A 1,142,988-nucleotide genomic window follows, 5' to 3' on the forward strand; every position below is an offset into this window, starting at 1 on the left:
TGTAAACTTTCATATCCTTTGAATGCTCCAGAAATCAGAGCTCAGGACTTCAAAAAGTTCCAGCTCTTTGTTTGATTTTTATCCCCACTCACAACAAAGTGACAACAAACTGAAGTATTATTCCAATAATCTTCTTGTTTATTGCTGTTCAGAGAAGGGCTTCTGGCTAAATGTTCATTACCCTTTTTTTCACATCCCAGCCAATACAGATCATGACTTTATGGGTGCATTTAATAAAATTACCTATTTGAAAATTTTGAAGGCTATTCAAAAAGTCCTCACAGTTGTTGGATAATTGTATAAACTCTGTATGCAGAAATACAAATCTCCTCTTTTTTTTTTTTTTCATTTGAAGGAGAATGGCAAAGTGACGAGTTGTGACTAATGCCATTTCCCTGTGCTGCCATCTGTTTGTAGTGGAAAAGGCTGCACTGAAAGGCTGCATTGGCCACATCTTTCCTCTTTTCTCATGGCTCAGTTCTGCTGTTTGCATCCACATCAGCCCCTTAACCAAGCCCGTTGATAACTGCAGCAGCGCAAGGCAGAGATTTATCACAGGAGTGTAATGACGGCTGTTCCAGTGCAGCCAAGTCTGACTCTGCCCTGCCCCAGTGGGACCATTTATGCCCACGTGGGGAATTTGCTTCCCTCAGCAGCACTTCCAGGCACAGGCAAGCCTGGTTCTCGGGGATGGGGTTAGATGGGCAGCATTCCAGCCTGAGGGGTGGGATGTTTGTTTTGTTTGTGCCAGGTTTTAAAAAAGCATTTTTAATATCTGTCTCTTGTTTAATACACTGTGGAATTCTAACTGAAAGATGCTTAGAACTGTGCCTGACCAAAACAAAAATGTATGTATGGCTCTGGCCAGGTTGCTGGTGTGCACCTGTGGTGTGGGTTCTGCGAGGTGGAGCCGACAGGGCTTTGCTGCTCCTGCCTCTCGCAGTTTCCATTGCAGGGTGTGTCCTGTGGGGCCCGCTGGCACGGAGGCTGGGGCCGGGCTCAGGGCTGTGCATGGGGAGGGAGAGGAAGGTGCCTTCCTCCCAGTCCCATTTACTGAGAGCAGTGGCTCTCACCTCCAGGTTGTGCACACAGCTGGTGCTTCACATTTGTGATGTTCACCTTTCTCCTCTCCTCTGCTGTATGAGGGCTGCTCAAACAGGACTTTGGCTTATTTGGATCCTCTACCAGTTACCGAGGTGCAAGTACCATTAGCCAGTAAATTTTGGGTTATTTTAAAGGAATTCAGCAATGTCCTTCAGTATTTCAGCTAATGGCATTGTGTGCCTGGATTCCTCAGTGTCCTCTCAGAATCTTTCCCCTGCAGCCTAAATGCTGAGTACTGTACATGAAATTGTCTCTAATTAAAACCCATCATTGTGGGTAACTGCTGTTCTGGGAGAGGAAAACTTTGCCTGTAGAAAAGCAAGTACCCAGTTCTCCAAAGAGAATGCAGTTCCTCAAACCTTGCAACATCAGAGCACAAGCTTTAGTGAATGTGGTGAAATCGTGCTTGCAGGTATTAATTCCAAAGAAATCAACATGGAAACAATTTATTTTTGATGATTCCGTTTATTAGCACATGCTTCTCTGTGCAGCCAAGCCTAAAATGAAGCTGTTTTGGAGCTTTTATCCATCACTTAGTGAGGGTTCTTTGAACTGCCATTCAGCTCAGCAATGTTCCCAAAATGCCTCAGTTCCAATTTCACTTTGAATTTCCATTCACAAGGCTTCACTGTCCCTCCCCTGCCGTGTACTCTCTGGAGATCCTAAACAATCTACAGAAGTTCCATTTTATTGCCCAGGTAATGGTGTTATTTGAGGATTCAGATTGTTTAGGGGCATCCCAAGTAAGACACTTAGTAAGTGCTGGAGCTCTGAAATTGTAGGGAGATGAAAGGCAGGGCCCTTGCTGCTTCTGTCCCAAACTAAAGCTGAAATTCTGATGGCTTTTGACTTTCCTGGCACTTCCCTGGGTTTAGATTGGTACGAGCAGCCCCAAGTTAAACCCAGTTCCAGGTGAGAGAGACCTGCAGGATCTCTGCTGCTGCAGCTCAAATAAAGGATGTGGTTAAACTCTGTTCACAGGTACCTGTGTGGGAAATGCAGCAAAACACTTTCATTTGGTGGCCTTTTAGGACAATTATGGCACCAAGTAGAAAACCTGGGTATTGATGTGCCAGCTGGGCTGGGCTTTTTTAATCAGCTGGGACAACTCAGAAATGTCTTAGTGACAGGATTTTCTTTTTGTCTATTTGTGTGTGTGTGTTTCAAACCAACTCATGAGCAATGTTTGTGTTACCAACACTTAACTCCCACTTGTTTGTCTTTAAGGGTTTCTGGTTTTAAGATTTCTGGGCAGAAAAACTCACTGGGAATCCTGAGTTCCTGCTGATGGTCAGGATTTTGTAATGCCAATTTGAAATGTGTTTGTCGGTACCACATATAAGGAACTGGGAATGGTAATGCTGTTTTAATTCATTATTGAGCTCCTTTTGCAGTGACCCTCCTACAGTTATTTGTGAATAATTTGAGACAGTTTAATTTCTGAGCTGTGTTTGCTCACTGTTTAAGCAAGATAAATGCCATCCCACCAAAACCTGCTTGGATCAAGAAATCAAATCAAGATAGAGGATTTGATTCCTGGGAAAGCACAAAGTAACTGGGGCTGCACTCAGTAACATTACTTCTGCTGCCTGAAGGGAATGACAGGAAAATTCCACATGAAATTATACCAGTGTTAGAGCATTTTAGAAAGTATGTTTATTGTGAAAGGAAATAAGTATGTAAATAAGTTGAAGTTTCTAAAGTTTAGGTAAGTTATTTTTCAGGTACTTAAATGTTGGAAGTGACTGGCAGGAGGTGTTTTTCAATTCAGAAAAGTGTAGTAAACCAAAATCAAAGGGTAATGTGTCTTAAAAATACCTGGCAGTGAACTGTTCTCAGGTAGTCCATGATAAATAATCCAGGATAAATTGTGATTTTATACCCCGAGGACTTACTTGCTCCTCAGTTATCATTTCACACCTGAGATTAAACTCTGCTTGCGCTATGAATAACAAGTGGTCTGACATTAGGACACTGTGGGCCATTAGGAGCAACTTAGAAATCAAGTTGTAATAATCTTTTTTTTGAATTGGTATCAGCAAGGCTGGCTCAGCTGAAGGGGTTGGTTGTAAACAGCAGTCCATTGCTCTTTTTAACCTGTACCACTGGCATGAGTAACTTTGGTTCATTCTGCCTCCCACCAGTAGAATGAAAAAGTGACAGACGAGATGTTGGCTTGGAGCTGACACCCATTTCCTCCATCCCTGGCTCCTGCATGGGCTCCTGTCCCCCTCAGTGCCCGGGCCCAGGACACTGCCCCAGAGCTCTGGCTCTTCCCTCCTGCTGCAGTGGGAGCTCCACACCCACTTTGCTTCCCTCTGGGGTTTCCTAAGGGTGGCAGAGAGATCCCGCAAACACACGAAGGGAGTATCCATTTCCTCATCTCCTAGGTTCAGAGATCACATCTTTGCACTGTCAAGTCTCTTGGCTGCTGGGAACTGGGGGGCACAGAAAAGCAATCTGGCCCTGGGCTTGCTCCATGTCCCTTACACCTGGCTGTTGCCTGTTTCCAGAGGCAGTGTCCTGGGCAGATTTGTGCTGTGATCTAGGATAGCCTTTCCTCAGCTCACAGGAGCAAGGGCTGAGCTTCTTTGGTGTCCATTGGCTTGGACACCAAAGTGTAGATTTGACACCTCTCAAATCTACAGCAGTGATCCCAAAAGAAACACAAGGAATGTAAGGGGCTGGAAAAAGCTTCAGTGAAAAATGAGTAAATGTGAGGGGTTCTGAGAAAATAGAGCCTGCCATTTCCTGATTTTTAATTATTTGTGCAGGAGGACATCACTGCTGTCAGGGAAGGCCTGACTCAGAGATGTGTCTCAGTTACATTCCTATGAGTTGGACATAATAAATATATTTAGGATTTGAGAAGATTTGTGACCTCTTTAGGAGGTCATAGGAGGGAGGGTCATAGGAGGAGGTAGATCCAGAGTGTGACACATTTGTGCTGACTCCTTGTGTCACATCTCAGCCCAGCCTGAGGGAGGTGATGGCTTTTGCTCCTTTCAGGTCCCCACCAGCAGCCCTGCCTGGGTCAGGGCTGGTGTGGAGCAGCCAGCACTTGCTGAAATCAGTGATCCACGCATTGCACAGCTGGTTTTCCGTGGGGAAAACCCCTTTGTGTTTACCTGAGGTCCTGGCTCCCTTTCCCCATGGCTGGCAGGGGTATTACAGTGCTGTTCAGTAAATGTTAACTACCACAAGTAATTCGTATCAGGCACCCTGGAGAGCACCTGGGGGAAAGTGAGCTCTGAAATGGAATGGAATGATTCTGTAATGTGATAGGGAATGACCTCCCCTGGCTGATGAGCAGGAGAAGAGCAATTCCTGCTGCAGTGTCATTCTTCCCTTTAGAAAAGAGAAGATTCCCATGTCTTTGAGGTAATTTGAGTGGCCTCTGTGTTTCCAGGAAAGCTCACTGTTTAGTGGGTCTTTTGTCTGCAGAAAAGATAACCTGGCATATTCAAGTGGAGCAACCTAATTTTAAACATTTTACATAATAATCTAGTATTAGGAGTACTCATAGGAAGTGCTGACAAAGGTAGAGCAATAGTTGGGTAGTCTATAAAGTAAAATTAATTAGCATTAGGTGTGTAACTATTCAGTTCAGAGGCCAGAGGTGTGTTCCAAAGCTGTGTTTACTGTGCTGGGACAATCAGGCAGGAGAAAGGTATTCCCAGTGTAGAGGGGCTGTTCTTCCCAGTTGGGCCAAGGAAATGGCCCCTTTTTCTGAGCAGGATTTCTGTGGCTAACACTGGGAGGGGCCGAGGCTGTGAACAGCTCAGGGAACTGGAGCTGGATCTGGAGCAGGCAAGAGTCCCTCTGTCCAGGCAAGCTCCAAACAGAACTCTGGCACTGGCTCCTTTCCTCCTCCTTTCCTGGCCTGTCCAGAGTGGCAGAGGGGCTCAAGGCCTGGCTGAACACAGCACCTGCAGCCTCAGGCCACTTCTGCAGGCACAGGGGACAATGGATAGAAGGGGACAATGGAAGGAAGCTGTAACTGCTGTAGGGAAACAGAATTCCTGGTGTAGGATGTGACTGGGACACTTGGCAGGGACCAGGGCAGCTTTATCTTCACGTCCCCACTCAGTAAAGGAGGTCCTGGCAGTCTGGGCTCCACTCGATGGAGCTGTGATCCATTGACACTGTGGGAAGGAGCTGCAGGGACTCCTGAGCCCAGGAGAGATCCCAGAATTTATTTAATAGAAGTCTCGTGTGCCCCATAAATGCACAAATATCTGGGCACAGACACTGGCTTGGTTCTGGAGAGCTTTTAGTGCGTTCAGATGAAAAGAGAGTGAGAGGTCAGGGCACGCTGAGACTGCTCCATCTTGCACAGCACTGGCCATTTGTTCTGCAGTTTTGGGGTGATTTGGGGCTTACAGCAAACCCAGGGGTGCCTTTGTAGCACGTGGCCTGTGTTCCTGCAGGTTGTGGTTCTCAGGATTAGCTCTGTGAAGGGCTTAGTCCAAGAAATAGCAGCTAGGAGAGTTCTGGACTAGAAATTTGGGTTCCTTCTGGGGGCACCAAACCTGGGTCTTATTCTTTCAGCCATGCAGCAGCGATGCCCCTTTACATGGGAGCCCTTAACAGGGAGGGGCTTGGGCCATCCTCTCCATCCCAAAGCAGCAGAGGTACAGCCAGTGTCACAAGGGGCCTCAGCAGAGAGAGCAGCTTTCTGCTCACTGTTTCCAGTTCTCCAAAATCCTTGGCAGTTCTGCAGCGAGGGATCACTTCTGTAGCAAAAGAGAGTGTGGCTGGTCCTTGGGGGTGTTGGAAATCACAAAGCCTTGGCATTTCTGTTTCCAACAAGCCCGTTATCCTGAGGGGTCCTGAAGGGTGAAAGATGGGAAAGATGCAAAATGGTGCAGATAGGGTTTCTTTTGAGATTGGTTTAACATGAAAATTAAGAATTTTTCCTTTTAAGAATGCCAGTGTGTTCACCCTAAGGGAAAATCAGTGTTCCCAAGGAACAGTTATTTCTCCTTTCATCCCACACGTGCAGCACTGATGGACATAGCTGGACATCCACCTGCAGCAGCAGTGCTGGGAAGTTCCAGTGGAATCACCAAACACACAGAGGGGCCACTGACCTCTCTTCTCTCAGAGCTTGGGAAAAACAAACGGGCACAGTTAATCCATGGACAGCTGTTAAGGAAGCTTGACACTGATACTGTGGGGATGGGCTCTTGCTTAGTCTGAATCTTTGCTCCTACAAATGTTGGGATATTTGCAGTAGGTGTGTTTCCATACGGGGTAAATGCTATGAATCCCTTTTTTGGTTAAAATTGGGAATATGTAGGCTTGAATACAGCCAATCATGCTCTGAAATGACATGTGCTGGAAGGTTTTACTGGAGTATTTATTTTTGCTGTAAATATTTCATTGGGATGAAGCAGCCAGGCCCAAGGAAGCCCATGGTGTGTGCTGTGACCAGCAGTGGATTTGCTCCCTGCTGGCTTTGCTCTCTGGCTCCCCGAGGCAGCTGAAAGCGGGGTCTGAAAGCAGCTGGGACCGCTGCCTTCACTTGGCAGCTCCAGCAGCTGCAGCAATGGCAGAGCCTGACTCCATCCCACGTGGGGGTTTGGCAAGAGGCAGCAGGACAGCAAGCAGGGAGCCGGTGGCAGAGGGAAGGAGCAGCTGGTGGCATTTGGGTAGGTGGGGCTCTTGGATTTCTCTTCAAAGCTGCGGGCAGGTGTGGAGCTTGGGAAAGGGAGGAAAGCTAACCAGAGCTCCTGTTGGTGCATCCCCACTGGAGTCAGTCCCCCACTCCCAGTCTCAGCTTGTGACCAGAAAAACCCCCTGGCTGCTGAATATCTCTGGAGCAACAGTGACACCTCGCGGGTCAATTTTAATTGTGTTCCACGTGGAAATGTTCCCACCCCCTCCACCTCTGCCTGTGTGGAAACCAGCAGCTGGCATTCAGGCAGCATCCTCGGCCATCTGCTGGGCACATCCCTAGAGCTGAGAGCACAAGAGCTGCTGGATGGCAGAGCTGCTCACAGACCAGGGTGCCAAGGCTGCGTGGAAATTCAGTTAGCAGGATCATATTATTGGGAAATAGTGTTTTAATTGGCAATGATTGGTAATTGGATATTGCACATATTTCATTAGGAAGACACAGAGAAAGCTTGGTTGTGCATGGACAACAGAAGGCTGAGGCACTTGCTTCCATGCAGGAGTTTAGGGATGGCAGTGTCCTTGTTTTAATCTGGGAGAATGCAATTAATTAATGTGTTTCAGGTCTCCATTCCCACTGTGGTAACCCCTCCCCCCCTTTTTATTTTGGTTTCCATCTCTGAGCATAACTTTTGCTGCTGTGTTTGCCAGTCTGCTTGGCAGACTTTATTCGATTCAGACCTATTTTTTTTTTTCCTTGCATATTGAATTTGTTGCTCCAGAGGATTTTTCATTCCAGCTGGGCTTCTCAGAATGTGAGTTATTCTCACATTCCCCCAGGCTCCATTCTGAGTCCTACTGTGATTTGCATTTGTAGCCTTTCAATGAGTGAACATCAGAGCTCCTCCAGCTCTGTGCTGGCACATCCTCTCAGTGGCACTCAGCTCCTGCTGATCTTGGGAAAAAGCTGAATGCTTTGCATAATATTTTGTATGGCATTCAGTTATGGAGATCTTCACATTGGAAAAAACATGGAACTGGGAGAAGAGTGATCTAGTATTAATTAGCTGTCTGATGCCCTGGACTCATGTTGATAATAATGGTTCCCCTTGGCTATGGTTTAGTAATCCATAGGAAAAGATGCCATTAGAGATACTAAAAATTCATTTCTGAAGAGTACTGGCAGTTTGAAAAGTGGCATTCAGTCTTTTAATTTACTATTTTAACAGAGCAGTTTTAAATAGCAAACTCCAGATTTGAAGTACTTAATTCCAGCAAACTTGAAGAGAACATCTTTGTGTCAGCACGTTTTGCACACAAGCACTGCAATGTCTGCTTAGAAGAACTTTGAGATCTCTGTCACTGAACATACTGGATCAAATGATGGCCGCGGGTGAGGTTTCTAAAGATGAGCACCCAGGCTGATGGTTTAGGTCCTTTCCACCTATTTCCTCCTAATGCCCGAAGCCATGCCCAGACATTTCTGCACATCCAGGCAAACTTCTTCAGTGGGTTTTTGGAAATGAATGTCAGTGGCCCGCATCTGTTCATCCCCTCTCCTTCCTTGTCTCCCTGCACCATTCTCATGTTAAAATCCAGCCCCTGCCTTGCCATAAATGCAGTGCATTGGTCTGGATTAAGGACTGTCCTGCATGCTCTGCCTGGCATTGATTCTCCCAAGGTTTCCCTGCAGGCTGCCAAAATACTCCTGGTTTGCCTATGCCTAGAAAGAGATGACCATGATTTTCAGTATCACCCCACATCACCTTTCTTGTAAAATCAGCAACATCTGCAAGGATTTTCTTCTTGGAATCATAGCTTTAGAAGTGAAGAAGTAGGAAATAGAGCCCACAACCTAATAATCTCCTTATCTTGGGACGTGGTAATTCATCCCAGTGCCATTATTCAGAAACATTATCAATCAAATGCCTTCCCTCTACCTGTAAGGGTGTCCACAGAAGATTCGTGGGGTTTAATTTATTGAAAATAAATAAAGGGAGATAACAATCCAGCAATCTATCAGTTCCAAAGCTACATTCTGTTGGGCATTAAACATTAATTAATAAAATTATGCAGGTGCAGTTTGTAATACATTTTTTAGTGCAATCAGTGTTTCAGTTTTGTAAATTTTTAAGGATTGTGAGTTCTGTTTTTTTGCCATAGGTGCACATTATCAGGGCAAGGGGATGCCTGTCAGTGCAAGATGTATTGCTGCATTATCCCTTAGAATTTAATCTGCTGTCCTTGAAGGAACATTATTTTTACCCACAATGCAACTATTGGGTTTTTCACCAGGTTCTTCTGGCCTTATTAGTTTGTATTCATCAATTTTCCTTCCTGCACTTTTGCATGTTTAATAAATCCCGAGTGTTTTTTCAGTGTAGGAGCACCCTTAACCTGTGAGATGTTGTCCCTGGGAAGGGAGTTACAGATCTGCAGCAAAAGACACTTGCATTCATTGATGCTCATCTGTACTCCTTTTGTGTGAGCTGTACAGGCAGCAGCAGGCTCTGAAGGTTTTTTCCCAAGGCTGTTTAGGTCTCGTACTTTCTTTCCTCAGGTGGTTTAAATAAGTAACTGAGGAGAACTTTCTTCCAGGAGAGCCCAAAAGCAGCTCCTTCCTACAGGAGCGCTGCTGGCACAGCCGTCGCCGTGTCCACAGCCCTGTGCACAGCAGGTCTTCAGCAGGCCTTGCTCTGGCGTGAAGGATCCAGCCTCTGAAAGGTGCCTTCCTTTCAGCTGTGCTCCAAGAGATGTCTTTAGTTAAAATCCCTCAAAGTGATGAGGAGAGGTAGTGCCCAAGTGCTCGCAGTGTGTCCTGAGGGTCTGTCCAGCTGGCAGACTTTCCATAGGTTTGGAACTCTTAGAGCATCAAACTGCATTTTTTTTAATTTTTATTTTTAATGACTTGAAAGCTAACTGGAAAATTCAGATGTAAGTTTTTCTAAACATGACAGTTTCCAGTTACACTGCAGGGATTGAGTGTCTATATTTTTTTCAATAAGCCTCACACTCTCACCTTCCCATATCCTAAACTTTACTATATGTGGTGCTGAGGCACTTTTCACACAATTTGCCCTGCACTTCAGGGAAGTTTGGTATTTTGCTTGGTGTAGCTGAGAAGAAAACTGCCACCTACATGGAAAATGCAGTGAATTAGAACAGCTCCTGATATTTAAAAGAAAAAAAGAGACTGACAGGTACGTCCTGAAGACCTTGTTAAGGCTACCTAATAATTTGCCTGGTTTTCAGAAAATGCCAAGTGCTTGACAGGCGGTGAGGAATGGCATTTACCAAAGTGATGGGAAGTGGTGGAGAACCTGGGAGCTCTGAAACACAAATGGTGATTGCTTCTGACTGCATCCTTTCCTCATGTCATCTTCTTAAATATGTCATCAACTGAAAATTTTAGATACAAAACTGAGTGACAGAAGCTTCTTATTACAAACTTCAAGCCACTTGATGTCATTTTGATGAAAGGCAATCCTGACCTGGTTTTGTTGCCAAATGGCAGCTCTGCCAGGGGGGCAGCAGCAGGGACGTTTCCAGTCTCAGCAAGGTGGCTGGGAAGGTGAGGAGGCCTCGTGCACGGGGTACAGGGATGGGCTAAGAACGGGAGAGTAGCTTCTCCTTCCCAAAGAAATTCTGGTGGACATAAAAGCTGGAAAGTTAAAAAGTATCTTCCAACAGTAGTAGCCGTGAACTTCTCAGAGGAAGGCGCACATGGTTTGGTGTGTTTGGAGGAGGCCTGGATGTGACATTCTGGGGGAAGAGGCTGTTGGTTTTTCCTCTTTAAATAAAGATGTGGCATTTGAGGAATGGCAGGTGGGAGGCATTGCTGTGTCCTTGCCGTGGGTGCCAGCTGGTGTCTGCTCCGGGAGCAGAGTGGGAAAGGCGTTTCCTCGGTCTGGCGCTGCAGGCAGCGCTGGGAGCTGGGAGCGGTCGGGGCTGGCTCCGGCCGGGAGGGGAAGCGGAGGGGGACTGTGCCTGGGAAGGGCGGCGGCCCCTCCGCAGCGCCAGCGAGGGCAGCGTTTCACAGCTGCCTCATCCTCTGCAAGCGCTTCCCTGCGAAAGGCAGAGTGCAAAGCAGCCCGGGCTGACGCGTCTGTGGCATTTGCAAGAGAGAATATTTTCGTCCTTGTGAATTCTTCCTCTGCAGCTTGGCCGTGCAGACAGAAATGGCAGGTTGTGTCTTGAGTGCCACCAGAGACGCTGTCAGTCCCCTTTGGGTGGTGGGACCACAGCAGTTGAACGGGATACTGGCCAGAGGGGCTAGAAAAGAATCACAGCTTGGAAGGTCTGCAAGGAATTCTGCAGGCATTGGTGGCATGGTGCAGGATGGAGCAGAAATTCAGAAAGGCTTTGAAGCGATGTGACAGTCAATGTTTATTCTGAAATAGCTGCTACTCGTTTTTTCATGTTTTCTGGAAGAGGGTTTGAATCCAGGCTGCATAAGCTGGAAAATGAGGGGGAGAAATTGTGGATAAAAGTGAGAAATTGAGGGTTTTGTCAGAAAGACAAAGACTGTGGCATGTTTCAGTTTTTTGGTTTGTTTTGTTTATGAGGAAGGGCTGATTGGCTTTTGGACAGAAACTGTGAAGCACAGCCAGGGTGTGCTTTATGGCCTGCGAGCGGAATACACAGAAAAATTAACAGCACCCTGCATCACCCTCTGGATTTGTCAGATATGTGACATTTTGGACACTGTGTTCCTGGTCTGAAGGGACAGAAGAAGCTAGGAGAGGTATGGAGACAGCTGGTCCTTGCTCACCTGCAGTCAGTGACCCAGAGATGGAAAACGCTGCTGGAATGTGTGCACATCCTTCATCGAGAAGTTATGAAAATCTAGCAAGATTTTCGATGCTTGCAGTAACTTGTAGGAGTTGCCCAGATTTTTCCTTGTTCTTTGTACGTCATGATTCCAGCGTGTTTCATGTATGTGGCACTAAATGTGGTGTAGTAATTGATTTCCCCCTCAGCACTCCATGTGGGCGTTTCAGGGGCAGGAACACATATTTCATCAGGCAATTTGAATTTTTATGAGAATTTGAAGTGTACAGATAATCCAGAAGTCACTCCTTGTAGTAAACCTTGTGTTAAGAAGACTTTCTGTGTTTTAAAAAGCTATTGAAGCTGAAGGATTACGCTAAAGTTGGCATTACAGCAAGAGCTGTAGTAGGAACTAAAATGTTAACAACTGAAATATTTATAGCTAAATTCACATCTAATACATTTCCCTTTGTAGGGAGGTGAGGGAAATGATATTTGTGAAGCCAGTGATTTCGTGTGCCGTATTTTTCTGTAAGTCAACATAAAATCAAAATAGTTGGTCTGGACACACCAAATCCACCTCTCTGGGTGCAGATGCTGTTGACAGGTGTGCTGGTTTTGGCTGGGAAAGAGTTCACTTTGCTCACAGCAGCTGGCACAGGGCTGTGGTTTAGATCTGTGCTGAAACAGAGTTGATAATTGAGTGAGTTTGTTACTGCTGAGCAGCACACTCACTTTCACTTTCCTAATTCTTTCCCCCATGGCACTGAGGGGGATTGAAGGAGGGGCTGTGCGAGGCTTATTGCTGGCTGGGCTTAAACCATGATGTGTTTAAGGTCTGTCTCTTTCGGTACTTGCAAGAGATTTGTTTGTTTATTTGTTACGATGTTACCATTTCTGGAGACCTCTCTGGCCTTTCCTTGCCTGACCCCAACTGCAGCAGTACCTCAATGCCCTGTGCATCCCACACAGGTCTCTAACAAAGTCCTTTTTCCTTCTCTGTTCAAAGTCCAGTCATTTCCAAGTCCCTCCTGAGCCTCCAGGCTCCTTCAGCAGAAGGAAGCTCCAGGGCTGCCTCCTTCCTTCCCAGCCTCTTGGTGGGTCCTGTGGAACCTTGAGCATGGGACAGAGAGCAAAGCCGTGCCATGGAAATCCTGGTGGAGATTCCACGTGCAGTTTGGAGGCACTCATCAGCATGATGGTCAATGAAAAATAATAATGCCGATCTCTGTAGCACAGAGCCACAAGGAGCAAAGATGCCCAGTGTTTTCCTCAGCCTCATTTCTGATTCCTTTTGGGAGCTGCAGGTGCCACTCCCTGGCACCTGGCCAGGGATCGTCACCAATCGGGCTCCATTCACTCATCTCACATCACGATGACCGTGGGTGACGGCTGCAGAGTTCAAAGCTGCCTCTGCTGGCTGTGATTTGTCTGCAGCGGTACTGAGGGATGTGTTTGCAGAGACTGAGCTGGGCTGGCAGGGTCACTGAGTGGTGTCAAGCTGCGTTTAGCAACAGGGAAAATGACTTTTTTTTTTTGGAAATACTGTGGAGCTGGTCAGCACACAGAAGCACACAGGCTTCTGGTGGGAGGGATCCTTTCTGTGCTGTCTGTGGTTTGCAAACCTCTCCCTCAGATCAGCAGCTTGACTCAGGTAATTAATGTCCCCAGACAGAATTTGGTGTTGGCCTAAAGCAGTTGTTGCCCTCTAGCTGCTTGCTGGTTAAATGTGTAATTTTTCGGTTCCACTCAGTTCTTTCCTTCCTGCTGGTATCAGCCTGGCAGCCACTGCAGCGATTTCCCCTCCGTTTGCTCAGTGAGCTCCAGTCCCAGGAAGTCGGGCGGGGCTGCGTCAGGCACTGAATTCAGATCCCGTCACTTCTCCTGAGAAGGGCCAGAAGCAGTGCAGGAGCTGTGGGCTCCACACTGGAGCAGCACCTTCCATCCTCCCCTCTGCTCTGCTCCCTGCCGAGCCACAGCAGCACCGGTGCCAGTGCTGGAGGCACAGGGGCAGGGCTGCCATGGTCGGTGATGGGCAAGGAAATGCTGCTTTTCCCCTTCCAGGAGAGAGAACATTTCCCAGACAGAAACAGGAATTCTCCCCTGCTCCCAGGGGGCTGTTGAGGGCTGGAGATGCAGAGGCCACGTGCTGTGGCTGCAGGAATATTCACTACTCTGGGCAGGATTATTGTTCAGCAGGGCTCAGTGAGTGGGGGTGTTTTAAAAGGGGTCCATGGAACACCAGCACCACTAACTGGGCTGCCTCAGCCTGCACACATTCCACCTGCACACTGGAGAGCACACTCCAGGGAATGCCTGCAGCAGCACTGGCATCAACAGTGCTGGACTGGGGCACAGACAGAAATATTACTGGGATGGGGCATCAGCGAGTGGGGTTTGTTCCTCTTGGAGCACCAGGCTTTGCTTTTCCTCCCTTCACATTCGCTTTTCTTAATCATCTCCCCATTTTTGGGTTTGTGTTGGACAGTGCCAGCCTGTTTGTGCAGCACCTGGACCTCATCCTCCTCTGGACTCCTGCTCTCTGTCACCCCAACATCTGCACTGCTGCCCAGCTGTGCCACCCCAACATCTGCGCTGCTGCCCAGCTTCCAGCCCACTGGGTGCCCTGGGCCCGGGGAGGGCAGTGGGTTCTGGGATCCCCCGGGATCCCAAAGGAGCTCCTGTGCAATGGCTGCTCCCAGCAGCGCAGGGCCCCACATCCCAGCGTGCTCCGAGTGCCCCGGCAGGGCGCTTTGCCTGGAGGAGCTGCCAGGCAGGGTTTGCTGGGTTTTTCACAGCTCTCACTTCTCCATCCCCCAGAGTGGCCTTGCTAAGAGGAAGCATTGATTGCTGCCAGCCAGCACACACACGTGGGAATGGGATTCATCCCAGCCCAGTTCTCAGAATGACTTCTGTGAGCTGTTATCCCTGCTAAAATGAACCTTTTCACAGCTCTGTATTTCCACCTAGCACGCACACAGTAAAGTTACCAGAGGGGAAAGAAACTTCCCTTGGCTTGGGAAGAAATTTTCTGTTGTTGTAGGGGACTCTTTCTGAAAAAATGACAGATATCTTTATACTACATTAATTTGTATGTAAACCCAGCACCGTATTTATTTGGTGTCAATATAGGGTCAACAGAAACCAGCACAGGTAGCTGGAAATGAAGGTCCTCTTGTCCCATTACACAATATTAGTGTTAAAAATATCAATTAAAGGCCAGATTCCACCCAGTAATCTGGTTGAGAGAATAAGGGCTTATTCAGTAGTAAAATGCTACACTCAAAGTGTTTCTTTGCACTAGGATTTTCCCAAGTATCTAATTTAGCTTTTGTTAATAGATTAAAGAAAGGGCATTGCATTTTGGTAACCTTTTTGAAGTGTACATATTTTCCCTGTTAAGTGGGTGAACAGGAGTGCAAACCCCTATGGACGAGTGCTGCTGGAGAAATCCTATAAAATTGATTATATCCTAGAGAGTCATCATTTTCTCCTGTTTGCAACGTCTCTTATTCTTTCAGTTCAGTTAAACCTGCAAACAATTCAACCTTTAGAGCTTTAATATTTTTTAAGAGACATTCATGTCCAGAAGGTGTCTCAAGGTGTTTGTTCCGTCAGGCTGGGTTTGATATCCCTATTAAAAATATATATGGCTCACTTGATGAGCAAATCTTCTTCAGAGAGAGGGATTTTTCTTCAGCTAAAATCTGAAATATAAAATTGAGTATAATAAAGTGAAGAGGCAAGTCATGGTGCAAGGGATAGAAAAGAAAAATGGCTGTGAACATGTTCTACCGAAACTGTTTGGATTTATTGGGAAAAGTACAGCCAAATCCTCTGTTAGTAAGCCAATTAGAATAATTTATTGTGTTGAGGGAGTTTGTGCCAGACCTGAGGAAATAACTCGAAGAAGGAGACTTATTTGAAAACTGCAATCGTAAGTGTTCTTTCTTTGCCTGAGTAACGAAGAGGTGAGCAGAGAGGCTGCGATGACTTTGGGCCTCGCGTTGTTCCCGGGGGCAGAACGTGCTCTGGCACAGAAGGGAGGAGCCGGAGCTCTCAGGGTTTGCTTTGTGCCTGGGCACGGTCGGACCGATGGGCTTTGCTGTGGGCAGGCCCCGGTGGCACCGACCCGGAGGGCAGTGGGCAAACCCAGCGTGGGGAGAGGGAGCCCCGGGCAGGGGCAGGAGGAGCCCAGGAGCGGTGCCAGCCGTAGCTGCGGGCAGGGCCGGGGCCGGGCCGAGGGCCGCCCGAACGGGATCGCCCCGGGGCCGCTCTCTGCCCTGTGCCGGGGGAAGCGCCGCAAATCCCGGCCCGTGCGGCAGCCGGGAGCTCCAGCTGGGAGCCGGGCGTCGGCAGTGCCGCCCGCCGATCCTTTCTGCACCTCTGGGACCAGGGGTGTGTTCCATAACAGGGCATCGGCGAGGGCACACGTGGAAAGGATGAACCTTTGAGATGTTTGTCTTTAAAAAATCTTGGTGCTCGTTTTCCTCCCTGTTGTCACAACTTTACCCTTAACTCCAGTGGCTGCTGGGTCAGTGTTTTTGTTTGGTGCCTCTGCTTCCTACAGAAGAAATATCTTGTAGATGCAGGTTTGGAAAGAGTCAGTAAATCTGTGTTCTGATTTATTTTTGAAAAAGCTGCAGTTAGAAAAGATTCAAAAAGCACAGGCCTAGGACCCTGCTGTTGCAGAGGTTCCTGGGAGGAATCCAGGTAGACGGGACATGGGCAGGTTGCTCTTCCAGCTGTTGGTGCCAGGTTTGGAGCAAGTAGGGGTGGGAGTGGTGCTGTGACCGAAGCAGTCTGAGCAGGCAGAGGTGACCTGTCTGTGAGTGAGTGCCTCAGTGCTGCAGTGCTGATCTCCATCTCACCTCTCTGACACACTGAGGATGCAGGGACATCCTCTGGCTGATGGGCCTTTTCTGCTCAGAAAACTCCATCCTGCATCTTGTGTGCTTGGCCCAGAGTCAGAGCAGGGGCAGCAGGCAGAGAAAGGGGGGTGGTGGTGGTGCAGGGTTGGGATACAGTGTTCACTAAGAAGCAAAGTTGGTGCCAGAAGCTGAAACTCTTTGTCAGGAGCTCAGGCCTTCCCAAGAGCTATGGATTTGGGTGTCGGTAAAATCAGTCCCTGTGGTTTTGCGTTCCATTACAGGAATTCACAGCTAGCCCTGGGCTGAGGCCTGACCCTCTCCAGGACTGGGGCTCCTGTTTTATTCCTGGGTAGAGGACTGTCTTGGGGGCATGGTTTGGTTGGATGAGGAGGTCTGTGATTGGTGTCTGTGGGACACCTATTCAGTTTTCAGATCTGACATTGAATTTCTCTGTGATTCTGAACCAGTGCTGTATGAGCTTTATCAATAAAACGCTTGATCATCCAAAGTAGGAAACAGTAAATGATCATTCAGCCCATTTGGAAGATGGGTGCAATTAGTCAGACACAGCCAGGACTTTCATCATTCTATTTGATCATGATGGGTGATGATATGAAATAAAACCTCCCCACTGGTATTTCAGTCTCTCATAGATTCTTTTCTAGAAATCTCTGTAAGGGAATTCTCAAACCTGTGCCCTTCCCAAGCACCACATAATGGGGCAATGGCGAGAGCTGCTTCCTGTATAAAACGAGAGGCTCAGTCTTTCAGTCCCGGGAGAAACAGACTCTGTCCACAGGAACCTGAGGGTGTGTGGAACTCGGAGATAGCTGAGCAAGCAGAGCTTTTCTGTGCCAGTTCCTGTAACTCACCTTAAAAACTGCGTGAGGCACACAGCAATCCTCAGTGCCAAGGCTGGAATCTTCCAGGGCTGAGGTGCCAGAGCTGCACAAGGTCAGGTCCCTTTGTCAGGGGAGAGAGCTTTGTCTACACCACTCATTGTTTTATTGTCACGTCTCCTTGCAAGCACAGTCAAGTTCACCAAATACATTGGAGTAAAGAACAAAATGCAATTTGTTTTGCCATTATCTGTGCGATAACAACGTGTGCATGCAAATGTCACGAGCAGAGATGGCAGCAGGCTTTGGTCTGAGAAGCAGAACAGGTTGGATTTAGGGCATCCTAATGAGATTAGAGTGAGACAAAATCCAAGGTAATAGGAGCAGAGGAGCACGTGGATCCATCCAGGGATTTCTGTAATGGGAAGCTAAATATGCAAAGATCTGGCATCAGGTTTAATTGATGACTGTCACCTTTCTGCTTTTGGAACCTAGTCAGTGGCGTGGCATTGGCCAGACTTTTTAAAAGAGAATGGCATCAGGTTTTATTAATCTTACCTACGTGTAATTGCATAAAAGGAGGAAAGGAAAGCAATGTTGTTTATTTTGGTTTTGAAGCCTGCAGACATTGTGGCTGTTTTGCATAATGCCCTTTGGTATCGGCTGATGTGTGATAGTCTATAAAATGAATATTAAAGCCTCTGGCCATCCCTTAATCCCGCTCAAGGAACACAGAGCAAGTTCTCCCCTCAGGACCAGCCCTGTCGGCTGCCAGAGCCAGGTTCCAGCCGGGCAGTCCCGTCCGTCTCCTCCTCCCGGCAGAGGAGAGCAGAGACCCCGCGTCACCGAGTCCCTGTGCGGGAAGTGAGTCCCGGGCTCGGGCACGTCCCTCTGCTCCTGCTCAGTGCCGGGGGCTCGCCGGCTGCTGCCGAGCCCCGGCTGCTGGGGCTCCGGCTCCTCTTGCAAAGCACACGCCGTCCCTGAGAGAGGCAGGGCAGCTGCCAAGGCGTGGGAGCGCGGTCATCCTTGCGGAGCTGCTCCTTCCTGGCAGCGGCAGGTGGGAGCTCCCTCACCCTGAGCTCTGGCCCTGGGGAGGAACGCCCGGATCGTCACCTGCTGCTGCCCGCTCCGCCTGGAGCGACGAGCGGCATCGCTCGGTGAGCGGGAGGCGGCACAACAAACCCGACGTGGGGATAACGGGATATCGCATTGCTGGGATAGCAGGGTATTGCAGATAGGCTACATTTTATGGCTTCGTTTCAGCGGACACTTCCTACCTTCTTCTGCCACGTGTGGTATTTTGCTAGTCTGAAGCAGTTCTCAACAACAGAATCAAAGGTGTGAGAGGTCCATTCCCTGTCACCATCTGTGGGGATGCCCACAGTCAATTCCACGACCCTATGAAGTGAGACTAATAAATTGGACATTTTTCTGGTCTCAGAATCGGAGTCTTAAGTCCTGCGGGGTTTTTTTGGTGGTGGTGAAGGTGAGGAGGGCTCAGGGACAAAGTCCTCCCCGCCCTTGGCATTCGGACCCAGTCCCATCTGGCCAGGCTGGGGCTGTGAAACAGGGACTGCAGCGCTGTGGTTTGGGAGTGCAGAAGGAGGCTCCCCCCTGCCTCGAGCGCAGAGCCCAAGTGCTGCATTTTGGGGCTCAGGGACCGGGCCCAAACCCCGTGTGCGAGTGCTCGGAGCACGGAGCCCTGGCCCGGCGCTGTCCGGGCCCGGCCCCGGGCTCACGGGGGCGGGTTAGGGCTGAGAGCAGCGCTCAGGCGCTCCCTCGTGGGGCACCGCAGCCGAGCCGGTGCTCCGGCCGAGGCTCTTCTGGGGCTGGGACACTCGTGGGGCCTCTCCCCGGTGCCGACGGGGCGGTGGGTGACGAGCCGGGAGCGCGGCGTTGCGGGGCTCGTGCGGCCGGCGTTCGGGGGCTCGGACCCGGCCCCCGCCGCGGTCCCAGGTGCTGGAGGCGCCAGGGCCGTTCCCGGGGCGGGCAGGGAGGTGCTGGGGGCAGGAGGCGGTGCGGGAACCGCGGTGTCCGTTCCCTGGCCGGGCGGGTCCTGGCCGCTGCTCGGGGACTTCGGTGCGGGCACCAAGGGTCCGGGCACACGGTGCGGGGGCGGCTCCGGCCGGGGCTTTCCAGCCCGTTCGGCGACCCCGGGCCCGGCGGAGCGGGATGCGAACGCGGGGCCGGGGAGGGTGACACCGGGACATGGAGAGTGACAGCGGGACGGGGCCCTGCGGGCTCAGGAGAGGCCGGGACGGGGCATGACAGAGACCCGGGACCCGCGGGGAGAAGCGGCACCGGCCGCGCCCCCGAGGCGGTGCCGGGCCGGGAGCGGTCCCGCCTCAGGGGCGGGCGGGGCCGGCTCAGGGCGGGGCCGGCTCAGGTGCGCGGGATGGGGCGGGGCGGGGCCGGGCAGGTGCGCGGGGCGGGGCCGGGCAGGTGCGCGGGGCCCCAGGGCGGCTGCGCGGGGCGGGTCCGAGGCGATTTAAACCCCGGAAGCGGCGCCCGGCGCCATTTGCTCCCCGGCGAGCGGCGGTGCCGGCAGCGGCCGGGCCGGGCTCCCCGGCGGGGCGCAGGTGAGGCGCGGGAGCCTCGGCTTCCCACCCCTGCTTCTCTGTACCCCTTGTTTTCTCCCTTCCTTTCTCCGCCTTACCTCTGTCGCCTCTCTGCCGCCCGCAAAGCCCCCATTTCTCTCTCCCCCCCTTGTTCTCCTCTTCCTCCCCCGCACCTGGTCTTCCGCTGTCCCTCCCCTCCCTGCACACCTCGACCCTCCGCTCTATCTCTCCTTTCTCCGCCTTACCGCACTCCCTTTTTCCTCCTGAACCCCCCCGTTCCCTCTTCTCCCTGTCACGTCCACCCCGACCTCTCCCAGCCCCCCTTCCTCCCCTCTCCTTCCCCCGGGCACCCAGCCCGACCGCCCCCCATTCCCCCTCTGCCTTTGCTACTTGCACCTCCCTCCCCGCTTCCCTACAAACGCCGACCCCGCTTCTGTTCCTTTTTCTCATTCTCCTTCCACCTTCTCTGCCCCTCCTGACCCGGCCTCCTCACCTCCGCTGTTGCTGCCATCTGCCCTCTCTGTTACCCCCATTTCCTCTGTGTCCCCTCCTGCCCTCTCCTCTCGCTGCCCTCTGCCTCCCTGTACTCTCTGTGTCCCTGTGTCCCCTTTTCCCCTCGCTGTGTCCCCGCAGCCGCGGGGTTCGGGGCGCCGCATAATAAAGCCCCGAGGGCCGGAGCCGGCGCCCCTGGCTTGGTTCAAAAGGGCCGGGATCCGCTCTGCGGTCCCCCCTTGCAGACGCCAACACTGCCCCACAGTGCCGGTCTCCGGCTGTCCCTGCATCACACGGGGGTCAGGGCGGGCCCTCCTCAGGAGGGGTCCTGGGCTGGGCTGGGTTAGCGAGGGCTGGGGGAGTGGGGCTTGGGGATGGGCCCCCTCCTGGGGAGGGGGTCCGGGGGGGTTGGGGTTGGGGTTGGGGGGTGGGTGGGAGGGCGGGGGGCGGGTGGGAGGGAGGGAGGGCCCCCTCCGGAGGAGGGGGTCCTGGGGAGGGGGTTGGGGCGGGCCCCCTCCGGAGGAGGGGGTCCGGGGTGGGAGGGGTTGGGGGGGGTCCGCCCCCCTTAACCCCTCCCACCCCGGACCCTCCCCTCCGGACGGGGTCTGCCCCGGCCCCCTCCTCGGGACCCCCTCCTCCGGACAGGGGCCCGCGGGGGGGAGGGAGGGGCGGGTGGGGGGGTGTCAGGAAGGAGGGAGACTGCTGTTGTGCGACACAAATGTGCAATTACGGCCCAGAGTGACGTGACCCCCTCTGATCCCCCTCCCACCCACCCCCCCCCCCCCCGCGGGCCCCTGTCCGGAGGAGGGGGTCCCGAGGAGGGGGCCGGGGCAGACCCCGTCCGGAGGGGAGGGTCCGGGGTGGGAGGGGTTAAGGGGGGCGGACCCCCCCAACCCCTCCCACCCCGGACCCCCTCCTCCGGAGGGGGCCCGCCCCAACCCCCTCCCCAGGACCCCCTCCTCCGGAGGGGGCCCTCCCTCCCTCCCACCCGCCCCCGCCCTCCCACCCACCCCCCCAACCCCAACCCCAACCCCCCCGGACCCCCTCCCCAGGAGGGGGCCCATCCCCAAGCCCCACTCCCCCAGCCCTCGCTAACCCAGCCCAGCCCAGGACCCCTCCTGAGGAGGGCCCGCCCTGACCCCCGTGTGATGCAGGGACAGCCGGAGACCGGCACTGTGGGGCAGTGTTGGCGTCTGCAAGGGGGGACCGCAGAGCGGATCCCGGCCCTTTTGAACCAAGCCAGGGGCGCCGGCTCCGGCCCTCGGGGCTTTATTATGCGGCGCCCCGAACCCCGCGGCTGCGGGGACACAGCGAGGGGAAAAGGGGACACAGGGACACAGAGAGTACAGGGAGGCAGAGGGCAGCGAGAGGAGAGGGCAGGAGAGGACACAGAGGAAATGGGGTAACAGAGAGGGCAGCAAGAGCGGAGGTCAGGAGGGGACACAGGGATAGAGACGGAATAGAGGAATAGACAGGGCAGAGGGAGGAGAGGTCAGGAGACACACAGGGACACAGAGGGAATGGGGGAATAGAAGGGCAGCGCGTCAGGAAGGGAGAGGGAGCGGGGTAAGGAGGAGGAAGAAGGAGGGGTACAGTGGAGGGTCGGGGTGTGCAGGGAGAGGACGGAAGGGAGCAGCTGAAGGGAGGGAAGGAGAGATTCAGGACGGGAGAGGGAGCCAGGTAAGGCGTAGGAGGGGGAGGAAGAAGGGGCAGAGTGGGGGGTCAGGGTGTGTGGGGGGGCAAGGACAGGACGGAAGGGGTGTTCTGGAGGCGTGAGGGAGCGGCGTGAGGGCTAGAAGGGAGAGAAAAGAGGGATAAGAGGGGGGGAACCTCACCTGGGCCCCACCGGGGAGCCCGGCCCGGCCGCTGCCAGCACCGCCGCTCGCCGGGGAGCAAATGGCGCCGGGCGCCGCTTCCGGGGTTTAAATCGCCTCGGACCCGCCCCGCGCAGCCGCCCTGGGGCCCCGCGCACCTGCCCGGCCCCGCCCCGCGCACCTGCCCGGCCCCGCCCCGCCCCATCCCGAGCACCTGCGCCGGCCCCGCCCGTGTCCGATTCCCGCCCCGCCCTTGTGCCATCCCGCCCCGCCCCGGTCCCACCCTTGCCGCGCCCTTGTCCCTCCCTTGTGCCATCTGCCCCGCCCCGGTTCCGGGGCCATCACTCGGGACCGTCGCTCTGCGCTGTGCGGGCCCCGGCCCGCAGGGGACGCTCTCGGCGGGGAGCGCTCCGAGCCCGGGGCGCTGCGGCGTGGCCGGGCCGGGAGCGGGCGATTCGCGCCCGGCTCCTGCCGGTGTCGGCCGGGGTCCAGAGCGGTGCCGCCTTTCCCCGGCGGGCGGGGCGCGGGTCCGGGACCGGAGGACCGCGACCAGATTGGGGTTGGGATCGGCAGCGGCACCGCCCCGTGCAGGAGCAGCTGCTCCGGGCGGGCGCCGGAGCCGAGTCCGGCGCTGCCGCTGCCGCTCCGGCCGCGGGGAGCCGGGGCTCTGCCGGAGCCGGGGCAGCCCCCGGGATCCCGTGCCGAGCCCGACGCGCGGGGCTGGGCTCTGCCCGTGGCTCCAAACGCGGGGTTCGGGCTCGGCTCCGAGCCCTGGAACCGTCCCGGGCCGAGCCCCCAGACGCGGCACCGGGGCTCCGCCGCCAGCCGCAGAGGCGGCTCCGAGTCGCTGCCGCTGAGCTCTGCACGGGGCCGGCTGAGCCCGGCACTGGGCCGTGCCCAAGGCAGCCCCGGAGCCGAGCGGCTGCGACTGACGCTGGGCCGGATGAGCCCGGTTTGCACACCGAAGCACGGCCTCGGGGCTTGACTTAAGCCCTCCGAAGGCAGCCCTCAGCCTCTCTTGGTGCCGCCCAAGAACCGATCGAGTGAGGCTGGTTCCGAGCTCCCAAAATACAGCCCCGCGTCTCTGTGAGCCTAAAGCTGCAGGGCTCGGTCTCAGTTCCGAGCCCCCGAAGGCAGCGCTGGCTCTCTCTGTGAGCCCCGGAGCCGAGCCGGGGTGGCTGAACCCCAGCCGGCAGCTGCATGCCAGCAGCAGGACCGGGAGGGGCATGGGAGCAGATTTCCTGGCTCCTGAGGCAAAGCGTACCAAGGAGGAGGATCTGAAAACCAATCAAACCTTGCTTTTACATCAGCTTCAGTCGGGACTTCTCATTTCTGCCAATTTCAACTTGGTTACTTCATCACAAGTGACTTAGGAACAGCTTCTCTCGGTGCTGCGTGGCTCTGGAGCTGTCCACGGCACAGGGAAACCCATGCTGCTGCTTCCTGGGGAAGCTGGCCTTGGCCCATTCCATAAAACACCACCCTCAGACTTAGGAATGGCACACAACCTTTATTCCATAAAACGTGACACCAGAGAGCCCCAAGCCCCAAAGTTAGGAACCAGCACAGCCCGCAGAGCAGTCAGCTCCCCGGCCCCGGCACCAGCCAGGAGCGGCTCTCCAGCCCCAGCCAGAGCAGCCCCAGCTGTGCAGCTGCCCCTGGTGCTTCTGGTCAGGAGAGGAAAAAGATAGGCAAGAAAGAACAACTAAAAAAATCCAAGAAAGCAGTGAGGGTGAGAGAAGGGAAAAAAACCCCACAGCAGAAGAGAAATATTTTTAAAAAGGGAAAGAAAGGGGAGAACAACCAGTAAAAAGGGAAAGAGAAAAGAGGGAAAAAGTAAAAGCAAGAAATAAAGTCAATGAGCTGCTGCCACGGAACGGCTCCCGTTGCTCCCGGGCGCTGGCAAGCACGCGCCTCCGTGCCAGCTCTGCCCTCTGCTCCCAGCTCTCCTTTCCTCTGCAGACACGTGCAGCACCCGGACCAGGCCTCCACCGCTGTCAGTTCAGACTCATTCTGGGGGGAAAAGAGGGGGAAAGGGTCTCTGCCGAGGCTGCAGAGCGGCAGGAAAGCCGAGCCTTCGGCCCGGGGATCTGCTCTGAGGGGAGCAGCTGCTCCCCAGGGGAGCGCAGGGAGCTGGGCACATCTGGGGCACGGGGCTCAGCGCGGTGCTTGGATTTCCATCCATCGCTCCAGATCCGCTCACCAGGACTCCCCAGGCACACTGCTGCGCTCCTCAAAGCAACTTAGGTGCCTAAATAATTGGCAATGCTAACAGAGCTGACACATAATCCCCTGGAAGGGACAGCCCCCAGTCTGGGCCCTGCTCCGGTTCTTTTCCGGCTGTTTTCCAAGGAATATGCACACTCCAGGATGAAAGGATGCACACTCCAAGGATGACAGCAGGACTCCTGAGGGAGATGGATCACCCTGGCGCTCCAGGTCTGGGTGCACAGCACCCAAGTTGGCACTCGTGAAAAAGATCCCGCTTTCCATTTGTCAAGCACTTGGTAATTTTTCTGCAGACATCTGTGGTTGTCTCTCCTCAAATATATTCCCAATAACTGCTCTGTTCTGGGGCTTCTTTAACTGTGTTCAACTGAGTTACCAACACACCTGCCCACCTGTCCTCCTGCCTCTTCTCTTCCTTTGGAATAATCTCAAGCATGTGATTTTTCCGTCTCAGTATCATGGAGAGATCAGGATCTGCCTTGGCTGTTTTGTTTAATGTGTTGGGAATGACCTTCCCCCTCCATCCAATTACTCGGGATCTGCTTTCTCAGCAGGGCCATTTGTGATCATTTGTCTTGGATTTTCTGAACTGCTTTCCATTGTCCATCTCAGAAATTTTCATGCTTGCACTGAATAAAAAGTGACAGCAAGCGATGGGATGTGTTGTTAGCACCACTTTGGGAGATGCCCGATTCCAGAAATGTTACCCTGTGAGTCGCAGGCCATCCTGTGGGGGACACTTACGTGGGAGGAGGGGACAGTGCCCACTGTGTGGCATCTTTAGTTCTTCTTGTCAGCACGTGGAAGGAGCCCCAAGGCTTTGCATAAGCAAGGAACTCAGTGAGGCTCAGGGCAGAGCCGGCTGCCCTGGCCCCTGTACCTGACAGGAGGCTGTAGCTGGGGTTAGGATTGCTCTCTGCCCAAGGAACGAGCTTGGATGGTTCCAGGATGAAGGAAGCCTTGGCTTCCTTCTCTCTCCCTTGCTCTGCAGCAGGACCATGCAGGGCAACACCAAACCTCAGTCCAAGGTAAAAGGACTAAAGAAGGGCAGAGTCACCTTTTCTGCTCCAGGGCAGCATTTGCTACAAACTGAACCAGTAAGGGTTTTCATAATTTCGGGAGCTGTTGGCTGCAGGGTGTGTGACAGCTCTGGTTTCTGTGTTCATTCCATTGCCTTCAGAGTTCAGAAAGACTGAGGGAACGACTGCCTCAAGATCACTGGGTCTGTCTCATTTCTGGAAAAGACTACTAAGGTTGTGGGGTTTTTTTAGCTCTTAATTTTGTTTATGACAAGGCAGCAGAAAACATCTTTCTCCTGCAGGTTTTTCAGTTTTTTAAGCAATTGAATCTGACATTTCATCTTGTTCTTCTTTGCCCCTTCCACAAACAGGAGGCAGAACAGACAATTCCTTTCTTTAGGAACACCCTAACCCATGAGTACAACCAGCAGAGATAAATCCAAAGGTAAGTCTGGGGCTCACCTACTTTTTCAAGGATCAATGACAAATGCACAGGTGCCATTTGTTCCCTGCTCTGCTGTCATAAGCTTTCTTTTATTATTTTTATGTCCTGTGCCAGCAAAATTGAGTCTGTCCAGAAAATAAACGCAGTGCAGCACAACAAAAACTCCAAAGGTGGGGAAGTGAAACAGAATGTGGAATACTGGTGGTTCAGTTCTACAGAACTGACATTAACAGGAACAGCAGTTTACCTGAGTGCTCTTTGTGCAACATTAGCCTTTCCTAGGGAAGCAAAAGGGGCTGGAAGTGCAAGTGGCTCGTGTGTAAATCTGGGCACATTCCCCGGCAAGCACCACTAAGGTCAGCTCTTTTATTTCTGCTGGGGTAGACATGCAGTCAGTGTTTGTTTTGTGTCTGAAGCAGCTCCTCACAGTTACTAGGAAATGCCTCTTCTTACCTAAAGCCAAATTGTTCTCACCTGGCCTCTGTAAGTTTGCACCCAGCACAGAAATGCAAGGAAATTCAGGTGTAAGCAAAGTCCAAGCCCCGTGTAGGAAATGTCTGAGCCAGCTTTAGGATTGCACAAGAAAAGGGAGAGGGTATTTGCATCTCAGGTGGAGGAGATCCTCAGGTGGCTCTTTGATTGCTGCTGTCATCCCAGCAAAGAGAACTGATCTGAGCAGGTTTAATGCTGGCAGTACCTCTGACCAGCCACTGCAAGAACACGCTAAACTGTTCTCCCTTTAGGGCCATCTGGCCCTTGACCAACCTTCCAGTGGCCATGAAGACAATTTGCAATGCAAATTGTGCTAAAAAAAGTCAAAGGGTGAGAGTAAAACTCCTGTCTGCAGAGTTCTTGATTTGTGCTTGTGGCCATCAGGTGTTGCTGTCCCTGGCAGCAGTGACCTTCCTCTGCTGCCTCTGTCGGGGTTTCATTCCCTTACCTCTTTGGCTGCCACGCTGGCATTGAAATGCCGCCTTCTGGCTTTTAGCTCCTTTTCCTTTTTTTCTCTTTATTTCTCTCTGTACGGAGGTGTGCTGGAACAGAAATTTCCATCACAGCAGCGTATCTGCTCCTGGAGACATAACACACACACCGATCTCTCAGTGTGGGCAAGCACCCTCAGCTCCAGGGAGCTGTGGAGATGGAGCGTTGGTCCCTTAGGGAGCACGGAGTGCTCAGCCCCAGTGACAGCAAAACACAGACAAATGCCAGGGTCAGCCCTGAGCAGGAGGATTCAGAGCCAGTGCCTAGAACCTGCCATAATTATCTCTATAATTGCAATGTAATTATGGTGTGACAGTGCAAGGCTGCAGTTCAGAGAGTGCAGCCATTCCACCGAGGCTGGGGACGTTACTTAGGGGGGTTTTGTGTCAGCCTTATGTGTCTGAGCAGCATCAAGAACTAAAAGGAAAACTTTACAGAAATGTTTTCAGAGGGATTGCTCCAAAACCTGCTGCTGCTTCTAGGGGGACAAAAGATTGCAAAATATTTCTGTTGAGTTCCTCTCAGAAAGTATAGACCCACTGGTTCAGCTGTGGAAGGGATGGATATGATGTACCACAGAAAGAGACAGAAGCAGAAAGGTAAAAAGGTCTATCTCCCATCCTTCCCCGAACACACTCCAAAGAAAAGGTTTCAGACAATGAAATAACAAAGAACTGGTTCCTACCTTTGGAGTCCAGTCCTACATTTTGTCAGAGTGCTAAGTGAGATGACTGCTGCTGCTGTGCAGTCCTCATCAGAGGAGACTCGCCCTAAAAAGCTGCCACACATCAGGTGGCACCAGCCACCACACCTGCAGAAGCAAGGTCCAGCACAGAGCTGGTCTGGAAGAGGAATCACCTCTGAGCACAGGAGACAGGAGCTGCCTTACCAGTCCTGCCGTGGGCGCTTCTGCCCCTGTGGGTACATTCATGGCCTCACGCTGCAGAGCACTGTGCATCTCATTGTCATGGGTGACGTTGCAGACACTGGCTTAAATGGTGTCATGTGCTTATCAATGTGTGGTACCGCATCTACACCCCTGGAATAAAAGCATTGGCATAGATATTCTACTTTATAGGAGGATAACTATAGCCCGAAGTCATACAAACATGTAAAAATTACACTGTTCACCAAAAAAAAAAAAAAGGAAGCACTGCCATTACTGTCAATAATATCGGACATGAGGGTATGCACCTCACCTGTCAACATCTAAAGGTCAGCACATTTCCATCCTGTAAGTGCTTCCCAGATGGATTCTCTGAGGATTTATAAAAGCATGCTGGAGCAAAATACAAGCTAAACATATTTGGGGTGAAAGGACCAAAGAAGGAACTAATACAATTATTCAAGTTGAGCCTTGTCTAGTGTCAGTTCTAGGTCTTGGACAGATCTGGTGAAGCCCCATTTCTGCTGCAATTCTCTTTCTGCACGGCCTGACATGGTGCTCTGTAGCTGGCTGGAAACTCTGCTCCTTCCGGGCTTTGGAAACACTGCACAGTGTGCAAGGCAGCAGAGACTCATCCCGAGGCTTGTGAGTTATTCCTGTTCTGCTGGAAGCTGACATTCCACTGACACCCAGCTCCTACCTGCTCTGTATTCGCAGCTTTTCAGTTTCTCCTCTGAGGGACACAGACCAGAGCAATGCTCTTTTTTTCCCTGGCTTGTGTTCTTTGTTGATTTGTGAAAACATCTCCCAGGGTAGTTGATAACTTCTGGCTTTGTGTTGCAGTTTTTGTGCACAGTCTTTCTCCTGGTATCGGCTCCTTCAAAGCCTGAAAGATGAACTTCTTTCCCCTCACTTGCTAAGTTAATGGAGGTCGCCTTCCTGCTGCTCATTTCGATTGCATTTCTGCCATGCTGGATGGCAGAATAAACAGGAAGACAGGATGACAAGAATAAAAAGGAAAGAAAGCAGAAAGAGCCCCCAGAACTGCCACTATTTCCCATTTTTGGCACTTCACGTTGCAAAGAAATCAATTCCCATAACTCCTATCGTGGGAACACCTAAACTCTGAGGTTCATCTAAGCTCCACTGAATAAGAATTAGAAACAGGGAGTTTAATACAATTTTAGGATTGAGACATAGGCTGAACTTAGATGAATCTCATTGTTTTGAAGTTCCCTGATGCATGAGCCTTGACTTTTCATGTGACACGAAAAGTTGTCATTGATCTTTACTTCTTTATTTTGCCCTTCAGCCAGTTAGGTACTACGAGCTCCAAATTCCAGAACTGCAGCTTTTTGCCTTAATTTCAGGTCATCAGAATGATGCTGCAGCCTCTGACTGTTTAGTAGAGGTTACTACACGAAATGAACACACAAGTGCATGGGCAGAGTGAGAAAAAGGCAAATCAAAGCATTTCAGCTACACCTTTTCCCCTTTTACAAATTACCTTGGAAGAATGCCAGTCACCCTGCACTGCACTTCACTTGTCTCTCAGTTTCTGCCCCATTAAGCAGTGTTGTGTCCCTTGAAGTCTCTTCCACTTTCTTACACTTTTCATTCTTCCTTCCTTCCGCCTCTGTCTGTTAGAACTCCGCTCTTCTTGCTCCCTCATTCTCCCTGACAGACTCCTGCCTGCAGCTTTGGCAGAACAGTATTCTTTGTGGTAGCTCCTGTGATGATCTGTTTTGGTGCCCAGAGTGCCAGCTTGTTTCTGAAAAGACAGATCTGATGAAAGTGAAGATCTCTGCTCACTGAATTCCTCATGTAAATGACTCAGACTCTGCCTGTGGAGGGACTGGGAGCCAGATCTTCCTCTGCTTTCTTCCTTCACTGTGCATGAAGGAATGTGGGTGCCTGACTCCCAGAGATGAGGAGACAGGGACAGGTTTGAAAAGAAAAGGAAGATGGGAGGAGGAGGAGACTCCTCCTGTCCGACTGTGGCTGGACCCTGTAGAGTGCACTCGCTGTCAAAGCATTTCTCTCTCTGACGAGTCTGAAAATATACAACACAGAAAAGTGGCTGTGATTTACCTCTAAATGTGGCAAAATATTTTAAATAAAGGGCAAAAGCCTGTCTGCTCTTTTTATTGCATAGAAAAAAGCAGCGTGAACAGATAAAATGCTCAGGCACCAGATGAGAGCAGACAGAGCCAATAAAATGAGAAATAAAGAAGGTGTTTTATTGTGCTCTGTGGATGGGTGGATGGTGTGTCTCTGAAATCTCTCTCCCCTCCTCCCTGTGCATGGGCTGGATGCCAAGTAGCCCTTTCTGTAATTGCTGCCTCGTGCTTGCTGAGCAGTTTGCAACAGAGCAAGAGGGTAATGGCCTCTGTAAAACTCCTCCAGTGACCTCTGTAAAACCTTCCAGTGGCCTCTGTAAACACACCCCAGTAGCCTCTGTAAAACCCCTCCTGTGGCCGTGTGAAGCCCAGGACTGAGGTCTGTAGCAGGGCTTTAACAACTGCAGAAAGAATCACAGCACATTCGGGCTGATCCCAGGACATGCAGCACGCTGTCCATAAAACCAGCCACGTGCCAGCCTCTTCCCACTGCAGATAGATGAGTGTCCCAGGAAAAGGTCACAGGGATGATGCAGAGTAAGAGATTCTGTGGGATCATCAGATGGCTTAGACTCAGCCCCTGTACAACACATGGTCGGTAAGCCCAGCGTGTGGCCCTGGAGTCCATCCAGGCACCTCGTGTCAGATGGATGCAGCAAGGCACCGAGCCCTGCTCTGGAGTCCCTCAGAAATGGGCAATCAGACACTGCCTTTAGAGTGGTGTTCCGCAGATAAAATGTGCATTGTTACCTCATGCTGAATCAATTCAGAAAGTTTTGAAGATCCCTTTGTCTATCTGAGACAGTAAAACACTGCAGGGAACACGCAGGAATGACTTGTGTGTTCAGGCCTTATTGAAAAGGAAGAGCCCTGGGAGCCAGGAATGCTGATTGTTGAAAGGAGTGCCAGGACTCACTTCAGAATTGATTTGTCCTTCCTGACATCAGTCAGGTGACACATCATCCTCAGGAGGATATCCTGCCCAAAGAGAGGGAAAAGGAAAAGGGATTTTTCTGAATGCCTACTCTAAGTTTTAAGAAAAGCATGATCATATAAAAGGAGTAATACCAAGAGGGTAGGGAATGTTCTGGGGGGAAAAAAGAAGAGATTTGTGCATTCCAGGCCAGACACTGTCAGAATGGACTTGGCCACCAAGTTCAGCTGCAACTGCAGCAGTTGAATGTGCTGGATAAAATCCACTGTGCAGTCTCACACAGACTTCTGACAGAGTTTGTGTTTTGCTAAGGAAAAACCCCCAAACCCTGCCGTATGAGCTGCACACATGTTATACACGTATTTTGTAAACATATTTCAGACCAACATGGAGGAGCAACAGTTTTGGAACCTGAAGTATCAAAAGAGAGCAATTTGTACAGCCAGCCTGCTCCTCTGTGAGACTGCACAGCCGGGGGATGCCCCAGCTGCAAATGCCCCGATGCTGCTGAATTTCAGTGTGTGCTCAAGCTCAACCCAACAGTCAGGACTTGCCTTTTTAACTCCTCCTCTCAGGAATGCATCCACTCACCACTTCTAGGCTGTGGCTCTGGATTTTCATATTAGGGAAGCACTTGCTTCCTAACAGGGGTTATGTTAAAAAGATGAATTTGGGGTACTTTTAAAATACTTATATTTTCACAAAATAATTTATTATCCTGCACATTCATTACTGATGTCAAAAGACAGAGAAGAGATTGGTGAAGAATTAGATTGGTCCAGCAGAATCCAGTGGCTGTATTTCCAAGTCCCACTTGAAGGTCATGGCTGTTGACATTTAACCCACTTGATCTGATCTGGCATGGAATTTTGGCCTCTGCAGCAGCAAAGCCCTTTGCCAGGTACAGGTTTTACCCTGTTCTGCAGCAGCACCTCAGGTGAGATGAGAGGTTGTTGTGACATGAGGTTGTGTTTGCTGCTGCCTGTGAGAGCACAGCCCGCATCCCCGAGGCTCCAAGGCCACACGGGGAGCAGGATTTGCTTGGGCAGTTCTTCTGGAACAGCGCTGTGCAAAAGGTGGGGGCTTGCCAGAGCTCTGGAATGTGCTTCCATGAGCCAGCAGAAAGGAAGGAGGCCCTCGCAGACAAAGTGCCTAAAAGGGCTCCTTACTGTCGGGAGCTAACATGCAGTAACTGCGCTGAAGCTTCAGAGGATGTGTTTGTCCCCAGCCCAGGGCTGAGCGCTCGTTCATCCTTTGGGCTCCTGCCGTAGGTCGTTCCCGTTCCAAGAGCCAAGGCAGCAGATGGTGCATCAGTGACCCTTCTGTGACTGCTGGCTGGGCAAGGGTGCAGCAGCCCTGAGAGGAGCTGACCCACTGACACTGGGCCAGGGCTCCACCAAACCCCAAACGCTGCCTCAAACAGAGCCCTCCCCCAGGACAGGTCAGGAGCTGTGACAGGAGCCACCTCCTACCTCAGGCACCGTGTAACAGTGCTGGGAAAAACAGCAATTAATGCAATTAATTACTGATCACCCGGGAAGAGTTTGTACAGACAGATGCTAACCTAACTCGTATTTCACTGCTGTTCTCCTCTTTCGCAAGGAGTGAGGCAAATCTACATCTGGTGTAGCTGCCCGATGTGAAGAGAAGCTCCGAAATGCTGGGTTTGTTCAGGAGTTTGCTCACAGACTGCAGGCTGTGCACCGGCTCTGAGCTCAGTTCAGGCTTCTGCTCACTGATTCCCCACAAACATCCCAGCTTCTCAAAGTGCCACTGGAGCAGTCAGAATGTCTCAGTCAATCAGTAAATCCAAGCTGAGAAACAGATTTCTATACTCACGATTGCAGAAGGGGCTTGGGGCATTTTCTGATTGTCTGAGGAATGTAGAAACTCTTGCTAAATCTCCCATTCCTGGCAGGGATCTCAGAAATGAGGAATCGCTTTTCACAAGTTACTGACAGGTGCAAGGCTTTCCTTTGGCAGGTCTCTGAAGTAAAGCAGAAGTCAGGTTTGGAGGGAAGCAGTTATTGTGATTTATAAAGCAACATTTAATATTAAAGCAGAACATGAAACTCCTTGTGTTTGTTGAGCTGTCAGATGGAAAAACTCTGAGCTCTACTGAAAGAGAAGGCTTTGACCATTTTGTAACACCTTTGATGCTTCTAAAGGAGAACAGATCTTGAAATGACAACTTACATGTTCTACATCTAATATTCAGAAACATTTTATATAAAAACATCTAAAAATCAAAGATTCCTTAGTAACTACTGAAAGGATTTGGCATTTGTCATTAATTCTCCAATTAAAAAAAAAAAAACTCAACTCAACTCAAACAGTCCTGAATACTATCCAGAAGGAATGTTTTTTTAGTGTCTGTAAATAGCACTTTAGTGCACAACAGTGCTGAAGACAGTTTCCAGCAGTCTTGAAACATGGTAATCTTTTTTCCTCATATATTAAAATAACTACATACTGAAGTATTTATATGTATATATGTGTGTGTGTGTTTATGCTGCTGTGCCAGATTTCACAGGCATTTAGCAGCCAGACACAGCACATTTTGTGACCTCACACCTCCACTTAAAGCAGGAAATCTCATCTGACCTCACTCCTGTCTAACACAGTTACATCCTAATGGTGTCAAAACGGGAAGGGAAACTTGGACAAGTAGGAGAGGAAAACAAATGCCAACATTCTTTGAAACACTCCTATAGGGTAAGGGCAGCAGTTCAGCTACTTGACAGTTACCTTGCCGTGGGAGACACCGCGGGTGAGGCATTGATCTGGGCTGTGTCTTACTTGGAGCTCCGTGACTGACCCGTAACTTAGAACAAAACCTCCCAGCCTGGGAAGGTAATTCCAGTGACCCGTGCTGGTGAGAGTGTGGTTTAACATCAACGTCCAATTCCGTGCCACAAACCAGGATGCCGCATCACACCAATCCCAAAACTGAAAATCTCCACTGGCAGGAAAAGGTGCTCTGTGCTACAAAAAATTCCCTGCCAAATGGCTCCTGCTGAAAGGATGCCAGGAAAATTCAACACAGTGTAAACAGAGCATGAACTGGGAGTCCCTCACTGCAGGTTTGATTTACTTGGATGGGTTCCAGGGAAAAATAACAGTACACAACAGGATGTATAGATACATCAGCCTGCTGCACTTAGCACATCTTGCATGGAGTAATTAAAAACTAACCCCTTGTAAATTGTGCAGCAGGAGTTTTGTACTGAAGGAATTAAAGTGCGATTTCACAGACTTCTATAATCCTTGCTTTCCCAGTAGCTACAATCTAGCAGCACTAAGTCAAGTGAAGATGAGGAGAATTTGAGTCCTTGTTGTGTTTCCAAGGTGGGCCTTCTGCGTACAGAGCTGTTGGAGCTGGGCTGCTAGTGCTTGGCAGGGAACTGATGTTACCAGGGCAAACAAAAAATACGTACCAAAAATAACTTTTCGTGTCTGTTTTTAGCACCTGCCCCCCGGGGATGCTAAACCTTGGTGGCTCCTTGTGGCCACACCTAGAAAGCGCCTCCTCCCCCCCTCCCCTCTCTGCCACATCAGTGTAGGTGCCCTGACTTTGTTATTTCTGAGCTGTGCAGAGAGGAGTGAGAGCAGAGCCATTCCTCAGGAGTACAGTTCCAGGTCAGGTGTGAGCTCGTGCACAGCCACTTACCCACAGGAGTTACGTGAGAGTCACGGATACTCCGGGTGTAAATCCAGGTGGAACCCTGCCACCCATCTGTGAATGTGCTGCACTCCTGAGAGGAGGAAATCAAACCTAAAGACCTGGCAGCCTTAGAAAAGCATTCCCATCGTGACATCATCTTCTAGAAAAAAATAAATCATAGCCTATCTTTTTGCAAATTGACCTGTAAGTGCCTGGCAGCAAATCAATAGGATACAAATGAAAAATAACAACGCAGCAACAACGCTGTGTATTATCCTGGGCCCCAGATGAAAGCCTGGGGAACAATCAATATGATAAAGATTCAGCACTGCCACTCTCCTACAGAGGAATGGCAAAGCAACAGACTGATTTCAGAAGGCAGCTGTAAAACACACCAAACCCATCTGCCACGAGATGGAAAGAAAATCCCAAATATAAAACACTTCCTTGTTTGTTTGTCTGTTTCTTCTCCCCCAGACTTCCATTAATTTGAACTGGAATTCAAGGGAGCAATTTTTTTTGTTGCTGTTCGGAGGAGGAGCAAGGAAGGGAGAGAATTATCCATTCATCCTTAGCCCAGGAAGCTCAAAGACAGAAACTCACTTGCACACCACAGGAACGTGAAAAGGGGATGTTTTCCCCCAGCACCTGCCTGCACTTTGTTTATCTTTGATTTTAGTATCAGTTTTAATTGGCAGGGGGCACACAGCACACGAGAGACAGGCATGCTTAGGAGGGTGGCTCACGTGTGACACCTCACTGCAGGCTCACAGATAATCATTTCTAATGCCAGCTGCGGGGCTGCCTTGTGCACGAGCCAGCAGAGTCAGCCCCAAGGCCAAGAACTACGAGGTAACTGATCAAGCAATGAATACCTGGTGGTGTTTATTTCTCCCTGTCAGTTTGCAACCTGCTCTTTGGACAGGCAGCAACGCAGAGACTTCCCAAGTCAGACAGTTCAAGGAGAGGGGATGAAGGCAGAACTGAGGGAGAAGAGGCAAACCCACTAGGGACAACAGCTCTGCAAACAACCCTGCCCATCCAGCCTGTGCTCCTGCCAGAACAAGCTGAGCAGCTGCCTCAGGCATTGGTCTCAGTGCCTACCCACAGCCACCTCACTGGGCAAGATTTTATAAATGAGAGCACGAAAAGGTGATGGCACCTTGTGCCAGAATTCCCAGAACTGTGTGAAATAACTTCCACAATCAGTGCAACATGGCCCATGGCAGTTACCCTTCCATCTCACTTAGATTTTCATTCTGGATTACCAAGCACAGGGTGAAAATAAAATGCCTTTCCTGAAAGGCAGCCAAAAGCCAAGGTTTTCAAATTCCAGTTTATGTTCAGAGCTTTATCACAATTTCATACGAATAACAATATCGTACAAATAAGTTCCTAGCGCAGAAATTTCCACAACTGCTTCAAGGTGCATTTAAAGTCATTTATCTCCATATGGGGGCATTGCTCTCAGAACTTTAAGACTTACCTCAATATTACTCCACAGGTTATGGTTACAAGGACAGAACAGAGATCCTCACGTAGCTTCAGCCCCAAGACAGGCCACCAGCTATGACAGGGGTGACTGGTGACAGTTCCTTCCTGATCCCATAAAACCAGGAGCACTGCAGTTACTGTGACCTTCCAAGTAAAGGGTGGAAGTCTCACTGGATGTGATGACTTCCAGTTCCTGTGGCACATCGGCCAAGGGAGATGTTGGAAAGCGCTGCTGGAAGGCTCTCTCTGTCAGGCTACGGTCCCATCCTAATTCTGGAGATTTTTAGCAAACTCTTCTTGCATGGAGTTTTTTACCTTTTACAGTGTCTGTCTCTCTCTGTCTTTTAAACAGCATTTGTTGCAAATCAGCACCAACTGAAAACTGACAAATCTCACTGTGGGGATTATCTAAAAAATCCAATCAAAATTCTTTATAGAAATAAGATGAAAATTTTCAGACAGCTGCAGTTCCCACCTGTTTGCAGCATTTAGGGAAAGAAACTCAGAGGTGTTTTTCCCAGATGTGCCAAAGTGATTTTTGCATTACTCAGCCCTTCTGTTCTCCCTGAGCACGCTGTCACTATCAAACCTGAGGGGATAAGTCTAAGGGGACGCTCCTCCTGAGCCCACAGAACAGCCCCTTTTCCATGCAGGCTGCAAACCGAGCCCATGGCACCGTCAGGAATACCCCGTGACACCCCAGGGAGCAGCAGCAGCTTGTTGCCATGTCCTGCTGGGCAGCAGTGCACCCATAAAAGTGCCAGCAGCAGCCTCTGCTGAGGCCTGTGCCATCCCCTGCCATGCCTCAGTGCCCTCTTCCCACAGGGAAATCTGCCCCCGGTGCCTCTGGAAGAAGCCTTGGTCTGGAGGAATCCCTTGCACCTGCTTTGGGCAGGAATCCGTGGCTGGAGCTCGGCCTGTGGAAGGAAAGGGATCGGTGCCTGAGGCACCACAGCGTAAGGCTCGAGCTGCAGATGTGGGAAGGGAACAGGGATTGGTGTCCCTTTCCCTTCCTCCCGCTCCCAGCCCCTTCTGGCACAGACACAGGTGCAGCACTGCTGGTTCCTGCCCCTCAGCGTGAAATAGTGAAGGAAGAAAGGCTGCAGGCTAGATAAGGAAAGGTCTTCCAGTGGTAGCAACTCGGTTTCCATTTTAAAAAGGCAGGAAAAGATATCCTACAAATACTCTTTTCTACAGTCAGGGCTGCCTATTACCTTGTATGCTAATGAGAGCTATATGTATTTTCAAAGATCAAAAACCAACTCTCTTCCCTCTGCTATAAAGCTGAACAGAATTCTGCTTGCTGTTTCCAAGCAGGCTGGTAAATCACACAAAGTATGTTTTTACTGTTTTTTAGCTGCTGTCCCTTTTTTCACATGACTCATGGGCCCTAAGAGCCACCTCAGCTCAATGAAACAGGCAGGCAAACACTACACAGCCCTCACTGAGAGGAAACACAATTAATTTTGATATTTCCTATAGGATTTGTAATGATCAGAACCTGATTTCTACAGCTGAGGTGTCCCAGACCTCAGGTATCCCACTTCAGGATCCATGATGCTTTAATTCAAGCAGAACAGATTCTTAATCTTGATTTTTTGTGCTCAGATGTTTGTATTAAAAGCCTACGTAGTCATAATGTGAAGCAAAACAGGGATAATTCAAATCAAACATCTAAACCCAAGGAAAGTCAGAGGGGAGGAAAAAAAAGACGCGTCAAAGCCAACAGGGTGAAATATTTGGAATCAGTCCTCAGCCTTGCTGATTTTAGGAGAGGACATAAAAACCAAGGGTAAAAATACACCACATATAAACAAACAGCTGCTTGCTCTAGTTAAACACTGCAGAAGGAAACATTTCCTTGCTTCACGTGTGCCCTCCTTTCCACTGATAAAAGTCTGGAGCTCTGGAAAGACCACATGGTGATCTGCTGGTCCAAGGGGCCTTAAAGGTAGAACCTGCACTACCGTCCTAAAAATAAATACAGCTTCTTCTTGCCAGTATCCATTCAACCTTTTGTGTAAAAAAAATGGGAATATGTTGGTTGGATCTTCAGACCGCTACCCTTAGAAATGAACGTTCATACCTTGAACACAGAACTGACAATTCACCTGTGGAATATCTGCCCGAGGTAGGAGGGGACCATCCTGGGCTGCAGCCGTCAGACACCGAGTGCTGCCCGAATCAGGAGCCTCAGCACAGAGGAAGTGATGATCTCTGGAAAGCTGGGAGCCCCAAGGTGAGCCACAAAGCAGCCAGCTGCATGTGGAATGTCACTCGTCAGCCTCACCATTCTGAGGGAGCTGGAAAAAAAAAAAAAGTTCACGTTTAGACTAAGAAAATGGAAAAGGGAAGGGCAAGGGAAGGTATTTTCTGAAACCATTTTATATTTTGTCCCCAAACATAGGTGAAACAAAAGTGCTGTGTAAAAATCACAGTGTGAAACGAAGCCCCAGAAAAAGAGCTAAAGGCTGTGCCTCCCTTCCTTTAATTTATTTCCAGAGTTATTCAGAATGCAGACACTTAATCCCCAATGTAAACCTGTAGGCAGCATTATTTATCCTGAGGAAGACCCGAAGGCTAATGTAATTCAAACTGTGATTTTTGCCTTCTCCTTGTGTGGGGTGGGAAGGAAAGATGGATTAAATTGCTTTCTGCAGATATCAATACAGAGTTTAAGGAGGTGGAGGGGCTGTGACTCCTTGGAATGACTCAAGTACACATTTGCTGTCTTCAATGAAAGGAGGCTTAGAGTTTACAATGGAAAATGTCAGAAATAGGATCCCATCATGTTGGGTCTGTAGCATTTGGACTTGTTTATGTGAGGCACCTAAAGGAGGCATTTCTTTACAGCAGGATATGAAGCAACAGCTGAAAGAACCAGGTGTGTGTGTGCAGCAGTAGAGGGCTTTCCTACCTAAGGGTGATTTTAAATGAATGTCCATGGCCGTAATGAAAATGACTCTGCATTCCTTCATAGTTATCACATTGAATAGTTTTCATCCTTCTTATTAAAAAACCGATTAATAAGAATGAAACTGGCCTCTAAAGCATTTCATCACTGCTTTCAGGAAAATGGATCAAGGGGTGGTTCTCATTATTTTTCCAAACTGAGAAGAATACATTTTAATGAGGCTCTTTTAAGCTTCATTCCCTGTCCTTCTTCTGTCTGGCTTCTGCCATTCCATCTCAGGGCATTTCCGTGCTGAGGTCACAGTTGCCTTAGCAATAGTAAAATATGTGATGCAGATAGGCCTGAAACACGTGATCCCAGCTCCAATCAATTTGCTTCTGATCACGAAGCCGACACCGTGAGATGGGTGCTGGCACCTCGAGCTCCCCAGGGCGAGCAGCCTCCAAAGCCACGAGCCCCTGGCCTCTGCCAGCCTTCATCCACATCCCGCAGAGACACAGGGCCGGCGCCGGGCGGACGGGACCCTGGGATGGCGGCTGAGCGCGAGCACAAGGACACTGCAGCCCGCAGCGCCCTCAGCCCGAGGCACTGCTCCTCCAGCTCCCTCTAAGGCTGCACGTGAATTCTCCTTGTCAGAGTCCTGAAGGACAGCCTCTCCTCGAGGTAAGGAGAGGAAAGGACCAGGCTCAGGCTCACACCCTGCACTTGCAGTGCCTGCTGCACCCAGGCCTTGATATAAATGATCCTTCCCTCTGCTCATTGCGAAGTGTCTTGCCAGCACCATTTTCCACACCACTCACTTCTCTTTTCCCTTTGCCAGCTCCAGCTTCTCTACTGCCTTTGGTGAAAGTTATTTATCCTCACTTTAAAGGTTCCTTGGCATTCACTCATTACCTCTCACAGAGGATCCAGGGAAGGACCTGTGCACCCCTGCAGCACCCTGGGACAGCAGCCCACCATTCATGTCCTGTACTTTGGCTCTCCTCCGTGCCTTTGGCACAGGGGAATGGACAGATGGCCCTGCAGCCAGTGCTGAGGCAGTAAACCCCTTGGAGGGGACACAATCTCCTGTCACAGGCCTGAGAAGTGATCTGCACAAAGGACCTGCAGCCCTTCCGAGCTAAACAACAGAAGGGAATAAATAACAGGGAAATGAAGGAGAAGAGTGGACAAGCAATATGAAATATTTCCTGATTTCTGAGGAAAATGCTACCCCAGTGGCACTGTGCACTGATGAATGAGAGAAGTAGGGCAGACCAGGAGGTTTTCTCCAAACCTTTGGCAGCCATCAGCTGTCCAGAGCTTGGAATGACACCCTTGGAGCAGCTCCTGAGGCTGTGGCTTTCTGAGCCACCCACACAAAAGAGGAATCCTCAAACACCAGGCAGAGGGGACAAGGAAAGGAGCCCAGCACAGCGTGCCTAAGATACAAATGGATCCATCTGTCAGCAGTGACTTTGCAAGTGAATTGCTCCCAGTTATGCTAGGAACAGCTTTACTGAAACATGGATTTAAAGTACTGCAGAGGAGGAAAACGTGCAAAGGAAATTCCTGATATAATGAAAATTGAAAAGAGCAATGGATTCTGCTGTTACAATTGCAAAGGGAATTGAGGGTTTGGATAGAGATGACAGTGGAACAGCTTTTGGGGTGTAATTTGGCTGGGACAGCAATCTTCTCATCATATGCCCAGCCTGTCCCCAGAGGTCATTTCCAAGGTGCATGTTCAGATGAGAAATAGCAGTGCTATGTGACAAGTTTCTGATGGCTGCAAAGCAACGTTCATTACGTTGCCTTCTTGCCACAGAAGGGACCAGCCATGTGTCAGATGGTGGGGAGGGTGTCGGTGAAAAACTGGAGTTTAGGTACTCTGAACTGAAATCCTTCACACAGCCCTCACTCAGCCCTTTCTCTTATGACAGGAAGTCAATGAACCCATAGCAAGGGCCAGGCAAATATTCCCCCCCCCCCCAATTTCTTCTGGGTTTTGGTGAGAGAGAGGTGTGGATTGCACAGGTGGCCCCAGAGCTGCTGAATCCAGACCTGAGGGAGTGTGACACATTTCTTAGGGCAATCTCTTGGAGCTCTCCCCACAGCCTGGCTGCTGGAACACACCACGTTTGTTGGGCAGGCACCAGTGCTGTAGCCTCAGAGAGGGGGTTTAATAATACTGAATTTCAAGTTATTAGAAATAGCATGGCTTTCACAAGTACACAAATACTGAATTACTGCATCTCTTTGAGATGGACTGAATTACAAGTAGTGCTTCACTGATTTATACTGGAAATGTACATTTACAGATTGTATTCAGCAATAAACTCAGCTTAGGTGTGACACAGAAGTTACTGCTGTTACTTGGGAAATGTTTTCTGCTTTGGCTTTTGTTCCTGGGCACACTGCATACCAAACGATGAACTTCCCACAGCAAACAGCTTCCCTGAAACATCTGCTGCCAGAAAGTTTGTCTGGAACTTGCCATGATGGATGAATATCTGACAGGTAATTGCAATTCAGATCAGATGCAGACAGATTTAGTACCGGGAAGCTCCCAGTTTATTAAGATCACCATTGATTTATTCAAGCACCCCCCTGTCTTTTCACCACCATTCAGAAATTAATCACTTGGGTTTGGTGCTTAGGGCTCATCCAGCTGCTCATAACATGAAATGCATCAGCTCAGCCCAACTTTATCTGTCTCTCAGCACTTCTGAAGGACCCATCACCACAGCACCCAGTCACCACCAAACCTGCAAGTAGTGTACACCAAAGAAATCCTGCAATTTGGATTAGTTACACGCTTTAAACTCCTCAGGCTTACTAAAGCAAATTGTCAGCACTATTCATCACACCTATGAAAACTGTGCTTCTCTTACATAGAAATATAATCCAGTACAGCTGTTCTGGGCTGTGCCAGTCCTCAGTGAAGTAAGCAAAGATTCACTGTAGATACTGCACTCAGCTCTGGCTGTTCCCAGACAGATTTCCATCAAACCTTTTGGAAAGCCAGACATCCACTTTTTTTGCACCTCACATCTGTTCCCACAAAGAATTAGTTATGCATGGATGGCAGCCATATGACCTCCAGCTCATTTTCTTACACCTTTCCCAGACTAAACAGAGCTAGGGAAGTGTGGGACATGCTTGGAAAAGAGCCACAGAAAGTTGAGGTGAAATGAGCACAGCAAATGCAGACACTGAAAGCACCTCTACCTGATTTAACCCAGAACTGGCATTGCAGTTCTTTCAGAATGGCCACTGAAGTGACTCAAGGAGAAGAATGGCAGAAGGTAACAGATGATATCATGCCTGCCACACCTGCTCTGAGATCCCAGCATTCTCTCCTGCTGGGGACACAAGCAGGCATCCAAAGCCAAGTGGGACAGAGCAATGGTGCTCCTCTGAGTCTTGTTGCACCTGCCAGTTACTTCCAGCCCAGAGGGATTTCTCAGCCAGATGTACATCTGTGCATTTACTGTCAGAGGTTAAGTACCATTAGGCTCACGTGGATACAAGTGTCTGCTCCAATTTGTTTGTCATTTAAAGTCCATTTGGGACGCTGCTCTTGCCCTAAGCCATGGAGTGTTTATTCTATTATTCCATATGCCAGTAAGTGGAATAACTTAAAGCAGGAACCTGAAGGCATGTCCACTTTGGAGCAGGCAGCATGGCCTCTTGATGAAAACAACAATCAGACTGGTTTTAGCAGTGACTCTCAAACTGGTTTAGCTCTTTGCTGGAGGGAGTGGTGGCCACACCAGCGCTCTTTGTGTCCGTGCACTGGTGAATTACAGAAACATTAATGCCCCCAGAAAATCCATGTCATTCCTGCCACCACAGAGCTTTGGGCGCTGCCTTTGCCATCCTGCCCCCCTCCCTCTGGCTGTCCCACACCCTGGACTGAAGTGGCTGGGATTACTCCATCCCAGCAGCCATTCCTGGGCTGGCTGTGACTCTTGCAGGCTCTGTGTCCCAGGACCTGGTGTGACTGTTTGAGCCCCGTGGCTCTGATTCCTTTTAGCTGACCCACCTGTCTGTGCCAGCCCAGCCAGGGGAGTGCAGCTGTGCAAACTGTGATCACTCCTCACCCCTCCTACACTGAGCAGCAGAGGAGAGCAAGGAGTCATGTTTTTACCAGTGGTCATCCTCTCTTTAATTACATGGGCTGCTGCAAAGAAATCATTCTTCTGCCAGAACTCCCCAGGTATGAATGCTCCTCTGTCCTTTAATGATTTTAGACAGAAGATGTGGATTCTCTCTCTCTCGCTTATAAACAGTGGTTGAAATCTTTGGTAAGCCAGGATTTTAAGGAAAGAGGGCCCACAGTGTCTCTGACAAAGCTGATTATAGAACATCAGAATGAGGATACAACTCCATTAAAAACGGTTTTATAGGGAGTGAAGATTCATAGTGGTGTTCTGCTGATTCATGAGGAGTAGATATGGAAATGCATTCCTGGCAGCCACTCAGGGATGAAATATGTAGCACATAATGCATTTGTCTGTAGGACAAATACGTGTGTTGGCTGATTAAAAAAGATATACGAACGTCTGAAAATAAAGAAGAGGAAATTATTCTCAGGAACAAACCAGCTAATTGTAAAACCAACAGGAAACAAAATGTGTCTGTTCAGTAACCACAATTTCTGCTAAACAGGAAACTTTCAGTATTAATTTCTAATGTACTTCATATGCAGCTGACCAGTATAAACCCTGAATATTTGAAAGGCACCCCTCTGCTGGTTCTAGGCCCCTGTCAGTGTCTGTGTGGCACAGGAGGCACAGACATGTGGGTCAGGGCTTTTTGATGACTTTTTTAAAAGTTATTGTCAGAATACATCAATCTAAGAAATAATTTTTTCATAAAGAGCAGTTCAGCTTCAAGCATTCAACAAGTGATAAATGAAGCTTTTCAAAACCAGAAGTGTCTACATGTGTTGATAATATGTGAATGCTGATGGATAAATGTCATCTGCCTGGGAATGCCAGATTTCAGCTTGTCTCACATGTAAATTATTTGCATTTGTACGGATGTGCTGATGTTACATGCCTTTTGGAGAAGAAAATAGAAATGCTAAAAAACAGCTTCTCCCTATTTATGTTTAAAAATAAATGACTCAGTTGCTCTGTCAGGTTCAAAAACTTGAAGCAATTGATGCTGTCTGAGAAAAAATATCAGGATATGAATCATCAAGCTTATAATCTAAAATTTCTGAAGTCTTTTTGCAAAAATAAGACCAAACTGTGTCATGGGTTCAGGAACAAACTCCTGAGAGATGAGGGCTTTGAAATCTGTAGATTTCCCTGAGACTTAGTGGTTCCAAACATATTTTCCCAAGTTTCAGCTCTGCTAAAAGGAGAGATAGCAGATCCAGATACATCTTTTAACTCCAAAAAGGAAGATGGGATGATACCTCAGAACTGACAATATTTTGGATTTTTTCCTTGGTTCTGCTGGGTTTAATGGAATGCACAGTGTTCAGAGAATGTTCTGCTTTTCATATCTCTTTTCTGCATTTTCTCTTCTATCCCTTAAGAAAAAGGAAGGAGAAGATAAATGGCAAGAGGGAGAGGGAGCGTTTGTTGCTTTGTGGCGCACAAAAGAGGGGAAAAAAGAAGCGTAACAAGGAGCACACTGAAAAGAGTTGTTACAAATTTCTGTGAAGTAGAAGCAACTAATTTTAACAACTGCCACATAAAACCCTCTATGTTGTTCTCTTTGCTCATCCATCTCTCTTTTATCTTGTTAGGATGGAATATAAAACCATGTGGTGCTAACCAAAACTACAGAGCAGCAGAGCTGCTGCATTACATTTCATTCACTTTCCAGTGAAGAATTCTGAGGTAACTGCAGCCTTCCAGGACAATTCCCAGTGGCAGAGCTGGTAGCAGAGCCTGTCCTCTGGTGTTGGGGGATCAGTAGATACTGACCACAAGGAGGTACAAGGTGGGACTGTTTGCTGTTCCTCGCCTCTTAGACTGCAGGGGACAATACTCAGCTTGGAGCCAGCCTGGGAAGCCGTGTGAGGACAACCCTGCAGTGAGGCAGAGCAGTCCCAGTTCTCCCAAGACCTGCACCAAATCCATGCTCTGAATATCCATGGTCATGGGACCACGCACTGTTCTTTCAGCACAGGCAGCCATGAACTGAAGTTATGCATTATTTTGACCTTTCTCATCTTCTGACATCACATTCTTTCCTCTCCACTTACTCATGAAGCTCTTGCCTGACCCCCCTCAGCCATGGGCCAGGGTCACTCTTTGAGCTGCACTGCCCTTTTCAGCTTCCCCTTAATTTGATCCCCTGTGTCCATTTTGGAAACGTCACATCCAACAGTCCTGTTTTCTCCTAAAGTCATGGCAGAGTCCTCCTGCACAGTTGTTCACCCATGACTCCATTCAAGCCTGGGACTTGCCTCTCCCTGGCTCTTAGGCATGAAGGATCCTTAGGACCAAATCCACTTGGGCAGTGACAGCTACTCCAGGGAGGAGGACAGGGAGGAGGACAGGGCAGGACAGGGGAGGACAGAGCAGGACCAAACCCCTTCAGCGCGTGATGGTTCCTACACCTGATAAGAGAGGTCACAGGAGTAGGGTGCAAATACACAAACCCAAGGATTTCTCTCATATGGAGAATTTGCTGTTCACCTGGTTATTCTTCCTCAGCTTCTTAGTAGTGGGGATTAGAGGCTGGGACTTCTTAACTGCACAAAACTCTCTTTGTTATACAAAATATTTTAGGTCCTTCATTTAATAAAGTTTTACTCTCTTGGTTCATCTACTCTGAGAACACTGCATCTGTTGCATATCCTTGGTTGGCACCCTCTGGATAATATGAAAATCCAGCAGCAGCAATTCCTTGTGTCACACTTACGGTCTCCTTTCAATAAAAACATTAAAGCTGTGCCAAAATCCTACGGAAGTCTGGAATAAGATTTCAGTGGCATACTTCATTTCTTGCTACCGTGGGCCCTTGAATCCTGCCATGCTCCTGGAACCATCCACAAACAGTGCCCAGGATGGACAGCCTTGCTCAGTAACTGCATCCTCTTTTCTTCTTCTTTAGCCTTGCAGTGACTGGATGGAATTATCCAGTCTAATTATTATCCCGCAGGACATCCTACAGGAATCCCATCAGATAAAGAAATTGTTTTAACACCATAAAACATTAACCATAAAAATATCTGAGCCCAGGGCAGGGGTACAAAGCCACCTGTGCCTGCACAGACTCAGAGTGCTTTGGTTACTCTGCCCTGCTAAAGAATAAACTTATTTTCAGTTGCATGAACTGAAATAGGGAACTGAGGGAAGGAGTTGTTGATGCCAGAGCCAACATGGATCACAGTTGAACTCACCATTTGTATGATTCTCCTTACACATACAATAAGAACAACTAAAAGAATGAAATACCATGCTGTGAGGCATTGAGAGAGGGTGGTGTATGGAGGTTTCTGTGTAATTCCAAATATTCCTTGTAATCAGAGTATAGTAAATAGTTGACTGAAAACAACAGCTAAAACCACCCAAACTTTTTGTTATTTATACCAGAACGAAGCCTAAGGGATCTGGTGTGCAGGTGAAAGATCAGCTCTAAACCTGTTCTACTTTTCTTCCAGAGCCAGCAATGTACAGAACACAGCTCTGCAAATTAATGGGACTGATCCTACTGCAGGGTTCTCTCATTAAACTGCACATTAATATAATAAAAAGATGCTGCACCTTTGATAAAACACAGCATGCTTTTTATGTGACCATTTTTATGTGTAATGCCAGAATTATTTGGAGAACAATAAAAATTATTTCAAAGCTGTAGGCTGAGAACAAATCCATCTGATGTCACTCTTTCAGAAGGTGTCCTTCTGTCAGTTTGGTTAATGCTGGAATTTTGAGCAGAACAGTTCACAGTGCTCTGATGGCTACCCAAAAAGGACTAGAAAACAGAGGTTCAGTGAAGTATCTGACCAGGCAGAACAAAAATAGCCAAAAGTATGAAACGTAACACCTCCACCCCCAATGAGAAATCCAGTGACCTAAACTGTAAAATCACAGGAAATGCAAAGGAATTCACAGACTTAATCACAGGCAGCTAAAGCCCATCAGCCTCAGAGACAGAACCAGACCCAGTAACGTGCCTTTACCACCACACCAGTGGACTTAGCCATCAAGTCCTAAATGGGAAAGATTTAAGAATTGGTTTAAGTTGAACAATTTGTACCACAAGGAAGAAAAGCTAACCAAGGTTAGCAAATAACATTTTTATATCCATAACTCTGTTTTAAATATCACTCCCCTTACAAGTCTTACTTTACTGCAAAGTGCATTTTTTCCAAGTGAAAATAAATAATTAAACAGAACTGTTCTTACTGAGAAGATGGTTTGATATCTGTTGAGAAATCTGGGCTGTAATTTACAGAAAATAGGTTACCTAATAAAAACTCATTACAAAAGTAACAGGATTGGAAAGGAGGAGAACAGGTCATTTCTCAAAAGGAAGCGATCCATTACTGATTCTAATGATGTTAAAAATCAATAGTTTTCTTATTTTTGCCTTTCCTAGGCTGACAGATTGATAACACTTTTTTCTTCCACCTGTGCTTCCAGTCCCCAGCTGATGCTGAGGCAGTTTCCCTGTTTCCCCTGGAATTTGTTCCCCTTTTGGTGCCACCAGGCAGCGGGTGTGGCTGCAGGGACAACCCGTGCCTGCCCCAGCTGTACCCCACAGTCTGCATCCAGTGCCCACCCAGAGCCATGGAGACAGCTCAGTGCTCTCAGCTTTGCCTTTTCCCCAGGCTCGGTCTCATTTTACACATGGCAGGAACAAACACCTGCCCCGTTACCCATGACCCACATCCTGCCAGCGTTCCTCAGTGCCATAGCCAAAAGGCCTTTCCAAACTTACATTAGAAGGTGTCAGCAGCTGCGGTAAAACCAAAGGACTCTGCTGCAGATGATGCTCATTTCCTCCAGCACTTTAAGCCACGGTAGGGATGGAGGAGCTTTAGGGTACTGCCTGTGTTTCACACGCTGCCAGCTGTGGGAGGGAGTAAAACAGGTGACCATGAGATGGTGTTTGCAGCAGGGACAGACGGAACTGAAGAAGTGAATAGGGTTTTACGTGGAATCTAATAAATAGCCTCAAAGCACAACAAAGCGCAGGTAAATTTACTGCCATTGGAAAGGTTAGAAATATTAGAAGAATTATCTAAAAGGCTAATAGAATCTAATGATGTCATTTGAGGTGCCTCTCACAGCTTGTCCTTTACAAGTCAGCAGCATCACAGATGTGGAAGGTCAGGAGGAAGAAAAAAGGCCACGTGTGAACCATCTCCTGTTTGTTTCCCATCTCACTGCTCCCTGGTTTCTCTGCAGTGACCTGCTGAGAGACATCAGCCTGCAAAATGAACTCAAACTTGAGAGTCAGGATTGCACTGGGATGGAATCCCAGCTTGGGTTCTCAGTTTGCAGTGACACCCAAGAATGAAGCTTTACAATCATGGGAGATAAGAAGGAAAAGAGCACAAGGTCATGACTAGAAAATGAGCACTTCTTGCTCACTACAAACTTGTTCATCAGGCAAGTATTTCTGCTCTAGCAAAAATTAATACCTGCTAAATCTGCAGGGAGTGCAGTTACACATCATCTATTACAAATACTGCCCCACCCCTACTCAATAATGTCACTGAAACCAAACTACAACATTTTACACGAATGCAACTTCAATAAGCAATCAGCAGCATATGGTAATATTAAATCAAGACGAGTCACCATAAAAAAGATGATTTTTTTTCCACACAGAGGAAAGATTAAGCACATCTTTAGCAGCAGAATCATGAGAATGCCTTGACCACCTAGTTTAAATGCAGCCCAAACACATTTGAGATGCACAGCTGAGCAGGCCAAGGCCGGTGGGTGAAGAACTGCCTGCAAAGGGCCTGGGTCACCCCTGCACACAGGTGAGGGTGTGAGGGGCTGCACAGCCTCATGTCTGCGGGGGAACACTGTGGGTTACAGGCTCAGAAATGTTCCTGGCACTGCCCAAATACTAATCAGTGTGACAAAGCATCAGTGGAGGTCTGCAGCAGTCCCCTACCTAAGCACTGTGTTGTGGTGGGATCAAGAGGGGACTTTTCTCCCCTGTGCTCCTTTCACTTAGACGAGATGTGCTGCAGCTGCCAAAATGATGAAGGGAAAAAGATCCTAATGGGCAAGATGCCCAGAGCTCGTGAATGACAAAGAACTACATTGGCTTTTGAAGTAGTTAGAGAATGATAGAAGGAGAAAGATCTTCCTACTGAGGGAGTTTAAAACAGAAAAAAAACCCTGTTCATCATCATTAGTAACTACTCTCACAGCAGTTTTTGGGGGGCAGGAGAGGGGAGGGAAGCAGAGGGCCCCAGCAGAGGCTGAATGAAGGGTAAGAACTATCAGCTCCTGGACTACTGAAAGATTTGAGGTGAAGCAAGCATGAATTGCTTCCCTTTCTTAGGCCATTCCACCACTGCTCCAGCTGTTCCTTGTTTTCTCTTCTGTCCTGTCTGTAACCACAATGTGATAATACAAAGAGCACTTTGTGCACAAGTATGGTACAGCCCTTATTTCTTCAGATTTTGTGGTATTTATGTTTTGAAAATCAGTCACACGTTGCTTCCATGTATTTTCTTTTATTCCGACAGCTCCTGATTAAAGACAATTCCAACTTCTCCAGGTTGCTCCACAAGGTGTTCTCCCTCATGATCTCACATGGAATCTGCTGTGGAGTAACAGTGTAAATATGGCACCTCATTTAAGAAGAGTCTCCAGCCTGTTTATTCTTCATCTTTTTCTCCTCAATTTTTAAACAAAGCGCTCACTAGAACATCAAACCATTTGACAAATGACCAGATACTAAAAAATGCCAAGTCTTGATCCAGTTATAATCACTATAATCCCACAGAAATATTCCCAAAGCTTTTATAACAATGCCTGAGTTCAAGGTGGAAAGACTTAAACAAAATCCTCTGTCTTCAGATGCTAAAACCTACACTATTTGATAAACAGGGATTTAGTTCCAATTAAACAGATGATTAAAGAAGAAAAAGCTCAGGGAATAATCAGCACTAATTATATGACTGCTGCTAGTGTAATTAATCAGTTTTGCGACCTGCAAAATTGAGATAAGGAGCTACAAGATATAGAGATGAAAACTTGCTGTGTGGAAACAGGATCATCATTACCCAAAATAACACATTAACACTAATTGCTCCTGGGGATGGGTTGTGTTTGGCCCCCTTTCTCCTGCCTGCTCTGCTCTCCCACGCTCCCTGGCCTGTGGAGCTGAGGGCACTTCAAATACCTGCAGTGACCTAAAGGGACAAAGAACATTAACCTAATACTGGCATTCACAGCCCTGTCTGTGCCTCAGAGAGCTCCTGTCACAGCCTGTTGTTGTTTATGAAGCTATTTTTCAAGAGCATATAAAGTTCTCTCACGCCACGCGCTGGTAAATGATAAAAATAATTTTACAGTGACATGAAAGCTATAAATCACAAAGACAGAAATTCGTGGATGCACCTTTATCTAAAGTGCTGCCCTTGAGCCCTCCCAGTGAGCATTTCATATAATAATACAGCACATGATCTCCAATAATCTCTGATTTTACATGTTAGCTGTAAAGGGATGGAATAATGGATCAGTAAATACTGTTCATCTCAGTTGTGTTTCACCATCAGTTTTAAGTTGTCCTGGCCCCGTGGATTTAGAAAGTATCCTTAGCACTACTTCAAAGTAGTTTTGGTGATTTAATTTCATATTTATGCCTTTACTCAGCTGCAAGAGATGTTTCCAATAAATAAAGAGAGCAGCTATGAATCTTCCATCCCAGCTGTAAATTCTTGCAGCAGATACATTTTCAGTGATGCCAAGGCTGGTGCTCGTGGGCTCCTTCTCAATAAATACATCAATGTCCCTCTGAAGCCCCTGGTAGAAATATGGCTTCCATTTTTTTCTTAAAAACATGGATCAGTCATTGTTGCCCTTGCTGATTCTTTTCTGTCAAACACTTCAAATGTGCAGCAGTGTCTGTAAAAAGTTTGAGAAGCACTTTGGGTACGTGCCTTATGATCCTATGGTGTGACATTTACCTTGGGTGCAGCTCTTGCTGTCTTTGAGCTGCACAAGGAGCTGGCTCCCACTTGGAGATCAGTGTGAGTGCTGGCAATCCAACAAGTTCAGCAGATTCCATCGAGCAGCGGAAGGGCTTTTCCTGCCTGCAGAGCACCCTGAGACCAGGATCTAAGAGCCCCCTGTGCCCTCGGGCTCTAGGTTACATATTCTGTGTCCAGGGAAGAAAGCACAGAGTGTCCTACCAGTAGACACAGAGCAGAGGACGTTTTCACAATTAAATCAGCTTTCCAATTTGGCAACATTTAGAATTTTCAATTAAGTGAATAAATTGGAATTAAATAATTGCCAATCTACTTCAGTCAAATTTACAAAGTAAAATTTCCTGGCTTACTGCACTGGCTACAAATGTTTGGGCAGTTTCTTCTTTTTTTTTGTTAGGCAAGTCACCCTTACAAAAAAAAGCAAAAGCAATTCCAGACCAAGGAGATTACTGGAAAGCCAGTAAGAATTAAACACTTCATTGTTTAACACAGTATTTGGGTCTTGCTCCCTTAGCAATGCAGGAGAGCCAACATTTCTTCTGATGTCCAAGTCTCTCATCAGAGCTATATCAGCCCTAGCAGCTGGATTAAAATGTAACTCCTTTGAAACTCCAGAAGTTTGTGACTCACTGGAAGGAAATTTAAAGAATAGATGGCTGGGAGGAGTGAGCTTCCCCTCCTGTAAAGTTTGCTACTTGAGCTTTGCCAGTGCCACATTCACATCCACCTGAAATGTAACATGAGCAAGTGGCTTTGATCCTTTCTCCCTAATGATCTGCTCAGTCAGAACCCTGTCATGAAAATGTAACACTACCATCTTGTTAATGCTCACCCTCTGGAAGAGCTGTTCTTGGAATGGAAGTATCAAAGATCCTCCCTAATCTACTTTATGGGAAAGTCTCTATTTTATGGCCATATGCAGTAAAAAGTACCAAACCCCACAGTATTTCAAGTGCCAGCCAAGTATAACCCCTCAGTGACTGCTTGGACATCCTCAAAGATCACAAAACCTGACAAAAACTGTTTGCAAAGCATTGCAATCAATATTGCCTTTTCCTCAAGAAAAAACCCAGACTGATTTTTTAATGGAACTCATTAAAAAGCCAACCCCAACACCATGAGCACGAACCAAGAGCCAAGTGTAACCACAAGGTGCCCAAAAAAGGCTTGTGTGCACTCCAGTGAAGCACCTTCAGGAGGAGACGCCCTCCCTGAGGCAAGAACCACATCCCAGGGAGCCTGAGGGAACCCCTGCCTGCCTGGCACGGAGAAACAGCTCTGGGAAGAGACCCACGTGCCCACCTGTACCAGGATCTGGAGAGCTGATGGCCTCACATACTGCTGGCAGGGCTGCAGCACACGTCAGTCCAAGGGAGCAGGGCCTGGCTCCAGAATTCAGCAGGAGAGGCCAGGAGCTTGCCTCTGCAGGAGGGCTGTTACCCCATCACACCCTGCAAAACCACCATTTATTCCCAAGGCACAGGCTCCAGACACCTTCAAGGATCTCCACTTAGCAACAGGAAAGCAATGGTGACTTCTCTTGGGCAATGCTGCACAGCAGCTCAGTCACTCACCTTCCCTGTGGGAAGGAGAGAGCCCCTTCTGTGTCCTTGCCCCACAGCAACACGAGTGTTCCAGGCACCCTCCTCACTCCTCCTGAAACAAAATGGCGGTGTCACTCACGGCCTGACACAAAGGAGCAGAGTGACCGCAGAGCCTGACACAAAATGGTGGAGTAATCCCATGGCCTCACACAAAATGGTGGTGTAATCTCATGCCTTGATACAAAATGGTGGAATGCCCCCCCCCAATGCCCTGGCACAAAATGGCAGAGTGACCCCACAGCCTGACACAAAATGGCAGAGTGACTGCACAGCCTGGCACAAAATGGCGGAGTGCCCCACAGCCTGGCACAAAATGGCGGAGTGACTGCACAGACTCGCACAAAATGGCGGAGTGACCCACAGCCTGACACAAAATGGCGGAGTGACCCCACAGACTAACACAAAATGTCGGAGCGCCCCACAGCCTGACACAAAATGGCAGAGTGACTGCACAGCCTGACACAAAATGGCAAAGTGACTGCACAGCCTGACACAAAATGGCGGAGTGCCCCACAGCCTGACACAAAATGGCAGAGTGCCCCACAGACTGACACAAAATGTCGGAGCGCCCCACAGCCTGACACAAAATGGCAGAGTGTCACACAGCCTGCCACACAATGGCGGAGTGCCCCACAGCCTGACACAAAATGGCAGAGTGCCCCACAGCCTGACACAAAATGGCAGAGTGTCACACAGCCTGACACAAAATGGCAGAGTGTCCCACAGCCTGACACAAAATGGCGGAGTGACCCCACAGCCTGGCACAAAATGGCGGAGTGACCCCACAGCCTGGCACAAAATGGCGCTGTGACCCCACAGCCTGACACAAAATGGCGGCATTACCTGACTCACAGTGGGGGAGAGACCCATGGCCGCTCCAAAGCGGGGCCCATTTTGGCCACTGGGTAAAGGAAGGCAGGGGTTTCTGCCAGGAGCTGCCCTCGTGCCTCCCGCCGCTCCCTGGCAGCTGCTCCGGGCCGATGGCGCCGGTGTCCGGGGAGCAGGGACACCGATGAGCAGCCCCAGCTGCGGCAGCTGCAGCGTTCCCCAGGCAGCAGCTGCCCTAAACACCGGCTGGGAACGCACGGCCAGGGAGGCCAGGGCACGGTGGAAACGCACACAGCTGTGTCTTCTCCTGAGCAAGGGAGAAACCAAACACTGGCAACCAAACCTGGAAATCGGGTAAATGTTCAGCTTTCTCTGCACTTTTGATTCCAATAATACAAAAAATGGAAGATAATGTTCTTTTTCGGTCCATGGCCTATGTGGTTATTTCAGACAGGTGCTTCTTCTCACACAAAGCCTCAAGTCACTCCCCAGCCCATTTCCAAGGACTGATGCCCAGGCTCCAGGACAGCAGGACTACAAGTCAGCCTGAGAGCCCGCTGGATTTGGAAATAAAGCTAATTTGGGGTGGGGAGCTAAGGGAAGGGAGCACGTGAACATCTGCCTGCAGATGTTCTTAGTGCCTGATGCAGATGTGCCAGAGGCTCGTGACTTGTTCTACCTAACACCCAGAACGTACCCAATAACAAACAGGCACCTCCCACCAAAACCTCATTTCTCACCAGACACAATCTGCCTGCATCTTAGGAGCTGTTCAGTGATAACACACACACAGAGAAAAACCTTAATTAAAAGAAAGATGCTGCGAAGAACCTAACTACTGCTTTACTAAAACTGCAAGAAATGAAAATAGAGATGCCAGTTGATGTGGTGCTTGTTGACTTAAAATCTGTCCTCAGTTAGACCTGGAAGGAGCACAGCTGCTCTAGGGAAGCAATGAGGCCAGACTTTGGATCACATAAATTTAAATTTTTTTTCCTCTTAGCAACTTAATGCTCATGAAATTATATAACAAATCTGTAAACCAATTACCAAATGTCAGAAGGTGCCCTGGTTAAAACACACACATCCCCTGGAACGTGCCATAATTAGCCACGTGTTATTTATAGCTCCTCAAGGCACAATAATGAAGAAAGCGGTAATGAAATCTGAAAGCCTGAATATCTCCCGTATGTCAGAAAGCGAATCCCACGAGACCCATCTGCAGCCCAAACTGGGGGAAAGAAAACATCCTTTCTAAAGCAAACAAAACCCCTACAAACAACCTCCCCCCGCCCTCTGCAGTTCTGTTTCATGTTTGTTTCATTTTTTAAATTAAGCTGCAAATTAAAACCTTACCATACTACTTCCATTCATTTAATCATAATGATACCTGGAAATTCTTTATTTTTATTCTCCAGCACCACAAGGTGCATCCCAAATGCTTCAAAGAGACAGAGTCCTCTTTATTCCCCCTGTTTCTGTCCATGGAAGGCTGAACTCACGTGCACACCAACTCCTGCCCAGGTACCATGGTGAGATTGAGTTTCAACTCAAAACTCTGATTGCTCCACATCCAAAACCTGCATATTTACACCTACCCTTGTGTATTTCTTCACTGGCTCAGTTTTCAACATCCACATACCAGTGTCTGTAAGGCCTTTGCTCGGTGGTCTCTGCCTCTCTAAAGTGTCAGAAATGACTTTTTACTGAATTTTCTTGTCCCACATTTTCTCTGTGCATTATTGATCAGAACTGTTACTCTGCTTCCCATGTGTGTTTTCCCTCCTTAAAAATAATGTATTAAAGTTATTTTTTTCATCTTTACTTGTGGTCATCTGTACGTCCTATCCTATGCAGAAAAACCTCTTTGAACAAAGCTGTGCCAATTACTGCACTGAAATATTTGACACTCAGCCAATTTGGTGCAGCCAAGCTGTAGCGCTGTAAGACACAATGAATTCATCACGTTGGAACGTGAGTTCCAAGCAGCACAGAACAAGGATAAATGAAGGACACTGCCTTTTCTTCTGGCACGTGGAGCAGTTATGGGGAACGAGTGGGGCTTTTTCATGACAGATGCAAACACCACAGGACTGCCAAAAACATTTGAAGGTCCATCAGAGTATCTGCATGGCTCCATGTCCATACTGATACAATAATCACTACCACTGCCTTTCCACCCCCAGCTCAGTAGATTCCTGGGCTTTCCACCAGAGCATGCATCCATCCATCCACCCATCTTCCAATAACAAAACTATTGGCTTTTTCCCTAATTTTTTCATCTGCCTCTCTGGCCCCCTGCATTTGTTGCCCATCTTCTCATATTGTTAAAAACTTCTGGGCAGTCAAAAAATTCTTGGAAGCATCTGAAGAGGCAAAAAAAATCAGAGCAGAACAGGAGTTGCACCTTTCTGTTACTTGTGCAGACCTGACTCTCAGCCAGGGGGTGAGCAGATGGGCCTGGCTTGTCAGAACACGCTCTGAATTTAAACAAAATTACCCTGGCTCTTGCTGGCTGCTGCAGCAGCACAGGGACCTCTGGAGCCATCCCCACCTCTGCCCCGTGCTCAAAGGTGAACTGTGGTAAGGTTTCATTTGCTTGATTTAAAACTTGGGTCTATGTAAGATATGTGGATCCTAAAAACAAGTCTAAAAACAAATATATTAATTTTTTTTCTCATCTTCCCTAACCCTCCTTTTCTGCAATCCTATTTTTATTATTTGGACTTTGAAGAGCTCAGAGATACAGATTTAAAAAATATTTCTAATGAACACAACCCTCTGACCTTTGCTTTTGAAGACAAACGTGTAGCTGTAAATGATAAAAAACCACAAAGCACCCCTCCAAAAGAAATACTTTGTCTCAGCTGGTTTCAGCCTCAGGTACAGGCAGGAGATTTCCACGGGAAGAAGTCTCCAGAATACAGTTCCTGTGGAGGTGCAAGAGTTGAACACAAAACCTTTGGGGTTTGATTTTAGAGATCTGTGGATATTTCAGGCCGAAGGCAGACTTCATCCACCACTCCACTTTGGCCTGAGTAGCCTTGGGAGGGCTTTGGGCCCGTGCCTTTTGTCCCCTAAGGATGGGAAGTGTCTCACAAACGCAGCTGCTGCAGGATCCCAGGCTCCCTACAGGGGAGTCTTCCCAGGAAATCCCTTCCTGCCATCCCACACGCAGCCCATATCCTGCTGGCTCACTGTGCCACTGGCATCCTTCAGCATGGGATGCTGGCAGAGACAGGAAGCCTCTCTTTTGGTGGAGAGGTCACAGCTCAAGTGTCTTGACTTCAAGTTTCAAATGACCATTGTAAACCCATACTTTCCCTACTTTGGTCATTCCAGTCTTTTCAGACTGAATGGAGACACCGGGTGCTGAAGATTGCCTTTGTTAGCAGAAGCAGACTCTATAAACTTTTGTGCTGTCAATTTTTTTTCAGTTCTATTGGCTTCCTTAATGCCATTCAGCTATTTCCTTTCTTTATGGGCACCTTACTGTGCTTGATTCTGTTTCACTTTGAACCTCCACTGATGCTGAGGATTTCACACATTTGTTATCACACTGTGCAAAATGCTGCTGGAATCTTTGTGCAGACTCTCTGGTGACAGGAGAAGGTTATTATTACCATGCCCCTTGTATTGTGTCTCCAGAACTCTATGCCCGTGCTTTGTAGCCACCCATTTTGCACTGGAACCTGAAGAAATGATGTTGCTGTACTCACTAGAACAGCACTTCCTCCAAGAGGTGTCTTTCTACTTGTCCCTTTTTAGAGCTGGTGCATGCACAATGCAGTGCTTTCAGGAGGGTTTGCAGTGATTTGCTCCAATTTCTGTGCCTCACACTGGCACAGAGGTGAAACCATCCAGCTGAAGGGAAAAGGCTCTGCTAGGTTGGAATGCAGAGAGCAAAGAATTTCATTCGCCGAGGGCAGTGACCAAAGGGCTGCATGCACACTCTGTTCCAGTCACCCATTTCTCTGTTCCTGCCACTCTCAAGGCCCTTCGACCCACATGGAGCTGCTGTGAGCCCAAGCCTCCACCTAGAGAGGCTGAGAAGAGAGAGTGAGCTCGCTTTCCTCCCCTCTGAAGAGTTTCCATACTTCCATCAATTCCATCTGCTGTCTCTCTGCTATCCCACCTTCTCAACCGTCTGTGCCAAGGATCAGCAGCTGCCCAAATTCAGTGGCCACTGACTGCTATTACTCAGAAACAGCTCTGGGTAAGCAGCAGGTTCACCCAGGGTACTCCAGGCAGCCATGCCCCACTGGCACACAAAGAGCAGCTGCGTATTAGGACATACTTGTGACATCCATATACTGCCCATGCTCACTTGGGAGAAGCTGGGGAGACTGGTGCCTTGGGAACAGGGTTAAATGGAAATAATTACACAAACCAGAAAAATTTTAAAAAGCCATCTAGTGAGTCTATGGCTTACTGTGCCCTATATTCCTAAAAATTCACTTTGCAGTCAGAAGGACACAAGGGGTTTGAATCATTTTCTGCCTTTACACTTCCCCTGCCACCAGAAGTAACAGGGGGATGTTCTTCAACACACCAATCTGCTCTTTTCTCTCACAGTTTGTGTACACTCCGAGTGCAATGGTGACATCAGATTTTTCACCAGGGAAATGAAAAAACCCAACAAAACCAACAGGCCACATTGCTGAAAAGCCAAGAAGCTGAGCTGGCCAGGTCTCTGAAATATGGTACGAGCGAAAAGAGAAATGCAGTCAAAATCCCCATCCAGCACAAAGTGGGAAGTGATGGAAGGAGGGCTTTCCCACTGAGACTGTCTCCAGTTACCATCCTTCTGAGCATGGCATTATCCATTTTGCACTGAGGAGGCTCTCAGGCCAAAATTTAAAAGGTGACTGACAAACACAGGAGGCCAAAATGAAGCAAAAGAATCACAAAGAGAGCCTATGGAAGAAGCCTTCTGTAAAGCATGAGGGACCCCTGAGCCACATGAGGTTATTTTTCTCTTTTTCCTCTGAAATTCTCTTGTGGTAGACAATATTTCCTCTCCCCCTTCTTCTGAACCTCTACAACGTGCAAGCTCCGTGTTTGGATGCAGGCAGGCTGACAAGTGTAACTGTGCATTAGACCTGCTGAAGGGGGGAGGCACATTTTCAGTGAGTAAAAGCCACACTTCCATAAATGACACACAAAACCTACATTCCCAAATCTCACAGCTCGCGAAACACGTCCCTGGATCAGTCCCTTCACCAGCCCTGCCCACTCCTGAGCAGGGCTGCTTGGAAGTAGAGCTCTGGGAGCACAGCTGGGACACAAATGACACTGCTGCCATGTTCTCACAAAGGCCCGGGGATGCAGTCTCGTGTATTTGTCACATTCTGCACAAGCCTGGGCAAAAACCTCGAGTCCCTTACCTTCACTCTTCCAGATGCTGTTAGTGCCTCCTTCCACCTGCAGCCTGCAGGAACAGCCAAATCTCTTTGGGAGAACAATCCCAACTGCACAGGCACCTCCTGCCTCTTCATTCTGTGTCTCCTTCCTTCCTGCAGTGAGACACCTGTAAGGGACACAAGCAGCAATTACCTCTTCTGCAGGAAAAGCCCATCCTGCCCCTCCTCACGTATGGGACGCTCTCATGGTTTCACTACTGGTACTATTTCCATTAAAGATTACCAGTGTTTCCAGTAAAGACGGGCTGGAGACAAGCCAGGCTCTAATTATTAATTATATTTGGACCTGCATGCCCAGATGGGTAGGAAAAAATGTTCACTCGAGAGGAATTTTTCCTTAACTCCGGCAGACCCTGGATTTTTCCACGTAATGTTTTCTTTTTCAGCTGCAGTCACCAGAAATAACAGTAATGACTTTCAGTGCAGGGCAAGAATAATTAGAGGCAGAGCAATTGTCCAGCTCACGTGCTTATGCTAAGAAAAGACTGAGAAAAATCTTGCAAAGCTTGATAACCTGAGGGGGGGAAAAAAGCAAACAAGCACAGGGGTGAGGTCTAAATCAAATATGAAGCAATCTACATTTTCCATTAAAGCCATCGTGGAACTGGGCATTTTGCAAAGGCCTTCACTGAAAACCATGGCAAAGTTAATGGGCTTGACTCAAATGATCCTCAGCACTCCAATAAGGAACAAGGAGCAAGGGAGGCCCACGGAAGCAGAACTTGAAAAGATACATTAGTGCAAAACCATACAACAAAAAAGAAACCATTTCAATTGCTCTAGGAAAGGAGTATCAACTGCCTTGTTCTCAAAACTAAAGGGAAATTCAACAGTGCAGAATCTCATTAGAATTTCAGCACTGTATTTTCTTTATAAACGGCATAGCAGTAAGATTTACCAATATTGTCTCGATATACTGAAAGCTTTATTATGCATTCTTTGACAAGTGGCACTTTTCTAATTCTTTTACTAAAAAACAGTAGAGATGTGTATTGAATTGAAACCTAATTAGCACATTCACATCTGTCAAAAATTCAATAACTTCTGTACTCATATTTTTGGGTACTTTTGTGGTCAGTTTAATTAAATTTGTTGATGAAATAAAGGAGGATATAAAACATTTAATAGTTTAGGCTAGGTTTTCAAAGGCAATTAGTATTTAGAGCCCATTAAACTAAGGAGGTAATCAGACCAGTAATTTCTAGGGCTTTTTTAATGTTACCCTTGAAATTTTAGTATAATCAGGAAAGAACAAGGAGCAGTCATGATCCAGAAGAGTTCCCTGGGATCCAGGGACAAAAGATATTGCTGAGGTGCTGAGAAAGAGGAGTTCAGAGCTGCAGAGGCTGCTGACAGCCTCTTACAGTGGGTGCTCTGTTCAGAAGCTGTGATGTCAAGAGGAAGCAAAGTGGGTCATAAATGCTACTGGTAGCTGAAAATTAGGAGATGAAAACCACTTGAGAACATTGAAGTGTGGCAGGTCTGATGACAGCAATCAAAATGCTATCCTACTTCACTACAGTTTACCTTGAACAGCAAGGTAAAGGGAAAAAAGCCCAAAAACGCCATATGATCCTAAACTGTGCAGTGTGCATGAATGTCACAGCCCTGACAGGGACTGCGCAGGCAGCTGACCCAAAGGTAACGTGGTATTTATCTTGTTCTGTGCTGTCAGCCAAAGCCACTCCTGCTGCTTCACCAGGCCTTCCACTCCTACCCTGGTCTGGACCCTTGGTATCGAGGACTGACTGTTTCCCACGAAATACCTGCAAAGCCAGTTCCAGCCTCACCATCGCCCTGAGGTGCCTGCGTGCGTGCCCTGGCCTGGCATGCCTGGGAACACGGCTGGTGGAACAGCAAAGGGACATTTGTCCCAAGGCCTCCGTTCGGTCTCATGACCACGAGCAAGCAGTGGGTGCTCAGAGCACCTGGGCACGTCCTCCTGTGGGAAAACCTTCTCCTGCCTGAAGACACCACATCTCCAGGGATCACTGCACAAACCTCTGCACCTGCCCCACAAAGTGCAAACCAGACCCTAAATACACAGTGACACTAACAACAAAAGCTCCCATCCAACCAGCCCCACTGGGTCTCCTGGAGCAGCAGAGGACAGGGGAACAAACAACAGGTGGCAAATGCTGGGTCATGCCCACCTTAAGCCAAAGTGACTTTGTGCTGCTGCCAGACACGAGTCCTCTCTTCCTTCTGCCAGCTGACTCAGCAAGCTCATCCCAGTTCATCTGGGAGCTGTGCTGTGCTGATCAACTGTGGAGGGCTTCAACAATACATCAAGTGGGATGTTTTGAAGGCACCAGAAAAGAAACAAACAAACCCACAAAGAAAATAAACAAACAAACCTGAGTACCAACAGCAGTACCCAGTGCAGATTAAAAATACAAATAAATGAAATAACTTCATGTGGATTCAATCCTAATCCTCAGGGATGAGTTGAGCACCAATGTGCACATGCCTTGTTTATTATCCGGTGAGATATTATTTCCTGAGAATTGAAATAAAGCCTTACAGCAAATAATTAAGACCAGATTTAGCGATATGGAGTGTTCATTGCCAGCCTTTTTAAAACTGATCTACCTGCCCCTGTTGCTGAGGAGGTTTGTCCAATACACAGGTTCCACAGCTCTTTCTTCACCAGAGGAAGCCACTGCTGTTCCACCCCAGCTTTTTATGACACTCTTCCATTTCTTTAAGCAGTGTAACATAAAGCCTATTTTCAAAAGTGAAAGAAATAATGGGATTGAGATAAACTCTGTGCAAAGGGAGGTACTGGGCAGTGCTTCTGAGTGCCAGAGTCTGGGGGAATCCACGGGAGACGTTTCCATTCACATACCAGAAAGCACAGAGTAGTGCATTAGCAGTGCTGTAATCGGCTCCCCCACAATAACCATCACTGCTGTCCTCTGTGTTCTCCTCTGCTCACACTGCCTCCCTTCCCTTCCTCGCTGGAAATGTTCCATCACACAGCTCCCTTAGGAGCACACCAAGCAGTGATGTTTTCCATTTTATACTTTAGGAATTTCTGCAGGTTTGACAGTTTTAAAACAGACATTAAGGTGCCCTTACTTGTGTTTTTTCTTCAGCTGTGAAAAAGTATTTAAATCTCCCAATGTGCACCATCTGACCCACTGAGCTCAGCCATTCAGTGGCATAAGCCCTTAAATATAAAGTCAACAGATATTTTAGATGAGGTGTCAACAGCTGTCATAAATACCGAGGAATTTTACTTTTAAAGAACCGTAATTCCTTCTTTACTCCAGAGGATCTCTTGAACCTTTTTCACAGCTTTATATGGCCCTTTAAGCTACATCAGCAGGATGTTGTAGATAGAGGAATTAAGATACAAGCAAATGTACGTAAAAACATGGTGTAAGAACATTTCAAAAAATACACTTTTCAGAAAATCAATACATTTTCACTGAGGTACATCACCCAGCATCATCATCAAATGTATTGTAGTAAACGAGCTGTAGCAAAAGGAATCAAACCCAACCACCACCAAGGGAAAGCAATTCTATTCATGATGAACCCACAGGGCTGTTTCAAACAGCACAGCTTTTCACAAACAGCTTCCACACTCCTTGGAGTCCCATTTGGATCTCAGCTCTGTCACTCCGCACTTCCATCTCTGTATACTCAAAATAATAAGAAGGAAATTCTAATTCCTGGGGGGAAAAGGGATTTTTGTTTTACCCAGGCTGTGAGTAGCATTATCCCAACCTGAGGTGAAAATACCAATGAATCAACATTTCCCTAACTCACTTCATTCTAATCCTGGTATTACACTGACCCCTGAGGAAGGGAACCTTCTTTCACTGCCTTCAGCAGCAGCAGAAAGGGAGCACCTGTTGGTGTCTCTCATGAAGTGAGAGACTTCCTGCAGGTTTTCAAGCACAGAACTGAGGTCTCCCTTTGAGAGCAGGTATTACAGATGAGTATTTCTTTCTGAGGCACACAGCATTTTACAGTGGAACCCAATGAAGTAGCTCTAAGGTGTTTCCTGCAATATATTTCAATAAAAGAAAATACAAGCCACTAAAGTGTCTCACGTAAGCATTGAGGATGTAAGGAATTACTTAAACAATGAATGCGTGGAGCTATTAACCTTCCTGGAGAATTAGAATGTGCCCCTATGTGACAAACCAAAAGCAGCAAGTCATTTCCAGTCTGCAGGACTGATTTTATACATGTGACAGAAATATAATTGCAGAAACATCAAACTGTGTTGTAGCTACAAAAACTACACCAGACTTCTAGACCATGAGCACACTTTTGCAACAGCTTTTATTTGGCCCATTTGTTACCTCCTGGCAGTGGTTCAGAGCCAGGAAGGTTATAATGTGGTAGTTACCCTCAAGTAAAGGCACAGTCTAGTGAAATTTGCCACTTTTTAGTTTTATTTCATTGCAATATTCTGCTGTCCTAGAAATATCAAGAGGATCAGCGTGACTAAATACAATTTTGCTCATGCACAGCTTACTTCATAAAAGCAGTAGCAACCAAAGAGCCCTGATACCAGACTCAAGTGGGTACAGGTTATCTCTGTGTGTCAGGTATTTAACAGGGAAAGTTATAATAGGAAAGGCTTAGAAAATTTAAAATACTTTCTCTCTGAAACAGGTCACAGCAATGTTCTCTGTTTAAAGCAGCTGCAACACTGATACTGTGAGATTAAATAAAACACAAAAGAGATAAAAGAATTACCATATATTTTAAAAACACACAAAACCAAAACGCAAAGTGCAGAAATGAGACGAATGAGAGGCATTTTTTCCACTCACTGAAGTGCCCTACTACTTAAGGAAGCTCTTCCTGGTGTCCTTTTGCATGTCCCTGGTTTCGTGTGTCCCCATCACTTCACCTTCCATTGGCATCATCATTATCTTACTAGCACCAAGATGTCACTGTCAATTAGCAACTGAGACCTTTGGGAACTCTGAAAGCAGTCACTTGGCCATCAGGTAATATCAAAACACCATTGCCATAATATTTATCAGTTTGGTTTTTGGTTGGTTCTTTGTTTTTCTTTTTTTAGTTTTTACCAATCTATTCAGCTTCTGAGACACGTTCATTTTCCTGCTGATGGTATCACACAGTGCCTGTGCACTCTCTACGCAATTAATACCATTTTGTATCTGCATGGAGAGGCCCAAGAGCTCCTATCATGTTTAATGATAATTAAACACCACGGTAAGGAGATGTGCAGCTGCTCAGGGCTGAATGCAAACAACAGTTCACTGGCAGCCTCCAGGAGATGAAACACAACAAGCTGAATTTTAAAGTAAACTGAGATGTAGTTTGCCTCTTGATGGAAGATCTTTCCGAATGACCAATTTGAGTATTTTTCAATCCCTTGTACTGAACACAAGACAGATGTACCTGGGCAACCTCTGGAGTTCAAGAAGTACCTCTGTGTCCCTAATGCCCGTGAAAGCTCTGTAGGGATGGAGACAAACTGTCATTTGGAACCAGCCCCGAGGTGTGTCCTGCCTCTCAGAGCACTGACAGCAGCAGCTTTAGACCTAATCCATAACTGACTACACCAAAGGCACATTGCTTGAGCCATGTGACAACAGCACCCATCAAGCTACTGATGCACATCAGCACCCACGGACACAGGACAGAGCTGTGACCTTGTGTGAGGCCTGGGAAACTTTCCCCTGGGGAAAGGAGTGCAGGGGCTGGACCTTCAGTATGACACAGGCAGAGCCTCTCACACCACCTGATTTCTCATGGATTCTACTGCCAGGTCTCATCCACACCTGATCTCAGAGATTACACAGCTCGCTCCCAACAAGCAGACTGCACCAGGAGACGATCAGGACTGGGACATCAGGATACAGCTCAAAGTTCTGTGTTTCTGTCCAGAGAGGCCAAGCTTTAGGGCTGTGAATGTGCATCCAAGAAGCACAATGTGCAAAGCGAGGCAGCTGCTATAGTAAAGGTTTCAAACATTTCTATTTGTGTTAGCACAGCCTTATATCCATTTTTATTAATTCTGGATTTAACAAATCTGCCTAGCTCAAGCGGAAACATTTTGAACTAAATCTACCTCTGAGCCCCTTCCTCTCTCTATCAGATGGAAAGAGGAACAACCACAATTACAAATACAAAGTTGCAATAATATCAACACCAATCTGTTGGTGAGATTTTAGTGTTGGCCTGAACATCAGGACATGGGGTGTGACTGCAACAGCTCGGGGATAGCCACAGTGAACAGCAGAGTAAAGGGTGACTTAAACTTCTCCACTAAAAATTTGTCTGGCACCAGAGTGAACAAGGGCTGGTGAAACAAATACTTAACTCAGCATGTGAGGAAAATCCACGTCCTGTAGTGAACAGGACTGGGTTCTGCCTAGGAGTCAGCAAAGAATAAAAGGCACCCCAGAATGGGAGCCAGGCATTAGGCCTGAGAAGAGAAATTTTTCATGACAAAGGAAAAATAAGGATGGAAAGTAAGTACAGAAAGACAACCTTTTCTTAGCATAGAACATTTCAGTATTAATGTATATTTTCTAAGCACACAGCAGCATTTGTTTCTAAACTTTCACTGTAACTAACAGTTGTCCACAGTTAGCTACACCTATAAACAAATCCCGTGAGGAGGAAACAGTGTAAGAAGACAGCTAACTTAACGTTTGCCCCTGAAATCACACACCTTCAGTTGGAAGGGAAGATTTCAGCACACCCACATACTGCTAACAGCAAGCCCTTTTTCTGCCTGGTAACACATCCCCAAAGCCGACCCCTCTGCCTTGGAGGGCAGGAATGGGAGCAGGAAGCTACCTGGCAGTCACACGCTGTGATCACCTGGCATGCAGCAGCTCTTTTCACACCCTGTAAATGAGGGCTCCTGGCTGTGTGACACAAAGCTTCCCCCAGCCCTCTTCTACACTGAGCACTAAGTGCATTGTAATTCCAGCATTCCTCTTCCCTGGGAACAGAATGTCATTCCTTGTACATGTCAGGGGTTTGGGCCAACACATACTTGGAGCTTTAGCCTGCAGTAACAGGTAGTACACAAGCCCAGCTCTTGGCCAAATCTTCCACACTGAGCAAATCTGACAGGGGAATCACTGGTGCAGAATGAATGCAAATCAGGATGCCAGTTTATTTTCCAGTCAGTTCTGCACATAACTAGAATCTAATCCAGTTATGGTAAACAGTGAAAATCTTCATGTAAGGGTGAAACATATGGAATTTGCCATTGTGATTTCTTAAACTAAACAGGAATCCAGCAAACGCATCTCGCTTCATTATTCTCTGCAGCAGAAAATTCAGTTGCCAAGAGAAAATTAAAAATAATAATACCAGGAACACACATTCCTCCAGTGCATTCTGCATCTTAAAAAATAAGGTCCCTGGATGCTCTAGAAGCCAATACATTATTACACAGGCAAAGTATCTCAGCACAAAGCAAATTATCTGCTCTCACACAGAGAAATGAAACGGTGCCACTTCAAATCTGAGCGCAGCACTGCCCTGCATGCCCTGCACTGCTAAGGAGGTTTTAGCAGCACTCATTGATGACTCTGCACAAGTCACGTCTGCTGCCAGAGCTGGCACTTCACATCAAGGCCCAGTGGGGAAAGGCACAGGAACGCCTGGAGCGCCTGGGTGGCGGAAGCAGCAGAGGCAGAACGCCGGGCGCTCTGCCGTGCTGCCCCCAGCCCCCTCTGCCCGGGCTGCTCCAAGCCAAGTCGGTGGGAGCCACACGGTGCCGGGCCACAGCTGCGCTGGGCTCTGAGGCTGCTTCCAAGGGCACGGTGCCCAGAGCTCCCTTCTCCTCCTTACGCGCCCTCGCACACCGGCACCGCCTGTGCCTTCACATGGAAACAGCACGTGCACTAAACGGAAACTTGGGAAGGTTTCACCAGACCATGGCTGGTTTTCTGCACTATTTACTCCAACCGGTTTGAAACCAAAATATTATGCAGCTAAGTAAGACCAAACCCAGAAGATTGCTCTCAAAGTACTCCACAGAAACTGCACAGAGTGTTCTATGCTGACATAAGTTAGGAGCCATTTGGTTCCAGAAAAAAAGCCAAGGCTGTTTAACCACAAGACACAAATTTAAATTCCTCTCAAAGGTCGGTTGTTTTGGTTTTGTTTTTTAAATTTCACAGCACTTTTTCAGCAACTCAGTGTTTTGTTTTGTTAGAGAAAATGAGATGATGCCTAGAAATACAAAGGGATTCCAAAAGCATAGCGAGGACAATAAAGTGTAGCTCCTGGGCCTCTTCTTGCAGAACAGAAACTTGTTTTTCTATTGTAACCCTGTTACACAGAAAACAAAAACAGATTTGTGAAACCCTCGCTAATGTGTGCACCTACCGAGACACTGCCTTTGTCTGATGTATTTTTCTGTATTGCCCTCATTTCACACTTCCTCGGTTCTTTGCCCAAAACCTGCAGAAGCCAAAACACAGATTCTCAACAGTTCCACCTGTGCCCGCTCAGGCTCCTCCTGTCATTATCTGATTTAGGATCCTACACTGTACACTGTTATACAAAGCAAATTATGAACATCTGAGTTCAAACTTAAGAAACTGAGAAATGACTCTGACCTTGACAATGGACATGTAGAACAAATGACAACACTCACCTTCTGTGGCTGTGGGTTCAGCAGCAGCAGGATACACATTCACGAGAAGTGCCCCCCCTGCCCCAGCACAATATTTGTGGCCATCGCCTTGTGGACTGCAGGTGAGCGTCCTTGTTCATGCAGCAACCCTCACTGGCTTCCAACAGCCATAAACTGAAAGGTTACAGGGCTTAAAGCATTTCCCAGTTACGACAGGTCTGTCAGGCAGCACCAGCTGGGCAATAACTCTTAGCCATAAATGCTCCTGAGAGCGGGAAGTTCACGGCCAAAGCCACAAGCACGTGACATCAACTGATGTCCAAAATGCAATCTGGGCACGGTGCTCCCTCTAACACCCAGCAGTATCTGACACTGCAAGGTGCTCACTAGCAGCCTCCAGGTTAAATAACACCTGTGAGGTCAGCTGGGATGGCTCCCAAAGGCTCCCTCCAGTCAAGCAGAGATTTGTGGCCTCCTCTGAGCCTCCAGCACTCCCTGATTCCATCCCCGTTCCATGGAACACTCTCAATATCACTTTAGACTTGATACTGAAATCACTTAGCAGCAATAAAAAAGAAAAGTGCCATAGAATTGAATCCCATTTTGCTCAGCACACATCTCTAAACTATTACCAGTGTGAAATGAAATCTAATGTCTCCCTTAGCAATCCCATCTTCTCTGTCCTTTTGTTTTTCTAGGAGCGGTATGATACACTAAATCCATTTGGACACACAAGAGCACATGGCTCAGAGCACAGGTTTCAAGAAGAGTTTTCCAGATGTCCGTAGCCAGTGCTGCAGGTTGCTTTTCAGCCATCACTCTCTCACATAAAAGTCCATTAATGAAAGCAGAAGGAGACAGTGCAAACACCTCAGTGTGCTGCTTTGGGCTGGGGCAGCTCGCCCGTCTTCCCCACCAGCTGCTATAGGGCTGTGTTTTGGATTTGTGCTGGAAACAGTGCTGAGAATTTGGGGATGTTTTCATTGTTGCTGGGCAGTGCTCACACAGAGCCATGGCCTTGTCTGCTCTCCTGTAACTCAGCTCCTTTTTCTTAGGGTGATTCTCGTGCTGGTACAAACCAGAAAATGGGATTGAATCGCTGCAGTTTCATCTGATGCCCCCTTCAGGGACGGGAACTCTGCAGTGGCACAGACACTGCACAGAAAATGGGACCTGCTGGGATCCAAATGCCCTGACTTTCACGGGAAGAGCAGGGCAGCTGCTGTGGGCCAGTGCTACCAGAGGATGCCAAATGCTCCCTGAGACTCAGCCTTCCTTTCCTGCCGTTGGTGATGCCACCTCTTTCTCCCAGACCACACCTCCTCTTCTCCAGCACTGGAAGTTTTGCTGGAACAGTGCATACATGGCAGGTGACTGATGTGCAGAGCCAACTAAGTGATGGATGTGCAGGGCAAGTGAGGACACAGCGTGCCCCAAGGAGGAGTTCTAGGGGAGGATTTCTGCTCTGTCAGTTACTGAGAACAGATGTAGCTTACAGAGCTTGGGCGGAAAGCTCATCTGATTGCTCTTGGCCAAGCTTAGATGATGGCCAGTCAACAAAATGCAATGCCCAAGAGACTGTGAAACTAAACCCTCCGGAAACATGTCCAAAGAATAAACCAAGTGTAAGGCAACACTGCACTAAAAAATCAGCTGAGACCCTCAACAGTAACAGAATCAGATTTGCGAATAACGAGGCTGTTTGAACCGTCTGAGTGGCTTGTCAAAGCTGTTCTATCACAATAATACACATAATTACTTGCACTAGACAAAGTACAGTCAGCTGCTAGTTTTTCTCAAGTTTCATAAAGGCCATTACTTCCTGCAGTCTCTCTAGGTAGCTGCCTGGTCCAGTGTCTTGTTGGATTGCATTTTTAACTCCTCACTGTTATTTCTGGAGTTCCAAAAATGTCACAAAGACAGGATCTGGCATCGGGAGCCTTTTACGCAGCTCATCAGAATTACAGACTGACTGGTTACAAACTAAAAACTCCTGAACAAAAATAAAACACTGTTGGAAGGGAAACTTGCTAAATATCTGCACTGCTGATCTTGCTCAGTCAGTAAGAATGGTGTATGAAACATGGAAGTATAAAAATGTAGCAAAATAAAAGCTAAAGGCAAATGCGACTTAAAATATACCCCTGTTCTACAGACAACAACAGGGAATATATTATTGATTACAAGGCAGTTAACTATTTCATGTAAGGATATGTACACAGGTTTTCTCCGCCTGACTTTCAGACAGAGCATGTCAATCAGTGCTGGACCAGAACACGAAGCTTTTGCTGGCATTAAACAGCATCTCATGGTCTTATTTGGCAACAATAACATTATCACAATCTGTGCTCTCATTCATGTTCAAAGTTCAGCAGGATCCTGCAGGAAATTGTACTTCCACCATTTTGTTTTCCATCTGTAACAAACTGCTGCTTGAACGAAGGCACTGAACCCCGCTGCCCAAAACCACTTTGGATGAGGAAATGGATAACTGCAAAACTGTGTACTGAGTTTCTTCCACTTTTACAATCAACTGGCAAAAGGCATGAGTCAAGCAAAGAGAATTCCCACCCTAATGCAGGAAATGGAACAGACTGGCCAGTTTGGCACTGAACATCCAGAAGCACAAGCGGTCGGGGTGAAGCTCTGCCCACAAGGGGAACTCCCAGCTCCAGACCTGAGAAAGCAACAGCCCACACCACACTCACACCCTGCAGAGGCTCCATCTCGGGCAGGGGAGCTCCCTCTGCCCATTTCTCACCCTGGACTTCACCTTTCATTCTCCGTATCCCAGGTGACAAGAGGGCTTTTCTTTTTCCTGAGATGGATTTCCTTTTTCCATTATTTTCTTTAAACAAACAACAAAATCAAGAAAATGAAAATCAATACCAAAAAGAGAAAGAGAGTTCTTGTTTTCTAGCCCAAACACAGACTGGAGGATGCAGAGTAAACATCTGCTCCTAATTTTCCCTGATTAGACTTGAGATACTAGTATTAATAACCACTGCAATTTGCACTTAGTTCCCTGGAAGGAAATTTCGCACAAAGTCATTCATCTTTCTCTAGTTTTTCTGCTTCCATAGGCACTGAAAACAGCAAAAGAAGGACTCCTGGGGTGAGGAACAGATGGGTGGAAGGACAGGTAGAGGGTGCCTTTCTGCAGTGCAGGTGTGCAGTTCTCTTCTGCACAGGTTCTCTCCCTTTCCTGGGCCACATTTCCAGGAGACAGATGTTCCAGCTTCATGTATGGATTTCTGCACATGTATAATCTGGGTGAAAATCTCTTGTCACCATTTATATATTAATAATATCCCTACTGCAAACAAAGGTGAGAAGCTCTTAGATGGAAAAATATTGTTCCTCTTGGGTACAAAAAGCTAGCCCAGCACTAAAAGTCCTGGTTTTTGATGCGTCCCCCACTCAAGGCTGTGTTTGTGTCTCTCAGTTAAGGTGTATGCCAGACAACCATTCCATGTCATCTACATGCTGTGTATGTTATAACAGCATCCTCATGTCAAAATTAAATTTATTCTGTGAGACACTGCCTCTTAAAGTGCCTTTTACACAAAAAGGTGAAGGGAGACTATTAGCATGGCTGTTAGGCCATAATAAAGGATGTTCATGACTTGTCTCTTAATTATGCTTTTTCACTCTCATCCTGTGGCAGTACAATTCCCTTTTCAACCACAAACCATGCTCATGACATACATATAATGCAGTAAAACTGATGCACATAAGAGGAATGGATCACATTAATCTGTGCAATTGAAACAGAGGACAATGCAATTGCAGAGAATTTGTAATTCAGGGAGCCTCAGAAGATTTTGAAAGATCCTGTTGCTGCAGATAACTCTGGCTGTTTGGTTTATAATTTACAGCAGACACATTTTCTATAAAATTTGCAAACATTAGATAAATATAGTTGTTGGGTTCGATTTTTCCCCTAAGTAACTCCTTAACCTTATCATTAGAAAGTCTGTTCTCTCACCAGTTTTTACCATATCATATTGACATACAGCTGTTGAAATGGGGACAAAAATCAAGATCTTGTTTGTGTTGGCCGTGTTTTGTACTTCCATGACAAGCATTCATCTGCTTAGGTAAGACAGAACCGGTGACTGAATTCAGTAACATTAATGATTTTTCTTACAAAAGAAATCAGTCTTCCAGACCAGAGAATACTCTGTTAAAGCTGGAAACGTTGGGGGAAAATGAGAATGACAATGCATTCCCTGCTGTTGGAATTTGCCTTGTCCCACACTTATAATTGCAATGCAGTATTTTGTTCCGTACACAAATGTTGACAACTTTGTTTTTCTCTAATCTGAATAATTTCACATCGATCTGAAGCAGTAATATCCTCATGGGAATTGGCTTAAAGCAATGAAGAGAGCTTTTACCAAATGTTCTCCAAGAAAAGCTGATGTTTTGAATAGAACTGGGAGACAGGCACAGCACTGAACCAGATATTCCAGGTTCCACGTGGTGCAGTCCACAGAGACAAACCAGATGTTTAGCACTACTGCTGATACCCTTGTGTCCATGGGGAATTTTGCCATTTATTTGGAAAACATTTTATTAAAAAAGTCAAAAACCCCAGCACATCAGCAGCATGTGGTTTGTTATAGCAAATATACAATCCAAAGTGCTGGAGAATATCAGATTTCTCTTTTAAAAAGAAGGGCTTAAAAAGCATTCAAAGAGTTCAGCTTCAAAAAGCATAGTCTTTGTTATCTAAAATAGACTGGGCCGCTGCAGCCCAGCTATTTCTGAATAAAAGCAGGTCATTATTAAAAAGAGGAGATTTGTAACAGCAGCCACATTGCAAAAGAGACTGTCAGATACAAGCAGCCATGGGAATAATGTGTGGGGTCTTGCATGATCAAGAATAGCTCCCACAGGATAAGATGAGGAATACGGGGTTGGACTTTTTATGCTTTTATGCTTTTTGTTCTGTGCGAAAACAATAGCTCTGAATTTTGAAAGAATAAACTTATTTTCAGGAGGCTAAAGATACCTACAGTTTTAAAAAGTCACTGGAACTGGGTGTTCTTGAGTCTTCAGCCATCTTTTAAACAGACCAAAGCAAATCCCTGGCACTGCAAATGGGTCTCCAGTGCCACCAGAAGATAAGGATAAAAGCAGTGGCTCTGGCACTGGCTGGCCACCACGCAGCAGTGACACTGGCTCCAGTGCCACCAGCCAAAGCCAAGTTCTGTACTCACCTCCCACCTGCTGCCTTTCTCTCCTTGGTCTGCAAGCTCACTACTGTTTGCTATAATCCCTTAGCCCAGCCCACTCCATGGAGCACCAGGCTGGGAGGGAAGCTCAGAGAATTACCCCTGTGGAAGAGAGGAGGAGCAAGGACTTTGCTGCTGTTCATTGTTGTGCTGTTCTGAGTACAAACTTACCTACCCTGGGTACCTGTGGTGCCTCTCAGCCCCCTGGCAGCCTTAACAGCTCTGGGTGTTGTGGCTGGCACACGTCTCTGCACGGGCTGGACACCACACCACTGCTTTAACCATGATACGCTGGAAAACGGAGCAGGGATCTCCAATGGCCTTTAGCTGTTAACCTCAGGAAGCAGCTTTAAAAATATTACTATTGTAGCTGTTAATAGTTTCCAAAAGGATGGCTCCCAGGGCTGCAAGAGCTCATTGACTTCACACAGGCACATCCTTCTCCGAGGTTAAATGGGAATGGTTTGTGACCACACAGCTGAGAGCGGAATTACCTAATGAAGTGCACTTGCCTGAGCACAGCCAGCTCACACGGAGCTTTCTTGCAAAGGTAAAAAGGTGCTCTTAATGTGAAAACCTGCTTTTGCTCCCAGCTTGGGAATGTTGATAGGAAATTGTGCTTCTAGGCTCTGGGACACGTGTATGCATAAATGCACAGAGCTCTGCTAGCATTTGCATCGTTGTGGTCTCAAAGGGGAAGAGGTCTGAAAAACAAACCTGGTTTTACAAAGGGACAGAAATGAAATTATCCAAGTTTGAGCACATTAGTAACAGTGGCAGCCAAACGGACTTACCAAGTTAAATCCACTCTGTTGAGAGGCTCCCCATGAAACAAGGCACAAAAGCCAAAAGGAGCCATCTCCAAGGCAATACTGCAGAGCTGGGCACTGAACCTCTCCACCCTAGTGATGAGAAGAGAGGGCATTAGGAACAGCATTTCAGGGGGGAACTGGAGGGAAAAGGTGATGATGAAGCCATGGACAGCGTAATGTCTGTGGTAGCTAACGTGATGATAAATTAATTTATTCTCACGCCATAATTTCACATCATATGAAGACATTAAATAAGAAATCCTGTGAAAATCTCAAATGAAATTCCAGGTGTGACTCTTTTGACTTAGCCAGCAATTTTTCAAACCAGCTCTAAGAGCAAGGCAGACAATATTTTTATACTTTCATTAGATCTATGGAGTATCTTTTTGTGCATAGTGCAAGCTCCCTTTACTCTCTTCCCTTCTCTTCTTCTCACAGGTGATACTTCACTGGAATATCAGTCATGGACAGAAGTTAATTTCCTTCCTAAGAACCACTGTTGGCTCAGTGTGCTCACCTCTTACACAAAAGAGCTCTCAAGTGTATACAAGAGAAAACTGAAGAGAGACAACCTCAACCGCCCTGGAGAAGAAGATTCATGGTCTGCAACAGATATTTCACATGATGATCAATTGCACATTATGAGAAGAAAGAATAAAAAAAGGCAAATATTTCTGTGCTTCTCACCCTCTGGGAGCCTGACTCCCAGTCTGACTGACAGATGCCCAAAAATGCATCTCAAGAGCTTAGTGAACCCCTAAGACCTGCTCTCCTGCCTTCCTGCATAACACGAGCCATGGAATTTCACCCAGGCATTGCTGTCTCCATACAGAACGTGGTCTGACTACCAAAATCCAACATTTCTGACTGGATAACTGCCAACCCCCACCTTGACAGTGTAATCAGAGTGGATTGCCTACCAACATCCAGAATATTAACTAGGAAAGATCCTGCTAAGCAATGCTTACCATTTTACATTTGTATTTCTGGAGTTTTTGCATCTCTTCTTGAGCTCTTGAGAACACAACGCTTAAGATACAAGCATTATCTTCTGCATCTTTTCCCACTATTCAACAAGAAAAAAACTGTATTAGCAACACTCTAATGAACTGGTACAACACAGAAAATTCATACAAGATTGTCTATGCTCAAAACATGAGGCAGTGAAATACAAAGACAAAAGAGACATCAAGTCAGTATTATCACTGGATTTAAAAAAAAAGCAAGCAAACCCATCAAACCTGTTTGTTAAGCAATGCAGTTTGGGAATACTCTCCTTGCTGTTCTAATTGCTTCCCCATTGGGAGGAAGGTGGAATGCACGTGTTGATCAGACTAAAATTTCCTTCTAGAAGGGCTGTTTGGCTTCTAAGTAACACTGAAACACAAATAACCTCGCTTGACTTGCATACAAACTACTCTGATGAGCAAACTCCTTCCCCTGGCAATAGCTGAGGCAAGGCAGGCTGTGACTGAAGCTCCTCAGCTGTCCTGCTCCTTCCCCTGCTCAGACACTTCACATTCTGCAGGGAATGTGGGAATGGCTACTCACCATCAGGTTGGGCAGAAAATTCAGTAGCTTTTAAGTCTTTAAATGTCCAGTCTCAGCTTCTTAACACTTTGCTTCAGCAAAGTACTTCAGTGTTGATGACAGTGAGGGGAACTGGCAGTTTGTTATCTGCCTTCTTTTAGTTATTCTGTGAAGTTAAAAAAGGAAAAATGTTTATTGGTGCACAGTCAGTTTCCATCTAAAAGCTGAATCTGATTGCATTTTGGTTTTACTTGGGATAGATCTCTGACAGAAAATGCATCTTTGTTTTTAATTAATCCATTCAGGGACCCTAACTCTGCACAGAAGCTCACACTTTTTATGTAATTACTTCTAAAGGCTTTTTTCAGCACAGCATGGCTGTCTCTTCAGATTACTTATTATGTTTCTTTTCCTTTCTTAGTCTTTGTTGGTGGAACGTCACCTTGAAGTAGTGAATTCCGCAGGCAAGGCTGCCTGTTCCCTGGGAACCCCCTCTGCAGAGGGAACTCAACAGCTTCCCTCTCTCCTCAGAGTGGATCTGTCCAACCCAGAAAGGGACCAGCTCGGTGCATGGGCACAGAGCCTCTCCATCCTTCCCCATGTTGCTGAGAGCTCTGTGTTTGCAGGCACGAGAGGCAAAGCTGTGCCAAGAGCATTCTCTCAACACCGCAAGTGTAAAAAGAACCAGCACAACTCTCTGGTGCATCAGCTGCAACACTCACTCAGGAACCATTCTGTTCAATATTTAATCCTAAGGTTCCTTTAGCAGCTTGCTCAATTATGGAATGAAAGAAAGAAAGAGAAAAAAATGGAAGGGAAAAAAAGGAGATACAATTAGCCCAGAGTTCCCATCACCACCACCATTCATCACCAGCCTTGAGAAATCAAAGCTCTTTATTCTCTCCCACTCATTCCTCTCATGTTTAGCACTCCTATGTCAAATACAGCAGATTCAAAAGGAGTGACTGAGAAATACTTTTCCTTGAGTAGCCCAACAATTCGAGTGCTGTTGTGAATGGAAGGAGCTCTCTTTGCCTTAGCTAAGCTACACACAAGTACTACAGCAACACACTCAGCGAGGCAGGAAAAAAGCCTCCCTCATTCTCTGCAGACAAAAAAATAGTGACAAAAAAGGTACAGGGAAAGGGCTCAGCTCCGCACTCCAGGAAAGGCTGTTGATGCCACGAAGGGGGAGGGGACACGTTTGTGCTGCTCTCAGGGAGACAGTGACACTCGCAGCCCTTCCCTTTCTGCAGCGAAGGCTCTTGAACACGTGAGTTAATCAGGTGTTAGGTGAGCGTGGTGCCACCGAGCTGTTTGGCACCCACAGGCTGGATCACCCCTGGAGCTGGAAATGATGCACCTGGGAAGGAACACACGGGTACCGCTCCCTCTGCAGCGCCGTGCAAAGGAGCAGCTCCATTGCTCAGTGCCCATCACTCGCTGGAACAGACACAAGGGAAGCACTGCCAGGATGAATCCCTCTCCTGCCTGCTGAACATGCACAGGGAGCTGCTCCTTGAGCAGCTTTTGCCACTTACCTCCATCTTTTGCCACAGAAGCCATGGCTGTCAGAGTGAATGGGCTCTGGTTAATGCAGATCACATCCCACAACCTTTCCCAGCTCCTTCTGTGCCAGCACGCCCCATTAGTCTCCAAATGTCACAGAAAGGGATTTAAATCAACACTGAGGAGAGCAGGGATGAACAGGCAGGGAAGCACACGGCTACCAGAGCAGCCACTGCCATCACGGCACACACCACACACTGTGTGTCTCCACTGGCCCTCCCCTAACAGTGGCTGGGAGCGTGCATGGACTCCATCCCATTTGGGATGGGAGCTGGAGATGCCAATTGAACCTGCCCTGCCCACTGTGGACAGCTTTGGAGCCATTGACACCACAGGACCTTGAGGCCTCAGCTCCAAAGCCACCAACGCAGTCTCTGCACCACCAGGCCCAGGATGGAATTGCACATGCTGGGACAAACCAGCCTCAAAGCTCCTCCCATTCCCTGGTTCCCTTTATACCTCTGCCATGTCCTCCTTGGCCCTGGATGCCCTCTCAGGGATATCTGTACCTTCTGCCTGATCCTGCTGGGCCTTCCTCAACTCGCTGGCTCGACAGCAAAGCACCACAGCAACAGAAAACTCTGCACCTCACTGCCCTGCTTGCCCACCTCTCCTCCCTCAGAAACCCAGCAGCACTCCCCCAGCTTGCCCTCCAAAGCTGAGCCCTGTGTGGCTCTGGGCTCTCTCCCCTCCATGGGTGGCAGCCCTGGAGTCTGCACAGGGCAGCTGCTGATTCCAGGTTGTTCCTGGTGGATCAGGACTGCAGTGTGGTTCCCTGCTTGTGCTTTCACTTCTGCTGTCACAGAGCTCTGCTGCTCTCCCTCGTTCCTCCACAAATCCCCACTGCTGGCTACATCATCACCTTAGCCCAATGCTTTCTTCCAGCTTTTCAATATTTAAAAAAAGCTTTTCCAGAGAACACAAAAATGTAAAGCAATGTTACAAAAGCAGGCTTGTAGCAATATTTACAGATGTATAGAGTTACAGGCTGTCGTGCCTCTGGGTTAAAATCCAGGGGAGCACTTACTGTTTGGGCTCCTGCGTTCCCACTGACCCATCCAAACCCTGCCAGCAGGGATAGAAGGGAACAGTCCAAGGGGTGGTAAAAGCTCATTGGAGTGGGTGAAGTGAGCAGCTGCTGGGCCCCCCAAGTGCCATCACCTCCCACCACCAATCCTGCCCCAGCCCACAGCAGGAGCACTCCCATTTATTTGATTTCCAGGCATCAGGCTTGCAGTTGTTAACTACTGTCACTAACTGATTAGACACTGAGCAGTTCCAAAAGTACCAGTCTGGGGGTGACAATTTTCTGTCCATGTGAAACCTGACATCTTAGGGAATAAATGGTGCCTGGACACATGCAGGCATTTCATAGCTTTTGGATATTAGCACCAACAATTATTTCTGCTTCACTTCTTACACTTTTTGTGGGTTTTAAATATTTAGAGTTCAGCTTGTTCAAAGATTTATTTTACTTGATTTTTGATATTGGCTTTTTAACTGTCCACACCTTCTTTGTCACTGCTTCAACATTCTGAGAACTCACATTTCTAACTCACTGAGAACGTATCAAGGGGTTTGGTGCTGGTTCTGATACACAGATTCACTCACCCCACAGTCATTTTCTCACCTTCAAGTACCATTGACATGCCCTGGTTACAGTGCTCTCCTCAACAACTGCTCAGGTAGCCTGACTCTGGTTTTCTAGAGTAAAACCCCAAACAACCCAAACCTAAAACCTAATTGTTTTTGCACATTTTTTTCACACCAAAGGGACTTTGGGTGTACAGAATTGGTGACACAAGGTTCCAGAGCTCCCTTTCCATTTTAGGCATGCTGCATTTCTGCTTATTTCCTAGCAAACCATGCACTAGTAGCTGATTTCCTGGCTGTAAGCCAACAATCGCACTGATCTGCGGTATACTGCAGTCTGAGAGAAGGTCAGCATTTCCGCCCCACCCTCTTCCACCCTCCTGGGTACTGAGATCTGGAGGGGTGAGGCTGCTCTCGCGGGCCGGCTGCTCTCCTGCAGGTGCATAAATCAGCTGCCAGCACTGATTGTCAGTCATGGACTGCAGGCATGGCCCAGGTGCAGGGCGAGGCTGAGAGCAGAGGAAGCTGTCCGCACACACACAGCAGTGTTGCACAATGAAGCTGCTTCAGCAAAGAGGGCCTTGGCCACTCAAGCACTGTGCAGCCCAGCTTTTAGTTAGGTGTCAGAGCACTGATTAGGAGGTGCTCACTTTGGCAAAAAGGTGCTGTCTTTGTTGTAGGCTCCTTGGCTACCACCATCATCCAGACAACTCGCTGCCCTTCACGCACCTACCCAAATTGCTGCTGGGCTCTAAAGCAACAAAGGGCAGAGGCTCTCACAAACAGCTTTTGATTAAAATAGCAAATAACATCAACTTACATGAAAATATATTTCAGTGCTTGCTTGATATTTTGTTTTTACTCTAATAAAAAGGGAATCATAATCTCTCACAGATTGTTGCTCCCCCCAAAAAAGCAAATCACAATATGCACTGACTGCAAATGCCAGATTTAAATATTCAACACAGCTGTACTTGTGGAGAGCTGAGAGAAAATTCCCCTGCTCTCTCTTCCTCCTCATTCAGCAAATCAGGCAGAGGATTTGGAACATAAATTCAGAAAGTATTTTCATAAACAGAATATTTCAGCAGTTAAGACTGAGGTTTTAAGCAGTTCTGTCTCTCCATACATTCTCTTCCTATGCCTTGGTGGAAATAAATCAAAATCTTAAGCTGCTGCAATAATCTCTAAGAGACAAAACAGATGGAAAAAATGATAGGATAAAGTACCTTATGAGAAAGATTTTGGCAACACAAACCCAATGCTTTGGTTCTTTACCTAAATGTTTAGACTTGCAGCAGGCAAAACCAAAGTAAAATTGTTTTTGTTTTAAATATGTGGTACATTTTATATAGAGCACACTTTTCATATTAAAAAAAATTCCACAGGGAAAAGCGACTCTAATAAAAGAAAATACTTCAATATTATTCACTAGGTTTTGCCAAGAACCCCCAGAAAGAAAGCAAGCCTTACATACACGAGCAGACATTGCAGTGCCTCAAGGCCTGCAGCCACAGAGCCCCAGCCTCACACAGGTCCTGAAGGGCTCCTGGGGGTGGGCAGTCCCCAGGGGCTGCCACCATGGCCAATGCTGAGCTGCTCAAAAAGAGCCTGGAGCAGCACCAGTTTTTATTCTTTTTACTACCTTGTCTCCCCATTACACAGCTTACCTGTGTGGCCCTGGTTTTGCCATCCTGATTCCCCCTTTTCGGTATTCATTGGACATTTTCTCCATCATCTGCCACAGCAGCTGTCTGAGTCCTCATTATTTTATTTACAGGATTTCTCCACTTCTCACACTGTTACTTTGTTATTGCAGCCACAAGTGAGGGTTAGCCTGGACAGCTTGGACATGACTTGCTCTTTGATTTCTGGATGGTTCCTGCAGTTTCCTGTGTTTCCATTGTGTTTGTGCCACTTTGTGGCCACGTGCCTGGGCACTGTTTGGGTCTCAGCAGCCTCTCTCGCTGCGGTCTCCAAGCTCACATCAGGGCAGGTTGGGTGTGTAACCCTAACAGGTATCATGAACTTGCAGTGAGATGGATCCACTTGCTGAAGGAAATAAGACTAAAAAAATAGAAAAGTACCTACCCAAGGATCCCTGTGTGACCTCAGACCTACAGACTGAAATTCCTGCAGGATGTTTAAAAAGATGCAGCTAATACCTTGAAAAAAAAGCATTTTAGGGAACCTGTTTTGACTAAGAAGTGGAAAGAAAGAAATTAGAATTAGGGCCATGAAAGTCCATATGGATATATAAGTAGAAATGTGTGCATGTTTGCATGTAAAATCATGCAGCTTAAAAGCACACACAACTTTGGGGGTTTTTGGTTACTTGGTTTTAATCTGTTCCAAGTCATGATCCTCAAATTGGGTTTTCCATAATTGGTTTTAGCTGAGCTATAATGCATTGAATTTAGAAACCTTAAATCTTTATCATCTTATGTTGTTTTTTTGGAGATGAATATTATAATACATTTCATTTCATACTGGTAACAAGTGCAAGAGCTGAATATTTATTCTTAGAAAAATGTAATGCTTTTCTTTTTGAAGCAGAGCAGCTACAACATCTGTACACGTTTGTCCTTTCTATTTCAGTATTAATAGTCATGTTTTTATGACCTCATTCAAGAAACCCACAAGAAGTTGGCTGTTCTTTTTCTATCGTGTTTGTGCCCTTTACATCATTTCCTACCTCTAATAACTAATGATGATAGGTAATTACTTAACAGATGGTAAAAGCTCTTGAACTGCTTTTAAGGACTACTGAGCTCTGCTGCATTTTGGGAGCATTAACTTCTGTCACTTTCCATCTTCGGGTCATTCCAAGTTTGTTCAGCCATCATTAAGTAGAGTCAAGGGCCTGAGAGTTTTGTGTTTTTTTAAATTTCAGAACTGGCGGTTAGTAACGTGCTACTTCACACCACTGTTATTTCAAATACTTCTCTTTGCGAGGCCACTCTTAACACTGAGAAACCACGAGCCCTCTCTTCTCCCCGTGTGATGAGCACAGCAGCCCAGGCAGCCCAGGGCACCTGACCTTTAGTTACCACAGATGCAGATTCTCTCTCTCTCCTGTAGCAACACACTGTCACATCATTAACAGGAGGCTGGGGGGGAAAAAGCCAAACCTTAAAACTTAGAGGGGTTGGTCTCATTCATGTCCTTAGGCTGCATTTACATTTTGTCCCGAGTCACACAGGCAGGAGAAATTCCACATCAGAGAGGGCAGAAGTGAGGGATGAAATTCACAGCTGAACACACACAAGAGTTAGTGACCCCCTCCATACTTCCCTTGCACTTTGATTAAGTTGCACTTTAACTACAGTAAGTGCTGGCCTAATTACTCAAGCTCCACTGTACAACACCAGCAACTCTGCTGCTGCTTTTCCAGTTCTGACAGCTGTTTGTCTGGCTCTGGGTGGAAATGCCTATGAGGAGCTGTGGCTAAAGACACAAAATTGACTAAAAAATATTTATTGCAGCACAAATTAGCAAACACTATGTCTAGAAACAAATAATTCATTTTTATGATTGCTGCTAAAATCAACTCTTGCATTTTGCATGAGACTGTTAAGTTGGAAATAATACACAAATAAAATCAGTGTGATTTCTTCAGCTTTAGGATCAAACAGCCCTCCTCATATACAGCTGTAGGTACAAGTGATTAGATTAGGTTGTCCATTTCTCATCTGATGCAAAGAGCTGCACACAGATCACTGGACACACCACAGATGAGCTCTGGTTAAGTGTGCCCAGAAGTGTGATTCACTGCTAAAAATAAATGTTCGTAACTGATTTGTTACTTAAATGAAATGGGTAGGTAATATAACAAATGGATTCTAAAGCAGAGGTCGTGAAACCTCTGTTTGAAGTGAATATTGTAAATACCCCTCTCTATTTCTCACCCTCCTGTGTCAGTGTGTGCTCATACTGCTGCGCTGTCCATCCCTGAGTGGCACTCAGTGGCACTGCCACCTCCTGGGCGTTTGGTCAGTGATTCACTATTGAACAAACAGCTCCTGAGGTCAAGTAACACACTTGTTCCCACAGCTCAGAGAAGCACATTATGTCTTGCTGATTTTCCTTGGCACAGCTCTGCATTGCTCCGAGCACAGGTATCAACCTCCCACTGGTGTGCGCCGAACCCCAGTGCCTCCTGCAACTCTGCAGTTTTAGTTGGGATTGAGAAGAAAATGATCCTGATTTGCCCAGTGAGAACCCAAATGTGACCTCAACTTGTACTTGGTTCAATAATCTCCAGCACATTAGTAAACTGCAGTTTGGAGGGGATTATGTTCACACACAGAGCGATACTTATAATCATCACCATACAAAAATGGACCCCCTAGGTATTAATTTTTGATGTACTAAGCACTTCCTTTGCAATTCCACTGTCATCTGGCATCACTGTTCCACAAATTTAGAGTGTTGCTGCATTGTTTTGTACCATGACTCCTTATGATTTAGCAAGTCTAAGCAGATACAGCTGATTGTATGAGCCCATTTGCATTTTCTGCTCTTTTACAGGGTAACAGATACTATCCAAAAACTTTTAAAACAGCACTATCTTTGCACAGCTTAATAAATTGTTATGAATAAGCAAAATGCTTGGTTATGTTACACTCCAAATTAGCCTGGGCTTTACAAGAGTTTGTAACAGATAAGGGAAAAAAATGAACAAAACTGACCACAAACCAAATACAAGTCTGGGAAGGTTCCATGTGAGAGGAAGCTCCAGAAGTGTCTATGCCTGAAATGCAAGGGAGAGAACCTGTGCCCCAAAAATTCTTCCAAGACACATTTTTTTTTTAATTAGTCTCAGAAATAATTATTTTTATATTTTAAATATGCTGGCAAATCAGGCAAAATCATATCATGAAACTGCATAAGCAGTAGTTAGACGTAATGCACATTATTTACTCTTGCAGCCTGAGAACAGAAATGTAGTCCCTCTTACATATCAGACTTTAAAAGCACAAACAGGAGACAGATCCTTTCCCTGCCTGAAAAAATGTACAAGGGGTGTTGTGTGAAAACAGAGTTCTCCTCATGCTCTTTGAGCCCTCCAAAATGCACTAAAAGCAAGCACTTTGCAGGAGGCTCCCTGAAGCCGAGAGGACTAAACCCAGGGGTGGTCAATCACCTTAGTTCCAGTCCACGATTCCCAGTCCCAGCAGGAGCACTGAGCTCATTCCCAGCAAACCACGGGCTTGCCATCAGCCCCAGAGTGCCAGGTCACAGCCCTTCCTGAGACACAGCACAACCCTGAAGCATTCCAGCCTTGCCATCCTGGAGAAAGCCAAACATAGGGAGGAGGGGGAAACAAAGAAGCACCTCTGGTTTAATTAAGGGCTTAATTAAGGGGTTAATTAAGAAGCCACAGGTTTCTTCTGATACTTGAACTAATCACAACGTAAAATTATCATTTGGTAGAATTTTTAGATTTGCTGCAGTGTCATGGCTCTAGCAGAAATCATGTCCAGGAATCTGTTCTCAAGGTTCTTGGCTAATGGGTTTCTGCATGTCTTTACCATATTTAGATGGATTGAACAATAACATTAGAACTGCTTCCACAGCCTCTGGGAACTCCAGCACACAACCTGCACTACAGCAAAACTCTCTCACTACTGCAACAGAACCTCTGGCAATTTGTAGTTATAAAAAAGTGTATTTTCAGAAGGCAAAATAAGCATGTTGATGTTACCAAACATGACAGCAGGTCAGTCTGGGGACAGTCTGAGGCAAACACTGAGCTGGAGAAAACATTAGTAAACAATTCATATTCCCATCACCTGTCCTGCTAAAATTGGTTAAAGCACTGCTGGAAGTCATCTCTGAGCCAGTGGTCTAATTTATTCTACAGAAGATAAGGGAGACATCAACACTTGACTGGCAGAGCCCCTACCACATGTTCCAGGACCCTCTTCCCACACCAGGCTTGAAGCAGACTTGGATTTGCTGTCTCCTTTCCAAGGACTTCTGGGAAGAGAGAGCAAAGGAGATCTCACCTTACCAAGAGATGATTGCACTCGAGATCTCCAGACTCAGGGGCCCTCTGGAGTTTACTGGTGCAGAAGCACCCAGGGAGAGTAGGGACAGGTCCTGGGGACCATTTCATCCTGAGAAGGGAGATGGAGATAAAGTCAGTATTCAGGTGGTTTAACAGAAACGAGAGTACAAGGATGGCTATTTTTCATCCTTCGGTTGGAACCAAATAATGCACCAAGTGGATCAGGCCAAACCCAATAGATCCTGTTAAGATTTTTGTCCTAATGACCACTGGCGAGTGAGTGTAAGGAAATACTTAAATAATGCTGCTGTGAAAAGGCATCGGAGAAAAATATCAAGCACTGCTGGCAAAGTACAGTGAAAGTTTGCAAATCCAAATGAGTTTGATAGAAGACTGCAAGACTGTGAAATAAACTTTACAGCATTTATTCTTCATCCCAATAATCCTCACCAAACAGAGGCTGTGAATCTTCTGCAGACTGAGAGGTTAAGGAGAAGAATAAAATGTTGGTTGTAATATCTGTTTCTTCCACATCTATATACTCTTATTTATTTTTTTTTTTAAACTTGACTCCACTCTAGTGGAAGGAAAAATAATTAGGAAGAGGAAAAAATCAGCTTAGGTAAAATGAAGACTTGATGGTTAGGCAGCAGCTGGGATTCTGATGGTCTGGTGCACAAACCTACACGGTGCCTGCAGGAGCTCCACAGTGCAACCACCATCTGTAGCTGTGGAACTCAAGGAATACCAGGATGGGAAATGAATGATAGGAAGCAAAGAGAACTCATGATATGATGAGTTTGCCCCCTTTCCTTTCTTTGTTTAATTTTCTAGGGGTGAAGTGACCAAAGGAAAGATAGGAACAGATTGTCATTTATTCTGGCTGGGATTTTTCACAGCTAAAACGAAATGTTTATAAAAGGTACAACATTATTGTTGCTGTGTCTGCACCAGCCCCACAGTCATCTCACTGAACCGCAAACAAGTGCATTTACATTTAAAGAAGCCATCTTTCTTATCCTGCTGGTGTGAAATAACAAGCATTTTTGAATGAAATGGCAGGTTTTTTTATTTCTGAGCACCTGCATGTAACATTACATCCCTAACTCTTAGTCTGTACAGTTAATACTGTCCATCTGATGAAAAGGAAACTCTGGTTTTAGTGGCAATAACCAAGAAATTTAGACCAGGATAGTACAATATGCATCTTTGAGAAAGGTCCCAACCACAGATGAGGATTTCTTACTATAGGAAAAGGTTTCTAAAACCTCGTTACTGAAAAGAACAGTTATCTTGGAAAAATGGATCAGACAATTTTCTTTAAAGCTCAGCCATTATGAAGTGTGTTTGGAGTTTTCTTAATCCTTGGAAATCCACTGTCTCCTCTAGCAGCTTGGAGCTTTTTTCCCTTTATATTAAGTAAGGACAGATTTTCTTACTTATATAAAAAGCCTGTGGAAAGAAAAATCCTGTTTAATTCTTCACAGCAGATCTTTGAGCACAGACTTCTGAGCAACTCTGCATTGCTCTGAAAAATGGGAATGGAGTTCTGGGTGCAGCTTACAGACTTGGGCTCTGCTCTAGAGAGATACCTCAAGCAGATAAAGATAAATTTAATTAAGCTAAATCCTTTGACTTCTGCCCTTGGACTTTGGAACAGGTTGAATGTGATTTCAGGAAAGATCATATCCGAGCTTTGGACTTTCAAAGAACTGAGAAAAACACACGTATCCACTTCAAACCTCTCTTTTTATCTGGGAATACAAACCGTGGCCTGTGCCACCTTGTGAGCAGAGGGAGGGGCACAGGGACACACCTCTGGAAACAGCTGGACAAATTTCAGACTTCTGTGCTGCTGAAAATAGCAATACTATTTGCCCAGTGGGTACTTAATTTTCCTTGTGCAATGCTGTTGTTCTTTAGCTGTCTCTAGCATCTGATTCAGGAAAATGAACTGCTGTGTGGCTGACAGGTGTTTGAGGGAAATAATGGATTGTGATTTGGGGAAAATGATGGATAACATTCTTCACCCATCTACTTAAGGTGCTTTTTTCCTCATTAAAAATCTATCTCAGGCAAACTGAGTGCACCGTGTAAACTTGCAGCTATGCTAGTAAAATTCACTTTTGGATTAAAACCACATCTCTAAGTTGCATGCAGAGGCATGAAGCCATCTACATTGCTAGCTTTATCTTGGGAAAGACAGAGGGACCAGAATGAGGAGTGCAGAATCACTGTATAGAGAGGCTTTCCTGGAGACTGGGGGGAAAAGAACCCAGGCTCCTGAACCTCCTTCCTGCAGGGAAGTGCTATCTGTGCTGCCTCCTATAGATCTTACCAGTAAACCCAGGCAAAGTCTCTTGCATTGCAAGGATTCTGTTGGGTAACACCAACCAGACCCATCAGCAGAGATCAGTTCCTCACCTTCTTGCCCCTGTCCCTTGGTGGTGCCTTTCCTAGACTTGCATTACACTGGGATTTTGGGAAGCTGCAGTTATCCTGTAGCTCTGGGTGGGGGCAGGCTGCAACCCAGTGGGGTCTGGCAATGCTTCCTACTTCCAGAGCCTGAATGAGTAATACCAACATGTTATTAACTGACCACTGGAGGAGGATACAGCAACAAGTCAGCCATTCCACAATAGCACACAGAAATAATGACCCTAACATATTCCGAGCCCGGGAAAAGTGCACTTGAAATCTCATGGGAAAATGGGTTCTCTGGGGCTGCAACACCCTTCTGCTAATTCAAGGCTCACAGGACTTAGATCATACTGAGTGAGAGCTTCCAGCATTTTGCCATCCTCTGAACTCAACCAGAGGAGTGACAATAGTGGCTTGCCCATTAGCAGGCAGGGCATTTCCCCTCACTGCTCACAGATCAGGTGTCACAAAAATAGATCAGTTCTGAGTGTTTCTCACTGGAGCATCATGTAAACACTTGCAGAAAGGGAGAAGCAGGAAAACTTTGAATTATAAAGAAAAGAATTTGAATAATCACAATCAAGATTTTAAAAACTGTACTTGCAAATAAGCACAAAGTATTTCCATAGACCCAGGAATTCAGATGATAAAGTGCTCAGAAATGTTCTGCCAGAGGGCTCTGTTTTCCCCTTCAAGAAGTTTTGATATATCAGCAGCCACATGCCTTAATTTACTGGTGTATGCTAATTTCAGTGACATTTTGCTTCTGATGAGAAAAGTCTAAGCGATCTAAAAATCTATGTGATGTTTCAAAATGAGTTTTCACTTCAAATGTATAATACATAGACGTAAACAGATTTTGGTTTTGTCAAAACTTTTCTGGCAATACAATAACAACAGGAAAATAAGAAGGAGCCATGAAAGGAGACGAATAAATTGCCACTAAAGGAGACTGGGGCTTGGGGCCATGGGAAACCTTCCCTGTTATTAGACACTCATCTTCTCCACTGGCCAGGCGACATCATTGCTTTTGGTCAGCATGTAGGGATCAGATGTGCACATTCTTGATCCTGCCTCACTGAAAGGGAACTGAAGGATTAAATGATCCCTTGAAATAACTTCCAATTACAAATTTCTTTAGTTTAAAATTTTTTATAGGAAATAACCAAATCTTGAGTTACTGATTTCACAGACCAGCTCTTTGGACCTACTCCATTCAAACAATGGTGATTACAGAGTATTCTGAAATTCTGTTTCCATATGAGCTGGAGATATTAAAATAGACATGATCAAATTAAATTAGGTTGTATTTACAAGACTGCAGTAAAATATTTGCACTGGCATTAGGAAAACTTTTGGGGAAACCCCCAGGCCAAGCAGGGATGCAGGACTCCCTGACTCTAAATTATAGTGCAAGTTTTGATTGTCTGTCTGTAGGTGAGTATCATGGCCAGGTCATCAGGAGCAAGTCTCCAACCAGGTTCCAATGAAAGATTCACAGACTTGAAGTGATCCTTGCTTCTGATCCCAGTTTTGAACCCGTGGAATCTTTCGATGCATGGCTTGAAGCAAACTTGGTGCTGCTCTAAGCAACTTTTGATATCAATACTTTTGAGAATGAAAAAGGGAAATTGTCCTTTGACCCTGATTTATGAAATAACTTGCACTCTTTTTAATCCATAAAGAGAGCATTCATTTTTGTCTTTTGGAAAAAGCCAATTATGACATTTTTCCAGGGATGCTCTTTCCAAGGAGATTCAGCTACTGCCATCTATTGATTTATACTGTGAAGGGTCACTGTCAAAGTGCACATCTTCCCTGTACCTTTTCTAAGAGGACTGTAGAATAACAGGGGTGAGAAAAGGACACGGAAAGAATGCTTCTCCTTCCCAGCAGGGAAAAGCAGGGATTTGGAACAGGAAGAAAATACCAGGAGGAGTTTGAGGGTGGGGTAAAGGCACACACAGATTTTGTTTTACAGGTAAAGTCTCCAACAAGAAGGGTAATATCCACATGTATGGGGTGATCTGTCACTACTGACTTCTCTGAAAACCAGTCTGAGATGTGCAGCTGTGTTTTCCTCATTAACTCATATTCAGATGAGTTGGTCAACGTTCAGCTCTTTAACATCAGCCCAACCTCACTGGGATGATGCAAATCATCCCAGCCTTTGGACAAGAACCTATTTCCAACCATCTGTGGAAGGAAGGCACTGACCTGAACTAATTAAATGAAATCTAGCCAGTAGTTTTTTTAAGGGATGAGACCAAAGCTGGAGATGCACTGACTCGGAATAAGAAGTGAGCTATGACCTCCAGCAAAGCCCTGCCTACGTGCCAGGGAGCAAACTGTGAGTTGAGAAAGCAGCTTGGGCAGAGGGAGTCCATGGGAGTGGAGGATAAAACAGGGAAGCAGCCAAGGTGGAATTTAGTCATCTCCTGTTGTTGTGTATCCCAGCAAAAGACTGCCATCCCTCAATCCTTCTTTTGCTTTTCCTTGTGCTGAGCAGCAAACAGCCTTTATCTCCTCCAGTCTGAGAACCAGGGTCTGAGCTGCATAACAGACCCAAGGGTCTTTTTCAATGTTACGGCTTTCCCCTTCTCAAATAAACAGCTTCCATGAACATTTCTTCTCTCACTGCCTCTTTTACCTTTGATCTTGCAAAAATAAGAATTCTCCCTTCTGAAAATGAACTTACCTTGCCTAAACAGAAATCTGCTTTATTAATTTGTTTTCAGCTGAAATACAAAATATCCACTGCACACTTCCTGCACTATGTCAGCATCTTGCTAATTACTTAAACAACACAGGTTTTTTTTGTTTTGTTATTTTTTTTTTTTTAATGAGACATAGTGGGGAGAGGCAGAGTCTGTCTTCAGTTACTCATTTTGTTTATTCAAATTACGAATAATTTCTAACCCAATACTACAAAAAAAAGTGTTCCAGGGTAAATTTGGAAGTCTGTTGTGTTAGGATCCCCTAAACAAAATGCAATTAGAGCCATGCCATGAATGACTAACACTTGAGAAGCAATTATTTCTCAACGAGGTGAATTTCCACCTCACAACAACTGTTTCTCAGGTTTTTGTGTGCTGGTGCTAAGAAGATTAGAGAGATTAAATAAGCACTTATAATCATGGAGGGAAACCAGAGCGATCTTACTCCTGTCCAAGGCAGCTGGGCTGGGGATGTCGGGGCCGGAAGGTGACGGAGGCCTGAGGGCTCCCTGTGTCCCCTGGAGCAGGCTCTTCAGAGCTTCTTGATCCCCTTGGCCATGGTCAGGCTCTTGTGGATGAGAAGACCACTGCAGTGCAGTGTGGCACAGCCATGATGGACACTGAAAAATGAAGGGAATTAGCATTAACAAGCCAGTTTGCTGCTCTGTTAGAGAGTGCAAGAGGCATGGACATCCCATCTGATGTCAAGACTGTTCCTCAGGCAAGTACAACCACCTACTGCTTAACAGGAATACACAAGTCATAGGCACTGTTACCCAGCTTTTTACCCTGGTTTTTATTTATACTATTGCAGCACTTTGACCATGAGTCAACAGCTGAGTCACAGCTCCCTGTAAAATAAAGCTCCTGGGTTTCCTTGTGTGAAATACATAAATAAAAAGAAATAGTTGTCTGTTGCTGGTTGCATCTTCACTAAAATGCTATGCAAGAACAATAGGTCTTTTCCACTTGAAACCAGAGCTCCACACTTCTGGGGTGCCATTCCCATTCCATGGACTGCAGGCTCAACACAGGCCCCTTCCTCCTCTCATTCCTACCCCATTTCCCTTTCCAAACAGCAGTTACACTAGTTACTATTGTAACAGCCTGCACACAATCTGCTGAGAATAAATACCCATGTAATGAGCTGAAATGATATGGTAATTTATTAATTCAAAATAATTACATGGCTATTTGGGCCCTCCAAAGTAAGGTATTACTTATTCAGCCCAAACAAATTGCTGTTTGCCCAGGTTTTGAACTCTGGTAAACAGCAGTGCAGCAGTCATCTGCATACTGAATCCTGAGACTATTTTGTATTAGATGTTTACATACACAGAACTGGAAACAAATATTTGTCAAGGCAACAAGCAGCTTTTAGCACAACCAAGGGGGAAAAAACCAAACCAGAAAGCCCTTGGAAACAGGAGTGAAAACATGGCCAAGTCAGAATGCTACAAGGGCACCAGCTGGCTCCAAGTCACCAAATGCCCTCTACAACATCTCACAAGCTTGAAAACATTAGATAAGAGGATGGGAATTGTTAAGTTTATTTTGGCTTGGCATTTGTGTCCGAGTTGAGTGCCTATCTCCCTGTGTCACCTGGAAATACAGATGGGAAAGCCACCACAGAAATGAAGATGGAAGGAAGAGTGAGGGCAGACAGACTTTCAAGCCCTTGATTTCAGCCAACTCTCCTTGAGTCAATAGAACATCTTCCACTGGCTTTGGTGAGGGCTGAGCAGGCACAGGCCTAGATTTCAGAGCATTAATCAAAGATTTAAAAACCATCTCGTGGGCACTAGCAGAAGGATCTCCATGAATGTGAATAATGCAAGCTGGAGTCATGACTCTTGGCTTTTCAGAGGTAATTGCGTGCTCTCTGAAACTGCCAAAAGCACTGTTAACCAAGGATTTGGAATAACCAAGGACATTGGACTGGTGCTGCTTGGTGGAGGAAGGCAGAGCCCTTCAACAGCCAGAGTGGGGATCAAGTACCTCACAGACACCACTGAGTGAAGCACACCAATGGACTGCATTGAGTGAGCTCCTTTTCTTCTGAGATGATGAAATATTTGGGCCTGAAATGAAAATTAAATCCACACTTGACTTTCTACTCCTCTATTACACAGCTACACTTCAAACACACGACATTGAGTTTCATATCTTATTTCTATTTTTGGGGTTGCTGATTTAAAGAAGTGGACATAGATTAAAGATCTGCACGCCATTTCCTACTTCCAGGGAAAAAAAATAATGAAATCAACTGAAATCTGGTCTGTCCTGGTTAAGTACAACTTGGGCGAGAAATAAAACTGAGTTGCCAGTGTCGCCACTTAAAAAAAACAGGCAGACTAGAAAAGCAAGATGTTCAGAGGCTCTCAGATTACAACAAAATAGTATCTACCCTGTTTTAACAAGGATTTGCAACTTACAACAGGGTGGTCCAAAGGGTTGTAACATAACCACTGTTTGGCTTCCAGAAGCACTTCACATCTGCTGAGTCATCTGATGTTCTAAACCTTCAAGAAAGCAGAAAACACATAATTTTCTAACATATATGCAAAAATACTAAAACTTCACATGACTTCAGTGGTAGCGTTCCTTTTTATGCATACTTTGAAATTTTTGTTTCAGCATTAAGTATCTCTTAATCTATTTATATATATTTATAGCTATATATTTATAGCTGGACTATTCCAGTACTGTCACTTAGCATTCCTGCTGCTGAAGAATCAGCATCATACTCTCTGCTTCATTTGCTGATGCTGTTCAAGGTGTAATTTGGAACACTTAACCTTACCAGAAAAATGGCAGCTTTCTATGGCATCAGTAGAGTTGTCATTAAAATCCCCCAACACTGTTTTGCATTGTTTGGAAACAAGCTGCATGTAGGAGTAGCACACAACACTATGTGCTCTGCTATTTACGCAGTTGTTTTCCCAGAAAGCACATTTTTTCACTCATTATTTGTATTTCCCATGGCTCAGGAAGCAGACTGGGTGCAAGGTTGCCTTCCTGGAAGCAGCTTTCTGCTTGCTCGCTCTGGGGTTGTGTCAGGAGGCTGCAGTGTCCTACAGTCCCTTCCCACAACCGAGTGCCTCCAGGCTGCTTTCTGCTCTTTGTGCCAGGCCAGTTCCATTCAGCCTTGCTCTTTGCTGCAGCTGCCTTGCCATTCTGACACCAGCACTGTTTGAGGTGCTCTTGCCACTTCATCAGTTGCACATTTTCATGAGAACATTGTGAAGCTCTCCACAGTTCTCTATATAGATTCTTTCAAGCACCACAAGAGGAGAAAAACCCCAGCACAGGGTCCAACATCCAGAATCCTGGTACAAGCAGCAGTGCACGCAGGTGCTGCTGTCCATTTCCAGTGATGATGTCCAGATTATTTTAAACACATCAGCTAAAACGTTGGCTTTTATTCTAATGTGCCATTAGATCCACTTGGATAAATTAATTTATCCATCTCAATGCTATTGCTTGTTTCAGCTTGCTTGGATTTAATTCAGGCCTGAGCTCTCTGCAATCATTTGTTCAAGTTTATGACATTACACATTGTTGACTAATAGCTTCATTTTGCTGAGCTTCCATTTATTACTGTCACTATTACAGCAGAATTTAAATTTTTGTAACTTGCCTATCCTAGCACGAATGTGACTTCACTGACATTTAACACTGATCCTGAAGGCTCCTCTTTGACTGTTTGTCACGTAAAGACAGAAATACTTCTGCTGCTGACTTTTAAAATCAATTATAATCTTGCAGGATTTGGCTCAGAGGATAACCCACAGTGAAAGGCAGGGAGTCTTAGGAGAGAGACAGTTTCCCAGTGCATTACATGAGATTGATTTTTCATGTGCAGAAAAAAAGAGGTCTGCTGAAGGGAAAAAAAACAAAACAAATCCAACTCCCCAAACCAAACAAAAAATCTTCAACTCAGAGTCAAGTCTTTTTTATGATACTTGAAAAATATGCATAAATCTGTTTTTCAGTCACTGAAATTTTAGAATCTGGTGTAAAAAAATTAAATACTCATCAATAAATTCCTTTATTTAATACTGTGAAAACATATAAAATACTTAAACTACAATTTATCATTTTAAAAGCAATATTCCTCTCTCTGCTTTCCAATATTCATAGTTTCATCAACTGTATCTGAACTGAATCTCCAAGTTCAATACAAACATTGAGGCAAAATTAAGTGCTGTGCTGGGTGATTTTCCATCAATAGATAACCAGATAAAAGCCTTCACTTTCAGAGTCATTCCCTGTCTGTATAAATGACAAATACAGCTTAATGGAATCCTCAGAAAAAGAACAATACAGTATCTTAATGGAATGAGCAAATGTTTCCCTGAAAATTTCACACTATGAACCATAATTGTTCTTTAAATTCCCAGCAAGAGCATCCATTGGCCCCACACTCTGAATTAGGCAGAAAAACATTTTAAGGCACTGGATTTGAAAACTGTTGGGGAAATTATTGACATATGGGTAAGCAGGAGGGCCTCTCAAAGCAGATTAGAAGAAAATCTATTTTGAAGGCAGATTTTAACAGCGTCCTGAATGATCCCACAAAACAGCCATGCAATGCAGGATCTGGGGCAGGGATCCTCGTGAGCGCGGCTGTCTGACCCATCCTTGGGAGATCTGGGCAAAGGCAGGGCAGGAGCAGAACCTGAGGGGCCCTGATGCTGGGGAAGGTGGAGCAGCTGCACACACACAGGACTTGCCCAGGTGAGGCGAGGCCAGCTGGGCTGGCAGAGAGGCCCAGGTAACAGAACTGCTTACCTGGGAGCAAGGTGTGGGAGCCAGGATCCAGGATTGCCCTTTCCTTGCCTTTCCCAGCTGCACAGTGCTCCGGGTGTCCTCTCCTCAGCCCTTCTGCTTCTCAGCCTCTCCTGCCCACGATGAGAGCCCCCCTGCTCATGAGAAAAGAGCCATTACAGGAGCAAGCCAGCCTTCCTGGGGGACACAGGGTCACCCTGCCAGGCACAGGCACTGACAGGGAATTCAACTTCTGCACTATTAACACAAGGTTTACCTAAAAATGACATCTCAAAGTATTTTCCTAATGCCAAAGTTTTCTTCAGAAAACTCAGTATTGGGGTCTGCTTTAACCACACTGGAACAATTTATTATACTAAACAGGATAATCTATTTTGTTTTATAAACAATGATTGTCAACTGCATTTTCTTAGAATATTTCCATCTGGGAATTCAGATGATTTTAGCACAACAACTTCAACTTGCTGCAGAGCTGTGCATGCCATTACCTAGTTACACACATCCCAATTCTTCCACCTGGGAGAGGTGTTTCCCAGCCCCACAGAGAAAATTGGAGGCCAGGCAATACTGGTGATAGGAAGGCTCATGACTGGAAGAGAAGGAACCAGTTCCCTTGCAGGAGTGCAGTGCTTAAGTGCAATCAAAATGTCATAATAAAATATGTCAAAATACGGTTCCAAATCAATGTTCTTGGAAATCTCCATTTGCCGAAGACAGATGCTAAAATTTTTGTCCTTCTGGCAATAAAAACAAGCACTGAAATATCCAAGGGGAGGAAAATGTGCAATCTTCTCTCATCTGCTTGTGTCTACTCCCCATTTTAGGACGCAGCCGAAGTAATGGAGGCCCTTAGCAGTGAGGCTAAGGGTAAAATGGTTAAAAACTCATAATCTGAGCCCCACAGGAAAAGTTAGTGTGACAGACATCAATCTGGAGAACCCTATCAGTGCAGTGCAAGTTTTACCTGGGGTAGGACCTTGGTGATTGAACTCTAAATACAGATAAACAGATGTATAATGTAACTGTTCATGCACATACAAGACACTAAAAGCCAAAGCACAAAGATGCTCTGTCGTCAGAGCTCAGCATTCATTTACTGTCCAATTCCAGCCAATTTGTTATCACAAATGCTCTCGATTAAATGTTTTATTTGATACAGGGGGAATTAAAACAATCTTTTTATTCTGATGATAGAGATGCACTTAGCAGAATATAAAACAGTAATTTAATGGCTACTTAATGGTCTGAAGCTTTAAATGAACAAACCATAAATTAAGGTTTTTGTAGCCTTTTATGCTTTCCCATTTGGATCCTAAAAACACCATTTGCATTCATTATGTAGGTCTGATATAGAACACCTTGCTCCCCAGTGACATTCAGCTGCATTCCAGTATTTGTCACAGGGGTGAGATTGACACTGCTGCCTTTGGAAGAGCTTCTGGTTTAAGGTGTGGGGCACAGCCTCTCCTTGGACAGAACGATTTCACAGTTCTTCAGGTGACTCTGAGTCTGTCTCAACACCCAGACTGAATCACACTAAACCCATTTCTGTGTCTGCAGTTCACTGCATCATTTCAGACCAGGCAGGAGGGATGGCTCTTTGAAATCCCCTATGAAAACTGAGCACAAAACCTGGGTAAGTAAATGGTAAGTTTGCTGTGAGACTGTATGAAAGAAATTCCTTCCCAAAAGTGTTGGCAAACACTGCTACTTGAATCAGATCCATGAGTCAGTCTCCCTTTCTTCTGAGTCACTGTTGATTACAACACATCAGTAATTTAGCAGCTAGGGAAAAACCCATTAAAAATAGCACACACTCACACATATATTAATGTATTTAAAGACTCATCTTGGGTTAAAAACATAATTTTTGGATTGAAGTATTTTGAGTGGAAAAAAATTCTGAAAAAGAAATAGTCAAAGCTAAGAAAAGAGAAAATCCCTACGTTTCCTCTCTGGATATAGTCTGAACTTCTAAAACAGAATTTCTTGTATTTTTCTTTCAAAATACCTAATCCAGTGCGTTCTACAAGTTTAAAAATACTGTTACCAAAAGGCAAAATGACTGTTCTAACAATTTGATTCCATTCCCTGGGGCTTTTTTCCCCCTTCTGGGCATTCTGTGCCAGTCCCTTTCCCTTTAGGTACCTGCCAGGAGGGCTGTTCAGCTGGCCTCAGCGGGCCCCCAGCGGGCACTGTCTGCGTGCTGATCCCATCCCTCACGTGGGGTTTGCCTTGCCCCTGTGCTGCATGGCCAGTGCTCACCCTGCTCTCACAGGCTCTGTCACCTCTGGGGCATTTCAGTCAGCTCTGCCTCCCGTGCAGTTTCCTCCCATTAAGGAGCTGGCTTTGCAATCATTGTCCCCTGACCAATTACTTTTGGGAGCACCGTTCTGCCTTTCCTCTTGTTCCTGCTCTCAGATCCATTTTCAGCTTCTTCCAAGTCTAAAGCCTACCAGGATTACATAGTGGCAATGTTAGTATCTCAAATGGCACCTGAGAGCTTACATCCTCCTATTTCAAAACCCCATTATATTTTTAAAAAATAATAAATAACCCCATTGTAATGTCACAGAAATTTATGTGTGAATCCTCTGTCACAAAAACCTGGTCCAGCTGCCTCTGGGACTGTCAGCACAGTAAATTGATGGTATCAACAAAACAAGCTCAACCATACAACACAATTCTCCACTTTTCAGGGAAAAAAAAAAATGCTGCAGCAGCGGCATCCCCTGCAGTCTGATTTTTTTATTAAAGAAACAAAACAAACCAGTGAAAAACAACAAAACTTATTATTAGGCCTTCAGAAATCCATCCGCTTACACTCTTCACATCTCTGTCACCTGTTAGGGACTCTGATACTTTTGATCTATGGTAGCCCACAAAAAAAGAAATTTGCATAAAAATCAAGTGCTATTAAATGCTCTGACTAGCATTCACTCACTTTTGCTGAATTCACAGATCACAAATTGTGGAACAGACTAAATTAGAGCTGTGACAGCTGAACTCCTGTTGGGGTGTTAATGCTCACCAGTCCTGTGAATGAGTTTTGTGGAGAGGTTAAAGCTTATCTAAGTTTTTACACCCAGAAAGGCTAAGTGCACATTTTGTGACTTCCAGATCACCTCCATGTGCTGTGCTTCTTTAGGCATGCAGTCCTTGCTTCTCCCAGTGAGCTAGCCAAGCAAATGCTGTATCCAGACACTGAATGTATCCTCAAATAGCTACTCAATTTACTACTGAGTAAAAGCAAGTACAAGTATTTCTAAATTAAAGTAATGGCACCCTAGCACACAAGATTTCTTCCAGTCAGGAGGAAATTTCATATAATGATATACTGTAGACATGATACAATATAGACTGTATAATAAATGTTCCATGAGAATTCAAAATTACAGGGCTCCTCACCATTAAGGATCTTAGGAGCATTGTGTTCTCAAAACACAGAGAATTAACCCTAAAAGACCCCAAGTTCTCTCCATCAAGTTGTGCTTTAACAGGGAGTTTCTCCCAGAGCTTCTGCTTTCTGTGTGACTTTCTTCTTCTCATTTCCATCTACCTACTCTGCCCCAATCCCTTCTACCTTCACCACTCCTCCTTCCTCTGGCTTATCTCAGAATCCACGTTCTACAGAGACTTTTGAAGCACTGGGACATGTCAGAGGCGTTCAGATATTCTCACATGTGGGTTTTATGCATGGAAGTACTGCAATGGCCACAGGACCTGATCCCTCAAGGGACAGGGTCCATGGTGACTGAGGAGAGCCAAAGTGCAGTCCTGCAAACAGTTCCTTTACTGATTTACCCCAAAGTGACTGGGATTCTTCCTGCACACTAAATGTCACTGTGCTTTGCATAGTTTAAAAGGACCATGGCTGCCTCCCAGGTTGCTCATGAGCCAATAGAAAACACCACTGGAGCAGGACCTACCTTAGCTTCACACCAGGCTCTTCCTGGTTGTGCATCCCAGTTTCAGGGGAACCTGACTTCTCCACCTTGATGTTGTTCCAGCACAGAGTCAGACCATGCCTGGGAACTCCTCCCTGCCTCCACAGGGTAAACACAAGCTGCAAAATCCTGGCCCCAGCAGCAGCTTGGCAGGAAATTCTAGAAATCAAGAGAGCTTTGTAAAAGCAAGCTTTTCCACCTCAATTTTCAATATTACTATTTAATTTGCAAGTTCTCTGCCAAACACTCTTTCGTGCAAGTCCATTTGCATTTTTCTGCTAAAGACTGACTCAACAGAGGAATAAGAATATTCTAAGAAGTCACCAGACACAAGAATGGTAGAAAGCCAGTGAATATTTTCAGAACTGCCAAAGAGTGATATAAACATAAGGAAGAAACAACAAAGTGCTCCAGTGACAAGTTCTGACCAAGAACTCTTTCAACCACGACGTGGATTTGCAAGGAGATGTTGAACAGCCAGGAATACTAAAAACATTTCAGCTTCTATCCAGCTGCACAGAAAGTGTTTACTCACTTTTTAATCCTTCATCTTTTCAATATTTTCTATTTCTGAAATATGTTTGTAACAGAGAGCACCAAGATGTTATTTTGATAAGGGAACATCAAGTCTCCACTAATCAGTGCAAAAATGAACCATCAGTGATAAAGATACTCATTCCTTGAGGTACTGAGGGCAATCACTGAGAACAGATTACAGCATCAGGGTGAATAATTTTACTAGCACGCATTTCTACAATACCAGGCAAATTTATGAACAAGATAATTTTTACTCGTATTTAGGCTGTATTTAGCATTTACTTCGCCAGTGATATTGTACAATGTAAAGCATTGTAAAGCAAAAACTAAATGTAAAGCAAAAACAGTGGGCACAGACATATGTGAGTACAAATATAGATGCACCTAAATCCTTATCAATGTTTTAGAGTTTTATATTGTCAATTTTACGACTTTTATATTATCTATGTTTTACAATAACTGCTGTTACTGTAAAACATAGATAATATAAGGGAGAACTATTCTAGCAGCTCTACACCAGAAGCTTTAAATTTCGTTAAAACCATTCTGGTTTAGCTTGTGTTTTACAATTAATATTAACATTACTGTTTTCCAAGGGCTAACATCTGGGCAAACAGTCAGTAGTTCACAAAAAGTATATCAAAGTCACCAGTTTTCACAAATGTCAGCATATAAATTACCAGCCACTTAAAGCAAAAAAGCTACTGATACAATAAAAGAAATCATAGCACTATCTAAAATATTCTGTGAGCAGTTGCAAATGATTACTGCCAAAAAAGGGATCAGTGCAAATATTCTTCACACACACACAAAAGACAATACATAAAATTACCCTTCAGAGTCCTGTATGTGTTTCAGCTGGTGAAACACATACAACACTGAAAGTTTTGCTAAAAATCTTCTTTTAAAAAAACAGAAACTGACATACATACTGGAAATTTTTATGAAGGATGCAGGATTTTGGTTGACACAGTTTTTGACACTGATTTTAAGATTAATATCAATATTAATGACAACTTCTGTCAAGGAAGTTACTCTGAATTGAGTACATAGAAGTGGAAGCATCTTTAAAAACATATTATATGGTCCATCATAATCCATTACTTAATTGGAGGGTGTTAGGCTGCTTTATTGCACAAGCCACTAAATAAGTTTTATTTCAGGGCTTACTACTTTTCCTGTTGTGAAAAGAAAGCAAGGTTTCAAAAGTTACTGATGAACATTCAAACGTGGAAACATTACAATTATTTTAAGTTACATTACCCTGCTCCTGTCCCTTTGTAAGGAGCAGCTGAATTTAGAGAGAGCGACAAACCCAGGGAAGTGCAATCAGACATTCAAATATAAAACTCCCACAAAGTTTTGATGCTGCTACTGTTGCTGCACTGCCAGAAAGCAAACTGCTCTCCTACAGGTCTCAAATCCGCACTCAGAGCAAGGGAAAGAATGTGCTGAGCAACCAGCAAGAGATGCCCTGATCCGTGGTGCTCCAGGAGCAGCACCTGCTCCAAGCAGGCTGCGCAGCGAGCGCTGTCCCTGGTGCCTCCTGAGCTCTGGAATGGCACCTGAGCAGCACCAGGCTCCATTTCCCATCAGTACTTTGCTGGCTTCTCTCCTCAGTGACTGCTTCCCCTGAGCCTTGAGTGCATGAACAAGAACAGACTGGCAGCTAAGTCATGCCTGAAATTCCTCTTGAGCTTCCATAAAACAGGGGCTCAGCAGTGGCAAGAGATGTTTAATAGCCCCTGTGGGAGTGTTTCTTTATTCACAGGTGCTCGTCCTTCACCAGGCACGGCTGAAGCTCTGCCATTCTGGACTCTTTACCAACAGCTCAGCACTTGCCAGGTCTCTAACCCACTGACCTGCATGTTCACCTAAAGGAAAAAAGCCCTAAATATTGGTTTGGTTTTTTTCCTTCTTCTTATATTAGCCTAAAAATAAATTGCCATTCTTATCTTTGAAGACAGATGCAAAACTCCATGTAAAAAAACTAGTTCCAGAAAAATCTTTGCTTATATTACCTTAACTGGTATGCCAATTTTGAGATTGCTCAAGTTGAATAACTCAGGACATGACAGAAAAAGCTGAAGTTGTAGATAATAGGAAATAATATTTCACAAACATGTCCATATCCCTCTTGAGAAATTTTAAGTAAACAGGGCATTATCCACTTTTAAAAATTATTGTTATTTGCTTTAGAGAGTTCTGAGTTAATATCAAGTACTTAGGTCAAAAGTTTAAACATTAGTTAGAAAAAATGGGTGCTTTTTATCAAATATAAATGTTTGCAAGAATTTTGTAAGGCAAATAGATGGGTTTCTGTCCCTGAATTCCTTTAAGTACTGATTCTAATCCACCTCCACGAAGCCCTGCATTAACTCAAGACATAACATACTTATCACAAACATTGTTTTTAGACTTCAGAAATACATATTTTCAAATTGATCTTCCATGATCAAATAACAACCTAAAAAAAGCTACAGCTTTCCAAATTGATTTCTGCTGTTCTAACCTTTTGCAAATCACTTGTTTGGTACCTTTTCCTGTTTCACCTCAAAATATCTGCCAGGCTTGGAGAGACAGTGCACAACTGCATCATCAGGATACAGCTGGTCACTTTGAGGCCTCAATCCTCAGCCATTAACACCAGTGAAAGGTTTTTATTGATAGCAGTGGATGGCAGAACAAGCTGTACCCAGGATATGTTGCAAATTGCATTTGATGTGCTCTGGCTTTTTCCCTTCAGATACCTGTGTGATCATAGTGAAAGACAGCTCAGCTTAATTTCAAACTGATTTTTAGAAGAGGGGCTTTTTTTCCCAAACAATTGCCCAAACTGAGTGTATTCTGAAAGGCAATTGGTTCTAAGAACGAACATTTTCTCTAATTCTGTTTCTTTTTCAGTTCACCAGCTCTCTCTCTCGGGGCCTTGCACAATGATGCTCAGCAGAACCTTGAGAGACTCTGAAGATCCTGCCCTGCTGAGGGGTGAAGGTGAGGTCAGTGAGGGAATGCACTCATGACCTTTCTTGTTCCAAGTTCCCAAGCAATAAGCTTCTTGCAGAAAATGATTTTTCAGCTTTCCCACTGAATCAGTTAATTGCCTTCCCACGTTAACAATTAATGGGATAGGTGTGAGGGAGTGGCGGCCCCTGCTGCTGCCTGTGGTGCCATCCGTGGTGGACACAGCTAACGGCACGTTTTACACCGTGCTGCCAAGGCTTTGCAGGGACAGCGATTCCACATTCCTGCCCACTTTGCAGCTGAGCCAATGCCACTTCCAGAGCTATTAAACAGGCATCTGTGCCCAGAGGGAGTCCTGCCTGCTTTGGATATGCCAGATGAGAGCCAGAGTCTTTATTGCTTTCCTCCCCAGGACACTGAGATCCTGAGGAGGGGCTTTTCTCGCTCATGCCTCACCAGAAGGTGTTCTCAGGTTCAACTCAGTGAGGCCTTATTGGCCTGAAAATACTCTCACTAAAGATGCCAGAATGAATTCTCACGTCCAGATTCTCAAAGACATAAAAGGTGAGAGGCACACATGAACACACACAGACAACACACTTCTTGGGTTAGTCTACAGAGGACTGGCTAGCAATTTTCCACACTTTCATTCAAATGAAAAGAAGAGCTTATGACTGGTATAATGTTGCTTTCCTTTCTCTTCACCTGGAAGCTTTGGGAAGGGATGAACAAGCTTACTTTGTAAACTTTCCTCTGGATTTCCCAGTCCTATTCTTCTCTTGTCTGAATTTTCCTGTACTGGGTTTAAATTTCAGGATATGATGCCTGAAAGGTCTCCTCCTGCAGTACTGAACACTCTTGCAGGGACAGGGTCATGCCCAGACATTTTGGGCCAAAGCCAGAAATCAACAGCATGTCCTCATGGGGGTCATGTCCCCTCCTCCCATTTCCACTTCTGGGTTTTTGCTGATTTTTCTGATTTGCTCACCCAAGCATTTTCTCCACCTTAAGTGGAGCTGCTCTGCAACTTTATTGTGGTTTCTATTTACAGCTATCATTATAACACTATTTGCTAATTCAGGACTAATTCCTCAATCCTCGCTGTTTTGAAAAACTTTCCAACGCAGGGGTAAAAACTGGAATGCTGTGGCTGCTGCTTGTCATTCTGCTCTGTGATGCCAAACCCACCAGAAACCTGAGCTGCAGCTCTCAGCCTGCATGTCCACCTTCTCACAGCCTGCATGTCCATCCTTCTCCCACCTGACTCTCAAGTGTCTCCCCTCAGACCTGGGCTATTCTCAGGCACCAAACCGGAGCACTTTTGCTTCTTCTGCCCAACTTTAATATCCACTGAACACACACCAGTGACCTGAAGTTCACAGCTCAAGAGCAACAGCAACAGCAGCTGGTTCCTGCAAAACTTTGGGAAGTTTGCCACTTCATTTATTAAACTATTTTGTTTGGTAGAACACTTCAGTCAGACCAAAACCAGTAACATGCTAGATTGTAAAAGAATTTTAGTGAAGGTTTGTCTTTTAATTTAGTGAAACAAAAAATGAAGAAAACCAGGAAAAAAGTACTAAGCCTTATCTTTTCCTTCAGTGTAACAGAAAATAATAACTAAAACTCTCTTGTCAGTCATCCTCAATTAAAATGCTTTAAAGTTTTGAATTCAGCAGCCGAAGAGATAAAACACTTCTGAGAAGCACTGAACAGCAGCAAAAGAAATGTTATGTTACCCTTAATTCTCCAATGTCACGTTACCCTTAATCCTCCAATAACAACCATCCTGATTATTTTCTTTTTGTATTTGCTTTAAAATTCAAGTAGAGAAATTTTGCTTTAAAAAACAAACATTGTGTATATATTTTTTTTTTTTTTAAATCATACCTTGAGTTTTAAGAACACACAGATAAAGAGCAAATTTTGAGAAACAGAGTATTTTGGCATGTATGTTCATTCCATCTTTTACATTTTGCCTAACATAAACATCATTTCTGTTTCTTCCCTGGGTAAAACCTGTAGGCATATGTGACTGCAAACACAGAGAGCTGGGATTTTGTGTTTTCAAGGTCTATACAAAACAGATAGAGGCATTTGCCAAAGGTTAAATATTTCTTATCTGCTTCAGCCTCTCCTATTGATCTGGAGATTTATGGCTAAAACTGAGTAGATGATGTGACCTTTCACTAGAACTAGAGGTCCTTGGATTTAAAATGTAACTTGACTCAGTCCTATTTTATATTTTTTTTCATTAGACACATGTTTTGACTTCTTACCACGTAACTTGTGTTTTGAGGGAGAGGGTAAAAGGGACACGTTGGGATTAAAGCTGATAACTCACAGCACTTTGTGTCACCCAGGCAGAGGTGGGCCACAGACATTCTGGCCTGATTTTTCTTTTAATGCTTTCACAATCCCACAGAGATCCCTGCATACACTGAAGGTATTCAAAGGCTCTTACACAATGCAGTGGAAGTCTGACAATTCTGCTGACGTGTTTATTCCTTAAAGTGGTGAGCCACTCTAAGAAATCTCAATGGCCCATGGCTGCATTTTTAAGGAGATGCATTGTTCTGACTGAAGATGGTTCAGGTTTCAGAACAACAACAGCTACAAAATGCTGCGGTGCCATGCAAGTCCCTTTGCACCCACCCAAGTGTGCAAGAGGCACAGCTGTGTGTGAGGGGAGGGACCAGGAAATATCAGGTTTGCTTACACTGACCTGGAGCCACGGCTCTACCCAGCTGCGGCAGCGACGGCTTCAGCACAGCTGGGACCAGGTGGAAAGGACCAGGTGGAAAGGACCAGGTGGAAAGCTCTGCTTGGCCCCTTGAGCCACCCAACCGTCCAGCCCAGGGCTCCTCTGGAACAAGGAAACATGCCATTAAAACTCCTGTGCAAATGGAACGTGTCTGCCTGAAAAACTAAATATGTATGATGCTGCACTCTCCACGAGAGTTGGAATTAAAGTGCTGCAATAATGAAATATTAATATTTAAAGTGGAGAAGTACAACCTCAGAACACAATAGGTCACAATACAGTTAAGTCACCAGCAATAACTGTTCTGCACTTGTGGACTAAATGTGCTGGTATAAAAAAGGGAAACAGGTAAGGACTCTATTTTTACTTCCACATATCTAAAATAAAATTAATTTTAATTGAAGTTTGATTTGTCTGTGACAATGGCTATTGTTTTAATGGTTACTGCTCACCTTGAGTGCAAAATTTGCTTATTGTTTAAACCAAGCTCAGTCATACTCAGAGAAACTCTCAAAATAAAGTAAAGAAAGGACGGAAGGAGGCCTGGATGCTTCAGGAAGATATTCAGGTGCTGTTGTATTTATTGTAGCATCCCTGGGATTTCAAGAGATACCCTGTCAGTGCACCCATCACCTCTTAGCTCAGGATGCCCTGGTTTACATGGCACAGCCCCAGCAGCAGTGGCAGGCCCAGAGCTCTAGTTCCAGCACTGCAGCTGGAGGCGTTTCCCTGGCTCTGCTTGCACAGGCTGCTGCCTCTGCTCCTGCAGGGAGAGGAAATGAACCCAGCACATGCTCAGCAGCAGCATCAAGGCTTGCTTTGCACACAAGGAAGGATTATTATTATTATTATTATTATTGTCAATTTAAACAATTTTCTGTGTTAGCCTTATCTCAGCAGCGTGACTCCTCACAAGTTGCCACCTCCCAGCACCAGGGAATGAGGAGATAAGCCAAGGGCAACTGTTGTGGCCACCCAAAAAATGGGTGACTAAAACCAGCAGAGAGTTAAATCCAAGAGGGGGATGGCAAGTGGGGTAACTGAGGGAAGGAGAGCTTCTGGCTCCAACTTCTTGCCTAACATGAACTGAATGAGTAAGAAGAAACAGCCTCCTGCCACCTTTGTAGTTCAGCCACCAGATTTGACAACAATTACACAGAAACTTCCCAGCAAGCTGAGATAAGAGCAACTGGAGCCTGGTGCAGCTCTCAGTAACAGCTCAGGATCAGGCACATCCAACACCGCTGCAGGTTTAGCCGTTTTCCTCTGGGCTTCCAGGGATTTTGTGTGTCACACAAGTTGTAAAATCCTAGCACTGAGGGAGCCACACCTACAGAGAAGGGGCAGAAGTGATAAGGCTAAGGCAGGACAGCAACAGCATCAGACAAAAGAGACCAGGATTAACTCTGGAGTGAGAGGCAGATACAGCTGGACTCAGCATAATGGTGATAAAATCATCACCATCATCATAGAAGAAGGTCTGGATTTAAGAAACACACAATCAAGAAAGGTCAGCAACAGGCGCTCTAAAAAACAGAGAAAATCAGGAAGGGGAACATGGAGAACACTCTGAATGCAGCCTTTTGGAAGGCAATAGCTGTTGTTAGAGCTGTCAGCTATAAACCACTCACAAGACAGATGCACTTGAAATATCTTGTCCAATAAAGATCCCAACTGTCGCTCAAAATGATCAGACTATTTATTACAGACTGCAATGGGAACATGAAAGAAGGCATGGGATGACAGAACAGAGACAGATGGACTCTTTGCTACATGTCATTTAATATCAATCAGTGACAAGAATTTATTAACACAGTTGCTGCTTTAATGCATTGAACAAGCTTAAAAACATTCAAGGCACTGGATGGTAAGTGATCATTAAAATGCACGTCACAAGGCTTCAAAAGCTCTAATCGTCTGCTGAAAATATCCAGTATCACTTATTTATCAAAGAACCACAAAACCTTAAGAACAGACCTCACTTGGTTTTTGAAGAATTAAGGCTGCTTCTCTAGCAGTAGTCCCTGGAAGATGAACTGAACATCTACATTATATTGATGATGGTTTCTGCTTCGCCTTCACCTAACTCTGCTTGTTCCCTTTTAAGCTTGATCCTTGCAAGGACCTAACGGAAGCAGGACAGAATGACTGCCAAGAGAACAAGCCGAGCAGAGCTCTTAGGGAGGCAGCACCAAGCTGCTGATATCCCAAACATCACGTGCTTTCCCAAGCACAAACACCTTTCCACGCGTGTACCCTTATTTCTCAAAGCAGCTCTTGCCCATCAGCACTGTGCATTATCCCATATTGCTTCTAGGAGAAATTCACCAAACAACAAACACTTCTGATACTGAAAAAGACTCCAGACTTTTTCTCATTCCCTCCACTGACAGAGTTCTTTCACCAGTTTAGAGCTGCCAGGTCTGGTGAGCTCTTCTTTCTGGCATTTCCAAACAGTTAGCTGTAAGCCAAGCTGTTTCTGTAAAACTGTTTTCAAGGGGAAAAAACACACGAAAAACATTCAAAAAAAAAGAACGCAAGGACCTCACTGTATACATTTAATTTCTAAACTGTTCTAAAATACAGGAATCTAAACAGCAATTTCCATTTTTACCATAAATGATGAATACAAGTATATTAATAAATGACATGTTTTTGTAATGGTTTAAATTATTTTATATAATTATGAAAATCCTAAATTTCTCTGAAACAATAATCTTTTTGTGGAAGTCAGGTAGCAGAAATTCCAACTATTCAGTAGTGATCCCAAATATACTTGGGTGTCAAGAGAAAGAATATTTCCAGAAAAAAAGAAACCAGAAAAAGAGGAAAAGAGCCCTTTTTCCACCCAGCTTTTTCTCCCAGTATTCACACCCTTCTAATGAAGCCTTTCAGCAATGTTCATACACTAAGACACTTAAAAATGAAAAAGCAAAAATCTCAAACACTTATTCCAGTGGGATACTTGAGATGGAAAATTTAAAACCCTTGCAATTCCCACGAGGAGATATTTGTGTTATCATACTGGCACTGACAGAAGAGTTAATGTTTGCCATCTCTGTAAAATCCTTTAATCAGCTGAATTCTCTGTACACAACACCAAATCTGCCTGAGGACACCACCCTGACCCACAGCTATGAAGAATGGGGAGAGATCTTGTATTCAAACATACGCCCAGAAATACAGGATCTGAGGCTCTGCCCTTTTTGTCCAAGCCCAGTTGCTTGGCAACTCACAGAAGCTTTTTAAAGAACATTTTTTGAAAACAAGGCCCTGTTGTTTAACAACAGAGTTCTGAGGTTTGAAATTGTGGAGTTTTTAGTAGCTGAGAGTCAGTAACATAATTCTTAAGGAGAAAATCACTCTCCTACTGACAACTTTTCCCTCATTTCAGAAGGCAGGAGTTCCTGGTTGCTGCCTTTCCTGTTCCTTTTTATTTTAAAGCCAATACCGATCGTGATTTGGCATTTCCCTGCTCCTCCCCTGAGCAAGGAAGGTGCCGGCCGCGTTCACGGGCTCCGGCTGCGCCTGCTCTCCGCAGGATCCTCGCAGGAGCGCTGGTGAGGAGCGACAAACGGCGTCCGTGATCCGCCGTGTGTCACCGGAGCCCTGATCGGATCAGGCTCGCTGCCTCTGCAGCCACAAGGGGCTCTCCATGTTTCATGTCCCAGCACAATTCCAGTCAAGCTGGCTCGCCAGAGCATGGCTCCCGGCCCCATGAAAGGATCTGACAGCTCTAACAAGCGCCTGGGGAGCGGGCGGGTGCGGCACAGCGCGGGCACGGCAGCTCCAAGGAAAACACACACCCGGCGTTTGCCTGGCTAAAAACTGGAGCTCCATTGGCAAGCCAGACAACCACCGAGAGCCCTCAATTAGAGGTGACTTGGAGAAGACATTCTGCACGTGTACTGGGTTAATTCTGCGGACAGGAGTTCAGCGATGTGTTAACTCTGTGTGTTTATTCAGACAGCACAGTGTGCCTTGCCTCCAGCCTTAAGGGCTGGGGTTTATTTCCTCCTGAGAGGAATGAGAAAGGCAAAACGCGACCAAAGTTTGTTGTGCCAAATGAAAAGGCTCGTGCTCAAGTGCTTACAAAATTGCAATTCAAAAGCCAGGAAAGAAAGCAGTCTGAGATATAAATCATTTGCTGCTTGATTAAAACACTTACAGAAGTCTTGAACCGTTAAGAATAATAAGTAGTTCTCAGTGCATGATTTCTAATCCAATTATTTTTAAGAACTGCTAAAAATATAGCTAAGCATTATCACCTTTGCCCCAAAATCATGGAAGCAACACAGCAAATGAATAATTCAGGCAAACAGTATTAAGAATTAGTTTATAACTATTCCATGAGACTCTAATATAATGTATCACATAATAAACAAAAATAAAAAGCCAAGTTTCACAACTGTTTCACCAGGCTGACACTTCGGGATGCAGTTCTACATGGAAGGGCAAATATGCTAATACAGGACTGGAATATTTGAAACTTGTTGGAGAGAAAATTTATTATGGCTTCTAAACAATATTTGTGTTGTGCTTCTGAAAGAACATTTTATAAATTTCAGTGTCTCTGTAAACATTAAAAATTTTTAGCCTCCATCTGTTAGATTTCACTCCTGATGCCTAATGAGTCTTGTTTTTCACCTTTATGATTCCTGTTTTAGAGCAGGGCCAGGTTGGATCTGATACAAACCATCCCAGCAGATCCTTCACCCACATATTTGGGCTAAATTTAGGTACCTTTAGCTCAAGGAAATACTTTGGTTTAAATTATGTGACATTTCTCAATATTCTGTATTGAATGACATACCTCAATTTGGCTACAAATTTTCACCAAAAGAATAGAGAAAAGGAAGGAAAAGCAGAGTTCAATGTTCTGAGCAAAACTAATATTCTCAGAGCTGTATGAGTTTTAATCATTTGCATCCAGTGGAATATGGAACAGTTAAGCAACACCAAGATCATCTGTGCCCAAAGGCCACGCCAGTGAAGAGAGTCACAGCACCAATTTAAAATTCTACCTGTGCTGGCAGTGCCAGGGCCCTCCAGAGTCCTTCTTTTGCTTGCCTTCTGCACAAAGAGCAGTGCCCTGCAAAGGCAGCTCCAGACACAGCAGCGGCACCGGCAGGGCCAGGCAGACGCTCGGCCATTGCCAGATCCTGCCTGGAAGCAGCAGGGGGGGTCACACAGGTGTGAGGAGACAAGGACGCAGCCCTTGGAGCAGGAACAGCACCTGTGCTTCAGTTAGAGACCAAAAGGGAGAGGAAAATGTCATGAGAAATCCCATGGCGCTGCCACCACAGCACTTGGCTTTGAAACCAACTTCTTACTCAAGTCATGCCTGCTGCAAAACTCCCACAATCCCTACTTTTTCTATTCACAGACTTGCTGACAAACAATAAAAATGTAGAAGAGGTCAAAGCAAGGCTCTCTGTATTCCTCCAAACTGACCTGAAAAACCTACAAGAACTGGACAGAAAATGGCTGAGCAAATGTCAGTAATGAAATGTTAGCTGTTGTTTGCACTGTTATTACTAAAATGTAATGTTCAGTGATAACTTAGGAGCAAAAGGATCGGATCAGAGCAAGGACATCAGAGATTAAAAATGCAAAGTAATCTTCAACAGAATTAAAAATTGTAATTAAATGAAGTTGCTCAGTAGTGTAAATGCTGCCCCTCAGTGATCTTTTGGAAATGTGCTGAGTTATGGTTCCATTTTTCATTCAGAAACATTGTCAGACACTCACTCAGCTGGCACCAGTTAAAAGCTAAATGCAGTGAGTTACAGCATCCAGTGGCTGTGGTTCCAAACCCCTGGCTGCTTCCAGAATTCTGCTAGAAACTTGTGTGATAGTGTACAGTTTCTGAAGCACAGAAATTAGGGGATGACTGTGTCCAGCTGGCACTGAAGCCATCCTTTAGACATCACTCATTCCACATGTTACTCATGTCTCAGCCTTATTCTCTGTCCTGCAAACTTTTAGAAACCAATCGTGCAAAAAAAAGCTTCATTTACTTCTTACCAAAAGGTTAGAGACCCACCCTGGAGGGAAATAAAATCCCTCAATGACACTTCCACATTTTGGCAATTCCATCTACCCAGGGTTAGCAGTTGGACCTCCAGAAATCATACTGGAGGTCCAAACAATTGTGAGGAAAAGCTGCATCATCCTCCCTGTTTTAGGCACAGATCAACTGAGAGGCAATAGCAGCACAACAAAAACACAGAAATATTTACAAGTTGCTAATAATTTTCCCATTTTAAACCATAATTTCTTGAGAAAATGGCCTATGTCACACAGATGAAGCCTACATGGATGCTTTAAATCCACTTAACCCTGATGATGTTTAACAAGTGAAAACTGGAATGCCAAACAACCTGAATAAATGCTGTTTGCATTAGCTCTTTCAGATATTTTATACGAGTACACAGACAAAATTTACACATGACCCAAATTTTTTCAGGTAGCTCAAGAATGGAGAAAATTTGAAATAAATCCATAGTAATCTAACAAGGCAGAAAAAACAATCAAACAATATTAATATTGCATATAAGCCACGGCTTATGAACAATCAATAAGCAGTTATTAAAGTGAACCCATTTAAGAAGCAAATAAAAATATCAACTCCAAAAAAATTAAAAATACTTCAAAGCCAAGTCTTATTTTACATGTAAAAAAGATTACCCGTTCTCTGTAGAGGAAAAAACAGCTGTACCCTGAAATTGTTTCATAAACCAGTGCATCTCCCATTTAGCTATTTTATTCACTTCTCAATTCCCAATTATTTATGTCAACATTTAGCTTTGAAACCCTGAACTTGTGCTGGCTGATCATAAGCAATCTCAAATATCTGATTGCAGGCAAGGATTAATTCTATAATCACGGCAGGTCTTTCAATACCAATTCATGTCTAGACTTTTCTTTAGGGATCAAATCTAGAATCAAATTAATGGCTGTTTAAACTTACTCATTCTGTTCCCTGGCTCCATTTTCTTATTAAAGATGTCAACTACTATTTCAGCACTTGTCTGAGCAATGGCAATCTCTTGGGAAAATCTATGGAAGTCTCTGTGTGTCTCAGGCTGCCGAGGCACCAGCAAGGCGAAAAGTTGTAGAAAGACTTCACCATTCCCAGACTTCTGATTCTTCCTCAAAAAAGTAAAAAAGGTTAAATATCAACATAATTCAAAAGGATCAGAAAACACCTACAACTTAAAAAGGAAGAAAAGATTTTACAGTCTTCTCCTGAGATGTCAAGAATGGAAGCTCTATTTCCAGTGCTGCTGCTGGAGCTCTTCAGATGACATTATGCCCACACTCCCATGTGCTCACCAAAAATCAAATCAATATGCTTTGGCACATGGGAAACACCTAATGCAAAAATATGCTGAACAGTTTTTAAATTTGCAACAAACTATATTCCTAACTATAAGAGTTTAAAGCATGCTCTAAAGAAAATCGATGTTTATTTGGTTGGGGTTTGTTTATTTTTTTTTAATTTCCCTTGAAATCTGTATACAGATCAATGGTTCACAGAACAATTTCCTGAGCAAGGTCAGTTCTCAACATCAGCAGATTTATGTCAGAGGCTGCCAACAGATGAAGTCATGGAAGGAACAAATTTATATTTATCAGAAAATGAAACAATCTTGCAAACCTCTTTCCATTTAATCGCACAAGTCCTGCTCTCCTGCCTATGATCCAAGCACCCATGGGGATTAAGAGCATTACAAGAAGAAACATTTTGCCCAAACAAATTATTCCCTTACAAACACAGAAAAGAAAGAACACCAGATGTTCAAAAAGAATTGGGTGTAGGTTTAAGAATCAAAAAGGATGATGAATATGGACCATGAAATAGAGCATTAAGCAATGTGATAAGCATCTGTTGAGTAATAAACCCAGTCTCTGTGCAGGTCTTTCTTCAAAGTGAATTTAATGGGAAAGTTTTTCAGTCAGAAAACATTGGTCCTTTAAAGAATGCTATTTTATGTGTTAATAATCACCTATCACCATATAAAACACTATTTATCTATGAAATAGAAACCTTACACTTTTATCAATTGATAAATAAATAGTTGCTTTTAAGGATATAAAATTCAGATGGGAAGCCAGAAGTGACCCACCTCATGAGAAAACACAAGCAGAGACAGAACCCTTGGAAAACACATGCACAGTGCATTTTCATCCGAGGTTTTTCCACTAAGGATGCACAGCTTGGAATGGGCATCCTGGCATCACTGCAGGGGCCTTGGCCCAGAAACCTCTGTGAATAACCAATGTGACATCCTCAGCATCTTCAAAATCATTTATTTCAGTACATTTACCTTGCACTGAAGTCTTTAATAGCGAAGAATTAAAATTAATCTGATAACCTCATCTTAAAAAAAATCAGCAAACTCTGGGCTTCCTCCTCCGTTCATCACATAATTTCTTGTAAGGAAAGTAGAACCATATGGCACATGCTATTTTAATTGTTTTGCATATTAAACTAGAATAGTTTAATAATTGAACTAGAATAGTTAATACTTCCTCTTTGTCCCTGTAGGAGACCAGAGGGATGACTGAGACGCTCCAAACAATGAGGTGGGAAGCGTGGGAGAAACAGGGCGAGACTTGAATAGGCGGGATGTCACTGCTGCACCTCCACCGCCTGAGCCACAGTCAGCCTCCATCCACACACACAAATGGGGGCAGCTGAATGCATGGCCTGACACAAAATGGCAGAGTGACTGCACAGAGTCACACAAAATGCCAGAGTGACTGCACAGACTCACACAAAATGGCAGAGTGACTGCACAGACTCACACAAAATGGCAGAGTGACTGCACAGACCCACACAAAATGGCAGAGTGTCCCACAGCCTGACACAAAATGGCAGAGTGACCCCACAGCCTGACACAAAATGGCAGAGTGACTGCACAGACTCACACAAAATGGCAGAGTGTCCCACAGCCTGACACAAAATGGCAGAGTGACCCCACAGCCTGACACAAAATGGCAGAGTGACTGCACAGCCTGACACAAAATGGCGGAGTGACCCACAGCCGGACACAAAACGTATAAAGAATGACTTAACAGACTCACACAAAATGGGGGAGAGTCCCACAGCCCAACACAAAATGGAAGAGCAACCCACAGCCTGACAACAAATGGTGCTCTGACCCCACAGACTCACACAAAATGGTGGTGGATCCCCACAGCCTCACACAAAATGGTGGAGTGTCCCACAGCCTGACACAAAATGGTGGTCTAACCCCACAGACTCACACAAATAGGCAGACTAACCTGACAGACTGACACAAAATGGCAGAGTGACTGCACAGCCCGACACAAAATGGTGGTGGTCCCACAGCCCGACACAAAATGGCGCTGTGCCCCCACAGCCTCACACAAAATGGCGCTGTGCCCCCACAGCCTGACACAAAATGGCGCTGTGACCCCACAGCCTCACACAAAATGGCGCTGTGCCCCCACAGCCTCACACAAAATGGCCGAGTGACCCCACAGCCTGACACAAAATGGCGCTGTGCCCCCACAGCCTGACACAAAATGGCGCTGCGACCCCACAGCCTCACACAAAATGGTGCTCTGACCCCACAGACTCACACAAATAAGCAGAATGACCCCACAGCCTCACACAAAATGGCGCTCTGACCCCACAGCCTCACACAAATAAGCAGAATGACCCCACAGCCTCACACAAAATGGCGCTGTGCCCCCACAGCCTCACACAAAATGGCGCTGTGCCCCCACAGCCTCACACAAAATGGCCGAGTGACCCCACAGCCTGACACAAAATGGCGCTCTGCCCCCACAGCCTCACACAAAATGGCGCTGCGACCCCACAGCCTCACACAAAATGGCGCTGTGCCCCCACAACAGACCATTTCCCTGGCTTGCCCTCACCCAGCATGGCAGACCGACACCCCCACTGTCCCCTGCCCTTGCCCAAGGTGTCGGCCTGTCCCCTCAGCCAGAACGGCCCCACGGGCCCGGCGAGGCGCAGCCGTGCCCGGGAGCCCCGGGGGAGCGGAGCAGAGCCGAGGGCACGCCCGAGCTCTGAGGGCTGCCCTGCCGTGGGCTCAAAGGCCGCTCGGGGCTCACCGGATCCGTGTTTCAGAGACAGAGGCGCTCAGTCTGCACTGCCGGAGAGCTCCTGGCTCAGGACAGCCCCTGGTGGGGGATGACAGCGCGGGACAGGACACCGTGGCTCCAGCAGGGAGAACAGCAATTGCCCCCGCTCACCCTCTGGGCCCTTCACAGGCTGGTTCAGAGCAGGAGAATTCACCAGAGACCGAGATATAAAACTCCCAGGGGACAAGCAACACAAGTCAGATTCACTACCAATGCCTTTGAAAATAATGATGATTTTCCTGGTGTGTGTTTTATCAGCACCCCGGGCTCTGGTTTGAAGTGGGAGCTCATTTCACTAATTGCTCTGGGTTTCTGGGGAAGCTGGTTGCTCTGGAAAACTTCAGGTGAACAGCAGAATCCCTGCTTTTGTATCTGGCTACGAGCATTTGTGCTCTGTTCCATCCTTGCTGGCCTAAATATGCACAGCTCCTTTCTAAAGGCTGAATTCACAGCCTGCATTTCCATGCTGCTACTTTAGAACAGCTTTTACCTGCAAACAGCTGTGCTCTGAAGGGAGTCTGCAAGCAAAACACCCAGGACGTGCAGGGATTCCGTTCCTCTATCAGTTTTTGAAGTCACTACTCAAATTCTACTAACCCTTTGCTCTGAGCAAACCTTTCATCTTTACCCTTTATTTTAATGAGTAATTAGAATTTCTAACTTAACTTCTAACACCAGAATGTGTTGCTGCTCATCTTTCACCTTCTCACCTTTTGATGTTCATGCATTATTTAGTTTCCCACTTTCTTTCTATTTTTTATCTGTGTTCTCAGGTGACTAGACCAGCTTTGTTCATCTCTCACTGAACTGCAGATCAGCAGCTGCTGCACTGCTGTAACACATCGGTAAAATAATTTTTCCTTATTTCTCAGCTTTTGGAAAAAACCCACCTCACGTGAGCGCCTCGGTGTCTGGACATAAAACTCATCATCTCCACAAACACAGAATTAAGCTGCAGTATTGTTCCAGGTCAGGCCTCCCATTTTTTTGTATTAATCAGCAACACGAACCCATGTGCCTGCTACACCCACAGCACAAGGGTTCTGTCTTCCAGCCTGTCCAGGGGGAAGATCCAGCCCGCCCTGGGCAGCAGCAGGAGAGGAGATGTGTCCCAATCCCTGCAGGTGCAACAGCATTTAAAAATCACCCACTGCAACCCACCCTCATCAGGCTTGGGGGAATTCTGCACAGGGCCCGAAAGAGGGACCTGAGCAATGAAAACCACACTCGGCTACAAACATTCTCTGCCATGACCATGTAACAGGACCCACCATTTTGAAAACAGAGGTAGGACCGATTTCCACTCCTCTATTATGTCAGAAATCCAAACTCAGACTCTCCCTTTCTCCATCTTTCCTTCACAAGCTGCATCCAGCTCAGTCACGGTAACAAGAGCAGAAGTGTGTTTCTGGCAGACACAACATTTAAACCTACATCCTTCTAGAAGTGTTAGAGCTCAGTTACAGGCCTGCTGGCACCAATTACCAACTTGCCACGTCTCAGAGAATTCTCACACGTAAACAGGGTACTGCAAAAAAATGGCACTGCCTCCTCCAATAATCAATTGTTTAAATGAAGCAGATCAACATACATCTTACTCTGAAAATATCCTATTATTCTATATCTAGTCACAATATTATACAGCATTTCTGGGGAGGGGGGGTTGGAATTAAATCCATAACAAAGCACAGAATCATCCAAGATACTGCTGCACAGTGAGGAGGACGTGTACCTTATTGAGCTTGAAGCAATGATCTCCAAAGGCTCAGGAACAGTTTTTCAGTGCTGTGACAGTCACACTACCCCAGTGACAATTTCCTGCCTTTATTCCTACTCCAGAGTTACTGAGGGAGTGATTGCAAAGCCTTTGGTATCAATTTGCTGTGATACAATTAGCAAAGAGAGCAAGTGAATTCCCTTTGCTCATCCACTGCTGCAACAATGAAGTCTAAAGAACAGAAATTGGTCTAAAGCGTGACTTACCTGAATGATTGCAGAAAATAAAAATACTCAGCCCAACACCCTGAAATGCAACAGCACATGGAAACAGGTGGAGATCCAGCAGAATCACACTTATCTGTAGAACTCTTGTACAACTAAGCCCAACAAAGTGGATCCCTCTTGAAGGAAAATGTGCAGTTTTGGACTAAAAGCTGTTCTTTGGGAATTGCACAGAGAACATAAAACTGCAGTGAACATTTAGATTTGAGTGCAAACTCACTCAGCTATCTTTTCCCTTTCCTTATGAGAACCATTTCAGATCCAGCTTCAGATATCTTCATGCCTTTTAAGGGCACTTGGAAGCAAAATAACTGATTTTAATTTTTTTACAAAGTACTTTACAAGTGAGGGGAGGAAAATGCTGGTCAATGAATACTTGATCTCTCCACATTTCCAGGAAACACTGAATTAAGTCTCAAAAAGCTCATGAAATCGTGCTTGAGGGATTTGCCCTTTATGAGGGTCACATGAATGCCCCATCTCTTTCTGGTATTTATGAAGTGATTTGAACAGAATTAATTAATTAAAAAAAAACAAGACTGCACAAGCACTACATTGTTTGCTTTTGTATTTCCTGTAATTCTTGCTAGATGCCAAGGTGTAAATCTCACACAGAAATGGCAAATTGTTTGTGTGGGCAGAGGCTGGGTCCAGCTTCAGCGTCCAGCCCCCCATGGGAGCTGAGGCTGTCTCAGATTTAAGAATTCTGTGTGTCAGAAGGGAGCTCCTGGAGAGAGACAGATTCAATTATTCAATTATTTGCTCCTGTTAATGCAGCATACATGGAAAGATAAAGGTTGGTTCATTCTGTCCTTTAAAGGAAAAGGCTTTTTACATGATTTTGATAGTGACATTGGATTCTGTTCACACAGGAACCTAAAAGCTGTGCGTCTATTTATGTATCTTAGCATAATTACACCATTTCAAATGTCAGGTGCTGTAAATGTTAATTCTCGTATCACACATGCAGACGCACAGGGGAGTTCTCCAAGTGCAGCTCAGGGCAGGCATGGCCCACACCCATTAATGCTTTTCTCCCTTAAACAGGAGTTCCACCACAATTCTGTTGTTGAGATTTTGTATAAATTAAATGCAGGAAAGCAAGAGTCTTTGTTGACAAGAACACAGCTACAGAAATAACTGCTGGTAACTTTCAGGGCTGGAGCTCTGAATGTTCATTTATAGTATTCATGAACCAAAGAATAATTTTATTAAATATTAATATTCATAAGAATGGGGCTAAACATCAAATTCTTCCTACTGACTACTGCCTTCATCTAGAAGATTAATTAAATTAGGTTCTATAAGGGCGGTGATTTTTGTTTCAGAAGCCATTTGTAAGGGAATGGTCTCATTATCCCAATGTTATCTTTGGGCAATAAATTCAGCAGCGTCACTGCAGGCGACACTGCTCACATGAAATTAATGGATTGGAGAGCCTGATACGTCCTAACGAGCCTAATGCACAGGGAAATGATTAACCCAAGAGTTTTGTTTAATACTGAAATATGCTGATTTCTCCTGCAAAAAGAAAATGGTACACTCTGTGAGTCAGAAAAAAAATGTAGATTCCCTGTACTATGTTCCACAATGAGAAAAAGGCTGAACAGCAGTGTTTCACAGAAAAATACAAATTTTTTAAATGAGATACTTCATCATGATTTGAGCAAGTTCCTGGGCAGGACTCAAATGCCCTCAGGCTGATGGAGGAATTGAGCCCAAGTTTCCTATTTCTTAAACAAGCTGGCCGTAATGATAACAGTGCAGTGGCACTGCCATCCTATGTGAGTTTGTTAAGCAACAACTTAGCTTATCTGATGTAAAGAATGAGTAGTTTTAACCATGCAGCAAATATTTTGGAACTTTTTTTTTTTTTTTTACTTCATTTGTGCATTTACTTTATTTTACTTCACTTTCATCCAAAACATGTTTAAAACACTTTCGCAAATTCCTCTTTTCCATAGTTTTTCTTTAGTTGAAATGTGACTTTCTGCATTTTCCTCCTAAATGCTGATCCAGTCCTTGCTCCCCTCCTCTCCTCTAGTTACTTGTTCATCCCTGCTCATCAGGACAGGGCAACTGTCAGGGTCCAGGAACCAAACTTAGGTCAACCCAGTGCCCAAATTATCAGGAGATAAACTTCAGAAAAGCTTCATTTCATCCTCAGACATATTGAGAAACTTTTAATGCCTCCAAAAATAAATATTACCTGGGAAAAGAATTCCTTGTCCTCTTTTCTATACGTGCAGAGATGAAATCTTCCTGTAAAGTAAGGAAATTACCTACACATGTGTAATTTACATGTTGTTTTTCTGTCACCTTGAATTCCTGCAGCTCCACTTTTATTCCTCCTCGCTGCAAAGACCAAACAAGTCGATGTGCCTGGGCCTTAGCAGAGACTCACGCAGCATTTAATCCCTGTGTTAGTACACAAGGAAGCACAACCCAGAACATGCTCCACTCCAAGATTAAACAGTTTGCCAAGTCTTTAAGCAACCCAGACACACAAGTCTGGACCCAGTAACTGCCTCCAACCCACGGTCCTATTCCAGTGCACACCCAAGGAACATGGAATGGTTTTTTCTCACACCACAACTCCATCTCAGCATGAAACTAGGCCAGCAGGCAAAGGGCTGAATGTAAAAGGACTCTCTTTTAATACAAAAAACATTCCCAAGTCCAGCTATGACTGTTCTCAGTGGTTACTCTTCTAAAATTTTCCTAATGTTAATTCCATCTGGAATTTTTATGGTGTGCAATGAGATAAAAATCCCCAAATTAAAAATAGTGCTAAAACCTATACATAGATGTATCAGCAATTATTTCTCTTTAAAAAGAAAAATAATTCCACTATTTATCATTCTCCCAGGCAGAACTGATTTTTCAGCACTGTGTACAAATCAACCTTTCTTAATGCCTTCCTTAATCATGCTGGTATCAAAGATTACAAATATGAAACTACTTTCTTTGAGGCATTACATTTTCATTTTGGTTAGTGGGGAAAGAGATGGAGAGCTAAAGCTGAAATCCTACTTAATTCTTGGAAATGTCAGCATTTGTGTTCATTTCTCTGACATGATGATGTACCATTTGTAGTTGAAATAAATTCTTTTTTCAAATTGTTATCTCTGTGCTCACAGAACAGCCTATTGAAAATATACATTGGTCGTATTTTGTTTCCTAATGTATCCCAACATATGCCTACCTAATTAAAATAAAGCTTTATGTATCTAGCCATGAAAATATTGGAAACCTTTATAAATTCTCAAAATCTGCCTATACAGGGAAAAGATATTCCACTTTTGTTTAATATTCTTCCATTCTCCTGGTGTGACTTCAATGCTCAAACTTTGGGTGAACTGAATTCCAGGCTTAAGTGTCCCTTTAAAGTCAAATTGACACAGCTAAATTAATTGATATAAATATATCATATTTTTCCTGTGAGAATTTCTGTCAGACTAATGCTGTGTGCTATTATGGATAATTAAAGTGGCTCTAAAATATCATGTATATTAAGGGAAAAGTTAATTTGCTGTGAATTTTTAACTAAGGGTTGCTCTCAATATTACTTTGCTATGGCCTAAAAAAACCATGCTAATGGCCTAAAAACTAATTTCTGTTTAAAAAAAATTAGGAAAACATATCTTCATCTCATTAGAATTCAAAGTCTAATTAAAAAGCTACAAACCCAAGACAATAAGCCAAGATTCCTTGTGGAACTGCGAAATTTGACAGCTGGACTGTTTTGATGTGTTGGCTTTTAAACACGGCTTTTACTTTTGTTTTTGAGATTTCCGTTTCAGGGTTTCTAATCTTTCCCAGCATTAGCAAAGTCCAGGTGCTGACTGTGCAGGAGCAGCCTCAGCAGACCGCACAATGGCATTTAGCAGTAGCCTGCCCAGATTTAAACACCGTGGCTTCCCAAGGAAGCTGTGGCATTCCCCGGGGGTTTTCTAGGCAGTTCCTGTGGAGGCAGATGAACAGTGGAGAGCCCCTGCCTGAGCTCTCTGCGGTCTGGGAGCAGCACGGAGCCCAGCAGGGCTGCAGCAGGCTCAGGGCGAGCTGGAGCTGGCAACCGCTGCCAGCACGCCCCGAGTGCCACTCCTGCCACTGCCCTGCCTTGCGGGGATCGCTGTGGCCCCCTGCACATGGAACAGGAACAACCTCTTTTCTACCCACCTCAGCACCCAGCAGGGAGACACTGGCTCTCTGGATGGCTCCTGACTGCTTCCTCCTGCAGCCTGGCGAGGCCTGACAAACTTCCATTAAAACAGACCTTATGCTAAAAATCACCTCATTTTCTTCCACTGCTTGGCCATGTTCTCGTCAGCATGGCATTTATTTGTATTCTGCAGGAGCAATTACCAAGCAAAGGTTAATTAGCAATGCAAAATGAAAACAAAACATGAGGTAAAAATGACTGACTGTCCCATTTTCCTCTCTCACTGCTGAGGGAAGCAACTGCACCCCATTGCCCTGGCCTGAGGGGCTTTGGTGTTTCTCTGCACACTGCAAGACCCTGCTTCTCTTTTGTAGAGGAAAATTAGAACCCAGAACTAAAGCTTCTTAATTGTTTGGAAAACATGCAATTCCATGAGGAGAATTTGGTCATGATTTCAAATATAATCCATAGAAGGCAGTGATTTCATACAATCACACCCTGAAAACGTGACCAATTTGATTTATGGAGTGCATTATGGCTCCGTTCTGGACATATTCATGGAAGGACACAGGATACCCGGCTCCTAAATAAGGAAATAAGAATAGCACTTCCAACTAAGTTCACTGTTGCTGCCAGTGGTAGGCAGGGCAGGGATATCTCAACAGGAGGGATGGGACAGAGCTGGGATGTGGGAGTCAGCCAGAATTTTTATTTACTGAAATTAAGAAGTGGTACCATTGTCTTTAACAGTACCAATCCTGAATGAAGCAGATGCAGTAATTATCAGGTTAATTCAGTTCAGAAAATTGCAAATTCCAGAGGAGAACTAAACCCTGGAAGAAGCACCTGAAGCCTCCCTTATCACACAGACATTCTCCTTTGCGAGCAATGAGAGGCTCGAGGATGATTTCCAGGAGTTTAACAGCTTTCCAGAGAAAGTCATGTGGATGTGACAGATCTGCCGTGGCTCCTCTGTTCATCCATCTTAGTGAAAAGGGAGAGAGGTTCCTCAAGTGATGGATGCTAAATTAGGGTGTTCTGCATTTTTCTGAATCTTTTAACTTGGGATTTGATGCTGAGGTTGAGTCATTTTAAAGCCCAGATGGAATCACTCAAATTTACACCTGCCACAAACCTTGACACCTGAACTGTTTTTCCTAACAAGCAAATATTTGTGAGCCAGGACAACCTCATCTTTCTTCTGAAGCTAATGAAAATAGAACGGCAGAAAAACACTTAAAAAAGGTTTTGCTCAACTGCTTTCTGTTGGCTCGGGAAAGCATAAAACAGAATTATCACACGGGTAAAAGTTCAGTGCAAGACACAGGAAATCAGCTCCATTCCTGTCTGCTGCCCTGGGCTTGTTTAACAGCACAGGGGCAAAGACAGAAATGGACTGGCTGCGTTCAGGAAGAGGCTTTAGAGTTCTCTTACAAACACACAGATACTGTCACAGCCCCTTCCAAGAGAGAATTCTATGTTTCTTCATACTATATGTGCATGTATTTCTCCAGTCCTGACTAAAATCATGTTGTATTTTCCAGAGTCCATGTGGTAATACATATTAGGGAGTTTTTGCATAGTTGAAATGAATAGAAGATGTGAAGGCAAGTTAATGTCACATCTCACCAAAACAATGAAAAACAAAACTCTGAAGTGAGCAGCAGGAACTCTGCTGTAAATGGGTAATGATAAATCACACTAAAAACAAGTGTAAATTGCTGAGATAACATTTTCAACATTTCCTCAGGATCTCAGTAGACAAAACCAGAACTGAAAAAGAAATTCATTTTCCTGTCACCTTCACCAGTGTCCTTAGGTGTCTCTAACCCTTCCCTAATTGCTGGTTTCTGATCCCATCCCCTGCAGTGGCAGTACAACAGAGAGAGGCTGATGCCTGTGGTGAACAGTGATAAATGTGATAGATTTGAGTGAATCTCTCAGGGTGACAGGTCAGACAAAATGACAGAGTGCCAAATGCACTGAACACTTCTTTCCAGATCAAGGAAAAAGAGAGAGAAGCCCATAGTTGCAGCCTCAGCAGTACCATTAGCCTTTCCATCTTGATGCCACAAGTGCACTAAGAATTATTCAGGATGAGCAAAAATGGTAAAAATGAAAAGGTTTTTATGCACATGCTGCTTTGCAGGAGAAAAAAAAATCAATTTTAATTAATTCTTCAACAGGAAATATTCATTTAAATTCAGATTTTGGTTTAAATAAATTATTTCTTCTGCAAAAAAAACTAAAAAAGTACTCATTCTATTTGGACCTTCCAAATGTCTTGGCTTTTAGAAGGACAAAAGCCTAAAATTTAAAACTTCAAATCTTAGAAAATGTCCTAAGTAAATAATAACATCAAGTAAATAGAAAATGCTGGATGTACGTGGCTCTGTCCAAGCAAAAACTGAACATTTAGGAAATGCTCAAACATATGCAAAAGAGCAAAATTTGGAGTTCTAATTTTGGCAATTAAGTAAAATATTCCATTTTTTGGCTTCTTTTCATTTTGCTTTAAAGACTGATGGATCTTCAGGGCATCTGCAGGATTTATTAAATAATTAAATCGAATACATACATTTATACACTTTTTAAACCAGTGGCTTCATTTCTGAGCTGTTTCTGGTTCCTCAGTGAGATCCTGTTCCTGATGTTCTGACTTCTCTTTCCCTCTGTGTTGCACACACACGAATTCATGGACTGGTAAAAGAGACACTGCACTTCAATGAGTTGGGAAGAGCTGAAGTCTGCCTCTGACAGACAGCAGAGCTTATGGAAAACCTGGCAAACAAACTGGAGCTCAGCAGTGCAGGAGAAATAGTTCACATAGAAACTGCCACTAACCAGCAGGAATTTTGTCTGTTTTGGCAGAAAGAGGAAAAAAAGACAGTCTGGATATAAGCTGAAGGTGTTTGGTTTGACTGTTTTCCTTATTTACATTCAAACTGATTAGAAAAAGACACTGAAAACAATTCTGCTGCTGCTGCACATATTCTGTTATTAATGGAAGGGTTTAATGTATGGGGATCTGACTGTCATGGCAAGATTTTGTTTCAGAGGCAGTGAAGAAAAAGAAGGAAAAACAAAAAGCAGAGGAGGTGATTACAGGTCACTCACAAGCATCTGAAGGTGTGCCCTGCCCAGATGATCCCTGATGTGAGTCCTGCAGCCCGGGCTGCTGCCAGTGCAATGCTCAGTCTGCTCCTTTGTGCTCCTTTGCCCCTGCTCTGGGACAGATCTCACACTCACCTGAGCAGGCAGCGAAGCCACTGGCTGCACAGAGTCCCTCTGAAAGGCCTTCCTTGTGCAATTACATTAATTATAAACAGCTCTCGTGCAATTACAGTCCTTACTTAGGGGTCCTTGTACCTCAGGGACATCTGTAAACATTTGTCACTCCTAACTGTCACAGGAGCAGGGCTAATCACTGCAGCAGGAATGGCTGCAGCACATCCATGTTCCCTCCATTCAGTTACTGCCATGGCAGGTGTGCAGAAGGGTGGAGTGGGGGGTCTGGGTTCTGGTCACCTTCAGCCCGGGTGAGAGAGCAGTCATGAGCCACCCTCCTGGTCATGGCTCAGGATTACCTTCACAGACCAGCACTTCTGGAGCACTGCTGCTGCTGGGGCAGGGATAATTGTCAGGCTACAACTCGTTAGCAGAACACACCTGACTTGGAACATGACCCTGCCACAGAAATATGCTGTGGAAACTGGGGACAATTAAAACACAGTTGCTGTCAGTGTAAGATATGTCTCCTCAGACAATATCATGCCTCTCTTATCAGTATTTCCCACTCCAGTTTGGGGAGGTGCTGCAGCATTTCCATAACTGGAAGCACTTCAGCAATGCTGTGGAAGCCAATGATAGCCCTGTATTTAAAATGAAGCTTGTGCTGAAGTACCTTGATGATGGGCCTGAAAGACACCCAGAAACGCCACAAGTACCACGTTAAAAGGATGTGGCATATTTAACTTTTCCCAGCAGACCAGACGTGCCAACTTCCCAAGAGATTAAATATGCCTGGAGCTGGGCTTTCTCCTCATGACATAAAACTGCAGTTGTCCTTATTTCTCCCTACACTTGGCTTTGTGGCAGCCAGAATGGTTATTTGCATGGAAAGGTGACTCCTGCCCCGTTTCTGCATTTGAAGGATACTAAAACCACTACAGCATGGTGTTTTGTGGCAAACAGCAGGACTGTGCACATGCAAGAGGAGTTTTATCTCCAGACACAGTGCCCTAGCCCAGATTAAATTATAATGTCTCTCAAACCCCATGGCCACAGGCACTGGCTGTGGTTATTGTGCATTTCTGCAGGTCCAGAAATGTTCCCTCTGCTCCAGGGCCCTTGCAGACATTGCTGCCTGAAAAAGGTCCCCAGGCTAAAGGAGCCATCAGCATCAGAGACAGGACACATTTCCCCCATGCCACCCCAGCTTCCTTCCCCTTCCTGGGGAACACTGGGCTTGAACTCCTGCTGGGCTGAGGACACAACAGCAGCTGGCCTGCTGGGTTTTAATGGAATTGTAATGGTTGCACTCACGTCTGTGAAAACTGGTAGGGAGAAGGGAAAGCAATGCATGACTTTTTTTGGGTGTTTGCTTGATTTCTTTTCTTAATTTCAGTGTATTGAATCACAGCAGCAATCTCTCATACCAAACAAGGACTCCAGCACCACACTGCAGGTCTGGCTTTTGTAGGCTTCCTAAACCTCACAAGCCCAGGGACTTCTGGCAGTCCAGCTGCACCAAGACCCAACATTTCGAAAGTCTCAGACTCAGCCTGGGGTGGGTTAAAGCTGGCTGAATTCCAGGCTCGCTCTCCAGCAAGGAGGTTGGAATTGCTGGGAGAATCTGAACCTTTGGAAACACAAGGATGTCATGTTTTGACCCTGTAATCTAAGGCATCGTTTCAGTTCCATTGTGACTTTTCTGATTGGAGGACATAATCAATTGTTTTGGCAACATATTTATTTTTTAAAAAATAATTAAAATAATTATGATTTTGAGGAAACACAGGAAAATGGTGCCTTGTAGCCTGGCCAGAGCCAACACAAATGTTGGTTTTGTGGGAAATGTACTTAAAGCCGAGATCTTTCAGCTCTGGAGTCCTGGGAAATAACTTATATGCTAGATGCCCCAAAGATTTTCCACCTGATCCTTACAAAAGGCCTTTTCATCTTAAGAAAATTGAATGCCTAATCTTTTAGGTTATTCGGAGTCAGTTCTAACCCTAGAGAATAACGAAGAACAAAAAACCCCAAACCACAACCACACAAAAACACTCAAACATTCACTTGCATAAAATTACAACGCTTACAGTAATTTGGAAGGATCTTGCTTAATGGCTGCAGCATCTCGGAGCGTGTGAAAATGGTGAGTTACCTTTTCCACGCAGCTGGCAGCTCTCAGAGGCACAGCTCCCTTGCTGTCTGTCAGGAAGACAACGAGGACTGCCAGGAGCAGCTGCTTGGGGCAGCCTGTCTCTCCTCAGCCCTAGGTGAAAGGAGCCAGCAGAACCCAGCATCACCACATGGACACTGGAGAGGAATAACATGAACAGGCAATCACATTTTCTCCCCTGCTCCTGTCAAAGCTGCTTCATCTCTAACATCTTTCTGGAGTTTGACCTCCACAACCCTCCCCTCACTTAACAAGACACAAAAGTCACCTTTCTGTGTCACATTACAGACACTGTTAACTGCAGCCTTGTTCTCTTCACTCCTCTCTTTTTCTTCCTTGAGCATCACACCAAGAGGAAGCGCAGCACAGAAGATGGTGATGTTGAGAACGAAGTGTCAACACCAAGAAATTCTCCTGCTATTTTCAGGAAGACAAATTTTTTCCCAAATACCTTGGCAACGTTTTCTCCCTTGTTTCTTTATTCTGCCACATCAGTTCATCTAAGCACAAGTGGTGGAGTTCAGCACAGCGTGAAGCTGGGGCTGCAGAGCCTCACTATTTTCTGATCAGGTGAAAAGGTTGACAGCCCCTTGCAAAACCTAATTAGCACAGCCATTTATTGCCAGGCAAATTTGCACTGGCACCAGTGAATGTTTTATGGGGCTCTGGCTGCAGGCCACCCCGAGGTTTTACATCAGTGGAGGCATTTCACACACTTTATTCCTTAATAAGCTTGTGCAGTTCTTTAGAATGAGTGCCTAGCCAGGATGCTCCACTTGATTTATTCTCCAGCTGCCACCTCGGCAGAGGAGAATGAAGTTTACCCTCTTGCTGCTCCTTCATTTCTCCTCCAAAAATGTCACAGGACATGGCTGCCTCACCTGGGAGCACCAGAGCTGCCCAAGGCAGTGCTGTGTCATCTCCCTGTGTCCCGATCCTGCCAGCTCTGAGGGAAGTGTTACTTCCCTGGCAGCCCTCTGCTCACTGCCAGCTTTCAGTGACTGCAGGAATTTCCATCCTCAATTTCCTCCTCAGCAGGCCTTGCTCCTGGTGTGCTGTTGCAGATGTTTGAGGAGATTCATCACAGTCCTGTGCCAGAAGCCAAACTTGAGCATTTTCTAGCTGGCCCCAATAGCAAGTCATGAGAGCCCTTCTTTAAAGCTCCTGAGAATCAAGAGAGCCCAAACCAAGTTTAATTAAACTGTAAAGCTTCTCTTCACATCGCTGCCTGCAACTGCAGGATAATGCTCCTGGGGTTGCTGCTTTTTTCCCCCTCCATATTTTTCTTTTTATAAACACAGTGCCACGGGGTTGTTGTTTTATTTACAGATGCACTGATGTGAAGCAAGGGCTTAGTCTGATCAGAAATTGCTTCTAGTTATGCAGAGCTCAGTGGCACACACTCTATTGCTTGTCTCCTTCCCCTGGCTGATGACTCCCCTATGATAAGTGGAGGAATGGCTGTGGTTATGTCACTGCTTTGTTGTTGTTTATCTCTGTCTATCTCTTGTCACCATTATGTAATTGATGATAAAAGAGGACATCAACAAAAGAAGCCCCTGAAACCCTGAAAACTCAGGAACAAACACACACACACACTAGTGCCTGGTGTTTGACAAGTCAGAAAAACTTGGTACGGTGGCTTTTTTTTAGAAAATATTTCAAGCAATCAATTCCTCAAATGAATTCCTTGTGAGGTCTCAAAAAAAGTTCTGGACATGCCAAAATAACAGCAAACTACAGCAGCTTCTATAACTCATGTTTAAGGAAGACATTTCCTCCACAAAAAGGATTTGCTCCAGAATTGAGAGCTTGAGTTGTAAATGCAGCTTATCTTCCTGCTGGAGACACAGCAGGAAATGCTATGGGAAGCCCCCTACCCTCAGGCAGCCATCACCAAAGTCACTGATATAAAGCATTTATAAAACTTGTAACAGCCCAGACCCTGCAAGGAGGTGTGAAATCCAGCTGTACAATAAACTCACTCCATACCCAAAAACCTGCTCCAGCCAAGCTTCACGCTTGTTCAAACCTGGAGGAAGACTTTGATTCTTTCAGGATGAGATGGATTATTTCTGCTTCTTCCTTGATTTGTCACTCTGCTACCAGCAGGCAGCATTTTGACTTGGCACAAGACAGCCAGCACTGTCAATGCACTGTTAAAAGGACAATAAACAACGAAGTAATTACAGCAGAGATCCTCTGCCTCCAGGAATTAATTCCAATTTCCCCTTCAATCTCTGATCTCACAGGTCAGTGTCAAGAAATCCTTTCCAAAGAGTTTCCCAATCATCAGCCTAGCAGAAGGGTAGATCTGGGCCATTTTGTGGCTCCTCAGAGCCAGAACTAAATGTATTTTCCTCCCCAGTCCCTGCAAACACCCACACAGAATTTCACAGCTCGCCAGTGTCTCAGTGCCACCAGGCAAGTGACAGGAGGCTCAAAGCAGAGTTTCTGCCTCTGGCACCACGTCCCCAGCAAAGGCAAGGCCCAGGCCCCTGCTCCAGAGCAGGAGCCAGCCTGAAGGCTCAGAAAGCCTTTAAGGAACGCTGCAGCTCCAGCAGCGAGGCTGAGCTGCCAGGACTTCATCCTGAGCTCCAGCCCTGTTCCTCGTGCTCCAGGGTTATTGCACTGACGTTAAACCTGGCAAATCCTTCTCTCTCACCCTGACAGGCACAGTTCAGTGAAATAGGAGTGGTTTGTGCTTCTGCAAACCTGAAGGGATAGCACACACGTGCAAATTCTCTCGTGTATTATTAAAAAAGTTTTACTCCAGGAAGAATTCAGGTCTGCGACCTTTAAACTTTCTTCTCTGACGTGAAAATTCAGTAATACACAGCATGGGGATATTTGGCATGTAAGGAAAACGGCCACAGATTTAATTAAAATGTAAGTTATTATTAGCAAGAAAGGTCATGCTATGAAAATGTAATTTCAGGAGTATATTAGCAACAACACTCCACTGCTATTTGCATGTGAAATACAGATTTTGTACTTGACATTTAGAAAGGAGATTGGAACTCTTTCTAATGGATGCTTGAACACTTTTGTGTTCTTGTGCTGCTTTTGTTCACATTTTTGTGTAATTGGCTGGATCTTACATACAACAGGAGTTACATTTTATTCTCTATGCCTGAATGCCTAACTGATCTGGGAATTAGTTCACAAAAGCTGATATAAATTGGAATAGAAAGGAAACTGCAGCATGAGAATCCTTACATGGCTACAGCTTCAGAGGAGCTCAGACCTTCACAAGAATTCCTCATTTTGGGGCAGTTCATCTTGCACCTTCCAGGAGCATTTGGGGTTTTTTAACATCCCTCAGCAGAGTGGCTTCAGTGGTGACCAGGAGCCCATTTTGTTTACAGGGCACTGAAGGGCCTGTGGAGAAGAGGCAGAGCTTTTCCTGGGAGAGGGTGCTTCTTTTATGATCTGCTAAAGACAGTAACAGTGACATGTGTCACACAAATCAGTCTGACTCTGGGGAAAGTGGGAGGTGAAGGCAGAATGCACTGGCTTAACTGAAAGCATTTGTTTAAAATCCACCACTACAGTGGGCTGGAACTTGAAAGAGCACCCTAAATACAGCCACGCTCTGCTGCTGACTACAAAGAGGTGTCTGCTCACTCACAAGAGGTTTTTGCCGATTTCTGCACCCCTAGTCCTGCAGAAGCAACATCAGAGTGAATGAATCTGTACAAATGCACCTTGTGCTTTATCCACACCCTCCAGTGCACTACAGATGTGCCCAGGTGCTGCTGAGAACACAGGAAGCACTGCAAGCACTTGCTGAGATGCCATTTTGGCCTCCAGAACACACAGAGCTGGGAGAGGGCCTCAAAAAGCTTCATCAAGCCCAGCACTGAACACCTGGCTGGAAATGGCTTACCTTGCTTTGGGGGCATTTTCAGCTTCAGCTCTAGACAACAGAAATGTCTTCATTCCAGGGAGCTAAAACTTTAGGAACTGTAGGATGGAACCCAAACTACCTGAGGAAGAATCTGCATTGTTAGAAAGGCTGATGAGAGTAAAAATAATGCTGCACATTAGCTTTTATCCTTTCTACCACCACAAAACAGAGGGACAGGACACTGTGGGAAGCACAGACACATCACTGTCCTCAATACCTTGTAAGGAATAAAAAGCAGCCCGTGGTTTGAAGCAAGCCCTCCAGTGCCCAATGGAAAGGGCCAAACAGGAAAATGGATACAGAGACTCCCAGGACCAGCTGATGCCCGTGTTACAGAGAGATTTGCCCTCCAGGCTCAGATTTAACACCTTGGAAGGCAGCTGTGGCAATCTCTGCAGCCTGTTCCCAGATCCCTGCCTCTGCAGGAGAGGCTGAGCCTCAGGCAGCACAGGCAGGCTGTGAGCAGTGCCTCACTGCAGCTGCTGCCTCTGGATTAGGGTGACTTTTGTGTTCAGAGCCTCAGAACACGACAGCAAATGCTCTGCATGAGAGCATCAGAGGGGGCTGGACCATCTGCTGGATGAGAGCAGCTCCACATACTGCTAGCACTCAGTCTTGCACAGGGCTTTTTCTGCATAGTCCTCTGCATGCCTGTCAGCAGGACAGCTTTTATTTCAAATACTGCAAGGAGCTCGCCCAGTGCCAGCCAAGTAGTTTTGTACAAAGAGGAGCAATGTGTGCGATGGAAACACAAAAGAACGGTGTTGGTTTCCTCAACATAGGAGGATTAATAAATGAAGGTATGAGCTTTAAATCTGATGGAAATAAACCACAACATTCCCAAGAGCAGGGCTGAACAGCACCTTTCCCTGCACACTGTGCAGTAGAGTGCAGCTGTGAAGTCAGAAGAACAAGCAAAGGAGCAGGGTTAACAGATGCAAAAGGTCAGGATTATGTGTTTTCTGACTGTGCCGTTCAAAACAAAGTTTCAGAACTGCCCATCTGTCCGTGGTCTGATACAACCATTAGCACACAGGCAAAATAATAAATCAGAGTATTTTGCAACTGCACTTGTAGAGATCAATCTTCTGTGCATTACTGCGTTCTTAGTAGATATGTGAATTAAGCCTAACAACTCAGTCTTTGAAGAGAAAGGAGCTCTCAAAAGCAATAGAAGCAAAGGTGTCACCCAGTCAGGCACCTTCCAAGGCAGTCACAAACACAATTAACTCTGCCAGGACATCCTGGACAGACCTCTTCCAAACTGCAGAAAATTCCCCACTGTTAATGAAATGCCCCTGTAATTAGTGACGGGGATCTTTCAGACTTGGCTTTGATCAACTCCATGTGTAACTTGGCTCCATGCTATTTGAGAGGATGCAGGGTGATACCAGTTCAAAGACCCAACAGACATCTGAGCACATTGCCACAGTTACCAGCTGCATTCCTGATGCACACAAACATCCAGTTCCTTGGACAACCTGCAAGTTTTGTTCTTTACACTGAATTTAATTTCACTGGTCACTTCTCTCACAGGCACAGTGGAAGCATGGTGGGTTTTTCCCAAGTAACTTCTTGTGGGCTACCATAAATAACCCCCTTTCCTAAAGGCATTTAATCTTGGGCAAAAGGGGTGAAAGAAAAGGCTGGGATGTCCTAATACAGCTGGGCTTCAATGTCACATCAAGCCTGCTTTCAGGGCATCCAGGAATATTACACAGCTAAGAAGAAAAGATAAATACAGGGTAAAACTACCTATTTCTGGAGATCATGAGGGGAAAAAGTTACTTTCAATATACACTTTTATAAAGCAGCAAAGTGTGCAAATATCACAATAATAATTATAAAAAGTAAAGTTATTATCAACAGCAAAATCACCCTTAATAAAATATTCTAACCCTTAGGGAAAAAAAAGCAATACACACTGAACATTCACTGTGAGGTGAGTGCATCCAGAAACAGCCAATGTTCTTAGGACCAAATAATACTGGCTGTGCATAACAGGGAATCTGGGGAAATGGCACAGCCATAGCTCGTTCATTACTAGTAAATCAGCAGTGAAAGACAAGATTGTGTAGGAAGGGGAAGCGAGACCTTTGAGTGCTGCCCTAAAAGCACATTGCTAAAAGGGGGGATTGCTGCCAGCCAAGCCCAGAGTCTGGCACAGATTGACACCTGGCCAAAGGCAGAGGGGAGTGGCAATCCTGCAGCCCCTGAACATGGACAGTATTCCTGCTTTGCTGTACACATACAAATACAGCATTTTAACCTCATTTAAAGGAAAAAAAAAAAAGGCTCAGCAGACCCACTGTAGTCTATTTATGCTCCTTCCTAAAGAGGTTTGTGCTGCAGGTGCAGGATTGCCTAAAGGCATCACTTCCAAACTAAAGCAGGCACTTGTACTGTTTGCTTCCTTTCTTCCTTTACCTCAGCAGAAACCCTGCATTTACTGTTTCCCAAAGGGAGGGAAAACTGCTGGCAGCAACTCCCATGGGACTGAGCGGATTAACTGATCAGCATCCTAAAGGAGAAGGTTAGACAGGGAATTTTCTATTATGGAGCCATTGCCATTGGAAAGTAATCTTGTTTATTAACTGCCTTTTTATCTTCTCTGGAGGCTTCCCTCACACGAGATAATGGAATTTGCTCACTCTTTAGTGTTTAAAACTATAATCATATCCAGAAAAGCAAGCATTTACTGTGTCATTAAACCAAGGTAGAGAGGACTGACTTGAAGAGTTCTTGATGCCTTACAAAGCTTTTTATCATTTCAATTAACATTGCCAAATGTTCTGGCTTATATTGCAGGCATAAATGAAGTTTTACAGGCTTTCTAGGTGTGTTTATGTCCCAATTAATTTTAGCTACTGAGATTAGTTGCAAGAGTGAGACTGCACACAGAAAACCCAGGAATAGCTGATAAAGGGCAGGGCCATGAAAAGCAATTTAGTTGCCTCTACCCAGGGAAAGGTGCCCAAAGGCACCTGCAGTACAGTGCCTGCACAACTTGTTTGCCTGCTAACTTCATCATTTCTAAATGCCAGTTTAAAGGTTCTGCTGCCCCTTCTCCCTGTGCTCTGACAAAGGAAAAATGACCCTCCCAAAACCCTGCTTCTGTTTCCTTGTTCCCTGTGACAGCTGAATGGTGCTGAAGCAAAGATGCCTCTCCCCAGGGCCGAGTCCATCCATTTTTCCCGTGGAGCAGAAGCCCCGTGAGCAGGATTGAGGGTGTCGGCTCCTTTGTTCATCATCCTGCCTGTGCAGGGGCAGCTTTAGCAGCAGGCTGAACCAAGCAGAGCCACCCAAAGCAGCTGCAATGCCCTCAGCAGGAGCACGACGGCTCCCTGGGCACTGCTGGCCTCTGCTCCAGGCTCTCTCTCTCTCTCCTCTGCCTTTGCCCACTGCTGAGGAGCTGCAGGGAAGTTCATGCTGCCCTGCGCTCCAGGGAGGATGGATGGACCGATCTGCACAGCCCCGCTCCCGGGCTGGGAACCACAGTGACACTGCTCAGCTTGTGCATCATTGCTCGCATTTGTTCTTATTGAGTCACTGCCAACAGCAAGGTCCTGCCTTTTGAAACAAGGCAGCTGCAGTGGTCTGCTTTTAAAAAGTTTATAACAGTGAGTATCTCACAGCAAAGGCCCTAGGTGATGGGGCACTGCTGGGTGCTAAAAGCTCTGCTCACAGGGACCTCCTAGAACGGAACACTAACTTATCCTTTCAAATCAAATACTCTTTGTTTTTCTGCAAATTATTTTCTACTCTGGACCACTAACTGTTCACACAAAAAGAGTTAATTTTTGTTTCTATTGGAGAAAACGTTTTATAGATATTGCTCCCCTTCAATGCATAACAGCACAAAAGAAAAATTTTAAAAAGAAAAAGAGCAAAATTTAAAACTTAAGTGGGAGCTAAAATTCCAAAATCATTCCCGTTAAGAAATAAAAGTCCTTTCATCCATTAAAGGCTAAACTTGTTTCTTACAATTACAACCTCAACAACAGAGAGTTAGGCTTCAAACATCTTTGGAAAAATTCTGAACATTCTGAAAATTTTAAAATACCCATTTTAACTGTATTGAGAAGCTAATATCAAATTTTCTTCCACATATAAACGTGGGTTAACAGTTTGCCAGGAGCCCTGGCAGCATCCTGAGCCCACAGACCTTGCAGCAGCAGGCACACTGCCATTCCAGAGCTGCTGCTTCCTGCCCCTGCCTCCAGCTGGGAAACCACTCCTGTGGCCTGGCTGTGCACAGCACTCGGGCAGGAGTGATGCACACTGGGCTTTTCTCTGGCTGGAATAGCAAATGGCAAGTTTGAATTACAAGGCAGCAGCTTGGGTGCTCTGTCACCAAAGACTAGGTTTTGGATGGATCTAGTTTTCCAGAAGAGTTCATTTCATATTTACTCTGTTTTGTGGGTAATCAAGAGCACATTTACAAAGAAATGCCCCTAAAAATCCCTTCAGTAAGAGATCCAGGTCAGCCCTTACCAAGAGGGTTGTTTTGCTGTATTGAGAGAGGTTTTTTCTCTACATCTTTCCAATATGTACACCAGCAATAAATATCATCACCACTGATTAACCAGACAGAGAATATCTGAAATGTGAATACAGCATGTGGCTGTACAACAGAATAATACAAGAGTTAGTACAGGTAATAAAAGAGTGATTCTTTCCTATTTCTTGTGGAGACATGAAAGAACATAAAGATCTGTCAAGAAATAATCAGAATAAGCTACTCTGCATGAGAGAACCAATTGTTGCTCATTTACAAGCTTCTCTAAGTTACTGGTTTTGTAGGGACTTCAGATACTACATGTCAGAATTAGATTTATCAAGACAACATGTCTAAGCTCCTTTCCAGGGAATTCAATCAAGAAATTTGAGTATAAATCAACACAGAAAATGTTATCTTAATTATTAAAGCCACCTTGCATATAAATCTTCTTTTTCTGACAAGTTATTTGTCATCTCCTTCAACTCTGGAAAAGGATAAATGGGCTGAGAAGCAGCTGCAGGCTGGGGAAGGGGCTCCCTCTTTCTGGCAGGATTTCTTTGGGGCAAGAAAAGCAAGGTGTTGGCACTGGGCCTGAATTATGAATGAACTACAGCACAGAAGATGCTGATATTTATTATCTAACCTTTTGGGGAGCTTTCTTTTAAGGACACATAAATATCCTGAGGTGTCTCAGACAGATCCTGTAACACATCAAAGCAAATGTGGAGGTTGGCTGTTGCCTCACTGTTCGGGGCATTGACCATCCCACAAAGGTTTTTTCTCTTAACGCTTAAACAAACTTTGGGAAAGCAGCGAGAGCCGAAAGTGAGTTGGGACTTTTACCCCTTTAACAAGGCTGGGAGAGGAGAGATTCATTGTGATTTATGAATAAAACAAACATGATTTACAAGTAGCCACAGGCTGGCTCTGACGACTTCACAGGAGCTATGCAGACACCTGAATGTGTGTGTTTAGCTCTGCCATGGCAGGCAAGGAAAAAAACATATTATTTACCCATATCTTTAAACATTTGGGCTTTAATCAGGGCAAATTAGTTCTAAGGAGAGATTTCCTTTTGCTAAGTGAACTGAGTATCTGGTAAATGATGGAGGACCTTCATGGGGAGGCAAGATATAATCAACACTTTTTTTTTGAAACCAGATTCGGAAAAAAGTTCAGACACCCAAAAAATAATCCTTACTATGGAAAAAAAAAAAAAAGGCAAGAAAATTAACGTGAAAGAAAATTAATAGTGAAAATAATAGAAATAGAAAAGAATAGAAAATTAATTTAAAAATTAGAATGACAACACTGAACTCAACCATGATGCAGTTATTGTTTCACACTCCAAATGCCTTTGGAAAAATTTCACTTGGATGTCTCCTTCTTTTATACACCTTTTTACTCTGAAAACCTACTGACCTCTCCATAGTTCCCTGAATTTTGTTTTTGCCTGCTAAGCTACAGGTACTTCATTTCACTTTGCAAATTCAACCCTGTCTCCCCCTGAATAAAATGAAGCACAAGACAATGCTTCTCACAGTTCTAAAACATTTGCAGGAGCTGTGTGATTTAACATTTTAATGTACAGTGAATGGTGGATATGTCAATATTCATTCTGCCTTTCTCCCATATATTCTGCAGTTGCACAATTAACCCTCGTGTATCAAACACATATGGAGGGAATGTTTTCTTTCTCTGCTTGTACAAGAACCAACAGTTAAGCTACCTGTGGCTTTTTCCAGGTTGGAGCATTTCACTGTACTTTCCCTCAGTATGTACTTTGGGGTTTTTGGTTGGTTGTTTTTTTTAAATGGTAATGTAATGACACTTGATTAAAAACAAACAAAACTGATCAGCCAAAAGCTCCTCTGAAATCCCAAATGCAATTCTCACCAGTTTGCTTTGCTGATAGCAAGACTGGCCCTTGGTATCTGCCATCTGCTTTCAGAAAAACCTGCCCTCCTGATTTCCCCGTGCCTGGCATTGTTATTGGCTGTGCTTTCCTCATGAGGCAAAGCTGGGATATTTGAAAGTTTCTAATTGGATTAGAAATTTGCTCTTTAGAGCTACCAGGTTTCTTGCTGCCTACCCAGTTTAGACACTGAAGTTTTAAGGACTGCAGGGGATTACCAGGACAGCCACTCTGCACAACAGCACAAACCAACAGGCAGTGTTGAATTCTGCCACTCAAAGCCAGCCAGGCTGTATTGCCATGAACTCCAGAAGTGTCCTAAAGGTCAGCATCCCTCTCTGTGTAGTGGGCTCCTCTGTTGTGTTACAGTGGCTCCAGCTGCTGAGGGAACAATTCCCCTCTCTCCAGTCCAGCAGAGCAGGTGAATTCCAAAGTATGACCTGTCCACGGAAAGCAGAGCACTGCAGGATGGTGCTGCTCCCCTTCCCACGGGGCAGGCTCTGCTGCTCACTGACAGTGGGATGGGGCCCTGCCAGCTGCCCGGTGCTTGGAGGAAGGTGCCCAGGATCCACACAAAGCCCCCACTGAAACTGAGGCTCCACAGTGGCTTCATGTCACCAGCAGATTGTTTCTATTTCCCTCTCTTCCCCCTCGTGCAAACAGAACAGTTCCATTCACTGCAGAGAGAGGCCACAAATTACCTGATCTTTCCCAAGAGTCCATTTCTGTCGAGAGCAAGCTGCCAGCCCAGGCCTGGCAGCCAGTGCAGGGAGGCACAGTCAGTGCTGTGCCACTGCTGTGCTCCCTAAGGACAGTGGGAATGCCATGGGAGCCTGGGAAAGAGGCAGCAAAACCAGCCGAGTGACACCTCTGACATGAGGAGAACAAAGAAATGGCTCCTTTACCTCAAAGCCAAAACTTTCCAGGGCAACTCAGGCTCAGAGAGAGAAAAGTGAAGGGCAAAAGCCCGGGTGGAAATTGCCAGCTGTGCCTCTCTTCTACCAACCTGGACTGAATGTCTTACTCAAGGAGTTACACTACAAGTCCTGTTGGAAGTCAATTCTTCCAGTTATTACTGTGACAACTTAGCCTACCCAACTAAACAGTGGGTGTGCAGCACCTAGGAATAAATATTTAAGCAAAGTGCACACCACACACCAAAGTGAATTTCTGAATCAAATACTGAGGACAGAAGTCCTACTAAGCGGAAAGCCATTATGTGTTGACATTTGTCTTGATGAACTGCCTTCAAACCCATGGAATCCTATGGCCAGGATTTTCATTTCTTGGGGAAATGTTTGACTCCTGTACCCGTGACCCAGAGTACAAAATCAGATCAGTTTTCCTCTCATTTGCTACAGTTTGCACTGTGACAGTTGGAACTGCCACATACGCATTCATTACAGATCTCATTGTCAAAAGACAACTTCTCCCTTATTTCCCTTTTCCCTTCCTCTCATGTGCCTGATGAAGCAAAATGAGAAATCCAAGCCAAAACAGCAGTCAAAAATTTAAGGAAGAAAACATCCAGTTCAAATGCCTGTTTGGCAATCACAGAAACTTGTCCACTTTTCTTCACAAACATTAAATCAAGAGCTCTTTAATCTTGCCACTTCCTACATAGATACTCCTCATGCAGTGACTGCCAGCTTTGCTCCTAAGTAAACTGGGAAGATTTATGAAGGCAGGCTCAGGAAAATACATTTCCACATGCTTATTAACTTCTTTAATCTAAAATCAAATGTCCCTCGTTTTTGTACCTGAAATACACCTCTACCATCACAAAGCTGCTTTAGGAGCTTTTTTCCAGCCACCACGATCTGGCATCCAATGATCTCTGCAAGTTGCACATTTAATTAGTCTGAAAATCTCGTTAAGGTACCAGGAATATTAAGATGACAGCATTGTTCTAAGCAGCCCAGTGCACAGTCTAACAGGGCAGATGGCACAGGCTGCTGACACCTGGGCTGCTTTGCCATCTTGCTGACAGACACAAACAGTCAGCAGCACAACTGTAAGATACAGAATCATAAAAAAGGGCCTCAGAATAAAACACCCATCAGATCTTCTGCTTCCTGGATGCCTGGTGGTTCATCAAGAGGCATTTTGTATTCAGTCACTGGGTTTGAAACAGGAGATGCCCAGGCTGAGGCTCTGTTGCTGTTTCTTTAAATGCCACTCAGGATTTTGTGCCCCCTCCAGCGAGGAGCCGAGCGCCCTTGGCTCCTGAACTTTATTCCTCCTCCCCTCATTGCTCAGGTGCCACATTCACTTTGGCTCCTCACCAGCCCACACTCAGAGAGCACTCCCAGCACCCTGGGGATCTGACTGGAAACGGACAACCTTTAGGATGCTGCAGCCTGCGACTGCTTTTACCTGCACTGCCAACACTGCTGTGCTGGGAGCTCCTTCTCCCCAGCAAACTGCAGGGTGTTTTAGGGTTTGGAGAGATGTGCATGGCCCTGACAACCCAAAGTTAATCAACAGATCTTCAGGCACAGGGTGTGCCCAAAATCACACCCAGCGTGGAGGAAAATGGCACTGAAGGTGTTTGTGGGAAATGGAGTTTTGTTTGCACGCCTGGGTAGCAATGGTAGCCACCAGCACAGTGTCAATTGCCAGGAGAGGGAGAGCAGAATGTGTGCATTTGTGTCACAACAAGCTGCTAAACAGAATCTCTGCCATCAAACATCTCTCCAATACCTAAATCCTTAACAGCCAAAATTAAAAACATTTCCCCATCAAATCTCCTCAGAATTTCTAAGAGACCCCAGATCCTTTTGATTTGCTGTCAGGTAAAGTAACAGAAAAATAATTCAGGGCTGCTTCAGCTGCCAGGCCCAGGTCAGACCCCACACCCTGGTTTGGTGCAGAACCTGATGAAGTGCCTTTCCCAAGTGGGAGGAAAGAGGGAGGAAAAACTGGTCTCGGATTCCTGGGATATATTTCCTATCATCTAAGTTGCTACTGCAGAGATGAAATGGAGCACTATTCTCACAGAATATTCTCACAGTGCAGTAAAATGTTTCTCCCCTGCACCACTACTGTTATCTAGTGAAATGATGATTTGTAGTTGAACTTTTAAAACCCATTCACATAATTCCACATGAAATTGTTCCAGAAGCTGGGATTGCTGCAGGCAGTGTTGTCAGAAAGTGAACTGCAAGCTTTAGTGCTGCACTGCTTGGGGTTGTTTTTCATTATTGAAATCAGCTTGGACGCCTTCCACTGATCAATGCAGGAAATTAATTTCTTGTATTTCCTGCCATAAATATGTCTCATCAGCACTGAGTCTTTGTAGCACAGCCCCAGAAGGGCAAAGCATGCCAGCCCATGCATGGTGACAGATTTGCAGGGACTGGCAGGCAATGGAAACCTGTTTGAGGAAGCTGCATTTTCACAAAACTTTCAGTGTACATGTATGTGTGTGTGTGTGCAGATACAGTTATTTATTTATTTCTCTGTGCTGGCATCACCTCTCTTGCTGTTAATGCCCCATCTTCCACTTCCTCAGCTGCACCTTTCACCCTCAGGTCAGAGTTTGGGCTCCCCAGACCCCAACTTCTCTGTTCCAAAGTTCCTTCCCACCAACCACACTTTCCCTGCCCTCTGTGCCAGACACTGTCCTGCAGGGAGGAAATCCCTTACACAGGACATTGATGGCACTTGGGAGAAAAATAACGTTGTGGTTTTCTTCCCTGAGAAGAAATTGAACAGCTCACAGCACAGCACAACAGTTTCTAAGCTTAACAAAACAAAGTGCTTTAAAAAATCCCATGGCTCTCGTTTTTAACCTCCTGTTACTGCAGTACCTATTTATTAAGAGCTCACAGAGCTGGCCCACTCAGTTAATTTAATGACATACAGGCAATGCTAACCTGGTGTGACAGTCTGTCAGTCAAGCAGGAGTATCCACACCCCATGGGAAGATGTTTTAAGCATATAAGAATTAAGTAGATTTTTTAATACCCACATACACAATTAGCATAGAGCCTAACGTGTTTTGTCAGTTCCAAGCAGATCTTTGGAAATATAATGAAAAAATTGAGCTGGAGGCTTAGAGTAAATCCCTTAATCAAGCCAAAGAAGTCAACTGGCCAGATGCTTGAAACCTGTCCCCTCTCTCCTATCCCATTTCTGAGGCTGCCCCACAGCCCCTCCCAGGACCAGGCTCACTGCCCTTTGGCTGGACAAGCATCCTTCTGAACTCCTCCCACCAAAAAGCATTGTTTATTTTGATCAGATGTGCAAAGGCAAAGAGAGAGAGGGCAGCTGCCAAGAAACTGCATGCAAGCAGGAAAACCTGAGCTCTCCCCAGATACAGGTTCCTATTCATCTTTCTGCCCAGGAGGAAAGGAGAGAGCCTGAAGGGCTGCAGAAGAGCAAAGTGTACGAAGAAAAGGAACAGTCTGTTTCCTCTCCAGAACCCAAATAAAGGAATTCACAATTACCAATGCTCTTTTGAGCACAGTTTCAATGCATATGCTCCAGTCAGGTTACTGGTGCTGCTTTCCTTGGTACAACCAAACACAGCTGAGATCTGTTCCCTGCGAGGGTGGATTTGCCAGCTGTAATGCAAACACAGACCTCCTCAGAAAGCCACGTCCCTCCCATGTGGCACGGTGGAAAACACAGACTGGGGAGGAGAAGTGGGCTTGAGAAAGGTTCTTCTAAAACAAACCTGGCTCTAAAGCAACTGCCTGGATCAGAGTTTCTGATCTGTGTGTAGACACACACATTGGAGAAAAATCAGTGGTGAACAAAGAGACTTGAAGGAAAGCATAGAAAAACCTGCCCTGCAAGAAGCAAAAAGATGGTTTCAGTTTTGATAAAGATCAAAAGAAAATAAAGCCATGAAAGACCAGATGATTCACCCTAGCCATACATCCCCCATCCATAAGACATGCAGCCATCTCCCTTTTCACATATACATTCCATCCTGAATCAGGACTATTCTGTAAGGCTTCAATTTAAAAGCTGCATATCCTTTTAAGAGGAATCTCAAGGAGGAGAATTTCCAACTCAAAATGACTTTATTTTGGGGCACCATTTGCCCTGTAAAGGGCAATTGTTAAAAATAATAAATTCTAAGTGGGTACCATACTAATGTGGAATTCTGCTTGTGAGAGCTGCTGTAATTACAGCCATGCTTCCAAGAGAGCTGATTGCAGAGATGATGTTGGACACATGCCTGAGGTGAGGGCAAACCCCAGCAGGATGCCATCAGCTCCCTCCTCTGCCACATGACTTCCACGTATACATTTCCATGTAAAACTGCATTTTTATTCCAGGTTGGCGCAGTGGACAATCAGTCCCCAGGCATTTGGAAAGGATCTCAATTTGACAGCAGGACCCACGCTGATATCAGCTTTCAGAGTGGGAATGCTCTCTGGATAGCCAATTCCACTGTCAGCACTTCAGCAGGAGACTTAGGGAAAGAAGATTATATTTGAGCTGAGCCTAGCAGGAAGCTTCCAGCACTCTAGTTTGGACTTTTCTCCTGGTCCTCCCAGTCTCTTGCCACCTGGTATGGTGACATGACTCTGCTGATGACTGGAATCTGTTGGTGGCAGTTAGGAGTGTTACCAATTCTGCACCTTAAGAACAGAAAACTCTGGCAAACATGATTTCTGCCTCCAGGGAAATTATGGGTTTGGGGGCATACTGTCTTTTTCAGCCCCTGCTTTTAAAACTACCAGAGCCTGAAGTAGAACTTTTCATATATTACACCTTCAAGGTTACCACCAGCAGTGCTCCAGGCATCATCAATGTTCATCACTTGGTACTTTGATTTTCAGATTAGGGAAGCATTGACAGGGCAATAAGACAGCTAAATACCAGGGAAATCATTAATCAGGGATCCCAAGTATTGTCAGGTCTGGCTTCTGTCTTACATCATTACATTCATGCCCTGCTCCTCTCCCAGTCTGCTGCCTCAGAAAAAGGCATTTCCCACCACTGCTGGAACCACACACCCCATGCAGCTGAGCAGGGCTTCTCTCTTTTGAGGCAACACATCTGAGCCACGGTAAATCACACACTTCATTTACCATTTATTTACTTGTTAAGTGACTCAGTGCAATCCTTTCACCTTTTCATTTCCATCAGTGATGCAGTGTCTGGCTATCCTGTACCTTCAGAGAGTTTTTCTGCTGAGTCCCAGAACTCAGTGCTGAGCACCTGATCCAGTTTTCCTGTGTGATTCACCCCCCCATCCTGACCCATGCCCAGACCCGGGTTGTCACCCAATTACCACGTGCTTACAAAATGATGAGATTACTGCCAGGAGGCAAGCGGGAGAGAAGTCTGGAAACAGCCCCACTTTAAAGTGCTCCGAGTACAAACTCATTTCCTGGGTGACTTCAAGTCAGCCAAAACCAGAGTTTGTCTGTGTGAAACGTGCTGTGCTGTTACTGACTGAAGGCATCACTAATTCCTTTCCCAGTTTGCTCAGATTTAAGGACTTCGTTGTTACATCAACCCTTTTTTTTTTTTCTGCTTTATTCTTAGATGCAGAACAGTAGTAGCTCATCAACAAGCTGTAAACATCCACTGTGACAAAACAGAAGCAATTTATACATGGCTAGAGCATACAGTGGGCTGTGGCCAGATTTTGGGGAGGTGTGGGAAGGTGGGCGAGAGCTTTTCCCAACCTGAAAAGAACATATGAGTCTGTGCTGGATGTGAAGTCCAACTGCAAATCTTAGTGAGGCTTATTATTAGCAAAAGGACTGGATTTATTTTTTGACAAATCACAGTGGGGAGGAAAAGCAAGAGAACTCAGGGGATACAGCCTGAGATCCAGACACTGTATTTTATTAAAGAACTGTCTGGATGTGAAAGCCAAACTCAGAATCCTTCCAGGGCAAGCACTCCAATCTTTCATGGCCAGCCAGAGACACACGTGTTAGAGCCCAAAACCAGGAGAGCTTCTCACAGCTCCCTCAGCCAGCTTTCCACCCAAAAAATGCCTTCAAAGTCTGGGCCTGTCTCTGATGCACCACAGAAACACATTCAAACTGCCAAAAAGGATTCAGACTTGAATGATGTGGAAGAGAACAGAGTGGGGAGTAGAGCAGCACTGGTTAGAGACAAAACAGAGCCCACCCTGCAATTACACCTCATTTCTAAGAGGCTGTTGAGGCAATGGCAGTCATGAGCCAAGGGGGAAGATTACTCCTATTTCATTATTACTTTTGACAAGCAGCTTAAAACTCTGCCCTGTATAATTTCTTTATTGTGCAGTGTTGCCCTTTCCCTGTTAACATAAGAAGGTAAAAAACAAAGACAAAAAGCCTGCTTGTTAAGGTTTACTTGCCACGGCTGAGGATGCCTCCAGAAGTGAAATAAGACCTAAGTAAATGCAGCAATAATAGCAAAAACTCTGTTACTACTCACATCTTTCACTGGTTCCTGAGAGAAAAGATCTTAAGCTTCTAAACCTGATGTGCTGGGAGAGGCTGGAAGGGAACAATCCCTGCTGGCTGTGTACAAATGCTCACAAGTTCAGCAGTGTTCAAAGCCTGCAGTTCCCTGCCCTGGTGAACTTCTCTTGAGCCTCTCTGAACACTCAAATAAAAAGGAAACTGTAAAATGCACAGCCTCAGATTTGGAAAGCAGCCTGTTATCTGGCAGCACGTGCCTGATTTGACTGGGCTAACAACTGATGAACAAGGTGGTGCTTCTCAGAGAACAGCTCATCTCCACAAGAAACCCTCCAGCCCCAATGAAATCCCCAAAAATAAAAAAGGGAAACCTTTTCTTCACGTGTCAGGGAGCCCTTGCTGTGGAAAAGGACACAGAGAAACTAAAGGTGGCATTGGAGAGCAGACAGCCTGGTGATTTAAGTACCCTTGGAGATACGGGAGAGGGATCTCAGCTGCCTCTTTCTCCTGAGCCACAACAGGGCACCCTGGCAAGGACCTGAACCAGCAGCACCCTTCTCTGTCTCCCTTTCACTTATTTTACACAGCCTTGGCAGAAGGTTAGAAGGACATAGTTTCACCACTGCAACTTCTGCCTGCTTTTGCAAACCACTACTGCAGCATCTTTCTCTGAAGCTTCAGATTTATAAACCCTGTTGATTTCCTTTTTAATTTATTGAGTAACATTTCCTTCCCTGCTACAATTCACAGCTCTTAAGAAAAGTCAGGATACATGTGTGGAAGGACCATTTTGTGTTGTCTTTGCTAGCAAACTCTTTTACAACTGCCTATTCTGGTTCAACCAAAAACTCTCTACTGTTTTTTTTTTTTTTTTAAGGATGCTTATTCTTAAGTAGAAATCAATTATTTATGTATGAACCCTTAGAAGAACAGCACTAAGTCAATTCACATTACTTAACCCCATCACGTGCAGTTTGAACACTTCAATATTCACACTGGCTATTAAAAACTCTCAGTATTTCTTCACTTCACACTGCCACAGCAGCCAAGATGCTTTAACACTCTGTTTTGTCTGGTAATCTTCTGGCTTCAGAATCAGAGTGAGAACTACATCCCCAGTAAAATGTGTAAAAAGACACATTGATGTTTTAGTTTTTATTGAGGCCTGTTTCCCATGAAGCTGAATATTCTAGTTTTCCACCGGGATCACGTTTCACAGCTATCCAAAAAAACATTTGTTGTGAGCACTGTGGTGCAGGAGCTGCCATAATATCCCTGCTTGTTCCCCTGTTCACACCTCAGCCTTTTCCTGTACTTAGTCACACCATGATTTGCAGATTGCAGGATGCTCCATGGCACACACCAGTTTTCCATGTCCCAGCTCCTGACTTTTTCCTGCTCTGACTGTTCCCTCAGCATTCTCAGGGACAGGGAGAGTCTGTTCTGATTGGGCTGCATCACACACACCCACCCACCAAAGTCCTGTTAACAGCAAGCAGGGAACCAACACAAACACTACTTGAATTTCAACTAAAAACCCTGCATAAATGGCATTTAGTCCCAAAAGGTTATTTCTCCCTCCTGCAATAAAGCCAACAGGGTTGATGACTGATTTTTCCCTATTTACTGCTCAGCAGCTGGGAACTCCTTGTTTGTTTCTGCACAAATCTAAACAACACAGGACACCTTCATCTGTATTTGGGTACCTTGTGCTTGTGCACAGCTGGCAGCCCTTTCAGCTTTTTCAGGAGTTCAGTCCTTTCCTGCCTAACAGCATTTGCCACATTTAAACTACACATAGCAGGGGGTGGAGGGAAAAAAACCAAACACCACAAACTACAGGAGGGCAGCAAAGTTCACAGCTGTGAATCAGAAGCCTCCTCCCCACTGCTCTGGCCCACAGGAGCAGCACGTTCCTGGCTCTGAGCAGTGCAGCTGTGCAGGGGGGCACAGGCAGCTGCTGGGGGCTGGAGGGCAGCGGGGCACGTCCCGCAGAGGCTGCCTGCAGCTCCTGCCCCTCGGACACTGCCCTGGCCTTGCCCCTCCTGTTCTGGGTGGGGACCGTCCCCTCCTGGCGTGGGGGAGGCACTGGGTGCTCCCTGGCTCCGTGCAGCCTTCAGTGCTGCCCCTCCTGTCTCGGCATCAGCTCCTGGATGACAGCTCAGGGCAGCCCCTGTGCTCAGGCAGCACAGAGGGGCTTTGGTGCCAGGAGTCATGGCAGGAGGACAGCTACAGCCCCAAATAGCCAGCAAAGCACATTTCATCAGGGGTGAAAGATCTCCGAGTTCACGAGATTTAGCAGAACTCAAACCAAGTCCATGGGATAGATAAGGAAGCTGCTAGGAGACATGAAATAAATTTAGATAATTTCGTTTCACCTACCAGGGGGAAGAAAACTATAAAAAGAAAATACTGCATAGCTCTAAAAGGTATTGTTAGGGTATATAATGGGTGACCATCAGCCACTCTCACATCTTATCCTCCACAAAGAACACAATCTTTTTTCACAGTTGCTGGCCCTTGATAACCACACTCCTGAGTATCCATTGCAGTGTCTGCAGACCCCATCTCCCTTGTGCTGCACTCAAAGCACATTTGAGCACACTCAGAACTATTTGCTCACTCACATCCAGAGAGTCCAAACACCTTCACCTTCCAGGTGGTCTGCTCAGCATAAATTACTGAAAATATACTATCCACTTCTAGTCTGCACTGTTTAGCTGCTCACTGTTAAACCACATGGAGGGCCCCAAACACCAAAGTTGGTCTCCAGCCTTGTCAGGTTTCCCAAACCAGGATTTTATCTGCACCCACAAATTTCCCCTGTTACAGGTTCAGAGGACAATGCCTGCAGCAACACCACACTTGTATCACCACACAGCAACCCTCTCTCAGCAACTGCAGTTTCCCACAAACCACCTACATGTAAATCACATCTGGGCACTCAGAATTCTTCTGCCACAGAGGCCACATGTTCCACAGGCTGGGTTCTCAAAGACAGAGGTCAAACTGCACACCCAGCCCACCAGCCTTGCTCAGTTTCTGCACAGGAACAAAGAGGGTTTTTCCCTAACCTTACTATGAAGGGTGGGGTCATAAAAGCTGTGATTGCCTTGCTGTGAAAATGCACCCTGGGCCTGGGACACTGATCCACTCTGAGTATTGGCTCAGGCTTCCCTTCTGCAATTGCTCATTTGTACTTTAACTCTGCTCCCAGAGCAGGGCCCACCACCAGTTGTTAACTGCTCCTGTTTAGGATTTCTTCCTTGGTGGCACTTGAATCTCTCTTGCTGCCGTCATGGCAGCAGAGAGAAAATGTCCATTACCTTCCTTTACAGGGAAACATCCCTCCTGTGAGACTGGAAACCACTGACATGTGAGCCCAGTAAACAGCCCCGACTGAGAAAAAAGAAACAGTAACACAAGTGCTCTATTATACAGGTGCCAATAGCTGAAGCTTATTTTGGTAGAAAATTTAGGGAGAAGCAGGCAAGGAATACAGAAAAGTTTTTTTGGGTACCTAAACCACAGGACAACAAAGTGACTTCTACATTTTCCTTACCGCTGTAGGTAAAACAATACAGATTAAAGCTCCTCTCCAGAGGAAGGGATTTAAAAAACCCTGGGCTAAAACCACAAATGAATATTCAGAGATGGCCTGGATGGAACTATGAGGGTGATAGAAAACAAGTTAGAAATCAAAATTAACATAAAGGAGTAACAAACAAAATGTCCTGGTAAAGTCAAAATCCAGAAGATTTGTTTCCAGGGAATAAACACCTCCTTGAAACAGCTCAGGGAAAAGAAAAGAATCAGTTCTAGAAAGGACAGATCAGGGGCCAGAGCAGCATTAGGCAGCCTCCAAGAGTTTGATCCTTACAGAGAGAGGCCAAGGAGCAGCAAGGTAGCTTATACAGGAACTGTAAACCAGATGTTATAAGCACCGTGATAGTCATCCTGCACTAGCTGGAGATAACTGAGTAATCAGGAGCATCCCTGAGAAGCCATGCACTCAAATATTACAGGGAAACCCAGACATGCCTGAGCTTAAAGGGAGGTGCTTTAAAAGCACTTTGAAGAACCAAAATTAATAGTCAAACCCCAAAATTAATAGTCAAAATGCTGCATGAGTTTTAAATGTTGAGGGTTGTGAACAGGCTCATAATTTCCTATCAGAGCCACTGATAGGTAGATTTTCCCCCCACATGCTCTTGTCAACCTCTCAACTCCAGAAAGACATCATCTGGTTTAGAAGGAGTCAAACAAGACAAAAACCAAACACCACTTTGGAGCTGATGACTCCCACAGAGGACTGATAAAGGCCATAAAGAGCAAGAATGATGCTGCTGCTCAGGTCGATTGGAACCACAGAAAGAGAAGAACAAGACCAAGTGCCAAGGGAAACAAGGGCTGTATGCCACAGCAATGGCCTGACAGCAGGCTAAAGAAAAATGTAAGCACAAGATCAGGAAAAACTGCATAGAAGAGTTTCACAGAGGAAAATGTGAAGGTTTTGTCACTTTCCAATGGCCTGAAGACAGCACATCCAGCTGGAAGAACACCAGTGGCACAGATGGACACAGAGCACGTGACTGATGGAGCCCTGGCCATGCAGGGTCATCAGGCAACACAAAAACCAGCATAGCAGAGAAATGGGAATTGCCCAGCCTGGACTTTCTTTTTTTGGTCAAGTTTGAGGTGCTCCTTAGCAGAATAATAGGGGGAAAAGAAGAGTAAAGCTCAGCTCAGCAATGATAGAGCTCCTGCAGCTTTAGATAAAATTAAACATAAATATAGAAATCTTCCTCATAAACTTTTAAATGAAATCTCAAATTTGGGATTAAGACATACTAAGCTCTTCCCCAATTTTCTGCTCAAGGAGATCTTTTCAAGTTCAGGCATGTCAAAATGGAGCTATCTGCCTGCATCACAAACTAATTTGAGCCAGCATTTTCAGCTCTGTCTAGCACAGAGATTAGATAGCCCAGGCAATTTTTTATAGCAGGTCCCAAGCTGGAGTGGTCCAATTGCTCCTGGGGAGATTTATGGAAAGCCATTTCTGATTGGTATTACTGATTGACACTGATTAGTACTCCTACAAAGATAAGTCTTATTTACACTACATGGTCCCAGAATATCAATTACAGGCAGGGAATGGGTGGGTTTACACATTTTCTTTCTCATTTCTAGATGAAGGAGTGAAGCCATCATTCACCACCAGCATCCTGAAAAGCTGAAAGGAACCATTTGCGGAACTTCATTGCTTCCACCAAATAGCTGCATTTGACTTTTCCTCTTTGTCAGTCCCACACATCTTCACAGGCATGTGAAGTTGTTAGAGGAGTTAAATGCACCAGGCTGTAACTTCTGTCCTGATTATAGCTATTATTACAGCTATTATAAGTACCCTGTGGACTCAGGCAGGCTGCACACCTGTCAAACAGGGAATTGCACATCGTGGTGTAGGAAACAATCCTGGCTGCAGGCACTGGCTGGCTCAGCTGGCCAGCTCCAGCATTTCCTCACTCTGCAATAATGCCACTAGAGCTTTAATGCCATTTCTTCACTGCCTCCTTGCTGCTGGTTCCTGAGCACAACTCCACGTGCTCCATGTGACACCTGCAGGGCTGGCATGTGCCACAAGAGCGGCCCATGGAGCAGCTAAACGTGAACCACGGGGTTTTGGGTCTCAGTGCAGTTAAAGAAGCTACTTCAAATCAAAATAGTCCTGAGCAGCCCCCATGAGCATAGCTACTTATCTACAGGCTTAATTAGCAAAACCCCCAAGTGTTTAAGCGCATTAAGCAGGTCTGAGATACCAGCAACAACTCTTCTGAGAAGTTCTGAATTTTTAATGTGTGCATCACTTATATCCTTCGTGTAACAAAACATGTTCTTTAAAACAAACTGAATGAACACTTGCAACTAAATTATTTACTTGTTGTTTTGGACAGGAAAACAAGCAAACTAAATGTGGTTCAGTAACAAGTCAGTCACATTCTGCTTCCAAAAGGCAGAGCAGCACCTCTGTATGCAAAGAAGAAAGGGTGAACTCTGCTCTTCCTTGGAATAGAACAAAAACTTACTGCCTCATCCATGAGCTTCCCAAAATGTGGATCTAAACCTTTCTTCTAGACATTTAACTTGCCAAAATGCTCTTCCAAGCACTGACAGAATGAATACAATCTATTTACATGAGGGGAGGTAAAATGTGACTTTGCAAGATAAAATGAATTGCAAATTCCTTATTTATTCATCCTCTCAGGGCAAAACCAATAAGCCCGTAGCTCACACACTGTGCTTCACCTTGCACATCTATGGGAGTTTAAAAAGTGCAATGTTGGCAAAAAAAATCTCATCAGTGCTTGTTCTGCATTGATTTTCTTTTCTCTAAGGTCAGATGCCACGTTTTGTGAGCACAATTCTCGTCATGTCGTGCAGATACACTCTGTTCTTGGCCTCCAAGAGAACTGCAGTGCAAGAACACCACGAGGACAGCTGGGACTCCTTGCTGCCTTCCACAAAGGAGGTTTTTTATTCCAAAGAGATCTTTACTCAAACACATCCACATTATCCACAGTCACACGTTTGCCCATTTCTAATAACTTGCTCTGAATCACACAATTTGCCTTTCCAACTGCACGTGCCTTCATGAGCACTTTGCACTTCCTTAGCAGGAGTTGTTTATCCCTTTCTCTTCACTGTGGAGCCAGAATCCACCCCCACATCACTGCATCTGACACACAACAGAAGCAGACAGATGGTCAGGTTCCACTGCAAGAAAAACTGCAGGTGGAAGCCCCTAAAAAGAACAAGCCTATGGCAATGAACATGTGTTTTTCTGCATTTAAAGCCATGCATGTGGAGACAGGTGCCAGCATCTAATACACCGATATCAACTGCAGCTCTGGAAAACTTGAGCACTTTCTCCAGTGCCAGACCAGCAATGCACATTCCTGCCCCTGAGCTGAGGAATTCAAAGATTTCCTTCTTGTGTGCTCATCATTTTCTGCCATGAACATGTTGTTAGGATCTTTACACTGCTGGGCATTGAATATGGTCCCTTTTGAAGGGCCACTTGAAACACCCCAGGCTTAGCTTGGGTTCGCAGTCTGTGCTTCACTAAACCCATGTGAGAGAGAGAAAATCCTGGACAACTCAGGTAGGTTTGGTTTTGATGGAAACTTTTGCTGCTTGCCCTTGCACCCCTCAGCATTACGTAGCTGCACCTTTACTGCAGAGTCTTGGCTGGGATTTAGCTCTCCTCACTAATGCTACCTGGAAAATGCCATATTCCCAGCAAAACCCTCCCTCACTGTGACAGCAGAGAAGCTGCAGCCTCCAACGGGCTCCCAAGCTGCTCATGCAATTGAATTCATGCCTGTCCCTCAGGGCAGAGTGCCTGAGCTCCAGCGAGTGGGAGCCAAACTCCCGGTGCTGTGGGATGGCAGCGAGTGCCAGAGCCCTCCAGAGGAGCTCTCAGGCACCCCCATGCTGCTCCTGGGGCCAAAGGCTGCTCCAGCAGCATCCCAAATCCTGCCTGCCAGCTCCTGTGCTGGAAAAGGCTTTCTCATCCCCAGGACTCAAATTAATGGGAAGGAAGGCAAGCTTTAGGAGCAAGCTTGCTTTGTAAAAGATGTGGGTTTTAAGCTATATTGAAATATTGCAGCCTGAGCCAGAATTTCCAAATCCTCTTTGTCATAATTATCTCCATCATTTGTCACCCTAATGCACAGTGTGATCACAGACACAGAGTAAAACCCCACAGATTGCCTGCAGCTGATCTGAATATTAGATCTATTCACCCCCACAACACAGAATTCCTGAGAGCAGTCCCTTACAAAATTCCACCATAAATCCTGACTAGAATTCCACTGCAGTCTCAAGAGATCAAAATAATTTGGTGTGCCTGTGAAAAGACAAGAGCCTTTGTGTTAAGGTCTCACCCCTGGACTCCTAAAAGGTTCTAAAGGCCCAGTATTTTTTTTAATTTATTTTCAGAGTATAGAAAGAACTGTTTCCCTCCTTCTCCCAGGTCGTGGGAGAAAGCTGAGGTTACCACCAACAGATTCTAGCACTGACTGCTGAAATGAGAACTCATAGCTCCTGTATCCCCCTTCCTTACGGATGGAAAACACCAACACACATCCATCAGGGAGGTTCAAAAAACTGAATCACGTCTGCTAAATGCCTTTCAACGTGCAAAAAGATGTCTGCATCTGCTTAATACTTTCCACCAACAAATATCACCATTTCTGAAGTAAAATGTGACAGATAATAGATTTTGTGACTTGCCTGGCTGTGACACGCAGGTACTCAGCACAGCTGCTTCCTCCTCTGTTAGAAAAATGATACTTTGATCTGATGAAATTCAGCCCACCGAAATAAAAACCTAACCTGTAATAAATTTAGATCACTTCTTTATTATTATTCCTAGCTGATTCCATACTGGGGATGAGTCAGTGAAGCTCTTTGCAAACAACTTCCAGACTGCAAGCATATGGGATGTCTTGGAGGAAATGGTGCCAGCTACAGCCATATGTTGTGCTACAACAGCAAATCCATCCTGTGCTCAGAGAACCCGTGCTGGAGGACTGGGACATGATGGGGTTTGCATTCCAGCAGCACAGCTGGGAGCACTTCTGGCTCTGCCTTTGTAAGTGGTGCTTCAGCCAACCTAGAACAGCTCCATCCCTGAGGCACTGACTCTGCAGGGCACTGTGCACCACGTGCCCTCTGTGCTTTTCATGAGATCTCCCCCAGGACTAATGGCATTTTAGAAACAAAACAGCTCATTTTCTCATGGCCATTCCTTCACTGTTTCATCTTCAAACAGTCTGCAGATGTCTGCATGCCACAACCAGCACATGAAACCACTGAGCAATCTGCTCTGGTTCCAGCATTTTGGATTCTCACCGCACACATCTTCGTGCCCAGAGCTGATGTCACCCTTGTCACCACACCATCCCTGACTGATCAGATGGTTCCATCTCCATAATGCTCTGTCAAGTGGGGCAGTGAAACCTCTGTTTCCTGGCTGGATCCGTGCATCCCCAGTGCCATTAAGGGCTTTACCCAGGGCTATGGGAGACATGCAACTGAGCAGCAAACAGATCTCCTGTCTCCCACTGCGGTGCGAGCTTCTATTGGAATCAGATTTTGCCTTCCCAGACGGGCTCAGCTCTGTTTCCCTATCCAGGAGTAGGACATTGATTTAAAGGATAACCCACTCTCTCAGGCTCTCATCACTTCCACAGACCAAAGGCACAGGCTCCTGCAATCTGCTGACATTGCCAGGTCCTGCCAAGTCATCGACACCCTCATTCCCACCAGGCCCTGGCTGCTCTTTGCCATCACCTTCTGGGCAGTCCTTGGCTCCCTCAGCTCTACTGGCACTGCCATGCTCTGAACTAGGCCTGCTCCTTTCCAGCTCCTTTCCATGGGGACAGTGACAAAAGGCCTTTGAAGTGTGCACACAAACACTCTGGAGGCTAGAAATCGCTCAGAGCCCCAGATCAGCAACAAGAGAACCAGATGGGAGTTTCTACTTATATTTACTTCTGGATGACTGTTCCTGTAAACCTGAGTGAGTGATGCTCTAGGTAACAATGAAGTAATTGTTTTCTCTTGACACGCACAGCCATTCAAAATAAAAATTGAACTGTAAATACCTTCCTAGCAGGAACATTAGGCATTAAACAATAATTCCTCTTGATTATTCATTAAACTTGCAGGCTAGGAACCTGCACCCCAAAGCTAAGTTAAATCTAATTCTCAAAAACCCATGGATCTTAGACAACTGCCTTCTAGACACTGCAGGCAATCCTTTACTTCATTTCATTGATGTTTCAGTTATGCTGCAACAGCCAAACAAAATTTGAAATCATCCTAAGGAAAACACTCCACAGTACCTGTAAATAAACCATCCCAGCCCACAGACTGCAATTCACAGGGCTCTCTGTGAGCAGCACTAATTACTATCCGATAATTCAGTAATTTATTATTCCTTTAGCAACTGTACTGATGTGGACCTGAAGACTGAGTGCACACATAAGCAGGAAGATACCTTTTATGCTGGCTTGCTGACCTGAAATATTTTAGGAAGGATAAAAGTAGTAAGTCCTTGCCTTTCAAAGCAATAGAGCAAAAAAGAAAAAGCACACAGTGGAAATTAAAAAGAGAATGTTTCTAAAACAGTCAGTTCTGTGTTTAAATTGCACTATATTTCTTCTTTTATTTTTTACTATCCAGTGGTGAAAGTTTCCCTTAGGAGTTGATCAGACAAACCTTGTTCACCCCAAGCAGATTCAGGAAATCAGTGGGGATGTTTTGGAAAGTGGAATTGCTTGTGCAAATACCACCTTCCTGATTATGCTTATTGAAATATTTAAGCAAATTTTTAGCTGCTTTCTTCCAAACACATTAATGCAGCACCCTGGCAAGGCCTCTATTGGTGTGTGTTTACTCACAGCCCTTTGTACACTTCACACAACTTGGAGCCGCTCTAGGTAAAACAGATTTTGCTTTTCCCCATTGTTTTCATTAGCACAAATGTTAATGTAAGCAGTATAACAGTTTCTCTTTAAAAATACAAAACCAGTTATGTGGGGGACAAAGCTACTTAGTACTTTCCATCTTAAAGGAGGACAAAAAACAGGCCTATAGAGACACCAATTCATAAATTGTTCCTGTGGGGTGCAGAGCTCTATGACACAGCTCTGTTTACACCAATGTATTCCCACACTGAATACTAAAATATTAAAATCCACCAAGTTTAAATGTATGCCTGCTGCATTTTTCAGTGTGATAGTTAAGATGGAGCCTTTACTTTCTAAAATTACCTTAAGCTCTTCTACAAACTAGAAATTTTATAAGCTAATACCATTATCACCACCATTACAAAATTGCTTAAATTTCAGAGTATGAAATGCTACCAATTGTAACAAATTGCATATTTCTTTTAATGAACACATTTCATATAGTGAGCAGAATATTTTCAGTAGAATATACCTACCTGGTTCAAATAAGCCAACTACATGGAATTTCCTGCCTGAAGTGCTTCATAATTAGCAGCAGTGATAAAAATGGAGATCAAGTGAATCAAGGGAATCGATTTCCCTGCTATGGATTTGTTGGTATTTGCTGGCATCGCATCCTAAGATCTGAAGGTGTGTTCAAAGGAATGACCAATTTTAGGACAGACAGCCCAGGATTCATGACCGTGAAGGAAAGAGACAACCCCTGTGTCTGAACTGCTGCCTGCTCCCAGCCTTTGAGGTGTTTCCTGAGCACTGCACTCACAGGGAGGGAGCAGTCAGCAGTTCCATGACCCCAGTAATTAACAGGAGTTAATGAAGAGGAACAAACCCCATTTGGTGACAGCAACGATGTCTTTGGATACAACCACGAGTAGGTTAAAACAGCAGACAGACACATGTGGCCAGGTATTAGTGGCAGCCACTGCCAGTGACCTCATACACAGCATAATTCAATTTGGAAGATATTAATGGTTAAACTAATTCACCATAAGTGCAGTCTGGAAATCATTTGCACTTCTAACATTAAGTCACATCTGTTTTTTCAACAACAACCATTAATCATCAAGATAATGCAAGAAGAGATCCTGTTTCATTAAGCGACATATAAACACAGTTGAAATAGAAAGATTAATTCAGGAATCATGATGTAGGAACAAGATAAATCCTGTTTTTCCTATTTGTCACACAACGGGTGACAAAGGACAAAGAAAAACAGAGACATGACATCAGAAGGTTTACTTGTTCAGCCAGACAAGGTCACTCCCAAGAGATCCCAACCACACTGCAAGTGTTCCACAAGACAAAAGCACTCGGAGAACTTCTGGCTACATGTGACGAAACCACGCTCCTCTGCAAAGCATCGGAAGCTGAATTTTGGGAAGCAGGAGCCAAAGAACTTTGGAATCACCTCCTAACCATCCTTCTTGTTGTTGAGAGGTCCTGAGGAAAAGTGGAGAAACCATTTGCTTCCATGCCAGAGAATCCCTTTGCGTAGTGCCCTAATACATCAATGCACCCTGTCCTTCTCCCAGGGCTCTCTAAAACCCCAGTGCAGAGTCTGCACCTCCTCACAGCCCTCCCCTTGCCCATCTGAGAGGGTCAGATACAAGGAACAGCTGCCACTGACTCATTTCATGTGCCCTGTAAGACTCATCTTTGACCCAGCACTGGATGGTTCCAACATCACAATATCAGAACATTTAATTTCCACTCCTAGTGACAAACTCAGTTACTGAACCACTTGACCACCAAAACATCCATTTATGCTTCTACACTTGAGCCAACCCCTTGGCTATAAAGGAGTAAGGTGGGATGGCAGATACACACCTGAAATTTACACTCCATTTTTCTTTCCTCAAAAAGCTTGCTCTGCACAGGTATTTGCTGAAGTTCATATTTAAAGCCCTGCTGGTAAGAACTGATGCCTTCAGAGATCCCTGCTCCTCGATCCTCTGGCCTGGCACAGGTGTGAATTATGAAAACTCTAATGCCTGAAAAGAATCACCCTAATACCAGCAGGGAGTCAAATCCTGACTCAAAGTCTGGCCTAATCCTGGGTAGTTTTTTCTGTGGGTATAAATTAATGCAGGTTTCAGTGACAGTTCCTCACATTCCATCGGCCTTTGAGCCCTCCTGCTGTCTCCCTTAACTCAAAATGTGTGTTGCACCTTTGGAGGGAGTTCAAGGTTCCCTGTCCAACTAAAGCAGGTGCAGAAATTGCAACCTGGTGCTTCAGACAGTGATGGAGAGGGTAACCAAGGCAGGGTGAGGGCCCATCTGTTCTCTGGGAAGGAGCCGGGGCTGGCGCTCGGTGCCGCGCTTGCGTTTGCCCAGCAGAGCTTGGAGTGCCCAACCCAGCTGGGCCAGCCAAGCCTTCCATCCCCACTCCTGCCAAGGGCATGGATCATCCCCACCAAGGGTGTCTGCTGTCTGGCACCTTCCCATTCCATTGTTCATCACAAAATACAGGGCAGGAGAAGAGAATTCCTGCCTACGCAAAAGCTGCAGCTAAAGCAACAAACACCACCCTACCCAAGGCAATGGCAGCTTGCTGATTACTTCAGTGGATGCAGATTTCACCTCAGAACATTTTGTTTGTGTCTGGAAAGATTAAAAAAAAACCAACCCAATAATAAAAACCCCAAATAAACCCACAAGAAATACCCCTCAAACCTACTGAGGAACAAACCAGCTATTGGAATGGGCAGGATTGTTACATTGGTGTTTAGGGATCAAACAGACAAACTGCTGAAATAAAAAAGGAGTCTCTGCCTTATGCACTTACATGCAATATACAGAAAAGCTATAAAAAGGCACTGGAAAAGCCCAGACAATAAGAGTATCTGGTATAATTTTATTACTGCCACTTGGTTTTGGTTGCAGCTCCAAGAGGACCCTTTCCTGTCTATAAGGTAACAAAGCCTGTGGGGTTAATTTGATTTTGGCAATCACTTACTGAGTTGGGACCTGATCCCCTCCTTCACCTCGGAGCTGCTGTGCCTGGGAACGCTGCGGGCACAGTCAGGCACACAAGCCTTGGCATCCCCCTTCCCCCCAGCCTGTGCCCAGCAAGGAGCCAGCACCAGAAGGTGGCAGCAAGGACTCGGCTGAGAGCCACGGAGCGAGGCCAAGATCAGCGAGGATCCTCATCTGCACACGTTTATTTACTTGGAGTAAATAAAAACACAACTGTGACCCCTGCTCATCCACTCCTAAAGTGCTCCCTAAAAGCCTGGGTGGCTCTGACTGTGGAAATCAAAATCTGACCATCTAAAACTGTATTTATGGTTACACTAAAGCTGTCTCGTGTAAAATGGTTCAAGTGAGGTTAACAAGGGAGATGAAAACGAAAGCATTCCAAGTTTAAAAAGTAATCAGTTAAAACTACTGGAAATCAGGAGTTTTTGCTCAACAAGAATATACAAGACTCATGCAGCTGTTTTGTGTGGTAGATTTCTGTGCAATAATTTCTAAGTACTTAAGGAAAGAATTGAAATAACTAAAGGCTGTTAAGGAATAGAAACCCAGTCCTGAAATATGTTACATTTACAATTCCTAGAATCTAATTCAGTATCAGCAAACACACTTTAATAATTTCAGGTTTACAGAGGGGTCTGGCAGATAGAAGGCAGCAGACAGGAAGACATCTCCCTTTTTCCCTCCCAAACCCAGTAAAAATGAAACCTGACTAGATCACATTGCTTTTTAAATATTGTCTCGAGAACCACTGAACCTTTTTACTTAGGGTATAAACCTCAAAGATGACGGCTCCATTAAAGCCTCTGAGAAATTAATCCAATTTATCAAGTCCTCTGAAAAAGAGAACAGGCAGTGGCTTACAGAAAAGCAGATGACATTCTGTGGTAGTGCAGAACCACTAATTCCATTTCAGGCACCAGAGAATTCCTACAATATTCACCACCATCAGTACCCACAGTAATACACAAATAGGCTGCTGCTAGTCACAAACAGCTGTAGGAATAATGGTACTGAAGATCCCACACACACTGACTTCACTTGGAATTTTCCTCACATTTATTGCTGTTTGTGCTGTAGTAAATCTTAACTAAATGGAATTTGTTGCTTTCAGTGTTCCTGAACACCAGCCTTAGCAAATTTGGCTTTCACCCACCTGGGTGGCAATTCTGTTTGCAGCTGTCATCTACACCAAACTTTGATGCTGACCACAACTATCATGAAAAAGACTAATAAGATACATGGGCTATTTTTTTCCTTTCTATTACTAAAAAGAATGCTTCTTGTAGTCCTTCAAATATTTTAGCAAATTATTTTGAAGTTACAACAGCAGAAAAAAAGAACATTGCCATCAAAAGCCAGTTCAGAAAGCCATTAAAAACCCAGGAAGAAATTACAAATCTTAATTCAAAGATGCTTCTGGTTTTCCAGATAATTATAGCTGCCAATTTTAATTTCTTCTAGCTCAAAAGCATTCAGAGACAAAAAAATTCCCAAAACAACTCTGGAAAAAATGGATGCTTTGCTAAAATTTGCATATTTTGGTTCAATTAAAAATTAATTCCATTTTCAACTGATTTTTCACACAACTTCTTTCATATAGTGCCTTTCTTTGTAGACATTTGTTCTCCCTTGCAAGGAAAAAAAAAAAATCTAAAATGAACTGACTGATTGACTTCTACTGCAAAATCCATCAATCAAGATGCCCTCTCCTGTCAGGGAACCCAGTTCAGTCTTTTATCACTGTAATATAAAGAACTGTCCTGCTGAGGAAGAACTAACAAAAACAGCATTCACAAAGGTACTCAAGACACCCTCACCACAAGATTCCCCACAACATGATGTGAAGTTTTATAGAAAACTGGAGAGGTCACAAGTGAGAACAGATTTTCAGTGTCTGAGCCGTGCCAGAGCAGTGACTACAAAGAGGCCACAACCCAAATCTGGATGTGAACCAGGCTGAAATGAAAGGCTGTTGAAAGTTGGAGCTGTTCAAGTGTGGGTGTGCAGAGCTTTCTCTCCAGCTTCCCCCCACTACATCCCCCAAAATTCCAGCAGCTGCAGTAGACCTGTGCTCCCAACATAATACCAAATTTTATCAACAGTCATGTCAGATCAATGATAAATTTATGAATTGTGAAAGCCTTTGTCTATTTTGACTAACTGTAATCATCAAGGCACAAAGTTGAACTGGAAAGTTGTGCAAGACTGATTCCCAAGGGCTTTGTCATATTGAATATCATGCAATACAAAATAAATGGACTCATTGTGCTCTGGCCATTATTATCATCCAATTTGTTGCATTTTCTCTGTCTACTTGCACTGAGAACAAGAAGTTGGCCCTTTGATGTCCTCAGCAGCAGAGTCCCTTACAATGTGTTGTCACTTCCAGCAGCAGCATTTCCTGCATCCTCTCTGCTGCAGTCAGGAATCACAGCCCTGTTCACTTGTGGCCAGAAGTGACAGTGAAGGCTGAGAGAGCAGAACTGCAGCGTCACTCAAATGCAGCTGTCCAAAGCGCTCAGTGTCCCCTCCCTTGTGCACATTTTGGCAGCCTTGGAAGGCAGCAGGGCCCAGCAGTGAGGGGCCCTGGCTCCAAATCTGAAAGAACTGGGTCACAAGCCCTGGCTGTCACTGCTGTGCTCCTGTTCTGTGCCCATCAGCTCATCCTCTTCCTCTGCAACCCCTGTCCTTTCAGATCCCAAGTGCTTTGCATCACTGTCTCTCACTATTGACAGACACTTTCCATGTAATTCCATGGAATTTAGAATCTTACATGGACTCCAGCAGAGTCACATCTTTCACACTGTGCTGATGCAGTGCTGAGCACCCAAACAATCCTCACCTCACCTGGGGTTACCAGCAAACACGGCTGCTGCAGGAAAAACGACTGCATTTGAGAAGAAATGTCTTACAGGGAGTCTGCAGATAACAGCTAAGAGCACTCAGGCTGTTAATTCAGCTAAAGCACCCCTGCCTCAGTACAGATTGGTGACTGCACCGAGGAAATAAAGCTGCCAGGGTTTGGCCAGCTCCTGAAACATTCCAAGTTAGGAGTTCCCCATGATGCTGTGGCCAGAACTGTTTTTCTGGATGTGAAAGTGCATCTCCACAGTTTTAGCAAAACAGACTTTTTCTTTGAGGGCGGATACCAGGGAGCTGCATGGTGGGAATGATGGCAAACTACACCCAGTGGCCAAAAGGTGAATCGTGTCAGTTGTGACTTGGGACATGTGCAAGATCAGCATCTTGAAATCAGCCTCCATCCTTGGTTCTGACAGTGGAGCTCATGGTTAAGGTCAGTTCCTTTCAATGCATTAACACCTGAATCAGCCAGGACAATTTGTTATAGGTTAAAGCTTTCTGATGCTGGAATAAATCCCAAATTTACTATAAGCCAACACTCCAGTACATGGCATGCATGGAAAGAAAAGGCTCATCTGAACCCTGCAGAATTGGACTCTCATTTCAAGAGATGCTGAAAAAACTTGACTCTGAAGTTATTCCTAACCAAAAAAATCTATCAGTCCTCTGAATTGCTGAATTAAACTAGCTTGAATAGAAGCAATATATTCACATGGGGATTTTTTCATTTCAAAGTGGATATTTCTGAGAGAAAATATCTTCATTAAATGTTCCAGTTTTGATAACATTTGCATTTCCCAAAAGAAAACGCCTGTCAAAATTTTCCAATCCCCTCTATTTCAGAATTTTGGGTAAATTCTATGTATAGATCGGCAATTTCTTTTCACTGAAAACCTCTTTCCTTGATTAGAGAGGCAGAATCAAAATACAACAACATTGTCAGAAATTAGTATAATGCAATCAGCTGAGCACCAAGCTGATCCCTGTGGCACGTGCTCTGTAATGAGATCTCTGTACAGAGAGACGAGGCCAGTGCAGAGAGGAGGAGGAGGTTCTGTAAAATTCAGGTTATTGCTGTTAATCCAGAACATCTAGAGGGGCTTGATGCTGATCTGTGTGAAGGTCAGACTGTAAAGTGGCACCCAAAGGAGCAAACAATGAAAAGAAAACAACCACAACAGAAACAAGGCTTCTGGAGGCATCTGTTCCTGATGCAGGGAATTTGCCTTCTTTTTGTGGTCCTTTGAAAAATATTTGCTGAAGACCCACACCAGACAGACAGCTAAATAGATAAGCAAATGCATTTTAAAATTAAGAAAAAAAAACGAAGCTTTGGTTCTGTCCATTCCACTCCACACTTTATGATTTTGTTCTATGAAATACCCAAACCACAACTTTCATGCTCAACTGTCAGAAAAAGAAGGGGGAAAGTTCATTTGCTATATAAAACTACTTAAATACCTTTTCATCCCTGTTTTCCAACATCCTGTACCAATGACACCCAACAACTCAGAACAGTTACACCAGCCTGACTCTGAATTCATCTTTTCCCTGATGTTAGCACCATGTCATATCAAAAACTGACACACATCCACTGTAAGATTCCCCATTTCGTCTCTTGCCTGGTGTTTTGCCTGTTCCTTGACAGCCTGCACTTGCTCTTTTTCTCAGGTAATCCTGCCCTGAGCCCTTGGTCCCCTCTCCTGGGGGGATGTGCAGCTGCCCTGTTCCCTGCACTGCTTTTTCTCTGCAGCAGCACCACCAATACAAAGGGCCCTGCAGGGACAGGAGAAGATCTCTGAACCTGACTGCAAAAATGAACAATATCACTCAGTAGTTCAAACTGGCCCAGTTCTCCTTTTTCTTTCAGGATGAAGCCAGAGGGGAAGAATCAAAGCCTTTCAATACAAAAAGTATTAAACATATGGTGGGAACAAGTTATTTACATAGGAAAAATGTCTCGAGATCAACCAGATACTGAAAAAAAGTCTGTAAATGCTCACAAGTTTTATGAGAAAATCACCAAAACAAAATCTTTATTTTCAGAATACAAATTCTGCACTGAAATGGCACTTTGTTATCTGAAATACTCTTAAAGAAAGCTATTCAACAATACAGAATTTGTTATGACCAAAAGCAGGGAGATGAAAATATATGGTTCCCTTCTAGCAGTAATTTCAGAATGAAACTTCAATTTGTATTTTCAAATTCTAATGGCAGAAGCTTTTTTCAACTGTAGAAGTCCTGTTTCCAAATTTCAAATTTTGCTTGTTTAAAAAACCATTCTTCTATACATGGTTCTCTAGAGTTTAGTTGGGCTTTTCTCCTATCCTTGGAAAACTTCACTAGTCAAGGATCCATAGTGAGGGGAGTTTGCTTGATTTTTTTTTTAAGAGTACAGAGCACACTCAAGACAGTAATACAGTCTAATAACTGGAATAGTTTAATCCCATTTGAGCTATAGTTTCTATGTTAGACAAATTATTCCTGCTCTTGCACCTGACTCTGCTTCAATTTGCAGCAAATGAAAACTGTGTTCCTATGTCCAGTGCAAAACAAATGAGAAAGGAAAAGAAGTTCAGACCAAGCAGAATTTACTTAGAAAGGCTGGCAGAGCCATTGGCAGCAGTGGGTTCAAAATCTGAGCTCAGACTCGCATCCAATTGAATGTGACTCTGGAGGAGTGAAATTGCTGTCTGATCCTTCCCATAAGGGTACAAGGAAAGACCAGAATATGTTCCCAGACTTGGTGATTTTCTAAGCAGAAGTGAACCTGGCACACACTCACCTCCTGCAGAGTGAAACATCCTCACCCTGTCAGACAATGAGGAAGAGCCTGTGCTGAGAATATCTGACTTCCTTAGCAGTGGCCATTTGTAAAAGGTGTGTACAAGATTTACTGAGATTGATGTTTCTTGGCCCTTGGTTTAGCCTGAGGAAGAGACTTAGACACGATAAGAAATGTACATAGCACCTTGAGCCCAGCCATTTGGCACTAATTTAAGGCACAGGCATCACAGGAGTTTGATTAAAGCCTCTCCTGCCTCACTTGCCAATCAATGAGCTGCAGCACACAGGGGCAAAGACACAAGCATTCAAGGGCTCCTGCAATGCCCATAGGAGTGGGAATTCTGGTCACTATGTGAAGTTACAGATCCTTTCTCCATGTCTTGGCCAAACTAACACATGGTTAGTACTTCCCTTCTCCTTGCCTCTGGTCCTTGCCTCCTAAAGAAAAAGAGGACCAGAGGAGGCAGAGGTGGCTTCCTAGAATCTGCCTCAATACTTGTTCTGTGCAAGAGAAATGCAATGCAAGCGGCTCCCTGTGAAAATGGGATGAACAGGACTGAGAAGAACTGAAGCTGGACATGGCTCAGCTCAGTGTTAACCCCTTGGCTTTGATCCCACACATCAGAGAAGCCCAGGAGTGCAGCAGTTACGAGATGAGGCACTGATACTCTGACCCATTCCACCTGTGAAACTCAGAGAGGCTGTGCCTCAGACTGGGGAGCAGCAGGACCACGAACTGCTGAACTGCACATGTGGTGGCTGAGGAGGGTTAAATATTTACTGTGCCTTGGCTGCAGATGCCATTAACATATTAGGCCATTTTTTTTTTATTATTTCTTCATTACTTAAGTATCAACACTCTGCTCTCATTACAATAAATTTCTACTTCGTTTGGTTTTTCTCAGTTTACTCTCAATAATGTGTTGGCATGGAGAATTTTTTTTTAAAATCAATCCGTTTGATAATGGAGTATTAAAACATCACTGGGCCATAATTTTATGGTTATGTTATATGCACAGTTTAAGGCTTGTCACCAAAAGCTCAGAATTGCAAACCATTATAATTGCAAAGCAAGCACAGAATTGCAAATGAGCAGAGTTTCAAAATAGAATGGTTGAAATTATAATGATGTTGATCCACTCAGTGTCATTCAAATAAATTCTTTAGAAAATTCTGTTCAGTTTCCAAAAGGAAAACTTTTTCCTTCCACATGCACTATTTCGCCTTTTCACTAAGCTGAACCATCAGGATTTTCTTAGAAAGCCAAAGTATTTCCAAGCTTGCATGATATTTGTGACATGACAAACATTTTGGCTTGAGATTTAGGCAGAAGCCTGGAGTTAGGAGACAATGTAAGACTTGTGACCCTGTGCTGCGGCTGGTTTTTGTGAAAGGATGGCTCAGCTGTTTGGCTGGGAATCAGCAGCACTGAGCTGTGCTGAACAGATCCAAGTGCAGCAGCATGGACAGAATCCCTGGGCATTACATCAGGGCATTCCCTGGGCTTTGCTGGGAATTAGGGAAGCTCTGAGGCAGGGAAGGGTGAGGATGGCTGAGGAAAAGTCTGAACCAGGCACTCAGCTCCTGTGGATTTCCAGCAAACCTAACTAGAAATGTCTAAAGACCTGGCACACAAAGACTCAGAAATAAACACAATTGTTTCCTTTTGGACAAAAATCATGCCTTGATCCAAGCAAGCAGTAGGTGCTGTGCTCAGCCTTCTGGCAGAAGAGTACTGCTTATTCTTCATTTATTTAACATAAGCTTTAGTTATTTTGTTCTGTGCTTTTTTTTAGTGAAATGCCATCTGATCCTGAAGGTACCTTCATGAAATTTAATTCTATTATTTCATGCAGGTAACTTTATTAAGCAAGTACAGAATCATGTCAGAGATTTCCTGTTATTGATTACGCTGCTATCTCCTAAGGTCTTTTTATATGCAGCTCCTCATGAGGCTTTTTACTCTTCTGTTGAGAATAAATGCAGCATAAGCAGTCTATAAGTAGCTGGTTTTGTTCTACTTACTCCCTTATTTCTGGAGTTTCTTTTATTTTGTTACAACTCCCATTAAAATTTAATGGCAGCTGATGGAGACTTCCCTCAGCTTCTTAGAAATCCGAGATGAATTGCATTAAATCTAAAAATGTGAAACACAGCTCCTTTGGGGTGGGAAGTTCGGCAGCACGTTGATGAAATGCAAGTACATGCTGCTACTTTTTGAATGCATTTGCACACAACCCTTGGGATGCCTCTGTCTTGCCTTTTTTATTGACCTTTTTCCTCTCCCTACAGCGGGCCTAGCTGGGTTGGCAAAGACAGCCCTTTCTGACACCACTGTGCTGGCAGCCACAGGACAGTAGTGAGTGCACTGGTGTCACACCAGAATTGTCCATCTTCCTCCCCAGGTCCTGCTCCTGGCGCTCTCACTGCCAAACACTGGCTGGGGGGGCTGTTCTTTGGGACAGGTGTGACTTTCTCTGACTCAGTACATTTTGGGAAGATCCAAGCTGTTATTATACTCTCAGTTTCACTGGGTCAGAACATTTCAGAGTTAAGAACTTGAATTAGAAATAGAAAACTTACTGTGTGCCCATCCTTAAAATAATTTTCCGTCATAAATGTTCTGAAAACAAGAAGCTGAGAACATCCAACCCCCTGAGAAGCAGCAGCCATGCACTGCAGCCTTGCTTTAGAGCATTGCCAATGGCTAACTGTGCATTCAGCACCCCTAAAATATGATCATTCTGGAGCCAAGCAATATGGTGCCATTAAAATCCTTTATTCATTGGTTTGAAGTTGTTTCCCTGACTCATTCCACTGCCATCTGAGCCACTCCAATATCAATGGCAGTGTCTCCCAGTCCTGATGTCAGGGTAATTGCAGCCCCAGAGGTTTCCATTTTTTAATGCTAATTTTGGTTGCTTCCCACAGCCCCTCTGCTGATGTGACCTGCACTGGCTCAGACAGTTTGACTCACACAGCACCATTCCAGGGATACATAAATACCTGCAGGTTATTGGCAGTACCTGGACACAGGCCTGCCATTTACATCAAAATTATTTCAAGATCATGTTAGGTGTATGAAGAAAAAATTCATTATATTGATAGTAATTCCATTCTAAAGCATTTGGATTACAAGTCTATGGTAAATGAGGAAAGGAAAATCACAGTCCAGATCTTCAGCTACAGCACATTTACAAAAACAAACAAACAAACAGCTATATTTTCTAGAGTTCTCTAAGTTTTGTCAAACATGTCATTAGAAAGATGCCCTTAGGATTTCAACTACCTAGATGAAATACTCTTATCATATTTCCTGCCTTTTTACTGTATGAAAAACCTGAACATTCTTCTGCTTTTCGAAGCATTTAAAATAAAGTTTAGGCCAAGGAGCCCAGCAGACCTGCAGAGGTGGTGGAAGCTGCCAGGCTCTGCTGCCCTGCAGCAGGGAGCAGCAGTCCCAGGGGCTGAGTCCTGGGCAGGGACAGTGAACAGGAAGGGCTCATGTCTGAGAGATCCCCACGTGCTGAGCACACAGCAGGGCCCCTGCACTGCCTCCCTCCCTGCCCTGGAACCTCCCCTCACCTTCTCCTCCTGCATCCCACACACCTCCGGGAGGGAAGCAGCCACGTGTGCACCACAGAGAGGAGAAAATCCTGCTTTCACTCCAGAGCTCCAGAACCTTCACACACCAAAAACCAGATCCTGCTTTCAGAACCACACCCAAAACCATCCACCTGTGCCATCAGTGACCACTCAGGAGCAGAGGGGGAAAAAAACATAATTCTGGGGAATGAGGGAAGTACAGAACAAGAACTCTGTAACTGCCCTGTCTCCAACTCTTGGTGCTCTTTCCCACCCCAGCCATCAATATTTACAAAAGACAGATCAATAAAAATGAGGGTCAAATGTTCATTATGGCAATAATCATCAGTAATCACATTATTGACCTGGAAATACAATTTAAAAAATTAAATGCACGAAACTCATAGTGAATCACTCTTTTCCATTAAAGTGCTTACTGCTATGCTCCTCCAATACCATCTATCTGAATTGTCAGCTATTTTTACAGAATTGCAGAAAAAAATATGACCCACTTGTAGGTTTATCTGGAGTTTAAAGACATCATTTCTGTCGGTAGCAAAGAAATAACTAAAGTTAAAAAACCAAAAGAGCCCTAATATCCAAATAGATTGTTTTATAAAGTTTCTGAAAGTTTACAATCAACTTTTTTTGCCTTGTCCTCGGTAAGTGGAGAAAACTCTAATAAAGAAAAGATTAGACACGAAATAAAGGAAATTATTTGCAACAAACTATGATGGCTATCTTTGCATGAAAGGTACCTACTTATGACTTTTTTCCTCTTCTATTCTAGCTTTATTTGCTGATTTTCTGCTAAATCCACCAGTTTAAATGTGCTTTATCACATGTCTCCAAGTAAGAATAAAGCACATTAGGAGCACTGTGCCAGTTTTCACGGGCTTGACTTCATGCAGTATTTTACTCCACTGGAGAAGACTGATGGCAGCACATCCCACATCCCAGCCATGGAGCAGTGCAGAGTTACCAAAAGGTGCCAGAAAGAACCAGGTGAGAGGCACAAAGTGACAGAGTGAGAGCTATGAAGTGCAGCAGCCAAACAGCTCAGCTGTGCAAGAGGCCCAAAGCAGCCACAGGCTATGCAGGACATAAAAGATGGAAGATGCTCACAATTATCTAAATGAGAAATTGTTTTCATAAGAAACCCAGCCCAGAGAGAGCTCCTGAATGACAGCATGGCCGGGTTACTACTACATGGCCTTATATACTCAGTGCACTGGCAGTTATTCCAATTAATGACTTCATTGTTTTCATGCTTCTGTCTTTGAATGCAGACACCCAAGGTCTTTTTAAGGAATATGGGAGAAAAATCTGTTTCAAGAGTGAAAACTGGCCTGTCCTGCAGACAGCCATACATTTCTCTTTTTCCTATTACCATGTCCTTTTCCAGCAAGGACAGGAAAATTGCATCCTCCAGGTTTTCAGGCTGCAGCACTCTCTGGAGGATGTCTGGAAATGGATACCTATTTCCATCACACTCCTGACACAGGATTTTACCCACCTTGCTGCTTTTATGCCCTCATCATTCACTCACCCCACGAGCAGGACGGGGGTCCCAGCACTGCAGACCAAGCTCCTGGAAACCAGGGAGCTCTGCCTGAGCACAAAGTGCTCTGGGAGAGCTGCATTGCCACTTTTACCTGCACACAGCCCTGCTCCTCTGCTCCCTTTGAGGGTGGATGCCTGGCATTCAGCAGCTTCCCTCCCTAAATTGGTTGCCTGTTCTCAGGGGCAATAGTCCTCTCCCTGCACCAGCCTAAAATGAGTTTTCTTTAATATTCTGAGTACTTGCAGAGGCTGAACCAATTTGTCCCTGTCTAAATTTGGCTAATAGAGCAGTTTAGGAGTTCAGCAAGTTCAGCATATACTTACACCAATCTGAATAGGAACAAGTTCAGACTTTTCCCTTGCTCTCTTGGCAATCACAAAGTTATTTATCCCTTTCTGACTAGACAACTAAGAATTTTTCCTCCCCACTAATACAGCTACTTTCTGGCAGTTCCCTGAAATGAAGGGCTTCTGATCAATTTCTGTTAATTTGATAAATAAAATCAAATAAATCAAGTATTAAAAAAGAAAAAAAGAAGACAAAATGCCTCACTCTAAATGCAGGGCCTTAAAAGCTCATTTGGTCTGGGCACTGTGCCCACCACTGAGCTGCTAGAAGGGGAATCAATTCCATGCACCTTAGGGATGGTCTTGTCTCTAAAAAAAGCCCTTTCTGTGAGATCAGATGTCATGAAATACTTGCAGCTCCGTTCCAAATGATGAAATTAGGCGTTATATTTTCAAGTGCTGGTAGGTCTGCATTATCTGTGTTTTCAGCTCACTCTTAACCCAAAACACTAATACAGATTCCCAGTGCTGAACATTATTATCACAGAAGTCTCCAAGGTATTCCAGCCAGAGTCAGGATGGAAAGGCCAGATGATTAATTGGAAACACCAAGGGTAGATAACGGGATAGCAGTTCAGATTTCCTAATTAGATTTATTGCCAGTATCTTTAGGAGAAAAGAGATGGGAACTGACCATCTCAGCCATGCTGTCCACCCAGAGGCTTGGTGGTTTTAGGATCCTTGTGCTTGACCTCACAAGCTGTTAATGAGCTCCCATTTCTTGGTGCAGATCAGACCTTCACAAACACAGAAGGGGAATCCCCACCAGCCCAGTGGAGGAAACCCTGCTCCTGAAGAAGGCAGATCCACCACAAACAGGAATTCTGCTCCTTCCTATGGGAGAACTCCTGGGAGGAGGTGAGCTGTGGAAGGGCTGGGCTCTGGTGTCCCTGCTGGCACATGGCTGCAAGCTCCAGCCACAGCAGCCCCTCCAGTCTAACCTTTGTGGGAGCTGATTAAGTGAGATTGTTCTTCCAGCTCTCCTTGTGTCCTCTAGAAAATACCTGTAACGATGTGGCTCTTGTGGAAGCAGTAAGCAAATACCTTCATTGCCATCACAATGCAGCTGGAGCTGGGAGCAATTCCCATGTGAATCCAGGGCACTGAGGGCACCTGAACTATAAATCAGGGCTGAACCAGAAATCAGGGGCTGCCATGGTACACCCTGGGCTCAGGGCCCCAGCAGGAGCCAAAGGAACAGCAGGGAGTCCCTCTGGAGCTTGGGGATTATGTGGGGAGGTGACACCTGAGGGCTCAGCAGGGAAAGGAACAACAAGCAGCCATCAGGAAGGCACTGGAATCCCACCCAAGAACCACTGGGGATTCCCCAGGAGTTTGTTATATTAGTTCATGCCTTAAACCCAAAATTCTTGTTCCTTTCATGACTTTGAGCACAAGCTGCCACATAACATGAGACACTCCCAGTTCCCACGCAAGGGCACAACAAGCTGAGAGCTCTGTGGTCAGGACAGGGCACAACTCCAGTTCTAACCTGAATAAACAGCAAAGACAAGGGGGCTGTTAAAATGTCACCAACAGGGAATGTACGAATGTTTGCTCTACTGCTATTGACTCTAAGTTGAGTTATCCAGGGTAGGGATATTTCATCCAAAAACATAAAAGGGAAGTACCACAGGAAAAGCTGTGAGAAACAGGTAAGAAAATGCTTATATGTAATCCACTCAAATCTCAACAACAACCTCTTCTGAAAATACTTCACAGTTTGAATTTCAGTATAAAACAGAACCATCTCCTACATGAAACCCAGGAAAGACTTGAACATCTTTGGCTAGCCAAAATTATTCACCAGGAATGAAGTAACCAATATTCTGTGGGAAAACCTGATCTCAGGCTATAAAGACACAACCTGGAAGAGGCACAAAGCTTTGATACAAAATTGTTTGTGGCAGAAGTGAACAAGAGATGTCTTTGTTCTCCTTTTTTGCTGTCTAGTGTATCAATATGCTTCTAAGTGTTAAAAAATTCAAATAGCACTACATTAGTACCAGAGTACCCCTAGGCATCAATGAATTTTGGAGCTGCTGTAATTATCTTCAGCTGATCTGAAGGACACTTGGTTTTTGAAATGAAATCATATGCTTTAAGCATATGATACAGCTGAACAATCTGAATATGAGAAATAACATCCACGGTTAAGAAAGGATCAGCAAAATGGAATGCTTAGCAGTGCCACCTCCTGCCTAGGTTCACTCAAGATTTTGTCCTTCCTTGAGAGGATCAATAATAGACATTAAAAGAGCAGCAGATGGGGAAAACCTCCACAGGCCCTGTTTAACAAAACTGCTTTGGTTGGTCCCAAGGCAACAGAGGAAAGGAAACCAACACAAACATAAATGAAACACAAATGCAAACTCTCCTCTGTCAGAGCTGTGCCATCAATTCAGTCAGAGCAGCCCTGGGGAAATCAGCTTTCTGTCAGTCCATGCTGGACAGTTTGGGAACTCCATTTGATCATGGAGAAGCTGAAATCATCACCTGCCTTTCCCAGTGCCAGGGAGGCTCAGTTACCCACTGGTGAGTGCTCCCAAGGGCCCAGGCCTTCAGCAGCACCTACTCAAGAGCTGCATGTAATAAATAAACAGGAGATCAGCTGGATGGAGGGCACTGCAGAGAGAACCAGATTCATGCCTGGCTTTGCAGGTCCTGCACAGCAAGAAAAAACTTGAAGAAAATTGGAAGAGAAGCCTTCCAAGCAATGTCCTGCTGGTTTGGATTTCCAGATGCTTACTTTGAGACTCCTTATGGGAACAGCATTCCTTCACCTCCTCCCAGAGTGACAAACTGGGCTTCCTCAGCTAAGCCTCCCATAGCAATAACAGCCTGAACAAGCAGGTGCCAGCAATTCCTTATTTCACCTCTCCCAAGGTTTCAAACAGCTGCACCTGCTGATCAAACTGTATTACAGACATTGTTCTGCTTCTTTTACAGAAAAATATAAAGTATGCATGCAGCTTCTTTGCAGTTCTCCCCCTAGGCTTTCACATCAAGTGTATTTCTCATCTATTTAGAAATATTCAAAATTACCAAACCCACAATCTCTTTCCCAGCCTCACTATGTGTGGCAAACATTTGCTGAAGGCCTGAGCAGTACCACTGATTCCGAGCTCAGCCTGCAGAGATTGCAGGACCTTAGGACAATTCTCCATTCCCAACCTCTCCTATGCAAAACAAGGACAGAGGAAAATTTTAAGAGTGCATTTGGGAAGATAAGTCTCAGCTACATTAATTCAAAGTTTGCTCAATTTTAATTACAACATTTGAAATGAGATAACACAAGACCATAGAGAGGAACTCCAGCAATGTGCCAAATGTTTTTATAATTCACCACAATATCCTTACATCCTGCTGTTCAGCTTAGTGACTTCTCCTTTGCCAGCCAGTAATACCACTCTAATCACCTGCTATACTTGCATTTCCCCCCTAAGAACTATCTCTTTGATATTATTAGCATCCTGTACAGAACTGTAATGATAGCCCCATTTCCTTAATTTAATTTTGTAGCTAGGAAAAAGGTACTTGAATGTGCAAAACCTTGCAATAAATTCTGAGTATTGGGAGTTCAGAATGAAAACCCCCACCACAGAGAATTATTTGCTCAGCCAATGAATTATTTGCACATTTCTGTGGGGCCTGACAGCCAGCAGGGCACCTGCTGGGATCTATCAGGGTAATCTACACCACCATGAGACAAAGGGTAAGAGAAAAACATGTACAAAAAGGAGAAAAAAAAGCAAAAATAAAGCAAAAGAAAGGTGTGTTCCCTCTGAGTTTCCCAATTGCTCAGAGGAGAGTTAGGAATCAGGACCTTGGAGAGACTTCTGCCCAAATTCTGTCCGGGTTTCCAAGTCAGCACAACTTCCCAGTATCACTGATCATTTCCAGCCTGAGCTGTGCCTGTTGAATTTATAGAGCCTTGAGGAATGATGGGGCTCATCTTTTCACAAGTATTGCCATGATGAGGAGGCACAAAAGTTGTGCTTGATCTGCAAAAATGTCACAACTGTTTTACTGATTTGGGATTTTTTGAAATGCTGCATTGTAAAAAGGCTGTACTCACAAATCAAGTAAAAGAACACATTTGTATAGTTCTTGGTCAAAAATAATGCTTGACAAATTTAATGAGATCTAAATCTGGACAATAAATATGAATGTATAGTATTTTTGTCTTTGTAATGGTATGGCCCTAGTATTGCCCACTTGATATTACAGTCTACTTTGAAGTCCTGCAGCACAAACCCAGATTTTATGACTTTACCACTTGCAATTCAAGCTGCTGAATTCACTTCCAGCTAAAAGCTCTTTGGGCTGCTTTATCAGTTACAGTGACTGCTTGGAAATGTTATGTCATCTATGAGGCACTGCACATTTTTTCTGAAATAGGAGCCACCTCTGAGGTTCCTTGCAAGATTTTCTCTTTTTCTTAGTAGCTGAAGCAGTTTGCCTGGGATTTCTGAGATTCCTGCCTCAGCCCTGAAACAGAAAATACTGGTCTTTGTTCCTAAACTGGCAGTGTTTCTCTAACCTTCTAAACCCAGTGTCAAGACTCAGCTTAAAGGGATGTTGTGTTAATTCCTGACACTGACTGAGCTCATTATGCTGATATATAAAGTAGTGAAAGGCTTAGACCTTGCTTCTTCTGGTTTTTCCATTATTAATTTTCCTTGTTTATTACACCGGTTTCCATGCAGTCTGAAGTAAGCTAGGACAGACACTCTCTATCTGGTTAAGCTTTTCTTATCACCTTCAGCCTTAAGTCACCTCGACTGATGTCAGTGAAAGACTCACTTTACTTCAAGCACTGGATTTGTTCCCTAATTGTCAAAGGCCTTCAGTTCAGTTCCATCAATTTACTTCAAAGGCTCTGTTCACTTTACATGTGCTGCCAAATCCAGCTGGCCCCAGCTCTTCAAAACAGAGGTTATTTGTCTGAAATGCACCTTCTCCAATTTTTACTACTCAAGGTGCTTGAGAACAGGTTAAATATTTACTTTTAATAACAAGACTTCTTAGTCCTATTAAAATACTCTTGAGAAGTTATTCAAAGAGTCATTTCACCTAAAAAGAAAAATTTAAAATGTGTTTCTGCCATAATATAGCAAGGACACATTTTCAGATTATCAGTACCAAAGGTACATTTAGCTACAACACCTGAAATACATTAGGACACGCACTGAACAATATTTTCAGCCTGAACAAATAACTTCTTGCATATGCTGAGATTTTTAAAATACTTGAGCAGCCTTATGCTACGCTGACACAGCTCTCAGCTAGCTGTCCTCCTCAGGATGAAATGTAAATGTATTTCTCATTACACTAATGAAGGCAGTGCTTCAGTGCATTTGAAGGGTTGCCAAAGTGCCAGTGCAGGCCGTGAAACAAAATCATTTGTCAATAGCCCGAGACAAGGGCACGGCTGATATTAGCAGTGATAAATGGGCACAAAGCCCTTTAGCTCTGTCCAAATCCTGATCCAGACTTACTCCACAAACACCTCATGCTCCTCTCCTCAAGTCCTACCGGAGTTCTGGTGTTTGATTCATAACTTGGGGTTTAGGAAAAGAAACTTTTGGGCAGAGTCAACTGAGAAGCACAACCTAATACTTCTACCTAAAATTTCATTGGGATTATTTGGCAACCTAAAATTACTGTCTGGAAACGTTCCAATGATTACTCCAAGCAGAGGCCAACAGTGAACAGGAGTTAGGACAATTTGCTGCTGCCAGATTTGATTTTCTACATGCAAAACAGCAAATAATTCCTAAACTCAGAACTGCAGTGAAGCATTGGGGGGGTTCTTTAAATTGCCAACCATTCCATACTTGTGGGTTTGAAAAGGAGTGCTTTTAGGATCTTCAAGCGAGAAAAACCCCACAATACCTTAGGGTAAATATGGAATTTATTACTAATGATAATAAAAATGGGTACCACCAAATACCATTTATTACCATAAAATGCAGAACTCCATTTCATTTCCTGCTAGCACTGAATAAGGCAGCCCTCACCCTTTTTTTTGTACACTGGGTGCAACTTCAGCCCTGACCAAGTCTGAAGTGTTCCATTTGCCACTTACACAATAAATATTCCCTATGGCAGATCAGCAGAGGATTGCTGGAAATAGTTTTTTATTTTTCCCTTTTCTGCAACAGTAGATAAAATATAGAAGGAGGAAGAGGAGGAGGAGGAAGAAGAGTTACCTAAAAGGGATTTGTCAACTACAGTAATTATGAGAGTGCTCAGGCACATCATTTGAGCCCCAAACACATTTACAAGGAAAATGAAAAATGATACACAAAATTTTGTGTATCTATAATACCTGTGCTCATTATTTAATTCATGTATCTTGTAATAAATCAAAACATTGAGATATCACTTACAAAGCTTACTTCAAAACAACAGCTCCTGTTTGAATTGAGTTATATCAGTTCCAGCTCCCCTTGGATATATTTCACCCAGGCTTAAAAGAAATTGAATAGAGTTTAAAAGGGATCTATCTTGGAGAAGTAATTTAATAACAAATACCTGTGGCACAGTAAAATTTCTGCTACTCTAATCACGAGTGGCCTCCCAGCTTTTGTACAAAGACATGGTATCACAAGGGAAACAAAACCCTTATCTGAAATAATTTAAATGCCAATTCATTTGTAAACTGAAAGTCCCGAGCTGGAGAGAGACAGACACTGGCCTCCAGAACAATCCAAGGTAATAATGGAAATACACAGATTTACACAAGCATTACAAAACCATTCACCTGCTCTATAAAACACCCTCAGTACAAACATCTCTTGTTTGGTAGGAGGCTGTTATTAAACTGATTGGTATTGACAGCTCTCTCTGTGGAGAGTCATTACAGGTGAATTATAGTGACAGTTTTTGCTGGGATTGACTGTCATTATAAAGTGTCTTTATTGGGTTGATTAAAACTCCCTGAATCTCCCATTTCATCACATTTTTCCCTATTCTTCTCGGTCTCAGCTTAAATATTTTGAAATAATTTAAGCAACTATCCAACTATCCCAATTATCCCCAACAGGAAAAATTTATATTTTCTAATTTTTTTTTAAAAGGAGTCAGTACAAGAGTGAAGTTCTGGGTTGATTTCAACTTGTTTTTCAAAAGAGAGACATGGACATGACACCTCCTTCCCCAGGATTCTCTGCCACTGAATTCCCATTTGTAAGGGCCTGCAGAGACACAGAGAACTGTGTCATACAGAAAATGACAGAGGTGGCAACAAACTGGAAAAGTCCTTATCAGCCATATTTGCAAGTCCTACCAGCCTCCCCCAAAATTTGCATTAACACCTTGTCAGAAATGTAGCATTGAAAGATCTTTTTACAGGTCCAACTTTCCTGCAGAAAACACCCTGTCTTCTTGCATTATTTACAGACATTAAAAGACACTATTAGAGAAGAACATATCAAAGAGTGGCAATTGCATTCATTTTTAAATTTGTTTACTATTATTTTTTCACTTCCTCCCAACCTCCCTGCAACTGGATCTAGGATTCAGTGCAACCCCATAAAAATTCTGCAATTTCACATGGAGGAGCTAGGCTTGTACAAAACTGTGCAGCTAGAATTGCCTTAAAATCTGCAGCCCAGAAGATGTGAATGAAGGACAAGTATCAGATATTATTCGTGTTACAGGACAGGTACCATACAGCCAGCAGTTCCTCACCTGGGCCCAACTCCGGCTCTCATAAAGGTCTAAAAAGCAGCATTCCTCTACTTATGAAGAGAGTTTATTACTAAAGTGTTCCTCATGTAGAAGCATATTATGAAACGGCAAAATTAGAAGTTTTTAACTGAATTATTTCAAGGTGCTTTGCTAGAATAAGGAATAATTTCCCCACCCAAGACCTGCCCTGGCATCTTTCAGCAGACACTTCCTGAGGACTGCAGATGATGGAACTCAGAGCAGTGCTCCCCTGTTCCTCTGGCAAACAACCTGCAGCTTCATCTCCCCTGGCTGCAGGCAGGAAAACAGAAAACTTGGAATTAAATCACAAGTACCCAGCACCCAGACCGTTTGCATTTGCCTTTGCTCCTTTTCAGCTCTCCCAGGAAAGGCTTCCCACTGAGCTGCAGAGCTGAGTTCTCCACAGGTCACCCCTGAGCCAAGAGTGCTGCACATTCCCAGTAATGGAAATTCAGATCACTCAGTGGGATTTCAGTGCCCAGGTAGAAATCTGCCCATTGTCCCGAAGCTGTTTCTGCAAATCCCTGGCTGTTCACACAAGTGGTACCCTCAGGTCCAGGCTGCTTTTTCAGGACAAAGGGAGCAGATCCAGCCTCTTCAGGCACATTTCGTTCAGTGGAGGGGAGCCCACAATTCTCTCCCTGCTGCACAGATCCTCTGCAGATCAGCACAACAAACAATGGCCTTTTGGGGGGCTGCAGACCTTTTGATCGGTGATAAAAGTAGGCTGTACCACCCCAAGAACTCGAGTTCACAATCATCTTCCATAAGGGAGATTCTGCAATGCATATTGTTTGCAGAGTGATGGATCTGGACACTGGTGTCCTGAAAATGGCTCATTTTAAAAACTCAATTGTTAAAAAAAGGCAAAAAAAGCCTAACATCAACAAACCCTGTATGCTCATGCCATCAATAAAATGAAGCATTCAGAGGTTAATTATTAAGAGCAGATACATCACTGAACTTCAGTAAAAACTGGCAATGGCTTCACATCAGGACTTTTGGTAACATCCTGTGATATTCATTTGCCTCTAAGGTATGTTTAAAGTGATGACCTGTCTCACCTCATGTTGTCTTTCTCCCATCTCCTCTCATGGAACAGTGGGAAATCTGTATTTTCCTTGGCAAGTTCATGAACAGTCTAGTCACAGGCACCAGATAAACAGCAAGATGAGGCGAGGCTATCACTAATTACTTTCCCACCAGCAGGTACCTGTACCTCCTGACTACTCAGAAGTAAGTTACTTTCAATAAACCACATACCAAGCATTTACTGAGGATTCTGATATGCATGAATACTCTTGGCAATTCAACTCTGCTGTCTCACAAACACTCTGCCTGAGGAAGAGGTTATAGGTGTAATATATAAATCTATTACTATATATATATTAGATTGTTTATGTTATGTAGAGCCTGTCCAGGTCCATGCCCCTCCCTATCCAAACATCTCCACAAACAGCAACTGAAAGGAACAAATGAGAGCCTGCAGCACACATTGTTAGCAGCTGATGGATGTCCACAGGCCTCAGTGCAATGGATTGGTGGGCTCAGAACATTTCCAGCTGGCCAGAACCCAAGCTGTAAAAAGCCACGACGACAACACACACTAAGTAGCTTTTGCCAACAGGCAAAGGCTAAGGAGGCTGTGACAGGTCGCAGGCAATCAGGAGAATATGCTCCTTTGCTGCTAAATGCACCATTTAATTATTCTAATAAACCCAGGAGGTTTTATTTTTATGGTTCCAAACTTGATTTCCCCTTCTGTTTTCAGAGCTGCACGTTGCAGGTGCTTCCCTTGCCATAAAGCTCACGCTGGATTTTCAGGATTCCTTAGCAAAGCAGCCCTGAGAGAGCTGGTTTCTAAAACTGGTGAGGCCACAATGAACATCAGAGAAACCCCCTGAGGAGCTCAGTGCTCAGGAACAGGGACATCATGAGAGGGAAGTGAGGATAAGAGGGCAGATGTAAGCCCGAGCTGGAATCAGAGCTGGAATGGTTTCACACACAGTGTCACAGAGCCCCTCTGAGCCCAGGTGCCAGGAGCAGGAGGCTGGTTCAACTACACAGAGAAGAATAGAACAAAAAGCAGAAAAAGGCAAATGAAATGCCTGACTACTGTGCAGGAGATGACTTGATGGACCTAGAGCTGCTGTAGCTGTTGTACAGGGGGTTTTGGAAACAGAGAAGTGAGACAGATGTTTTGCTAAGTACAACAGAAAGGTTTGCAGTCTGATACAGAACAGGTATTAATTCTAACCACTGCAGGTGCAGAGAGAACATTGCAGGTACCTATCCTGATTACTTAGCAGTTAAGACATGTTCATTTGAATGCTTAATACATGTTTCCTTAATAAAAAAACCACTAAGGTTACTCTTAATAGCCCTGGTCCTTCCCATGATCAAAAGGCAGTTTGGTCCCAAGGCCGTTTTTGTCATTTAATTAGCACTTCATTACTAAAATGAACAAACAATTCTAGTTTGCAAACACAACTGTCTTGAACAGCACATATTCCTAGATATTAGATAGAGTGAAAATAAGATGCAACTGATGCATTATTTGTCACTAAGTATTCTTTGCTATGATGGTACTCAACGCTCCTGCTGTGGTGATGAGAAGAAGTTTCTTCCATTCCCTTCTAATGACAGGGCATCCACAGCATCACAACAAAGAAACAGAGAGAAGAAAAGATCAAAAAAACAAGAAAAAATATGCTTGGTCTTGGTCACTCTGTCCCAAATGGAAAGCTCAATTAAGCTGCAGACTGATTATTTGAGCAGTTCACACAGGAAAAACAAAAACCAAACACACCCAGGTTGTGTTCTTTCCCCCTTTTCCAGGCAGGCTGCACTTCAGCCAGGACAGCACCACGGACAGTGACAATCCAGAAGGAAGTGCCCGGGTGGGGTGGCCAAGGCAGCCTTTGAAGGGCCCCCCTGGCGTTGGGAGGGGCCCTGGAGCAGCCCCGGGGGCAGCCAAGGGCTGAGAGCACGGCCTGCTCAGGAGCCGAGTGGCAAGGATGCCAATTTTGGGAAGTGTTCTTTAACCATGACCTCCTTGGACAAACCCAGAGGTATTTTCCAGCCCACACATGGCAGCACACCTTATTCTCTCCCCCCAAACACAAGCAGCTGCATTTGTTTTGCAGTGACAGCTGCCACTGAAACAGAGGCTTGAGAATGGATCCATAAGCTTTTCCACCCAGGAAAGGAGATGGACAGCTACAGCAAATGGGGTCAGCAAATGTGTCAGAACACAACATACATACATAACATACCATATATATATATTTTTTTATATATATATATATTTTTTTTTAACATTACTTATGAAATTGTAACCTGCTATTTTATCACCTCTACCAGCTGGCTGAGTCTGTCACAGCCATTCTCTGTGTTGGACCAAATGAAAAGAAAGGTGCTGGAATTCTTTATATTAATTGTGACCTCAGCAGCCTGACTGCTGCTGATGTATTAAAGGAGAGAAGGGAGCTGGAGCAGCAATCAGAGGAAAACAAGAAGAAAATTAAAATCTCTAAGATGTGAACACTGATGAAAAAGCTTTCAATGTACATTTCTGAAAGTGATTGGTATCAAAATCTGCACAAAGATAATCCTATCTGCTGATATTCACCCATGCATATCTGCAATATTCACCCATGTCCCTGAAGCACATCTCTATCTGGATACCCCACACAGCAGACTGGAAGCAGTTTCAGTGCTATTTCTCAATATATTCCACAGCTTTTTTAAAATTACTTAAATACCTCCAAGTTGTTTGAGTTTATAATATATTAATATTCTGATTTTGAAGATATAGAAATTCTGGTTCCCATGCTTAGTCCCCATATGATAAGAGCACCCACCCAGGTACATTTTTTAAAAAGCACTAACTCTCCAGCTCCAAGTAAATTTGAAGAGTTTTGCTTCAGGCAACTCAGGGATTCTCAGACTTCAGGCACACAAGCCCAGGTTCCAATTCATTAGCATTTATGCTATATTCCAAACTGACTTGTATGGAGTCACTTGACAGGTAGCCCTGCTATAACAACTTCCTAATAGTCTACTAGTCAGCACTTTTTATCTGTCACCAAAAGGGAAGCATTCCTGCAGCACAACACCCTCAGCAAGGGCCAGCAGCAGAGCTCAGCAGCTGGCCCTGAACTTCAAGTGGCATTTCTGGAGCTCCCAATCAGTGGCACAGATGGGGGGATCCAATCACGGGCAATTCCTGTCAGTGCTCCAGGACAGATGTCTCCAAGTGGCCAGCTGCCAATGGCACAGCACAGCTGAGGATCCTCTGCTCCCACTTATACCATGGGACAATCAGCATCCCCTTGTGAGGAGGTGAAGCATGGATGGAGGGGGCAGGGCTGCCACAGACACCTGGGAGCCTCCCAGAATCACTTCTGGGATCTCAGGGTGTGTTTTCCTGCCAGAGAGGACAGATGTTGTCTTGGATAAAGTGATTTACCCCCCATCACCACCAAGATCTCCATGGAAGAAAGGCTGATGGAAGTTCTAAGTGCATGTGGAAATTATCCGTTAAGGCTGGGGAATCTCGGTACAGAAAGGCAGCAGGATGCAAAGCTCTGACAGGCACAGTCCCTTCCCTCCCTTGTCCCTTTGCTGGGGAACTGCAAAATGTTCCTGTTAGGGTGAGATGACCTTGCCAAAGTGATATATTTATTACCAAAGGGCTCATCCATAAGGAGAGTACACAGATGAGGCCCCATGATCAGTGGCAGCAAAGAAAGAATGATTGGTTTCTATTTTTCTACAAGCTGTGGTGGCAGGTAGAGCTGTTGCACGGCTCAAACCTCTCACCAGCCTACATACACCTACTTCAAAAGAACACCATTTTTTTTTTTTTTTTTTAAGAGAGTAGGCAAATTATTAGAATATTTAGCAGAAAATGTTGCTGTCTCGTTTACATGGAAGCAGAGAGGGAAAAGGGAGAGCTTTGGAGAAGACATAACAAGTATGGAGAGATAAAAGCATAAGGGAGGGAAAGAAGGCTGGACTATAAACCATCTCCTGTACATTGGAGGAGAGGAAAAAATCCCTTCATTTGGTGTTTGGCTGTCAGTGAAATCATAAAAACTCAGAGAGCTATATAATCTGAAATAAGGTGGTTCATCTTTTCTTTTATGGCTTTGCTGACAGGTATAGCAGATTCAAATCTTTCCTTACAACAAACTGGGAATAATTTTACAGCCATACCCTTTCTTCCTCCCTTTACCCTGACACCCTTCATTCAGTTAGTGCTGCTGCTGACACTGAAAATGACTCCCTTGTCTGCCCAGCATCTCTTCAGCCATGGAAGAGGAGGGGCCAGAATCCCTCTCCCTTTGCAACTCCAGCCCTCCCACATCACCCCCCAGCCTCCCCTCTGCCAAGAGACCCCAGGCTTGAACTTCCCATCACCTTTTGTTACTGCCTAGCAATGCACATCTCTAACACAGAAAACATTTCCTCCATGCTTTTCTGGCACGTCAAAATAACATCAAATAGTCACAACCAGAAATAACAGGCTGCTGACCTGTTTTTTTATTTAATACCTCTATTCACATCCCTCCCAGCAGTCACTCAGCAACCTGTCAGAAAGCAGGGTGCAGTGAGTGCCTGGATGCCAAAGGCTGCCCTGTGCAGGCTGAAGTTGCTTTGTCCCCCTCTTTCAGGAGCAAGGCAGCCAGAACAAGGCCAGACACATTCTGGACTGAACTGATCAAGGACCTGACTCCAGGCCACTCTTTAGGATTTCATGCTTTGTTATGATGCTGATAAGAGAATTGCTTTGCACTTCCCAAGGAGGGCTGCACTGCAGGGAGTGCAAGAAGAGGAGCAGCCACACCAGGACACACTTTTATCAGACTTGGTACCTTCAGCAGGACAGGGCAAAGGAGAGCTTTTAGGGAAGAAGACTACAGGGAATCTGACACTGGAGCAAGGAAAGATGGCATTTACTGATAAAACTTCTTACCACTGCTAAACACGTACCTCACAAACACACAGAGCCAGGAAAACATTTCATTAAGTGCTTTGGAAAACAGGGATTTAGGCTGTATCCCATGGCCACAGCTGACCAGCAGAAGAGACAAACTGTCTCAAGTATTTCAATATTGTTAAACCAAAGTGAGAACCATATTACAAACCACATACACAGAGCATGATGTTTTCAAAATATTTAGCACAATGTTCATTATATTTTGGTGCAAATCGCTGCACAAGTGGAAGTTAAGTAGAGGGCAGTTTAACCACTAAAGAGAAAGGTAGAATTTCATTTGTTACTTTCTAAACTCTCTCTCTTACTGCAATCTGTCAGAAATCCAAGGAATGGAGTAGAAAGATTTTTTTATATCATGATTTTCATAAAATCCATTCTACACTGCTATTTCCTATGTTAGAGAGTGGCATGTATTTTATTATGGCTGACACATACAGAGAATACACATTTGTTCCTGACAAATAACAACTCGTGATGTAAATTAGGGTGTAGTTAGTGAAAGCAGCTGGGAATGGTGACAGGGAAAGGGAGAGAAAGAAGAGGGTGGTGGAACACTTCCATCCAAATGCTATTCAGATCAACATTAACAGGATTTAACAAGGTGTGTACAGGGCTGCCTAGGTGACCAACATCATGCCTTTGCTTTCCAAGCGAGTCAGGAGAGGTGATGTAAAAAAAGAGAACTAGAAAAGCCTGGAAACAGTTAATCTATGAAAGTGCTTCAGGCAGGAGCAACACCACTGAAGAGAGCTGGAAAGGTACAGATGGGACAAGGAGCCAGAGTGAGCAGAAAAAAATGCTGGAGTTTCAAGAGGAAACAGACATTACATGTTGCTACAGGTGAAAACTCTCTCAATATTTTTATGTGGCAACCTTACATTAACTATCTTAGAAAACAATATCTAACACATAGAGCTGAAAGATTCCCACTCAACTTGATCTTTACTACATCAGTCATTATTCACTTTTTGATATTGTTTTAGTCAAGCAAAGCTGTTGTCAATAAAATCTAAACTGGTAAAAGTGTCAGTTACTTAAAAAAGAACTATCTGTAACTGTATATGTAAAAATTAATAACTACAAACACAAGACACACAAGATGGAGCATTAAAATGGGATCATTGACAAAATAAAAGATTTCTCCACTCCTGCAGCAATAGTTTTTCTATTTGTTAGGTGGCATTGTGCCCTTCACACAGGTGTAAACTAGGTAGTACCTAATTACCACCTGTGCTCACTTCTGTTAGAACACAGACTGTGGAGAGCACTACTTGCAAAATTATTGTCACACCTCCAGAGCCCAGCCTGAAGAAAGCTCTAATTATTCTCACCATCACTTGAAGAACAAGTGCAAGGGTTGCAGGACAGCCATGAAGGCATCAAAGAAAGCTACAGAAAACTCAAAGTATAACCTCTCCCTACGGAAGAGATTTAAGGCAGAAGGCAGGCTGAATACACCTTTTCCTCTCCTTTTTATTTCTGGGAGTAAATAGTTTCTCCCTAGAGACACACATGGTAACACTTGGGAAGAGCAGATAAATCCTCTGTCTTTAGGGAAGTTGACAGGATGGGGATTAGATTTCTGTGGGACTCTGCTGTTTTGGGCTCTTTATCTACAATGGCAATTCCTAGGTTAAAGACAAATTCCTTCCTCACAACTGAAAGATGTTCTGCAAGTAACAAACTTCCAGGTATGTGTGGCAGCACATATCACAGTTGAGACAGCCACAACACACAGAGCATCCCCACACAATTTCAGAAGGCTTTAAGCACTCACCCAAGTAAGTACCACACCTCATCAGAAAGCTTCAGACATCTGCCCATACAGAGCAACATCATGCCACCGCAGGAGGCTGCAAGCATCTGTTCCTCCTGTTCCTCAGCCCAACCCTTTACAGCCTCCTGTTCATGCACTGCACCTGGGTGCCCTCTGCTCCCTTTGGTGATTGGTCAGTGCACACCTGGGCACTCCCTGCCTCGTTACCTTCAATGCTGCTCACCTGCTTGGCACAGCTGTAGCCCATTGGGGATGAGGCTCCAGCCCCACTCCCAATTACCACAGACTGTGCACCTACGCAGCTATGGATGTGTTAATAAGGAAACTAAAGGAATACTTTTAGAAACATTTGAGACAATACTCAGCAAATGCACAAACTGACATGACCACACTCAGTGTAAGAGGGAAACAGTAATTGGAAGCAAAGAGCTCAGTCCAAGTGACTGACTCAGAAATACCCAGCAGAGAAGTGACCCAAGGAGCTGCACATGGGCACAGCTTCCCCGTCACCCAGAACACGGTGCTAGAAAGTGCAAAACTATTGCTGAGTGCAGCCTGGGCTCCATGAGCTAGCAATCCCAGTGGCAAAGTGACTTCTGACTTCAGCCAAGGGTTCTTCAGATATGACCACAATTAGCAATTGAAAACTTGTTTTAACACCCCTAAATCAGACACAGGCCACTGCACGAGCAGTGCATTGCTATGACTGACACATGTCAAATGTAGACATTTACCAGCACGACAGGTCAGGGCCATCACAGCTTTTTATGATGTGTGTTTGTTATCAGAGAAGCCCAATCACCCAAACATGACTTTAACTCTTGTGTAAAATACAAGCAATGCTTCTGCCTGACAAGGACACATCATAAATAAAATATTAGCCCGCTCTAAGTGGCACGCTTAGGAGCAAAGGCCTCATTGCAGCAAAGACCAAGCCCTTCCCCCAGACAGCTGAAACAACAGAGGATGCCCTGAGGAAAGCTGATGGCACACAGGGCTGGTGGAGCTGGCGAGTGAAGCACGCTGTACCACAGCAGCACCTCTGCCTGCCTGCAGAGGCAGCCGGAGCACAGAGCCGCCAGACACAGCCCCAGCCAGGACGGGCGCTCACAGCACTGCCAGAGGGGCCTCTTCACCCGACCTCCTCTCACCAGAACACCCAGGGACGGGAACAACCTGCCAACAACCAGTGCTCGTGGCAATGGAAGGCTTGCTACATTTATTCTGAACTGCCTGCACTATTAACAGACACTCCGTGCCATTATTCAGCTCTAAACCAGACTCCATCACTACTGTGACATTTGATGAGAGCGCTTCCCTTCTGCGAGGTTTTTATGGTGGTGCGATAGAAATCACTCATCCAAGCACGGAATTCCTGTTCTGTTATTCAAATGTTATGTTGTTACAAGTTGTTACAATGCTAGTTCACCTAGCAATAATAACTATGGAAAAAAATCAGCAATGCAATTGAATTAAATCAATCACTGGAGGATTGCTTGGGGATTTTTTATTGGTTTGAAAGAAGATGGGGGGGAAAAAAGCCCAGATGCTAAACAAAATATCTCAGAGAAAGAAATTATAAAGGCCATTACACAGTGATGCAGACTGTGAATCTGCCTTTAAGTTGTTAGAAGACTTATTCAATTATCCAAGTGTTCAAAGTGAAGCTAAGAATAGCTGTAGAAAGATAATTACATTCTCATGGTTTAGTGCTGCCATTTGATTATTTGAAATGTCCTTTACACTTTCAAAACTGATGCAATATAAGAACAAAACCACTTATCTTGTGCTCAAGTCAAAAGTGCTTTTCAAATATTACATGCTGTATAGTTTAGCATTTATTTAACAGTTAAAGATCTTATTGAGTTGGAAAATAAAGAGACTTTTCCAATTTGTTCTTCAGTTATTTTCCAGTTGAGCAACATAATCCTACTTTAAAACTTCTAGTCAGTAAAAAGCAGTTGACTGTTCACAAGTTTTCAGCAGGACAAATTGGGCTCTTCTATTTGATAAAATGTGGGCCTCTGAAAGAAAGTTGTTTTGACAATTTTTAAAATGTAAATTATTAACTTCATGCATTTTATTGTAGTATTTTGCTGTATCTACCTTTTATGTCACAAACCAGTATGTTTATATATTTACATGTGTTTGTGTACTAGTAAACATGGTATTGTTTTAAGTGGAGAAAGAGATAGCATGCACACAAAAATAAAAAAAGTCCACATGTTAAAACAATTCTACACATAAAGGAAATTTGTGACTTAATTTTCATTTACTTAATTGTAAATAAGCACAAAGCCTACACTGTGTATCGCTGATGTAGTCAGCACCACCTGTGGTAAAAGGATTAATATATCATACTTAGTTTTAAACTTGATCCATTGTATTCATTATGCATAAACAGACACAGCAAAACACATCTCCAGGCAGTGCAAGATCCACCTTTGCTGAAAGGTTTTGTTTCAAAAGCAGAACCCTCAGAAATGCATCAGTTTTGACAAAGCTTCCAACGTGAAGCTGTCCAAGGTGAACAATCCCTGGTTACTCCTCACTGAGAGACTCAAATTGAAAACTTGACCTTTCAGACTGCTAACAGACATTTCAACAGTTCCATTTCACAAAAATATATCAATTCTTTTATTTCATTCTCACCAAGAATGCTCGCCAAGGACAGCTGATGCTCTCTAAACGTCAACAGCAAGTCATTTTAACAAGGATCATGTCATATTCTTTACTTTTAACTTTCCAAAAAAGCTAACAAATGCTAAGATGATGTTATTTGGGCTTGGAGCTTTTTTGCGGGGGGAGGGAGGTTTTGAGTGTGAAGTTTTTCTGCTTGTTTGTTTAAAAAAAAAACCCTGTAAAATTCTACACTGTAATTTTATCAGGTTCATTTTAAATAACTACTGTCCTATACACTGTGGAGACATGCAGTCCTATAACCAGAAGAAACATCATCTCTCACCAGCTATCTAGGCAATTAAAAAGGTGAAAAAACATAAATAAAATTTAAAATATGAGCTGTTCTTCTCATTTTCAGTAGGAGTTTAACCTAACCACATCACCTTCACAGAGACCCAAATGCAGATTGCTACAGTGTGAGAACTCGTGGCACATTGGCACTAGGAAAACACCATTTCAAGTATTCTGGGCTTTGACTGCCCACCCAGTTCCTCAGCTGAAATGTGCATTGTATGTGAGGTTAATGCAATACATTTTGGTGTCCATTCCTGGGCCCATTCACACCCGGTCAGATCGATGTGATCGGGGGTGCTGCACTCCTCCACAGGCAGGGAGCAGCTGGCAGATATTCTCCATGGCATTTCCATCACTGCAGCCAAAAAGGGCAAACCCTCACACCCACAACCAAAGCACAGCACAAGCCAGCCTTTCACGTCAGAAAAATAAAAACCTCTTCCCAACACCAGCAAGAAGTTTCTGGAACAGTAAGGGCCTGTTAAGTAACCCACACCTGAGCTGTGTAGCTTCCCATGAACTCTCCCACCTCGGTCAATTCCCAAGTCCTTGGCCCTGTCAACAGCTGTAACTACTCACCATAGAGTCAGTCCTCCTGGGGGGAAAAACAGACTCCCAAATAGACTTCTGTGCCTCAGCTTCCCCTGTGGAACTTCCCCTGGCTTCTCCTTTCCCTGTCCCCTCACTGGACTGGTATCCCTGGTGGCCACCCCCTTCCCCTAAGTAACCCAGACCTGAGCTGTGCTGTGAAGCTTCCATGGAATAGCTACTCAAGAAAAACGAACCTGAACTTTGAAGCTGACAAAGCCTTCACCAGTTTTCAAAGGAGCTTCCAGGAAGAAGAAAACATTAATACACTTTTTAAAATCTAGAAAGATGAGGCATATATGGTATAACATCATAAGCAATCTAGACAGTCTCGTACAGCTTGTTTTCTTCAGCAGAAAGGAAAATGTAAAGTCCCTAGGCAAAATCTCAGGACAGGATTCAGGCAAGAAAGATGTGCAAATATTCATGAAGAAGAAGAGCAGGCTGCCAGTAGAGATGAACCAAACGTTTACACAGAATGGCTAAAAGAGTTTGCAATTGCTGTCATTGCATTGCTTTTTTTGTCATGGGCCTCCATTGTCTCCTTTTAGGCCAATCAAATTTCAGTAGGTGTCTGTTACCACAGACACTTTCAATTTGTTAGATACATCCTTGCACAAGTGTAAGGTGAGACAGTTTTGAAAGAAGATATTTTATTGCAAATGGGATCCAAGCCACAGATCTCCGACTAGCTATGACACAAATATATAGATACATGTGGATATTTATATATTACATATGCACAAATGCACATATATGTATGCATATATGCATAACATATTTTAAAATATTATTACACATAGACACATGCATCTCTATTATGAAGTTCTAAGCAGAAAGATTTCACTGGATCAATAGCTGTAATAAATTATTTTCACAAGAGTTGAGAAGACAGAGCGGGACATGAGAAAACAGCACTAGCAGCCACTTCCTGAGTAATTCCCACAATTCAAGGGATATTCTTTGAAAGCAAACTCGGAGTGCCCTGCACCGAATTCACCTGAAAGGAACACAAACCCCTTCAGACCATCCCAAGGCAAAGTCTGAGGAGAGAGGCCACAGCTGATCAGGAGCCCACCCCCAGGCTCTGCTGCTGTTGCTTTCATGTCACCGTGTGACTGAGCCCAGGCTCACCAACAAGCCTGTTTTCCACCTCTATGAAACAATTAAATATGATCCTATTAGCAGCATCAATTAAGGCAGATAAAGTAATAGTCCAGTGGAATGCTGCGGGAGGCCAATGGCTTTGCTTTCACTGGATAATGGATTGCACTCCCTGCTCGTGTGCTACAAAGCCAGACTTGGGATCAATACTTCCCTCTACTTAGAAAGCCTGCTTGCCTGGGGCAAAATAGATATCTAATTTAAGATCTTTTGCTCAGGCTTTCTTCTCTTAATCAAGGAATAATATATCATTTCTCAAAAAGTACTTTTTTTTTAGAGGTGTAATTTCCCCATCATTGCATTTTAAGAAAGTTTTAAGTAACTTTCTCAGCTTTAATTCCATGGAAGCAAAAGGTCCATTTATCTTAGGACACATTCCACTGCTCCCCTGGTAAAGCAGACTCTCCTGACCAGCTCAGCTGCAGGAATGTGTCCCTGTCTGCAGCCTCACTCTCCCAGAAGGGCCCTTGAGGGACTGCAGAATGCAGAGTTCGCATGTTTACAATTAAATAAATCGTGGGGGAAAATCCATTTGGATCATGTCATTGTTTTTCTTGTTCAAGGAAGCATATGGGTTTTTTCTTCCTTCACTTTTCTAAAGTGAACAAATTTTGTAGCATTCCAACCCTGAATCAACACAAAGAACCCTCAGTACCAAAATGTATCAGGAGACTGAATGCATCCCAGAAAAATGCAGCTACATCAATATAATTTAGAGATCATATTTTCAAGGACAATAAATACATATTTGCTACTGATTGCTGGAGAAGTTTGTCATGAGCAACATAGGAAAACCTTTCAGGTTATTGTAGGTGTGGGACTTCTCAAAGAAATGAGTCGTGAAGGAAGAAATAGTGACCTTTGCTACATTTAACTGAAAAGATACTTGTATTAACAGAGAGTAGCCAAACAGACTAAATGGCTGGAAATGAGGTTTCAAAACACTAAACCAATAATGACATAATAAGATCTGCATTTAGCACTGAGATCAGTGAGTAGCTTTAGCAAAGAACAGTTTTTTAAGCTGCTGATTCTGCATTTACCACAAAAATCAGAGCAACCACACTCACAGGAGCCAAGATGTGAAATTTGTTAAGGAGAAGACAAATCCAAGGGATTTTAGGACTCTGTCCATTCCTCAGAGTGACAATATCGTGGGTCTCTGGTGCCAGGGCCTGGTGGTACCCAGCAGGGGATGGATCACACTCAGTGAGAGCTGGAAGCAGAAGGAGGAGCAGGAAAGAGCTGCTGCTGTTGCCAGGTGGGAGGCTCCACGATGTGCTACGGAGGGCTCTCAGAGAAGCACTGGATGGAACAGGAATCCCAGAGCACATCCCCCTGAGCAGAGACAAGCACCACCTGCAAGGAACCACTGCCCAGGAGAGGGAGGCTGAGCAGTCTGGGGGACTGAAAGCAGTCACTGACTTCAGACAGTGGTTATAGATATCCTAAATGGGGTTACATAATGTCATTTGGCCACTGTTACCATGGCAAAGTGGGACTGGAAAATGCCTTTGAGAGTGACTTCACATGATCCAGAGACAGCTGGAACCAGCACTGAATGAAGCAGATCCGATACCTGGTCCCAGAGTGATTCCTAAAGACTCTTCAACCCTGTGCCTTTTACAGGTGTACAATGCAATAAGCGTTTCAAATATCTGTTATTTAAAGCAGCCCTTCCAATGACTCCCTCTGCTACTCTGAACTGACAAGTCTGCATTATCAGTCATTCTCCTGAGGAATTCCCAAGCCCCTTCCACCACTGATTTGGGTCTGAAGAAGCTCCACCTCAGTGCTATCTGTAGTACATCAAGAGATTTAGCTCACAACTTGAATTACAGGAAATGCATATAAATAACTTCTAACACAGTAAGAAGTAAATTAATCCAGAAACTTCACTGTGGAGGCTTTCCCATATATAAAAATTCTGCTTTTATTGCATTACCTAGACAAATTTCTGAGGAATGGTTAGGAAAAATGTTTTAAGTGTCAATACAGAGCAGGTTGACAACACTTTCTGAAATATAAAATAGTATTTATATATATTCCTAATACAAACATAGTAATCCCAGGAAATGCACACTGCTTCTACTGTTACTTTTTATTCATGGACAACCCAAGAATTCCTTCAAAAGTCCTCTTAAACTGGAAAACAAGGCGCCTGTTACTGGAAGGCAAATGCAGACAAAGAAGCCAGATATAAAACCTGGCCTGGCGAGCTCAGATATCACATTTCTGGTCTGCACATGCTGAGAATGGACACTTGCAATGCTGTATTCCACTTCGAAGAATGCTACAAATGCTCTCATGTCAGTGCAGAGAACTCTCTGGAATTAGAATGAGAGACAAGAGGTAAAAGCAGAACTATTTTATTGCCATTTAGCTCTTCCCAGAGGTGCCCAAGTTCAAAAATTAGACCTTCAAGGCTTGTCTCCCCCCAGCCAGTTTCTTGAAGTTCCTCAGCACATCAGGGTTTTTCAGTGAGCTCCCAAGGTTTACTGAGACCTCTCTGGTTTCTGCAGTCGTGCTCTAAATCCAGGATTATTTTGCTTTCACACTCCCTCTCTGCCCCCATGGCCCCCAGATACATTTTTTAAGCCATTATAAATCAAAAGTGAGGGAGGTTTTGTTTTTTCTTTGCCACCATTCCCCATTCCTCTCTGCACCCAGTCCAACAGCACACGGGAAAACCATCCATCCTATCCAAGTGTACCTTTGTACTGCTCCTCCTTGAGGGAATTTCAGCTCCTGCTCACTCTCTGCACACACAGCACAAAAGGAGGCTGGGCTTGCTTCTGCACTCGGCTGCCCTTTCAAACTGGAACCAGTTCCTATGGACTGTCAGATAGCACAGCAAGGCACTCAGGACTGCCCAGGTGAGAAGGGAGGATGCTCCGTGGGAAGGAGGTAGAGACAAATTCCTCATGTGCCCGAGTGAGGTGTCCAAGTGACAGATTGAGGTAAAATGAGAACCAACACCACTATCAGTGCTTACTCCATGAATGTTTCTTCATAAAGACATACTGCAGAAAGCCTGGCTAAACACATCCTTTGCCTACTTTGAGCTTAGCATTCTCAAGACACCAGCTGCATGTCATCTAAGAAGCATCTTGTAATTCTAAAATTTCATTTGATAATCATTTCTGTCTCCTCTATTAACTCTAATGAAGCAGGCTCGTCAATTTTCCAACAGGTACTGCTTATTTCATCAAGCTGATCTGTCAAAGCACAGCAGTGTGAGCAGGGTATTCCCTCCTTCTCCAGGTCTAAAGAAATCTGCTCTGAAAGGCAACGTGCACACACTGGATTCAGTCCAGGGTCACACTTGGTAAAGCCTTGCAGAGTTATCACTGCTGAACTGGAGACAACAGCACTCCTGTGATACCTGCAAGGACACAAAGGCAGTGCTGTTATCCCACTTACCCCTGACAGATGCAGGAGCACTCCACAGAAAAAATGAAGTCACTTCTGATGCCTTAGCACAAGACATATTTAAATGCTTAGGAGAAGACACCAGCTAGCTCTTTATCTCTTGGCAGTTAAAAACACACACATAAATTCTGTCCTTTCATCTCAGCTAATAAAACTGCACTAGTCACCCAAATCACAGCAATGGGGAACAGTGGCAAAAAGCTGAGGGGCACCAAAATTTCAACTACTGGCAACACCACTGACAGGAGAGGCTGAATTTCCAGCACAGAGCAAACAATGGACCGTGGCTGCATGCTGAAACAGCAGACGTCTGTAAAGCCCTGTAAACCAGAGGCTGCCAACAGCTTCAGAGGTTAGCAAGAAAAGCCCCATGCTAACTGGAGTTTCAAGCATATGAAATGGAGACTCAGAGAGCAGCATTCTGGAATTGGAAAGGCAAAAAAATCATCATGTTTCCTATAACTAGTTATGATTTCTCATTATACAAATGTGCCTTGAAGAGTGACATTACTGCAGGGTTATTACACCCAGTCACTGCTGACCCCTAGGTCACAAATTAAAATCAACCAGATCTACAGCTCTATTTAAATTATAATAAACCTCTCATCTCATGGAGGAATCTCATCATGAAGATCATAATTGCAAACTGCCCACCAGACACATTAGGCAGAAGTTGGATTTATTTTAAATTAAAAAGTAGCATTTCTTATACCCCACCAGCATACTGTAAGGGTCATTAAAGCATGGAAAGCTCCAGTTTTAGTTTGCCTTCAACTTTTCCGCAGTACAAAAATAAGTTACTTATTTGAGTTTACATTCTTGATACATAATGTTAACTCTTTTCTGGCTTATCTTTTCCCAGGTTACCAGAAACAGTTAAATTTACCCTTCTACCACAGAATACTGGAAGAATTTTGGACCTGACTATTAAACACGGATTTCAAAAAGCATATTTTGACCAGGTTAGGCTTCATTAAAGTTCATGCTGCAAGGAAAGGAACATCTGCATCCAAACAGGCCATAAAAAAGATATTAATGGCACTGACCAAATGTAAACTGTTTGCTAATCTGAAACGTGTCAAAACAGGTACAACTTGTCCATAAGACTTGGTAATAATACAAAATATTTCAGAGAAGAAAATATTTCAGTTGGAAGGGACCCACAACAATCATCTAGTCCAACTGAAATATGTATCACCTGCAATTTTTATCCCAAAAGAGCTTAGAATGTTTGTCTGACTTCATGCATAAGAATCACTTAATCCTCTGAAATACAGCAGCTAAATTAATTAGGGCTAGAATTGAAGAACAGGGATAAAAATTTGAGAGAACGTTGTCATTGTTTAGAGTCTATAACATTTGTTAAAGGACACAAAATCCAACTGTGGAAGAGCACTTAAATAAACAAACAGGAAAATAGGCACTAAAAATTAAATATGAAACTGAAGCAATGTACTCTGGAATTCAGTTTCAAAGCATTGGAAGTGAATCAGTGCTTAACATCTTCTGTGGAATATATGTTTAATTTTTAGCAATCCACTGAGACATTTTTCTAAGAATGCCCATCAAACGAGCAGAGCAAAAACTTATTTTTTAACATTTAAATTTCCAGGAAATCTTTTCCATCTCTGTTTGGCCAAAATGGAAAAACATCTCTGTGACCCAGTGATTTGACCCCTCAGAGTGTGCAGGGTGTGATCAATTTGTCTAATGCCATAGTAACAATTTTTCTTTTACATTAGTGCTAGAAGTGTCAAGGAAATATCAAATCCTTGTCTAAGCTCTCATGGTGTAAAATGAGATGAGGTACAAAAAATAGAACATAAATAATAAATACTGAAACACCAGCCAAGTTCAACTACACAGAAAAAATCCTGTTCTCAAAGCACCAAATAATTCCAAACAAATGCTAATGGGAAATGAACCGCCACAAGCTGTTAGCTCAGTGCCGTCCTGGACAGGGACTTTTTTGTGAATTGCCCCTGTGCTGCCTTGGACCAAGGTAGAGAACAGATTTGTCACTTTGAGCAGTCAGCCTTTAACGTGAAGGGCTCCCAGCAGGAACAGACACCAAACCCCTTCCCACACAGCGAGCAGCATCGCCCAGAACGCCACTGCAGCAGCCCTTGGCCAGCCAAGCACAGGTTACAGACTCGCTGCACAACAGCCAGCAGGGAAAAGCAGAACCAGACAGAGCTGATTACCAGGGACAAGCTGGAGTGGCACTGGAAATAAAGAGGGACACGGATCATCACGAAGGACAGCTGACACATACACAGGACAGTCACTGTCAGGATTAGTACAGTTTAAAAAAAGGTGATGAAAGGATGAAGTAAGTACAGATGTTTCTAGAAACTTTGTCACATGTAATGTGGGGACAAAATGCTGAAAATGCACACAGAGGTGTATCTGAGGAAAACAGACCCAGGCGGAATCCAGCTTCTGGGTGAATGACAGTGCAAAAAGGGGAAAGGGAAGCAAGGTCCTCTGAAGGTCAGGTTAAAATGTTTGATGCTAAAGAAAAGTGGGAGCCTGCAGAAGAATAAAAAGCCAATTTAAAAATTATCAAAACCACCAGCAGTACACAATCTTTTGGCAGTATTCTCCACCCATACATGAATTTATTACAAAAACTGGGACATTAAGCTTTGAAAGTCTGTTCAGGGAGCAATAGAGCAAAGCAACATCTTAAAGATGCTTCGGAGAAGGAATCTGTAATGGTTAGAGGCTCCTGAAAGGTCTGAGGTAAAGCAACCCAAGAACACCTGATCATGGAATCACAGAGCACCAGAGAAGGAAACCTGTGCCAGTGCCTCTCAGAGGAAAGGGCAGATACACAGCAACCTGTCCTACTCATCCTGAGCTGGATCTAATGGCAGAGGGATTAAAAGGCAGTGGGGTAGACAGGTCGAGATGTGAGCTCAGAGAGAACACAAGTCTGAAAAAAGAGCGCTGTATCCAAGGGGTGCTCACATGAAGGAAATGATGTGCACATGCTCACAGCAAGGTTTTCCCACAGCTGTGATTCCAACTCCACTCATAGGCAGCAGCACCTGCCTACCAAAGATCTCACTTTGAGACACTGAAATGATCTGAGTTCTGCATTTGCTTTTCAGATGGCTCATCCACCTCTCTGCTACAACAGCACCAAGCAAGGAAGGACATAGACACCCAACTCCTAGGCCCTCTGCATAACATACTCTCCCCAGAGCTACAGCTCACAATGGCACCAGGTCTTTTTCTTGTTCAAATTCGGTGCATACCAAGCACTCTGCAGGGCGCAGCAGTTTCACCTGAAAGATGAAATCTTGCACAAGTTTTGCAAGGTTTCTGTTGACCTCAGAAGCTGTGTTTTCACATGGATGCCAAACCAGCACAAATGCCCTTCACTCACCAAGTTCAAGAGTCTCAAGGATGTCTTTTCAAGAGCTCAAACCATTCTGATAACCACAGAGTTGATTATGGTGATCTGTTTTGTTCTTTAATTTCCTGTACTCTGAAACCATTGTACAAACCTCACCTGTAAATCTGCTTTCCTGGGTTTTAACCTTGAAGATTTGTGATGATTTTAGGCAAAGCTTGAAGCCAAGAGAATGTTCTGCTCAAGCCTATTTCCAAATACCTAAAAGACACTTAGATCAGTGCTTTACAGAAGCACCAGAAACCCACACACCCTCCTTCTACCGAGGCACGACACCACACAGGCACAAACTACCCAAGTCACAGGAATAATATTCCCTTTGAGTATTTCCCAGTGTCAAAGTTTAAAAAACCCACAAAGCACATCACAATATTTAGCCTGTTTTGTCCCTAAGAACATCCATAAATTCTTTCTCACCAGATTTTGTTCCCATCTCAGCTGGAAGCATCCTTTTCCCTTTTTATTTCCTCCAGTTTTATCACTGGATGACAACAGGATTACAGAAGGCTCTGATCTCTGCTCAAGCACCAGGCAGACAAGTACTCAAAGTCTGTAGGTAAAATATAATTCCTACAGTGCTTGGGCTTGGGTTGATGGTTGTTTTTTTCCCTTTCAGGGGCTGCTGGGTTTTGGTGCGGTTTTTAAAATTGTTTCATTTTTGCTTTTCTTTTTAAATCCAGTTCTTCACATTGACATGTCTGAGGCAGTGATTTTTAGGCAATTTCAGTGAGTTGTCTGTATTTTTCCAAAGTGAGTTAGTAAGGTAAGTGAGCACTCAAATGCAGGTTTCAGCAAGGTAAATGCTTTAGCTGAACACACAGACAAGATTTCCTAAACATGCTTCCTGTGCAAATACTCAGCACAAGGAAGCCCACACAGACTGAGTTGGTTTCTCTGCCAGGTTTATCCACGTGGAATGACTGAACTGCGGATAACTGAGGTGGACCTTCAGGAGCACAAGAAAATAGCCAGAATTATTCTCTTTTGCTGCGTATTTGCTTTTCATAATTTCCACTGTTGAACCAGCTAGGCTGCTAACCTAGAGACATTCCTTGTTTGGCTGGATACACCCAAATATTTGGGTTTCTGTTTTTATGCAGCAATGGTTTCCAGTTTACAGCCAACACAGCAGGCAGGGAACTGGAGAGGCTCAATTAGTACAAATGTTCTGGCCAAAGATTTTCAATAAAGCCAATGCTGCAGAGTTCTGCAGGCTTCTTTAGTCTGTATCAATATTCACTGTGCAACACAAAGTTCACACCAAGAACAAGTAAGAAAACTTGGATATTAGGTATTTGGCTATTTATAACCTAGTCTAATGATTTAAATGAAACTTTAACTGTTTTCATGATGAAATGTCTTGTCGGTAACAACCAGGACATCAAATTCAGTTTTATCTTCTCTAGAGGAGTGGCAGTGAGCTGTTTCAATTACAGTGAAATTGTTTTGTCAGCACACTGTTTAAAAGAGCAATAGGGCTGTGCTGTACAAAAATACAGATGCTGCTTACTGTGACTTACTAAAAAAGAGAAATTGCATAACCCACTCATCTCTTCAGAGCGCTCAGTACTAGAAATATGTCAAAACTCCTGAAATCTCCATATTCAAGTATTTGAGAAGGGAGAATGTGAGTAGAAGACGTTCACTTGGATCAAATTACTATGAAGAGCCTTTGGAGCTACTTTTTACAATGTTATGCAATGAAAAGCTAGTAGAGATTTTTATCTTTCCTTGATTACTAGATCATTACATTTAAAAAATGTAATGGTGTTTAACCCTATTGCAAATGAAATGTACTCTTCCAATGGCCTGAGTCATGTTTTGCTTCAGCCTCCTCTTCAAAACACCATTTGCTTTGGACTGACCATTGAGTTGTGATTTCATCTATAAATAATTAAGGAAAAAAGCTCTGTTCCCAGTCAAAAAACAAGCAAGTTTTTACACTGAAAAAACCACAAACCTGTCCTGTAATGCTCCCTAATCTATAAATAATTAGCTCTCAAGTGCTTTCTAAAGGTCAGTGATATTATCTTTTCCCTCCTGAGAGGCAAACCAAGGATGTAGCAGAGCAATGTGGCTTCTCCAGAGCCACCCAGTCAGTGGCAGACAAAAACAAAATCAGGTCTCCAGAGGTCCAATGGGCTGCTCCACTTGCAATCTTTTCCATACACCAGATGCATCTCAGGTATGTCTGTGGCTTTAGAGATTAAAGGAGCTAGCTCTGACTCATGTAACTTTCAGATTAAATGGAGCATGTGAATTAAATGGAATACCTAAAACATTTTCAACATGCAATATGAAGCAGTGATTTTAACCTCCTAGAGGTGGAAAAATGGCAGGTGAATTCTTCTGCTCACAGTTAGGCACAGACTCAGCTGAAGAAATTAAGTCTGTAATTCAACAAGGCACAATGATGCACACACTTAAACATCTCTTGAAAACATTTGATTTCATTTAAATCAACACTCTTTATTCCTCCAGTTTTCTGCTTGTTTTGATTATTCAGAAGCACACCACCTTTCCAGTTCCCTTACCCTACCAAGGTGCTTACCTTGACCCTCTCAAATGTGACTGGAAATTTCACTTCAGGCATAGGCAGGCCAAGTCCTCAGAGCATGCAGTTTTCACTGCTGGTTGAATTTAACACCAGCTTTCTCATTTGCAAATTTTTTATTAGATTAGCACTTTTTTTCCTTTGGACACAGAACTCTTAATGAATTAGCCTGGCTACAGCCTCCTCTATCAATTTAATAACTGCATCAGGGTGGCTGGAACTGGATGATCTTTAGGGTCCCAATACTCATCAAGTCCATTTCCCATCATGTTGCACTTTCTCTCCCCCAGTTGCCACTTCAAGTGACACAAGGGGGTCTAAAACAGATTTACCTATGGCTCAGAGATCTCTGAACTCCTGAGACAGTTTAAAAGAAGCCCCAGAGCAAATATGGATCATCTAAGGAAAATAAGGTCTGAAATACACTATCAAACAATATGACAGAATTCCAGCAGAAATCTGTGTATTTCAAATATTTCATAAAGTTGCAAAAAAAAAAAAATTCCCAGCAGGTCATCTGCAGAAAATATTGTTATATTTTCTGAATACCAGAATACCAGAATGTGCTGATTGAAACTAATTCTTCTTTTTAAAAAACAGGAAAACTGAAAATGCAGAACTCAGACTGTTTTTATCTCATCTTAAGCTTTCCTTTTTCTCATTTGAAATTCCCTTGTTCCATTTATCTTTAATCCTCCTGTATGCATTGATATGAATTATTCAATTCCAGTGAAAAAGAATGTTTTCCAAAGTTCATTTGATTATTTCAGCCTTTCCTTGAAATATTTTGAGACTTTGATTTTTTGCTATATTTAGAGTGAAACCACTAAATTGCTTGAAAATTTCCCTGTTATTTTTCCAGCTCATGAAATAAGAAAATTATCATGGGGAAAAAGCAAGAATATTCCCTCAACCTGCTAAAATCAAAGAAACAGTGTAGAAACAATTTCAAACTAAAACCTACACGTTTTCTAGCACGATGAAAGCACCAGACTAGGAAGCTACAGCCCTCCTATGAGGTCATGGTACCTGAAGTTAAAATAAAAGCCAATAACATTTTGTGTTCCTGTGATCTTCAGTACCTAATGGCCCCTCATGTTGTGTCGGGTTAGGAGGATCACCCAAAAAGCATTGCTTGATAAAATCCTGTGAGGAACTCTGCCACAGGGCAGAGTTGACCTCACACAGCTTAGGGGCAGGTGCCACTGAAGCACTGTCACCGCCTGAGGTGAAATTTCACCTCATTTCCTTAACAAACCAACCTGATTTACATCCTTTTTTTTTTTTTTTCCTGGAGCTGTGTAAGAATGTCAGGACCTGACCTACTCTGAACCTGTTCCCTGAGGGACTGAGTGCCATTCTTTCTTACTGCAACTTTCATCTCTGAGATGAGCCAACAACCACCAGGGATGTCAGTTTTATGGTGTGTCCTGGAATGATTTGAGACAGGAAGCTCCTTTTCTGAGATGAAAAGGCAGTTTTCTACTGAGTGTCCGAGGCCAGCTACAGGAAAAGGGTTATTAGCACAATAAAAATCACCAATGGCTCACAACCATATTCCAAAGCCAGAAACAGCATCTGGATTTATGAGCTGTAAATGTTCTTGGAGTCAAAGGAAACCCAGCATCCTGTGGCTCTGTCCCTATCACTCTATCACATTTTCTTCTGGGAAAATTTGTAATAAAAATAAAATGCATAAATGGGTATGGGAGGGCTGGAGCTGCCCTTTCTTTTCATGTAGGGTTTGCAGCTGGGTATCATAGACAAGTGTCCTCTTTAATTATTATTATAAGCCAGTACAATATTCTGCCACCACATTCTGGCAATTCCTCATGCCCCAAAGTCTACCCGTTCACCCTGAGGAAAGTTCTTGACAGAAACATCAGCTCTTGCTAAGAAAACTGGCACATGCAGGCTCCCTTCCCTGCAAGTTCAGCTCAAGCTGATTTAGGGCCACCTGGATATCCTGTCAGACCCCTGGCTGATGAGAATTGCCAAATGAAGCTCTTCCCCTCAATTGTCACAAGTGCCTTATTTCATCTGCAGCCTTGATTGCCCCTTCAAGTGCGCCAGGGAAGCACTTCTGTGCACATCAAGCAGGAAGATGGAAGAGTGCAAAACACAGATCTAGGGTGATTATCCAAAAATCAGACTGCTGAGGAATGCAGCATAGCATCAGTTCAAGTGTCATTAAAACAGAGTTGTGAGTATAGTCAGGTAAAACACTTGATAATTGCTTATAATTTTCAGTGTTTGGAAAACAATTTCCTGGCCAGATGTTGTCACATTGTATCAGACATTTCCCTCCCTGTCAAGTGTTGTGCATTTTCCCCAGTTTATGATTCAAGGTGTTAATCATATCCAGTCTTTCAAGATGATTACCTGGTAGCATTAACATAGAAATGCACAGTGATTATCTCTGCTTTTCAGAATTCTTTGCATTTTGCACAAGGAAAACAAATAATAAAAGAAATAAATCAGTCTCCTTCAACTTGCATGAAGCCTATTACAAAATGAAATTACTATGAATTCACAGTCTATGAAAATTAGGTATTAATCAACTTCAAAGTACAGAAAACTTTCACCTGAGCTTGAAAGTAGCAACACAGAGTTAGAGTCTTGCAATAGGCTGGAGCTGACAGACATCACTGTCTCATAAAACAAACACATTCCTTACCTCCAGGAATCATCCAGTGCTTTCATATCCTACTGATCAGACTTACCAAGTGCTGAGTATCTGCAGCCATTTCTGAGGAATAAACACCAATTTACAGTACACAATCATACAAAATTATGACAGTATTTTAGAGTGAGAGGAAAATAGTATCAAATCTCCAAGCTTCTATCATGAAAGAAAAAACAATGTAGTTAAATTGGATCATGTTCAACATCACCTGAATCTTAAAAAAAAAAGAGGTTATTTACAAAGGAATTTGATAAAGGCAGTATGATGGGAATACATCTCCAGTTTCCACTCATTTCACATGAAGTATCTAAGTTTGTTCCTAGTGCATTAATACAGTCATTTTTCTATGTCTGAATTCATTATGTGTTGCTGCTTAAAGCAAACAGGGACCATCACAGCAACAGTTCTGTGTGGAGTCATTGCTAGAGACGTTTATGCAAGATTTGCATTTTGAACCCTTGTCCTGTTAGATCTCCGAATGAGTTCATAAAATAAACTTTCACGTCCATAACATAGTGTCCTGTAACTATGAGATATCCAAATGGCTCATGACAGGTGTTCAGAGGGACAGAGCACAAGTCTCCTCCACTCCCAGCAGCTGTCAGTGGTGAATCCAAGGGACCACAGCCTCGGCAGGAGCACCAAATCCAGATTTACACAGACCCCCCTCTAACGTGGCCCAGTGCCTTGGCTAATTCCTGGTGCTGTGCTCTGCACATTGCTCTTGCTTCTGTTTTTCTGTTGGGCCTTTCATGTTACAGCATCAGGGCTGAGTGGTTTAAAATGAAATAAATCCGATTACTCTTTCAATCACTGCGGTTCATTTTTATTTCTTTATCCTTTGCTCTCATGGCTGATACTCTCCCAGTCCTTTTGACCCCTCCACAGTTCACAGCTCTGGTACTGAAAGATATTACTTTCAAAGAAAATGGGAGAAAAAGCCAGAGGGAAACATCAATGCATCCACCCTTCCCTTTGTTTTTCCTCACTAAACTCCTACATATTGGTACTGCAGACTTACAAACAGCTTCTCTTATCAGGCAGGAGCCAGGATCACCTATTCCAGAGTTTCTCACTATTATCTAAACACCTGGGCTCAAAAACAGAACTGATAAATCATCAAAAGCAGCAAATGAAGGGAAATGTTTCTCTAGGTTCATAAGAAAAAACACAAATGGCAAAGTTTGTAACAAGTCAATCACAAATGAGTTGCAGCAGTTTGCCAATGATTTATTAGTCCTGATTCCACTATGATGACAGCGCATCTGCTCCTGCTCATGTCTAGTGCTGTTACACAGTTTGCTTCTTCACACTGAGTGGTCTCTTTCCTTGCAAGCAATGCCAACTTGGCTGCCAAGCCAGACTTTAAGCTCCAGTGGCACTGAAGACCCCAGGATTTTTGGGGTGAGGTGCCACCAAGTGTCATCCACAAGTCCCAGAAAACCAAACTTGTGCCTAAACCACTCTCCTGTTCTCATGTTCCAGGCTGGTTCTCAGAAGTTAAGGTAAATTCCTGGTACTTTTGGCCCTTTGCTAGTAATTTGCATGAAAACAGGATGTCACTTTAAATTTTGCACCTCAGAGCCTCATTAAACATAGAATATGCTGCTAAAGAAATGCCATAAAGACAGTAAGAGCCAAATGAATGAATCTTGCCTTTTATTCAAGCCACAGGCAAAAGAATTACAAACTCCATGATGTGAAATGATGTCTGCACAGAGGAGCAACGACAATTAAGTGCTGGGCAAGGGATTCATATCCAACAGGCACAGTGATGACTGTCTAATGTGTTCAAGCCTACATTCTTAATACATCTCTGCATTTAATATTAATTTTACTTTTCTCTGTATCAATTCCAAAATTTATCTATACACATCTGCTTTTCTTTTTCTTCAAATTTTAAAGTCTAGCTAAAAAATAAAGCCTATGCAGAAACTGCACCAAGCTTTGCCCCCAGTGACTCACCAAAATCCCTGAACCATTTAGGAAAACCTGCTCAAAGCTTATCAGCCCACAGCATGTTCTCTCCTTCACATGTGGGCTTTTAAACTTCTTCTGGTGCACACCAGTGTGGTCTGCTGAGTTATTACCTTAAAGGCTGTATCTCCAGTGAAGGAGACTAACTTTGGCTTGGCTATAAGGCTTGCTGATTGACAAGGGGAAAAAAAACCCACAGTTCTTTAAGAGCACAAGCCCCCATCACTACCTTTCCTAAACCTTGTTTACTCTTCCTGTGAGAGCTGCTAGAGGTAAATCAGCATCCAAGGAAAAGACTGAAAGGATTTTTTATAAAGGTACCTCAAAAGAGGAACACTGGCCCAAGCAGGGATTCCTCATTCTCCACCTCATGTTCTGAATTATGCATCTTTTATTCCATATGACTTTGCTTTAGTTCTAAGAGCAGTATCATGTAATAAAATTGGAGGCAAAGAACCTTTAATGAGCTCTATTTTAAAGGAATAATTGTTTCAGCACAGAATCCGACTTAGAATTTCAAGCACATTAATCTATACTGACATATGCTGTTACTCGAGATATTTTTCTGTTAAAACTTTATTGATTATTTAGAAACAAGGAAGCAAAGTGAGTGTTATTTCTGGAAAATTAGCCATCTTTCAAGGCCAGCTAAGAGAAAGTTCCAACAAATGTAACTGTTTGAGGAGTAATTATTGCACTTGATGTCTATTTTTATTGCAGGACTACATGATTAATGAACTGTCAGGTTCTTAAGGCATTCCCTGGCATGTTCCTGTGAGCTGGTTCAGATAATGAGCCTTAAGAGATGAATGAAGCATGTCCTGCCAGATCTGCTGGGATGATTTCCTTGTACCATAACCGGGGGACATGAACTGTCCCAGTTATTCCTAAAACAAATCTGTCTGCTCATTAATCACATCCTGTCTCACACTGTGTGAGAGCCACGACAAAGAAGAGAAGCACATGACAATAATGCACACACAGCCTCAAACAACCCAGACTCTTCAGCTGTGTGGGCTTCCCCAGCTGAAGGAAAGGTGCACACAAGATGTTGTCAGCCCTGAGAGCTCTGCTGAGTGTGCAACAACGACCATCACACCACAGATCACCTCAGAGAAAGCCAGCAAAACTTACCTGAACCTGATCAACCATTTTCCAGGACCTTGGGAGCAGGACTCCAGTCTGGACACAACACAGCCCTCCAGCCATTGTTCTTTCCTGTGGGCTTACCTCAGAAAGACTAGGTGCACACAGGACATGGTGGCATCACTGCTCAAGGAGTAAGTTCTGCTCTGGAAAGCAGCATCAGGGTGGTCAGCTGGGTACTCTTGGCAGGTTTTCCTGCAGAGACTAAGTCAAGAGGTCATTAGAAAATATTTTTAAAATAGAGGAATTCTACATCAAATAGGGTGTACTTTTAAAGCCTCATTGTCTAATTTGTGAGTGGTGGTATAGTGTTTTGGCTGCTTCTTTTGTTTGTCTTTCTTCAAAACATAATCTGAACTGTGACTTCCCTGACTCAGATATTGCACCTAAAGCCACGTGGACAGAAGGCACTGGCCAATAGCCTTTGCTGTCTTATTTGTCTATTTGGCAAACTGCTGAAATGCACCTGCTGATACCAGGAAATTATTTGGATGCCTTTAAACAAGTGTGGGGCCGACACAGTGAGAGCTAAAACTTGTACCCTGATGGTCCCTCTGTACCTACTGACTGAAGGAGAAAGAGTGCAGCAGAAAAGCCACCCCCAGCATCTACAATAGCAGCTCTGGGCTATTCATCACTAACACCAACAACAAATGCAAAATCACCAATTACAAGTGAAGCCCTATCACCTCCTGGGTTTCTTTCCCATGCTGTCACGAGCAGAGCTTTAGACTGTCTGAACAAAAAGGACAGCTTGTGATACAAGCTGTAAAATTTCACATCACTGTCACATCCAATGAATTTAGAGAGAAGCATCCCTGGACTGCAGTGTACTGCGAGAAAGTTGCCAGGAAACAAAGGATTCCTCCTTTTTTCTCTTCTGTTTCTCTAACCTGGTTTTCCTTTCCCTGTTGCTATTCATCAGATGCAATGGCTTGTCCCTCTTATTTTGTACCATAATATTTTGACAGGCAACAGGTTTTTGAGAGTCACATGGTAACTAGGTTTACTAGTTTTCAATTGCAAAAGAAAATAAATCCCAGACAAAAACAAAGCATAAAACAAAGACCAAAACTAGATTAAGATAATTTTCACAGTTTGTTCCAGCAGAGCAGCAGCAATTTATGATGCTTTCTCTCAGTTCCTAAATACCCAGAAGACAAGATTTGGTTCTTGTGATTTGTTGTTGCTGTTTAGTTTTTTGTTGTTATTTTTTTTAACAATAATTAAAATCTGAAGGATTCATTTGAACAGAGGTTTCCAAAACATAAACAGTTATTGTAAGGTTAGCTCCAGAGAATCCTGATAAAGATCAGGGAAACTGGATGCAATGATTACAGCTCATCTCTTTACTGAAGTCTAGGTCAGAAACAAAAAACTGGAATCTTCTAATTAGACTGCTACTTTTGCAACAAAACCATCCTATGTTGGTGCTTATTAAACAGCCAAGTCTGTCCACACCAAGTGAATTAAATAAATTTCTAATACCTGAGGAAATAAGCAGAAGACAGGGGAAATTTCTTCCTGTTCATTTCTCAGCTAATTGGGGGGATAAGCTTTGCTACAAACATTTGTGCAGTAACAGGTGTGGCTTAGTACATGATTTATTATGATGCAAGGGAATGCACATCTAAGTTTACACCAAGAATTAAGTCCAATATTATTGGATAATTAATGTGACATTGACAGAGCAGCCCGCTGTATGCATACATTACTTAGCAAGCCTGAAATACATTTGTCCTTTTCTGATAAGCAGCTGTGCAATAAATCATAGAAGCATTTTTGTATAATTGTGCAAAGTACAACTTAAAGACTGACAGCATTAAATCAGGTAACTCCTAGCTCCCAGGATCCAGGCAGTTTTCCTGATCTGGGCATGGCCCCTATTGGAATTTAACCATGGCAGGCACCTAGGCTTAAACACAGCAAATCATGGCACCATACAGGCTGCCACAAGGAAAATTCCCTCTGTCCAGCCCAAATCAGCACAACCCCACACACACATGGTGGCAACACCTCTCAAACAAGGTTGTTCCAGCTCTGAATAGCTGAGACCTCCCACAACAAGAGAGACAGGCTCAAGGAAACCAACCTCTCCTGTACTCAAATGACAGACTTTGGGGGATTTTTTTTTTTTTTTTTTTTTTTTGTGGGGAGAAATAATGCTCTGCAGTCTGAAAAAGAAAACATGACAACAAATACATGGAAACATTGCTTCCTTTTTGGAATTTACAGATGACTTCTCAGTAGGCTGCCCTTCAGCATCAAATTCTTAGACTGAAAAAGTAGTAGTGAGGTGCTGGAGTCCTAGCAAGGTTTTCAAAGAATAAAACCAACAAAACAAACCAAAACATTAGCTAGAAAATAAATCAAGCTGCATCAGTTCTAGAGGGTAAAATAAGACACATCTGTCTGGGGTGGACACTGTGAGAACCCTGTTTCTGTCACTCCTTAGAGCAGGGATAATCAGGACTTGTCACCAGAATCACTTCTCAGTCAGTACTAATGTGCCACGTGCAACACAGGCCATTAGGAGGAGAAGAAACAAACGCTGGAGAACAGCAGAGAGCTGCTGTGTCAAGCTGCCTGGAAGGGTCACGTCTTGTTTTGCTTTGAGCAAGATCACAAAGTCTGCTCCTAAGCAAGCAGAAGTTTGTGTGTGCTTGAGGTCGCTGTGCTCCGCTCGGGTTCAGCTCTGCCCTACACAAACACACACAGTGCAGAAGGTAACACTGAGCTTATCACACGTTGTACCTCCCTGAACTACCCCAGAAAAGCACTGCCACCACGGGTTTTGTTTCTGGCGCCGTGTGCCCGGGCACAGGAAGCCCAGGGCTGGGGCTGAGCGGGAAGCAGGGCCGTGCAGCAGGCTCGGAGCCCCGCAGAGCCCCCGCCGAGCCGCAGGAATTCGGGAGCCGGCAGGAACTGGGAACAGCCCCGCTGCTCCCGCTGTAAGCACCCGGCACTGCCGCCCGACGTGTTCTAGCTGCTGACAGGTGAAGAATAATTTGTCTTTTATTCAACTCCAGCGCTGAGTTACTGCGAGCTGGAGCTGTCTGTGGCCTAGAGGGAGACATTGTGCCCGAGTTTCATTTGCTGTTATCGAAGGCAAGAGGTTTATAAAAGTTAATGAAATAAAGCCAGCAAAGAGCCTGCAGAGGGTCTCCATCTCAGCAGCAGCAGCACACCGATGCCTCTGGCTGTTACACAGGGCAGCAAAAAGGCTCCAGCCTTTCCAGGCTGTGATGCCATAGAAAATACTGGAACTGCTGTTTTTTTATCATTTGACTAACTGCTAGATCTGTTAATTTTCCTGTCATTTTTTAATATTTTAAGTCATGCACAGCAAGCTTATAGAACAGACACTGAAATGAAGGCAAAAGCCCAATGCAATTAAATATTTTCATGCCTTAAGAGACTGTCTCAAGCAGTCCATGGCTACAGTTGGCACACTTCAAAATCTGCAGTTAAAGATGTGTCCTGCATCAGCCTGTTGTTAGGGAGATGGTCTTTACCTAATGAACAAGTCACATGTGGACTCTGACTACAAAAAGTGCAAATCATTTCTAAAATACTTTCTACAGCTAAAACTTTAATCCTATATGAGGTACAGAAAGTCATATAATCCTAGTGTAAGATGAAAAGCTATTTGACAGAAAAAAAATTAACATTACTTTAGAGTAATCACCAAAGGACTTAACACCTGTTTACAAGGCTTGATTGTGTGGGTTTAAAATAAATCTCAGTAATACTTTGAGGAAAACCATGATGCTATTCGCTTTCTGGGATATAAAAAGAGATTAAAGTGTCAGAAAAAGCATCAAGTTTTCTAAGATGCGCTACTAACTGATAATGGCTAAATAACTTTCTCTCATTACAAAGGAAAACGATTCTGTAGCAAAATATCCACGGATATCCAGTGTGAGGAGCTCTGTCTTTAAAGCAGCAATGCTTTTCCACTAGTATAACTTGAGGAGAAGAATTGCTCAAGCTTTTCTCTTTTTTTAAATGAAACAAAGGCAAAAAGGTTGACCTTGAATGTCACTTTGATTACAGCAGCTCCTTCAGCTTTGCCATAAATCCCCAAGGTCACCAGGGCTCTGGAAGCCAATTCCACTGCACATCAGCACCAGCGCTGCTCTGGCTGCTGAACATTGCCTGAGCTGGGCAGGAACATCAGGAGGGCTCCAAAAGAGTTTCCCAGTGCTTTGCCTATCAAAACTCCAAGCCTGTCTCCTGTGATATCAGAGCTGCTGCCTGCACAACTGAGCAGTGTCCCAGGGAAGATCCTGCCCTAAACTGCACAGCACCGAACCCCTTTTTCTTCACCTGAACTGTCTCATAAATCTTCACACTCTGCCCCTCCTACAAGTTCCACAGCAGAGCTCCTGCTGGAGCACCACCTAAGCCCCCTTCCATCCCCTGCAGCTGATTTTATGGGGAAGCTGAATGTTGCAGTAATTCCTGTTCTGCTTTTGATCATCTCAGTCAGAGAGGCAAATGAACAAACAGAAAAAAACAGTGAAAATACAGGGGCAGGTGTATAGGAGGCCAAAGGGGAGAAGAGAAGAACAACTGCTCCTAAGAACCAAGAGAGGTGAGAGGAAGGGAGGGGAAGGAAGTGGCTGAGCAGCACCTCAGGTAAAGCTCTCCTGATGCTTCTGATTTCTGCTACAAGCAAAGCTTCTCTCCAGTTAAAAATGAGCTTTTTCAAAGTGCTGCTGAATAAAGCAGTACACAGTTCACATAACCCCCTGAACTTCTCATTCCTCCCTGGGTGAGCTTTAATTCCACTGCAGCCAAGCACTGCTGTACAGCACCCTCCAGTCAGAGCCCCTTATTCATACATAAAAACATACAAACATAAATATATATGTGTATATGTATATACTTATGTATATAAAAATATATACATATAAAAACATACAATCAGTCCCACACTTTAACATTTACTTATGGCTCCCTTCAGTTTTCCTTCAGCATTAAAAGCAGTGAGATATCAAAGCACTGTGGGTTTTACCTTGAAGGCTTCTGCATGTCTGAGTAGGCACACTCTTACCTGTGAAAAATTGGAGGCTGCTCCTCACCTGATAACATCAGGCCTTAAGCCAGGATGAAAACTTCCTTTGCAAAGAAATTCCAAGGCAAACAAGCTTTATTTACTCACAAGACTTGCAGAAAGTTAACAGTGCATTCAGAGCAGAGAAAAGTGAATTTTTTTCTACTGGAAACTGATGTAAGAACAAATAAAACTTGAACAATAACTTTGATTTCCTATGAAGTATTCTCTTTCACTATTATGTTGTGTTGCAGATTCATCTAGTACACACCAGCTACTCTTTGCTCTGTGGAAATGTAATCCTATTCCCTCCAAGTAAAACAGATTTTTTCCCAAGAATAAGCAGGATTGCACCCTTGCAATTGCATCCCCAAGAGATACCAATGTACATTAAGAACTCTTCTCAGAAGTAGTTTTATCAGTCTGTCATTTCATAAAAGACTAAATGCTGTATAAATCCCTGGAAATGATTGTGTTAAACATTTGAATACCCTCTATACTCCATTTTCACTGCACTGAAGAATGCTGTGTGCATATTTGCCCACAGTGTTCTGCCTGAAGATGCTCACTAGTTCTGCACTGGTGGAGAAACAGGCTCAGGTTTCTGAAAAAAAGGTTTCTCCTTAAAGCATTTTCTTCTTCATTCTTGTTCATTCTTTGATACATCATTTCTATAAAATACCTGCTTTTATGCTGCTCTCTAATCTTATTCAAGCACTTGAACAAGTTGATGTTGGGGGAAGTTTCGTTGTTTTTTTTTTTGTTTTGTTTTGTTTTGTTTTTTTTTTTTTAGTTTTGTTTTGGTTTTTTTTGGTTTGGTTTGGTTTTTTTGTTAGAAAATTTGTCTAGTTGATTTGGGGGGGTTTTGGTGTGGGTTTTTTTGTTTATTTGATTTTCTTTCTACTATCCCAGATTTAGATTATTTATTCTAAATTATCTAGGTTCTCTTTTCTCACATTTTCCCCTATTTTCCATCCATGAAACCAGACTGTCTTCACATTTTACAAATGCCACAATAGAAGCTCTGAAATAATAGGAGACTCCCGTGGAAGCTTTTGTACCATTGTGCAGAATTGTGTTTGCCCTGAAGAATACTTGGTTAAAAATTCTGAAGGTTAGAATGTGCTCAAAGCTGATGTGATGTTCATTTTTTTTTTTCTGCTAAGCCAAGCACAAAAACATTGAAATGCTTTTCAGATTATTGAGAAAATTGATAGTCTTCAACAAGCAAGACTTACCTTTCAGAACTTCACCATGAAAAAAAGCTCCACAGGATTCCCACCTGTTTAACTTTGTTTCAGAAGCAGGAAAACCAAGGTTCTATAGCAGGAACACAGCTTTTCTGTCCTTCTAAAAATGACACAGGAAAACATGATATGCACACTAATTTGAATACATGTCATCAACCAGACACTATACACTGAACCAGCTGTGCACAAGGGATAAAGTTAATCCTATATTCCTCATTTAATCTCATTCCAAACACTATGCTGGTGTGTAACTGTGGACATCAATAGGAAAACCAGAATAAACCTCACAGCAAAGACAGCAAAATAGGTAATAAAAAACCCAATAATAAAAAAAGGTTTTTTTTAATGACCCCAGCCTTTAAGGACTGCCAGGCAGTGTGTCCATTCCCACCCTGCCCTGTGCCTGAAGGAGCTGTTTCAGGGCAACGTTTGGTGTGCCATCCCTGTACAGCAGGATGGAGTGCAGGGTTTCAGCTGCAGCACTCACTGCTCCCCTGGCCAGTGCTGACTGACGCTGCTCAGCGCTCGCTGCTGTGACACTTCTGCAAGAGCCAAACGGGTTGGAGTGTAACAGCCCATGCTCGACAAGCGCCTTGGGCCAGGACTGCAGCTGGAAGTTCCTGCTACAGCAGCCTGTCATTTTCAAGAAACATTCTGTTTTTCACCATCTTTGCCTTCTCCCCACCCTGGAAGACTTTGTTTCATCCATGTATTTTTATTGAGCTGTCGTCAGATTTGCATACCCATGCTCAAGGCACTGGCGTTTGATGGTGCATGCTAAAGGTCATCCAGCTGCACATTCAACTCGTTTTTATGTCTATAAGCATCCACCTCTGTACAGAAAAGCCAAGTGATTTTTTTGTTTGATTAGAACTTTTAAGTCTACTGTCACTGATTTCCCAAAGCACTAAGCTTTTTTTAAAAAATTCCCATGCACTGAACATACAACAACTTGAGGTTAATCAACATTATTTGCACTTGAATCTCCCAGGAAATGAGGGAAGGTCTTATAGAAAAAACTTCTGCATGATCAACAGAATCAAGCAGAGCTGCACTTACATTGCACAGGTAACACATTAGTTCATAGCTCCCACCTAGATCTGTCAGTGCTTCAGTTAAACACCTGTGTCACTCAGTGAGTCCTGGAAAAACAGCTCTGGCTGCAGCCCGTGTAATGCTGCAGAGCAGTGGGTGCTCACAGCTCTGTTTCTCTTTTCTCTCATTTCTTTCTCCTCTCTCCCTTTGCCTGCCCTCACACCCCTGCTCATTTCACCCTCCCACACTGTGTCCAAGTCCAGGAACAGACATACCTGATCTTTCTGCACTAGGAACGTGGTGACTCCACACAGCCTTAGTGTCTCTCTGCCCATTTTTGCAAGATGGAAGAACTTCAAGATCCCTGAAGGTGAAGAGGTTGAGAGCTAAGTCAGAAAGCAAACAGCCAGCAACACTGTTTTCCTGTAGGATTGCTGTTCAGCCTGTGTAGAAGTTCCCTCACTGCACTGGGTTTTTGATTCTTCCACACCCACTGTCTCAAGCAGACACTGGCCTTGTGAAAGAAGGCTTTTCTGCAGTTCACACATGCATTAATTATGAGAAAGGTTTCAGGTTTTTATTATGTTTTCTCAGAGAAAATGAAAAGCACCTGAGGAATTTCATTAAAACCTTGCCACAAGCGAAAAAGACAAACTGACACTTCATATTCCACCAAAAAATGTGCTGGATTTCTCCTTTGTGGCATGCAAAGAGAAATCACAGAAAGGTTTGGTTTGGAAGGGACCTTAAAGACCATCTAGTCCATCCCTCTGCCAGGGGCAGGGACACCTTCCACTAGCCCAGGCTGCTCCAAGCTCCATCCCGCCTGGCCTCAAACACATCCAGGGATGAGGCAGCCACAGCTCCTCGGAGCAACAAACTGGGCAACACCAATAGAACTGGAGAGTAGTCCACAGACATTTGCAGAAAAGTCATGAAGAAAACTCTCCCCCTTTAGACTTCCCATTAAGTGCTACACCTGGTTTAACTGAAAGCCAGTCTTCCACACTATAATGGACATTAAATGTTCAGCTCCTGCAGCTTTGAGACTCCTTGTCACAGGAGGGAACTCTCATGACAGTCATTCTGTGTGGCTTTATGGGCATTTATTTCTTACATCCAGGCACTGACGAACACCAGTGTAGGAGTTTCTGAAGTGGATGTCCCTGCACATCAGAAAGCATGGTCATTTGGGCAATTAAGAAAAGCCTTTAGCTTCAGCCTTGTTTATCATGGGAAACACTCAGAATTACATGACATACCTTTCTGTTATGGGCACTGTTCAGGGAGCATGGTCAAAGACCTGCCAGTTCCCACCAGGAGTATTTCTGCTGCACTCTGCTTGGACCATCTCCTTTCACCAGGAGAGAGAAAGGAAAGGGCCAGAAGCACACACAAGTTTCTTCTAACAGCTTTCCCTGGCAGGGATTTGGAGCATTTTGTCACCGCCCATGACTGGCTGGGTTCAGTCAATACTTTGTGCTCTGGCTCTCTAAACTGTCCCCAAAAGGGAGAAATGTGCTCTCTTTAGATAAAGATTCATTTGCTGTGTCAGACCCAAGGCCTTGTCCCCGCTGTGCACAGATCTGAGACTCTGCACAGAGTGGGGTTTGTGCCAGATCTGACCACGGGGAAGCCAGGCTGCTTTCACAGGGACCCTCAGATCTGGGAGGCTGTGAGCCCGAGCAGCCAAACTCCTAAAGGCTCCTCCCCAGCATCTTCTGAACTGCTTTACAAGTCTGATGTGCAAAGTCCCCAGCACACATCTACAAAGCCAGTAATAAGCCTTTATGGGATGTGAAATGGTGTCACAAAACCCAGGGCCCAAACATTTCAAGGCCCCGAGACAGAGGCTGGCTGGAATAAAAGAAAATTTCTTGTAGAAAAAGCTTTAAAGGCTTTCAAAGGTTGCAGTAAATTTCTGCATTCATTCCTTTCCCCCCCTTACACACTCCAGTGACTCAGCCCCCTGTAGTTACCCTGTATTTTAACTACTGTATCAACAGCTTGTTTCAGAAAGAAACACAGTTTCACGGCCATCACAGAAAACACCGTGTCTTCTGCTGCCAACACCAAAGTTTTGTCTGTGCTTACACCTTCCGTTTCCTTTTCTCCCCATGCCTTGTAGTTACAGCGCCGGACCTAATCCTTATCCCAGGCAACACTAAAGTTGAGGTATTTCTAAGCAGACGTTTGCCAGATTACAGAAAACACAGAACCTCCCGAAGAATTTACAAGTAATTGCTCCCATTAGAGATAGGTCTGTACCTTAGAGTAAGGACCAAAGGCAAAAATGTAACCCAGTTAAGATACATGCAATTCGGTAAGTTTGTGCTGAAAAACCAAGCATGGATTTTATACAGAGTAACCTTGAAGTCAGCTGAAAAAACAACAGCTCAAAGCTGCTTCAGAATTACCTAAAAGAGCGGTAAGAGCTCAAAAGTCATCATTTATTTTACATTGTAAGCCTCTCTCAAGAACATTTTAGTTTTTACTTTAGGAACTGAAGGCTCTCTAGGAGAAGATGTCAATACGACGGTGCAAGTTTACCTGATAAGAACCCAGACAATGGTAATAAAGAAGCCAGGAAAAAGGAATTCCTAATTATCCCTGTGCCCTTACAGCTGGAATGGCAGCCTGGGTGAATGCATGGGCCTGCTTTTATCTTAGGTTCGCCTGAAACACCTGGTTGGCACTCGAAGGCATTTCATCTCTTGCCTTCACGGCAGCCCAAGCATTTCAGTATTGAAGCTGAAGATGCCCAACTTGGACATATATAGCAGAACTTACATAGTACTGCAAACTTCCACAAACAATGCTTTCTGACGCTGTTTTCAAATATACTTAACACATACATTGACACATACCACATATACTTCAGGGAGCACAGATATTTTGGAATAGGAGACGTCAGGCTGCCCCATGGGTGCAAGACACACCAGTGCCTGTGTTAGCTGGGAACTGGAAGGAGAACCAACCAAGCTGTTCAAATATGTGAATTAATGGCATCTTCTCAATACATTTTACATCTCATATGCACATAGCCGCATTTCTGACATGGCTATTCTGCCGTTAAGACACGTTAAAGTGGGAAAGAGGGAACCAAAATTTCAGTGAGAAGCCAAAAAGCTCACTTTAGCCCCGAGGGAAGGAGATAGAAACCACATCAGCCCAGAGAGCCGCAAGAGGCCCTGAGGTCCTGTCCCCACCACCGTGGCAGCCCTGAGGGCCCCTGCCCTGCGGTACCACAAGGCTGTGCCCACCGGAGCGGCTCCCGAGCCCTCACGGCCTCCCACCGCAACCTCCTTCCCTCAACACCGACAGACCTCGCCCACCGGGCTAATCAAACACACGTACCGCCAGCACTGCAAAAAATCCCGTCCCTGCTTGTCTCTCCTCTGATCAGCTCCCCTTCCCCGGCCCGGGAGGGCCCCGTCCCTCGACGGTGCCCGCACCGAGGGGCTCCGCCTCAGCGCTCGGCCCCGCCGCCTTCGCACCTCGGCCCGCCCTCAGCGTCCCTCACGCCGCCCGGCTGAAAGGCCGGAGTCGGCCGAGACCTGGCGGAGCTCACTGGGGCGCTTTAATACTTGCGTGCCCCATGCCCCAAGCCGCCTTGTGTCCATGTCGTACCTCGGAGGTTCTTACAAGTCAGTAATTCCAATTGACACCGCTCCTCCCGCTCGCCCCCCGCCCCAGCCCTCAGGCGCCCTCGCGCGCCCGCCGCCATTTCCCGCCCTCGGGGCCCGCGCGCGCCACCCGCCATTTTCCGCCCTCAGGGGCGCGGGCCGGGGCTCCCCCTCAGCCGCTCCCCCTCAGCCGCTCCCCCTCAGCCGCTCCCGGCCCGGCCGGCCCGGCTCTCCTCTCCTCCCCTCACGTGCAAAGCAGGCGGATCGCTGAGAGGAGCTGTGCGAAGGAGACCGATTAAAGACCGGAGGCAGCAGCGGCGGCCGGAGATGGAGGCGCGGGAGCCGGTCCCTGAGCCCGTGCTGTGGGCTGTAGCCGAGCTGTTCCTGCGCAGGCTGTAGCTGGTGAGGAGCTGCGCAGCCCCGGCCAGTGCTGGTTCAGGTTGTTTTCCAAGAGTGCTGTCCCTGGGATTTACCGGCTTTGGTGGGCAGGCTGCCACTAGGTCTTGGAGATCCCAATTGTAGATCGCAGGCAGTATCACCAAACTGCTTTCAAATCCCAGCTAGATATTTTAAATCATATTTCCTAGACTGTTATACCATGGTGCAATTAGTAATAACAGTAACCTGAATCTTAGTACCTGTAACCTCACCCATATAACCTGGAAGTGTGAGCAATCTTTAATTATAGTCTGCTATGTGGCAGCTGATTGCAAAAGAATTGATAACCCACAAAAATCCAAAAAGTCTCATGCAGCAAAAGGGCTCATAGCTTTAGCAGAGAAAGTCTGGGGAATGTAGAAGGGTTTTTGCACCAGTGCTAAACCTGGTACATTTTGTACTCTGTATTTTGCAGTGCATTGCACATTGAAGAAGAGCAAAATTATTACCAGTTTCCAAAACTTCCATCTTGGAAATGAGTGGTGGAAAAGCTAAACAGGATTACGTAGGCCAAAATAAACCTGAGAGAAATGTGTTATGTGAAGATTAGAAAAATTAGGCCCAGTTTTGAAGGAAAGCTTTACCAAACCCTCAATGGATGCTTTTCATGGCAATTACCAGCACAGTTTTTGTGAGCATCTTGAAGATCAGCTTCCCTCAAAAGGCCCATCCCATTTCTTTGGCGATAAAGCTGATGGGATTAAGAATAAACCCATTACTGTGAATAATGCATCATATGATGGGTTATACTGGCTGAGTCTGAGTACCCTCTCTGTCAGAGGTAAATTTAGCGCAGGGAACGCTGCCTACCCACTCTGCAGAACCCAGCTCAGTCACACTGAGCTTAACGTGTTACAGCAGAAGACATCAGGCGTGGCTTTTCCAGCAAAGCACCGTGCAGGAGGCTGCAGGCCATGAATGTTTCACACAAGCCCAGTTAATTGCAGCACTGAGAATCAGCTGGTTGTTGGTACGAGCTACCACAGTCAGACGCAGCCTGCGCTGCCCTGGCTGTTGAGACGTGCAAGGAAACACTCCATTAGTCAGCTCCCAGGAGGCCTCTGCCTTATCCCTGTGTTAAACAATTTCTAGCAGCCTCTTTCTAAGCGCAGCTTTCTCCCAGCCTGCAGAGCAGTCCAAATTTGCAAGCAAAGCAGGAGTTTAGGGGTTAACAGTAACTGGAGGAAAAGGTTCACCCATTGTAGTTGTTAAACGTGGATTTGTTTCACTTTAATCACCCACTAGTGTTGAAACATTACTTGTGTGCCTCTATATAATTTATAATCTATAGCTCTGTACTTAATGCCTATATTTAGAAGTGTATAAAGTATATGCATTTATAATTCATACTATATAATGATATAATCAAGTTTTAGCTTCTGAAACGAACAGTTGCTTTGCATTTTTACCGGGTACCTACCTGAAATTTGGGGATGCTTTAGAGTAGCCTGATCCACTGTGACTCAGCTTATTTATGGAATGAGTAGAAGGCAGCCTGTACCCCCTGTGATGTGGAGTGCAAGGAAGGATCTAGCACACCTCAAAGTGATTTTGTTTAATTCATGCAAGTCCATGGGTCTCGGGAATTGGTTTAAGGCTTTCTTCATCCAATTTTGTGTAGCTTCTTCCCCCTGCATTGTGTTACTGTGCTCAAGGGGCCACAGCTCAGGGAAAAGTGGTTCTGTTCTGCTCCTGGCATTTCAGGCTTAAGGCCAAATGGAGCTGCACAGGTGTAAATAAAGAGCAGATTTGGTTCCCAATGTCCCTCGTGCAGGACTTGAAGCCTAACTCGTAAGAGAAAGGAAAAAGTGGACTGAGTTCCTGCCTTATTTAATTCCCCTAATAACTGCTCCATTCTTTAATTACATTTACGTAATTGCACAACCCAGGAAAAGACTTACATTTAGTGCCTGTGACTGGAGTTTTTGCTTTTAAATTTGGATCGCTGGCTCGTTAAAGACATCCTGCAGTTGTATGGCCAGGAACTGACTTGGTGTCCGTGTGTTTGACATTATAATTACTCCTGTCACTGAGTTTCCAGCTTCTCCTTTGAGCAGGGCCCTTGAGAAGGGTCCCTGCTCAGAGACCTTCCTGCCAGGCAGGGCTGTAGCTCAGCAGGTCCGCAGCACTGCCGGTGCAGGAACCAGCAGTGGAGGGCTGCTGACACAGGTACTGCAAGCCACTGACTGCCCTTCAGCAGCACAAGCACACCAAGGTGTAAGTGTGTGCTGACCACACCTGATGATCCTTGCTCGTGGATGGGCAGAGTAGCAAATGCCCGTTTATTTTTATCAAATGGAAAAAGGATCTCGGGAGAAACAGGCTTTTTCAGGTTTTGCCTCCCAACTACGTTTGACTTTTCAGTTTCAGAGAACTGATCCTGTTTTTACTGAGGAAAGGAAGCTTAAGAGCAATCATTCTACGCCTCCGTGCAACTTTCCTTGTGCCAGGTTTTGGTTCCACTAAAGAAGGAAAATATCCTTGTATTTTAGAATTTGCTCATTAACCAGAATTATGAGATAGCAGACTCTGAACTTGAGCTGTAGAGGAAGCAGAAATGGCTTTGACAACACCCACTGCAGCAATTTTGCTCTGTGGGTATTAATTAGACAAGGTGAAAAAAAAATGCTGAAAAGTTCAGGGCTGAACTTCTCTTGCCCAAAGAAGGAATTTAACTGTGAGTGCAATTCCTCACATTTCCAAAACCGGCTCCTGGTCGGTACAGGAGTGGAAAAACACCATCCCTGTGTTCTCTAGCCAAAAGGATGTGGTCTGATTTTCGCAATGTAAACTCCCCCAGTCCCTATGGAGCAGGTACCTGGACTGCCTGGCACGAGAGCAGTGAACTGGTTGTCATGCAAGGCATCTTCATTGTCATGTAAACTGCTCATATTTCATTTAGGCGTGCCCTGTGAGCAAATGCATGAGTGCATTAATTCCTCTGCAGTCTCCTGATGCACACAGCAGCTCTGTGATTTGATTTGAATTGATTTTGCTGCTAACGCTGGTGACCTGCAATAAGAAATTGTTGCATTCGCCACAAAGTGATTTATGATGGCAGAACTCTCTATTATATAAATACTTTCAAATGCATTAGTCAGAAATCCACTATCTTACTTCATTAAACCAACAAATACAATCAATTCTTATCTGATGTACCATTTTTATGCATGGAAAAATGATTTTACCTTTATGCCAAATGGTGTTGAAATGTAGATCACACAATAAGAAATGTCTCTGCCTCGGTGTGTAAGTGCCACTAATCAAGATCAGAGCCCGCAGTTCAGGACTGAAGCTCTGATCACTCCCTGGCTGGCACATTACAGGAATGAAATGCATATGCATGTTTTGATACACAGTGCTGAGCATTAGCACCCTGCCTTTTTGGAGCTAAACACTCACCTCGTTTTAATCACAATGGGAAATGAAAGGCATGGCTGGAATACCTGTAGGGAACAAATGACATTAGGAGACAAAAGTGTTTACCAACAATACATTGGTTACTGCCTCTCCTTTCAAGCATCCCCCTGCACTTTAATAGCTGTTCTGTGCATGCTGATGTGTGTCTCTTAAAAATATCTTGCACAGGAATCACTTCAGTCTGACCTGAAATGCAGAGCCAGGACTTGCTTGCTGTATGTGTGTAAGCAGAATAACATATTTTCAGAAGTAATGCATCTTCTAATTTAAAAGGATGGATGTACTGCTTAATCTATGGCTCCTTCTTACAACACAGAGTCCATAAAAAGAGCTCTCACCCAACTGCTCTGCAGTCCATCAGTAATTCTGCCAGAAACACTAAACAATACATTGCCCATAGGGTCCCTCTGTCCCAGTTATTTGCATCGTAATTCTGAAGTAAAACTAGCTGGGGCAAGGCATTGGGTCATTTTTCCCCCACTGACCCTAGCCCCTTGTGCTTAGAGTGTGGGGAACAGGGAAGGTTTCAAAAACCTAAAGCAGAAAATGAAAATAATTGCACACTCTCTGTGCATGAGTGATTTAGTTCCTGAGCTATGGCAGAGCTGAGTGGCAGAGGCAGAGTTCTGTGACGTGTCCCCTTCCTTTGGCAGATGTGCTTTGCCAAGAGCTGGGTGAAGCCACCTCAGCCCTCTGGAGACGACCTCCAGGCTCAGCCAAGGGAAGGTGGCACTTTCCTGAGGAGGAAAGAGGCTCTGCCAAGAGGAATGATTAACAGCAAACCCAAGTCATGCTCGAGGTCCTGCTGATGCACAGCCCTCCCCTCTCTCCCGTACTGAGGGAGCAAAGGGCCCTGCCCTTGGCTGCTGCTGCGAGGGCTCTGCATTTCTGTAACAGCAGCTGCACCTCTGCCAGGACACACTGCAGCTGCCTAAAGGAACAGCTCACACACCAGTGCATTGCCAGCACTCCTGTTCTTTGTGGGCACAGGTCAGACACCAGTGGGGGACTGCTATCAGCACACTCAGCATTACGTCATTCGCTAGACAAGTTCCTTTAGAGCTTTTAGGACCCAACACTTGCAGTTCCACAGTAGGCTTTTTTCTGTAAGGAATGGCAGGACCCCATACAGACACCTGGAATGTCATGAGACACACACAGAGGAGTGAATCTGTCTCTTTTTGAGCCCCTCAAGCTAGAGCAGTAACTCTGCTAGGTGTCAGGAAATCACAGCCCCCTCTCTCTCTCTGAAGCAAAACATCTGATCTTGAACATAAAGTCTGTGCCCTACACCATTAATAGAAAAAAAAAATAAAAATCCTGGAAACAATTGATAGCTGGAAAGGAACAGAACCACAACCCTTTGTGGCATCTAAGAATAGTTTCTGTTCTCTCTATGATGCAAGAACAAGAGGGAAAGGATAAAAACCACTGGTATCCAAGGATTTTTCTTGTCAGAAAGGGTGCATTATTGTCCTTACTAAAGGAATTCAAAGTGGATTTGACATCTAGACAGTTCAGTAATATCTATACCTGTCATACCTATGGACTTTTTCCAGCTAATACATTTTTAATCGAATGTTGTTAAAATGTTGGTATGCCTTCCAGGACTTCCTAAACACTTAACTGCTGTTTCTGGAATCAGAGATCCTTTTATATGTGATACAAGAGGTTGGATTTCCTCTAGTTCTAAGAAAACTGCACAGTTATACTGCAATATACTATGAAACCATCTTCACAAAGATGGAATTAGCAAAGATATCAGATGAATACATAGACTGACTTCCAGAACCAAAGTCCATTTAAGAAGATATTTCTCCTAGGCAAGATTTCTCAGCCTGATGCACTGTCACAGCATTGTCCTGTAAGATTTTTATGTTAACTTGATGCACAATTGAGTGCATAATTCATAGGTCAGAACTGTTTGTTTCATATTTTCTTACCTGCTCCTTTTTCCCTCTGTCCCCTGTTACACCATGGCACTGCAGATTCTGCATGTGCAATGTCACACGGGGTGTGCTGGGCTGGGACAGAGACCAGTGACACCCTCCTGATTACAAGGTACCTGAGGAGTGGGCCAGGTGTGAGTGCAGCTTTTTAAGGGCTGACATTTGGAGAAAGGTCAAAACAGAAACTTAATTCTGATTTGGCATCTCCACTTATGCAACTGAGTCCTCCTGCTGAATGGTAAGAATGAAAAGCAGAGACATAAACGGCCCCCAAGGCTCTTTAGGCTGAGGCTGACCAGCTGCTGCAAACACAGCTGCTCACAGGCCGAGGGTAATGAAGAAAAGGAGTTGTATAAGTGCCACAAAAAAGCCTTGCTGCTTGTTCACCTGGCTTTACTTCTCACTGGTGGAAATCTGTGCTTGGGAGTAACAAGCACTGCCTGACACCTGGCTGTGCAATGGCACTGGTGGAGGGGAATTACCTCAGTAATAAATTCGTAAACCCCACCTGGACAGAGTGCTTTTCTGGCTGTGCACGTGCTCCAGAGAGGAACTTGGAATAAATAAATGTTTGGAAGATCTTCTTGATTATGAAAAAAATTAGTTTTCACTAAGAGGAAGGGTTATTTCCTGCCCATCTCCCCACTGAGAGCCCAGTTGTAGGTGGGGATGTCTGCCCCTGCCTAATCTTTCCAGAGTGGGAAAGCCACTCAGCTTGTATACTTAAAACACCATAGCAAAATATTGCAAAAAAATACGAGGTATGAAATAAGTTTGATGTGAGTTGCAAAACACCAAGTATTCATTCTGTGACCGGGTGAGAAGCTTTCATTAGCAGGTGCAGTGCTCTTACAGAGAAAAATGGCATTTTGAAATTACAGCCCACATGCTTTCTTCAAAGCAAACAGCCAAGGGCACAAAGAAAACTCCTCAGTGAATAATGAACTCCTGTTAGTGCAGTGTGCCTTGTGTTTAGAGGTTTGGCTAAAAGGGTGAAAACAATCACCTCCTTTGGCGGAGCTGTCTTAGCACAGTGCCAGGAAAGTCAGACAGAAGAAACTTCTTGGTGGCCTAATAGCAGGCAAGCCTTGGTTAAATGATATTTTTGCCATGTGAAATGTGTGGTTTTAGCTATTACCTGTAGATATTCCATTCAAAGGTGTTTTCTCTAGAAAGGATTTTGCCCTCAGAATGATGTGAGACCATTTACCCATGAGTTTCAGGCCTATCACATGAAATTAAGCACCAGAATGCACAGTAATTAGAGACTCACCCTGGAAAATGGATAATGACAGAGTCCTTGAAATCAATGAAGGTTAAAGCAGCCTGTTTGTAACAACACCTCTATAAACCCAAGATAAGATGTTGATTAGGATATTTTATCAGCCACATAACAATTATGCTTAATGCTGTAAGGAGAGTTTATTTTGAGCACTGCATGACCTCACAGATTGATACAGCAAATAAACCCCCTACTTTGCAAAGACACAAATATTGTGCTTTGTTCAAACTTGTCCCATGTCCATACACTCCTCACTTCATTTAGGGAATCATTTAGGGACATAGAGTACACGTGAGGGGTTCCTGAAAAGAAATGTCTGCAGAAAATCAATAAGCCAAATGTTATTTTTTCCCAGTAGGATTGTGTAAATGAGCCATATGTCAGCCAAAGCTCAGGCAAAGGTTCCCAATAAAATAGCTACAAGTTGTACTTAGGTCAGTTTGGGACCTACTGATGGTTAAAACAAGTAGCTGTGCTCTCCTGAGAGGCTGCCTGGCAGGTGGCTGATGTGCCACCCTGGAAACATTCCAGGCCAGGCAGGGTTCTGAGCACCCTGATCCAGCTGAAGATGTCCCTGCTCAGTGCAGGGAGCTGCTCTAGGTGCTCTTTAATGGTCCCTTCCAACCCAAACCATTCTGTGATTCTGTGACCTTCCCAAGGGACTTACATGGGTAAACAGAAACTATTGCTTGACCTTTTTCTCATGAATTCCCATTATTAATTAATTAAAGCTTTTGGAAATATCTTGGTTTAAGTTATGCTTTTAACAGAAGTTTTATAAATATTTTATGATTTTGCTTTCATACCAGAATTTTAATATCACAGGCAATAAGGTTCTCCAAAATTATCTGTACAACCTCATAGTTACCCCTGAGCAAGAATTCTCACTCAGGCAGTGCCTAATGCAAGGTAAGCCCACACTCTTAATTTCTCTGTTTGTGTTCCTGCAGTTAAACCTTGAATGTGCCCGTAAAATGTTAGGAAAGATCAGACTTCCTGGGAAGTTGATGCACGCTGTTCGTAATGAGTTAAAGATTTCAGGGGAGGTGGAGTTGTTTTAGTACTCCTCAGGACTTACAGGCATTTGGGTATTTGCAACAAGATGTGTTTTGTTTTCCTGGTCAAGAGCTGAAAAATAAGATTATGAGGGAGGAGAAAAGAATATCTGACCTTCTCTAAACACTGCAATTTTTGTCACCTGAAATCAGATCTACCTTCCATTACATCCACACAGCACTGTCAGCATGTACATGACTGGAAAGATGAGCTCTAAATCCTTCTGAAAAGTTAAAGTCCACAGGTTTGCAATAGATCTTCCTTTGCGCTCTTTTGTCTTTAAATTTGCTCTCACAAAGGATCCATGAACTATAGAATTGGATTTATTATTTCTCACTCCTGGCTGCATTCAGCTTTTGGAGTCCAGGCCCTGATCTAATTTTATTGGTTGTGAATCGTTTCTTTGACTGGAAAGAAAATCACCAGAGAATTTTATTGTATTGCCCAATCTCCTGATGAACAAAGACAGTGCTGCTCTAGAAAGTTCCAGATTTCAAAGGACAAGGTTTTAATAGTCCTTATTGGCCAGCCAGAGACTTCTTTCTGGCAGTGTCAAAAACCTTAAATGCTGCAGATCTCTAAACTATGGAACCTGTTAGCTGAGAACTTGCTGTACAATAACTGTGATGAAAAGTGCTAGGTGATAACACTTTCCAGCTCAGCCTAACTCTGTTTTTATGCCTTGTTTATGATTTTTAAGGCAAGGCTCACCTGGGATTCTAAAGTGAATGAAACTCAACACTTGCAGCTAGACAAGAGACTGTCTACACTGTGCCTTGTTGCTATGCCAGAGCCTAAATAGCCAAGGATTTCTTTCTCAAACATCCATGTGGAAGGTTATGTTGTTTAAATAACAGCTTTAGACCAGACAGATAAAATAAGACACATCTGTTATTTTTTCCTCTTAGCTTGGTATCTGGGTAATAATAAGATTCATTCCTTCAACTGAATCAAAGCAGCAGGCTTGTTTCTTGTGATTTTTCTGCTTTTGCTGGAAGGTAAGTTAGCAGCATCAATTGTATTAGTGTTTCTGTCAACACCCACATTAAATATGTTTCTGTATAGGAGACATCACATTGCAGCCTACTCTGGACATCTAAATTTATCAATCTTTCATCACATCCATATTGAAATTCAGCTACCACCTGGATTCCTGTAGGGTTTACTTAGTGAAATGCTCTGAATATTTCTGTTCCAAATATCAAATTAAAAATTAACTGAAGTTTATATTTAGGCAGGACAGCCAGTAAACCACAGACACTTTCACTTCTATCTGTCTGCTTTTTTTGTAGTGTCAGAGCAAATTCCCATAATCCCAATCAGAATTTGGTGCATGCTGCTGTGCTTTTTTGGTATTCCTTTAAGCTGCATTTATTTTCCCTCATTTTACAAGTTTAGAATGCCTTAGTGGCACTGCCACTAAGCCCTTTGCACTCTTTTCCATGTCCTGTGAAATTTAGAAATGGATATGTGAATTTCAGCAGGGTTTTCTGGGATTTTCCTGTTGTATTGACTGGAGAGCTTAGGACAACAATTTCAGCTGACAGCTCAATTCCCTGATGTCCATGCAGTCTCTGCTCTGCCTTACAGCCTTATTTAAGGAAAAATACACTGGGTTTATGAGCTTCTAGGTAAGACTGAACTGAATACCCACAGAAACGCAGATTTTTTTTCTCTCCAAGTTATTCACATGGTTCAGAGTGATTCTTGATTCTAATTTTACTCAGAAGGTCTCACAGGTTGCATTTTTCTCATCTTCCATTATTACAACTAGAACACAAACATCACAGCTCTTATTTCAAGGGGCATTTTCATATGGGCAGGGCACTTTCTTCTGGCAAACAGTCCCAGTTTGTACTGAAACAACCTCATCTCATCACTGACAAATACTCTGTGCCTTCCTTTGGAGTACAGCCTTGTTTATGGATCTACAGGCAACAGGAACCTTTATAACAAAATTGCATTAACCCCTGCAAAATGTGTTCATTTGGCACTGAGATCAATAGCTTCAGTCAAGTGCCCCTTGGCAAAAATAATCAGAGACATGAACCAGTGAGGGAGTTGATCATTCTCCAAGTGAGAAAATAAAGAGATATATATCTAACTTGGAGTCTTAAAAGTGTATTTGCGTTTCAGTTTTGTGAGCTCCAGATTTTAGCCATAGTTCTTGCTTTGGCTTTGCGTCCTTTTTTGAAGAACACTGTGGGATCAGATTTCTTCTTTTCCTACAGGTACCCAGTTATGTTCAGACCCTGCTGTGTGGACTTTAGGGAGCAAATATGTACCACACACCCCCTACAGCCTTCTGGGGTCTGTCCTTGCATTTCACCAGAGGCTGTCACTGCTTTTGATCTATTTCATGGCAGCTGCCATTTACTCTTCTACTGGAACCACGTTCTCTCACTCATCTGATACAGCCACAATTGTTAACCACAATTATGTACAGACTCCAAAACCAGCTCCAAAGGGAAATATGGCTGCATATAGTTCTGTTTGCTGATTCCTTCAAGTTTTTGTAAGACAAGACACTCTGATTCAGGCCAGGGAAAGCCATGACAGGCTGGAAATGAAGGTGGAAATTCTCTAAGCCTATTAAAGTCCTAGCTGAATGCAAAATTTAGCACATGCTTAGCTGTAAACATTTAAGTAGACTTGTTTTGCTGAACTGAGGTCTAAAGCTCCCTACTTATAATGGACAACATAATTTAACTTTAAACTCAGGATCACTGTGAATGAGCTAATGCAGAAATCAATGGTAAAACCTAATGGAAAGTGAGAAGATTTGAAGTTTCACTTTTTCTTTCCTTTGAAAAGAACTATGCCATTTCAGTGCTGTTTTTCCCTCAGTCCTCCCCACCTACCGTGGCATACCTATAAATGCACATTTAAGAATGCTAATTAAGAACATATTCAAAGCAAGAGCAGCAGAAGGGTGGACACAGAACAAGGGTTCAAGCACCAAAGAGCAAATTAATACCCATAAAGAAGAAACAAAGACAGGAGAGAGAAAATGAAAAGGAGAGAAAAGAAGAGAGTTTGCTCTGTGCCAGTAAATAAGCTGAAAATTACATTCCCAGATGGATACCAATAGCCTTTTCTGTCAGCAGAACACCAGGATTACTGCGACATGATTGAACATTACATATATTTCTGGAAGTTTACAGGACTTTATGTAAGCATCCAGCAAAATAATTAAGGAGCCACTCCGAGCCTCCCCCATAAAAGTGCTGTGGTGTCTGGATTTGCAGAATAATAGGGTATTAAAGCATCCATGGAAATACCCATTTACCTGCTAAATGGATGTGTGCAGCCCTAAGTGTGGATACAAATTCTCCAGGAGCAGCTTTGCAGCTGTCATTTCGGGTGATGTTTGATAACAGCACACTGTGGCTGGGCAGAAGCACAATTGCCTTGAGAAGGCTGAACAGATGTGGGACACTGACTACAATTTTCCTTTTGTTAAGGTCAAGGACCAAAACTTCTGGTGTAAAAAAAGTTATTGCAGGTAGCCAAAATATCTCAGTCGTTGTAAACAACACAGCCACTGCTCAGAAATTCTGAGGAAAACAAGTATTCTTTCAATTATCTTTGAACACTCGCTCTGAAGTTTTGTTCATGCACACAGGTGTTTGTATTCAGGTATGTTGATTTGCTACCGTGGGATGAGACTGCTGGATCATGTGGTTATCAGCATTTGGATAATGGAAATAGAAAAATGTGGTGGGAAGAAAGCACAACCCCATCTGATCCTGTTTGATGTCAATCCTTTTTTGAACAAGCCTGTCCAAAAGCAGGACGTGCTATATCTTAGCCACCCGTGTAATCCAAGGGATTTCATCTCAGTCTTTGTTTCACATGAGATGTGGAGGTGGGAAGTGGCATTTTGTTATGAGTGCCTGGCAAAACACCTACAAGCAAAGGATAATAAACAGTGTAGGAAGAGAGACTCTTTGTTCTTGCTCACCACAGCCAGTAAGGGGCGCTTTATAAACATTATTGGTACCTGAAATGCCTTTGCAGTCTCCAAAACCATTTCATAGTGACCATCAAAAATTTATGAGCTAGAACAAGAGGAAACGGAAGGTTAAAAATGAGTAGATGACCTGTTACAGATAATGAATATGACCAAGGTAATTTTTATGCACTTTTTGGGACCTGTTCAGAAGAGGCTAATTATGAGAAGCACTGCCACCAGAAAACACATGAGCAGAAGAACAGGATGCTGTAACAGGTTTAAAATGTGTCCAAGAAAACACTGAAGGTTTGGATTAGCATTTGCCTAATTTCTGGAGCTGTGAGCTGTCAGGAGCCCCTCCCACCTAGCTCTCTGTGCCTCAAATTGTTTAAAATACTGGTCCAGCCAAAATAACAGCATTGGCTGAGTTGAAGCTGTGTCCTCAGCTGGAATTAAAGCTGGAGCTCCTCCTACACCATAGGAATTTTACTTTAGTCCCTGCTTCTCTGGGAAAAATGGATGAGTAAATTGCCTTTAGGGCAACGACACCTCCTACAGGCTGAGCAGATCAACAGACCTGCATCCTATTGCAGCTAACTGACCCAGGAACAAGCTTCCTAATGAATGCCAAGCCAAACCAGAGAGACCCTGCCAATGAAAGTACAGCCCTCCTTACTGACACTGGGCATGTCCCCACTGCTGTGACGTGTTCTAGCTCATTTCACAGGAGCTGACACTGCCTGCAGCAAGGGATGGCGTTGAGTCCCACAAGTATGGATGCTGTGGAAGCCTTTCCCAAGTGCTGAGTGTTCATTCCTTGAAAACCAGCTACTTGGAAAATGCTCCAAGTTGAGGAGCCAAAACCACACCTGTTTTAAAACATCAGGTTTGTCATGGTGAATGCCAAACACAAAGCTTTTCCGGTCTTTACAAGGATATTTTCCCCCTGTTATATTGTATACCGAGCCTGGCTTTGGAGAGCCTGTAGAACATAGAAACTAGCTAAAAACCAAACCCTGCTTTACTCCATGTGTAAGCTGTGCTAGGTCACACTCTGAGAAAACACAGCACCTCTAGTATTTCCAGGCTCTTTGCAGAGATACTAAGCAACTCAGTTTCAAGTTAGATTTAATATTCTGCCTTATTGACTGGATAAAACTTTTAATTTCTTGGCTTCATTATTCATGAGCAACCATCATTTGACATGCAGAACATTTTGATGGAACATTTGGTGCTCTCAATATAGGTTGCTTCTTGATTGTATGCAAGTCCTTAGAAAATGAGAGCCATGATGCTTGCATTCACGACTCCAAATTTAATTGCTGTAACTGCTCTGCAATTGTTGCTTTAAAGGCTCTGGTTTGACTAATGCTCATAATCCCACAAGATGAACTAACACGGTTCCAATACAAAAGAACTTGGTGATGGAGGATGAGGGACAAAGAGCTCTCTCCATCAATTTCCATGTCAGGTTTCTACAATCAAAATCCAAGGGTCATATGCACCAGGGCTGGCACAGGAAATCCCATCCCACAGCTCCAAGGACAGGCTCATCTCACCTGCAGTGCACTCCCTGCACTTTCCCCTAACTCTGTGTTCCAATTGTGAGCACCTTTTGCTCAGACAGGGAAGGTACCTAACTCATCTGTCCTGCACTGGAAGCTGCTCTGTCTCATGGCTGGGACAGCAGCAGCTTCTCTGCTTGACAGTTTTTAAACCCTGTTTCCACCATTTTTCCATCTACCTTTGCTCCATTTTGAGAATTACACTACAAACAGGACTCCTGTTAGCTACCAGAAAAGTGAAATATCATTAAATTATTTTGCTGTATGGCAATCAACCACACTTCTCCCACCTGTCACTCTTCAAACATGCAAGTAAAGCAGAATAATTTGGAACAGAGATCCTTAGTTTTTATTTTCTTCCCTCCCCCCCCTTCATTGTGCTTTATTGATAGGTGAAAGGCTAATTTAGTCTCAAGAATGTTCTGTGTCCACCCCAACTATTTCACTTCAATAAATAACCTTGCTGTGAATACATTTTAATTAGTGATTTCATAGTTGGAATTGTGCAATTGTAATACAGTAGGCGTGAGGACCTATTGAAGTAGTATAAAAGACATAATTATTTTCAAAAGCTCTGCTGGAATAACGCAGGTAAAAAAATCCCCTGCTGTCTCCTGTTTTCTGTGTCCAATCTATCATTAGCACTTCACATTCTCTCTGTATTTATCAAAGGGCAGACTACAGGTTGTGCAGGATGCTCCCACAGTGCTGGAGATTTTTCCTTCTTTGTCTGCTGTTCCTTGCTGAGGTCATTATAATGGAGACAAGATTTTTACTTCATTTGACAATTTTCTTCTAATTGACTGAAAGATATCACAAAGAAAAATGGGAACAAAACCTGGAGATGCAGAAGGATTTTCCTGATTCTCTGGGCCTGGCCTGAGATTCTTTCACACAACGTGGAATAAGTGAAGTAGGGCCTAAGAATAAAAAATCAAACCCTTGTCATACATGTTACTGCTGAAGGCAGGCTGGCAAGGGCTTTGAGGAGGGAGCAGAAGAAATGTCTTGAAAGAAGCATCAGCTCATTTCAGATCTGAATTCAAACTTGCAAGCAAGATGCTGGGCTAGAGGAACTTGGTATGAAATGAAGGGTCGTGACAATGTCTGGGATGGATTAAATCAGGCACTGGTTACCTTTACTGGGATGCAGCTCACTTAATTTGGCCGTTGCTCTCAGGACACGACCTGTGGCACAGAAGAACAAGAGTGATAAAGGCCAGCTGGATTTTTCAAACAGGCTGCATTTGATTTACATGCTCCCTTGAAGGCCCTTTTTGTCTTTTATGCAAAATTATCATGTTTAAGAAAACTGCCAGAACTTCACTGGCATGTCAGTGAAAACAAGAAAGTTGTCCTTAAAATGAAGGCAATTTACACCTACTTAGAGTGACTACAGTTAAGGAACACGTAGGTATGAGCTGTCATATCTGCTCCCTTCAACTCCCTCGTGGTGTGGCTGGGGACATTCTGGCAAGACTGCTGCCCTGCACAGTCTGAGGGAGTGGGCTGCCTTCAGCTGCCTCGTGTGCTGCCATCTGAGCCAGCCCTGCCAGCCCTGGCCAGAGCAGCCCTGCAGCAGGGGCTCAGCAGCACTCAGTGCCTCTGCAAAGAGGGGAGCCACGGGGTGTGCCCAGGCTGCTCCTCATTCCTGGGACAGCTACCATGCTGGGTATTCCCACCCTACCTCTGTGTTCCCATCTCCCTTTGGCTTTGGACTGTAAATCTCAGGATTAAGAGAGGAAGCAGCTGCAAAGCTTGGATACAGTCCCTGTCCAAGCTCAGGCCTGTCTCTGACACAGCATCGCAGGCTCAGGGGGCTCCTGGGCACGATGGCATTCCCAAGAGGGAAATGTGCTGCCCGTGCAGCCACGTGTGCCTCTGCAGAGGGAGCGTGGCAGTCCTGAGCTCTGCTCTCCCTTGGGCCTGGAGGTGGCAGCTGCCACTCAATGGAGTGTGGCAGCACCGTGCACAATGCAGCTGACTCTGCTCATGGTTCAGCCGGTGGCGTGGCTGCTTTGTCAGAGGCTTTGTGTTCACAGCTCTGCTCAAGTACCTGACCACAGTTAACAGGGAGAGAAAAGCTGATGGTCTCAGAACCAAATTCATAGGAAAAGCAGTGAAATGGGTTGATAGTCCATTTGAAACTTTACTAATTCAGAAAACAAGACTTTCAAAATCTTGTGAAATTAACAGATTACAAAAGCAATTCAGTGAACCTGCCATGCCTTTGAATGTGTATCTCACTGCAAAGGCTGACAGTGTCTCTGCTTCTCCTCTTGCAATGCAGACCTGGCCTCTGCCTTATTCATCCCTCATTTGTGTTCAGTTGTTTCACCATTTCTCCTGACTAGCTCTTAAATTTCTCAAATCTTAAACATCAGCTGAGAGGAGCAGGACTGACAGAGAAGGAGCTTGCTGGTGAGTGACCTCCTCAGCACAGCACAGCAGCATCCCTCCCTGGCAGCAGACTGCTGCTAATTAATTACCTGTGCATGGCTCTGTCATCAAGAGCACCAAACATACAGGAGTCCTGTTTCCAGAGAAACCTCAGGGTAAATTATGTATGGGTGTCATGGGATCCCCTGCCTGAGTCCATCAATACTAAGGGCCTTGGAAAAGGAGGAGAAGGTTGAAAGATGGGGAATGGGAGTTCAGAAAGCACTCAGGTCACTTGAAATACAGCAGCCCTAAAACCTGGGGTGAAAAACAGGAGAAAAAGACAAAAATTAAAAAATAGTCCCAAATATGAATATTTAGTCAGTGATGCAAGAAATTAAGACTGAGGTGTATTTGCCTGTGCTTTTCTATAGAAGGCTTGGGAAGAAGTCTGAGCAACCTGCATAGACTTGAAAGGAACAGGTAGTAAAGCAACTCATCAGTAGAGAGTTTAAAAAGTAGAGAGGGGTGGATGAAGAGTTAAGATATAAAGGTCATTGTGCAAGGACCTTCCAAATTCTGTATTGTGTGCTTTCTTGACCATCTGAGTTCTAAAAGGGAAGAGAAGCACACTGAAGTTGCCAAGTGGCATAGACTCTGGTCTGTTTTGTACAGATAAAGCCCCCAAAATGTTGAGCATCACTGAGGAAATCAAAACACAAAGTTCTTCTGGGAAAAATAAAGACTGAAATCAAGAAATAAACAGAAAAAAATTATCCCCACCTGCTGCTTTGCAGTTGGTGGAAACTGAACATCTTGGATGCATCTGTCTGCACTGGACAAATAATTGCTGTTTACCATCCTAGGGGAAAGCCAGGAAAGCAGGGGAGATCATAATCCTCAGAGCATACCCCTCCTTTCCATGAAGTGTACTCAACAAAGCTGTGATCACTTAGAACACCTGATGAGATGCCTCCCCTGGTGACCAAAGCTCAGCTTTTCCCAGATATGGCAATCTTAAGAAGAGGAGAGCCAGGAAATTGTCCACTCCATTTCTATTGCTGAAGTCTGAGTGAGAACAGGAACTTCCAGCTGTTCAGGAAAAGGCAGAGGGATGCACCGCGTGTTCTCCACCTCCCTCTCTGCTGCATTGGGCTCTCTGTGCACATCAGTAAGAGAAGAGGCTGAGTTCTATTCCTTCCTGATGTTCCAGAGTTCCAGAGAGGAGCAAGTACCCAGGACTGCACACCAGCCTCACAGGGAGTGCACTCTGGTCCTATAGAACAACCCCCCCTTCTCCTTGTACTTTATGAATGGAAGAATGAGCTATTGGTGCTGGGTGGCTGAACAGAGGGAAAACAGAACTGCTGAGACACTCAATATTAGCACTACACTTTTTGGGTCCCCAAATTAGGATGCAAAAGAAGAATGCGGTCCCTGCCTCAGCCAATGCAGAGGGAACATTTTTGCATATTTTTGATATGTGATCTTATCAGCAGACAGCTTTTTCTTTTCAGTAAAATAAATCCTTGTAATTCCACAGTACAGAAATCTGACAGTACAGAAAGGAATCTTTATGATGGCTGAAAGTCTTTGCACAGCCCATACTGCAGCTTAGGATAATTATTTATTACTGGTGTTACCATAGCTGAGCCTTTAATGCACTTGTGGCCAGTGGGCAGAAAATGAGCAATCCCCAGTGACAACAGCAAAAATGCACTTCTCCCACGGCAAGTAACTTCTTAAAGTTCCTGTCAGGCTGTAATATTTTTCCCCTCCATGCAAGGGTATTAAAATGAAAACTCTGGATATATAAATCAGAGTAGGGTGCGTTCACTCCTGTGCCAAGAGGGTGCTGAATGAATCCTGGGGATGTTAAAGCTGAGAGGGGCCTCCTAGATCATCCTGTTGTGCCTCCCTTCCCCTGGCCATGAACAGCTGCTGCTGTCACTGGAGCAGAATCCTAAACAGCACAAGGATGGGGAAGGAATGCTGAGCTCTCCCCTCCAGCTGCTCAATTAGTGCATTACCATTTTCTACAAGCTATTTACTACAACAAACTACTTACTATTTACTTTTCTATACCTCTCTATTTTCTCATGTACCTTATCAACTACTCACATCTTCACCTCTGCAGTCACGGTGAACTTTACCTAAGTTTTTGTCAGATTGACCTTCCCTCAAGAAGGCCTTTTTCTCCCAAAGCATAAAAAGAACGTGCTTTGTTCTGGTTTCCATCCATTACATCTTTCAAATACTCAATAACTCCTTAGCATCTTTACAGTCACTACAATTAAGGTATTTATAGACAAGCACACCCCTCCCTTTCTGCTCCAGTATGGAGGCACAGGAGTGACAGCCGTGTGACAAACAGCCGAGCTGAGGAACCACGCGGGAGCCTTTCGGAGCCACAATGAGGAATTCTCAATCCCCAGTGCAAGCATGTGTGTACACACACAGGTGTGCCAAGGCAGAAGCAAAGAGAGAGGGATTTGCTGCATGGCTAATATTCCTCCTCCAGGAATGGTTCTCCTAAGGTGCTTTCAGAGCAGTCAGATGGATCTCTTGGTATGCAATTTTATCTAATTCCACTTGATAGAAACAATCACTCTGGAGGTGAAATAAGTCACATGAGGTGATCCCATCCATCCCTTTGCCATTAGGCCCTGCAGGATAATGCCTAATGCTTTCTGCATTTGGCTGCCCAAGCCTTAAACAACAGGCTCTCCTTGCTTGCCTGCATTAGCACCTGAGGTTTAGCCATGCCATGCTTCCTTACTGGCTGGACCAGGACCTGCCAGTGCTCAGCAGGAGCTGCAGCCCCTTCGCTCTAGGTCTTCTCCAGCTGCAGCACCCAAGTTATCCGCCACCATTCCCCTTAGGTGGAATTCATCATCCACACGTGGCCCTCCTTCCTCCTGGTGTAATGGTACCCGTGTTTTCCCTAAAAGGGCTTTGCAGATGTGATCTTGAAAGAAATCTATCACAGCATTTTACACCCACACCTGACTGCATTTCCTGCTTTTCCAAATGGAAAACTCTGCCATTTTCTTCTCTCACCAATTTGCTTATTACATTTTTGAATATCTTTGGACCATTTACCTGGTATTACCTTTCTGCCTCCTCAACACCGGAGTGCTCGCCTAGCATCTTGTGATGGATCACCTGGATGCAGGCTACTTTTTCCCACTGTGCAAATATATTTTTAACTGAGAGTTTGATCCATTTCCATGTACATTAAAGAGTATAACAGCTATTGCTGTTATCAGTAGCTGCAACTTACACATATCCTGAAACAACCAGTGTTAATGCTGGTAGTATAAGCTTAGTAAAAGATAAAACTTAGTAAAAACTGCTAGAAAAACAAAGCAAGTCCAGTAGGCTCAGAAGAAAAGGCTAGCTGAATCCTCAGAGTAACCAACTTAAATATTGCTAAATATAAAGTTTTATCCACTATAAAAACTTTACAGGAAGGTCTCACGTTGGATTTCAGCTTAGTTCAGGTCTGTCATTTTCAAAGACTTCTTTTGCTATAGTTCAAAGCTGCATAAAATAGGTGCAGAGATGGTAGCATAGCAACCACCACAAAATGAGTTTAAACACTGAGAAAATGAGCTTTTAGCTTTCTAATAGCAGAACACTCATATTCCTATCTTCTTGCTGGGTTTGAAACACCTGTTTCTATTTCAGCTGACTTTGCTTCATTCTATCAGTACAGGAAGCTGCATGGCAGTACTGAACTGCAGTTAAATGAACCTGGTTTCTGTGAATATTCTTTGGTCATGGACAAACAGAAAACTGAATTGTGAATGGTGAGGAATCCATTTAGTTTTTAAATTAAATTAGCATTTCCTTGAAACAGAAGGGTTCTTTCTGTATGAAGCAGAATTGGTTCCCAGAGTGGGCACAAGAATAAACCTACTTCTTCCTGCTGACTCAGGAAAATCAAATAAATCCAAACATTCACCGCTGTGATTTTAAAAATCAGTTTTGAGCTTATATATGTGTCCTGTCTGCACAATAACATGAACTCTGTCAGAGCAGCTGAGGGACCAAGAGTTCAGTGTTTTGGCACCTTGGTGACTTTCCCTGCTCCCCTGAACTGAGTTTAAAACTGGGACTGGTCTTGGATTTGCATCTTTGTTTGAAAAGATCTTGGTGCCCGGAGAAGTGGATGTGACATGCTGATTTAAACAGCATCTCCAGCTGGTAACATCTGCATGCCCATGCAGGCACAGAGCCAGAAAAGCGGTGGATCATAATCAATGAACGCTTAAAGTCTCATTTCGCATCTTTGTTAGGCTTGAAGCCTTTTGCCTTCTCCCTTATTTTTTTAAATGAGGGTGATTTTTCCTGCTGATGTATGAACTGCAAGGGACACAGAAGATCTCATGGGAGGTATCTCACACCAGGCACACCCTCCAGCTTGGATTTATCCAGGAATGAAATGATTTCTACCCCGCTGGAATCTCACCGTCCCCACACTGCAGTTAATGACAGGGAATCTTTGGTCAGTGCATTTTCACCTGCTCTCCCTCCTGGGCAGCCAGCCTCACAGACACACACAGGAGGACTCTAAACCTCCAACAGCCAAAATTAGTTCCAAACGCGCCACTGCAGATTCCGCAGCCGGGTGCGATCCTCGTTAACGAGGAACGCCAGAGGCGGCAGGGACGTGTCCAGGGAACCTGGATCCCTGTCAGTCCCCGTGCGGTGCCTGGGAAGGCAGGGGCTGGATGGAAGGGCAGGAGAAGGCTGAGCAGAGCCGGCTGTTCACACGCTGGAGTGCCTGAGCGCCCTGCAGGGCTGCCGGCCCCGGCGCTGTGTGAGAGAGGGCGGCTGCGGGGCCGGCAGCTCGCTGCCCTGGCCCCGGCACTCCCCCACCGCCTGCGGGGCGCAGCTCACACGCCACAGCCCCTGTGCCAGCGGGGCCCCAGCACTCGTGGCTTCCTTGTGGCAGGGCCACGAGGCCGGATGGAGAGCTTCTGGAGTGCCCTCCAAGGAGCTTCCACCTCCAGGCTTGTGCACAATGACCATCACTCCCTCCTCTTACACCCTGCACGCAAACCTTAACTTCCTCTCCCGCTTGTTCTCTACCCAGTTTTCCACAAAAAGTCAAAATGAGAAGTCCTTGAAGAGACCCCCCCCACTGAGAAGTACCAAGCTGCTACCACTTAGACATAAAACCCCAAAACATAATTATAACTCCACTCAATCTTTTGCATGACTAAACTTCTAGGACACACCTTACTATGGAGTTTTCCTTTTCTAACCCAAACGTTAAGTTTTCCTCTTCCAACAATAATTGTGTTGGCAGCATTTCAATAGTTCTAGAAGTGGTGTTATAATTCTCCTCACCAACGCGTGCAAAGCCTCTCAAATTACAGAGGCTTACAAGGAACCCAAATTCTTACATCCGGGTTACAGCGAATTACCCAAAGCCCCGAGGTTATGCAAACTGGCTGTAGTCATGCAGAGCAGAGCTCTGAAGGACATACTGATGTCCTCACTCCACACCTCATTCCTGTTGGATGGAAAAGACAGATCCACTGCCACAATCAGCACTCCCATTTATGACTGACATCAGCTTTCAATATATGCTGCTGACTCATCTTCATTTTCCATAAGCGTTCTGCATTGCAATGTCATTGCCAAGGCCTTATTAGCAGCAAAATAACAGCAACCCAAAGAACACTTGTGTTGGATAGTTATTGATTATTGAAAAATGTTATTAAAGATGTCAAGTGTTCATGTCATTCTAGAAAGCCCCAAATAAATTTATCAGAGCTCCTTTCTAACTGTTCTTTTGGGTCTAATGTATGTACCCTTATATTTACCAATACAGGGGTGTGCTGGGAAGTGTTTATTTTCCCTGCTGTGTTTATAGAAGCTGGAAATGTTTCATTATTTAACCACTGTTAAACAATATGTCTGTTGGGAACATAGGAATACTGAAATCCAAGAAATGGTTGTGGAGAAACACTCCACTGAGTGCTCCATGTTAAACCAGAATCGTACAGATTGATGGCTACAAATGCAATGAGGTGTCATTAACTCACTTTTAAATAACCCCTGAATGTGCAAATTAATGAAATGTAAACTCCACAGAAGTGCAGAGAAACCCACTCTGCCAAATATCACCTGAGTTAAGAGCCGAAAATTGTCACTTCCAGAGCACAGACCCCTCCATTAACTGGGAGTTTTCTGTAATTCTTCTCTTTCATTGAATCTACCTATTTTGGGACCCTGGCTAGTACAGCCAGCCACAACCTGCTCTTTCCCACTCTTTCCAGATTCCTGAAGTGGCAGAGAGCAGAAAATGAGACACATGGCTCCAGAGAGGAGGCCCTGGCTGCCAGCACAGACTGCCACATCAGCAAAGGGAGAGCCCCTAGGGATGCATCTGGACTCCCAGGAGGAGACCTGGCTTCAGGTACAAAACCTGGATGGAAAATCTAATTTACAGTGAGAAAAAAACCAAACTCACTCATACATTCAACTATTTGATAGCCCATATTCATGTCCTGGACACAGGGTTTTTTTTCCTACTCCTTTTTGGATCTCTGTTCATGTTGGTTACTTTTCTTTCCTATTCTGTGAAGAATTCCAAGATGCCAGCAGCAAGAAGCTGCTGTGAGGCTCCCTGGATCACTTCTGTTGGGAAACAGTCAGTGAAACAAGGAGTGCCACGGATTTCAGCCTTGCTGACTGAGCTCCAGGGCTGAGTACAACATTTACAGTGGGGCTGGTCCTTAGTGTCACTACTGGAATAGAGATGTAATAAAAATATTTTAACCATCTCTGTACTTCCACAGCTTAGGCAGGATAACGTAGGAGAGATTTCAGGCAGTAAATAAGTATAGGAAAGAAATTTAGGATATGAACTTGTTTTAAAGGGGCACGGATCTTTCAGTGCTCCAACTACCCAGGGGGTTGAGACAGATGGAAGTCAGAGCCTTGTGCTGACAGCACAACAAAACCAGAGAAGCACAAAAGTAAAGGAAAGCGTGATGATAACTGTGCCCATGTGTCCCCCAGGAAAGACACACAGGATACAATCAGAAATGCAGGGGATTTAATGCACCCCAGACATCTCTCTACAAGCCCTGCGTCCAGCACAGACACCACAAACCTGGGTCCTTTTTCTTACGGGTTTGTCCAAGCCCCTCTGTTAAAGGAGAGCTCACACTTGCTGTGACCTGGTTACTGAACAGAACTGTGTGAGCTAAAAAGAGACTTTCCCCCTACAACCTACAATTAGGTAATCTTCAAAATTAATTTCCTTCTCATCTGACGAGGCTCTGTTATGTGGTTTGGCGTGCATCATTGTGTGTATTAGTCACAGCCTGACTGAAGGGAAATGCACCATCAAATTTACTGTAAGAGCAATTTTCCTTAAGGTACATCAGCACAGAGAAATTGGCAGACCCCGAATACACGGCTTAGAACCATCAGTTATACAACATTGCCATCTATGGGAGCCCAGGGTGTAACAGATTTACGACAGAAACACGCACGCTGCTGCTCTTTGGCCCTATCATTTTTTTTAGCACAGCATCTGCTTTCCTAAAACACTTCTCTTGAACATAAAAGCTTTATGCCACCAGGAGAAACCAACCTACTGTCCTCTCATAATTTAATTTATTTCTTTCAAGCCTACCCTTCAAATTGTAACAAATATCTCCATTACTGGTATTTAGCTTTTATGTGATAATTTCAGTTCACAGTAGCCCTGCTCCAAATGTGTCAGCATTTCTGTCACACTTAGAAACAACAAATAAACACAACTTAAACTCAAGTGCACACAAGGCAGCAGCCACATCACTGGGTATGAATAGGCAAACAGCATTTGGAATATTATTTCTAAAGTGCCCCAAAGTCTTCAGAGAGCAAAGATGCATCTCCAAGATATCATTACAGATATTTTCAAATGCAGCCTGCTGACCATTAGTGCCACAAGTCAAGTAGGAATGAGCATGACAAAGAAGTACAATGGTTAAGTATCAAGTTGTTATTCACTTGGAGTGCTCATGGATTATTCCATCCATGTTTTTCTTTGCTCATTTTAATTCAGTCACCTTTGTTTTCTTTCCATTAGAAAAATCTATTTTAAAAAGAAACCTCAGTCAAAAGATGGTTGGAGAGCAATGATCACAGGGCATTGTTGACACTGAACTGTATTGCATATTCAAAACAAAAAACCCAACCATTCCTTCTGCCACCATCCTGATATTTTAGGGTTAGTGATCAAAGTCCATAAGCAATTCCTACCTCAAGCAAAGGGAATCAATAGCAGTGAGACATCACAAGCATTTCTTTAGCTTGTTAACTCTGTTCTAGCAGATGTTGCAGAAAGAATTCACATCTCTAGAGAAGGCCAGTTCAAAGTAAATATAACATCATGATCTTGATTTCCCTTGTTAGACTAGAGCATTTTCAAGTCTTTAGCCTCCATTTTGCTGAACCCAGGTCTGTGTGGGGTTTTTTTCATTTTACTTTGAAGCGCAGCCTAGTCACATCAGTCTAAAAATAGACCTTAGGGCATACTTCCATTTCCCATTTCAGGATTTCCCACCCTACTGGAGCATTAGCACGAGGCCTCCTCCTATAGCACCAGATAAAGGAGAAGACAAATTATAACAGGATGACCTAACATTTTTTTAAAAATTGCTAGGAAGTGAAACAAAACACTGCACAACAGGCTAAAGCTCTGCTTGTGTGAGCTAACCTGGCAAAAAGTCATCTTTAGAATGCAATGGAAGCTTTATATCTAGATGGCAAGGACAGAGAGCAAAAAGAGAAAGATAAATGTTCTTTGTAGTTCCTCCTTTGAAACTACCATTCCTGGTTTCACCTTTAATTCAGAGGTGCATTAGAGTATGAAAAGAGTCTCTGTAGACATATTAAAGGGGACTCCCACTGGAGCTCTGGTCTAATTAAGCTACTCTATGAATCATTCCAGTTTGACTAACTCAAAATTTCTTTTAAAAAATAATCACTTATTACATCAAACTGAGAGTTCAAGCCTCTTTGGTTTTAATAACCAAAGACAAAATGCTTGGGTTTGAGATTTGTAAGCAATCGCTTCATTTTACAGATTGTACTCTTTATGATGATTGCTTTGCCAGCAGCTGGCCTGCATTGCTCTCCATGAGCAGCCCCTTTCCCCTGCCCACCTTAGCAGCCCTGCTACAGCTCAGACAGGGCAGCACAATGCTGGTGTCGCACAGAGATAATTGTCCCAGCCCATGGAAATCATCAGTCACCATTTTGGTGCTGGCTCGGCTGCAGATCAGCAGGAGCTGGTGAATGGCTCCGGTGGCTTGGCTGGGGATCAGCAGGAGCTGGAATGGCTCTGCTGAAGTTTCTGCAGGGAACAGCAGAGCCCTGCCCAGCCCTGTCAGGAGCCCCTTGCAGGTGCTGTGAGCAGTGCTGTACAAAACGTGTTACCACCCAAACCAGCCCCTGGCCCAGCCTGAACTGGGGCTGGGAGAGATGGACAACGGGCTGACCCCACTTCTGTCTGCAGCACTGGGCACCAGAGAAACCCTGTGGTGGTCTCTGGTGAAGCACAACCTTTCTGAGTCACACAGCAAATGATTCCCTGGGCTTTCACAGAAAGCGGAAATGGGGGCACTACCAAAGTTCCTAGATCTGGTTTTCTGCCAGTTCGCAATGCAGGGGGGCAGCAGCCAGCTTTTCTGGGTGAGGCAGTCGGGTGAATGGGACCTGCACCTGATCTTAGTCTTGGTTTTCAAGGATTTACAAAACTAGACTGACTTGCTTACCAGCAGGGAGGTCACAAGAAGAGTCATCATGAAAACAGAGCAAAGGGGACACAGCTCTTACAGTGTCACGTGTTACAGGCACAAACAACAAACCCAAAGGGGCTGAGCAGAGCTTAAGCTTTCTCGCTGCTTTAGTCTCTCCTGCTACGTTGAGGTGTGGCCTGGGAAAAAGCTCTTCTCCCTCTAAGCTCCAGTCCTGCCCCCTTGTACTTCCCAGGAGCTGTCTGCTGCTTCAGGCCAAAGCAGAACCTGGGAAGGATTCTGTTAGGAAACTGTGGGGCAGAGCCCAGAAGGCTTCATGGATACACAAAGACATCCATCTCTCTCACACACCATGAACCCTTGGCTCAGTGTCACATGGGAAGTGCTGACAAAGATCAGGCTGTGGATTAAGCACAAACTCACTTCTTGCTTTGATGGTATCTCAATAAGAGAACTTATAACACTGCAGTTTATATCCTCATAGCTGAGTAAGCACCTAAGACATAAAACAGTAATGTAATTAGAGATATCTGGAGCAGCTCTAATGCTAGATGTAAATGAATGTAAGTTAGTTTAACAGATATTTCCACATTAGTTTCTACCAGCACACTCTCTGAAACAGATACATCCAAAGCCATACAGGAACAAAGCCACACTAGGATATCAAAGTTATCTTACAGAGGAATAAAAGCATAAGATAAAGGTCATTACAGAACTGGTATGCACTGATTTGCCTTTATCATCTGTACAAGTGTGTCCAGACATAAAGAGGGGATAATAGAAGCTGGAAAAGAGACGGTATAGCTGGAGAAAGCCAGCAGTCAGGGAATACAGCTATTTTTTACATTTTTTCATTTTCATTCATTTTTCATTTTACTGAGCAGCATTTTTGCTGTTCATGTTGTTGCAAATCAGCACTTCAGGCTTAAGTGGACCACGACCAACCTGTTCTCCTCTGACATCTGGGAAACAAGAATAACCCAGGACAAGGCAGGCACTGCCACTACAAGACATGAAAGCCTTAACTGAGGTCTAATGCATCAAACTCAGCTCCAAGTGTATCCATATTTCATCCCTACATTTCTGATTCTGTAAAACCTCTAACACATTTTGAGCCAGAGCCAAACCCTAACAATTTACTGAGACATCAAGACAACAAAATAGACTTTTCTTAATGAAATATATGAATACTCAAAGAAAAACAAACCACATTCTGGTATGCCTTTATGTTTCTTGCACTTTTGATGTGAGTGTAATTAAGTTCTGCAAATCTCAAACTGCTGCTGGAGAATTAAGACTAATCTATAACTCTTATAAGTTGTCACAGTTCCTCTGAAATCAAGGGAGGTTTTGACAATTTACACCATCTGAGGAAGTGCTCTGTGTGTCTAATAAGACACACTGCTGTTTCATTACAGGCAGGTTCAGAAGCAATCTCCACAGCTCAGGAAAAAGCTGGTTCTGCCAGGAGGAGTCTTTTTTTTTCTTCTCTTAAACTCATTATGAACTTCAGTGTCAAAAGCCATCTTTCTTTTGGTAGAGGCATAAATGTGTCTTCAGCTGAAAGAAAAGGTTCTGTGTACTGCAGTCAGCTTTGAAGCGTGGCCTTGGTGCTGCGAGGGGCTTTTTGAGAGGAGAAGTTGGGAGTGCCTATTCCAGTGTCCTCAGAGCACTGGAATAACAGGTGGGGAGACTGGGAGCAGCCAGACCACAGAAACTCAACACAGGAGCAGCACAACATCAATCCAGATATTCCTGTGGAAGTTTTCAGACAGTCTGGAAGAGTGAACCAGGGAGATACCATATGTTCACACACTGATTTCTGAGAGGATTTGCTTGCTCTGCATCATACTTAGGAACATGATTTAGTGGTAGGCTTGGCAGTGCTGGGTTACTAGTTGGACTCCATAACCTTGAAGGTCTATTCCAACTTAAATGGTTCTAGCATTCTATATTTCTAACCACAGAACTGCAGGAATTGTGTGTCCCACATCTGCTGGTGTGAAGGTGAATACTTTAAAAATGTGTACAGACATTGCAGTGATAGGTGTGTAAGCTGCAAGAAGATTTGGGCAGAACACAGCAACACTGACTTTCACCTGTCCAACAAAGCACAGCAACAAACAACCACCTAAAACAACCCCACCAAAACCCCAAAAAAACCAACTGCTGTCAAACCCACAGTTCAGAAACCAGAAAGTCACGTTTTTTAGAAAGTTTTGGGCAAAGCAATGGTAGGTTCCAGCTCTAGGTTCTGTTCTACCAAAATAATAATAAGCTGTTGTGATTGCCTGCCTGTGCAGGGAGGAAATAAACCACATGAGGATAACAGGTACAGAATAACGTACAGCACCCAGTGCCAAATCCGTGCTGCAGGTTAAGAGCCAGGAAAACTTATCTCCTGGGCCAAGGATCTCAGCATAAGTGTGCTGCCTCATTCATAGAGTGCTTTATTACTAGGATTTGTCTTATTTTCTTGTTTCTCTCCATCCACACTTCATTTCTGTTTCTTGCTGTCCTGTTTTCTTTCTTATCTATTTTTCCCCTCAAGCAGAGCTGGAGGATTATGTCATGACCACAAGGACATTCCAGGTAACTCAAATGCATTTGTGACCGAGCTGGAAGAGTTCAATTCTCTCCACTACCCAAAGGAGAGGGAAGTGAAAATTCCAACAGTATTCTTGTCTCCCAAGGGTTGGTGTGCTCTTTCTGCTACAGAGAGATGGAGCAATTCTGCCAACAGATTCCCACATGTTTCTCATGAGGGCAGACCCTGGCACAGTCATTCTCCTGATCCTGCACTTAAAATGAACCACCAGCAGAGCAAACAGCTCTGGGGGCAGCGTGAATCCACAGCCCTGCCTCTTCATGTTGAATTCACCCAGCTCAGCAGGGCTTAAGCCAAGGATTTCAGTTCAAAGAGTGACTTGAGCATCTGAATTAAAACACACTCTCAACATTTGTGCAACCGCTTGGCCGCTGGCCCACCCGGGAACATCCGCGGCCGTGGCTTCCAGGGGGCAGAGCGCTGCTCCTGCCACATCTGGAGCAGCACAGCTGTCCCTCAGCCAAACCCTCCCTCTCCAAGTGCAGCCAGGAGCCAAGGATAGCAGCACCGAGAGCAACAAACAGCTGGTCTGTTTCTTTTCACAACATCAGATCAGCAATGGAAGCTCTGGCAGGCTTTGGACAAACTGTACCAGAAGATTTCCTGGTGTTGGGAAGAGACTCTTCCCAACTTGTAACTCAATTTGGCTCTTTTAGTTTACAGCCTGACTGAAGCTCTGACCTTCATACAGGATGCAAGGAAGCACCTGCTCACCACCCAGCTGCAGGGGGATCCCCAAGGCCAGCATTCACAACAGTCTTTGGAAAACAAATCCCAAATCCACAGCCAGGCCATAGGTGCAAGGCATTTTTAAAAGATCTCCCAGCAAGTGCTTTGTAATTAGAAATTGCAGGAAATTACTCAGATGTGGTTTGAATTTTAATTTTCCCTCTGTTTCTAATTTAGCCAGAAGGAATCAATTAGTCTCCAGTCTGGAATCTCTACCATCTTTGAAACTTGGATATTCTCAGAGAGCAAACAGCTCTTCATGTAGAAGGTCCCAGCTGAAGGATGTAAATGGGGAACTGCAGGGAACACCATTTATTTACATTGCTTTGGAAACATGAAAGGTTGAGCTGACCCTCCTATGATTCAAATCTGAGTTTACAGCGTCATTCATCATCTCAGAACGGGTTTGTTCCAGTCTCCTTGAACAAAACTATTTTCTCCTCACATTTGCTGCACACAATTGGCTGAATTTCAATTCCAAGGTGTATTGTACAAAGAACAGTTTTGGAGTGAAAGATGTCAGGCTGGCAAAAATTGAAAATTAGATTGGAATAAAATCTAATTCTTTTAATATAGCAAGTGTTTAGTTATGCCTTTGTAATACAATTTGAAGTCACGTAGCAATCATGTTTCTTGGCTGTGGAGGTAGGTTTTGTCTCCAGCTGGACGAAATAAAGGATTTTAATAAGAAATTATGCAACAAATAGGTGGAACTTGTGTCACATACAGCAAGAAAATACTTTTCACCTCCGAGCACCGAATATTTGCTGGTGCCAGGGAGATCGTCTGTAACAAACTTGCTGGGTGACCCCTGCTTGATTTTGGTCATGCGCTAAAACCCACCTTTCATTGTACCAGGTGATCTTATCCGTGACCTAACAAGAATAGGAACCCAAAGCCTTCCAGTGCTGGGATTTTGTTAAGCTTCTTTTTTTAGCATCTGGAGACGGTGAGGGGTGATGGGGGGCGCTGGGGGCACGAGCGTCCTCCTGTCAGAAAAATGATTCTGTCAACTTCTCCTTTCTCCGGGGCTTTCCGCTGCAGGCTCAGGTGTAAACCCGGGCGCTGGAAGAGGCACTTCCCTCCCGCATTTCGGGCGGGCGGGAGGGGAGGTGTTCCAGCCGCACGATGACAGGCTGTGCAAATCCTCGCGGAGCACGGAATCGATCGGGGCGGTGGGAGAGGAACGCGGCTCATCTCCGAACCAGCCTCGCCAGCATCCCCCCCTCGGCCGGAATGACATCAGAGCGGCTCCGAGCCCGCGCGAGTCCGCGGGCTGGTTAGCGGCAGGAGCCGGGCGCTGCTGCCAATCACAGCCCGGCGAAGCCGCCTCGCTGCTCCCGCAGATCCGCGGGAGGCGGAGGCTGACTCCGGCGCTCGGGAGCGCGGCGCCGGCGGCAGGACCGCGAGCGGCGGCTCCCGGGCTCATTCCAGAGTTCTCGCAGCCTTCCTGCCGGAGCCTGGCGGCTCCCCGCCGTAATCCCCGGGTCCAAGAAGGAAGCTGCATTTGGAGCGGCGTGCCGAGCAGAGGTTTGACTCGTTCCAGCTGGCTGCTCGCTCTGAAAGGACAGGCTGGGTACAAATGAGATGTGACTGCGCCGGTGGAGTTCAGTGACTGGGGCCGGAGCAAGAGGAGCCTTCCTGGGATGCCGCTGACAGCTGCTGGCAACTGCAGACTCTGCCTGGTTTACCTGGAGCCCCGTGAAGAGCTTTGAATAGCAGGTGTCTCTTTGCTGCACGCTAGGAAGAGAAATTCTTCTCTAGGTAAGCTATCGCTCAGCTTCTCAACCTCTGGGCATCCATTCATACCAGCACATAGACAGTGCCTATACTCAGAGCAGGTACAAATACCCAGAGTGTGCCCAATGGTCTGCCTGGAACCTAAGTGCTTCCGAAAGCTGCCTGGAGCCTGGCATTCCAAGGATTATTTGGAAGTTTGAGACAGTCTTGGCCACATTTGCATGCAAGTGCCCCTGATGCAAAGGGATGTTGTTTCCGAGGGAAACAGCTGTCTGCCAAATATACGAAAGACCATGGAAGGGAGAGCACGGGAAGTTATGTGAGGGGGAAAAGAGGATACAGTTGCTTCTTTAGTCTTCTCCACATCCTTTGCTTTTATTTGCTCCCATCTAGCAAAGTTCAGCAGAACTACTGTACTAGAAGGACATGGTAGAAGCTTTCCATGGAGATACATTAAATATGTGCCAAAACAAGAGTAATTGTACTGTGAGGAAGCCAAAACCTACAGATCTGCTGTCTTCCACCAGTTTGATAGCAAACTATATGTCAGCAACGTTTTGTTTTGTTTTTTTTTTAAACAGCATGATCATTTATAGAGTGGAAGCAAGGACTGTTAGAGGTAGTGAGAGGTAAACTGAGGAAATCAGTTTGGGCTCTTCAGATGCTCCAGAGCCCAGTCCAGCAGCAGCCCAGGGTTTTTATCCCACAGCTGGCACAGGGGCTCCAAGTCACTGCTGCTGGGAATGAACACCCACAGGAAAATGCTTAGAGGTGAACGAATCTCTTCCCTCAAGCACTGCACTGTTGTAACCACACATACAACAAAACCCCACACTCATGCAGCTCTCTTTTCCCCAGGGAATTTACCAGGTTGTTTTTTACTAACTCCTGCTGCTCTCATTCACATTGCTTGAAGCCTCCCTCCTTCCCTCTGTGTAATAAATTCTGCAGAATCAGGCCTACCCCCCTGTAGCAGGTTACTCCACCTGTCCTAGCTTGGAATGCTCACAGAGATAAAAAATAAAAAGAGAGGTAACTCATTTTCACCCATTCCTTCAGCAGTTTGAATCATGGTCCTCCTGCCATAAATGTTCAGCCTGTGGAAGGGGAGCAGGATCTCCTTGTTCATCAAGTTTCAATAGTTGGCAACGTTTCCAGGCGCTCCCTGTCTCGCCCTATCCTGTCTGTGCACTCTGCCCATGCACCTTTTCCCCTCCACCAAGCTGCACTGCCTGCCTTGCTTTTGGAAATGCTGCTCTAAAGGAGGGGCTGGGGGTGGGCTGTGAACTGCCAAGTCTCGTTTAACTAAGGAAATTCTTGGCTTTGAGTTCTCTTCCGAATCTTATCAATCAGATCCAGTGATCTGCTCAGTTGGGTTAGATGTTCCTCATGCCAGTGCTCAGTGCACAGGTTTACGACTGTCTGTTAGGTTTTGTGCCATTTTTTTTTTTGTTTCATAATAGATGCCTAATGTCTGAAAGCCTCAGAATTGAAAGCAGGAGTATCTTGGTGTCTTGTTGACACCACTCTCTTCTGCAAGGCTGGGGAAATGCTCCTCTCAGTTGCCTTTCATCAGAGTAAATCAAATTCAAAGGGTTACATTTCAGCAGAGAGCAGAATGCTTCAGTGACTGACCACTTTTGCACACACCCCCACATATAAATCCTGTTCAGACTGAGCACCCTATTCACTCACACTATCAAGTGCTGGAAGTCCTATTAAAACTTTATGGGTGTTTAGAGGCTGTGATATCTGCTGCATCACTCTCTGTAATGGCCATGATCAGACTTAGCACCGTGCAGGAATCATGAGCTGTTCTAGAGTTCAACTACCATATTCACTATGAGCAGGATAAAAATATGCTAACAGTAAGGACAGGTTTTTTTAGGGTTGCAGTACAGGAATTATCCCAGCAGTATAATGAGATACTTTAAGGAAAATGTGGCCATATATTGCAAACCCACAGCAATACTGAGCACAGAAAACGCTGATGAGTTACTATTAGTTCTGATATGAGTTTTCAGTTAGATAAACAAAAAATGGCATTTAACTCTGTATCCCCAGAAAAAGGTTTATCATTTCTCTACAAGCAGTAAAGGAAGTATATAATGAACTTCTACAAAAAAAAAAAAAAGTATAATTTCTCTTCCAAATCATTTTGATTTGCCCACAAACAATTCTGCTTTGATTGCCTCTATGACCACAGGGCTGGCTGAGCTTCAGCTGCATGAATACTCTGCTGTTTGCTTCCATCAAGTGTTTGCCTTGCAAAGCTTCCATAATCACAGAATCTAAGAATGGTTTGGGTTGGGAGGGACCTTAAAGAGTATCTAATGCCAACCCTCTTCTGCAGCTCCATAGGTGCATCCAAGAAACTGCTTTCCATACCCACAAAACTGGCTTTTCTGAACAAAGCAACCCCTGGGCTGAGAGCAGCAAGGCATTGCAAGCTGGGGCCTGGATGGCTGAAGGAAAGGTTACCTCGGAATTGTGCAGAAAGCTGCACTTGGCCCAGCCTGGGGAGTCATTTCAGGAGCAGGACATTGAGCTTGGGTGAGCCAAGGGCTCTCCACACTTTCCAAGGGGAGGGCAGCCTGGGTTGAAGCCATCTGCAAGTGTTAAAGAGTGCAGTGTAAGGCGGCAGTTTATCAGATCCCGTGTTCTCAGGCCTGGGATGCAGCTGAGGACCATTAGAGCAGGTGGAAGGGCTGGACTCTTAGAGAGAAGGAGGGTCTCTGCTAGAAATCAGATGGAATGCCAAAGAGTCCTGTCTCCCATTTTGAGACAGGCTGAAGAAGGCACAGCTCACAGCAACAAGTCTCTCTCTCCTATTGAGATGTTAAAGCAATGCCCCTCACCAAGGTAAGCCACCCAGAAGAGTGCCAGGTGGAAATCCAGAATAAATTCTCCATCTATCTCAACATTCAGATTAGAAAAATGGAGCCATTAAAAGCATTGGCTGCTGGAAGAAAATGAAAATCATGCATATCAATCCCAAAAATTTATTACAATTACTGTCAGGAATAATTACAATGGAATAGGAATTCTTACTGAAACTAACAGTTGCTATAGAAAAACAATAATATTTTACCTAAACAGCAATGCCACCAGAATTACATGGCAACAGCACACCAGTGTAGAAACCATGTCAGTATTTGATGAGGAAAACACACTGGCACTGGAAGTGCCATCATGGATGGCCATTTGACCTCAATTCTGAAAGGAACAGAGACGTATTTAAACCTGTTTCCTTCCCTCTGGCTACAGAAGGGGTCACAACTGCTCTCCCTAAATGGAGGAAGAGTGAGCAAATTCATCCTCCCTCCTCTGCTGCAAGGATGGGTTTTACAGAGCCAGAGCAAACACAGAAGGAGAAGCCAGGACAGGGTGGGCTTCCTTCATGAGGAAGGAGGCACAAAGGAAGGAATTCCCTCTTCTTCCTTGGATGCCGGTGGCATAGAACTGTCCTTGGCTTACTAAACCTGGCCAAGGGAGATCAGGCTGATGCCCCCACAGCTACAGACTCTTACTCACGGCTGGGTTTTCATCTTCCACATGTAAATATCAGTACCAGGCACAAACAGCAGAGAGAATCATGTGGACAGGCTCTCCACTGAGCAGAGCTCTGCACGAAACCTCCCCTCCTGAAGGACTATCCACAGCTACTTATTCCAGCCCACACTCTGCCAGGCTCCACTGAAAGGATTGCATTTAGCTTTTAGTGTATAAATAAGTGTTCTGATAAATAATTAATTGTAGCTGCTGGCTGTAAAAGAGGTGGCTGTTTGGAAAGTTAAAACAGTCTGTCATGAAATATGCACCCACCTCCTCTGTGTTCTACTTCCAGGGGCTGTTTTAGCCAACAACTTGTCCCTTTCCATGGGACCATATTATGCGAGGAGGAGGCCAGAGCTCAAGTTCCAGACCCTCAGGGTATTCTTGAATTTAATCTCTCTCACCAGGGTATAGATCATCTCCTAAACCACCAGAAGCGAGGGCAGCTGGTCAGTGATTCACAGAGAAATGTTTGGAAATGAGAGGAAAGTGCACTCTTCTAGGCTTCTAGGTAAGATACAGAAATTAGACTTATTGATCACATTTGATTTTAAAGCCCTCATAGCATCTCAGGGTTTTTTAATTTAAACCAAAAAAAGCAGAGGTCTCTGCCTTGATATTTTTTCCAGACTACCTTCACTCTACCCCTCTAAATAGCTGGTATAACTATAGGGCATTTTTATTCATTACTACTCTGTAAATCATATTTGGGGTGCAATTTTAAATGGCTTCACTACTCTACCCCCTCAGAGTCCTGCTCTTTAGAGTGGAACTGTGCATCAGAATCCTGGTGAATTCATCACCTGCAGAAGGGCATGGTACCATTATTTGTACCTCGAAAATCAAGATAAAGAGAATTCTGTGATATGCAGTGTCCACACAGCAAGAAAAGCGAGCCATGCATGCCTCGAAACAGCAGACAGGCTCCCATCAGACTAACTCTCCATCAGCCTTGGTGCAAGCTCCATCTGCCTGCATCAACCACAGGCAATCATTCTGCACACTCAGATTTTTAGCTGAAGGACCTCCTAAAGGGCTTTCTCCCCCATGGAAAAAAAAATATTTGTGTTTAGGCAGAAAATAAAGTCTCTATGTTTATGTTACCTAAAACTGAGCTTTATGGATTACAAGATATTATGTCAATTGATGAGACATAATTTTGTCAGCCCCTTCCATAACCCAGAAGGCCAGGCTGGAGTTCCTTGTCCATGATACATCCTGGAGATTGTTATTGAAAACCAAGTGGAGTTATGCACTCAGCCCCCAGGAGAGGACAGGAATGTAAAGACAATCCCAGCCTGATTCAGGGGCAGTATGTTCAGAAAGACTGACAACCATTTGGAGTTTTTTTATTATTCCACACTCTCCCCCTTCAACAATCAGTTAATGCCTCAGTAGTTCAATAAACAGAGATTTTTCACAAAAGCAAGAGGTTAATCAAAGCCTCTCTACTCCATCACAGAGCTGTAATGGTATTAGTTCTAGTTCCAGTCTCTGAGCTCAGCGTGACTCAACAAAAAAATCCCTTGAATTCCCAAGCAGGACCTTTATCCTACTAGTGGCATTTCCAAATTAAACTTTATCTAGACAAAACAAAGAATAGATATTTCAAAAAGAAACATTTGTTTATATTTTGAATCAAGAGCAAAACAGTATCTATAGGTCACAGATGACACACCAGAAATCTCTGAAGAGATCTTTCATTTGGCTGACAAAGTGGCTTCTCTCGGAGAAACCCCATAAAGCAGTGGCAGGAATAAACACAAAGGAATTTAACCAGGGTACAACAAAAAAGAAGAAATAGGAAGCAAGGACAGCAAACACATTTGCCTGCACATGAAAGTATGAATTTTGTACTGGCTTTCCCAAAAGCACACTTTGCAATATCCATGCTATAAACATCTGAACCAAACATGAATCATCTTAGAGCATTTTACAGCTAATGCCCATGTAAAGGTAGAAAAGACCAGTACTCCCTCAGCAAAGACAGGGAAAGTGAAATACTGAAAAAAATCAGTGGCCTTCAGAGGGCAAAACACAATAGTGGCACAGACAGAAATCAAAGGTTCTACTCCCTACCTTTTCACCATAAAGCATTTTTCCTCTTGACAGGCAAACGGTACCCCTCCAGTTGTTTCAAGGTAAGAATTTGAATTTGTGCTAATCACCTTGCATAAAACTTCCTCTGTCTTGTCTGCAACACTTAAGTACATTAAAAGCAAAGTCTCTTGGATATTGTAGTATTTTTGTTACATGACCAAATTTCTCTGTCTAGATGAGTTTTACTGACAACAGTCATATGTGCAGCCTTAAGTGGTTGCCACAAAAAGCTCATCTTGCCTGTAAAAAACTGGTACTAAGACTCAAAATTTTCTTGGAGGACTACCTAGAACCAAGACTAGGAAGAAGCAGGAGATATATTATAAACTTCACTTGCTGCTCCCCAGCTGCCATGCAATAAAAGCAGTGATAAATGCAAGTATTTATGAGCAAGATGGAAAGGACTGAATTTTCCCCTTTAGAAGCTGTTTGCAAGCCCAAGAAGCACACACACACAAAAAAAGAGGATGCACACATGGAAGGCCACTCTGGCTTCATTTACTCTCCTTGCTTCATTTTGCTTGAAAGCCACTACTTGCCAAGCCCTGCCAGGTTGTCACCAGGACTGGTGGCTTGGATGATGCTCCAGCCCTCACATCTGCTGTGATCAGAGACTGGTGGGACCAAACTCTGTGTCTTCTTCCTCTTTTTCTACCAAATCCTCTCAACGATAACAACACCCTTCAGCCAGTGAGGACAAAGATAGAGATAGGGGACTCCAGCAGAAATTACTCAAAGAATAAATAAAGGGAAACTGTTACATTGAGAATTAATGTATACAGAGCTTGAAAACTGTGTCTGACTGGCTGGAACCAGGCTTGAGCCAACTCAGAGTAAAGCTCTGTTTAAATTTCATGTGGCAAACGTGCTGTATGAAAGATTTAAGTACAAAGTCTTTGTTATCTGGGTTTAAATAGACTTCCTCTGCAGTAGCAATAGATCACTACTATGTGACAGCAGTAGTCCCTCTGAAATAAGTTAGTGGCCTCCTTTTAATTCCTAGCACAGATGTGACCACGTCTGACTTGCTCACAAATAGTCCCTATGACAGGATACAGACACCACAAAGCATGTTATTCAGTGAAATATATTGACATTGGTATAAGAGTGGACACATTTTAATTATCTCACATGGTGGCAAACATTTTTAGCTCCCAGAAAAGCAATAGGACAACAGAAAGTGTGGGAAACAATTAACTACTAAAAAAAAAAATCATAAAGACCAAATAGTTTAGCTTCTAAGAGGCTGTTCCAGAGCCTGGGATTTTTTTTTTTTTTTTTTTTTTTTTTTTTTTTTTTTGTGTGTAAGAAACCTCCAAAAAGTAAAGTTTTAGTACTCACCCACAAACCTGAAATCCTTGGTAAATTTTCAAAATCAATATAGAAGATGTGCAGTTACTTGGTTTGTAATAGAACTATAAAAAAAGTTTTTAGCAATTTTTTTTAGCGGCTTAACTTGTGTAGCCGATCAAACAACACACGCAGAGTTTGGCTACTGCACTGATTGACTTTTAGGAGTCCTAGTTAGGCAGCCATTCTACTGCACAAATGTTGTGTCTCAGCTGAGTTCACAGCACAAATCACTCTGTTGGAACTGGATCGCTAATTGACAGCCTTATGAAAGTGGAAAACAGTACCAGAATAGATGGACTGTAATAAAACATCTGATACAGCATCTCACAAAAGTTTTATTTGAAGAGTTAAATGAATTCAAATTGGCTTCCATTGGAGCATTAAACTATGAATTGAAAAGTGATGAAGAGCCATTAACCAAGTGAGAGGAGGAGATTTGTTGCATCAAGTCGGGGGAATGTTTTGTGGGCTGCCTCAGAACACCGTGCAAAGCCTGCTTTTATTCCCACCTCCATTCCCCTGGGCTGGGGCACTGACAGCATGGTGATTCCACCTGCCCTTTCCAGTAATCCCACCAGGAAAGCAAAGCAAGGACCCAGTCCTGCAGAGCACACACATCTGTGCTCACAGGCCCAACTCCCTGCCCTGACATTTTGGCTCTGTCATCGTGCCTTTGGCAGTAAGCTGTTGACCTTCAGGTCATCTCTCAACACCACCTTCTCAGCCTTTCGCTTTCCTACGTACATCATGAGGGCTGGAAGCAGCTGCTGAAGGGCATTATGCAAGGGCAAGGGGCTGCTGCTTCCAGCTCAGTCACAGGTGTCTGAGGGACCTTGGAAAAGTCAGGCTTGTGCCCTTTAATGCTGTTTAGCTTTTTCAATTTTTGGTGAGTTACTGGTGTGAAGTGGTAGATCTTAATACCATCATTCATGCTAGAGAGACACATTTATTAGAAACTGCATTGAGAAGGTACATTTAAAGTCATTTAAATTATTTTAAGTCTAGCCTCAGAGTTAAGATGTTTTGCCTGTGACATCAAAATATTATGTGCATTGTGATAATTTTGGTACCGCCACACAACATCTGGAGCTGCTCAGGGGGTGAGCGTGGTCACTAACACTTATCTGTTGTGATGATCACTAGAGCCACTCTGTCAAGAAACAAGAAATACATACATAGGTTCTCTCCATGCATGGCTCTCCTCAGACTATACCTACATTACTGATTTCTAGGAGCTTCCACTCCTGACACTCCAGAGAAAGCACAAGTCATAAATTTTGCAACTACTCTTTATGTTCAGAAGTACCGACGCGTTAGAGACCCATAAATTGTGCCATTTGGAGGAAGCCTCACTGAAAGATCCCAGATGGGATACTTATGGGGTTTTCTGGGTGGTCCAAATGACCGTGGGACTGTTGGAAGTTAATGGGTCAGAAGAAGGAAGCAGTGAGGCTGAACATCAGGCAACACTCACCAGAAGGGTGGTCTGGCTAAGTTTTAAAACGCATTTCTGCAAGGAGCTAAGCCACATGAAACGTCACGTTTGGGCTGGGGAACCAAAGGATGTGCACGTGCATAGGCGTGTACACGTGTGAGAAGATCCCTATGGGCAAAACTCATTTCCAAGTCACCCTCCAGCCACTGCTCCACCAGGGAGCCTTTTCACTACTCTCTGCAATCATCTGGAAAAGCTTAAAGCCAAAGAGAAATAGAAGTCAGAAGGGTCAAACAGCTCCCTTCCAATTGTTTCACGCTAAAATCACACCAGCTTTCATCAAGTGCACAAGTTGAAGTATTTCAAACTCTTTGCTTTATATTCATTGATTATTGACTTCACCCTCTGGCATCATTTAGCTTTCTGAAATCACAGAATATTACATGTACAATATAGACTTGATCAAACGGCTGAAAATAGTGAAAAATTGAGGGTTGAACGTACACATGATTATGCATTGAAAAGAAACAAAAGAGGTAAAAGTACTGAGCAGCCTCTCCACTCAGAAATGATAAAATACAAGTCAGAAGGTCTGCAACAGCCCTTATCAGCTGAGAGGCTGGCCTTATCCTAGGCAAAAGGAGCTTTCTAATACCTTGTGATGAGTTATGAGAAGCTGGTACCAACACCCCTCTCAAGCAAAGCCACATTTACAAACACAAAATACCTCATAGCTTTGTTAAATTAAAAAAAAAAAAAAAACAACAACAAAAAAAACCCAACCAAAAACTACTTTCAAAGAGGATCTAAGTTTTGTGAGCTCAGCGAAAAAATCTCCTGGAAACTTTTCTGAGAGAAAGAAAAGAAAAATTCTCATTTTTCCTTCCGCAGTGAACAGAAGTCCTGAATTTTTTGCAAATGGCCACCAGGAGTCATTTATCACTCAAATCAGGTTGCTTGTTTCTGTAATGAATGAGGAGCCCCATGCAAGGAGCAGCAAGGCAGCTATCATGATTCATTGGGCTGCTAGTAAATGACAGGAGTCATACAAGCTTAGAAAGGAAAGAAAAGAGGAAAGGCTTTACATTAGGTTTTTAGCCTAAAGGGAAGTTTTACATATAGACAATAAAGACATTCTGACTTCTGATTTATGCCGGAATAAGGAAGGGAAAGCTCTGGCCTGCCTCCAGGTGAATTGCTCCCTGCGGTGCACTCTGGTGCAGACAGGAGGTCGGGAATGGCCACACTGCTGTGGAACAACGAGGGTCCTGCTCCTCTGCTGGGCACTGTCAGCACTGACGCGCTCTGAACCCGCTGCAGATGTCAAGTCCATTAGCTCCGTCCTCAGGGTGAGCCAACACAACTGATGGCTTCATATCAATATTTCTACTTCCCACAAGCTCAGGTGGCTCAGGGATCCTCTGCCCACCCATGATCAGAGGTAAGAGGAGCTCCCCCAGCCCACACACCAAGTCTGCTGGCTCAGGCACCAAGCCCTGGGGGAAGCTGTTCCCCGTGGGAGCTGGCCCACGAGGAGTCAGCTTTAATTCCTGCTGCACAGTTAACACATGGCATTAACAAGGGGCTGTTTCTCCTCGCTGTCGTGCTATCAGTTTTAAATAGTCAAGTCCTAATCTCCCAATCAATCATCTTCAAAATCAGCACACTTTAGTCATCCATCAAACGCGCTTTTGCGGGCAAGCAGGAAGTGTTATTTAGCAAGGAGGCAGCAATTTTTAAACCTCCATTTTTCTTCAGCTGCCTGAATTAAAGAAAAATTAGACTCCCCGCAGATGTCTCTGACATCACAACAGAGTCGTACTGCAGCGCTCTGCTCTTGCTGGGCAAAGGCCCCACATTGAGGAAATCAGCTGAATGGACAAGATCTACTGAAGGACCAACTCTGGATCAATGCAGCCTTGATTCCTCGACCACGTGTGCCCCGCTTTGGGCTTCACCTCCCTGAAGAGGAGGTTTGATGAATGCTCATCAGTGACCACAGGAGCACAGGACCTCAAATACCAGTTACCAAAATGAAACTCCATTAGTAACACTAATTATGAAATATGGCCTATTTTCATGTTTTTCAAATTAATCTAGCACAGGAACTCTCCAAAGATAGTTGAATTCTGGAGTGAATGTAAAGCTGTTGAACTTTAAGGGGGAGAGTTTCAAAGGCACAAATGGCACTTAACTTCCAATTATGCCTTGGAGAAAGTTCCACTAATGGCTAATTTAGCTGATTTATTTTCATAACCTTTAATTACTTCACACCATCCTTTTTTTACTGAACAGTATAATCAGTTCAACAGAGCAGCTGAAAAACAATGTGCAGACTAAAAAAGGTATGCTCCAATGCCAGGTTTCCTTATGCAAGTTTAAATTCTTTATCAATTTTATGTAATTATACATCTCAATAAGTGGGAATACTTGCACTTAGTTCTAACATACAAGACATAGTAGCTAACATGAAATCTGATTATTAGTATTTTATCTCAATGAGATTTTACCAGTGTCATTGGGAGGAAACAGGGATGAAGACTACAGTTTTGATTGAACTAGTATAAAGTCAGGGGCTTCTCCAAATTTAACAACACAAGCTATAATATTCGTGAGGTTTATTGTTTTGACAGCTTGCAATACCAGTAGCTAGGAGATCCAGCAGAGCCAGGCACAGAGGGAAAACAGTGCCATTTTAGGTCTTCCCACAAGCTATTCCCTTGTGCCACAGGTGGAGGCTGAACCATTGGCAAAGCATCCAGGGTGATCCAGCCGCACATTTCTTAGAGCAGAACTCCTGGCTTTTATTTCATTTTAAACATCGGAGTCTTAATTAAGGTGTTCGGGGTGCCCTGGGGATTTCCGAAGCCTTCTGGGGGGAGCGTGGCCGCGGGCAGGGCCGTGTGCCGGGGAGCGAGGGGAGAGCAGGCGCTGCCTCGCAAAAGCAAGAAGCGATTGCCCTCTAGTGCCCAAAGCAAGCCCAGGATGCACAGCCCGAGGAGGGGGGAGTTCGGGACGCTTTTCCTGTCTGGCGCTGACCGAACAGGCTTTTTGCAGTCAGCTCTTTGCGGGGGGACACACCACCCAGCCCTGGAGGCTGCCCCGCCCACGGAGAGCAGGAGTCCTGGTCTGAAAAAGCCTCGGAGCCGGGCTGAGTGAGTCCTCAATGTCACCCAAACCCCAACGCCGTCTTGCAGAGGATGCTTCACTTGATCCAGTGTTATCTTTTGAAGAAATCTTAATTGGAGGTTTTATAAGAAGTGAAATCCCAGCAAGCAGACAATTGCAGAACAAGGGAAGCACCAAAGCAGGGCAAATACCCTTAAGATTATCAGGGCGACTTCAATTTCCTAATGGTAGCTGTGATTTCTCTTACATTTGTTCTCTCACAGAAAAGAAAGGAGTAAATGCAGAAGAGGTTTCTTATTTCTGTCCCTACCTCACTCCCCTCTTGGCCAGTTGTGTGACACAACAGAGTCACTGCTGGAATAGCCCACAATCCAGGGGCATCAATATCTCCTTGCAAGAGTCCAACTGAGGAAGGTAAATCAGATAAGAGCTTGAACCTGCCAGAGTCACAAATGGTCTCAGAAAACAACTCCTCCTCTCTAAATGCTTCTTACAAGCATTTTCCACTTTTAGGTGCAAACCTTAAGATGAATGAATAGTTTTCAGAACACAAGTCAAAAGTGTAATCCGAGTTAATGGAGGAGAACTCATCAACTGGGAAGTATCTGCCTGGAAAAAGCATTTCTTCCCTGCAGTTCCAAAATCATTCATTGTTTACTGTCTCACATTGTTCCACTAGACAAACAATATAAATAATTCACAAGGATGTTAATTCCTACTTAAATCCATAGAGCAGCACGGGCTATTTATTTAGTTAGCTTTAACTGCCTCTGAATCATAGGGTTTACTGTTACCAATGGCAATTTTTCATGAACTTCGGCAGAACTGCCAGGAATTGCACAAGGGCTTCAGAGCAATGAGGTTTAAGCACCTCGTACTTCATCCATACAGGGGCAGACCAGAGGCCGAGGGCTTCAGCCAGAGGTGTCATGGACCAGCACACACATCACCCACTTGCCCACCTAGCACTACAACAGCCCCCTTGAGGTACTTCTGCTACACAGCACCTCCCATTGATCCCTGGTGGAGGCAGAGCCAGGCACAGCTGCACCCTGTAGTAGTAGCAGCCTGTCCATTGACTTGGAAAATCCCCACAGAATCTTTATCATTCCCAAACCAGGCCGTGAACTCGGATCGCTCCAAGTGCAGAATGGAAACTGGAGAGAAAGCCCTACAAATCTCTCCTCAAAGTCCTACCAGGTCTTTCACTTGGGTCACATTAGTTTTCCAATCCAGCACAGAATTTATCCCTTATGCAATTTGAATTTGACATAGAACATGGTCCCAGATTTAACAAAAATTCACTTTGACCTAATTTTGCCCCCATAATCTTTCACTGTTCCCATCTGCAATAGCAACGACGCATTTTAGATAAGAAAAGCTGATAAGTAGTTGCACATCCTCAACAAGTTATGTTCAGAGTTCATTTCTGTATCCTAACAACACAGGGGAGCTGTTTAATGCAGCTTATCTTAATGCACCAAGAAAGCAAGTGACACTGAGTGCTCCTTGAACTACTCAGAAACTTCCCTCTTTACTCACATTACCAGTATCAATCACCGGCCTTATTAATGTGTGTTTTTAATTGCTCTATGGATTTTGTTTTACTTACTCTTCTTTTACTTCTTGTTGCAGATAATGTTAAGAGCCCTCTTCATTGATTATTGGCAGCTGCTGCGTTCTGAGAAAACCTCTTCCAATTTGTCTTTGCGGATCCTTTGACTTCCCGCTCCGACAGCCTTACAGCCCCCCCGAACGCTTCATAAATGCACTGCAATGGTCACATGAACGTCTTGCAAGGGGAACCTCCGCAACTCCTCGTTCCCATGGCACTTTAGGAAGAGCACCCGGCAAAGCGGCAAGTCCAGCAGGAGCTGGAAGCCCTGTGAAAGATGAATCCCATCGGGAAGCTCCGCAGAAGCTTCCGAACGCTGGTCATTCTCCTGGCCACCTTCTGCTTGGCCAGTATTGTCATCTCTGCCTATTTCCTCTACACTGGCTACAAGCAGGAAATGGCCCTCGTGGAAACCACTGGGCAAGCAGAGTGCGAGGACCTCAAACTTCTGCCCTACAGGTCTGCGGAGCTGAGAACACCTAAGCCAATTGATCCCTCTAGGACTGATCCCACCGTGCTCCTGTTCGTGGAAAGCCAGTACTCCCAGCTGGGGCAAGACATCATAGCCATCCTCGAGTCCAGCAAGTTTCAGTACCACATGGTCATCGCACCAGCCAAGGGCGACGTTCCCCCTCTCACAGACAACGGTAGAGGGAGGTACACGATTGTTATATATGAGAATATTTTAAAGTACGTGTCCATGGACTCGTGGAATAGAGAGCTTCTGGAAAAATACTGTGTGGAATACAGTGTTAGCATAATTGGTTTTCATAAAGCCAACGAGAACAGCTCCCCGAGCACCAGACTGAAAGGGCTGCCACTACAGCTGTACAACAACGTGGCCCTCAGAGACTGCGTGGTGAACCCTCGGTCGCCCCTGCTGCGCATCACCAAAGCGCCCAGGGTGGAGCAGGGCCCCCTGCCCGGCGAGGACTGGACAGTGTTCCAGTTCAACCATTCCACCTACCAGCCCGTGCTCCTGAGCGAGCTGCAGCCCGCCAGGCCCACCCCCGCCACGCTGCCCAGGGCTGCTCTCTATGCAACCGTCATCCAGGACCTGGGCCTGCACGACGGCATCCAGAGGGTCCTCTTTGGGAACAACCTGACCTTCTGGCTCCACAAGCTCATCTTCATCGACGCCATCTCCTTCCTGTCGGGAAAGAAGCTCACGCTCTCCTTGGAGAGGTACATTCTGGTTGACATCGACGACATCTTTGTCGGGAAGGAGGGGACGAGGATGAACATCGACGACGTGAAGGTAAGGCAAGAACTGGGGGATACCATCCCAGACACGTGTGTGTGCTAGTGGGCGTTTAAAAGGAGACAAAGCTTGGAAAATCTGAGAAGCTCTTTTTCCTGGTAAGGGCTCAAAGTGCACAGGTGCAGCCAGCAGATACATAAACCACAACCTGAGATTAAAGGCTATTTTCCCCACATGCGTACAGAGATGCACTTATGGTTGTGTATATGTAGGGGCATATACATGTGTGTTGCATATATATATCTTCTAGGACCCTCTTCTGTATTATTTCTCTCACTATTGCTGCAAAGTAGCCAGAACAATACAAGATGCTTGTCTTTTTGAACCTCACCATCACTGAATTTAAAAAGAACAAAAAGAGCAAATGGAAAAACAAGAGCCTCAAGGAGTTACAGCCCCAGCATGACTTCTAAGAGTTAGCAGGATAATTTTCATTACCAGACTAGCAGGTAAGCATTTAAAGTTACCAGTTACAGGGTGGAAGCACAGCATGCACTTGAGCAAATGACATAAGCATCTGATAGAGTGAAAGGCCCACAGACTACTCACTGGGGGCTCTTCTACACTTATTTTCCTGATCTGTAGTATCCAGGGACACCATTAAATTTGTTCAGAGTAGTTTTCAAAGATGTGTGCAACTTGGAAAGAATAGACAGAGCTCAACAGCATGACAGTTATTTCTTGTCATTTTCCACATGTGGGAATCATAGAGATTAATTGAATCCCTAAGCATGCAATATCACGTTCTCCAGACTTTATTCTCGAGGGTTTTTCCTGTAAATACCCAATGCTTTCAGGAACAATAAGCAAGCCTTTTGTTTTTAAAAGCAGATTTCTATTTAATTTCTAAATCCTTATTTCCGTTTCTACAATTTCTATATTCACCTACCTGCCTCCTCTCCGGACCGTTGGGGTATCCAAGTACCCAGCAAGAGCAGTAGTCTCGCATACAATTGAAACAATTTTGCACATCAGAACACTTGGGGTAATGCTATTAGCCAAACCAGGCGTATGAATGCTCATCAGGGCTGATTCTGAGCACCAAGCACTTGGAGTGCCTGGTGCCTTTGAGAGCTGAGCACTGCACACAAGCCCAGCCATCAAGTGCTCTCTCTCTGGAAATACATGGGGAAATGCTCTGAGCAAGGGCTCGCACACAAGAGGAAATTCACTCCAAAGGCAATTGTGAAACAAGTTTTTCAGCAATAGCTTCCCGCCTGTGCCTTTTTGAGAGGGTCTTTCTGACGTGGTTTGCTGCACTAAGGAAGCCTGTTACTGTTCCACAGCGGTTCAAGAGCCCCACTGCCAGCAGAGCAGTGCCCACACAGAGACACTTGGAGATTCAGAGCCGAGTTCTCACTGGAATCATCTCCTTATGCAGGGAAAAACCCAAGTCACCCCCCATTACTATCCAGCAGTCTACAACATCGCTAGGCAAACCTCTCCAGTTGTGCTTGGCACAGCAGCCGTGCTTCCATGCTCATTATAGGGGACACAGCAGAAAACTCCACGTCCAGGGGCTGCAGTAAGAGCTGGATGCTGTTAAAAGCATTCTGAATTCTATTTATGTGCTGCATGCCTTTATCCATCTGAAAACCAACCAGTGCACACTGCTGAATATCTAGACAATAACAAGGAAAACATCTGCTAGGATTCAGACCTTTTAACATTTGTTTTTCAAGCAATGCATGGCGAGCCTTCTTTCATTCATTATGCTTGAGTCAGGGTACAAAGGGAAGCTTTCATTCTTCCCATATTTCTCCAGTGCCAAATTAGCAGCCACTTTCCTCACAAAAACACCAGAAGTGCCACTCATGGGATAAATCCCCTCCTCACCTCACACAAGTAATCATGGCACAATCACTCACCGCAGGGAGAAATCTGCAGAGAGAGGCTCAGAACCAGCCTTCCCCTCAAGCTCTCTTTCTGGGACAATAAAAAGTTCATCTCCCCTCTTTAGGTGAATGTTTCGCACATAAATCCACCCTGCAACTTGAGCACCCATAGATACTTTGTCCTCAACATTAGGGATTTTGTTTTGAATCAGTTACCTGGCACAGATTTGTTCCTCACGGTACCTCACAAACACTTTCTGCACACATCAGTCTGTTCCCACAGACTGGACATTCCCAGCACACATTAACCCACAGAACAGAATCCTGTTCATGAACATAACACGGAAAGCAGAGTGCACTTTGGTTAGTTTACAGAAAAGGGTAATTACAGCCAGTTAGACAACAATCTCCCAAGTCACTGGGGAAGGAGGCAATTAAGAACCAGCAGACCTGCCTTCACCCCATAAGGCACAACAGCTTTGCTTGAGAGGCAAAAATAACCACTACTTAGGAGGCTGATATTTCAGTGATGGCAAAGCCTTGCCCTGCCTTCGGGAGGAGTGGCTGTGGCTGCTCACAGACAGCAGAGATTTAGGGACTCTGCTAGCCTCTCCAAAGGTGCCATGCCCACCCAAATCCCTCAGGAATGCTTTAATACACAGCCAATCTCCTGATGACAATATTGGCATGTAACAGTAATCAAACCAGTCAACCCGTGCCTGTGTAATTACCTCCTACAACCCAAATATTCTTATTCCCTCACAAAGCCATTTCTCAATTAGGTGCCTCAGGGACATATGTATATATACACACACGCTTTTATAAAATTCTGTAGCATCAGCTACAGAAACAGAGATTAGAGAACAGGGTTATTATGGGCTCTCCTTACCACAGAAAATCTCCTAGTCCCTGGTATTGAACAAGTTTTGCAAGGTCATGTCTGGCTAAGTAATTAACAGGAACTCAGCAGAGCCACAGAAAGCTGTTTTTCCAAGCTTTGTGGAGTTCTATCTTGAGCCTAGCGAGCCTCTGCAAATGAATTTCTCCCTTTCTTGCCTGCCAATGTATCATCTCAGTGCTGGATTTTCAAAGGCAAAAGAATTCTTCACTTAATTTGCAGAAACATTGAATTTGTGTACTTGTAAATGATACTGGTTCCCAGCCACATGAGTCCAGTATCACTGCCATCAGTGATTTGGCAAAAAAACTCCTGGAAATGTCTTTTTATGCTGTCTCTGGGAGAGCCACACAGAATAAATACAAAGCTTTCACTTTTAAAGTTTCCTTTTAACTGAGCACAAACAAGGAGTAAGAACTTGCTGAAGTATTTCTATATTTTCTGTTGCCATAGTATGAGCTAGTACAGTCTTTACTCACCCAGGAAGAGCTCAATGCAGCCACCAGGACTTTTCCAAGACCTTTCACAAATACACATCCTATTGTTAACTCAATTCCCTGCAAGAGCACAGTGCAAGCTAAGGCATTTTCCCTTTAATAAATAAAACAAATAAAAAAACCTCCAAATGAACAAAAAAGCTTTAGCTTTTCACTTTGTACCCCCCTCTCAGCTCTACAATTTAGACTGCACCACACCTTCTTCTGGGTGGACTCAGGAACCACCTGTTCCCCTCTCTTCTCCCACTCTCCCAGCTGGAGCTGATAAGATTATCAAGGAGAAATTGCCTGTCCCAGCACCACCATATCCCAGAGCCCCCTTCTCTAAGACCTCAACTTGCCCTTTCTGTAATCCCTCTCACTGTCACTATTGGGATGGGATCCTTGGACTTTCTGAGCTATGGTAAAATGATGGAGCCATGCCTGGGAATGTCCATTGTGCTAGTGCTGACTGCAGGCCTCCCTTCTCCTTGCAGCCTGTCTGTCTTCTCCTGCTGCCTCCCCCTCTGAGCTCCAGTCCACTTCCTTCAGTGGAAATCAGAATTTGTCTCTGACACCCCCTCACTGCCACAGTCTGCGCTTGGTCTTTGACCTTCACCATCATTAAAATGCTTGGAACACTTAAAGCCTGTGATTTCTGGCTCATTTTAGTGTTTTAAAGACAAGAATTCATGTTGGACTTGCATCTTTCCTGGCAATTCCAAATTAGAAAGTACTGGCACAACAAGGAGCTGAGCCCAACCACTCAATCTCTCCAGCATATGATTATCCCTGATTTTTGTGCAAGGACAGCTGCTTTCAGGTGGCAGAATGCTCAGTCCTAAGATAAAACAGTCACCCTGATATCCTTTTAATCACAATAGGCCCCTTCCAGTAAAGTAAGCATAGCCATGGCCAGCCCAGGGACAAGCTGAGCCCAGGAGATGTGTGAGCACAGGAACCCAGAGCACACAGCCAAGCATCAGTCACTGCAGGCTGGGTGGCACTTCTGTCACCTTTTGAAGCACTTGAGAGTGACAGTGAAGAACACAACCAAGTGGAGTTCGGCAGCTCCCACTTTTGGATGGGCTTAAAGTCTTTAAAAATGAATTTAAAAAGCAACTGAGAGGCATTACACAAAAACTTTAATAATCTTTTTTAAAAATGGGAGTGCCTGCTCCGTTCTGCTTCATCATAAATGACAGTTAATTCAATATTTTCCTTGTTCAGGTCTCTTGAATCCCCCAATTCTTTCTGTAATAATTTGAGTGTTGAATACTTCTCAAGTGCCTTGACAAGACACATCAGACAGAATATTTCATACTTCTTTTGTTTCACCAGGGCCTGTTCTTTCATTCAGAACTTCAGTAGCAATGTAGTTAAAAACCACAATTCCCTTGCCACCAGCAGAACCTCTATTCTTCTCCTTGGCAGCCTGATGGATTGACTGTCTATCCAAGCACCCTCCCTGAATTCTAATAGATTTGGGGTTCTCTCATCTGCCAGGCTCCCACTCCAGATTAGGTGGTCTTGACAGTGTTTTATAGAGTCTCGCCAGAAAATAGATCCTGGTGGCTCAAATCTTCTACCTCTCGAATTTATTGAACAATTATCTCCCCAGCAAGATTTTCCTGAATGTTTGAAAACTGCCTCGGTATTCTTCTGTCCCAGGGAAGACACGGGTTTTTGGTCTGTAGGGTTACAAGACTCCAAGGAGTTCAATTTGGTATTGTTTGTACAAGCAATTAAGATCAGATGTTAATCTCAGAATAATCTCTGTTCATCACAGAATTAATCTCAGATGTTTGGGTTTTTTTTTTCCCCAAGGAAAAAAGTATACTATTCCACAAAACAACAAATTAATTATTAAAAAAAAGTCATCCTTCATTCTGGCTATAAGAACTAAACTTATAAACTTAATTTTGAAAAAGATTTTGAAATTTGATGGTTTAAAAAATGTCATAATCCATTTTAAAATATAGAAATTGAAGTTCTTCCAGATCAAATTCAGAGATTTCTAGTGCTCATGTCCTGTGCCAAGCTGATTTGTGTCACTGACTTGTGGCACATTCCTCTTCTACACTTGCACTGATTTCCCGGATTTGTACTGATTTCTTGAATCCTTTCCCCAAATTAATTCTGAAGTCATAGGTTCTATCAAACTGGATATATTTCCAGCATACACGTGGTACTCTATTTAATTTAGCCTCACTTAGGGAATCCATAGGAGCCAAAAGCCACATCTGCTTAATAGCAACCCTCAAGAGACCTGCATTAACCTGAGCTTTAAAACAACACATATTAGTTAAAAAGGAGCCCTAACAGTTGCTTCCTGCACAGAAAACAGCACTCTGAAATGATGGAATAGCCTTGTAGAAGGGCCAGGCAGTGCAGACTGCAAGAGCAGTCATAATTATTTCCTTAAAAGCACTTGAAGCAGCAATAAACACATTACCAGGAGCCCATCTATAACGCAGCTCCTTCAGGAGCAGTGTTACTTAAGTGACTTTAAATATGCTTTTGTCATCCAAATGGGAGCAGGAGGAACACTTAGAGCAAAAGCTGCATTTAGCACTCTTGGCATTATTCAAATGATGTGCAAGTGGCAGTGCCCAGGAAAAGGGTGGGTACAGGGAGAGATGGACAAACAGGTGAGGAACAGAGAAAATCTCCAAGAGAAAAGGAGAAATTTGAGACTTCAATTACTTAGCAATAATTAACCAGGCATTTTTTGTCAACCTCTGTGTCACAATGAAGTATCAAGCCAAATATTTGACTAAGTCTGGCTTCAAATCCTTAGACATATCCATCTATCCATCCACCCCTCTAGCTTTATATACACATCCTCACAGAAATTACATCTTATGGTCTTTGTCTTTTCTATGAATATGGCCAAAGATCCCTTCAATTACTGCTTTTACTTCCAGTGTTCTACACCTCCAAGTATCTTCTTTCCATCCAGGCAGGAAAAAAATCCAACAAAGTACTAAAGAGTTTTTCACCTCATGGGAAATTCTAACATAAGACTATTTAGCAATTTAGTTTTGTCATTTTGTGTCAACAAAATTTCTAATGTTAAATATAGTAGCTTATAACTTAAACAGTCACACCCATTTTATAGATAATGTCTTAAGATATTAAGTTAGTTCAGAATTTCTCTCCAGAAATGTCAGGGAGAAAACAAAACAAATTTTATTGAATTCCATTAAGAATTTAGTTTTCCAAATTTACCAGAAAATTAAAGGATAAGCTAGTAAGAATTTCCTGCAAACCAGTGTATTATTCAAAACACTTCATGGCCTTCTTTAGGAAATAAAGCCATGGATCAAGTATTTTTTTCCCCTTCAGAAGCACAAATTAGAAATGTCCTTTACTAAGCCATGAAAAAGTCTCTAAATGTTTGTAAGCCTTACTCTTTTCTGTGATCCTGCTCTTTCTGCTAATTACCTGCACTCTCATAGTCTGCTGTTCACATTTTTCATCCAGACAGCACCCGAACACAAGTGGGATCTGTGGTGTGGGACACACTCAGCTCCTCTAGCACATCACATCCCTGCTATTTTTAACACTTCTGATTGGAAAATGCTCAATCCCTTACCTCAGAGTTTAGCTTTTTAATTGATGTCATCATTTAATTGGCATCTTAGCATTTAGTTTAAAAAAACCCACAAACTAAATCTATTAAAACTAATACCACCTTCCAATACTTTGTGACCAAGGTATGGAAAAATTCAAAGAGTTAGAGGTTAGGATTTTCATTTGCCTTTCATCCTACTCATTCAGCCATTTATCCTTATACTAAATGGGTGGAAAATCCTTCCAAAATGGCAAAGTGACAAGGCAGAGGAAAATTAAGTTTATATTCCTGTTACTTGATCAACCTGGATTGCTCCAGTGAAACAGCTTCCTGTGGCAAAAGGTTGATTTATGAAAGGCAGAATGTTTCACTGGAATATGAGTCAAACAAAATTGTGTTCTGCCAGCTCATCTGCTCTGGCAGACTAAAGGAAAAGGGGGCAGTTCGTAGAAAATTAAAAAAAATAAATTCCAAAGATGATAATTAAATGTACCTTTGGAATTGCTGATCTTCCAGAAATTAAAAAATGCAAGTAATTCACACTTTGCTGAGACATTTCTTTAATACAAGAATTTCCCAAGAAATGGATATTTCAGGTTTTTGCTGCCTCTTCATTTCATGTAAAAGCCAGAATTATTAATGTAGCTTTGACATTACATATTAAATCTAAAATACCAACACTGAGGCAATTCCTAAAAGTTGTCTCAATATTCCACTTGAACTGCTTGGATTGAATCAGACTCAAGTAAAGCCATGGGCTTCAGGACCTGTGTGGTTTTTTTACCCCAAAACATCAGCCCTTCAAGTAAAAAATGGTATAAAAAATGATGGCATTCACATTTTTGACAGGAGACTGTATTTGCCTGCCTGGCCCAAACCTCATGAAATATTGGCTCTTAAAGCTGTCAGTGATTCTTGATAGCACAAGTGCTTTTTTGGTGGAGACCCAATTGTTTTAAGAGGGCAAATCATGTGGGCAGCAGGTTGTACCTGGGGAAAAGCAGCCTGCTAAGGGAGGGAGGCCCAGGGGATGAGGATCAAAGTGCTTTGTCCATTTTCTGGTAATATTCAATCCCTGAGGGCTACAAGACTGAACACCTCCTTTGTAATAATATTTACTGTAGGTTTTTCACCAAATTAGCACATATGTTTGGGAATTAACTGAATATACATGCATAAATAAGCATTAATCTATATGAATCTATAACTAATAGAGATTAAATACTCTATAATTGTATTAATTTAGGAGTTCCAGGGACAATGAGAACTTCTGAGGCTATGCTCTGCATAGTTAATAGTAACAATAACAATAATAATAATAATAATAATAATAGTAATAACGCATTGCACTTAAAAAATAGGTTCAGCTGCAGAATGTGAATTCTTTAATAAAAAAGCTCTGCATGTCTCTTCCTAGTAACATATCCCAAGATTTATGTACATCATAAACAAATACGTCTGTGCTACTATAAAGTGTAATTCCACTGTATTTGTTATTAGGAAAGGGAATACAGTTTCCCATATGCTTTCCCTCTTATTTCTGCTGTAACTGGGCACAGGCTGCCAGTACATTATCAGGAAACAAAACCCACCCATGCCTGCTGTAAATCTTGCAAGGTGAGTGTTAAAAGACCAGAGGGAATTTTGGGCAGGAAACCTGTGCCTGGAAAGAGCCTGCTGTAGGACGGTTAAAACCACCCTTCTGCTCTTCAACTGCTCCAAGCCAGCTGAGATTCCACCTACAGGAATATCCTGGATTATTCATTTCACTGGTGACCTAACACGCGGGGTGTGCTGAACCCCAGCAGAGGAGAGAGGGGAAAAACAAGGGGGAATGCAAGCTCAAAGGAGAGCCTGAGGAATAAAGAACATTTTCCACAATGGAAAATAGCACCCAGTTTTTAGCTCTTTATCATCTTACAGCTGCAAATTATTTACAGGATTTGGATATACACCTTAACAAACAGTCCTGTTTGGCTAGCAGAGATTAGCCAAGCAAAGCCTGTCACAGCAATTCAGTATTTGTGATTTTTAAACAGCTATTCCCATATAAAATAAAATTATGGCATTACCCTTCAGCTGTGAGAGTAATAGAATCTCTCACTTCTGAAATGAGTGGAAATTTAGTGTAACAACTATAATTAAAAGCTTGATAGTTTGCTGAACATATTTTTCAGTTTAATGGTCCTGTGTTACATGAATTCATACTTGACACTGCAAGTAGCTACAGTTTTCAATGGGAATATTTAGAGGGAAAAGTGCTGCCTTTAATGATTAAGATCAAAAGCAACTAGATTTCAAAGTTAACTGCCTCAGTAATGCCACTTTCTGGCTGCCACCAAAATGCATATGAATGGCTCTGAAATAGGAATCTGTTTTAGGCAAAAACCAACCCTTTCCGTCCCAACCTTTCTGTGTTGATTTTGTTTTTTAAGACAATGCTATGCAAGCATTCCATGTGCTGGTGAGGTCAGCTCTCTTGCCTGGTCCCAAGTGCTGGAGACCTATTCACCACAAGGGTTCACAACCAGTGTGCTCCTGTATGTGAGAAAGAGAAAAGCCAGGAGCTTCAGTTGTTATGAGACTCAGGAAAGGATGACAAACACTGATTTTTCACTGGATTGTTATTGCCATCAGCCATTATTACTCTTGGAAGACATGCTGCTCCTCTAGGGTCTGCTCAGGGAGCTTGGGACCGGCTGGCTTGCTGTGGGCACTTACACAAGGCTAAGCTGGAAAAGCCATGTAGAAGGGCTTCCTGTTAGCAGAAGTTTTCTTCCTGGGAAGTTGCTGGAAGGACTGAAAGATTTCATCACTTTTCTACAATTACATTGGACCCCTTCAATTTCTCAAGGGTGCAGGTTTGAGTTTTTTGCCAGTCTGTATTCCAGAGTGATCTGAGGAAGAGCAGTACTTCAGTTTTGCTCTGAGTGTAATATTCCCACTTAAGGGAAAGGGTGTGGTGATACTTTTGAACCTGAAACATTTCCTTTGACTGTTAAAGAGATTTGTTCTCAATTTTACCTGAAATTACCTAGTTTTATGAAGAAGTAGCCTACTGGAACTTCTGAAATTGTTCATTTCAAATGTGCCAGCCTCAGCTGGTGATCTGAATTGATTTTGTTGGACAACATACTGGCCTTCCATGTTTCTATTCAAGAGAACGGAGTAGAATTCTAAGAAGGGCATTGCCATTTTAATTTGGATCTTCCAGCCTCCTCCTCTGGACAGCTCACTATGCTGTCTTCATGCTGGGAAGGATAATGAAGCAGTGGCAAGCAAGGAGGATTTTCCAGGATGGAGGGATTTTAAACCTGTCCTGGAGGACAATAAAGGTTTTAGCTCCCTCCGCTGTGAACCTGAAGGAGCAGGGGGTGGCAGAAGCACTCTGATCTCTGGTGAAAGAGATGCAGTGTAAAGCAAGAACATTTGCCTTGAAATTCCCTTTTCATTCCACAGAAACATCCAATTCTAGTTATCAGAACACTGAAGCCAGCTCCCTGGATAATGGAAGACAGCATCACAAAGAAGGAAGAAAGGTCAGAGGAGTTAAGCTCTGCCAGACAAGTATCAAGCATCTCAAAAACATTAAAAAGCAACACTCAATCCTAGTGGTTTTTAAAGCACACCCTTACTCATCAAGATTCCGCAAACTGAAGGTTTCAGAATAACCAAGGAAAAAACAGTTCTCCAGACCTCCCTGGTTTCTGATTTTTATGGAGAGGCTGGGCAATGGGCAGACTCACATAGGGAAAAGACCCCAAAGATATGGAGGCACTCTCTTAAAGCCACAAGACAGATCCTTCATTGTGCCAACACACCCACTCTGAACCCTGAAGGACACACCTCAGTTCGGGGTATATCACCTGCTCCAATCTCTCCTTTATGATTGAATATGTGCTAGGAAAAAAAAAAACAACACCTTAATTCCCCACCACAAAGCATATACAGCAGTTAGTTTTTAAGCAGTAAATTTAAGGCAGGAATTTGACACTGCTGGTAGGTGCTCAGAATTTTGAGATAAATGTACATGATGAGAACTTGAAGGAAGTTTTATTTTTGTGACATGTTATCTGAGTGAATGATTTCCAAGGGCAGTGAAGGAACAGAAAACCACTCTGATTAAACCTTAGTAGATCCAAGTCCATAAATTAAAGAAGATAAATAAGGTAGCTTCCATTAGTCTAGCCTTTAAATAATTTATAGCAACTGAATACCCACCTGTAACATGTTGTAGAGTTTTTTTGTAGTTTTTTTTTTTTGCTAAAGAAAGCAAGTCTGAAGCAACGAGACATAAGAAAAAAAATATACAATACAACTCAACCAAAATGCAGTTGTTGGCGTAACCTGTCTTTTACCCTATATCTGTATTGTGCCAAAGAGAAAGAGACACTTTGATCCTTTTTTTTGGCATGGCCTAAACATGACCTGAGCTCATGTTCATGTCCAGTCTGGGTTTTATGTTGGTGACATACAGCACAGTGACTGACACCAGCACAGTTTCCTCCAACAGGACCACTATGGCTCAACATGCATTTTTTTTTATTAATGGACTACTTTAGACCTTGATGTTGTCCCTGTAAAGCCTTGACATTGTTTTGCTGTTGAATACTTGTTTTAGGGACTAATTTTGTGATTGCTTAGGGCTGACCTGAGGGTTCTGTCCCTGCCTTTTGGGCCTCTTTCTTGGTAGCTCTACAGTGGAATTAGAGAGAGAGAAACCCTGTGTGACAAACCCTAGATGTGGATATGGGGAAATAGAGCACCTCTTCTTTTTTTTCATGGGGCTGTTATGCTGGCCAGGCCGAACTGCAGCCGTAAGGGGCAGAGCCATTGAAATTAAAACAAGCATTCCTGATCAGGTTGTTTCAAAAACTGGACCAATAATCCTTGATCTCCCACGGGCAGACTGCCTTCCCCTGATTCCCCTGCCTGAAGAGCCTTTCTTCAAGAGATTTCTTTGGCTGAAAATGCTTAAGCTTCTGAAAAGTCAGAACTGATAAGCAATAATCTCTAAGCCCCTTCACTGCTCGGCTCCAAGTGCCACCAGCTCCTGTCCCTGCTGCATGAACCTGCAGGGAGGGATCCTGCTCAGCCCAGGCTTGTGCCAGCAGACTTCCCACAGCCCAGGGAATTGCCACCTGCTCTCAGCTTGGGCACAGGCTGCCTTTTCCCCTCCCAGGACTTGTCAGCACATTTGGTTAGTATTCCTAGAAAATCCTTCAGAATCAGCAGTGACTGATACTGGAGACCCTCAGTGCTCTCCCAAACAGGCTGTAAATCTTCTCAGCAGGTAGGGCCAACACAGAGCAGCAATCACTGCTGGTGGGAAAGCACTGCAGCCGCTCCCTGCTCCTGCAGCTCCAGCTCCTGTGCATGCTCCCAGCCAGGCCTAACGCCTTGGATCCTGCCCAGAATGGGGGCCAATTGCCTTAACTCACCTGTGTGGCCCTGGTTAAAATAAACCCTGCTTTTTATTCATGCTCTTTATCTTCAGTTCATACTTTCTGCCCTGCTAGACTGTCCCCTTGCTCCTCATTTGAGCTTTTTGCTGCTAGATGCTCTACCAAAGCCAGGAATTCCTTTTTCCAAGAAGAGACACTGGATAATTGCCATGGATATTTTTATGTATCTGTGCACCCACACTTGTGCAGTTGGTCACGGTGCTCTCACTGCTGGGGTATCTGTGTCACACTCAGCATCATCTCTCTTCTAATCCTAAATCAAAAGCCACCTCCTGAGTTCTCAGGGATGCTATTCACCACTTAGTCATGAGTGAGTAGTAAATTTGGTGCAGTATCACCCCATTCATCTCCTTCAGCTGAAACTGGCTGAAACTTCTACTGGGACAGATGCACTCCTCTGGGTCAAATTAATGCAGGTAGCCTCCTGACAGTTTTCTGACTTTAGGACAGAGTTACAACACAGCAGCAGCAATAGATCTGATAAACTGAGTGCTCCATTCAAGAAGGAAAAATAATTTTTTTTCTGTTTCCAATAAACATACTACAGAAATATGTGCAGAGCATCACCTTTGTCTTGCTTCAAAGAAACCCACCTGAGCTGTCAGACCTCACACAAAGGCAGCCAGCTCCAGGGAAATGCTGAACAGGCTCAAGTAATAGCTCTACAGTAAAAAATAGATCCGCAGCCAGAGCTGGCTGTGTCCAGCCCCAGCTGAGAGCTCCCTGTTAATTATTTATATGGCACTACGGATTAGCAGGGTGCTTCACAGGAATAAAAGCACAAGGAAATGCAGTCCCATCCCTCAGGAAGGCAGGGCCAAAGCCCTGGCTGTGCCCAGCGCTCTGCAGCCAGCACTGGGAGTGGCACAATTTGTAGCAAAACTGGGTGAGAAGTGTCTCCAGGTCTTTGAGATTTGGCAGTTTCCCTCTCATCCGGGCCCTGCTATTCCAGTCAGGTTTGGCATAGGGTATAGGGCGAGTGATTTCCAAATCCCGTGACAGATTTTACTAAATCCAACCCCTAAACTGCCTTCAGACTCTAGCCACTAAGTCAGTAATGTGGATTCTTCCTAATTCCTACACTCTGGTATTATCTGCTACAAGCATAGGAAGTGGGCTTCAATCCTCACCACACAGAAATCATCAACTCAGCTTCCCTGGGCTTATAAATTCCTCACCAAGGTGAGTTTTAACAAGCGCAGATACAGCTGAGTTGATTGTCCCCCTTATGACAGAAATTTATGCTGCAGTCTGAAAGCTGAAAATAAGGAACTTGGAATCCCAGTCTTGCAGTGACCCCATCAGTAATGTCAGGCTAGACATGACTTTTTTACTGACAGCTTTCCTGTCAGAAAATAGCAGTGGCTAGTTATTTCACACCTTCCTTACAGTCATCACTATGATTTTAACTGCTTTGTGGTATTCCTATCAATTCCAGCTCTGCCAGCTTTGAAAATTGCCAAGACCACAGCAGGTTTAGTCAGATTTTTTTATCCTAGCATAGATTTCAGGGAGGGAGCAAGAGCTGGAAGAGGCAATCAAAAAATCACATCCTGACAGCAGCTGCTTGCAGTGCAAAGAAACATTGCTGAAGTACTCTTTGTTTTTTCTTTTTTCCTTCCAAAAAATTTGAGCTGGAAACTTAGAGTAAAAACTATTATTTTGTAGTCCTCCAACTTTGCACAGACCACCAGCAAATTGCTGCACAGAACAGCTTGGGAATGAACCTCAGGGCTATGGGGCTGCACAAGCATTAAGGACAGATGTTAGGGACAAAAATGAATAACTGCATTAAAAGACTTCTTGGTATTAATAACAAATATGTGCCATAGAAGAGAAAACTGTCTAGAAGTGAAAAACAATTTTGGTTGGAAGGAATTTCTGGAGGTGATCTAATCTAAGCCCCAGCTCAAAGCAGAGGTAATGTTAAAGTTATATATGTGCAAATATTTCCATGTATTTTCTGTCCACAGTAGATATAAATAAAAAGTATTGTGTTTATCGTGAGCATATCCATATTTTATACACACACACACACACACAAAAGAGCAGAAACCTGCAATCACTATCCAGCACTAGGATCTGCTCCCAAATGAATAATGACTTTGAGTAATGGCAAGCGAGCCCATTTTTGACAAGATTCTCAGTCATATCCCTCCAAAGGTGATGGGACAGTGTCACCTTGGCCAGGCACCCCTGGGAAGCTGGGCACTGGCACATCCTCCCGTGCCAGAAACACTTCCTCAACCAGTCTGTGCAAGTAAAATAACTCAAGATGACAGTGAATTACAGATACGCTGCAAAGCTGGGATATCTAACTTCCCCTCCTTCCCTTATCTCCTTCCAGACCGTGTGAAGACCTTCCTCACCTGCCATACCCACTGTGCGTCCTCACCAACAGGCTCTGTGGTAAATTGGGATGGTGTTTCCTTGGGCAGCTCTCCCTTGTGGAATGGCCCAGAGCACCACGACCACACAGATCCTGCCACAGGCACGGGGACCTCCAAGATCTGCAGGTTTTGCTGCTTCCCAAAATTCACATTCACAGCGTTGCCTCTGGAAGGGCACGTGTATGAGTAGGAGCCCTAAATGCCAGGCTGTCTGCTCCACACCGGGGAAATGTCAAGTCCTGCAAAGCTTGTGTCCTTCCTGTGCTTTCCCTGATGCTCTCAGTTTCTGAGAACGGCCCTGAGACACCTCTGAGTGTCCGGAGTTTAGTTCTGTTTTGCAGAAATAATGTTTAGAGGTGTCATAAAGATATTCTGACAGCTGCAGTTTTCAAGCTAAACAATGTCTACGTCTCAGAGACTTCTAGGATTTTTCCTTCAAAACTAGACTAAGTTTTCACCAGCTGATGTCACAGACACTGATCCTTTCTTTCCCAAGAGCCCTTCTTGCCTCTAATGCTGTTACCTGCGCGGGGAACAGAATGAAAGGCACATGAAACAATACTGGTTAAGAGAACGCTAGAAAAAGGACAAGGATCTGGGCAGCAATTCCCATAATGAATCCTTTTTTGGTTCAACTGAAGTTTCAGGGATCACTTGCACACACACAAGCCCACATCTGCACATCCATCTCTCTCCCTACAAACAGCCCCAGTACTGACCCTCAGTGTGAGATATGAGATTCCATTGCGTTGGCTCAATCCATGTGGCATCTGCCCTCCTCACCCCAAACACCACTGCCTGTGCCAGGACTGGCTCATGCTTTAGCAGCTCCATTGATCCACACAGACCTCTGGGGTGGGAGGAAAGCCTCTTTAATTACTTGGGCTGGCTTTCAGGTTCCGTTTTGCCCTAACAATGTCTTCAGAAATCCAGTACTGCGTTTTAGCATTGTTCTCATTTAACTTAGATTTGGAGTTTTGCTCCCCGGAGAGGCACCTTCTACCTCAGCCTGGCCAGCCCATGCCTGGCATCAAAATCAGGCAAAGTCATTCATTTGCCTTCTCTCAGGATTTGAAAACCTCTACACTTCCCTCAGCCAGAGGTGTTTTGACCTTTAATTAAAAGGAAAATTTGTTGTCTTTCACTTTCAGAAGGCAGCAAATAATGAACTCATTAAAATGAGGTTACTGTTCAGGCCTTAGAGCAATAAGAGCCAAAGTCTCATTAGCAGCTAACAATCCAGAACATAGCACATAAATAAACCTAATATGGCAGAGCAAAATGCCTTGGTGCATTAAATTTCAGCAGAATCAAATGTTTACAGTCAATGATGTCTGGGGCATGAAGTTTTAATGTACTTAATGAAGGAAAGCAAATTGCTTCCTATTAGGCATGAAATGTTCCTGCAGAAATCGCCCCAAAAAGTTTATTATGTAAATGAAGGATAGAGTTATAATTAACAAGGACATAGCAGGGAAATATCAACTTCTTCCTAATAGATGCATCAATTATGAAGAATAAAGACACGGCAACTTCAAATCTACAAAAGGTAATTATATGGATTAATGTAAAAAGCTACTGAATGCAATATAATGAAGAAACTGTATCATGTGAGTGTCAGACAGAAGCTTCACTGACAAAGCAAAGAATCAATTAATAAAATTAAATCCGTGAGTTTTGAGAGATTCCGGGCAATTAAGGGCTCGTATTTGAAAGAACAGCTTAGATTACCTTAAAAAAAGCCCCTGTATTGCTTAGTCAGGCACGGAGACATGCCTGTTTGTCCAGGCACAGTGTGCTCCGTGGCTCTTTCCTTGGCAAGGATAGTTATTAAGCATGATCTATTCAACTGTCCAAAAATAACCACCTGTGGGTTCAACAGGGACCGCTGCTTGTACTTCCACAGGCATGCAATGGAGACAGGGATGGGATGGGGACCACTGAGCCCCCAGGGAAGGGGGCATACCTGTGAGGTCAGGGACAGCAGGCAGGGTGGGAATAGCTGTGTGGCACCTGGCCTTGGAAAGGGAACAGCTTTGCAGCTGTTAAAATTCAACAGCCCTTCTCCACCCTGCAGAACCTTCAGAATCAAATGAAATAAATACCTTCTGCCTCCCATGGAGCCTGTGCAAATCCCTGGAAGGTTTCTGGCCCTGGCTGCCAGGGATATGCAGCCTCTCCACTCTTTCATTAAAGATGGGCAAGGCAGACCCTAATAACTTAAAAAGTTTTTCCATATTAAGGGTGGGAAAGACATTAGTGCCTTTCCTCCAAACAGACAAGCAGTGACAAAATAAGTTTGGACTCTCTTAGCTGACAATATCTTCTTAGCATTAAAAAGAGGTGAGGTCACGACAAAAAAATTTGAGCTGCATATTATATAAATTAATATGCATATATGGAAATTGAAATGGCAAAAAAGAAGTCTTTAGGACCAAGCCAAATCCATTTTGAGTGACAGATTTGCCCTTTAGACAGAGGAAAAGGCTTGACACACTGCAGGTTCCAGGATTTACATCTTAATCCTCGCTTTGTGTTTTTAATGAGGCCTCACTGGGCTGGAAGGCTCCCACCTATCCTGCAGCTCTGTCATCTTACTGAGATGTGAGGCGAGCAGGAGAGGAGCCCAGGTGATGAAATGATGTTTGTTCCGTGCCCCTTCTCCTACTATATGTTAAGTGATGATAATTTCTCAAGACGTTTTTCCCTCAAAGGAAAATTAAATTGATTTTGCTCAGCCCATCAGTCTTTCTCAACATATCTAAAACGCTCTAGATGGCTTGGAAAATTATGTTCTAAAATATAACGACTCAGATTCTATGCTTCTGACTTTAATGGTGTCAATTTAGTGGCAGTTTTTACCAGCTGGGGATTTTCCTCAATGGCTCAGCTAACAGTGGTGTTCATCTCTGAGATTTTGCATTTTAGTGAATATTTACTTGTTATATATTATGTAAATATAGTCCCACATGTGAAATTGTCACAGGATTGAAATAATCAACTTACTAAATGTCTGGCAAGATAGGCTGGAAACCATACAACTACCTTAATATTTAATGCTAAAGCACAAGATTTACTGTCATAAGATTACTTTATTTCCTCCAGCAAGGAGAGGAATTTGCTTGGTGACTGTTGCAGCTGATAAACACTATCTCAATTTTACATCTTCCTTGCCACCGTAAATATGTTTCTATTAAAAAAAAATCCAGGCAGATGCACACTGCCTGGAAGTCTCTTGCATTACACTCACACACCTCAGCTGCTTAAACCCTGGTTTCATTGTTTATCCTGCACTGGAGATACTTTTGGTTTCTGGTCCCAAGCAGGGGTGCTAGTCCTTGCTTAAATTAGACCAAAAAACTATTTTCCTACAAAGTTCAGGGAAATTATGACCATATAGAATGCAATCTTTTCAAATGAAGGACATTAGCTGGGCTAGGGGTGTGTGTAAACCACTGCAATCATTTTATCTTTGAACTCTGCAAGAACATGAAGATCCAATCCATAGAGTGTTATTAATAGATAATAGGTAAAGTTCTCAAGGGCCACATAATGGAGACACAGAAAATTGATGAAAAACGGAGTTTATAACCTATTCAGCATTGGCAAGGCCAATAGGGAGAGAAATGCACTCCCCATCTCACATGCAGCACACCCAAATTCCAGGGGCTGGGGATCCAGAGCAGATCTGTGCACAGGGGCCAGCTGCAGGAGCAGTGCAGAGCTAACAACCAGCAGTAAATACCAAGTAAAGCTCACACAGGCTTATCCATCTTCTCTCTTTCCCTAGTAGCTGGAAATGTGTCCAAAACAAAAAGTGGACAAGTGGCCAAGACTACCTGTTTCTTCTATAAGCAACACCCTTTCCTTCCATTTCATTTACAGTAGGCTTCTCTTAGCTTGGAGGAGAGAATAAAAATAAACATTAATTACATTAAAAATTCATTTATGACACGGACACAGCTTCTACCAGAGGTCAAACCTGAAGCTTTGCTCATTCACACTTAAGGCTGAATTTGCTATTCAGACACAGCCCAAAATGGTCCTGCAGGTAAGTAAATCTCAATGCCTTCATGCCTAGATGGCGAGTAGTAATTTTATTTTGGGGTTTTAGCACATTTTATCAAGCCTCACTAATAACCCAGAGCATGGGTGACCCAGTATATTGCTGCCTTTGAGTGGCTGGATTTGAGTCCTGCCCCAGATCACTGCCCCAGTGCATAATATCCTGGGTCAAGCCACAGAACCATCACCTCCTTGGATACTCAGGCACTCTACCTTTTCCAGCCCACCAAACTCTCATGGAACAAATTAAGCTCTCTGTAATAGTCCTAAAAAAAAATATGAGCCCAAAATAATATTAATTTTTCTAAATCCATGTTAATTTCTTATTTATTTCAGGCTTTACTAGAGACTCAAAATTTACTGCGCACTCAGGTTGCAAATTTTACCTTCAACCTTGGATTTTCAGGAAAATTTTACCACACAGGTAAGAAGGAACTTCATGCAGTTAAATAGGTGACAGAATTTTAAATCTAGCTTTAAACATTCCCTTTCTAAAAAATCAGTGACTCACTGGGAAATATATGTTCCATCATTTCAGTGTCCAAAGGGGTAAAGACACACTGTGGATGAGCTGCTCAGGTACACAACGATGCCCTTGGTGTTTTCCTGAAAGATGTGTGGTGGTAAATCATAGTGTTATAAAGGAGGCAAAGTAGTTGCAGAGATCTCTCTAATTCCTCAGGAGACAGGCCAGCACAGAAGACAGAGTAAGGTTTTCCAGGTGTGATAGGTATAATGAATTATAAAAGACTGGGAAAATCATGTCTCAGAACCTCTGAGGAGGCAGAAGCGTTTCAATGAGATGCACCAGATTTTGTTATGCCTGTGAAGGAAATCTGTCTCAGTGATCTGCAAATCAGGAGGGAAAATAAAGGAAAACATGATGAAAAGGAATTTGTATTGAAACCTGTGCTTCTGTGGAAGATGAGGCACTTCCACACCTCCTCGTCCTTGCGACTCCTTTTTGCTCCATTTCTTCACAGCACAATACCCCCTTTTAAAAAATGTTGTTTCTTTTCCTCTTCTTTTGCCTTCCCCTTTGCTGCACCTGCACTCTGGCTTCCCTGTGGTGCCATGGAGCTGTGCTGCTCCCTAGTACTGCTGAGGCAAGAAGAGACTCCCTGCAAGGGAGAACCTCCTGGCCTTCTTTCCAAGCCCCATAACCCTTGCCACCTCTGGAGACCAGCTCCAAAAGCCTCAGCTGTCAGCCCATTCAGCCACACTCACGGAGTGATGCCAGGGAAAGTTATCTGGAGCTTGGGAGAAGGCAGCAAGAGGATGGGAGGGTGAGTTTAAAACCTAGGAATGAGGCAGTCCCTGCTTTCCTAGACCGTGAGGCAGCTGGATGAGTAGAGGGAAGGCAAAATGATGTGTTTGTATCACTGTCACTAAGTCCAGGCTGTTTTCCCCTTGTGCAAGCACTTAATGCTGAGCATCTGCTGCCCAGGAAACCTCATGGACTAAAGATACAGGCTGGAGAGCCTGGGGACGACGAGAGGCAGACAGAGATGGAATTACTTGCCTGGAGTCATATAACAAGGCAGTGGCAGACCTGTGGTCAGAGAGCAGCTCTGGGGACAGAGCTACACACGCAGCACTTCACACTGACCTGCCTGTGCAGCTGCTCCTGCTGGAGATGAACTGGACACACGTGCAAGCCTGCAAAACAAACAAAAGCAGCCTGAGGCTCTGAGCTGCTCTAAAGCAGGAAGCTGCTCCGTTGTGGCCATCTCCAGAGCACAGCTAGCATCAGTCATTTGTGCCCACTGTGGAGAAAGGTGATCCGTGGAGGGGAGGAGATGGAGGAAGAGATGGTGTTACTGTTAGTATTATGACACAGTGGGCAGTGGCTGGCAGAGAATATGTAGCCTTTGTGAAAACCCCACTCCCTGACCTGCCACTATTTTTCCTTCTTTCCTTCATCCCAGCACCCTCGATGCTGTCACAGGTTTTCTGGTACAATGCTGACCAATTGCAGAGCTGCTACTGCTGTAGAGAGAGAAAGAAGGAGGATATGCATGTGTGCCCATCCTCCTAAAGCTTCCCAGAATAGCACAGAGCTACTTCCCAAGCTGAAGCATGGCCTTGGCTCCATGAAGAGGCCTGGAAGCGGCTGGGTTTTTAACAGAGCACTTCATTTACAGGGTGGGGACAGCCCTTTGTCATCTCAGCTTACTGGAAAGCTTGCAGCATATTCTCCATGCAATATGCTCTTTATTGACTCATTATAAAGAAAGCATGGAAAGGTGTTCTTTAATTACTGTACACGTGGTTTGCTGACCCACAGAGGCTTTACTAGCAAGTACTCAACTTCCTTAGTGTGACATTGTGCTGTCCTTTACAAAACTTGGATCATTTTAAAACTATGGGAGGGAGATGAGTGTGGGGATGTGTTGGCAGACTAAACTGTTACACATTTTCATGGAAAGATGCTGCTGACAACTCAGATATTGCAATACATCAGGCCACATCAGCCGGTAAACTAGGCACTGCATTAACAACATTAACAAAAAGAATGAGCAGACCCTGTTAGTTCTGCAGCTTTAACAAACACTTTCCACTTGTTCATGCTGCAGCAGCTGAAATTAACACATTCTCAGAATTTGCATTGTAGATGTACAAGATTATTGGTAGCAGCTTCCAACTGTATAACTATGATTATAGTTTTAAAATATGGGGTTAAATATTATGCACCAACAAACTTTGAATTATTACCTGTGTAAAGTGCACTCAAAGCAGACACATGCTCACCCTGTTCATAGGTTTCATGCGTTTTTCAGATTTCACATTTAAATGAAGACAGTTACAGAAAGGATGTTGATTGTACAAGAAATTAAAACCTCAAGATCCCTTGTTTAGCCTCCAATACTCCGCATAAGGGGTTGGGCAGAAATATTTAAACAATATAAGCATCAAATTCTCCATTCAAACTTTGCATGAGATTTTTTGGAACTAATACTACCTAAGAATTCATAAAATCAAACAACATTCTTTTCTAAGGTTTGCAAGAAAATTTAACCTCATAAGCAATGCCACTACCTAAGGTTAAACTTCCAACCTTTCTGCCTCACCTCTGGCATTACAGGATGGGGTTATTCTTCTTTAAAATGGAAAGCATTATGCTCCGTCATTTGTTTTTTGTTATAGTAAAAGAAGTGCAAAGTTTTATTAGGTGTTTATCTAAATTTACAAAGAAATTAATGGGCAAAAGTAGGATTTTTATTTCAAGAACCACACTCTACTTCAAAAGTTATTAAGGCACTAAATTACACTTTGACCTAAATCTACAATCTCGGATTGTAGTTCTTAATGCATTTCCAAGACCCACTTGTTTCCTCCTCATCCCTAACTTTGGCTTATCAAAGTTGCCTCACAAACTCCATTTTCTCCCTGCTCTGCCCCATTTTGAAAGCCTGTGTTAAGTTTCTTCCCTTGCCCATGCCTGAGTGACTGCAAGTGAAGCACATACCCCAAAACCAGACAGCAGTCACTCCCAAAATGCAGAGCACAGAGGGAGCAGCCACCAGGCCTTTCTTTTCAGTATGGAATTCTCTAGTAAACATGGTTGTTTTCTTTTTCCAGCAGCACTCCCATCGGTAGGAGAGCAGCTGCCTTAGAACTTGCAGAGTGCTGCAAAGAGGGGAGCAAAGGGATTCAGTGACTCTGGGAGAAAGTTTCAAAGTACTGCTCTCCTTGTGTAGTGGCATTCTTCAAAAACCACCGCAGAAATGGAAAATAAAAGCCAAGAGCTGAAGTGCAGGCACTGAACAGGCAACTCTGAATGTTCCTGCCAAGTAAACAGTGACATCCGTGGAGCATTTGCTTCCAATGAGTTCTGCAAAACATTAAAGGGCCTGTAAGAAGACAGGATTTCTATGTTTCCATCAGGAGACTGATTTTGGCAATTATTTCTTAGACTGAAGCAAAATAAATGCATTCAAATGGCAAAGAACACAAAGGAAATGTGCTATAAACCAAATATTGTTGGGTGGCTTGAAGGTGAAATGACTGGAATGTCACTTTGCCTTTCCAGGCTGTAAAGGCAGGGCAGACGTGTCTGCAGATGGTGGGAGCAGCATTGTGTCCTTTCCCAAATGGAAGATTTTCTTTGTTACAGCCACATGTCCTCACTTCTGCCTGAAGCAGATACCCTTCACTAACACAGGAGGTTTTATTGGGTTTACTTCAAGATTAAATCTGAGCAAAATTGAATACTGAACCCTAAGAAATATTTGGAAGCCTTTTGCCATTACAGCTTTGTGCTTTCCACCTAATTGTATTTTAAAACTTGCTTCACACTTTACCAGAAATTATCAGATTTTAATTAACCAAGGCTAATAAACTGGTAGTTACAAGGAGAAGAGAGGAGAAGCTTTGATAAGATTTCATTTTTATCCATATGTTGCCTTTATGGAGAGTATTTTGTATTTAACAGTGACATTATTATCAGGACAAAATGGAGAATAACTGATACCTTTTCTTTAATACTGAACATCCTCATTTGTCCAGCTTTCAAAAGACCTGGAAAACAGCATTAATATTCCTGACACTGTTTTGTCATGTTAAATCCAAGCTGCCAGGTTATGGGGATGAAAAGATAGTCTGGCATTAAAATAAAGCAAATAGAGAAAATGGGGAGGGGGTGGCTTTTAAGATCATATATGTTTAAAAAAAAGTCCTACTCTTTATATTCAATATTCCCATAGTTCATAAACATAACAGGAGCACAGTGAGACAAGCCAAGGACACCAGGGTTTTTGGCAGATTCTTCTGTCCTTAAAAAGAAACTGTGGGCCTTTCTTGCTTTCCAGTATCTTTTTTTGTCCCTTTCTTCCCTCTGCAGGCACTGAGGAGGAGGATGAGGGCGATGACCTGCTGCTGAGATCTGTGGATGAGTTCTGGTGGTTTCCCCACATGTGGAGTCACATGCAACCACACCTCTTCCACAATGAGTCCTCGCTGGTGGAGCAGATGATCCTCAACAAAGAGTTTGCAATGGTGAGTAAGAGTTCCCGAGAGATTTACTGGGATGCCTTCACTACCATGGCCATGCCTTCCCCACTGGTTTCATGCCTGTCTCATACAATATCTATATATTTACTCAGGCATGCAAACAGAGGCAGTGAGATTAGAGACTCATCCCAAACCCAGCCTGTTTGTGACTCAAACTGAATTCTGTCTTGGCCTTTCCCACTGACACAGGCTCTCTGCAGAGGGAGCAGCCCCACCCCAAGGATCCTGGCAGGACCATAGGGACCAGAACCAGTGAAAACACAGCAGACAGCAGCTGGCCTTCTAAGCTTCAGGCAGCTGTTTGTACACAGGTTGTCAGCTTGGTAAACTCTGCTGCATCCTCAGTAAGGCAGGGAGGAAGTTGCAGTGAACCCTAAAGCCTGGTGTATGGTTTGGGAGAAATCTTGATGCTGACAGAGCCAAACAAGTGAAGCTGCTGGATTTCCCTGTGCCTTTTTAAATGACCTGCTTGAAAAATGCTCTTTATATAGCTAACCTCTCGCTAATATTGACAGATAGTGGTGCTTCCCTTTTCCTCATTTGTACTCAACGAGCCACCTTCCCCCTTTGCCCAGACCTCACGGTGCTTGTAGTATTTACAGCCTTTTCAGGATAATTCTGCTGGCTTATTGCACACAACAAAGAGAACCAGAAATCTGTAAAAGCTGGCTTTGGGAAAGACACTGTGTGGTCTTTGGTGAGGCACAGAAATACCAAGCAACCAGAGCTGCTCACAGGAGCTGAGGGACACAGTGGGGCTTTCTCAGCTGCTTTGGGAACAGCAATTCCCCAGCCCTTCTCAGCTCCAAAATGCCAAGCCCCTTCCTCCCATCCCTCACATGAGCCAAGGCACATCAGGAAAAAGGCAGAGGCAAATGCCTGAACAAGCAGTTGGAAGCAATTTATTCCCTTGTTTATGGAAATATTTCCCTACCAACCTTTAAAGAAAATTAATTAAAAATGGCTTAACTGTTTACTCGTTATGCCAGACTTCCCCCCTTCCCATCTCCTGCTTGGCAGGATGACTTCCTTTCCTTTCTACAGTTCTGCTTCCCTGTCAGCCTCATTCCTGGCACGGCCTGTTCATGCCTTTTGTGTAGCCTGGCCCAGAGACCCAAACAAAGCTGAGATTTTAAATGCAACAGTAATTTTTTCAACAACCCATATCTCAAAAAGACACAGTCCCTTCATCTTTAAACCTATGGGGAAATTCTCCTAGTATTTTCAGGAAGCATGAAGTCGTCCAGGTCGAGCCACCTTTGGGAGTAAAATCTACAGCACAGCCTGAAAACAGAGCTGGTAATGGAATCTGCTTGTAACTTCAACTGCAGAAAGATAAAGCCCGTGTCCTGAAGGGTAGAGACTCCTTAGGGTGCCTATAAATAAGGAGCTGATGTCAGTGAAAAGCTGCTGTTATTACACTTTTATTTCCTGCTAACATTTCAACAGGGGTTGTATCAACCCCTTGACCTTGAATCTATATGAGCTGTACGATTTACTTATGAGAACATTCCTTTTCAAAAGGCTTCCTCTGAAATTCTCTCTTGTGGGAGAAATCCATCTTCCCGATATGACAGCCTCCCTGATAGCTATCAGAGAGGTCCCAGCCTTGACTTCAGAGCGGGTTTCATTCCTCCCTGGCTTTCTCATCCTCACCATCATGTCTTATTTGAGAAACAAACTCCCTGCAGCTGCACTTCTCTAAGCCCTCCAAGTTAAAGCAAACCTCTTTCCATTCTTTTTTGATGTCACAAGGTGGATCCAAATTTAAATTAGAATAGATAGAAAAATTGCTTGATGTTACACGTGTTTTGTTTGTTGTCCTCCATCTTTGTTTAATATTCTACTCAGGAGAGCACAGCTTGATGCTGGTGCCATTTTCTCTTGCATTTCTCATTTATTGACCATAGCTCCCTACCTCCTGTTTTGGCTCCACATAGAGGTGACACTTTGTGTCAGCTTCTGCAAGGAAAGCTGCAGTAATTATTTGGAAGTGTGATCACATTAATTCTTCACCTAATGTGCTATTTCTTTGTTCACTTTTTTTAAACATGGCTAAGGAGATAACAGGGTTTTCAGGAAGGGAAAGCACACCATTATATCCAAGAACAATATACTCAAGGTTGCTGAAGATTCTAAATAACACACAAAAGTTGTGTTTATTAAGATCTTTTGGCTCCTCTGGCTGGTAGATAAAAGCCTTGGCTCTGTTTCACAGGGCTTTATCCACACCTCCTAACAAGGTTCTGTAAAATGGGAGCTTACAATTGCAGCCTGCCTCAAACAGCTCTGTCACAGCACGCAGATAGAAATCAGGTATCTAACCAGTTCTGTACACACAGAACTAATTGCTAATTAGGTATCTAATTGCCTTGATTTCAGTGCAGATAGGGACACCTCTGTGCATCTGCCTTCAAGGATTCCCATCCACCTACACTGCTTGTGAGCCAGGAGACTGCCCTCACCCAGAGCCCTTCCAAATTGCTCCATCCATCCCTGAGAGATTTATCATTTCCACTGCCTAAATGGAGAGAGGAAGAAACTTCCTCACATCCTGCAATAAATGTCATTGTCCCATTGCTCTGGATCTGGCAGGCAAGCAGGGGAAGCTTTGCCTGGCAAAATCCTTATCCCTGTGCACCTGAGTGATGGGCCCCACAGCTGCACCATCCGTAGCCCCATTCCCAAAGTCCTCACTGCCAAATCTCTCATCAAGCACAAGATCCTCAGCCCCAGAGGGACAAGAGACAGAGATTTTGACTGTGGTAAGCTAAGTCACAGGCTACCCAAAGCTCTGCTATCCCAATGTCATCCTATTTATGGAAATATGGATGGTGTGTTCCAGAGCCTGCCTAAGGAAATGGGAAATCATAATTATTTTGATTATCAGTTGGGTTTGAGTTGATCGTTTTTTGTGGTTTGGGTTTTTTCTCTATCAGAGAATCCCAAAACCCTTCAAAGATGCTAATGAACAAAATCTCAGATTAAATTTTACAAACTGATAATTCCTCAAGTATTGTTCTCCTTGTTTATAGGCAATGCAATGGTACACAGAGAGGCAAAAAAATTGCTCAAGGGGAAGTCTCTGATAGCATATTTTCCAAAAATAAAGCAAACCCAGCTTTCCCTGCCATCAACAACAAGATATTCCTTCTCCCCCTTTGTACATCCTTATCTGACAAAAACAAGTAGAATGTATCTAATCCAAAGCCTGTAGCTCTTTATTCCATCCTTTGGATTGCTTGCTCAGTGATTATCTTCTGTGCTCATTTGTGAGTACAGAGCCCAAAGCACAGCAGAGACGGGGCAAAAACTGTCACTGGCTGTACAAGGCAGCTGTGAGCTGACAGGAAGAAGAAACAAAGATGTAAAACTAAACAAATCAATTGAGAACCTGTCCAGCAGCACTCCTTGGCTCCCACCTCCTGCTTACAACCAACTGCAGATGCACATTAGCACATCCTCCGCCTGCACCTCTTGAGCTGCTCAAGCCACAAGTACACCAGGAGCTTTTAATACTCCAATTAAACCCCAACGATGTGAGGGCCCAGTGACCGCACAGCCAAGGCAAAGCATCTACGTGTGATGAAAAGAGCCTAATTTGTCCCATTATTAATAGCTGTACTTAACGTGGGGAAGGAGAGATGCCCACTGGAGATTGCCTCTAAAAATGGGCTGTGAATATAGGATAACATCATCCTGTGCAGCAGGATGAGATTTATTCTGCCTCACCTTATTTTCTTCTGAAATACTTATTTGCTGCGTCACCTGCTATCAGACAAAGGCAAAAGGTTGGGCAAACTTAGCTGAGGTTGTATTTAGTTTTTTCATCTAATAAAAGCCTTCACACCTGCACCTTGACTGACTTCATGGAAAGACCTACAGTAGACATAGAATTTAATAAATTTAAAGTTTGCATTCTTATTTTCTCTGACAATGGCAAATCATACCTACATTCCGAAGTAAACCAACAAGTACAAGTTTTGAAATGAAAAAAAAAAAAAACCCAATGTACATCGTGAATGTAAAAATCAGGAAATTGTTCCTTAGAATACACAGGAAAAAATGCTCAGTACGGGTATTTCTCGTATCTTGACACAGCGGTATACTCCTCCTTTATCACATGAGTTTTCACTCCCAAAGTAAGTTTAATAATAAAATGAGAGGAAAAGGAGAAAAGTGCAACAGAAAATCACTAAAAGGGGACACACAGCATTTTTTCCTCCCAGGTAAACTGCAGACAGAACTGCCCAAAGAAAATACAATTATTTAATAGTTGTTTCTTCTTAATTACATATTGGCTATCTGGGTACCTGATGTATTTCTGTGATGAACTATGTAGTGAGCAGGTTTTATTCAGAGGCTAACTTGTGTTTTATGTTGAGAACTCCTGAAAAACTGCCTGACTTTATTTGTGAATGGCACATCACCGTTTCAGCATTCTGTTGCTATGGCAATCCCAGCATCAAACAGTAAGGAGATAAACAGGATCTTACACATGTTCATCCAGATCCCTGCTTTGGGATATGTCATCCAGAGCAGTGTTCATTGTCAACCCCAGGACACATCTGCCTTACATCTATGTCTCTGTGTACTCCCTACCCCACATTTGGTGAAGGTTTGTACATAAAAGCTGAGACAGGATATTCAGGTTAACTGTTTGACAGTCTGAGCATCACAGACCTCTCAGGCATGGCAATAAATGGCCAGATTTAAAGAAATCTTTTGATACAGCTTTTTCCTTTTTACATGTCCATGGCAAAAAAAAAAAAAAAAAATAGAGAACAGGGTGATTTACTGTCTGTCATTATAGAGCTATTCCCCATTCCACCCTTAAACTGACTCATGCCTCTCAAGTAGGTAACAGCATTAAGTAAACTGAAATTACATTTTGTTCTCAGTAAATTACAAAATAGAGAGTTCGGGTTTCTCTTTTAAAGGATCAATCAGTAACTTTTGAGGTCTTTACTATAAGGAGTGGATCATTTAAAGTGGTTGCATTGTGCGATGTAGGAATGAGTGTTCCCTACAGACTTAACTTAATTTTTGCCAATGAATCAAAACCCTTTCTTTGTTAAGTACTTGAGGATGCCCAGCAGAACCTGCTGTTCCTGGAATTAAAGTAATCAATGGATAATATGAGCAAGAGGAAGGACAAAAAACCCCATAAAATAATCATCTCATATTTTAGCCATTTCCCTCTGCACATCAGTTTTAAAAGAGTAGAAAAGAGCTGACGTTGTCCGGTAGTACTGGGAGCAAGATGAATTTGTGTCTTTGGAAGAGATTTGCAAGATAACCTATAGATTATATGATGAACATGCACATATTTCCATATAGAAATGGAGCTAAATGTAAATATTTATAAAATGTTAAAGTAGTCCAAGCTATTTTTTGCTACTCTCTTACTACCATGGAAAAAAATAAGGAGGTTTAGGAGATATGCAGGATATTTATTTATTAAACTAGGAAGGAATCTTTCTCCTATGCCAGAACTAGGAAACAAAATCCCATGTATGTCACTGCAACATTTTTTTCCATCTGTTTACTAGCTTAGTAAATGAGCAGCAGTGGTTCACTAGATCACCTTTAAAAGGAACCAGGCAGGTAGGATGCATATCAAAATACGTGCAATACGCAACAGAACAGGAGGCAGGCCTATTCCATGCAACAGCAATGGGCCATAGTCCAGGAGGATTACTCCTCAAACTGCAGTTCCCTCCGCCTGCCCTCCCTTCCAGCTCGTGCTACAGTAGGTACAGCTCTGCCTAGGGACAGCAGCTCTGCAGTGCCACTGCGCGCGGCTTTGAATAAGGACACGGGGGTTTTCAGTGTGTCCCTAACTGTGTCCCTCCCTGTGGCGCCCCGCAGGAGCACGGCATCCCCACGGGCATGGGCTACGCGGTGGCTCCGCACCACTCCGGGGTGTACCCGGTGCACGTGCAGCTCTACGAGGCCTGGAAGAAGGTGTGGCACATCCGCGTCACCAGCACGGAAGAGTACCCGCACCTGAAGCCTGCACGGTACAGACGGGGCTTCATCCACAATGGCATCATGGTACACTGCATTTCCATGTTCATAGCCGTAGTGCAGGGACCCCAGAGGGGCTGCTTTTACTGGAGGCCTCACGTTTGCCGGCACCCTTAAAATTCCCTGGGATCCAGCGGCTTTAAGGCTGCCAAAAGAGTGCATTTGTTAGGCAGTTTAAGAGAGGGGGAAAAGCAAGTCACGCAGACTCGGGCAACTGCAGAAGTATTCCTCAGAAACAAAATGTGCTCGTGGCCCCAGCCACTACCGACCGAGTCATGGCTGCACCCTGTGAAATCATTAAACTGCCTAAGACCTCTGTTCCCAGCTCTGCTGCTTCTTTATGCATGAAAGGATTAGAAATCCATCACCTGGGAAGGTGAACAGGTGGAAGTAATCTCCTCCAGCACTTCTGCAAGGCTGAAGTTTCAGCTCTGCTCCTGAAATTCCCAGAGGCAGGACTGGGACACCGGCCCGTCTCTTACACCCTGTGCATGTGTGCCAGGGGAGAGAAGGCTCCTCCCATGTACTTAAAAGTACACAGAGGACAGGAAACCTTAGCAAGCCCTTTGGCCTGCCCTACCAGCCAGCCGCAAACCCCTAGGCTGGGTGTGCTGAAGTGAACTGACAAATATTGCAAGGGATGGTTTAAAGTCCCAAAAGCTAATCTGAGTATTGCCTGTGCATACCAAGTCCAAATTGCGATCCCCTAAACAAGGCAGAGGGAGTGTCTCAAAACCAAATTCCTGCAGAGTCCAATGACTGCTGGAACAGACTCAAAATCAGCAGTGTTTTTACACATGTACTCTAATGCTCTACTAAATGCAGGTTTTGGTTGTTGTTTTAACTGGGTAACAAAATATAAAATATTGAATTGAATCAAGGGAAACAAAAGTCCTTCCCCGGGTCTGTTATGGCACTGCAATACCTGTAAGCTGCTGTTCCTCTGTTCCCAGGTGCTCCCTCGACAGACCTGTGGCCTTTTCACCCACACTATTTTTTACAAGGAATATCCTGGTGGTCCTCAGGAGCTGGACAAAAGTATCCGAGGAGGTGAACTGTTCCTCACCATTCTCCTGAACCCCGTAGGTACCTTCTTTTGCTGTTTTTTGGATGTGCTGACTAACAGGGAGGGAGGAGGGAAGGAGATCAGGTTGGGAAATCAAAACCAGGACCCCTTGCTCTGAGGTAACAAGCAGTTCAAGAAGAAAGGAGAAAAATATCTTCTGCCAATTTCCAGCTAAAACTGTATGTGCAACAAGTTCCTGGGAATTGCATTAATTCCAGCTCCTTATTGTTTCCCAGCCTGAAGCCAGGTCCCCCTGAGAGACATGTCTGAAGCTGAAACTAACCCATGAGGGTAGAAAAAACTCATCTTGTTCATTTTTATTTTTCCTTTTTCCATGAGCTTGGCTCCTCAGGCACTCTTCATACAGCTCAATGGAAACCCCAGGGCTCAGACCTGATATCATTCCTTCACCACCAGCTCCTAAAAAAAAAAAAAAAAAAAAGGTTTTGAGCTAAAAAAACTGCCTGGTACCATTTAAGACAGAGACCTAGAGGTGCAAGGATCAAGGGAAAGAGCCAAAACCCCCCCATATATCAATTATTATTTTCTTGACATTGTCCTCCCTCCTTCCCATTGCACCCAAACAAGCTGCACTAGGCACAAGAAGAATGTCCCTTGTCTTGCCAGGTGGCCTCATTTTCAGTGAGTTTAAACTGCAGTATTCATTGACTCCTCTGCAGAGCTAAAGAAACTTCAGGTGGAGCTGACTCCCAAATCCAGGTCACTTTTATTTAGAGACCTAAATATAGATTTTTGGTGTTATACAGTTAGAGGCTTGTGAGTGAACATTTTGGCTGGGTAAGTAAGTTGGTGTCCGAGTCCGATACAGTAGTCTTAAAGAAATGGAACATTTCTATCAGGAATTTTTCTACACCATACACATGACACCTCATTTGAGAATAAAACAAATCCCTCTTCTTGATCCTGTCTCCCCATTAGTTGCAGTTCTCTCAAGCTGGCTTTTCTTCCCATACTGTCCTGAAGTGTAGCTTGGAATTCACACTGAGCTTTATCATACTTGGACGAATACCTGTGCACTTCTCACTCATGTGAAGATTTCCTGAGATTTGGGCAGTGCAGCAGCCTGCAGCAGAGCATGTAGAGCTCCTAACCCCACAAGCAATGCTTAGAACAGTCCAAATTCCTCAGCCAATCTGTGTCCCAATAACTTGAGAGTGCCCTAGATATTGGTGGTGGTATTTGAAAAAACTGCAATGATCAACTTCTGATTAAACAGTTTTTCAAGAGGTTTATATAAACTCTGTCCCTTCCTCAGGTCATGGTAGCAATTTCAGCAAATGTATTACAAACACATATTAAGTTCAAATACCAAAAATGTTTGTGCTTCCATGAAGCAATACCACACAGATGGTTAAATTAGAAAGTGCCCAAGGGACACTGCATTGGAATAAAGTTTGCACAGAGATTGTCAAGAGGATCTACTGATGGATTTTTTAAAATGGTTTCTACTGAATACTCCGTGGCTCAGAGAGATATTTTCACTGTCTAATTTATGAATCTTAAAGATGAGTCATGTCTGGCAGAGATGATTTAGTAGTAGGCAGAGGAGGGATAAATTCCACCAAGACAGACAGAAATCAAACCAACTTCCTTGGAGTTTTAATGAGGGTTACAAGAATCCCAGGCAGACCTTTCCAGAATCCAGCTAAGGCAGCAGGCTGCTCAAGTCTGCAGATTGGGGTACTTACTCTTTGCATAAACACTTCAAAGCAAAGCTCATTAAAGTTAGTGGGGAAGGCTCAGCAAACAGACTGGGCTTGAAATAAACCCAAATAGTCAAACTCTTTCAAAGGCATCAATCCGGTTCCCCTCTGAAGGGTTTCCTTCATTTGGAGGCTTAGAGCAATAACAAGGAGATGCAGATGTATGTACAAATAAGAAATACAAATACAGTTTGGGGCAGAAAATTAAATATTATCTTATTGGACTTTTGCTTTACTATTTAATACAACTCAGAAAAATTTCAGTTAAAAGTTTCTTATCTCCTATGCCAGACCAAAGCTGGATGTTCAGAATTAAGTTATAATCATCTTTGATGTTATTTCCTATGTGGTTTGACAAACATCAAAACCCAGTTAGTCACTAAATCTTAATTAGGACAGACCTCCCAAAAGCTGTAGCATCAGCACTTGCACAGCAGCAGTGAAAAGAGAGCAGCAAAACCACCACACCCACTGGAAAGAAGAGGGGAAAAAAAAAAAAAGACATCTAAAACTTCAACCAATCAAAATGTAAAAACCTTTACAAAACTGGTTTTGTGCCCAGTCTAATTTTGATAGCAAAATAAAACTTGTCCCAACACATGAATCTTGGGACAGCATAAGTATTAAGTGTGGTTAGATCTTAAGCCAAGAAAACACGTTAATACTCAAAGAAATACATTGCTACTCATGGTGTATCTTCAAAGACAGGAGTGGAATACGAAAGAGCATCAGACAACAAAATCACCATGTCCTTAATAGGTATGTAGCACTACCCAGCTATGTAAATATGTTAGAAAATTCTCTGGTTCTGATCAGCATTGTGAAAAAATATTTAGGTTTTCTGCAGGTGTGCAGCATTCCACGGCTCCAGCAGCAGAAGCAAAGTCAGCCTGAAACTTGTAAAAATTTATTTCCTGTTTAAAACCATTTTGAACAGCATCATGTCATTTTTTTCTTTTCCTAAACCTTCCCAATTCTTTACAACTTCTTGCAGTGCTTTGAGGTGCTTTCAAAGATATTTTTTTAACATTTGCTTCATTGGGTTATATAAGATGAAAAGAAAACCTATGGCATTTCAAAGGAATTCAACATTTCAGTTATTTTCAGCCTTTTAAAAATTCTACCGCTCATTATTTGCTTAGCTTAATTGTGCTTTAGAATCACTTTTTCTTCTCACAGAGTATGTTCTTAAAATCTCCCTTCCTCATTGCTTATTTCACCAGTGCTGTGCCACATTGGTTTCCTTTTAAACCTCTTCCCATCAACTCTCCAGGCACTTCTGGTTTTGCCACACTCCACAGAGAAAGACAAGGTAACCAGCAGTAAAAGCAGCCTGCTTTAAGGTGCCGCTTTTTTTTTTTTTCTTTTTTTTTGGAAAGGGAGTTTGGTGTGGAAGCTTTGGTATTTTCCAAGGCTCCCATCGTCTGCTAGCATGACCAAACACGGAGCAAAGAGAGCAAATGGGATGAACAGAGCAAATCCCTGCTTTGCTTCCAAATGCAACCCATCAAAGTTCAGAATTAAAGGCAAATTGTAACAAAGTCCCCAAAATTGAAATGCTTTCAGCAGCACAAAAAAAAAAGGAGCAGGTTTCTCATAGGAAAAGGTAGAGAACCCCATTGGTGTTGAAGTTTTCAGGGGGATTTTCCACATCCAAATGTCAGGCTCAAAACCCAGCGGATTCTCTGACCACTGCCCTTCATTCAGTCTCCTGGGAAGAGCCTGACATGTTTAATGCTTTTACAAACTGTTCTATTTATCACCTCTTGAGCATCCACAAGGTCTCCCACTATCTGTTTGATAGCTCCTCTCCTTTCCTCCCCTGCTCCATGGGCCATAAACAACAGCCATAAACATTTAACAGCCAAGATAAGCTAATAAATACAGCCCTAAATATTATTGCCTCCACAAACAACAGTGAGAGAGTCATTTCTCCTAAAAAAAAACCACCTCTTTAAACCAGAGAGCTTTTTATTAAGCCAGCAAGTGACAGCACAAAAGGCACCTCAGTCAAGCACTACAGCAAAAATCAGCGCACGGGGCTTTGAGGAGAAGCAGCAACAGCCACGGGCCTGGTTGAGCAGTCAGTGAATTGGATATTTAATTTATTTGCCAATGTGATACAGCTTTTTCCATTACCTGTTAACCTTGAAAAGCTTTTGGATAACCCAGAATCCTGGCAGCCCTTTCCCGCAGCACCCTTCCTACTCTCCCTTTCTCTCCTTGTTACACAGGAATTCACCCGGGCTGACTCTTCCCTTCCCCTTCCTCTCGCAGGGTGTTTTTACTCCATCTCCCACTGACTCCTTTCCATAGCTCCACCATAAAAATGGGCACAAGTCATTTTTTTCCGTATTTTTATATATATAACCCTCCCTACTCTAGGTTTACACCTGCCTCACCCACATGGGATCTAGGCATACCCTGCACAACATTTGTCCCACAAACCCACCAAAGTATCATGTATTTGCAACTGACAGATCAGGTTAAAAATGGAAAAGCAGCAGAAAAAGGGACAAGTTAAACACTTCTTCAGGCTTCTCTTCCCACTTCAATCAAACACCCCTAAGAAGCTTTAACCAGAGGTGAAACGTGGCAGATGAATTTCAGGAAGATTAGCTCTTTTTTTGCAGGAATTTGGTTGTCAAGAGCGAAACCAGACCTGTGATTGAAAGGTAACTTTGAACTCCCCTCAGCAGAAGCTACAGGCAGCCCATAATAATGTACATTATTATTCTAACTCCCTGGGAAGTGGCATGGGACGCTTTTAATTCTGAGGGCCACTTAAAGGCATTTCCATTTTTAAACTCTCACCGTGACTAAAGGGCTCTTGCTCATTTCCAGCCTGTTAGATCTGCATTCTCCACGTCCTGCATGTGCCACACTTGGAAGATCTTGTTCTTGTTCCCTGCTCTCTCTCATCACAGAGACAGAGGAGAATCACACGCTATTGCTTCAGAATATTAAAAGTAAATGCAGAGAGGGGTTAATTTATACCTTCCACAAGAGATTTGGGAATGTTATTACGGAACATCTTGAGCGTTGGTAATGTTTTTCTTTTTATTTGCTTTGTTTCTCTGAGCGTAGTTAGAGAAAGAATAAAAAATAACCTTGGGCATTGTAGGAAATGTGCTGCAATCCAAAAGTAATTCACAGTGCAGTTCTGCTGAGGGCCCTGTGAGCTGAGCATCTCAGCACATTTCGGGGACAGGAAAAAGCAGGCAGGCAACCTCCCAATAAAAAATGTCAATATTTGTGGAGCTGCAATTACCAGGGGGCAGCCCACAGGGACAGACGTGTCCCTCGCCAACCTGGCAAGAGGAAAGGTTCATTCCACCAAATTAAAAGGGAGTTTTGTTAACAAGTTACATCAGAATTTATCTTAATGGTCACAAAAACACCAAGCCAATCCTGACCTTCCTCATGTTTCTGAATCTTTTTCCCCCTTGGTAAATCATTTTTCCCCCTCATCTCACATGGCTGCACAGAGCTACTACAGGGAAAAATTATCCCTTGGAAACCCAAGCCTTCAGCAGCATATTTAGAAACTAATTAGCTTGAAACCCAGAGCACGAGGAAAACATTTCAAGGATAGCACATCTCCTTTCCTTCTTTCATGACATTTTCCTGCTTTATGAAAGCTGCTGCTCCACTCCACACGTTTTGATATTTTACCATCATTCCTTCCCAGCAACTTGGGTGATGGCAGAAATAGCAGTAAATGACTGTGTGTCAACAAGGGGATACTGGGGAAGAGGGAAAGAATTTGTTACCTTCATGCATACGCCATGCAATAATTTATTCAAGTGTCAGGAGCAAGCCTTTCAGGTGAAAACAAGCTGACTCAGAACTCCCTGATTATTGAAAATGAATCCTTAATAGAAGTAAATGGCCGAGAACTAAATTTCCTCACTGCCTTCGCCATTCAAAATTAATTGGAAAGTGGCTGATTTGAGAATATTATATCCTCTAGTGAACTGAAAATGCTGCCTATTTTTTTTTCTCTGAAACCAAGAGTGGAGAATTAAATTAACTCTGAGGTTTGTTTGCTCAGAGTAGGCCACCAAACTGGATTAATTAATCATCATTTATGAGCACTCTATAACCCAGAGCAGTCAGAAAACTGCCAAGATAGCAACATGACAGTAGAACTGTTATAAAAACAATGATAAATTTCCTGCATCTCCAACCTATAGCAACTTGCCAGGCATTTCTTCACAGTTAGAAAGAAAATATCCTGGAGAGAGAAAACTCTTTCTTAGTGTTCACAGGAGAGCTCAGAATAAACAGAATGATTTAGACTTGTTCTATAACTTGGCGTGCTGTGCAGCAGGGTCCTGGGCAGTTGTTTCCATAGGGAATGCCAGGACTGTGTTTCCTGCCTCCACCTGGAGATTACAGAGTGCCATGTCGGGGATAAATGACATAATTCCTCCCATCATTCCAAGCACAGCTAGAAGCAGATTTTAATTTACCACATCTCTAAGGAGAAATGGCAGAGAAACTGTCATTTATGGGCACTTATCCAAACTCATCATCATTTGGGCTTCTTTTTGCCTGCATGCCCCTTGACCTCCACAGCTCTGCTTCATGTTCAGCTTGACCTAAACCAACAGTACCCAACACCACCGCGATCTGCTTGATTTCCTTAATTTGAACTTGGGTTTGTTCTTAAGTCTGAACTGAGTAGATTTATTTCTTTTTTTTAAGAGAGAGCTTATAGTCTAAGGAAATCTTTTCAATGAGAAAACACAGATGGCAAGAAAACAAATTCCTGTATCATGAATTTCACTAGAAAATGGAAATAACCAGAGAATTGAATTGCTGTAGACTTCTGCAAAGGCTTCCCGGGGCCCACAGATGTGAGTGGCAGCAGCACATTTGGGCAGAATTCATTCAGCATTGGCCACAATTAGCTGTGCTGCTGATCACTTACACAAGTGTGACAAATGGACAGCCATAAAACACCCATTCAGATTTTCTACCCTCATGCAGCTACGCACCAATTGCACAAATTCATCAGAAGCAGCAGTTATCTTTTTCACAGCCTCTGAACACGTGTGCTGAGAGAAAAAAGAAACCCTAAAAAAAACCCAATATTTTCTACTGGTAGGCTTTGAAAAAAAAAAAAAAAGATATATTTAACTAATATATATAACTAATGGATTAGAACCTCCCAACCAGTTTTCTTCATCTGGGACCCCATGCACATTGGGGTGTCAAAAACGTGTATGACCTGGGGAGCAGGGGCAGTGTTGGAATGTGCTCAGGATTTAGCCTTTATTTTAGAAGCAAAACTTGGAGAAATAACAGGAAAAAAAATAAAATATCAAACCTAGCAACTGTATTCTCAGAAGGAAAGGAACAAGGCGCGGGATTGTTCTGTCAATACTAAGGAATTCATTTAATCCTGCCATCTAAACAATGGAAAAGTAGAAAGCGTTCCCGGGTAAATGAGAAACAATTTTGCTCTTCCAGTAGGGAATTTTAAAATAACATGGAGGCTCTACAGCATTTGTACAGCTGTCCCAGGGCCACTTCCCACCACTGATGGACAGCAGCTTCCACTCCCATCCTGGGAGCACTCGAGGTGGAGAGCAGACACAGTAATGAATATGGGCATAGGAAAAAAATGCCATTCAATGGTTTTGTTTCCCCTTCAATCAGAGACAAAAATGTTTCTGTCCAAGCACTGACTTTGTTGCTTTCTTTAGAGATATTATATTTGGAAAATATTTGATTATCCTGTCAAGAACATTAAAGTGTAAACAGATGTGCAGAGTGGAAAGAGGGAAAAAAAACCCCCGCGATTTTCAGGCATAGAAATGATTTTGCTTCAGCAGCAGAAGGGTCATGAATATGAATAGTGCTGAATTCTAGAGAAGCCATTTGTCATTATTAAAATTAGTGCTTTGTCAACACAAAAATCTCCCTCCCAGCTTCCCCCTAGCCGCACAAACAGCTGCGTTACGGGATTCAATATCCGGGAGCGGGGCTCTGGCTCCGGAGGGACAAGGCTGTAAATCCAGAACGGGAGGCTGCTGCGCCGGGACAGGGATGAGCCACCCCAGACCGAGAGAGGCAGTGCCCGGCCAGCCTGGCACCAAGCTGCCGGGGATGAGCACAGGAAGACCTGGCAGGCCTGGGCTCCTCAGCCCTGCCGTCCCATTGACACGGGCAGAAATCCAAGGGCTTGCCCCCCACATCCCCTTCCGGGACGCGGCATTTTGCCAGCGCGATGGAAAAGCGCGGAGGAGCTGAACTCGTTTCGGTGGGAGAGGAGCCGGGCAGTAAATGCACTTCCACAGTAAATGCACTTCCACATCCCTGCAGGAGCACCATGGATAGCCCGGCTCTGCTACGCACAAGGCCGAGCTACACCCCTTGCATTAATTCCTCCCTTCTGGCAACTCTTACTTTAAAAAGCCGCTACAGACAGTAGCCGTCCATTTCCTCTCAGAACAGCGGAATTCCCACACGACACCCGGCTCCGGCTCCTGGGCTTTCCAGCAACGGGCCAAGCAGCAGGAGGAAAGGACCTACAAGGGAACATTGATCCTATTTAATTATGGAATGGCTGAGAGGATGAGGTGGAACGCATCTGTACCTAAGTTTGCTAATGGATTTTTTCATTGCAAGTGCTTGATTGATGGATAAGGCAGAGTTTCAGATATCAACAGCATGGAATTGCCATCCTTGAGATTGTGTGGCGCTTCAGCTGTGCCCTCCAGAGCCAGGTGGCTAATCTTTGTCCAAAACCAAGTGCTTTTAGCTAAAGCTGTGCTAAGTTTGGCAGTTACAGAAGGAAAAAAGCTCTCGACTCTGCATTAATAGGGCTGTGCAGCCAGAGCAAGCACACAAACTGAGTACAGAATGCAGTTTCAAGGCACTGGTTTATAGCCAAATCATTCTTCTAAAAAGCCCTTTGTTTCTCTCTACTAGCTACCGTAGCTTTCACTTTCTATATACCAAAAGCCTGCATATAGAAATATTCCATATAGAGAAAACACTCTGTATCTAAATTCTACATGTAAGCGATGTGAAATAGCCCTAGAAACAAAACCACACAGTGAAATGGTGCGATGGTCCTGCCATTAGTTTGCAAACAATCTGGTATCATCCATGCTCTAAACACAAACAGTTAAAACCCATCACCTTTCATCCCCAGTGATGTGGAGGTAGATGGGAAAGAATTAAATCCCATTTTACTCCATGAATAATGCATCGTGTCTGGGGCTTTTTCACTTCCAAAAGGACCAACAGAGCAAAAGAAGTCAAAAGAGATGTCCAAGATCTTTTGACTCCATGAAAAGTGATTAACTGGATCTTTTAAATTGGTTTGCAGCATAATGAAACTCCTGGAATAAGCTAATACTCATCTCCTACAAGCACATTTTAACATTAAAAACAATCTCATCCATTTTCAAGCGTAAACAAAGCACAAAGAGCATGCAGACTTACTTGCAGACTTCACTTGGTGCACTGACATTAAATGTCATTGGCAGACCCTTTAGCACTCATCAAATGAACGCTCCAGAGACAAGGTGATATTCTCCAGCAACATTTCCTACTAGTGATTTTCTTTTCATCACTTCAAAAGAGTTTGCTGGAAGAACTTTTCAGATTTGCAGGAGTTGAACTAGCAAGGATCTGTTTGTGTTGGCTAGGGTTTATTTTGTGAGGAGAGGATGATTTATTACCTTCCTTGCCGTTTCTGGGGTAGTACTTAGAGACATGCACCAAGTTCAGGGTAATTTTAAGATTCACTCTGTTTACGTCAAATACTTGGGGTCATAAAACACACAGGCACTGGAATCCACCAAATCAATCCACAGAAAAAAACAACTCATACAGTTTCCAGTCTCTGCTTAGCCAAGGCCCAGAGCAGAAGAGAAGGGAAGAATAAATTACCTTTTGTGGCATAAAGCGTGCAGAATGCAAGCCCACTGCAGAAGGGCCATGAGGGACACGTTCTCCCAAGCTCCATCTGTCTCCCCCTTGGAGGAGTACTAAAAGCCTTGTTAATAATTTAACTAACTAATGGACACATTTTCCAGCACTGGGGGCTGCCACCTTGGCACAGCAGGAGGGTGAGAGTGGGAAGCTGGCAGCTTCTCATCCCTGATGTGCTAGGAACAAGTCTGGGACAACAGAGCAGGGACCGACCGGAGGGAAAGCTTTCTCGTCAGGTGGATCACTGCTAAAAAACCTTCCTGAGACACGCACAGAGGTATTTTAGAGCATATCTCCAGCATACCTGACCCACACCCCAGGCCCCAAAAAGTGCTGCGTAAACACTGGCCCCCACGCCTGGGCTGTGCGAGGCGTCACTGAAACCACGTCCGGCAGCCCTCCAGCACACCAATCCAATTCACTTTGAATTAAAAACCTCAACACTCAGTGACCTGAACAGGACTCCTGCAGCAGCTTTCGAAGGAGGAAGGTGCAGATGCTCTCCTACAACCTCTTCCCTGTGCTCTTGCGCGTGACTTTATAAACGCCTCCCATTCCTAATCAGCCGAATCGAGGCTCACCTGAACACAATTATCTCTCTGCAAAGCAAACCTTTTACCTGGGAATCAGGTGTGCTCACTGTTGATAGCTAATTTCTTCAGAATGAGGTGCTTCAGTCCCCCCAAATCTGCCTGCAGCTGTAATCAAATTTCACTGTCAGTCCATCCCGTCTCAGGCCACTGCACTGACTAAAACAGCCAAGTGTCAACGTTCAGTTTGGTGCCATTTCCATAAAAGTAAATAATGACAATCTACAGGTAAAACAGCCACAAAACTGAGTTTAATCACCTCGTGGAAAGAAAATGCTGGGTAGAACATTTGTCACATTGTTCTTATAAACTCTCTTTATCCCTCTGAAATAAATCATGACATCTACAAGGCAGTGGCCACGTAAAGGCTGATAAAAAGACAGAAGTTATATCAGCTTTAAGGAGAAAATAAAGACAGAGATACTTAGCTGAGATACCATCCTTCACAAAGCCTGGGAGTGTTTCTGTGTCAGAATTTATTCCCCTACTTACAGCCATGCTATTCCAGGCGCCGGGGGGGGGGGGGGAAGCATATTGGATTTTTGGTGTGCCATGCCTGAAAGGCTCCTCTTGCCCCCAGATCAGCATTTTCATGACCCACCTGTCCAACTACGGGAACGACCGCCTGGGCCTGTACACCTTTGCCAACCTCGCCAGCTTTGTCAAGAGCTCCACAAACCTCAGGCTGCAGACGCTGCCCCCCGTGCAGCTGGCTCAGAAGTACTTCGAGCTCTTCCCCGAGCAGACAGACCCCCTCTGGCAGGTAAAGTCACCTCTTGTTCCTCCTCCAGCTGCAATCTGCTCGCTGGAGCAAGCATCTTTTCCTCTAAAAAGCCTTTTTCAAGCATGGGAATGTGAGCTCAGCAGTGTAATTTAATGGTTACACGTACCTGCCTCCTCTCTTCACCAGAATACTGTGAGCCACACTGAGCTTTTGGCTATGCAGGCATAAATCCAGGGGGGCACCAAGGAAACCTGTGCAGTTACTTAGGGCTTACACTGGCAAAAAGGTGCTGAAAATTTGCCCTATTATTTTTGGCCCAGCTACAAAGGCAGTATAAATCTATAATATTTCCACTGGGCTGCAGCAATTCCCTTCAGCTGATGATTTTCTCAGTCATATTTTGTTACTTTAATTCACCAGCAAAGTGTATCCTCTGTTACCTATGCAAAAGCAGCATCTGTATGATAACTGCTTTGAAGAGCAGCCAGTCCCAACCTCTTCTGTGGGGCCTTTTGTTCACAGGCTTTTATTTTGCATTCATAGGTAGTAGAAAGATAAGGAGATGAATAATATCCCACATTTCTATTTTGTCCTTCCCTTTTGCATTCTCACGTAAATTAAAATTGGCACTAAGCCCCATGCATCCGGAACCATTCTGACAGCTCAAAAAGTAATGCCTCAAAGCTATTCAGAGGTTTGCATTTGAACCTCAAATGGAAACGTGATTAAATCAATGTTCCAATCTTTTTTTCCCCCGCTTTTTCTTTTCTGCTAATGACTGAACCTTGCCCTCAGTCTTTCAAAACCATTGTACACACACTGTGGGATTTTGCTACTCAGTGTAGGGCTCTGGCATTAGTGCATGACATCGAGACCCTGCCAAGATTTGGGATCCCCCAGTGTGATGGCCACAACCACCTTTTGTCCTTCAGAACCCGTGTGACGATAAGCGACACAGGGATATTTGGTCCAGAGACAAAACTTGCGACCACCTGCCCAAATTCCTGGTGATAGGACCCCAGAAAACAGGTAAGAAGCACAAGGAGAGCTTTTAAAAACTTTCTACAAAGTCAAAGGTGCTTTTTCTATTTTTTAATATTTCCTAATGGCATCTCTTTTTGTCGTCATAGGAACAACAGCCCTTTATTTATTCCTTCTGATGCATCCTTCCATTATCAGCAATCTCCCCAGTCCAAAAACTTTTGAGGAAGTTCAATTCTTCAATGGCAACAACTACCACAAGGGAATTGACTGGTAAGAAGAATGACAAAAACGAGGTGTTCATTCTTAATACATGGAAAATCACAGTGGAACAATTCCAGGAGTGGGTGTGACATTGCCTTAATCACTGGATGAACTCGTTATGCTTGGAATTATCAGATAGAAAGAGAATCTAATTGGTAATGATGGGACATTTAATCAAGCCCCTAATTTTGTTTAGATATTACGGTAAGATTTTTGTGAGTTTTCACACAAATGCATGCAAGAGGCAGTTCTGTCATGAGTTCTGTCTTCACGCTGAATGACATCTCTGTCTTGTCATAGCTGTAGCTGCACTGACTGACACTCTGTTCCTTCCAAAGTGGCTTTTCATGAAGTAAGGCTCCATTTATCTCTTCACGAGAATCCATCCAATCAATTTTAAATGGAAAAGACCATTCAAAGCCAAAATTCAAATCTTGCATTCTGAAAGCGTCCAAAAGCAAAGATGTCAGTTCCAAAATGAAGTACTTCAACAATGTTAAAATTAAACAGTTTGACATTTAAATGTTGACATTAAATGTTGACATTTTGAAGCTTTCCCATGTTTTTTTCTGCAGCTAAAACTGAACTCACTCCAAACTGGTGAAAGATATCCCTTTGACACTGCAGTTATTAGCAAAAATCCCATCCATCACAGGAAAAACCTAATTACCAGACTTCATGAGGGCTTTAGCTATTACCGGCACCACCTAAGAGCCAAGATGCATTCCCATTACTCCAGTCTGGGCTGAGCTGAAAAATTCAATTTTCCTTCTTGAGAATTATGTCTGAAAATTCACCTTCTCACCCACCATGAAATGGGAAGCACGGGGCCATGACCCTTTTGTGCTGCTGCTAATTCTGACAAGTCTCTTCCCCTCCAAGGTACATGGAATTCTTCCCCGCTCCTTCCAACGCCACCACCGACCTCCTGTTTGAGAAAAGTGCCAACTATTTCCACTCTGAGGAAGCTCCCAGGAGAGCTGCTTCCCTCATCCCCAAGGCCAAGATCATCACCATCCTCATCGACCCGTCGGACCGCGCGTACTCCTGGTACCAGGTAGGGAACCCTTTGCCCCGAGGAATGCGCAGTGGAGCCGGTGGCAGGGGATGGGGGCTGGGAATCCATGTCCTTGAGCAAGGAATGGGAGTTATGGCACAGCCTTGGCACCCCGCGGGAGCAGGAGGGTGCTGGATGCCAGCTGGATGACACCGGTGTCAGGAATGATGAAACTTCCCAGCACAGAGGTGCCACCAGCTGCAAACAAACAGTTTCATCTCAACTACAGCTGGCAGGGCACAGAGGGGGAGCAGTGCCCCGAGCCCAGGGAGATGCACAGGGCAGAGGAGCGTGGCCCAGCCAGGGCACCAGAGCTCTTGGTGCTGAGGGTCTGGCCCCCATCCCTTCCCCCAGCGTGTAAGCTCAGCAATGTGTGCGGTGCACAGATGGACCCAGTGTCTCCTGAAGTTTCCAAGGAGTTAAAAAGAGCTGTGACTGGAGACACTGGCTTTGTTTTTCTCCTCGGAAACAAAAGCAAGCCTGTTGTTTTCCCCAGAAAACTCCAGGATGCTCTTCCTTGCCTTTCATTGAGCCCACATCCTTCCATAACAAAATCTGCACTATTTAAAAATTCTGTTTTTAGAGAAATGTATAATGAAACGAGAATGCATGCTTGTGAAAAATGGCGTAGGCAAGCACATAAAGGAAACAATAAATGCAGCGTTAAAAGAGACTCGGATTAATCATGCTGGAACAGCAAGAAATACATCATTTCTGATCCTGCCAGGCAGTTCTGCAAGGAACAAAGCGTGGCCAGGGGCTGCATTTGCACCCGGGTAATATCTCATTGGCACCTTCCCAGCTGCCGAGGCAAAGCGGTACAGCGGTGACTCCCCGCTGCCCGGGGGCGCCTTGGCTGCACGGTGTCCCCACGCTGCTCCCCCGGCCCCATCCCTCTCCTGCCCGGCAGAGGTGGCACCGAGGGGGAGCTCCCGCAGGCTCTCGGGCTCAACCCCCAGCATCCCGGTGCCACGTATTTCCGTGTCTGCCCCAGCACCAGCGCTCCCACGAGGACCCCGCTGCGCTGCGGTTCAACTTTTACCAAGTCATCACCTGCGGCCCCTGGGCGCCGCCGGAGCTCCGGGCGCTGCAGAGGCGCTGCCTGACGCCCGGCTGGTACGCGCTGCACATCCAGAGGTGGCTCTCGCACTTCCCGGCCTCCCAGGTAAGGCCCGCCCCACTCACCGAGCCCCGGCACGGCCCAAGGCGGTCTTTATCCAAGGACATGGTCCTATGGCAGTCCATGTCTGCACCTACTGTAAGACAAGGCTGCAAAAGGCTGTTTCATGAGAGAGCAAACCAGCAAGGATCCCCAGAGACTGCTCTGGCGGGACAGAATTCTGCTGAAAGGAGGCAGAGCTGAGCGTTGCCTACTTTGTCAGGGACCTGGGGGGAAAAAAACAACAAAAACAACTAGAAGCTCTGCCTTCTTGCAGAGATTTCTCCTTTTATACAGCCCCAGCTGTACTACAGAGAGGAGAAGCAGGTCAATCCCATTTCAAGGAGAAGGGAGAAAATCTCAGTCACTCATTTACTTCCTTCTTCCCTCTCTGGCCTTCCTGCTCTTTTGTAAATGGGGAGGGAGTCCTGCCCAGAGATGCTGAGGTGGCAGCAAGGGCAGTATTGCCCTGGGAGCGAACAGGCCACATCTCCTCCTCGCCCACCTCATCCCAGCTTACCCCTCCAAAGGAGAGGGGGATGTCCTGGCAAACTCTGAGCATGCAGAGGGTGCTGAGCTTCCCATGCCCTGTTCCCTGGGCTCCTCCTCTGCCCTCACCTGGAGCTGCTGCCTTCTCTCCTCGAGATTTCCCACAGACACATCATAAACCTCAACAATATTTTATGTCCTTTCCTTATCTCTTCTTCTCAGAATTGTCTGAGTGTCAGGTTTGGCTTGGGAGGTTTAACTCCTGCATTTGAATAAGGTGCACACACAGAGTTACAAGGTGCCCACCTATGCAAATCCAACTCAATAAAGTAAAAAGCAAACCTAAAAAGGAGCTCATCCACATGAATGTTTTTAGCACTGTACAAAGTCACGTGCTAATTTAAATCCAGGTTTTCACAGAAGTGAAATAATGCAATTTTTTTATTAACCTTAGTCCTGTTTCCAAATCAGTGCCATATTTACCCCTGCAGTTGCTCATTATTGATGGACAGCAGCTGAGAAGTGACCCTGCTACTGTCATGGATGAAGTGCAGAAGTTTCTGGGAGTCTCTCCTCACTACAATTACTCCGAAGCCCTAACGTGAGTGTATTCCTTTTCTCATCTGCCCTGTCGATCCCAGGGTACATCCCCTCCCACCAGGATCCCTTCATTATTAATTACAAACAGACAACACATCAGGATAACAATAATTTGAGAAGCTTGGGGCTCTCTTCCATCAGTCTCCAGGAGCTGAAGCCTGGAGTGTCAGGTGTGGAAAGTTTGGCTTTACCATTCCAAAGGAGCCTGATGGCAGAGGCTGGGTGAGAAGCGCTCGTTCCCTAATCCCATTTTCCTCTCTGGATTTCCACGAACCGCTGAGACTCCTGCAGGGGTGGGAGTGGGCTGAATTCCCCTCTCCCCTCTTAGTCCAGCAGAAAACTGTAAGAAGGTTTTGCCCTGGGCCTCCCTGTGTGAGGATCACCATCTCCTTGCAGCCCCACCCTGGGATATCCGTGAGCTGGGAAGCCTGGCCCTGCTTTTCCAAGCCCCTGAGCCAGCACATGGAGTGGGAAGCAGCAAAGCCTCTGCTTCACCTTCCCTGCAGGCTGCTCCTGAGGGAAACACAACCATGGACTTTGCAGCTGCCCCACACTGCTCCTCTCTGCTTGCAATTACCATTTAATGTTCCTCTCCTGGCAGGGTTCAGCTTCTTTATACAAAGGTTCAAAGTAAGACTTCAGTGCTTAAGGAAGTTGCTCTGCCAAAACCTTTTTCTAGAGGAAGAATTTTGGATTTCAGAACACAATTTTTTAAGTCACTGCTTTCCAAAGAGGATGGAGGGAAGGAGGAGTCTGATCACTGAGCTGAGCTATTGATGTTTGAACAACTCACAACTGCACATCTGCAGTGCCTTCTGCTGGGTTTTTAAAATCCACACCCACAGACATACATCTTCCTTGCTGGAACTAAATTAAAGTCAGTGGAGTCGCACGGCAGGAAGAAATTTGGCCTCTCATACTGGTTTGGACAGGAAAAATGGATTGTAAACAGATCCATAAAATTATGCACTCCCTGTTTAGAGGCATCAAGAATGCAAATGTGCTGTGGAAGCACACACTTCTGCACGGATTTAGGATGGAAGGGGAAAATGCATTAAAGTGTGTAGCTGCTTTCTGGCAGGGCTTGTCAAAGGGGAAAAGATGGCATAGGATTGTTCCTAGTCATTACTGCCTAACAACTGCCCACCACACATTTTTAAAGGTGTCAGGAAGCAGCCTAAGGACCCAGACCTGTGAACAGCACTGAGCAACCAGTCCATCACCCTGAGTGAAATTACATGAAAGTCTTGCAGGAGAGTAAAATCAACCCAGGCAGAACCCTCCCCATGGGAGGGGAGCAAAGAGCACACAGAGGCAAGGCCCGAGGAAAACACAAGATGAGAGGAGTGTGCTTAGGAAAACGTTCTCCCGTGGAGGGCTGCTACATTCTGTCAGAGAACGAGAGAAAGATCCTCATGGTGACATTGCTTGGCTCTGCCCTCGCAGGCATTCCCTGCCTCTGGCATCAGGTACTGCCTCCCCAAAACCCTGCCTCTCCCCCAGGCTTACTCTGCAGGGAAGGGAAGATAACCAGGCCTCCAAAGATTTCTGCTGACAGCTCTAAAACGCTCCCCTGTAGCTTTAGCCTTAGGGCTATCACTATTTCTAAATAAATACTTCCACTGTGCCCAATTACGTTTACAGAAGCCCTGAGAGTTCTGTGATTTCTGAACGCAGAGGGTTGAGTTCAGCCTGATCTGTCTCACCCTCTATTCCCCTTCCCAAATTTGCAGATCCTTTTCATAATGTTCAATAATCTCCTTCTGAGGCAGAGAGATTGGGGCATAGTTTTGCAGTTTCCCTTTTACTCAGCACAGATACCGCTGCTCCTCTTGGGAAATTAATGCAGGGCAGCTAAAGCACTTCACCATGCAAGGAGCAGATGGGAAAGGCCAAAGCAGAAATGAATCTATCATCAATATACCCATTTAATCAATGATTTATTTGTTTTTAATTGACACAGCTACAGAGACAATTTAGGAAACAAAGGTCAGGCTGCATTAATAGGCTGGGCAAGGAAAAGCCCATGAAGAAGGTTCACCCTTCTCCTGAAATTCGCCCACTTCTGTGCAGCAGCAAATTGCAGGTGCATCCATGTCGCAGGGACAGAGCAGGGGCAGAAAGGTGGTGTGTAACTAATTAACTCTCTGTTCCAGCCAATTATCCTTCATCCTTCTCAAACATCTGCTGAGCAGCAGGAATGTGCAGCGTTTGGATGTTTTATGCCTGCTGCAAGTCCCACAGCAGTAAATTCCAAACCCAACGCCACGTGCCCTTGGTTCCTCAGCGACTGCGTGTTTCCAAGCCTAAATCCAAACCTCTTCTATCTCTGCATTTCGGACATCACAATCAAACTGCATGTTTCAGATAAGGCTGCTAAGACAGTGTTTATGCTACAATGCCATCCTAGGAACGAAAATGGTCTTTAGATGCAGTGATAGGGAGCAGCCCGCTCCTTCTTCAGGCGGGTTAAATCATCAGCACCCAGCCAGCGCTTCCTTAGGAGGCCTGCACATCACCCTGTGTGCTGGACAAGGACAACAGAAATGAGCCAGTGCAGGTAGAGCACAGTGGGGGAACATTCCTGCCTTTAGGCACTTCCAAGGCAGATTTGTGGGGAAAAATGAATCCCCAGATTTTACACAGGAGAGGAAAGCTGTTTCCCACTCTGGCCTCAGAATTCCAGTCATCTAGAGGAATGTGTGCAGCACTAATTGTGGGCTGACACTGATGTCTCAGGAGCCAGGAGATGTTTCTGTAGCAAGGTCTTTTAAAAGATATGATCCTCTACAGGTTCGACCCTCAGAAAGGCTTCTGGTGCCAGTTATTGGAAGGAGGGAAAACAAAGTGCCTGGGGAAAAGCAAAGGTCGGAAATACCCACCAATGGACCAAGAGGTAAGGGCTTTTCAGAGATTTATGGGAGCAGTTTTAATATTGGCCCGAAATAAACACACGGATTTTTTTTTTTTTTTCTTTGCTGCATTTTCATTGGATTGATGTTTTTAAAATTCAGAACCTCGAGCTTTGAAAGAGAGGGCATAGAGTTCTCCCGGTGAGAGCCCTCTGCGGCAGGAGAGCACATTTGCCTGTGGGATGGGTTTCCTTTAACCTGATCTTGGTTTGTTTCCCCCCCCGCCCCGCTCAGTCCCGAGCGTTTCTGTCGAGCTACTACCGAGAGCACAACGTGGAGCTGTCCAAGCTGCTGCACAGGCTGGGCCAGCCGCTGCCCTCCTGGCTGCGGCAGGAGCTGCAGAAGGTCAGGTAGCACCGGGGGGACCCGGCCAGGCGCATTCCTGCCCGCTCAGACCCCCCCCGCTCCTCCGGCTCACTCGGCATCGTCAGGACAGGACCTCACGGACCCCGCTCTTCCCAGCGAAACCAGACAAACGGCAAGAGAATAAGTCAAAAAGCCCCAGACCCAAGGCCGGCGCCTGTCGGCGCGCTCGTGCTGCCCGCGGAGCGGCATCGAGCCCTTGCGGAGCTCCCGGCTGGCGCCAGCGGCACCCCCGGGCTCCGGGGCGGGAGCCGCGCGGAGCCTCGTCCCTCCCTTCGCCGGGAAGTGCCGGGAGCCCCGCGGAGCACCGACGGAGCCCGGACCACTGACGGATTGCAGTCTGGCAGGACACGGGCGAAGGATGGGAACATCTCTCGCTGGACTGGGAGGTTGGTCACGCGCTGGGCTTTTCCCACTTTTGTTTTCAAACCCTTTCAAATGCCAAGCAGGCCACGCAGCAGCGCGCCGCCGATAGCCTAATTCTGACAGCTCGGTTTCTGTCTGCAAAGCAGCGCTGTGGCTCTGAAGCCTTCAGACACTGGGTGAGCATTTAGGGTCTCAGTCTGCAAGCCGGTGCAGAAAAATAACTTTAATTACCTTTTGAAATGTTCTGGACACAGGACAGTCTGCTGAAGCACAAACTCTTCCTGTAGACTTTCATGGAGGTGAAAGGACAAAGACAGTTATTGTATATCACATATACGTGTATGACATACCTATCTTCATTCCTGAATATCCACCCAGTGTATCTCTAGATCAGACACACTCAGTTTTAAATGTCTCCTTTTTGTGCCCACAGGGAAATGAAAGGGTGGTTTACCAAAAATATGACATGAACTGTGCTTGGTTCTCAGAGCTGTGGGGGCAAAGTCAGCAAGGCTGGGCAGAAACTCCTTACTTGTCCTGTACGGAGGCCATTCCTCAGATCTGGAAGTGGTGAACACACGTATTTGTGTTTGTAACATGCAAACTCACACTCCCTTATCTTAGAGCACTGGCAACACCACAGATGACTGGAGTAATGAGAGCTTTGGATAAGTCAGGCTTGGTCAGAGAAGAGTATCTAAATGGAGCATTTGATAGAATTATAGCTGTTAAAATGCATTAAAATTGGCTCAGCTTTAATTAAAAGAGGACTGCCTAACTCTTGATTAAAAGCTGAATAAACATGACATTGGTTTCAGGAGCCTTTCAAGGAGATGAGACAAACACTAGAGAATCCAGAAAATTATTTCTTGTTCTTAGCTTTTTATTTAGAAAGAGGTCTGTGTCTCCAACTCTCAGCTCTGTAATGGCACCATGTCCTGAAAATCCACTGGATATTTTTATACCTCACTGTTATTTTTTAAGTCTGAATGGGCCTCACATTTCCGAGAGATCTCGTGTTCCATTGAGAACTGACATTTGAATTGACTTCTTTATGTGTCACAAAGATGAAATAACAGTATTCCCAAGTTTCATTCCCTCCACTTGTAACAGGAGCCATCAGCACAGAATTTCTCTGGACCACCGTGTGACACAGGAGCCTTTGTGAACTGTCTGGAAATGATCTCCTTTGCTTTTTATGCCTTTTTCTGTCACTGACCACGTCATTGTTGGGATCATTGCAGACCAGCAAAACAAAGGCCACAAAAATGAAACAATTATTGATGGCAAGAGGGCTGTGGCTGGGAAAGATCGTGCTGGTCCTTCTTTCCTGCTTGTAAGCCACGGGATTCCCATCCTGCAGGGGGCTGCAGCTGCAGTTTGCTCCCATTCCCCTGGAAAGGAGGATTCCAGGATGTGACCCTGTGGGTCAGGCAGGGGAGTCAGGGCCTGGCAGCAGAGCTGATGATGAAAGCAGGGCTTTGGCCCTCGGAAAGCTGGGCTCGTATAATTGAGGTTGTCTTTGAGAGAGGCAAGCAGAACAGAATCCAAACCCCTCTAAATTATGCATTGACCTCTCAAGGTCTAAAACAAAGTTGCAGGATTAACTGCTCTGAGATGTTGTCTAATAAACCAAATTTCCTCTCTGATAGGGGAGCAGGCTGCCGAGAGTCCCCCAAACAAATTAAAATGGCAGAATTAGAAATTCTTGGGGGAGGAAATGGTTGTGTAATGAAAGCACTGATGGGTCCAGGCTCTCTGATGTGATAATAAGGCAGTGGGGATGTGCCCTGAATGCAGAATCAAGAGCTGAGTGTTTTCTCCTCTTCCTTCCCCCCTCTCCCCATTTTGTGCCAGGGAGATGGGGGATCTTTCCTCCCCTGAACGATTGGGGTGTGGGGTGCTCATTTCCTCTCTGCTGGGCCCCCAAAAGGGAGACATCAACCACTCACTTAGTTCCCATCAGTAACGAATTATGTTTATCACGGGCTTAAAATCAATGTTTCTAACAGGAATATGAGTGTGTGACATCTGTGTCAAACAGGTACAGCACAGGGACATAAATCAGCAGTGACCACATGGCTGATTTTATTGTACTTAAATAAGGCTAAGTTTGGGGTTTCTTTTACGTAACTCTGTGTTCATGGGACAGGAATTTCCCCATCAGACAACATTTCTTACACTGTCTTTATTTCTCTTTTTGTGCTTTCAGTTCATCCTTTTAGTGTGACTGCAAAGGTGTGGACCTGCCCATGGACTCGATTCCTCCATCACTCTCCTGTCTAGAAAAGCTGCCAAAAAGAAATAAGTATTTGCAAGCAACACAAATTCTGAATTGTTCAGTGCTCCAGTGACTGGATAACTTTTATAAGACTTACTATGATTTCTGTAGTATTTCAGAACAAAGGACATCCTGTTGATAGAGCTGAGGAAAAACTTCACTGTCTTGCCCAAGCTCTTTTTTTTCTTAATTTTTCTTTCCCCTCCTACGTGACGACAGCACATCCAGTTGAACAAACACTTGGTGTTGAAGCAGAAGGAATTAAAATAAATTTTGATCACTCAAAGTATTTTTGTTGGGGGGGTGGGGGTGATGAGGGAGGTCAAGGGCTGTATTTGCTGGAATTGTTTTAAATAATTGATGTGCACACACCTGATTATCGGTTCTTCTCACTGCCGCAGAATAAACACTTCTGATGGTGTATTACAGGGAGAGCTTTGCTTCTTTCCTTAAACCCTCTTTTCCATTTCCTGAGCCAAAACCTGCTCTCCAACGGCCTCTGCCATGGATTTCAAACCGTGCACCTTCCCAACTCCTCCTGCCCCGGCATCTCCCCGGGGCTTCCACCCGCCCTCAGCACAGCAGCCCCAAAAACGTGGGATTTCCTGGCACTGCCACTGACCTCCTCCTCCTCCTCCTCCTCCTCCTCCTCCTCTTCCTCCCAGGCGGGGCACGTGGACCCAGGCACGTCTGACCCTTCAGTATTTGTTACACACAATTCCTGGGCCTGCCCTCCCAAAGTTTGGCCTCCCTGCACCCCACAGGAGAGGGACATGCAGCCCCAAGCAAGCTCTTGCCCTAATTAAAAATAATTTCCTTCTGCTCTGTTTGAGGAATCTTAACAGGCCCTGGTTCCAGCTATTGCAAAGTTCTCAAACTGTGCACTCAGAAGTATGAGACAGCTGTTTTCCCTCCCTAGAATCTCATAATGCTTCTGTTTTTTATTATAAAATATTCGTTTGTTTTACTGATCTGTGTCAGAATGAGGTTAAATCTTATCAGAGTCGAGGATTCTTTCTACGAACTCCCAGAATAGCAAATTCCACCTCCTGAGAGTTTCTATCATTGAGCAAAGTAGAAATGACATTTCAGATATCTCACCACAAGTTTTATCTTTTTTTCCAGGTCTGCCTGGTGCTTGTAGACAAATTTTCAAAGGTAGCTAAATTTTCCAAGTATTTTAGGAGTCTAAATCTGTTTTAGAAGAACCAAAAAAGCCCAAACTTTTAGGCCCCTATACTTGTAGGCCCTAAAAATCTGCTGGCTTTCCATCAGGCTTTCCAGGCCTCGGCAAATTTCCTGTCTCAATCTTATTCAATAAAACAATAGCAGAATTCTTCCAAAAGTTTACTACTGCCACAAAATTCATTAATCAGACTATTCCCTCCTGGAACCTGGAAACCTGAAAGCACCAAACAAACTTGTGAAGTGATCTGTTCGTGTAAAGAGCTTTTCCTGTGTGCAGTGGAGTGGAGAGGAGAGGAGAGGAGAGGAGAGGAGAGGAGAGGAGAGGAGAGGAGAGGAGAGGAGAGGAGAGGAGCTCTTTGTCAGGCCTGTAAATATCCAAATCTCAGTCAGCAACTGATTTATAGAACGGCAGAAATGAATCCTGCATATAATTTATACTCCTATTTCCGCTCATGAGGAATTAGAGACTTCCCAGGAAACCAGATTGATATTTGCATTTCAGTCAGCTGCAGCTGCTGGGTGGGGAGAAAAACATTTAAAACATCTCAATAAACCCTTATGTGCCACTTTGGGTTTGCAGAGCTGTTTGTCCTGCTGCAGCTCCCTCTAACCAGGCCTGGGCCAGTTTTATAGTGCTCCTATTTCTTTGGGAATGGGAATGTGACACGTTAATACACAAATCTGTCTCCATTGCAGAAGGTCAGGGGGGTTTATGGGCTGGTAGTTGGAGTCATCCTGGGGTTTTCTCAGAGGTTATTTTCAGCCAGGGGAAGGTCAGCAGCAGGTAGAGTGGGATTTCTCAATCTAAGCTGCAATTCCATAAAATACTGTGGGGGCTGAAAAGCGTGGTTTATAATTTGGGAGATAATTGCATGTCATTCAATTGACTTTGTACTTGCCACTTCTTAGAGTCTGGTGGATGTTCTTCTGTCTTGCAGAACTTATCTGTAACACACATCCCCTGTTGGGTAATTTAGCTTCTCTTCAGAGGAGGAGCTGAGCTACGAGGAAGAGCTGGATGTTCGAGGGGATGAGTTTTTACAGAACTTGCCCTGAGGCAGATATTTATTTACAGTTTTTCTTTAACTCTGTGTGTGTGTGTGTTTCTCTGTGTTTGCCTTGGCTGGGGAATCATCTCCGTATTAAATCTGCACGCCCTCCAAAGGCACACAATTCCCATCAGCATCGGTGACAATTAAATATTCTGGTGAAGGAGAGAATAAACCCACCAGCAGAAAACGTTATTTAATGACATTGTAGCTGCAGCACATCTTCCTGCAGAGCTTTGTGTAATCACACCAAGTAAGCAAAGAGAAATTGTTCTGCAACGTGAAGCGTTTAAAATTTCATAAGCAATCTGATCTTAAAAAAAAAAAAAAAAAAGGCACAAAATCACCTTTTGAGTACCTTTTTTATTTTAGGAGAAAGTTTTGTGTCTCAGATTTTGGGTTTTCTGTCTTCCTACAAGGAAGTACTGTAGCCTGCTTCCCCTTTGTGCTTTCCTACTCACCCACACTCCTTGGGGCTGCTTCTCATCATCAACATCTATTCATCCACCTGCAAATTTCAATCCCAGCTGAATTTCTTCCTTGACTAACTTCTGCTCCCTGCTTCCAGAGAGGAAAACTGCAGATCTCCCAGGGAAGCATCACCTTTCATTTCCTAGACTATACAGGCTTCAGTTACTTTTAAGTTATCCCAGTCAATTAAGACGTGTTCTAGCAGTGTGCTGAGGATCTCCTTGATGTAGTTTTCCTGCATCATTCCCACAGTTTTCCCACTGTTCCAATGCAGGGAAGCTCCTTGGTCGTAAAGCACAGCAGAGCTGGATGGCACCGTGTGTAAATTTGCCATCATTAGCCTGGGAGCTGCAGTTAAATTATAAATTGTCATCCTAAGTAGGAAGAACATTTTTATGGATCCTGGCTCACCCTCTGCAGACTTCAGCTATTTCCAGTAACTGCCACACAGAACACACTACAATTTGTCAGCTGCTTGGAAAAGGAGAGTTGAGCCTGGAGACTTAATTCCTTTCAATCTTCTTACAAGATATGATCTGATACCTCAGGATGAAAGCTTAGGAAGGTACAGGGAGGCAATCCAAAGCAGCCAGGACAATCAGAATGGACAAGAACCTCAGCACAACACTAAAACTCATTTCTCCAAAGGTCAGATGTGCACTCAGGAAGTCTCTTTTATTTCCCTCCACGTTAGAGAAGTGGCAGAATAAGAAACGTTTGGAGGCTTGCCTGGATTGCTGTGGGAAGGTGTCGTGTCAGGGCTTTAACACAGACCACGTTGTCACATACTTTCTAAAGCCCATCTCATGACAAGCAATTTTTTTCCCCCCTCCCACATGGGACAAGCTGAGACAAAATTTTGACAGACATGTTTTATATTGGTGACATCCTGTGACAGTGTTTTGGCTCTGGTGTGCAAAACAGCTGGAGAACAGAGAATTTTTATTACCACAGGAGCCTGCTCAGCAGCTGAGGGTTTTAGTGTGGATCCTAAATCACCATTCCTGTGCTGCTGCAGATCCTTTTTTCCAAAATAGCTCCATATTTTCATAAACCCCAAGTGCTTTTCCTTAAGGCTTGGCATGCTCACGGAACAGATCCAACCACTAATCAGGCAACGAGGTGAATTGTGCAGGGTGAGCCCATGAACAGAGGCAGGAATCGGGAAAATACTGTAAATTAGGATGCTTATTTATAGGGAAATCCCTAAGGAAGAGAACTGTGAGTCCTCTTGGAAATCTCAGCTGCGTTTAGAAATTTACACAAAGACTTCACTGCTTTTACAGCTCTGACAGTCTGACAACTCCAGCTCTCAGAAACTGTCAGGAAAGCACAGGCTGGGCAATTGCTCACCCTTCCCTCCACAGGCAGGTGCTGACACACCTGCACGTGGACCTGTCCAGGCTGTTTCCATCCTTTGGAAATGAGAAACTCTTTTTTGCTCCCCTTCACAAAGACCACCCTGGGGAATTGAGCTCTGAGGAGAGGGAAGTGAAGCACTTACCAGCAGCCCACTCAGTGTGGGTTTTTTTTCATAAAACATGATTTGACAAAATACTGAGTGCTAAAGTAGAAATATCCCTCGCAGACTTGACTTTGCCATGGACCTATTTAATACTGGCACATTAAACACATTTTTATTTTACACATTGAAGAATATTAATTCTGGAAACTTAACAGTGACACAATGAAGACATTATAAAATTTGGTAATGTGCAATAAAACTGCTTTCATAAGTACCCAACCATAAGTACATCCATTTTCTGGTTTCCTTCCAGTGGTAAGTTTTGCACTCTTGCACCTTCAATTACAGAGCTTAGTGCCCATTTAAAATTACTCTATTTTGCCTACAGATAATTCTCTTTCATTTTGGCTGCCTTTTCCATTTGCCACCTGTTGATTAATGGCCTCAATAATTTATTCCTTTGCAGCTTTGTTGTTTTTCTAATGGAAGAGCTGAATTGTGGGGCAGGCACCCACCCTCCTGTGTAATAAAGGGGCAGAGGAAAACTCTGCAGTTCCTTGTGTCGGGATTACAGAGGGCTTTCCCATAAAGCAGGGGCTGGGCACTGCAGGGAAGTGCCTGCTGGCACCTGAGGGGAAAGCTTGGAGATCCAGCTTGCTGCACTGCTGAGAACCATCACTGCACTCAGAGATGTGTGGATGGAGTGGAGATTGTAGAGCCAGGGAGAAATCATTCAAAGCAGGGAATAGGAAACGAGTAACACATCCCTGAAGGAGAAAGCACTTGTTTGGAGGCAGAATTTTGCCTATGGAAAAGAAAGTCAGGGTTCCTAGCAAGCCACCTCAGGAAAAACAAACCCATGAGATGCTTTTTAGGGTCCCTTCCAAGCCAAACCCATCTGTGATCCTATGAGTCGCCATGCAGAATCCAGCTGACCAACCTGTGGCATTTCCCAAATTAAGAAGCTCTTCCAGTCTCTCCTCACAGCACACAGATTTCATTAACTCTGTCAGAGGGTTAAGCTTGTGTCTAATTTAAGAGGTGACTGCAATGTATTATTTTAGCAAGTGAGAGTAGGAGAAAATTGGCAGCAGTGCAAACAGAGAGTCCTCATCCAAGGGAATTCAGTGGCACAGGGATTGGACATCCTACCTCAAGAGGTGCTTCTGCAGGGCCTGGAGCACAGGAGCAATTACCAGGTTTAAATACTCAGTGTTACTAAATGCTGGAGGAGTGCTGGAGGTGCCTTCAGACACAAGCCAGCTGCTGGAAGCCAAACCTGCCTGGCATGCCTTCATCAGGAATTCCCACCACTGTGGGAGCTCCTGGGGTCCACCACAGCATCACCCATGGACAGGGACAAGCCTGGAGGTGCTGACCCACCTGACAGCCCACAGAGGGGATCTTTTTTTGGCTCCAGACTCCCTGGGAAAGCCAACGCTCTCCCCTTCCAGGCGTGGGGCCTACGCCGTGTGCGCCTCACCACAATTAGCGCGGCGAATCGCACCGTCGCTCCCCAGCTTCCCAAAATAATCAAAAGCCGTGGGAATCCAAATCTGATCTCAAAATGCTGCTCTGGAGCTGGAATCATTGAGGGCTTAAAAGCATAATCCTATTATGGTGACAGAGTTTAAACACTTTCCCTTATCCGCCGGAGCAAAGATGACAAGCCTGCACCATGACCGGATCTCCAGACCGGGCTGGCAATGCTCAGGAGGAGCCTCTGGAAAACCTGGGAGGAGCCTCTGGAAAATCAAGCCCCATGGCTGTAGGTGCAGCCAGGGCAGAGGAGGTTCATGGCCACATCTGCACTTCTAGCACCACAGGAAGGAGAAAACAGGGATTGAAGGAGAAAAGGGGGATCAAAGGAAAAAGCCGCGGTAATCTCAAAAATCCCAAATCGCCGCTTCAGGAATAAGAAATATAATGCCCTAAAATCCTTTGGCTGATCCCAAGAAACCAGGATGACTCAAGGGTCCTGAGTCATGGCCCACGCAGTAAAACCTGCTCTGCTGAATGGAGCTGCACGGAGCAGAGCTGAAGTAAGGCCATTAGGGCTGGAAATAAGAGCAGGTGCTTGGAAAATTCCAACAAATTTTCTCAGCTGCTGGAGCTGAAAGCTACCAGAAAAGTTAGAGATGAATAACACAGACCTCAAAGTCAGGCATTGTGCCTCAAAGCAGCTGCCAACTCAAAATTTAATAATCATATCTATATATATATATAGTGCCAAAAGCACATTTGCTTTGCTTTGTCTCCTCGCCGCATTTCCTGTCGGTGGTAAAAATCCCAAACTCATTGCTATCATAAAATCATGGAATCAGAGAATCCTTAAGGTTGGAAGAGATCTTAAAATCATCAAGCCCAAACACTGCTATTAAAAGAAAAAGGGGAGGTGGGGAAAGCTCTGCCAAGAAATTAGCTAAGGTTTAGCCAAATTTAGCTAGAAATTAGCACGGTATTCGACTTCTCCTTTCCTCGCACCTCTGAATATCTTGCAAATGTTTAACAGCGAATTCACAAAGTAACCTTTCATTTTCTTGGACTTGAGATGAGTATTTCTTTAGGCAAGGGGAGAATGAAGAGTGGGATAAATATCTGTCTCTAGGTGCAGAATATGACAGGTTAAAAATAAGATCCCTCCAGTGCAAAGTTCCCCCACGTGTCAGCCTTCATTTCCCTACCAGCCCAGCAGTGAAGGAGGCACTTTTAATTAAGTGCAAGACAAGTATGGAAAACTGAGTTGGAGAAACAAGGAGGAATAGGATTATTCTAATCCAATGTGACATAATTAAATGCAGGAATCAAAGGCTCTTAGTGGCACAGAACTTGTTAGAGCCTTGAAGTGGGTATTTGCACTTCATTCTGACATGCTGCAGCCTCTTCACAAAAACAAAGCTTTTTCAGAAAGGATGAAAGGGTGACAGAGACGCTTCGTAAATCACTCAGAAAAAAGAAAATAAGAAAAAAAACCCTTAAAAAAACATTACAGCAAAAGGCTGCTCCTCAGAAACAGCCAGCAAAACAAAAGCAAAACAAAAAACCCTGGCAGCACTGATGAGGACATCATTTTGAGATCTTTTTTCCCAATTGTGCCTTAATAATAATAATAATCTTCCAAGCCACCAGTATCAGCTACCAGAAGGAAATTTGTCCTCTGCAAAGATGATTCCAGGGAATGCCTGGGGAACAGAGAATTTAAGGCAGAAATGAACTCAAGAACCAGCAGGTGTATTTTGTGTCTGAGCTCCAGTTTTTGTCTGGTTAGTTTTGGTGGGTTTGGAAGAGGAGGGTGTGGAATGATCTTACATCATCCTGCAGTGACTGGTGTGGTTCGCTGCAGCTCAGGGATCTGCACTTCCCAGGGGATGATGCCCTGGAGCTCCCTAACTTCTCACAGGCAGTTATTTATTTCCAGCACCACACCTCCCCACGCTGGCCACAACTACACACAACCACAGCTACATTTAATTCCAGGTATCAAGCTGGAATATTCCACTTGTTTCACTCACATCCTTGCCTTCTCACGGAGCTTCCCCAAACCACGAGAGGTGCCTGCTGATGGAGACAATTCCAGCTTCTGCAGGAACTCAGGAGATAAACAGAGATGGGTGTCCTTGAGGGGCAGCCTTCCTGCCCAGAAGGAATTCTTCTAATTCCAGAATATGCTGAGCACACCTGGAATTTTGAGTGGGAAAAGTTGTGCCAAGGCAAGGTCTCGAGTGTTTGCAGGAATAAGGTTAAATCCCCTCCGTGGAACACAGCTCCCACTTCCCATACCAATGAAAAGTAATCCAATTCATTTTTCCAGTAATTCAATACTAAACCAAATTCTGATTAGATTAATAGAAGGATGTCAGGAATTGTCTTTCCAGGGTTGGGGTTTTTTTTCCTGTTTTGGCATTCTTTCCCTTTTAGCTGTCATCCTTGTTTTCTCTGCTCCCAAGATGGGAAAAAAGGACAAAAGGTCAAAAAAGAAATATATTAGATTTCCCCACTGTCTAAAAAAAATAAAAGAAGACTCATCATCCCCAAGCTCTTGCCATGTTGTTTTGGGGTTTTTTTCAGCTTCTCAGAAGAGAGAAATAGAGAAGAGAACCAGGCCATTTCTTTCCTTTTAACAGGCTGGGAGATGGAGTGGGAACACACAAAAATTTATCCTCATCCCTTTCTGGGTAATCAATACACCTGAAGAAGTGTTTCCTATTGATCTCCCAGCTCCTGTATCCTTGTGCTGGCGTCAACACCACATCCCAGGATCCTGGGTGGTGCATAAACAGCAAATAAAAGACAACATGTCTGTTGTGATATATTGATTACCTGGCTGTAAAACTATTGGGAAGAGTTATCCGTGGGTGCCTGTCTTTTATTGCTGTCAGAGGCACCGTGCTTTGGTTGGAAGCCTCTTTGATACTCTCAGGGATCCGATATTTAGGGCAGACAGAGCTCTGGGAATAAATACTGTGGTTCGTTTTAGCTGCCTGAGTATCAAACAGATTTTTTCCTGGCAGGCTTTGTTTGGAGCGTGAGGAATCGTCTGTCTCCTGCTGTGGAAAACCTCCTCTCCCCACAGAGGAACAGTGACAGGATCGCTGAGGCACTTGGCTGATCTATGACTATGGATGGGCACAGTCTGACAATCCCTCAGCCCTGGGCAGGAAGCCCCTCTCCCGCTGCATCCCCACTACAATAAACGTGGAAGTGACTCTGAGGCAGCCTGGACGCGTGGATGTGGGCAAAGGAGGGACCACACCTGAATTCAGGTACTTAAAACTGCCCTCCCTCCTCTGAGCTGGCCCCAGACATGGGAAACCAGCAGGAATGTACCCACGACTATTAGAAAAAAAGAGGGCAAAAATATTCTCAAAAGAGGACTTTTCCTCCCCTGCCCTCTTGTGGGCTCCTCTCCCGGTAAAGCCAGTTCAGCTCCCTCGGAGGCTGATGCAAAAGGGCCATAACTCTTGTCTCCCACCTTGCAGAGCTTAAGTGCTCTCAGTAGCCAGGAACTGTGTCTTCTCCCCTAACTGAATTTACTCAGCTTCAAATGCATTTCCTTCTATTTTTTTTTTTTTTTTAAATGAACTGAGTCTTTTAACTCCATCTCATGTAAGATGAGAGAGGCAGCAGCAAGCAAAGCAGAGAAGCAGAGCCAAAGAGCCCCGTGCACCTTCTCCCCTCCCTGGCACCATCAGGCTCCCAGGGTGAGCAGCCCCACAGTGCCACCTTGCTCATTTATTCGGCAGCAGCTCCAGGCAGGGCAGAGCTGGATCATTTCCCTCCCTCCCCACAACGTGTAAATGCATTTTAAAAACCCCAAAACAAGAACACAAACCCACCCCACTCCCCCCAAAAGGCACTTCTCCACCGTCCGGCCCTGGTGCAGACAAACTTCCCCATCCCAGCCGAGGGAACTGGCTTCCTGGGCAGCGTTCCCAGGACTCTAAAGCTCCCCGGTGCTGCCATCCACCAGCTTCCCCCCTGCTGCCCTGTGAGAGGAGAGGGCTAAAAGTACCCAGGGGACTCTCAGAGAGTTCCTGGGAGCAGCATTTCTACGCTCCTAAAACAAATGAATGTTCCAGGGCAGCAGGGCAGAGCTGCCACGGGCAGTTTATGCCCTAAAATCTTACCGGGAGCAGGCTCTGTGCCTTCTCCAGGTGTGAAATGCGCCGCTTTACGGACTTGCAGCTCCCTCCAGCTTGGAAACCTCCTGCCACCCTGCCCAAAAAGCCACCAGCACGCAGCTACAGGGGGCACCCCTGGGGACAAACCTCGCAGGACTCCCTGAAACGCTGCTCACGCAGATGTTGGCAGCCAGGCCCAGGCTGAGGTTACCTGCAACAACCCGTTCCTGCTCCAGGACCCTGCAGATGCACTCAGCAAAACCAACCTGAAGGGCACAAAAAACGTGCCCAAATGTTTCCTGCTGAAAGATTGCTCCTGGTGGGAAGGCTCCTGGTTCTCCAGGGCAGTGCTAGAGAAGAGAGAGAACTTTTTAATGCCCTTTAAAAAAAATTCCACGAGCAGGAAAGCCGTAAAATCCTGAAACTTGCTTAACAAAAGGCTGTTCCTGGATGATACAGCATTAAACTGGTGAACTTTAGGATGGTTAAAGAATATTAATATACAACCTGAGGACCACAAATATATCTATGCACTCCTTACCTGCCCTCAAATAAAGCAGCAAAGCTTGGGGAAAAAAAAATCTGGAAGAAATCCAGAGAAATATTGTGGCTATGAGCTGCAATCCAAAGAAGATTCTTGGATAATGAATTAATTAGAATTAAATTACTGAATTTAGGTTTATAATTTTTTTTTTTTTTTAATTCCTTAAGCTCAAAGCTGTCATAAAGCCTATGACACCGCAACGCCTGGAATACTTACAAGCTGCAAGGAGAGAACCTGCCTTTATTTTTTATGGATTAATTACGTGGTGCCGGGTAGGAGGCTTTGCTCTTGTAGGGCCACCTGCTAATCTCATTATAAAATGTCTTGTGCCGAGTCAGAAACTGTGATAAACCACCCAGTGATGCTGCACAGGTACAGAGAGTGTTTGCAGAGCTGGTGTCAGACGTGGTGAACCTCGCTCTGCTCGCTTTCCTCACCTCCTGACAGGCGGTGATGGGCACTTGCTCAGTGTGAGGAAAGCAGGGCCCCCACAGAGCCTCCTGAAAGCCTGTTCACACCCACAAATACCCACAGAACTGCATTTTTTACTGGGACCCTGCAGAGCCTTGTGACATCGGCGCTGGGGTGAGCTGGGGTGGGGCCGGGATCGCTTCTGCCCTGCCCTGGAGGGAGGTTTGCCCGAACCTCATCAATCCCAGGAGCCTGGAGCAGCACTGCTGGAACTGACCGAGCCTCTGAGCCACCCTCGGCTCCTGGCTCCTGCAGGCTGAGCAGACCCAGAACCTGCTATGAAATCTGCCCTTTCGTCCTCCAGCAGTTAGCCAGAACCAAAACCAGCATTTACCACACTCCTCCTCTGCCCGCACTGGCCCAGCGAGAACCGCCTCGGGTTCTGTTTGCTCTCTGAGCCAGCAGAAACTGAAGAGGGGCTCTGAAAACAAAGCCACCTTTGTGGCAGCTGTCAGCAGAGTTTTATTATTGTTTCCATCCTGATGGCTGTCGAGATAAAAGGAGGAGCTCTTTCACATCACACAATGGACGCAATTTAATAAGTGACCAACGCAGTGGTGGTGAGCAAAGAGCTGGTACTGTTCCTTCTCCTCCCTTCCCTCTGCCTCAAGCCATTTGTCTCTCATCCCTCACAATTCCCACTGTTAATTCTGGCCTGGCCAGGGAGCAAACAGGAGGTGCTGGGCAGAGCCACGTCGCCCACTGCAGCCACAGTGCGTGGTTTAATGCCTACCTGAACCAGGAGCTCTTCTGGAAAACAAAGATGATTTTCTGGAAAAAAGAACTGAGGTTTGCACACTTGTTTTCCTTCTAATTAGTTATTATATCCCCTCCTTTATATATCTCTGCAATAAGAAACTGCCTCCCCCTGTGAGGAGGATGTCATGACCTGGATTTTTAGCATCATCTGGGAGCCTTCACCCTCAGAAAGGAAACAATAAACCCCATTTTAGCCTCCTTATGGAAGGAAGCCAAGTGCTGACAGTTCAGCTGTGCCTGTGAATTATAGGAGCAATCGGATGGAGACAAGCAGCAGATTTACAGCTGGAACAGCAGCATCCAGGGCTCCCATTCTCCATCCCATCCAAACACCATCTGCCTTTGCCAGAGCCTGGGAGAGCAGGGTGGGATCAGACGTGTTCCTCCGTATCCTGCCACCTCCTCATAAAACATGCCTGAAAAGTAGCTCCCTGAATTTCCCACCGAGTTTCCTCGTTTTAGGGGTTTCACAACCCAGATTTACCTTATCCAAAGGTGCTTTTGTCCCCAAGGCCTCCATTAACAGATCCAGCAGCAAGAAAGCGCTGCCAACATTCACTTGAGCAGTGGGGAAGTTACCAAGGTCCAAACATGACTGAACCATTCCCCAGCAAACCAGGGATTGCACCAAAAAGCTGAACTCCTGAGGAGCTGCAAAGGTACCCGGGACAGCCACCATTCCAAAGAGGGAAGAGCCTCCCACGCCTGCAGGACAGCTGCTAGATGTGCCAATATTGTGAGAGACGGGTCAAGTGTTCCCTGGATAAAACCAGCTACCTTGGCTCCTGGGGAGGTCCCCTCGCACCCCACAGCCGCTGGCTGAGACCAGCCGCGCTTTCAGTGGAAGCTGCTGCCAAGTCACAGTCCTGGAATGGTTTGGGTTGGAAGGCACCTTAAACATCCAGCCCCAAGCCCCTGCCACGGGCAGGGACACCACCCACTACTGCAGGATGCTCCAAGCCCTGTCCAACCTGGGACACTTCCAGAGATCCAGGGGCAGCCACAGCTTCTCCGGGCACCCTGTGCCAGGGCCGGCCCACCCTCACGGGGCAGAAGGAAACGCTGCAGCTCAGGACAGGGTTGGATCTCTGACTGTGCTTCTTTTCCCTCCTGCAGGGCCAGGCACATCCAGGCTTCCCACACGCTGTCCCGTGGCTCTGCCGGCTCCTCGGTGATGCCCTCGTGCCGCAGACGATTCCCATTCGCGGCCATTCGCGGCGGGGCCAACTTTGGAATCATTTTGGGCACTGTAACACTTTGTTCTGTAAATGTTTGCCCGGCACACATCAGCCTGCTCACTCCCAGCACACCGGGAGAGCAATCTGCATGGGAATGAAAGGGAAATGGAGACAGGCTCTGCTGTACAGATGCTCACAGAATTGCCAGAGCTTTGGATCCAGACACTCGGAAGACATCGCATCGTTCCCCTGATTTATCTCGTGTTGTTCCAGCCAGAGAAAATAAAACCTTAAATAATCCCATCATTTTTGATGTCCGGCCTTTTATGAATTCCAAGGGACATTTGTGGGAACGCTTCCCACTCAGCTTCTAATTTGATGGAGGTTATTTGAAACATGCTGAATATTTTTTTTCTCCCTTTACAGATAAAACAGCCCCTCCAGAAGGATTTGGAAATAAATAGCAAGTGAGGGAGATGAACGGGAACCCTTCACTCACAAGGTAAAGACAGGATTTTTTGCACACTATCCTTTTTTTTTCCCTATGGAATGCAGGTCTAAGTGCATGAGGAATACTCCTTGTTTGAATCCCTCTGCTCATTGAAGTCTCAGAGTCAAAAGCTGGCAGATTTAACCTGCCAGGAACCTCATGGAACCTCACAGGGAGAATCTAAATACTGCATATATCCATGGGATTGGTAATTAAGCTGCTTCAGACAATGCACCAACGAGGTTACTCATCCTTTCCACCAAAGCTCAACAATTTGGTCAAAATGTCTGTTTTCAGGCACATTTTCTGTAGCACAGCCCTCAGCATACTCAGTAGGACACTTCCTTGGGATTGAATTCAAATGTAAAGATTGATTCTGGTTTAATCTTCAGGGCACACAGGAAAAGGGAAAAACCAGTAACCTATGTTAAGCCCTCATTATCCCTAGATTTGACTAAGTTATTAACATATTTAGAGAGCAATGGAGAAACATTTTAACAGAATTTTTTCCATCTGCTCTACTGGGAAGCAACAGCAATTAATTTTGAAAATATTTATAAATTTTGCTTTCCAATTACTCTGAGTTTTGGAATTATTTGTAAGCTATTAATTTCTGTAAATATTTATTCTTAAAGATGGTGATTTGGCTATCCATTAGGAAAAAGTAATTACTTTTCCTCATTTGTGCAGCCACTTTTAAAAAGAAAATCTCTTCAGAGAGGGAATCCCAGGATGGTTTGTGTTGGAAGGTACCTTCAAGACCATCCACTTTCCAGCCCCTGCCATGGGCAGGGACACCTTCCACTATCCCAGATTGCTCCGAGCTCCATTCAGCCTGGCCTTGGACACTTCCAGGGATGGGGCATAGAGGGAATAACAGAGGCAGCTGCTTCCCAGTTTTTGCCCTGGGTCTCACCCCTGGGGCTGGTCAAGCCCTGTCCTGTTTGCTGAGCTCAGGACCCCCAATTCACAGGTTCACCACACTGCTCCCAGTGCCCTCAGAGACAGGGAAGGAGGGAAAAGCCTAACTCAGAACTATTTGTCCTGTTCTGGTACCTCCAGAAAAGACATACAGAATTCTGACAGTGATCTGATGGAGAGTACCCTTGCTGAGTTCAGATGGAAGAGCCCTGATTAACCAGGATAACACACTGGGAAGCAGAGGGGTTTCTGTTTACCCTAAGTCAACACCACGGCTTCACCCCAGGGTATGCAGCCCTGTGGGTGCTGAGCGTTCCTGAATCCGCTCTGGGCACTGCTGGAAGTATGCAGCAGGCTTTTGCCACGGGCACTGATGCTTGCCATCAGGGCAGTCCTGCTCCCATCCCATTTATTCCAGAGGGATGCTCAGCCAGGGTTCCACGGCCCCCCGAGAAGCAAACGGGCTCTGAAGGGAGAGCAGCGGGAAGCATCCTGCAGCCCGGGCCGCTGGCTCTCTGCAGCTCCCGTTCCAGGCACGCTCAGCCCCTGGCAGTAAGGCAGACTGTCATCTTCCTGTCACTGCTCTCTCTGTCAGCTGCCCCCGGGGAATGGGAATCAGATGGAAAGCGCAGCTCTCACCAGCCGGCACCGCCCTCCTCCTGCCTGACGGCAAATCCCCAGCTCTTCCACGCCGCTTGATTATCCCTAGCAGAGGCGTCTCTGTCGTGCAGGCAGCGATCCGGGGAGCAGGAGGGATGTGGTGACACTCCAGAGGATGGTGGCAGGCTGGAGAACGAGCTGTGGGTCAGTGCACGGGGCACGTTTGTCCTCGCTTGTACACAAGCTTTGACTTGGGTTTTGGCCACTTAATTTCTCTGCAAATAAAGGCACCGACTGAGGGCGCTCTCCAGGTGTCAATCCCGACTGTCCAACAGCTACTCCACAGCAACAATCCCAGCAGTGACCAGTGCTTTGGGCTTCAAGGCCAGGCTGGATGAGGCTTGAAGCAACCTGGTCTAGTGGAAAGTGTCCTTGACGATGGCAGGGGTTGGAACAAGATGAGCTTTAAAACCCCTTCTAACCCAGACCATTCCAGGATTTTAGGATCTTACCTAAAGAAAAGCTTTAGACGCTGTTCCAGCAAGAACTGCAAATATGAGTTCAGGGATGTAAATATTCCCCACAAAGGCACACACCTCCTGATGTTTTCACCCATCCTCCCCAAAACCATCAGGTACTTTGCCCCAAACTGTGAGGTCACCAGACCCCCCTTGGAGCACATGGAGTAGCTGTGGAACGTGCTAAAGCAGCAGGAAAATAGCCGCAATATCTGAAATTCTGGCCATCTTGGGAGACCTGCCAAAGCACTCTGGCTTGGAGCTCCTGCCTCATCCATCGTGGAGCCTTGTCTACAAGGCAGCACCTGTGGCAGAGAAAAATCCCTGTTGGTGTTTTCCTTCCCAGAGCGCCATCCATCCTGAGCAAATGAACCTTGTTCCTACAATCCATCCACTCCGGCTCCAGGGCGTGGCAGAACACTTTGTAAATGGGGACGTGACCAAAGCCATCTCCCACAGCCAAACTCCCCCGTTCCCTCAGCCACCAACACCCCCAGGCTCCCCTTCCTGGAGCAGCACGAGATCGGTGTTTGGATTTATTCATGTGCCACCTGCCCTTCCGGGTACACCTTGTGCGGGAGGAAGGGAGATTGGAATGACTGCTGTAATTGAGGAGCACGGTCCGTTCTACTTCTTTGCTATAAGTCATTTCTCCCCAAGCTTCTGACTGGTAAAATGATTTAAGACATCAGGATTTCAGTCAAGCAGGGTAAGAAAGGCTTTTTTTCCCCAGCCCAGAGCAATGGCCAGCACAGCCCCTCTGCATCGCTGTTTATTACACCTCATTTACTCTGATCTACAGCTAACACTGAACCCAAGTTCAAAATCTGTGAAAGTCACATTTCCCTACACAGGCAGGGCAAATTCAGCTTGGCAGAAGCACGTCCTTCATCCCTATCCAGCATCATTCCATCAGGGGTATCCTTGCCTCCCTTCCCTTAAAACTTTGGGTCTTATACTATCTCTTCTCCAGCCTACACACCAAAAGACTTGGAGCAGGGTATTTCATGTATTTATCCTTCCTGAAGATGAAAAGTGGCACCATTCCCTGTGCCACTTGGGTAACACCTGGGTTTCTCCAAGGCTCTTCTCCAGCCACACCAGCTCCCGCACTCTTCAGCCTCCTCCCTGTAACTTTTCCAAGATATTTGTCTGTGCCACAGGGGATTTCTTACCTCTTCATGCACCTTCATAAGCTGGATGTGTCTGCAGCAGTGGAACTCCAGGATACACGAGGCAGAATGACAAGGCTGCTTAATTTCACAGTCCAGTTCCCCGACATGGAAGACAGCCCCATCTCCTTCGTGCATCCTCCAGCCTCGCAGGCCTACGGTGCTCAGCAATTTGTATTCATCAACCACCTGACACACATTTTTTATGGATTACACTTCCAGCCTGGAGCCTATTAAAACATCAACAGACAATGCAGAAGTTATTAAAAGCCCCAAACCCCGCCTCTGTCACTGCAGGCAACCAACATCCTCTAGCAGTGGTTTAATACACACGCGGAGTACCCGCACCCGAAACACTTGGGATTCGCTTCAGAAGGGTGAGGATTTGGGGAATACCTCCACTGGAAGCAGCTGCAGCAGGAGAATCTGGTCCCCTGTGTTTCCTTACATTTTCTATCCTCTCCCAGATGCCACCACAGACCTGCAGCTTTGCAGCTCCTGCCGTTGCAGGGCAGTTTTTCCAACAAGCTAAATGCTGCTGTGAGTGGAAGCCAGCTGCTGGAGCTTCAGGCTACCCCCAGGATATGTTTTCATCTCCTTTGCAATAATTGTTCATATATATACATATATATAAACAGTCAAATAGCACAGGTAAATACAGGCAAATATCCCACTGTATTAAGGAAGCCTGAAGGAAAAAGCATTGCTGGAACAAAGCCACATATTTACAAACACAATGAGGAGGAAATGGGTCCTGGGGGAATCACGGGAATCACCCCACAGTACACTGCACTGATATGGCACCATGGATTGTACATGGCTTACATGGAAATAGAAGTAGGAATTCAGCTCCTTCACTTCTCTGAGGGGCTGATTCATCTCTGCTGATGAAAAAAGACCTGAGGTGCTCAAACTATAAAACCTGGAGTGCCTTTCCCCAGATTTGTGGATTGAAATGCATCTGAGATCTCAGAAGAATCATTCCCACGAGCAGCAAGGTCAAGCCAAGCAGAATTCCTTGTCAACCTTTCAAGCACTAACTTACTTTTTAATTTCTTTTTTAAGCTACTGCAGAATCCATTTGGGTTGAAGATGGATGTCAGAGCAAAGCCATTAAACAATGCCAAGGATGCTCCGAACAACCTCCAAAGTCTCCTTGAGGAGGTCAGGGTGGTAATTCATCAGGAGCAACATTATTTGTGATAACCCCTGATTTCCACTCTGTGACTCATTCCCACCTTTCCTGAGTTAGAGATGCACTGAGCAAAGGAATACACTGCAATCTTACACTAGTAACTATTCTTCTGTACTTAGTAACTGATTATGAAATTTACTCCATACAATCTATACGAATCTTGAAATGGAAAATGTGTGGAGAAAATGTGCTCATTTCCCACCCAGGATGGTGAGAATTCCCTCTGTTAAAAAAAATCAGGGGTTTAAAAACATTGCCAATTCTCAAATTCATCCTTGAGAGGGAGGATGCAGCAGAATCAAGGTGTAAGACATGACCTTGCAGACCCTTAAAATTATCCCTGCCTAAGGTCACCCTTCTTTGGCAAGGCTGAGATGAGACAACCCGGTGCCTTGGGGTTATGCGTGCATGCATGGATGTTATTCCCACATCCAAAATAAATCCCTGCCTGCCCATTCTGGCTATAATTTTATCTCACATTTCCTTGCCATCACTGACTCCTTTGACAGCTGCACTTACATCCAGATTTTCTTTCCCTCAGATTTAAACCTGTGGAGCAGCAGCCGATTAGGGAAACAAGGCCCGTCCTCGGCACAGTGCAGGAGCTGCAATTTCATCCCAGGATGGGGCTGCTCCACTTGAATCCTGCCTTTGTGCTGGGGGCACCAAGGGGAGCCTCTCCCCAATCCCTGAATCACCCCCTTGTATTCACTCACAGACTGCACTCGGCACTACCCAGCCCCTTGCAAATCCTCATGTCTCTCCAAAGGCACTGGGAAGGAGAGCCAGGGCAGGGCTGGAGCAGGATCTTCCCAGAGCTGCAGGCAGTGTGACTGAGTCCACCAACTTCCACTTGGGCACTGGTGGCACCCTTCAAGCCTGCAATTAGTATTTGTCAGGGAGATTCTCTGTAAAATAGAGTGATTTCCCATTCTCCTAAGCAAAAATAAACATTACCCTTCTCTTTCCCCAGCCTTCAATCCCAGCATATTCATGGCCATGACTTTTGCTCCCGATGCCTGGTTCTGTCCTCAGAGCATTGCACAACCCAAGAGATGTAAATTTGGGAAATTAGTGGGAAAACAAATCTCCTAAACCACAGGGATCCTTTGGGACAAGGCTAACACGTGGAAGAGTCCACTTGACTTATTACAGAGATCAAGGCACAGAGATAAGGAAAAGGATACTGCAGAAGGGCTCAAATCCCAACAGCATTATCTAACAAAAACTTATAATAAAAACCACACAACATCCAATAAAAGCCCTTCCCAGTGAGGCAGCTGCGGCTCTCTCGGAGATGACAAAAATGCCGCTGTGCTTCCCTTCTTTTGTTGTTTTATTTTTTGGGGGGATATTTGTTTGTTGATGAGGGTTTTGTGAAGGTCGCACAGCCCCAAGAGGCAGCAGAAAACCACTTTTCCCAAGAAGCAGGATGCACCTTCCCGGCTTGCCGGGATCGTGACGCCAGGTGGCAGCACAGCCCCACCTATGGACGGCGCCGGGAAGAAGCGGGGGGGATTGGAAAACGGGAGGGGAAAAAGATGAGAAGGGAAAAAAGCAGTGGATGTCGAACAGGCAGTCTGCAGGGAAAGCAGCTCTGCTGAGGGAATACCTCCAATGGGATGCTCCAGCTTCCAGCCCTAGGAAAAAGCAGCCCAAGATGCCAGAGGGCTGGCACAGAGGACAGGGATACATGGACACAGATGTAGGATGCTGACACATGCACAGGGATGCAGACATTTGCTATTCCTCCTCAACCCCTCAAAAAACAAACACAATCTTATTTTTAACCAGAAGCACACAATATTGTAAATTTCAAATAATGCCACGAACTGGGATTTGGGAGCTCAAGTTAAAACATCAGCCAGGATGAGTAGCAGATTTTTGTTTGGTTTAGGCCTTTTAAAAGCAAAATAGCACACTTGCTGAGGAAAGCCATCTTTTGAAAGAGATAGTGAGAAGCCAAGGTGATGCTGGAAAACACAGACATATTTCCCAGCCCAGAAATGCCCAGAAGTGAAGTGGAAAGGGTTTTCCAGTTCACACATGAGCCACGAGGGGCTGGCTGCAAGTTGATCAAGCTCCAGGGTGAAACTAAGAAGCACTTTCTTCTGTGATACAATCAGAAAGCCACCAGCCTAAATCACAGAATGAATCATGGAATTACTGAATGGTTTGGGTGGGAAGAGACCACAAAGCCCATCTGAATCCAACCCTGACACAGACAGGGACACTTTCCACTACATCAAGCTGCCCCAAGCTCCACCCAGCCTGGCCTTGGACACCTCCAACTTTCCCTTTACCTTTCTGGTTTTGCCTCACAGAAGAGTTACTTGGCTAAACTCCCTTCCCAGGCTCTTTTCCCTGCTCCTTGCCGTGTAACCTCAGCTCCTCTCAGCCTTTGTCTGTCGGAGGGACTGAACGAGCTGGGAATTGGCTTTTCCTTCCTGAAATCTGGTGCCAACAAACCCAGGGGTTCAGGGATGCTGAGAGCAAAGAGCAGCACTCCAACGAATGAGTGCTGGAGCAGCCTGTGCGGAGAAGGGCTGGGGAGACTCCTTCCCCAGAGATATTCAAAACCATCTGGACATGTTGCCCTGGGGAGGGCAATTCCTGTCAAGCAGGGGTTTTTCTGGGAGGTGGTTGTGTCTTCATATTTCTCACAGAGTGAGGCAAAGCATTAGGAGAAAAATGCAAATAAAGGCAGTGAGGAGAGTGAAGGGGCAGCAAGGCTTCAGCAGTTATGGGAATATTGGTGTTCAGCTCAACTGAACTTCCCCAAAAATGTCAATAAGAACTGTTCTGGCTCGCATGACTGGTCCCTTGCCATGGATAACAATCTCTCACACCACATCTGACATACCTTTCCACGGCCCTGCACTGGGCAGGGACTGCTCAGGGCTCTCACCCAGCTCCAGCCCTGAGAATCAATTGTTCTCTGCCGGGAAGTTTCTGAACTGTGCGCACTCGGGAGGCTGAAGGAACTCTCCCATGGCACCCAGACTGTCCCTGGACACTGAAGGGGGGGGCTACAACCTGGCCTCCATTTTACACAGATCATGGTGGCCCAGGTAATTCAGCCTCAAATACAGTTCAAACTGAGTTTGTGGGCTAAAGGCTTGAGAAATCAGCCTTTAAAGAGTGACCAGAATTATACATTGCTTAAATCCCTCCAGACTGAACACTGATATTTTTAACTTGGCCTGAACAGCTGCCCTCTGGTTGCCACCCACACAGCTCCTTTATTCCCCACTCCCATAACTGGGATGTAGACCATGTTCCCAGTCGTGGTGTGAGAAAAGGGATCTCTCATCCCAGCATCCCCACCTTGAGGGCTCCTGCTTGGCCCAGGGCACCTGCCTTCTCCTGCATCCCAGCCAGGAGCACAGAGGGCAGGACATGAGGAGCCCCTACACAGGACACCACCCAAGATCGACCAGCAGGTGAATAGTCCTTCCTGTCCTGGAGCAGAATGGGGAAAACTCAGAGCACTGAAGACAACCATTAAATAGCCTGGCCAGAGGAAAGGCCACAGTGGAAGCATGAGGCAGAACAGACACCCAGCACCACGGGGGGACAGCCCCAACAAGATCTCCTGAGGCATTCCACAAACAAAGTCCTCATGCCATAGGATGGATAAAGGATGGATAAAGGAGAAGGTCACACTCCTGCCCTTCCTCCCTCACCCATCACAAACTCCCTCTGTGTTTTCTCTCTGCCAACACACCGAGGTGTGCCCTCACCAGGGAAGCCACCCAGGTGGACATGTGGTGACTCCTATGACACAAGGAAGAGTGTCCAGCTTTCCCAACCTTTCCTCCCACACCCAGGAACAGCAGGACTGCCCAGAAACCGTCCATAACAACACATCTGGTGAAATGGTTAAATGGTTTGGGCCTGTGGGACATTTCCTGAAGATGAAGAAATGATCTAAGAAAGTAGTAGCAAGAAAGCTGGTCACAGATCTGGGAATGATGACCTGCCCTAAAGTCGCTCTTACGTTATTTGATCAGTGACGGCAATTTGTTATTTCTAAAAAGTTGTTTTACCTATGATGTCACTTTAACCCCCTTAACTAAAAGTTTTTTCTACACCACCCTCTCTTAATTTGATACAGCAATCCCATCAGGCTCCCATGGATAGACTGCAATGTTTCCTGTTGTTACCTTGAGATGCTCTTCTCTTCACATCCACTAAATGCACACTTAAAACACAAAAAACAAAGAAACATAAAATTAAAGAAGCTGATGAATCTTTCAGGAATCCCAAGTGTCACGCACAGGTGTGGATTTGTTTGCCTTTTTCAAGTCACACAGTCCTGCCCCTCATTATATGTCATTTGGTTTCTTCACTGCTCCGTCTGCTGTCATGAGGCTGCTCTGAAAGAGACAAACAAACAGGGTTTATTCCCATGGGGTTATTTTTAACCTGGATCTTCTCACCGGGTTCGTTTGTGGTGCAGCTCCACACAAAGGAGATGTGTGTGCAAAAACGAGGAGCCACTTGCAGTCCACAGCAGGAGGGGTGGCCAGTGGGAACACGTCCCTAAAAAGGAATGGATGAAACTCTTGTACCTGAGTAACAAGAGCAATGGGATCCGGGGAATAAACCTGTACGCAACAATCAATCACACTCCACCAAGTTCTTATCATTTCATCTAAAAAACCAATCCCTAGCATTTCTTTTCCAGTAAAAGTAATGCAGATTTTAATTCATGTGTCTCCTTGTCACGCTTTTCTCAGCGCCACCAGAAGACCCAGCACTGCACCTTTTCCCAGACCAGAGACTGCAGAGCCAAAAACAACAAAAAGAAAAAGCTAAATAAACATTTCTTTCATCAAGAAGCTCATGGGTGAGGCCTGAAGCATTGAAAGGTCTTATCTGCAGTGAAATCCAATGTCCAAACTTAAATCTTGGCTTGGAAACGTTCCCTGGGGCGAGGCTGCCTCCACCCAAAAGCCAACAAAGCCCAGGGAGGACATACAGGATACACAGGAGCTTTCCAGACCAGCAGAACTGGGATGGAGCTACTGCAACAGCCTCTGGCAGAGTTATGGTGTCCCCAGGTGAGTTATCCTGGAAAGCAGGAGGGCAGGAAATGCCAAGGGGGCTTTGGGAAATGCCAAGGGGGCTTTGGGAAAGTGGCAAGTCAACACCTGGCAGCTCAGAAACTAACACACAGTAAAAATGCTGCTGAGAAAGGCTGATGTACCAAAAAGGGAAGATGTAGAAACATTCAGAAAAATATGTAGGAAAGCATAAAAAAGCAGGGCATAAAAAAAGAGGAGAACCTCTTACAAATACAGGCAAATGTGTTAATTCCTTACAGAACTCTATTTTCTCGACATGCATATTTGCTGTCTCTACTAAGTTTCCCTCAGTGGGCATCTCCTGGAGCTGAAAACTCTTATCCTTGCTGTAAATCTCACAGGAGCAGAAAATGGGAATTTATTCAAGGCCTCTATCTGAGATTATCACGTATCTGCTGTTTCATTTCAAGAAGCAAAGAGCTGTTTGTGTTTAGAATGAGAACAATTTCTCCCCATCAGGCTGTCACAGGAGCTCAGTGCATCTTTTTGCAGTGAGCTTGGACAATTATCAGGTGAGCTTTGAGGAGCACAAATAACACAGAGACATTGCAGAGGGTGCTGAACATCTCTCTGCCCACTGCAGCTCATCTCCAACCAGCCCCTTGAGTCCAAGCATCCCCCTGACCTTTGCCCCTTCTAGTTTTGAACAACTGCTCTAATTCTGCATTTTCTCGTAGCACCAGCACAGACAAACACACAAAATGCTGCTTGTATCTCTCCCAAGTTAATTATTACACTGCACAGCCCAGCCGGTGCAACACCGTGTCAGGAGGAGAGGGACAAGGAATTCTTCCTGACATGGAAAGGATCACCTCATGGTCACCTACAGCCCTCTGGGATTTCCCAACCCCGGCTTCACCCACGTGTTTTCCAAAATCCAAGATTCTCTATAAAAGAGAACACTGTCCATATTTATGCCTGTGTGTACTCAGCTACACTCTTTAAAAGTAACTGCCCCATTTTATGAGATCTGGAAAGGATTTTTTCCCTAACAAATTAAACTCGTATATACCAAATTAAAATTTTGACTGTTAGCTTGTTCTAAGCAATCCTTAAGTACGTAGGAATGTAGTAAAACAATGATAGTAATATAAAGCTCTGGTAAAATCTGATTCCCTGCACAACAAAATCACGAGGGAAACAAGATGAACAGATGCACGTAAAGTAACTCTGTGTCCATTGCTATCAGTACAGAAATGTTCAAATTGAGATTATTTCAGTCTCTTAATCCGGAATAAAAGTGTCTGTAGGTGTTCCCCGCATTAAGAGTATTTGGCTGACAAAAATCTTGGTAGTCACCTGCAAAAGTCAGTCTAGATTGTTTCTTCCCTTAGTAACTATTCCCCACCAGTTCTTACTCCCAGAGACACCGTTATTTCATTAGAATATAGTTATACTGACTTTTAACAATTAATGCTCCATGCAGTGCAATTCTGCTAAGTCAGTGCTTCTGTTTTCCACAGACCAGCATTCCTAAACCTATGGAAGGCTGGTGTTAGTGCCTCAAAAACCCACCTGACACACTTGAATCCTTCAATCTTAGCCCACGCTGTTCTTTTAAGGAGCAAATCCTGAATTGGCTCAGCAAAAACCCAAGGCAGGTTTGGAATTCCTGATCTGTTTATTTCCTCAACTACTGCTTAATAGCTAAGTAATGTAAGCCTTGTGTACCTAAACAATTGGATGATTCTGTCCCCTACTCCAATAGTAAATTCCAGAATAGGAATTTCCAAGACTTCCCTAAATACTGTTCAACCTTCCATCCCCTCAATGCATGAGGAACTGAGTCTTTTCTATCCAACTTTCGTTTCATTACAGGGTAACCAGGACTGCCCAACAGTGTGTGCTTCTTCATTTCACAGTGAAATGAGATTCAGCATTTGCTGGCTTCTCTTTGAGAAAAAACACACACACCCGTAAATAAATCAGGTTTATAACTTCCAGAAGGTGTGATTTTCATTAGGCTAAGTAAGGCCCAACTGTGGTATTTTCCAATCAGTGGCAGAGCACTGTCTTGGAAGATGAATTCAGTTTCTTTTAAGTGTTTTGTCTGTTCAATGCCTAATAACTAATATTGATCAGAGGCGTGACTAAAGCCTCAGTCCTGATACCGTGATGCAGTCTGGAGACACACAAGTATTTTTAAACCCTTTCTTTAACATTCCTTCAGCCATCTGGCTGATTTCAACACTGGCTGGGCACCAACAGCAATCACTGCTCGATTCTGTGTCTGAAACACAGGAACAATTGGCTTGCTGTGGCAAAGAGGGGATTGAAATAACCACAGTAACAGCTCGTGCTTGAACTTAGAAGGAAGCTGAAATACAACAGGTATTTCTAGACATGAGGTGGATCCACCTCATCAGGTATTTGGCAATAGCATGAATGCAGCAACTGCCTCTTCTTGCAAAAGAATTGCAGCATGTTTGTACCTACAGAGACTACTCAAGAAATCAATCCATCATCTCAACTAACATCACTGTGAAAAACCTTTCAGCCCTGCTTTTCAAGTGAAGAGTTTACCACATACAGGGAAACAACAAAACAGAAACCACTGTGCCAGGTATGTCCACCAATCTCAAAAAATCTGAATTGCTTTTAAGAAACGTAATTAACCATTTTCTCTTTCAATTCAAAGCTCCAACAGGAAATGGACCTACAAAAAACAGCAATATTTTTGATTTCAAATACATATCACGCAGCACAGTAAACACTGAGAAGAAAAGTTGTATGTACCCCAGTAAGCATCCACATTTAAGTACACACATACGGTGGGTACTTGGAGACAACCAGCATTCAGCTGAACAAAAAAGTATACTTCCAACAACAGAATTTCTCTATTAAATCCATGTTTATTGCTTAAGTTTTATCACAGTGGAGATTAAATTATGCTTAATCATCCGGTCAGTGCTTTTGTACCTTCTTTAACGCCAAAAAACCCCCACATTTTAAACCAAGTCATTCATACACTCGAAGTCTTCTCACCATCCCACCATTCATCGCCTCTGTGTGCTCCTGTAGTTGCCACGGGCTGCGAGATTGTAAAAAGGTATAGCTAAGAGGCTTACATTTATAATACCATTTTTTTGTTCAAGTATTCAGAGAGCAGCACGAGTAGCTGCCCTGCGTATTAGAAACATATCTGCACTGTTATTTATTGCTGTAGGACCGAGGCTCCTGATGGAATGGTGATGAAATTTTGCATCACTGTGTATGAAGATGAGCTCAGCATCCCGTCATCATCCCAACTCCTCCCATGTTAGTGAGCGACACAGGGCAAAACGGGCTTCCCTCCTTTCTCTTTCAGCCACGGGACCTCGAACTACAAATAAATAAAGCATACACTCACAACGTGTGTAGTGCAAATTCCAAGTAAACAGAATGACACGGAAATAAAACTCATAGTTGCCAACTTTGGTTCAGCGGGGCAGCAACGATTCCACGCCCGGCATTCCCGCCCTGGGAGCACGCGCCACCGCCAGCGTCCCGTGTCGGCGACAATGATTGAAGGAGGCTGCTGGAGGCAGGGGGACACGGGGCCACCTCCACACGCCGGGTGGCCAGGCCTCGCCCCACACATGCCACCAGCCCCGGGCAGGACAGCTGGACACCGCCCGCGGCGCAGAATTCCTATTGGCAACTACGTGGAACATGGATTGCGTGGCCCAGACTAATAGAAGGTAATATTTCTGTTTCTCCAGATACAACCATTGAAAGAGAACATCTACAACATTGCGATTCAGAAAGAACTTAATGAGAATTAACAGGAAAGACATTCAACTCTGGGGGAGCGCTGTGTGGGGGTCGTTCCCTTTAAACAAACCCCAAGGAGTGGTTCGAGTCTGCACAGCTCTGGGCCACCACAAAACCTTCTGCACTAAGCACAGAGCTAGATTTTTATAAGTTTTTTTTTTTTTTTTTTTTCTTTTTGTTGCTGTTGTTTCACTTATTTTTCTTAATTATGCAAATCTACTTCCCACACAGCCGTATTTGGAACTGAAATAAGACTCCCTAATATTTTTGTGGCATAAATTCTGTATGCAGAGAAAGGCGACAAAAATTTGTCTCAGTTAAAGTTAGGACACACTGTAGACTTACTCAGGACCCTTTTCTCCAAAGTACTGGTAGCGAGCAGAAGAGTCATGCAGCTTTATCAGTAAAACAAGTACATATTTTTGCCATTTTTCTTCAGTGCTCATTAAGATTATTCCTTTTTTTTTTTTAAACGTTTGTTTTCTCAGTCCACAACTTGCTTTTCTCACATAAAGACTGGGGGAAATAATTTTTGTTTTAAACAGCATTCTTACACAACAGGTTGAACCTTCCACAAAGGAAACACAGAGCTATCGCTAGAGAGTTCTCTCAGCTAAAAGGATGGAGATATTAAAATAATAAAAAAAATAAAGGGAGAACACCTCTGCAACTAAAAAGAAACCTCTCCTCATTTGGGACACACACACTGAGCTTTTAAAAGCTGAAAATTCATAAATACGGTCATTGTATAGAACTTTAGAGATTTAAGGCTTCTAAAAACTTCAGTGCCAAAATAACCTCTCTGCATATCAGTATTAAGAATAAAATATTTTCCATTTTAGGTTGTGCTTGCCTTTTTTTTTTTTTTTTTAAAGACTTCTCTTAGTTCCATAGAATTTTGTCACATAATATTACATACTGAAGGGGAGTGTTAGAACTGCTTATTGAGGTTTTAAGTAGTTGTTAGACTAAGTTACAGCGATAAAATTCGATTACTGATCTGATTCATTACTACTTTACATGGGGCTGTTGGCTCATTTCACCTTTTTTTCATGCTTAATGTGGCCGTTTCTTCTATACTTGCCATTGGGGATCCCGTTCTGGTAGTGTCCATTAACAGCGCTATGTTTGTCATTGGACCAGAGATGCTTGCTCTGCTTGCAGATTAATTTTGCCATCCTGGCCAGAACATAGTAAAGTAAGGCAGCACCCACTAGTAGGACCAAGGCAATATCCAGTAAGAAATACTGAAACAGGGAGATGCTGTAAACAGCAGCACGTAGATGCTGGGCTCCGTTGTGGCGCAGGATGTAATTGATCCAGTACACAGTCCGGTTCACGGGGTGTCCAGGCTGGTCCTTGTGGATCTCCGACAGCCTCCGCGCCCGCTGCCGGTAGCTGGGAGGAGGAAAGCAAACAAGGAAGAAAGGAGAAGCTGTCATCTCGTGTCACTGTGCAACTGAATCACCAGAGACACGCACAACAGTGGGAAACCTGGGGTTGGTTTTGCAATAAACATTTCCGCCCCGGTCCGGAGTTTCACCCAAAACTCTTGGTTTTTCACCCCGGCAGCTGATCCTGCCAATTTCTTCCTCTCCTGTCTGCAGCTTATTTATACAGGACTTGCCTTTACACCAAGGATAATTGCACAAGGGGAAGGTGATGCAACTGATGTTATCAAGGTCGCCATCAACATTCCCCCTCTCTGCCGCTGCCCTGCTGCTTGCTCCTGACAGCAATCTCCTTTCCCAGAAAGACTCAGCTGCCATGAAAGCAAGAAGCATCAATAGCACCACGCTCCAAAATTAGGGTTAGCCCAATACAATATACTGCCAGATAATCCCTCACTAACTTTAATCTGGATATGAGTGATATTACGAGCCAGAACAGGAAAATAACACTTGAAGTACAACTTTTTTTGTAATAAAATCACAGAACTTAAGAGTCACACTTCCTGAATACCTCCCCATTCCAGCTACAACCCAAACCGTGTACATATCTCTTGCTAGAGGCCCTGCAGGCAGCACCACAGCCAGACTGCTCGTGTGGAGTAATCAAGACAGACACAAAGGGACCTTGGTCTGCAACACGGAATAAGTTGGGACAGGTTTGTTTCCATAACCTCTGTGCCCTCCACATGGCAACTGCTACAAAGAGCAAGCGAGACAATTGAGTTTTGGTGCTGAGCAACAAGCCCAGCACCCACACAGAAACCTCAGCTGTTAGGTAATCTTGGGAAATAGGACAAACACCCAGACTTGCCTCGACTGTACACACAAATAATAAAATGCAGTTTTTTTCCACTGCACAAAGGTTTCCTGTCCATTCACACACAAACAATCGCTCGTTCCATACCTGGGGTCATTTATAACTTTTACTAGGGCTTCGTACAGCTCACTCTCAGTCATGGTCTTCCAGTTGAGCAGTATTCCCATCCCTTTGGCCTGCACACGGGTCATGGTGTCGTAATGGTCTCCAAAGAGGGGAATGCCCACCACTGGGACACCGTGGTACATGGTTTCAAAAATGCTGTTCAAACCTCCGTGACTGAGGAAAGCTTTAATGTTAGAGTGACCTGGAACCACAAGAGGCATGAAGGTTACAAAATGCACTTCCATCTCCTTTATATATAAAGTTGTTGAAGCACCTGGGTGCGACAAATTTATCACCATGTTTCTATAACTGCAACTCAGGCAGGTTAAAATTACTGCAGCTTGTTCTGAAGTTCTACCTAAACCCACTCTGCTGAAATTCCTCATGCATTAAATCATTTCCTTATACACAGAGAGAGAACGGCCAAAGTAAAGAAAGAAAATTCTCATGTGTATGAGTGGTGTAAAATGATTAATGGAGTAATTAATATGCATTGCCTACTCCTGAGTAGCTGCAGGTGCTGATTCCAGCAGGTTCAGCAGTACACGTGAGCAAGGGGGAACACACTTCTGTAGGGAATATAATTTTTTTTCATGGCAGGACAACTGATGTCACACTCTCCCTAAAGCTTCACATGCCTTATTTGAGGCTAGCAAGACGTAACAATCAGGGCAACAGCCTCATGTGATGGAAAAAGCAGCCTGCCTCAGAGCAACCCTGTAACCAAAACAAATCTACCTGCTCTAGGAGTCATCTGCCTACTCACTACGTTCTCCAGCTCACACACACACTGATGCTTAATGCTACTTAAGCTCCCATCAGAGCTGTTTTGGGAACACACAAACATCCAGAAGCAGTCAAATATTCTGTGGCCTCTCAGATCTGCAAGGGGCTTAAGTACCCTTTGACAGGGAAGACAATGAAAAATAAAATATCAAGTTTCATTTCCCCCTGAGAACTTGAAGCACCTCAGTTCATCAGAAAGGTTATCGGCTTGCATCACGTACCCAAGTTCTGGTAGAGCTTGCTTGTCTTTATAAAACAGTATTTACAGACCCCTAAAACTTACTCTGATGCTCAGTTCTATGACTCCTCCTTGAACAGTGTTTGAACTCCGGGAAAACATGAAATTCATATCAGGGAAAGACAATTAACAGAGAGGTGTTCAATTCCCTCTTCAGATCCTAATTTAATATTCTTGCTCCATGACTGGCATGACAGAAATTATCCTGGCTTTATAATAACTGCTAATTCAGTGGAGTATTTTTGAAAGAACAAACTGAACTCAAGAGAGAATATGCAATAAATAATGGAAACAGATACTCACCAAGGAGGTCATTTTGTGGTAACCATTCGATCAGCTTGGTATTGTTGCCTAAATTCCTTGGTTTGTTTCCTGAAAACCTAAACCAGTAACATGAAATGGAAACAGTTATCAAACCCTCCAAAGTAACTACTAAAGGATAGGTCTGTTTTGTTCATGTTTAGTGAGGACTGGAACTGCAACTTCAGAAAGAACCAGCTACACACTGCAATTAAGCAAGACATACATCTTTACAACCGGCTTGTACTTCTGTATGTCTAAAAAAAGCCTAAATTATTTATGCAAAGTTATATAAAAGCAATTAATTATGTTACTGGCTTGCCCTCCCTAGCCAGAAGGGCATAGAATCTACAAAAATCCCTTGATTTAGCATCACGACATTGAGACTGCCAAGCAGTACTCACCACTTTTCTGTCCAACATACAAGTCCGTGATCTGAGGAACAAAACCAAACCCCAAATCCCAAAAAAACTCCAAATCACATTTGACTGATGTATAAATAGCTCAATTTTAATAGAAGGCTTGAAATGAAATTGTTGGGTTGGCATTAAAAAAGGCTGTACTCAAGAAAAATCCTCCAGATTTATTTACTACAAAACAGGGATGCTTCCCAAAGAGACATATTCCAGGGAAAACTTAGTAAAAGGAGAGAAGAAAAGCAGTAAGATAAAGTGGAATTATTAATTAGAAGCCAAGCAGTGTTGTGGGATTCATAAGGAACCAGTGGCTCTACTCCAAACTAAAACTGATGTCACCTTTACTACCACAGATTCTGTGCCACAGCCTAAAAAATTCACATTTTTCCTATTCATTAGTGGGATTTGATCCTTGAACTACACACAGCAGCAAGGACATCCCCTAAAATATTGTGAGGAACAGGCCACCAAAGCTATTAATACAGCTCCAAGACTGTGGCAGGGGTGTGAGATACCTACATGAGGTGTAAGATACTGAATATCTGAAAAAAAAAAATGGTTCACATGAGCTCCACCAAATTATATCAGTGATGCTTGATGCGAAGCAGAGCTGACTAAATGGTTTTTGGATTTTTACAGGGAATTGTGAGCACCACTCAAGATGTTTTTAGAACTAAGAGAACTTCTTACTGATTCTGACTCCTGAAAATTTCCCAGAGAGAACAAGCAAATGGAAAAATGAATAATGAAAGCCTGTGTTTACACATAAAAAAGGAAAATAAGCCTAAAAAAGTGAGGGAAAGGGGGAAGAAGAAAAAAAAAAATGGAGGTTTTTAATCATCAGGATTCATTCTTGAGCCCTGGGGTAGTTCCTTCATCAAAAATACGGACAGCATGTCCTAAATGTTATAATCTTTGCTTGTTTTCACTGTCCCCAATCCTTCCAAGGGTATAAACTCAGCCTAGGAGTGTAAGCACGCCTTATTCTGCCACGACAATAACTACTTCTCCTCGTTACCAGGGTATTGCAGTATTTTCATGCCAAGTGTTTTCCAGGAGGGTCACATCATCTCTGCCACCCAGGCAGTCTCAACTCCAGCGGGAAACAAGCACGCTCCAAACCACCCCAAGTTCCTGCAACACTGCCTTTACCTCCAGATGACCCTCTGGGGCAGCCTCGCCAGGGCGCGTGCCAGCTTATTGGCGATGTCTTCCGACAGGTACTTGACTCCAGCGCCGAAGGAGACGAGGACAAAGCCGCTCTCGTGAGCGCCGTTCACCCACGCCTGCAGCTCCTGCGGAAAACAGAGGTCGCGCTGAGCACCGCAGAGGCAAAGCACAGGAACAGTAAGCAAACGTGGCTGAGAAAGAGCAGTTGTTGGCGCCTTTGTTGCTTCAGAAGCCAAGGTTCACAAATCCCAAACACTCTAGAAGCCACCGAGAACAATGGCTCACGATTCAGAATCCAGGGCAGAGGCCACCAACAGCAAAATGCTTCCGTGTTTGTTTTAGCTTCACTATTAATCATCAGCAGCTTCAGACAATTTGTCCCTCCCTAACTGAGCAGTTGACACACATTCACAAGTTAACAGGCTGCATTTCACCTCAGCAAAGCATAAGTAGATCCATCTCATAGTATCAGCCTGGAAGCCCTGCACTGGAGAAGTGTGAATGAATGAAGCCCGGGACTCAGCTGTGTCATTTCCAGCCTTTAGCAAAGTGAGAGTGCTTCAAAAGCCTTGCTTTGCTTTCATTTATATAAAAAGAATAAACACAACTTGAAAGAAGCCAGAGCTTCTTCAAAGACACTGTCAGTTTCTACTGCTCAAGGAGTAAAGAAAACGTACCCTTTACTTTTTAAAGCATAGACTTAAATTCTGGGTTTTTCCTAACACAACTGTTAGCAGTGGAAACAAACAAAAAAAAAAATGCTACAACTGGCCTATCAGTCAGATGAAGAGTATCTCAGGATATGGTTTAATTCTGGTCTCATCAAGTTTAAGCACAAGCCTGCTCAACACCAGTGCAGCAATAGGAAATGAGCAGAGAGAAAATGAAGAGCCGTGCTCACAATGTGCCTCTTGTCCGGGTAATAAATAGGAGGGCAGACAGGAATGGAGTAACGCCGTGCTATCGTATCCGAGCACAAAATCCAGCACACTGCACCAGGGGCTGTGCACTGCTCTCTGCTGTAAAGCAGAAAACATTTCCATTTTCTTTAAAATACACAGCTCGTCCTTCTCAGTGCACTCTTTTCCGTTTTTTTATTCATGTGGAGGGAGAGGGAGAAGGCAAAGGAGGGGAAGTGGCTCTGACCTGCCTCGAAGCTGAATCATTTATTAGGGGCTGAACTTCTGACACCAAAGTTTCCAAGTGGTTTTGTGATTTATTTAAAGCTCGTCCTTGAATCCCACTCCAGGACCTAAGGCACACTGCAAATGTCATTATATTGCAGTCACTGTCGTGCTTCAGCTAGTTACATCTTGAAATCTTTCCCATCAGCTGTGTAAAGCTAAAGAGAAGAACTTTTTGTGGGCTCTAGGACAAACCATTCTGAAAAGCCCAATATTCACAGGCCCTGGTCTTCACAGGGCACTCACCCATGCAGAGGGGCAGATTCCCGGAGGTTTCCAGAGTGCCTTCCTGATGACATCTCCCTGATAGAGGAGCTCAGGAAGCCACAAACAAGGTACTGGTGCTGGCTCTCAAACCTACAGACATGGCAGACCTTGGGACGCAAAGGTCTGGGCAGCCTTGCCTGCAGTGACTGTGAGATGGAGCTCAGGATACCGAGGCAACGTGGCAGGCAACAGCAGCGTCTCCTGGGCTGCAAGAAAGCCAATTCCAGCCTGGAACAATCCCATGAGACACAGACCTAGAAAGACAGGCTTGGGAGAGCATGTTCCAGCACCATTTCCTCCGAGCTCAAGCATGGTCCATGCTGATGATAAGCAGGAGGCCAGCAAAGGTGGCAGGAAGATAAACAAAGATGTAAAAAGAGAAAAAAAAAAAAAAAAAAAAAAAAGAATAAAAACATTTGAGTCAGAAACAGGGACAGGTGGAATATCCAGGCACTGCTTGAGCAGGCAGGGATGGGGTTTAGAAAGCCAAAGCTGAATGGGACAAGGGACCTGGTGTCAAAAAGTTCCAAGTGCTTCCTGCTTTCTTCGTTTTAGCCTTTATTGGTTTGGCCTTTGGCAATGCCAGAGCAGAGGGAAAGTCTAAATAAACTGGACATAGACTGCTTACACAGGGCCTGATAGGATGAACCCAGAAATGCCAGGTGTCGGGAAACTGGTGTGGAATGGGGGGGAAACAGGATAAACAGCAAATGTCACTTGTGTTTTTAAAGAGGAAAATCCACAGAGCAGTCTACTCTGCCTCAATTTGATCCCTGAAAGTGATGGAAAATAATCCTGGACCATCCTGGCATCAGAAGGTCCTACCTGTGACTACCTCTGCTGGGCCAGCCACTTGATTCCTGCTGTTGGAGATGAGCCTCTTCTAGCTGAGAACTGTCTCCCAGTGCCACTGCTCCTCTGTGCTTTATGAGAAATTCTGGGAGGCTTCACAGATCCCATGTGTTCACAAAGTAGCGATTACATTTCATTATAGGACCATAGAGGAGGTATAAAGATTTCCCTGTAATGGAATTCCTAAAATAGCATTGAAAAAATCCCCATGCATAATAAAAAATCGCTGCTAAATACTTATAATTTTGTGTAGAAGAATGATGATTTTTAAAAAAGGAACTTTCCTATGTCACCTGCAGACTTTTGCATTTTGTTGTGTGACAGCAAAGTGACATGCTCTGTGTTATGGTGGTTTCATAGCCAAGCTTCTGTAATCCTTCCCTTTGAAGGTAATCCCACTGCTTCAGTGGAAAATAACATGGACAAAGGTGAATTTAAAATCTTGACAGGCAAGACAAGATCTGACCACCAGGCTGAGAGCATGTTCATAGTATTCAACAGGATTACATTAAAAAAAATAACTGGAATACAAAATAACAATCTATATCAACAGAACCTCCATATCCAGACCAGAGCTGGATGATGCCTGGCCAAAGCTGAAGAACCTGATGCTGTCCTTGGAGTTTCTTTTGGAATGTTAAATTAGGAAGAAAGTAATGAATTCCTCGGGGTCAAAACTGCCCAGTGCCAACCTCAAGAAGACCCAGAGAGTTTAATCTCAGCTTGCTGTGTTTCGACATCCACGGAAAGGTTCTTTCCTAGCCCAGATTTTGTCTATGCTTTACGTGGTAGTGTTAGCAAGAGGAATTGCTTACCTGCCCTCTGACCTGCAGCGCCTTTCCAATCTGCTTGCCCAGAGGGGTGCTGGACATCGCTGCTGCGCATGGACTGTGGAAAATCAACCACAGACTTGGCAGGACGAGGGTCCTTCCTGCAAACATCTGTGTCATTCCTGGCATAACACAGCCTCCATTCAAGGGGATCGCTACAAATGTAGGGAGCTGGGTAAAAATTAGGCAATGGAAAACAGGGAACTGACACTGCATCCTCTTAGAACTCCCTGAGTTCCTGATCTGGATGAGTCCATTCTTTCCAGGTTCCTTAAACTTACTGTAATTATTTCTGTGACAGCTTTTTAGCACAGAATTTCTAAGCAGAGGATCAAGTGAAACTGAATCCAAGTGAGTGGCATTGCCAGGCCTTGGGTTTGAAGACACATCTGAACGTGCTGGTACAACTAGCCAGGCCATGGCACAAAACCTCAGTATCTTCCTGTATTTTGCCTGTTCTTTGTGCCGTATACAAGGTGTAGCTGTGATACCCACAGCAGATAAAGAGCACGCTGTGCTCTTGGCACATCTCTGAAAGGGACTGAATACTTCAGCAGCACTGTGACTATGGCTATGAATGTTACTTCATTTTTGCATGCACACTCCTAATGCTGACCAAAGAGAAGCTGGGAGCAATGCTCACAGAACCTGAGCACTGGGAAAGCACGCACTGATGCCACGGAACAATTCTGTCTGCCTACAATTTCAGCAGCCTTCAGTCACCTTCCTACCTTTCCACTCTCTAGGACCATATTAGCCCTAACATCCCCCACAGCAGCCTCGATGAACCCACAAAAAAGCCCTCAGAGACAGCCAAGTTCATCCCCCATGAACTCACCCCCTTCTTCCCCTGAAATCCACTTACACTTTTGACCTCCAGCACATTCTGCCCCGGCGATCTAATTACTCTCCGTATGAAAAGGCACTGAGTCAGGATGAGTCATTAGAGCCGCCCTCATTAAAATCAGCATTCCCTGATCGGGCAGCGCTTCACGACTCCTGCCTTGCAGCACAGCCACCTCCTTTTGCCCACTTTAAAGGATTTTCAGGTTTCCTGTAAACTCAGGACGGTTTTCTTTTAACACAAGGAAAGGAAACTACCATTTTGGAGGTCTAACCTACAGGAAAAAAACCGGGGGAGGGAGCTCGTTACAGGATGAGCTGGTTTGAGCCTTCCTCAAACTCTGGTTCAAACTTCAACTGAGCACATAAATGAGAAGTTAATTCAAACTTAAGATAGACATCATCAGGACATGCATTTCTTTAAAAGGCTCTTTCTTTCAGTGACTGGGAGAGAACACCTAACCCTCTCCCTCACCCCAAAATATGTGTCATTTTCAGGTTTTCTTTAAACTGAGGCAAGGGCTTTTCCTTCTAAGTCTTAGCACAGCCAAGAGGCACAAATGCCCCTCATTGAGGCTACACTGCCAGCTTGACAAACCTAGCAGTGACTTAGGCATCTGGCTTTCCCCTTCCAAACCAGCAATCACACCTTAAGGAATTAAAACCCCCAAACCTCGATGAACTTGACAGCGAAACTGCCAACAGAAATTCTGATGAAAAATAGAACAGACAATAAAGAGCTTGTGTACATCACGTCCATTGAAAGTGTAGGCCTGGCAAGCCTAATACAGCACATTCACATTCTGAACTGAACTGTGAACTGTGTTTTCCAGCTCAGTTTTGTTTTTCATCCACTTACAGCTTTATCCACGTTCATAATAAAGGACTACCTAATGCACCTATTATAACCAATTCAAATTTTCACTTAAATGGTTTAAAAAATAATAAATAATGCAACTATCACCCAATACCTATATTAATTACCATTTTCACTAAAGTTATTTTAAAAAATAATAAAAAATGCCTACTAATGTATAAAAAACTTAAAGGGCCTCTACTCAGAACACTGTGCCCAACCCTGCCAGGTCTCTGCTTGTTTCCATCTAAGTTCTGTGCAAATCCATGTCCTTTGGGAGAAATAGTACAGGACTCTGTGCTTGCATAGGGACAAGAAGCACTTATTGATCCGTGCTGTACTAAAGGAGCGAGGGGGGAGGAATAAAGAAATAAAATCCATCTTTGGACCGATGTGAGACAGGAATGCTATTGTGCCAGCCCCACTGTGTGGGTTTTGTTCTGCCTGGTTGTCTAATTAGCCATTCTCTGCAGGCCCCGGTGCTGAACACACAGCTGTGAGCAGGGAGTGAGGGCCCAGCTGGCAGTAACCAGTGGTGCCTAATACTGAGCTTTGTTTCAGATAAACAAAGTGCACAAATACAAACATAACCGGGTGTAATATCCGAAGCTTCCCCTGTTCAGCTGCTCCATTCAAATGTGCAATAGCACAAGCGCCTGTTCTTCGAATACGGTTGCAAACCACCCTTTCCCCAAGGCAGAGCACAGGCATCCTATGCAACTTCTCCTACAAAATGCTGCTTAGAGCAGACAAAAACAGATCTATCTTAAAATAAGAAGCCACATTAAGCCATCTTTAGAAAGGACATACTCACTGATAAATTAACAGAAAGGTACGAAGAACATTTTTTTGTCTGTCCAAATTTTTCTGCTGTCATCTGAATAGTACTTCTCTCGTGTGACATAGTTAAATTCTGTATTAATACTTTTTTATTTCAGATTTTACTAACACAACATATCAGAACAGGTGGTCTAAGGTCATATAGGTGCCCTTATACAACCTTTAGTATCACAAAATGAACAGGATCATCTAATATAACCTGAAAGTAATAAAACCCCATAAATCCACAGCAAACTCAGGGAGACTATCACTCCAGGCCAAGTAAGCTGTTTGTATTTACTTGCCATGAATTTTTAAGTCAGTCTAGAACCAAAAATAGGAGTTTCTATTTGCTCGGAGCAGCAAAGGACACAGAACAGGCCAGTGCACACCGAGGGCACGAGGCAGAGGATGGAGTCAGCCTCCCTGACTCCGCACATCCAGCTGCTTCTGCTGGCTCCGCACTGCCCGGCGCCTTGCTCACGCTCCCAAGGTTATTTTCCACTGACTGAATTCCTGCCTTTTAAAAACTGTGGCCACCAGGCCTTGCTCCCTTCCATATCACCCATCTTAATTAAGTTCTTAGTTCAATTGAGAGCAGACACGCAGCTCCCAAAGAGGACAGGATCCTCCCGAGCCTCCATTTACCTCTGCATTAATAACAATTTAATTCTTCTCCTCCCTGGGCTTTATTAATGAGCTCTACCATACAAAAAGCACATGCAGTTAATATGCACACATTTTTTTCATATCTTATAATTCATACTGGCACAGAGTAAGGTAACTCCAAAAACAATACCTTGTGCCCATTAAAGAAGTGTACTCAGATTGTGGCATTAGACTAAATCTCTGTTTTCTTGCTGGCTAAATAGAAAGAAACTTGCTACCAGTTGGGAAACAAACTCTAAAGATCTGAACTGTTTCCTATCAGAACCTCAAACAGTACTAAGTACACTCACCACATATTAATCTGACAGTGCTGTTCACTTTTTCAACATTAGACACAGATTCAGCCCTGCTGAAATACAGACAACTTTTTCCTTTCAGATTTTTCACTAATTATTTGCTGTTTATATATATATATATATACAGTCTGCATCTGCCTTCTCCAAAATACAAGGAGTATAAAACAAAAACAAGACAAGTCTTTAAAATCTTACAAAGCTTTCCAGTGCCTAAAATGTTTTATTTTCTTATCCCAGACCTTTCCTGCCTTTTCCCATTGGGCATCCAAGAGGGACAGCAAGCTTAAGTCCATTTAACTTCAGAGAGGAATGTAATTCACAGTCCAAACCAGTCAGGAAATGCAGCCCCCGAGCCTGTGCTCCCGTAGCTGAGCCCCCTCTGGAGTTGCAGGCGTATCCAGTGCAGCCCCGGGAACAGGCTCTACCCAGAGCTAGAGGTCAACCGGGAAAGTGCCGCGCAAGGACTTCCCTGGTGCAAAAATCCATTACTCACCAGACCTCTGGCAAGCACCCTGGGAAAGCAACCTTGCCTTTCACATGAATGGGAGGAGTGGAAAACAAGGAGCTTGCCCTTCAGGAGAGGTTATTAAAATCACTGCAGAGAGCGGCGGGTGCAGCAGAGGGATCCTCAAACCCAGGGCTCCAACTGGAAACCTTGCTGGCATTACCCCACAGGCAGCATTCTGTTACAAAACAGCCCCAAAACCCACCTTCCTAAGCAGGAACGGAAAAGGTGACGATTATCAAATGCAAATGCAAACCAAGGTTTTACCAACCCTCTCAGTTGCTCCAGATGGAGCAAAAAACTCTACAGGAATTAAGAAAAAACAGTATTAAGTACCGAGATTGTTTTTACTTACTCTGTCTACAGAACATAAAGTCAAATTAAATTGCTGATAATACAGTTAAGAAGAAAATTGAGAAGCAGCTAAATTATAAATACAGCCCTCTGTATTACAGATACTGACAAATTCACATGATAATCTCATTTAACTGGGAATTTTTGTCTGTCATTGTTCTAGTATGACACCTGTGCTCTGTGGATGGTAGGAGATAAGAATTCTAACCGGGAGCTTTAAATCCTTTAATCTAATTATATCAATTTCTTCATTTTCCTCTTTAGATAAAACAGCTTTTCTTTCTTCCTGGGGTTTATCTCCGCCCTTCTTTTCTTTTTTACAGCTTTATAAATACATGTAAAGTACACAATACCCACATATATTTTAATATTATATTTACATAAACAAGCCACCAGTCACCAGTATTTCTTTGAAAAGCCTACGATCAGCTGGCTTCCGAGCTTGTGCAAGACCCACATCCTCCACCCAGACTCCCCTTGCTCAGGGCGAGCAGCAGAACACGCTGCCTGCAGAATTCCCCCCGTGAACAGCCTGGGAAGGCTCAGGAAGATGTCTCCTCACAAAGCTGGACACACCTCATCTCCCAAAACAAGGTATTAGCCATGAACAAATTATCCACTTCACCTTTAAGCAACTAGGACATCTGAAAAGCAGCCTTGATTAATGATTTTTTTTTCAAGTCAGTAATATTAATAATTAGGTTTGCTACTTGTAAATGTCAAGTTTTGAGTATATCCCAACTTCCCAAATTACAGGAATATGGTACCCAAACTCAAGGATATTACTAATACCCCAGAAAAAAAGAACACCCTTTGAAATAAACTCCAATCTTCTGCTTTATGTTATAAATGGGAGAAATATGGGAAAAACACTGGCTCATTATTTGTCCTCCATGGAGGTCATTCCTCAAAATTTTAAAGAGACACTTAGCTAAACCACTGCAGGTTCCCAAAATGAATATATCTTGTTAGTTTGTGCGTTCCAATATGAATATGACCAATTAGAATATTTAAAACCACAAAGCCTGTTTACAGTAATAGCTTATTAAAGTGTTGCGTTGCTAGGGTTTTGGTTTTTTTTTTTTTTGGTATGAGTGAAAAAACCAATCACTTCTCTTGCTTTTAGCTTTCATCATCTGACCTATCCAACATCTAAGGTCTGGAACTTCTGTTTTCCATTCCCAATACAAACAACTGCTTGAACTCAAGAAATAACCACCCTGAAGTGTAATCCATGAATCAAGAAAACTTGCTTTTTGATGGACAGCACAGGCTTGCTGAAGGTTTGGTGCTCCTTGGTCAGCTCATGGGATGCCAGCTTTATGCCTGGCACATGCACCTGGAGGACCTGCCTTCCTCACAGGTTTAACTGGAGACACTTAACCAAGCTCCAAAATCAGCCCTGTGTCCTTTTCCCTGTGTCTTGCACTAAACAGACAGATGCTGAGTCACATTTCTTCCCAAATTTAAAATGCAGCAGTACAGCAGACCAGACACGGTTCACCAACCCAGTCCTGCTGTAGCAGCTGAGACTGGACACTACAGTTTTAGGACTGTAGGTACCTGGAGAGCTCACACTGAGCTTTCTTGTGGATCAAAACGTCAAATTCAGGGGGGGGAAGAAGCTTTATCTAAAATAATTTCAGAGCCAAAATACATGATCATACAGCTCACTACAGAATTTACACAGTGCTGCATCGTCTCCATCATCCTCAAAAGACTTTTTGCTTCCCCAGCTGATGACCGCGTGCATTTTTAGAACAGCTCTGGAATTGCTTCACATCACCAGAAATTTACTGTCCAAACAGGTCTGTAAGAACCATTGCCCGGACTTTAAAAATAATACTGAAATGATGTTGCTACGCCATGCACAACAATCTACTGCTACAGTCTGCAAGGGCTTACAGATGTGTCCTTGAATCTGAATGAAGGAGAAAAGCCAGGTTTAAGGAATAAAACATCTCTTGATTCTTCCACCTCTTTTTCAAGATACATATCAGTATCAGCTAACACACCTAGTAAACATAAACTGTCAGCAAGGCTCAGGGAGGGAAAAAAAACAAGAAAACAAACCAGAAAAACCAAAATACTTTTTAGTGAAGGTATTTCAAAGGCACCAATTTGCTGCATAGACTTTGATCTGTATAATAACGAGCTCAGATAAGAGATGCCCACGGAGGAGTGAGGAAGTTCCTGTAATTATCTGTTGACAGCTGCGACTGTAAGGACAGCTTATCACTCCAAAATGAGAGCACCCTCCTCTGCAGCATAAATTCAGTTTCCTCACGGACTGAATACTTCCCAAGGCAGCTGCATGGAACACTCCTCGGCTTCCTGCGCTGATTCAGGGACTTACCAGGCTGATTAATGCCTAGTTTGCATCAACCTGGTCACAAGGTATAAATGCCAGAGCAGAGGTTTCCCTGCTGTTGCTTAAAAGGGTGTCCCTTTAAAAATCCAGCTTCATTCAGGTCCCTCTGGAGAAGTGTAGTGAGGAAGAGGCAGAAGAGCCTGTGATTTTCCTAATGGCCAATGACAGTTATCTGAAAAATACTGCCAGGGAACACTATACTCTCAATCGTTTAAGTCACTGATGACCTCAAGGACTTGATAGCCAGTCTGTCTCAAGCTTTTCATCTTGACTAATTCTGTTCGCACTGTGCTCCAAATAACTCAGCATATGGTTTTATGAGATATGTACACAAATCCTGGACTCTGCACCCATCACCTATAAGCAAATAAAATTTCACATGCATGTGGAATAAGTCACCTTAAACCAACTCCTTGTCTTTTACTGAGCAGCACAGGACGCTGTGCAAGAAGCACCATCCAAACCCAGTGAAAATGTCGCACTGGCTCTCACAGAGCACAACTGAGTCGCCTATGCAGAGCTTTGCAAAGCCACCATCAGCGCTCCCAGCACGGCAGAGCAGAGTGACAGGGTGTGCTCGGCTCCATCCATCTGCGGCAGGGATCCGAAGGGGCAATGTGCCATCCCCAGGCACTTCAGCCGCTGCCTGCCCAGGTGAGGCTGCCCCTGCCCTGCCAAGGAGGGAGCCGCAAGGCACCGCAGGGAGCCGGGCAGAGCGGTGACCTCCAAAGGAGCCGCTGCTCTCGCCGCCGGCTCCCCCTCCTTGGCACGCCGATCACTGCGACTTCCCGAGGGACACTGCGCCAAGCGCAGCCCGACACCGGGGCACTGCCCGGGAGGGAGAGCAGGGAGGAGGAGCGGAGCCTTCCCGAGGCATCTGGGCAAGCTGCGACCCAAAGACACGCTCGCAGTTTGTGTGCCACAGCCGGGGGCTGCAGCGTAATTGCTACAGAGCTCGGCAGCAGCTAAAAATCATGCTGGACACAAGCTAACTGCAGGAGCAGCAGGGAGGATGGGCCCCAGGACTGAAATATTAACGTAGATGGGACAGCAAAGCTGGGTCAGGTTATGGATTTTTATATACACACATAAATACACATACAAAATATAATATTAACTCAGATGACCAGCAAAGCTGGATCAGGTTAGCTTCCCCTCACAGTGTTACACGACATGAATATTCAGCACCCACTGCTACGTGCTACTTTTAAAGCTGTGCTTTTCCAACTTTTCTTTCAAGAAGTTCAGGGAGCAGGTGCAGAATCTGAGCAGCCACAAAAGAGAGCTACCCCATGCCCTGGAATGAAAGAATGGCCACCTTAAAAGATCTTGACCTTTATCTCCTCATTGAATGCTTGTTACTATCTGCCTCTTATTTTTAAGATACTGCCTATGAACAGAAAGCTAGAACTTTTATGTGTAGGGATTTTATTACAGTTAAACAAACTACTTGGTTATCTTTGGTGAGGGGAGGAAAAGGAAAAAAACTGTTGACAACACAGGGGTGCCACTACTGAGGTGTCCAGGTAGTCTGAGCAGATATTTTGGACTTAAAAGAACACCCCTGACTTTTTTCCCAATACTTCTCTAGCAGACAAAGTTAGGCTACTTAAATGCAGTTTTGGTGAATTCAAGACACTGGAAAGACTTGTAATAACAGCTTTAGTGGGCAAATTTTAGCTGCTGTGTCCTGCTACGTGCTCCCCTTTTCTAATCATCACCCACGGACAAGAAAATTACTTGAGAGAGCTGCTGAAGCATCACCAATTCCAGCCCAGCACAGAAACATGAACTAGCTCTGCTTCTGGCTCACCTTAATGCACCAAACTGGAAGCTGCAGAAAATAAATTAGCCAAGGCTGCTGCCTTGGAGATGCAGCAAGAGCAGAGAACAGCCGCAGCACGCGCTATCCGCGCTCGCAGTTCTCATCTGCCGGGACAGGGGGACACTTAGCAATTCCATCCAATTGCTCAGCAAACACAAACTGATTGCCCAGTAATTTACCTACAATACACACCACAGGGGTATGAATAACAGCTAAGGCATGGACAAGTGACAGGATCAAAGAGGACCGTGCTCACTTGGTCCCTCTCTCACTTTCAGTGAAAACTCACGCTTCGAACACTAAGAATGAATTGCCTGATAAAACTGAAAAGGTAAATCATGCCTCAGCTCACAAATAATTATAGGTAGTTTCTTTCCCCCTCTGTAACAAATATTTGCCACCACTTACTTGACCTACAGGTCTGTTTCAAGGTCACTGTCACTCCTGTTACACGGAACATCAAAAGCCACAAAACAGACAGCGTTAACCTCATTGCCCAAACTGATTATGCAAATACCTTTTTTCTCTTACAGAAAAAGGAAATATCAGTCTGGAAAATGAAGGAAAAACTCAATTCAGCCAGCAAAGTTTTCCTAGAGGGAAAATAGGGATGATCTTTTAGACAGAACAAGGGGACCTTCCGTCTGCTCTCTCAGGCTGACCCTTCCTTAACACAAACACATTGATGCACATGTGGAAAGAGCCGGCTAGAAGCAGCACTGCTATGGTCATCTCTGATGACACCCTGGAGAGCAGACAATAGCACTTTTCATACAAAAAGCAAAGGCTGAAACGGCCATTTTAAGAAGCAAATTGTTGAGCACTGCAGGTCTACCTGGCCCTTTGTATCATCCAGCCAAAAGCATCCTTTAAAAATCCCCTCAAATTCAAGATCTATTTGATTATGTACACATAAACAGAAGTGCAAATGAGATTGTTTTCTGTGAGATTGTTCTGCCTGTCACTCACCACTGTATTGCTCAACAGAGGCATTATTAGGTATAACATATCAAAGACCACTGAAGTAACCAAACTTAATAATTTGTGCAGCCAGGATTTCTGGAGTCAGTCCAGTCACTATCACTGTTTCAGTCTGAAGTTCTGAGCCTGATGTTGTGCACGTGCACGGTAAAAACTGAGTGCAGCCTTGGTGCTACTTATGCCAACTCTTATCTCCATTTCTCACTCGGTACAGTCTTTTCATGCTTATGTACTCGTAGTCTTATAGTCACTACCAAACCTAAGGGAGGCACAAAAACAAATATCATAAAAACACCCATACCATGAAGTTACCTAGTATAACCAACCAGCAGGCTTCTTTAAGCATAAACAGTATTCATCTATTCTCCCTCATGTCCATTTTAAACCATGTTTGGTTAAAAGCTACTGATGTGATTTCCAAGACAGAGTGCACTGTTTTCACCTCTAGTGCAGCATTAAACACCTCACTCAAAAGCAGAATACTTCCTGCATCCAAAAATGATTAATTTTCTTGAATTTGTGACCAACAGCTCCCCTCGCCACCACATGAAGTGACTTCCAAGGAATACTTCACCAAGCAACAACAGAACAGGTCCCACCTGAAAAATCAGTGCTTAAAAACTGCCACTCATCACATGAGGTCAAGCAGAAAGCACAGCGATTACTGTAAAACTCAGCAAACCTTACTTCTGGCAGAGGGCTGGCCGGCTTCGTTAGGATTCCTCCCACATAAACAACGTTGGGTAGCGTAGGTCTCGGAAACTCCAGTGCTACATCAGTACAAAGCATCCACAGGCTGGATCCATGGACCAAGTCGTACATGGACCGCTCTGGAAGAACCTTGTGTTTCTGCATTATCCTTTCATATTTTGGCAGAACCAAAAAGCTGACTCCAAATCTTGAAATAAGATAAACAACAGTATTTTTAATCCTCTCGAATAGGTTCATGTGATCCGTGAGCAGCGAGTTAAATTCTGGAACGTAGGCCAGGGGAGCTGGAGCACCCACTTCTGCTGGATACCAGAGGCCAGTGGAAAACACGGCGTACTTAACCCCTAAAAGATGGGCTATAACAAATCCACACATCTCATTGGGATCTACCAGGAGCAGGTCGAACTTCTCCTGTTTGAGGGCACGCATGAGGTTGCGGTTGCCAACGATCATGTCGCAGTTCTTGGAGTAGTGGTCCAGGATATCGAACAGTTCGAGTGCAGTCAGCCTCCCCGAGAAGATACTCCTCATCTTGGACTGGAGGAAATCATCCGAGGTGCTGCTGTTAAAGATCCCTGGGTAGCGCTGAAGTCTGTAGTGATTAGATGGAGGAATCTCTCTGCCCTCAGAGAGGAGAAACACTGTCTGGTGACCTTGGTCATGCAAGGCTGAGGCCAGAGTCTTGAAAATATAAAGATGGCTTTCAAACATAATTGGCGGCACGACAACAATTTTGGCAGCCCTCGCTATCCCAACAGCACTCCACAGGAGAATGAAGGCTGGAGCGTACAGCTTCATAGCTGGAAGGAGAAATAAGAGCATTACATCACAGACAACAGGACTACATTTTGCAGTTTAAGCACACCACCCTTGCGTTTGCATGGTTATGAGCACTTCCACTGCGAGGTCTTGTCTGATAGTTACCCACAGGCTTCGAGCTGTCCTCCTTCAAGGTGCAACTCGACTCTGATTTTAGCATAACATTTTCTGGGGTTTAGTTTTCACACAAACTAACAGGATGGAGAAGATAGAGGACTTTTTTTCCCTCCTAAAAGGGCATGCAAATTCATGCTATGTTTTTCTTTAGTATCAATGATGATCATCAAGCAAAAAATCAGGCAGGAAGATGCTACCATTGACTAAGAACCAACTTTGAGCTTCCAAAAAGGACATTCTGCTTACAAGAACAAGTGTAATAACAGGAATTAGTGCTGCCCACATGAACACCACAACTTCCACTGAAGCACTTGAACAGGTACTTGATTCTCAACCTGCTTAAATCAGCACTTAAACACCTACTTGAACACCAGCCCTACCTATGCTGAAGAACCCCACTGCCATTCTAAATGCACAGATCCTGACAGCAGCACACTGCTGGGGAAAGGGAAAATGCTTTTCACACGTGGTTGGGTGATTTAAAATGCTGTATGCCACAGAGGAAAGCAAAGTGCCTTAGAAGCACGACAAGGACATGTCACAAACTCCTCAGTCACCATCACCCTCCTAGGTCAGAGAAATGAGTACAAGCCAAACCAAACAATCTGCTCTTTCCTCGTGCCAAACCAATCCAGGTGGAAGCCTGAGTCTGTTGCAGTGTCCTTTATAAATAAGAACAGATAATACTGCTACTCAGTCCTTGTTATCTCCCTATGGTGTAGCCATATAACCCTCCTACCACCCTCCTCGCTCCTGAGATTGCTCAGGACTTTTTCTTAGTTCATGTTACATGGGTAACCAGCTAACAAATAAAGCATCTCATGTTATATAGCTATTTATAAATTACTGTATCACTACACACTTATTATGTAAAAAGTTTAAGGGTTTTTTTGAGTTATATTACCCTGAAGGATGTCCCTTTCAGGTAGTTGTAGACAGCAGTTAGGTCTCCCCTGAGCTTCCTTTTCCCCCAGTTACTCCTCACAGGACTTATTCTCCAGATCCTTCACCAGCTTCCCTGCCCTTGTCGGGATGTGCTCCAGCACCTCCGTATTGTTCATGAGGTGAGAGGCCCAGAACTGGACACAGCACTCAAGGTGTGGCCTCAAAGGGCCAAGTACAGAGGGAGAATCACTGCCCTGGCCCATGCTCAGTTTTCCTGAACAAGATCCTGCTGGAGGCTAACGCTCCTTAGCTAAGAGAGTGTTAGAAAAAGAAAGTAAACATGGCTCGCCAATGAAACATACAAAAAAAATTATTAATCAAACTCAGAAAAATCCCATTATTGATTCCATCTCCCCGTGCTAGAAGCATTCCCACGGTATTGAGTTACTGCTCCTGTCAACAAGAGCGACATTACAAAACCATGAATGGAGGTGCGGGACTGGGAAACTCAGTTATGCTTCTATCGGCAGCAGAAATCAAAGGTTACAGGAGCCTAAGGGCTCGTGAGGATCCAACACATTGCCGCAGGCCGGCCCTACTTCCAACTCCTGATCCGAGGCACCGAGCACAGCACAGAAGAGACAATCCTTAGCCCCAAGGCATAGTTTACGTGGCTGGGGTGGCACACGTGCCACCAAAAGCCAAGGGAACTACAGCTATCCTTCCCTAGGATACTGACAGTGTTTCTCCCTGCTGCTTCTTGTCCCCACACTTACCTGGCAGCCAAGTTTTAAACAGGAATCACATTGCACATTCTACTCCTTGTGAAGCTATTATAAATACTAACATGAAAACCTGGCAATGTAACTAAAATCATTTACCAAACATTATTCTTTATCCTCTTGCAGTGTATCAGTGTGTCAAGAGATGACAACACATTCCCCTGGCAGTCTGTACCTAGTGATAGCTTCACAACTGGTAAAACAATCACTTCTCAAAAACCTATTATGCAACTCCCCTTTTCAACATAAGCACCTTCCACAGGAGCTGGAAAATATATGAACAGGACCTGCCAAGCCATAGCAATATTAAACACATGATGCTATTAGAGCAATGCCGATTAAGTGACATTTTTACTGGGAAAAATGGCATTGACCTTCTACTGAACTTCTGGCAGGAACCTGCAGCCTCATCATTTCATATCCTGGCCAGACAGAAGCAGGGAGCTCAGGTTTGAATTCTGCAGGAACAAGGGCAATAGGTAACAGCATTCTGTAAGCCAATTAATCATGAGCCTAATTCCCGTTTGGCAGACCGGGACTGGGGAATAGGGTGGGTGCCTGGTGCCATCAGCACAGCATCAGCACACAACCACCCAAGCTCAGCTCCAGGCTCTCTCCCAGACACTCCCCCACTCCAACTGCCCTCAGTAGTGAGCTCCCCCAGCACAGCAGGTATTCCCCCCGGGACACTTGCCTATTCCAGTGGGAATTTTTGATTCAGCTCATCTCCCAAAGTAGCAAGCAGTGGCCAGGCACAGAAGTCTTGAGAAGTGTCAGGACAACACCAAGGTGGTGCTCAGCTGAAGCCAGCTAATCACAACTAGAGCTCAGGGATTCTTCTGAAGTTCTACTAACTCCCAGCTACAATCCAGCTGTCAACCCCCAGAACAAGTCACTGGCCAAAATAAATAAAAAGGATCAATGTCCAATGCGACTGCCTTCCATTTCTGCACACCAGAAAAATGAAAAAGAATCGTCAGGTGTCCTGACAGAAAAGAGGAAAGAAAAGCCCAGAGACACAGAATGATGCATTTCTCCAGGATAGTTAACAACATAAAACCATTTTGTACCTCTGTCTTAAGTTCTTCTTCTTAGGATTTGCCTCCATTAAACAAGACTGTTTCGGTGTGTGAGCTGGCATGCAACATCCTTTTATCACAGATGGTAAAAAGGAAAATCCAAATTTGCAAACATTAAACAAAACCCCTAAAACATACCATACTGCGCAACCAAGCAACACCCCTAAAATTATCCCTGAATTGAAGCCATTCCTTTCAGCCAAAAAGCCCTAAAAACAAGGATATGGAGAAGAACCAGATGCAGAGCAGCATTGCAGTAGTGAAACCAACTGCTCATTGTCAAGGGTTCTCCTATTGGAGCACAAGAAGAACAAGTTAATGTTTAACTTCTTGGTGTGCCTTTAACTTCATGAGTAGCTGCTATTGGAGTAGGTTTAATGACCTCTGTGTGGGGGTTTTCAAATAAAAGAGGAAGTGTGAGTTTTAAAGGGTTACAGAAAATCAAGCACACTCCTGGACATACTGTTGGAGCAGTTTTCAGCTGACCAAAGCACTTCTAAACCTTCTAAATGATTTTTTTGTTTTAAGGAAGTATTTTTCCATTCACCCAGAAGGACTAAACAGAACCTATAACAAGAAGTGTGACTACACAGAAAATAATGACCTTCAGAAGCAAAAAACAGGAGGGAGGATCTTCCTTCTTCACAAAGCTCTGATACTTGAAGGTTGGACAATGTGGAAAAGAACTGAATGACATTGAAATAAGTGTAGTGCTAGCTGACTTTCAGAATAATAGTTTAAACATTAAGGCTTAATGTCCTTTATATAAACATCAATCTTAAATTATTTTAGATAAATTCCAAGCAATAATTGGTGTAACAGTCAATTACAGTCCTAGAACACGTACCCAAGATTACATTTAGATTTGTTGCCAATCCTTAATAATCTGCTAATCACTGCTAATAGAACTTTTTGGCATGTTTGAGGGTTTTCTCCTGCTTTACACTCCTGGCTGCCTACCTGCTATTTCTGAAACTCGGAAATAGCTATTGTCAAGCCAGCAATACCATTATCCACGTTTTCCTCCATCACAGAGAGAACCAGAGGCAGAAGAGCCTCTCACTCACCTCCATCTGGCACAGCCTGAATGCAAACTGCTCCCACGTTATCACTACTCAAAAGATTAAACAGTTCTTAGGCACTTACACATAAGGATATAGAGTCCTTCTTATTCACTAAGAACAACACTCCTGACTTCACAAGCAGTAAAGGAAGTTTGACAGATCTTGAGTTCAGTAATGCAATTTGCTTTTTTAAGTTCCTCCCTTCCATTCAGTCTTTCTTTAGATTTGCTAAGGTTTGCTGAGTTTACCTGGGCAGTTTGAGCAGGACCTCTGCCGGGAAAGGTGCCCTTCATCCCAAACAGCAGCGCTCCTCTGACAGCAAAGGAGCAACCTCTGAGCTGCTGATCACTCACCTTACCCAAAGGGCTCAAATTACTCATTACCATTCCACAGAGACAGCACAGGTTAAAGGAACAGGCTGCCACCTCTGCAAGCCCAAATCTGGGAGCTAATTAGCAATGAAATGACTATGCCCAAATGGAAAGCTGTTGTGTGCATCCCAGGAATATTATTAATTTTTTAAAAAGGGGAAATGTGAGATTTTCATGTAATTCAGCAAACTGTGCATACTACAAATTGCCAGAGTTGTGGTGCTAACAAGCAGATTTATTCCTTCATCTTGCTGACAGTATTGTCCCCCTCCCTTTACTACACCTCATTACACAAAACTCTTTACTTTAGAAGGAAGAACACAGACTCTGCTCTTGGAGCTGCAAACTCTATAAAACTTCATGTTAGCATCTGAGCCAATTGGAACAAAAAGGGCAGAAACACCATTTTTTAATTTTATATTTTTTTCCAAAAGAAAGATGTATTTAATCAGCAACTAAACTTACATTAAAAGCTGCAGAACTGATGCAGTTCCCACACAGGTAGAGGGACCTTGACCAGTTTTCAGTTACATAGAGCAACCACCTATGCCAGGCTCCAGAGCCAGTTGCTTTTCTCCCACTAAGGCATATTTGACCTCAGTTATCCCACCTGAGGTCATAAAACTGGAACCATGAGCAGGGCAGTATCACCTCAGGAGCCAATCCCACCCTACCATGCCCAACTGCAGCCTTCACCACAGATTAAACATAAACAGGGTGTTGATTCCTCTCAAGATCAGATGTACTGTAGCTGTAGGAAGAGACACGTGGTTGAAAGCATAGCAAGAGAAATGCTGAGGGAAGCTGCAGAAGAACTGGTCATGGAGAGCACTACAAACTGCCTCTGGGAGAAAACCAAAAAGCCAACATAAGCGGTTTACTACTGCTCTCAATAGAAAGGAAGCATTAAAACAGGGAAAGAATGACCACTGATCTCAGAATTACCCAATTCACTGCTGCTCCAGCCCTGCCTACTCCAAACCCCATTGACATGAACTTACTTCGTGTGCAGTTCTGTTTGCTTTAGCTGCTATTAAAAACAGTTTGACAGGTAAAACATGATACCCATCCTCCAGAGGCTTGTGAACACCTCAGCTATACAAACACAGAGCCAAGCCCTAAAACCCAGGTTGCACGACCAAAGGCCCTGTAAGCAAAGCCTTTTATCAAACCCCAGATAGCCAGGAATGACTAACAGAAGGCACTTGCACTTAGATATCATGTTGAAAGACAAATAAAATATTTCAAGACAAAGAGAAGGTTTCACTAATACTGAGTACAGGATGATTGTATGCTAAATATGCATGTACTCAACCCAAATCTTAGCTGTGCCAGCCAAACACGTGCAGTTGATAATAACAACAAAATAGAAATACACTTACACACAAATATGCATTGATTCCAAACCAAAGGAGTGACCAAAGAAAAACTCCTTCCTTTTACACATCCTTCAACATGTCTAATTTTTCACATTCCCCCCAAATATTTTAAGATTTAATAGCAGTCCACCTCAGCATTTTTTGCCAAGCACCCAGAAATGCTACCTGCATGAGGAAATACACTGACCAAATTATGTCTGACAGCAAATCTCAGAAAATAATTTTATCATGGAGACAGGAAGATTTTAATCAGTGGCATAACAGATGACAGTAAGGACGACCATGATCTTCAAGCTAAAACTTGCCTCCTCACCATTCCTTTAAGCTGGAAAATGTAAAACATGTTCTTAGCCCATAGTACTGATTGCTGTGCTGTACATATTCCACAGGCAATCCAAAATACTACTCCCTAATCCTTTAGGAGCATGACAGGCCCACAAGCTGACTCGAGGCTGCAAACAGCAGTTTAAGATCAGGAAGCCCTTGGAACTAAGTGACCCCATGATGAAAAGCAGCAAAAAAGCACCGGAAACATAGAAACGCGCTGAGTCTCGGAGCAAAGAATCGGGAAATCATCTGGGAAGAGACTCTGGTACCAGGTACTGTACAGCCTTTGGGTTTATGTCCTGAAATTTTCTCTATCACACATCCTGTTACTAATTGCTGAGGCACAGTGTAAGCTGTGATTGCTATTCTGTGTTGCAATGTTTTAGATGAGTGGTGTGATTTGGCTTTCAACCACAGGCTCCTTTTTTCCAACTAAATGAATAAATTAAGAAATTAGTAAGACACGTGTAGCAACAAGAGCAGGCTTTTGCATTTGCTTTGTACAGTCTCCCAAACACCTTCTTCTATCCAATGACTGAAGCATTTCAATGAGTACAAGAACATCTCATCCACAGGCAAAAGAGGAAGATTTATAGGCATTACAATCCTCTGTCAGACTCACTGTGTCAGCTATGCAAACAGCAAAGGAGCTATTAAGAGGGAGTCAAAAGGATACGCAATTGATGAAACCACTTTTAGCAACCACTTACTGTATGTGCAACAGGTTTTATCAAACATTGAAGGGTTTTACCGAAGCTTTTGTACTCAGCCATGGTAGAAAAAGGATTTTGGAAATCCTCACTTCACAGATAGCATGGCAGAAGAGGCACTTCTTCAAAAGAAAGGTTCTACATTTTATACACAAAATATTTTCAAAAAGCATGCTAGTGGATGGATCTTTCAGAAGTTACATGGGAATACAACTCTTATGCAAGGCATTCTGTCCTATTAAAACAACTTTAGAGCAAGTGGCCAAAGTATAACACTCCTGGTAACACTTCACCACTGGCTTTTGGAAAGAAGTGCTCTGTGATTCTTCATGGTTACAGCAAACTGCCCCAAACTTCTGAAAAGACTGATCATATCTAAAAAGATTAAATACTCACAAATATTATCTTTATGAAGTGGTTATGTTCTAAATCTACTCAGGATTTCCAAATCTATTAATAGCAATAATTTGATCTTTTAATCAAGTCCCTTATAAACATGCATGCTTTGGGGTCATAATGCTGCAGTAGTGACTGTACCAGCCAAAATCTGATTTCCCTGAGAGTAAAGGATTCAAGTCTAATTAAATATTTTCATAAGGTGAACTAAGTTCCAACAGGGCCGAGGCAGCTTCCACTCCACATGATCTACATTCCTTAACACTCCACGCACTAAAACTGAGCAAACAATACACAGTAAAAATTATGAAATTTATTCAAGGTCAGTATTGTACAAGCATCCATTTTCCAAGTTCAGCCCAACTAACTGCATGGAATTGAGTTTAATCAAGATTTTAAAACCTGTGAAACATTAACCTCTGTAGACCTACCAGGTAGGGTAATCAAAACAAATCAAAAGACATTCTTGAGTCATTTTAATAACCCAAATAAAAGCAAAGAGAGCAAGAACAGCCAGTCCTTTTTGTCCTGTTTTGCACTGGGCATCTCAAACAGGGCATTTCAAGATCCCTGTAACTTGTAACACTTTACATAGTGAAGACTAGCAAAGCCAAGCACTCACACACTGCTCCAAACCCTGTGAGCCTTCCACCGAGGACAACCTGACTCGGTGTGCCAGCGGCTCGGATTGCTCCGCATTGGCGCTCTGCATTAGGCAGATCTGCTCCTTGCTGCCCGTGGTTATCCCGCCCCTGGCACCTCGGAAAGACAACTGCTGCGTGCACACAGCCAAGAGCCATCTGTTCGCAAGTGAGACACGCACACTCCTGGTGGAGAGATTTGTCTGCTTGGTCCAACACGGCGTGAGAACCTTTCCTGACAAATTACAACCTCTTCCTTCGCAGCTACCGGGAACTGACTCACGACACGGTGTTTTGGCAACAACACTCAAGTCCCTTGACAAAGTCCCCTCAGCTCCTGGAGACCTTCCCTCCCAGTACCCAGACCTGAAACCCTAAGTTTCTCCACCTGCTGCAGCCACTTCGCACCAGAAAGAACCAGAAATATGGCTGTGACATCAGGGCTGGGGGTATCAACAGAGAGAAGCCAACAGGTTTTTCCACATTTCCAGGGGACACCCGTGCTGGTGAAGATGTTTTTTACTGGCCCTGCTCCTGCTGTGCGACCACCGTGCCCTGAAGAGCCCAGGAACAGAATAACTCACCACAGGACTAAGTGCTGAAAATAAAAGGAAACTTTCTACCTGTGGAGAGGATGAGGCATAAGTGCCGCAGGAGCAGATGGAGACAAAGATGCCTCCACTGAAGGGTCAAAGCTGCCCATGAAGCCTTTGGTCTCACACTGGCATCAAAAGACAGGCTGAAATAGCAGCTGAATGAAGTGCTAAAAAGATGGAAAAATGAAAATAAGAAAAAAACCTGACTCTGATTTTCAACACTGGAATTAATGACTGGATGTCCTTTGCTATAATGGCCCTCTGAAGAAAGGGCTGGAAGAAATTGCAGTGCACTTTGCTGTGAGCCTAATTTGTTGGTGCCTGTAGTTATATGCTACCATCACCCAAGCATGAATTTTGCCTCATGAACAAGCCTCAGGTGCTGAGACAACATTAGTTTTAAACTGAAACCCATTTTACTGGGATTTTCACTTTAACTTCAATAATTATTGGGGGGATGCTTTGCTTTTCACTCCAGCTGGCTTCAGCTTGGTACAAGCTCTCCCTGGTCACGCCATCACATGACACCCAGAAGCACTCAATGAATTTCTTTGTTCCGTTTCTGACTTCATCCTATAGCAAATAAGCACATTTTAACAGGGCACACAAACAAAAATCACAAAGGAAACTATCACAGGTTTGTTTCAGCAGTGGGAAATACAACCTGGAATAAAGTAAAAACACTTGGTTTCATCATGGTTTGCTCTTATTCAGCCCCATTAAAATAATTGCAGCAACACCACATGCCAAAAACATTTAGCTTATTCAGTCTGTTAATTAATAGCTTCTGTTTTGAAATTTACAGGTTGGTTTTCTTCAAATTCAGTTGTTTGTTGCTTTCAGATTTGTATTTTGAGTGCCTGCTTTGAAGTATTTTCTAGTAGAATCTGGGCCTAGAGTAAGGGTAAAAGTAGCATAACGGCTTTCCTGTACGGTTTAATCCCGAGATTCTGATTTTAAGAGCAAGACCACATCACTTACCAGAGCTACAGGGGACAGAAATCAACTTGGGAATCTTCTAAAAGGTGCAAAATACACTCTAGTAAGGGGTGGGGTTTTTTTTAAATTTTTTTTTTAGTAGCTGTACAAAAATTTTTAAACACACATAAGCTTCCTGCGAATTTCTAGCAACAGTAGTTGAGTAAGTCTAGAGTATAATTCAAAATCTAAAGACAGGGTTTGTAGATTTTCAAAGACAGTCTAAGACTTAGGTACAATCTGTTAATTCACAAATACTAGGGAAAGGAGAAAATAAATCCAAAGGTTACAATGGGTCAAGACAAAGACTGTTCCCATCTCCAAGACTACAATTCCCAGAACAATCTGGGTGTAAAACCAAAACAAATGAACAGTAACCCATCCAGGCACACTCCAAGTGGTTCTACACAGGCACATGTCTGTTCCTACCCACCAAAATGGCACTTCCCAGGTATTCCTCTACTTCTGGAAAGCAACTAAAACTTTCTCAACATGAACACTACATAGCAATAAATACCTGATGGGGGTTTAAAATAGAAATAACTTTATAGCCCATATCTGTAGTTATTTCATTAATAAGCAGTTTAAGGCAAGACTGATTCTCTAATAAAAGTATAGTCTGAGATAAAATGATTTGGAATACTCCAGTCCTCAAGTGTACTTCCGTGAAAATAAAGCTAATTGATAAACCAGCAAAATAATTTCCAAAGCGTCACAAAGCACAGTAATTAATGATTTATCATTAGGAGTGGTTAAAGAACTATGACAGCTTTACTCCCATATTTTACACACTCAGATCTGTTTTTCAGGATTCTCAACTTGAAAAAAAAAAACTCAGATAATCATCAACCGTCCTTGGGCAAGTTTCCACACAAGTCCTCACAAGACTGACACCAGCAGCTCCCATTTACTTTTAGCCCCACGAGTCATGGATGCCCCAAGCACTAGAGTGGCCTATCCAGACATGTTACTGAAACACACGACACGTGGAATTTTCCACTCTGCACTGCTGGGAAGCAGAGAGTGTGCGGACAAAACTTCACACGAGCATTTTAAGCTTGATTACTTATGGTAAAGTTCGGTGCCCAGGGACCAAACACCACACACATCACCACACACCCCTCAAAGCTCAGTTTAAGGCAATAAAGTTTTTCTAAGGACCAGCAAGGCTTCATCGGGGGTGTATTTCTCCAGCAAAGCTTTGCTGGCATTTACAGTGCATGGATGTACGGGTTTTAACTGAGCTATGGTGACTTTGGACCATGCCAAACCCAGCTCCCCAGCGGCAGCAAGCTTCTAGCCAAGAACACTCCTGAGCAGGATACTGCTGCAAGGTCCACCGCAGCACACCATACTACCAAAAAGAAGTACTTCTCAGCCGATGTTTGCATTATGATCAATTGCCACAAGTGGCTTCCCAAGCAAACCCACCAAAAAAAAAACCATTGAGGTCCTAGCAAACAGCATTACACTCTAACAACTCTCTCATTTTAAAATCCCTAGCACTTACAAATGTGAAGCAGATACTACATGAAGTGCTAGCACAGCTGCTGGGGTTGGCTGTGGCGGCAGGCTCTGCTGCCACACTTCCCACCTCACCTCACAAGCTGTGCTTCTCGTGTTGACAGCAGTACCCTGGGCATACCTCCTGCTCCTCACCCAGATGCCATTCAGAGAGAGATGCTCCTTCCATCTCACTTGCAATGTCAGCCAGAAAACCTCACTTTGCAGTGTCAAGCAGACCTCACTTTGCCTCAAATTTGAGTATTTCTCAGTTGAAACATTAAATTGGGTAGACAACTACGATGTCCTGGAAATAAAGCTAAGAGCAAGTTAGAACACGTGAGTACTGGCCATGTGTTTTCTTGAGGCCTCTTTGTTTTTCTTTTTGTTTGCTTTGTGCTAGGTTTTTGTGATTTTTTTTTTTTTTAAAGCTAGCACTTAATTTTTGTTGAAACTTTTAGCAATACTTTTAAAAATGTGTATTTCATGAATTGGTACTCCTGGCATTAAAGCACCTTATTCATTTGACTTAACTCAAAATAACTTTCAAATGGGATGGGGGCTGCAGAAAAACCCAAAACAACACAAATACAGAATATGCAACTGAATTTTAATCTAAAATCCTGGATGTCTAAATTTCATGTTTGACGTTTTGGCTATACTTATGCACTCCATCTGCAGGTATAAGAAATAAATAACTTTTTCTAGACTGGTGGCGAAAATAACTTCTCTAATGGAATATAGTCTTGGACTAAGAAACTTGGAAGTTTTAGTCCAGCTTCTACATTCACACTGTTACCTCCCTCTAAATACACTGAGACACAGCCTTAATATTTGAATTTATTTCTTTTTTAAACATGCTGTTTCTGCAGGGCATTAAGGCTCACTTCCAGAAGCTGACTCAAGACTTCCCATTAACTCTCCCCTTAGTTACTGAGTAAGAAGGGAAAATACTCTTAAGTTGCTTATTTTTTGTGAAGCTGAACCATCCATTCATAGGAGGAGAGAACAGCACAGAGCAAAGAAGAAAGCTATGCTTGTTTCCCTACACAAATAAAATTATGGGCATGACAAACCAGTTCATAGGCACAGTTTGGGCTACAAGCCACTTAAATGCCTATTTCTTACACGGAATATCAGGACCTCACACCCTGAGCATTTTAACATACATACACCCAAGTGTCATGAAAGATCAAAAGTAATTCATCAAAAGGTTCAGGAAACCTTATGTCACAAGTCTTGGAAATTACCTCCCAGCAAAGCTGTCCTGGGGGAAGGACAGAGAAATGTATTAAATGCTTCCAGTGTATTTTACTTCCTGGAAAACAGGGAGAAGAGCCCTCTACAATATCTATTCACAAACACTTGGAGCTGTATCAGAAAGTCAGTTTTCAGCCCAAAGATACTTTCTAAAACAACAATAAGAACTCAATCCATGCTAAAATTTTTCTGAGGACTAGAAATACCAACAAAGGAGGTGAATGATGTCAAATGCTTCTCATGTGTCAGCACTTCTCAAACACAGTTCTGTTCTCTTCACAAATATGACTTTGTAATAATCAAACAGAAATAAAAATATTTGTTGAAAGTCTAGAGCTGGAGGAAAAAAGTTATTTCATTTGCTAATCATCCCACGAATTTGATCTCACCACAAACAGCCCAATAGGCTATAATACTGCAGTGGGATTTCTCTTGTGCGTCAAAGACAAGATATTTGACCAATAAGGAATAAACCAAGGTAAATTCTTCTACTGTTCTGAAGGGAGCAACCTGGCTAAAACAGCAATGTGGACAAAAAGCACTTTAAAGAGCCCAAAGTGGGTAACAGCAGGCAAGGGCAATAAACACTCTGCAGTTTAAATCAAAACTAATGTAATGTATCTCATGCTCAAGAGCATCAATTAGAAAATAACCAAGTCAGAACAGACATTGTTACACTTTTAATTATCGCAGAACACTTTTCAAGTAGTAGGAAGAGTATTCCGGCAAACCACGTCCTCTGTGCATGTCTCAACAGGTAGAGAGAAGGCCACACACAAAGCCGTGCCAGCGGGGCACAGTAGCCACACACCCGGCTGCAATTGCCACCGATTCCATCCACCAAAACCTTCTTTAAAAATGAAATTTAAAAATAAAAAATGAAAACTGCTTCATTAGCACTTACTCAGCAAGTCACTTGCCTCCCATCCACTCACACGGGCAAGGAGAGGACTCAGAGCTCAGGTGACATCACCCTGCACAGAAAAAAGATGCAGGACCATTTCAGACGTCCTCACCTCCAGCCCTGGTTAATCCCATGGGTTTCTCCACCCAAATCCTGCTTTAGAACAACCCAACTGTTTTAAAGGCACCCTAAGAAAAGAAAAACTCCTGTTTACAACACCCTGACATGATCCTCACCTCTGAGTCTCAATATTTAACAGACACATCACAAAACAAACATTTTCTTTTCTCGGGTTCCATAAAGAGCTTCTGTTAACAGAAAACACGCCAAAAAAAAAAGGAAAAATAAATCACAAGCATTTTGTGCTAAATACTCATTTCCCTGTATTTCAACTGAAATATTTTTACAACAGCATGAAAGCTGTCTCAGAGCAGAAGACTCCAGCACAAACTGGTTGGTCTTTTGGAAAAGAAAAGCCACTGCAGTATCCAGTGTTCGGTCTGGATCAATGACTGCAACAAAGGAACAAAAACAAGGAAACGTAAGGAAGCAAAGGTTAATTGCACACTACGAAGTGTCGGTGCTTTAAAACTAGCTCAGCTAAAAATCTAAGTGACCTTGTGTGATAATTGCTTGGAAAAGCAGGCAGCTTCAGACTGGAAACGTTAACCGAGAAAACGCTGGCAATAAAAGTCTGGAAATAAGTAATATCACGTGAATTATTCCCAAAATTAAGTAATTTGGTCGTAATACAAAAAAGAAATCAAAATATATTCATTTCAAGGTGTTTGCTTTGGGGGGGAAGACCTTCAAGGATGCCTACTACTAGAGTTGCTCCCCGCTGTCCATCCCCAGGGAACTCTGACGAGCACGCAAAACGGGCTGCGCACTGCCCAAAAATTCCCTGTTGTTCCACGGCCAGGGCTCAAACGAGTAGGTTATTTAGGCAGTAAGAGACAAAATGCCACTCGATACCCGCTTAAATACCGCAACTTCAGCGATGTGTCGCCCGAAAAGTTCACGCTTCACCGTTTTCCTCCTTTTTGAGCCCAACCGGGAGGCGCAGCAGCAATTACGCAACGCCGTTCCTTCAGAGGCGGCCGGGCTGGAAACTGAGGGAATATCCAGGGAAGGCACTGCATCCCAGGCGCTCTGGGAGCCATCCCAGGTCCACGATGTCCCTCACACCGCGTCCCCAAGCCTGCAACCGGGTGGCAACCCAACAGGGGGGGGCTCTGCTCCCACACGCCGCGGTGCTACCCCCGCTGACACCACCGCGGGGCGGCTGTCGGCGACGGCCCCTCACGGCGACACCAAGCAGTAAACGGGGACCGGCCGAGACCGGCCAGAATTCCGTGTCCGAAAAGCGGCGCCTTCCCGCGTCCCCCCCCCCCCCCCGCGCCCCCGCTCCCGCCCTCAGCGCCCCGCGCGCGCCGAGCACCGCGCGCGCGCCTCCCCTCAGGGCTGCGGAGCCGCCGCTGAGGGACCCCGCGGGCGGGCGCCCCCTCAGCCTCCCTGCTCCCTCTTCCCTCACGGCGCCCCAAGTCCCTCAGGGAGCGGCGCCAGCACCTGCCGGGCTTCCCCGCACTCGCCGCCGGACGACGACCACGCCAGAGCCCGCCTGATGAGTGCCCGCCTGCCGCGCCTCACAGGTACCTGCGCGCCTCCCCCGGGGCCCTCTCGTGTCCCCGCCCGAGCGCCCCTCACGAAAAGGGCGGGAAGGGATGTGTCCTTCTGGCGCCCCTCAGGACATGGCGCTCCCCCACACCCCTCAGCTCCCTCCTCAGGTCACACCGTCCCCTCGCTCAGAGACACCGCATCGACGCGGCTCCCCTGCGGCTCCTTCTCTTGGCTCTCGCCTCACGGCACGGCTCTTCCCCTCAGCTCCCCAGTACTCACCCGACTTCCATGGCTCTTCCCCTCAGCCCCTCGACTCTCACCCCTCCCATCCCTTTGAATGGCTCTCTCTCCTCCCGCTACACCAGACCCTCTGCCGCGAGCACCCTTCCCCTTGCGGGAAGGGAAGAGAGGGAAGGTAGACTGGGACAAGCAGCGAGGTGGAACGACATCCCCTCTCCCCCTCCCCACTCGGACCCTCCGCTCCGCGCCGCAGCCGGGACCCCGGTACCGCCGAGGCCCCTCACCGCTCTCCCTTCAGGGCCGCTCCTCCGCGTCGCTGCCTCTGGTAAGGAGACGAAGACCGCAGCTCCGCTCGGGGCTCTTGTCCTTCAGCCGGGTCCGCCCGGCCCGGGCTGCGGCGCTGCTGCGGCGCCGAGAGCGCCGGGCCCGCCGGTGCCTCCGCCCGGGCTCCGCTGCACCTGCTGCGGGGCTGGGCTGCCCTGCGAGCAGAGGAGGCTCCCTCGCTCCGTCCTGCCTCAACTTCGCATCACTCCGGGCTGCCCCCGCTCCGCCCCACTGCATGCACCGGCGCTGCCACTCGCCCCTGCGTCCGGGGAAAGGCTCGGCTGCCCTCCCGCCCCATGCACTGCCCCGCTGCCGGGACGGCGGGCAGCTCCCGGCACAGGGCAGGTCCCCTGTGCCCGCCTCTGGCGGGCGGGACCGGGGCCGCCTGCGCCAATCAGCCCCGGTGCGGCTGCTTCTCGTTTCCAGCCCCCTGCCCTGGGCAGAGATAACTTCTCCTAGACCAGGTTGCTCCAAGCCGCGTCCCACTGCTTGGCTAGTTAAGCAACAACTAAACGACGCAGTTATCACGACCCTTCTCACCCGACAGGCTTTAAATACGAACGCTCATTATCCAGCTGGGTGTGTGGGTGTGGGTGTGGATTTGGGTTTTTTTTTCCCTGTGTAATTTGCTTGTTATCTAATAGTGATAAATCAAAATATAATAAAACTGTAATCTCATAGCTGACAGACAGTAAAAAACAACAAGATTTGCCCCTCACCTCTCACACATTCTAAAATCCACACTTTCCCCGTTTCTTTTAACTTACATGTTCACTGGAGTTTTTGCAATGAGCTTTAAAGGACAAGAAGTGTCATATTGTCTTCCTGATTTGACAGATCAAGTTACTCCTTTAATAAAAGCGAATGTTTAAGTTTCGTCAGACAAAAAAAAAGCTAATGAAATTAGAATGATAAGTTAATGAAATAGCATGATAAGAAAAATGAACATAAGCTTTAAATTGATATCCATTTTAGTCAAGACGGCTTGCAAAAGAAAATGAAACTTAACTTTCATTCAAATTAATCCAATTTATTTGGGGCATACAGTTTTTCTTTGTATTCATTATAGAGCTTTTTAAGAGCTCTTCTGTTTCTTACATATAGAACAAATCATTAAAGTTTCTCAAACCTCTAAAAGTGGCAGTCAGTGCAGGTACCTGGGGAATTCTATTACAATTATTTACCAGACCTTGGTAAAAAATTAAAGGTTTCTTCATGGAATGTTGTACTGAAGATGTCTCACAGTGGTGGTAGCACTTTGAACTTAATTACTGTGTGTTATTTAATACTAGCTCAGGAGTGATTATTTATAAAAGCTTTTGTGTTATTCCCCACCCACTCTCCTGTCAGCACGTCAGACTTGCTTGATTTTGTCATTGTTCTGCCTTCCCAATTTCCTATCTTGGGCAGATGAGAACAGGTCAGACACAACATTTTATTGAAAATTACTGTGTTCAAGAGTTAATGATTTTCTCATAACATCCTACATTTATTGTAATGGCATCTTCCCTTGCTTTGTAATGGCAACTTGCCTTGAGTTTCCATCAACTCTAGGTGTATGTACATCATAGTGTCCTGTCTTTGCCTATTATGGTTCCATGCTATTGCCAAATTGATTTTATTTCAAACCCCAGATACGTGTATAATTTTGTATTTAACAATTTTGTATTTCTTTTGAAGTAAATATGAGGCATTCATTATTAGCTAAACTATGATTATAAGGTGTATAAGGTATACAGCAAAATACCGAAACAGGGTTTTTTTGTTTTCTAGTATGTTCCAGACCCTAACAAAGAAATTCCATGTTGCAAAAATTTTGGAGTCTTGGAATCCAAAATGGTGATAAGGAGATCAGATTCAAATTAAAAAATAAAAATTCACAAAATGCTATAAATATGAAGCATTCTTAATTTTTGTACAGAGTTAATAAACACTTCAAAGCACTTTTGAAGAACCTTAAATTATTTTCCAAAGGGCCACCCTCATATTATTTTTCATGGGAGAAATTTAATTGATTTGCTTTTAATTTGGACAGTGATGTCATTTGGACAGTGATGTCAAAAAGGTTTTTTTTTACTGGCTGAGGAGCAAGAAATGCCTCTTGATGTGACATATTTCTGTGAGGTTGTGGAGTGCCTTCATCCAACAGAATGAGGTTAGAACTTCATTGTGTTGGAGGAAGACAATGTTCCCTGTTGCATTTTCATCCTGGTGGAGTTTTTATCATGCTCATAAAAATCAAGAAATACTACACTGTTATTTCCAGATTTGTGATTCTGCAAATCCAGTTAATTGAGCTGCACAATATGTGCGAGTTGTATTGAAGATTATGTCCCTTGTGCATTTCTACTGATTTGCACAGGTCTGGCCAAAGTGGAAGGAATTTCTCCAGCACGTTTCTGGATCATGATGATTCACATTGAGTTATTTAAGTGTTTTTCCTCAGCCTCGATTGTTTTGGCTATAGATGCACACACCTCAAGAGTTTTTACAGAGCAAAGTACAACTATCACCTTCCTTAACTGATACCAAGACAGTGTTAGCTGCTTTTGCTTCCTAATTGATATGCCGTCATAAGCAGCCAAACACGTTTATTTAAGTAGGGTTTGTAGTTCTTTAGCCTTTCCAACACTAATCATCTGAAATGTACAGTGCCCAGTTTAACTGCAGGGTCACCAGACAACCAGCACTTCTGGATCTGCCTGCCACGTCTTTGGAACCTGTTCGCAGATCCCCACAAAAGCAAGGAAAACGTAGAAATGAGTCTGCCTTTGCCGTAGGCAACTGTTGGCCTTACTGTCTCCCACAAGTGACGCTAACACACCAGTTAATTCTACCTGAATGGGTGAGCCCCTTGACTGTGTGTTACAGCTGTAAGTGGTGGCTCCCAACAGAGAACTAAAGTGATCACCCCATGCTTTGTGGCTCGTGGAGGTGTGAAATGGTAATTTCTAGTTAGCTGATGTAATTTGGGTAACAGCAGACAGTTTTTCTCCTAGGTGGGAAATCTGTGATGCGCCTGCAGTTGCTCTTTCAGTGCAGCCTGTGTAATTACAAAACACAACGTTCTATTTCCTGGGGAAGAAGGAATCCTTTATGGACAAATTTAGGTGAGACCTCATGTCTTATTTCTTCCTTGCTTGGCAGTAAGTTTCTGAGGGGGTCTGTTGACCATGGGGCCAGGACACTTTAATGTAGATAAATCCCACTTTGCTGTGCCTTGTTGTAAGGGACATTCTGTGCTTAGAGAAGGCACAGGGAGGAGCACTTAAAGCATTCGAGCAGATCAAGCAGCTCTCCTATGAGGAAAGACTGAAGAAGGTTGAACTCTTCTGTGTGGAAAGGGAATAGCTGAGAGAGGATTTGGTCGAGATCCGCAAAACCATGAAGGGGGTAGAGATGACAGCTACACAGCTGCTTTTCACTATAAGCTGTGATTCCAGAACAGGTGAGAGTAACTGCAGCCAGCACCAAAGCAGGTTAAAGAGATGAGAGGAAGCTTTTAATGACAAGCAGCTGACCTTGATTTCCTTTATTACTCCGGAGAAGTTAAAAAGGCAGGCTGGTTGAGTGAATTGGTTATGGAGTGGGCAGTTTTGTGAGTGTGGGTGCTGTGGTTCAGCTCTGCAGGTTGGCTTTGGCCCTGTCACTGTGCAGATGCAGTAACTAAGTGTTGTGAGTGACTAATAAAAGGAGTTATGTTGTCTCTCAAGGGTATTTTCTTCTCACACTGTTAGAAACTGAATAGTGGCCTAGAAGAACTTTGTTAACTCTCGGAGTATTTTTTTGTGTTGAGAACTCTAGTCTAGGGAGCAGAGACACTCATTAAGTTATTTTTTCTCTTTTTTTTTTTTACTGCTTTAAGCAGAGTTCTGAATGTGAAAATGTAGTCAGAAGATTGAAAGACTCTTTGGGTGGTTTTCTAGTTAGTAGGTGAAGAGACTACATTTTTGTGAAAGCTGCTTCTGGAAGCTTAGGCTGTGTTTATCCCAGAACATTTTCAGGTTCTAGAGTAATGCTGAAACACAAGTAGGCAGGAAGTGTTAGATATGGTGTAGGTGCTTCTTAGATGAATGGAGTTGTTTGTCATCTGTTCTGGTGACTTTTTGTTCAATTTTTTTTTTATATGCTTAATGGTGATTTAGTGAAGGAGGTTCAAAACCTGTGACACTCCTTGTTTCAGTTCTGTGTTTCGATATTGTTTCTCTCTGATTGCATAGTCACTTCTTGAGTTGTGTGGTACCACGTTCCTCAGTGTACTTTTAAAAAGGAATACAGAATAGATTAAAGTTTCTGTTAGCACTTTTGTGAAAGTTGTTTTAAATTCAATTTCATAAGATTAGTCATTAAGTGTGTAAAAACCCTGCATATGAAAACGGTGTCCTCTTAGTTGCAGTTAAAAGCGTTTGCACACGTAGTTAGCTATTTTCTAGGTTTTTATCTTAGCAAATAGCCAACATGTACAGCTCTCCTCATCCCCCTTCAAAGAGTGGCACTAGGGCTTCATCTCTTTAAATCTGAGGAGAAAAAAAACCACGAAATAGGTAATGGTGGTAGTCTTTTTTTCAGCTTAAAATACCAAAAGTTGTTCCAAGTCTATTACCTGGTGGGGGTTGCTTGTTCTAATTTGTGCTTTAGACAGGAAGAAGTAATTGAGAAAGGCTACAAAAAACTAGAGTAGTTTCAAAAGGAGGCAAAAAAGTTTGGAAAATACCCTAGCTTAGAGCTAGTACTAATTTTATACCTAGCTTTTGCAAGAGGCTTTTTCAGACCCCACTGACATTATGTACGTCTTTTAACAAGTACTGTATTCAAAAACCGGGTGCAGAGCGAATGAGCCAATCCAACTAGATGCTTGATTGATGTGTTCTGTTTTTACACTTCCTTGTGAGTAACTTCAGGAAGCACCACTTAGTTTTGCATCTGTGGTTCTAACTTAAATTATCCATGATAATAAGCTGGGGTTTGTGTATCTTTCCTGTGTAAGCAGAAAAGGTTAGTTTGTATGTAATCAGTAAAATAATTAATAGTTCTTGGATACTCTACTGGAAGGTGTTGCTGTTTGACTGAAAGGACAAAAAAGAGCAGTAAAACAAACAAATGTATTGCTCCAGCAGTAGCGTATTGTGTTTGGTTCTTGAACCATTTCTCATTGAAAAAAGAGCTCTTGCCACAGCTATTAAGAAAACACCAAATGCCAAAGCTCTGTGTGTCTTGTTTGTTCTCCTTAGCCGATCTGGGCAGTAAGGAACAGAGTGGGAGGGCAGCACCTCAAAAGGGCTTCAAGGAAATAGGTAAGTGAACTGAGATCTGCTTGGTAACTCTGCACTGACACAGGTGATAGGGGTGTGGTATGGTGTGTGCATGTTTGGTTTTCTGTTTCATAAATTATTATAAGACAGTTTTCATAGCCTTGGCTGTAGCGTGGTGAAAGCTTGACAAAAGATGACTTATTAAACTCTTTAAATTAAGTTCCGCATTTCCTTTGTGTCTCACGCAACTGGCTCCTTTTCTCTTTTTCCTTCTGTTTTCTTTTTCCTCCTCCTGTTGTCAAGCCCTACTGGGCTTGGCGTTTTGGAGTCTTTTTAGTCAAAGATGACAGTAAGCAGCAGTCTGAAAATAGTTGTTAAACAATATGAGGAGTCTGCCGAAAAGACAGAGTGTCCTTCCTTCATTGGAAGCTTTCTGTCTCCTCAGGTAGTGCTAAGCTCTACTTGGTAAACTAATTACAACTCTAACCCCTTGTGCCAGTTCCTTTGTCAGAAAGCTTCTCTGATTTTAAGATTAATTTGATGGCTCTGTAAAAGCCATTGTAGGATTGGGTTCTATATGAGTTAATCGTCCCCGCCCAGGAGGTCTCTTTCAATCCTGAATTGCTGATCAGATATTTATGAGAAGTGAGAGATCAGGAAACAGAACAGGGCTCTCCAGCCTTCTTTTTGGGATGTTTTGGAGGAGGGCAGAGATCCTGAGTTGAAGCTCCTGTGCCAGGTGACTGATAGACATACACTTTATATACAAAGCTGGGAGGGGTCGGGGACAGTGACTTCCAGCAATGGGTAAGAAGCAAAACAACCCAAGTCTGGTGAATCCAATCTGCTATGGGAATCAAGCACGGCCACTGATGTGAGTCCAGAGAGGGGAGAGAATATGGCATTCCAGTTGCCACTAGCATATCTCAGCTCTGCAGGGCTTTGGGAAGCCAGGGACTTCTGATACTGAATCTATGGTGCAGCTGTGGGCCCTCACCAGGAGCGCTAGTTCATCTTGTTGTAGCTCTGTTGTTGGGGGTGATGGGGAAGCATGCCAAACTCACTCTGTGTACCTACCACACACCAAGAAGTTGTTTCCCAATGTTTGGGCAGCCACCACCACATCCTCATGCCACATCTTCCAAACAAGTACCTCACTTGTATGTCTGTTTCATTTTGCAAGCATTATGATGGGACTGCCATGTTGAAATAACTGCTTCCAATATCAGAGGAACTCTGTTCTTCAGTTGGAGAAGCAAGCTTCCCAGGAACTTGTTCTGTTTTTCTCTTCAATCTTCACAGTAGTAGACTTTCATCTTTACTCATTCCTGTCTGCTTTACTATTTTTCCTCTTCTGTGCTTTTAAGTAGCCCTAGTAATAAACGCCTTCTGTCAAGTTGTTTTCTGAATGCTGCAGAAGCCTTTTTTACTTAGGTTCCCTTCTGCTCAGATCAAAGAAATGTATCCCTACTGTGCAATTCCACCATCAGAGTTTAAGAGACCACAATCTTTTGCAGCTGAAGTTGTCTTGTTTTTATAGCTACATCTCTTAGAGTACCTGCTGGGTCATTTTACATTGTCCCTTTTGCAGCCTTACCATTTCTTACTGGTTTATCTGTTTTTAAAGAGTGTGTCCAGTACCATTTCCTACAATGTCAAGTTTCTCCTTGTTGTTGGTTTCAATTATTTCATGCTGTCCTTGTGCTTAAGGCAACCAGAAAGCTTGGAGGCCTGAAGTGCAGAATGAATCATTTAGGGCAGGCGATCGGCTTTGGAAGAGAGAACAAATTGAAAGTCATTTTCTCTCCAAACTGCTCTTGTTAATTTAGTTCCCAGTGTAGCCTTTCTTCTTCCCTTTTATTTAGAAGATGAACTAAATACCAAAAGAAGGATGGAAAAGAGACTTCTAAGAATGTCAGGAACCCAATTCCATTCCTACCAAAACTAGGGAAAAGAATACCCATAAAAATTAGAGCTCCAACAAGCTAAAAAGAAATTGTTAATTATATATGTAGTTATTAGAAATCTATTGGTGTGCCATCTCATACCCCTGATGACATACTTGTTTCTTTCAAGTCAAAGGTCTCAAATGAATCATTATATGTATATTTGTCCAAGTTCTTCATGAGTTTATGTACTAACTTTTGAACTTCTAGTGCGTTTAACAATTTTGATGTAATTCTGAATAATGTAATGTTAAAGGATGTATTCCAATTACAGTATTAAATAGGACAAGGGAAATACCTTTAAGCAAGTAGCAAGTTTGTACAGAATATCAGCTACGTGATTTATATAAACTCTAGGAAGTCAGTTTTAAATAATTGCCAAAAAAAGAAACTAATATTTTGTATTATTGAAAATCTGTTCTCTCTTTTTCAAATAAGTATTTTGTCTGCTTTAGTTCTCTAGGAATCTTTTCTTCTTTTTTCTTTGTGGAGGGGAAATTTGCCTTGCATTAATCCTGTTTATTTTCTTTTCTTTGTTTTTTCATTTCTCAAATAGTTGTGTGGAAATGGAGCTAACTAGCTTGTGTCTTGTATCTGTGGGTATCTATGCAACCCAGTCTGTGGCTATGATGCACCAGGTACACCAAAACTGGCTAGGAACAGCCTAATTGCAGAGAGATGTGTTGACCCCAACCTGTGACGTGGGGCAGAGCAGATGCTGTTTCCCAGTACCGAACTCTTCCATCTCTCCGCAGCCCAGGGCTGATATCATCACATAATGATGTGCTTCCTGTGTTTGTCTCCTTGTATCAGTGATCTTCCTCGGCAGGACCTTTACTCAACCCTCAGTGATTTAATTGAAGCTATTGTCTCTAGCTGAGTACATCCGTGTTAAAGCCCTCCTAAGAACGTTGAATAATGCATTGGATGATTTGCTAAGGGAACCTGGATCTTATTTCATATCAAGAGTGTGTTAAACATATGCAAGAGCATGAAAATGTTGCACTTCCCTTTGTCCCATTATCCTGTTACTCTAGCTGTAGCAACTGAACTGCAGCTGATCAAAGTGTATGTTTAGGGAAGTAAAAATCTGCCATTTTGTGATTAATCTCTCTCTTATAGTAGTAGTATAAAACTGCTGTAGTTTTACCAGTAGTTTTGAAGATTGGTTCTTTTATTGATAAGGCATTGTAAAGCTTGAGCAGTTTGCAGTTAATGTAATTTTTTCCTTTTGTTGTGGTTGGGGGGGGTTATATGTATTTTTGTATATTTTTATATATTTCTATATATTTTATATATTTTTCTATATTAACTGAGACTTAAGTTTTTGATTTTTGTGTGCTGTGAATGGAGCAATGTAGTAAAATCCATTATGGAGCTGTTGTGTAAATTTGAATATCTGGGAGCCTTAATCCCTCTTCCTTCTGTAGAAGTCTACTGCTTCATGTTGCCCTTGTAGAAGTTATGGAACAGCTTTGGAGATGGCTACTGGCTACAGTTACCCCAGATACAGGCATCCTTGAGCATGGGAATCCTAAAATAATCCAGGTTGAAAGCTATGTCTGGAGGTCTGAACCCACTCCAGACAGGAATTGATCATATTAGTTTTGGGTGCTTAGGGCCTGGCTACTTCAGTCTGGAACATGTGAGTATCAGCGTTCCACAGCCTATCTGGGCAACCTTTCTCAAACCTGTGTTTGACAACAGTGTTGGTATTTTCAAGTATCTAGACAGCTCTTGTTGGCCTTTGTGTCCACTGTGCTCAGTCATGCTATCAGTGGGCACTTCCCAAAAAGCCTTGATGTTCCTTTACCCAATCCCACTGCTCAGCTGAAGACAGTAATGAGTTCTCTTCCCCTCAGCTCTCTCTTGAGGTATTGGACACCAGAGAATCTATTCACCTGCATTCCTTCAATCTTGGCAGAATGTGGATTTTCAGTAAGAGTATGGAGATATCCCTCCAGACCTACCGAAATCTTGGCTTGTTTTGTAACTTTGGTGCTGTGGGGTTTGTGTGCATGAGAAACAGTGATTCCCAGAAAGAAAGTGTTTTTTATTTGGATTAGATCTGCTAGGGCTGGAGGGAAGACAGAATTGGTTCCTCCCTTTGATTTTGTATCTGTGAAATGGTTGAGAACACTCTTGGGAAGGAACTCATTGCAGCAGAGGCAACTTGACAGATGGAGTAAAGCCAAAAAAGAGAAATAGGATAAATGAAAATGAAGGCATTGGTAGTAGCAAAACCAGGAGTTAAGTACAGGTGGTGCAGATGCAAAGAACAAGTCGGAATTACTGTGTGGTGGGCAGGGGATGTAGACATTACTGGCCTAATTGCCTCAGGCTTTATCTTTTTAATATCACAGTAATGTGTTTGTGGACAAGTTAAGAGTGAAAAAATTAATATAATTATTGCAAGAGAGGCATCATGGATACCATGGAGTTTGGTTTTTCTAGAGTGGAGAGGGGAAGATTATTGGTTGAAGGGGGAGGAGTTGTTCTGCTTTTTCAGCCACTGCTTTGAATAATGAAATATTTATTCCCTTGGAGAAGAACAGCTGAAACAATAGAGCTGTGTTTATAGAAAAATGGTCACTTGTCCAGACTCTGATTTCTGGTTCATCAATACCTCTTTGTGAGAGGTACTTCCCTCAAATATGCCTTTGTTTCCAATGGAATGTAACCAGGGGCGTATAGTGCAAGGAGTCTCAGTTGGGCTGGCTTAAACAAACAATAAAACAGTGCAAAGACTGAAATTAAAATGTATATATTTGTTCTGTGCCATGTTCTATTCATTACCTGACTAAAGCATGAGGCAAAACAAAACATCTTGAAGCTTCCAGCTGGCTGAGCTGTGTATCTGTACAGCAATGTTACATGTTTTTTAAAACGTGATTAACAAGGCAGTTGCCAAGCTTTTCCTATGGTTGTTTAATGAGCTTCTGAATGGTGGAAATAACCAGAAAAGTTCTCAATTCATGCCTATTCATAAGGACAGACACCAACTTTTTTCCTTTTTTCCCAGACCACTGAGCCCAGTGATCCAGTCGTACGCTTGGAGGGACTGTGACAGGTGGTAAGTGAGATGGCTTCAGGTCACTTTGAGTGTAATTCATCTTTTTTCTGAAAATGACATCTGCCTGCCCAGAGGGTGCTCGAGTCTATTTTCTTCTCTCTGTGCCCCGGTATCCTTTGCTGGAAGCAGCTGAGAGCTCGGAATATTTATTAGCACGTCGTTGTTCGTCATGTCCCTGTTGTCATGACAGGGTGTGTTAAGGCTCCCTTTCTCTGCCAGGGAATCACAGCATGGCCTAGAATGCAAGTTTAATAACGTAACGCAATGTTTTTAGTTTGATTTGTTGTGCTTTTTTTCCTCTCTGTTCTGGTGTGTTGACCTTGCCTGCTGCTTTGACTTGACTTATTCAGTTCTCTTGCAAGCACCATCTAGTGGTACAAGCTCATTAAGGAATAGGTTCTGTTGCTTCTTTCTGGGGTAAATCTGTCTCTTGTTTTGTCTTTGCTAAAAATAAGGCTCAAGAGAATTTCTCCAGATTCCCTTCCAGCCTAGTTCACATTTGGAAAAATTTGGCTGCATCCTCCCTACCTCTGTCGTGCCTTTTAAAAATTTTTTTTGACAGGAGCTTAAGTCAAATGGGTTGATCTCCAAGAAGTGATCAATGATAAGTATAAAAGATGATTGCTTTATTAGGGCAAGAGGTGGTACTGCACAGTGGTTTGTTCTAGAGGCAGAGATGAGTCTGCAGGAGGGGTAGGTGGAGGAGAGCTGCTGTTTTGACAATGTTCAAGGTTTTTTCTCAAGGGCTTTATGCACATTTTTGATACAGCCAAGTAGTAAGATGTAAGGATATTGCCCTCTCTGTGGCAAGAAGGGTGGCATTCAAGGAACAATGAATGCACACTTCGGTAGGATGTGAAACAAGGAAGCTGCAGAGAGACAGAGACAGCTTCTGCCACCTATTGCAGGGCAAGCAAACACCATGGATACAGGGAAGGAAGTGACCAGGAGACAGAAATTAAGGAACTGAAGCAATGATAAATCATGGAGAATATGAATGTGAAGTCAGTGAATCAAAAGCAGCTGAATACAGCAGTGCTGATGTGTGAAGAGTCCATTGAGAAGTCAGGACAAGTTATCAAAGAATTTGTGGAATTACTTGCACATGTTGGTCACAGGGCTGGCAGTAGTTGTGTTGTGTCCATATGACAGCCTGGGTTTAACAGGATGGACATCATTGTGCCAATAACTTATTTGTTCTGGTCACTGAACAAAACACAAATACATGCAGCACTGTAAAATGAGTAATATTGCATTCTAGAAAACAGAAGCAATGTTCATGAACAACTAAATTTCATTGGCATTGACAGTAACCACAGTGACGGGCAGATGGTGTCACACCTTGCCGCCTTGCCTGGATCAAGCACTTTGTGTGACCAATAATGGGAAAATCTCTCTTGGAAAATTTCTCTCTCCCTCCCAGATTAACATTACCCTTTTTAGTGTCCCAGTATTATAGCGCAGCAGAGGCATCTTTGAATTTCCTTAAAAATATTAAGGGAAAAGTGTTTACTGATGCCCAGTAAATATGTGAATACATACGGGTGGCATCTTGACAGATCCATCATAAAAGATTTGTCCTATAGGGTGATACAACCTGCTTGTTTGAGCATTTGGAGAGCAAAATCTGCGTCTGAGAATCTTTAAATAGAAAGAGGTTTGAAATCCTGTGGTTTTTGCCCCATGAAAATGACACATAACTACCCAGATGAAAATAATGCCTTTAATTTTTTTGATTCTAGAAATATTTTCAACCTAACTTCGTTCAGTTTTCAACCAACTGATATGAGGTTTGTGGTAAAGTCAACCATCAGAAATGACAAAAAAAAAAGCTGCTTGTCAGTGTTATGCTTCCCCATGAAGCTCTTGGTTACAACAGAGCTGAGATGGTTTTCAGAAGCTTAGCTTCAAAGATACACTTAATGAGCAAGAGGGACCAACTGTTTTGACTATAGAGGGAATGACTATAGACTGATAATGAAGGTGAAACACATTTTTTGTGTGTCTGCAGTACATAGCAGTACCACCAATTAATGCATGGCATTAGCAATATAAATTGCATCCCATTTTATTCCATATTGTGACAGTATACGCCCAGAAGGAAACACAGAAGGAGAAAATCTACAGACAAACAGGGAGGACAGTGGGCAAATTGTGGAAATGCTTCACACCTAGAACATCGCTGAGGTAAGTGAAATTTAAGCATGTGGACCTTGCCAAAATACAAGTTCCCAGCTCCTATTCCAAAATTGCAACATCCTGGTAGGTGAAGCATTTTGTAAATAGTGACACAGCTAGAAAGAAATGAATGCTGAAAGTTGGGAGGTATGATGGGATTCAATTTGCATTAAGGAAAGGGTCATGTAGTGATGCAATATCAAATTATGTGTGAGAAAAGGAATTGATTTAGATACCAATTGTATGAGATGGGAAGCTACAGTTCATGCCTGGAACTTCCTGTTGTAGACAGGTTATATTTACCTGGTCAAGTCTGAGAACATTTGGGGCCTGGAGCAGTGCAGGTAAGCCCTGAAGACCAAGGATCTCTGCCGGTATTGTGCTGGTGTTCTGCTCTTGGTATACCACATACACACACAAAAACTCCAAACCAAAAAAAAAACCAAACCCAAATATTAAAAACAGAAAGAAAAAGACAGCCCACAAACCAACAAACCCAAACACCACCAAAAAAAGAAAACAAAAACAATCAACCAAACAAAAAAAAACACACCAGAAAAATCCACTACCAATTAAACAAAAAATGCCAAGACAAACAAAGAAAAAAACACCAACCTAAAGATACCAGAAAAAACAACTTGCTTTGTAAGGTGCAATTATTTGTTCTAGCTAACACTTGATATACTTTCTGATTCTGACGAGGTTAAAGGCTAAAGAAAAATTACTCATTTATTCAAGGCCTTTTATGCCAGTAAGGTGAAGTAATCGCTGGTTCTGTCTTTGGTTGTATCACTTTGCAAGTCAATCAATTAATTTTTTTGGATTTTGTGTTTAGTCTGAGTTGAATTTCATCTGTGTGGTAGAATTTGTAGCATCTCACTGGCACCTGTGCCATGGGATTGTAGTTGATGGATGAGTGTATTTCCCAATTATACTAATTGTATTAGTGTTTTGAGTTTTTTTCTTGCCCTTTCTTAGACTCTTCTGTGTAATGGCTGTTAAATTATTTTCTTTACTTTCCATGATGCTGCTAACCTCCTTTTGGAAGGGAAGATGTGACACATGCCCCTGATTTCTGTTCCACTACAATGCAGCTGGGCTAACAGAAGTACTGAGTGTCCACTGTGTTGACTGTGTGAGCTGATAGCTTTTAAAACAGCGGGTTTACTGGCAAATGGCTTCCCAAATGTGGTTTTAGTGGTGGTTGTGTTCAGACTGACATGAAAAGTGTGTATATTGATATTTCAAAGCACAGTCATGCAATATATCTATACATTTCTATTCAAAAATGGTTGGATTTCCAGAAATAGCTTGGACCTCCCTGCCATGTAATGCACTGAAAACATATGGGAGCAGCAAGAAAGCAGCGTTGGTGCCATGAGAAGTTAATTGGTAAGTAAAGTGTCATTTCTGAGTTGTGGGCTCCTGAAGCAGTTTCAGGTTTTGTACCCAAAAGACTCATCAGGTAGATGATATCTTGCATGTGTGTCATAGTATGCAAAGGGCTTTGTTTTCCAGCTTCCAGAACATCTACATATTGTAGTCTGTAGTTTTATTGTAATGCTGATGGGACATGAGTACTCCTTTTTACATACAGGGCGGAGCTCACATGTGGCCCCATTTTTAAGTTTCACATTAGGCAAGAAATTTTGCATGCTCAGTCATTTTATTCTGGGGTTTTTCAGTCTGTGTGAGTTCACAACGGTGACCTTTCACTGAGTCTCTGTGACTGTGTGCCCAGGGCTTTGCCTAATAAGACTACCTGTCCCCTACTAGCCTGACCTCTCTTAGCTGTCTGAGGCACTGCCTTCCAAGCTCATGGCAATTAAGAAGAGCACAAAAGTTAACTTGGAAATTTTATTAGGTTCAACCAAAGGATTTGGGGCAGGATAAGCTGGTTTGGTTTTTGGGGAATGCCCTTTGCTCCATACAGTAATTTCAGGAACAGAACTTTAAAATTAATTTAATAGTGCAAGAGTTTCCAGCGTGTAATTGTCCAGGTAAGCGGTAGGTCCCTGGTCATTTTCTTTAGTATGTGATGCTGTCACATGTTTTTAGATGGACTAAAGAAAAAACAAGCTTTTCTTTACAAGCAAAAACTTTACGAGTTTTGTGGTTTTCCTTCTTTTTTCTCAGAATCTCTCCAGTCTGAGTTGTTGATAATATCTTGGTGTAAATGAGAAAAATATCTTCATCTGTTCTTGTTCTCCTTAAGGGGAATGCTGTGAAATATGTGAAGCATTGTCCATGGGGTTTCTCCATTCCTATGCAATTTCTCTTTTTATTATACTCTGTGATAATAAAGATATCCCTTTATTATAAGATAAGATATCTCTGTGCCACTTCCTTTTTACTGGAGCTATTTATTAATCTTCTTCCAGCTCAACCCATCTTGGAATTGCTTCCATTTTAACTTGTTTATAATTTCCCTGTCAGTTACCAATTATAAATATATGTGTAAGAATCAGTAGATGTATATATTTAAAAAGATAATCTGGATGCAAGTGTTCAATCTTTTTCTCCCTTCATTCTGAAACCTCGTGGTGAGTGAAATTAGGATGAGAATTTAAACACAGTATCCTAAAATTGATGGTGACTTTTTTTGCGAGATCCTGCAAGGACTTCAGTGAGGATTAAATGTGGGCTTAACTCTGGTTTGGCAAACTTCCTGCCATAATCCATTGTTTTAAATATCTCTCAGACGCTGCAGAGGGAGGCAAGGGTTGATATGTGACACTGTAAGGAATACTACAGTAACAAGCTCCTGTGAGCCATGCTGAGCGTTCAGATTGCCTGTGCAATCCATGTTCCAGGACATCAGGCACTGGGTACCACAAACACTGCTCTGCCTTTTCAAGAACAGTTACCTAGTCTGCCAGGCAAACTCACTGTGAACCACAAGGAAGTTCTGGATAAATATTTCAGTTTCCTTTATTTATGGTGTGGGAACAGAAGCGTGCTAAACACAGTTCTCTTCATCTTCATGCTTGACGTGCCTCCTCTTAGGCAAAACTACTGGATTGTGTCATAGGCTGGCAATTGCCTTGGCAATGAGTGCCAGCGTGACCACGGTGGCTGGGCTGGCTTCTGCCCCAGACGGGTGTGGGGATGTCAGCGCACCGATAGGCATCTCTGCTGGTTTCATGTCCCAGCTCAAGCAGCGGCAGGGGAAGGGTCATGAATGCGTGCCTGTGTCTGGACTACTGGATTCACAGGTACACTCTGGAAGCTCTTGGTGTGCCAAAGCATCGTGAGGATTTACAGCAGAAGCCTGACATGCTGCTGCAGTACAATCATAGCTTAGGAAAGCATTAATATACTTCTGGTAGAAGCTACCTTACCATGCATGATTCAAGTTGCTGACTCCATGTACTTTTGTGGATGTTGCCTTTGGTATACAAATGGTAAAATCATCAAGCTTGTAGCTTAAGTTCAAAAGGCTCCAGGTCATAACTCAGGAAAGAAAGTTCTAATTCCTTTCTTTGACAAATTTTTGTGACTCATTCAAATTACTTGATCTTTTACTGTCTCAATTTACTGCCTTGGAGATCACCATAAACCCACCTATTTCTTCCCTAAACGTTTTCCAGCCATTGTTGAGGCATAAAAGATAATGACTAATTTTGGATGTTCTCCTCAGTAGGATTGGGAAGGAATGCTATTAACTTTGAGATGTTATTCAGAAAAGTTACTGAGGAGACAAATGCCAAAAGCAGCGATTGTATCATCCTCTGTGTATTGCATAGTTGTTCTTCTCAGTGTGTGACAGGAAGAGATCCCCAGAAATCAAAGGCTATGTAAACCTTATGGAATAGACCTTTTGGAGGTCTGCTTGCAACATTAGGAGATTATTCTAGACATGTAGTAACGTCATATTTTTCAGAGCTAAATGGCCTTTATTTGTTTAAAATATAAGGTGGCCAAAACCAAGAATCTTGGGTGTTTTCAAAACTTTTATTGGAAAGCAACTTGATATTAAAATATCATGTCTTGGATGTTCTCTGTTGAACTATAATGTTAAGGACAGTTTTTTTATAAATTTAAAATCTGGGTCAGGAATGTGGTTGAAAATGTTAAAGCTAAGTCAGACAATGGTAATTTTTGGTATCGGGAAACCTTCTGTGTGCTGGCATGCTTTAAGAAAAGTTGAAAAGAAGAAAAAAAAAAGTCTACTTCCTGTGCAGTGCTGTTCCTGACCTTGTAGCAGTTTATTCCAAGGTGTTAAGTACTGGTGGGACCACATGTTGGATACTGTGAGCTCCTCAGCCTAGGAGAGACATGGAGCTACTGGAGAGTGTGCAGCCAAGGGCCAGGAAGGCGCTCGAGGCAAAGCACCATCCTGTCTGCAGGGAATGGCTGGGAGCACTGGGGGCTCCAGGGCATCTCATCAGTGGATAAATAGCTGTAGGACGGGTACAGAGGAGAAAGAACTTGGCCACCTTTGCTGCCTGGTGCCAGAACCAGAGCCACTGGGCACAAAATGAAACAGGGGAGTTTTCCTCTGAACATCAGGAAACATGTTTTTGCAGTGAGGGTGACTGAGCGGCAGCGGAGGTTGGCCAGAGAGGCGTGGCCTCCACTAAGTCACAGCCAGGTCTGAGGGCAAGTCTGGGACAGCACCAAGAACCTTCCGAAGGCATCAGAGCGTAACTTCCGGAGTTCCCTTCCAACCTTAGCCTGTGATGATGTTAATGACTCACGAACAGGGGCATCACAGGACCAAATCAGTTCTGCTTTGGAGGTTTGAGCTCTGACTCTGCACCATAGCTCTACTAAATAGATGCATTCGTGTAGGAAAGTGTGACCTAGCCACTACCCATACTAAAATGGTACTAGGGCTGGGAATGTCTGGTTAAGTTGGCTCACTTCTGTCAATCTGTCAGCCAGTTACGTTGTATATTTATGGAAAAACACTTCTAGTGCTCCTTATCAGAAAAAAAATGAAATTCTTTGGGTGGAGAGGGCTGATGTCAGGGGAATCCAAGGAACTTCTGTCTGGAGGTCTGCAAGCTTTTCATTAACTTGTGGGAATTCTTACTTGTTCTTCTTGCTGCTATAAATTGTATGCAGTCTTTAGGCCTATAAAGAATAATTGTAAGAGTTGAATAATCCAATGTGCAATCAAAATCTAAAATCCCACCGGTGTTATATTTTATATTTTTGTACTCAATGGGATCTTTTTTAAGTTCAGTTTGAAAGGCTTTTGTTGTATCTGTCTGGTCTCTGACTTCACTATGTTGTTGAACACTGCATTCCTTAGTAGATACAAGGCAATAGCACTGCTCAAGGTTTTCCAAACAATAGATGTATTTTAATGTCACTCATTAACCAGTTGTACGAGCCATTAAAAGCCTACTTGCTGTTTTCCCAGCATTGCTTTTCCTAAGCAGGACTCTGAGAAACCTTGAATTTACCTTAGCTATGGCTCTACAGAGCAGTCTGTGGTGTTTGTGCCTGGTAGGGGACAGGTTGTAAAGACTACAACCTTAAGTATGCTTGTGAACATAGGAAATAATACATATTAATTATGCAAAATAATAGGAAATAATAGATATTATTGTTGTTCTGATCAGAACCCCCCCAGAATGAGCTATTTAGTCAGGCTGTTTGTAGATAATGAAGACTACAGTGTAGTTTATACAGTTGAGGTTTTTTTTTGTCTGAGGAGTAGTGTGGGAGTGCTGCCTTAGGTACCCAGCTTCATGATTTCTTTCTTATATTGCTTCTAATGTAGTAGATTTCTCTGTTGCATGTTAGAAATTTGGGAAGTCCAAGAACTTTATCTGCACATTGTTTACAGGGAGTGCTTCGTACTTGCACAGATCCCAACCTGGTAGTGATTTAATCTCTTCTGCAAAGGAGAGACTATATAGTACTATGTCATCTAGATATCATGGAAAAAAAGGGGGCTTCTTTCCTGGTTTTTTTTTTTTTTTTACCTTAGGAAATGATTAGTGGGAAGTAATTCAGCTGATAAAGTTTTTCTGTGTAATAGCTGTGAAGTAGCAGCCCTGAAGATTCCCAAATGAATGTAAATACAGATGAGATATTTAGCAGCTTCCTCAAAATTTGTTCAGTTGGAAAGGCACTCTTCCCACACTTAGTGGGAAGATGAGCAATTAAAACAGAGATTAAGTACTTGAAGTTCTTAGTTTCTCCTTGTTTCTGAGCTTGCCAGGAGGATTCCAGTGCAAATTGAAGTGAATGATGACCGTGAGAGTCAAGCAACTTAAACTGCTTGCTGCTTTGGTAGTGATGACTTGTTAGCTATGCTGTGGGGAAATCATGTTTACAAAGAGTTTATGGCAGCAAAACTGGGATCCTGATGTTCTAAGTCCTTTTTTATCTATTTTCCTTATTACAATAAATTCCCCTTCTTTCAGGATGTTTAGGAGCAGCCTACCTGCTTTGAGTTTGCTGGTGTTCAGCACATACAAGACCACAAGCACATTTGGTCTAGACACAGTTGAAGTGCTGGTTTTAGCAGCAACTCATCAGAGGGAAAGGTGTTAAATCATCTTGAAGATTTTGGGTTCTTTAGGCCTAAGCGTGTGATTTTCACAGCTCTGTGTCTCTGGCATTGCATTAACTATTGTTGCTCATTTTGTGGTATGGAGAACCATCTAAGAATGTTGATATTAAGATTTTCTCTCCCTCTCTAGATATAGATTTCAGTATTGTAGTCTCAAATACTCTGGATCTACTAAAGGAAAGTCAGTGAAATCACTTGTGTAACAGAATGGCTGTTAAATTTCAAAATATTTGTCAGGTGAGTTTAAAACAAAATAAGAAACATCTATTTCTCCCCAGCAAATTGATTTAGTATGTGAGGTCTTTATGATCAGGTCTCCTTGTAATGAAAGTATTACAGATGTTCAGGGAAAAGTTTTGTAACATGGCCAGATACCTCTCAAAAGAGTGACAGGCCTGGGGGATTGTAAGTTGGAAGTAAAAATACCAACCTGGGAATATATCTAGATGTGGTGAGGAGTTGTCCCAATGGTTAAGAAAATCTTATTTAAAAATTACTAAAAATATGGCTTAGGATAAAAAGGTACTAAATTTTCTCACCTGCTCAGAGAATTTGACTGTTTAAGGACTTAAACAGTCCTTAATATTCACACATTCTGCCATCCGATGATCATCGTGACTCTTGGGAAAGCTCAATTTCTCCTTCCAAAAAGAAAAAAAAAAAAAGAGAAGCCATATCTGTTCACCTCAGCAAGGCTTCTAAAGCTCCCTTTGTAAGTATTGGTGTTTTGGGGACCCCACTGGTGTTAATGCTGACCTCTGACTAGCTCAGCCTTCCCTGCCCAGGATTTAGGGCTGTTGGAGGGAAGCACATCAAACTGTGGTTTCCAAGGTATGACCTGAACGTCACTGTTCATAAACTGGACTTTCATGGGTGTTGCCCACTACACAGCAGTCTAAGTCCCTAGGGGACGTTCTCTTACCTCTTGCATTTCATTCTTAAACTGTACTTTCCTTTTCAGGTCTAGTTCTGGGAGTGATCTGAAATAGTGCCATCTCAATATCTGCTTTAAAGATGGGAATGTAGATATTGGTAATAAAAGGGTGATGTTAGATCCACACACATTACAAGTTTTAGTATTGCCCCAAGTAAGTGGCACAGATCCTTCCTGTGTTCCTGCTTTGCTATGAAGTAAATGAATGAAATACAGATTGTCTTAGATATTAATGTTGTTAAGCAGAAAAGTTTAATATGCTCTTGGCTTGAACTGTTTTGCTGTTAGACCTGTAACTACAAATAATATTTTTAACTTGTTCTTTGATGTTGTCCTGTAAAGATTTTTAAAAAGTGTTGCTCTGACGAGCGGGGCAGTCGCATCTATTAGAAGAAGTTCCACTTAAACATGGGATTCTTCTGAATAATGTACCTCCACTTTGCATCTTTTCCCCATGCAAACAGAAAGTACTGTTTATAGAACTGCAATAGAAGTAATATCCTTGTCTGCTATTGCTGTTGGGAAGTATGAATATGTCCCCTCTAGGCAAGTCCCACAGTGGCCAAGGAGTTGCTAATGGCTTGCTGGGAGTCCCAACCTGTAGGCAAATACCCCTTTTAGGTATCGTTTTGTGAGGGAAGAGAGATGCAGAATTAAATAAGAAAGCAGAGATGACAATCAGCTCCTACCTTTCCCTGTCCATGGAGAGCTATCAGATTTGGGTTTATCTTCTGTGAATAGGGTCTGTTGTCAAAACAGTGGTGACCCCTCCTGGGGTCCCTCCTGGGACCACAAGCTGCTTTTAAAACTGTTAAGTATTAGAATATTGTGGCATGAAGCTTGGCTTTCCCTGAGTGCTATCTTGCACTTGCTGTCAGAGACAAAGCAAGGCTGATTCCAAAGGTACAACAGTGCAGCAGGTGAGACTGAGAAAAACAACCAGCTTCATTTCTTATGCGTGACCAAAGGGGGCTTGTAATACACTCTCCCGTCTGTATGGAGCAGCAAATGTTACCGGGGCCCCAGGGCACGGAAACTGCAGCCCGGGGAGTTCCTGCATCCGCCTGAGCTGCCGGCGCCAGCTAAAGGCACTCTGCTAGCCCCGGGCAAGCGGTGTGCCGAGGGCCTCTGAGCTGCCCAGCGAGCTCCACATCCCGGGAGAAACGGGCATGAGACTCTAGACACGTTTGCAGGCACCGCTGCTGCAGCCCCTTCCTAAAAGGGAGTTTTATTCCACAAGGGAAGCCATATATTTAGCTTAATTGCAGCCAAATTTTATGATCATAGGGCGAAAAAATCAAGGTTATAACCGCAGGGCACCAAGTGATGGGTTGTAGTGATGCAGTGCTTCAGGCGGGTGGGCTGTACAGCTGTAGAAAGGCATTTTATCTGTTTGATGAACTGCATAGGTTTAGTTGTGAACTTTTTCCTTGTGCTTTGGGGAATTGGATGGGGTGGTTTTGGGAGGTGATATGTAAGGGTAAGAAAAAGGGCAAAATAACCCTAAAGGTGGACAAAACTATACTGTTTCTACTTTGTTTAATAGTAGTTAATAGTTAATGTTGGATTATAGTTTAATGTTGGACTTTCTTTTTTTCTGGTGCTTGCTGAGTTTGGGATATTTGCATTCCCAGTCATGTTAGTGCTTAGAAATTGAGTAGAGATGTTATTACATCTGAGATGTAAGATCTCATTTTAATGGGTAATTTATTGTACACTTTGCAGTTATTAGAAGAGATGAATCTATCAGTTAGAAGTCAAAATACAGCTCCTGGTTTTCTCTGTGGCAGCACTGACTCTCTGATGTGATGCCAGACTTGTAATTTTATTGATCAGCTTAATTATTTCTCTGTATTCATTCAAAACAGGTTTCTGAATGGCAATATAGTTGTACAGAAGTGTTATATTCTTTTTCTACAGTCACAGGTGTCTAGTATGTTCAGTTTTGGGGAACCTCAGTCTCCAACCAGAATTCAGGTCACAGTGACAGAGGTATATATATACACAAATATTACTTGTGTTGGTACGAGGGGAGGCAGGTGTTAACTCTTGTTTGGAAGAGTAGTCTGAGGAACGTGACAGATCTAGGTGATTGCATCACAGAATGTACACCTTGTGTGTGGTGTACTGTATTTTATTACTGGTTAGTTTGGGGAAATAGAGAGAAGAGCTTTCTGTGGAATATATTAAATATAATATGTGAGTAATTGCTGTCTGATCCCAGATAGAAATACTAAAAAATGCCTTTTTTTCCCTCTGTTGTGAGCTGGCCAACTTCTGAGCTGTGGTCCTTAATTTATGGTCCAGAATTTTTTCTTACTCTTGCAGGGTTACTGTAAAACCAGTGTACATCAAGTTACTAGGAAATGATAGGTACAGCTGCACTCTGGTTCCAAGCACCAGCGGCACTGTGCAGGATAGTGAAAAAAGGATGCGTTTTGGATTTGGACGTCCTGGTTGTTTCCAAAGGGTCCACACTGAAACAACAAATACATCCCTTCTGAAAGCTCAGCCAGGCATGTGCTGGGAACTGCTGTCACAGCAAGAAGAGCCTAATTTGAACAGCCTGAGTAGCACAATTGCTCACAGCATTGCAGCAGCCTCGAGGTCACTCCTCAAGGTCTCACAGCACCATTTGGTGTAGTTGGGCTTTTTCTTCCAAGGAGTTATGATGTGTATGCAGGCTTTTCTGTATTGTCTGTATTAATAGCAATTGGGAAACGTACTTGTTTTCAGAAAAACTGTTTGCACAGAAAATGGAATTCCTCCTTCTTCCTCAGGGAGTATGTATTAGTGCTTCCAGGGCAGAGAGAGGCTGGCTGTGGGAATGGGGAGGAGGAACAATAGTTTTAAACTTATAAGAGGATAGTCTAAGGTGGGATATGAGGATGAACTTTTTTATTAAGCTGGTGAGACAGGTTGCCTAGCGAAGCTGTCAATGCCCCATCCCTGGAAGTGTTCAAGGCCACGTTGAATGGGGCTTGGGGCAGCCTGATCTAGTGCAAGATGTCCCTGCACATGACAGGGAGCTGGAATGAGATGATCTTTAAAGATCCCTTCCAACCCAAACCATTCTGTGATTCCAAGGACCTCAAGCTGTTCTATCCAGCCTCTGGGCTGCCTTTCTGCAATTGGATTGTCTCTCCTCTAATTACAAACTTTGCCGTGGTGTCCAGTGTGAGGTACTTGGGATAGGTCAAGATCGTGATTAATGCATAATTTATATCTATCAGCAACAATCACTGACATAATTGCATTTAATTATTTCTGCAATTATGTGGCATTAAGGGTAATGTCGGAAGGTAACAATTAAATTGAAGTTGTTTTTCTTGTAATTAAATAGCCAGTATTACACTATTAAGTAGAATTTGAACCCTAAAATAGAAGCATTTCTTCTCAACTGTGTTTTTGTATCATAACAAAGCAGTATCTGGGTTCTGGGAGTCTCTGAAAAAGCAAATGAGAGCAATAACTAATTTGTTTTACTAAATAACCAATCAGTTTTAGAAAAGCAAAGATATGATGTTTGTCTTCATTTCATTTTCAGCAAAAGATGTTATTTGAAGAATAAGCATACTTAGTTCACATTAAGAAGACTTAAAGACTTGAGGCAATATGATCAAGTGGTTAGTATACAAAGTACTTGATCAATGTAAGCGTTTAAAAAATTATTTTTACTGTTTGGTTTATTTTTTTTCTCCAGCATATATGATAGGCTTGCATCTTACTGGTGTTATCATTGCAGTAATAGCAGATACAGTTCTTATTTCCTAAAAATATGTGGTCATTGCAGAGCTAATACTGCTGTGTGCTCCCATGCAAATTTTGTTTCCATAGCTCTCGATCCTTATGGGGATGTCCAACTGAAAGTTATATGGCTGTGAAACTGAGAAAAAGTGGCATCTTCTCAGGTTTTCTTGCTGTTAAACACAATGTCTGACCTGCTGATACCAAGTGATGCTCTGTATTGTGTACGTTCTATTCTGGCAGTGGAAGAAGCAAGTAAAGGGGGCCCAAAGAACTTGGTGCACTGTTAGTGCTCCACAGGAAACATGTGTTAGCTATGTTTTTAAGATCCAATCTGTTCCAGCCTAACTCAGATGGATTAGAGGCTGCTGAGGAATAGGACTTAGCATTGTAGTTAAAAATAACAGCTTGTCATTTTTACTGCTTTTGCCTCTTGGATAGGAAAATTACTGTCATTCCAAAGGGGCTGTGTTGGTAATATCCTATGCACAAGTACATCTCTGTGTACACAAAATATTAGCAATAACAGTACATAGTATAGAGCATGGTATGTAGCTTCTAAAAGGAAAGTAAGATGGGAATGAAGATGGAAAGCTTCTATTTCTGTAAGGACAAGCATAATCTGCTGAGCATCACACATTTAAAAACAGACAACGGCAGATAAAATTATGCAATATTTATTGCTTAAATTGATAAGTTACTTGAGCTGTGATGAAAGCCCACTTGTGTTCTTCTGACTCATATTTAATCCAGGCTAATTCATGATCTCTAACTGTGTAGAGGCCATAGCAACAGTTGAAATTGTGCAAGTGTCCTCTGGCAACAATGCCATTATACCATAAGCATGTACTGAACCCAGCTCAGCTGTGCTCAGCATCAGCCCAGAATTCCTAGCCAGAGTCCAGGCCTGTTGCTGACAGATGCCCCTGTGTGTAATGGGGAGTTAAATGTTCTCAGCTGTAACCACAGTTCATGATGATTTGCCACTGCTGTTTTTAACTGTGCACTTAAAGATGGTCAGTGGCCAGGACCCAAGAATTGCTCTTCAGGGTTCATGGTCAGTCAAGAGGAAATCTGGGTCCTAAGATGAAACCTGTGTAGTGAATGGCCCTGGAAAAGAAAACCTGCAGATACAAGTGGGAAAGGAAAGCTGCATGATTGTCCCTATAGAAATTGGGGATTAGATTTGCTGTTACTTATAGGGGGTACCTGAGGTAGGCTTTCTGGTGTGTGGCTTTTCTGGCACACGTGCTGTTGGTCATTCTACTCAGATCTGACAAACGGATCAATCATATCTCAGTAGATTGTCCTTTTCTGCCTTTTATTCCTGTTGTAACTTTGACCAGCAGAGTCCAAAAATAGCTTATTAGCTGAAGAACTGTTATGTATAGAATGATGTACTTAGTCCCTGGAACTTGCAGAATCTATTTTTTACAGCATTGCTTATGAATACATTTCAAATTACTGATACAAAATCAGTCGGTCTTTTTTCCCTGTTGTATTTATCACAACCATGTAATTATGGAAGAAGAGTTTCATGAAGCGTGGCATGTCAGCAGTACTACTTAGGAGTAAAAATGTGTTAAGCTCTGAATAATATGAATTAAATAGGAGATGAATTCTGCAAGAAGCTGGTCCATCCTGATATTCCCTGATGCAGTTCTCTCGGACTAATCATTTGAGTGATGTTTGTGATTCAAGTGCTAAATATAGGCTGGGATTTTGGTTTGTGCTCCTTAGATGATGATGGGAACATCTGAGTAACAGGAGGTGCTGGTAGAACAGGATGATATTTTGTCATTCCTCCCCCCTGCCACCCCCTAACTATGCCTCCCCCAAAAGGACTCCTCAAAATCCATGTCAAGCATGGAGGCAGAGGGTGAGGCCATGGAAACAGTCCTATTGACTAACCCTGGAGTATGTTCCTGCACATCCTGCTGAGTGTCCTTGGGGTGGGCCTTCTGGTGTCCTTTGGGAGTACATCCTCACTGGAAGTCAGTGTTGCCCCATGAATCACAGCTGGTTTGTAGCCATGGGACCTGATACAGGAAAAGCTAAGCACTCCTTGTTCCACTACTTTGTGAAAAGCACCTTCTGCTAAGCAGTTGTTTTTTTTTTTATTATTTCAGAGAAGGTGCTGCCTCTCTCTACCACAGTTATATTTTGAAACAGAGAAATTGTCACAGAACAAATTTTGTTTGCAGTTGTGTGAGAAGTTTGTTTCAACAATTTTTTTTTTAATACTCTAGGGGAGAAAAATAATTAATAAGCAACTTCAATGACATTAGGAAATTTCATAAAACATATTAATAACAGATGCAGCCTAAATACTCCTAATTTTTTTTATTGGGTTTTGCATTGCTTGTGTCCAGGGTCCTCAACCATGAATATAGGTGGTTTCTTTAGTTCTAACACATTCCCACTTTAATCAGGTGGGGATAAAAAAAGGCAAGAGGCTCTGAGATTTCTTGAAAGCTCCAAAGCTAAGAGGGGAAAAATAAGTGTGCTCCTATTTTGTTTAAATCCACCCCATGTCAGGAGTTTGAGCAAGGCAAATTGCCTCCATGTAGTTGATTTCAGTGTAACTTTTGAGACTCAAAACCTAGGTAGGTTTGATGAGTGTTGAGGCTCCTTTGTGTGGCAGGGTTAATTCCTCTCTCCAGAAGTTCAGGATTCAAAACCCATGCTAAGTGCAAGTAGCCTAGAACAAAGTGCTATGAACAAGGTTCTCTGCTGGATGTGTTTTGTCTGACAACAAAGAAACACATTCATTTTATGGAATGCATTTCTCTCACAGCTCTGGAAAAGCTCATTCCTTATTCATGAAGGAAGGTCAGTGAAATCTGGTTAATCCAAGCCTTTCTTGTTTCTAATTTATTTCCTAAAAGGGATGACTCTTGCCTTATCAAATAGGAAGACTCATAGGGAAAATCTCTGCGGCTTGCAGAAGGGAAAACAAATGGGAGATGCAAAGTGCGTATGTGTTTAGAGGAATTTTAATTATCAGAGCAGGTTGTATTTTTCAATTCTTTTTTCTTATTCTTTTTGATCATTGACATCAATACTATTTGCACTTTAATTGTATTAAATGATGATGGGTGAAGAGATGAAAATTATACAGCAGGGGCAGTGTGTGTGCTTTACCACGGTCCATTGGGAGAGCTGGTTCTGAACCTCTCCTCTAGAAACGTGATCATGAGGTTCTACAAAGCTGCATCCTCGTAATGAGTGAGACACACTGATTCCCCTGTGGAGGAGGGAAGAGGTGTATGCAGGAGATGCCATAGGCTCCAAGCTGCTTGGCACACTGCAGTCTGCTGATTCCCGAGCTGTGACTCTGATGGATGCACACATTGCCTTTGGGTTTGTCCCTGATGTAATTTATGTGGCAACTGACTTGGCCTTTTTTTAACAAGTTGCTTACCTTGTGCATTGCCCTTAAAAAATTAAAAAGCCTATTAGATAGTTTAAATAATTCAATTAGAAGAAATGAAAGGGCCAGAATTCTTTCTCATTCTAAAATAAACCAGCAAACTAAAGCAAATTTTGGCTCCCTAGCATATCATCCTGACAAGGTTCTAGTACCCAGTGACAAAATTTTCCATTCTCAATTATTAAAATGCAGTTAAGCAGCAATTCACAACATTGCAGAACACCATCTACTGCTAATAACTTGTTTGTAAGAGAATGTGTTAAGGCTTCAAGGTTAATGGAAATGTAGTCCATAAATGCTGATTTATTTGATTGTATTTTTTTAAGGCAGCACTGAAGCAGTTTTCTTATTGACATTGTCAGTGCAGCTGCCTCTGTTTTGATTTGGAGTTATTGTTCAGTGTAGCTGAGAGAGTGAACTGAGACACTGACAGTGTGGGAGTGTGCTCAGAGACAGAGATATCAAGTGAGCTATTTGAGCTGCTCATCAATTGTTAATTGTCTACTGATCCTTAAACCAGATACCTAAACTGAAAAGACCACTTTCAGCAACAGATGCAAATTATATGGATCCTGTAGGTGTGCGGGCCCTACAACATAAGTGGGGTGCTAAATATTTTATTATGTATTGTAGCTTTCATATCTGGGCAGTTCTAGTGTGGGCCTCCAAACCTAAAGTTGCTCTGAATTCATTTGTGATGAGAAGGTAACCCCTGAATTGAAGCTGGATTAACAGCTGCATGTTGGCCAGTTGTCCATAAATATATTTCTTTGGATTTTCCATGTCAAATGCACTTCCTCTAGAGTAGGCCAGGAGTTGGAGACCTTATGTGTTGTCCATAAACTGGGAATTTTAGGTGCATTTTCAGCCATGTTGCTCAAAGCAACACAATGCAAGTGCTGTTCATGGTTACCAGTAATGTGGTTGAGATGTTTTGGTGGAGTTATTTGAATGAAACATGATACAGATGATGTATTTCATGTTCAAACTGCCTGGAACATCACCTGTTTGCTTTCAGTGCTGTGGGATAACGTGCTTGTGTTGTGAGTCTGCCGTGCCAAGTTGGAACAGTCCTCGATTTATGTCCCTGTATACTTTCCACAGTTATTGTGTGTGCCAGAGGAGAGAAGCACTGCTGGGAACACATTTTTTGATAGATAGTTTCCACAAAACAAGCCCGTGCCACTTTTTATATTAAATAAAAAAATGTACGTATTTGTACATCAGATGTTTTTGACAGAACTGTGACAGTTTGGGAGAAGAGTGGCAATGAAGAGAACAGCAGCTTGAAGGCTATGATCTTTCAAGCCCCTCAAGTAGTCAGAATCAGTCCCAGACATCAGTGACTGGGCTCTTTTCTACCCTTGCACGTAATTATCTTTCTGCAAAGGCTCCTGGCCATTGCTAGGGTGAAGACATCAAAATAAACATCCTCTCTACATGTTCCTTTTCCATTCTCACAAATCAAAGTCAAAAAACCTGGCCCTGGAACCTCACCTGTCCCACAGTAGTTAGTCTGTTGTATGAGCCCCTGTTTTGGTGTTGGTGCTGCTCTTGGCATTACACAGATAATGTGGGAGCACAATGTTAGATCTGTCGTCCTTGTGGATGCAGCAGTGCTTTTTGTCATGTCACAGCACAAGCTGCTCTGCCCTGGTGACCTGATGGAAAAGCTGCCTTTCTTCAGCGGACCTTAAAATTCTATACTAATAAATAAGGAAGGACTGTGCCCTGATTAACAACTTGATGGAAGAAATAGCAATGTGACTGAAATTGGACTGATTTTGTTGGTTTGGGGCTTTTTTGGAGTGACTTGTTATGTTGGGTAGCTAGTTGATTTTTTGGGATGTGTGATTTGGAGTTTTTTGACCATTTGTTTGGGATACTTTTTGAGAAGCCCTGGATGAAACACTTGCAGTGCATCGCCCACAGCCTTTGTGATCTGCTTTTTTTGACCTTTAGTTACAGGTGAGTTTGTTACTTTAAAAGTTAGGAGCTGACATCTATTGACTCCAGCCTTGTGTTACAACATTTTTCAGAAGTTAGTACTTTTTTCTATCCCACATAGTATCATAAATTCTACTATCTGCTTTTCTGTTGTGTAGATCTGTGTTTAACTGAAATCCAAAAGGCCTCTCTAATGTGTGATGTTTTTCAGTGCCTGAGATAGCAAATGCCAGCTTCATTTTTGTATTCCACATTGCCTTTTCCATTCATGCATAATGAATTCACCTATTTTCTTATTCTTTTTTGATCTAGCATATTCATAAATTTCTTCTTGGAGACAAAAGTATAATTAGGAACTAAATTTCTGTCCACTTATTTGAGGACAGAACATTTAGCTAGTAAGGGGTAGTTGCATTTCTGCTTCAGTTTGCATGTTGTCTTACAGAATCAGCTGTATTTTAGCTTGGCTGAATACATTTTTAAATCCTTTGAGTATAGCCCAAAACTCAGCCAAGTTTTCCTCCTGGCTGTGGTGTCATTCATCTGATGGTGCTGAGAGAGTGCAGAAACAGCACAAGCTACAACTGTCCTGTTCCTGGTCAGCTGGCAATTTATGCACACAGAGAACTTCCCTGTGGGGTACCCCGTCATGTCTTGGTGTGCTTTACCACCCAGTATACTTGGCCACCACAATATACTTGGTGCTTAATGTCCCAGATGAGACTTTTTTTATCAGCTGCTTCTGGTCATGCATCTTGTCCTGGTTTATCACTCTGTAATCCCTGTGCTTGGTTACATGCCTTTGCAACTCTTTTTTCCAATGACAAATGGAGAGCTTTTGCTGCTTTATAGAATGTATCGTATCAGGTAAGTCCTCCTTATCTGACTCATTGCCATTTGCATCTTCAGTCATAAGTGGGACCTTCAATATCAAACTTATTTATCTGTACTGCAAGCAAGATGGACTGGGTATAGGATTCACTATATTTGGTTTTCTTGGGTTTCAGTGAAAAGTAGCAGTCAACGCCTACTATGTCCTTTCTTTAGTATCAGCCTTCTAAGCTTAGTCTGTGCAGACTGCACTGTCCCTTCTTTGATGTTTTTGCATTCTCTGTTCATTAGAATATTGAGGGTTTTTGCCTCGCTGTAATAGGCAAATATTTCCCACAAATTCAGATTAAGTATGCAGAAATTTTTCACAAGCCTCAAACTGATGTCCCTGTGATTTGCAGTGGTTTCCTGAGAGCCCCTTAAAATATGGCTGTTGCTTGTTCTTATCAACAAAAGCTGGGAAGCTGGCACTTATCCCTCTTCAAAAGAAACAATCTGTTAATTGCCTTCCCTTCTCCTTTGATCTTCATGACCAGTTTTTCTTAACATTGCGGGACTTCTCTGAATTCTGAAAAGAAAGGAGGTGTCTCATAATCGGTCTTAATGCTCTGCATAATTCTTGTTCCCCAAAGAAACAAGTTCATTGCTCAGCTGAGCAAATGTGTTTAAAAACACAATCTGGGTCATCTAAACAATAAAGCAGCTGGAAGTCAGCCTCTAGTTTTCCTTCAAAAGCAAGATTTAGCAAGTCGAAGCAGACCTCAGCCTGTGAATTTGGGTATGAGAGCTTTTTGTCTCACTTAATAGCGTATCCTGTTCTGGTGGTACCCTCAGAAGCGAGGGTTATGGGCTGTCCATGGGTTCCATTCAGATGCTGTCGACCTCCCTCATTGCTTTGGCAGTACAGATGAAGTCACAGAGTTGCTGACAGATGGGTTTCCTATCACTCATCTGAGCTGAAGAGACACTGAATCAACAGAATCAACATCTCAGGGCTACCACGCTGCAAAAAGTTGCATCTTCCAGAACAACACCTCTGTCCTTCAGTGTTCATTCAAGGGCTTTTGGAAAACGGTAGCTGAGCATTAAAATAGCACAAAGATCCAAGCCCTCCACAGAAGGGGAAAAACAGATTGAACATAAAATAATACAGGATTGTTTTCTTTTATTATTTCCTTTTCCCTTTCAAGCTTACCTTTCTTTTTTATTGACATGGCTGCGTTGTTGTTTGTGTTGTATGCCCTGCATGGTGTGTTGTAAATAAAACTTAAAGCTATGTGTGAGCAGGTCCCTTCCCTATGAAAATTGCAGCAATACACAATCCAATTCAGATGTCATTCATCACTGCAAATAAAAGCATGACAGCTTACATCTCAGAAGCTGATCCTCTTAAATCCCTTTCTGGTGAGAGTCCGTTTAATTTCACCTACAGCTGTTTTCCAGAGGAGTTTAATAGGAAGCCTTTTCATTTGTAACCTGCTGCAAATCATGCGTTACAAATGTGGACTTAAATACAGGAAGAAAAAGGCAGAAGCTAACAAAGTATTTCATGGAAGCACTTTGTTGCAGGTGAAAGCAGTTCTGGGATTCAAGTTTTGCAATACAGTGAGAGGTAACACTGCTATGTAGCGCTTCTTTAGGAACACAGAGTGCCAGTTTGACAGGTAAACATGTATTTTGGGCAATTCCTGAGTGACAGGCAATGAATGTGCATAACAGTGGAGCAGAGTTGGATGGAACTTCCTTTGTGTATGACCATCAACTGTCTCTCAGTAAGCTGTGGTGAGCACAGTAGCAGTTCCTACTACATGGGTACTGCTGAGGGAGAAGTAGCAATGACATTCTTGTGTGCTTGTGTCGTCTGTGTGCTTCACGTATGAAATCAATGCTGTAAGAAGCACTTGAGTTTGTCTCAAATGGGGTTTACCACTGTGCTGTTTGTTATAAATGGGAAAAGGAGCACTGCTGAGGTGGGAAGTGGAGAATGCAGCACTGAAGATGAGTGAGGTGTGTACCTAACCCTGCTGATGGATGAACTTCTTGTGCTGTTCCCCTACACCAAGCATTTTGTTGTTAGTTGTTAAAAACAGTGCAACTCGTCTCCAAAAAAGAGTTCTTTTCTTATAGTTCCTTTCTTTGCAGTCCTTGAAAGCACTAAAAGTTGTGGAATACATAGGATACTGTAATGAAACTAAACTTGTGTATTGATAGTATTTACCTAAACAATTTGAAGTAGTTGGACATGTCCCATTCCAGTGGAATTACTGTATTCCCTCTGGTGTGAGCACTAGCACAGCTTTGTGGCACTGGGTAGCTTTTTTTTCCTCCTATGGCAGTCTGCATTTGTTTGCTACTCTTTTCCTAGTGGGATTCAGTCTGTCAATCAGGCTTGAAGCAGTGGAGTTGATGCAAGGAGGACAGAAGTGTTATTTGTTATTTAGGCATCAAGTAACTCATAACACAAGTTATGAGTTACTTAAGTGCCTATTGCTATAGTACATCCTTCTTTCTTGTGTGTATCCACGAGAGGCAGAGAAAATTGTGAACTCAGATTAAATTATTGCTCTATACTTGTGCTGTATTATGTTGCTAATGGGCACCAATTTGTGAATGTGATGTGTATGGCTGAAGCCCAGTTTCTATCATGAAATGAGCCAATGGAACAGATGAGGTGCTGGTATTTATTGCTGCTGTTCTGCTCTCTTAGGGTAACACATTTTAAGTTTCCCAGCCAATAGCTACATTTATTTTAATGGGTGAAGTTTAATTTTAGGCTGTATCTGAGTTCAAGGACTAGGTAATGCAAATATATGTATTTTTTTAATTCTTAAAGAGCTTTAAGATTACCTTGAGGTTTCCCCCTCTTATTTTATTACACCGACTTGAGACATTTCTTTTGCTAAATATCTACACATTCCTGTGCGTCCCGTAAGTAATTTTTACAGAACTCTAAGCCACTGTCACAGGGGCCAGTGTGGTTTATGTGGCTCTATTGGTTGGATTTTCTCAAATTTCTTTTTTTTCTGCAGTGAGGCACAATAAAAGATTGGCTCTAGTAATTAGGCTACCAAACTTCCATGGTTGTGTGTTCCATTTTGTCTTGCTTGCTTACAAAAGACACTTGGCACAGGTGAAGGTGCACAGCTGATGTTTTTTTCCAGCTGTGAGTGCAGACAAAAAGCAGGTTGGAACTTGCAGCCAGTAGGTTTGGTGCTGCCATGTTACGGAGCTTTTGATACCTAACTTACTAGTTCTGTTGGCAGGAAAGGCTGTGCTTTTTCTAATTTCTGTAGTGTGAGTCAGTGGTGTAGAAACGGGGTAACTCCAACTGATGATATAACTTTGGGGTGAATTAGTTCACCTCTCCTGGCTGGTTCCTTTGCTCTTACTAGGGTTAATTTTTCATTAAGTTCATCAACATTTGGTTCAAGATCAAATTGTATACTAGAGTAGGTTTCCTAATGTTCTTTTGCCCTGGGAAACGCAATAGACACATGTATTATGTGACCTTTGGTTTCTGCTGTTTTCATAATGCAAGTATTGGGGGAAAGGCTTCAAGAGGCCAACAGGGGAAGGACAAAAACAATTCAGCTTGGGGAATGAAAGGGGCTGTAGAGTTTAAAGATCACTGTTGGATTTGATTTGACAGAGCAGGAAAATAAATTTGAAGCTGTGAGCCTCTAGAACCTGTTCTGAGTGTTGGAACGAGAGGGGAAAGATAAAGGTAACCACAGTGATGGTGAGGGTGCTCTTAACCTGCTGACTGAGCTCTGCTATGGCTGACAGAACAGTTCTCACTCACTTGCCATTGGAAGCAGCTTAGGGACACCTCCCTTTGGTCTGTTGAGCCCTACCTTGGACACACGTACATATGGGGAGTCCTCTAAGCCTGGGACAGAACTGGCAGGGACCCAGTGGGAGCAGCTAACTCAGGAAGTAGTTTTCATTACAAAATGAAATGAGAGGAGGAAATAGCTTTGGTAGGTAGGCAAAATGCCTGCTGCTCCCATCTCAGGGCAGATGTTACCTAGTCAGGATGATGCCACAGCAGCAGGGGAGTATAAACATAAAAAGGCTGATAGATTTGCTTATAAAGAAATACTGCGTTGGTTGAAAGAGGAGTTAGAGGCACTTTGACAGACGCTTGGCTTTACAGTTCATGGGCATCTGAGACTTTTTGTAGTGAGCGTTTCTTACTTCGTAGGATGCTGTCTCATCATTAGATTCCAAAAGCGCTTGTGCTGTGGATGTGGGCTGCTTTCAGACTAGCTCATGAGCTACAGCTTGCCTCTGGAGAGCAGAGGTGCAGTGGTACTGCTATGGTAATGTAGGAATACAGGTGCATTTAAAAATCATTCAGAAGGAAGTTATCAAAGCACTTGTATTCTGATGAAATTTTTTTTCCAGTTCACACTTGCACAATCACAGTTTTAGAAAAAAAGAACCCGGTAACAAGATACATCAGGTATTGTTAAAAACGCACAAGCAGGAGAAATGCAAGAAAATTGTCTGTGAAATTACATCAGGTAAAGTGGGCAAGAATCAGGGTGGTAGCATTTTAGGGAATGAGGAGTGTGCATTTATTTTGTTGTTAAGGAGCAACGAAAAAAAGAAGTGTGTTTAAGGGTATTTCAGAATTCTTGAGGACTTTGGTGAATTTGGTCTGAAATCAAGCATGACATGTCTGGTTATTGGCATCTGTGTTGTTACATGCCCTGCAAACTTGTGATAAATACGGGGTCTCCTCCATACCCTGCTGTTCTGTCCTGTCACTGGGCAGTGTTCTCTGGTGCTTGGCAGTTTATTTCCCAAAATAACTTCTGCAACTTGCAATTCTTCTCTCGTACTTTAATGTGTCAGTTAGATTTATATTTTTTGGGATGTTCACCAAAGCGATGCCAGCTCCTATCTCTAACATCAGCACTGAGGAATGCACTTCTGGGTGCTGCTTTCAGTAGAACAGGAAATGTGAGTCTTTAACGAGGAGAGGCAAAGCCTTCCAGCTCCGTGTCAGCTGGTTCTTCCTTCGCTTTGGGCTTGTGCCAGGATGGCTGCTTGATCACTTAGGTGAATGCTGTAACTTAAGCTCCTTTTCAGTTCAATATCAGTCAAACATTAAATGTTTTGACTGTCTTTTTGCTCCCCCGTGCTTGGCTGTTGAAAACTGTTCTGTTGTATTTTCCCTCTGATGCTGGTTTATTCTGTTCAGCACAAGTTGGTTTTCAAAAGAATTGTTTCATAAAATTGTTTTCTTAAACTATGTTTAAGAAACTCTGTAATCCTTTATGGAAGATGGTGCAGGTGTTTTGTGTGGAAAGAAAAATGTTATAAGTGTACAAAAAATGTAAATATTTATGTCCTGAATAATGTTATCACAAATATACATGGATGATAAGTATTAATTACAGAAGAAAGTGGTACTGCCATCTGTTGTTATAACTGCTTTGCATTCTAAAATCCTGTCTTAGAGCATGTCATAGTATTTTCTTTCTTCAGCTTGAATTGAGATTTTTTTCCATGCTTTTCTAGAATTGTAATGATATGATTGTGGCTATGATATGAAGGCCACTTGAAAAGAGGGATCAGAAAAAATACCCTGCTTTGCCAAAGTGCAAGTATAAAATGTTGAGAATCAGTCAAGCTTTACTACCTCTATTCTGGAAGGCATGAATTTGGCGTTTGATAGTGGAATAGCTTAATGAAAAAAAATATATATGTCAAACTTAACAGATTTTTGCCCTGTAGATGTAAAAGTGCTCAAGTAGAGACTTGGAGAGTGTGGATGCTAAATTCTGCCAGGACTGGGTACTCAACTCACCGCACCTAGGACTGCAGTCACTGAGAAACCCTTTCCTGCAATTGGATCCCCTGATAGGCAGAGGTGATTGTGGCACTGATTGTTTCTGGAACAGAGATCCCCTGGAATCAGTTTCTGCCTGTAAGTGAAGACTCTGCTGTGCCTTATGCATACGAGGGAACAAAATGAACTTCACTGCTCTATTATTCATCTTTGGCTTTGTAAGACATTCCTTTAACTAGTTTGTGGCAGTAATACATGTTTGCTCTCAGCTAGGTACCTCTTCTGCTCTCATTATATACTGAGGAAAGTGATTCCAAGGAAATGAGGGAGTTTATGGGGGAAAAAAAAAGCTAGAAGAACTTGAAGGGGCTGTGATATTTCCCTGCTATCTGTGTTGTTCCTTTTCTTACTGATGAATTGGCACAATCATCATCAGGAAACTAGTGCCAAAAGCTTTCTCTTCCAAATGGAGAAACAAGAAGGCAATTATGGAGTGAGCCCGTCACAGGGATTTGTCACTGCTTCTGAGAGAGGGTTTTATTGCACAAGGTTTAACTAAGGAAAATCTTCTCTATAGGGTGTGTCACAGCATATAATGGGTGACACTTGATGATTGTTCTTGTTGCTGCTGCCCTGCCTGCAGCTCTGGTGCTGTTCCCTGCAGTCCTGTGTGCTGTGATGTTCCAAATCCCAACTAATCCAATAACAAATCAAGTTCCTGAATATACAGGGTTTAGGATTTGTCTGTATTAACTACCGGGGGACTTTCTGTTCCAAAGTTGGCACACTGAACAGGAAGTCATCTCCTTGAAATTATGAGGATCCTCCAAACACTTCCCATCTAAGCACAGTAATTGTATCCCACCATGGTTTCACCAGACAAAACTCATAGGAATAATCGACTTGGAATGTTAGAAATTCCAAGTATGAATGAAGTGCTGTATTTTTAACTGTGACTGAAGTTTACCACTGAAATACTACATGGAGGGTTTTTTTCCCTGATGAGATTTGTGTTTGTGTCAGTGTATAACTACAAAAGTAGTGTGGTGTTCTTGTAAGAGATTTTATATAGCATTTGGGAGGTTATACTGCACCTTTGCTCCTGACACATGAATGACAAGTAGGGACAGGAAAAATCGAAAATTAGAGTAAGAATTATGTCCAGCAGACTCAGATGATAAGAATTAAGGAGCATTAGGGAGTTAGCCATGTCCACAACTTAGGTGTGCACTTAGCATGGAAAACTGAATTTCCAGCTATGCTTATCTGGTGAGAAATTACAGTGTAGGAAATATGATGTCTGGACCTTTATTGCCTTTGAATTAAAGACAATTTAATTAAAAACAGGATAAAAAATGATGTAATTACTTGTGCAAATGCAAGAAATGCTGGAAGACATTCCCAAGGACACAAGAATGAAATCTGTAAGTCAGAATAATGGAGTGGTGGATAAAGGTAGTGCAGGACACATCTTTATATTGACAATGACAGTGTTAGCTTTATGCAGTCATCACCTGGAAGCATATGTAAACAATTTTTTTTTTTAAGCTACCAACAATTGGAATTGTTCCTCTGAGCGCCATGTAGCTCGCTTGTGTCCCTGTATTGCCACCCTCCATGGTACTCTGTTACACTATTGTATCCCGTTGAACTTGCTGGAATGCATTATGCAAATCTGTGACCGCTCCTTGTGTATCGGCAAGAAAGATCTCGGAAACGCAGGAGCTGCTGCCGAGCTACCGATGGCAGTCGGAGCACTCGAGCGCTGCCACAGTCCGCCCCTTGAGAGCAGGGGGAGGAGGACACGGGCGCTGCGCTGCTGGCCTACCCTTAGCAATGCAGAACAGCCCAAGTGCGCTGCCTCTCATGGTCTGAACAGCGGCTGTCAGTGACCAAAAGAGGGAATTCTCCCCACGGCTGGGACTCTTTAAGAAAATATTGTAATGCACACTGGAGGGGGGTGTGTGTGAATGGGGAAAATGAACCAATGCTTGGTGTTTACAGGTGGGCAGATCACAGTTCTTCTGTTTGTAATGCTGCACCCAAGCTGACGTAGTGTGTGTGTGTCACAGCTAGGGATGGGGTAGCTGGGTGTTCATAAGCCACAGATTGATTTGATATTAGGTGAACACGGCTCCTGATTGAGCCATGAGCCTATTGAGCTATGACATGTCACTTATCACAGGGTATTGCACTTACCACACTTCTCTTGCTGCAGTGTGTGCCAGATACTCCAGTAATGTCTGAATACTCTGGCTAGGAGAAGTCAAACCTTGTGGTTGCTGTTGCTGCAGCACATGAGTGTTTAGACTTGATTGTCATCAAACCCTGTTGTGGAGTTGCAGTTGCTGCCCTCACTGATGTCATGGCGAGAGAATTTGCCAAGGAAATCGTGTGTCATGCACCTCCACACAGACTTGTGCCCATCATGTGGGGTGTGAAATCACATCCCAGCACGGAGGTCTGTATGGATTCCCAACCTGGAGTGGAGATAAGACTTGAAGGTAGCCCTTCCTGTTCCTGTGCAGTGATCCAAGTTCTCAGTACTCTACAGTATAGTCATGGGAGATGGGAGCTATGGCATTTGTCACTGATAACTCATCAGCTTTGCAACCAGGACTTGGGGTGATTTCTTAACTACTGTGGACACTGAAAAGATGATGAAAAGCCCCTATAATGCAGAAGTATGTTGTATAAAAAGGAGTTGCATGTATGTTCCTTAAGACTTGTGTGTCATTTGCTTAATTTTTAATTATTGTGGGGTGTTAGTTAAACCCTGAGAAGCATTGATTTAAAAAAATTAATTTGCTAGCTACTTGAATTGAAGAGAAATAGCAGCCATGGGCTAATATGGATACGCCCTGTTCCAGCCATAAGCCATTCACAGGGAGAGTGTAGTTCATGATGAGCTTGTTCATTGCTCAGCTTGAAATCCTTCTTGCTTCTTGCAGCATGTCTCGTTCGCAGAGATTTTTGCGAAATGTAAAGTATGGTGCCAGAATTGATGATGATGAAACGCCAGCAGTTTGTATGTTGTAAGTACAGCATGGAAGTGAGAAAACATTGGAAAGGAATAAACACTTAAAGATCAGTTGGCAAGGCTGCAGCTAAATGGTATTCATGTGCTTAGGCCAAGCAAAAATGTAGGGCAGCTTTCGATATCCTGTAAATAAATTGTCAGTCTGAGCCTTCAGAGCTGTCTCAGATCATGAAAAAGGTGCTGCGTTCAGCAAAGAGAGTTGTTGCAAGTTCTTTTCTTCCCAGCTCATTAACTGTGATCGGCAATTGCGACAAGTCGGTGATTCACACCCCCCGTGGTGCCTAGCCAAAACCAGTGCGAGCAGGGGAGTCGAACGCAAAGGCCCCGATACACTTGATGCCCTCTGTGGATCAGATCCTGTCATTTGCAGCAGTAGTCGGGGCTGCTGCGCCAAGAGGGTGCCTGGGCTTGTGACAAAAGCCCGCTGGAATCGCTCTTGCTGTAGGGGTGTTCCTCTGCGCGGGTCACTGAGCAGCCGTAGTGCCAAGGAGACCCTACCCGCTCAGAACCGAGTGGCACGATTTGTTTTGTTACCGGGTGCTCATGGGGTAGCCTAAGCGCTCTGATCCTGCTGGGATGCAAATGAAGTGCTTGGGAGCAATCATTGATTTTCTGTTTGTGTGTCATCTATTTCCACCCGTTCTGGAGAAGGCTTGTTGTGTCAAGGACGGGACTCTGTGGCGTTTACATTGCACTCCTGTTCTCTTTCTGCAGAAAGCATTTCCTTGAGCACAAAGCAGCGCTTACCCTTAATGTGAAATGACAGGGATCGCCCGTGCTGGGTTCGCGGTATAAACAGCTCCGAGGTCCCCACAGCACGGTTGGTTCTGCAGAGCTTGCAGGGTTGCCACAGAATCTAAACAGTCACATGTGGCTCTAGTTCTGGAAGTTGGTTAGTGCTCTCAGCAACATAATTACCAAGTGAAATACCTTTGGGGAAAGGTGTTGAAATTATTCTTGCTGTGAAGTGGGTTTCTATTTCTGCAGAAAACCCCAGTCTTTGAATTTAGGCTCCCATGACCTATTTGAGACTGTAACCAGCTGACTGTGGATGTACAGAAGTTATTTTCTCTGCTCTTTCTGCTTCCATGACATGTGTGATTCTATCCCTAGGAAAAAGAAATGCGTCCTGAATGTTTTGGGAGCTCTGGCCAGGATTTTCAAAACCATCAGGCTGACCACATTGGCATTTCCAGACTCAGGCATGTGTACACGTACACACACACAGAGGCTTCTACTGAGATGCTTGTCATTCTTCTGCAGTTCACTGCAGTAGGCTGCAGATGATGCTGACTCTCAGAAGCCTGAAGAATGTCCTAGCAACACACATTCCCTCCTAGCCAGTGGGAGTGGGCTTTTAGAGGAATGTAGGTGGACATCCCCTGCTGCCTAACCCTCCAAAGAATACACAATGTCTGCGTTGGAGACAATTTGCATAATCAGGCAGTTTTCTTTTATGAAGGGAGTGTTTTTTCTCTTCAGTACTTGATAGTTTCCTTTAAGACCATGAACATGTATTCTCTTTGGTGGTGACAGACTTACTAATCCATAAGTCACAAGTATTGGACAATGTTCTCTGGTGCAGTTCAAAATGCCCTTTAGTAGCTACAGTTGCCAGAAACAGCTGCCTATTGCAGCAAGTATGCTGAAGGCATTTGTTTTAACTTGGAAATATAAAAGGGAGAAGAGAGACCAAGAAAGGAAGTATTGACTGTAGTTGTAGAAGGGAAGCTCAATGCTAGTCAGTAGTAACCATTTGTGAAAGGCTTCTTCTGCTTACTAAAACAGATGTTAAATATGGTGGAGGTTGAGCCAATTGTTTAGTTCCACCATACAAAAAAGAAGTGGGTGTCCTGGAAAACAGCTCCCTGCCAGTGTCCAGAGTGGAGCAAATGAACTCAAAAAAATGTGTGTAGGCCACATGGTCATCTGAGGATTTGTTTTGATTTTTTCAGTCCTTCTATGTTGCTTTGTTGTCTGCATAATGTGATAAGTTGTTCTTCTGTCAGCAGGATGAAATATTCTGAACCACTGATTTAATGAAGATTTTTATTAGATTCTATTTGTTTTTCAAATATTAGAGAATTAAGAAATCAAGTGATAAGCACAGCAAGGGAGATGAAATGAGTAAATGAGGGGGGGAGAGGCAAAGGGGAGGAGATAAATATTCCTGTCTATTTCCCTGAGAAAATCTTAATCTTGGCAGTCTGTGCATATCCAGTCCTTCAACAAGTGGAAAGGACACCTGCCTCTGCATACCTCACTATGGTGAGATAGAGCAGTTTGTTTCTGCAGCTGCACAGTTCCTGCATTGCTGGAAATAACCTTTGCTGTCACCCTGGCTGGGTGACATGGAGCCGGTGGTGTCTGTCCTCTGCTTTCTTTTATGAGCCTTCTTACCAAGTTTATTACTTCTGTCCCTTGACTGAGGTTGCCTGTGCTTTAAAAACCCACAAGAAATAGGGGCAGAAAGAAAAAGTACTTGATGTTTATTATTTGTTTAGGGACCATGACTAGTGGCACCAAGGACCCAGCAGTGTCATACTAAATTGTGGTTTCTGTTCTAGCATTCATTCTGATACTCTCTGCATTTTCAAACAAGGGCCAAGGCTTAACTAGCAGTGGTTTGGTCTGGGTTCTGAGAAATCTGCTCTTAAACTAATTACAACGGGAACAAATACAATATGAAAATCAAGTATTAGTTCTGATCTCTAGCATCTTGTATTATTTAGCTCACCAGTCAGGAAGATCGTCAGCTGGTTCTACTGCTTCATGAGAAAAAAACATGCAACTTGCATAGCAACCCCATATTAAAATGCTTATTAAGAAAATAAGTACAAGTGTGCTGACACAAGAGCGAACAGTGGGTTGCAGTAAAACACCAGTTTGTAATTTCATGTGCTGTGTTTCCCAGTTGGGATGTCAGTTTTACTGCAAACACTTCTGGGAATGCCAAGCAATACCTTTAGATTTAAGTAGGGAGTGGCTGAATCCAGCCCATCTATAATCCATGATCAACGTCCGTGTAAGAATTAAAATCATCATGTAATAGCACTGGTGCTCTCAATCTTTTAATTTCTTTTTTTATGAGCTGCATCCTGCAGTGTTGTGTGGCTCTTGAAAGAGGTTAGGGTGTATCATCCTTTGTCCACAGGGGCACTCTGTGGCAAACCCCCATGTTCCAGTTCCCAGCTCATCCAGATCACACACTTGCCTCCAAGGGTTGTTTCTTCCATTATCTCGCATGTCTGGAGAGCTGTTCATTTGTTTGTTTTGCCCAGCACAGAATAAATTATGAGGTCAGATTACCACACCAAGTCAGGATGCTCTCAGGGTGTGCATCCAGCATCCGGGAACTGCAAGCCCTCCCAAATTCCCTTATCTAAATGGTGTCATAGGAAAGGAATGACATGCCTCAAAAATGTTGTAACTCACCAAAACAAGTTACCGTGTGTTCAGTGCTCTGTATGTTACTGACTAAGAGACCTTCCAATGCACGTTTAACCTGGATGTTTTTTCCTTTTGGAAGAAACCTGCTGGAAGTGCCAGAAATGTGTACGTGCACCATGGGTGTGCTCGGGTGATGCAGACCAACAAGTCATGGGTGAGGTATCAGAAGATCTTGGGTGTTTGCAGATGTCACAGCAGAAGACCATGTGTCATGGAGCAGCCTGAAGGAATGGGGACAACTCTGTGTCCACCCATGAATAAAGGTTGATTTATGTGCACGTGGGAGAAGGGTAGAAAGGCCCAATGCAGCAACACAATCCACATGAGTGTTAAAAAAATTAGTAACAAACCATCTCAAAAGCACTGTTATGTAGGAGAAAAGGTTCTGACCTGCGGCTGTATGTCAGGGAATAATCATTCCTGAACTCACCACTGGCCAAGGGAGATTAGATCCTGAACTGTTAATGAAAAATCATGAGAACGTGCGGAAGTTGTTTTTATCTAGTGTTTTCCTTTTCGTATATTTAAGTGCTTATTTTGAATACCTTTTCCTGTAAAAAGAGGAATATATGGCTATCATATTATTCTCCAGTAACACTGTTGAATGTATGCCAGTTTACACAGTATTGAAGAATAGGCTTGAACAGAAACCTCAGACACCTGTGGGTTTGGTTGAAGTACAACTCTGCCTTACATACAAGAGCATGTGAGTGTTGTCTCAAATGCACAGGCACTCTTCAGACATGACTTTGAGTTTTAACAAAAATTATGTTGATTTAGTAGCTTTATTGCTTTTTTTCCTTACTGATAACCCAGTAGAGAAACAAAGATAGAAATCTTTGTGTTCCTTCAATACATGAAGGTGCAATTTCCCAGATTATCTGGGACAATATGTATGATTATACCATTTTAGACATGGCATAAGTTCTGGACTAAAAGGAGTATTTATATTCTTGCAAATACTAGGGTTTTCCTTACTGTAACTTCTGGACAGGCATTTAAATAATACAAGTTTTGATTGGTCAGTTTATCCGAACTGTTTAAATGCTTGACATGTGTAAGCCAATGTTTCAGAGCACTTTGTTTTTTTCTGGCATTAAAATCCCTATGTAAAATCCAAGTCCTCATCTGTAATTAATGGAAAATCACTTCTAATTGTCCTATGTTGCTATTATTTTTTACAGCGCTCTTGTACAACTCCATTACTCAGGTTACTCATGAAGATCTGGATTCAGCTGCCCTGCCCTGATTTCAGTTTCCAGTTCTGACATGGGATGGCTCCTTTTACAGCTCCCTGTGAACAGTCAGGTACGTATGAGTTCTTGCTGAGTAGGCTTGTGTGGCACAAAGTATACATTCTGGTATTTACCAAGTCACAAATGTCAACATCACAAATATTCTACGCCCCCGTGCTACAGAAAAAAAATGGTTCTTTGTGAGGAGAACTGGTTCTGTCTTACCATCTGTTTCTTGGAATATTTTAGGTATTCTGTAATTCAGAAATAATTGAGCAAGTCAAAATACTTGAGGATAACAAAAGACTTCTAGTAAACTAAAGTTTTGTTCTTAGAAGTAGTAGGGATAATTAACTTCAAAGGAGTACAGAAGGAGGCTCTGGCTCCTTTGTACGCTGATTAGGTAAGAGAGGTGTGTCCTTGAGGTTAACTCTGAGTGCAAGTGAAGCTCTCATGAGAGCACATGTGAAAAATGGATCAGAATGCTTTGTCAGAGTTGCTTTTAGGTAGCAACTGAATATGCTGGACCGTTAAGAGGTTTCCCAGTATTTGTTTAGGGTAAGTACCTCCCAATCTGCTGTTACAGAATACTGCAGCTCAGAGCAGCGTGGGCCAACCAGTTAGAAAAACTTGTTGGAGACTACATAAAATACAGCCTTCACACACTGCAGCATTTATGGGGTCTAGTCTTTCAACCTACCAATGCTAACATCTGAATTACTGTGTTTTTGCATGCTGCAGTCAACACTTGGTGTATTCATTTTATAGACACTTGTATACTTACGGGCTCATTTGAATATACATTGGTGCTTTTGTCAATACAACAGCTTCAGAAAAACACAGCTCAGCTAGTTTTCCTGATCGATCTGGAAGTCAACCGGATGGCAAAGAAAGGAAAAGAAATCTTGAATGAATGATGTGAAAACAATCCTGGCTTTTGTTTCTGGAATTGCTTATGTACTGTGGTGGTATTCTTTAGGGGGATCCACAAATAGAGAGGGGAGAACTATTAACACAGGTAAACTGGACTAAGGCTCTTGGAGAAATGTTGTAGTAAGGATGCAGCACAGAATTGAGTCCTTGTGGACAAGTTCATTAAGGCATTTGGCATTTTAAACTATACTGAACTGTCTTGTAGCAAGTGTTCTTATGACTAGAATTGTCTAGTGTAACAGTGGAGGATATATTAGTAATTGAGTAGAAAAGGAAGCAAGATTTGGAAACAGTTTTTATCGCTTTCAGTCCTCTGTTAAATAGTTGATGTATCCTTTGAAAGTAAAAAGCTGTGAGAATCTGATAGTTTTCTGCTTAAAAAAATAAAATCAAGCTTTTTGTACTAACATGCTTTGACATGCAGTAAAGAGCATTTCATTAACATCTTTTAAGCAGGGGCTGTGTTTTGTGGAGTAATCAGAAACCAAGGTTATCATTTGTGCTGCAGTGACACCCACAAATGGCCTCTGGACCCTTGGTACATGAGAGAGCTGGTCCCTGCCTTCAGGTACCTCCCAGCTAATTGCCAATGATGCACTGGAGGTGGGGAAGATGAGATGGAGGATAAGGGTAATTGACAGCGCCATCGAGCTGGGTTACCCTGGTGCCAAGCCTGCAATTATCAGCAGTGTTGGCAAACACAGGCCCCCACCCACCAAGCAGGGCCCGATGCAAAGGCCACCAGCTGACCGAGGAGGAGTTCCTTGCTCCTCCACGACTGCTGTTTCTCAAGCAGATGTCGGGGAGGAGATCCTGGGTCATTGCTCCTGGGTAGGTAGTGTCGTACTGCTGAACAGGAGCTCCGATGGCAGCTCAAAGTGGCACTCAAAGGTCTGCAGTGGGACTCCTGCCATGCAGCTGTGAGAGAGGCAAGTCTTTCAGTGAGGAAGGAAGAGCACTTTGAGGTTGGAACTTCAATTAGAACTCCAGAGAATTAGAGTGGAAAATGCTGCTTTAAATTAGTACTGTTCAGTACTGTTTATGGATATTCCATATCCATAAAGCCTTGCTTTCTCACATTTAATTTTTTTCTCATCTTGTTGGATATATGACCTTTTTTAATCAGCAGACATAAGTTAATGGAGCTGCATTTATAGTGATTATTCATTTCTACTTACTTCTACTTAGGGAAAGAGGTGTATAACAAAGCCAAGGAAGTTGAAAGGAAGGCTGCTGTAGCATGCCCATGGTACTGTTCTAGTTCTTGTGCTTTAGTGGTAGAAAAGGGAGTTGTCATCTGCTGATAACCAAATAACCTGATGATATCTTTGAGGCATTTCCCATTTTCTGCTTTACAGTCTTCACTGGGAGAATAAATTTCCCTACTGCACACTTTACCCCTTGTCTTTCCTACATGTACACTTGAGTAATCCTGCGGAAATTAATTCATTAAAACTCGAATTTTAACATGTATTTTTCCTCCCTCAGTAGATGTAAGGTAGCAATACAATCTGCATTCAGTGGTTTCCAAGGGCACCCTGATGCTGAGTTGTGCTTTCAGGCTGATACAAGCAGAGGCTGCTTTGTGCTGTCATTGCCAAAAATGAAGATGCACGGCAGGGCCAGAAAGCACCTTTCACTGTTGAAGCTTAATGAACTCTTCTGTATTAGTGACAACTGCTAGTTTGGGACATGCCTTGTGAGAGTCACTGCCACCGTATTCTTAGAGCTGGGGACTGATCGAAATGCAGCGTGAGCAGCTGTTTGGGTGCGTGCAGAGAGAGGCGGTGTCTTAGGCATTTCGAGAATCCGAGCTGCAGGTCCCGATGCCGCTCCGCAGCAGGGGACCTACAGAACCTGCGGTGAAGGCATTTACGGCTCGTGGAGGACCTCTAGAGAGCAAAAGTAGGAAATGGTCATTCCTTGCTGCCCTGTGTTCCTGCGGCACTGGGCCGGCACGCACAGGAGTGTCCCTGTAAGAAATCCCTGTAAGAAAGCTCAAAGGCTTTGTGTTTACACAAGAATTGAGTCTTCTTGTGGAAACCTGGGTCTTACAGTTCGTGGGTTTACAGGAACTTTCAGTTTATTTTCTTATTATGGAAGTGTCTGAGCACATAGATAATTATTTCCCTTGCTACAGCGATTATCCAAGAGTCTGGATGCTAGATGACCTGCACTGGTGTTTGAAATCCATCTTCACATATGACTAAAATGTACTGTCTTGTCAGTAAATACCTGTTTTTGGTCAAGTTGCAACTCACAGTAGCCATTCTCATCTAAGTGCAAGTGTCATTTAATAACACGCCAGTCTTTCTTACAGTCTTGGGGCTTAAGAAGGATCCATTTGTGCAGAATGCCCAAGAGTAGGAGCTGCTGCACTGCACAGAGGATCAGGAATGTTTATATTGAAGTTCCTTCTTGGTCTTTAACATGTTTCAACTCCTTCATTTTACAGTAGGAGCACTGGTTACACATATGTGCTTTTTATTGCTTTTTAAAATTAGTTCTGCCTTTTTATTGCTTTTTTCTCATTCATGATAAGTAAAAATATACTTTCAGCTGAACTGATTGCAGATAGGGAGAGTGTTTAACAGAGTTCCTCACTGACACAGTTCTCTTTAACCAGGCAGCTGCAATATCTGTGTCCTTATGTTCCTGTGTTTGGGTTGGGGTAGTTCTATTCAGAGAAATGAGCACTCGCTTGATGAGGTTTTTAATAAATTTTTTTTTGCACTAAAACTTTGACTTGGAGATAAACAGATTAAATAGTAAAATGTTTAAAATTAAAAGGACTTGATAAGAGGCTTTGATGTGATAAACTGATTTCTCAAATAGGTTAACATTGTTTGAATCACCTGTTACTGAGACATCTGAGAACATCACTTACTATCCTATGAAATTACAGCTTTCAAATCCAGAATAAAATTCACCAAAAGCCCTTATAAGGAAAAAAACCCATTTTTTTTTTTAAGAACACCTGCTTGAAATGTCATTTGAGTATCTGTGTGCTGAGAAGTGCCAAAAATAGATTAACTGTTCCTTGGATCTAGTGAAGTCATCAACGGGACCACAACATTTCAGTACTTTTTGTCATGATTATAAATTCAGAATTAGCTTGTTTACTTGCCTTGAGTCAAATTAATCCAAATATTGAGAGTGCACATGATGAAAAAGGGCTGCTAGAAACAGAGAAATTAAAAGAAAGCTGTGTTTTGCTCCCTCATACCAAGACTATAAAAGGATTAGAAATTGTTGTAAAGTAAATCCTTGGGAAAATGTCTCAATAAAGAACTGTAGATTTTATTGACACTTAACAGTATATTTTGTGAGGAACCCTCATATCTTTTGACATCTTTCAAGCATTACTCAAATCACATATTGGAAAGGCTGCAGGTATTTTCATGTCTATGCTAACATTTTGTAACTGTCTCTGGAGCCATGTGTAATTCTTTCAAAGAGAAAAGAGCCAAATAAGTAAATCTTGGAAGGAAAAACCTGTTTCAAGGATTATTTCCTATTTGAATGGTTTGTATTCAGCCTGTCCTATTATTCATGTAGTTCAATAGCTCTTCCACCTGAAGATGTCAGTGTTCTACAGCTATTGAGCCAAACCCTACTGAAATAGATGATTAAAGTTATTATTCTTGTCAGAGTAAGTACCTAATACTCATGTAGGATTATGTTGCTATGAAAGAAATCTACTATTTCTAAGTGAGTCTTTGGTTGCACTTCTTACATGTTTTTCATGACTATTTAATTTCCTGTAGAAGATTTGAGTTGAGCTCCAGAAAGCAGAAATGAGAATATTTGGTAAGTATCTTTGATAATCTGAAATAATATAAAAGCTAAAGAAGAGGAGGCTAAGAAGCAAATATGGGCAGCTGCTATCACTTATTTTGTGAAAGCAGTCAGGTTCTAGCAGACAATCAGCTGCCAAGTACCTTGTCCCTTTGCTAGGACAATGTCATGTTACAGTTGAGCAGGTGTATTGATGGAGAAATGGGAGACCACAGACAATCCAGGTTCTCCTCATTCAATATTTGTTTCAAAGGAAATTCATTGAGCTCTAGTGATGTAAATGTTTTTATTTGCAATGCAGGGTACAAATTATGTATTTCTATTCTTGGGCAGTCAATCTTGTAAAAGATGAAAAAAACATCTATGATTTGTGTGCAGACATCACAGTGTTCAGAGTCACAGAAAAGGCAAAGGTAGGGTCACCATGGGCAAGTCCTGGGTCAGTCCTGCTGAACTAAAGGAGAGCTTTAGTTCTCAAATTGCCTGTGCAGGCTCTTTGGTTTGCTGAGGAGACATAGCAAAGACTTTGTGTCAAAATGGGCAGCAAAGTGCAACTCGTTCTGACCAAGTACGTTATCTGGCTTTCATGTTGTAAGGAGATGAAACAGTGAGGTGAGCATGAGCTTTCATGTCATTGGGGTGAAACCTGAACATTACAGGTCCGGTCATGGGTGTGAAAGTTGATATAAGGTCTCGGAGGGACTCCCACCTTCCCCGTCAAAATTCACAATGCCATTTTGTTCTCATGAAGACAAGAAATCGCGGAATTGGGTGGTTTTCCTTTCTGCCCTGCTTTTGAGCGCAAGGCCGTAAAGCGGATCCGGCTGCACTTGCAGGCCATGCCCACAAGGTGGCACTCAGGCAACACGGACAGAGGCAAAGCATCGTTCCCTTCCTTCGTTACCCTACTGGAGAATCGGGGTGCTTCGGAAATGGAATGCTGATTGAGAAATGCGGTCTTTAAATCTAAATTACTCACCAAAGTGCAATTGCTTCATGCAAAACTATTTTATATTAGGTATATCAAGTCATGTAATGATCAACTTTATGAAATACCCTTAGCACTATTCCATTTAGTAGCTAAGGGATTAAGAAAAATGCTAACCTCTGTGGAAGACCCTCAGAATACTTTTATTAGAAGATTATTATATTTTTACCTGTACCTGAACTGGCTGTCTGCTTTGTTCTCTGAACTCTAATGAAATTTTGTGAAAGTTTAATACAAAATTTCATGTCTTGAATAATTTCACATTTCCTAATTTCCAGCCTAACCTTATCAAGGATCAGTTTATAATTATCTCTTCTTGCATCTGCATGGTTTTACACACTCTGCATGTAGTGAATTGGTGAGAAAGGGGTCTTGTGTCCTCTCTGGTGGACTCTGAAAATCAACACCAAGTGCAGCCCATTTCAAGTTCCCCTTCCTTTAGCTTTCCATGACAGGGAAAAGGCATGGCCAGCTCCTGGTTTGCTGCTGGACGAGTTGGCAGCAAATAGGCAATGTATCACTGACCTGAGCAGCTCTTAATTCACAAGAGGTGAATTAAGGGTGGCAGCTGTGTAACAGGAATCCAAATTGCAGGGCTGAAAGTGAGAGAAAATAGACATCTGCTCATCAAATACAAGCTGCTTCTGAAATCTGTTGGAAGAAAAGATGGCATCCCATTCCTCAAGTGCTTCAAGTATGTGGCACTTTGGAACCTTATGGTTTAGCTGGAATTTCCTAGGGTAACACCAGATATGCTGTGCTTCCATCCCAAAATGTAGTTGGTTTAAATCTTTTATGGGGCACAGTCACAAGACCATCTCTGTCAGGAGTAGGAGGCATTTGATTTTTCTCCCTGGTGTTTTACTCCCAAATCTCATAAATGCGTGTGATAGGCTGGTGAGATTGAGCAAACTGAGCTGCTGGTTTAAGATACTGCTCTGATCTAGCACAACCTTACTGCTCTGGTCTGAGACCAGGCTCTGCTGGTACTTCAACATTTGTGCCATACCTCTGGATTTACACAGCTAAAATGCTGAACAAGGGTGTCCAGAATGTGTGTGTGGAGCTGATGGAATAAAAACACAGTATGCAAGTCTGTCAATATCAGTGTGCCTCGATAGCAACTCTGATTCAAGCATATGAAAGAAAATGGGACTTCATTTTTCCACCCCTTCAGTTCAAAGGCTGTTAGAATAACCTTTTAATTCCACTTCTTTTATTCCTCTTCAATTTATATTAAGTAACTGAAGTGAGAGGAAGTGAATACAATTCATCCTTCAAGAGAAGAAAACTCAGGAACAGTGCCAATGAAGTTGAGTCATGTAAAGCTCATAAGTTGGCTAAATATTTTATTGCTTTATTCTCTTCTCTTTAGTCAGTGCTCATATCCCTAATAACACACAAGGCACTCAAAATTTGGCAATGTTTCCAGGCAATGCCTTGGTAGAAAAAAACCTGTTTAGGAAAGGGGGAAAAAAAAGGAGACCTGGCAGCTCTGCTTCCTTGTTTTAGATAATGAGTTTGATTGCCTGTTTGCGATAATTAGATCCAAATGAGGTTGTACTTGGTGTTGAACTGTTAGAGTTTGAAAGAGGAAAAAATCCCAGTTCAAGATGAAAAGCCGAAAAGTATAGAGTATTTGTAGCAACTGCATCCCTGGTAGTGTTTTTTTTTTTTTTTTGACTGCATGAAATCCTTGGGAATCTCAGCAATTTATCAGGGTGTATGGATTCAGCCCTGTAGGGCTGAGCAGTGTTGAGGTAGAAATTATTTCTGAAACTTGAGGAAGATAGCTCACTTCTGACTTAACTTTCAGGAGCAATCTTCCACCTATTTCTAAAAGAGAGATAGCCATTATGGGTTGTCTCTGGCTTCTCAGCCTGAAGAAGCTGAGGTGTAGGCAAAAATCAGTGAGACTTCCCACATAAATAAACCTGCCTTTGTCTTTATCTCAGGTGTCAAAAGCTCAGAGTTGTCACCAGAGAAGACTGTGGGTGTTACTGAAAGCTGTAACTTGCCCAGCACCCAAAAACATGACTGGTCTTTCTCCCAGTAAGAGGTCTGTGGCCATGCAGATGAAATGGGATTATTGATATATGTGCCAAAATCCTGCAGCAGCATAACAGTAGCTATGAAAAAGAATGACTAATATTAATTCTTAATTATTTGGATTCAGTTTTTGGGATGTAGAGAGATCTTCTGCCACAGGAAGCTTCATAAATATCATTGCATTATGACACTTAATTTATTCCACTGCTATGGAGTGGCCTTAATTTACCAGCCCCTTTGATCCTAGCACACAGGATCTGCTTCTGAAAATTATTATTTCTTACACAATGAATTTGTCTTCTCTATGCTCCCCAGCTGGGCTGGAGGCAGTCCCATCCCCTTTGTTTTTCTGGACTGGGAGTTGGTTTCTAAATTCCAGTGGCACATCCTAGAGCCTTTAATCTTCCCCTGCTACCTCGGTGCCTACCAAAGAGTCCATCAGTCTGCAGCCAGCATCACTTGCATAGTCAGATGTGTTTGGCACAGGGCAGAGTATGCCAGGAAAGCTCATCAAGAATTTGTGTCGTGTCAAAGCTGAGGGATGAGGTTAGTCTCTGTTAGTCAGCAAAGATTCGGGGAAAATCCATCTTCCCAGAGCATCCCCAAGCCTTAATTGGAGAACAGATTCATTCTCAAACAAGTCAGGATGCTGTCAAGTTTTGGAAAAGTCAAAATCATCTCTTATTTTTGTTTCTCATCTCCTACTTTAAGTCTCTATCACTAGATGTCGTGAGTTCTGTAATGCCTCATGTGAAACTTGACATTCTTGATTAAAACCTACAAATACTGATTTTACCTAGAGAAGAAATATGTGTAAAATAGATTGTGTTTAATCATTGTCTGGGCTGGAAAAGGCAGGTGGTTCACCTGGGAAGCTTTCTTTGCACCAAAGCCTCAGGACAGGACAGGAGACAGAACTGGCCCCACTTCTCAGTGGAGAAAAAAACATGATGACTTGCTAAAACAAAAATGCAACCAATTATCAGCATGCTGTCTTGGGAAACCTGCTTTTGTGGCTTTCTCAGCACTCTGTGTATAAAAATAATAATTAGGAAATGGGGTTTTTATGGTAGAAGTTGTTCAAAATTGGCCTGGAATACTGTTTTTTAATTTCTGATGTTGAGAGTAACCTTCTTGGCAAAGCATTCCTCACGCAATAGAAACGTGTGTGGAGTAGGTCATATGTAAAAGCATATAGGGGATGTACGAGTCATCCCCGAGACACGTTTGGTTTATGAGCAGGAGTAAATTGAAAACATGGATTGGAACATCTGGATGCAGTGCTTTTAGATGACTCTTTGCAGGAAGGCACAAGTGAGGATTGCTGATGTTGCAATTTTAGGCCTGTTTGCAGGCAGCAAGGAGTTTGCCAAGAGTTGAAGCCTCACGAACATTCCTGTCACTGCTTGCAGTGCTGAGGCAGAAGAGCAGCCAGCAGAGCTGGACACCTCATTGTCAGTCCCAGCTCAGCTCATCTATTCACCAGCCCACTGAAGTGCTCACAGAGTTTGCTGGCAAACTTCTTTCTTAATAGGAATGTTCTTGGTCTACAGCAGAGCTGCTTGAAGCTGTTCCTGATGGTGTTACTGTGATGTGTGAAATCCAGGAGGGCTTTTCATGTGCTCAGCGTAAGGAGAGCTGGCACAATAGTCACAGGCTCAAACACAAAGGGTGTGTGCAGGCAGGGCTCCAACAGGAGGACTCTGCTGTCACTGAAGCATATCTGGCTCCTGGAGAAGTCATCCTGTGGAATTCAAACACTGTTGCTTCTCCAGTCATTTGCTACATCTGGCTGAAGTGGGAAAAGTTCTTCACAGTCATGATAATGTAATTTCTTTAATTATAGAGGCAGATTGAAAAAAACATCAAGTGTGTACAGCATGAAATAATAGCCAAGGCAAATCTGATTGTTTTATGTACTCTTTTATGAAGGAGTTTCAAGTATAGGAATTTGGAATAGCTCTTTGCTGTAATGGTTTCAGACTTGATATGATGACAAGCATGTGCTGCTCCAGGGTGAACATGATCCAAAGCAGTTCATATACACTAAAACCATGAAGACAGGTTGTCTTAAAAGGGTTTATCATCTTTTATTATGGTATCTGCCAGCAAAATCTGCTCCAACTGATGTGTAGTGAGAAAATAAAGACACAATGGTGGAGGCAGTGGAGCTGAGAGAAAACTTTGTGACTGCATTGGCAACAATTGGCATTTCCATCGCTGTCCTGGTGTGTTCTCTTAATTGAAATGGGAAAGGCCTGTGCTTACAGCTCTGCTGTCATTTTAGCACAGCAGAGTTTTGTATTCAAATGCAACTGAAGTATTTCAAGAAAGCCTCTTATCAAACAGTAGTATTTTGTACAAACAGGTAGGTATTGGGGCAGGAAATTAAGGAAAAATGACACTTTGTAGTCACATATGAAAGAGATGTGCTTAGGTTCTCAGTGTATATTCTGTTTTACGTAACATTAAATAGAGTTCTGTCAGCTTTCTCCAGTAGGGCTTGTTTGGGACTGAAATGAACTGTCTCAAGTAGTTCATCCTGATCCCCTATTGGCTTTTAACTCTTCTATGTAGTCCTACCCTTAAGCTGTACACATTAGGCAGCTGTGGAAAAAAAATGTTATCTTGCCTATGTTAGATTTTATTTTTTCCCCCAGAAAATGCAGTGTTCACATCACTTTCTTTATGAAAATGATATTCTTAAGTGCCTGAGAAGACATTTATCTGTGAACACTATGTGCATGAGTGGCAATGGTGGTGGCTTTCAGTGCGGGGAAAGTGAGGATTTTTGTATTTGCATTCAGAAAATGATTAACTGGTTTCACTGGACTGCTTAAAAGACTAGTAGAGGTCTATGTAATCCAGACCTCCCTCAGGACCAAATGCAGACAGTGAACAGTCAGATGCCAAAGGCACTGGTGTCAGTATTATCAGTCCAGTGAAACCGGTTAATCATTTTCTGAACAGAAACCAAATCAGAATTTTCCAGCTGCAGAGTTAATTGGAACAACTAAAAAGTCAGGGTCTTGTACTTACTGCTTGGAATATAGCTGTTTTCCAGGCTGAGGTGGTTTCTTTCCTCACAGGCTTTTTACAAGTTGCCTTTTCCACAGCATCATATTCCATCAGTGTTTTGTGCACCCTGTCAAAACTGCACCCTTGACTCAGCTTTAAAAAATCACCATTTCTGCACAAAGGCCTTTGAAAGAGCTGAAGTTCATTGTGTTCTTTGTGTCACTGCCTCTCAGACCTTACTTAATCGTGGATATTTATTGGGAATTATATAAAGGGTAAGGAGGAACTGCTTATTTCTCTTGAGTTTAAAAGCAAAGCACAATGACAACAACCCTTCAAATTACATGGCCTATGTGGCAACTCAATAGAGAAACACAGATTATAGGAAGTCCTTAGCCTTATTTTTCCTTTTTATCCATCCCATTTATTACTATTATCATATCTTGATCTGTCAGTACTTAATCTCATCTTCTGCTGTCAAGAGATTTTGATCCTGAAATGGATCTCTGTAGAAAGAAGGATGGTTTTCCAGTGAAATTGTGAAAGAAACACTGCAGGTTTAATCCTGACAGAGATGCCTGAATTCTATCTTTCAAGAACACTTATATCAGCCTTAACTTTTCAAACTCAGCAAATTTATTTGCTGTAATGTTAATAAATCTGAGAAAATATGCCTTGAATGTGTCTTAAGGACAGAGGAAAAGCAGTGAGAAACCCTAAGAGAAACTATTTCAGGGTGAAGTCTTGTGGCAGGTAATTCTAGGTGGATGCATGCAGGTTTTTCTGCTGTTTCAGCAGGAAAACAATTCTCTTTAGGAGCTTTTTACCTGGCAGCTCCAGTAAAACACATGCTCACCATTTCAGTGACTATTTCCTGGTAGACTTAAGCTCCTCTACCCCGTTCAATGTGCTCAGTGTATCCCTTTCACACACAGAATGTAGACTGTACACAGGGTGTTTAATTTGATGTGGTTTTGAAAGAATTAATTAAACCTTTCATTTGTTATTATGCAAACAGTAATTAATTTCAAATTAGTGTGCCAGAAAGCTGAAATGTGTGGGGAGAACTGGGTGGTTTGTTTCCATTTATCTCTACTTCCATCTAGTTATATCAGCATCACTCCACTTGAGCATGGATTAGAGAGCAGATAGAAATTGGGCAATCTTTTATTTCAAGTTGAATGGCCCCCTACAATAGCAGTGAATCAGCTGTTTTCCACTGTAATGGCTTCTGAGGGTTGGAGCAAAACAAACTTGAAAACCACAAGAATTGAAGGTTGTTGGGTGAAGCCTGATGATGTGTGATCCATAAGGGCCAATATTGCCAGTATCCCTTGCCCAAATGTGCATCTTTTGTGCTTTGTAAAATAAGATACTTGGAATAGATACTGCAAAGTTGTCTTCCAAGTTCTTGCTTGTGCCTTTTGAAAATTGTTTTTGTGTTCTTCAGCTGTTTATCTTTGCCTCATTCTGAGAGCACTGCAAGTCTTCAATTTGCATTTCAGCACTGCACAGCAAGGAGGGCAGGAGGTTATATCTACCCCAAAAAAGAGGAAAAAAAAATCAAAAAAGGACAAGCATACTTGCTGTCTTCTGAACCTTTTTTTATATATCAGGGATCAGGTTAAAAAAAAAAAACAAACACTGAAGCTAAGAGGACTGACTCTACTAATCTTACTGGGTTTTGAACTAGACTTTAGTCTCTGCCCTTGACTTAACCAGTAGGGAAAAAATTGGTGTTTTTTGAATATGCTGCCAGCAGATGTCTCACACATTTCCTTACAAAAGCAGATTAATGATTTAGCTCGCTTTGATCACACAGCTCTGAGAAACTGAAAGTTCATGAAATGGTTTTCATTATGTTATGGACAAATCTTCAGTAGCTGTGGCATCAATTATTTTTAGACCTTTCTTTTAGACAGGGTTTACACAGTAATCAAACCAGAACAAAATTTCAGGGGTTCTTCTGGTGTTTTCATACTCAATATGAAACTTAATGTACCTAGAAATGTCCAACTCCTCACATTAAAATTAATTTATATTTCAGGCTTTCTCATTTTTTATTTATTCTTCTGCCCTTCACACTGCTCATGCAAAGGGACTCTAAAATGACCTGGAAATCACGATTTATCACAAATGTAAAGGAATTGGCAGAGTCCCACTGATGCAAATGAGGTTGGCTGTGTTCTTCCATAATAACTGCCTGCATTAATTATTCTTTCTGGTAGTAAAGGAGCACTCTGAATTACACTGTATTTTGCACAGCTTGGCATTATACAGAGATTGCTGCTAAAAGCCTCAGAGGGCCAGTTGTGCTGTGCCACGTCCCATTTCAGAGCCATTTTTGGAGGTTCAGTGCTTTGCTGTGTGTCTGAGGTCTATGCAGGCTCAGAGCTGCTGAGCTCTCTTAGCTGTGGAGCCAGAGAAGGATTAGTAATACTTGTGCTCCCTGGAAAGTTCTTGGCAGCCTGATTAGTCTGATTGCAGAGCTGGATCGCAGCAGGAACAATAGAACAGGAAAGTAGAAGTGTTGTGTCCGTTCACTTGAGATATGAGAGTGATTGTATAAAATTGAGAGCTACCTCCATTTTCTGTAGAAGCAAGGGAGCTCTGTCCCCAGAAAGAGAAAAGGTGCCCTGGTGCTTTTGTGCTCTTGGAGTTGCAGGAGAGTGGCTGCTGTTGTTCTGCATTCAGACCCAATGAGCTCCTGACTACTTGGAAAAACAACCTATGTAACATGACCCCCCTGTCCTTATTCACAGCAATTCTGGGCCACAATAACAGGGACGGCTCTGAATATATTACGTTTGCTCGATATTCTGTGTAAAGGGAGGAAATCCATCCCCAGCAGTCTTCGGGGCAGCTTTTTAGATAGGTGGGGGGATGCTGTTGAGGCATTTCACAGCTGGCTAATCTTTTAGCTGTCTGATTTTGTACATCAAAAATTGAGCCCAGTGTTTCTCAAAATTCAAGGCCTGGATCAGGGACAAAAATAAAAGACCTAAGAAGAGAAATAAAAGCAGGTGTAACAAATATAAGTATGTAACTCCACTGTTTTGCTTGTGTTTTATATGCCCTTCTGTCCATCTTCTGCTGTGTTTATTCACTCTGTAAATTCAGTGTGTTGAGCTCAATAAGTAACAGCATTTTAACCCGAAGCAGGTGTTTAGGAGGTGAATGGACTATGGGCCATCATTTTCTGCTAAGCACACTTGCCCTTATAAAGGAGGAACAGTCTAACAAGATCACAAAAGCCAAAAGGAGTAGTAATAAAAACAGTAATAATAGACACAGTGTGTCCCGTATTCCTCAAGGGCAACAGAGAGTAGCATAAACTAAATACATGCAGTCTCTACCTCCCAGACCTCCACAAAAATCCTGGGGCTTGTCTCTTCCTTGTCTTATAAGGCTAATTTCACATGTACCACCAATGTAATAAACCAGAAAGGAACTTTATTTTTAGGGCCCAGGACTTTGACATTGAGCTTTAAAATCTTAGCCTTTGGTAAATATGGGGCTCTGGATGGATGTATGCTGAGCTGCCTTAAAATGTGAACTTCTGTGGGAGTAGCACTATCAACAGTTTGGAGGTTAATTGTCCATGGGTTTATGGGGTGGCTGGATTGAAATGTTAGAGACAGAGGAATAATATGCAACTCAGAGCCTCTGCTTTATTCTCAGCAATATAGTATGCAAATGGGAACAGTAGCTTCAAAATGTATTTGGGTCTATTTTCCAAATACTATGGAGTTCTCTTTGCCTACTTCTGTAATTTTACATGATGGTTTAATGAGGAGTTTACATGAATCTGTGTCTGCTGTATGAATACAAGCAGAGCACTCCAGTTGTTTGCTCCATGGCTGATGTTGCCACAGACTGAGCTATGGACATCCTGCTGCAGCTTTAAACCAAGCCCAAGGAAGCAGGGAGTGTATTGGTTAAACCAAGCCCAAGGAAGCAGGGAGTGTATTGGTTAAACCAAACCAAAGGAAGTGTGGAGTGCGTTGGTGACCTGCTATGGCCCCTGGTGTAATATTTTGCCTTCATGAGGGTTATGCACCTGCATTTTGTGGTTTGATCTCTGGGCCATTCCTAAGGTGCCCGGGAGCTGCTCTCCCCGTGGCCATGCTGTCCTTCATGTGAGGAGAGCAATGCCTGTGGAGCACACTCAGAATTCCTTGTGTCTGGTGGGATTCCCAATCAGTTCCCTCCAGGAGAGGGACTTTGTCATAAACTTAGACTCAGGTTGACGTGTACAAGTCAAATATTTGCCTCACATTCCTATCACTGCTTACTGCTGTGTTCGCAGTTGCACATTTTATTTGGGCTTGGGTGAAACATAAACATTTGGCCTCAAGTAACTTGATCCATTAAAATTTGTTGGAATGCTTACCAACTTTGGGAAAACGTGCTGTAATCTCCCAGGCTGAGAGAGATTCTTATGGCAACATGCAGGATATAGTGGCAGAACGACCCACAGGCATGAATGTTTCAGTCATGTCTTCAGGAGCTCCGCTTCCCTGAGGAAGTGTTTGACAGTTTGTGGCTGATTGGAATATTTTGGAAGTGATCAGAAAGCCAGATTTTTTGACCAGTATTTGGCCATGTTGATGAGTACATGACATGAGTATGACTTGCCACACTGCTTTTTTCTTGAACATGTGGCCATGTTGCTCAGAGACCTGCTGCTCTCAGACAAGCCAGATTTCCCTGACAAGGGGGCATCACAACACTGTGCTGCTCCCTGGCTTCAGATTCCTTCTCCAGTGAACTGGGGCTTATTTAAACTGTTGTTTGAGTCAGCCTTTTAGCCAGAGCACTGAAAAAACAGGTAATTGCCATCCAGTTCTAAAACCAGGTAATTTGATGTTGGATCTGGCCTTGTGAAATGCTGTTTCAAAGTAATACCCCTGTAGACCAAGCAAGGTTTGTTGTTGGAGCTGCTGGAGCGAGTTGAGGGGGAGGCCCTGAGGGCTGGAGATTCTCTTCTATGAGGAAAGGCTGAGAGAGCTGGGGAGGTTCAACTTGGAGAAGAGAAGGTTTCGGGGAGTCCTGAGAGCTCCTTCCTGTACCTAAAGTGTCGCAACTGGAAGTGCTGTCCCTGCTTGCCCAGCCTCCTGGGCTCCTCCTGGCTCTGAAGGAAGGCAGACAAAACCAGGCAGGCTCACAAGAAATGCAGCAGACAGTCTGTGCTATAAATCAGAAGAAATTCAACAGTTCTGTCAGACAGCATCCCACTCCAGCTAATGATACTTCATTATGTTCTGGAAAAGAGATGGGGCTCTGATAGGTCTAATTAGAGGAAAAGGAAACATAATTTCTATGTCTCTCTTTCACTGTATTCCTGCACAGATGTTTTCAGGGTGGTTTCCAGGTAACTCCTGAAATCATAATAGAATTGTTGGAGATGGATTACGTGCGTTCAGTCATTATCCATTGTTTATGTAGCACCGGGGGCTTGTACTGCCCTATACTACACAAACATGATTAGAAGATATATGATGGGAAGAGATGAAGTCATATCCTTCACAAAACATAAATAAGCTGAAAAGATGTCCTTTATGGGAGTATAGATCTTGTCTTTACCTTTCACATCTTTCCAGAGGCAGAGCTCTGTTGTGAAAATGTAGTTCTTATTGAACTACAGTGTCTAAGGCCAATTCAGTTAAGTAAACTTTCTCACCACTATGGATTCTTGTGCTTCCAGCTCCAGTTCAAAATCCCTGCCTGCCTTGATTTGAAAGTCTGTAATGGAAATTATTTTACCAAATGAAATGGAAAGGATCTGAATAATATAAAACTCATAATAAAAATGCACTGTAGTGCTCTGACAAAATCTTTAAAGGCAAAAATACTGTTAGGTTGGGAAGGCCAATAATGTAGTACAGAGTCATAAGCATCTTTTAGGCGTTTTAGGCTTCTGTTTCTTCTGTAGGTTTTCCATTATCTGAGCATATTTTCAGTTCTAAACTGTAATTTTAAAAACACCCAACACTTCACTTTTGCTATTACATACGCTTTCCTTTCTCAATCTTCTCTGAATGTTTTGTTACTTCAATGGCAAGAGCTTCTCACTTAAAAAGTCCAATCAAAATATATTTTTTAAAATGTAGTAGAGGTTTACTTCTGGGGACTTCTTCCTGCCTATGGAACTGGGTGAGTTTTAAGGTCTCTTCCAGTTCAAATAGCTTTGTGACTTAGAGACTTTGTGTTTCAGTTCTCAATACAGTCAATGGATGTGCCCCATGGCTGGCAGTCAGGAATCTGTACGTGTGGTTGTCTTGTCCAGCTGCCTTCAATTAGGAATTCTCCTGATTAAATCCTGCACTGAGCCCTTCATGGCAGTCAGGGTAGGAGATGTAGCTACTCATGTGTTTTCTGTCTAGTTGCAATTCTCCTCTATTTCCCTTGGGTGTCACAATTAAAACTAACAATCTTTGGAACCCAATAATGTGTCTGTGGGTCACTTTAGAACTGCCTGCTTGTGTTTTAAAATACCCCTATTGGGATTAAAATTGGCATGAATGTATTCTGCTTAATTTCTCTAATTAAACTCCGGATATTAGGTAGCATTTATTGACTAAATTGTATTTTATCTCTCTACTTTCCTGTGGCCAGCCTTAGAATTTGTGTTGACTGTTAAGCAAAAAATGCATTTTTTGTTGTTTCCCATATAACAAACTATGTAAAGCTGCAGCTCTTTTCCTGTGCAGTTGTTAGCAATGTTTTTTTATATTTTGAATGATGGTGAATGGTAGGTTTAATAAAACTGAGGTTTAGAATCTTCTGTTGATTCTAAATTGTCTAAGGCAATAAAAATTTAAGCCTGTTTTTAAAAACATTTAGAAATTTTAAAAGAAACTGAATTATTAGAAACCTGGTCATTTTGTCTAAAAGTAGGTAAAGTTATGATTCACAGATTAAAAACACCTAATATGTTTAAAAATTTAGGTGTTACAAATTAAGCCTCGTATGTGACGTAAATATTTTTTGAATAACTATTAAAATTCATAAACGTCAATGAAGGTGTACAAGATCACAGAAGACATAACAAGAACCCTATCCCATTAAAACCTACTTTAAATTTCTTTTATAATTACTAATTGGCAAAACATTAGTTTGTAGGATATGAAAAGATTTCAAAAGTCTACATCCAGACTAAGAAAGCTGAAAAATGTTTTTCTGCTGCACATGGTCATAATTATCTTTTCAGAGTGTAACAGAGAGAAATTACTTCACTGACTCTTATCAATAAATGCTAATATAGATGTATTTTAAGAGTTCCAGAGACCATGAATCTAAGAATTCACTGAAGCCTGAAAAAGAAGACTGGCAATCAATCTCCAAGAATTTTCAGAGGGAAAATGAAGTTCTGGCTAGGGGAACATCCTGGTTCAGGTATGTGGAATGCACACAATTAGGGATGGTCCTGTCAGATGTCCTGCCAGCGAAGAAAATTAGCAGTGAGGAGGTATCTGCCATTTATCTCACCCTTTCACACCAGTCAGCCTTTCATATTTTATTGTTTTTTATTTTTATTCTCACATTTCAAACTATGCTAAGTTAAAAATCTGCAACAAATTTTTATGTAACAACTAAGGAGCCACAAACTGGAATTAACATTGGGAGCATTGTCACTTAAGCAGGAAAGAAAGGGAGCACAGCATAGGAGGGAAATTAGAAACAAATATCCTCCTGACCCTCCCAGGATATGTTGTGTTCTCAGAAGAATCCAGGATTTTAATTTATTTACAGAGTTTCCTAGAATCTTTCAAAAGACTAAATTCAGGTAAAATCTTTTTTTCCCTTTGAAAAATAATTTGGAATTATTATCTTCTTTTTATTTTGGTGAGAGTATGCTGCCAGCATGCTTGCTGTCTTCTCCGTGAGTGGTTTTGCCAGCATGTGCCTTTTTGTGCTGTTTATTTGCAAGCAAAATACTTTTCAGCTTTGCTTTTGGGGTCCTCAGGTTTTTGTTAGCCATGGGATATCATGGGACAAATTCATCTGTGCTGGATCCATCAGCAAATACACAGCTTTCAAATAATTGTTGAATCTTCAGTTGTTTGGGTCAGCTCTTTTGCCTAATCTCGATTTGAGGCTTTTATGCTACCATTCCCTGGAGAATGTCAGGAATTCCTAAGAGATTTATTGGCTGTATTCTGCTAATGCTGTGATCTGTCAGGTATAGTAATTTATTCAATTGTCATGCTTTCTGGCTTTCGAGGGGCTGTCCATAAACATAAAAATCAAATCTTGTGATTTCTCAACGGTTTGGTTATTAGACCTTTTAGTAAGGGCATGTGATGCCCTTGTGAGTGAGACAAGCAGTGCTCTCTGACAGGAGAGAGGCTGTGGAGGTCTTAGTTCACACTAAGCATGGCCAGGTGTACTGGTGAGTGCCAGGAGTGTGCTGACACTACATCCAGGAGTTGACACAAGTATCTTGCAATAAATGTAAGCTATATAATCTTGGATGTATTTCTCCCTATCAAACAATATGAAATATCTGCCAGATAAATCATAGGATGTTACTGACAGAGCTGTGCGGATGGGACATTCAATCTTCAAAGTGGTTTCTAAAGTGCTGCAGGACTTTTTGTGCTAAAGATATGATATTCCACACTAAGAAGTACAATATGCTTCATCTAAAAAGTAAAAGTTTTCACAAAACATATATGCATGTATATATATCCACAGTGTTAATGGTTTTTAGCAAGGATGTGAGAAACTACCAGAGATAATCAAAACCACATAAAAATGAATGTTGAGACGTCTACCCCAATTCGTAATGATGCCTTTTTACAGTCCTTTGGCCAATGCTACAAAAAATGGGAGTACTCTGTATATTTTTACATGGCACAGCAGTGCAGTTTGCCCAGTGAGTTAATGAGCTTGTGGTGAGAACTCTGCGGTGTCTGACGTGGCACCACCTCTGGGACATCAAAGGCTTTTGTTGCACGATATGGGGAGAGAGCTAGAAAGGGTTCAAGATAAAAGAATGATGAAAGGGTAGGTGCTCAAAGCTTGCCAAAGCAAAGGGAAATCCAGTTGGCTGCTTCTTGTATTAAAAAAGGACCATTAAGTAAAATGGTCCTTAGGAACTCCTCAGCTTATTTCTCAGCAGAAATTTCATTAAGCCGAACAAACTTCTCTTAAAAGCTCTTTGCACAGGATCAGAGGTCTCAAGATACAACAGTTTAAATTAAAGACACTAAAAATATGGAAGATTTTCTTTTATGGATTGTTGCAGTGTTCAAAAGCCACCTATTAAAAATTAATAATATTGAAAAGAAAAAGGTATTGGAATCCAAGTCTTCCCTGCTGGATCATGCTTTTTAATAGCCTGGGTTAATGATACATTCCTAAGTGGCACTAAGCAGAAGTTCCAAGTGCTGTAAGTACTGCTCTTATCTGCCCAAAATCAAATGATATGTGAACTTTTAAACTCGATAAAGTAAGGTTGTTCTGAGGCTCATGGCACAAGCTGGGGAGCTGGGTGACCTGGATCACTTATTTGCTCTGACTCCTTGAAAACCTAGGCTGTAATTTTGAGGCCTGCAGAGATCCAAGTTGACTCACTTGGTGCTTGGGGTTTTGGCCATGCTGTGGTTACTGTGAGCAACCTCCAGGTACTGTGTGCTGTGCAGCTCTGGGGAACTGTGGCATTCCCAGTCTGGAAGTGGTTTATGTCTGGCAGGTTTGGAGCTCAGGAAGACCAAACTCTGTTCCATCTGCAGAAGAGTCTGTGCCCGACATTTGGCTTCCCTGCCTGTCTTGCTCTCCACATACAGCTATTAAGGATAATTATCCTTTCCCACTGCTGAATTTTATAGATAAGCACATTAGTTAGGAAGTACAGGGGAAAGGAAATCATAAACTTTCATTTATTAATTTGCTAAAACATATCCAAGGAGATTATGCAAAATATATATGCATTTTTGAAAGCTTAAGGGCTTTTTAATTAATTCATCTAATCTGTTAGCAAAAGAGAGCTGATTTGTAATTTAGTATTTTTGTGGAACATCTCTGTTCAGTGATGTTACAAGGGCAAAGGATAGAGAATGCTGTTTCCATTCAAGGACACCCATTTGAAAAGAGGTTTTTAAAACACTACTCTGTTCTTTTCAGCTCAGTGATATCTAAGGTAAGAAGCTACAAGGCGCAGAAAAGCAGGTACTTACACCACAGGGAAATTTTTACCTTCTAGGCCTGATCTTGCTGAAGTCAATGGTAATGCTGCTGACTTCAGTGGGAGCAGATATTTGTTCTAAAAGCATCTGTAGCACACCAGCTTTATGTAGGTGAGGTATCCTAGTGAACTCAAAACCAGTTTTAGATTTATCTGTAAAAAATACTTGGATTTAGCTTACAGGAGGTGGCCTATAGCAGCCATACTCCTGAGGCCATGGCTCGCCTGTGTGTTCCAGCAGCAAGCACTCTGATTGAAACTGAAGTTGCTGCTAAAAATTGGAAACACTTCAAAATGGATCCAGGACAAAAATAGCATTTGTCAATCCTGTTTTTCAAATATGAGAAGTCATACCTTAAAATACTACTTTACTAGGCTATGCAGTGATTTTTCTTTGAAGGAAATGCTGCCAGTACTCACTTTGCTGTCAGTCACCCACAAGTTAGTAGCAGCTTTGAGTGTCAAAACTCAATCTGAGAAATTTAATTGCTCTTTGTGTACCACTCTTTCTCTTCTCTGGTCTCTTCCAGCAGGAAGTCCCAATTCTGAACGCAAAAAGTCAAAGTATTTGTTAGAGGTTCTGCTTTTTCCCTGTGTTTATGAGTTTTAGTTAACAACTCATGTAAATCTGTAGTTCAGGACAGAGAATGAGGCAGTATAGAAGAACTTGTTATATTTTGGTTTGCTGATGCACATTTTGATCTGTTTCTCTTGGATTTCAGCTTTATCTTTGCTCTCACAGATGTCAGTCCCATTAATCTTTCCTCAAGGAGTGCACTGAGAGAATGGCCTGCCTATTCCTACCAGTGTGGATTGATTAGGTCAGTAAGAGCTCACTTACAATTTACACTAGGCAGCTGGGTCAGGCTGCAAGTGCTCTCTGGGAGCACTCTGAGAGCTGGAAGTGCTTTTGGGTGACAAATACACTCCAAAGCATATAAAGGCATGTCATTTCCAATGGTGTCAATCTCATCTTACTGTCGAGTGTTGCAGGAAATACCAGACACATTCACGCATCAAAACCAAGCAGGAGCAAACCCTGTGTTCCTACTGTAAGTTGTCACCAACTGTGTGCTGCAATTGATTCCAAGTCAGCAAGATCTCTGCAAATACTGTGCAATATTTGTTGCAGAGACACAGCCCTGTTCAGATAATACATGAGTTACACTAGTAAAAACTATTCCTACAGTTAGGATCTCATCAGTGGCACTATCGGATAGGTAAGGCCTGCCTGTGAATCCTTGAAAACCTTTTCAAGAGATGTCTAGAAAAGGTCAAGATGTTTTCCCACTGCTTTATGGAGTCATGCTTGTTTAGGTGGATTTATGGTTATTTTTATGTGCATGTGTGATGTTTCAGTTGAGATAAAGATTGTAGGATTTGTAGGATGATCTTGTGGTAGGTATAGCATGGCTTTTTTAATTAAAAAGAAGACCTGCAGTTCTTACTCACCTGGGCATTCCCTTTCATTGGTACTTGTGTGTAGACTGAGAAGCTCCACATGCTGAAAACAAAAAGGAGTTACCTCTATATAAAATCAAGGTTCAAAATATTGCTGCCTAGTCTTTTAGGCATGAAAGCAGAAACTTTCCTAAAATAGTTTAATCAAGGTGAGTGAAAGCTGCCTTTGAAAGCATCACCCTGGATAATTTTTCAGCTTAGCTGTCTATAGAATAGTTACTATTAAAAAACAAATATTTATCAACTATATTGCACAGTAGTATTTGGGAAAACTTTCCAGCCCACTCTTGGGAAAAAGAAGGGAAGTTAGTAGGTGAAAATAGCAGCAAGCCTTAGTTTTAGCAAGCAGCATGCAATCGTCATGCTTACAGTATACCTTTTCTGTTTCACTCAAGCTGAGTCATACATAATTGACCGTCTGCAGTGTATAGAAAGTGTTTTCATGTCTGTGTAACATTTTATTGAATATATTCTGGAGAAGTTTTAAAACTGAAAACATTAGAAAACTTGAGAAATAATCAGAAATATAAAAGCAGAGCTGAAAACCCCCAAAGTTGGTGAGAGATTTTAGAATTTCTTTTCAGGAAGTTAATATGTGTAAAATGCTGTAAGTTGTAAGTGCAGCAATGTTTTATTGCAGTTTGTAAGAAAGTGTAAGTGTGGAACTGGAGGAATGAATCCAATGAATCTTGCAAATACCATTTCAGACATGACCATTGATTCAGTTTGTTTTCATGTGCTAAAGGTAGGTCTTTGAGCAACACCCATTTCAGCTGTAATGCCAGGTATTTCAGCTGGGATACCTATTTTTCAGCAAGGTCTGTCTCCAGCCTAAGCTTCTGGCTGAAAGAAATGCTACTGCGTGGTCTTCTATCCAAGAGATCCAAACATATTGCAAAGTTTCAAAATGATACAACAACCAAGGTGAATACTCCAACACTTAATTTCAGCAGTTTTGAAACCTCTGAGGGCCTCATGCCAATGGCATAAATCATTTGCTGCTATAAATTGATAAAACTCCATTAAAACTGAATGACTCATGGACATACCAAAAATTAATTCAATCCAATGTAAATTTTCCTTGTGATAAAAAAAAAAAATCTGAATTTTAACTTCCAAGTTCTAATGACCTCTGAGAGAATTACAGCTGGCGTTTATTGTATTTCTGATAAATTACTCTTCTCGAACATATACAAGTGCTGATGTGTTTTGCTTAGGCTAATATTTCATCAGCTGTCAAAGTGACCAGAGTTCCTGTAGGAAATTTTAGTAGTAAGTGAACCAAGCTGTGGCTTCTGATATTGTCCCAAACTTTATTACATCTAACTCCTGAATGCCTGCCATTGGTTTGCAGATGTAAAATCATGATTCGGTTGTTAACTTTGTTTGCATGTGGCAGTGCTTATTAGATCCAAAATCCACTGAAATAATATGTAGGATCTGTTAAACTGGCAGAACAAGGAAATCTAGATTGCATCAAAATTTAACTGCAAGATGAGAACCAGCATTGCAGAATCTCAGTGCCGTGAGGGCACAATGGGTTGGATACTGTTGAAATTTGTTGAAATAAAAACTAAGGCAAAGGGAAAAAGTTTTTGCAATCAGAAGATTTTACTTTATCAGAAAAAAATATTTGCAGTCTTCAGTATGAAAGATAATCTGGGATGTTTATTGTATTATTTGAGTCCTAGTTTTGAAATGGTAGGTAATGCTAGGAAAAACAGTGATATGTTTGCAGTGGTTTTATTCAAACTGAAAATTTTCATGTTATTCCAAAAGTGCATAGGAGTTTGGCTTGTAACACTTTGAGATTTCCAATGTTCTGCACACATGAAGAGTGGAAAAAACAATCTTTCTGAAATGTTCAGAGATAACAAAATTATTTCTCTTCCTACTCTAATGCCATAAATAAAAGCCAGGATTCATCTGTGTGAGATCTCCATCACATCTGGTTTATTACAATAGGAGAAGCAATGGGGTTGAGCTCTCAGCCTTTCCAGAAATGAAATAAGGGATGTTTTTAAATCTCTTGGCTGCCCGGGGTTGAATCTGTTCCTACTGGATAGAAACAATTCAAGTGCACGTTGGAAATGAGAGGAGGCAAATATGGAAGGAGTAAGACATGGAAGCATCTGATCTCTGGCAACGAAGCCTGTAGGGTATTAGCAGTAACTGAAATTTTGCTAGGCAAACAAATAACCAGTGAGAAACAGCAATACATTGATTTAGAATATAGAAAAATGAGGCTCGAGGCTTGAATTTAATTTGTGGCTGAACTGTTGAATTATATGAGAGCTGGATGATTTATTGGGATTTCGATTTCAGTGCAGTTCCTTCTCTTGCCATTAACGGTGAATATTTAGATGGCTACTGAGGAAGAATTATTTCTTAATACATGTTTTCATGCAGAGTGACAAGTACAAGGAGTCTTGAGTTCAGTGTAGGATTTCTGGGGACTCAAACTCCATGGAAAGCAAGACAAACAATGATAAGATTTCCATTTCAGTCAAGTTTATTTTTTACTGTAGTTTCACCTTTGATTCCTATATGTTTCAGCCCGTCTCTTCCTGAAACCTGTGGTAATCTTTAGTTTGCCTGGAAGCTCCTGAGTGAAGGGCATTCAGCTGCTCATGTATCTGATGAAATTGAGAGGTTAAAAAATATCTATACCAAAGTAAAATATAAGTGTAATATTTATATGCATTTATATTTATAGCGAGAGTGACTCTTTTTAAACCCTTTTGCAGCCAAAACCAATGGGAGCTGAAACTTGAAATACGGCTTGGAAATTGCTCTCACCAAGAAGAAAGGCTTTTGAGTTCTCTGGAGAAAATTGGTTTTCATTGGATTGAGTTATGAGGATTCCAAATTGAGTATTGAGAATGCTCTGGGTTTTGCAGGAGCTTTTCAAATGGGCTCATAAATTGAGCAGATAAGGATGGCTGGTGCAAAGAGTGGTGCACAGAGCTCCTTAAAGGAACTCTTAACTCAGGAAAAGTTGCACTGCTCCAGCAGTTCTGGCACTGAGGTACAAGTCAGTGAACAGAGATCATTAGGTTTAGTCGTGGTCAAGATTTAAGCAGGCAGCAACCAGCTAACTCACTTTTAAAAGTCAATTTTCCTCCTCTGTTGGAGTATATTTAGTAGAAAATGTTAACTAATGGGTTTTTCAGCTCAATTTGCTTCTTTAATCCAGCTTAATCCTTATAACAACCATGAGATATTGTAGGTACATGGGCACTGCCCTTGGAATCTCTGATTTCTACCTCTGTGGAAGCACTTGAGATTGTTCTGCCCCTGGTCTCTTTTGCTGGAGCTCAGAAGTGTGTTGTAGAAGCCCAAAGGGAAGCTTTTGCCTGTGCTGTAGGGATGGCTGCCTCTGGGGGCAGGAGCCTGGGTTCTGACCCTGCCATCCCTAGGGAATAGGTAAAAACTCCTCTCAGCTGTCTTAAAGGCTTGAAGCTTCCTTTCTAGTGCTCTGTCCCTAAAAGCTTTTCTTAACCAGCACAGGGGCTGTCTTTCAAAGGGAGACATGGAACTTGTCAGCATGGGAATGAGGAGAGATGTGAAGCTAAGTGCACACAAGGACAGGCCAGAAACTGCTAATCCCAAGGGTGGAAGGAAAACCCAACCTTCTCAGCTTCCTCTCCACAGGAAAATATCAGTCAGAGCTTTTCCCGGACTGAACCCTTCTTTTCTTTGCTTTCCACCACAGAAACCAATCTTTGATTATTTTATAAATGACAAGATAGATTCTTACTAACAGCTGTCTGTTCTTTCCCAAATTACAGGCATGGTGAATTTCTTTTTTCTCTGCTTCAGCTATTTTGTCACTGCTTCAGTTTTAAATCTGGTATAAACAGAACCCAGGATACAATGAACACCAGGCTAAAATCAATTTGTCTCTGTATTTATTGCTTTTACTTCTTTTAACTCTGACATAAAAGGATTAAGTGAAATCCTGATCTGAATACAGTCCCAGGTTAAAATTCTTTAATGACATGGAGCAAATTAGTTATCTGCCATATTAGCAATGTAAGTCAAGATGATTCATGAGGCAGTAATGAAGCAACATAAATTACCCTCTCATTAAGTCGTAGTAATAAGTTACTATTTGGTGTAAATAATTGAATGCTGTTGATTATTAGCCACTGTGATTTCTTGCCTTAAAAAGGGAAAGCGATTTTTTGGTACAAGTAGGAAAGACATTTTTAAGCAGAAGAGTGATGTTTTGATTCTTTTTTCCCTGGATTTCAAGGGATCCAAATAGAAAGAATTTTTTTTTTTTTTTGACAAGCAGGTATTCTGTTATTCTAGAAGGTTCACAGGAACAACAAACTTTAACAAGTACAACCTTGAATTTGACAAATCTTCCATGAATGTCATTATTATCTGCCAATTTCTTTAGTAGTTAAATACACCCACCTTCAGCACCTTCTGTTCCACATAAATTTGTTCTGTCTGATGAAGGCAGAATGCCTTCAATCAAAAGAGATCTTCAGATTGTTTCAAAGGCAGAATATGGCTCGAAGAAAAGAGAAATGAATGTATTCTGATTTTAAACTCCTGAATAACTTTCTGCTTAAATTAATAAATGGAGAAGTATAGGATAAACAATATGAAGCCTTTGTTGAAGCATTGAGAGAAAAGAGCCAGTAAAGTGTCTGCTAAAAATTAGAGATGCTGTCTGCTAAAATAAAAGTGACTGGAGTACCAGAGTGCTTTGAATTATAAAAACGATTAATAAATTGCAAAATTGATTACCTATGTCAGCTGAAGTGTGGATGTGGACCTATGGGGCTGAGACTACACCTAAGTCCCATGTTTTAGGCCAAGGTGCTTCACTTTCCTATGTCGCTAAACAGCACTGCTTTGTTTATTTAGTGTGATTGGGTTATTTGGTAGTTACTCGTGTAAATGCAAGTGCTGGTGCAGCTCACTTCAAGGACAGCAAGGAATGCTGCAACAATAATGCCCAGCTTGGAGTCAGGTTTGCTGTTGTAATTGCAGTATCAACTGTCTTACTCTAGTATTCTTTCAAATGCTCCAAAAATAGACTTTAAACACCACTGGAATTTGCTGATGCTTTTTAGCCTTTTTCACCTTCAATTCCTCGCATCCTCACAAATAGCTCAATACCAGTCTCTGTGGTAGGTTGGGTTGTTTGTCTTTGCACTTTTCCAATCTCAGGGATGTTCTTGTTCTTCAGAACCACAGAATATTCTTTACTGCAATGGGTTTATCACAAATACAAATCTGCTGCCTTCAACTCAGAAACATTTGGCGAGTAAAGTGCAAATAGAGAAATACATGGTATTAGAAAAATATCTCTGCCTGTTTGAGGTGTGAAAATTACCAGGGAGCGTCATGTTTTGCCTGCTGAGTTCTCTTTGGAGTGAAATAGCAAAAAAACCACAGGCCAAGAATCAGGGTTGCATTTTCCCACAGGTATCAGCTTAACAAGATGATGCTGCTGATGCTATAAAAAAGTAAGAGTGCAGGGGGGTCTCCTTTTCAACTAAATGTGAGTTCCTGGCTAGCCATGCTCCCTGACAAAGCAAACCGCTTCATTAGTGCGGCTAATAAGAAACTAACAGCTGTTAGTTACACAGACCTTGGAGAACCACAAGATGCTCAGTCCACCTTCTTATCCTGTAGCTGTTTTATTTCTCTTGCTCTTCAGCCAGTTGCTGCAGTTCCTTATGAGACTGATTCATTTCTCCTGGCTGGTTCATAACTCCCTGTGCCCAAAGGTTGGTGGGTGAACACATGAGCTTTCTGAATAAGGTTCCCTCCTAAGGAGTTTCCTGGTTTCTCCCTTTGTCATCTGAATAGTCTGCCCAGCATTTCAATGCATACCTTAAGATAAAAACACCAAAATGCACAAGATTCTATCCCACAAGAACTCTTGCTCACTGTGCAGAGAGAACCAGACTCCAGCCTTTACTGTTTGGCTTCTGGTACTGACATGAATATATGAATGGGTTCCAAGTTTTAGAGGTCATTCTGTGACCTGCGGTGCTCAGATATGCACCCAGACCTTCAGGCTTAACCATCCCATCATCTCACATGGATGTAAAAATCCTCCTCTCCTACCCAGATATTCTATTTCATCAAATCACCATACCAGTCAGCTCACGTGGTATCCATTATTCTTACTAACTTCAAACCTCCTTCTTTCTACATTAGCTTAGTTGTTTTAATTCATACCTCTATCCAGCCACTTCATTTAAGTTTTCCATCATCTGAACACCACATTCTCTTCCCCAGCAAACATCACAGCCATCCCGCAATCAGTCCAGGCCTGACAGTCATCTTTCAAAAGGTATCATTAACATTTATTACTTATGTATCCACTAGTCAGAAAGGTGCCACCATGCATATGAGCAAACCACAAAGCTATCACAATTATGTTCTTCCTTTTAACCACAAGGTCTCACCTGAACGTGTCACATTAGCCTGCATTAGTCAAGGTGTTGAGTGCAAGCAGAAAATGGAAGGTTTAGATGGAGTTAGAGGGTTTTGATGGCAGAAGCCTCTTGGATATTCTAAACTGATGTCTTGCTTAATTTACTACAGATTTTGTCCAGCGGTTCCTGCCTAAATACTGCTTTCTACTGCATGAGGAAGCTAGCAGTGATCCACTGCTGGAATTTAAATGCGTGTGATATCACTTTAAACCCAGCCCAAATTTCCATTTTCTTTTATTTCTCTTTTTTGTATATGTGAGAAATAAGTCCATTTCTTCAGGTGCCAATAAAGCAGGAAGCAGGTGTTCTAAAAGTACAAAAGCATTAGATTTGGCTTCCCATATTTAATTCCAACTGCATAACAGCAGGGAGTTATGCTGCAGGGTGATAGGGATCCATGTAAACCAAGGAATTCTTGTCTTGAATGAAATGAAATTGAAAAACTATGGGAATTATTGTCTTGAATGAAATGAAATTGAGTTTTGGTTTCTCTGTCTTGCAAGGTGGTGTTGCATTGAGTTTGGGGTTTTTTTTCTTGTTGCTAACAGGGTAAAATGAAATATGGTTAATCACATAATTCCTATCCAGGACATTGCATATTAATGTATTAGAATGAACTAAATTCAGGAGGGAGTTGTGAAGTTGTACTGAATTTTCCTGCACCTACATCTGAATGGCTGGACTGATAGCTAGATAGGAATCTTTGCTGCATCCTAACTTGGAGACTTTCTTGGTGTCTTTCCCACAGAAAATGACACACATGGAAACAATCCCTGCGTATGCCTGGTACCGCCGGTTCTGTCCGGGTGTTTGGTGCTAACATTAATCTACACTACCTTGAGGCAAATATGCAAAGCAGGGCTTTGAAATGTAGATATTAGGAACCGTTTAGTTAGGTGGAAAATTGCTCATGGGAACAATTGAGTAGATTGGGAAATTCATCCATTAATAGTAGAAAAGCATTTCAAAGGAGCAAAAAATGAGAACTACCATGACTTTTTCTAACCCATAACAAATCTAATAATTGCTTCAGCAAAATGTTACTTTGAATGTGCCTCCAAAGGAACAGAAAGAGCTCTATATAAAACATTGAACTGGAGGAGTAGGCACAGAGTTATGGTAAGTGTGCATTGCCCAGCATGAGTTAATTCACCCAGATTCCAGGAGAGGCTGCTCCTGAGCATTTGCAGCTGGGGCAGGACCTTCAGGGACTCATTCCCAGCTCCCTGGCTTCTGATGCAAAATACTCAAGACACTTGATCTGACACATATTTAAATCGAGGAGGAGCTTTCCATATGAAGCATATCAAATCCCACCTGATATATATTAAATGCTTATTTGGCATGTTTTCTCATTTTACCCAAGAGGCATTTCTGGGTGATGGCCAGACAGGAAAGCAGGTTCTGTAGAGCACTGATTAAAGATGAGGGCACGTGCAGAGGCTCCACATCAGGCAAATGCATTCGGGCAGAATTGTGAAGAAATCAGTATGGGGAGCAATGGGAAAAGGAAATTTCATGTACAGAGCTCCTGTATCAGCTGCTTGACATCCTTAGTCTGCACAGACCCTGATTCATGGTTAGGGCAAAATAACCCTGAGGTTTTACATTACTGCTAACACATGACATTAAAACATGTGTATGGTCTGATGGAGTCAAAGACTCTGCTGCTGTCTCTGCATCCTCGGCACCGCAGGGTTTATATGCATAAAAGAAGTGAGGGCTTGCACTGGTACTGAATTCTGTGGTGTGGTAGCAATATTATTAGGAATGAAAGCTATCAGAGGCTGCCAGACTGGGACAAAAAATAAGTGAGGCTTTCTTAGAGACTTTGTTTCTCCTCTATTATAGTTGCAGGACGCAGAACATAAAATGCTTTAGGAGCTGGCAATCTAAATTTTGGAGCTGTGCAACACCAGAGTTTCTTTCAGGGGAAGTTTTAGAAAATGTGAAGTCTGGTCACACTGGGGAGTGGAACAAAATGCTAGCATTTCAGAATACTTTACGAAGAAAAAATGTTTGGTATTTTAAACACAAAATCACTTCATTTTTGCAGTGACATGTTTTAGCTATTGTGTTTTCTCTGAAACAAAAGAAGGTAAAAACCATGCATTCTCACAGTTTTTGACTTGAATAGACTGGCATATTCAGATAAAACATGCTTCCAGTGCTGCTTTTCAAACAAGCTGTATGAATTGACATTTCCTTTTCAGATGGCTTCACCCTCCCCGATGACGTTACGCATATCTAAGCATGAATGAGCTCTTATGTATCACAATACGTTCCTGTCATGGGCTCGGGGCCCAGGTTTCCTATGGGGACATCAGAGTCACTTCTCCCTGGTAAAGGCCTGGCAAGTTTGTAGAGCTGGGTTTTCCCGAGGGGTCAGAATCTCATCCCCAGAAGGAGGTTGGTCAGGGTGTCAGACCTAAGAGCCACGGAAAGACTGCAGTGGCCTCGGACCACATGTGTGGAAGTGTGACATCTGTGTCTGCATTTCTTGATGGGATTCCAGGCCAGTTCTGGCCAGTCTTGGTGTGAATTCCAGCCCAAGGCACCCAGCAGCAGAGGGGCTGATTTGGCTCCCAGCCTTTCCTTTCTCTGATTCTTGCACAGAGCAATGTGTATCTTTGGCTCTGGTCTCCGTTCCCCTTAGACCAGGCAGAGGCCAGCTGGAAGCACAAGGAGAAACTATAATAGAACTCAACTAGCAGGATTTTATGTTGTTATTAAACAGCTGTCCAAATACCATGTCAGAGCTGCTTAGAAGGATTCTTTCTCTCAGGTTATAATGTACATTTCTCAAGGAGGATGATAATATCACATCTTTATTTAAGGCCAGATTTATTTTGAAATAGTATAGTTCTTTATAGTTGAGAAGGATTTGCATGGCTGTAAATGGCAAGTAAATTTGGGTCATTGTGTGGCTTGTGATGCTTTGTTTGGTAAATATTGGCACAAAAGGTCTAAGTCCTGTAAAAAGTTTACTTCATACCACTGCAAAATGTTAGTTGTCCTTTACGATGGGTTTTTTTGAGAAATGTTTTCTCAAGCTTTTGTATGATTCCAGTTTTCTATTGGTGCATTATAAAAGAGAAAAGTTTGTGGTTTTGCATTTGATCAAATTATTGATTAAAACTTCCCTGTTTTCCCTCTTGGAAGACATGAAAAAAGAAAAATGGGTCAGACTCTAGTCACAGCTTGTGTGTATTAAGCATAATACGTCTACTTTACCTTTTCAACTTCTTTCTAAACAAGTACTGAAGAAAAATAGGGAGTTATGCCAAAAGTAGATGAGCAGAAGATTCATACCAGGAAGGGTGGATTAATGGTAAATGGTGAGCTGGGCTAAAAAACCCTAGATAAATGAACTGTACTTAGAGTTTCACATATGTAGTTATCTTTAAACAGAGAGGTTAAAAGCAGGAATGTGAAATTCCAAATGGTGAAGAATAATGCCAAAGTTTTACCCACCAGTTGCACACAGCTCTGCATCAATAACTTCTCCTCAGTTTGAACCTCTCCCTTCTCTGATTAAATGTCATTGCCACTGTCCACAAAAATGAAAGAGAGAATTGCAGTCTTGTAGGGAGGCATTTTGTTTTGCTTTTAGTACAACCTCGACTAAGTCTCTTATCTGACTATGATAATTAATTATCATTCAAACAAGGGAGGCATGACAAAACAGAGAAAAGGCCAGCACCACCACAGATGGGCTCAGGAACCCAAGGGTAGCTGGGGTTACAAATACACACTTAATTCTCAGAGATATTCTTAACAGGACCTGGCTGAGTTGGTTACCCTCCAAAAGTTGCAATCAGGATGATATCTATGGGCATCAGAGCTGGTTTCCTTTTCTCAGTATGCTGAATATTGCCAGACCAGTTTCACCTTGGTGACCGCTTGGAAAGCAAACAGATAAATACACCCCATTAGGAATGGGCAGGCTGGCACAATTGATTAGTGTTGTGACGTGTGGAAACCACTAAAATTAGCTGCACAGCTTGGGGAAAATAGACTTCTAGAGCAAAATCTTTTTTAAACTAAAAGGAAAAGCTAATGTGTATTTTTAGCAGGAAGAGAAGCATTTTTGCAAGGTCTGCTCTTCCCCCCTTTGCTATTCTGTGTGTATTTTTGTCAAGTTTTCATACTTTGGTGTTTGCCAGGAGTAGAAACATTATCTAGAGTATCTGCTGGTATAAATAATTGAGTTCTATGAACTTCTGCCTTTTACACCCACAGATAATCTGGTCCATTTTTCAAAGATCCATATGGGCACATTAAAGTGACTAATCTTTAAAGAATGTTCTGTACAACCGTTGCCCACCCTTCCACTGCTGGGCTGCCCATTTGCACTTCTAAGCCTGGTTTTCAGTCTATTTTGGAATAATAAATAAACTGAATGTGCAAATCCATTCTATCTTCCTGCCCTCTTCCAGCTGCAAAGATTTTGCTTCCTTCTTTTTGAGCTATGATTTAATTGTTGGGCTATTTTTTTAAATTCATATCCTTTTTGCTATCTGGTTCCCAGCTGCAAATTCCCAACATTATATTGAGCATTTTCACCATGTGTTTAGAATAAAGAGCCATCCTTTCCCATCCCTTTGGAGAACAGATCACTCCCAACTCCACAATAAGACTGTGGGGACAGACTTGCTAAATACCACCAGGCACAGAGGGGAAAAGGCAGCACTCATGAAGATTCTCCTGTTTCTTCTTTCCAGCAGTGCTTCCTCATCGCAGCTGAGTATGGTAGGGAGTTATTCCCACAGGGCTGTGCTTTCAACAGAGTCAAAATTTACATTCTGCTAGCCCTTCTCCTTCCCACATGTGCACACAGAACGGAGATTATTTTATCTCTTGAATCTTGCAATATAGACATTAGCAACTTGTCTGAACAAGTACAAAGAGGACATTTCTTGGCATGCAATGCTTTTCCATGTTGAAAAAGTGAAAAATTACTGCATTTACTTACAGCTTCCCTCTCCCTTCAGCATATGGACACTACTCAAAGAGCTGGAGTCAAAAATCCCATCTGGAAGGTACTGAGAGAGCTGAGGGATGGCTGATGTCAGTGGGAGAGGTGGTTAATGGCTGCCTGCTAAGTGAAGGCTCACATGGCTAAAATGCTCCCACCCTCCTCTCTCAGGACTCCACCAGCTGTGGTTTGTACTGCTGAGAGCCTCACGTAGCAGGGCTTCAGGAGTCCTGGATGACAGCAGTCCCAGGCACCAGAGCCTTCTTCCTGCAGAATCCTTGTCCAGGGTGGTCAGCCAGATCACAACCTATCCATGGGCCATGGAGCTCCAGCAGCCCCTTTGGTTTACTTACTGCTATTCCCAGGAATTTAGATTATCTGGTCAGCTCCACGCCTTGCATGGGAACTCCTCTGTTAGCAGAAGAGCCCGAAGCTGGCCACTGGAACGTGCAGCAAACTTCTCATGTTCTTCAGAGTGCTGATTTTGCATGCCAAAATCACAGGATCTTTCCAGCCCCCAAGCATTGCAGCAGACACCTCAGGCTTTTAGGCACCACGTGCTTAATGCTTTTGCAGCCCTTGATTAAGTGAAATAAATTTCATCATTCACCTTTGAAAAGATCTATCCCACTTTTCTTTCAGAATCTGTCCGCTGGCTGCTGACAAATTCCAGACGTAGCAGCTCTGAACCTGAATCAGAGACGCCCCTGCTGAATTGCTGTCAAGAGCCACCTGCAGCACTTGCTGTCTTGACATTTCTTGCACTCTTGGCAAACTTTGTTCTTTCCCAGCTGCACCTGGGGCCATGAAAAAGAATTCCTTGTGTCCATGCCGAAGTGCATAACTCTGGAGCAGAACCAGCCATTCCCCAGGGTTCCAGACTAGGGACACATTGCATGAACTGCCCTCACACTTGTGATCCACAGAGATATTTCATTTCAAATTGGATCGTTGGGAAAGGCTCTCCTGGAAAGGGCCACACACCTTTGGAAATCCCTTCCCAGTGTTGGGCAACAGCTGGCAAGGTTTATGGACTCTCCATCAAAATTTTTATTCCTCACGCACAGGCTGTGAAGAGCAGAGGTGAGCTGAGTTTGTGAGAACACTTTTAAAGGTACAGAGACTTCAACTACACTTGGGGCAATACAGCAGGTGACTCACTGGCAGTGCCTGTGTGAGGCATATTTTCAGGAGCTTGTCAGAGGTATCTATAAGGGGGAACAGGCTTTATTTGCAGCTATAAAGAAATAATGGTCTTATCAGCAGGACACCAGTATATTTACTTCACAGTAAGTAAGTAATATCTGGAAAAAGCTAATCTTTGCATGCCATAAAGCAGGAAAGAGCTATAGCTTATTTATAACACACTCACATTCTTCCTGCAGAGCTATTATTGAAATAGCATTTCGCAGGTTTTGTGAAATCAGGGCTTAAAAATTATTTCAGCAAGTAAAAACGCTTAAGTTGGTCTTTCTATAGCAGGAACAATTCTTCCAAGTCTTTGTGGTTATATCAATGTGTCATCTGGACCAAGAATTACTATCTCATAAAATAGTAATTAACAAGAAAAGGAGGGCAGATGTGGATTGTTTTGGGCACAAATACCTGTTATACCTCTCCAGTCTCTCTGCCATCTCAAATTATGACAGAGCAAATTCAGCCATGGTATAAAATCAGTGATTTTCATCAGGCTGAAGTAGATTTTGAAGTGAGGAGAGTAGAAGTGATCCATTACTCTTTCTCAGCTATAAGAAATAGAGAAGTGACGTTTATCTCAAAGATATGGCAATAATTTTCTGGGTTTCAAAAACTTAACAACTGTAATTCCTAAAGCTCTTTGTCCAGTGTGATGTTCATCTAGGGAACAATATGCTATTCCTCATCTCCTGTTAAACAGGATACACAAATTTGGGTCTATAGCTTAGTAAAGCAGGGCAAATTCACTATGAGTTGAGAATCTGGCCCAAAGTGTGCTGAAGAGATCTAAGGGTGTCCCAGACAGCTGGGGTACTGCAGTTGGGATGTGTAGTTAGGTGGAAAGGTGCAACTGCATCTTTACAGCCATTTATAAAGTTGTCTGAGCCACTCAGTTCCTCTGGAAGAGTCAATCAGCCACACGTGGTTCTGGGGAGAGCACAGATGTTGCCTCTATAATCTGTAATCTATATGTGAGGTGTTTTTCTGAAAGTAATGCAGCAGCAAAATGTGGAAAAAATAACATAACATTGCCTTCTGCTTTTCTGTAAGTTCTCCAAAGAATCTACATCGTCACCAGTTGAAGGCTGTCTGAACTGTGACACCTTGCCTTGGAGTTCCATGTCTTTGTAAAGAAATGCAGGGACTTTAGTGTTTGGTCACTGTCATGCCAAAACCCTGGGCAGCAATTCTCTTCCTCTTTGTTGGGCATGCACTTGACAATAAGACATTACATAAAAGTCTGGCTGGCAGGAATGAGATTTGCTTTCCCTTGAAGCTCTAGAAAAGGGGAAATAAGTGACAGCTCCTCCTTCACTTCATGATTATCCTGTGCCTTGGTAAGATCTGCTGAAGCCGGATTCTTTCCATCTTTGTGCTTTGGGTGTGTTGTCTCAGCCAGTTCTCCCTTGCAAAGGGAAGGACCCTGCTTTCTAAGTAACCTGGTGAAGTATCTGAGGGTACTGCAGAGGAGAGCACAATTCAACGTGTAAAAGAGCATTAGGAGAGACCATTAATGCTCCTCAAGTAGTGGCCATGTGTTACTGGAGGTCAGTGGTACACTGATCCCTGAGCACCACAGAGATTGGTACGCTGCAAAGTGTTCCGTCTTCCTGATAGACCTGTTCCTGTAACCTATGGAATAAAGGTATTTGCATTGCAGTGGAAGAAAATTGAATTTATATCATGAAAAACAGAGTGCACATTATATTCTGAGTAGGTAGTTTGGTGGCTACAAGGGCACATGTGAACCTCATTAAATACCTAAGTTTGCAAACTTAAAATTCTACCAAGCTACTGAAGTTTTCTGCCAATGTCATCTACTTATTTTTTTATTGAAACAACCAGAGAATAAATCACTTCCCTAATTTCCCAAAAGCCCAGCTAAAGCAATACTTTCCAGCATGCATGGTTAGTAAAAAGATTTGGGTTATCTGAAAGCAGGACAAGACAGTTTGAAAGCCAAGGAGTAGTCCCAAGAAAAGAGCAGCCTTTTGACTCCTGTCAGGGACTCCATCCATCAACAGTGTCAAAACGGGTAAAAATAGCACATCTTTCCATTAAAGTTCTGCACGGGGGAGGTAAAGCAAGGGAACAGGAGCTGAGGCAGCTCTGGCCACTGGAGGGCTCCTGGATTTTCCTGGCTGCCTGCAGGCCGGGCAGGTCTCTGTGCCTGGCTCAGAAGGCTCTCACAGAGCTGGCGGGGATACTGACGCTGTCTCCTGTCCTGGAGAGCAAGCAGCCAGGAAAATAGACTTCAGCTCAGTCGTGTTAACACTTCCTCTACCTGCACTCCAAAATCAGCTTTTCAGTCCTGAGGATTCCTGTTCTCCTTTCTTCATCTTGATTTCCTTTTACTGGGCTGGGAACTTTAACATCTGCAGCCGCTCTGCTTCCTCCTTGCTGTGAGGATTGCTCAGCCAGCCTGGGGAAAGGCATCTGGTTTGGGAAACCTTTGTTGTCATGTAAACAGTCAGCCCTGAGAGCATTTTTTCATTCTTTACCAACAAAGATTAGAACTGCTTCCTTGGCTCTACAGTGAATAACTATGTATGAAGGGATTAGCAAAGTGACATTTAAATTCAGTGTTTTGGAATCAGGATGTGAAGTGAAATGCTGGGAACAGAAGCTTTTCAAGAACTTTTAGCTCCCCCCCTCTCCAATTACAAAACTTGACATAAAGAGTCCTTGAGTGTGACACTGCCAGGAGCAGATCTGTGCAGGCTCAGCAAAAGAACAGAGCTGTGTGGCAGGAGTTCTTGGGGCTGCTTTTCCAGTGCCCCTCACACAATGCCTGGGAAACTCTGCTGGTGCTAATGTTTCTTTAAAAGTCCTTTCCTGGCACATCTTTGAAGGAAAATAGTCAGGAACTGAACTGCAGTCTCTGAGCAGAGACATGACAGGTATGTGGCTAATGAGATACGAGCTGTATATATATAATTAAAAAGAAAAGCACACAGAGCATATTATGGTGGCCTCAGAAGAGCTTTAGTGATGGAAACTATTGAATATTGAAATAACATGTATTTCCTAAATCTGATTGAGACAGTCTTCTATGGTTACAAATTTGCATTACTTGCCCCTAGACGCTCTAGCTCAGGGTCAGCTGTGTCACACAGTGCAGAAAATGACAACAGAAGTATATTTACACAGAATGTCATTGTCCAGTTAGGAGATAATTAAATGTGAAGCCAAGTATGAAGAGCCAGTAAGGCATCACTGACTGCTCAGAGAAACAGTATGACACAGATGCATTAGAAACTCCATTACCACAGGCTGTCTAAATAAACCTGCACAGGTTTTCCCTTGCTGCTTTTACTTAGTCCATACAGAATCTGCTAATTGAGGTCTCAGCATTGAGTGGATGCTTGTGTATAATTGAGGTTTTCATTTGAACTCTACATCTTCTTGTGGCTCTCTTGCTCACGATTTGCAAAGGGCTTGTCATGTGGGATTTGTCAGCACTTTCCCAAAAGGCTGAGGGAAGAATTCGCTGTGTTCTGAAATTTATGTCCTTTCTTGACTGTAATCAGGAAGATTATTCTAACAGCATCTTCCTCTGCTGAAGCTGTTCTCTTAGAGGATGACTGTACATGCTCTCTGTAGCCTCTCATCCCTCAGGATGTTATTATTCTTAATGTTATAAATATCAGGATAATGACGCAATGGTCTATTAGGCTTTCTTAAATGTTCTGAAACACAGTGTGGTCAGGAGCTGCTTTGAACTTACCACTTCACTGATTTTTAAAAATATACCAAAGCTGACATTGAATCTTAAATGCCTCATAGAAGCACCAGAGATGCAGCTGATGAAAATCACAAGATCTAAGTTTACATGGAAATCTCACTGTTTTTCCCTGTGGACAGCAAAATGGCAGACTCAGAGAGCACGTCCTGATAGAGGAAACAGGCCAACATCGTCATTGCTGTTCTGCCCAAGTTCATTTTCCAGAATTGACACTGATTTCTCACTGCTCATATGTTCATTTCTTCTGGTTTTGAGATTACCCAAATTCTAAACAGATATCTTTGTGTAAAAACACAAAAGGAACCGATTCTGCAAGGAGAAGATCTTAGGGCAAATGTATAGAAGAACCTGTGCACCTGAGATCTGTCCAGTTTTGGACACCAAGTTCTGAAACACACTAAAATACTTCTGCTTTTCTGCTACAGCACTCTAAGAAAACCTGAATCTTGAACTGGTATTTTGTACATAAACATTCACCTTGAAAACAGGTTTGTAAAAGGCTCCCTCTTTACAGCAAACAATTTGTGCTTCATTTCTGTGCGAGTCCTTAGGCCTGCTTCGATAAAGGGTTTAGCATAAAAGTCAAGTGATCTTTCCAGGATCTGAAAGAATCCAAATTGGATTTGGAATGAAAGAACATGTTCAAAAAGACCATGGAAAACGGGTACTTCCAGCTCCTTTAAAGAGATGCTCTGCTGTGGTGACTGGTAAAGGTTCCTCCTTGAAAACATAGTCCAGCATTGAAGGAACAGGCTGAGATGAAGTGACTCAGACATTTAAGCATATGTGGTATTTCAGTGAAGGCAAACAACCTCTGCATAAAAAATGGCAAATGGAAAAGGATTTGCATCCTAAAGACATTTTGGTAATCCTGGGGATGTGTGTTTAGTGGGGGCTGCAGCAGGAATAGCAGAGTTTGGGCAAAGAGTGGTTAAAACTAAGTGTTCCCACAAGCTGATTCTGTAACTCTGAGAAATCACTTACCTCTTCTTGGATTTTTTCTCTCGTCAGTGATCAGTGCCTGGGGAAAAGGAAAAAGCATTGTAAGCCTTCATTCATAAATATTAGTCAAGCACTTTCCACTTCCTGATGTGTTGATGCTGTAATTGTAAAAGGAGAATATTAGAGGACTTTCCCTTTTTCAGTGCTGACCAACAAGTTTTGGGTTGGGCCTGAGACTTTCCACAGTGGAAAGCGGGACTGCAAAGCAGCTCAGAACTGAGGTGTAGAGCTAAATGCTGAGAGCATTTGGAAGAGATTAACGTTGTGTTATTAATGCTGTCCAGGCTAGAAAGTGATGGCAGTGCCTGGGGGTGACTCAGCAGTGGGTGGTTCCTTGCATTTCCAGCAGCAGTGTCACCTGTTCAGCTTGCAGCCACTACATCTCACCAAAAATTTTTTGGTTTCCATCAACACCCCCGAATGTTGAAACTCTGCATTTTATTGCTGATGGATATAGTGATATTTAATGTGAACTCTGTGCCTTTACCCGTTTGGCAGAGGAACACTTTAACTATTGAGGAGGTGTCAGTAGAAAATTGTGAGGCGTTTATTTGAGCCTCTACCATCAGAGTGTTTCCTGAGCCACAGTTCAGGGCTTACACTGCTGAGAGGGAAATGGAGTTTGCCTGCTGGAAATAAATTAATGGAACGTCTATGAAACAGGAGAATTCCTCCTGTTATACTTTTCCCATTCCACTCCTCCTCTTGCTGTGGGTCATTTATTATTGCTGCCATGCTTTATTGAAGAGGGTATTTCACAGAGGGAAATGTTTAATGAAATAAAAAAACTCACTTAGGAAAGTGCAGTGTTGCAATATTTATACTGAATATGAAGTGAATGGACTATAATAAGTGTAAATAATAAAAGAAAATTATATAATTCCTGAGAGAAACGCTCTAAACAGTACCATGTTAAGCATGTAGCTCTGTGGTATAAAGGAATGTACCATGAAATCAGAGGATCACAAGGCTGGAAGCAACTTCAAGAGATCATTTAGTCCATTCCCTTTCTCCCACAACAGTGTACAAATGTATTTGTCATTCCTGACACAGCTGTCAGGCTTTTTCTTAATTTGCCAGTGCTGATGTTCCAAAACCTCCTGAACCAATCTTGCCATCGCCAGGCTTTTTATAATATGAAGATTTTCATAAATCTTCCTTGATCCAATTCAATCCTTTTTTTCCTTGTCTTGTCCAACATATACATGAAGAAAGAGAAACACTCTCTTCCATTTCACAGCACTTACTTCTATTAGGTGGGCAGGAATGCAGTAACATTTGCATAATCCTAATCCAGCATTTATTATTTCCTTTGGGTTATATCTTCCAGACCTGTTACAATTTCTGCAGATTTCCTTTGAACTTTGTCCAGTTGTTCCAAGTTTTTATTGAAACACAGCATTCAAGCTGATCATAATGTTCTACTGCGGGTTTAATCAGTGTTAACTTCAAAGATCTTTTAATGTGTCTCATGAACACTGGGATAGTATGATAAATTCAAGGATAACTTGTCTTCTCTTTGTGATCCCAGGTCTCAGTGTTCTACAGTAAATTGAATTGGCATAATTGCTCCCTCACAAATTCATGCTGGCATTTTATTCCTTTCTGTCCCTTGAACAAAGTCCCTCCTTATCCATTCTGACATTTGGAGTTCTTTTCCCTAAGAAAGTGTGCCGTTCCTTTTAGTTTGGAAGTTCTGTTTGTTCTGCTTTTTATTTAGTCCTGTATTAAATAGCACTGCTGTTTATTTGCATCAGTGTAGGGGAAAAAGAAAATGCAGACCTCTGTATGTACCCTGACAAAAATGCTGGGTGGCCTTCCAAAGCTTTTAAATGTAAAACAGAGAATGATAGAATTAAGTCTGATATGATGTAGAGGCTTTTTAAAGGAGAGCTTATTTCTTCTGTGCAGTGGGAATTACAAATGAGTGGAATCTCACGTGCACAAGAGACTCATGGCCCACAGAACTGGCACATCAATCCCCAAGAGCAGTTTCCCTCCCCTTGCCCATTTCTGAAGGGAAACCTCCACATCCAAATCGCAGGTGGTAGGCTTCAGAACTAGCAGCCTTATTAGACTGGTATTAGTGACTTTTTCCTCCTCAGGCTACATTGGCTTAAATTATTTTTCCTGCTTTTGTTCTGTGGTGCTTGTGTTTTGTTTCCTTGTGTTTGGCAGAGCTCTCACGGCATCCTGATTCCCCGGAGCATGACTTTGGCATTGCACAGTGCTGCTGTGACTGATGACTTGGACAGTGCTGCTGTTGGCTGATCTGATCTGACTTCAGGTTTTAGAGCAATGTGGAGGTTTCCTTCTTGGCGATGATAACGTGAAATGTGTGTCATCAGATCTCTAAAATCTGTGTAGTTTGCTGTGTCGTGCTCATGAAAAGATTTAAAGAAAGTACTTTGCAAATACACCAGTTAATTTGTGAGTATAATAGGCATAAATGCATGGCTTCCTGAACTCCTGGAGAGGAGAAACACCAAATCAAATGGCTTTTCAGAGAGGGCTTGTGTCATGCAGCAGTGGGAGCTTAGTTTGGGAAGTATAAAACCTTGTTGTATTATAATTATCACTGGTTTTTAATGAAGGACTGGGACTCTTGTCAGGTTAAGAACGATTTATTGCTCAGGTAAACATCAGTCTCAGAGGCCATAAGGTTTTAAAAGAGTAAGTAGTCAGCTATAGCCTAAAGTAGTTACAAGTTCTTTGTTATAAGACAATATATAATTTTCTAACTTAATAGACAGTTGCCACAAGGTTTATTTTGCTTTTTTAACTTACCACCTTTACTTAATTTTGTTGCACTGTGGATACTTTAGCTTAATGGGTTTTTGTTACACGTCTACACATATGCTTCTATTATAATTTCTAAACTCTTAGCTTAATCTATACAACCACACCCCTACATTATAAACCCTTCACCATTTTATCAACACAGTTTCTCACTTACTTAAGGCATATTCTTTCTTACAACTGTAGAAACATACGGTTTTGAATTTTCTACTTAATGACTGTGCACTTTGTTTTTACATCGATATAAGCTCCTTCCAAGGCTGCAGATCAAAACCTCCTGTATCTGTAGAAGTTTTTCTATTGGAAAGAAGTTTTCTTTCCATTCCCACATTGTATGACCTCTGTAATCACACAGAAACTGTCACTGTCACACTTGTTTGTGTGCTGGTTCCTCTTGCCAGGTAGGCAGTTCCTGCTCAGCTCTGAGTGACAGAACATCCTGTTTTCTCTGTTCCAGCAGCACAGTACCCACATACTCATCTGCATACCTAGATATTCATTATCATTTGCAAAACAAGAATGTTTTCTCTTCTGCACAGATAGTTTTCATCAATACAAACAAAAAAGAGCTAGAGCTGTCAAAATTCATCCTTTTGGCAGCTTCCCACACTTATGCCAAGAGAAAATGTAAGGATTGAAAAGCTTAAAGGTGGTAATAATAATGAGAAATCTGAACTTTCTGAAGAATTTATCATGAGGAACCAAAAACAAGATAAGTAAGTTGATATATTCTGAATAATTTGGTGGCTTCAAGCAAAAAAAGGAGAATGTAAAGAGTTGTCACAAAAATCTAACGATGAGGGGTACAATGAATCTGCACTAGCAAACAGCTTGAGAAAATTTGGGGGTATTTTTCCTACATATGTGCAGTCTTCAGAAACCATTATCATCTTTTCTTTACCCTTGATCCAAGCTGCTGCCTCAGGCCAGTTACTTGAGCTCTCCACAGCTAGCCAGCCTGGGTGGAGGTGGTAACACAGGAGCAAAATGTGGCTGTTCTGTGGCCTTCTCAATCTGACCACGGATGGAGTCACCCCTGGAAGCCAGACACCGTTCCTAATGGAAATTGCAGGCAGTGCCACAGCTTTCTCTGCTCCTCCTCTCACCTGCTTGCAGTGGCCCGTGCTTTTACAGCCAGAGACTTTCCCACCGCGTTTGCTTATCCAAAAAGCACATACCTGCTCCCCGGGGTGTGGATTTACTGCAATTACCACTATTAAAGTCCTTTGTGTGTGTTTTTGTTGTGCTGTGCTGGCACGGTGAATGCAGCCGTAACTGGCTCTCTGCCCTGCCAATTTCCTGGGGAGATCAGGAGTCAGGCTTCCCCAGGAGACACTGTGACCTGAGGGGTTTTGCTCAGAAAAGCTGATCAGCAATTTCCAGGGAGCGAGAGGAGAGGTCATTACAGAACTGTCATTCTTTTACTGAGTAAGTTTGAACAGTCAGTTCAAATGAGCAAAGGCAACAGGTAAACATTCAGAAATAGCTTTATTCACAGAAGTGGTCGTTCCATAGCAGATTTCTGACTTACAAGCACTCCTTGCATGTGGAGAGGAGGGGAAGACGTCCCTCTTTATCCTCTAGCTCCTTGGCACCTCTGACCCCTCGCCAAGGCTGTCCCATTGTAACCTGGACAGGCAGACTGGGCAGCACACTTTAGCTATGATGCCAGCTAGAATATGTTCCTGCGTCTGCATCCTGCCTTCCTGGGGATCTGCAGAGGTGTACTGGCATAGAACAGAGCCTGGAAGGCACTTTGTACAGAAGAGAGGAGTACCTAACCAGTGCTTTTCCCCCCAGCTTCATCTTTCCTTCCTTCCAAAGAACCTGCAGTATCTGAAGGGCTGCCTCTATTCAGCCTACACATTGCTGTGCTCCAAGGATGAGTCAGGTAATCTCTTCATATAATCTGTAAATTATTTGGTCATGTTCTGCCAAACCCCATCTGATAGAAGGTTGGACTTTTCTATCTTCATCTTTTATAAACCTCTGCCTAAGCTGCCAAGGATACTTTGCTGCAACATAAATATTTACAATACTATCAAGAATATTCCCTGTTTTCCCCTTCATTTGTCTCAACCCTGCAAACACAGTGTTTGCACAGTGTGACTGGCCACAGCTATGTACCTTCTTCACTCACTCAAACTTTGCTTAAACTCTGGTTTTTAATGAGAAATGTTCTCCTAGAGGTATCTTCTCTGTTGTAACTACTAATTACTAATACAGCAAAAACCTCCCAGGCTTGAAAGAGAACTTTTTCTTTTATTTATTTAGTCTGTTTTTCTACCTAGCATGCATACTAATATTTTTCACAGTTGGAAAATATAAGAAGTGGAAGCAATTTGACCTGACAGTTCTCAAATGGAACGCTCTGCTAACACACTCAGTGGCCCCCAGCTCTCCCTCTCCTTGTAAACAGTCCCGTTATCTCCCAGATAACGAGCCTCACCCAATGTGCCAGAATTGCACCATAAGTGCCTTTATAGAGCAGAGGTCTATTAAAAAAAATCCATCTGGGTAGAAGAACTTGGTGCCTTTATAGGCACTCAATCATTTTCTCCCTTAGGGATTGTTTTCTTGATTGGATTTTATAGGTTTTGGCAGCTTTTAAATCTGTTGATGCAGTCTTCTGCCTTGCAGAGATGCTAATGAAACCTGGTTCCAATAAACAAACACAATGGCAAGAAAGAGCTTCCAAGTCAACCACTCAGGCAGGGTAATTGTGGAAGTGCAGGATGCAAAGTGGGCAGGCACAGCCACCAGGCCAAGCCATGGCTTGGGAGCAATCACTGAGCCACAGCTGACAAAACAGGCCAAGGACATAGACTCTGGAATGGGAAGTAATGGTAGGACACAGAGGTTGTACGGTGCCACCTGGAACTTGGGGAAGCTGGAGCTACATATATAAAATATGATTTAATGCAGCCACGTACAGTGCTGCTTGTCCAGCAACGAGAAACATCACTCATTGTAGTTTCTACAAAATATCCCAATTTTTTTTGAAAAGTAGTAGGTAAAACTTTGGAACTTTGGATTTTACCTCACAGCTATCACCATATATTTACTTACATTTAATTTCACTTTGGTTGTACATGTAGTCTGTGTCCTGCTCCATGTCTGGCAATTCCTAAAACACCTCAGACACAGCAGAAGTTAGAATGGTTATGTCCAATTCTTTTTGCTGAAGACTGGAGTCTGTAAGCTTGAGTTCTTACAGTAGACTGGTGCTGAAATAAAATCTACTTCTTACAAGTTTCGTACCTAGGAACACAAGATGCAAATTGTTTATGCAGAAACACAGTACATAAATTACAAGCTGGTGAAGAGCTATTGTAGAATGATTGATAGGGCTTCAGTTAAAGATTTTTAATGACTTACTCTTGTACATCAGGCAGTAATCAGTGGGTGGTGTAGGATCCAGGCCTAATTAATTAGCAGATAACCAGAAGCTATGAGTGTATGCTTAGAATTAACTGAGTAAAAAACAAATGTTCTTTGGTATTTGGTGGTTTAGGGTTTAGTAATGAGATTGTAAATTTGAAATCAATTTTCTGTAATTTATTATCTGAAAAAGATGAAGTCACTAAAGAGCATGAGTGCTTCCTGTAGTTTTCAGAAAGGAGCTAGATAGCCCATAATAGAAAATGTCTGATTCAATGTACCATTCCTGCTATCAAAAAGACTGAGTGCCACAGCTTCATAGAGCAGATCACACATTTTAGTGGTGGTGCTGTTAATAAAAGGAGGAGCAGGAGGACTGGGCTTCTCTGAGAGCTCTCTGTGTACCTGGTCCCAGTGTGTGCTTTAGGTGCTGCATCCCTAAAATGGGAAGAGCGTTGTCAGTGTGGTTCAGATTCCCCACAGAGGACAGGAGGCTGAATTCACCCCACGCTGCCACTGGCACTGGGAGCACGGGAGTGCACCAGCTCTCCCCAGCAGTCACAGACCTGGCCCAGAGCAGCAAAGGCGTGAAAAGGCTGGCCAAGGGAACCCAAATGCTCCACAGTAGTGCAGCCACATGTGGGCAGCCACAAGCATGAACTTCCTGCCAGTGCTTTGCCAATTTCCTTCGTTCTGATGTGTGCAGACCAGCTTCCCCAGCGGCCGTGGCCGAGGTTTCCTTCTGCCTGCCACAGGTTCCTTCCAGCCTAAACAGCCACTTCTCCCCTGGGAGGGCAGTGAGGCCCTGGCACAGGCTGCCCCTGGGTCCTTGGAACGGTTCCAGGCCAGGCTGGACCGGGCTTGGAGCAACCTGGGACACTGGAAGGTGTCCCTGCCCATGGCAGGGGGTGGGACTGGAGGAGCTTCTAGGGCCCTTCCAATTCCGTAACATTCTATGGTGAGCTATTCTAATGTGCATTTTCATGATAAATAAAAAAGGACAAATAGTAGCCAGTTGTAGCAGACATACAGATGTGTTAGATTTCTCCACTGTGTTTTTAGCTGCATTTCTTGTGCAGAAATTCCCAGAGCTGCTCATTCCCAGGGTGTCTTTCTCTGTACCATTTACCCCACAGGACCACCTATCCAAGGCTATACTTGGCTCAGATGGGAGCATTTGAGACCATTTTCTGGCACTGGAAACTTCTCCTGATATCACAGTCTGTCATCTGAACTTAAAGAAAGTCTTGCATTAAAATCTTCCTTTTTTAATGTCACTGTCCTTACAAGGCCTCACAAAACTTTATAATCTCCCTTATAATTTTTCTTCCTGCGCTGTTTGTCTCGTACTGCTTCGTTTTTCTCTCCCTGCCACCCTTCAACACACACATGGGAGTTTTTCTTCCTGCTGCCTCACAGTGATTTCTGAGGTATATAAGATGCTGCTGCTTGCCAGTGGTAATAAAGAAAAAGCTGGTTAATATCAGTAGTATAGGGATGTTTTTAATGAAATGCTGGCTCAGGGAAGAAAGTAAAAACTTCCTAGTGAAATGTCCCTTCTACAGAAATGCTCAAGCTGGATTATGTCTTAAATGTCTGCCTTTTAATAATAATAATAATTCAGCTTGAATCACGAACTGGAAAATAGCTGGGGCTGTAAGGAGCATGATTTCATCCAAGTTCCATGATATGAACCACATCTCAGCAAAAACATATCTTATTTAAAAATATGAGCAAGGGTATACTGTGAAGAACAGAGAAAACCCTTTGAGAAAGGTTTCATAGATATTTATTGTAATAAAGCCAGACATTTGTTCATTGTTCACTGCTTCCAGCAATGCCTTTGTCAGAATTACAAACCCCTAGTTAAAATAAATATCTGAGTGCCAGACATTCGTGGGCCATAGGTAGGCGTAATCTGCTTATTTTTGTTTGATGATATATTTAAGAACAAGTACATAACAGGAATGATTGAAAGCAAAAAGATACTCTTAAAATATTTTATTGATATTTCTGGGTTTCAAAATCTTTCCAAAAGTTGCAGAGCTCTTAGCCTGAGCAACAGAACCAGAAACAATCTCATTTGCAATAGATGATCCAAGTGAATGCTGCCTTTTGATAATCTCGTGACACAGTTCTACCTTGGACTGTACTCTGCTCATGAATAGTTGGTAAAACAAATTGGGATATATGTATCTGACTTTTTTGTGTTTGAACTTACCCACTGGTCAGAGCAGGGCAAACACGGAGTGTGTCAAATTTTCTTATGCAAACGTTGAGATTGTACAAACTGCTTCTACCTCATGAACTCGGTATTTCAGCCCAAATCCCTTCCCTGTGATTTTGAATCAAACATATTATTTACTCTCTTGAAAATCCCCCAGTGGTGTGGCCCAATTGCTCCAAATCCAAGCAAATCCAATTTGATATAACAAAGTAAAAAAACTTAAGAACTCGTGAAAAGTGTGGCTTGCTTTTTTCTTAACCAACTTGCCACTGTGATCATTCCAGAAACATTTCTGTCATTAAGGTCTGGCTCTGTCTGTCAAAGCACACCCCATTTCTGCCAGTGCAAGGATCTAACTGCCTGTGGATCGACTGTGTGGTGAGCATGCACTCTGTTAATTAAATGGTAAGTCTTTCTTTTCAAAGATAAAAATAATTGCACTTTTTGCATCTGACATGGCAGCAAAATGAAAATTAGCCACCAGCTTCAATTTTACCCATGAGTCTTGCCACATATTTTGCCTTTCAAACCTGACAATATGTCTTGTGCTCAAATTACTCTATAAAAAACTGGGACAGTTTCTTTTTGGTGCACCAGAATCAGGAAATGACTACAGAGTGATCACATTGCTATATGAAAATCGGAAATCTGTCTAGGTGCTCCATTTTGGCTGCGAGTGCTGTGTGATGGGAAACAATCCTTGGGGGCCCAGGACAGGAGAGGAGCCTAAATACTTCAGGGAAGGAGAATTCCAAATCAATTGTTCAAATATGAGCCAAACCAACATGTGTCTCTGTTGAAGGAACAGCCTTTGCTTTTTGGCACCCTGAATTGGTGTGCCCTGGCCAAGAGTGAAAATCTAGCACTGTTCCCTCTCCAGAATACCTGCATATCCTGCCACTGAAATAAAATACCTTTGCATAAAGTGCAACTGTTCTGAACCTCTCAAAGCAGAGAGGAGTAGGTACAGTAAGGAAGTGTTAGAGTAAGTAGTTATCTCTCTCTCTCTTATAAATCAGTGGGAGCCAGAGATGTTTTATTAAACTGGTCTGTAGGTCCATTCACTTTTTATGTTTAGTTTCCATGCTTGTGTGGGTCAGTCTTCTCTGTTTCTAAGGCAGATTTGTTTCTGATTTCAGCTGAGCTTAACACTTTCTCAAATGGCTCTTCAGGAAACAGGAGGGGTCCTGAGGCTTGGTCTGGATTGTCGGAGGCACACAGGCATTTGCATTTCTCTGGGAGATTTCCACCAGGGCAGGAATTCTGTAGGTGGCTGCTGAGCTCATCTCAGTGTTCATTGCTGCTGACAGGGAAGTTCTCCTTCCTCCCCACCGTGCGCCCGTCCTCTGAATCTGGCACTGTCACATTCATCCCATCTGATGTAGGAGAAGGTGGCAGTGTGAAAGCCACCATCTGTGGTGGCAGAAGTTCTCACTGTCCCTGCCATTTCAGAGACCTCCCTAAAGCTCTTCAAGTAGAGCATCTGAACACTTCAATTTGGCTTCATAGCAGTAGCATAAACTCCTCTTTTCTTTCTTTTCTCCTTTTTTAAGCAGAGGAACAGCTTGGCTGAGCTTTCTGTTTGCTTTCCAACTGTCCACACTTTGCCCTCAGCTTTTTACCACCCAGACAAATAAAAAATCCCCAAGCAGCTACACCCAGTTTGTTTTCTTCCCCTTCTTTTGTCTTTTCACAAAAACTCTGCTGGCTGCACAGTGGCAGAGCTCAGGTCTGAATAGAAGAGCCTCCACCCAGCTGATGCCACAAGGGGAAGGGTGGGTTTGGATTCACTTGCAGGTTCACTGTAATTTTCAAAAGACCACACTGGGCTGACAGTCTGCTTCAACTCACAGCAGTTATTTTTATTAGTGCATTAACCCCCTCATTTAATCACCAGGATGCTTCTGGAATTTTCCAGGGCAGTTAAAAGCTTTCCTAATAATTTTCTGGCCATTTTTTGACTTGTGTTTTAAGGGATGTGGTTCTGCCACATCCCTGAGCACATTTGGTCTCAAAGAAGTTGCTGGGGCCCGGAACTTACAGACCTAAACTTCTTAGTTTACAAAGGCAAGTGTAGTTCTTAGCATGGATTTCTTCCCAGAGGGTAGAAATACAATCAGTTGTGATCAGGGTGCAAAGAACCATAAGGCTCTTGAGCTCAGGTTTCATTCTTGGTCAGATTTGGTGACTGGAGGATTGAGCACAGAGGAGTCAGACATGTCAAGCTCCAGGACCCCCGAGATTTCTGGCCCTTGCAGGCTGTGAGCCTCTTTCAGGACTGCTTCAAAGGTCACTCAGCTCTGCAGCTTAACTTTCCATTGCCTATGCCACACTCCTGGGGCATGCAAGCTCTTTCTTGCTCTGCCCACTGCAGTGAAATGATTGTTTGCCCCGTGATACAGTTCCATGTAAGTTATCCCAAGCAATCTGTGTTCTTTTAGGCGGCTGCCACCCCCAGAGACTAAAAAGCTATCTTTGTTCATGGAAAAAATCAATGTAATAACCATCATGGTCCTTCCTGTTTCCTTGCTTTGCTACACTCCTGATTCACAGGGAGTACCTAATACTGCTCCCACCTGCATTCCTCACGTAACCTCTGCGCTCTGAACGATGACAAGTGTAACACATACAATTTGTCATGCCCCCTCCAGGAATTACATTTACATCTCTCAAATGATTTTACATGGACTGGAAGTGGTATTTGAAACAGTGTTACATTATAGGCAACAGCCAGCCAAAAAGGTCAGGGAAAGCATTTCAGGCTCATTTCATAGCAAAGTAGACAATACATAATCCTGTTGTGCTTCACCCCTTCCCTTAATAACATATTTAAGAGCTTTTGTTTTAAGTTCAGCAAAGCATGGAACCTAAACCCAGAAATTATGTCTAAAATCTGGCTTCTTAGGAATGAAAGTAAGGACAGCAATGTTGAATCATTTATTTTTCAGTAGATGATTATCTTGATTGCTTTTGTGAGTATTTCAAAAGGTTACTAAAGCACTTTGAAGTAGCAGAGACATACTGAAATTTGAAAGACCATATATCCTTTTTTGTTCAGGAAGACAATCACCTGCTATAACTTCATAGGACATTTCTGAAGAATTTCTCTGCCACTGGAAATAAAATTAAAAAAAAAACAAAAACCAAGTAAATCATGGCCTGGAGAATCCACTTGAAAAGAGTATTTTATAACTGATTTAAAGTCAAGTGGGATCTGTGGCTTGTGGGTTTCCCATAAAATAATGCATTTTGCAAGTTGCTTTATTTTTTTTTTCACTCAGTGTGGTATTTTTTCAGGAGTATTTCTGTATGCAGGTGCTAACCCAGCCTATAACAACACCACAGCACAGGAAAACTGAGTGCATTTCACTATTCTTAGGGAAATAGCACATACATTCAAAAGGAGTGAAAAATAAGCATTGCTATGATTAATGATCCTGAGTTCTTGGAGAGGATGTATGAGACTGATTTTTTGTGGCACCTCCAACAAAAAGGCAGATCAGATAATTTTATTATTAACATAGGTTCTTATATTTGTCTGTGCCCTCCTGCTGTGGTAAACTGTATCTCCCTTCGGGATTCTTAAATCAGAAAGGGAATTAAGGAAATAGAAATTAGAAGAAATAAACCCATGCCGAAAATCCTTCTGGATTCTGTTTAACTCAAAGGTGACCCTGACTTATATAAAAGGAAGGAAATTGCTTCAGGCTCATATTCTCACTTGCACTGGAGGAATCTCTGAAGGCTTGGAGTTTTCACAGTAACTGGGTAAAAATGCAGGGATCTATCTTTTGCACCTGCCAAAATGTACTAGAAATCCTGTGACAACAGGTTTTTTGGCAAAAGTCACTATTTTGCTTTCAGACATGACCAGACCTAAGAAATGCAGAGGTGCAGAAAAATCAAAAGGAGAGGGGGAAAGAAAGGCAAGACAGGTTTTGAATCTGAGAGAAATTTGCTTGCTGCCTTTTGAGATAGTTCAGATTGGTTTATATTGCACCTTGTCCCACTCTGAGTGGGTTTTCTATTTGTAATAAAGTCTGGCAGTCTCCCACAGCTCACTCATATTGTCATTCCCAAGTGGTTTATTCCTCCACACTTGGCTCCAAACAAGCAGAAAAGGGATAATATGAAATACGTCTCTAGCCTGGTACTGAAAAAGTAAAGAGAGACTTTCACAATCGTAATTTAAATGTATTTCCTTGAAAAAATGCAGAGTGGAAATGTGCAGAATGGCAAACAGTTGCTGGGCGTTCAGGTTTTAGATAGAAATGAGGGAGTTTCCTCACAAGGAGGGTTGGAAAAGCATCTATTATGATGGAAGAAGAGGAGTTCTGGTCTGTGAAGCAAAGGTGTGCCCAGGCAGCTTTTTAGAAATTTTGGCTTATCTGTGTGACTGACACACTTGGAGAATGTGCTCTGCTCTGACTGTGGCACATAATCTCACCAAGGTAACACAGCCGTGGCTGGTACCGCTTCCACTTGAAAATTTTAACTCTGAGATAACTCACCCCATGCCTGTGGTAGCTTTCTCTTGTTGTTACTGTTGAAAGAGTGAAAACATTTGTGAACACTCTTGTATGTACAATTCCAGAGCCTGAATCACTACAGCATTTGTCTGGGTTTATTTTGGCACCAATTTAAATGTTCTGGTCTACAGCATTTGTTTATTTGCTTTAACTCTTGTCCTAAACTTCCAAAAGAAACCACCAATTTCCATTCAGTCACTCAGTTGCTTTTCTGAAAACCAACACCACTGGGGATTCAGAGAATACAGGAATGGGGAAAATCTCCATGCTTGCATGGATTTCTTTAAATTCCCGTTGTCATCTGCTGTGACAAGCAAACTCACAGACCGAGACCGAGTATCCAAAGCCAGCCAGGATGTTGCAGTGGAACAGCCTAGACTCCCCTGCAGTGAACTCCCTAAAAGGAGACAAAGATGGTTTTACAGTCCAAACCCCAAAAGCTGTATTAGAAATAAAAATAGAAGTGATTTTGAATAGATACTGAGAGAAACAAGACCTTTATACACAAGCCTCTCCCTTGCACAGAGCAAAAAGAGGAAGCTCAGGGTTATACCCAGCTTTCCTACAATCCTGCACACATGCAGCTGCTGAAGTGTTGCATTGCTCCTGTTTCTGCAAGCATTTGCAAGGAAGCCAAGAGATGTTTGCTGAAATCCTCAGAGGAACAATTATGTCAGGGAACTGCCTTCTGCTTGCTATCATACACTGTTTTGCCCAAGAGCTACTTGAAAGAGGGCATTTCCTCTTTTTCTGGCATTGCTGCAGCACCTGTTGCTACTTTTCTTCAGGGCAGCTTTACTGCTTTACTTTGCTTTTGGGTTCAATTTCCTTCCCAGTGCATGTCCAAGGAAGATCTGCCTCAGGGAAAAGCAAAATTCTTCCCTGCTATTTCTCGTGATGCTGGCAAACATCTGCTTTATGTGCTTTAGAATCTGATCTTATTTGTCACTCAAAAGTGCTTTCTTCAAGGTGCATCTAAAAAGCTACTGATCATTTTTATCTTTTCTTTACCTCAAGTTTGCTTGAAGCCATTTGTAATTTCTGCACCAAGAGAGGAAAATCTGATGCTGTGGTTCTCATCCCTGAAGTCAGGCTTGTGTCAGCCTTTCCATTATATAAACCCTTATTTTGAAGAGTTTCAAATTCAGCTATAAAAATTCAGTCTAGGCTGGAAACTGGCAAATTAAGTCTTTGCATGGAATGTTCCTTTTAATTAAAATAGAAAAGAACTGTATTCAATTGCCTTTATGTTCCTCAGGTCCTTGAAAGACCTGTCAGGCTACACTTAGAATGCTCTTTCTATGCTTGCAAGATCAATTTTCAGGGATACTGAGTGCTTTTATCTCTCAGTTGGATGCAATTGCTCAACCTTAGATTTTCTGTATTTTTCTAATGCATTTTGTTCGTCAGGTTTTCATTTTCACTGTGTCGATCCACTTACAACAGTTTAAAAGTTGTAACAATTTTCTTTCTTCTTAGTATATTTGCAATAGGAATGCACATCACTTTCTTATTCACTTCTATTCCTATGCTATTTTCTAATAAAAAATTTAAAGATTCTTTCTGTTGTGCTGTTCTAGCTATGACCATTGATTCCTACAGGGAAGTGGGACAGGGATAATTTAATTGACTCATTATTTTCACGCTGAAGAGTTCTTACTGCAACCTTGTTTACTGCCAGATTTTACCTAGTAATTCCTTCCACAGTAGAATGTGAAGGACAGGACAGATAATGCTAATCTTGTTGTTCTGGGAGATCAAAATCACTGTAGGTCAGATATTAAGGGAGGTTTTACTCTGTTCTCAGAAAAATCACTGGGGATTAATGTGGAAGAAATGGAAAAAAGGGGAACTTTTGCAGTGAAATGTGATCATTGATTACTATATATATATATATGCTTCTGTATTAGACTTCTGTCTTGGTTAGGTGATGCCAAGTTTGAAAAAAGTCCGTGAAACATGACCTTTATTTTACTGTTTTTTTCTATACCTGGAGTCGGTATCTCCATTTTAAGTGGAGATGTGTTTTGCACAGAAAAACACGGAGTCACTTGCAGACAAAGGAAAAAGTTGTGAAATTACCCCTGCAAATGGGCCAGGTGCCAAAGGAGTGTAGGTTGCAATTCAATGAACATTTAAGCATGTGCTGAAGTTTATCCCTTTCCACTTACATGGGCTTACCTTTAAGTATGTGCTCACATCCCTTTGAAATCACATGATTCAGTGCCTTGGTGAGCGGAAATTACTCAAAGCCTTAGTGGGACAACTGATAGGGATTGCATTTTGCAAGATCAGTAAATCATATTAATAGAGATTACAGGAGTGTAAGCTCTATTAATACAGGTGTGTACTTGCAGTCCCCAGAGAACTCCTCTTTGCTATATATTCACCTTTACTCTATAGCTGTTATAATGGCAATGCTATTATAACTATCAGAGATAAAACTCCACTTCTTAATTGAAAACCCTTGTTTTTTCCTCAGTACAATTCTATTTCTGGCCCTGAAGTTTTATATTTCTCTTCATTTGCTAATCCATATCTCCCTGGCAATATCCCTGTGTTCTACTGTACTTCGAACAATTTGGCAACTAAACGAGTGTTTGAAGCTGATTTAATTACATTAGCCTGAGAAGCCAATTAGATATTTGTAGAAGGATCTTGCTGAACACTATTTCTTGAATAGCTGAGCAAGGCACACTGGCCCTCAGTTACTCAGTTCCTGCCAGACGGACAACAATGTAAACTGAATCCCTTTCTGCAGGCAGCCTCTCCACACAAAGGATAAACAGTGGATGCGCTTTAACTCCAACGGCCTCTTGTTGTAATAATGAAAAAAGATAAACTTCCAAGAAATGTCCTCATTTAGTTGTGCTTTGCCTTCGTTTTTATATGAAGCCTTGGCAGATTGACCAATTTTTGAGATGAAAACTGGATATCTGAGAGCAAAGGATGGGAAGCCAGTTTGCTTAAATTCTCTTCCAACAATTCACTCAGAAACAATCAAAAACTCTTGTTTATTCGAGTTAGACATAATGAACAAGGACAGCATTCATGAAGGCCAAGCTGATTCATTTCCTAGTTTATTTCTAGGTTTTATGCAAAGAGTTTCAAGAATGGGATTGAAGTCAGGTGTAACATCCATTCAGGCTGTCAAATCATAATGTTTTGATCCCAGTAACAGCTTTTCTCTTAGTAATTCCCACTAAATCCCACTCTAAAACCCTAAGGGCTAACGGCTGTTCAAAATTCAACTTTTAGGAGGGTGGCTATGAATTTTGAAGCCTATTTGTGGGTGAATATTTACGAAATCTTTTACTTCAAGCAATCATGATTCTGTTATTGAGGTAAGTCCTGGCAGCCTCTCTGTAGCTTCAATATATTGCTGTAGTTCAAGTTTAAATGTTGATATGGCTCTAAAGGCGCTTGGAGCCATAGCAAAATTAACAAATTAGCATTTTGGCAACCAGTATGAAACCTATGGAAGGAGAAGACCTTAATGTACTACAGTAGGTACTGCTGCTCCTGTTATTCTGTGCTCCTGGGAAGTCTGTCTTTGGAATGGCACACTGAGAGAACCAGGAGCTCTGCACAAAGGCACAACGCAAGCCAGAGGTGGTTATATAAATAGCAGTGCCTTCCGTGGGTCCTTTGCTCTATTGCAGCTCTGGCGGCTGGAGCGAGAGCTTCTCATCTCGCATCTTTTGGCAATATCCTGCAAAGAGCCACGCCATTGTACAGCGCGGGCTGTTGCCATGGAAACAGCAGTATTTTTAGTAGTGCCCTTCAGCTGAAAAGCTCCGGTTTCTCATGAACGCCGCCGGAGCCTCGCAGCACCTGTGGGGCAGGTCAGGGCTCCGCGAGCGGCAGTGAGGGGACAGCGAGGGCTGAAGCGCTTCTCCAAAGCCACCCGCACCACTCCCCGCCAGCACCGCCATCTCGGGGCTCCGGCCTTGCTGCAGCTGCCCTCCTGAGCACCTTCTCCCTCTCACTGGGAGCTGCGTGCACTGCGGGGGGAGAGCTCCCAACTAAAGAGATAAGCTGGATCTAAGGAATTACGCCTGTTACCGCTCATTACTTGCTGTTTTAAAGTTAAGAGTAATAGTAACAATGAAGTCAAATGGGACCGGGGTGTTGTGTGGCTGTTTAAAGAAATGTGAAAAGAGAGGAAGTATTCTAATGAGAGAAAAAAAAATCCTTTAGGGCATGTTATTTGTGCATTGGTACTATCCTCACACCCTTTTCTTCCTCAGAACAACTTTTTGTTGATGTACCTCCTTTTGCTCACCAGCTCCAGTCCCGATCCAAAGTCTGTAATTAGTGCTTGCACTAATTACAGGTGCAAGCCACTGTTTCCCACTGGCCTTCACTCCCTGTATGCAATGCCCGGTATTTTTGGTGCAGACAGGGTGCATCCCAAAACGTGTGCCAGTACAATCATTGCTAATGTGCAACTCCATCGCCAGTTGCTGTGGATCACACAGACCAACCAATCTTGCAGGCTGTGGAACCTGTGCTGATGTTATTTCTGCACATTTAACTTTTAAACCAAATTCCTGCTACCGCCCTAACTTCTCTTTCCAAAAAGAGCAGCTTGAATTTTCTCAAAACTAGGAATAGCTGGGCTTATATCTGGCTTAGAGGTCACTTGATGCTCTCAATAAAAATGATTCCTGAAAACACCCCCAAAACTCCCAACTAAGTTGGCAGCTCAGGGGCTGAAATGACTCCAAAGCGCAGCGAGAACCAGTTACAAAGCAGAAATTTGGCGGGAACCCAAGGAATCTGTCAGCTATTGTGCAGGGAATGTGGCTGTCCTCCCAGCGCTGACTTAAAACAGAAAATTGAGGCGATACTAAGGACTGGGGAAGTGATAATTTTATCTGGAATGTCATGGCCAAATTCTGAGGACAGCATGTAAGTGTCTGTGGAGGGAGGAAAAGAGACCTTACTTCAGAATGACCTCATCCAGAAGAAATCCCAGGGCCATATGTTCCCTTGGCCTGCATTTGATACCACAAAGACTCTCAGATAGATGCAAGGAAGAGAGGGGCCGCCTTCCCTTTTTTAGAGGAAGAAACCTGTAACGAAGTAGCTGTAAATCTGCATCTTGGTTTATTGGTACTACTTATAATCAGCTCCAGAGGTTTCCCGAGATGTAAAATGTAACAATTTTAGCTGGAAAAAGGGACATATCCTATTGCAACAGCTTACTGTTGGTCAAGCAAAGACCAAGGCAGATTTGTCTTTTGATAAGCCTGGAAAACAGTGGCAAAACAGATTAATCCCTCAACACTGGGAAACTTGGTTCAAGTTTTTCCACTGATTTTGCAATCACCCTTAATGAGTTATAAGAATATAATTTGTGATGTAGGTTTTTATTTTTTGAGTTTAAATCCAACTACTATGAAAACAATGATAAGTGGAATTTGACTTTGGTTCCAAAATATTTCTGTAGTATGGGAAAGGCCTCTGTTCCCATTCCCTTTGTGAAATGAAATGGCTTATTCAGAGGCAGTGCTGCTGAGGGGCTTCCACCCAGAACACATCAACACTTAAATTACGGTGCTATCTGAGGAAAGAGGTGCAGCAATTTGAGCGGCTGACAGCTGGATTTGCACACGTGGACTTCTCCGAGGTGAGCCCCGGGTTTCACAATGCCCGGAGTCTGGCAGCACTTGGATTTCAGGGCACGGTGCCCTGGGCGCTGCAGCTCAGCGCTCCCAGCTTGCGCCAACACAATCTAATTTGTCTGCGGGCTCTTCTCCTGTGATCCAGCTGGGCTGATGCTACTTAAAAATCCTGATCTCTGTCCTCGAAGGCTTCCCCGAGACGCTCCCCAGCGCAGCCTTTCGAAGTGTCCCGGGAAAGGCGTCCCGTAGTCACAAACGCGCTCCCGGAGGAAAGGCGGGAGGCAATGCCGGCCCTTCCGTAGCGCGGAGCCGCGCGCGGGGGCACATCGGCCCCGCCGCTGGCCGGGGGCCATCCCCGCCCGGGCTGTGGCCGTGCCGCTCCGGGGGACGGCGTGCGGGCCCTGCGGGGACGGGATGGGCGCTGCCCGGGCTCCGTGCCGCCGGCTGGAGGCGGATGGAGGCGGCTGGAGGCGCCGGGCTCGGCCCACGGCCTGGGCCTCGGGGCTGCGCCTCACGGCGCCCCTGGCAGCGCGGGAGGGCGGCCCCGTAGCGCCCTCACGGCCTGATAATTGCCCGCCCGCGGTGCTCGGTAATGGCCGCGGCGTGGAGTTACGGGCTGTTCCCGGGAGCCCTCTTGCCGTGCCGTGTGCTCCTGGAAGATGGCAGGATCGCGTGTGCCCGCTGCTAAGGTGAGTCTCTCTGGCTGTTGAGGTTTGGGATTCTTTTGGCCCTGTGCTGGGCTTCAAGGAGGTTGCTTTGGCAGGTAAATGGAAGACGACACAATGGTAGCGTTGTGGAAGGATTAAGGATTCCCTGCACAGTTGGAATGCGCACACACTGTAAAAGGATTAAGGATTGCCTTCGCAGCGCCAAGGCTGCCAGAGCTCGAGGAGCATTTGGACAAGGCTCTCAGGCACAGGCTGTGGCTCTCGGGGCTGTGCTGGGCAGGGCCGGGAGTTGGACTCGCTGGTCCCGATGGGTCCTTTCCAACTCGGCGTATTCTGTGATTCTGCACATGCACTAAATGGGGTTGTGCCAGTTCACCAGGACAGGTTTTGTACCGTGTTCTGTCACGGAACTTAGCCGTCACTGTTCCTTTCAAAAAAAACCAGCCCTCAATACAAACACCGTTCTCTGTTTTGTCTTAGCATGTGCCAAGACTTGCCCTAGTGTAGTTACGGAGTGTTTTCTTTGACTTTACTGCTTCGTTTCCATTGTTCCTTGGTGGTAGGTGCTAGAATGGTGGTAAGGCGGTGTTTTTCACGGAGATTATAGGTTGGTATGGGGCGGTTGTAAGTGGAGATGAAGCAATTAAAGTTTTAACTTCATGTGATCCAAGGTAACTGTCGAACAGAATCCCGAGCGTGCCCAGCTTAGGCTTTTGGGCAGGTGATGTTGGCCGTGGGCTGCCGGGGTTGCGTTCCCTCCTCTGCAGGCGCAGCCAAGCTGTTCGGCGAGTGAAAGGAGAGTGAGCACAGCAGGAGCGAAGGGTCGCTCGCCCTCGCCTTGAAACCACTCATTCTCTCCAGATCCTTTCTGCAAAGGAATCGCAGTCACCTCAGCTTAAATGAGGTCTTCAGTTAGTCATTGGACTTAAACATTTTTTTATCTTCCCCCCCATCTTAAAGTATATGTGTTCTTATTTTAAGAGGTTGTGGGGCTTCATTTTAAAATTATTTTGGTTTTTAATTGAAGAAATGAATTTATGTGGAGTTTTGTCTTTCTTGTTTTGGAATTGTTTTGTGATAGGAATGAAATGAAAACTTAATTTGTACATTTTAAAAACAATCGCATCTGGATTATTTTTATTTATTTTTTTATTTTTATTTATTTTTTATTTTTATTTAATTTTTATTATTTTTATCTATTTTATTTATTATTATTTATTTTTATTTTTTATTTTTAATTCATTCATTTTCTCTTGAGAGAGAACAACCTATCCAAAATTCTTATCATTTGTTGCCTGAGGGATTTGTCTGAAGCACTATGACAATTTGCATAAGCAACCAGAGCTGCCCTTTGGGTTCTCTCCTTGCTGTCAATTCTCTTCTCCGTTCCTAATGAAAAATATCATTGTGTTTCCCTAGCAATTCCAGAGCATGTTGGAGCAGTGTAATCATATGGTACCTTGATGTATGTTCTCACCCCTGCACTTCTCACACCCAGATTTCAGGCGGTCTGGAATGAAAGAAATCCAGGGAGGAACTCCTCAAAGGCTGCTTTGCAAAGAGCCTTCACATATTCAGTCTAATAAGGTTTTCCATAACAGAGCTCATGTGGTGTTTATGGATGTACTTTATATCATGTATTTAGTAGTTTCTGTTCCTCCCAAATTTTCATCATGAATCAACAGGTAGAGGCCCAGCCTTCCTCATGGGGAAAATAATTGCAGATAGGAAGTGATTGCTGTAGTGTCTCTGTTCCAGACTCCCTTTCCAGCATTCTCTTTGCTTACATGTGCTTTGAAACTTTGATTTGAGCCCAGTTGTAGTTTCATACAAAATGGGACTGGCTGAACTGCCCATTCTCTTTTTTTTTTCTTCAAAAAAGCAATGTGATCCCTAGAAAATTTGTTAAAAGGAAAGGACAGTTGGGTCCTAAGTGGCCAAGACCCCTTTTCCCAAATGGAAGTGAGGGTTCAGAAAACACTGCTGGAGGAGTATCTTGTAGATTCAGAATGATTCCGTGACACTATGGTTGTGTCAGAGTACCGGGGCAACTCCAGTCAGAAAAGAGATGATTCCTCTGGTGAAAATCTCCTCTAGATCAGGGGTGCCTGTGCTGCAGCTCATCCATGAGGATTTGAGGCTCACTAAACCCACGGGTCTCACACAGCGTACTAAACAGACAGGAGGCAATGCTCAGCACTGATGAATTTGGTCTGTTCCACTTTCTTTGGCTTGCCCTTGAACATGGAAAGCAATTCCTTGTGTTTCCGGAGGTTTCCAAACAGTTTTTAACAAATGGCAGTACCAATCACAACCACATTTTTTTTCCCTAGAGGCTCAGCAAACTCTGCAATTCTATATTCATTTACTAATTCATTTGGCAAACTAAAAGGCTCTTACTGTTTCCAGAAATTGAACTGTATAAACTCAAAACTTCCTTACCTTTATAACTGATCCTTGTGAAGCCATTAAACCTTCCACGTTTGGGTTTTTTTTAAAGCAGTATCTGTGTGAACACTATTCACAAGGTGCACTTAGTACCTTGTGCTGTTGTAGTACCTAATAGTTCTCCATCGTATGAGACATCTGTACAGAGCTCAGAACTGCCCCCGTAAGCCCCAGACCAGCTTTTTTCAATCATGTCCTTTCCTTCAGTAGCATGAGCTGGAGAAACTGTAAAGGGGTAGAGGAAAAGGGGAGAAACACGTCTGCTTCATAAAGTAAACTACTCCCTTTGCACTTTTTTTTTTTACATTCCTTGCTTTCTCACCTTTGCCAAATATGGTCTCCCAGCCCGTGACTGTGTTTGGGAAGGGGATCGTGCTCTGAAAGGCTTTGGGTCTGCTAGAAAAGAGAATTATCAGGATAAAGCTGGTGATACCCAGTATTTACTTCTGATTGTGTTATACAGCTTTGTACCCAAAATAAAGCGGAGGAAAGAGTGATCTGGCCTGTTTTAATTCAGCAGCACTGTTGGATCCTTACTAGTTGGTTCTTTTTGCATATTACTTGCTTTGCTTTTTATCAAACCATTTTCTGGGACACCTTTATTGCTTAGTGAGTACATTGTGGCTGGCATTAATTTTGGTGATTGAAACTCAGATTCTGCAGTTTGTTTTTAGCTCATGTTTTTTTTTCTGTACAGTGAAATGACACTTGTGGACCCATTCCTATCCAGTCAGCAATTCTATGGTGCCCCTAAAGAGGCACAATTTCCACTTCTGCCAAAAACCATGCATGTGTTGTACTTGCCTCACATGAGCAGCAGGGCGGTTTATGATAGGAATTTTGATTGTGAATGGCAGCGTGTGCAGGATCAGGGCCACAGTCAGTGTGGGGTAAAGCAGATGGTGCAGAACGCAGGTCTGGTTTCATTCCACTGCCAGGTACTGTGAGGGGCCAGCAGGGAGAAGGTGTTTCCAAATGCCTGGAGGCAGGACTCACATACTGTGAAAATCCTGATTATGCTGACAGACTTACCCCGGGCTTACATCTGAACTGAATTACAGGAGCTCCCTGTGTTCTGGCAAATGACAGCCGTGTGTTCTGATTGCTGCCGTGTTTCTGCTTCCCTCTCCCTAGATGGGACAGCAGAGACGTTGCATGGGTGGGTTATATTCCAGGTCGGCTGTCAGGGGTTTCTTCCATGCCTCTAAGAATTCTACAGAATTGCATGTTTAGCGTTTACAGTTTGTGTTAACGATGGCTATAAAGTTGTTTGTCTTCATGGAATTAGATATATCCATAAAGCATTTTCCAGCTCAGCTATGCTGAAGCAATAAAGCAAATTCTGCTGGCATTACTCACTGCAGTAATTCCCAAATAATTAGTCATCCTAGGTAATAGATGTGTGGTGTGTCCCAGTCATAAAGTGCATAATGCAGGCTATGGACATAAAACATGGTGTCTGCTTGGGAAACGCAAAACCAGAAATCACATTGCTCAAGTTCAGTAAGGAGCCAGCTTCACACTTGCCTGTTCTCAAATCCTCCTGTGGAGCCTTTTCTTCCACTTTTAGAGTTGGGAAACCCCAGTTCTGTTCTTAGACCTTGCATAAGTGGATTTCCTAGTTTTTCACTTCAAATTGCTTATTTGTCACTGAGAAGCTCTAACATACATGCACACTTGTTTTATTTTCCCTCTCCTTACAAAGAGGAGTATCAATTGACATTGATACTGATATTGGCTGGCTTAAAAGCAGGAATATGGGTGGGGTTTTCCCCCCAGTTTTACCTTTTGGCTGACGTTCTTCTATCCTGGCATTAAAAACTGCCCAGGGTGTAATTCATCCTGGTAAAGTGTTGTACATAGTGCCCGTGGTGTTTAGTGAATGCTATACACGGAGGAAATTTACTGTTGGAAAATAAATCATCCTGGACTGATTCCAAAAGCATTCACCAAGTGTGTATGTGTGTGTGTCTGTTTGTGCTTGGGTTTTGCCTGTGTGAATTTGGATTTTGTAACCGGTGCTCAATTTTCATAGAAACAGCAATATTCATAATATCCTAAAATCAGTTCAGTACATGGTATTACAGCAATTTGCATCAATGCTATATTACATTTTCTTCCTGAAGAATTTCTAAAACATATAAATATGTCCTTAAGGAGATCTGTGATCAGTGCAACAACAAAGGAAGGAGACAGATTGCTCAAAGCACACTGTGTCATGCAGTAATTTCCAGTGGGCTAATCATATTAACAGAGAAAATACCGGTGCCAGTTTTACTTTAACTAGTAAAGTTTTATTGAGTGCTACTGTCCCTAGCTGCTGCCCTTAACATCATCTGATTACAAAACCATCGACAGTTTGGAACTGGTTTTATAGCTCACCCTTCTTATAGGGGAACAGCTGGCAAAAAGAAAAACTGTGAAATACCAACACTTGAAATGCAAAAAGTGGAAAAAAGAGCATAAATATAAAACCAAAATATTGGTTTTCTTACATCTCTGGTAATAATGTCACTGGGCTTTCCAAAATGCAAAGTAATCTGGATCTCTGAGGCTCGCCTGAGTGTTATGAAAGTCAGTGAAATAAGCATGGGGTCGGTGAAATCCCACTGGGAAAGCCTTTTTTCTAGTTGATCCTGTTCTAGAACCAATCAGTGATAAATTGGATTGCAGGGAGATCCCCCCATATTAAATCTCCCCACTTCTTTTGCTGTGCATCAGGACAGAGCTATTCCTAAGGTGTAAGTGGCTGCAGCCCAGAAAACGTTTTGGGATCTCAGTTTTGTGCTATTGCCAGAGCAGAGCTTTAAAGGTCCCTCCAAGGCAAAGCCAAGCACTCCCTGTCCCTAGCACACTGCTTTCTGTACCAGGGTGTTTTGGGATTGACACTTTGTTGTGTTGGGCAGAATTGCAGAGTTCCCAGAGCCTTACTGGTGACTCATGTCTCTTTGCAAGGTACAGAAGTGATTCCAAGAGAATTTGTGGCAGCCGATATTTGGGGTCCTGGCACCTCAGGTTAAAAGGTGACCTCACGGGGAGCTTAGACCATTTTAACATTCCTCAGAATGCATTTGCTTGTGCATCCCTACAGCTCTCTGTGTGTGATGTGTTGGAATTTTGTGGTTCAGTGGTCTGTGGCAAACAACAGGTGAAGAGAAAATCCTGTAGTTTGGGAATCATTGGAGTTCCATATGCAAACCTTGAGTGATGTGTATTCAGTGATATGAGTCTCCACTGACCGTATATTCCTTATTTCTGTGAGTTGGTTCCAACCTCGCACACTTAAATCTTTTTAACCCCAGAATTTCACCCAAGGGACTCTTTCTCTGACTATATGCTGTGTATTGGAAACAGTAGACTGGGATCAAAGTCTGATCAGCACAATACCTTCCACTTGAGAGTTAATACACCCACGCTGTTAGTCATAAAATATGGAAAGGAACCAAGTTTCCTGTTCCATGTCTCCAGGCATATCCAAGTTACTGTATCCTTGGAATGAGGACTGTGGGATATTTGTTTGGTGAGTTTGAAATGAGCCATCTAGGAACAGTACTGTGGATTTAATCTGTATTGCTAGTAACTGTGAGAGCTCTGCTGTAACCAGAGATGTCATGATTTGCTGTAAACCAAAAAAAGGGAGATTAATGTCTTCATCAGGACGGTTGAAATCAGACAAGAGAGAGACTGGAGTCAGTTGCAAGCAAGGCCATTCTGGAGGGGACCTCCTAGGTTTTTGGCTCCAGGTTTCTGCCATAGCAGGGAAGTGCCTGCTCAAGCCCCATTGATACAGTTGCCAAGCCCGTCTTTAATCAGTGACAGCCTCGGCATCAAGCAAACATAGGCCTCTTTGATTTTCAGAAAGCAACTTGTGTGGTTTGCCTCTACGCAGAGTCAGTCACAGACCACTTAGTGAACTACACAGCGTTTCTACTTCTTCCATGATTATTCTAAACCTGATATTTTCTTCTGTGTAAAATAGGTGTGTCCATTTTTATCATTAATGTCGGCTAACATTTGGATGTTGCCTCTGATAAGGGTGAAATACAGCTAAAGACATACAATACAGCTGCTGGCTTTAACAATTTTATCAGCATCTGAAATTTACTTGTTGGCTCAAACATGAGTGTGAGAGGCAAATGAAACATCCCTTGAGATTATTTGTGGTAAAAATGTGGGAGTGTTCTTGCTATTTTCCCTTTAAAAATGAAGAGAAAATGCATTAAAACTACAAAGTTCAGAAGAGATATAGGATCCAAAATGTATTAAACAAGAATGTTTTTAAAAATCTCATGAGAATTAGGTGCCTCATCCACGATCTGAAGACATAGATCTTCGGCAATATTATAAATGCCCATGAATACATTTACAATTGTTTACTTTAGAGACAACATGAGAAGGAATTTCCTATAACAGTAAAAAAGGAGCTTGTTTTTTAAATCTCTTTACCCAAACCAAAAGATGGATACGGCTTACTTATAAATGGTCATTGCTACATGTCAGAAAAAAGGGCAACACATTTCTTCTTGATTCCTGGATTTCACACGCTGGGGACTGTCAGGGCAGCGCAGGTTTGAGGTGGGGGCAGCTTGGGTCTGCGACACATCCTCTGTTGTTCGGATTTTTTGGAGGCGGCCGCCCACTCAGGGGCACAGGCCCCTGAACACAAACACCAGCGATTTCGGTTTTTATTTTATGGCAATTGAAGTAATGGAAGTTTAGACCATACATGTTCTTACTGTGTCCAGAATTCTGAGGGTTTATGGTAGCAGGAGTTCTGTGGGTGAAAGAGCCTGTGCAATAAAGAGCATTGAAAATTAACAGGAACCACTATTGTTTTATCCATCGTATATGTATATATAAAAGTATTGACCTACCGGCAGGGGCAGATTATTACAGCTTTAAGAGTAGATTTTGCCAAATATATACACTTAAAGTCCATTTTCAGGGAAGAAATGTAACCTGAAGATCAAATAACTCAAGGCTTTTGCAGGCTGATACAGAAACTGCTGACACCCAGTTGAGGAAATTAGTTTCTCAGGGCTTTTTCCTCTGTTTTTTGGTTTTTTTTGTTTTTTTTTTCATTGCTGAATGTGGTGATAGTTTCTATTTCACAGCATTTACAAGGCCTAGCACTGGGGAACAGAGGAAACTAAAGCAGTAAAACTTCCTCTATGCTGAGGCAATTATTTTAGCAACTGCAGAATCATGGTGCTACAGCAGCTGGTGTCATTCCAAAAACATTCTATAGGTCATTATTGCTCCATAGCTGCATGTCCATGATGTTCCACGGACATGAATGGGTCTTACTTCAACCACTCCTTAGTTAAAACATGTTCCTCCTACCTGTAGGTACCGTGCAATGGTGTGCACACTTCACAGGAAGTTCTTTTTTCCAGCATAGGGTTTGGAAAGGTACCTGGGGCTGTCACTACCCCCACACCTGCTCACACAGGGTATTCACACAACGTTCCGTGCCTGCAGCCTATGGCACAACTCAGAGATTTATTGTGAACTCCTAGCAAACAGCAAAGAAAGAGGAGCGGCCTGTTCTGTCTTGAGCACTTCCAGAAGAAAAGGCAGCGTTTGCTCTCTAGAAACACAGAGGGACCTCTAACAACGCGTTCTTTGAACGCTCTGCCCGTGCCTTTTCCTGCACTGGGAGAGGGATTTGCTTCCCGACGCAACGTGCAGTGCCGCAAAACTCCTAAGGCAGCATAAAAGTATTACTGTTCAGTGTCTGAAGAGATCTGTCCCTGGTGGAGCTGAGCTTAATGATACTGTCAGTAGTCCAGAGCTGGCAGCGCAGGACCTGCACGGGTAATTCATCTCGAACGGGAAGGCGAGGAGACAGGAGGTTTTCATTTCAGCGTGGGGAAGGAAACACAAACCCACCTGGGAGAGCAGCTTGGTTTTATTGCACAGCTCTGTCTGTCTAAAGTCCTCTCGCAGGAGCTGAGCCTGTGCTTGGAAAAGGGATGGAGGAATGCGGAGTTCTGAGAACAGATAAGAACCGATGGGTGCTGAGGCAGGATAACAGAAAGTGTTCATTAATCCCAGCTTTGTTGTTACAGGAGAGCAAAGCTTTACTTTGGTGATCCTCTGAAAGAGGATTGAGTTTCCTCATTGCCCACAGAGTGTTGGGTTACCGGTGGAGATGTTTCACAAGGTTTGTGTGTAATTGAAAAGACAGCCTGATCCAAGCCATTGAACATGCCTGACGGGAATTCGGAAGAGGGACTCGGTGGGGCTTCATCCACAAGCCCAGGACGGTGCTGGGGCTGTTAATCCAAGCAGCCACTTGTGTGATGTTACCAGAGCAGAACGCTGGAAAGGGTTCTCAGAAAATTCTTAATTCATTACGTGTGCAGTTTGGGCAGGCAGGGGATGGTATGTTTTCATAAATCCTGGCACTCATCCAGGCCCAGCTGAAATCCCATCTAACCTATGGAGCTGCTGACTTTGAGAACGCTCACACATTCCCAGAGGAAGTGAGAGAAACACTCTACCTGCAGAATTTCGGCTCCTTGTTACTACTTACACTGCAACAGTGCCCCGAGGCTCTCATTTGCATAACACACTCCTATACAATGTTTCGGCTGGGATTTATTACCCTCTGTGGAATCAGAGCGGTTTTATGGTTTTTAATTACTGACTGACCTTAATCAGCAGTTTTTGGTTGCTCTGGTGTTCAGAACATGCTGCTGCGTACATTTTACATTTCTGTGATTCAGTGTGCCACTGAATTCCATTCTGGCCAGCTTTTGCAGTAGAATTTGATAAATGCGTTCTTATTCCTCCTTACTTGGTTCCTAAGCAACACTTATTTTCTGCCAGGTTAGTTATCCCTTTACCTGCTGCTTTATGACACAAAGTAGACAGTAGTTTTCCTGAGCACAGCAAGGGATTTTAGTGTAGCAAGGGTTTTTTTCAAGAATGTAAAATTGGTTAATTGTCACTTACATGTGTAGCTGCTCTATTAATTTTGGAAGAATTGATGATGTAATCCTAGATCCTAGAAAAAAGTGCCTGCAGCAGAAAAAGGCACATGCAGCCATTATCCACAACAGGAATAGTCTTGGCAGCACAGTGCAAGAGAAGAGCTTTATTAGACTCCAGCAGGCTGTAAATTGGGCTCACAAGGCTGTATCTGCACAGCAGCTTTAATGCAGTTTATCTTATCTCTAGATGGAGAGGTCATTTCTACCAAAGACCTTTCTAAGGAGCGATAGGTAGGGCCTTATTCCTAAAAATGGGAATAATAAACTGAGGAAATTTACCCCCCTGACAAAATACATTCTCACATTCATAATAAATAGCATCTCTTTAGAAATGCATTGTGTCCACACACTCTTAGATAATTTACCAAACTTGCATGAACTATTGGTTGATTTAAATATCAAAAAAGAGATTTATAGCACATTTCTCATTAAAAGCTTTGCGTCTTTTTTTTTTTTAATCTTTTCATCATATTCTATCGCTCAATGCATGTTTGGGTTATGTGAGTAAGCAGAGAGTTTAGGACTGGGTGAGCAATGTAAGTAGTTGCCTCTTGGACTGGACAGTATCAAATTCAGACTAGAAATAAAATACAGAAGTTTCAATGATTGTGGTTAACAACTGGAATAGTGAATCAGGGTCTACAATAATAACTTTTAAGTGAAGCCTTGGTTAGTTTCTAAAATATTTGCCTACATGTTTGTAAGAGCATTATTTCAGGGAAGTTCTGTAGTCTCTGTGACATGAGCTGCTACACGGATGGTAATGGTGGGCTCTTCCAGCTTTAAAATCTGTAACTAAATATAATTCTTACTGTCTTCACTAAGAGGTGCTGTGACTGCTTTGAAAATCTCACTGTTAAACTCTAATTGTTAGTTAACTGTTAATACTGTTAAGCAGTAAAGAAAGCAAATGAACGTTCTTGCAGTACGCAGTTGCAAATATGAAATGTACTAGTGGGTTTAAAGCAAACCAAAGGCAGTGTTCTCACAGTGCATGAGCCAAACTGGCTATGAGATCCAAAACAGGAACAGGTTCAATAGAAAACCATATCATTCCCCTCCCAGTTATTGGTTGTGACACAGTAAACTCAGGAACCCCCCAGCCTGCTGGGTGCTGGAGGGGACCCATTTCCCAGACAAGAGGCATTTGTTCCAGCTCCAGGCAGATAAGGAATATGCCAGATCAAGCTTTGTTGCTTTTTCTAGTGTGTGCAGGAGGAATACAAGTTGGTGCTTCTCTGATTTGACTGGTTATTTCTGCTTCTGAGTGTAGTCCTGCTGTTTGGTTTGTGAGGAGCTGGGATTACTGAGCCACGTAGATGACATTTATGATCCATTACCTAACACTTCTCTGCAGTAATGACATTCTAGCAGTTAATAATTCTGAGCTAGGAACGAGCTGAACGAAGTGTCCCAGGCAAAGGTGAAGGAGCAAGGTGTTGGGGGTGGGTGTTTTTTTTTGGGTTTTTTTTTGTTTTTTTTTGGGGGGGGGTTTTGTTTGTTGGTTTGGTTTTTTTTTTTTTTTGTGGATGTAAAAACTGGGTGTTTGGGGGTTGTGATTGTTGGGTTTTCTGGGGATTTTTTTGTGTTTTGTTTTGTTAGGTTTTTTTTTTTTTTTTTACCTGAATAATGATAAGGTGAAATTAGAATTTATTACCAGAGTAATCTGTGATATTGCAGTCTGTAGAGTTCTGTATGCATGAAGCTTTTATTTGGTGTGTAGCAGTGAATCATCTAAATGCCATTTCTAATATTTAGCAGCTATTTAAAACATCCTGAGCCTTACAAACACTTCATTAGCATTCTTCCTTCTAAGGACAAGCACCATTCCTGGTTTAAATCATCCCTCTCCCTAAAAGCTTGCATTGGAAAGGCACAGCGTTTTGTCAGCTGTGCACCCGTAACCTTGAAATCAAATCCTTCATAAGGCCAAAAGAAATACATAGAATTATATTTTTGCTACAGTTGTACCCTTTTGACCAGTCTATATTTTCAGCTTTATTGTTGCACGGGATAAAAATGTCCTGTTGTGTGAATGCCAGGCAGCAGTCTGTGGTGTATCCCTCCTAAACTAGGAAAGTTTTGTTCTGGACAGAGAAAAAAGTTTTTCTTCCATTGTAAAACTTCAGTAATTTTGCAAAGAGAATAAATCTTCCATCCTGTTTAAACTTCTTAGATTTATGTTGCAATTGCATTCATCATAAGCTCATGCCTTGCCCCGCTTCTCTTGCTCTGGCCTTTTTAAGTGCGCTAGAGTGCAGTTTTAAACAGGACAGGTGACCTTTGTGTGAAACCCCAGGCTTTAGGAGCCGATCAGACCATTCCCTCTATACTGTTAGTGGCAAGGAAACCGTGCTGGAGATCGTAGCTGAGAGAGAGTGTTAGCCAATATGCCAAAGCTTCAAAGCACTGACGTGCTGATGGCTGTGGCAGCCTCTGAATGTGTGCTGTAACCTCTTCAAATTTTTTGGCTCTTCAGAGACTCAGTAAAGCCAGTAAAGTGTCCACACCCCTTGCTCTGACAGCCAGAGAACTGTGACCTGTGCTCAGTGACCTGGTCTAGTGGAAGATGTCCTGCCCATGGCACAGAAATGGAACTAGATGGTCTTTAAGGTCCCTTTCAAACCAAGCCTTTCTGTGATTCTGTGACTTCTCCTGGCATCTGCTACTGAAATGTCCCCAGTTCCTACAGAAGCGCACCAGTTGCTGTTTCCAGAAGCAGCCGTTTCAGTAGGACTACGGGAATTTAAAGACTTTGTTCTGTTTCACTTGGGACCATAAACCTTATGTAACTGGGAAATGGGAGACTCCTCCAGGGAGGCCAGCACCAGCTCCAAAGTTGTGTTGTTTCAGTGATTGCAGAGACTGACACGAGAGGGATATCTAAGGTCACATCCCAGATTTCCAGAGTGACTTTATTGGCATCAGTTGAGTGACTGCACATTTACATCAGTGCAGGCAGCTGAGATCAGAATCTGGACCTTTGCCTACGAAATACGGTGGGGAGTTGAGGAAAGTCTGTGTTAAATATAGAATAAGCTCAGAGCAAAGCTCTGTTTATGTCATCATCAAGCAGGGAATAAGCCACGGGTGGAATCTGAGCATTCCCAAGCAGCCCATCTGTAAATTAATTACCAGGGTCCACCAAAGGAGGCAAAGGGAATGATGTCAAGCTTGTGACTCACCAGACTTCTATTCGTGTTGTAGTTTGCTGTTTTCAGTGATGAGTGCCTGGCAAAAGCACAGCACCCACCTGGAAAGCAGAGTGCAGGGATGTCCTGCCTTCTCCTTCCCCTGTGAAGAAGGTACGCTGAGGACAGGGGCGTGCAGAAATGAGCGACGTGAAAGGAAATGCACAGTTACTGTTCTTGGAAATATGGAGAATATTGACTCTGTGTGTAGGCCAAAGCCTACTTCATTCTTCCTCCAGTTGCAGCAATTCAGCTAAAAATAGCAGTTCACAAAGCTGTTCTTCAGGCAGGCAAAGTTTCCTGGCCTCAGGCATGATTAGGAAGAGCACTGAATTGCGCATCCCAAATTGCATCCTTCCTTGTTACTGAGAGCTGTGAGTCACAGGTGAGGGAAACATGTAGTCTCCAGCTAGGAAGAATTACCTTCTCAAGACCGACCTAAGTGTTAGAAAAACAGTTATTATGCTACTGTAGGAGCCTTAGCACTTGAATCTATTTTTTTTCTATAAACTGTCTTCCCAAGACCTCAGTTACCATCACTATTCCTGTTTCTCTGGAGCTTGGAGTGAAACTCTCTCTCAGGAAGAGTGCTGGCGCAAGGAATGAGAGTTTGCATGTTCAGCCTTTGTGCTAGAGCTCTCTCCAGTCTCCTGCCCCACAGGACTGTCACCTTTCCGAGGCAGCTGGCACAAAGGGCCAGTCAGGGCACAGAAAGGAAACGCAACACGTGTTCTTTTTGGGGTGTCTGTGTGTGTCAGACATGTCTGGCTCGGGAAGAGCAGGTTAGTGACAGCCTGACCTGGAATAGCCAGCAAAGGGCACCTCTAAGAGCCCCCACCCGGGCTGCAGGTAACTGCAGATGAGCCTCCAACTGCAGCCGTTATGGGCTCAATACACACAGAGACTGCATAGCAAGGACTAAAAATATATCCCTTCCTAATGGTGTGCTAAATTCAGTTTTAACTGGTGTATGTTTGAATTAATGTATTCACTGCACACAAGTTTAAATACCTATGGATGTTCAGGATTTCTTTCCCCTCAGGGAAAAAATACTTCCTCCAGCTTTCACAACTCTTCTGTTCCTTTCACTGAGCATTCTGAATGGGCTGTATAAACCTTGGCTACAATTTCTGAGCATCTACAACTATTAAGTCGACTATTAATAGCACATTATCTTCTAAGGCCTCTCTGCTTGAAGGTCAGCTGAGTATTTTGCTGACATAAGCCTACTTTTGTTTTTGTAAAAGTGGAAAAAAAAAAAAAAAAAGGAAGCTTTGTCAGACCCAAAAAGAGAGAAGGTCAAGTTTATAGATGTCTGGCAGAGATTGCCCTCAAATATTTTCATTTGCAGCTGGGTGGGGACTAACAGGGTTTGGTATGGTTAATGGGGCACTGCAAAGTCATAGGCTCTGTTATCCTCCTGTTCTCTTAGGGCTGTTCTATGGCATCTTCTTAATAATACATTTTTTCCTACTTTATTGCTAGAAAATATGTATCTATACATTTGATCAGATACCTATTATGATACTCTGATGTTTGCCTGGGTCCATGGTGCCACTACAGCTTGTATTAAAAGGGGGGCATCGTATTTTTTTGTGTTAAAGGCAAGATGGCATAACTAATCCAATTTGTATTTGACCATTTATGCATTTAAGTGTCTACATTCATTCATTTGGTCTTGTAAATGTGGGGAAAGAGAATAAAAATTGGAATAGCAAATTCTTTTAAAGGAAGTGTAACTTCAAGGAATCGTAGAATGGTTTGGGTTGGAAGGATCCTCTAATTCCAACCCCCCTGCCATGGGCAGGGATGGTAGATGAAAACGTCACAGTTTCTTAAGTTTAAGATTCTGGAGTTTTTTTTAAGAGCTTGTGTTAACATGCTGTGATTTCAGAAGATGTTCTACCTCAGAAGTTAAACTCTGCAGGTTTTAGGGTGCAGTTGTTACTTCTATTGTATCACTTTTCAGCGTGGTCAAGCTGTTACTTAGCACGCTGAAATCCCTAAATCCACTTTTACTTCCATGTTTCCCTGCTGTAGCATTGAGAACTTCAGCATAACACTTAGTTATTTCTGAATAGATCTTTTTCAATGGACATTTTAGAGTGGGGACAGTTTTGTACAACCTGATGTGAACCAAATCAGTTAGATTCAAATTAAAGTTCACTCAAGACAGCGCTACTTTATTTTTAATCCAGGAGGGATCCCAGAGGGATGTAGAAAGTCCCTTGGCAGGGACCAACTGGAGCTTAGCGCAGAGGTGCAGGAACTGGAGGGCTTGGTCCAAGTGCCTGTTTAAGAGTTAACTTTTAGTCCCACCAGGTTTTATAAAGTATTGTTCATGCTGACTCATGTTAGACAGGTCGGACCTGCAGATTTACTTCAGCCTAATCGTGTGTGAATGTCAGTTTCTGCTTGACTCGGTGTCTTCCAGGACAGGGTGAAGTTGTATTTTGCAACTGCAGCGCATTCGTACTTTAACCCAAGTTCTTAAAAGTGATTGTATTCTGCAAAGGCGCATTCCTGGCGTTTGCCACAGCCTCGCCAGAATTGGAGGGTTTGGGATTTGGGGCTGTTTGTGGCTGGAAACAAATCCGGTACGTTCATACCTTCCAGATGTTTGTGGCCAAGTCAGAAACTCTTAAAACAATCAATATTTCGAGGGGGCGGAAGGAGCAGGACCACCTCGCTGTGGGGGGGAGGCTGGGGCTGGCGGCCGAGCGGGGTGGGGGGTTTTCCTCTGGGACGCGGGGGGCGGGCGAGGGAGGGGAGGAGAGGGAAAGGAAGAAAAGAGTTGGCGGACGGGTCGGGCAGGGGAAGGAGCCGGGGTTGCGAAGGGGCCGGGCGGGGAGGAGCGGGGCTGCGGGCGCTGCCGGGGCCGCGGTGCCCCTGTCCTCCGGCGGGTCCGAGCGCCGGGAGCCACCGGGGGCGGTGGCGAGGGTGGGCGGAGGGAGCGGGGAGGGAGCGGCGCGGCCCGGCAGCGCCGGCGGAGGCGGGCGGGGGCGGCACGTCCCGGCCCCGTCCCGTCCCGTCCCGGGGCGCCCCGGCTCGCCCCGCCATGGGCAGCGGCCCCGGGACGGGCTGGCAGCGGCGCCCCGGCGCGGGGCCGGGGGCGGGCCGAGGGTGCTGTGACCCCCGGCGGGGCCCTGCCCACCCGCCCGGCTCCGGCACCGGCTCCAGCGGCTGAAGTTGCCGAAGTTGGGGTGACTGCGATGTCCCTCGCCCGGCGGGAGCCCTGACGGGCGCTGCCCGTCCCGAGGCCGCCTGGCTTTGTTGGGTTTTTGTTGATTTATTTCCTTTTCGTTACTGTTTTTCTGCCCTCCCGCCGCGGTGGATGGCCCGCGGTGGGCGCCGCTGGCCGCGCCGCCCCAGCCCGGGGAGGATGGTGGCGGCGGTGCTGGCCGGGCTGTCCTTGCTCAGCCTCCTCACCTGCGGCTACCTGGCCTGGGGCAGCCGCCGGGGAGGTGCCGGGGAGGCGCCGGGGAACCTGCTGGGAGAGGAGCCCGCGGGCGGCGCCCCCCGCTCGCAGCCGCACATCATCTTCATCCTGGCCGACGATCAGGGGTTCAGGGACGTGGGGTACCACGGCTCTGAGATCCGGACGCCCACGCTGGACAAGCTGGCTGCCGAAGGGGTCAAGCTGGAGAACTACTATGTCCAGCCCATGTGTACACCATCCAGAAGCCAGTTGATCACTGGAAAGTAAGTTTGCTACTACTTCGTCATTCACCTCTCCAGCCTAAACGCTGTCCCTGTTGGAAAGAGCACGGGTGAACCTGGCAGGTTCACGTCTGGGTTATCCTATGGGCAGAAGGTGCCTCTCTGGTTCCCTTAAAACCCTTGAATGGAGCGGACTTGTGATAGGTTTGAAACAGCGAAACGAAGCTGTCACCCAGGGAGGCAGGAGGGTTCAGCGCTGCGAGCTGCCCTGCGGAGTGCCGGAGCACGCTGGTGCTTTACAGCATCGCTGACAGACGTGCTGGTTGTCAAGTAATGTTGCTATTGCTGGGGAGCGAGCTGCTCCGCTTTGCTCGGTGATTTCAGAGGGACTTGGGAGGAGTTGTCTCAGGGAAGTGCCAGCCTTTCGTGTTCTCTGCTGGGTCTCATTGACATTGTCTTGATGCCAGTTCTTTCCAAGGGTTGTCCTGCATTTATGAGGTGGTTTTCCCATGTGGATGGGCACAGGGAGTTCAGGCTCTCTCAGCACCCTCATAGCTGCAGCATCGCTCTTGTCACTTTGCAGACAGTTACAAACCTTACTGCTAAGCCACTAAAATGGTGCTTCTCTTAACTGGTGAAAGCACTGGGTGGGTGTCATGTGCTTTGCCTTAAAGTTGTGTTATACTGTGGTCTGCTAACAAAATAATTACCCAACCTCAGGGCCTTCTTACATCAGAAGGTTAATGAGGATTGAGGCGTGGGGGGGAGTTTATGCATTTGAACTGTAGGAACAATTTCTAAATCTCCAAGTGTGGACACATTTACTCTGAAACAAAACTGCCTTGTCTCTGTTTAGCTTAATTCCCTTTGACAGGATCAGGGAACTCCTGAAAGAACAAAACAAAATGAGAGGAAAAAAGTTTATTTTCTCCTTTCCCGAAGTATAAACAGGAACAAGGCCATGTTAATACTGCTGGTAAAAGAAACACATGTTAAATAAAACAAGCAACTGACCTGGTGTCTCCCATCTCCATATGGTAGAGCTGGAGATTATTCCCAGTCTCGGTCTATTTCCCAGACTTGCTGGACCAGGGAGATTTGCATGGAGAGCTGACACATGATCTAGAGCAAGAATTCCACACAGGTCTTTGTTTTGGTTTTATTTTTACTTCTTTGTGCAGACTGTGTCTCAGAAGTTATTTCAAGACACCTCCTCAGTCATTCACAAGAACAGAGTTGCCCTGCGGCAACTAAAGCAATAGCTTTCAAGGGAAACGCGTGCCAGGATAGTTCAGTGCATCTTGGTTGTCTTTAAAGGCACGCAGCAGTTGGAGGCCAGGAGCTCCGCCAGCAGCACGTAGCCAGCCAGCTTTCTGAGGATGATGGTTTGGGAAGCAGTGCTTTACAAAGGCAATGTCATGCTGCACAGGAATGACTCATGCAGCAGCTGCAGGAACGGGATGACCGGGTTCCAGTGGAACCAGGGTGCTGCTCTGGCTCCCGGAGGCTGCACAGATTGTCTGAACATGAGAAAAAGACAAGTTAAGAATAACTGTAGCTCAGTTTAACTACTTTGATCCTACTTTAAGTACAGTAAAAGGTAGGCATGTTCTGAGGAACCTTGCTCTTTTCATTGGCTTGCCAGGCGGAAATGGTTCTGCAAATCTGCCTGCTTTGGTTTTGGAAACTTTTATAGGAAAAAGAAATTTGCTTATACTTCGTCTTTATTTTCTTAGTCTGCTGGTCTTAAGCCCTTAGAGTTTTGGGTTTTTTTTGATGTTGTTCTACTTTAGGGAAAAAGGAGCTGTAGAGAGAGAACTATTTCACATGAGTGAGAAATCAGGGAGGGATTGGTGAGGGCTTAATAGGCTGGGTAGAGTACTCACAAGGCAGGTTCAGAGAATACTTTTCCACTCTTGCTGAAGATAAACACTCCGATGACTGCTTTTAATGCCTTCTTAGAAGAGTGTCTTGATTAAAATGCCAGGATTTGGACACTCCTAATCCAGGACAAGTGCTGTTATTTCTTGAGTTCTTAAATGGGTTAGTTCCAGGCTAAAGACCTGCTATCTTCCAGAGGATCACCTGGATGCTCCATGCCTCCCAGTACACATCCAGTGCTTAACATAATACCAAAGAATAGATTAGGTTGGAAGGGACCTTTAAACCTAGTCCAGCCCCCTGCCATGGGCATGAACACCTTGAACTAGAACATGTTCTAAACATTGCCTGTTGGATCAGTCAAATGCAGAGGGACTTGTGTAAATGGGAGTCATGAGGGAACACTGACTCAGGTTGCCAAACGGGAGTTAAATTTTGGAGAAGACTTTGAACAGCCCAAGTTCTTCACAGGTCTCCAGGCAGCCCCTCCATGGCCTGTGTTAGACCCTTCTTTTGGTGGCTGTCCTGTGTGTGAACTAGTACAGGGAAGGAGGCTGGAGGTGACATGTTAGAAGGAAGAGGCAGAATTATTTTTTCCCCCTGTGCTGTACCACAGTGTGGCAGCTGGTGAACTGTGTCATCCTGACCACTTCTGAGTCCCTGTCTGCATTCTCACACCCTGTGTGTGAGCCTTTGGCTACTTTTATTCCTTGCTTTCCCACACTATTGTCACTTTCCCCATTCACTCCATCCAAAACTATTGCTTTTCGGCCACTAGTAGGGCTGGCTTCCACAGCTTTTTATTTTGGGCTTTATTTCTGGGTGTGTGTGGGGGGGTTCAGCTGAGCTGAGCCTCAGGGATGGAGAAGAAAGGCGTGAGCCAGTGGGCTGAGGGCCAGTGTGATGTGCTGGGGCTGTGAAGGGAGGTGAGGGAGCAGCTCTGTGCAGCAGCTGCACAGCTGGGATGGCAGCAGGGACCCGGGTGACAGGGTGTGCTCTGCCCTGGGCAGCTCTGGGACACTGCCCGGCCTCTCCCACGTCCTACAGCTGGACTAAACCTGTGGTGGTCGTTGGGCTTGGGTGTGAACGGCATAAATTGTCTCCAGATGAATTGTTTTGTGTGATACAGTATTTTTTGTGGTTGTTTTCTTCTTGAAGGTAACAGACGTCCCTCAAAACCTAAATAATTTGAGGAGAATGGGATACCTGGCTGAAAGCCTGTAAGCTCAGAGGAACATGTCTTGGGGTAGCTGCCCCAGTTCTGTGTAGCAGGCATTATGTAATGCAGTGGTGTTTGTTGGAACAATATCTAATTTAGCAAAGGAATCTGACAGTTAGTATGGACTGATAAGAAGGAATCTAGACTTAATATGCTGTAAATGCTTTTGGCATTATTTAGATACCTGCTTCCTTCTCTAGGCTCCTGGTTTTCTGCTGACCATCAGACCTGCAGCCTGGGGACCATGATGTGCACTGGAGTCCATCTGGGCCACAGGAAGGTTTCTCATCTATTCCAGAGTAGGGATCTCTGTAGAATCTGATGCGCAGCTGGAGTTACAGATCAGTGAGAATCTGAACTCCTTTTCTGAGTCATGGAAGCCCTGCACTTAGCTCAGGAATGAGCTTTGCACTGTGGGTGGAATGCAGAGATGGAAGATGTTGGGAAATGCTGAAAGTCTGGGGAAACAAATCCTTTTTTTCCCCTGGGATAAAATGGAATATTGAGAATTTGCTCATCCAAAGCAGACAGAAATAGATTGTATAATCAGTAAGCATAATCTGAGTGTTGTTGTAATGTAAGTAATTACATCTCTTACCTAACTCAGAAATGTCACACATTTATAAACATACATATATAGCTCTGTGTGTTAGGCATATGGCTCTAGGCATCCCCGTGTAGTGATACCTAGTTCAGCATTAAAGATGACAATACTGGAGCAAACTAAGACTTATTTTGGCAAACAGGAGTGGGCTAAGTACTTTGAGTTGAAGGCAGTGTAGCTGACTTCAGGCAAACAGAAATCCTTTGCTCTCAGGGTGCGAGTTCTTGGTCAGGCTCCTCTTCCCTTGCTCCTGGGTGCATCCTGGCCCAGGCTGCAGTTCCAGCAGGGTGTTGCTCTGGGAAGGAGCCAGTACAGTGGTGCGTGACTGGGAAGTTACCTGCTGTGCTCTGAGCTGCAGCAAAGGGTCCTGGAGCCTTGACGGGATCCTGGGAAGCATATATAACACTCCATTAGCTATATTCCCTGTTCTGTAGTTAACAAAGCATGAGCGCTGCAGAATATCAGCCTGAAGTACCAGGAGGTGACCTGATACTTTATCTGCTCTGCAGTAAAGCGACTTGGCAGTCAGCAGTCCTGAGTTTAATTCTGATCAGTGTTTCCATTAAGAACTGAGATGATGAAATAAAATGTTCTGATTAAATGTGCTGGTGAGATAGGAGGGCCTGCCAGCATTAAGGGACTGTAGTGATACTGAAAATCATCTTGACAAATTAGAGACATAATCTGAAAAATAAAGCAGAATTAAAGCCAGCAGTGATAAATAGAAGATACTCTGCTGAATTCCTGAGGCAGGAAGAAATTTAACAGGCTGGGAATGGTGATCAGCTCCTTAGACAGTATTCCTTTAGCAAAGAGCCTGGAATTACGGTGCATCATGCACTGGGTGTGAGGTCAACAATGTCATGCTGTTACAAAAAAGGCAAACATCACATAAGTTTGTTCGTGGGGCCTGGTAGGTCTGTGAAGAGCCTTTCTTCTCCACGGCTGGAGCACTTTTGCCCAAACTTGGGCATCATTCTCCAAGAGCAACGTCTGTATCATTGGAGAGTGTCCAGAGAAGGGTGATCTGATACCTCAGGGAGATAACTCGGGGGAAGGATCAGAAGAAATGGAGCTGTTTAGTCTAAAGAAGAGAAAAATGGGAAGGGACGTGGTAGGCCTCGGGTATTTTAAGAGCTGTGCAGAGAAGGGGCATCGTGTGTGTTCAGTGTCATGCTGGGTGCTGCAAGAAATAAGGGGCTTTCTGGAGCAGGAAAACTTCAGGTCAGATCAGAGGGAGAACCTGCAACGTAGAGATTGTGAAACCCTGGAATAGCTGGCTTTGAGAAATCGCTGGGTTTGTCCACCTTTCATTAGGAACAATATGTCAAGAATGACATAATGTAGTTGAGTCTGTCTTGGGGAAAAGGGTTGAATTGGATGGTGTCTCTTCCAGCTCAGATTCATCTGTGCCTCGTTTGAAGTACAGATTAATACAGAAGGCCTTCTGAGGCATGGTGTGAACAAAACACTGCTAAATGCCAGAAACCATTTCAGCGTTCACTCTGAGAGAAAATACTGTGTGAAAGTTTAATTTCAGTTTTCTCCTAGAAATTTCTGTTTTCTTCATCCTCGTTTTCTCTGGAAATTTTCAAGATTTTTCCCCCTAGGCTTCATAACTCTTGGAGTATGTCACTGTTTATTTCTCCTGACTTCTTTCAGGACCGTTTGTGGGACGGCTGCCAAAGATGTTGAGGTATCTTTTTCCATGTTCTTATGTCTTTCACTTAGCATGATATTGTCCATGCATACATATATATGAAGCACACACAGAGAACAAGTAAATAATTAAATGCAAGGACTTATTTTTCTTTATTTTCTTCTGCCTCTGTTTGTTCTCCTCTGTTCTATGGAAAATTAGATCCAGGTACTGAGCTGCTCTGGGGAATTAAGCTACAAGAGGTCTGTCCATATCACTGTAATTATTAACTGACTGCACCAAGGAGCATGTGGAGAACAGGGCTGGAAGGGAAACTATATGCCAGCAATCAAGATAAAAAGTAGCACGCACAGGAAGTAGCAAAGTGTAGGACAGGTTGTGATAACTTTTTCTTGCATCACTTTCTGGCAGCCTCTAAGAATATTGTTTGATAGTCTAAGTCTGTTGCATTGGACAAACAGCATTGCCTGACATCTATAACTATGTAGTGGAAATTGATTTTTGTTTTGAATTTTCCAGTTTATGCAAGGTACAGTAGGCTAAAGAAATATAATTGGAAATACATTTAGAAAATCTGTGATTGTAAATTATCAGTACTCCAAAGAGCTTGTCATAGGGTTTTATCCTGCGGTTTGGTTTTGTTGGGTGTTTCAACTGTAAAAGAGAAATTATCTTCCATGGAAAAGTTAAATTTAAAGTACTTAAGGAATTTAGCCTTTTTAGCATTGTTCCTGATACATGCTTTGTAATGGATGACACACAGTGCTGCCTGTGACGAGAAGCTGAATGAGTGGTGGCAGCGGCCTCCTGTGCAGTTCTCCCTTCTCACTGTTACTCTTCCTTCATGAGACCCTTTAAGTGAATCACAATGGGAACCTGAGATGGGTGTCTGAAAATAAAACTGGAAATTAACAGATGGGGTCAGCTTTCCTGTCAAAGGATTTAGACCAAATGAAATGGGACAAATCAAATTAACGTTTTCATTAAGACACTTCACATTTCATAGAAAGATTTTCCAGATTAGTGAGCTGAAGGTCAGAAGAAGGGAAATCTGTACACATTCTTTCTGTCTCTGTGACACTTGTGTGGGTGATAATACCACACCCAGAGCTTTGTCTTCACTGTTGTGTGTATCTTAGTTCAGGGTTTGAATTTTTATTGCACTTTGTGTTTAAAGTCGATCTTTGAGATTTTGTATATTTTTTGCTTGGCTTTGTATTGATTCATAGTCAGATTTTCTGTGCTGAGTTGAGTTTGCTCCATTCTAGAATGGCTGTTCCAGAATGAAGGAGGCAATTGACCAGGTGTTTTTCAATTAATATAACTAGCACAAGGCAAAGGAGATTGGGCCTGTGTGAGTGATCTTGTGTAGGATGTGTTGGCTTTCTCTGTACCAGTAAGCGTTTTATCAAAGCTGCCCAGTGTATTGGTTTTCTCACTTAAAAGCCAGTAGACCTGGCTGCTGACCTCAGCTTCTCTCTGTATGTGTACATTGGGAGGCTGGAATGCAATAGCAAGAGTTCAGAGAAAGCCCAAGACAATCCTAATGGGTAACAAATGTAAAGGATTGATACAAGAGGTGTTTTAAGCATTGACTAAAATAGCTCTGTGGCCTGTGATGAAACTGCAGAATTTTAAATGGGGAATTTTATGGTACGTGCTGGCTTATAAATAAGAAAGCAGTTAAATATGTTTCATCATCCTAGTTCAACTGCAGTTGTAAAACGTTAATTAGTGGTGTCAGCTATCACCTACTTATTAATGCAGGCTGTTATCAACATATTATCAAGCTTGAGATTGAGAGACAGAATGTTGCTGGAGTTGGAAAACAAATCTGGGATAATTAAATACATTTTAATCTGCTTCAAACACAAAATTATCTTCTCAAATGCATCTCTGCAGATATTAGATAATAAACATTGAAGTAGGCATTATTAATATCACAAGTATGTTATGGCCCCAGAGCCTTTATTTTCAACCTTGGGGCAGAAATCTCACATATAGAAACCAAACCTAGTCTTTATTGTGGTTCATGGGGATGTTTGTGCCATGGCAGCTTTCTCACTGTCATGGCACCCTGGTTGTAAATGCAGGATTCAAACTAAATTACTTTGGCTTTTAATTTAATTTTTTTCCTTTTTTAATTGCAATATTAATTCAGCTTTTTGGAGTACATTTTAATTCCAGTGCATCCTCATATCAGAATATTAGTTGTTTTCTAGCCAAATCCCTTGTGTCCATTTTCTGATTCAGTCTACTTTTATCTCCATTTATGTGTTTTAAAGCATTCCATCCCTGAAAGAGAATTTTCTCCCGTTATGAGATAACATTATGTAATTTTTCTTAGCATTTATAGAACACAAGTGGGTACCAAGGTACTGCTTTAGAGGTGATCTCTGTGATAATAAGTTCTCATGAGAGATGAGTTCCCTTCTGTTTTGAAGAGGCAGAAAATTACAAATTTGAAGAAACACTGTAATTTGAGGAAAATGGGAGAGGAGAAAATTAGTCTCAGGATAGGGGGAAGCAGTGTAGTATCTTTAGACTAAATATACTCTAATAGACCCACTGTTGCCTCACAAATTGTACCTCTCTGAATGTAATAAACTTTGTCAAAACAACATTTGCCATCACATTTTATATACTCCGTTTTAGTTGCCATGGATCAGAGTTGATAAAGTCATAGAAAACTGGGTTTGAGGGGGCCTCTGGAGGTTGCTGAATTAGGTCTCCTGCCAGCTTACATCACACAGCAGGGACACACTGACTTTATCAACTCTTCTTTATTGTTTGTTTGCTCCTGGAAATAAAAAAATATTGCCGAGTATTCAAGAAATTGGTATCTTGACTGTTAGGGAGTTCCCTAACTTTACCATGTTGTCAATTTTAGTAAAGAAAACTGTTCCGTTAACTTTTTTATATTTAATATTTTATTTTTTTTCTTTTAAAGGTCCAACTGATGTAATCAGGGACTTTGTTAATGACCACAGCATAATGGCAGCTCCTTCCTTAATTTTTCCATGGTCCCATTTTTGAGAGCCTTCAGAGGAAGCTATTTCAGCCTGTTTGCTGGTTTTTCTTAAGAGCAGATTTTTTTTTTTTTTTACTATTGTACATACTTGACTACCATAATTCCACATTAATTCTGATTTGCAGTCTGTTTCATTCTTAATTCTTAAACTGTTTTATGGTTCTGACTTGTCAAAATTCTTGGTGGAGGGGAGGAAGGAACTTACTTCTGTGTTGTTTCTCCCCCGGTAGAAGTACTCTAAGCAAAAAATGAAGTACTTGCTGTTTGGCTTATGGCCCTCTCCATTCTTACCAGCCTCTGTTTTGATATTTCCTACTAAATGTGGTCTGGAAGTGCACTGGGCTTTAATAGCCTGAATTTCAGCTGTTATCTCCTACAGTGCCTTGTCTTTATCAGTAAACTGATTTAATGGGATTTTTTATATATGTATATATATAGATGTAGCTTTTCCTGGCAAATCCTTAAAGTGCTTTTGAATCTGAAAAACTGTAACATCAAGATGATTCTTACTGTTCAAAGTGCATCCTCCATATATCTGAGTCATACTCCCTCACTTTGGTAACAAAAACATTTATTTTGTTACCATTAACCATGATGAGTCACGGTAATGCAAAATGAAATTTGTGGGCTACTCTGCTTTGCTTTTCTTTATAAACAAGATGCAGCCTGAGATATCGTAAAAGAAAAAAAAAAAAAAGAGTGGACCATTTCTGTATTGAATGATTTCATGTCATAGTTGGGTTTTGGGAGTACTTGGGGGACATTTCTGCTCCTTAATAAATTGTTGATTTGCATAATAAATGTATTTGGGGTCAGAAGCAGGAGGAACAGCTCAAGCAGTGAGTCAGACAAGCAAGATTTTGCTTCCTGCCCTTGCGTTCGTTCGCCCAGGTTCGTGTGTTTGGAAACCCTTCCTGTGGGGTGAGGGTGCCCATCACCCCATCATCCATAGCCTGCAGAAAGCTGTTGCCTGCTTTGTGTTTCTCTGGTAATGCAGGTGTGTGTTTTAGAACATGAGACTATTTATTAGTTTGACCCAGTTGCCAGTTCCTTCTGCAGCCTCCCATCCTTCTAGGGGAAAACCACAGGAAATCATTGTGTCTGCAGTAACACTGGTGCTCTGTGCAACCCTCCCCTCCTGTCCTTCAGGATGCCTCCCTGACCTTTTTGCACACTATCCCCAGAAAACACTCAAGCCTTTCAGGTCATTCCAGAATTAGTTTTAAACATTTGCAACCTCCCAAACCACTTCCAGGCTTTCCTGGACACCAGCCCACCAGCATGTCGTTTTGGAGTCCTCTCTGCTTCCAAGGCCAATCAGTTTGGCTGCCAGATTTAAATCCATTCTCTTCATTTTCCCCATTATCCTGTCTCTGGCACCAAGCACAGGAAGAGCCAAACCAAGTCTTCTCTACAAGAATGAATTGTCTCACCCTGTCCTTTAGTTCTCTAATTCTCCAGGTATTTTTTGGATGAAGAGCAGATTGATGTCTTTCAGATACAATCAGAATTTATATTCCTGTTAACCACTTACTGGCATGCAAAAAGGTTTCTATGCATAAAGAAATGATATTTATACTTTCCTTACCAGTATTTTAAAGCTGGATTAATTATAGCTGATCACAATTGTAAGTACACTTCAAGGGGTGTAAAAGGTAAAACTCCTTGCACAGTTCTGAAATTATTTTGAAACAGTTAAAAAGCCTCTTGTCAAAGGAGATTTTCTAATAAATGGTTGATTTTGTACCATGTAGCTTTCCATCAGCATTGTGTTTTAAAACTGGAAGAGAAAATGTGATACTATCAGGGAGGAGAAGGAACTCTACAAAGGTTGTGCTACTCCCAGGCAGGAGTGTTTGGAAAAGAAAACAAACCTAAGGCACTTGGAAGGAGTTCATGGATTTCTAATTAGATATGACATGACATGATGTGATAAGTGATGTGATATATGGGCAAGATGATTCACCTTTTACGTTCACCCTTCTGTATTCAAACCAAACCACGCTTCCCTGATTTACTCCAAGCCCTGGAATTTAGCTCTCCGCTACCGCCGGAGCAGCGCAGGGAAAGGTGTTTGCAGGCTGCTCTGGGAACAAGGTGTTTCCAGGAAAGCAGATATTCCTGTCCGCCCACAGCGTCCTTGGCTCCGCGGTGGCTGCTCCCGGCTCCTGCAGGAGGAGCTGTGCTTTGGGTGCAGGTCCACCCCGTGCTGCTGGAGAGCTGCTGTTTCTCAGCTGAGCTCCGTGCATCCGCCTCTCTCCCTGCACGGCCGAGAGAATCCCAGCTGGGCTCACTGGATGGTGCCCTCTGGGTGGTTCCCTCTATGGCTCCTCAGCTGACTGCCTTGCTGCTGGACAGTTCAGAAGGGAGGGAACAGACTGGCTTTGCGTCCACAGAAAATTCAAGAAAACAGTCTTAAAAAATCCTGGTGAATTACCACGTCTGTCCTTCTTCACAAAATCATTAAAAAATACTATTTAAATATGTGGGAATAACTTGTTCTTAAAAAACTTTCAACAGCAGTTTCCAAACTTTCTCCAGGTAGTCTTAGCTGTAATTTTGATTATATAGCTTTCAAACTGTCTAACTTCCAGCTTTCCTCCTGCAGTTTAATCTTCTGATCTCTTGGCAATTTTCAGGTGAACAACTTACTTTGCTACAAAGGGTGATAAATCTGTACATCTGAGCCTATTATCACATCTCTGCTCTTTCCTTCTCCAGCCTGAGTAAATTCAGTTCTTTCCATCATTCTACACAGATCTTGGTTTGTATACCTTTGGTGGCTCTTAATGTACTCCTCTGGACTTTTTATATCTGGGCCTATTTTTTTACTGAAAAGTGTCATCTGGACCAGGACACAATGTTCCAGTAAAAGTTTGACCAGTCCAGCCTTGCTATCTTGTTCTCAATCCAAAGTTACTAAAATATTTTCACAGTTGAGTAATTAGAAGGCATCAACTCCTTTACTGGCATGAATTTACCTCAGCAGAAAATCTGGGCAAAGCGTCTGTTTATCAGAGAGTGTCTGAGGCTTTTCTGCTGCTGATGGGTAGGGAATGTCACAAGAACAACAGATCTTGTACTATTTTTACCAGTTCGGCTGTGATCTGCCAGTTAAACCAGGCTGATCATCCTTACGGGCTCGTTCCTTTGAGAACTGCCACATGCTGTGCAGCACAGGGCGAAGTGCGCTCAAGCCACACCATCCCCTGACAGGGTAACGGCCACGGGGGAGCTTTGTCCCCTTTCTCAATGCTGGGACACGAAGCAAATGCATTTTCTTTTCCTCTAACAGACCTGGGAATCCTGTGTTTTATTGCCTTACTTAAGGCAGCGTGTCGTGTTTTCCCTATCCCCTCGTGTCGGTCCCCATAAGACAAAGCTTTGTTCCACAGCTCCAAGTTGTCGCTGGCTCGCCCTCAGGCTGGGCTACCAGCAAGCTCCAGGTCTTCTTTTCTGCAAGAAACTTCAGTTACTGCCATTGATTATTCGACCCCAAAAGCACTGCTTCGTGATTATTGTAAGTGAATTGCCTCCTGTTCATTTCAGGTTATTCCTCTAATTCAATTTCCTTTTGAATTTCAACTCCTCAATAGGCAGTGCAGCAGCTTGATGAGTGCAAATTTACAGTCTGAACAGGTTGTGGAATTTAATCTGTATAAATTTCACCTTAAATATATATTCATAACCCCTATGAAAATAATCACTCAGAATGTAATTAACCCAATTGCCTTTTCTAATTCCTCACAGATGTACTTTAAGAATGAAAAAGCCTGAAGCTTAAATATATTTATTCCAAATTTTTCATTTTACGACTTGAATTTGCCAAATCAGTTTTCAGGGTTAGTTAAATAAATCATAAAATGGTTTGGGTTGAAAGGGACCTTTAAGCTCATCTTAGTCCACCCCCTGCCACAGGCAGGGACACCTTCATTATCCCAGGTTGCTCCAAGCCCTGTCCAACCTGGCCTTGGACACTTCCAGGGATGGGGCAGGCACAGCTTCTCTGGGCAACCTGTGCCAGGCTCACTCCCTCACCTCCTCACAGTAAAATGTTTTTTTCATTGTGTCATTTTCAGCCTTGGGCTTTTGGAGTCTTGGGTATTTATGTGTTGTGAGTTTGGTTTAGTTTTGAGGTGTTTCTGCCCTGCCTTCTCTGTGTTTCTGGTTCATCAAACAAAATAATGATCCTGAGTTTTGGCGTTCCGATGTCAAATGACCCGTGCCACTGTCCATGCATCCTGCTCTGCTGGAGGGTCACTGGATGTCACCTGCAGCTATTACATCAAGATACGAATAGGCTGATTGTTCCATCTTCATTTGGTTTGGTATTTCTCTGAAGAAACGAGGCAGGCAGTTTCCCACGTGAGCAGACAGAGCCTCCTCTGTAGCTGTGGTGTTGTGCTGAGGCTGGCAGGACAAGGCTGGAACAAGCTGGGAGTCCAGGCAGTCCTCATCTGAATCTTGGTTGTGACAGTGTGCAAGGAAGGATTTGTCTTCCACAAGTTGTAACAGATGAAGTTGCTGGATTGTGTCCCATCACAAAAAGTTATCTGTATTGCAGATCAAGGTGCTGGTAAGTCATATGCAGGGCCAGAAAACTAACAGGCAGCTGCAGCTCTGGTATTCAGAAATACAAATACATTTGTGCTCTTTAAAATTCTTACTTCTCTGCTGAGCAAAGACCAGCTTCATGATTTAATGGACATTGACATATAAAGGCATTTTCTTAAAAGACCATTTGGAGCTTTTGGGGTAGATATATGGTGTTTAACAGCAAGGACATTTCCTACAAAATTACTGCTGGGCCTTCATTAGGTTTTAAAGATTGGAGATGACCAATTAGGCATGCTCCAGGTGCTATAGCTAATACTGATCTTTATTAGAATTATGACCTTTATTTGCTTTTGACTCATGTCCAGCAAAATGGAATCGTCACTCGTTATCAGTGAATTGGATTTTGGTCTTGGGAATAAACCATGCATGCTCTTATTTGTGCATAAGAGTTTCTTCCTGGCCAAAATCCATGGATTATGATGGAGAAGGAAGGAAAAACAATTCCTTGCCTGATGAAAACATAAAAGATATATGTGTATATATATGTGTGTGTGTGTGTGCACATGTATGTATAAATTGCCAGTTTCTTTTTATGAACTGGCACTACTGGAGAGGGCAAGGTCTGTTGCTCAGCCATTCTTCTATGGAAAGTAAATGTGCTGTCTCACTTGAACTCAGTCTTCTGGCAACCAGTGTGCATGGCCAGGGTATTTGGCTTTGCAAAAACACAGCAAAAGTGTACAAAGTAAACCCCCACCCTTGTCTAGCCTAATTCCCTTGGCTTGCACAGGGGAAATTTTGAATTTAGCAAATGGAACTAGTGTGCTTCCAGCCTGATCTGTTTGGGAGCAGTTGATAAATTGTGTCAAAACAGTCCTGCGTACTTGGAATTAAATCCTGCACATTTCTGAAGAAGCACTTGCAAATATTGCTGTTCTGCTGAAGTGTCTGAAACAGTTGGTGCTGGTGCAACGCTGGCCAGGCAGGAATGGAATTAAAATATTTCCTCTCTGCCGTCTGCTCGAGGCTTATCAGCTGCTGATGCCATAGAGAAGCTTGGTCTGTCTGTAGTACCCTGATCCAAACTGAAAGTATTTTCCTGCATAAATATTTTTTAAAGAAATCTTTCAGCAACTTGGGCTTTCACAGCAATGCTTTAATTGCAGTCAGTTTGTCTCCCCACAAAACTCAGCATAAATACAGACTTATTTCAGTGTTCTCGTGGTTCAGAAAATGTAATTTTAGTTTTTAATTTTAATTTTTTTTTTAAAAGATTTATTCTTTTTGCCAAAGACAGCCAGTGAGTGTACTCCATCTCCCACCCTGTGCTGGGTGAATGTATGTAACCTGTGTGGGAAGATGTGCTCCATGTTTTCCTCTGACTCTCTATCCTGTCAAGCCAGTGACACTTCTTTAGCAGCAGGGACTAGGAATGTAGCATGCTCAATGTCTCTGACTGTGGAGGCCCTGCCATACCAGGGGCATTGGAACCAGCTGATTTTTAAGGTTCCTTCCAACCTAAACCATTCTGTGATTCCATTATTCCAATTCTGTGATTTTCCATTAGCATATTTTTACATTGATACATCTTCCGTTTGTTATCTAGATGTACCTAAATTTAGGAGCCAGTGAAGCTTATATTGACAAGATTTTATTTAATGCACACAGTTTTGCCATGGTTAAACCAGAAATAATTAATTAAACACAAAATGTCATTCCCTTGAAGCTACAATTTGATATACCTCACAGAAATAAAAGTGTGGATTTCCTTAAATAATTTGCTTAGTTAAATAAATCTAAACAAACCCAGACAGTCCACTTAGGTAAGGAGTAGGTGCTTGAAGACAGGAAGTACATGCAAAACAGAAATGTGCCCACAGCAACACAGGAAATTCTGAATTCAGCTGAACTGTGCATTCCTTCCCTTTTTCTGTCCCCTGTTGGGATTGTGTCTGTGTGGTACAACTGGAGATTGGCACGCCAGGAACACGGCAGGGAGAGAACAGATTGCTTCCCTTCACTGACAGAGAGGATTTAACCTATTTAGGGCTGTTAGTACAGAAAAAGCCAGGCGTGCCCAGGCTGTGTGCTTTGCTGGTAGCACTTGTTCTGAATTCACACCTCATCAATCCATTATCTAAGGAAATGAGGGAAGAAAGGAACCATGTCTTAATTGGGGTGGGTGGACGATAATGCCAGGCAAGCAAGAGGCCAGCCTGAGCTTCAGCCAAGGTGATTCTATAACCTGGAAAAGGTGATTCTGTAACCTGTGATTGTCACCACGAACACGGAGGAGGTCCCTGAGCCACGGACACTGCCACTTCTTGGGTCTTAAAGCTTCTTTTGCTGCTTCAGCTGCCAGCTTGCTTTAGGATTGAAAACTGCAATGTGCAGGCATAGTGTTCAATTTTTGTCACTTCTCTGCAAGAAAAGAAACTACCTGCAGGTAGAGAAAGGCCATCAAATGCCTTTTAAAACTCAGCTGAAGCCATGGTCATAATTGAGAAGAATTTTGACGTAGGAGTTATTAAGGCAGGAGAAAATGGAATTTTTAAAGCACATTCCTGAGGGAGTGAGTGGGAGAAATCATTCTGTCTGCTGAGAGCATGAAATAATGTGTGTGCATTTTGGGGGTTTATTAGAAGGCAAAGTGTGCTTATTTGTTTAACCACTTAATTCAAATCTATCTCTTGTATCTACAGGCTGATCAAGAGCTTCGTAGTAGTCAGGCACTTGAAAATTTTAACCTTTGTCAGATTGTTGTGTTGTTGCATTTTCTTGTCTCAGTAACACACCTCGGAAATTGCAGATTCAAGGAGAGAGTGAGAATTTTCTTCTCTTTTTTTTCATCCCTAGGGAAGGCAGGAATAAAGAAAAATGGTTGTTTTCAGCTAGGAAAGCAAAAGAAAAACAAATGGATGGGCAGCATACAAAGCTTTTTATTTTGTTGGCTCCAGTATTGTGTTTCTTACCAGCAGAGTATGTGCAGCTGTATGAGCTATATTATTATCTATAATAAAGATGATAACGGGGTTTGGATGGTCTTGGAGCAAGCTGCTCTAGTGGAAGGTTCCCTGCCCACTGCAGAGGGCTTGGAACTGGATAAGCTTTAAGGCCCCTCCAAGCCAAATCATTCTGTGATTCCATGGCCCCAGTAAGGAGCCCCAGTGACCCAGAGAGGCTTTTATTCCAGCACATAAAGTCCTTAAATGTGGCTGATGCAAAGGATATTTATAGGCTCAGAAGGCATATGATGAGAGATTTGTCCGGAGCAAATGAAGTAAAAATGAGGTTTGTTCCCAAGCAAGTGCTCTAAATCGTGGTGAAGCTAACATCTTAATTTGGACTCCAACTGGGAAAGAGCTGGAACAGCAATTTCAGACCCTGTACAGGGGAACGCAGGTTATCTCAGAAGAAAAGGGGCTATTTCCTTGTCAAACCAAGCCTTCCAGCTAAGATCCTAGAACTGCAATTGGTTGTATTTTCAAGCATGGGGTTTCATCCTTTATCCCATAGGAATGAGAATGAAGACAGATGGGAAGAAGGGAGGGGGCAGGAAAAAAAAAAAAGGCATTTTTCCTGAAGTGCAAGAGTTCGGAGGGTTCTAGAAGATGCAGTCAGTGCAGAGCTATTTACCAGTGTTGGACTGGGATAGCTCCATGGGCTGTGTTAAATGCCTTACGTTAGGCATTTATTTTTCCATAACACTAGGAAGTCTTGTGCACTCTGTGAAGCACCAGATGTTAGCCTGGGGTTGCCTTGGAACAGCCTGGGTATCACTGGCACCTACAGATAGCTCCAGATAGGCAGTAAGATCCATAGACATACCTAACCATTATTTTGCTGGTGAAAATCAGGATTTACATTACTCCACACCAAAAGCGGAGCTGTTCTTCCCTTTTTCCTTTTCTTATTTTTTGTTTGGGGGTGGCTAACTAAAAGCGTATAAAGAATGAATTAAAAGCTGTTTGCACTTTATGCCTTTAATATATCAGAATGCCAATGTCTCCTGCAACCTTGCTATTAGCATTAAGTGGAAATTTACTGTCCTTGGAGTTGACTTGTAGCATTGGCAACAAACAGAATTACTGTTGTGGGGTTTATGTTGGGTTTTATATGACAGCCCAGGATGATGCATTTCTCAAAGCACTCGAGATGCAATTTCAGAGAGGCAAATGAGAATCAGTCAATGGGTCAGAGCAACACAGTTCAAAGGCACATAGTTCATAAAATATTTATGTGCTGTTATAAAAGTAAAGAGGAAAGGGAGCTTATGTGACATACCAAAAAAATGAAGAGCCAGCAGAAAACTTCCTCTCCCATCCCACAACTGAACTGAACTCACATATTTCCAGAGAAAGTGTGTCCAGCCATGGCTTTTCCACTGCTGTCCTAGGATGTCTGCTGTTTCAAATCCAATAATTCAGTTCTTTACTATTCTATTGTTCCTAGATGGATGCATCATGTCCAAGCTATGCTCACTGTGACCAACTGCAGAAAACCAGTTTGCCACAAGATTTTTTTTTGTTGGTTTGTTTTTGGTATAATAATGTAATGGCAAGGAGAAAGGGGAAGGAGGGGAGCGACATCAGAAAATAAACTGGGTGGTTTAAATTCTAATGATGTTTCAAAGAAAATCACCCCAAACCACCACAACCCCTCTAAGCAGAAAAACAAATCTGAACTTCCAGGCAATAAAAACCTGAGAGGAAATTTTGTTGCCTGTTAGCTGGCTCATGGTGTCCTTTAAAACACTGTTGTTGCCTATTGTAATTCAGATTTTTGAATTTATCTGGATTTTTAGCTAAGTGTCTTTTTGGTTTTAAAATACTGATCTTGTATTGGCTCTGTGTCTAAAATACTATGCTTGCAAGTTCTAAAGGAAAATGCAAAAAAATAATGAAAGGCTTAATTTAAACTTTTGGGTTATGTTACTAGTTAGAGGAAGCCCTGTTGGAATCACTAAGTTCCACTCTGATTCTGATGTGGTTTTTTATGGATTTTTCATCTTTCCCTTGTTTCTTTTGCCCCATTTCTCTGTAGTGTGATGTAGCAGTCACCATCTGTACCAGGAGACGTGGCTGCAGCTTCCCCAGGTGACTTTCAGCCCTGCTTCCATCTTGAGGAAGTACATTATATGAGAAGGTATAGAAGAGAGATTATAGGAGTAGATTGTATGAGTAGGTTATATGGGAGAAACTTCCAAGTCAGAGCCAGAATGCATATTTATCCCAGACTCTTGGCTCCCAAGGAATGCAGGCAGAGGCTTTACAGACCTTGTGGTGCTCTCCCATTCTGCTGCTGCTGACTCTTTAGTCACCTCCCCCTGCATTTTGCTTTTGAACACAGACTTAAGCCTGGGTTTGAGAAGCAGATGCTTGACTTTAACACAAGTAATAGCAAAGAAGTTGGTCCTGCAGTTTGTCCAGCACTGCTTGTGAAAAGCTGGGCATGAAATGGATTGTTGAGGAATTTTATAGTCATGCAGCCAGGTTACCAGAATTCAAAATGTATTAAATGCTGAATATTGAATAAGCCAACTGGGAGAGTTCATGAAAAAACAAAGCAGTGTGGTTAAGTTGCAGGGGCACATTTGTAGAGCAAGTTGGAAATGTGTTTTATAGTGTGCACCCACTCCTGTGAGAAACCTGGTGAGGTGATCCCAGACAAGCCCAGTGCTCTGACAATATATACAGAGTTGGCAGTGACTTAGTGCACTGACTTAGTACAGCTGTACCCAGGAGTGTTGATTTATCTGTTTGGTGGGACAAGTTACTAATGCTGTACTAATTGCTGTCACTAATGGGACAGTAGAGATAAGAATGTTGTCACCGGGTGAGCTGACAGGCTCCCTGCAGGGTCACAGCTTCCTCTGGCTCCTGTCTCCTGTGTGACCCATTGGAGCTGCACCCCACAGATTTGTTTAGGGAGTGGCAGAGCCTCCTGCAGACAAGGCCGAGCAGATGCTGTGGTTCCAGCAATGTTGCTGCCATGTTCCCATCCCCTGAACACAGCCCCTGCTCTGTGGTGGTGTCACCACTCGTCACCTCTCTGTGTTACAGTGGTACAGTCTTAGCACAGGTGCTGTACACAATGTCCGTGAATTGCTGTGGGGCTGATTTGCTCCTCCTTTAACTTTCCTGGCTCCTGAAGAGCAAAGAAATACTTACCTTTTTCACTCAAGACAGATGCAAAGCATGCCTGAGTCTTCCCTCTTCTCCTTCCCTCTTTTCCCTTTACAATCCCCACAGTTTCCAAATTTCTGTTCCCACCTAGAGAAGAATGTTGAAAATAACAAGAACAGATTCTAAATGATGATGCTTTGTTCAGCATTACACCATTTTGTAAATTTTGATGTTATTGCCAGGATTATTAACCACTGAAATACATAATTTCACAACCTGGGCAGGATGTAAGTGATTTGGAAGCCACAAGTTTGAGTAACTTTCCACAGAGTTAACTGTGTTTCAGAAGAATGGATGGGTTATGATCTTGCTGTCATATTTTTCCAACTCAGTTTCCCACCGGAAACCTTGGGGTTGGAGACCAAATGTGTAGGAGCTGCTTTTCTGTGATGGTGATAATTTCAGATAATGCATCTCTGAGAAAACAGAGCATGTCCTTTTCATCTTGAGGGACCAGATATTTTTTTAAAGGAAGCTTAATAATGCAGTTTGGGACTCAGTGGTCTTTTGTTAGTTCCTGTAACTTCTGTTGATTTCATGGAGGTTTAGGGACCTTTTTGAGAATTGCTATTTGTGTCTTTAGCTGTAAAAAATACAGACTAGTTTGTGAAATTCCTTTGGAAGTACACTTAAACATCAGTTCAAGAGCAGCCAGTTGTTTAGATCCATCCGTTCAAGAAAGCTCTTCTGTCACCAAGGAATTTAAGCAGGTGTAGAAGCTCTACCCATACAAAGGTACCTTCTCAAGTCAGAGCTCCATAGCTATTTAGTGAATCACACACTGATAAATGCTGAATGTGTTTCCCTTTCTCCTGAACAACTAGTGTTTCTCAAAGAATCACTGCTTATACATTTTCTTTTCAATTTTTAATGAGTGCTCTTCGTTTTCTGGAGGGAGTTTGCCCTTAAATCCCTTCTCACAGGGTATGTGATGCTAATATCGCTCTATGTAAATAAAGGTTTTCAGACGGGGGGGAAAGCCCCACAGAAGGCAGCACACAGTGCTGATGGTATCTCTGCATAGGTTCCATTAGTGTATTAGGAGTTGCTGGATATGTTGAATGCACGCTTCCAAAACTTTGTGTGTGTCCCATTTACACCTCACTTACTGTGATCCAGCTCACTGTTACATGAGTCATTTTTGTGGTATTTTGTCTGGGATCAAAATCACCTACCAGCATCTTAAACAAGGCGCAGCTTCATTAGTACTTTAACATTTTATAGCAAGTACTTTTTGTATGCTTTGTTGGCTTTTATACATAATTGCTAGACATGGAAGAGACTCTGTTTATGTAGGACCAACAGCAATAAGGCACCTGTTTCCATTCTGCCATCTATTTTATGCTCCATTTTATTTCCAGGGATGTTGCACCACAGCCCCAGTTCCTGTTAGGCCTTTGGAGAGCAGCAAAGCAAGATGTGAGCGAGGAGCAGTGTGAATTAGAGTTAGGAGGGATTAGGGAGTGTGGCACTGACATCCAAGAGAGCACTGCTTGTTTTGCTAAGCCGGATTTAGGAGGGAAATAAAGAAGCGTTTTTCCAAATCTCTTCATTATTCATTGCACAGTGGCCTAGAAACAGATGTGCTGTTAACCTCTGTCGTGTATTAACTCCAGTTTGTTCCTTTCTCTGGTGGGGGAGGCTGAAGGAGGGGGAGAAGTGCAGCAGGGTGGTGTGAGGGGGCTTGCAGTGTCCGTGCCGTGGCATCTCGCAGCCATCAAATGGGACACGGAGAGTTCTCCAATTCCATCACATTCCTGCTCCACAGAGAAGCCTTACATTTCTCCTAGCCCTTGCCTAATTTGGGCAGGGAGCAAAGGCAGCAACTCAAATCTATTGGTAGAGGAGCAGAGAAATACCTGTGAAGTACCACAGAGCTTCATCAGGTACCATTAGTGACAGACAAGAGGGAGAGGCCTCAAGTTGTGGAGGGGAAAGGCTTAGGTTGGATAGTAGGAAAAATGTCTTCACCTAAAGGACTGTCAAGTTCTGGAACCACCTGAAGCTGAAGTCACCACCCCTGAGAGATTTAAAAGACGTGTAGGTGTGGCACTTAGGGACATGGTTTAGCACTGGAATTGGCATTGTCAGGTCACTGGCTGGACTCGATCCTAAAGGTCTTTTCCAGCCGTGGGTCACAGTGAGCTGGTCACGTACCTGCTGAAGTTGCTTTGTTCCTTTTGAGTTCCAACATGTGGTGCTTTGAATACAGACGTTTTACTTCCCTTTTTAATGCTGTACTATGTAGTGTGTTACCTCTGATGTGGTAGTTAAAAATTGTCACAGACTGACTGACAGCCCTGTAACACCGCTCCCCACTCTTCTCCCTGTGCTACAACAGCACACCTACATCCACTCAGACACTGGCAGTGAAAGCAGTTCCTTTCCATGTGGAATCTCCCCTGTGAGTAAACAAAGATGTTCCATTTCCCCGTGGTGTCAGTCAGGAACCTGTTGTGTGGGCCCCAATACCTCATTATCTTCATTATTTTTTTGGGAACCACACACCGTGCCTTTGTCTTGATCAAAACTGAATGTGAATATTGTGGTGAGTTCTGAAAAAGGGATTTTAATATTATATTTCTCAGGTTAGTCAGGAAATAGAAAGAAAATCCAGCAGCCAGCACTATGTGACAGAGCTCATACATGACTGCTGGCAATCATTGTAAATAAGCAGGTGCTTGTAAGCACTGTATTTTAACAAGTCCAGTTACTAAGTGGTTTAGCACCGGGGTGAGGCTGGTTTGCATCCTGCCACCTCTTTTATCAGGACTAAGAAGCCCATTGTGAGCTTTAGCTGTGTTGTGCAAGAGGCATAGTTCCATCCCTGCTCAAAGGATGAGCAACACAACAGACTCAGAAACTGATCTCAGAGTGACAGAAGGGCTGGAGGTCACTGGGGTTGTTCAGGCTGAGAGCTATGCAGAACCCAGAAGACAGCATCTCTTGGCTGCCAGCCCTCCCTCCCTTTCAAGGCAGGGTTATTCCTCTCACTAATGATTCAGTGCCGCTGCTGTTGCCAGTAAGTGTCAGCCCAGAAAACCAGCAATATTGTTGAAAAGTCAAATTAGAGTTGGGGGGTCTTTTTCCAGATAAAGCTGTTCTTCATACTATCAGGGCTGTAGGCTTTCTGGGAAAAGTACTCTGGAGTGGCATGGAGCAGTTGTGGGTGGTGTCTGTCCCAGGATGGCTGCAGGGACAGCAGCAGAGGGCATCGCTCTCTCGCTGCCAAGAACGAGACCCTAAATGAGGGGTCTGGGTGGGCACCGCAGCCTCTGTAAAACTTAAACTTGGCTTGTTGGACTGAGAGACTCACTCAGTTCTGAACAGCACCTCCTCATTGCGTGTGCAGCAGCGTCCAATGCACTGGCTGATTAAACTCCAAAGAGCTACAGCGGGAATCCTGCTGCCTCAGACTGCTGTGCCGTACACCGGGGATGAAGGAGAAGATAATCATTTCCTTTTGATGCCTGTGTACATGTTCTACAATGATGATGTGTGATAGAATGTATTAAGTAGAACAAATCGAGTAATGAAGTTGAGATGAAACAGGAATAATCATCCAACAATGTTTCTTAATTAATCAGCATTTCCAATGAACCTCCACATGAAAAAAAAGGAGTTTGGTGCATTAATTCATAGACTTATTTTGATACTTTGAGGACTCAAGCAAAAATTTGCCTAGAAGCCTATTCAATTGAAATTGATGGAATTATACTTTTATTTAAATAGATACCTATTGATTAAGGGGGGCAGAATCTCTAGAATTCTCAGAATTCTCTAGAATCTCTCAGAATTCTCTCTCCTGTGATAGAATCATGGAGGCAGTTGAGCTTGAGACATCTCAGAGCAGGATAATGGGAATATTATAAATACTAAAGAGAGCTTGTGGCTGTTACCACTTGATCATCATACTCTCACAATAATAATTTATCTCCAATGTTAAATTACTGTCTGTAATATTTATCCAAGGACTCAAATGAAACTTAATGGCCTATGGTGCACTTATGCTCACTAAAGCAGTGGAACTATGATGTTCTCCAGTGTCACTCTTAGAAATGGTGTGTTTATGTAGTTGTTCAGTGGTTAATAAAAAATTACAGCTCTCACAAAGCTCGGATGTTGTGAAGGTATCTAAAACACTTGAGATGTCTCTGAAGTACCACATTTCAATGTCATAATGTTCTTTAATTAACCATATAGCATGATACCATATAAGCCTGTGATGTTAACCTATATTTTACATCTTGTCTTTTTGCCCTCAGTCTTCCTTGCTGTCAATTCAAGGTCATTTTATAGCATTTAAGTTGATATAGGCTCTAAGTGCCGGATGTATGAATAATAGATAAGGACAGTTTTAATTCAGAAATGGTACTAAATGCTCAAAACGAGTACTTTAATTAGAGAGAAATGTAAGATAATAACTGTTTGGCTGCTACCTTAAGGGCTGCCATCAGCTATGTCATTTTTATGAGAGATGTCTTCTTATGAAAGGCAGCCATATAATGAGTATCTTTGACGTCCCTTACATGCAGTCATTGAATAAATTCTTCCTATTCAAAGATGAACCAACTTTCCTAAACTGTCACAGAATTAGGTGGAAAATATTTCACACATGTGCATGGCAGGTTTATATTTTTGGTCATGTAAAAACTCCCGTGTTATTAGCAATTAAAGTACTCTTTTAAACAGAATATGAGACACCTCGCAGTTTGCCCTGTCTGTAACAGTGACTATTCTGGGATGTTAGGAGCCTCTGGGGTGCTGTTCTCCCCAGCACAGCAGAGAACAGGGGCTGGAATGAAGGCACCTCTCCTTTACGAACCGGTACGTGCTGTGTCCCTGTCCTGGCATGCTGGTTCCGCTCCAGCCTCGCTTCGGGAGTACCTGAGGGGGGGATTCCTCTGCACATTTTTAGACTCCATTTATCTCCTTTTCTCCTGCAAAAATGACCAAAGCAGGACTAGAAATTCATCTCTAACTAATCACAGAGTCACTTCAGGTTTCTTTCCCTTGTAACATGGTGATTAGGTGTCACATCCGCTGGGATCTGTTGTTGCTGAGAACCCAGAATTTGGTGGCGAGGTCTGCATTTGTGGTTGGCATGCAAAGCATTTGGTCAGATTGTTTTCTTTCCATGTCACTCCCATGTAGACATGAAACCGCAAGCGCCGATTATGCAATCACACATTTTCCCCTTTTTCCTAAATGAATTACAGTGATAAAGCTGGAAACGTTGTGCTGTTTCCACAGCTGCAGCAAACTGGGAGCAAAGAAAACAATAGCTGCATGAACACACGTGCATTGCAGCTGCTGCCAACTCCCACATTCTCCCTTCTCCTTGCTGTCCTCCCATCGGAGCAGATAAATTGCCTCAGTGACAGGAAAGGTTGGTAGCAGATAAGCTGCCCGTTTGATAATGTTTGGTGGAAAATTTGCAATTAGTGTATGAAAATACTAATTGCAGCTTAATTTGGAGGGTGATTTAAAGTTCAAGCTTCTGGAACCAGGGAGAGTAGCCCTGAGGAAACGCAGATGAAGCTTTCTGTTCCTTTTCCCTCCCAGCTTGGTCCCACGGTCAGATAGTTTTCCTTTAGAGCTCACAACTCTGGAGACAACAGTTGCTTTCCTGCTGTTCACTGAGCTCTGCCTCGCTCCTGGGGTGCCAGTTTCATCTGCAGGAGTTGGGAAGATGAAAGAGAGAGGATCTGGTGCATATCCTGGAGATGTAAAACTGTTGGAATAGAGAGCTATGGAGAACAGCTTTTTGTGGCATGGTTCCCCAGTTTTCAAGCAATTACAGGTGCCAGGTGATAAAAATCCCTTTCGCAATATAAACAATATCGGGTGTAAGGACGTTATTTAAATGGCCAGAGGGCAAGGCTGGTGTGAGATCAGAATTTCAAAATGATTCTGAGGTTGAGTTCATGCATCAAAATCCAAATGGCATTTGGTGAAACAAGGATGTCTCAGCTCCTCTGAGTCCTTGGAGAAGGGTCATGGGAGAAACACTGATAACATTATTAGTCTGCAAGGAAATTGCTACTTTATTTTTCTTTTCCTGAATTGGATGGAAGATTCTTAACTGATTTAAAAACAACAATGAAAAACTTGAAAGTAGGGCAAGATACAGAATCTTCCAAATGACATATATGCATTGACGTTGCCAGAGTGATAAAACAGTAAATAACATGAGTTAGATTTTTTTTATGTAAACACTTAGTTTAGAAGTAGATGCTTTTTTCAGTCTGATTTATAAGCACATAAAAATTCAAGGAATAGAGCTGAGGATGAAATAAATGTGTGTATGTCTGAGTGAACACTTCAGGTTTGATTTGTGTGGGCTGACACAGTGAAAATCTGTGAAGGTTTGGAGTTTGTATTTCGTTTTTAATGTTGCATTTTCTTCTCTGATCCATTTCCACTCATAATCCACCTTTCTCAAATTCCCAAAGTCGTAAGCTAGAAGATAAAAATGGTTAAATGATAGATAATGAATGATAGATTCAATATAGAAATTGTATTTTTCTGCTGTTTTTGAAAACTGTAATGTACACACTTACCTAGTGTAGGCTCAGGGCTCCTTGGGATAGACCCTGTGTTGCATGAAAACTTCTATTTAGAAGTGTATCCCATGGGATTACACACAGTTGCCATAGACTGTAAACACTGAAGAAATGCGGTAGATGGGACTTAGCTTAACCTGCTCTTGTCCAGAGCAGGTACCAAACTGCCCTGAGGGGTGCCGAGGTGCCTCTGCTGCTTTGGCTCTCAGGGGAGAGCTCCTGAACTGCTCCCTACAGAGCTGAAAACAGCTTTGAGATGACTCAGAGTGAACATCCCTGCCCAAAGTGACAGCTTTTTCAAACATGTGGGGCTTGTGGCCTCCATGCTAAAGCCTCAGTCCACCATAAAAATGTCTTTGTTGTATCTGGCTTCTCTCACTGGTGATTGTGTCCTGCCTCTGATGATTTGCTGGTGACAAGTGGGATCTTGGGGTTTTTCCTCCCCCAGCAACTGGTACCTCTGAGGACTGAGCGCCCCCAAAATCACATATTTCTCTGTTTTTTACTCACCTGGAATTCCTCTGTTTTAGCTGTTGTATCTATTTTAGCTGTTTATCTGTATAACTATCTGTTATACAGATAGTTTCAGATAAGATGTCAAAGACTGGTCTTTAGTAACCCCTAAATTGATGTTCTTGACTGGTATCTACTTGTTGTAATTCATTATTTTTAACAGGGAAATGCACAATCATCAATAATGATCCCTTTAATTTATGTAGCATGCAGACCTCAGTGCTGTCACTCTCTGTACAATTGCTGTCAAACGTGGGTTTTTTAATTTAAAGTATCCTTTTCTAAATCCTAAGCTAGAGTTTATTATTTTTAAAATTGAGATTTTTTTTTCAACATCTCCTGAGCTATGCAAGCATAATAAAAATATATTTTCCACATGTACTAACTAGAGCTATGCTAGCAAAAGTTCCTGAAATTAGAAACTTCCAACTGAGCTTCTTTGTTAATCTACAGTGAGCCTTAAAAGAATGTCAGTTTGAAGACAATTAATGCAGTATTTGAAAATTGTGAGAGCTTGAAATCAATAGTGTTCTACATGCACATTGCAAAATTAGAAACATCCCGGCTTCTTCCTCAGCATGGTGCAGAACCCACCCTGAACTGAAGGGGGAAAACACTCAATAGAAAACTCCTCAGGGAAAGGTTTGTTCAGGAAAGCTGGTTTGGCCCTCATTTGTGTGAGGCTGAGCAGGGAATGTGGGGCGTGCCAGGAGAATCCCTTTCCCTCCACAGGCCCCCAGCCCTGCTCTGTGCTGCGGGGGAACAGCAGCAAAAGTGTGCAAAGATTCTGTCGCTGACCTGCTGCTCTGCAGTGAGAGCTGGAAACCAATGCAGCACTGCTGAGGGCATCAGAAGGGGGAAACGAAGCCTCCCAGTGTTACCACATTCCTCAAGCTCAGGTCTCGCTGACTTCAGCGTGCCTCTGGTGGTTTACATCCATAACACTCCTGCACCTCAGTGTGCAGTTCACCTTCAGCAGCTTAGTGGCCTCTGCACCTTGAGACTGGAGTGGTGTGAAGCCACTGCCTGAGCTTTGTGGCTAAATTAAAACAGGAAGGGAGCTCGTGTTGGAAAGGGGTGTCATGAGCTCACACTCAGGAGGAGAGTTTTATTTGCTTATTTATTTATTTTAAGAACCCTCTGAAATATTTCTGTGAGCATCCAAGAAGCAAAGGGCAATGAAGTCATCGGGATGCTCCCAGAGGGAGGCCATTGCTTTAAAGTTTCCCCTACAAACAAGAAAACAGCTCAGTGTGTCAGTGAGCCAGCACCGAGCATCTGCCTTGGCTGCAGCACTTACCACAGTGGGTTTACTGTGAACATCTGAACAACACACCAGGAAAACAAAAACAAGAGGAGAAAATGCACAAAGAGCCATCCCTGTATAGTAAGGAGAAATTAATTTTCAATATGCTTCTTATTAGCTGAGCATTTCACACAGATTTTACTTGGTTCCTTGTTCTGCAAATTGCAAATTTCAGGTATTCTAAAGGAGACATCTATGGTCCAGAATCTCGGAGGAGCAGGGAGAAGGAGAGCATAGCACATGCATCTAAAGTGTTCCCAAGTCTTGAACCCCTGCTCTTTATACAGACTCTTAGCAGTTAATGGCCTATATGTAAATAATGCCCACAAAGGTCAAAGTCTAAAAAACGATGAAATTAGATTCTGTGGCCTGTCAGCATTTGCTTAGATTTGACTGGTTACTAGTGCTGAAATTCTAATAATGAATTCCAGACTATTCACAGTCCTAACTTGCTTTCTGCATTTGGGATTACATTCAGCCAATTTATTCTAAAAAGTGGAAGCCATGAAATATGTAGGATGTATCTCACATTTTGTGGCAGTTGGTGAGCTCATGATTGTATCTGCTAGAGAACACCCTCAAAATCAACATCTGCCTCCTAATCCCTTTGTGTTTTGCCTGGTTCTGTTGTTTTTGTTGGGTTTTTTTTCCCTCTTGTGCAGTCTAGAAACCGTTTCAAAGCACTTGTTTTGAGACACTTCACTGTTAGTGCCATTTGCTTCCATCTCATCACTGTTGTTTGCTCAGATTGCTTTGCTTTTCTATGAATGCCCTGCAAGTCCTTTGAAAATGAAATGCTTTTTCTGAAAAAGTAATGTTGGCACATAATGGATCAATTAGAAAGGCATATGGTGCAGGAAAGTGTACAAATCTTGACCTTTTTTGTCATAGCGAACAGTCTTCTGATAATCAGAGGTTGATATTTCTTTGAAGCATTTCTACACTTGAAATATTTTGCTTTAAAATGTATTGGTTGCAGACTTCTTCTTTACACATACGAGTATAAAAATGTGTCTCTTTGTCTGTGTGCCTATAGGTATATTCCAAAGCACAGCCATGCCAAAAATAGCACACAGATGCACACACATCTGGGAAACACACCAAAATCTCCTGCAAAGAGGCAGCAGCAGGCAATAGATGTGCATGCAGATGGATGTATGTTATATGTGCAGTGTTACCAGCATATTGAATCACTTCCTGAGGGCACTGCTGAAACAAGATGCACTGCTGAATGCCTCTGTGACTGAGGCTTTTGGTTCAGTATTTGTCAGATCAACAGTGTAGGAATTTCTTGCTTGGATCTCTAGTTGGAAAGCCCTCGTTGGGGAGACTGCCTGGTGCGTTAGGAATTCTTGGTGGGAATTAACATTGTGTGACTATCGTGCTTTCTGTGTAGACATTTGCCTACAAGAGGAAGATTGCTTTGCAGTGTTTTACAGATTCTGTGGCCTGTTCCCCTCAGGCCCAGCTTCTCAGTTTTCAGAGGAGAAGGGTGGTGGAAGGATCCAGCTAGGTCCCTTCAGAGAAAATCCTGACTTCCAGCAAAGTCAGCTTATTTTGGAGGAACGGCCCAGCTGGGACTGGGACCTGACGCTGTGATCAAGGAGGCTGTCAGAGTGAAGAAAGCAGAAACTGTAGACTAAAATAGCCGAGAGGGGACAAGAACTTTTCCAGTTGGATCAAAAAATGGGAATTTTCTGAAAGGATTTAACAAGGCGGAGGAAAGAGAAGGGGAAGGAAATGAAATGCCTTGTGGACACAGTTCCCTGAGGATTCCCAAATATGGAATGAGCTGAAGTATGGGGCACTGCATGGCTTTCCTGGTTGTAGTTTATCTGTTTCAAGAGGAGAATATTGCAGCTGAACCATGGGAAGGATGTGGCACTTGTGTGTGTGTGTGTGTCATTTCTTCTACAAAAGCGAAGTGCAGATCCCGGAAACCCATATTTTCCAGGGTGTGTTTTAGCTCTCTCCTGCAGCATCTCCTGCGTTGTCAGCACCAGCCTGTGAGTTTGGGGACAATTGGGTGGCAGGGCTCCAGGTCCCCAGCCTGGTCCCAGAGACAATGCTGGGCAGAGGGGCCGGGGGGGCAGAGTGCAGCAGCAGCCCTGCAGCACACTGGGTCCAGAGCAGCACAACACCCAGAGCTTCTGCAGGCAGTTAGTGAGACCGGAGCTTCTGGGTCCAGGGAAATTAGCTCCAGAATTAAATGGGAGTTGCACAATCCATACGCATTGCCAGCCATTAAAGACAGCTATGGCGCCTTCGGAGATCTTGGCCAGGAAGCCCTCATATGAAAGCAGGCTTTCAGTTATTTATGGACAGGCAGAGCCTAATGGTTTTAATTTTGTAGACTGCTCAGGAGGCCAATCAGATTGGCAACACCAGCAGAATGTGTCAAGAAGCCCCAGCTCCTGCTACCACAAATTAATAAGAACCGGTTTGGGGGGAGATATGCAGTACTGGTGGACCTGGCTGTTCTACGCATGGCTGAGAATTGAACCTATTCTTACACTCAGGGAGAAGTTGTCTTTGGTCTACTATCTGCCAGCACATTCTCTTTTTTTAGTGTCAAACTGGTATAAATACATTTGCCCTTCATTTTTGATACTTACTGCTGCCTGTGCTGGATTCATTTTCTCATCATATGGAGGCCATATGTATTCTTTACACATAGCCTGTAGTGCACTGCAGAATTTATTATCCCATCCTTTAAACATACTGCTCTTACACGCTCAAAGCCCAGCATTTTTATATGCTGTAGATACGTTCACCACTAGCAAATTACGAGGCACTGTAAAAATTGTATTTATCCACATAATTTTCTATAGCCATTGTTAAATGGAGACATGTGGAGGAAAGAAGGGTGCCTCAAAGTATCTGTGCTCCTGTATATGTAGGTATTTTGAGTAGCTCGGATCTTGGAGGGAAAGGTTTCATCCCTCAGTGAGGCAAGGACAGATTTGATGGTGTGACCAAGCTGGTTTCTGAAAGCAGCACACACAGGCATTCTGCAATATTTCCAGAGAAGGCTTTGGCATGCATAGGGATATTTTCTGCTAGGGTTAAGGTGTCCGTACACCTGAGCATTTCCTCCACCAGCTGATGCCTGTCTCCTCCCACCTCCAGGTACCAGATCCACACGGGACTGCAGCACTCCATCATCCGGCCGACGCAGCCCAACTGCTTACCTCTGGATAACGTCACGCTACCTCAGAAGCTCAAGGAGGCTGGGTACTCCACGCACATGGTGGGCAAGTGGCACCTGGGGTTCTACCGCAGGGAGTGCATGCCCACGCAGAGGGGGTTCGACTCCTTCTTCGGCTCGCTCCTGGGCAGCGGCGACTACTACACCCACTTCAAGTGCGACAGCCCCGGGATATGCGGCTACGACCTGTACGAGAACAACAACGCCGCCTGGGACCACGACAACGGCATCTACTCCACGCAGATGTACACGCAGAAAGTGCAGCAGATCCTGGCTTCTCATAACCCCAGGAAACCCATATTCCTGTATATTGCCTACCAAGCTGTCCATTCGCCTCTTCAGGCACCAGGAAGGTATTTTGAGCATTATCGCTCGATAAACAACATCAACAGACGGCGGTACGCGGCCATGCTGGCCTGCTTGGATGAGGCCATAAACAACGTGACCCTCGCTCTGAGGAAGTATGGCTACTACGAGAACAGCATTATCATTTATTCTTCTGATAACGGTGGGCAACCAATGGCCGGAGGCAGTAACTGGCCGCTTCGAGGAAGCAAAGGCACCTATTGGGAAGGAGGCATCCGCGCTGTCGGGTTCGTGCACAGCCCCCTTCTGAAAAACAAAGGGTCTGTATGCAAGGAGCTGGTGCACATCACAGACTGGTTCCCCACGCTGATCACGCTGGCGGAGGGGCAGATCGATGAAGACATCCAGCTGGATGGCTACGACGTGTGGGAGACCATCAGCGAGGGCAGGCGTTCCCCGCGGGTGGACATCCTGCACAACATCGACCCGATCTACACCAAAGCCAAGAACGGCTCCTGGGCCGCTGGCTACGGGATCTGGAACACTGCCATCCAGTCTGCCATCAGAGTGAATCACTGGAAACTGCTGACGGGAAACCCGGGCTACAGCGACTGGGTGCCTCCGCAGGCCTTCAGCAACGCGGGTCCCAACCGCTGGCACAACGAGCGCGTCTCCTGGTCGGCCGGGAAAACCGTGTGGCTCTTCAACATCACGGCCGACCCCTACGAGCGCGTGGACCTGTCTGCCAGGCACCCGGAGGTGGTGAAGCAGCTGCTGCGGAGGCTCTCGCAGTTCAACAAGACCGCGGTCCCCGTCCGCTACCCGCCCAAGGACCCTCGCAGTAACCCCAAGCTCAACGGAGGAGTCTGGGGGCCGTGGTTTAAGGAGGACGAAAAGAAAAAGAAATCAGACAAAAGCAAAGGTGCAAATAAGCAGAAGAAGATCAAGAAGAAGAAGAAAGCAAATCGGAAAAAGGGGCAGTCGTTTCACTGCCGGTCACGTCTTGCTGGTGGGTAAACTCTAAGCAGGCTCCTTGGCCAGGCTTGAGTCAGCCTGGCCCTACTTCTTGAACTTCTGATGGAATGGACTAGAAATGCCAGTTCTGCACTACAAATGAAAGTTGTCATCTTTTAATTTTGTGTCTGATTTCACCAGCACAAGATACCTTAGCACTCTGAGTGACCATGTGACAGACTTTCTCCTCCACAGGATGAGTGGTCCTCACCCATCACCAGACACATTCCAGATAACAACAGTGATAGCATCTTGTTTCAGGAAACGTAGCTTTGATGGACAAATGATAGTTCCTTGCCTTAATTAGCTGGAATCTTTGGAGAGCATGGAGGTATTAATGGCAGATGTTCTCAAACTGACAGATAGCTCAGAGGGAGGAAGGAGAAACAAAACCCGAGAATCTCTGTGTGTCAGTAAGCGTTAGTCATCAGCCTATGATATGTTTTGATACAACACAGAAAAACTGAAGCCATCAGGTAACTTCGTAGAGGTGCTGGGGAGGGGGCATGATAGGAGGAAAGCTGCTTTAAATTAGATTTTGTCCATCTTAACTAAATCTGAAATATTTTTAACATTTCCTAGATGTGCTGAGCTCCCCCCATTTGCAGTAAAAAACACATGAACAGCGAGCACACGCCTCCTGTAATTTATTACAGGCATAGACAAAAACACATCACCAAAGTGAATGTAATATTTAAACACTTTAAGATAACTATACAACAATATGTAAAATAGATAATTTATTTTACAGCGCAATCCTTATTTCTCTTCCATTAGAATTTCCTGGCTGATGCAAGGTACCCCTGTGGGTGCCAGGGTTGTTTGGGTTCTTTTAATGTTGACTTTTAAAATTTTATTTCCACCCTGTCATTCAGAGTTTATTTAACAGATTCATATCCTCAGAGTACTGTAAACCAAGGAAATACTGTATACACTGCTAGGATGAGGAAGGAGAACAGTTCAGGTGCGTCACTGCTTTATGTATTTGCCTTCAGTGGTTTTGAATGTAACAAAGGGTTTATTTAATTTAGGAGTCCCATGAATATTGTTCAGTTTCTGTACAGAAGCTAGGCCATCTTGATGTTTGGGGGAAAAATTCTACTTTAAACCTTTTATTTATGTACCTATTAAAATAGTTTATTTTTATGGCATTCATAAAAGCGGTCTGCCTCTTTTTTTGCATCCAAATAGCAATTTTGGCCTAGTTTGTTTTAAACAAACTCAAGTAAACTGTTTCATTACTATTATTTTTGGTGCAGGGATGTTTTATGACATTTTGCTTCTGAAACAGAATTTCTTCTCGCAATACATATATCATTTGAGACATGCTTCAAAGTTTGCCCTTTTCCAAGGTGTCTGCATGGATGATGGATGCACAGACTGGCTGCACGTTTGTGGTGATCTGTGGTAATTGATAAAATGCACACACACATAGATGAAGATGAATTATGTTAAGTAAAATTGATGATTCGTTTGTTGAGTGGCTACAACGTGTTTTGGTAAAATTTCAGATAAGCCTGCTTTTCAGCAGTGTGTCACTTAACTCAGAAATTACATTTATATAAATGGATTATGGCTAAAAAACTGAGCATTCCTAAAATCAGTGCACACAGAAATCTGAATGAAATACAGCTGTCCAGCACTCCAGCAACCCCTGACCTTTTCAAAAGGCAGCTAACTGCAGGTACATGCTGCCAAACCCCAGCAAATTTCATACTAAAAGATGTAAAGCAGAATATCGCTGCCATTAACAAAACACAGAAACAAGTCAGGCAGCTCTTAGAGTTACTTCTGGAATGAATATACTGGGGAGGACACAGAAATGAACTTGGAGAATTGCATGTAAATAATAATTGCAAAAGAATGGTGTGTTTCTACAGAAGTGTTTAATATTGTCACTGTTATTTTTCACGCTGTGTGGTCCTTAAGATGACTAATTAATTCCTTAGAAATCTGTCTAGCTTTTCTTCATATCCACACTATCCAGTGAGTAATCAGGAACTCGGACGTTCTCTAAATTCTCACTTTTTAAAAAAAATGTGCCATTGATGTCCTTAAAAGAAATGAGAATAACATATTGAGATATTATACTCTAAAATGTGATCTATAAAATTCATACCTTTGAGGAGATACATTTAATTTTCCAAGGTAATTTTTAAAAGGCGAAAATTAGGTATATAAGTTAAACTGTATACAGAGAGACTCAGGTATTTTAATTTATTGTGGCATAATAGCAGCAGTGTGATAGAGTGTTATCCTCGTAGAATTAATTATTGCCCTTTTCCCTGAAAGTTTTATGGTGGCTTTGGCTTTCATTGGACCAAAGCAGCCAGAGAACATTATTCTCTGACAACATTTTATTCTATAATTATTTATATCTGTTCTCTCTCAGGCAGAATGGGAGTCCTTGAAAGTAACCATTGCAAGGCAGAACAGTGGATCAGTTCTCTGTGTGTTAAATAAATGTGCCACGAGAGTAAGTGTTTGTAGAGTACCCGGTGGGAGTACATTTCCAGTGAATCTGATATTTTGATCTAATAGGGGGCCAAAGTTGGCTTTCGAGTGGGGTAGAAAACAGGCGCAATTTAGCTGCGTTCCTGAATGTTTTGCTGAAATGCTCCGCGTCTGCTCTCTCACACCACTTGTTGTGTCACTGCAGCAGCACAGTGGTCTCTGGCTCATGGGGATGCTGTGTAGCTCTCAAGCCCCACTCTGTTTGCTGAGCTCCCAGTGGCTCATGCACTCTCCCAGCAGCATTTCACATCTGCAGATATGTTACATGCCAACTCTCGGGGAGGGTTTGATAGGCAAACACTGGAAAAGAGACCTGGAGAAAGGCTGGGTAGGGACAGACAGCGGGGAGCATTTACTTATTTCAGGTTGTCTCAAGCCTTCTCCAGCCTCCGTGAGGGCACAAGGAAAAGGCAGGTTGGACATACTGTGGTCTGGTCTTAGAGACACCCACACCTTCAGGGGGCCAGCCTGCTCTTCAGAAGAATGCTGTCTTTTCCAGGCTTTCTCAGTTTTGTTTTAAAGCTCTTCACAAACAATCTTCTAATGGTAAGATAATTTTAACTTAATCATAATTTTAACTTAAAGATAATTTTAACTTCAATCATCAGTGACTTTTAAAGTTTTATTACCAAACATATTGTTATTATTATTGTTGTGTTGTTGTTACTTAGTTTGACATAAATGTGGAGACAAAACACTGTTCCACAGCTACAGGTAAAGAGGAGTGGAAGGCAGAGAATGGTGAATAAAGCAGAATTGTCAGTCCTTCCCTGTGGGTCATGCAGGGAGATGGGAGGGGATGGCTGCGCGGGTGTGAAGCTCAGCCAGACTCAGCCAGACTTGCAAATTTCAGAGCATGAAGGCACACTGAGGTACTCGGCAAATTTTAAACACCACCCAAAGGAAAGCACTTCACAAACCTGAACTTGGTGAACTTTAACTTGGCCAAACTTTGATTTATCCAGACACAACAGGGCACTTATTAAGGCATTGCCTGGGATTGTTTAGTTTGGTGTACAATGTATTTGGAGAAGATGGTAGGAGAAAAAAAGGAGAAGAAATAGGAGAAAGGTATGGAGGCAACACCCTGGGATCCGGCGAGCCCCGAGCAGCCGACACCTTGGGCAAGGGCAGGGGAAGGTGGGGGTGTCGGTCTGCCATGCTGGGTGAGGGCAAGCCAGGGAAATGGTCTGTTGTGGGGGCACAGCGCCATTTTGTGTCAGGCTGTGGGGTCACAGCGCCATTTTGTGTGAGGCTGTGGGGTCACAGCGCCAGTTTGTGTCAGTCTGTGAGGTCACAGCGCCATTTTGTGTGAGGCTGTGGGGTCACAGCGCCATTTTGTGTCAGGCTGTGGGGTCACAGCGCCATTTTGTGTGAGGCTGTGGGGTCACAGCGCCATTTTGTGTGAGGCTGTGGGGTCACAGCGCCAGTTTGTGTCAGTCTGTGGGGTCACAGCGCCATTTTGTGTGAGGCTGTGGGGTCACAGCGCCATTTTGTGTGAGGCTGTGGGGTCACAGCACCATTTTGTGTCGGGCTGTGGGGGCACAGCACCATTTTGTGTGAGGCTGTGGGGTCACAGCGCCATTTTGTGTGAGGCTGTGGGGGCACAGCACCATTTTGTGTGAGGCTGTGGGGTCACAGCGCCATTTTGTGTGAGGCTGTGGGGGCAGAGCGCCATTTTGTGTGAGGCTGTGGGGCCACTGCCATTTTGTGTGAGGCTGTGGGGGCAGAGCGCCATTTTGTGTGAGGCTGTGGGGGCAGAGCGCCATTTTGTGTGAGGCTGTGGGGCCACTGCCATTTTGTGTCAGGCTGTGGGGGCACAGCGCCATTTTGTGTGAGGCTGTGGGGGCAGAGCGCCATTTTGTGTCAGGCTGTGGGGGCAGAGCGCCATTTTGTGTCAGGCTGTGGGGTCACTCGGCCATTTTGTTTCAGGCTCTGGGGTCACTTCTCCATGTTGTGACGGACTGTGGGGTCACTCCATCATTTTGTGGCAGACCATGGGGTAATGCCACCGTTTTGTGTCGGACTGTGGGGTCACACCGCCATTTTGTGTGAGTCTTTGCAGTTACTCCACGATGTTGTGTCAGATACTAAATTCCTCACAGTGGTATTATTTCATGCAAATGGGGGTGCTGGATCTCCCAGGTTCTACTCTGAATGTGGTTCAGGAAATCTCTGAGAAAAGAAAGAAAGAAAGAAAGAAATTTACTTGTAGTATGTTTTATAGGATTTTTTTTTTCAGCTGAGATCTCTGAAGAAAGGACTGTTCCTTTGCTGACTGTTGATGTGCACTATACCCAAGTACTGGAAGAAGTACCTGTACACTCCCAGATTAACACAGGTTCCTTTTGTCATCTGCCTTTAAAGCCAGTGAATATTCATCAGTGACGTTGAGGTAAAGTGAGTAAAATCTGGTTTACTTCATACTACAGACACTATTAATTATGCAATCAATGTTAGATCTCTTTGTCCAAAAGACAACATTAGCTCAGAAAAAGACACTGGGACATACAATGTGACTCTTTGCTATTGATTTAATGAACTGTAGTCTCGGGACAGCAGGAACATTTCTGTTGCCATTCTCCATCTTTTATTTTCTGGTTTCCAAGAACTGGCAGAGAATGTGTATTCTCCCCATGGGGGAGAAAAAAGCCTGAGATTTAATTTAGCCGTTAAATAACACAAGCTCCACTTCAGCATCCCATTCTGTTCAGAGGAGTACTCAGTAATGTACATGATTTCTTTTCTGTGGATCATAAGTCAAGGTCTTGTTGAAGTGGAGGATTTGTATCAAAGACAGGCCAATGTGAAATTATCAAAATGCTCTCTTTTCCTGCATTATGCTTCTTGTTTTCATCTCTGCCAGGCAAGCTAATAACAAAAAATACAAATACAGATAACGACATGAAAGGAGATATAATTAAGTACCAGGATTTGAATTAATGGTGCAACAAAAGTATAATCCATGATATGGTTTAAAGTTATTTCATAAATTCCGTTTGTTTCAGGTATAACCAGGGCAAGGTTGCTGAAGTTTAGCTTGTGACTGAAGTAACAGAACTGATTAACAACTGTTACTGTGAATTTCCATAACAAGGGGAGAACAGGCTCCTGAAGTGTCATACTGGTGCAGCCTGAAAAATACTTTTTTATAATTCCTTATAAACATCAGTGTCTCAGTAAAAGTCAAGTGTTTAATCACCTGAAATCAGTGCAGGCCATGACGTTTGTTGTCATCCCCTAGATTTGCTTCAAAAAATCACTTATGAGCATTAGTTGACAAGGGCGTATTTATTCCTTGTTAAATGCAGCTTGCTTCTGCTAGTTCAGCTGAGCCAGCATGGAGCAGTGTGCAGGAGAAAGTCAAAGCCTTACTCTGAGTGTAGGAATGGTAGGTAGGAACTGTACAGGGCACAGTTTGGAAATGGACATCACTAGTGACAGAACATCTGTATGGATTTGCCAAAATCCAAAGCAAGAGGCTAATTCCTTTTAGATAACCAAGCTGCATTTGTGATTTTTAAGATGTCTGGAGAAGGAGGGGAAGCATGGCCCTGTGAGAAGATGAAGACCACCAAGCTCTGACTGCTGTCAGACTTTGATTGAAGAAATGGCACGTTGCTTAAAAGGAGCATTTTGGGACAGTGAACTGTATGCCATTAAAGAAATGCTTCATATATCATCATCTAATTTTCTTCTAAAGAAACACAAGCTTCAAAGCTCTGAATATTGGCAAAACTTGAAGGGCATAACTAGTAATGTCTTACCTTTGGGCAACATTCTGAAGTCTTTCTCTCACGGCATACTTTTTTACAGTAATGGGTTCCAGTTTTATTTTGGTTTTCATCAGCAGATTCCATTACATTTTGTCACTCTGGATGGAGGGAATATAATTGGTGTTGATAAAAAGCATATTGGATTGGTGGTGTTTATCTTCACCAAATTGTTTCGGCTCTCAAGTGACCCCTAAGCAATCTCTTAGCAGACCCATTTCTAATGCACCTAAAGAACTGATCTCTTATTACTCAGTGGCTGTGGAGAATTTGAAAGAAATGCACAAAGAAGGATTGAAAAAGTACAGAGGGAGCACATTGCTCTGGCCTTCAGCCCAGGTGTCTTCAGCATCTTTTGGTTTCAAATGTGATTTCTTTGAGGTTTTTACTGCTGCTAGTTTTTTTTCTCTTCTCTTTGCAAGGAAAAAGGCTGCATGATTAATTCTGCTTTCAACACTGGATGTGAAAGTCTGCTTAGAAAGCCTCTGTGTGGAATGGCAGCAGAGAAGAGCAAGAAGTGCCTGCTTTTTGTGAGGAAGAACACACTGTGCTGTTTCCCCTGCCACAGCCACAGAGCCCTCACCAGCAGTTACTCAACTCCTTAGTCTGTGAGTGTGCCAAGATCCAGCAGTTACCCAGGTAATGAGCGAGTTGAGATGAAGTGCACCCTGTGTGGTTCCTGTCTTTCTTTCCCATCACTTTCCTACCCTGCAGCCTGACTGAACTTGTGGGGTGTTTATATTGAAATCTGTGGAGAAGTCTGAGATCCCACTGACATCTCTTTCTTTCTCATCCATGCCAGAGGCCAGCATGAGGACCTGTACTAGGAGACAGTCCTTGAAATCCACGAGGAGTCACGTCTTTCCTGTGTTAGCTGTGGTTGTTCCTCAGAGGCACACAGGAAACATTTCCTATGGCAGAGTCCTAAATTCAGCTAAATTCATAAGCATACACTAACCATTCTCACTGTCCTGTCTGCTTACACAGTAGCCTTCTCAAATACAGTGTCTTCCCAACGGCACAGGGTTCAGGTTGCCATTTCTTATCGTTGTCTTCAAGTCCCATTTCATTGATCAAACCCAGGAAATTCTGTTTAACTAGAAGGTAGCTTGAACTAACATGAACTAACTTTCTTGAAATAGCATGAAAAAAAACATCCATTTCTGGCTTAGATCAGAAAAATATGGAAAATCCATTGCTTCCCATTGTAAATCTCTTGCAGTAGTTAATTTCTGAGTTAAAGGTATAAATGCCTTCTTTCTAGTTTGGTTTTTAGTGTGGCTACAGGTTCCAGCTTTATGTTATTTTTATCCACAAGACAGAGAGTCCTTTGGCACCTGCTGTTTTCCTCTCATGATTGTACATCTGTATTCCAACCTTGAATTTTTTTTTTAGAAGTTGAACAGATTGGCTCCTTAGAGTCTAATCATTTTATGGCACTTTCTCCAGTTCCCAAGTAGGAGCTGAAGTTTTTTACACCCCTTCTCCAGATTTTCAGTAGACTGAAGAAAATGTGGACATCAAAAGTAAATAAAAGATTCCAATATCAGTGCCCTTCAAATGATGTACAGGAATATCACCTCCTGAGGGGAAAGCCCTGTGGACTGCACTGAGCCTAGAGCATCCCCTGCTGCTCTGGGCTTGGGATGGCACTCCCAGGCCACTCCTAGGGAACTGGCTGTGGAGTTTGTGGTTATTTTTGTTATTCTGTGTGAGGCAATCTTTTACTCCTAAGGTGTTGTTAATTCTTAGAAAGGAAAAAAAAAAACAAAAAAACCCCAAACATTCAAGTTTGAAAATATCCCAGAAAAAGGATTTATTATTTTCTCACAGCATTTCCATTCTCTTGTCTCAATCCCTACAACCATTTTATAAAAGCCACCTGTGCAAAGCAGAAGGGGAAAATGTAAAAAAAGGTTATTCTGTATCCTTTTTCTTTCTCATTACAGTTTATATCCCATGATATGCTCACAGCAGTCATGCCTATAATGTGTAATTCAGGAAAAATACACCTGTCCTTCTGTGGCAAGCACATTTCTCTCTCTCTCAGGATTTTTTATTGAGATGCACAGAGAGAAATGAAAGAGGAAACAATTTCTATTTCTGCTCTATGTTTTTCTCTTGTGGAATGTGTTTGGAGAATTGTTTACCTGGAGTGAGCTCTTGGTTGGATCATGGTGGATTGTTTGGTCCTGACAGCCAGTCGGATCCACCTGTGTCTGGGCTCTGGAGAACAGGGTCACGAGTTGTGAGTTAGTTAGATATGATAGTTAGAGAAAGTAGCATGTAGTATTTAGTATCCTCTTTTATATAGCATATTAATGTATTATAACATAATTATCATAAAGCAATCATTCAGCCTTCTGAAATGGAATTAGACATCATCATTCTTCCCATTGGGTTCGCCGACATCTACAACATCCTTCTCTGAGGATTATATTTTCAAAAGTCACTTTTCCCCATTTTCTCGTTCCAGAGGGTAGGCTCTGTTTAATTCCCCCTAACTGAAATCAGAGATATTATATTTATTCAGATATAGCCCTCAGGGTCTCATGCATAGCAAGAGTGTTTCAGTGGTTGCATTTCCCAACAGAACATGTTGAAGATCTTAGAGGTGAGTAATCAGTGCCATAAAGTAGCTGCTCCATTTCTATAGTTACGGGGAAATCTTTGTTCTGGTTTTCCTTGTTCCAAGTGCAACATGCTGGTTTGTCACTGCTGAATGAGGAAATTCACTCAGTCTCTCTTCTAATTCCAGAATTATTCAGGCAGTAATTGCCTAGTGATAGGTTTCCCCAAAGATCATTTATTTTACACTGTTTTTTTTTCACCAAGCTCTTTCAGAACATATAAACAGAAGTAGAGTTGCAGCGCAAGGGAGTCAGTGCTGCTGGAAACATTAACAGGTTTGATAATCAGAGTAGGGCAGGTCTGAGAGTTTGTAGTTCCTGCTGTGCACAGGTCCAGGTGAGAAGCACACTGGCGTGAAGGGACATTTGGAGAATTACTGAGGTAGGTGTGACAGCAGTAAACCAAGATTGTTCATTATGGGGAGGGTATATGGAAGGAAAGCCAGTTCAGGTGTAAAGTTATCAACACTTTCCTTGTATTCCCAGTGGAAAAACCACGTCAGGGACTCTTTTCTGTATTATCCCCCAAGACAGAAGACTTCCCTAGGTGTGAACGTGTGTTTCTGGTGCTGAGATTTATCCTGCAACGCTGTAACCTTGCTTTACCTGAAAGAAACAAGGGAAAACAAAGGGTTTATTGTCCATGGAATGCACTGCTCACCACGTTAGGTTTCTCCTGATTCACCCAGCCCTCAATCTCTCACTCTTGCCTGGGATTTTACCAGTCTTGTTCTTTGTTCTGTTCCCTTGCAGTTTGAATTTATTTTCCTTGGAAGCAGCAGTGCTGTTCCCAGCAGTGCTGGCTGTGCACTGGTGCTGTGAGCATGTCAGTTTTTAAGCCATGCGAGTGTTTCCTGCTCTGTAATACGCAATAAACAGGTTACCCTCTGGATGGAAGATTAAATCCATGCTTTTGTTAGCAAGTTAAGGCACAGGCTTTAGCTAAATTATCCCCAATGCTTTTGCCTGGCCATCTGTTTCCAACAGAAATGAATCTTGGGCTTTAATTATAAATCTCTTATGAATATTGTTTTTCTTTTCTTTTCTATCCCAATCTGCCCTTCTGGAGATTGGTTGAACTCTGCCTGTGTCATCTGAAAGGTGGGTGGGATCACCAGTATGGCTCATGGTGTGATTCATTTTTTCTATTAGGCTTCCTGTTAATGACTTTAAATCTGTTTATGCTCTTGCTGCAAGTTGAAGCAAAAATCTGTGTTACCAAACCATGTTCATAAATTTGCTACAGATACATGTTCATTATGAGGCAGTCTAAGTACAAACATGTTAAACCATATGGAAAATCCGCCCCCATCTTGCTGAACTGTTCCAATGTTTAATTACCCAGATTGTTAGAAGTGTGCACCTTCGTTGTAATTGTTTTTCTAATTCTAATTTCCTGGTTTAGCCCTCAGATAATTCTTTATGTATGAAGATGTGCATAGATTGAGACCAAACACAAAAAACTTCCTAGTCCAGGTGTTGCTCTCCAACAAAGCATTACTCATCTCAGTAAGGATTTGTCATTAAAATGCTGTGTAGTTTATTATTTTTTCCAAAGAAAGGGTGAAGTCATTCTCTTCATTTTAAATTAAATGGGGGACAGGGAGGAGGACACAGAGCGCTCTGTGCTGGGGTGTCAGGGGAGTCCTTGGTAAGATCCTCTCTGGAGCTCTTCCCTTTTTCCTGGGAGGTAAGGGAGAGGTTTTCACCTCTTGTGCAGTGCAGGGCAGCAACTCCTTTTTGTGACCAAGAAAGAAAAGAAAAGCTCACCGAGTTACGCGTCCTGGCACCTTTTCCAGCCCTGCTGGGGAACTTGGCCTTTGCTAGTCAGCACGAAGACCTTGAGCAAGAGAGGAACCTTTCCCTGCCAGGCTTTTCTCCCCAGCAGAGGCCAGCTTGCAGCAGCACGGCGTGGAGATGAGTCAGTGCAGGATGGACGTGGGTAAACACTGTTAGCCGACCTCTGCAGAGACAGCTGCATTTATTGCTTCACCCCAGAACCACTGAGCTGGGCGGGTGTTCAACACTCGGCACTGAAATCCTGGGGGACGTGCAGGTCTTCTGCTCCAGCTTTTACCCCTGCCAGGTTCACTTCCCATCCCTCCCCCTCAGCTCTTGGTGCTTGCCATCAGTTAGGATCATTCTCTTTGAAGGATTTCCAGTTTAGAAGGGTGCCAGGTTGCCTTTTGATCCTCTTGAAGATGCTTTCTCTCAGAATGACCAGAATAACTTTTATCAGAACACACTTTATTCAGACATTCTCACAGCCACGGCTTTGTTTGAGTCACCATCACTGGAGGGATTTAAAAGCTGTGTAGATGTGGCAGGTGGGGACACAGTTAGTGGTGGCCTTTCTGCCACTGTTAAATCAGCCCGTGGGTTTTCTTCCTGTATGATTTTGCTCTGCTGAGTGCTTTACAGAAAATGTATCCCCACTAAGTGCTTCATACAGCTTTTAAAGCAGTCCTGAGAAGGTTTTGCTATTACTTTATAGGATGAGACAAGGAAGTATCTTCACACTCACCCCTTTCCCCCCATTTCTGTACTAAGTTCAGTGAGTGAAAATGATTCACTCTGATATGTTCTCATTCCTGCCCCAGCTGTCTTCTTCCCTGAAAAATACTATATTTCTTTTCATATTCTCCATGAATACTGTGGCTGTGACTTCTTCCTCCAGCATTCCTCATAGAGAAGTTTAACAGCAGCTCCTGTGAAGAACAGGTATCTGTGAAGCATGAGACAAAAGGTGGGATTGTATCTGGTACCAGCTCTCTGCACCTCTGGGAGCCCTTGGAATAAGGGGAGATGCTCCAAGGATCATTCAGCTGGACCTATAAGTTTCTGGGCTGTGAAATGTAGAATAACAGAGAAGCAGGAGATGGAAGATAATGACAAGAGTTCCCCTCAAGTGAAGGCTCTGGCATTACATACTCAGCCTCTGGGAAAAAATACAGATAGAATTGGTTTATAGAGCAGGAAAGATGTTGATTCTTCATCCACTTTTGAATAAAGAACTCTGAGCAGCGGAAGCATTTGTGTGGATTTTTATATGAGGAGATGACTTTAATGTATTCCTAATCACTGTCTATGTGTATATTTAGTACAAAACCAGATATTTCGGCAAGGAAAGATAATCCGAGACACTTGTAACTGTTATGATGCAATGTAATCAAAGTTATTCTTGTAGTAACACAAATAGTTGTATTAAGCCTCTTGACCCCGGACTTTGGGCACCTCTACTTTTCCATCCATAAATCCTCCTAAATCAGTAACCTCTGGGTGTTGATGGCTTGTGTTAGGCCCTCTCTACACACCAGCCTTGGGAAATGAAGCTTGGAATATTTCAGGTTCCAGCTGCTGTGCCTGGGGATGCGAGAAGTGTGCTCAGGCTCATTAAATCTGCAGGACGTGGGAGCTGTGCCCGTGGTGACACCACAGACAATATTCCACATGAAACCCAAGCACTGGAACTCCTTGGCACGAGGCACATGCGAGCGCTCGGGAGCAGTTCCAGAGCTGACTCCAGCATGTCTCCTCGTTTTTCAGCTGCTGACAAAGAGGTGGTTTGTACAAAAAAAGTCAGAAGTGAAACACATGTCCTCAGGGAAGCTGGAGATGGAGATAGTTCCCGTCTGAGGCATCACACACACATGGACTGGAGGCTGCTTTGGGAGTTTCTCCAGAGACCAGACACTTTTCCTGCAGGTTGTGGGGAGTTGAGCTTTCTCCTGCCTGGAGTTCTGTGGGGAAAACAAAATGCAGTGTCAGATGTGGAGTTCTTATAGAGGATAATATCCTTACACATCTTCTAGGCTAAGAGAGGACTGCTTTTCAAAACATGGATAAGCCACCTATGCTACTGTACCACTTCAGTTGTTTCCAGTTATAGGCAGAGATCCAGAGACATTCTGGATCCATAAGGTGCATTCTGGATTCCAAAAGAAGGAGTCTTTCCCTTTAAGCCTGCTCATTTCTTCAATCTAACACAACTAACCTGAAATACTCCTATTTCTTTTAAACTCTGCTTCTCAATTTGCTTTTGAATTGCTTTCATCTAGAGTGTGAAATTCCAAGTCACTGCAAAGATCTGTCTGAGGAATATTCTTGGCAGTACTGCTAGCAGAGAGTACAGGAAACCTCACAAGAGAGCTGGTTCCAGCAGCATTGCCATCCACGTTTCACAGCTGCAGGGACATTCAGAGCAAATCCAAACACTGGCTTTCCCTTCAGCGGAGCCACAGTTACCCAGGACACAACGCTGGCAATGTTCAGGGCCAGGTTGGATGGGGATTGGAGCCACCTGGTCCAATGGAAGGTGTCCCTGCCCGTGGCAGGGGGTGGGTTGGATGGTCTCTAAGGTCCCTTCCAACCCAAGCTGTTCTGTGGTCCTGTGACAACACTTGCAGGCAGCCCCTTGAGCTGCTCAGCATTACTGCACCACTACATTGGCCTCATCTGTGAATGAAACACATTTTCTGTTACTGGTGCAAGCTTTTGAATATCACCTTATCTAAAATGACCTTGAGATGGAAGGGGTCCTCAGCACCCCATTTTGGCCAGGAGATTATCCCTCTGCAGAAGACACCACGGAGGGGCCGTGAGGCTGCCCTGGACAGGCCGAGCCATGGTGACTTCTCTGTGAAAATAGAGAGGCCTTCATTGCAGCAGCCCCAAAATCTACAGGGAGTAAGAGCAATTCAGAAGTGCATTGCTGACTTCACCCTGTGTGTTCCTCGGATGAGGCAGAACCTCAGCTTTGCCTTGGACACCTCGTGCTGCAGCTCTGGGGCTCCTCAGCATGCCCCTAAGGGGAAGGGAACACAGGCAGTGCAGCCAGGGCTGTACACTGACACCTGTGCTGGCATCACTGCTCTGCTCTTGGGCCTTAATCTCACTTGGCCTTCAAGTCTGCAATACAGCTAGCTTTTTAAGCCAGTCACTTTCAGAATTATTTTGCTTCTAGGCAGTACACGTGTTACTTATTTACTGGTTTCACTAAATTTTCTCATTTCTCTATTGGAAATGACAGATATTTTTTCTGATCCTGGCAACTGCTATAACCACAATAACCCTGAACTTGCTATTTAACCCGCTGGTGTTGATTTAGATGAAACCATCAGAGAAGTCTCATACAGTTTAAAAAATACCTGAATAGCGGTGTGTTTGTGGATACATGTGAACAGAGAGGCGTGGTAGGAAATACTTCATCAGTAATTTTGTCAGTAATTTTTATGCAGAACTCTGACTTAGCATTTTCTATCACATACTATTGGAATAATACAAATTTTTTGAGGCAGGTTAATTGCTGAGTAAAATTTCAGAATGGAATAAAACTGGAACAAAAGTCAACTAATATGCTTCTGATGACTTTCCCAAATATATTAAACCTGAGGAAATACCCTTGGGTATTTTATATTTAATATCTTAAGGTATTTAGTATTTAAGATAATTTAATATTCTAAGGGTATTTCAGGAATAGGAGACACCGTTTTTTTGCAATAAATGACTTTAAAACAGAAAAGAGTAATCATGTAGAAGGGCAGAGTACTAACAAATATTTGATTGCACTAAATAATCCTCTTTAAAATTTTTCCTGATTGTCCTGACCTTTTCTTTTTGTCACTTAGCTGATCTGCATGTTATCTGCATGTTATACCAGTTGAATTGGGTGTAGAAACAATTAAACCCAGCTCTCAAGTCTTCCAGAATGACTAAAGCAAAAGCAGATGACATTTGGGAAGATAGCTGTGCAATAGTATTCACTGTTCAGGAAATAATACATAGCAAGCTATAGAGACTTCTGAGGAAAACACTGGGAAGAGGGAGTATACTTTTTTTCCAGCTACTATATTATCTTCCAAAAAAACAGGTCACACACATAGCGTGTTTGTAGTAAGTAAAGTTAGCACATGGTGAAAGAAAGTCCTGTAAAAATGTCATCACTCAAAGAAAATTATGTCTTGTACCCTAATGCACACACACACGCACACACACACATATGACCAAGAGCCAGCTTTTGTGGTAAATAGTAGCTTTCCTTGCAGGTTTTTATTCAGTAAATGTGGAATCTCTGAATTATGCCATATTGGTCAACTTAGAAAACTTATTAAAAAATCCATTTTGGTTTCTTAATGCACCTGCTTTGGCAGCACACCCTGGCTGCAGAGGGCTGAGTGCTCACTTCTCATGCAGGAATCACAACTTGGGTCTTACTTATTCACTTATTTCTCACATATCCTACCTTCTTGCTTATGCTTTTTTCACGGCTGCACATTTTTCAGAGACTTCAGGAAAGTTCCTTGTCAAATATCAGTGAAAATCACTGATCACTTAAATGATTAGACAGAGATATAATTTACTCAACATATTCAAGATCAAAGAGACCGAATAACCTTTTTTTGCTCCCGAAGTGGATTTAACATCACAAAGAAGGAACATATGGTTTCATCTTTTGCTAAGTTATTACTTTTATTCTTTTTCCTTTGCCTTTTTTTTTTTGGATGTAAAATAAATAATCCATGCAGACAATGGAAAGTAACGGTGTAAGGAATGAAAACTGTAAATCAAGCAATGGGCCATGGAAGCAGAGCTGTGTGGAGCTGAAGGGTACCCTCAGGACTTATTTACGTGTATCTAGATAATTGACTTTTGTTTTAAGAGACTGCTCGAGTCCAATTACGGTCACTTTGCATTGATGTAAGTGTCACACATGATTTATGTACACAGTGATTGTACAAAATCACACACAGGTGAAATATTGCCTGACAGTTCCCTTGGAGCTCCAGGAAAGGTTTGTTCTATACCATTTATGTTGCTGTGACTTGGAAACTGAGAGGAAGGTGCGGGTGGGACAAGTACCTGGTGTGGGCACTCTGTATCTCTTGTTAGTGATGCTGGTTGCTGGCTCTGATTTCCCATTCCAGGACTAAAGCAGAGGCTTGGCAGTGTGGGAGCGAGGAGAATCCAGGTACAACATGAAAGCAGCACCTTAATGCAGCAAAAGCCCCAGGCAGCTCCTCAGGGTTTGGAGGTGTGGAGTGCAATAGCCAAGGGAATGAGTTGGGACAGGCGAAGTTGCCCTGCATTCTCCTCCACCACGTGTGGTAAGTGTGTTCTGATATTGTTTTTATATATTGCATACAATCAAGTGTGGTTTTCCTGGGGAGGTGTGGGAGTTGTTAGTTGGGAATGGCAATGTTTTTCAACAGTTGCTCATTCTCAGGAGGAGAAATGCTTCCAAAAAGTTGTCCTAGCCCATTGAAACCCTAAGAAATTTCCAGGCAGGTGACATGTAGAGGCACTCACTGGGTTGTAAACCCTGATTCTGCATTACTAAAACATTATGAGATTTCTGTTCAGTGTCTACACGCATTCAAAATGTAGTTTTACGTCTTTGAAAGATTCCATTCCTCTTCCCTGCAGTAGTACCTTAGCACTCCCCAGGAGCAGACTCTTCCTGCTGGCTTGGAAAGCCATTTTACCTACTGCAAGCATGAACAGCCTTTGGAATAAACAGAGCTCCCAATGAGATCGGCAGGCCTTGGGGCAGGTACAGCCTGCTACAGGGTGACACAGTCACTCACCCTCTCACACACAGCGTGCACAGATGCACACTCACCTACAAAACCCTCCAAAATCTCCATTACTGCTCACAAATGATCAGCACAGATGAGTAAAACTGCAGGGTTTTTTCATAGCTTGGCAGAAATCGCTGTAAGGACTCTCAGCGTGCAATAATATTTTCCCCTTGGAATTTGGAGAGTAAGAGTTAAGAGAGCTCAAATCCTGTATTATTCTGGGCAGCTGTAAAGGAAAGTATTTTGTGTTGCTGGAATTGCTGGAGCGTGTACTTAAAATTGAAAGTGCTCACCAAGCTGAAGTGGTCTAAATTGAAATTACTATCGTTGGTCACGAGCTTTAATGCTTCCACTAGTTTGATCAAGGAGAGGGGAAATGAGTACTAAAAAAGACAAGTGTAACACATATCCACTCACTTTGCTATCTTTGCACTCGTTCAGCAGAGTGATTGTTGTACATTTTATCCATAGAAAGGGAATCAAGCCCTTGTTTAATTCCTGTAGTGTTCCAAATATTGCTACTGCAACGATCTCTTACCAAATGTCAGTGGAACAGGTTTTGAATTGATGTGAACTGTCAGGGGTTCTCAGGCTTTCTGGTTTTCACTGTGTTGGTGACTAAGTCGTTAAAGCCTAAAGCTAAAGGGAACTTCTGCATGTAGCCACAGAGACAACATTCAAGAATATTTATAACAAAGAATAATGCAAAAAGAGAGAGAATGAATATACAAGTGGTGGCTTAAATGCTTTTATTGCTTTGGTTTCTCCATTTCAGCAGCTGGTACAGCTGTTAGAGTCCTTTTACATTAAAAAGAAGGGAGAGAAAGAAGAGAAGAGCAGGATATCTGGGGGAAAAATAATAAAAGAGAAAACAAAATTGTAGCTTTTGGGACAGTAATTATTCTTTCTGAGCGCAGCAATTCAAATGGGTCATAAGTGGGTCAAATAAAGATGACTGTAAAGAGGCCCAGCAGATAGAATGTGTGTCTGTTCTGTAATTGCACGCTCTAATCTCACTGCCTGTCCCGGGGAAGTGCCCCAAATGCCGCGGTTATTGCGAGTGACAGCTGTCCTTTGGTGCTGGTTCCCCGGAATGGCTGCGGGCGATCAGATGACCAAGCCTGCTGGCCTGCTCTTCCCAGCTCCTCCTTGTTCCCTCCTGCCTTTTCCTTCAGCTCAGAGGTTTCCTCTCCGACCAGCAGAGCCCTGTGTCATATAAGGAACACCAGTAATCTTTATCTACCCCGTCTGCCTCCAGCAGAGGGACAAATGGTAATGCTTCATGTTTCTTTCATGGCCCATCATAAATCTGTCACTTTGAAAAATAAAAAGACAGAGTTAAATTAATTACTCTCATATTGATTCCACTTGGCCAGATTCATTAGGCAATCCTATCCCTGCATAAGCCCCCAAATACCGCTCCGGGTAAAACCTGGCAGAGAAATGCATCATACTCATTTATATTTCATTGTTTTAAGTGGTTTCCTCTGTAAATATTTCACAGATGATGTATATATATTGAGGTGAATAGCGAAGCAGAAAACTTCAAAAACCTTGACTGCAAACTTTCAGGGTTCCTGTTAGGGTAACCTTTCTTAATCAGAAAAGAACTAACAGCTTTCTCCTAGCACAAGCTGATTAGATTTTTACAAATGGTTAGTAGTTACCTAAATACCAACACTTACACAAATACTTGCCATTAGCAAACTGCATTAGTTAGTAAATGGTTGCACACAAGACTGTGCTAGGGGCTTACCTGCACATGAGTCTTATTATTCACATAAACATCTATTATTTGAAGCAAAACTGAACTCCTATGCCAGGATGTAGAACAGGAGAGGTGCCCATTAATTTCTTCTATGCTTCTAATACTTGACAGCAAAAGCATTAACTTACTATTTATTTATTATTATTACTGTTCCTTTACACTTCGGCTGGTTCAGAGAGACCATTGTGCTCCAAATGTGTAAATTATAGAGAGAATGGAGATGGCTCAATGTAAGTAAAGCCATAGTAGCTCACAGAGTAGTGACCCAGGAAGAGTCTCGTGTTGTAATTGATAGCAAAACCAAACATTAGACTTGTAATCATGCAGGGGCCATCAAAATTAATTGTATTTGAGTGCAAACTGTTGAAAAGCTTAATCTCTTCAGGGGAGGATTTGTGGAAGTGCAGTATCCTTCAGGGAACCCTGCAGATCTGCATTGCAATGGTCTTTTTCCTGAGGCTTCCTCAGGGATCACAGAGAATTTATAGGGAGGCTGTATTTTTTTGTAGTCACACTGCCTTTACCAGCTGCACAAATTCTTCCTTGAATGACTACATTCCACAAAAGCTGTTACAGAAAATGTTGGGATTCTTATTTTCATTGCCTTTAGTTGCTCTGCAAAGACAACTTCTGTCTTAAGAAGTACCCAGAGCATGCAGGTTCCAGCAGGGAGAGGAGCCTGCATGTTTATCCTTTCCACTGAGGGTATTTGGAAAATACTGTTACATCTGCATGCACATTGTATGCAACTGAACGGGAGCAGTGTTTGTGATTGCAAAAGAAATACTTAAAAAGAGCCTTGATTTGTTGTGCCTGTGTTGTGTGGGACTGGATACCCAAGGCCACATAGAGCAGAGATTTAATGCCTGCTCTTATCTCTTCTCATGTTGCTGCCTGGGAATTCATTACCTTTATCAATACAGAAAAATAAGCTCCTTTCTTTTAAAGAAACAGCACGTAAAAGAAATTAAGTCGTGACCTCATTTGTTGGTAGCAGTGGTGAGATGAACTGCAGCTCTGACCTATTTCTCCAGAGTTACAATTATCTGCAGTAATGGTACCATTTTCCTTCTTAAATCCTGGATTATTGTAATTTGAGATTTAGAGAAGTTACTCTCTCTCTGCTTACAGACCTTGGTCCTTCAGGGTCCATGAGGAAGCAAAGATAAGGCAGGGCATCAAGCCAGAAGGAATTGGTAATTTTAATTTTAATATTTTATACATATAATTTAAGAAGTTGTCTATGTAATAAATATAATTTTCTTTATTTCCATGTACATATATGTTTATTTTAATATTTTTATACATATATACATGAAAAAATGTACTTCCCTATCCATATGTTTCCCCACACGGAATGATCTAAACCAGGGTCACCTGGTGAGGGATCTGGGTTTTGTTCACTTGTCTGGAAAACTCCACTTTGCCTGAGACATGATCAGCCTCTCTGTGCACCATGGGAGTGATAAATATAAAAGACTTGAAGAAATTGAGTTCTTAGATATTCAGAACCAAACCCCTTGGTGATAGAAGTTGACACAGCTGCCTTTAAATCAATTTAATACTTGCTTAAATCAATGGAAGGAAAGTGAATTTCACTGTGTGAGGATCTGGTATTTATAATCTGATTTTATTTTTTATTTATTAGCAGTGTATACAACCTTAAGAACAAACTTTTTCCCCCTGAGTTTTATATTTATCTGTATCATCTAAATGAACAGAAAATATGTTCGTATGTTTTCCTCAAGTCAAATTTCCATGGTAAATTTTCAGCCCTCAGAATATACCATAGATTCAGTGGGTTCTTGGCCATGGTTGTGTTTGGTCAAAGCTGGATTGAATGGTCTTGAAGGTCTTTTCCAGCCCCAGTCATTCCACGATTCCATGGGTTTTGTTGTTTCACCACCCAGGGTGCTGTGAGCAGCATTTGCAGCAGCGTTGTGTTGGTAACAAACACAGAAATCGTGAGTCAGGTTCTCACCCAGCACAGGACCAGCTCTAAAACCTGAGTTTTCAGCAAAAAAGCCCCAACCAACCAAACCAACCAAACCAGCTCATGTCTCTTTCTTTACGCACTGCTTTCTGCCACATCTTCACTTTGCCCCAGCCCATAAACACTGACAAAACACATAACACCAGGACTCTTCCACAGTTACGTGCCAAATGCTAGAAACTGAATTCCCCATGGTCACCAAGAACAGTGCACAGACCATTCAGGCCATGGATTTCACAGCAGTTTCACTTACTTTATTCAATCCTGCTGGTTTTGCCTGCCTTCAGTCGAACAGAAAATCGTTCCCTTTTTGGTCACAGATCTACTCTCTGGAAGGTGATCACATAAAATGGCTGTTCAGTGCTGGCTTTTCCTCCAGAGCCTTTCATCTGTGTCAGGGAGATGCCACAAGCAGCACCCATGGAATATGTGGATTTTGAAGAGCTCTGCCATGCCTGCAGGAGGCTGAGGTCGAGCAAGGATGAGTAAACTACAACTGCAACTGCTCTTTGTAAGGGGCCTCGTTTGTGTTTGGATTCCTGTGCAAAGTCAGAAGGTTCTCCTGATGGGGCATGGTGCTGGCCGAGGTTTTGAGGAAGACATTCATGGCTGACACGTGGGCTCAGCCTCTGCTGGCCTTGGACAGGGATGCAGGGAGAGCACAAGGGTTTGGTGGAAAACACGAGACGTTTGGGCTGAGGCAGCTGACAAAGCTGAAAAATTGCTGCTGTTGTTTAAATTACTGTAACAAATCTTAAATCTTTCCCATCCAGGTAGCAAAGAAGGGATTGACACTGACACTGATGGGAAGAAGATACTGTCGTGCTTTGCCCAAAAATGAGACAGAACATTTTCTTTCCTCCTGAGGAATATGCACTGGAAACAGGCAAAAGGTGGGTACCTCGAAGTCACAAGAGAGGTTTGCTGTAAGATGAGAACAGACACTAAAATCTCCAGCACTAACTCTAAGAGTAAATCAAACATTCTCCTCATTCCCTAAACACAACAACTCAGCAAATGCATCGGAAGAGGCAGATGAGTAATCAAGCCAGTCTCGCTTCACAGCTGTCCAGGGAATTCCAGGTACTCTTGGAATCTTGTGGCTCCTAACATCATGTGCATTTCCTAGATAGGACTTTCTTTAGAATTTTCTTCTTCTTTTTGTCTACATACAATTTTTTTTGTGATAGAAAGGTATGTACATTAAGACACCTTCCACTATATGATCAGGTTGTTATGGGTATTATCATAATTAATTACTTTAATTCTCCTTAAAATATATAGCTAGTTTCAAGGTCAAGAAAATTAATAAATGGCCAATAACTAACAATTACCCAGTATATATTGAAATAAAATTCCTAAGAATATCAAAAGAGTTCTTGTTAAAGACTGAAAATTGTGAAGTTGGTTATAAAGATTTCATGATGGAAAAGAATCACCAGCCATGCAATAATCTAAAACATACAGACAAAAACATGTGTCCTTTAGTAAAGCTGTAATATAAGTACTAGTTACCTTTTATATGATTCAATGTTTAATATTTAAGTTTCTAGACTTTACATCAAATCCTGGATTAAGAAGAGTACCCCATAGACATTTCCAGCTGTTTATCTCCACTTTGCTACAATTGTAATAACAGTAATTTGTTGCTAAGAAAAACATAAATACATTTGGTACACTGTAGCTTGTTTGGGTTTTTTATTATTAAAACTTAGAGATTTACTGTGACATTGCTACATCTTAAAAACAAAACCAGATGAACTTTATAGAGTAGTAAATAATTGATCAATTTTGAGTCAGATTTGAAAGTAAGACATTTTGGCCAAGATAGGAGAAGGTTTTAAATGCTGATTAAAACCAAATATGTTTAGAATCTGTGTCCAGCTGTGCCCTCTCCTCCTTTTTTCCATGCTACCTCAAATGTTAGTCTAGGAAGAACTGGAAATAAAATTTCTCTTCACCATCTGTTATCTGACATTTGGAAGAAGTCCTTATTTGACTAGTAATGAGAGAATTAGGACCAGTTGGGCTATAAATCATTATCCTCAAATTTACAAATCTGGTGCATTTTTAAAGGCAAAACAGATAATGCCCTGTGTGGAAAGGGCCACATCCCCCAAGAAACAAAGACTCATCCAAGCATTCAAATACCAAACAGATGGAGGAACCTTTCAAGGGAATATACATAGGGGGAAAAAATGCTGAGGAGTACAAGGTAAGAGGAGCTCAACAGGGCCACAGAAAGTGTTAATGACCCAGGGATTATCTGTTCCAAAACTACATGGAAGACACAACTAGGAAGAAAAGGGTTCTCCTAACACAGGCACCCAATGAGGAAATAGCATACAGCAACACGGGATTATCCCTCAAAAGATGAAATTGGAAAGGATTTCCCATCCTAATTACATCAACTTTATAAAGGATCAAGTTTAGACAAAATATCCCAAGGCTGACTTGACAACTTGACAGAGGAAGGAGAAAATCAAAACCAGACGCAGATGTTGCATGCTACGGGCGACTTCATATGAATGAGTCATGCACATTATGTAAGCAAGGGACGGGGAAGGACCACGGGAAGGTCACCCAGGAGCTCCTGTTGTGCTGGGCACTGGGAAAACACACAGCACGACAAGAGCTCAAGCTCTGAGTCAACGCTGGACAAGTGCAGAATGCTGCCTCCAAGGGGGTGTGCCTGGGAAGGGGTTTTGCCACGCAGTGGAAGGACAGTGAGAAAGGAAGAGAAGTCTGGGACCACCGCAGAGCTCTGATGAGGAAGGGCTGCGGGAATGGCAAAGCAATGCAGAAGGGAATAGCTAGTGAGTCAAGGCTGGGGACAGTGTGCCCATAGGCTTCCCCTGGGCATGTGTGATGATGAGGAAGGAAAGTGCTGGCTGGGTCCTACCTGGTGGGAATGTGTTCATCCAGTGCTGGTTTTAGGGATTTGTGGTGCTGTGGTACGTCACAAGGTGATGGATAGGCAGATGAAGAGATATGTACTCTTTTTTGGGGCAGAAATAGAGGAGGTAGATCTCGCTGACTGCAGCAGATTGTGCTTTCAACAAACAGGAACAGCCTTTGGGTAAGAAAGCTGTGAATAATTTCTGTGTCTGTTTCTGCATGCTGTGTCAGTTGCTCATAGGAGATGATTAGCATGCCTCTACACTGTCACATCTGAAGGTTATGCTGGGAAGGTCCCCTCCAAATCCCCACTTCCCACACACCTAGGGCACAGGAATTTCTGTGTGTGCAGGACTGCAGCGGGCACCCTGGCCACAAGAGGTGACTGTGTCTATCTGTTACTGTACATGAGATACACTCTGTACCCCATGGGAGTGAAAATGGAAGGTGGTTCTTCTCCAGATAGCCCAAGGGAACATTCTGCCTCAGCTGTGGCTCTCCTCTTTCTGCCCTTCCTATGGATTTTATTTGCTTGCCCACTGGAAAAAAGGAATAGGTAAGAAAAGCCTAATTGAGTCAAGATTAATACAGTTCCACTGAGAATAAGGGAAAGATTTATTCTCTCCCTCCCTTCTACACATGTCTTGCTGTGGACTCTGCCTTGCCTAACATATGTACCTTTATTCATTTACTTCCTGCTGGTCACCTGGGAGAAGCCTTTCTCCTGGAATTTATTGCCTTGGCTGCCTTGTTTCTGTCCATGCTCATAGTAAGATGTTAGTGAATGCTCAAGTATTTGTCTTATTCTCAGATGTGAGTGAAAGGGATTTATCTATGCTGAAAAATATGTACTTTTGGCTTGGTGCAGCCAGGAGTTACCGTAAAGAAAACGTTGAAACTGGAGCCTCTGAGCTGGCAAGAAATGTAAAGCTTTGAAGGAGTGGGACCCAGAGGAGCTGCTGAAATAAAGCACCAGGTTCTGTAGGAATGGGCAGCCTTGGGATCCCACTCCATGGTTTTCTTTCTCTGAACCCGCTCTCACCTTGGGCTGACAGCGTTAGCAAGTGGTGGAGGAAGGAAATGCTTATTTTAAATACCTGTTTGATGAAAGGCTGTGAGAGGAGACGAGGAGAACGTGGGAGCACAATTTAATTCATGTGTAATTGACTCGGCCAAGGGGAAGGACGATGGGCCAAGCCCTGCCTGCTGTGTGTTCTTGCTAAACTTGTCCTTGAGACTGGCAGACCAGAAAGTCCTTTACCGCTCCTTCTGGAAAGAACATATTTGAAGGTCACCCTGTGGCATCGCTGTAATATTTTACCCAGAAAAGAAGCATCTTTACCCAATTGTCAGACTCTCAAACCTATCATTGGCATTAATGAGCTCGAAATAGGCCCTGGGCCTTTTTCCCCAACAGCTGCATTTACTGAAATTGTCTATACTTTTCTATATTCAAAATGTCATTTTCATTTTTTCTTTTCAGTAGGGGAAGGCAGCTGTCCTTTGCTTCTTCATGTACAACCTGCCCTTGACATTTTACAACTTCTTGCCAAACACAAAACTCCTGAAACGTAGTGCTTTTAGGGTGGTGTGAGTGATGATGCTCCTGGTCCTGTTTTCCAAACTGCTCCAAAGCTGCCATGGACAGCATGGGGACCAAAGGTACATTTGAAAAGCCCTCAGTGTTTCAGCTCTGCTTGCCAAATGAATATTTCCATGCCTTTTGCTTCCTGTTCTTTAAAGTGCAAGTTTTCACCTATAGTCACTGCTATCACCTATAGTCACTTTTCCTTCTTCTCTTAGCCCGTGCCTGGGAATGAAGGGAATGCTGTTGAACACAGCAAGGAAATGAAAACAGCAATATTTATCTTGCTGCACTGTGGCTTTCATTTCCTTTGAAGCCAGGCTGCTTTTTAACCTGCAGTTCTCTTTTTCTTAGCCCAAGCTTGTGGTTTTGGGGGCATCTACTCAAAGGGTTTTTATTAAGTTCTCAATTGTCACTTCCTTCAGTTTAATTTTATTTTCTCTCACACCTCATGTTCTTTAAAATTGGTTTTGGCTTGTGGAACTGTCTCTTAAACACCAACTAAAGTATACTGTTATTTAGTGCTGGAAATGGCTTCTTGTGTTTGGGGACTGTTCTGTAATTTGTAGAAATTCTGAGGCTGTTTCAGCACTAGAGGCCTGAGGCTGCCATCCAACTACTGGTAGTTACTTGTTCCTCCACTTAGTGCTCAAGGGTGTTCTTGCTGAAGAAACTGGGGGTCAGTTCCTCTTTGTGCTTCAGTTTGTAGGGCTTTGTTCAAGACAGTGAGTGTCCAGTTTGTTGTCATCATGATTAATCACATTTTTTTATACTTACTAATATTACTTCCCTTTTACCCATTTGCTTCTGGCTCCAAGCAGTGATTTAACATTTAATTTATAAAGAACAAAACCAATCAAACCAACCCCCAAACACCACCAGATGCAAGTGCTGCTAGCTCAGATGGATACAGGCTAACCAGTATAAAATTCCAAGCGTTTTTATTTATCCACTGCAATAGACCTAAATTACATCTTTCCTTTTGTTAAGCAGCTCCTTGGTGTTTCTCTTGCCACCTTGACTCCTGCTAAGTTATTTTTGCCTTCTCTTTCCTGTTTTTACTTTTCCATTCTGTGTCAGTTCAAGGGTCTCCTTACCAGTGTACCCTTGGCTCACCACAGCATGAGAACTACCCAAGATGCCTTAAAACTTTTTACACAGCCAGTGGGGCACTTATGGATTTCCTCTTTTCCTGTAGGACAGGGAGGATTTCTATTAGGATCCTGAAGCCAAGCCAGGGAAGCAAACAGGGCTTGTGCATCTCTTCACTGCCTTCAGAACTCCCATTAGTCAGTTGATATGTGCAGTGAACTAATTTTCTACCATTTATTTGTTTCCCTGTATGAGCACACTGATCACATTTAATACCTTTTTGGGGAAGGGAAATGAGATGGTAATTTGGGAGTTGTTTCTGAACGATGATGTTCATTTTAAATAAGAAAACTCTGTTGCTGCAAGGAACTAACAATTGTTTTCACTTCAGGAATAGTCAGTAGTATTTGAAAATTATTTCCACTGATCCATCTCCAAATGAAGAAGTGGCATTTCTCCTCTCAATCTGATACCAATGCAGAGAATTTATCTTAATCTTCCCTGAACCATCCAACCTCCCAGACTAATAGTTGCAGTCAGGCAGTGGGCAGGTCACAGATAGCAGCCCTGGGGGGTTGTGGTGACTGCAAGTGAGCAATTTCACAGCAATTTTACTGCAAGACAGGTCACCGAGAGACATTTTAACCTCGGCAATTATTTTTCACAATGCCAGTGACATCATGAAAGGAGCCAGAAACGAATTCCTTTGGACAATTACAAGCAGAGATTGCTCTTGACCCTGAGATTTATGGGGTGCCAGCCGTCAGGAGAGGTTATATGGGTCTCCAGAGCAACCCTGCCAAAACTTTGGAGAAGTTCCGAAATAGCATAATTCATGATTTCATTGTGCATGGCTAATTGTTTTTCCTGAAAGAAAAGCTCATGGTTGGCAGGTTCCTTTGTAACAAGAAGATAGCAAAGGTTGTAAATCCCTGGACAGCTATTACTGCACAGTCAGATGTGGTAACTCATGTCTATCTCCCCTGGAAACCCGGTAATGCGCTGCTAAAGTCAGGGAAGAAATGGGATTTGGGGCCTTTAGGAGCTGCACGGAGAATCCTTAGACTGTTTTTAAGAAATGATTTGTTAGGAAATAGAGCAGTGTGATATTGATCACTATGATACATATCAGTGTGTGTGTGTGCAATATGTATACAGTAGAGTGGTCTGCAAGTTGGATAATGCAAAATTTACTGTGTAGAATGCTTTTTTTTTAACACAGTAGGGACTGAAACACAACTATTTCCCACAGAAACAAATTATTTCTATCACTATATACAAATGAGCACAGGTAAAAGGAAAAACGTTGATGAATCAAAAATCTGGTATACTCTACACAACCAGTGTTCCAACCCAAACTTTTTCTTCTCTCATGGACAGGGAGGGAGTCCCCTCTTTTGTATAAAATCCCAGTTAAATCTTGGCTGTCTCTAGTTTGGTGTCTGAGCATCTAGTTTCCTTATCACTTGGAAACAACTATTTAGAGATGGGCTTGACTTTGTCTTACTCAGATGATGGTTTAGTGGGACTTGTGGTGCCAGAATTTATCACAGTAGATATAGTAGGTTTTTTTCTATTTTAAGCAGGCACAGAGAAGCTGACGGCTGATGAGCTGTCCCCCAAATAATAATTATAATCTGATTTAGACATGTAATTTTAAGTAATGCATAGAATTTGGCTTTACCATATTTAAAAAAGAGAAAATCCAATTTGAAAAGCTGCCAGGGGGATGGAACAGCCTGATCTGAACAGCTCTGAACAGCCATTCAAGGATGACAGGGAAAAGAAAAACCCATCTTCTGATCAGAGCCTGAAACCAACGACTGAGAGAGGATGCAGCTGCTCTCTGAACACAGAAATGGTATTAACAGCATTTGGGGACAAGCTTAATGGAAATTAAAGGATAACAGTGGAGCTGAACAAATGGCTCCAAGCTGAAAATGGGTATGTGTGGGCTGGCTACGAAGCAAAGTTTTCTAACTGATAATGTTGTATTGGCTTGGAGTAGAATTTTAATCTGATTAGCAGAGGAAGGCAAGAGGGGAACCTGCCTCTGTTACAGATGGCTGACATTGCCCAGAAACATCCTTCTGGTCCTATATGTTCAATTCCTGTATGCCTACAGCAAAGACAAGGCCTGTGGGCAGGCTGACCTGCAAAGGAACCAAGTGAAGAAATGGGAAAGAAAACCAAGCAGCTCACAAATTCCTTGCTGAGATTTTCTGTTGCCTCAAGTGTTGTCATTCTCATTGCAGTTTCATAGATTCAACCCTTTCTGGTCCTATTGATCTGTTTAAAAAGAAGTGAACTTGCGAATGCTCAGTTAGGCACATGGATTTGTAAATTAATTAAAGATGGGACAGCGAGCAAAGACATTTTCTCTGATCCAGGATCTCCTGTGGGAGCCCTTTCATTGCCTATTGCTATTTTCCTGAACAACCTCTTCAGTTTTCATGATATCGAGGTAGTTGCCAAGCTCCCGGGTAACCTGTCCAGAAGGCCTGGGCTGGAAAGGCAGCACTTAATGCCAGGCAGGGCTGAGCCCAGGCTCCCCTAAAGCAGCAGCTTCTTGGGGTGAACTCATGAGCTGCTGGCAGCACAGAAACGCTGTCAGGGCTGGCAGAGGTTCATAGGTGCCTGTGCCTGTCTTCTGCAAACACCAGCCCAGCACTCTGCGTGCAGGCACCTCTGAGCTGGGCCAGCACCTCGGGCACGCTGAAAGCACCTCGAGAAGAGCAGCTGCTCGTGTCTCAGCATCCATTTCCTGAGCAGCTCGCCTCCTGTTCCATCATTATGCAAATGGACAGGTACTTCTACCTTGAATCTCCCCAGTTCCTTGTTATTCCATTCACTTAGCTTAGTGTAACCTACATTTTCAACTTGAGAAAGATTTCAACTGACAGGCATTCTTTGTAATGCTCATAACTTCAACTGTGGCATTTGCTTATAAATAATTTGTATAAAAGCATATGCTTTCCTTTTATAGAGACACAAGAGATAATTCCATTACCAGTAGTTCAGTTATTAAGCATATTCATCCACCTTAAAAAAAAAAAGGAGTCTGAAAGGCAGAGCAAATGTACTCTACTGGGGAAGAATCTTTGGGACTGATACTCAACCCTGCTTGTTAAGAAAAACACACTATGAGAAAGTGTCTCAACCATGTGTCTTTCTCACACCAGAAATTTGTAATGTTTCTAGGGGCTCCCCAAAATGGACATAATGGGTAAAACCCAGTGCATTACTGGTACTCGATGATTTTAATCTTCTTAATTTTTTTTTTTCTTTGAAGAGAAATGAGTAAACCTTGACTGCAGGTAGAACAGAGAACTGCATAGACCCACTTTAAGCATCTAGAAAATACCTTTTCCTCATATCAGAGGCTTCAAGGTCAAGTAGATGTCTTCTTATTTTTCAGCTGAGATTAGGAAGGTGATGAAAGAAACAATACAACCAGAATCCTATCTCCACAACGTGAAGCAAAGAAGAAATCTTACATCACGGTTAAACTCATTTTTCTGCCGATGATGGATGAAGGGTGAGTTCACGAGCTGCTGTTGTTCATACTTCCAGGGATGCTAAATTACAAATGCAGATGAGGGCTGTATTTTAACACTTGGGAAACAGCTTTCTGAACCCTTTGGCAGGGCTGTTGAACTAAACACAAAGCTTCTATCTCTCTGAATCTCTCAGGGCATATTAATCCTTCACATAGAGGTTTGTCAGATGAAAAGCTGCTTGAATGGCTTGATATTTTTTTAATTGTGTCTGAATTGTATTGGTGCTGCATACAGATCACATAAAGGCAGAGTCAGGAGTCCCAGCAAGCTCCTGTGATGCCTCTGGGACGTGCAGGATAGGATAGGGTGCTGCCCTGCTGCTGGGAGCTGAGGGAGCAGCCCAGAGGCTGCAGCTTCACTGAGGAGCACAGCACAGCAGTGGGGTCTGGCACACAGCCCACTGTGCAGGGCGGGGTAAGCCAGAGCTCTCTGTGCACGTGGAGTCACAGACTGCTTGGGGCTGGAGGGACAGCTCAGCCTGTTCCCATCCCTTGCCATGAGCAGGGACACCTTTCGTAGACCAGGCTGTCTGAGCCCCATCCAGCCTGCCCTTGCACACTTCCAGGGATCTAGGGGCAGCCACAGCTTCTCTGGGCAGCCTGTGCCACGGCCTCACTGCCCTCACAGGGAACAGCTTCTTCCTGCCTGGCATTTCCTTCTGCTGGGAGAGACCGGGGCTGGAGGGGCCTGTGATTTGACACAGCCCCGTGTTTTTTATGCTCTTAGGCTCGTTGGATCCTACAAATCCTTACTTACCAAGCAATCTTCTCCCATGTAAGTAGCTTTGAGCACTCAGGAAATACAGCAGTCTTTATCTGAGCATCAGAGCCACGTTTGCTATGAAACAAAATAGGTCACAGTCATTTTTCTGTAAGGCTTTCACTCAACAGAGCCACAGCAAAGGTGAACTGGTTTGTGAGGTTGCAGGGGAAGCTTGCTTTTCTATGCCAAGTCCTTTGCCAGCCATTCTTAAAGCTTATCCTACCCAGTTATTCTACACAGAAAGGACACTCATTATTTCAGCAAAGTGGGAGAAGAGCAGCCTAATTTAATGCAATCCCTTCAATGTCTCTTTTGAAGCTCAGACAGGATTCAGAGATGTTCAGCCTGTTCCAGTTCTGAATGTCTTACTGGGTTTTGAAAAACTATTACTCAAATCTTCCTTTGATTTTAACTTAGTTTTTTCCCCCATTTTTGTATAAAATTTGTCAAAACCAAGGCAATATCTTTGAAAGTGTTTTCAGAAAGAAAACTTGATTGCTGTTTCTACCTAGTTCTGAAATCAAGCACTCAGAAATACAGTGGGCAGGAATTCAGGCTCTGGAGCAGCATTTAGTTCTGTTCCGGAGGAAGGCAGAAAAGTAATTTTGTGTCACAAGTAAGCTTGGTCTCCTATACAAACCAAAATGTAGCATTCCCTGAATGGCAATCCCAGTTTTCCAGCTTGCCTTTTGTACACTTGCACATTCTCACACACTGCAGTATTAAAGAACTCAGTGTGAAAGAACAAAAAGTGCTGGAATCTCAAGTCAATCATTTCTTCTCCGCTTTCCCACCAGCAACCCAAGACTTTCTTCATGCTGAATCAGCCACAAATGGAAAAGGTGGTGAGACCACCTGGGTTGTGAATAGCACCATCATTGTACATGAGCAGCGTGGGGCTCTTTGTGTATCCTGCAGGTATAAAAATGTGTAAGAAGGGACAAAACACATCATGAATTTTACTGAAATGGATGATTAATACGTGAACATAAAATATTAGTATATTGTCACAATATACTAATAAATAAAAGAAAAATATTTATGATTATACTTACACAGAACACCAGAGATTATGTAGGGACAGAAAAAAAAGTGTTTACTCTTCATGTTTTTGCGTTCCAGTTTTACATTTTACATTGCTGATTGAATAGTTTGTGGTAGGAGAGAAAAGTGAGGACATGGATAGCAGGAAGCAATGAAATAACAAACCAAAAGAAAACCATGGCTGGGGATTCAACAAGCCCATGAAAGAATGTGCCTGCTCTTTTTCTACTTTAGCTAACCCATGCAGGTGACTCTGGAAATCTCTCTCCTCTTGTTTTTTTTTTTTTATCCAGGGAGGACATACAACTGTAGGACAAGTACAGAGGGCTGAAGGACAACTATGTCAACAAGGAAGCAACGCAGGAACAGAAATCTGAATCAATATTCAGTCAGACCCTTTAATAATGTAGCTCATTTTGTACCGATGTAAGTAAATCCTTAATTCTGAAGCAGCTTGTGCCTAGGGGAAAGGAGTGCAAGAGCCTCTGGTATCCCCATAGACAGCCCCTGATGGGAAGCATGATACAGTGAAGAGAGGTAAAACCTTAACCAGTCTGGAATTCAGGAGCAGTGGAGGCACCCAAGGAGAAGAGAATATGGACCTCGGGAGAAGAAACTACTTTAGAAACACGTGTAGATATATATATAGAGAGATTTGACCCATGTTTTTATCAGATGAGAGGTCCAATATAAAAGGAAGTCATATGGTAAAGAATGTAAGGTTGTCATCAGGCCACAGAAAATCTCATCACAAATTCTTTATTTCCACGTTGGAGTTCAGGAACAGAGGAATGTAAGATCAAACCAGCTCACATGCTGCAACAGTTAAAGTAGCCTATTTTAAAAATAGAAATCAGATCTGATCTCTCTTTGGAAGTAAAAAAAAGTATTGTGCAGAAAGTTACAAGAAGTTCTGGATCAGATTATGTGGTCAGCAGCTCAAGTGGCTTAAAATGATCAAAACTCCAGTAAAAAAAAGTCTTTCAAAAGACTATTCAGATTGCTCTGGGTATTTGTGTTTGAATGGTCACAGCATGACCAACACCCAGCCCAGAGCAGCAGAGCAGCTGAAATGGAGGAGCAGGGCAGCCAGCCGTGGGGTGAAACATCACTGTCACTGGAGAATTAATTACAGCGTGTCAGTCAATGAAAGGTAACACCAAATTACAGGCACTGTGCCAAAGAAAAAGACTCCAGGGGGTTCCTGGCTTTGAGCCCACCTCGGTGGGAGCTGTGTCGCTGTCTGGGATGCACACAGGATGTCCACACAGGCTTGAAGGGATGGTTCTTGGGGCTGAACATCTCCTGGGAGTCAGGAAGAGCAGGGAGCAGTGGAAGAGGCAGCAGCGTGGCAGCTAATAAACAGCACGTTACTCTGCATCTCATAAATCTCCACCAAGTTCATTTATTCTCCTCTGAGAATGAATAACTAATGAGGAGCCTCCTCTTGCCAGTTATTGGAGCACTACACAGAGCGGGTTGGATGTGGAGCTGCTATTAATAGCACTGAACGAGCTGCTAATTGGGCAGTTATGTAATGGCTTTGTTATGAAACCTAGTTTGGGTTTGACACCTTCTGTTTGCTAAAAACAACAGTAAAACCCCCAAACAAATCCAGGGTTAGCAGTGCGTGACATGAAATAAAGGCTGAATACTTACCAATGTTTCTAAACACAAATAGAATTAAAAAGGGGGGGAAAAATCAATTTGTTTTTCTGAATTCCAGCAGAAGTGAGCTGGAAGCGAATCATTTCACAGGTCTGCTGTTCAAAGGGATACTTCAAAGTAACTTTCTCTAATACCTGCCCTGCAAATACTGACAAAAATCCTCCAAGTGACCTGCTTCTGCAACTTGTGAAGTCTCAGAAACTATTTCTTTAATTTAAAAAAGTTGTGCTTTGAGTGAGCAGAGTCAGAACTTATTTTAAGGAGAAAGAAAGACCAGAAAATATCTGTGTGACACACTGGTACAAATCATGCACTAGGATGAGGCACAAATCTCTACTCTTTTAAATGACAATAGATAACCTATACAGTTTGGCATTTTTAAAGTAACTAACTTATAAAAAAAAGGGAGAGAAACAGGTGGGGATGACATTTTGTTCACTGCTGTAAAGAAGGAGAGAAGATTGCAGTGCATTAGGAGGGAAGCTTTTATCCAGGGTGGCCCTTTGGAGTGGCTGTTTCTAGTTACTCTGAAGGCTGGACATTGCTGGTGCAATTTACAGCCCTGGGAGCTGCTCCTCCTGGTGAAACCCAGCTACTGTCCCCTGCTTGTGAGGTGCTTTTCCTCTGGATACACCAAACACAGCAGCATTCAGAGCCTGCAAGAAGGATCCCTACAGAGGTTTGTAGTTGTATGCGTGTCATAATATACATAGAAATGAAAATTCCTGTGAAGTGAATATCAACACTGTGCCAGCGGTTGTTGTTTGATCAGTGTTATCCATAATCTTTTGGTGCTGGGGTAGATCAAGGCTGTCACTCCAGAAGGAGCCCACAAACATGCAAAGAACACTTCATCTGTCTGTTTACAAACATACATCCTCGGCTTTGTGCAGAGAAGCACGTGGAATTTGCCTGCAGCTGAGTCACCTTACCTTTCAGGAAATTGGGCACAGATACTACACTCAGCTCTGCAGAGTTATTTTCCACTGCTTGCCACTTTACATTGTCTAGGTGATGATAAACCCCCTGATTTATCCAGCATGGTGGATTAGGAAGGTTTTATTCCACTAGTTCCTTCATTACTGAAGTGCCCAGAGGCGGCAGCCAGAGGGCTCAGAGAGGCTGGATGCACAATGTCCCAGCACCACAGTAATTGCAGCCAGCATGCCTAAAAAGCTGTGATAATTTAGGGTTCAGCAAGTGTTGAAAGGAATAAGACTGGAAGTCGGGTGGTCCAGATGGCTCCCACATGTATCCAGTTAATTATCAAGATCTAGAATCTCTTATCCATTTTATGTGTGTGTGTATAAATATCAGTGTGCAGAAATACATATAGACACTACTTCATTAGGATATTTTGGAATTACCATGTGGCAAATAATAGAAGGATCTTCTCCTAAAATAACATCAGCAAGCTTCCCTACTCCTACACATGAGTTGAAAGGAGTTTTCTCCTCAGTGCATGTTTTCACTGGTAGTACAGCTTGTTTGTGTTGTTACTGCTCTTCTGTAGCCTCACGTGTGGGAGCAGGAGGAGGCACCGAGCAGCTCCCCGGAGTGGTAATGGTTCCATATTTCTGTTGTGGTGGTGCTGAAGGGATCCCAGAGAATACAAACTTGGTCACCCATCTCGCTGGAGGACAGAGTTCAAAATTAATCCACAGTCCTATGATTGCTTAATTCTCAGTTATTCTGAATTTATACTGGTATAAATGTGTACCTTTGCAATACTTCAAAACTTCTAAAACACTTTAAACCCCATATAAATCTTTAACTGTTGTTTACATTTTAAAACCCTTAAAATACTTTGAAATGTCCTTTAAATTATATTTCAATATGGGAATAATATTTTCCTGTGTCTGATACAATTTTTTTTCCTCTGTGATAGTGTTTTCTGCACCTTTTGCATTGCCTGCCTGCAGTGATGGTACATCTACTGCAATTCCCTGTGTATCCTGGTGATCCTTGTTTTTCCCAAGATAAGGCAACCCAAGCCTTCTTGTTGGTGAGTGCACATAACTAAGGTGTGTCTGTTGTCTGCTAATATATGTTACCATTTCCTGCTGGATTGATATTTCATTTCGTGTCCCAACCACACTTTAATTGATCTCTGGCAAATGGTTCTCTAATGGAGAAACAGAGAAGCTACTTCTCTACAGGGATATTATCCTGGAAATACCATATTTTTGTTTCCTCTGATTCTACCAGTTGTTTTTTTTTTTAGTTTTTAATAAATGGAAAGACCTCCCCGTAATTCAGAATCAAGAAAATTTCTAGATGGAAATCAGGATGGGAAAGGAGCTTCTGTCAACTGGAGGAGATGCTGTTTATTTCACTCAGCTGACCCAAATATAAGCCAGAAGCAAACACTTTGCACTTTCTTGTGTGTCTGGGGAGGATGTAGGCAGAGAGCTGATGGGATCCTCTTGAATTTGCTTGATAAACTGAGAATGGTAGAGTTCACTACAGCAGCCCTTGGCACCATGGAAGCAGGGGGAACAAGAGATAGGACAACAAGGAACGGCTTCAAGTTGCACCAGAAGAGGTTTAGGTTGAATATTAGGAACTTTTTTTTCATGGAAAAGATTGTCCATCCCTGGCACAGGTTACCCAGGGAAGTGTTGGAGTCACTATCCCCGTAGAAATTTAAAAGACAAGTAGGTATGGTGATTAGGGACATGGTTTGGAAGTTGTGCATATCCTTCTTCTTATGTCTGTTTTATTCTTGGCATGAGCACTCCCTGCTGTCTGGGTCATGAAACCAGCTGCTGCTTTTCTCTTCTACTAAGGTTTAAAATCTCCACAGTCTAACAACTGTGTTTTTCTTAAAACTCAGCTTCTTTCCAGTCAACAGTGTCTCATATGCACTGGGTTCCTTAAGATCTTTCCCTTTTCTGACCAAATCTTTTGTCTTCAGTTCAGTCTGTCCAAACTTTTGTCATTAAAATATTCCCCTTTTCTCACCCCCCCGACCATGTTCCCCTACTTCTAAAATCTCAACACTGATGTATTTCCCCCATAAAATTCCAGCCTGCCTCTTTGTCAGTTCTGGTTAACTCTTGTTACTGCTCCTTCCCCTTTTCATCATGGAAAGCCTTTTCATCTCCAGTGCTGGGAATGCCTGTGGATGGGAAGCAGGAGGTGTTGTTATGAATTTCCTTCTTCAGCTTCCTTCATTGAAAGGATGCTCCAAATCTAAAACGTGTGGTAGAGCAAATCACATAGAGTCAGCTCTCCCATTTCTTGTTAGGAAATGCCTGGAAATGTTTACAAAGCACTCACCAAAAGCATTCAGCAGGAAGACCCGGCACAATTTCAGTGCTGGCATGCCAATGTGGGCTCCTGTGTTTCCTGCTTCCCTTGCAGCCCTGGCAGCCTCTGTGGAGTTTGTCAGCCAAGATCACACTTAGTTCCTCACCTTGATGATACTGAGGCTGTCACAGCCAGCTTTTCCACATGCATACCTTTCTCTTGGGTTTATATGGCAAGGTAATATTAAAATGAGTCCTACCAGGCCAGAGAAATGCAGAGAAATATTTCCCAGAGTCTGTCACCACTGAACCAGAAGTAACAAACCCCTGGGAACTCTGGAAGGGGAACCATTCATCCTTTCTGAGTCAGCCAGTCACACAGGGTTCAAGACTGGTGCTCAAACTTCCAGCAGTCATAGAATCATGGAATCACAGAATGGTTTGGGTTGGAAGGGATCTCAAAACTCATCTCATTCCAAACTCCTGCCATGGGCAGGGACACCTTCCATAGACCAAATTGCTCCAAGCCCCAGGAAGCATTTAATTCACAGCTTGAAATACCCTTTTTTTAGTAATGTTTGTATTTCAAATCCATGTCATGAAAGCCAGTGGCAAAAGGTCTTATTCATGGAGTGTTACTGATTCTAATTGCTTGTAAAAAGAACTGTGTAAACAATGGAATATTTTGTTTGCTAAGAATTCATTAAAAATTACTCAGCTCAAAATAACCAGGACAAGTGCATTAAAAAGAAATCACTCTCTTCAAAAGCATTATTTTAAAGGCGTATTCTTAATTAAGAATACTTCAAATAAAAAAAAAAGAGAGAAGAAAAATGTATTCTTTAAAATTCTGAGATGAAGCTTTAATCCTAGCAGAGCATTCCTTGTTTCTTTCCAGTGCAAACAAATGAAAACATCTGTTTCGCTCAAGCCTGTGTTTTTGCCCTTGCCCCGCACAAAAAGATAAAAAATAAGGCATTAATTTTTCATTACTTTCTCCCTGTGGTGCTTCCAGAGGCAGGAGCTAAGTGGCCAGCAGTGCCTCCCAGCCTGTCAGGAGTGATGCTTTTTTAGGCCAGAGAGAACCTTTGGTCTCCTGCATAGCAAGAGCGTGACAGAATCACTGAGCTATCAAATCAGTTATTCTGCCAACATCTTTCTGGTTCACTGAGGAGTAAATTAATGCCACCTAAGAGTGCTCCAGCAGCAGAGGCAGAGAGAGCACACACACTGCCCTGCTCGGGCAGCAAGGTGCTTGCCAGGAGCGTCAGTCATGGATAAATAATTCCTTTCCTTTGGGGAACCTTCAAGGATCTACTTCTGTGAGCGCTGATGCGCACGTGGTGGGACAGCGGCCCGAGAGAGCTTCTCCAGGGGCAGAAACAAGCCCTGGGGCAGGTGCAGCAGCTCCACCGTGGATCTCCACAATCCACCAGAGGCTGGGCAAGTCTCCAGCCTCTGGAGTCAGCGCTGGTCAGGAGCTGGTGGTGAGGGAGCTGCTCCAGCAGCAGGCCTTGGGACAGGCTTGAGGCCACCCTCGTCACTTGGAAAGGAGGGAGTGAGTCTCTGGCACGATGTCACCGGTCCTTCTGCCCTCCAGAAGCTTCATTTAGCAAAGTCCAGCAGCTCCAGCGAGAAAATGAGAGAGGTGCAACATGTGGTGCAGCAGAGAATTCCACACTGACCTAAATCTGTGCCTCCAGTTCCAGCTGTTGCAATGAACTGCAAACCCATGTATTTTCTGTGTGACTTCTCCCAGTTGATCCTCTTTTTTTACCCTGTCCTTATGTATTTCCTGGTTTCCATGTACAGTTTTGATCTTTTCACTGCTTTGCTGCAGTGATGTACCTCTGACTGCTCGTGTTGTCCATTAGTTTCCCCAAGTGCTTTGCCTCAGGAATATGTGCAGCCCTGGGGAGGACCAAGATCTCTGTTAAAGACCATCTGCTCATAAAGTGAGTATTTATCTAAACCCCAGATTACTCAGGTGTTCTGGGCACTTCCTGCCTAGGCCTCTACTGTGAGTGGCTGTTGCACTTGTTCACAAATGAAACATACATTATTCCTAGCAGCCCTCACGATGAGCAGTACACCCAAACGACCTCTTGGAAGCTCTCTTGACTCCTGCAAAACATAAGAAAATTGAAAATCTCTATTTGCAAGGTTAGAAATAAAAGGAAAACATCACTTCGGCTGTCTAAAAGTAAAGCCATACAAAGCAAAGACCTCGCTGAATAGCAAACAAAATAAATACAATTTCCTTTGCCACAATAAATGTTTCAGTATAAAGTTGAATATATATTTCATTCCACTTAGCTGTAACAGTTTGTTAAACTTCAGGATTTTTAAGTGAACTACTTCAGTTTCTTACAGGCTTGAACTGTTCTCTTGAAAACCTTGTGGAGAAGAAAAATGTGCCCTGGGATGGCTTTGAAGCATTTTGTTTGGTTCATTGTTGAGATCTGACTTTCTTCAACAACAGATAAATTGTTTCTGTGGCCTTAATGGAAATCTGAAGCTCTACTCAGCATTTAGAATTCCACCTCATGGACCAGATCCTTGGCTGCCATCCTGCCTGCTTTGGTCTGCTCAGGAGGAATTTGGGGAATGTACCAAATGTTTAAACGGCAGCTACAAATTAAGGTTTTCTTCAGCTCAAGAGGGAACTACAATTAAGACATGATTGTTGTAAGGAGAAAAAACCCTCTCAGCTGAAGTGTTTCCAAGCTACTCATCACTTCCCTAGTGTTTCTCTTACAGAAATTCATCTAGTCCTGTGATATCAATCTTGTAAACAAATGCTTTCTTTACTTACCTCCTGTGATAAAATTCATGCTTGATATTTCTCTAGGAATTCCTTGGCCCCTTCTTGTCTTTTTCAGATTGGGAAATGTGAAACAAAAATAGTTTTAAAAAAATCTCAGTTTGGATCACTCATCCTTATAATGACTTTAAAAAAACCACAAAAACATCAACAAGAAAGTGAATTGAAATCGAATTTAAGTATTTTCTTCTGAATATTTTTTAAATGAAAGAATAACTGTATGGCACAGCAATAGCAGATACTTGGTCCAAATGCTTCTTCCTAGAATATACCATTAGGGAAAAAGTGATGTAGTGCCAGGGGAACATGTTTCATTTTCTTATGTCTGTGTACATCTGTTTGAGGAACCTGGCAGAAAACTCCCGTTAAATGCAGTGATCAGCCCGCCCTAGGGGTTCAGCACTGCTGATTGCGTTCCTTGTGCAGATATTATACCAAAGGATGCACAACTTCCATGTTACTTTTTTGTTTGAGGGGATTTGGAAATAGGCTGCTGTTCGGAGTGCTTGTAATGCGCATTCCCTTCACGGAGGTGGGAACAGATCCGTTCTTGCTGCTCTGAATGGAAACATCCTGCAGTCTGTCTGTACTGGCGCTGCTGCACCGAGTGTTTCCCTGGAGAGGAACTGATGGAGTGAATGCTTTGTACTTGCTCGCGAGTTCCAAAGTCCCTTTGCTGCCGCCGTTACGGCACGAATTCAGCGTGTTTGTAGGAGGCACAGCTGCCTCACCTGGAGGAACACTACCTTTGTGTAGGCTCTGGCATTCCTGTGGAACATTCATGTTCCTTTTGGGAAGGGCTGGCAGGGTTTAACTCTTCATACGAGACCACAGCTCTGGATGCCGATTCTGGAAACTCGAGAGGTTTAACGTAAAGCCCTTTGTGGGTGCGTTTTGTGCGTCTTGGCTTCTCACTTAGCAAAATGAGGATGGCGATGCTCCGGGCTGCCTTTTGTAGTGGAGCTCTGCTTGTGACCAGGCTGCTGCTTGTGCTCTGTGCAGGTGTGGCTTGAGCTCTTCGGGTGGCTCACCACCACTTAGCAGATGAGAAAGGAACAAAAGCAATTCAGGTTTATCAAAAGGGATGAAATGCCTTTTGGGTGGCCCCATTCCATGTTCAAGTGGTCACGGCCCCAAGGCTGCCAGGGCTCAACGAGCATTTGGACAACGCTCTCGGGCACAGGGTGGAATTTTGGAGGGGGTCCTGTGCAGGGCCAGGAGTTGGACTTTGATAATCCGTGTGTGTCCCTTCCAACTCAAGACATTGTGCAGTGCAGTGGAGGAGACCGAGACGGCCGTTTGCCGTGACATTTCACACGTGTCCCCAGCCCTTCCCGGCGCTCTGCGCGGCACGCACGGCGTTGTCCCACGGCCCGGCGGTCCCGTCCCGCGGGGTGAATCCCGGGCTGGGACCCCGGGGCCGGGCGTGCGCCGTCGCTGCCGCGGGTCCCTTCCCGGGGGGGGGCGCGGCTGCCCCGCGGCCCCGCTGACGGCCGCGACCCGGCGCACGCGCGGTGCGCCCGTGCCCCCCCCCCCCCCCCGCACGCGGCCGGGGCGGCCGTGACGTCACGAGGTGCCCGGTGCGTGTGCCCCCCCCCCCCGCCCCGCGCGCGGCCGGGGCGGCCGTGACGTCACGAGGTGCCCGGTGGGGGTGCGCCCCTTCCTCTTCCCGCTGCCCCTCCCTCCCCGCGCGCGCGGCGGGGGCCCCTGCGACGTCACGGCCCCTTGCCCGCGGGCGCACCCGCACGCGCTTCCCGCCGCGCGCCCGTCCCTCGCGCTCGGGCGAGGCGTGACGTCACAGGCGGCCACTGGTGAGGGGGGCGCGCGCAGGTGCATCCGCTTCCCTCAGGGCGCCTCCCGCCGCCGTCCCGGGGCAGCGCCCGGGGAAGGGCCGGCGTTCGCTCTCGGGAGGACGGGGCGCAGGTTCTTCCCGGGCTCCGACCGCCCCTGTGAGTCTCCCGCGGATGTCGCGCCGTCCCCGACGGCTGGGAGTCGCGGGCCGGGGTCGCTAGGGGGAGGCACGGCACCGGCGGACGGGCTGAGGCGCGGGGGAGCGGGAGGGGAGGGAGCGCCGCGCCCCCCGCCCCGGTTTTGCTTTCCCTTTTGCCGCTAGTTTTCCGTGGCGAGCGCGAGGGAGCCAGCAGGATACGTATTTATTTATTTATTTATTTACTTACTTATTTATTTAAATATTTGTTTGTTTGCTTCCCTAAAGGGTGAGGGGAGGGGAGAGGGAAGACCGGAGGAGGGCGCGGAGGCAACGCCGTCACCAGAGGAGGCGGTGGCGGGGAAGAGGAGGAGAAGAAGCCGGCGCGGAGCCTCGCCTCACCTCGTCTCGCCTCACAGCCCCTCCGCCGTCCCCGCCTCGCCGTCCACGGCCGCCGGAGTCACCGGCGGCCGCCCGTCCTCATGATGGCCTCGACCACCTGCACACGCTTCACCGACGAGTACCAGCTCTTCGAGGAGCTCGGAAAGTAAGGACAGAACGGAGGGTGAAGGCTCCGGAGGCTGCGCGGGTCGGTGTGTGAGCCTTGGGAGGAGCCGCGCCCGGGGCCCCCTCACGGCTGCCGAGAGCCCCGCGGGCGCGCTCGGGCTCTAGTAGCCATACGACCCCGGGACGGCGAGGGGCTCTGGGCGGGTGACGGGCAGCTGCCCTTAACCCCCCGTGCCGCTATTTATTGTTATTTATTTTTTATTGCTATTTTTAGCTCTTAGGTCGTCGCGGGGTGGGGGTCTCGGTTCGTGAGGGGTGTCGGAGCGCGGCGGGCGCCCCCCAGCGGCGGGGCGGGAGGCGCAGCCCTGAGCGCCATGTTGGGTGTCGCCCCCCCGGTGTCACCGCTGAGGGGGACACGGCCACCGCCGCCCTGTGTGCCCCCGCCGTGTGCCGGCATGGACACCGTGAAAACCCGCCCGTCCTCCGCCCCAGCTAGCGGGATTGGTCACACGGCTTCTACCGCCGAGTTCACTCTTCAGCTGAATAAAATCAATGCTGACCGTCCCTGTCAGAAAACCACAAAATCCCCCTTTTTTTTTTTTTTTTTTTAATTCTGCCGACATCACACCCCTCCGTGCTGCCCGTTAGCTGGTAGTGGCAGTGGAGTGTTTCAGTTGGACTGACACTTTGCCTGGTTTTGGTTTCCAGAGGGGCGTTCTCCATCGTGAGGAGGTGTATGAAAATCACCACAGGACAAGAGTACGCTGCCAAAATTATCAACACCAAAAAGCTTTCAGCTAGGGGTGGGTATATTTTAATCTGGTGTTTATGGTGCCTCCTCCCTGTTTCTTGTGTTCATGTGCTAAGTGTTAGGAAATGATAAAAATAGCTCAGTATTTTAAAAGATTTTTTAGTACTATTTTAATTATTATTTCCTGAGTTGGAATTCTTTCCCTTGATGCCTGATTTTTTTCTATGTTGTATGTTTCATGGATTGACTGCATGAAAGTCAGAGGTTGCTGTAAATCATTTCAAGACAAGATGTTCACAAACTAAAATCTAACATAATGCAATCTCTTCATTTTTTAATATAAATAATTTGAGCCAGAAGCATTTTGCAAACTTTTTCTTTTTTTTTCTGTGAGGATAGTCAATAATAAGTTTCCATTACAGATTTTAGTTTAAATCTTTACAGCTGCACTGAATTCTGTCTTCCCATTGCATTTAAACACGAACATTAGGGCCTATCTGACTGTGAGTGAATGAGGAAAAATTTACTTTTACCTCAGATTAAACTTTTTTGTGAGAAGAAAATTATGATGAGGAAAAAAAAATAACCCGTGGGTTTTGATGTAACTATTGTGGAGCAAGTCACTGCGATGAAGTGGTGAGGAGTGTTACTGTTCCAAGGCTGTGCACAGCTTGTTTCTGCCTTGCCTCTGATGTGCGTTTCCAGCAGCTTGTCAGCAGCAGCAGACGGGTTGTTACGATACATTGTAGGTAAATATACACATGGTGTGGGCTGTTGTTGTGGGAAGGGAGTCTTAGCGGTGCTCTGTCAATTGCTCGTTAATTCCCAGCTGGAGTGCCTGTGTCCGGGGGGCAGGGGTTAGGGATCGCTGGCCCCTAACGTTGTCTGTGTTTGTTATGGGAATTTGTAAAGAACACGGGAGTGAAGAAGTAAACAGTGTCAGAGCCTAAACGTGTTTGTGGCTGGTCTGCTTCTGGCCCAAAGGAATCACGGCAGGTAAACGCAGCCTGAAGTCATTAAGTTTAAATGTAAGACATTGCACAGGACAATACAGCAATTTCTGGTAACATGCTGCTCTCTAATAAAGATCTTTCCATGATTGTTACTTTTGGCTTGTTGAAAGTTGTGTGAAAATTTACTTTTCACTGAATTTAACTCTCTTCACTTTTACTGCGAGATTATTTTTCCTTTATGTTTCAAAGGTTACTTTAATTTTTTTTGTACAGTTACAGGCTTGAAGGTAGGTTAAGCAATTTATAATACTTGAGGTAAAAATTTTCACAAGTTTGCTTTAAACAGTTTTTTTTGTTATTATTTAGCACACTAATGTGATCTGTTGAATTTTGATGCTTAAAATAAAACACCAGACTTGGTGTGATTTCATAGATCTGAGTAAGGTTCAGTGTGAGAAGCCATAACAAGGTCACCATCAGGTTACTGGTGACAGGTGGGGAACCATGTGCCAGTAGCCAGGTTAACCAATGTGCCATGGGTTGTGTGTGTGTGATGGGGTAAATCCTGGAATGCTAGGCTAAATGAGGAAAACCTGGGTCTTTCTAATTACTCAGCATTTGGATTGCACTGTATTTCAAGCTGTAATTTTTGTACTTTGTTCATGCAGGACCAGGTTGGTCCTTGATGTGCTCTGTTAAGGAGTAGAAGCACATTTGGGAGAATTTTGCTCATAAAATGGAATGAGGCAAATCTCATACTGTTTTTTCTGTGGGTTCAACCCATAAGGGAAGGGGTTACGCTTCAAAGCTGAGCTGTGGAATATCCTCGCGAATCAGGACATGCGTGGTGCCTGTCCATGAATGCAGGGAATGCCTTTCCATCTCTGTTTTCAGATATCCCAAAAATAATTGCAGTTTTTTACTTCCTGGGCTGTTTTTTGTGGAGGTTGTTTTGGGTTTTAGCACTTGCAAATCCACTAAGTAGTTTCTGAAGAGCAGGCTTCTTGGAGAAATCTTTAGATTCTTCTGAGGCAATTTTTTAATTGCGGAGAGGTGTACTTGAATGTCACTTGTGGTGCACAAAAACTAAACCTGAAAAAGCATCAAACTGTGATGCTTTCTCCTGGCTGATATTGGAGATGGAGTTTATAATTAAAGTGCTGCTTTTAGATCTATGCTTTGTTCTACTCCATCAGAACTGCTGTATGAGGAGGTAGCAGTGCACTTCTCTTCTGTGTGTCAGACCTACTGAAATAGCCATTCCAGTGTAAATCATTGGGTCAGCTTCATCTCTGAGCAGAGTTAAGAGGAAACGTGTTCCTTGTCTAGGGCTTGCTTCCCTTTGAGTCTTTTAAACAAAATGTCAAATTTGGGCCTTTTTGCTTCTCGCACTGGACACAGTGAGAGCAGTTCCAATGTTTGATATGGAGGAGTCAAGACTTTCAAGACTAAATCAAACTTCCTTAAAGTAGTTTTGAAATCAGAAATTATTTAAGTGGCTTCAGCCCAGTCAGAGCAGTAGTTGTCTTTTCTTCCCCTCTTCATCTCAGCCATAAATGTTATTGGAGATTTATCCAAATTCTTACTTTAGTAGTTTTTGTAATTCTGATCTGGTCACCACCTAATGCCAGTGAAGGTGTGTATCAATTTCCTTGTATAGTTACAGGGAAATCTCAGGCAAATTGCCTGTGTGCTAAGGCATGGGCTTTGGCTGGAATTAAGAGGGGATGAGGAAGCTGTGCCCCCTGTTCTAGCAGAGGGAACATTGGTGCTTTCAAGTTGATAGTCAGTTCCTTACAGAATTCCAGTTCCATGATTTTCTGATTTTAGTAGTAGAAGTAATAAACATTTGCAGCTTGAATCTATTTCAGTATAGCAAAAATGCTTTTGCTTGTTATAATTACATATATTCTCTTTTCCTAGTATTCTTAAGGTGCTCTTCAGAGTTTTGATCTTGGTGTTTTCTAAGTCAGCTGGAGTCTATACTACTAGAATATCCACAGCTGCTTTTGTATCAATAGATGATGTTCTTGCACAAGAGACTACGCTGACGATGGTAAAAAAGGAAAGGCATAAAAAGGTGTGTTACCCTGTAGGCACACAGTCTGTGGTAATTGGGAGTGGGGCTGGAGCCTCATCCCCAATGGGCTACAGCTGTGCCAAGCAGGTGAGCAGCATTGAAGGTAACGAGGCAGGGAGTGCCCAGGTGTGCACTGACCAACACCAAAGGGAGCAGAGGGCACCCAGGTGCAGCGCATGAACAGGAGGCTGTAAAAGGTTGGGCTGAGGAACAGGAGGAGCAGATGCTTGCAGCCTCCTGAGGTGGCCTGTGGTTCTCTGTATGGGCAGATGCCTGAAGCTTTCTGATGAGGTATGGTGGTACTCTGCTTGGGTTGAAGCCTTCTGATGTTGTATGGCAATGCTCTCTGCATCGTGGCCCTCTCAAGTGTGGCATGTGCTGTGGCATATACTGTGACATTACCCTTCTAAAATTAAGTGCAGCGTTGAACAAGTACACAGGAAACCAAGAATAAAGTGAAGAACATGTGTTTGCTGGTTCTGGGTTCTGTATGGCTTCATCTGATGAAGTCTTTGGGATTTCCTTACTATTCAGTAAGGGCCTGGGCTTGTCTGTGTTATTTTTCATGTGTAGGAAGTCATACAGCTAAAAGTGAACTTCTGTGACTTTACTTTTTCCGTCTCTTCCAAGTACCAAATAATGAGCAGATTGTCTGTTTCATTTTGCCATTATCTGTACATGTTCTTCCTTCTCTTTTGAGAGTCATCTAGCTTTGATCCAAATTGATTTCACATAAACAGACCCATTTTCTTAGTAGGTTTAGCCCTCATTTTCTGTCTTCTAAAAAAAAAATAATTAGGGAAGAGCTTGCTTTTTCTGATCATACTTGAAAAGGTGAATCACTGATAGGTTCTCACTGGGTGTATGTATTGCCAGTAACTCCCACTGACAGTTTCTGGTGGCCAGAAGCCCGGTGCCTTCAGTGCAATGTGATGGTGTCTGTGGGAGGAGGAGGATGTCCCAGTCCCTTTTCTTTCCTGGGGAGCTCGTGTCAAAAGCTGGGCACACCTCTGCCAGCCCTTGGGCTGCTGCAGCAGGACTAGCAGCGCTTTCTTTATGCTACAAGGAGTAACCTGAGAGTCAGCTGGAGGTTATTGCTGCTCCCTGCAAAGCTCTCATGAGCTTTCAGGGACCAGCCATTCCATTAGCTTCAAGCCTTGGAGGTGTTGCTGGTTATTTATCTTCCTTCTTAGCAGGAAGTTTCCCAAATCTTTTTCAGTATTTGCACTGTTCTTTCCTGGGAGCTCGTGCCTGCAGGTGCATGGCAGAGCCGGAGGGATTGGAGCAGTGGCACTCACCTGCAGCCAGCTCCGATGGGTGTGGAGGCTGCAAACCCCACCCTGTGGGAGCAGCGTTTTGTGCAGTGTTGAGTAATTGGGCTGTGGGAAGAGTTTCAGCATCTAAAGCTCTCCAAGTAGGGCACCTCGTGATCCCTACAGTGATTTAAAGTATATTTGGGAGATGAATGAAGTGGGAAGCGTGTATAAGGTGATATTTTTCAGCACAGCTTTTCATGACACAGAGATAAACGTTTTTGATGTGTCACTAGACTAACGTTTCCTTTAGTGTCAGGTAGCTTGTGTCAGTCCATGCCAGATGTTGTACTGGAAGGCAAGCTCTAATAAGGCTTCCAGTGCTCCATAGGAGGAGAAAATAATTCTTTCAAATTTAGCTCAAGATGTTAATCTCTGAAGCACACATTTACCTGGGCCAGTTTATTACAACACATGTATTTTTAAAGCTAAATTCTGTTCTTATGCACACATGACAGACAGGGCTGTCCTTCAGGGCATTTAGTTGTCAGTGAGGCAGATTCTGTCTTTGTAAGGGCAAGACTTAAGCTTGGGATTTTAGTGGTTTTGTTCCATGTCTTGCTGTAGTCTTGTTTCTCTTGTTAATTACTTGTCTTTAAGAGTGTTTTAAAACTGTTTTTCTCTACTATGTAAGAAGGCCCACCTGCTAACATGCAGTCACCCTTTTTGATGTTTGTGGTCAATGTTTGTGTTCAGCTTAGTCATGGCATTCTTTTCAGTTTGACATCAGTTGTAACACAACACACTTATTTGAATGTTTATCTGCAAGTATTTGTTTAATTGCAAATTACTGTAATTTAGCAGGCTACTGGTTCTGTTGAAATTGACTCCATTCGGACAGCTCAGGCTAATAGGGAGAGAAGAGCGTTATCAAAAAAAAAAAACCTCAAAAGGGATTTTTGGTTAAGTGCTCTGTTTTGTGAAGGTTTGGAGCTTCTAATTCCATTTTGGTTTTAGCATTTATTCTGTTTTGGTGTTAGTGAAGACCTGAAGAGCTTTCAAATACCACTGAGAATAAGGACTTTGAAACTCTGTGATGTGTGTTGGTTGATAGCAATTGATTCTAACAGGGAAACTAGATTTGAAATGAAATGTCCTGGCCAGTTCATACTTAAATTATTCATAACAAATGCTGTGTTGATTTCAATAATGTCACTTCTGGAGTTTTCGCAAGAGTTATTTACTCTCTCCATTGTGACTGGAATTTCTCTTAGAAAGGCATGGAGAGTAAAAAGGTGTTTGCATCATATGTCAGCTCAGTTTCAGCAAGCTCGTTAGGGGAAGAGAGGGAAATGCATACGAAAGGGGATTGCTGGGGACTTACTTGGCTAGTGGTCTCCAGCCATTTTCTGTCAGAAGTTACACATTATGGCACTGATTCATGCTCTTGTACTGTGTGTTCTCTTCCTGCAAAGTGAAGACTTAGCTGCACGCTTGAACAGCTCTGCTTGGGGAATTGCTTCTGTTGGGAGAGAAGGGAGAACTTAAGATGCAGGGGAGAATACAAACAGAATGAATACCTTTCCTGAGCTCCCATATCTTGATACTGAAATAGGGATGTGCTGTTCCTCCTGGTCTGAGAGAGAATGTTTTGTTGTGTGTTTCACATCCGTTCAAATGGTAATTCTGAATGAAAGGTTTGGGTCAAATACAAAAGTAAGGAAATAAACACAAGGCTCAACATTTTGCATTTACTGTAGATTGGTTCTGTTTGTTTTCATATAATAACACACCTAGGAAACATTGTTTTGTGGGAAACCACAGGCTGGCTCAGGTGTTTTTGACTTGGATCTGACCTCACTGACAGCCAAGTAACAATACACTTGTTCCTGGATGGGCTGAGAATTAGGCACAGACCAACCCCCCAGAAATCTAATTTCAAAACCTAACTAAACAGTGGAATTGAAATGTGAAAATACTGCCATAGGTAGGCGTGTATTGATCCAAATGCTAAACATTAATGTGCCTTCTCAGGTGGTGATTAGGGGTATGTGAAGTCATCTCTGCTTTGTTTATTCACACTTCTGTTGATTTCACAGTCTGGTTTGGGGGTTGAATCTATTTTTTTTTTTTCATGTAATTGAGGAGAGTCTGGAATAAAAGTCAGTGAAATATTTTGATTTGCAAATGTCTTTACTGCCAAAACAGTGCTTTTCATGTGTCTGTCCTTCATTTGACCTCCTGACAAATGTAGGCCAGGGTGTTTGATATGTGCAGCCTCCTCCTTCATGCACATATATTGCACATTTGTCAAATGCTTTGTGAGGATTTTGTGGGGGGTTTGGGAGATTATGTGAGAAACATAACATCTCTGTGCTTTGAAAAAGATTACTAGAGAACAAAACCTTAACGGTGTCAGTTCCTCTGTTTAGTTCCTTATTAAAAATAATTGTGCTTTGAATTTGAAGAGACATCTGCTCTGTTGTGGAGAGGCACAGGAGTCCAATCTGTCTGTTTATTCTTTGCATGTATTGAGCTTGTGTACATCTTGCAGTGTGCGTTTTTGCAAACTCCTCATACGTTTAATCCTTGTATTATAAGAAATGTCCTGTGCGTGGTAGCAGGGAGGGTGGAGAGTTTGTGTGACATGGAATTGGTGTTTTCTTCCAAGGAGGCAGTTGTGCTGTTATCCAGTGTCACTTTCTAGATTGTTGTCAGCTTGTTCTGAAATTCATTTGAGCTGTTTGAATCGGAACTCACTTTTAAGCTTTGCAGCCCTGATAAACTCTGTGGCATCTGATCAGAAGCTGCTGGGTGTATTCTGCTGTGCTGAGGGGTTACTTAATTCCTCTTGAATCTGTCCTTCTAGGTGCCACTGGACAGAAGCAGGAGCTGTCATAAAAGCCAGGGAGTGGCAACTTCTGCAAGTTTGCTTTAGTGTCTTATCCCTGATGGAGCTTCTTTTCTGATCTGGGGCTTCTTTAGTGGGAATTGAGAAGTGTAAATGGTGCTACAGCATACATTTGATTTTTCTAATTAGGTTTTCAGTCTAGAAAATGATAGGTAGTGTGCTGAGCAAACTATTACAGAGATGTTAGTGCAGTTATTGGTTTCAATGGGTTGTGTTTGGTAGAAAGGAACTTTGCCTACCTGGTGGTTTGAGGGAGCTTCTGTTACATGAATTCCTGACCTTTTGTCGCTTCTTTCTAAGTATTTAACAGCATAATTAGAGAGTAAAACATGCAGGCTTAATTAAAAAAAAAAAAAAAAAACAACCAACCCAAACCTCTTAAAAGTAATGAAGTAGATTTTAATAATTAGAAATGTGATGCTGTGGATAGTTGCTGGTTGAGATGAAGCATTTTATCTTGTGATGAGAGGCTTTTAAAAAAATTTTTACCAGTAACCAAGAATTGATCACTGCTAAATGTATAAAGTTAAAATCCTGGTGATGCTTTCCAAGAGAGCTGTCTGGCATCCATAAAACCAGAATTAATTTAGGTTTGGCAGTCACTTTCAACTTGAAGGTAGCGTGTGCTTGTATATGTTCACAACTGGTTGTGGGCTTTCTCTTGCTCAGTTACAGCCAAATCAGTCATTTTGGGCTGTCGGTTGGGCAGTCTGTCCCACTGTCCTACACTACTCTGTAGGGAGTTGTTTTTTTTTTTACTGTGCACCAGTTTTGACTCTGCCATTGGCACTGCTGTGGAAAGCAGGGTTGTGGTCACCTGCCACTGGATGGGGAACTTGACTGCAACCCATCTTTAGCCAGAGATTATGATGTGCGGAATTAAAAACTTGAGAATCTTTATTATAATAATAATTTCTAAATAGGTCTGAACTGAGTGTTTGCTGGCTTGAGTGAGCAGCTGCAGTGTTTTGGGCAGATGTGTGTTGAGCAGTGTGCAGAACTGGGGCAGTTAGCTGTGGGCTGTGTGTGTGGTCTGCAGGCAGGTTTAGCCCTGCTGAACACGCGGTGAGCCCCGCGGCCTCCAGCTGGCAGCGCCTCACCTGGGGAGCGGGTAATTCGTTTGCCCAGCATTGCTGGCACTCGCTGGCTCACGTGGCGCAGAGCAGGCGTCACGCACGCTCCAGGGAGCGTTACCCGGCCTCGGTGCAAGCGCGAAGGGTAGCACACCTCTGCTGTGAAGTTCCATTAGCTCAGCATGTGAGGGGGAGAGAAAAGCAAACTTGGAGCCTCAACGCCGATATTTGTGGGGCAGCATTTACTGCCTGTGTTTTCAGAACTTTGTTCCTCATTTAATTGTAGTTGGGAACTGCTTACTTGTAAGTTTTCTGCAACGTGAATGCAAGTGTTGCAGCAACAGTCACGTTGCATATTCATGTAGCTGCACAAACAGATGGGGTTCCTACATAAAATCCATATTTGACAATCTGATGGGATTTGCCAAGGCTTAGCTTTCATTTAAATGATAACCTCGTGGAGAGAAAGGTTCGTGATTTAGTGAGTCAAGAGAGGCCTTCAGGTTATTTGTATTGCATAGCAGTCTTCGAGCCATTGCTTAGGTGTGATTTTGGTTTGGGAGACTTCTGGTAGGAATGGTTTTAATGGGCTACTGCTCATTAGAATAAGTACTTGCCAAATGCAGGGATTTCTCTTGAAACCTTATTCGTTTGGGTGATGTTACTCATATCCTGCAGAAAGTGAAGATGTTTATGCAGTTATAATGTGGACAGACTGCTGCTGCTGTGGTGCTGCCTTGCCGGGAGGATTTTGTTCTGTAGGGCAGATGACCTTGGGTTTTCCTCAGGGCTCCAGGTGCTGCTGAACTTTTGTTGTTAAAACACACTTGGACACCTGCTTTACACCTTTTTTTAATAGAAAGATGTCATTAACATTGTGTCTCCAGCATGCAAGTAAGGATCAGTGCAGAAACCTTCAAAAACTACGTTTTCCCATTATTTATTGAATGCTGTAGTTATAAAAAAGAAAAGCTCATCTTGGTGGTTTTTATACTGAGTCTGCTGCTTCTAAAATAAGTCCCCCTTGGGTGTTAGGTAGCTTCCTACTCCTTGCATTGCACAGCATGGATAGCTAGGAATTTGTGATTAGGATTGCACTAATAAATGCTCATGGGACTAAATGCCTTGCCGGTCATGGCATAAACCCCTTCTTTTTCAGGAATTTTTAGTATCACTGCTCCAAATGGGGGAGAGAAAAAAAACAGGTTTTCTGTCACATTTTTGTATCTTTTCATGGTGCTTTAATGATATTCATCATTGATACTCAGTAAACTTTGGCATGTTGAATACCTTTGGAGGTTCTCCCTCTTTAAGTCAGAGCCTCCTGGTAGTCTGTTAATGTGGGGGAAGTGTAAGATGTATAGGGAGGTCTATACTGGTGCAGGATGGAAGAACTCCCAAAGCCCAGTGACGTTTCTTTTTATACCTGTAGCACTCCATGGTCTTTCTTGGCTGTTGCATTTTTGGAAGAGGAAAAAGAGGCCACTGGTTCAGTGCTCTGTGTGTGCACATGTGAGATGCAGAAGATCTGGTGGAGCCTGTGTGAGCCCAGCCAGCTTGTTTGCTGTAGGAAAGTGATTCATGCTAAACAATCTATTAACTTAGAGTCACTTTACTTGTAATGAGGGCAGGAATTGGTGTCTTTGAGTTTTTATTTATTTGTGTTAAACATGATTTATCTCTCTAAATGAAGTAATAAATTGCTTTCATTGCCATGTTAATCAAAACATGTAATGAGATTAATTTTCCCAGAGCAGAAGTTGATTATGTGTGGTCTGTCCCCTCTGCTTGGAGCTGTGTTTGGTGTTACGGATGTTTCAGGGACCAGATCAGTGATACAGCCCAGACTTACAGACTCATGGTGGGAAGCTCAGTATCTCAGGAGATGCTTTGAGGAAACCCAAAAGAAGAGGACAAGGACTCGCAAATTATGTGTATTTCAAGTCTTTAATAGGTGCAGATTTTTTAAGTTTCAAAGTAATGGAATTTTATATTCTGTCTACATTTTTCAAAACAGTTATCATTTGGTCATAGTGTGTTCTTGTAGCTGTGTAAATCTCACAACTGTTACATCCCAACATTTAGACTCCTGGAAGTGCAAAATGTTTGGGAAAAAAATGGCGATTTTTGTCCTTTGAATAGTACTACAAACTAATTTACATGTTTATATGTGAATATCTGGTGTGGAGAATTGGAATTGACCAGGGAAAAAAAAAAACACTGGGGGAGGTTTTCTGAGTATCTCTAGTATCACTGGTGGGTTTATGGGAGGGTCCTGTCTGGTGAAGTCCAGTGTTTATTTACAGATTGATTTGGCTGGTCCTGAGGCTGATACTGAAAGAACTCATTTAGTAATTTCGGTTCAGCTTTGTCATTCATCACTAGGTTTCCTGTCACCTCTTTTACCAGCTGTCTACCAATTTCAAAGCTAGTTTGGTATTCTCCATTTTTACTCATCCCCAGATGCCTAATTTCCTTTGTTTCTGCATCCTAAACATTGGAGCCTTGCAGGAGGCTTTGATCCCTGTCTGGAAAAATTCCCTGGAGTACTGTTTTGGAGGACTCGCTGTACCCAAGCACTAACTGATATACAAAGATGTAGGTAGCTGCAGGGTTTTTTTGTAGAGTTTCTCAGATGATGCATATTGAGACCTAAGTCCAAACCCATTTCTTTCCATCACACCGATGTTGTGCAGTTCTTGACACAGGAGCTTTCTATAGCCTGCTGTTCCTGTCCCTTCTGTGCAAGGTCGAGTGGAAACTGCTGTGAAAATAGCTCCATGAAACAAAGCTAAATTAGGAATAGTTTCTGTTGAGTGTTGACTTGTCTCTGCAACCACAGATGCTCATCTAGTCAACAAAATGGCTAAAGAAACAGAAAATTGTACAAGTGCACTAAGAGCAGCCTAATTCATTGTTTAAAGTTCTATTGATTCACACACTAAATAAACTGAAACACTTTCAAAATGTTACTAATTGTTGTTGACTGCTTCAGTCAATAAGATACAGTGTGGAAAAATGCCTAACCAGTTTAATGGAGATTTTGAGGGTTTTCCCCACTGCTTTGCATGGCCTTTTTTTTTTTTTTTTTTACTCATAGAGATCCTTTTCCTTTATGTTTCTCAAACTGCAGTTTATAGGCAGCTAATATTCCATAAAGCTGTCATAGTGGACAGCAGAAACTTCCTGAACAGGGAAAGTGCAGCAGCTCCCAGTGCCCTGAGCTGTGGTTTGTGTTGGTACAGTTTTGTGAGGAAACTGTGGCAGATACCAGTGACTGTGTTGGTGGGAGGGGTTGTGTAAGAGGACTCAGATGCTGCCTGGCCCAGGTTTAAAGTCTTGAATGTGAGGAATGTGTTTTGGGGTTTTTTCAACAAAAGGTTCACTCTAATGATATCAAGTCTACAATCTGACCTTGAAAATGAGGTGATTTTACATAAAGCAGTAGTGGCTGGGTATTGAGCAATAACATAAATGTGACAAGTAACATGGTGAGCTGTGCCAACAGGTATGAGTAGTCACGAGATCAGCATCGGGGTTTGCATCCATCAGGTTTTTTCCTACGCAGAGAATAGACATTTTTATTAAAAATTACATAGGTTTTGAATTACAAAACCTAATTAAAAAACCTACCAAACCTATTAAAAATCAATAGGTTTTGAATTACACATTTTAATTAGTAGTAAACAGAAAAGTTCCACATAAAGGCACATGCTTTGCCTGTTTCGCATAAACTTTTTTTCAAGATTGAGTAGTGTTTTTATAAATCTGGAAGATATGTATTTAAATCAGAGGAGGATTAAGTTCCTTACTCTTGTAAATATTTAGGTTGATTGATTGAGCTAAACTTTTTAAAGGACAAGCATGTCCCTTGATGTTGATTTTACTGAATCTTAATAATGAGTAATGAAAAACTAATGCTACAGAGATTATAAACCAGAACAACAAAATAACTACCATTACTTTTAGTAAAGTGTTTGGGTTGAGATTCTCCCTGCACCCTGTCTAATTTGTATCATCCTCAGGGAAGAAGGGAAGATGTCCACAAGGAGAGCAGTGTTCCCTTGTGGGACATATTACAAGAGTTAGTTTTACAGGAAGGGGAAAAAAAAAAGATAACAGCTTATTTGCAGTATTGAAATCCAAACTGGAGGTGTGAAACACATCTGTGCTAACTCAGAATTAGCACTGCCTCAGTCAGTAAATAACAGAATTCTGCAGTCATACCAAGTTAATACTTATATTGTCAGACTTAAACCGCAAACGTCAGTGGGCCCAGATGGATATTCTTGACATCTCTTTAGTGTTCATCAGACCATGCAGGCTCTAGATAAAAAATGAGATTATGGGAATGAGAATAGAACCATATACCTAATGCTGCAATGGCATTCCTCTCAAATCTTAGTAACGTGACAAATCTCAGGTACCTGAGGTTCACCTGCCTGCATCTGTATTTCATAGCACAGAGTTAATGAATAATCTCAAAGGTGATTGGAAAAGCATTTTTTAAATTTCCCCTAAATTATACTATGTAAATTCAGTGTCAGAATGACATATACAACACTTACCTGAATTACTTCTAGTGGCTCCAAAATAAGAGGTCAAAACCCAAATAATTGTCTTACTAAGCAGAGATGATCAGCTCCTTTGGCAATGTTACTACTAATATTAGTCAGATTTTTTTTTGTGATGCCATGATAGGTAGCCATATAAAATTACCACTGTGAGTTTTGGGTACTCACAGACTAAATCTGCTTCTGGACTTTCATGCTCAGATGAACAGATGACAGGAGTTTGCACTTAATGTTTATGTCTTTGAAGGATTTCCCTGCCCCTTCCATGTTTTTAAAAAACGTTTTTTTCTTTGCCCACAAAAGAGGGTGTGAAGGAGCCATCCAAAAGCTGTGCGTGTAGACTTGGTCTGAGAGCCTCTGTAGAGGCTGTTTAAGCTTATGTGCTTTATTTTGCAACACGGAGGGAACGCCACTCGTGGGCAGTAATTTTGTTCCACTGCTGTAAGCTGATCATGTTTAGTCTGGTACCTGTATCCTTAGCAGCTTCAGGTGGGATAATAGAGGGATGTGGGTGATGTCCATGTCTGTGCCGTTCATGTACCCTTCTCATGTGCACTTTGTCCACCAATTTTGCCGAGCTGTTAAAGAGCTCCTACTTTGAGAACTGTTGTTCTCAGTCTGATGCTTGAGAAGGTTTATAAAATAGACACCTGAGTGGCATGTGTAGGTTTGTTGGGTTTGTTTTGTTTTGGTGGATTTTGTCTGTTTCTGTTTTGCAATTGCTACATCCCATCTCTGAGATGGGGTCTTCATAACCTCATTACAAGGTAATCTATTTTAAACTCTCTCTTTCATGTTGTCCCTTTTGCTTAAAGTATGCTTGGTTTGATTTTTCTGTGTTATGTGATTACTCAGTGTAAAAAAAGTTCTTGTAGTTAGTTAAAATGTTAGAAAATCCTCTTTTAAAATGCAGTGTTTGAATTGAATGTGATTAGGTTTTGTATGCATTCAATTGTGACATATTTTTTGACTGAAGTATTTTAAGCATTTAAGCAATTTTTGGAGGTCACTTATTTTCATGGTAACATTTACCCAATCCTACCAGAAATCCATTCTGCTTCAGTTTTAGTTTAGCTTTCTGAATTTCAGTTATAACCTATCTATAATAATATTAAAAATAGTATGTGGGATGTCAGCTGGGGTCTCTTGGTGTAGCAGGGGCTCCTTGTCTGAGCGTGGACTCCCTGTCAGGTAGAGAAGAGGAGAAAAAGAAGCATTGAGATGGCAGAGAGAGTTTCATGGGTTCCAAGAGAGGAGACTTTGTGATTATTTTAAAGAATGAAAAACTGGAAGGTCAAAAAACCTGATTATCTTATAGGAAAAGTGTGATGGCTTTTTAACCTGGTTTTTGTAGGTAGTTTTGCCTTATCAAGAAATGAAAATATTATCCTGGCATCCCATTATCCTGTCCCTCTAGCATAAGAGCTGAAGAAAAAGTGTTTGCTGCTAAGAGAGTTTTCAGTAGTAAACTACGAAGGTGCAGCTTGATCTTGCATCAAGATATCAAGCAGAGTAAGACTTTGCAGTAGTTAACTTCTAATTGCCTATTTACAAGCATACATTCACCTTATGAGTGTAGGAAGATTCTCCATATTTTCATAGGACTTTTTATGAAACGGCTCAATAAAATGCTCTGCCACTGCTGCCGCCTGCTTCTCATTAAATACATTGATATTCTGTGGGGGATTGTTGAGTGACAAGCATCGCAAATGTGCCTGAAGTTTTCCTTAATGACTAAGCTTTATTGCCTAATATAAAAATGAGCGGCTGTGCAGGAGTGAGCAATGTTGTCAAACCTGTCATCAAGTTCTCAGAGTTGGTTTGAGTGCTTGTAATGTTCTTCCTTTAATTGACTTGGAAATTGGCAAAGGTTGCTTATAAAAGGGGGAAAGCAATTTTTAAAGACGGTGGGAAAGTTTAGCTTTATAGTTCATTGTGCAAAGGCCTCAATAATTAGCTGTGGTTATATTGCCTGCTTTCATCAGCTTGGGTTTTTTATCTTTCATTTTGAGTAGGATTAAATAACTTATTGAAGAATCTGCAGCCCTTTGACAGTGTTTGTAGGTTGAACCAAAAAAAAAAAAAAAGTAAAAAATAGTCTTTTCATTTGTTGGGTGTGCATCTGTTGTCATTACCTGAATGTCACTAGTTTTCCTATTGTCAAGAAAAGGAAAAAAACCCTACTCTTACTGCTAAAGAGGTCTAAAATGAAAGTTTTCAGTGTTTTCAGAAATGACATGTCATGGTAACAGTTTGGTGATAACAGATTGAAAATGACAAATAATTCAGGAGCTGTAGTTACATCTTCCTCTGCTGCAGAGGTGGTCGTTAAAAAGCTGATGAGTGCACAGCTTGGTAAGAACTGCTTTTAATGCCCTCATAATCATCCATAGCAAAACCCTGTGAAGCACTGGGAGCATGGCAAGATGGGGGCCTGAGAAGAATCTACAATGAACTCTCCTTTATCTGATCTTTATATTTTAAGCCTCGGCCTCATCCCCCGTGTCTGTTGGAGCCAAAGGTAGGGCAGTAGTTGTGTCCTGTGGTGACAGGTCTCTGCTGCATTTGTCACCAGTGTCATGACCAATGCTCAGTACAGCCTTTGTCTTGTGCCCTTGTGTGATCAGAATGGGACCTAATTCCTCCTCTGAACTGTGTTTTTCTGATTCATCATCTCAACAGCATTAACTTTAAAGAATAGCTTGGGAAACTGTTGGATTTGTACAACTGCAGTGCCAAGGACAGATGGTGAGGCAGCGCTATCGGAATGGCAGGTGCCTCTTGCACCCTCTGCCGAAGAAATTGCAATAAAAGACCAAGAGTGTCCTTCAGCTTTTCTGTTTTGGTTTTTTGGGGTTTTTTTTTTTTTTTTTAGAAAATAGTATAGTATATTTTTCACTCTTGTATACTTCTGTCATAACTCCCCTTGAAAAGCAAGAGCTAAATCAGGCACCAAAGAATTGTCCCTGGGAAAGTGATAAGAATTTATAGTGTAGAGGGCTGAATTGAGTTGTCTTTTGTCTTTGAAAAAATGAGCAAATGATTGAAGTGGTGTCAGTAATTCTGTGTAGGTGTTTGTAATGCTGCAGCCTGTGATAAATCGAGCACAGGATTCTCAGGGTGATCCCTTGACCAGCTTGGCTGAATCCAAGGAGAGTTTAAATTGGTCAGAACACGAGGGTGAGACCTGCACTGTAACTCTGACAGGTGACAGTCTGTAAAATGACAATTTCCATCCCTCTCGAAAAGCTTGGATGTAGCTGTGAAAATTACCTGTGTGTTTTCTGATGTGGAGAGATTCTACCCAGCAAGTGACCCTGGAAGTAGTGTCAGGGCTTTAGCCCATGAACACCAGAGCCCATAGGAAAATTGCAGAGCATGTCAAACATTTGATGTCTGTACAGCGATGCTGCCATTCAGCCAGGCACTGTCAAGCCTGATGGAGGGAACTTGAACTGTCCCGAACCTTTGTGCTGATTCTAGCAAGGGCTGTGGGGAGAATTTTCAAACATGCTTGTCTGGCTGCTGGGGTTGTCCTTGTGCGCCGTGTGAGAGCAGCTGTACAAGTGGTCTTGGCAGAAAGTGGCGTGATTAATACATCACCTGTGTGACAGCTTTAAAGTAGCACCTGCAAGTGTGCTTCCATGATTCAGTAGTTGCTGTGAAGGTTTTGCTTGGACCTTGTATCCACTTCAGTACACATATTTGTAAGTCAGTTGGCTTTTCCTTGGAGAGAACTTTTTGCCAGGGTAAGTTGTCTTTTTATCAGGGATATTCTTTGATTCAATCTCAGATGTCTGCTTTTTTAGTGTAAATCATGCTGCTCTCTTAGGTGGAAGGTTAGTGTTTTGGTTTGGGTTTATGTTTTTATTGTTGAGGTCATGTTGGTAGATTTGAGATGAAACATCTGATTTATTTTATCTATTAATACAATTTAAAGTAATTGTCCTGAGTGACAGTTCTCCACAAAAATCTGGTTTATATCCAACCACAAATTACTGTACACTTGCTACTACTTGAACTATACCGGGGTTTAGTTTTTTGAAGTATGTGCTACCAGGCTATTTGTTTAATGATTTGTGCAGAGCATTCCAGTGAGGACTTGTAAATTTGAAGTAAAGAACCAGAGCGAATTTATTTTCATCTCTAGAATACTCCTAAGAGGGCCATCTCCTGTATCAAATGGGATGGTTGGTAGTGGCTTGGGGAGAAGGGTTACTTAAACAGAAAGATACACTCTGTCACTTTACCCTCACTTCAGTGGTAGTACTTTTACTGTTAGTGAAATCTGATATTGCATAATGTTAAAAATCAAGTTGAAAGGTGGTGAAACTGTGTCACTTAGGAAGCTTTATATCCTGATTCAGCATGGTAATTATGTGACTTCTAGCCTGTGAATGATCCATGGCACTGGATGTACCTTAAGTCTGCTCGTGTTTACATGGTCTGCTAAATGATCATTCCAAATCCATTTCTAACTCAGAACAGGGATCGTGTTCCTTTGCTCAGTGATTGTCTGGGTCTGCTCAAACCCCTGTGTGCTGGTAGCACAGGTGATTAGTGTATCCATGGATTGGGCAGATAAAGCCACTTGGTGGCTTGGCTAATCTGAAATGTGACATTTTATGTATCTCTCTCTGTCTATAGCACAGGGATCAATTATTGGGGTAATTTCAACATGATGGGTGCTATTTTTGTTTACCATAGAAATCCAGAGGCAAGGAAAGCTAATGTGCAATTTATTAGAGGTAGAACTGAACAGCTACTATTTTCTACAATAGTATGAAATATCATAGGACAATGTGGCCCTTAATTGAAAAGCCATGTGAAATGAGATTTCTGTCCCTGGATTTTAGAAAAGGGCAATTGTCCTTTCTACCTGCTGCAATGTGAACTGTGCGAGCTGCAAACTGGTTACTGGCTTGATTGAATAATTTTCCTCTTAAGCTCACTTTTTGCCTCTCTGGGATTTAGAGGGGGGGAATTCTTTGCAGGTAGCTCTGGGAAGTAGTCTGAGAGATTTAACAGTTGTGTAGAGTTTAATGGAGTACCAAGCAAGATGTGGATGCTTGGCACCTTGCTTGTACTGTGCCTGCCTCTTACAGCTTCCGCAGCTTCAGGTATAATCATGTTAAGGGCCTTCTCCATTGGTGCAGTGAGCAGTATTTTCTCTTGCTGCTGATATGGCACAAACAAGACAGTCCCTATAAGCTTCACTTCTAAACACTGTTATGTAAAATGCATATAGAATTTGTAAGGGCTGAGGTCAGCATGTCTTGTTTTGGATTAGCATCGCGGAGTTTGGTCGACAGGCAGAAGGGAAATGCAAGCTTCTGCTTTCCTCTAAGGTGTTTCAAACCCAACTGGTTTTAACGTATTTTTATCTTCAGAAAAGAACTTCTACTGGTGTCAAATACTGTGGAACCTGCATTACCTATTGGTCTTTATTATCATATGCCATAATAAAACATTATTTAAGCAGAATAATTTTTATGCTGGTAGTTGACTGAAAATAGCTGAGAGCAATATTTGACATCTTAGGACTGAAGATGAAATGCTTTGATCATTATTGAAAACTCTGTGGAAAAGCCTGGAGAAATTAATGCTGGCAATATTAAGGTTTTTTTTTTACAGGTGAGAGGGGTGATGAAAGGTGAAAGGCTCTTAAGGTTTTTATTCTCATTTGGTTCAGGTTTGGCATAGTGTATTTAAAATGACTGTTGGATCCTGTGACTGTAAAGACTGTCCAGTGTTCTTGAAGCAATATAATTTCTGACCGTTTTTCTTGAGTGGTGGGGAATAATGTACAGCCTAACTGCTGCAAAATACTTGCTGGAGCAAGGAGCTGTGCATGTGCCTGGGATGCTGGAGGCTGTGTGCAGGGGGATGTGGAAGGGCTGCGGCTGCTGGTGGTGAAGGGAGTGTCCTGCAGAGAGGCCCAAACAGAGCTCCTGTTCATGACTGTCTGACACGCAGTGCTGCCGTGGCTCCAGTGCTCACAGCTACTGCTGCATGTGCCACATGTTCCCTGGGAAACACGGGTCTGCCTCTTCACCTTTCCTAGTGTCTGTGTGGGATTATCTCTGTCTGATAAGCTCCTTAGCTGCTCTGCACAGGCCTTCTCCTTCACAGCTCTTCCTTTGAGATATTTATAGGTGAGGCACTAACAACACAGACCTTCTTACCGTCCTGAGGTGGACTTCTGTATAGCCTTCTGCAGGTTTGTTTGCTAAGGAAATTAGTTCAGCTATTGAGTCTTCAGGTTTTGGAAGGTGTTCATTTAGAATTCAATTCATAAAGGATATTTGTTTCTTGTGAGCAGTGGCCCTCAGGGCTTTTTTTCACCCCTCTTCCTACATTTCTACAGTCTACATGGGACAGAGGTGGCTTGTGAACATGCAGCAGAAGAAAAGAGCAAATGGAGGAGGCGAGGTTGGAAAGAGTGTGGTTTTTTTTCACTTACATGTTGGAAAGCTGTGAAGCCATAATAGCTGTTTCTCTTGCCTTATGATACTTTGCCGTGACACTGTGGAATCAACCTTCAAGAGATGGAAGATGGCCTTGTGCAGAATTCCTCACAGGAACCCATTCATTCTAGGATGCAGACTGTAATGTGGAAAGGATGTTTTTCTGCTATAATTACCTGGCATATGTCTATCATCTCTTCACAAGAAGCTCTTTGAAAAGATTACTGTGCCTTCAAATGAAGTTAGGCTTTTCCAATGGTCAATAAAAAGCGCATGGAAAAGATAACAAGGATCTGTGAAAAGGGTCCCTAACTGAAAAGCAGAAATGATCACTTATCATGGAAAAGTCTCTCTCACATAGCTTACAGTGATTTCCACATGAAATATTCAGGCTGCTTTTCTTTCCACAATTAAGTATGCCTGTAAGCACACTTGTACAAATCTGTGGAGAACATTCTTATTTCTGTGCTTAAACTCTTCTTAAAGAACTTGCTAAGCCATTAATATTAGGCTGTTTGAAATAAGTGCTTCCTAACTGCTCTTACCTTTCTGGCAAAACTCGGAAACATGCCTTGTCTTTGTGCCCAAAGCAAAAACATTATTGCTGCTGAAATTGGTTTAAAAGCTTTAAAGAAAGGCTTCAGTGGTGCCACCCAGTAAATCACTTCATGTGCTTTTACACTTGACAGTATGCAGATTGTTTATGAAGCTTTTGACTGTCCAAGAAGCAGCCTTCATCTCAGTTATTTCTCTTAGAATGACAAAACATCACTGGGTAATAGCATCATTTCTAAGAATGACTCATGAGTTTGGATAAAATAATTCTGTGTGGTTTATACTTGTAAATGAATGTCTCTGGACAAGTACCTTGCTAACTTCATAAATTTTGACTTGGTTCAGACAGAAAAGCTTATTTGGGGATAATTAGGTTAAATAGAATCTTTTTCTCAACATGTCAAGATGTGAAGAGATTTGAAAAGTTTTGAAAATTCCAAAGTGCAATAAAATGTGTTGAACAAGCTCTTCTCTTGTGGAAGGGGAAGAAAGGGGTTCCCCTTTGCTGGAGGGGAAAAAACCAAATCTGAAATTGCAACCTAAAAATTAAGAGTTCATCTAGAGAAAAAGTGACAGTTGAGGAACTTGCCCAAGACACTGCAATGTCTTTTGCCCGCATTGTGAATCAAAAGCTTGGTGAAGTGCTCAGCAAGGTGAATGGGAAGCACTGTGGCTCTCATGTACCATGGAGGAACTGAAGATACTTCTGAGGAGGAACGTTCTTTTCTGTCCAGACAGAATGAGGTCTTGACCGCTTCTAAACTTGCTGCTGTATTTTTGGATTAATATTATTCTGGATATTAAAGAAGAAATTTTACCTAGCCTGAAGGAACTGCATATTTCTGCCAAGGCCGTCCTTCATTCCAAGCTAGTGTTTGCCTTCCCTCCCTTCCCCTTGGACAGGTTATGTTTATAGGTCATAAAGAAGCACCAGCTAAATATAAAACAAACTTATTAAGCAGAGCACAAGAGTAATACATTATTCAATATTTATATTGAAAGGAACGTAAATAATTTTAATTTTTCAGTGCAAGTATTTAACTGTTTGGTTCTGATATCCAGTTAAGGAGCATTGCCACTATATTCACTATAGCTGAATGATTGGTGTGGCTTTCTTTGTAGGCTTTTCCTTCTTTACAGGTTGTCTACCAGAAATTTTCTTTTTTTTAAATTTGAATAAATTAAATGTACATTTCTGAGGCATTTTTATCCTACTGCTACCACATGTGTTCAGTTCTAGCAACTGTTCAGCAGCTAGCAACCGGATTGGTGAGATCAGAGGATTATTAGAAAATAAGTGAATAACAAAAATTCTTCCAGCTTAGAGGTGGGTTGGGGTTTGTTGGATTTTTTATTTCCTTTTGTGTGTATGTTCGTGATGTGCTTCTCTGCACTAAGCTGTCTTAGCGAGTCCTTCTGGCCTTAATGAGAATGCTTCTCAGCATGTTCCCTCGACTGGCTGCTTACTGATGTGCTAATCTCTGGAGTCATCTGAAGAGCCAAAGAATTTTAACAGGGAGGGAACGTGAGTTAGACACAGCTTTGCTGATCAAAGGTTAACTTGTTCTTTAGGGCACCTTTGGTTGGCAGCTCTTGGAATGCTTCTTCACTGTGGAAGTCCTTCATGGTTCAACCTGGTCTGAATCCTTGGGTGACATCCAAGATCCAATCCATTACTTTTATTACTTCAGTTGTCTTTAGTTGAGTCCAGATTTGAAGTATTTGCTTTTGATATTATTCTTCTCCTCTCTCATATCCCTCCCTTGCTCCTTTCCTTCACTTTTCATCTCCCATTTGGAGAGAGGATGACCTGTCAACCTTAATGGGCTATCAGAAGGGTTTGTAAAGCCCCTGGACTATAATTTCCAAAGACAGGTCTAGCTGATAAAACGTTGGGGAGCTTTTGGGCTGCCAAGGCCCAAGTTAGACTTGCCCAGTGCATTGAAAGCCAGATGTGGCCATTCCGTGATCATCCTTTGGAGCCCTCTGATGTGCTGAAGTTCACAAATAACCAGATACTACATGGAAATTTTTACACTACATGGATGTGTAGTGGTTAATTGCCATCAGAATACAGATTTTATTTTTATATGATGGAATTCAGATTTTTATTTCATATTTTGGGAATCATTAGAAAAGAGTTAAAGGAGCCCAATTTCATTGTTACTGATCAATGGACAATTTTGTTCAGTCTGGAATCGCTTCTGCATCCCATTAAACCTTTTGAACTGTCTAATTTGATCTATAGGCAGAAATATTGACACATGACCTTTAACTGCAGATATGTTAAATTGAGATACGAGCAGGCAATTAAAAACATATCTTGAAATAGAAGTGTAATCTATATGGTATCCAGCCCAGTAAACAAACTGGCAAACTGTAGTTTGGAATTCTCTTTGCTGGGAGAAATTGGAGTTTAAAGTTCCTGAGGTAGTTCAGTAGTGATGAAAATAAAAGTGGGGCTTGGGGGGTAGAAGATGGGAGTTTAAAAAGATGGGCATGTTTCCATGACACATGTTTATTGCAATAATTTATAAGTGAAGGACTGAACTTAATATCTTCTGTGAGAGATGGTTGATAGCTCACATTAATACCCTCTAAACAAATACTTCAAGGGGGAAGAAGATTTGGTTCTGATTTTACGCTTGAACTATGAAACCGTGAATTCACATCGCTGAGGTGCTGCACCTGGTGGTTTGGCTGTCCTTCTGGATGCTGAGCTCTGTAGCTCGCGCAGGATGTTTCAGGGCTTTGGATAGCTCCCTGATCCTTTTGGGTCCCTTCCAACTCAAGGTATCCTATGAATTCATTGTAGTCTTTTATCAAAGTCAAGAGAAAACGCAATGAGCTCTGTGGACTGCTATGTGTTTACTGTTAAGTTGGTGCAATGAATTCCTGTTAAAGCAAACAAGCCCCAGTTCCTGCTTTGCTGCCCTGAGCTCTCCTGGTGTGTTATATATAGAGATGGGGGCTGGGAAAGGATTTCTCCTGTGTGTGCTCTGCCCTGGTGTTGGCAGAGCACAGCATGGGCAATTCACATGGGCTCCTGAGGCTTCCCTTTGCACCTGCCGATGGATTCCTGCAGTGCAAGAGCTTAGATTGGTCTGGGGAGCCGTGTTTCTTCTCCGCTGAAAAACCTGGACTACAAATGCAGAGGGGAATCTCTTCACACTGTAGGGTTTTCTTGTTTTCTTTGTTTTTGTTTTCCCTGTGGGAGTTACCAGAGCTGTCTTTGGTGGAGGCAACAAAGCCTGACATGCCGAGCTTTAAACTATTTGAGGATTTGACTCATTGATCCTGCGTGCTGCTAAGTTAGAATGAACAATTAATTGGTGGTAGAAACCTGATAAACTTCCTGTTGCTTAACAACGTCAAAGCAAACAATACTACCATGTGTTTTCTCTGAGCTTGTTTGTATTTAAATAGCTGTGAATATGTCAAGTAGGGACATGAATAAAGTGCTGTCCGGATAAATTACTTGCAGAATTAAATTGATGTGAATTTTAAGTACTCATTTGTTTAATTTGGTGATGTTGCATTGTGCAGAGCTATTAAATTGGGGGTTTTGCAGCAGTTTCACTTAGGCTGGGAGCTAAAGGGCAGCTTGTGTTGCTTTGTGATAGTCTCCTGTTTTTGTGCAGCAAACATGGGATCCGATGTTGAAAACACTTCACAGTGCCAAAGGTGCCCAAATTTGTCCACTTTTGGGACTTTCCTGATAGGTTGGGAATGGTAAAGAGAAGGGATGTTTAACAATGTCTAGTTACATACCTACGTCACAGTCAATTGGCATTGTGTAATCAAACCATGGATCATTTGGCTTCATCAATTAGGAGTATTAATGCTGTAAAAAAAGCAAAGGTTGATTGGTGCAGTGGGTTTAGTGGGTTACGGACAATGGTTTGGCATGAGGGTTGCCAAATTAACCAAAACCTTCGCGTTACATTATTTAAACGAGGGAAAACGTGGCATCATAAAAATCTAAGTGTAGAGGCTGCATGGCTGAGAGCTTGGAGAAGAATTTCGAATTTCAGTACTGAGAGTTGATTCCCTCCCTTATCTCTGAACTGCTGCATGCAAAGGTAATGCAGTTCCTGTATTGCAGCTGGCTGCTGGCAGGAGCCAGCAGCTTGAACCCATTTGTGCACAGGAATGAGCTGCAGGCATGTTTTGACATGCAGGCTGCTCCTTAGTGTCCAGTTGTCCTTTTCACTTCCAATAACACTGGTTAGCTTGGTGGAGAAAAGTTATAAACCTCCTAAAGAATAGCCCTAAAAATGTCTGAAGTTATTACCTCATAAAATAGTTGAGGAAAATAATTTTGTGGTCTTGGAAGTCATAAGTGTTTCAACTCTGCTGTTTAGATGGAGTAAATGAGCCCAGAGAATCAAATATTGACAAAGAGTATTTAAGACCTTATTTCTAGTGGTGTGTGCACACAAGAGCATTTAAGTGAGTAACAATGTGAGCAAAGACGGGTCAGTTCTGTGGAACTTGGACAGGTGGAAGTTCAGAACTGCATAGGAATGTTCAGGTGAGCTGAGCAGACTTGAACAACAGGAGAACTTCAGCTTGGGACCAGTTTATTCTTGGATTCAATACTCTGGACAGTAGAGAAAAGAGTAGGAAATGACTCAGTTTACCAAGTTATATAGCATTTCTTTCCTTTGAGATCAAGGATTCCTTACCTGAAAGTAGATCGGAATGTTATTTTGCTAGTTGCCAAAGCAGATTTAATCCAAATAACAAATAATTGCTTTTAATTCTCCCATTAGTTCATGTTAGTGATTGCAATGATTAACTTATCAAGTAGCCTGAAAATATCCTCGGATAATGCCAAGAGGATCAGTAGTGTTATTTTTTTTCCTGTAGGAGTTGAAGAGGGCTCCCAAAAGGGAGGCAGCTCTTGGGCCCTTAGCAGTTAACACAGGTAGCAGCTACATACTTGTCTTCTGTTTAGTGTCCCTTATGCAGACGTTGCTGCTGGATGTCAAACAAAGCTTCCGGATGTTCTCCTAAGGAATAAAATGAATGCAGATCTGTCAGACCGTGGCTGCTTCAGGCCAAGGATTGAACTCTGCAGTCAGAACAGCAGGTCTTTTATGCAGTGAGAAATGAGAGCTTTTTATGACTCTCTGTGGCTTTTGTCTGGAAAATGTCAGTGTGTTGGAAGCTACTTGGCCTAACTCTGGTCAAAATTCCATGTTTCCACTTAGTGCTTTCCATAGGCCTGATCTGCAGAGGAGGTCGGTGCCAGTGTTGCAGAGTACTTTTGTCAGCAGAGAAGTTCATTTTTAATCTGTAGTTGCTTCTCTTTGCAGCTCCTAGGAGTGGTTCTCCCTTGTCCCTGTTTAGCAGTTAATTTTTTAGTTTTTTTGAGATAAAATTGGCTGGCATCAAAGAAAACGGTCTCATCTTCTGTACCAGTGCTTCCAGGTATAAATAGCAGAGTTGATGTTGATAATTTATAGTTGGTGGCTGTGGCAGTTTGCAGTTTAATCTCTTTCTCACACCTCTGATAGATAACTTGTGTCACACTGCCTCTTGTAAGGGAACTTTTTAACAGATGCTATGAATTAACAATATTTAGTAGTGGAATTACTGATGTTTCAAGATGTATCATTCCCAAGGCAATCCAGAACAGTTATTTTCCCCTCTCTTTCCTAAGTGAAAGAGATGGTGTTACTTCAGCGAAATGACAGCATGCAAGGTGTGCTCAGCAATTCACATGCTGAATAGTCTTGTTTCACATTTCAGCTTGAGACCTTCAGGTCACACCTGGTCGTAAATTTGCTGTTGGTGTTAATATTTTTATCTGAGTAAAAGCTTTGGCGTTGAAAATGTGACACAGGAGGTTTCTGCTTGATGCTAATCTTTTAACTGTGCAAGGCAGCTGAGAGCTGAGGTGTTCTATACCCCTGAAAGATGTGATGCTGCTGACAGCAGTCTGTCAGGTTAGCTGTTCTGACGCTTGGTGCCGTGGTCTTACGAGTCAGTTGTGGAGGATCTGAAGAATGGATCCCTTCCTCTTCCTTGCTGGCAAACAGCTGAGATGATCTTGGTCGTAAATGCTGCAAACTACCTTCTCTTGCTTAGGATGAGGTATGGGAAGAGAGGAAGAGGGGCTGTGTGAAGGCAATGACACCTAGAAGAGTAACATGAGTAAAAATCTTTCAGAAACACTAGCATGGTAACTCTGGTGTGACAGCACCTTTGGAGAGCATGGTACTTGAAGAATGAATATACTTGAGAATTTAACTGGGTTCGATACCACAGCATTACAAATTTAATTTACTGTGCATTTTCTGAAAGGAGTCAGGCACCTGATATTGAGCTAATTAAACATCCTGGTGGAGGAATGCTGTCAGGCATTTGGATTAGTCTATAAATAATTGTTGGATTTGATTGCTTAGAGCTGATAATTAATCTCTTAGGAGAACTGTGGGACTTTTCTTGTCAACTGTCTTCTGAGCTCACCAGTCATATGAAACCAGGAATGTATTTAGTTACTAGCTTTTGTTTTATTTGAAACAGTGTTTTCAGATCAAGTAGAATATGAAGTGTAAGAGGTTTTCATTAAAGGCCTAACTTCTCAAAATCTTCCCAGTTGCCTCTCCCCTAATATTGAAAGACATTCCTGAATATCCATATGGGTGCTTTTCCCACACGATTAAACTCAGTTTTGCAGAATTCTCAGTAACAGAAGCAAGGATCTGTGGGGGTCTCTGCACCTTTGGCTAAGATCTGGAAAGCATCATTGATGTGATGACGCCCTGAGATGGTTTCGCTCTGTACTCTAACATGGCTTCAGGAATTTCTGAAATCTGTCTGGTTTTAGAAGTGTTACGTAGCCACGTGTACCAGCAGGAAAAGGGAGATGTTCAGGAGAGCAGGGAGACCTCTCCCTTGGTTTAGCCATGCAGGACCAGTGGAGCTGCTGAGGACTGGGCCTCGCATCGGAACTACTGCTCTTGCTTCTTGGAGCTGGGGGGGGCAAGCTGGTCTTCCTGCAGTTTTCCAGCCACACATGCTTTGTCTTACAAGTCTGTGCATTTTTTTCACCCTTCTCTGCTTTTTTTTCTCATCTGCTTGCCCACGTTTGTAAAGTAAAGCACCTCCAGGAGAGGGACCACATCTGCTGCCCTCTGTCTGTGTCAGCAGGGCTGGGTCAGAGGAGGTGTGTGCGTCCTGGGGCAGTGCAGGAAGTTGACCCTGCACATGTGTGGAGTGGAGTTCCCGGGAAGGGAAGAGTGGCTGGCTCCGGCAGCTGTGAGGCACACAAGTGGAATGAGGCACAGCCATGTGATGTGCCTGGGTTCCTGGTAATGTTTGATCAGCACTCGTGACCATGCTTGGGACATGGAGCCAGCCAGCCATGCACTGCTTTGTCTGGGAAATGCTGCAGGTCCCTGTGCTGACTTAATGTGGTTAGCTGGGTGAGAAGCATTATTTGGTAATTGCAGATAGCTATGAGTGGGTCTTTTTCAAATGGAGTATTCAGAAGGGGAATTGAAAGAGGCTGCATTTAGAATCGCATCTGTGTGGAGCTGATTCACCTTTCAGTATTTAAAACATGAAAGGATAGCTGTTCTTAGTGGTTCACCACTTAAATTGTTCCAGGGGAAATTGGGGGTTCATAACTCACTCTGAGCACGTCTGAAGTTGGTGAGGGTAATTTTATTAATATTAGTCTGATTTGAATGTGGCATGTTAATCAAGAATGCTATTTCAAGGGGCAGTAATGCCTCTCTGATGCTTTTCACTCCTGCTTTTACTGCAGGGAATTATGTTCAGAATTTCTACTCTGTGATTTCTTATGTGCATCAGCACTGGCCTGATTCCTTGCATTGTAAGGAGGCAGTTGCACAGAGAGTGTTCTTGGCAGACACAAATAAAAATGAAGACCCAATTTTGTTCACAGAAGTTTTGTTGTTGGTAGTAATGCAGTTTGATTTTTGAGTTCTAGGACAAGATTGCTTTTTGAAAAAATGTTAATTTTGTAATAAAGTCCATGTGGATATAAGGGAATGCAAGTTATTTTGTCCCATTTTTTTAAAAAAGCCATTCCAGAGGCAGGATCAAAGTTATAAAATGTGCCTCATCTATGTTAGCATGCTGCCAATTGAATGCCATCCTGGTTATACTCAACACAGATAATTACTGGCTTGAATGCCTCATTTCTGGCATTAAACATTGAATTTCTTTCAGAAGTAGCGGGTGTTAAGTTTCAGAGATGGCTTGCAAAATATCTAAACGGCTTAAAATACTGTGTTCTGGAGTAAAATAGTCAACCCAAGAAGGTGTGACAGCTCAGTTCCTTTTGAAAGGAGGTTGCAGTGTCACGGGTGCTTTGCCTCCCTGGCCGTCGCTGGCACTGGTCTCTGCCTGGCCACTGAAAGGCAGCACTGTCTGCAGCTCAGCAAGGACTGACCATCCATCTCCCTTGATTCTTTTAGTGGCATTCGCTTGATTCTTCAAGCTGTGAGTCCTTACAAGTCCTGCTGAAGTATTTCAGTGATTCTGTTTCAGCCTTCCAGTGTATTAAAATGTCCCCGTGGGTATATAGTGCAAACACAAGCCTCATTATCACATTTTTGTTTTGCTTTTTGACAAAGTGATTACACATTGAAGAAGTTTGTTACTCACTCCAAGCTGCTAATTTTCATAATCTATCGAAGATACTGAGTTGATAAAAATAAACATGTCTCTTAAATCCTAAACGGGTTGCCAAAACTGCACATGGTGAGTGGCAGCTTCTTAAAACACTTCTTCCTTACACCTGAAGCTGTAAAATAGCACTTTGCAAGAGCTCAGCTTTGGAATTCAGGCTGGTAAATCACTGGAGTTGGGAAATCTTTTATTTTGTTGCAGAATTGATACATTCCCGAGTACTGCAGTCAGAAGCTTTAAGTATGGGAGCTCCAATGTTAAGAGTGGTGTGGTCTCATTTAAAATACATTCTAAAAGTTGCTGCTTAGGGAAAGGCATTTGTTTTATAGTAGAACAATGAAAACTAGGAAAGAAATGACACAGTACTACCAAAACTACATTTATGTCAGCGTTGCTAAAAATGCAACATGAATTAATGTCTTTTTTAAAGAACCACTTAGTGCAGTCTTAGTAGTTTTTTTGAACTTTGCAACTGTTCCTTCTAATCTTAAGTTTTTACTTGAGTTTTTATAGGTTAATTTCCCTGAGAGTAAGGTCTTGTTTAATTTCCTAATGGCCAGACCTCTCCTCAGGTAGGATTGTGTGTTATTATGTGTATTTACTATGCTGTGAGAACAGGTGAGGGTGAGGGTACTTACACGTGCATCATGTTAGCACAGAAGCCTGACTCCTGAACGGAGTTCAGCACCTCTAGCTGGGACAAGAAGAAACCCAATTTTACTGAAGCTGAAAAACTTGCTGTGCCAGATGGTCAAAACAGACTTAGGCTGTTCTTTATTCCAACTAAGCGGATTTGTGGCATTTGCTATCAGTGAACTCTTAAGTTGTGCAAGTTAGTAGCAAGTTGTCAGACTGGTGCTAGATCGTGGAGAGTGTCTCACTGCAGGCACTTGGTGTATTTCAGCAGACACGGTGAGAAGTCAGTTTCAGTGCGTGCAGAGTCTGCAATGCCTGGAAATCCCTGCTTTTTAAGGCTGCTCCAGCCTGAGGTCCACAGATCAAGTGGAAGCTGTTCAGTGGGTGCTGCCTCAGCTCTGCAGTCAAGTACTTTTTAGATCTGTTCATATTCCCTGTGCTCTTAACCTGTGGTTTGCTTTTACCTTTTTTGCTTCTGACATTCAAGTTGGTGCTTCACCCTTGCTCAGTCATTTCATATTTGCAAATTCCACGTCTCCAGCTGCTTCGTACCTGTATCCATGGGATGCACTAAAACACACTTAAACAGGAGAGTACTTCCAATGGTAACTTTTTTTTTTAACTTGAATGCAGGATTGTTTACAAATGTAGAGCAGGGATTTCTAAAAATGTGCACAAATGTGAAAGTTGGGGGCCAAAGCCTGTAGCTGGGAAAGGGAATTTCTAGGAATGAGAATTGTAAATTGTTTCAGCTTGAGAATTAAGAGGAAAATGCAAATCTTGCATCTGAAACCTGTCTACCTTTCCTTTTGGCTATCTAGCTCACTGCTGTTAATATTTCTACATTTTATCTTGAGAACCTGAGATCTGAGGTCCTTTAGACAGATGTTTTCCTGAACTTTATTTGTAAAGAAGTTATAAATTCAGTTGATTGTGACTCCTTCCTGGTATAGGCCATCAGGTTGTTCACACAAGAGCAGAAGGCGAAGCATTTGGTGCAAATAGCTTGTACAGCAAAGTGTTTTGTGGTGAGCATACAGGGGAGCTGTCTGGTTTCCCACTGAAACCCCACAGCCTGAAGCTTGACTTCTGTATACATAAACCTCACTTGCTCTGAACTGCACAGTAAATGTTAGTCGTCTTTTCAGTGGACCTTGTGCTTCTACCCCCTCAGGACTGCCATTCTCTTGGCCTCTGAAAGCCTGACAGTAGTATTTTTGTTGTTGTTCCATGGCCCTTGCAAAGGTGAAGTCTTAATGTTTTTATTAGCAGTGTCAATACCTAAATGTTTTCTCATGCTGGCAGAGTTTCTCTTACAGCTCACGCTGAGGCTGTTGAGGCCAGCTTGACTGGGAGCACCAAGGCTTGGGAGTGAGAGCAACTGTGCTCAAAACCTTGAAGGCGATGCAGCAGTGGCTAATGATTTAGAATAAAACTAAAACCATAATTTGGACATCACAAATGATGAGAAAAGTCTATGTTCCAGATGAAAGACTTATAGAAGAGTTGATCTCCGGCCTCTGTATTTTTAAACATCTAAAGAATAGCAGTTACAATGTACTAAAATTGAGGTTTAAAGGTGGAGGTTTTTCTTCTTTTAAGTCTCTTGTACTTTGATTACAATATTAGTAAAAGTATTGGTTTAGTTTTCTATTCTTAGTAGGAACTTTGGTTTAACTTTTTGTGTATTTTGGTTGATGATTGGATTTTATTTTTTTCCGAAAGCCAAGACAATAATAATAAGTACTTTCTTCTTCTGTTTTCATAATTTCTTTGTGGTAAGTGCATGCTTAAGCAACTTCAAGTGTAACTTTATTTTAGCACTTATTTTAGCCACTTGCCAAAGGCTTTGGTTGTAGTGTGATCCACAAGGTCACATCAAGAGACAAACCCAAGAGATCTTTTTTGCAAGGGAAAAATGTTCATGTAATACTTCATCTTATTTTTGTATGATAGTTGCACAGGTCTTCACTACCAGCTCTTCACTGGTATCTTTGGACTGTTTTTAAAAAGAGAAGTAGCAATAGAGGAAATTCTCCAGAGAGTTACATTAGAAAATTCTCCAGAGAGTTACATTAGAAATAAAACTAATGAAGATAAATGAGCTAAACATGGCTTCAAAACATCCAATTAAAAATAAAAGGCAACAGAAGAGTTTATCCAAACCCCATGGGAGGAAAAACTGAAGCAAGCCATGTCCAATAAATCTTTTAGGCTAGCCTAAAATCTATGACAACAGTTACTTTGTTCATATGTGTTTCTTTTTGTTTGTATGTGTTTCTTTTATGTGTTTCTTTGTTTGTATGTGTTTCTTTTATGCTGCTTCCATGGGTTCTTAAAAAAAAATCCAACCAGGCAGCAGCTTAATTTCTGGCTGCCTGTGACTGGGACCTTTAAGGAGAGAGGCAACAAAATTGATAATTTTCAGTATCTCTTTCAGTATTAGGTGTATTTGCTACCTCTTCAGCCAGTCTGTGGTGCTGAATAGTCTTTTGGCTGCAGACGCAGATACTGATACTGTTATGGTAAAAGCTGGGTTGTGAGATGTTTGAGTGAATTTTAATTAGATGGGAAACAGCTCCAGGAGCCAAGTTTTTGCCGCATGAGTCACGATGTGCGTGCCGTGGAGCAGTTCCATCAGTGAGAGTTCTCCCAGAGTAATGACTACAGTGCCTGGCCCCCTGCCAAGGAAGGGTGTGAGTTTCTGGCTTTGTTTACTGAGGTGATTATTAGCTCTTCTCTGAATAAGAGCTCCTCTAAATTCCTGATTGGAAAAAAAATCTACCTTTTGACAAGCGTTAAACTCAAGAATGAGCAGGTAACAGTGAACTTTGTGACAGAGGCAATTGTGCTGCTGTTGTTTGCAGTGATAACCAAGATCTTGGTGCTCTTTGCTACCTTTGAGACCTGGTGGGTGCTGCGTGAGGTTGTGCTCACCTTGCAGGGCAGGGCCTTGATTGGCAGTGTCACACGTGTGGGAGCTGGGTGGGTGAAGGCTGGAGGTGCCTGTGTTCATACATGGTGCACAATAACCCTGCCCACAGCTCATCAGGAATACAGCTCATGAATCAGGCTGGAGGAATGTGGAAGTTGGACGCTTCAGAGCCGTGTTTTCCACAGCACCGTCACTCCGTTCGGCATAGCGTAATGGGGGGAATGTTGTAGTCATCGTGCAGGAGTTTGAGTTGCCTGAGGAGCAAAAAGGGGGCAGATTCCAGAGAAAAATTTGCTCAGCTGTCTTTGTGGTAGATGTCATTGCATGCTGTGCTCAGGCAGTGCAGGACTAAGTGCCAGAAACCAACCTCTCCACACCTAGTCTGGGGAATTGAGGGTGTTTCTGCTAGCACCCTGATCCTGGTGTTCTTGCCAGCAAGTGTCTATCATGATGGACACCCTCTTTAAGCTAACAGATGGCTTCCTTTCACTTCCTTTCACCTGGGCAGTCACAAACTGGTCTGGTGTTCAAAGGGGTAGAGTGGATACAGTTAACTGGGATAATTTAATTGGGTTAAATGGGATAGCTCAGAGTGACAAGTTCATGGCAGATTAGTCAGGGTGCTGCTAATAAAAAAGCCGTTACCGAAGCAGCAAACTTCTTTGCGTTCTTAACATGGGCAACATCTACTCAGTTGTACAAGTGCAGTCTTGATGTACCAGGAGGTGAGGGCTTTAGGAATGTGTGTGCTCTTTTGAGTTCATGTGGTGGCATGAAACAGGTAATCCTGCTTTGAAAAGGGTATTGGAGAGCTTGGTTTAACCCCAGTCCAGACTTTGGAACCCTCTCTGGAAAATGCCTACAACTGTTTGCTCAAGGAATGAGGACCGTGCCGATCATTTGAAACACTTGTGCATGAAGACGCTGAGGCCAAATGTCCGTGACAGTCGGCCGGTGTGGGATATCCAGCATCTGGGATTCCTTCAGGCTGACTGCTCCCAGAGTAGCTCATGGCTGAGGCTGGAAGGCACCTCTGGAGGCTGCCTGCTCCAGTCCCCCTGCTCAAGCAGGCTCGAGGAGCCCAGGAGCATGTCCAGCTGGCTTTGCTACAGCTCCAAGGATGGACACGGCACTGGGCCGTGGGCAGCCGGTGCCAGTGCTCAGTCACTCTCACAACAAACTGATGAGCTGTACTGGAAAGAAGCTGAGAGTTGCTGCTTTGCAACGTTTTTTATCAATGCTTTCTGTGTCAGTTCCTGGATGCTGTAGAAGAGGAGGTGCTGGGGTCCTTTTTCTGTGCTGAGCTACAAAGCCTTTCCATCTCCGAGAGTTGTTCCATGCTGGCCGTGAGCTCTTGGAGTTAACTGAAAGGACTGTGGGCAAATACAGCATATGGGTAATGAACTTCTGTTGTATAAATCTGGTATAGCAGTGGGACTATTTCCCCAGTGCTTTGCTGGTAATTCAATCAGAAGTGGCAGTTTTAATTAAATAACACAACTGGGGGCTGGTTATTTCTCTCCTCCAGTTCCTTCTCAGTTTTAAAAGAGAAAGGTTGGGGGTTTATCTACAACAGCTTCATTTTCTACAATAGTTTTCAGTTATCCTGTATGCTAAGTAGAATGTTGAGCTGTACCAGGGAAACCACATTGAATGTGGTGGTTTAATAATAGTGGTAGATAACAGCCATAATTTAAAAGTTATTTATTTCCATTATATAACTTTTTCAGTTATTCAGCAGATTCCAGGAAAAAAACAACACTACCAAAGGCTGATACTTAGAGGGAAGAGGAATTGAACAGAACATTATTTTTAATTCTTTTGTTTTTATGTAACCTCTGTCTGGTTGAGAGGTTTTCTACTGAGTAAATTGAAATTCTTTCCTCTCACTCTGAATTACATTTAGTTCTTGTGGTTTAGTTGTGGTTTGGGCTCTGGTTGTTATTTTTTTTTTTGGAGGGGGATGGGTTGTCATGGGTGTCTGCTGTATTTTGCCAGTGCCCCATGCTGTGATTTCTTTCAAAGCCGCACTTGCATCAGTGATTGGGGTTTGGCAATAGAACATCTCACCATACAATCTCTAATCAGAATAATAAAATTCCTGACTGAAAGTGACAGTGTGGGTACTTTAAAAAATGGTGTTGCTGTAAATATGTTCTTACATGCTTATTTCTCTAAATCATCAGGCTAATCAGATTGAATGATTTCCCAATTAATATTGATTACTTTCTTGTTTTCTTTTATAACATCAGTAAAATACTGTGCAATGATAATATCAATGATACTCCAGTATTTCCTTCTTAGATAGCTAGTATCTGTCACTGTGCCAGAATTTGGAGTCTCTGGAATATTAAAACATCTTGCTTGAGTTCTTTTTTTTACAGAAACAAGGGATAAACATTCATTATCTGCAATGGGGTATTGGCTGGGTTTGTTTTATCCCTGAGAGTGAGTGGTTTTAAAAGATTGATCCAATCTTCAATGCTCTTTAAGTGGTAGCGGGGATGAACCTGACACCGTGAGAAACTGGAATGCGTCGACTGTTCTTTTACATAGTGGGGTTATTGGGTGGTTCTTTTATTTTCCTGAGGTACAGAATGATTTGCTTACCCTGTTTGTTTTGCCAACAGAGAGATAACCCAGTTTCCTGCTGTTTCCCAAGAAGCTCAGTGGCTTGGGAAGAGGGCAGCAGCTTGGGAACTAACGCTACATGTGCAAATAAACAAGTGTTAATTCTCTTAATAGTGGGAAAAAGCTTAAATCCCTTTAGGCAGGTTTTGTGCAACCACTGTCCATTAAGGAGAATGGCTTCCCTCCTGGGACTTCCTGCCTGCAGCACTAGATGATGGCTTAATCCTCTACAGGAATTCTGTATACTTACACTTCCTTCAGTTATCTTTTATATCCTTTTGATTGTCTTACATACACTGATAATATTCTATATCTTCTGGGCATAACACATGGCACACAGTGCAGAATGCAAGGCAAACACACATTTAAAGGAGAGAGTTTGTTTACCCAGTAAATCCCCCAAATTTGTCAAAATCTGAAGTTTAACTACCTGTTAATGCTTGCTTGAACTTTTATTTGTGGCTGATGATAAAAATCCTGTTTATTTTCTCCTCACCTTAATTAAAAGAAGAAAAAAAGCCCTCAGACTTCTTTGCCTGGGAGCATCTTTATTCACTCTCTGTAGAACAAGTGGAGTGATGCAGCTGTTGAGTCAGACAAGCTATTTAGGCATGTCTTAGTGAAATAAGACGAATGAGGAATTTCATAGGGTTCTAGAATGGTTAGGGCTGGAAGGTGCCTTGAAAATCATCTCATTCCACCCCCTGGCATAGACAGCTTCCACTATCCCAGGTTGCTCCAAGCCCCATCCAACCTGGCCTTGAATGCTTGCAGGGATGAGGCAGCCGCAGCTTCTCCAGGCAGCCTGTGCCAGGGCCTCCCCACCCTCACAGGGAAGGATTTCATCCTTGGATCTAGTCTTAGCTTTTGTTAGTTTGAAGCCCTTCCCCCTTGTCCTGTCACTCAAGGCTCTTGTCCCAAGTCCCTCTCCAGCTCTCCTGTGGCCCTTCAGGCATGGGAGGGGGCTCTCAGGTCTCCCTGAAGCCTCCTCTTCTCTACACTGAACACCCTGACCTCTCCCAGCCTGGCTTCAGAGCAGAGGCGCCCCATCCCTCTGAGCATCTTCATGGCCTCCTCAACTCACTCCAGCATGGCCCATCTTATCCTGGGGCCCCCAGGCCTGGACACAGCACTGCAGGTGGAAGAGTTGCCTCCCTTGACCTGCTGGCCACACTTCTTTGGATGCACAGTGTGCTTGTCTTTCTGGGCTACAGGTCCTGTTCAACGTGCATTCGGCCTTGTTGAGCCTTGCTGAAGGTCCCGCTGGCCCACGTCCCCGGCCTGCCACGGTCCCTCTAGGTGCCATCCCTTCCATCCAGCAGGTCAAGCACAGCACGCGGCTCCGTGCTGCCGGCAGACTTGCTGCGGGTCCACATCACCGACAAAGGTGTTTGAGAGCACCAATTCCAGCGCTTGCCCCGAGGAATGCCACTCGTCATTGGCTTCCACTGGACATTGGCTCTCCTCTGTGATTTGTTTTTTAATGAAAACGCTCCTTTTGGGGACTATCTTTCACAAGAATGTGTTTGCAAGGCTAGAATTTCTTTTTTAAAGGATTGGCTTTACAAACCTAGTGAATTGCAATTCTCTCATTCCTTGCAAGAAAATGATTCTAAAAATAATGTCAAGACAATCCTCTTGCAAAAGACTGTACTCATGTAGCTTAGAGGTTATGGCATCACTGTCCTGGTATCAAAGATTGCTGTAATATAAAGCTTCAGATGGTTAAATGCTATTCATGCACATGGTATTTGAGGAGGAGATGTGTTTTTATTATGAGCAAAAGCTTAGCAACTTAGCAGAAAAAAATTAATACAGTGGGTTAGTCATAATCCACTTCTGTGTATTAAAGCAAGTTAACGGATGGAAGACAAGTTACAACTTAATGTGGAACTCCTTTGTGAGTTTATTATTTCTATTGTTTTAGGTTTTTATAGGCCACGTAGAAATAGTGACTTTACCTATGACTACTGTTTGCTAAAGACCGAGGTTTAGCCATCACGATATTTTTATTAATGCAATCGTATCTTTAGTCCTATAATACTAATGCAGCCTACTGTTATTTTTGATGAAATAGTCCTGTAGGCATGTGCTTATGTATTCTTAGTGTTTCTTCTTGTTATGAAAAGCTTTGGCTTTGATGTGCTGCTTAAATTTCCTCTGAGTCATAATGGTAGCTGCCAAACCATTGTTTTTGTTCGATTTGGACTTGATTCTAGTTCTACAGTTGTTTCCTCCTGGGGAGTTAAAGTCCATGAGCTTTTATTAAGATAAATGTCAGTGATTCTGAGTGTATTTGCATAAATGAAGCCCTTAGTCTCTGGTAGGATAAGTCATGTGTAATGCTCAGTTTTAAAGTAACAGTGACTACAGGAAATATTGGAAATAAAAGCTGTTGACCTTTTCTGCACAATGGTATTTCCCTTTCCATTGAATATGGAACACTTTCTCATCCGTAAGCTGTCAGCAAACTGAACATCCTCACTGGTCATCCTCTGTTTAAAGAAAATTTAAGTTTCTTCCTCACAAACAATTAATGCAATGTCTTGTAGAAATTACATCTACAAGGCAAAAGATGGTGACTGTTGGTAGGATTTCTAAAAATAAGGGTTGCCAAAGTGAAAACCTAAAGTCAGAGTTCAGAATTTGCTCTTTGCAGCAGCTTCAAAATCAGTAACTTCTGCATGTCCAAGCCAAGTGGCTGACACAGACGTGTTATGCCACAGTGTCGTGACTTGACACCAGTCTTACATGTAACAATTATTCATTTATATTAAAATAAGCTGGCGTCAGTCAGAAACTCACAACTTATTTCAAATTGACAATCTGCTGCTTACATATTGCAGCAGCTGGTAGTGTGCTTTGGCTTTATAGTAAGCTGCATTTTTTTCTTTTGTTATTAGACAATATTGTTTGAATAACATTTTTAAGGAAAAGGAGTATTTCTCATGCATGTCTCATGCATCACTTGAGAATTTAAGGGTGCCTTCAAAAATTCAGTTGTCAGGCAGAAGTCTGCTCAGTTTACAGCATTGTTAATGGATTTAATGTGTTTAAGATGGGCTCTGTAGGACTGGATTTCAGCAAGGCAGTCAAGTAAAGTATATCCTGCAGCCCATCCCTCTCCAGTGAACTATTTGAGTGCAAACAGATGCTTTAGTGTTCGTTAGACTGATAAGTCAACACCTCAAGTTCCAGGCATCTCTTACATGATTTATTTTTTTGAGCTTTCGATTCCTAACATCTTTTTTCAAATATTGTTTCCTGAAAATTGCAACTTTCTGCAGGAAATGAGCCAAGAGAACTGAGAAGCCTAAAAAAATTTAAACAGCTCAGTAGAAAATAGAAGCTAAAAAAAAAAAAAAAAGAGGAATACTGAATGCACTCACATATATATCAGCAGAATTTAAACAAGAAGAGGGCAGGCAGCTTTGAGAACCAAAAATGAAAGGAGGGCAGTGAAATAGGGGAAGAGCTCCCAGCATGCAAAATGAAGGACATGTAGTTATGGAGGAATGGAAGGGGAATGGCTGAGGAAGACTTGGCTGACCATCAGCTCTAGGAACTGGCAGGTTTGAGTCACAAAGGAGAATACACTGCTGTAGGGACAGGAGGCAGCAAGGGCAAGATTGAGGATGTAATGTGCAGTCAGGTAGTCAGAGGTGCTACAAGGCACAGCACTGGATGGGTCAGGTCAAAAGTGGTGATAGGGACAAGATGGAACACAGGGTGCGAGTGTCAGGTGCAGATTGGTGGCAAACAGATGGAGGTGACCAGGTGATCACACTCACACTTCTGGCTCTCGGGCCCTTTCTGTTTACTTTGGCCCTGAAGAGTTTACAGTACTTCATTCTGTTTCAGTAGATGTGCTGTTTATATAATAAAATAATAGCTATAAAACTACTATATGTAATTGTGCATGTACCTTTTATAGAAAACAACAATTAATGTATATATAGATCAGCAGTTCTACACTTCCACAAATATTTTTCTTGTTTTTCTGAATCAGAAGAGTGAAGTGAGTGAATTGCCAGCTGGCTGTTTCAACCCGAGCAAATGAGAGTTATAAAAAGGTGGAAAAAAAAAAAGGATTTCTTCACTTGAGCTCAGTAGTGTGTGAATGTGTGCTCTTAGGAACTGTTTAAAGGTTCCCAACATTTGGGTTAAGTCCAGTTTGCATTCATACCATTCTGTTGATCTCTTCTCTCTGTTCATTATGGGCATGGTTAAACACAAGTGATGGAAATAAGTGAAATCATGTGGGCTCAGTGCTTTGCTATTAATGTCACATGTTGTCTTCAGTCCTTTTGCCAGCTCACTTGAAGTCAGGTGCTCCTCAGTTTTAGCAGCAGTGCTAGAAACAGCACAAATGCAGGAATACTCTGCACCTTTTGGTCATAGCAGGTGTCGTAGAAATCAGGGATCAAGTGTCTGATAAAGCGCCCTAAAGACACTTGCTGTGTCTCTGCCTCTGTGGTCTGTGCTTTGGAGATGGGAATCGGGTCTCTGTGTCCATTTATCAATTTCTCGCACACTGTGAAGGGTAAAATATTAACACAGAAAGCGGGTGGGAAATGGAAGAAAGCCTTGCAGGAACATCAGTCAGCTGAGAACTGTTATTGTTGGAGGCCTTTGCAGCTGAGTACAAATGTGCCTTTTGTTTTCTTAATGCTGTGGGGCAGAATTTGAAGCTCTACAGGTGTGGGGTTTGTTCATTATTTTACAAAGCATCTTGAATTAATATCTTTTGCTTTTCCTTGATATTCAGCAGCTTGGTGAAGAGAAATGTGTCTGGGAACACAGCCACAAAAATAACTGGAGGCACACTCAGTGCCCTGATTTCTGCTCTGTTGATGCTTTTGACCAATGGCCTAACAGAAGAATTGGCTGTGCTATTGTTGTTGCGTGCTCCTACCCATTACGGAGCGGGGTATCCATGGAGAAGATGCCTTTATAACAGTGAACACCTGGCGCGTGATTCTGCTCGGGGAACATTAGGAGAGGTGGGTCAGATGAGCACTCGCAGTGTCTGGAATTGTTTATTCGAAGAATGTCCCACTTTCCGAGCTATAAATACTAGGAAGAGAGGAATAAGTAAAGACTCTGTTCAAATATGTCCCCAGGAGCAGGTACTGAATGCTGGAGCATTCATTGTGAAAAAGTGCATTTGGGAATTTGAAGGACTGTATTGCTTAGCATTTACTTCTTTAAGAATAGCAGGGGAGGTAACTGAGGTTTATCTGTGAGCGCTGCTGTAGCATGAACTCAGTAATGGAAAATTCAAAGAGCTGTGTGATGGACTGTTACATGAATAAATGTGGTTCTTGTTTTATCCTACCAGATGAAAATGAATGCTTGCAAACTGCTAAAGGTCTGTAAATTGCCTTACATAAGAACCAGCTCAGGCAGGGGCTTAGGAATGCTATTGGTCCCCACTGTCATGGTTTGACCCAACAGGCAGCTAAACACCACACAGCCTCACTCCCTCCCTCCTCCCACACCCTGAAGGAGGACTGGGGAGACAATCAGAAGAAATAAAATTAAGATTCGTGGGTTGAGTTAAAGGTAGTTCACTAAGACAGAAAAGGAAGCGGGAATAATAATAAGTAATAGGCAGAGGATGATGACAAAGAATTAAAACATATAAAACAAGTGATGCATGGTGCAAATGCTTATGGACCTGTGCCTACTCAGTTCCTGAGCAGCAGCCCCCAGCCAGCTTCCCCCCAAGTTTATCAGAGAATGTTTGGGGTTGGAGAGGACCTCTGAAAATCCTCTAATCCAGTCCCCTGCTAAGGTAGGTTCAGCTGGAGCAGGTTGCACAGGATGATGTCCAGGTGAATGTTGAGGATTTCCAGAGAAGGAAACTCCACAGCCTCTCAGAGCAGCCTGTTTGCAGTACTCAGTTGCCCTCACAGTAAAGAAGTTTTCACTCATATTCAGATGGATCTTCCCATGTTCCAGTTTGTGCCTGTTGCCCCTTTTCCTGTCACTGGGCACCACAGGAAAAAGTGTGGCCTCATCCTCCTGGCAGCCACTCTTAGGGAATTTGCCTGTGTTGGTAAGATTTCTTTCAGTCATTTCTTCCTCAGGCTAAAGAGGCCCAGTTCCCTCAGCCTTTTCTCATGAGAGAGGTGCTCCAGTCCCCTCATCATCTTTGTAGCCTCTGCTGGACCCTCTGCAGTCCATCCTTGTCTGTCTTGAGCTGGGGAGCTCAGACCTGGAGGCAGTACTGCACATGTGGCCCCACGGGGGGAGGGCAGAGGGGCAGGATCACCTCTCATCCTGCTGGCTATTCTCCTCCCCACACACCCCCGGATACCATTGGCATCCTTGGCCCCCGAGGCACTGCTGGCTCTTGGACTCCGTGTTGTGCACTTGGACCCACAGGTCTTTCTCTGCAGAGCTGCTCTCCAGCAGGTCAGCCCCAGCCTGTGGGGTGCTGTGAGAAGCTGCCTTAGTGCAAACACTGCTTACAGCAGCTGCTAAAACATAGCTCTGGGATCAACATGATTCTCATCCTAAATGCACAACGTAGCACTGTACCAGCCTCTAGGAAGGGAATTATCCTAGCAGAAACCGGGACACCTGCTAGTGACTTCAACTTACAGAAATGGTCATTCATCAGAGGGAGTTCAGAAACTGCATTTGATGCAGTTAGATTATGTATAAACCACGTTCCTGAGCTTAAAGCAAATATCTTTTGCAGCACTATTCCTATGCACACCATGCCCTTAAATCACAAATATTTATGTTCCACAAGTCCGTGGATACTTTCTTGTGTTCTAGACAGTTGTCAACCAAATTGACAAAGTCTCGGTAGTGGGAGGGGAAGCTGTTGCTCTGTTAACCTGTGTGTTCTGTTGTCAGAATTTCTGCATTCATTTTCTGGTTTCCATGGCAGAATATAACAGCATCAAGGTGCTCTGGGGTTGCAATACAGTCTGAAGAGCTCCTTCCAAGTTAGTGCTCCTTGTTTTCTCTTCATTTAGCTGTGTAAAGAAAAACATGGAAAATACAAGTGTTGTACTGTATTGCACAGAGTAGGAAGCAGGTTGAAGAGCCCATCCTCAAAAAGATAAGCAAGACATGTGCCAAAACATGCATCACTTCATACTGACTCATAATCTATCCAGTCAGTCCTGGGGAAAAAATAAGGAATGGACAAGACAGTGCAAGGGACACGGGGAAAATGCTTTTATATTGTTTGCTGTGGAGTGCAAGCTCTAATAATAAAATAACAAAAAGCAACTATAGAAGTTGCTACAAGTTCTTGTTAGAAAGATTCTTTGCTTTGGAGACGTTTGCATTTTAGATACCTGTGTTGATAGGTTGTGAGAGGTGCACATTTCTGCCCTGGTGCTAAGCTCCATTTGGGTGGTCATGCAGGATCAGCACTTTGGGTGAACATTCACGGTACTTTAGTAGAAGAGATAAATGCTGAAGACATTAATTGTACGTTTTCATATATTAAGACATACAATACATAATTAAATACATACATTATGTGTCTTTAATTATGATGTTATTATGTAATCCCAGAAATGTGTGTATTCTACATGTGTAAGCTTTTGTAAGAAAGCAAATATTGATACTGCTGAAACAATAAGTTATTTTATTTGCCTACCTAGTAGAAATTGAATGCAGGCAGTCTAATTTTCTGAGGCAGGTGTCCTAAATTATACTATTAGCTTTGGGTCTACTAGAACATAGTCATATGAATGAGGACTAGTTCAAGATTTTAAGTTTATGCAGTCTATGAGTACTCCCAGTTTTGCAGCCATATTCTGTCTGTTTCAGGTTTCACAGAATTTCATTAGTTATTGTAAAGGCTGAGATTTTCATGGTTCAGTGCACTAAATCTTGTTGTTTTCTTTTTTTCTTTCTCTTGACTCCATGTCAGATTAAACTTACTTGTAGGTGGCTGCAAGGTTTTTTCATTAATAAACTGGTATTATTCTCATTGCTGCCTTCTTTCCAATGGTATCAGTGGTTGACAGGCAGTGATCTTTTTCCAGTCTTGGCAATGGGCTGTTGCTGTGGTAGAGGCCATTGTTCACTAATGGAGACTTGCTTTCATAAAATAATCTAGAATTTGCAGATCATTCGTTCTCCTGCATTTGCTTTGCTGCTTTTTAAGCTTGTATTTTTCAATTAATTACAGTTTCTTAAGCAGACAGTGTAGGAGACCTATTTGTAATTGAGTCTAGGTAATTAAAATAAAGGAAAGGAAACAAGTATATAAATGTACTTGTGTGTTCCCTTTTTATTATCTGTGCGGCTTGCAAGCTTGGCTTCCTGCTCCTGATAATACTTTTTCCTGTTTCGTGCTTACCTGGCAGGTAAACGCAGTTTCAGCTGGTGAATTATATGCTGTCAAAACTGAGAGGAATTAACTCTTTGATTTCAATAAGTGACCTGTTAGTGCATTTATTTTTTTCCACAACTTTTCCTGTGCTGTTACTGTTGTAGCATAAACATTTGACACCAGATGCTATCCCAAACTTTCTCAGGGTTTGGGGGAGTTTGTGCCTGGTAGGTAGTTTCCCCGGCTGTGTGGCAGGACCCTCGTTTCCCAGAGGACTCTGCAGTGGCACACCTTACCCTTCAGATGCTTGGGAGCTGAGTGCTCGAAGTATTTCGGTGTGCCCTGCCCTCTGACATTCACCTTTAGCTCCCCAGCACTTGAGCCCTGGCAGGAGGCAGGGTAACACAAATAGCTATGGGTGGCACAGCAGTTGCAAGCACTTGTAAATAAACCCAGTGGACAGAGGAAGGAAAAGGATTTCCTAAAACTCATAGAGCAAACATGCAGATTTTAGAAGAGAGCAGTTTTCTTGGATATCGCACAGAGGTGAATTTGCATTTGGTCCTGCCCCCAAACACTTAGATACTTCTAACAACATTAGATACCTCTAACAACACTAAGGAATAGTCTCTTTCTTTGGAAATGCTGCTGTCATCTTCTGGGCCTTAATGTCCACTTGAATCCCTGGCTCAGGGAGTATTGAATGTTCTTTCTGGTGCCTTGGTGCAGCGTGCAGGCTGTGAGGTAGCTCCAGTCACCCAGCAGGTGTGATAGCAATTACTGTGACACAAACAACTGAAGGAGTTAAATGCAGCGAGCTCATTGTTCTAATTTACGTGACAGCAGAGAACACCTGGTTGGTGTCTATCAATATACTGGCTCAATTTGGAGTGAAAACCTGGGAATATATAGCGCAGTCGATAATAATGATGTTGATAATGATGTAGATGTTACCTTCATATATTGCAGTGCATCCAGCAGCATCTCTAAGACATTTTTACTGTGATTTGAAAAATATCAGGCGTGCTTTTTTAATCATTACAGTTATAATCAATAAACTATATTAATTGCATCTAGTGTCAGTTCAGGAGTTGCGATAGAGTGGTTGATAGCAAAGAAACTTCAAATGTCTATACTTCACATTCAACTTTGGAGATGAAGCTCTTTATTACATCTGTGTTATTCCTGAAGAGTCGACACAGGATGTTTTTAGCACTTGATAGAAGACTGTCGGACACCTTCCAGGTTTCTGGCTGTGCTGGCTGATCTGTAAATATAGCTGGAGGTGGTGCAGAACAGCCTTTGAAAGTAGATTTGGAAGTGCACCAGAGACACAGCTCCTACACAAAATGTCTAATAGCCCCTGGATTGTTTCTTTGCTTTTGAGGCAGTGTTCACATTTTCATCTCTGTTCTCACCCCAGCTTAGTTCAGTTTGCCTTGCAGATCATCTCCCTGCTTGCTCTGGGTAATGTGCCAAGTGCTCAGCCCATGATTAAGTTACAGCCAGAGCTGCTGGACACGAAGGTACTGTAACTGTAGATGTGTCTGTGCTTATGTTTCAGCCTTGCTGCAACTGAATTCAAAAATCTTAATGGGAAACCTCAGTGGCGGAGTTTAACTTAAAAAAAAAAAAGAGATTTAAGCTTATGTTGCAGATTTATAATTCTTCTTAATACTTCTGATTATTTTTTTTAGTAAACATTAAGGTAAAGAGGGTTAAGCTGACAAATTTTCCCACGCAAGTGGTGGAGGCTCTTAGGCCTCAGAAAGTATGATGGGTCAGTTGACAAGTAGTGACTAGCTCAAGAACTATCCCAGTTCTTAAAAGCATATGAAAATAATCTGAACTGTTAACATATGTAAAATTGTTTCAGTTGTTAGAGTTGGCTGCAAATGTTAAGAAGTACAAACTGCAGAAAAATTAAACAAGTTTTCCTTCTTGTTCTTTCCTCCAGATTTAAAACATGCTGTCAGAAACTTGAAGTGTTAAGTATTTTAAAGGTGGTGTTTGCTTTCTCTGTTTTATTTCCTATCTGTTGTTATAGATCTTTTGACCTACATATAGTTCTTTTGGCCTAACTGGACATTTTGCAGTAAGGATTGAACTCCTTAATTCTAACATCTGATGCTAAATTTTTGAATCTTCAGAGTTACCATCCAAAGCAACTTTTCCTAAACTTGTTCACTTCTTAATATTTTCAAGGTTCAAAGCATATTTTTACATTTCAAGCAGTTCAATTTTCCAAAGTTGGTATTTTGGAATATTTGTGTTATCTATTGTAGAAAATAGAACTTGACACAAGCAATAGTATTTTATCTCCAGAAAAGATTTGTTAGGGTTCAGCAATGTACAACTCCAGAACTCCAGCCTCCTGCTCTACTCAAAGGTAAAAAAAAATTCTATTCAATATTACAGTTTGGGTGAAAATATTAGTGGATCTAAATAAAGGAGGTATTTTTTAAAGATCCCGTCAGATGATGATGATGTGATGATTCTCTAAAGCAAATACACTAAACTACGTTAATATTCATGCTAACAGCAACTGTTTTGCTTTCTTTTGGTGCAGATCACCAGAAACTGGAGAGAGAAGCTAGAATCTGTCGCCTCCTGAAGCATCCTAATATAGGTAGGAACATTTCATTGCTTCGTACAGTATTTATCACTTTAGAACAGTTAGGGGAAATGGAGATTAACAAAGAGCAGCTCAGAAATCAAGTGCAAATATCTTCAGGCAAGGCTCTTTCTTTATAACGTGGTGCTCCTTACGAGTTCTGCTGTGGGATGCAATAACCTGATGGATCACCTGCAGCAGTGTGCAGTGTTCTCATCTTTGAGCCATTGCTCAGCCATCAGTGAGCTCTCTGTGCCAGGTGTTTGGGGGCTGTTGAGCAGTGTGCAGGAGGGGCTGTTTCCAGGATTGCTCATGATTCTGCAGGCCAGCTGCAGAAGAATTTCAGCTGACAGTGTCTGTTGCACAATGAGATAGACCAATGTCAATAATTAGTGCTGGGTTTAGTGAAATGCTTATTTTATACTGTGTTTTGTGTTTGAGATTCCGTCCTCCCGAGTTGAAGAAAGCTCTGCTCTTTTTATTTCCAGAGTTGTGTGGTCTAACCATGTAAAGCAAAAAATAAAGTTATTTTGGAGGGTGGGGTGTGTCTGTCTCCTTGCTTTAGAAACAGTGTAGAGAGGTAAGTACCTTGATCTTAAGGGAACTGTAGCTGAGTTTTTCGTACACTGAATTACATGCCAAGGGTATCTCTCACAAGAATATTTGCTGTACCTGAGACTTCTGCAGAAGGGTGAGAATTTCCTGTTTCTTACGGCATTTTTAGACTAATAAAATTGTTGGTGCCTGTGATGCCTTAAGTTTTAGCTTTCATATTTTTCAGATTCTGTAGTGCTTTGGTGTGTAACGCTGAACTTCATATAAAGCATTAGCAAGTTCTCTTCACAGTTCAGTCAGACAAAACAATCCTTTTCCAACCAAGGACACCATTGTACCTTCAGGCCCAAAGAAGTGTGAACAAAAGAAAATTGAGGAGAGCAGTCTGGGAGGATGGGACTTCATAACCTGAAACTGTAATTGGACAATTGACCCCAATATGGAAATGGGCCAAAACTTATAAAAGTCTGAAAACTCATGACCCATCATCCATTTTGGGGCCATCTTGGGCAGAGCCACAGCCAGGCTCTTGTACTGCCCAAGGTGTATCCTTTGAAGGCCTTTGAATAAATACCAACTTTTCATTTAAGTCTGTCTAGCCTCTGTTCCAGGTAGCCTCTTCAGGCATCACCTGGGATGAAATCAGCTTCTTCCTTTTAATGATAAATAGAAAGTGAAAACAAGTGTACCACGGCTCAAAATGACATGTCAAATTTCTGCAGCATCTCTCTTAAGCTTAGAGGTTTGACCTAGAAATTTTATTAAGGAAGAAGAGGAGTGTTTTCTGTGCTATTTTATCTCACCAAAGGTTCTGCTTTGTAAAATGGCGAGAGAGAAGCAAATGTACAAGTGCTCTTAGGGCGAAGGTGCAGCCCTTCTGCAGCTGGGGTTACGCTTACGGTTTAGTCAGATTCCAGAGCCATTCACCTGGGCCTTACTAGAACCAGAACATAATTGTAAGTTTCCACAAGTTGGGGAAAATGAACGCAAGACAAGAGTGAACTGATGCAGGGGAAGGGCTGAAATGCGCAGAACTCAGTTGAAACAAAAATCTAAATTGGTTCCAAGTGGTCACAAGTCTTCAGCTTGTTGAGGTTTGGCTTAGGGTGCAAACAGCTTTGCTGACAGGTAGATAGGGCTCTACAGGTCTGCACAAACTGTGCATCATCACCTGCACCGAGGTGTGCAGTTCAAGGGCGTATGGACCAAGTGTTCTGCTCCTGTTTCAGAAAAACTGCCATGTTCTAGATCTGTCTGAGAGAAGATTTTCATGACCTGGGATTACCATGCCAGGGTTTGGCAGCAGGCGTCGTGTTCTGTCGTGTTCCTTCTCCTGCAGCAATGCCTCAGCCAGCTAAATGATGACCCTAAAATCATTGCAAGTGCTGCCAGCACCCCACTGGAGCTCTTATGCTTGTGTCACTATGACATCTCCTTTTAAACTGTCATCTCTGGTGAGTAATGGAGCTGCATCAAATGAGGAAACACTAAGAGTGAAAAAGGAAGCGTGCCAGAGGAAGGGAGCTCAGCTCTGGCAATAAGTGTGTGCAAGTTAAGAAAAATAAGAAAAAAATGGTAACTATTTTTTTCAGGGTGATTTCTGTAGGGAAGCAGAGGTCTAGTTTAATTGATGGGGTGGTTTCTCAAAGATGACTGTGTACAGGCAGTTATTTTTGGAAAGCTAAATAGGCCGAATGTTAAATGATTATGTTTCTGTGCAGCCCTTACTGTCCATGTTCATAGCAAGAAGTGTCATGGAAATCTGCCTTGAAGAAGTTGGTTCACTTCTTCTACAAGCAGGGCTCCAGTGCATCTCTGAAATCTGACCTTTTCTGTGCAGATACTGCTTTGCACATAACTAATTCAGTTCATTTTTTAGCATCTTTCTTCATCCTTTTAATAAATCTATGATTTCGTCTCTGTCCAGCCTTGTAGTTATGATGCCTAATGAATGGTGTAGGAAAAATAAGGAAAGTGGACTGCAAACAGTATTTTCTGTTCTCCTTTTTCTCATCTCCATTTCCCACTTAAGTAATGTATATGTGAAAGTTTGTTCAGAACCCACAGCATTTCCTCATCCTTTCCACTTACAGCTATTCCTCACCAGTACTCATTGTTGTGATTTCTACCTGGGCTGCAGGAGTTTGTGCATTAGTGAGATTTTCAGCATTGCTGTTTTTCTCAGGTTCTTACTGTGGTGACATGGCTGTACTTAGTGTGTAGAGGGTTCCTTTTTCCAGAGTTTAAAATGGGTGGAAATGTAGGTTGAGCTTTGCTGTTCAGAGAACCTAATGCTTTTTCTTTGTGGGATTGCACATCAAATTACATTAAAAGCTTATTTTTTTTTGCTGAGCATGTACCTGCACAGGATTTGTCATCTTGGGTAACTATTATTTTTCCAGCACTTCCATGTGTACTAATGGTTCCATTTTTAAAATTTAGAAGTTTGGAAAGAAAATTGATGAGTAACCATCTCTTCATGAAGAAATCCATTGTCATTTTCCTGATTTTTCTCCTTTATCTTCTTCTGGTAAACTTTGATTTCTTGGTCCTCTTTTAACTTGAGGTAAACTTAGTTTTTTTAGCACTCTGATTTCTAGTCTTGCAATTGACATTTTCTGTGGTGTAACACTGTTGCACCATCTTGTTAGGACGTTTGGCATGGATTTACAGCTGCTTTGCTAATTTTGGTTTATGAGATCCCAAATAATGATAAAATCTGCATCAGTCTGATGACACAAGCTCCAACCCATTCTGGAAAATTGCTGATTCAAACCTGGTAAAGCCATGGAGTTTTTTTCCCAAGTGGAGTTTGCTCTGGCAGGATTTGTGCTGCGTTTGGGTAATGTTTTCCTGATGGGAGTTAGACAGTCAAGATCTCTCTGTAAGTACTGGAGGGGCTTCTGCTGGCATTGCATTCCCGCCTCCTTAAAGCCCATAGTTCCTTGCCTTGGCACCTCCTCCCAGGCCTTGCAGACAGTGTACAAGCTATGGCAGGCAGGGTCCATTAGCCAGCAACAGCAGGCTCGAGTCTGACTCTGATGGATCTTCATCCCTTCCCCAAAGGCAGCAGCAGATTTTACTGGCATGTGGCAGCCCTTCAGGTGATAAATGAAGTCCTTTTGGCACGAGGCCAGGCTGTCCCTGAGTGGCTCTGTAAGTCAGGGTACTTGCAGGTAAGTAGGGCTGCCAGGCACAGACTCGACTCCGCTAGGCCTGAGCCTGTTTCTGCGGATCTGCTGGTCCGGCCTCGGCCGGGCTGGGGCTGAGGCACCGCCACGAGTGTGCTCTGGCAGCAGGAAGGCCTCCGCGCCAGGAACAGCTGGAGCTGCACCAGCACGTGGGAACATGGGCTAGGCTGGCATTGCAGCAGGCCAAGAGGTGGCCTAGATGCAGAACAGACTTGGGACACAGGGAGAAAGACAATTCCCTTATCTGGTTTCATGAGTGTGTTGGTGTCCATTTGGAGTCTGCTCATTTCTGTGCTTTGAGCTGGGAACTTCGCATCAATGGCTGAGGCAATTGATAGCGCCCAAAGTTGGCACTGCTCCTCACCACACTCTCTGCTGGTGTCTAGCTTACTTGAGTCCTTTTGCCACAAGAAAAGGAGGAAAAGCCTGCATTGTGGGGTTAGTCCTCTGCCCACCATAACACAAAATGTGAGCACTGAAGTTGTCAAGTTCCTCATGTGGGGAAAAATAAGAAACTCTGTATTGCCTTGTCCTTTTTGAACACAGGGTAATTAAAGCTATGTGGGGAGGCTGTGTCCTTTATGCCCAACAGTATGTCCTTTATGTTTATATTCACCAATTATGTGCATGACACTTCATAAAGTCCCAAGAATCTCAAGAGAAACACTATTAATACATAGGAAATGTGGATGCAGTAACGCTTTCTGAATTTCATTTGTCTTACTGTGGCACCGTTGTGAGTAGCTCAGCTGGTGTTAGTTAAGTTACTCTATAAACCAAACACAGGGTAAAAATCAGGCCTCTTCAGCTTGAGTGGATGTAGTTCTCTAGCACAATTTTTTTCTGAACTTAAGGTTTTACTCTATGTCAAAAATATGTAGTTCTTTCCTGATGCAGTGAAAATCAAACCAATCCCCAGCTATATAAATTTATGCTCAGTAAATATGGTCCTCAGGGCTGTATTGACTATATCTATGCAAATAAATAAATAAATAAAACTTTTTATAGAAATAAAAAGCTCTAGTTTGCATGGGACTGATGCATTAGAGAATCTCACTTCCTTTAATTATTTTTATTGCTTAGATGAGCTGATCACTTCAACAATTTTAAATCTCATCCATTCCATTGAATTAATTAAATTTGCAATTTCTATGATGAATAAGGTAAACTATAGTCCTTGAGAGAATTAAAATAAAATATCAAGAAACCAAATAAGCCAGTGATATAACATTATTTCATATTTTAATGTAAGAGCCAATTTAGTGAGTATTATAACGTAACAGATTGAATGTTTAAAGTCAGCCGTGGCTTCAGCAAGTAACTGACTAGTGAAGTGCCACAACAGAATACAGAAGCTGGTTTTGCAGTTGCTATTTGTGAAATTAAATGTACTGGAACAAGACTGCACCAGGCAAGAGCACACAGAGGGGCATAGTGGGGCTTGTCACAGCTGGGTTTTCTGCAGGCTTTCTCCTTCTCAGCAGTTTTTGTAACTGCTGTGCATAAGATTCCTTTTAGATGGTGAAGTTCTTGTGAATGTATGTGCATGTTTAAGAGGAAAAGCCCTTAAGTTTTGACTTCTGTTGTTGTAAGGGCTTGGTGTGGAAGGGCTTCCCGTAGAGCTGTTGGTGGCCCTGCAGTGAGTGGAGTGTCAGAACCCCCCAGCAGTTAAAAGGCTAAGTTATGTAGTGCTAATCAATGTGTCAGTGATTTTCAGTATGAGCCATATGAAGCAGCAGATAATGTGGTCTGAGTGTGCCAGCAATGGAGGGGGAAGGCACCTTTATTTGGTGTTACAGCTTTTGTCTCTTTTGTTTGCATCAGAGTCCTTTTATTCTGCTAAGTGGCATTGCATCTTTAAGTTTCGTTCTTCTGGGTTACTGTGGAGCATAAAAATGTCTTTGAATGCAGACAATGACACCACTCTTTGCCATGCTACATTAATTCTCTTTCCTTTTAATGGAGCATAAGGTTATTTTAGCTCAAGTGAAGCATTGCTGGCTGTAATGTCCCTGATAACTGTAGCAGTATCCATAAAGACCGAGGAAATGAGGTTTCACTAAGGTTTGCCACCGATTTTGTAATTTTTTGCCTCAGAAAGTATATGCCTAATTTGCACCAAAATAGGTAATGATTCAGTATAAATCAAGTGTGAACCAGATCTTGAAGCATTTTCCATCCCTGCTTAAGCCTCTCTTTGTACGTTTCCTTAAATGCATCGAAGTTCTTTTCCTAGTGTGTGCAGAGTCTCTTAAACATTTTTTCTTTTCCTGAAGTCCACTCCACTTTTGCAGCCAGTCATTTAAAATGTAAAATAGAGTAATCCACAGGAAAGGGAAGTGGAACTTGACCACCTCTCTCGAGGATCCTGCTGTGGGGGGTGAGGACTGGGGTGGCTGCCACACTTCCCACTTGTATTTTCATCTCTTGTTGTGCTTTACTTTCTATATGTGTTTCCTGGAATGAAGAGTTTCATAATTGGCTGCACTGCTGCCTTCAAGAGCTGTGGAAATAAGCTCGACTGAAATGAATTGCTCTCTCTCTCTGCACACACAAGATGGATCTTTCAGAACTTACATTTTTTTGTTGTTTGAACGCTTTGTTTGTTATGAATCTGCGACCACGTGTTATGCATACGGATAGACATCGTGACTCCCAGCTAAACCACAAATATGTAATTTTCCTCTGGATTCTTTCCTCCAAAAACATAGATCTCTACCACTTCAGCTAAACTAAGCTTTTTCTTTCAGTAAAGCTGGCACAGACATTTTTAGAGCATTAGGGGGTATTCTAAGTTCTGTTCCCTTTGCTGTTACAGACAACGCTGCTGATGGTTTAACAGGTGAATTTTGCACTGGTTCTTGGGTTGATACCCAAATATTTGGAACCTTTACTTGATCTGAGGGTGAGGAAAAACCAATCCCCCACCGAAAACAGGTTGCAGTATGTTGGGTGATGTGGATGGGCATCACTGGATGGCATTAGAGCAGCTTCTGCAGGGGTGGTAAAACTTGTCATGTGTTTTCAGTGATAATCCTGCCCCGGCCTTGGCATTTGTGGCTCTGGGCTGAACCCACTCTGTGGGACACTTTTGTCTTGACCTTTTCCCTTTCCCTAGAGAAATTAAGGAATTCATTCAGGCAGCATTTCTTTCCCAGGCAGCCTAAATCTGCCCATTTGGAGTGTTTGACATCCTAACCCATGGTGGCTTACTGTCACCCTGCTTCTGGAAAAGGTACCTCCAAGGGGAAAGTGTTGGGCTCTCTGTGCCACCCGAGAGTGCAATTTGGAATTGCGTTTTATAGGCTGAGCTTGTCTGTGCCATGTCACGTGCATAAATCCAATCTACTTGTGTTTTGTATTTTCTATGCATCTTCTGCATCTTTATTAACAGAAAGCACATTCAGTAAGAGATTTTATATCATCTTAGATACATATTGGAAACAGCATATGGAAAATTAGAACTCAGCCTGCCTGCTTAGCCCAGCCTGTCCATAGCTCTGCTGGGATGTCACCCTTGCCTGTCCTGTGCATGGCAGGGGTGCGAGAGGCTGGTGCCAGCCTGACTCATCTTCCCCTGGTGCCCGAGGGCCAGGGGACAGCACCAATGCGTTCCAGGCAGACAGACATCCCCCTAAGCACCCCTGACTCGTAGCAAGTGTTTCAAGTGTCCTTTAGATTTTTCCTCGCTCCTTCAAACTTGACTTCTTTAAAAAAGTTACTTTTCATCCTGATTTAGTTGCACTGCTGTTGGGACTATCTGTCAAAGTCATGGCATGCCAAAGGATGCAGCAGGTCTGCTCCTCGGCTTTCTGCTGCATCCTGGCACGGAGTGAACGCTCTGACCCTGCAAATAACACCAACCTCCATGGCTGGCAGTGGATGAATAGCTCCTAATTGCTCAGTTCAGGCTGGGCTTTTTCAGATTTCGGCACTGGAGACTTTCCTACTCCTACAAAACTGCTGATCCAGGCATTTTTTTCAGTTGATAGGGGTTTAATGATACCTCTCTCCTCCTAGTCACCTTCCAAATTTGGAAGCTCTTTTTATAGTGGTTTCACCAGAGTGTTAGTATTCTCATGGACTGCTCATAGGAACGTGCTTCTAATTTTAGTTTGTCCTCTACACGTCTGTCTCCTCTAAATGCATCCAGCTTCTCATTCCAGGCACAGTGGGCCAAGCATGACACTCCTGTTACTTGTGCATTGAAGATGTTCTGGTGTTGCACTGTAATAAAATCCACAGCTCCTGCCCTTGTGCCACCCAAGTGGTGCTGTTTAATTAATAGATTTGGTGTGCATTTATTTATTAGGTGACCTTGAGAGTTATTTAATTGTGTTTCAGCAATTTATACTTGGTCTGATGTCAATGGTGTTAGTGCTGGGCTTGTGTTGAATTGGACTGTGTGGTCTTGCCGGGAAGGACTTGATGGGTGATCTGAAACCATAATTGCAGCTGACTGGCTTGCAGCTATCTTTCATAGCATATATGTATTTTGGGAGTTACTGGATGTGCTAAATGAGAGGAATATTTAGAAAGAGATTTCAACTGCAGCTAGTAGTCTGGGTTTGTGAATACAGACTGGCTTCTGCTCTCCCCTGAAGCATTTCCATCCAAGTTTATGTGGGTTGTCACTGAGCTAATTACAATTTTACAAATGGTCCCACAGGACAGGACAAGCTCTCTAATTTTCATTTATTGTGAGACTGTGATTAAAAGACAATGGCAGTTTCTCATCATAAGCCTCAAGTTTGTCATCTATTAAGTCAACATGCATTCCCTGCTTTTTGTAAAACAAACACTTGGAATCATTTGGGATCATCATTCACTTGTGAAGCTGCACGTTAGGGAAATGACAGTAATTTATAGTTGTCTCCAGCTGTGGTAGCATCACTTACTGTGATAGTTAATTGACAGAGGGGGAAGGCACGTTCACTCAGAAAATAATACAGATGGTTTTGAGCCCAGCCCAGTGGATAGAGATGGAGTGGGATCATTATGGAAACACTCTGTCTGGGCATCCTAGTACTTTGAGTCACTCACTCGTACGCTCTGTTAACTTACTGAGAGCTCCTAGAGCTTAAGTGTTGTTCTGGGTGATTGTAGAGGCATTTGCTTCTCCGGGTTTGATGGATGGATGTCTGCAGCACCACATAGATGGAAACAGGAGACCAGTTACCTAACCTGACTTCTTTCTGCTTTGACACTTGTCAGACTGTGCTTTTTCACTTTTGCCGTGAGTGTAAGAAGCAGACTCAGTCCCTACATTTCCCCTCTTGCTACCATAAAGAAATTAAGAGGGATAAACTGTAGTGGTATGGATGGAGCTGGTCTCTGGGGTGCTCCTATTGCTCCCATTCACAATGTTCAAGATGCATGGCTGTGAAAGAGGGCACCAAGGACAGAGGTGTCATTATAGTCATGCTTTAGGCCTGTTGCATTCATTTTAGGTCTTTTTCCTCAAAGCTGGTAACACAAAATTTGAGGACCTGGTCCTATGGAATTGGTTTTAGCCTTCTCTGCTTGCACAGACATAAAAAAAGCCATCAGATAAAGGCAGAGAGAAGGTGGATTTACAGTGATAACTGTATAACATGAGAAAGTAATAGTTAATTCCATAAAATACAGATTTTTCTGTGAAGTCGGCTTTATTGTCCTGGAACTAATTTTTTGCTGGAGCAGGTCCATGGTGTGCCAAATGCTGCTATCACTTCAGAATAAACCATTTTCTGCTCTCCAAGGGCTGCTGTGCATTGGAATAATATAGAGCATAATTGAGAAGTGATTTAGAGAAAATGTAGGTTTGGTCTGGTTCGAGAGAACACCTGGTATCTTAGCACTTCTTTTGGTTTTAAGATTTTTAATTAGGAAAAATACTGACCATTCAAATGGTACATTGGGATACTTAGTATTGCCATCACAGATGCCTGGAGTCTGTCTTTTAGTCCCTGGAGTGGAGGATAAATGATTTGGTTGTCCTGTTACCAAACCAAATAAACAGTCATTAAAAGGTGGTACTGTGATTAAGTGAATTGCTGGTTGTGCTTCAGTGAGTTTTGCATGGGTCCTCAGAAAATGAGCTAAGATCTGCCTGATGTTTATACCCACATCACTGAGGGGTGTGGCTACATTCCTGCTGTAATTTATGGGGTTTTGACTTCTTATAGAAAAGGTGATGCAATATGTGATCCTCACTGCAAATCTGGAGTATTCAAAGAGCCCGCTGATTCTGTTTGATGTAACGCTTCCAGCACAGTGGTAATTAATGTTACACTTAGCATGTAGGAAGTAGGATTTTAGGTCTGTCTGCATTTAAAAGCTCCCTGAACTTAATCAAAAGCTAATTTATTTTTAAACTGAAAATTTAGCTATTTCTTTGTGGCCACCTACTGCTCTGTAAACTGGGGAATTGTTTCAGTTTAAATTAGCTGATGCTTTGTTTTAAGCTGAATTAAGAGAGCATAAACTTTGATTTTATGCTAACATAATAACATAAACTAGAGCATTTTTCTCTTGTATACAGAGGTCTTAACAAGTAGTATTTGTAATGCTCACTCTACAGTCTACAAGAAATAAGAGCAAATAAAGTTCCTCTGTATATTCCTTTGTCATCTTCTCATAAGGAGGGTTGGCAAGAATTCCTAGAGACAACTTTATTTGAAAATTTTGAATTTTAAATGCTAACATTTTAAATGTTATTTACTCAAGCTTGAGGCAGAATGAACTTTGACTTGAAAGTTATTTATTATAACATATATTTTTTATGAATCACGAAAGCACAGTAGCAGCTTTTTCTGAACATCTGTATTTTCGGGTGACCAGCAGGACAGTAATGATGATTCTGACATGTAGATATGCATATGCTGAAAAATTACATTCAGCCTATTTTATGCTGTGCCTAACGTATTTTTAAGGGCAGAGCCTACAAGAGAGCATTTTTGCCTCTGGTTCACATTCCACAGTTGGCACTGGGCGTTGGATGAGGCAATTCCAGTGCACTTGCGTTTTCTGTCCCCCACCACAGCAATGTCTTAGCAGTGAAATTTGCTGGTCTGGTTTTCTCTCCAGATGCATGTTCTTGTTTGGAAACTATTGTAGGAAATGGAAAGTTCAGCCTCATGGAAATATGGTGTGGGTTCTTTGTTACATTCAGGATTCCTTGACCATGAGTGTCAGGGATTTGTTTCTGCAGGCATAATTAGTCTCCCTTATTTACTTCACAATGCTGCTTTGCAGAGCAATTCTGTGTCTAGGATGAATAATGTGATAAAAGCACATCTCTGTGTGTACGATTATCACTTACCTGGGGAGCTGCTGTGGCAGATGCTTTACAGGCTCATTGACCTGCAGGTCCTTGTGAGCTGTTTTAGCAGAAATCAGAGCAGAGACACTTTGATGGAGACGCTGGGTCACACTGGAGTTCCGTGCGTGTTCTTCCCAACAGATGCGGTCCATACGGAAAGGACTTCTGCAGATGTTTACAAGTGTTTATTTGTACGAGCGTATTTGTTGCAGCTTTTTGTTCCTGTCAGCTTCTTAGAGTGGTTAAGTGCCTCGCAGCAGCCAAGTGGAATTTTGTCTGTGGTCATCTGCATCACAGCTGGGGGAAAGGAAATCCTTAATAATTAAGGATTGTATTCCATTAAATAGCAAATGGCCAGCTTGCTCTGTGGCATTACATGTTCACTTACTGAAATCCTCATGAAGGTAGTTTGTTAAAAACATCTTCTTTACCATAATTTATTTATATAACTTTTCTTCTTTACCATATTCCATCAAAGTGACCAGGCCACTCTGCCAAATAGGTTCTATAAGCATCTTCTGTTTCAATTATTTTCTCCATAATATATCTGTTTGCAGCAAAAAATTCCTGTTTAGTCACAGATTTGAAAGTACTTCCTTTAACAAAATGAATGTTGTGGTTTAAGTCAGCACTGGGTTTGGGTTTGGATTTATATTATTCTTTTTGGTTTTTTAGCTTGAATTTTTTTATTTTAGCGCTATTAGTAAAATGAAAAATTCTGTGCATCTTGTGGGGAAGAAGCGGGGCAGGAACATTCTCTTTCCTTCAGCCTTCGGAAAGAGAGGGGGCAAAATGTTTGCTGGTTCACTGATTGAATGAGGATAAATTTACGTATGCAATTTCTGTTAGGAAGAGGGGAATTTACAGGGCATTTAATGCAGTCATCAGACTTGAGAGCTGGTTCTTCAGCCTTGCTTCATTTCCATCGTGCTGCGAAGTAGGTGTAGTATAGTCATCGGAAGGAGAACTGGGGGAGAAGGGCAGAATGCTTTGGCTGCTTCCACTTACCAGAAGGACCAGTTTTAGAAGCCCTTGGTGACCTAAAGCAGTGTGAGACCAAAAAGCCATGACTGTGTATACAAGTACTCCGTTTTCAGTATTCCCTTGGTCAAAGTTGGGGTTAATTACAAATATTTTTGTTGGGATGTTTATATAGCAGTGGTCACTAGATTGGAATTGTATACAAGAATTGGATTATTACTCAGGTATTAAATCAGTATCTGACATAAACATCAATAAAGCTATTTTTAAATATTTTTTTTTATTTCTTTACACACTTCTTCTAATCAACTTTCAAATGACTTTTACTGGGTCACCTTGAATCCACAAGGATTATGGTTTTACTTGGTCTTTACTCTGATGAAGTAATGCTTTTAAAACTAAAAACCAAAAGGGCCAAGACTGAAAAGTTTTAGGAAATTTAGATGTAGTTATTGCTCCTACTGACTTAAAGATTTAGCCTAGGCTTTCTGAAGGTAATTGTTACTAAATAAAGGTGCCTTAAATACAGTGGTAATTGCTTTGCAAACATTGTCCCAGGCTGCTTGGGGCATACCTGGCTCCTATGTGAGAGGTTTCTTTTCTGTGGTTCCTCTTGAGTCATGCCACAGGATTGCAATTTTGTGCTTTCCATTTTATTAAAAATATTTAAAGTAGACTGACTTTGTTTTCATAAGCTGATGCTTTTAAATACCTTGGAACTTGGTCCTCATGAAAGGGGAGCATTTAAAAAATAAACTTACATGCGTCTCTGAGTGGTCGTTATGTAAATTGTTTATATGTCTGTCTTTAATGTATTTTAAGAGAGGAGAGCCAAGAAGGGAGGCTGTGTCCTACCCAATGGTTATAGCTCCCCAACAGCTAATTTTGTTGCTGTGTAGGCCCTACATATTATTTATATAAATCTGTTCCAGGCTTTTTCAGCACTGTAAATATTAAAATGGATAAAGTCTAATTTTGATAATTGGGCAATTGCATTGGCTCTGCTGAAGTATACTGTGTGGCTTCCTGAGCCTGTTAATTTTAATTGATGTAACATCTCTGTGTTACAGCTTGTCCTTTTATTAGTTAACACTCCATGAAATTCCTGTGTCTTTATTCCTCTTTTTACATGTTGTGATGAATGCAAAAATAGTTTAAAAAATGGCACTGCTTAAAGCATCAACACTGGCAGCTGAGACATCAGTTTGCTCATAGCAAAACTTTGTGTCAGACTTGCTTTTAATCCATGCAGTTATCCTCATAAGGCTTAATGGGATGACATTTGTAAGGCTTTTTGTTGCTTTGTAAAAAATCTTGTTAAGCTTACAAAAGCAGTCCTTCAGCTGCAAAGAGGAGCTGGCTCACCCTGACACATAAGATTTCCAGTCAATGACACCGTTGTACATGAAATGAAGACATGAAGGTGCAGGTGTACATTTTAGCTCCCTGTTCTTTTGTGCAACAACTCCATACAATTGTGCTGTTTTCATACATGAATAATTAAAGGTGTGTAGCTCCAGCTGTTTCTTTTAGCTTCATGGATCCAGGATAGAATTCCACAGAACTGCTCTGGGCGTGTGTGCGCACAGAAAGGCACACACACCTGTGTTATGGTGCACTGAAAAGCAACTAAAGCCTGTGGGATAAAGAGATAAGCACCAGTTATCTCAACTGCTCTACATGGGGACTACCAACATAGAATTAGATGGTTTTGAATACCTCTTGGGTTTTTGTTCTTTTTTAAATTAGTTAGTTTTATCTGGGAAATTTTATTTTTAGAGACTGTCAGTCTTCACCTACCAGGAATGAAACAAGAGTGTCTCTGTGACAAAAGAGCCGGTAATTTGTGGCCATCTGCTTTGACATCAGTACCTGGAGTCACTCAGTCCCTGTGCAAAATGTGATTTTTTTACCTGCTAGACAAGTAATTTTTCATTTTCTCTGTAGCAAGAATCTTTTGCCAAAGTTAACACTTTGGCAAAGTGTCTTCCCCACATGCGTGCAGTAGGCTGGCATTTAATCAGAGTACAGATGTTTATTGTGAGGGCCTTGGTGGGGGGTGGGTTTTGCTCACAAATGAATATTTTTGGAATATATGGCATTTTGTTCATAGTACTCAACCCTTGCTGTTGCAGTGCCTTGGGGAAAAGACAGTATTTCCAAATATTAAATTCTCTAGTTATTTTTTGTCATAGTTGAGATGATTGTAATACAAAGCAACACACTCCATTTTCAGGAGGCTTCAATTTGCTTTTATTCCAGCATGCATGCATTTTATACTTTCTTACAAAACTCCTAAGTTTACACTTCACTCATTGGTCACGAAAGACAAAGTGCTCACTGGAATAGACAGTTGCAGGTTTCTCTTATTTATCCTTCTTTCTTTCTTGGTTTCTGTGTCAACGACCTTGGTAGAAAATTCTTTCAGGGGTAAACATAGATCCTCTGATCAAACTTCTCTCTGGCTCACAGAATTTGCTGTAAAACCTCTTCCACAATTTTTCCCGTCATTTCTTATTATACCAATTTTTGAGATGCAGGTGAATAGGATTTTTTTTCTTAAGTTTTTGGCTCTAAATACTTGTGAATTTGCACTGTAATAAAAAATTACCTTTTGAAGGAATTTGGGAGTTACGTAGTTTTGGTTCACTGTTGCTGAATACAGGCCACCTGTTAATGGTGTACACAGCACTGCTGATTTGCATAAAGTCATTTAATGACTGTAAGGATTGCATTTTACTGCTGGTGTGTTTGACAGCATTGGGGGAGGATTATTTTCTTAAATATGCAAAGCATTGCTCTGTGTTTAGTGTTGTTCAGAAAGCAGCTGCCCTAGAGCATTGCTACTGTACTAATCTTACCAGATTAGCCTCTAAATATTTCAGACTCTTAGGTAACAGCTCTTATTAGTGTTTGCCAAGTTCTCTTTACTGTACCTGATAAGCTTTATTATAGAGAGCCCCAGGCTTCCATGGGCTCGGCAGAACAGTGTTGTGTGAGAGGAAATGTGAGTGTAAGGAGCAGTAAGGACAGCACAGACTCCGTTTTCGTGCTGAGCTCCCTGCCTGGGAGCTATGGCTGTGACTCTTATGCACCACTGATTTAAGGGGTTTGGTGGCTCAGCAGAGATTATTTATACCATTTACACCAGACATTCAAAAGAGGATGTGGGGACAAGATGGAGCACTGAGGTGCTGAGAATGAGGCTGCACTGAAGCTGTTTTGTTTGAAGGGAGCAGATCAATGCCAACAGTAGCACTCCTGAGCAGTGGGTCACAAACTTTTGCATGCTCAGTTCTGCTTCCTCATGCGGGGTTACTGTGTTTACCTTGGGATCCCAGTACATTTCCCTTGGGATCCAGATTAAAAGCTGTAGGATGAATGCTGCCTTTGGTCTCAGTTCTTGGTACTGCTGTAAAGGCTCCTGCACTGGTGTCCACGAGAGTTTCAGAAAAAGTTCAACTGGTGACTTTATTTTCCATCCCTCGTCACTTTGCTTTATGCAGTAGAACAGGAAAGGTGGCAAAGGGTGACTTTGCAGGAAGAGGTGAGTTCTGACAGTGCTAAGCCACAGCGCATCTGCCATTTCTCAGCCAACAATTCTGCTGAGCACTAGTCTTGCTTTGTGCAGAGAGACAGGACAGCAGAAAATGCTTTTAGACAGGTGTTTGAAATAGAAAGTTGAGTGGTTCAAATATGAGTAAAAAACATAGCTGGTTATGGCTTTTCAGTGACTGAGGGTTTTTTTTCATTTTTTATTTTGCCTTTTCATTTTCAAATGCAACAATTTATCCCATATCTACTGGCATACAGGTACCAGTTCACAGAACACCCAAAGTTGACTTAAGGCATTCCATGAAGTTCCTTCCATTAAGTAATGAAGCTCATTTTTGAAAGGATGTGGGAGTTTTGATTTGGGGTGTTTGTTTCTTAGTTTCAGTAAGTGGTGTATGTAAGGCATGCATAAATACTGTAATACACTTTTGGAAGTGAACATGGAGGGAAAGCATCCTTTTCCCCTTTTCGTCATTGCAGGAAAGCAGAAATGAAGTAATTTGCATATTTCAGCAGATGTGCCCTAAGCGTTTGTGACTTTCAAACTCATTTTAAACCTCTACTACTGATGAATGTTCCCCGTAACTTCCTAGTGCTGCACTAATTTGAGACATCAAATTTCACAGAGTTACAGGATCAGTGTCTCTGGGGATTCACAGATCTTAATCTCTACTACCAAAGGGAAAATCAGTGTCTTTACCATTGACTGTGTTAATCCCTTTCGCTGCTCTGTTCATAAACACAGTGAATGGGGTTGCATAGAGAGAGTTTTCCCCAGGGAGCATCTCTCTGGCAGTTTGGCACCTCGGTGCACATCTGTGCAGCTGCTGTGCTGACCATGCAACATAACTTTGGGGTGAAGTTCAGTCTTCTCCAATAGTTTGTCTTTGTGTCATGAACTAACTCAGATACCAAATTTAGCAAAATGATCACAAGCAGTTTCACACAAATATTTTAGGCAATAGGTTTAGATGTGGTTAAATATCTTTGTCATCAAGAATTTCTCTTGACTGTTGACTGTTTGACTTGACTACTTGCCTGGAAAAAATTGATTTTCAGTGGAAGTATGTGGAATACTATTATTTTGATTTTTTTTTTTCTTTCAAGGCAGAAATTCAAAAGGAAATCATAAAGTTATTTGGCCATTATATCAAGCTGTTTTCTGTGGGATAGGCACAAAATAGTGCAGTTCACCAGAAAAAGTCACATAAAAGAGATGATTTTGCTTTTCAGTCAGATTGGAGCTGGCCCACACTAATGGCTAAATGGAAGCTAATCAAGCTAATAGGAGTTCTCCCTAAAATTATTGATAGGGTATTTCCAGTGTGATGATTGGAAAATATTTCAGGTGAAAATCAGTGCTGAAGCCAAAGGGGGTATTCCTGGTGTTTTGTGGGCTTACAGTATTTCTCCAAAAAGAAGGGCTGTAAGCTGCCTGGGTTCCTGTCAGGCATTCCCATTGCTTAGGACCGAGGACTTTGTCTGAGGTTGTTAAGCACCTTCTCTGGAACCTGGTAGAGGAGAGTGACCACAGGGCTACAGCAGGCAGGAGGAAAAGGAGCTACCTCCATTTCCTTGCTGCCTTCTCACGTGTTTGTTAATAACAGTATTGATGAAATATCTGTAGTTAATAATGATTTAGTCTAACTGAAATGTTTTCATAAAAGATAAATGCAACTGTTACTACTGATGAATGCTTTGTGACTCTGGAGAAATAGGAATGGCAGTGTGAGCTTCTGATGGAAGTTATTATATTGGATGAATAATCTCTGTAATTGCTGCCTTTTGGTTTGTCATGCCTGAATCCTGCCTGATAGGGGTGTGTGAAGAACTGTGTCTGCAGTGACTGCACAAATACTTCTTGTAGTGCATCTCTTTGACTTAGTGAGTATCTTCTCAAACTGTCATCCTGGCATCCCTTGTCTTTCCCATGGCAGGCTGAGTGCAGGCAGAAGGTGTGGGCCACGCTGGATTAGCCTTGGTGCCATCGTGCACCCTTTGCTGTGCGCCGGGGATTGCTCTCCTCTGCCCTCGCTTATTTGGCATTTTCACTTCACAGACATAACCATGTGCCTGGATTGACCAAAGATGCCAACATAAGCACTTGCCAAAAGGCAGCTCTCACCTTCCCCAGCTGCCTCAGCCTGTTTTCCTTTTCAGAAACAATCAGGGGCATAAGATCCCGATTCAGAGAAGGATTTGTTCCATCTCACTTCTGTGATTCAGGCATTTGGGAGGAAAAGAAAGAATGTGATTCTTGAAGAAGATATCCTTGAAGAGGTGTCAGACTTGAGTTTGGTTAGCAAGGAGTTAGGCTCCCCAGGCTGAGCAAAACATCGTCCATCATCCCAAACAACAGCCTCTTTCTAGTCCAAAGGGGTCAGAGCTGTGGCTCTGCAGGCACTTGGAACCAAATCCTGTTCTAGAGAAGGAAAGGACAAAACAAGAGCACTTCCTGCTTCAAGCCGACACCAAAGCTCGAGAAGCCCCTTTCCAGGGTGCCATCCTGGCCTTCTTGGTAACAGGGATATGACAGAGGGGAACGTAGCTCTGAATTGAAAAGGCCATGCTTGGAGTTCTTACTCATCTGTTTAATGAACAGGATTTTTCTATCCAAAAGTATCATTTGCTATGTATAAAGCTTAGAGTTGTTAACCTTTTCATAGATGGATATGCATAGCCGACCAACTGCGCTTCAAGCTTTACAGATTTTGGGCTGTATAGCATCTGTGATATGCCCAAGGGGCTGTGCTAAATCCCATTTCATGAGTACTGTCTTTGATGCTGCTGTACAAGCAATGTGCCCAACAGCCAGATGTTTTAGGGGTGTCAGTCCTCAGCTAGAAATGTGAAGGTGCTCTTCTAAGCTGATATGTGGTGTCTCATCCCACATTTGGTTTGCTTTAAAGACGAAACATTTGGGAGTATTGAAAGTTCGGCTCAATGCAAGCAGACAGAAAGCTGATTTGGGGATTTTGGGGGTTTTTTTAGAAGGGTGGAGAGTAGTGTTGTCTGGCCCCTTCATAAAAACAGGGAGTAATCTGAAATACAGAACCAGCCAAAACCACAAACTCTGATTTAGACCTACTTGGCTCTTCTGAATCATCATGAGCTCTGCACACTGAGTCAGCCAAGAGCTGGTTTTCTCTTCAGTGTTGTGTAAACACAAGATGTTTCTCTGGGCTAAGTATTATTAAGTTAAAAAGTCATGTTTATTTGTCCTGTATAAAAAATGATTAATACAGAAAGTTACCATCTGGGGAGATCTGAAAATTCTTTTCATTTACACTTTCTTGCCCAGCTCAGCTTTGAACACAGATCACTTTTAGGGTACCCTGATTTTTTCATTTGATTCTATAAGTGATAATTATTTGGATCAAACTACTGATAAGGCTTCCTGTATTACCTTTGGAAATCGTAATTTCATTTAAAGTAATTAAGGAAAACCACAGGACTTAATTCATAATTGCACCACGATGTGGTGTGAATTCTTAAAATTTGATGGGAAGGTTGTGCAGCTGACGAGCACGTTTTCAGGGCAAGCTTTAGATCTGGACACAGAGAGGGGTATGTAAACGTGGCATGGGGGCTTAATTAGGATGCTCTACGCTGGCCAGGAGATTTCTCTCTTTGCAACTCTTCACGGTACGTGTGAGAAAATGTTAACAAGCCCTGGAAGGGTTTTACTCTGCTGAAATTTGTGACTAATTGTGGGGGGATTTTCCTCATCTTTCTTTATTTACAACTTCTAAGATGTAATACTGCTGAGAAAAAGGTTGTATGACATTAGGAAAGTAAGAGATAGGGAAAAGGCAGTTCTGAGGGTAGGGGATTAGAACAAAGGCCCGCACCCCACAGCTGAGAGCATACAGAGATGCAATGCCAGCTCTGCAGTAGAATTATAAACCCCCATGTCCCCCAAACCAAAATCAGCCATTAAAGACATGGAAAAGGTGACTGGTGTTTATCTTTTCTTCCCCCTTTCCATAGTGCGGCTCCATGACAGCATATCAGAAGAAGGATTCCATTACTTAGTCTTTGACTTGTAAGTATTTGTTTTGTATTTGTTTGCCGTGTTGGGGATGGGCTGTTCAAATGTGGAGATGCAAGTGCAAGCTCACAAGATAAATGCCTGGTTCTGGTGCAATGAGCTGGACAAATAGATGGAAACAGCTGGAAGGACAGGAACATATTTGGTCATTTGCATGTGCAAGACCTCAGTTGTAAGTGTCGCTGTAAGGATTCCATTTATTCCATAAAAACTAGTAAAACTCCACTGGTGAAGTGGATTTTAATATAAAGTGTAGATATGTAAGTAAAGGTTGTGTGATGCCTGCCAAAACGAAGCAAAGACTCAGAAAAAAATATTTGCTGCAAGCCAGTTGTCTAAAGGAAAGATAAAAAAAGGCATGTGGAACACTGATTTCTCTACAGAAAGTCTCTACTGCTGGATTAAAAAGGTAATCCTGAGTTTAGAGAGGGAAATATTCTTTTAGTATTTCATTCCTGATTGATATCTTACTGATTTATAATGTTTCATTTTGACACCACTCAGAATGTAAAGTGCCCAACATGTAGAAAGGAAGTTTCCTACTGATATTCTATTTTGCTTCAGGAATTTAGGTCCCATGAGTTGTTCATGTAGCGACTGGGCCTGTATGGGGCTTGTTTTTTCCAGATAAGGCTGTTTAGTGGAAGCAGGGATGGTGACAGCATGAATTTTGTGTCTCAGGCTCATAACTTGAAAAGAGAAACTCATTTCCTCATTCTTCCCTGGGATGGGCAGACTTTTCCACTCACTTGAAAAGTTACTGCTTATGGTTTTGGATATGGGCAAACCTGAATGATAGGAACTGTATTGCAAAACTTACTTACTTATGTAAAATTATCTCTTTAAACTGCAAATTTTTCCAGGGCAGTTTATGGTTTAACAGACAACACACCCACCCACCTACCCAAAGAGCTTTCTTAGCACCCCCCCCGTGGTTTTGCTGGTTAGAATGAGAATACATTATTTCCCCAGAAATGGGAAATAGCTCATTTCTAAGCATACAAACCGAAGTATTTACATTCAGCATGGCTGTTAGAACCTGAATCTTCCTGCACACAAGCAATCATGTGCTTTCATGTTCAAGTTACATTCTGGTTTACTTTCTGACTTAACTTTTTAAAAAGAAATCTGTAAAGACTTCTTCAGCGCTAGATTTCAGACTAGAAATACACAAATATTAAAATAGTCCGTCTGCAGTGAAGGCATTCGGGACTCAAATCCTAACTGGGAAGCTTGTATGTGATTTGTGTCCATCCCAGGTAAGTGCTGTGACTGTTGGCTTGGAAATGGCTCCAGGGCACAACACACATATTTGTTCTCTGACATGCACTGGGGTTTGTTTTGGGTTTTTTTTCTCTTAAGGGCTACAAAGGAAATCTTTCTATGTGGAATTGGAAAAGGCTTCTTAGTTCAGAACATTTCTAAGAAGTGCATGCAAAATTCTTCGTTCTAGGGACAGTATCCCTTTTAAAAAACAGTGGCTATTTTTCTGTTTTTGTACTGCTGTACTGTGAGAAACTCTGCCATACTATAATTGCAGTTAGTCCACGTCTGCTTTAAATTTAATATATGCCAGACTTATCTCAGGGGATTATTACTGTGATGTGAACTAGAACATTTGAACAACTTCAGAATTGTAGATAATGGTATCAAGATCTCAATAGTAAGGGAGCAAATAGAAGCCTATGTTCTGCAATAAAATGTTAATGCCTAACCCAAAGATACTGCCTTGGCAGAAAACTAGATTCCACAGGAAGCGTTCTGCCTTGGCTGGAACTTCCTCTGTTCCCTGTCAGTCCCATTCAGGACAAACAGAGGAACAGCCTCAAACATATATATAAAGCTTTTATGTTTTGGCCATGTGGTTTGAGGGTTTTGTAAAAATTAACTTATTTTGCAAAAAAGAAAATGTCTAAATGGCAGAGGCAGTGACTTTGCTGACTGATCGTTGTTTCTGGAGAAGCAGCAGGTTGCATTTTTGAGCAATTTTTGCCAAATTACTGAGAGTGCCTGTTCACAGTTGATTTTTCACATTCATTGCCTTAATGCTTACTAGTATTATTTATTAGTGAAACTTCACCTTTTACAAGCGTGGTTACTGCTCTGTTGACAAGTACATAAGAGCTGCCATGATGAAAAGATACTGTATGTACTTCTTGAACACACAGGCCAAGAACCTGCTTTTCTTTATTTTGTTTTTATTCAGCAGGAGCCTGACTGTGGTGTAACACTGTCACTCCACCCACACATGCCATCCTGCCATTTTCTTAATGATTTCTTTCAGACTGTGTGGGATTTGGTACGGCTGTTTCCTCAGAAATTTCTTTCAGACTTCATCCCACGTAAGAAAGTGAAGGGCAAGACTGCCCTTTCTGTGGATAGGAAAAAAACAATCATTGTTACTTTCTATTTTGAATTTCTAATAATCTCTTTGGATTAAATGCCACAGAGATGTCTGCTGCCTGTTGCTTTACTTGTATACCTGAGGCTGTGCTTTCATCTGGGGAAAGAAACAGTGTTTAATGTATTCTCTTACCCACGCTTTTGGGTGAACAGTTCTGCTGTCAAAATGGGAAGGTGGGAGTCTGTGGAAAACGGGTATTGAACAATGAACTTCATGAATTTAATAATGGACTTGATGAAGTTTTTGCCCCTCTTCCCTATTGGTTAAGGCAGCCGCAGTCAGGATTTGCGTCTGTTGGACCATTTCAGTTGCCAAGCACGAATGAGACTGTCTTCAGTGTTAATGATATTAGATGAGTTCAAATCCAATCAATTCTGTCAGTATTAATTGCTGTATCTGAATGGAAACAGCTGTAGCACTTGAAGACTCTCTTGTGCAAGTCAATGAGATTCTCTATTTTCAGTGTCTCCTGTTCCAATGCACTTGATGAGATTCAACAATTGGTCTGTTAAGAATCCTGGCCTTGCTTTTGGATTCTAAGTGCAGGGACCATACTGCGTAGAATAAACAGAAAACACAAAAAATAGCCTAATTTGCAAAACAGTGTTTGCCTCAGCTAAATGCCTGGGCCTCTATTTCAGAAGTAGAAAGGCCACAGATGAATTTAATAATTCTGTGGCCACTGTAAGATGCTTCCTCCCAGCTCCATTATGAAGCCAGCTGAAGAAGTAAATGTAAGCTAGGAGGAAACCACACCAGTGTGATCATCATCAGAGGCTGGTTTAGCTGTCTGTGCTAATTTGTGTGTTTCTTTTAATTACTCTCTTATATTTGCAAACATAAACCAGCAGTTTTTCTCAAAGCAATGTGGAGTGCCTTGGTGTTGCTTCGTGATGCTTGTACCTCTTCTGTGTAAACAAACCTATGTGCTTTACTGGTTGCCACTTTAGTATGCCCTTCTCAAAAATCACAAAAGGGCCATAGCAATTTGTACAAACCAGTAGCTTTTAGGTTGTATCCTGAAAGTTACTAGAGCTTAGATAATGAATGGCCTGTCATGAAATGCGACTTCCCAGGACCCAGATACATATCTGTCTAAGGCATTGAGAGCCATTCCCATTTGTATCCTGCAGGGAGCTAGTACCTTGGCACCTGCTCATGTGACTTTATGGTGAAGGACCCAAGTCATTTGGGAGTGGCTTCCTGGAACCTGCAGGCTGTCCTGCACTGGGATGCCTGTGACCTTTATTGCTGCAGGAGCACCTTGCTCAGGGACACTCAGTGAGCCAAGGCCATGAGCACAGCTGTCATGCCCAGAGGCTCAGAACGTGCAGCTGGGTTCTGTCCTCTCCTCGTGCCCTGCACTGTGCTGCCTTCATTCGTTGTGGCCATTTAGCTCTTTTGGAAGAGCTGTTCCTAAGGTATCCTTCGGAGTGACAGAGCATGGGAATTGCTGACTGCTTGTTTGGCTGTCACTGAAATTCACCTGCTCTGTTCCTGCTTTAATCTTTTCATCATTTAACAATGGTTGTGAATACCAAGCAAATGTTTAGTGTCAGTAAGTAAGATTTCGTATCCCCTTCCACCCTCCATGCTGGAGAAGAACAAACATCAATTTGGTATTTTCTTCCACTGAAAGGCACTTTGATGACTAAAGATTCTTGTTTTCTTTCTTTAGCTTGGATCAAAAATAAGTGTTTTAGGAAAGAGTAAGATCAAAGGATGCTTTGTTTTTTCATTCATCACAAAGTGAGAATTATTCCTCGTTACCAGAACTGTGGCAGACAAATATATATGCAAAAAGGAGTTATGAAAGACTGTCAAAATATATGCATCAATCAAATATTTTGTGCTACAGCAACCAAAGCCAGTCTCTGGAGGGTAGAAGACAAAAAGAGAATACAAATTAGGCAACAAGCTACTTTACCTCCTCTAGATTTTACTCCAGAGTTTTTTACAAAATAGCTTTCTGTTACCTGAAAGTCTCTACATTGAGAATCAGTAAGGCATAAACTCAGAAAAAGGATGGTGTAACCCAAATATAAATAAAATAATGAAAATCAGATTCTTGAACTAGCCTTCTCCAAGAAAGGAGCTGGGCTGCTGGTTGAGCAGGGCATTTCTGTCATCATTTAATATGGCTGAAAACTGGGTTCTTCAACAAAGTGTTAGTACAGCAGTTTGCAAATGAATGTTACAGTTCTAAACAGAGTATTCTCACCTTGGATTTTTTAATCCTAATAAACTTAATTGTATTCAATACTAATTGTGTTCACTGTAGTATAGATTTTTAAACATCTCAATCTTTAAGTATCTTGTTGCACACTCAAGCTTTTATGTTTGGGAGTTTATTGGAAATGTAATGTGCTAATACTCACATTCGTAACCAGTAATGAAATACAAACGTTGATCTTTCATCTAGGAATCATTTATGTAAGCACCCATACATGTGAAAAATCACATTTAGCTGTGCCAGTCTGTCAGCCTACACCATAGGAGAGAAATGTTACAGGAAGGGTCTTCCTGTGCTACAAGTCCCCTCTTGTGACACAGGCACACAAGTGTTATGAAATTACTGAAAAGCTCATTAATCTTCATCTTACAAGGATTGCCAGAAAACTTCTCCTGATTTTGGCCCTATATTTACTCATAGGTATTGTATGCTCATGTATTACTGTACCAATATTATCCCTTACAACTCCCTTCTAGGGAGATCCAGGTTAATGCTCATCTTCAGTATTTATTTTGATCCCTCTTAACCTTTATTTTGCCCAGCTAAACTGGGTTTGCTTCTCTGAGGAGATCTGATTGACTGGGTAGCATGGTAGCAATTTTTCTGTTCATGCTGCACTTCCAGTTCCCTTTTCTGGGTTTGAGTGACCAGAACTGGTACAATATGAGGAGGGATTTTACATTGCTGTCACCCTATTCCAGATGCAATGCAAGATTATGGCATCATCCTGCTCAGGGCTCATTCTGGACTGTGATCGTTGGGGTATAAAAACACAGTTTTATTGCTTTTTAACCCCTTTCTAACCATTGAACCGCTGGTTGTACCATGAGCTCCTGAGTATGCAATGATGCACAGCCACTTCTGTTACTGGCCCCAGGATCATGCAGTTCTTCCCTTGTACTTAACTTATTTTCAGTGGTGCTTTATCTAAGCTATTCCTACTTTCTCCACAAAGATAAATGACAATTTTCTAGAAAAAATCTGCTGTTAATCTGACTAATGTACCCTGATTCTACTGATCCTTCCCTTCCAATTCAGTAATGCTCTTTCTAGCCACAGCACAAAAAGACAGCCCCTCTGGTACCTGGGTACACCTCTGTTGTGATTTACTCTACACTGAAATACCCTTTTCCTTTTTTTAGCGTTGTTGTATTTTAGCATTTCTTACCTTTGCCTTATATTGCAGTTTTCAAATGATCCTGAACTGTACTGAACTTCAGCCGCAATTTTCCTGGCTGGTCAGTTCCCTTTGTCCTTGTAGTTTTACTCCTTCCTTTTGACATCCATAACTGACGTCTGGCATCTTGCCCAATACGCTGCTGCCCTTGGCTTTTGTTTTCTAATTATGATTGCACTTCCACCACATCCATTTTATTCATGTAATGATTTGGATGGACAAACCTTCCACTTTAGGTCCTGCACCTTGCTGCAAAACCTCTTGCATTTCTGTACAAATATTTCACTTACTCCTCTCTGACTTCTCCCTGTCAAGTTAATTTAAGGTGCACATTTTCGCTTCTGAAATCGCCTTTTCCCCATCTTGCTTTTTGTAACAGAGTCACTGGAGGTGAACTGTTTGAAGATATAGTTGCAAGAGAGTATTATAGTGAAGCAGATGCCAGGTAAGTAATTTGTTTTTCTAATATTGCCTTTGATAATTATAGGATAGTTACTTAAATATATCCTGGTGTTTGGCATCAGTTTCCCAGCATAGTCTGTGAGACTCTAGGATTTCTCCAGGAGTTCTTTTAGGCTTGGAAGGGCAGAGTTTGGCAGTTTGAGCTCACGACTGTGTGGTGGAGAAGTCATGGGACGTTCTTGGTGTCTGCTGATCTGAAAAAGCTGAAATTGAATCTCAGTTAGTTAAACTTTTACTCATTGTTTCCTCTGCAAACTGGACATAGCAGTTCAAGTATCTCATCCATGGATTCTTAGCTTTGCTGATCAAAGTTTGAAGCATAAGTTGGTCTTAAAAGAATTTTGCATTAAATATGATTTTTTGTTCTTGGGCCTGAAGTGCTAATTTCCTTTTCCAATTAGAGAATTTTAGTTGTGTTTCATCAATAAGCAATTATACTGTGTGTCTCATAGTCTGAGCTCAAATATGAAATCTCTGGCAATTTTCTGCAAGTGCTTGTTGAAAAACTTGAATAATAAGTTGACAATTATCATAATTTGTGTGCATAAAGTATCAGAGCCACTCATGTCATGTTTGTCCGCATATAATAAATCTTAAATTTTGTCATAAATTTAAAAATCCTAAACATTGTGGTCAATTACTCTATAGAAAATATGTTCTACCACCACAGTCTTCACATAAATTGATCTCAAAGTAAATCTAAAGAATCCTTATGTTTCTGTGTGTTTACAAACACACCCCCCTAATAATACATATTTAGTACATGCAATTTTAAATTATGCCTTTACATTTGGAGATCTCTGGGAGATGACCGGAAAGAATTAAGTATTCCTAACAACAGTAGTAGGATAATAATGAACAGACCAGAAGGTACTCTGAATATTAGGAAGCTTCCACTTCCAGATCTTACTGCGTCTGTAGGAATGGTAGGAAGATGAATATTTTGGCATTTAAGTAAAGAACAGCGCACAGCAAAACACCCTGTAGAAGAGAAAACAGCAATAGGGTTTAGGTGGGGTGGAAGAAGAGGAGCTATGTTGAAAAAAATTTCAAATGATTTTTTCCTGCTGTGATTGAAGCAAATTTCCAATATTGATGCCGAAGGCCAGTATATGTTGTCCTTGTGTGTTTTGAAGGTAGCTGGGTTTTAAAAGGAAAAATTGCAATGATGATTTCTTCTGTTCTAGAATTATAATATATTGGAAGGGGCTGTGCCTATATATGTATATATATACTATATATATATATATATATATATATACATTTTATTTTTTTCAGTAAAAATTGGACCAAATTAGTGAAATATCTAGTTATGATGCATCTCTGTATTTTGTATATTTATATATACAAATATATATATTTGTATATATAAATAGATATAGCCTCTGTGTGTATGTGTGTATCCCTCTAGCAATAGTTGCTGTTCTCTGTGGATGCCTCTCCCAGGACTGTCACACTGGTCTGCTCCTGCAAGCCCTTGCTCACGCCAGTAGTCTGTACTCAGACAAACAGTGCAGTGAGTTATGAGCTACTTGCCTAAGAAAGGGTTTTCAGGCTTGGGCTCCAGTTACTGATTATGACCATTCCTTCTGAATTCCACGGTCAAAAGGTTTTGGATGAGCAGCATCTTGACTACTGTCTATTAATTAGCATCACTCACTTGTGCCACAAAGATGTCTTTAAAAAAAATGCTAAGCTCTTGTGGTGCCAAAAAACCATCTGAAGAAGTTCCAGTGCTCTAAAATATTAATATTGTTAGTTGTGCTTTTTGGCATCATAGACTGGCCAAAACTTGCAAACCTGGGTATGGGAAAATAGGTGCTAGTTCATTTACTGCAAGCACCAAACGAAAACATTTGTCTTAATTTTTAATGTGAATTTTCACTCCCCAAATGACTCCTAACTAAACTAGAGCTGGACACTATTTTAAATGAAAATGCATGCCACCTTTTTGAATGATTTGGCTTTATTCTACTAACCGTTTTAAAGAAACCATTCAATTCAAAATGAAAAATGTTTTGCTTTTCCTTAGCTTTTGACTTCTTTTGTTTCATTTGTTTTCTGTATATCATCTCATTTCTGGCCATTTTCTTGTTTCAGCCCTTGTTGTAATGTTAACTTCACCACCAAAAATTAAGAAAACCAAAACATGCCACTAATTGTTTTACTGCCTCCACTTTATTTTTCCTGTGGCCGTTTTTGGAAACTGGAAAAAGCTTCCATACTGCTGAATGAAAATACAGTCTGATGATTCTGTCTCACAGGTGTCATATGTTCCATGTTAAATGTCTTTTTTTTGTTTGGTTTTGGTTTTTCGTTTTTTGGATGTATTGGAGCTGGAAATATCTCAGCAATGTTGTTCCAGTTCAAACAGCAATCAAGACTTGTCCAGAGGTGTAAAATTGGTTTTGTTCTTTAACTTTTTCTTTTAAGTTTTATTTTTATTTTGTATTTAATGTGATTATGTGCCTTTAAAATGTTCTCCCTTCCATTCTGCCCTTGTATCTTTGCAGTCATTGTATACAGCAGATTCTAGAAAGTGTTAATCATTGTCATCTAAATGGCATAGTTCACAGAGACCTGAAGGTCAGTATCTGGTGCCCATCAATTGGATATAAGAATTTTGGGGTTTTCTTTCCGCTGGGTAGGGGCAGAGGGTGGGATGTCTGCGATGTTCCCTTGCCTATCCTAGTCACCCTCGGAACAACCGGTCCAACCAATAGTGCATGACGCCTCTTTCCAGTTGGCAAGTCTACAGGCCGAATATACATCATGGCAAAAGGGGGAACGGTTGCCCAAAAGCCGTCTCTTGCCAAGGCGCTGTGCCGGGCGCCGCGGCTGTCCCTGTGTGCCTGTGCGGCACGGGAGGTGCCCCCGGCTGTGATGTATGTCAGCTTGCAGATGTGACCGCCACGGCTGTGCTGGGGCCCGGGGAGCAGCGGCAGAACGAGCGGCCGCACGCTGCTGCGCTCGGCTGGGACGAGCCCTCAGGTGCCGCTAATTGCTGGCTAAATTAGGCGGCTAGGAGCTAATTATTGACCTGGAGTACCCGGCTTGGAGGGGCCTGGGGACTACCTCCACGGTCGCTGCGATTTCTAACCGTTTCTACAATTCTTCAGTGCCTCTGTGAAGGCTCTGAGTAAGCGAGGAGGAAAAAGCACAGAGGATGCCAGATATTTAATACGACCTTGAATTAGTGGCAAAATTTCTTCCTTTTAAAAATGACCATTAAAAAAGACCTTGGCGATAATTTCGAAGCAAGCCAAGGCAGCCGCGCCGCCGCCCGTGTCTGAGGGCAGCCGCCCCGCGGAGCCTGAGGCCGTCGAGCTCCGAGCGGGGCGGCGCGGGCAGGGCAGGCCGGGGCGGGACGCAGCCACGCCCGGCCTCGCCCTCGGCCGCCGCCCCGCCGCCTGCTGCCGGAACTAACGGGCGCCCATGGTGTTTGCATGCAGTCATTGCATTCAGCAGATCCTGGAGGCCGTGCTGCACTGCCATCAGATGGGCGTGGTCCATCGCGACCTCAAGGTGAGTGCTGCTGCCCCGCCGCCCTCCCGGAGCAGCATCCCTGCCCCACAGGGCCGCCAGCAGCCGAAATGTAAATGCTCCCCTCTTTTTATTTCTCCCCTTGGTTCATTTGATTTTAACTTGACTTCACCTACACGCAAGAACAAGCTCGTGCTCACCAGAGGGAATCTGCTCGACGCTGGCCAGTGCCTGGCTGTCTAGCACTGGGTGGTACGGGGAAAACAGAAGGTGCTTTTCAAGCACTGTGTGTTTCTGTTGAATACATGGTCTTCCTCCATAATCCAGAGCTTTGGGAGCTTTTTCTCTCATCAGCAGAATTTTTAGTGCTTCTGGGAAGTACAGTGGCCTTTGCGTGCCATGCATCTTATAGGGACAGAAGGCCAGCTGCTCTGGGATCGCTGGCACACAGACCTCTCTCTCCTGCAAATGATGGCCGGGCTACCAAACATCTTTAAAAACCAGGAATTTCTACAGTGCTCTCACCACACCCACCTGAGGAGTCCAGTTCCTTCCAGATGAGCTTTAACAGTGGGATAGAAACTTTTCTAAAGAAAGCCCCGTGCAGAGAGAGCATTCCCTCTTTCTTAACTGTGTACATCTCCAAATGGCTAGAAGCATCTGCTGCAGGAATGCTCTCTGCCTTACAAAATATGTTGGCAAGGAAAGAAGCAAGTCTAGATAATTTTCTTTTACTGTGAGGCTCCAAGAGAGAAGGCTGTCCCAGAACTCATAGTAAGCTTGCCTTTTGGGCACTTGAGCTTCACAATCCGCAAGGAAAAGAAGATGGATTGTTTTGAAGTCAGATGGAAGTCTGAGCTATCAGATCCTTTGTAAGGCAGAGAAAAAATGGTGTGTGCGCTAAGGCAGCAAAACACGCTAATCCCTTATGGCACGGATTCTTGGGCTTTAGTTTTTTTCTGAATGAGTTCTGAGCAGCAGAAATTTCCTCCTAGGATAAGTGTTTCTAGTGCTTATCATGAATAATAACGTTGGAATCAGAATGCTGTCACCTTTCTTGGCAACTTTCACTCCCAAACAAACTGTTTTTTCTGACTTTATAAGGTTCATGTTGTTGTCAAAAAGGAACATAAAGAGGTTTGCTCCAAAAGCTCTGCGAGCAGGATGAGTTTCAAAGATGCATACCCCAAATTTTTTACTCATTTTGCACTTCTGGATTTTCCTTTGTCACATTTGTACAACAGGACAAATCTCTGTGCAATCTGTAAATCTTGCATGGCTGCTAGGTAATGTGGAATGAGTTTAAAGGGAATGATGTCAAATTTGTCCAGCTGCTCCAGTGGTTCCTGTCCATGATGTACGTGCAGTCCTATGCTTCTAGCATCAAAAGGAATTTTAAAAGCCAGGATTGTAGCTATGCAAGCTGATGGAATAAGGGATGCTTTCTATTACTTTTCATACAGTCACACAAAACAACTTTTTCTTTGGGAACGCATTAAATCCAGCTGTTGCCTGCTCCAGACCATGTGTGGATTTCTTATTCTGGCAAATCCAGGATGAATTGAAAAAACAGTGTGAGAAAAAAAGTCTCTGCCAAGCTGTGGTGCCCGGTTTCATTTGGGAAAGTGAAAACTTCAGGAAGCAGAAAGCCATCCTTCTTCAGTTACAGCTTTGTGGCAAAAGCCAAAAAACCCAAAGAATTAAGTGAAGGACTGTGGTGAAATCTGAGCAGAACACCATGTGCTGAAAAGAAGATGCCAGGAGCAGAACAGCAAGCTGTGGAAGGTGGTTTTGGGCTGGCATGGATCCTTGAATTGCAAAACTTGATGATGGATTTTTTTCCAATAACTCAGTCCACAGCATGATGGCATGCTTGGGGGTGGGGAGATTTTGGATGATCCTGTTTTATTTAACTTTTCTTCTAGGCTGATTTAGTAGCAAACAGACAGGAGCTTTTGCAGCCTTTTATGACCTGCAGAAGTGCTGTTGCTGCTGTGTTTGTAAACACTGGCTTAAGTCAGAATGGTAGTGGATCCTAGACCCAGAAAAAAATCAAATTATCAGTGGCAACCAGCTAGTAAAACACTACACTTCCAGGTAGGAATTCCAGTTCTTGTCAGGCCATAGCCTTCCTGCTTTTGTGAAATTTCTGTGATTTTGTGGTTAAGACCCTCTTACCTTCCACCAAAGAGTGGCTGCTTTAGGTATATTCAAGGAAAAATACACAGAGCCGTAAATATTTGATATCTTAAGGATTAAAGACCTTTGGAAAAGCATGGCATAAATCATGTTAATTTATTTGTAAGTAATTTTAGCAGTTCACAGTGCCATTGTGCATGCTTGGCTGCTGCCCATCGCCGGGGAGCGCAAGGTGACACCACCGAATCCGGGGAACAAGTCCTGCACGGCGCTGTTAATGTTTCCCAAGTAATTGCACTCATTCCCAGTTAATGCATGAAAATTACCCACGTGCCTCTGGCCAGCCTCAAACGGCTGCTGCATGTTGGTTAAGCACACAGTCCCACTTGGCATGGCCCAAAAGGCTGTTGTCCTTGGCATGGGAGTACGTCAGGAATTCTGGTGGAACATACTCATCTGTTAAAGTGGTACTTCTGCAGAAAAGAGACATGCAATGGAATAAAAAAAACAACCTCAAGAGGAAAACATGAACCGAAAAAGTCAACAAAAAACTGAACCAGCATCAGAAAATGCAAACCTGGTGTTTTGAACAAAATCACTTTTTGGGAAAGTGTTATGTGCTCAGTGGGGTAGTGCTTGTATTTCATCCAAAAGGATGAGGCTTTTCACTGCTTTTGGCTTGCCTGAAGGTCACAGCCAAATAGGATCATCCGTTGCTTTAAGAGGTTTGTACAAGAAAAGCATTCCAGGAATTAATTACTGTGAACTTGTTTCATTCTGAGAGGAAACCTTGCAGAACTATGTGACTGTATGTTGAAATTAGTGTTGTTAAATGGCAAGGAGTGTGACGTTGCTTAAATCAGTGTTGATGAAACTAGAGAAGAGTCCTCAGCTATGCACTCGGTGTTTCATGTAATGTAATTTAAATTAATATAAAGATTGTATTTTGTTCTGAGGGCTCTTCATCTTAATTTTTGAAACTGTGAAAATAGAAGATTCATCAAGTAACTATTGATGAAAGTTTTTTAATATTGTCTAGTCTATGACATAGCGACAAAGGGATGAGCGAGAGAGCAGTGTTGGTAAATTGCTGAAAAGATGTTCCTTTGGTGAGAGGGGAAAAAAACACCTTTAGACTAAAAAGTTTGTCAGGGCCCGTTGTGTTGTTAATTAATAGAAGTATCACCGTGGCTGAGGTCTTACTTAGGCTCAGGCATATTTTGCTGGATACCTGACATGTATTAAAGATAGGCTTTGCTGAAAGAGGCTTATGATCTTAATTGTTTCCAACCTCAGTACGTGCGTGGGATTAACTGCAATCACATAAATAGTCCCTTGGAAGTGATACAATTGCTGCTGGGTTGAACCTGGAATATGCCTTGAAGAGTTTGCAGGATTGAGGCCCCAGCACCAGCCTGGTTATAATGAAGTCCCTTGTCACAGACCACTGCAGAAATTGCTTCTCAGGAGAGACAGCAATACCCTTGAAAGTGAGGTTTTGTTATTCTGTAAATGTAGAACAAAATCTTTTTTAAAAATCATGGGGATTGGAAAGACAGGTGTGGCAAGAAAATGCTTTGAGGATCACAGTTCTCTGAAATAATCTGTTGATTTCTACAGTCCTTTTTTAATTGTATTTTTAAAGCAAACATTCATACAATAAAGTTGTCTTTGGGCAATTTACATTTGATGTATTTGCTAACTGCAGTTAAAAGGATTCATTATGAACAGTAGAATGAACACAATTGTTATGTTCAAATCCTTCCTTTACCGTGAATTGTGTGAGTGTACCATAGCATTTCATTTCAGATGTGACCAACATACCCTACAAAACAAAAGCAAGGTGGGAACTTTCACTAATATTGTTATTTGTAAAGCTTCTCTGCAGGCACAAACGTGGGTGTGCTGAGAGATTTGCAACATAAATACACCTGCTCTCTAAATACAATCACAAGGCTGGTATTGTTGGGGTGTCATGCAAAACATTTCTGTTTGGCAGTTGCAGATGCCTGATCCTGCAAACTCCATGGGCTAGACTAGTCATCAATGAGTCCCTGTCCTTCAGGAGTCTGCTGCCCTGTTTTTCCAGTAACGAGTTCTTGGGAATCTCTGACCAGCCTTGTCACACCAGCGGGTGTCACAGCTCCACATGCCCATTCTGGCTCTCTTCTTCACACTGTCCTTAGTCTTGCTGGCATGAGCTCATGAAGGCTGGTGGTTCTTTCCAGATAGGAATGGGAAGTGCAAGTTTTGCAATTTCATGGAAAAAAAATCATGGCTTTCTTCTCATTTTCACTCCTCTAAGTATCTGTTCTTTTCCAGAGTACTGTCTAAAATGTATTTACTTATCTTTTCATCTCAATTGTTTTGTCTCTCTGAATAAAGCCTGAGAACTTACTTCTAGCTAGCAAATCCAAGGGAGCGGCAGTCAAACTGGCAGACTTTGGATTGGCTATAGAAGTCCAGGGAGAACAACAGGCTTGGTTTGGTAAGTAAATACCATTTTTTCCTCACCGTTTATTCAGCATAGTGGTTAAGCTGCCTCCCCAACTACCCCACTCTCAACCCGGAGTGAAACGTGCAGCTATGTGACTCTTTGACCCTGGAAAACCTGAGTTTCCTGATTCCTAGCTTGTGCTACCTTCCATCAGCCTGTAAATTGGACTGAGGTGCACACAACCCCTTTTCTCCCACTTTCTCCTGAGTAACTAGAGGCAGAAAATAGAGGTGTAGAACCTGGGAGGGGGACCAGTGGTTTCCCCTCAGGTGACTGAGGAGTGAGACAGTAGGGTAATACTGCTGAGTGTACCTGCCCAGTCATCAGAACATTTTGTCTGAACAGGTCTCTGTCAGCTGGAAACACCTGAAAAATTGATTCTGAAGCACTTTGGAATGTGACTTGACTGAAAGGGAAACTAGGAGGGATTGAGCACCTTAGCCTATAGCCAGACACTAATTACAGATTGCTTGTTACAGTTAATAGACGCCACAAGGAGAATGGTGGAAAATATTTAATAGTGGTAATTTTAAACAATAGTGCATGTACAATTGTGATACATGTGTCTCACGTACCACCCTCTTTGAACAGATGTGAAGCGTGAGGAAAAAATTATTATAAATCCCAGGTGGAAAAACATACAGAATAAAATATTTATAGCAACTGCCTATTCTCTCTTAGAGAAGCTAGAAAGTACAGTTTGAAATGGAACAAAGTGGTTGTAGGCTTGGAACAGAAGCAGAAAGATGTTTCTGGGCAGTGAGTTGGGAGGTTGAGTGTTCACGGCTATAAGTACATGTAGATGCGCAGGCAGTGCCATTGGACATATGTTGGCAGCTTTATGAGCCAGCCTGTTGTTTTAAATCCAGTCTTTTTATAAATGGATTTCAGTAATCCACAAAAGACAGAGGAGATTGCTCTTGCACATCAATGAACAGACCAGTACAAAAGGAGTGGAATAGAAACAAGGCAAAACACAAGTGGTTTGTTACAATGAAAAAGCATCAGGTAAACAGGAAGCATCTCAAGAAAAAATCAGCAGCTTGAAGTTGACTTCAGGAATATTTTCTGTACATAGTGTACCTGCAGGTGATGCAGAGGAGGTTGCAATGCCCTAGAAAATCTCACACTTTGTTTTTTTGTCATTTGGTTCTTGTGAAATGCTTGGTTTAGACTTATAGCATCATGAGGACTTGGGAGAAGGGAGCAGAATGTCTTTAAAATATATATGTAAAGAGGAGTTAACAAGGTAATGAAAAGCAAGTAGCCTAAATGGGGTCTTTCTTTTAAAAAAAACTGTGGCACTCAATAACAAGTGGGCTCTGTACCTTTTTTGGAACTTGCTCCGCAGAACGTGTCCGGAGTGGTCCAAGTGCCTGCCCTCAGCTTTAGGACTGCATTAGCAGGGCAGAAGATGAACTCCAGTGAACTGGGCATTTTGAACTTTTTCTCACTTTCTTTCATAAGATTTTTCTGCTTTCTACTGGATTCTGCAGCACTTAGTGACTCATGGCGTGCTCTGATTCTAATTATAGCTCTGCATCAGTATGCTTTCCTTTCTTTTTTTTTTTTTTCTTTTTTTTTTCCCTTTTTTCTGGTGTAGTCCTCTGGTGTGGTGGTCTCTTTTCTGCTTGAACCATGGCTGTGCCTCAGCAGGAAACTGGCTTGAACTCTGTGTTTGAATACAATGGAATACTTTCCTGGTTTGCATGTTTGCAAAACAAACTTGTTCCTTGCCTATTTGTAGAAAGCCTTACAGGATTTAGTTGAAACCTGCCACATTCTTAGCAGGTGCTTAATGTACTGGGAAGGTGTCAGGCAGGTTGAGTCAACAAAGCATGGATTTTGTCTTGGTCCTCTGGATGCTTGGAGAAATTATACAAGTTCAGGAGTACAATGTATTGCAATCTCTTCTAGGCACTGCACAGTCACAGTTTCCAGCTTTGCAAATTGCTTTAGCTAACGGAGTTACTACAAGCAGCAACACTTTTCTGAAAAGTACACACTTGTTTGGGGGTCCCTCTAAGCAGTTACAAAATAACCTGATAAATGACAGTTAACTACATCCTTGTGTTCTTTTTTTTTAAACTGAAATCAGGGCTGTGTACCCTTCTGTGTGTGCTGCTTTAAACCACTCAGAATATTGGAGAGAGACTATTTTATGAGAGCACGTAGTGACAGGATAAGTAGGAATCACTTCGAACTGAAAGAGAGTAGATGTAGATCAGATAATAGGATAAAATTGTTCCCTGTGAGGCTGGTGAGGCCCTGGCACCAGTTGCCCAGAAAAGCTGTTGCTGCCCCGTCCTTGGAAGTGTCCAATGCCAGGGACAGGGTTTGAAGCAACCTGGTCTAGTGGAGGGTGGTGTCCCTGCCCATGGCAGGGGGTTAGAACAAGATGATTTTCAAGGTCCTTTCAATCCAAACCGTTCTCTGTACTAAAACTGTACCAATTATTTCAGTTTAGATCTGTTTTGTTTCTTCATAGAGAGATAAGGTTAGCTAAATACTATACTTATTTTTGCTTTAGAGTTTATTTCCAAATCTTGCATAGTAATGTTCATTGAGCTGTGCTAAGTTTTAAACTCAAGACAGCTTTGCTTCCCCTTTAAAATGAGCACTGCACCCAAGAAGAGATATGAAACAGCACTCTATTTAAAGCCACTTAGAACATCTATTTTTCAGCTTCTCTAAGGAGCTTAAGATGTGTTTCCTGTGTGATAGTACTCCTTAACAATTCATAGCTTCCATATCAGGAGCCTGCAAAAAACAAGCTTATTTTTCATGACCATATTTTAGCTATTTTCTCATTAGAATTTACAGAATGTGTTCCTTCATTTCCTCCTCCCACTCCAAAGTAACTGGCGACTGTGGGGCAAAGGATTCTTTTTTTCTGTAGCTGTGCACTTTATATGTTATCACCATCTCTCATGAGTTTTGTGGAATCCAGGGTGGTATTGCACAAGTGGCATGTGGTCCTTCATGAAAGCCACCAAATTCTCACCTTTCAGGAATTCCCAAGCATTTATTTTAGGCCAAGGTGCCTGAAAGGACAGACATCCTTAATGAAATGGTGCAGACTGTTAGTGATTGTTACGTTTTATCCGTTACAGTGTCCTAAGTAATATTTATACCTACATTTTGCATTTCTGCTCAGAGAACCAGCACTGCTGGTAATGAATAAAGGATGAAGAACATATAAATTTTAAAGGCCAGATTGCTTCGGAGATGCTTCCTGTAAACTTTTGTAAAGAGGTTTCCAGAAGTGGAATGACTTGGCAGAAATGAGCTCTGCAGTGGAAAGATCATATTAGATGTAGCTCTAATTTTGTGCAACATATATCTCCTTACATATAGGATACAGCAGCTGCCCCTCTGCTTTGTTAGTTGGTCCCCCATAATGTCAGCATTGCCTCTAGGTCATGTGCCATAAAAAACAAATGGGCAAATGCAGCAGTTCCTGTCCGTGGCTTGGGAAATGTTGTCCTGGTTCTTGTGGGCCGAGACGAGAATCACTTGCTTTTTGCAGAGCATGTACAGGTTTTGACCAGAGTTGCCTTGCCTTTTGACAGGCTTTGCTGGTACCCCAGGGTACCTTTCTCCAGAAGTGTTACGAAAAGATCCCTATGGAAAACCTGTGGATATGTGGGCATGTGGTAAGAAGTTATTCTGAAAGTCATATTCAGTCCACTGTAGAGTGTCTTAAGAGTGAGAAATTATATCCAGGGTGCATTATATTGTCCATCAGAAAAGATGCACAACATAATAAAATTCAGTAATTATTATAATAAAATTCAGTGTTAATTTCTAGTAGAAGTCATTGGATTTTTTGTTGCCCTACATGCTTCTTTTTGAAAAAAATTATTTACTAAGTTCTGTTATCATGGCATTCTTGGCCATGTGTACACAACACACTTTCAAAGAGTATTCAAAGAATAGCTGCAGGTGTATGATGCCTCGTTAGTTGGTAAACACACCAGTTCATACTGTGAGCTGGACATTTAGTTTTGGTTCACAAGGAGCCTAAAATTCGTCTGACCAATATACCCCATCTGCAGGTATAAACCACAAAATTAAACGTTTTCTGAACTGGAGGACAGAGCAGTTGCTTTGTCACCCAGTTCTCAAAACTGTGTTCTGAGGCACTGGCAAGTGGCAGCTCCCCAGCTGAGAACAGGGGCTGGTTTCCTTATTTCACTTCTACCCGCGCTTAGCACGTGGTTGTGTTTATGAAAGCACTTGAGTCACAGGGAATCTCTGTCAGACTAGCGGGTGGTCTTTTCCATTTCCTATTGACCAAATACAGAAATATTGGAGTTTCCCAAATTTGCTTTGCATGAGAGTAGTTATAACACAATCTTTCGGACACCAGTATAAGCCATAATAAAACCATAAGTGAAAAATTCATTTTCCTAGAACATCCAGAATCATGGAATATTATTTCTCTAGCTAGATAAACATTTCCAGTGTTCCTGATCTGATGTTGTCAAATGCTCATTATTACCCTTGTTTTCTGTAAGAGGTTACCTTGTCAATCCCACTTCCACTGTTTTCCCCAGTCTGAAGGGGCAACATTTCTCCCATCCCAGTGGCTGGGATGATACTCGTGAGCCTTTTGTTGTACATGGTTGTTAGGTGCAAAATTAATCTCTGGGGTTTGTTCCTTGAAAGCCCTTAACGCTGGTGTGAATTTTCTGCAGGAGTCATTCTGTACATCCTCCTGGTGGGATACCCTCCCTTCTGGGATGAAGACCAGCACAGGCTTTACCAGCAGATCAAGGCTGGTGCTTATGATGTACGTACCACACTCGGTCTATTCAGTTATTTGTAACTGTGCTTCTAGGAAGGAGTTTCCTAGAGGGAGAAGTCAAGAACTGATGATATCGTGGCATATGAATTCTGCAACATCATCTAATCATATTATGTTAAGCAGGCAAGAGGCTGTTGGCCCTCAGATTTAGGTAGTTTGTAAATGATGGTGAGGTGAAGGCAGAGCCTTACAATTTTTAAGCTCTTATTTGAATCTAGTAGTGGATCCTTAGGTGAAATTGTATAAAGACTGTACAAGATAATGTACATATGTGTATTTTTTTCTGAAGTTCCCCTCGCCAGAATGGGACACAGTGACTCCTGAAGCAAAAGACCTTATCAATAAAATGCTCACCATCAACCCAGCAAAACGTATCACAGCATCAGAAGCACTAAAGCATCCATGGATCTGTGTAAGTAATTTCCACAGGTTCAACATGATCATTTGGCAGACAAATAAATCAGTTTATGGTTTGCTTCAGCATGTAGTGAATGTGATTAGAGGATAACTTCTGTTCTTGTTCATGCAGCTGTGTAACTATAAGTTGTAAAATTAAAATTATACAGATATGATCAATAGTGGTCTATATTTATAGAGATCTCAGCTTGGGGTAAGACTTTTGCAAATTTATCTCCTTTGCCTTGACTGTGTTGTGTAGAATGCTCTTTGTGAAAATCAGAGTGTTATTTTAAATTCTCAGTGAGAAAAAAGTGCAGGAAAGCAACTTTGAATTAGATAATGCTTTGCATCTTCATTTCCCTGAAATCCTTCCGATAAGCATGAAATGTGCAGGCAGGGAACTAAGGGACTTCTGAAAAGTCAATTTGCAGGTAGCAGAGGCTGCCTGGCTGTTCCTGGATCCAGGTCTTTTCTCCTGTTCTCAGTATATTCCACACGATGACTTTTCAAGTGGACTTCACACATGGAAAAGGCTGAGTAAAAGGAGCACAATGGGATAGTCAGACAAAGTAGAAATTGAAGGCCCAAGTTTGGGACTATGGGTTGTAATGTGTGTGTTGTAGAGTAAACAAACTGCTAAAACAGCTGGCTGGGTGCCTTTAAATAATTGTTTTCTTCTTCTTTCAGCAACGTTCTACTGTTGCCTCTATGATGCACAGACAAGAGACTGTAGATTGCTTGAAGAAATTCAATGCAAGAAGAAAACTAAAGGTAAGAAAGAAAACTTGTGCTTGTGTTCGGTGTGCAAAACAAATGGTCTCTGTGCAGAGTTTTTATAAATATTGTTCTTGAATAACCTACTGATGGAAGATCAGCTTTTGGCTTGAAGATCTTAAACTTTTCATCAAAGTAAATAGAACTTGGCTTTTCTTTTTTAATTCAAAACTATAGTAATCCTCTGCAGGACAATCCTTAAGGTTATTCTTCTGAATTATGCTTTGTTTTTTCCTGGCCAGACATGATAGCTTTGCAGATATGAACTTGTCTAATGTGTACATTACAAATAAGCTCCTATTCCTCCCTAAGAAAAAGAATCTAGGAACAATAGTAAAGTCTCTTTGATATTCATCTATGTATTTTGAATAATGGCTCTGCCTCTGAATACTCCTGGCTTGTGCATTAAATACTGACAGTTGGTAAATATTTGAGATATCAAGATTGCTGACAGGTGTGTAATTAAGATTAAATTACAATTTATGTAGTCATGATGTGGCATCTGAGAGGTAGTGCACAGATAATCCATTCTCTCAGGGTTAATTCACTAATTGGTGCCATTTGTTCATGTATTTTCCTTTTTGTTGTGTTGTGTTGGCATTTGGAGTTTTACACAAGTGTGATGCTAATTTGAGAAAATGTGTGTGTACACAGGGGGCCATTTTGACAACAATGCTGGCTACCAGAAATTTCTCAGGTATGTTCATTGAACTCCAGATTAATGCAGTCTTTATATTTTAATGTCTGTGAAGGTTGAGGTCTAATTAGGACTCATTCAGGAGCATCTAAGTATGATATATATCGTGTTATTTCCTGTGATGAAACAAACAAGAATTTAATCTCTTTGGGCCAAAGAAATTTTCTTACAGGTGACAGTCTGATTTTTCTGTAGAATTTGAGCTCCTTCCCTGCTTTTTGATTGTTACCTGTCAACGACAGGGAGCATTTTCATGCCTATTTTGGTGCATTGGAAAATTGAAAGTTATGCATATAGCTCCACATGCACAAGTATCACCAAACAACATTTAGAACTTACATATTTTTATATATGTGAAAAGCCATTCCATGATTCTGTTGGATCCTGTATTAAAAATATCATCAGTACATTCATTTCTTTATTGCTTTGCTAAGGAGTAAGAAATGTAGTAACATGGGTCCCCATTTTCTTTCTAATGCCCAGCTGTGCCAAACTGGATGTAAGAACAGTTGTTTCCTCTCCATGAAACAGTTTTGTCCTGATGACTCCGGAGATTTAGATCTTACACTAAACAAGCTCTAATAGGAAAAGCTAAAATTGCTCTTGGCAGAGTTGGAATTGTCCAGAGTAGTAGAATTGCCAGAATATTGATGCTGTGTTGAATTTTTCATTTTGCCATTTGAGATTTCCAGCAAATAGTGAAATAGAGCACCAGGTTTAGAAATCAGTGATTTTACATGTCCTCCTACTCTGTGATGTAACTATTGGAGTGTAACATAAATTACTGTACAGACAAAAACATGATAGTGCTCTGGGCATGTTTCGAATAATAACAAACACTGACTCATCCAAAAAAATTACATAATCACGAATGCAAGAACAACTTGTTCAATTTGCATAGTACTTGAAATACAATTTCTTTCTTAGTTAAGTTCCCTTCTTTAGTACACACCTAACCACAGCGGACCACATTCATCTAAATTACCTTGAGTTAGTGCTTAGTGAATTCCAGTGTCTGCCAATTCATTTAAATAAAAATGAATTAAATATCAAACAAACTAATCCTTCCTCATCCCTTTTCAGAACTGTCACTGTCTCTATATATGTAGGGATCAAATTCAACTTCCATGAACCAAAAAAGCTGATGTAGTTTTTAAACAGTATTTCAGCATGAAAAGCAAACAGGGTTATTGGCTTTTTTTGGTTTTTTCACCTGACATTTCTTGTTTTACACCATAGCCACCCGTGTTTTTCTCGATGACATTTTTTTTGTTTGTTTGTTTCTTTATTCATTGTATTTCATTGCAAAGCATGTTTATGAAGGTCATTTGTCCATAATGATATGGTTATAAAAGTGTTTTACTTTCCTTTTTTTTTCTTCCTTTTATGTGGAATGTGTATTTCTTGTGAGGTAAGACCCTCAGCACGTGAAAGGAACATCTTTTTTCTCTTCTCAATCCAGACTGCTGTTTGTCCTCAATCACTTTAATTTCTCCATGCTGTCACAAACCATTTGTTTCCAGTCTGCTTTCTGGCCTAGTAGCGCTGCCTTAGGTTTTATTTTTAGCTCTTGCTTGTAGTTGCAAGAAATCTCTCATTGTGGGCTTAATTTAGGATATGCTGATTGCTTTGCTCCTGCAAAATCTTTAAATATTTAATTTGTATGCAGTGTCTGTGATTAAAGCAAGATGAGTCCAAATTCTATTAAAAACCCATTGCAGGCCAAACGCGGAGTGGTGGAATGTGTCCTGTAACGTGCCGTGGTGCGTAGTGATCCACGCTGGGCACGTTGCAAAGGACGCGCCCGTACACGCAATAAATACTCGGTGTTACTGCTTGTGGTGCCCTCATTTTACTGCCTCTCATTTAACTGTTTACATAGAACATGTAGTCTTTGTCAAGCATCAAAAGAACTCAGAAGTTTCACGTACAAATTTAGCAAAAGGACCTACAGAAGTCTGTAAGAATTAATTTAAGTTTTCCCACATTTTTATTAGGGCTAAGGGTATAAAACAGGCTTTGAAAGCTATTAACTTCTGGGTTTTTTTGTCCTTAGGTTTCAGAAATACCTCATTCCCTTTGCTTTCCCTAAATAAATTCCTGAAGGTAATGGAGTGCCCACAATATTTGTGGTAATGTAAAATCTAAGGCCCTCTTGCCTCAGGTCCTGAAAGCACACATTGCCACAGGGAGTGTCCAATCTCCAAAGTATGTGGAGAACAATTTGGTTTCAATATTTATGTACATGTTTCTTTAAATAAAAACATGCAGTGGTGCTGCTGCACAATACAGGCAAACTTATTTTTGTTCATTTTAGCTGTAAGACGTGGCCATGCGGGAGGTCTAATGGTAGCGTTGGCTGATGTCCATAGTTATTAAATTGCATTTTGAGGGCTGATATATTAGTGAAGTCAGAAACATCAACCCGGCTTCACTTTCCAGGGTTCATTTCATGTAAACAACACAATAATGGACATTAGTCATTTCTGTACAGTTGCTGAGGTGATCCTACATTTTCTGTGCTGTAAAATGAGCACTTAATGCAGATGTAGCTCAAAAATAAGCCACAATTACACGAATTAGCTTTAAAGGTAAACCACATATTCAGTAACTCCCGTATCCTCAGCCAGTCTGAGCAGCCTTGGGCGTGCGAGGTCCAATTGATTTGGAGTTTTGAGGCTATTTTTAAGATAAGGATGCCATTAATGATGGGAGCTCCATGTCAGGACCGTCTCCCCTATATATAGAACAGCAATTTCTTACGACCTGAGCTGTGGAACACTTTCTGATGGGAAGATTGGGTCATAGACAACAATAAAACACAATAACGGCAGGCTTGTTGTGTAATTTATTATTCTTCAAGTCTTTGGCAGTGATTCACGAAGCATTTACGCTTTAGTGAATAGTTTATATGGATTTGGTAGGTCAGCCAGCATGTACTTCTGCTGTGAATGTTTTCAGGTTCAGAGCTGTGCTGTGCTTGTTTGCACGTTAGCCTTCCAAATTTAGTAAATCGGAATTATTTGATGCCAGTTTTAAGCGGTGGAATGTAAAGTCTGGCACGTGAATAACATTATGGCAAATGAAATTTTGAAGAAATTTAATCAGTGTGCAACACGATTCAGAAAATAGCATGTTTTCTTCATTAGGAGCTGAAGCAAAGCCTAGAATTTGTTATTATTGCCTCACAGGCAGCAACCTTCCAAAACAACCCTTCGCTAGCAAATGGTCCTTCCTTTCTTCCTTGCAACTGCGCTGCCCTTTGACATGAGGAGGCTGATGCTGTCATGGTGGGAAGTCCCCAGAGGGGCATTATGCATATTGGTACCATCACTGAGATAACAGTGGGCTCTGCAGACACCTGGTCCAAGTCCCTGCCATCAAAACAATACCTTTTCACAGTCGTATCAAACTATCCCTATCATCCAATAGAAATATATTGCACTTGAGGAAATGGATATAGCCAAAGCTGCTGCTTTTACACTCACCCTGCTTCCATTTCCTCTCTGCCACCAAGGAGCTCTCTCCTTGTAGAGCTACAGTCAACCGACAGCTTTAGTCAATGGAAAAAGAAATGTGTGATAATCCTAAGGACTGGTGGTTTCCTAAGGATGTCATTCCCCATGCTCAGAGAAACAAAAGGAGGAAATAAAAACTGAACATACCTGGAGCTGGGAGGCACTGGGGGTTTGCTGCACAGCTGGATGACTGCAGGGGAACCACCTGACACTGAAATTATTTGTCTCGTTTTACAGCAGCCAAGAGTTTACTGAAAAAGCCGGATGGAGTTAAGGTAGGTGCAACACCTGCTTTCCATTTCAAAGATGTATTCTTAGTCTCCACCTGTCTGTAACTTCTGCCAGGTTTTAGAATTGATTATTGCTATTTCTTTCCTTCATTGATTCTGTTAGTATATGCTTCTCACTAGCTATTTGGAGTGGTTAAAGTTAGCAGGAGAAGCTAAAATTAAATAAAACAAATACTTGCAAAGCCAGCATTTAGTAAGCAGAAGATAGAAAACTACTGGAGAAAATGCTTTTTCTTGCTTTTTTTAATGAAGAATGATTATGTAATTAATTACTCGCAGTTATCAGTTAACTTGTAAATAGTGGTTTGGTGGTGGGCTTTTTAGGCATCAGTGTTTATGTGCAGCTCTGTTGCCTCTTTGTTTCCCCTTGACTTTCCGTTAGATTTCGTGGAAGACCAAAAGTGTACGGGTAGGCTTGGCTCCACATGAAGTGTGTTCTGCCAGATGTACTTGCTATATTTGGCAGAACTTGAGGGGTTTACTGTCTCAGATAAGCTCATCCTGACTAAGAGACCTTGCTAAGAAGGGAACATTTTGGCAGCTTTCGTACATGGTTTAGAGCTCCTGTTCTCACGTCACCAGACCCTGCAGGAGGAGAGATGCTTCACAAATGAATATTCTGAATAAATACTTTGGGGGGAAAAAAAGGGAAAAAAAAACCACTTGGCATAAAATGTATTTTGGTTTTTTTCTCAGAGGACTCTTAAAAACTAGTATAATGCTTCAAGTTTTCATTATAAGATTCAAAAGATAGTCTTCTGTGCTCTGTGTGTTTATTCAGAAGGGTGTCTTTGACCTGAATTTTAATTTTCTATTTAAACTTAATGTCTTACTTTAACAAAACATTATAAAAACATTATAAATACTTGCTTAAATACCACATTCACAGTATATTTGTGCCTGCTGTCTTACATATGCACACTTTGCCAGTCAAAAAATCCCAAGCCTGACTTACAGAGAAATGAGTACAGTACCATTGCATTGCTTCTCACTGCCAAGCAGTGGAGATCCCAGTCACATGGAAAAGCACACATTTGGAACAGTTCTATTACTGCTGGAAAACCCTGACCATGTTTCATTTTGGAATAGATAAAATTTATGCACTCTCTCTGACCAGTTTTCTTTTTTAAATATCATTCCTCCTACAGGTCTACAATGCTATTTATTCTATCTCATTTATTCTAATATGGGAAACAATTGTTGCCAAAATTTTGCCTAAATTTCACCTGTTGGGATTCAGTTCTTTGGTTTTCAGCACATGTTATGTGTCTGCTGTTAGTCTGCATGGTCATGTGGAGCAAAGGGAGTAAATGTACCTCTGGGGAAGTCTGTTTTTGTCGTTGCTGTTATTGAGATGCTCTGTAGCATTTTTCCACCCCTTCCAACAGCTGTAGCTGTCTTTTTCTTATTTAAAGAAAAAAAAAAGCCAAAAGAGAAATATACTGTACTCCGTGCATTGATACTGCAAATCCAACCAGTCACGTTTTCTTCTTTTCCTTTCTCTCTGACTGGTCAATTCAGAAAAGGAAGTCCAGTTCGAGTGTTCAGATGATGGTGAGGATCTTTATCGACAGATTTTTTTTTTCCTCCTGTGAAACGTTCACACTTAGAAATCAAACAGTTGCATTTAGCTTTGTTAAATTACTGTGAGAACTGCAAGACTTTAAAGTACAGCATTGTGAATTTTAAGCCTGCAGTTGCTATATGCCATCCACAGTGAATCATTCAGCCTTTCTTTTAAGCAAGTCTTTACGTTTTTTTTTAACCTGGGGACATAAAAAGCAAAAAAAGTAGATGTAACATCAGCCAATGCAGCTGTTCTTAGTAAATAAGAATAGTAACAAAATAGTAATCTTGTAACAGCCTTCTTCATTTTTAAAATCGCCTTATTTTAAAAGCTAATATTATTAATATTGTAAAATGTAACACAAAACAAGTTGCACAGTGATACAGTACTGCATTAATTGAGTCACTGTAGCCCGAGAGGCCATACTAAATGCCCAGGAGTAAAAAAGCCAATTTCCCAGCCTTCCTACACTAGTTTCCCAGCTAGCTTGCTCTGCAGCTCAGGGCTGTGTCCCAAGATGTCCCAGCTGACAGTCTCAATAACTTGCCTTCCTCCTCAACCTACTCTCCAGTCTTGTGTTCATTTGGTCTCCGTGCCCCCACACGGTAACTTCCTCTGTTGCTGTTTATGGTGGTTTTGAATGTGACCTTTGAGGCGTTTGTGAGGATGGGCTCTGCCTGCTGCTTCTGCTGGCACAGAGAAGGCAAAGGGCCCTCATCCACACCTTTCACTGGGAAGCCAGCTCTCCTTGGAAAGCAAAAACTGCTGGTCAGGTGCGAGCAGCCGTGCAGTTATGTAGGTAAACCCTCTGTTCCTTGGGTGAATGCAGAATTCCAGTGACAGGAGCCACGGCGTCCAAAGGAGGGGCGCCGGGAAGGTGCAGTGTGGTTACTGCCAGGATCCCAAACCTGAAGTGTGCATTAACTCTTTGTTACAGAAGTAACGTGTGGAAGGTAAAGCCCCAAGATATGGACTTTATTTGTTAAACTATTTTCATATTCCATGGAAAAAAGGCCAACAATGATACTAGAGTTGTGCCCAGCTGTTTGGAGTGCGTGTGTGTCTGTCCGGCACTACTGTCACACCTCAGAGAGTGACTTTTGGCAAGTGATGCAGCAGTAAAACATTCTCCTTCACAACAACAAGAAGGTCACTGGATAATCACAAAGCAGCTTTGAAGTAACTGTTTCACATGACAATATTGTAATCCTTTTGGAGTGGTTTCCCTTTGCTGTTGAAAATACATGCAAGATGCACCATGTGTTCATAGATTAATGTCTCTGTTCTATGAGAGAGAAAACATGTACAGCTTAGTGCTGTTTTCTTGCAAAGTTTCAAAGGGTTTTACCAAGTTCCATTTACATGGAAGAAATAACACATTTGTTATGAATGTTAGAATGAATCACGTTCTCTCTCTCTTCCTGATGAATGCTGGAATCTCAAAATCTCGCTGAAGAAGTTTTGAATAGCATTCCTGCAGTTTTCAGCAGTAGCTGTAATGAATATTCTTTATTTTCCTAGGGCTTTCATCAAGGGAGTATGGACCAAAGCCTGTTCTTACTCAGGCAAAATTGGAATTGAGCTTTGACTAACCTGTTTTCCTTATGTGCTCAACCAAGAGCACTCATTTGGGATACCACTTGAGTTTTTGTATTCAGCTGCTACTGAATAGGACTGTATGAAATCTGGTGAAATCTTCATTTCTTTCCTTATATTTTTCCTGTATCTCTATTTGCTTTTTACTAGGTTTTTTTTTAATCTAGTCTCTCACTGACTACGCTGGCACAAAAACATGAATCTGTAGTTATGCTACTCGATATGCAATTTTTGTCTTGCTTGGAAGGTTTAGTGTGCTTTCAAGCAGCCATGTTTGTGTTCCCACTCTTCTACAGATCTCCAGTACAGCTGTCATTTGCTGAAATGGATGGGATTTTCTTTTAAGTTTTTTCCTGAGTAAGGAGTTCAGGGTTCTGTCCATCTCAGAATCCCATAAATATCAAAGCAAGTAAAATACTTGCCGATACTTAGATCTCCCCATGAAAGACTTTGTGCACAAAGGTGTTTGTTCTCTCCCTGTGCTGACTTCAGACAATCCTACAGCTTACAGCTTTAGTTGTGCCGAGAGAAATGAAATTTATTTGACAATAAGTAAGCCAAGTCAGGGTGTAATCACTTGCAACTCAATAATGACTCATATGTTCCCTTAATGGTCATTTTTGTAGAAAGACCATTGTTTAAAAAAATAACTGCTCCTCTTCCTCCTGCTGTAGAGCATTGTCAACTTTGCTTTTAAATCAAAGGAAATTATTTTTATTCTATGCGGTAAAATGGTATCTATCACCAGTATTATTAAATAATATTTAATGTCGACATATGTTCCCTGATTAACTAACAAAACTACTTTATATTCTTCAAAGCCAGTTAAATGCTGGTTAAAAATTAGAAAAATTGCAGTCTGTAATTCATTACTGCAAATCCTGCAGACATTTCCATAATTTAAACGTATCCTAAGTAAGATTCACTTCAGCTGCAGGCTCAGTTCCTGAAATCCACAAGTCAGCTGCCACGCCTGGCCCAAAGTAAAATAATCACCATCAAGTGCTGAGGACGTGGAGTCTGTGAATTTAATTTCTTTCCATTCCATAAAGTTAATTACATTTTTAGAAAAATCCATTAACAAAACAATTCCAGGCATTTCTGGTTTTGCTTTGGACAGTTATTACTAAGTACTATGACTAGAATGTTCAGTAGAACTTGTTTTTTGGATCAAAGTCTTCTCAGATGATCAGCATCTATATACCTAGTTCTGCATGATGCTTTGGACCACCCTTGTTAAAATTAGACATGACCAAAATGTCCACAATATTTTTTCCTCATAATTGTTAGAGAGGAAAAAATAAATCTTTCAAACCAGTTTTACAGTATTTGAATCTTGCTTCTTAGTGCATGTAAAAAGTGACTCACTACTTTATTTTTAGTATTTCTGTTCTTCCCATACCCCATGGTATTAATGAAAGTTAAATCTTTAAAAATGGATTTAAAGGATCAGATACTTTGAAACTTCCTGCTGAGCAGTTTAATTTGAATTAATATTTTGTTCAGGTAAAAGCCAGGAGGTATAGCACTGTGCTGAGCTTAAGTATCATGAGGACCTATATGTACAGTTAAACAGAGAGGTGCTGATGGCTGGAGTCAGACTACAGGTACCCTAGTGGGAAACCTCATGCTTCCGACTCACAGTACCAGCACTGAGAAGCTGCCAGGAATTTTCTGCTAAAAATAGCACCAAAAAAGTTCAAGGGGCACAAGTCTCTTTCTAGCATCCATCATACTTATTCCAAAGTGGAATTAGAAGCCAGTAGAACAAATTACAGATTCTTGGAGCACTAAAATACTCAAATGTTATTAATGGTAGGCATAATTGATTAGAAATAAAGAACTATTGGGTGCAATGACCGAACACCATTGCGTGTCACGAAATGGCAGTGGCTATTTAGGACTTTGTTGCAACCCGTATTAATTCTTTATTCTTCTTAGATGTACTTAGCTGCTACTTAAGGGCTCTCTGTTAAGTGTCTCAGTTCATCTGCCCCTTAGCTAGATCTTGGTGCGGGGCTCTGGCAGCGCGTGGGGAGGAGCTGCCAGCCAGCTCCCGGAGTTAGTGTCAGTGTTCCTGCAAGTTCCTAAGTTCATCTTTCTGTATTCTTTATTTCCATATCTATATCTATCTATAGATGCCGATACCTGTCTATAGATGATGTGTGCAGAGATATAGATACGGTGCCTACCGCGAGTTCTAAGGCCTGTCTGTTTCTGTTTTCTGCATACCTACAGATAAACAACAAAACCAACGTGGTAACCAGCCCCAAGGAAAATATTCCTACCCCGGCGCTGGTATACCTGGAATTTTCCTTCTCATGCTATCTGGAAGTTTTTGACTGTCTTCTGTTTGTTCTTCCTTTTTTTTTTTTTTTTGTTTTTTTGTTTTTTCCCACTTTTTTTGCTTTTTCATGCATTTACTCTGTTTGCTTTCTAAAAACAGGTTTTGGAAAACCTTTTTGTTTGAATTATGCTGTCTTTTTTTTGTGAGGAAATCCAATAGAGCGTGTTTATTGACAGAAAATGTTAAATGGAAGCTGGATGCGGTAGAGTCGTAGCATTTGTAACCGTAGCTGAATTTTTTGCATGCTGTGCCAGAAAGTGAGTAGAATGCGCTTGGTGTTGCTCTTAGCTCTTTGCCTGATGACTGTTTCCACCATCTAATGCTAACCTTTTGCACCAACAAATTTTTTTTAAACCGGCTCTATCATTTTCTCGGCTTTGTCTTAGTTGAAGTATTGACATCCAGGAGAGCTAGCAGGATTATTACTAGGCTGCCATAAAACAGACCTTATTCAGATTTTCATTCCATATTTCCTGAAACTGGACAGGACTTTGCAAGGACTACTCTGGGATCAAGAGGCATCTAGAGCTAAACATTTTGCTTGTTTCTCTTCCATTTAAATCAGCAGGAGACATTACTCATTAATAAGCTCTGCTAAGGACATACTAAAAAATCAAAATTATGTTCCTGGATGTTTACTGCAGCCTCACTTTTATTAACAGCCCTATTTCTAAGGCACCTGTGTATCACGGGGCTCACCAATGTAAATGCCAGTGCCAAAGTACATTGTGTTGTGACTTGTTGTTTCCCATGTGCATATAAAACTTTGAAAATGGGGTAGTTCGCACACATTTGGAAGCATTTTTCCTCTGGAATTTTTTTAGCATCTGGCACTGAGGCATGCAGTAAGTTCTTCCTAAGGCCAAGTCAGCAGGTTGCGTTCAGGAGTTTATGGCAATCTGTTCCCAGATGGAGCCATGCCCAATGGCCCGTGCTGAAAGCATGCTGGCTAACTGCCATTTCAAAGATTATTGAACCTTTTTTTTTTTTAAGGTTAAAGGATTTGGGGAAATTACCCTTTCAAATGACAAAAAGATCTCTGTCACTTGGTTTTACGCAGCTCTGCCAAAGCAGGAGTTGAAGCAGTCCATGCATTCCAAACCACGGTAGTGTCTAGGGGTAGTCATCCTTAATCCTTGTCAATTCTGCCGTATTTCGATTTGATTACTTCATGCTAATAGAAGCAAACATGATTGAAGAGAACAAGTTATTAAAGCTTAAAGATTTGTGGCCGTCCTGCCTGTCCAGGTTCAGACAGGAAAGCCCACGGAGCATTTGGCCTGCCCTCATCCAGAAGAGCCTCTGCAGGTCCCCAGAGCTTCAAAGCCCTGCACACCCTGGTCCTGAATAAGGTCTCTGCATGCTGCTGCATTAGGTGAGATGGCCTTTTTTGCTGGCTTGCTGTTGAGGAAATCTGTGTTAGAGACATCCAGTTTCACCCCCTGGCGACAGTTAACATTTGTTTTAACTCTTGTCAGTGTTCAGCATTTGTGAGCTGGCTCTTCTTGCACCTCACACCAATGAAAATGTATTTACCAATGGGAACTCTTTCTCTCTTTATTTTGTTCTCGCTCAGGAGCCCCAAACTACAGTAATCCACAACCCTGATGGAAATAAGGTATTCAGAAAGAATCAACTCCATCTTGCTTTTCCACACCACACATTCCATCCACTGTTCCACAGCACAATAGGGCCGTTTCAAGAATTTGTGAAGGAAAATCTCATTCCTGCATTTGTCACACCCGGTGCCTGTTTTCATCCATGTCCATCTGCTGCGTGCGTCCTGCTGCTTCTGAGCTCCTGAAGCTCTTGGGAGAGTCGGTAGCAATGGGCAGAGCTCAGTGCCCTGTGCAGCCCAGCTCGGGGAGCAGGGGGTCTCTCTCATTTCAGCCAGAAATGCTGCAGTCTAAGGGAAACCTAACAGTGCTGTTCTCAGAGTGTGGTGAGATGATCCCGGCGAGTTTTACGTGCAGTCCTCACCTCAGACGAAGATGTCATTTCCGTTTATTCCATCTGCTGTTTCTCAGCATGCTTATACACTGTGTTGTGACGTGTCTTGCACAGGACTTTGGTTTTCTTCCATAACACCACTGGGCAGTTTCCAAAAAAATTTCATATTTCAAGTGACAAAGAGGTCTTTTGATTTTTACATGTTTTCTTCATGTTCTTTTCTTTTTCTCATGTATTGTGATGTTTGCGTCTGGCAGCTGATCCCTAAAACGTGTTTTGTTTTGTTTTTTTCATGCATGGACTTGAAAAGGGCCAGGAAATACCATCATTTACATTAACACATGTTCCTAGGTTTCCTGAAAAGAATTTATGCTTCAACAAGAATTTCACTGTTTGCAGTGCTGACTTAATTCACATCCCGTTTATCTAGTCTTAACTCCCTGTGGTTATTTCATAAGAGAAGGAGTGGATCTGAGTGACAAAATAACGCATGCAGACATTTCTCAAGCATGGAAGTGCTGGTGGTGTGTGTTGTGCTTGTGTGTCCCAATCCTTTATGTCCCCTGCATCTGTCCAACACAGAACTTGTGTTTTCCTGTTACTACTCTTTCAGCTCCCCAAGTTTAAACCCATAGGCCACGAGCAGCCTGTGTTTGAACAGCAGGCTGATCTTTATCGCTGAAGTCCACTAAAGCCCAGAAAACCCAGATAAAATATTGGCATGACTACATCTACTTGATTTTACTACATAATCTCAGCAACTAAGATTCTCAATGTCCCAAAAGGTCACGGCAAACAAATGAACCCCTTAAGAGGAGAGTTCCTCCTAAATTTATCTGAAAGACTGATCCTTGTAGTATGGCAACTGGAGTGGATGCTTCAGTGTTAGAGGCTACATCTGCCCTGTGAACTTTGCATGGTGTTTACAACTCATATTTGTGTGAGGTTTTTGTACACTTGTAAGTACTTTATCTAATATTTAAGTGCTGGAGCATGATACGTCCATGTAGAGTGGAATGTCTAACACAGCCAGGACAGGGACAGCATGGTGGCTCATTCAGTTTTGTTTGTGTGTGACTTAATTCCTCTAGTTTGACTTATCAATGCACATTTGGGTTTTGAAGGTCTGAGTAATGCATTAGCCTTCTTGACCGTTCCTTTGGCTCAGCCTTGTGAGGACACAGTAAATGAAGGGCACTGGCAAATTTACCTTTCATTATGTAATTGTAAAATCCTTTAAAGAATTAAATACAATACTAGTCCTGTCTTCTCTCTCAGATAAAAACAGATCAGTTAATCTTTCTTCTTACTAAGCTGCAAATAAAAAAAAATTAGTTTTACTTTTCAAGAAAGTATAGAGATAAAAAAAAACATCTAGCTTAAAATTTTCCAGCTCTCTGCAGCTGTTAGATTTGACAGTGCCCTGTTGAATTTGCCCATTATATTTCATGTTTCTGGTAATTAAGGAAAGACTGAGATACAATATCCTTGCCTTTTTAAGTGCAATGGCTTAAGAATAAACTGTCTTAGCGATGAGTCATTCCTCTTCATGACTGGTTGGTTGAGAATACTGCTATGAAGATGCCTTAGTTTATCAAAGTTTTTACCATACGTTCATCAATTCTCCATCTCCTTATAAAGAAAAATCACAAAAACCAGTATAAAAATGAGACAATCTGATCCAATATGCTTCAGGTCACTGTGAGACTTCATTTGAATATACATTGCTTAAGTCACACGAGCAGAAAATCGGTTGTAAATTGTAGCTTGTGGAAGCCTGCATATTTAGAAGGTGAAATTGGAATGGAATGACTTATTTTGCACAGTTGGTTTAATCACTAAGCTTAAAATGGCAAGCACTCCTACTTGGCTGAAGTAATTCATACATTTCAGAATGGACTTTGTAGAGCTGGATGTTAAAGGAAAAAAACTTTCCTGTACATTCCTGTGAATTAAAAGCATCAGAGTGCAGGAATTGTATTTCTGTTCCCTCCTGTGGAGAATGGCAATGTTTGACATCCATTTCAGGTGGAAATGTCTCAATCAGTGTGTGACCATTTGTTTGTGAATGACATCCCACCCTGCTTCAAGGCTTTGCATGATTCCTGTAACTAATCCTGTCATTTTCCTAGGCACGCAAATAAGGCTTGGCTTGTTTTATACATTCCACTCATATTTACTTCTCAACAGGAATCAACAGAGAGTTCCAACACAACCATCGAGGATGAGGATGTGAAAGGTATGTTTTTACACTGGAAATGTTTGGAGCAGCAGTAACATGAGTTTCATGGTTGTATTTCAGTAGGCCATTAAACACAGAAACCCGTAATGAATCTTAGGAGAGAATAGTGTTTATCCTTTTTTAGAAGAAATTACTTTTGATGTGTTTCAGACTTAACTGTAACTTTTCAGTTCCCAAAACATCGTTTCCCATGATGTTTTGGGATTAAGAGTATACAGTTACTGCTTTTTGACTAAGATACTATTTCCAGTAATAATAGAAGTAGATTATAAATGTCTAAGTCAGTGCTTTGTAACTTTTACTTAGTTTATGTTTAGCATGCATTTGTGTATTTGGTTTGGTTTTGGTTTTGTTGGGTTGTTTTTTTTTTTTATGTCACCATTTTTATTCTGTTCAGATGCCAGTGTATTTTTTGGTTTCCTTTTGTGCTGTCCATACACTTATTTTAATCTTCTTTTATTCTTTAAAAAAACTGACATCAAAACTTATTTTATAAACCTGATTTTGTAGCTTCACAGATAATATTTTTTTTCTATTTTCCCCTGCTCTAAACATTATGCTGTGATGTTACACATACCTCTTTTAATAGCATTATGTTTTAAAGTCCAAAGGGTTTGAAAAAGGGAGTATTTGGTTTGTGTGTCCTTGATTGACAAAATAGATTGCCTTTTGGCCTCAAAGAACGATGGTATATGTAGAGGTGAAACGTGTGCCAGTGGTGATAGTAAAATTAAACAGGGAGAATGGATGCAACAAAGTGATGGTGGTTTGAGTTATTGTGAAAGGAGAGAAGAATTAGAGGGATCTGCAGTTGATGCATTGGAAAATGCAGTGTAATTTACCTTTAATCATAATGCTTTGTATTTCTTTTTTCCGACTATTTGATGCAGTTTAACAACTACTCTTATGAAATGAATAATTTAGTTATAGTGCCTCTGTGTGATGATGTAACATGGTGGTATTACAGTAGGGTTTTTAGAAAATTCTGTCTGAAGCTTACCACACAGAATTGTACCTCAGGGGGATATAATTATACGAAAAAATAACAATGAAAATGATTTGCCTCATTCTTTTATATGGTTCTGCAGTATCATAGTTAAGGGCAAGCTGGATAGCCACAATACACAGTATTCCCAAACCGGAAAAGGGGATCTTACAGTAAGCACGGGTCTGAGGAACAAGATCCTGTTTGTGTCTTTCCCTGCAGTGTACAGGGATTTAATTTTCTGTTTATTTAAAAGACAAATATAATCTCCCTCTTATTAATTGGTCATGAACTTGTTTGTTTTTTGCTTTTTAGTATTCCTGTCACACTTCCCATCTTTCCTCTGGAGGCTGTTGTTCATATTGTTTTATTATAAATTAAAGCTAACAGTGCCCTCAGGGTCTAATTGGTAAAACGATTCAGGGAATAGGCAGTCCTGCAACCCTGACACCTACTATAAGCTTCCTGCTCTGGCAAGGCACTTAGGAAAGATTATTTCCCCCTCCACAGCAAGCTTGGATGTATATTTTGTAGGAGAACAGTGAGAAAGCTGTTCTTTTGTTAGCAACAGCCACTGGAGATAAAATACTGATAGGAACAAATGGATTTCAGAGGAAGGAGAGAGAATTCTCCACGTCCTTGCACATAGGCTCAAGATGACTCAAGATGTTTGTCACCACGTTTGAGACCTAGAAGGAATGTTTTGCACCTTAGATGATAAAGAACACTTAAGACCTTTTTGCTTTTCTTTGCAGCATGGAGTAGAGCATGGGAAGAGGCTGTGTCCTTCCCAGGAAGGAGCAGTAGTATTGGTGTGTGTTTTATGGCATTGCAGTGTGATGCACATCTCCCAGGGCATGGCTCTGCAGAGGCGTGCGGGCTGCGCGCATTATTCCTGTTCCCAGCATCCCAACGCCGTGCGTGCGCTCGCCGGCAGGGCCAGGGCCACTTCCTTTGTGCAGCCCACACGGGCTGGGCCTTTGTTCTTTGGTGTTGATGTGCCTCTTTGCAGAGGTGTGGCTCCCACAGGCCTGTTTTGGGGTGCAGCATCCCCAGCACGCTCATGTCTCGTGTGTGAGCCAGTGCACGTGCGTGTCTGTGCCAAGAGTTATGAACGTTACAATGCTTTAAGACAGGGAGCAATTAAAAGTGTCTTATGTCACCTGTCATTAATGTATCCTCAGGATCAAATTCTCCTCCTTTCTGTCAGGGATGAACAGAGCATTCTCCTCTTGTGTCAGGATCTCACCCTGTTTTCACTTTTGAAGGCAGGTATTTAACTTGAAGACAGTAAAATCAGGCTTACTTTTCACTTTTTATTTACTGGAAATCTTAGTATCTGTAACTTTGCCTTGTTTATGTATACACGTACCTCTTTCAGGATTGGAACATATTTCTTTTAGTAGAAAAGTGCTTGCCAAACAACAGTGAGCTTTAATAACTCAAGCAATAAGCTTATTATATCATTTGAGTCTGAAATGACTTGAGCTGTAGTTCAGGTTCGTTGCTAAGATAAATTTCTGACATTAACCATCGATCAGGGGCTTATCTACATGACAGTGATCCCTCCTAAATATGACAGGAGCAGACAGGAAGAACATGCTGAGAACTGGACTGTAGGCAATGCCTTCTTCTGGGATTGCTTGTGGGATTTCTTCTTCCTGTAGTAATGAGACTGGAACTACTGGGCAGCATCTCTGCAATATGGGTTTTATTTTTCAAGTAATGCTATGGTATAGTACCATTGTTTTTGTCTGCAGATTTTCAGAAAGGTGAGTTGTTGAATTTCTCACGGTGTCTTTTTGCCCCCAGAGACAAATTAGCAAAAGCATTAGTAAGAATGATGCTTGGCAGTGGGGAATTACTGAGCTGTAAGGCACTTACAGATTTGACAAATTGTGATTTACCTGTGCTGCTTAATACATCTGGAAGGTACATTGCCTCGAAACATTTAATGTATTTGTCATTAATTTTATACCTGTTGGCCTAATTTTATTTAACAGTAGAAAGAAAGCAGTTTAAACTATTTCTTTTGGAATATACATTCCTTAAAAATCATTCAAATTTCTAAGAATAGTTTTTCCAAAGCTCTTTCAAAGCCCTTTGTATCTGACTTCCGGATACAGGGGTAAATCTGCGCTGGCATCTGAACAGAGTCACTCACACCTATGACCTTTACAACTGTTCTTTGGCACCCACACTGCCCCTGAAAGTACATCATTAACATTGTTTGTGTGCTCAAAGATTTTCTAAGTTCTTGCTGCTTCTAACTAAATTATCATTATTTTTCTTTTGGCCTTCTTTTTTTTCTTCCCTCACATGTACTTGACCCTCACACAGCTTTCACAAAGGAGGAGGACATGGAGAGGTTGAGTTCCACCCACCACTCCTCCTCTTCCATTGCTTCTTCATCCCACTGGTCACCACCCTTGCCGTGCCCCAGAGGCCGCTCCTGCTGCCAGTGCCTGCTGAGGAGTCTGATCACACTCTACCTCTTCATCTTTGTTTGTTCATATGTTGTGTTTCTTTCCATCAATTCAGCGGGCAAGTCCATGAGAAATGCAAACTCAGAGAGTCAATCGCTTGAGTCTGAGCTCTCCCACTCCACTCCTTCCTCTGTACTGTGTAAGTTGAGAGACTCATCTGTCAGATGATCTCCTTTGGCTCTCCTCTTCCCTCCCCACCATCTGACAGAAGCTCAAAAAAGGGCAATTGCTGTGATCTGCCTGATCTAGGAATGACCTGTGCTTAGTCTTTACAAAAGTAAAATTTTTTAAGTATTTTTTTCTTGTTATTAATTGTAAAAATATTTTCATCAGCCGTAAGAGCTGAATAAATATGTCTGCATTTCAGAAAGCTGTATCTTGCAGGAGTCATCTTTGCAGTAGTTTTCAGCTTAGGGAGAGAGATTTGCCTCACCTCTTGCTTGGATCCTGGATAGGGCCTCAGCATTAATTACCTGTTACATTTATTATATCGGGTTCCTTTCTTGAGCATCCTTATTGATAAATCAGCCTTGAAGTTGCTGTGGCAGATGTTAACTTGCAGTGTTGATAGGACAGCTGAGAAATGGCCTCCTCTGCTCAGATCTCTGATGATCAGTGACCAGCTGACCATAAAGGAAATCTCCAGTGTTCAAATATGAAAGGGGAGAGGCACTGTATTGGTACAGTGTAAAAGAGCTGGGTAAACCATTTCTTGTTTGTAAATGAACTCAGAAATTCCTTGATGAAACAGGGAATAACTTCCTGGGAATGAGGGTTCTGCTTCCCGGGAATGAGGGTTCTGCGGGATAGGCTCTCTCAATATAAGAGTGAGTGTGTATCAAACGAGAAGTACAAATACTGCCAGCACAAACTGCTCAGAGCCAGGGAGAAGAGAGGAATCGATAGGAGAGATCTGGGCTGTGTAACAGGGAGGGTTGGCACGTCAGTAACACGTGCCATAAGGCTTTATTCCATCCATGGTGCACATCCACACAATGTCTTTACATGCCCAGCATTTTCAGATGTGAATGCTGGCTGCCTCACATGTCCTGTTTCTCTGAACTAGTTGAGTGATTAGACAGGAGCACAGTTTAAATAAAAATACACACAGCAGCAAAGCTTGTTAATGTCTCACTCATCAAGACTTCAGACACCATTTCTGGAGACAGCAGCCAGATTCCATGAAATTGTTGGGAAGCCATAGTGCAGTGTCTTGTAAGTGCAGTGACCATGATGCAGCTTTGATCTGGGACTGTAGGTGATTTCTCATTCCAAAATAAACATTGGCCAACATTTGCTATGCTGTATAAATATTAGTGTAATTTTTTAGTACAATCACATAAAGAGAGAGCATCTTTAGACATAATTGATTCCATATACCATATAGATAAAAATATACTATGTATGGCATGTGACAAGTTGCTTAACATTAATTGAAATAGAGACATTAGTTTTGTTGGATCTGTTTTGTCAGTACAGGAGTGGAAAAGCTGTGGGATAATTTTTCAGATATTTGCCTACATAGCTAAAGAATTCAAATCTTTTTAAGGCAGTAGCAGGCTTACCAGTTTTCAGATAGGTGAGAGATACCAAATAACCCTGATAAAATTCTGCAGATCATCCATCCATTTCATAATTGGATGAATCAGAGTGAGTCTTTGGAATTGGCAGGCTCTAGGAAAAAGATGTACATGTGAGATGACAACTCAGATGTTTTAGTCCCTATCAAAGTTTAAGATTAAGTGTGGGCTAAGAGATAAGCACTGGTGTTCTGTGCACTCAATCTTCATAAACTTCTTAAATGAGAAGTCCCCTGGAGCATGCCTTGTCATCTGATGGTCTAGATAGGTTTTATAAAGATCTGAGACCCAGTCAGTCATTTATTCATGCAGTCTGTTCTTTTATTTTCTTTTCAGAAACTATGTAGTTGGGATATTTGTGGCAGAAATTGTAAGAAAAATTATTAGCATAGAATTTTCAAATATTGGTGTCATGAGAATAATTTGTAAGAACATTGTGTAATGTTCAGCAGTCCATGCTGTAAAGCTGAATGAAATCTGGTACATCCACACAGCCAGAACTTGTTATACAACACAGGGTAAAATTTCTAGTATCTTCCTCTTTCTTTTGGTTATTTCCAGAGCATAGAAATAACTTGACTGGCTGTGTGCTTTCCATCTAACTGGTGTTTGCTGGGACAATGTTCATATGGGAAGTGAAGCCAGGTTTCCCCTGCTGTGCCATTCCATTTTAGCGGACCACTGTCACCTCAATACCAACGTTCCTGTTTTAAAATATCAGCACAACAGGGAGGATTTGTCCCCCTGGATTTTACCCTCCTCCACAATGTAGATATCTGTGTTTGAGCTGGTTGTCTAGACTCCCTTTAGCCAATGCAAATAGGTCAGATGAGTCACACTTGTCTTAAAAATCTATTTTAGGATATGATGAATTGTGTCCTGAAAGTGCTGATTTCTCTCCCTTGACTGTAAGGGAGGGGAGTTGAGAGAACAAACTCACTTGTCTGTACTTATATATGTCCAAAATGTTGTGAGATTAATCCAATCTGAGGTGTACAGAGATATGTAGTTAAGAGTAGCCAGTTGAAAAGTTTTAAGGGTTTTTGCCTTGAGAAACAACATGTGAGCAAGTCAGATGCAAAATCATTTTAATCATCTCGAAGTACACGTGCAAATCTGGAACAAGGTTACCTTGTTCTTCTGGACAGGTGCTTCTCTGCTTAGGCATTGCAGTGCAGTGCTGACATAAGCATCTGAAGGGTTGATGGCAGGAGAAAGATGTTCCAATATCTGCATCAAGCATAAAGTTGTTTAAAATACTGTTTTCACTGCTGTCAGTTTTGAAAAAAAGATGGGTAATATGGTGGTCAGTGAGTTACAAGGGCTCTTTTTTTGTGTGTCAAAAACATGAAGTTTCAGGTACAGATATTTCTGAAGGCTTCACTTTCACATATCTGCAGCTCATTTTTATACTACACATTCTCTCTGCAATCAAAATACTAAAATATCTGTCATTTCTGTATGATTCTTGTAGATTGAGTTTATAAATATTTCTTGGGGCTTCAGGAGGGGAAGAAAACCACAGAGTTCCCTGCAGGAAAAAGTGGTTTTGCTGCTATTTTGTACTTTTGTTTTCCTGTGATACTTGATTTCACTACCTGGGGAACTGCTCCTTGTAGGTCGAACGTATTGATAGTGTTAGATGCTTTTTGCTTAAATGGTGTTTCTCCTCATTTTATGTTGTTTAGATCTTGGCGTTAATGGTGGTCTTTAATTTAGAAAGATTATCCCTCACCCTGTAGCTGAGCAAGGAAAAGAGGTAGTGCAATATAGCTGGAGATTATTGACTCATTTAAAGTTAACATATGTGCTGCAGCAGTGCAGAAGAAAACATTTTAGCCAGTGATTGGAAATGTTCTTCTTGTTTGTTCTTTTTCTTATTATTTGGTCGTTTTATAGCTTTTCTTCGTAATATTTTTGTTTCAACTGCCTTTGTCTTAGTCATATACCTGCTCACGTGCCAAAGCAGGGGGTTTACATATTTTTAACTGCTAGACCCCGATTAATTACCTTAACTCCTTCACCCTACGGGGGAAAAGGTGTTGTTTAAGGAACTGGTCCGTAGTCTTTTTTTGCAATGTATTTCCTTCACCCATACTCTGAGCAAAGAGTGTCCAAGCCACCATCTTCTCCACACAAGCCTGCTATATCTGCAGTCTGTTTCCTTCTTGGTTTTCAGGAAAACGGCTCAGCACCTTTGACTTGTCAACTGTGTTCCTCCCTCACACCTCAGTTGTTTCAAAGACACCAGGTGTCTTTTTCTTCAGTTATCCTTTGTGTACAGAGTACGTATTTTATGCTCTGGAAGGCCATTGTCATATTCTAAAAAAATATAGATGGGTCAGGCTTTACTTTTTGAACTGGCTTTCACCAGACTCTGTATGAAACTCTGGTTCATACTAGCTGAACCAGTTTTACCAGAATCTCATTACAGTTGTCAGTTTTGTTTAGGAAGTTTCGTTTCTGTAGTTTTATTTAGGGAGTCCTGACTGCACATCAAATGAAAAGTATAATAGCATGAAATTGCCACTGTACATCAAACAGCATAATTGTCCTAGAATTCAATACAAGCCAAGTTTACTATTGGATTAAAAAAATAAATAATAAAAAAGTCAAATGCAAATGGTGATTGTAAGTGACAGTTATCTGGCAGATGGGAACTGGCCAGATGCCTCTTCCCTAATGCCTTGTGTTGTCCTTGTATAGTTTGGAGTGTGTATTTAGATGGAAAAAAAATCAGAGTGATCCAAGAGCACATTAGGTGGAGTCCATCAAACTCAGAATGAAAATTTGGTCATTTTCTTACCACTCTAAGGACTGCCAATTATTTGTGTCAGATGCTGTCTACAGTAGCAGGACACTGTTCCTACCAATACCATTTCACCTTAGTTTATGTCCAGTGCCCTCCCTATTTCATCCTTTGTCCTAAGGGTAAGTGCAAGGATTTGCACATGGCCACAAGGCACAGCTGTATTTTCCTTCTGCTGCTTTCCAGTCTCCTTCCAATTCTCTACTTCTTATATTTCAATTTTCCCATCATTTTTCTCTTCCTTACTTCCTTTCAGGTTAAACCTCTGCTTCAACGACCATGAAGCAGTAACACTTCTGGTTTCTGTTTGTAGTCTGGCTCCCTGCACCCCCGCAAATACCCACACAAGAAGATGTAAAAGCTAAAAACAGTGAGGAGGAGGTTTGTGTAAAATCACACTGGCTCCTGAGTACTTGAATTAGTCTTTAATGTCTGCTGTTATTTCACACTGCCTTGTTCTTGGATTGAGTAAGGGCTAGGAGCAAGGCAGAGAATTTTGCATAATAGGATAAATCAATTCTGGAGCTCTACTCTCTGCATTGTGTTCCATCTCTCCCTTTGGCTCACTGCCAGTAAAACTGCATGTCAGATCACTAAATAGGAAAAATGTAGTTTTCTAATATATGAGAGTAGCATAGTGGCTTTCACAGTTTCATGTCGTGCTTGTCATTTTGTAGAAAAATCTACATTTTTCAAAATTTTTCTCAAATCTCAAGCACTACCTTTCAACTACTAAGTTGAAAAGCAGATGATTTGGCAACATCTTCCTGTTCCTGACAGTCTGCACTGGGAGCTGTGAAGTCTTTGCACAAGTGCTGACACCAGTGCTGGAGTTGGATGGTGATTGATTGGAGCCAGTGATAAGTGCTGTAATCTCCTTTGCTGGCTTTGCTGGCCTCTGGAGCTTCCTGATGGGTATTTTTCACATCCTATGGCTGCTTCTGCAGACACAGCTCTCCTGAATGTTAGTACAGCCCAGACAAACTTTGCTGGAACCCCTTTATGTAATTTAAGGTGGCTTCTGTCAGAAAGCTTCATAAAAACATTTGTTCCACTGCAATTTCATTTTGGAGCTAAACCAGGAAAACCAGCAATTTGGCAACACGGTTCAATTTCTTCCTTCTGGGGTTGATGTGGAATTATATCTTGTGTATCTCAACATCAAAGGTACTGTGGTAAAACTCGGCAAAGGCATAACTGATGTTAGTGAAAAAGGGAATATTCCCAATTGTCTTGAGCCAAGTGTTGATAAATTATGTGTCCATGTGGTTTTGTGCCTCTCGTGTGTGGAAACTACAGTACCATTGTAGACATATTAATTGCTTATATCGTTATCCACTAACATGAGCTCATGATTATGTAGCAACTGATCAGAGATTTTTACCTCATTTCCCACTGTCAGATTTAATGGTCTGTAATTTCCTCATCTCTGATTGAGATGTGTTACTGTGTTATTTAATCAAATCCTTTAGCTCAGCTATATGTATGTGAGATGTTGTGTGCAGAACTGGTAATTTCCTCACTGCACGAGGTCTGCTTGTTCTGGATCTCTTTTTGCCAGCCTTCTGTAAGACTGCACCATTATTTCTGACTCAGCCATCCCACCACTTGGCTGGTGCTGGCAATGCCATGCAGTGTCCACTCAGTCTGGCCCATGTTATTTAAACCAATGATAATGGAGGCATTGCTGCTCTTTTCATTGAAAGTCTTTTTTCTTTCCACAATCCTTGTGAAAAATAAGGCAATTCATACTTGAAATGCTCTTAGCCACAGTGCTAGCAGTAAAGAGCTGCTCAGAAAAAGCCTTGGTAGACCTTTATATCCTTTTTTTTCACCATCGCATTTTTTCTTGCTGGTTTCTTTTTGGTCCTTTTCACCCGAGTGCTTAGGTGTGCACTAAGGAGAAGGTTAACACCACAGTGTCAGTTTTGAGCACAGCATTAGAAAGTTAATTTCTCTGTGTGCTCCCCAGCATTTTCTTTTGAAGAAGAATGTGATCTCTCTCTGCACTTTTGACATGTTTTTGTTAATGGTCAAATCCATGTGTGGGAGTGTGCTACTACAGGCAGACTGGCTGTAAAACAGTAATCAGCTTCCTTGAGTTTGAAGTCTAGAGCTGGGGCTTGGTTTGTTTTGCTTTTTAAACAGCAGATCCTCCGGTGAAGGAAAGATAATTAGAAGTGTGATAGGGAAGTGGATTATCTTGACGTGCATTTAATTTCCTTGTGGATACAGGAGTGCACTGAAGGCAAATCACTGTAAAGCTACAATGTAACATCATGTCCTTTGGTCGTAGAAATGAAGAGAGATGGCTCTTGTGCAGCTGGGGAGTGACAGAATACCTGTCAGCTGTCACCTTCCACTTTGCCTTCCCCTGTAAGATTGGGTTTGTGTCTCTCCCCAGCTCGTAAGCAGGAGATTATCAAGGTGACCGAGCAGTTGATTGAAGCCATCAACAACGGGGACTTCGAAGCTTACACGTAAGCTCCTCCTTTGGAGGGAGTGAGGACAGCTGGGGTGTTTGACACTGTCTGTGTAAATATGCATGTTTATCTGGGAGTGCCCGTGCTTGGAGTTATGTACTGTTGAAATGCCTTCCCAAATGCCCCCACAAAACACAAGATATGTGCATGGCTGCTTTGCCCTGGCTTCACACATCACCAGTTTCAGAAGAGCTGCTAGTATAACTCCAGTGGAGCTAGAAGAAAGTATTTAAATCTTGCTTATATAATGATGTGAGGCCTAAAAAATATCCCTTGCATTGCACAGTCGTGGTTTTCATCATCACAAGTAAAAATTCCTACTTGTAATAACACTGACTTGTGGGTCTTTTTTTGGTCAAAACACGATTTATATGAAATGTGGTCCACTTAAAGTAAGCTGCCATATTTACTAATTGAGCTGAAACCAGTACTCCATGCCTGCTCCTCATGTTAAGTTCTGTTCTTTTCCAGTGTGATGGCATGAGTAGGTGAAATGTTCAATATGAATGAAAGAAACAATTAAAACTGATCTCTCCAAAATGGTCATCCCTAACCACATGTGCTCATTGCAGAATTTCCTCTATTCCGTAGAAAAATCTGTGATCCGGGCCTTACGTCTTTTGAACCTGAAGCTTTGGGTAATCTGGTAGAAGGGATGGACTTCCACCGGTTTTACTTCGAAAATGGTAAATATTCCATTTTCATCTCCAAGTCTTCATCTGTTCCTTGTGACTGTGTGTCCCTGATCTAATGAGCTTTCTGGTTTAGGAGTCAGTTGACTTGGGCAGGGGAAGGGAGTATTATTTTTTTCAGAGTTCTGCTATAAGGTGTGTTTGAGTCTGCTTCTTCTCTGCTCATTCACACATCACAGGGCACCTCAGAGGGCAGAGGAGAGTTTCAGTTATTAAGGACTAAAAAGTCAAAATAAAGAATGAGTTAAGAGCTGAATTATTTTAACTGAGAATATTGGGTACAAATGTCATTAGACATAACAGCGAAACTGAAATGTTGGGAAACTCCAGGTGCTGCCCTCCACTTTATTTAATCCATATATGTACGTGGATTAAACATATTTACTTATTAAGTAGAGTATAATAAGTGATTGTGCTCACTCCACGAAGTATTTTAGTTGCCAGGTGTGATTATCATAAAACCCCGATTATGAATTTGTATGTGCTCAGCCTGAGATTTTTGTGTGTAAAAGAGGTTGGCATGAGCTCTTTTGGCTTACCCGTAGCAAATGTGATTTCTCCTGTGCGTACCCCCGCGCGTGTGTGTGTCCCGTAGCTCTGTCCAAAAGCAACAAGCCGATCCACACGATCATCCTGAACCCGCACGTGCACCTGGTGGGCGAGGACGCGGCGTGCATCGCCTACATCCGCCTGACGCAGTACATGGACGGCAGCGGCATGCCAAAGACTATGCAGTCCGAGGAGACGCGCGTGTGGCACCGGCGCGACGGCAAGTGGCAGAACGTGCACTTCCACCGCTCGGGCTCGCCCACCGTACCCATCAAGTAAGGAGCAGCCCCTCCGCCGGCTCACACCTCCTAGGCACACCACATAGTCCACTAGCTGCTTTGGGCCTTAAAAACTGCCAGCCGTCCTCTGGTAGTGTCACTTTCTGTGGTTGTTCATTACGTGTTATACCCACTGCTGTGCGTGCTGTTGGTGCGAAGATTTCTAAAATAATGCGCTTTTTTGGTTGTTGTTTTCTACTGTGATGCCCACCGGTCCAACTTGGTCCCTGAACTGACAGCTTGAAGAGCAGGAAAGTATTTTAATGTAGAGAAAGCTTGACAGAAGTCACACAAAACAGGATTAGAAAACCTGGAATACAGTTGCTGGAAAACCTGGGAAAATAAAAAGCGGTAGGATACATGGAGCTGTGAGAGCTAACCAGAAAGTTTCAAGTAAAATGTGTCACTATTGGGAAAAACTGAAGTTCGACTAATATTTAGTGTGATTTCCAGCCACCTCTACTTTCCCAGGCCTAGGTGTGTTCCACTGCAAGTTGGGTTTGAGCCAGTTTACGCATTTACCTTGTAAATTGAGCCATCCCAGTCCCTCTCACATTCTTACCTCCTTCCCCACACTCTCTGTGCGTAACTGCTGAGTATTCCTTTTGGGCAGTTCCAACATCCCCGTGGAACAGCCTCACATTTCTCCCATCAGCATTTTTCTCTGCTGTTCTTCCAGGCCCTGCCACGCCCTCGGAGTCAGGCAGTGACCAAGTTGCTTGAGCCACATTGTCACCAGGGTTAATGACAGCACACTCGGGGTTGCAGCAACAAAACAAAATGTCACTGCTTGCTCAGGAGGTTCTGCTCAGGCCATCGGCTTCTCTCCTTCTTCAACAGCCTCTGCTAATGAGCCCAAACCTCAGTGACTTGTGGTTTCCCAAATAGGCAGCACTGGCCCAGGCCTGGCTTTGCTCAGTTGTGAGCCCTCTGTATAGGATGCAATTCCATTTGTGTCAGATGTCTTAATGTGGAGAGTGGCTGAATTTCCTGGCATGGATGGTAAGGGCTTAGATTTCATCTTTTGAACCATCACGTCTTGTATTTTACTCCTTGCAACACTGTTCTCCTATATGAAATAATACTTGATGAAGTAAGAAATAAGGTAGAATGAAGTGATAATCTTCCATGGTGATGATTTTTTATTAGTTTCTTATTTAGGAAAAAAGAAATTTATTACTTAGTGATAACTGTTTTATTTCAAAATGTGAAACCAATGGGAGCAGGAGCCACATGTCCTCTGTTTCTCACATTCCAGCTGCACTGCCAGTGTTTCAACAGATAGTATTCAAAGAGCAGTTATTCTTCCTTGAAATGCAGTGTTAGGTAAATCTTTGAGGTACTCATACAGGACTGTTTGTCAAGGGATCTGAGCTGGGTGTGTGTAGAGCCAGAAAGCCCAAGTGTGAAGCAGGCTCACCTGGCCCACTGCACCCTGAACAGTCAGTGTTTACAGCACAATGACATGAAATGAACTAGAGAATCATTTAATCTTTTCTTCTGATTTTTTTTTCTACCTCTGTCTTTTTGGGAAGGTACTGCAGCAGGTTCTTTGCAGCTGCTTGTGCTCTCTAATAAAGATAGGGATTTCTGGGACTGCCTAGGGTGGAAGGAGAAGAAAAATCACCATGGAGTAATTTTTTTGAGGTTGCAGGGCAGTTTTTGAGATTGCAGGGCAGTATTGGTGAATCTTTTGAGCCAATGGGGTCGGACAGAGGAGATTCCAGGACTGCAAGGGGTGTCCTAGCTTAAGGGGTCACAGAGGAGCCTTAGAGCCAGACTGAGGCTTAAAGAGAGATTCCCTGAGTTAGCAATGTAGCCCTAAGTGTGTAGCACTGGCAACAATATCACATGAATCCCATAACCAGCTCTGCTCTTGAATTCAGGGGATGTTTTTGGACTTGCTCCTAGCACTGCTCCAAAATATCATCAGTCTGATGGTTAGGAGCCTTACTTTCCAGTGTAAAATTTGGTCATCTTCAGTGTATCCTTGATTTCTTCTATGTCATCGTTGCTGTCCTGTGCTGGTGAGGTGTGCAGACATGAAGTGGTTTGTAGGCAGGCTGAGCAGATCATTCACCTTCTACTTCCATAAGGTAAACAGCCAGTGCTACCTCAGATGGCTTTGTCTGATAGGATCTCCACTTTACCTTATCTCCTTGCGGTCTTTTCTTGTTTGAGGTTTGCCTTTCCATTAGCTTGGCTGCTTCTGAAATGCTCTGTCCAGTTGTGGTCAGGGCTTTATTTCATTCCCCGGTGTCTTTCTTCTCCCTGCTCTGTTCTGGCACGATTTTTTGCACTTTTGTCATCTGCAGCGCATCTGAGACAGCCACCTATTTATCTTCAATTCTCATTTCCAGCCAGTGAGTACATAGAAACTTTTACAGAGCTTTGCACTTTCTATTATTCCATGTAACAATTTTGGATTACCCAGCCCTCAATGTTATTTGGTTCTCCTTGCACAATGCTCCTGTTTTGTTTTCTTTTTATAGTGCCTTGCACCTAAGTGTCAGTATACTACGTGAGATCAGTCCTACTGCTTTTGCTCAGCACTAGTGAGTCTCCTCTAGGCTGGTAACTCCCCTTTGAGCACAAAAATGGTCATTCTTTCTTTATTCCTCATCTTCTGAAGTCTGACTGGGAGATTCCCATGTAGCACCAAGCTAGACCCATCTTCTTCTATAACCCATCCTGAACATTTTTATACTGTCTCAAATTTCACCTTTGCTCTTCCCAGTGAGAGAAGCAATAACACCATTTTGGAAAACTAAAGGAACTTAATTAACGTATTGTTCTAGTTCCTTTATCTGAAATGTGTTCTGACTACAGCTACTTATTTAGTGATTACCAATGCACAGTAGTTAATAATGCCATTTCCATAATAAAAAAGTATTTTACACATCATGTCTGAAGATGAATTTCAAATCTAATAAAGTTGCAGAAATGATTATAGCTGTGATCTGCTAGACACTGTATCCCAGATGTGTTAAACCAGTTGCTGCAAGCACAGTAGCTTCCTTGTTTTCAGGAAGGAGTGTGCATAAATCTAAGGATAGAACTGAGCTCTTTGGTAGGTATAGGGAAATGTTTCCTTGTGGCAGAGAACTTTTTTGAAAAAAAAGGCTATGAGCACAAACATGTATTTAGTTTATAAATAAATTTTATTCATGGTTTTGCTGTGAGTGGGATGAAGCAAACTGGGGTTTCTGTCTTGTCCATGATTTCTCTCTGAGTGATAGGAGTGATGGTAGGAAATTGTTCTCTCTATCCATGTGTTCAGGGACCTGTGCTAATGTGTTTCTGCAGAGCTGTCTGCTTGTCCTCGGAGACTGCACCTGCCCAATATGGGCAGTCAAAGGGCTGCTGGGCCTGAAAGTGACTCCTTAACCTAACTCCAGCCTCAATGAGGCTTATGTTACCTCCCTGATCACTGCTCACACCTTCTTATACCTCGATAAGCGCAGCGCCAGAGAGCAGGAATGCAGAGTAAAGAGTTTGTTCTGTGTTTGTGCAGTGCCTAGCGCAGAGGGATCCCACCACGGCTCCAGCCCCTAGATGCTATGGTAATACAAATGATGCTACAACCTCAGCTGCATACTTGCTTCCAGCTCCTTTCCCTTCCTTCTCTCTCTGCATTTGGCTCTGGCATGTCTTGCATGTGAATGACACCTGATTCTTCCTTGTCACTTGGTCCAATCTTTGTACAAGAGCCTCAGTCCATGGCAGTGCCTGCGATGTCCATGCTGAGGAAGTTAAGTTACACCCAGAGATTCACGGCTGAATTCTACCCTCCCTCCCTTAAGGAATCCCTTAAGACACTTTGGCTTCCTGCCTGAGTTTTCTTTTTTATTTTCACAGCCTCTCTGGCATCTTGTAAAGATGGAAAATGTCTGTAAAGTGGTTTGAAAAATAAAAGAATGCTTTGCCTGAGTGGAGGTTTTTTCCCTTGTTTTTTCCCCAGTATCATGTTTAGTGATCTCGACAAGATGGGGTTTTTTTTCAATAGCATTGGCTAACACTTGAGCATGTGTTGTTATCTGGTGGTGATGTTACCTCAGTAATGGAAATCTGTTTTTTTTCTCCTTCCTCCTAGCTAAAAATATCAGCGGTGCCGCTCTTGCATTTTCTGTACCCAACGCACCTGGTTGATTACCATCTTGGCCATCCCGTTCTCTTCATGCATGTTTCTGAGTGCATGAAGTTGTGAAGGTTCTTCATGTAACACATTTGTGATGCACCACGTTGCTGTATATTCCATCTGTACACTGTTAACATTTCAATGAAGGTGATGTTCCATGCAATTAGATAATAACAAGGCATAAAAGACAAAAAGAGATATTGGATGGACAGCAGTAGACACACAATACATTTGTCACTTGCTCCATTTATGCCAAGTTTTGACAGACAACTTTAAAATCTAACGCGTTTATTAAAAAAAAAAGGAAAAAAAAGAAAAAGTATATTTTACCTTCTTTTTTTAAGAACTGTTTTTTGACTCCTCCTTTTCTTCTGAGTCCCAGGATTTTGCTTTGGTTCTGGTAGGAATGGTTAGGATTTCCGCTGGCAGCTCCTTCACTGTAAAACAGATTTTTATCCTAGATGGACAAAATCACTGATAAATGCGGAAGTGTTAATATCTTGGCTTTGGACCAGCTGCAGCCTTCTTAGTTTATTAGTCTATGTAAACTGGAAAAATCTCCTCATTTGCTGGCCTGGCCACTCCAGAATTAACTGTAAGTGTTCTGGTGAGTCAGCAGCTTCCATTTTCCTTTAGAGTCCTTTTTGCTTTCTTATTTTGCTTAACTGAACAGTTCTGTTGGATGATTAAGCAAAATGAAAAATTGTAAGGAACTAAGTGATAATTGAGAGACAGTTTTTGAGGATTAAAATGGAAGGAAAGAGAAAGATTTTTATCGCTTTTAGGATGTACTGTAAAATTTTTGAGGAGGCTTTAAAAAATACAATATGTGGGTTAATGTATAGACCAGTTGTGTGGATAATATACTCAAGAAATATTAGGCCTTAAAGCTAAGTATGAAGAGTTTACTTGCATTACGCTGCTGCTGTTGCTTCTCTGGAAATGAATTACGGAGACACCGGTTTTCCGTGGGACCCTAGCACTTTACCACAGGTTTGTGTCTCCCCCTCTTGCCCTCAACCCACTCGTGGTTTCTCAAGCTCCCCCGGCAGCGTTCGGTGTCGAGGCCGGCGATTCCCGCGGCGATCCCGACGGGTTTGTCCCGGCTCCGGGCCGAGGCTGGAGCGCCAACTTTGCAGCAGGGACTAGTTCTCCTTCCCTCACGTTGCTGTAAAAACACACCCTCGCGAGAATTTCAGTTCCTTCCCTTCCACTGTTGCAGGGAAGCCCAGGCTGGGCTGCTCCCGTTCTCCCCGTGGCTCTGTTAGCAGCAGGCTCCTGCTCCCCGCAGCGCTGTACAGTGCATGGTATCTCAGTCAGTGTCCTTTTTAGCCGTCCAAAATTTACAACTCGGCAGCCGGAACTTTTTAAAATGGAAAGCTTCCTAATTTGTATCATTTCACCTTTCTGTGTTCATTGCTAATCAGAAGCAGTTCTTAAACATGTTGATATTGTTACTAGTGGATGTATGGTAGATGGACTTAAGCTTCTCTGATAATTACTACATGATTTTAAACAATATATATTTAAAGTAAACATCTACAATAAATGTGTTGAGCCATATTAACTGCTAATGGGATCTGTGAAAAAAGTAATGGCCTCATTTTTTTCTCATTAATTTCTTTTCCTTTTTTTCTTTTTTTTCTCTTTTTTTTTTCTTTTTTTTTCTTTTTTTTTTCTTTTTTTTTTTTTTTTTGTGAAGCGGCTCTAAGTGGCATAACTGTATTTAAAATTAACAAATTAGGTGTAGGGTGTTTTTTTATACTTCTAACATAGCATGTGGTGTTGATGTATTACTGTAGACCAAGTTTGTCTTCCACACCAAGATGTGAGGAAATTGTGATTTGTTCTCTCCACCACAACTGAATTATATACTTCTGTCATTTTGGAACACTGCAGTTTACCATGGGACACAGTGTACATATTTCTTGCCATAATGGTAAATGATTGATATATTTAAGGATTAATAAATTTGTGATTTCTGCTGACATTGTGCTTGTGTTTTAATTTCCCAATTAATTGTGATCTTTGCAGTGGAAAATATGTAGTGTCTGTTTGAATTAAGATGCCAGGGGTACAGATGCACTTTCTTAGGAGCTGAATTTTCAGTTTGAAAATACAAGTGTTTGCTGTTGTGGTTTTTCCTTTGGTTGGTTCCTAAGTGCCTTTCCTGGTGCTGATTGCACACTGCTCATGCTCTGCTTTGTTGGTGGACTGTGCACATACCTTGTGCTCATAGGGCCATATTTAGAAATGTTTTAGGTAGTTCCAACATTTCTGTTGCTGCCTTGCTGCATTTCATATGTATGCTCAGCTTGTAACACATGGTTCTGTAAGAGCAGTTATTGTATGATCTATAATGCCATAAAATATCTGTAGGAATATAAAAACATACATATAGAAATATAAAATGCATTTACATCTATAAATAGGATTTAAAATAACATACCAGTTTAAAAGCTTACATATCTATCTGTAGTGATTTCAGGCTGTCTTAAACCGTGCTGAGCCACAACTGAGGGCATTCTTTTATACCAGCAGAAAAGCAGGACGAAGGAGAGGAAACAACTTGCAGCTTTCCTGGGTCAGGGAATGCAGAGCTGGACCGGGGCCAAGGCAGCGTAGCTGGAGCAGCGGTGTTGGTGTGGCAGGTAGCCAGAGCCTGTCCTGGGTTGGTCACAATTTCAGTGCTTCTTCTTGGGTGGCATTTTGTAAACAAAAAAAAGGTAGTCAGGAGAGCACTCAGGGGATTGGAATTTTTCAGTAAACCCCAAAAGGAGCAAAAGTGGTTTAGTCAAATGGGAGGTCTTAAATTTTGTCATATCATTTTTACCTACTTTTTTTGCTCATTTTTTTCCAGTGAATGCTATTCCAGAAATCGGTTTGATTTCCATTTTAACCATGCTCCTGCATAAAGCTGTTTGACAGCAGCGGAATTGCTACTGATTTCAGGTATGCAGAGAAGAGATCAGTGGATAAAGCAAAATGTTCAGCAGGGGGCTGGGAGAACACATTTCCTCCATATCAGGCTGAATATTTGGGAGAGCAGCAGGGTTTGGGGGCTGGTTTGGGGTTTTTTAATGCTTGTTCTTTTATAGCACAAGTATTTTAGTCTGCTGCCTCCTGGTGGCTTTGTAATACTGTCTTTTATTTAGGAGAGTACAAGAAGAGACTGTTCTGAGCGGAAGGGAGCCCAGTGCTTTCATTTATTCCATTTTTAATGTAAGTAAGGAACACAGTATTTCAGGGTCTGAAATTTACCATTTCCTGGGTCTTGAATATACCCTATACATACACCTGAAGCAATCAGATTGATTCTATTTTCTGAAAATGGCCTCCCAGGACACATTGAAGAAAAGTAACATCTCCTAGGGCTGTATATTAAATCCAGAGTTCATTGTGTCTAGGATTAACTTTACTGTTTCTTCAGTGAGTTAGTAATCCTTGGTAATTTATCATGTCCTTGGGCTATTGTCTCAGAAAACAGAATTGCTTCGTGCTTCTCAGGGCTTTTCTTTCTTCTTAAATTTGTGCAGTCATACCTTATACATAACCCATCATAAGAAAACACTATTAGTCAAAAAATTAACTGTAGTCATTGAGGAATTGATCCAAATTGCTTCAGGAGTCTCAGCTTCTTTATTCCTTACAGATTATTGGTAAAAGACAGAAGTGGGTGGACTGGAGTTCAGTGCTGTGAGGTCCAACTGCTAAAGCCATTGTTCTTGCAGGGAGAGCCGTGGGCTGACACCTCTGTACAGGGGTGTAGGGAGGTTTGGATCCTCACAAAAGGGGAGACTTAGTAATTCTGCAGCCTGTCCAAGCCTCACAGGAAAGGAAAGCTACACAGAGTAGACCAGAAGCCTTCTTTCCCTTCCCCTCCCTGTCAGGCGGAGACCCCTGTGGCTGAGCAGGACAGGTTGCAGGATCTGCTTCCAAGGCAGTGTGCATGTGGAAGAAGGCAGGAATTCTGTGTGCTCACATGCTGCAGAACAGCAGTGCCAGGGCTGCCTGTTCTAGCATGTTCTTGTCCAAACCCAGCCCAGGCCAAAGGCACTGCAGACAGTAAGTTTGGGGGAGAGGAAAACATTTAACCAGAGGATGGGGCGAAGAAAATCGGTTCAAAAACAAGACAAGCTGACAGAAAACAGGATTTCCAAGGCAAAGAGATAGAAGAGCAGTATTTCTGTGTTACAGAAATGTCACATTCTTTCTTCAAAGCTGTTTCCACAACCCAGCTGCAGGACTGGACCATCTTAGGAACTAACTGGTAATTAGGCCCATATAACCTTTTTCATCACAGTGACCTCTAAGTAGTTAACAAAGTTAAATGGCTAAATGTGGCAAGTGGTTGAGACAGGGTTGCTTCCTTAAAATAGCATGGGCTGAGTGTGTGTGGCCACCCTCTGAAAAGTTGTGTTAAATTGCAGCACAGCATTTATCAGGAATCTGACACACCTTACTTTGCCAAGGGCCTTGCCCTTACTTCTGCTATCCTCGTAAGTCAGCCCATAATGGAAAGATGCTGTTTCATGTCAGGGCAGGACTGGCAGCAGTGTCTGTCACCAAGTCCCCTGCTCGCTGTCAGGTAATTCCCAGGAGCCAGCAAGCTGGTGCAGGGGAGAGGGGAGTATTAATTCATTAATAGAGTGCCACTGCATTGGGAGAGAGCTCATGACAAACAGAGCGGCCCTGGGGAAGAAGGGACTGCTCAGCTCTCTTGCCACTCCTTTTCCCACCCTGCTGAGGCATCCAGGGCTGGCTCTCAGAGAGGACAGCTGCCCAGGGTGGTGACACTCACAGGACCTTGAGTAACACCAAGGGACCTTGCTAGCACCGGCCAGCCTGAGTGGAGGTAAGATCCCGCCTTTGGGAGCCACACAGCTCGTTTGATAAAGGTATTGCTGAACACTGGTACCTAAACACAAGTCAGAACCTTAGTAGGGATGTAGAAGAGAGTGCTCCCAAGAACTCACCTCTGTCATGTTAGAGCAAGACATGAACTGAATTAAACATCACACAGAGCTGTTGTCACGTCCTGTGCACCAAGGAGAGGTAAGAACCAGAGTCAGAAGCAAGAGTTCACTTTAGGGTCCTTGGATAAGTTCTTCAGACAAAACGGGCACCTGAACATCTACTCCCTAAGTAAAAGTGGTGATTTCTGGGGTTTTTTTCTGAACAAAACTTTTTAGAGAGTAAAGCACAAAAGGGGGGGCATGCTAAAATTTGCCTGCCTTGTTCATTGTAGCAAATAGAGTTATGGAAAACCTTCATGAATGAATGAAGCTTCTCAAGTGGACACCTCAATTCCAATCAAGTCTTTATAAAGAAAAAAAATCACAAACACAATGAGTAAGTATGTTTGAAAAGTCTTGTTTATATCCTACTATGTTATCAAAATTCTGTATCATCAGGCCGATGATTTAGATCACCCGACCAAGACAGAGACAAGGAGAAGTTGTAAAGGTGCACATTTCTTTTTCCAGTGGTTCAAATCAATCCTCCACCAACACAGGAAGGCTTATGGAATTTAACCTCATGGACACTTGCATTGTCATATGGGTGTTCTTTTGGCTTTGATCGAAAGTAGATACTTTTAAGTAATATTATTTAGTAAATGAGAAAGATGGTTTATTAAAGTAATTTGGAAATTGGTTGGAAAGGAGATGAGTGACAGATAATATATGTTGTAGGTGAGTAATTGACAGCTTTGCATTCTTCTCTTGTAGCAGCCTCCATGTGAAACCCCCACAGACAGCAGTCTATAAGTCACAAAGTAACAGAATGGGGTTGGAAGGGTCTCCTGGAGATCCCCTAGCCCAACCCCCTCCTAAAATCAGGTTCACCCGGAGCAGGTTTCACAGGCTGATGTCCAGGCAGAGTTGACCATCTCCAGAGGAGACTCCACAGACTCTCTGGACAGCTCCTGCCAGTGCTCTGTCCTCCAGAGAGCCCCTTCCCAGCAGGTCAGGCCCTCACCTGCATGGGTGCATGGGGTTCTTCCTGAGCTGCAGGACCCCACACTTGCTTTTTTTGAGCTTCCCTGAGTTCCTCTCCAACCCATCCAGGTCTGGCTGAAAGGCAGCACAGCCTGCTGACCTGTCCTGCCCTTTTGGAAGACTGGGATGACATTGGCTTTCCTCCGTTCCTCCTCCGTCTTCAGAGACACACCTAATCAAAGATAAATCTAATCTTCCTGAAAAGTTATTCTAAAAAGGATTTTGGATACACTAGAGCACCTTTACACACAGTAAGAGGAATTGGTAGTATGGCCAGCCTTCTGTTTGCAGGCTTTATTTCTGATCTTCTGGGTGGCCTTGGGCTGCCTGGAGGATATGGTGTGGATCCGTGCACTTGTGGCTGATGTGGCAATTCCCATTTCCAGCCCTTCATTGCTACTCTTTGTGTGGGCAATGTTCACATCATCTAAACCCTGGAGAACCAGTGGTTTCCAGGGTTCTGTGACAATGAACAGAATTACCTTCTCTTAAACACTTAGATGCGCTCCATGTAAGTATTTTGAAGAACCTGAGAATATTAACTACTTTCCAGCATCTGAAAGGGTGTTGGCACATCATTTTGGGCTTTGGTTTTGGAGGCACTATTTCAGTCTCCTGTTGGGACCAAAGCACTGTGTATAAATAGTTACATTCCCTGTGATGGAGCCAGATAAGCACAGCAGCAGCAGGCTGATTTCTGGGCCTGGATTTAGATCCACTGACAGGGATCTGGGAGATGTGAGTAGGAGGTTTTGGTCTTTTGCATTCAGGCCAGCAATCTGAACGTGTGTTCCTTGTGCAAGGTCAGTGCCATAACTACTGAGTGAATATCTGAGAATGTTTTTGTCCATCTTTTTTTCACTGAAAAATAAGCAGGGAATGATCTGTTTTGTGTTTGGATGTAGGTTTTTAAAAATGGCCAAAATCCGCCTGACAAGAGCAGGAAGGATCCCTTTCCCTCCTTTTATGTCAAGCGAAGGTGCCCCAAAGCCTAAAAAATGCCAAGGACTAATTAACGCAAAGCTGAGAGCAAAATGAATTATAAGTCTCTTTTCTTAAACAAATAGATGTGTTTGAGGATTTCAGCATGTGAACAGATAGAAAAACTGAGGCTTAAAAGGCCCCAGGGCTTTGCTGATCCCTCCTTTGCAGTGGGTTTCCAATGTTGGTGCACTGAGAGTGTTTATTCTCTCCTCTGTAGTTGAATGGGGATCTCAGTATTTGTGTCTCACCACATTCACACCTTTCTATAAACAGCTTCCCAGTTAAGACCAGCTTTTCACACATGACAAGGCAGAGCTACTTTACATCCCACGAGTCTTACACTACCTGCCAAAAGGATGTAAGGGGAATATTTGGGAGAGTGGAAGAGCCGGAGAATGAGGAGTACAGTTTTCATTAAGAGGTCTCAGCAGCTCACCCTACTCTTCTCTGAGGAGTAGCTGGCACAAAGATCCAAACATTTTGGTGGCAAGAGGAGACAGCAGGTGGAGGCTTCTCCTCTGTAAGATCCTTTCACTGCTCTGCCAAAATGCCCCTCTGCTGCTCCATGCCCCTCCATTCGGCTGCTCACCTCTTGCCTTTTGTGCTGCTCCTGTCCTACCTTCCTTCTCTTGCCAACCTTCTCATCTTCATCCCACGTGAAACCCTGAGGTTCTTACCACATGGCATTTATCTCATTGACAGCAACGTGTGCCACTCCTTGGAATGAGTCATTTACTTGTCTGTCTGAAACTCTACTCCCCCATCTTCCTTATTCTTTTTTCCTCTTCTCTTTTGTGTCTCCCTTTTATGTGAGACCGTTCCCAGGATGCAGCCAGCAGCTGGAACAATAGGCAGTGTTCCTGGGAGCAGTGTTGCCGTGCCCTGGTGTTTGCCTGGGAGCCTTTTAAAAGCATTAGCTAATTACTCCTCACGGTGTCGCAGCATCACATCGCTGCTTTCAGCCTAAGATCCTGGCAGTGTGTAATTTGCCCAAGGCCATGAAGTTATTGGATGGCAGGTGTTTCTAGGTCCAAGGGTGAGTTTCCTTCCCTGAATGACAGTGATTGCAGGCTACCTGTGAAGGACTTATGGCCAGAATTATAAGGAGAGCTCAGTGAGTATCGTGCTTGCTCACTGCCCAGCATTAGCCCCAGGTGAGCTCCCTCTAAAAAGCCAGGTTCACATCCATCCTGGCAGGTGGAACTCTGCAGCACTTCTGAAATCTGATAAAAGGCACATCACACTGTTCTGAGGCCAATACTCGAATTGAGGGCATCAACCACACACTGCTGTCCTCACAGAGCAGGAATATCCTGGGAGTTCTGAATGTCACACTAGTTAGTTATATTAGCTAAACCTGGCTTCCTGCATCTGGCAGCAGTTCAAAGGTAAGACAGCTGTAAAATATTGGCACTGTATTGTCTTTGTACATCCAGAAAAAAGGCAAAGAGGAAAAAAAGAAAAACCACCAAAAATCCTTCCCAGGAAAAAACCCAACCACAGAGTCATTGAGGTTTCTTTTTTATTTTTGCCACTGATACTGACCTAGAAAAGGAGAAAGAACTGGATCTGATGTTTAGATACTAGATGAATCTTTCTGAGCTGGTGGTTAGACAAAGGGTGATTTGAGATGGTGATAAATGATGGAGAAGATGTAACTACACGGTTTCGATTTTACCGTGACTGGGTTTGAATGTGATGCCACAGAGCATACACACAGCCTGGGACACAGCTAAAGGTCCTGTTATATATTTTTGCAGAGGTGACTTTTTTGAACCTAGAAGCTGACAAAGGTGTAAGAGAAGCTTAATGGCCGGCCCAAGATAGTTCCACTACCTGCACTAGGAGATGATACCAAAATTTCTGGGATCTACTCCAGGTCCATGAGCACAAAAAAATCTGTTTTGTTCATAGAATAATGGAATCCCAGAAAGGTTTGGGTTGGAAGGGACCTAAAAGTTCCAACCCTATACTATGTGTAAGGATACCTTCTACTAGACCAGGTTGCTCAGGGCCCCATCCAGCCTGGCCTTGAACACTTCCAGGGATGGGGCAGCCACAGCTTCTCTGGATAACCTGTTCCCAGGTCATTGCCATGAGATCCTGTCCTTTGGCCCCGCTTACAAAGAGATGCTCCTCTTTTCTGAGGGCTGAAAACACTCAGTGTGCTGATGCAAGAGAGGTGACCAGTCAGGTAAGTGGTGTCCTCAGCTTGTAATTAACTGTGATGGAAAAGGGGAGTTCAGGATTGTAAAAACTTCTGTTCTTCACCCTTCATTAGCATCTGCTCTCAGATCTCAGTGCTGGGGGTTTATTACCTTTCAGAACAGTGGGCTGGAAAACAGAGTTCATAGGTCTGTTCTTACTTTGCGGAGTCAGTTCCCTCCGCTTAGCTTCTTCTTCCAGGAGGCAGAATTTACCTACACACGACATGAAATAAATCTCTCCAGCTTAGGCTTTCCATCACATTTCAGGGAGCAAGTGCTCCTGTGGGAGCTATGGAAGAAAGTCAAGGCCTGCTGTTGCTCCACAAAGCAAATTTAAAGATGCAAATGGGAAATAAGCTAAACCAGGTTTGGATTTACAGTGCAGATATTATTAGGGTCTAAGTCCCTTTGAGATGATTGACAGTTTGAGATGATTGACATTTGTAAATGTCACAGCTTGTACATCTGCAGTGAGGTCATTTCTGCTATGCACAAATGGCTTTGACCAGAACTGCTCATTTGCATAAAATAATGCAGACTTTATGTTACACTGAGGCAAGAGTCTGATGTGACCAGGTGTCCCACCATCACACAGAAATAACCCCAGAGGAGTCATTCGTCATTTCTGTGATGATTTACTGGAGCACCCACTTGTTATTGTCAGCAGTGACAGTGATGGTGATGGAGAACCCGAGCACAGCCTAGGAAATGCAGATTTGTCTTTATGAGAAACATTGCTTTTGCTTCACTGCTGCCAGCCAGTCTGTCTCCCCTCAGGAGTCAGCATAGGTCAGATGAGCGAGGAATGAGATGCTTTTGATTCATAACTCAGGATAACATTTGAGAAGTTTCTGGAATTTTTTTTACACATGAGCTGCAACTTCTCATGAGAGTTTGGTTTCAGGGAATGAAACAGCGGTTACAGAGAGAGAAAATGGAAATGTGAGAGAGAGAAATATTGTGTACATGTCTTTCATTTCTCTTTACCCTGTAATTTTCCCCTTCTTTCTCCTTTAGTGGCAGGTGAGAGTATAGAGGTGTAACAGACACAGCATAGGCTTAGTCATACTCTTCTGCTACACATATCTTCTTTGAACTGCACTTAATCCATGTGAAGGATTTACATCCAGACAAGCAGAGGAAAGCTCCAGAATAACACAAACAGTTTATAGGCATTGTAAATAAAAGAAACCTAGCTTCCATTTGGCAGAAGAAGGCCATTTTCAGACACATATAATGATACTAGAAGCATTTCTAGTGAAAGTACATTCTTGGTGTGAAAGTCTGACCATTTTTCTCACTCCCATATCCTAAAAATACCACCTGGTGGGTTTTCATGGTTGTTTTCATCTCTATTCCCACGTTAAGGGTCAGGATTTTTTTGTGACTTGGGCAATGCTTCAGGGTGTGCATGGAATACGTCGTGTACAGGCAAGTAGCAATCTACAGGGGAAAAATTCTCCTAATGACAGATATAAGTTCAGGCAGTGTCAGAAATCATAACAAGTAGATAAAATGCTTCCTTAACCTCCCCATTCCACTGCTGTAATCAGTGGAATGGGGAGGTCAAAGAAGCGCTGAGCATGAGTGGTGTGAAGACTTGGCATATTAAGGCTTAGTACATTAAGGGACTTGGACTCTGATGCAGTCCTTGGTATAAATTTGGAGCTGTACTTGGTGATTTGTAATGAGAAAAAAATCTCTGTTGAATATAATTCAAGTCTGATAACAAAATAATGCTGAAGATGGTTGCAGACATAGGTTAGAACTTAGAAGCTGTCAGGGATATAGAGGTTCTGTCACTATCAAAGCAGGTCTGAATTCCCATATGCAGTTTTACCCGTCTCCTCCCACAGAAGTATTTCCACATCCTACGGGATGAGACATTTTGCTGGTTCTGGTTCTGCAACATATTTATTTGTAAGTTTTGTCCCTGCCCAGGGCTTTCTCTTCAGCACTGAAATACTGTCTGTCCAGGAGACCAGCCAGAAACCAACCAGGACCATTCGATATTCCAGCGACTTAATGTCCGGAATCTGCAACAGCTTTTCTGGTACCTTTCAATTGTCAGGCAAGGCCATAAATGCCACCCTCTAAAAAGTGTAATTCAGAGTCTCTGTTGCAAAGACCTCGGAGAAATGGCCATTTCTTTTTCAGCATGTTGGAAGTAAAAGTACAAAACCTGCTGTACACTATTCAGTCGTGATACTCAGATAATAAAATAAGCAAGCTAGGGAAATTTAGTGCAGAAGCAAAAACCTCTAGGCAACAATGTAATATCATACAGAAAAGATATAACTCAATTGGAAATAGCCAGCTGGCACTAATGGCTCATTCATTTAGACTCATATTTCTGGGCTGTCTGGCTTTTGGTGAGATGGGAGCAAGGAACATCATGCCTGCCTGCCAACAGCTATCAATAAAAGTGCTGTTAAGCAGAGCCCTGCAGCTCAGGGGCCACCACGGTAATTGGGAGCAGTTTGAGGAGACCTTCAAGAACCCAAGGTTTGTCTTCTCATCGGTTTCCTGTGGTACTGAGGTTTGGGTAGTGTGCCACTGCTGGTGGTGGGAATATACCACACCTAACTACACACGGCCACGACACAGCGCTCTGCTCTGTGCACAGCAGAGGCCTCGTCTGTGGCAAACCTAAACCAACTAAACTGCCTTTTAGGCCCCTCGCTGGGCCTGACAACACAGCTTGGAAAGACAAGCCCAAATGTAGAGCCTTTAGATGTGCTGGAGTAAGCGGGAGAGCGGTGGGAAGCGCTGGGCACTTACTATCTGGGAATGGGCTCTAGCACAGGACAACGCGTGACCCATCTGTCTGGGCATTGCCGTTTTGGGATGGAACGCATCCTGCCTGCCTTCCTCCCTCCCCTCTGGGCCTCCTGGACACCGAAGCTGGTTTTGTTTCCTTGTCCTACTCCACCTGCTATTTATATGCCTATTCATATGCCTATGTTATCCCTTCTTCTATTGTTTGGCGCACTGTTTTGTCATCCTTCTACCTCACTTGCTTTGCCTCAGTACTCTCCTGAATTAATAACCTGATGACTTTATCCTGGATGATCCTTGTTGTAGTACATCCATAGCCACACTTGGTACTTCTGATACTGTTACCTAGAGGAAATAATAATAATAATAGCAAGAGCCATAACAAGGCTATTATTATGGGGTGCCTAGGAAAGGGTGGCTGACTGTTTTTGCTGGCAGGTATCTGTGGCACAGTGGTTGCAGCTGTACACAGGGAGCAGCAGGGCCAGAGGAATTAAGTCGCTGAATGTCAGAGTGAAAAAAAACCACAGACAGTGAACATGTCCTGTGGCACCAGTTAGAAATTACTTGTAAAGAACCATACACAATACGTGAATTTTGAGTTGGAAAGGACCTTAAAGTTTATCTAGTCTAACCACTCTGCCACGTATAGGCACACTTCCCACTATCTCAGGTTGCTCCCAGCTTTGGCTAACTGTGGCTACTCCATCTTTGGTCACTTCCAGGGATGGAGTAGCCACAGCTTCTCTGGGCAACCTGTGCCAGGACCTTCCCACCTTCACAGGGAAAAATTTCTTCCTAATATCCAATCTAAATCTGCTCTCTGTCCATTTGAAGCCATTCCCCCTTGTCCTGTCACTCCATGCCCCTGCCAAAAGCCCTTCTCCTGCTTTCTTGTAGCTGCTTAGCTGCAGCGACTTCACATGTATATGCATCTGGTGGGTTTTGGTCATTATTTTTTATTATTCTCCTTTACCTTTCCAAAGAGTAAACATAACCACACCTGGAGCTGACTTATCATAGAAGGGTTTGGGTTGGTTCTCTAAAGGTGGTTTAGTCCTCACCCTTGTTTAGAGGATTGCCTTCACCTGGGCATGGGAATGTTGGGTAAGGTGCCAGGTGTTCCTCGTTTCCCATCAGGTGAGAGAACAGCTCCCTGATTTCGCTGAGGGTGGCTGGAAGATGATCACCCATTCCATGGGCTTTGCTTTGTACTCCTGTGAGGGGAAACTTTCAGGAATTTGCTGTGGAATTCAGGGTGCTTGAGCCTTGGTGGGAACACGCAGATTTTCCTGTGAGCGCTCTACAAACTGTGAGATTTGGCCTCAGTGGCCTCGTTGTACTTTGTGTGGGGATATGGTGTGGCAAAGAGCATGTTTGGGGCTCTGGGATGGGGGAAAAGGCTGCCAGAAACTGATGAAGCTCCATGTATGCTTTTTTAAAAGTTCACATTCTGCTGATCTGAGCTCCTGGTAGGAAAGCAGGGCTTGGGGGCCTTTGTGCCTGAGGGGTTCGGGTGGCCCTCGTGCATGAGGGGGCTGAGGGGGCTCTTGTGCATGAGGGGTTTGGGGGGCCCTCATGCATGAAGGGGCTGAGGGGGCTCTTGTGCATGAGGGGGCTGAGGGGGCTCTCGTGCATGAGGGGGCTGAGGGGGCTCTTGTGCATGAGGGGGCTCTTGTGCATGAGGGGGCTCTTGTGCATGAGGGGGCTGAGGGGGCTCTCGTGCATGAGGGGGCTGAGGGGGCTCTTGTGCATGAGGGGGCTCTCGTGCATGAGGGGGCTGAAGGGGCTCTAGTGCATGAGGGGGCTCTTGTGCATGAGGGGGCTGAGGGGGCTCTCGTGCATGAGGGGGCTGAGGGGGCTCTCGTGCATGAGGGGGCTCTCGTGCATGAGGGGGCTGAAGGGGCTCTTGTGCATGAGGGGTTTGGGGGGCCCTCATGTGTGAGGAGTTTGTGGGCCCTCGTGTGTGAGGGTGGGTTGGACCCTCATGCATGACACTGGGGCCTTGTGTCTTACACACCAAAGAAAAGAACCTGGAGGTGATCTGCCAGTGAATGTGGCTTGGTTTTTTTTTTTGCTTCTTGTGCTGTAAGGGAGAGGCCTTAATTTTAAAAGTGTGTTTTATGCATGGAAAATGGGGTATCAGTTTGCCAGGCGAGCTTCCACCTGTGTTGGCACACAGCTGCTCTTGATATTCAACTGAAGCACGTGGGCCTTTGTTAAATGATGTGTTTCATATTTTGGGAACTTTGAAGTATGTACAAGTCACAGTGTGAGAGCAGCTTAGTTAAATGTGCTGGTTTATTTTCACAGACTTAAGTGTCCTTTTGTGACAAAGGTGCTGCTGCTCACCTTCCTTTTTTATGAAAATATAGTTTATGAGGATAATGCATTTTTGTGTTGCTGGGAATTTTACTGGATGTGTGCCAGCACTTTAATGTTGATGAGTTTTTTGTATGTTCAGAACTGTCCACACCTATTACCACCAAACTAATAGAGCTGTTGGAGGTTTTTTGTGGTTTTTAAAAGATGCTGATTAGACTAAGTGTTTGTAGAGCTTTAAGAAATTATGTAACTGCTCTGGTTGCTGTTGATTATTTCCATGTGTTCCTGTTCATCCTGGCTGCGCTAGAAGGAAACAAGAGTGTGAGAATCTTTCTTTGTTATCAGACTTACAGTAGTGCCTTACTCTTCATGGAAAATAGCTTTTTACATTGACTTTTGTTTTCTCACAATTTTTTAATGGATTGATAAATGCTGAAATACTTAATTGTATTGGAATGATTATAAAAGTGTGCTGTTTTATATGAGGTTCACTTAAAACATCTCTCTACCAGCAATGGCATGTCAGTCACTGCTATTCTGGCACCACTGTGGAGAGGCTGAGCCACAATTTAGCTCTGACTGAAGCGTTCAACTCATTTTCTCAGATGTGCATGTGACTGAGATGTGCTTATGTGGGTTTCATTGTTTGAACAAATAATCGTTTTGCCAATAAACTTGAAGTGCTGGATTATGGCCTGTTAATATCCTCGTGCAAGAAGCAGATGAACCATGTTGCAGTTTCCACCACTGAAGTGCAGTGGGAGTTGTTTCTCCCTCCATCTGATAAGTAAGTAAAAATATGTTGTGGTTTGAATTATGTCAGCCTTGTAACTGAGAAGATTCTCATATGGTTAAGTGATTCATGGACTGCAAGAAAAATGATGAGAAGTTATTTGTTAAAAGTGAGTGTTAAGCTGTAATTGTGGAGTTTTCACATGTTGGGAGGAATAGGGGAGGGGAAAGTGATGTTGGGGATTGTGTCCCTTCCCTTTTCTGATTTAATTTCAAATGGTTTGTTTGATAAGAGTCTAATACCAACTGAAAAAAACATGGTACTGGTTTTTTAGTTGTATTGATTAGTTAACTGTTCTGATCTTGTTCTAACAAACTCAAAGAAACTAAAAATGTTATTAGAATAGTTGTGATGTCCTTGTACTGGAGATGTAATTATCATGTACTGCAGAAGTGTATGAGGAAAAAGGGGCATTTGAGTGAGTATCAGTTGAATTTGTACCAGCAAAGGATGTAGTTATGTAATGCTTGATTTTGCTGGGGTTTTTAATGACTGTCTATTTCCATGAAAGATAGCTTTGTGGAAAATGAAGCTAATAACTGTGTTCTTAGTCTCCACTGACAATTAGCCTGTTGATTTATATTGCAAAGGGGGAAGCATCAAATCTGTGGAATTCTAACCTGATCTCCCGGACTTTAACTGCTAGTGGTCTCTCTGTGTACTTCTCAGTTTATGTAACTCTATATAAGTGCTGTTACTGCTGGAGAAAGCCACAGTCTTTGGAATGTATTTGAACTTTGCAATCAACTAGGATTTTCAATACAGAGACAGTGTTTTCAATACAGCATCTCTAAGTCCTGTTTCCCAGGGCGGTTGGTGAAACAGTTTAACTGCAGCAGTTTTGGTTTGGTATAAAACTTTCTGAAGGGTCAGGTTGGGCTGAGGCCCAGGTGATCCAACCTGTGCCTTACCTTTACAACCTTCTCTGGGTTTGGTCAGCTACAGTAGAAATAGGAGGGCAGAAACTGTTCACCTTTTCCCCTTTTTTATTTCTTTTAAATGTTCTTTGTTGACCAGAGAACGTATTTGTATGACAATAAATGGATTTTAAAAGGGGAAAACTTTTTGGGAGCTTTAGAGACTTAGGAAGAAAATACTGGGGGGAAAAAACCCACCAACCCAAAACTATTACACAAAAACTCAAACCCCAGAGGGTTTGCAGAAGTGGTTCTAGGCAGATCAGAGCACAGAGTCCTCATGTTCTGGGGCTGCAACCCTTAGATTCAGGTGGAGTGGGAACATGGGAGCACTCTGAGTATATATAAATACATACGTTCTTTAAATTGGAAAACTTGGAATGAGGGATGGGAAGTTTTGTCCCAGTAGAGGAGTATTTGACTGTAAAAAACTTGTGGGTGTATTATTGGTCTTTTTCTATGAAATACTGATGGTTTGCTGCACTCTAGTGGTGTTCAATAGGAGTCTTGTGCAAGTCTCTGAGTTCTGCTCAGAGAAAGCTGGGAGGTTATTTCTGTCTGACCTCACAAATGTTCAACCTGCTCTTTTAAGCTGTATTTTAGTGTTTTCCTTGTAGCACTGGAGATAGAAATAGGTACTTTCAGATGCTCCTTGTGTTATTCTCTGTGTGTTTGGGGTGACTGGGTGAGGAGGGACTGGGGATTTTGTCCTTACTGCTAGTTCTTAGATTAATATTCAATATTATCAGCTCAGTCCTTCTGATTAGTATCAGTGGCTTTTCACTGTACGGCTTAGAATGTTGGTGCATGATGAAAAGGCTGGGATTGACTCACTGCTTTGCATAATTTCAAGGAATGGTCCTTTAGGTGTGTGCGATTCATATTTCTTTAGATCTCTTTCCCTTCAGTCTGATATTGTGCAACTCGGAGCTAAGGCAGCATCACATGGAGGAGGAAGGACTGGGTGCAGCCTGTGTCATTACCTTCGATGAACAGCTGGCAAGATCCTACCAGCAACTCACCAACTGAAGCCACAGGGCTTCTGCAGATGCAGCAGTTATTTCTGTGTACCTTGAAAGAGAACAGGCTGTCTCCAAGGTAGCTTTCCCCATGCTGTCTCCAGAACTTAGGTTAATGTTGGAGCAAATGTTGTAATTGACATCTTCTTTTGGGGTTCGTGGAGTGGGAGCTGCAGGCTGAGGTTAGTGGAGAAGGGTCCAGAGCTGCAGAAGGGCCCCCGGGCTTTCTGAAGTTTTCCTCAGAGAAGGGTCTGGGTGCAGGCACATCCAGGCTTCGTCCACGGGTTGTGTCCAAGGGCTTATGCAAGTGTAATTGAAACATTACCCTGCAGGATTAAGATGGTGAGCCACATTTATATATATATAAAACAGAAAATTATTTATTATGATAATAAATAGAGTAAAAGACCTTAATCAAAATGATTCGGTGCGCAGTGAGGGTAGCTAGAACTGCTAGTATAGTGCACTGCTTCTGAAGGGATAGTGAAGCGATGATTTTAAAGCCAGTAAGTAGAGATGGGTATTGCTCATCCATTCCAACAACTGTGAGCCCATCTTATTTCTCAGCCTTTGGGGGAATAACCTTGATAGGAGATCCCAGTCAAGGGGAGGCATGTCCACAAGCTCTGGGAAGGGGCATGTTAGGAGACCCCACCATTTTACTAATGGTGTAATTCTGATATTTCCTTCTGGGGTTCATGAAGCAAAAGGGTGTTGTGGGCACTACGGGAGTTCCAGACAGGTTTGTAGCACTTCTGCAGGCTTTCATGTGCACTTTTTTTTTTTTACTTTAACCCTGTTATTCTAACAGCTCCCATAGAGTCCTATAGACATAAGAACATAAATCTGAAATGATATGACAAAGGGGAAAAGATAATCCTCACAGTCAGCAAGCTGCTGGAACAATAGAAGCAGGAGAAACACCAGTTAATTCAGTTATTAATTTGGTTGAGATATTTATTTGTGTTTATTTGCTCTTTTAAATTTAATTGTAGGGGAGTAAGGTGACAGGTGAGCTCAGCTTTAGCCTTAAGCTCAGCAACAGCTATGGTGGACCTCACATGATGGTCACTTGGGTATTGATTTAGTCAACAGACAAACGAGGTGTTGGATTTCTTTAAAAAAAACCAAAACAACTCAACAAAACCACCACAACTTAATTTGACCAAAAAGGATGTTGATTTGGTGGAGCAGATCCAGAAAGCAGGAGAGGAAAGGGAGTCAGTTGTTTTTGGAAGGAAATGGGTGCCCTCACTAGACATGGAGTGCTCCGGAAATGTCCTGTTGGCTCAGTGGGATAAATGGGTTCAGGTCTGTGGTGGGGCATGAGTGAGTTTCCTGTCTGGGGGTGGTTGTGTGGCTGCGTGTCCTTGTTTGGGCTGTGACTGTAACAGCTGAAGCAATGACTTGTGAGTTCAGTATTGTGTCTTCATAGCCCTGCAGTGTGTGCATAGAACGAGGGTTACTCCTCACACCCTTCCAGTACATCAGAAATGTGTTTTCTTATAGGTCACCTTACTCCCTTTACCTGCAGAGACCCAAGTAACTCCCCCCATGCTCAATAGGCTCCTAGATGTAAAATCCTGTCCTCATGGCAGAAGTGGGAAGCAGAGCGGGACTATGGCTGCTGCTACAGCTGAGGACAGGGTTAGGCCTGGTGAGACAAGCCAGCTCTGGGTAGGGCACTGGAAAACACAGCAATGGCTGAGGATACAGCTGCTCTTCCTGGCGCTGTCACCGCACTGACAAGAATCGCAGCCAGTGACCTCTTTACCAGATATTTTGAAACCTGACAACTGTTGTAGCTTCGGGCTGTTCCCAAATGCTGCTTCCCGTGCTAAGCACTTGCAGCAATTGCAGAGTCTGACCTGAGATATGGTGAATGTTTGGGTTTATTCCCTTAGGGAAATGGCCTGGATTTGGAAGTTTCCCACTATCAAAGGCCTGAAGTTTTAGGCTGGACTGTGCAGAGTATATGGCTTATAGCTACAAAATCCACTGATTATCCATGGTATGACCTGTCAGCAGAGAATTCAGTCTGTTTGTGTTTTCCAGCTCACTGAATTCTGCATCGTGAATCCATGCGTTCTAGGAAGTGCCCACAGGATGCTCCAGCACTTGTAGTGCAGTTTTATGGAACGTTAAGTAAAAATATAAAGTCATCTATGGAAGGAGACAGCTACCACCCTTTGGTGGTACCTACCACTAAGGTTGTCAGGGATAGTGGAATTTAGTAAACAGCTCTCTGCTGGTCATAGAGCCCACTGGCATCTTCAAGGTTTTGCTGGGAAGAGCAGGCTCTGCTAATAAAACCCATTGTTGAGCTGTCTTACATTCAGACTAGAGAAAAGCTTAGTTTGCTCTGGTTCATATAAATTTTAGACAGAAATAAAAAAAAAGAAAGCCTTTTGCTTCTCTAGGTGGAAAGCAAGAGTAACTTAGTACTTGAATTATTGCTGCTACTTGTGAGGGCATATCAAGTACAAAGTCAGTCCCTTGATTTAATGACTTGTTTGTTAAAAAAAATAAATGGATGTGACTTGAGGAAAGGTATTCACTTTAGGTATTAAGGAGAAGTGGCCAGTGTCTTTCAGCAAAATAGTGTTTCTGTTTGGGAGTACTGACATTGTTGGGTGAAACTGATCAGGTTGGGATTTGGAAGCATAGAAAAACCAGTGCTAGCCTACCTCTGCTGTGTCTCCCTTTTCCCCAGCACTGCCATGCTGCCCGGCACAGGCAGTGATGCTCACCCAGGTCTCTGTAATTCTCCATTAGTTATCCCCATCTGGTTTTCCCCGCTTGTCCTCAGGCCAGCAGGAGAGTGGTGTGCTGGAGGGGCATGCAGTTTCTTTTAAGGTGGGGTTGTTGGCTTGCTGTGTGCAGGTTTGAGTGGAATTTGTTTGATTGTTGGAGAGTCATTAACACATAGTTGTCTGTCATTGGAAAAGGAGGAGGAAGAGAGGAAAGAGAGCTTTTGGCTTAGGTCGTGCCCTTGACAAGGCGTTGCTGTGTCTGTGTGGAGCGAGCAAGCTGGGCACAGAGGAACTGTGACTCTGATGGCACCGCTGAGGTCCCCACGTGGGCACCGTCCCTCATCCCGCCGCGCCAGTAGTAAAAGTGAGTGAGCCACCATTGCTACATTTAACACTTGTACATTTTTATTTAGTTAAATCAGCCATTGTACACATTGCAGCTATGTATTGTTAGTGTTGTATCTTTTTAATTTTTAACTAATACATGCCCTCATAGATATATTCAATTAGTGTTATCACCATGGGAACAAGATGCTGATTCGTCAACTTAAAATTCACTTCTTCTCACAGTATTCAAGTTCTCTGATAACACAGCAAAAAATCAAAATAAGAGGTGAATAACCATTATGCTGTTACACAGAACATCATCTGCACCGCAAAAACACAACAGAAATGCATTTCTTGAGAGCCCCATCCTTGAAGACCCTCCTGTGCTGTCTCGGACAGTCAGGAAGCCACGATGCGCTGTGAGATGTTTCATCAGGGGTCTCATTCGATTTGGCTGCCAAAACACTTTTTTCTTTAAGTTTCTTTTCTTGCCTGCCCAAAAAGTGTCGGCATGGCACCTCATGGTTCTGCCCACAGGAAGCCAGAACTCCAGAGGTGTTTCCATGCTTTTGGCATCATTGCCTTAATGAGGAAGTGCCCTTGTTCTGAGCACTGAGTGAGTCATTAAAAAAAAAAAAACAAAACCAAAGAACCCTATAATTGTAGAAGGCCAGATAAGCTTGGACAAAGGATTGCTCCTAGAGGAGAGGGTTGGTTTTACTCTGGTGCTGAGTCTACTATTTAAAAAATGAAATAGCTGTTTAAAAGCATTAAGTTGGTGTGTTTGTGTGTATGCATGTTATGTTAAAACCCTACAGAGCTCCCTCCATTAAATATTAAGGTATAGGACACCCAAAATATCAGATCCCTATGTTCCCCTTGTGGAAAATAAAAGTGCAGACATGCTAATGTGGTTTTCAGAGGGTTGGTTTAGAAATATATATATATATAATATAGTTACATAACAAAATATGAACAGAAACCGGCTGCCGAGGATTGTGAGCACTTGTTCTTTAAAAAACACTTGATCAGAAGATAAAAACTGCTCGCTCAGTGCTAAGAGGGCCTAGAAGCTGACATGGTTCTAGGAGGGTTTGGTTTTGACCTTCAAATGCCACATGCGTGTATCGGCTAAGAGGCAATCTCGATAAAACACGGTGAATTAATTATTCTCCTTGTATAGTGGGTAAGTCTTTGTCCCATAGTTATCTACAGTGCAGTGGCCAGCAGGAAGCACCCCCAGTCTGTTGGTGAGGTCAGCTAAGCAGTGATGGAAACGGGAAACTACCAGAGTTAGGATTGTTTAATACACCCCACCACAGGTCCGGATCTATAGGCTTGAATACCATATGCGAACATGCCGCAGGTAGAGCTGCTAGCAACTTGTGTACATAGTGGGGAAGTTTGTCTTTCATTTTCTTTTGGAAACGTTTCAGTGGCTGTGCGAAGGTGTCTGCACAATTAATGGCCACAGTCAGCTGTGATTCATGTGAACAGCTGCCCTTTGCCTGACTCGCGCAGCCTTTGCCTAGACCGGATCTCTAAACAGGAACTCTTAGTACTCGGTAGCTCTGCAGTGCTTCCTCCTGGGTCAGTCAGCATTTGTGGTCCGGGTGGTGCCGTGCCGTGATCTGTCGCCATTCCGCTGGGTCACTGCACCTCATAACCCACGATGCCAACGGGCAGTGTTCTGCGGTCTCGTGAGTTCAAATACTCTGCTATTTACAGTTTACACGTCAACTCCTTTGTACGGTGCATGTACACAGTCAGTGGAAGAGGCCTGTTGATGAAGTCTGCTTGGCAAGGGCCGTGTCAGTAAGCGAGCGCCAGAGCAAAGGGACAGGGACAAGTGGCGACGCTGACAGGGTGCCAGCATGGCGGATAAATCATCCTGCCTAAAGGATGCTATCTTTGGTCACAAATTAGCTTACAGGGTGAAAAATCATAACAGCACAAAATGCAGCTTGGGATGGGAAGAAATTATTTCACTGCAGCTGCACAGGTAGGAGCGGCAGTGACGACTCTGCTACCCAGGGACGGTGACGGCTGCGTATGGGAGGGGTCACGTGGCGCTTTGCAGGGGCAGCAGCTTCTCACTTGGCATCCTGTGTCCAGTCCTCCTGGCAGAAGTGCCTAAGAAGCTGCTGGAGGTCATGCTGGAGGTCATCCCTGGGGAGCGCTTCTGGGGTGTCTTCCAGCTCTTCTATGTGAACATGTTTTCCATAGCGGTCCTTCATCACAGTCCTCTTCTGTGTGCTGGCTTTACTTAGTATTGTCCTGGAACCAAAAAAAAAATGAGAGACCTGACTTAGAAAGGCCACTGTTCTGGAGGTCTGAGGGAATCAAGGTTTTCAGGCTTTTCCAAGGCAGAGTTATACATGCTGGAGAGAAGGCACAGCAAGGTGTGAGTATGATGCAATGGTCAACTCCTATGGATTTTTACCCTTTTTACTTTATATATTCTCTGTATTCTTTACACATATGTTTGTAGCCTATTATATAACCTAGCTTCAGTATTTTCTTAGGCAGAAAGACCAAACAAATTCCAGGATCCCTATGCTATTTTGGTATTCCTTAAAAACCAAGGTTGAAATCAGATCTTTGAGACATATTTTTATCAATAGGGCTGAGTCTTCATCCAACGAAGGGTAGATTTAGAAGGTACTAGAGGTTGGGACATTACTTAACTGAGTGTGCTTGTAGTTGGGAACTTTTGTCAGGTATGGTAATTTGCAAAATCAAGAAAAATGTTACATGCATCACGGAGGGTGTGCAGCCTCAGTGTTTTCCAAGTGAGGATTCCTGTATTATAAAGGTACCCCTGCTTACCATCCTGTGTCTGCCTCTTATTTCTAGAACCAGAGAGAAAGGCATCAAAGTGCATGTGAATGGATGAATAATGGAGAGTGAAGGATGGCTGCATGGAGAATGAAGGGAGGATGTATGGAGCATGGATGACAAATGGAGAAAGGGTGATGAATGAAAGGAGACTGAAGAATGATGATTGGAGAGTGAGTGGATAGAGAACGAATGAGCAACGAATGTATAGAGGGATGAATGCTAACTAAAATTAACAAATCAATAAGGACTGTACATGTGTCATTCTGGGTTTGCGTCTTCAGCATTTTCTGAGGGAAAGTTCACCTAAGGAGCCTTACATAAAGGTACCCCTGTTTACCACCCTGTGTCTGCCTCTTATTTCTAGAACCAGAGAGAAAGGCATTAAAGTGCATGGAGGATGGATGGATGGATGGATGGATGGATGGATGGATGGATGGATGGATGGATGGATGGATGGATGGATGGATGGATGGATGGATGGATGGATGATAATTGGAGAGTGGCTGATGATTGGATGTGTGTATGGAGCCTGGATGATGGATGAATGAGGAATGGATGAATGGAGAGTTGGATGATGACTGGATGGAGACTGGAGGATGGATGTATGCAGAGTGGCTGATGATTGGATGTGTGTATGGAGCCTGGCTGATGAATGAATGAGGGATGGATGGATGGATGGATGGATGGATGGATGGATGGATGATAATTGGAGAGTGGCTGATGATTGGATGTGTGTATGGAGCCTGGATGATGGATGAATGGAGAGTTGGATGATGACTGGATGGAGACTGGAGGATGGATGTATGCAGAGTGGCTGATGATTGGATGTGTGTATGGAGCCTGGCTGATGAATGAATGAGGGATGGATGGATGATAATTGGAGAGTGGCTGATGATTGGATGTGTGTATGGAGCCTGGATGATGGATGAATGGAGAGTTGGATGATGACTGGATGGAGACTGGAGGATGGATGTATGCAGAGTGGCTGATATGATGGGATGTGTGTATGGAGCCTGGCTGATGGATGAATGAGGAATGGATGAATGGAGAGTTGGATGATGACTGGAGGATGGATGTATGCAGAGTGGCTGATGATTGGATGTGTGTATGGAGCCTGGATGATGGATGAATGGAGAGTTGGATGATGACTGGATGGAGACTGGAGGATGGATGTATGCAGAGTGGCTGATATGATGGGATGTGTGTATGGAGCCTGGCTGATGGATGAATGAGGAATGGATGAATGGAGAGTTGGATGATGACTGGAGGATGGATGTATGCAGAGTGGCTGATGATTGGATGTGTGTATGGAGCCTGGATGATGGATGAATGAGGAATGGATGAATGGAGAGTTGGATGATGACTGGATGGAGACTGGAGGATGGATGTATGCAGAGTGGCTGATATGATGGGATGTGTGTATGGAGCCTGGCTGATGGATGAATGAGGAATGGATGAATGGAGAGTTGGATGATGACTGGATGGAGACTGGAGGATGGATGTATGCAGAGTGGCTGATATGATGGGATGTGTGTATGGAGCCTGGATGATGGATGAATGAGGAATGGATGAATGGAGAGTTGGATGATGACTGGATGGAGACTGGAGGATGGATGTATGCAGAGTGGCTGATATGATGGGATGTGTGTATGGAGCCTGGATGATGGATGAATGAGGAATGGATGAATGGAGAGTTGGATGATGACTGGATGGAGACTGGAGGATGGATGTATGCAGAGTGGCTGATATGATGGGATGTGTGTATGGAGCCTGGCTGATGGATGAATGAGGAATGGATGAATGGAGAGTTGGATGATGACTGGATGGAGACTGGAGGATGGATGTATGAAGAGTGGCTGATATGATGGGATGTGTGTATGGAGCCTGGCTGATGGATGAATGAGGAATGGATGAATGGAGAGTTGGATGATGACTGGATGGAGACTGGAGGATGGATGTATGCAGAGTGGCTGATATGATGGGATGTGTGTATGGAGCCTGGCTGATGGATGAATGAGGAATGGATGAATGGAGAGTTGGATGATGACTGGATGGAGACTGGAGGATGGATGGATGCAGAGTGGCTGATACGATGGGACGGATGAATGAGGAATGGATGAATGGAGAGTTGGATGATTGGATGGATGTATGGAGAAGTGGACGATGATAGGATGGATGCATGGAGATTTGGATGATCATTGAAATGATGTATGGAGAGTGGGTGATGAATGAATGAGGAATGGATGGGATGATGCATGTGTGGAGTCTGGATGATAAAGGGCTGAGGATGGGAAACAGAGACTGTAGTGAGCATGGACGATGAACGACTGCTAATAGATACTTGCAAATGCAATGAGCATTGTGGGTATGTTATGATGTGCATCCTCATCCCCAGTGTTTTCCAGCTCAGGAAAAGTCAAGGCAAGGCATCCTGCATGATTCTGGCCCAATTTACCAGCCATTGTCTGTCTGTCAGGTCTAGGGTAGGAGGACCTCTCTCACAGAGGAGGATGAGGAGGAGTGTGAGGTAGAGTAGGAGGAGCAACACTAGGAGGAGTGGAAATAGCACAGGGCATGTGAGGCAGAGGAGCAGTGCGAATACCAGAAGGGGGCGTGTGGAGACCATGAGATGTGTGAAGAGCACAAGGGGGCACACAAATAGATCTAAGTGAGTGTGAATAGAGCGAGGGGCAGAGTAAATACTGGTGGGGGGACAAAGATGAGTGTAAATACCAGGAGGGGGGAGCATGAAGAGGAGTGCAAATACCACTGAGAGCAAATGGCACTGCAAGTGCCAATACTGTGAGCAGAAGCACAAATACTGCTAAGAGAGTGCGAATACCACGAGGGTTGCACTAATACCGCAAAGCGAGCGCGAATACCGCGAGGATTTGCGCTAATACCGCTAAGTGAATACCGCGAGGATTTGCGCGAATACCGCGAGGATTTGCGCTAATACCGCTAAGCGAATACTGCGAGGATTTGCGCTAATACCGCTAAGTGAATACCGCGAGGATTTGCGCTAATACCGCTAAGCGAATACCGCGAGGATTTGCGCTAATACCGCGAGGATTTGCGCTAATACCGCTAAGTGAATACCGCGAGGATTTGCGCTAATACCGCTAAGCGAATACCGCGAGGATTTGCGCTAATACCGCGAGGATTTGCGCTAATACCGCTAAGCGAATACCGCGAGGATTTGCGCTAATACCGCGAGGATTTGCGCTAATACCGCTAAGCGAATACCGCGAGGATTTGCGCTAATACCGCGAGGATTTGCGCTAATACCGCTAAGCGAATACCGCGAGGATTTGCGCTAATACCGCGAGGATTTGCGCTAATACCGCGAGGATTTGCGCTAATACCGCGAGGATTTGCGCTAATACCGCTAAGTGAATACCGCGAGGGTTAGCGTGAATACCGCGAGGGTTAGCGCGAATACCGCGAGGATTTGCGCTAATACCGCTAAGCGAATACCGCGAGGATTTGCGCTAATACCGCTAAGTGAATACCGCGAGGATTTGCGCTAATACCGCTAAGCGAATACCGCGAGGATTTGCGCTAATACCGCGAGGATTTGCGCTAATACCGCTAAGCGAATACCGCGAGGATTTGCGCGAATACCGCGAGGATTTGCGCTAATACCGCTAAGCGAATACCGCGAGGATGTGCGCGAATACCGCGAGGATTTGCGCTAATACCGCTAAGCGAATACCGCGAGGATGTGCGCGAATACCGCGAGGATTTGCGCGAATACCGCGAGGATTTGCGCTAATACCGCTAAGTGAATACCGCGAGGGTTAGCGTGAATACCGCGAGGGTTAGCGCGAATACCGCGAGGATTTGCGCTAATACCGCTAAGCGAATACTGCGAGGATTTGCGCTAATACCGCTAAGTGAATACCGCGAGGATTTGCGCTAATACCGCTAAGCGAATACCGCGAGGATTTGCGCTAATACCGCGAGGATTTGCGCTAATACCGCTAAGTGAATACCGCGAGGATTTGCGCTAATACCGCTAAGCGAATACCGCGAGGATTTGCGCTAATACCGCGAGGATTTGCGCTAATACCGCTAAGCGAATACCGCGAGGATTTGCGCTAATACCGCGAGGATTTGCGCGAATACCGCGAGGATTTGCGCTAATACCGCTAAGTGAATACCGCAAGGGTTAGCGTGAATACCGCGAGGGTTAGCGCGAATACCGCGAGGATTTGCGCTAATACCGCTAAGCGAATACCGCGAGGATTTGCGCTAATACCGCTAAGTGAATACCGCGAGGATTTGCGCTAATACCGCGAGGATTTGCGCTAATACCGCTAAGCGAATACCGCGAGGATTTGCGCTAATACCGCGAGGATTTGCGCTAATACCGCTAAGCGAATACCGCGAGGATTTGCGCTAATACCGCGAGGATTTGCGCTAATACCGCGAGGATTTGCGCGAATACCGCGAGGATTTGCGCTAATACCGCTAAGTGAATACCGCGAGGGTTAGCGTGAATACCGCGAGGGTTAGCGCGAATACCGCGAGGATTTGCGCTAATACCGCTAAGCGAATACCGCGAGGATTTGCGCTAATACCGCGAGGATTTGCGCTAATACCGCTAAGTGAATACCGCGAGGGTTAGCGCGAATACCGCGAGGATTTGCGCTAATACCGCTAAGCGAATACCGCGAGGATTTGCGCTAATACCGCGAGGATTTGCGCTAATACCGCTAAGCGAATACCGCGAGGATTTGCGCTAATACCGCTAAGCGAATACCGCGAGGATTTGCGCTAATACCGCGAGGATTTGCGCTAATACCGCTAAGCGAATACCGCGAGGATGTGCGCGAATACCGCGAGGATTTGCGCTAATACCGCTAAGCGAATACCGCGAGGATTTGCGCTAATACCGCGAGGATTTGCGCGAATACCGCGAGGATTTGCGCTAATACCGCTAAGTGAATACCGCGAGGGTTAGCGTGAATACCGCGAGGGTTAGCGCGAATACCGCGAGGATTTGCGCTAATACCGCTAAGCGAATACTGCGAGGATTTGCGCTAATACCGCTAAGTGAATACCGCGAGGATTTGCGCTAATACCGCTAAGCGAATACCGCGAGGATTTGCGCTAATACCGCGAGGATTTGCGCTAATACCGCTAAGTGAATACCGCGAGGATTTGCGCTAATACCGCTAAGCGAATACCGCGAGGATTTGCGCTAATACCGCGAGGATTTGCGCTAATACCGCTAAGCGAATACCGCGAGGATTTGCGCTAATACCGCGAGGATTTGCGCTAATACCGCTAAGCGAATACCGCGAGGATTTGCGCTAATACCGCGAGGATTTGCGCGAATACCGCGAGGATTTGCGCTAATACCGCTAAGTGAATACCGCAAGGGTTAGCGTGAATACCGCGAGGGTTAGCGCGAATACCGCGAGGATTTGCGCTAATACCGCTAAGCGAATACCGCGAGGATTTGCGCTAATACCGCTAAGTGAATACCGCGAGGATTTGCGCTAATACCGCGAGGATTTGCGCTAATACCGCTAAGCGAATACCGCGAGGATTTGCGCTAATACCGCGAGGATTTGCGCTAATACCGCTAAGCGAATACCGCGAGGATTTGCGCTAATACCGCTAAGCGAATACCGCGAGGATTTGCGCGAATATCGCGAGGATTTGCGCTAATACCGCGAGGATTTGCGCTAATACCGCGAGGATGTGCGCGAATACCGCGAGGATTTGCGCTAATACCGCTAAGCTAATACCGCGAGGATGTGCGCTAATACCGCTAAGCGAATACCACGAGGATTTGCGCTAATACCGCTAAGTGAATACCGCGAGGGTTAGCGCGAATACCGCGAGGATTTGCGCTAATACCGCTAAGCGAATACCGCGAGGATTTGCGCGAATACCGCGAGGATTTGCGCGAATACCGCGAGGATTTGCGCGAATACCGCGAGGATTTGCGCTAATACCGCGAGGATTTGCGCTAATACCGCTAAGTGAATACCGCGAGGGTTAGGGCGAATACCGCGAGGGTTAGCGCGAATACCGCTAAGTGAATACCGCGAACATTTGCGCGAATACCGCGAGGATTTGCGCTAATACCGCTAAGCGAATACCGCGAGGATTTGCGCTAATACCGCTAAGCGAATACCGCGAGGATTTGCGCTACATTTTGCCATCATCTGTTCATTCCTGGTCATCCAGTCATTCACCATCTAGTCATTAATTCTCCATCACCTCCATGTCCAAGCACCATCATTCGTCCTCCGTCCACTCTCCATCTATAACCTATTTACCAATCAACCATCATCCATTCGTTCTCCATCATCCACTCATTCACCATCTATTTATTCCCTATTATCCATCCAGCCATTAATTGTCCATTATTCATCATCCCTACATTCATAACCCCATCATCCATCCATTCTACACTCATCTATTAATTCTTCATTCATTCCTCATTTATTGGTCTCTATCCATTCTCCAGCCATCCATTCATTCACCATTCAATTAGAACTATGTTACTTTGCGAAACTTATGAAAAATAACTTGCAGAAAATAAATACCAGCCTTTGTATTAACTCCTGTACCAAGGTTGCGTGGAAAGTGTTTTATTTCAGTGTTATGTACGCCGTCACTGCTGCTGGGTTAGTCATTGCTTTAGTACCACCACAACTAAAGCTTCGCAGGCATTCACTGCAATCCACTCCTGTGACTGTGTTAATTCATTTGCAGTAACACTTCATCAGCTTGCCAAGCCAAACCTTTTAATTACTGATCCATCGTCTTTCTTGATTTCTTTCTCTACCAAAGCAGGGACTTGCACTGTCATGTGGTGACCTGTATAGCTCAAAGCCTCCAATGAAAACATAAGTTTTGAATTACAACACACCCAAAACACCTGGTGCTCTTCCTACCTTAGTCGTTCATATTCACACAACCCAATGCTGAGAAAATGCTGAACAGGCACCTGTAAGAAGCAACTGCATCCCTCCCTCCTGCAGACACATGACATGCAGTCTCCTAGAGAGCAGTTTCATTTCAGCAATGATTGCACCAAAGCATGTCACAGTAGCAGCTCCAGACTTGTGGATTTACTGAGACAGTAGCTGGGCACTAAACGCTCATTCCCAAGCCACCTCTTTGAACTATTACCATACAGTTCTTGCCCCTTGTTTGGCCTCTGTGAGAAAAAGGGGACCAGGCTGCTGGTCTGGACTCCTGGTCACAAAACCCAAACCACACAGCCACGTCACCTATTGCTGCACAGCGTTTATCTATTTATCTGTTTTTAAGTATTTATTTCAACCTCTAAGACATGCTAATAAAGGGGACAAGAGACTGGATTCAGGGGAGGAAAACATCCATTTACCCAGAGTGGGGGCGTAACTGTAGCCACTTCTACAGTTACCTCCACAGTGATAACACAGGAATGAACTTAAACTGCACTCACACTCAAGACTTCTAAGAATTTCACACAAAGCCTCTATGATGTTTTCTTTTAGTCTCAGCAAGTGTCTTAACTAATTCTGCAATGCCAGCTTTCACTCCACATTGTTTAAATATGCATATTTTTGTAACATTGCTGAGTATAAGAACAGAGTTATCCTCAGTTTAGGACTCGCCAGTTGAGTCTGCTAGGCCACCAGTTTTGGTCCTTTCAGGAGAACAGACTTTGTCCCTGGGGCTGTGGCCACACTTGCTGTACTGCTGTAATATATAAAAGTTATTTTTACCTCTTCAAAGTCCTCTTTGGCTGACGGAAGATCAGAAGCCAGGCTGGCATCCCCCAGGTGTTTCTCCGTCCTCTCTCCGTGCACTACAGTGGTCTTTATGACCTTGCTGACTTTCCGGCCCTCCACTGGTTCAGACTGGAATTTGGAGGCACTAGAGAGAATGGCAGGTTCAGACAGGGTCACCTGCAAGGTTAGAAAGCACAAGTGAGATGGAGATGAATTCCACACTTCATGATGTGCACTGGCCAAATTAACTTCTGTGTCTATGGGCTCCCCAGGGTAAAGTGTAGATCTGTTAGGGTCAGCTTACTGGAAAGAAAAAGAAAAGAAAAACGAAGGGGGGGGGGGAGGAAAAAAGGGAAAAAAAGGAAAATAGAAGAATAGAAAAAAGGAAAATAGAAAAATAATAGAAGGAAAAAATAAAAGAAAAATGAAAAAGAGGAAAAGGAAAAAATAAAAAGGAAGAGAGGTAAAAAGAAAAATAAGAAAACAGAAAAAAGGAAAACAATAAAAAGGAGTAAAAAAGAAAAACAGGAAAAGGAAATGGAGAAAAAAAAGGAACAGAAAAGGGGGGAAAGGAAAAGGAGGAAAAAAAGGGAAAAGGGAAAAAAGGAAAATAGAAAAAAAAAGAAGGGAAAAAGAAAAAGGAAAAAGAGAAAAAAGAAGAATAGAAAATAAAAAAAGGAAAAAGATGAAAAAAAGGAAAAAAAAAAGAAAATAGAAAAAAAATAATAGGAAGAAAAAAGGCCAATAGAAAAAAGGGGGGAAAAAATCAAGATTCTTCTTTCTTGTTATTTTACTCCTCCTAAAGAATTACTTCTGATTAGTAATTCCCGCAAGCAAAAGTATCAGTGATGTTTTTCACAATTCCAATAACTGCTTGCTGCACCTTGCTTTTGGCCCAGCACTGCTGAAGGCACACCCCCATTGCCAGCTTCTGACCCTTCCTCACAACTCAGTTGTGCTGATCCAGTTGCCTGTAGGGCCAGACAGTGAAGTACGGCAGGAAGGCACTTACCTTTTCAGACTGTATTTGTTTTTAATTACCTGGCTCCAAAACAGTTTTTGTTTAAGTCTTAGATGTTTTTAGGCTCTTCAAAGCAACAGTAGACCAGCAAGGTAAACTTACTGTAGCTATGGGGTTCTAGGACTGAGTGGCAGAATGAGCATGCGAAGCTGCAGTGGCTAAGAACCCTGCTGGCTAGGAGCCTGCTGCTCTGTGCCACGGCAGGCAAAGCACACCCTACCTCTGAGTGCTCACTGTCACTCTTCAGCACAACTCGCTTCACCACTTTGGAATAACCATCTCCCTCTTCCACACTGACAGGGGCTTGCGGTGTTCCCTGCATTAGCACCTCCTCTTTTTCCATGCCATCTGGAGCAACGTATCGCCGGATGATCTTCCGAGTGACCTGAAGGAATGGAGTTTAGTCCCCAAAGATGTAGCAGTAAAATATTCCTCTTTGTTCTCTATCTAGTATTTGCTACTCAAAGGACATTTTGTTCTGCATGAAAGAACCCGCATAGATGGTTCTGTGTTCTATTCCTCAACACCTACTCAAGAGACTCATCTGGTGCTAAAGCTCTTGGAGGCACTGGCTGGCCAAAGCAAGAAAAGAATTACAGGGTTCAAGATGCGAAACTGCTCAGAAGGATGAATGTGCATCCTTCTGTGGATGACCCGAACCTCTGCGTGGCACAGTTCAATGCACAGACCTATTTGTAGGAACCTTCATGCTCTGTGCAACGAGAGCAAGGAATCTTTGGCTGGGATGGTTTATTCTACCAGGAATTCAAACAGGTTCCAGAGACAGCCTATCCAGCTGAGGGAGTGTGATGTCTTCTCAGAAGACAGAAGATGGGGTTTGCCACCGTCCCAGCTCAGGCAAGTCCTAGACCAAATCACTGAGCACCAAGTTGTCAGATAAAGAAAAGAGCACAGAAGTTGCCCTTTCACTTACATGCTGCGCAGAATTTGTTTTTCTAAGCATGATCTGGTTTTGAAGATCTAGACTCTGGGTTTATCTGACTCTTACAGACCAAGCCTTCCATTGCTTTCGTTAAGACAAACAAATAAACAAACATCTCACATAAGATTGCAGTGGAGTGGGCTTTTTGACAGGGTTTTTAAAAAAGAAATAAACAAATTTGTTCTAAAATATTTGGATCTATGCAGAATTTTCCTTGGCTTTAAATGAAAGTTAACAAAATACAACCTGTTAGGTTGTACACTGTAACAGAACCATTTTGAGAATCTAAATTATTGTTCAAACTTTGGTATCTCTCATAAACTGAAATTCTCATTCCTTCCACTCTATACTCTTCAAATCATGCCCCTTCATAGCAGATAGTCTGGCATTTCTGTGGATGATTTTTCCTTCCTTTTACAGGAGAGGAAGAAGGTAGCAAAGGGCAGAATTGACAATACCTTCTTTACCACCGTGTGGCCATGTTCATCTGTGTACTGCTCTTCTGTGACTGTTTCTGGTGGCATTTCAGGCATACTATCAGCCTATACGACAAAGAACAAAGCTGTGTGAAGCGAGGCCTTTGTGTGGGTCTTGAAATAAGCCACTTTAACATCAGTTAATTGGTTACAGAATAGAAAAAAAATCAGCAATGTTAGGAAAAAAAAACTATTCTGCAAATAAATCCTTAGAAAGGCGTGCACAGAAAAGGGATGCCACAGCACACAGGCAGAGATAAGTTAGTTGACCTTGTTGTATACAGGGCTGACAAGCCTTCATCTTCCTCCTACCGAGGCATCTATGGAGTTTAGAGGGGTTAGCAGTGTTACTGTAATCCTAAGGTTTATCCAATGGAGATGCATTATTTGGGAGCATCCCTGCTTGAGGTGCAACACAAACTCAGGCTTAAGGCAGCACAGGCTCGTGCAGTCATTCAACACGCGGTACCTGAATGATCACCCGGCGCCGAATGACCCTGGTAGTGACCATCTCGTCCTCGTCTGAGCTGAGCTCCAGCCCACCTAACTCTTCTGCTAACTCCTAGGGGAAGCATGGAAGCAGGATCTGTATGTGGTACTAGCAGTAGCTACAGCTTCTGTCTTCCTACCCCAGCTCTGCAATTCCTACATTTTACATATGCTTTCTGGGTTAATTACACAGAAAAATATACAAAAGCCTTTTAATCCTCCACACGGATAGTACAGAGTGCAGAACTCTTCAGTAGGACTGAACAGTTTTGACAAGAGGACAGTGTAGCAGTAGCTGATCAGAAAGATCAGAAGCAGCTGATCATGAAGTGTAGCTTTCCTGATCAGGAAGATTAGGAAAAATTAGTAACAAGTGCTGAACTTGTCTATCCTGCATAAGGAAGAATTAAAAGTTTAAACAAACACCTCATAAGGCAAAGAGAGGCTGATAAGAATCACTTGGGAAACAGCTGTAGTATAAAATCATAAAAGGGGAAATAAATAAGGGGGGGATGGTGGTACCAGCTGCTGTTGTTGTTTCACTTCAGTAAAAGAATCAGAGGGAAAAAGCAGTACAATATTTCAGGGGCAGCTGTCCTCCAGCAGCACTTGTACTGGGCCCTGCTGTAGATACCCTTTCAATCATCTGATACATTTTAAATTCTGCCTTTCCCTGAGATCCCAGAGGCAGAGCTCTGAAAGCATTCATTCTAGAGGTGATACCTTTGGCCACATAGTAGCAAAGAGAAGGCCTTGTTTCCAATTAACACAAAGGTGAAACTATTTCTGCCTCAGTACAGCTGCACCTTCTCTGCTCTAACTTGACTTATAAAGCTAATTTCCTGCACAAGGATGCCTTCTCCTTTTCTTCAACTTAGAACAGACAAAGCAAGCTGTTTATTCTTAAACTTTCATCTGCCAGGAAACTTTAATTCTCTACTGAAAGCCATATGGTTGCTCTCTTTCCTTGCTGGTGGATGTCTTCCCCTCTCTCCTGCCATGAAGTCCCTTGTCTCACACAACCCAAGACCTACCCTGTACAGTTTTTGATATCCTCTTCACTCTCCTGTCACTGTATCTCTTTACTGCCTGTGTGCTACATAAACACCATTCTTTCAGTACATCCTTGGTACTCTGCAATGCACAGCTGCTGTCTCTTTTCCATCTCACTGACTTGAGAGACCTTTCACTCCATTTCTCATGCTGCTCTGGGCTAGCCTTGCCTTTTTTTATGAGTTTTACTGTTATTACTTTGTCTGCATTAAATCTGTTTCAGTTTGTTTGTGCCCCGTTACTGACACTCTCTCTCTCAGGCAGAGATGTAACTGTCACAGGCCAAAGGACAAAGAAGGGTAGAGCAGAATCAGAATTACCAGCCTAGACTTTGGCATCTGGGGTTTGCTTCAACTTTGAAAACCTCAAGAGAAAAGCCTTTAGCTGACCTTTTAAACCACAGAGGGAAGGAAGAAAAACTCAGTGCCAGATGCAAATTAATTACAAATATTCCTATCTTAAGGAATGAGAGAGTCATAAAAATTGGTTTATTGGGTCAATTACATTGAGGCAAAGTTGTTGATTTACCTTTTCTAAAGATTCCTCTTCAAAGCCCCTTCCAGACTTTTCCATCTGCTCCTCAGTGGACTCCACTATCACAAGACTAGATCTCCTTGGAGAGAGGCTTTCCCGGTGGAGCTGGGGGTCCTCAGGCTCTTGGATGATGGGGGAGTCCCCTCTCTGCACAGGGGACGGAGGCTGCGGGTGCGCTGTCTGCGCCTCTCCCTTTGCCGTGCTTGAGTGCGCAGATTTTCCAGCTCCCACGGACTGCTCTGTTCCTGGAGTCGTGACGCTGTGAATTACAGGTCCAAGTGAGTTACCACGTGCAGTGCTTCCCAATTTCCAGCAATGGAACATTAGGCACTAACTCGTTATTGTTACGTTGTCTGTTTGGCAAAGTCTAGAAATAACTGATACCCCTTGACAGGAACTACAGAGTAGTCTGTCTGGAAATGCCACCCATCTTCCTGAGCAAATCTCCAAATGGATATCCAACCCTTCCGTGCAATTCTGCAAAATCTTGTATTTGTAAAGTATTTCAGAGAGTTTGCTTTCACTTGTGCCATCACATCTCTACATACTACCATTTATTTTTTTTAGTGGGAGAGCCTGGATTGCTAGAGAAGGATGTGAGGCACCTACAACACTGAGCACAAGCTGTGCAGCTACAAAGTGGGAAAACCAACTTTCATGTAGAATTCTGGAGCTTTAGCAAACAGAAATTTAGTGGAGGTTCAGGTTTTGTTTGTAATGGTATCTTTTTTGTTGAACCCTGATTCATGATTAATTGCTGATTAATCCCCAAGTTAGTTAAACCTATTATTATATATGTTACTATGTAACACATATATAAAGGAAATGCATCTAATTCCAGCAAATTTACATTCAATATTGTTGTATATTTCCTCTTGGAGCATGTTCCTTCTATGTTCCTATTTAAATCTAGCTGGATTTTTCCACCTAGTTCAAATTAGACCTGCAGTGTAGTGAAATTCCCTTGTCATCATTACTCTCATGTAGTGTCAGCACTATTGTCTCACAAGTATTCTCCGTTCCTCAAAGAAATTCATTTCCTGATGGAAATCCTTAGGGAGCATTAGTATTTTTGCCTAACACAGCAACAGAAGCTTTCCCAGATGGTATTTCCCGTCTCCCACACTCTCTCCCAGCAAAAGAATCCCCCCAAGTCCATTTACTGGGCTCAGCTGCCCTTTGAGTGCTGGGAGCTGCATCTCCACATCAAAGCTAATCACCTCCAGGAAAATAACTTCTTTGGATAGGGATTCTTGGTATTTTGCTGGCTTATTAATACCTGACTCTACCCTGCAGAGAGGTCTCAGCATGGGCACATAATCAGGAAAGCTGTGGAGAAATAAACATGATCTATTTCAAATTCCATTCCAAATGACACCCACACCACTGACAGTCCCACCTCAGAATTCAAGTATTTTCTGCACAGGTCCTCTATGTGTACTCTATCATGTGTTATTCCTGTAAGTGCTTGTGTCTTGCCTCTGTAACACCTCGTTTCTGTTCCTTTGGCCATCTGAAATAGACTTTTAAAAACCCAGTTCTTAATAGGTAGTTATGAGTTTTGTAAGTAATGGTTAAATTGAAAAAAAAAAAAATTGCCTCCATTGAAAAAGCCATCTTAAATCTGAAGAAGAGGTCCTTTTGGATTACTTTCATTAATATGTCATCACTTGTCATCCAAGACATGAGGACTGAACATAAAACCCCCTTCACTTCTCTATTAACTCTCTTTTCTTTCCTATGTACTAGACACAGTTATTGCTTTGTGCTCACAGGGACAGATTGACTTTCTCTCCTCAGCCTTAAGGCTTCCTCCACATGGATTAAAAAGTGAAAACCACAACTGGAGGAAAATTCTAGTGCATTCATAAGTTTCAAAGGCAGCTGTAAAATCCTCTTAGTACACAGAGAAAAGAGAACCTGCTCCATATGGCTTCATCCTGTACTTTTGGCACTTACAAATATTCCTGTTGTGAAGCAGATGGTTTCCCTGGCACATCTTGGGGTTTCCCTGAGAATTCAGCTTCTACTTGTTCCTTGTGTGCTTGCCTCAGAAGCTCAGCCATGGACACTTCTGCCTCGCTCCTGGGAGTACTGTCCTGGAACGGGGAATAACTGACAGACACGTCTTCCTCGGAGACCAGAGGGGGGTGCTCGGTTGGCTCGCCGTCCTTAGATAGTCTCTGCTGTTCTTGCTTGTGTCTCGAGCTGTACACTTCCTCTTGCAGTGCTGAAAACCCTTGCCAAGACAGAGAGATGAGATATATCCTTACAAGTCTGACCAGAATGCACAAGTCCTTCCCGTGCTCTATGCACATTGAAAATCCCCGGGTGCAACACATGACTGGAAGTTCTTGAACACCTTGAGTGGGAGGGCACCTGGCCTCCAGGAGTAGCCCAAGGCATGCCAGACTGCCACTACTATGGCTAGATTTGGACAGTAACAGGCAAAATAACATTTACTCAGAAATTTACCTCAAGTAATTATGCTTTAAACCCTCCAAGTATAGAAGAAGATTCACAACAGATTTTTTTTCTAGCTGATTAGGATATATTTTAGTGATTTTTGCCCCCCATATTCGTTATTTATCTGCTTCTGGAAAAATTAACTGTATAAAAAAAGATGAAAACACTTCATAGAGGGCTAGGTGCAAGAAGTAGCTCATTTATGTGCCACAGTCACTGGAAATCTAGTGAACTCTGAAGAACAAATTGGGGGGGAAACAGAAAAGCTTGTACTGAATTTGACCTAGACAGAGTAGTTAACAATCTAAAACTATTTGGCTATGATATGAGAATGCTAATTGTAACCAACAGCCTTCTTATTCCTACATCCACTTCAAGACTGGGACCTTTGCAGCTGTCTAATATGCTTCAATATTGAGTTAGGCACCCAAAAATGTCACTTCTGGAAAAGAGGATTTTATGCCAAATAATTTGGAGGTGTTTCTTCAGTTTGCAACCACTGGATCTAATCCACTGAACTTTCAAACTGAAGAAATGCAGTAACATCCCAACAGAATTGCAATATCCTGGATACTCAAATCCAAAGGGGTTTTCTGTCAAAGCATGGAGTAGTTTCCCTTTTTTATATCTTGGTCAAATTCTAATACAACCTTCTGAACTTTCATGAAAGCACTTGTATAAGCAAAGAAACCAAACTCCAAGGTAAACTGGGCAAATATTGCTGGCCACAGTGTTTGCTTCTGAAGAATCAGCTAAAGCTCAGGTCTTCTACCTGGTGAAATGTGACCCTTGTGATGCCATGCTTGCATCCATCCACATTGTCCATGCTTTCAAAATGGGATTCCAGCGCTCTGTCATGAGAGCTGACAGCTGACACTTGAGAGCAGAGTGATGCTTGGAGAGGCAGCCTAGGCAGTTTGGGTCAGAAGACACTTACCTTCACTGTGGTCCAATGCCAAGGACTGCTCCGTGTCCGCGTACGTGCGCGTGCCATGGCCCTGCACGGGGTCTATGCCGCTGGTCTCCATCAGGTGAACGATGTCCATGCGGTTGATTTTCGTGAGACATTGGGTCAGATTGGTATCTGTGCCATTGGAAGGACATTGTGCAGCTCAGTTAAGAATCAAGCACACTCCCTCCCTTCTCCATAGGAAGGGTATATATAGGAGACTGACTGATGTCATAAATAAATTATAGATACATTTAGAAGCAGTGCCATGTAAAATCTAAAAAGAACCAAACAGCTGCCTATAAAAACTAGCACTCTGTTTTTTTCCTTTTAACAAATTTGTTGAGTTGCTGTGCTATACAGACAAGACTAGAAGCAATAACAACAATTGAGTAAAATCCATGATCGTCCTTTCTGTAGCCTAAATTTTCCCCAAATTTTCTTTGTGATTACAACACACCTGTCACCTCAGCTAGCAGACTGGGGACAGTTACACACAATAACTGGAGACAAACCTGTTGCATGTTTCCCATCCCTTTCAAGCCAGTATTTGAGGAGTGCGTGGCTCTGGTCTTGAAGAGAATTGGGATTTTCAATTCGGATCTGGTGAATTTGCTCCTCTGTGAAGTCCAGTTCTCTTGCTAGCTCTGAAAAAGAAATCCATATCTGTAAAGAGGTCTGCTATTACTACTACTAATCCCCTGGTCTAATTTCATTCAAGAAAAGTAACTGTCTGTGAATTCTAGTTTAACCCCAAAACCTGAGAAAACATTTCCATCTCGTTCCATGTTACTTTCACTTGTCCCCACTACCGTTTGCTGCTTCAAGTCTATTAAATCCACCATATTAAAGTGATTGCTTAAAGCAGGTTCCTTTGTTAACCCATTTAGGACTCTTGGTATCCCAAACAAAATAAGCTTCTGAAATATTTTTCTGAAACATCTGTAGATAATCAGAAAATCATCCAAAATAAACATGAGAGGAGTGTGGACCATTCCCCTCCTTTCTCTCTGGAGCAGAAAATGTGCACTTTACCTGTCCAGCTGAATCCAAGATGATCCGCTATGTGGGCCAGTCTTTCCTCTGTCCTTTCCTGATCATCCTGTTGATCTAAAGGTCAAAGAGAGCTGGAAGTTGCCTTTTGCAAGTTAAAAACCATTTCCATAGGAGAGAGAGCCCAAGAAGGGAAAGCACTGGTTTTTCCTAGCTGCTGTATCTAAATGTGGACAGGCTGCGCAACTCAAGTGAGGCTTGTAAATCCCTAGGTTCAAAATGAAACCAAAAAGCTTGTTTTTTCAAAAAGCACAGGACTATCTAGTTTTTCTATTTGGAAATCAGATGTTCATGTGAAAACCTAATCTAGGACTGAAGCACCTACTATGTCTATTTTGGCCGGGCATTTTGCTCTAAAACTTCATTGTAAAGTTCAGTAAAGTTGAAGACTTTGACTAAGTCAAGAGCCATAGTTTTCCAGCCTCCTTAGTAAATGCCAGGGTTGAAGAATTCATCGGGATCAGTGCTTCTGATCATGTTCTTTGTGCTGTAAGGCAAGTTTTGTTCAAATAGTCCATACAGCGTGTCAGATTATGGTTTGCATTTGAAATACTGTTAATTTTAGTGTCCCCTTTGGATGGGGAGTGAGACAAAATACCAACAATAAAGGCAAGGAAAAATCAGATGGTCATTTGTCAGTCCTCATTCACATCACTAATGGTGAGACTGACAGCTCCTCCCATCCCCAGAGCTAATTTGAGGATGGTGGAATTTGAGTTTTGATTTTCCTTGAATGCACACGTGAATTGCGACACCTCTGAATCAGGAAATTGCTTAGGGTTCGTGATATGCACGTGTCATTCCGGCTCCTGATTTCCATTAGGGCTACTCAGTACTAACATACAAGTAGGTGAGAGGAAAACCAAGCACCAGAAAACATGTACTAAAAGCGTTACTGGTGACTCAGAGTTTTCTTCAGAGACTGTCAAAAAAAAAGGAACATAAAAGGTTCATTATTTAAAACTCCTGCAGATCTCATTGTGTACCAACTCAAAAGTCTGTAAATTTGCCTGTCTCGCTTTCAATTGATGGCCAAGCATTTCATTATTAGTAGAAGTTAATAGCAGTAATAGGGCCAGGGAAAGTCAAAAGCCAAAACGTGCATGACCTAAGCAATCAGTTTAATGACAAAACCATACATATCTCTAGAAGTGTTTTTGCTTATTAAGGTAACACTTCCCATAAGCATTTATGGTTTGCAATCTTGAGATAGTTTCACAGACAAGAACACAGACACAAGACAAAAAAACTAAATACAGCTCACAAGGGAAAAAAAAGCACAACTAACCACCAAAAGCTGAAAAGAAAATGCCACACGCATTACACCTGTGCACAAACGCACGCACACACACACCAAAGAAAACAAAGAACAAAAGAGTTTAATTCATGACATGCGTCGCACAGGGAATCCCAGTCGTTGGCAAATACCTTCAGTACGGTCATGGACATTTTCGTCAGGGATACGTTCAATCTGAGTCTCTACAGACTCATCCCAAATGGGTCTGATGTCAAAGATGTCTTCAGGAACTGACTGCTGAGTATCACTGGATGGCACATTTTCAATAACTGAAACTTCTAGGGCACTACTACTTTCATCATCTGAAACTAATTCTTGTTCTCTCTCTGACTGTGTGAGTCTTTCCACTAATTTAGAAGCTTCGTCACTAATTTCTTCGAAAAACTCTATGGAGTTTTTGTAAAGATCAAAAAAATGGTCCTTACTTTCTTTTGTGGGACTAAAAGCACTGCGGGAGCCTGTAGCGCTTCTGCTTTTAACTGGCAACCGTGAAGAAAATACCTTTGATCTTGAGGTTGTTGCCTCATCTGAGTCTAGCTCAAACTTCATCTCACTCTCCCTCTCCCTGGCCTCTGCCTCTGCCTCAGCATAACTCCTAGCTTTGATGGAACGTTTGGTCTTTGAGTCCACAGGACTACTGGCGTCAGATTCCGATTTACTGCGGCTGTCTGGTTTCGCAGGGACTGCGCTCGTCACGTCGAGCGCTTTGACTGACTCTGGCTTGTGGATGGACATGTCTGCGTATGAGTGTTGTGGTTCAGCTTTTTGGAAAGCGGCTTTCACGGGAATTTTAGACTTTGGTTTTGCTTGGTCATCTTTTCCTTCACATTGCAAACTGTCCAGGAAGTCATCTGGGGAAAGGCTCTCATTTTCCGATTGTTGTGAGGATTGTGATGCGGCAGCAGCTGTTCTTACAGGGATTTTGGATTTGCTTTCACAGGAAGGCACAGTCTCCATTAGAGCAGTGGGGATTTCAATCACAGATCTCTGTTCCTCTGGGGAAGAGTCTGGGGACTCCTCACCCTGTTCAGAACTAACCAATCGAGTGACTTTGGAAAAATCTAATTCATCTTCTACCGCACACTGCTCGGGAGAGATGGGGCAAGGCACCTGACTGCTATCAACCATGTCGGTCTCCATTCTGGAGAGGGGCTCAGCTTCAGAGGCAGCAACTTCTTTCTTTGGTGATTTTGAAGAAGCTGAAATACCCATTTTAATTGGAATTCTGGATTTAAGATCTGCTTTTGCAGTGCCTGTGCTGGCACCTTCACCCATCATTTCTTCAGATCTATCACTAGACTCAGGTGATGGGGGTGAATATTTCAGTGCATCTTGTTCTTGTATATCTGACTCCTCTGACTCTGAAGGTGCAAATGGATCCACTGACCCCTTCACCTTTGAAGATTCCGCCTCTGCTACTTCTTTCACTTCTTCACATAAAGAAACTTCGTCCTGAGGCTCCTGCCCTACCTGGAAGAAGTGAAAGCTTTCATCTGGGTAGTTCCTTTTGGTCATGTCAATGGCTCCACTTCTAGTCATCTCAAACAACTTGCCTTCCTGAAAAAGAAAAGGATTTTGTTCACTGAGTGGCGTCCCTTCTTCAGTGGGTGTCCTGGCCGGTGTTGTGTCAGGGGTTGTGCCTTGGGATCGCCTGTCTACCATCAAGCCAAATATCTTTTGTTCCTCTTCTTTCACCCGAGCTTCAAAAGCTTCATCGTCTTCACGTATTTCACTCCACATGTCAGAATCCACATCAGTTCTAGTGATGACAACCTGACTCACCAATTTCTCTGTTTCATCTCTTATATCCTCAAGGGCAGATTCAGATAATTTTGTTGAATCTGAGGTCGGTGACCCTTGTGATGTTGTCTGAAATCCATCCTCTGGTTTGGGCTCTATTTCCATGTACACTTCCTCTGAAGAGCGATATTCACTGCCCATGTCTCTGCTAAGCAGAGCTTCACCAGTCTGATCTTTCCCTTCTGCAATAGAATAGGTTTCCCCAGATAACAAACTTCTACCAGATCCTACCTCACTTTCAGAGTCAATGAAGAAATGTCCAGAAGACACATTTTCGTAAGGGCTCACTATATACGGAGCACTACCATCATCAGCATCTGCTGCTCGGCTGTTGAGTTCTCCTGTGTCAGTGGTGAGGGATGAATACTCTGGTAAGGGCTCCTCAGCACGAGCAGCCCTGTGAGATGTCTCACAACCCGTATCTGCTTTTCCCAAATCCCTTGCCAAAGCAGAATGGTCAGTGGTGTCACCTTCAGCCAGTTTGCCATCCCGTGGGACAGAGTACTCAGTGGTATTGTGTCCACGAGAACGACCATGTGCCTCTTCTGACACAGCTCCTGTAGAAATGACATCGCTGTGTGGTAACAGGGCCGCGGGTTTGACACCTTTTTCGATAGCATTGCACTGCCCCATTGTTAGGGAAGACTCAGCGTGAACCTCTTTCTGAGAACTGCCACCCACAGAGTGACAGGGAGTACACCCAGATCGTGTGACCGAGGCGTTGGGACTGACCATCTCACAGTCACCTGTACCATCACAACACCTGGATTCCGCATTTTCTGCTGACGCACAACCATCGGAAGGACAAGTGTCCATGGAAGGCTTACAGCTGTGCCCAAGAATAAGCAGCTCCTCTTTGTCACTTTTGCCTTGTGCTTTAACCTCACCTATCCTGACAGAGCATGGCTGGGAATCAATGGGTTGGAAACCTGCTTCATCAGGGCTAGAGCTGGAGTCAATACTAGATGGTAATGGTGAGGGTGGCTGCACTCGGATCACAGGCTCCATTAAGAGGCCTGAGTCGGCTTCTTTTTTGAGCCGAGTCAATTCTGGCTCGCTTTCGGAAGAGGAAGAACTCTTTCTAGATTCAGCAGCAGGTGTCACCACCGTGGGTATGCCTTTTTCTACTACAGCAGTCGGCTCTGCTTCTTCAGCCTCCCGCGAGGCTTCTGAACTGGCAACCACAGAAGATTCGTCTTGCTTACAACTCCTTTTATAATCTCTCTTCTGTTTTGCTTCTTGTTCCAATTCATCAAACATTTTGATTTTGGTCACCATTTTAAACATCTCTTCTTCAGGGGTGAATCTCTTCTTTGGTTCACTTTCTGAATCGTCCTCCGGTTCTTCATTGACTTCGGGGATGGTGGCTGACTTTGGTATGTCTGTCATTTTAGGTGTGATTTCATAGCTAATTTCTTCCGAACTAGGAGTTTCGGGGGAAACGGGGCTTTTCCCCGAACTCTCCATGAGGGATGTTTGCTCTAGACTGTCATCATCGGCACTTCCCTCAGGGTCACGGAGAATCCTGGAACGCACCGATGCCAGCTCTGGGCAGGCTTCTGCTTTGCTATGAACAGACGGAAGAGGGCCCTGCCCCAAAATACAAGCCTTCACTGTTGGTTCTACGGGGCTGCTTTCAAGGGAATCGCGGCAGGGGGACTCTTTCATAGGACTGGGCTCCAAAGAGTCGGGTGTTTTGTGTGATGAGTTATCTTCTAGCACTGGGCTTGCTTCCAGGGAGTCTTTATGACTTATAGTCAAAGAGTCATCTGCAACTGGGCTAAAGCCTTCACTATCATGGCTAGCAAGTGAAAGTTCCAATTTCTGGGGACTTCTAACTGTAAAACGTCGTTCACAGGCTACATCTTTTTCTTTCTCTAAAGCAGTGTCATGTGTTTCAGAAGACTTAGTGAAATGTGCAGTGGTTCTGGATTCTTTATCCCTGCTAATATCTTTCACAATGGAAGCTGAGCTACTTTCTTTAAGTTTATCAGCCTCTTCTTCAGAGGCTGGAGGTACGTGCTCTTCTGATAAATGGTCAGAATGAGACTCACTAGTCTCAGTAACAGCATCTAGCTGCCTCTCAGTAATACCTTTTTCATCTTCCTTTGAGGAGAGTTCCTTCGTAGAACGTGTTTCTGCTGTTGTGTGTACTTGAGGCTCTCCTTTAGCGTCTTCAATTTGCCCATCAGTTTTCTTTGGTGAGAATGAAAGGCTTTCTGGGCTGGTTTCGGGAGTCTCTGCCAGACCCTCGTGCTTGTAACTTTCCTCCGAGCTGATCTGAGGGGTTCCATCAAGCAGGCTGCCTGGAGAGTCAGCCACGCCTTCGTGTTTAAGGCTCTCTGAGCTTCCATCAAGAGCAGCACTTTGCAGAGAAAGAGCAGGAAGGAATCCGTCTTTCCCATACTCTGTGGGAAAAGCAGCACCAAAAGGACTGGTCAGTACTTGCTCCAAGTTAACCTCTCCCTCCTCTGTCACTGAGAGGTGTCGGAACTGTTGGTATTTGTCATTATCCTCCAGTTCTTCTTTAATGACATCAGAAAAGTCTGTTGAGGTTTTCCTGTCAGGGCTGATCTGGAAGTCAAGATCTCCCTGATCATCAGAAGTCCTGCCCTTCCCAGCTGCCGTTTCTTTGGCACTTTCTGCAACCATTACCGGAGGGAGAGGCTGGACTGGCTTTTTGCTGCTCTGCTCTTTTACTTGGTCTTTGCCACTAGCTTTTTTGGCAGTTTCGATGGTGGAAATCTGAGTTTTTCCTTTCTTTGATTGTGGCTCTTTCTCTGCTTTTGACACCGTGCTTGGTTTGTCCTTCTGTTTGTCCGTCTTGAGGTTTGACGCTCGCTTTGCTTCACTCTGCAAAGGAATTGTTTTCTTGCGGGGAGTTTCCTTCTCAGGGGCCTGTTGCTTCTGCTTGACAGATTTGTGTTCAAAGAGTCCGGAAATATTCTTGGACGGGTCTTGCCCTGACTGGAAGGCTTTCATTAGTTCCCGAACAGACATGGTCTCTTCGAGTCTCTCTGTCTTAGAAGAAGGTGAGACGGGTGGCTGGGCTTTGTGTGCTACAGGCTTTTTGATTTGCACTGGTTTTTTAGGAGCCTTTTCGGCAGGACCTTCTTTTGCCTGAACTCTGACAGGCAGTTTTGACCGTACTTTTTGCTCATCTTCCACTCGTTTCTGAAGAGCTTTCACTTTATCTTTTATTGAGCCAATGGGAGTTTCCTCGATAACAGGGGACACAGCTTTAGGCTCTGGAGCACCTGTCACCTTTAGGCCAGGCTCCCCAGCCGGCGCCTCGTCTGCAGTGAGCTTAGGCAGTCTCAGTTTCTCTCCGCTGCTGTGCACCTTGCCTTCCTTTGGCTTTGGCTTTTCTCGTAGTTTTGCCCTAAGGGGCTTTTTAACTTCTGAGGCTGCCTTCTGTTGCTCCTGCGAGCTTGGTTTCCCAGTTTTTGGAGATTCTTTTCCTTTTTTTTCAGAATCCCTGCTTACTACTACAGGTTTGAATTTCTGTTCTACTACCTCCTCTTGTAAGGCCTGTGGCTGTCCCTCATGAAGAGAAACGTGTGTTTTTAAATCCTCTGCGAGGTCATCCACCGTTCCTGCCATGTCTGGCTCCCCTTTTTTTGTTGTCCCTTTGTCCACCCTGACTTCTACGCGGCTCGGCTCTGTGACTTCTGACGGAGCGTTTCTCCTGGCCTCTTCAATTTCTTCATCACTGACAATGATCCATTCTTCTTCTAAGGGTTCTTGTCTGGAAAAGGACTTCTGCAAAAGATGTTCTTCTCTGGTGTAGGATCCGCCTCTCAGAATTTCATTTACTTTTTCTAAGTCCTCTTTCACTCTTTCAACTATTTCAAAAGGCTCTCCTGGCTCTTCTTCAGTGGACTTTTCAAGATCTTTCACCTTAATGGAGCCTGATTTATCAGAAGGGTCACTTGTCAGGATGGCAGTCATTTTGATCAGATCTTGTTTCATCTCAGAAACTTCAGACAACAGGTCTGGACTGGCTAGTACAGGGACTTCATTAACCAGATGGCTTTTCAGGACAGATGTTTCTGTAGATTCTGTCTCGTCATCTTTGATGCGAATGAAAAACATTGAAAGTAAAATGGAAATCAAAAATAGAGATTGGAAAATGTAATCAGGACTGAAAATGACAGTCTTTGGCTGTAGTGGTAGGAAGGTCAACAAAATGGGCCGGGAATGGTGGATCCACAAGATCTGAGGGTACAAGAGCAAAGCAAAGCTAACGGGGGATGGGAAAAAAAACCAACTGAAAAGGAAAATGGCAGGAAATAACTTGCTTCACTTTATCTCTAGAGCACAACCACACATACAGTATCAAAGCTGGAACAAATCAAACCAGGACACCACTAAAAAAACCCAAAACAACAACAACAAAATTTCAAATCAAAACCAGAAGAAACACAGTGAAGTTACACAAAGAGAGGCATCTCAAGATTGTTCAGATGTTACAGATCAATGTTCAAATAAAAAGAAAAACAAGAAAAAAGGGGGAAAGCATTAGAACTGATTGAAAGTCGATTTCCTCTAAGAGAAAGCCAGTGTTAGCAAACTGTCAGAATAACATCGGGTTAACAGTTTTGTTTTTCTTAATGACCAAAATAAAAAGCAAAAAGTAATTCTGCATTAATCTAAAATATGATCAAATATGTAGAGATCTGAATCAGCTGCAAACCGGCATTTCATCTAAGGGGATTTCACACCTACACAATGAAACAAACAGGCTTTTGTTTTAAGAGGCATGGTCCTTTCCTTGGAACATCCTCATTTGACAACTAATGAACTGACTGAGGAAAGAGAAGACAGAGAAGAAAAGGAGAGATAATAAGAAAAAACTGTGAATCAACTTAGAAGTGATTTCAGAGTTTTAAAAAATGTAATGTATGGCAACCCAAAGTCACAGACAGTCACACTAGACACATACGTACAATTCATGTAAGGCAAGTTATTTCCATGCAAAGCAAAGGTGTTGCAAATGCTGCTGGGTATGTAGCTTTGGTTAAAAACAAGAGCTCTAAAAATTATTCATATAAATTAAAGGTACATGAAAATACTGTAAACATACTGTGGTGAAATATTTGTCTAATCTGGCAATCAATATACAGGAAGGTGGCTGCAGATAATTCCCATTATGCCATAACTGCCTGCTGGTAATATTTCATTTCAGTGAGGACTAACAGAAAATGGATATTGAACAGAACAAAACGCTGGAGAACTGAAGCTAGTTACAAACAGAACACAATGCTTAGGAATCACAGATGGACATTTTCCCTTTAAAGGTAGCATGTCACATGGAACTTCACATTTCAGCAGCCCAGTGAAAGTCAAAGAACTAATGCAAATAAAGAGACCTTAAGCGACACATAATTAGCTGTCTTTATTTGTCAAAATGATCCATTTTGCTATGCTGTTCTCCTGAGTGTAACGAATGCTAAATATTTGTGCTGTACAATAATGAGGGCCAAATTGCTGCAGGGTATTGTGGTGCTGAAAATGTGGTCTTTTGGTGCTGCTGCTTTACAATGAACTGTCTGGTGCATGCTGAAATGCCAGCCAGTAATTTTGTAAATTTGTAATATGTGCTTTCATAAATATCAAATGTATGACTCTTTCACCGGCCAACAATCGAGTTAATCAGCCTGAAGCAAAGCAACTCCAGTGGGAAATAAATTGGAAGTGCTATGCAGACAGTGTGTGGCTGGAGCAGGAACACTCACTGGGGGTTCTCTGGGGCCCTGGCAGAGGAGGCAGTGAGGAAGCAGCAGGAGGACAATGCGAGACACTGCACTTGAACTGCAGACGAGGCGAGATGTCACACTCCAAACTGGAAACAAGGCAGATGTCATGCTTTTCCTGAACAGATCCAAGAAATGGCTGCATTTGGAAGCAGCTCTCATTAGAGACACTTCAGTGTGTGCAGAGATTCATTTGATTTGCCTCTCCCATAAAGGAGACATTTGCAATCCCCCCGCCCATGGTCTCTCACGGTCATGGCCTGATTGTGCATGTACAGAGGGTGTTTGTGCTGTGCCAAGCTGTCAGCTCAGATTTCCAGCCATATTTCACCACAGTAAAGGGTGGGGCAAGGGAGGGAGGGTTAAACAAGGGCTGATTCCCTTGGACAGTATCACTTTTTGGCATGGTTGTATTCCATGAGATTAACAAAATAGATTGGAGTCCGCATTAGGTTTTCATTAAAAGTGATACTGTCATTTGTCTCAAATATGAGCAAGAATGTGCGCCAACAAATGGAGAAAACAAAAAAAAAATGGAGGGATGTGCATTCATACAAGCAAAATAGCAATAGCAGGTTCACTAGGGATGTCAAAGGAAAGTAAAGGCTTAGATGAACGGTTTTAAACTGTATTACTTGTTAATTTACATGTTAATTGTATTGAATTGGATAGCTGCTGAGATATTAAATTGGTTTTTATTACGTTTTTAGCATATTGATGTTATTAGCAATAGCAGTTAAAACTTAGCTCTCTTTCATGCTGATCTTTACTCTTTACATCTCTCATACAAATTGCATTATAACATTCTCAAGAAAAAAAAAATCTTACTTTTTTCTGAAGTCATATCAACCTGGAAGAGGAAAAAGCAGGAGATTTAAAACTTCAAATATAATTGTTATACAGAAGCTACAGGTGAAATGCTAGTTGTATGGAGACGCATGGACTTAAATGGAACCAAGAATGCATTTAAAATAACAGTAAAAGCACGGCTTAATCTATTTAGGGTCTCTAATACCAGGAAAATGGTTACTTCACTATAGTTATGGTCAACAGTAGATGCAAAATATTGCAGTGCATTTTCGTTAAATGCTCTTAGCAAGTGTAGAGGACTTAAACTTTTGCATTACCAGGTGTTTGGTTGCATTTCTCTTAATTTATTTCTTCCTGTCTAAAGCAAAATAGTCCAATATGGTTACTTGAAGGTATATGGTCTATCTGGAAGGCAACAAGGAGGTTTCACGTGTTCTGTTTCCTTGGACACATTCATTCTGAGAGCATGAACCACATTTTTGCCTCTGTGCTCTGTGATGAGGAAATGCAGGTGCACCAATGATGGCAGAACTGCCCAAGGCATGACATGGGGCTGGATGCCATTAATAGCTATCGATACCTTTAAATGGAGGCTGTGATGGCCCTCACAGGCCCCCTTTTTGATTTTTCAGAGTTATTTGGGTACAGATCAAAAAAACCATACAATTTTGCTGTTATTCAAAAGAAAACACAGTCCTTGTCAATAAAGAATTGAACAAAACACAAAAAAAAAGACCATGCAAATTCAAGAAGCAAATTTTTGAGGTAGCTTTGTAATTTCTCTTTATTTCAGTTCTGCTAGCATTTATCCACACCAGCACGTTGTTTAAATTTGGCTACGGACAACTATGCAAAGTTAGAAGTAGCATTAAAGCTTTAATTTCCTATACAAACTTGTGGTAGGGGTAGACAACCGTGAAGAATGCAAATCAGCTGTGCTTTGCTGCTGGTACAAGATACTGTGTATGGTAAAGCCCCCAAGGTTTTAGTGAGTGCTGGAAAGGTTTACATATTTCAAACTGTTCTTATAAAGCTAAATACAATATGCTGTCTCAGTCAAGATGTTAGGAAATCCTTGCCTTTCCATGAGCTGACACTGCACAGAAGGGAATCCCTGGCCATACGTGCATGTTCGTACATGCCTGGCAATCCTTTAGGCTCACATAATTACATCTCAGAGTCAGCAGTGTGTGTAACAGATCCATAGTAGCCTGAATTCCTCTGATGCACATATTGCCCTACATTGCCTACCCTGCATCCCTAGGATGGTCTAGCTTCCCTCACTTTCAGTTCTTCCAGATCAGTCCATATTTATGTCAGCATACTACTTAATATTATTAACATAAAAATTAATGAAGTCAACAAAAAATAGTTTAAAAAGCTTATAGCCATCAATGAGCTTGTCTTTTTGTGCTTTAGTTTCCTATGCAAAAATAGAAGTCAGATTTACCATAGGAGTGGTAAATATTTTTGTAATGATAATAGAAAACTGCAAGCCATGCCACAGACCTGCTGAATCTGTTGTGGAGTGCATGGGAAGAATGTCCATCATCTTTGGGGAGCTGGCTATTCTCACAGTGTTTCCAACAGCTGAACATCATCAAAATGTGAGGATGCTTTTCTAATGTTACTCATTCATGTAGGGGTCAGAGCTTAAGTACCATCTCTAAGTGCCAGACCGGGGCTGGGAGCTCAGGGGGGAGCTGATACAATTTAGTTAGTGCTAAAGATGAAAATTCTAAACCTTTTACTTGTTACTTCTGGGTTAACACTGATTCTGTACTGGATGTCAGTCATCCGGCTGAGTAAACCGTAGCATCCAGTCTACTGGATGTTATAAATGGAGAAAACTGGCCATTTTAACATAGGGGAAGTTCAACTCTGTCTGTTCCCAAAGTGAGTCTGTGCAAGGCCCTCTTCACTGTGTGCGTAGCACTGAGCTAAGGATCAGTTCTGAGCCATGTCTGTTAGTTGTGTTTGAGCAACATGTGTAGGCAAGAACATGCAGACTTAGCAACATTACCTCTTCTGGTTCTGGATCTGAATCTGATTCCTTTTGGTCCCAAAGTGCCATGCAAAAAGAGAAGGGGGAAACAGAGCAGGCAAAAGGCAATTTTTTTTAGAAGAGAGTAGGACAAAGTAGCTTCCCACAACACTTAACAGAAAGGAAGAAAATGCAGCACATTTCTGCAGTTGATTTCTTATGACAAAAAGCAGCAAAATTGAACTGTCAATTTAAACAGAAAAGGCTACAGAACCGAGCAAAATACAGACTGAAAAGTTAGACGTCTAGTGATCCTTATTTGTACCAAAACTTTAAATATACACATGCATTTTCACCCATAAATTAGCATATAAAACCACTTAAAATATTCAAGAACTATTACAATTTAATGTCACAAAAATGTTGAGATGCTTTGTTTAAAAGTTATACTAAAACGCTATAATAAAGATTTACTATATTCTAAAAATGCTGAGAAGAAAATGATCATCATTTTGGGCAAATATGTCTCTAAAAGGCATGCACCTTCTAATCTGATCAGGAAAGAAAAAAAACCTTTGTGTTTTCAGAGAATAAACATAAACTGACACTTTCTAAGGAAACAAGAGCACTGCCACTCATCTCTTCTGAGTCCTCAGGAAATACCTGATGATATTTTCAAACACTGGCATTAGGAGTACCAAACTCAAGACACCGAAAGTCCTTGTGTGGAATTTTCTCCTCTTTCAAACCCCTGCCCACAAAGCTTTAACCCTGTTTTGCCCTCCTCCTTATTTCTTGTTTGTTTGATAATGCTGATGCCTACAGCTGGGTATAATTTCACAGTACCTTTGTGTAAATGGGTAAAGTGATGTTTAAATTACATATGGCTTGATGAACGAGGCCTCTGGTAGACTTTGGCTCCTTCATGAATGATAATCGTCCGCAGGGCTCTTGAGTGCTATCTCGGACCTGGCACAGTAAAAATACACACATTTAACCTGCTGCCCTGCTGTGTGAGCTACTTGTGTCTCTCAAAAACTATTCAGCAGGAGGGACCAGATGGGGAGAAAAAGTCCACATAGGCAAAAATAATGTGTTTTCACTTCTTTCCCCGTTGTTTGGAAATGTACGTATGGATGTATTTGTGTATTCAATATATGTTGAAGGTTGTTGGTGGAAAATTCAGCAGGGGGGAAAATCTGCAAAGCCAAAGGAAGACAGTGGCACAGATAAATTTTTAAATTAAAACAAGCTTACAAAATATTGCTTGTAAGGAGGAAGAAAGTTTAAAATTTGTCTAGCAGCACACAGCAAATATAACACAATGACAGAGTGGGTTGATTTTCTCCCCTTACTGGAAGTTTCCATTCATAAATCATTTCTCTAAGAGTGTTATGTATATAATGGTAATAGTTTCCTCCTTTGTAGTGGGAATTTCTGGGTAGAAGGAAAAGTTTGTGGAAGAGGTTTCCAGTGCTCTCTAATCTCCCTCTCAGAAGAGGTGGTGATGGTGGCTCGGTGACAGCAGCCCTTCTGACCACAGTGGGTTAACACATTACTTAATTTGAGAGGAATGAAAGGTTTTTAGTTTGGCTTTTACTTTACAAATTTTCCTACTCATAAAAAAAAGTTTTTTAAATGGAATAGTACAGGGACAAAATTAGGTTCCAGTTGTGAATTGATATAAATTGATATAAAGTCTGGTTTTCCTTTGTTCACAAAAAATATGGTGATATGATAACTTGAAATACCCAAAAAGGAGCCAGCAACATTACCTTAACAAACAGAGGAAGTCTATTTTCTTTGAAGGCAAAGAAACTGAATATATGGTGCTGCCCACTCTTTGTGAGTGGCACTAGATTGCCAAAGCAGTCAACGTAGATGGGTTTTCCTTCCAACACCTGTTGGAAAGGAAAAAAAGCAAACTGTCAGTTAATCCTTGTGAGGTGATTAGGATTGCTTCTTAAGGACAGCTCTACAACAGTTCAAATAAGTTTCTGGAATTGTTAGGACTTGTCAGCATTTACAAGATTTGTTATGTACAGTGACCTAAAATGTGTGGAAACATTTCAGATTATTAAATTCCAAAGAGACTAGATTGCTAATTTAGTAATAATAGTGCGGTACTTTAAATGACAAAAATCCGGGGAAACTTTTAAACCTAGATTTTAATTTTGATTTTTGATTGACTCCAATTTTAGCATACTTTGCTAACCTGGCCTCAATACCACAGTCAAAGAAATATTCTCTTCAGCCATCAGAACTCAGAGTGTGTGCCTCCTGAGTCCATTTATTTCAGCTGGATCTGTAGAGGCCTAAGAGCTTTTGAAAGGCAGGCCTCAGGTAAATATCCATCTGAAATCTCTCTATAATGGCACCGTTTGTATCTTCAGATTGCTGCTGCTGTGGCCCCTCCACATGTTTGAATATCAGATCAGCAGTTTAGGAAGTGTTCCTTTCAAAGTGCAAATCCATTTGTGGCTCATCCTTACTTTCCAGAAATTCAACCTTGCCATTCAGTTTGATAAGCCCATACTTTATCTTGCTGTTCTGCACAAGAGATGCCTGTCAGAGCTTCAGGAGCAGTGAGGACAATTCTTTCAAAGGCGGGATTCTCATGGAAAAGAGACTGAACTAAGCAGAATATGCCATGTAAGTTAAAGCACCTTCAATTTTTCATCCCTTCTGAGGAAGCTGACAGAGCCAGAAAAACTGCATTTAGCAGGCAAGTTTGCTGAATTCCACACAGGAAAGCTTTTGCCTGCTCAGCAACATATTTAACGCAATTTTATTTTTGTAAAGTAGAGTATTAATCAAACCTGCTACTTTAACTTCTTGGTATGTGAATGTGCTGACAAACTGTGACTCCTGTCAGCTGCCTTTCTGGTCAGCGATGTGCATTTATGGGGTTGCTGGAAGTCAGGATTTAGCCATTGTTTTTGGCTCCAACCCTCTCCCTCTAGCACTGTGGGCTGAGTTTGTCGGTTGCTCTCTGGGAATAGGGGTTCCTCACTACTTTTTCCTTACACCTGACAAAAGTCCAAGTTTCCATCTTATCATGGCTGCTGATACTGCATTGTGACAGTACTTGTTGAGAGATTATTTTTCATTCCTTGTAGATAGAAGGCAGAAAATACTAGTTTAAAAGCAGACGCTAGAAAATGGAGAAAACTTAAAGTCTTGTACAGTACCTCTACGTCCCTGCTTCTGGCAACTTCAGCAAAGTTTTCTTGTTGTTCTAGAGTTTTATCCACCTTGTCATCTGTCATACAGAAACATCTTAACCGTGCTTCAATGGGATCATGAGATTTGGCAAACACCACAAATTTGGCCATGTAGGGGACACAGATAATTTCTCTGTACACTTGGGAAGCAAAAGTAACAGATTCTTGTGTCTGACGACAGTCTATCAACCAAAATCTGTAAAAGAAAATGAAGAGTTGTGCCATGAGCAGAGAAGGATTTAAGAAAGGAAATTCTGTGTTTCTCCATCCTGGCAGCATTAGCTGGTAACCAGAGCAATGGGACACAAGAAGTCAGAGGAGTAGAAATGGAATAGTCACTTTTGGTTTTTGTCTCCCACACAACTTAAAGGAAATAGCAGTCAATTCCTTACATACAACAGCAAAACCTGAGGTCTTTAGGTGAACGTAAATGACTTTGTCCACTGTGCAAAGCTGCATGCAAAATCAGAAATCATTCCTATGTGAATTTAGTCACCAAGCATTTTCCAAGGAATAACACGTCCTGCCTTCTTTACCAGTTACCACTTGAGCTTCTCTGGAGCTGATGCCATTTCTTTGCAATAAAATCCACTGTGTGGGTGGAAAGCTCAAGTTTCCCAGCTGGCGGATGAAGGCGGAAGTCAGGAGAGGTCAGAGACAGCTCAAAAGCTGCTCTGATCTATAGGGGTGTTATTCTTCACGGTGGATTACATGGCATTATAACCCCAAAGCACACTTTTGGAGTGTGACTGCTCTGCACTTACTCATCTGCAGCTGAATAACAGCAAGTTCCATGCTGCTCTCATCTTTGGAATGCTTAGCAGGCATTCTAAATGCTCAAAACCCCAGGCTGCTGACATTTGCAAGAGAAAAAACATGTGTGCTACAGAAAGGGTCTGCACACTGATCCTTTCCTTTTCCTGCGTGGGAGAATTGTGCTGTGCTGTACTGCAACTGGAGAGGCCACATCCTCTGAGAAACCAACAGATGCCTCAGTGATTTGCTGTCAAACACCAGGGGCTAAAAAGCCCCAACAGATATTAAGTATTTTAAAAGCTGCAGCTCAGGAAATGGAAAACAAACACTGCGCCTCCAAGTCTGCAGTGTAATTCACATGGCAAGTATATCTCTTTCCCAAGCTCATTTTGGACAGAATTAGTTTTTTGAATGGTAAAATTGTTGTCCATCATAAATGCTTAACTAGACATAAAAAATTACTGTGAATAGCAAAGAGCCAGAAATTAGATGAAAAATCCCCTTTTTAAATTGTGCCAGCATTTTAAATCATGTCTGGGGCAAAGTAGATAGTTGAACATTCATTTAGATTAAGAGGAAGAGGCAGAACCCATTAAAATCTCTACACGGCATCCTGCGTGTATCACAGAACATTTACAATAGTAATCAGTTTTCATGGCATCATCAGGATTAAGAAAGATCTACTACAAATATGAATTGTAGGACCATAAAGTGCCACCCTCATTCTGGCTATCATGTGTAGTCCTCTGCTGCTGGGGACTTGACAGTTTTAGGGATTTGGACCTCTCAAACTCTGTGTCTTGTGTCCACACGTGGTTCTTAAATTAGCCTTTAATTCCTGCCTTTGCACAGACCTCTGCAGCAGCAGCACTGAGCTGAATGCACTGTAAGATCCCCCTCTCGTGGCCACTGCTGCTACAGTGGAATGTTCAATTACACCAAAGAGAAACATGCATCAGCAAAGCAGCAGCCGAAAAACAGCCCTTTTTGAACTGAGAAAGGATAAAAAAATAATGCTGTATTTCACCTAATGTTAAACAGGAGGTTGGACTGCAAGAGCTGATCTCATTTTAACACAAAATAAACTATTTCAATAAATAACAAACCTAATTAACAGCAATAACTGCCCCAGACAATGAATATTTGCACTGAATTTCATGGGCAAGTTATCCATGATTTTTTTAACTGTTTGCTGAAGTACACGGCCTAGATGAAATACTTTACAGGTCACGGATTGCATCTCCTGTTATAGAGGAGGAGATTTTGGGGCATTTCTGTGAGATGCATCATGGACACAAACTAAAATACATACATACATTCATATATATATTACTCTTTTTTTAAAAATTAAATTCTGTTTTCAGTAAAAGAGCAGTTAAATCTCATAACAAAAACAGATGTATAGAAGGCATGCTTCTAGACCCCACTTTGGCACACCTAGAGGCCCTTTCTGCCTGACTTCTCAGTTTTGGATATTCCAGATGTAATATTTCTTACAAGACATATAGTGAGGTACCCAAATAAGGGATTTCTGTTTCCATGGAAATTTGAGTAATAATCAATATCTCTGTTCATTTTACTCTTCAAAGTGAAATAATTTGACAGAAATATTTGTGGAACAAATATTTGTGGAAAAAACGTATTTGAGAATATTCCTGTAGAAGTCCTGTTTGGTTGTGTAGGTACCTGGCAGACACATTTGTCGTGAAGGAAACACATTCATTAACAAATGTCAGTGGTGTTGTCCCAGTGATATCTTCCCATTGGGCAGGGGTGGTTCCTCCTGAAATGACAGAGGTTTAAAAATAAAATCAAAACCAAGCAAGTCTGCAACTTTTTTGCTTCTAAGAAATTCTTTACAGTTTTTAATTGCCGTGAAACAAGTAATAATCCTAGATATACTTTCTCCTTGGGTCCACATTATTCCACTAATGCTAGTAGGACTGGGTGGGCTTACCCTGAAAATACCAAGTACCCAAATGATTTTTAAGTGATGAGCCCTGTAGCACAGGATTAAATTAATTAATTTAATTAAACACTTGCAGCTCATTTCTCTCTCTTAAGAAATGAGGAGATACTAATCCCTTTGGAGCCATAGCAAGTCAACTGTTTAATTCCAGTATTTTCCTCTTAAGTATACTGCAACAGTGACTCTGTACTACACTTACTCTGCCAGGCAGAGGTATGTTGGTTCTCAAGAAAGAAACTGTAAGGAAAATGCAAAAAAACACTAAACCCCAAGTCTGTGATTATATTACACATCTCTTGTTAGTGCAAATAACAACTGTTATTTCTGGTATAAAGGAATTTTTTGGAAAACAGCTTATTTTCACAGCTTCTTGCCCCGGTCAGGTTCCCATCCAGCTTCCCCTGGGTGTAATCAGTTCAGCCCTTCTGGCCTCTGGGGACTGACAGTTTCAGGAAGCACATGGAGAGCTCCAGGACTGGCATCCTACCTGTGATGCTGCATAGTAACCTTAGAGTGGGCGTGTCACCTCCATAGCCGTTCATGAGCCCATCGCTGGAAGCCTTGGGCACGGGAATCGTCATCGTGATGGGCTTATGGAATTTCCTTCTCCTGGGCTCCAGCGTGACTATGGGACTGAAGGTAGCCTTGTTGCCCAAAATCTTCTTTGTAAGTTCAGTGTGCATAGGTTGAGCCTTTCCAAAGCAACAGGAAATAACAGAGCAGTTACTTGAAAACGGTTTAATCATGTGTAAAGAACTGGGTCTGTATTATAGCCCACAAACCCCTTCACTTTTCAAATAGCACCATTTCCTATGAAAATCCCATGACTGCCAGTGAGCAGGGGAGACCTCATTCTTTTAAATTTCCCACGCCTGCCTCTTCTTCCTAGTCCTTTGCTTGTTGCTTATCAGAGTTTGACAGCATTAACTTAAATTCTCTTAGCCAGTAGCAAATGATAACCTGGTTACTTTTTTCCCCTGAGAACAAACTCTGGCTGTGTTACAGTGCTATTCAGCTAATCCCAGGAGATTTGAACAAGCACAGTTCCCTGGACAAGGTAAATCATGGACGCATGCAGCAGCAGGACAGGAGGGAGACAGAGGAAAGACTTCCCTGTCTGTGGGAAGTGAATTGTTACACTGGTTCATTCACACTAAAAACCTATAGATTTAATAATAGTAGCACGCTTAATTATTGCAGGACTTTGTAATTCTCTGATACCTTTCATAAGTAGTATTTAGGAAATTCTATGACCTACACTAATATCAGCATTATCACCAAAATTTCTTCCCAAAGTTATACAGACAGTTAATAGACAAGACCCTGAACTAACTGGAAAACCCAAAGCTTTACCACTTGCTTTGACTTTTGCATGGATTTTTTCCTATTATTACTTTTACTAGAAGTGTTGCAGACAACATACAACACGACAAGCTGAATATGCTGGTTCTCCATTCAAAAACCGTGAATTGTCACCAAAAATAAAACCAGAACTCTTTGAATGCTTCACTGTACCTGGAGGCCAACGCGAATTCGCTTGGTGAGCGCTCCTTCCGGGAAGACTGCCTGCACCTGTGGGACCACGGTGCTGCTCAGCACCCCTCCCTCGGGCCCGATGAGGTTGCTGTCCTGTTTGATCCGGGACACCACTGCGAAGTACTGAGGGAAATCCCGGGTGATGATGCGGCAGATCCGCTTCTTCTCAAGCTCCTCTGGAGTGTCAAGTACTGAGGGCAGAAGAGGGGATGGTCAGAAGACCAGAGTTTCATAGAAACAGTACAGCCACCTTCAAAATGCTCTCGAGCTTTTCAAAGTTTTGCACAACTTACAGACAGTATTTTGTCTAGAAATAACGGGAAAAGGAAACACACTCCTGTGTTCAGCTAAACCAGAGCAATCAAGAAAGAACAGACAGATTAAGCTGTGGACTGAAGGCAGCAAACAGAACACTCTGACAACACCTCCAAAATCAGCAGCCAAACAAGCAAAGAGATTGGTTCCAGCCCTTTCTCTCTCACCTATTTACAATGTCCTGAACTAGCATCAACAAAACAAAACTTCAAAACACTATCAAAATATGGGTTCCATTTTAATGCTGTGAGTTGTCTTGTTTACTTTGGAATTTGTGAGGTTTTTCGGGGAAAAAAAAAAACAACCAAGAAATTAATAACAACTTCTGCAGCTCCTAGACAGCCTGAGGCCATTCTGTTCTCTCTGAAACCAATGACTGACGTTTACTCCCACACATGGAGCTGCTCTGAAAGGATCAGTATGATAATTGCCTTGTTTTGGAAAGTTGTTTGCTATGAAAGCTTTTGGTTTAACGCTACGAGAAGGAACAGGAGAAAACACAAGTCTGGAGTCTATTGTCAGCTTCATGAAGGGAAACATCCTGCCCCACTGCTTCAGCAGCCCATGCAAAGGAAGTGAGCACCAAGGTAAAAGCTGCTACGCTCACGGTTCAGAAGGAATACAGGAGCAGGATAAGAAAGCAAGTGCCGCTGGATACCTTCATCCATCCCATTCAGGATTTCATTCAGTTCATCCTCAGTGTATTCACAGAAATGCTCCTTCCAGCTGTCCCCGTTCTCACTGCGCAGGATCACCAGCTCTCTCTCCTTCCCACGCAGGGCAGCAAAATGGGGAATCTCCACAATCACGGGCCTGGCACAGCAACAGAGCGCATTAAATGCACACGGGAGAGAGGAAGAAACAGGATTAACAGCAACTCTATTCAGTCTGCTACAAAGTGACCTGGAATTCTACCTATTTGGCCGGAATGCTTTGGCATAATCCTAAACTAGTAGGTCACTAACACAGACTAGAGTGTTACAGGGACCCAGTAGGTGCTGAAGGACAGATGAAAAAGTGCATTCACCTCTTTCCACAGTGTGAATGAGATTTGGTAAGATAATAGTGCTTATCTGGAAATTTGGTGATTGGTTTTGCAAATCCATCAAAAACTCATGCTCATTTTATTTGTCACTACTGTCTGGGTTAACCTGTGCAACTTCATTTCAAAGAGAATCTACTGTAATGTATAGGAATAGTGGGCCAAATTCTCATCTCACTTATACTAGTGCAAATCAGAATAATTTCATTGCAATCCGGAGGCGATTGTGTCCTGTGTCAATTTCACTTTGTAATTCTATACATTCCAATGAATTTATTCCTGATTTACACCCTGGGAGAGATACAGGAAGTCTGAGGAGATTGTCTGGGTTACTATTGCAGTATAAGAGATAAGAATTTGCCTTGTTGCCTTGCAAGTCAACATCTGCACCAGCATATGCACTCATATATATATATATATACACACACATGCACATATACAACACATATGTGTACATATAATATATCTGTATTGAGATATACATATACATACATACTCTTAGAAATAAGAGAGAAGATATAAAGATATTTGTAGATACACTTCTCTAATTAGAAGACTCACACAGGTTACCAGGTATGTAGTAAATGCCACGTGTTCTATCACACTGGTGGTATCCAACATATAACATACTGATTGATCAGTCCTTGATACAAAAAAAACAGTTTAAAATTTACAGTAGATTCTTTTTTTTTTGTGTGGTCCCAATCCAGGTTGCTTTGCTACAGACATCAAGCACAGAACTAGGAAGATTTCATGCCAAAACAAAAATGAAGGCCACAGTACTTGAAGAAAAAGATACAAACATACCACCAAAACAAAACCACAAACCACAAAGGTTGAAAAATGGTCCACTAAGGGTTAAGTGTACAAAATTTCAAATGATAGAAAGGGACAATATCATGGGCATAATGACATAAAAAAATCATATTGCAGAAGGAGGAGAAGAATGGGGAGGTCAGCATCCATCAATTTGTTTCAAGTCTCTCCTACCCAAGGAATTTGGTCCCAGGAGGCCCCAGCTGAAGGATTCGGCTGACCAAGCTTTCTCCCTCATTAAGTGGGGGAGGAGCCGTAGGCAGATGAAGTTTACTGAGTACATCCAAAGCAGCAGTGAAAGAAAGAACATAAATAAACTTTATGTATTTTTTGTGCCAGAACGCCAGTGCCACTGTCTGGTCCACAGAGTGGAATTAGGCTGTACACTGAATAAGGTTCCGTCCTAGCCATGACAATTTGGTGACCCAAATCAGAAAATCAGATTTGTTAATTTAGGATCTTTTCTTTCTCATGGGGGTTTTGGCTGTGTACTCAATGGGAGCAGGATCTGGACCTTAGAATGCACCCCTGCAAACAGTACAGCGATTTTCTGATCTCACTGCCAGCACAACACCTTGGAAAACGCTTCCAGGAAGGGCACAAAGATCTGAGAATGAATAAACTACACTATATGCCTGTCTTGCAGGGGAGACACTCTGATCAGATAGGAAAACCATTAAAAAAGAATGGGAGACATACTTAAAATCCATTTGTGTGTGACAAAGATAATGGGAAGACTGAATGTGACAGCACAGTGTTTCTTCTGCTCTTTAGATTTCTTTCTCCTTCTTTTTAGAAATGACCAAGATGTGAAAAGAATAAGTGGTAGCACTAACAAAGATGGTGACTCTGATGACTGCCTGTTATAAATGGATTTTAAAGCAACTGAGTTGTTTCCAAATGGATTTAAACTATTGGCATTTCCAGCCACTTTTTTGACAGTTTCTGAATGAAATCTTTTACTGCATTAGAAGGAGTTCCTTCAGTCATCCACTTTTGGATGTCACAGTTGATAGGGAAAATAGCTGGTAAAACAAATTTTCAAAAGTGCAGAAAACTGCCACTTTCAGCTGAATATTGCTAAAATGAGCTCAGAGCAGACACAAATCTGATCTTTCTATGGGCTTTGCAGGACAGGAAAAAAGAAATGGCCAAGAAAATCCCGAGTTGTCCTACTGTTTAATTTAGCAATATCAACCCCAGAAAAATTAACAGCACTGTGCTTCCCCGATAGTCCAAATTACCAACACCACAACACAAGACTCTAAAATAAGCTCCTGTACCTTGTGTTGTGTAGGTAGTAGGCTTCACATTTGGAAGTTACATCGGCACAGTGCTATTAATTTTTTAAATATAGCGTGAGCTGCCTTTTCTGGCTGCAAAAGTCTTTTCCCACTGTAATATCACAACACTGAGCAACAATTATACCCAAGGAAGCACATTAACCATAGTGCCGATGTTTGAAATACCCGTGCTGAGCACAAAGGTGTAAAAGCTTTGCGAATCGTTCCCTAACAGCTGCTCTGCATCTCACAGGACTGCTCTGTTTGTTACCTCGCGCTACAGAAACCCTTTCCAGTTCAAGTTTGCCAAAGGAACCGTTTCAGTGCAACGCGAACACAGAAACAGGCTGAAGGTTTCCCTTCGGGCCACGCGGCCCCCCTTACCCAAGGAACTGAGCCCCAGAGGGTCCCACTTCGATGAGGCGGCTGGCCAGCCCTTCTCCCTCCACCATGGGCGGCATGGTGGCCAGCCTGTGGCGCTTCACCAGGCGGCACGTCACGCGCGTCGGCGCCGTGCACTTGCGCGGGGGGATGATGATGCGCAGCCCGTTGTGCCGGCAGCCCCGCATGGCGCCGCCGCGAGCGTCCACCATGAAACTCACCAGGAAGCTGCAAAATCAGGGCAGACAGTGAGATCCAGAGCACACCATCAAGTCCCTCAGTTACGTTCCACATACGTACAAACGACGTATGTAAATAGAGCTCTTGCTCAAGAGGTACAATGAGAAAAAGCCTTTCTCCCATGTGAAGCACCAAATCATGCCGAGTTCACTATTAACTAAACTGGCAACTACTACCCAACTGTTCTTCACAGAAAGCCTCATGTCACAGGGCTGCTGTTGGTAAAATACCAGCAGACACTAATAAATGTGAACACGTGTACCTACTGCAAAGTGCAAATATCACTGTTCTGTACCTGCAAGCAGCTGTATTTAAAGTTGGAACTCTTTAAATACTTCATGAGCAAATACATATTATTGAAAAAAAATTATTTTGATTCAAAAATATAAAGCCAATTCTGATTGGATGGCTCAGGTTTTTTTAGGGCTTTTTTTTTTTTTTTTAGATTCTCAATATAATTTTCTAGATGTTTGATAGACTATAATTTCTTAGAAAAATGGGTTTGAATATTAAAAAGAAATCAAAATTCATTCTGGAATGCATGAATACAATTCATACTCCATCAGTGGGGTTATCACCTATTTATATAAAAAACCCCAGCATGATGTTATGGTTTGAAGGCAAATTTGGGGTTTGGTCAGATGAGAAGAGCTAGAGTCACTATATAAAAGGTTTATTTATGGATTTTGGGTTTTCTGTGTTACCTTGCACAGCAATACAATGGGAAAACTTAGAGATGCAGAAAGCCATCTACAGGGAGCTTACTTCTAGCACAAGGTAAATAATTTGTTCCTCTTTCTTTAAAAGGGAGAAAAACATTTCATTTTGTTTGGAATTTCTCTTGTGCTGAATTTTTTGTAGTTCCACATTTATCAACAGGTAGTTTTGATAGACTGGGGACATTCTTGGGAAAGGGGTAGAACTACTTCAAATTTTTTTTTTTTTTTTCTTCACTGTTTGATTACAGGATCATGCCTGATGTGGGATGGTAATGTCAGGTTGCTGGAAGTGGAAATAAGAGTAGATGAGACAGAACGGTGTCAGGCCTACTTCTAGCCACTAATATAGAACCAGCACAATGGGGAGTCGCAGAAATGCTACTGAAGGACCTGCAATAGAGAAAAGCCCTTATAACAGGAGTAACAAATACAGGGATTTTTCCACTGCCCCCTTGACCGTTCTGTGCAACAAACATTGCATCCATTCATTGTCCACACAGCTACAAGAATTCCACATGCTGTAAAAACACAACACTCGACACACCGTGCAGGTCAGAGATGGACGATGGGAAGGAGCCACAAGCGCCAGTCGGAAGCACACCATGCACCACGGATGCCAGTCTGTCTCACACATGCAGGCTCCTAGTCTACTGCCATTCAGATACCTCTAGGCTTTGCTTAGGGTAAAACTCTGGGTAGTACAACCATTAGCTCATTCCTTAGAGGTTGGTGTTTCTGTGGTTTTAACAAGGGGGAAAAAAAGAAAATGAAAACATTTTACAGCTTCCATTGTCTGGGGATTTGTTGAGAAAAATGGGAGCTTCCTTCACAAAATACATTCTTTGTACATATTAGAGCACAGATGAAAGAAGAGCTTAAGAGACACTAAATGCTCAATTGTTGCACTAATGCTCTTGGCTTGCACTGCAATTGCCCCTGAAGTACATGAAGCAGAGTTATCAAAACAGTTCTGCGTGTGCGTGATGTTTCAGAGAAGGTGTTCTAGTCACCAGTACAATGGGTGTGTTTGAGGCAGTCAATGACACTGCTGGAAGAAGAGTTTCTCATTTTAAAGCCACTGCTAAGAGCAACACAAACACTCCCCCCACAACTCCCAGAAGCTAATGAGAGCTCTGATTGAATTAAAGCAGCATTCACATTTCTCATTGTGCAAGCTGTCATGAACACAATATTTAGGATTCAGTTATTTTCATTACTGACATAATACTCAGGGTTGCATGCTTTAACACCAGGATCACTTTTTTTTGCTGTCCATCATTAAAATATTAGTGCTGGGTCACCTGCTGTCCCAAGTTCTCCTTAGCTTATCTCCCTACTTGCCTCAGCAATGCCAAACCCACTGTTCACTGCTAGAACACAGACACATCAAAGGTGAGGATCCAACCAAGTCATCTCCCTTCTGACCCTTGTGGGTTCTTTTTTTAGTATGGTTGCAACTTCTTCTTTCAGTTTTAGTTTACTAAATGTGCCTGGTGGATCAGTAAATCTGTCACAGAGTCTATCTCACTTCAGCCCTCTCACACTGGAACAACCAGGCTCTAAGGAGTGGAAAAACAGGCAGAGGTAAGTCTCATTGGGACGTGGACACAAAGATAACAGTGCTAGGATAAAACCAGTAGGATGTTATTATTATCTGTAAAAACAGCTGTTTCTATCATAAAGAAGATCTAAGGTTGTTATTCAGACAGCACAGAAAGATTAGTGCCAATTATCACATTAACTATGGGGGAGCCAGTTCCCAAACCCAGCTTATAGAATACTATGTAATTGCTGGAAAAGAGATTCTGTTGAACTAGCATGAATATAAGTGCAAAGAAAAGAAACTGAAGGGGAAAATTTCTGAGCTTTAGGTCTGTACCATAATCCTGGAAGGACAGAACACTAACAGAGGGTTTGCACACAGAGTGTAAAAATACGTCCTTTTCCACTATATCACTCTGCTTCTTTCCCACCTTTTTACTACATGTATTTTTTATCCACTCATTTAATCCAATTTCTTTTCATCCTTTTTTTTTTAAATCAGCACATTTCACTTAATTTTGGCTGTGCAAGAGAGTGAAGCAAATAATTCATAAGAAAGCCTTTTCTGAATCACAGCAGCCTCTTATTCTGCCTAGTTGCTACATAATAGGGCATCTGGATGGGGCCATTACTGTTCCAGGACTGGAAAAGCTTTACCCTTTTGGAGGAGTGTGTCTATCAATATACAAATAATTCATACAAAACTAAAATACATGACATAAAACATGCTTTCTGAAGTGCGCATTTAGGAAAGTGAAAAATTTGTATGACTAATATAGAGTAAATGTAAAATTCAAACTAATTATTTTGTTGCCCACACACACACATACATTATTTTTCCTCTTCCACCTCTGTTACCAAGTGTTGTTAAGTGACAAGACTGAGAGAGGAAGAGATTGCACTCAACAAAAAAACACTAGCAGGGATAAATGGCAGATGAAGCCATCACTCTGAGAAGTGATACCTTATCATGCTAAATTCCCATGGCCAAAAAGAAACCAGTGCATAACACTAGCACATGAATAACCCTAACATTCCATATACTCCCTGAAGCTAAGCAGCACACTCGGACCTCACTCCATGTTCCAGCTACATGGAGCACTACTACAGCACTATCAGCCCCCTACGTACAGAGAACGAAGGGGAGAGGGATCATTAAAGAGAAACACAGATGGCAGGGAAGAGTTCATGAGGGGGGAAAAAATAAAGAAAAACCCAGTTAATAAAAGGGATTAAAGGAACTTAAAATTCAATTAAATGATGACTCAAAGCAGATTGCAGGTTAAGGCTGCATCTTTCTCAGTACTAAGACAGCCTTTGAGTAAGTTTCATTTTAGTTTTAAAGGTTCTGTCAGAAATGAAGCACGACACAAGCATGTAACCCTGGCAGTCTTGAAAACTGGGTCAATACTGAGATTTCCTGAGCTTTGGCAAGGTGGTAGAACAATACAAAAGCCAGATTGGGGAAACAAATCAGGCTTGGGGAAATCATTGCCTTCTCTCTTTTAAAGAGAATGAAGGGGAAATCAAAATTATTTTCCTGAAGAAAATATGAAGTACAAAAGCAATTCTCTTATAGGAATCAGTTATAGACTGCAGGGGAGCCTATACATGCTTTGGTTAAACACACAGCAGTCAGCTCAATCATCATCCATTCTTTCTCAATTTAGCTATCTTAGTCATAAATTAGAGAGGCCATTTCATCCTCTTCAATTTTAGAGCAATTAAGAACTACATGCTTGCCATATGAAAGATATACTGAGTAACACTGGCTGTAGTGGCCTTGTGGTCAAGTGCACAAACAAGAGGCCCCTTAATCCTTCAGGCTGTTTCCACACCTCCTACAGAAAGCAGAGCAAGCAGGTCTCGGGGTTTCTACTTGATCAAAACACAGACTAAACGTATGCATTTAGGGGCAAAAAGTTGGGGTGAATTTTCATGAAATATCTGAATTTTAGATCTGAGTCTGAGTTATTCCCTTTGCTGATTTTAATAATATAGAATTAGCTTGAGTTTATTCTGTATCTATCCTCATGTGAAAGTTAACAGCAGGATGAACAAAGACACTGGAAACTGGATGTGTCAGTGCTGGAGGGAGTGAAGGAAGCCACTTGTGTGCTTTGTGAGGAGTCCCTGTTGCGTCAAGAGCTTCGCAGAGGCAGTTTCAGGCGGCCATGACCGCAAGCGTGGGGGCACTCATTCTGGAGAGTCATCAGAAGAGCCATGCAAACCCAGCAGGTGAGGGGGCTTTCTAGGACAGGCAACAGTTCTTGGAACACACAGAACCATACTAAACAAAGTCTCCACCACCACTTCCATACGTTGGGCTCGGGTACGGTTGCTCTTCCCAAGCAGCTGGGCAGGCACACATGCGCGAGGCAGATAGCAGGGAACAAAGCTCCAACCAGAGCACACCCGGTGTAGACACAGTCAAAAACTTCTCAGCACACATTATGTCAATTTATAAAAGAAACTGGGAAACAAGGAGATAGCAGCATTCAGTGTTAGTCGCAGTGTGAAGAAGCAGAAACAAACAATCAGGGTGCTTCAGCCATCGGAAAGTGTTCAGCGGGAGAAGGAAACTGGAGAGAGGCTGAAACTCAGAAAAAAGGCCTTGATCCAGCTCCCACTGAAGTCAACAGCAAAGTCATTCAACTACCTTAGAGTGCTTTCCAGCAGGCCGTAACTATGCCATCCAGAAACAAGGCAAAATTCACATTCCAGGAGGACAAAAAACATGATCCTAACACAGGAAACTGCTACAATATTCACTTCTGACAACATTCGCTTCACTGCATTAGTCAGCTGCTGAGAAATTAAGTGACATGGCCTACAAAGATGAGTCTGTAGTTTGGGTGTTTAATTAGCCACTCTGTAATTTTGCAGAGCTTAATATTTAATTTTCACCTTTCTAGAGTTAGGCTGAAGGAGGTGAACAGGTACTGTGCCAATGAACCCTTATTTTGCCAAGGGAAGATAATCTCCTTTGGGATGGTTCAGCTTCAGGTGTTCTGTACAGAACGTAATGTGCCAGTGCTTCAAGCACTGATTGACCATCACACAAAAGTAGGTGTGGCATGAAAAATAAGATATTCTAAGGCTGGGCTGTTATTCTGCTAGTTCAAGTATGGTGACACAATTTGGAAAATGTAGCTTCGAGAGTGGCTCTGCAATATTCTTTATACAGACAAGTGAGATAAAAGACCCACTTACTGATATAATAATTACAGCAGTTTGTGTTGAATTAGCTGTGGAGGCACTGCTTCTTTAAATATTAATACTAAACCATGCCAGCAACAAAGAAAATGTATAGTTAAATACATCAGTGATTAAAACAAGCTAGGATGGTACAAGGAGCTTTGTTAAGACTTTTTGCAGTGGGCTTATTAACAACTCCAGAATTGTTTTGTTATAGATGCTAAAGCAGATGGGAGAAAGAGGACACTTAGTGTATAAGAGAAGTTGTGCCATATGTAACTATTACTGCTGGTTAGATTTATTTTTTTCTCTTAGCTAATGGGCACTATCAAAACACTAAAGCATCCTGAAGTGAGGTAAGAGGGGAGGATAAATAGGGGGGGGTGAGAAGTGCAATGTATTAAAGAAAGAAATTATGCAGAAGTTCACCTGCTGTTGTCAAGATCAAGACATGGAGAAGAGCATCTGCAATAGAATAGATGGTTTAACATCAAAAAGGAACAGAAAGGGAAAAAAAAAGAATGAGTTAAATGAAATACTGGGAAAATGAAACAGATTTCTAAAGCAAACACATGAACATATACATATATATGCACATTCCTCACATGTGGGAAGGTTGAAGTGAGTATGGAAAACAAGCCTACGTCAACAGCCACAGTTCCAAGTGGCCACTACCAGTACAGCAGTGAAACTGGAGGGATCTGGTTTCTCTATGGACATTCTCACACTGGAAGCCAGACACCTAAAGTGCACAGCTGGATTCCAAGTAAAACTCTCAGAAGCAGATAAGGGGAAATGCTTGGTTTAGGTATCCACATCTCAAATGTGGACTATGGGATACCAAAGGCTAAGGTACCTAAGGTAATTCCAGCCAGCGTTCCTGATAGCACAATAATCATGTTTTTCTTTTCATAAAATACTCTATCAATACATTGTCCTCCACTTCCTTCCATTTCAACATGTTTCTTGTCCTCCTTTTGCTCTACAAAATGACAAATTTCAAACTCTCATTTTGACCTGTTTAGGCTCTCAGCAATCACTTAGTGTCACATGGACAATTAGTTTTCCAGCTTCCCTTTTTATTTTATGGATCTCCATTGCCATTTTCTTCCATTAACATGCTTTGCTATTAATGAAACACACTCACTCTTTTTCCTCATTGTAACTTTCTGAACAAAGGCCATAAAGCTGCAGAATAATTTGAAATCATTTAGACTTTCAGATTTAAGAAATGACTATCAGCTGGTGGCTGCCAGGTCCTGTTTCCATAACGATTTCCAGGAAATCAATCTCACATTGGGAAAAATATATTATGGATTCAAAATACAACACTTGAAATATATTTTGTTTACCTTGTTAGCAAGGATCCAGCCTCCTTTTTTGCAGACATGCAGCTAAGAATGATAATTCACATTATTTGTCACAGTACGAGCTGCCCAATCCCTCATCTTTCCATTGATGGAAACAATGACTTCCAGCAAGGTAAACTCACTAATAATATCCCAACTGTGTAATTTATTTCAAGATATAAGTAACGATACACTCTGACCATCTGTTAGTCAAACAGGGATTTCTTCAGCAAATGATATAAAAGAAATCAGGATCATTTATCAAACAGGAGCTTTACTGTGAGTCAGAGTTGGAAAACCTGCAGAGCTGCTGCATATTTGCTCTAGAACACAATACCAAGTTAATATCAAAGCATGCACCCAAAGCTCCTTCCTCACAGTGCCGTGATCCTGACAACACGTCCCATTTGCTCCCTGATCTACTGTGACTTTACACAGCTGTCAGGAAAATTCTTAGAAATATAATCTATACAACTAATTTCACTGTGTCACCAGAACACAGCTAAGAGAACAACATCGTTTTGCACACCATTAATACTTTTTAAAATCTTACTGTCATCCTTATCTTCACCATTCATGCATATTCTTATGGGAGATAAAAATATGGTACTGCCAAGCAGTCAAAGCCGCAAATCTTTCAGTTCAGTGAATTTTTTTTTTTTCCCTCTTGGAGCTTAATAACAATACACATAATCTTCCACAATAGGTGTGGTATGAGACTCAAACTGTGAAACATATTTGCATTTATGTAAGCACTAGTTCTGTCTCTTACATTACAGCAGGAAATTATAAATTATATCCCCTAACATCAGCATTAAAGTCATACAACTCTATCTTACTGGATGTTCAGCACCCAAACTTTTTGGCATACTCAGAGATCCTTAAATTTGCTCAACATGCAAGATCAAGTAGTTTTATGAGAAGAAGAAAATCTGATTTGCTTTAAAGGGAGTGTAAGTGCAGGAATTCATCCTTTTTTCTTCAGCCTAAGTAGGAAACAATCTGGAAAATCTCACCAGGAGACCTTTATGTTGAGAATTTGAGCCCCACAAGAACACTATCTCTTAGGAGAGAAATATTTTTAGGGTTTCAAAATGGTTGCCAAAGACTCAGACCAAAGAACTAATTTTTTCTTCCTTCCTGATGAAATTACCAACATATTGAAGGAACAGTTATATTTAAAATGGAAATGGATGGTTAAAACCTTTTCTCTTCTGAAATTTCAGACATGGAAGAAGATTCGGTTAGTTATGCAAAGGCTGAAATACGTGCCCGTGCAGTGCCACATTGAGAGCACTCTATGAGCTCTCTGTGAATTTATCCCTTTGCCCAGGGGTGTTACACTGTGATCCACAGGAACACTTCCCTACAATGGGAGATCACTAAGAACCCTACAGCAATTTGGGATTCACCGCTGGAGTGGTACAGGAAGCAAAGTGTCTTTTCTCTCCTCAGATTGTACAGAATACAAATTTACTACATCTGTGACAAAAAAATTACCATCCAATACTTTGCTGATGTGTTATTTCTCAAAAATGCTATCTGGATCCAACACATTTTCAGTGTCTTGAGCAGAACCAAGGCCACAGCCTGGCATAGGACCACTGACAGTATTTATCTAGGATTTTTTTTCAAAATTCTTTGAGTTTCCTTTTGTGATAGGTAACTACTACTTCACTGTATGCCCTAAATGTCAGCCCTGCTGCTGCTTTGTAAGAACCCACCAACAGTGTGTGTCTGCATGTGGAGGGGAGTGTGGCTGAAAACAGGGCTATGAATCACAAATACATTTGTTGTTCCAGCAGAGTGAGTGCAACAATCATGAACTTCTACAACTGTTTCTCTTTCAAAATAAGGTCTTAGAAGCAAAACTCTAATAGTCAATGTACTTTTCTACGAAAGCAGATGCATCCCAACAGTCTATGACTCAGACCAATCTAAACAAGATAAAAATGAAGTGGTGTACAGTCTTTTTCAAAGGCTGAGGAATTGTTATTAAAGGTTTCTTTATTACAATACTTAGTATCAGGTTAGTGTGTATATATAAGAAGATGAACATAATTAATTCGTGTTGTGTTAAAATTCAGTATTACATATAAGGCTGCAGAGAGTGTTGCTCCTGTTAAAATCACGTATTTTATCCTACCACTAACATCCTGGCTATCTCAAAAGATGGGAATATCACTCATTTTTTTAAAAGAAGACAATAAAATAATTGCACATCCAAGAAATACATGCCACTCTTCTAGACAGTATTTAGTTAATCCTCTGCAATCACAAGAAAGACCTACCTTTCAGAAAGGGCAAATTAATACATCCTTTGGAAAAACCTGTAAACTCTCTAGGGTTAGAATAAAGCACCAAAGCAATTTTAAAGCTTTCATACCAGCATATATATAAACAGACACACACTTTACATATTAAGTATTTTCATTTCATTTGTTAGTTTTGGAGCTCATGAGAAGCAAATCCAAACAGTGCTGGTCACAATCAACTATCCTACAACCAGCTAACAAACAATATTCTCATCTATGTCATGTGAATCAATCTGGCAGTATTGTCTCTCCTCTAGATCAGGACTGGCTGTCATTCCAAATGGGATTCCAGTGCTAGTTTTTAAAAATATAGACTGTAAGATAGTAGCAAACTCATTCGAGATTGACAAAAGTAATCTTTCCCTTTGTGCTGTCCAGTCATGCTGTGTACACAGCCCACAGAGATTCAATGCTTTTTAATTACTCCAGTTTCTTCTGAATTCATCGGCACGTTCCCCATCCAATCTGATGGCAGGACACAAATACAGAATTCAGTGTGACGACTGGCATTACTTAAAATGCAGTCACAGGTTTTAAGGCCAGCCAGGATAAGGTTTGTAAATATGATCTTGGCTGGACCTGCATTTTGACCTGCCTTATGCCATAACAGTGAGTTTGCCTAAATGCAAATGCTTACAAAGAGTCAGTTGTACATGAAGGCAGTGGTCAAATGTGTGCAAAGCATGTGACGTTCAGGTTGCTTGTCTATTCATGTAATTTAGAAGGCAAACACTGGAGCTGGTGCTCTCACCTCAACTACTCCACCAGCACGGTAAGTGCTGACCATCTGGAGTGATTAAGCACTTGATGTCAATTATTATTAACTCTGAAAGGCATTGTACTTATTTCTCCATAAAATGCACACAAATGCCTGTGTGTATGTGTCATTTATCACATTCATTCCCCTTGAACTTGACTGAGGGCCCACTGACTTGCAGTGATTTCAGTGAATAGTCTTCGTACTCAGGCTTGCGTGGCTGTCAGAGCTTAAAAGATCATAACAATTTATTGGCAGCTCCAGGAGGCAATGAATTAAAATACAGCTCCTAGTTAAGCATTAGTTGAAGCTCGTGTCACTGCAGGTACTGTTTCTCATTTTGTAGTGTAATGCTAATTGATGCACTCACCCTGAATGAATAGGGCTGGAAGAAAGAGCCACATTGTCCAAGATTTCAGGGCCCAAGCTTAAGCGATATGAATTCCTTTCAGCTTCTTTGGCCAGAGTTGTTACCTTGGGAAGCAAAATAACCCCATTTTACTACAATGAAATCCATTAATGAACAAAAAAAAAATGTATTTTGTATAGTAGTGCCTAAAGCATTTAAACATTTTCTTTTAAAACAAAGGAGTACTAATAGCATTAAGATACTAGAAACCCTTATTGTAGCTCTTAGTATTTCCCTGAAGTAATCCTATGTTAGTGGTCTCAGTGAAAGAATGCAGTGATTTCACTAAGAAGGCATTTCCTAAATCTCTTTTTTTTAACTACAAGCATGTTTCAAGACAGTATCTTAGGACAATGGCTATGAGTTCATTACATCCCCTGAATGTGTAGCATGATGTCTATTAGCAAATATCAGTTAAAATGGAGAACATTAAGAACACAATCCCTGTGCTACATTCACACAGCTTATCTGTTTATTTTGGAATAGACTTCAATACTGCACAGCACAGTATGCCATTAAATACGCCTGGAAAAGAGAGAGATTTGTACTCAAACGAACCAAGCAGCGTACACCACACCGTCTCACCAGAACAATCTGCAGTGCAGCCTTTCCCTGTCTCCTGATCTCTGCAGCCAAGAAGGGGCTCTGAGAGGTTTGCTCACCTGCTGGCTGGGGATGACCATGGTGTCGTCGATCATGGCGCTGTCGCGCAGGTAGGAGGCGTGGCTCAGCGTGTGGGACCTGTCGGAACTGAAGGACCGCAGGCTGGGAGGTTGGTAGGATGCCAGAGCAATGCATCAGCAGCACACAGGATGTTGCAAAGGTGTCATGACAGATCGAGTGGGAGAATGAGAAAAGCGTGCTATTAGCAACACCATGCAGCTTCCAGGGGCAGCAGAGCACAGTCAGGGGAAACACAGCTTTACACACCTCTGTCGTGCCACCTGTCTGACCGCGGGCCACAAAGCCTTGGCACTGACCTATTTGATTCCAAATGCAGAACCTAGAGATTAATCTAGATGACAGTTTATTTTATACTCACAAATACTTTAGATTTAGCTTTGTGGCATGATGGTTTCCTCGTAACAAAAAAGCATTCATTTCTGTTAAGGCTCTTTGGAGAACTCTGCTGCATCACACAAGCAAACAACTATGGAAAACCAGGATGCTACCATCCTGAAGAAAAGCTGGAATGACTCTTTCTGAAGCTTTGCTGGGACCTGCTCTCTCCCCTTAAACTGTAAAGCAGTAAGCCTGGCATTGTCCCCTGGAAGGTACACACAGCAAGGCAAAGTGTGGCCAGCCACAAGCTCCTGTGTAAAACAGAGCCTTCCTCTGAATCCCAGCAGCATCTGCAGGGAGACAGCCCCAGTGTCAGCAATGATGTCGCTGTAAGTACACACAGCTCTACAGAGCACTGGTTGCTGTAGCAATGAGAGGTGCGAGGCAGTAAATAAGCTGCTTCCAAGCACTGGCTCAGAACGTAGCCGCAGTATCCACCAGCAAAAAGAAAAAAAAAAAAAAAAAATAGACAAATACAACACCACAGAAGGACATACTGAGGTAAATGGGGTTTCTGCTACCAAATAGCATGAGTTTTGTCCTTTTTATGTTCACTAGCTGCAGTATGACAACAGTGATTTTTAAAACCAGATCATCCACCTTCAGATGTTGTGCGTGTACTCTGTGATGTTGATGTAGACCTTGAGGAATATCGCACCTCTAACTGAAGGAAGCAGTTTTGTGTTCCTGGCTTACACATCCATGAGTGGTGCTCATAATGACTAACATGCTGGATCAGAACAATAGGCCATTTATCCAGATGCACAGAGTTTTAAGGGCTAATTCATTTTCAGCAGTTCGCAATAAAAGTCACAGGTTCATTAGAGACACGAGTTTCAAATGCTTTAAGTGCATATCATCTGATTCAGACCACAGCCTTTTTTAACGATAGTGACATGCACTCAGTAATTTTTGATTCATTTATAGAAGCAAATGGTTATCTTATTTTTATTAGAAATATATGACATTGAAGAATAATCAGTGCTGTTGATCATTAACTTATACTAGTGGCCTGTTCAGCATCCCAGGTAGATTGTACAAAACTGAAAGCAAAGATAGCCTTCAGAAAGCCTTGAGAAAAAGCAAACCAAAATGGAACATTTTTTCTTTGGTTGAGGAACCAGCCTCAGTAGCAGACCCCATTTGCCATCATTATCCTGTGTTCATTTCCATATTTGACGCTTCCAGAACCACTCTGCTGAGCCATGCAATGCTCGTGAGAGAGTCACCATCCAAGCTGTAGGTTCTGCTATTCAGCTAACACCACGTCCTGGATAGATACCGAATGAAGGGAAGCCTGAACTGCATTTGGCTGCTTATCCCTATGATCCTCACTGCTACTACCACCACTATGAGTAGCCCCCAGTGCTATTCACTGCATAGTACCTGTACATAAGCTCTAATAAATACAAAAGGGAGCTGGGCTTTATCTGCAGACAGGATAGGCACATTCATGACTGAGGTCTGTAGGTAGCTATAATATAATTGCATATTCTGGTATAATATATAATTATATATTATATATAAATTCTCTGCTACACTCAATTTCAAAAGTAGAGCTCAGATGGCACTGCCCCATCTGTGCATTGGACCAGCTCAATGAAGAGCAAACCAGGAGTTAAAAGGTTTGTGCTGCTCAGACTTAGGAACAAAGGTACTGAGTGAAATGACAGTCCCCTTACGGTCTGAGCACGGGATTTACTGTTTATTATTGCCATAAGTACCCAAGAATTCTATGAAACATAAAAAAGCCTACCTAAATCAGACACAAGCCCAACACCTAAATGCAGATTCTTCTTAAATGCTGCTGATACATCTCAAGTCTGAAGGGTTGTGGAACCAACAGCACTCGGCCCCAGAGACAGAACTGTGGAACCAGGAATGCTGCAATGCTCCTGAGCCTAAGAATGTGTGTCCTGCCTGTGTGCACAGGCACATATCACCCACCTCTAAGCCCCAGATAGGGCCCCGGTGGTATCAACAAAGTAGGACCAGCATCCCCATGCCAGGTTCCTACTCTGCTTGACTGAGGGACTTGCAGTGCACACTCACTTCCCAGCCTAGACAGAGACCCAACGACCTCTAGACCGGCTGAGCAGATCTCTTTTTCACATGTAAGTGTATATTTACATATGTTCTTTCATATGAGAGAAAAACCCTGTGGTCACTGAACACTAAAAATGGACCTCAGAATTGTTTCTCAACAGCAGCATCATTCCTTTGCTTCTCCAACTCAACTTTCTACATCCAGCAGGCCTCCAAAGTGGATGAACAGAGACAGGTGCCATAGGAAGAGATAGAGACAACAGGTGTTCATGCTATGTAATACCTACCTGGGCATGATGCTAATGAAAGCATATGGAAAAGAAAAATGAAGGGGAGAGAGAAATAAAATAAATAGGGAAGATGGTTACAAATGAAAAATACATGTTTTTAAATCAAATTGTTTAATGTGTAAGATTATATGAGTCTAGACTGCTTATACTAGCTTGCTTTACTGAATTTCCTGAAAAATCAAAGTCATTATAATGCAATGAAAATCACATTAAAAGGAAATGCAAAACAACTGAAGCAGTCTCTGTGAAAATTCTCAAAATCAATAACCTGAAGGTGACAGAAAATGAGACCATGGAGTTAGTTTCTTTCATTATTTCTCCCTTTAGAATTTTGCTGCATTTCAGTATAATTTTGCTTGATACAGGATTTGAAATAATTTTCATACAATATAAATGAAACCATATCAGTGACATATCAGTGAGAATCTACTGAAATCCACTGACAAGATTTAAAAGCTAAACTATTCTAAATGGGAGCGTAATTTAAACTGGCTTAACACTTGCCTGCACAATCATTTCTATACAACATCTTAAAACCTAAAAAACTCCCAAACTTTGCTACCATTGAAAGAATAAAAGGTTTTGATTTTAGGCATTCTGAGGTAGTTCATCAACTTCCTCTGAGAGTTAAAAAGCCACACAGTCACTTTGTTTTCACTGGACACACTGTCTAAAAACCAAGAGACTCCAGGCTTGCAGGACCTGAATGATGGGATTTACACATGCTGTGAGGCAAACCAAACTGTTTCCTGACATCTTTTGTTCCAGAAGCAATTCCCAGCCTACTCAAGTAAACAGAACGGATCCTACTGATTCCACTGAGCTTCAGAAATGCTGCCAGGATAACGACCAAGACTGGAAAATGAAGTAGCTTCAAAATTCTCTTGCCAAGATTTCAACATTTTTTTCTTTTATTTCCTTTAGTGTAGCCCAGTTCTAAAGGCAGTGAGTCTGGAGACAGTGCTGATTACACCCAGGAGTGCCCGGGTGGCTATTCTGAACTAGAACTGTGGGGGTTAATCTGCTAGCTTGAGCCTACACTTACGCTCACTAATGAAGTCTTTCCTTTTGAGAAGGGAACTCCATATTTTTGGTAGAATATAATGACACTAAAAAAGAAAAATTAAATCAAAGCTGCATACCTTATTATTCCACAAAGAGATCTAAGGTGAGCTTTTTAGATATAAGCAAATCAGTATGTTGTCTGGACTGAACAAACTAATGCTTCTGTTTTATTATGAATATTACAGTTGTGTCAGTAGAAGGACAAGTATTCTCTTTCCTGCTAATTCAGCCATGAGGAACCAGAAAGAGTGGAGGCGCTTGCAGACAATACACTCACTGCCAGTCCCGTGCAGAATGACCAAGTCTATTGCTCTTCTCCTGATATCTTGAGCCAGCAAACACGCGAAAAGGTCAGCTCACCTGATGCTCAAAGCCCCTGTCCACCCATCCCCTGACTCGTGGCAGTAGGAGATGAGGGTGACTGCACCTTCCTCCTGCAAAGTGGTGACTGCCATGCTGACACACCGAGCAAACAAATGCTGACCAGTGCACCCCAAGCAGAGACCCCGCAAAGGGATTTCACACACTTACAGTACGAGTACACCAGTGTCATGAGTAAAGTTACGTATCCAGGCAAATACCTGTCTGAGCGTCCTCCTTCCAAGCTGTACCTCAGGTAGTTCATTCCATCTAAGAACTGGCTGCTTGGCAAAGAGTCATCTCCCAGCTCCCGGAGGTCTTCTGGCCTAAGGTACTCCCCTCCATCTCCTGTCATTGTGTCATCACCTGCAAATCAATCACAGGGGGCAAGTGCACACATGAGTTTGATTCCATTGGCACCTCAGGATCTAACAGCTGGATGGCACAACGAACAGAAAGGCATTTTCCACTCAGGAAACACCGCAAACCACAGCAATTAATGTATTTAATCAAACTGGCACATCAAGCAAGATATTTTGAAAAATAAAATTAAAAATCAAGGTGATTAATCAATTAGATGTCATACAGTTTTTTCTCTTGCACACACTGGCAAGGAGCACATTTCTTTGCTACGCTCTCAAGTGTGGTCTTTCTGTTCTTTAATCCATTTCAGCTTTCTGAAAACAGCTATGCTGCATCCCAGCCTGACAGTTTATGGTTAAATATCACCGCTTACTTGATTGTAATCTACGTCTTTTCAGATGAAAACATGTTTCCTGTGCCTTCTGTCTTATAGTTGCAAAGGTTAATTTAGACTCTCTACTATCCAAACTCCACATCATAAAAGGCTCTGTCACCCATATTCCAAGATCTTTCTGTGATCAGCAACAAAATACATGTTTCTAGAACATGGCAGCATCCAGAAACTGGAAATAAGCTCACTTGCATAGGTGGGAATGACCATAATTTGTAATGAATCCCAGCCTAAATGATCATTTGTTATCTGACACAGTAACCTTTATCCATATTCTCTGAATAATGAAATTTAATCCTTTTTTTTTTTTAGGTCCAGTATTCTTTTCCCCAGGAAATTCTGTCTATATGAAGTCACAGTTTGCTTTTCCCCAGCAAACTAACAAAACAGATTCCATTGCCAAGCAACATGTAGATGTTTCTTTTCATTCCCATTTGCAAGACGCTTCCTCTCCCCAGTTTCTGCCTGAGTATTTCAGTCATTTTCCCGCTGGTAAATCACTGCAGTGTGAGCCTGCCAGAGGCTTGGCGTGACCCACAGAGCCACACAACATGACTCCATGCCACCAAGAGCTTTAAGCTCATCTTGATACTTGTTTTCACAAAGCAAATCAAGCTACTTTTTCTAGATGACATTTCAGCTAAGAAATAAATAATTTATTATTATTATTTGTCATCTAAAACTAAGTAAACTTTAGGGGAGTTAAGATTTTTATGCATACACAAATATTATATGTAAAAATGAGTCTTGAATCTTTTCAGTATAGCAACAAAAACTCTTGAAAATTCCATCTGCCCACATTAAGAGGGAGAAACTGGGCACAGTTTCACAGAAAACAATAAAATGCATTTAATCACTTCATGTTTCCTGTCTTCTGACAGATGATGCCTCCTGTTTCCTGGGAATGTCACATTAAAAAGCACAGGGCTTAGTGAAAACTTGGAAGATATTAAGGCAATGCTGTTAATCAAACAGTAAAAAGAAATTCAAGTTGTATTTCAAATAAACTAGATAATGATAATCATGCCAGACATTCCATTTATAATAGAAACAAAGGCAAAATCTTTACCACTTTCATCACACCCACAACCTTTAAAAAAAAAAACTAACAAAAAAAACCAATTCCAAAGTCTACTCTGATTTCAGCTTTGGCCTCTCATCTGAGAGATGTCCATAGCAGGGCTATGTCGCAGTGTTTGATGTGATGGGACATCTGCAAACAGTAACCAGACCATGCACAGATATCTCAGAATAGCAGGCGAGGACTGAGGGAACTCCCCCAGCGCCTGTGCCCTCCCATCTTCCCTTCCTGAGATGAATGCCCCAAACACACAGTGCCTCCTAGCATATGGAGAGAAAATACAGGTATTCAACTCTAAATGACTGACCAAAATCCAGCTGACCAAGGGCTCAGCAGATCTCACCAGACGGTTGCTTTGGGGCAGTACAGGAACTGCCCTTTTTCATCATGCCATAAACAATCCGTCTGCCATCTCATTCCCCATCAAATTAGTGCCAGGAACATTTCCACCACTTACTAACCACTTTGTGACAAATATAACCCTTGACACTGATGGTTTGCATGCTACATGGTTTGCAATGGCCATCAATGAATTTGCAAAATTGCAAAATACAACTGCTGCATGAGAATTGCTCTGGAATTTTTCTCAAAAAATATAGAGAACGTATAGAGAAAATTTTTAAATAAAATAATAAAGGAAAGAGTGCTGTGCCAAACTGCCAGAAACTACTTTTAATAGATGTTTTTAAAGCCAGATACAGTTACATGTGTTTGCCAAAATTGTTTTCTCTGCAGCATGCAGATAAGTCTAAAGCTCATCACAGAAGTGCTGCAGATGTAGAAAGGACAGCTACAGCAATAACAATTTTTATGGAACATAAAAATTCCATATTCCATAACTGCAGAGTTTCTCTGCCACTTTCAATTCCTTAAGTCAATCCCCTATTTAGCAGCCCACCCTAGAAGCTTCCCTGGATTACAGCTTGGCTAATGCTTTAACTTTGTTTCTTTCTAGCCAGCCAGGAAAGTGGGGTTTCAAATGTGGTTTCAGATATTGATACGTGACTTAAAATTTATCATCATGTCAGCTTTGGGAGCTCAGGGCAGCGCTCACAGAATGGCAGAAGGTGAAGCAAATCTCAAAAGAAGAAGTGCACTTCTACTCTCAAGGAGCTCTGTGGAGGGGGGGGACATCTTGGTTTTGTTTTCTTGCATATAAACCCATTGCAAAAAGAATTCCAGTACTCGACGGGTGGTTACTGTGGTATTTAGGAAGTTGCTATGCTGGATCTAGGTAAGAAACAATAAAATAACAAACTACCCCTACATCCCTAAGCCACCAAGGCTTTACTTCTGTAAAACAGCATCCTGTGGCAACATTTTATACTACTGGATACAAAGTGCTTTATTTAGACAGTGAATTAACTCAGCAGTGCTATTCTAAATTTACTGTGTTTTAATGTGCAGCAACAGCAATGTAAGTCTATTAAGAACAATTCCTGGCTGTAACTTTAACTTCTAGGTTTAATTAAGGAAATTAAATTTTCCCACTAATTCAGGTGCTTCTTCAGCAGAATTATGTGCATGTACAACAGTAGTGGATTGTGCCCAGACTTAGCTGCTCCTTTCACACACATATGCAGCAGCATTCTCTACTCCAAGGCCATGTGTGGGGGCACAAAGGAAATTCATTGTTGTATTTAAGCACTGTGGGAGATTTTCTTTCTTATCAGAAATCTGATGCAGCCAGATGTAGGATCAGCTGTCAACTGCTTCCTGGAATCCAAGGTCACTACAATGCAGTAGTTCACAGACACGACACCTTGTCCATGAACTAACTCTTTGCACATGACAAACAGGGAAGGGACAGACAATCTTTGTCTATCCCTTCTCTGCAATTGCAGTGTCAGCACTAATTACAGTTTGGTGTGAGTCAACTTTCCTGGTTGCCATCTCAGGCCATGCTGCTCCTGGCAATGGTGTTTCACCCTCTACTTCAGCCTTTCTATTCCTTTCTGCCTGCAAAAGTTGTCTGGCTGGAAAATAACTTGTCAGGACAAACAGATTCATTTTCAGACAGACCAGTTCTCTGGGCTGGGTCACCACATGGTGAAACGTTTGTGCTGCCAGAATGGAGGATGTGGGCCTAGCATGGTTAGAGCTTGACAACGTCTGCAGCAGCCAGAACTTGGTCTCAAGCAGACACTGAAACTACAACGTTTGAAAATTAATTGGTGATGAGGAGGCTCAAAAAGAAACAAATGAGAGCTCTTGAACATCCTGTTTTACTAGTTGTATTCTCTCTCTATAGCACTACACCTACTGCACTATCTCCCATGGGAGTCTCAAAGATCAACCACTGTTGGTTTGTGCAGCTCTTCTGGCACAAAAATGAGGCATGGAATGGATGCAGAGGTGCATATTAATATAGGGGGAAATAAGAAAGAAACCAGGCTCCTGCCCTTTCTATATTTTCCTTTGTGTTTACACAGACTCAGCCCTAACAAAAAATACTTGCTTGTGCTTAACTTCACTAATTCTGTAGACATCATTAACATACATTTCACAAGATGCTTTGCAGTAATTTCCCTTTATTGCTCTAAGGATTTCTCAGGTGCAAAATGCTTCTTGTTTTGGTGACAGGTTTGAAGCAACTGAACTGTGCAGCAATACAGCCAAGGCTGATACAATGATAAAAATGTACAGGGTTTTTTTGTGCAACTTTATCCACACTGAGCATTTCTGCTGGCAGGGGTACGCGTTGCGCAAACCACGTCGCTTAACAGCTCTGCCTATGGGCGTCTGTAGTGCAATCCCCTTGAACAGGGATTAAAGGCCATTTTAAATTAAAAAATATAATGTGATTCTGTTCAAAAGGAAGATTTGGTTTTGCAAGTAACGTAAAAAGTGAAGTATTCTGAATAACAATTCACTGGAAAAACACAAAAAATGTCGCAAGAAAATTAAAGAAGAATTAGTGGGACTCTCAGTCCATTCAAAGTATTTTAAAACAGGCTACCCAGAGAAGGACCTTCCACATCAAGCTGAGCTATCTGATAGATAACTGTGTTTTATTTTATATTACTCAGACTGTATGTTAACTTTGCTTTAGCAAATACTATATTAACAACATGATAGCATACAATTATGCAATAGAACAATCTTCCAAGCAAAATGCAAAATACTTATCATCAGTGACGAACATGCTGCACAATGGCACCTGAAATACTTTGCTCAAGTACTCTTGTGTTCAGCTTGATAACTATATGAATACAGCTGGCAGGTTTGCAGCAGCACATTGATTTATTTCAGAACATATTGTGTCACTTCAAAGAACACAGCATCACAGAAATCTTACCGCTAGCCTCTTATGAAGCCACATCACCCCTAACTGGTTCATCCTCTCTATTAAACAAGTTCTGCAGCCTTCCTGTCCCCAGCTATTTTAAGTTTCTGTGACAAGCACCATCCACGTTAGAAGTTCTTGCAGTACACGTTAATTCAAAGCACAGGAGAGCATTAGTCATGCAGGACAGCCCCTTCAAGTTCTGCCAACACACTTAAGATATAGGTAATAAATCTGAGATTTTCTGGCTTCCCTTCTTCCTCCCACCTTTCAGGAAACACACACTCAACCACACTTCAAAAGTAACAGAGAGGAGCAGTGTTAGGTACCCAAATTATGCAAACATGTGTTGTTTCTACACAAAAAATAAACCAAACAGTCTGAATTAAACAAAAAGAGAAAGTCTGCAGGTCTTACTCCATGAACTCCTGCTAACAGCACCCGTGCCATTATATGCTTCCCCATCACTGAAGGGTTCCTCATCAGAGTGTTTAAAGGCTGTACAACACACAAATTAGTTTGAGAAAAAGGAACACCCTGGATTAATCCTGTAGAAGCAGGAGGACATACTAGGCTTTGTGGATTTAAAGATGATTCAGTGGTAGATCAAATGACTGGGAGAAAACTAAACAAGGTGAACATAAGGCAATAAGCTATTTAATGGTGATTCAACATAATAATTACACAAGCAGTTGAATTCTTCTTAATCAGAGACAAAGTGGCAAAATAATTTCACTGGTCATGATGCAGCAGAAAATAATTGATTTTTAAATCACACTTGTTTGCTTTTGCATTTTAAAACAAAAAGTTGCATCTGGAACCTAAGCATCATATTTTCTCAAGAGTGTAACTCATTTATCAGCATAAATCCCACTTCTAAAAGCAATACAAGCACTTATAATTAATGAATGCCATTAACTTTGTGCACCATTTAGAACCACAAGTGCATCTGTTTTCTTTGTAAAAGAAAAATACCAACCCTGTAAGCTGAGTTTCCAAATTCCCAGGACTTTCTGGAAACTACTCGCTGTACAAATCATTTGTGTGGAATAATAACCACCACCATAAAATGGCACACATAGGATATTGTAATATTGACACTGCCAAGTGTAAAAAGGAGCATAGAAAATCCTTCCAACTGTGTTTAGATTTATTAATCCTGCTGTGACTAAAATTTCTAAGAAGTCACTTGCCAACTGTTAGAAAAGGTCAATTCTGAGCTGTATAAAAGTGTGATATTTTATCACTCCTCCCAGAAGGTGGGAGAAATATCCTTGGCATGTAGCTAGGTGGTGGGACACATCTCCTATCTGTACGTGGAAAGGCCTCTGAAACCCAAGTGCTGAACTTATCAGCACATTCTTACTTTGTATCGCACCATGCGTATCCTTGAACCCCACTGTGCCAAAAGCTTCACCCTCCACCTCATGCATCTTCTTACACAAATGTTTCCAACGAGGCAAAACTCCTGGATATTTCTGTCTCATACAAGTGGCACAGATCCAAAAAATTTACTGCTCAGATACCTCTTGATGGGAGGGTCAAAGCCAACTTTGGGACAGTTCTACAGTGAAATTGTAAAGCCTGGAGTTGGGAAATGGTCTCATTTGCCAATTTGGTTCAGATAAGCTTTTTCTGGAAAAGGTATAGGGGTCCAGGATTTTGCTTTATTTCAAATTTTGGCATCTGTATAAAAATACCATAATGATTTCATCATTTAAAAAAGAACTTCATTACAAGCACAGCAAAATGAAGATGTCAGATTACTCAAGCAGCTTCTTGAGCCTATGTAACAGGTTACATAGGTGGTATGGAAGAGGAATTTACCAAAGTCACTCACCTTCTTCATCTGACACATCCAGAACCTCAGTCATTGTCTCGGGTACATTTAGCTTGTGCTTCTCTGTTACAGTCTGCAAAGACAGAATCATCAGTCAGAGAAGCAAAGTTTACAGCAGGGTATTTTCAACAGACAGCAGTGGGACATGCTGAGGCATTTCATAACATGTTTCCCCTTCTCCTAACTTGCTTTTTCATCTTTATTCCAGAAGCTCCTATTCTCAGTGCTGCATAAGGCAACATTACTTCTGGCACAAAAGTACAACAACATAAGATAATGAGCTGGTCAGAGAAATAAAATTTATTCATAAATGGTGCACGTAGAACAATTCAGCTCAATGTTTCCAAGATGATTTTAAAACTAATTAGGTAATGTCTACAGAAGAGCTTGAGAAAGTTGTATGGGGCATATGGAAATTATTAAATTGTAAAACATTTGGAAATGAAGTTATGAATGATGTGAAATTCCTGAACTGAAAAAAGATGTGAAGGATTTACACAGATCACTTGAAACATTTCTCCCCCTTCTCCAGGAAAAGGTGACTACAGTGCATATTAATTATATCCTTTTCATAAATTATATATATTCTCCCTGAGCACATACACATCAGAGGAAAAAAAAAAGGTTGTTTGAAGATTCTGAAACATCTTGTGCACCTAAAAGCTCGAAATATTGTGAATCAAGGCGAGTATGGACTGAGGAGTAGTGGGAGGATTTTGGTTAGACATAAGAGCAGGAAAACACTGGAAGTTTGTTGGGGTTTTTAAAATATAATTTTATCTTTATAAATTACTTCCAGGAGCAAACAGAAGATCACCAGGGTGCTGAATCAAGAATGGGGACATTTTTTTAGCATCCAGCTTCACACTGAAGAAGGAGATGAAGAACTAATAAGAGAAACTGTAGGAAGTGAAAAATGTGAAAAAGTTGTCTGCAGGGAAGTCTTCAGCATGCTAGGATACAGGGGACAAACTGCCAAGGGCTTCAAAAGGAGCAGTGATCAGAAATGCCTTGGTCACCACCACAAAGTACCAATTTCCCTGGCTCCTCCCAGCGAGCTGGGGAGCTGCAGAGGGCAGCTGGCACACGGCCCTTAAGCAGTGTGGGAGCACAGGTGCCCCTCTGGCATGGAGAGCAGCGCCAGGAGGCCACGTGTCTCCCTGAGAAACCCCCTCTGAGGCAGTGCTCACTCCCTGCTGCAGACGCCGTCTATCACGCATACATTCACATCACATGCAAAGGAGCCAAAGCGTTTCATGGGAGGAATAATTCAATCAGCCAAACCCTGAGTCCCTTATGCAATATTCTTTTGGGAAAATGCCTGCTGATATCAAGCAGTGAAGTCAATAGCAACTTTTGTTGCACAAAACTTACTAGTTATTTCCTGGTCCTGTTATGTACTTCTCTGTTTCTAACAAACTGACAAAGCCAGCTTTCTTGCTTATTGTAAAATACTGCACTTTAATAAATAACTAAGTTGCCAACTGTGTAATTACTTTGGAAATTAGTTTTCGAAGTCTGCTTTACATTTCTGCAATCTATTTAACTCTTACAGCAGTTCCAGTTTACCCTCCTGAGGTACAGGCAAAGAACAATGCCCTTTGCCTCAACTGGCAATCCTAATTAGGCTGCTAAATTCACTCTTCCCCATGAGTATAAACAACTCATTATTTCTGTTGCAGCAGAACACATGTTCAGGGTTGCAAATGAGTTTATATTCACTGAATGGCCCCACCACCAGGACTGACTTCTCCCCCTTATTCCCATGGCTTTCCTGGGATAGAAATGTCAGGCAGCAGTGGGGTGACAAGGCCAGCGATGACAGATGGGGACGTGCTATCTTTCAGGTGGCACTGACTTTGTCTCTTCAACACCAGAGTTAACAAGTTAACAAGTAAGTGGAACAATCAGCTAAGTAAAAGCACAGGGTGCAGGTAGAGAGGATCACTGCCCATTTTTCTATCTCCCAGGTAACCGAGGTTTATGGACCACTACATCCATCTACTCGTTACTTATGTTTTAAAAGGCCTCCATATAAAAATCTGGTCTCTAAGGCTTGCAGACCTTATTATCTATCTACAGGGAAGCAAGGATACCTTATTGACTTCCTGGCTTTTCCATCAGTAAGAAAAAAACTGCTTCATAATTTAACAGTTGAAACAAAGCTTGGAAAAGAGATTCAAAAGAGTGTGTGTGCCCATGCACATTACAAAACAAAAAAATCTTCAATGCCATTTTTGGAACACTGAACTCAGCAAGAATCATTAATTCTACATTAATTATAATCCCAACAACTTCTGTTGGGAATTAATGTTTTTAAAGGAACTTCTAGTGTGATATTAGAATTTTTTTAATTGATAGGCACATCAGTAGTCTCAAAATTTAAAATCTGTATTTAGTCCCATGAATGGCCCACATGGAAAATTGCTCAGTATGTATTTCTCAAACTCTCTATGTTTAGTGAGAATTTCATGAGGGAGTTTACTTAAGGCTTCTGTATTTGAGCCTTTCATTGTAAGGCCAGATTTTCATTGGGTGGCATAGAATAATTCCAATATGTACTTCAGGTATGTAAACCCATATATGCTTTCAGCAATGAGTTATTCACAGCAGCGTACTGCAAACAACCTGAAAGCTCCTCATATATTCATCCGTCCACAGGAAGGCTATGCTTGTTTGTATAAATGGCCCCAAACTTAATTGCATAGCAAACCTCTGAAAATCCAGTTTATTCTCATTTCCTATTGCCCTCTAATCTTTCAGTAAAAAAAGTGCACTTTATTCTCCCTATTGCTAAATATTCATGTGGCTCCACTAATAACAGCACTAATGCAAGTAAGAGAAAGATTTGTTCCAAGTTAGAGCAAAGAAAGGCTTTGGCACCGGAGATCTTTTCCTCATCTCAAGTGGCAGTGACTTGCATATCAATCACGCATCGGGCTGTGTAACATCCTTGGTGCAGGGCTCAGCCCAGCCTCAGAGAATGAGGTAGCTATGGTGACAGCACCTTCTCTCAGGCTCAGCGCTGCGCTCAGGTCTGGCAACACCAACCTCACCATCTGGAGAACCTGACTGCAGGGAGCACCTGCTACTTAGCCCTCCTTTGCAGGACTTGTTCTAAACTGTGTTCAATCAACATCCCCCCACAAACACCACCATTCCATACATCCCCCTAAGGTACAAGGGTTAGATGTATTCGTAGCTGGAGAACCTGAGTTTATTGAGGGCTCCCACCTGACTTTCAAAGTATGCAGACAGACCAAGATTTCAGATTTCTCTTCTGTGTGAGCAGTAAAGGTCAACCCTGCAAGTAAGTTTCAGTACTTAGATTCAGTCCTAAACCCCAGGCATCAGGTATCTAGTAGAAAATACCATTAATCCTCAATGTTTAAAGAAATATTTATCCAAAGTAAATACCTCACATGTGTCTTTTTGTAGTGCAATTCCTATTATTTCAAAGATCTAACTCTTACATGAGACAACGTCCAAGGCTGCACAAGGAAACACAGTGGAAATGAGAAAGAAAGTTACTGCTTTTATCAAACTATAAATTAAAAACCTGTGCCAGGACACAGCACAGAATATGTGACAAAGGTGTTCTCTGAAGCTTAAAAATATAAGAACTAAAGTGACTCCAAAAAATTTGCCCTAGGTTTTATTTTCCTAAACTTCTGATTAGATACATATGTGTTTATGCACGTACATGTGTGATGTGCTGTATGATTAAACGAGAACATGAAGTAATAACAACAGAGACACACAGCCTTTATTAAGAGACTTCTGGAATTACGCCGGAATTCCTCCTCCAAACCTGACTCAGCCTGATCTTTGCAGGTCATTAATAAATTATGACTCATTCTATTTGTAACCTTACGCCATGTTATCTTTAGTGCATCTTCCTTGGTTCATAACAAGTGGGATTTGTTGTCAGCATGCAACAAAATCAGAATTATTTTCCCATTTCTTTACAAGTGATTTTGGACTTCTCTTCTTACAACCCTCTCCACAACTAAGGAATGGCATCTTTTTAGTAATCTACAGATTTTTACAGGTCTGAGCTCCTAAATGGCATCTAGAGCTGATGGGGTTTCTAGCTTGCTAATCTTGCATTTAAAAAAATCAAATAAAATGAAAAAGCATGACCTTACAGCAGTGTTTCAAGATAAATGCAGTAACCGACATTTAAATTAAATTTAATTTCTTTAATTATGCACTTTTTCTAATGTTCTCCCTTCCTATCTGCTATGACATTTGTACATGTGAGGTAAAAGTGCAAGAAGGGAAAGCCTTCTCCTCTCAAGTTGTCCAAATAGATCAGCTTTTCCTGGCTTAAAGCTGCAGTACCACCTTGCTGATGTTCAGCACACACTGTTCACGAGCCCTGATGTCAAAATACACACTCCAGGAGTGTGGAGCACTAAGCCCATAAGGAAAGATTCCCATGCATTTTGGAAAAACAGGATCTGTTTGAAGTGGAAGTGACTTGAGTAAGAAGATGATGGATGTGATCCACAGTCATCCAGTGAGCATCATTAGGCTTGGCTCCAGGCCATGGCTGGTGCAGTCCAAACGTAGAGATGTTACAAGGATTGAGCCTCAGGAGGTGTCAAAAGTGTGGAGATGTAAGGCCAGATGGGAAAGGAGAGGGGAAAAGACAAACAGAGAAATGGCAGGATCTAAACAATGCACAAACTTCAGGGAAGTTTGGGTTTGCAGCTCAGACCCAGGTCTAGAAACAAGTTTTGCTCTGAATTGTTATTTTCCATCGGTGTGCACACAGATTTTGTTCCCTAGCTCAGGGGAGCCTGTTGCCTTGCACACACTTCCACATGCTTATAAGATACACTCAAAGCACTGTAGCAAAAATGCAACAGAAAGGGGAAGGGAGCGGGGGGGAGCTAAAACTCCCCAGACAGAAAAGGAGAGATGCACAGAGAGCCTGAGGGAAGAAAGACAACACTCTGAGTAAAGAAGAGGCACATCTGAATGCATGTGCAACTCACAGTTGTGGTGGTGGTGATCTCCTCTGTTACAACCTTCAGCGTATCGACCACAGAGATGTATCCCAGGCGCCTGGCGATGGCTAAGGCTGTGTTACCATTCTGAAGGGAAGAGAGGGGGAGAGCGCGCTGAGAGAGAGGGAGGATTGTGATGTGAACCAATGAGATCACTCTCCACGCTGCATGAGCCAGCATTTCCATCCAAAACAAGGCACAGCCTAGGAAAATCACGGCTTTTTTACCGTTACATCTGACTCTGTCTTTGTAACTTCTTTAAGACTATAGCCCCAATTGCCATGGTAACACAACACACTTACATCTGCCAGCGATTCCAAATACTACAGCGCTGTATGCTTTAACCCTTTAGGGCTCACATTTTGCTATGCAGCCTGGCTTGCCTGCAGAAGTTTGGGGTTTATTTTGCAGAAATACTCTTCTAGAAAGTAAAAAGTATTTTAACTGTTTACAGTTTCACTCCCAGTTGAAACTGTTACACCTTTACCAGGTATAGTTGGTTATCTGGGGAATACAAAATTACAGCTGTGCTGTCCACATATACTCCTATTCCTTCATACAACAAAAACGTACTTCCTTTAACAGTTCACAAAAGCTAATGATTTAACAAATACAAGCCACAAAAGGCTTGGGGTGAGGAATACAGTTGCATTTAAATACATTTATTTGCAGTTTGAATGTTCATAACATGTAGAGAACGTGTCATTCATCCAAGGGACACTAAAATAATTTAACAAGAGTTTAGGCCTATTTATCCCTATTTAATCTCCTGGAACACTGGCAGTCCACAGTCCCCATGTCACTGAGACTGGGGAGGGGAGGAAGGGATGTGTTCCATGGTTCTTTGTAAAGGGTTCTACACAGAACTGCTCCATGCTATTTTGCACTGAAGCAAGGGACAACATGCTGTTCTCCTGAGGAATCACGGACTGTCACTGTACCACTCTTTGCACAGAAATGATTTCTCTTGTGACCCCATAGCACTATGTGCAGGGGTTATCAGCCTGAGGGCTCTCTCTTCTTTAGCAACAACTTTAGTTATCTATAATTTAAACTCTTCTGTATTAGTCTAGCTCAGCCACCCTGAAGCAACACAGTTTGTGGATTAGCACACAAAATGAACAGATTAGCATCTTCATAGCACAAATAATTTGACTGTTACTTCACTTGCACATTAGCTGTTCATCCACCACTCCCATATCTCCCTGCCAGATGTCTCAGGTTGAAATTCTCTCTTATCTCAAGCCAGAGGTTGCTCTCTGCGGACAAGGACAGATAGAGTTTCTGAGGGAGCAGCCAACTGTGCAGCAAAGACACAGTTTTTGTGTCTTGGACTGCTTGGACTTGGGTTAGACCTGGGCATGACAGCCCCAGTGTGAGCGCTGAAATCAAGTCAGCAGACCCCAGTAAAACACCCCAAACAGTATCTACAGCCCCAGAAGCTGACCACAGTGGCCTCTCACTTGATGATCCAGTGCACAAACTAGTATTTTGGATTACTAGAGATTATTCTATGTGATTGTTCCAGGCCCAAACACGGTGCCAGTGCTGATTTAAGCACGCGCACAGAAAGCATATGGAAAACTGATCCACTCTGGGGAATGACAGGAGTTTTGGACACTCTGGCAGTGTTCTAATGATTACCCAATTAGAGGTGACTAATAACAACATCAACGTGAAATAGGACAGTCGCATTCCTGGCTGGCTGACTGCAGAGAATGAACTGTGCCAGGAGCTATTGACCGTCTCTTTGAGGAGGTATTAACTTCACTGAATTCACTGAGGAGAACTCACTAAGAACCTGAAACCAATTCAGTGGAGAGAGGGACAGAAATTTGGGTCTAAAGTAAAAAACAAAACAAAACAAAACAAAACAACAACAAAAAAAACCACCACCAGGTTCTGAACTGCCCTTGATTTTTAAGGGAAACTCCTTCTGGAGATATTAATTTCCAGGGAGTTGAGGTGGAGGGAAATTGAAAGAGCCTGGCACAGAGAGCTATGACCAGCCTGATCCTGCAGCTCCGGATTCTGCTTCTCCGCCTCACGTTTAGCTTACTGCAGTTAGGTCAGATGTGAACTACCTTAAGAGGATAAGGAAGAGCAGAGGAAATTACATTTCCACATATGACAACCAGCTGTATGAGGAATACTTTCACCAAAACAACAGCTTGCTCTCGATCCCTAAGGAAGGAAAGAAAAGAACTGTCCAGGGAAACAAGTTGCCAGTGGCATGTCAGACTTACCGTGGTGATGGCGTTGGGCTTGGCCCCGTGCTGCAGCAGAACGTTGATGATGTGAGTGTGGCCTTGCTGAGCAGCCTGGTGAAGAGGGGTGTACCCATTCTGTTATCCATGGCGGTGACAGCAAAAGCAAACAAAGAACAAGAAGCAATCATTAGATCAGACATTTCCCTTTGCTTCCTTCTGCTCCTTTTGTGATATTTCAAACATAAATTATGACACCAATCGAGCCAAAAATAATAAACCTTTGGTAATAATAATTCTCCTTCCCCAGATTAATGAAAATATAAAGGAAGGTAATATTCTTATTCAAAAATCATTTCTCTGACAATAAAAGAAAACTATGAAAAGACATTTCTCCCCTCTTTTCTAAATCAGAGGAAGGAACAATGAGGTACAACAAAGTTAAAGGGGCACATTGAGGGAAAAGAATCATAGCTGAGGCAGAGAACATTCCTCTTCCTCTCACATCCTAGTTTTCAACAGGGGGCCCAAGATTTGCCATTAAAATATCTGAGTCTATTTAAAAAACACATCATTTTTAACAGCAGTGATCAAAACCTGTTTGCTTTTTAAAATGCTAACAACATATACCTATTACAAATGTCAATCAAGGTTAGCTTCACATTGCCTCCAAAAGGCTGGACCAAGCTGTAATTACACCTAGGAATTTGTACACAGTGTCTACCTTAATAAATATGCTTAGTTCAAGATACTCATCCGCTCCAGTGGTTTGTTCTCATGTCACACAATACAGAAACATAGCCAAAGTGTGCTTAAGCTGGCTGATCTGAGATGGTATTGTGTAAGTCCAGTCAGGCAATTGATTTACAAAATTATTTGCAATTGGCTTTGAAAGCAGGCAGAGAAGAAACTGGAAGAAAACCTTGGGTTGATCTCACCATATGCTTACATAAAGCCTGGGGCAGGCTCTGAAATGTGCTCTGCGAGTTATGTCTGGTGCAAACACATAGATGCCAGTAATGCTTTGCACTGCTAATTAGATGGTGTTCAGAACTGTTACAGTTCTTAGAATGAGTGTGTGGACTGCTAAGAACTGCTGCTTACTGTAGACTCTTATAGAAAGTAGATAGATTCACCACCTTTACTTGAATAGTGCAGTCCTTCAAAAATACAATTCATGTGTCCCCTGCACAAAACATCGTGCAGGCTTTCTCTAGTGGAAGCCCAAGCTGCAACAGGGGTTATTCATTCTTTAACATGCCCTAGCCTGAATTCAGGATTTATTCTTTAAACTGAGTCCACAACACCAGCTGACTGATTGCCAGTATTTTTTAGTGGTCCCTAGGTGCGAGATTGTGGAGAACTGCTTCCTGATACAAACTTGCTGACTACAACGAAACCATGCTAAGTAAAATACCTGGGTGAATGGAATCATAACCTGTCCCAGTGGCCCTTTAAACAAAAACAGAGACCTAATCCTAAAGACACAACTTTGTCTGTCCCTTGAGTTAGCCTCCAAATACCTCAGCTGAATGTCTTGGCATTAATAGTTTGGATCCCACTACTGTCTGCTTTATTAATTCTCATCAGCTGTTTTTCTAGTAGTGTTGCCTGTCTTTTTGGAATCCCTTGGTTCTGCCCATTGATTTTGGGTGGTCCCATGAGGGATGGGCCCGCATCTTTTATTTATTTACTTGGCTGTTTCTTACCACATTGAGCTGTGACCACAGTAACAAAGTACTGCTACTTTGAGAAATGGATCATCCCATAGGTTCCAGCTGGGGACAGGGAAGCTGACCAGAGGGACCAGCAGACTTCAAGCCAGTGATTTTGATGGGATTTTAAAAACACTATCAGTGGGGTGCTTCCTGTTGGTCCCAAGACATCCAGCTTGAATACAGGAGTCAGCAATTACCTGAAGTCAGCTTTAACCAAGCTGGAGCCCTACAGTTCCTGAGTTAGCCTTCTTTTTCTGATCACAGTGTTGTGATGATTTCTGGGATGCAGCACACTACTGCTGCTGCCATCAGAACCTCTCTTTGTATTCTCAGCAGATACACAGCTTTTGCTACAAAATGCATCCCATTCAGCTGGTGTTCCCACCAGCTTATCCCTGGAGAAACTGTTCAAGTCAGTGGGCTTTGATCAGACTTTGGCTATAGGCAGTCAGGCCCTTTTCAGTGTGTCTGGTCAGGTTTCAGCATAGCCAGATTCCCCTCAGAAAACCCCAAACTCTCTCTGAGTAAAACAAATTCCCTTACCACAGCTGCTTCCTCTCCCAGAGTTTCCCACCCACACATTGAATAGCAGTAACTCTTCCCACTCTTCTCCCAGCATATTGGAGAGGACCTGACATCACCCTGAAAGTGTCTGAATTGTTACTTGCTAGTTTGGCAGCACTGTGGTATTACAGTGGTGTAAACCATGTGGAAATAAGATCAGGAACAAACTTTCATTTGTTAGTTTGCATGTAATAAGAAAAATCAATTAAATTGATTGTCTATGTTGTTTTTTCATACACACAGTTATCTGGCTTTTCTTTCCTGAACACCACACCATGAGATGGAGCAGAGAGAGAGCATTCCATTACAGCTACCACATGTTGACACCTCCCATGCGATGGTTAGAGTTTCCAAGGGAAAAAGCACGTGTGTCATGTAGGAGTGCTGGGTTACCATGTTCAGAATAAAGAGCAAAAGCAAAGCAATGGAAAATTCTTTACCTTAGTTTTAGCATTGACATTTGCTCCGTGCTTGAGGAGAAAATTCACCATTTTGATGTTTCCATAGTGACAGGCCACAATTAAAGGTGTATAACCAAGCTACAGGAGGAGAACAAAGAAGTAAAACTGCAAGCTCAGTGGAACATTCCTTGGACAAGGGTAGCACCCTTTGGCACGCTGGAGACAGCAGCCACTGCATGATTTACCTTTGTCTGAGCATCCTGGTTTGCACCGTGTTTGGTGAGTATCTCGGCCACGTTCACTTTATCCTCTTGAGCTGCAAGGTGTAAGGATGTCAGTCCAGCCTGGAGATGGAATATAACAGGTAAGCAAACAAACAAATGGAAGTAAGAATGAAATCCTACTGTGCATAAGGAAAATAATCTAGACTTTACTGCTTCCCCATCTTTAAAACAGGATCAGACCCTAACTGCAGCTTCTGAATATGGGTGTTTAACTCTACTTTAAACAAAGTAGAGTCAATGTCACTCCTGTTCCAGTTGACAAACAGCTCCAAAACAATTACATCACCATAACCATAGGGGGAAACTTTAAAGCATGAATGCTCAAGATTTTCTACAATAATGTAATTTGGGAAGCTGAGAAGCCCATTAATAAAACGTGCTTCCCACTCCTCAGACAGAAAGAGGAACCTTGACAACTGCAGGCATGAGCCAGATGAAGACATTAACTCCAGAAATAGATCCTATTCAAATGCCAGGGAAAAGGATGCAGCCTTTAAGTGACAGCTCACTGTGATGTGCAGTGCTTCCCTGTGAACAAGGCACCAAACTAATTTTGTATAAGAAATGAAAGTCTCCTTGTTTCTATTAGCAGATTATAGTTACTCCATGCAAGGAGATACCAGAGTCTTCTATTCTAACTTGAATGAGCAGAAGCTGCAGGCTTTGCACCTGCATAAATAAGATTCGCATATATCCCTGGATAAACCCAGTGACCCACAAAGATTTACAGTAATAGTTTGGGGGTTTTTTTATGACCTTGTTTTCTGTTAAAAAGTTGTTATGTACAATCATTAAAAAAAAAAAAATTGGAAAGGTCTTCCATAGAATTTTTCTTAGTCTACTCCAGTAATACAGTTGTTTTCTTATTTGCCAGAGAATGTAAATTTCTTCACTTACCACTGAAGGATAAAGGCATGTAGAAAAGAGCCTTTGCTGGTGAGAGCACTGAATTATTTCAGGCTGGAGCTCTCGGTTTTCTGGCGCAGGTTGTTAAATCCACCCACAGACACAAAGTTGCATCTTACTGGATACTCCCACCCATAATACTTGGTTTCCAATGGTGAGTTACCTTTGTTGCCACGTGGATGTTGGATCCTTTCTCCAAAAGCAAAGTCACCATGTCAGTGTGACCTTCCTGGGAGGCCAAATGAAGCGGTGTGACTCCCTGCTTGGTCAAAATGTTGGTCTCAGCCCCATAGTTCAACAGGGTGGCAGCTATCTGCATCTGGTTTTTCTTGGCAGCGATATGCAGAGGGGTGTATCCATTCTGACGCCAGGCAGGAAAAAAAAAAGGAAAATAAAGTTACCACAACAGCCATGTAAGCCTAAGAAGTCAGGCACCATAGAACAGTATTATTTGATGTTATGCCTGGTATTAGAGAGGGGAGTTAATTAAATTTTCAAGGGCAGACATGTCCCACATGGCCCTGCTGTTGTGTTGCTTTGTCCGTCTGTTATTTTCGCTGCCTAAATCAGAACAAAGCCAGCCCTCGCCAGGTTGGGCAGGACTGTTCCACCAATATCTTCAAATTATGCTGAGTTTGACACCTGTATTTTGTACAACCTATGTTGCAAACAATCCCTTTTGACTGGTGAGTGACATTCCCCATGATGAGTGATGGGTGCACACCCTTCATCACATTATGCTTTTTTCAGAGCATGTGAGTAGAGATGTGTTTGCATATGGAATTTTGATACACGTGTCAGTCACAGGCTGGAAGCAGCAATGGGGTGGAATGTTTTTGTGACTGAAGGAATCATTTAAGCACAGAAGAATGGCATTTTCTGGCAATAAAACAACTTCCTAGTTGTTTTGTAACACATCGTGAGGGAAAAATCCCCGGTGCCACAGGACACAGGTTCTGTGAGGGCTGCTTGGTTGGGTTGGCCTGTGGTTGTTCTGCTGTGTTTTTTTCTAAGTGGGAGTTTCCCAAACTATCCTGCTTTCCATACATTGCCATGGAAACCACATTCCCAATACAATCCCTGAGCATTTCCTGAAAGCCTGTAGATCAGCAGCCTTGCACAGGGCAGGCAACTCTCTGGTATTGCACCCATCTGGTCCCCATTTTCCCCTTTTAGCAGCTTTTGCATTACACAGCATTACACACGGGAGTGGTGTTGTGCATTACATGGCACAACACCACTCCTAACCCTGGAGTGGTTTGTGTGCATGGTCAGAATGCACATTTCTAAAGTCATTGCTAATATGCAATAGTAAGGTGACTTCCAACTGCAACCCAAGCTCTGACAGAGCTGGGTCCCCTCAGGGCTCCACAACGTCCCCTCAGAGCTCCCCTCACCTGCACAGCGGTACCACAACACCATCCTAACCCCGGAATAAAATTTCTAATGTCATTGCTAACACCGCACAATAGTGAAGTGACTTCCAGCTGTGACTAAAACTCTGGTGGGACTGAGTCCCCTCAGCGTGGGGGTTCCCCTCAGGGCTGCCCCCACCGGCGCGGTGATGCCACGACGCCACAGATTAATTCCCCTTGTGCTCCTTCCCCGTCTGCCTGGCCAGAATAGACACTTTTTGCGCCGCTGCTACCGCTGCACAGTGCTGGCTCGGCCGGCGGCTGTGCCGGGGCCGGCTCCCCGCGGGCTCCCCTCATGGCGGGCGGGCGGGCGGGCTCACCTTGGCCGTGGCGTGAGGCGAGGCGCCCTTCTCCAGCAGCAGCAGCGCCACCTTCTGGTTGTCGTAGTGCGCCGCCACGTGCAGCGGGGTGAGGCCGTTCTGAAAGGGCGGGGCGGCGTTAGGGCCTTACGGGACAGCGGGGACGCGGGACACCGCGGGGACACGGGGCGAGGAACGGGACACTGCGGGGACGCGGGACACCGCGGGGACACGGGGCGAGGAACGGGACACTGCGGGGACACGGGACACCGCGGGGACACGGGGCGAGGAACGGGACACTGCGGGGACGCGGGACACCGCGGGGACACGGGACACTGCGGGGAAACGGGGCAGGGAACGGGACACCGCGGGGACACGGGACACCGCGGGGGGGATTCCGGAGCCATGGGATGGGAGGGTCCAGGGGGCTGCAAGGGACAGAGGGGACAGGGGGAGGCAATGGGGATGGACAGCAAGGCCATGGGGATGGACAGCAAGGCCATGGCAGGCAGCTGGCTGTTAGTGGGGAGAAGCGGCGTACCAGGCGAACCACGGTGGCAGCCACTGGCTTTCATTACGCCACACCAGGGGATGGTGTGGCTTTGCCCCTATGTTTATCCATTGGGAATTTAGGCACCTTGATGGAACCGGTGCTTCCTGAGCCAAAAACACACACCTGCCCTGAGAGCAGCCACGCGCCCTCCTGCCATGGGCCCAAACTCAGCATGCTGGGTAGCAGCAGTCAGCCACCACCCAGGGGAGACACGACCCCAGCAAAGCCACAGCCACCATGCAAAAGAAGCTGCAGCCTTCTTAGGGTGCATATTTCACACAGTTCTTCCTTAAGGAAAGACTTCTGACTTTCTCTTCCCCAGCAGTACCTTGCCAGCAGAATCAGGACAGGCACGGCGCTGCAGCAGGAGCTTTGCCACTTCCAGGCTCCCATATTTGGCTGCCACATGCAACGGTGTGAATCCCTTCTGAAAAATTCCAGGAGATAAAACACAGCTGTTTGTGTTAAAGGTCATGCTGACATCTCTTGTTTAAGAACTGTGTGTTAAGCGCTTACTCTTTAACCTCAGAATGGATAACTGAACCTAGAAAGAGCAGCCTCTCTTGAAAGCACTTTGAGAAGCACGAAATACAAGAAAATACTTTCCCTTTTATTATTCTTTCCTACTATTCTGCTCTCAAGCTGGCAGACATTTTATCGGATACAGACTGTACCAGCAACACACACTGCGTGGGGGCAATGAAGGCACTTCTTCAAATTTACACCCCAAACCAGCTGCACCTTTTTTTGTTCCATGATGACAGCTTTACAAGTATTTCCTGCATCAATCGCTGCCAGTAACACGGAAACAACAAATAAATTCATCGGATAAAACCTTCAAACTCCGATTCCCTTCCTCCAGTAGGGTTTGGTGAAAAATTATTTGTACTTGAATTTGTGTATTCAAACAGTCAAGAAGTTCTACTGAAGCTAAAAAGAGCCCTTCTCTTCACCTGTTTTAATTTAAAAATTGGTAAGGAAAGCCCATGGACGTATGACAGTAGGTGGCAGCCTGCACCGCTGCCTGACAGTAATTTTGGGAAGCTGCAATGACCTATTTGCCTGGCACATAAGGGATGTTTAATCTTTATTATCATTAGTTCCATTAATCCCACCTCAGAAAGAGTTTGTATTGGGTAATCTCAAACATCATCAGTTCACAAATCACAAGTCTATAAAGATATTATCTAGTGGGTTCCATCCTCTCCTATTCATAATTACAGAATGTTCCTGCAATACTAATTGCCATCAAGCAATATGGGAAATTAGGAAAGTATTTAGTGTATTTTTAGCCATTCTAATGTGATTTAACAGCTGGATAAAAGGAGAACAGCAAGCCCTCCCAGTAATCCATGGATCATAATTTGAAAATTGCTGGTTTAGTCTTTTAAACCCTGGAAAACATGCCATTGTTCATAAACATGTTTTAAGCTTCAGCCGTAAAACCAAGGGTACTTTTATAAGTAGCAAAAATTATGTGATTCTCACTTATCAAATGGTTTAAATTTGGAAAAGATATCCTGCTACATCATTCTCTTCACAGCTATCTACTACCTTACATTTTCATCTCTCTGTTAGAAATCTATTGGTACCATTTTTGGCTAAAAAAACTGCTAGTGATTCTGGAGAACATTTCTTTTGTAATCCCAGACAAAATGGCCTGTTGTGTCACATGACATCTCATTTTAGAACCACTGAAAATAGATCCAGCATTCAATGTGACTGGGCAGATGCTGACTTCTATGTTTTAGGAAGACTCCTCTCAGCTAGCACAGAGCAGAATTATTTTGCTATTTAAGTAAATAGGGTATTGAGGAATAAAAGGAGACCTATTCATAAAAAACATGTAATTCCCATGCCCTTTTCTTTTTTGGAAATACTGCGCAATAAAAGCTGTGCCTGTAAGGGAAAGGGAGAAACAAGGACATCTTAAACCTGTTGGGACCGTGTATTGATCAAGATCTGCATTTGGCTTCAGTGGCAACCAAACCCAATTTTAGATGACAGCAAAGCTGAAATTTGATTAACTTGTGCTACGTTACTCCAGCCTACTGGATTGTTGCCGATTAAATAAGAACACGCTAAAAGGCCCAAAAGACTTCAATTTCTCAGTGTGAAAGCACGCTCGTCACGGGACAGACCTGCTCCTGTGCCACTGGCACACGGGTGTCAAGTGTTTAGCCTTACCTTGGTGGACATGGAGTGTGAGGCGCCAGCCTCGAGGAGCACGGAGGCGACGTCGAGCTGCCCCTCACGGGCAGAGATGTGCAGCGGGGTGTAGCCGTTGGTGGTGGCGGCGTCGGGGTGCGCCATGTGCTGCAGCAGCAGCTGCACGATCTCCGTCTTGCCCAGGCGAGAGGCGATGTGCAGTGGGGTCTGTTCTTCCTACAACTCAAATCGAGTGGGTCGTTAGCGCTACGGAGCCACCCTGAGCACAGCATCCTCCTTGCTCCTCACAGACCTTCCTAAGCATTTGTCTTGCAGAGGCATAGGAAGTTGGTGAGTGATTCCTTCTGCCGTGGTTTTAAGAGAAAAAAAAGCCACTGTAATCAGAACACCTACCCTGGCTCGGGCATCAACCAGGGCCCCGTTCCTCAGGAGGCAGCGAACCACTTCCACCTGCCCGGCACGTGCCGCCATGTGCAATGCAGTTTCTCCACGCTGCAGGAAAGCAAAAGCGTTTCAGTGTCCTAAACTTCCATGAAGAAAGATCTTTGCCCGTGTCAGTCCCCATGTCAGACCCATGACAACTGGTCCTGAGACCTCATCCTTCTGCCAGCTGACACTCTGGGGTGTGAGTACGTGTGGCTGTACCTGGAGTTGTCAGTTTGCATGCATGAAAACAGCACAAAAATGGCTAATAACCTCTTGTTACAAGGCCTTTTAAGTCTAATCAGAAACTAAACTACCTAATTAAAAAGTAACACCTAAATTATTTTCCTTTCTAACCTAATAACTAACCTGAAGACCCGCAATGCGGATTTTTCTATTCAATTACAAGACACTACCTAAACCCAAGAAGAAAGAGGAAGAAGAAAGAAGAAAAGAACTCAAGACAACACCCTATATCTTCTATCTTGAACTCATCTATAACATACTAAAAATCCTAAAACCGAAATTCCTCACCCATGTGACATACTATACTACTATCTACAATCTATTTCACACTTTTGTGGTTTCTAGTTTACTTTGAGGCTTAGGAAGTTTTCTCCATCAATAAGGGTCAAAGTTAGTGCTCCCCTGGGGTTCAGAACACCCCAGAGCAGACAGAGAAATATTCCTGGCGCCCTTGGTTTGCCAGCTGGCCAATCCCAGACAAACACAGCCTCAACCCCTGAGAGACAGAATGAAAATCCCAGCTTAGGAAAATTCTGTCAGATAGACTTGCCCTGGTCACACACATCCCTCAGCTTTCTACGTAACAAGGCATCAGCTCGTGTGCTGTTCAGGAGATGAGAGCTGTACGCTGAGCTGTCTCTCTCGAGGGATTGCACGGCACAGGAGCCTCAAGATGGAAGGGGATAACTTTCCAGATGGTCCCTTCCTGCACACTGTGTGGAGCTGGCAGCATTCATAGGCCTTGCAACAGCTGAGCACAACTCAGCCAGCGCACGGAATGTGTAAAATCCCTACTCAGCAGTGTGGCTCTGTCTCCAGGCTGTGGAATCAATCTTGTTTCAAGCCTTTGTAGCTCACAGAATTTGAAGGATACGAAATTTCGGAAAGCTGTCTGAAGTATGGAATTTCAGACCAGGAACATTCAAAGCATTTACTTTTTGCATAGATTTTCCAAAAAAACACTGAAATGAGGATTTCTTGAGGACAGCATTCCTAGTTTAACTGGGCTCTGTTCTTTGAGTGCAGTGTCCCAAAGTGGACTGAAACGGTCCCTGGACAGCTCACCAGCATCTGGTACATCAGGTCCTGGGACAGTTCCACAACCAGCAGCTCTATTCATCTGTTATATCGCGAGAACACAGCAGGACCCATCATCTATTTGTGTTAATTGTTCATACTTCTTACACAGAGCTGGAGAATATTCTGTTGTAAGGCCTTTCTCCCCTCAACTACCACTTAAACTGCAACTGCCAAATGAACACTCTAGTCACCTTTTACATCAGAATGGGGAATCATGTCTTCTTGTCCTCATCTAGATGTAGGGAAAGAAGTAGCTTTAGCTTGCCTGCTAACAGGGATTTTTAATTACAGCAAACCCTCTTCACCAGGAGTTGACTTATCTGGTCATTCTCAAATTAACATTTTATTACCAACTGTGATTAGTTGATATCCAACAACAAAATCCCACAGCCCTAGCTACAAATCTTAATAATTCCATCTATATATAAAGTTTATTACCTGAAAAATAAGCTGTTTAATATGTGAGAAACACCCTAAAGATCAAATTTCTGCAATGACCCCTTTGTGCTTGAATTAGCAAAGCAATTTAGGTTTCAGAAACAGTAATTCCACAGGGAAACTCAGCTTACCAAGTGAAAGCCAAGACACCTGTGTAGCAGAAATTGTAAAGTGTTAAACTTTGCACACAAATGCCTGGTAACACAATATTTTTAACTGCTTCCACAAAAATTTTGTGGGTTTTTTTTTTATTATCAATAAAGTTCTTACATAAAGATTGCTTCCATAACAAAGTATGGAAAGTCTATTTTAAAGCTTCATATAAACAATTCTGCATGCTAAAAATTTCACTGGGTTCTAGGTAAGATTTTTCCAGCTGAGAAAAACTTGTGAGTACCAGGATTACTAAATTTTTGTTGTTTTTATTGCTGGGAACATTTACCTATAACTTTATGTATTGAAAAAAGCTGCATCCCAAATTGAATATTTGTTTATGCTGACAAATTCAAACAGTAAAATATCTTATGAAATACATCTCATAAAACTATAATGTTGTTTTTGTTGGTTTGTTTTGTTTGGGGTTTTGGGGGGTTTTTTGCTTGTTTATTTGGGGTTTTGTTTTGGGTTTTGTTTGTTTGTTTTGTTTTTCTTTTTAACTAGGCTGTTGGTATACAAACACTGATTTCTGTGGTAAGTCAGGTTCTGCATTTTGTGTTACTTCCCAAAGGTCACATTTTCCAGATTTAATCACTAATTCCTGGAATTTCCTGTCTAAGAGGAACATCTTGAGTTTCCCAGTTTTGCATTTTGTTTAATTGTTGGGGTTTTAAGCACTTCATACTCTTTCACTGACAGGAATGACAACATTTCATGGCAGCCAGCAAAGTTATGCAGGCAGAAGTTTAGAGCCATTTGGACTTGAATTTCATCCTTCAGAACATAAACACAGGCTTTGTGGGATTTGGCTTATAATCCATTTTGGATGGCTCTGGTGAGCTTTGTTTCAAAGGAAAACTTTACCAACTTGAGCATTGTTGTGGAACACATGAAAGCAGAGATGGCTTCTGACACATGCAGCCATCGCTTCCCTCTCTGCAATAAAAGTGCTACAATAATTTGCCCTAAAATGCAACAAAGCATGATTAAAATGTGACCTTGGGCTGAGCTACATGGTAACCAGCAACTTTCTGTGGGTCCTGAGCAGATGGTTCTAGTGAAAGCCATACTCACAATGTTAGTGACATCGGGAGAGGCTCCGTTCTGCAGCAGAAGGAGGACTATGTTCAAGTGGCCCATAAATGCAGCCACGTGTATTGGTGTGAGGCCCGACTGCGAAACAAAGCAAGAGCAGTTTTACTCCTCTGCACGGCTGGAGGGACGGGCTTCTTCATTCAAATAAAACACGGGAAAGTGAGGCAGGACAGGAGAGACAGAAAGAGGGAAGCGAAAAAGGAGAGAGAGAGAAGGAATGCTTCTGCAGGACATGAAACATTTTGCTACCTCTGTTATAGCCTGGATTGAAGCCCCATATTTCACCAGGAGTTCCATGACTTTGATGCGATTTTTCTTGCAGGCAATGTGCAGTGGAGTAAAACCATTCTGTGCAAAAGACAGTGATGTTAGTCAGAAACATGCAGCTACACTTCCCACACAGCTCCATGCTGGCACACTGGGAGACAAGGGTTAGACTACCACAGGCAACTGTTCTTTAAGCACAACAGGTTATGAATTACAGACATCTCCCACTATCTGAGGCACAACAAAGCAGTGCTGCTGCTTTCTTCCCAGGCAGGGGAGAGAAAGGAAACCTCTGCCTCCACACTCCACATACAGATACGCCCATCCTGACTGCCGACTGCGTGTGTGCGTGCGTGTGCTTCCTGGGGCTGCACGCATGTCTGTGAGGAGCACTCCCAGGGAGCTCCCAGTGCTCCCTGGACTGCCTAACACAAGGGAAAGCTAAGAAATTGAACACTTTAGAATCAGTGCCTTTATAAAGCATTTCCCGTACCTCTCTAGGAGAATCACGGAAGGTTTGGCTTGGAAAAGCTCATCTTGTTCCACCTCCTACCGTGTGCAGGGACATCTTCCACTATCCCAGGTTGCTCCAAGCCCCATCCAATCTGTCCTTGGACATTTCCACAGATGGGGCAGCCACAGCTTCTCTAAGCAAGCTGTGCCAGGGCCTCCCTACCCTCAGAGGAAAGAATTTCTCCTTAATATCTAACCCAAATCTACTCTCTTTCAGTTTGAAACCACTTAAACTGAGAAAGAGAGAGAAACAGAGTACTTATTCCAGACTCCACCTTAATCCTTAATGTGTCTTTTTACTTGAAATCTAAGGATCTGTGTGAATTTATTTTTATATTTATATAAAAAATATATAACCTAAGGTATAATATCCATGTGTGTGTATGTTCTGTGGTACCTTAAATAAAGAACCATCCTTTCAGCTGTGGTATCATGATAGTCTGATAACAGTTAATGCAGGTTAAGTGTGTCTGAAGCTGAACAAACACATTATTGACCACATGTGAACATTTTAGTGAAAAGCACAAGTAACGTTTTTTAGATAATGTTGAAAAGTTGGTACATTTTCTAATGAAGAGCATGAGTATTGCCAAACAATGAACCACCAGTAACCAGAACCTAGCGATGAAATCTTAGTTTATGGGAAGAGATAATCATGTTACAATTATTCTACAGTCTGCTTCTGTTAAAGGAAATGTTAATTACTAGTTCATTTGAAGTTGCTTTAAAGCATGTACACATTAAAAAAGCTGAAAACTCACATAGTGCTTGTATCCCCAAAGCATTTTGCAAACATTAACAATTATTTTTTTAAAAGTAGCTGAAAATTAATTCTTTGTAATATTTATTCTATCACTGAACTCTGCTGAATATTATTACTGTTTCTCCTATTTCAAAAGAAACAATCTAAACCATTTGATACTTTACCTCCCACACAACATCTCTCAATGTATTTCATAGGGAGTTTTACTGTTTCAGACGTTTCCATATTTTTCACCGAATTTTACCACCTCCGTTGATTTAATTTTGCTACTTCTATTTAAGTCAGGAACAGTTTGATGGGTGAGAGGACGAGGCAGAAAAAAATGTATCACTAACAGAAATTATGAGCTTCATTTAATATATTAAACACTATCAACAAGCCAAAGGCGACAAGTCTGTGATGGGAGAGAGAGAAAATGGGGGGGGCGGGGCAGGGAGAGAAAACGAGTTTGGTGGGAAGAGAGCAGAGAGGCAGCAGCCCAAGGGTGTTCTCCTTTTGTTTCACATGTTTCACAGAGAGGGAGGTAGGGGAACAGAAGATATATTTCTGGTCATGGAAAGAAAGAAAGAAGATGTAGGGGGTATTTGCGAGTAGCTGAGGAAAGTGCAGCTAATCAGAAGACTGGCAAGAAAAACAAGGATAAAAGCAGTGTCAAAAAATATCACCCAAGTGAGCAAGGTGCTGAGAAAAACAAAGCAAGAAAAGTGTAAGAGGAGGAAGCAAAAGGGGCTATGGGATTTGTGGGTATGGAAAGGCCAAGAAAAATGAGAGGGCAGAAGAAAATGGTGTCATTCCAAGGAAGTAAAGGATAGGGAGAGCCCAGACAGAAAACCAGTGGGTCCTAGTGTGGGCAGGAAGCTGGAGAAGGCATCTGAGTGCCCTGCACTGGAGGTTCTGGGGCCACACAGGAACATCTCAAGTGTTCACAGACTCCTTCTGTTCCTGACACAGTGCAATATGCTGGTACATGAACTCCCAGCCAGCTAATAGTTCCTAGTAGAGAAAATTGTAATCTGGCTTTGGATACATTAAAGACTCTCAAAATGTTTCCAGAGTCAAATGTGATGTTTTTCTCCTTGTTAGGGGCAATGGTTTGATGAGTGAGTAAAAGGAATCATACCTGGTGTCCTGTAAGCATAAGAACTGTTTTTTGGAAAGAAAAATGGCACCTAATAGAGGAAAATGTCATTATTTGATAAATGCAGAAATATTAGCTTTTTAATATGTCTTGCCTATGCCAATTAACTTACTAGTTCAGTTGAAAGCCCAGAAATTGTGTATTGCATCACCAGTATGGAAAACTGAGCCAATAAGTCATTAAAACACCAATGCATACATCAACATCAGCCAGAACCAGCTCTGATTTTAGGGGTTCAGCAGAGCTTCCACACCTGACACTACAGCCACTTTGCCACGGGGTGTGTTCCATGGCCAGGTGTGACACCCCTGTGGCTACTGCACCTACTTAAGGCTGTGGAGTTTGCTGACAGTTCTCACTCAGCTTTCCTGGCAAGAGCTACCAGCCAGCTTTGTTACACGACCCAGGTGGGACAGGTTTACCAGGGCCCGGGCGTTGGGGTTGGCTCTCTTGTCCAGCAGGAGTTTGGTGACACGGTAGTGGCCGCAGTGAGCGGCCACGTGCAGGGCAGTCAGGTAGTCCAGCGTCACGTCGTCCACGGGAGCCTTGTGCTGCAGCAGGTGCTTCACACATTCCACATGGTCCCCCTGGGCCGCCATGTGGAGTGGGGAGAGTCCATTCTGTGACACAAGAGAACAGAACAGCAGCTTCTACTAATCCCCACTTAGACTGTGGCATAGAAGGATATTTCTTGTTGTGAGGTGCTGCTCAGTGGGCTCTGCTATTATACAAGTACCTTCCTCTCATTAATTTCACCAAAGAGACAGAATTTGTAGGAAATGCGTTAATTTTAGTTGTATGTTTTCCAGATATGAGGAAGAACACACTGAAATAATTTTCCAACTCTGAAATAGTCTGTAAAAATAATCAGGAGAAATGGTCCTCGTTATCGTATGTGAAGGGTCAGAAAATAAATACCAGGAATTATTTCTCAGGAGTGACTGACCCAGCTTTCACATCTCTGAGTACTACAGGAAGCAACACAAGGGAGGTGCTGGCAGTAGCAGTCCACATCATGTGTTTAGTCTGACACTAGAGAGACGGGCAAACAAGTGTACGTTTTTCATACATTTGGAAAGGCTTACGTAAGAAAACCTTATTTTGGATCATTCTTCCCATTAATTCATCTCCTTTGGGAGGACAGTTACATTCCTGTCTTCCTCCTTGTCCTCCCAGTGACACTGAAAGCTCTGTGGAAGCTTGCAGAGGTGTTCCACACTCTAACAGGGCACACACACACCTTGGTCCGTGCGAGCAGCGGGGCACCCCGCTCCAGGAGCAGCTCCACAACCTGGTCATGGCCACTTCGTGCCGCACAGTGCAGTGGGGTGAGTCCATCCTTCAAGTAAAAGAAGAGAAAACAAATGAGCACATCCCCAGCTGTTTGTCCTGGCGCTCTGGGGAACAGCCTGCCAGGAATGCAGCCCCACATGTGTGAAAAAGCTCCTTTTTTGACTCCTAACTGAAGCTGGCTCCGCAGCATGAAGTTTCATCCCTGTTCTTCCTTGCACCAGTAAAGGACACTCTAAGGTTACTGTTTGAGAGGGGAAGCCCATTGTGTGCTGAAGTCTCTTCTCAGAGGATAATATGAGGGTGCACTGGCTCCTCCCCTCCCTGCCCTCTGCGTGGCTGTGATATGGCATTGCCTCTCCCTGGGTAATACCTGCTGGGTCAAGGATGCTCCATAAACCAGCCCATGTCCTTTGGATTGCTTTTGATGCAGGGATGAAACAAGCAATGTTCATACCAGGAAATTTGCTCTAGAATTTTCTTTTGCTTTTAAACAGGCATCAAGATAAAGAAGATTTTAAAACAAGAGAAAAAGAGAGAAACAAACAGAAGCAAATCTTTCACTTCCGAGATTGAGGGGTGAACACAGAGCTAACAATTCTTTTCTAAAATTGCTGTTAGACCACCAACCCTACAATAGCTTTTTCCATTACAGAACACAGTTCTGTACCAAAAGACTTGCTCAGGCTACTATTAATGATCACAGCAGCGGTAGCAAAAGATGTGTTGATGAACTATTTGGATGGGAGAATGAATTCTAGGTAGCTTTTGCATAGTTTGGATTTTATGCAGAAAAATAAGTATGAGGCTAGAAAAATGGTTGTGAAAGAATATTAGTGCTGAATGACTAAAAAAGGTAATACATAGAATATGAAAAGCCAAGCTTTCATCTCATTAGCCTTCAGTATTGTTCAAGCATGCACTCAGATGTCACCAACACTCGCTCAAGAGAGGTGGCTTTACAAAGCTGATGAAACAGGAATAGTTTTTAATCACAAGAAAAACCTTCTCCCTTTGAGACATGCTGCTCATCTTGTGTGACACCAATGCTGTTATTCTAAGGAGCTTATTGAAGAATCCAGTAACAGCTTGATTAAAAGGAGAATACACTGGTCTGAATTACTCAGAGGCTAAAAAAATAGCAAAACTGCAAAAACATGGCACTAAGGATGAGTTGGTGACCCTGCTGTTTACCTTGCTGGGGCTTGGAGGAAATCTCCATCACTATGTTTTTAATTTTAAAGGAGCTCTAGACTACACAGTCCCGTTGCAACTGCAACCTCATGCCAGCAAACACTGCCCTCTAATACCCTACAAAAGGCAGTTCCAAGAAGCAGAGCCTCTCTCATGCCTGATTTCCAAAGCACAGAGCCCTTTCCAAGTGAGCAGCACCACAAAGCTCCACAGCTTCAAGGAGTTGAAGTCTGCAGGAGCAAATTTCTCCCTTACCTACTTTTTCCAGAGGCTTTTGAGACACACTGACAGGGTTAGGTGTGCCTTGGCGCTCACTGTCTCAGAGGCATTCCTAAATCCCACAGAAGATTTGCACTGAGATTCCACAGGTGGAAGATCAAACCCAAAGCCAGAACCTGCGGCCTTCAGCACTGGCAGATGGGGGGGGGTCAGTGTGAAGAATTAGGTGCAACTACTTTACTTTTTGTTATGCACTGAAACGTCAGAGTCCTCTAAAGGTAGTCTTTTTATGACCAGCTGAAGTATATTATCATCTCATTGCCAGAGGGATTCCTACAGATAACTCCCCACAGCCATTACAAAGGTAAGAATATATCCCAAATGCATTTCTAGGGAAGGTATTTATTTGGTATTCCTTTCCAGCTTCTAGCCTCTTGTGCCCTACATTTTTAATCAATGTGGGAGGTTCACTTTCCTTATCTGTGTGGTGGCTTTGATGTTACTCTATCTAATAAAACCACAAAAAAAAAAAAAAAAAAAGGAAAATTATGTGAATCCTTGAACAAAAGCAGGACAAATCCCAAGAGGGAGAAAAAGAAGAAAAACACAAGCTAAGAAGCACATCAACTCTGCAAGAAAGAAGAAAGTCTGGCTAGAACAAAAAAAAAACCTCTAAATATTTTAAAACAATTATTTCTTTCTTGTTCTTATCTCCAATTCCCTTTAAAAGCAGAGATAGAAATTTGCTACCTATCCTACTCTACCCTGCCATAGCTGTTTTGAGGACCTCCCACAGAACCCTCTTCCTGTTTCCTCTTTCTGCTCTGAGGAAAACACCATGTATATTTAACAATTATTGTATATTTAATACTTTAAATTCTTTTGCTTATATCTTTTATTCAAAGATGAGGGAGACTGCAAAGAGAGAGCTGTGGTAGTAGAAGAATCAGTAGAGAAAACAATGCAGAGAAGCTGACATGAGCTAACATGAAGGGACATGCCTGTGTACCAAACTAATCTTTTTTTGCAGCACTCTCTATTTGCTATGAGCCTCAGTGCTCTCAAATCGACTTCAGGAGCTGGCCTAGGTACTTTGTCAGTCATTCCTTTGAATTGAAGAACATACAGTGACCAATACATTTGACAGGACATCTGACTCTGGGTCAGAGGGACACAGATTTGGAAGCACAGATAATGGATATCCCATAAACACTGCACAGTGTTTAAGGCTGCCACGCCAGGAGACAAGAAATTCAGAAATTTTATGTTTAGAAAAGTTCAACAATTATCTCCTCACTCCAGATTGTGTGGAATGAAGAGTTAATGTTTCTATCTCCCCGGTGACATGCCACACTTGGTGTTCTGCTGTTCCCAAACATGGTACTCTCCTAACTCACACTCTGTGATGTAACCAACAGCTGGGTCACCCTGAGAAATGACAATGCAATCCCCTCTGTGTGCATGGAAGCCAGGAAATTCCATCAATGCTAATTCTCTCTTAAATGGTTCTCAAAATATGAGGAAAACTTGTGCCTTTTTTTCCCTTGAAAATCAGTCACTGGTCATTTTTTAAACTGCAAAATTAATTCTGAATTCCGTGCATGACTCCTAACTGTAGGGCTTCGAAAGATGAATTATTTGGTCATTTCACAAATGCTTTCTTTCAGATTAGCAGGACACTGAGACAAAAAGAAGCTGTGCTTATGAGGGATTTTTAATGGGAAATGATGTGGGCAGCACATTCACAGGACAGTTGCTCACATTCAGTGCTCATTCAACCAAAAACTGATGATAGAAATGAACATCAAAGGCCAAATTATCAATGAATTAGTCTAAACTGCAATTGCATGTCCTTGTTTTCATAGGGGTGAAGTAAAATTTTGGTATTTCATACATCAAACATGCAAAATTGTCTAAATTTTCTTGACAAATAAAGGGCTTTTAATTTGCTCATTTTTCATTATGACTAAACCTCATCTCTTTAAAAATTAGCAAGGCAAGTCTCCCTCTTGCTTTAAACTCTTGACATAATTAAACACGCTGTAAAGTATTCCTCTAGGTCTGCCATTCACAGCACAAACTGGAAAAATACAGCAAAAAATATACCATGTGCTTGCTTGAGTATTACGATAGTAACATAAGTAACTCCAAATAAAAGTAATTTTTTAGATAACTTGCTTAGACAATTCATACAACACCCCTTGCCACTCCCTTGTAAAAATTATATGGAGCTACTGGATTTTTTTATGGGAAATATCTGCATTGTGATTAGATATTTATAATCTGACATGGTTTTAGGAACAGCAAAAGCTGCCAATGAATTATTAGTGCTCTGTGCATGTAAGAAGATGAGGAGAAAATGTCACAGCAGCATTACTGCAGGAACAAACACTGTAGAGAGCACTGTGCCAAGGCAGGGCCGGGATCCTGCTACAATGGTTACCATTCCCATGTAGAAATAGCAGAGCCAAGCCTATTTTGTCAGGATGCAGATGTACAAAAGGAGATATTATTCCTAATAAATCTCAGTAGGTTTCCAAAATGAGTGTTAAGATGTGTCTGAAGCACATTCCCCACAAAAAAACCCAAACCAAACCAACCAAATCTGAGTTGCGCTGCGCACAGTTTCCTTCCTTTTGTTTCCCCATTGGTACTATTCATCTCCACGGGTGACCTGCCATTCCTGTCAGCTCCAGCTGGGCCTCCTCCTTTCCCTGGCCCTTCTCCAACCCAAATGGTGCACCAGACCTTCTCCCACCACTCCCACGCCTATCCCCGCTCCAGCTGCCACGCTCCGGGCACACAACATGCTTACTATCCCACACAATAAGCTTTCCCTTCCAAGACTGGATGGATGCTCTCTTCCATTCCATGGATTTTATTCAACTGTAAATATTCAGGATGAAAACCTGCAAGAGGAAACTTAAGAAAAGTCCCAGAGCAACAAAAATCTAATTTCAGTGTTGCCAAGATTGGATAGGAAGACAAAACGTGTGACAGCTTCAGTGGCTGAGACAGGTGAGTGTGTTCCTCCCCCTCTGAAGGGTGTTTGCTTACTCCCACAAAAATGAAAATTCAAGCAAGGTGATAAATGCCTGTGAATAAAACTGTATTTTAAAAGAAAAAAAGCATGCAGAACTGAAAAAGCCTTGAAAAACCATATTCTTGGTTTTTTTCCCCATACAATCTATAGAGAGAGATGATAAAAATAGAGATAATGCAAAAACTGCATTCAGAAAGAATATTCCTAAAACCTTGTAATAGCCAGCAACATTTCCACATTCTGAAGGTGCACACTGTTACGATTCCATTATAGGAGGACTTCTTTTTATAGAAATACATGCATTTTGGCCATGCTAAAATTGCTTTTAAATGCTGACAATAATTCCCTGTAAGAATCCTTGGAATCCCAGAAGGCTGTAAATGCCTTCCTTCCCTCAAAGTGAGAGCTGGTAGTTGCCACACTACCCTTGATCACCTGATAGAGAATTAATCATAAATTAAACTTTCCACTGTCTTTCAGAGAACAAATTTCTGCACAATTTCTCTGACCCCTTAACTCTAACTAATCATCAGAATCTGCATAAGTTAGAATTTTGGCTGAATATTAAAATTTTAAATAAAATTATGCCATTGAAATTGTTATTCATGTAAGAAAACATATAGAGAATATAGGTTTGAGTAGAATTTTGAATATGAAATATTTAACTATAGGTAATTTTACCCATTAATTATTTAGTGAACAAAAGTCCAGGGAAGGCCTGTATGTAAATGGAAGTTGCGAAACACATACCAGATATTATATAATAATATATGTTTAAATAATATTTTAATATTTTATTATACTATAATAATTATCTACTGTTAAGGATGATATTTTGTTACGATATAATATTATAATACTATTTCTAACAGATAATAGTAATAAAAGTATGCTGTTATTGTATTTGAGAATGGAGCTTCCATTTCTGCTTTGGATACAATAGAAAAGAGAAATTAAATTTCCCATTTTAAAAACATAGGACTTGATTGAGAAAAAAAATGTAGATCTTAAAAAAAAAAGTAAAATATTATTTTAAAATATGTAATTGTGTCAAGAGATTTACCAGTATTTCTACATTTTTATGGCTTTGAGAGAAATGCCATAAAATTTCAGCAAACATGTTCTGAAACGTATAGAAAATAAAAATACTAATTCCTGCAGAAAGCAGAGCTTTCCTTTGACATGCTGCATTAACTATGGAACAGCAGGACACATGCATCATTTACTCCCTTTGAGGAACAGACATTTTAATTTATATTTTTAGACAGCGCAGGGGCTCCTAAACAATCATTCCAATGGAACATTTTCAAACATAGAAAGCTTTCACAGATTAACTTTGCAAACCTGAAGCACTGAAGCTCATCTGCAATCCGCTAAAATAAGTTTTTGCATCTTAATTTATGCAGCGTCAGATGTCATGTAACAAAGCAAGCTAAAAATAAACAGAATGAAAGCAGCGAGGGCTGTTCTAACTGAAGGGCTTATTTTGGTGTGGCGTGGAGCACAAGAACTTGGCAGTGAAACATCGCAGTGTTTGAACTCCGCTGCTTTGCAGCGCCTGTGACCTGCGGGAAGCAGGCAGGTGCTCCTGGGAAGCCGAGGGAAGGCAGCAGGAAGGCAAGGTGTGTTAGTACTGCAGCGGGGCGGGCGCGGTCTGTGCTGCCACGGACAGAGCACATCCCTGCCTCCTCCACACCCCACGGACTCACAGCCAGGGCCAGGCACTCGCCGTGAGCGGACAGAGCACAGGGAGAAGAGAGACACACCCAGATAGCACAAACAGCTGACACAAAGCATGGACAGCAGAACCAAAGCTCTGGAATCTTCCCCACCATGAGGCGCACGCCGCTGCTGCGAGCCCTGGAGCAGGGAAGAGGCGGAAGGTGGAGGTGACAGGAAGCTGGGGAGCCTGCACAAGCTGGGATATGTGTGCCTCAGGATACCGGTATGCGTTTTCAGGGACACTGTACTGGCATTTTGAGCCCGTGTAGCAGCTGACACAGGGCAGGGAGCAGAGACAATGAGAAGTCTCTAAAATTGGTCCCTCCCACCTGTGTTTGGCAAATCCTGTTCTCTCAGATTCATTCACAACCTTTGCGGGTGGAGCAGGGATGGGAAAACACTTTGACCTCTTACAACCCAAAACATCCCTCACAATCATCTGTGCCAACTTGTCTAGAACAATATCTAACTACTGAACAGGAAATAGGCGAATTCAATACTGCCATTCCAAAGGTCAAATGAACTATTTCTGTATGACATGCTGAGGGGCATGTGGAATATCCTGACTGAAGTATATTATTAGCATTTCATCCCTCTTCTCCATGAGATTTTAGGTGTTTATTGTGGAAAATGTGAGCAGGGGTGATTTGCTGCACACCTGCTTGAGAGACAGCTTTTTCCATCAGCAGTAGTTTTTAAAAAATAATAAAAAAAAAATAGTGAGATATCATTTCATAATCAGAAACCAAATCACAATCGCATTCACAATAATCATGACTTACGAAGCAACAAATGGTTGATGTAATTAATATCCAAGTAACTGCAGAGGTTGAATCAACCCCAAGGGTAGCTGACTGCAGTATCTTCTACCTTCCTATCAGGTTAAACAAAAACTCTCATGTCCAGCTCTAAACTGTGTGTTCTAAAACACTCTTGATCTCTTGGACATGTAATTTTGCAGACCAGCTTCCTAAATACCAGCAGCTCCTAAGAAGGAGCCCTGTGCAGCTCAGTCTGAATAAATGACAATGTTTTCCCACGTGATTCCAAAATCCCATTTGAAATAATTAACCCTGCCCATATAAAATGATGGGGTTTTTTTGCCCTGAATGACTGTGAAATCACCCATAAATAAAGGGCAGAGAGATGATGTGACATTTCAATAGGACAGCTGGGAGGAGGAAGCCAGTCAGAGCTACCTAATTAATACCCCATGCTTTGTCTGGGGAAGAGACACATCTGAGGAGGTTACTTGTCCCTGTATTAGCTCTCCAATAAAAATGGACTGAGCTCACTAGAGCTTCCACAGGGCATACTGCAACTAGCATGGACATTTAGGTGTAAGGGGACTGAAAGGCTTAGCTGAGTCCAGACCATTTCCTTTTGCTGTGCATCACGTGTGCTGTGCATCATCTTGTGTCACGTCAAGTTGGGCCAGTTAACAGGCTTATTCCCTGAAAGCCACCAGTTTCATCAGCCTTTTCTTGTATGATGTTGGCAGGTTATACAGGAGACTAAAGGAAACAGTATTTCTGCAACCTACTATCACTAATACCAGCTGTTCTTTAGTCTGATATGATCTAAAGCAGTCCACATGAAACAAACACACAAAAAAATCCCCAAAAACAAGCAAGGAAAAAATCCCAGTCCATTCCCCAGAAGGGATAATATCATATTCAGGGATTAGAAAGACTCACCCTGGTTTTGGCATCGATCTGCCCTCCGCGATCCAACAAGAGCTTCACCATGTTTGTGTTTCCCCTTTTGGAAGCCACATGCAGTGGGGTGATTCCATTCTACACCATGAAAAGAACAAACAATGAGCTGGATGGATCTGAAGGTGTGCAATGGGGGTGAATTTGGGTTTGGATCACAAAAAATGAGACCATCACATCGTAGAGAATAAACGAGAATGTACTAGAGCATCAGCACACACCATATAAGCTAGAGTTAGTAATTCCTTCCTAAGCAAATTTCCTTCTCCATTGTTTCGGGGTCCTTGAATGAAGGAAGCAGCACATCTGCCCAAGCAGCAAACATCGCAGCCCCAGGGCCACACAAATACACAAACACGTATCAGAGTCCCAATGAGCCAATAGTCACAAAACACTGAAGCATTTCAATCACTGCAACGTACACAGAGGACACAAATGCGTCACTCCTACACAAAGGAACCTTCTTGTGTAGTGCCAAGAGCATAAAGGAGTGGTAGGCTGTGTAGGCTGTGTAGGCTGAAAGTCCTTGAAAACACTTTGGGTGAGGCAAGAGGTAATATTAGCAGCTACTCCAGATTGGAAACAGGAGGGAGTCAGTCTGGAAGGCAGAACCCTGAAGTAATTCAAAGTGTGTCTGGCAAAATCAAACAGCAAACTTGTGACCTGGGAGCTGGGTTGAGATTACCAGAGGTTTTCTCTTCAAACTACATAACGTGCAATGGCAAAGAGACTGTACCATGTAACTCTGCAGTTGTTTACCATGGAAGAGTAGTCATGATTAATTAGTTCTTTTATTGTTGAATTTGTGTAACAGCAATATACTTTACTTTCTGGTTTTGAAATATAGTTACACGTGAAAACATCAAATTAAAGTGGTATAGCAAATACTGAATACCAAAAGAGCCAATCAATCCTACACCTATTTCCAGAGTACATCTAACAAACAGAAAAGCCAAAGGGAGTTGACGCATTATAAGAGCATCAGCTTTCTGGAGCTGCCAAAGGATCCTGCTTCCTCCAGCTGGGAATGCCGGCTGTTACACAACTCCCAAGGCCTCCAGGGCATTGCATGGAAACAACCTTTCAGAATTACTGCAAAAAAGACATCTCTGATCCCACCAGAGCTTCAGCATTCCTTTGCTCCTTTCTTCACTCAGCTCTTGCCTTAGAGTTACACCCTCCCTCTAGGCCACTAGAAGCAGGAAGATGAAGGGGCGAGTCCGTACCCTGGCTGTGAAGTCGACTGCAGCTCCGCGGTTCAGCAGCAGCGTGGCCACGTTGACGTTGCCATAGTGCGCGGCGATGTGCAGAGGGGTAAAGCCGCTCTGCAAAGGGAAACAGCCCTCGTTACGGAAATCTTCTCATGCAAGGTCACCAGCTGAACTAGAGCTTGAGTTTAAAATGCTGCACAACTAACGCATCGTGTCAGCTTTATCCAGACCGTGTCTACCTCTTCTAGAGCAAAGCCTTTCAGGCAGAGAGGCCAGTTTTCAGGTGGGAGATTATCAAAAGTGCTTCATTCTTTCATTCCCCAACTCAGCCCTCTGCATCAATGGCCAATAAGAGCAGTTTTCACCACAGAAAATATTAATGTATTAGCCATTCTTAAAGAAAATAAAGCAAGTTCCTTATTACCATTTGGAAGCAACATGGGTCTTTTAGGCTGCATCTATTTATTGGGGTTGGAAAAATGACCACAAAAGTTGTTGGACTCCTATTTTACTCCTCTTAGAAGCAGAAATATGGACAACATATTTCCTATTGGGGTTTTTTTTGTTTGTTTGTTTTTCAAAAGCAGTAATTATTCAAAAAGTAATTAAGAAGTTTGGTTTACATGAGAAACTACTTAGTAGCATAGTAAAAGAATCATAATTATTTATATTTATATTCAATTTGGATTGGAAAGGATCTGAAGAAAGTTTGCAATCTATAAATAAAAAAACCCACATTTTATTTATTTTGTTTTAAATACCAGAAGGTGAAACTTGCTCCAGCTACGAGATGTAGAATCTCTTGACAACAACATAAAAAAAGATTAAATTTTCAGAAACTAGGACAGAGAGCAAGCCTTTATTCTCATAAGTAATTCAAGTAGAAAGGGCCTTGCTTTTGAGGTTTCCCTGAAGAGCTTTACACTGATTTGATTGGATCTTGCTGATCGTTATAGAAAGGGAGGAGTACTTCTGGCTTCTCTACTACAGCATGCTCTCAGCTAGGTTTCCTTCCTCTCAGCATCCAAACCACCATTTTAAGCTACTCCTGGAACAAAGGAATGTGGGCACGTGCTGCCCTCCTTCAGCAGGCATTGCAGCACCCCTTGCCCTTTCCCTCAGGGGAGAACACGCCCCATGGAGCAGGTGCCCAGGGAAGCTGGCACCCTTCAGTTCACATCACTGCTGCCTCCTGGCAGCCTGCTCACGTGTGCACACACCAAGAGGGAAGCACCTTCCCATGGGCACATGCATCCATTATTCATTCCCTCCTCCAGCAGAGAAACTCCATTATTCAAAAGCAGGTATTGAAACAGCAATCTCATTCTTGGAATTTATTCTCCCTCATAAAAGGGGCAATGATCTTTTGGGAAAATCCCAGTCCAAGCCAATCAACCCCATGATTTTTAGTGGAAGTAAAATCCATATAAGAAATTTATTATTTAGTGCAGGTAAATTCTGAGTATATACTGTCCCTGAGGGCTTTGCAAAACCTTATGGAAAAGATTGTAATAAGTAGAATGGTAAAAATAAGCAGATGCCCTGAACAAGTTTTTACCTTGGGGAACTTGATTATGCTTATTATTGTAAAAGACAGAAAATCAATTTTACCATTATTCTGCCTGAGCCACACACCCAGATTTAGTTATGCCAAGTGAGTGCATTTTCATAATTAATGAAATTGAGCTAAAAAAGTGTCTTTATCCTCTTAGCTCCATGACTTGATTCAGATGCCTTTGGACTGATGTGAATTCTCAAAAATGTCCTTCAATATTGACACAAATAAAAAGAAATTCTAAGGTAAAGGATGGATAAAAATAGGGTTTTTTGAGTCAGAAATTTCTATGTTTTAAAAAAGAGTAATATCTTCACTTTTATTGCTAGCTAATAAAGAAATACTGGCAAAGAGAAGTGAAAATAATCATAAGTAACAGAAAGAGTAATTAAAAATTGTTGATGTCGGTACCTCAGTCGTCCTATTCACCATCATCTGATGCAGCATGGTTTGGGAAAAAGAGGAACAATATTAAAGACTGGCCGCAAAACGAAAGAACTATGTTGCTTTTTCTGAAATGAGTTATGCTGTTAATTATGGGAAAAGCCATTCAAGCATGCATTAACTTTAAACACAACCTATGCTCCCGTGGGCAATAAACAAATATCCTACTTAATAGGGAAGCAGTGATTCTGCTTCCGTTCCAGTGGCTTCTGGTTTGCAAATAATGAGAAAACGCTGGTTACCAAATAAATGGGAGGCATAACTAAAACGTGAAAAAAATGAGCACTTGGTAATTACTGCGTATCTTAACACTGCAAACTTCAAGGTATTACTGGTGATGCTGGTGGAGCAAGTTGTCCTTCCCCAGCGGAGCAGTTCCGTTTGCCCATGAGGATGCAGGGATTTCAAGGTGCTGTCCCTGGGCCCGGAGCCCGCCCCGTTACCTTGGACTGCACGTCGGCGTTGTGGTCGTTCTGCAGCAGCAGCGCCGCCGACTTGGTGTCGTCCTTCCTGGCGGCGATGTGCAGCGCCGGCAGCCGCACCTTGCCCTTGGTGTCGTTCTCCAGCAGGATGGCCACCGCCTGGTTGTGTCCCTGCTGCAGTGCCACAGCCAGAGGGGTGAAACCGTCCTGGGGGGCAGGAAACAAGGGGTGCTCAGCGCGGCCGGACAGCCTCGGGGAGCTGCACCGCGCCCTCTGCGCGCACCAACTCGGGAAGCGCGTTCCCAGCTGTTTTCCACCTCTGCGCTCCATCTCCAGGGACATGAGATTGGAGGCACAACATTTTAACTCTTTCAAACACCACCAAAAGGCTTTCAAATATTTGAAATGCTTTGAAAGATCTTTTACGCTTCAAAGTAATCTTTCTTTAAGTCAAGTGGAAGCAAAGGATCATTCTAGAGCATCTCTCTTAATTACTTGTCTTCAAATGGGCCACAAAGCATATTTTTAGCAATTTTTTGGTAAATTCACTGAGCACTGAACAGTGTCGATGTGAAAAATACAGAGAGAATATGTTTCTGAATATCTCTGCAAAAGGAAGTGCATCAAATGTGTTTGCTGCTGTTCCCATGCCAAGTTACACATGAACCATGAGTCAAGAAATCCAGATAATGTGTAGGAACATGATTTGAGGAAGGAAAACTTCACATTATTTATGGTTTTTGGAAAAAGAAAATCAGGAAATCAATCTTTGCTTGTCATTCATAATTGTAGGTTTGTTTCTAAATTAGTTTAAAAGTGTCTTGCTCCTCCACACTTGCCTGGGATGACCAGTGCTTTAAAGTCCATGGTAACATGATAGCAGCTTGCTCTCCTGGCTGAAGTAGTACAGGCTACCAGATCTTTCATTCTGATTTCAAACTGAACCCTTGCTCTGGTCATGCATCTTCCCTAAGCACAGGTGTGCTGTAACTACATGAGAGATGGGACAGCATTGCTTCAGAATAGGAATATGGAAAGATGAGAGAAGAATAAAGGCCAAGTTAGGAAGGAATGAGAGCTCACATATGTTGAAAGAAACATCTGAAGAATTGCCAGGGCAATTTTTCCCCTCAGTAATCAAATAACTTTCTCTCCCTTTTGCGTTGAGCTGTGGGTAGGTGCATTGTAACAGCGATACTGCTGTGGGTTCTGCCTGTGACAGAGATTAAATTCTGTACACTGAATTAAAAAGGGGGGAACAGCTGACAAAACAGCTGAACTGTAAAGATTATTCTGAGATTGGGGCTACATAAGGTGTTGAAATGGCTTAATGCATTTGCCTTTTGCCTCTGGGAACATGAGAACAAATCCTGGATTAGAGACTCTGAAACCGAGCTCATCCTTCGTCTCCTTTTTTATCTGCACATATATAAGTGTGAGAGGAAATGAAATGCATCCAAAGGCAGTGCAAGTTTCAAGGCTTCAAAGACAAGTTCATCCATTTGATTTGCACCATTTCATCATGCACCCTTCTCTAGAAGGATGTAACCCTTTCTGCATTCCTCTCCTATTGCCTTTGGAAAACATGGCTGACCAAAGCCTGGAGACAGCTTTTCATGTCCTCACCTCCCATAAGGAGGGTCAATCTTTGATGCTAAACAGAAGGACCTTCTTCCTGTATTTCAGTGACAATCACAGTTCAGGCTATCATCCCATCTTACTGAATACACCATTCCTTCATCCTGTTCAGGAGATGAACTCTGGGCACATGTGAAAGCGATGTTGGCTCAGGCCTTCCTTCAGGAACACTCACGGAAGTCATCACCTCAGCAGGACCTGAGCCTAAAACTGACCTAGTTAAGCAGCAAAGAGGTCAAGAGCCTTTACTTTACAAGCTACAGAGCGAAAACTGGTCTTTTGGACAGCAGAAGACAAATTTGGAGTCAGGGTCAGAGTAGGAATATATTTTTTCTCCTCTCTGCCTTTTCTAGAAAACCAGACCAGAAAACCCTCACAATTCCTGTAAACTGAATGAATTCCCAGCCAGCAGAAGTTGCTGGGAGCTGGCTGCCAGCAGGTGACTGTTGGCTGCAGCAGGGCTGGGCTCACGCAGAGCCCCAGTTCCACCTGACTCCTTCACAAGGACTGTGTTTCTGCCATGTTGCCTGGCAATCACATGGGATTTTCTGTTTCAGAAAGCTGACATGTAATGTGATCGCCACATCTACGAGGGGATTATTTTATGAGCTGTCATCAAATAGTACAGTATCCACTGAGAGAAGGGACAGTAAGACAGCTGTTAACACTGACAGGTTTGAAGGGAAGGAGAGGGAGCATAAATGCACCAGCATTTCAAATTCATCCGCTCACGAAGGCAATCCAGAAAGGGAATGTTTCTGGACAGACTAGAGAAAACAATAAACAGGAACAAAAGCTCTGGCCAGAGAGGAATTTTGCTATAGCTATTTCTCATGGCACATCCACATCCACAGAACAAACAGGAAGATGACACACTTTGCAGCACAGAGCCTGTTCACTCAGTCCTTCAGTTGGAATGAAGAACATTTGGCAGAAAGAGGAAACAGAATGAGCATAGTCCTACTGACCAAGGAGTTTTCTCCATTGCTTCTAAATCCACTCATAGGTGGAAGAAAGCCTGTGGGATTCTGCTCCTCTTGAGATGGAGTCTCTCTCCATCATAGGTGTCTCTCCTACTTGCACAGGAGTTACTGCAGGTTTACAATCCACATCCCCAGTTAATACCATCCTTCTGCCTATTTACACCCACGTGGTCCAGCAGTAAAAATAAAGTGTCAGTGGAGAAAACAGCTTCATTGCATCAAGCTCACTGATGCAATCCTTGTTAGCCATTTGGTTTCCAATTTACACCAGTCACAGCCAATAATGAATACTCACAAGGTACACCACCTCACAGGAGAGACTCAGAATCAGTGTAACTTAAGGGAACAGCAGCAAGAAGCTGGAGCAGGTAGCCTCCCAAATGGTTCTGTGAACCCAGCACCATAGAGAGCCTCACCACTTCAGAATTCAACTAAAATCCCAAGACCCAGGTGCTGTGTTAATGGTTGGACTTGATCAGAGAGGTCTTTTCCAACATAAACAACTCTGTGATTCTAAAACAAAGCTTGCTGACAACTACCTGTTGATGCCAATTGACACAGACAAGCCCTCTAGAGACAGTTCTGACTTCAAGTGATCTGAACACACAAGCAGAGAAAAATATGAGAAAACCCCCTCACCTCGGTAGCTGTGCTTTGGTTGGCTCCATTCTCCAGGAGATATTTCACCACCTCAATGTGGTTCTCTTGAGCTGCCATGTACAAGGGAGTAAAGCCATTCTAGGAAGGACACAGGAGAAAATAGTGTCACATTGAAATTACATGTACCAACAATAGTGAACCACAAGTGGATACACAGCTAAAAATGCATTTGTCTTCTTGTAACTGAATGTATAAAGAACAATCTTATATTTTTCCCTTAATACTGTCATGCTCAGTGTCATTTAAACCCACAGAACTCTCCATGCTTTTACACTCATTTTCTTCTGACGTATTTTAAGGAAGCAATGGACACACTAATTATTAATACAGCTATTCCTTACTGATAATGCTCAGGGATGTAAAGCTGGCAATAAAGTTTTATGAAAGCTGACAGGAAAGCAAGAGTTTCCTCCATTTATTACATTTACTTAACTGAAGACGTCATCCCCTGGAGACCATGAAGTCCATATCTTCTGACAAGCTCAGTAGATGGCAAAGGCTTAGCATACTATGTAAAATTTCTAATATATAAAACATTGCAAAGCATCCAACATAAAGGAACTCAGCCTTGCAAAGGAACAACTGCATTTCTGACCATACAGCAGGTTCAGTTATCATTTAATAAAAAGCTTAAATTAAAATTACCTAAATTTATTAAAATAATTTGCTCTGGATAAAACATAATTTTAAGAAATTATTCTAAGTCAATCAACCTACAGTAGAAATGTGAGTTCTTTCTTTGCAATAAAGTATTTTAAGGCAAACAATTCTAATTAATAACCTACAGAATCTTGATGAAAGAGAGGCATAGAATTGAGCTGTCTGCCTGATCAATAATTTATTTCTAAAGGTTTTTAGGATTTCTAAGAAGATCTTGGAAAATTCTTCAATGTTCTGTAGACTACGATGTAACATAAGAGGACAAAATCTTCTGGCTTGAAATAGCACTTTTAACTAGAAAATAAACCATAAGCAATTTATTTGATTTTTTTTTATTATCTTGTGTGCTGTCACACTGAATGACAGGGTTGTGCATTCACACAAGCAATCAGAATTAATACAGACACGATGATAACCAAAAACCTTGTTTCAGAGAAGCCAGCATTATTCTTTCTAGGAAACCTGCTGTGGAAACATTCCAATAATTTCCTAACAAAATGAAATCTCATTTTTCAGTCACTAGATAACACAGAAATTGTAGAACTGATGTCTTTACAACCCCCCTCTGTGTTTACAAATGTAGAGGACTGTTCAGGCAATAAACACAATTTCTGTTGTGGATGCCCTATGATATCTGCCATAAAAGTTGTAGCAAATCTTTTAATGCTGCTTTACATAATGTCCTGACATTTCCATCAACAATCTTGGGACACAGAATTAAAAAATGGCACCCAGAGAACACTTAACAGCAGTTCAGTGCCAAAACCAGGTGGGTGTATTTTGAGGGGCTTTGCACAGGAGTCAATTATCCAATAGTCTCAGAAATTATTCAAATGATGGACTCTTATTATAGTCACAGATAGTATGACCAACAAAGTCTGCAAGTCCTTCACACCACAGGATCATCATTTGAAGCTGTGGTCAGAAGACCTGGAAAGGTAAGTTAGTAGGGACCAACACAATTTTCCGCACTACTGCCAGAAAAATCAACTATGCACACAGGGAATGACAAGTAAGAGAAGAATTCTGTAAAAAAGGCCCTGGAGGTCACAGAGGTCTTCCAGAGACAGGTCACTGGTCAAGGAGCTCATTCTGCTGTAATAAAGAAAACCCTTGCACTGGCATAAAAATCTATCTCCTTAGGGAAGCTATCTTTCTTTGAGAAAAGGCTAATACACGGTAGTGTTCCAGCTGGAAAGGGCAAAGTGGAGGAAAACAGTCTTTGAAGGGGAGGGGTCTGCTCTTCATGATCATGATGACTAAAACAAAAAAAAGCAGAGCTTACAAGGCTGCTGGAGGGAAAATTCAGGTAAGACATCAAGAAAAGCTTCTTAACAATAAGGTCAGGCTGATGGGAAGCTTCCTCCTCCCAGATCACTGCTAAAACCAGGCAGCAAACTGGAAGCACACAGAGCCAGCCTCTCCCATGTCTCTCTGGGGCAGCAGCTGAGGCATCAGGGACCTCTGGTCTCCTGGCTGCTCCTCAGCTCTTAACAGGGAGGGGGATATAAGAGATCCCATCATAACAAAAAATGAAGGAAGGCTGTTCACTGAGTAACTGGGAAGGTGCAGGGGATTGCCAAGCAGAGGCATGAGCTGGCAGAAGGAATTTGGAACAGATTGGGCTCTTTTCCACTGCAGTTGTAGGGAACAGCACAGAGGAGCCTGCAGGTAACTGAGCTGGCTCACTGTTCCAGCTCTCCTTCCCACTCCGGAAAGAACCAACGTGGCAAACTACGAGGGATAACTCATAGTAATTTTCCACTCGCCTCATCAGCATTTTCATGGTAAAGTCTAATCTTTCAAATGTAACACATGCCATTGTAAAATCCTTCTAGCTTGGAATATTACAAGGATCACACTGACTGAATTGGGTGAATATGACAATTCTCAAGCCACAGTAAATCAATTTGCTTAAAAGCTTTGAAGAATGTAATTTTTTTAATTAACTCAAGTCCCTGGTTCTGGAACAGAACTAGGACAATAAATCCTGGATTAGGAGACTATAAACAACGCATACGTGACTTAATGACCTTTTAATACCAAGAAATACTTCATGTTTTTCTACACAGAGATCCAGAAGAGTGTACCCATTCTATCATACCTGTGCTACAATCACACCTGAAACGACAGAAATTAGGAGAAAGAAAATTCTTGCAGAGAAAGCCATAGTATCTTTGTTTTCCTTCAGGCTTTATTTATAGTCTGAAACTACTGTATATATTTTGTTGAAATCTGGCTCATTTTGGGAATTACAACATGCTAAGAGCTATGAGCAAAACTGCCTTTACCAGACATGCTGGAAAACATTCCTCTGAATTTCTCCCCCTGGCAAGGTCAAGCCTGACTTGGTCTGCTGGCAGGGAGAAGTCTGCTTTCTCAGTCTGCTTTCAGTGAAGCTCTGGTTTCAAAGCTTCTAATTGCAGTGTCCCCAACTGCAACAGTCCTGGCCCTTGGCCAGGAAACTCCTATTTTAGGATCCCCAATATGCCTGCTCTCCTTGGCAGTGGGATTACGTGCTAGCCCTGCTGGAGCTCCTCCTTCTCCCCTGGCCACTGGACCTCAGGTGTTCCATCTTCCTCCCACCCCACATGGTTTCTCTGATCTGTCTGTGTCCTCCACAGCGAGTTTCTCTCTCTCAGCCAGTCACGCACTTCCTCAATGGAAAAGCACACAAAAACCAGACTCTTCCCTTCGTTTCCTGTCCTTTTGTCAATCTAAAGTCCCCTTCCTAGTTTCTCATCTTTAAGTTGCTAAGAGCTGTACACCTCCAGCTCTCTGTTCTACTTCTAGAGATATGTCGAAGCTCAAAATCCCATAGCTCCCCAAACTAAAGAGAACATTTTCCCTTGACTTTTGTTTCACTGTCCCCAGGTGTCTCCTGCTGTATCCATGGGAAATGATTCTCCATGGCCATACTGCAAGGGAGTCTGACCTCTCCCCTTAGCATGTGGAACGTGACTCATCAGGTTTATTGGGCCAGTGGAGAGCACTGTGTATTTCAATAAATTTCCACTCAGTTTATGATCCCATGCCATCCAGAATTAAAGGAAGAATACTGACTGTGACCTGGAAAAGGAGAAATGCACTACATTTTTCTTTCCTGTAAAGCCCAGCTGTGCAATCATGTTCTGTCTGTATGTTTAGATTTGGTGCATCATCTGAAAAATCGAAAATAATTGTGTAATGATATATAACATTCATTTCCAAACAATAGTTTCATCAGAGTATTCGTGGTGAGCACAGAATACTCCAATTTCATTACCCCCACAAATGTGTACTGCAAGATGTTTACTGCTATAATATAAAGTCAGAATGAGAAATTATCACTAAACAGAAAATATTTCATACTCCATTCTTTCTACTACATTCACTGACTTACTGGCTAATTGGAGAAAATGAGTAGCTCTCAAATGATTTTTCAAGCTATTAATGTAAATTGGCAAGTCTATATATGACTCAGAATTTGTATCATTAAATTGTCCCCAAGGCCTAATGAAGAACACAGGCTGAAGAAGCAGAAGGATTATTAGAGTATTGAGAAAATCACACAGTTCTATAGCTTGGTGGAGGTTTATTTCATGGCAGGCTTTCAAGGAGCTAAGGTTCCTCTTTGCAGGCAGTACTGAACTGTGGGCTTTAGTGTCCATATACTTATTGTATCCATATACCTTCCATCCATATATGAATATATATCTTTTTTTCATACTGATATAGAAAAGAGAGAAAACAGAGGTATATAATCTCTACATTTTGCCTGTTTGAAGAGGATTTATGAGAGTTAGCATCCTTTGACTAAACAGTTACCATAAACCTGGATGAACATAACTATTTTGTATTATTTTATGGTCCTCCAGAAACTGTTTAAGACTGTATTGGATGACAGAGATTACTGGCACCTCATGCAATGGTTTACAAACAAATGCTTGTATCTACTTAGTTTTAGTCAAAAAAACCCAGATATTGACATGAAGAATGAGACAAGAGTGAGACAAGCTTAGATTATTCATCAAACAACTCACACACATTAGAAAATCTGTGTGTCATGGTCCTGTGCTAAAATACTGCTTTATGCAGTAAGATCATGACCATTTGGGGACCTTCAAGTTCAAGACCTGTTTGAGGGTTTTTTCTGTTCTTCAGAATATTGCTCAGCTTCAACAAGAACAGAAAGCTCCTAATCTACATCTTTGTTCAGCAACAGACAATCTTCCTGTTTTCCCCATTTTCCACAGGTACCAGTCTAAACCAGTGACATCTATGCCTCACCTTAACAGTTCTACCTGCAGGCACTGCTTCCCTCATCCCAGCTGCCAGGAATCTCTACAGGAGAGGAAATACCTCCAGCAGGTTGTTCTGTCTCCAAGGGGACAATGTTATGCAGGGAAGGAAAAGAACAGAAGCAGTAGGCACAAACTGAGCATCACTTTTTTACTGTGAGGGGACCAAGCACTGGCACAGGTCACCCAGAGAGGCTTTGGAGTCTCCATCTTTGGAAACACTCAAAAACCAGGACATGTTCCTGGGCAGCCAGCTGTGGGTGATCTCGTTCAAGCAGAGGAGGGGACAAGATGAGCCCCAGAGGTGTCTTCCATCCTCAGCCCTTCTGTGACTCAGTGAACAATCCAAGCAATAAACTAATGGTAATCAATTAAATATGAAGGTGACAAATAAATGCAATCTGCAAACTAAATTCCAAGTACACATCTCAATAGAACCATCAATATCATAATTCTGGGAACTTTGCTCAGTGCATTATACTCAGAGCATTATTTTCAGCCAGTTTATAAATAAACTCTTCAAAAGAGGATTATATCTGAGCAGGATAGATTCTCTGTATAAAAGGGTGAATTAAGGATAGATTAAGGTACCCATGTTAATTTTTTGAAGTCTCTTTTCTGTTGCTCTTAGTTTACATCAAAATCCAGAATTTTAACATAGCAGAGAAAAGAAACTCTTTTTTATTAAAAAAAAAATCTCCTAAATAATTGAAGTATTACATCTATATTTACATTCAATCTAACAGCAACCATGAAATTTGTGAAGATAAGGGTATAAGATAAATGAAAAAATAAAGGGAAATTAATATAATTTAATTTTAAGGTGCCTAAGGAATATCACTTTGCCACAGAAAGTGGGCTACTCTGAAAAAAGATTGGGCATATTCAAATCAAGAGCTCCTATATCCACATTATGACAGAGATTCAGTAAAAATGCCCTTTAGATGCATCCACAACCAAATGAAATGTTGTGGATTTCTGATGAAAGCACCACATGCTTTCAGAGCAGAAATTTTCCTCCATGCTTCCAAGTGAGCAGTACATTATATATTCACTTGCCTGGGCTATCCTTTCCTTTTATAACAAAGCCAGTAAGGATGACACAGAGATTAGATGTAAGTATCTGTACACATAGAAATGGAGGGTGTAGAGCGGAACATCCCTAAGGGGAAAGCAAGCTACTCTAACGTGACCTGCTGTAAAATCCCTCAGCCAGTATCAGCCAATTGTTCAGGTGACAACTCTTGCATCCATCACCCTTGGCAGATGCTGAGGCCCACAGAGCCCCAAAGACTCCGGATGAGAAAAGTAGTCAGTAACAAGGTAAGAATTACTGGATTTAGGGAGGCCGGTCCCTAAACTGGTCCAAAAGAAAAGTATTCACTTGTTTGAGACAACAGATTATAAAGTAACTTGTAATAAATATTGCTTTTTAAAATGTAGTGACACAGAAGCCTCCACTGAAAATAGCACCACCCCTTCAGCTGTCCCACTAATTCCCTAGTAATATAAATAGTGTTTGCCACTCTATACTTACACCATGGCAATAATTACAAAGCCTATGGATAAATGATGCTGCCTGGGCTGTGATAAACTTGCCAAGTTCATTCATGAGGAATCACCCAGGACTCCAAGAGCAGCACTATGTATATGACACCTGCTGCCTCCCCACTGCAAGGCCCCTCTCTTGGGAAGTGTGAGTCCAAGCCACTTCTGAGCCCAGATGATGAATGTAAAGAGCACAGATATTCTATTTCAGTAGCTTCAAATATCACAGTTTTTTCCTCAGGAACAGCCAAGTAATAACAGGGCCTGAAACACAGCCAGTCAGAAATCAAGATGTTCTATGCTTGGGAAATAACATTTTTACACCAAGGGAGCCTGTAATAGAAATGAAGCTGATGGAGAATAATGGGATAAGAACAGATTGGTCATGCACAAGAAAACACCACTTTGATGCTGGACATAGGTGAGGGCTCAAAGGTTTAGTCAGGGAAGAGTCTCAGATTTTAATCTGGGCACTCATCCAAAACTGCATTTGGGGTTTGCCTTCTGAAACATGGTGAGGGAAAAGCAGTCCTGAAAGCATCCTTTTATTTTGCGTGGCTGAGGGCTGGAAGGACTGCAATATTGTGCTAAAACCAAAAATAAGATGTTTCTATTTATTTGGTTGTGGCTCAGTCATCCTCACACTCACAAATATACACGGCCAACATTTGCACTGCCTGATTCTCACAGTCACCACTGCGTCAACCCAGCAGGGGAGAAATATGGTGTGTTGGTCTGCTGAGCCCTTACCCATCCCATTGGCATGTTGAGCTCCTGCAGCCTCCTAAAGCTAACATGTTCTCAGAATAAGTATAATTGGCTGAAAAAAACACTTCTTGTTTCAATCAGAATATTTCCATCTGGACTATTTATCCTTCCATAGCAGTAAATTCAAAGAACTGACTAAGAATTATACTGTAAATATTTTCAGTTTGTTTTAAGTCTTTGTTCAAATATTTGGCTGTTTTCATTCATTTTAATGTATTACTTTTGTTTACATCTCTCAAAATCCATATAATCCTCCAGAAGGCATTTCTTCCCTTTTTTTCCCTTTCAGTGAAAAAATAATGGGCCTGCCCCTTTATTACATTTGCCATGACCAACTGTTGCTAAATGTCTCCTCCTGATACACAGCAGCTAAAAATCTGCCTCTCTAAATATATTAACGTAGAAGCAGAAAGCTCAGTTGGTGGAATTAAAACGTTTTGTCATAATGGAGTAGCAAATACTCTGCAAAATGTGCTCCATTCCAAAGGTTAGATTATCCTTACAACCCATGGGGGGAGCAATCCCTGGTAAAGCAAATCCTAGGGCATCCTGACAGAGACAAGCTGATCACTTCTCTGAGAATCACCTAAATCCCCCCTTTGCTTTTGTAGTAACACAGAATGTGGATGCTGACAGAGCTCTCATAGCTCCTTTTGGGAGCATGCATTGAGGCTGGAAATATGCTGCTCTAAGGATTGCTTCCAGCTGATCAGAAGTCTAGATAAGAGCTCAAGCAGAGAGACTGCTCACAACAGTCTCTCCTGTACATGGACGTAGGAAGTGGTGACCATGACAGGGGCAAACTTAAGCAACAATATTTCTTGGCTAATGCGTTGCCAATGCGCTTAGAGCAGGATGTCGAGGAAAGGAAACCGGAGGGCTTTTAAACAACAAAATCAGCTTGGGGGAAGACTGATTTAACTAATCCTTGCTCTCTCTGTATCTGGGTCACTTTAAGTAATCTGATGATTAAAAGGTAGCTCCTCCTTTCCTGAGGGCCCCTATACAAAGCAGTGGTCAAAACACAACCTGTCCTAATGGGGAACACATTCCGTTGTAAACTCAGTGGCAGGAATTCTAACATTGAAGGGAATCGCCTCATTCTTAGGTGGCTCCAGAGCGTGACAGTTCCCTTACTGTTCCCAAACAGGAGCAGATTGTATTTCCTCATTTTGCCTTCTACTTTTCAGCTTTGCACCTCAATCACTTGGCATTTGTCCAAGTGCCTCATCCTGGGAGGTGCAAGTCTCTACAGGAGGCTTTTCTTGACCTTGTGTGGAATGGAAGAATGTCAGGATGGACCCATTCCCTAAGGAAGGCATGGTTGGGACAGCTCAGCATCACTGTTGCAGGGACAGTCTACAGGAACGCTCAAGTTAGGAGGATTGCTGCAGTCAGGCTATCAGCACATTTGGAAGGCTGATTTCCAGTGATCGGACATCTCTGATACCTGTACATTAGTCACATGGTCCAGGATGACTTAAAGAGAAAGCAACAGGAACAGAGAGTAATTTATCAAAGGAAAGGGTTGGACTGACTAAATCTGGTGATATGTCTTCCACCTGGAAAAAATTCAAGAACTCATGTAAAAATTCCTAGTATGTCAAAAATGTAGATCTCATTGAGAGGAAGAGCACAAGAAATTGTTACTTTTCGAATGCACAAGCAACAACTAGGACTAGGTTTGGGGTGAAGAGATGATGCAGCTGTGGAAGAAGGGTAAGGCTGGGCTCAGCGAAAGTGGGTGATGAGGGCATGGGTGTGGGTGGATGTGACAGAAGTGAGTGGCCAATTCCACTTCCATGGGTCTGCCTGATGGAACATTCCAATGCTCCCTGAAGACTTTGCATGCATTTCCCACTGAAATTCATAAGTACCTGGAGGATCACCCACCCAAGTGAACACATAGTTCAGCATGTATGACATTGATCATCAATCCATGGGATGGACCGTGTTCTGTTCCACAAGGAAACACAAAGTTCAAAGGAACAGCCTGGAACACCGCAGTGGATCCATTACCTACTGTGCATTCTCGATCATACCACCCCTGCATTACCAACAAGCAGCCTGGTCAGATCTACATGGGACCAAAATAATGGTCACATCAAGGAGAGAAATTGCAGAAATCGAGTTTTCACCTAATGGTACCTGTCTAGATCTGCTCACTGAACTATGCCTGGAGTCAATCAAGCAAAGGGCTTATACATACTCATTATATAAATATATTTACTATTTAATATTTCTAGCAAAAGGCACTTCTGAGCCAAAAAATTCCACACTTGTCCAGTTCTAGGTGGAAGTATGCCAGCAAAGAGCAGCATCTTGAAGATCTTTGGCCATTCTGGGTGTGTCCTTGTCCCAGCCTTTGCCTGAAACATGCTCCAGGAAGATGTGAGCTCTCAAATGGCATGCACGCAACTGGAAGTGGAGTCACTCAATTAGTAATCTCTGTGCAATTAGGCTTTGTATCAAAATAGAAATTACTTCTCTAAAAATAGCAGTGATGACATGTTAGCTCAAAAGGAACAGAGTTTTTAAAAGAGAAAGATGAATAAAATAATATCTCTGAAGGCCAACATAAAACTGAAGGGCAAAGCAAAGTAATCTAATAGAAACCCAAAACCTATAAGATCAGAGCCCAGAATGCTTAACAGCCTCAGATAGCACAGATGGGGTTTGTAAACCCAGTGGTTTCGGTGGGTTTAATAGCATTTCCTGAAATAATTCTGTTATTTTGCTGTTGCAAAGAACTGGAAAATGAGTGTGGTGTTTCAGATGTCATTGCTTGTAATTTTTGATGAAAGCCAGTGTTTTTAAGCCATTTAATTGAGAAAATGAAAGGAAAAACATCAAACTCAACAAGCTCAAGTTGCATCTTGAGCTTGAGCATCTTAGTCCTTTATCTACCAGTTCACCATCAGAGAAGAAATTTTGTCACTATGGGAAATTGTCATCACTGAAAAAAATGAGAATGACTTTGACAGATACTGAATTCTTTAAGGAGGAAGTGATGCTGCAACTAGAGTAACTCTCCTGGCACTAAAACACTACCAGCAAAGGGCATTTCACAGGGGCCTAAAAAAAAATAAAGTGTGAAATAACAGAGATATCAAGGAGAAGATGCAGTGTACCCTCAATAGCAACAACTGCAGCTAAAAGATTTGAGGGTGACAACATGGCACCTCTTCTTAAAAATGGAATTGAGGGAAAATACAAAAATTAGAAGTTGAGCATTTCAGTTATAATTTCTCACTTTTGTATTCCATTTTATCTTTAATTTGTATCTTGGTTCATTTCTCACTTTCTTGATTAAGCCCTTTCCTGATCTATATTTTCTTCTCTGTTTTTTCATCAGTGACATGTTTCTAGACAAGAAAACCTGAGTTTTTGGTAACTCAAGCACATTCTGTTCAGTCACTCTTTTTCCTTTTTTCCTATCTAACATCATATTTTTCTTTTTTGACCAGCTGTAGTTAGGTATGTTTCAACCTTGCTTCATCTGGTATCATAAACCACATGTCTATTCTTTACTAATTTTGGAGTTTCTTTTTTTTTTTTTTTTTTCTCTGTAAGATTTATTTTCTATGACACGTGATTCTTGTCATGCCAATGCAACCTTTAGCAGAAATGCAGCATCCATCAGCTTCATTGCATTCATGGAACACAAAAACATTACTTTATAATTAAGGGACACCTTCCACTGGAATGTCTCCTTGGGCAGTGGCAGCAAGAGCCTCTGAACATCTCCTTTCTTCTGGAAAAGCACAACAGGCCAGAAAGACACAACCCAAAGGCCCCAAAGCTGGATGACACCATGTTAAGGACTCCTGCTCCCAGTCAAGTCAACAGGACTTGTTTAATTAAGACAACAAGGCACAGAGGCAGGACATCTGTATCCCAGCAGTTTCAATCCATCCTGCCTGGAGGAAAGCAGCGAGCAGTAATGGGGAAAATGTCCTCCATCAGATTAACTCAATTAAGTCAAGTAGCAAATGCCTGTTAGCAGCTCTGAGTACATGACACAAAGCATCCAGTGCTAACAATAAATGTCTTCAAAGCTAGAATACAACAAAAAGTAATACCTGTGAACACATTTTCCAACTCTAACTGGATTTTCTTTTTTTAATTTAGAAAACTTTGTTTATTTCTTCAGCATAAGGAAAAGTTTTTAGGAAGACTTTTTGAGGAATAACGCTTCATGAAAATATTTTTAACAATTATTTCTCTTACCATGCTCAAAACATTAAAGACTTTTTTATCTTCTAATACACATTAAAAGGTTGATAAATATATGAAAAAATCATCCAGCTTGTTCATTATGAAAGGGATTTGCTATATTTTTGAACAAGGGAACTACATTTCTTATCTTTTAAGGGACTAGAGCATGGGGAGCAACTGACCATGAGCTGTCCTGAGAGAGCTGTTCCATAGTTTTGGAGCAAAAAGCGTAACAAAGAATGTATTTTTAAAATCTTGGAGTCAGGCAACTTAAAGTTTTTTTCAGTTTCTTTCTTTTGTCTGAAAATGTGCTAATGGAACAGACAAACATTCATTCTGTAAAGCTGTTTATTCGTTTCCTGCTCTCTACTTACCTTACCCTGTCCATGGTGAATTTGTAACACCAAGCAGCAGGAAACCCTCCAGGTCCCAGTTTCCCAGGTCTGGGTAAGCAAGCTGTGGAGTTAGTGCTAGCAATTTTTTTTTCTTTTTTGAAGATGTCACCAGCCAAGTGCTTCAGAAAGATACGGTTTCTTTATCTTTATACCACCTGTTCAGCCCCTTATAGCTACAGACAGTTGCTATAATTAATGCAGCATTTACAAACATTAATCAAATTATTTATTTGATAAATGGTTCTTAATCCTAATCAAAGGAAATCATAGGTAAGGGACACCACCCTGTCCTCTGGTGTGTTTTGGAAGACCAGACAAGTTTCATGTCAGTGGAACTAAGAGGGCAGTTTTTACACTTGGTTTTCCTGCCAGGACAAGGTGATTTTCCCTAGTTCAAATGCACATCACAAACTTTTGATTGAAATTCTTTCTGACCACATATGGAAGGAGTTTGGAAGCCTGGAGTAAGTTATCTACAAACTTATAGCCAAAAAATAACCATAAAAAGCAATTGGAAAAATCAAGCCCTTGAGCAATTATCTTCTTCATTACTGCTCACCAAATTCCACTCAAATACAGTATTTATACACTTTGGAATCTTTTAGTAATTCCTAGCCTTCTTCCAGAAATCGTTTAAGAAAATTTTCTATCAACAATGAGCATATAAGGACTTCAATTCAGTATTTACTTTTATTCTACTTATGAAAGAATGCCTCAATTTGCTTGATTTGTCAGGCTTGGATGTTTAGAAGCAGTGTCTAATATTTCAGGTCTTACAACAGCTCACCAAATAACTTTCAGAAGTGAGAAGGGAAAAGAGCATCATACCTGAGATTGTGCATTGATATTGGCTCCCTCCTTCACCAGAACTTTGACAACTTCAGCTTGTCCTGCTAAGGATGCAATGTGCAGGGCTGTATTCCCTTTCTGTTAGAGGGAGGGGGAAAATGCAAGTTATTATTACCCTTTTTCAGGAATCATTTCAATCAGCAGGGAATTTTTATAGCATTCATGCACATGGAGGTGTAAAGGCTAAAGGGAAAATAATTTATCCCACAGGTGTTTTTTCCATTGTGCCCATGGGTGAAAAGACTCTGGCTATTATAAAGTCAATTACTGTTTTTCACAGATTTGAAAAAATCAAGTACTTGGAGCTATACTAATTCTCCTTAAAATAAGGAGGACCTGTCACTGGAATTAACTAAAATCTGGCATTGCTAAAAACTTCTAATGCTTCCCCTTTATTATACTAGAAATTATATTTTCCTCTTCATTTACTTCCAATGAGCTTCAGCAAGGCAACTCCCAGGCCATAACAGAAATAATAGTTTAAATACCAGTGTGGTATTCACATTATTGTCTTATTTTGTACTTTTTGGGGTTTTGTCTATATTTCTCATATGTATTGGATAAACTTAGAGACATGCATCAATTACCTTAGTGGCAGAATCCACAGCCGAGCCTCTTTCCAGCAATTCCTGTACCAGTCCCACGTGGCCTTCTTTGGCTGCCAGGTGCAGAGCATTGAGCCCATTCTGTAAGCACAAGGGCCAGATCCATTACAAATATCAGATACACATTCCTACCTCACCCTGGGATAAAGAGAAGATTAGGAGCTGGAATACCATTACATCTCTGAGCTGACTGTCTGCATAAGTCAGATACTTTGGACATGGCTATTTAAGCTGAGGCTCTGTGGGACAAACTTCTCTGATAACATTTTTCTCATAGTAACAAATATATCAAGTCAAACTGTATTTTGTGAGTATCCAGAAAAGAGTCCTTGTTTTCTAAGAACTTCCCATTACTACAGACTACTACCTTTGCCATCTCCGTGGAGCCCAGTATTTCAAAACTTGAGAGTTTTTCTGCCTCACTTTGCTGTAACCTTATCCAGCCCTGCTGAGGTTTTATCAATACTGAGAAATCACAGGACTTAGCCAAATTTACACAGGACGTGTCTACTCAGTCAGGGTTATTCCATGCTGAAGTAAGCACCCTGAACCCTGGTCTCTCCTCTGGGATAACTGGTATCAAATAGAAACACAAAAGCACAAATAGGCCAAAATGGCTGTTGATCCCTTTGACTTGCAAACTGATCCTTGATCTGGCACTTCTGCTGGTGTCTGATAAGCAAGTCTTCACTAAACTTTGAGGTTTTGCAATCTCAGTCAAAAAGGAAAAGAAAATTAATTAAATAAATGCAAGGATTATTACAAAGGTAACCTAAGAAAGTCAGCATCTAAATCCTCTCCACATTCAATAGGAACAGGATACTTTATCTCATACAAATTCCTGCCATGAAAAGCTGATCTCCCTCTTCCTAGTATCCCCCTTCCACCCAAGGAAAAAAATTAAATTACAGTCTATTGTAGTTGAATTGCCAACCTGTTTTTCACAATCCTAAGGTATTTTTCATGCTACATCAGGCAGGTGACAACAATAAATACTGCTATTCCCTCCAGCATTCTCCTGGTTTCCATATTGCAGGCATCAGGAGCAATACTCAGGTGCTTTGAGTAACCAGCAGCAAATTCAGCACTGGGGAATTTTTATCACTTTTCTTGTCTCTAACAAGTTCAGAGTAATTTCAGCTGTGAAATAAACAGGCAACTTTTTGGCTTTTATTTGTCCATTCACAGAGGCAGCTGGAGCCTGTAATTTCCAGTGGGATTTTAAAGCACTTAGCACTTCACAGGAGGTATTTGATGGGAGTGGGTCCAATGCCTTCAGACACAGCAATGCAAACGCATTTCAGCAATAACTCCATTTGATTCCACATCCATGTGAGCAGCACAGGCAGATTTTGTGGTCAAATTCAGAAGTGGAACTATGAGAAAAGCAAAGGAACTAAAGGAAGGCCATGGTCACAGGATGCCAAAAGCAGAGGAACACCCCTCTGCAGCCTGGTAGATAGGAAATGTTAATGAGAAATGTGGTTTCAAATCCCATTATGTGGGAAAAGCTACAGCAACCAGAACATCCTTATTCCAGAGGAAACACTCTTATTACAGAGCTGCAGAACCCAGGGGTAGCAGTAGTGCCATGCCCTGGTCAAGGATAAATCCTTCACCAAAAATATGTGGTAAGGTTGACCATAATCACCAGGATGAGGAATACTGCCCAGGTCAGGGAATATTTTGCAGGCCGAACATGTTTCAGAGAACTCTGATCTTTCTTGGTTTTTAACCTCAGCTGAGTACCAACTAACCATAATTACTACCTACTGTGGCTGCGAGCTTTGAGCTAGTGTTTTGTGGGGAAACACACAATGCTCTCCTCACTGTTTAAGAACAAAGACCGTTCTCGTATCTGATCTCACAGATTCTGTCATCAACACTTTCCATGGGAATCTGAAGGGCAGCTTGTCCTCCTCACTGTACACAGCTGATGTATTGCTGCGACATGTTATTAACCTTCTTCGCTCTTTAGGGACAAACAGCAGAGAAACTGCAAAATTCATGGTCCATAAACACCTCTGAATGCAAAAGGATGAGGATAAGCCTCTGGTTTAGTTTACCATGTGCCAAAATACGGAGAGAGCAAGGCTTGTCCCAGTGCTTAATCTCTGAAAACACTTGTATTCCTACCTCTGAGCCACATATCTGTTGATGTCACATTAAGCACCTGAAAGTTGATACTGCTGCATCGACTGAGTTTCTTCACAACACAGGACTTCTTTTTAATGCATTAAAACATGAGCAAAAAGAATAGTTGAGGTCCAGTAAAAAGTTTACAGGAACAAATTCTAGCAAAAAATAGGACTATAGACATTCAAATGCTATAATTCCTTAAATAAAGCAAGCTGGGGTAAGCAGTAGCAAACCCTGCACTTTAAATGCTGAGGGCCAGCACAACTGAAGCCTTAAAGCAACTTTTGTTCTCTTTCTCCCTAATCAGAACCAACGCTGCAATTATTTCCCAGCCCACGTGGCTGATCCCTGCTACTTCTGATGATGGAATCTCAGATTTAATCAATGCAACTCCTCCGTTCCTATCAACTGGATTTTTGTAGTTCAGAACAACAAAGGTTTCTGACACGTCCCTTTTTCTCTCCCCTGCCCACCAAAAAGTTGGGGAGGGTGAAATGAGTTGTCTGCTAAGCAAAACTGTGCCACATAAGGACAAAGCCTGCATATGCCATAACTGCCATTCTTTTGGAGACTCCCTGGTAATATTAACTCCCATAAAATAACGTAATACTAAGCCTTCCAAGCTGGTTCTTGTTTACAAGCGTTTCCCTGCAGTGCCTAATTCCCTCAATTCTCTTTCTCCTCTACCACCAAGGCAGAGACTTCAATGCTTTCTGTCCCGTGGAGTGCTACAAACGTGCATGTACCACTGACTGCTCACAGCACATCCTGTAGTGCCACCCTAGGTATTTTCACTGCACTGGAAAACTCCAGGGATTTCTTGGATGTCCTAAAAATCACCAGCCTATTTTAAGCTAGTCCAAAGTCAATCACTTATTCCCCAGAAGACAGGCACTGACACTGCTCTTGTCTGGAAATCACCCAAAAAATTCCCTGCTACCTCTGCCTTTGTATTCAGTTGCCTCATGGAGTGACCCTCAAGCAGTGGAAGCTCTTTCATCACTGCCTGGTTCAGCATCAATCCTGCTGTGCCATTTACTCCTTCTGGGACATCACCCAGAGCCAATAGCTTCTCCCTTTCCCACCTAACCCTACTGTGCCAAAGTAAATTGACACCATGGAAAAGCTGTATCTTGGTAGAGCATCAGATCAACCTGTAGTTCAAAGGACATTTTAAATCAGCCAAATCAGTGCTCTGTGGGCTTTTATACCTTCCCTCTAAGCTCAGCTCTAAGAGACAGGTATAAACAATAACCTGGCAGTCCTAGAAAGCTCGACTCACTTTCTGATGATGAGAATTAGTGAGGAAGATAAAGAACTCAAAATGTAGAAATGGGGAAAAGAAAGTGTTTGAAGGAAGTGGGGAAAAGGTTCTATGATAACAGCTCAGTAGCAAAGCATAACTTCAAAACACAATGAAAATTATAAAGCTTTTGTGACTAACACTGTATGGCACTGACTCCTTTTGCCAGCAGAGGCAGAAACTAGAAAGTACCACAGTCTTTGTTAAACTCAAATACTTTTCTCTCTTTAATACTTGGCTCGGCAAAGTCTCTCCTCTGAATAAATCTCTTAGGGAAGTAAAATGAGCATATGGCAACCTCTTTTCAAGAGAGATTTGGGAAAGGGTACATTAGAGAGCTGGGCATGGCTTTCTGAAGTCCAAATATTTGTGGAAGTTTTTCCTAAAAATATCACAAAGAAATTAAGCGGACAGTGGGAAAAAAAAAAAAAAAAAAAAAAAAAGAAAAACATTACCAGGTTATGAAAATTCTTCCTTTATGTTGCTTTATAGTCTAGGAAGTCAAGAAACTGAATTAACCTACAGAGTGACATCGAATGTGGTGCTGCCGACCTCATCATGCTGCAGTGCTCCTTCAGACTATAGTTGGCATTGCTGGGAGAGGCAGAGCCTTTCCACAGGGAGGGAGGGAGTAATTAACAGCTGTGCTCTGTCTCACTGTCACCGAAAGAATAGAGACCAACTGAATTAAAAGGAAGCCAACAAAATGAGAGCAAAAGCCAAAACTGACAGCAATTCAAAAAGCCTTGGAGCTGGAGACCCCCAAAACTACCTCATACTTGAACCCTGATCTATTCAAGGCATTAGACTTCACAGAGGAACACAGAAGAGTTTTTCACAGCAAACGCCAATGCCCATCACTTTTTTCCTTCCAAGACATCACCCTGAAAACTGACAGGTCTCCCAAGACAAGATGGAGAAATATTACTTTATGTTGTCTTTGGATCCCCAACTCAGTTTCAAAAATCAGCAGGCAGCTGATGAACTCTCAGAATAGTCAAGAGTTCCGGGTCTAACTCCTACTGGAACCTTGGGCCGCACAAATGCACAGTGTAACATTTGTTTTGCTAAGCAACATTTTGAACATGATGCAGGAGCAAGTGGTTTTATCCTGCTACATTGACTAGAAACAGTAACCACATCATAAAAAAACTACATTATAGCATAGGAAAACAGCTTTAAAGGAAACTGATATTTCCAATGGCTATTGGTTATCCATCCTATAAAATACCAGGAATTGGATTTTTTTAAAGGACTCCTCATAAAACTGGGGAATTTTGTCCCCTGACATTTCTAGCTCTCTCTAGAAATAAACAGAGTTGATTGATGATTTTCAGACTAGATGACACTGCTTGAATTCAGATTAAAGTAAGCAATTCCATAATAAATGAACTTGTTATGATAGTAGCATTCAACAAAGCATATTTAAGTAATGTCTAATTGTTAACTATAAAATTGTTTTATTAACTACTTTGTGTTCAGTATATACAGAAACATTAAGCTCCATCATATTTTGGCAACAGTTACACTGGGAAAATACTTTGATTGTCTACAAAGATATGTCTTTCTGAAAACTCAGCATTTGAGAAAAAAACATTGAAACTGAAAAAAGAATCTCCTGGTGTTCTCTCCATTCAGGAAAGCTTAGATTTAACATTATGTATGGTTTTCTCGTATGAGATCTAATCTAAAAATAGCATTTTACTGAGGATAAATACCCTGCACATACAAAGCTCCAATTTTAAAAGAGCATTGAGATATCTCACTGTTAAAAATAAAATACACCCCTGCATTTTGCACAGACTGTGTTTGCTTCTCCCCTTAGACAGCTGGAACACAATGACGTGGACACTCCTGTCAAACCCTGAGGAGGGGACAAAGGAGGAGGAATAACTTGAAGGCTGCCAGGGCTTACTCAAGCAGAGAGCCCTGACCTCTGGCAGAGGGAGTCTGCTTCCACTCCCAATAAAATTTACAATACACCAGTAATGCTTCATCAGTGGAAGCACTGAGGGTTTTAGTTAGAAAAACCTTTGTAAGCAATTTTATATGGTACCAGAATTGGAGTCTGCCAGAAGCTGAAGTGCTTGTTTTTGCTCAGTGGATGGTGAAAACTTTGATCTCACGTACATGGTACAAGTGGAGCTTTGTCAGCAGCTGCAGGTGAGAAGCACTTTCCATACAGGTTAAATCTGCAGCAACTGTTACCATATTCCTCCCATAACCAGCAAGGGAATATGAACACTAGGAAAAAAGCTTTGTAATGTTCCTAAGTAATTATCATATTACCTATGCTCTGTCCTGGGGGTGAACCTCTTTGTTAGTATTGGTGCTTATAATAAAGACAAAAACTTGCTGGATCTATTTGAAGATAAGAACTTGAGTCTAGCTTTACTCTCTCTTAACTGAGCAAGCTGAAGTTTGCCAGGTCACGTCCCATATAACTCGGGAAGTTTTTCCTTGACAGTAAATCTGTTAAAGGAAACTTTCTCCTAGACAGTAAGACAAGAACACTTCTGTATGTTTTCAATAAGCAGAACATGAAAAGCCCCAGCTCTTATCCTCCTCATCATTAAATTCCTTGGCACAGACAACAGATCTGCTCTCACTCCTGCGCCCCAGCTTCCATTTGGCACATGCCTTCTTTAATCATCTGCAGCTTTCCTTCAGCAGGGAAGGTGATGGCACCAAATATTTTAGATTATTTCATTCCTGATTCTCCCAGTTACTTTTTTTTTTTCCCCAGAAGAAATAGTAGTCACAATTCTGGGGTTTTACTTCCAAATGGTATAGCCCCTGTCTAGTTAGTGGTCACTCTGATCAAATCTGGCAAAGAATTAGGGGAAAGCTGGGCACCATAAAGCCTGAGCTGTCAAATTCCCCATCAAAGACACCACAGTGGTTTCACTAGAAAGCCAAGACACTTCCCAGAACTGATGCAGACACTTACTTGCATATTTATTTTAAGTCACAGTTAGAGTCTTATTAAACTTGATGGTTCTAGTCACTTAAATAAATGCTGCAAATGTAGGTCCCTAAGCTATGAAGCCAAAGTAATTTGATTTATATGACAGACCTACAAAAGAGCCAAGCCAAAACATTGTGTCACATTACAGTCACATCAATGGTGAAACTTTAACAGTGTACTTTTACAGCAGTTATAACTTTCTTGAAAGGGGAGACGGTATGTTAAATACAACATTTAAGTACATTTTATGTTATGTTGTAGATATTATTGATCAGTAGTAAAATCATATTTAGTTTTGTGAAACAAGGTGAAAGCCATGGCTATCCCTTTAGCCATCTGAGAGTAACCAGAACTGCACTGCCAGTGCAGCTAAGTGCCAAGATTTTAATCTGCTTGGACATGAATTATCTGGGTAGCTACAACTACATCCACTCAAGTGCTTACCTACCCCCTGAGATCTCACAAAAATAACAGGGGAAGCCTCAGACTCCCACACCTGAGATCTCAGGGGATCAGGTGCTTCACGTGGGATGGCTAAGGAAAACCCATGGGCTGAGCATGCCACGTTCAGCAGGATCAAGAGATAAATCACATCTCTACAGTGCCCAGGTTTCTTGCAATTCACTCTTGCAAGCTTGTGTCCATCAAATATCTTACCTGATTACAGGTGTTAATGTCTATTCCACTTTTCAGGTACTCCACTACTTTGTCCAAATTGCCAGCTCTGGCAGCTCGGAGAAAGCTTGCATTGCTGTCAGACTGTAAAAAGAGAAGAAAAAAAATTCTCCAGTTAGCCCCTGCTTAAACCAGAGCAGAACTTCATCAGCGGTGAAAGGTTTCCATATTTCATGCTGCTGGAGAATAAAGCTGTGAAACAACTGAGTTTGAATTGTATCTGCATTAATTAGCATATTTAAATTAGGCAATAATGGCACAAAAGAACTACAGACCTGTCAGAGCGAGCAAAATAGAGCAATAATTGCTGACATTCAAAATTTAGCAAGAACTAAAAAAAACCCCACCAACCATAAATCATAGTAACTGATAATGTCAACAAGAGAAAAAGAAATACATAAACTTGCTAACTACAATTTTCTGGAGAATTATATATAAATATATGATCTCTTGATATATACAACTTAATGTATTATCTATGTATTTATCTATCTTGTTTATAGATTTGTATAGATGTTATTTACAGATTTAGATCTGTTATTTTTAGATACCTATGCTCAAAGTGAGCAGCACTGCACATGTAGCTAACCTTAGAACAAAGCGGATAAAGTACTCAAGGCTGAGTATCCAAATCCAGGATCATGCTGTGAACATTCCCACCCCTAAACTGCCTGCTCTCATTTAAAAAAAAAGGTTTAAAGATCCTATAAAAATATGCTTTCATTTTTCAGCCAGGTTGTGGGATGTACTGTTAAGCAACGGAGCGTGGAATGCCTCAGCCCTCTTGTCTTTGTCTGTGACACAAAACTGCACTGGCTGCTTGAAACCAGCCCGGATTTGGATGTTCCCCCACACAGGCAAATTGGCTACTAAGACACCCGAGACCAGGAGGCAAACCCAGGCCGTGCCACAGAAGCCATGAGTACCCAGATTAAGCGTTTGGGAAGGTGCACAGGGACAGCAACAATTGTCCCAGCTCAATCAACCGGGTGGGAGCGAGTGCAAGGAGCAGGTAGGTGAGCACGAGCGCCTGTTTGTGGGTGAGCCCAGAGGCAGGGGATGGCCCACACTGCTTCTGACTGGGACTGGCTCCTTCACATCATGAGAATATCCCAAACCCTTCCCACTTCCAGCCACTTAGTTCCATTGCCCAATCCATTCTAAGGCATTTTTTTTGGTCACCCTGCTTATCACACTGCACTACCTCGCTTCACAATCCCCTATTCCAACCTACTTTAATCTGCAACAGATGGATGGCATCAAAATGAGCCTCCTTACAACTGTGCTACATGCCAAGACAAAAATATATCTTTGTGAGCACATCCTTTCCTGGGATCAGGATATGCTCATAGACACATCAAATTATGCTTTAATATTAAAATATCTTTGAAAAAAGTCACTCATCTTGGTAAAAACGTTAACCAAGAACAAATACCTGAGTGCATGAGGGGTCAATCTGGAAACTCTGTTTGGGAAAAGCATCTTTGCCCTCAATAATACACACGTTTTACCTTTTATCTCCCCATTTCTTTCATGCTTTACTATTACAACAATATTTTACCATAGCAAAACTACAACCATCAGCTTTATACTTTTAAAAGGTTAAGAAAGAATGATGCAACAAATTACCACCTACAACTTTGGGTCCTTAGGGATGAAGCAATCATTGCTTGTTTTTCTTTCACACAGAATAACATAAAAAGCTAAAAATGCTGACATCCCCATTAGTGCTGGAAGCTCAGATTGTATCTAAGCCCACACAACTCTATGTCATTTGTTTCTGGCTAAGAAGACACAAGCAATGCTTTCCAAGCAGATTCTCATCTCCTTGATTCATAATTTTATTACCTCATACTCAAATTACCGCACTGTCCATCCCTTCAAGTCATTTCAAAACAGTTTCCATGCACTGGAATAATGATCATAATGCAGAATAGTAACTTCTTGTCTATATAAAGAGTAATACAGCAATCCATATGCTTCATATGTACCCATACAAATACCAGAGACTGGCCACAAAATACTGAAAATATTCAGGACCATATTACAAGGATCATAACATGGTGCTGAAGGATTGACTTAGAGGTTGGGAGTATTCGGATCCATTTTCTTTCCCAGATGGCCAAATCTAATTTTTGGTAGGTTGTCACTAGTTTGTCCTTTGCCCCATTCTTTTAATGCTTTTTAAAAGCATTTTTATCAGCACTACTGTCTCAAGCATTTACTGACTTTAGCGCACTTCAAATTCAAACACATTTTGACAAAATCCTCTCAGTAAACAAGAGCAGCAGTTTCCTGTAGTCTTACCACCTCAGACAAGGCAATGAATTTGAATCTGTCGGCTTTTCCAATGGATTCTGTAATCTCTTGAAATATTTTGTTAGACAGCCCCCACAGCCTCCAGAACCCCCCACAGCCCCTCACAGCCCTTCAGAGCCCCTCACAGCCATCCAGAGATCCTCAGGGCCCCTCAGAGTCCCTCATGGCCCTTTAGAACCTCTCATGGATGCTAACAGATGCTCAGAGCCCCTCATGGTCCCTTTAGAGCCCCTCAGAACCCCTCACAATGCTTTGAGCCCCTCATGGCCCTTTAGAACCCCTCATGGCCCCTCAGAACCCCTCACAGCCCCTCAGAGCCATTTAGAGCCTCCCAAAGTCCCTCAGAGATCCTCATGGCCCTTCAGAGTCCCTTTAGGGCCCTTCAGAACCCTCACAGCACTTTACACCCCTCAGAGCCCACCAGAACCCTTCACGGTCCCTCAGACTCCCTCATGGGCCCTCAGAGCCCCTCACGGGCCCTCAAACACCCTTGCAGTCCATCACTGCCCTTTAGAGACTCTCAAAGTCCCTCAGAGACGCTCATGGCCCTTCAGAAGCCCCCACAATCCCTCGGAGCCCCTCACAGTCCCTTTAGAGCCCCTCAGAACCTCTCACAATGCTTTGAGCCCCTCATGGCCCTTTAGAACCCCTCACAGCCCCTCAGAGCCATTTAGAGCCTCTCAAAGTCCCTCAGAGACCCTCATGGCCTTTCAGAGACCCTTTAGGGCCCCTCAGAACCCCTCACAGCACTTTAGACCCCTCAGAGCCCCTCACAGCTCCTCAAACACCCTCACAGTCCATCCACAAAGCCCCTCGTGGCCCTTTAGAACTCCTCATGGCCCCTCAGAGCCATTTGGAGCCTCTCAAAGTCCCTCAGAGATCCTCATGGCCCTTCAGAGTCCCTTTAGAGCCCCTCAGAACCCCTCACAATGCTTTGAGCCCCTCATGGCCCCTTAGAACCCCTCATGGCCCCTCAGAATCCCTCACAGCCCCTCAGAGCCATTTGGAGCCTCTCAAAGTCCCTTTAGGGCTCCTCAGAACCCCTCACAGCACTTTAGACCCCTCACAGTCCATCACAGCCCCCTTAGAACCTTTCGTGGCCCCTCAGAATCCCTCATGGCCCCTCTCACAGTCCATCATAGCCCTTTAGAGCCTCTCAAAGTCCCTCAGAGACCCTCACGGCCCCTCGCATTGCTTTAGAGCCCCTCACAGTCCATCATGGCCCTTTAGAACCCCTCACAGCCCCTCAGAACTCCTCATGGCCCCTCAGAGCCCCTCACAGTCCTTTTAAAGCCTTTCAAAATCTACCAGAGCCCCTCACGGCCCCTCAGAGCCGCCCTCATGGCCCCTCAGTGCCCCATAGCCCCTTCATGGTCCCTCATAGCGTTCCTCGGTGAGGGAAACCGCTGTACCCATCTTTATGGTTTGGTGACTGGTGAAGAGAAACTGCCAACAAAGTGTCACTTGGAGGCACTCCCTTTACAAGAAAGAAGACAAAAACACAGACCCAGAGTCCCGTGCACCATATGGTATTTATCACATCTCCTCTTCCTAGGCACACACCCCTGAGGGGTTTTCTTGGGAGTTTTACACAGTTTTACAAGCAGAATGATCTGCTTGTAAAGCAAACACTCTACCAGTGAGGAAAGGAAAGGTTTACAGGAGAAGAGCTCACCTTCAGCAGCAGCATGGGAGCACGAGAACATGAGAGCCCTGTAATTTGGGAAGGCCCAAAGCTGACATGTTAATGTGCAAAGTCCCAGCTGGCAGCTCTGCCCACCACCCTCAGCTCAGTCAAGCCACATAAAGGCCAAATAAACGTTGTACAAGCAGGCACTAGGGTCAGGCAGTCAGATCCATACATTATTAACGTGATATAAGAAAACGGTATGAGGGATTAGAAAACACTGAGATAGTATTTTATAGTATGGGTTGGATTCACCAGCTGTGGACTGAACCCCCTTTTTCTAATGCACTGCTCTCAATACGTACACAGTGACAGAGCACGACAAGTCCTCACTAACTACTTTTTAAAAAATAAATTATGCTTGCAACGCAATTCTAGTACATGATAAAAATACAATGGTAAATTTATATTAGATAACAGAAGAAATTGTTCCTCACTAGGGTGGTGAGGCCCTGGCACAGGTTGCCCAGAGAAGTTGTGCCTGCCCCATCCCCTGAAAATGTGCAAAGACAGGTTGGACAGGGCTTGGAGGAACCTGGTCTGCTGAAGGTGTCCCTGCCTGTGGCAGGGGGTGGAACTGGATGACACTGAAGGTTCATTCCTAAGCCTATGGCTTTTGAGGAGCATTTAGTTTTCTTGGACCTTGTAGAGAGCTCCTATCTTTTAACTTTTCCTATAAACTTTTGACTGAGGATAGGTAATTCCAGCCATAAATAAGAATTTTCAGACCACTAGGAACAAATAAAATACAATATGAAAAACAACAATATAAGTACACTTACAGCATGAACACAAACATTACTTTATAACTACCTAGCCGTCAGATATTGCATAAGGAAATAAAAGAAATGATCAAGTGACCCTATGAATGTATGACTATGGATCCTCCCTCTTTCTTGCTAATTACATGGCTGCAATTTAACCTGAATTCAAAACGTCTATTTCAGTAAATAAATCATATATGGAAATTAATAAATAAATCACATATGGAAATTAGTATTTTAAACTAACAGTCAGACCTTCCCTTCTGGTTCCTCTGCCCCCACTCTAGTTGCCCTTCCTATTGCATGATGTACCACATCACTTATTGCACACAGTGCACGCCTGCTTCTTGAAGACATTTTACAGAGAAGTGCAAAAATAAATCTTGAAATCATATGCTGTACCAAACCCATAAAATTTTCTCCAAATATTCAAATTTGCTGGTGAAAACCAGCTTCATGCATAAGGAAACACTGGAGGAGTAGAAGCCTTCAACTTTCAAAAGATAGCTTTTATGATAATATTATCCATCAAATATTTGTTTTAAATTGTGTCTGTTGAAAAACTATTCCTGAAGGTTGGAATTGGGTTTTTTCTCCTCCAAATAAGTTGAGTGACCCTAGTCTGTCCAAAATCAGAAATACCTCTGAGAGAACACAGTCTAGCACTATGGGCCCCCGAACATTTCTCACCTACTAAATACAGTTCGTTAATGGAATGCTGACAAAAAGATAATTCAAAACTCACACTAACATCCAAATAGCATGTTTACACCTTAATTTAACCTATTTGTTTTGTTTCTGTATTACAATGTGTATCTGAGCAGTAATAACCCTTTCAGACTCACTTTTTAAGCATGGACTTGGGGATGTACTGCTTTGATTTTACAGAGAAAAATTTATTTAGCTTAGTAACTTTTGAAGATATTGTCCCTGATCAGGACATGAGAAAAATCTGCTTTTCATAAATCAAAAAACTCAAATCATTATTGGTTGAAAAACCTTTGATGTTGAAGTGAATCCTGTGTTATCACTGCAGGTAAAGCCAGCATTAGGCCACAATTAATCAGTATGGTAAGGGCAGGTGACAGTGTTAATGCCATTTAAAAACTCCAGAGTTGTGAGGCACTGTTTGTACAACAGCTGTTTCTATAATTAGCAAAACGCTGATAGCTTGTGAACTCTTCTTCATTAAGAAGCTCCTAACTGACTGTTGGCTGATTATGTTAATATATCCAGGGAATGCCTGGAGTTGAGAATTCAGCTCATGGCAGAGGGAAAGTTGCACCTTCTAAACTCAAATTTTTCTGGTTTCTTGATGTTATTCCGTACTTAAAGATGCAAAGGGAAAAAATAACAGGTATGCAAACACATACTTTTTTGGTTTTTTATATTCCCTACTTTCTAAAGTGCCAGTTTAAGCTCCTACCCTTGAGACAACCACTACATTTTGTCCCAGTTGGCTTGGCTATTTCTCTGATTTCAGGAACCATCTGTTCCAACTAGCCATCCTTTAATTGGGTTCAACTCTAAAAGTGGCACAGACCAGGTGTTACCGTTACCCAACTCAGTCGTCACATACAGATTTTTGCCCATTAAGGAATCTTCCATACCAGCATTCAGATGTAAAAGATGGGAATTCAAATATAATGCTTTTCCTCATGGAATATTTTCTGTAGAACTTGCCAGCAAGTTTATCAGTGGCTCACATTTTACCTACTGTACACTGATTTTTTTTTTTAATTGAGCTGAAAGTGCAGCTGATCTCCAAAGGGCATCACTCTAGAAGATGGAGCACTGACAGCAAAGTGTTTTATATATGTTTGCTTTTAATTAAATCCCCAGAGCAGAGTCTGAGCCTGCAGTTCTGATATACATGCCATAATAAGAGCTAAATATTCCACTTGCAATGGCACAGGCTCAGTAATCTAACACTGATAAATGACTTAAATGAGATAATAACAGTTATAACGGACACTTATTTTCCCAGTCCTTAATGAAATAACATTCATCTTCTGAAAGAAAAGAAATACAACAGTGCTTTGCTTTCAAAGCCACTTCCTTTGCCCATAGAAATGTATGTTTTCATTCCATTCATTTACTGGGAGCAATGAAGGAAGACAGATTAAATCACAGATCCTAAAGAAATTTCAGTGTCTAAATTCCTGGATGAACAATAGGCCAAATTTACTTATTTCAATATCAAAACAAGAATTTTTATCACTCAGCTTTTCCCATTCAACCATGTACAGGCATTTCAGATCAGATTCAGATTCATCCTGCTGTGTACCTTTGGTTGTATGGAATTTGTTCAGGAGTAGTTGAACTGAAAATCCCACAATTCTAAAATAGCAGCTTTCCCTAAACAAACATCATGTTCCCACAATCTAGAGCAAGTTCTTATCCAGGAAAAAGACACAACTGACCGTACAACAAACTAGTATTTGTTAAGGCAAGAAGAACCCCAGGATTTGTGAGATGTAAAGAGGAAGATAAGCTTTCAGAGTTAAGAGATCACTAGCAAGTTAAATATCCTCTGCCAAGATAGAGCATCTAGTAATTAATTATTTTTAAATGTCAAAGGTATGTCTCCCTAGGTTAATATTGATGGTTATAAATCAGGAAAATAAAAATATTCTTTCAAGTAGGTATTATGAACCTGAATAATTTACGGTGCTTAGAATACTTAGGCCAATAAATCCTAGAAGATCGTGAAGGATATGGAAAAGCTGGCATCACTTTTTCTGGCACTGAGCTGGAGCTGTGGTTGGAGTTGCCCTCATCATGCTGTTGCAGACATTGTGGACATGGCCCCATGCTTTGCCATGAAGACTGGATATTTTCAGCAAAAAATATTTTGTAATACCAAGCTGGTGAAATAGGTACAAGAAGAGAGAAAGCTTTTGTGCTATACACTGCATATGATGCAGGATTCAAACAATCCTTGATTTCAAATCAAAACACTTTAAAACACAGAAAATTATTCCCTGACCCAGAAACCTGGGATAGCATTGACCAGATTCCTTCCAGTATATGCTGTGTTCCTCAGAACAAATATTCTCTCATTAGCTCTGCTAAGGGATGTGTGGGAGCCCAGATCACGCACTGCCAGAGCAGGTGGGAAGGGTAATGCTGTTTCCATTTATTATACATCTTGGTAAAAGCTTTCTTGTGTCAGACAAAGAGGCTGCAACCCAAAGGAGATACTGCATGCAGCAAGATTTAGAGTGTCCTCAAGAAATTACTTTCATTGGTGTGACTGGAGATGGAAAGAACTATGGCAAAAAAAGAAGCAGAGAAAATAAACTAGGTTAAGTGATTTATGATTTATGCACATTATAAATAAAAAATTATTACAAGTTCAACATATATTCATCAACTTCTGGTGATTTCAAGATTTGCATAAAACAGTTTTGTGGTAGTTTCATATATTTTTATGAGACTGTTCTCAGAAAGCTGCATTTGAAATTTAGGAAGTTTTTTATTGCTGCTACATGATCCCAACAAATATACATTTGAGCAACATAAGGAGGAGGAAACTGCCCAGGTAACAGCCTTACCTGAACACCAATTCCTGCCCCAAGATCACTCCAAACAGACACAACTGAACAATTAATAATGCTGATAGACACTTCTCATTTTTACTAGTGGAAAAGCCAGGCTTCAGCTATTCCATCTCTTGTTATTGATAGGAAAAATCTCAATTATTCATAGGGAATTAGTTTTAGGCTGCTTGTTATATTTCAACACCTTTGACTCTTTTGCCAACCCTGTGAAATTCCAGAGCTTGCAGGATACCATCCAGTCAATCTTCTCTCTCTGCTGGGATGCACAAATGCACTGATCAGTTTAGCTTTGTTTTTAACCAGGAGAAGAATAAAGGGATATTTTGGCAAACCACTGTAAACTACGGTTAATTTTTACCACATCTTTAAGTCTAATTGATCTCAAACTAAACAGATTTAAGTTATTTGCTAAAGGGAGGATTTACATACACACTAAACCTTGTTCCTGAATTTGGGCCAATATTGGCAAATACAGTAGCAGCAGAGGAGGAAGAGAAAACTAATGTAAAATCACCCCTTCCTTGAGCCAAGAAGCAAATGCCTTCTATAAACCTTTTATGGTCCTTAGCTGCCTCAGACATCTGTAGGAGTCCTCCCACTCCATTCATTAACTTGCCATACTGGCCTGGCTGCTGATTGTACTGTGTCAATGAAGGATTTGTGAGAACTGAGGCAAAACTGCATAGTTTTCTATGGAAAAGAATGGAATAAAAGTCTTTTCGCCAGCTGCATGTCCCTTCCAAAGGCAGAACTTGAAATGACAGATGTTATTTTAATCCATGCTGATTTTACAACATCAAGCAACATCAGTTATCAGAGTTCTAATAAGGGACAGCACATTAGTACTAGTTGAACTTCAGGCTAGTACTGTAATCCCTGTCCTTCCCCTGGGCTATTCATCTTCTCCAAAACAAACTTTCTGGTATAAATCCCAGCTTGAAAAGAATGTGTGGGTGCCTGAATTATCATCAGCACGAGTCTAAAAAACAGACTCTCAAATGTACCTGGGAAATGTAATCTTTGTATTTAAAAAAGAATAAAGAGGGAAAAAAAACCCAAACCACCCTGAAAAACAACAAACCGAGCACCCCAAAGGATTTGGGTTTCGAGACTGAAAGATTTTATAGTTTGATTAATCCTAAAAACTAGAAATACCTTAATTACTCTAAAAAGTAGAAATGTATAATCCTGTTGTTTAATGGGAACATTTCTTGTGCTGAAATTTGAGACAAAGAATCATTTAGTCATATCCTGAAATGGTAAGGATTTGGGATACGTTCAAAAGAGCCACATGATTAGTCTTGCTTCTCCTAGTTGACACATGCTTTTACTGAAGTCTCTTAAATACTGATATGGAACAATGATTTCCTCTAGGGGAACTGATTAATATTAAAGGAAGGAAAAATATTTAGGATCCTCTGGATACCATATATTGAAATTTTGAGGTGTGGGTAACAACTGTAGAACTTGGCAGGCATCTAAATGGTTTCCATAGCAAGTTTCCATTACTGATGATGCTCCTAAATAGAGGTAATAATGCTAGAACACCTCTAGAAAGAATTTGGATGCCACTCCAAACAATATCTAGCAGGATAATAATCAGGCTTACCAAAAATCCAGGCTGTAAGTGAAGTTTGTGACAGACAGTTGACAGATAATCCTATCACTCCCAAATTTTCATTCCCTATGGCCAAATGACATTTCCCAATAAAAGAAATGTGTAAATACCATCCATGCTAAAGGGTCAAACTGCTCTACCCACCCAAACACCATTAACCGATCGCCCATTGATTCAAATGTACTGGTTCCATAAAACAGAAAAAATTACTTCATGTTGCTTTGAGATGGGCTAAAATAGATGTAAAGAAAGGGTGTTACCAAAGTTTCTAATTCAGCAAGACTCATCGCACAGATCTTACTTGTACAGAGAGGTAAAAGGAACACTCAGGCAGTAAATGCAAAATCTTGTAATCCTAGGCCTAGACCTTAAACAATTCAGCTCTGGCCAGCAGAGAGAGGAATCAGTTTCACCTAACTTCACCCGCAGAAAAGCAACAATGATGTTAAAGTCCACCTCACCAGATCCGCTGTCTTGAGCAGGGAGGAAAAACTCCTTTGAATGCTGCAGTAGGAAAAACCTGTGCTGCAACTCAGAGAGCAGTCTGTCATACCTGGTTCTGAAGCAGCAGACTGCATTTGATTCTTAGGTTAGAAAAGATTCGATTAGCAAAGCAATTTTGCCATCTGAGTTGGCTGAATATCAGCTGAATTATTCTGAACCTCCTATCTGCTACAAGGCTCCTGGAGTCATCATATTCAGCTTGATGTGACAACTCTTTTTAATGAGCCAAGACAGCAAGCATGGCTACAGTTACATAAAGGCAGAGGAAATCTATAATAGCTACCAGGGTACTGTGCTGGATACCAGGAGTTCGGGGGAAAAAAATAGATATACAATTTCCCCCTGCAGAACAAAGCTTTGCTGACATTTCTAATTTAGAGACACCTCTTTTTCTTTTCACTTTTTCTGTATGGAATCATAAGGATGATGAGAGACTACAAACATTCTTAGGGAAATACAGGAACTTTCCTTTGTAATCCCCCAAGCACTGTAAACCTGAATCAAGACAGACATTCTAAAGAAACTTGGCCAGTCCCTACCAGGGCCACATAAAGCCAAGATCTTATGATTGAACACATCAAAGACATTATCAAAGTGCCTGATCTCTGCCTGCTGTGAAAAGTTGCGTAGGCTGAATGAAAAGTATCCAGAAAAATAAAAAGGAAAAGAAGCCTCAAAGATCACATGCTGCTCTCTCCTGGCTCCTCTGAGGGCTGACCTTATGCCGAAGGGCAGCTCAGAGGCTGGACGTGCCAGGAGAGCCATTTCAGTTTGCTTATTTGTGTCACAGGGTCTACCATACCTTTGCTAACAGCTTCAGGGAGATCCTCTAATGCCCAATGAAACCACCCTTGGCAATGGAAGCAGGCCCATCCTCCCCCACAGCCCAAGGAATCTCACTGTCCCTCCCCCCGACTGCATCTTTCCCATCACAAACACTGGAGATTATTTGCTAATCTAACCAAAAACTGCTTGGTAGGAGAAAAAAACCTCTCTGTATCCTCAAAGATGTAGGTTACTTTCATGTTTTAGCTTGAAGAAAGTTTTATTTCAGAGGGTTTGGAACTAGATGATCTTTAAGGTCTCTTCCAACCCAAAACATTTTGTGATTCTATGAAGAATGGGTCCAGCTCTGTTATTGGTGAAACACAACATAAAACTGGTCAGAAAAATCCAGCCAAAAAAATGTGCTACCAGAAAGCCAAGACAGCATCTAAAGTGTCTTCTAGGACAACGCAGAACTCCTTGTGAGCTGCTTCTGGGAGCGCCTCGGGTCTCCTCTTCCCCTACAAACACTGGAAATCAGCTCACCTATTCTTCTATGCTGCACTGCAGTAATTGAGGCATGTGCAAAGCGCCAGGTCAGACTGAGACCAATTCCAGTATATATCAATTGCAGATAACATAAGATTTAGATATACTGTCACTGAAGGTTTACTGATCTTCCTGTTCTGCCAGAAGTTTTGACACTATATACTTCCACTGCCAATTTTGAATGAAATAACCATTTTATGAAATTCTCAAACAGAATGAGAAATAAAGGAAAAAACAAAGAGACACTTCATTTGCCATAGATACTAAGCAAGTATTCACATCTTAATGATTTTCTTCTGGTTTGCTGCACAAATGCTAACATTACTGCCTGTGCCTGGTCCCACTCACTGTAACCCTCATCTGCATTAGGATCTGTGCAGCTCTGTGTCAATTGCACACAGAAAACAGTATCATGTACTGGGCAGGCAGCAGCTCAAAAGTAAACAACTGAGTTCAAGTTTGGAGCATGATCAATAAAGGATTATTCCTGGCAGTTGTGCAAACCAGGATAACTGGATAACATCCATTCATTGCAGGGCTTGTTTCAACCACGGGGTTCTCTCTTCACATACCTCAGCCTTCTGATAGCTGACAATGCTTTGAAGCCACTGCACAGCTCAGCGACAGCAGCTTTTTAATTGCAGTCAGGGCAGCAAAGCAAAGCTTCTGCATGGACAAGTTTAGCAGACCCCTCAGTACTGCAAGCTATCCAGTCAGGTTCTGACCAAAGAGATCCTTTGCAAATGCAACATGAATAACCCTCATCTGAATTTTTCCCTGTAATTCCAGTTTTCTTCAGCCAAACTTACCAGGGCTTCAGGCTCTTTGCTTTCTTCGCTGTTGTACCCATAATAATCAGGAGTTTTATCCAAGTCCTGTATGTTCCCTTGTGTCCTTAAGCCCTTCTCTGAATGGCAAGCCTGGCAAATGGGTGCATTGCCCATATCAGTTCTTCAGAGAGCAGGGGGATGGCCCTTGCACCGCAGCGGGTGCCCGGCGCTCCCGAAGGACAGGGGACCGGCCGGGAGGAGGGTCCCGCCCGTGCTCCGCTCCTCGGCCACTGGTCCCGTGTCCCGGAGAACCCGAAACCCCAGCAACTGCGGGCAGCGCTCGGTGACCATTTCCAATTCAGGCGCTGCCCGGCTATTTTTACACCTACCAGGCCAGCTATGCATGTCAATGGCGTGGGGTGGGCCGGGGGACGGCTCTCCAGCACGGAGCCGGCCGGCCCAGCTCGCAAAGTTAAAGTCCCACTGGGTGGAATGCCCTACACACACGGGTTATTGAGTTACCCAGCTGCGTGCCTTTCCATGTTTTGATTTTTTTCCCTGCCCTGCTCGGTCTCACTGTGCTTACATAAAGCGCTGAATTTCAGCATGTTGCTAATGCCTTCCGAGTTTCCAACTCAAAAATATGATATATTCAAGTCTATTATTCAACATCTACTTGATATTTACAAACCAAGACAAAGTGCATGAGCACAGATTTCATGACCATTTAATTTCAGCGATTCACACGATATTTCATGTTTATGTAGCCAATAACTGTGATGAGCTTTCTTTGGATTGATATGTCCCCTGGGTATGATTTCAAATGAGCTCAAATGTATCCAAAAAGGACAATATGTGTTGTTAGATCACTTTTGCTCTTGTCTATGTCATGTTAGGGATTTTTATTGTCAATTTGGTTTAAGGTTAGTGTTAATCTTTTAGTTAGAATAGCTATGGAAAAAAAACAAAGGAAAATAAGAACAATCCCACCAAAACTGAGAATGACAGCATTCGCCCTAGGTTGGAGTTACTTATCATGATTGCACCCATTAGGCTAAAAACAGTGTTCAGGATTACGTGTTGGAATCTACCTCTTATCCAGAAGAGGCTCAGGGCAGAATTAAAATACACTGACACCAAATCAAACCACACCACCAAAACCCAAACAAAACAAAAAGGAAAAGGTAGTTGAGAATTATTTGGCAGTTTTCAAACATGACCAGCTGAGGGTAGCAGAGACAGCAGGGACAAAGTGTCTGCAGATGCCAAAGCCCTGCAGAATATCCCACCATGCACATCCAAGCCCAGAAGAGTGGGGCATGTATTTGAAAATTTAAGCCCCAAATTCCTCAAAAATAGAGAGATCCTCAAAGAGTTGCAACAACCAGCCAACTCTTTTGCCTTTGGAGTTTCAATCCATTGCCAGTACAGCAGCACACGTCAGCAGCAGCTCTCCATGGCAGCCGACTGATTCCCACCCAGTTCCCCTCCACAGCAGCACCAGTTATGATCCAAGAGACCCAGCTCCCCCCACTCAGGGCTATTGATGGGTATGGGGTTCTCTTTTTTGTTAATTATCCTGAGGAGATTTTAAGGGGCTCTGTAATTTTTCCTTGCTGATAAATGCTCCTGGGTGGATCACCTCAGGTGCAGTGATGGATACATGCTGGATAGACACATGCACATAATAGTTCAATTGTTCCTTTTGTCCTTTTGACATTTCTGCCAGCACTTGGCAACTGTTCCAGAATGTTTGTGCAAGGCTCACTTGCCCATAATTACCAGGTAACAAGTTCCTTCAGCTCATCCAAAGCATTACCCTGTGACAATAATAAGGCGTGTACACACTGCCAGAACTTCTTAATTTAGTTATCAAAATAAAAGGATGGCAGAAAGAGTCCCACCAAATGCTTGACTCAACCAAAGTTCGTCTAACCAATGTTCCAACATAAACTGGAACTACAAATCCTTGGATAGAGCAAGCTAATTAATATGCAAATAACTTACTAGAAAACACAAGGCACCACTCCAGGGTAAAGGGTGGAAAATTTGAGTAACAGGCATTGCTGGGAAATGCTGCTTGTGGAAAGCAACAATCTGTGTAGCCATCAGAGGGAGAGCAATGGAGAAGCTTTCTGCCAGAGCCTTTCAACAATATTACTGTTGTTTGTCCAAGTGGCCCCAAGACTTTAGGGCAAATTACTCAGAAAGCAAACGCGTTCATGTCGTGCCAGACTCAGGGCATCGTATCCTGACAAAGTGCATGTTGGGGTTCAAAGCCTTTGTAGGGGAACACATTGCTGTATCTCTGCATTCCCATGCTCTCTGCTGTCTTGTTAGGGCTGCAAACCCACCCCAGCCAGCAGCAGTGAGGAAAGCAAACCCAGAGGCACAGTTTGCAGGCACAGAGCTCACGTCAAAGCACCTCATCACCCCTCTTCAGCAGCCCACAGGACCTTTTCACAGCAGTACCTCCAAACGTCAATTACTTCCCTACCTAGAAAACCTTCAGAAACTGAATTTAAAGTGCCTGTAAGAAGGAGAGCAGAGTATCCCATGTGTTGAAGAACTGACACTAGGGCAGAGTCCCTCTTTTCCCCCCAGAAGGGGGAAAACATGCTGGTTTCTTCCTTGAGTGTTTCTAAGCCTGCAGCACTTACGATTGTCAGCCTTAGGGCAACAAAAAACCAATAAAGCCCACAGCAAGCTTTTGGGAAGTGCAACTTTCCTGAAGATTCTCATAGTCAATGTTGCAGTGGCTAGATAGTCTCAGTTTGTTCCTATTGGCCATCAAAAAAAGAAGTGTGGTACAAACCCACTGGTTTGCACTGGCTTGCAAAATCCCAACCAAGACCTCAAAGTCCAGGAATAGCAAAGCTTGAGTATTGTAACATGAAACAGGACTGAGGACAGTCACACACACCCAGGTAGGCAGCAACAGAAGCAAAACTGCTCTGCTGCCAGGAAAAATGTTTCTTTATGCTTTTTTTTGCCATTACTAGTTTAAAAAAAAAAAAAAAAAGGCAAAAACATAGAGAGAAAGAGCTCCAAGTATCAAGACAAATAACAACGGTTAGCAAAATAAATCCCCACTTTTATTATTGTTAAATCTGTCCCCTAAAGAGTCATTCCCCATGACACTTCTGTAGTTAAACATAGTAATTAAAAAAACAGAGAGAGAAAAGAGACTGCACTGGGACCTATATACTTCTAGGAGATCCCCTGAATTTTGAAATGATTCCTAAATGCCAAGTCTTTCACTCCTGGGGATTTTTCTATGGGAAGGTCAAGTACAACACAGCTCATTCACTTCTAGCAATTATTTTGGGTCAGATATTGAGCTCATGTAGACTACAAACTCTGATGAGTCATGACTTTATATCATTTATGTCCACCTTTATGCTTTACAACAATGACACTGATGAGATCACTATTTCCCAAAAATTCAGCCTTTTCTTCCTCTGGTCACAGAGACCACAATAAGCAATTCCTAAAGCCTAAGCAGCCTTTACAAAGGGGCCATTGTCTGCTCCAGAGGACACAACAAAAAAACCCTCTTTGGCTCAAATATTTTGAGTCCAATCGATTGCAAAAATCTATTTTGAGCCATTTTAAAGAGGACTTGCTCTGCTTTTGATGGTGAATCACTTGACACGTTAAGTCTAATGATCCTCTCTGGACAGCCCTTAATCCAAGTGGCACCATATATATTGTAGCCACTATGAAAAAAAGGAAAGGGATAACCTGAGGTTTAATTACTGCAGCTACAGATCCTGCTGGCACTGGATCCTACAGATCATGAAAAAATACCTTTGTGGATAGGAAGGTATGAAATATATACAAAAAGGCACCTGAGCCTCCAGCCTTCCACAGATAAAACACATTCTTTCTCTGCAGATACGGATATTTTGGGTGACAGGTGCGGCACGAGAAAGCAAAAAGAACCCCAGATTTCATAGAGATGCTCTCACAGGCACAGCAGTTTATGTATCACCTATTTTTCTCATAAAAATTGCAGTTGATATTTCTTTTCTCTCTCAGCCTTGGCTCCACCTCATGGGCAATGAAAGGCACACGTTAACATGAAGCACTGAGTAACACAAGGGAAATCTTAGAGGGATTGTTGACTAATCACAAAGCTATAAACCAACGCAAGAGAAATATTCGATAATAGCCTGAGGGTAAAGGGTTAAGATGCAGTTCTGGCCCACCCATGCCAACACAGCTACAGAGTAAATTATCACTTCTCATGCCCAAAATAGCTTTTTTTCTCATTTCAACAGAACTAAGGCATTCTTTGAGTACTTCATGGTTTTTATGGCCTCCTGCGGCACTAAGCTCTAATTGGTGCCTATTTGTATCAGTCTAAATCTAACCCAAATCTCTAGCCCTTTATTAGCTCTGATTTTTCTTCCTTAACACAGACCACATACTAGTTCTGCCTTAAACCATCTTGTAGGATATTGTGATGCTATCACATTCTGAATTTGGAATATCAAGTAAGCCTCAATTCTCCAAGAAAATCATCCAATTTTCCCTTCTGAATACATCAGCAGGAGCTCGCTGCTGATTCTGAAAACCCCAAGTCTCCTAAGCTCTGGTTGTTGAAATGCAAAGGCTTCTGCAGTTCTCACTTCTGTTGGATTTCCCATGAATTTGACACAATTTTCAAAACCAAATATTGCTTATTTTGATATAAAATCAGTTTGTGGGGAGGACTATATATTCCCTATATAACATATAAAAGACAGTTTGCCTCATCCATAGGAATACAATGCATAAAGTTCCCCATGTGTTGCATCTTTTGCTTTGCTGCAGTTTAACAGAATCAATTAATTCAATGAGGAATGAAATAACAATACAAAATACATAATTCTTCCTTGGCTATAGAGCATATTATCAGGAATCCTCAAAGAAATGCTTACTTTTGGTAAGTATTGTGCCTCTGACTAGCTTTTCCTCACCCATTGTGCTAATAGCTGCTGTCATGGTGCAACATTTACTTGGTTTCTATTTTATTTTGCACCTTGTGCCTGTCTGTTATCTTGGGGCCCATTGAATGCATCTGTTAGAAACAACAGTTACTATTAACACACATTAGAAAATCCTTATATCTTGAATATTAAGCTATTTGTTTTAATGATTTGCTCTTGATGGTTAAGCTAGAAACATAAAGAGAATATTAGTGCCACTGAAAATAAATTAAACCTAATGCCCCAGTTCCCATACCAATACAAGTTAATGCACACTGATCTAGGTACAGGTACCTGTACCAACGCTTAAAACAACCTGGCCACGCCAAGTGCACCCACATTTAGTTGAACTACAGCCATAAAACTGCAATTTTTCTATTCTTCAATATTATATGCATGTTTTCTGTGCTCAGCTAATGGCACCAACAGCTACTTGGAAAAACAAAACGGAATCCAGCGTTACTGACTCCCAGTCGCTGCCTTTAATAAGGCTCTGGTGAGGATGAACACATATCCACTTTGGAGCAAGCTCCAAAGGGTTTATCTTCCCAATTCTTGAAGAAAGAGTGAGTCATGAAAGGAAAAAATTATGTGCTCTATTCATCACATGTCAACAAACAGTACTTGAAAGCTTGGGTTTGTATCACTCCTGTCTAATATTTTGCCTTTCCCTGCACTGACAGAGTTGCAGTAGATGCTAAATAAAAGATTCCAATCTTCCAAAAGCAATTCCCTATGATCAAAAGGGTTCTAACAGAGCACAATCAAGAATTTTTGTTTCTGTAAGCAAGCAATTTGTGCCTTATAGTGACATACATCATCCAAAAGAGGGCCAGAATAGCATGAAAAACAAATAAGTCTGCTGTGTAAGTGACTAAACTTCATTATCCCAGCCATACACGCAGTTCTAAACAGACAATTTGACATCTTGTGATTGAAAACACACCTTCACATCATTCATCAGCTACTTAAGGCCTGTCACCCTGGGAAAAAACCAAATCACCTCCATAAATTTAATAGAAGCACCAAAGGTCATCGGGAAGAGCACATCGTCTGCAAACAAATTCTGCTGTAATTCTGAATCATGTATAAATTAGAAACAGGGAGATTATGATCAACTGACAAAGCACGTGCTTGGGCACTGTAGTGTCTCAGGATTGTTAAAACCAGCAGTGCCTGTAAATTAGAGAGAGCCAAGGAAGGCACAACAACAAAACTGAGCAGTTTCTCTGCAGAGAAATCCTAAGAACGCTGTAAAACTTTCTGCAGCTGCTGTTCCTAACTCATGACGTTGCGAGATGCACAATAACGGTGCATCCTGTGGTTGCTACACATGAGGCAAAGTAACCAAGGTTTTACAAACTTCATATTTTTATGAAAAATAAAGACATATGAAAGAGATAATCAAATGACCATTAGCTTTGTAGATAACATATTAGAAAATTCAGGGAAGCATGGAACACAACAACACCTTGCACAAAAAAACCCCCCCACAAACTTCTGAAGTCAAAAGAGGAGGAGCTTCACAGGTTCTCTGCAGTTCTCAGTAGCACCCAGCAGATGGGATTCACACAAAAACTGCCCTCGGGAACACAAGCCCAAATTTAAACTGCACTGCAAGCAGGAGTTACCCCCTTCTCAGTCTGGTATCTCTGAAGACACTGGTAACTAATGAGCAACACTCATCTGGCTTGCCTGGAAGCCATAAGCTGTAGAAAGGGGCATGCAGCATGAACAGATCCACACAAAAACCAGTTTCTCTCAAAATCCAATAATGCAGTTTTAAGAAAAGCACAATTACTTAAGAACCAAAATGGGGTGCTAGTAAGGTCCATTAAAGGATCTCAGTTAAAATAGACAAAACAGCAAAAATCCCAAACATACATAAACCAACAGATTTACTGCCAGCAAGAAACACAAAAATTGACTAAATAATCTTGCATAAAGCCTGTGGTTTCCTCTCAAAACTTTTCATGGCAAGAATAGGGCTGTAGCCTTTACTTGAAATTTTATACTACATTATAACTGTAACATTTTATCATTACCAAATACATTATGCTACTGAATCCTCCCTACAGTGTCCCAAGAACTGAGAGAGAACCCTTGGCCATGACCACTCCCTCACCCACCCTTCACAAAGTCCCAAGACTCCAGCATGGCCAGAGCCCAGGTGGGCAGGAGAACTCAAATAAGCAGCAGAGAATGACATCCCTCAGGACATCCAGCCTCTTCCAGCTGGAGCACCTTTTCCCATCTGCATTACTTCTTGCCAGCCCTGCTCTGTCACTGTTACAACTCATTTATTTGGCCTTCATGGCCCCACATCAAAATCTGGCCCCAAGACAGTGACAAGATGGAAAATAGGTCACAACTCTCACAAACCACTCCCTTCTCTGACACCTTCTCTCAATACTGGATTTCCATCTTTCCTCTCTGACAGCATCTTCCTAACACCAACTGGGACAGAAATATATAAAATTTCTATTACACGGAATGGAAAATTCATATATTTCCTATTAGGTAATAGGCAAGGTCAGAAATAGATTGCAATTTATCCCGACCTACCTCCTGTTACCCTTCCTTTCTGAGAGTAGTACTTCCTCCTACAACCACTCTGAACTGGGAAGTCCCATGGACTTCTTTAAGTGCTCATCCTCAGAAAAAAATCTTGTTCAACTGCTCCTTAGTCAGTATTACAGTAAATAAATAACTTTTTAAAATCAGGGAAGAGGAACCAAGATTCCCATCTCCTTGGAAGCAGCTCCCTATTTTGTGGAATGCGACACTAAGCTTATTTTTTTCCTACAAGACTTGTAGCTTCAGAACTCAATCCAGATGATCTTTCAGAACAACAGAAAACTATGTTCTGTATTTGAGATACAAATGCCTTTAAAGCAGTCATATGACAATGCAATCCAACACTGATGAAGTGAAAGAGTACATGCAAATATTTCAGCCTGAGGCAGCCACTGACAAAGCCCCCCATCTCAGGACTTCATCAGGTTGACTACAATTCCCATCTGAATTTACACTCAGAATGAGTAAAAATAGCAGGGGGTGGGGGGGAAGGAATTTGTAAGCTAAACAATAGCCAAAGCCCCAAGAAAAGTAAAAGCACAACTATTAAGCAATGATACTCTAAAATAAAGGAATTTTGTATAATGAAATACTTGAAGAGGCTATCATTTCCCAGGCCAAATGAATATTAAGTGAAAGACCTCAGGTCCTATGTGAGAGTTCTAAAAGTCCTGCTGCATTCACAGTGACAAATGAAATTCTTTATTACTGCAGAGATGACTCATCTGTGGGGAGATCTCAACACCACAGGGGAAGCAGCTGTCTGATTAAATGAATATTTGTCTATTCTTATCCATTCTCCATGAGCCTGCTCTAGCACCCACTGAAGTAAGACTGGTCTTTGCCTTTGAATCACAGTAGGATCAGTTTATCCCGGGCCAAAGGTCCTCCCTCACTCACTGCTCCAACTCCCTCCAGCACTAAAGGACTGCCAAGGACGAAAATCAAAGAAAATCAACCCCGTGGCAGTTCTGTCAGCCAGATTCTCTACAACCCACAGCCTCATTGATCAGCCACAAAATCACGGAGTCATTTAGGATGGACAAGATCCAAGTGTTCCCCCAGCACAGCCAAGCCACCACTAACCCATGTTCCCAAGTGCCACATCCACACATCTTTCAAATCCCTCCAGGGATGGTGACTCCGCCACTGCCCTGGCAGTCTGTTCCAGTCTCTGACAACTCCTACATGGCAAAACTTGGACTCTTTCCTGCCAGATCAGCAACTACCACCTGATGCTGCACTGCCTTTGCAGAGCAGGAAAGCATCTATTTTTAAATTTTAACACTTTCTCAAATATCCAAGATAAAGGCACTGATGCCCTGAAGCAGCACTTGGGAAGGGAAGACCTTTTTGTTCTTTCTCTGACCCTGATTTTCACTGACAACAGGGGTCTCCCACCTCCACAATCTGAGGGGATTAAAGTTCCACCAAGCTTCTGTATTAATAATCTCAAGGCATTACTCTTAGTTCCACATATTAAGAAGTAATGGGAGATTGCAGGATAAAATAGCCACCAAAACGTATTGCAGACAGTCCTTAGAGAACTGAAAGGATCATTGATGGGAACCATCTCAACTGCTACAAATCACTGTCAAAAGTAGAACCAGAGAAGAATATTTAGAATGTACATTCAGATGGGCTAAAGGTGCACTAGATGCTTTGCAAGGAAGCATGCTTGCTCTGCAAAAGGTACATGGGCATCTCAAGTGCCAGGTATTGGGAAAAAACCACCTTCATTTTCCCCCTCTGCCTTTGCAGATTTCTCTCCAAATCCATTTGTGATTTTCCAGTGCTTTCTGCTTCTCTATTTACTTAAATCATTATTTTTAGATGGGTATTAAGTTAATAAATAGTGCCAGAACACCAAGGTTCTCCTCGTGCCAACAACAGGCTGATTTGAACAGAAGGGGTCACAGAACATAAGAACTACGTGAAGAACATTTTGGACCTCAAGGTACATTTGCGTGACATTATCTCCCACCATAAATAATCTGCCCTTCAATCACAGAGCTGTATTACAGAAAGTGCACATGTGTTTAAAAATTACATTGGAAAACATAAATCACTAAGATGGTTATGTAATAGGAGGTGAATTATCTCCTGGTTGAAATCATCTGGAAAAAATTAAATCGCCTGAAATCATTGGCAAATCTTTCAGGTTAAGTTATTAAGAGTTAGGATTATAATATATAGTGTTATAAAACCAAGTGTTCCTTTATATCCTTTCATTACAGTTCCCTACCTCTAAACTATCCTTCTTCATCTCAAACACCTCTTCCAGAAGGAGGCTGCTTCCTCTCAAGCCGTCTGCTTTTGTATCATTAAGCTTGCATATTGAAGTTGGTTTAAAAAGAATAAAATACTCCTTCCTGTGTTTCACACTTCTGGGCCAATGATCATTATTACAACTATGCAGAGACTACAAGATAATGATGGTTTATTGCCCAAAATAATGGAATGTGTGCTGCTAAATCCAGCCAGACGATGTACAAAATGGCTAAACTGCAATAAAGAGAAAAGCGGTGTTAATTAACCTTTTCAACCACCTGCATATTCATTAGTTGTAGCAGGACTTTGGTTCCTCCTACGCTGCCCTCAGATAATTTCCTTCACTGCTCTGTTTTAGGAATTCCCAAGCACTGCTCAGAGCAAACACACCAAGGTTGGTGTCAGAGCTCCATTCCACAGCTGCAGGGACAAACTCCATGGAACTGGGAGGGACACGGGAGCCCTGTGCTGGCTCCACGAGGAAATGAATCCCATCTGCCCTCCCACCGGCACTGCACTGCCACCCCGCAGGCACCGGGAGCGTCAGCAAACCCTGAACCAAGCAGGTTAAGTGCTAGGCTTCCTTAGAAATCCGGGGAAGACAGCCAAGCACGTACTTCCTTAAGCTTGGGAGAACTCGTGCTGCAATGCAGAGCTGGCTCTGGGCACAGCTATTAATTATTTCTGATTTCACTTCTTTGGGAAACCTTTTCCAGGGCCTCATCATTCACCAAGCTAATAGCCTGCACCACTTGAGGGTGCACAGAACTCTGTTGAGGTACCTAGTGCTAACACCTGCATCCCAGGAAAGGAGAGGTTAGTAAACCAGTTATTACCAAAGGAGTGCCTGAGTGGTTTGTCTACCCTTCAGACAGCACTGCAGGCTTTGTGCTGTCCTCGCCAAGAAAAAAAAAAGGGGAAAAAATACAGCTTGGGGGATTTTTCATGATCCTAAGAATACCCCTGATGCAGTCAGTGGCCAGTGGCCGCAGCTGCCATTTGCCAAGCCCAGTCAGGCTGCGCAGCACAGACGCCGTGGCTGTGGGGGATGGCTGGATTCTCCCCAGAAAACACAGCAGCAGCATGGAGAATATAGCACAGATCTCATCTAGTTGCTATGGAGTCTCTGTGCATTTCCTCAGGAAAATTTAACTGCCATATAGCAGTTGCACTGACCAGTCAAAATATTTTTTTTTTCATCTGTATCACTTTCTGTCTCCTGCAAATGTCAAATTTTGCAAAACAAATCCATGCTCATGAAAGCCACCTCGCTCTGCACACAGCAGCTTGAGGCTCATATCAGCATTTTAGATTTTATTCAATTCATCCTTCTAAGTCATATCACTATACCAAAACACTTTCAAAAGCTATCTATTTATAAGCTTTTCCATGAACAAGATAAAGAAAAATAGGTATAATTTGGAAAATGACTGGTTTTCCTTTTGCTGTTACATAAAGTTTTGAGGGTTTAATGTATATGATGCAAGAGTGTTATTTCAATAATAAGGGGCAACAGCTTCACACTGAGCGAGGGCAGGGCCAGATAGAATATCTGGGAGAAATTCTTTCCTGTGAGGGTGGGGAAAGTAACTAAACAGAGCTGATATTAAATCCATGGACACCCTGTGGAAAGGCTAAAACAGAGAAAACTTGCACTGTTACCTGACTTAACTAAGTGGAACTGAGTCTCCCTGGCCTAGGAATGTGGATGGCAGCCACAATTCCTTTCCTTTGGGCAGCTCTGATGTCCAGCACCATGTTCATCAGCAAAAATAGAAAAGATTTGCTGAGCTTTACTATTCTCCACTCACATATGGGGGCCTTTTGGGAAATCTTAGTTACTGCCTCCTCTTGCTCCAGCAGTGAGACTATAATCAACACAATGCATGTGATTTCTTTGCTCCCTGCTGCACTGGTGCCTTTAAAAAGAAATGAAGCAGGGGAATAAGAAGGCTCCAGCAGGTCCAGGCAGTCCCCAGTAAATCGTGGCCTGAGCAGCGAGGCACAAAGTGGCTTTTGTCTGCTCAAGTCTCCTGTTGCACTGTCAGCCTCACTGGTTTTGAGCAGTGACATGTCTCTGTTAGACATCCTGGCGTAGCACAGGCCAGAAAGAGTAAATTATTTAAAATAAGCTTCAATTATTCAACCTAAACCAGCTTAGAAAGGCTTGTAATTATGGTTCTATTGGCTGAAATCCCTTTCTACCAGCCTGGGGAAATAAGAGCTACGCTCATTTTGGGTGAGCACCACTTGTCAATGCTGTCTTATTTTACATACAGGAATAAAAAGAAGGCAGATCTAAATTATCAGGCCAGAAGAAATCCACACCCCTCCTCAGGTCATGTACAAGAACAGCATCCCATTAATATTTGCTCAATATGAAACACTGCAAGTTTTTCCTGACCCAGACAATCAGCCTCACCGGGCTGTTTCAGAGCACAGGCAAACAGGGTAGCTTCTTAAATCTTGTGTTACTTCCCTCCCCTTTCTCCTTCTGTCCATTCTTATCCTATCTTCATCAGAAAAGGATTCTGCTGGAGGACAAAAAGCTGACCTTCAACAGAAATGTGTACTCTGAAACCTACTTAGGCTCACTTCCATAAAATGTCTCTTTTCCAAAGCCCTAAGGAGGTAATGAACCTGCTAGATTTCAGAGAAGTTGACATGCTAAATCCTTCATTAGCATCAACAAATAGAAAGTAATTACAGACATTTTTTCAGTTGCAGCCGTTGTTTTCAGTCTCTTGTAAAAAGGCAGCTAGCAATTCGTCTGTATTGATCTGTATGTGGAAGGCCATGGCATAGGAATGAGTGTTAACATGGTTTTGAAGCAAACTCTGAAAAACTGTAAGTGACATTTGCAATATTATCTACAACAATATACAATATAAGTGACTATTTACAATATCTGAAACTTCCATAAGTACTTACCAAGCAAAAACCCTTGAACAGCACCATCTGTGTGAACCACCTGAAATTCATTTAATTACATTCCTCAGATTTCAGCAATTCATATTATATGCCCCAATACTATATATAACTGTGTAACAGTGGGGATTATCTAAACCTACCTTGACAACCCCATGGACTGAGCAGGGAAAAAAAAAAAATTTATTTTAGCTAGGGCTAAAAGGACAGGTCGCTAACAGGCAGTTAAGCATGGAAGAGCTCATCAGACGTTCAAACAGAACTACCAGTACCACGAGTGCACAAAGGAGCTGCTTGAGACTGTCCCAGAGAACAAGAATTCTTTTTTATAAAACCTGAATAGCACCTGCGTTCCCAAAAGGTAACCCAGAAGATGTCCTGTGAGCAGAGTCAAGTCAATAGAGCACGACACTCCATCTGATTGCCAGCTGCAGTAGGTGGCAGCATCTCGGGGAACGCGGCGGTGCCTGAAGGGCAGCACTCCTGCCACCCTGCTCAGGGCCAGCCTCCTGCTCCCACCCTCTGGATGCACTATAGATTGGCAAAGGCACCCAGCAGGGCACAGCTCCAGCTTCCACCATTAAACTATCAACTCGGGGCTCGTATGCTGCTCTCACTTCAGGTGCCAAACTTTCCCCAGGAGTTCAGTGGAAAAGCCTGAGGGACTAAATTACAGAAGCCAGATTTCAGAAAGCTTGACACTTGACAGTTTAACATCTGACATCCTCATTAAACATTTTTTTAATTGCTGAACACAAAGCTGTTCATCACATAATAATTCTTCCAGTGGTGCAGGAAATGTCATGAATTTAAAGGACACAAAATATTTCACAAGGAATAAACAAATCCATCCCCAAAGCTAGAAAAGTTTATTGGGGATGATTTGTGCATGTGCAAATGCTCTCTCAACTTTCTGTAATCACTCATGCTAAGTTAAATTTGCAGAGACAGGATAGGTGGACAGTCACCGTAGGCAGGGGGTGACATTTCTCCTCTCTCTAGGTTGCTCTACTAAAAGCTCAGCAGAAGTTCTTTTTATTGATTAAGACAAAGTAAGAGATGGAAACTTGGACATTTTGGACACTTTCATAACTTTGTAGAAACAATCACATAATGAGCTAATGCAGCCATAAAATCCAAAGTGTCTGCCATGACACTGGATTGCACCCAGCAAGCTTTACAGTGCAAAGGGATTTAGCATTCCAGGAACATATTTTCCTCCTCCTGCATCCAATGTCTCACACAATAGAGCCAACAGACCCTGTTAATCTTTTCCCCAGTATTCCAGATACGGATTAATTCTACTTAAACTTCTGAAGAGGCACAGTCACCCACAATACCAAAACCACATTGAGATTAATCATCTGTATTTTGAAATACTGTCTACATGTGATTTATTAAGATTGAATAAATCTTGTGCTTCAAAAATCACCAAGGAAATTAACTGAAATAACACATATAAATCAAGGAATGATTAGACAACAATATAAAGGTGAGCAAATTTAAACTTGAAAATTGCTCCTTTCCCATCAGAAGCGAGGGAATTTGAGATCATCAATCTTGCTTCATTTCAGAACACTGTGTATTTGTGCCCATGAACATCACACCTCTCAAACAGGACATGGAGAAAATGAAGCAGCAAGTCCCAATCTATTCTGAAGTGCAACATCATCTAAAGAAGCTCCATTTCACAAGGAAGCAAACCAACGAGGTATTATTTTCACGCCCAGAAATAGCTCCATAAGGAAAATATTAGCTTGAGATACAGAAGGAAAACGCTCAAAGGGCATCAGGAATAGGCACCTCCTACGCAAACACTCCATTACAAAACACCAAAAAGATTTTTTTTCATGGCTGGAGAGGCATTTGAAACATCTAGAAATTCTAGTGAATCACAGAGACATTTGCCAAGGCAACAAACACAACACTGAACAGACAAGACATATTCCCTGCTAAGGAAAGAACAGTAGGTTAAAGCTGCAGTGAACCTTGAAAGCTTCAGTATACAGAGGTCAAGCACTGAGAGACTCTTTCCCTTCCTTATCCTGATATGAACTCCACAGGGATCCCACAGCAGGTTCACACCAGGTGAGATAGTGGTTGGCATCCATGAACCAACAGAGGAGTGACCAAGAGCAAAGAACTGCATCTCTGTGTGGCTTCCTCCCCCTCGGGATGCCTTTTTCTAGCACACCAAGCACTCCTTATTTCCCCCATGTCCTCCTTCCTCACTGAACTCTGGCCCTTTCCAAAGGGATGAACTTTAGGGCTGCTGGCCTCAGTGCAGAGCCAATGTACCCAATGAGAAGCACCCACCCTCCCTGCCAAAGATGTGCTTGAGATTCAAGTGGGCCTGGATTTAAGACAAATCTGACAACATTTGAGAATGTGAGAAGTGTTTCATTTTCTTCTTTTGTGAAAAAGGAGATGGTAATGTGAAACAATGTCTGCTGTTGAGGTAAAACAAAGTAAACTCATTTCCTGTCTCCTGCAGCTCCATAATGGAAGCTACTTAGTGCATGTTGACTCTTCCCCACATAGGCTGGAATTCTGCTGACAGCAGAATCCCTCCATCCTTGTCTTTCTGCAGGTATTTTCCAGCAGTACATCTGTGTGAGCTTCAGCTGTGCTTGGGGTGTCAAGGGAAGGACAAAATTCACCTGATGCCATTAGTTCTCAATCTCTTTTAGCAATCAGTGATGAATATTCCAGATGCTGCAGAACATTTTATGCTAAGAATGCTGAACTCATGAATCTGGCCATCAAAAAAGTATAAAGGTTTTTAAAACTTTTTAAAATACTAAATACAGACCCAACTACTGCTAGTAGAGACCAGATGTTAAACTCTGTCCTCATGACTGATGGCAAAATGGTAACAGCCATCAGCTTACCACATCTGTAACATCCAAAAATCAGTTTCATTTGGCAGCAGAATCAATTTCTATAGCAGGTTATTTCTTTGGGGTTTTATGTGTGTTTTGGAAAATCTTTTCAACACTTGTCACAGGCAGAGACAGGAAGCTGTGTCTGCTTTGAGAAGTACTTTAGACAGGGAGAAGCAAGCATGTGTTACATAGAGCCAGGGGCTAGGCAGCTGGATTCCCAGGCTGTAATTCCAGCTTGGCTGCTGACTCAGTGAGTGACCGTCACAGAATCACCCTGCTTCCCTCGCCTCATTCTGCAAAGGGTGAGCCACAGGCAGCTCTCTCCAAAGACACTGAGAGGCCAGTGGAGCTGGGCCTTATGTATCCTGAATTTAGGTAAAACGGAATTAAATTGCAATAAAATTTGTATGTTTGAAGCGGCTCACCTCCTGTGTTAGTACCAAGTTTTTAATGCTCTTAATACATTTGGGTACCCACACAACCATTCAGAAGGTGGGTGGGCTGTTTACATGCAGGTGTTTGCACCAGTACCCTTTTTTCCACATTGCAAGAAAAGCTTAAACCTGCATAAAAGGGAAAATTTCCAACTTGGATGTAAGACAAGCTGAGCTGCCTCTTGTCAACTGGTTTTTAAAATCAAACGAGTCAATCTCAAAAAGAACGCAAGAGCAAGTCTTCAGTGTGCAAATTCCTTTCCCCAGTTTTTGAGCGTAGAATAATTCTGTTCATCTTTAAAGAACCACTAAGGATGGCCAAGACATGATGTGAGCAGCTCGCTGCTCCTGCTGGGCCTGCTCGCAGCTGTGCTGCTGGCCAGGGGCCTGCTAGGGCCCGGGGCTACAACAGGCAGCAGCTGTGACAACATCTCAGAACGTTCTGGTCCCAGCCCAGCAGCACAGAGGCTGCAGCCAGTTTGCAGTGCTGCTGCCCAGCCAGGTGATGGTCACATGGCAAAGCGTTCAAGAGGCAGAGGCACAACGAGCCCACGCCCTACAGCATCCCCGGGAGCTTGGAGAAGGGTGGGATGGCGCTAACAGATGCCCAGCACCCTGCCAGAGTGGAAGAGCTAAGGCCATGGCCCTTCATTTATCCTCTTTTGCATAATCAGGATGTTCCAGGGACACAGGAAAAGTTTCTATCACGAGGCCAAACGAGCGCTTCGTGCACTCGGCACGTACTGCTGCGTGGCACGTATCCAAATGAGGATTGGGAAAGACAGCCCACAGCACCTGACACATTCCCCCACTCCAATGATCCTTCCACAAACAAAATGGATCTCCATTGTAGGGAAAATCCACTCACTGCAGTGTAAGGCCTTTCAAACAAATCACAAAGTTGGAACCAGATTCCCCCTATACAGAAACACTGTAAGTGCTGAGAGCAATCAAAAGTATATTCATTTGCATTTTGCCTCTTGTGGACCTGCACACCTAATTTGTTCCTAGCCTCCATTTTTCAAGGAAGTCAACAAAAACTGGGAGGGCCCCTACTAGGAGATAATCCCATTTCACAGTAAAACCATTTATTGCTCTTCAGGAATTAAAGTGACAGATACACAAATATCTCACAGATAGGTATCTCACTTAAATTGATGACTAAATAAAAAGACTGTACTTAGCATATATTCTCTGTTTGGTTTGTTCTGTGTATATGTGATGGGTGTGCATACAAACCCACATCTCTGATCTGCTCTACACCCTGCATTCTGCACAGCACAGGCATGCACAGATCCAGACATAAACAACTCATTCCTGTGCTGCTGTGTGCCTCCTGCAGCAGCAGCAGGAGGGAAAAGCCCAGCCTGACCCAGCCCCCGACCATCTGACTGAAGGCAAGTTTAGGGTGCAGCCAGGCTCTTGTTTATGTAACAGCAAGGTGCAGCCGCAGTAGACGGGAGCCAGGAGCAGGGGTAGAATATTAAAAAGGAGGAAATGCACACAACGCTGAAGTGTTCCCCGTATTTTCTAAGCAAAGCCCGCTGGTGATCCCTGGATCCAAAAATCTGATTAGGAGCCTGCATCAGCACACACGGTTACTAACAGGGACGCGGCCTGAGCCTGCCTGCTCGCAGCCAGGGATATGCTGCACTCTGGGAAGAGAGATAGCAGAAGGGGCAGTACTAATTCTATCCAGCTTTAATTAAAGTAGTCCAACAGGCATTTGAATCAAACGCGTCGAGGAAATAGGACTTGTGACAATCGGGAAAAACAACACACGCTGTAATTAAGTAGCTGAGATGGGTGCTGGGCAGACAGGAAAAAAAAGCCCTTCCAGCAAGGACATCCACACATTAAGCACATTTTTTAAAAAGGCTGCTTTGCAGAGGATTCCACAATCAAAAATGTAATCACAAAAACTACCTTATGCTGCAGTGCCCCATTTAAGGGATTAGGAGAGTAATCACAATCTGCTCCAAGCAGCCCTGCCCAGCATCCAGACACTGCATACGTTAGAAATGACATTCCTGTTTTTGATAAAGACTATTTGGATGTGTCTTAATGAACTCTGCAAAGTGAGCGTTTGAAAAGTCACGGAGATCACACCCAGAGGTCCCAAAGGCATCAAAAGGCCTCTGTCATTTTATTTAAGCCATGCACTTCAGATTACAAAAAGCCTTAGATTGAATGCAAAACAAATTCAAAACTGCCCAGGTATGCCAAGGGAGCAGATGGCTTCTGAATTCTAGAGATCTGCCAAGAGGATCTGTAAATTCAAACATTACATGGCTGAATTCTAGGCTTTTCTTTTCACTGATATCTGTGTTTACATGCAATGTAGCAGAAAGGGGCAGGGGGGGAGGAATTGCCTCTTGATATTTTCTCCATCCATTTTATCCATTAATAAAGAATGGGTAAAAACACAGTGTCATGGAATGAGTTAATGCATATCACAAGCTAGAGAACCCAGACATGGAAGGAAAGAAACGGCAATGAGAAGGCATTAACACAGGCATTCCTGATGTATCACAGTCCTAGAGCAAAGATGAACAGAACATTTTAATATTTTCTCCACTATTGTATTTTTTGTGTCCTTGGAAACTACAGAGCGATCTGTTAAACAAATCACCTCTATTGATTTTTTTATTGTTCTCCAATTTTTCATCCCAAGACAATGAGAGCTGTCATTCCCTCTAAAACAGAAGGAAAACAACAATTAATTATAAATTATGAGAAACCTCTCCAAAATCAGAATAATCTCAAGAGATACAGCTTAAGAGAACTAGAAAGTGCCATCAGTAACAGAGGCAAACCCGACAGATTGCAGACTTGTGTGCCAGGCCCTACCTAGACAAATATACCTGCAGTGTGCAGCGTAAATACACTGAATCACAGCGGCAAGCCCAGAATCCCTTTTGTGACACCCAAAAACTGCAACACAGCTCAGCTGATGCTCCCAGCTCCCCAAGGCAGGTCCTACACACAGCACCGAGCACTGCTGGGGAGGTGGGAAGCGGAACTAAAGATGGGAAATGGGGAAGAAATGCTGTTGTGAAGTAGAGAAATGCACCTTCACACTGCTAAGCACAAGCACAGCCACCTCCCTGCCTTGACAACTTCTTCAGATCAGCCAGAGGCTTGGAACACCTGGCTGGGAATGATGGCAAGGAGCTCCAGGCCTTCTAGGATGAAGGGAAAGTGGAGATACCAGCATGCCATCTTTATGTACACATTCCCTGCGTGGCTGCGAGCTGCCATGGCTTGCAGCACTTTAATCTCACTGCAGATGGGCTAAGACCACAGCAGGGCTCAGACAGGATGGGAAGGGATGCAAAAGGGAAACGTGATGGGAAAGGTCTGAAAAACGAAGGGGAGAGCATAGCACATGGCAGCAAACACCTGTGAGGTGCTGCACAGACAGAGGAAGGGTGGGGGGAAAGGGAGAAGGGGGCTGGTTTCCGCCTCATACCTTGCGTTTCCGATCAGCCCTAGAGATTTTCCGCTGTCTTTTCCTTTCCTTCTCAAGGTTTCTCTCCCTCTCTTCAATTTCTGACTCTCGAACTTTTTTAATGGAAGCGGCCGCGTGAGCCATTTTGGCGAGGACAACACCAGCTCCGAGGAAGCTGTTCCCAGCACACGCGGATCTCCAGGTGATTTATTTTTTCCGCAAGGGCACTGGCTGCGAGCCAGAAGTTCACGGCGTAATCCACTCTTCCTCCTCCGGCACCCCAGGAAAGGTCACGGCTCTGCCCCAGCCCCTGCAGCACCCATAGCTCGGGAGCAGCAGAGCCGTGTCCACGCACGCAGCGTGCCCAAGTGCCCGCAGCCACACACGCGAGCAGGGAGCAGCCAGAAAATACCTCCTAGCAGGCTGCAAGCCCTTCAGCTTGGCGGTGGCTGCAAGAGAAGGCGGGCTCCAGACTCAGCTGGGAAGGAGAAAAAAAAAAAAAAAAACCCCACAGGGAGGGAAAAAAAAAAAAAAAAAAGAGAAGGAAAAGAAAAATCGGCCTTTAAACACACATCACCAAATTGGGAAGGTCTTTTGGGATTCCTCCGGAGAGGCTGCGTCTTCTGGCTGGGAGGAGGGCTCCACTTCAGCATCCCCAGCGAGAGGGGGAGGGCGCAGCTCCCGTCAGCTTCTCACATCGCCTTTACACGGGGTGAGAAGAAAATGGTGCAGTCTGACTTACTGACTTGCCGCCGCTGCGACCGGCTGTGCCGGAGCCCGGCACACGCCTTGCTGCTCCTCTCCTCCTCCTCACGATCTTCCCTCACTGCCGAGGCGGTCCGTAGGAAGCCGGGAGGAAAATGTGCGGGGCTGGGAGAGCCCAGGCTCAGCCTGCTCACCTGCAGGCAGCGGGAGAGACGCCTGGAAAGGGCTGGCAATGCTCAAGTCCTCATTGTGCCTCTCTGCAGCCACGTGAGGCTGCATCAGGAGAGCTGCATTCAGCAGCGAACCGAACGCAGCGAGGAGGGACAGCACAGAGCACGCAGCATAATCTGGGCTCAGTCTGACCCGCTCGGCTCAACCCCACCAAAGTCAAAATAATACCGCCGGGGTGCTGCTTGTTATTTTTCAACCCCAAAAGCTGCTCTCAAGCACTTCCTAAAACAACTTCTGAAGGCCTGCCTTGAGGATGGACAGTGCTTGTACCTGCAGACCAACAGCGACCGAGAGACAGTAACAATATGTGGCTACTTAGTGGCCCCCACTCCCCAGTGGCACTTAATATCCAACACAGATGGGTCTGTCAATTCCTCATTGCTTAACCCCCTGCTAAACCAGCACATCAAAGTTCTACTCCTGCCTCCTTGGGTAACTCTTATCACTATTTGCATCAAGCTTTTATTCATCAAAACAGGCCACGGGTAGATCAAAAGAGACTTTGCACTGGTTGCTAGCAGACAACTGATCCCATTTCAGCTCCCTCCAACACCAGTGCTCCAGCCCCTTCAGGCAGGTGCTGAGGGATAGGCAGGATGTGACTCGCCAGTGCAGCAGAGCTGTCTGCATCCCTGGCTTAGTCACCACCACCCCAGAGTCACACGGACACAGCAGCTCACCGACACCAGCACCAAACCCCACCAAACCAAAGAAACAATGCCCTGAGCCAAGTTTTCCCCTGCAATATATTCCCTGACTTCAGGGAATTGTACTGAACAGTCCCTAGAGCCAAGCACCACGAATTTGCCTGTAACACAGCCCCACCACATGAGTGACAAATGTCCTGAGAGCTCTTCATGTGACAGCAGCTCATAGACCAGCCTCAATTCCCCCCTGACCTTGCTGTGCTACCCACAGAACTTGGTGGTCTCCAGCTCATGTGAAGCAGGACCATTTATTGTCACCATGGAACTAATCCTCACTGATGACTTCTGTTGCTACCATAAGGCTTCACTTTGAGAATAAACTTTTACAAGGGATTATATATGGAAACTACAAAGCATTATAAAAGCATCTTTAAAACAGGGATCTATTTTGTATTTGAGCCAGTGATCTGTGCATTCAATCCAAAACACATTTCCCTAGTGGAAGGAGGCATGGGAAGCAGCAGGGCAGGAAGTGTCAGCCAAGCTTTTTCTAGCTCCTCTCTTCGTATAGGCTGACTTTCTCCCAGTTGTTCCCATTTGTGGAAAACTAGGCTACACAAAGCTAATGGCTAAAACACAAGTGGCTGCAGCAACAGCCAACAGAACAGTGAGACAGGTGAAAGCAGCCATGGGAATAAAATAAAGGGGAAAATTGCAACCCCTGGTAGGACTCTGGCATGCCTTGTTTTCTTCACATTGTATGAACCTCACAGGTACCATTACTTGTAAATCAGAAATTAACAGCTGGTAGTCAAGAACTGAACTTTCCTGATACCTTTCCAACCTTGCCATGGGATCTTAAAGAACAAGTTTGAAAATAAGACCAAACCACAAGCCACCACACTTAAAAATGCCAGTCCTAGGATTTCCCTAGATCATGGTTCAAGGTGTCTAAGTCATTAAATCCTGCAACACAGTCCACACAGTAGGGTTTGATACACAGGAAGGTTTATGGCAGTCATTATTATCAAACAATTAATCATCTCTTGATGATTGATACATGCAGGCTCATCACCTCAGTATCAAATGATTAATCTTTCAGAAAATTCGCTTACAATTTAACCAAGGACTTGATGTGCTTTCTAACCCAGGCCACACAGAGAAAAGAGAAAAACATCAGACACTGGAACTGAACAACTAGTGCCAAGTAAAATGAAATAGCAAATATTCTTTATAGGATTACTGGTAAAGAAGAACTTCAGGCCAGCTCTGTGAGTTCACCACTATGTTCCACAAACATTTTCTCCCTAACATCAAAGAGGCATAAAAATATGGAAAAAAAAAAAAGTTACTTTTGATAGATTATTTTGGAAAGAACATATCTGGTCTGGGGAGAAGAACATAAGCTTTGTCAAATATTGATACTTTATGTCCATGCAGAAAAGAAGTATTCTAAGACAGATTTTCCTAAAAAAAAAAAAAAAAAAAATAGCAACAGGCTTGTCATCGTATTGTATATAGAGATCCTAACAAAAACAAATTCTTCTGCAGACATCAGTCTGAAGATTACATTTTCATGTAAAAATGGAGACTGAGCAGTTTCCCTCTAAACATAGAAAACGTATTGTGGAGGTGCTACATCAGAAAAGCAGAACATACAGCGATGCTGTCACAAACCATGTGTGGGAGGGGAGTGGGAGAGTGGGCAGATAACAGAAGAACACAGTTCCAGAAAAAGGGTGGGTTTTCTCTGAAATGCATGTGTCATCCTCAGCTCAGAATGTGGAAATAGAGAACTCGTGAGATTCAACAAATTCCCATTTGGAATAACAAAGCTTATAAGGCTTCAACCTGGCCAGAGCCCTGTGTGATCTGTGAGCAGACTCCAAGTGATGAACCTCACTGTGAGATACCAAGATAGGCATGCTTCACTGGGGTTCCAGTTCCTGTCTGACTGTTCCCAAGCTGGCATTAAGCATCAGCTTCCTGACCTGATGTGCTGATTTCAGAGTCTTCAGGTTCTGTTCTCTCTGGCCTGCCCCACCAGCTGAGGCACTCAGCACCAGCACTGCAGTGCTGCAATGGCCACAGCTATGACCAGCACCAGGCTTTATCTGCCAGCTTTCAGGCAGACAGACTTGATTCACCGGGCAAATCAGCATTTGCAGTCTATAAAAACCTAGTGGGTGAAACCCAGCAGTAACTGAGTACAAAAAGAGAGGATGTACACAAGTGATTCTCTTCCCTGAATCATATCTACTATCAGGTGTCCAGCTCACAAAAACAAGCTTCTCTCCACATAAATCATGTGGGCAGTGCAAAAACAAAGTTAAAACCAAGCCTAGAAACCATGCTGAGGAAGTGTGACTCAAATTTGTTCCCAAAGGTACAGAAAAAAAGGGAGGCACTGATGGAGTGGGAAAAGCCTGTCCTGCTTCATAGCCAGAATGGAGACTGCTGTTTCCAGTTCTAAGCTCTAGTACATTCAGCAAGCTGCCTGGAAATGAAAACCATTTAAAAACAGCTAAAAATGGGAAAGGGCTGTCCTAGGCAATAGTTGGCCAGGACGAAAACTGGACAACTCAGTATTTTGCCTACTGTCACGGAAAACCCTTCTGGAGAAGGCAAGTTCCAATTACAATCCCTGAGGGAATTAGGCTCCCTCCAAAGCGATGCCCTGCGTAACTTGTACGCGATAATGCACAGGTGCGCGCATTTTGCAAAATCTGCAACAACCATCATCCCTGCCCCTATGAATTGTGCACTGATTTAAACTTCTGCTCCCTGCTGAGAGGCAGGACAGGTCAGGCCAGGCTTGGAGGTGTGCACACAGCTATGAGTGGCCCGAAAACCAGAGAGCCCTGGCTCACTGGATTAGTTCACCTCCACCCACAAGCATGGGTGAAGACCTCCCCTCTGCTGCTATTCCAGCCAGGCTAAATGGCAGGGGTGGGCAGCCTTCCCCCTCTGCTCAGGAAGCTCTTCTCTCCACACCGCCTCCTGAGGGATGCGGATGGAGGTGATGGAATTGTTTTAATAGGCACAAAAATACTTGGGAATTCCAGGGCAGATGAACAATGTACTTAATTCAACTACTTAAGAGTATTTGGAGGGATAGTGTGTATTAGCATACCCAGCCATTTCAGTACCTGCAGGACTATGTATTCCTAGAAAAGCAGCAAAGAAATCCTTGCACAAAGTAAAAGCACAAAGCTAACTATGGAAACACAGGCTACAGTTATAAATTGCCTCCTGTATCACTCATTGTTTAACCCACACCCTTAGTTACTAATCACATACTAGTTATCTTATAGGTATGTAATTCTAAAGGTACAATAACTCTGGAAATAAGCTAGCAATCATATATCCATGCTGTATAGGTTTCATTTTGTATTTCCTAAGAGAAAATATATTACGGTTAAAAAAAAACAAGCTCTACATTCTCTCATTCTCATTTTACTGAATATGCAAAGACAACGTGGTCTCCTCAAAGTTCTATGCTGGAAATGAGTGTCACTGAACTGGAAGAGAGAAGATGATATATAAAACTATGCCCTGCCTATTTCTGTACCTTGAATAGATCCATTTTATTAATTGAAAAGAAAACAATACCAATCAAATGAAAAGAGGCAAGTTGAGGTAGGAATGGACCTAGATCAGACCAGTTTTAACATCTTCCCCTTCTATTCTGTTAGACCACCAGAGTATAAACCACAGCAGTGCCACTTTTAGTGGTCACCACCAAGAACATATCACAGATGATAGAGTAACATTTCAAATACCACCCCCCACACACACACAGAGCAAGTTTCTGTCTTGAAGGTGTTCAGTTCAACACTGGCAAACACTAAAAGCAATTAATAATTAATCCGGGGGGGGGGGGGGGGGGGGAAAGCAATACTGCTTAGCTACCTTCATCTTGGGAGAGTTACTGAAAATAATAAAATAATAATCTGGTTTTATAAAATTATTTTTCCTATATTATGGACTAAGAAAATGAGATAATATGTTCCTAGTAAAATAAGAGCAGTCACTGTGGAATGAGATCAAAGTCTTCTGGCTCCAAGAGTGGTGAAAAATTGGGTACCTAGCAAAGGGTAGAAAAGGACAAACATGGATCATAATTTCGAGTAATCCAGCAGCTTCTGGTTGTTTCAGACTGCTGGGCATCTGTGCCAGGCTTTTCCAGTTACACAGCCATCCTTACCAGCTGCTTTCCAGGATCCTGTGCAGCCTCTTTCAGAGCCTTTCTGAATTTCCAGCATCCACAACACATGAAGGCCAAGTTCTGCTGCTCAACTACATATCCAGAGTCACTGTTCACAGGTGAGCACTTACAGACCAGCAAGGAGCCAAGATAAGATAATTGCCATTATAGAATCATGAAAATCCTGCAGTCAGTCTTTGTTGCTGCCCCAGTTGTGCCATGGCAAAGAAAGGCTTTACATACACCAACAATTTCCTAAACACCAAGAAAAGGATGTAGAAAGGCCTTTCAGAGACTGATGTCCCTGGTTTAAAGAAATACCCCAAATATGAGGTAGAGGTATCCCAGCTGCATCCAAGTTGGCAATTCAAGAAGCACATTTGTCTCATCAGAACCCTAAATAAACTACAGATAGATATTCCTAGCAAGTGTGCCCATCCTGTGGTTTTCCAATGATCCCTAAGTTACATTAACTCCAAATACTGCTCCACTTGTATTTGTTTTCATATTGATTGAAAATATTGATGTCACATTCTATTTTAACTAAGTCAAACAGGGCCTCCTGCAATGGCTCACTAAGGGCAACAGCAGACATTTTATTGACTTCAATGGGTTTGGGAACAGGACTTTGACAATTTAATCCAACATTGCCATGCACCGTCTCGTCTTCCTTCCTGCTTTTACCTTTGGATACTGTTTGGTTCTGGTCTTGTGAGGGCAGAAGCTGCTGTTAACACAAGGAAGGATCCAAGGGACTAGCATGAAGGTGCTTCACACCTGCCATACCTGGTTTCCAAAGGGCACACCGTGCTCCCCAGGCTCACTTCTCGCATTCCCTCATCCCTGCAGTTACGTTGCTGGATCTGCTGCAAAGGGGCAGGGCCCCACCTGCTGCAGGTGCAGCTTCCCAGCCTGGTGCCTGCTCCACTCACAACACCTGGAATGCCTCTGCAGCCAAGAGCAGGGAGCTTGCTGGGCTCTGCTTCCATCCTGCTGCTCCCCCACTGCCACCTGGTGCCACAGACAAATTTCCAACAGCCTGAGGGAATGCTCCTTCTCTAATCCTACATCCTGATACAGGACATATTTCAATCTTACAGCTAATTATCTGGGAAAGAGTCACAAAAAAGCAAGTTTCACGCTGAAAGATACCTGCATATATTTCACTTGTGTCCCTGATGGACCAATCCTACCACTTGCAATGTAAAAGTTCTATTACTTTGTTTTCCCAAAGACAAGGGGAATATTGCCAGTGACCAGCCTGAGGAGTGAAACGGAGGGCTCTCCATTCTAACCTCACTGACCTACCTGATGCAGTAGCTTAGTTCACTTAGAAATTATCCTGTTACAATAATGTGGCTGAACTGCAGTGCTGCATGTAGTATAAACAGGTTAACAGAAACATCTGTTGATCTGGAAACAGAATTCTGTTCTCTCAAGGCCAAGAGGGTGATGTAAATAAAAATAATTTTACCAACTATGATTATATGAAAAATAATTACACCAGGGCAGCAAGAGCTTATAACAGGAAAACTGACTTGTTTGCCACCGGAAGCCTTAAGCCAATGTGACCCACATCTCATCCATTTTAAATCCTTTCAGTTGCAACCTCGCTGCTGCACATAATCAGCTCTGCTTAAGCAACCATGCTGTTATGCATAGAAGTGTGCCTGCATTTCAGTGTTGGACCAGGTGACACAAGTCCATGTTTGAACAGGTTCTACCTCCAACAAATTCAAACGTTACCTGCCCATAGTGACCAAATCAAAAGCTTGACTGATTGTTACATACACAATTATTATTATATGTGCGCATATGGATTTTCTCACTGTATCTAACAAGAGAAGACCTTGAAGCAAACAAGTCTGCTACTTGTTTATAAAACCAGAGGATAAAGTTTTGTACTAAGGATTCTCAAAAGCTCCCAGACACTATCTAAAATACACCCCAAATTAACCACCATAGTAAACACAGTAACATATAGAACATTTTTGCTAAGCTAGATGTTTTCCACCTTTGCCTCAGCAAGGAAAGAGAGTGAGATTCCTTTACTCTGGGAATCTCTTCCCCCACCAAATAACTTCAGTGGTCCCAATGTGTCCCCAAACCAACACAGACACAGCATTATTGCCTGTGGAACACTGAATTCCATATACACAGCCAAACGGTGCCTTTAGCAGGCATTTCTTTGGAAAGGACGGTAAAAAGAACGTACGGAATTTGCTACAGAGTGAATCCCAAGGCCGAGCGCTTCGTGCTCCCCTCGGGCCTTTGGCGCAGCACCCTGGAGAGAGCCCAGCACCCTGGAGAGCGCCTGGGGCGGGGATGAGGCGAGGAGAGGAGGGAAACGCCAGGAACGCAAAAGGGAGGGGTCGGGAGCAGCTAGGGACACGTCCTGGTCCCCCTCTGCGGCCACTGAAAAGTCAAGTTTGAAAATCTAAGCAAGGCAGGTGTGTTTCCTGTGGCACAGGCTGGTTTCTGCCGGAAACATGGAGGCAAGGGAAGCACAGTCAGCGTTGTGCTTCCCACCAGGAGTGCCTGGGGAACGGATGGCAAACGATCCCCCTCTCCTGGCCTAGCAATGCTAAAGCAGCCTTGGATTCACATTTCACACAGTCACAGAACGATTTGTGTCGGAGACCACTTAAAGCTCATCCAGTCCCACCCCCTGCCATGGGCAGGGACACCTTCTACCAGCCCAGTTCCTTCCACTAGCCCTGTCCAACCCTGTCTTGGAAACTTCCAGGGACGGGGCAGCCACAGCTTCTCTGGGCAGCCTGTGCCAGGGCCTCACCACCCTCAGAGGGAAGAATTTCTCCTGGGTATCTACTCAAAACCCACCCTTTTCTCAGTTATTCTAGCCCTACATGCCCCTCTCCAGCTCTCCTGTAGCCCCTTTGGGCTGAACACCCCCAACTCTCCCAGCCTGGCTCCAGAGCAGCACTGCTCCATCACTGAGCACCTTCCCAGCCTCCTCTGAGCCTGCTCCAACAGGTCCATGTCTCTCCTCCACCAGGCCCCTCAGGGCTGGAGGCTCCAGCTGGGGTCTCACAAGAGGGGAGCAGAGGGGAACAATCACCTGCCTTGACCTGCTGGCCACACTTCTGACTTGGCCTGTGACAGCTATTTCAGCATCAAAGTGGCCCCAGCACAAAGCTTTGGGATGGCTGAAACACAGCCCTGGTTTAGGGTGAGACCGAACAAGACACTCCCTGTAGCACAAAGACTGAGAAATCCTTGGTATCTCTGTGAAGTCCAAAGATAAAGGCTAGAGGGGAATTTCTAGAGGAAGCACCTGAGAAGATCCAAACACCCAAAGCAGCAGAAATGAAGACATTTTTCTCTGAATGACAAAGCCAGAAAGCCAGATCTCAACTCCAACCCCAGCAAGACACCGTGTGCCTCGGACCAGCGTACAGGGCACTGCTGTGGGAAGGGCCCTACCTCCCCCCTGAGCTTCTATTGGTCTGGGAGCCATCATCTACATTCTTCAGCAAGCACCTGCCAGGTGACCTTTCAAAAGCATTTCATAACCTATTACAAATAACTTTTAAAATTTGTACTACTTAGAAAAGTTATTTTTGAGTCAGCTAAACACACAGATTCCTCAGAAATCACACAGGATATAGCTTCTATGTCGTCCTTCTATGACTTAAAAGCGTAATGCAAATCTCACTTTCAAATACTAGCTTTTTCCTTGTTCTTCCTAAAAGTAATACTGTAGTATAATTTTTATGTTTTGCCTTCCAGGCCTGTGTTTATGGCACCATATACTGAAAAACTCCTCAGACACACACAAACAAAAATATATATTTGATGCGCAGCATTTTTTTTCATTGTGAACTCATCAGGTTAAAGAGCTTGTCCATGCCAGTACACCTTCAGTTGTGTAAAACAAAGCACTACCCAGAATCGGAGATACATCTGACACAAAGTACATATTATCATGAACCTGATCCCAAAGTGCCTTCCATTTCCATTAATTCCTGGGCAAGATGAGGATAGAAAATACTTCTTTTTAAACAACTAACAGGAATGGCTCCCACTTCACAGAACAGAGGCAGTGCTCTGTCGAGATTAATCACCTCCACTTTTGAAAAGTACTATCTTTCTAGGAAGAATAATTTCTGAAAAACACTTAGTGACTTCTCAGGAGCCTTGGGAGTAAGGACCTTACAGAAAGGGAGCTGTCTGAACCACTTTTCCAAACAACCTCTCACTATTTTGAAGACATGAAAATGCACTGCAGGGAACATTACCAAAAACACCTCCTTGCAAAAGCATGCTGTAATCTGACAGCCTGATGTAACTGGGAGCCTTGTTTGTGTTCATCACTTCACTATCCCTGCAACACTTAGCGATTTAACATTTCACCAAGACAACAGCACTAAAAATTATGAATAAAGACTATGGCAATTTACCCATTTCCTTGCTCTTACTCTGCAAGTCAAAAATGGGATGTTCTCACTTGGAAATCAGACCTCTGGCTGACCAGGGTTAAATTGACTGTGAACTGAGGTGGGCATGGGCCGGAAATACTTCTGCACAAATCTAAGCAAAGCTGGCCCCCAGCTGCCATAGGTTCAGATCTGAGCTGGATATTTCATTTGTACATAGGTGGCAAAAGGGCAGATGATTCATGCACATGGGTTAAGCTTGAGCTCTGCATTGGAAAGGGATAAAAGCAGCAAGTAGAGACTTAATATGACAAAGGCAGACAAAAAGAACTGTAAATATCTTAGTCTAGACCAAAGATATACTTCATCCCAGGATTTCCCTCAGTTTATCATCCTCAAGCTCTTGCAAAGAACAAAACAAGCTTCTACCTCCACAACAGCCAGCACTGGATTACAGCAGCATTTTAATTCCACTCTGCCCTCTTCATGCACCTGTGAGCAGAGTGGGTAACACAGGTGATCCTCCCTCCTGGCTCACAGAGCTGCCAGACTGAGAACTCCTTCCAAGACAGAGGATTTTTTTCAAGACAAGCTGATGGCACAAATGCACAAGATGTGTTTCACTGTAGGAGTTAACTGGCCTCTATGGAAAAGGCAGAAGCTGGACTTTGCAGTGAGAGAACAAAGACAAACACTAGCTAACATTTAACACATTGCCAGGGATGTGAGAAACCTAGATTTAAAATCCCAGGTGTCCTATCACCTCAATGAATTAAGGGCCCAATTAAAACACTTATTTATGTAAAGTAGAACAGCTCCCAAAAAAAGAAGGAACAGACTAGTCAAGCACTAATATATTCATTTGGGACTTCAGAAACCTCTCTGAATGCAAAATCTCCATATAAATCCACAACCACCAGTCTTTTGACAGAGATTTGACACTGTGCAATGGAGCAGGCTCTCAGAGTACTGAGTCAGCCAACACATCCACATGGCAGAGCACTCTGGTCAGGTGTAAAAGCAGCAAAGGCACCTCAGCACTTTGTGCCCAATCTTTCAGCTGGGTTCATTTGTAGCCTTATGCTCTCATGCTTATCTGGTCTTTGTTGGTGCTGGCTTGAAGGTCACGGCATTGTCCATCATTTCACAATGCAGAGATATCCTGAGACATCACCTTTTCCATACTGAAGGGAAACATTTGCAAACCTTTCAAAATTCTAAATAGAATATCACAATCCCTAGGACTCACCCCTCTGTAAGTGCAACCAGTCAGCAGACAGGATTTACAAGTCCCTTCCCCTCCTTTAGGCATCCTCTCTATTCCTTGAGGACATAAGGATTCACAGCAGAGGGCTTTCTTAATAAAAATCAGTCTTTAATTCAACATCTGAGGAGAGGGAAGGTGTGGCAGAGAGGAGCCACTACACACTGTAACAGCACAGCACTGCTGCAGGAGTGCTGAGGAGCCAGGAGTGAAGGAGCCAAGCCGAGCCGGGGGAGGACAAAGAAAGGTTTCCTTAATACTTGGGCTTTTTTTTCCCCCACTAATAATGTTTTCCCCGAGTGTTTTGGCAACGCTGGTGCTGAGCACCACACGGTGGCACTCCAGCCCTGTCTGTCCCCAGCTGCCTCGGCTCTGCCCGGGCTAAGGAAAAGCAGGCACGCGATCTCCGGGTGCCAACACTTCACTCTGCCTTGAAATGCGTTCTCAGGCTTTGACACGGTTAATACTGTTTAATACTTCAATGCAGTTGAGAGGAATAAAAAGCTGTCCACTGGGCAACTGGTTTTTACTGCTTGAAATAAAAAAATAAACTACTTTCCCACCAATTTTAAGCTTCTCTTGGGAAAGGTGCCCTCCACATTGTCTGTGGAAAATCTACAGGCAATGCCCTGGCCCTCTGGAAGTGGGGTAGTGCTGCTCTTCCTGCCTGCTGCCCGGAGCTCTCTCTGCCTGGCAGTGGCCACCCAGGGCTCCCCAGGGCCTTTTCCTTTCTAAACACTTCTCCAGCTGCAAGAACCAGAGCCAGCAGCACAACTCAGCAGTGCTGCTGGGCACAGCCATCCCTTACACTGACCCTTAAGTGTTGATTGGAGTGTAAGAGCTGCTCACAGACATGAGCAGACCCTACGACCCTGACCTATGTGATTTTACATCGCATTTAAGATGAACCACTCTGCTTCCACCGCTCTCTGCAATCCCCAGGACAGAGCACAGTGCCTCCTGCTTTTTGCACCACGATACCTTACTAATTTCTCCAAACTTGCTGCTCTGATGTGGTTTAACATCATATAATCTATGGTGTAGCTGCACACAGTACCCAGAGAGTTTCCCCATGGGAGAGAACAACACAGGATTTCACACCAACCATCAGCAGAAATGCCTTTGGGATTAATGATCCCTTTCAACACACAGGAAGGACAAATCTTTCAAATGCAAAACAAGTTGGTTTTTGCCATAAAAGCACAGGTGCCTTGGAGAACAGTGTTTTCCACAACTTCATCATCCCCCCGAGACAGAGAGAAAATTGTACCCAGCCAGGACAGAGAAGTAACCTTTGCAAAGTCTCCTGCTGGCTTTTGCTCTGTATGATCTCAGATTCACTGCTGCTGTGCAGTCATGTGTAAGGGGACTATTGCTGAATTAATCATGCACCAAACTGCATGTGTGTGCAGGAATGATCCCCTCCTGTACAGGAGGGTACAAGAAACCAGATTATTGCTATTTTGTTCTTTCATTTCTTCTCCCAGATTCATTTGCTGTTGCTGTTTTAACCTGTTCCTATGCCGGGAAAAGGAATTTCTGCAACAAAAATAAGGTTGGCAGGATTCTACGTGTGGCCTCACCTCCCACAACATCTTAAACTGCGAGATGTGTACTTAACCTTGCACCACATAGAAATGCACTCAAGGTGAGACGCGTGGGGGAAGATGCAGCTGGTGGCTTAGGAGAAGAGTGAGGGGGCTGTGCAAGAAAATGGTATCAGATGGGAAACAACAAGAAATCCTTGTCCTTTTGAGGAGCACAAGGAGGCACACCTGCCACCATTTCTCTAATCTCCTCATCAGTGCAGGCTCAAATAGGAAGTTAACCCCTGTGGTCTGGGAGATGAACACTGAGTGCTCACTGTGCAAAATGATGCCACGAGGAGCCACGAGGCTCCTTGATGAGACCCCTCAAGTTGCTCTTCGCTGTTCTTTCTTGGGAGCTTTTCAGCAAGTGCAGGGAGTCAACTGCACCACAAAAAATCCTTGTGAATATCAGATCCAAAGTCCATGTGCACCTCTTCACTGTAAAGGGCACTGCTACAACAACGTGTTATTAATAACAATTTCTTTTGGACTAATACAGGTACTAAGATAAAACTCGTGCTTTTAGCATCACATCATGGAACATGCATAAAACAGCATGCAGTGTAAGAACATTTAGGTTGCCAAGACAAGCACTCAAAAGCTAAAAATTCCTAATTAAGACCATAATCTTTATTCAGCCCCATTACACACATGTCCTGTGAGATAGTCTGTAATTAAGGATCACTCACTATATATTCATGAGACCTCTGCCCCCTTCAATGAGCAGGCCCAGGCAGCACGCACTTAAAAACCAGCTTTGAGCACTTATTTTCTCCTTGATGCTCAATGGGTGGCACAATGGCTTTCATTCTGCATGATAAACCTGATTTCTGAAGATTAAATTACTAATTTCCTTATAGATCTTTCTGTAGTTCTCCTTGTTATTTATATATATATATATATATATATATATGTGATAACTACTAATGCATTTATTTTCAAGAACATCTTTGGGACATGAAAGGTACTTCATGAAAGGCAGTTTACAAGGCCAAATGTACCCTCTGATTTTGTCTGCACCAACCAGAAACACTTTGAACCTTATTTTTCAGGATATATTTGTTACATGCAGCATTTGTACTGCAAAAGTGACATTTTTATGGGCTTTGTTTGCCATAATGGGTGCTCAGAATTTGTCCAGGTAGACCACGAATCACAAGCCACACTGTGATTGGAGGGAACACATAACTGCTGGCTGTCCTTGAGAAGCCAAGTTTTTGATGTGAGCAGCATCACAGGACATCTGAGGAGAGCAAAGTCAGAATCCACAACTCCAGGGCAGTGCTCAGTTGTCTAAATGGCCAGTTTTGCTCTGTCCCTCATGATCCCACGTCTTGGATGTCCCATTTCCAAGCCAGTCCAACAAGAACATCGCCCTTTCCAGATGATTACACTCACATGTAGCTCAGGTCTAGCTGTGCCCTGTAAAAGTCATATTTATCACAGAAAAATAGAGCACAGCATCACCACCAGAGGTCTGCATGGGAGAACACACCCCTTATTCCTGGCACTTCATCTTTATGCACAACTGTCCTCAGACTCACTCCTGGGAATGTCTGGATGCTCAGAAATGCTGTTGTACTGACACACCAAGCATCAGGCTACTGTGTCACCAGACAGCATCAACAGTGTCACCATTTGTACCTGCACCAGGCTGCACCCAGGAGCTTGTGAAATACAGAACGTGCCTCAGATAAGACAGGTTAAAAAACATACAGAAAAGGAATAACCTCCCATCAGCAAGGACTGTACATAATGCCAGCTTGGCACCTGCCTTCCAAATCAGCTCCTGGATTCAAGGGTGACCTACTGACAGTTCCTTGTGCCTTTTGGCAGCAGTCTCAGCATCCCTCTTCCTCAGTGCTTTATTCTTGCCACACAGCGGTATCTCCCCATCGCCCTTCTGCCGCCCTATTCCACCCAGAGTGCCCCTGCTCCACCCTCCCCGCTGGGTTTTTGACAGATGTCTCCAGTCAGCACTTGGTGTTTTGCAGACGATCAGAAAGCTCGGCTGCACGTCTGCTTAAGCTCATCCTCCCTGAATTCTAACCCTTTCCCTCTTCCCGGCAGCGGCACAACAAAGGCGGGTCCCGGTGAGGGCACCTGGGGACCCGCGGCGGAGCTGCCGTCAGAAGGCAGGAGCCTGCGAGCCGAGGGCACGGCCAGGCCAGCAGGGATGGCTGGCGGGGCTCATTCCGGGCGCATTCCCTGCCCGCGATCGCGCGGCATCGTTCGGGCGGATCGTCGCTGCAGAGAGCGCCGGTCCCCATGGCAACAGAGCCTGCGATGCTGCGTGAGCCGGGCGGAAAGCAGCCCCGCACAGCAGGATGGACACGGCATGGCCCGCGAGGCTCGCAGGATTCCCAAACTCCAAGGACCTGCACAACAAAGCCGTTCCCACATCAGTGAGCCACGCTCCTGCAAATTTTGCCAATCTGCCTCTCGCAACAAACACTGGTGTAGGATAAGGAATTAACGCAGCAGGGAGGGACCGTGGTCCAGAAGCTGGAGAGGGAGCAGACTCTTGCAGGGTATTTCTGGCTCATCTGCTGATTTTCTATTTTTCTTCAGGCAAAACATATTGAAATTCTGTAAGAATGTGTAGAGTGCTGCATTCTCTGTGGTTTGGCCAAGCACTCTGATAACTTGAGCAGATAAATATGCCTACAAATGTAAGAAACCTCTGATACCGGATATGTTACTGTACTAATGCACACAGATAAAAATAGAACACCAAAGTTCAACACATCTACCATCGTGCAGATGAATTTTTTTAGCAGTAACCTCCACTTCCCACCACCCTTTTTTCCTCCTACTCTCCAAAGTGGGGGAAGAAAGTGGGTTCCCCCTCCAGCCACATATTCCAAGGCATTACAGTACCTACTGTAACATCTACACAGTACAATAAACTGGCTACATTTCTTCTCTCCCTTTGCTTGGCCCACTTTCTCACCAGCAGCCTGAGCTACCATGAAACTGCACTATGGAAACACCATAAAACAAATTGCTACATTGATACTGAGTAAAACACAACTTTTTTTTTTTTTTTCTTCCCCCTAACAAAAGGCATGCAATTCCTGGAAACCCTCCTGGATAACAAATACTGATTTAGACTCTTGTTGTAGTCTGGATTCTCTTGTCTTAAATATTAGGTAAATTGTTTTGTTTCTTTACTCATAGAAGCCACTTTCTGCCTATACACATATAGACATCAGTATTCATATTGACTTGAAACCTCTGCAAAACTAATCACTGATCAAAGTAAAAAAACACAGTGGAGAGATGCAGAAGTTTCTGAAGGATGTTGCCTCCCCTGTTCTTACCAGGGAGCTTGCTTGTCCTGTCATGGAGCCACCTCAAGACTGAAATACCCAATTCTGCAAATGCTGGGATGGATGAAGATCCATCAAAGAGTGGCATCTTGAAAGAGTCTAAAGAACAAGACAAGGCTGGGGTACAGGGCTGTTGTAAAGTACAATAGATAAGTAGGCTTATTGCTAATTGACCCAGGGCTCAATGCAGAAGAAAATGAGTTCTTGCAGCCTTACCAGCCTTATTAAACTCTATTTCTACAGAAGCCTCCAGTAACAAGAGTCTTAAAACGCATTAGTAAATTATAATTAGGGATTTCTTATCTCTTTTACATGCTTAGAAATTAAAAGCCAACTAAGTCAAAGGAAGGCTTCCATTGACCTAGAAGTCTTTAGAGAATCTCCTCATAATTTTCACTGATGGTAGCAGGAATTGTGTTTGTAAAGGAAAAATAAGAAGCTAATATTTTGCCAAATGAAAACCACAAAGTGTTTTTTCCCCACAAGTGGAGCGTTCTTGGTGAGCACCATTTTGTAAACCAGGAGAGCGTGTGGAAGAAAGACAGTTTTGTCTCACAGCAAAAAGCAAGAAGAAAACTCTATTTCACAGCAATTAGTGACATGGGAGCTCAGAGAGCTCAATTAAAGCCAGTCCCAAAGCAGGCAGGTCAAGTACTGGCTGTGCACAGCCATATCACTCACGTGGAATAAACAATCTGCCCAGAATAGTTGGCTTATGGTAAATGTTTCCTAACACACACATTACCTAAGCCTATTTACCTTAACCACAAATGGCAGGACGCCTACACGCACTCCGGTGTCCTCAGCATTAGTGTATCGTGGCTTAGTTCTTCAGGAGAGAAAGAGCAAGCCTTACATATTGCAAATGAAATGAAATTAATAATTTTTACCATGATAACCATTTTTTCTAAGTGTGATATACTGCGTGGCCCAGCAGTGGAATGCTGACCAGGCTCTACCAACAGTGTCAGGGCTCAGTCTCTGCAGGATTTCTGTGCATTTCTGTGGTGTGACTGGACACAAGTCAGTTTAGTTCTGTTTTCAGGACAATAATATCTTTTAATTCTCAGAAACACACATATAGTATTGAAAAGTAAAATTAAAAACTACATGCATGCATCTTCTGGCTCTTCTTCCACTTTTTGAAGGAACCACCCAGAGCTGTTTTTGAAACTTAGACATCTCTTTTACTTTCTTTAAATACTAGTATTCCATATTGATTGTATTGTATCTCTAGCAACAGGTGTGGTATCACTTTGATTAATTTAGCTGGTTAACAAATAAACCCTCTAATTTACAGGAATGTTTTATAGTAGCCAGCCTCAGGATACTGAGCTATCAATCCCATGGAGGTGGAGAAGAAACCATGTGATGCTCAAAATACGTGTCCCTATCTAGGGACACAGCTCACTGCTGGGGCCTGAGTTCTTCCCCTGGGAGTCAACAGCTCTAGAAACTCCTACAAAAAACACAGAATCATAGAACAGTTTGGGTTGGAAGGGACTTTAAAGTCACCTGGTCCAATTCCCCTGCAATGAACATAATTTAATGGAAAGTCAGATACCTTAAGACCTTGCCTGCTTTTAGTCTAAATTGTGCTCTAATCATTTATTCCATCCGGCAAAAATTAAGCATACTGATTCCCCAATATCAAGGGTAAATATTAATAAAAACAGCAAGTAATTCATTACAGTAAACAACCTCTTGCTGCCTGTCCAAGGCTCCGGCAGCACAAACTAACAGCTCTTCCAAACACAGAGAGAAACAAGCACTTCCCAGAACAGAACCCAAAGTAATTGGTTTCCTACCCCTGCCTCCAGTCTGACACTCCCAGCTAAGCCAGAACACCAATCTGAGTGTGAGGCTTTTGGTGCCTGAGGAGAAGCAAGTTGTGGGTGCTTGGGATGGGGATTTACATCCAGTGTGGAATCAGATCAAATAACTTCCCACAGCAACTCAGCAGAGTTTTTAGTAACTTGCAGTGAAAACATCTGTCTGTGGTCACAAAAAAATTCTAAGTGGAACTTTTTCAGGTGCATAATGGCTTGTCAGTACAACACTCTTAATGAGGTATCTTAGCCTTAGATCATAAAAATATCTAGTTTCCACTGCAAAAGTTGCCTTTGCTTATTATAGATGGGGAGGAAATGAAAAAGAAAAAGAGAGAGAAAAGCACAAGAAATAACTTCCACCCTGCTGAAACATTTCTGCAGAGGAAACTCTTATTTTAAACAACAACAATCACTGTCACTCAGGACTCAAAATTAATGAGGAACCTGGGGATGGGGAAAAGAAGTCCCCAAGCTAAAATTATTTTTGGATGCTAAGCACCATGCAGCACTCAGGAGAGCAGTCTGCACTGGGGTGTAAACAGCCACATAACCTGGGAGTCAGTTAACTGCAGGCTGATTAACCTGCTCTAGATAACCTGTTTTGATGTTTTACCTTGATTTGCCTCAGGACAGCTCTATAAATAAGTCTTACAACTGTTCCCACACTTTTCCACTGAACTACCATGCCAGAAACTCACGTCATGGACAATGATGCCTCTGGCTCCAGTAAACATGCTGAGACATCATGAGACATAAGGTGCAAAATCCAGCTATTTTTTGTATTTATCACAAATTAACATATTTACAAATACATATATATGATTTACATACATATACAGGACATTCCAAATTAAATTCCAAGGTGAAGATACATCTCTAGGTAGCTACAGAGCAGGAACTTATTTGTAAACGTTACAGCCTGAGCAGCTGCCACTGATGTGACGTATTTTTGCTTTATTTCAAAATCACACTGCACCAAAGGTCAGCCCTCTGTTATCACCTGATGTGTTTCTGGTGGACAAGCCAAAGGAATCATGCTGATTAGAGCTTGGTGAGGACCTGTCCTTGGAAATGGTCCTACAGAAGCAGGAATGCAGTAATTAGGACAGTTTCTTTCCATATAATTCCCATCCTCTGTCAAACCCATTTGATCACTTACAAAACAGCACTTCATTAATTTTCTTCCACCTCAGAGTGGTAACATCACTGATGGAAAAGCTGGCCACGCTGTTCCAGGAGGCTCAATAGCTTTCTCTGAAAGACTGTGCTAATTACTATAATCCCCTGCAGTGTTACTGAGGGGGCAAAATCTCAAGAGCCTGGAACTGGTGATGATGGAGTGACAATAGGCTTAGGGACAAAGTTTCTATATTGAAAAAACTGGCTGTGCTCAGTACCAGCAGCTGTAAATAATATTGATTGCCTTTGTTTGCCTTTGTTTTTTCTTGTATTCAGAAGGTATGAGTAACAGTAGCAGTCAAATAGGTTGCTAACCAAGCTGTGGAAAACAGTTCCAATTCAAAAGCAGCAAAAACGCAGCAACGGTTTCATTTGGTGACTTCTACCAAAGTTCTGGAACAAAGGAAAAGGAGAGGGGAAAAAAAGGAGAAGTTAAGCTCTGGAACAGGCTGCCCAGAGCAGTGGTGAAGAGCTCTTGGAGAGACTTAGAAGACGTACAGACATGACACTTGGGGACATCAGTGGTGAGCTTGACAGTGCTGGAGGAACAGAAGGACTCAATGATATTATGAGGATTTTTTTCACCCTAAATGATTCCATGATTCTATGCAGAAGACAGCAGAGAAATAAGAGTTCCTGGCTGATCCACCAAAATTTTGATACCCAGAAAAAAAAACCTTAAAAAAAAAAAAATCTATTAAACCAGTGAAACGATAAGGATTTTGAGCAAGGCCCTGCTGCCCTAGCCAGGACTATTTCTGCCCCTTGAGAGCCCAAGTACACGGTGACTGTCACGCTCCTGCAGGCCCTGCTCTGGCTGCGTGGCCACGGGGCCCCCCAGGCAGCTGCAGAGCTGCCCCGGTGACACCTGCGTGCCTCAGGGGAATGGGGACTGCAAACGGCTCCTGCTGACTGCATCGCAGGGAAAATTGGATAACCTTCACAAAACTACGCCGAGGACTTCCAGAACAATGAAGCAGCCCTGACATAAAGGGAATAATGATCACAAGGAGCAGACAAAGACAATTTGTTAAGAACCTAATCATGTCAAATAGATTACAATTTCCAGGGTGGTTTTATTTTAACAAGGTCTTTCAAATGGACGTGCATAAGCAAACTGGTATGGAATAGATGGAGATAAAATTACAAAAATAAGGCTATTTCCTATTCTTTCCTATGCATCTCTGAACTGTGAGTGCTGGAGATGAGATACTGGATTTGTAGAAATTTCAGCAGCTTGGGAGGTAAAACACATGAGTGAAGTACCCTCAATGAGAAGAGGGGAAGACGGACTCTAATTTTCCCTACTCTTCACACTGCCAAAAACCTGGTTTAAACTTCAAAAATCAGAGCTGGGCAAACTTAGACAAAATGTTTAAAACATATCAGTCAACAATTCTACCCATCTGAGTGAAGTTTTTCTGGTTTTCTGCCAGCACAGATGACACAAAAATACAGCTCTGCACTCACACATTTCATACGTTCTTCAGCTCTAATTGCTAGTGTTCACGCAGTCATCTACTAATTGCATTACTTGTTATTTCCAACACAAATACAGAACAGAGCTATCTCCTTACTCCATTTGTCTCTTCAAAAGCATTGCCTGGTTGTGCAAAAAAAAACCTTCAGAGGAAAATAATCAGAGAAAAAAAAATGCAAGCCTGCTGCAGATAACGCTAATTCCATCGTACATCTTAGTCATGAAGATTTGCCTTTGATTTGGACACTTGTTTCAAGAAAATTAACATACAAACCAGAAATTGTCATAGATAAGACAAAGGATGAAATTAATTTTTAAATTTCTCTCTTTTTTTTTTTATTTCAGTAAAAATGGGGACTGGTGCCTTTCATACACCAACTATGGGTTTGTCAGGTGAATTTTGGTACCATCTGAAGTGGTCTTGGTCATCCAGCATAGAAATTGACCACTTCTTTGTTAACATACTCCCACTTCTTTGTTGACACAGAGAGGGTGTAACAAAGTCATAGGATTATAGAATGGTGTCAGTTGGAAGGGACCATAAGGATCAAAGTCAGCAGCAGAGGTTCATTAATTTGCAACTAGTTATGCTTTTAAAAGCCTAGTGAGGAAGTAGGCCTTCCTAATCTGAAACATGAGGGTAAAATAATGCCTGGATCAAATTATAAGAAATTAGTTCCTGCTAATTCTGTGCATGTTATTAAAATTACTAAAATTTATCTCAATAAGCCATGGAGCTCACAGTCTTAATGTTTATTAAAGAACTACACAGAGAGAAATGCTTATTTACAGCTGAAATGCCCCAGTGCAAGAAGCACACATGCACCTACAGGATAAAAGCAGACACACACCATCCCCACACTAAACACCTTTTTTAGAAAAACTGTTGATTATGTCTCAACATTTCTCAGCCTTCCTCATTTGTAGCTTCCATTACAGCTACCTAAAGTCAACCTCTCCACTTCTTGTCTGCAAATAACCACCAAAATGGTTCATCCTTCACTCTGAAAGTCATTAACGAAGAACAGAGTTTATCTCCAAGATTTACTTTAAAAGCATCACTACTCATGCTAAAATGGCACAGTAAAAGCACTGAAATGTCTTTTACCAAAGGGAATTAAAAGATTACAGCCTGGGATTTAAGAAAGTCTCAGTGACATAATATCCTTTCAAACTAGCTGTGATTAGCAGGTTACCCTGAACATTCTTAGCACCTGCAACTAAACATTTCTGAGGTGACACACACAATCTCATACTGACCTAGGAATGTTTAAATAAATGCAGCCCAACTAATACAAACCCTTTTGAAAACACTTTTGCAGGCTTTTAAATATTAATTACTTTTTAAAAATGTAAACTACAAGAAATAAATATGTATAGGGTTTCAAATTAATACACAAATGCAAATACAGAGTAGATGACATGAAGCTGAAGTGTCATGCCCAAGTTACTCTGAACAATAACACCTTGAGAGCTCCAACACAGAAATACAAAAAATCAGTGAAGCCGAGACAGAATTAGATATATTTCAAAGTATCTACTCATTAAACACCAAAAGAACTAAAATACCGTGCTGCTTTATAGCCTTCCACTTTTTTAAAGCAGCAGTCTAAATTAATTCCAATGCTATTTGCCCTCTTTGGCATACCCTCAAATAAAACAACACCTGACTTAATTAAGCACAATTGAACACATATTGCTTATTGTGGAGGAGCTGAAACTCCTGTCACCAGTGCCAGGAAGACACAAGAGTCTGGCGCTCCTAGACTGAAAAGTTTTCTGAAAATGCACTACACAAACTATTGAGGGTTCGTTTCTTTATATTCTAAACCAAAATGAGATCTTGTTCCAAGAAGACAAGGTGTGGGAATGCAGCCCTTCTGCTAAAGACTGGGAAGGTGGCAGGGAAGCTGCTCTCATTAATCTTGGCTGTGCCCAGGCTGCCACTGCCTGCTGTCACACCCCCTCTCAGGGAGCCCAGCACCTGCACAGGGGTGACAAAGCCAGTGGCATAAGGACAGGAGCTTGAATAAACTCTGAACAAAATGCTTGGCTGGCAGCCCAGGCCAGTGAGATAGAGGTTTTTGGCATATTCTGTAAAAATATCAAAAGAAGAAATGAAGGAAAGGGGTGATAAAAAACATTTTCAAAATTATATCTGTACAATAAAGAGATGCTGATAAAACCCTGTATTTTTAGAATCAAAACACAATTCTTTTTCTCAAAGTTATTCCTTTTTGGCTTTCCAATTACTTTCCCTAAAACCTTTCCATAATGTTCTGAGAGTCTCCATTTTATTTCACTGCAACTATATTATGTGCCAGCAATCCAGTTGTGGAACCCCTGCAATTAATAAGTTCCCAAAGGCTACGGAAACATTTCTTGATTTAGAACAGCTGAAGAAATGCTTCTTTATTTGAGCAGACAGATACATGGAAGGCATTTAACGACCTAAGAAAAAAATCCACTGAGCACTGCATGAAGTGACAGTGGCTGGAGTGGACAAAGGGCTTCAGCAACCATTTGAACCTTTAAGACCAAACCTAAAGATTAAGATCAACTTTAACAGAGGCTGAATGAGATCAATGTAAAGAAAATATGTTTCTTTCACCTCTCTCCTGAAATCTTTTGTAATACAAAAAATAATTAAAACAGAATAAACCCCTTATAATCCCTGCTGTTATTTGTAAGGGTTTTCTGCACCTGGGATTTTGTTTGTAGTCCTCCTGTATCAGCAAGTCAGTGGGCAGCTCTGGAGTTCATCCTCTCCACACTCATTTCATGCTAACAACTGCCTCCTGCATTGCCCTCCCCACTGGTCTCAACCACAACCAAAATGAGATTGAAATTCTGGACACAAAAAACATGTGACAGTAAGTAAATCTTAACTATAGTCCCTGTCAGCACATGCATCCAATGACATCATCCTTACCCCTCGACATGACTCCTGCACTGCGAGAAATCTGTCACAAGTGCCACTGTTCCCAACAATCTCACATTTAATCTACCCTCCCTGCTGTCCTTGGAGCACTGGATGTGCCACATCTGAGCTCATCCTCAAGACTGCACTGCCTGCACAGCAAAGCTCTGAGGAAGGCTCCCAGCACTGCAAAACAGTGCAACAGCCTGGGTGAGGTCACCTTCCAAACGAGTGGCAGCAGCCCCTCCAACCAGCCACACCCTGTGGGCTTTGTCTGATCTAACAGGGCACTGCCAGAGTGTTCAGATTCAAGCACAATAAAGAGGAACTTCACTTTGTATTTTACAAACAACGATGCAAACTGATTTGCAAAAAACTCATCCTGATTTCCAACAGTACTGGGAGACTTGTAGGAAACCAGAGAAACAGAACTCTGAAGGTTAGAAAAAATAATTAAAAAAAAAAAAAATCAGCGAAAATAACTCTCTCCAGAAGAAACTCTTGTAATGCCACCTGGAATAATCCACCTATACATTTCACCACCTCGAGGCAGTATGTGATATACTTACCCAATCCTTAGTGCTGAGATATACCAGGTCAGAGCTGAGAACTGCCTTTAGAATTTAAAAGTGAATTGAAATGTTTCAGGAAGAGAAGAAGCTGCATGTTTCCACAGGTATCTGCTGGATTTTATGGCACGCTCTTGGACACAGACTGATAGCATAACATGTTTTCCACAAACACCAATATAGACTAATGGCCGTCATTACTACAACAATAAAACCAGCCACTAATTTTATTAGGTAACGAGGACAAATTTTCCAGAGAAGGATTAAACACCTGGACACAGAATTTATCAATCTAAGCTCTGAGTATATTGAAAATCAGTCCTAATTCAGCTATTCATGTAGCCATAAATGTCAAAGTAAACAAGAAAATATTCAATTTGTTCCAGATGGTATGACTTTCAAAGCCATTAAAAAGCAGTCAAAATTACTGAAGTTCATAGAATCCTTCAATGAAGTTCAGCAAGCTTTGACTCAGGCTCTAAAAATGAGCTGTGGGTTTCATTTGAACACAGCTAAGGTAAGGGTCCACTTTCCATGGCACACCCAACCTGAATGAGTTCCTGAACACTTGGAATAATCCCTCAGAAAAGACTTTGGGCTCAGGAGGTCTTTGGGTGAAAAGTAAAGGGCAGGAAGAGCACAGAGAAGAGTCGGGGTTTAAAAAAAGAAGGGATCTGAGGAATAAAGGCCCCTGGAGATGGTCCCCAAGAGTAGGAGAGATGCAGAAGAGCTGAGGATCGCTGGATCCTCAGCCTTGTTTTGGCGCTTGCACCTGAGGCTGCCCCAGGCAAACCACTGCAAAGTAACTGCCTGCAGTGATACCAATTTTCTCCCGTAAAGCACATCAGCTGCAATAATGAAAAATGCTGGTTGAGAAAATGAGTTCATATTAATACCACCACCATCAGAATGGCAGCCCAATCTCACTTGCTCAAACCAAGCACTACAGCAATGTAAATCACACTCTCATTTCATGTTCCTGCAAATTACATTTTAGACATTTTCAAAAAAAAAAAAAAAAAGCACTAAATAATTACCTGCTTTTCAAGCTGTACCAATAAAGGAGTTTTATAAGTACATAATAGGGAAAAAATATCTCCCTGATGATCTAGTCAAGCACTGAAACCCTCACCAAAAAATCAGCCTCACCTCTACGCTCCCAGCTGCTCATTTCCACCCCTTCCCAACCTGTGTCCTGCACAGGGCAGAAGAGGGGAGCTCAAGCCCAGATCAATTTCTTACTCTTTTTCCCAGGAAGAACATTCACCTGGTGGCAGCATCGCCTCACCCCATTTGTCTAACTGTGGCCTCAGGCTTGGAGCACTGAGACCCAAACCCATAACCTGATCACCTTTAGAAATTACTGCTAAACACAATTACAAATGCCACAGCTGCATTATGGCCTTTGGAGGCTTTTAAGAATGGAATCTGAGGTATTCAGTCTCCTTTGTATTAGCTAGAGCTTTTCTTTTGGGGAGATCAGCTACATCCATTTTCCCAGAAAGTTTCAGTAAAAGCTTAACTGTTTGTTCCCTCCTTTGAGAAAAACAAAATAAAATAAAATTTGTCATCACATTAATCTTCTCAAGAGGACAGATAGGAGAAGACAAAAGAAAAGAAGGCCCCAGTTCAAATGTGGCTTCCCATGTGAATCATCCCTTAACTATGGGCTCCAGCATCAACATCCAACACATGAAGCTTCCCTTACTCCAACTCATACTAAACCAGTTTGTAGCTGTATCTTCAGCACTTTGATTACATCCAAAAGGTCAATTTCTTTAACTGCATTTACCATTTTCATTCAATAATTGTTTGGCTTGAGTTTGTTTGTTTTTTTTTTTTACTGCATCTGGTTTCCATTTAGCTGAAACTACAATGCGCAAAAAAGATTTCCAGGTGGACTTTTTTCCTCAATGACTGAGAGAAATTGGAATACCATATACAGAAGTGCTGTCTAAGTGCAATCCAGACCATATTATTTCTGTTCAGAGGTATTACCTGGTCTTTACACTGATTTCTAGGAAAGGCATGCTGTACATCACTATCCTAATTGCTGTCAGGAATGGGCCACACCCATAAACTCCTTCTGCAAAGAAGCAATCTTGAATCTTAAAGTGTACATTAGTGCATAATGAGTTCCTGGCAGCTGTTTTCTAACTGAAAGCCATCGCCTGCTGCTTCTGTTGGGGATGTGGCTGTGAAAAAAGCAGTTCTGCTGACGAGCAGGGGGGAGAGAGGCATTTGTGAACACACAGCATCACGTATAATTAACCACAAGCCTGTGCACACTTACACCTCCAAACACAACTGCAGTGGCTGCAAGCTCTGCAAGGGCCATGGCTTCCTTGGGAAACACCTCCTGCACTACTGCAAGAGATTATTAGAAGTGAATGCAACAACAAAAGCCTGGCTTGTCTTTCACGGGGGGTACACAAAGTACAGGAAGGAATATTCACACCTTTCCCCCTCAACCATTACCTGTCACAGCACAAGTCGCAGTTGAGACAGCCACGATACACAGAATATCACCAGACAATTCCAGAAAGCTTCAGGCATCTGCCCATACAGAGAACCACCAGGCCACCTCAGAAGGCTGCAAGCATCTGCCCCTCCTGTTCCTCTGCCCAACCTTTTACAGCCTCCTGTTCATGCGCTGCACCTGGGTGCCCTCTGCTCCCTTTGGTGATTGGTCAGTGCACACCTGGGCACTCCCTGCCTCGTTACCTTCAATGCTGCTCACCTGCTTGGCACAGCTGTAGCCCATTGGGGATGAGGCTCCAGCCCCACTCCCAATTACCACAGACTGTGTGCCTACAGTTACCAAAGAAAATGACCCTACACTTGACCCATTTAACTTGTATTTCACACCAAATAAGAGGCTAACAGCAGATCCAAGGGCTGAGTGGGAGGCTGTGATCTCTAACCAGGGCAGTGACCTTTAGACAAGGCACAGAACACATTCCCATCTTTCCCTTCCCCTTGTTTTCATGAGTGCTGCAGTCATGGTTCTGCCTTCACCCTGGGCAAAGCAGTTAAAAGCACAAATGGAAATGCCAGCTCATAAAGCGCCTTTCTTCAGTGTTTCAAAGCTAATGAGCATGAATCACAGATTGATTGGAAAATCTGTGCCCATTCCAGAGCTTCTGTTTCTGATCTTCACCCCTCTCTGCTGTGTCAGAGGTGTACAGCAACAAGAGCTCAGCTCCTCGGCTGAGGCAGCTGGCAGGGCCCCACTGACCGTACCAAACCCACGCTGACATCCAGTACAGACTGGAGCCCACTGTGCTCCGTTGCCATGCTCTGGAAAAAAACACAAACAGGCTGGGACACGGCACCACACCACACCCCCAAGCGTGCACACACACATCCCAGGGCCTCCTCCTGGTGTTTATGCCCATTCATTCACTTTCTGATTAGATCATACCCATGTCCCCACCAGCACAGGCAGACGAGGTTTCTAATGGCTCAGGGCATGAATAAGTGCCACTGTTTCTTGACCTTTGTACATTGACATCTGCTCTCCGATACTGAAAGCTGCCAGATGGATTAAATGTCTAAAATGTTTTAAAAAGAAGGACTAGAAGAGTCTTCTGATCACAGGAAAGCGGCACAATTTTTAATACGGGAAGAGACAGACAAGGTTTAGAATTGTTAACCTATAGAAGGGTGTAAACTGTTTATAAACACCAGCTCCCACTTCCATCCACATACTACAAAACTATCACCAATGTTCTTTGCTGCCTCCACTAGGCTGACACACACTTCAAACCCTGCCTTATCAAGGAACCCTAGGAGTGGAGCAACCAGCAGATTTAACTGATCATGAAGCTGTACTGCTGCAGGAATCTGTGCATTCCTGGTGCCAATTGAAATCCATACACTCTGCTTGCTGAGACCCAGTACTACAGTGTAATATAAATGCATGGCAGCCAAGCCTGAATGAAACAAATAAAAGCAACCAACCCCTTCTGAACCACTCAGCTTGTGGCAGAAACCTATACGCTGTTTAACCTAGAAAATCATTTCCAACTGCAATTACTGCCATTTACTCTATCCTTTCCTTCAGAGCTGATCCTACTCCCCAGAGAGCACTTCATTCATGAGCTAAATTGGTGGGTGTGGGTGTGAGCTAAACCCAGAGAAAACACAAGTAGGTTACAAAATTGTGTACCTGCTTGTAACCCAAGTGCAGCCAGCTGGAAGGAGCACAGAAGAGGTGAGATAACAAGGGTTGGTATCTACCTTTTCTCTCCCTAAACTGCTGCATGCCTAAGAAACATTTTTATTTCAAGAAGGCTTGAGGAAGACAAACCAATTTCCAAAGTGACTTGCAAAGCCCGAAAGGATACACTGCCTTTTTTTGTGTAAAAGGTAGAGATGTAATACTACATTTTCCATCCTCCAAATTCCTATTAAAAATAGAGAAAGATTAATTTGACAGTTACATGTCCTTTCAACTATGATTTTTTTAATCAAAACTGACCTGAAGTAATTCACTGTCTCTCTCATGCAATTTTAGCAACTGCTCTGAGGAAGCCTTAAATGTTTGTCCATCTCCATCTACTTTTTAAATATTTTTCCCCTCCTATGTTTGGTGCCAGAGAACAATGAAATGAAGTGGAAATAAATGAGAAAATGAAAAGCTGCTAGGATCCCATTGAATGAATAACAGTACTGCAAATTTCTACTGAAAACAGAAATACTGGATTATTCCTACACAGTGGAGGCATAATGACAGGAAGTTCAAATTTTCAGCTCAGCAATTTCTGTCACCAAGACAAAAGAAGCCTACTTAATCAGCTAGGAAAGATTCTGAAATAATTAATTCCTGAAAATAAATGAGAATGGAAAAGCCTCTGGCCATCTTAGTATTTTTTTGGCCTCCCTCTGTTCCTTGCATTTCAGAGCTCCAGGGCTCCCAGTGTCTAACCTAAATATCTACGTGCTGCATATGTCAGTCTCAATTTGTAGAGTGAAAAAACGTCCCTTGCCAGAGATGTCATCCAAAGCATCAACACAGCATGGCCAGTGCAGGCAGGGACACAGCACCACAAAACCACGGCAGCTCTGACAGGGACGGGCAGGTAAGAGAAGGGGATGCCGCGAGGGCAGGGAGGCAGAGGGTACCCATGGCTGCCTCCAGCACGGCCCCAGTGTCCCCAGAGAGGCAGGGCAGGCGGCTTCAAGCCCAGCTCAGCCCCTGTGACCACAGGAACGCGTGACACGGCTGCGAGATGCGCGAGCACGATACAATATGTGCAATACTTGACGGCCCCAGGCACCCCGCAGGGAGAAAGGGAAGCTGGCTGGGAAAGAAGGGACTTGGCTTCTCTGACTCACTTGATGTTTGCCAAACATTGGTGAAAATGAGCAAGAACTGAGAATGATAAATTGGGAGCCTGGAATGTGCAGCAGGCGGATGCAGGCTCAACCAGCCACACCATTCCCTGTTAACAGTCACCACGGATCCAGACCATTTCCTCCTTGTTATCTTCACAGATTTAATCTGTGAAACGCAGCACTGGCACAAATCTGCTAATACACTACAACAACTCCATCCCTTTGCAGATTCCCATTACTCTGTTACAAAAACAAGAACATTTTTAAAACAATATATATATTACCTTTAAAGGCCACAATTAACGAATTTAACCTTCCAAGTAGTTGTGTTGGACCTAAGACTTGTTCATTGCTCATTGCATCGATACTGTAGTGCACAGTAATGGCTGAAGTGACCCTGTTGCACTGGAACACAGAGACCTAGAAAAGCCAGGCTCAGCCATGGGGCCCAGACCATGTGCACTCTCTGTCTTACACACTTAATGATGCTAAAAAAAACCCACAAAACCACAAAATGCTCTAGTTCAGATGCAATACACATCATTATTTTCCCTGTCTTGTTGCTCTAAGTAAATGGAAATTATTTCTCCAGAGTGTCACTCACCATGGAGCTGTTGTGATGGGAGCACAGAGAGTGTTTGCTGATGCAACCGAGGACACAGAGGTGGGACATTCTATCCCATAGTGGGAGAAATACACATCATTTTGGGGTTGTTACCATCACACATAGCAACTAGAGCTAAATACAGCAAAGCATTTGCAGCTACAGTATTAGTTTTACACCTGGCACAAAATGTGCTGGAAGACTCGTGATAGGAATAAAAGGCAAAGGGAACAAGCAAATCCTGATTTCAGTAACGCAAGAATAGCAGTGGAGTTGCATCAGACTCACAGTAGTGCAAACCATGTTAAAGCACAGGGCAGCCATTTAGGAATACAACTGGTTTGACCCTTAACACTCTTAACAAACCTGTCCATGACTTAAAAACAAGTTTATCTTTTTCCTCTATGTATTCTCTTCTTTACAGAGCAAATTCTAACACCATGTATGTGCCTGTTTACTTTAATGTAAATTGGATTATAGCTCCTTTAAAAGCAAAGCAGTTCCAGTTCTCTCCCACAGCTGAAAGAAGAATAAGACCTTCCAGCCTTACAGCAGCTGTGTTACCAGTAAAATTAGCAATATTGAGCACCAGTGAGTTGGGTTAACTTGAAACTACTGCTTTTCCTTTGTGACAAAGTCTTTTAGATATTTACTGCTGAAAGAAAGAAAAGCCTGTGGTTTTTCCATTAGCTCTTCTCTGCCTGTTCAATTTACTGCTTATTGACTGCAGAAAAATCTTCTTTCTTCTAAAGCTAGAGGATGTGATCTCTCTCAGTGGCACACTCTGGTTTCATGCTGGTTGGATCACCAAAAAGCACAGCCAAGAGCAGCTGCCACAGCTATTTTTCTGTCACCAGTAATCACAGCAGAGTGGGGCAAAGAGCAGTAACTAGAGAAGGCGTGGTGGGACCTGGCAAGCATGGAATGAGGGCAATTCAGGCAAACACCACCCAGAGGACTGGAACTGCTCTCTTACCAGTCCCCACACCAATTTCAGGAGGGATGGTCACTGGTTCAAACCCTTCTTTTGATGGCTTTCAATTGTCCACTAAATTTGGGAGTCGCAAGAGTGAAATAACTAGGTAAACAAGCATTTTAAAATACTTAAGTAGCCACATTTACCACCAATTCAAGTGCTGTGTAATATTATTATAACACTGTGAATGACACAGAGGAAAGCGCAGAAACATGGGAGCAAGGGGAACCTCCTCGAAGGAGTTGAATCCAGTCCAGTGATACGTTAGAGAAATCATTTCTCATACATAATTAAGTTTCTCTTGGCTTTTTATCTGATTAAACCTATTAGAAGGCTGCAGAGGAGCCTCATTTCTTTTTCCCCTCAGGTTGTCTTTGCTTGAGCACACTAAAGCCAAGCTCCTCTGGATTCTTTATAGGACAGGCTCACTTTTCTGGCAATACCTCTCTGCATGTTTTGTGTACATTGGGATTCTTGTTCTTGAACTCAAGTGACCAACATGACACTCATATGCCAAAATGAGTCTCAATTACCTTATGCATGGAATAAAAAGTCTTAAGTAACTGAAATTAAAAGGATTAGCTTGTACACTGTAACAACTCCATTAGCAAGCATACAGCTTCCACTGGAAGTACTCCACATAATGCAACCAATTCTATTTAAAAAAGGAGATTATGCTAAGGTTAGAAAAGGAAGTCTCATTTTTGGTCCTTTAAATCAACATTACAACTTCCTCCAAGTCTTTTCGACTATGGGTCTAATTCCAAGATTTTAATTTTTCTTAAAGAATGAGCAATACAAGTAACAAGACTGGAATTCTGCAACAAGCCAAGATGGATTATTTCTGCATTGATCCATCAACAGTGTGCTTTATGAAGAACCTGTAAGTTTAGGAAGAACTTGTGGCTCCTAGAGGCCCCTTTGCCATCAGTGCTTTCAGTACTAGCTATAGGAACATGCTTCCTTTTTCACATGATGACCAACAGCAGTTGGTTTTCATCTGAAACACTCTAGAATGAAAAAACCATCAAGTACTAAATTACTCAAGTACTCAAGTAATTTAGTACTTGAGCCCTTTGCAACAGACTTGGCAAAAGACAGAAGGAAAGCACTAATATATTCCAAATTCCAGATCACTCGCTGCATTACCCCTTCAATACCAATCTCCATAAAGTTACACCAACCGCAGAACGAGTTCTGTCCACGACTGTGTCCTCTGCTCTCCAATACTAGAGCTGAGTGAATACAGACTTTTAGTCCAGGAACACAAATTTGATCACATCCCAGTTATCACGGGGGTAAAATACCACAGGAAAACTGGACACAACCCTACCATTGGATTTAACCAACCTTTTAAGGCAGCCCACTTACTCACAAGAGCACACAAAGCCACGATCATTACCATGAGGATGAAATTTGGCTCTGCACAGGTAGCAATTTTCCCCATTCTAAGAAAATTCTGATTTTTCCCATCCTGTATGAGGACAAAACTGAAGCCTTCTTATTTTAAAGCGTGCACACATAAAAAAAAAAAAAAAAAAAAAAAAAGAAAAAAAAAAAAAAAAAAAGGGGCACAGCTGAAAATTAGAGAAAGTCATACTTGGCTTCCTGGCTAGGACACCCTCCTAGAATACAGAAGATCCAGCCAAAGCTGTATCTGAGAAGAGCCGCTCTCTGTCTCTCCCAATACATAGATCAAACTCATCTAGCTCAATTAATATTTAATTATCCACACAAAAGGGATCAGCTTCCGCAGAACAGATAGAGGGCATATTGGCTGGTGCAATGCAGCTTTGTTCAGCAAAAGTAGTTCAGGACCTGAAAACAGGCTACATTATTTGGGATTTTGGAGCTCTTGCACATGGCACTTTTGTCTCTCTTCCCAAAATAAATTGTGCCTACCCCATCAAAACACAGAGGAATTCAACCTGGAATTCTTGCACTCTTGGCTGTTCCAGGGTCTATCTACGTCATCAAGAAAGTTACCAATTTTGAGGTTTTCAGAAAATAATTTGTAGAATTTCAAAAGAAATACCAAAGGCAGCGGTATTACCTCATGAAATCACTAAGGGTGAAGATTGGTGAGAGCTTATCTAAAACCAGACCCACCAACACCTAGTGCATCCAAACTCAGGGATTAACAATATTTTTGCTTAATATTTGTCAACTGAAAATGCCCCATTAACATTTTCTAGTTGTAAAAGAAGATACCCAAGCATTTATTATGCTTTTGAAAAATGAAGATGAATCAGCTGTTGGAAGACTCTGAATATGGAAACTCAATGTAAGAGATGCTTTCCAAGCATTCATTTGGCAGTTGTTGGAACCTTGAAAGGCTGTGGGCTACTTGGAAAACAATGGGGAAAAAAGAAAGCACAAACACAGATATTAAAAAATAAGCAATCCAAACACTCACTTTGACTCCTTAGACCTTCAAAACCTCTCTCCTAATATGATATTGTTTCCAGATAACTCAACAGTCCAATTAAAACGTTGGCTGTGCACTTCATCTTTTGACTCTTGCTTCCTTACATAGATTTCCATACCCCCACAAATATACTTTTCAATTTCAGAGGTGAGTCAAAGTAGATATCCTCTTTCCTACTAGATTCTGCTTAAATATAAGGCCAAGATGCTATATAAAATCTCCCACTGTGTGGGGATCCAGGCAATATTCCAAACACAATGGGGTGGGGTGAGGGTGTTTTTGTTCAAATTCTCGCTTAGACTGGATTCCCTCATTCCCTTATGGTAACAGGTACAGAATCTTCCCTCTGTAATAAAAAGGGGCCTAACAGTGTCACCTATTGCAAAAGAGCTTTTCCTCACCAGGTCCAACCCAACACAGAAGTCCCCAAACACATGTCTGCGTGTTATTACAATCTGTAACAATTTGTCTTGCTCATGTACAGTGTTGGTTAAAATGCAAATTCTATGCAAAATGAGGGACTGAAAAATTCATCAGTGTATGCTGTGTATGGATTAAATAATAATTCTTCATCCTGTAAGCAGTCCCCCACATTTCAGTGTGGTAACTCAGGTTATAGCAATTGACATAAAAGAAGGGGAGGGGAAAATAAGGGTAAACCCGTTTATGTCATAATTATGCAGCACCACAGACATCTCTCCTCCTAAAGGGGAGAGAAAGCCCAAACAGAAATAAATAGCTGCCTGCAATTAAAGCCATAAAGCCATTAAAAAGAGATTACCTCAAGTGTGGGGTTGAAGCAGCAGACATGGCAAGCTATACCTTGAAAATCAACCGTTTGTGACAGAGACTGGACACACAGAGAAAGTACCCTGAGAACTGGGTGTGGCTGGACGAATTCACATTTTTACCCAGGTATTTGTCACTAGCATCACCAAATTACCGCGGATGGTACAACAGCCAGCAATGGAACTCTCTATGACTGTTTACAATATGACCTTAAGAAACATCTCCATGAATAAGGAAAATAAACCAAAGGTTTATAAAGCGGCACCTCTCTGTCTCGAAGGAAAAGGGATGTGTGGCAGCACAGGAGCCAATACCACCTTCTGTCAAAACAAACCACCCGCTCTCTTAAAGGGCAGCCGAGGGAAACCTGCGCCGAGCAGCATCCACCGCCGAACGACACCAACTTCAACAGAACAAAAAACACAGAAAACCGCCTCGGCTCAGCCACCCGCCTCGGTTATCGCAACGCTATCGATTCCGCATAGAAACAGATGGGGAGAGACCCCTGCTCGCGGAAGCAGGGCGGGAGCATCCCCCCGGGGCTCCACGACTCCCAGGCACCGCTCCCCGCCCGGCTCCGCTGCCGGTCCCGCTCCCACCTTCTTGGGTCTCTTCCTCCGCTGGCTGCCGCCGTTGCACTTCTCGCCGCCGTCGCTCTTCTGGGCCGCCTCCTCGTTCATCCTAGCGAGCGGCACTGCCGGCGCCGTGCCGTGCCATGCAGGCTCCGCGCCCAGCCCCAGCCGAGGGTGGCACCGCCGGGGCAGGGCCGGGGGCGGGCACAGCGACAGCGGCAGCGTTGCCGTGGTGGCGGCGGCGGGGCGGGGACGGGCGGGGACGGCGCGCCCGGGCAGGGGGTGATGCTCCGGGAGAGAAACGCTGCTGGAATCACCGAGTGGCTGGGGTTGGAGAAGGCTCTCAAAGCTCATCTCCTAGTTCCAGCCCCCTGCCATGGGCAGGGACACCCCTTCACTAGATTAGGACTGTCTGCCCCGTCTGGCCTTGGACGCTTCCAGGGATGGGGCAGCCCTGCGGCACGAGATGCTGCTCACACACCTTCCTTGTCCCCAAACCCATTCACGTGAGCGAGGTATTTGGCCACAGCTGTAACATCCAAGAGACGATTCACTGTCACTACCAGAGCAGACAATGGCAGCATGATTGGCACGGCACACAAGGCGTTAGTTTGTACTATTAAAATAAATCACCTCCTCCTTGGGCTGGAAGAACCAGCAACATTCACATGTAAATGTATTCTCCCATTTCTTCTGATGAATGCTTTAAAAAGAAAAAAAAAATTACACTGTCCCACTTCCAACTGAAAAAAACCAGCCAAGTAACTCACCCTCTTTCTCAAACAGCAGCTAAGGCTGGGGAACAAAAGAAAAAACTCCCTTTAACTGCTTAGTCAGCAGAGGAGAGGCTGGAGAAAGTGGAAAGGACCCAGTGAGGCATGAATTCACTCTCCCACAATCGCGCTGTCTGCAAACACAACGAACATCTGCAGCACAACAACAATGCGAGCAGTGTAACAACCTCAAAATCTTTTCTTTTCATTACTTTGAGAGCGACTTCTTTGTTACTGCGAGCAGTAGTAAATTCTAGACTAAAATGAGAAAACTCATGTAGAAGTAAGGGGAGCTACAGATCTTGAAGAAGGCGGGTGCTATACAACACTGCATCTGTTATGCCATAATTAGAGCTGCAATCACAGTCACAGCAAGGATTTTGGGGAAGACATACAACAGTCATTTGTTATCAGTGTCAGACATCAACGGAACTCATTTGGGGAACCTGTGGAGATGCAGCTATTCTTTTAATTTACAAACACAGATGCTGGTTTTAAAGAGAGAGGTCATCTCCCATTTTTCATTTTAGTCACATTTTGCACAAATTCATCCCCCTGTCCAGCCCTTTCTTGTACCAAACTATGCCATTTACACTCTTTGCCTGACATTTATTTATTCCCAATAAGTGAATCTTGGGTTAAGCACCTTGTTGAGGTACGTGGTGATTATGTATTGTGTGTTTTCTTCTTACAATGTTTCTTGCACTATTAAAAAAAATTAAACCACTGATATTTCTGAGTAGAAAGATGAAGTGAACTTCAATCATGCATGATGGTTGGTTCTGAAAACCCAGAGATCACTTGATATTGCAGTGATGTAAAGGGGATGAAAAATAAACTATCTCGCTCTGCCAAATCCATCACTTGTTCCTCTGTCCCTAGAGACGGGCCTTTTTATTATATTTTTATTTCTATATTTACTTTCAGTCTTCAAGCTGAAAAAAACAAGGAAACAGAATTGCCAGAGACATCCATGATAGCCAGGAAATAAGCAGATTTTCCCGAGAGACTTAAATGATGGAAGGCTTGATGCCTGGTGAAGGAAGAATTCTCTGGGAGTCACTGTGAGGAGCAAAAGGGCAGCACTCTGGGGAGGCAGCCAGTGCTAAGTGCAGGCTGGAAGCTGTGAGGGAGGAGTGAGACAGAAAGACACACTTTGAGGATTTCCGATTTCCATCCACCTTTCTCACCTGACCTTTCCATTTCTTCTATCAGTGCATGGGAGCTGCACTGTCACACAACTCCCTGGCGAATCAAGGGTACAGCGTGACAGTGCCCACAAACAAAACACTGGAAAAGCCTGTGGTGACAAGTAATCCAGATACAAATCCACCCCAAATTCACAGGTTCAAGTTTGCTGAAGGATGACAACCTCATTAACCTGAACTGCTCTTAGCTCCTCTCTCCAAATCGTGGGCATTCACCTTTGGCAGTGCAGCTTTAGGTGTAGTCAAAGAAAACAAACACTCTTGCTCAGTAACAGCACATCAGTACTCTTCATTTCCCACAATCCCAGAAATCCAGCACAAAACCAAACCAGCCTAACTTAACCAGCCAGGGAGTCACAGCTGGTGTCAACTGACAACAGGCCTAATAACAGCACAAAATCAGCTCTAAGAACCACGCAAACTGCCTCAGAAATGCCCAAACAGCCAAGCAAGACTTAAATAGTCAGAAATGCTGAAGGCATTCATACTCATTTAAAGCAGTTAGGAAAAAAAATATAGCATGAGTATTCCATTCCCTGCACAAAATTTATTAGCTAAACAAAAAAAAAAAAGTAGACATAAACTTCTAACACAGGGAAATACACAACGTATTTTTTAACTCGTTTGACATAGGGCTGTAGTCACATACCTGATCAGCCCTCAACAGTTTATAAAGGGGATATCAGATCTCTAAACCGTATCCATGAACCCACAGAACCAGGAGCAAGGGCTGGTTCTGTTTTATGATAGGACAGTCCCCATGAATGAGGGTTTAGGTGAGCAGGTGGATTAGAGTGTGGAGACTTCCCACAGATATATCCCATCAGTTATGCTGTTTCCAGGCCGTATTCATTACACCTAAGCCCAGCTGCTTAGCTCACCTTAATCCACCCCACATCTGCACCCCAGTCTCATGTAGCAGTCCGTCAGGTTAACAACACACAATTACCTCCCTTCAGACAGCTTCCATCAAGGGGATTTCACCCTGGCTTAAATTTACTTTACCAAGCTGAAAAGAAATGATGCAGAGGTGTGGAGCAGCTCCCTCAAAGTCCTTGAGCAGCGTGCTGGCAGTTCTCTCTGAAGCACTGCCAGAAGCTTCCTGCAGTACACCAGCATTCAGGGCAGCGGTACCACAGGGATCCCTTGAACTCGCTACATGCGGTCAGTCAGAGGGGCTCCCTTGCCCAGTTTTGCTCAGGTATTTTCCAGACCCTCGCTCCCAAACTCATTCTGATTGTCACGTAAACCCAAGGCAAAGGAGAGTGTCCCTGCTAGAGCTGCTGGCAGATGGCTCCAGCCTGCACCAAGCAGTGTGATGGTGCAGCTGGGTCACTGCTACTGTGCAAGATAGCAGGCTTATCACTACCTCAGGCATGTCTACACCATCAGGCTGACACAGGATTTCCCAGAGTCATTCCCTATTTCAGCATTCCAGGTGGCTTCTGCAATTTAAAATGTAATCCTACAAGACCAGCTCCATTCCTGCTGAATTTAACAGCAGCAGATCCATTAAGATGCTTGTTATAACAGACAGAATTTACACAATGAAAATTAGAACTTTATATTCTAGTTGAACCACATACTCTTTCTACATCCAGACCTTACTTCATATTCTGCACCTGTACTACCTATAGATTAAAAAAAAAATTGAAACAATGTTGTCAGCAAGTCACAACACTCCCACACTCACATTTTGGAAACTGAAGACCGGGAGTATCTTATTAATCTGTCAAATACAAACGGGAGAGAGTAAAGACCAAGACAGGCTCTTCTCAGTGGTACCCAGCAACAGGCACAAATTGAAATGCAAGTAAAGAAACACTTCAAAAGTAAAGAAACCTATTACCTAGCTAGACTAGGAATTCTTAATCCTTAGAGATACTCAACCCTTTACGTGGCATGGCCCTGAGCAACATGCCCTGGCTGACCCTGATCCAAGACAAGGATCGGACCGTAGTCTCCAGAGACCCATCTCCACTTGGCCTGTCCTGAAAGCAAACCCTCTGCATTTGTCACATAACAGTAGCTGTTAAAAGCATTAAAATAGTCAGCTATTCCAGCTGAGTAATTGCAGATACTGTCATTGTTAAAAAGGTGACACCTATATTCTCTCAGTCGCTTCAATGCTTATAATAAAACCCCCTCTAAATACCACATGTGGTAAGTGCTCTGTGTCTACTCAGCACTAGACCACAGACAATCATGTGGGATTTTATCGACCCACCACTGCAGGAGTTTCTGCTGGTTACCTTGAGCTGAACCTCAGCTGCCATCTGGCCCACCCTGATAAGAAAGCAACAACAGAGCAAAGCACAGGAGGGTGAAAAATCTGCCTATGGTTTACCACCGAGTCATTAAACTGAGCTGTAATAGCAAAGAGATAAGCTATGCATCTATTTAGTTATATTTAAAAATCTGAAGAATTATTTTTCTGATGATGAAGTAAAATAAAGCATTTTTACACACTGTTACGTAAGTGCTCCCTATTTATTTCCTCTTCGATATATAAAGGGCACAAACACAAATTACTAATAAGCAGATTCCTCCAACCACATTATAGCTTTCCATTAAAAATCACAGAATTCTTACAGACCAGCTTGTTCCAACCCCCCTGTCTTGGGCAGAGACACCTTCCACTATTCCAGGTTGCTCCAAGCCCCATCCAACCTGGCCTTGGACATTTCCAGGGATGGTGCAACCACAGCTTCTCCAGGCAACCTCCTGAGCCAGAGTCCCAGCACCCTCGGAAGGAACAATGTCTTACTAATACCCAATGTAACCCTGCACTCTGTCAGTTTGAAACCATTCTCCCTCATCCTTGTCCTTGAAGAAAAATTGTTTAAGAAGTACTGGAATGCTACAGAGTTTGAATCTAAAACACAAAACAAGGTGATGTTTCTTTAATCTGTGTTTCTGTTACACAGCCACGATTGACTTGGTATTTAATCATCTCAGGACAGCAGGAGAGCCAAAAAATAGGCAGCCAAATTCCAAGAAATATATCTGATACGTCCCTCCATTGTTTTAACAAACCACATTTGAAAAGGAAAACCAGTAAGAATACAATAAATGAGGAATCCCAGCTCCATTTTACTCCTTATTTCTGAGGAAAATAGCTCCTCAGAACTCTTCAGTTCAGCACCTGTGCCCTGGACAGCAGGAGGAGCTGAGCCCCTTTTCCTGTGCCAGGCTGGAGAGGGTCTCTGGGGATGGAGCCCCAACACCTGCACAGCACAAACACCCGATATCACTGGTTCCCACACAGCACAAGGAGAGCAAATATTTCTGTGGCATATACACTTGGTGACTCATTTCCTCAGAGGAGTATCTGTTGCTGGTAGCAACCTCAAAACAAAGAGGATGTCTCTGCATCCTTGTGTAAAGAACAATAGGTAGTAGTACCCTGTCATCATCAGTCACGTCTGACACAGTTGACAATGTACAGTCATACTGGAAGTGTGGATTACAGAAAAGGTTCTTCTTTCAAAGGTAAATATTACCAAATCATGAAAATTTAACATCTGAGTTTGATACTGTTAACTACTTGTATATGTGTTTGAAATATATATATTTAATCACTTGGCTCTATTCCTTGTTGCTTCTGTCCTCTAGAAAAGCATCATTCCATGAAAGCAGCAAGGAACTATCAATATTTAATATGTTTTAGTGAGATTCGCAAAAGCCTTTAAACACTGATGTAAGTCAAGTCTGCAGTGCCCTAGGCTGAAAGGAATCAGAGGCTACCTATCCAAATAGCCAATAAAAAATTAAGTAATGCAGAATGCAAATTTGACATTATTTTCTTTCCAGAAAGTGTCCTCTATTTCTTTACTCATTACCAAAGCCAAGCCACTACATCCACTAGACACAGGGAGTAAATGTGAAAAGAAAAAATTAACCGTAAAACAATGAGTAATTTTAATGAAACACTACATTACCTCAACATTAACACCTCTGAGTTGCTGGGATTCTACCGTACTTCCGCATTAAAATTATCAGCCAAGTTCTGCAGGTTGCCTGCCTAGCTCAGAGTGCTCCACAGAACACATCCACAGCAATCAGTGCTACACAAACCAATAGTCAAAATATAGATATAAAACGCGCCGGACCAGGAAGAAGAAATTCCTGCCCTCAGTTGTGGCGTGCTGTAGATCAAACAAATTAAAATCCATGAACCGAACGCGCCATTTTCTGCCCAGTGGGAGCTGCAAATTGATCGTTTGCGTTATCCATCCATCTGGGAGCCAGGATTGTGGGGACGTGACCTCACGGAACACCTCTGGTGAGAAGACATCAAACTTGGGCAAGAGAAAAGGCTCTTAAGCCCCCTGCAGTTATCATGCTGGTCACATGCTCCGTGGCGATTGCTATAGTAACCAGACACTTGCCAGGGAGACTTTCTAGCGCAAAGCATTCTTCTCTTATGCCTTCAATTATTTTTCTTCTGATAACTGTTAATTTATATTTTATTTTGGAGTAAAGGAATTGACATTTTTTCTTGTGTTCATCTGGCAAGGAAAAGACTACCAGAAATGAAATCTGAAATCAGTTATAATAGAAAGGAAATTTAGAATAGAGCTTTGTGTCACGGGTTGATAAAATACAGCATTTGTATTATTTAGCATAGACAAACTGCAATAGAAAAGTATCACATTTTCAGCAGAATGTAACAAAATTTTTTTTTTTTTTTTTTTTTTTTGCCAAATACTCAAAAGAGCCTCTAAGGTTGCCATTACTATATGGGTGGCTGTTAGTTATGATTGCTATATAGAACCTTCCCTCGCTAGGACCCATTTTCCTGTTAAATATTCTGATCAAATTTCCATCTTTTTAATTTAAGGTTTTTGATACTGTCTCAAGACAAATTTGAAATGTTCATCTGAAAGACTTGAGCTATTAAAGGCTTTATAGCCACACATTTTTGTTAAAAAAACACAAAGAGGGTAACAGGATTGCCAACACTATTGGCAAGAAGAAGAACCAGGACTGAATCTGGGAATGGTACTGGTGGCACAGGAACAGCACAGAAATTACTCTGGAGGTTGAAAAAGGGGAGATGGACAGAAGAGTCAGTGCTTCCTAAAGCTAACATTCTCTAAAAGCAGGGAGGAAAAGCTCAACATATGGTTGCCTACTGTTCCAGAAGCAAGGAAAACTAACTGGCAAAGGCACCCATGTGACTTTAGTTCTACTATATTGATGGTTTATATACTCTAATCCTATAATTTCGTATCTGTTACTTCACCAGAGCCATCTGGCTCTCAGGGCCGAGACGGCCACACCGAGGGATCCACAGGAGATTCAGAGCAAAGGCATCTGTTGCTTGATTTGCAGATAGATTTGCAGATAGAAATTGGCATACGTGGTGTAGGACAAGGAACGGGACATTGTCTTCACAGCCAGAGCAACCCATCAGCACGGCAGATAACAGCACCCATGCTGCTCCATCTGTCCCCTCCTCATGCTTCATACAAGACAGGTGCTTAAAAACAAGCTGTTCACACAAAGTTTCTCATTTTGTGGATGCTCCTCATCCACCTTGTGATCTTCTCCTCCAAGGGCTAAAAAGGCTCAGGGATAATCACAGTCAAAAGGACAGTTTCGACCTGGGATCAAGTGAGATTAAATACACCAACTTGAAAAAAAAAAAAAAAAAAAAAATCCCAATTTCTTCAACTAAGGGTCCAAACACTCAAAACATCTGAGTATTTATCTCCCTGTCTTTCAGCATTCCATCACTGAACAGGAATAATTGTGTCTCTTCACCTAACAGAAACATAATGAAAATGAATTAATTATTTTCCACACACTGGATAGGACTTTGATGATCACGATAGATGAGCCCCAGGGATTAATAATTCTGTCTTCAAAGGGATGTTTAAACAACACATTCTAAATAAGGCCTGGGGCCACAAATTGAGCAACGAGTGGGAAACAAGCTGTGGAGTAGCTGTTCATTAAATGTGTATCATTAGTTTGTTCATCAAATGCAGCAGGACCTGTGGAAAAAGCATTAGGGGCATGTGTAATTGAAGCCTGTATGGTGATGTTGGGACATGACTGGGTCAAACAGAGGCTGCAAAAGCCTCTCCATTAACTCCTTCCAGTGCAGTTCTGAAGTGTGTGTGTACAAGTGTATATATACACAATGAGTAAGGACTCAGATATGAGATAGGATGAGAGAGTGAGATTTCCTGATTTGACAGCCCCTGCCATTTCAGTGATCTCATCTCTTAGGTATCAAATGTCAAACCCATCATTAGGACGTTGTTCAAAACAGGAAAGGGCTTGCAAGAATTACTTCAGAAGCAAAAGAAAAGGTTAATTAACTGAAAATATATATTCCACAGGCAAGACAAATCACAAGCTCTTCTAACTTAATCCACCACTGATACCAGCTCCTTTGGCTGTTAGCAAGCATCACCAGAGCCAATCCCTGACACTCCAGGAGCTGCTCTGAAGCTGTCCTGTCCAACTGCCCCATACACCAACCCCACAGGGACATAGCCAAGTGCATCTCACCACAAACTGATTTTGTGAAGGCCAGAGAGGAGGACGAGCACAGAACACAGCAGCAGTTGGAGTCCACCCGCAAGACAAGGAAATGATTCACACAGTGGCCACTTAGAGCACAGAGCTCTGCGCAGCGGTGGGGACCTTCTGCTAAGTCATGATCTCTTAGAAGATTCTACTGCTCTTCACAAGATTTTATTTTCAATTATTATTATTACTACTGTTATGTGACAGATTCCTTCAAGCTGTTCCACAGTCCTGTTTCTTCAGGCCCAAGGAGGAATCACAAAGTACTGCGACCTTGAACGATACTTGCCCCCTCAAAAGCTTCAAATTCTATGCCTCGCTATACTGGCATCTCCCTGCACCCCATTTTTTCCTGCCACAATGTTCCATTTTGAAGTGTCATAGTTAAATATCTGGGACAGTTTCTTGCCTTGAGTGAAAAAACACTTCCTCCAACTTCCAGAGAAAAACTGCATGTCTATATATTTAGCAACAAAAACTGGAGTAATGTTTAACAAAGAATTTGTTCTTCTCTTACTGTAAAAGAACACTTTGGCTCGTCAAGCTGACATTCTTCTACTGAAAACCCATCTTGTTAGAAAATATTCTCTTTGGAACAGTACCAATATGTACTTAATGAAATACACATTTTAAAAATAGGAGGTGCTTCCTTTTTATTTTCACTCACAGGTATTGTAGTTTGTAAAAAATATTTTTAAAATAACAACTTTCACAATATCAGAATAAAAAAAAAATGAGTTCTAAGATGTTCTCTTTGTGTTCAAATAAGTCACTCAGTGCACAGAGCTGTTTAGGTCCTTGGTGCTGGACTGAAGACAAGCTCAGGCCCAGGATGTGCTGGGATTTTCTATGGATGTGCCTTGGTCATCCAAGGTCAACAAGAGATCCCTCCCAGTCCTGAGGCTGCTCTGAGCTACTCTGGCAAATGACACAGGGGAAATTGAGTTTCAGATGACCCTTTTGCTCTGTCCTCAGCCAAGCACCAAGCTCAGTGATCTTTTAATTCAGTGGTGCATTTAATCACATTTAAGTGCTTTTATGTATCATGATGATCTTAAAATGCATGCTGGAGGGGATAATTATAAAATAGCCTCCCACAGCAGCCTGTAAGTTTATCTGTCCTGCAAATTCCAGTGTCAAACAATGGCATGTCATTTCTCTGTAGTTTTTTACCTTGATTGAATCATCTTTAAGCCATAAATGTTTTTAGGTCAGAATTCTTGAACAGCATGAAACAAACGCTGTTCCTGCTTTCCAAGTTGCACCGGACAGGCAGAACTTACTCAAGATATATAACAACTTACAAGTAAATTATACTTAATAATCAAACCAATGATGAGTCCTAAATAAAAACATCAGCTTAACATCAGAACATGCTGCCCAGTAGTGAGCTCCATTGTGGAAACACACTGGAAGAGACCATATTTTATAGCTGACACTTCCTCCAACAAAAATTACTGCATATGCCAGCCTGACTCTCTCAGATTCACCTTAAGAAGGTGACACTACTCCTACCATGGGGCAATTAACACTCCCACGGTGATTAACAGGATGAATCATTCTAATAAAAGCAAAAACCACCCAATTTTTCAAGGGAAATGGCTACACTGTCTATTCTGCTTTCATGCAGGTCCTTCCTTCACACACCGTACTGCAAACAGCCCCGGCACATCTGATCTTAGAATCACTTTGCTTTTTATAGTACCTTAAGCCAAAGCACATAAAGCGATGAATGCCTTCATTTTTAACTCCTTGTCTCAATAGGAAACTCTGACAATGAAGAGCAAGGACCATTGTTTATTCCAGAGTCAAGCCTGGGGGTGGTATGGGCTGCCTGGCTTTGGCTCCGGACACTGCTGTCTCCCACCACGCACAGCAACCAGGGATGATTTTCACATCATCTTCCTCAATAAATGCTCTCCCCAAAAGCTGTGTTGGTGTCATTGCATCCCCCACACTTCAGATAACCTCACTTACTCTGTCTGATCATTTCAGCTACTGGAGAAATCTTCACCTTCTTGTGTAAAACAGGAAGGGGGATCAGAGGGAAGAGAGACACCTGCACTGCACACCAGGAGCTCACTTCAGTTTAAAAAATAATAATAATAATTTTAAAAAGAACACAAATACAGTGCTGGAGAAATGTTCATCTGCCAAGCTCTGGAAGATGAAGGTCATCTAGAAGACATGTACATGATGTAGGATAAATATGCCCATAATGAAAATGTTCACAATAGCTGTGGTTTGAGACACCTGCTCTGGGAAATGGAGGAACAGAGCACAAACCTGAGTTGGTTCTCAGACAGTAGGGTTGAAATCTTTCCAGAAGTTATTGGTTATGTGATGACAACCCTTTCACTTCACGGTGGCAACAACAAAACAGACCTGGAGAAAAAAATGCTATCCAAATATTTTTCCAAACACACTTTTGGTTTGCTGAGCCCACCGTTCATCCAAAAAGAGTTCATTTTCTCACAAAAGCATTTTTCTGCTGACACCTACATTAGCTCAAGAGCAGGGAAGGTGTCCTCCCCTCTCCTATTTTTCTTCATCATTTTTCAATTTTTTTTTTTTTTGCTTCTAAACCATTTGCTAAACTTACTGCATTATAAATAGCATTCAAATAAAGAAAAAAATCCACATTTTTGGGTAACATATACTATTTATCACCAAAAATACTTTGGTAAATAGCTAATGTCTTTGTCAATTATAAAAAAACTTCTAGAGCATCTTTATCTTGTGAAGTATTGTCAACTTTTCTTTAAACACAGCCTTGGGGTAGCAACTATCTTGCCACATTTCTGACGGTATTAGAGCAGAGTGAAGAGTCCAACTTGGAAAGTCACTAGAAATAAAATCTGGGAAAGAACAAGGCCACCTGAGGAGCCTCACGGCACAGGGACAGTTCTGCTGCAGCCACAAGAACCTCTGCTTCACTTGACCTTGAGACACAAGAAAGGAAGATTCTGGGTTCAGTCCAAGCACAACAGGAGTTTTTCTACTGGTGCAAAGAAGCGAAGAAAATGGAGAGGAAAGCAAATAAACCCAAAGACAGCTCCACCCTCATCCATAATTGATAAGACATCATGAAGGTGGTGAAATAAATGAACTGAACCCAACTTCAGAGCGGATCCAGAAAACTCTGTACAAAAATGTTTTATCTATAAACTGTAGGTTATAAATACACTGTTTCCAGATCAGCAATTAACATACGCGATTATCTGGGGAAAAACCTGAAATGTTTGAGTCGAACAAAAGGAGGACACAACAGGTAGCAAATATATTTGGATTATAATATTACAGAGTAGCTCTCACTGAAAAAGGCAGTATACATTTAGTATATATTTTGCTGCATTTTTATAACAGAGATGTATTAATAATGGCTTCTTTCCTTTCTGCAGTAAAGTCAGGATTCTTAATGAGCACAAATGGAGTACAGAGTGGCCTGAGCATTTCTGTCCTGGAAAACCAGCTATAATAGCACAGAATTCTGAAACCCAGTCTGATTTAAAACATCAGAGCTACTAGAACACTTAGGAAATTGGTTATTTGTAACTCTGTGTAACTGCAATTACGAATTTTCATTCTGGAAACACAGGCAAGATTTCCACATGCAGAATAGTAAGAAAAGATAAACAAAACATTTTATGCAAAATAAATGGATACCTTGTCCTGCAAAGACTTGAAAATATTTCCTGTTGCCAGCAAAAATACTCATAAAATTTGGAATGTGAAACAACAGCTGGGAACAGTTAGTTACAGGAGAACCAGTCTGGTTTGCAGCTATTTCAGAAATCAATGCACAGAGTGGCAACCATAGGTTTTCATTTCCTTTTTGATAAGCCTTTCATAGGGAGAAAATTCAGCAGTATTTTTCCCTGCCATACTTTGAAACCTACTATGAATTTCATAAGCTCAGATTTGAAGGGTCTAAAGCAGACTTGAAAGCACAATAGTCAAAACAACCTGGAAACCCCCGTGCAAGGGATGAAAAGGACCCCTAGTCATGTGGGAGCATAAAAACAACCAGGGAGCACCAGGCTTGGCCCACAGTCACAGTGCTCACTCCAGGCATGCTTTTACTGACTGGCTTCTTGGTTCCAGCAGAGAGTCAGAACCACGTTGTTCATCTGCCAGATGAATTTCTTCGTGCAGCAGATGTACATCTTGTCTCACAGGGCTTTTTCGCTCTTTGTTTCCACAAACACATCCTTGCTTTTTACTGCACAGGATGAGAATCAAAATCTGGTACAAGAAAAGGACTTTCAATTCCACAAAAACAAGTACATAGCAAACAAACTGCATCGGCTGTCAAAAGATAGGTTTGCTTCCTACCAGAGAGGACAAACATTACTCAGATGTGTATGCCCGCAACTGTTTTCAGATTCTCAACACAGAGGTAGAGAATTGTATTTGAAATATGAAGAAATTAAAAAGGCTAATGTCAAATATGCAGACTTTGTTCCAGCAGAAAAGCATTCATTAATTTCTCGCTTGATAATGAGTTTTTGTTCCTTCCCTGCAGTATTTGTAATGTTAGAAAAACACTCTGTGTTTTGATAACGTTTGAGAAACACAAAAAGTCAATTTTGTAACTCTATCTAGTTTTCAGTTTTAATGGAAATATTTGCACTGCTGACATTGGCACGAAACCTAGGTAACATGTCTGAATGGAATAAAGGCTATGGTGAAAAATGGTGAAAAGCAACTGGTAAACACAATTTCTCAGTACAGAATTGGGATTATTTTACTTTTAAAACATAAAACCAGCTTGGGTTTTAACACATATGACTGCATTATTCCAGCTGCACATTACCATCAAGAAAAACCCAATAATTTCACATAAGGCTTCTAATACAGAAGTAAAAGTGCTCACTTTACAAAGTGTATATCAAGTTCAACAAAACTAAACAATGCCTTGGCTTTTATTGCCTCTTTTTCAGCAATCCCTACAGCTCAGTGCAGTCCGTTGAATCAACCATAGGTGAGGGCAAACTCTTCACTTTTGTATTCTTGGCCAATTTCAAAAGTTATACGACTTATTTAAAGTGAAGTCAAGGACTGACGTTCAACACAAGAGGAAAATTAAACTTCAAGTCCTTTCACTAAGGAGAAGGATCCTAAATACAGATAAAATTATTACCATTACATATTTTTATCTCATGTTACTACACAGAGTTTAACCACATCAAAGACTGAGATATAAATTGCTGTTATTAGAGGCCTGGAATGAACTCACACAAAAAACACTGACAGGTCAGTTCTCCTATATCCAGCTCTGTATTCTAACAGGATCTCCTCCCTCCAGAGCTGCTTTCTGTTGTTGTTCTCTCCGATCAATAGCACTTCAGAACATAAACCAGATCTGTCTCCCTGCCCACAGCTGCAAAGGTCAAGCTGATCATAAGATCAGTGTTTTAAGGAAGAACGGATCCAGGGATTTTGACATTCAGGAAAAGGAGGGAACTCCTGAAAGAAAACCCACTTGCAGCAGGCCTGGGTCCACTGAAAGCAGAGAAAAGCCTGAGGTCTGCTGAGGCTCTGGACAATCATGGTTCACACTGACATGCAGAGACTCAGAAGGGTGAGCCTAGAACTGGTGTTGTTCTCCAGCACATTTCCATGAGCACCATACATTTTGAAAACACGGACTCCAGAAAAGTGTGGGAAGCTCAAGCCAAACAAATTCTTTCAGAGAAAGGGCCATAGAGGCCAGGATTTCTGCAGAGACAAACAACAAAGTTTAGTTCTCTCAAGAAGATGGAAAACTGCCTTGGTATTTCCTTGCTACCATATAGTATCCTGTTCCTATACAGTTGTATAGATGTCTGTTGCAATCCCTCCCTTGGTTTGTAATTTCAAGTGTTTTGACTTTAATCTAGCTCCTCCTGTCCCACATACAATTTTTTCCATCCCATTTTCCCCCTACAAATTCTTCCCCCCATTCTATTCTCTTGTGTTTTCTGTTCACAATTCCCCTTTTAGCTAAATTGCACCCAAATATATATATATATACATGTATGTTCGCATGTGTATGTTTATTAATAATAACACACTGTGAGTGTTTACCAAGCCTCCTGCAATTTGTTTGTTCTAGGCCTTCTGTTGCCTTGTGTATGAATCATCCATTTAGGCAGGAAATTCTTCAGGAAAAGGAGTGCTTGTTGTTCCAAATCCATACAGTGCCTAGTACATACAGCCCCATTCTTATTTATTATAATAACTGCACCAGTGCTTTTGGTGTCCTCACTTCTAGAATGCTGGATGCTTGCTTTGTGTGCCTTCACTTCCCTAACAAACCCTTAAGAGAAAAACTACGGCACGAATAGCACGTGTGACGCAGCAAAGCTTTGTGTTTGACAGGGAAACTCTGAGAGGAGCACGGCAGTGGCCAGAATAGGTCGTGCCCACCCTCCCTGCACAGAGCATCATCCACAGCTCCCAGCAGAGCCTCTTTTCCCAGATGAAATGCAGAGTTCCTGTGAACATCCACACCAATTTCACACACACTATGTGAGGAAAACCAAGCCCTTTGCACACGGGCATGACCTACTGAAATGCGGCCCTGGCAGAGGGGCAGCAGTAAGAGGAAGGAATGGCATGTTCCCACTCCCAGACACTGTAGGACACTCGGTGCACTGCCTTCCCTAACAAAAGCTTCTTTTCATTAAAGGGTGGAAAAAATCCCCTTTTATTCTCTAGCCTTTGAAGGGCTTACATCATCACTTCTTCAATTTCAGGATTTTAGTGAAAACAAGCTTTCTGCAGGGCTGGTCAAATGACAGTTAACTAAGAATTCCTGGGAGTGTTTAATCTACACTCTCTATTAATTTATCATTAGGGTACCTTCTAATAATGACTCATCTAATGAAGACACAAAACCACAGCAGAAACCCTCCCTGCTCCTACAGTATTAGTTACAATGAACCTCGGCATCTCTCCACAAAAGCAGCCACCATACCTCTTCTTTTTTTTCCCATCCCTCAATTAGCCCCAAGGCTTCCAAGCAAAAAACACCACAAACTTTACATATTGCAAAGAAAATATTTTAACACTGGCCTTTCATCACACACACAAAAAGAAAATTTCACTATCAAAGGCTGTGTCCAACAGCTGCCTTGAATGTGATGACAGGAATTAATTCTGAATAGGAATAAAATGACTAAGGGGAAAGGCAGTTGCACCACCCTCACATTTAAATAAAAAATACTTTTTTCCCCCAAAGATCTTTCCATACATGGGCCTGTGATTCATTCCTTTTTGAGAAGCTCCCATGTAACCCAAAGTAATACAGCTTTGAGAACATGACCACTCATTTACCCTTCAACAGGGAAATCCTGTACTGAAGACCGAGGGAAGCTCCAAATCAAGGAAAATTTGTGTTTTATTAGGAACAAATAAGTTGTGCTAGTGATTTTCAATAGAAGGCTCTAAATGTGATTCCTCCCACGAGCCCTTCCACCTCTATTTTACTATTTCCACAGCACAGGCTGCTTGAAAGAGCTAAGTGTACCGAACAGCACCAAGTCAAGGCCAAGTCATCACTTCACCTACTTTCCCTGTCGCCAGGTGTCGCCCTGATTATCAAGAGTTTTCTAAAGCCTTCTGAGTTTACATTCTTGTAGAGAACTTTCCCACACAACTTTCTGTAAACAACCTATTGTTTTGCATTTTTTCATAGAGGCAGAGAAATTTGATGTACGGGTAGTTTGTCCAGTGTCGTTGGAGAGGTGGCACGTTCACCCTCCAATCCACTGGCACCTTTTGAGAACTATAAAAGATTGGAGTCAGAGAAAATAAATTAGTCTCTTCATCATGACCCAAGCTGTGGTGCGTCGTTTTTCCTTGTGTCATCTGGTGACAGCCAGGCAAAGAAAATCCACTTGGATTTCAAAGCTATTTTTAATACCTCAAACAACACAGGGCCTTTAGAGAACTAATAGCAAGAGTTTTAAATTCCAGGCTAGATGCCATACTTTTAGTTATGGTCATCCTGAAACTCGAGAGGGAATTACACCAATCTCTCCCCAGGCCTGGGCAGCAGTTTCCATCTGTCACCTGTAAATAAGCTAACTCCACGAAAGACTCTGCTACCATGAGCTGTTTGCCTGCAGTCAGTCTTTGTCTTGACCTGTGCATTCATCAAAACTGCCTGCAAGCCATTCCTGACTAAAGGCAGCAATGCACTCAACTGTAATTTGCTATAGAGCTTTCAACAGGACACACCATAAATCCTGAGCCACTTCTTTAGACTAAACAAGTGTCAGTTCTTGTGGGTGACACAAGAGCCTGGCACAGAGCAAAGCCAGAGAGCTGGCACAGAAAGGGCCCACCACAAGGCACTGGGTTGTTCACAGTTGTTCTCTTCTGTTCAGCTCAGAACTCCAGCACCACACAGACTCAACCGAGCAGGTCTTGACAGATCTGACAGATGTGTCTCCAAAAGGTGGCCATGCCCAACAGGCAGAAAGAAAAACTGTGTCTAAAAAGGGTAAGTCAGAGATCTCTGCATCCTCTGTTTTGAAAATATATATGTACCAGTAAACAATGAAAGAATGTCACTGGCATAACACAGCGGAGTGTTTCAATCACAAGATGTGAAATACATGACCAGTTATGGAATTGCTTAAGCTACAGGACACTCACTAATTCATATCAGCTATGATTAACTTTAGCCTACAGAGTCAGAAAATATTAAAAAAAAAGTCAACTTTCACAGACACAGATTTTGACATTCTTCATGTATTTTCTCTGTAAAATTAAATTGCAGTAAGAATAGTTATCTGAGGTAAAGCAACACGATTTCTTACAGTTTTGTGTGTTGCTTATTGTCACACACCACCAGTGCTCACAACCCAAATCTCTCATGCTAAACTAGTAAAGAAGACTGAAAATAAAATGGACCTGATGGAATCTGCAGCTGGAAACAAGCCTTGGCCCAAAACCAAGAGGGACTTACTTCATCTTATCACCTGGAATGAAAAACTTCAACATCCAGCCAAGGAGTAACACAAATGCAACCTGATTATTCATACTTGTCTCTGCACATGTGTCTCTGACCTGGCCCCTCAGGCACCCCCTGACTTCACGCAGACACTTTCTTTCCACCCTGTACCAGACTACTTAGCACATAGAGAATATGAATCCTTAAGGATTTAATAAAAGACACCCTCTGGATCAGAAAATTGAGGTTGACTTCCCAGTGCGTCACAGGTAGACCCTGGTACTTATGAATTCAGACTGGATGCAGGCAAAGTTTTTCATCCTGGCAACACTGTTGCCATAGCAACCCGGGCTGATCAGATATTCTTAGCAACCACTCCTAACTCTCCATCCCCACTCCCTGCTTTCCTCCAAGGCTGAGCTGCGTAACCTCATTTCCAAAGCCCTGCTGACCATCAGCAGAACCACTAGAGTAGCATGAGCTCATAAACTGGAGTATCTTGCCCATAGGTACCCCTGATGTGCACCTGATACACCAATACAACATGCTTTGCACATGAGAGGATGTGGGAAGCACACTTGGCCTTGGGACACTGAGCAGGGGACAGAGTCATGCTGGACCATTCTGCTAACACTTTCAGATCCTAGGGACACAAACAGGAGAGCAGTGAGGGTCTGTGATGTTCCAAGACCACAAAAATCCACCTTATTATTTCACACACATACCTAGTTCACCATCATTCCTCTGGGCTGAAATAGTATTTGATAAAGTCAATCTGAAGTTGCATAATTGAAACCACAAGAGGACACATGTAAGACATCACCTGGGGTTTTACACCACACAGCAATGGAACAGTTAATTATTACACTATTAACAACTGCCTCTCTTGCACAAAACCAGGCACACAGTACTCCAACAGGCTTCTGAGCCAGCTGAAGATAAATCAGGAGCTGGCAAACCACAACACCTGCGTTACTCCAAGTACACACGCTGTGTTTGGCAACCACCCTCACTTCCTGTCAGAGGCTGTGTGCTGCCACTGCTGCCTGTGGCTGGGCTTCCCTCCTCCACACCCAAAATAAAGCCCGAGTTCTCACTCTGATTCCATGTAGGACCCAGTGACTTATAGCTCCTCATGCGAGTAAAGCTTTATGGACTTCACCTAGGAATGCAAAAAGGAATAGTAGAAGCTACTGCTCTAGTGGAGGGGGAAGCAGAATGGGTAGAGCAGCTGCTAATTAAGCACGGGTTTGGGCCTGCTAGCCAGTACCAAGCCCAGATGTGCTACCAATAGAAGCACTCAGTAGTGCCAAGAGCGATGAATTTGACATGACTGGCAGCTGCACCACAAAGCCTGATGAGCCAACTGCTCTGTTCTGGACTGCTACTCACTAAACATATCACTCCTAAGATCTGCAACGAAAAATAAAAAACCTGCTCGAAACTAATAATCCATTACAAAACATTAACCACATGCCCAAGATATAAGAGAGAAGATTTTCCAAGTTTTAATACATGTGTTAATGTTTGGGCTCTGATCTTAAAGGTCTTTTCCAACCTCAGTGATTCTATGGAAGTAGAGCTCCAGGGAGGTCTCTCCAAAGGGAAGGTTTAAAAGCAGCAGGCAAACTAACAGAAAATGCTATGTAATGGCACATTCTGAAGTAAGAGCACCAAACTACAAAGAAACATAATTTAGAAGGTATTTTTTGACTCTATTCCCAAAAGCCATAGAATGGCAATTTTCAGATATGTTCTCAGTGTCAGATTACATTTTTTTCTATCACTATGGATTCTATATATTACAAGTTTCAGCTAGGATTAAGGCCTCAAACATATTCACACCACAAATGTGGAATACAAGACTGTCACTAAATGAGGTTATTCAGTGTTCCTAGACTAGAAAGCTCCTGATAAATTTTTGGCTCCCTTCCTGAACAGAATTCTCTGAGTGTTCCCTGCTCTAATAATAAAGCATCCCTAGTTTGACACATGTAATCTACAATTTGTGAGAAATATTGCAGGAGGACAACAGCTGCTTGGCAAACCTGATCTTGACCCCATACCAACATGCACCAAGGACAATTTTCCAGAACCACAGTGGCTTGCCCTCAATATACCTGTACAAAGTGGAGATTAGCCTGGACATTTCAGTTGTGCTACTTTCTATCAAAGATAAAAAGATAGGCAAGATAAACAGAATTCTCCCAGATGCTTAGCTAACACACAATTTGATAAAGATCGGTTTATGTTTAGCTTCTCCATTTCCTGCGTATTTTTTCTCAGAGGGATCCTGGGAAGAGGCAAGACATAGCACTGCAAAGTGCCCAACAATGTTGTATTTACTTGGACAGATTTTGCAGTCTCTTTCAAGTGTGCTATATATAGCTGATTATTTTGCTTTCTAGTCTAGAAAAGGAAAATCACAGCTGACACAGATTTCTTCTCAGCAGTTGCCTGCCAGCCCTGGCTGCAGATCTCCTCCCACAGCACAGAACAAGCAGCAGAGTCCTGCAGTTGCAGGTGCTCTGAGCATACACTGGACATCTACTTGTGTTGTTTTCTGTCCCAGAATTAAGCACAGATAATAGAAGGGAAATGTTAGAAATATCAGTGCTTCGGGTCAGTTACCTATTTATTGTGTTTGCAATTTAATCCAGCCATCAAACAGATTCCACAGAGAATATCATATTAGCCACTGGGCTTAATGTATTCTGGAATCAAAGCTAAGGCTGCATATATTGAAGTATCCAATTTATACACACATGCCTTTTTTTTTTCCCTTTTTTTTTTTTCTCCTTTTTTTTTGTTCCTTAAGACCAAAGAAATGCCAATTGACAGCTTTTCACAGTTATGTCACTTTGATGGTGCTGAGCCAGAACCCCCATGTGAGGAACCCTTACATAATTTATTCTGGTCATTGTCATTTTGAATAGGTGAAAATAAATGTTTTCAAGATTCTACCTTGAAGACAGCAAATTTCCCTTTTTTAAACCTTTTTAAAGTGCTTTTAGTAAATAAAAAGAAGGCTGATGATACCACAATCTACCCAATACAATTTATCCTCTTAATTTACAATAATCTCCTTCTAAAGCTCTGTTTTTCAAGGTGAGAAAATGTTAGGAGCTCTCCATCAGTAGCATATGGTGCATTAAACAAATTTGCTCATGTCACACTGAAAGAAACGGTGCTAAAAGAACATCATGACTGCAATTCCATAAACTCACGCAGTAGGAAAGCCAGAATGACACAGTTTAAATCTGCCCTTTTGTATATATAGATGCTGTTTATCACAATACTATAGAACAGAGTCTTCTTTCCATAAGATCCAATAGTAATTAGGGGATGCCTCATCCAATTGCCATTCTTTCACTCTACTTTTTGCCCTGTTCTTTTTATCTGTTGTTTTCTGTCGGGTTTTTTCCTAACAAAGTGCCTTTGTCCAGTGTCAGAGCTGTTATTGCTTCTCACCCAGCCCATGTGTGCCTGCTCTCTCCTTACCCACTGCTGGCCAGAACACCCAGGTCACCATCCCTCTCCCAGCTCCACCCATCAAAGGATGGCACAATCAGGCTTATCACTCACCATAGGGTTTTTAAGGGATATTTTATGCATGCAAAATAGAAGAACTAGGAAGGGAAGATTTTCAAACCTTCAGCAATTCATGTGTGACACAGTGAGGCAATGCTGTTCCTATCAAAGGTTATTTGGAATTTTTTTGAATATGAACCCAGTAAGCCCAGCTCCTTCTGTAACTTGACATTGAATACATGCACCACAAATACAAACAGCATCAGAAAAAAAAAAATCTGGTAGGAAATATGCTAACAGCAAAGGTCACCAGGAGCTGAAGCAATATGGCAAGAGAGACAGCCAGCTACTGCACCCCCTCCGTGCTGGAGTGAGGAGGAGACACATCACACAACCAGCACACACTCCACAGTGGAGCATCTACATAATATCACAGAATCCCAGAAGGTTTGGGGTTGGAAGGGACCTTAAAGATCATCTCAGTCCATCCCCTTGCAGCTCATTTCACAAGTGAAAATCAATGCCTGATTCTAGGACCATGTTCAGAGTGTGATCCTGCAAACTTGCACAGCTTCATGCTTTTGCCTTGGAAGACACACACACTTGCAAACATATCTCTGTTATTAGTTAGTAAAGAAACGTTGTTAAGTCTTATCCCTACCATCATCAACCTTAAGCTGTAATAAAATAAGAGGTATAGAGTTCACAAGAATTTCTCCATAGACTTATAACTTGGAATAAATATTTCAGAACTGGACAGAAGCCTGAGATTTATTCCCTGGACATTCCATATTTGCAACAAGACAGTAAGTGACCTACTTACTGGATTTTGTGGAGGCAACTGGGGATGGTCATGTTAGTCTAGAGTGCTTGAGTTTAAAAAAAGGGAACCAAATGAAAACCCTGTCCTGTAGCACCTGATTAACACTTATTTTCAGACCATACTTCCCAGACAACTAAAGGGAGAAGATAGGGTTATCCCCAGGCTTTTATGTGGTTTTTTTCCTGTGCATTTTAATTTTCAAGATGTCAGTTTTCCAAGAGCTGTTAAGCCTTGAGCTCTAACCCAAAGTCAATAAATAAATATACAAATACAGGAAGGTTTTTATGAAAACCCTTTCGGGATATGCCCTACATAGCTGAAAGAGGCCAAGATTTTACACATACGTAGCTGAGTTACTCTAAAATCTCCTTGATAACAGAGATGCAGTGGTGGCCTGGGCACTGGGGAGGCTCATGGCTGTGACACAGGAGTCAGAATGCAGCAGGCAGGTTGCAAGGAGCAACCAAACATTGAGGCCCATAACGGGAGGAGGGGGGAAGCAAAGAAATAGAACACTCCCTAGAAGGACAAAGAAAACCAAACAATAGCAATTATTGTGTGGAACAACTAGATGTTTATAAAGCAAAAGAAGAACTTGAAAGACTAACCCTGAAGAGAAAAGTTATGAAATTAATTCTCAGGACACCGTCTATATGCTTATTAAACCATGTATAAACATTTGAATGACAACTCAGCACTTCTGCAATCTTGTTAAATCTTCCAACTATTAAGAATAATGCATTAAAGGGAACAAAAGTGGATTGCCTTTCCTTTTCTTAATATGGAAAATCTCACCAGGCAAGCAAAAGCCACATAACTGCTATTCCATAAAATACTTGGTAATGAGAATATTCACTAGTTCTATTATTAACGTCAACAAGCTATAACTCAGATGGCCTAAAAATCTAACAGCAATTCAATCCTCGTGATGGATTTGTTGTTTCCTCATACCAGGCCACTGTTTCTGATTATTTTAATTGGTTACTACTGGCAATACTGTACTTAGGAAAATTAGGTAATAAATTACATAGCTAATCATGCAGTCACAGGAATCATATAAACATCATATTACTGTGTCTAGGAAGCTGCCTGCTGCTCTGCTTGGAACTTAAGTAGAAAATGAGCAAAATCTGTCACCAGGCCAACAAATGTTGGTGTTATTTTACCATTGATGCCTCGTTTAGCTGGATGCCCCGCAGGCACGACCTGCTGAGACTGCAGCTCCTGGCAGGGGTAGTTCAGACACAGAGACAGCAGAGCCATCGAAGCTGCAATCCAGGTCAGTGAAGAGCCCACTGCTGCACTCCGGGACAGTGAGGAAGCAGGGAAGATCTCGGACCTTCCTATCCCAGCATTTCCAACTTTTTTCCCTCCTAGACCCATACTAAACAGGGAAGCCAGAGTCTCACCAAATCTCCATCTGGTTACCAGGTGACTTTCCAGGGCTCATTGACTCTAATAACTCAATGCAGTAAGTCAGTAAAGGTGACAATATTTTAATTGTGGCTATTAATTGTGGTTACCAGTATGACAGGGCAGAACCCCCTTCCCACCCTGCCCTAAGATGGAGCTCTTTTAAGGAACTGCTCAGAAAAAAAAAAAAAAAAAAAAAAAGGAAATTCATCAAGTGTGTTAGGCCCTGTTCCCTGTTCTCCCTTCCCCCAGATTCCTCTTCCCACTCTAATTTCTCTCAAGACACTGAAAAGGTTCCTTGAAAACACAGCTGAGTGGGTGATATAGTATATTCAGGTCTGGTTCATGTGAGATTTGACTGGGTCAAAAGATTTCTTCAGTAAATTTTCATTTCCCTTGGAGTGAGATGTACATACTAATGGGGAACTCCTGGTGTTTTTAAGATGAGAGAGATTCACATCAATGTTATTCCTTTTATTTTTGATGTACTCTTTCCACTGAGCTGCAGCAGGGAACTCGGGGAAGAAAATGCTGATTAAAAACAAGGCAAAATTTTGCTATCACAGAAATACAGAGTAACTCCTGAGAAAAATGCAGGAATTTTCCAGTACCGCCCTCATGCCCTCACTGCAGACTGAACTGATCCTGAGCCATGTCAGCTGTCAGAGGATGGCTCGTTTAGTTGTACATGAATAACCTGAAGGCTGGTCAGGCTGTACTTTAACAATTTCCAGCTAAAACTTAAACAGCAAAGTTTGCCACCATGTTCTGTGATGTGTAACTTAAATTTGCATTCCTCCACAGAAATAGGTCAAGGATCTAATTTACTTGTTTCTAATCAGTCCATTAAATTGATAAACAATCTTCCTGCAAAACTTTTTACTTGAAATATTTCTATGAGGCAATATTATTTAGCCATTCTAGTCTGGTATGAGCTCAAGTTAACTGAACTTTGGAATTTCTGTCCAAGTCCAAAGCCAAGATGCTTGGAAAACAGAAACCTGAGCTGAGATCATGAGGACAGCAACTGCCAGAACGATCCGTCCTGTGAACAGAGAGCACCTCTAATTCTTGGGTTTTCTATCCACCATGGGCACATGCCATAATCAATAACTATTGATTTACCTTCTGGTGATAGAATCCTACAATCATTTGGGATGGACAAGAACCTTTAATAACAAACTTGCACTGAGCCATGCCAAGGCCACTGCTAAATCATGCTCCCAAGTGCCACATCCACAAGTCTTTTGAACAGTTCATTAATTCTACCAAAAGGAGTAACCAGCTAAAATTAATTCCACTTTTAAATATTAAAGCACCGTGCAAAGTGGCTACATTGTGGGATGCTCCAAGCTTTGCCATGGCTCTTCCTTCCCTAAGGGGAGAGCTGTGTGCCAGCTGGTTTTTATTCATGCTAAAACCAGCGATAAGATATGGCGTAAATGCACACAAATTCCAACTATTTATTCCTCAAATTCAGCTCATCTCATTCTGCTGTTTCTTTGGCCACTGACATGACAGTGAAAGATACAGAACACTTTCTATATTAATTCATAATAATTCATTCATTATGAATTACTTATATTAACAAACGACCTTTACAATTTCTGCAGTTCTTACATTATTGGAAATTTATGAATTTATGAGTATTAATTTCAGAGTTATATATAAAGTAGATCTATTTGAAAACAATAATGTAACTATTCTGCAAGCATAAAGAGACACCGCTCTTCTCTTCTACTATCCTTACTTCAAGAAGTTCACAACCCTGAGCCCTCTCACAAGGAAAAAAAAATTGAAGTGACGAACATCATTATAAAGCATGTAAGGTCATGCTTAAAAAAAATCCAGAACAATAAAAGCCTAGGAAATATTAATAATGCACAGCTAATACCAAAATTCAAAGGCTTGTCAAAAGCCAGGCAAGTCCATGTTAATTTTGCAGAGATAATAAAAAGAGAACAACAGCGGGCTTGTTTGTAGTGACAATAAACCCATAAAATAGCAACACACAAAATAAAAAGATACAGCACAGGGAAATGTAAGCAGATTAACAACGTTTCAAACTGCAAAAGAAGAGGGGAGTTTTTGTACAATGCCACTGCATACTATCTAATACTGCTGAGTGGGAGCATCAACACAGCAGAGAAAAGGATTCAGGGCAGAGAAAAGGCTGTAGTGGGTAAATCATCCAAGTCCTCCAGACAGCTGCACCCCTGTGCTCTCCACAGGCTGAAGGTGTTAGAGAGAGCCAAAGAGATGAACTCAATCCCCTCCTCTGCAGCTCTGGTAAAACCTGAGGAGCAAAACTTACAAAGTGTTGTTCATCCACACAGAAACAAGATGTACTACATGTAAGAAGAGGGTTATTCAACCAGGTTAAGGCTGGAAGCCTGGACTCAAATCTATGACAAAAAAACTTAGCAGGTTAAGCTTTCTCAAGCCCCAGTGGAATGATCTTATAGTGAACTAGAGCTGTATTACTTTTCTTCCCCCTGTTTTTATGTTTTACATTGCTGGGTTGAGGCAGCCAGTACACACAGCCTTGCAGAGTTAATACACAGATATGTGTCCTCAGAATATGCTTTTTCTTAACTTTTTAATTTATACTAACAATACTGAATCATGTGAACCAAACAATATGCCACAATGGGAATTCAAGGCTACCTGTATTACTCACAGACAGTCTTAATAGTGGGTCTACTCCGCCTTTCAGACCTAATCTTTAGGTGGTGCATTGTTATAAATCCCTCAGGGTAGGTGCTCTCAGCTCCAAAATCGTTAGAAACTGCTGGGCTGTAATTCAATGCCTTGTCTCTCTACTCACTGGGTATGTGCCAGTGCACAAACTGTATTGACAGGTGAAATGAATGGCAGTCAGGAGCTTAAATAAACTCAAAAACCCAACTCAAGCAGCACAGTGAGATGCTTTATCATACACTGAGATAGGGAGCTCTAATAGAAAGGCACATTTATTGTCTTCTCAAATTCTTCATTTATCTAACAGAAGTGTAAAGACCGAATAGCAAAAAAGCAATTTTATATCTATTTTATACACTTGTATTGGAGCATGTACTACAACATTATGTCATCATGAACACAAATAATGTTCAGCACAGCATGTTGTGGTGTAGTCAGAGTTGACATTCTTCAATCTCGTTATTCTGTGTTGCTTGTAACACATCTGTTTCTCTCAGCTGTCAAACTTGGTCTCAATTTTCAGATATTGACCTGTGCTACTGTTCCAAATTAAAACTCCCTGACCTGGTATTTGCTTTTCTCCAGTCAGTTCAGGGCACAGCTCAGTGTAGAGTGGACACTGTGCAGATTAAAATCCAGTGAAATAGAGCAAAGTTAAGTGTGCTATGCTAAACAAATTTTTCCTGGGGTGGACAGACTGTTTAACATATCAGATTTTTTTCTACTGACATTTAAAAGTATCATATTGCTTTGTTCTTCAGGTACCTGAAAAGCTCACAAGGTGGGCAGGAAGAGGTAAGTCAATGGTCTAAGTAGACTCTCCCAAAAACACAATTGTTTGGTCTGTATTTCCATTTCAATACATACACTTACTGGATACACCAGTTTTGTTTTTTTTTTTAATCCACAACTCTGCTAAAGTAATAACACAGAATTCAATCCAATGCCATCTTCAATTAACTCGTGTTTTAAGTCACTCCTTGGTAATTCAGGACAAATCTACACCACATTTATATTTTACTTCAAGCCTGGTAACCAAACTGTTGGAAAAATGGTGATTCACAATAAATTAGTCACTCAAAATTATTTCTGCTCCTTTGTTTTCTACACAAACGAAAGGTCTTTAACAGCTCCTCCATGCCCTTACAGCTGCCCTGATGGCAGGCTGCTGCAATGGGATTAAAAGAAGGACCTGCTTCTTACTCCAAAGGGTTTCCCACTGCTGTTTTGACAACAGAAAGGGTCTAGAAAAAATTTTTGCAAAAAGGACAAAGGAACCGAGCAGCACAAATGTCACAATAATCAATTTCCTTAAGTTCCTTTATAACCTATAAATGATTGCAGTTTCTGTAACATGGGAGTCTGATGCAGCACATCATACTAACACAGAATACTGTTTGTTAAAAAAAAAAAAGTTTCAGTATAATTACTTGCTTGTGCAAGAGCTGTTGAGAATGATTGAGTATGATTGTCTAAAACCACCTAAGCCTCTAAGGTCAATGGCTTCATATTGGTGAACCCTTCTGCTAATTATATTACCCCAAGCAGTTACTTGACTTACACACCTTACCAACATTCTTCACTTACATGTAGCTTAAAGAACATCTTTAATAATTTCTCTGAGTGGAAGCATGCTACTGAATACAATACAGGCTTTTTATTCTACTTAAAAGTTTCAACTAAATGCTACTTCCTCAAAACACCAAAGAACTAAAAATAATTTAGAACTCCTCCAAGTGAGTACTCCACAGTAATTTGCAGCATGATGATGAAATGAGATAAAAACATAAGGGAAAATCCATATCATAAAATACCAAAGCAAATGGTAGTTAAAAGGTTATAAAGTGACAGCATTATCTCACACAGAGAACAAAGATGAAAACAAAATCAGACCAAACTGAAATATAAACTCTTTCAATTCTTCTATTAAACATTCAAGTGATAGAATGCTCAGGGTAGGTCTCTGAAATGCATTTTAGTCGCTTGCTTATTCTATTCCTCCTCTAATGGTATAATTATTCTCCACATGACGAGTGAAAAAGCAGAGACCTGTCAGAGCCCTGTTCATAAGCAATCTTGCAGGACCACATATGAACATAAAAGAGCCGTGGAACACAGCAAGTGTCAAGAGGACACAAGCTGCGGGGCTGATTAGCTGTTTTCATTCTCTATCGAGAGGATCTGATCCATTACCACGAGGAGATTAGAAATCACTCTGCTACAGCTGTGGTTCTATTCCCCCTTTTTTAAAAATCCTTCCTTTTAAACTTCAGGTTGAGTTCTAGCTGATCCCTGAGTCATCAGCTGCAAGTGAAAAGGCAAAGCAATAAAAAGAGAATTGCTCTAATAACACAGGGACACATGGAGGAGCCACCGGTGTTAACAGACCCCGTAGTCCACTTAGAAATTAAGGAAGCCAACAAAGCCAATCCAAACAACAATGCTCAGGAGTTACTGCATTTAGGTTTCAGCATCAGGAGAAATATTATTTATGCCAAATTAATAAGAAACTTGGGCTCTCTGTGAAATGCTACAAGGGAATTTCTTTTGTGCTGCTGATGTAATGGAATATTTATGAGCACTGGGAATTGGGGCAGTCAGAATTACGACAAAGAGAGGTCACAGAGGGTAGGATTGCAAGGTTACATCAGTTGGGTTTTTCTTTATGTTTGTTTTTTACTGAATCGGTGCAACATGCCTCTTCACAGATATTTTTATTATCCTGAACAAAAAAAAAAAAGGGGATTGTTGTGAATTTGTCTGGATGTGACCGGGATATATGCACTGCAATAGCCATTTTAATTTGTTTTTAATAACTATCTCCATTTGCACCAGTTTCCCAACACACACACAAAGACCCCACTGCTCCAACGCATCTTGGCCTTAACCACAAAACTGCTTGAAATTAAAAATCAAAACTAAAGAACAACAAAGGGATCATACTGAGGCAGGCACATTGGAAATGTAGAAAAGGTGAATGGACACAAAATAGTCACTACAGGAGGAAGGTTTTAATGCTCTTTTTGAGTCTATGAACAGTTACCAGAAACTTTAAAACAGCAGCCAGAGCAAGAAATTTCCTCTCAGATCCAATTTGCAGGGCATTAAATCACATACTTGCACAGAACACAAAAATGCCTTGACCTTGAGCAATATTTCAATGTTTTGTTCACAAACTGGGGCAGAATCCTTTTACTACTTAATTGCTGAGAAGATACAGAATTTCCAGTACTACTGGAACATGCACCCATCTTCTGTTGTTTTCCTTTGTGTCCACACAAACAACCCAATTTAGCAGGGCACTGAGGGAATCTCTCCAGATGGGCAAAGTTCATGAAAATATTCATAGGAGGAAAGGTATGCCATTATCCCCAGGCTCTGCCGACTGGATTGTAATTATAAAGATCCCTCTTTTTTAGCAGATGGGTCTCCTGGCCTCTTTCCAGTCTACACTTCATGTTGTCTATTGTGGTAAACCAAACTGTGAAGGAAAAAATTAAAATAAAGCATTTCCTAGTCTACCTTTGGACAGAGCCAACTCTCATATGTGAATAGGATTTTTTAATCTGTTTTAAAGAAGAGGCACAAAGGCTCAGTAAATTGCTAGCTGGCTATAGGATTAGCCAAACAAGAAGATCTGGATCAGAGCTCGTTGAGCACTGCAGGGACAGGGTTGTTCTTCCACGACAAGCCAGTGATCTCTTTCTAATTCCTCCAAGACAAGGAGCTGTCATAAGAAATACGTGTACAAACACAGCCTTTGTCAGCAGCCCTAGCAGGAAGATCAGACGAGCACTGAAGGGCCTGTTCACTTCTGTAACAGCTTTGCCAAGTCAAAGCCAGCCTGGAAGCTCGTACCAGAGCTACCTGCTGTCCCAGTAAACAGACACCTTCCAGGCTGTTCAGCTGACCCTAATCACAGGTGTTTTCTCCCAGCCCCACGAAACAAACAGAAAAGACACTGGTTCCGTTCTGGCTGGAAAGTAGCTAAGTAGTGAAATAGAATCACAGTGCCTGTGAAGAAATGGCTAAGAAGAAAGGACACCATACCAATATCCAAGAAGCACAGAACATTTTTAGGAACATAACGGCAAGCGCAGTACAAGTGGCATCACAAAGCTTTGTGTGCTGTTTGAGCAGCATTTCCCCAGTGAGCTCTGACAAGAACCAAGCCCAGCATGAAAACACGGCTCAGAGTCCAGAGCCGTGTGCTGTGGGGTCTGTGCAGCGAGCAGGGCTCGTCAATTAACGTGAGCTGTGGAGGTGATGTGAGACACGGGGATCCGGCTGCCGCAGCCCCCCGCAGCCCTTCGGGCTCGTTTTACACTGCCTACGAGGACAGCTATTAGACTGTGTCAATTTTCCCTCACTGTTACAGCTGAACAAATAATGAGAAAAATTATGTGCAAACATCCCCATGACTTCTGTAGGATTCTGCTCCAACTGCGTTCCCACATTTGCTGTTTGATTGCCATGGACTCTTGACATTTTAAGGGAGGAGTTTGCTCTCGGCATCCTCTCAGGACCACAAAGTCAATCTCACTATCAACAGCAATTTTCATGGGAGAAGGGGGGATTATTATGCACAAAATTATGATAAATAACAAACAAGTTTCTTAAAATTGCAATCTGTTTGCAGACAATCTGTAATCAAGAAAGGAGGCTTATTCATCAAGCAAATTGTTACTGGAAATTGTCTTCCTCAGCTATAGTCACTCACATACCCAGGGCACTTGCAAACAGAGGTATGAGAGTCCTAGCACCAATTCCTGCTTTTATCTGCTTGTCCCAAAACGAACATTTAATTTAGCAACTTTGTACATGGAATGAGTACCACAAAACATGCCATCTCAAGTAATGAACCTCAGTGCTAACACAGCACACACCCTCTAAAGGCTCAGGCCTGTCATACTTATTTGGATTCTGCCAGAGCTTCCACTGACACAACTACTACCTATGAGACTCCTACTCCCCCTCAGAAGCTGGAAAAAAGCTCCTGGAATGATTTTGGAGGGAGATCAGTCATTTTGGCAGAACTGCTTCTGTCTGGCATATAATTAGTTTACTTGGGGAAAATCATTTGCTCCCTATTCGCCCACAAGCTCTTCTGTGTGCACGGAGCATCCTGAGAGGAAAGATAGCTGGAGGTTAAAATTAGCAAGGAACGCAGATGCCATTGTCTCCTCTCATTACCTCCTCCCACAAAGCACGTCTCGCATCCAAACCGAGAGGGGCTGGAAAGCACAAATCTAAAGCAAAAAGAAAAAAAGAAGAACATAACAAAAATAACCCTTCTTCAAAACAACAGATACATCAGACTTCTCTGGTCAGCGACAACTCTGCAGCTAATTTTCCAAGCAGTAATGACAGTATGTGGCTTCATTAGCATCTTAGGGTTGTACTTGTCATAGCCTCCTGTCAGGATTAGATTCCATTATCTCAAGACAAGAAAATCAGGAGTACACAACAATTAACACTTCAAATTACTTGAAAGAAAACAAGGAATCTTCTGAATAGTCTGTTTCTAGGATGACATGCTGTAAGCAAGAACATCAGCACTGACTTCAGCTCAGCTGCCACAGGAAAAAAAGCATCTGTTTTTCTTCTTGGCCAATATTGATCACCACTGAAATGTTCTCATAAATTTGAGATACACCTACACCTTTCAAAAATATGATTAAGGCAAAGAAGTCATTCCTATGGCTACATGTTCGAATAATTTTCAGAGATCTATGTCTAGCCTGACAAAACAGTGAGTATGACCAATGAATTCCAGCACCTTGAAAAATATTTCTCCTCAGAGGGTCCCCTCTGTGCATCCGGAAAGCAAATAACATCTGGGTTTAGGACATTGCTCTTGGCTGTGTGCAAATCTCACCTATGTACAATATGACCCGTGGAACACTTCAAAACGATGCACTGATCCATAATTTGCAGTCATGTCAGGTCGTACGTTATTGAGAAAATGGGAGAAAACATACACACTCAAATTTTAGATTTGTGTGAGTGTATAGAGAGAAAAGGACTGGAACTACTGCTGTGGTGAAACCAATTCTAACACATTAAATGTCTTGTATTTTTACCCAATATGTTAATTCTATACAGACCTGCTAATGGGACTGGCTGGCAGGCAGCTTTCAACAGCACCAAGACAAAGTTTCTAAAATGTGTCAGGAGGCTTAATAGTGCAAAATATTATGAGTAAATTAATCCTTCTATCAAATAGCTGACAGCAACATAAAGGGTCAGGTTTATACACTCAAAAGGACTCCTCTTGAAAAATGACTCGGCCATCTCCTGCTCCCAACCACAAACCAAGACAAATGAGGTCTACGTTGCCCTCAAATAACCCAAATAAGCAGATCTTTGCTTACCCAGAAGGACTTGAGACACTAGCAAAGAGGGGGGAAGAAGAAACCTTATTAGAGGAAAATTACTTTAATAAAAATATGAAAGCAAGCAAGCTGATCACAGAGTTTACCCAGAAAGCCTCCAATAACATAATCTATTAAAAATTATAAAGATGTGGTTTGTTAATATAAGTATTTCATTAATAATGAATTAATTACAAATTAGCATATATAAAATATTCTGCATTTCTGTAAGCCTCCAGTATCTTCAATTAAATAAATTCATGGAGATTTCCTTTAAAATCCCGCAGTACCGCCTATTCCTAATTAAAAAAGCAAGGGAAAGATGCCATTCTTGGGTGGCATCATTTCATACCACGAAGTTGTTTAACACAGTGTCCCTGGTCATATACAGGCAGGGAACTTCACTAGCTCTTGTGTTATCACAGATTTACTACCAACTTAAACAGAGTGGGACCAGACCCCATATTTTTTGTGGAAAAGGCTCCACAGGACAAGGAAAACCATCAACTCACCAGATTCCTTATGACTTTTGAGTGATGGTGCAGAGAGAAAGGAATGGGAAGCCAACAACTTCCCAGAAAACAATGTTCCTGGCTTACACAACTGAAGTTATCATGTAAGGAACAACTACAAAATCATTAAAAATTCATTTACTGGAATGAAACGTCTAGTATTTTTCAATTCCAAAAGCTGACACTTAAGAAAGAACAGCAGTGGTTTTGGACAGGAAAGAAAGAGCAATAATACAATTAAGGATAAAATGTTTCCTTTTCAATTAAAGACTAGAACTGAATAGAAATTGAAAAGCAGAGATCTGTTGGGATTATGACCCCTGAAACTATGTGTAGCTTAATGCCAGGCTCTGAACTGAGCTAGTGCAGCCTCAAAGGGGCATTCCTCAACTGGCTGGGGTTTAATGCAGCAAAGGGATTCCACGGGCATTAGTACCGATGAGAGGTGGTTATAAAGCATGTGCTCTCTGTGAGTAAAAAGGGTAATGAAATTATGCAGCTCCTTTCTTCCCCTGCCCTCAGCAGATCCTGCAGACTCATTATCGGTGCTTTTGACAGCTGGAAATCCACCTAGGGCCTGGAGTGCTGTGCTAGAGCATGCCACCCCTGCGGCTGAAGAGACAGTGGATCTACACAATAGCAAACACTGACTTATTTCTAACAGAGGCTAATACTGGCCATTAGCTGGGGTACCTGAACCTCTGGAAAGTATGCCAAACTCACAGCTATGGACATGGAATGACCAGTGGGACACGATAAAGAGATGAGCACTTGTACACAGCCCCATTACGCACAGGGTCTCCTAATGGATTTCTCTACCTGCCCAGAAGAGCATGCAACATGATTTTCCACCCTGCCAATCAACCCAGGAGTCACATCTGTGAAACTCGGGAGCCATTTCCTTGGCCTTCCCTCACACAGTATGAAAAGAGCACTTGTACTAAAACATTAGGGAATAGGTTTGTGCTCTAACAGCTGATGGCAGCCGAGTTGCCATGGTCACTTTCCTGCTGACCTTCTTTCATTCATTATCCATAGAGCACATTTCCCAAAGATAGAGATTCAGTTGGAAGTTTACTCTTTATCACTGCAACAAAGACATATGCTTAACCAGGATGCACTGACTCTCACTTGAGGGAACATTATAAAGCTTGGGAAAATATTCCAGTACCTAGATACCACAGCAAATCTTAAATGATTCTGAAGTATAAATTACACCCTTTGCCTTTTTTGTAAGGATATGGTACATAGTTATCCCAGGGACCTTCAACTCCCACCATAATGCACTGGCAAGCAGGACAAACCTTGGTCAACCTTCCCCTACTCATTCTTCCTTTCTTTGCTTTCTCCTGTCTTGCCTCACTCTCCCTCACCCCATTCCTATACATTTTCCCTCCTCCATTTCTGGTGTTACTGCCTTTTCCTTGATTAATTCAATTCCCAGCTCCATACTTCTAAGTCAAACACAGCTCTAATGCATCTATCCACTTGCCACAGCTTGTTTTGCCAAAAGAGGACCGAAGGGAGCCTGTTCTTTCCTGCACTTGCAAATAGCTCCAGATGAGCTAAGCACAGGAGGAGATTCAAGGATACAGCCTGGGCAGTAATGGCCATTTACCTCCTGGCACAGCCACGACTTGATGAGGAATCCAGTGCACACATGAGAGGACACAAGGTGCAGTTCAAACCCCTCCACTGCCAGAGCTTCCCACATCAGACACGTGCAGTCCTTTAAAGATTTCTGGCAGTGTTTCTTATCAATAGCAAGAGACCATTTCCACTGGAAGGAAACGTTGCCTCGATGCTCATTAAAATAAAACCTGGACAAACTGTGAAAATTTGCTCCATTTCAGCACTGGCTTGTCCAAAAACTCCAAGCAGATGTTTCATGCTGCAGCTGATACATAAGAGCTCTGTCCCTCACTCCACAAGGACCTTGATTCAACCTAACAGAATGCTATCCCTGACCAGTATCCTGAGGATATTTCTATACTGTTGGGCAGACTAGAAATTAACATTATTAGCCAAACCGAGAATAAAACCATCTTTTTCAAGCCACAGTGCAAGAGCATCATCCAGTGTAAACCAGCACAGGAAGCAACACATGTGACTGCTGCTGCCACAGTGCTCGGGGTAGAGAGTGCGCTGAAGGAAACCAGAGGAAAGGCAGAGCTACAACAAAGAGCTCCAGGCAGGCTTCCCATGCAGTTAAAATCTATCTGAACACCAACAGTGATTCATCTCACCTTAGCAGGCAGTTTGAACATCCTTCTTCAATTTTAACCCTGGGAATCTGAAAAACAACTGGATTAAGACACTCAGTCTAAAGTTCCAGGGAAGTTCAGCCCCTGAACTTGCTAAATCCTCTACTTGTCTGCTTTTTCCTTCATTGCCTTCCCAAAGAGGCTCAGCAGCTGTCCCCCAACCACACGTCTGTTTCTTTTAGATCCTGACTCCTCAGGGTTAAACACCAGGACACTGAGCAGCCAGCTCCTCACTCCAGTTCCCACTATAAACAACCATCTTGTTCTGCAGATCACAGATACTTCTTTGGCAAAAAGAGACCATGCCCTTATCTGACCTTTGATTTTTCTATGCACAAAATCGCAGCTGGGATCCAGCCTTTATGAGATAAAGAGGGGAAAAGTCATCCCCACCAGCTCCTTATGGGAGTAAGAGAGCAGAATCCAGTTCTGTGCATCTGTACAGCAAATTCAATACAAAAGAACATCCCACACATTGAGACAGACAAGTTACATGGAAATTTTCTAAACATTTTTCTACTGTTCCTACCTCTTCTACTTCCTTGACCAAAACTTTTTCCCAAAGTAGTTAGTAGAATTTCACTTTATATAGGTTTGGCTTTTTTCATATGATGCAAAAAGATTCTGCAGCTTGAAATCCCCATTTGTTCTGCCTAGATAATCACAAGGAAGTTTTCCAGAATCGCTCAGAAATGCCTTGTGGAAGTGCCCAAGCAGACAAGCAAAGACAGGAGGCCTCAACTCGGTTTTCTGACAGCTTGGATGAAACAATTTGACATGAATATGCCCACAGAAATCACCACAACACACCAAGCAACAATGATTAACAAACTCTTGCGTTTCTGTTGAATTGCAGTGGCTCCATTAGAGCCTAGTGTTACACTACAACCAAAAAGTAACAGGGCATTTGGGAGTTCCAGTCCAGGGAAGAGTCTGACACTTCAGTGTCCTGTAGCTCCAGACAGAGCCCAAGTTCGATCCTGCTATTTTCTTGCCTAAAAGGCAGACGTTACATCAGAAGCAAAGGTGACCCTCTGACTGTCATGCTCTGGTTATTGAAATGCACCTTCACGAAGGAAGGTTTAATATGCTCTAACAGAAAATGTCAAAGCTTGACTAAATGTCAAGATATCATCACACTGAAACAACCACTTACTGAAAAAGAGTTGCAAGTCAGGTCAAACTTTTAAATACATTTATTGATACTATGCTGAAAAACAACATAAATATTTTTTTAATGGTACTAAAATAAAGATTTTGACAAAAATTGAAATGACACTTTGTGATCCCCCAGTTATTTTACACTAGCCTCAATCTAATTTGAAATTCTTAAGCCTTAAGAAGATCATTTCAAATTAAAGACCAGATGCTGATGAGGTTATTATATCCAGTGAACTATAAATTAAAATAAAGCAACAGAAGCTGACATCCAAGAAATGCCAAACTTCAATTTCCCAAGCGGGAAAGCAATGAAAACTAAAACAGGAACTCCTGAGAAAAATGTTCCTGTCATAGTTTGAAAGCTAACCCAATAACCCCAACAACTGCATGTGTAATCACATAATTTGTGCAAAACAAACGTTATTTTGCACTATTTGTAAACACATGTAAAATACAATGCATATGATGCATTTGGGAACCTGCCATCCTCCCCTATACCACGTTTCTCCCACAACTCTGCCTTCAAATTCTTTATCCTTACAAAGTGCAGGTGTTGAGCAGACAAAAGGAACCTGCTATTTCTAGCTTCTAAGTAAGAGGAGAAGAAGAAGAAACAAGTGTATAATGATACACCTGCTTCCTCCTGCGGATCTCAATCTGTCAAGTTTCAAGGCTAAGTCTCTTCCTATCCAACTCTCCTGGCTAAAATTACCTGTTAGGAACATCATCGAGTTTCCTCTGCTCCCTTTCTATCCTGAATTTTACTAGAGAATGAATATGCCTTTCAGCTACCATTTAAACAGCACATTATTTCCAGCATTTTAAAAAGGACAGAGTTTAACCAGTGGCATCGCAAGGGAGCTGATATTTTCTATTTCTCTCTTCCTGAGTTTCTAATGGAACAGTAGGAGGTAAAGTCAGTGTTTAGGCCATAAAATAAGTCATAAATGCCAAAAGGGTAAACATTCCAGGGAACACTTCCCAGAGACCACCAAGTAGAAATCTTCAGAACAAATCAATGCACTTTAAGTAATCAATTCTACAACTGCTTCTAGTCCCTATTAAAGCGTCCAAAGGTTAAAATTACTCTCAGATTCTGCAATTCACAATGCAATAAGCAAATATTGATGCTTCAGTTTGTGATTTGTGAGCTTTTAAGGTAATGGAAATCAGACTGAGTTGCCCTGTGCCCGAGAAAAGGCTTACATCTTAGTTTTCAAATTGATGAAAACTATCGTTCATTTTGCTACGGAAGATATTTTCCTTGCCTTATCTAAACAGGGCTTTGCATTCAGGAATCTAGAAGAGGAACTGACATTTCCTTTTGGTACAGCTTCCCTCAAACTCTGCAAAATCAAATGTCATCCCTAATGCAAGTTCCCAGGTGCAACACGTAAGTGCATCACGAGCCCAGTGGGAAGATGGCTGAGCAGAAGGTGGCAATAGAGCACCAGATCTAAACCCCTATACACTTGATTCCCTTTATTATTTTTATTCCCTCTAAATCCATATACACTATATTCCCAATTAGATGCTCCCTCTCCTCACAGCACACACCCTGCATGTGAGCTGTGTACCTCCACTGAAAACCCAACATGATACAGGTGTGATTTCTTAGGGCTGCATCACCCCTGGGTAAAAGCAAATGTAAAAAGGCTATGTTTCTCTCAGGTAGGTGACATAATTTCAAGACTTCCATAAGCACTTCAGTGTGCTGCCTCTGCATGGCTCCCTGCATCTATCAGAAAACCACAGGAAACAGGGGGGTGGTGTCGTTTGTCCATAAAAAAGTTATTATAAACCTATGTACCTCCTCCAGCTGAGAAGCTAAATTATAAGCACTTATCTTAAAGCTAGAGTGGAAAAGTGTCATTACATTTTATACAATAGTATTCCCCCTTCATTTCTAAAAAAAAGAAATCATCTCCTGAGCACTGGTGGAAAGTGTAAGAAAAACTTCCTCCTACTATTTCCAAGATTAAGAATACTTTAGTGTAACACTTCACTGTTAACCAGGTAACTACAGAGAAATCTGTCTCATCTCAAGTTTCTAGTTAAGCCTTTAAGTTTCAGTCAGAAAGTGCCATTCCATACAGGTTTGTAGAGACTTCCCAAATGCATAAGGATTATCTGAAATGCTCTTTTCCACTATAAGCATGTAGGAGGAATTGAGGAAGGCAAAGACCTCCCTCTGTCGGCCAAAGGGAGGTGAAGCAGGCACACACTGCCTTTACATGAGATTTTAAGGCAAATGGGATCGGACTTATTCCCCACATTTCTGATGGAGACAAATAAAACAGGATAAAAGAACGAGGAGGGGGGGAATTTAACTGGTGTTACATGTGCAATATTCCCAAGTTGCCATATTTAACATGACAAGCAAACACTGATCTTCATGCACCACAGAAAGCAATTTTTCTCAAGTTTGACTTGGCATTAGTATTATTTTCAAGCTCTGCATAGATTTTCTGGTTTCAAATCTCTTGAAATAAAGACATTTCTTAACATGAACATGACAGCACAACAGATTTTTTTCCTGCCCCACCTTTCCCTGCTGGAGCCCAGCAGGCAGCAGTACCTGCCCAAGACGCTGCCCACAGCTGGATACCAGCCCCAGCCCCTCAGGGTTTGGAATGGCCCCGTCTGCCCCAACAAACCACATAAAATTAAAGCCCACAGAACCATACTGACTAGCAATTATTTGGTTATGTTTACAATAATTATCATTATTCCTGGCTACGCTAAGTAACCATTCCTGGCCACAGCTCCGATGGGCTGGGGCTGTATCTCACACAGCACTGCGGCCAGGGAGCTGGGCGAATACCAAGCTATAAATACAGCCACGGATTTGGTCACCCACCACTAAAAGGATCCTGGGAGCAAACCCCTTGCTAGACACATCATTTTCTCCAGCACTGTGAAAGATCAGGTTTTAAAACACCAACAGAATGAAGCAAATTGAAAGAGTCAAGCTATCTGACATCCTAAAAAGATCTCCGGACTTAAATACATCATCAGAAGTTATCCAAGCGGCAAAGAGTACAAAATTGGGATATCAAATGATTTAACATACCAGTGCATCATGTGCAGCTGCCTCATGTACCTGACAGCAATCTTTAAAGAAAGATTTTACCAACTGACCATTTAAATGCCATGATAAGACACACAGAACAAGCAACAGAGGGAAAATGAACATACAGAAATGCCATAGTAAGGTACCCACTGCCAAAATAGTAAAGAAATCTCTCTCAGCAACTATAATTTCAGGGGGTTTTAGCATGGAAATTGTCTGATAAACACCCTTCCTCCACTGAGATTAAGGAATTAAAAAAAAAAAAAAAATTTGTGGCACAATGATCCCTTCAGCAGCAATTAATAAAATTATTAGTACACACTTTCTAAACTAAAGAGTCTGCTTTGCTTATATACTGATCACTTTTTATTACTGAGCAAAATGAAGCAACTCAAGTGTAACACAGGAAACAAACTGGTAACTACATACTGGATATTCTTTTAAAACAATGTTAAAGGGTAAGCTACACAGCAGAGCAACCAACACTAAAAATGTCTTAATTATCAGTGTTTTTAAATAACTTGGCTTCACTGCTGTCCCAGCTACAGCTTCCTGATGGGTTCACAGATAAAGAAAATTATTTCAATGCTATTTCTTGCACTGGCTTGTCCCCTGGCTCAGTGACAACAGTACATGGTCCCCACTCTCCAGAAGGCTGGCAGGGGACCATCATTCCCATTGAACCTTCATTCCAGAACACTGGCCTTTGTCAGAGAAATGCTGCCCTTTAGTCCCATATAAATAACCCTGCTTCCCCTGGAAACTGGAATTTGGGCATGCTTTGGGCTTTATCTGCTTCTTACACACTACAACTACATTAGCATGGGACTTCAGTTGAGGGAAATGATGAATAAGATAGAGTTTGTTTTTTGGTGGTTGGCAAGTATCAAGTACATTAAACAGCACAAACTAATTAAGCTTTTTCATTTTGTTTAAAGAAAGGTACAAAGGACATTTCATTTAAGAAACAATAAAAATTACTAACTCCAAAATATTGTTTTTCTTAATTCGTTGTGTCCACACCTCTTAATGTAAGTGATAGACAGGTCATGAAAACAGTCACACTCAAAAATAAGCTTAACAATCATCAACCACACACCCTCCAAATCTTGGAAAAACAATTGTCAAGCTGATTCTATCCCAATGATGTAACAAAAAACCCCATAACTGATATATATGTTTGAAGAGAGCATCTCAACTTTGAGAGAATATCCCAAAGATGGATAGCATGAGTTTTAAAGGAATAGCAAGTGATGGAAGAATCACCGTGGTACTTAAATAAATATCTAAACTTGTATTTTATACAAAGGTACTGTCACTTATGACTCAAATTCAGTCCCTGTTATTACACAGATGGCTTTTAGCAGTATTTATTTTAACAGTAATATACTATGATGTGCCAAACTATTCAAACATCACTTGAGCTCTCTGCATTTTCGTAATTCCACCCACTGGCAATTAAAGTAGAAATTGTTTAAAGAACAGCAAAACATTTTCTTAAAAGTCCCTGACTAGGGACTGGACAAACGAGAATAAATTCTTACACCAACAGCTGGTACTGCTGTGCTGCAGAGAGCAACACTTGCAGACTGTCCAGTGATTTACAGTATCAGGCATGGTGCTTCTTATTATACCAAAGTTAAAACCCTCTCAGTGCTTGGCATCTATCTCTGGCTGACAGTCTAGGGCTATAAAAAAACTGTATGTGAAGAACAGCTTATTTTAAGAAAATTCTCAGCACGCTTTCACTGAAAACCTGTAGAATATTCATGCTTTGGAGCACAGCCTTAAAAATCTGGCTGTCATATCAGGGATAAAAAGGCTTTGTGCTACTCCCAAGAGGATTCATCCAAAACTGAACAAGTCACAGGCCTCTATAACCACAGCTTACATTGAATGTTATGGCATCTTAAAGCCCAGATGTGTCCTGGTGCTCCTGGGTGTACTGTGAGGAGGGAAATAAGGTGGAATATTCTGCTGAGCAGACCTACCTCACCAGGGACCTACCAAATGGGAACTGACTCCATGCAATAAGACCAAATCCCCCATTTTTTATTAATTTTCTAAGTTCGTATACTTTTACAAAGTTACTCTAAAATCAGGAAGGTACCAAAAAATAGAAAAAGAATCACTAGAAATGTTTGAAATGAAAGACAGGAACACCACATAATGCCAAAAAAATGAAAATCAAGTACATTAATTTCTTGTGTTACGAGATCAATAGCAGCTTTTTCACAAAACTCCTGCATCGCTCAGCACACAAAATGGATGGAGCTTCCTATTTTATCCTCCCTTTTTAAACCCAGCTGTGACTACAGTTATTCATTTCCTGATGGCTTCCTTTGGAAAGCTAATATTTTATAAATAAAGCCATACTTTGGAGAGCAAGAGAACTGACAAGACAAACAGTCAAGCACTGCCAAGACACAAATGCCTCGTCATTTGGATAAGGACTCCTGTCTTGGGTACATGGTATTCTCTTTTTAAAATGTTTTGGGTTTGTTCTTGACCATATGCCTGTATTCAAAATAATATTTCAACTGTAGCAATAACTATTCATATTCTGTAATATGATTACTTTCCTCTTTAAGCCTTGTATTTCTTCTCCCTGAACCTAAGAACATGTCCTATATTCTAGGAGAGCAGACTTTGTGAGTCCCAGCCCAGTGGCCAGAGCAGAGGTGGTGGCAGGAATTTCCCTGGGGTAAGGGGTTACCTCAGCTCAAGAAGGGACAAGTTCGTGAAAGAAAAAACCACTGAGGGTTATTAAATCACAGAGACAATATCCAGCTCAGGAAATCCTGGGCCAAAAACAGCTGGAGGCCAGGAGATTATTTAGGGGAAGTATCAGATATGCTTGCCCTGTTCCTGTTCTTCCCCAAGAACCAGGCTGTGGATATTGTTAAGGAGAAAACGCTGAGAAACAGACCCTCAGGTCTGATCTTGAAATGCAGCTTTTATGGATGACAAATGTGGTTTGGATCTGAATGTCCAGAAAAGTTTATTTCATTGCAGGCTTTCAGCCTGTCTGAGGAACAAAGCAGGCAACAGGTCACTAATTAATGGTATATTTATGGTTTCAATATTATCACCAAAGTAATCTTTAAAACAGTATTTGACAAAATAGGAAGAGGATTGAGAATGAAGTGTTACATAACTTTTTGGCCACCACAGAGCTCAATCTTCAGCCAGAAAAACTGGTGTAGATTTATGAGACGATACGGAGTGAGTGGCAGCTCCCAGCTAACCTTCCTAACAGGGGGATATAAACAAACCTTATTAACCTTTTCCTTAACAGGAGGATCCTTTCTTCTTCTCCCTCCCCTGCAAACACCCCTTGTGTTCTGCTGGACAGTACAGGCCTTCCTTGGGAAGTCTCTGTTCTGTTTCTGATACATTTTAGAACATATGTCCAGCCTTGAACATTAATTATAGAGGATACCACATCAGTCTTTTGCTTCAGTGTTTTTCAAATTCTTCAGCAAAACTCAGGTTTTCCAGCTGCCACTCCATTTTAAATTTTGGAAGACTAGTGGATCAGTCCAGAAACCATGAACTGCTTTCCTTGAACAGTTACTAAATGTGGACTCCAGCAGCTCCTTCCACTGCACGTTGCCTCACGTTCACTCCCAAGCAATTCCTCCAGTCAGAAGGTGCAGCTGAAGGCTCTCTGCAACTCCATAACCACCAGCCTCAGCTTCCCAGCATTCCAAAGGCCCTGCTCAGCAGTTCTGATTTCAATCCATTATTTGCATTTGCTTAAAAATCTTTTCTACAACAAACTGCAAACAGACTCTTTAGAGTCTGTACCAAATTCCCATCTTAAAAATGGCTGTTTATGTCTAAGGAAAAAGCTACATGTAGCAGAAAGTGTCTATTACCTACTCTGGCAGGGTTTTATCCAAGGGCCTTGAGTTTTTTACTCAGCTACATCAGCTGACTTGCCCCAGAGAATTTTGAAGTTCATTAACATTTGCTAATCTCAAATCATGAATATGGACTTTGTTTTATTTAACATACACTTACACATTCTACACCCACTCACATGCATGGATACTTATACACACACGCACACACTCTGATATTTTCTTTTCATTAGAAATGTTTGGGGAGAATACTGATAGCACAGCTTTGATACATGCAGCTTCCTCCCTGTCATTTTATGAACATTTTAGTTAATACAATTACCAGTACAGCAGATGATAATTTGTTCTCATGGCTACAAATTCATGAGACAAACTGCTGTGATGCTACAGTCTGATCAAAACAAGAGCAGGCAGCAGAGCAGCCCAACTTGCACCAGCTTCTTCAGCTGAAAATCTCAAGTACAGAAAGGAATCCAAAATCACTTCCTCTGCCACTAGGTATCCACCTCTGCAGCCATGCAGCCTTCTCACTAGAGATGTTACAGACATGGGTAGCTGTGAAAACTACAGAGCAGGTTTACAGTATTTTTTAAATATATACAACACACACCAGCCCTTCTCCTCCTTCCCAGAGAAATCTGGACAATGGATTTTGTGGGGGAGTACACAGATGGCTTACCTGGACAGTTCATTAAAAGCTTTGCATTCCTAACCTAAGGTATATGTGGAGGGAAGATTTTGGTACCTCAGCTTGTTCACTTTTAATAGATGAAAAATTTGGGGTTTTATCATGTTTTAATTATTATTTCATGCCATTGTAGAATAGCCTATGGAAGCAAATGATTCGTGAGAACAGACACATTAACTACATGCCACTGATACTTCAGGAAGGAAAAAAAAACAGGCCTACCCATTACAGCAAAAAGAGTGATGAGACTGACCTAGTTTGCCCTCAACGGCGTCTGTGGAAAACTTTCTACCATTAACACTCGTATTCAACACAAATCTCACTTCCAATGGATTTCCCATTGACTCTTGAAACAGAGCCAATGAAACTAATCTTCAGAGAGAGCTGCATGCATGAAACACTCAGACTGCCACAAGATTAGATGTACATTTTTAAGAGGCACTTAAAGACTTAAGAGTGAAAATTCTGCCATACACAAACACACTTAGAAGCAGGCACAAGCTCAAAAGGATGACATTCGACACTCCCAAATCTTCAGTGCTGTTTGAAACCCTGGCAAGGATGTGTACCTTGGCCCATCTTCAACCTCTACCTGTGCCAGAAATAGCACTGGAACACGGATGGAGAAAAGCAAAAGCAACAATATTCTGCATTTACGTCTTATCTGAGATTGTCTGAAACATTAAAACCAGGAGATTATCTTTAAAAGCAGTTCTGCAAAGTGGCCAGGCCTACATTTTCATCTCTTTTGGCACAATAAAGAAACTGCAAAAGCTGCATGAGAATGAAGTGTTTTCTGAACAAATGTTTATGAACAGAATGTAAGAAATTTGTCTGGTTGATAAAAACTATCTATTCTCTCACTGGAAAAACAATGTCCTTTTGTCTGCCATGCTTGTGGTAAAAGAAAATAAATAACATTTTGGCAGAAAGGCTAATACAGACTAAAAAAATTTGGCAGCCAACCTGTTGCTCCTTGCAGTCTATGCTTCACATGTCAGGTTTTACTTTTTGTCTGGAAAATAAGTTGTGGAAAAGCTCATGACCATGTGAGACACTTCATCAGGATTTAGATTCTGAGCTATTTTTTAAGCAAAACAAAGTCACCTTGGGAGATTTTAGCCTATTTAAAGTGGCTTCTTCCTTCTATATTTACACCCAGAGAAAAAGAAAGAGGAAAAAATCCCAATCAGAAGAGAACAAGCCACCAAAGAGCCACATACAATCTGCTTCTTAAGCCCTGACTGCTTCAAGCAAGAGCTGCTTTCCACACTCATTTCCTTCCCGGGCACTAAAGTGGAAGCAGTTTTCAAGCATGGCTACACAATCCCGTAGAGCAGCGAGTTCTGAGTCACCGTGCGTGCGGCATTCAGCCCTTGGCCAGCGCATCCCACCTCCCACTCCTTCTGGTGGCAGTCTAGCTACAGACTAGGGCTGGACACTGCAATTATCCTCCCTGCCTTTACGGCCCATTAGCTTCAATTTCTGCTGGAGCAGAGGCTGTCCTCAGCTGGATTTAGCTCAGCTGCTGATTGTCCCAGCATCTGAACTCATTCCATGTGAAAATCAATAGCAAACCTGAAATACTTTTAAGTCTTCATAGAGACTCTGGAATTTCTCCCATTTTCTACTCACAGACCTCAAGAAGACAAAAAGAAAATAATCCTGACTTCTTCATGCTCATTTTGGTTACCATAAAAATAAAGGTTTTCCTTGCTTTTGGTAGTACAGGGGTGATCATGACGGATTAAATTCATCATGGAGAAAACGAGCCCCCTTAGAAAGAAATACGCAGAGGCAAAAAGCAGTGCAAACATACCACACACCATTCCACTCTTGTTTTGAAGGAACAGTCTAAAGTCAAAGGGTAATTCATTCATTATGCCCATTTAAATTTTCATATCCCCTTAGGCTGCCAACAAAAACACCAGTTAATGTGAAATGCAATCCTGCTTTTTTTTTCCCAGATGTAGATATCTGTTTCTTAGAAAATCCAAACAGGCAGACAAGAGCCACAACTTAAAGTGATTATACATCTAGAGAGAATTTAAAAATATATTTGCGCATTCAAGCATTTCTGACATTTACCTCAAAGATGCAGTTTCACTTTCAATGTACACAAAGAAAAAAAATCCTGAAGTGCTGCATCCATTTCTTAGACCAGGATAATATTATAGAGGTGAAGACAAAAGAGCCTTCTAGCAGTTCTAAAGTTTCCATTGCTCGCTGGAAAAAAAATCTGAACACAAGTACACATCTCCTCCACTTACAGCCTTTTTCATTACTATGACAAAGTAGTTATCTAAAGAAAAATGCCACTACTAGAGTGTGGGACACAATCGAACAGCCAGTAACACAGAATCAGCTGGGGTTAAACAACAACTCAGGCTCAAAAACACTTGGTAAGCAGATCAACTGTTCAAGGTCTGGAAAAACAAGTTTCCTTTCTTTGGACAACTTTTTTACCTATATGTCACCACTACCTGATGATGATGAATATCAGTCCTTACAAAAACAAAATCACTTTTTAAATGCTTACTGGCATCAATATGAGTAGTACACTAGCAAGCCACAGATTTTGTCAGACGCCTCAAAAACCAAAAAGATACAGCAAACACACAAACTAAATCACAAGACACAATAATATCTCCCAGTTAGCAGATCTATCAGATCTTGCCAGTCAGTTACTATTCACGGAGTTTTTTGGTTCTCCAGTACTAAAAAGACATGGGAACGATATTAAGAGACTCCTGGCAAGTTCTCTGGTGAAGTTTGATGTTGAACGCCCCCCAAAAGTCACCTCAGTTTTCCCAGGAAAAGTTACTGCTTCTCTCAGCATTTTATCAGCTGCTGTGCAATTGCCCCAGTTCAGGATCACTAAAAAAAATGTGGCTGTTTACAGCCAAGCCAGAGACAAAAAAAGGAAAGAATGGATGACGCCTGTCCTGCTGCCCAGCTCCATAGCTGGAGACCAGCTGCCAAAAATGCACAAGTGTCTTTTATCAAAAGCTTGAAGAATAAAAGACGTGGCAGCATTTCCCTGCTGTGTAGCACAGCACTGGCCACCTTGTTTCTCACCAAAGGCAAATAAACACATTTTCATCTGGGATATAAAAACAGATATACACACACAGAGGTTTGATTACCAAGTCCTTAGTATACTGGAAAAAAAGAGAACACCTACCTCTTGAGAAATCTGTGTGAACATGGTCCATGTCTCCACTGGTACCTCCATGATCATGCAGACTAGAAGCTGGTGACGTTAAAAGGCAAAGCACAATTCCTAGAGAACCTGAAAGCTTAGAGGATTTTGACCTACCTTTGCAAATCCCTGACCTTTGCATGTCGTTTGGGATTTATCTGAATTAACTGACAACATGACACCGAGATGGTAAAGTCCTTTATTGACAGCTCAGACTCACACATATGGCTCAACAGACAAAAACGTAATGCACCAACTAAAAACAGAGAAACAAAAAAAATGAATCTATACTTCAAGAATCAATATTGCTCGAGATGGTGATGATGTAGCTCACAGAGCAATGCCTGGTTTACTGAGATGACCTCTGAAAACTTAGCAAGGCGTAATATTATTATTCCCATAAAAAATAAAGGAATTTTGTTTTACTCAGCAGCAGAGTCTCTGCTGGCTTCTGATAGAAGGTACACAATTACAGCAACCACTGATGGTCATTAAGACAGACAGGACACGACATGTTTCCAAGAGAAAGCTTCTAGTTATGTTTCAGAGACCTGATAAGATGTCAAATGTAATAAACTAAATTGCCTGAAACAAGTAACTCTAATTTCATCTTTTGATACCATTATATCTGTTTCCCCACAATGTATCCTAGTGTAGCCCATGGGACATAAATGTACCCAGGACCAACCTGAATTCATTTTACACTTAGCAGATACATGAGGCATTCAGTAAGCATTGCACCAGATCTAATATTGTTGTTTGCTATATAAAAGTAGTGCACAAGTAGTTACTGCTGATTTTATATAAATTTTTATCAGTTCCAAGTAACCAGGGGTTCTTGGTGCTCAGTACTCCATGTGCAGAAAGCAACGACTGTACTGCACTGTGGGTTTCTCCTTCATTCCCAAATTTCTGCCAGTTTTGCCTCCCCTTCATAACTGAAGGTTTTTTTTAAAATGTCTGTCTCCTCCAATTAAAAAAAAAAAAAAAAATATTCTAGAGTGGCCACAAGCAGCAGCATTTTGTTTTAATGCTAGCCAAGAACTTTCTCTTTTCAAAGGCTAAAATGATGTTGTGGAACTCTCTGGGGACTAGAAAAGACCTTTTAGTTCCCACAAAGGCACTTATTCTCTGATAAAAAGCAGAACTTGAACACATTGATATGTCTGTGCTTCTGTTCACAAAGGCCTGTGAGACAGTAAAACTACAGCAAGCTTCAGGAAAGAAAAACTCATTTGTTTTCTTGTTTGGCTGCAACACGTTTATACCCCATCTTTCAAAATACTTCTTATTTAAAACACAATTTGGAATAATTAAGTGGAACCAAAGTTTCAGTTGGACATATTTGTTCTTAAACTGAAATTTTCCCAAACCCAGGTACTAAATCAGCTTCAGGTAAGCCTTCATTTCTTCATGACATTTCTTTGTCAACAAAATCCCCGAGCGGGCAAAGGAAAATCAGGAAAAACAGCAGAGAAAGAAAGTAGTTACATGCAGCCAGTAGTGAAAAGTCTATAAAAGGCAAACCCAGAAATTTTCAGCCAAAAAATATTCAGAGAATACTTAATTTTTGTGTCCAATATATTCTGGGGTTTTTAATGCAAAATTGATGGTAGGAGAACAGATAACAATCCATTAGACTCCATAATCTTTTCAGAAGCAGGAAATTCAGGGATAAATGTCCGTTCTGCCTCACTGAAATCAGAATTTGCCTCTGTCCACAGACATTTCCTAATCAATAGGTCTATCTTCCTCTTGGCACCCTTTTGTCAAAAAGATTAAGAAGTATAACTTTCACTCTAATGGAAATAATTAGGAAACACTGACATTTTTGTAAGCCAGAATCCTCTTCCTTGAACCAGCCTCCGTGAGGATTCTTCCAAACAGCTTTGCATTACCATCCCTAATTGGAATTAACAGGAATTGCTCTCTGTAACCATGGCTCTCCCATCAACCTACACCCTCCTGAGGGATTTCAGAGACAGCAACATGACAATAAACATTGCACAGAATTATAATCAATTATCAGTGATGTGAAAAAATCATCAGTGGGAGAGCCGTTGCAAATGAAATATAGCTGGGCTTTCTTTGATGCTTCTGTGTGGGTGTCACCAGCAGAAGCTCCAGCATTTTGTTCACAGCATATTTACAGACATTATTTCCCAATGCAAGGTAAGGCCTCACATACCTCCATATCCATCTGGCTGCCAAGGAAGGAGCTGTTTAGGGATCAAATCCGGGTTTAGCTTCCTCAGAGTTACTTAGCGGTATCACGTCTTAGAAATCAGATGCAATGCAACTATCACTTTAGAATCAGCATGTAAAGCAGACTTTCCAGTGATCACAAGTGCAAAAAGAGATTTCAAGAATGACACTTGAATATTTCATTCATCATCACCATCATATTATTATTATTACTACTTTTATAGGAAGTAAAATAATTTCAGTCAATTAGCTGGACCCAGGTTCATTAATTTCTCTGCCAACACAGTCCCAACAGAGCAAAAGAAAAAAAAAAGGAGGAAAATACGCATAAAATATGTACTCAAATTAATAATTTGCACATTTCTTATTGAATCTAAATTGAAATACCTTTTGCAACATGCTGGCCATTTAAATGTCAATTCTTCATGTCCCCTTCGGTTACTTACCTAAAAGAAAAGCAACGGGAAAAAGATATTAATTTTCCATGTTCTCAGATGTATCATGAATACGTACCTTACTCTCCCACTGCTCCCCAGTAAATTTTCAGTGGTTATAACTTAGGTAAGACAATTAGGATAATGGGTTTTGTTTGTTTTATTAGTTTAGACGGCATGTTCCCACTTTGCCTCAGCTAAGCACTCAGTAATTGAATTTAAAATCTTTTTTCCTCCATCATACATGACTTCTAAATAAAAGCTACTTGATGTCCTCAATAACTTCATTTTCATATTCTGTGTATTTACTCTGGAAAAACTTGTAATTGCAGACACAGTAATGGAAATATAAAACATTCAGCAAAAGAACCCAAATGTGGTCTTCAGCACAGACGTTTGTGAAACTTTCTAGCAGCTACTGGCAAAACATATTTTGGGCAGATGGAGCACAGGACAGCACACCCTGGACAATGCTATACCCCAAATCATAACAGAAGTGCATCGTCCAGTTGGGAACAGCAGGGGCAGCATGTGCACAGCAGGCTCACCACTCACTTCCACAGAAACACGGGGGTTACACCATTATACACTGCATCTCTTTTCTGTAAAATCTTTCCAAACCTGAAAAAACAGGCAGGTGTGAGTTCAGAACTTTCTAGAAGCCCTGTCCCCTCCTTTTCACACCCAAGCTCTTGCCCAGGAACTGGAAACACCTCTGGCTCAGCCTGGCAGCAGCCCAGCAGGAGCGCACAGGTTCCTGGAGCACCCACACCCAAATCTAGGTGATGGCACTGCCCTTCCCCATAACCCACACAGGAGGCTGGGCTACAAGCACATGTGCCAGGATCTGCCAATCTCAAGTGAATCTCAGCTCCTGTTTCTCCCACCCCCACATCATCCAGCGCTCCTCTGTGACTGAACTGCATTTATCATTATTGCCTTTCTATACTCCAGATGATTTTAAAAGTTTACAATACATCCTATAAATTGTATGACAGACTTAAATAGTCCTTAATTACCAAAACTAGATCCTAAAAGAAAAGAAAACCATTTCACATTTCATCCATACCATCACTTTTGCCATATGCCAGTTTTTTAGATGTTTTCTTAACTAATGCAAGTTGAACATTATAAAAAACACAGGTGAAACCCTTAACAACTAAATACCTTTCATATTCAGTAAAGAACTCATCTGAATTTCTTTAAATGCCTTATTTTCCAGCATTAAGCTTGCCCAAGCTTTCTGACGAATTTCAGATGGAAATATCACTTATTCCCATAATGTGCTCACACTGAACAGAGTGTACAGGCTCAACATTCACTCTGCCTGCATGCAACTAACTTTATTTTAGATTGAATTTTAAATCCCTGCCAAATTCAGACATCTCCTGCACAAGTTCTGCTGCTTCCACCTCCTGTCAGCCTACTCTGTGATGCCACTGAATGAACCTTTTTTTTTTTTCAACCTGGAGGATCTCTTATTATCCTTCCCCTTTCAAAGCAGCACATTTTGGTCCTCAAGTCCCCATGTACGTGCATGTTTAGCCTTTTTCAAGGGCAGTCTAAGTGCCAGCTACAGTTCAGACCTCTCCAGTATATGAGCCCATTTCAGAATGCATAACACTATTGTGCTGTAGCTACAGGAGTTACTAAGCTGGGTTTAACATGTGTTACTATAGATTTTTGTCCTTAAAATGACAACTCAAGGTATAATTGCCATCTGACTAGAATTACCTGATGAATCATGCTAGTTGTCAGGTTTGGTTCATTTTCCTCCCTTTCCCTTGTAAAGGGAAGCATAATTTTCAGAGAAAAGAGAAAACAAATTGATTCTGTTGATCAGAGGCACTCCCATGGCTAGTTTTCCTACAGTAATTTGTAATGATTACTTACATATCCATTCCACAGGGAAATGTGAGTTATAATCAAAACTTGACTTTTTTTCAGTGCCAGCTTTGGAATTTAAAAAGTTGGAAGGGACCTCCACAACAAGTACATGTTAAACTTCAAGTACTACAGTTCAAGCTTATTTCTGAGGAGAAATACCTTTGTGTTTTGCCATTTGGCAAGAGTTACACTGAGCCATTTGCCCCGGGCTTATAGAAGAAAAGGCAAAATGAAGACAAGCACCCCCTGGTGTTCCTTAAGATCAACCAGCAGGAACACCCCTCCTTCTGCTGTCCTTTGCCAGTCTAGATGGGACCACAGCCTTCCACTCCACTGACGTGTACATTTCTCTTTTATCAGTGAAAACAATGACCAGACAGACTTCAAGTGAGATGACTCATTGGCAGATAATGAATCCCATTCCATTTCTTCCACATAACAGCCTTTATTTTGCACCGTTGCAAGCCAAGGCATCTCAGGCTGTACAGAGTCAGGAACCATAAAGTAAAAGCTGTTCAGACTTCATTTGGCATCCCAAACAATTCCTTCCAGAAATATCCAGTAGCAGGTGCCATACCAACACCTTTACCCATGCTTATCCTCCAATTTTAGAGGGAGACAGAGATGCAATAGTTACTGTCAATCAGGGAGCAAGTCTGTCTAACATTTAAACATCGAGTTTCCCATGAAATAGGATTAGCCCTAATGGGTGAAGCTGTCTCCTGTCTGCCTAACAAAAGAAATGATCCTGCAAACTCTGACCAGAATTGTATTAACTACCAATTACAGACATAAATATAGCTATGAGACTGAAATCATATTTTTCCTGCTGCTGCAGAGAACTTGAAATGAAAAGAGTTCCATCCAAATCAATATACAGCCATCTGCTCTGCAAAATGCTGACAAATCTCCTTCCTTCAGGATCTGCGTCCCCCAAATTAGATGAAGAAGTTGCCTTGCTTCACAATGCTCATTCCAAGAGTCAGCAGGGGCTGGTCAAGTTCTACTGTCTTCCACTGATGCCTGATAAGTGCTTTGGCTCATCCCACATCCACCAAATAAGTGCATTCTTTGATTTCCATGCCGGGTTCTTGCATCTGCTTAGAGCGCCTCATGCAAGAAGCCAACACTGTGGTTTGCTTTTTAAAAGTCACTTCAAAAAGCCATTAACACAGAGCAGGCTGAAAGCCAAAACAACAGCCTAGCAGAAGACAGAGTCATTTTATTTAGAGACTGAATGGACGGCCCTTGGTGGAACTTTTCTTATTGGCATAAGAGAAGGGGTGCATTAGTTTGCAGAACCTTTGCTTCATATGTCCAAACGAAGCCATAGCCAGGGAGATTTAACTGAGTGCAGCTCAGTTTTTAGAGCATTTGCAGTGGTTCAAATCCACACCTGGCTACCACTTCTAACATAAAAAAGTAAAATATTAAACCCTGCAGAGCAGTAAACATTGAATATAAATCTCAGTTTGTATACTGAGACCACCATACATTGCCTAAAAAGTTAAACAAAATTAATATATTTTTCTGCTCAAGCACTTTGAAAGCAGCTGTCCCTGCATCCTCCTCTTCAAGAGCTCCACAGTGAGCTTCTGATCTTCTGCAGCAAATGGTCTGGGCACGCTGGCCGTGCACCGATCCCCTGGGGTCAAGGAGAAGGGAACAAAGTTGCCTTTGTGCACATTCCTTGGACGGCAGCGAGAGCTCGGTCACAGATGCAATACCAGCAGGGACTGTGCCAATCGCAGCGTGCCCAACCATTAAAGCACTGACGGCACTGACCCCTTCACTGTGACAGGCTTTCTAAGTCCAAAGTGCATCTCAAGATTATCAGTGTAAAACATCCTCCCAAAAACTGCTCATGTCTAACTGAAGCTTTAACATTTCAGAGCCCACTTCTGCAAACCCTTTGAAGCCATCAGTGCTATTTGTAAGACTAGCAACTCGTCAAAACAATAATTAATTCTCTCTTCCTCCTAAGCCTGAAGACCACTAAAGGGATTTTACTAGGTTTTGAACAGTTTAAATCCACTGTGCTCTTGCAGCTGTTCTATGTTAACAGCAAATTCATGGTCTTGCAAATTCCAGTTAAATCTTAAGGGTGGGGTGGCAACTCAGTATACCTTTTTATATATATACACGCTACCTACATAAAGTTATAATGCAGTATTTTGTATTTGGCTTCATTTATTGCCATTACAGCAATCTTCTTAAAAGCACTAAAGTGCAAGACTAATATCTACATCCAAGCTACCTCTGAAGTCAATCTAGGCGTTAGCAGCAAAGTAATCTATTTAATCCTTTAGGGAAAGGGAGATAGCTAATAAGTAATGGAAATACAGCCAAAGCAAGATCTCCACAAAGCTACCCAGTCACAGAAGACGGGGCAGTAAAAACCAAAAAACTGCATCTCCCTTCCTACCCTGCTGCAGTCCTGTGCTGGCTTCCAGGCTGAGGGGGAAGCAGCAGCTGGCACGAGGCCAGCTGCAGCACCCAAGCTGTGGGATCAGAACACAAATCCCACACAGAGGATTCAGCAACAGGTACTGCAACACAGTTTTAATTTGCCTATAATACAGAGTGCAGAGTTTGGCCTGTGACATTGAACAAGAGAGAAAGCAGAGAAAGAACTGAGGGAACAATCAATCCGTCTGACATCCCTCACTTCCCTGAGTAGGTTTAGAGACTACAGATACTCATTAATGGCCAGTAATTAGATAATTGTCTTCCATAAATATACACACTGAGAGCATGTGAAACAATTCCTAACAGGAATGACTGCTAACTCAATTCCCAGTTATTGATAAAATAGTTTATAGCACTTATGAATTTTGACACATTTTCTGAGACACCTCAGCGCTTCCTTGCTCCGTGACCCAAGAAGATCTCGTTGCTGTCTCTCTCTCGGGACAGGCGACCTCTGCTGACCGTGCTCCCAGTATCGCAAGGGGACTCTGAGCCCCAGGGTGACAGCACGGCTTACCGTGACAGTCACCGGGTGCCAAGCTGCTTCCGACGTCAATAGATGGTTGGAAACTAAGCTGAAGGACGCACGGCTGGAGCCCCAACTTGCAAGATGAAATTATCTCAGCAGTCATAACTCCTTGGCGTCCTTCCTATTTTTCATGCTACGTGTTCAAGAGGCTTTAGCTAACAGTCTTTTACTTAATTAAAATTAAGATACTCACCTCATCTTTTTAAAAGAAAGTAGATTGCAAATGTGGCTCGGGGGAAAGAAATTTGTCTTCATTACCGAGTCTTGCTAGACTTGCAAGTTCCTTCCCTTCCCGACGAGGGATTTTGGAGGTGCAGGGAGGGATGGCACCTCACAATGTGAAGGGTGTGATAGCAGAAACAACTATTTTATTTCAGTTACACGATTCCCCCAAAACTGGTAGTTCTAACAATTCCTGAACAGCTGTAACACAAAATAAACTGAATGGAAAGTCACAAAGCTGAGAAGGAATGCCAGCCATTAAGACGTCCTTACTATATTAAGGACCAAAGAGGACTTGCAGTGCCCTTTAGCTGACAGGCCTAAGCATTTCATTCCTCTCACCAGTTACCGAGCCATTAGCATGTTATAAAAATACATCCCTGAGGATGGCTCCACACAACAGTTTGAGGCTTAAGCCACTTACAACCTTTAGATGAGCATTTCCCCGCGCAGTATGAGAAGCCTAAGGAAGGAGAGCTCCCTTACAGTCTGGGGAGGTGTAAAGGGCGAGTGCCATGGTGCAGAAGCACCCATGACAATTCCTATTGCTTTGGCCTTGCAGAAGAAGCAGGGATCACTCCCCATCAGCCAGGCTGTGATATTCCAAGGTGCAGCGCTCTGCCTCTCTCCCAGGCTCCGCAAGCCCCGCTGGCGTCATTAGGTTCCCCCGTGCTTTCAGCAGCACTTGCTGCATCAGCGCGCACGTTGTGCCTGTGGGTCAGCGCTGGCTCACAGCCAGCCTGCACCAGGGAGGCAGCGGGCAGGCCTGCCTGGAAATGGCAAGGCAGACGTGCCCACAGCGGTCAGCACTGCAATCCCAGGCCTGGACTTGGAAGCAAACTTGGCCAAACTTGATGGCCACGATTCAAAGAGGGTGCTGCTCCCCCTTCACCTTCCAGACATGAAACGTCTGAATCGGGAATGCAATGGAAAACACACAGAGCAAGTATTTTCTGCTTGACTTGGTTTTAAAACAGAGGCTTGTATTAGGAGTCGGACTTTACTTGTACTTAATTAAAAACTGATTCAGTGACTAAGAGAAGAACAGCCCCAAAAGGAAATGCCAGAATGCGCTGCACTAGGCATGGTATTTTGGCATCAAGTATAAGATGCCCGTTGGGTTTGAGATTAAGCATAAATTGGGCACAGTTTTGAGGCTGACCTGTAATATTTCAGATTATAGAGTCCCAAACAAGCTCCAATTCAAAAGCCACATATTCCTACACAGTCATTTAAGAAAAAGAAAGAGCTAGTATATTAGGTTCCTTTTTTCCTGTATTCAAAGAAAACAAGGAATAAAATTTTAGAAACGTACACTCAGAAATATTCCAATTTCTCAGTGGCAGAATAAAACTCAGGACAAGAAACTCAATAGTCAGGACCATGCCAAACACTTAGGTGTCATTTTCAACCTCAATTCACTCATATCTTAATTTCTGAAGCAGAGTCACCAAACAGCTTTTCTTCTAAAGATACTTTTTTTTTTTTTTTTTTGCAAAAAGGTAAGTCAAAAGCTACATTTGTAAGCAAAACATTAAAATTCAAAATATCCCATCTTGCAAATGATCCTGTAATTTTGCAATGTCTAGGCTGTCTTGAGAGCAAAAGACAGCATTTTTCTGTATTACCAACTGCTAACAGATGTTCTCCCCTGTGTTGTTAAACAAGTCTTGATAAAAACACACTCGTGTCTTAATAGAACTGGATGTACCCTGAGTGGGTTTCCCATTTGATCTGCTGTACAGCTCAGAGGCTTTTTTGTCTGCTTGTTGTAGCACAAAGTGTGTCCGGTCCCACAACAGTGACAGCTGACAACTGTTTTTCCTGTTTGCAAAAGCTTTACCGTTCAACTTGAACCAAAAGCATTTGTCATGTTGCATGCAGCGAAGTAGATTTAATCAGATGAGGCCACTAGCGTTGTCAGTGCCAGGCTGAAAGAATTCCGCAGGACAAAAGCTGGATTTATCTCTCCGGGAGTCTGTGTGGGGAGCGGCAGAGCATCTTTGTCAATGCACAAGGGGCAATCTCAAGAGGAGAAGAAAACCAACCCAAGAGAATATTTTCAGTGCAGTTAAGCCAAAAAAATAACTGTTCCTAAGTGACCAGCAGGATGCTCCTGCCAGCCAAGAGCACTGTTGTGAGAATTTTGACAACATAAAGTGAATCTCCATGTAACTCTTTCAAATGTCACTAACACAGAGGATGGTGCCTTCTGTGCTCTATCCCTACATAATTCTATTTCCAGAATAATAAGCATCACTTAATATCTGTTCATACTCAGCAATCAACCTCCAAAAAATTATTTACAACAGATGACTGTTCCCTAACAGCAGTGACAATCCTCCAAAATAGTCTTAGGTATTAAAATTTCTTACAAGTCATAATAAAGCGCATACCTCTTCTAGATAATGTCACATTAAAAAAAAAAAAAAAAAAAAACCTACAAAAAACAAACCATTAAAAGAAAGAAAGTCTTCTCATTTTACATAGCCACCAAGATAATATTTTATACTCTTTGTATATTTTTGGATGATCAAGCCTTTCCAGAAGATTTACACAGGTAACTTAAGCTCAGAAGAAAAAGAATGTATCCATAAATGCAAAAATCAGCTCACAGGCATTCAGCATTTCCAACCCCCAGCAGTGAGTGAAAAAAGAGCCGCCCCACCTTAGGGGCTTTGCCAATTTACATCACCCTAGTGAGGCCTTGCAAAGAGGACGCTGGTGCTTTCCCCCTGCACCAGAGAGAGCAGGAAACAAAATACTCCGAGTTACCAAGAGAGCGAGCACTGATCATGTTGCCTTGATATTCCCTTGCATTATTTTAAGGGGGCAGGTTTAATCTGCCCGAGGTCTGATTAAGCAGCTGCCAAAGGTCAGAGGAAGAGGCGCCTGCATTTCATGCAGAGAGCGCTGGTATAGCCGGCTCTCCGGCATGGCACAGCCTGGGTTTTGGCATTCCTATACTGAAAGCTGCCTGCAGTACATTCAGCAATTGGAGCTCAGTCTTGCATGAAGTGTTCCAACATTCACTCCAACTGTGCTAAAGGAATTTCCCACTTGCTTTTTCCGCTAATTAGAGAGCCACTGGGACACAACAGGGCCTTTTGAGAGTGCGGCAGGCCCTCAAGTTCTGCTGAGTCAGGAGAGGGGAGAGGGGCGGCATATTTTGATCCACTCGGAAGACAACCTTCAACTTCCTACATGAGGCTGCAAGCAGGACAGTAGCTATAAATGTTAGCTAACATTTACAACCTACAGGCACCAATATCCATCCAGACTTATTTAGTCCTCAATCCAGAAGACAAGACAGCAACGGGAGCTGGTCAATGTACAGACTTTTAAATACTTAACTCATTTCAGTAGACATCTGCCCTGCCTAGCACACATTTTTTATGGACACGTCTTCAAGGCAGAGCACAGCACCTGAAGCAACTCCTCAAAAGTGACTTGCAGAAAACACATATGCAAAAAAATCTGTTATATAAAGCCTTGATACAGCATTCAGGTGTCTGCAATCTCACTGCACCTGCAGACTGTCCCGCTTCTGAACCCTGGGCCCATCAAAACAGTTCTCACATTTATAATGCAACTCTCACATGTGTATTTTTGATTTCCAACTGGAGATACTGAATTTTAAGAGATATCAGAACTGCCTCAGAAATGCCTTATCATCATCTACTGTATCCTGGATAGACAGAAAATCACTGAAGAGCTGATAATTTCAAACTAACCTCAAAAATGTTGAAAACAGATGCCTGTATTCTCGTGTGACACTGCAGCCATGCTTTACTTGCATCCAAGGAAAACACCTGCTGTGCTTCAGGCACATCTCTCTGATTTCAGCTGTGCAGCAGGTGAGTCAGAAGACCAGCAGCACAAGCCTGAGGGTGTGATCCTGCTGCCACTGGAATATCTCCTGCCGGGGCAGGTGAAACCTCTCACCACTGTTCAGCAAGCACTGTCCTGTCAGCAGAGGCAGCCCCTCCTGCCCCACTGCTCCTGGCTGTGCAATTTGCATTGAGCAGCATTCTACAGGAGTGAGCAGAGCATATCAACCACAACATGCATTTAGGATACTCACCAAAGTATGATAATCATAACACTGATTTATTTCAATGCTTTCAGACTGAAAACCAGCCAAGTTTCCCATCTATTTTTACCCTTGCAACAACAATAATAAGATGCATTATAACAAAGATTTAAACACAGTTTCTCTGTTGGTTCTGTAGAACTAATAACTAGTCAATAAAATCAGCACTGCAAATTTTTACATATCATGCAGAATATTAACATAAACCATTTTAACTGAGATTAGTTTTCATGGCTTGGTTGCCTGAACTGGTATATGAACAGTAGGCTTCACTTCTGCTACAGTACTAAACAATACTCGTTTGTAAGCCTCTTTCAACTTGATAAAATTTTATAAAGATCTTACATTATTAATCACTTTCAGATTTCTGAAAGTGTGTTTTTTTCCTAGAAGATAATAGTGGCCAATTTAGTAGAGAGAAAAACTGAAGCTGAAAGGTGAATTTCCTCCAGATGTTACCAGAAAATTGGCATCAACACCCAAAAATGCAGTAGGCTCCCTCTCTCAATGCCTTCCAGGCAAGGTGTGGACTGGGATATGGGATAGGAGAATCCATGAGAGCAGTAAGGCACTTACAACTGCAATCACATCTCTCCTTTGCATATAGGAAGCATTTTATTTTCCTCCTGTCCCTAACATAAATATTTGCAGTCAGGTCAGGTTTTGCAGAATTTCAGAAGGCTCTTCAGAGTGGAAGCCAAAATCCCAGGGCCAGACCCTGGGGAATCTCAGCAGAAAGTGATGTGAGGGGAGACTGAAAGCAAAGATGGCAAGCAAGGAGCAAAGGAGGCCAGGTAGTATGAACAGCATCGTGCCAAATAAACCTAAGAAGGAATAAAGCTGCTGCAATGTTTTGTTTCCCTTGGAAAACAGCAACCAGGAGCAGTTCCACCCAAGTCACCAGCTGCACCAACCAACCTGACAGAGACATGCACACCTCCAAATTCACTTGCTTTAAAGGTTTTATTTTCCACTCCCCCCTCTTCCAAAAATACACCATTTACTTCACACTTTCAAAATCTTTCAAGTACCCATGCAGGATAAAACTAAAAGCATCTCTTCTTAAACTAACATTAGCACTGCAGACAAAAAAACAACTGAGAACACATAATTGCAGAGCAGCTTTAAACAAATGAGAATGGAGGATTTTCCTCTACAACACATTCCCTGTTTTCCCAATATTTGTTCTTCAGTTCTCTACATATTTTTTTAGTACTGTGGGAACAACTGGGACTTTGAAATACAGCTGCTTTCCAAAGTGTTTCAGAAATTTAATTTCTGATCTGTATTAGCACAAAAACCCACCCAAATAATTAATTTTCTTCTTTCTCCAATCTAAAAAAAAGCCCAATAATTACTCTTTGTCTGTCTTATCACACATCTCTTTAAATTCCTTGTTTTCTTAAACATTATATTAATTTTCATTTAAAATGAACAATTGCTCTTTGTTTAATAACTCCTGATACTCAGAAATCTTTCAGGAGTTTCATTTCCAAGTCCTGAGCACCTCCCTCATTCAGAGCCCCAAAATGTGATTGGTTGCAGCAAGCAATAAAAGCACACAACATACAGGATAATCTTAATACATGCAAAGATCACAAATATTTGTGTGTCCTTCTAAGGACACAAGGTACCAAAATAGGAAGGTTAAATTCAAGAAGAGAGTCCTGACAGAATGACCAAGAAGAGTTTCCATTCTATCCCAGGAGATGAGCAATACTGGGTCTTCCACATCTTAAACCAATGTCCCAATCCCAGGTTACAGAAATCAAAGGGTTAATAAGAAGTACCCCCCCCCCTTTTCCTGCTTTTTTCATTAAATTAAACCAAGTACCTGGTCTGAAATTAACAGATGTTAATACAACTCTCCTATTCACTACAGTCTTAGTCCTTACAATGTTTTAATTAATTTTATTCTTTAAAATGCATGAAAATTTCACATCACCTTTAAATATTTATTGACAGTTTAGATGAATATTTCATGCTGATTTTAAAGACTAGAGAACATTTTCATAACGTTTCTCTTAACACAAAATGGCAATTCTACACTCTTAGATAGGCTCTCAGTACAATGAAAAGGAATTTTTTATCTTGTTCAAAGCAGACTATAAACACTGGCTACAGCAGAGAAATAAAAACATGAAGGACGCGTTTTTTCAAAGCTACTTAAGTGATTAGGGAGCCCACACAGCTCCCATTTACACGAGTAGTAACTGCATGTCTGAGTCTTTTGAGCAATTTTGAATATTTCATTGGTCTATGAAAGATTCTCCCAGTTAAGAGTAGTAGGTTGGGAGTAATTAATTGAAAATACATCACCTGTGATGTACAATGAAGAAAATTCTCATAGCACAAGTATTTTAAGGTGCTAAAATTGACCACAAAAGCTCCACAAACACAGGCCCACCAACCTATTTAAAACCAGCTGCCTCATTTCTGCATAATACCTGACTTCCCTTTCAACTTCCCATTTCTCTGCTTTTTGAGAGGCCTTTTAAAGTTGCTGGAGATGTAGAGTAAGAGCACTGTGGTGGGTCAGAGTGACTTAAGGAAGCTGGGGCCATCAACAGCTGGGACAGTAAAGGCAAGGCAGGTGCAAGTGCTCTCCCTGATGTTGAAACAATCACTGCAGTCAGTGCTGGTTGTTTACACACAAACAGCCCTGCATATTGAAAAAATCCACCCGTTCTTATATTTAAGTCAAAACAACTTTTCCTATTGCCACAGAAGGTTGTAAACATTCATAATTTTAGTAGCCAGGTGTACAGAGGGCCAGAGAACAGACACTTTAAAACCATCCTGACAAAAACAAAACAAAACAAAAACAAAAAAAAAAAAAAAAAAAACAAAAACAAAAACAAAAAAAAAAAAAAACACCAGTTAAAGCTGTAAAAGCAGGTATTAATTTACAAAATGCCTTGCAAAGATATTGCCCCTTCAAAAAAGTTTGTCAGTGAGTAGCAAAAGCTTTGCATCAGGTGGGAGGGATTCCAGACTTCAGTGGTTCCCATGCTAATTCTGCCTGAAGAAATATGAAAACAGGAGCTAAAATCTTTTAGCCAATGCAGAACACTGATGGCTTTCTTTTCCTTTGTTCTGAGGAAAGGCTAAAAATTTTCCTGTATTTAAGGATATTCTTCTATTTTGTCATCATAAAATGGGTAAAAAGGCAAATGACAAGCACCCAAAGAGAAGGGTGGAAGTAAGCACAGAAAACTATGATTCTTTCCAAAAACTGAACACTGTGGTTAGAATAAAGCACTTGAATATGCTGTGCCACAGCCATCATTACCAACATGCTCATTAGCATTAAATTAACATGGACATGAAATATCAGGATGTAAATTAACAGCAGATGATGCTGTGAAAATGTAAGAAATTACTGTTATTTGCCAGTAATTCAACTAACAAAAGCAAATTCTGTTTATCACATGTAAACTCCAATACTGTTTAGTGTTACAGTGTTTTGGTTTTTAACTAAGATCAACTAACAAAAACAAAGAAACGAGAAATGCTACAGTTTCACACTCACCTTCTATTTGGTACTGCTTGTGTTGGACAATAATTACATCAGTGATCAAATCCAGGCAGCAATTCAATCAGAATACTAGACTCCGTTTACTGAAGTAATTCTAATTTTTAGCAGAAGCATTTTTAAATTACTTTCAATTAGTTCTTTGCTCTTTTCCCTGAAGACCTGAACCATAATCTTTTTCAGGTTCTTTTAAGTTTCATTTTAGCATTCTCTGCCAAAATGACCACAGTATTATGATCAAAAACACATTTTCAATAATTATGCCCTAAATAATTTGCAGCACATCCATTTATTGACTGACACTGCAGAGCTCAGATATTCCATAGTAACTCAGAATTCTGCATATCCTTCTCATCCATGGCAGGGTATTTCATGACAGGAAGCCTGCATGGCCTTCAGGAGCCATCCCAACACCCACACCAAATGCTCAGTCAGAGCAGGCAGGTGGCAATAATTACAGTGAAGATAAGCTGAGGTGACAAAGCAAGAGAGCACATCAATTACTGCCTGTCACTCAGACCAGGGACAATCTCAGAAGATGGACTGATACCACTGTATCATCCCCTGTTACGTTCAGCTTTTCTCTCCTTCATTTCCTCAAAAGGGAAGGTCACCACAACACCATTACATTTTTAAATACAAGTGAATTTTTTATAAATATTCGCTGTGTGCACAATACAAACTAATGTTTGCCTACATCTCACAGGCTGCACACAGAATAATGCCAAATATTTCCAAAAAGTAGGTCATGTGAGACTAGTGGGCATGAACACTTCTGTTCAAGTAACAGAGAGGTGATTCCAGATTCATTTGATAAGGGTTGTTTTCCCATATAATTTTTTGTATTGGTATGTGTCTTTTATATTCATATGCACACAAATATATCTAAATCTATCTCTCCATCTTGAAAAATAAGTAGAGACACTGTATTTATACTCCTTAAGGGGTAAGAGCAAATACACTCCTAAGCACACACCTTAGTGCTGAGTTACCAGCAAGAAATTAAAACAAACCTAAAATTTGAAACCTTGAAAATTCTCACAGAATAAGTTTGCTATCCCTTCCCTTGCTCTGCAGACCATCCTACTAGTAGTCAAAGAACTCATGTCACCTATGATCCAGCTGCTTTTCAACTAAGTAATTACTGAAGTCGGTTTTAAGATGTTTCTACACGTTCTGTTTTTTTTTTCATAGGATTTTATAATCAAACTGTCCAAATGTATTTTTGCCTTTAAATAAAAGCAAAGCAAAATTAAACTCTGGCTTTAGACAACCAGTCAAACTACCAAACTACATTATTATGAAAAAACCAACCCAATCTGATGGATACATGTCATGTAAAAACTTGCAGCCATCCTTCCTTCTGGTGATGCTGAAGCAACCAAGGCTCAAGGTACAGGACAGCAAGAGGAGAGGCTTCCAGCCACAGGACAACCAACAGGGGACTGGCCAGATACTACTGCCCTTTAGACAGCAACTGTGCACAGACACAATCAAGTTTTGCTTCCATAAAAAATAGATGGAGGTCAAGGGAATCACGGCTAAGACGTTTTTCCTCGCCTTTCATCCTGGACTTCAAAAACTGCCTTTTAAATCCAGACAGCTATTGAAAATGGCCAATTTTCAACCAACTGCATTTAGTGGACAGTGCTGTGACCACCATTAGTGCAGATGGTTGGTGCAGCCACTAATCTGACACAGGAAGATTCACCACCCTTTTTTGCATATCTTCCTCTTCCATCAGACAGAGGAGCTGCAAATGCACATCACCTCTTCACTGCTTTATCCTCCAATAACACTTTCACAGCCAATATAATTGCTTGTGTTATTGGCAGTGCAAAATCTCCCCACAAATAACAGGTAAGGTCTGTGAAATTCAATGGGTTAAAAAGCATTTTTATTTGCTACTCAATGACCATTCTCTTGGGATAGCAAAAAGAGGCAAGGAAGAGCAGGAAGGCCCTGAAAGCCATTCCTGGCTTGCACACCCTTCTCTGCTGCACACCCCTCAGCCCCCCATACTCAACGTGCTTAGAGGGGATCACTTATGCTACTGTCCCTCACAGTTACAGCACTGTATAGAAATCACAGCAGAAAAGAACGGATGTTTTCATATCCCTTGGGACAAACGGAGCCATCTCCTCCAGTGGCATACACTGTGTCACAGGAATTCCAGTACCTGCAGCTCTACACTGTTAGTGAGTCACTTCTAAGATCAGAAACAGAAACCTTTTGAGTGCTTATACACAATTACCCAATATTATTACCGAACACTGACAGCTGAACACTGCTCATCTTGTAGGAAAAAAAAACCTCATTTTTTCAAAATTAAACCAATAATTTCTTCTATAATACATAATAATTTTGTTTCATCCGTGTGTGCACTCCACCTATTGCCTTTCAATCAATCGTTCAAAACCTATTTTATGGAAGAAAAGACAGACCTGAAATGCTTTATCTTCCGAAATAACATATAGTCAAGAACCAGATGAGCCAGCCGTAGGAAGCCAATGAGTGTGCGACACCTGGGAGCGGTGAGCACCCACAGCAGGGGAAGAGGCAAGGAGGGAGCCAGCGAAGGTGCCTCACTGAAACAAATCTCACCGAGAAGTACGTGGATTAATGGCTTTAATTGTATTATAAAGATTTCTGCTGTCACTCTGAATAAAATCAGCATGGTGATGAACTCTGAGGAGCACCTTGGAACGCATCCTAAGCGCCACCTTCCTTTCCAGGTATGCATCCTACCCGGTCCCTGCAGCACGGCCTCAGCAGGTTCACCCCGCACGCTTCACTCCCACGGGTGACAGTGAGGAAGCACACAGAGCATCCAGCACAGCTGGAGAATTCCACACAGGCAGGCAAGAGGCTGTGTGGTTTTGTCTATCTGAACATCAGATCCACCAAGTAAAACGTGGTGTGAAATGAACCAGCTGCTCTGCTGGTCAGGGCTCTCTCTAACTACCCACAATTAAGATTTTAAGTCACTGCCACTATTTAAAATGACTGAGAAATAAAAAGAGCCCAGAATGACATGTTTGCTTCAGCTCAAAGCATAACATCAATTTCTCTGCTTACAAATAACTCCTGAATCAATTCATCATCTTAAAAATTGATACTCATTTACTCATTTCTAGTAGTCATCAACTTTCTGTTCAAGAAATAAATAGAAATTAAAGCTCTTATATAGGTTCTTCCTGTTTAACATCAAAACCATGCTAATTGCTGCACTTTCTGTACAAGGTGCAATATGTAAAATTCCTTTGCAGCTAATTTTGTAGTTTCCCTCTAGGTGGATTGTAACTGTAAAGCCACAACTGGTTTAAGTCATCTGCATGTGCTAAAATCTCACCACTGCGCTACATCTTTTCCCAGAAAAAAACAAAGAAACAGCATTAGATTTTCACTCCACAGCTTTAAATAGCAGATAGGAAAACAGCTAGTTTTTTACACAAGTAAAAACCATATGCTACCATCTACGAGCTCAGGAACTTGAACACAAGTATAGGACTGCTACCACCCCAAAACAGTGCTGAGACACAGAATAAAAATCCCAATGGAGTTCAACTACTGTTAACACTGAGTGCTGAATCAGTGCACTGTAAGTCAAAATAAACCCAAAGGGTCATTATCTTTTGCTTAGCATATGAAAAAATGGCTTTACATTCAGAATAGTCATCTTGATAAACAGTTTTCAAGACTCTGGAACATTGTAGAAAACATTTTAGATTAACTACCTTTTTTTAAAATAACAATGTATGTTGCTTGTTTTAAAAAGTTCTCCCTCCCTTTCTTTCCAAAAGGAATTTTTAGAGTGAGCTAAGAGCTGGTGAGTCAAATTTTCTATTTTACTGACGTATGTACATGTGTATGCATAAGTTTCTCAAATATATATAGATATTTTTATAATTTATTTGCTTCTTCTCTCCAAACCTTGTTACAAAGCTGGGGAAAAATGTAAAATGAAAGCCTCTGTCATGAAAAAACAAAAGAGTGGGGGAAGAGGAAGATATTCCAAAAGAAGTTGAAATTAAATTTTAGTAGCAACTTGGAAATCATTTTCAGACCAATAGTTAATAAGAAAAGACCTCCTCAGCCTCAATTGAAGCAAATGATATGAGTGTCTCTGGAATTTAACCCGTGGGCCCAGATGAAAGCCAATGAAGCAGCACAGGAAGGTGGTCAAGTGACAAGTTTCAGCATCCACTTTCACTGCAAAGGTTGAAGAGGGGATGCAGAAGAGGTGCTGGGGGGGTGGGAAGGCAAAAGGATGTGTCTGGAGGTGGAACAGCTGTTCTGCTGGAAGCTTAACTAGCCAAGCAAAAACATGGAGCACCAAATATGCATTTCTGACACTTTCAAATAGGACCTATGAAAAAATGAACTAATTCTGGACAATGGTGACAGCAGACTCATCTGAAGGGAGACACAGCTCATTGCCTGTCACGAGGGCAAGTCACCAAAGAGCCGGTGCTGCTGAGGAAGCTGGGGAAGCCTCAACACTGCACACTCCCTGCGCCAGGATTGCCCTTTTGGGGGCCTGGCAGTCAGACAGACCCACATCCATCCCACCTCCTGCTCAAAACGCCCACTCCACACGGGAGGTTTCCCTCTGCAGCAGCCCACAGCCTACAGTTGCCATACATTGCCACCCATTTAGGATGCCTAACACAATTAAGGCTGCTGCACCAGAGTTTAAGAGCTTCCTGTTCTGTGTAGTTAACCAGCCTTGATGAAGTTGTTCATGGAACACAAATATTTGGCTTCAAAGAAGAGAGGTGTCCCAAAGATCCCCACTGTCTTGCTGGTTTATTCTAAGCAAGGACTGAGGTTGTAAAGCTTCAATTCTAACTTTATATATATGTGTTAATTTGAAGCACCAGAGTTCACATCATTTAAGATACCCAGACTCTTTACACTTGGCCGAGCATTCCCAATGAATGGGACTGAACCACTTTGAGGAATTAAATCTTCCAAAGTTAAATACACAAATAATTTTGGATTACAATCAGCAGCAGTTGCTGGAGGAGAGGTTTCCATGCCATTATCCCCAGCACATGGGAATTACATATTTAAGTCCTCATCAGAGCCTGCATTATCTTGTCATTGTTAGTACACGGTGAACTTCAATGTTGCATTTAACAACTGGAACAGTCTCAGAACACTAGGTTGAAACTGACAAGGAACAAAGGCTTTTCTCATAGCTGCCCCACATCAATGGTCAGGATTTATTGCCAAAATTAAAACAGGCATGTAAGCATATTATAGTATGAAGCACATACACAGGCTGGCTAACAGACACAGGTATTGTCTAGTTATGTACGAGACACTGGCTGTTCAGATGCGCTGTTCGATATTGCATTTAGATTTATATGATCCCCTCACAAATGGATCTAACCCAATAATCCTCACACAACCTGTGAAAAAGAAGGAGGTACCACCAACCCTACTCTACTGAAACATTTAATGACTTGCCCCAGGTCACACAGGAAATCTGTGGAGGCAAAGCAGGGAATGGCCCTCCTGGGATCTCTGAAATCCCATCTCAATATTCCGGCCACACTGCCACCCATCCTCAGCCGTACTTAATACGACTAAATTACTGATGGCAACAAACAGCAGAATCTGACTTTCAGATGAGCTGATTTGTACAATGAGTCAATCCATAACTTTTGTCTCCTCCAGACACTTAGATCGATGGGCTGTATGCCCAGCACGTTATAATAACCCTGAAAAGCTTTTGGCTCAGCCTGCAAACACATTAGCATTAACTTAAATCTGCTGCTTTGTTTACTATACGAGATATCTGCTTGTGCTCTATGCCCAAGCGATACCAATTAAAGAGACCCAAATACAGATCTCACAGAGCAGTACAAGACTAGAGCTACCCATGAACACAAAACTTACTAAACTTGAAATGGTATTCATTCCTCCAAAGCATTATGGTCTGACAGCCACATTTTCTTTCCCAGTCATGGACTTGTCATGATTTACATTCAGAACCTTCCCCAAAAAGCGATTCAGAAAGTGTTGGGAACTGGCTCCCCTCCCACTGCTTCCGAAATGGATTAACATGACTCCAGCCTTGGATCCACAAGACTACAAATTACAGTGAAGCCACCCTTGATTTAAGCTGTTGGAGAGCACAACAGGAAAATCACCAAAAATTCTGCTCTTTCAGCTCTTTAAACCCATTCATTACAGAGTCCACAGGGCCACACTGGTACCAGAGTAAATCACTCAGTGGGAGAGGACATCACCCAGTAACAAGAGGCTTTTCTTATTTCCCCAGAGGTACAAATGTAGCAGACCCAGGAGGGGTCTAATTACTCTCAGAACACCCAAGAAGCATTGGAAGTGGTAATTTATTGACCATATCAATGTAGCTTAGCGCACAGAATGAAAAGACAAGTCAAGGATTGTATCCAGACCACTGAAATGCCCACAGTTTGCCAGGGCAGGCAGACTGATACAAGCCAACCAAGTCATCTGGCAAAACCCTAAACCAGATTTATAATAGAACCATGCTTGGCTCTTTACTGGGTTTTAGCAAAATAAGAGAAAGGTAAGACTTCAATTTTATTTTTAAACATTTAGAAACAAGTGTGGGAATGGGTACCCACACAGCCTGCTGAAATCCAGAGTCCCTAATTATCCAGATGGGCAGTTAGGGAGCCGATCCAAAAATCTATCCAGGTCGGCAGAGCCCTTTTTATCCATCACAGTGGCCCACCAGGTGAAGCCCTGGAATACCAGTGCTAACCTGACTAGTACTAGTACTAGCTTAGCCTTTAACTCAAGCAATAACCACCTTCCAGTGCCAACATCTGCACGGCTCTGCCCTTTTGTAAGCACAGACCCTGGAAAGAACATTGATACACAATGCACCAGAGTCAAACAGAATGGCAAGAGAACTTATTAAAAGTGTTTCCTTGCTCTTCCACACCAGCCCACTCTTCCATCTTGTGCTAGCAAAAAAAAAAAAAAAAAAGGAAAGGTTTCGGAGTGAAAAGTGCAACAGATTCACAAACACATTTTCCAGCAGCTACAACATCCTACTCTCCATTAACACCTCCACAAAGCTCAAGCCTGCTTTGCAGAAAAATGAGGAAAGCAAACAGCAACAGGGGAATTTCACAGACACGACCCCATCCATGTACAGTGACTCATGGCTGCTGAAGCATGTTCTTAGAATGGATTTTCCCTCCTCAACACCCTAACAAAAACAAAAATAGAGTAAAATAGCTAAGACTAAAATGGGAAAAATTGATTAACATCTCTGGTGTCGCCTTTTTTCCTCACCTGAACAAAAAGATAAGAAGCTGGGAGTAAAAGCAAAGATTAAATCAATCTGTCTCTTAAAGAGGTGACACACCCAAGGGCCTTAGTCAAGGCTCCATCCTTGGCTCCTGCACAGTCACAGTCTGTGCACTGCTGCCAATGGAGCCTGGAAATCGTTTGGTGGAGCAGCAGACATGAACAGTCTCTACATTCAGCTGTTTAGTATCAGAAATGCTAACTAGTGTTGCTTGATTATATGAGGGAAAATTAAATAGGAAACAAGGATTTAACATGCATGCCTGATAGTCAGGCTTCTGGAGGAGAAAGAAAGGGAAGGGAGAAAACCCCAAGAACTGAGGACATTTTCCTTCCCCTGAGCCCTCATTCATTCAAAGACAAGAATCAGAAACCCTGACAATCTCCTCTAGCAACCCCCTCCCATAACATCGAAGGGAAAAATTTTTCTGGACAGCCCTTTACAGAGAATACAGAAAAAAATGACCTATCTCCCCCTGCTGTTTCTCACCTGAGGACTGCAGAAAGGCAGAGTTTACACAGCTGAGGCAAGCCCCCCTTCCATGCAGCTCTTCCACAGATGCAGCAAGAGCACCTGTGCCTACCAGCACTACACGGCTGTGGGATGGCACAGAAAATTCTCTCTGCACCCAGCACTACGAACGGGGGCTTCCCACCCGATCCCCTCGTCTGCCTGACACGTTACTTCGGCAGAAGGAAGACTTCCTGCTTCTGCTGGAAAAAATAAATTTCAATCATCCCTGTCTGATATTTACATTTTAATAGCTCCATACGCAGGACGAGCCCTGCGGTTGCCATTGACAAACACCGATGGGAGACAGAGAAACCACAAAACCCCACCACCCAGACCACAGCCACGAAACACGACTCCCTTGCACGGGCTCTTGGATGGGCAGGGACCCCGGGTAACTTACGGGTGTATTCCTTCCTCAGCGGCGCGTTCCTGCGAGCCGCCCGTCACAGCGCCGGTGCTGCCGCAAGCCGCGGTGCTGCCAGCCGCCCCCCGCCCGTGACAGCGCCGAGCAGGGAGCCCTGCCTCTCCCGCTATGTCCAAGCTCGCTCACGCCAGATCTGGCACACGAGCACGCAGGACGGCACGGAGCCCGCTGCTGCCCCCGCCGGGCGGCGGCCACGGGCGGGACCAGCCGCCCACTCGCGGACAGCGGCGGGGCGGAGGCTCCCGGCCCGCCGTGACTCCCGTGGAGGCGGCCCCGGCCCCGCACCGCCCCTCCGCCGCTTTCCCGTGGGGAGGAACCTGCGTGGGCACCCTGCGGGCTCGGCTCTCACCACGGGCGGATCGGGGAGCCACAGCCTCGGACAGACTACGCACACACGCCGCTGTGCTCGCTCCCCCAGGAATGGACAGAGGGTACAGCTGGTACAGGGGCTGGCAAGTTGTGGATAAGCCAAGCACAGGAGCTGTGCCGGGAGTGGGCAAAAGGGGAAACTAAGCAAAGCAGCTGCTTCCAGATAGCTTTGCTGAGCCACAACGAGGCCAGCAAACAGTGCTAATTTTGCTTTACTGCTGCATTATCATATACTTCTGGGACTACAGGTATGCTAAAATAATCATGGAATCACCAAATGGCTTGGTTTGGAAGTGATCTTATAGATCATCTCCTTCCAGCACCCCTGCCATGGGAAGGACACCGGCCACTAGACCAGGCTTCCCCAAGCCCTAAGCAACCTGGCCTTGGACACTTCCAGGGATGGCCCAGCTACAGCTTCTCTGGGCAACCTGATCCTGCCTCTGGCCCCAACCAGGGCCTCACCACCCTCACAGCCAAGAATGTCTTTCTAATATTCAATAGAACTCTGGCCTCTCTCTGGTCACTCCATGCCCTTGAGACAAGTCTCTCTCCAGCTCTCTTGGAGCTCTTTTAGGTACTAGAAGGTCTCCCCAGAGCATTCAAGTCTAAGCCAGTACTCCAAGGAACAACCAGAGGCAAAACCCTGGAAAAGGAGAGGCTGAGAGAACTAGGGACAGAAGGAAAGGCATGTCATGGCATAGGGCTGGCAGAGAGCAAGCAGCATGTCAGCACCTCCAGCGAGATGCAGCACAACACAGACCCCAGCTTCAGCAGCTCCACATGCTGACTCGTGGTCTGACACATTTAACTGCAAGGGCTGAGCAAAGCACAGGACACAGTAGGACTCAGAAAACACCATCTGGTTCAAAGACCACAGGTAGCACCTCCTTCTATTCTGTCATCACTTCGGCACAGAATGGACAAAATTTGACGCTTTTACAATATTAGGGCTTCCTCAGTGCAATAAGGGGAATTTACAATGAAGGGCACCAGGTATTTTCCATAGCTGGGCACTATGCCAAAAGAAAGCTCAACAATTAAGGATACAAAAATCTTGTAGTGCAAACACATGGATATTGAAGCCTGAATTGTTTCAGCCACATAAGGTTTGATAATTTTAGTAAGAAAATATTAACCCACACATCAAGAAGAAACATGAGATAGTCTTTGATGTGCTGCAAAAATCAGCAGATCAGGGTTAAAGGGAACAGGAAATATGGAGAAATGCAGAAATAGAAAGAAGCTATTCTGTGAAGCTGTACACATTAGCTCTTGTCAGTGCTGTCTGGAACCAACACTGAGAAAGATACAGCAGTTCTCAGTGCTCCCATTAAAACTGTAAATGAAGTTTAAAAAAATAAAATCCAGCATAAGTACCTTAACAGATCTCTTCCTGTACATTCCCTCCCACCTTCAAATTAATGACGCTGTGCTTCCACATCACCGACACGAGATGACTAATGTGACCTACAGCATCATCCTGAGACCAAAGCGGGCAGTGGTACTGTGTGCGCAGCCTGATGGGGCTGGGCATTCTGAATCCTGCAGCACAAAACACACACCAAGCGCAACACGAAAGAACTCGGCAACGATGAAAGCCAGGAAATTGCTGCATTGAAATATGTGGCATGAAACATTCATTTGTTTTTCCCCATTCCTCCTTCTCTCATTTTCCAGATACATCCAAGTTGTTTCGTTCATAGCAAATGCAATCGATAATGCTTTTAGCTCCAACTGCATAAAGAGTTCAGCATAATACTGCACCCACGTCAAATCTAACCCCTTCCGGAATAACACGGGAGCAAATCCCAAGTGCAAAAGGAACTCTGGAGCAGGCCCAGCACAGCCATAGAGGAGGGTTTTTTAATAAGTAAATACACATACATACACATGCATTGGAGCTTTGGGAAGGATGAGGAAAGCAGCAATATTTCAATACTGCTTAGTGAATTGGGTGTCAAAGCAGCTCTTTGGGGGAGCAGGTCATTCCACTAATTAAAGCTGTTCTTCCATGTTTCATTTTCTGACATTTGAGCAGTCCAGTTGCCTTGCCACAGGCAGAATGGAACTGAGCTCAAGCCAGAGGCTGATCACTTGTGACTCAGCTCAAATTAAAAATACACAAATAAAAAGCTAAAGCGACAGGTTACTACCCAAAGATGCATCCATATCCACTGAGCTTCAGAATGCCTTGTCCAATATGGAGTTAAGCTATCTTTCTTACATAGCTAACAAAAAAGAGTAGCCAAAACAACCTGTCATCAACCAGCAGAACAAGGAGTTTTCTCCTGCTAGGAATATTTCAAGGGTTTCATCATTAAGTAAGCTCACTACACATCAACAGGCTACTGAAGAAAAATATTCTCTCCAGCATCAATCCCTTCAGAACTAACTTCACAAAGGCCAGCTGTGAGAAAAGCCCTGCATGGGCTGTCTCCTAAATCACTGAAGGAAAGACAATTGTCACCTTCCAGGCAGAGCAAGCCACAGAGTAGAGGCTGCCAAATGCAATTAGCCCAGGGCTACAGAACAGCTTAGGAGTACTGGAGACCAGAGCCCTGTGTGCTTCAATGGCAATATGGTCAGTTTGGGGATTTTTAAGTTGTATTCTCCATGACAGTTACTTCACAAAGGTAATGGCAGCAGTGAGCCTGGAGATCCTTCCCAAAGGAACTGCTCTTGAAGGGATGGACCAGAAAATTTACAGAAGCAGGTCCACATTCCTCCCAGGGGACACTCCACCTGCAGAAAGAGCTAGACAATATCTACCCACAGATTTGGGTCTCCACCTAAGCTATCATCACTAACTCCAAATCAAATCCCACAGAACCACTTTGACCAAGGAATGGGAAAAGCAAAGAAAAATTAGGGTGCTTATGTCCTTGACTTCTGCTTCCAAAACCTAGGAGTTTTGAATGGAAACCCATCAGGAAACCTCACATGGCCAAATTAGCAAGTGAAGGATGCTGGGGAGTCATGTTTTGCTTCCAAGGATGACTTCAAACAATTGTTCTACACTCTATCAATTATTTTTTCACTGTTGTTCGCTTTCCCTTTCCTTCCCCTCAAAGCCTTACTGGTAAAGGAATCTAACTTCATTTAGAGAACAGGCAAAAGGAAGCTCTCTGGTATTGGTTCATTTCCAGCATTATGTCTTCCTAATTCAATTCCTGTGCATCTCTGTTCAGCATTAGGGCCACAAGTGAAGGAGGTGTCTCCTGCAGTTCAGCCACCAGCATGAGCCAACCTAAAGCTTTTTCCAAAGGAACAAGCAGCTTTCCAACAAACCTAACAATTCCCTGGGGAGCTGGAACCACAACGGGCAGCTTCCGTCAGCATTCCCAGAGATGACCACACTGTAATCATTACACAAGCAGAGATCCACAGACTGGATCTACTCTACAGTATCCAGCAAAACTTAGGTTCTGATTTTTTCCCCAAGAGAAATGGTTATCTTATCACATCAATTCATCCTACAGCCTGTGGAAATCAGAGCTACAGTGTTCACTCACTGAGATAACAAAATTTGCTATAAAGCACAAACTTGGAAAAATCACATTTTTCTTAATTGAGTACAACTTTTCCTCAGGTTTTCACCTACCCCCAAGGGATGCTTACTATCTTCTGGGATTAAACTCACTGCAGAAGCCTCTGGAGCATGCCAAGAGCTGCTTACTCTTGCACATAGGCCATTCTCAAGGCAAATTTATTGAAAATACTTTTCCTACTGCACCTGAGGGAGAGCTGGGAGACACTATATGGAGGAAAATGAGCAGAGCCTGAAGTCAAAGAGTAAGATGCTGGCAGGAGGCAACATGAACAGGGAGGATTTTTATGGTGTCTCCTTCCACTTGCAAATAAAAAGAGTTCTGGGTATTGAGATACACTCCCTCTGCCTATGGATGAATCTGGACTTCTAAACAAAAGCTTCTTGTTAAACAGCGACAATCAAAAATGAAAACAACCTTGGCACACTATATATTTTAATGGAACCACCCTTGACGTGCAATATGAAGGCGAATTCGTTTCCTGACAGCCTGACTCAGTCTAATGGACTTGGAGGCTGCAGCTTTTCCACTCCTCCTAATGACTTGTTGCAATGGAGATGAGTGCTCTGCGTACAGCAATGCCATCTTCTGGCACAGTTCCTGTGAGAAAGGCCACTTGCTGAATACCACTAGAAGAAAGCTCCTGTTTCGGGAAGAGAGAAACTCAGACTCCACAATAAATCTCGAATGTTTCCCCTCTCCACTGCACTTGCTATTGGGCTCTTAATTGTTCAAGGCAGAGGGAGCACACACAATGTGTGGCTCAAGTGGTTGCTAAAGGCCAAGTGCCAAGTACACCACTGAGGAGCATTTATAGGCTGAAAACAGGGATGAGTTCAAAGCCCACCGATGGAGGAGTCTGGCAGGAAGGGCAAGCAGTCACCCAGAGCCAGCTTTGCATGTTCCTGGGAAAATCAGCAAACACTTCACACGTCTGACTTTTTAACTTCTGTACTCCCAGACAGAGAATCTATATTAGGCAACAGCAAAGATGGAAAACACGTGTTATTTACACTGAGGAAATAAACGGGCTGGCAATCCATGACTTCCTCACCGTTCCCACTTGCTCCTGAACAATCTCCATTTGGCCTACAGAGGTGTAGTAGGACAGTCTTAGGACAAGATTTCCCACTAAATTCAATACCTATGCTTCCTTTTTTTTCCCCCCCAAAGTTTGCAAGGCTCATGCTACAAGTATATATAGAGAGTACAGACTTTAGACTGAGACAATCAGATCTTATGTAGTTCTAGTCTGAAATAATACCTGATAAGAAATAAGACTGCAGAATTCCTACCTGCTGTGTCATTTGAAACCAAAAGCCCTTCCTGGGAATCTGATACACTGCAGAGGTGCTAACCTGGCAATCTCAGCCAAAACAGCCCATGCTCTGCTGCTTCTAAGATACCCACAGCAGTGAGGTGATCACCATCCAATTGCAGTCGATTCCTTTTCCTGTCTGACGTTTTCATTCTGCAGCTCATCCCAAAATCTCATAAAAACAACTTGCAACACCCATAAAAGCTCAGTTTCATTTTCACTCAACCAATGAAAATAATTAAAGGAATTGGGTTTTGTGACTGAAATCAGCCATGCTGGTTCTCAGATATATGCTCATTTTAAAAAGCACCTCCTTCACATAGTTATTTAATAGAAGAAAAGCATATTTTAAATGTTTACACTTTCACTGTATGAGGAAGATATTTTGGGCTGTAATTTGTCGACAGTGGGACAAAGCTGAAACTGTTCTGCTTTTATTTCCAATTGCTTTGATGCCTTCCATTGTTTTTCCTTTGCATCTTTCCCACTGTCAGTTTTGTTTGTCTCTTCTCTCCCCCATGTATCTTTCAATTCCCATAAAAAGGGGCCTTCCCCAATTTCCCTGTACAAAAAGTATCCCCTTTTGCTACTGCTGTAAGTTAAATGCAGATTTTACAGAGGGCCCCCTCTGTGAAGAGAATTGCCTTCCTCAGTGCTTGCAATTTATCTCTTAACAAATGGTTTGTGAAAAAAAAAATTAAAGAAGAATTTCATAGGTTTTGGACTTGAAAGAAGATACACAACAAGTTAACTGGCTATCACATCAAAGATGTCATTTTTTTTAAACATTAACCTTTCAATCTGAGGTTCCAGTGCTGATGCTCACAAAAGCCCGGTTTGTTTTTGTATCAGTTTTAAAGAACAGCCACTTTGGCAAACCAGACTGTCAGAATCTGTCAGCATCTTGGCCTGGTATGACTTATGCTGTGCCCCAACAAAAACACCTTCCAAACCACACTGCTAAAGCATTAGAAGGAAATAAGAGGAAGAAATGCAGTTTTGGAGCCATCAGACTTGCTCTAGGAGATGCCTGAATTATTTGAACATTAAAGTTGCAACGTGAGTTGCATCTCAGGAAAATGTGTATGGGAAATGTCTGTCTGAAATGAATTCTTAGGTGACTAATAAAGAGAAAGCTCTGAGTAAACTGCTTCCCATAACAAGTTGTGTCTAGATGCTCTTATTCCCATAGATTCCCCTTAAACCAGGGTCAACAGTCACAAATATGCTCCATTCTCTCAACAATTCACTATCAGAAATCTTATGTCTCATCTTTCACAATTTTGAACATGTCCAGAGGAAAATGCTTTGATCATGCTCTCTGCTGACATTTTGGCTGAAATTAGGGACACATGTATGGAGGCCTGGCCTAGAGCTCAAGTGCATTTTTCAAAGACTATTTTGATTTATCTGGTAGATCATTCTATTAAAAAAAACAGTCAGGCAGGCACATCCAAGAAAACAACACTATTATTGGAAATATTTTTGGTTAAATAGAACTTACCCTCTGGACACATTTACATAACAACCACTAACACTGGCCCAAACATATGTAGGAAATAGAACAAACAGGCAACCACAGTCACCCAAAACATGAGGCTGAAGAGCTGACAGAGTCAGGTTCGGGTTTAAGGCCCTTTCAGCCAAGCATCCTGTTTATTTCTCCCTCTGTGGGGGAGACCAGTCATTCAAAATAGTATTGCTCAGGACTTGCTGCCCAAATTTTCAATCATTGCCTGATTTGGCTTTTTAAGAGTATTTGAATGCTGAGGTTTTGCAATAATCAAGCAAATAGCACAGTTATGTCTGGAAAAGACACAAAAGCCGTAGAATCAGCAATACCCCCAACAGGGCAATCAGTATGAAAACGGTGCTACTGACATTTTGGAAGCTGTATATTTATTTTTCTTAAAAAGCTATAAATAACTAGCTTAAAGCTGCTCCAGTGTCTCAGTTATTTATGCATTAATACATACGAAACCAGGATGAAAAGCTCATTTTTTTTATCTTACCACTCCATCTCACCAGTGGCACCTTGAAGTTAACCACGCTTCCAATACAACTGTGCCTGCAAGCGGTTGATAATCCAGCAGGGCAGTTCCAGAGGTGAGGATAAGAGCTGTCATGCCTGGGTGCAGGTGTCTGAAAGCAAAAGCCATATCCTTACCTCAGCTCTAGCAACTTTCCTCCATGTGAGCAAACAGCAGGCTGCCTGACAAGCTTCTGCAGAGACACGTGCAGCCGAGATCTGGTCTCCAATAGGTACAAACTCACCCTCTCACAAGATGAAAAAATTACCAACAGTGAAGAACATGTTGCTAATTTCAAGATCTTATTATCTGAGAGTTCTTGCCATTCAGGTTTATTAACAGGTCCAACCTTTTCTGGTTCTGGCAAACCTACAGTAAACAAAGACTTCCAATACCCAACATATGAAAAAGCTTAGGAAGTACAAACCAAATTGAATTAAAAACCACTTAGGGCCAAATATAATAATTCTGCAGCTCAGTGGCTGAACATGGTGGGGTTTTTCCTACTGGGTTGTCTCTTCAGAGACTGCCCAACTACACAAAGCAGGCAATCTTGCACAGGGCTCCTCACCCAGTGCAGATGTTTGACTGCAGTCCTTCCTTGGCAAGGGCATTTAAAAACCTGAGGAAGGCACAGAGGACAGCATGATACACAAACACATTTGTACACAGGATATCTGAAATGCGTATGCTGTTCAAATATTTGGCTTGTTATGTGACTTTTTTTCTGAAGTTCATGCATCTGGGTAAACACTAGCACTCCCCACGTCTACTGGTGTCCAAATTCCTCATAAGCAATCCCAACAATGTCAGTTTGGAGTCGGAAGTGGGAAGTGAAACATTTGTCATATCTACTAGCACACACCAGCAATAGTGTTTGTGTCTGGCAACACAACCAAACAGTGGGCTCTGAAGGCAACAGCAAGGCTGGTGGTCCATTTGTTTGCTTTAATAGTTGTAGGGAGCTTTTTCCTTGTATTCAGGGTAACACCAACTGGTCTTTAATCCCTGCACTCTGAAACTCAAGTAAACCCAAACAAGGCAACTCTGTGGAGCTTACATTTGGGGTCACAGACTGTGTAGCTGTGGGTCCAGAGCACCTTTCAGAGCTGGTTTGAGGCTGTTTTCTTTGGAACAGGAGCTCGATGCCAGCTGAGCAGAGCACTTGTCAGGTAGAACTGGATTACTGGATGTTCCTTCCTCAAGAAGGCGAGACATGAGTGCTCATGGCAGGAAATCATGATTGATGACAACTCATCTCAAAAACCTGAGACTGGCCTCTTAATATTTTTTTTTAAATTTTATTTTAAACTGACATAGATGCTGATCTGCCCTTTAAAAACTGACTTTTGTTGTATCTCCTGTGGGTGACACAGACAAATAAAAAGCTGCCTAAATCAAGACACAAGTAACTTTACCTTCAGTTTGTCATTTAGACTTAGAGAACAGAAGATACCCATCTTTCCTGATACGTTGTTGCCAACTGTTGTGGCCACCAGTGTAAAATTTTCACATGAGTTTTCCAGCAGAAAAACTTATCAGTCTAATGACTAGTATAATGTCACCAATACATCTAGATGCAACAGTGCTTTCACTTTTGCCAGAATCCTTAACAGAGATATTTAGTTACAAGCAAGAGATACAATTACACTTGCACAGGTTTTCCATCCACAGGAGGGATAGAAAACCAACACGAAATGCCAAGTGCAAATCCTTGTCCAGTATGTTCATGTTAGAAGAGAAGGAGTTCTCCAAATGTGTACTGATCTCTATATGCATGTTTATGTTCATCTAAATTAGATACTCATAGTGCATAAATTATACATTAAATGGGCTCTGAGTAAAATACATCATCATTAACATAATTAAAATGCAAGAGAAGTGTTACCTTTTATAGTTTTTCCGTGGCTTCCACTGGATCTTAAGTATAAAAAAGTCAATGGCTCAGCTGTCATAATCTATGTTACCATGGTAAGTGTTCTGCCATACATAATTCCATCTGCCTACAAACAGGGACCAAAAATACATATTTGTGTCATCTCTAAAGGAGAAGATTTTATTTTTCACTCCTATATCACAGAAAATACATTTATATTGGTAACTGCATTTAGGTCAGGGTTATTTTATGACAACTACAGTCAATATGCCAATTACAGATATCCAGAGTTTAAGAAACATTCTAGAAACCACCCATTTCAAGTAAGGAATTTTTACTGTCTTGGAATTCTCAATACTTACTTTTCCTGCTCTAACCCTCTCAGCTTCCTACAATATGAAAATGTTTATTTTGAATGTACCTTAAGCCAGTATTTTTCTATTTTTTGCTTCCAGGTAAGTGTGTCATAATGTGCTATTCTAGCTATCTCACTGGAAAAATAAGTCAGGAGGGGTCACTGCAATTTCTTTACAAAAAACCAAGACAAAATGGGTATTGATACAGTATTATCTCTCCAACCCCTTACACACATTCCGTTTACATCAAGATGTGTATTGCAACATCAGCTGACTTATTCTAAATAATCCTTGGCAGTGCATTCCACAAGTGGAACTTAAGTAAAAAGCATTAAAAACCTGTTCTTTACGCAGACCTGAAGTTGGCCTGAATATGGATTTTGTTACTTCTGCAGAAGCAGCAAAGTCTAAATAAGGGATTTCAAGCTGTAGCTGAAACTAAGGTGACCAGCTCCCTCAAACCTCTGTTGAACAGCAGCAGGACCGGACAGACAATTGCTTTATGCTCTGGGTTTGTCATAGCAACAGTACTGGAGGAAGCTGGAGGGTTCACTAGGAGCTTGTGTTCACAAAACATGGCATTTCCAGGATTTCAGATGGATAGATCGTAATTAGGATCACAGTCATCATGACATTCTATTACTCAGTAAAAAAAAAAAAAAAAACTATACCATGATGTTGCTCAGCAATTTTCTCTGAACCTACAAAACCTTGATGAAAAGGAAAACAGAAATCACAGATGCAATACAGCCATACTCTGAGGGATATTGTTGCAGGGAAGAGAGAAGCACACTGCACTTACACACCCCATAAAGCTCAGTGCCAAAGCTCCCACAGACACCACTCTAATTAAAGCTCCATGGGACAGCAGCAGAAGAGACTGGCATTGCTCAGCTTCCCAAAGCCTCAAAGGACAGATTCTCTGAGAGGTTTAAATAACTTCCCTTTGCAGAACATGAAGAGGTGAGCATCTGCCCTTCAGACGTGTGGGAGGCAGCTCCAGGTAAAGGTCTAGGGCTGTGTGCACCCTCCCAAAACGGGCACAGCAAGAAGCAGGCTGACAGGTGCACAGAATACCAAACTATGTTTAGTTGCAGCAAAGGCTGTGTCAGGTCACATCACAGATAACCAGAGCTTTCTTCCACCCCCAGCACCACTCTTGGAGATGCCAAGGTTTGCCCCTCACCGCTGCACTGAATTGTCAGCAGTCAGGTGGTTTTAAAAATACCATTGCAAAGGACGCCCCGGGTTTGTCAAGTGATGAAGAGTTGCATCAAGGGAGCAGCAACAGCTTAGCTCAAACATGAGTGCCAAGAGCAGAAGCAACTCATCTACCTGGCAGGAGCAGTGTTAGTCTGGGGGATAAGAGGTCATCACTCATTAGCCTATGCTGAGTATGTAATTGATTAAGTCATTCCTTGTTATAAAAATAGAGCACCAATTGATTTTCTGCAAAGCCTGCACCTTGTACCAAATCTCACCACCTCCAAAACCTGTCACACAAAATGCTTTGATACAGATTTCATACACGTTTGCTTTACTAAATATAGACTCCCTTCTTTGAGCTGAACAAACAGAAGGGGAACTGGCAGCAAGTGGAGCCAAAAGGAGTTTTGCAGAGGTAATTTTACTTCTAAATATTTACACCCAACACTTCTGGCTCCTTACTTGCTCCGACTTAGCCAGCTGTCACTCTGACAACCATAAAGCTTGCCCCTTTGTCATTTTAGTGTCACAGAAACTTAAGACCACCTGTTCTTCTCACCCTCTTTCCTAAAATACATAATTTTCTCCAATTGCATCCTTACAACAAAAAACTTAAAAATCAAGTTTCTTGTTTGGGCCTTTTGCTTGTTTCAGCAAGTGATCCATTGGGATGATTAATATAAAGCAAAGGTTTGCTGAATATGAAATTCCCCCTCTAATAGTGAAGTGACACACATAACAGCTTACTATTCCTGTAATAGGAATGATAGGAGTGCTCAAATAGCAGCAATCTGGGCTCCTGCTCCAAAGACCGTCCTAAGCCATGCTGACTGTTTGCAAACAAATACACAAGAAAGAAACCTGTCAACTCAAAACATTGTGAAACTTTCAGCCTCAAATTTGCACATTGCTTATGCAAGGCTTGCACCCAGCAGGTAGAAAGTCTATTATCCATTGCTTTCAGCGCTCCGTGACCCTTGGGAACAGCCTGTTCTTGCTCTCAGTAAAGTCTGAAGAAGGTTGTGCTGACACTTGCTCGGCATGGGGGGTAAAAATAGGACTGCAATGGCATCTTTTCATCAAATTATTGTCATCTGACAAATCATGTGTGCTCTTGGTCCCTGATAAAGAGCCACAGTTAGAATAATTCAAACCAAATTCAGGAGTGTCAGGTCTACATTCTGGTTTTCAGGTGTATCCCACCCAGTGTCCACACCAAAAAAAGCTTAAAATTGTTTGGAACATCCTCCTTGTCAAATACCAGCCAGGAGAGAGCAGAAAATGCACGCGCCAAGACAACAAAGAACCCAGCAGGGATGCCAGGTAGAGCATTTCCAGTGCAAGCCTCCAACTGCGACAGAAATAGCCTCATTAAAGGGCAGGTTCAGATACAAGGAGCTATTCATAGGCAATCTAAGACTAAATTATTAGTGACACGCTCTGGATCTAAAAATTCCCAGAGTTTAGAGTGTTACAGGAGCCGAACATGCAGCATGTGACGTCCCCGAGTGCTACGCTGGGCGAACCCAGGGGCTTTGGCTCCTGCACACCGACCAGCTGCTGCTCCCGGCAGGAACTAAAACCGTCCTGAACCGAGGCCAGGCTATTCACATCCAGCCCCAGCAAGTTCGAGTTTTCCAGTTCCCAGAAAGCTCCTGTGCCGCCACGAGAGTTCTACTGCTACCCAAGCCCTGCCAGCTCCCGCCACCCACGCCGGGCACACATCAGAGGGAAGGAAGGGCAGCCTCCATCACCCAGCACCGCTGGAGCCCGGCGCGCATTCCTGGGCCCAGCAGCAGCTGGAGGCCACGGGTCACTGACAACTGGCAGCCATCCCACACCCAGAGGAGGGGGAAAGCCAGATTTTAGGAAGATAAAACTACAAACAAAAACGTCTCTGAGTACACTCGCAGAGCCTACAAAGGATACTTCAGAAGGGTTCTGCTCGTGGGATCCGAGAGCCGGTTACTGGCTTAGATCACATACCAAGCACTCCACAATTAATCGCAAAGTTTATTTTTTCCCCTTGCAGTTGCCTGTGTGGGAGTGCATTCGGGGAGAGGGGGTGGTTGTGCTGTTTTTAACCCAAAGATTTTAGGTACAAGCTATTTGTGATGGCATGGAGGAGCTGTAAAACACTAACTGCCCTCAGTTTGCTATTTTCTGAATATACATATATAGATACATAAATAATTGAGAATTACTTTTTTTTTTTTTAAGAAAAACAGGAACCACAACATTTAGAAACAGTGCAGAAGATGAATGAGGCCTGGACACCCTCCATCTTTTCAGAGGTAAGCTCATAAAACAACACTTCACCCTCTGACCTAACATAAATGACAAGGGTATTTACAGCTTCGTATCACCAGCTCAAACACAGCCAGTCTGAATGCTTGGAATACATTCCCATCCATCAGATGCCTGTAAGCATCCCGTGAGCTTCAACTTCTCTAACAGGGCCTATAACTAATGTCAAGACCTCTCACAGCTTTTGGAAGATTGACAGGACTTCAGGTTGCACACCATCTTCCTCACCTGAATCTGTGCCTCAACACACATCCCACATGCTGCTCGTGCCAAAGTCTACTTTCCACCCCAGAAACGTCACCGCCGAACACCCAGATCATCTTAATAAATAAAGCCCAAATGAAGCAAGGGGTGCATTTCATAAAGCTGCTCACCAGTTTTCAGCAAGCACACCTTTAATGCTGAAGGCAACACGTAAGTTGTGGGAACTCACCATGGCTCTCAGTGGTCAAAGCAGCACTCAAAGAGAACCCCTGGGAGAGACAGCTCAGCAGTGTCATCTCCTGCAGCTGTACCTTCATTGGCACCAGCAGAACGAAACCCAAAGAGTTAACATGGCAAACACCCAACACGCTGCGCAGGGGGATGTTGCTGAATGAATCCTTGTTGCATAAACAAAGATTCCTTTAATATAGGAAGTCTCAACTGCCCCATGATATACTGTGCTCCTTTTTAGGATCAGTCAAGTTCTGCAGATAAATCAAAATGCTCCCAGACCAGATGACCAAACCAAACAAAAAAGATCAAGTAAATAACCAAACTGCCTAAGCAGAGACGCCTGTAGTAACCCATTTTCTGTCCAGGATTACTTCTGACACTTGTAGTGAGCAAGGTGCAGCATTTGGCTCTGAAGCTCTTCAGCAGAAATTTTATGAGATTGTTTCAGTCAGACGCACACTAGCAAAGCTCCAGCTATCTCAGCACCAACAATGGATGTGGGATACAACCTGCTTCTCCCAGCCAAGTTCGTAAATCTCCAACAGGTAATGAACAAGAATTTCTAGCTCACACTCCCCTCCCTTTTCCCTGAATACTTTTATTTTTTTAATACAGTTACATCTTGAAGTCTGCATCCTGCTGGATACCACAGTTGTTTCTGTGTTCCCAGCTGACTCACCATCCCAGTAAGGACAATCAGGCACTTCAGAAAGAAGGATAAAAGGGAAAGGATGGGCAGCCATCAGAACAGAACATATTGTGTTTTCCCCACTCTGTTAGTCAATTCTTTATTAACACTCTGCCAGGAGGATTCTACAACCCATTTCCCAGGCAATGTTTATAGACAGAGAACAACCCCTTGTAGTTTCTGAGGTGGCCTCACACAAGCAGGTCACCCCAAAAAAAAGCCTAAAGTCCTCTGCAAAGACAACTTTGCAATAAATACTCCATAATAAGACACCAATACAAGCACAGTACGTGTTCATTGTCCAGTAGGACTGCAAAAAGCCGTACTGTAACTTCACGGAGGTCTCACCTCCTCAGGCAACAAAGCTAAAGACATGAGGAGCAACAAGCTGTGTTTCCAGCGGACATGTGCAGTGATCAGCATGGAAAAGCTCACCAAGTGTTTTGAGGGTTTTGGAGAGTGTGGGCATTTTTGCATGTTTTCAGGCTTTTTATTTACTCAGAAGAAGCACAACTCCCTCAATATTTAACAGCTTTACAAGCAAATCCTCTAGGGCAGGAGGTGGCCAAGTCACTGCTTTTTATCAAAGCAACCTGCGCTACTTGTTCCCTCTCCCACCCCAGTGCACCCCAATCAGAAGCAGCGGCTGCAGCCTCACTACCATTCCCACAACATGGCAGACAGCTCCCTCCCCACACGACATGGTGAGCAGCTCTCACCCTGTGTGACATGACAGGCAGCCTCCTCCACCCCAACCTGATGGCAGACAGCCCCACCCCACACAAAAAAAAAATTGACAGGAAGCCTCCTCCCCACACACAAAACGGTAGATGGCCCCTCTTGCCCCTCACACAAAATGGCGGACGGCCCCTCTTGCCCCTCACACAAAATGGCGGACGGCCCCTCTTGCCCCCACACAAAATGGCGGACGGCCCCTCTTGCCCCCACACAAAATGGCGGACGGCCCCTCTTGCCCCTCACACAAAATGGCGGACGGCCCCTCTTGCCCCCACACAAAATGGCGGACGGCCCCTCTTGCCCCTCACACAAAATGGCGGACGGCCCCTCTTGCCCCTCACACAAAATGGCGGACGGCCCCTCTTGCCCCTCACACAAAATGGCGGGAAGGCCCTGAGGCAAGGGGCATCCCCAGATAAGACTATTTCTAAAAAAAACATAAAGTTTTGGTCTATAAAATACAAAATCTGAACATCAACAGCCAAAAGTAAGCCTTCAATAACTTTGTCAAGTATAAGTCTTGTGAGAGAGGGAGTAACACCAGGGAAAAAGAGGAAAGAAAAAAAGAAAAGAAAAAGAGGAAAGAAAAAAAGAAAAAGAGGGAAAAAAAAGAAAAGAAAAAGAGAAGGGAAAAAAGAAAAAGAGGGGGAAAAATAAAAGAAAAAGAGGGGGAAAAAAAAGAAAAGAAAAAGAGGAAAAAAGAAAAAGATAAAAAATAGAAAAAATGAAAAAGAGGAAAAAAGAAAAAGAGGAAAAAAGAAAGAGGGAAAAAAGAAAAAGAGGGAAAAAAAGAAAAAGAGGGAAAAAAAGAAAAAGAGGGAAAAAAAGAAAAAGAGGGGAAAAAAAGAAAAAGAGAAAAAAAGAAAAAGAGGAAAAAAAAGAGGAAAAAGATAAAAAGAGAAAAAAGAAAAAGAGAAAAAAGAGAAAAAAAGAAAAAGAGAAAAAAGAAAAAGAGAAAAAATAGAGAAAAAAGAAAAAGAGAAAAAAAGAAAAAGAGAAAAAAGAAAAAGAGAAAAAAGAAAAAGAGAAAAAAGAGAAAAGAGAAAAAAGAGAAAAGAGAAAAAAGAGAAAAGAGAAAAAGAGAAAAAAGAGAAAAAGAAAAAGAGAAAAAAGAAAAAGAGAAAAAAGAAAAAGAGAAAAAAGAAAAAGAGAAAAAAGAAAAAGAGAAAAAAGAAAAAGAGAAAAAAGAAAAAGAGAAAAAAGAAAAAGAGAAAAAAGAGAAAAAAAAGAGAAAAGAGAAAAAGAGAAAAAAGGAAAAGAGAAAAAAGAAGATAAAAAGAGGAAAAAGGAAGATAAAAAGAGGAAAAAGGAAGATAAAAAGAAAAAGAGAGGGGGAAAAAAAGAAAAAGATGGGGAAAAAAAAAAGAGGAACAACAAAATAAGAAAAAAATGGGGAAAAAAACCCCAAAAAAGTTAAAACCACTCTGAAAATAGAAAACCACACACAGAAAATAATAAAAAGGAAAAACACCAAACAACCCAACAGTCAAACCCTTCATGCTTCCCTGAGGGCATAATCCACATAAAACAGAATACCTGCCAACAAACTCCACGTGCCTCAAGCAGAAATAAAGCAGAACTGGCACACAAGTCAGCACCAAATCACAATCCTCACTCAACCCCGCTCCCTCAGCACTTCTAACAAAGCCCAATATTGAAAATAAAGCACGAAAAGCCGGAGCAAGGCCCTACCTGCGCAGCCCAGGAGGAGCCCTGCAGCCCGACTGAGGCGGCGCCGGCTTCTGGAACCTTCCAGCGGCAGGTGCTGCCGATGTGGGACAAAAGGCCCTGCCCGAGGAGCAGCAGGTGCTGAAATTCACGGAAGCCCTGGGGAGCTCCCCCCGCCAACCAGTGCTCCTCTTATAAACTCCCCAGGGAGGAACAGCCACTCGTCTGTTTCCCTGCCTACCTGGGCTGATACTGCACGAACATCAGAGCAGCTGAGGCTCTTTACTAGATTAACTCAGTCTGCAAACCCACCTGGAACCTGCTTTTCTTTCTCCCTTTTTCATTTTGCTTTTCCATGCTTTTTCAGCGAAACCACAGAAGACCCAATTGGAATATGAATTGAGAACTCTTGATTCTTCCCTTCCACTACTGGTAGCTAACACAAACAGGGTTTTCGTGGCAGTGGTAAATCTTCACATGCTTTAGTTCTATTAGTTTACAACTAACTTGGTGCTTGGTTTTGCAACCCAAAAAACACTGTAGCACACTGATTTTTATATGCTATCTCAACACACATAGTCACTTACACCCTAACTGTAATTACTTTTTCCCACATTAGGCCACATCTATTATGCAGCAGGTTCATTATGTTTCATATTTCATCGTTTCAATTCAGGGGGAAGACATTTTCTAGGAGCCTTTTCCCTCGGATATGGCAGGCAGGGATCAGTGGAATAGAAATGTTCAGTTTGATGGATGTTGGCATTACCCTGTGCCATGCCACCTAAGCAAGTGCTTCACCAGGCTGACTTTTCAAGCCATTCTAGTTCCCAACAAATTACTTCTAATTTTTTATGGTGGCAGAAGGTAAAATAAAATAAAATAAAATAAAATAAAATAAAATAAAATAAAATAAAATAAGCTTAAATCAAATTGAAGTTCAAAGAAACCTTGAAAATGTGGATTTCAAACAAAGCAAATTTTTGAAATTATGGAACTAGAATCAGCACCAGCAAAGATGTGGAGGTGAACAACATGCTGTCCAAAGCAAAGAGGCTGGGAGAGGCATTGGCCTAAATCAACCATGAAAGAGAAGCTTAAAATATCCTCAAGTCTTGCCAAGTGTTAGAAGGGGACAAAGTACGTCCCGCAGCAGGGGAAAAACTGGGCAGTGGATTAGAAAAGGCAGGAGCAAAGCACAGCCGTAGCAGACGAACAGTCATTGTGGTATGAACAACCCCTAAGACTGCCATAGGATACCAGCTTTCAGGAAAGGAAAAAAGTATCAAAGACAGTCTAAAAGAAGCAAATTTCAGCAGAGTTACAGAGAAACTCCTTGAGGAAAGAAAACAAAAATAAGAAAACTGGTTCCAGCTGTCCCACACCAATCGAGGAAGAGATTTTTGTCAAGCTCCAGGACCAGACTTCACACTGACTAACACACATCTATTAAGAGTTCATATAAGCTGACAGGCTGGAAAACTGTAGGATTTGAGATGAATTGCATGGATTTGCAATGCAGGGCCCTTTAGCCACATGAACATCCCTGGAGAAGCAGAATGCTCTGCTCTGCATCTTCCCAGGTCCACTCCAGCACTCTTCATCTGGACACCACGGTGTTCTCTCTCCAGTTTTAGTTCTTAGTCTGTACCCCAAGTTTGGAATCCCCAAAATATCTACCTCCTTTTGGATTTACAAGTACATTGAACCCTATTTCAGGGAGGGGAAAGAGAAAAAAAAAAAAAAAAAAAAAGGCACAAATAAAAAAAAAGCTGGAAGAGGAAAAAGAAGACCATCCAGGCAGAGATGTAATACCAAAAGAAAATTAGACAGAATAAAGGGATTTAAGGGGGATCAATAAAGCATGACAGCAGGACAATTACCATGTGAGCGCTGCACATTGCTCGATGATAAGGAACTTTACCTGAGATCAGTTAAATGACTCTGAAAGACACTCCTGCACACTTTCTTTCCATATCAGATAATGGATTAGGATCATTGATTTATTCCTGCATGCTCAGAAGTGCAGTGGGAGAGCAGTACCCAAGTGTTACAATGTTCCTATTCAAGACAGTACTTGGTTTGCAAATTTTATTCAAGTGAGTGTATTTTTTATTGTGAGAAGTGTTTAAATTTCTTTTTGACAAGTGCAGCATTGAGAACTAAAAGGAAAAACAGTGGAAATAATTCACTTGTCTACTGCTAAGAGAAACAACCTCCATCCTATTCCAAATACAAGGGTCTCCAATTTACAACAGCTTGGTCTTTTATATGGTGCATTCTTGATCAAGTTTTATATAACAAATATCTTGATTGCAGTACCTTAAGCCCAATTTAAATGTAACAACACAGGTGCTTCAGGTAAAATGCAGTTCTTGCTAAAACAGGTTCTCAGAGGTAAACATTATCCTTGGTTCTGCATGTGCCCTCAACATATATTTCAAATGAAGTTGTCTTAGATGAACTGAAAGACATGGTAAAACCTCCACAAATACCAATTTGTTTCAAACAACTTCTTCAGTGAGTCTTGCTCCCAGGCTGCAAGCCAGGACTAACCTCAAGGATCTCCCAAAGGTATGCATGTAACGGGAATTCAGCATGCTGCCAACATCAATTTCCATTCAGCATTATCACAACAAGTGCAATGTGATAACAAAAGTCAGTACAACACTTCCAGACAGACACGTTCACTTCCCTTTTGTTTGCACTCTTCTCCCCTCCTCAGGATGCAAGAAATGCTTGGTAAAGTGGGAGGCCGGTAGTGATTTATAGGAAAACAGATTGACTTCTGCCAAAGCTGTGTTCTTTACCTTGGTCTGAAGCGCTTTGGGAACTTATTCACGGAGTTTCCCACTCCTGTGAAGGTCACCCAATAAGCTGTGTGTATGGTGTCTTATTGAAGGGCAGCAAAAATTTAAATAAAGAAAGAAATAAATAAACAGCAGACTGTACCCCAGCTGTAGTTCAGAGAAACATGAGCGATGAGTCATTCCTTTTTAAATGCAATTAAAAATAATTCTAAACATAGAGTGGACAAAATGCAGAGGCAGACAGTAAAACAACCACAGTGGTCAATTTTTTAATGAGTAATTTCTGCCTACTAGTTCAGGATACTCGTTTCTTCCTCATGCAAAATGAATAACCCCGTGAGAGGCCGATTCAGAACGCTCCAGGGAACGCAGCAGTCTGGGTTTGCTGCTGGACGTGCAGCAATAAATAATGGGTAACCTTGAGTTTCCCAGCCACTGAGGAGCAAACCAAAGGTCTGAAACAAGGAGGATCATAGAAAAGGAGCTGTCTCCAAAGGACGTGGTCACTGATTGGAAGGATACTGCTTACCTGGTCTCAGTGAGCACACAGACTAAGTTAGAGGCAAAGTTTCAATGAGGATCCCCAGTGCTTGGGGTCCTCATCCCCAACTCTTTCCTCTCCATCCTCAACACTTCTCACCTATCCTGCTGATCACACCCACTACAGGTTGCAATAAACTGGAGAGATCTTCGCTCCTAAAACCAAACTTCGGGACTAAAATCACTTTTTTCTTTTAGTTTGCAGCAGGGAGCAGAACAGGAAGTGTCAAAATACTTGGGTCGAGGGGGCAGCTGTTCTTGTGGCATTTGCAGCCAGAGTCATCAGCACACCCACACAAAGGCCTTTTGCTGGAACTGCCAGCCCAAACTTCCGGCGTGCAAGGGGACTGACAAGTTTAAATAGTCCCCAAACTCTCAGATGTCTGTCCCAACTCCAGACTCCTCAGATTTCCTCATCAACGCTACCACCAGTGAAAATGGGAGGGAAAAAAAAAAAAAGAGTAGGCTAGGATTTCTTTCTGGATTTATGTTTGAGTACATACATACTACACTAATCTGATTACACACTGGGAATCCTCCTTTACAACAGCTTTTCTTTTATTAACCTAATTTTCTTTATTAATAACCACCGTAACACCACAGCTTTAGCAGGGACGCACAAACTGAACACACTGGCACCGCATCCCTCCATTCCTGCCTCTCCCATTGTCGGGAGGCACCAAGGGCTCACGGAACGAACCCCGCAGACACCCAGCAGCAGCTCGGCCTCACCGACCCAGCCGGGTCAAGAACGCCAAACAACTCCTGCGACCAACTTCCCCATTCCAAATGTAAATTAATGCAGCAGCCGCCGCGAAGAACGGGGCTCCCGCCTTGCGCGGGGAGAGATGCGAGCGGAAGAGCGTTGCATGCAGCAGGAGCGGGAGCAGCCTCTCGGAAACTGCTGCATTACGTTAATTAAGATTTTATTCATGCCTTCGGACCCGCGCCGGCACGGCGGTGATGCAGCGCGACACGCACCGCGCTGCACCACCGCGATGTTACACACGCGTGTCTGCGCTCCCCTCTGCGCCTGACGGTGCGGGCACACCTGCGCAGGTGCTGCCTGCCGTGGTTCCGGGATAGGGATGGGATTTGTGGTTTTGTTATGGAAGCGGGTTTTTTATCGAATAGAGCAGAAACCGTCCCCGGCTCCGCCGTCCACCTGCCCACCTCTAAACTGCCGATGCACTTGCGGGCCGCTCGCACGCCTGCCTCCCGCGCCCCCCCGCATCCCTCGGGCTCCGTCCCCCCCCTCCCCGCTCCGCCCGGGGGTTGCCGCGGGCCGCCCCCCGCCCCTGCCCGCGCCGGGGAGCACCCACCTGGCGAAGGCGAGGCGGGCCGGCGGGGGGCGAGGGGCCGCCTCCCGGCGCGGGGGGCGCGGGCGAAGCCATCTTCGGCTCCTTCCCGCCGCCGCCCGCCTCCTCTCAGCCCCCCGCGGCCGCCACCATGCCGGGGACCCGCGGGTGACCTTCGCGGCCGCTGCAGCGCGGGCCGGTGGGTGGGAGGGGGTGCGGGAGGCAGCGGCCGCGCTCCCGATGGATGAGCTCACGGACACATCGGCGGCTGCCGGCGGGCGGCGCGGGCGGAGGACCCGCCTCGTCCCCCCCCCCCGACATACACACACACACCCCCGGTACACCCCACCCGCGATCACACCCCCGCGCACACACACACACACACACACACACACACGGCTCCTGCACGTCTGCCCGCCACCCCTCCACACACGCCCCACGCGTGCTGAACCCGCGGGGGCTTTTGTTTTAAATGACAGCGGAGTGTTGCACCTTCCCCCCCTTCGGCTCCAAGTGTCAAAAGGCAGGGATAGACCCGCTTGTAGGGAAACACGGGTATCCTCAGCTGTGATTGTCCTCATATCCCACCCTCCGCTCACAGGGTTTTAAATCCCCGAGTGCCCTTTTGACGTTATCTGGGAGGATAAGGAATGAGGGGGAAATCTTCTCTGCTGCCTACATTCAAATCTTTTAAGGCCAGGGGGAACCCCATAATCAGAGAGCCTGATCTCTCACAAATGACAAGAATTTCTGGGAATACAATTTCCCTCGAAAATAAACCCCAAACAGCTGGTGAAGCTATAATATACACATCAGGAAAGTGATTTAAAATAACAAAGTTAAAATAAATTCATTCCATCCCTAGGCAAGTGGTTCCGATGATTAATGACACTAATTTATCCCCAAATTTCAACCACAGGAGCTCACTACACCCCTGCCTCCCTTTCTGCGCAAGGAAACCTTCACTCACTCACATTTAAATGTGGCACCATGTCACAAATCCTCACCAAAATCCCTCTCTCCTTAACAGAGCAATCTGCTATTAAAACAAATGATCCCCTTATTCAGCAGAGAATGAATTTGCTGCTTCACTCAAGTTCCTTTCCAAAAATAGCTCGTTCTTTAGCACGAGGTGTTGGAAAGCTGCTAATCAACACTTATTCCTCTGCAAAAGTGGTACGGATGCCCTGTCACCCCAGCAGCCTTCCCACATCCCAGTGCCATCAGCTCAAACCAGCCCTGGGAAGCACAGGCTCCAAAGTCACCATGACTTCCAGCGCATTAGGGAGATGCTAAATTTACTCCAACCTGCTAATTAATTTAACAACGACTTAGTCGCGTTTGCGTCGGGATTTAGCCGATACGTTTAAGTCCCACCTCCAGCTCTGTGTCCCTACATCCATTCCCTGCTGCCTTGGCAGCCTTTTGTAACACCTGGCATGTCTTTGGCTGAACGAGAGCCACTGGCTGTGTGAAGGGAAAGCACCATTATTCCTCACTTGTGGAACGCCGCAGGTGTAGAAGACATTTCTCCAAAATGCTTGCCTTACTTCTCTTAGCATCCTCCTTCTCCTGGTGTATCCAGGAGGAACGTGTGTCCGAGTCACCTCTGTCACACAAGGGCACATCTCCTCCTTGGATCCTGCCACAACGCCTTGTGCACAACCAACAGGTTTATTCCTGGGAGGTACCAGCACATCTCCAGCATGTTTCAGGCTGGCAAGGTAGCTCAGGAGCTCCAGGGCCACAGATAGACTGGATGGATCTGCATGACAAGGAAGGCTGAAAAGCCATAACAACTGGCAATAGGTGATGGGAATTGGAGACTTGGTTATCAAGAAGGGTGGAGCAGAGGGAGTTAGTGGAAAACCAAGTCCCTGGTGAGAGGAAAGCAATATTCTGGCCATGACTATATGTCCTGTATTTCAAGATTTTGTTGGAGGATGTCTCCCACGGAAGCTTGCAATACTGTTCCTGCTCACACTCAGAGCTGAGTTTCCCTTCTGATTTCTTCCAGATCAAGTTTATCACTTACTTCCAAAATGATCAGGCTTTTTTGCTCCTTTATTATCTCCCAAACCTTTGCCAGGTGAAGGGCTTTCCTTACCTGTGCACTCAAGTACAACCTATTCTAAGAATGGAGCTGCTGGGGAAGAAATCAAGGACATAATAAAATTCCCGGGGTTCCTGGGAAGCTAATCTAGTCAAGAGAGGCTCCCTGTGGTTCCCACCCTTCCCAACAAGACCCCCTTTTCCACTGCTGATCCGGCATAATGTTCTCACATCAGAGGCACAGAAATGGGCCAAAAGTGAGAGGGAGTTACCTGGTAGGAAAAAAAACAGCTCCAGTTCTGAATGGCCTCAGCAGGGACAGAAGATCCCGTCTCCTGTCACCACCAAGGCTCCTTGAATGCCATGTTTCCAAGCCAGGTTCCTTAGCTTTGGCTTCAGCCACACCTCTGAGCCAGCAGGAGCTGTCGGTGCCACAGGGAGAGGAGAGCAAAGGGAAGCAGAAGGAAAAAAATCTGACTGAAAATTAGTTGCAGTGCAGAGTGGCTGTGATTTTCAGGACTGCCTAAGGGACTTGGATGACCAATTCCTACTTAATTGGGCATTATAATTTCCTAGGCATCCTTGAAAACCCCTGCCAAGACTTAGGAACTGTTCATTTCCATGTTCAGCTTTGGGGAGTGGCCCATTCTATCCGAATACACAGTACAAGCTTCACCTTAATGAAGAAAACCACTTTTTTGCTCCAATAATTGAGCTTTTATGATGAGGACGTCTCTTTCCAAGCCACCCTTGTGTCATTGAAGAGATTGTTTCTATATTTCGATATTAACTCTGATATTGTTCCAGTTCTCATTGATATCTGCAGGTCCTGGGTTAAATTTCATTCCTGTACACAGCCTGCTAACAGACCTCCATCCTTGTTCCCACCACTTCAAGTACTCTCCCCTGTGCCTGCAGTTAGAATCCCCCCTTGGGCACAGCTTTGCCCTTTCACCTACTTTTCCACTTGGGCAGTGATTTTACACTCCACTTCCTTTTGGATGAACAGCTTGTAAGATTCACGGAACTGCTTTTCTCGCTGAAATATTTCTAGTATCAGGCTCTGAGCACTCTACTGCGATCCTGTGAGCAGGCTCAAAGCTCGGGGTTCCCCGGGGGATACTATCCCTGGGCATAGATACTGGGGGCCAGGTTACTCAGCCTCCTGACTCTACCTGACATAAGGACTAGGAGTTCCTCCCTGCCGGTGCCGTTCAGGGCGGGCAGCGCTCCGGTATCAGAACAATTAGCAGAGAATTAACAGCGAGATAACAGATAAAGGAGCTCGACCTCGCCAATCGCTGTGTGGTACATCTACAGATCATCAGCCGTCTCGCCCGTGCCTGATGAAGATAAAATTTGACTGCTGCAGCAAGCAGCATGGCTGCTCCTTCTTGTCATGCCTCTAGTGCTTTTTCATTTTACAGCAACAACCCCTTCGGGTGAGGGCCCTCCTCCGATTTTGCTAAACGTGACAGGCAAAAAGCCGAGCTGAATTCTCATCTATAATCACCCAGTTCTGTTCAAAACCATCAATCCATGCTTCCCAGAGGTTTGCCAGCGAGCCAGGCTGCAGGAAGCCTGTGTGGCTGACGCCTGGCAGCTCTGCAGCACGGGCACGCAGTGCGATGCGCCGCCTCGGGAAATCAGCCGGTGCGGCGTGATGGAGAAGAGTGCAGCCTGCAGACAGGTCTGCGCACAAAGCGGGGGCACCATGGAAACTGCCGGAGAACAAAGGCGCCACAGAGAGGGTCGGAGCGGCGAGCCGTGCCACGACCTGCGAGGAATGTCCGAAATACTTCTCTGTGCCTGGTGCGTTCACCTCCCAGAGCTGCAGCCCCCACCCACGCAGCGCTGAACTGGGGCTGCCCAGGGACTGCAGCGGGCTCTGGGCTCCGCTTCCTCACCTCTGAAAGAAAATTAGGAATCGTGACAAGCAGATTCCGCAGAGGACTGTGTTTTCCATCACCAAGGTGATGATGTAAAGTAGGGCAGCCTGCAGGGAATACACAGAAAAAGCATTTACTCTTCAGTAAGGACTGGAAAAGAGCCTACTAGAAGCGATAATAAGCAGGAGTTAAAAGACATACTTTGCCCTCCAGAGGCTCGGGGGCTATTTCAGGGAACTTTCAGCATCTGTTTTTTTCCTTTTTTTTTTTTTTCCCCCATCTTCCAAGTGCCAGCTGCTGGAGATGTTTGCTGAGTTCAAGGAAACCTCAGTCCCGCTGGGTATATGGCTGCTGTGATTTGCTCTTATTTTGAACATCTGCTCCTAGCCAAATCTTCATCTAATTTGCTTTAAGACAAGTGCATGGAGTGACACCAGCACATTGCAGCTAAGGGAGTCCCCACTGCACGCTTTTCCTCTAGTGGTTGTACTGTACAGCAGGATTCAGACTGTAGCAGGGGGAAGCTGACACATCAACACCCATCCATCTTCCTTGAGCTCAGGAAGAGCTGAAACACGATGTAACTGCAGCTTTTGGTCTAGAAATCCTGATGGATACCAACCAGTGTATACTCCTAGGATGGAGTGGTATTTGTAGATCTTGGTGGGTTTTCCCCCACATAACATTCGCATGCCCCTGACAAGCACAAGGAAACAAGCCCTAGCAATTCCCACACTGCTTGTAATGATGTTGAAAAACCACAGCATGACATTGCCAGTTCTTTTTCCTCTCCAGTGGCTCCGAGTCTCAGTGACAGATGAATACAAAACAGATGGGATGGTGGCAGAACCTCATCAGATGGACCTGATGGGCCTCAAGCTGCCCATGCTATCGCATAGATTAGTGTCACATTATGCTGGGCTTTGTACTTTGATATTGAAAGCCACAGACTGGCTTTGGCCTTTTGTCTTGTCCTGTCTAAATGTCGAGATCCTCATTTTGATTTTGATATTATGCACAAGATAGACTTTAGAAGCTGCATCTATACTTCCGTGCATCAACTTTCTGTGGTAACCTTTGAAATGGCAGAAGAGGCTCTTGTGCTGTGTGAAAAGGCTTCTTGAATTGCTGCATTTTAAAAATCAGACCAAAAAACTCTAAGCAAGTATTTGATCTCACTAGATTTTTGTCCTGCGTGCTTCTCAGATTGCTGTTATTTCATGTAATTATTTAATAGCCATATTAGTTGGAAATATCTGTATTTGGCCACATCAACTAATCTGATGTGTCCACACAGCCTGAGAGATCCCTGCGAGCTGTTCTGTGAGCATCTACAGCAGAGCCATGTCACTGAAAAATAACATCTCTGTGACATAATTGCTCCTTGCCTTTTCCACAGCAGACAGGGGATGTTCCCAAGAGACACTCACTGCAGTCACACCACGGAGTCAGCCTGCTGAGACCAAGAGTATCAGTCAGATCCCCGGTGATCCACGGCCACATGTGCAGCCCCCCGCAGAAGGGTGTGTCCCGCCTCTGCACAGAGCCACCATCATGTCCTTCTCAGCAAACACTGTGGCATGCTAGGAGAGGTGAAGGCCAAAGAACTGGGAAGCCCATTTCATTGGGAATCAGAGTTGCTTGGTCAAGCTGGTGTTGTCGGAGGGGTCTGGCAGGTCAGCTCCTCTCGGGAGTTTCCGGTCGGGCTTTAGGCACGATGCAAACCCCAGGAGAACAGCTCCCCTGTGGCACCCTGTCACTTCTCATCCCAATCACAGCTAAAGCCAGACAGTGCTGAGACATGAGGGGAAAAAACGGTTTTAAAATTAACCCTTTGAACGTGGGTCAGGACCTCTCTGGATGAGGCAGCCACGGAGATTTGGAAAGGCCAAAATCAGAATCACTGTGGTGAGACAGGTTGATCAACGTCTGCCCACACGGCAGGACGCGCTGTCTGCCATCCAGCAGCCTTCCCACTCGGAGAGTGGAGAGAGAACATTTTCTGGCCAAGCTGTCTCTTCCCAGTGCAGGATGCCAGCTCCCCTTGTCCCTGCCTCAACAGGAATAGCTCCATTTCCCCATATAAAGTGCCACCTCACATCCAAAGGACAAGTTATCCTCTCCATATCCCATGTGCCCACACTTAGCATTAGCCCTCACAGCCATGCCTCCCCATTGTGAAAGTTCCAGCCGGCCCTTTCCAATAAGAACTCTTCAGGAAGCTCCCCAAGGAAGGGCTCTCTTTCTGCACACACCACTCAGCTACCTGTTGCTTTAATCCATTTCAATTTCCCTTAAAATTGTTGGTTTTGCACAACAAAAGGAATGATACATAATTATATACACATAATTTAGGACAAAATAAATGTGAAGTTCCCAACGAACAAAGCAAGACCGTAGGTGTTTAAAAGAGTGGGATGCACTGTCATGTCTCCCTAAAAGCAAATTTCCAACCCAGCAACAAGCTACATGGCCATGGTAAAACACTTGGCCAACAAATGGGCTATAAACTACAGCACAGGAGTGGTAATCAGGGCACCTGAAACAGGGCGGTGCCAAATTGAGGTGTAAAAGCTGCGAAGTGGCTCTGCTTGTGTCTCCCTGCTGGAAGCTGCAGATGACCTCCGCTGCAGCTGTACCTATATTTAGTTGCAGTGAGGCAAAGAGGTAGCTATAGAAATACATCTGTAGCCGCAGCCTAAACCCAGTTAGGCTACACAGCTGCACGTTTCAACACCCAAACAATTTTCAATATTTTGCCTTGATTGTAATCATGTTGTTCTGGTTCTTCCATCAGTGTAAGAGCGTGGCTGAAGGACGTGGATCAGAGCTGGAGAGTTTCAGACATGCTGGTGGGTAAGGAGGTGGTGAGAGGGGAATGGAAGGAAAGAGGTTCACCTTTAATCCTGGCAGCCAGTGGCAAAGAGAGAAGAAATAGGCATAAAATGAAGAAAGTAAAGGAAAAGTAAGACTGTGTCAACCAATAAGAAAAGGGAAATTAATTCGATCTTACTTAATTTTTTCAAGATACTGACTGTGTTTTTTCTGCAGTTCTGCTTTTACGTCAGAAATTACTTTGGTGCATACACAGACCTGAACCAACAGGTCAAGTGTATTTGTATTTGTATTTGTATTTTGCCATTTGTACATGTGGAAAAGGCTTTCTAGGCTAAACCTTGCAAGAATTTACGTATTGAGGTGCCAGATCTGAGAGAGCGGCTCCATCCCTGAAATACTACTCACAGAACCAATACGATACACCAAGCACCAGGTAACAAAAAGCTATTTTCTGTAACAGAATGTTTCAGTGTGTAACAAGGAGAAAGAGAAGCACCAGCCACGGTGGGGGAGAACAAACCAAAACGAAGGAAAAAACTGCATAAGGCACGGAGGTAAAAAGGCAGAGAACTATATCTGCCCCGTACATCATTCAGCGGGTAGGAGAAATGGACCATTCTTGTCGCCCAAAATAAAAGTACACAGCTTCATCTACGGGATAGTCCGGCTGTTCCCGGCACTGTTCGTGCCTCCAGCCCAGGACAGCTGGAGCAGCTTTGCCCTCTGCTGGTCCCGGGAGGGCCTCAGCACAGCCCAGGCAGGAGCCTCCCTGTCCCATGGACACCTCCTGGGGCTGTCACCCTCACCCCCAGCCTTCCCAGGCCGTCAGAGCCGGGTTTAGATACAGCACAGGACTTGAGGAGTTGTCAGCTTAGTCAGGGTAGTAACACCACAGAGGGAATGAAAAGTCTGGAGAAAAAAAAAAAAAAAAAAAAAAAAAAAAAAGAAATCTGATAGAGGTGAGGTCCCAGTTCTAGCCCAGAATGGTAAAAGGGGGTAGTCAACGGCCCTGATTAAATCACACCACACTAGAAGGCGTTTCCCATCGGACTCCTCACTGCATTCCAAGTGCTTTCTTTCACACAAATCGCCAGGATTGCACACTGCAAGGAAACATTTGGAAACAGCATTCCTGGCAGCCAGCGGCCTCCAAGGGGTGCACAGGGCCAGGAGAGAGATCCCAGGTAGCCCCTCTGGCCACAGAGACACCACTGACTCCCAAGTGCCAGAGCTGGTTTGTCCCTTCCCTTCACCCCTGTCCCACTTGTTCTGCCTCTGGAGGAGTTTGTTTGGTTCCACTCAAAATGCCACAAGGCGAGAAAAGCACAGCAGTGTTTGTCCAGCACAAACCCAGTCACCTTGGCAACAGCCAGCAAAGCTTTCCCAGCTTCTCCTGTTCCGTTTTCTCCCGGTTTTTGCCGGCATTGGTGTGACTTGGGTGACAGCTAGGAGTGCCAAGTATGCCGTCAGCACCATCCCAGCAAAGGCAGGGATGAATACAAGAGCTGGCCTGGCTCTGCTGTAAACCAAGGGACACTTGTGTGCTGCCAAGGCCCCTGGGAACTGGCAGCTTCCTAACACCGTCCACAGCAGAGCCATCCCTTGTAGGTAAAGTAACTGCATTACTTACTGCCTCACTCAGGCAATCTCAAAGTCACCCAAGCATAGCTGATCTAATTATTTTTCCAGCATTGTGCAGCATTATTCCCATGATTTAATTGTGCCCAGGATCATTAGACACCGTGGTACCGTTAAGAAAGCAATTATGACACTGACCCATGTTTTCAGGGACCTGGGCAGGCAAGTGCCTTTGTCATCTATCAGAAGGTAATTTTCTAATGTGATTTAGAGCCTCTCTAGATGAAGATAATGTACTTACCTGCTGGCTTTCAAGGATGCCTTGAAGTCTGACTTAAACTGGGGTACAGTGAATATCTTAGGGGGAAAAAACTCCCAAAACACAGGTATTAGCTGTGTAAAACAAACCAGGCAGAACAGGTTTGCTCCAGGTGATGGTAGGATGAGGACAGTCCAACAAACATTAACCAAAGGTGCAAAATCAAGTGTAAAAAGGCTTTTCCACATTGCAGGGACAGGTAGAAGGGACAGTGGGGTAGCAGCACCCTGTGTGAGTAGGATACTGTGCTGAGTGGGGGCCACTGGCTATTGAAAAACAGCAGGTCCAGTAACCCTGGAATATCAGGGAATATTAGTGTGTTCCACTAAAACCAGTCCTGCTGCTGCCATGCACAGTCTGCAACTCGTGGAAGAGAGGTAAAAATATGAGTGCTAAAAATAATTTCAGATTCAGCCCCTGTGCTGGGTCACAAAGAGCAGAATCAATGCTGGGTTGTGCTCCAGGCGGACGGATGGCAATGTAATGATGTTATTTCAAAACAGTCTGGGGAGACAGAAAAATCAGCAACAACAAAGGAGCACTCCAAGGTTAACAATTCCTACAGTTTTACAGTATCACCCTGAATTTCCAAATAAAATGTGGTTTTTGAGGAAAAAGAAAGGAAAATATCAGTGTGGGAAGCTCCTAGAGGTCAAACAAAAGTTGCTTTAGGGATGCAATTCTTGGGCTGGTAAAACTCAGCCAGATGGGGAAAGACAGCAGCAGCAATTAATTGTCATTTGTACTTAAAGAAAAAAATGCACAAACCATTCCAGCACACTTGAGAATCCAAGCTTCTTTTGTAAAAACATCTAGGCCATCCTCTCAATTCCTGACTTCTGAATTAAGTGGCAAAAATTCTGTTATTAACTCCTTGAGGAAGTATTAAACACCAACTGGCATTCTCTGCTGGAGCAGATTGTTGCACTAGTTCGGAAAAGGAGAAAAAGAAAATTGATGTTTAAGTGTAAGGAAATTAACCTGCATAAATATGGAAAGAAACAAAAGGATGACTTCTATGTGCTCAAATGAGGAATTATTAATAAACGAGCAAAACTCCCAAACTCACACTTTTGCAGTTCTGTTCCACTCTCCACCAAGCATAAAAAGTCTGAATCATTTATGACCTAAATTATTTATAACACAGATATATTTTTGACTTAAATGTATTTCAGCAGCAAAATCTCGAGCATTTTACCAGGGTAGGCTGTGGGGTTTATTTTTTCCCTTCACATCACAAAGGGGAAAAGGGAACAAACCCCTCCTGTCTTTCAGGCTGGATGCCTAGAAGATATAAATTGATCAAATCTTTTCACAGCTGGGTATGAAAACTCCTCTCTGCTGTGTCACCCAATCTCTCACCCACCTAGGAGAAGAGAGGAGTTAAAGATTTGATAATAATAAATTAAAAATGCTGCAATTGGACTAAACAGGAATACTGCAGGAGTGCCTGGCATACAGGTTAGTTCCTGCCTTTCCCCTGCAGCCCTCTGGGAGGAATCCTCCATACACCATTTCCAAGGACCATCAGCAAGCTCTTCCCCTCCAGCCCTGGAAGTTGGTCCCTTATCTTGTACTTTTCCCCCTCTGTACTCCTGCTATCTTCAGTCTGATCACTGTTATTCCCTGTCCCTTCAATCCTGCCCCACCAGCAGACTCAGTCAAACAGAAGTGAAACCTTGTGGAGAATTCCAATTTCACATTTAATTTTCCTTTTTTTCAGACTGCTTGTCCTCCATGAAACACCTTAAAGCCATTAAAATCACCATCCTAACTTGTGAATTATACAACTTGAACACTTATCTGCAAGTGAGTAACGAGATGTACCAAATATACTCTTATTTCTTCTTCTGAAGATTCTTCTAAAAAATAAAAAAATTCTAAATTCAGTTTACTGTGTATTTATACAAGGAAATTTCCTTCCAAACTCCTCAAGGGCCGATTTCCTGCCAGCCCTACCCACTTGAAAGTAACAGAGGATTATTTTCCTCTATTTTGAAACAGCTTGATGGACTAAAAGGAGGCCTAGAGAGGTTTATGCAGCATTTACCACTTTTATTATTTATAGTCTCATAAAAAGCAAATGGAAGAATTAGAGATACACAACTGAAATTCTCAAGCATTTTATTTTATAACCTACTGTATAAAACATACAAAAACAAAACAAAAAAAACAAAAAACAAAAAACAAAAACAAAAACAAAAACAAAAAAAAAAAACCCACCCCAAAAAAAAAATCCCAACAAACTGGAAGTGAACTAAAGGAAGATCTCATCATACACATGTTCCAAAAAGCTTTACCTAAGGGCTCAGAAGCAGAAAACATTCAGCGTATTAAGAATGGGACTCGGAACCAATCTTCACACTTGCAGTCTGCAGAGTCACGGATCCAAGGGCCCGGGTTTAGTTGCTGTAAGCAGCAGCGGTGGTGAGGGCTGGTTTTGGTTGCTTATTTGGAATACCTACAGTTCACTTCCAAGCTCACCATCAACCCTGGTTAGTTGTCATCAGTGAAACGAATGTGTTTGCTTGTCTGTTGAGTCTTCTCCAGTCGCATCCTTTCAGCTTTGGCAATCAACTGCAACAGGAAAAATGATGTGGGAAATCAGAGAAAAACCATACTGTTAGGATTTGACCTTACAATCATGGATATATTCTATCTCTCCTTCCTCCCAATATGGTTGAAGACATGGAAACTGCAATTTCAAAGTCCTAAAATACAGCCTCATACAGGAAGTTAAAAAACTCTATCCTTTTATTAGATTTATTTTGCCACTGATGTAGGAAAAACAAGGTTAAACCACAAAAAAAAAAAAAAAAAAAAAAAAAAGCTTTTTGAATATTGTGGAATTTTGAACAGGAAAAACCCCCATATATATCCTCAGCATACCACAGAAACTCCACATGAAACCACTGAAGAAAAACCACAGAAGTGCAGAAACCACAATAAGCACACACAAAATAAAAAACCCTCATAAACCCCATACATGAACAAATACACAAACACACTGAAAACACACACAAAACCCACGTGCCTCAAAAAGCCCCAAACCCAGGCAAAAACATTCACACTGAAACCACAAATTCACATAAGAACACGCACGGAAACCACAAAACCCCTAAAACCCGCACAGGAACATGAAGAAACCACAAACTCCCTGTAACAGCACAAGAATGCACACAAAAACACGTTCAAAACCCACAAATCAACACAAGAATACACACACAAAGGCTTGTGGAGAAACACCACAAACCAACACAACACCACAACCTGGAGGCACAAAAAAACCCCACAGGATCCAACACATGAACACACTCAAAGGCACATACAGAACCCCCAACTCCCCTCCGCCCCAAAACCCCACCAGCCTCCTTAAAAATAACAGAAGAAACCCAAAACCACTAAGAAACACCAAAACCAACCCCTGCAAATGTGCAATCTGCCAAAAAAAATACCCAAATGAAAAAAATTACCAGAACTCTTCCAAGCCTCTCAAAACAACTCCAAAGCGCCAGTGCATGAAGAGAACTAAAAGTACACATAAAATCCCCAAATCCCACAAAAACCAACAGTCAAAGGCATGTACAGAACCCACAAAACCCATCACAATATATACAAAGCCACACACATACAGGAACCACAAAGCAACACAAGAAACCACACAAAAATGCACTCACACGGAACACAAAAATACCATCAAAAAATTAAAAAAAAAAATTTTAAAACCCCCACAACCCCAAAAAACAAAAACCAGAATCACCACCCCCTCAAAAAACAAAACAAAACCAAACCAACAGAAAACCCAAAGAAAAGCCCACAGCAACTTCTCTGCTGGGGACTACTCAACCATATTAGCTGGTGTTATGGGGTCACTTGCACCCCAGGCAATCCAGTGTGCCAGATTTGAACGAGTTCACACACAAATCAAATTATTTATTACTCCTGCCTATGACTGAGTCCTGCACACAGCACAGAGGTTGTGCTGGACTGCACTCGCTGTGCACTTGTGCACGTTGTGCTGCTGCACTCACTGTGGCAAGCAAGGCTTTCCAACCAGTTTCCAGCAATAAAAATGACCTCAAGATGGCTAACTTTTATTCTCTGGTGCCTAAAAAAAACCAGTCTAAAATAGTTCAGCCCTAAGAGGAAGCAGAGTACAGTGGCTTGCTCCTTCAGCACATGGGATGGAGAATGACACACATGGGAAGGGAAGCTTTAAGATACGACCTGTCTAGTTCATTTTGCTGAATATTTCCATTCCAGAATTTGCAAGAGGCCTCTAAGATTTCCATTTTTAGCTCATCAAACCAGTACCAGCACCCACATATAAGCACCCATCTACTCCTGAACCCAAGCAGGGATCCAGCCATTCCACAGCCACCAGGGAAAGGTGTTCTGGGGTGGCAGCTGTCCCACGACCCACGGACAGGGAGCTGCCCAGTCTTGCAAGGACACAGCCCCCGAGCCGCAGGCATCATTATCAGGAGAGCTGCTGTGCCCAGACATTCCCACCATCCTCCTTTGCCACTGCAAATTATTCCGCCCTTCCCAAATTCTCACTCCCTCGCCAAATGCCTTTCACTTCTCCCAGCCCTCCCACCCTCCTAAACTTCCTCCTTCCCCGGTGGAAGGGGTTCAAGGTGCAAAGGAGGCTCAGCAGCACCTCCCCCCAGGAGATGAGGATCCAAGCGGGAAGCTTGCGGCACTCACGCCCCGGCTTTGGCAACGGGAGACTCCGACCGGTCTGGAGTTTAAGGCTACAGACTGATGAATTGCTTTAGGTCTGAATAAAGTGGCACTGCCCTAAAAAGCAGCTCTGGCTGGAAGCTTTCCATCTGTATCAGTAAATCGCGGAGGTGGTTTCATCAGGCAGTTAAACAGACAAAAGGGAAGATGGATTGGGAAGGGGCAGCAGAGGGGAGACAATCTACCAGGCCAGGGGGAAAGACACTGGACACCTTTTTCACTCCAAAGGATGGCCAGGTCTTTTCTGAGGAACCTTGGGATATCCTATCTCTTTTGGACATCTGGTTTATTACATGAACTATGCCGGAGGAAGTGAAATCTCTACCATATCTGCTGCAGTGATCCTATTCCGATATCCTGAGGAAAGCCCAGTAGGCCTGGACTTTTTAGAAAACATGGAAAAGAGGAATCAGACTGCCTAAACTCAAACACTGTGTGCTGCCTGTGATGGGATGCAGTCCATGCATTTCAACACCGATTCAAAGAAAATATAAGATGCCTTAATTCCAATCATAATGCAGCTAACAGGCAAAAAGCCCCACTTCAAAATGTTGTAAGGGATTTCAAACATCATTAACAGAATAGACCTCGACAAGAAAGGCACACTAATGGCACATTTTACTGAACAGGTTAAATTATGAATTACTGTACTACTTCTTTCTACCTTTGAGACCTTGAAAAGAAATCACCTTGGAAGTACTAAGGAAAAATTTTCAAGTGGGAAAGTATTAGTGAACAGAAAAATATTTTTTATTAGCAGTCTGTATTTCAGGAATACAGCCTGTATAAAAGCAAGGAAGGGGTTAAGACTTACTGACTGCAGCGAGGCATTCTTGTCTTGATGTTTTGCTTAACAGCGTTAGCATTTAAATAGAATTCCCTGGCTTTGAAGTTCACACCTCCCTGTGTGGCAAGGTGATGGGCAGGGGGAAGGAGCAGGAGTTTGCATCCTTGTGCTGCCAATTGTTAGGCAGAACCGAGACAGTTTGTATTTGCAAGCCTAGATGAGGTACCTTACTGCCCAATTTACACCAGCTTGGTCAACAAATACCAATCTTCAAAAGATGAAGAAGAGAAACTTGAGAGCAAGGGCTCCTACAGTCAAAAGTCTCACTGGCACCTTTGGTTTAAAAAAGTAAAAGTAAAATTTAAAAAAAAAAATCCTGGCAGCAATCAGAAAAATGTTCTAAAGCTGTGGTTTTCAAATTCCAAATTCCCTTTGTGCTTATATTAAAGAAAAATGGCTCGAATCAATACCATTTTTAGGCTTTCAAGAAAATTAAATTAGACCTTTGGGCAAATTCTTTATGTACATCTTTGTTTAAAAAAATCTCAGCTCATTTATCTGCAGGATCTCTGAAAGAACATTCACACAAACAGGATAAGACACGAAAACTATGCCTTGTACAAGATAAGGTTTTGACCCATATGACTGCTGTTCCTTTAGGTCAATGAAATATTTATTTTCCATTTTATATGGGACAGTATTTTTTTCCTAGTGTCCAGGAAACAAAGAGTCTCCAAAGTCAACAACAAATAATTAAGGTCAGATGATTCCGAAGTTTTGCAAGCCACAGCAAAAAAAAATTCAGGCTAAAGCCAACTCAGAAACCTTATCTGGAGTGTGTGTGAAGCAAACCTGGCAATAAAAGGTCTGTGAAATACTCTCTGGCTCCTCTCTGTCAAGTCAGGGATCTGACTGGCTTAATCAAGGAACCCTTCATGCCTGGAAGGATCTGCTGGGGCTGGAGTAGAGGCTGCAGCCTGCAAGCTCATTGCAACACTCCTTCAGTGCTGCAGCCCAGCCTCAATGCTGTGCCCAGACAGGCACAGCCAGGAGGAGGCTGCAATGTCCCAGTTTGGAATTGGAAGCTGTACAGCCATGGATGCTGGCAGCAGCACCCAGATTTGGCTGGGTCAGAGCAGGGGCTCCTGACCACTCTGGGAACACACCAGCATTTGCCACAGCACAAATAAAACTGTTAATTGTGAGGGAAGTGAGATTCGCTCTCAAGAAAATTATATTCTGGATCAAAACAGATTTAAGAGTGTAGCACTAGACTTGATTTCACTAGAGCACATCAAAACTACTTAGCTTATTAATGAGTTCATTCAGACAGGGTTTCAGAAGAAATCCAGCTTACAAATTAAGTTCAGGCCTTCAGTCATGGACTTAACTTGCTCCAATTGTCCCTGTAATGACAAGCCTTGCACTTGTCAGCTGCAGCAGGACAGCCACACTCTCTACTTTGTGGCTGTAAAACCCTGCTGCCAGGTCAGCAGGAAGTGATTTAACTGATTTAAATACACAGAGTGTCAAACCACGTGGAGCAATGCAGAAACGGTGTCATGTTTTCAGCCGCGGCTGTAGAGGAAAAAGCACAGGTTACCTTCTCAGTACCCCGCTTCTTTTCTCGAGGCTGGTTCAGCTTAGCTTGTCTGTCCACCAAAATCTTCTGCCAGTAACGTTGTTCATGGTCACCTTGGGGGAAAGTTGACATTGAGGAGTGTCAATAAACGTAGCCACGAGAAGTGGATGAAATCTTTTATAAGGTAAACGCTCATGAAGATACCTGTTAGGGAAACCCAACAAGTACTTCCCCAGTAGTCTCAAATTTCCTATCCACAGAAGCCACATAGAGTTGCTCTCTACCTGTCATCAGCAAAAGGAGCTGAGTTTTAGCTGAAGTTTCACCACAGCACACACAGACCCCTTTGATTTACTGATGTACTCAACCTCTGACACATTTTTAACAGCTACCAAACAAGAGACAAAAAAAAAAAAAAAAGTAATTACTGTAAGAACAATTGAGACTATTTTGTTTCATCAAAACCATTGCCTGGGGACTTCATGAGTTGTCAGGAATATTTGAACGTGGGCAGCAATACAACAGCAAAAAATTCTGCAGCTTTTCTCAGCAGCTACTTTGCAGGGAAGCAGCAGTTTGCCACTGCTCCTCCTGGTTTGTGATGTAATTATCACAATGGGAATTCTGTGATATCATTTTGCACGGTCTCAGGGTTCATCTTCAGCCACAGGGAAGTTTCTGAATGATCTCAGAAAAGATTCCTGCAAAAGTTAACATCTCAACGTGATCACAGATGCTCACCATCTTGCCAGATGCCGAGCTGAAGATACTTAAAGTCAAATCCTGAAGAGTGAAATACTACTGGGAAATCTTTAGTCCCTGCTGTAGAGAGCATTAAAGATTCTTTCCTTTCCATCTTTCACCTTCTGCCACCAAGAAAAACAAAAATCCTTACTGTGAGTCCTTTGTGCATTCCTGGAAAGCTTTTCCATTCTCATTTCAATGAGCCAGTTTAAAAAAAAAATAAATCTTAAGACCATGAATGGAATGCTGCTACAATGTAGTACTTACTCCTAATCTCCTACTACACTCTGATGTAAGGATACAAAACCAGAGGCAAACAAACAGACACAGAGCACACAGTTTAGAACACAAAATTTGAGGTTATTTCTGGATCTCTGAAACACAGAGCACACAGGAGACAAATCTATCTGCAAATGACATTAGTAGCACTCACTGAGTCTCAAACTTCAATTAACTTTGACATGATCATGAAGGTTAATGCTTCCATCAAAGCTTCTCCTCCTGCAATCCTTAACTGGCATCTACATCCCTGCACCCACGAGACTGGGTCCTAAATGAGGATGTAGGCAGGTGTGGGGTAAAATATTTAAATACAGATGAGGCAGTCTCATATTGACTGTTTAACCTGTTCAGGGTTTTTTTTCCATATTTACAATTTTTGGTGCATCTCTCAAATACAAAAGTTTTATGAATACACCAAGTTTGACAGACTTCCTCTTTTTTCTATCCCTCAATCCCACAAAGAGGCTTCTCTACACTTGGTAAACTAATCCAGTCTAATACAAGATACAAATTTAGAACAGCACAGTCATTTCAGAAAGAAACAACACACATTAAAATAAAGTTGAAAAGTAGAGCCCTTCTTATTCTGGCCTAAATTATTCAACTTCCTGAAAAGTAAAGATCAATTAGTACGTAAGTGCTAACACCCACTTTAAGTGTATCTATGCTGTTAGATCCTTGCCATGTCATTTCACACATATGCTCAGTATTTTCAATAAAGTGTTCCTTTAAAATTCTTTTGCATTATCAGAATTTTATATTCATAAAGCTGCAAAGTGATTTAGATTCTATAGTCCTTTGCCACTGAAAGTGAAGCAAATCCATCTAAAAAGAACAGAATTAAGTTTGTAACAGCAAGCAAAAATCATCATTTTGCTCTGAACAGTGACATAAAATCCCTTTTTTTAAAATCAATTTCACAGTAATTGCAAAATGAGAAGACTCCCAGAAAATAAAACAACTAAACATGCAATCTTTTTCTCATGAGATAGCTAAATGTATCCATCAATTCACCAGGAACCATCCCTTTCACGGTATTTAAGGCTTATCCCATACTTCCATGAAAAAAAGAATTCTTACCAGTGAGAACCTCGAATTTCCAGTTGTTTTTGATCTGTATTTCTTTGTATGATTTCATGACAGTCTGTGCATCCTCAGGAGTCTTAAAACGGACGTGACATTCGGTGTCCCCCTCCAGCATGTCAACATAAGCCACCTCAGCCAGCACTGCCAGAGCATCCTGTCAGAGCATGAGACAAGACACTCCATAAATCAGCCTTCAAAAAGAGAACTTAAAAAGAGTGACTTTTGACCATTCCATTTGGAGGTTGTTAACATTTTCAAAAAGGTCATGAAGTAGGAGGCAGTAACTGAACTTTGTCATTTAGTCAATCAATCCCTTGTCAAAGAGTCTTGAATTAACATTTTTGTCCTAAGAAGGTTATAACTGAATTCTGATTTATGAGCCTGCAACATCTACCCATCTATCTCTCATCCTGCCCTCCCATTAACAATTTAAAGCAGTAATTCCTGGAAATGTTATGGTATCATTTTACTAATGGATCATCACCCATTTATTTCAACACTCTATCTGATTGTTTTCAAAAGTAAAAACTGTGCACTATAACGTCGGTAGATCTCAGCCTAAGAGAAAAACATCAAACTTGATTCTACACATTAAATGTATAAAAGCAAGCTGATGCATGGCAGATGATTTGAGAAAGGAGCAGTAGTAAAACAACTCTATCTTTATGAAGTGACCTCTGCCTGAAAAATTTTCACTGACAGCTGAAGGGAGAAGAGTCACAAATGCTCTTGCAGATGAAGTACTTCACTTGTAATTCCTGCTGTTAGGGAAATTAAGTAGGACCACACATTCCTAGTCAATTTTGTTCACAGCAGGCATCTCAAGTAAGATGCTTCTATTCAGGAATCACACACTGCTTTTAACCCTCCACTACCAAGAGCAACCTTAAAACAAAACAAGAATTAAGTGACAACACCTGTTAGGATCATTTGAGAGCCAACAAAAGCTACTTTCCAGCCTTATTCTGTTATGCCAAAGTGATCATTTCATGGAAAACTAAAACTAACCAAACAGTTTGCTGGAGCTGGCAAAAGTGAGTAGCTCTGAGGAGCACCTTAAGGGCAAAACAGAGAAACAGAGAAGTGTAAAATGAAAACATCAAAATAATATCTAAACTACACTGCAAAGACCTTTCCAGGTTGTGTGGCATGCATCATTGCTTCCATACAACGAAAAATGCAGCTCAGTTCTGGAAGTCTGAGAGGAAAAAAGGCCTGAAACACTGCTTAGTGTTTGCTGCAGCTGATAGCCCAGTAACACAGCAACAGCCAGGTCTCGTTGCACTTCTGCCTTCCACCAAGTCATACAGCTAGTGTGGGCAGGAAAAGAAAGAAGTATCAAAAGAATTTAGGTTTTCTGAAGTTTTCTGCTTTTTAAATACTAAGCTGTCCTGTTGCCCACAGCCTATCAGGGTGTGACACAAACTTAACCCAGTGAGGTATATCCTGAAGTCCAAGAGGCCCTCAAAGGTTGCAGGAACAACTTGCAGCACATTCTCTCTGTGTCTCCAGCACTCAGACAGCTGCCTTCAAACACAGGGAGAAAGATCAGGCTGGTTAAGCTGAAACCCCACCACCAGTGAGATGAGGCTTTTCAGTGAGACAGTCTCTCATGTTGCTTAGGTTCACCTACACACACCAAGCCCCACACACTTGCAAGCAGCTGGTGACTCGAAATGGCCTCCGTGGTTACAAATGTTTGATAAACAGTAGCAGAACTTGCATTTTAAACCACTCCCTCGTTGTCCCGACTGGGCTGGATATGTGTGTGCACCAACCTGAGTTGAAGCTGTTCAAATTCTTTGCAGCTGTTACTCATCCTAAAGTGCAATTCGGGAAAGAAAATGTCCTGCGTAACATTAACGGAAAATTCAGGATCTGGAAAAAACCTCTTATTTCCTTTCGAAAACTCTTAATATTTCCATTTCAAAAGGATGCAGCTTAAAACTGCTATTTTCCTTAGAAAGAATTTATGTGTGTAACTTTTGGTTTGTGTCATCACATGGACCTGAAGGTATCTAACCACTTTTTAAATCGAGAAAAATGAGCACTTGCATTAGGAAAAAACAGACGGAATCAACAAGTTCCACTGCTGTAACTCTCCCTGAAATGGAGTTTTTTGTCATTGTAAAATTCTTTCTGAAATAAAGAAAATTGGTTTCTCATGCAGAGAGCATTTTCCTGCCCCCAAATTCCCGTTAATGATAAAAACACCATAAACTTTTACAAGTCCCCACAGGTATACTTTTATAGCTCTCTTGTCAGGGTGACTGGCACAGTGACAAATGCAGAACACTGAAGAAGGCTCCAGCTCCGTTTTTTGAAACTGGAAAGCACCAGAGCATTGCTTGCTCCCTTCAATGTTTTCATGATAAACTTGACATTGCTCCAAGCACACTAAAGGCTTGGTTTTACTGTGAAATATCCTCCTTTACCCCATTTTGCCACTGAAAAATCTGCCATTAACAGACACTAAAGAATTTTTACTCAGCTACTGGCCAAATAGATGAGAAAAAGAAAAAAAAAAAATCAGTGAGACTGGGTGAAATGGTATTCCATATTCAAACATTTGGGGGGCAGGGTAAGAGGAAAGGCTAACAGCTACCCTGAGGTTACAAAGGCATTACCTTGATCTGCTTCCTGCCCGGCAGGGGCTCGGTGCTAATGATCTTCACAATTACTCCGCTGACAAACTGAGGCCCCATTGTGTTGGCCTTGGCGGGAGGGGCACAATCTTCACTGGTGGCTGGTCAAGTTAAAAACGGCGGGAGGGGGGGGGGGGAAGAGAAAAAAAGTTTTTACATTTATTCGGTTGAAAAAATTAAGACATTATGAAAGCACAGAAGTAACAATGTAAACAAGCATCAAATATGGTTACTGCAGTTTGAGGTTTATTAAAAGAAGGATCAAGATTCTCCACAGGTTCATGAAAATTTTACTAAAAAAAGAAACAGCTTCAAGAAAAAGTCTTTGAGACATTTTTACAGTCCATAGGCTCCTTCCTATTTTATATTGTATCAATAGCAACCCCGCAGTTACAGAGTGATTAAAAACATGCAGAGGGCCCACTGGAACATCAGTGTTGAGGTTAGTGAAGAGAAGCACAGAGTATTCAGAGGAAATAAAATAAAGAAGGATTCTAAACCAGAAATAAAAGTAGAAATTTAACTACAAAGATATAATTTCAAAGCTCCTCTTATCCCTAGAGCTGATAAAGCCCAATTCCAAGCTGGCTTTCTTAATACCTGTGGTACAGTTAAATCCAAGCAGGTCTGGCCCAAGCTGAAGCACCAAGAAAACTGATTGTTCATTTACCTCTCTGAGGCCTAATAATTACCATTACCTAAATATATCTGTAAGCCTAGCAAGTGCTACTGAAATATGCTGAAATCACTAGAGTATTTACTTACGTAACTCCCTAGTAGCAAATTCACCTAAATACAGGGAGGGAGTGACTTTTACTATATGATATTTTGAGAAAACGGCAGCATTTTACAAAATAAAAACTTGTGGCAGTGTTCCTGCAAGACCAGGGTCTTGTACCACTTGTGTTAGCATAGGAGAAACACTAAGGAAACAAGACAAAACCCAGGATTACTTTTGTTGTTTTCAGGTTTCTGCACACCAGATTCCGTCTCCATTTCTCCCACAGGCTCAGGTTTGATTTGAGACATCGTTTTCTTTAAGGAGGCCATGCTGGCTTTCTGCAGAGCCAAATATTCTTGCTTCAAATCCATCCATTCAGTCCTAAAAGCAGCAAGCAACACAAGCACAGGATGTCAGTTGCAAACAAGAAACTGATATTTAGAGACTTAGTGGTAATTTAACAGGTTACAAACAGCTTTAGGTGGACTCGGTGAACAGTGCAGACCATTCTGCCATTGGAGATCTCACTGCACTTCGGTCAAATTCAATATTGTCCCTAACTCAATTTCCCAGGACATTGCAAAGTTCCAACAACATCAACATATCATATCAACAGAGTGGCTTTCTAATTTGCTTTATTCACACAGCATAGAGAAGAGTTTGGTGAACTGTGTTTGCCACTAGAACTACACAGAGCACAGGCACCAAATTCAGAGTTAATTCAGAGACAGTGAACTCTCAATTCACTGAATTAGTTCAGTGAACCCACTCCTGTGTCACTATATTAAGAATCAGTCACTCAGTTTCTAGAAAAAAAATCATTGATGGAAAATCAACAACTGGTTAAACTCACCAAAAATCTACCGAGATAAGGACATTCCTCCCTATTCAAATGGATTTTGGTTAAAAAATACCCCCCCATGGAAGCAATTTATATATTTACATACATTTAACATGGAGATGTTTCTGCAAACAGCGAGAGCTTTGCTCCACAGCAACACAATGCCCGCAGTGCCACTGTGAGAACGACTCATTGTTACCCTAATCTGTGCTATCAAACAAGCTGATAGAGGATTTTTAAAGAGGAGGATATCTTGTGGTAATGGTTTTAGCTGTTAACAGTGACAACTGTATACTTCAAAAAAGCATCCAGACTCGCCCAGGATCATACATTCTCAGCAGAGCAAAGGCATTAAAATAACAAAAGACCCACGTAATGATTCTTGGAGATAAAAAGGCAACACCATCCCATAGCAAGGTTTGGTATAAATACGAGCTCAAGGAGAAACTTTGTGACTTGCCAAAGGAAGAGGAGATCATGGAGAATGAGTCAGGTAAGTATTTGCAATGCTTACACTCTTTAAACATTTTACATTTTACCCTTTTGCTACAAATGAATAACTTTTAACCAAAACTCTTGTTGTGTTTGTTGTAGTTTGGTCAGAACGCCGATGGCAGAGGACAAGCTCCGCCGATAAACTGGGTATTTTTTGGTTTGATTTTTTTTTTTTTTGGTGGACCCCTTTTACTTTAACATGGAGGTGCTTTCTGTGATATAGAAAAAGTAAGTGCTTCCATGTTTTAGTAGAGGTGAATCCTGAAACTTCATCCGGGATTATATATTTTTTTTTTTTTTTTTTTTTGCCTGCACTTCAGTTGAAGATTTTTTGATCCTGAAGATTTTTAGATCCGGGAAAAAGAAGTTCAGCTGTGAGCAGATATTTTCCAAGAGCTAAAATCTTAAGTGCCTAAAGTTCACCTGAAGCGATTTTTAATTTTGAAGGTCTCCCTTTGCTTTAACATGGAGGTACCTGCTGCCTAAAAAAGTAAGTGCTTCCATGTTTCAGTGGCGGTGGATCCTAATGTTCGAAAGCTTCTTACAGGAAATGTGCCTAGATGGTTTTTATTACTGCATTTTTGTTTTAATTTTATGTAGTTTTTCTCCTGAAGGACCCCCACAACTTAAATGTGGATGTGCTTGCTTTGGTTCACAACAGTAAGTGCTTCCATGTTTTAGTGGTGGTGAATCCTTTTAACCTCAACACTTTCCTCTGGAAATGTATCAAATTATAAAAAGATGTGTTTCTACATAAAGCACAATTTTGCAGCACAAGGTGGCAAGGACCCCCTCTACTTTAACATGGAGGTACTTGCTGGATGCCTAAAAAGTAAGTGCTTCCATGTTTTAGTTGTGGTGACTCCTAAAAGCCCAACACTTGGATTATAAGGTTTGCAGAACTTTACACATGAAGCAATGAAGACTCTTCGATCTTCTTGCTACAGGCTAATACTGTTGCTAATATGCAACTCTGTTGTGTAAAAATTGGAATTGCACTTTAGCAATGGTGATGGACTGTCAGACATATCAAAACTTCAGAAATAATTTCGAAGATTTGAAATGTGGTGAATTAAAAGTTTTAAGCAATAAAACTTTAATAAACTATACAAAACTCGTGACTTAAATTTTCCTACAAGTGACAAAAAACTGCATTCTGCAGGAAAACCTGAACATTCAAACATTGCACAAACATTCAAAATGTGGTACCACAAAGCAACAATATCCCCGAGGTATATACTTAAAATAGTAGTAGTCAACTGCAAACAAAACTAAAGTGGCCCAACATGGGACGAGATTAAAATCTATTGATTTATTTCATAATTACAATAGGTGTGACAAATAAAAAAACTGGGGGATCTTGTTCTCATTTAGGAGGTTCCTTTACAAAGCCAGCCAACCATTTCCCTAGTACTACTATTAAAGAAAAAAAAAATTTTAATCTGTGATATCACAGAAAACAGGTAATTTATGTCACCTACTTGGAGAGTACCCTGAGGGGGATGACTTCTTCACCCATTTTGTGTCTCTCTTTGTGTTTTTTCTTGTGCTTCCTTTTAGATTTGGAGAGGGATGTGTCTTTTTTGTCTTTGTCTTCTTCTGCAGAAACTTCTATATTAAAACAGATCAAATGAAAACATTTAATTCAAACATGGATAGTTAACCATAATTACAATAAAATCACATTCAATATCTACTGGTTCTTTGTATTAACTACTTCTGGTCCATTTTCATTGACTACCCGAGTTTACTTTGCTTCTTACACTAAATCTCATTTCAATGCAGCTTTTCTTATCTCATGCAACAAACGGATCGTTAGCTTTTCCCTTTTGTATTTTATTTATCTAGATTCCCGTGCTGTCTCCATTTACCCAACCTGTCTGATTAACCCATACTTCACTCAAGTTCAATCGATATGAACTTCTTTGAACTATTTTGACTTCTGATTAGATTTCCCTACTTCTTGCAAGTTCTTCCTCATTCCATGGGTAGGTCCCCTCCTTAGAGTGACTACAAGGTTCAATTTTAAGTGCAGGGAACACTAACATGCCAAAGCTGATCTAATGCTTCCACTATATCCATCCCATCACTCCTCATCCATAAGGGATATCTACCATTCCGTTTCAGTCATGCATAGAAATCATGATAATAACAAGAGGTAAGAATTCTTACCATTGGAATCTTTTGGAGCTTCTGTTGTTTCTTCTTTCACTGTTTCAACTTCACCTTTTTCAGCAGTTTTCCTAATTTTCGGAGCTGATGTCTCACCATCTCCTGAGGTGGTGCTTTTTCTCTTTCCTGGCCTGCTTTCCCAGGTTACCTCTGAGCTCTCTGTTCTGTCCCATTTCCTCTTCTCCCTTTTGGAGGGTTGCTTGGGAGTCTCAGTTGCCTCCATCTCAGAACACTCTGATGGAGTCCTGTGTCTTTTAGCCTTGGGTACTGGCTCCGTTGTAGTGTGAGTGTTTGATTCCTTTGGCTCTGCAGCTGCCTGTGCATTGCTCTCTTTCTTTATTTTGGATTTCTTCTTTTTTTTCTTTTTCTTCTCTTCTGGATGAAAACCACAACATTTAAAACTGCCCATGATTAAACACTAGATCAGATTATTTACCTAAGCTGCATAATGAAAGCAGCACATATGACAAAACAGGGTCGTAAATCTATGGAAGAGATGCAAGACATGGACACAAAGTTTCTCCTGGGTGTTTCAAGAAGAGAAAAAAAAAAAACTGGGTCTAAAGCAGGGTTTGAAAACCATTGGTTTGATTTCATTTTTTAGTTTCCACTTAACAGTTGCTGGTATAACAAAGAACTGGTGATAATTGTGAGGAATATTAATGTGATTTATCATTAGTCTTAGAAAAAACAGAGTGGGTGTCTGATGTCTGGGAAATTGTATTAGACCACCAGAAATGAGGGAAAATGTTTCAGTGATGAAGTTGCAACAAAATCTGGGATACTGGTTTGTAAAGTACAGTAGATTTTTCATATCGCAGCCCATGCTGGCCAAACACAGCAAGGTGAATTGTTTTTACAAAAAACAATTTTAAGACACATGAAATTAAACTGCAGTAACACAGCAGATGAGAATTTTCTCTTCAGAAGCTGAGGCAAAAACTGATCCAAGAAACTTAATAACATTTCCTTGATCTCACTCACCTACTACAGTGTTGTCACTTGAATTCAGTGTAGGAACTGGTTTATTCTTTACTGTTTTGGGGAAAATCCCAGGTTTCCGTGGTGCTTCTTCTGGTGGATTATTCAAAAACTAAAACAAGGAAATTGAGAACCACATAAAACCACAAAACCATACTTTCTTTAAAGAGTCTGCATCCAAGTTAAAACCAAGAATCTTTATCACACTTCAATATATAATACTTTCAAATCACATTTTAATACAGAAAATTAGGTTTGACTATGCTTGCTGGATGAAATTTAAACATAATTTTTTTGTTACACAGAGATCTGTAAAAGATGCCAAGAGTGGCCAACCAAATTACTCACAAAAAAAAAAGCCACTGTATTTCTAAGTCTTCAGGTTATTAATAGAATCAAATCTTTAAAGAATTGTGGCACTGATTGTAGGCCTGGAAGCAGGAAAAAGGAGCTAACTCCTGTTAAGTGAAGCTTTTGGATGGTGATATTTTTGGAATTTCTCTAAGATTCAGTGGGTGACCTAGTAAAGAGCACACCATTCATACCACAATGTGACACCAGGAACAATGTCAGCAAGAGAGGCAGCAGCACTCACCTCAATGGCTTTCTCTGCTTGTTCTTTAGTTTCAAATTCAACAAAAGCAAAGCCCTTTGGATCCCCAGTACTTCTGTAGCGGGGGATACTGACGTAAACTACATTGCCACACTTCCCAAACACCCGCTCAATCCAACTGTGATTGACGTTCTTGGGAAGCAGCTCCTAAAGGAGAAAAAAAAAAATGGAAGTTTGATATCAAAATGTTGAGAGGCAAAGTATCCAGGTAACAAAAAGTGACCTGAGAACAGAGCTCTAATTATTTATATACCTATACTAAATATATTATGTATTTAATTTAGATGCTTATCTTCTTCACATGACATACCAAGACCTCACCCGCAGCTGGATCTTTGCAACACAAAATCTCGTGGTAAATTTAAAACCTTGGAGCAAATACCAGACTGGCTTGTCTCAAACTACTCTCTGCAAAGCACAAGCTATTTTTTTTAATTGCTGGTAATGCAGGAAGGTATCACAGAAGGAATTCCTGCAGGCCAGTAAAGAGTCACTACTGATAAAATTTTTACCAGTAGCCAATATGAGCAGAATCTTTTAGGCAGCTTCTTGGATGACAAAATTGTCTGATTTTTACTTCTATAAAGTCCTTAATATAGCAACAGGTTTTAGCAGCTTGCAGACTCTGTGTCTGAGTTCAGCATTTCCCCTCCCCAGTCACACAGAAATCGTGTCACACCAATTTCTCACTAGACCCAACGGAACACTTTAAATTCCCACTCCCAAATTCATGGCTAAACAACAACAGTGTCCACACTATTTCATTTTTTTTTCACAACAAGTTACTGCACTAAAAAGTTCTCCTTGTAGGGAAACACTCATCACATTCAGATTTTCTTTTTTCATAAACTTTGCCATCCTCAGAAAAACATTTTGTTATGTTTTGGCTTTAGGTTGAAAAGCCAGCTACTTCAAGTTTTAATAGTATAATAGTGAAGTCTATGGTAAAGCATATAAAATGTCACATAGTTCCAGAGAAATTTAACCTACAAATACCTGGACTACTTCTACTCTCCCACTGCCACATACCAGCTATTTACAAAACATTTAGCCACAGGCTTAAGCTCTGTATGGACAATGTGGCTCGTGACTTAGAATATCTTATCCAAAAATGATACAGACAAAGTATTTCACCGTTCTAAGCAGTCCCTGTAATCATGGTAGGAAAATATTCTGCCTGGCACATTGCATTAAAAAAAAAAAAAAAAGCCAAACAACTTTCCCAGGCTTTTGTTGAGGAAGGAATCATCAGAGCAGATCAGTTCCTCCTTATGTCAATGGGCTGGCATTCCGGCCATGATTATTGTGTATCTTTATCACAGAAAACTCAGTGTTGTCTGGAAAATACTAACTCAGCTGCCAACAGCTAAAGGTACACAGCAAAAATTGTACTTGTCACAAAAAGCAAAGAGAGACAAAGCAAATTCCACAGTGGCTTCAAATCTAGTAAATAAAACTGCCTATGGTTTAAATGAGAAAAAGCTCAACCACCAGATTGCTTGATAATGTACCACTGAGTTGGCTCCACAATGTAACAGCTTTTTCACTCAGACAGAGCTGAAATACCATAGTGAGATGCAGACTTATCCCATCAGCACAAGCTATTTTCATTTAAATTAAGCAGTCATTCCAGTATCAAGGTAGCCAAGGGACAGTGTGCTATTAGGAGGATAGTTAAAATTTTTCAGGTATAGTCTGCCTTGAAAAGAATGGTGTTTGTGTGTACAAAACCAGAGGCACTTACAGTAACCGATCTTATAAACAGATAATGCTGTTTAAAGTACCCTGATAAACTTGGAAATGCAGCCAGATCCTGTTTGATGAAGCTAATTTAGTTGCTATTAAACAGCTTTAACGACATTAATGTAATTAGTAAATATTTCTTAATACTTACTGGTGTTCCTCTAAAAAAGCCCAGTGAACAGAGCAATAGCTCAGTGCAATGAAATTGCACCTTTTCAGCCTGGGAAGCATTTAAAACTATTTAAGCTGGCACAAGTAATCCCTGCACCAAACAAGGCCCTTTCTTGCCACAGCCGCTCTCAGCTCTTGCTCAGCTGCCTGTACTTAATCAATTTCTTTTACCTTTGCTGCACAATCAGCAGCAGCCAAGGAAAATTCCCGAAGCACAGTTTCCATAGTTAGGAACAAGCAGGCAGGCACACAAGTCCAGCCTTACCACATAGACAGTCCGACTGTCCACGTCCTTCGGGCACTCGCCCAGAGGCTGGCGTCTCCTGATCCTGGTTCCTTCCAAGTCCAGCTGAAAGCAGGGAGAAATAATGAGATTATTGCTTACTTCAGCACCCCATCAGAACATTTCCAGCACCAGCAAACACAGAAGGGTGAGATGCTCAATACCTCTACAACAGATGAACTTTTAACTGCCCGAGCGATCAGCTTCCCGTCAGTAGTCAATTTTTTCATTTTGTTGAAAGAAACAAGAAGTGATATGTCAACATCTGGGGGGGGAAAAAGTACAATTATGAAATCAGGTGGTGTGCTCTACTCCACTTGTTCTCTTGTGAAACAACCTACAAGTTCTAAGTGCAGTATTTAACCAAGGATTCACAGAAAATTTTTACCATCAAAATTTAATAAGTACACCTAAATTTCATTTTCTTCTGTGCTAACCTTTACCAAAGGAATTTCGTTCTTTTACTTCCCCACTGACAACTGTTGTCTTTGAAAAGAAGGGAAGAAAAACCCCTTTTCTGATGTAGTTTTACAGCACAAAAAACCATTTGCATTGAAAATATGCCTCTCCTTCAAGTACTCATTGAGTATTCAACCCGGTGCTGCCAACACAGAGGCCCTGCTTGCACCTCAGTCTCAACCAGACACGCCGCTAAAACCTTGACAGAAAATTATGTAGCGTTAGTCTTAATAAAAATTTAGACATGTCTAGTATCTCTAGAAAATGTAGGGTAATTTTTACTTATTTATTACTTCAGTAATTATTTAAGGGGCCCCTTAGAAAAATTCAAACAACCACATAGAAATTGTCTGAAGAGACTCACAATGACCCTACAAGCAAATACACAGTTTCTTATCAAACTTGTAGAGAGAAAATTAACAAAATACCTATGCTTAACAACATGTTTGAGTGACATTTTAACTTCTGCATCTATTGACCCTGGAAAACAAGTACAGTACCTCTGAGGGCCCAATTACTCTTGTTTCATGGCTTGTTCTTAAAATTATACAAAACTGAAAAAGAAAATCAGATCTCCCAAACAGTCATTTCTACCCTAGGAGATGTCTTTATCCTAGGGCTGACAGGACAGAAGAAGAGAAAGAGCAAATAAAATTTTTTAAATCTAGTACGAGTTCTATCTCCTGAGCTGCTGATGCTGATTTCCAGCATGGAACTCCTGCCTTTCCCAGGAGAAGACACGCACCTCAAAATAACCTGTCACTGGTGCCAGCAATACAGGCAAGAACAAAGCGAAATGTAAGTGTTTGCTGAAATATGCTGAAAATAAACTTACAGCCATCTCTGGACTTCTCTATTTGTTCTCGAAGAAATCTGTCTTTGTGGAGATTAACATCACCAAACCAGAAATCCACTTGCTTGGCTATATCTGCCAGCACCTGTTTAACTCTTGACCTCTTCTTCTTCTCTCTTTCCTTTTTCTGCTCGGTGCTTTCTTCTTCCATGGCTTTGTCTCTCGCTGTTTCAGTCTCCATTCCCGTCATTCTGTCAAATGAGATGTAAATATAATTTTAAAAACACAAAAGGAGTTATTTCAAGGAGTAAATGTTCTTGTTTAATCTTCTGCGCTGTTACCAGAAAAGCAAGTTACTTGCTAAAAAGAGTCTACAACAACTAAAGCTGAAAAGCAGGTAACTTCCCTCCTCATAAACACCTTTTTCCAAAAATTGAAAAAAGATACATGATTTTTTTCTCCACTCCCCCTAACTCACAGTACAAACCATCAGAAAGATCACACACAAAACCCACGAGCACTACACGCTTCAGAAACTAACCCTGTATTAGCCTTGATCATGGCAGATCTGCTAACAGTAAGGTTGGTTTTTTTAAAATTGTCTTTATTATGTCAAAAATGCAAACCACTCACTCCAGCAGCTGCCAAGGCCTTGCTCAAGAGCAGCAAGTCAATAAAGTGTCTCTATTGGCAAACCTAGGTCTGTCAGAACTCCAGAACAGGCCCTTGGAAAATAAACACTAACTAGGACCAAGTGACTTAGTATACAGATCCATCTTGAAAAATAGAAAACTGTTTTAGCACCAATTCATCTCTTCTGTTCACGTTTCAATTCGCTGCAGCTGAGACCTGCCAGTCACCACTTCAGTACCTCATTTCACACAAACAAAACAAAGAACGCTGCCAGAAGCAGACAGCTTTTGGAAAAATAAATTAACACAAAAATTAAAGTAATTAATGTCGCAATCACCATATGAAAGACTTCTCAGCTCTCTGCCAAGGCAGAGGAGAGTGAAGCGAGAGCACAGCCATCAGAGAGGAAGCCCACCTCGACAACAGGATGGCGAAATGGAAATTGTCCCCAAATTCTTGTGCAAATCAGGCTTCCTCAGCCGGAGATCAGCCTCTCCCCCGCTGTGAGCTGACGACTCAAGATAGTGAAAGGTCAGCAGTCACCTTGGAAAGATAAGCCAGGTAAAACTGCTCAGCAAGTTCAAGCTCCGCTCAAGCCCTTCAGCAAGCTTTCCGTGTTAATAACCAGCAGGCAAGGCGCTGCTCAGCCGAGGGCTGCACTGAGGTGCTTCACAAACGTAAAATGTCATTTTGGGCTATCTGTGGCGGCTGAACAGCGTGAAGGGACCACAGCGACACATTAGTGCGGCCCAGGGACAGCACAGCTTTGTTTTGAGAAGCATCTTGAGTCCCTCAGATCCGGGACTTCCTTCCCAGAAGAGGGGTTCTCATTGGAGCTAGAGGAAAAGCAGCTGCAAGCCGCACTCCAGGCTTCCCTCTCGCTTTGTCCTTTAGAAATGAAGCTTTGAGGAAATTACTTTGTACTTCAAGCTGCTCCCGAGTCAGAGCAAATATCAACCGTTAAGACGTACATAAAAATCCAGGTAATGAATTCAGCGATCTCCACGTGCCCGGGTGTAAGGCAGTCGGTACTTCTCGCGTGCCAACTCTCACACTACCAGCACTACTCTGATAAACAAATTAAAATCAGAGCAAAGCAAAGGCAGGGTCAAAACTTCACACTGATAAAGCAAAGGTCTCCTCAAAAGAAATAAAATCGCAGTTGCCTCTGTGTGCCAGAGAGAAACAGAAAAGAAGGCACAATTAAAGAGAGGGAAGGAACTTCAGGAAAGCAAAAATAAATAAATAAATAAAGCACAGCTCCACACTCATCTATAGAAACTTCTCTAGGCTCGATAAAAATTAAAGATTTCAGTGCTAAGCCATATACAACCCCAGTTTCTGTTATTATAAACATCTGGAAAACATAATAAAATTCAACTGTAATACAAGGCCCGGAGGAAAAAGGGTGCAGATATAAAATATACTTTGTTCTTTTAAGCACTGATGCAAATGTTTGTTTGCTTGGGGTATTTTAAAAATTAAAATGGGCAATAAGGGATAAGGGAGCAAAAAGAAGAATTTAAAATACTTTATGTACTATGAAAATGTTTTTGTAGAGCTAGGGGCAGCCCTAGGTATGTACTACAGAATAAATGCAAGTATTCAGCAAACCTGAAACTACTTAAAAAGACACATCCTGAAACAGTTTTTCACCAATACAGACACAGGCAGAGCTGCAGGCTGAAGTTCCTGCCCTGCCCTGAAACTTCTCTCTGTGCAAAGTGAGGTAACAAAGGACACGAGTTAATAATACATGGGGGCCAGCACAAATTTCTTAACCTAAAACCAGAGAAAATTCTGCTTTCCCCCTCCCATTTTATGCAATGAAACCAGTGCATTATCTTAAACTGCAGTTGATGGATTTCACGAAACCGCTGTGCCCAAAAACATGAAAGGCTTTTCTTCCACTTGCCTGCGACGAGCGCTAAAGCTGTTCGCACACCTAGGGGAGATCCCTGTGTGTTAGCTGTGCCCTTCCCTCTGTCACCTCAGGAGGCGCAAAGTGGATTTATTTGTGTTCCAGACCGGCCGCGGGACTCAGTGCCGCGGTCTGGGTGACAAGGTGGTGACCGGTCAAAGGTTGGACTCGATCTCACAGGTCGCTCCCAGCATAAGCGATTCTGTGGTTACAATTAAAATACAGGCCAGCACCGCACCCCGATTTGGTGGATTCACCTGTATGACACCAAAAGGGCAGCCCAGCTCCTTCACCTCACAATAGCTCACCCTCAAGAAACACAATTTTAAGACCTGAGAACTTATTTCTGGCTCTTTCCCTGTGGGGACAAGTAGGTGGTTAAGGAACTGAACAAAGAGCAGAGCTGCTGGAGGAAAACAGAAGGAAGATGTACTTGGAAGCAGAATGGATGTGGTTACAAAAACCAAGCATTCTGCGGCCTTGGTAGCTGCTGCACTAGACCAAAACCACTGAAAATCCATGGGAGAACCTCACCTTCTTTACTCTTCAAATAAGGGGCAGCCCACAACGTGAAATAGATTTTTCTAGCCCTGACTTACCCTGAGAAGCCTGAGCACCACACGCTTACCACTGCACACACGTACTGACCACTGCAGGCGCTGCTGCTAAAGCGATTTACAGATCTTACCGACACAACACTTAAAAAAACAAGCCACACTGAGTCCCAGGGGCCCAAAGACCCCTCAGCACGAGTCCCTTGGGCCCAACACCAGGCGCCAAGACTGGACACCACGCACAAGAGCCACTTGCGCATCACTTGCGGGCAAAGCCACCTCAGCGCCCCGGGGTAGTGACGAGCCCTCAGCAAGGCGCCGCGGGCGTGGGGAGCAGCGGGCACCGGGTGAGGAGGATGCCCAGGGGGCGGGCAAAGCACGGCTCAGGGTTACACTGCGACGCCGGCGGGGAGCCACGACCTGAGGGGACCGGCGCGACCCCCGCCCCGGCCGTGAGGGGAGCGCGCGGGGGCGGCGGGGGGGGGTGTGGGGGGTGTGGGGAACTCCGCGCGCGGGCGGCGGGAAAGCCGCTGAGGGAGCGACAGCGCCCCCTGTCTGCGCCGCCACCGCCGCTGCAACCGGCAAACCCACAGCCCCTCCCCGGCCGCTGACCTGCTTGCGGCCGCCGCCGCGGCGACACCGCTCCGCCTCCGTCCCCGGCGCGACGCGCTGCCCGGCTTTCCGAGGAGAGGAGAGTGGGGAAGGAGAAGAAAGGGAGAGGGGGAAGGAAAAAAAAAAAAAAAAAAAAAAAAAAGCCCCGCGGCGGCGCCCGCGCGTGCGCGGCGGCGTCGGGGGCGCGCCGGGCTCGCTCTGGGCGCACGTGACTTCCTCCCGGCGGGGCGTCGCGGCCGTCGTGACGTCACGCGGGGCGCCGCGGCGGGAAGTTCGGACGGGCGGGCGGGCGGCGCCGGAGCCGCCTCCATCCCGGAGCCGCTCCCGGACACGGAGCCGCTCCCGGAGCCGCCGGGTAGGATCGGGGAGCCCGCCCGGGCCCTCGGCAGTGCAGTGCAGTGCAGTGCAGTGCAGTGCAGTGCAGTGCAGTGCAGTGCAGTGCGGCGCGGCGGGCTGCGCTCGCGGCCCCTCGGCGCACCCCCCTGGGCTGTGTGGGGGCAGCGCGTTCCGCAGCGGCGGGTCCCGCACCGAGCCAGCCGCTCGAAGAGCTTCAGGCATGTCTCTGTCCTCAGGAGCGTGTCCTAGGATTTTCAGCCTCTGGAGCACCCAAGCAGGTGGCAACCGTAAGAAACAGCGCGAATCTTTCCCCTTTCCGTCGTATAAACTGTTCCTCACCAATCCAAAACATGATATATATATATATATATATAAATATTAAGCATAATACATTTGCACAAAATACATTAAATAAAATTTCACCTAAGCATTAAATATAACATATTTAAGTATTAATTTTAAATATTTATAGATTAGAAATAGGCATAAAAATGTATTTTGAGATATCTTGCGGTCTAAGTTCAAATATGCAAAGAGGTTTAGCTTCACGGGGAGTCAGTTATTTTTTTGCATGAGCTAAACACGCGTGACCAACTCCACACCTGGGACAAAATCATTCTGGTAACGGCTTTTTTTTTTTTTTTTTTTTTTTTTTTTTTTGCAAGCAAACTTAAATAAATTATTTAATCTAAAAGCTGGAAAATATCTTGGCATCTATTAAAAAGAGATTTTTTTGTTTGTTTGTTTACCAGCAGCGTGTTAGATTGTTTTTGAGGTTTCTCTTTAAAACACCCACAGCAGCTCCACCACGCTGGTCTGATACCACCTTGCATCTAATTATTTTCTTTTGAGGGGAAAAAATAAGTAATTTTTTTTGTCCACACTTTTCCTTCACAGCTCTGGTGCATCCTGACCGTTTCCCTGTCTCTCAGGCTGTGGGAGGATGTGGATATTTGTGAAATAAGCTTTTGGATGCCTGTGTTGCCAAAGCAATGGCCTCTCAAGAATTTACTGTGAGTGATTTTTAACGCTGTGCAATTAAGTAGGCCTAAGTTTAGAGACTGTAGTTACTGAAATATTTGAACGTTTTCTTACTTCTTGTTTTTTCAATATTTGGCATATTTAAAACAGGTGTTATACACTCACCAAAAGATGAAAAAATCAAAAACATGGCAAGACGGGATTCTGAGGGTTAGAACTGGCAGAAATCAGGTGAAAATTCAGACTTAACACTGTTGGATTTAATATCATCTACTACTGCCAGTGGCAGTCTAGCTGATTAGTGAAATAAATGGTCATTTTAAATTTGGGGTTTTTTTTTATTTTGCAGGCTACCTTGTTTGATGATAAAGGACAATGTCTGGAGAGTATCTTTATAAAATCTCAGGTATCTTTTGTTCAGAGTTGTTATTTTTACATCTGATTGTAGTTTGTCTTTCCGGCAGCATTTCAAACACTTGTTTAGTAGCCAAAGAGTAATTTTTCTTGTTGTTGATATGAATCTCTGCTACAGTGCAAATAATGGAAAGGGAAAACAGCTTCTATTTATTCATGGATCTTACTGTTTGTCCAGAAGCTTTCATGGAATTTTTCTTCCTTTGTGGTAAAAGCAGTGTATTACAGAGATATATGAAATAATCATTGGACCTAAGTGCTAGTGCTTTTTACAACATATGTATAAATAAAAGTATTATATGGCATCTCTGGTGTAGTAGGTCTAAGTACCTGATTTTTTTACATAAAAGTACTTAAAGGCTGTACTTATTTAAAACAAAGCTATATAATATTGTTTCTTTTGCAGTACTATTATGCACACACTGCTCCTCTCTCTTTTCCAGGTGTCTCCTGGAGATGATTTCGAAAGTGAGCGATATTTAATCACAGTTGAGGCAGTCAAAGGGAGTGAAAAGCCCTCTGAAGAGCAGCCAAAGAAAGCAGAAACTCCAGCAGTGGATAGAAATGGTGTAAAACCTGGTCTTCTACCCCCAAGACATCTCCCTGTCGGCTTGAAAAGGAAGTTTACGGTGTGTTTTTTCCCAAACTTTTCATGTTTACATGCAGTGTAAAATACAAGGGAAACATATTTTCATTAATGTAAATATGTACATAATTTCTTCCTCTTTTTTTTTTTACTCCAGAATGTGTTTTTTCCACGTTTAGGAGAGTTGGTTTAGCAGGATGGGTGTTGTTGAGCCTGCAGTAAAAATCACGAGGGCTCGAGGTTGTTGCTATGCGCCTGTGGAATATTTATGTGGATTTGATCAGAATGTAGTCCATGGAGTGTGCCCCATTTTCAACATCTGATTACAAAATGTGGATTAATTGGAAATTTCTCTCCCAGGGCTTCCAAGGGCCACGCCAAGTTGAGAAGAAAATACCAGCTGTGGAAGATGAAGCAAAACCAACAGTATTGCCTTCGTCTAAGGAGTGCCAGGGGAGTTTCCCATCCAAGTTTTATATCAGCTCTCCGTTGTTTTCTACGATTCGCAAGAAGGATGCAGAAACAAATCCCTCTGCAGGCAGTCAGGAAGAGGGATGTAGGGACAATGGCAGAGAGCAAATGTCTGTGTCCTCACTGCTTTCAGCTCCCTTTAGTGACAGCTGTGAGGGGACAGAGAAGCAAAACTCCCATCAGTTGGTTGTGAAGCCGGAATCTCCTCTCCTCCCTGGGCACGCGGGTCCCGGGGCAGTGTCCCACCACATCAGGAGCACAGCACAGATAATTGCTCTTCTGAAGTCTAAACCAGCACAAGGACACAGAGAGCAAACATCTAGAGTCACAGGCTGCCTTTCCAGGTTTCAGGCAGCAGACAATGCAGGTTTATGTGACAAAAAAAGCCCTGTCCTACCTGCTTTTTCAGGCGACCCTGCCGAGGGACTCCTTCCAGATACTCAGCACCTGCCTTTTGTGCAGGGAACTGTAAATGATACCAAGGTCTGGAATGCTCAAACACTTCCAAATTCAGCTGAACAACCTTGTGCTGAAGAAGTCACAGGACAGAGACAAGACAAAAAGGTAAATAATTTAAGTCAAGATTTACAAGATCACTGCAACACAAATAGTTACTTCCTACCTGAGTTGACTGTAAGTAGAATGAGTGACAGTCAGTTTGTCCCATCCTCAGGTGGCATTTTACCTTCAGCAAGTGCAACTACCTTTGAAAACAATCCCTTTGGATACAGGGAGCATTCAGGGACCGACAGTCTTAGGGAGAATTGCTCTGTGAAGATGCAGAGTGAGCTTCACCCAAGGCAAAATTCCGAGGGAGTGTCTAGTGACCCGGAGCTCTCTGGGGATGTGGCGTTGACTGAGGCTGGAATTGTGAAGGAGGAGTTCAGTTTGCAGGGCACAGGATGTAGTCCTGATGGGGAACTGATGGAGGTTAACTTTAACCTAATGGAGGCTTTTGATTTTAATGACATAGACAATGAAGATGTGTGTGAGAGAGAAGGGAAGGAATTCTCTGAGGGAGACATGCCTTCATGTAGCTTCCAGGGAGAAGATGTAGCACAAGGTGCTGCCTTGAGCCCTCGTTTGAAGCCTCATTCTTGCTGTGAAGTAGAGACACACAGCAAAAATGAAGTCAAATGTTCCAAATCTGATGGAGAGGGGGGTACACCACCCCAGCTTTGTGACAATGATGCCAGGAGAGCTGCAGAAGACGCTGCAAACCAGGCCAGAACCGAAGTGGAACTTGTAGGTGATGGACACAACGTAAAGGAGATCAGTGAGAGTCAATCAAGTTTTGAAGGCACAAACAAAGAGGAGGATCTGGATGGCTGTGCAGCACTCACCAGTAATGGCACATGCTGGGTAAAAAACCAGCACTCTGAGCTCTTGCCTGGTGACACCAGTGTTCAAGAATGTCACCCTGAAACCAGGCTGTTTGAGGCCACTGGAAGTCTTCCAGGTATTTCTCCCAGCAGAATAATTTCTGCCTTGGACAAAAAGACCAAGGAAGGAGTTACACAGCTTGGATGCATGGAATCCCCAGATATTGGCTCAGAGCACTTCTGGGCTTCTAAGAGTGATGACATGAAACCAGGCAGCCCTCTGCTGGCTTTGTCACAGAAATCAGATCCTTTAGGAACAGGTTATTCATCTCCAGAGGAAACAGCAGTAGGAGGAACTGTGTTGGAAAATGCAGAGAGCATCACTGCTTCTCCTGAAGCCTGCCAAGGAGAAACAATGGGGGTGGATTGCCTGAAATGCACAGCAGTGGCTGAGAATTCCTCAGGACTCCCTGCTTTGGTGAATGATATTGCTCTTCTGAGAGCTTTGACTCAGCATAGCACAGCATTAGAGAGCTTGCAAAGGTTGGAGGAAAATACCAGCATGTTCTGTGAAACAGACACTAAGGAGACCATTGAACCCCTTGAGAAGGATGGAGGTTAGGTCAGCTTCTATTTCAAACTGGATTCTGTATGTCTGTACCTGTTTGACTTCTCTCATTTCTCCTCACATTTAGAAATACTTTTAGAGTGTTGTGTTGTGTAGGCTCCCTCATGAAATTTGTACTGTTCAAAGCAACATTGTGAGCTCCAAGTCTGTTTGCTCTCATTCAGTTAAATGCTAACTCTGCCATTTGTTGCATGGGTAAGGTTTGCAAGACCTGTAAATATTCAGATGTTTTAATGTAAAAAAACCCCAGACTATTGACTGTAACTCACTGTGCTTTTCCATCTCTTGTAGCTATAAAAGAGTTTACAGAAATGCCTTACTCAGAAAGTTTTCAGGCATCTTCCTGTTCATACTTTGATTCTCCTGGCCTTATGGTAACCAATTTTTGACTACATATATTTATCTGTACAAGATAAATTCATTTTCCACCTGGCTTCTGGAATAAAATTCTTGGTTTATGGAACCATAGAGGTTGAGCTACAAATTGCTTAGAGGCATTGTTTATGAAGCTGGTAATAAACAGAGGATGTCATATTTGACGATATTCAGGAGGCCTCATGTATGACAAGAAACTTAATGAAAAGTGTAGTATTTAGTAATGTTTAATATCCCATTAATATGACTGGTACTTCTCCTTCCCTACCCTATCTTTTACCACCTTTTTGGGTTTTTTTTCAGTATCTTTTAAAATATATGGCTTTCCTTGGAATTTTAGCATTTGGGTTGAAATACATTGGGAAAACTGTTTGTGTTTGATAATTCACATTGATTTTTATCCAATGCTATTAATAGCCTTTTTTTCTTTTTCAATCCATCTAAAGCTTAAAGGAAGATTTTTTAAATCCTTCCCTATTTCCTGTTCCATTTAAAAAGCAAACGTTTTTTATCCTGTCATGGATGGTCCTGGCTCCCAAATAAAAAAGCTGTAACTGAAAAGGCTTCCTTTGTATAAATACAAGACAATTCTTAGCCTAAATTTTCACTTTAAATGGTTATTAAATTGTTAGACTAACTAGGTTTTGATACTTTCCTGTGCAGCCCAATTGTGTGGACAATTTATTCCAGGAGACAGAGGCATATATTGTACCAATAGCAGCAGCCCAGAGGGACCCTGGGACATCTGACTGGCAACCAAAGGTACCATTTCTGTGGAACTCAAGTATAATTAACAGCGTTTCCTAAATTTCAGTTAAATTGTTTGCTAATTGTAATGTATTGCACTAAGTCCTAATAAAATTTTAACCAGTTCTCGTAATTTTTAGTACAGTTCACTGCAGGAAGTTTTCCAGGAGAGTTTTAAACTCAAATTACAAGGGGAAAAAAAAAAACACTTTTTTTTTTTTGTTTGTTTTTCTTCTGCAGAGTCAACAGGTTATTTTTGTTGTATGTGTAAAAAGTACCTGTATTGACTGTAGATAGTTGCAGAGCAGTTTTTACTTGCTGTTAGTGATAATTCCAATGCATTGTGCAGCCTGTTGCCTTCCAAGGTCACCAAGTGAAAGGATCAGCAGCTAGTGAGGTCATGTTGAGAGCTCCATGCTCCCAGCTAGGATGGCAGCAGCACCCAGAGAACATGGATTTTGCAGCTGAGACTTTTTTCTCACCCCTCTTTTCGAGGAATTATGACCTTTATGACTTCAGACAGGTAAAACATTTTTGTGTTGAGTTATCCATACTAACCTTAGTGCAAGAAAGTGTCCTGTCAATTTAAGATAGAAAATAGCTCATTTTTAAACTGCTGCAGTCATATCAAAACAAATTATTTTTACTTACCTTTGTCATAGAACTTCATAATGTGTGACTTGTTTTTTTCTGCTCCTTTGATCAGTTGCACTTTGGAAAAAAGAAGATACAACAGTTTAATTTCTGACAAGATTTTGCTTATGCTTTTTTTTTTTTTAAATAAAGTCTCCAAGTTCCAGGAGCCTTCATAAGGATGATGTTGATTTCATCAGAGAAGGGAATTTTCAGATGAAGCCTGATGTTATTGAAGAGCCAGGAATAAATGAGTCCTGTAAGTGAGAGTAAAAGGAGAAGGGGCAGTGATAGGCCTGAAAATTTCTGCATGACTTGAGCGCTTCACGTGTTTTTCCTAGCACTGGCATTGGCTGTGCCACCGTGGACCATGCCACACCCACCCTCTGACCTGAGACAAGCACAGTGGGCTGCCTGGGAACCTGGCAAGGTGGGGATTGACTGGCTCTTGCAGATATTTTTGGCTTTGTTTCCTGTGTGTTCGTGGCAGTTTCTTCTTTTTGAAGCTTGTTTTATCTCAACTCTGAGAGACATTTTTCAGTTGTTTAGAATGATGAGAGAGAGAACACTGGTGACAGAGCTGTAAGCAGGGATTTTTTCCAGTCATTCACCTGCCATGTTAATTCTTCACCTGTAGATTTCATCAGAGCTGACTTCCCCACTTGATCCAGACTCCGCAATTTCTCCACCTTGGGGAAGTGAAGAGACTGTTGGAGACATCCAGGAGCCCCTGACACGTGGGATCTTATCAAGTGAACCAGAAGTCCCAGATTTCTTGTTCAGTAAGAATTTACAGATTTATACTGGCACCTCACAGTGGTTTTAGCTGAAAAATCTCTGAGGATGCTCGAAGCACAGTGAATTGGGCTATCATAGACAGTTAATCTGCCAGTTATATTCTCCCTGAAACAGACTTGAGTGGAGGGATTTAGTTTTATAAAGAAAAATCAGCTTCTAGTTTGGGGGCAAAAAGGCTGTAAGCTAAGCTTCTAAATGATATCTATGTTTTTATTTACCTGCTTTGAGTTTTCTTCCATATTCAGCTGTCCTCTGACCCTCTCCCATTTGACATCTCTCTAACTGTCACCAATGATAATTAATTTAGCCAAAAGGATGCTTTTGGGTAGTAACAGCTTATTTATCAGCAATTTTTAATATTAATTCATAGGTTTGTAGGTTATCTTTTGGAAAAAAAAACAGCAAGTGTTAAACTGGGTGTTTTCTAGTTGGCAGCTGTCAGTGACATCAGATTAATGACCTCCAAAATATAACCATGTTTAAATAATGGTCTTTTATACAAGCAGAGTGGCTTCATAATGTGTTCTGAATATGGAGATTTCAAACAAAATTTAGACATTTTAATTTCAAAGAACTTAAAAAAGAATCACACAAAATCTATGATTTAGTACAATACTGAACAGAAGCAATCCAGAGAGCTTCCCAGTTAGAAGACAGGGTGTAAAAGGAAGAATTCAGAATTCCTTCCTTTTGGCACGTCTGAAGTGCCATCCCTAGGTGCTCCAGGTTGCCTGTAAGCTGTGTTTGCCCCACAGCCCGGGAGAAATCCAGCTGTCCACGGGAACGCAGCCTCCCAGCGTTCACGCCCACGAGGAAAACTCGGACTCCCTTTGTCGCTCGGACTCCCTTTGTCACTCTTCCTGCCACCCACGAGATTCCTGACACGTTTTACCCCCCTGAGAGCGAGGAGCTCCAGCAGTCTTTGGGCTCTTCGGGAGGCAATTTGTGCAGCGAGTCAGCGGCATTTCCTAGGAGCGCTCCCGGCCCCCAGGACAGGAATTATGAAACCTCTGTGTTTGGGGAGTACACGGAAGATGGACAAAGGGGATCTGTGCCACCTAATGTGACTGCCCAAGCCAGACAAAGCAAGTGGCTGAAGTATCAAAGCAGCGCTCGGAGTGATCTGATCCCTGCAAACAGCGCTGAAGGGGAAGAGGAGGATGACATCTGTGCCCGGAGCGTCCTCGGAATGCCGCCGGGTGACACAGGAGAGGGCAGAGCCGTGAATGCAAGTGCTCCCTGCTCTGCGCCGCTGCTGCCAGCCAGGAGCTCGCCTGGGGAACGCTCCGGGGCTGCGGAGAGCAGCCAGGCAGATCCGGTTTCATTGGGGACGGTGCTTTACCCGCACTTAAGGCAGACACCTCTGGCACAAAAGGTGTTGAGTCACCTGAGCTGCCGTGCCGGAACAGGAGAGGGCCAGGTGTGTAACTGCTCGGGCAAACAGGGCTATCACTGGCACTAACTCATTGCTCTGGCCAAAGGGGCTGCATTTATCTGATTTCCTGCAGATGTTATCACTATGATTGGATGAAATGCTTCTACCTACTAGTGACACCAAAAAATGTATGTTTTTAAGTGCCGTGACTAATCCTATGTAAAGGTAATTCCTTGGCAAACACTGTGCTAGATTTTTAATCTGAATGTTGAAGGCAGGAAAATGAAAGAAAAGCTGCTGGGCTGTTTTGACATCTGTAATTGGTAAGAAATTGTGTGCACCGAGGGTTTTTCTTAATTGTGGTATCAGCATCATTTTAATCAACACCCGTTTTTGCTTCAAGGCGTAGTGTCTGACTTCAAAATACTACAAATTCCTTCAGTTCTAGTTGTGTAAAAGCCAAGTTACAGCCCTGAATAAGCACCTGAAAATTTAGCACAGGTGTTTGTGATCATTAGGCAGATGGAGTAAGGTGGGGGGAAGCACCAAACCAACCACAAGTTAGGTTTTTAAAGCTGTCAAATGGTTTTGAGAGTTGAAAGAAATGTTAACTCTTTCTCTTTTTTTTTAAAGTTTTTCGGTTCTTTAAAACTGTCCAGTACAGTATTTGTGTGAAATAGAGGTGAGGAAATAACTAATATATTTCATATATACACTAGTACACATTGTGTGCATTTTGATACAAATATATATATATATTTTTATATATATATATATATATATATATATACATATATATATACATATATATATATATATATATATATGTAAAATCCATTTATACCAGACTTAAAGAGCTTATCAAGACAGTTATAATTAATTCATTTCTGTGCAAAAATGGTGTTTAAAATGGGGCTTGTGTGCTCCTTCCCCATGCCCAGTGCTGAAAAATATGGTTTTGAACTAACTAAAACTTACTCTAAAGCCTTTGAAAGTATTATCTGTGTTATTGTAAATGCATGCTGTTTGGCAAGGAGCAAATTTTAACCTCATGGTGCATCCTAACTGGCAGCCCAAGCTCTAAGAAAATGTATTTTCACAAATCTGCAAAATTAGTCTCATTCAAAGTCTTACAGTTTTTAATGGTTTCTTTTCCTGGGTCTTTTTAGGACATAACAATTTCTGAGTTGTCTTTTCCTCCTGTGGATAAAGTGAAACACGCCAATCTTCCTAAAAGGAAGGTTTCCATCCCAGCTGTGTTTCAGTCTCACACTCACTACAAGCAGGTTTTTAAAGCTGCTCTGACAGGTAAGTCTCTGCTCTGGAATGCTGTCATTTTAAACTTTGCCTATTAAAACAACAGGGTGCATTTCATTTTTTAATATATGTACTGAAATGTATTCAGTCTATACCCAAAATTGCAAAAACAAACCAAAAAGACAATACACTTCTGTTCAACTATGTAACCTCAGGGCTGTTTCCAGTCTTAAGATACCTAAGCCTTTTTTTTTTCCCCTGGAATAAATGGATTTTTCAGGTCACATGGTTTCTTTTAGGACTCAGATTAAATATTTTTATTTGGGATGGAAATCTTCCAATGGAAATAGATTTGTTTGAATGTTGTGTAGCTGTGTAAGCATTTCAAGGGTGTGCTAATGATTCTGTTCTTCTCCTTTCCCCACCAAGAGCAATTGAACATAATGCTGTTTGAGTTGGCACAGAGACTGCACAATGCCCTCTCCAAAGTGGATATATCATTTTACACTGCAGTGAAAGATGGGCAAAGCCAGAGCCAAGGAAGCTGTGCTCCACTCTGCAACCACATGCACCCTGCTAAGCTGGTGATGGTCAAAAAAGAAGGTCAAAACAAGGTGCTCTTTTATTCCTTGTGGTTTTACACTTTTGGGGTGAAAGCATCCATTGCTTTCTCTTTTTTTCTTGCTTGCTTTAGTGCTCATGGACTTCTTTTCCCCTCCTTTCCCTTGCAGGGCCGTTTGTTCTATGCCTGTGATGCCCCAAAAGCTGAGCAGTGCTCCTTTTTCAAGTGGGTTGAAGATGTGCACCCCACACAGACAAAATCCAGACCCAGCACAGTGCTCCATGACACAAAAAGTATTGGGACATACCTCAGGAGTAAAAAGATTGCTGTCTATGAGGAATGCCAGCTTTTGGTGAGGTATCCTGAAATGCTGTGTGAATTCAAGGTTTATAGATACTCCAGTTGCTCAGGCTTTCAGCAGGATTTAACACGTTTTCTCTATATTTAAAGAGTAAATGTTTCTTTCTGCAAAGAAATGCAAGAGCTAAATTAGCGAAGGAAAAATATTTATAGCAATGGTATTCTTTTTAGCAAGAATCAAAACTGCTGACCAGCAACTTGATCAATTGCTTAATGTCAGAACTGTTGCATTTGAATTATTGTTCATTTAATCCTCAGCAGGAGAATTTGATTTATTCTCTTCAAGATTCTAATTCTTATGCCAGAAGTCATCTCAAAGGCTATTCTGTGCTGTTTAACTGTAGAGAAAACAATTTAATTGTGGCTGAATATGAGGGAATTCTGCAGTCAAGATAAATGTATTCAGAATTTGCTAATGTAAAATGATGTACACCCACTCGGTCCAATCTGTGGAGGTTTGTTATTTTTGGTGCTGAATCCAAAATGTGTCGATGGTTTACATACTTTTTTTTAATTACAATTTCCCAGGAAAGCCTTTGAAATTCCAACACAGCGGTACAGTAAGTTCAAGAAATTTATGAATACACCTGCCAGCTTTGATGGTGACTCCAAACCCAAACTGTACCTGAAACTAAGCAGAAAGGAGCATTCTTCTCTCTACAGCAAAGGTGAGCACATCTTACACACCCAATTTAAAAGGGGGCAGTGGGAGAAGCTTATGAGGACTCTGTGTGGTTTTTTTGGCAGATGACATCTGGGTTGTTTCCAAGACTCTGAACTTTGATCCCATCGATACTTTCATTGCAAGCAGTGCTTTCTTTGGACCATCCTCCAACAATGAAATAGAATTGCTACCACTGAAAGGCTACAGTCCCTCCAACTGGAGATCCAACAGTGAGTTCCACAGCAGCATTCAGAACTGTGGGAAACAACTAAGGAAAAATCCAGCCAGCAGTGAAGGATGAGTTTAGAATTTCTCAAATCTCACACACTGTTTAATTCACAGTGTTTTTTTCCCTTGTATGTTGGAATATATAATTTGAATACAGTAATTAACGCAATTAAACCTGCAAAGTCACTGGCAAATTCCAAATGGGTGGGAAAGAAATGAGAATAATATGGAGAAAGTAATAAATTATGTAATATGATATACAATGCAAGGTGACCGTCAGCGTGCAAGTAAAAGGAGTATGTTTTTACTGTCCTTGAAAAACAAAATGCAGAAACCTCAAAGTCTGTGATTCTGCAAAAGTTTCTCAGTTCTGCTGTTGAATTAAGTTGAAGCTTTGTGGTTGTTTTGTTTTGTAAATGAAGAAGATAAAATCAGTTAATTACTCTTCTGGCATTTTATAATTAATTTCTGTAGCTGATTTGCAATTTCTGCTCTATTCATTTCTTTCTCCTTTTGTTTTTCTGTGGCCCTTCCAGTGTGCGTTCATGCCTTGCTGGTTTGTAATGCCAGTGGTGAGCTGGCATCCTTAAGGAACATGGAGGAGCACTTCAATCCATCCACATTACCACTGATCCCCTATCTCCTGAAAATGTGAGTTACTGTCCTGTGATGCTGTGAGCAGTCCAGTGCAGGAATATCAGAACCAGGAGATACAAACTGTATCATATCACAACTTTTGGCTATTTTTTGTTTTCTTAGGAATTTTAATTCTGAAAATACTCCAAAAAGAGTCAACAAAAGGAAATTTACTCCACCTGCCATGAGCCTGAAATGCTCAATGATGTCTGGCCCTGTGAGCTCTGAAGTGGCAATGGCAGTGGCTGAAGACATGATCCAAAGGTTCTCCCTGAACCCAGACCAAGCAGCATCGCTGATTCACGTAGCTCAGATGATGGCCTGTGAAAACCCCAAACCAGGGGAGGAACAGCAGAGCTTCCCCATCACAATCATACGTGGTACACAGCCAAGAATTGTGGCATTTCCTGCTATTCTGTCTTTGCACAAATGTTGATTAATGGGAAATGCCATTAATATGAAATGGCAAAATCAGCCCCTCTGATAATGTCTGTGACATTAATACATCCATTCTGTCAGCACAAAGATTTGCCCCATTAAATTAAATTAAAATTTAAATTTAAATTAAATTAAGTTTTGGTTCTGCCTTTTGCAGGGTTTCACTGAAGCATGGGAGGTTTTGCCTAGAAATACCTATACACAAAACTGGAGTTATTTAGTATCTTCAGCTTTTTTCTTTTCCTATTAAAACCACTTTTTATCATGCATTAGCTTTGTTTTTTTGTAAGTGTAAGCAAGCCATGCAATTTTTGTTTAGAGGAGTCACAGCATAACTGAAGTTAAAGCAATTGATTCAAACTTTCTAGGAAAATCTCACTTACAACTTGGGCTTTTTCTTCCAAAATACCAGGTGTTTTTGGAGCTGGTAAGAGCTACTTGCTGTCTGTGGTGATCTTGTTCCTCGTGCAGCTCTTTGAAAGCAGTGAAGCTACAGAGGGTCCGAGGGCAACTCCGTGGAAACTCCTCATTGCTTCTTCCACCAACGTTGCTGTGGACAGGATACTGCTGGGGTGGGTTACTGAGGCTTTTATGGACTCTTCTTCCAAAACCAATAACACACTTAGATTGGAGTGATGATTGTGTTGGTATTTCCTGAAAAACACATGAAAAAGATTGATTTATTTCCCTAAGAAGTGCCACACACAGGCTTTAATTTTACCTCAGCTCTTTTGCACAGTTAAAAGAGTGAAGGCTACATAAAACATGTACAGAAGACTACTTTAGGCTCTGCTCTCATCAAATATGCTATTAAAGTCCATCATGACAAAGTAGTACTGCTCAGGAATCTTTGGGATGTAGCAGGAGGGGAAGGAGGAGCAGAGAGAATCAGATTTGTGAAAATTTAGCATGAAGGAAATGTAGGGTTTGGAAGGAAAAGGGAAGGGAAGATACATATGGAAGACTATGAGAGGGGAATCATCAAGGCATTAAGCATTTTGGAGGCAAATGATGAGGAGGTAATTTATTTTGATTTTGTTGAATTACTGAGGTACTTCATCTTATTAATCACGCAAGTTTGTGTTCCTCAGTGTTCTGCCGTGTCTTTTGAAACCACTTTTAAAGTTTTCAATATTTCTTTTTTCCATTTCTGTAATGTTTATCATTGCTTTTTCTTTCAAGTCTGCTCGATCTTGGATTTGAGGATTTTATAAGAGTGGGAAGTATAAGGAAAATCACGAAAGCAATTCTTCCCCATAGGTAAGAAACCTCTTTGAGGGATCTGAAGCAATTTGGGGTAGATTAATACACTGTTGTAAATTGCTGTTATGTATAAAGTATGGTTATTTTTCCAAGCACTGCTAGCTTTGGTTACTGTAATGTATGTTACAAAATCTTCTTTGAAGTTTGCATGCAGGCTCAGGAAATGAAAATGAGCAGCTGAAAGAGCTGCTTGCTCTCATGAAAGAAGATTTGACTCCAGCTGAGAAACTGTATGTCAGGAAGAGCATTGAGCAGCATAAACTGGGGACCAATAAAACTATTCTGCAACAGGTACAGTCAAAGAGATGGGATGGGAAAGCATGGATTTGCTGTGTCTTATCTGCAGGGCCCAGCAAATGGGAAGTGGGAATCCCCTCTCACACCTGCCAAGCTCCTGGTTTGAAAATATCAAGTGAATGTTAGGTTTGATTGCACAGGTATAGCTTAGTGTCCTGTTTCTAAAAATAAATTTATGTGTGTTCTCCTGCTATAGTTAGGTGCTGCACAGAGATGAACTATGAAATGACCCTTTTTGCCTGCCTGTTTTCTCCTTGCTGATGGAAGGTGAAGGTGGTGGGAGTGACGTGTGCTGCCTGCCCCTTCCCTTGCCTGAACGCGCTCAGGTTTCCTGTGGTGGTGCTGGATGAGTGCAGCCAGATGACTGAACCTGCTTCTCTCCTCCCCATCGCCAGGTACAGCCTTCCCGAGGGGCCTCAGCAGGGACACAAGCTCCCAGCAGCGCCAGGCTCCACACCTGTGTGAGCACATGGACCCCGAGGCCTCGCCTCAGCGAGCAAGAAGAGGGGTTGTAAACTGAGGCCTGTCCCAGGGTGTCACTCAACTGGGGTGGAGAAGGAAGGCTGGTGGGAAGCAGCGTGACACAGAAACACAGCTTTGGTTATGCACCCTTTAACATGCTTTTTAGAACACTGTTTTTTTTCCACATTCCTTTTTAGGTTTCAGTGTGAAAAGCTCGTCCTTGTTGGCGACCCCAAGCAACTGCCACCAACTATTCAAGGGTCTGAGAGTGTTCATGGGCAGGGATTGGAGCAGACTCTCTTTGACCGCCTCTGCTTAATGGTAGGTGCTGCTTGAACACACGTTTGAAAAAGGTGGAGAGCGGAGTTGTAAGTCCCCTGAAGTCACACGGGGAATTGTGGTTCAGGTGTCAGAGGATCAGGGTTTCAGCATTGCAAAATAAGATAAAATCACAGAATGGTTTGGGTTGTAAGGGACCTCCGAGGTCACCCAATCCAAGCCCCCACCACAGACGGGGACACCTTCCCACTAGACCAGGTTGCTCCGAGCTCCATCCACGTGAGCTCTTCCCAGCCCCCACCTGTCTCTCCTCATCCTTTAGGGACACGTCCCCATTCTTCTCCGGACACAGTACCGCTGTCACCCTGCCCTCAGTGCCATCGCCAACGAGCTCTTCTACGACGGGAGCCTCATCGATGGCATTTCCGAGGAGGACAGGGCTCCTTTATTGGAATGGCTCCCGACACTCTGCTTTTATAGCGTTCATGGCGTGGAGCAAGTGAGTTCCTCAACACTTCTTACATAAAAAAGTCAGTATTGTCGGTTTGCCTCCATTCCTTTTTGCTTTGTTGGTGAGAGCTAATGTGGGAATCTTTCTCCCTCTTCCCAGGTTGAAAGAGACAACAGCTTTTATAACATGGCAGAAGCTCATTTTACAGTCAAGCTCATCCAGTCTCTGATTGCAAGTGGAATAGAAGGAGCCGATATTGGCGTGATTACCCTTTATAAATCACAGATGTATAAGGTTTGTATCGTAAATCAATAAAGCCATTTTCTTAAAGGTACGCTGAGTAGCCAAACTCCTCCCTCTTCCCTATTTCTTTGCCCCCAGATCCAGAATTTGCTCAGTGGGGTTCACTCCGAGGCTTTTGAAGTCAAGTCTGTCCAGGTGTCCACGGTGGATGCGTTCCAAGGTGCTGAGAGGGAAGTCATCGTGCTGTCCTGTGTCAGGACAAGGCACTTTGGGTTCATAGACTCGGAGAAGAGGATGAACGTGGCACTAACGAGGGCCAAGAGGCACCTGCTGATTGTGGGAAGTCTGCCCTGTCTGAGCAGGAACAGGCTGTGGGGAAGAGTGATTCACCACTGCAGAGGTAAGGGTTTCTTGGCTGGGGTTTTTGAAACCTTGCACCTCATTATCTTTCATTAGACTATGTATAATACACCTTACAGTGTTTATATACTGTATAATAACATATAAAGTATGTGGTATGTACACTAGATCAACCACTATATTCATTACATATAACCTCCAATGTTTAGCATTACATGGAAAATCTAATATATTGCAAGAAAATGCAAGCATGTGCAAGTTGCACATTTGCAGTTTTACCTGCAAACTCTTTTTATGTTCAAAGGGGTTTTTTGAATTTAGTAATGGAACTTTACCTGCTTGGCTGACATCAAAGAAAGCATCTTGTTGGTGACTGAACTCCACAGAGCCGTTTTCCAAGCAGAAATATCACAGCCAGTCAATACGCTGGAGGGAACAGATGTTGGCATTGCCAGGGGCTGGTTCCATGGTGGGTGCTGTAGAGACAGATGTAATTATCCTGTTTATTGCTGCTTTTAGGATGGGAAAATGGCTTACAACACGCAAGGCAGTGTGAGCAGCAGCTGAATGACATTCTCAAGTCTTACTTGGAGAGCTGGGAGGAAGAAGAACAGCGTAAGAAAAAGGAAAAATAAAATATGTATTGGTTTTATGAACAGAATATTAACTGCTTGTCTATAGCAATAGCTCTGGTAATTTGTAATCTAGTATTTATTTAATGTGGGGTATTTTTGTTTGGACCTCAGTGCACTTATACTTCTGTTTGACCTTGTGGTCATAAGACTAAAAATTATTAAAGTGACTTCATTTGGTTGATAACCATAAATGGAGTGACTTTTCCTGCTTGAGAAGTGATAGCCTTTTATGCTTAGTGTCGTTAACAATACTAGTGGTATTCCATTGTTCTTCAGATTAAAACACCGTGGTGTTTTAGAACAATTCTGTCACCTTCCATATTCACAGGTAGGTCGCATCCAGGAAGGAGCTTGTCTAAAACAATTAAAAGGCCCCTTCCACAGCTTTTGGGAAAACCTTAAGCACCATCTTAAGGATGGACGGGGGCTCAAGAGAGCTGCAGGGACACTTGTCACAAGGGCACGGAGTGACAGGACAAGGGGGGAATGTCTTCAAATGCCAGAGGATGGGATTAGCTGGGATATTAGGGAGAAATCCTTCCATCCTGGGAGTACCACTGAGGCACTGGCACAGCTTGCCCAGGTGGAGCTGTGGCTGCGCCGTGCCTGTACGCGTTCAGGGCTAGGCTGGGCGGCGCTTTTGGAGCAGTGCTGCGGCGGCGGCGGCGGTGTCCGTCGTGCCGGATGCCCGGCTCGCCGGGAATTCCCGGTGTCCGCTCCCCGGTTTTCCCGAGCCCGGGAGCCCCGGGCCTCCCGCGGGCCCCGCCGCCGCCGCCAGAGGGCGCTGCGCGCGCGCGCGGCGGAGGGAGCCGCCAGCGCGGTGATGCGCCCCTCCCGCCTGCCGCAGCACCGCTCCGCCCTGAGGGGGCAGCGCCGGCTCCTTCCGCCGGGGGCGGGCTGAATGGCGCTTTGAAATTACTGCTGACACCTCTGTCCCAGCTCCCTAAAATCTCAATCAACAAGCCATTAGAACTCGACGGGAGTAAAACTAAATCCTCGTTTAAGTGTATTTACCCGCTCTCTTTTCTCTCTTTCAAATGCTAAATCCATTTCAGCATATGCCCCTTCTTTCTCTCGCCTTTCTCTAAAGACTGGCAGCCCGCACTACTCTTGTAAATATGAAAGATGCTAATCATATGACATATCACGTCTCAGTCGGAGCCTGGAATAAAGCCTTGAGATTTGGGATCATTGCCTCCAGACAACAGCTTCATCAGCCGGAAAGTTGGGTTTTTTTCTCCTTTCCTTCAACTCTCAATCCCTTCTTTGTCTGAGGGAAAATGCAGCCAACTCGAGCCACCCCGGCCATATGGTTCACTCTGTGTTTTCTTAGTTGAATCCTGAATTGTTTGTGACTTGCGAAGGGATTTTTTTTTTTGGTGGGTTTTTTTTTTTAGTGGTTTTTTTTTTTTTTTTTTTTTTTGGAAGTGTGTATAAAGACATAGAAGAGGCTGCCCGGACCGGGGCAGCTCTGCAGGATCACTCCATGTTCTTCACATGTTCGCTTTCAGCCACCTCACCACACAAAGTATAAACCTGCAGACACACTTTATACCAATAACCTGTTACAGGTATCTGGTATTCTTCCCCTTCTGGGCAAAAATATCCAGGTGTTTTCCCTTTTCTGGATGGAAATTCCTTCTTGAAACACCATTTGTGTCCGTACTCAGCTCCATAATATAGTTATTGCTCACTGGCAAATCACTTCTAGTAATGCCCTGACTAAGAGAATCCTACTAGTGCTGTGAGTAGGGAAAAGTGGCTTTTTAGACCTGGATAAATTAGGAGCCGAGTGAGTTCGGCACACCCGAGTTTAGCTATCCCCCTGCCAAATTTTCTTTCTCTCTTCCCTTAAGCAACCCCCCCCCCCTGCCCCCCCAAAAGGCCCTTTCACCAAACCATTAAATTCTACAGAGGTGGTCAAGCTAGTCCTGCTTTTCAGGCGTTCGAGAAAGAAAAGGGTCCTTGAAGTTTAGAAGATGCCCAAGGAAAACTCATTGAATGACATCAAAAGAATGAGTTTCCATAGCTGTTGAAGCACGAGAGCCGTGTAGCTGCACAAAGGCGGGTTGGGGCAGTGGGACTGTCCCACTGCTCTATCCCAGCACAATTGGGTCACTGAAATAGGGAATTAATTACCATTGGAGAGTGGGCAGCCCATTCACCACTGGCTGAGTTTTATTAAACGCCAATATAAATAACAAAACAACTCTTGTGGCTGCACTATTCCTACACGCCAAAGGAAGGATTATGTTGGGGATTAACATCTTAAAGTCTATGAGACTTTCTGACTCAAGGCTCGGAGCTGGTAATCGTATTTGTCTCCTGGTTCAGCGATTAGTGCTCTCCCTCGCGCACCTTCGCCTGGATGGCCAATGTCCCTTTTTGCAGGCACTGGGTTTTTCACACAATCGGCTGTTCTTTTCCCCACATCTATAGAAAAGAATAAGAAAACTGAAGCGTGTTCACGCGATCCTCAAGCTTCTTCTCTTCTTCATGGGAAAGGAAGGCACCGGCAGCCTTTTTTCACAAGGGGGGGGGCGGGGGAGGCAAACCCTCTTGGTGGGGGGAACTGCAAAATCGCTCCGCAGGCCTGCACCTGCCATGCAAATCCGCCGGGAACAATCGGCCCCCGACGAGGGCCGGGCTGGGGGGAGCCGGGGAAGGATGCCGGGACAGCGCTCATGGGGGGACCCCTCCTTGCCTTGATCCCAGAACAGACCCCAACTGTGCTAATACAGCTTGGGAGTTGGGGGGCTCTGCTCCTCATCTTGTCCCTCGCTGTGGCACTTTCTTGCACGGGGCGTTGGGGAAGGACCTGGATCAGGATGTGGGGCACACTTTTGGTTTCTTCCCTCCACAGAGCACTGCAGTGTGCTCCGCTGTGTGGGGACATATTCTCACACCCCACAAAGGAACAGAAACACCCCGCTCTCAGGGTTTGTAGGTGCTGCCCAGGGCTGCACACCACAGGATTCGGGGCACCCTGGTGTCTCTGGGCAGCCCTGGGGGCCCTCAGGACACTGCAGGGCATGAGGGAGGCAGAGCTGGGAGGGGTCAGGCCACCCTGTCCCCACAGCTTTGTCCCCACATTTCCTGGGACGTCGTGCCCCTGTTCACCTGAGGCAGGCTGGCCATTAACGCCGGCTCTCAACTTGTGAGGTCGACGTGTGGATGGGCTGTGCCCAAAGGTCTCTCAGCAACACAGACCCTAAACTTTTAGGGCTATCGGGTCGCCTCAGAGTTCAATCTTCTTACAGCAAACAAAGCCCTTCTGAAGGATCTCCCCCTCTCCCCCACACGAGCTCAGCGTCCTTTATTTCTGGGCTGTGTGATAAGCTTAAATCATTGTGCTCCCATTTCTTGATCGTTGCCTACTTTGGGCTTTTGTTCCCCTAAAGTAGGATCGAGTCTGGCAAAGGGGCTGAAGTTGAACAGTTTGACCCTTGGAGGACAGTTCAGGCGGTGGGCAGTGGCAGCAGCATTCCCGCTCCTGATCCCACTCCCTCTCCCCCCGCCACCTCCTCTCCCCACCGCTCCCGGCCGAGCAGCTCGGCCCTCGCTCTGCCCACGGACCACACAGGCGCCTGTCGAGAGCCGTGAGGATTTGGTAGCCAACCTGTCCTTGGTCACCTTGTGACAAAAAAAAGCTGCGTGGCAGGAGCTGGCAGCAGGAATGGGACTGAACCCCAGGAAGGCACCGCAAAGGGTGCCTCACCTCTCTGGTGCTCTGCATCAGCAATGGGAGCACGGAAATCTCGGCAAGCAGGGTGGTGACAGGGGCCCTGTCACGAGTGCTTTGTCCCTTAAGGTGCTGAAAAAGAGATAAGGTCCTTTTGTGACCCTCTCCTGGGATGCCGAGGGGAGCTGTGGCCCTCCGGTTTTGTACAAGGAAGCGAGGGAGTGTTAGTTTGTTTCAGAGAGTCACAGAGATACCGATTGAGGCACCCGCCCGGCCTCAGTCGTTCCCAAAGACCATATAACCCAGAGTGAGGGACTGCTTTGGCTGTGACTTCGTGCTGTGCTGAGCACGCCTTCTGCAGAGCTTTCAGCTCTTTCATGAATTTTGAGCTTTTCTAGCACTTGCAAACAAAATTCTGTTTCAAAGCCCAACTCCCCTAAAGTGCCTCGCTGACGGTGTTTCTGTATGGAAGGAGAGTGTTCAGGGGTTTCAGTTTTGTACGTTCTCACTGTCATTCCTTTGACAAGGGCTTGGAGTGACAGGCAAGAGGGGACAGCTTCGCACTGACAGAGGGTAGGGTTACATGGGATATTGGGAAGAAATTCTTCCCTGGGAGGGTGGGCAGGCCCTGGCACAGATTGCCCAGAGAAACTATGGCTTTCCCATCCCTGGAAGTTTCCAAGGCCAGGTTGGACGGGGCTTGGAGCAACCTGGGATAATGGAAGGTGTCCCCAGAGGGTCTGTGGAGCAAAGTCAGCCTGGCGACTCCACGGGCATGTCACTAGGCTCTGCCATTGAGGGAGGGCTGGAAGGGAAGAGGGGTGAAAGGAATGAAGGATTTCCTAGTGCAGGTCGGTGTTTAGGGCTCGGCCTGATGCAAAAACGGAGCAGCCGCAACGCGCGGCGCATCTCCCCAGCAAGAAGCCGCGTACGGAAGGACCTCCGCACCTTTACCACAGCACCGAGTGTCCCCAGAAGGCGAAACCCTCGCGGGGAATGAGAGGGGTCGAAGGGGAGCGCCCCATCCATCCATCCATCCATCCATCCGTCCATCCATCCAATCCCTCCCTTTCCCTGCCGGGCCCGTGAAGGGGAAAGCGGCTGAAAAGGGAAGCCGGCCCCGGGCGCGCACGCCGCGCCCCCCCCGCCCCGTCCCCCATTCATTAATAAATTAGCGGCACGCTCCAGCCGAGCGCGAGGCGCCAATGGGGCCCCGCCGGGGCCGGGGGGGGGGGGGGGGGCGGCGGCGGCGGCGCCCCCGACAAGAGTCGCGGGCGGGGCGGGCAGGGCGAGGGGGACCCCGGGGGTAGGTTTGATTGTTCCCCGCGGGGTATATAAGGGGTGTTAAGGAGGGTCGTGTGCCAGACACGCAGCCTGACCGGGCCCCGGGCGCCGCTCCCGCCGTCCGCCCGCCGCCCCCGGGGCGCGTGCCAGCGCCGCGCCCCCGCCGCGCCTCCCCCCCCCACCCCCCGCGCTTTGCCGTCCCCCCCACCCCCACCCCCCTCCCGCCCCTCAGGACCCCCGCCCCGCTCCGTCAAACCGGCGAACCGTCACGCCGCCGGAGAGGCGAGGAGAGCGCGCCCGCCGCTTCCCGGTGCTGCCCGACGCGGCAAGGATGCTGGTGAAGGCGGAGGTCCTGGCGGCGCCCGCCGAGGACGAGCTGCTGCTGCTGGGGCTGGGCTCGCCCGCCCCCTCGCCCTCGCTGCCGTCCAGCGCCGAGGAGGAGGAGGAAGAGGAGGAGGAGGAGGAGGAGCTGCGCGCCGCCCCGCCGGCTCGGCCCGTCGAGGCTCCGGGCGGCCGCGGGCTGCGGCGGGCGGAGGGGAAGCGGCGGCCGGGGCGGTCCCGCGGCGCCCCGCGGGCGGCGCGCACGGCGGAGACGGCGCAGCGCATCAAGCGGAGCCGGCGGCTCAAGGCCAACAACCGCGAGCGCAACCGGATGCACAACCTGAACGCGGCGCTGGACGCCCTCCGCGACGTGCTGCCCACCTTCCCCGAGGACGCCAAGCTCACCAAGATCGAGACGCTCCGCTTCGCCCACAACTACATCTGGGCGCTCACCGAGACCCTGCGGCTGGCCGGGGCGGCGCGGCTCGGCCCCGACGGGGCGGCGGCAGCGGCGGTCCCCGCCGAGGGCAGCCCCTCGCCCGCCTCCTCCTGGAGCGGCGGCGCCGCCAGCCCCGCGCCCTCCGCCTCCCCGTACGCCTGCACTTTATCGCCCGCCAGCCCCGCGGGCTCCGCCTCGGATCCCGAGCACTGGCCCGGCCGCTTCGCCCCGGGGCCGCCGCCGCCGCTGCCCCGCCGCTGCCTCTAGCCCGGCCCGGCGCTGCCGGGGCTCCCCCCGGGGCGGCGGCTGCGGCATCTGCCCGCTTCCCAGGGCAGGGCGGGCTGTGGGAACGGCACCTGCCAAACCAAACTTTCCGTCTCTCTCTCTCTCTCTCTCTCTCTCTCGCCGATGTGCACTTTGTCCAGTTTTCCCAGATCTGTCACCGCGGGGCTTTTGTGTGTGTGTCCCCCCCTTTCCCCGCTCCCCTCTTTGCCATCTGTCCCTTATGATTTATAGGCGGGAGGGGGGGTGCAAAGCGAGGGAAAAAAAAAAAAAAAAAAAAAAAAAAAAAAAAAGTAAATTGTTTTGTTAGGGGTCCAGGTTAGAAGTCATTGTATAATTTGTAGGCTTTGTGAGGGCTGAATGCAAGCGTGGAAATTTAGGCTGAACTCTCTATCAAAAGCGAAAAAAAAATCGGGAGGGGGGGAATGGGGAAGGATCTCCTCATACATTATTTATTTCGACCTTTAGGGGACAAGGAACTCCCCCCTTCTTTCAGGAGATTAAAAATAAATCAACAGACTGAAAACCTCAACAGACACGGAACATTACAGCGATCAGCCACACACGTGTTCACATTTATTTATTATAAAGACAGATTTCATGGAAAATATGTATTTTTTTGTATAATTTACAGAGTTTATTCTAGTATGTATTTACAGCTGCAGAGCAAAGGGATTGTCCTTGTGATAAAATATAAATAAAAAGCTCTAATTTTCGTAACTTTGGGGCTGCTGCTTTTTCTGCTTCATGTGCCAGCGACTGGGAATTACGGGATTGGGCCTGTCCTTGTCTCTGGTGAAACCAAGGTCCGGTGGGGCCTGTTGTCACTGGGTCCGTGGGCAACTGTTTCTTTGGGAAACAGCATTAGAGAGAGAGGGGGCGGGGGTGGGAAGTTCAGTGGAAGTTTACCGATCATTTACCTTTGGCTCTCAGTACAGAAGACGCTGGACAGCAAATGCGGGATGGATGGGTGAAGAGTTACCACCCTTCAGGCCGATGGATTTCACCGAGAAGACCTTAGGAAATAAATGCTGCTGAGCTAAACATCCACGGGTTAAAAGAGGAAGAATTTCCTCCCTGTGAGGGTCAGATGAATTCCGGGTCGCGGGCAGTTCCAGGGGGTTCGGTTCAGCGTGCACAGCACACAGCCAGGGATGTCAGGATGGAAGGGGATGCTGGAGGCCGCCCAGGCCCTTCAATCATCGTCCCCGTGCTCCCGGGAGCACTTTGTGACTTCTGGGTGCAAACACTTGGAAATCATTAAAAACCAGCAGAGGCGCCTGAGTGTATTAATTAAATAAAACGCTCAGCACGCGAATCCCGCCCGGTGCCCTCGGGATCCTGGGAGTGTGAAACCCGGCCCTCGGAGCGACGTCCGCGAAAGGAAGGGGAGGGTGGGGGGGGGAGAGAGAAAAAAAAAAAAAAAAAAAAAAAAAAAAAAGCCCAAAATGTGTGAAAAGAGAATTAGTGAAATTAGGTTAGGCCAATAAACCGCGCGGGGGTCCATCCCCCCCTCGCCCCGCAGCCTCGGGCGAGCAGTGCTATCTAGCCTGATCTATTGTTTCCCCCCCTGGCAGGGGGGTTATTGTGTGATAAATAATTCCCTTAAAAAAAAAAAAAAAAAAGAAAGAAAAAAAAAAAAAGAAAAAGTGGGAGCATTTGCATAATCACCGCTTTGATGTGGCCAGCAAGATGAAGCTGTGTTCCCCCAAATCTGCCACGGGCCAGGAGGAACAAAACAAGAGGGAGTCTTTTACGGCGCTGGCGGTGCGTGGGGCAGCCCGTCGGGAGCGGGTTTGTCACTCTCACCCGCTTTTAACGACCCCTTTTAATGACCAAACTCCAGGAATGCCAAAAAGGAGCCGAGCGCTCTCTCCGTCTTTTCTCGGTCGGGCCTCATTGTCCTTCCTGGCTTCTCTCTCTCTTTTAAGAGGCACTGGAGTAGGTGCCCTCGGCTCTTCAAAAGGCCGGGATGGATAGGATGCGCTTCTCTCTCGGTGCTGGAGGCACGCAGGAACAGGAGGGACATCCCGGGTGGCTCAGCACCGGGACGCTCCCCGCAGCTGTCCTCGCCAGGTGCGTCATCCTGCAGGCATTTCCCTCCATCCCAGGTACAGAGCCCGCCGGCAGGAGCCTCACCATCCCCGCCGGCTGGGGCTGTGCCAACGGGAACCGCCGTGGGAAAAAGCACACGGCGCGTCGGAGGATGGAGGGGGAGGGGGGTCGGAGAGGGGTTCGGGGTGGGAGCCACGCCAGCCAAACCTTCCCTGTTCCCTGGGGGTGCCTGGCCTCGGTTGGAAATGGCCTCGGAGAAAACGGGCCTGAGGAGGGCAAGGCTGGGAGGGGGTGGCGGAACCATGCTGGCGAAAGCTGAGCTGGAGAGGTTGGGCTGGTCACCTAAGCCAGTTACCATCATCCTGATTTTTCGTCTGAATGTGGCCAAAAGTGTCTATTTCCCGTTCTTGCCCCTTAACTTGAGTTTATTCCTCTCCTTCATGCATTTCCCTCTTTTCCCTCAGAAGACTGATTTTTGGAGGTGACGGGGAGTCCCCAGAGCCAACTGCAGCCAACCTGGAAGCGGACCGGGATGATGCGAGACGGGCAAGCACCTCCTTGGATGATGTGAGGAACCCGGGGGTGGTTTCCATGGCAGCCCCTTGCCCCAGAACATGTGTTTATGATCCTTCTGTGTATTGTATTTTGGCATAAAAGCTCCTCTGCGCCAGCGGGGCTGGAGGGGCAGCTTGAAGGCCCCCAGGGGGGGTTTACAGCCCTCCTTGGCATAAGAATGGCCACGAGGAGCCAAACCAGCACCCCAAGGGCTGCCGCACGCTGCCTTTCATGGCAGGCATAAATCTGTCCAGGCAGTGCCACGGTTAAAGAGCCCTCCCGACACGGCTCTCAGCTGGCCGGCGCACTTTAAACCCACTTTTCCTAAAGCCTTCCTCAAGTGCCTCAGGTTGGGCTTCCCCCTGGTCCTGCATTATGTACGGATTTGGCCCACGTAGCCCCAGTTCCCGTTCCCCATGGGCAAAAAAAGGATCTCAATTATCTATTATACAGGCAATCCCCTGGCATAAGCAGAAATCCCAGCGGGATCTTTTTTTGTGACCTGACGTAGGTTGTTGTCTCAGTACAAAGTACCTTGTGTTTTAAAGTCCGGGACAAGCCCTTTTGCTCTGAAAAGCTGAAAATTTAAGGATATCAAGATGTAAGGATTTAAAAATATAAGGATATCCTGCCTTCTCCCTACGATTCTGCAACAGTTGTGCAGGTCCAGCAAAATTCTGGCAGCCTGCTCATCCCCGTGACCTCTCGTACTGAACTGAGATAAAGGAGAGGCAGAACTCCTGCCAGATTTAAAATCAAGCCTCTAAAAAAAAAAAATAAAAATAATAATCCTTGGAGGGTCACTTTGCAGCGGCCAGGAGGGAACAGGGATGGTGCTGGGGCGGCTGTGACACACAGCCCAGCCGTCCCCTCTCCCTCGCCTCCCCTCCTCCTCCTTTTATTAAGAAGCAGAGAGACCGGCCCAAAGCTGATGGCATATTTACCTTCATGAGTTTTAAAAAAAAAGTTAATTACCGCTCGGAGCAAGTTGGTCGGGCTGTCCTGAGCTGTCTTTTATTAGTAGTCGCCTTCATTAATTTCCCTCGCTGGATTTGCTGCTAATAGCTGCCTGGTCCTGGGCAGCACAAAGCAGCATCTGTGCCATTGAGCAGAAAAGCGGGAGTCAGGCAAAGGGGGGCACTGGGCGCGGGGGGCGACGCCGTTTGCAAATCAACCTCTATTAACGTGATGTCCCGCTCCGAGGGGACGGCAGCCCCGGTAGCCGGCACGACAGTTTGGGCTGTTACCGAGCGAGGAAAGGCACCTGCTGCCTGCCGGGGGGATCCTGTCCTGCCCTCGTCCCGCTCCCCTGGGCGCTGGCGGTGCCGCCCGGCGAAGCCCCGGCATGCCGGACCTGCCCCCGCGGGGCTGTGCGCCCTGCTCGGTGCTGCCCACGCTCCGCTCCCGCGTTAAACAAACTGCTCACAACTTCGACGGAAGATACACTCTGTGCCTCAGGAACAGCTTGGCAGGGAAGTTTGGGATTAGGGAGTGGGATTAGGTTCTGTCGGGAGGGGGCAGCGGGCAGGCACAGCGGGCTCACACGAGCTGGGGCAGCGGGCGGCTGCGGAGGCCAGCAGCCCCATCTGCTCCCGCTCAGCCAGGGGAGAGGGGAGATGATTTCATCCAAGTGGAAGAAAGGAGGGTGGCGTGTGTCACTCCCGGGAGAGAGGGGTGAGAGCAGCAGGCTGCCGCCAGCTTCCCCGCAGAGCTGGGGGAGGCACCCGTGTGCCGCGGCTTCCCTCAAGGCAGCAGGTGACAGCAGCAGGTACCAAGCAAACACCTCGCTGCGAATGGCCCGGCTCTGGTTAGCGGGAAGGAGACGCCGAGGAAGCTGCTGCTGCTGCTGTGTTCTTCCAAGCAGAACAGATTGGGCGGCACGGGCTGCGGTTCTGCGCTGGCTGCTGTGAGGCTTTCCCCTCGTTCCCCATGAATAGCTGCGTCTGGGGAAGGAGCTGTGCCGAAATCCAGCAGCTGGGCTCTGGGGGCAGCTGATGCCGTGCTTAGGGCAGCGGGGCCGTGCTGCCTCGCGTGCAGGGGCTGCCTCACAGCTGGAGGGGTCACCCCATGCCCGCTCTCTGCCAGCCCGGGATGCTGCGGCTCCGAGGGAGAGGGGGGAGGCAAGCTTGGCTCAGCCCCGTATTGTTGGGATAACTGAGGGGCTCCCTTCCCACTGCATCTTTTCTAAGAGAGGTTGCCTGAAGTGCTCCACGGAGTCGTTAGTTATTGGCAAACGAGTGAGGAAAGCATTCTACCTGTGAGCAGGCTTTGGTTGCATCAGCTTGTTCCCCGGATATCAGATTTACTGAACTGGATGCGCAAGCACGACGCACAGCCAGCAAGAATCTGCCTTTCACCTGGACACCTGCAGAAAGGGAAGGAGGAAAAATCTCTTTGAGCAAATACCCTCCCTAAAGGACAGGGAAGTGCGTCACCACTGTCACAAGCAGGCCGGGATCGTGCCTGACTTAGAGCAGCACTTAGAGCAGCACTTACACAAGCCCTTACACTGCAGTCCTGGAGTTTAGGTGAGAGGAAAAAAATCTTTCATGTTTCCCTGAAGCGTGGTGTCCCTACAGTTCGTATTTCACTGTCCCAGCACGGCACAGTTCCACTCGTTTTGTAGAGCCTGGCCCTCCATGGTTACACCGAGTACTTAGGTTGGAATCTGGAGAGTACTACAATTAATCAAGCCCAAAAAGCATCTCGGTAGCAAGTTACTTAACACAAACCACCGGATCTCCAATGAAAACTTCCAATTTCTAATTAAAAAAGGAAAAAGTATTCCCGATGACTCAGTTAGTTCAAATTACTTTATTCTGAAACCAGAGGAAAAAACAGTTTGTTTGTTTGTTTGTTTGTTTTGTCAGTAGCTCTAAGATGAAATTTACAGCCAAAATATTAAATTCTCCATCCTCAGAGTCAACTATTTATTTCCTCAACAACCCCCTACTTATAGCACAAATAGGAACCAGTAACTTAAACTCTGTGTGTTTGGAGCCATGTTCATGAAGAACCCCGGTTCTTCAGGTGGTGAGGTGGTAAATCCATGACTTCCAGTATCCAAGCCCCGGATGAAGACAGAATGCCTGATACATCTGAAATTGTGCCCAATCCTGTAAAGAGTAAGACCAGTAGAATATGATTCCATGTCTGTTTTAGCAGGGAACTGAACAAGCTGATCCTCAACCCTAACTTTTACCCGTGAGTAGGTGTAACTTTGGCTGAGGTGGCAATATGTCTCCTAAAACCAACAAAAGAACTAAGCTGCTAGGTGGAAATGTTACGAGGAAAGCAAAATATTAAAATTCCATTGGGATGGATTTATTCAGAAGCACGTCTAAATAAATTTTCTTTTTCTTCCTTTGAGCACGAAGGAGTGGAAAACGCATGACTGGTCAGGGCTCCCAAAACTGCGCGTGCTGTCTGCTGGCAGCGCATTAGGACACTTTGTTGTGCGGAGATTGTCCGAGAGGTTTTGTTTTGGTTTTAATTGTCCCTATAGAGCGGGGAAAGCTTCTGCAGAGAGGCTTTAACACGGCATCTCTGCCGCCCATTAATTCCCGGGATCTTGCTAACTAGCTTTGTTTGCCCTCCGGAGCCCGGCTGCGCTGGCTGGCCGGAGCACGGAGCTATGCGGGCGCGGCGTTTGTCACTTAGTTAAAGGCAGCATTTCCCCACTGCCGAGCGAGGACAAGGCCGGCCTTTATTGGCTGCACAACAAGATAACGGGCTTAATCTTCCCAGTAACACGTGAGTTTCCATGTATCACTTTAATCTGCGAGACACGGGGGCCGAGTGTCCCGTCACATGCCGATTTCACTGCCGTGTCAGCCGGCGACTGCCCAGCTCAATGATGGATTGTTCGCTGGCTCTTAACAACAGGCAAGATGGTGAATGCCCCGGGGTGACAGACAGTGTGCAATGGGAACGGCCGCAAATCTGATGGCCCGGTTCAAGTTCACCTGACAAAGCTGGAGCAGTCTGCGAGCAGCGCTCGGGAAAGGATTATTCACACTGGCATTATATTTTTGAATGCATTTTTCTCCTCGCGCAGCTGCGCAGCTCCCCAAGACTGAAGGTTTATGCACCATAATAAAGAGATTTGATTTTTTTTTTTCCCTCCTCTTCCTTCTCCCTCTTTACACCTAGTTCTAATCAGTTGGCCCAGGGATAGGGCATCTTTCCAAACAACTCGGCACAAACATCACCTAGAAAACAATAGCATTGCTAAAACACGAGGACAAAAGCCTAAAAACCTCTGCTGGCTGCAGAAACAAAAGGGGATGGTTTTGTTAAAGCAAAGTCTCTTAGGGACCCATCTTTTTGTGGAACTTTGATGCTGTGCTCCCTTTCTCATGGAGAAAATCCCCCCGAAGAAATGATCCCAGCACTCGGGGGCAGCGGGACGTCGGGGATTCGGGGGGGAAGAGGAGAATGGGAAATGAAGGCAGCTTTTCACTGCCTCGTTGGCCAACCTGCTCCCGAAGATGTGTGGGGTAAAACAAGTGTCCAGCTCACGGGTCATTCTGTGGACTGACCTGTGCCAGTCTAGGCCAGCTGCTCCGCCGAGGGCCTCGTCAGGGACAAGCAGCTACAGATCTCGTTGCACTCCACGTGCTGATCATTAAAAAAGTAGTGAATTCCTTTCTTCCCGAAGTTGGAGCGTGAGACGTCTCTGCTACTGAGGGAATGAATCTGGGGGTCTGTGAGGTAGATGAGGCCTTTCCCGTTACCTGTCACCCAGCCTGTGGAAGCAATGGTACATCTTGATATCTTGTTTATCTTGACAAACACCACAGCCTTTTAATTATCACACTCAGGACTCTCTGCCTGGCACGGCCCTCGCGCTGCCCATGTCACCTCAGTGATTCCCAGTTTCTGCCTAGGGCAGCAAAAGCAGAACCCTAAGAGACACCTAATGAATTTTAACCAAATGAATACCCCTGTGGGCCAGAGGCTGAGTGTGAAAGGCATAAACATCACTGTCCTACACACCTTGAAGGTCGACGACCACGTCAGTTCCGTTGGAGAACTCGTAGCAGAAGTGGCCGTAAGCCAGGCCGTACTCCGTGGCTTTGTACTCATTCTTCACCACCTTGGTGTTGTTGGACAGCTTCACAAAGTCCCCGAGGATGTAGGGCTCCACACTCACACACCCTTTTATAGTTCTGTCTTCCAGCATCTGGAAGGAGACAGCCTCACTGCTGCTGTAATTGACCCAAGACACCCTTCCTCGTCAGGGCCTCGGGATTGCTTACCAGACAGTTCTTACCAGCAGTACTGCAGAGGGGATATAAAAGATTTGGGTAGGGACCTTCTGCTCATACAGCCTCTTGTTGAACTCTGTCACGTAGTACTGGGCGGTCATTTGTCGCTCCACGTCACTGAAATGATGGAGGAGCCCTTTTTCCTCTTTATATTCCTTCCCAACGTACCTGAAGGAAAGGAGAAGAGTCTGGAGCGGTGTTTGTTCTGGGTGCTGTGATACAGAAACATCATTGCAAAGCAGAACTTGTCAGAAGCAAATCCACCGGGGGGTGATGCATTTAAAAGGGCTGCGGTTGAAACTGGGTGGAATTCTTTCTTTCCTGTCTCACAGAGGTGAAAGATTACCCATCAAATCCTGGGATGGGGGTTTCATAACACTGGAATGTTGAAACTCAACTCTTCTTAACTCTGAAGGGAGCCCTGACTCAGAGGTATTAAAATATTGTTCTCCATCCATAATAATTAATAAGCTACTTCTAGTTATGATCTGAACTCTGCCATCAGCTGTTAGAAGACAACAGTAAAGCAGCTTTTCCCTCCTAGAAATGAAAAGGTAGAGTTACATGGAGTGGTGGGAAAGATTGCCAAAATGTCCAACACATTTGGGAGAGCCGTAAAATATCGTTGCTACAGCAAGTCTTACCAGACAGCTTTTATCCATATTTACAAATAAGCAGCACTGACAAGCACTTTGTTTCAGAAATCTGCTGGGTCCATACCTTCCCAGGCTTTCTTCTTGGTGCAGGAAGTGTATCCAGAAGGCATTTCTCTGCTTGCCTTCCTTGGCCACGTTCAGGTAGTCCCCAATGAACACAGCTGTCTCCTGGCCTGTCCACAGCCCAGATTTCTTGGAGTATTTCAGAAGAAGAGCAGCTACAGAAAAGAAAACACCACAGATAAAAGGGAGAAATCCACAGGATTGCTCTAAGCCTGTGCTGAGGACTGGCTGTTATTTATGATTAACTTAATGATCACTGTCTTAACAGTTTTCAGGGATGGCATGTGGAATTTAAACTCAAGCAATGGGGTAAAATGCAATAAAAAATTAAATCCTGACTAAAATATTGTGTCAAAAAGCCTGAGTCAAGCTTGTTCCCTGTGGAGGCACAGGTTGCTGGGCGGGAACTCACAGTATGCTTTGTGAAGCTCTTTGCTCCTAAAAATCCCAGTAGGCATCAGTCTCTGGACAAGCCAATCATGCTCCACCCCTGCCAGAAGCTGCCTGTAATCGTCATCCCTCAGAAACCGAGCGTCCAGGATCTCTTCCTTCACTCTGCCGGGTGTGAAGGCAAAGCCGCTTCCCCTTGGGACTGAACCTTCAGGGGAGCCCGTGGGCATCGGTGCCGATTTGACCCATGAGCTCAGAGAGGAACTGGACTGTCCCTTGCTGCTGACCACACCCTGAGACTTCTCTTCATCTTCCTCTGTAGTGGCACAGTCAAAGTGCTTGGCTGTGGATACCTTTCCCAGGGAGGAGGGCAAAGCTGTTGGCACACTGGGAGCCGCTTCGTGCTTTGGAGCCAGTGCTGTAGGATAATGGTTTGCTGAGTCTCCCATGCTGATGAGCTCAAATTCAGTGCCATCCATTGTTTCTGCCTGGGTGTCAACTTGAGGCACTGGGAGAGATCCGCTCCCCAGCAGGGCAGATTTCCTCACCCGGCCACGCACGGAGGAGTCACCGCCCGTTTTCGGCCCGATGTTTGCTGATGGTACACAGGTGCCCCTGTTTTGTGGGGGCTGTGCCTCAAACGAGGGATCCTCCGTGCTATCTGCAGGTTCTCCCGGGTGGAGCCACTCAGAGCGACCAACGCCTCCTTCCCTGCTGCTGTCCTTGGTCCTGCAGCTCAGCTCCGCACAGGACAAGGACTTCTCCTCCTCCTCCTCCTCCTCCTGCCCCGTAGGAGCAGAGTAAGAGATGGAGAGGGAAGGAAACTCATTGCTCTTTGCTTTCTCTTTTGAGGAGCTCCTTCCACGGGGCCTTCCCTCGCGCAGCTCTTCTCTGCAGAGGGGCTCCTTCTCCACCATCCTCCGTGCTCGAGGGGCACACCCCTCTAAGGAATGCCGAGGAGACCCCCCAGAGCCATGGAGGGGCTCCCGAGGAGCAGGATGCCAGGCTCTGGGAGGCAGAGAGCACAAGGGCGCGTCCTGGTCAGCTTCTGTGCTGCAGCACTGCTCCTGCACTGAGCCCTCCTCCCCTTGCTGCCCGTCCCTGAGAGACTCTCTGCTGCTATTACAGCTCAGCTCCTCCCAGCTGGAAGAGCAACTGGATTTGGACAGCTTGCACCAAGAGTTCTCAGAAGTAGTGCTTTGGCTCCTGCCTTTCCCTCTGCTGAAAACGTCTTTTTTGCTGTTTATTTTGATTTCTAATGGCTCGATCTCTTCTTCAAAGGAAATTTTCATCACACCAGAGCCAATGTCTTGATTTCTTCGGCCACTGAGTCCCTCTGAGCTGCTTCCTGCTGCTGGTGAGTCCAGGGTTTTCACAGGACCGCTCCTCTGGTGAACTTTGTCTTCAGCAGTACACACAGTGTCCATGGTTTTGGTCTCTGTTCTTAAGGTTGTGATACAAGCTCCCACCTGGATCTCTCCCGGTGTGGTTTTATGGATCCTGCAAGTTTTTTCATACACTTGGCACACTGACAGGTGGTGCTGGGAATGCTTGGCAAGGATTTTCTCAAAGCTGGTTTCCCCGTGCAGGACAGGCTTTTGTACCGAGCCTTTATAACTGTCTGGGACGTAAGACCTGGCGTCAGAATTTGGGAAGCCTCCCACCCGCAGGCGCTTCTTCACGGCTGCGATCAGAGCCATGATCTCCTTGGCAAGCATCCCCTTATCTCCCTCCCCTGGGAGCGAGGTGCTGTAGGAGTGCAGCTTTCCCAGGGCTTCCCTGCACAGCTGGGTGGCCTCACGCAGCTCCTGGCTCTCCCCGTCGAGCCATCGGTGCACGGTGGCGAGGCAGAAGGCAGCTTTGATGAAACTGTGCAGCTCCTGCCTGCTGGTGATGGCACTCTGCTCCTCCTTGGTGAGGAGCCCGACCTCAAAGGATTCTTTGGCTTCAGACAAGTAGAACTCTCTCTTTTCCTGGGGACAGTCCTTGGAGTGACTGTAGGACAGCAGACACATGCCACGGATGTTCTGGGAGGGGATCAGAGAGGAATGAGGGAATTAAAACCACATTTCTTTCCCTTACACAACTGGAAGAAACGCTGGGCTCTGACCACCTGCTGCTGTGTTTCCTGGAGGAAATAAACTTCCTCTTTTTTTTTTTTTTTTCCCTTTGAAATACAGCTGTGGTTCTAGGGAGAAGCAGCACTCCCAGGGCTTGAAAGCCCATCCTCACTCTGTGGATAGCTTTCCTGCAATGTATACCCCATGTAACCAACCCAACCCTCAACACAGACACCCTGTGTGACGCACTGCTTGAGAGCCACGCCAGAGCCAAATTTAGCAGCCTGGGCTCTTCCCCTGCACAAGTCCCACTTCCAGAGGGAGGAGCAGCACTCACCACGGCCGTGAGGACAAACAGGGGGGTGTACTGGCTGTAGGCAGCTGCCAGCTTGCAGGCCTCGGCCGCCGATAACAAGCGGTGGCTGAACTCTTGCAGCAGGCTCTGATGAAAGGAAAAAAAAAAAAAAAAAACCCAAACATGAGGAAAAAACCTCAGCTCAAGGACTTTATTTCCAAATATATGGGGCCTGGTAGGCAGGGACAATCATATCTTAAGCAATAGCCTGGTCTGTTTCTGCAGGATACTTTTTGCTAAGGTTTACCATGGATATGTCACTTTTGACTCCATAAATACTCTAAATATAGACACTCTATAAAGTATTCTCAATATGTTCTTTCTCCTGAAGCCAGGCATTCTCCCATCTAGGTGCTACTGAGCTTTTTCACTGGGAGCAATGGAAGTTTCTTCAGCCCTCTCAGCACGGGAGAGGAAATGTGTGGGTGAATTTGAGACCACCTGAAGAACCCACACACACCCACAAACCCCAAACCAAGTCTCACCAGGTCAATGTCAGCACTGGTTTTGAAGCGTGCATAATCCTGCTCATTCATGGAAGCAAAGATGTCTGCCATAATACCCAAGGACGTGGCAATTCCCTGAAAGAAAAATTAAAAATTTTCATAGTGGGTTTTTTCCCCTGTACTTTGCGTTTTACTGCTCCGCTGTGTGGAACAATTCAGAAAAACAAGCAAACAAAGAGGCAAACAAGATCCCAAGAGAAGCATGGCTAAGAATTCCAGAGATGTCATCTTGGTATGGTCTTATTAATTTCACTTGCAGGAAGTGCAGTAATCTGGAAGACCTGATGCCACCAAAGGGCCTGCCTGGCCAAATAATTAAGAAACTCAGGTAAGCTTTCACAAAATTCACTGCAGAATCCCCTGCTGCCGCTGAAATGGAGAACACAGAAACGTTCTGAAGCTTTAAGAATGGCAGACAAGAGGTGACAAGGTCTGGGTTTGTGGGATATCTTATGCTGGGGGAAACCCTCTCCAAGCATCACCCCAGGACTCGCCAGGCTTAGGCTCACGTTCCTGTTTAGCTAGGGACACATGCTGCAGCTGCTGCTTCATCTCCAGTGGGAGGATTAGTGCTGCCCAGCCTCACAAAGGTGTCGAGGACAGGCAGGGTGGCTGTGTGAGGTGCTCAGGTCCTGCAGGGCCCGGGGAATCCATCACCCGCCACAGACGTGCTTGGGGGGAAAAAAATTAGCTCTGATGCTAAGAAATGGCTGAAATCTGTGGCTGCTCCCTGGAATTAATCTGTCCTTGTTGGAGGCACCAGAGGCATCCTCAGGGATGGTTTCACTTCAGATGGTTCTGCTAAAGGAGGAGTATTGCTTTCATCCCCCTGCAGGAACAAGAAGTGTGGGCAAGGCGGAGCATGCACGTGGAAACAACATGGAATACAGACTTTGTGCTGGCTGTTGACCCTGGCTGAGGTGTGTCACCGAAGCACTGCTGCTGAAGGAAACAACAGCCAGGCTGGAGTGGTTATTGGGTTGGCAGGGAGATGCAGGGGGAAAAGGAAATGCCACCTTTTTATCTGGCTGAGGAAGTTGGAAGTATCCCACGAGTGAAGCCCAGATCAGCTCTGCTGCCTCATACCACATCCCTGAAATAAACCAGAAAACAGGCACTGAGCAGGGGACTGACAAGGATGCCTTTCCACAGCTTATTTTACACCTTGGCTCCTCAGAACAGGCTAAAACTGCGCCATGGCATGTTTTGCTTCAGGGACTCTGACCATTTATGAGTTTCCTTCAGCTTTTGGCCATGCACGAACACCCATTTTGCCCTCATAAAAGACTTCAGCTCCCTAGTCATGGAAGATTTGGTGTCTCAAACCAAAAGCACAAAATGAGGTCTGTTGCCTCAAGTGCTAAACCCTGAACACAAAAGCCCATCCTGCTGAAAATCAGGGATTTTCCTGTCTTGAGAGAGGACATCGCTGGCACGTCCTTGTGGTAAACCACCACTTGCCTTTGGGAATAGTGAATTTGTGACAAACATGGAGGGGCACAGGGGAAAAAGGGAGCGTTTCAGATTGTTCCTTGGCTTCAGGTGAGATTAGTAATAAAATGATAACTCCTGCCATATGTTTGCTTGGCGCATGGCTCCAGGCCCTTGCTGCAAAGGGATGGGTGTGCAACCTCTGTGCCTCTTTTATGGGTACGGGGTGTTCACCACAAGCCAAAATTCCAACATGTGCCCAGGGTAGCATTTTAAAGGGGAAAAAACAAACAAAGAGGGGGAAACCTTGAGTGGAAGCTTTTAGAAGAGAGCCTTACCAAGCTTTTGCAGGATCTGCCCCCTGATTTGTAGGCAGACTGCCTGAACGAGAATCCGATCGCTCTCCTCGGCGTATCGCCAGGTTCCTGCAGGAGGAGTGGGAAAGCTCGGCATAGAATGAAAAATATTCCTGTCATTCTTAGCCCCCAAGGGTTACCTGAATCCCAGCAAGCTGCCAGGATGCTCCTCCTTGCATGGAGGCCCTTTCCATATGAGAATCTCAGCTTCCCATGGAAAACAGACCAACAGAACCCTGAAAACTGCCTCAGTTTTCACAGTCGTACAGCAACCTGAATATACCCACTAAAGAAACCCTGAAGAAAGGAAAATAAACCATAAAGTATTTATTTAGTCTGTGAGATGGGTGGGAATTTAGTCTGTAAGATTAGGCTGAACATTATTACTCCTGGATTTTTGAGGGGATAGAGTTGCCTGAGCTTCCTACATCACTCAGTTGCTTGAAATTGCTCCACAGGTTAAACTTCTCCATTCAGAATATTTTCCCACCCAAGTGAAAGTATAGACAAGGATGAATGACAGAAATTTCAAAAATTAAATAATGTCCCCACATTTGAGGAGGGAATGGTGAAGGAAAGAGAAGTGTGATGTAAGGAGTCATTACTGGGGTTGGTTTGGCTTATTCAAGGCTGGTGTAACTGTTAAAATTTGGATCAGAAATCACAGCAAAACTGCAAGTATGAAATCGGAAAACAAATTTGCACATACCCGTTGCTCCGTTGTCATTAATCAGGCTGCTTAGGATATATTCAGCTTTTAAAAGTTTACCTGATTGAAAATTAAAGGGGAAAAAAAAAGAATATAGAAGATGAACATAAAAATGTATTGTGGCATGAGGTGAATAAAAACACTCATCAGGTATCACCTGTACATAGAACTGCTGCTGTCCATAGCCAGAAATGCAGGTGCCCCACCTTCTGTAACATGTGGCTGCACAGTAATGTGAAATTCTGAATGTATCATTTTCATTTTACACATTATACATTCCTGGAAGATTGTTGGGATTCCCAGCTCTTACTTCCCCCCCCAGAAGAAAACAGTCTAGCCTGCTTCCTTCAGCAGCAATGCTGCTGGATTCTGTCCCAAGGGAACGCGGGCTTTGGAAACCCATTTAGGTCTCTCCATGGAAAGCACAGCCACAGGAAGATGCGTTAAAAATCCTTCAGGTGTTCTCCATGTTACAGGAATGATGGAATTTTACTTTTTTTTTTTTTTTTTTTTTAACCTGGAGGAGTTGTAACCTGCATTGTTGGCATAGTCAAGTGGCCCCGCTGAAAAATAAAAAGCAGCTGGGACAGTGTAGAGAAAATGCCAGGATTCTCATTTCCTTTTCTCAAGGCCCCTCGGTCAGGAGTACAGCAATTCAGATATCCCCGTTTGAAACCAGCAGGGAAGATTTGTTAAGGGACAAAAGCTCCAATTAGTATTTCCCACACCCTTTCACCACTTTCTCTCCCGCTTTTGGCTCCGAAACCCTTTACGCCGGCCCCTTTGTGCTACCGAGAGGAGCCGGGCCGGGCTGGAGGGGGCCGGGAGCGGGAAGCGCGCCCGGAGAGGTGGCACTCGCCGCGAGGGGACCCAGGGTCCCCCTCCCCGAGTCAAGCGGCTGCTGATGGGGCTGAGGAGAGCGCTACCTGCGTTGACGGCGAGGCGAGCCTGGCGGATGAGCAGCTGCGGGCTGATGGGAGCGCCGGGGTGCAGCCTGTGCAGCCCCTTGGCCACCCGCAGGAGCCCGCAGGAGGCGTCGAGCCAGTAGAGGAAGCGGTCCAGCAGGAACACCACGGCCGTGGCCGTGCCGCAGTCCCTGACCAGGATGGAGGCCTTCAGATAAGCCTGGGAGAAAACAAACAAACAAACAAACAAAAAAACCAACAACACAGGAGGCCCCGGGAGCGCTGGAAAACGCTCAGCTTCACCAACCCCGTTCCTCACCCTCTTGTTGTCATGTTTAGGATAGGGACGTGCCAGCTGTTTATTTCGTTTGAGCTGTAGATATAATTCTGGATTTTTAATTGCCTGATATTTGGAACTGCAGAATTTGGTGGTCTGCTAATGAATTTAAGTCATGCCCAGCAGCAATTAGGTGAAAAGGTGGGTGGGGGGGGTGAGACTGGGAAGGCTGGAAGTGGTCATTGTCCCATTTGGAGCTCAGGCCACGCACTCCTCTGTACACCACAAACAGGCAAACAGGCCGGGAATCCAACGTTTTCCCCCTGCAGGCCATCCTTGATGACTACTAAGTGCCTGTGAACTCTCCTGGATGCCCACAGCAGTGGGGCCGTGGCACCCACGTGGGGAATTGTCAGAATTCCTGAGATCCTTGCCGTTAGCAGGACAGCAAAGACAGCCACGGGAGACACACAGACTCATCACAGGTGCAGAAGTGCCACGTGGACCCGGGGACATTTGCCAAAAGCCCGTCGCTTCCCATGCTGGGCATGGCCTGGTGTGGGTATGGCACTTCAGCGAGACAGATTTGTACAAATTGTCTTCTTTTCCTCCTTTTTTTTTTTTTTTTTTTTTTTTTTTTCCCCTTTCCTCAGCCCGAGTTGGATTTTCTAAGAGGATGGCACTTGAAAAGGATTCCTGAAGCCCCGGCAGGCACAACTCCGCCTGTGCCGGCCAACAATGCAGGAATCCCCCTCTCCAAGCACCTGTAAACTGACACTGCAAACCAGCCATTCCAAATGCTCATCAACAGGCCATATATTTAAGCACAGAGCATCGCCTAATCTATTTTTTTTTCCTCCCCTTCTTCCTTTAATAGATCGGAGCACAAAAGCCTGAGAGAGGGTGACCTACCAAACAAAAGGGCCTTTGAGTTCCTAGGAAAAGTAGACTTGGAGGAGGATGGAAGGAATCCAAGTGGCCCTATTATTTCCACTTGCACTAATTAGACATTTTTCTGTCAGCTATTGAGCACTGCTGAGAGGCCAAACTCACTGAATTCATTTCTAAAGTGTTTACAGAAGTTTGCATCTGTTTGTGTCTCTTCAGGAGGAAAATAAGCACTTCAATAGCATTGTGGAAAATCTAAACGAAGCATCCTATTCTGAAGGGCTTGGCAGTCTTGCAGCTGCATAATTTAACTCCCCGCTCAATGCCGAAACCTCTTGCGTCCCTCTCCAAACCCAAATGGACACAAAATGTAGAAAAGTCAAGCCAGGGGGAGAAACGGGGCTATATTTTTTTTTTTTTTTTTTTTCTGGGGGGGAGGCATGCTGTGTGGCACGCAGCGGCACGGTTCCGTGTCAGCCTTCGCAGCGACGTCCCCTCCCCGTCCCGAGCGGGACACCGAGAAATGAATACCCGCTCCTTTCATCCCCTGCCAGCTCGTGTGGCTGGAGAATTCCTCAGCACCTCCGGCGAGCGCCGCGGCGCACAAGGAGCCTCCCCGGAGCACCGCTCCGAGATGAACCGGGGCAGCGGCTCCCGGGGGCAGGGAAAGCCCTCTGGCTCCCAGGGTGCCTCAGCCTGCTCCATCCCAACCAGAAACCGGCAGATTTACTCACTTTCTCTGTCGCTTTAGGCGCATCCAGAGAGAGAGAGAGAGAGAGAGAGAGGGAGAGAGAGGGAAAGAGCGAGGTACGCGCGCACTTTGTTTTCACATCTGTGCCCGCGACGTGAAATGGATCTGCCTAATTGAGTTTATGACACAAAGGGAACCTCGCCGCGGCTGGGAAGTGGAATCAGGTGGTGGGGGAATTAAATTTGCTCCAGATTTCTATACACGGACCATTGGGGGAAATGCAAAGCAGCCTTTCGTTGAGGGGGTTTCGCCTTAATGGCGCTGAGTGGGAGGGTGTGCGGTTCGCATGGCTCCCTGCATTAGCGGGCTCGGCTCCTCCTGAAGTTTGGGTCCCAGCTTTGGGTTCAAAGCCACGACGCCTCCCCTGCATTGACAATGGGGGCCGCTCCCAGGAGAGGGGAGAAGCTCAGAACCGGGGCCATCTGGCACTAGGACGGGCAGGAAAGCGTCAAAGGGAAATTATTGGTGCATAGTAAATGAGGATGAGGAGGAGGGGAAGGAAATAGGGGAAAATCTTTATGTGGCAGCTGATGTAAGAGGAATTACAAGCCCAAATAAATGAAATATTGATTTAATCCACTCTCTCGGCCCTCTTTATAAAGCCAAGATCCCAGAGGCAAGCCCTCCTCCACAGCCTGCGGGCTCAGGAGGATCCCCTTTGGAAAAACGCCCCTACGAACAGCGTGATTAAAAGCAAGGGAAAGAAAGATTTCATTTTCAGCGTCCCCACAGTTTTGTGGGTGCTCTGGACTCCTGTGTTTGCTGATATTCCCTAATCTCAGACAGGTTCACTCCTAATTTCATTTGTGACTGCAGCCGAGCTTTAAGACCTTTTTGAAAAGCCACAAAACGAAGAGCGGCCGGCAAAGAATTCCTAATTCCGTGCACAAGGCGGGAGTGTGGGAGGCACACACGTACTTCCAGGTGCTTCAGTCCTCTCCCAGGAGCTGCTCCTAGTTAGCACTCCGCTGAACCCTAACAAAGTGCCCGGTTTTCCTTCCCCCTGTCAGATTAAAACACAGAGCCACGGCGCCGACGGATGGGGCTGGAGCCTTTCCCCCTGTTAGCCCACGCGCCGCCGGCAAAGCCCGTCCTTCCCAGAGACCAAAGCTGCTGTCACCGAGTGGGACTTCTCTATCAATCCCTGCCTTTCAGCTGGCAATCAGAGCCCACTCCACAAACAGCAGGGAATTAAGCCTCCCAACCACCGCGGGGATGGGCAAGAGGGAAGCGTGTCTGGAGGTACAGGCTGACAACACGGGACAGTCACGCAGTGAATTGCTGCAGACCGAGGAACAGGCAGCTCCTGGCCACTTCCCTCTTGGCTCAGAGCAGATGAGAATTCTCCCTGTTAATTATCTCAAGGTATTCATCCTGCAGGCATCAGAGAGCTGGGAATTCAAAGGCAGCAGCCTTAGGTCCATTAGGGGCAGTTCAAAACACCACAGACTGGGGCAGCTTTTACAACCAACCTTATCTTGCTTCACCAAGTCCAAGACTGGGAATAACTCTTCATTCCCTCAAGAAAAAAAAAAGAACAGCAGCATTTTGTGATGAGGACAGAAGGAGAACTCCTAAAATGTCCAGGGAGCTGCTTGAAGGGTGGTTCCTGGGGGCCTCGTATCCAACAGGGCAGCAGGGATTTGGGGGACCTGCATGGTCACAGGCAGGGCTCCTGCTCTTGATTAGTACCAAAGATACAGAGGTGCCACAATCATTTTGTGGCCCTGGTTTGTTCTGGACCACTTATAAACTATTGTGGCACATTAAAAGGAGATATTTTAATACTTAAATATAGCAAAACCAGTGACAGAACCCCCCCTGAGGGAGCAACTGCAAGACCATTATCAGCATCTAAAAAATATGAGAGACTCTTCCCTGCATCTCTGTCCTCAAAACATCCATCCACTTGAGAAAACACATTTAAAGTTGTGAATACTCTAAGAAGCTGCCTCTGGCAGGAGTAAATCCAACCCATGAGCGAAGTGAAGTGACAGCCCTACACAAATCTAGAATCTGGCTACCCTTTTTTATTTTTTTTTTTTTTTACGGTCCACATCAATTTTGCTGTAGTTTTCCCACACTGGCAGCAGAATGCAGAGCGCTCTGCAGCGCCAGGGCAGTCACCCTGGACAGCTGAAGCTCTCCTGCCTGCACCTCATCTCTGACACTTCTCCCTTACAAAGCCCCCGGGAGGCTGGGGTGCCGCGATTCCCGATTCCTGGTTTGAATTCATCCCTCACATCGCTCTGCGTTTCACTGGGATCACCCAAGAAGAGCTCTGAGGAGGCAGGTAGCAAAAGGTCAGCCTCCACAACCGAGATCCCAGGGCTACGATTTAGGGCTTTAATTCTCCTGTTACCACACCCACAGTCAGGAGGAGGAGAAAACGACACCCTCAGCCCCCGCTTTAGTTCTTTTTTCAAAGGCTCCCAGCTCCTAAGTGCCACACACACACCCCTACAGTTAGGGCACAGTCCCTTGGAATGGCTTCCCTAATGGCAATCCATCAGCACCTAATTAGCCGAGGGCTGCAGGGCCTTATTTCCCACTCTTTTCCATATTCCCACTAAATCCCACGAGATGCCGCGCCAGCAGGGCCAGGGTCCGCGCTCCCCCACCCACAGCGGGGAGAAGGGAGCCAGCCTGCACAGCTCCCTGCAGAAGGACCAGAGCAGCCCCACTCTTGGAGGCTTTTCCTTTTGTATTCCCAGCAGGTCCTGGTCCACGACTGAATGCAGGAATTACTGATAGTTACGACAAAAATGAAGCAGAAAGTGAAGCCCCACATCATCGCTATGGGTTTGCAAACGAGGAAAAAAAAAAAAAAAAAAAAAAGGAAGAAAAAACTCTTAAAGTATTAATGTAGCATGAACCATCCCGCAAGAGAACTACGTGTGTGCATAGAATCATCCTTCAGCTGAAGCCACAGCAGGCTTTTTGGGATCAAAGCTTCCGTGGACATGGGCATGTTGCCCTCTATTGGCTGCTCACCGAGTATTAGGCTAATTCCATCTCTTGGGAAAGCAAAGACCTGCAGGAAGGGCACCCCGGCAGCCTCCCTTTGGGAGGTGCAGCCCCATTCCAAACCCCACAGCGCACGTGGTATTTAGAGAGGAAAAATAATTCCCTCCTTCTTTATCCCTGCCAGCAAGGACGCTGTGACAATTCTGACTTTGCTTTGCCTTGTTAAAAAAAAAAAAAAACAAAAAACAAAAAACAAAAAAAAACCCAAAAAACAAAAAACTGTGTTCCCCAGTTTTGGCTTTAGATAGAGATGCTGGCTATCACCTTTTGGGCCTTAGTGCAGATTCCCACCACGGGGGCTGCAGGAAGGGCTTGGTTTGCTGGCTGAAACCTGTTAGGAAAACGTGGGAAACCTCAGCACGCTGAGCTTGTTGAACTGCAGCGGCCTTCGGGTGGTGAATCCCGGCAGGAAAAAGGAAAAAACAACCCTAAAATTCAAACCAAACCCTGCACCTTCTACGGGATGCAGAGGGGCGCTGAGCATCCCCCAGCGAGGAGGAAGGAGAGCACTTGAAGAAGGTGGCTCTGCCTTCCTTGATGAGCCGGCAAGGCGGATCCCACTTTTTTTTAAGAGCTCGGAGAAGGCCGAGGCAAAGCCTTGAAGCCGCAGCCTAATCCTCTTACTCCCTGTGCCGGTCTCATGGAGCTTTTGAGCCCCCTCCCAGAGCGAGACGTCCCCAGCGCCGAGAGAGAGCCGCGGCAGCCAGCGCTGCCTGCTGCAGCACCGCCAGTGTGTTATGGTAATGAAGCGCCTTTCATTCACGGATCTCAAAGCGCTTCTTAAATGTAATGAATCACGGTTTATGAACTTATTCTAAGCATGGCAAATTAAAATAAACAGAGAGGGGAAAAATTTTTAAAGGGTTTTTTTCTTTTCTTTTTTTCCGAACAATAAATCGATAAAGGCTAAATTTCTTTTTTTCCTTTGGGGAATTAAATTATCCTTCTGTCCCTCATGCCAAAAAAAAAAAAAAAAAAAAAAAAAAAAAAAAAAAAAAAAGAAAAAAAGAAAAAAAAAGTTGCTCAGACTTTTATCTTTCCTCATCACACTGTAATCACTTCTCTTCAGCCTCATTTCCCCCCCAGCTTTTTATTCAAAGAACTGAGGCAGCCTTTGCTCTGCCTTGAAATTTTATTTAAAATAAAAAAGAGGGGGGAGAAGGAATGGATGAAGAGGGGGAAAAAAAACCCTTTTCCTGACTAATACTAATAATACAGGTCAAAATGTCAGTCTATCTACAATTAAATGGAAAACAAAAAAGGTTTTCCCTTTTTCCCATGGTACAATGGCGCTGGAATATAAATTACCGATGAAGATGAAATAATACTTCAAAGCACATGGGGAAAGGCAGCACAACGTTTACAAAGTATTTTCCACCGCAGGATGAAACATTGGAGACAACGGCAACCAATGGACTTCAGGGGGTGTGGGTGAATAGCCCAAAACTAGCACGGAGGAGGATTTGAGGTCCCTATAGTCTCTGACCCCACGATAGGCTTTGTTTAACAAGGGCAGCTGCAGTTATCAACAGATGTTTCAGCAATAAATAATTGGTATCATCCCAGAAAAGATCCATCTACCTGGGGAGAGGGCATAATGCCGCAAACACTGCCCCACTATTAGAGCCACATTAATCTCCCATCTAGCCAGGTCTCTCGGGGAGTTTGCTGCAGGTGTTTATCCCGGGAGGGAGCACACAAACGCTCCCGAGTTAGAGAGAGCCGAGCTGGGATTGTAAAGGAGGTCAACCTCCACCATAAATTTCTGTCTGAGGCCACACACACCAAAGGGAGAGAGAAAACAAATACCCGAGAGCAGCCACTCCCCGCCCTCCCCGGGGAAATCCGGGAGCCCTGCGAGGACGACGTGGGGACGCTGGGGCTGCCACTTCCCAGCCCTGCAGTTGGCTTTGCTGAGCTTCTCATTGCTCCACGCTGTTCAGAGCAATCAAAGCTGTTCCCAAAGAAAACCTGCTGGCCTCACTGAGGCAGGACTCTCCGGGGCAGGTGAGATCTCCTGGCCGCCTCGGAGTTAACAACAGGCAGGAATGGGATGGTGTTGGCTTCAGACATGTACCACAGGAACAAACCTCCCTCCTCCCAAGATTCACAAACCTCATCTTTATTCCTGTTCTGGCAAAAGGATAGCCCTTAGCCCGGATATTACATTTACTATGGAAAAAAAGGTGTCCTCTATTTGCCACATGTCTCCAGGAAAACCAGAAAAGCAAAAAGCAATCCACATTTCTTGCCACTGTCTAATCTTTAAGCTCCAACTCATCACTTTAAGGGATGGGATGCCTAAGGACCTCTGGGATTCTGCAACTCCTTACCACAGGAGAAATTTCTCACAGGAGAAATCACATTGAATCCTTGCCTTTCCTGCCTAGGTTTTGGCCAGCTTTGGTGCTCAGAGGGATTCTGCCATGTAATTTTATTGGAAGAAGAGCAGGTGAGGAATGGTGCAAGCCCTGCTATAGCAAGTGAACCTCATGACCTACTTGCAGAGAGGAATTAAACAAAGCACAGCAATCTTGTCAAATTTGTGGGTTTAAAAAAAAAACATGATGTGAACATTTGGCATTTTAGTGTTGTTATAATGCCAGCTCTTCAGGGAAGAGGGAAGCATCACCTTCGCGGAGACAGAACCAGAAGTGCCCTGTGAAACCCCCCAAGCACCAGGGCGGGACATTTTACACCCCAGCTGTGTTGAACTTCATACCAGCAAGTCAGGGAGCCTGGCGCTGATCATATCTTGCAGGTTTGTTTTGTCTTCTGGGCCCAGGTCTTGTTTGTACTGCCACCTCTCCGGCACAAAGGGCCACTTCATTTCCTTCGCCTCCTCCAGAAGGCTCCTCAGCTCCTCAGGAAGCAGAGCTGAAAGGGTCAAAGAGCAGGTGAGGGTATTGCAGCACGTTCAGCCGCAGCACTCGCCACGCCAATCCCTCAAAAAGGCTTCTCCCAGTTGCTCCCAAGGGCTCTTAGCCTGGTGGGGAGGGCAGGGGAGCTGGCCTGCCATCCGTTCCCCTTGGCTGCACTGCCCTCCAGGTAAATGGGAGCCTCCAGCCATTAAAAAGGCTTTTAGCAGGAAGTCGTGCCGGCTGGTGGCTGCCTGGGCGTGAAAAGCTGTTCCAAAAGAGGGAAACTGTTCCCCTGTGTCCCCCCTGTCTGTCCCCCTTGCTCAGGTGACAGTGGCAGAGCTACCCTGCAAAGCCACTTCCAAACCCAGAGATAAACCTGAACCGTGATGGCAACCAGGCATAAAGCAAAAGGGTTATAGTGGATATTAAGCACAAGCTCTTGGGCAGCTTGTCCCTCCCTGCTCCCTCTCCATACTGGTCCTAAGTCACTCCATCAGCTTTGGGTGGATCTCCAACCTGATCCAACTAAGGATGCAACTGCTAGGAGCACAGAGCCAGAGATTTGGGCTCGGATCTGTCCCCTCCTTTCAGCCACAGCGCACGTTTCATCTTCCTTGCAGCAGGGGTGATGTGGATGTGCTGTGCCGTGCTAACCACTCGGCTGGGCGGCCTCTCTGGCCAATAAAAGTGGATTAACAAAGATTATTGACCAGATGGGGTTAATAGTGATCATCAGCTGCAGATCTGGCCCCTTCTGGCCATTAATCCCCCCAAAAAAAAACCCGCTCAGAGACCATCGCTGCCTTAACGAGGCAACGCAATAAACGCATTGCTACGTATTTTTTTAATCAATCCTGTATGCAGGGACTGTAGAAAATGAACTTTATAAAAAGGATATTACAGGCTCGTACTGCAGCACATTCACAGGTATGGCTTTCCTCGGAAGAAACAGGAAGTTGGACATTTAGGGCCCACCTCCAAAAAGTCAGTTTTACACTGTTCCCGCTTTTTCCAGCCCACCTTTTCTCACTTGTTGCCGTGCCAAGGAAACATGGGGTTTGGAAATCTTCCCGTTACACATCCTGGCTTAAAGTAAAGCCCAGCTTCCTTATCCTCCTGAAGTGGTGCCTGAAGGGGCTCAGCCCTGAACGCCGTGGCAGGGTGGCCAAGTGCCAGGGCTGATGGGGAGAGGAGGTCCTGCTCCCACCCCTGCACTTGTCACTGGAAAATCAGTGCAGGAGCAGAGGCATCCACCTCAGCACGGGGATATTCACCTCACCACAAGGAACAAATTATTGGACAGAAGGACTTATCTCCCATCTAGAAGGGGGACGACTGAACTTCCTAAGTCTCCTCCTAAGGAAGATCCGGCTCCAAGGACAAGAGTTTGCCCTCGTAACAGAGAGCCGTTCTGACTGCTGGCAATATAATACCGAGGCTGAACGGTCACAGAAGCGGACTGGAATGATTTCTGGCCTAAAACAGAAATAAAGAAGAGCTCCAGACCCACCCAATACCGGTTCTGCCCCCTAAAGTGAGATCAAGATGCACTCCTCCTCTCCCCTCTCCCCACCATTTTTAGGGGTTCGGCTTTCAGTCCTTCCTGCCGCGGGTCTGAGAAAGCCGGGGGGAACAAAGGCAGCCCCGGGAGGAGAGCGGGGCGAGGAAACCCCCTGGGCCCCTGCTCCGGGAGGGTCCCCCCGAAGCCGAGAGCCGCCGACCTGCGGGGCCCTGCCTTCCCCGGGCAGAGAGCCCCAGCAGTTATTAATGTCGCTGTCACCACCCCGCTGCTGGGTATTTTCCTTCCAGCTGATGGGAACACGGCCCTCGGAAAAGCCCGAGCAGCACTTCGGGCTCTGATGGCCCATTTCCTGAAGCAGTTTACCTGAAGGACCGTGTCCAATCGAGTGATTATAAGGGCACTGATTCACCTTATCTGGAACTAAACTGATTATTTCTCATACTTTGTGGTATTTAATAGGAAAAAAGGAGGGAGGAGGACGAGGGGGGGGAAAAAAGCGCTACCTGATTAGGAGTTCAAGAGCCTATTCTGCGGAGCCATAATAAAACTTAAAAGAATTTGCGACGAGGAAACAAAGTACCCTTTGTTGGAAACAAAAGAAGAGGAGAGAAAAATCTTCCCGTATCCATAACAGAAACCTACACGCCACCCTCCAGCGCAAACAGACTTAGGTGCTTCAGAAAAAGGCAGCTGACCTCCCAGCAAGAACAAGGATGCTCGGAAAAACATATTCTCAACGGCTCCGCGCCCCGGGACAAACAAAGGGTTTTAAGGATCACATTAACGTTAGGGCCGAGCCACTCAAGCACGGCGAAAACTAAACATTATTAACACCAAACTGGGAAACGGGCAGTGCCGCAGATGTGTCAGGCAAAGGGAAACCTTAATTCCGCTGGAGCGGAGAAATAATAAATCCTCCCTTCGCAGCGATACCAAAATTGCTGCTGGTTTCCAGCAGGTAACGCCAGCATTGAAACAAACGAGGAATCCTTTTATTATTTAGTTAGCCCTCGCTAAACGCTGCTTCCTTTCCTGGTTATTTATTCCAGCCTTTAGCCAGCATGGATTTTCCTTTCAAGAGGGATATTCCAAAGGTTTTTTTGTTTTTTTTTTTTTTTTTTGGTTTGTGTGTTTTTTTTTTTTTTTTTTTTTTTCCCTTGGACACCACTTATAGAGGTCACACACATTTTACAAGATAAAGATTTGGGCAATGAGCTCTTTAATATATGAGGAGAAACTGACAAACAGAGAAGGCCCTCCCCCAGTTCCTATGAAAGGAGAGGAAATATGTGCCCTTATTCAGAAGTTGCATCCTTTTTTTTCCCCTTTCTCTCTCTCTCTCTCTCTTTTTTTTTTTTTTTTTTAATAACTGAAATTTATGTGCATCAGCAAACTTTTGGGCATTGTTCTTCCCAAACCAAACTGTTCCTTACAGCCTCATGTTTACTGAAGCCTAAAATTAGAACTGACAGCAATTCACTGCAACAAAGTGCACTTCTTTCCCTGCCTGCATCCCATTCACGGCCTCGAAATCCAGGCATCCCTTGACACTCATCTGCCCGGAGAAGAAAAATAGGGCAGGGCTGGGCGCCGGCGGAGCGCTGCCGCCTCTCCTGGGGAGAGCTCACCTTGGCACCGCCGGTATTCCCGCTCCTCCGCCTCGCCCGTGCCGGCCCGGGCCGGCAGGAGCTCAGCGTCCAGAGCCCGCTGGCACTCCCGCAGCAGCGCGGCCACGGCGCTGTGCCTATTCATGTCCCTCTGAATCGGCTGTCCCCGGGTGCGCGGTGATCAATTACTTAGGAGAAGACACGGGCTCCTAATGAAAAGGATCCCTTCAAGGCTGAGGTACCTGGCAAACAAAGGAGGGGGAAAATGATTAACTAAAGTATCATCAATTATCCCAAAGGCTCAAGCAGGGGGAAATAATAGGGGGAAATAGATGAAAATAGGTGGCAGCCTCGGAGGACTTTATTAGAGGAGTGTGTGAAATCACTGCAGGCTCCCGGGGACAGTGTGCGAGGGGAGCATCTCTGAGGTGCCAGGGAGACAGGACGGGCCCGTCACTGGAGCCATGACATCCCCGAGCAGGGAAGTGACTGCCGGGGCTGTGCCGAAGCCCTCTGCACCTGGGAGGCTCGGGCTTAGCCGGGATTGAACGGCAGAGAGGAGCTGTGCCGTGTGCGTTTCCCAGACCACGGAGACCCTCTCTTTCACCCCGGGATGCCACCCCGCGTGTGAACGTTCTTCTCCAGGTGCTTAGGACATTGCCAGTGGTGATGCAGGAAATCCCCACCGTTCCCATGACAGGCATCTGGCTCAGTATGTGCCAGAACGCTCAGGCAGCTTTCAAAAATTAAGCCTAAGATAAATATTTTGTTGTTTTTTTTTTTTTTCCTCACCCATTTAATGATGGTTTCACTTAGAGAACTGTTCCTGCAGCTTGAAGCAGTACAGTCAGGAGCAGCCTCAGTGAAAACATATCTAAAACTGGAGAAACACCATGGCAGTGAAGGAGGGAGTGCAAAGGACAACACACAGGCACAGTTTGCTCTGCTGACTGGAAAGCACTCACATTTTAGCAGCTACGTTTCCAGGCAGTTTTTTTTCCCTTTCTGCTGTGGCTCTGGGATGGCTGGATCCTGGAGCTGGTGGCAGATAGGCCGTGCTCTCAATGGCACTGAGCAGGAGCAAGCTGCCAGACTGAAAAGCAGAGGGCAAAAGAGAGGCACTCATGCGAAAGCAGAGAGGATCAGAGAGCCTGCCGTGGAGGGGCAGGTGGAGCAGGGCAAAAGATGGGATTCAGCAGCAAAGAGCCTGGAGGCAGGAGCTGCTCAGTGGGGCTCTGACTGACTCTGCAGATGCAAATGTCACAGAAAGAAGAAATTTTAAAAAGTAGCTGCAAAAGGGAGACCAAGGGAAAGAGCATGACCATGTAAGAGAAGCTGGGGAGCAAATAAGAGATTGGCCAGAGGCAGAGGCATGGATAAAAGCAGAAGGAAAACCTAGGAAGTGTTGCCCATCTTTTTGGCTCCAAGTAAGAGCCACCAGGGCCACTCTCTGCAGGGTTTGAGCCAGCTGAGCATAGCTGGGTGCTGGGATCACATCCCTGTGGATGCACCAGGAACAGAACCCTTTTAGGAGCAAAAGGAGATGGGGCCAGAGCATGGTCCAAAGTCCATCCCGGAGATGGGGCTGAATTACCTGTTGCTGACAAAGATGAATCTTAAAAAAGGGGACAACAATGGGATTTGCTCATGGTGCAAGTCCACATCCTAGTTCACAAAGGTCCTCTCTCCCTAAGGATCTGTCAGGGACACATCTCTGAACCCAAGAACAACAGCCAGGAAGCAGAGTCCTCTGCTCCACCCTGCCAGGCCTAGACAAGCTGATCCAGTTGCTGGGTATCCATGAGGGAAAAGAAAAAGCCTAAAAAAACCACCAACACACCTATGCCAGCGTGGCTTGCTCTGTTAACTGCACTGACATCTGCTAATTGATTTATCTGATTACCCAGCCCTGTGGGAAGGAGCGTGCAGCCGTCCCAGGAGTACCTCCCAGGTTGGGATGAAGCATCCCTGCCATCTGGCCCGGACTCCATTCCTTTGTGTAATTGATTTCTCAAAAACCTCATTTTCCAGGGAGCCCACTCCAGTGACTACCAAGCACACACACAGCTGCCTTGGGTCCGCTGTGGACAGCGGTCCTGGGTACCTGCAAACTGCCTCAGGAGTGTGGAGAGGCACGCTGGAGAGGCCTGTGCTCAGCTGCCACCTCGCAGCCTGCAAATAAATGCTCCTAAGCACCATTTGCTGTGAAGATGCGCTAAAGCAAGCAAACACCGGGTTATTTCCCTTTACAAAAAATAACATGGCTCTAGGAGCATCCAAGGGAGCTCATGGACGTGCTCCACTTCTCTGTGTTACAGCCCAGATGAGACTTTTAAGCCCAGCCTTCCTCGGGTCTTTACTGCAGGCAGGAGGGCCCCGTGGCTTTGTGAGCCACACAAGCTGCCACTCTCACAAAGAGCTGCCAGGGCTTAGCAGGGAAGCTCAAATTAGTGTGGAAGTACAGCACTTGGCTTCCTTGGATTGGGAGGATTTAACTCACCGGGAAACTGCTGGGTCCCTAACAGCGATCCATGAATGTCAGCAAGCAAGGGATTTTTCTTCAAGTACATTTTTCCAAGGAATTGAATAAACAGCAAGGACACGGAGTAATAAATTAATGATTTACAGCAGCAGCAACACCAAAGTGCTGGAACCACAGAGAAAAGTGCAATAAACTGTACGTTAGTACTCAGAAGGTAGAGAGTCTTTTGAGACCCATCACTGGGGACAATGACTCGCATCATAAACTCAGCTTAAAACACACCACGGAGCTCTAAACCACACCAGCACCCTTTACAAAGATGCCATTTTCTTTGCAAGTTGTGTTTTGTGACAGCTGTGGCGTTGAGTAACAGCTGGGGGTGGGAAATAACCAGGCACGCAGCTTTCCCGGGGAAACACAGGACCTGAGCCTAAAGCCCAAGAGCAGAACAGCAAAAACTTCTGGAGGCCTTTAGAAGCCTCTCAATGGTCACTAATCAGCTTTCTCAAAGTTCCCTTAAATCCTAACAAGTGGCACTTTAAGGAGAAGGTTTTGAAGTGCTGAAAATTGCAGCCTGACAGTGCTGCAAAACTGCCCGGGCAAAAATGTTTTCAGAGCATGCACTTAAAAATGCTCTTTGAAAACACATAATAAAAACAATTTTGCATCAGATTGAGCATTTTAAGCACTCCTTGGTGTCAGGAAAGCTGCTCTGCTCCTGTTCCAGGCAAAACCAGCTTTTAAATTCTTGATGTAATCGTTAAGACACTTTAAAACAGAAAGGATGAGGAAAAAAAATCGGTGCCATTTCTGACTGGAGTCTGGATTAAAATAACTCCTTGCATCAAATATGATGAAAAAAAGGTATCACAAAGGTCTCAGAGGGGATGAGAAAATACATTTCTGTGGTCACCCTCTAATTGGAGCTGGGGCTCAGAACAAGAGGGATGGAGGGAAGAGTTGGGTGGGATACAGCGAAACGATCTCTTTAATAAGAAATGGGCCACACTGTGACATTTCAGAGCCCTTGGGCTAGAAGACCAAAAGATCTGTCAAGAGAAAGGAATTTTAAGTTCTGCCACGGGTGGAAGGAAGCCCGGGAGTCAATCTAGCTGGTTTAAGACTGCAATTAGCTCTGGAGGCTTTAAGAAAAAGAAGATGTAATTGCTGCACTCAAACTTCAAATGCAGCAAGGATAACAAATGCTGGTTTCTCAGACAACATCATTTGGGAAATTTTCCACAGCATTATGGTCCTGAAACACAAATTAGAGATTGCCAGGCCTTTTCTCTCTGAAAATATATTATCCTAATTTTCATCTTATTCAGGGTACCCTCCAGCTCCAGGGAGACTAATGAAGAGGAAGCAAAGACCTGATGAGTTCCATGTGGAGACTACATTTATGGATTAATCCCAACAGGGAGCAAATAAACCTTATTCCCAGAGCTCTCGGTTGGGACTCCACGCAATCAATCGAGGAATGGATAGTTATTTATGGCTGAGGCTGTTTTGACTTTCAAATAAACATTTTAATTATTTTAAGTGTTATGCTGGAACTTGGAATGCGAGCCCTGCTTTCACTGCGCTGCCTTGCTCTCCTGCCTCCTAATCCCAAACCACTCTGGTCATTATGACACCGTGCAAACCATACTGATCTTCATGCCTAAAACATTGGAAAGGTAAAATCCGCGGACCAGGCAAACCAGGGAAGAGGAAGGAGGAAAAGGGAGGAGGATAAATGAAAGAAACACTCTCAAGCTACACGGACCCCGAAGAAAATGAGGTGCCCAACTCTGAAACCCTTTTGCCATCAAGTTGGCACATCCTGCTCCATCTTTGTACCCTGCTCTTCTCTGCCTGCTCCGACGAGCAATTTTAATAACCGAAGTGCTTTGGAGTGTTTCTTTTCCAACAGCTCATTTTCAATTCAAGTACCTGCACCACTTGCACTGCTAGCTTTTCCCTCCAGCCTAATTTGGTGTGCTGTGGCCTTTCCACTCTGAGATTCACGCAGCCACACTCATTTTTAGGGAAGCTCTTTAGGCAGTTAGAGTCTCTTGCTAAATAACGGCAAGGGGTGAAATCATGACACAGGTCCGTTGTAGCTGCTGGAGTTACAGTCCCACCCTCACTCTGTATTATGGCATTTCATCTCCCTCTGCTTTCTGCAGGAAGACTGAAAAAACTGCAGGAGATTGTCCTTGGGAGAGCAATGGAACATTTGGGCTGGTGCTTTTACCTGCAGCAGGTAAAGGGGGAGCATGCACACCACACAGCACCCTCGGCTGCTCTCCCTCCTGCGGATTTGTGCACGAGCCTCCTGGAGCCCTTCCTGCCACTCCTGTCAAAAATAACAGGCTCAGCTTCATTTTTGGATTTGGCTGCTTGAGGGATTAAAAACTAAAACAGGAAAAAGAAAAGAAAAGATGCTCTTGATAACTTAGCAAAGGTTTCAGTAATTGAGTTAATATCATTTTCCACAGAAGGCAAATTCAGTTTCCCTGAATATTTCAGTGCACACATGCTTGTGTTTTCCTAGAGCATTTACCTTTCTTTGTGGAAAGACGGTTTTACAAAAATAAATAGATTTGCTGGGGGCTTTATTCAGTTAGTTAGCTAGTTTACTTCTCTGGCTTAAAGATTAGATGTTTTCTTTTGGTAAAGCTGGCTATCCCAACTGGCTGTATTAAAATAAGGAAGAATCTCAATCAAAAAGCCTCTCCTAAGGCAAGCTTTCTTGTTAATATGCACCAACATGAAAGGGTTTCTTTTCATCCTATACAACTACAGTGTGTGTAAATTGCAGGGGGCTCATTGGCATAAATCTTGGCTGTGACCTCTGAGGTAAACTGGATTTACATTACTTTCTGACAAGAATTAAATGAAGGCCTTGTGGATATATGAACAGCCTTCTAGACTGCAACAGATGGGCATGAATGTGCTCCCTAGGCAAACTATCAGTGACATCTGTGTCCTCCAAATTCTGGTGGTCTCAGCCAATTAGCAGGCAAAAGGGGAGGGAAAAAAAAAAGCAAAAAAAAAAAAAAAGCCTGCCCCTGCACAGCTTCCCCAGGCAGAGCCGAAGCAGAAGTGCTTCTGTTTGGAAATGGGATCAGGAACAGCCTCCAGCAGCAAGGAGGTGCTTTGCTGGCTGCTGTAATGCTGAGGTAACACTGCAGGAAAAGCCGAAGTAATTAGGTAGAAGAGATATTAATATTAACACAGGACAAATCCCAGCCTCACCTAAGCCTGTGTGGGGCTCGGATAATGGGCTACCACCACGGATTTCCACTGCTGCAGCCAAGGATGGAGTTTTGGGGATCCTAAAAAGCAGAGGAGGGGTGAAAGAGTGAAGCCCTGGGCCTGACACAGCTAAGGCAGGAAAAGCCCCAGTCTTGATCCGTATTGAAACCCCCACCACGGCCCCCTCTCCCTGCAGAGAGTTGGAAGGGACCCATAAGGATTCCCAAATCCTCTCCAAGCAGCCCCCCTCGGGTGGATGGGGTCTGGGGAGCAACAGACCCAATGGCCACCGCACCTGCCTGCTCCAGAGCTCAGAGCTTTGTGTAAGAGCATTTCAGCTACAAAAAAATAATCCTGGGGAGAGTTTTGGTTTTTTTTGTTTTTTTCCAGTTTTGTTTGTCGGATTGAGGTTTGGGATTTCTTGGTGCAGCACAGCCACAGAACAGAGCCAAAGCCACACAACTGCTCACCACACAGAGAGGTGGCCAGAGGGGCATCAGGGAGTCAGAACTCCATCTCCAACCCACAGCAGAGCCATGGTTTTAGGCCAGTTGTAGCAGAGGAGTGACCCAGACCAACCCAAAGCGTGAAGCCCATTCTCTGTCTCCCAGTTTTGAATGGAGCTGCCATGGCAGGAGCAGGCAGGACCTCTGGCTAAAAGCAGGGTATGGAACAAAAGCACCTGTTGTTTCGCCCTGGTCATGACTTTTCAGAGAGGCCACTTGGGTGCTTTTCCCCCTCATCACTGCCGTCCCAAGTACTACTAGGGGATGCAGGGAAAAAAAAAAAAAAAGAAAAAAAAAAAAAAGAAAAAAAGGGAATAATTGAGGGGCAGATCAATAAATTAAAAAGTTCTAAAAAAAAAAAGAAAAAGAAAAAAAGGCATAATGAATTTGGTACAGCACATATTTTTAGATCAAAGATGCCTTTGAAGTGACAAACCCTTAATCCATAAACTACTGAAGCACTTCCTTTCTCTCCCAAACTACTTGTTGTCAAATAAAATGGAAGTTAAGGAAATTATCTTTATCTGAAAATGGCCAAAAGAAGCCATCACCTAATGACAGCCTTGTCAAAATGACAATTGGGGAAATTGTTAGGAAGGGGAGGCCTGACGACTGGAGGAATAAGCTGGCTGTTTGCTCTAATCTGGTCAGGCAGGCCCCACACAATTCCAGTCAGCTTGCTGTGTGAAACAGCTAAGTCTTTGTCAGCACAGGCAGGGGCTGGAAAGACTTCTCTTTCATGAATATGTATCACCACCCTCCACGTCTACAGAAAAAAAAAAACCCAAACCTTCCAAACAGCAAAATAAAAAAGAAATTAAAAAAAAAAAAAAACCAACAAAACCAACAAATCCCAGAACAACAAAATCCTGAGATATGGAGCCGCACAGATAGAAAAAGCAACTAAGGAATGAAAGTGCACGTTTTGGAAGTGCAGCCAGAAGGACCCTCTTCCCAAAGGCTTTCTTTGCACTTTTATGCCCCAGCAGGCTGGGATGAGGCACTTCAAGTGCACAAAGGCAGAAGAGTCCATCAGGGTATTTAATGTCCATCACTCTGTGGTTTAGATTTGGTGTTGGTGGCACCAAACCCCGGGCCACAGATACGCAGGGAGCTCACAGGAATTCCTTGTGCCAGGAGGGCACCACCCCCAGCAGGTCTGAACACTTCCAAGGGCAGGCACAGAGGCAGCTTTGGATCAGGGGGCAGAAATTCCCTGTGAAGCCTCGCATTTCATCCCACTGAAATGATTTTTCTGAGAGGTGCCCGCGACGTCTGTAAATGAAACCTTTCACAACACCTGAAACTGAAACTGCCGAAACTCCGGTAAACCCAAAAATGGTGTTTAAAGCAATGGATGGGCAGATGGGAAGAGAGCACAGGATCAAACCAAGCCCATGCTGGCTGCAGGAAACCCAAATGAAGATATTGTAAGCTGTGGTGGGTTTTGTCTCTGTTGGAGAACTACGACATAATCAAAGCACAACAATGTCTGAAATGTTGCCCTCAAGTGCTTGCTGCCATCTTTTTACCTTTGCTTGTAAAGCTGCAAACTAGGTCTTGATTTATTACAGAGAGCTTGTGGTGATATCATAAACTTCAGTTTTTCTCTAAATAACGACCAGAGTATGAAAGTTTGGCTCCCAGCAGCGATACCAAGACACAAGGCTCAGTTTTGAGGTTCCCAATATTATGCAATGTTTGCTGTAGACATTTCCATTTCATTAGCATATTCTACTTTACACGAAATCCAGCAATGAATGCTGTCCCTGATCTAAGGCTAATCCTCTTTAAAGAGCTACAGGCTATATTACATGTGGCCACAGCCACGGTTATGCCAGGGCTGGATCACTTTGAAGCCTATTGAACAGTGTTCCCTTGTGAGGCCATGCACAGAGCCATAAAGGGATGCTCCCTGTGCTCTGAAATCCTGCTGTTTCCACCTCCAGGAGTTTCTGGCAGGGACACAGCAGAGTCCCCAGGCAAGGGGCTGCAAACAGGGAAGAGACACCCGTCTGCCTTTCACCACCCCTCAGTGCCAATTTATGTGCCTCCAGTAATAAAAATCCTTTTTTCCTAAACCTCAACAGCAACTGCCCCAAGGGAGGGCTCCCAGAACAATCAAAGGTGAAGGAGAACCAGACACCCGCTTCCCTGAGTAGGAAGGAAGCTGCTTGAGTAGTTTGGGACACGGCCATATCTATCTTGGAAGGAAAAAGAGAGAAATGGTCGTAGATGTACCTGTAAGGCTGCACTGCTCATGGCTGGGTGCCCCTGAACGCTGTAAACTGAGATAATGGGACTGTGTTTTCATTGCCACACGGTGTGGAATCTTCAACACCTTCACATCTATACAAATTTAAAGGGAGAAAAAATTACAAAACAACAAAAAAAGGTCACTATATTCTCTGGTCCTGCTACATATCAGGAAAATACAGCTTATATTATCTTTAACTGTTCTAAGCTACTTTCTTTGTGCAATGAAGGGAATTGGAAAGGCTGACTCTGCTCAGCCTGCAGTGTGCACAGGAAATTTTCTCTGTCTGAATGGTGTCAAACCAGACAAGGAGAGTGGATTCAGCCTCCACAGTAAAATGTAGGGCCTGGTGAAGATAATGTTCAACCTCCTCGCTATCAAAACAGCCGCAAAAATTCTTTTTTCCTTTGCAGTGGAGGGAGAAAGGGTCCAGAGAAAAAACAAACACAAGGTGGAGGGAGCAGCAGAGGAAATAGGAAAAATAACCAGGAGGATGGTGAGAGGGAAGAACAGCAGAGAGCAGGAGAGGCAGGGAAATGGAAGAGAAACTAAGAAGGAAGAGAAAGGGAGAAGCCAGACAGGCTCTAATAAAGGAGGACCAAGGGCAGATCATGATTTAGAACCAAAATGAGAACTTGGAAAGTGGCATAAACAAAGTCCGTCTTGCCAGGAGTACTTCTCAGCAGTCAAGGTGAATATTCCTCACCAGTTTATTCTGCTCTGCTGAGAAGAAAAGAGAAGTGGAAGAGTTCTTTTTCCCGAGCAAACAAGGAGCAAAGAAGGAAATAAACAGAGGGAACTGTGCCCCCTATTCCTCCTTTGGAAGATCTCCTCTCTGCTTACGGAGTGGAGCTGCTCTTGGCACTGGGAGCTAAAACTTCAGGGAACACATGTCCTCCCGGTGCTCCTCTCCTCCCTCTTACACTGACATCCAGTGGAATACAATGGGATATCTCTGGAGTACACCTGCCTTTGAGAAGGGCTGTCTCATTTCTCTTTCAACTTGAGGCACCCGGTCGCTGTGCAGTAACAACAACGCGCTGCAGAACCTCACTACAAGTTGTTGCACACTCCATTAGGCCTTTCCCAACTCCTGGAAATCATCACTGCCATTATTACCATTAACTTACAAGCACCTCGACAACTCTTGCTCTACCGAAATGAAACTTATGACTTAAAACGAAAAACAAAGATAAAGGAAAGAACCCCCCAGCCACCCACCCACCCAAACCAACAACTAATTAGCACAAAACACAAAAGTCCCCCAAAACAAACCTTGTCTTCCCGTGTCCGGTCACACATTGCCATCTACTGGCTCCCACTCCTGTGCTCGGAGTGACTGGCTGGCTTGGAATGGGAAAAGGGCTGTGAGCAGTTAGGAACAAGCCATGCCAGTGAGTGGGAACGCTGGTGACCGAAAAGCCACGGGAATTATACTCACACACAACATTCACAGCTGTTGTCACCCTTTACACCCGAACCCACTGGCAAATCCGAGCACCACATCGACAGTTTTGACAACCAGGTTCAAAATCTGACCTTAAGAGAGAAGGACAGAACTGTGGAAATCTCAGCACAGCAGAAATCAGGCCAGACTTCCTGATGATTCAGCAGGGTGAGGATACTTTGATCATGTAAATTTAAATAGCAGAGACGAGGAGAAAGTTTCAGACTGGTCTGGAGGGATGCCGGTCTCAAATGCCCCCAGAAAGGCTTTAATGCCATAACAGGGACAGAACTATAAAAGGACATTTTTCCCAACTGTCCAAGAAATGTCACCACAGCATTCCCAACTCACAACCACTCCCACACAGGATTAAGAGACTATATTTCCTATAGCTGTTGTGACCCACCACGAACATCCCAGAAAGAGAAAGAAACACATTTCCCCTCACTGACTCCTGTTTCCTAAGCCAATTAGGACTGACAGCAACATTAAAGTTCCTGGTATTTTTCCATTTCCCGGATTTGCCTGTGTAGGCTCTGGAGTTACAGAAATCAGCTGTGAGAAGAACAACGCACCGTCACAGCCACGTCAAAACCGCCTCGGTCCTCCAGCCTGAAAAACACTAAATTACCCCAAACACCACATTTATTTGCAGTTTCGCTTTCGACCGAAGAAATTTCAACTAAAAGAAGAAGTTATCGTAATACTGGAATAACTTTCACTACAGCACAGAACGATTTTAGCAGGAAGATCACCCAAAAACCCCACAGGCACAGAGTGCCTGTGTATTTTTTTTTTTTTCTCATAAAGGGCAAACCTGGAGCTGTTTTCCTGAAGCTGGCAACGTTTCAACTGACTAGAAACTTATTGAAGAGAGAAGCTGTAAATCCAGTTTCTGCCCTCCCCTGTACAAAATCACACAGAGCTATACTTAAATCATAAAACAATAAAGGAACATGCAGTTAATTTGACGTTACACAATCCTAGGGCAAAAAAAAAAAAAAAACAAACAGGAAAGGTCATTACATACCTCAATAGTTACAAGTATCAAAATAATTCTATCAGAAAAGTTGTCCGATGACCTGGGACTTGGCTCTTTCCAGAAACAAAGGGCTGACAGGAATTAAAACTATCGACAGATGCAATAAACAGCAGGGTTGCGCAATTCTGGCCTTTCCAGAAGGCAGCAAAGTATTGCATTTTTCTTGTGTGTGAGCACACAGGCCCAGCCCTGCCTGCTGTAAAAAAGGCCTTCACGTGTGGGAGAAAGTTGGAGCAATCTGTTTGCCTTTTCTGCTTTTCAGCACAACTTCTTGCAAAACACAGTTTAATCCCTTTTTTTTTTCCCTTTTATTTTTTTTTCCCCGATGTCAGGGAGAAGAGCCACAGAACAGCAGTAGTAGGCTGCATACAGACAAAAGTTATTCCACAAGAACTACAAGGGAACTTATCAACCCACACAAGTCCTTTACCTGTTTGTTGAAGGTACAAAAAGTGAAAAGCAGCTTGTATGATGAACCAAGGCAGAATTTGACGGCATGTGCCAGAGCAATCAAGCCCTCAGTACTCAGTCGCTGTGCAGGCACAGGGAAGGGAGGACACGGAAGGTTCGGGATGTGGATGGAAAAGGAACAGCTTCGCTTCGCCACTTGTCCTGTGCTGGGGAGTAACACGGGTGGACATGAAAAACCAAGCCGCTGGATAAAGAAGAATCCACGGCTGTCTCGGGATTTGTAAAGGGAGGAAAAAAGAGACGTAAGGAAAAGTTTTCAGATCACTTTAGACCATCGGCCAGGGGAAGATTAGGCTATTCGCTAAAGGCAGTGCAATGAACCTGAACTGCGGTTGCTTAAAGCAAACAACCAAATATTTTACAATAATCAGTTTAAGAACATTATCAGGTCAACTGCTATATGCTTATAGTGTGCCGCTTACCAAAGGGTTTTACTCCTCAAAGCGTTCATACGGGGGGTAGAACCGGGATTATTTTGTCTGACAGCTGAGCCCGTGAACTTGTGATCCCTGACACGGCTCTGAACACATGCTCACATGGCCCCGTAAACCCCGGACAGACCCGTGGCTATTCCTTTAGAGTCATTCGCTGTAATAAATACTTTAACTCTCTTATTTTTTTTCCCCCCTCCTTTACTTTTAAAGACGCTCTACTTCCGGCCCCGCCGTGCCCTCAGCGCTTCCCGCCCCAGCCCCGCCCGTCCCAGCTCCTCCCGCCTCAGCGCTTCCCGCCGGCTCCCTCAGGAGTTACCGGGAGCCAGGAGCCGCTGCAGCCCTCGGCAGCCGCCGGAGCCCCGCTCTCGGCAGGTGAGGAGGCTGCCGGGCCGGGCCGGGAGGACATGAGGGGAGGGAAAGGGGCGGGATAGATGGGCGGGCAGGCCGGGATGTCGCCGAGCAGTTCCCGTGGGTTCGGTCCGGGAGATCCCGGGATGGCCGTGCTGTGGGGTGGGAGGTGGTGCCGAGCCTGCTCCGGGAGCCGGAGCCCATATTCTTAGGGATTCCCGTTGTTCTGCTGCCTCTGGAAGTGGGGATAATGGTACTCGCTGTCCCCTAGGAGAGGATGACGAGGTGAGACCGCGGTGGGTTTGACTGCGGTGGAGGTACGGACGACAGCGGGGCAGTGGCTGCCTTAGAGCTGCGGGAGAGATCTACAGAAAGTTTATTATTCCTCCTGGCCAATGCACTCTAGTAAGTAGAAACTCCTTTAGCATTTACGTGAAGGAATGCTCAGTATGCTCGATCTCGGTGAGCCTTTGAGGCAGCACTGGGCAGCCGTGAGGGGGATGCCTGAGGGGATCGTGGGTCTGGAGCGGGGTCTGTGGGAGCTGCCGAGATCCAGGTTCATCAGTGGGTGCTGCCGAAGCAACGGGTGGCTGTTCTTTTTTAAATTAACGTAGCCGTCTGTAAAACTCACTAATGTGAACTAAAGTCGCGAGGCACAGAAGTGTCTCTGCGGGCTGAACTGCGAACATAATGAAAGCGCTCAGTGGTTTTCCCCTTCACCAAAGGTGACCTCATGTAATATCCCCTCACTGGAGCAAAACAAGGAAGGGCAGGGCTAGACACGGGGACAGTCCCTCCTGGCCCACAGAGCTGCTTCCAGCATCCCGGAGAGACCTGGGGAATCCACGAGGAGGAGGGACCGACAATGGTGCCACCACAGCTTGGCTCACAGATGGCAGAGGAGTAACCTGCGATCAGGGCGTCTGTCTGTATTGCTGCCAAAAGCACAGATGATATTTCCTAGCTTGTTTTAAAGGGAGCTCTGCTGGAAATGCTGTGTTTCACTCATCATCTGTGCTGTTGCAGCCTGCTTCAGTAACCAAGCTGAGGCTGCTGAGCTACTGTGTCAGAACTGTGGCTGATTTTGTGTTAAAGGTGCAGAGGAGCCAGTTTTGAGGTTTCACACAGATAATGATGCACTGATACACCACAGTGCACTATGCTTGGTGTTTTTGTGCAGAGTGTAAAAACCACAAGTCAACTCCATCATCACAAAACACAATCATCACTTCATTGCAGTGATGATTCAGCTACTCATAAAGCTCTGAATGGAGCTGGTGAGCTCCAGATCTTGTGTGAGACACACGCTGGGAACTTAAGGCAGTCTGGATATAGAAACATCTGCTCTGCGTGATACCAGTTAAATGGCTGCTCACGTGTTTCTCTGGTGAGTAACTGGGAACTCATTGGCTGGTTTCTACTTTCAGATAGCAAGACTTTTCTTTTCAAGGCTCAGTTTTAGTGCGGGAATACGCTGGCCTTGCATTTAGAGAACCAGATGGCATCTTGCATTTAGAGAACCTGAGCTGTCTCAGGTTTTATTAGGATGCACTGCAGTCGCTCAGGCTTTGGAACAGAATTTGTTTCATAAGTATGTGGTCTCTGTGCTGCACGTGAAGAACTTCAAAAAACAGCACAAAACTATCAAACCCAAGAAAAGTAAATTTTTTTAGCACTTCTGCAGAAGCAGAGAGCTGGGATTTTCCAACAGACAATGGGGAAATAGCCAGAGGTGGTGACAATTCCTCTTTTAGGTCTCGTGGGTAGTGCAACTTTTGCATTCACTTTTTATGCTGTCCCAGCAGTCACTTCTAAACACTTTTTCTGTGCAAGAGGTCAGTTCGGCGAGCCCAAGGAATTCTTTATAAATATTTGAATTACCACTGCCTACAGACAGACTCCTGGTAAAAGTCCCTTGATACCTTCCAGGTAAACACCGAGAGCAGAGCGCACAGGCCCAGCCAGTAGTGCCTACTCCATTTTAAGTCTGTCAATCAAATCTCAATCTGCTAAATGACACATTTCTTGCAAAGATAAATCCGCCTGCGAGGCCCTCACGAAGAGCTTGCTGGCAGCAGTGGTCACTCGTGGCTGCTGAGCTCCCGCTCCTGTGTTTTCATCACGTTTATTGTCAGGTATCTGCGGGTTCTGTCCAGTGCAGAGCAGCCCAGGAAATATTGCGGTGCCACACTGAAACCAATTTGTTGGGTTCCGCAGCCGTTCCACGCCGTGCTTTTGCCGCCTCCTGGTTCTGAGGGCTCCTCTCGTCATGAGCTCCTTCGAGGAGGCCGAAACAGAGGAGACAGTGACGTGCCTCCACCTCACCTTCTACCACCCCGGCCAGGCCGAGAAGATGATGTTCCGCTGCCTGGATTTCTGCAGGCGCCAGCAGGTCCGGGCGGACGACACGGCCAAGTTCGGCCGCGATTCCAGCCTCTGCCGCTACAGCCTGATGGACACGCGCGTCTCCCGCATCCAGTTCTCCCTGCAGTTCTACAGGAGGCTCCACACCTCGGAGTACGGCTTTGAGATCAAGAACTTGAGCAAGAAAACCAAACTGACCGTCAGCCAAACGGAACTGGGGTACTTAAACAAAATCGACCTGCCCCTGAAGTGCATCATCTGTTTTGGGGACTACCAGATCCTGGCAGAGATTCAAGAAGGGGAGGCCGTGGATTATTTTGAGATTCACTTACACTTGGCTGAAGCACCCATCTTACAAGAAAGGTGCCTGCCATCCCTGCAGCCTATACCCGAGAATGGCGTTTCTCCTTCCTTTCCTCTTTCCCAAGGCAAAAGCCCCACAGAGATTGATGAAAACGAGCTGTACTAGCGGGGAGGAGGAGGCCAGATCAGCTTTTGTGGCCTGCACAGCTCCCAGCATACACGGCTCTCACCTCAGCCCAGTGTTCTTGGCGGAGCTCACTGCCTGCTGCACATCAGTCTTCTTTACTTGGTGTTTTCAGCACAGGCATTCCAGAGCACTGCTCCACAGAAATGGATTCCTGCCACTGCCTTCACTGAGGGCTCTCTGATGCCCAGAAAGGTGTGGGAGGTGGGGGGGTCACTCAAACCCACCCCAGAACCGTGGCCACGTGCCTTGAAGGGACATTTAACAGGCATTAATGCAGAGCATGCACAGCAGGGTTTTTGGTCCCAGCCAAGGGCTGACACAATGTCGTGTTGCATATTATACTTGGTGCTCTTATTTGCACACCAAATTCCAAACAGTATTTTTTGCGAGCCAAGGCTGTGACTTCACGGATTTCGCAACTGAGAAACACTTTGTCCTTTTAAATTTATGTTTTTATTAGCTTCAAAGCAAGGTTTCTTTTTTATTTCTACTTATTTAATTAACATATATATTTTTCTTTTGCAAGTTAACTGCTTTTGCTTGTGATGTAGACGAACATGTAGCATCAATGATCATGGTCTATAAAAATCCACATGAATTTTGCAATAAATACATTTTGTTCTGTGGTAAGGATTTGCTCCATTATATAGCTGCAATCTAAAAGAATTTTTGGAGAATAAAATTATTTCCAGGACCATCCAGATAAGAGACTGTCACTGGCACTATTCCAGGCTTTCCAAAAATGCCATCGCTCCAAGGTAAGAATTTACTTAAATACTTTCAGGAAGTTTTCTACCTCTACTCCTCTACCCAAACCTCTCTAATAATTTTCTTGTCTTTTAAGTATTTCTCAGGGTGTTTCAGTTATGTTTTCCTTTGTCAGGGGCTCAGCTTTTCATTGGCATTTGGCTTTTTTATTTTGTCAAGTATTTTAGTTTGCTTGAAAGACACACTGGGGAAGAATGGGAGTTACCCATTTTATCACCACTAAATATTAGGATGCATTTCAGCATTAATCATTCCAAGCAAACCATAATTATAACTGAGGGGAGGAAGAGCTGAGATTAACGCAACCAACCAGAATTGTGAGAAAGCCATGGGAGGGGCAATGAAACTCAAACACAGGTTGATGTAGGATTTGTCTGTTCATCTCCTCTGTGACAAAATTACTATGTTGCCATGTTTTCCACTCTAGGAACCAGGCTCTGGTTTCCAAACAACAAGCACTTGCTCAGCTGTATTTACCTGAGGTAAGAATCAACCGTGTAAAACACACATTCAAAAATGAGTTGTCTCCCATCGCTGCATTGATCTGACCAGCACAAGGTAATTTACACAAGGAAGGTTACTTTGCCTTTAAAGGGTGAGGGTACAGCTACTCATTTCCAACAGGAGAAGGGCTCCATGCTCCAAACTCCTCAGGTCTTCTGCAACAGGTCCCCAAAAGGGACACTGTGGGATACAGCAGGGCTCTGACATGGCTGCCACAAACCCAGGAACAGATACCACACTGCCAAATGTAAGACTTGCTGAAAATTTTAATGACTTTTAAATTTGTACAGATAGGCATTTTACAGTACCCTTGAACTGCTTCACACGAGCTGTTTGCAGAATCCTTTGATTTCTCAAATAGCCACAGAGATGGAGCATCACTTCAAAAGTCACCCAGCATGGTGCACTGAGCGCTGCAAATCTTATCGTTAACCGTGGCTACAGAACATGCCCATCACAGAAAAAGGTGGAGTCAGCCTCCTTTTTCCTAAGTGCTTGTCCATCCTAAGGGCAGGACTGTCAGCTGACTGACTTCCTCAAGGCATGGTCAGGACAAGGTCACCTCATGTTCCCCGGCCAGGGGGCAGGGGAGGTGACAGTTTCAGCAGGTAAAAAAACATGTTATTTACATGCTGAGGAAGTTGCCTTCCTTCCCATAGGAATATATTGTACAAAGAAATATCCAGGAGAAGTCACACAGCAGTAGCTTAGGCCAAACCCAAAATATACATTTGATGTGTACAGGTCTTTAAAGCTCATTACAAGTATTGCAAATATAAATAATGGCATTGAAATATTTTCAGTGACACAGCTACAACTGAAGAGATGGAATGTTACCAACAGGATTTATCTGTTCTCTAGGTTATTTGTACGCATTTAACCCCAGTGTGCAGTATTTTTGTTCCTTATCCACGCTGTAATGACCCAAATATTCCAAATAGCTTCAGACGAGCTAAACCACATTTTCCGCACAACTTTCACCGACAAATTCAGTTCTGATGATTGACAGAGCAGGTTCATTACTTACCACAACGTGTTCCCTTTTACTCCAAAACAAAGTTAAACCCTGTCACCCTTTTCCCCCTGGAAAGAACGAGACAGCTGCACAAAATAATGGCAGAGTAGAAATGGCTTTACTTTGAAACTTTGGGGGAAAGCTTGAGATCTGCAAGCACTTTGCAGGTTCTCTTTTGTTAAAAAGTTAAGATTGACATGGAATACCAGGGGAGACCACACAGCACAGGACAGCAGTGGTGCAGTCACTGAACACCTCCTTGGATTTCAGCCCGTATTAGCAGGATGAGCCATCCACTTGAGAGGCACAGGAGAGGCAGAGCACTTTTAACACACTGTTAAAACATGAATTTTTCTTCTTCCTTTTCAAAATGCAGATGTAGAAATTCAGTCTTTAGGTCCTTGTTCTGCCCAGCCCCAGCAGCAGAGCCATCATCCCTCCCCCAGTTTGCTCACTGGATGTTGCTTTTCCATAACTGTTCCGGTCCAGTGGAATTATAAATTTTCCACAACTGAGGAATTTTAAGGACCACGTAGCAACAGAGGTTGGTCTGTTCAGGGGGGCTGGGAAAACAAGACTTTGGTCCTCCCAGTTTTCCACTGGTTAAAATTCCCATTTTACTGACACATACAGAGAATTTACTTTTGCTTTTCTATCTAGCACACGCTTACTAAGTCTGGCATATTATTATACAAGGCGATATCTTACCTAACCTGATCAGTTTTACTATGTTCATTGAGGTTAACCGTGCTTAGCATAAAGTAATTAAAAAAATAAAATAAATGTAAAAAGGACAACAGAAGACTAGGAAGACTTAAAGCTAGACAGGGGAAAATCTGCACATTTGGCATGTGTCAAATTTGTTTTACAGCTCTTACTTTTGCACCCTCTAAACAGCTGAAGAGCAAGTCAAAAAGCACAGACCAGAAATAAAAATATTTTAAAATTATTTCTCTATCTTCAAGTATTAAATAAATTATACAGGACAGTTTCTGAGATAAATATTCGGCCAATGATGAATTTTAAAACACAATCAATAGAAACATCATCCAGAAAAAAAAGGCAAGTTAAAATATAGATAAGTCAAAGCTATGAAGCTCCAATTAGTGCAGATAATTTTATATTAAATCCAGATACCCAGAAATATACACAATAGAATCATCCCAGTTTTCACAAAAGTGGGGAAGGTAGGTGATAAAATTGCACTTAGTTCTGAATTCATCCGGACGGCGAGTCGTTCCCGTCGCTCGCCGCTCCGCGCGTAAGAAAAAGGGGAAGCGGGTTACAAAGGAGCCAGGTGGCTTTGTGGGTGATTCCACTTCCCTTTCCAGCATTTGGTCACGGGCAGGGGCCGTGCAGGGATGGTCACTATCTGTCCTGGTGCTCGGAATCTGACAGCCTGACGTCCGAGGCCGACAGTTCCAGCACGGGGTTGACGAAGCCGGCGTACTCGGAGTTGCCGTTGTCGTCCACGGCGGCGCTGACAAAGTCGTTCTCCCACTCCAGCCCGTTGGAATCGTCGGAGGCTGAGGCTGGGTGGCTCCCTGGCTTCCTGCTGTTGAATTTCAGCGCTGCCCGCAGGATGTCCTCCTCCGTCTTGGAGCGCTCCCTCACCGGGATCATCCTGTTCATGCCTGGCGTTTAACACACGCGCGTGAGAAACACGTCCTCGTGAGTTTTCACCTAGCTGCTAGGAGAAACTACGGTAGAATTTGGACAGATCGGAAAGGCCTTCAGTTTGTTTAACTCCACACTAAATATGGTTCTGGCCACTGCTCAAGGACATCTACGATTTTACTGATTTTGTCAGTAATTACAGACATTGATCACCTATTAGACTGGCTAAAAAACAAACGCTTGCTTATTTTTGGTGAGCCTTTCAACAGTCAAGGTCTGAACATTTTGGATAAACTTTCAACTAAGAGCTTTTGCAGGTTTAGTAAACAAAACCAAAACAAACAAACAAACAACCCCCCAAAAAAAACCAACAAAACAAAACAACCCAAAAAAAAACCAACAAAAAAACCCATTGGCAACAATGAGGAAATGCAGAAAACACCTATAACGGCAGCAATGATACTGCTGTATGATTGATGGGATACTCCTTGGAATGCAGATCCAAGTTCCCAGTAAATGTTAACAGTACAAGTAATAAGGGTTTTTCCCAAAATATTGAAGTCAGGCTCTTGACCGACCTCCACATTTTGAAAGGAAGAACAAGTTCTTCCTTCTGCTCCTGGCTCACGAGAGGGCAGCATTTCTTTACCATTACTTTTGTCAGGAGTTTACAAGTCAGTTCCACAAAATGCAGGGAAATGAATTCATTTGTCTACTGGAGTATCCTAATAAATGAATTCATTTAGTAGGGCTATCTCCACATTTATCAAAAATGAGGAATGTTCTCGGTAAAAATAATTTACAGTTTTAACTGTCCGGAACTTTTAAACTTGTCAGAAATTCCATCAGAAACAAGTTTTAAATCACCTTCCCTTTTGAAAAAGACGAATTTACAATGAACACAGCTTAAACTGTCAGCATCTTTAACCTTTGAGTTCAGGATGAAGCTGAAATGCAGGATAAATACCTTCTTCATCCTCCCACTCTAAATCCAAGGAGGTGCTGTCATCGTTCCCACTCACGGATTTGGTTTTGGTCATCAAGTCACAACTGCTCTCCGTGTTGGGTGTCAGCACCGTGGCATCAGATGAAAGCCCTATTAAAAAAAAAAACAACCCATAATGTATTTTTAATTCATAAATGTACTTGAATTTCAGGTTAAACATGCAAAAGTAAAATCTTAAATTAAGCTGTCACTCTGCTTTGCGGCCCTTTAAACCTCAGGAATGCTGGAAAAGGCACTTTATCAGTTCAAAGAGTAATCAGTAGCTTATAAATAGTCAATATCACTGAGATATGGCCTAGTTGCAACTAGAAAGGAGTTTAGTAAGCTGTAAGCTGAGCTTGTATGAAGACTTGTAAAAACAAAACAAAACCCAAATCAACCCTCTCTTCCCCAAAAAAACCAAACTACTCACACAGCCATCAATCCTCCACCTTAGTGGTTGTCATGTATTGTCACCAAAACTTACAGATAAAAGCTTATCAAACTGTTTTCCTCTAAAATGTTAGTGGAATTCTTTAGTACAGGCAGGACAATTCACCTCTTGCACTTCATTAGGAAAAAATGAAGCATTAATATGCTTCTAATTACTTTGCCAAGAGATGTTAAAAAAAGCTATAAACACACATCTGCATCTTCAACTGGTTTTACAAGAAATGTTCACCACCGTCTTTTATTTATCAGATAAAAAAGTTATCAGATTTTAACATTACAGATACATGCATGCACATTTTATATTTGTGTGTGTATACATAAAACTATAAATAATCTGTGTTTATCTAGAAAAAGAAGCAGCACTCTGTGCCCCTCAGGGTCCCTTAACATTTAAAGATGTGCTTAAGGAAAGGCAGACTTACTACTACTTCGGAAAGTTTCATACTGGAATTTTGTATTCCTCAGGAAAGGATCGAGGTCTTCCTCTGCCACAGAGCTGCACGAACACAATTTTTATAGCTTTAGAAACCTCCAAGGGTGCCATCAAAAATATGTTAATCCACATGCCCCCAGCTCTGTGCTACAAAGCACATACACCCTGAACTAAATTATTTATAAAATCCTCTACAAAATGCCTTTCTATTCCTACTCATCACATCCTCTCCCAGTCTGTGCTTCTGCTCAATTTTTATCAGTATTTTCAGTTAAAAATCAATTAACCAGCTCAAAACAACTCCTCTCTTCATCACTTTAGATAAAATCTCTGTATTTTTCAAATCACTTTTTAAGCCATGAATTCAAACCCTGCTCCTGCAGTCCTCTGTTTTTAAAATCTGGCCAGTTCCTACTCAGCTTTCTCAGCTCCTATTCTAAGTGTGCTTCCATAGCAAAATTCCTCCTTGTCTTCTGTGCATGAGTTTTTTCTAAACTCAAACACCATTCCACTGTAAATTTCTCCACTTTTTTTTTTTTAGCTTGTTTTTCCCACCACCACCACTGAACACAGGAGGTGGGAGTGAAGCAACTTAAAAGAAAGAAATACTTAAATATTTAATAAATAAATATAATTAAGAATATTAATGAAGGAACAGGCAGACTATAAACCATTTAAATAGTGTGTTTCTATTGGGTTTTTAAACCAGGGTCCTGAACAATAAAAATATGTTTACTTTAGCTGAAATCTTACATATAACCACCTTTCTAAAATACACCACTGGATTTTATGTGTGTGTAAATATATTTTAGCAGCTGGGAGCAGCACTGTATGCAGCAGTCTAATAACTCCAGCGACAACCAGAATGAACCCAAAATACCCCCCAGCTTTCCAGACGAGGAACAGGAGTGCAGACAGGGAGGAGTCTCAGTTGACATGAATAAAATTTGGTCTCTTACCTCTGGAACTCTCCGTTGTTGACAGCATGTGCTCTCTGCGTTATCCTGTGCTGCCTACGCTGCTAGCGAGAAAAGCGAATCGTTGAAAAAGCTGAACACTCCAAAGAGAGCTCTCAACACTTCATCCTATTTTATGCACCCCCCCCCCCTCCAAAGAAAGCCCACCAGTTTTCAGAAACGTGTTCACCACCTCAGTCAGGACCACACCTGTTTTGGCTCCTGTCTTCTTAAAGTGCTTTCAGTGCACAACTAACACCTGGGTGATGCTGGATTTCTTTTGCTCCGTGCCCAGGAACAGCCACCCTGCCATTTAAAAGATAAATATCTCCTACAAATCCTTTCATCCCTGTGCAAAGCAGTGCTGCCATCTCCTCTGGCTGTCTCCATCAGCACTAAGTGCTTCATCTATATTAATAACAGCTTTGCTGCCTTGCAGGGCCAAAAGTATTAATAACTCCGCTAATGTCAACTTCATCTGAGAACTGCTCTTTGCTTCGGGTGTGGGGAGGTGACTGCACTGGATCTAGTGTTTTTCAATCCCAAGATGGTGATGTTTTCTGGCACACTTTGCATCGTGGATATTTAAGCAATAGTAATTGCAGGATGAAGTGAGCAAATGGGGAGTGTGGAGAAAAAAAAAGTGGAAGCAGAAATATCGCGTTGCGGTGGTTAGAGGTGAAAAGATTCAAGAACGCAGAGAGGAACAGACAGAAGTTTGGCACAACACAGTCAACAAATCTGTCAAAATCAATTACTGACACACGCATCGATTTTCTTTCAGGACTCCTATACCCACTTAATACCCAATTTAGATTATCTCCCTGTTTTGCCAGGTCATATCCAGCACTGCCAGTTCCAGGACACACACATATTAAAATTCCCTGCTGTTACAGACCCTGACATTTAGTAGGGCAACATCAGCAAGCCAAATGAGCTTTAAGAGAGGCCATAGTTCCAAGGAAAAAGCCATTTTCCCATTTGTGCCCACAAACAGCAGGGAGATGAGTGATGCATTCAAAAATAGCTTCCAGTTTATCTAGAAGGGCTAAGTGCTCAATGCATATCTGGACAAAAACGCTTCCTTAAAATCCTTACAATCCTTATGGGTTTTGAGGAGGCTCTTTGAGCAGGAGATAAGTGGTACTAATTTTACACCAAGAGGAAATTAAAATCTCTACAATCCATTCTGTCTTAGGTCCTGACTAAAAGAAGTGCATATTAAAAATACTGAAAGACAAGAAATACAGCATTTCTTGCAGAGAACTTCTGCAAAAACCAGTTAACGCCATTTAAAAAAAACCCTACTTTTGCTGGCTTTTATATAGATCAAAAGTGGTAAGAAAAAAAAATAGCAGGCAAAAAGGTCAGAAAGAATTAACCCTCCCAGACCAAATGGCAAGGGGAGAGAAAGAAATGTGAAATGAGAGCTATAGGTAGTGACACAGAAATCAGATGAAAACTCCAGAGCAGGGTCTATAAAGAACACAAAGATAACGAGCCGTACAGTGCACAAATATATAAAGTACATTTTACAAGTCTAAATGATGTCTGAATTAAATGTGTGCTTAATTTCAGGGGCTTTTTTACCCCAAAGCCATCACAGATCATTTTTACATTTAATATCAGTAACTTCTACATGTTATATAAGAAGAGTGTGAAGCTAATTATAGATTAAAATTGTAACTCATTCAAAATCTATACTTGGCAACAGAAGCTGTTTCAAACAATTATGGTGATTTTCAGCTGCTCCAACCAGCTGCACTTTCAGATCTTGTACTTCTTTCTCTACTTTGCAAGCCAAAGCCATCTCCTTGTCAGGTCTCCTGAGATGGAAAGGGTATCAGGGAAGTCTGCGTACATGGGAACAGGACAGAGGCTCTCATATATACTGGGGTCTTTTCCCCCTCACCTCCAAGAGCTTTTTCTGCTTTGCTGCCCTGGCTGCTTGACGTTGTGCAGCATATAAAGCCTCCTCTTCTAGTCTTAACTTCTCCTCTTGTAAGGCTAACTGTGTATGAACAAAACAGTAATGGTTAACAAAAGCAGAACCTATCTACCTTCCTGTTAATAAAGCCGTAAGTGCGAGAAAGCAAAGGAAAAGCAGCTAGAAAATCAAAATAAAACAAAATTGACTACAGATAAAGCATTAACTGGATTTAACAGCTTCCCTCCCCGCAAGCAAACAGCCCGAGAAATTTAGGTAACCACTGAGAAAAAATTTATTATTAGTGAAATGCTGTAATGCTTTTTTCTATTTTATTATGGACTGCACAGTGAAAGATTTAAAGATTTTCAGTTCCATAGGCACTTTAGATTAAAGTTCATTCAAGTTCTACATTGTATTCCAGATCATATTCCATTAACTGCTGCAGCACTAAAACAGAGTAACAAATTACGTGCGTTTTTTTTCCTTAAGAAACTTGTGGAGAAAATTTAGCACAGGAAAAGTTGAATCAAGATTATTCCCCATTTGGTCTTGTCACTGAAGAAAGGGTCCAATTTAAGAGATCCTGGTCAGAAACCCAGCCTGTTCATTCCATTTTTCAGCGAAGAGGCTATTAAAAAGAAGGAATTTGTGCACCTTGTAGGCTAACTGATGAACAAAACCCAATTGTTCCGTGTGAGTGGAATCTCCTGGTGTCCATGGCTCACCCTAACATTTTTGGAAGAAAAACCATTTGTACTCTCACTGTGACCACTCACCTCTGACTGAAGCTTCAGATCAACAACCCTCTGCTTTTCAGCAATGGAGTCGTAGTGTCTCTCTTTCAGGTCTGCAATTTCTTCCTCAGTCAGAGGCCTGGGGAAACACAAAAAAGCTCCATCTATTATTCATGCATGACAACCCTCACTTGCACTTTGACATATCTGTGTGGTCTTTCCTGACCAGTGCTTTCAGGCAGATCCAACAGGCTGCGCTTGTGGCCTCCTCCTCCCGAAAGTTCCATTTTGTTCAGGAGAATGCTGTCTCTCCTCGCTCTCACAATATATATTATTTATATCTTTACAGAAAGTATATTTTCAGAACCATCTCTGCTAACAGAGCTACTGGAATAGAACCATTACCGTCACTGCAGTCCAAATCCCACTTTTTTTTTTCCTTACTTCTTTTTGTCCCTTGTTTTTCCCTTATTCCGTTTTGTTTAGTGATCACAGTGGGACAGCAGAGGGAAGGAGAGGTCCTCAGTCTCAGTGTCTTACCTGTGACTGCTTTCTGGGCTTTCCCCCTGTTAAAATAAATAAAAAAGAAAAGTCTGATTTTCGTAAACACAGAGCACTTCCAGAACTTCCCTTAGCAGAGCAACCCAGGTCATTTTCTCAGACTGAGGGCACTTGCTGAGTCTTATGCAGGAGTTATACCAGGAGCAAATTCTCCTTTGAGTCTTCCCAAACACACTTTTCCCCCACACCTCTTCTTTTCTTTCTTCCCAAAGTCCATAGTGCCCCCTTCCTTAATGGGTTATTTCCCATACTCCCCAAAACCAATCTATTAGATCTTTATCCAAAGCCTTAAATCCGTATTTCCAGTGCAAGGAAACTGAAAGTAAAAAAAAAAAACCAAAAAAAAAAAAAAAAACAAACCATGATTTAAGTCTACAACTCAGCTTAAAGCAGGAGGAAGATTCAGATGTTGGAACCATTTTTAGGGATTTTACAAACAGGTTTCACATAATGCCCCAGGTACTCACCTCATCACTTTCCACCAGGTTCTCAAACTGCAGAGGAAAAAGAAATAATTTTTACAACTCAGTACAACGAGTCACTAAAGACACACATAAAATATGATTGCACATTTTATGTGTCTTGTAAAAACAGTACTCCAATTCTAACAGTGGGACTGTAACCCTACTTTCAGAGGAATTTTATTTTTAGAGTTGGACCTTCTTACCAATGTCTCTCCTCCTAAAAGGAGAAGAGTCCTAATTAAAAAACAAGCATTCTAAGCTGCACAAACTCATCCAGCAGAAGTTCAGCTGTCACATTAAAAAAACAAAAACAAAAACAAAAACAAAAACAAAAACAAAAACAAACAAAAAAACCCAAAACAACCCAAAAAAAAAAAACCAAAAAAAAAAAGAAAAAGCAAATAAAAATCCTCTGTACTGGCTTTCAGTACAGTAATCTTAAATCCAGTCAGTGCATCAGACACAGAGGGCAGTACCTACGGCAAGACTCCTGACTGACCTAAAATCTGGGAGGAGAGAACAGCACCTCCTTTTCCCAATCTGGGCTGGAATATCCCAGAATATTTCTGTGTTCATGAACTGCAGAAAGTGTTAAAGGCATTGCTAGGATTCAGCTTTTCCCACTTTTTCTTAAATAGCTAAAAATCTAAGTACTCACCTCTATAGTGAAGTGTTCTCCTGTTGAACATGTTCTAAAATACTTGGATCTGGAAAAATAAGTTTACAGTTAGACTGCAGAACACTCTTCCACACACAGCAGAAGGTAAACGAGCCCGAGAGTTTAAAATAGATTTTAAAGTATGTTAAATCTAAAATAACAACAAAATCTTCATGTATTTAGCACATTGACTTATTAACTGGAGCTCTGCATCCCTCCTACAGCAGACAGAGGCAAAAGCATGTAAACATCTTCTGTAGAACTGGGGAAAAAACTAAAACCCTTGTGAGATTAAATCACTTGTCAGGATGCTGGACTTGACATTTACAGACTATTAGCATGTTCTGCAATCCCTGTAATACATTTTTCCTGGAAAAAAACATTGTTCCAGGCAGTTTCTGAAAATGCTGTTGCTCACCACGGCACTTAACTCTTTCCTGGCATCTTGTACCTCATCAGTGTTAAACAATACGTTTTATTTTGACAGCTTGGCTGAGCCTCAGAGAAAAACATCCAATAAGAGGTCAAGGAAATACTTTTAAGCTTAAAAAAAAAAAAAAGATTCACGCTCTAATTTTATACAGGGAACTGGTTTCTTCTCCTGAGTCTCTATTAAGAATTCTTCCAATTTTATTTTAATTCTTTTGCAGAGGGCAGTTAGCCCTGTCCTCTACAAAACCCCACACAGTGTTAAGTTACCTGAAAACATTTTTACCTAGCCAAGGAGGTTTGGCCACCATCCAGAAGAACATTCCAACGTAAACACTCTTCAGTGCAACATCCATTTCATCGAACTGTTTCCAAAACCAGGGTTTCCAGTTACCAGTGCTGACTGGTGCAAGGAATAAAGCCAGGGCCTCAGGGATTTCTATACTTGCACGAAAAGATCGTTCAGCACTTGCAACCGACACCAACACTGTGACAATAATACAAGCAGCACACCAGCCAAAGCCTGAATTATTTTAGCCGGATCCTCTTTCATCTCCATCTCATTCTTCTTTGGAAGCCAGTTTAGGGAGCATCTCCCCTGGCAACTTGTTGCACTACCCACTGGTTCCTTGTTGCACAACCTTTCCTGCCACTAAAGAACCTTTTCCAGAGAATTCACTGCTGGGAAACCAGAGAGGAAAGGCCACTTTCCTCTCTGGAAATCATGTACTATGTGACAAGGATAACTGGGACATGTGGCATGAGCACTCAGAGCAATTTCACTGCTGCCCTTCTCTGTAATTTGGTGTGTAGGAGCCAACACCATTAAGAATCTCATTTAACAGCACTGTAACAGGAAATCGTCCCAGGGCTATCTACACTGTTATCATTCCAGTTTGCAGCACCAGGCTTTAGGTAAATTACTTCCAACTTCCCAAGCACTCGAGCTGCAGTCAGCTTAGCTGCAAGAACTGAACAGCAAACCAAATGCACTGCAAGCTCCCTAAGTGTCATCACAAGCAGCCCGACAGCAAGGCCAGCTTTAGGAAGAGCTACTCTTTCAGCAGGTCTTTCAGCTGCTTGCTGAACAGGGACTCAGTCCCAGAAAACTGAAGTCTGTGCCAGAGTTTTGAGCCCATAAATGGCAGAATTACAGAAGCTTGAGGTCATTAGGGACACAAACAGAAGACCCATCAGCTTCACCCCTACCCAAAACTTCATGTGAACATCAGCAACCTATGAAAATGTTTACACTTTTTATAATTCTCCCTTAAGCCCTACTTTTCCATTGTTTTATATGTATATATATATATATATATAATATATATATAAAGCACAATTCCAAGCAAAGGCAATTTACAATATTCCAGTATAAACACACTTACTAAAAACTCTATACTTAGTTGTTTAATTAAGAGTTTATCTCTTACAGGCAAATCTTGGAGCGTCTAAAAATAATGAAGCTGGGGTGGGGGGGAGGATCTGAGTGATTAAAATAATCATTAAGTTGATAAGCTACATTTTTACGTTATGGTGTTCCAGAAACAGCCAAATGTGGACAATGTGGTATCTATGCAAACTTTGTAATACGCCATATTTTACAGCTTTGGTTTTAACAGAATTCCCCGCTGAGTGGAAGGAGAATAACCTCCACACTCTGATACTGCTCTGTAAACTACCACCACCACACCCAGAAAAAAAAAAACCTGATCTGAAACACAGAGGCCAGCAGTTCTCTGCACATTTTATACGCCTCACACTGTCGCTGCAGGTTGTGCAACACCTGGACAATTAGACAATACCGCAGCAGGCAGTAAGATTTGTTCCACTGGTAAGGACAGCCTGGTACTGGACTAACATATGCAGGGACTGCCACTACATTTTTTTGTCACTAAAGCTGTCACTAGATTTGCCTGCTGAAAGAAAGGGGCATTGGCATGTAGAAGAAGACTCAGCAAAACACACAGGAAGAAGAAGAAGCTTTCAAGTTGTGCAGGAAGAAGCTTTCAAGTGCTGCCTGGTGTTCTCAAAGCACGACAAACTGCTGCTTCAGTGCCCAGCTGTCAAGGCATTGGAAGTGTTCTCATCCCCTCTGGTGGAGCACTAAAGGTACAAGCAGGTATCCTCTACATGGACTGCCCTGGTTTTTCACCCCTGTCTCTGAGAAGCAGCTTGTCTGGAAGGTGAGACTTGCCTGCCAGAGTGGATGTGAAGCAAGAGGCCACGAGCTTGCATCACGTAAAATGCTCAGCATATGTGCTGAGAACGATTTCTACCCTAACACATCAAAAATAAGTGATCCAGTACTGGGCAGGATATGGAAAGACCTCAAGCGTTTCCTGTTTGCAGAGCCGCTTTTCCGTGAACTGGTCGTGGCAGAACGAAACAGGTTGTCACACACGTTTCCAAGAGATAAGAATTCTTCTGAACCATTCTGCAACAGACATGAGTTCATCCGAACCATTCTGCTCCTGATTTATCCCAACAGCGTCTCAGCCTCTGACTCACAGCGAGGACGAGATCACATTGCAGAAAACCGGGTGTTTTTCCATCTTTCGCACAAGCACGGCCGCCTGCACGGCTTTTCGGCGACCGACCTGAAAAACCTCTCCAGGCATCTCCCGCCGGAAAAACACCGGGGCTAAGGAGCCGGTGACCCTGGAAGTGCATGAGCCCCGACCGCACAGACCGCGCCGAGCCCGGCGGGCTCCCGGCGCCTCCATCCTCCCGGGATGCCGCGGCTCCCGAAAGGAACGGGCCACGGGCACCGGGCGCGCCCGGACCCCGCATCCCTGCCCACCCCGCCATCCCCCTCCTGCCCCACGGGGAAGGCGGAGCCGCCGGGCCCGGCACCTCCCCGCCCCGGGGAGGGGAAAGGGGCAGCCGCGCTGGCTGCTGCTGCTGCTCACCCTCCGCCGCGCTGGACGCGGCCGGGATCCCTCCGGAAGAACAGCCCGCAGCACCACTGCGCCCAGCAGTTCCCCATGGCATCCTGCTGGCGACAGCTCCCGCTGCCTCCCGGCGGGCTCAGGCCGCCCCGGCCGTGGGGAGGGGCGGCCGCGGACCCCCGGCAACAAAGGGCCGGCACAGCCTCATGGCTGCGCAGGGGCGGGCGGTGCTCGCCGCCACCGCCGGCGCCGCCCCTGCCACCGGCATCATCGCGACATCGGCCCGCCCCTCGCCGGGACCGTCCCAGCCCGGCAGAATCCCGCCCCGAAAGCGGCTTCCCCCGTGGCCCTGCGCCGTGGGGTCGTCTCACGGCGGCCCGTGTTTTGACAGGAGGAAAAATATGGCAGGGTCCCCGTGGGCAGGATGGAGAATAGCGTTTTGAAGGAGGGGAATCCCGTTCTAGGTCCCTGTTATTATGGGGGGGGGGGGGGATGAAAAAGGGGGGTCCCCCCAGTTATGGAGCCCTGACTGGGTCAGCGCCATCGAGGTAGCAACACCTGGAGCACACCTGGAGCAGAGGCACGGTGTGGTTTAGCGAGGTTCCCCACTCATTTTTGGCCTCCCTGGTTTCTTAAACCACAGCGCCACGCTGACGCGTGGCAACGCGGAATCGCGGAACCGCAGCATGCTTTGGGTTTGAAGGGACCTCCAAACCCATCTCCTTCCAGCTCCCTGCCACGGGCAGCAACACCTTCCACTAGCCCAGGTTGCTCCAAGCCCGGTCTTGGACACTTGCAGGGATGGGGCAGCCACAGCTGCACCTGGGTGCTCTCCACCCGCACAGGGAGGAGTTTCTTCCTAATCTCCAGTTTAATGTGCAATCTACTCTCTTTCGGTGTGAGCCCACTCCCCCTTTGTCCGTGGTAAGTTAATGGTGTCATTACAAAGACCTGGGTTGCTCCTTTCTTTGAACGGGTCCAAAAGTCCCGCAGCAGTGGAAGGGTTAATTGGATTCCAAGTCAGCTCTCCATTAGCAGCACGGGACAGGCGCCGGGACCCGCAGGAGCCGCTTGCTAGGGTAGTGACGAGCAGCAGAAGGTAGGAGGAAGGTAATAAATCACTGCCAAGCACACCCCGATGTTGCTCTTTCCCTGGAAATGTGAGGTCAGCCTGGAAAAGTGCATTACTGTGATTGCGTGCAGGGGGGGAGAATGAGGGTGAGGCGGACATAAAAGCAGCCAGGAATTAATTGCAGAAGGCGATGCCGATCGGTGTGACTCGGGAGGAATACAGTGAAGGTTCCAGAAAATATTGCTGGGATATATGATTCCTCATTACACTCTTTTCCAGGAAATTGACATTTCGGCAAGGTAAACGCTGCTCCTTTCCCAAAGAGCGATGTTGCAGTATTCCAGCCTGACAGGCGTTCATAAATTCCTTCAGAGAAACTGAACGCCTTTTTATTTTTTAACACAGTACCCTCAGCTGTGACAGAGAGGCCACCGAGCTGAGGCGGGAATATCGGGAATATCCACGCGGAATGCCTTTGTTTCCGCAGTTTGTCCCTGGAGGTGTTTTCCTGCGTGTCCTGCCGTGCCGCTCCTGCCCAGAACGTGAGAAGTCAGTGTTAGCAGAAGGCCATCATGGGTCGCTACGTGGAAGGAACAAGGGGCTGCTGGATTAAGAATGTGTTGGCTGAAAATACGAGTCAACCCACAGGGATGCTTCAGCTTGCCTTCCTCTCAAAGGGAGCAGGTTCATGCACGGTGTTACGTTGTGTGAAGAACGCCAAGCACTTGGTCTTTAAATTTTTTAAAGTTTAATAATAAAAAAAAATGGTTATAAAAATAATAATACAATTAGAGTAATAAAATTTTTAGAGTTAGGACAATTGCAAGACAATAAAAAGCAAAGAATTATGGATATCCAGATGCTCTCGGGCACTTAAGCCACGACAAGCATGCCTTGTGGACAAAGGAATCACCTTAAAAGCCTGTTGCATATACAAAACAATTCATGATTATGCATATATTTTATTTAAAACAAGAACTTCGTCTGGTACTTGTCAAAAAGTTTCTGTTAATCCCCAGGCGCCTTCGAGTCTAAGTCAGGCTTGAAGAAGTTCGTTTCTGTTGATAAGGAAAGCCATAAATTCCTCTCCTCTGGAAAATTTAGGGGTTTCTGTAATTGTTATCCTTGTGCGAAGAATTCCTTGATTATCCCATCTCTTTCTTGAGCTAGTTAAAAAGTATCCTACATAGTGCAGTTTCTATTTTAACATTGTGTTATAACCTAAAAATACGTTCAACACACCACTGGAGAGAATTAATACGGGCCTAACTCTCCAACGTTACACATATAATATTCATTGTAACATTTGCGAAAAAGCCAGTCACAAAACACGCATTTTTCACAGCCTCCATAACAATTTATTCTTAAATAAGGCCTCTTTGCCGGCCCAGCAAGCTTTCGCGACAAGGCGGGGCGCGGCCGCGCGTTACGGCGGGCCGTTGCCGCGGTAACGCCGCCTCGGCTCGGCAGCCGGCGCCGGCCGCCGTGCCTCCGCCCACGCCGCTGTGCCCGCGGCCCGGCCCGGCCCCCGCCCAGGGGGCCATGGACAAGTACCAGGTGCTGGGGCTGGTGGGGGAAGGCAGCTACGGCGTGGTGACCAAGTGCAGGAACAGGGAGAACGGGCAGATCGTGGCCGTCAAGAAGTTCCTGGAGAGCGACGACGACGCGGCGGTGAGGAAAATCGCGCTGAGGGAAATCAAGCTGCTCAAGGTGAGGCTGGCGGGACCACCCCCCCCCCCCTTTTTTTTTTTTTTTTTTTTTTTCAGCAGTTTCGTGCTTAAAAGCGTGAAGGCTGTCTGTGCGTTTAAACTCGCGGCTCAGCCCTTCAGCTCGGGCTGCGTGTGGCAGCGCAGCCCCCGGCCCGCGGTCACGAAGTGTCGCCAACAAAATCCCGGCCGGAGGAGGCTCGCTGGGGCCCTGCTTGAATTTCCGCGTGCCCGACTAGTGGGAACCCTCTGTGCTGTAGCCTGGCAGAGCTGCTGTTGCCTTGGCCTGAGCGCTGGGCTGGATGCACCTGGCGAAGGCTGGATTAGAAAAGCCTGGGGGTGGTCGGGCCCTGCCGGGGCGTGCTGCGGCCTCTGTTGCCTCCTGGTGGTGGCTGTCCCCCTGTCCCAAAAGCCTGGCCTTTGCTGCTGTGGGTTTGCTGGAAACAGAAGAAACGCTGACCTTTCAAAGCCCGGGGGTGTGACACTAAAGGGGCCGGGGGCTGGCGGTGTCGCCTGAGACGGGAGAACGCTTCTCGGAAAGTTTTCCCTTTTTTTTATTTATTTTTTTTTTCTCTATCCATGGCACCTTCCTGGCAGGCAAGAGGCTGGAGGAGGACTGCTGTGAGATTCCCTGAGGCACGCGTGGGAGCCGGCTGGCACCGCGTCCTTTGCTGTCCGAGAGTGGGGTGTGCCTGGTGTCGGTGTTGTGGTGCAAGGGGGAAGGACAAGGGGGAACGGATTCCAACTGAAAGAGAGCAGCTTTTGATTGGATACCAGGAAAAAAAGGATTCCTTGTCGGGGTGGTGAGGCAGTGGCATGGAGTTGTGCAGAGGAGCTGCCCTTGTCCCGCAGGAATGCTCGTCCCAAGTGCAGTGCTTGTCCCTGTGCATGGGCGCATGTGGGAGTTTGGAACACTGGGACCCAGATGATGTGTTTGGTGAAAAAAAGAAGGAAAACCTTATTGCCAGGCTGCTCTTGTGATGTGGGGTGCTCCAGAGGTGGGAATACTGGCAAACCCGGCTCCTGTCCTCTTGTCTGCCACAAGTGTTTCTCTCTAAATCTGCCAGCTGACAGTTCCTGTGCACTGAGGGCAAAAAAAAAGTGGTGTTTGCCATTACTGCAAGAGCTACAGAGTTAGAGTTAATAGAAATTTATGTGCTGGAGCTTGGGACGCAGCCAGCAGCTCCAAGCATTATCCCTTCAAACCCTTTTAAGTGAATCTGTGTGAGCCTGGATTGTCCCTGCTCCACTGGCCAGGCTGAGTGGAGTTACTGAGTTACTGAGCAGCACCCAGGTGTGCTGGGAATTAACCAGCTTTCCTGGGTGAATGGAATCTTTGCAAGGGGAACGTTTGCACATACAGCTCAAGAAGGGTGGCCTCTCACAGGGGAAATAAATACCTGGAGGTGTAGTCTCTTTGTAGTTCCATACCATGTTCCCTGTCAATCCTTGGGTTTGATTTTCTTTTTTCCTCTCGAGTTTGGGCAGAAATGTAATTGTGTCTGAAAACAGCAAAGACCTCTTCAGGTCTCCTGTGTGGGGAATAAATCATTCTTGGGGAAAGAGCTTTTTCTCTTACTGATTACCCTTTAAAAATTCTTCTCTTGTCAGACCCGCTAAGAAATCTGGGCAGACACGGACGCAGGTTGGCTGGCACTGCCTCTGCACTGGCAGCGTTTCCCCTACAATTCCCTGTGCTCTGCAGTCCTTTTGCATCTTCCTGGGTCCCAGCCCTGCCTCCAGGCAGCCTCTGGGGATGTTTCCCTGCCAGGCTCCAGCTAATAAATAACTGTGCTCTGTAGCATGGCCTTTTGTGTTGGTGTGTGATAAATGTGTAACAAATGGGAGGTGGATCCTTGTCTGCTGGGATTGCGATGACAAAATAACTAGAAAACACAGCTGCTTTTTCTTCCTCTTTTTTTTTTTTTTCAAGTTGCAGTTTTTGGTACTGCACCAGCTGGGCTGCAGTTGAAAAAGTTACCTGCAAAAAATTTCTTTATGAAATTTCCCCTCATAGCTTTTAGAAGTGTTTTCCCTCACTAAACATCCCCTGTTTTTTGACAGCAACTCAGGCACGAGAATCTGGTGAACCTGTTGGATGTGTGTAAGAGGAAGAAGCGCTGGTACCTGGTGTTTGAATTTGTGGATCACACGGTGCTCGATGACCTCGAGGCCTCTCCCAGTGGACTGGACTACGACAGGGTTCGGAAGTACTTATTTCAGGTTATGAGAGGAATTGCCTTTTGTCACAGCCATAATGTAAGTATGTGCAAGAAATCAGCTCTGCAGCTAAAATCGATAGATATATATTAGAATAGAAGTGTGTATTTTTGTATTTATATATATTTGAACTTAGAGAAATAGAGCTTTGTATGAAAAGGAAAAGAGAAACATAAAATAAATGTGTCTGGAATTAGAGGTTCTGTGTGTACTTGAATATGAGAAAGCTGCACTTTTTGCCGAGCCAGTCAGTTTGCAATGTACAAACAGGGAGTTTGCCCTGACTTCCTTTTCTCTGTGCAGATAATCCATCGGGATGTTAAGCCAGAGAACATACTGGTTTCCCAGTCAGGAGTTGTGAAACTCTGCGACTTCGGATTTGCCCGGCCCTTGGCGACTTCTGGGGAAGTTTACACGGACTACGTGGCCACCCGCTGGTACAGAGCCCCGGAGCTGCTGGTGGGGGACAGCAAATACGGCAGGTGAGCCTGGCCTGCCAGGCTGGGAGGGGCTGTGGGGAGCATGGAGGGGGTGCTCCATCACTGCCTCGGCCTTTGGATCCGTGAAGCTGTGCTGAGCTGCGGTGCTGGTGGCTTTTCTCCCCAGGCCCGTGGACGTGTGGGCTGTCGGCTCCCTGATAACGGAAATGCTTACAGGAGAGCCCCTTTTCCCTGGAGACTCGGACATCGACCAGCTCTTCCATATCACCAAGTGCCTGGGTAAGGAGAGCCCCTCGAGCTTGCTCAGGAATAAAGGGCTCACATTTGTTTTGATGGGTGGGAAGATAAAAACCCAGACTGTAGCCCTTACTGCAGTGCTGACCCAGCATTTCAGCCTCTCACATGTTTCACTGTCCTGTATTTTTCCATGTGGTTGCTTTGTTTGCCTGCTTCCAGGTAAATTAATTCCAAGACAACAGGAGTTATTCTATAAAAACCCCCTCTTTGCTGGCATGAAGTTGCCCGAGGTGAAGGAGCTCGAATCCCTGGAGAAACGCTATCCCAAGCTCCCTCCTGCCGCACTGGATTTAGCCAAGGTAATTAACTGAGCGTGTGCTGTGAATGTTCTCTGTTCCCCTGTCCTTCACCTCGCACAGCTGAGCACAGGGCTGTTGAAGTGCCCTCCTCTCAGCTCCCTATGCAGCAAGCAGCTGCTGGGGTTGGCAGCTTGGTGAGGGCTGTAGGATTCCGGAGCTCCAGTCCAGCCCTACAGGGCCAAAGGGGTCACTGCAGGGATCTTTCCCTCAGACAAGCCAAAGCCTTTGTTTAATTCCTGGTGTGTTTTCCTCCTCCTGTTGATTTGACAGGAGTGCTTGCAGATTGACCCAGACAAGAGACCGTCCTGCGCCGAACTCCTGCAGGGCGATTTCTTCAACAAGGACGGCTTTGCTGAAAGGTAAGAGCTCCTCTCCTGCTCACTGCAGGCTCAGGCTAGAAAGAAGTGATGCTTGGAGACTGCACGCTGCTGGGTTTGCAGAGCTGACAGCTGCTGAATGTCTCAGTTTGTTTTGGCTTGACCTTCCTGGAATTAGAGTTGGAAGGGAACACATTGCAGGGGCACATTTCTCTCGTTGTGACATTAATTCATCAGTGTCACACCACTTTGGGTAGTGCAGTCTTACACTGTATTCACTCACTGCATCTGCACCAAACCGGTGCAGATTTATTTTTTACTGCTGTATTTTATTGTTTTATTGCTGTATTGTGAAAAATGTGTGCAGAAGATTTTATTTAATGTGTACATTACGTTTGTCTTCTCATTAGTTTAAAGGCACAGTTTGTTTGACTGCTTAAAAGGATCCTGGGCTTAACAACTGATGATGATAATAAGATAAACAGAAGCCCTTTTATTATTTGTTTTTTCCTTTCTCCTTATATGGAATATAGATTTACTCAGGAGCTTAAACAAAAGATCCAGAAAGATGCCAGAGACCATCAGATCCAAAAAAAACCCCAAATCAGTAAAAGGAACAAAGATGATGTTTTAGAAGAAAGAAAAACCATCAGCGTCCAGGTTGGTCCATCTGTGTTTTCCAAACCTGTATTGTTTTGGGTTTTTTCTCATGTTTTAAAATCATTGTTTTTAAAATAGGTGCAGCAGTTTAAAGTCCTAGGAAATAGCTTGGGAGGGTACAGGTGGCTCTTGGGCCAGTCCCTTGGAGGTGAACCACACAGTGGTGCAGTTCCTGGCGATACAGAGCCGGAGGGGGAATCATTTGGGAAGCATAGGTCATGCTTTATGCTGCTGTTAACCTGTTTTAAAGCCCTGTCATTAAAAATAAAAATTTTCCTTTCAACTGGATACCAAGGATGCTTCAGAGTGACTTTGAGGTGACATTGAGATGAGTTTTTATTTAATTTTTTTGGAAGAGACACGGGATACAGCTGTTTTTCCTCCATCATTTCCAATTCCAGTCTCAAGTGACTTATTTACAGAGAGTGCTGGAACTCTGACAAGTTTTCTCCTGTTTGATGGAAAGCAGAGATTTTCTAACAAAACCAATTCCGTCTCCACTAGATTCTTGCAGAATCCTGCACATGCAGGCTTCTCACGTGTTGTTTTTTTCCTGCATGCACTGCTGCAAACTGCTCTTTTAACAGGACTGTAAAGAAAGATGATGTTTATCTTCCCAAACAGGATTTCAGCATGGGCCCAAGGAGCAAAGATGGAAAGCTGATAAAGACCAAGCCCTCTAAAGCTGATGCAGAGAAAGCAGATCGATCCTCCAAGCTGGGCTTCCTCTACAACAGTGCAATCCACCCATTTAAATTCAGCCCTCAGACCAACCTGAAAGATTCCAGCAGCAGCCTGGACTACGCCAAGAACCCGGGCACATTCATCCCTCCCATCAACCAGAACTTCTCTCCTACATTTGGGATGGGGTCTGGGCCTGGGAGCCTTAACTACAGGTATGGGAGCAGAGCTAGGAGAGCTCGTGTCCATCATTCCTGGGATGTCCTGGGAGGGGCGGGCTGACGTGGGGTTTGGGACACCTTGCATTTGTTGCTTTATACCGGCTGCGTTAGCCCAGCTAATGCCAGATGTGGGGCATTTTTTGGTTACAGACTTGATGCAAAGAGTAAAAAATACTTGAACCCCTTGCTAAAGGCACGGAAGCCTTCTCCAGTGTGGCGCTGCAGTGTCAGCATGACACCGGTGAGTCGTCTGTCTGTCTGTCCCCCTTGGCCAAGCAAAAATGCATTCAATTGTGTGTTGTATTCTCAAGAACTCCATCTGGTCCATCTTTCAGCATAACTCCCCACTAGAAATACTGGGTTTGTTACCCCTTTTTTCCTGCAGACTTTTCGTTCATTATCCCTTGCTAACAGCTCTTACATAAAACGTATTTTATGTCAGAAAACAATTTTAAATGAGGAGAGCAGTCCAGCACAGGATAGCTGTGAGATTTGGAGTGTATCCATGGCCTCCTGCCTGGCCAGGAATGATAGACCATGTGTGCTGTGCTACTGAAGCAGAACTGAGGGTTTGGATTTAATGTGGCCAGGGCCTTACTTAGTCATGTCACAAGTGCATTAAAAATTGATAAGGAAAACAAGTGAAATGGAAAGTTTTCCTCTGCTCTCACTACCTGGGCATGATTATTACCGTGCCAGCCAGGAACATTTGCCTTTTTCCAGATAACTAATCCCAGACATTCTCCAAGTGCTGTATTTTATCTCTCCGAAAGCAGCCTCACTTAGATGATTGTTTTTGTTTTGCTGTTGCTTTTCCATTGCTTGTGAATAAATAGCACTTGAGCAGGTTGAATTCCTTCACACGCATCAGAGTCTTTTGTCCCACTCTTTGACAAATTCCAACTACATCAGAGCATTGCTGTGTTACTGCTTTTTTTAAGCTTGAAAATAGCTTTATTTTTTGTCTATATTTCCACGAGCTGTTCCTTGTGCCCTTGATTACAGGTTACAAATGAAAAACCTATCCTTCAGGCAAGTAAGAAAAAATGGGAATTTCCCAAGACAGATGTGCGTTTGCCAGAACTAAATCATCTCCCCGAGCTGAGGGGAGCGGAAGGTAGGAACTTTGAGGTCCTCTAAATAAAACCTGGGTGCCAAACAAAGTGTCAGGAAGCAGTGTGTCAGCTCTCACTCCCTAAACATGGCTTGCCTTGCTTGTGTTTTGCAGCTCGGCATCTCAGATTTCTGAAAAGGGAAAATAGAACTTTTGCAGAGTCCCGAGTCCCCTCCCTCGCTGCTATCGACCTTCCTAACTCAAGTCTGGCTTCACAGCAGGTATCTAGGCAATAAAGTGATTTGTGCTGCTCTGTATTTGTTTGGTTTGTGACTTTCTCAACAGCATGGCCCACAGAATTCTTGTTTGACTCCTAAAGGAGCAGAATTTGCCTCGGGATTGTAAGTCTTACGCTGGGGGAGCATTTTTGAAGCCTGATTCGACCAAAGAACAGATTTGTTTTGAATTAGGTGTTGGCATTGCATGTGTCTTTAGAAGGCTGTTTTCTGATTGTCTTCTCTGTTGATGCTACACTTGGAAATTGATCCTGTCTCTTTCTTTCCCAATTTACAGCTGTCAGGGACCTTGATGCCAGATGCATCAGAAGCCAACTTCCCCAGGGTCGAGCACTAGCCCTGGGGAGATGGTCACACCTGCCTGTAAAAGGTGGGCTTTCATTTCTGCTGTGTAGCCTGCTGGGGGGCTTGCAAATGGATGGTTTTGTGAACACTCACGTAGGGATGGGAAGTGCAATAGGAAAATTCTTTTGTACTTCACATTCTTGGTCAAGATGTGCAGCTTATGACAGACTTCTTACAGTACACAGTTTGCTGTGCTGAGGTGCTGGGCACTGGGGTTGGAAAAGAAGCAGCTCATGAAATTGGGGGGTTGAGCAAGCTGGTAGAACAATAAAAAAAAGGGGAAGCTGGCTGCCTGCATGTGAGGAGGGGAAAAAACAACTCAAGTGTCTGATCTGTGAAGCACAGAGGTGTGAGTGCACAGCTTCAGCAAGGTAAGGATGTGTAACAAAGCAAAATAAAGGAAGCCTTTCACCAGGGAGCACCTGTGTGTTTTGTTAGTCTGTCCAGAGTCATTCTCCTTTTCTCCTCTTGATGCAGGTGACTGAACAGTGGGAACAATCCATCTGAGTTTCCAGGGGCTAAAGCTGCCAGGTCTCTGCAGGGGAGAGGAGGATCCCTTACTCCTGTCGGTGCATCAGACTGCCACGGAAGTGGCTCGGGTCCAGGCCAAGGATGGAGCTTGCACTGCCATTGCTGCTGGGTTTCTTGCATGCAAAAAGGCTCTGGAATGTTGACTTTCTGGCTTAGGGCCAGGTATTGTCTGAGAAGAGTAGTGGTCATTGGTGTGTGACAAGGGCAGGAGCTGCTTCGGAGGATTCTGAAGGAAGCTGGGCTTTCTTCTGTCCAGCTGCTGCCCGCCTGAGGGGTTTGTTTTTCAATGAATCATGACAAAAGCAGCAGTCAAAATTCTCGTATTTCAGCGGGTTGCCTGACCTGGATTGAAAAGCACCTTTGCCTTGACAGTGAAGAAAACGTTTGTGCAAGAAATACAATATCTAAATGTGGAAATCCACAGCTGTTCCTTTGAAACCCTCACTAATGCACTTGTCACTTTGTTTTAGGTTCCTTTTTGCTTCACATTTCTGGTCCCATGTTTGGGCAGTTGTTTTTGGGGTGTTTGCCCTGCTGTTGTTGATGGTGAAGGAAGGAATATCCCTGTGGAATACTGAGCTGTGATGCAGGTAACACGTGGAATGTCTCAGTAACTCCAGTCATCATTCCTTTAGGTTCCTGAGAAGAATGGGACGTAAAACTCGACTGTTTGGCAGCAGTTTTTGCTCACTTGCCCTTAGTTTGTCTGTGGTCAGTTTTGGGCTGTCCCCGTGTTGCTCACAACTGTTTTCCATCACCTGTCACAACTCACATGGCGTCAGTAACTTTGGAACTTATTTTCCCACAAAATACAGCCTTTCCCATCGATTGATCATGACAGAATACGGTCTGAACTCATTGTATTTAGGGATTTGTCTCCATGCTGTCTCTTGACATGTACATTTCATTTATAAATAAAAAGATCTTCCAGTTCCAGGCTTGACTGTCCCCATAGTGGATGCTCCACTTGGCCACAACAGTCAGTCAGGTAGCCATGGGCAAATGCAAGGGGGGAAAAGAAGGTTTGGGGAGGGAAGAGTGGAGGTTTCTGGGGGAAAGTTTGGTTTGTGAGGGGGAGAAAGGTTTAAGGGGAAGGTTTTGCATGGGGAAGAGTGTGGCCAGCAGGTCCAGGGAGATGATGCTCTACTTGGCCCCAGTGAGGCCACATCTGGAGTGCTGTCTTCAGTTCTGGGCTCCACAGGTCAAGAAAGACAAGGAGCTACTGGAGAGGGTCCAGCAGAGGCCAAAGACGATGGAGGGGTCTGGATCATCTCTCTCTGGAGGGGAGACTCTGGGAGCTGGGCCTGCTCAGTCTAGAGAAGAGAAGACAGCAGGAATCTCATCAATCCATACAACTATCTCCAAGGTGGGTGTCAAGAGGATGGTGCCAGATTTTTGGTGTGCCCAGCAACAGGACAAGGAGCAGTGGCCAGAAACTAAACCACAAGGAGCTCCACCTCAACATGAAGAAGACACAGAATCTGCTCAGTTGGAAGAGACCCACAGGGATCCTTGAGTTCACCGAGTGTTCGGACAAAGCTCTCAGGCAGCTGGTGGGACTGGTGGGGTGCAGGGCAAGGAGCTGGACTTGATAATCCTTCATGGGTCCCTTTGGTATATTCTGTGATTCATCTTGGATTTCCCTCTCTGGAGACATTCCCAGCCCACGCGGTCCTGTATCACCTGCTCTGGGTGACCCTGCCTCGGCAGGGAGCTTGGACTGAGAGCTCTCCAGAGCGCCCCTCCAACTCCAACCAGGCTCCGGCGAGAAGGGCGACACGCAGGTTCAAGCCGGGGAGGAGCGGGGGGGGGGGAGAAGCTATTTTGAAAACTCCAAGTCCTCCGGAACCGGCTGTGAGGAAGCGGAAAGGGTGGAGCGGGGCCGGGCAGCGGCGGCGGCCATGGCCACGGCGGGGGGATCGGAGGGATGCGAGCCGGGATGCGAGCCGGGATGCGAGCAGGGATGCGAGCACTACCGGCGGGGCTGCCGGCTGCGGGTGGGTGAGCGGGGGTTGGCCGTGCCCTGGCAAGGGGGTGGTGGCCGATCCGCGGTGCCCCGCTCCACGCCGTGTCCTTCCCTTCCCAGGCACCGTGCTGCGGGAAGCTGTACCCGTGCCGGCTGTGCCACGACGGCGCCGAGGAGCACCAGCTGGACCGGTTCCGGGTGTCCGAGGTGCAGTGCACCCGCTGCCGGCTCCTGCAGAAGGTGGGCGCGGGCAGCGGCGCCGCGGAGGTCACGGCAGGGCTCCGCCCGGGAGGGACCGCGCCGGGACACGCGGTCCCGCCTCCGTACCGGGGTTGTGGCCTGGGGGGGGGTGTCAGGGGAGGTTCGGTGGGGTGAGGCACGGGAACAGTCACGGCCGCGATGCTGGCAGAGGGCAAGAGGCGTTTGGGCAGTGCTCTCAGGCCCCTGGTGGCGTGCTCGGCGCTGTCCTTTGCGGGTTAAGCGTCGCACATGGTGAGCCTCGTGGGGCCCTTTCCAGCTCGGGATGTTCTGTGATCACAGAGCGTATGGCGCAGGGCTGTGCCCCGGGCGGTTCTGGAATGTCTCCAGTGAGGGAGACTCCACAGCCTCTCTATTCCAGGCGGCAGGAAGGAAGCTTTTGCTCCCGCTCAGGTGGAACTGCCTGTGCATCCGCCTGTGCCCATTGCCTCTTGGCCTGTTTCTGGGCACCACGGAGCAGAGGCTGTTTCCAGCCTCTTGGCGCCTTGCGCATCCCTCCAGACATTGATTAGATCCCCTCAGCCGTCCCTTATCGAGGCTGAGCGGGCCCAGCTCCCTCAGCCTGTCCTCTCCAGTCTGCTGACGGCTTCTTAGCTCTCAGGCCGTGCTCCAGGGGCTCCGTGCCCCTCTGGGAGCCTGGAAGCGGACGCGGCACTCAGGACGTTGGTGTCCCCTCAGGCCCAGCAGCGCTGTGAGGGCTGTGGCAGCCTCTTTGGGGAGTACTACTGTGACATCTGCCACCTGTTTGACCGTGACAAGAAGCAGTACCACTGCGAGGAGTGCGGCATCTGCAGGTGCGTGCGGGCGGCGGGCCCGGCTCCGCGGGCACCGGCCCTGCCCTGACACCTCTCTCCGCAGGATTGGCCCCAAGGAGGATTTCTTCCACTGCTCCAAGTGTAACTTGTGCCTGAGCCTGAGTCTCCAAGGAAAGCACAAGGTGAGGACACGCTGCTTGCCTCCGTGTCGTAAAAGGTAACGCCTTGAACACGAAGCTGGATGGGCCTCAGCCCCATCTGAGGCCACAGGAACAGGGAGAGCAGTGGGTTCTCCTTCTCTGAATTCACCTAACAGCAACACAGATGCCACTAATGGAAGACATAATAAATTTTACATAGTGGAGCTTTACAGTATAGGAAAACACAGAAAACTGCACAGCAGAATAACGTTTTTTTCTCTTTTTCCATTTGCAAAGTGTATTGAAAATGTCTCCAGGCAGGACTGCCCAATATGTTTGGAGGTGAGCAGCTTCTTTTCGTCTCCTGGATAACTGTGTGGCCCTATTTTTGACTGTGTGTGAATTAATTTTCTTCTCTTTTCTCTTATATTTGCCTCCAAACAGGATATTCACACATCACGTGTTGGAGCCCATGTTCTGCCGTGTGGTCACCTTCTTCACAGGTAAAGCAGACACCTGAGAAAGGGAAATACCTGCTGCATTGGGTTGGGTGTTCATTCAGCAGCGTTCAGTCTGTACCGGCTGCTTACAGCTGGTTTCTGAGGCACCTGCACTGTGGGGACAGTCTGTTTCTCCAGGAAGTATTTTCTTTGGGGGGGGTGTCTTCCTTCTCAGTCTGCTTTGACAGCATGAAGCTCTCCTGTCACTTGGCCTGGGGATGTTCTTAATTTCTGCCCTGGGGATACTCGTGTGGCTTATTCCCTTTGTGCAGTCCAGGTGTGTTCCCTGTCAGTAATTCAGTTCTTCTTACCGACCTGTGTTTCCTTTTCAGAACATGTTACGACGAAATGCTGAAGGAGTAAGTATTTCCAAACGTTTTCCCTCTCAGTATTACCCTAGTCCAAACATACTGCTTCAAGAGGTAAAAATCACCGTGCCAATTCTGTACCAACTGACTTAAAGACAGCTCCTGAAGGGATGAAGGGCTAACTTAAGGGGATAAGGGGCATTTCATTTCCAAATCTGTTTGCCAGAACTTGCTGCTTCCTGCTGTTTGTTTGCCTGGTGCGATGTGAAACTTGTCCCCACCGATGGACTTATTTCGTGGTCTCGCTTCATTTTGTGATTGAGACGTTCCCCCCCTCTTCCTGCCAGAGGCTACAGGTGTCCTTTGTGCATGCACTCGGCCTTGGACATGACCAGATACTGGCGCCAGCTGGACAACGAAGTGGCACAGACTCCCATGCCCACGGAGTACCAGAACATGATGGTGGAGGTAAGAGGGCAGCCTTGCCTGCTTTTCATGGAGCTGTCCCTCGGAGTTACTGGCAGTAGAGGGCACTGGGGACGAGTGCGGGACCAGGAGTCGGACCAAGGGGCGGGCAATGCCGAGGAGCAGTCACGCGTGGGCTTGGGGGTGTTTCATCATTCCTGTGTATGTACACGCACCGCTGGTGCTGCAGCCTCTCCCTCCCTGCCTCCCCTGTGTGCGTGCAGATCCTTTGCAACGACTGCAATGCCCGCTCCACGGTGCAGTTCCACCTCCTGGGCATGAAGTGCCAGAGCTGTGAGTCCTACAACACGGCCCAGGACGGGCGGTGCCGGCTGTCCTTGGAGGAGCAGTGACCGGGACAGCGCCGGGCCCCGGGAGAGACTGTTTTGCAAACAAAGCAACTCTTGTGTCAGTAAAAATTCCAGTGTTCCGAGTTCAAGGAGTCCTTTACTGCGTCGGGCAGGAGGCAGGTGAGAGGAGCAGCACGGGGAGATGTGGCGAGCAGCTGGCGCAGCAGCAGGAGGAGTTGTGGGGCAGCTCCAGGGGGAAGGGAGGTTGGAGGTGCAGCTCTCGGGGAAAGTGGGTCGCTTTGAGAGGCCTTTGGGGCCGGTGCCAACATCCACGGGGCTGTGTGTGAGGACGTGGTGTTCCCTGGGAATGATGTGTGCCCACAGGGACAGCGGGCAGGAGTGGCATCCTCGGCTCCCTTCGTGCGCTGTCACCTGTGTGTACAGAATTCCCTCCAAACAGGGGAATTGCCCTGCCTGCTGGGATGAACAGCCAGAAGATCCAGGTGCACAGCCCCCCTTTTTCCCCTGGACACCCTTCCTGACTCGCTGTTGTCCCTCTGCTCGGGCTCCTTTGCCAGCTGCAGTTGCTTTTCCCCCCGTTTCTTCCTCATTTTGCACTGGCAAAGGCCGAGGTGGTGTGGGGTTTGAGACACATACATAGCTGGATTTTGCTGGTTAGGTACCTAAAGTGAAGCACATCCTTCACATCAGGCTGAGCCTGAGATGTTCACTGAAATAAAGCAGTCCAGGGTCCAGTTTTCAGTGGTTTTGGTGTTTGTTAATGGTAGAACTTCACTGTGGGGAGAGAACTGGGGGGGTGAACGACTGCCTTTTGAAAGAAATAAAAACCCCAACTCCACCCTCTTTCATGTAACATCCTGCCTGAGGTGTTTTGCAGTCTTAAATATTGCAGAAAGTCCTTGATTTCTGTGAATTTCACATGCAGATACTTTACAGTAATAAGATATAAAAAAGGGTCAGTTATTCTTCTGGTTATAACTACTCATTTTTAACTTGTTCTGTTGTAAAATGAGCTTTTCTTAATCCAGCAGTGCCCATTTTCTGTAGGGAATATTTAGGATTTGGATGGTAGCTATGGTAGCTTGCCTTGACTGGGGTATCTTTTTCTGGAGCACTTTTCTCACTGCTATAAATAAATGTAAAATAAGGTCTCTATTAAAATAAACAAACGACGCTGTGCGTGCTGTGCTCTTCTTTCACACACGTACTCCCTGGAAATTCCCAGCTGACTTTAAACCATGATGCAGTGCTGAAAAATGGTTGGATGTGGGGAGGTGTGAGGCCTCAGACACTGTTAGGAAAATAAGTGCTTTATTTTTTAAGAGCTCCCGTGTTTCCATGTTTTTGTGCTGTGGTTCAAGCAAGGCTTCCTGCTGCTTTGGTTGACTCCATCTCCTTCCCTGGATGGAGACCTGCTCCCAGGTAAGCCTGGAAGTGCCAGTGGGGCTCCCATCAGCCTGCAGGAGTTGTCATCCCAGAAAACTCTGGCCAAGTAGCCTTGGGAGTGTGTTGCTAATGGTAAAACCATGCTGGTCTAGTCCACAACCGAGCAGGTTGGCTGTTAAATGGAAAGCTAATTATATTCCAGTTCTTAACTGGAAATATTCTTGTCTGGGTTCCAACCACAAGTGGAGGCTGAAAGAAAATTCTTAGTTGAGCTGAGCTTTGGTGTTGGGAAGGAAAATTATTCATGGTGTGGGATCCGGGTGATTTCGACCTTTTGCTCTCCTGTTTTTGGCGTTTGCCTCTGGAAAGTGCACGAGGGAATGCGAGTGCTGAGGGAATGCTGAACCGCTGTTCGGTGTGTTTATCTTGGCACCGAGCCCCGAACTCCCTTTGCCAGGGAATAAATGGCACCGCAGGAAAAGGAATGGCATTTTCAGGGGATGAAGGGCAATGGAGGGGGGATAAACACAGGCAAGGAGCTGCTTTATGGGATGGGAGGTGCTGTATGGGGCTTTGCTGCCCTGTCCATGGAGGGTGCAGCAGATGGGATTGGGAAGGATGCTGGGATCGGGGCGCCGAGAGGATCCAGGGATGGAAGCAGCAGCAGCCTTGGCCACAGCTTGCCCACGGGCTACGGGAGCTGTTGGGAAGCTCCCGCACTCCCTGGCACCCGGAATCCTGCCTTGCCCACCCGTCCAGGCCGCAATCAGGAGCAGATGGGATTATTGCTGCTTTGTGGGAAAAAAGTGGAGCTGCAGCAGGCTCGGGGGCCGTGGCCACACACAAGGTCACGGAGCTATTAATAAAGGCAGGGCTGGCAGAGGTCTGTGGAATGCGGGAGGAAGGACTCGGGGAGGCAGCAAGTGGAAAAGTGCAGGGCTGGGGGGCTCTGCTGGGCCCTCCATCCCATGGGAATGGCTCAGGAGCTGTGGGGAGTGAGCATCTCTGCTTTTGGGCTGGTTTGGTGGCTCTGGTGTGGTTTTGGCTTGCTCCAGTAATGTCATGTGGGATGGAAGTGGGGGTGTTCTGTGTTAAACCTCTGGTTCAGCCACCCCCTCCTGGGGCTGATGTCTCGCCCCTGCCCGGCCGCAGGGAAACGATCTGTTTTTAAATTTCCAGCTGGAAGGGACGCAGCGAGGGAGAGGCTCCTCGTGCTGTGCTGTTCATACCTCAGAGGGGCAGCCGAGGCTCTGCAGAGCTCAGCCCAGGGGTGTACTGGGACCTCCGTGCTGGAAACGGGGCGGTTCCCGTGGATTTGCTCCTCCGTGGTCCCGGCTGGAGGTGGCTTCTGGCACCTGAACCGATTCCTGTGCCCGAGCAGCAGCCGGGAGGCTGCAGCCAGGAGCTACTCACTGCTACTCGCTCCGGTGGCTCCACGCTTGGAAAGCTGGGTGATAGATGGGAATATTCACAGATGAGCCAAACAAGAGCATCATTAGGGAGGCCAGAGGGAGTCTGGAAGCGGTGATGAAGCTTCCAGCCGGCGGCTCCGCGGCGAGGGCAGGGCGGGAGAGCCGGGGCGGGATCGCGCCGCGCCCGGCGCCGCTGCCCGCGGGCTCGGGGAATGGGATGTTCCACACGCACGGAGCTATGCCAGCTATTTTTTTTCCCTATATAAATAAAATATCTCTGAGATGAAACGGAGCCAAAGGGGGGGCGGGGGGAGGGAGGCGAGGGAGTTGGGAGGAGGTGCATTTGAGGCAGAGTTGTGGGAGCCTTTGGGAAAAATGGGAATTTGCCGGTTTTGCACATGAAACCAGTTGGTAGCAGGGTTTTAACCCCGTTGGTTTTTAAAAGAGAAGGAGGAAGGCCTTTTTTTAGGGCATGTCCTAGTTGCTTTTCCCCCCTTTTCCCTGCTATAGTGGTGTGGGACAGCAAGCCCTCGATAAGCCAGAGGGTCTGAGGTGGGAATGTGAGAGGGGTGTTGCCTGGAACACAGGTATCTGAGGGCATTACGCCCCAAAATAAAGTGCTTTTTCCACTTGGCAAACACATCTGTTATTCCCTAGGCTGCCCTGTGCCTTGGCTCACGCTGCCAAACAGTCCTGCAGATGGAAACGCATTGTCCGTGTCCGTATCATCCGTGTCACTGGGGATGGTGTCTGATCCCAGAGAGGTGAGAAATCTGTCTTCACCCCGGGATATCCCCAAAAATATGTACAGCTTCTTCCTTGCATTGAAGGGCAAGAGAGAGTAATTCATTTTGAGGATCCAGGCACAGGGTTGAGCAGGAAAACTGAGACCCCATTTCTGTCCTCCTTAATGAAAAAGGAATTTATGCCCTTGGGGTTATATACTTTTAATTGAAGTTGATGGCTTTTCCTCTCTCTTTATTCCCTCAGTTTGGCAGCAGCAGCACAACATCCAATTTATTTCCAGAGAAGAAGGGTGGTGGTTTTTTAACTCAGTTTGTGGCTTTTCTTAGCCAAGGTAGCCTAATTTGCTGCTTCTCGGGTGCCAAAAAAGGTGAAAAGGAATTTTGCTCATCATAAGCATCTTCAGAGCCCGTGCTTCCCTGTGTATGCTCCCAGCCCCAGCAGTTTCCCAGGCTGGCTGTGGTTGGGAGGTGCAACAACCACCCACAGGTTTATTTTCCTGTTTTCACCAAGTTTGAACTAAAAAGAGGTTGAGGGACTGAACAGGCTGAAAAAGGCTCAGGAGGAAAAGGAAAATGCACAGTGACTGCACTTCCTTTTGGGAAGCAGAGCTGCCCTCATTTCTCCTGACCTTTCCGGGTGCCATCATCCGGAGATGATGCATCTCTCATTGCAGGAAGCAATCATGGAAACGCCCCAAGCTTTGTTGTTTCCAGGGATGCTCCATTTGGGAGGCAGGGTGAGCAGCAGAGCCTGTTCCCAAGCCTGCACCACCCGTACCGGGACACCCCAAAACTTTGCAGCACCATTCGGGGCTGGTTTGTTTCTTAGGGCCGCATGAACTGAGGGCTTTGCTTTCCACTGCCAGGGAATTTAGCCAGAGGGAGAAGCGGCTGAGCATCCCCTTCCCAAACCAGCTCTGCCATCAGCCACCCCCAGGCTTCCCCCACTAAAAGCTGAACACAAATTGGGGATTAAAAGAACACTCCGCTCTATTTTAGCAGCCAAGTTTTTTTGAGGAATGGAAACAAAGCTGTGGAGCAAGCAGCCACGTGTGTGACATGGACGGTCAGTGCATCTTCCCGTGGGCTCCTGGGCTGCTTTTGGGACCAAAACCCCCACGATTAAATGGAAAAACTTAAATTAGGGACTTCTGCATGGAAGCACCTGCAGGAAAGGAAAGGGAGCAGTGGCTGAGCAGCCTCATAACTGTTCATGGTTCCTGGGGAGACAAGGCAAAGGATTTCATAGCGGGGCAACACGGGGAAGTGATTTTAGGGAAAGGGACATGTGAAAGCACAGGAGACCCCGGCACACTGCTGGCTCTGGCTCAGCAGCCCCCCACTCCCCCCCCAAATCACAGAGCAGCAGCATTTCAAAGGATGCCACAGCACTGGCTGAAGCTCCATCCTCTCCCTTGACCTCCCCAGCCCTTCCCCCTGGGGAATTTGGCTTCCCTTGCCTACAACAAGTGGCTGAGCTGCCCCAGGACCTGGTTTCCTGCTCAAAGGCCAAAATTCAGGTTTATTGTCAGCACTGCACGGCCGCCCTCCAGTTCCTGCCATCCACCAGCCCCACGGTAATCCTGCCTGAGGCAGGGGCTCCGTGCCCGGCATCTCCTCGACAGCGGATGCTCTGCTGCAGAAGCGCTTATAAATTAAGGGTTTATGGGATTTTTTTTTTTTTTTTTTCTTCATCCCTGCTAGGAATCATCATAGAGAGGGTTGTTGTAGTTGCCCCAGGAGCCGTAGTCGTGGTCGTCCAAAAGCCGTCCGTAGGAGGAGTGCCTGCCAGGGAAAGCAGTCCTGAGGTTACTTCGAGGATTTATTACTTTGCCAAGGGATGAAGAAATATTAACACAAGGGCTCCCTAGGTCAAGCTCTGAGATATTTTAAGAGGAAAGACCAGGAGAAGTGAAGAGAAGCCCAGACTGGGTTTTGCCCCCGTTGAATGAGCCTGGACAAGGCAGGGAATTAAAACCAGACCTTTGCTCATCTCAGCTTTCGGCAAAGGCTCATTAGGGATGCTCAGCACTGGGCTCTGCTGCTGTTTATTGTCCCAGTGACAGCGAGACCCACGGCAGCAGCTTTCCCAAGGGATAATTACTGGATATGACTATGCTGAGCAGCATCCCTGGCATTTGAGCAGGGCTATTGCAAAATGAGGGATCCAAACTCTGCTTTCCAGTAGAGGAGTGGTGAGAAACGGAGCCCTGCTGGCACCAGAGGCTGCACATTGCCCTGCCAGGACTGGGGAGAACATCTTCCCGGCGCTCAGCATCGGCCTGGTGTCGGTGAGAGGGAGCCTCAGGGAGGGGGGGGCCACCCCAAAACCAGCCTTACCTGATCTTGAGGTACGCGGCTGCGCCGAACACCAGCACCACCACCACGATGACCGTCACGGTTATGGCCACAATGCTCCCTGTGCGTGACACACCAGAAAGGGCAGGGTTCAGCCCCACCACGTGGAGTCTCAGCCCCCTGGCACACATCCCACACCCCAGCTGCTCCCAACTCGGCCACGCCAGCCATCTCTGGCGGGGGGAACATTCCCTCACTGCTTCCCAAAGAGGAGGCCGGGCCCCGCTCTGTTTTGGCGACGATCCCCTTCCCATAAATGCAGAGCAGGAATGTGTAGGATGAAACACGCCTTAGGCACTATGGACTCACTCCCTGATGCTCCTCCCAGCACTAGGCAGCATTCAGTGCCGAGCCAAGGCTAGGAAATGCTCCACATCTCCCCTTTTCCAGCCACGTGGAGCCCTTTTAAGCTACCCGTGTTTGCACAAGGGGACGGGGAGAAGCTCGTCACAGCTTCCTGGGGTCTCCAGGAGGGAAAACTAAAACCTACATCATCCTAACTCAGGCGGCACCCACCATCCAGCCGTTTGTTTCCTCTCATCCTGAAGTGTTTCAAGTCAAAATTTAGAACTGAGGATTTCATTCGCGTCTCCAGGCAACCAAGATTTGTTATCTACCACTCCCGGTCTCTGCCAGCGGATCAGATGACACGGGCTCCTCCAGGAATTTTGCAGAGCGATGCTCTCGGGAAGCCGAGCACCTCCTCCCTTCCCGCGTGGGGCTCTGCCCCTCCTACCTGAGCGCGCCGAGGCTGGCATGCTGTGGGCACATGGGGGGCAGAGGAGCTCACCTGCACTCAGGGCACGCGGGACCTCCTCCACGGTGACCCCGGTGGTTTTCTCCGAGGCCGTGGCCTCGGCTTCCGTGGGGCTCGTCACAGTCACTGGCGGGGACGTTGGCTCCATGGCCAGGCTCGATGCCATGGCCAGTGTCCCCAGGGAAGGGACGTCCTTGGTCAGCAGCGGTGGCTGGGTGGTGGCAGGGCTCACGAGGACGGGTGTCGGGGACAGGCCCATCCCGGGAGGTGAGGTGGGCTCGCTGGTGGGGAGCGAGGAGGGAGGCGACGGCACGGCCGCGTCTGCGGGGCTGGAAGCTGCCCCCAAATCCGTGGTGCTTCTCGCCAGGCTGGCAGCGTTTGCTGTCCGCGGAGCCGGCGCCGCCTCCGAGGCGGCTGGCACCGAGCCGGGGCTGGAGGCCGCGGAGGCACCGGCTGCTGTGGCCGCGGGGCTCGCGGTGACAGGAGCAGGGGACAGTGCTGGGGTGCTGGCATTGTGGCCATCCCCCTCCAGGGGCCTGGAGGACGTCCCATCTCCGGAAGGTCCCGTGGGCAAGGGCAGCTCGGGCTGGCCTGGAGCCGGTGTGGGGACATCCCTGGAGTCTGGTTTCACCGGGACGCCCCCCCAGAGGAAGGGGGGGCGGATGGGGATGAGGGGTGACTCTGGGGAGTCATGGCCCAGTCCTAGGAGTGAGACAGAGAAATGTTAGCGACAGGGCAATCCCTGGGGCAAGCTGGTGTTGGGGAGAGCACTGTAAGGCTTGGGAATTGAGCTGGAAATAAGTTTTAGAATGGTGAGAGCCGTCTAAAATAAAGAGAGGGGAAGTACAGCTGTGTACCTAGAGGTGAGGTTTAAACCAGACCAGTTGTCCTGGCATAATTCAGCCCCATTTTCCCCCCAGTTTGGGATACCCCCGTCACCCCAATCACCCCCTCCACCTCCCCAGCATCTCCTGCCAGCAGCAGGAGAAGAAGCTCCTGCCACTGTGCAGCTGGGAGTGATAACACAAGACTCCTCTTTCTCCTCTCCCCCCATTTCCTTGTGCATTCATTCATTTGTCTCCATTTCTTAGCATGAAGATGAGTCATTTCTCCCTCTGTCCCCACCAGCTGACTGCTGGGGCTTTTTCCCCCCTTTCTAGGGCTGAGCTCAGCACTGGTCCAGCACTGGCCCCCTCAGTGTGGCTGGGATGAGGGAGGAGCGTGCCAACACTGCATGACATCGGGAGGCATTTTTATTCCGTGTATTCATTGATTTACATCCCCCAGAGCATCCCAGGAGCTCACTCCAGCTGCAATGAACTAATCAGGAGTGGGGAGGACAGAAACATTCAGTGCCTGTGTGTAGAAACAATGGGATATGGCACTGGAGAGCAGGGACTCATTAATCCAGCCAAAACTGCTTTTTTTGGTTCTGTGGATATCCATGTGGAAGGACCCCATTTCCCAAGCAAAGGGGTCTTGGAGGTGGCACTGAGGCCATGGCTGCTCTTCTCTCCTGAGGACAAGCACTTGGAGATGGCTCTGAGCTTTCACCCTCCTCAGGCCGAGGACACAAACCGTGGGACAGGGAGGAGGAGCGGAATGACCGGCTGGAATCTGGTTGCTGAATGAGCCACCACAGCAGCAGGGAGGCCTGGACCAAGGATCCTTCACACCACGGTTCAGGATCCATCTGTATTTCAATATTTTCACACCCGGACCTTGCCGATCGCTCCAGCAGGTACCAGGCAGCCTCTGGAGCCCAACAAGCCCGTCAGGCACAAGCAGGACCCTCCCAGGATCTCAGGAGTTTGTTACCTCTGTAAATGCAGATGCTCCCGGTCCCTCAGGGAGCTTTCCACCTCCCTGCAAAGCCACCCTGATGTCCCAAAGTGCTTGGGGTCAGCAGAGCTCCCATGATCTGCCTGGACCTTGGAGGCAGCCCGGTCGGCAGCACGGGGAGCTGGCAGTGCTGCTGGCCCGGATGAGTCAGGAACTTTCCGATAACATCTGAGGGGTATAAATTGGGAGGCTGAGCCAGAACTGGAGGCAGGAACAATCTTTGGCTGCTGGCTGAGCGCTCCCGGCCAAGGAGGTCACAAGTCACAGGGACTCTTCCCAGGGGAGCAAGGAAGCTCAGCTCAGCCCTGGTCTTCCCTGCCTCTCCCTGCGAGCACCCCCTGCCCGTGCCTGTGCTGAGCTGTCCCCTGCCTCCTCCAAGCCACAGGAGATCTGGGACCCAGCCACTGCCCTTGGGCTCTCACCCAGAGGAGATAACCCCAGGAAAACCCCGCCACGATCCTAGAGGCAGCGCAGGCTGCTTGTGAATGGGGTTAGGATTGAGGGACGAAAGGGTTGAGGGCCCCCTTGGCTGGTGCTCCACGTGTCCCCATCCACATCCCTGCACCCAGCTGGCGGGCAGCCTTGTCTGCACGTCCTGTCCTCTCACCAATGCATCTGAAAGGGAAAACCAAAAGGAAAACAGAATCCAAGCAGAGCTTTTCTCTGTTTCCCCAATACCGGGTCTGCAGGAGCTGCTGCTGTGGCCCTGGGACAAGGGACAAAACAGACAGCTACAACACTTCACGCAGGACCACGCGGCTTGGAAGGCTAAAAACACCTCCAGCATGGGCTGTCAGTGGGACTGAGGGACGTTGGCTCCCAGAGGATGCCGAGCATAGCTCAGCCCTGAGGAATTTGCTCATCTAATTCACTTAGGGCAGTTGACCACCCTGCTGGAATCCAGGGGACTGCCAGGATGAGGAAAGCAGTAGTGTCACACTCCAGAGCCCCACAGGAGTTTTGCCAAGTCCTTCTCCTACATTTTTGTCACTAGCAATACAGAAAAGAGCCAGGGAAAGAAGAACCCAAAGGCCTGTCATTCAAATAGCCTGCTCTTAGGGGAAGGGGATATTCTTAGGGGATAATCTCTAGGGGAACATTAGCCCTAATCACGGGCCAACCTGGGGAATGAGCCTGGTGAATTATCTCCCTCTCCTACTGCCAAGATGCTCTCCTGGCTTCTGGAAGGCACACAGAAGGGCAGGTCATGCCCTTGCAGGGGCTGAGTGATGCTCATGCTCCTCTTGGGAAAGAGCTGCTTGACCTGGGCTGGCAGCCTCTCCAGAATGCATTTCCCAGGCACTCCAAAAGCCATCGCAGCAAATCCCGAATTGCCCTGCCAGCTGAAAGGCAGCCTAAAAGCCACCAGAGAACATCTCCAGCCCGAGTGAATGACATCAGGCCGGAGCAGCAAACAAACGCCCAGCGATAAGGCGGAGCTAGAGCTTTTAGCAAGCTTTGTTTCAGAGCTCGTGGCCTCGACACAGCCACAGCAGGCCCACAGGACCCACCCCACGCTCCTGCTCCCAGCCCAAATTAACTGAAGCACCCAGGCCCCAGCTGCAGCCAGGGATGCTCCTCTAGCAGCCAAGGCCAAAGGGATAATGAAAGTTTCCATAACACGGGTATTATTTGTTCTGACTGCTCTTGCACGAGGCATCTCGCCACCTGCTCTGAACAGAAGACGGAACAACAGCGGCAAAACAGGGAGAGCTGCTGGACACACACAGCACTCTCTGCTTGTGCAGCCAGCTTGGGTACCACTTTCCATGCCAGTTTAGCAGCTGGCAAAACACCCAAAAACCACAAGTAACCAAGAGCACGGTGCAAAGAGTAAGCATCACTGCTCCTTAAAGCAGAGCTCTGTAGAAACCTCAGTCTTTAATCACAAGAGTGAGCAAAAAAAAGACCTTTTGCTAGTCCTGTATCATGCTGCTCCTCACCAAATGCTGATGACAGAGCAGCCCTGAGTCCCCTGAGTGTGCCTTGGTTTATAACCAGGTTAAGTGGTGCAGAGCAATAAAACAATCTAGATGTAAATAAAAGTAAGGATTTCCTGCTTGTGACCTCGTTGGCTCAGCTTTGGTTCCTGTGGCTGGGGATTCCCATAACTTGTGCTGGCTTTTGGTAGCTCCCCTCCCCCTTGTTAATGCTCAGGTGTGATTTCCATTGTATTTTTTTGCTGTAAAACCAGCAGCATCTGGCTGTGGTTGGCAAAAGCCCTCCTTAGAGTAGCTAGGACTAAGCCAAACTGGTTTTTGCTTTGGGTTCGACGAGTTTTTCCAGCTGTTCAGCCCTGCGCTGCCTCACCTTCCCTGTCCCCATGCAGTTTGGGATTTGGGGATGTTCACTTCTCGCTGGCTGGGGGCCCCATCTGCAGTGCACAGGGCTGTGCTGGAGCTCTGTGCTGATGTGGGGGAAGGAACACAGAGGATGTGGTGGTTGATCAACCACATCTTTAACTGGTGTCTTTCTTTTCCTGGGGCACTGTGGTGGACTCCTGCCTGGTTATCCTCAAGAAACACGGATGATGGGGAGGTCTGGGAGCAGCTCTGCAGGCTCTGAGCTGTGTCTCACACTCACTGGGATTCTCATGCCAGCACAGAGGGAGCACCCAGCTGGATCAGTGATGGGAAACGGTGACTCCTGGGAGCATCTCTGGCTGGAGGTGTGCAGCAAAGCTCCAGCACTGCACGTGAGTGCTGGTGAACCCCAGTGTTAGCAGCAGCACCCCTGCCTGATGTGCTGCTCCACTCTTTCCTGCCCTGTCACCTCTGTTTTCAGTGCCAGGGTCTGCCGGCGATGGTAGGAAACTAGTTCTGAGAGGAGGAAGAAACCAAGGGAGAAAACCAGAGGCCAGAAACACCAACAGGTACAAGGCAAAGCTATTCCCTGCCCGTGAGAAGAAGCCAGGGCCATCAGATCCAATAAATCTGCAGTTGCTCTGATTTACTGGCAAGCCGAGCTGGCTTCCTGCATGATTAGTTTTATTCTGCTGCATGGTCATTAAGTGGCTGAGCTCTAATTGCTCTGAAGCTTTCTGTAGCTAAGAGAAACAGCTGCACAACAGAAATCCACATGTCCCTCGCCATCCCAAGCCTCTGTCCCAGCCATGAGGCCTGGCTCACTCCTGCACACCCTCCAGAGCCTGAGGAATGCTGTTGTGGGCAGACCCCCCTTGAGGAGGCAGGAGGGAAGCTCCAGCACCCTGCAGTCTCCGCTCTTCCCAGCTGAAAATAGCTTTTATTTTATTTATTTCTTTTTTTAAATTCACACGGCTCCCTGCATGCTGCACGCTCCCTCCTTCCTTGCCAGGGGTGGGTGTCCAAGCTCTTCCCTGCCCCATGATCCAATGCCAGAGGTGAGGACTTCTGGTGGCACAACAAACCCACGCTCCACCCAAGGAAAAGGTGGTGTTCCCCCCCCACCCCTCCAAAGCTAAGTGTTGCTCAATTATTCAGCTCATTAAGCCCTTGATGCTGATGCTGCAATGAAATTATAGCAGAAAAGAAGGTGAAGAGGAATTTTTAGGTGCTTTTTTCCCTCCACCTCTGGCTAGTGGTCAGGCTGTACAGCCAGAGGTACCTGATGAGGACATGGGGTGGAAAGGAGTAGCGCTGACAGCACCAGCTCTTTCCAAAATGATGTCTTGCTTGTTTAAATAAAAAACACATTCAGTGTTTCAAGTTATATTCTTGAAACGTGCCAAGAGGTGTTACGCTGTGCTGATTCCCCCTGGGGAAGGGGAATTAGGGATCCCACGGGATTTGTTGTCTCCGTGGGCTGGGAGCTGGCAGACGGACCTGCCTGCCTGGGACACCTCACACTATTTTTCCCAAGCACATATATCTTGGATATGGCTCTGGAGCCAGCCAGGAGTTTTGCAAGAAGCAGCTCTGCCCAGGTGACAACTCCGCAGTTCCATAATTTTCCTGGCTGGCTGCTAATTAGTGTTTCCAGGTGCAGCTTCCAACACGCATCAGCCCCTCCCAGGGGGAGAAGCAACTGGGTTCGGCAGAGGAATTTTAGAGCATCCTCTGCTATTAGAGGCCGATTGCTCGTTTGGGCTGGGAGAGGGGATAATTACCCAAGCCCCCTGTCCTTCAGCTCATGGGGGAGGAGAGTGCTTGAAGATTTGCCTCCTCAATGGCAGCTTAAAACAGCCCATGAGGCTCTGAGAGCCCAAAAAGCAGCTCTTCCAGCCCAGAGCCTCCCCGAAGAAGCACTCAAAACCTTAAAGGCCAAGATCTGCTTCTAAAAGGTACTTAAAAATGTCTCAGCTGGGGCACAGGGGGAATTGCTGAAGGGGAGGGTGGGCTTGGGGCTGGGCACCAGGTCAGGAAAGCAAAACAGGTTTCAATTTACATCGAGAGTAAGGAGTAATAACAGGATAAAAACTTCCTTGTGCGAGACGCTGTTATTTCATTACGTGGCCAGGCAAAGCCCAGACTTATTTTACTCCTGGCCAGTGACGTCCTTGCTGTCATTTAGTCCTGAAGAATGAGCTTGAAGCATATTTAAATCATGACTGGTGTTTCCTCCCAAGTGAGATATATATATACACACACGCATATCTTTTTTTAAAAAAAATTATTTCAATGGGGACAAAAATGTTGTAGAAAGCATCTGAAAGATGCTCGAGGGCCGTTTGGGAGCAGCCTGAGAGACGTGGGACCACGGTCCGGGGAAATCTTTTCTGTTCCTTCTGCCAAGCCTGGCTGGCGTTGGTGCTTTGGAGAGGGATGGTCGTGGGAACAGCTCTGGCTTTGGCCCGGGTGCTGGGAAAAGCCCGCCTCCCAACCCCAAAGGCTGCCTCCCGGCAGAGACTGGCTGCTTTGGGGGCAAATTTGGGCCGGTGAAGGAGCGAAATGCTCACCCCCATCCCTGCCAAACACATTTTCTCGGTGAAGCACGGGTCGGGAGCTCGCCGGCAAATTCCCCCTCCCTAGGGAGAATTATTCATCCAGCTCTCCCTGATCGGCTCTCACTGATCCAGGGTGGTGGCTTGGGGGTCCCGCGGCCACGACCTGCCCAGCTGCGGGTCCGGGGGGGTGCTGCTGCCCGCGGGCCGTGTCAGGGAGCTCAGCCCCGGCCCCTGGCGCTGCTCTGCCGGCAGCGATGTGACAGTGACAGCTCAGCCGATGGGTTTCTCCTCGCGCGCAGTGTCCCCGGTTATGCAAGTGCGTTTTCCACGCTCCCGAGCAAGCGGCTCCTCGTGCTTACGGAAAAGCCCAGCCTGGGCGGGCGGAGGGGTGACCTGCGCTCGCTGTGGCATCAGCCGGGGACAGAACTGTCCCCGCTGGGCGTCTCAGTGCGGGAGGATGTCAAATCGGGCGTCTCTGTGGGATGGGGAGGCTGGTGCCGCCGGGGGGAGATGCCTGGAGCTGGGGGGGGGAAGCGCCAGGGGCTGGGGGCGTGGGAGCCTCGGCTCAAGGCCAGGGAGAGCCCTGAAAGCTTCTTGGAAGCAGTGACCGTGGAGGGAAGGGGCATGCGGGGCTGGGGGTGGCCGTGAGGCGACTCTGGTGGTCCCATCAAGTCGCCCTCCTTCGAGGCAGTCGGGGACTCTGCTGGGGACGCCTGTGAGGGGCGAGGGGTGAGGAAAAGCCGGGTGGAACACCTCTTGCCCGACCGCACCGCTGTCATTGGGGGTGACCCCCTCCCCCTCCCGGGGTGTGCGGGTGGGATCCGCGCTGGGGGCTGGCTCTGCGGAGCCCTTCTCCGGGAAGGAGCCGGGGCAAACGCGGGGCTGCCTCCTTCCCCGTCGCCCCCGCGTCGCTCCCAGCCCGACTCCGGGGGGTCCCCGGCGCGTCCCCCCCTGCCCATCCCGCTGCGGCGGCGGGCGCTTACCTGCCGGGAGGAGGAGGAGGGCGAGGAAGAGGAGGCGGCAGCAGCAGCCCATGGTGCCGGCGGCGCTGGCAGCCGCGGCGGGAGGGACGCACCGCCCGGCCCGGCCCCGCCGCCGCCCGGCCCGGCCCCCGCCACCGCCCCCCGCCCGGCCCGGCCCACAGCGGCACCTGCCGGCCCCGGGCACCGCCGGGGCTGCGGGGCACGGGCACCGGCTGCCAGGGACGGTCCGCCTTGTCCTGGGATGCTGAGTGCCGCACGCTGCCGGTGGGCGTCACACGCTGCACTTGGGGTGCTCTGTGTCACTGGCACTTGTCCCTCTTGGTTCTCGGGGCCGTGCCAGCTCCTGCCTGAGTGCGATGGCGATGTCCTGGCACAGGTTGTTCAGAGAGGCTGTGGCTGACCCATCCCTGGAAGTGTCCAAGGGCATGTTGGGCAAGTCTCAGAGCAGCCTGGGATAGTGGAAGGTGTCCCTGCCCATGGCAGCGGGGTTGGAACAAGAAGAGCTTTAAGGTCCCTTCCAATCCAAACTGTTCTGTGGCCCCGTGATTCTGGACCTCCCTGGGGATCACCTTGCCTGCTGCATAGAGGGATGTGGTGCCTGTGGTGGGGGACGAGCCAGGTACATAAATCAAGGGGAGCCAGGCAGTGAGGATCCTGCCTTTCCACGGCACAAGCAGCTCCCAAAATGCAGCTCCCGGTGCCCAAAGGATCCAGACAGGAGGCAGACACCTGTGGCACAGCAGGAGGTTCAAGGACCATATTTTTACCTCTTTCCTTCTGGGAAGAGCTGTGCTGTGGGTGACATATTTTCAGGCTGAACTCATCCTCCCCAGGCTTTTGCACGCTCACTATGGAAAAGGATTTTTGGAGCCCGGGCTGTGGCCGAGCTATCTTTACCGGGGGTTACTCAGCCCTCGGTCCCGTTGTGCTGTGTGGCGTTTCCTCAGGATGGATCCTGGCTCTGCGCCTAAACCAGCAGGGCACAAAATCCAAGTCAGCTGGCATTCCTGAGGCAGACGGGCGCTATCAGCACCTCAGCTCTCCTTGAAACCTTTCCTCTGCTCGGGAGGAGGGAAAACATTGCTGTTGTTGCTGCCGTGGGAACAGCGCGGTAATAATCTCCCTGCTTCCCATCTCGCATCCCTGTTGTTGCTGATGGTGCTGCGCGCTTCCAGGGGCAGGAGTTTTTGGAGGGGCTGGCGGGGCTGGGCGCAGCCGCTGCTCCTCGCCGTGGCCCTGGGGCGCCAAGGGCTGGGCTCTGGCTAGCCCGGAGCTCCCCCGAGGGCCACCAGCCCTGGGCTCCAGCTGCCACCTGCTGGTCACCTCTGCCTGGTCCTCCCGGCACGGTCTCAGTGGAGCAGGGGACATGGCCAGGGAGAGATCCTTTTTTGGGGATAACTTTTGCCGGCGCATTCCCGTTGCTGCCGGAGTTTGGAAACTGTTGGTGACATCTGCCCTGAGGCTCTCCAGCTCTTTTAAAATCTCTTTAAAATGCCCTTCCCCTCCAGTTTTATCCAGATATGAAAGGTGCTGGAGGGAAACTTTTCTTTTGGTGGGCACTAGGATTTTTTTTTTTTTTTTTTTTTTTGCCTGCTCCCTGGCCTTGCCCACCCCACCGGGATGAAGCCAGCTCCTCTTGGGTGGCCCTGTGCCACGTCCGGGTGCCAGATGCCACTTTTGCCGGTCTTGCCCAAGCCCTCAGCAGAGCTTTTGCACCATCCTTGCGGTTTATCACTCTTTGCCTGCTTTTGGGGGGCCGCTGGCAGGGAGCCGCCGTGCCCGTGAGCCGAGGGGCCGGCGGTACCGGTGTGCCGGTGCTTGCAGCAGGAATTTTTGGCTGGCCAGGGCTAAGGGAGCTTGCTCACCCCCTGGCCAGCGGCCAAATGGCATGGCTGGGTGGCTGCCAGCACTCGCATTAATAGCTGCCAGCTTGCGGTTTGAGGTCACCCGTTCTTTCCAGTCTTTCATTTCCACCTTCATCCGCGCCCGGGGGCTCCACCGCCGCTCCCTGCCCGCGCCCCTCTCTGCCGGGAGAGCCCCCTGTGCCTCCCGGCCCCTCCCGTGCTCTGCTGGGAGCCGGGACAGCGCCAGCCCGCGGCGAAGCATCCCTCCTGAGCGACGCCGGACGGCAGGAGGGGACACGCCAGCGTCCGGGGGACACCTTCACCCCCGGGTCTCTTCAGCCCCTCAGGATGTCACTCAGGGGACCGGGAACATCCTCCCAGCACACCCCGAGGCAAAAATGACACCGCAAGGTGTATTTTGCCAAGGCGCAGCCCCTTGCAGACTAATTGGGAGCTGCCGTCGTTGCCGGCCAAGGCCCTTGGGAGGGTGTTTTACAGCCGCTCGCGGTGAATAAATCTACCTTTCCACAGCAAGCTGGCCGGGGATAAATGCTCTGGGGAGGCGAGGCTGGACTGCGGTGCGCGCCCTAAATCCCTCTGGAGAGGGGATCCCGGGAGCCCCGCCTGGAAGCCGTGACGGCAGGATGGGGGATCCCTGTGGCTGCCCAAATCCCCGGCGATCTGGGGCGAGGCATCTGCCGGACGCCTCCTGGCAGGAGAGGCCAGGCGCGGCCGGTGCGAGGTGGGACACGCGTGGGTGGGACACCCGGGAGGGGACACCAAGACCGCCAAGGGATGGCTCCGGCGGGGTGGGAGCCGCGCAGCTGGAGGAGGAGGAGGCTCAGGAGGAGGAGGAGGAGGAGGAGGAGGGCGGTGGTGCCAGAGCGGCCGCCCCCGTCCCGCCCCGCCGCAGCTGCCGGGCACCGGGCACCGGGCAGGCGGCGGCGGCGCGCATGGAGGCGGCGGCGGCCCCGGCCCCGGGCGGCGGCCCCGGTACCCTGCTGCTCTGCCTGGCCTTCGCCTCCGGTAAGCACGGGCGTCCCCCTGCCCCGCCACCTGCCCGGTCCCGGGATACCCAGCGGCCGGCAGGGTGTTCCTCCCTGTCCCGGCCCGGTGATTCCCGCCCCTGCACGGTGCTCCGCGTCCCTGCACGGTGTCACCTCCGCTGTCCCAGCCCGGTGTCACCCCCTGTCCCGGCGCCGTCCTCTCTCTGGTCCCGTTGCTTCTCGCTCCCAGACTGATGATCCTGCACCTGCCTCCCGCTCCCATCCCGGTGCTCCCCCCTGCCTGTCCTGGTGCTCCCGGGTCCCGTTCTGCTGGACCCTTGTGTTCCCTCCTCTTACACCCCATCCTGATGCTGGCCCTGTCCCATCCCAGTGTTCATCCTGGTGTTTCTCCAGCCCCCATCCCAGTGACTCCCTGTGCCCCCCTGGACAATCCCATCCCATCCCAGCCCTTCCTCTGTGCCCGGCCTGGTGCTTGCCCAGCCCTGTCCCTGGGCTCCCCCTGTACCCCCAGGTTCCATCCTGGAACTCCCCACCGTTCCAATCCAGTGTTCCCCTGCCTCTGAATCCCTTGGGGCCAGCATGGGGGCCGGGATGTCCCGGCTGGATCCTGGAGCAGGACCGGGATGCTTTTACCGCCTGTTGAAGGGACACTGCTGGTGGGTGCCTGAGTACCCGCGGCCATCCTTGGCAGCGCCGGGAATGTGGCGTGCCGGGGGCAGGGGGGGGGAGCAGTACCTATCCAGCAAGTGTGTGAGCATTCGCTCCCACGTTAGTTGCTAAGTTTTTGGGAAGCAGGCAGCTGCAGACAGGTGTCTGCTGATGGCTGCCAGGAAATAACCACAGATAGGCTGGGCAGCTGAGACCCTCCCTGGCAGAGAGTGCCTGCTCTGGGGTTTCAGGGGAGCTTTTCTCTCCGCAGGGAGCAGCTTGGGTTTGGCCCTTTGGCTGGTGACAGCACTTGGCAAAACCTGCCAAACCTGTGCTGGCAGGAGGAAACCAAGGGCAGCCGACCTGTTTTGGGGCTGGTGCGTCCCCTCAGAGCTCAGTGATGTCCTGGGTGGTTGCTCCCCTACGCTTTGGGCTTTCCTGGGTGAGCAAGGGGGTGTTAGCAGCAAAATAATCCAGTGTTTGGGATCCTTCCCTGGGTTATCTCTGGCTGCTCAGGAAAGGCTGCAGCCCAAGATAGTGGAGCCGGTCTCCCCGTGCATCAGGGAGGTGAGGCTGTTTGCACCTGCAGCCTCTGGGTGCCGCGATGCGGCCGTGGGTGGGCACAGCCCCCTCCCTCCGGGGCTGGCACCGCCACCAGGGCGGCCCTGCCAAGGGGCTGCCAGCCCGGACGTTGCCAGAACTCCGCATCTGGTTGCAATAAGGGTGGGGAGCTCAGCTTTGGTGGGGATCTTTCCATGTCGAGCTGTGAACTCGGTCACCGCGAGTGAAGTCAGCCTCCCTCCCTCCCTGTCCCGCCGCATGCCCACGCCGCCCGCAGCTGGATCGCGGGGTGCAGCCGCCCCATGGCTCATCCCTGGCTGCCGCCAGGCAGCTCCCACCCTGCGCCTGGCCCGGGCGGGGCGGTGGGCTCCCTTTCCTCCCCGCCGGGCTCTCTCGGGGCGCTGTCACCCGCAGCGCGTCCTTAGCGCCGTGGTGGCTATATATAGCCAGGAGGGACGTGTGTGCTGGGAATTGTCCCCGCTGTGGGACGGGGGGGGGGACTCCGGAGGCTTGGCCGGGCGGCTCCCACCGCTCTTTCCAAGGTGCCGGATGAGGAAACAGGGAGCGGGGAGACGAGGCTGCCAGGATGTGGCTGCGCGAACTCTCCGCTCCCTGGGACGCCGCCGAGTTGCCCCCACGCGGGATGGCAACAGCCCCGCCCCGGCGGGCCACCTCCGCGGGAGCCACCCGGGCCCCTGCCCCGTCAGGCAGGACCTGTCCCCGCTCCCCGGGTGCCACCTCGGCGGGTGAATCCCTGGGGAGGGCCGGGCGGGGAGCGGGGCCGTGCTGAGTCAGTGCTGGTATGCCAGCGATCCGGTTACCGCCGCTCTGACGCGCCGGGCTCGGCCGCCTCTCGGTTTTCACCCCGGGGCCACGGGGAGACAGTGGTGGCCCCTTTCCCCTTTCCCAGGTTGTGCGGGGCTCCAGGGAGACCTCGGAGCACCTTGCGGTGCCTAAAGAGGCTCCGAGGGAACTGCAGAGGGACTTGTCGCAAGGGCACGGAGCGACGGGACAAAGGGGAACGGCTCCACACTGACAAAGGGCAGGTTTAGATTAGATACTGGGAAGGAATTCTTCCCTGGGAGGGTGGGGACGCCCTGGCGCAGGTTGCCCAGAGCAGCTGTGGCTGCCCCATCCCTGGAAGTGTCCACGGCCAGGCTGGACGGGGCTTGGAGCAGCCTGGGATAGTGGAAGGTGTCCCTGCCCGTGGCAGCGGAGTTGGAATGAGACGAACTTGACGGTCCCTTCCAGGCCAAACCAATCAATGATTCCACGAGTCCGGATCTCTCTGGGGATCCCTCCCTGCATCCTCCCCGGGCAGAGGAGCAGCTGGCTGGGCTGTGTGGTCCAAAACCCACCACGCTGCCTCCCAGACCTCCGTGCCGGGGCGTTGCTGGGTGGAGGCAGCAGGCGGGGACCGGCTTCCCCTTCTCCCGGCCCCGGGGAAAAGCTGATGCTGCCAGCGCAGGGGGGCCGTGGGCGCAGCTGCAGAGCCCGCTGCCAGCGCCCCCCCTGTGCCTGTGGGGGGGTGCTGGGGGTTCCCCTCTGAGCTGCCTCCGCCGCCTTCCAGGCTTGGCGTTCTTCAGCTGCGTGGGCGCCGACACCAACGTCACGGCCGGCCACGGCACCGAGGGGCTCAGCTGCGGCGCGCCCAAGGGATGCGCAGGTAAGGGGCTGGTGTGAGGCTGCTGCGGGGAGCCGGAGGCCTTGGAAGGGAGCGGGGGAGCGGGCCAGGAGGGCGGATGAGCAGGTGTTTTGTCTAGCGTAGCCGTGTGGCGTGGCTGGGCTGGGAAGCCAAGGACACCCATGGCGACCCCGCTGGCTGCAGCCGGGCGGGCTCGGAGCTGCTGCGGGGATGCACCGGCTCAGGGGAGCTGCTGCTGCTGCCTCTGGGCAGAGCTGTCACCCCCCCTGGGGTATTCCTCGTGCTTGTCACCCCCAGGGAACGGGACGCAGCTGCGGCGGCAGAGCCACTTCTCCCGGTGCCCGGAGGAGTACCAGCACTACTGTGTCAAAGGGAGGTGCCGCTTCCTCGTGGCCGAGCAGGCGCCGGCTTGTGTGTAAGGCACCGCGGTGGGCACACGGCGGCACGGGGTGGGATGCTGCGCCCGTCCTCCCCGGGAGAGCAGCCTGAGGCGGGGCACGGGCACCGTGGCAGCTTTCGGGACCGCCCCGTGCTTCCCCTGTGCCGCGGGGCAGGTGCGAGCGGGGCTACACCGGGGCTCGCTGCGAGAGGGTGGATCTGTTCTACCTGCGAGGGGACCAGGGCCAGATCGTCATCATCTCCCTGATCGTCGCCATCGCCGCCCTCATCATCCTCGTCGTCGGCATCTGCCTCTGCAGCCAGTACGTGGGGGAATGGGGCGAGAAGGGAAGGGAAAGGGAAGAGGGAGCAAATCCTGCTCGGCTCCCCTGGCTCCAGGCAGGTTGAACTGGGGCTGCCCCAGGCTGCTGGGACATGGTCCTGCAGGTGTTGGGAGGCGCCTGGGACATTCCTGTGGGGCTGGAAAGCAGGTGTGATCCCATGTGGATCTTCTGCAGGGTAAAAGCCGAGGGAGAGGGAGGAGCATCACTGCCATGTCCCCTTCTGCCTCTTTTTGTTTGTTTGTTTTTTATTATTTCCCCCCCCCCCCCCCGTCAAGCCACTGTCGGAGGCAGCGTAGGAAGAGAAAGGCAGAAGAGATGGAAACGCTAAACAAGGATGGACCTTCCAGAAGTGAAGATGTGCGGGAAACGGGCATCGCGTGAAGGTGCAGGGGAGCGGGGGGGGGCGACCGAGCCGGTGTGACCGGAGCCCCGCACTGGGGTGGGCGCCGAGGCCGACGGGCTCCGCTCTCTCCGCAGGAGCTCCCGGTACCTGCGGGCGGGTCCCGGACGGCAGCAGCGGCTGGCTCCATGGGCGAGGGCTAAAACGTGCAGCGGCTTGAATAAAGGGGTGACGGAAAGGTGTCCCCGTGTCGCCAATGTCCTTGCGGGCGCGGGGGCCGGTGCCGGCGGGGGCTGCGCTGCCGTGCCGCGGCCGCCAGACGGCGACACTGAGCCGGTGCGGGGCCCGCGTGCAATACCCGCACCGGCCACGCGAGGGCGCCACAAACGCGGCGCCTCCGTGCCGCTCCCGGTGCCGGTCCCGGTCCCGGTGCCGGTCCCAGCGGCTCTGCCGGGCTCGCGGTCCCGTTCCGGGCGGCCTGGGGGCTGTGCTGGAGCTGCTTCCATTGCCGCCGCGTCTTCCCGCAGGGACTGAGCCGAGCTCAGCGTCCCCGGGCGCCCTCCCGGTTCCCGACAGCAGGCGGGAGAGGGGAGGGACCGGGTGAGGGAAAGCGGGCAAAACTGGTGGAAAACAGGCGAGAACCGGCGCAGAGCTGGGCGAACCGGGGCCGTTGGCTGCCGTCGCCGCCGCGCTGCGGGCTCTGGTGCCTGGAGTTGCGTGCGGACCCTGCCCGGGCAGGCGCAGGGGATGGTTTGATTCCCTCCCCTCGGTGCGGGGGTGCCGTGGCTCTGGCAGTGGGTCTGGGCACTGACCCTCTGCGGGGGGACAGCATCAGCATCCCGGGATGGGGCCGGGTGTCCCTGGTGTCTCCCGCGCGGGTGGCGGGGACGCGGGGCCCCGGCAGCTCCCAATTCCCGGCAGGGACCGGCTCCCGCTGGAGCCGGGGCCTGCTGACCGGCCCGGGGGCTCTGCGTTGCCGCGTCCCCCTGGGAGACCGGGAGCGGGTGGGGCTGGCGTGTCCGGGAGAGCCGGTGACCCTCCCGGCCCCGGGCTCGGTTCTCCCGGCACGGGCACCGGCTGGGTTCCTCTGCCCGAGCAGGACAGACCCCTCCAGCCCGGCGCCGGCTTTGCCACAGGCAGGACGCGCTGGAACTGGTGAGTGTGGGAGCAGCTGCTGGGCAAACTGGTTTGCACTGAGGTCCAGCCCTCTGCTCCTGCCCGGGCTCATCCTCACAGGCCTGGGAGCTCCTGGAGCTGGCAGCAGCAGGGGCTCGGGGGTGGCTCTGGGGCTGTGTAAAGCCCTGCCGTGACTGGAAACCTTCTTTTTCAGCCCCAAGCGTGCCATGGTGAGAGCCGAGGCCACCCCAGGGATCTGCACCGCTTCCCGCAGCCCCTCCTGTCGGTGAGACGGTGATTCCAGCTGGACGCGGGGGGCGATGACCGCCCCGGTGGTGCCAGTCCCTCGGGAATGCTGGTGCCCAAGCGATGCCACGTGGCCGTGCCAAAAGGGTGGGGAAGGCTCATCCCAGTGCCCAGGCAAGGAGCACGGCCCTGGGGTGCCAAGGGACATTTTTTTGGGCTCCTATTTCATCCAGGGTCCAGGATGGGGAAGTGGATTCTCGATTCCACGCAGCTGCTGGAAGCCCTGGTGTGAGCTGAGAGGCAGCAGCAGCACCTGTGAGCTGATCCACCCCCTCTATAAATGGCTGCTGATGCCCAGGCTTGGCTGGGATTGCCCGGTGGGGGAGTGAAGCCACGAGAAAAAACGCTCGCTGCTTCTTTGGGGATGTGCTGTACACAGTCTGGGAGACAAATAAAATGAAAAGGAGGTATGAGCCTTTTTCCTGTCTGTTTTTTTGGGGTGGTTGGAGTTGATGGCTGGGGTGCTGCAGGCCCAGAAGGGCTGGGGAAAGCAGGCACTGGGAAATCAGTGGCCCTGCAGGTCTCAGAGGTGGATAAAACGGACACTTCCAGTGTTTTGATGATTCTTCATGGAGCACTGGCCGGGAGGATGCTGGAGCTGGTTTATTCAGTGCTGGGTTTTCAGTGCTTTAAGGGGCTCTTCCCACAGCAGCCCTACATTCCCTGGTTGTAAGGAAGTGATGCTTCCCTGGATGCCACCCTGGGGGTCCTGCACTGCCACAGAATTCCTGCTTTAACCATGAGTTCCTGAGGAGTGGACAGAGCAGACAGGAGGTGATGTGCTGAGCACCAAGACTGGGGATTAAAAAAAAAAAAAAAAAAGCCACACAAGTGAGTCAGGAACTTTGCAGCTTCCTTTACATTTTTGGGAATGGGTTAGAGAGGTGGTGGGATGAAAAGGCAGGAGGTGAATCCCCTGCTGTGCGTGTCACGGCGCTGAGGGCAGGAGGAACGAGAGCTGGAAAATAAAATTGCTATAAAAAAAAAACCCCAAATAAAAATCCTGGGTGCAACAGAGAGCGGAAAAGCCAACTGGTTTATAGTAACAAAATTACTATTAAAAAAAAAAAAAAACAAAACCCAAATAAAAATCCCAGAGAGCGGAAAAGCCAACTGGTTTATGCCCAGGCTGGCAAGAACTGGATGGAATCCCTGGGGAGGTGATGCTGGTGGGTATCAGGCAGGAGCAGCCTGGATTTTCCAAGGAAATCTGCTGGTTTTAGCAGGAGGATTGTGATTTGCGTTGTTTTGAGCAGCAGCTGAGTATTTCTGGGTGGCTTTTCTCCCCATAAGCAGTGATGGTGGCACCTGGCAGAGATGTCCTCGGCTGGCACCTCTGCAGTTTTCCTTGGAATCCCAGAAGGTCACTCTTGTAATTGTTAGCCCTTACCTTGTGCATCTGGGATGTGAGGGATGCAAACATGAGCACAGGAATGAGCTGTGGGTCACTCACACCAACAGAACAAGGTGAAACCCAACTTATAAATTAGAAAAATTGGAAATTAATATTTTGGAAAATAAATGCCAAAGGCAGGCTGTGACATGAGGGGGGTGGGTGGATCCAGCAGGTCCAGTCCCAGGTCAGTGGGATCTTTGGGGAAAAAAAATAGAAACCAAAACCAAACTAAAACCAATTTGTCCTTTCTCTCTAGTTCTGTGCCCCACAACAAGAGGGGCTCTGGCAGGAGATGGACAGGGATCGTGCCAGCCCAATCCATCTTGTTTCTCACACTACAGGGAAACTCAGCAGTGATCCAGGGGCTGCCAGTGCTCCCCAGAAAAGGGACCAGCTGGCTTGAACAGGGAGTTCCTCTTGGTTTTGGCTCTGTTTTTATCGCTCTGGTTCATCTCTGGGCACCCAGGTGTCCCCATGTGCTTCCCTCGCTGTGTTTGTTGTACACAAAGCTGCCACATCTGGGCTGGGGGGATTTTCCTGTGGTTTTCTGGGCTGGGTTTGCCATCCTCCTGCATCCCAGACCGGGGCTTCTTCACCTGCAGCAGCCCCAAAGCCCCAGCCGTGCTGGGGAGGGCTCACCTGGGCAGCTGGGGGTGCCCAGGGTGCCCCTCTCAGGTGATGGGGCTGCTGCTTCCAGGTAGATGAATACCCCATTACCCACAGTCTTTGGGGGCATTGGATGAGTCTTTTCCCTGGTTTTGCTTCGTTTTTTAGAGCTTTATCTCCCAGGATCAGGGCTGGGAGCTCTTCCAGCCTGCGGAGGTGAAGCCGCGCCCCTCTCCCGCCCTCCCCACGGCCCCCAAAGCCTTTCCAGCAGCACGGCAGGGCACTTCGCTTGTCTTTATTTCGGCTGCAGGAATACAAGGTGCGGGCTCGGTGACGCCTCCCATCTGCCGGACGTCCTCCAGCCCAGCACCCCCCGATGCTCCCTTCCGACGTGCCCCATCCCACTCCTGCGTGTTCCCGGAGCTGCGCCTCGTGGTCCCGCTCCATCCGCGCCCGCCTGGAGAGGCGATCCCTGCTGCCGGCGCCGGGCCCCTATCCCAGCAGGCAGGACTCCTCCTTACACTCTTCTCCCAGCTCCGAGCTCACCTGGGAAAGGAGGGAGGAGCCGAGGGGCAGCCGCGGCGCGGGGTCTGGCCCCGCAGCGGCGCGGGGGGCAGGCGGGGCCCTGGCCGTACCTTGGAAGCGCAGAGGAGCGGGGGAGCGTCCGGGAGGCAGCAGGTGGAGGCGAAGGACGCTCGCTGCTCCAGCAGCTGCTCCAGCTGCGCCTCGGGCTCGGCCTGAGCCAGGCTCTCCCGCAGCCTGCGGCGTGGGGAGCGCGGTTACAGCGGGAGCCGCGGCGATCCGGGGCCACGCGGCTTTTGGGGAGGGGGGGGACGGACGCACGCGTGGCTGCGTCCCGTTTTTGCACCCTCAACATCGTGGGGGAATTCTGATTGCATCCGGTGATCCAGGTGGGTTTTATTTTTTTTTTGGGGGGGGGGGGGGGAAGGTAAAGGCTCACCTCTTCTTGAACTCGAGGAAAGGCAGGGTGTTGTACTGCCCGCAGAGCTGGTTGGCCCTTTCCAGGAAGGGGAGCAGCTTTGCTTCCATCCGCTTGCGCTGGGGGCAGAGGGTGGGAGTCACCAGGCTGGGAAAAGCCTCTGCGGGGATTTGCGGGGCACTGGGATGAGGGGGAACAGGACGAGCCCCCAGAGCCCCCACACCACTCACCTTGCTGTCCAAGCAGGCAGAGGGGTCCTTGGAGGAGCAGCATTCCCCCCGAAGTTTCCCGGAGGAGTCGTAGAGCTTGGCGAGGACGGCGTCAGGGAGGCTGGGGTGCCTCCGTGCCAGCTCAAACAGGAACCTGGAGCGGGAAATGAGCGCTCGGGCAAGTTTTCACTTCGGGTGCTGCTCAGAACGGGATGGGGCCCGGTTTTGGCATCTTTGTGCAGCCCCTGGGGCTGCCTGGTGGCACAAATTCCCCTGAGGGAATTGAGGATGTTCCCCTGGTTATCCCCATAATAACCCAAGCACGCAACAGGGTCAGGAACTGGTTGGGCTCGATGATTTTAGGGATCTTTTCCAGCTTAAGTGGTTCTATTCCATGACTGCACCCTGGCTGCCGTGGGCCCCACTCACCTGGTGGCGTGGAGAGCCCCCTCCTTGGCACACAGCTCCTTGTTGGTCGGCTCTGATGCCTCTGGCAGCTTGGGAGCCGGCGCTGGGGGCATGGCCAGGATGCAGAAATGGTTTTCCATCAGGTTTTTCCCCTTGCAGCAGTCGGCGAAGCGCCCGTCCCGGGCCGACAGCGCGGTGCAGACTTTGGCCGTGTGCTCCAAGAGCTGCAGAGAGGGAGCAGGGAATGTGCAGGTGCCCTCAGCTCCCTGAGCTCCTGCTGGGACTCAGGAGCTGCTTTGGGCTGGGCTCCAGCCCCCCCCTACCTTCTTCTGCATGCAGTCCTCGGCCACCGAGTCACAGCACTGGGAAGACACCTCGGCAGCGTCCTCGGCCAGGGGGAGAAGGTCCTCGAAGGAAGCAGTGGGAACCTTCTGAGCCAGCAAGGCCAGGTAGCTGGGGAGCACAGGGCGTGTGGGGCTCGGGGGGCTTGGATCCCCCTTCCCAGGAAACAGCTCCGAGCCAGGGTGAGGGAGGGAGGGGATGGGGAGGGCAGGGCTTGCTCTGCACCTGTGCTGTGCATGGAGCAACTCCAGGGATTGGCACCAGAATTAAAGCTTGTATTTCTTGATGCTGTCTGCCAATGGGATCTGCAGCAGGACAGAGGAATCCTCCCCCAGCCCGGCCCCTGTTCCAGGATGGAGAGGCCATTTCCCCCTGTACCTGAAGCTGACTTTGTCCTTCCCGTACGCCGAGAAGCGGGAGCAAATCCGGTTTGACGTCAGGGTGAGTAGGGAGAGGGTTTTCCTCTCCAGTTTCTGCCACAAAAAGAGAATGGAAATGGAAATTAGCGCAGCGCTTGCCTGGCTCCCTGAGGAGTGAGGACGGGGGGCGAGCCCAGAGCTCCAAAGGGTCTCACCTCCTTCAGGAAGCAGGCAGTGGGCGCACGGGAGATGCAGCAGGTGGAGACCATGGAGAGGAAGGTCGTGGTGGAGCCCAGGAGCACAGGCAGGGGAGCCTGGCTGTAGCTGCTGGCGTACTCATAAAGAAACCTGCGGCAGAGGTGGGATAAGGAGACCCAGCGCCTCGGCACCAGGGGATCCAGAGCATAAGTGGGGTTTGGAGGCGGTAAGGTCATCCAGGGGTGGGAGCACCACCTCAGGCTGTCAGCCCGTGGCAGCGGCCACACCCAGCTGGGCTCAGCGGGCTGCTGTCCCCGCCCCGGGCTCACCTGTCGGCAAATTCCCGTGGATCCTGGCGGAAGGCCTGGCAGAGCTCCCTGTCGGAGGGCTGGAGGTAGCGGGGCAGCGGCTGGGGCGGGTGCCGCAGGGCGGCCAGGCACAGCTTCCTCTCCAGCCCCTCGTGGGCGCAGCACTCGGCCGTGCCGGGATGCGCCGGGAAGGGCGAGTCCGCGCTGCAGGATTTGGCCGACAGCGCCGTGGACTGCGGGAGGGGACAGCAGGTTACGGCCACCCCATCCCATCCCATTACCCAATTTTGGGGTCTGATACCCGTTCTTGGTCAGTCTCACCCCGGCATCGTAGCAGGAGGGGTCAGCCCCGTCGGTGCAGCACGTCTCGGCCAGGGAGACGATTTCCCGGACGAGGTGGCCGATCTCCTCGAAGGTGCCGTTGGAATATTTCCGGCTGTTGGCAATGATGGTCCTGGGAGCAAGGGCAGGGAGAGCCAGGTGAGCCTTTATCTTCAATCAGAAATCACGTTACAGGACTGTTCTGCCCAAATGGGCTCAGCAGTGTTGGCTGTGGTGCTGGGAGAAATAACAGCGTATTCCTTGGAAAACAGCCAGGGAAGAACTGCAACAGCTTCCAGGCTGGGGGCTGCCACTTACGGGGGACTGTGTGTCAGCTCTGTGAGAATTCTTAATTATTTAGGTACTTAATTGGTTTTGAGGAGTTCAACAACGAATCAAGCTTTTCTGCTGCTAAAAGCAATCAGAGTCCAGGGGTTGAATTGCATCTCCCCTTTTTGATGAATTGAATCCATCTGGCCTTTTCCAAGATTTTTATTTACTGTGTTCTGTCCTTGGCTCAGGTGTCAGGCCTCCTGGGAGGGCACCAGCAGCAGGAGGTACCTACAGGGTTCGGAAGTTCTCCTTTCCCAGCATCCTGTACTCCTGGCAGACTTTCTCCCGGACATAAGCTTTCCCTGAAAGTGCAGGAAAAGGAGGAATTGTGAGTAGGGAACAAGGAATGCTCTGCCACCACAAACATGCTGCTTTATTCACTTGGGGTTTGTTCATTTTTTTTCACTCCATTACTTCTTTTTCCAAGTAGGATTTGGTGGTCCCTGGGGAGACGTTGGCTCAGCCGGTCTGGGAGAAGCATCCCTGGTATCCAGGCTGCTGGTCCAGCTCTGCAGCCAGGGAAAGGAGCAGGGAGAAAACCCTACACAGGTAAACCACGTGGCAGTTTTTGAGTATGGAATATGTGGGGCTGGATTTTCTGGCAGGGCCTGGAAACCATAAGGGCTGGGAGCTCTGGGGCCAGGTCCACGGAGCAGCCAGCAGTGAAAACATTCCCAGCAGCGCTGTCATCCCTGGGAAAACGCGATCGATTTGCGTTGCAGACTCTGTGGGGCCAGACTTTGGCACCCGCAGGGTAAACACTGATACCGGTGTTTCCCGGGATTACAGCGTGGGGCAGGGTCACCTCCCCAAAATCCAGAGGTTTGGGCCGTGACTCTGAGGGTCACATCGCTCTGGTGGCAACGGAAGAGTAGGGTGGAAGGCAGGGGGTTGCCAGAAAAGGGGAAGCCATGGAAAAGGCAGGTCTCTTTCCTGGCGGGAACGTCGGCTCCCGGTCCCAGCTTGTACCATTCCTGTTCACTTCTATAAAGCCACGTGGGACGGGTAAGTTTTAGGTGTTTTTTGGCAGGTGGGGGATTCCCCGTGGAGCTGAGAAGGCAGCAAAGGGCGGCAGAGCATCGTTTCCATCATGGGGTGAGTGAAATTTTACAGAGGAATGGTGCTTGTCAGGGGGGGTCAGGAAATCCCATTTTCCTTTACAGAGAGAAGGAGCCGATCCCTGTGGCTCTGTCCTCTCCCCATCCCACCTCCCCCCAGCATCGCCCCAAAGAGGCATCCTGGATCCCAAACCATCCTCCCACCCCTTCCCTTTTCCTCTCTGGTCCTGCCCAGCCGTTTGGCTGCGGGCTGGGAGAGGGGAGGCCACCGGAACCGCTGGGACCGAGGCGCCAGCCCCGTGCCCCTCATCCCAGGGGCCAGCAAAGCCCCAGGATCATCACCCTTACCTCGGTGTAACGCCTGTGCAGCGGCCAAGAGCGGCAGCAGCGCCAGAGCTGCCCTCATCCTCCTGCTCTCGTCCTCCTGCCGGGAAGCGGCACCGGGAATCCCAGCCCGGAGTTTTTATGGAGGCAGTGTCAGCAGCTGGGGGAATGATTAATCCCAGAGGGCAAGCATCCTTGGCCTGCTACCTGGGGCCTGGGCGCCAGCCCCGCAGCGATCCAGCCGGTTTAAATCATTAACTCGGACAAACAGGGATGGGTGGCCGTGAAACCTCGGGATCTGTGAAGGATGCTGGGAGCAACGCAAACGACAGGAGGAGAAAAAGCATTCAGTGCACCCCGAGAGTGGAAAGCTCTGTGTGCTCGGGCCAGTATCTGATCCTGGGGAAGGAGACACACGTTTTTTTTGGGATGTCAGCACGCCAAACCCGCTGGTGCTGCTGGGAAATGCTGGCTGTCATCCTTGGAAGCTCAGCTCCAGCCTGCACCTCGGGTTTCATTCCTGCCACTGCTGGGCTGGGGGTCTCTGCTTTGCAACCCCACCCCAGATATCTGCTAGGAGTGTTCTAGAGCTCTGTGGGGTCTCCCTACAGCGCAGCTTTCCCTTTATCCCTAGAAAAATGACAATTCAGCATCTATCATCTTCTAGGGTCCTAAGACAAGCCGAGGAAGTGGAAAAGATCCAGCTAAAGTGATCCTCACTGGTCCTGCCTGGGCAGCTGATGAGAGAGAAGCAAACAGGGAGGGATGGAGATCCAGCTGGTGCAGTGAGACCCCTGGCCCCCAAATCTGCCCAGCCTCCCCATGCACCCTGCACTCCCCTTGAGACCACACGTTCCCTCTCAGACCACATCCCCTGGGACAAAGACAGAGCTGGTTTTTATGGAAGAACCCAGCTTCTTCTCCCAGGGTCTGCACTGACAGTGACCTGCAGCCTGGGACCAAATCCTGCCGACGCAGGAGATAACGGACATCCTGTTCTTGATGGTTTATGTGTGCAAGGTGAAAATAAATAATTAGGAACTCGTGGAACGGCCTCCTCTCCTGGACGAACTGTTCCTGACAAGTTTTTATGTCACAACCGGGGGGAGGTGGGGGGCAGCGCCCACAGGCCGGGCCGCCCCCCCGAGAAGACGGTGCCGGTGGGAGCCCCCGCGCTGGGCCCGGTCCTGGCCGCGGTTCCGCGCCTGCCCCGCGGAACGGCCGCCGCTGTCCCCAGGCCCGGCTCCCGCCACCGGGACAGGAGCGGCAGCGCCAGACTCGGCCCCAACGCCCGGCCCCGGAGCGGCTCCTCCCGCCCGCGGCCATCCCGGTCCCGATACCGACCCCCGGTCCCGATGGCGCCTCGGTCCTCCCGACGGGGGAGCGGCGGCACCGCCCGGGACCCCCCGGCAGACCCAGGCGGGGCTCGGTCCCCGCACCCCCGGCCACGGTCGCGGCCCCGCCGCGGCGCTGCGGGCTCCGAGCGGTGCCCGCCGGGAGCAGCCCCCGGGCCGGGGCTCGCAGAGGCCGAGCGGGGGTCCCGAGCGAGGGCCCCGGGACAGGCGGGGCCCGGCACAGGTTGTGAGGGGCGGGGCCACGGAGCGCCGAGCGGGGCTGCGACCGGGGCCGAGCGCCGCCGGGGGTCTGCCGGGGGTCCCGGGCGGTGCCGCCTCTCGCCCGTCGGGCGGATGGAGGCGCCATCGGGGCCGGGATCGGTGCCGGGCCCGGGCCGGCCGCGGGCGGGCGCTGCCGGGTGCGGGATCGCGGCGGTTCCCGGGGGCGGGCGCGGAGCCGCCGGGGAGGGCCCGGCACCCGCAGGGCGCCCTCTGGCGGACACGGAGCGCGGTGCGAGCGCGGCGCCCCCGCGTGGCCGCGGGACGGCGGTGCGGGGGGCGGGGCCGGCACAGGTGTGAGGGGCGGGGCCACAGAGCGCGAGGCGGTGCCACGGGAGCGCGTGCGCAGCTCGGGACAGGCAGAGCGCGTGCGCGGCGCGGGGCCGGCACAGGTGGAGCGCGGGGCGGGGCCGGCACAGGTGCGCGGGGCTCCAGGGCGCCTGCGCGGGGCGGGGCCGAGGGCATTTAAAGCCCGGAAGCCGCCGCAGGCGCCATTTTCTCCCCAGCGCTCGGGTGTGCCGGGTGCGGCCGGTGCGGGCTCCCCAGGCGGGGCCCACGTGAGGTTCCCTCTACCCCTCTTTTCTCCTTCTCCTACCCCTTACCCCTCTCCTCCCTAGCTCCCCATTCCCTCCTCTCCCTGCCCCTCTGTGCACCTCGACCCCCCACTCCTCCTATCGTCTCCTCTCCTCTCCTCTC

At 43.9% G+C, this 1,142,988-nt stretch overlaps 17 protein-coding genes and 7 long non-coding RNA genes across 96 annotated transcripts; 14 read left to right on the forward strand and 10 right to left on the reverse strand.

Annotated features, from left to right (window-relative positions):
- Positions 1-23,562: 23,562 nt before the first annotated feature.
- On the reverse strand, positions 23,563-95,050 carry LOC128806069 (uncharacterized). 11 transcript variants are annotated; one of them, XR_008436703.1, is made up of 13 exons: positions 94,039-95,050; positions 91,680-91,766; positions 89,690-89,864; positions 84,105-84,215; positions 74,953-75,097; positions 74,370-74,467; positions 73,384-73,491; positions 58,715-58,857; positions 47,652-47,783; positions 37,954-38,145; positions 32,524-32,671; positions 27,634-29,683; positions 23,563-24,080 (listed from the first exon to the last, which is right to left on the reverse strand). It is a non-coding gene; the product is annotated as an uncharacterized LOC128806069 (long non-coding RNA). The 11 variants fall into 11 exon arrangements; XR_008436695.1 differs by having other exon boundaries at positions 26,701-29,683; XR_008436701.1 differs by lacking the exon at positions 23,563-24,080 and having other exon boundaries at positions 25,727-27,783; positions 29,138-29,683.
- A 119,911-nt stretch (positions 95,051-214,961) lies between these two features.
- NDST4 (N-deacetylase and N-sulfotransferase 4) lies at positions 214,962-312,953 on the forward strand. 6 transcript variants are annotated; one of them, XM_053976278.1, is made up of 17 exons: positions 214,962-215,149; positions 237,085-237,224; positions 249,601-249,704; positions 258,846-260,083; positions 279,129-279,216; positions 283,636-283,790; positions 289,677-289,862; positions 290,789-290,917; positions 301,749-301,931; positions 302,825-302,921; positions 303,023-303,146; positions 304,020-304,194; positions 305,189-305,359; positions 306,334-306,443; positions 309,236-309,338; positions 309,589-310,106; positions 312,296-312,953. In XM_053976278.1, exons 4-16 carry the CDS (start codon positions 259,103-259,105, stop codon positions 309,706-309,708), a joined length of 2,622 nt encoding a protein of 873 aa, XP_053832253.1. In that variant the 5' UTR covers positions 214,962-215,149; positions 237,085-237,224; positions 249,601-249,704; positions 258,846-259,102; the 3' UTR covers positions 309,709-310,106; positions 312,296-312,953. The 6 variants fall into 6 exon arrangements, with proteins under 6 accessions (XP_053832253.1, XP_053832254.1, XP_053832252.1 ...); XM_053976279.1 differs by lacking the exon at positions 214,962-215,149 and adding an exon at positions 222,677-222,745; XM_053976277.1 differs by lacking the exon at positions 214,962-215,149 and adding an exon at positions 234,516-234,603.
- Positions 312,954-320,063: 7,110 nt separating this feature from the next.
- On the reverse strand, positions 320,064-323,213 carry LOC128806254 (uncharacterized). Its single transcript, XR_008436745.1, has 3 exons — positions 323,140-323,213; positions 322,425-322,508; positions 320,064-320,215 (listed from the first exon to the last, which is right to left on the reverse strand). It is a non-coding gene; the product is annotated as an uncharacterized LOC128806254 (long non-coding RNA).
- Positions 323,214-323,348: 135 nt separating this feature from the next.
- LOC128806612 (uncharacterized) lies at positions 323,349-325,413 on the forward strand. Its single transcript, XR_008436881.1, has 2 exons — positions 323,349-323,733; positions 325,049-325,413. It is a non-coding gene; the product is annotated as an uncharacterized LOC128806612 (long non-coding RNA).
- A 12,515-nt stretch (positions 325,414-337,928) lies between these two features.
- UGT8 (UDP glycosyltransferase 8) lies at positions 337,929-373,810 on the reverse strand. Of its 6 annotated transcripts, none has more exons than XM_053975731.1 (7): positions 373,451-373,810; positions 371,307-371,376; positions 357,472-358,295; positions 344,115-344,257; positions 342,550-342,626; positions 341,205-341,424; positions 337,929-340,247 (listed from the first exon to the last, which is right to left on the reverse strand). In XM_053975731.1, exons 3-7 carry the CDS (start codon positions 358,291-358,293, stop codon positions 339,884-339,886), a joined length of 1,626 nt encoding a protein of 541 aa, XP_053831706.1. In that variant the 5' UTR covers positions 358,294-358,295; positions 371,307-371,376; positions 373,451-373,810; the 3' UTR covers positions 337,929-339,883. The 6 variants fall into 6 exon arrangements, with proteins under 6 accessions (XP_053831706.1, XP_053831707.1, XP_053831705.1 ...); XM_053975732.1 differs by lacking the exon at positions 373,451-373,810 and adding an exon at positions 372,282-372,521; XM_053975730.1 differs by lacking the exon at positions 371,307-371,376.
- ARSJ (arylsulfatase family member J) lies at positions 372,782-525,460 on the forward strand. Of its 5 annotated transcripts, XR_008436767.1 has the most exons (6): positions 372,782-372,958; positions 383,711-383,761; positions 385,849-385,948; positions 387,244-387,331; positions 416,838-416,961; positions 522,902-522,989. XR_008436767.1 is itself a non-coding variant. In XM_053975729.1 (2 exons), the coding sequence occupies exons 1-2, from the start codon at positions 475,700-475,702 to the stop codon at positions 524,301-524,303; spliced, it is 1,677 nt and encodes a 558-aa protein (XP_053831704.1). In that variant the 5' UTR covers positions 474,890-475,699; the 3' UTR covers positions 524,304-525,460. The 5 variants fall into 5 exon arrangements, 2 of the variants coding, with proteins under 2 accessions (XP_053831704.1, XP_053831703.1); XR_008436766.1 differs by lacking the exon at positions 387,244-387,331; XR_008436768.1 differs by lacking the exons at positions 387,244-387,331; positions 522,902-522,989 and adding an exon at positions 419,383-419,788.
- Positions 525,461-528,563: 3,103 nt separating this feature from the next.
- Positions 528,564-730,339, forward strand: CAMK2D (calcium/calmodulin dependent protein kinase II delta). Of its 3 annotated transcripts, XM_053975117.1 has the most exons (35): positions 528,564-528,596; positions 529,062-529,214; positions 531,010-531,226; positions 534,623-534,726; positions 540,141-540,320; positions 545,329-545,448; positions 553,549-553,668; positions 555,250-555,370; positions 555,790-555,922; positions 559,053-559,169; positions 565,455-565,713; positions 566,382-566,476; positions 612,040-612,099; positions 631,660-631,714; positions 637,914-637,979; positions 641,449-641,521; positions 646,004-646,106; positions 649,688-649,771; positions 650,816-650,910; positions 651,215-651,337; positions 652,012-652,095; positions 652,753-652,795; positions 656,551-656,588; positions 658,125-658,157; positions 662,005-662,064; positions 663,690-663,731; positions 666,254-666,302; positions 676,570-676,645; positions 677,240-677,334; positions 677,936-678,164; positions 684,844-684,956; positions 685,166-685,257; positions 685,461-685,527; positions 687,554-687,657; positions 730,260-730,339. In XM_053975117.1, exons 11-32 carry the CDS (start codon positions 565,649-565,651, stop codon positions 685,228-685,230), a joined length of 1,746 nt encoding a protein of 581 aa, XP_053831092.1. In that variant the 5' UTR covers positions 528,564-528,596; positions 529,062-529,214; positions 531,010-531,226; positions 534,623-534,726; positions 540,141-540,320; positions 545,329-545,448; positions 553,549-553,668; positions 555,250-555,370; positions 555,790-555,922; positions 559,053-559,169; positions 565,455-565,648; the 3' UTR covers positions 685,231-685,257; positions 685,461-685,527; positions 687,554-687,657; positions 730,260-730,339. The 3 variants fall into 3 exon arrangements, with proteins under 3 accessions (XP_053831092.1, XP_053831093.1, XP_053831095.1); XM_053975118.1 differs by lacking the exons at positions 641,449-641,521; positions 658,125-658,157; positions 662,005-662,064; positions 663,690-663,731 and adding an exon at positions 640,510-640,582; XM_053975120.1 differs by lacking the exons at positions 641,449-641,521; positions 658,125-658,157; positions 662,005-662,064; positions 663,690-663,731 and adding an exon at positions 640,510-640,582 and having other exon boundaries at positions 656,554-656,588.
- Positions 561,250-564,714, reverse strand: LOC128805998 (uncharacterized). Its single transcript, XR_008436678.1, has 2 exons — positions 563,231-564,714; positions 561,250-562,539 (listed from the first exon to the last, which is right to left on the reverse strand). It is a non-coding gene; the product is annotated as an uncharacterized LOC128805998 (long non-coding RNA).
- ANK2 (ankyrin 2) lies at positions 702,464-963,294 on the reverse strand. Of its 29 annotated transcripts, none has more exons than XM_053975110.1 (50): positions 892,557-892,637; positions 825,393-825,494; positions 818,308-818,406; positions 817,700-817,798; positions 804,982-805,080; positions 801,743-801,928; positions 801,267-801,290; positions 799,316-799,414; positions 798,072-798,170; positions 790,147-790,245; positions 789,329-789,526; positions 786,475-786,573; positions 786,205-786,303; positions 783,181-783,279; positions 782,806-783,003; positions 780,947-781,045; positions 780,087-780,185; positions 778,515-778,712; positions 777,407-777,505; positions 777,201-777,299; positions 774,518-774,616; positions 772,260-772,358; positions 767,257-767,329; positions 760,517-760,661; positions 756,135-756,237; positions 755,434-755,537; positions 751,995-752,036; positions 744,947-745,171; positions 743,454-743,552; positions 742,080-742,234; positions 741,086-741,297; positions 740,058-740,262; positions 739,288-739,384; positions 736,813-737,041; positions 735,397-735,522; positions 734,468-734,590; positions 733,661-733,690; positions 731,656-731,677; positions 723,403-729,144; positions 721,957-722,031; positions 721,437-721,568; positions 720,910-721,056; positions 719,466-719,745; positions 717,501-717,765; positions 715,900-715,992; positions 715,413-715,496; positions 714,232-714,396; positions 712,985-713,167; positions 712,013-712,104; positions 702,464-704,684 (listed from the first exon to the last, which is right to left on the reverse strand). In XM_053975110.1, exons 1-50 carry the CDS (start codon positions 892,635-892,637, stop codon positions 704,501-704,503), a joined length of 11,904 nt encoding a protein of 3,967 aa, XP_053831085.1. In that variant the 3' UTR covers positions 702,464-704,500. The 29 variants fall into 29 exon arrangements, with proteins under 29 accessions (XP_053831085.1, XP_053831060.1, XP_053831062.1 ...); XM_053975087.1 differs by lacking the exons at positions 702,464-704,684; positions 892,557-892,637 and adding exons at positions 942,197-942,255; positions 963,210-963,294 and having other exon boundaries at positions 711,844-712,104; XM_053975085.1 differs by lacking the exons at positions 712,013-712,104; positions 892,557-892,637 and adding an exon at positions 857,490-857,647.
- A 29,307-nt stretch (positions 963,295-992,601) lies between these two features.
- Positions 992,602-994,501, forward strand: LOC128805999 (uncharacterized). The gene is made up of 3 exons (XR_008436679.1): positions 992,602-992,813; positions 992,895-993,032; positions 994,421-994,501. It is a non-coding gene; the product is annotated as an uncharacterized LOC128805999 (long non-coding RNA).
- LOC128806000 (uncharacterized) lies at positions 994,501-994,991 on the forward strand. Its single transcript, XR_008436680.1, has 2 exons — positions 994,501-994,563; positions 994,826-994,991. It is a non-coding gene; the product is annotated as an uncharacterized LOC128806000 (long non-coding RNA).
- Positions 994,992-995,209: 218 nt separating this feature from the next.
- On the reverse strand, positions 995,210-1,018,075 carry LARP7 (La ribonucleoprotein 7, transcriptional regulator). Of its 5 annotated transcripts, none has more exons than XM_053975116.1 (14): positions 1,017,967-1,018,075; positions 1,015,295-1,015,422; positions 1,014,289-1,014,497; positions 1,013,159-1,013,259; positions 1,012,977-1,013,060; positions 1,010,780-1,010,944; positions 1,010,188-1,010,296; positions 1,009,204-1,009,578; positions 1,008,513-1,008,642; positions 1,005,928-1,006,076; positions 1,004,957-1,005,075; positions 1,002,324-1,002,483; positions 1,000,239-1,000,330; positions 995,210-995,679 (listed from the first exon to the last, which is right to left on the reverse strand). In XM_053975116.1, the coding sequence occupies exons 3-14, from the start codon at positions 1,014,494-1,014,496 to the stop codon at positions 995,599-995,601; spliced, it is 1,773 nt and encodes a 590-aa protein (XP_053831091.1). In that variant the 5' UTR covers position 1,014,497; positions 1,015,295-1,015,422; positions 1,017,967-1,018,075; the 3' UTR covers positions 995,210-995,598. The 5 variants fall into 5 exon arrangements, with proteins under 5 accessions (XP_053831091.1, XP_053831090.1, XP_053831089.1 ...); XM_053975115.1 differs by lacking the exon at positions 1,017,967-1,018,075 and adding an exon at positions 1,015,851-1,016,050; XM_053975114.1 differs by lacking the exon at positions 1,015,295-1,015,422.
- Positions 1,018,076-1,018,519: 444 nt separating this feature from the next.
- On the forward strand, positions 1,018,520-1,034,952 carry ZGRF1 (zinc finger GRF-type containing 1). Of its 5 annotated transcripts, XM_053976170.1 has the most exons (29): positions 1,018,520-1,018,589; positions 1,019,200-1,019,315; positions 1,019,434-1,019,514; positions 1,019,633-1,019,689; positions 1,020,141-1,020,326; positions 1,020,644-1,022,693; positions 1,022,996-1,023,078; positions 1,023,743-1,023,841; positions 1,024,176-1,024,349; positions 1,024,613-1,024,718; positions 1,024,801-1,024,889; positions 1,025,097-1,025,241; positions 1,026,013-1,026,677; positions 1,027,802-1,027,940; positions 1,028,319-1,028,503; positions 1,028,621-1,028,808; positions 1,029,340-1,029,479; positions 1,029,559-1,029,705; positions 1,030,240-1,030,354; positions 1,030,463-1,030,719; positions 1,031,190-1,031,349; positions 1,031,960-1,032,037; positions 1,032,184-1,032,331; positions 1,032,605-1,032,732; positions 1,032,997-1,033,120; positions 1,033,401-1,033,577; positions 1,033,689-1,033,823; positions 1,033,911-1,034,172; positions 1,034,652-1,034,952. In XM_053976170.1, the coding sequence occupies exons 2-29, from the start codon at positions 1,019,295-1,019,297 to the stop codon at positions 1,034,765-1,034,767; spliced, it is 6,255 nt and encodes a 2,084-aa protein (XP_053832145.1). In that variant the 5' UTR covers positions 1,018,520-1,018,589; positions 1,019,200-1,019,294; the 3' UTR covers positions 1,034,768-1,034,952. The 5 variants fall into 5 exon arrangements, with proteins under 5 accessions (XP_053832145.1, XP_053832148.1, XP_053832147.1 ...); XM_053976173.1 differs by lacking the exon at positions 1,024,176-1,024,349; XM_053976172.1 differs by lacking the exon at positions 1,019,434-1,019,514.
- Positions 1,034,953-1,040,064: 5,112 nt separating this feature from the next.
- On the forward strand, positions 1,040,065-1,040,760 carry NEUROG2 (neurogenin 2). The gene has a single exon (XM_053976175.1). It carries the CDS (start codon positions 1,040,065-1,040,067, stop codon positions 1,040,758-1,040,760), a length of 696 nt encoding a protein of 231 aa, XP_053832150.1.
- A 5,488-nt stretch (positions 1,040,761-1,046,248) lies between these two features.
- ALPK1 (alpha kinase 1) lies at positions 1,046,249-1,078,038 on the reverse strand. Of its 4 annotated transcripts, XM_053975423.1 has the most exons (18): positions 1,077,985-1,078,038; positions 1,075,492-1,075,599; positions 1,071,741-1,071,842; positions 1,067,985-1,068,112; positions 1,067,041-1,067,261; positions 1,063,752-1,063,906; positions 1,056,108-1,056,306; positions 1,055,182-1,055,241; positions 1,054,455-1,054,541; positions 1,053,702-1,053,778; positions 1,052,665-1,052,760; positions 1,052,162-1,052,266; positions 1,049,787-1,051,791; positions 1,049,376-1,049,529; positions 1,048,661-1,048,823; positions 1,048,384-1,048,570; positions 1,047,927-1,048,133; positions 1,046,249-1,046,501 (listed from the first exon to the last, which is right to left on the reverse strand). In XM_053975423.1, exons 5-17 carry the CDS (start codon positions 1,067,162-1,067,164, stop codon positions 1,047,937-1,047,939), a joined length of 3,609 nt encoding a protein of 1,202 aa, XP_053831398.1. In that variant the 5' UTR covers positions 1,067,165-1,067,261; positions 1,067,985-1,068,112; positions 1,071,741-1,071,842; positions 1,075,492-1,075,599; positions 1,077,985-1,078,038; the 3' UTR covers positions 1,046,249-1,046,501; positions 1,047,927-1,047,936. The 4 variants fall into 4 exon arrangements, with proteins under 4 accessions (XP_053831398.1, XP_053831400.1, XP_053831399.1 ...); XM_053975425.1 differs by lacking the exons at positions 1,067,985-1,068,112; positions 1,071,741-1,071,842; XM_053975424.1 differs by lacking the exons at positions 1,075,492-1,075,599; positions 1,077,985-1,078,038 and having other exon boundaries at positions 1,071,741-1,071,848.
- An 871-nt stretch (positions 1,078,039-1,078,909) lies between these two features.
- TIFA (TRAF interacting protein with forkhead associated domain) lies at positions 1,078,910-1,082,733 on the forward strand. 2 transcript variants are annotated; one of them, XM_053975427.1, is made up of 3 exons: positions 1,078,910-1,079,273; positions 1,079,521-1,079,654; positions 1,081,467-1,082,733. In XM_053975427.1, the coding sequence occupies exon 3, from the start codon at positions 1,081,519-1,081,521 to the stop codon at positions 1,082,080-1,082,082; it is 564 nt and encodes a 187-aa protein (XP_053831402.1). In that variant the 5' UTR covers positions 1,078,910-1,079,273; positions 1,079,521-1,079,654; positions 1,081,467-1,081,518; the 3' UTR covers positions 1,082,083-1,082,733. The 2 variants fall into 2 exon arrangements, with proteins under 2 accessions (XP_053831402.1, XP_053831404.1); XM_053975429.1 differs by lacking the exon at positions 1,078,910-1,079,273 and having other exon boundaries at positions 1,079,424-1,079,654.
- An 888-nt stretch (positions 1,082,734-1,083,621) lies between these two features.
- AP1AR (adaptor related protein complex 1 associated regulatory protein) lies at positions 1,083,622-1,096,740 on the reverse strand. 4 transcript variants are annotated; one of them, XM_053976324.1, is made up of 10 exons: positions 1,096,520-1,096,740; positions 1,093,182-1,093,230; positions 1,092,527-1,092,553; positions 1,092,039-1,092,064; positions 1,091,541-1,091,637; positions 1,090,747-1,090,845; positions 1,088,838-1,088,896; positions 1,087,868-1,087,941; positions 1,086,975-1,087,103; positions 1,083,622-1,086,024 (listed from the first exon to the last, which is right to left on the reverse strand). In XM_053976324.1, exons 1-10 carry the CDS (start codon positions 1,096,594-1,096,596, stop codon positions 1,085,759-1,085,761), a joined length of 903 nt encoding a protein of 300 aa, XP_053832299.1. In that variant the 5' UTR covers positions 1,096,597-1,096,740; the 3' UTR covers positions 1,083,622-1,085,758. The 4 variants fall into 4 exon arrangements, with proteins under 4 accessions (XP_053832299.1, XP_053832298.1, XP_053832301.1 ...); XM_053976323.1 differs by having other exon boundaries at positions 1,088,838-1,088,899; XM_053976326.1 differs by lacking the exon at positions 1,090,747-1,090,845.
- A 2,296-nt stretch (positions 1,096,741-1,099,036) lies between these two features.
- On the forward strand, positions 1,099,037-1,107,575 carry CDKL2 (cyclin dependent kinase like 2). The gene is made up of 13 exons (XM_053975581.1): positions 1,099,037-1,099,280; positions 1,101,341-1,101,535; positions 1,101,800-1,101,978; positions 1,102,103-1,102,215; positions 1,102,393-1,102,532; positions 1,102,803-1,102,891; positions 1,103,383-1,103,509; positions 1,104,134-1,104,405; positions 1,104,562-1,104,652; positions 1,105,417-1,105,528; positions 1,105,640-1,105,746; positions 1,106,039-1,106,131; positions 1,106,584-1,107,575. Exons 1-12 carry the CDS (start codon positions 1,099,113-1,099,115, stop codon positions 1,106,096-1,106,098), a joined length of 1,653 nt encoding a protein of 550 aa, XP_053831556.1. The 5' UTR covers positions 1,099,037-1,099,112; the 3' UTR covers positions 1,106,099-1,106,131; positions 1,106,584-1,107,575.
- A 20-nt stretch (positions 1,107,576-1,107,595) lies between these two features.
- Positions 1,107,596-1,112,519, forward strand: RCHY1 (ring finger and CHY zinc finger domain containing 1). Of its 2 annotated transcripts, none has more exons than XM_053975582.1 (9): positions 1,107,596-1,108,003; positions 1,108,724-1,108,843; positions 1,109,540-1,109,655; positions 1,109,720-1,109,798; positions 1,110,054-1,110,098; positions 1,110,201-1,110,259; positions 1,110,589-1,110,615; positions 1,110,912-1,111,032; positions 1,111,254-1,112,519. In XM_053975582.1, the coding sequence occupies exons 1-9, from the start codon at positions 1,107,596-1,107,598 to the stop codon at positions 1,111,380-1,111,382; spliced, it is 1,104 nt and encodes a 367-aa protein (XP_053831557.1). In that variant the 3' UTR covers positions 1,111,383-1,112,519. The 2 variants fall into 2 exon arrangements, with proteins under 2 accessions (XP_053831557.1, XP_053831558.1); XM_053975583.1 differs by lacking the exon at positions 1,107,596-1,108,003 and adding an exon at positions 1,108,501-1,108,634.
- A 3,336-nt stretch (positions 1,112,520-1,115,855) lies between these two features.
- On the reverse strand, positions 1,115,856-1,125,797 carry PARM1 (prostate androgen-regulated mucin-like protein 1). The gene is made up of 4 exons (XM_053975027.1): positions 1,125,689-1,125,797; positions 1,118,033-1,118,701; positions 1,117,225-1,117,303; positions 1,115,856-1,116,669 (listed from the first exon to the last, which is right to left on the reverse strand). The coding sequence occupies exons 1-4, from the start codon at positions 1,125,738-1,125,740 to the stop codon at positions 1,116,585-1,116,587; spliced, it is 885 nt and encodes a 294-aa protein (XP_053831002.1). The 5' UTR covers positions 1,125,741-1,125,797; the 3' UTR covers positions 1,115,856-1,116,584.
- Positions 1,125,798-1,128,476: 2,679 nt separating this feature from the next.
- On the forward strand, positions 1,128,477-1,132,697 carry BTC (betacellulin). The gene is made up of 6 exons (XM_053975029.1): positions 1,128,477-1,128,558; positions 1,131,319-1,131,414; positions 1,131,691-1,131,808; positions 1,131,948-1,132,094; positions 1,132,391-1,132,498; positions 1,132,593-1,132,697. Exons 1-5 carry the CDS (start codon positions 1,128,486-1,128,488, stop codon positions 1,132,494-1,132,496), a joined length of 540 nt encoding a protein of 179 aa, XP_053831004.1. The 5' UTR covers positions 1,128,477-1,128,485; the 3' UTR covers positions 1,132,497-1,132,498; positions 1,132,593-1,132,697.
- A 441-nt stretch (positions 1,132,698-1,133,138) lies between these two features.
- Positions 1,133,139-1,134,278, forward strand: LOC128805970 (collagen alpha-1(VIII) chain-like). Its single transcript, XM_053975030.1, has 3 exons — positions 1,133,139-1,133,610; positions 1,133,786-1,133,857; positions 1,134,051-1,134,278. The coding sequence occupies exons 1-3, from the start codon at positions 1,133,300-1,133,302 to the stop codon at positions 1,134,112-1,134,114; spliced, it is 447 nt and encodes a 148-aa protein (XP_053831005.1). The 5' UTR covers positions 1,133,139-1,133,299; the 3' UTR covers positions 1,134,115-1,134,278.
- A 1,876-nt stretch (positions 1,134,279-1,136,154) lies between these two features.
- Positions 1,136,155-1,140,809, reverse strand: GC (GC vitamin D binding protein). The gene is made up of 12 exons (XM_053975026.1): positions 1,140,704-1,140,809; positions 1,139,530-1,139,599; positions 1,138,965-1,139,097; positions 1,138,665-1,138,876; positions 1,138,353-1,138,485; positions 1,138,157-1,138,251; positions 1,137,760-1,137,889; positions 1,137,458-1,137,660; positions 1,137,050-1,137,182; positions 1,136,841-1,136,938; positions 1,136,515-1,136,638; positions 1,136,155-1,136,425 (listed from the first exon to the last, which is right to left on the reverse strand). Exons 1-12 carry the CDS (start codon positions 1,140,759-1,140,761, stop codon positions 1,136,372-1,136,374), a joined length of 1,443 nt encoding a protein of 480 aa, XP_053831001.1. The 5' UTR covers positions 1,140,762-1,140,809; the 3' UTR covers positions 1,136,155-1,136,371.
- On the forward strand, positions 1,139,095-1,142,020 carry LOC128805971 (uncharacterized). Of its 3 annotated transcripts, none has more exons than XR_008436671.1 (4): positions 1,139,095-1,139,625; positions 1,139,728-1,140,392; positions 1,140,951-1,141,190; positions 1,141,347-1,142,020. It is a non-coding gene; the product is annotated as an uncharacterized LOC128805971 (long non-coding RNA). The 3 variants fall into 3 exon arrangements; XR_008436672.1 differs by having other exon boundaries at positions 1,139,728-1,139,846; positions 1,140,328-1,140,392; positions 1,140,951-1,142,016; XR_008436670.1 differs by having other exon boundaries at positions 1,140,951-1,142,019.
- Positions 1,142,021-1,142,988: the final 968 nt, after the last annotated feature.

The sequence above is a fragment of the Vidua macroura genome, chromosome 4 (assembly GCF_024509145.1).
Source record: "Vidua macroura isolate BioBank_ID:100142 chromosome 4, ASM2450914v1, whole genome shotgun sequence".
NCBI lineage: Eukaryota > Metazoa > Chordata > Aves > Passeriformes > Viduidae > Vidua > Vidua macroura.

Coding starts and splice junctions, on each gene's coding strand:
- AP1AR (XM_053976323.1), bottom strand. CDS start 1,096,596: ATGGGGAACTGCTGGGCGCAGTGGTGCTGCGGGCTGTTCTTCCGGAGG. Junction 1,092,554..1,093,181: donor GAGAACACTTCACTATAGAG/GTGAGTACTTAG, acceptor TTTCCTCTGCAG/TTTGAGAACCTGGTGGAAAG. Junction 1,087,104..1,087,867: donor TGAAACTTTCCGAAGTAGTA/GTAAGTCTGCCT, acceptor TTTTTTTAATAG/GGCTTTCATCTGATGCCACG.
- ARSJ (XM_053975728.1), top strand. CDS start 491,925: ATGGCCCGCGGTGGGCGCCGCTGGCCGCGCCGCCCCAGCCCGGGGAGG. Junction 492,293..522,901: donor AGCCAGTTGATCACTGGAAA/GTAAGTTTGCTA, acceptor TCCCACCTCCAG/GTACCAGATCCACACGGGAC.
- NEUROG2 (XM_053976175.1), top strand. CDS start 1,040,065: ATGCTGGTGAAGGCGGAGGTCCTGGCGGCGCCCGCCGAGGACGAGCTG.
- CAMK2D (XM_053975117.1), top strand. CDS start 565,649: ATGATGGCCTCGACCACCTGCACACGCTTCACCGACGAGTACCAGCTC. Junction 651,338..652,011: donor TAAAGCATCCATGGATCTGT/GTAAGTAATTTC, acceptor TTCTTCTTTCAG/CAACGTTCTACTGTTGCCTC. Junction 678,165..684,843: donor TCGCCCACCGTACCCATCAA/GTAAGGAGCAGC, acceptor CTTTTATACCAG/CAGAAAAGCAGGACGAAGGA.
- ANK2 (XM_053975110.1), bottom strand. CDS start 892,637: ATGAACGAGGAGGCGGCCCAGAAGAGCGACGGCGGCGAGAAGTGCAAC. Junction 790,246..798,071: donor AGATCGATGCCAAAACCAGG/GTGAGTCTTTCT, acceptor TTTTACTTGAAG/GATGGACTCACCCCACTGCA. Junction 772,359..774,517: donor AGCCCAACGCCATCACCACG/GTAAGTCTGACA, acceptor TCTTCCCTTCAG/AATGGTAACACAGCCTTAGC.
- PARM1 (XM_053975027.1), bottom strand. CDS start 1,125,740: ATGGGCTGCTGCTGCCGCCTCCTCTTCCTCGCCCTCCTCCTCCTCCCG. Junction 1,118,702..1,125,688: donor CCTCCTCCTCCTCCCGGCAG/GTAAGCGCCCGC, acceptor TCTCACTCCTAG/GACTGGGCCATGACTCCCCA. Junction 1,116,670..1,117,224: donor GCCGCGTACCTCAAGATCAG/GTAAGGCTGGTT, acceptor TTTCCCTGGCAG/GCACTCCTCCTACGGACGGC.
- NDST4 (XM_053976278.1), top strand. CDS start 259,103: ATGAATCCCATCGGGAAGCTCCGCAGAAGCTTCCGAACGCTGGTCATT. Junction 279,217..283,635: donor AGGAAAATTTTACCACACAG/GTAAGAAGGAAC, acceptor TTCCCTCTGCAG/GCACTGAGGAGGAGGATGAG. Junction 301,932..302,824: donor AGACAGACCCCCTCTGGCAG/GTAAAGTCACCT, acceptor TTTGTCCTTCAG/AACCCGTGTGACGATAAGCG.
- LOC128805970 (XM_053975030.1), top strand. CDS start 1,133,300: ATGGGGCCGGGTGTCCCTGGTGTCTCCCGCGCGGGTGGCGGGGACGCG. Junction 1,133,611..1,133,785: donor GGCAGGACGCGCTGGAACTG/GTGAGTGTGGGA, acceptor CTTCTTTTTCAG/CCCCAAGCGTGCCATGGTGA. Junction 1,133,858..1,134,050: donor TCCCGCAGCCCCTCCTGTCG/GTGAGACGGTGA, acceptor TATTTCATCCAG/GGTCCAGGATGGGGAAGTGG.
- RCHY1 (XM_053975582.1), top strand. CDS start 1,107,596: ATGCTCCACTTGGCCACAACAGTCAGTCAGGTAGCCATGGGCAAATGC. Junction 1,110,099..1,110,200: donor ACTGCCCAATATGTTTGGAG/GTGAGCAGCTTC, acceptor GCCTCCAAACAG/GATATTCACACATCACGTGT. Junction 1,110,616..1,110,911: donor TACGACGAAATGCTGAAGGA/GTAAGTATTTCC, acceptor TCTTCCTGCCAG/AGGCTACAGGTGTCCTTTGT.
- BTC (XM_053975029.1), top strand. CDS start 1,128,486: ATGGAGGCGGCGGCGGCCCCGGCCCCGGGCGGCGGCCCCGGTACCCTG. Junction 1,128,559..1,131,318: donor CTGCCTGGCCTTCGCCTCCG/GTAAGCACGGGC, acceptor GCCGCCTTCCAG/GCTTGGCGTTCTTCAGCTGC. Junction 1,131,415..1,131,690: donor CGCGCCCAAGGGATGCGCAG/GTAAGGGGCTGG, acceptor TGTCACCCCCAG/GGAACGGGACGCAGCTGCGG.
- CDKL2 (XM_053975581.1), top strand. CDS start 1,099,113: ATGGACAAGTACCAGGTGCTGGGGCTGGTGGGGGAAGGCAGCTACGGC. Junction 1,102,892..1,103,382: donor AAGGACGGCTTTGCTGAAAG/GTAAGAGCTCCT, acceptor TATGGAATATAG/ATTTACTCAGGAGCTTAAAC. Junction 1,104,653..1,105,416: donor GCAGTGTCAGCATGACACCG/GTGAGTCGTCTG, acceptor CCTTGATTACAG/GTTACAAATGAAAAACCTAT.
- ALPK1 (XM_053975425.1), bottom strand. CDS start 1,067,164: ATGAATAGGCACAGCGCCGTGGCCGCGCTGCTGCGGGAGTGCCAGCGG. Junction 1,048,824..1,049,375: donor CAAGAAGAAAGCCTGGGAAG/GTATGGACCCAG, acceptor CCTTTCCTTCAG/GTACGTTGGGAAGGAATATA. Junction 1,048,134..1,048,383: donor CGTGGTCGTCGACCTTCAAG/GTGTGTAGGACA, acceptor TTGCTTCCACAG/GCTGGGTGACAGGTAACGGG.
- UGT8 (XM_053975730.1), bottom strand. CDS start 358,293: ATGAAGCTGTACGCTCCAGCCTTCATTCTCCTGTGGAGTGCTGTTGGG. Junction 344,258..357,471: donor CGGCCAGCCCTCTGCCAGAA/GTAAGGTTTGCT, acceptor TGTTTTCCGCAG/GAGCTGCAGGCGTGGGTGAA. Junction 340,248..341,204: donor AAAGTTATAAATGACCCCAG/GTATGGAACGAG, acceptor TCCTCCTCCCAG/CTACCGGCAGCGGGCGCGGA.
- LARP7 (XM_053975112.1), bottom strand. Junction 1,013,260..1,014,288: donor AGAGAAGTCCAGAGATGGCT/GTAAGTTTATTT, acceptor TTCCCCCCCCAG/ATGTTGACATATCACTTCTT. Junction 1,010,945..1,012,976: donor ACAGTCGGACTGTCTATGTG/GTAAGGCTGGAC, acceptor TTTCTCCTTTAG/GAGCTGCTTCCCAAGAACGT.
- ZGRF1 (XM_053976170.1), top strand. CDS start 1,019,295: ATGGCCTCTCAAGAATTTACT. Junction 1,019,515..1,019,632: donor TTAGAACTGGCAGAAATCAG/GTGAAAATTCAG, acceptor TTTATTTTGCAG/GCTACCTTGTTTGATGATAA. Junction 1,031,350..1,031,959: donor GTGGACAGGATACTGCTGGG/GTGGGTTACTGA, acceptor TTTTCTTTCAAG/TCTGCTCGATCTTGGATTTG.
- GC (XM_053975026.1), bottom strand. CDS start 1,140,761: ATGAGGGCAGCTCTGGCGCTGCTGCCGCTCTTGGCCGCTGCACAGGCG. Junction 1,138,486..1,138,664: donor CCACGGGAATTTGCCGACAG/GTGAGCCCGGGG, acceptor CCTCTGCCGCAG/GTTTCTTTATGAGTACGCCA. Junction 1,137,661..1,137,759: donor AGGACTGCATGCAGAAGAAG/GTAGGGGGGGGC, acceptor CCCTCTCTGCAG/CTCTTGGAGCACACGGCCAA.
- TIFA (XM_053975427.1), top strand. CDS start 1,081,519: ATGAGCTCCTTCGAGGAGGCCGAAACAGAGGAGACAGTGACGTGCCTC.